This window comes from Anolis sagrei, chromosome 1, assembly GCF_037176765.1.
Source record: "Anolis sagrei isolate rAnoSag1 chromosome 1, rAnoSag1.mat, whole genome shotgun sequence".
NCBI lineage: Eukaryota > Metazoa > Chordata > Lepidosauria > Squamata > Dactyloidae > Anolis > Anolis sagrei.
In genome coordinates, this window is record NC_090021.1 from 224,302,425 (window position 1) to 225,455,857 (window position 1,153,433).

Genomic DNA, 1,153,433 nt, shown 5'->3' on the forward strand with positions numbered 1-1,153,433 from the left:
ACTAAAAGAAACAATGAGCAATCAACCGAGATGGAAAGAATTTAAAAGATAGCAAAAGATCTAGCTCTTCCAACAGGCACACAGTACCTGGTTCGTTTTAAATATTACTTCTAAATCTCATTCTATGTTTCTTTTAATATATGCTTTTATGGTTGCATCTTAACAGTGTTTTAATATGTGATTTTATTTTAATTGTGTTGGCCCCACCTCAAGCCAAAAGAAAAGGCGAGTGATAAGTACCTTATTATTATTAAAATGTTCTTACATTTTGACCTTGTGAGGCTGACTCTTCTGTAAAGCTCAAAAACAAGTTTATTGAATATCTTGAAATTCTGACAAGCAGAGGCCTAGACAGCTGACAATCTTCATTGTTTGAAATTTGTTGTTGTTGTTGTTCATTCGTTCAGTCGTCTCCGACTCTTCGTGACCTCATGGACCAGCCTACGCCAGAGCTCCCTGTCGGCCGTTACCACCCCCAGCTCCCTCAAGGTCAGTCCAGTCACTTCAAGGATGCCATCCATCCATCTTGCCCTTGGTCGGCCCCTCTTCCTTTTGCCTTCCACTTTCCCCAGCATAATTGTCTTCTCTAGGCTTTCCTGTCTCCTCATGATGTGGCCAAAGTACTTCAGCTTTGTCTCTAGTATCTTTCCCTCCAGTGAGCAGTCGGGCTTTATTTCCTGGAGGATGGACTGGTTGGATCTTCTCGCAGTCCAAGGCACTCTCAGAACTTTCCTCCAACACCACAGCTCAAAAGCATCGATCTTCCTTCGCTCAGCCTTCCCTAAGGTCCAGCTCTCACATCCGTAGGTGACTACAGGGAATACCATGGCTTTGACTAGGCGGATCTTTGTTGCCAGTCTGATGTCTCTACTCTTCACTATTTTATCGAGACTGGACATTGCTCTCCTCCCAAGAAGTAAGCGTCTTCTGATTTCCTGGCCACAGTCTGCATCTGCAGTAATCTTTGCACCTAGAAATACAAAGTCTGTCACGGCCTCCACGGTTTCTCCCTCTATTTTCCAGTTGTCAATCATTCTTGTTGCCATAATCTTGGTTTTTTTGATGTTTAGCTGCAACCCGGCTTTTGCGCTTTCTTCTTTCACCTTGATTAGAAGGCTCCTCAGCTCCTCCTCGCTTTCGGCCATCAGAGTGGTGTCATCTGCATATCTGAGGTTGTTAATGTTTCTTCCAGCAATTTTCACCCCAGCTTTGCATTCATCCAGCCCCGCACATCGCATGATGTGTTCTGCATACAAGTTAAAAAGGTTGGGTGAGAGTATGCAGCCTTGCCGTACGCCTTTCCCAATCTTGAACCAGTCTGTTGTTCCGTGGTCAGTTCTGACTGTTGCTACTTGGTCCTTGTACAGATTCCTCAGGAGAGAGACAAGGTGGCTTGGGATGCCCATCCCACCAAGAACTTGCCACAATTTATTATGATCCACACAGTCAAAGGCTTTAGAATAGTCAATGAAGCAGAAGTAGATGTTTTTCTGAAACTCCCTGCCTTTCTCCATTATCCAGCGGATATTGGCAATCTGGTCTCTCGTTCCCCTGCCTTTTCTAAACCCAGCTTGAACATCTGGCAACTCTCGCTCCATGTATTGCTGGAGTCTTCCTTGCAGGATCTTGAGCATTACCTTACTGGCATGAGAAATAAGGGCCACTGTACGGAAGTTGGAGCAGTCTTTCGCATTTCCCTTTTTTGGTATGGGGATATAAGTTGATTTTTTCCAGTCTGATGGCCATTCTTGTGTTTTCCATATTTGCTGGCAAATGGCATGCATCACCTTGACAGCATCATCTTTTAAGATTTTAAACAGTTCAGCTGGGATCCCATCGTCTCCTGCTGCCTTGTTGTTAGCAATGCTTCTTAAGGCCCATTCAACCTCACTCCTCAGGATGTCTGGTTCTAATTCATTCACCACACCGTCAAAGCTATCCTCGATATTGTTATCCTTCCTATACAGATCTTCTGTATAGTCTCGCCACCTTCTCTTGATCTCTTCAGCTTCTGTTAGGTCCCTGCCATCTTTGTTTCTTATCATACCAATTTTTGCCTGAAATTTACCTCCAATGTTTCTAATTTTCTGGAAGAGGTCTCTTGTCCTTCCTATTCTGTTGTCTTCTTCCACTTCCATGCATTGCTTATTTAAAAATAGTTCCTTATCTCTTCTGGCTAACCTCTGGAATTGCGCATTTAACTGGGCATATCTCCCTTTTTCACTGTTTCCTTTTGCTTTCCTCCTTTCTTGGGCTACTTCCAGTGTCTCAGCAGACAACCATTTTGCCTTCTTGGTTTTCTTTTTCTTTGGAACGTACTTTGTTGCCACCTCCTGAACAATGTCACGGACTTCTGTCCATAGTTCTTCTGGGACTCTGTTTACTAAATCTAGTCCTTCAAATCTGTTCTTCACTTCCACTGTATATTCGCTAGGAATGTTAGTGAGATCATATCTAACTGGTCTGTGTATTTTCCCTGATCTCTTTAGTTTTATTCTAAATTGGGCAATAAGAAGTTCGTGATCTGAGCTACAGTCAGCCCCAGGTCTTGTTTTCACCGACTGGATGGATGTCCGCCACCTTTGGCTGCAAAGGATGTAGTCAATCTGATTTCGGTGTTGACCATCTGGTGAGGTCCATGTATAAAGCCGTCTTTTAGGTTGTTGGAAGAGAGTATTCGTTATACACAGCGAGTTTTCCTGGCAGAATTCTATCAGCCTGCGTCCCGCTTCATTTTGTTCTCCCAGACCATGCTTGCCTGTGATCCCTGTTGTCATTTGACTTCCCACCTTGGCGTTCCAGTCTCCTGTAATGAAAATAATGTCTCTTTTTGGTGTATTATCCAGTAGGTCCTGCAGATCCTCATAGAACTGATCTACTTCTGCTTCTTCAGCAGCTGTGGTTGGGGCGTATATTTGGATCACTGTGATGTTGAAAGGCTTTCCTTGCACTCGAATTGAGATCATTCTGTCATTTTTTGGGTTGTATCCAAGCACCGCTTTAGCAAATTTCTTATTAATTATGAAGGCTACTCCATTTCTTCGATGTTCCTCTTGTCCGCAGTAGTAGATCTGGTGGTCATCTGATGTGAAGTGGCCCATTCCAGTCCATTTCAGTTCGCTGACCCCCAGAATGTCTATCTTTAGTCTTGACATCTCACCAATAACAACATCCAATTTGCCCTGGCTCATAGATCTTACATTCCAGGTTCCTATGGTGTGTTGATCTTTAGAGCATCGGATTCGTCGTTCGCCTCCAGTACCGTCGGCCGCTAGCCTTCCTTTCGGCTTTGAGCTAGCTGCGTCATCACATCTGGGGCTAGTTGAACTTATCCTCTGCTCCTCCCCAGTAGCATTTTGGCCATCTTCCGACCTGGGAGTCCCATCTTCCAATGGCATACCGACATATCTCTGGTTGTACTGGTCCATTTAGTTTTCTTGGCAAGGATACTGGAGTGGTTTGCCATTGCCTTCCCCAGGGATCACGCTTGGTCTGACCTCTCTGCCACAACCGTCCCGTCTTGGGTGGCCCTTCACGGTTTCGCTCATGACATCATTGAGGTGCTCAAGCTCCAGCGCCCCGACAAGGCGGTGATCCTTTGCTGGAGAAATTTATTCTGTGCAAAAAAAAAAGTATGTTTTGTGCAGAAAATACATTTCATGCAGAACCTCCCCTCCACTTCCAGCATTTTCTAAATAGACATCTTTCAGTGTACAAAATGCACAGGAAACTATTAATTGTGTAAGAAACTTATCTTTTTTCCTAAACTGTGTTAATTTTCAAGAAATACAGCTTTTGATACTTATCTCACAGTGAGGAGAAAAAAGCATTACGTGCCTAGAACAGAAACTCATCAGAGTTCTCAAACTATTCCTTGTAAGATTACCAGGGTTTTTTTCTATTAGGAGAGCCAAAATGATGCACAAAACTCCACAAAAGATGCATTTTGCTCAAAATGCATTTCACTCAAATTGATGTAACATTTTTTTAAAAAAAAGCTCATCTCCACTTTTAACTAGTCCCTATTACCAGTATGAGTGGGTTTGTGGGCATTCAGTATGCCAAACTTCAATCTCATGCATAAATGATAGTGTATTTACAGTTCAAAAGACAGACCTGACATTCAGGCATTTGGTTTTTGTCAAAGTATGCTGTTTTCTCCCTACATGTTCATCTAAGAGCATGCTTGGGTAGAGCAGACAGCTGGCCAAGAGAGGGATTACACCATGTTACAGGAAGTCCCTCATGTTGCACTATTGTGATATGATGCAGAAAGAAAGATGCGTTCATATCCTCAAGATCAGTACTTTGTCCATTACTCCCAAACATGATTTGAAAATAAAACAGAGTGTTCTGTTTAACTCATAAATGGCAAGTTGGAAAAGAAGTTTTATTTACTCTATTCATTCCTTCTGGCAGCCTTGGCTTTAAAATTGTGTATTACATTCTAGTAGTCAATGTGGAATAAATGTGGATTGTTGGACTATGGACTCAGCTATGCCAGGTAGTTTTCCTTAAGGTAAAACAGTTCTGAAACAGTCCCAGTTTCAACACATTCATTCCAAAATATGAGTCATTGTCAAGATGGCCTGGGATGGGAGCACATGTGTTCTGCTGGGGTAGCCCACATCTCACCTCCTCTGTATTGACACTACCACTACTCCTAGCTGGCCATGAAGCTGTGTCCTGATATCAGCAAAAATATATACAATGACTAGGAGCTCAGCAGTAGCTTTATGCTAATCACAAACTATTTTAGATGCCTACTGTTGTCACATGATTAAACATACTTACCATGGAGTTCATTTCACCATTTTAATATAAATTTTAGGGCTATGCTTTCAGGGTAAACCTTGACCGCTTTAGTGTCCCGGCTTTCGGTGGGGGCCCCAATCCGGGTTTTGGGAGCCTCCCGAGTTTTCACTCTGAGGTGCCAAAAGATCCATTTTCTATCAGCCCATTATGGGGTGGGGAGAGATTTCCCAGGCTCCCCTTCCATATTGTTTCTACTCTGGAGGAGAGGTGCTCAGGTGCAAGCAGCCACGTTTTTAAATTTGGGTGCTCATTTAAGAATGTAAATATATATTATTATAATTTTATGACGTTTCATACATATTGCCGATGTATTTGGATTGTTGATTTTAATATGTTGTAAGCCACTTTGGGTCCCGTGAGGGGAAAAGCAGGATATAAATAAAGATTTATTATTATTATTATTATTATTATTATTATTATTTTACTGACACAAAACCACAGCATGACACAGCAAACAAAAACTATATGTTGGATTTCGTATCACAAAATAACAAGTCAAAGACTTCCCAAGCATCTAGGATTTCTAAATGTATTTTTGAATGATGCGTGCAGATCCAAGTAAGATGGCCTTTTGCAGTTGATAGATCGTGGTTTTGTCAATGTTTATTGTTTCCAAATGCCGTCTGAGATCTTTTGGCACGACACTCAGTGTGTCGATGACCACTGGGACCACCTGTACTGGTTTATGCCAGAGCCTTTGCAGTTGGATTTTGAGGTCCTGTTAACGGCTGAGTTTTTCCTGTTGTTTTTCCTGCGACTGTCACCCGGTATGGCAACATCAATAATCCAAACTTTTTTTCTTTTCCACAATTGTGATATCTGGTGTATTGTGTTCCAAAACTTTGTCAGTCTGGATCTGAAAGTCCCACAGTATTTTTGCGTGTTCATTTTCCACTACATTTGCAGGTTTATGATCCCACCAGTTCTTAACTACTGGCAGGTGGTACTTGTGACATAAGTTCCAATGAAACGATTGAGCTAGAGAGTTGTTGTTGTTGTTAGGGGGCAACTTATCTGTTTCTTACTTTAGAGGAGGCACTCGGCTGCAGGGACTGGCAGGTGCACTTGCTTTCTGGACCTGCACGCATGTCACATGCACTCTCCAAGGCAAGGAGGCAAGTTCTCTGTTTCTTACTTGAGATGAGGTGCTCAGTTCCAGGCAGGTGTGCACTTCCACCAGCAGCCATGCACTCTTTCTAAGGAATTTTAAGGAGGCTTCGCACTTCCAGGTAAGAAAGAGTGATGACCCCTTGAGGAGTAGTTTTCATGGAATAAGAGTTGTCTTTTTGTTTGCTGGGGGTTTCATGTCAGGTGGGTTTTTGTACCAGGAAGGCCCTTACCATTATGAGCTCATGAAGCACTCAAGGTACCATAAGAAATGGATGAAACGGAAGAAATGAATTCTGAGAACAACTCAAATTAATTTGTTTCTCAGGTTCTAGAGAAACAGCACAGAAATAAATCTGTTCAGAAGCATTATTTTCTTTGTCAAAGACAATTTACCCATGCTTAATTGATTAATTTAAGATGTTTCTAAACTGTGTCCATCAGTCCTTTCTGAATAGTGGATATGTGCTTCTTTGCCCTTTATCTTCTGATTTGATTTGGGGAGTGGGGGTAATACTACCAGACCATGCCAATTTCTTGTCTTACTGTGGGAAAATATTTGAAAACTCATATTGTCAAGATAATAAAACTTAAAACAATACTTATGGTTGCATTTCACACTTACATTCTTTCTTTCCATCCATTCTTTTCAAGTTGCCAAAGTGACAGAAGCAACAACATTTCTAAAATATTCATATAGGCAGCTCTTAAATATGGCTCTAGATATGTGAACGATCAGAGGTATTATTTTATTTGGCAAAGAATCAAGTAATTGACATAACTTAAAATTGCATGCTCAATTTGCATACAAACACAGATCTGCATATGCAGATATTTCCAACCTACATCCTGATATTAGTTTTCAGAACTTGATTAAAGAAAAAAAAACAACATTGAAAAGGTTCCTAATCTAGCATTTGAAGACTGCCTTGTGGTTTTTGATTTTAGATGTCTATTTTTGTCGTCTGAGAATATAGATCTTTTTCTCTACTTCAGGCAGGTGGCCTCATGATAGCCCAAACAAGCATATTTCCTCTGGTGTAAAAGAAAGTTCTAATCTTTGATACATGTCCTTTCTTGTGGCTCAGAGAGTGACATACAATTCCATCTGATCTTTTGTAAAGAACTTCTTACAGCTATCATTGCTTCACATTCTTCTGATAAATCCTGTAAGTTAAGAAATAAAAGCCCCCAAATAAAACATCTCTTTGCTTTGATCTTTTAACTCTGTTTACAGAATTCCAATGTACCCAAACTCTTTCTTCCTCTCTTATCACTGATATTCATATAGCTTTATAAATGTATGTAGCTCTAGGGGAGGCCTTATAAAGACACAATCAAATGAACCAACTTCTAAAAGTTCATGTCCGTAAATCCCACTGAAGGGCTGTTTTCATTGTTCTTAAGTGTACATGAGCACATCTGCCAAGTCTGCCTTCACAGATGTCTCAGGTTTTTTTTTTTTGCTTTAATGTCTGATCTGTCCCTTCTTCAATGTGGTTGCTTTTTAAAAAGGAAGATGGCCAAAATCTATACCCTTGGGCTTTCTTCTTTGCAAATGTGAACATTTCTGTGTATTTTAAAGTTATACTCATTGCTTGCATGCATTCCCTCTATTCTGAAGATATGGACATATGTGTTTTTGTGCAGATTTGGCTTTTTTTCTGTGAACTCTTTTGAAATGTTGTTCATGTCTATTTCATAATATGTAGATTTCAAAACACAAACTGCATCTGGTGTGCATTTCATCTAGGCAGTAAAGACTGGGGAAACTGCATTAAAATAATTTATCTGCACACCCCCAGATCAAAGATAAGTTAATCTAAGAAACTTCCTAGTTTTAAAATTGTTTCTAGTGAAGGAGCATGCACTTTGCACATTTTCAGAAGCCTCCTTCTAGATCGGAAGGGTGCTGCAGAAGGACACACCAATGATTTCAATCCCTCTGAAGATAGCTTTATTTGCTGCCAGCAAAAGCAAATGATGGCAGTTGTACTCTAGGCATGAAAAGACTGCCGCACCCCCAAAATGGAGTCACAATTTTTTATTGTTTTACAGATATCCAAAAAGCGCATTTTCATTTGTGTCAAAACATTGTCCATTCAATTGGTCTATGCTTAAATAATACATCTCTGATTGGCTCTCTATTACTAAGCAAGCAGACAGGTGGAAAACAACAGAAACAGGGACTAATTAAAAATAAACAATACTGAACAAACAAGAAAAAGAATAATATTAATACTGTAAAAATAAGAGTGAAAGATGTTTAAAAAACATACCAAAGGCTTCTTTCTCAACACAAAGGTGAGGACCAAGTTCAACTCTAGAATATATTTGTCTGTGAAAGATGAAAATTATCAAGATCCATTCACTCTAGAGTTCCTACACAGGTACCACATCAACCAGCTGGAAAATGCAAGACAGTACACACAGATCCCCCAAATTTCTTAATCCACATTCTCTTCCAGATTAATTGGTTCCATTGCAACCCAGGATGATTTATTTTCTTTTTGCTTCCTCTCTTACCTCTTTTTACAAATAGCTTCCGAGCAGTGCCTGCCTCACAGCTCAGCAAGGCAAGGCAGTAAAATCCAATGTTTCCATGAGAATGATGGAGTTTTCTTGTGGACAAGGGGAGAGGAGGCATTTCTTTACATTTCAGCTGAGGTTTTTACTCTGACTGCTTCTCTACATCTGTTTACACAAGAAATCCTTATTTGGCATTTGGTTGTTGTGCAGAAGTTATTAATACTTTGCAGGTTTTAAATTGTGTGTGTGTGTGTGTGTGTGTGTGTGTGTGTGTGTATATATATATATATATATATATATATATATATAGGGGTTAGCTACAGTAACATTGGAGCGGCCTATTTCAAAGAAAACCTCAGTCAGCGTTGCCATGGTGACCAAGTCAAGCTGGCAGCAGGTGGAGAAGTGGGAAGAGCCAAGTGGAGAGAGTGGAGCAACGGACAGTTTGTGTCAGTTGGGAGTTGGTTAGTGTTCTGGGAAGCAGTGAGTTTGTATGGGGAACAGTGAGAGAGTGAAAGGAAGGGTGAAGTAAAATAGTGAGGCTTTGGGAAGCCTGAATAAGCAGTCTGGAGGTTTCTCAGTATAACCAGGCTGTAAGGAGAAACATAGCCAGTTTCTTTAGTTAGGTTAAGGCTAAAGAATAAGCTTGTTGAGTCATTTCATCAAAGACAGATCAAATAGGAGAGATATACCTGTATTGAAACATTGTTTAATAAAAAGAACTTCACCTCAGGAAGAGTAAATGATACAGTGTTTCAAACCAAGTATCCTTCAAAGTTCAATAAGAAAGTTTACAACTTGCAACCATATGCTGTTTACCAAATAAACCTGTTATCTTTAGTTGAAACAGTCTAATCTCCATCAATACTGCGTCTGATGTGCCATATCTCATAGTAAAACCTCATACCTCGCGTTGGTGGCAGAATTTAAAGAAATATAGAATAAATCACCTTCCGCTCCCCTGCTTCCTTGCAGTTGTAGATTTTTATACACTGGAGGAATTCAGCAGATTTCATGGCTTGATTTGGAATTTCTGGTGAGGTTTTTTTTAATAGTGCTGTTTCTGGCTAGATTTGCTCTTCAGCTTGCATTGGGGAGGGAGGAAGTTTTCTGGACATCTTGACCTCGAGCCACCTTCAAGCCAGATTTTAATGCCTGTGTAGATGTGGCCATAGAACATATATTTAGCTGGTCTCACACAAACACAAAAGGGGGAGTGAAAGCTCGTTTCCTGTCCATACTGATCAAGAACATGTAATTATTCTCTGTGTCATACTAGATAGCTATTCACAGCCATTCCATTTGAATATATCCTGCAATTATATGTAAAATTCAAATTATGAGTTTTTGCAATTCCAGATATTATTTGCAAATTTATGATGCAAACTGATCCTGAACTAAGGTACTTAAATTTCAAAGTCTGGTTCTGAGTTTCCAGTTTTCATGAGTCATTTCCAGGAAGGAGACAAGGGTGCAAACCCTTCAGTTTTGGTGAATCTAAACTCTGGAGTAGAAAAAAATACTATGTGCAAATATCCAGCTCAGTTGGAAAAGCAACAGGTTGTTAAAATTTTGCAAGACTCAATTAATTTGTTGTTGCAACTTGCAAAGACTTTCCAGGAGATCTATGTAGTTATGTAGCTTCCTTCTTTGTGCTATCCAGGCTCACCCTCCACTTGTATCCACCTTCTGGTTAGAAACAGTAGGTAAAATTAAATTTCCTTAACCTGTCTGAGTATGGAAGAATAGCTAGACAACTTAATTCACCTTGAATTGAGAAAAACCTCTTTAATTAAGTTTTTTTTTGTTTTAATTTCCAAACAGACAAGTGTTTGGCTAAGTGGTGCATGTTTGAATGGCAATCTGTGAGCAAATGTAGTTGGTGCATTTGGTTGGTCTTTTGACCTGGACCTAAGGCCCTGAGAAGATCCTGAATTGGCCACACTGTACTAAATTCATTGGATTTTATGTATGCAGGCCATAATGTTATTTAGTCTGTGTTATTTATTAATAGATCCACACTGAAGAAACCCACACTCTAAGCCAAATCAGAAGTTGGCACAACTTGAACCAAGTTGCTTTACATTTCAGGATGTTTAATGAGTTGTCCCATCATTAAACACTTATATCACACTGCTTCTGCAGCAAATAGCATGTATGTTAACAAAGTTTTACTGAGTTATGATAGTATATGCTACTTAAATGAAACATTATTCATTGAAATATTAAAATGCAAAATTATAAAGAATAAACGCACAAAAACCAGGAGTAGCCTCTTTGCAAAATTCATGTGCACTGCTTGGAACTGTAATGAGCAATCACATTTGACTTTGCCCTAGGAGAATAAAACTGTACCCAAGGAGAATTCATTAAATTCAATAAATGTGATTGTTGCTTTGAATGCCTCGTGCCAGTTCTGCTTTGTTTGCATATAAAAATGCAAGCCAGATTCATGATGCATATACATTAATATTTCCTCTCTTCTTAAACCCACAAAACTTTAGTGACTCCACCTGCCACCCCTCGCCATGACACTTTATTTGCCAAGATATCAAATGTGGACCAATTCTCCCTCATATATTTATTTATTTATTTATTTATTTATTTATTTATTATAGCAGCCTTCCTTGATGGTGTGTCTTTTTGACGATCTTTAGACTACAATGTCTAGCATTCCTAGCCACAACATGTTAGAATGATAAAAGGTGAAGGTAGTGAGGCGTAACCAGTGGTAGTGGATAGCTTCTGTGACAATTGTGGTGGATTGGCTCCAGTTTTTAATCTGAACATTAAAGGAATCATCTAGGGGACTGAACTCTATTCCCAAGAGAAGTTCAGCCACTTTTGTAGGTGCATCAAAGTCTGAATTAAAATCCATAGCAAATCCACTGTCCTGCTGACATGGAAGCCCCCAAACAACACTGATCACATCCCAGGAAACATCTTAGATTTATGAAGTCACTTTGGAGCTTAAGACACTTGAAGCAGTGTAATTTCGGCAGGCAAGGGACTTATCCGAAGCGGTTCACACCTCTGACCTAGAGGAGACTGGGAGATTTGATTGACCGCTCACTTAATCTCTGTCATGTACTAGCACAGTTCAATTTGGCGGATATTGGATGAAGTTCAAGTGCTGCAATCCAAATTGCTCATATATAGACTTTCCAAGGCATTATCTGAGCATAAGGTCAAGAAGAGAAGTGGCTTAATCTGATGTGTTCATTTTAATAAAATATGACATAAAACAAAATGCTATTTTAATGACTCGTAGATGAATGCCCTACCTATTATTATAGTGTATAGGGACCAGTGTGATAGTCTTATTTCACAATTCATACTTTATTAACTGAGGAAATAATGCTTGCTCTATATTTTGTGACTGGTTATCCCCCCATATCCCCCAAAAAATAAGAGGAGAAAGACATCCATTAGGCACTTTGCAGGCTCTTATATTTCAAAAATCTCCACATTGAACATGTGAGCTAAGAAAAAAAAATCATATATACAACATGCAGTTAAAAACCTAGCATTAGATCCTAGAATTAATATCTACTCCAAGAAAATTGCTAAAGTGCGAAGCGGACCCTTGGTGCCTTCAGCTATAGTTGGTAGCTGAAAGAAAGTGTCACATTCCTCTTCACAGTTAAGTCTATCAATCTTATTTGAGTAAGCCCTTAAAATGAGGTTTCATTTTCATTCTTTTTAATCTTCCTCTAGGAGTCAAATTTAAGTTCCCAGAATTACCCTCCTGGTTGCACCAAGGTCCAGAAATATGGGGGCTTTGAAAAATTTAAACCAGAAATGACCAAAGAGCTACTTCCATAAACAATTTTAAAGGGAAATTGTTTGTTTGTGTGTGTGTATGTGTGTGTCATCACTGTTTTAATCCAAATCAACTGCACCTTCAGGTGGAGAAGGGCATCATTTTTCATAAAATATGTTGGCATCTTCAGGGACATAAAGGCTGGGTGGGGAGCACACAGGTTACAAAAACAGCTTTGATAAATACGTATTTTTGCTTTGCCTGTGGTATAATAATATAATAGGACTCCTGCAAAAGTAGACCTAAAAAGGTTATCATCCATTTGAGTGACTTCAACCATATGCTTTCTAAAGGCAGCAGTACATGATGGCAACAGTTCTCACTCATTGTAATTCCCCATCTAAGGGTATCCAGAGACCTTCAGCATCTAATACTGAAGGGAATATGTCATTTGTGGTTCTTGACAGCACTGTCCTCAACAAATAATTGAACTGTTGGCCAAGATCAACCTCATGCTGTGCCTTCAAAATATGGAAGCAAAACTTTGTAGAAAGTTTTATTCACCATCCAGATTTGCATGTGTGATCACAAGTGTCTCTATCTCATTAATGTTGATGTTGGCAAAGACAGACATTAAATTATTGGACAACACTTCCACTCCATAATTACTTTTCTGCCTTGTCCTTTATATTTCTATTGCCACTGGCAATAGAATTAAATGTTGATAATAAAATGCAGAAAACAGTCTGAATGTAGCAAAGTGACACATCCATGATCTTTCCTTCTTGGATACAAATACATTTTCTTTCAGGATGACTTTAAGAAAATACCTCCACATATTTTCCTTTACTCTCAATCTGACTGTAGCCTATTTCATTCTACCTTTTCTTGTTAATGGAACATTGTATGTTTGGTGGGATGCCACCACAATATAAATGTATGTTATAATTCTGTATCCATTTTTCATGAAAGGCATGATGGACTTGAGGGGAAAAAAAGCTATTTTTTAAAGTTCCAGTGTCGGATTTCAGATTTGTGTCTAAACAAGACCACTCTATGGTTACTATATTATCTAGTTGATTGGAATATTCTGATGTTTTGAACATCCTTTTCCCATTGTCATCTGGCTCAGATTTCTAGCTTCTTGTATGGCTTATATTTTGAGAATAATATAAATTATACTATACTGTGTTGGTTCAAAATACAGCAGCCAAATTGGTTATAGGAAATTCCAGGAGTGAGCATATTACACCTATCCTAAAGTCACTCCACTGGTTACCAATTAGTTTCAGGGCAAAGTACAAAGTGTTGTACCTTTAAAGCTCTTTATGATTTGGGTCCAGGTTGCCTACAGGATCACTGTCTCCTATATAATCTGGCCCAAACACTTAGATTCCCTGGGGGGCAGCTACTCCATCCTGCCAGATCTAGACTGGCAACTGTCACCCAGAGGATCTTTTCACTGGCTGCCCCAAGATTATCGAATGACCTGCTGGAAAAGTATTGACAGCTAAATGAGCTGTCAGAATTTAAAACACATCTGAAAGCCTACCCAGTCCGTTTTGAACATGAATTTTAAACTCTCTCTGTTTTAATAATTGATCTCTGTGTTTTAATATATGTATTTCGTAGAAGTATGCTTTAATATGTGTATATTATATAATGATTATGTGTTTTTAGCTATGTTGTAATCCATCTTGAACCATGAGAAGTGGGTAAAAATAAATTGATGATGGTGTTGATGTTGATGATGACTAGAATGGTTTCTTCATCTTTCTACTGAAGTGGTGAGAAGCCCTTGGGGATTGGACTCATAGAGATCTGGAATGGACTGTGACTATTATTGATTTGATCTTATTTGGTGGGGACACGTGACAGGGCCTTTTCTGTGGCGGCCCCCCGACTTTGGAACGCCCTCCCAAAAGATCTCAGACAGGCCCCCACTCTAGCCGTTTTCAGAAGGAACTTAAAAACTTGGCTGTTCCGTTGTGCCTTCCCAGACTAGGAATCCCCACCCCAAGTCCTAGTAGCACCTTAGCATAACAAATTGTCGCTGCACATCGCACTTTTAACCCTACGTGCCTCCTGCCATTCAGCACTTTTAACCCTTGTACCCCAGTGCGCCGGCCGAACCAGTTTTTAATAATGTCCTGATGTACTGCCATTGTTGTTATTTTGCTTATTGTTTTGATTTGCTTAGTATTGCGGTGTTATGTTATTTGCATATTGTTTGATTTGCCTTGTTGTTGTGATGTTATATTCTCTATTGTATTGTGTTTGAGGCTTCGGCCTGTGTAAGCCGCATCGAGTCCTCTGGGAGATGCTAGCGGGGTACAAATAAAGTTAATAATAATAATAATAATAATAATAATTGCTATTAATTTTAAATTCATACACTCACCTTGTTTTATTTCATGTATGAGCCATCTTGGGTCCCATTCAGGAGAGAAAGATATTCAATTAATTAATCAGTCAGTCCCTCTGTCAAAATAGTGTCTAATCTATTATATATTGAGTCAATTTATATTATTTTATTGATTGAAATTGTTTTCACTTGCATTTTTTACTTACACATTGTCTTGGGATCTGATATAAGGTGAGATAGAAAAAAAATCAATATTTCAATTCATGTATAAACTATATATACGTAAGTACCAAAACTAAAAATGTATTGAACCCCCATTCTCCTTTGGTTTTCCAGTTTAGATAAGTTTAGAAAACAACTGGATTTGATTTTTCTTTGTTTAGCCTATTACCTGCACACCTTCCATGACTCCTTCAGATATAGGTATATTTGTAAATTAGACAAGGAGCTTCTTCTGGTTTTCCAGCATGCTACATCAACACTTTTATAATAATAGGAACCCCATCAACCTTGCAAATTGCTGTTAAGCAGTCTAACAGAAGTCTGATCCTGCTGGGGAAAAGGCTGACTGGCTCTCCTTTTATGCTCAGTTTTCCAGCTAAATTAGTGGAAAGTGGGAAAGGAATAAAAGACCTCTATTCTCTAAAATATCTTGTTGTTAAAACATAGAACCGGCATAGTATTGTGGTTTGAGAATAGGACTCCGGCTCTGGTTCCAATCATTGCTCAGGCATGAAAACCCAATGAGTGACACTTAGCTTTAGAAAGACCTGTGATAAACTCACCATTCAGCAGCCGTGAGTTGGAAACAAATTGGAAGGCATACAAAAACAACAAAAAGAAATATTTGAGCAACCAACTGAGGTGGAAAGAATATTCAAAAATAGGCAAAAATGGAGAGGTGAATCCTGGTCTGACAGGAATTTTTACAGTTCATGACTATTTTTCCTTGTTTTATTTTTTTCATAAAAAGCAGTTTCTATGAAGAAATTGATGCTTTCTATGCAAAAAATCAATGTGAGTATTGTATGCAGAAAACATCCTAAACTGTGAATAACTTTTGACAACTTCCCACTTTTCTGAAACTTCATCACAATGAGAAGAAAACTGCTTTCTTGGAGAATAAATTTAGCGAGGATCTGTGTGCCCTGATGTTAAGCAAACCTTTTTATATCCTAGAAAAGATTGCAAATGATCAAAATAACAATTTTCACCTGAGAAACTCAGGAAATTCATTGTCACACTCATATTAGGATAGACAGAGTAGTCTTCCTTAGAAATTGTCAAGGAACATTTTGGTCATAGTACATTTACTGTATCCACTGGACCAGTATCCACAACTTCATTCATGGCTGGCAAAATATAGCCTCTCTAGGCAATTTCTGGGTTCTTGAAATGTTTCTATTGTATGCTTCCATCAGAAGGTGACCATAGAGTCAAGCTGGAGGCTTTGGCAAAGGCTACAAATGTTTTCTCTAAACATTTTCTAGATCCTTCAGGATAATTCTGTGGTATATTTCTGATGGAAGTCATTCATTCAATAGTGTTTCCTTTTACCCTTGGTTTCATATATCTGGAAAGTATTCTCCAGGTATATGGGCCAAAAGAATGTTTGCTCAACACATCAGGGTTGCGGTTTTGTTTCCCAACTAGTAAGAGGAAAGGAGATTATTCTCAAAAAGAGTACTTGAATTATCTTTGGCCATTCACTCTTATTATGATGATCTGAAGAAGAATATGGCATAACCAATACTCCCATTTCATTGTGCTCACAGAATCCATGTTTCTCTAATAAAATCTTGTTTAAAATAATGGTGAAAAGAATGATGCATTTCTAAAAGCAGATCAGAAGCTGTGGTGATTAGCAGAGTTAGAAAATAAAAAAATGGATTGGCCAACAACACCATCTTCACTGCTGCTACCCACTTGAGCCATGCTTAGGCCAAGCTGGTCCCATGTTTTAAATTCATTCTTGTTAACAGCCCTTCTAATTAAAATGGCCTGTGTCCAGCTCCAGTCTCTGCTTCACTGAAGACTCTTTTCCACTGAAGCTTCTCTGAATGAAAAGAAAGAAGAAGGTGAATTATCTTTCTTCTGTATTTACTTCATGTCACACCCTTACATAGGGTCCTTCATCCTTCTGGGATAGTTCTGGAACTTTTATGTTAATGTAGTAGTCTGCCATCTAATGAAGCTTGGTGTCACTTTTTAAAATATAAAACAGTGGCTGGGATTCATAATTGCAATTACAAATGTGTAATCCAGAGCTACACTTTTATATTGCAGTACACTTAATAAACAAATCTACCTTCACCTAAGTTTTTCTTTTGACTTCAGCAGTATATCCTTGACAGCAGAGAAAAAACTTGAAAATTTTTAAAAAATAATAATTTGCAAATAAGGAGATTTAAGGAGTGTCCATGGTCATATATTTGATTTGTATTAATGTTCTTTTGTATTCAAAAGTATAGGGAACATGTAGGATCACAAAAGTTCCTGGCTCCTAACTTACCAGGTAGCAGCCACTCTGAGTGATGGGGATCTTTTGTCCTGTTACCTGGGCCCCCTTCTACACTGTCATATAAAATCCAGATTATATGCTCTGAACTGGATTATATGGTAGTGTAGACTCATAATATCCAGTTCGAAGCAGATAATGTAGATTATCACTGTAGAAGGAGCGTAGGTTGCAGAAAGGTGATGTTTCCACCCACTCCCTCCAGAGCCCTCTGGTGTCAGGAGGAATTGCAACAGGGATCCTGCTTCCAACTGAGATTTCCCCTAGTGGTAGTGGAGGAAATATCAATCTACTATGCCCTGATTAATGGGAAACTGGACCTCTGTCATTTGCAGTAGTTTCTGCCCTGAAAGTGAGAATTAGGAAAGTCAGGCTGGGAGGTGCTCAATAACTATGGGTTGAAGGCAGTTATGTATTAGCACATCTAATACCAGCCACAATGTATATTTAACAATATGAATGCCTAAAATATATATAACTGGAAGAAAAATACATAGGAGCAGGCTTTCCTCAGTGCAGAAAGGGTGTATTCATTATAAAAAATGAGCAAATAAATAGTAAAACATTAAAATATGTGTGTGTTTCAAGAAGGAAACACACAATCTCCTAAGGATGGGATGAAAATGCAAGCGAAACTCAGAAAAACTCAATGAGATTGAGGGATTTTCATCTTTCTGTTTTGAAAGGTTTTTATTTTCCCTTTTGGGAGATTTACTACAGCCTCACTCATTTCAGCTTTTAGATACCCTCAAGAGTACAGCAAATCAAAAGTGCTACACTCTGAATCCCACTGGACAAACCGAGCCTCTGGGGTGTTTTCCCTTCCCTACAGAGTTTTTGTCTTCTTTCTTTGTCTGCAGAGCAGGAGGTCGGAATATTGACAGGCAAGGTCAGATGTGCTGTATTCATAATTGAAGTGCTGACCTGCTTCCCCCTTTTCTCTTTCCCTTTGCTAAAACAATATTACTGCTAGAACCAAAGGGATTTCAAAGACTCTCATTGGGTCAGAGGTGTTTACTCAAGCTTCTCCAGTCCTCTATTTTTACTGACCTCCCTATTAAGAGAAGAAAATCAAGCTTTGTTAAGGGCGAGGGACTGGTAACTACCAGGTAATCAGCTCTTAACCAGTGAAAAGTGAATGCTCCTTGCCTTCCTTTCTCTAAATACTCCACTCAGGTTGAGCAGATTTCTTAATGTAAGAGGTGTGTGTATGTGAGCTTTAAGCTTTGTCTGATGGAAGTCCAGGAAATCAAACAGGGTTTAGGCATTACTTTTAGGGGATAAGGAATGGAAATTGTATCCTACACAAATCCTCACATGTCTTTGGGATTAATTCTCGGGACTATAATAATCTGATCTGCTGGGTCTCCAATCCATAAACATGTTTGGTGATACTTACAGGCAATATGTATGCCATTTTCCAAATCATTTGCTAATCCTATGCTCCAAAACTGGTGCTTGAATGTATGAATGTGATATTTTGTAAAGCATCACCATCATAGGCTATCACTTGTGGTTGAGTATGATTGCTTTCAAAGTGTAGGGTCTTGGCAGTGGGTCCATAGATGACTGTACAGACTTATTCTTAATCTGCATGTTCTTTCTGAATGAGGACATCAGTTTCCAGATGGGAAGTGGTCCCAACAAGGCTTGAAGCAGCCTTCCACTTGAAACATTTCTCCCTTTCATCCTACATTCATGCCTCTTGGAATTCCATAGCACTGTTGGTAACTACTGACCTCCAGAGCTTTCCAGTTACTGGTGTCTATACTACAGTTTTTAAGGTTAGCTTTAAGCTCATCTTTAAGTCTCTTCTCCTGTCCACCAACATTCCATTTTCCATTCTTGAGTTAATAGTAACCACTTTGGGAGATGGTGATCGAGCTTTCAGAAAACATGGCCAGTCCAGAGAAGATAGAGGCAAAGGTAGGCAGGTAGGGAATGAGGGAGGGAAGAAAGGAAGGCAGGAAGGAAGGAAGGAAAGAAGGAAGGAAAGAAGGAAGGAAGGAGAAGGAAGCTTGGAGTGCTGCAGCTGAAGCCTCTGGAGCACGCACCTCCCTCCTCTTCAGGATATAATTATGAATTTAATTATATTTTAATGAACTTAATTATATATATATATATATATATATATATATATATATATATATATATCAATCATTCAGTATATATGCTGAATATTTTGAATTGTAAGGTGAGAGGATCCTGAGAGAGGTGTGCACCATGTGCTTGCCTCTGCTCTCTGCACAGCAACCCACCTGGGTTGCTGTGCAGAGAGGTGAGTCCTAGTGGGAAGGTGCAGAGCTTAAAAAAGTCTTCTTTCAGTCCCATGCCTTCCTGCCAGGACCCTCACTCGAGTATAACCCAAGGGGAGGCTTTTTAGTCTCAAAAAAGGGACAATATGTGTACAGCTTGAGTATGTCTGATGTGAAATGCTTGGGACCATAAAAGTTTTGGTTTTGGCATACACACACACACGCACACACTGGAATGCCTGCATTTGCCAACCCTTATTTATTTTTATTTATTTTTATTTATTTGCTTTATTTCTATACCGCTTTTCTCAGCCCATTAGGCGACTCAATGCGGTTTACATAATACAGGTTATTACAACAGTATCATAAGCAATTAAAACACATTATACATAACAGACAAAATAAAAAAACAATCATTATCATATCATAATGCCTCAACAGCAAATCAGAATCCATTCTCATAATCCTTGTACCATTTTCCTATGTTCGATTGTACCGTCTTCCTGTATTCAGTTGCACTGTTTAGCCAAACGCTTGTTCGTAAAGTCAAGTCTTAACCTTCCTCTGGAACGCCAACAGCGAAGGGACCTGTCTGATGTCTACAGGTAAGGCATTCCACAGCCGAGGGGCCACCACCGAGAAGGCCCTGTCCCTCGTCCCCACCAAACGCACCTGTGATGCAGGCGGGATCGAGAGCAGGGCCTCCCCAGACGATCTTAATGTCCTAGTCGGTTCATAGGTGGAGATGCGTTTGGAGAGGTAAGTAGGGCCGGAACCGTTTAGGGCTTTATAGGCTAACGCCAGCACCTTGAATTGTGCCCGGTAGCAGACTGGCAGCCAGTGGAGCTGGCGCAACAGAGGAGTGGTATGCTCCCTGAGTGCCACTCCTGTTAGCAACCTGGCTACCGAGCGCTGGACCATTTGAAGCTTCTGAGCAGTCTTCAAGGGCAACGCCACATAGAGAGCATTGCAGTAGTCTAAACGGGATGTAACCAGAGCGTGGACCACCGTGGCCAAGTCAGACTTCCCAAGGTACGGACGCAGCTGCCGCACAAGTTTTAGTTGTGCAAAAGCTCCCCTGACCACCACCAAAACCTGGGGTTCCAGGCTCAGCGATGAGTCCAGAGTCACTCCCAAGCTGCGAATCTGCGTCTTCAGGGAGAGTGTAACCCCATCCAACACAGGCTGTAACCCTATGCCCTGTTCGGCCTTGCGACTGACCAGGAGTACCTCTGTCTTGTCTGGATTCAATTTCAATTTGTTCGCCCTCATCCAGACCGTAACAGCAGCCTTAGTAGTAGGTGGAAAGGAGTGACATAGTTGGACATCATCCGCGTACAGATGGCATCGTACCCCGAAACTCTGGATGATCTCCCCCAGCGGCTTCATGTAGATGTTAAACAACATAGGGGATAATATTGATCCCTGAGGAACCCCACAAGACAATGGTTGTGGGGCCGAACAGGTGTCCCCTAGCAACACCTTCTGAGAGCACCCCTCTAGGAAGGACCGGAGCCACTGCAAGGCCATGCCTCCAAGGCCCATTCCCGCGAGGCGTCCCAGAAGGATACCGTGGTCAACGGTATTGAAGGCCGCTGAGAGGTCCAGCAGAACTAACAGGGACACACTCCCCCTGTCTAGCTCCCGGTGTAGATCATCCACTAAGGCAACCAAGACTGTTTCAGTACCATGTCCCGGCCTAAAGCCAGACTGTGCCGAATCTAGATAATCCGTGTCGTCCAAGAATACCTGGAGTTGTGAAGCCACCACATGTTCCAAGACTTTGCCCAAGAAGGGGAGATTGGAAACTGGCCGATAGTTGACGAATTGAGTGGGGTCCAGTGATGGTTTTTTCAACAGCGGTTTTATTATAGCTTGTTTTAAGCTCGCTGGAATGATGCCTTCCCGAAGGGAGGCATTAACCACCACCTTTACCCACTCGGCCAATTCCCCTCTGGCTTCCTTCAAGAGCCAGGAGGGACAGGGGTCTAGGATGCATGTGGTAGGCCTCATTCCTCCAAGTATCTTGTCCACATCCTCGGGTATCACCAATTGAAATGAATCTAATAACACTGGACAAGCAGATGCTCCAGCTACATCCCCAGAGACTGCCGTTAATATGGTATCCAGATGGGACCGGATCAAAGCGACTTTGTCTGCAAAGAACTGAGCAAAAGCAGCACAGCGGGCTGCCGAGTTGTCAGGGCTCCCATCCTGGGCGACGGGATTTAAAAGGCCTCTGACAACTCGAAACAGCTCAGCCGGTCGGTTCTTTGCAGACGCAATAGTGGCCGCGAAGAAAGATTTCTTTGCGACTTTTATTGCCACGGCATATGCCCTTAAAAAGGACACAAACCTTGTTCGGTTTGGCTCGCTCGGATCCAAACGCCACATGCTCTCTAGTACCCTCTTTTTTCGCTTCATCACTGCCAACTCCTCGTTAAACCAAGGAGCTGGTTTAGCTCAGCTACTTGAGAGGGGACGTTCCGGAACAATCATGTCTATTGCCCTAGTCATCTCCCTGTTCCAGAGGGAGACCAGGGCATCAACAGGATCACCAACCAAGGAGGTGGGAAACTCTCCAAGAGCCGTCAGGTATCCATCCGGATCCATAAGCCTCTTGAGGCGGAGCAGCTTAATGGGTCCCCCACCTCTGCAGAGGTTAGGAGGTGCAGTAAGTCTAAATCTGACCAGATAGAGGTCGGTCCATGGCAACAGAGAGATGGACAACTCCTCAACACCGCCACCCTGCTCCCATCCCTGGCAGAAAATCAAATCCAATGTGTGTCCAGTACTGTGAGTGGGGCCAGATACCCGTTGGGACAGCCCCATGGTTGCATGGAAGACATGAAGTCCTGAGCCGCTCCTACTAGGGTAGCCTCCGCGTGTACATTAAAGTCCCCCAGCACAAGAAGCCATTGGGACTCCAATACCAAGCTCGAGACCACCCCTGCTAGCTCAGGTAGGGAGACCGTTGTGCAGCGAGGTGGGCGGTACACTAACAGAATCCCTATTCTGTCCTGGTCACCCATCCTCAGGTGGACACATTCAAAATTAGTTGACTGCATGATGGGGCCTCTGGTCAGAGGGATTGAATTTCTATAGACTACCGCAACTCCGCCTCCCCGCCCACAAGAAGCCATTTTTTAAAAATCCAATTATTAGAGGGACAGAAAGTGAGGTGAAATCTTTAACTCTTTTCTATGTTACCCAAGAGAGAGAAAGGTAAAGGTTTCCCCTCGACATTAAGTCTAGTCATGTCCAACTCGGGGGCGGGGGGTGATGCTCATCTCCATTTCTAAACCAAAGAGCTGATGTTGTCCATAGATGCCTCCAAAGTTGTGTGTGTGTGTGTGTGTGTCTGTTTTGCTATCTCTTGAATTACACTTTAAAATGTACCGGTTTTGACTTACATACAAATTTAATTTAAGAACAAACCTACAGGACCAATCTTGTGTTGTAACTTGAGGACTACCTGTATTTAGCTATTCCCTCTCATCTATGATTCTATTATTCATTTTAATGTATTATACTTCTAATTAATTTTTCTTCTACCTTTGTTGTAATTGTTATCTTATTTGTGGTGTTAATTATTTGAGTGATGAATGTTGTTTTTATGATTTGACTGTGTGTTATGTAGTTTTAATTGTCTGTAATACATTTTGCATGGTAACATGGCATATAAATCCAAATAGTTACCATTGGCAACCAGAACAATGTGACATTACCCAGATTAATATAAATGATAATAAAAAGACATGTGTGAATTGACTGAAGAGTTGAACTTGCATGTAAACTCCAGTTCCTAGTATACAGTATATGTGTATATATGATGGGATCTTGTTACTTTAATAGAAAGTGTTATTTAGGAAGCAATTGGAACAGCTACATGTTTATTTATGGTGGGTTTTGCTCTGTCGTTGCTTTCAGTTATGCCTATGATGCAGCATAGCAGGATCATTATCTAATTTGGGACTACAATTAATCATTATTATGTATATCACAATCTCACAAGCAATGAAAATAAAATAGGCTCAGATGTCAAGTTTGAATTCCAGACAACTGTTCTTGATAGTTCAGCATAAAAAGATTATGCTTTTTAATAATGCACCAAATAAAGCCTATGTAGAATACAGGACCACTTTGTTGGATATAAGAAACCAATTGTCTTGCTACATTCTTGAGGGTTTGAGCCATCTTGTCCATGCACAAAAACAAATCATAGACTGTTTTGATTAGAATGGAGCTTGGTAATGTCATTGATTCCAACTATCTGCTCAATGCTGGATTTGCAAAATAGGATTCAGTAACAGCATCCTTGATAACTGCACGTCTAGACTTCATTGAAATGTGTCAAGTGAAGGTCAGCCTATCACATCCTAAGGCAATCTGTTTTGCTATTCATAGCACCTCTTACTGTTGGGGATGTTTTCTAATGGTTAGCAGAAATCTGATTAATGACAGAAGTAGAAACACATTTTCTAGTTTACATTTCTCAAATTGCACTCAAAATTTAATAGTCCAGTGACCCTTAACTGGATTGGATTCTCGGTCAATGGGTTTTTTCTGAAAATGCCAGTTTGAACAGCAGCCAAGAACTGACACATGCATGTCATTGTTTCATCCTCTCTAGAAGGGGTGAAGTTTGAGGTGAGGTCCCCTTGCTTGTAAAGAGGAAGGAGAGACAAAGGAATTGAGCTTAATCCAATTCTCAGCATTGCTTCCTTCTGCACTGGCACTAAAGGCATTACAAAATTCAAGTTTCCTAAAATTCTCTACATGCCTTAGTGTCGGGTAGGTGAACAGAAGCCACTCAAATGGTGATGGACAGCAGAACCACAGGGCCCGAGTGTGCACGCTATAGAGTAACTTATCAGAGCCCTCCAACTGTTGGGAATTGCCCCTTTAAAAAGAAAAAAAAACTAAGGGTTGACAGTTTAACAGTTCAATGTGATTGGAGTTTGAAGTGCAACCTGGAAGTATCTGGAAGACAGAGGAACAAATGGTAGACTGGAGACTTCGAAACTGATCCTAAACTAATACTGACAGAAAGTAATGAGCCAGCTTGGTTCACTGCTTGTTATTATGATGAAGCCTTTTGATAAAGAAGCTACTTGTTCTTCTTGTTTATCTTCTGACTAAATTGCTTGAATATTTCTGTTTGAGGTGTAGACAATTATAGCATTTCAATATCACTTTAGCTGCCAAGGCACTATTTTATGGAAAATTGCCATTGTAGTTTGATGAAATACTTAGAATTCTCTACTAAAGATTAAAATAGTAGAACACTACCCACTAAGCATGAAATGCTGAGTAGCTCAGCAACCTACAAATCCCAAGTTTCCACAGAAGTTGTGTCAGTTAAGATGATATAATTGTGCTGTATGGATATAGGTGTCAGCAAAGTTATAATCTTCATGTTGCAGAGTATCAACAGAAAAATAAAATAATGCTGCAGCCGCAGCACAGCCCCGAAGTAATGTGGTCAATGAGAAGCTTCATTGTAGCATAAAGTCATCTTACTTTATTGCTGGAACAAAAGCATAGTGCAGTTTCAATGCAGGAACAAAATGCAGCAACAAAAAACACCAGAAAGGGAATACAGGCAGATGCAGAATATATGAACAAAGGAATAAGCTCCACCTGTATATGATTGGTAAGACTCAAATTACAATTATACTAACAGTTAAAGGTACAAGCCTACCAAACTAAACATAACTAAGTCATTCTATGAACTATATAATTTTGCAAACATTATAATACTTTCAACAATAGTCTTCACCAATAGCTTCGAGAACCCTGAAAAAACACATGCATGCCATGTTTAAGGCCAACATGGGGTCCCTTAAAGGATATCCAAGGAACCGTTTACATGAAAAGGGCAGCTGGCATGAGCCCAGGGTTTTAAAAAATATCACTAACTTGGAAGGGCTCTACTTAACAAGCACAAAAGGCAATTATTACTTTAACCTGTACTCTAAGACTCCATCTATACTACACCAAAAATGCAGTGAAGGGGCACATTAGTATGTGACATCATGAGCCTTTATGATGCACCTTATGATAATGCAGATTAACCCAGGGTCCTACCACACAGCCATATAACCCAGAATATCAAGGCAGATAACTCATGATATCTGTTTTGAACTGGGTTATCTGAGTTCACACTGCCATATAATCCACTTCAGTGTGGATTTTATACAGCTGAGTGGAAGGGCCCCCAGAATAAACCAGGATGTTCAGGTTTAATTTGAGTAAAAAAAACACCTCCAAAGATCTCGACCTATCACTAAAATCCACATCTTTGGAGGCATGGTTCTCCCCATGTGGGGATAGCCATGACATCTACAGCAAGGGAGGGCAGGGGGTTAAAGGCAACCCCAATTCCAATGCAGGGCACCCCCTTCCAAAAGTCAAGGTTTTGGCCCCCTGTGTGAGCATCAAATGCACAGGAAACTGGAGTTTTAAATTTTGGTTCCCTGATCATTTTCTGATATGTAGAAGGACCCTAAGTTAAAAGCTCTGGCTCTCCTTATTCGGGATCAAACTGGACTATTAAAATCATGGTGTGCTAGTATCACAGAAAATAACTGAACAGAAATTTCTTGGTCTGGTGGTCATAAGCATTAGATGTAAGACAAACTCCCCAGGATATAGTATGATTTGCACAATTTCTGTATTCTACACAGGCTAGTACTATATTACAATCTAATTTCAACTCACTGCACTAAGTCATTTGCTTTCCCATTATTTTATTACTTTCAGTAGATCATCTGTAACTTCATTCAGATTGAGGGTGCACTTGATTCCTAAATGACACTGTCACTGTTTTGATTTATTTTTTTACAATAATTTTAGGCATGTCAAGAATCTGTCAACTCTTCTGGTGCAAAAGCATCCTAAATAAATAGCAAATGAATAAAAGTCATAAATGCTAATATGGAAACAATTTCCAAAGGACATACCTGATCTTGTTTCTGTCTTATCCACAGGCTCATATCTTAGTGGGGGAAAGTAACTAGTAAATCTAAGCTGGGAAAACAAACTACTGTGTTAAAACACATTTGGACCTCCAAATCTAACAAATTAAGAAGATTGTGTTACCTTTCTGATACCATTGAAAGCTGTTTCCATCAGACTACATGGCCAGTGGCTGGGGTGATGGAAGGCAATTTGACATCATCTTCCTCTTTCTTTACTTAAAAGAGACTTGGTTTTATTTGCTTTGTTAAGACTCTAAACCAAGTCTCTCAAATAAAAAAGGGGTTACATACAAATAACTATCTGACAGACACAATCTAAAATCAGGCTACTATGCTTATTGTGAGTCCACCCGTGATATTGCTGTAGTATTTAAATTGTGAACATGTCAACCTGGAAATTACTGGGTGAATTCTCTAGGAGGCACTTGGGCATGCCATTGTCTTCTCAGCCCCAGCCATACACTCTCCAGACCTTAGCATTGGTTTTTTTTCTTCCCATAGAGCTCATAATTGCAACCTCACTAAAACAGTAGCAGAAAACAGAGTTGCTAGAATACATACTGGAGATAACTCCTGTACTTTTAACAGCTTTAATAGTTGAGCAAGAAAGGGAATTTCAGCAAATGTTTCTTCTTACCAGGTTTTATGAAAAGTAATATCTTTGAACTTCCCTTTTTTACACAAAATACAGAACTCACCTCCTGTTTTCAGTTTTGTGGTCCTAATGGAAAATTACAATCATGAGGCATTCAGGAACAGAAATTGTGGGTACTTTTATACAAACATAAAGACATTTATTTCAATGGAATGCGGGTTGAAAAACCATTGACTAAAATTCATGTTTCAAATTCTGTTCTTTTAATTTGCTCATTCCTATGTTAGAACAAACTTGTTCTGAAATAGTACTCAATTGGCCATTGTTTTTTTTGCTTGACTCAAATAACATTTTTTCTTATATCTTCAACTGAAACTAGTTTATTTCTTCTATCATGAGACATAAGCAATTTTGCCACATCCCACACATCTGAGTCTTTTCGTATCTCTTATCATGTCAGTCACCATGTTCTTTCCTCTGGGCTTTCCACCATAGTCATGCACTGGGGTCACAGAGGTTGCAGTTCACCACTCTTGATATATTGGAGGAATATATCACAAAGTGCATTCACCACTTTAGACAGGATCCTGAGGCATCTGGAGGGTTCAATGAAAACACAGCTGCACAGTGCTGTAATAACTTTTGTGCTCTCTTCAGTATGAGATCCAAAGTTCAAAGACAAGGGGGAAACATGTGAAGCATCTCACCAAAGTTTAAGGCATCACCACTGGGAAGCTGTGGATCATTCTTCATGAGATGTTGTTATTTATGTACATCTACACTTTTCAAATGTCCAGCACTAAGATGATGATATGTTACTCTTTTTCACAATGTGTCCTTTAATATAGAGTTGAAAGGCAACTTGTTGAATATTATTATTATTATTATTATTATTATTATTATTATTATCTTCATTTGTACCCTGCTAGCATCTCCCGAAGGACTCGATGCGGCTTACATAGGCCAAGGCCTCAAAACACAACACAACAATACAACACCTAAAGCAAATTAAAAACAGTTTAAACAATATTAACAACAAGCAATAAAACATCAGGACACTATAAAACTGGGCCGGGCCAGAGTAATGGGTACAAGATTAAAAGTGCTGATGTGACAGGAGGTATGTAAGGATTATAGGGTAAGTGCAGTGTGCAGCAATCTTAGTTCTACTAAAGTGCTTCTGGGACTTGTTATTGGAGATTCCTAATCTGGAAAGGCACATCGGAACAGCCAGGTCTTCAAGTTCTTATTTATTTATTTATTTATTTGCTTTATTTTTATACCACATTTTTCAGCCTAATTCGGCGACTCAATGCGGTTCTTTCTAAAGACTGCCACTGAAGGGGCCTATCTAAGATCTTTTGGGAGAGTGTTCCAGAGTATTGGTTTCAAATGAACTTCCTTCCTCTTCCTTAATCTTGTACCTGGTATAAATAGGCATGTGTATTTTTTATCCAATAATCTTTCTTCATCTGTACACAGGATGACATCTCTTGTAAAAGCACTGTTTAAATGTGTTGCTGTGAGTTTTCCAGGCTGTATGGCCATGTTCCAGAAGCATCCTTTCCTGATGTTTTGCCTGCATCCATGGCAGGCATCCTCAGAGGTTGTGAGGTCTGCTGGAAACTAGGGAAGTGGGGTTTATATATCTGTGGAATGTCCTGGATGGGAGAAAGAACTCTTGTCTGTTTGAGGCAGGTGTGAATGTTGTAATTGGCCACCTTGATTAGCATTCCATGGCCTTGTAGCTTCAAAGCCTGGCTGTCTGCTGCCTGGAGATCCTTTGTTGGGAGGTATTAGCTGACTCTGGTGGTTTTATGTTTGGAATTCCCCAGTTTTTTGAGTGAGGCTCTTTATTTACTGCTCTGATTTTAGAGTTTTTTTTAATATGAGTAACTAAATTTTGTTCATTTGCATGGTTTCCTCCTTTCTTTTGAAATTGTCCACATGCTTGTGGATTTCAATGGCTTCTCTGTGTAGTCTGACATATCAGCATTTCTGTGTTCTCAAATAATATGCTGTGTTCAGGTTGGTTCATCAGGTGCTCTGCTATGGCTGACTTCTCTGGTTGAATTAGTCTGCAGTGCCTTTCAAGTTCCTTGACTCATGTTATGGCAATGCAGTGTTTGGTGGTCCTTGTATAGACTTGTCCACAGTTGCATGGGATACGGTAGGCTCATGCAGAAGTGAGATGATCCCTCTTGTCGTTTGCTGAATGTAGCATTTGTTGGATTTTTTTTAGTGGGTTTGTAGATAGTTTGTACCACACCAGACTAAATAGAAGAGCCATTGAAATCCACAAGCATGTGGAGAATTTCAACAGAAAGGAAGAAACCATGAAAATGAACAAAATCTGGCTACATGTATTTTTTTTAAAAAAACCCTCTAAAATCAAAACAGTAAATAAAGAACTCAAAAACAATCAGGACCATCTAATCACTTCCCAACAAAGGATTCTCCCAGGCAGGAAGCAGCCAGACCTTGAAACTGCAAGGCCATGAAACAGGCAAGAGTTCTTCTCCCACCCTGGACATTCCACAGATATATAAGTGCTACTTCCCTAGTTTCTAACAGACCTCACAACTTCTGAGGATGCCTGCCATAAATGCAGGCAAAACATCAGGAGAGAATGCTTCTGGAACATGGCCATACAGCTCAGAAAACTCACAGCAACCCAATGATTCCAACCATGAAAGCCTTCAACAATACACTGTTTAAATTAATTAAATGCTCCAGCAGAGTTAACAGAGGCTAGTTACAGGAGACATCCTTTAATGAGACAGCTTCATTCATTTGTTTCCAGGCACTATTTAAACTGTTTGTTATGACCTAGACTTAAGCTTTACAGAGCTTAGGTCCAGACGATCTGAAATAACACCTTCCCATATAAACTGACTTGAGTTTTCAGGTCCTCAGAAGAAAGTTTTATTTCAGTCCCGCTACCATCAAAGACCCATTTGGTGAGGATATGGAAGAGGATCTTCTCACTGCAGAACTCATTTTAATTGCAGACTAGGCTGTCCCCCTCTTTGCTCTCCTTTCATTAGCACCTAAATTAAACAGGGATTTAATGATCCATTAGTTGTGCAGAAGGGTCTTTGTATATGAAGGGTAGACTGCATTTTTACACTTAATATTTTAGAGAGTTTATACTTTTAAAATGTTTTAATTATGACAGCTTCTTTAATTACATTTTAAATTTCTTATATTAGGATTTTTTTAAAAACTCTCTCTTATTTGTACTATGTTGTAATCTTGGGTCTCATGCTGGGAGAAAGACATGATGCATGAATGAATGGAAAAGTATCTCAGTAAATTGTGCCCTCAGACTGCTACTGTAAATCAGACTGGACGCTTTCATATTTATTCAACATACAGACAAGGATCCAACCCATTCCCTTTCTCTGGAAGACACCTGCCAACAGATCTCTGAGGAGATTATTACCTGCCTCCCACCTATTCTCTGCATGCCTTCCCCTGGCTCCTTCACTTCCCATTGAACCCCAAAGCACTTATTTTTGTATAGATAATACATAGAATTGTACTGACACACTCACAAAAGTTTATATTTCTGTCAAAATATTTTAAAAAACTTTTTGCAAGGGACATAGGATTTGTTACAAGGCAATGTTAATACCCACACTAAGGCAGGGGTCCAAAGGTTTAGGTATAGTTCAGTTCTATATATAGGTTAACCAACAAGAAACACGATGTTTCCTCCAGAAAATCACATTTCTCCCCAAATAAAGTAGCAAATAACTATGTGATCTCTCTCTCCCTCTCTCCCTTCCCTCTTTCTCTCTATGTTGTGTCATTATGCAGTTCTTTCGTGGAAGACAAGATTTCTTGTTTTTCATCATAGCAAAATCCAGCAGTAAATGCTCACAATGTCCCAGGGAAAGAGCTCTGTCTTATCTAGCCATAGTCAACTCCTTCGTTGCTTTTGAAATATGAAGTTAGAAACCTTACAGATTGCACCCCTCCTCCTCTATTTTATAACTCCGAAGATGGAACTGACTATGGTGGCAGGAAGGATTATGACAAATGCATTCATAGAGGAGATGCTATTCCTCCACTTTATGGAGAATGAATGGCTTTGGGTGAAATTACAACTGCTGTTCAGTTACAATAGCAGATTGCTGAACAAGCTCCAGAGTGACAGAAGTGCCGGTGAACAATAGGGCTCCTTCAAGCCTCAGCATTAGAGAGAGAAAAAACTATATTTTCATAAATCACAATCTGTCAAGGCTGGACTGGGAGGGAGCCTCATCTAAATCTAGGCCTTGAGGATGAGTTCTCTAGGTCAAGTTATTAGTCGGTGGAAGCTTTAAGTGCAGTGAACCGAAGGTACACCAGGTTGTGTGAGAAAAAGAAGAAAATCAGATTATTATGCATTAATATTTGTCAATCCAACCATATTATACTGCCTGTCAATCACAGGGTCTGATGTTGAACACAACCGTTCTGACACCAGTGTCTAACACATTTATGCTGTAGAATTAATGCAATAGAATTAATGTAATTTGACACCACTCTAACTGCCATGGCTTTATGCTGTGGAATCATGCCAGTTGTAGCTTTACACAGTCTTTAGGCTTCTCTGCTCAAGAGGACTGCTGCCTTACCAAACTACAAATTACAGGATTCCATAGCATTGAGCCATGGCAGTTAAAGTGGTGCCATTCTATATCCATTCTACAGTGTAGAGTCAACCCAAACCTTTCTGAGATGTTACTTACTGGGTTTCAGCTTGCAAAAAGGAAGAGAGAAAAGAAAGGAGTATTTATTTCAGTCCAACATGTTGTTCATTCTATCTTGTGAGAAGGACCGTAAAGAGTACCCTTGTGAACAAGGATTCTAGAAGATCTGTGTTCTTGTTCATATGGAGAATTTCCCACTTAAAAATAATTTTAGGATCACAGAATGCTAGAGTTGGAAAAAAACCAGAAGTGCCATCCATTCCAACCTCCTGCTATGCAGGAACACACAATCAAAGCACCTCTGACAGATGGCAATCTAGTTTTAGCTTAAAAGACAAGAAGCCCCCACCAGACTCCAAGGCAGCATATTCCACTGCTGAACAGCTCTGTCAGGATGTTCTTCTTAAAGTTTAGGTGGGTTTCTTTTCCTGCAATTTGAATCCATTGCTCAGTGTCTTACGACCTCATCACATGGAGTTCGGTCTCTGTCCTAGAATGCTTCAAGGATGGAGCCAGGACAGAGCCCACCGAAGCCCTTCACATGATGCAGGGCTACTTCCAGTGGGCTGTCCTGTTTTGCTCCAGAAACAACCCTACAACATGTGCGTTTTGCTGTAAGAATTAGTTATTTATTAGGGCTGGGCGGTTTCGTTTCGTAATTTCGTAATTCGTTAAAAATTCGTTATTTTTTTTTTGGTTAGGAAGCGATAACGAACCATTCAGGAGCATCTAAAAAACGAAATGAATTTTTCAATTCGTTTCGTAATTGCTTCGTATTCGTTTTGTATTTGTTTCAAAATCGTTTCGAAATCGTTTCGTTATTATTTCCGCATGTCTGGGGCAAGTTTTATAGCTGTTGTTTGTTTAATCAGTGAAAAAAAATTATAAATATCACACCAACAGTCAACAACAGAGGGAGAGGGAAGCTTCAGAAGTTCCCCCTGTCCCATATGGAGGTTTTTTATTTATTTATTTTTATTTATTTATTTATTTATTTGGTATGCTTGTATACCGCTAATATCTCAGCCTGTGCGGCGACTCATTGCGGTTTACAACATGTTAAAATATACAATTCACTTTAAGCATATAAAAATTAAAATTAGGAATACATACAAAAACATACATAGTATTGGGCCACCAATACAGATCGGGACATCTCATAGTTAAAATTGTCATCCAATTCATTATCTTGATTGCTAATCCATGGTCAGACAACATCACGTCGAAGATCAATTGAAGACTTGCTCAAACATCCAGGTTTTTAATTTTTTCCTAAATGCCATTAGCGAGGTGGCTAATCTTAATTCAGTAGGGAGGGCATTCCAAAGCCGGGGGGCCACCACAGAAAAGGCCCTATCTCTCGTTCCCACAAGCCGCACCTGTGAAGCAGGTGGGATAGAGAGAAGGGCTTCTCCTGAAGATCTAAGGGTCCTGGTGGGCTGATAGGCCGAGATACGTTCGGATAGGTATGTAGGGCCAGAACCGTTTAGGGCTTTAAAGGTCAAAACCAGCACTTTGAATTGGGCTCGGTAGCTAATCGGTAGCCAGTGGAGCTGGTACAGCAGAGGAGTTGTGTGCTCCCTGCGCCCAGCCCCAGTTAATACCATGGCTGCCGCCCGTTGGACTAGTTGGAGCTTCCGGGCCGTCTTCAAAGGCAACCCCACGTAGAGAGCGTTGCAGTAATCAAGACGGGATGTAACCAGAGCATGGACTACCGTGGCCAAGTCAGACTTCCCAAGGTACGGTCGCAGTTGGCGCACGAGTCTTAACTGTGCGAATGCTCCCCTGGTCACCGCCGAAACCTGGGGCTCCAGGCTCAGCGATGAGTCCAGGATCACACCCAAACTGCGAACCTGTGTCTTCAGGGGGAGTGCGACCCCGTCTAACACAGGCTGTAACCCTATACCCTGTTCGGCCTTGCGACTGACCAGGAGCACCTCTGTCTTGTCTGGATTCAATTTCAATTTGTTCGCCCCCATCCAGACCGTCACAGCGGCCAAGCACCGGTTCAGGACTTCGACAGCCTCCTTAGTAGCGGGTGGGAAGGAGTGACAGAGTTGGACATCATCTGCGTACAGATGACACCGCACCCCGAAACTCCGGATGATCTCACCCAGCGGCTTCATGTAGATGTTAAACAACATGGGGGACAGTATTGAACCCTGAGGAACCCCACAAGACAAAGGTTGTGGGGTAGAGCAGGAGTCCCCCAGTGACACCTTCTGAGACCGACCCTCGAGGAATGACCGGAGCCACTGCAGAGCAGTACCTCCGAGACCCATTCCCGCGAGGCGTCCCAGAAGGATACCGTGGTCGACGGTATCGAAGGCCGCTGAGAGGTCGAGTAGCACCAACAGGGACACACTCCCCCTGTCGAGCTCCCGACGGAGATCATCCACTAAGGCGACCAAGGCTGTCTCGGTACCATGTCCCGGCCTAAAGCCAGACTGTGCCGGATCTAGATAATCCGTGTCTACCAAGAATGCCTGGAGTTGTGAGGCCACCACACGTTCCATGACTTTGCCCAAAAAGGGAAGATTGGAAACAGGCCGATAGTTTACCATATTGTGCGGTCGCGTCCGCCATTAACTAATCGATTCGTATTCGTTTCGTATTCGTTTCGTATTGTTTTGTAATTTTACAAAATTTCGTAAATATCGAACTTTTTAAAAGAAAAATTTCGGAATTCTTTTAAATATCGAAACGCAAAAAATGCCAAAAAAGAATCGAGTTTAGAAACAAATTTTTCCGTGGTTGCCCAGCCCTATTATTTATCCCACATAAGGAAATCTTTTGGTTTAGAGAATTGCATGAAGTATGCTTTGTACTAGATGTCAGTACATTGAATGTTTTAGTATTATAAGCATAGACATGAGATACATTATTGTGAGTATATAACTGCATTACTTTTTGGTCTATAGTGGCCTTCCGCTCTTGTATTTCAGGGAATTCTTGCTCTCTAAAAGGGTAATAGTATCCAGGAACAAAAGTCCTTGACACCAAGTCTGGTGCAAAACCAACACTGGAGCTGTAGCACAGAGACTGGAACACAAATACACCAAGTAGGTTGGTTGCTGCCAGTGCTGACTTCTGACTTCACTACTAATTTATAGCCCTGAGCTCCTAGGGCAAGGTCTGATTTCTCAGCATTTTTGCTGTGGTTCTAGTTAACCTTCTTCTTTCTTCTTTGCCCTTCACCATTCCTGAAATGTGGGGACTTGTAGTATGTCCTCCTTGCCTTCTCCTTCCTCCTCAACACTTGGCCCCAAATCCCCAAGTACTACCTCTTCAGCCTCCTGTTCTACCTCCTCCCCAGAAGCAGAAGTGAAGTCCACAACATGGGGCTCCATACTGGAAGTGTCCTAGGATGAAGCCCTGAGAACACGAGTGGCTACCTGTATTTTCATAGCCTATCATGAAGCCAGTGTGTGTGTGTGTGTGTGTGTCTGTGGGGGGGGGGGGGAAGTCAGGCATTGATTTTCCTCCTGTGTGATGGGGAAGGCAGGGATGTGGGTAAAGCAGGGTGCAGGTTTCCCCTGCTCCCCCACGGATTCACCACCCTACCCCCTCTTCAACGTGACATCCTTGCAAAAAAATTAAATGTGGCTATTAAGTCACATCTAAAATTTCTCTTTTCCAGGTTAAAATATTCATGGGGCATGGTTTTCACTCCAGACCTTTGAACGTTTTGGTCACCCTTCTCTGGACATGTTCCAGCTTGTCAATATCCCTCTTTAATTGTGGTCAGTGCTGGACTACATGTATCAGTGATCCCAGTAATATAAGAGATTCCTATATTCGTGTGACATGCTAAGCAATGGTTGAAGTAGAAGCACACCTTCTGAGAAAGGTCAAAACCTCTCTCTTGTCATTACTGTAAGCCATAATGGATAATGAGAAATGCAGCCAGTAGTGGAGACAGAGTGGAGAAAAGGGAGAAACCAGGAGGGAGGAAATCTGTTATAAGGAATTTTCCTTTGGCTTCCTATTTAGCAATAAGGTAGTAAAGTCATCTAAGGTTAGACAAGGCTCCCGAGTTTCCCAAATTTTTACATTTTACATGATGAATAACCAAGATATGACAAAATCCATCACCACCATCCCATAACACTTGAGAAGTGTGTAGTGTGAGGATATCAGGGTTAAATGCATGCATGAATAAATGTCCCACGGCACAAATCGTTGTCTGTAACTCTTTAGACTCTAGCACAGTGGTTCTCAACCTGTGGGTCCCCAGATGTCTTGGCCTTCAACTCCCAGAAATCCTAACAACTGGTAAGCTGGCTGGGATTTCTGGGAGTTATAGGCCAAACAATTATTTTCTGTCTTTGTCCTCATCAGCTCATGGGGTGTGGGGTTTATTTTGTTTGTTTTTTGTTTGTTTTTGGAGGGGAGGATCTGCATGACATGACCCACCTTTTTTTTAAAAAAAATCTATTTTTGGTAGATGTACCTTTACCAATTAATATATATATAGCTCTCTGAAATGAATGAGAAATCTCTAAGGGTGCATCTACACTGTAGCAGTAGTGCAGTTTGACACCATTTAAATGTCATAGCTTAATGCCATGGAATCATGGAAGTTGTAATTTGATAATGCACCAGCAGTCTTTGGCAGAGAAGGCTAAAGATCCAGTATGATTACAGCTCTCATAATTCCATGGCATTTAAAGTAGTGTCAAACTGCATTAACTCTATAATATAAATGCACCCTATGTCATCCTATCACCAAGAGCACTGGAGCCCCCGGTGGCGCAGTGGGTTAAAGCACTGTGCCGGCAGGACTGAAGACCGACAGGTCGCAGGTTCGAATCTGGGGAGAGGCGGATGAGCTCCCTCTATTAGTTCCAGCTCCTCATGCGGGGACATGAGAGAAGCCTCCCACAAGGATGATAAAACATCAAAAATCATCCAGGCGTCCCCTGGGCAACGTCCTTGCAGACGGCCAATTCTCTCACAACAGGAGCGGTTGCTCTTGACACGACAAAACAAAGAAAAAAAACCAACAAACAAAAAAAAACCAAGAGCACTGTTAAGATTCTACAGACCCATGGCCATGGCTCCCTTGATTGAAACTGTAATAGAGATTTTTCCGGCCCTCTTTAGCTTACTCAGCTCCAATACTGCAATGTGTACATATTCCATTTCTTTCTTTCTTTCTTTTTTACTGTCTCTAGCTTCTTAGATTCATTCTTTTCCAATTCAATCATCCTATAGCATGCATCATATAGCTTTGGACTTTCACCTCTGAGCAGGTCAACAGCTCATCATCCTTTTTGGCTTGAGTCTAGTTGGGTGATTAGCCACAGCAATCCTCATATTTGTCCTGTAGCTTCTCTTGTACCTCTTTGATTGACTTCTGACCTGGAAGTCTTATTTTCTGGCAATATCTCTTGTTTCATTTTGTACTGTCTCACTCTAGGCTTTTCAAGGTAAAAAACTTCAGGTTTACTCTTGCCTTCTTCTGTGTATTATAAAGAAGTGTCACTTTTTGGTCTCTGAGAGATCTGCTAGTGTCATATGCCTATGCATGGACACACGCACACCTTATGCTGTCTACTTATTGTTTGACCCCTTTTGTCTGACACTCCACGAAAGCCTGTCTAACATCTGTGACCCTACCAGCAGCACTGTTGATGTTGGCCTAAGAACACAGAATGCCACCACCACAGAAAGGTTATGCCATGGTGTGACATAATAAAGGCTGAGCCATGATATGGACTTCAGACAAAATGGAGAATGTCTCTTCTGCCAGTCTTCTCTTTTATAAAAATGTATATAGAAAGGCATGTGTGGGTCATTCAACATTTACACTGTTTCTTCTAATAACTCTCTGCTCATGGTGTCTTATGAATAATACTCCTGAGGAGAAAAACAAAACAACTTCTTTTTAAAAAAGTATTAGAAGACGATATCAGCAAATGTAAATTTAAAGCAACATAAGGGACAACCTAAAAACCCAATTTGGATTTTCAAAATAACTTTAAAAGGGGACAAAACTCCTTTTGAGTTTGTCTTCCTTAGTTTGGGGGCTACAAATAAAAAAAATCCTTCTTGGCATTATATTTTGGCTACCGGTGAACCAAAAAGCCCCATACAGTACCTCAAGATAGGTTAAACATATTTCTGTTCAGTAATAATTTCTTTGCAGTGGTATTTTTCTTCTTTTCTGATGCCTGCATTCTAGTGAAGATGATATTATTCTCATAAGCAGTTTAATAACTGTTTTAATGCTTCTACTATTTTGCTGTGCACCGCCCAAATTATGAATTGTCCATAAAGACTGTCCAAAACTGATTACTTTCATCTGTCTATGTCACTAGCAGAATACTGGTTTGTGGAATTTTTTTGGACACTTTATTTTTTCAAAACTCCCAGTAAGGCCTTCAAATGTGCAGTATGCACATTTTAATGGGAGTCTTGGGAGGTGCAAAATTGCTACTTCCTTCCAGCCCATTGATCCCAACAAAATTTCTTTCCATCCCTAATTATAGATGGAGATCAGGGGACTAATACAATGTGCAACTTTGGGACCCACATCAGTAGCTCAGTCATAGCCTTTTTCTCTCTCCCAAACCTTCACTAGGCATAGAGAGAAGGTCTGAAAGGGTCTGATAAAAGGGCCTCTCTCTCTCTCTCTCTCTCTCTCTGTGTGTGTGTGTGTATTTACGGCAAAGATTCTCATAAATGTAGGAATGAAAAGCATTTTTGAATTAGGCAACTGTAAGATTTCCTAGACACCTAGAGAATAAGATGATCTTTATCTGATTTTCAGTGGTCCAAATGTAGGAGAAATTGCTTTGGGATTATGAAAATGGAGACAACACTGATGATGATGATGTTGATGACAAGGATTAACATCTCTCTATATGCCAGGCTGCTCTAAAACACTTATGCTATTGTATTATCACAAGGAATAAATATAAGCTGAAAATATTGTTGCAAATCTTTAGTCTCATTTATGTGCTGTCTTGCTGGCATTTTGATTGGCAATCCAGTTAGATCCTCATAAAGAAAAGTGTAGCACAGAACTTGGACTTTTATAGCTACATAATCTGGTAGAATGCAACAGACATGTGTGCTAAGAAAAGAAAAAGCGAGAATGCAACTCCTAGCTGGAAATGATTGAATGCTCGATGGAATGCAAATGAAGGGCTATTTTAGCTCTGCCAAGTTGTCCCTTGGGTATTTGCACAGTAAATATTAACAAGTTGTTTAAATGAAGCAGATCATTATTCATTTCACCCATTCTGAAAATTCCATTCCAATTAAATGAGACCTGTGTTCCCTCTTAACCTTTCACACACCCCACATTACTCTCACTAGTTACTGTATACAGTTATGCTTTTTCCTCTTAACCAACCATGAAAGGATTTAATTCATAGGCTCTTGGTTTGGATAAATTTAGCATCAATAAATTGGATGTCAGTCTGATTTTTTCTGGCAAGTGTTATCCTTTATCCTAAATCTAAACATCTCATTACATTCTGAATTAACTGAAATCTGTATTGACCTAAGACATGTGTTGCTATTTCTATTGCATGGCTGTGCCATGGATCATCACAGAAGAGTGGGGACAGCATGCAATTCCAGCAGGGTTAAGCCATATGGGTTTGGATGGCTGAATCTGTGGATGCAAAAACTGTGGGCATGGCAGACTAAGCTTATATCCTTCTGTCTAGGCTATTTCCTTTGTTCATCATAAAATTGAACCAGGCTGAGGAAGAGGACTTCTTGTGGAGGGTGTTAGATTTCAAAGGAAGAATCAGATGTGGGCAAAGAGTTAGATACCTTCTTGAGACCATAATAACTGCTAAATCAAACCAAAGGCCTGTGAAGACAAATACAAATATAGTTGTTATTTTGTAAATACATAAATAAATAAACTACATAAAATGTATGCCTAATGGGCTTTTAGATAACCTCCAACCTACCTGATTGTAGGACAGCCCTCGATTTGCCTTAATTTCCCCCCACAGTGCTACATAATATGATTACGAAGTGCTAACAAATTGACCTTTTGTCCCTACAAAGCAGGCATGTAGCCGGGGGGGGGGGGCCCTCGGGGGGCTTCAGCCCCCCCCCCCCCCGCGAAATTTTCATGGTGGTTCGTGAAAAGGCCTTATTGGTGCATTATTTAAACTGTTATGTTTATTCATATCATGATCTGATCACCATACTCAATATATCCCATATGCATGGGGGTATTGGGGTAATGATACAAAAGATTTGCTAGGCTAGACCCTCTTTCACTCAGACTCAGCCCCCCCGAAACTCAGCCCCCCCGAAACCCCCCCGAATTTTTTTTAGCCCCCCCCCCCCCCCGAAACGAAATCCTGGCTACGGGCCTGCTACAAAGGCAGCTCTGTGGACAGCTGAGCCTCTGGTCAATAGCATACTTTTGTGGAAATCTTCCACCCACGCCCTAGCCCCTTAAGATCTTTAGGGTTGAAAAGTGCAGCATGCCCTGTAATTCTTATCAGAATTGCATACCTGCTGCTGCAAAAAAATATATAGTGAAACAAATGCATTTTCACTCAGTTTATTGATCCATTTCAGTGTAATAATATCCCACTTTATTAAGTTATTATTACCCTGAAAAAGATCAATAAACTCAGGGAGATATTTTTACACTGTTTTAAAATTTCAAGGAGATACAGGAAATAAAATGAGAAATGGGTACCCTTTGAATTCTGCATGACTGATCTTGATCGTGGTTCACATTTTTTTAAATGCTCTCAGGTTGTAATAGAATAAACTGTAGACTAGATGAGAATTGTCAGTCATCAACTTGATCAGTGATGGGACAGTATCAAAAGGTGTTGCCTTATTATTTTTAGAATTAACTTTATCATTCAGCTGAAACACGAGATATAATGTTTCTAAGATGCAGTACGCATCATACCATAACATAATAATTCTTTAGACTACAACTGCCAAAATCATCCAGAATGCATGGTCATGGCTAGTAGTTATAAGGTGCATCTACACTGTAGAATTAATGTAGTTTGACAACATTTTAACTTCCATGGCTCAATGCTATGAAATTTTGGAAGCTGTAGTTTTACAAGGTTTTTAGCCTTCTTTACCAGAGTGTGGGTGCTTCACTAAACTACTAATTCCAGGCTTCTGTAACATTGAGCCATGACAGTTAATGGTATCAAACTGCATTCATTCTCAAATATAGAGTAAGACACAAAGATCAAAAAATAAATTTTACAAGCTCTACCATTTCCATTAATGGCAAAATGTACATATGGCAATGACAAACAATTTTTTTTCTGAGGAATGGAAAAAATCAGGAGAGCAATGCCAGGATTGGCTATTACATGAAGCATCTACCTTTGATCGCAAATGTTGCATGTTGCACACACAGGGCCCGTCCAGATGGTACCTTTATCCCAGGAGCTTCCACAGCAAACAGGAGGGTGGTCAGATGCCATTCCCTGTAAATGTAGAAGCAGTTGCTATAAAAGTGAAAAAAAAAAATAACAAAAAACATGAGATTCCCAGGTGCGGGAATATCACAGTTTTGAGCTGAAGATGCAGAATTTCACATGTCTGTATATCCCTACACTCGGAAATCACTGGATTTTATGTGGCTTTGTTCCTGGGTTTTAGATGTTTGTTCCTGATTGGTTGGTTCCTAAAAAGAAGGTAACACTTGAATAGAAGACAAAAAACTTTGTTTGTGTGCCAGAAACTTAATGAAATATGTGGAGGACACATTTTATCTGGCCAGGACAAAGTTGTACACCCCCCCCCCCCATCAATGTTGTACATCTTTTCACAAGAAGAGCAATCAGGAACAGCCATGTATGAACCAGGAACAGCACCCTGTTGTTTGATGCCACAAGTACACAACAAAATCTGTCTAGACCGCTGGCCAGGCAGCTAGGCTCTAAAAATATCAATAATGACTAAGTTCTGTTCCTGGCTTGAAAGTGTATGCTCCTGTTTCATTGTGCAATGCTAACTTGGGCAGAAATGGTCATACCCAATTAGGTTTGTTTGTGTGGCAGAGACTTCATGAAACATCTGGAGGGCATGGTTTCTCTTGCCAAGACCAAGAACAGAACTTTTGCAGTTATCAGCATATCCGAATCTCTGCATATTCGCATGTCAGGGATTTCCAGCGGACGTCCTGTGGCAGCCATCTTGGAAGCTCTAAATCTCACAACAAAGCCTGGACAACAGAGGTGAAAACCCTGATACCGACCAGTCTGTATGTGGACCTCCTCTGAAGTCCCAGGGTTTTTTGCCCTTGTTTAAAACCCATGATTTAGTGCTGTATGGAAGCACCCACATTCACCGCGAGCCTTTCTTTGAGTTCCCAAGTAATTCCCTCCTGAGCCAACCACCTTGAGACAGAGGGCTCTTCTAGACAGGCCTATATCCCAGGATCTGATCCCAGATTTTCTGTTTTAAACTGGGTTACACGAGTCTGTATTGCCAGATAATCTGGAATAAACAGAAAACCTGGGATCAGATCCTGGGATATAGGGCCTGTCTGGAAGGGCCTAGAGATGATCTCTTGTTTATTCCTGGCTTGAGCTGACTAGATGACTTGCTAATTTGTTGTAACTATTGTGTGTCTTCAATAGACCCTTGACATATGACAGCCATAGGGTTTCTCAACAACATCTAGTCAGAGGATGTCTGCCACCACACAGACTGAAAGAGAACAACTCACCCAAAGTCACCCAATGTGTATTGGAACCCTGGCCTTTGAGGGTTCTAGTACACAACTCAAATCACTACAAAACCCTGTCTCCCTTGCCTAGTAGTTTTTTACCAGCACATCACAGTATTGCTGAAAAAAATCGAAATGAGCAGGCAGTGTCAATTGAATGACATAAGCTTTCATGAAATTATGTTTACTAAGAATTATCAGGAAAGTCAAACAATGGTTAATTTGGGGAGATGCTGTTCAAAAATAGCAGCTGACTACACATGTATTATTAGCCAACTCTCTTCTGCTTTCTCAGTCAGCATCCTGTTTCCTCCAGTGCCCAACTGCTGGTAAGCCCAAAAGATGGCATACAGGCAACACATCCCCACTGCATAGTGGCTCCTGGAGAGTTACTAGCAATGGTAAATAATAGGCCTGGGCGGTTTCGTTCGTTAATTTTGTAATTCGTTAATTATTCGTTATTTTTATTAATTACGAAACGATTACAAAACATATTTTCAAACCCGGAAGGGTTTAAAAATAACGAAACGGCATCCCCCATACTTTTAACGAGCTTCCGTCCGTTTCGGAAATGGGATGGAGGATGCTGCTGGTGCCCTGGGAGGCTGGAGCCAATCAGCAAGCAAGCAGTGCACCGTGGCAGTGTCTGATTGGCCGGCAAGGCCTTTAAAAGCGGCTCCGCATGGCCGCGGAGCTCATTTGTTGTGCGGAGGCGAGGGAGGAGAGAGGTCCGGGAGGGCTGCTTGTGCTTGGCTTGGCTTGGCTTGGGTAGGAAAAAGACTTGCATTGGGTTGGAAAATATTCCATTCTTCGTTGGAAAAGACTCTTCTCTGTGTGCTTCGATTGCCCTGTCTATTGGCTGTGTTAGCTCTACATCAGGGCCAGTTTTTGGCTAATTTTCCATTTTTGAATATTTTTTAAAAATACCTGTGTTTTATTCATTAAAAAAATACAAAAAATATTCTAAAAAAAAGAGAGCCTTCTGTTGGTTTGTGCTCTTGATTGCCTTGTCTCCTGCCTGTGTTAGCTCTCCCAGAACTGTTATGTTTGAGAGCGGTTGCTCCTTTTGATTTCTGTGTACCACTGAATTGAGCTTTGTACTGGGGATTTTGGTAAATAGAATATTTTATGTTTTCTTGATAATACACTTTGACATTACGCATAGATTGTTTTGTGTTTGTACTGATATCTTACAAGTACTCTGGGATATTGTGTAGCTCTACATCAGGGCCAGTTTTTGGCTAATTTTCCATTTTTGAACATTTTCTAAAAATACCTGTGTTTTATTCTTAAAAAAAACAAACAAAAAATATTCTAAAAAAAAAGAGCCTTCTGTTGGTTTGTGCTCTCGATTGCCTTGTCTCCTGCCTGTGTTAGCTCTACACCAGGGCCAGTTTTTGGTCAATTTTCCATTTCTGAACATTATCTAAAAATACCTGTGTTTTATTCATTAAAAAAATACAAAAAATATTCTAAAAAAAAGAGAGCCTTCTGTTGGTTTGTGCTCTCGATTGCCTTGTCTCCTGCCTGTGTTAGCTCTACATCAGGGCCAGTTTTTGGTCAATTTTCCATTTCTGAACATTATCTAAAAATACCTGTGTTTTATTCTATTCATAAAAAAAATACAAAAAATATTCTAAAAAAAAAAGAGCCTTCTGTTGGTTTGTGCTCTCGATTGCCTTGTCTCCTGCCTGTGTTAGCTCTACATCAGGGCCAGTTTTTGGCTAATTTTCCATTTTTGAACATTTTCTAAAAATACCTGTGTTTTATTCTTAAAAAAAAATACAAAAAATATTCTAAAAAAAAAGAGCCTTCTGTTGGTTTGTGCTCTCGATTGCCTTGTCTCCTGCCTGTGTTAGCTCTACATCAGGGCCAGTTTTTGGTCAATTTTCCATTTCTGAACATTATCTAAAAATACCTGTGTTTTATTCATAAAAAAATACAAAAAATATTCTAAAAAAAAAGAGAGCCTTCTGTTGGTTTGTGCTCTCGATTGCCTTGTCTCCTGCCTGTGTTAGCTCTACATCAGGGCCAGTTTTTGGTTAATTTTCCATTTTTGAATATTTTTTAAAAATACCTGTGTTTTATTCATTAAAAAAAATACAAAAAATATTCGTAAAATGATTCGTATTTAATAACGAAGTCTCGGAAGTCGTTTTTGCGCATGCGCAAATCGTGTCTGCCATATTAACGAATTGATTCGTTATAACCTTAACGAATCGACCCCGTGCCAATAACGAAGCTTCGGAAGTTATTTTGCGCATGCGCGGGGGTCCGCCATCTTAACGAATCGATTCGTAAATATTTACGAAATTTCGTAAATACCGAAACTTTTTTTTGGGAAAGTTTTGTAATTATTTTAAATATCGAAACAAAAAAACACCCCAATTACAAATCGATTTTAGAAACAAATTTTTGCGTTGTTACCCAGGCCTAGTAAATAAGTGCAAGAAGCTACACAATCTACTGTTCAGATACTGTGGGCACAGATATTACTTTGTTTCAATGACCAAATAAGCTTGTTTCAACCGAGATCTGCCAATAAGATTTTTTCCCTTTGAGTTGATGAAAAGATGCTCTCACAACTATTTACCCACAGTCTACTTGTCACCTACCCAGAAATTATAATCAAAGTTTTATGTCGGATATTGGTCTGGAGTGATATAAATTCTGAAGTGGATTATTTTATTCATTGGAATGAAGTCACATAAAACTCTAAAGTGGATTTTACAGTTCAGTGGACTGGAAGGACAGTACTGCCTTGCAGAATCCTATTATCCCATAAAGTTACATTCAGGGCTTTGGAAGCCTGGGTTTGTTTTGAGAGGGATTTCTGAAGATTATAGACCAAGCTCTCAATCTTTATAATGCTTTACTATGAAACTATCTTGACTTTTTAATTATATAAAAGAAAACCTAGGACATAAAACCTTAGATGTTTCTCCTTCGGTGCTTTCAGATTATAATTAGAAAAGATGAGCTGATGTCTCCTATGATTGGTACCTTAATAGCTGTAAAAATGTGTTTGGCTTTGTGCTTTTATGCCTACTGTTTTTTCTCTTAATGCTTGCCTACTGTTTTCTGTCACCTTTAATGGTGGACTCGGGGCTGCATTACTCAGACATCAGGAATGATAGCCTCATTCTGAGAGTTTATGCTAACCATCAGAGTCTGCGCATTGCAACAATGCCTGAGATTTTGTTGCTTTTGTTGACTCTGTTGTAGTTTCATTGCTATTTGAATACATATATACATGGTTATTTAATGGGATTTTATGTTTTACACTGTACATTGTATTGTACTTCTCCAACCTAACTTTAATCTTTGTTCTAAATTAGTGAAATTAAGGTTTGAAAACAACCACAAATATAAATGAATACTAACACCTAAGGAAATGTATCTCATATTCTCATTCTAGTGTTCAGAAAGTCCGAGGCTGCAGTAAGAACCTGGAGGCTGAGTAAGATCAAAAGATGTTGAGTTTCACCTCCTGCATATGTTCTTGTATGTAGACAGACACATGCAGACTCTTGTTCTTCCTTTCAGTCTAGCCCTGGGATGAACTAGTCTGTAGGTAAGTCCAGACCGTTCCAAAAATACTAATCTGGATCAAGGATTGGAGCAGAAATGAACATTATAGTCATTACAGGAAGAGGCACATGAGTCCTTTTTGCAAATATTACACAGAAAGTCCAAAAAGTTTGAAAACACAATATATTAGTGCTTTCTGTTCCTACTCTTCTTGAGTTCTTTCACTGTACACTTACAGCACAGGGCACTTACACTATAATTCCATGTAAAGTGTCATGGCAACTCCCAAGGTAATTTTTTATTTTGTATTCAAGAGCTCTCTGCTGAGAATTCTAAACCCCCGAGTCAACTGCAAGTCTTAGGATCCCGTAGCATGAAAAAAAAAAAAAAACTAGAGAGCATGGTACCATAATTATTTAGTGTCAAAAGGCTCTTTGTTGCATATGGGATCACTTGCCATGATTGAAGAAACCCAAGTCTCAAAACCGTTATCATCTCATCAAACACAAACATGGAACACTTTGAAAAACAAGCCCTGGAAACAGCAACAAAAAAGCCCACTATATGGTTCAGATATGTGGATGACACTTTCACCATTTGGGGCCATGGGAAAGAAGAACTAAACAGGTTCCTGGATCATCTTAACAGCATCCACCCAAACATCCAATTCACCGTGGAAAAGGAAAATGAAGGAAAACTGCCTTTTCTAGATGTCCTAGTCATTCACAAACCAGATCAACAATTGGGTGACACAGTTTGCAGAAAACACACACACACAGATAGATATTTACATAAAAACTCCAACCATCACCCAAGTTAAAAAAAAAAAAAGCATCATTAAAGCCTTGGCAGACTGTGCAAAAAGAATCCGTGAACCTCACTTCCTCCAAGATGAACTGGACCACCTAAACTGGGTTTTACAGGCCAATGGATACTCCACCTCAGACATCAGAAGACCTCACTATCTCTGAGGATGCTTGCCATAGATGCAGGTGAAATGTCAGGAGAGAATGTCTCTAGAACATGGCCATATAGCCCGAAAAAACCTACAACAACCCAACACAGTTCTAGGCTCAGTTCCCTTCCCTTTTTCAGGAACCATGACAGAGAATATTTTGAAGTCAATTTTGAATCCTGTTCCATCATTTTTATTTATTTCTACCTTGCTTTCTCAGCTCAGCAGGAGTCCTGAGTCTCCTCAATTGAAGATCAATGCCCATTTTCAGTTTGTATTGAGCTGGGAGGCCTTTTTTCCAGACTCAAGGAAGATAGGGATTGCCAGTTCAGATTTCTGAAGAGCTTTGAATTGAGATGCAAATCTTTTGTAATTAATAAGTATTGAAATAATCCTTCTTGGGCCAATTTGTTGCCATGTCTGAGTTAATAAAGAATCTTGTGATAGAGAAGAGAGAGCTGTAAGAACGAGATTAAGCCTCAGAGAAATGTTTTGTTTGTAAATCAGGTACAGCACTAATTATTGAGGAAGCCATGAAAATCCCAGCACTGGATTTTCCCCACCTCCAAATGAATTTGGTGAGTATCTGAGATAGTCCTGTTTGGGCACACATGATTGCACTGCAGTGCCCAAGTCCTGTACTGAGAGAATCTAAATGAAATTTACATTATCTGCTATAATACTGAACAACATAATTCTTAAGTAAAAAGTGTGGGAGATTATCTCTCTCTCAGCATGTAATATAAATATTTTTAATTAGCAATAAACTTCCAACAGCAGGATATAAATGTAAATACATTAAGAATTATTTGAATGATATACTGAATAAAGAGATGGCAATTATAAGGCATGATCATGTAAGCAGGGAACAAAGAGAATTTAATCTGTCCCACATTTTAATGAAACTGGTCTAACCTGCATTTTCTGTATTTGCTCCTGAACGCAGTTATTCCATTAAGAAATAGCTATAGTCAGCATCTTCAAAGTACTGTTCTTTTGTGTCATTGCAACATGGCCCCCATCCACAGTCACATAACACAATTTGAAATTGCATTATATGGTCAGACTCATATAATGCAGTTTCATTGCACTGATCTTCAGTGGTTTGAATCCACGGAGTGGGTGAGCTCCCATCTGTCTGCTCCACCTTCCCATGCAGGGACATGAGAGAAGCCTCCCACAGGATGATAAAACATCCGGCTATCCCCTGGGCAACATTCTTGCAGATGGCCAAGTCTTTCACACCAGAAGTGACTTGCAGTTTTTCAAGTTTACATACTGATCAATACTGATCAATGATCATATAATGCAGTATAAAACTGCACTATATGGCAGTGTAGATGGGTTCATGCAATTGGGCTCCTGGGATATGTTTAGGCATGTTCTACTAAGCTGCTAAGACATAGAATGTAGCCTTGCCAGCAGACTATCACCTAGGTGTGAGCCTGGTCAAGTTCAGAAATGTTTGCTATCCAGCCCAAGGAATAATGTGACCATAGGGAATGGGATAAAATAAGGGCAACTTTATTAATTTAAAGGGCAACTTTATTAATTTTGGTGAGCAGCAAGAGGGGAACACCTGGTTTGGGAGCAATTGGGGTGATTGATCTCACCCAGACCATACCCTCCAGGCTCCCTGGTGCAAAACCATAGTCCTTAAGAGAAATCCCTGAAACTCATAGTTGCTCCCAAGCCAGATAGTAAACTGGAAGGCCTTAAGTCACATGGCCCTTGGTGGGCGCATAGACCCAGAGACAACCTCAATGTCAGGAAATTTTCCCCAACATCACATGATACATAGGAGCAGTTCCAAATTCCCAACCTACACAAAATGTGCTAGAAGGTGCATCACCACCTTGTATTTTCCTGCAGCTCTTGATGAGAAGACCTAAATAAGACACCACCCTTAGCCAGTAGTCCAGTTCTCCATGAAACAATAGCATACTGCTGTGGAAGGAAGTGGGACGATGGATTGAAGAATATGAAGAGGGAGAAAATAAGCAGAGTCACCCATGCACGTTTTTCACTGAGCAAATTGGATCTTTGGACCATAATAAAGTTTGATTATGAAGAATAAGCAGAGTCACCAAATAAAGCCAGCTTAAGTCATGCTCCTTTTCCCCAATCATGTATTGCTAATCTCAACTCTTTAGAGGCTGGTATCATGATCTCCCCTACCTTCATTGCTCTATGATGGGGGAAATCAAATCATCAATAGGAAGGGTTACACCAGGTGGCATATTGCCACAGAGGTTATAAACACAAACTGTGGAGTAGGTTTGATGTGCATAGGAGCAGGGAATAACTGCTTAGTTACAGAAGGGCATTGGAGCTGAGGATAGTATTAAACATTTCATGAAATTGTTGAAGAATTTGAAGGAAAAAGTAGAAATTTGCAACTGTTCTGGGAGGCAGATCCAGGAGGGAAAGGCAGAAGTGACAAGTTCATTTGAGAGTGCAAGAGACCTTTGAATCTCTGAGGGTGGGGGAGTTGCAGGAGTGAAGGTTATGAGCACAGACAAAACAGGAGAAAAGGAGAGAGATAAGGAAGGCAAGGTGATGGTGGGCTCTAAAGATAAGGACAAGGTGTGTTGGATCCATCAGATAGGAAACCTGTGTGTAGTGAATTTAAGGAGGGAAATATCTAGATGGATGGATACATAAATACTGTGATGTTAGCCAAATGGAAAGTCAAGTCAAGGGGAAAGATTTCATCTGTTAGCCATACCTTACAGAGCTATTTAGCAGTGGTGCACAACAGGAAACCCAGCAAAAATTACCTACAACACATGACTTCCAATCAGCAAAGCCTCTGCTAATGCAGAAGTTGTACATGATGGGGAAACAGTTCCTCTAATTAAATCTAAGAACTCCACAGCTGTGAAACCATCAATTTTTATCTACATCAGTGGTAGCAGTAAAACTGATTCTAAATTAAAATATTAACTTTTGTTTTTATCCCCCTGCAAGGCAGCTTATAATTGGGCTGCACATACTATTGATATGGGCTAAATGCTGTCTAAGAAATGGGAAAGCCTTTTTATATACTCTCTAAAACAACTACCACAACAATAATAAAAACGTTAAGGAATTTCTGAAGGGAGGGTGTTCCACATGTAACACATTCCAGTTTTATTGTCATTATTTTTGTTGGATGTGAGAACAAACAACATCTGGTCTGATGTTAAGCAGGTTGGTATTTTTCTTTCACTATAGGGAGAAAACAATAATAAAATTTTGTTAGAGCTGGCCGCCCCATTAGGCTGAATGTTCCAGGTACTTCAGGCAGTGGGTTCTGTGTCATGAAAGGGCTGCAGACAACTATTTATTAGATTTATTAGATGTGTTTACTCTTTTTCAAGGCAGACCCAGTTGACTCCAACTCTGACCTCAATTCCCCAACATAGAAAGCCCTTATTTAAACAAGTTTTCCGCTTTTATCTGGTTGGTGTAGTGCAATGTTTGTGCTGTTTCTTATTATGTAATATGCTTTAATGTGGTTTTCAGTTGTTATAAATATTTTAAACTGTATTGATCTTTTAAAGAATTGTTTTACATGTTATTTTAGGTATTTTGTTTTAATAAACAGTATAAATTACTGTGGGTCCCATGGGGGACGGGCGGAGGAACAAATTTGCTAGGTTTGTGAGGACTTTTCTACTTCACTTACCAGAATAAAATGGCTGGTTTTGAGAACCATGCACCTTGACGGAGGTGGAAGGAGATGGTATGATTCACTGCCCGATCTCAGACAGTAAAATCCTGAGAGCTGAACATGTGATGGCCCAATATTAGCACCAATAAAAAGTTACAGGAAAACACCATTGTTAGTAATAGAATTAGTATTATCCTAGAAGGAATTATTTTAGTTATGAAGCAAGGAACCCAAGAACAAAGACAAACATTTATGCCAGTAAATATATCAAGTAAAGTAGAAAGATGTATTTTCTAGAACAGGGGTTTTCAAACCTTTTCAGCTGCGGAGCCCTTCTTGCAGCAAAAGTTTATTATGGCACCCCAAGAAATGCTTATATATCATGCATGGGCAAACTTTTTGATGCATTCCATTTTAACATTTGACAGATTGGCTGGGCCAGTGGCAGATGGATGGAGAGTGTTTGTGTGATCTAATTGAGAAAAACATGTACAAATTTCTATGCACACTACAATTATCTCATTTGTAGTGTGAAAAAAGTAAAGAAAGAATAAAACATATTTAAAATGAAGAAATGTTTTAACCATCATAAACTTAATAGTATTTCAATAGAAGAACCCATGGGCCATCCTGTCCAACCCCGCTGCCATGCAGGAAAAGCACAATTAAAGCACCCCAAACAGATGGCCAACATTAATGTGTTGTCGAAGGCTTTCATGGCTGGAATTACTGGGTTGCTGTGAGTTTTCTGGGCTGTATGGCCATGTTCCAAAAGTATTCTCTCCTGACATTTTGACCACATCTATGGAAGATGGCCAATTGCAACATTCACACTTGCCTCAAACAGACAATTGTTCGTTCTTCCATCCTGGACATTCCTTAAATATACGAGAAACTTTACTTGCCTAGTTTCCAACAGACATTACAATGCCTGAGGATGTGGGTGAAATGTCAAGAGAGAATGCTTCTGGAATATGGCCGTACAGCCTGGAAAACTTACAGCAACCCAGTCTTAGATAACTTGGTCTCCAAGATTTCTATGAGGCTGAGTCTATTTTGAATAGGCATAGAAATGCAAATATGGGTTTATAGATTCTTGGCCATTCACGTAAATAGCCAGAAGGAAGGGATGGGAGAATGGTGTATTATTTACAAACTGATAGCATCATTTTGTCAAATTATGCAGTAGTTTAATTTGGAAAAAGCTTTTGACTCTGTCTGATGTGGAAATGATTTCAGTGCATAGTGCCATGGTTAGGGTTGACAGGTCAGAAGCATCTTAGGCTGTAAGATTTTGGGGCCAAAAGCAGAATGCTGTGGATGCCCCTTACTGATGTCAGCAAGCACGATTTACAACCTCGTTACACAGCTGCTGAGAACGTTGCACATCATTGGAGGGCATGGGGAACCCAGTGCCCCATGCCTCGCACTACCTAACTCCAGCTGAGGGCAATCCCATGGGAGGAAATGTAGACCACATGGGGAACATTTGGTCTCCCCCCTTCCCCTCATTGGTTCTATGGCAACATGGGAAGCCTCCTGTGTTACTGTGTTGGTAGCATGTGCCAGCTCCACACTACTTCACCTATGGAACCCCACCAGCATCGTTTGATGGGATCTGGTAGGCTCCATGTGTGAAGTAGTGGGAGCTGGTGCATGCTGCCAAAAAGTGCCCTTGTGATGAGGTCATTATTCAGCATCAACCACACACTCTCCCAAAGCATGCAGTCCAAATAGGAATCAACAAGTATGGAAAACATCATACTTCTCTGCTTGGAAATGAAGTTTTTCAAGGAATGTGCTGAGCAGGAAAATATACTTGTATACAGAACTGAGATTCAGCCCACGGTGGTGTCTGTCAATAGCGATCCTGGGCCTGAAATTTTAAGTCCAAAACTGAGTAGTCTGTGGCTCTAACTAGTCAAGGCCTCTTTCAGAAGATGGAAGGGAGCTGATCTTCAGGAAAAGGAGTTCAGAGGCTGAAACTTAAGGTGCCGAGAATAACCAGCTTCAAGATAATTGCAATGAGTTTGTTGATAGGAGAACTAGTTTTAATAGACTTAGGGCTAATCAACAAAGAATATGAAGATCACAGCACTTATTAGAAAAGAGACCCATATCAGAATCCCATGTGAAAAGACATGATTTTTTGGGTATATTAGAGAGGTCGGGAGTTTGCCTAGTCTGGTCAACACTGATAACAGAGACAACAGCTCTTGTGAAGCCATGCCTGCTTGGAGACTTCTAGTTTCGTGGCTGTGTACATGTTCTTGTTTTTGAATGCCAGGGATTATTTCTGTATCTCTGTATTGGATTTTATGTTTCTTGGTTTTGTTTTATTTTTGTATTCCTGTTTTGGATGCCTTGCTGCATTGGGACTCTTGATTATTTTTGCACCTGGAACCTTATGTATTATTGATACACTTGGACTTTGAAGTTTTTACTATTTGTGCTATTTGCTTTTTATATAATCTTCAATAAACTGCTTTGCTGATTTAACCTGGGCTGGTGTGAGGAGATTAAGTACAGAAGTGTTTCCTGGCCTGGGATGCAACAATTAGACTACTGTTTAATTAAGGAATCAAAGAGTCCTCCTCTTCACAGCCCTGATATCCAGCAACAAACTTTGTTCCCCCTGAAACAATCACTTCCTATGTTAATGAGCTCCCATGGGTGGAGCAGGGCAGTTTAGATACAGAAGGCAAACACAATAATTACTCCAATGAAGGGCTTTTAAAAATATCCTACCACACACTTTACACCAATAAGATTGTGCATTGTAATTTGTACCAATCAGAGTGATGCCTATTATTTTAACAATGAATAAACTGTGTACCAGTAATATTGCTGATCATAATTTACACAAATCACAGTGAATGTCCATGCTTGTAATTGTGATTTATGGGAAAAATTCTCCTGACATCTTTCCTTTGCCAACACAGCAATAAACAATCTCTGATGATGTCCCTGATCTCTACATGTCTCTATTGGAACTGATTGGAAATGGCATGTTGTGAAATGGACCCTGAGATTCCGGACAACAGTGGCTCCTAAACTTTCTACATCCATGTGTGTGGGAGGACCCAAGGCTGTATATAATTATTATAGAAAGGTTTGTACCCTGAGATTTTCCCCTTCCCCACTCTGCAGATCCGAGAAGAGAGTCTTGGACCTCAGATTCAGGATCAGGTTCAACAATGTGGGAAATGAAGTAATGATGACTCAGTATAAAGATGGATGCAAATGGTGGTGATTTTTTACTTCACAGTTTGATGTAAAAATGTAGCTCAGCAGGAAGTAACACTGATAAATATGAAAGCAAAACCAAAAGTCAACATTAAAAATGAGCGTTTTCTTCACTTTAAAAAATAAAATATCTATTTATTCAGTTTTTAAAATATTAAACAAAACAACAATAAATTACCCCCATTATCTTTTCACCAATTCTAGTACAGCAAAAAAAAAAAAGAAAAAAAAAAAAAAAGAGGAAAGGAATGCAATACTTTGTGCCAGATATTTTACATATCTCTGTAATGAGGATTTCAAATTGGTGAAAAGATAATGGAGGTAATTTATTGTTGTTTTGTTTAATATTTTAAAAACTGAATAAACAGATATTTTATTTTTTAAAGTGAAGAAAACGCTCATTTTTAATTTTGACTTTTGGTTTTGCTTTCATATTTATCAGTGTTACTTCCCGCTGAGCTACATTCTGGAAGATGTTACGCTTGACTCTTTTATAAGCATCTGAGTTGTTTACATACCAGCAAATCTGCATAGGATTTCAAATGACATCTCAAATAAATGCAGAGAACAAAGTTTGTGGCAGACCTATAATATCTCATTAAACGTAGGCAAGCACTTATCAGCAGAAGCAATTTAATGTGCAGTGGCAAATTGAATCAGAAATACACACTTACTGAAAGAATTGTGTTTGATCACCATAGCGATCATTTATGTTGGACTACATCTAAAGCATCTATTTCCCATGAATTATTTCTGCTTGTAGACAAAAGGGGAGAAATAACAGACTAGAAAGGATGAAACACGTTTTGATTTGTTTCATCAATATCAGATGGTGCCACATTAGACAGCACAATATAATGGCAATCCACAGGAGAGAAAATCAGTGCCCCTTATGCTTTGGGATCATATTGTACTCAGCAGCTATCTAGAGACAGGTTTTGAAATCATCTTCCCTTTCACAAATATCTCAGAAATGAGATTTTAATTGCAGACCTCACAAACACAATGTCTGGTCTGATTTTGGGGCTTTTCCATATCTGCCTTTAACTCCTGGGTTTTCATATCATTATGTCTGAGTTCTGGAGGATGCAAAAAGTTCCACAATTCAGTGGAGCTTTCCTGCATTCTAAAGAAGGGTCAACCAGCCATGGATTCACTTTCAAAAAAGCAAAGCTGTGGTGCAAAAGAAGTTAACTTGTAATTGTGATATCTTACTGGAAGAAAACTTGTTTTTGGAGGAGTTCTAAGCAAAGCCTGGAACTGTTATTTTTTGATCTGAACCTCTGTGTCACCAATCTGAATGATCAACAGCATCAATGTTGGTCAGGGGATTTTGGGAGATGCAATTCCAAAATTAATATTCTCAAACTCTGCTTCTAGAATAGGACTAGTCCCAAATATCATATATCAGTTGGAACAAGTAGGAGTTACACTACATGGTTTCTTTTTTATTGATTTCAGTGGCATTTCATTTCAACTAGCTTCATGCTGAATCTAGATTCTAGGAATAAGGAATGTTTTTCCACCATACATTTCAATTGCAGGTCACATTCTTGCAACAGGTTTATGGTCCACATTGTGTGGACAATATAAAGCACCCAAGGAGGTACAGAATAATAAAATGCTAACTTATTTGTATATTTTCCTACCATGTATAAACATCCCAGTTCACTTCTATGTATGTTGGCTCAGAGGTTAGTCCCAATGAAAGAGTCACTGTGTGAAAGCAAAGTCCAAACAGAGTCACTGAAATTGTCAAGGTCAACAGTACAGGGTCAGAAATGCTGATCACCAGAGACCTTAGAAAGCAGAAGAATAATTGAAAGTTCGCTCCGAAGTCAGAAGTATGAAGTTCAAACAAACAAAGATACCAGAGCCAAAAGTCAGATTACCGGAATCAAAGCCAGATATTGAGTGACACACTGAAAAACAGCAGAGTAAGGTCCCAGGAAAAGAGCTAACAAACACTGGACTCAAACCAAGAAAAAATGTTGTTGGGTGTGAAGAATCACAATTCTGAGGGCTTTTTATCTTAAGATCTCAGCTAATGCTTGATTACTGATAATTTCCCTTTTAATTTTTGAGACTGATACTCTGCCCACTCTTTCCTGTGCTCTAGAGCTGTGGATATGGTTAATCCTTCTATATTTTGCTCAGATGTGTTTGCTTCAGGTTGCTGAGGAGTGTTTGATTTTGCTGAATGCTAATCTGCAGCAGTGGCTGGGCTGGGCTGGGCTGGGCAGACTACAGGGAGCTGATTACCTCCATCTCCACTGCTTACCCTCCAAGTGACTCCTCATTATCACTATCTGAGCGGACCATGACCTAAAGATATACCACACTGAATTTTATCTAGGCCCCCTTGGAAGTAAGGTATGGTGCAACAGTTTCCTGGATGGTAAACTGAGGCTTAGTACATTGGAACGCTTGCTGGGTTGTAATCCAGAGCTCAGTTCCATGCCATTATTTCCTGGGTTGCAGGCCACACATCAATGTAATACAACATCTTCAAAGGCTAGCTGTCATAATTCATTTTCATTGAGGCTACTGCCCCAGTTTCAAAACAAAGTTCGGCTATGCCAAACAGATTTCTCATGGTTTAAAGAGCATCTTATTACAGACTAATGACTGAAGAGGATAGCCAAAGAGTCACCTCTAAATTTGAAATCCAGAATTCTAATACCATATGCTTCAACATTCCATTGATGAACACTGGAGCACATGTAACCAAACAACATCAGAATAGGGGTAAGTAGGCCAAAATACACACAAGCAAGGAGCAACTGTAATAATTTTTTTGTCTGAAGCTACAGGGAAATCCAAGTTTCTGCCTCTTCCTCTTATGTCTCCCTCTCATGAGTTAATTGACCTAAAACTATGTTTGTAGTCTGAAGTCATTATATAGCAGCTGAAGTAAGCTGTAGACAAATAGGAAACTCTGAGAAAGACATTTTTAAAGGAGCTGCAAAAAATACTATATAGGATTAATTGGACCTTTTCCTGAAAAATGAAGGATGTATAATTCTAAATCATTCAGTGAACCTCCATGGATGGAAAAGACCCTCTTCAGAAGACAGAAGGAGCCAGGAGGAGCCTGGAAGAAAAACATAAACACGGGACAGGGCTTCTTATGAGGCATCCCAAGCTCCTTGTAGTTATATTGTTCTCTTGTATAAGAAGTGCCCGGACAGGACAACAATATACTACACTACTATGTTTGTGCCTGCACAAACTCTGTGTCAGCACAGAACCCAAAGAAGTTGAAACAACTCTAAATATTGCCATTTTCTCAGATATTACTGTTTTAGAGGCAGTGGAGAGGGACCATGTGGGTCGCAGGGATCATGAGACTATCATATTGTCAAGCAAACTCTGAAAGCCTGGCCTTCTTTCCATTGGCTACAACCATCCTGGCAGACAATATTGCTACTCAAGTAGGAACACATATAGGAAGGCGTTCTTTCCTCTTCTGCCACGAATCACTCCCTTTTCAACTTGCCTAATACAAGTCAAGATCATGGGGAGCTGCATGGGTTTTGAGACAGCAGCCAGTGGTATCTTATTTATTCTGGTTGCCTCTTTCTCTCACCCCTCACCCCCCGCATAACCAAGATACCTTCTCTTCAGTTCTTCAGTAGAAACTATCTCCATGACGAACGGTAGTGATTCTCAATTCTTGCTGCTGCGTGCCGTGCATTACAGCAATACAGCTATAGTTATGGCTGATGAAGCACCCCCATTACATTTCCCTGGTTTGAACTCTTTGTAAAATAATTGTCCTCTGGACTCAAATTTCTCATGCTTGTTTTCAACCCAAGGGTGAAATTTTTTTTGGAAAGCTTCATAAAATCCCATTTGGGCATTTTATGAGAGAATGAAGGTTGGGAAATAAAAACAAGTGTTCTCTGCTGGTGAAGAAACATTTCACATGCTGTATTTTTGCTCAGGTAAGTCAAAGTCACTTTTCTTTGCTCTCTTTTTCTAACTTAGCAATTATTTCTAACTGTGCCTTTGACACGGTGGAAGACATTTTACTTAGAAATAATAATAAGAATAATAAAAAGGTTTTGAAATCACTTACTGGGAGAGTACATAACCTGCTTCCCCCCTAGCATTTAGTGACATAATTAAGAGCACAGTGCCCTTAAGAGGGTTTTTGTTTTTTGCCAAGGCCTTATTTAATGTGTTCATTTTTTCATAAATTTGGTTTGGCTATGTAACTATTAGCTCTAAGTTCATAAGCATATATTCGTAGCTTGATATTACTTTGGATGATGAGTCGTACAACAGAAGATGGGAACTGTCTCCATTGGATTAATATTTTAGGTGGTACAAAATGGTGTGATGTTTCTGATTGCAGTTTAACTCATTTGTATAAAACAATCACCACCCTCCTCCTCCTCCTCCTCCTTCCATGCTCCATTTTTGATACATTGCAGGTTGTCTTCCTTACTTGCCCCAGCAGCTTGTCCATATTAACAGTACTCACCAATTGAAACTGATCCAGTGTAATCCCACTTACAGAGTTGCTGGATACCTTGTTTTTAGCCTCTACTACAATGACAATGTCTAAGTCAGCTCTTATGTGAGAACTTTTATCTGCAAAATGGTTGTTAAAAACATCACAGTGAGCTACTGAAGGTTCTAGCAATAGTTTCAGAAGGGAGGGCACCTAGGTTAAGCTTTTCATTACTTTGAACAGCTTAACTAGATGTGAATCCACAATGCAATGCTTGCACAGAGGAAAGCTTTCTTCACTGTAAGTATTGCCACCTTATAGGAATGGAGGTGACCTCTATAGCATGTCTTGTCGCGAGTTTTTTGCCATCTGCACTCTAGTCATCACCCTTCATGTATGGATTAATTACCCTTGGGGATGGGGAAGCAATATATAGTTACCCTTGTCAATGTCCTAAATCAATTTTTCTGTTTCCTGCTGTCTAATAAATTGCCTGTATACACACTGTCAAAAAGTGAGTTTCTGAGATGACACTTGAAGCCAGTTGACATAAGTAGATTTTGATTGGTTTGATGGCTATGAGACTAAAGACATAAATTTGGGGTATGCTGGTAAATCCTGTGACTGTTTCTTCATCCAAAGCATTTAACTAAAGGTACCAAATTTAACCTAGTGTCTAGAAAACAGTTTTATATTGCCACTAAAATTGTGGTTAGGACAAGTGGGATCTTGGATCACACATTCTCTATCACCCTAGCTTACCTCAAAAGATAACTAGCTTCAGGAACACCACTTTGAGGAAGGCTGGATTATAAACGTGAGTAAGAATATGTTTCTTCTTTCAAGGACAGGCAACACAGACAGAGGTAAAGGCAGTTCTTCCCATCTTATTTTCAGCATCTTGGAGGCTATGCTCGATTCCAGCCATGGGGGAGGGGGATGCTGTTGCTCTATCTTACATGATGAGCAGCTTTCCTTGAATCAATGTCCTTTTAGGAGCACCTTTTTATTACCTCCCTGCTAAAAAAAAAGTACCCAGTTTATCTACTTGCATTTCTGCTTTCGACCTGCTAGGTGGACAGGTGAGCTGGGGCTAATGGTGGGTGGTCATCCCGCCTGGGATTGAACTGCTGACCTTCCGATTGGCAGGATTTTTCTGCAGCATAGCTGTTTAGCCTGCTGTGCTAAACCCACCCACTGTAAACTAAGCACCTCAAAAATGTGACATTTCGTATATTGTCTCAGCATCTCAAAGCTGATTACATGATATAAATAATATTTGATGGAAAAATTCCCTCATTTTTGTGTTGTTCAAGTTGTGCCTACCTCTTGACCTATGTGGATCTAACTGATGTTGATCCCAGTGCCAACCATGAGGTGCACAGTTGCTAACTGTGGTGAAGTGAAAATTTTAATCTACAGTCATATATGATTATAGGTGTTTAAAAGGGTAAGTATTTAAAGTAGAATAACTAGGAGGGGGGGGGGATGGTAGCCAGCTCAGCTCACTTTGAGCTGGGTTACCATGGAAAAATCAATTTAAAACCATCAAAACTATAATCATCATAGTCTTCCAGTTCAACTCCTTATCCATTTACAGTGTTAAAGCCATTCTGTGTTTGCTATTTCATCATACTGCATTTAATATAAGGTGTTTTTAAAAAATGGACCTGATTTGAAATCAGTACATCTCTGAAACCACAAACTGCCCATAAATGAAACCCTTACCATTTGAAAATCTTTAAAAATATTACTGTGAGATTGTTGTTGTTTATTCATTCAGTCGCTTCCGACTCTTCATGACCTCATAGACCAGCCCATGCCAGACCTCCCTGTCAGCCGTCACCAGCCCCAGCTCCTTCTGAATCAAACCAGTCACTTCAAGGATACCATCCATCTGTCTTGCCCTTGGTCGGCCCCTCTTCCTTTTTTCTTCCATTTTCCCCAGCATCATTGTCTTCTCTAAGCTTTCCTGTCTTCTCATGATGTGGCCAAAGTACTTCATCTTTGCTGCTAATATCCTTCCCTCCAATGAGCAGTCGGGCTTTATTTCCTGAAGTATGGACTAGTTGGATCTTCTTGCGGTCCAAGGCACACTCAGAATTTTCCTCCAACACCACAATTCAAAAGCATCTATCTTCCTTTGTTCAGACTTCCTTATGGTCCAGCTCTCACATCCATAGGTTACTATGGGGAATACCATTACTTTAAGTATGTGGCTCTACTCTTCACTATTTTATCAAGATTGGTCATTGCTCTCCTTCCAAGAAGTAAACGTCTTCTGATTTCCTGGCTGCAGTCTGCATCTGCACTAATCTTTGCACCTAGAAAGGTGGAAATTCACATGTGGTGAGAATTTAAATGGCTTCAGTAGGACCAGTTGGTTTCTCCATAGACTTGGTTTCAGTGTAGCTTTTCCTTTTCAGTGTAGGTTTTCTCCCTTTATTTGCCAGTTATCAATCAGTCCGGTTGCCAGAATCTTGAGGGGGGGGGGGTATGTTTAACTGCAACCCAGCTTTTGCACTTTCTTCTTTCACCTTGATTAGAAGGCTCCTCAGCTCCTCCTTGCTTTCAACCATCAAAGTAGTATCATCTGCATATCTAAGATTGTTTATGTTTCTTCCAGCAATTTTAACCCCAGCCTTGCATTTGTCAAGTCCTGTGCATTGCATGATGTGTTCTGCATGCAAGTTGAATAGGTTGGATGAGAGTATACAACCCTGCCGTACACCTTTCCCAATCTTGAACCAGTCTGTTGTTCCATGGTCAGTTCTTACTGTTGCTACTTGGTCTTTATGCAAATTCCTCAGGAGACAGGCAAGGTATGGTATGTGAGATGGCTCTCCCAATATACAGACAGCCCCTAGTCACAGTTATTCACAAGATGGTGACCCTGCAACATAAAGCCCAATGAGATATTTTCCATTTGTGGAGATAGAATCATAGAGTTGGAAGAGACCTCATGGGGCAGTCCAACACCCTGCCAAGAAGCAGGAAAATAGCAGGGTATAGGGTTACAGCCTGTGTTGGATGGGGTCGCACTCCCCCTGAAGATGCAGGTTCGCAGTTTGGGTGTGATCCTGGACTCATCGCTGAGCCTGGAACCCCAGGTTTCAGCGGTGACCAGGGGAGCATTCGCACAGTTAAAACTCGTGCGCCAACTGCGCCCATACCTTGGGAAGTCTGACTTGGCCACGGTAGTCCACGCTCTAGTTACATCCCGTTTAGACTACTGCAACGCTCTCTACGTGGGGTTGCCTTTGAAGATGGCTCGGAAGCTCCAATTAGTCCAACGGTCGACAGCCATGATACTAACTGGAGCGGAGCGCAGGGAGCACACAACTCCTCTGCTGCACCAGCTCCACTGGCTGCCGATTTGCTACCGGGCTCAATTCAAAGTGCTGGCGTGGCCTTTAAAGCCCTAAACTGTTCTGGCCCAACCTACCTATCCGAACATATCTCGGCCTATCAGCCCACCAGGACCCTAAGATCTTCTGGGGAGGCCTTGCTCTCTATCCTGCCTGCTTCACAGGTGCGGCTGGCAGGGACGAGAGACAGGGCCTTTTCTGTGGTGGCCCCTCGGCTCTGGAACACCCTTCCCATGGAGGTAAGATCAGCCTCCTCGCTGATGGTATTCCGAAGAAGACTAAAAACTTGGATGTTCAAGCAGGCATTTGGTTAATTCGGTGCAATGAATGTGTTGATTATGGATTGGTAATATGGATGATGAAATTGGACCACGATTTTAGTTAGGAGATGTATTGGATTGTGATTTACGTGTAATATTGTGTATTATGTTTTTATGGTTTTAATTGTATACTGTGCACTGTATATTTTGTTGTAAACCACGTTGAGTCGCCAGTTAGGCTGAGAAACGGCGGTATACAAGGCCAGTAAATAAATAAATAAATAAATAAATTCAAAGAACCCCTGACAGATGGCCATCCAGCCTCTGTTTAAAAGCCTCCAAAGAAGGAGCCTATACCACACTCTGGGGCAGAGAGTTCCACTGCTGAACAGCTCTCACAGTCAGGAAGTTCTTCCTAATGTTCAAATGGAATCTCTTTTCTTGTAGTTTGAAGCCATTGTTCCACGTCCTAGTCTCCAGGGCAGCAGAAAACAAGCTTGATTCCTCCTATGACTTCCTTTCACATACTTATGCATGGCTATCATGCCTCCTCTCAGCCTTCTCTTCTTAAGGTTTGATTCTGGCTCAAAATGTTTTGTAACATTTTAACTTGATAATTCATTAACCTTTTTTCACTTTGTGTGTAATTGTAACATGTTGCCAGCATGAAACATACTGCGTTCAAACTGAATCCATCATTTTGAAACATCCTGTGTAATTCTCTCAGTTCCAATATGTCTCTAAAATAGGACAAAGAAGAGTAAGTTGAGAAAGCAGTACTTCCACTATGTCTCTGTGGCTGTGGAAAAACAGAATAGCTAAGTAACTACCACTTAATAAAGTGGCAAGCAGTATCGTTCTTTTGAACTCATGGCCCCTGTAAGAAATCTAGACTGGGTGAAGTGTTAATTGCAGTTTTTTACCTTCCTCCCTGAGGGTCAGATCATAACATTTTCCATCTGCACAGAGAAGCAGAGCTTTTCTGGAAAACTTACCAACCTGATGGGAACATTAGCCAGGTCAGGATATCAGGCTAAGTTGGTTAAATATAACTGCAGTGGGTCTCACTCTTGCTTGTGCATCTTTAAAAAAGGAGTATTTCAAGAGGTTCATGAGGGGTAGAAACAACACAAAAAGTATGACCTGCAAAATTCCTGATGCCAAGTCTGGTGGTAAGAAAGCAAGAAAGATATGTAAGTGTGTGTGGATTCACCTGCCTCTCAAAACAGCTGGCAATTTCCTAGGTTTACTTTATAAATGGAAAGAAATTGCATTTTCCCTTCAGGCTGGCTGAGCTAGCTTCCTCTGGGACTAAACTAATAACTTGCTAGACTACTGAAGAGTTTACACCTACATTTTTCTCACAGAGAACCTGGAATCTAATTGCCCCTTCCAGAACTGGCCTGTCAGTTGTTCTCATTTGTAGCTAATATTGAATGCAGATAGAACAGCCACCTGGTAATTTTGAAACCATCTTGACAAGGATTTTTTTAAAAAATATATATGTTTTTAATCCACCCTCCCCAATACATAGCATTTCTTTTCTGTGTGTGTCACCAAGTTGATTTATGGAGACTCGGTGCATTTCATAGGGATTTCTTGGGAAAGGAAAACTCAGAGGTGATTTTATCATTCTTTCTTCTGGAATGTTGTTGTTCATTCGTTCAGTCGTCTCCGACTCTTCGTGACCTCATGGACCAGCCTACGCCAGAGCTCCCTGTCGGCCGTTACCACCCCCAGCTCCCTCAAGGTCAATATTAGGCTATATTCTTCTGGAATATAGCCTAATATTTAGTATTCACTGGTGGTGTTCCATCCAAGTACTAACCGGATGGGAGACCTTATTGTGTAGCAATCTAAGGATTACCTGCTTGTAGAGCATGTTAGAAATGTTTTAAAGAAACCATGTTAAGATGGGATCTGGTGCCTTTAGGGTATTTCTAGCATGCTTCAAAAATGTATTTATTTATTTACAAGATTTCTACCCCGCCTTTCTCCACTGGGGGACGAGGGGACGGGGGACGACTCAAGGTGGCTTACACAGGTACTCCTAAAGTTTGCATACAATAAATTAACTAACACATATATAAAGCAAACATATATTGACCGATGGAGATTCCTATTATTCCAGAAGGAGATACAATTGGTATAGCTTCATTAAAACCCAAACCTGACCTTTTAGCTACATTGTGGCCATACATTGATTTCAAAAGGGGTTACACAATTTTGTATTGGACTATGGCTTCTTTCATTAGTGATATAACCATATCACAAAAAAACAAGAGGTGTGAGACAAATGTGCAATGATATTATTGATTTTCCTAGATCAGGGGAAAATTCCTTAGAACCAGCATAAAGCCCTGACTAGAATAAACAAAAAAGGTTTGAGAAATGTATGAAATTTCTGCCCAGTCAGATAATAACCTTTAGGTCACTATGGGCAATTTGGATAAATCCACTGATGTTTTAGTTTAAATATAAAAGTTGTAGTGATGCTAACACATCACCCTTGTGTTTTTGGAGAAATGTAATAAATAGTTTCCTAAAGTATTTGGGTAGAAATGTAATAATGTAATAAATAGTTTCCTAAAGTATTTGGGTAATAAAACATTTTGAAGGTTTCAAAAATTGGGACAACATTTTTAACCAAATGACAGAAGAGATATGGGATCAACACATGATCTATACAGCACAATATGTGATATTGAGTGTCCTAGATTTAACACCTTGACCACTCCTGCACACATGTGACCTAGATTTAAACACACGATCTTGAAAGACCAGAATTAATCAGTTGATTGCAGGATTTTATATCTTGCTCTGTGTTTTAACAATTGACATAGCAATTCCTTATCAGATATCTTGATATCTGAAAAACTTATTTTTAAACTTTTTTACTGGTTTTGAATAGTCTGCCCTTTTTCTGGGTAGAGTAATTTTAGCTATTTTTATGCTATTTTGATGCCCCCGGTCTTCATGAATGACACATTATTTGTTTCCTTCTAAATCAATGGATTCAATAATATCATTCCACTTAGTTTCTAAAGTTTGCTACATGCTTTTAAAAAAGTGCCAATATTACAGTTGATCAGAATTCTCAAGCAAGCAGAATTTTCAAGCAACTGACAAAACTTTCAAAGAAATGATACTTTAAATAAAAACAGCTGTCTAATACTGTACAACAGTAGAACTGTGTTACATTAAGTTATATTTGTTTTTATTTTCTTCAGTTTCTTTTAAGTACTGTATTTCAATATAAATATCAAGTCAATACATAGTTTATAGTATAGTATGGGGTATGTTAGTTAGGACTATTTTTAATAGTAATTCTCGAGCAACCAGAAACTAAATTTGTCCAGCATCTGCCAAGACCCATGGGTGCCGGTTAACACTATATGTAGGGTGCCAGTCTACTGTATTTCCATTTTGAGCTGAATTCATTTAGCACCACTGTTGGTAATACCACTGGGATTTTTTAGCACACTGGCTTGGGCAGCACTTCTTTTATTGTTGAACTTGGGTAGTTTTCATAGCGTGTGTCCATGCCCCAGTTTAATGTACAAAGGGCAGTATTTCTTAAAGTGTTATTGATGAGAACAAAGTAACAGTTCTTATCAAGAATCATGGCCTATTTGTTGCCAGTTGAATTGCAGCAAGTCAACTGTTAATACTATATATATCTGCTATTTAGAGAATGAACTGGTCAATTGCCTCACTGTTGTTCTTTGTCAGCCAAACAGAAAATCATTCTGTTGGTGTTAAATGCACTGGAAAAACAAGGAAGTGGGAACACGTAAAAATTTTATCCAAGCTCTTAACCTGAAGGAGAGACAGTAAAAAGTTGCATATAGTAAGTTGAGTGAACTCTGTAATTTTGCAGCTCCTGACTATTTCTCGTTCATCTTTCTACACAATGCATTAATTATGGATAGAGTGCACTGCCAAAACTATAGAAATATCTGCCTGATCCCTTATCCACTGACACCTTTCACCTCCACCATTTCCCAAACATAGGAGAATTGATGAAAAAGAGCTGCAATGTTAAACTGTATTTCAAAGCTAAAAAAATTAAATTAATTACTTTTACAATAAAAAGAGCACTTTTCTTATACTTATTTCTAACTCAGCTTGGCCAAAAGAGCACTAAGAGGGCTGACATGATGATGATAATAATAATAATAATAATAATAATAATAATAATAATAATAATACTTTATTTATACCTTGCTACCATCTCTCCAAGGGACTCGGTGCGGCTTACAAGAGGCCGAGCCCACAATACATCAATACAAGCAATAACAACAACTCATAACAAAAAAGCAATATACAATGACAATACATCACACAATTAAAATCTATGGCTGGGCCAAATGTAATTAAAGTTAAAAATAATGCTAGGCATGAATAAGGTAGGAGAGATGGGGCATTGGTGGGAGCATACAACAATTCTAAATCAGTGTAAAGTGGATTTGGAGAGCACAATGCTGAGAATTCATTATTCTGGGAAGCACACTGGAACAACCACATTTCAGGCTCCTCCTAAAGACTGCCAGAGTTGGGGCATGCCTGATATCCTTGGGAAGTGAGTTCCAAAGTCGAGGGGCCAATACTGAGAAGGCCCTCTCTCTCGTCCCCACCAATCGCACCTGCGATGGAGGTGGGAGCGCAAGGAGGGCCTCTCCAGATGAACGAAGAGATTGTGTGGGTTCATACACAGAAATGTGGTCACACAGGTAGGCAGGTTCCAAACCATTCAAGGCTTTGTAGGTAAGAACCTGCACCTTGAATTGGGACTGGAAAATGAACGGCAGCCAGTGGAGCTCCTTAAACAGGAGGGTTGACCGCTCCCTGAAAGGGGCACCAGTTAATAATCTGGCTGCCGCCTGTTGGACCAACTCAAATTTCTGAGCCGTTTTCAAGGGCTGTACTACAGTACAGATCAGCTACAACTTAACTACCTGAAAAACAAAATCATGGCATTTGCCATAAGACTCAAGAGTCACTCCTGGAGCATAGATGGACATAAAATTGAGTCTATATCTAGGAGTAGCACTCCATTCTACCAGAAATGGAAGAAGCCCATGGGGACTATGTGGCTGAGACTGAGCAAAGGAGCTCAACTGCCATTCTAAAATACCTCAAGTCAAGAGGTGTCTACTTCATACCTGCAGCACTCAAGCTATATGAAGCCAAACCATTAGCACAACTCCTGCATAGCGCTCAGTTAGGCATATTCCCCAATTTTGCCCCACTAGATATCTTAGATTGGCCATGCAAGTACCAAAATGTGTTTCCAATGCCATCCTTAGATAGAGACAGACTTCATGAAAATGGAGCCTAAAATCTCATCCCTGGGCTTCTCTCTGGGATTGCTACTCAGCATGGGATACGATCAAGCCAAGGCACTAATTAAACAATGTGTATTAGACGCAGAGCACCAAGTGAATCTAGTCAGTGCCCCAACCTATGAATTTTTTATATCTTTGTTGTTAAATTGGGAAAATATATAATAATAAATAATAAAGCTTTATTTATATCCTGCCCCCTCTCCCCAAGGGGACTTGGGGTGGCTTACAACAAGAGGAAACGATGTACATAATATCAGTCACACTTATAATCCAAAAAAGGTTGAATCAAAGAAATAAATAGAAATGACAAATTACAATACACAGAAGAATAGATCCCAATAAACATATCAACTATAAATCATAAATATTGCCCATATTAATATACAACTTTACAACAATTAAGACATATAGTATCGTATAAGTCACCTTTGTTATTTTCAAAACTTCGTCATGAGAAAATGTGGTTATGTTATACTCTACTTGTTTGGCCCAAATAAAAAATTTAAACAAAAAACAACATCAAAAGGAAAACACTTTTTTAATAACAGGAAGTGAATTGAACATTGATGTTTCAGTTGTTTGCTATTAAAAAGGCTATCAAGAGATGAAATGAAATGCTGTAAATCCTCAATGTGTATAACTCCCCTATTATTATTATTATTTAGAATATGTTGTCAGGATGGAACACTCAATGGGTCAATGTGTTCTCTATACCTTTGAAAGCCCCACTCTGCTAAATGGAGTCCTGATCAGTTGTGTAGTTGGTGCACTTTGCACTGGATATAAAGTCCAAGTCATTTTCGAAGTAAAACTGACTGCGTCTTTACTGTATTAGCCCAATTGGAAAGTTACTAACTCATTTCCAGTCTAGGAAAGGCTGTAGTTAGTGGATCAGTCAAAGATAGCTCCAGACACTTCAAGCTTTTGCTTCCAGTGATAGAGATGGAAGTATTCCCAAGATACATGCTTGCTCCATAGAAAGAAATGTTACTTTTACCCATGGCAGGTCAATCCATTCCTGTATCTAAGTACCACCAATTCACAAGGCTTGCCAGAATCCAGTTTCAGTTTATTGGTCCTCATCCAGGCACTGATCCAGCAATTGCACAGCTTCAGAAGACTCCAATGCCTAGAAAAAGTATCACTGAGTTTCTTCAGCATACTCATGACATCCAACTTCCAAAATCCATATGAATATCATCCAGCAGGATTGATATAGATATTGAACAGCATGGGACCCCATCAAACCTCATGAGAAGTAATCAGAATCATTCATCCATGTGTGTGTGTGTGTGTTTGTGATATTTTAAGAAACAGGTTCTTCTTTCTCAGAACTATTCTGGAGAAAGAGTGAAACAAAATAAAGTGCATTTTGGAAGAAAGGAATAATATGGGAACAGGAATGCTAAAGGCAACATGCTGCATGCCAAAATTGTTTCACCTTGTTTTGAACATTTCTGATATCTTCCAGTTCCTTAAGAATGCCCAGAATGGAATTTATCCTTCAAAGTGTGTGTGTGTTGTGAGGTAGGATTAGACAAAATGAGATCCTTGGGTTTCCCTTGCTCCAAATGGAGTTGTTTCAAACTTGTTCTGCAAGATTCTTCCACTTGTGCTCTTAGCAAATACATTTAACAGCACAAAAAGTAATAATCCATCCTGAGACATTTTTCTTTGGTGAAGCAGTGACTATAAATGACTGATCGAATTCCTGCCTCCTGGCTGCCTGGCATTGTGCAGGAAGCTGATTACTTTACGTTGAGCCAAACTTCTGTTATTCTTCAAGCAAACACATAGCTGCTATTCCACTGGGACAAAAATCATTTTGGTTCTTGTGAAGAGTTTCCTTACCCATTCTAAATGAGTACCAATGATTATAGTTGGAGTAGAAGTAATAGACAGGGAAGTAATGCTGAGAAGATAAAAATAGGTCATGTGGTCGAAGCTATTCATTGTTACCTTCCAGCATCCTGTACTCCTAATGAGAGTACTGGGATGGTCCAAGTAACTGGCTGTCAGCTGTCACCCAGTTCTGCATTGTATCTTTAACCTATTTTATATCAATGAGAGAATAAAAATAGGCTGAGGATTTTCTCTTTTTGCCATAAAATTCTATCTGAGTCCTTCAAGGCAGATGCTGCATTATTCCTAGAGGACTACTCATGGACTTCTCAAATAATACCTTGGTGGCTTCAATTAGGCATCTTGGAAAGTTTTGGCTTCACAGGCTCTGTGTCAAGCCAAAACTGGGAAGAGAGTTCACAAAGTAAGTACCACTGAATTCAGTGCAATTTACTTAGAGGGAAATAAAGTGATTTACATTAAAGGCTTTATTTTAGCAGGTACAGCCATCTCCTCCTCCTTTATATTTATTTATTTAATTTGTACTTTATCTTTGTCTTAATACAGAACCTACAGTGGCTTACAAAATGTAAAACAAAGTTAGGTAACATTTTATTTCACAGAAGTTAAAATAAATAAATGAATAACTCTATCTTCAAAACTATGTGTAGCTATCCTTGCAAAGCTACTCTTTAAATTATCAGCTACAGAGCAGCCAATTTATCTGAAAGACAAAAGCAATTGAATATCTTAAAGGCATATTTTATATTCATATTTACAAAAGAGTTAAATTGATGTGGGACTACAACTGCTGAATTCATATAGCTTGATGTTTTCATAGTAATGGATTAGAATAGTTACTGTTCTGTAGACTACTAAAAAGTAGTACATATTTGCTATCTTTGGGACCTGGTCTCCATTTAAAGTAAAGTATCAAAGAGGGTGAATGATATTTTCATGTAGAGAAAGTGCAGCCCTTTTTATTCATGTGGACTTTGAGCAAATGGCAGTGCAAAAAGTGGGGGAAAGGGCTGGTGCAATACATTTTTAACTGGGGTGTTTATATTTCCTTTTTTATTTTCTACTCTAAATCCAATTGGTAGTAGATTTGTTGAATTAACTGCAAAATTGCAATTTGCTTGCTTAAATTTCAGGCTTCTGCCCCTCTTTCTCAGTTTAATATTACCACTGTACAATTAAAAAAAACTTGATGCAAGCCTCCATGAGGTTTATTTTTTTTGGGGGGGGGGGGGGGTAGAAGGGGGATGGGTGTTGTGGTTCAGCCAGATGAAGATGAGAAGTTTGGGGGTTCAGGGCCTGATGGTTCTGTAGGTGAGCAAACAGAGCAAAATCATTCTGTAGATGAGGGAACGGATGGGTTTTCGGAGCAAGATGCTGTTGCTGAGACAGAGTGTGAAAGTGGAACTGTTTTGGAATCCAAGAGGCAGGGAGAGGAGAACAATATTAGCTCATCCGAGAAAGCAGTGGTCTTAGACAGAGATACCCCGCTGCATCTGAGAGGGCAGAGATTCAGGTGCAGGAAAATCCATAAGAAAGAGGGGCAGAAGCGGACCTCTCAAGGTCAAAGGAATGTGTTCATATTTTGCAGTCCTTAAATTAGTGAGAGAGCTGTTAAGATTTTAGATCAAGCAATATCACTACTGGAGTAAGGGACTTCTGTCTTGTTCCTAGTTCATGCTTTAGTTCAAGAATAAAGATTCATGCTCAAGTTTTGCTCCTTGTTTTATGAGTTTACCTTTGGATTCATGCTCATGTTTTGCTCCTTGTTTCCTAGATTCATGTTCATTTTTTAACCATTATTTTCTGGATTAATCTATTGCCTTTGGGACTTGCTTCCTTTATTAACTCTTGGATTTTTATCCTTCTCTTTTTAAATGTGCCTTTGACCCTTTTTATATGTGTTTTTATCAATAAACCATTTATTACAATGTTTGGTTACTTGGTGAGTACTGTGAGCAAGGTGAACTCCTGCTGAGGTGCAATAGTGGGATATCAAGCCAATGAATTAATAAATAAATAAATATTTTGGTGTTTTTCTGCAAATTTCGATTATCAAGATATTGGCCTGAAAAGCCAGAATTGGGAGGAGTTCAAAGTTAAACTATAGCATTTAGGACATTATTATTGCCCCTTGAATTACCTTTGTGGAAACCTCCAGAGATTACATTTCGTAGCAGCAAATCACTTGAATTTTGCTAATAAAATGCTACTCTATCCTACAGAGTTCCTATAAGAAAAAAAAATAGGATTGCTCCTTTTGTGCTGCATACGTTAGCAATTGATAATATCATATAAAAATATGAAGGATGTACTTCTTTGGTCTTCTTATTTGCTTAAGGTAAGTGTAGAATTTTGAGGCTGCAGCAGTGACTTATGGTGTATATAAAGGCTAATCTAAACTGATTGCTTTATCTGCAGTAATACGACTGACGTAGTTCTGACTGACAGAACTACACTCCATTTCCAACACAGTGCTGCACTGGAGTTCAGACAGGTTAAGACTGGTTCTGTTCAATTGGATTGTCATCTTACCCTGCCACTGCTAGATGAGAAAGCTCCTGACTATCACAACTGCCCCATGCTGACATCAACAGAGGTGCCCATATGACCAGGGAAAAGGAAGAGGGACCAGCCTCTCCTCTGTCATCAATCATCACATGGTCATGGGCACCCTTTGCTGATGTCAGCAAAGGGTGCCCATGGAGGTCTGGGCTCTTCTGGAGCTCTGCCATTGTTAGGCAACAACATTGGTTCATTGATAGTGGTGGCCCATGTGGATAGCAGGCTGGATCTGGCTCTGCTGCACACACTGTGCCCAAAACTTGTGGATGCTTTGAAGTTTCGGCCAAACTTTAGAGCATCCCCTAATTTTCCTAAATGAGGGGTTAAATCAGATCAACCTAATTTACCCCATTATCCTGACTGGAAGTCCCTAAAAGTCATGAAGATAGCCAGGAGTGACTTCCCAATGAGTGAGGGCTATTAAGCCAGTGTAGATGAACCATTATATTTGCTTCACTTTTATTCTGGGTCTTAAAGGATTTATCCAAGATGCCCAAACTATTTGGGTAGATAAAGTGCAGCTCCTTGGATATTTTTTAAGCTGTCTAAAAGTTTAGACTAAAACCTATCCTGGATTCACCATTCTAGGTAGATGAGAGGCTGTACCAAACCAAGATGAATACCTTCTCTCTCCTATTATTTTCCTAGTTTTGATTTAAAGGACTAGCAAAATTTCTCACTCTACTTCTCCTTACTCTAAGATGCAACTGTTTAAAATTTAATATCTACCAATCATATATGTTAGTGTTCAATAATATACATAATTTAGCATTTATATGTATAGTTTCCCAGTCTAAAGTCTTTTGGATAAAATCTTGTAAATCTATATAAATAAAAATGTAATGTTCGTTTGTGGGATTAACATAACTCAAAAAACACTGGACGAATTGACACCAATTTGGACAGCATACTCCTAACAACCCAATGAGTGATCATCACTTGAAAATCCCTGAAAAAGCAGTGAAAAGGACTTTAAAACCCAAACATGATAAAACAAGGTACAGTGCATGCATTAAAATGACCCACTGACCACGCCCCCTCCTGCACGAGGTGGAAAAAACAGCTGCAGGGAGCATTGAATGCTCTGGTGGGCTGGGCAGGCAGACCCTCAGCTTCCCCAGGGCCCCAATTTGGTGTCTCCCCCCCCTCTCTCTCCCACCCACCACCCCCGTGGAGCCCCTTCCTTCCTTGGCTTTGGGCCTACCCTTCCCCTGCTATGCTGGGGCCTCGCAAGGGCCCTCCTTACCTCCCTCCCAGTCTCCTCTTGATCGGCCCCACCAAACATGGCCCCCTCCTCCTTTTCCCCTTGGTGAGGTGGGTGGGTGGCTGCTCCATGAGGGCGCCATTTGCCAGACTTCACCTTCCCTTGCCTGGGTACTTACAGGAAGGGAGCTTTGCTGTCTTCAGACGTTCTGGGCCTGGCGGGGTAGGAGGCATTTTTGAGGTGGGCCTTGCTCACCCACACTGGCCCCTTTCTTTTGCTGCAGCCGCAAGGTGCCTTTCATGTGACCACATCTGTGTGTCCCCTTGCCATACAGAGGGGAAGGTACCCCACAGCCATGGCAGAAAAAAGAAGGGACGTCGCTGGGTGAGTGAGACCTGCCTCCAAAAACACCTCCCACCTGCCCCGTGCCAGGCTCAGAAAGGCTGAGGGTTGCAAGGTTCCCTTCCTGCCAGTGCCCAGGCAAGAGGTAGAGAAGGAAAGACAAAAAGGGAAGGGAAGAAAGAGTGAGGAAAGAAAGGAGAGAAAGAAAGAAGGTAGGAAAGAAAGAAGGAAAGACAGAAGGAAGGATGGAAGCAAAGAGCAAAGGAAGGAAGGAAGGAAGGAAGGAAGGAAGGAAGGAAGGAAAGACGTAGAGAAGGAAGGAAGGAGAGAAAGAAGGAAAATAAATGGGGGAGGGGGGAAAGACAGAAGGAAAGAAAAAAGGAATAAACGAAGGACAAAGGGAGGGAAGGAAGGAAGGAGAGAGAGAAAGAGGGAGGAAAGATAGGCCACAGCAACGCGTGGTGGGTACAACTAGTAAAATAATATAAAATGAAGTGTTTCATCCCACAACCAGTGGACTATTTTAGAAACTGCTACATTTGTTTTTCTTTTCTGAAGCCAGACTCAGTATGATACAAAGCCAAAAAATATTAAATTGCAAAGGGTTTAATGTTATTCATCTATGAGAAACAGCAGTTGAAAATAATGAATAACTCATTCTATAAAACAATTGCCAATATTTTTATTTAAAAGAAAAACAACCCATATAAAATTATAATCTTTAGGGAAATGTAGTTAAAATTTTCGATTTTCAAAATAGAACATTTTTTTCTTCTCAGCTGAGGAGAGTGTTTCTTTCAATGCAACTTCCACAAGTGCAGAGAGAATACTAACAATATGAAATGGACAAGGTACTCAATTCCAATCAAATGTGCGCTGAGAATGCTCATTCTCTTATACAATAACAAATGGACTTGTCAAAAATAAACAGAAGGAAGCTATAAAATTAAACACCTGCTCTTTCTTTTCTTACAGATGCACTTGCATATGGCTACTGCAATACAAATATAAAATACTTTAATTATTATGGCTGAGCAAATTAATCGCTCTGCAGTGATCACCTAACCTCATTCACAATAACAACACCAAAAATAATTTCATAGTTTAAACTCAATGGGTGCTGCTAACTGCATTTAAAATATCTTTTTAATAGATTTATTTTGTGGGCTGTAAGCTCAAAATATTAAATAATAAATAATTTGCAGCAGGGTGGTAATTTAATAAAATACAGATGGATAACTGTTTTTCAGCTTGATTAACAAAATGCCTAAGGAGAAATTAGGCTTTTATTTATCTTTTTGGAATGAAATTGATTAGAAACACATTTATAGTTATTTGGACCATTATACAGACACTAAAACAATGGAGAAGACTTTCTGTAGTTCCATGATGCAAGATGTTACATGATAAGCAGACTTTTTAAAATTGATGGTAGCATAACTTTTAGGGAGAATTGTTGGTTCTCCTTCATTCAATAGGGTGTATCTGTTGATATAATTATATGTGGTCATTTTCCTGTGGCATTTAATGATCACCGTGAATTGACTCACTGACTCAAATCAAAATGTTTAGTTTTGTTTGATTGAGGTTAGATATAGGGTCACATTATTATTTTTCCCATTTTTCTTTGTGTAAAATAAGTAGTAAGCCCAAACCATCTTTCCTCTAACTCTCTCTCAGCCACCTTTTTTCATGCAACTTGCTACTCTCAGTGATCTTGGACTATGTCTAGTAATGCATCCTCACTGGCATATGATACCTTTGCAAGTGCCAATAAAAAAACTTCCAGTCCACTTAGTAAGAAGAGCAGTCTTACATTGCTAACCACAACAGACAAAATGGCTCCCCTGTTAAGGAGGGCTGCTGAGTAACAATAAAAGTTAATGTGAGTCGAAACCTGAAGCACCTTTGCTATTAATACACAATCAAAGGTAGAGCAACAAGTTCCAGCTTTTGGAGTCTGATGATCTCAGCTTGAAGTTAGGTCAAAGTGTTTTTAAAAAGTCATTAACCTCACTGAAATCATTATTGTGGGGTGTGAAAAAAGGGGAAACTATTATTAATACTTAACAACAATGAAAATATGTTCTTTGTTATTTTAAATGATCAATAAAATGTTTTAAAAGGGTCATAAGAGAAATAACATTTAGAAATTCCTTCTCATTTCATTGAAGATTACTTGCACTTCTTCAACCAAAACACAAACAAACAAAAATAAAGCCATCTCTAATATTCTAACAATATGTATCACAACTGGCAGCATAAACATTCACCACTGACTTTCCAATGGCCAGAAAATCACATGGCTTTAGCTTATAATTATGTGCATTTTGTAGATGTCAACTCCAAAAATGTTTTTGGTAATCTTATATTAAAGTGTATGTCTAGTTCCAATGTACTTCTCCTTCCTTCCTTTCTCTTTTTCTAACCCTTTTTTGTAGTAATATGTTTAAATTCAGTATTTCTTTTAAAGAAGCCCCGGTGGTGCAATGGGTCAAACCCTTGTGCTGACAGGATTGTTGACCAACAGGTCAGTGGTTTGAATCTAGGGAGAGCTCTCTCTGTCAGCTCCAAATCCCCATGCAGGGACATGAGAGAAGCCTCCCACAAGGATGGGAGACCAATTCTCTCACACCAGAAGCAACTTGCAGTTTCTCAAGTCACTCCTGACACATACACAGAATTTTTTTTAAAGGGGTGCAAGATATTTATCTTGAGATAAAGAAGGACCAGATTTTTTTTAAAAAAAATCAACAAAATGAACAATCTAAAATGAATGGTTCTAACTGTGGAAGATCCATCATAGTGAAAGTGTCAGCGTGAAGCCATATCTCCTGGCTAAAACATTTCAAGTATTGGTAAAGGCCCTTCTGAGTCGCTTCTCCCCCTGAGCTACATAACTTTAGGAATATGACTCATATAACTCCAACTTGTGGTGCTTCCTGATGAAAGCTGTCACTTTCATGCATAAAATTGCCATTGATACTGATTAGTTAATGTATTGATATAAGCAACATCAGTCATGATTTCCGAATCTCTCTCCATGGGAACTAGTGCATAGTACATGCCAGGAATAGGGGAAGAGCTGCGGTGGCCAAACTTATGAACAGACAAAATGTCAGCAATGTTCCCATGCAACCTGCCGATCTATACCACCTTAGTTTGGAGAGGGCGGGAAGAGACACACATTGAAACAATAATGGAAGAAGGCTGGCTGAATTTGCATGGTCTCAAACAGCTGTTTATTAAAAACATAACTAGCTGACCATTTAGGCATAGAATATATTTCTGCTGTTCATATTTCACTTTTCTTTCCAGGGATTTGGTGCAATGCTATATCTGTTGCAGGCCATCTAAATAAGGCGGGGAATGTAATTCCAATTATAATACTTGCATACAATTGCATTGAAAACTAAACAGAAACAATAAAAAACACTGCACAAAATGTGCATGGTTTTATGCAACATGCCCTAGTGTTTTTGCTTACCCTGTTCTAGAATAAATCCATAGAATCAAGGGGATTTACATAGATTTTTTACTCACATTCAACAGTTGATTCAATATGTCTATATAAAAGTTAACTTCTTAGAAGTCTCAACAGTGAATCAGAGACCACTTATAACCCAAAGCAATATTGATGCAGTTGCACATGAAAAAGTCAGTGGGTCATTGTTTTTCAAGTTTTGAGAAATAACAGGAATCCCAATGAATTGCAGGTGGCAGAAGGTGAAAAAAAAACAGGTTGGGGTATGTGTGAAGGGGCGATCAGGAAATTGTATCAAAAAAGAAAATTGGCTTCCAACAACTCTGAAAATTGAAACAAAATGAAAACTAAAAATAAATGGTCATTTCAGCAACAGGATGCTCATGTAGGAGTTGTGGGCAGCCATGGTGCCAAAGGAAATGGTCTACTCATTAGTATTTTTAGATGCCATAAGTACAGAGATCAATATTACACACCGTTTGAAGCCTGAAAAACAAAAGGAGTGGGGAGACAGTGAAATCTGATAATACATTTATTGAGTCAATTCCTTTCTAGTAGAAAGATGTAAAACTCAACATATTCCCCAGTAGCTATGTAAAAATAGTTGTCACAAGAATTCCAGTAATATGTAGATAAATTCTTTCATCTTTAAGCTTAATTCTAAGTGACAAACTAGATGTGATCCTTGATGGTGCCAGTAGGAACCTGTTCCTCTCAGGGCTAGAAATGTCTTGGAAGGGATAACTGCAGGAGAGGGAAAGATCAAAACTCTCTTCCCTAGGTCCTGTAATCTCAGGGAAATTGCCACCTGTCTGCCATTCAAAAGTAAAAAAAAACTTTATGGGCTTTCTAATTATCTAAATTGAATTACTAGATCCAGCTGGAAGAGATAGTAGCTAAATGGTAAGTTAACATTTATATAAATTCCATTGATTCAATAGATTGGATTTCTTTTTTCTTTCCTTTGGATCAATAATGTGCCTTTTGGAGCAATATTTCTGTCCTTAAGTACTTATTTTGTGTGTTGTGTGTGAGGCCATTCTTAACTTCTGGCTGTTTCAACTATTGAAGAAGTACAAACTGAACGCTATTATGACACTGCAAAATGGAAAATTAACATGAAATTGGAGAACCTGAAAAGCGATAATATTTAAATTAAAATAAATATTTGTCAAGGACGTTTCCCACTCTCAACACAGATTTATTTAATTAGTGAGTCACTGTTAATTCTTCTAAAAGTTTCTAGTCAGCTATAAAAGGCTGAGGAGCACCTAGAATTATAACCGTTTTTATATGGATAAAACCGTTTAAATATTACACAAGCACACAATTCCAGCTGCCCTTAGAAGCTAAGCTTCTAAGTTAATAGTCAGAAATGAGACTACCAATGAATACTAGGGGCTGTTTATATTTCAATGGAAGTAACTGGCAAAACCACCTCTGAGTATTCCTTGTCTAAGAAAACTATAAAATTAATCAGGTCACCATAAGTAGACAGGCAATTTGAAGGCACATACATAACAATATAAAATTATTTGTTGAATCTTCAGCTAGACTCAACAGCCTCATAACAGCTACAAAATTTTCAGTGGACATATAAAAATGTCATTTCACCTTGAAAAATGTGCACCTTTCCACATAATTAAAAATAATAGTAGATCTCCTTCACAACACCAATATGCAGTAAACACTAATGTCTCGTCTATACTTGATAGTTTTTCTGCACACAAATACCGTGGAGGAAGCCCCTGTAGCTTTACATTCATTTTACTAGTGTTTCAATAGGCAGAAGGTCCTTTAAAGGCTGTAATATGAGAACTACCATGCAGGATAGAAACATAAAAAAGAAAGGAACCTACAGTGCCAACTGTAATTTATTCCATAGGCAAAATTAAGCAGACTAAATTAATTTGAAGGAACTTGTTTTGATCTGTCTTTTCCTTTTAATGTTGTTCAAAATATTAACATTTCATTCCCTCTAATAATACATTAAGGTGCTCAAATATGTCTGGAAATGAAGGTGTACTGTAAAGAAAACAAGCTAGAATTCTCTACCTATGTAAGGTGACAGTCCAAAATATAGCTTTTAGATATATAAGAAAACAATTACATACATGCACAGTACCTGTGTAATTTTCAAGATACATATGTGAAAAAATAACTATTCTGATCAGCAGGAAATGGAACTCTGAGTAAGATAACCATTTTTAAACAAATATTGTGACAAGAATCCTGTTGGTTAGTCTAATCTAAAAGAGAACCACTTAATCAATTGGAATTACCTGCATGTTGGCTCACCATTCAATAAGTAGTTTGGGCTAACAATACAATAGTATTAAGTCTGTATCTTATTTTTTTGAAGTTTTGTGCTGAGAAAACAATGATTTTCCCTACATGGCTTTCTAGACATAAAACATTACATGTGTGTGTGTGCGCGCGCGCATGTGTGAAATAACCAAGGATTCACATCCCTCATGTAAGTGGAGTGGTTTTGATACTGTTCATACTTCTGATCTCAATTATAATTTCAATTGTCATTTTTTTTAAAAAAAAAAAAACTCATGTTAATTTTTCTGAAATGTCTGGCTGCAATTCCAGGCATCCCCCAGACTTGATTTGCTACCAAAAATTGTTAAACATCACTGATATAATATAGTTTATTGGCATAAATGATGCAGCAGGTGGTGCATTGCATGAAAAACATTCAAATCCTTTAGCTTCCATTTCAGCAAGTGGTAGAATTTGGCCCCTAAAAATACCTCTACCAGACAATCTCATGGCCAGGTTAGGTACCCATAATGGTGAAGAGGGGAGCGGTTCAGCTTAGTCCAATAAAAGATGAAGTGTCAAGTTTTCTGTAGTGTTGAAGTGAACCAAGGAAACTGAAATGTTTGGGAAGGATTCTCTCCCTTCTCAGTAGCAATGAAAACTATACAAGCAGACTGATAACAGGTGAGAGGTTATTCCTCCAGTCTCTTCTTAGTGCACTCATCACACTAGAGAAAAATCCACTTAAAATCCAGTTCATGTGTCCTGAAGAATTTTGGGGTTTGTAGTTTAGTGAGACTGTTAAAGGCTCCTCCCTAAACTACAAACCACAGAATCCTGCAGGATGCAGAAACCGGATTTTAAGTGGATTTTTTCTCTAGTGTCATGTGGCCCATCATAATAAAGCTTGGAACCAGTTTGAGAGGAACCAGTTTCACTATGCAGTTGATCATACCTGGAACTGGCTTGAGGCCAGGAAGAAAATTACACTGGCTATGGAACCTGCCCTCAAACCACTTATGCAGGTTTTCTCCACACCACCACTCCCATTTTCTGCAGAGATGTGCATTAGGCACACTGGACACATATGGGGGTGAAAAGAAACCCAGAAAGCGATAGCAGCAGTGATATTCAATTAACCCCCCCCCCCAAAGAGTGTTGATCAGTCCCCTGCTGCCCAGCTGTGCCCTTGGGGTGTTTTTGGCACCCCCCCCCCCCCCCCCCACAATTTGAGATTATTTACTGAGCTTCAGTACAGACGGGTGAGTTTTGCAAAACTGATTTCATCTGGGATACATTGACATCTGCTGCAGCACATTTTTGGGCTGAACCCAGATGTTACTGAAACTTCTTAAAATGTGTTGTATACCCTTACATGCATGCTGCAGCACACATTGCTGATGTGCATCTTGATCCACTATGGCCCTGAGTCAGCTTCAAATTGCATTATATGGTCATCGGTTTGGTCTCTTCCGTGCCTTGATCTGCCAGGCCAAAGCAAAACCATCCAGCAGGACTTACTGAATTCAGATCAACTCTTTATTCAGATTAGTCCACTGGCGGTTGTTATCCTTTGGGCATGATAGTAACAAGCCACCAAAAACCTATCTACCTAATGGCAGGAGCTATGCTCCCTACAATGGTTTCCAAACTATGTGAATGTTTAAAGATCTGGCTTTATGAAATAAGGAATGGAATTTGAACATGGCTTTTCATCGGTTTTTAACCTTATTTTTATTAATATTGTAACTTGTCATTATTCTTTTTATGTGATTTGTTTTTTGTTGAATGTTCTGCACTGTCTATTTGAATTGTTTAGTTTATTGTTGTATTTTACAGCATTGAATGTTTGCCTTTTGTGTTGTGAGCCACCCTGAGTCCCCACGGGGAGATAGGGTGGGATAGAAATAAAGTTCTACTTACTTACAAAGCATTTTAAATGAGAGCCACATATGCAAGCCCCACATGTAGTAACCAAATTCCACCATATGATGCAATAACCCTGTCATTCACAGGAAAATTCCTAAACAATTATCACTGACAGCTTTTATAGAACAAAGCTTCAGATTTCAAAGCTCTGCCTGAATGAGTTCTACAATATCAAGCAGAACAAAGAAAATCATCATTGTAATCTGAATTATATACCAAGTGTAGATTCTCGGCAAGCATCAAAAGAATAAAATTGTCTTCAAATAGTTCCAAAAGATAATGAGAGGAATACAGATTAATACTGAAAGATCTATTCTATAGTCAATGTCCATGTCCAGCTACTAAATAAGTTGATATTCCTTCATCTTTTTATCATCTGTGATACCTATGGGGGTTTGCATTGGCAACAAAAGTACATTTGTAAGGACTCCTGTGGGGTTTTTTAGGGGGTGGGGTGGGGGAGAGTTTATTAGAGCTTTTGAACCATTTCAAAAAGTAAGTTCAAAGAGGTGTAATTATTATAATGCTTTACTTTCTATTATTGAAAACCAAATTAGTGAAAACTCAGATTGTACTACTCCAATCCTTTATGGTTCAGCTGAAAATGTATTTAAATGTTAAGTTAAAAATGAATTGTAATATGGCAGATTGGAGAGAAGAAAAATTGCCCACTTTTGTGTCCTGAAAAGAGGGTGAGAGAGAAAATGTATGAATATTCTACAGACGCACGGCCTTCCGGTAAGATGGTGGAGATCTAACAGCTGGCTTGCAGAGCGGTCCGGTGAGATTATCTAATCTGACCTCAATCCCCCTCATCCAGACTCCCTCCAACCTCCAACTGCCACCACCAGCTCCCAGGGATTCGAAGGAACCCTTGGGGGGCTCTTTGGCGAGCTTTCACCTAAGTTAAGAGGAGTTAAGAGGAAGAGGGAGGAGAGGGGAGGTAGAACGCCGAGGCCTTTTCCATCTAGGGCCTAGCAAGAGCGTTCCCTCCCAGCTGAGACTGCAGTTGCCAGACCACCCAACCCCTCGACCGAGCCTCGGCCCGGGAGGTGTATTGGCCCCTGACCGCCCCCCACGCCACCGGGAGAAACAGGACCTTGCTGCCGCCGCGGACACCATTGCTGCCGGAGGACCTACCGGGATGCTGTCCCGGCCGTGCTGCCTGGCATTTTGGTTGGCGCTCCGCTACCGGCGCGCCACTTCTCCACTACTCCGGGCACCTGCCTTCTCGGCGTTCCATCTGCCCAGCGGTTTTGCTGCTGCGGGGACCTCGTCGCGCCTCGGACCATCAGGGGGAGGCGGTCCGCGTCCTGTGTCACTGCGACCACCGCTGTTGTTGGGGGGCCTGGTGAGTTGTTGCTCCTCAGCCTGGTTTCTGCTGCCTGCCAGCCTGTGCCGCCGCCGTGGCCGCGGCCGCCGCCGCCGCCGTGGCCACCATTGCTGTTATCGCGCCCAGGCCGCAGCTGGAGGCGCTCCCCCTCCCCCCTCACCCTCTGAGCATGAGGGAGAGACAAATCGCCGCCTGCCAGCTAGCCCTTGCCTGGAACAGCTAGAGACGAACTGCCGAGGCCGGAGTGGACTGCGGAGGTTGTGGGCCCGCTGCTGCATTTTCCTGCTTGCAGCTCGTGGATATCTGGGCCCACAGAGCCGCTGAGTTGCTGGACCTGCCATCTTGGGCTCCGGAGTGCTTCCGGCGTCCTCACAGCGACCAGGCTGAATCTTCCGTGTGCCATCTTGGCGCCTCCTCCGTGCTTCCCCTCCGCGTTTCCCCTCTGTGCGTCTCCGCCGTGCTTCCTCTTCGCGCTACCATCACTGGCGGAGACGGAGGCCTAGGCGCGCCAGCTGTGATCTTTTGCGCGCCTACTGCGGAGGCTGAGGCTCCTCCGCGCTCTTGCCTCATGTCCTTACGACAGTAGCCTGGGCGCTGTCCAGATGAACATCCCGCCCGCTTGAACCACCATCTGGCGCTGAGAATTGCTGCTGCTGCCTATGACCTGTGCACTGCTGCGGTTGGTCGCCTTGGTTGAGAGAGCCAACCACTTGGAATCTAAAGCTTTCCCTCCCTCTGTTTCTGCGGCCATCGGGGGTGACTTGCTATCAGCATAGTTTTGCCACCAGCCGCCATCTTTGGAACGCCATCCACCGTGTTATTGCTGACAGTGTGTATAAGATTCTTTGTAAACTGTGCCATTATTGTAACAATAGTATAATAACAGTGCAATAGCAATAATTAACATCATACTGCGGTCGTTGGGCTCAAAAATAAGACTTTACATCACGGACAGCTGGGCCTAAACGGAAATCTGGAAGTTCTGTCCACTCATGACTCAGGGTTTTTAATGTAATCCGCAGAGCCCATACCAAAGAACTAGACATGCATTCCTCCCATACTGCCCTTAGTGGCCAAGATAAAAAGTGCAAATTATCTATCATACAACGGACAACCTGCAAACTGTGCTGCTAATTAGCAACAATTGCATATACTGCCTTCATTACACAGACTAACATCTGTTCTGTTGGGTTATCCCCACCCAAGACGGTCAAGAAGAACTGGAGACCTGACCCTGGGTGCCGGCTTGCTACTTCACGGGCCAATGGAGCTAGGTTTCCTTGGTATGAATTGTCTGTCTTGATTCAGTGGTTGGAAAGTGATCTCACTCTTAGAAGCCAGTAATTTCTGCATTAGTTACACTTTAGAACTTTAGAACTACCTCAGCATGAATTTATTTATTTATTTATTATTTGCACTTGTTAACCGCCACTCTCAGCCCGAAGGCGACTCGTGGCGGTGTACAGAACATAGAACATAAAGACAACAATTACAATAAATTCAGGGCCATAACACACATCTTACTAACACACAGCTAATTAAACTAAAAATCCGCTTCGTCTTGTTTGGGTCATAGTCAATCTCGTAGTCATAGTCCATTCCGGTGGTCATTCCAAAAACATAGCACTTAATTAAAGGCCTTTTCGAAGAGCCAGGTTTTCAGGCCCTTACGGAAGGCCAAGAGGGAAGGCGCCTGTCTAATTTCAGCAGGGAGGGAGTTCCAGAGTCGGGGGGCCACCACCGAGAAGGCCCGCTCTCTAGTCCCTGCCAAGCGTGCCTGTGAGGCAGGCGGGACCGAGAGCAGGGCCTCCCCGGATGATCTCAAGGTCCTCGTGGGCTCGTAGGCCGAGATGCGGTACTCAAGGTATTTTGGGCCGGAACCGTTTAGGGCTTTGTAGGTTAGCACCAGCACCTTGAATTGGGCCCGGTAGCTGATCGGCAGCCAGTGGAGCTGGGACAGCAAGGGCGTTGTGCGCTCCCTGCGTCCCGCTCCGGTTAACACCATGGCTGCCGCGCGCTGGACTAGCTGGAGCTTCCGGGCCGTCTTCAAGGGCAGCCCCACGTAGAGAGCGTTGCAGTAGTCGAGACGGGATGTGACCAAAGCGTGTACCACCGTGGCCAAGTCAGACTTCCCAAGATACGGGCGCAGCTGGCGCACGAGCCGAAGCTGTGCAAATGCTCCCCTGGTCACCGCTGAAACCTGGGGATCCAGGCTCAGCGATGAGTCCAGGGTCACACCCAAGCTGCGAACCTGCGCCTTCAAGGGGAGTGCGACCCCGTCCAGCACAGGCTGTAACCCTATACCCTGTTCGGCCTTGCGACTGACCAGGAGTACCTCTGTCTTGTCTGGATTTAATTTCAGTTTGTTCGCCCTCATCCAGACCGTCACAGCGGCCAGGCACCGGTTCAGGACTTCGACAGCCTCCTTAGTAGCAGGTGGGAAGGAGTGACAGAGTTGGACGTCATCTGCGTACAGGTGACACCGCACCCCGAAACTCCGGATGATCTCACCCAGCGGCTTCATGTAGATGTTAAACAGCATGGGGGACAGTATGGAGCCCTGAGGAACACCACAGGTCAAAGGCTGTGGTGTTGAGCAGGAGTCCCCCAATAACACCTTCTGGGTACGTCCCTCCAGAAATGACTGGAGCCACCGCAAAGCGGTGCCCCCAAGGCCCATCTCTGCAAGGCGTCCCAGAAGAATACCGTGGTCGACGGTATCGAAGGCCGCTGAGAGGTCCAGGAGCACCAACAGGGACACACTCCCCCTGTCTAGCTCCCGGCGGAGATCATCCACTAAGGCGACCAAGACCGTCTCGGTACCATGTCCCGGTCTGAAGCCAGACTGTGCCGGATCCAGATAATCCGTGTCTCTCAAGAATACCTGGAGTTGTGAGGCCACCACGCTTTCCATGACTTTGCCCAAGAAGGGAAGATTGGAAACAGGCCGAAAGTTGTCAAATTTAGTGGGGTCCAGTGATGGTTTCTTCAACAGTGGCTTTATAATAGCCTGTTTTAGGCTCGCTGGAATCGTGCCTTCCCGAAGGGAGGCATTAACCACCACCGTTACCCACTCAGCCAATCCCCCTCTGGCCTCTTTCAGAAGCCAGGATGGGCAGGGGTCTAGGATGGACGTGGTAGGCCTCATTCCTCCAAGTATCTTGTCCACATCCTCGGGTTTCACAAACTGAAAAGAATCCATCAAAATAGGACAAGCAGGTGCTTGTGTCACATCCACAGAGACTGCATTTAATGTGGCGTCCAGTCCAGAACGGATCAAAGCGACTTTGTCTGCAAAGAACCGAGCAAATGCTTCACAGCGCGTGTCCGAGTTGTCAGGGCTCCCACCTGAAGTAGGGGGAGTTAAAAGACCTCTGACAATCCGAAACAACTCCGCCGGACGGTTTTTTGCAGACGCAATAGTAGCCGCAAAGAAAGTTTTCTTTGCGGCTTTTATTGCCGCGGCATATGCCCTTAAAAAGGACACAAACCGTGCTCGATTTGGCTCGCTTGGGTCCGAGCGCCACACGCTCTCTAGTTCCCTCTTCCTTCGCTTCATCGCTGCCAGCTCCCCAGTGAACCAAGGAGCTGGTTTAGCTCGGTTACTTGAGAGGGGACGTTCCGGAGCGATCCTGTCAATTGCCCTGGTCATCTCCCCATTCCAGAGAGCGACCAAGGCCTCGACATGGTCACCTACCGAGGTGGCGGGAAAATCCCCAAGAGCCGTCAGGAATCCGTTCGGATCCATAAGCCTCCTGGGGCGGACCATCTTAATGGGTCCTCCACCTTTGCGGAGGTTAGGGGGCGCAGTGAGCCTAAATCTGATCAGGAAGTGGTCGGTCCATGGCAACGGAGAGATGGACAACTCCTCCACACCGCCACCTTGCTCCCATCCCTGGCAGAAAACCAAGTCCAATGTGTGTCCAGCACAGTGGGTGGGGCCAGTTATTTGTTGGGACAGCCCCATGGTTGCCATGGCAGACATGAAGTCCTGAGCCGCTCCTGTGAGGGTTGCCTCGGCATGGATGTTGAAGTCCCCCAGCACAAGGAGCCGTTGGGACTCCACCACCAGGCTCGAGACCACCCCCGCTAGCTCAGGCAGGGAGACTGTAGTGCAGCGAGGTGGACGGTACACTACAAGAATCCCTATTCTGTCCCGGTCACCCACCCTCAGGTGGACGCATTCGAAATTTGTGGTCTGCGGGATGGGACTCCTGATCAGATGGATGGAATCTCTATAGACCACTGCGACCCCGCCTCCCCGTCCTCCGGCTCTTGGTTGGTGTTGCACAGAGAAACCTGGAGGACAAAGCTGGGAGAGGTTTACGCCCCCAGCTTCATCCAGCCAGGTCTCCGTGATGCACGCCAGATCTGCCCGCTCCTCCAGGATTAAATCCTGGATCCAGGTCGTTTTACCGTTGACAGATCTGGCGTTCAACAACACCACCTTCAAACCAGAGGGCCCGCTCACCTGGTTACACCAATTTACCTTAGGAGACCGGTTGGGGGTTGTTAATATGGATAAGCGGTCCGAATTAGGCCGAATTCGAGGTCTCCTTTTCCCGCATCTCCTCCTTCCCACCACGACCTCTATGGGGGCCCCTCGGCTCATGGAACACCTCCCCCCCTCCATGCCGCAGACTAATGCCAAGATCTTGCTTTCCGGTCTTTGCCAATCTCCTTTCTTCCCCACTACCCCCCTCCCCACCTCATTTTTATTTACAGGGTCCAACCCACCGCCCCCCCTGTCCCTCACACTATACAATAGTAACAAGGATAGCACACAGAGGGGGATGGGGGACCACATGGATAACAACGATACAAGGCAGTGATGGATGTTCTGGCCACACCACTAGAATAGTTCATAAAGTGCACAAAAAGAGCTAGGTCTAAAGTGCAATTGCTACAGTAGCTAAAGTGCAATAGCTAAAGTGCAGTAACTAAAGTGCGGCACGGAGGGATAGGAAGGGGCGAAAGTGCTAATGTAGTTGGCGGCACAGGCAGGCGCCTTAAAGTGCTCTCTTACATAAAGTGCTATATCTCGTGTTAATATCCCATATTCAGCCGATATAGGCCCAGGAATGTGCAAGCTGATGGTATATAATCACCCTCCTCTGGGGCTGGGATGATGGTCAGTTAACTCAATGCTATTATGACCCAGATGGAGTCTCAAGACGGTTGGAATGAGCGGATGGAGCTTCCGGAGATTGTAACTCGGCAAGGGCAGCACGGTTGGTCGGCTACAGAACTACACACTCTGTACTAACACAGAGAGGCCAGCCTAAAGGTCTACAAGGGCTGGCATAACGGTCTACACAGGTCAATAACGGTCTACACAGGTCAGTCACTTTAATCTCAGCACTTTAGGTCCTTCTACCAGAACTCACACCATTACTAAACGAGCAAGTGGTTACAACAATTTGCACTTTATGTTCTGTACTCTGGGTTCCCACACTATTATTTAGAGTAAGCATACTTATTGTTAACATCAGTATATTTTCTTATGTCAATGGTTACCCTACCTTTGCTGCTATTGATATCCCTACAATCTTCAGCACAAGTGCACTTTATAACAACCTTAGCACAAGTGCACTTTATACCAACTCTAACAAAAGTGCACTTTTCAGCCTTTGACACACTGGAGGGAACAGTTAGCAGTAAGGGATGGGATTATCGGGACCCAGAGACAGATAACCAAGATTGCAAGTATGTGCCTATTACTGAGACTACAACTGCTGGAAACGGAGGGAACGTCCCGGGGGGGGGGGGGGGGGGCGGGTGGGGGAGCCGCCATAGAGGTGGTGATTGGCAGAGGGAGATACGGGAAAGGGAGAATAAAATCTCCATTTTGGCCCAAAATTTATAGCAACCATTTGGCAATCCCTAAAGATGTCAGAAATCAAAGACAGAAGCAAATTCGACCCAAAATTTTTAATAGGACATTGGCAACTCCAAAAATAAATGCTACTATTCGGCCCAAAATTAATAAAAATAGATTGGCAATTCCAAAACTTACTCCCGACAAAATACAACTGAGGTGCCAGGACGGTGGCTCCTCCAAGCTAAAGGTGGTGCTGTTCAATGTCAGGTCGGTAAACGGAAAAATTTCCATTATCCAAGATCTAATCAAAGAAGAACGAGCCGACCTGGCTTGTATAACGGAAACCTGGTTGGACGAGGGGGGAGGGGTTAATCTCTCCCAACTCTGTCCACCAGGCTATTCTGTTCAGCACCAACCAAGGCTTGGAGGGCGGGGAGGCGGAGTCGCAGTGGTCTATAAGGACTTTATTCCACTGATCAGGTGTCCCACCCCACAATCATCTTCCTTTGAGTGTGCCGGCTTTAGGATAGGTGACCGGGACAGGATAGGGATTCTGCTAGTGTACCGACCACCCCGCTGCACTACAGTCTCCTTACCTGAGCTAGCGGGAGTGGTCTCGGACATGGCATTGAACTCCCAACGGCTTTTGGTCCTGGGAGATTTCAACATCCATGCCGACGCCTCTCTCTCCGGTGCGGCTCAGGACTTCATGGCCACCATGGCAACCATGGGCCTGTCCCAGCTAATATCTGGTCCCACCCATAGTGCCGGACACACCTTGGATTTGGTCTTCATTCAGGGATGGGATGAGGGTGACGGGATGGAGGAGCCGACCATCGCCCCTTGCCATGGACCGATCACCACCTGATCAGTTTTAGACTAACTGTGCCTTCTAACCTTCGCAGGGGTGGTGGACCCATTAGAATGGTCCACCCCAGGATACTTATGGATCCAAATGGTTTCCTGATGGCTCTTGGGATTTTTCCACCTCCTTGGCTGGCGACACTGTCGATGCTCTGGTCTCTGGCTGGAATAGCGAGTTAACCAGGGCAATCGACACCATCGCTCCGGAACGCCCCCTCTCGAGTAACCGAGCTAAACCAGCCTCTTGGTTCACTGAGGAGCTGGCAGCAATGAAGCAAAAGAAGAGGAGGTTAGAGCGCGTGTGGCGCCAGAATCCCACCAATCCAGCCCAAACACACCTGAATGCCTTTTTAAGGTCCTACGGTATGGCAATAGAGGCAGCTCAGAAAATATTCATCACAGCCAATATTGCATCAGCGAAGAACCGTCCAGCGGAGCTTTTTCGAGTTGTCCAGCGAGAAGCAGCCAGATTGCTCACCGGAGCGGCGTACAGGGAGCATACCACCCCCCTGTTGCGTCAGCTCCACTGGCTGCCGATCCAATTCCGAGCACAATTCAAAGTGCTGGTTTTGACCTACAAAACCCTATACGGTTCCGGCCCAGTGTATTTGTCCGAATGGATCTCACTCTACATCCCATCTCGAAGCTTAAGATCTTCTGGGGAGGCCCTGCTCTTGACCCCGCCACTGTCACAAGTGAGGCTGGCGGGGACGAGGAGCAGGGCCTTCTCAGTGGTGGTCCCCCACCTGTGGAACTCACTCCCCGGGGAGATCAGATCGGCGACTTCCCTTCTGGCGTTTAGGAAAAAACTGAAGACCTGGGTGTGGGACCAAGCCTTTGGTCAGTCCGACAACTAACTTAAGGATCTAATGATAGACAAGGACAAATGGAATGGAATGGATATATGGACTCTGAACTCTGAACATGAGATTGTTTTATTATTTTTATGTATTATGTTTTAATTTAACTGTTGAATTGTTTTGTTTTGTATTTGTATCGCTTGTCAATTGATTTGGGTGTTGGGGTTCAGCCTGAGTTTGAACTTGAACCTGATTCTCTGTTTGTTCCTCCTGATGCTAATGAAAGTATATTTACTGATGCTAGTGGAAATGTACCTTCTGATGTCAATGCTCCTGAAATTAGTGAGGAAGAATCTGCTGTAGGTTTGGAAAATGCCAATGTTCCTGAAATTAGTGAGGAAGGAACTTCTGTAGATTTGGAAAATGAAAGTACCAGTGTTAATGAGAATGTTGCAGAGGGAGACCTTGAACTTTCCCTCCCTTCTGCACCTGTTAACTGTAATGACAACAGAAGGAGCCAAATCTGGGAAGACAGAAATAAAACACTCAGTTTGCGTCGTTCCTCCCGAATTCAAGAATTAAAAACATTGTCCTCAAAACAGTGGGCCGGTTCACGGAACCGATTCTTGAGTTTTAATTGCAATACGCCAGGCTGATTCCCTCAGTTCAGGCATCGTTTCAGAATTGATGAAGACCTTGGCAATTCTCCCGGTTCCCTGGCCATAGTATGGAAAGATTTCTAGGATATCAAGTACGGTTAGTGGATTGCTAACAGCTTCAAATATTTCTCAGAGAGGCTTGTGGTTTTGCCTTGTCCATTTAAATTCATGTTTGCTGATTTTGCTGTGGCTTTTGACTTGCATTTTTCCTCTATTTTGTAACTATTTTTCTTCAATAAAAAAGAATTGTTTTTCACAGCCAAGTGTGGTGGATAGTTATCTTAGGCCTCGTTCTCTGCTCTGGATTGCAACATTGGGCATCTAATCGTGCCTCTTCTGTAAGCCGCCCTGAGTCCCCCCCCCCCCCCCCCCGGGGTGAGAAGGGCGGGGTATAAGTAAGTGAAATAAATAAATAAATGCTACAGGGCTGTTGAACAGCTGTTACCATCAAGATGTTTTCCTAATGTTTAGGTCAGCAGTTCCCAACCTTTTTTGACCAGGGACCACTTGACCAGGGACTACTCTCCAACATTAGTACCAAAAGGGTTACGAATCAGTTTTTCGTCAAATTTAGATTTGGTTTGGTTGTTTGGGGTGCTGATTCAGAAAATTGCATTGGATAGACCACATCAGTTCTAGTTTTTGATACAGAACATATGCCATCCAGTAGCTCCCATCTGCTCACCTACAGATAACCATATTTAATAATTTAGAGCTGATGTGGTAGTAGTAATGTTTTGTGGGTAGTCAGCCTCTCCCCTCCTGACATCCCTATTGTCTCGGCACTATAAGAGGGTTTCACGAGACCAGTCACTTTCATTGCTGAATGATTTTGAGGCAATGGTGTAGTAATGGTTGAGGCCATGGACCATATTTTCACTCTTGCTGAACACTGGGGTCCATGGACCACATGTTGGAAACCACTGGTTTAGGTGGAATCGCTTTTCTCCTCGGGGTCATATGTATACACACACATACACAGTACAGGCAGTCCCCAAGTTACAAATAAGATCAGTGTAACTCTAACACACACGCACGCATGCACACACACAAGCTTTTGATAGCATAGGGAAGGGTTAATATCCCTGTGGTGTTTTGCTGTCTGTGTCCCTGTTCATAAGATTTCACCTCAGTTTCTGTCCCTGTGAGAATTGAATTTTGAAAAATTGGGTTTGTTGTGGAAACAAGGATTGGTGGGAAAGCTTCAGTGGAGATACTCTTTTCTCGTGATATCTCTTCCAAGAGTTATTTCCCTTCTGAGGGGTAGATTTATTTCACTTCCTGTTGTCTCTCCTTTGTTCTTAATTATCAGTTGTTTGTAGGTTGGGTATTTGTAACTCAGGGACTGCCTGTCGTAATTTATCTCCATTATTATCTGACATGCAGGGGAAGTTTAAAAAACATCAGTGAAAGATCAGGAGACTATTTGATCAAATGGCTCAACCCTACAAAAGCTACAAAAGTTCAGACATTTTGTTAAAAAGTAACAGGCAAAGATGAAGTACTTTGGTCACATCATGAGAAGACAGGAAAGCTTAGAGAAGACAATGATGCTGGGGAAAATGGAAGCAAGAGGGGCTGACTAAGGGCAAGAAGGATGGATGGTATCCTTGAAGTGACTGGATTGACTCTGAAGGAGCTGGGGATGGCAACGGCTGACAGGGACCTCTGGCGTGGGCTGATCCATGAGGTCACAAAAAGTTGGAAGTGACTGAACGAATAAACAACAATATTTTTTTCAAAATAACACATAAATTTTTGCTTTTTATGTATTGATTTCAAAGTAATTTATCACTAGATGATACATTATTTTGTTGATTGGTATTTTGAAAGTAGTCAGTTAAAAAGCACAATGTTGGTCCAAAACACACTTCGGTAAGAGTGAGAAATAGTGAATTAGACTCAAGAAGTAATGTTGTTACATTGCATAGTTTGTCCATCCACCAGTCTTCTGAAACCCATGAACCTACACCTGTGGTTCAAGCAGTTTAAATGCATATATATATATATATATATCTATATATATAAATCTGTTAGGTTGGTTATACCGGACAGGTAAACTCTAAACCCCCCCAACGAAACTGCACCAAAATTGCCATGGCCCTAGGACAACCCACTCGGTACAAACTAATCCACTCACAATTACAAACAACACAACAACACACTCACAAAGTGGCAAAACAACTGAGCATGCGCACTGCCGCAAAGACCCCAGCGCGCGCGCACACATGGCCGAACGGCCGAACGGCACTTCCCTCCCTCCCTCGCCCAGCACGAACACGTCGCCGCCACAAACACACACACACGCATCGCAACTTCCTCCCACCCCTTCCGGCCCTGAAACACGGCGGTAACAAACCCCCCTGCCTTCCCTGACTCACTCCTTCCTCCTTCCACCCCCTCCGGAAAGACCCGCCCCCCTCCCTTCGCCCCACCCCTTCCCTCCGTGACCTTGAGTATGGGAGTTGTAGTTCACCGACATCCAACTTCGCCCCGCCCCCTTCTCGCCCACACATGCACCACGCAACTTCCCCCCTCCCCCTGCTAAGCCCACCCACGCCGCTGCCAAGCCTCGCCCCTTTCTAACCCTGCCACCCTCTTCCCCCAGTCCAAGCCCCGCCACGCCGCTTCCTGCCCTGTCGAAAGCATCTCTCCGCCCCCTCCTTCATCTTACCCTGCCCATGCTGCCTGCACTCCTCCTCCTCCCACCCCACTCTGCCGAAGCCCCACCCACACCCACCGACGCCCCGCCCCTGCACTCCTCCTCCTCCCACTCCCCTCCGCCGAAGCCCCGCCCACACCCACCGATGCCCCGCCCCTGCACTCCTCCTCCTCCCACCCCCCCTCCGCCCAAGCCCTGCCCACACCCACCGACGCCCCGCCCCTGCACTCCTTCTCCTCCCACCCCCCTCCGCCCAAGCCCCGCCCACACCCACCAACGCCCCGCCCCTGCACTCCTCCTCCAACCCCCTCCGCCCAAGCCCCGCCCACACCCACCGACGCCCCGCCCCTGCACTCCTCCTCCACCCACCCCCCTCCGCCGAAGCCCCGCCCACACCCACCGATGCCCCGCCCCTGCACTCCTCCTCCTCCCACCCCCCCTCCGCCCAAGCCCTGCCCACACCCACCGACGCCCCGCCCCTGCACTCCTTCTCCTCCCACCCCCCTCCGCCCAAGCCCCGCCCACACCCACCAACGCCCTGCCCCTGCACTCCTCCTCCAACCCCCTCCGCCCAAGCCCCGCCCACACCCACCGATGCCCCGCCCCTGCACTCCTCCTCCTCCCACCCCCCTCCGCCCAAGCCCCGCCCACACCCACCAACGCCCCGCCCCTGCACTCCTCCTCCAACCCCCTCCGCCCAAGCCCCGCCCACACCCACCGATGCCCCGCCCCTGCACTCCTTCTCCTCCCACCCCCCTCCGCCCAAGCCCCGCCCACACCCACCGATGCCCCGCCCCTGCACTCCTCCTCCTCCCACCCCCCCTCCGCCCAAGCCCTGCCCACACCCACCGACGCCCCGCCCCTGCACTCCTTCTCCTCCCACCCCCCTCCGCCCAAGCCCCGCCCACACCCACCAACGCCCCGCCCCTGCACTCCTCCTCCAACCCCCTCCGCCCAAGCCCCGCCCACACCCACCGACGCCCCGCCCCTGCACTCCTCCTCCACCCACCCCCCTCCGTTGTAGCTGTTGGGATTTTTAGTTTACCTGTAATCAAAGCATTCTGAATTCCAGCAACGACGGAAATAAACCAAACGTGGCACACAGGACTCCCATGACCCAACAGAAAGAGTGTGAGAGAGAGAAAGAGGGAAAGAGAGAGAGAAAGAGGGGAAAGGAAGGAGTGTGAGAGAGAGAAAGAGGGAAAGAGAGAGAAAGAGGGGAAAGGAAGGAGTGTGAGAGAGAAAGAGGGAAAGAGAGAGAGAAAGAGGGGAAAGGAAGGAGTGAGAGAGAGAGAAAGAGGGAAAGAGAGAGAAAGAGGGGAAAGGAAGGAGTGAGAGAGAGAGAAAGAGGGAGAGAGAGAGAGAAAGAGGAGAAAGGAAGGAGTGTGAGAGAGAGAAAGGGGGAAAGAGAGAAAGAGGGGAAAGGAAGGAGTGTGTGAGAGAGAGAGAGGGAAAGAGAGCGAGGGAAGGAAGGAAGAGAGGCCAGGCAGAGAATTCAAAACTCTTACTAAAAGCCACAGCAACGCGTGGCAGGGCACAGCTAGTATATATATATATATATATATATTAGCTGTACCCTGGCCACGCGTTGCTGTGGCGTGAGACAAGAGGAATCCCAGACATGAAACAATCTGGGCTAGGGAACATCTCCCCACAAAGATTTCCTGTAGGCAGGAAGAAGTCAGGCTTTTAAGCTGTAAGGCTTTTCAGAGGTTATGAAGGTAAGCAATGTATGTGTATATGTATATGTGTATATATGTGTGGATGTGTATATATGTGTATATTTGTGTGTGCTTGTGTATATGTATATATGTGTGTATGTGTGTATATATGTGTTCATGTGTATATGTATGGTTTGCATGTGTATATATATGTGTGTATGTATATATGTTTATGTATGTGCCCAGGCCCGTAGCCAGGATTTCGATGGGGGGGGGGCTGAGTTTGTTTGGGGGGGGGGCTGAGTCTGAGTGAAAGAGAGTCTACCCTAGCAAACCTTTTGTATCATTACCCCAATACCCCCATGCATATGGGATATATTGAGCATGGTGATCAGATCATGATATGAATAAACATAACAGTTTAAATAATGCACCAGTAAGGCCTTTTTGCGAACCACCATGAGAATTTCAGGGGGGGGGGCTGAAGCCCCCCAAGCCTCCCCCCCGCTACATGCCTGTGCCTATGTATATGTGTGTATGTGTATATATGTGTTATGTATGTGTATGTGTATATATATGTATTTATGTGTGTATGTATATATGAGTGCATATGTGTTTGTGTAGATATGTGCATGTGTGTGTTGTTTATATATGTGTGTAGGCCTGGGCCTACTTGGGCCCTCCAGATATTTTGGACTTCAGTTCCCACAATTCCTAACAGCCAGATCAGCATGGCTGTTAGGAATTGTAGGAGTTGAAGTCCAAAATTCCTGGAGGGCCCAAGTAGGCCCAGGCCTGGAGTATGAGATTTGATAGTGAACCCTGTATCTCTTTGGAGGCCTATGCAGCCTCCTCCTGGCATGGCTCCCTCTCCTCCCTTCCTCCCTCCCTCCCCTTTCCCTCTCGCCTTCCTTGCCTGATCGATGGAAAAGGCTTGCTTACTTCTTGGCTTCTTCTGTCCCTCCGTCTGTCCTTCTCCTCCCCCCTCCTCCCCCTTTCTCTCTCTCTGTCTCTCTCTCAGAAGCCTCTCAAGGCTGCCTTTCAGAGCAGTTTTGCTGGGCTGTTCTAGCTTGTTGGATCAGCTCCCAAAGCAGGGACGGGCAGCTGCTTTGCTGTTTGTTTCCCCCTCTCGCCCAAGAGGGGACAGGGTTAGGTTTTGTACATGCGTGGTAAGGTATTTTTATTATCTTTTAAGAATTGTAAAGCTGTTTTTTAGGGTTTTTTTTAATTGTTGGTCATACCTTGCAGTATGAGAAGTTTGGAGGCCAAATTTGATGTCAGTTGGCCCCATAGTTTGTTTGTTTTTAGGCTACTAACGACGACCATTAGCTATATATATATATAGCTAATGGTCGTGTATGTATATATATATATATGTATATGTATGTATATATATATATATATATATATATATATATATACATACATATACATACATACATACATATACATACATATATAGGTGTGTATGTGTATATATATATATATATATATATATATATATATATATATATACATACACACACACACACACCCATCAGCCTCATGTATAAGTTGAGAACAGGTTTAAGGGCAGAAATTATGGATTTTTATATGACTTGTGGATAGGTCACGAATAATTCTATACAGAGGAGAACGTGCCAGTGTTGCTTCAAAAGACCAGCTAGATTCTAACTGTTTCCATTTTTCTGAACAGGCATTCAAAAAGCCCAGAAGTGCTACTGTGAAAAAGAAAGTAGAAAGCTTACTTATTTTAGGTTTTCTCAGGACAGAGTAATCTCTCACCTTCCCTACTATACTCAGAGATGGTTTCATTTTTAATGAGTTATGACACAGTACTTACATTGATCTGTGAATGTCAAACCAGCTTTTGGGTCATTTTTTTTACTAAACATTTTAGATGTATACGTAAGTGTAAACAGTAATTCTTGCCTTCACTCTTCTTTCTACTTTACAGCAGTGATTTCCATTCAAGCCAAGCCTTTTCAAAGCTAACATTGTGAAATAGCCATTTCACAAGCCTGCTCCTAATTAATTAATTTACTATTTATTTAATACATTTATATTCCACCCTTCTCACCTTGCAGGGGACTCAGGGCACAACATATATACGGCAAACATTCAATGCTGGGACATAAAACTATAAATATATACAAACATGAAAATAACTTATATCTACATTAAAAGTTGCTTAAAAACTATCTCAGGGCACCATTTTGCCTCATTGCACTGCCCCAAAGGCTTGGTCCTTTGTGGGAAATCCTTCTTTGGGGTCTCTGATTCCCCTCTGGTGTTTATTTTTAGTAGTTAATGACACCTATTTCCTATAGACGTATCTGGACCTTAAAAAATTGCTGGTATTCCTGCACTGGTTAGGAAGTACAACAGGCTGACCATAGTTGCTCCTGGTACTGCTGTCATGAACAGCCTGCCCAACCAGAATCATCTGCCTATAAAACTGAGCTGACTCCCCAATTAGTTTTACCTTTTCTAAAATCACCCAGTGAGGTCTTGCAAGGTGGATTGTTAAAACATTGACCTAGATGCTGCTGGTTGCTATCCTAGGGTAAATTGCCATCCATTCCTTTAGACTGGCCTCTCTTACCAGACACAGAGAGTTTCCTTGTCTTTCCGCATTTCTGTGGGTATGTCCAGTGAGTGCCCGCAGTATACTAATATATCTTGATATGTTGCCAGACTTTAAAAAGCACAATATTTGTTGATGCAGTGAACACCAAATAAATGCCAGAGTGCACATTTTGAAACTGAACATTGTACCTGGCTGTATAATTGGGAGATATATTTCCCAGATTTCAGGACAGCTGAAGTTCCAAAATGAAGCTTTTCATACTCCATTCTATAGCAAGACAAAAGTATCAAAGAGACATCTCACCGTACCATGCTTTTGACGTTCATGCTTTTGATGTGCAAATTGAATAAATGGATTTTCTAAATGAAAGGTTTCTACCACTATATTCCTTTGAGTGTATTCTGTTTTCTACATATCAGCCCACAAAAATACCTCAGGTAATAAGCCATATTTTCAATGTAAGACACAATGAACTTCTTCTTCACAAAAATATTGCATCTTGACATAAAACTAATAATGTGATGCAATTGATTATTCTTGTTTGTGTGTGTGAAACTGTGAAATGAAACAACCACCAGTAGCATACAAGAATTTAAAAGTAAAATAAGAAGGCTTAGGAAACTGGAGAAGGGCAGGATAGAAATTGGAAATACCCTTCTCAGCAAATTAGTAGGTGTGAGAATTATAGTCTGAAAAATGGAATTGGCTATTATAGTTGAAATGACTCATTACATGTTTTTCTCATTTTTTCCCTAGCCTGACTCCCACATAGTGCATTAGAAAAATAACAGGTTTAGGTGTGGATAGAAAATTGCCTCAATAAAAGAGTTTATTAACTATTCCCCTTGCCATTGTGTGTGTGTGTGTGGGGGGGGGGGCATTGAAGCCCATTGGTGGTAGGTGGACATTACCACAGCCAGAAACATATGGGCCCAGTCATGGCCCAAAGAACTGCAATATGTCTCATACCCCATGCCTCAATCTAAGTCTATTGCACAAGGGCTGAGTTCCCCTGAAATGATGAATAGAAATGAATGAATGACAGTTATTGTAGGGAAATCCTTCCAGGTAAAAAAAAACAAGACCATATGTCATCCATCCTATTCAAACCTACTTGGCAATAAATCACATTGTTCTTTCATAGTTAGGGGGTGAATAATAACAGAAGAGGGGAATGTAATTTTTCTTTACATGACTTTCTCTTCGGGAACTATGATAGCTGTTGTGATGGTCTGACTACAGATTTCAAATCTCAATCATTCCACATTTACAGCCAGATAATTATTGGACTTCACTAAACAACACACCCACAGGATGTTGCTATAGCAGTTACTTTGGAATATAACTCTATAACTGTTTATTATTGTATAATTCTTTGACAGAGTTCAAGATACAAGATGCACAAGTCCTTATCAGTGACTTGGGAATGAAGCTTGCTTGGTATCATAATATTTAGAACATTTCAGGGAAGAAGCATTTCAGTTCTGGCTGGAGTCACACTTCTGCCCAACTGCCAACAGAACTACACACAAAGAAGCTTTAAAACTGAAAAAATACAAGACTATGAGAAAATTGCCACATCACAGGCACGATTAGCCTTCTCAGTGATCGCCCTCGGCTTGATTAGATCAGCCCCCTCCCTCCTATCCTACAGAAAGATGGTAAAAACTTGGCTGTGGGGCCAAGCCTTTAGGACAGTGCAATAAGGCAACAATAGGAATCTTTACTCTGCTGATCAGATTTGGTATGAATCATTTGAGATGGTTTTAAACAATTGATTTTAAAGTGGAGATGACTGGTTTTAGTGTTTATGTAAAGTTGTAGTTTATTTTATGTTCTGCCATTGAATGTTTGCCATATATATGTTGTTCTCTGCCCTGAGTCCCCCTTATTAAAATAAATAAATAAATATTCCAGTTTCCCTGTCTCCATTTTTTGAGAAATTGTCTCATATTTACCTACTGAAGAGTTGGCAAAGGCATAGAAGCTACATCATTAGAAAAAAAGGCATCAATGACAAATCAACATTACCTCTATGACAGAGCCTATCAATCCGATTTGCTTAGACAGAGGAAGGATTGAATGAGTAATCCCTAATGCTTTTTACTCTCTCTACTACTGCTGTCTATTTGAATAACATAACATTCAGTTACAAACATACTGAGCAATAACTGAAGTATTTCAAGGAAATGTTTTAACAATGACCAGTATAGGATATGATCCTTGGTTTTCTGAGGTGGCCATCATAGACAAGGCATTACAGAGCTTTTATATTGTAAAAATATAGAACTGATCAGTGGGAGGCAAACTTCTTACGTAATATCACTTGAACTGGTCAAATACTTAGAAAGGTTGTTTCGAGAAGTATGCTGCCTCCCTGGGGCAAAAATCCACCATGTAACTCAGCGGCTGACAAGACTAATCAAGCCCCCTGACCCTACCCTTTCATGTTGGTTCATGTAGGAAGCAACGATACTGCAAGGCATAGTCTTCATAAGAACAGAAAGGATTTTGATGTTCTTGGAAGAAATCTAAAAGATCTTAATGTACAGGTGGTCTTTTAATCTCTCCTCCCAGTTGTACAATGTGTGTAGAAAAGCGAGAAAAATAGTAGAGGTGAATAACCAGCTTTGCAGATGGTGTCAGGAAGAACAATTTGGCTTCCTAGTCTATCATCTGCTTTTCCAGGAAAATGGGTTATTGGCATGGGATGGGCTGCACCTCACAGAAGGAAGGCATGTTTTTGCTCAGAGGTTGGCAATCCTGATCAGGTGGACTTTAAACTAGGTTGCATGGGGGGGGGGGGTGACAATATCCTTGGGAACAGTAGTTTATCAGAGCCCGGAGTGAACAGCCAAAAGGCTAAAGAGAGGGTTGGACAAACACAAGAAATACCAAGCAGTTAGGGGGAATGTCCCACTGACTTAGATGCACTAATACCCAGAGCATGGGAAATAAATAAGATGAAGTGCAATTTTTAGCACAAGACAGTTACAATGTAATCAGCATAACTGAAACCTGGTGGTATGAGCCCTATAATTGGAATATAGCAATGAAAAAGTATAAATTATTTCGGAGAAATAGACCAAACTGGAGAGAGGGTGGAGTAGCATTATAAGTCAAAAATATTTATACCTGTGAAAAGATGCAAGCTTTCAGTCCTGGAAATCAGGTTGATAGCATCTAGGTAAGAATTAAGGGAATTGGGATTGAAAAAGATGTAGTTGTGGGGGTCTACTACAGACCTCCAAGCCATACAGATGAAGCCTTCCTTGGCCAGATGACCAAAAATTCAGAAAGAAGAGATATAGTAGTAACGGGGGATTTCAACTACTCTGATATTTGTTGGAATACAAACTTTAACCAATAGAATTCCAATTTGGGGATTTCTACCCAGCCCAGCACAGATGTTCTTACTAGTACTGAAGTATCAGTCAGTCCTCCTCTTTGCAGGTTCAACAATTTACTGCTAGGAGAGACAACTCTCTTCCCTATCCTAATTGGGGCTTTCCAATGTTGAGCAGAATTCTGGGAAATGTTTAGGGCTGGAACTTTTGAATTATTTGCCATATGACTTCTCGCCTTCCCAAAATACATTTTCCAGAATTCTGTGTTCTCTCATTTGCTTTCCCAGCTCACTCAGCTAATCCTGCCCTGCTACTTTCCCCTCCTCATGGCGAGAGGCAGCTTATCTCTTCTTAATTTAAAGAGGAATGGGACCCTTTCTGGCTTCACCTCACTTGTGCTGAAAATGAAACTGACTTCCAAGCATTACAGAATTCAAACAAAAAAGTATTGGGTTTCCCATTATCTGTACAATATATACAAAACTTAGAAATTAGGTATGACTTATGATTTAATAATGAAGATTTGCATACCCCTACTCTGTATAAATATATGAAAGGATGTCATAAGGAGGAGGGAGCAAGCTTGTTTTCTGCTGTCCTGGAAACTAGGACTCGGACTCATGGGTTTAAATTACAGGAAAGGAGATTCAGCCTGAACATTAGGAAGAATTTCCTGACCATGAGAGCTGTTCCGCACTGGAAATCTTTGTCTCAGAGTGTAGTGGAAACTCCTTCTTTGGAGGCTTTGAAACAGAGGCTGGATGACCATCTATCAGGGGTATTTTGAATGTGCTTTTCCTGCATGCCAGTGGTTTGGATTAGATGGCCCATGTGATCTCTTCCAACTTTATGATTCTATGATCCATGTGCATACATACACACTCACATACATATAAAATTAGTTATTCTGTGTTATAAAATGGTGAAGCATTGGTAATTGTTTTAATTGCTTTTATTAAAGTGTTCTATTTTTAAATTGCATTTTAATGTTACACTTGTTTCTTATTGAAAATGCAACATCATTGTGGCCATATATAACACACTAGTATAAATAAGTAATGTATCTTCCAAGTTATGTTGTCAGATATATATATATATATATATATATATATATATAATATTACTTTCAGTCTGTTTACAAACAATCAATTAATATGTATTAACATGCATTTGTTTGTGAACCTTTCAGAAAATGTTTAATCTGGGCTGAAATTATAAATAAACAAATAGATCTACCACTGATGACTTTCTCCAAGTGTAACATCCCCTCTCCTCTATTTTTTTTTTTGACAAATAGTTGTTTATTCATTCAAGCCTTTCATTATCTTATATGCACCTGAACCCATTCTATTTGACACTATAGTGACAACTGAGAGCAAATTGTATTGATAGAGCCCCTCAGCTATAATTACTTGGAAAGAACCATCCTGAATCAATTAATACAGTAACTCAGTTTTAATTTTGTGGCTCTCCAACTTTCAGAGAAGCAATCAGTTATATGGCTTGTAGCCAAATCCTGCTCTTTTGCTCAGGCTTACAGTGTTGATGACTTCACCCCTGGTAAAAAGCCAACTAGCCAGTGACACTGGTACCACACATAATTTACACAAGGCAGGAACTTAGATCACTGATTTTAATTGACATGTCTGTCTGGGGAACGTTCCCAACTTTTCGGTATTTATTATGAGAATGGAATGTAAGACATTGTTGAGAAGATTTCTAACACTGAAGTAGGATTGAATTTTTAATGAATGGGTCAAAATGGTCAGAGGATACAAGGGAAAAACCATGAAGCATGTTATATGGATGCCTTATGGAAGCTGCAGCTTATTGTTCTGGGGCTAGAGAAATACAGCATCACATTGCACTGGTAAATAAGTAGCTGAAGTAGCTTTGTGGTGTAGCTGCTGACTAACATGAGTGCATGGGAGGTCTTCATTAAATCTGGTTGGAATATGGAACGTTTAGAAGAAGCCGGGAGGAAAGCAGTTCTACTCGTTTGTTGAACATCCTATGAACTAAATATTGGGATGCCACTGCAGAGTAGTCATTGCTTTTACAGAGACTGGTTTGCGCCTATTGTTTTAAATAGAAAAACAATGTTTGTTTTAAACAAGAGACCAACATGCAACTAACTATAGTTATACATTGAATGCCTGCAGCCATGGAAATGGCTGTGTTTTAGGGATCAAGCTACTTTAATGTACAAGCTTGGACATTTACCCTATATATTCATATATGTCTAGGGATTTTAGTCAAAAAATCTACCCCAAAATCAACCTGGGTCAACTTATCTATGGGTCAATGTGAGTACTAATTCTTATAAAAAATGAAGCATTCCTTTCCCTGAGTGGCAAAAGGCAAGTACTTCGTTTTTCCCTGAAAAAGCTAAGACCCCATTTAGACTGAATAGTTTATGTAGTTCTAAGCTAGCTACAAATTGCAGCTACGAGCCAAAAATATTTACAAAAGCATACAAAAGAAAGCCCTTAATGCACATCAGTGCTCTGTGGTTTTAGCAATTTCTATCTAGAATTCAAACTAGTTCCAATATTTTTAATGTAATCATCTGCATAACAAACCCAGTTTCTGTAATATTCACCTGAAGCTCACTTAAGTATCATAGAATCATAGAGTTGGAAGAGACCTTGTGGGCCATCCAGTCCAACCCTCCTCCAAGAAGGAGGAAAATTGAAAGTACCCCCAACAGATGGCCAATCAGCCTCTGTTTAAAAGGCTCCAAAGAAGGAGCCTCCACCACATAGTGGGCAGAGAGTTCCACTGCTGAACAGCTCTCACAGTTAAGAAGTTCCTTATGTTGAGGTGAAATTGCCTTTCCTGTAGTTTACAGCCATTGTTCCTTTTCCTAGTCTCCAGGGCAGCAGAAAACAAGCTTGCTCTCTCCTTCTTGTGACTTCCCCTCACATATTTATACATGGTCATCATTTCTTCTTTCAGCCTTCTCTTCTGCAGGCTAAACATGCCCAGCTCTTTAAGCCACTCCTCGTAGGGCTTGTTCTCCAGACCCTTGATCATTTGAGTCACCCTCCTGTGGACACATTCCAGCTTGTCAACATCTCCCTTAAATTGTGATGCCCAGAAGTGGACACAATATTCCAGGTGTGGTCTGACCAAGGAAGAATAGAGAGGTAGCATGACTTCCCTGGATCGTGACACTATACTCCTGTTTATGCAGACCAAAATGCCATTGGCTTTCTTAGCGGCTGCATCATATTGTTGGCTCATGTTTAACTTGTTATCCACAAGGATTCCAAGATCTTTTTCACACGTACTGCCATTGAGCCAGGCATCCCCCATTCGCTATCTTTGCATTTAATTTTTTCTACCTAAGTGGAATATCTTTCATTTGTCTTTGTTTTTTTTAAAAATGTTTTTATTGCAGACACAGGTAGAATAATATCACAATCCATCACCATTTCAAAATACATATCAAATATTATTTTCTTAGTGTTCTTAAACGTGCCTATTCCACCTTTATCTCCCACTTGTGTCTATCGATTTTACACCCCTCCCCTCCACCCTCTGGGAACAGTACTTTCCTTCATACAAATATTATTTTAATTGAACAATCGTAGAAAGAGAATTATTTCAGTTCTTTATGTTTTTTTCTTTTCCTTTGACTTTATCAATCTTCCCCACTTCAGAACCCAATTCTTCTTGATTTGGCCTGATGTGTATTTGGTTCTTCTTTCAAAGATTTAGTCCTGGAGCATAAAGTTTGCTAGGTATCTGTACCATTTTTAACTTGTATGGTCTTTCTAACCCAAGGACACAATTGTTTGAGTGGTGATTATGATATATTTTATAATTTTCCCCCAATCCTTAATGTTTCATTCTTGTCTAATTTACGGGTGAAGAATTCTTTTTTATATTTAAAACCAATTTATGTCCTATTAATTCTTCAATTTCTTTCTTTAACTTATTATAATTTTTGGTATACTGTCACATTCCCACCACATATGTATGTAGGAGCCAATTTTTCTAACACAATTTTGTGGTTGATTTAGTTATCTGCTCTAATTTGATTGGGGTTCTGTACCATTTAGTCATTATTTTCCTTTGTGTTTCTCTAATCCTTATGTAATTGATATTTTTAATTCATTTGTCTCTGTTGAACTTCATTTTGTTAGTTTTGGCCCATCTCCCTAACCTGTTAAGATTGTTTTTATTTCTGCTCCTGTCTTCTGGGGTATTAGCTATCCCTCCCAATTTGGTATCATGTGCAAGCTTGATGATCATGCCTTCCAATCCTTCACCTAGGCCAGTGGGCCCCCAGATGTTTTGGCCTTCAGCTACCAGAAATCCTAAAAGCTGGTAAACTGACTGGGATTTCTTGGAGTTGTAGGCCAAAACACCTGGGGATCCACAGGTTGAGAACCATTGATCTAAGCCATCCAGCCTCAAAGGTAGTCAGCGTAGATGGGCCCTAAAAGAAGCACCAACCTCCTCACAAACCCTCTCTACTCCCCTTCAATGATACTGCTTCTGTCTGCAGAATCACCCTTGATTTATCACATAAAATCCATTATGGTATAGTGCAATATAGTAATATATACTGATATTGTACTATGCTAATACTATAATATATTCTATGAAAATATATATTGTAAGCCGCTCTGAGTCCCCTTCGGGGTGAGAAGGGCGGCATATAAATGCCGTAAATAAATAAATAAATAAATAATTTTGACCCAGATCCTGCCCTCAACTAATACTTGAGTTTATACGGTAAGTTTCACGAATTTCACTGTAAAAGAAGCTACATTTTTCTTTGAACTGTAAATCATATTTATATTTCTAAATAATTAACAGTTAGTAAATTATACTTATAGAACATAAACAGATTGTCTTCTGTTTCACAACCACCGAACACTCTAAATTATATATTTGCTTTTCTAGAGATAAATTAGCTTATAAACTGACAACCAGATTTATTCATACCTACTAAGCATGTGTGATCTATAAAAAAATGTTTCAAAAGCCATTACAAAATTAGGGGTGCTAGCATTTTGTATCTAAGGTGTTTCTAAAGTACAGTTAGTGAACATTTTGTTACTATAATGAGAGTAACAAAATTTTGATACTTTTTCTTTATAGTTAATTGTGCAAGTGTGGAAATTCAGGGGCTCCTTTCTCTCTCATTTTTACAGCTATTGGGGTGGAGCTTGGTACAATAGTAGAATCTATTTACCACTGTTAGCTCATAAAGTTTCAGAACATTTCACTTATCCACTGAGGTTTGGGGAATTTTCAAAATTTATATAAACAACATTTAAAAAAAACTACAAGAGCTATCTCCTTGAATTTTCTATACAATGATATGAGATAACAGGAAATATTCATACATCTACTGGTTTTAGGGATTTTTAAAAAAAGATTTGACAAAAGTGTTTTTTTAAGCCACAACAGCTATCTCATTGAATGTCTCCCATATTAACCAATAGAAACGAATATTAATCTATTTCACATTATCATAGAATCCTAGAGTTGGAAGGAATCCCCAAGGGCCATCTAGTCCCACCCCCTGCTTCCAAGCACAAGAACACCATTAAAACTCTCCTGACAGATGGCCATCCAGTCTCTAAACTAATTTATGTGTTTCTACTATATGAGTTGGAATGGACCCATAAAGTACATTAATTTAGGGATTTTTTCCCAGCCCAGCACTGATTTACTTACTAGATGTATCAGTCAGTTCTCTTCTTTACAGATTCAACAATTTAATGGAGCTCTGGCTGGCTGCTGCTAAAGAGGGACAAATCTCTCCCCTCTCCTGATTGGGGTTTTCTGATGTGAGCAGAATTCTGGGAAATGTAGTTTAGGGCAGGTCCTTTTGAATTCTCTGCCGTAGGGCTCCTCACCTTCCCAAACTACATTTCTGTGCTTTCTTTTCCAGAAAATTCTGCTCCCCGCTTTCTTCTCCTAATGGCATGAGGCCATTAATTTAAAGAGGAAAGGCAGCCTTTTTGGCTTTGCTTTGCTTTGCTTCCATGTACAGAAAATAAAACTGATTTTTGGGAGGCTTCTGAGATTTACAAAATGCAAACAAAAAAGTATTGTGTAAGTTTAAATTCTTAAGTTTTTGGCGCAGGCCATGCCCACATGTCGGATATTGCCTCGTCAGTATGAATTTAACGAATTTGATATGACTTCCAAGGACTAACAAACAAATTGCAAACCTCTAAGTCTACATACAAATCTGCTTTACAATATGAAAAGCAAATTTGCCTTCCCCCCCTTAAAGTTTATGACTACCTATTCTTTCATGGTCTTTGGGCCTCTTGAATTATAAAGAGAAAACTTTATTATAAAGAGTAAGAGATCATGGGGAAATGTTGCAATTTTTAATTTATAGATAAGGTTGATTGTGGAAGATCTTCATTCTGGTTTTCATCTTTCACTTTAATGATTCTTCTGATCTTTGTGCACTGAGGATTTTTTTTTACATGAATGTATTCATTTAGCTTGTCAGCAAAAAAAGTGTGTGAAGAGGAGAGATTGGATTCTCTTTCAGCTATAATAAAAATGACATGGAATTACTGAGTAGCAAATATAGCTGTTGCAAAAAAGTGTTGGCATTTTTCAAAATCCTTCTCAACTACTTTTGAAAAGATGGACTATGACATTACTTGAGAGACATGGAGAAAATATAGGGCTGGTAAATCATGCATGGGATCAAAATATAGAGTGAAATGTATATTAATTTCAGTACAAAACTGAAAACTGAGAATGTTGGGCCAGGTAATAGTGAATACTTGAACAAAACACGATCATTAAAAAAAAAACCCAGGAATTATGAACTGGCCTCAAGGACCAGATGCTTTCTAAATTGACTGTATTTCAAATCATAATATTGAAATCAGAAATCCAAATCCAAATAAGTGAACTTGAAGAAATGGATTCAAGTATGTAGATCAGTGGTTCTCAACCTTCCAAATTTGAATACTGGTGGTGTTGGGGGTGGGGCAGATTGATTCTGTAATTTGGGAGTTACAGTTTTTGGGATTTATAGTTCACCTACAATCAAAAAGCATTCTGAACTCCACCAACGATGGAAAGGAACCAAACTCGGCACACAGAACTCCCATGACCAACAGAAAATACAGGAAGGGGTGGGGGGGATTGACCTTGAGTTTTGGAGTTGTAGTTCACCTACATCCAGAGAGCAGTGTGGACTCAAACAATGATAGATCTGGACCAAACTTGGCACGAATACTCAATATGTTCAAATATGAACACTAATGGAGTTTGGGGGAAGTAGACCTTGACATTTGAGAGTTGTAATTGCTGGGATTTATAGTTCACCTACAATCAAAGCACATTCTGAACCCCACCAATGAGAGATTTGAGCCAAACTTCCCACATAAAAAATACTATTTTCTGATGGTCTTTTGTCATCCCTCTGACACCCCCTCGTGGCCCCTGAGGGGTCCTGACCCCCAGGTTAAGAAACACTGATGCAGATAATGTTCTTTTGATGCTTTGAATGTAGTAGTAATATGTTTTTCTTTATTCTAGAAAAAATAATCGTAGCTTTATTTTTGTTTGTTTTTTGTACATTTCTGTGTTGGTGTTGTATTAATTTGTTTAAATAAAATTAATTAAAAAATAAATCTAAATCTGTATACCTTCTATTATCATAGGAAATGAACAATAATTTATTAATTTATTCTATCCTGCCCTTCTCACCCCGAAGGGGACTCAGAGCAGCTTACATGAGTGGCATTATTCCATGCCCTAACAACAACAATTAAAAGCAATTAAGCAACTATTTAAAACAACATATGTAAACATTAGACTACTATTGTACATAGATCCAAAGCCAGATAATCAGATAATCATATTCATCAATCCAAAGCCAATTTCAACTATATTGCACAGATAGTTTGCAAAATGACAGGAGGGAAGGGACTGATCTAATCCCACTTGGAAGGGAGTTCCACAGCAGAGGGGCCACCACTGAGAAGGCCCTATCTCTCGTCCCCACCAGTCACACCTGCAAGGTGGTGGGACCATGAGCAGAGCCTCCCCAAAAGATCTTAACCTCCATGATGGTTCATAGAGGGAGATGCATTCAGACAGGTAAGTTGGGCCGGGGCTGCTCAGGGCTTTATAGCCAAAGCCAGCACTTTGAATTGTGCTCAGTAGCAATCATAGTAAGTTTATAACATATAATGCTAAAACTATACAGCTCATTGAGTGGCTGCCACGACTACAAAAATAAATCAGAAAAAAACATTCCAATAAAACACTCCTATATAGTTACACAAAGTACACTAACAAATGAACAAAGAGATCTGGGTCTAATTCTAAGAACTTCACAATGAGTTGATTGTATCCCCTATTACTCTACTCCCCTTCCAATGTAAGTACACTTCTGCTTTTGGCAACACTCTTTTAATTCATAAATCCGACAACTGATATGTGCCCGTCGTTGTTGTGAAAAAGTGATAAAGAAATCCCAATCTTTCTTGAAATTGACCAAAGATTCCCCTTTAATTGACAGAGTGCACTTTGTCAGTCTCTGATAAATCTCTGGAACTCTATTCCACTTCCTTTGATTTGTTCTTATTTTTTGTAAACTCCCAGGAGAACAGTAAGTCCCGAAGATTGATGAGTATGGCAACATTTGTTGAAAAAATGAGATTTCCCTCACATTCTTAGTCTGCATGGGTAGGGGAGATCAATTTTCTCACCTCAAATGGTAGCGGCCAGTTAAACTGACTACAGTATCATAAGTGACTTCACAATTGGCTAAGGGTGATGCCTTAAATAGGTCCTCATTGTCAGATTTTGAAGGGAGAATCAAGTTTGGTAAGCACCATTGGCACACTTTTTGGTGAAGGGTGGGAATCTGCAAGTGCCCCTGAGTATGAAATGATCAGGGGGTGTGAAAACTATTGACCTTAGGGCTGATCTCTGGGTCTTCACCCGCAACAAGCTTGCAAGTTGACACCCTCAGCCATCCAGTTTAATAACTCACCTAGGAGCAATGAAATTTTTAATTTGGATTCCTTCCATGGGCTGTTGTGATCTCTCCCAGGGAAGATGGAATGGGAACCCATGGAGGACTACTGCTCCGTCTGCTCCCATTCCAGGTTGCTTCCCCCATTCAATTTTGCATACGTCTTAGAAACAATTAAATAGGCAACATAAATAAAGTTGTCCTTATTTCAATCCACATGTTTTTGTCTGGTGTTGTTATTCTATCTGTTGGTCAGAAAAGTGAATTTTACAGAAATATTTTCCCTCTCTGGACTCATCACATAACATTACTTTTTTTCCTACTGCTCTCCTATAGGAGAGTATTGATACTTATTTGCTTCAACAAGAAGAACCACATCAATAATTACAGGAGGCGTTTTTGCAGGGAGTTCTTTTGAAGATGTCGATAACACTGTGATTTGAAATTTCTGCTTGGTAAAAGGAGCGTTAGAATGGACAACCCTTTGGGGTCCCACTTCAGAAAAAAAGAGAGAGAGGCAATTAAGTAAGTACAGAGAGAGAAAAGCTGTTTATTCAGACAATCAAGGTCAGAGGATGGATGAACCCGCTGTTATTAGCCAACAAAACGAACAAACAAACAACTTCTGATCAAACTTGCATTCCTGTTGTTCTCAGCCTGGTAAGAAAATGACAGATGTATAGGTAAAAGCAATTCATTGCATAGTAATATTTACACAAAATTTTATGTTAATTTTTTATATCTGGAATTTTTCTGATGGATGTGCATAATGTTGTTTTTTCATAACCAATCAATAGAGCTTTTAAATACACAAAGTTATAAATTCCTATTGAAGTTCACATGCTCTAGAGAAAACCGAACTTCAGAAAACTATTTCCTAGGGTCCCCCCCCCCCCATTCTGCAGACTGCCCAAAATTAAAGTCTGATTGATTTCCTATATTTGGAGGTTTTTTAATTCAGCATTTTGCTTCAACATAATCATATATAGGAACAAAATAACTCCAGAGAAAAAAACTACTTTTCAAAGGGATAGAATCAGAGTTGGAATGAGTGTTCACACTGGGAGTGATTTGTTTTCCCTTATCTGTTTTTACATGGATTTCAGACAATGTATCCTAGTCCCATTCCTAGTGCCAAGGCCTGCAAGTTATCAGCAGTATACATTCAGAGATAAGGTAGTGATGATGAACATTTTTTTTTAATTTAAGCCCTTTTAATTCTTTCTTGCTCAACTGGGTTCAAACTTACCAAAAATGCAATAGGATAGGAGTGATAAAGAGAGAGGGACTGGAAATCCAGTGCAATAGGTATAAAGTCTTGAATAGCCAGCATTTTTCCAATGCAACTAAGTTTATTGGACACTCCCAGATCCAACAAACTCTGCTCAAATCATTATTAGAGGTGTGCAAAATGGCAGACATCCATTTTGACTTCATTTCAAATTTTGCCCCTTCCCATTTCATTTTGGGAAGATTCATGGAGATTTGGAGGTGAGAGGGGGCATTTTGATTTGTAATTTGAACTCTGGAGTTTTTTTTTACATGGATTTCAGACACTGAACTTTTGTCACTGTTTTGGTAAGATGTGGTCCATTACCACCAATGGGGAAACTTGCAAGGCTAGCCTTTTATGGCTGTCAGGATGAAACTTGTCACAGTTGTAGAACACATTTACACCTGTAAGCATGCCAAGTTTCAGAATGGTTTGGTAATGCACAGATTTTTAGGAATGTTTTAAAGTCTCTACAAATAAAATTAATGATAATAATGCCCCGTCTTTCTCCCTGTGGAGACTCAAGGCAGCTAAGTAACAATCCCTATGCCACACTAAATCAAGTTTTAAAAGCAAAAGTTAAAAATAAAATCCTAGTAATATTTTAGCTGATCGAAATAAAATAAACACACTTAAAATGCCCTTTAAAACTCACAGACCACACCCACAAGATGCATGCACACATAGAATAATAGAATCAAAGAGTTGGAAGAGACCTCATGGGCCATCCAGTCCAACCCCCTGCCAAGAAGCAGGAATATTGCATTTAAATCACCCCTGACACATGGCCATCCAGCCTCTGTTTAAAAGCTTCCAAAGAAGGAGCCTCCACCATACTCCGGGGCAGAGAGTTCCACTGCTGAACAGCTCTCACAGTCAGGAAGTTCTTCATGTTCAGATGGAATCTTCTTTCTTGTAGTTTGAAGCCATTGTTCCACGTCCTAGTCTCCGGGGAAGCAGAAAACAAGCTCGCTCCCTCCTCCCTGTGGCTTCCTCTCACATATTTATACATGGCTATCATATCTCCTCTCAGCCTTCTCTTCTTCAGGCTAAACATGCCCAGATCCTTAAGCTCATAGGACTTGTTCTCCAGACCCTTGATCATTTTAGTCACCCTCCTCTGGACACATTCCAGCTTGTCAATATCTTTCTTGAATTGTGGTGCCCAGAATTGGACATAATATTCCAGGTGTGGTCTAACCAGGGGTAGCATTACTTCCCTAGATCTAGACACTATGCTCCTATTGATGCAGGCCAAAATCCCATTGGCTTTTTTTGCCGCCACATCACATTGTTGACTCATGTTTAACTTGTTGTCCACGAGGACTCCAAGATCTTTTTCACATGTACTGCTCTCGAGCCAGGCATTGTCCCCCATTCTGTATCTTTGCATTTCATTTTTTCTGCCTAAGTGGAGTATCTTGCATTGGTCCCCATTGAATTTCATTTTGTTAGTTTTGACCCATCTCTCTAATCTGTCAAGATCGTTTTGAATCCTGCTCCTGTCCTCTGGAGTATTGGCTATCCCTCCCAATTTGGTGTCATCTGCAATGATGATCATGCCTTCTAGCCCTTCATCTAAGTCATTAATAAAGATGTTGAACAGGACCGGGCCCAGGACGGAACCCTGCGGCACTCAGCTCGTCACTTCTTTCCAGGATGAAGAGGAAGCATTGGTGAGCACCCTCTGGGTTCGTCCACTTAACCAATTACAAATCCACCTCACCGTAGTTTTGCCTAGCCCACATTGGACTAGTTTCCTTGCCAGAAGGTCATGGGGGACCTTGTCGAAGGCCTTACTGAAATCCAGGTACGCTACACCCATGGCATTTCCCGCATCTACCCAGCTTGTAACTCTATCGAAAAAAGAGATCTTATTAGTCTGGCATGACTTGTTTTTGATAAATCCATGTTGACTATTAGCGATGACCGCATTTGTTTCTAAGTGTTTGCAGATCACTCCCTTAACAACACCTCCCTAGCAGAATTTGGAAAATAAAAGTTGGATAAGGAAGACAGATGTCAAGAGAAAAAGTATTCTCAAAAAGCTAGCTCGAGTTGGACTCCTAAACAGACACTATTGGCAAAGAAACTAAAATGAGCTATTAGCTAAGGACATGATCTCTCCCCAACACCATGCCACTCACAAAAAATGGGGACCTCCATATGTCTATACACACACCAATTTTGCAGAAAGCTGTGTGATCTGTTTTCTTCTTCTGATTAGCTGACAAGAAAAAAAAACCTGCGCAACTGCTCTTGTCAATCATGCCAGCAGCCAGTCCCCACCCCCATAGCGGCAAATGTTACACTGAAGAAAAAGTCAGAATGAACAAATCTTTTCTGAAAGATTTGGTGGCTTGTGTTTCAATTTGTTAATGCTTCGGAGGGCCCTTCCCACTTTGTATTTTAGTGTTTCATATCCCCTGAAATGACAAGATTATCTGAAATCTGAAATGAGGTCTGGAATTATCCACACCCCTAATGATTATCTGAAATACAACTTCTCTTTGGAAAGAGAATCAGAAAATTGTATGGCAGTGTGTGTGTCCCAGAATATTTCTTTTTATATTCCCCCACATAGTAGAGGGACTGGAGAACCCTGGCAAAACTGCTCACTGTGATCAAATACTGGAGTTGCCAACACTATATCAGCTTTCCCTTTGTCCTTCCCTTCAATGTGCACTTTATCTGAAATATTTGGAGAGCAATATATCAGTTTTGCAAACCTAGTGTTTAGCTTCTGAGCCCATATGTATGAAACTTGCTGACAACTCTTTAGGAGCGTTCAGATTTAATCTGTATCAGAAGAATCTTGCTTTAAGGTGCACATCTCTCAGATTTGTTTGAATCTGCTTGATTTAGTTTGGTGTTTGTCCAAATCCAGAATGTATTCCTTTGCTTGACTAACTTTTTCAGGATCTATCAGAAACTTCTAGCAGGCAATGCATGTAGGGCTACTTCTCAAATGTAGAGGCACTACATGTATATATATTTCTAGAATTCTAGATGCACCACATGTATGAATAGTTACATTTCACATAAAGTGAAGCATTTAATAGTTTAAATGCATAACCCTGCAAGGTGCGTTCCATAGATGTCATAGAATAAAACAGATTACTCTTGAGGAGGCTGGGTAAAAGCTCAATTGCTTACCTGCTGAGTCCACAAGAGAGGAATAATGGGAACCACATTGATAGCACACCTGGTGAGCTAAAGTGAAATAAGGGCCCAGTCAGTAGTCAACATATATCAAGCCCTTCTACAGGAAAGCATTGCTCAGGGAAGAAACATAATGTGGTGAGGTGCCACAGGAAGCTCACATAATTGTTTTCTTCTAGTCTGACACATTTTAATGGGCACTTAAATATTTCAGCCAAACAGCATTAGTTGTGTTGTTTTTTCCCCAGTAACATCATGGCAGAATAAAAAAGGGAGGAAAGCATTTCAAAAAATATCTCTAACATTTTAGCACTTTTCAGTTAAACATTACAGACCAATTTAGATTCATAGTGCAAATGAGCGAGGAGCTTTCCAAGCTGTCACATTAAGCCACAATAAAAAATAAAATAAAACAAGCATGCAATGACAACCAGGTTAAAGTAAGGGGGGAAGTAAAAACTGAATGAGAAGTAATAAAAATAGGTTTCTATTGTATTCAAGCCTTCGTATTATTCCTTGAGATACATTCTGACAGATGTCTGACTGTTTGCTTTCAACATTTCAGAAAAGCAAAAAGGGGAGGGGGTGTCAAATAGACAGATATGATTGTTGTAAGAAGTAGTAAAGGTAAAGGTAAAGGTTTTCCCCTGACATTAAGTCCAGTCGTGTCCGACTTTGGGAATTGATGCTCATCTCCATTTCTAAGCCGAAGAGCCGGCGTTGTCAATAGACACCTTCAAGGTCATGTGGCCAGCATGATTACATGGAGCACCATTACCTTCCCACCAGAGCAGTACCTATTGAACTACTCACAGTTTCATGTTTCGAACTGCTAGGTTGGCAGAAGCTGGAGCTGACAGCGGAAGCTCACGCCGTTCCCAGATTTGAACCTATGACCTTTTGGTCAACAAGCTGAGCAGCTCAGTGGTTTAACCCACTGCACCTTGTAAGAAGTACATGCCTTGAAATGGAGATCTAGCATACACAAAAATGGTCTAAAAAGTCATAGCTAAGGGTTCATCACTCTACTACTATTTAGTAAGGGAAAACTTACAAAAATGATTGGGAAATCTGCAGGCTTGTATGGGATGAACCCCGCTTAGGTTTTGTTTGAAAACTGAGGGAGTGGCTCAGCATCATCCAGTTTTCCTATCCATTTCTTTCTTTCCCAGATTTACCAAGTTATGGGGAAGGGTATGGAAACAAAAAAGAAACCAAAGTCAATGCAGATGAGAGTTATTTCTAAGCCATGTTTTCTACTCTGCCTCTATTACTAAGATGTACATGGAGAAATTGAAATTTATATACAGATTTAGTATCCCATAACTGAAATGCTTCAGACCAGAAGGATTTTGGAGTTTGTTTATTTCCCCCACGCCACCCCACCCCAGATTTTGAGAGGTGAGCGTACTGGCAGGTAGGTGTGGAGCTGAAAGAAGCCCTTTTTTCAGCCACACCCCTTCCCAACAGGACCTTCACCCAAGTATAAGCTGAGGGGGACTTTTCAGCCTAATAAAAGGGATGAAAAAGTAGGCTTATACTCAAATATATACTATGTGATGTTGGAAACTAGGCAAGTGAGGACATTCCACAGATATATAAACCTCACTTGCCTAGTTTCCAATAGACCCCTCACCCTCTGAGATGCCGGCCATATATGTGGGCAAAACGTCAGGAGAGAATGCCTCTGGAACATGGCCATATAGCCTGGAACACTCGCAGCAACCCAGTGATTCTGGACATGAAAGCCTTTATGTATGTTTCTTATACACATAGTATGAATAAAATGTAATGCAATATTTTAAATAATTTTGTGCATGAAAAAATCTGTGTACATTGAACCATATTACTGTCTCAGTTATCCATTGGGGCAATTTCAGATTTGGGGTTATTTTGGATTTTGAAATTCCAGATAAAGAAGGTTCAACCTGTAAACACATAGATAAATACACAGACATGGGTTGTTCTACCTGAAAAATTGACCAAGGAAATGAAAATCACAATTCTCAGAGACCCTGACATCAAAATTCCTATCTGAATGTGCTCAAGATGTGAGGCCTACATTTGATTGCTACTATCACCTACAACAGATCTATAAGATTAATATAAGTGTTGACATGAGGTGTGGCTGCAAATGCTTGATAGAGGGTAGAGATGGAAAGAGGGGAACAGAGTGCCTATAGCTATGAGGCATGAGGGTGGGGCATAATTTCAGTTTTGGACGAGCAGGCTGCATGTGGAAGAGAAGAAAGTTTGAAATGGGTCAATTTGCTCTGTAGGGCACTCATTGGAATATGGGACAAAGGATTGCCCCAAGATGGTGGGAAATGGGAAGTGGGTGAGTATTTGCTCTTACAGTGGTGGCCTTCTTCTTGCCCACTCCCTCATCCTTCTCTCACTTTCCACACTGGAGATGCAAGCATCGCCTACCCTCCATCTCCTGTGTGTATGTGTGTGCATGTGCATATTGTATTTCCTCATTCAATTTAAGCCACAATATTTAAAGTTCCCATACTCACTCACCAGAGCAGGCAGGAGGGAAAAGGAGGAGATAAGGAACACATGAACATGTCAGAACATGCCTTTTGTACTGAAATGTGTGGCTTTCAAGACCAATTTGAGTTGGGAGTTTAATATGGTGAGTGTGATGTAAGCAGGGACAGAATAATGCTCACTGGAGTTGGGATATAGACCTCGTGTGAATTCAATTTTATACAGCAGCAGCAGTCTTAATAAAAACATCTGTATCAAAATCAGAATTGTTGATGTTTAACATGAAGCTTTTAGACATCCACATAGCTCTGTTCTAAATATATGAAAAGAAAAAAGAGGGAAGCTTAGCATTTCCAGATGTTTGGTGTTTCTATAAATCCCAGTGAATTTGCTGTACAAATTATGAACATATGTTGAAAAATCGTAACCCTAAAGTGTGAATGAATTATTTACATTCCCCCTCCTTTCAATTAAAACCCAGTTGAAAGCTTGCAAATTGTTGCAATTCCAAATCTTTAGTCACACAGCGTGCAGTAATTCCTTTCACTCATCAAGGCTTCCTCCTTCTGGAGCCAAAAATGACAGAGAAAATGATGGCTAAAGGAAGCAAACCTAACCATGAAAGGAATTTAAGGAATGAGCTTCACAGTCAGTGTCATATATCTCTACATAAGGATAATATTTTCTGCAAAATAGCCTTTATGCTATTGTTAATTAGTCTCAAGTGGCCCATGGTCTGTGATTTTTCCATGACATGATAAGCTATAAACATAAATGCAAGAGGTTATCCTAGTTTCCTTCTTTCCTTCCATTCTTCCTTCCATTCTTCTTCCCTTCCTGTTTATTGTGGACATATTTCATCTAATAAATTCTCAGTCAGCTTGCATAACCAGAATATGGAATGAAAATGATTTCTATTAAATTCTTCTTTCTCAGTGATTTACTGTGTCTTAACTCAACAAGACATATCAAGCATGAATTTGCAGGCTCTCAAGATAATGTGTCACCAAGTGAGAGTGATACAAGAAATTCCATTTAACTCTTATCTCAGTTGTGCATATAGTATCTGCACATACTGAATGTTCTTACCTTATTTAGATACAAGAGACACATATAGATGCAAACAACAAGTGATTACAGAATATCTGATGGATTATTAAAAATGATTCAGGCAACTCATCCACTTCTGCTAAACTTTGGAAACCCATGCAGAAAAGCAATTACCACAATCATTTTGTGCAACTGCAACATTTTGCTTGACTTGTCCAATAGTGTTTAATTTGCACAACATTGTTTTCTTGTTGAAAGCCTCACAAAAACATTGTAAAGAAAGTATAATAATTTTACACTTCCAGAAGCAAGGACAAGTCAAGTGAGGAATTAAATTGTTGGACAAAACTGAGTAAACTAATAAAATTACAATTTATTTATTTATTTACTGTATTTGTATACCGCCTTTCTCAGCCTATCGGCGACTCAAGGTGGTTTACAACAAATCAGTACACATGATATCAAAATACAAATTAAAACATAAAAACAGTATAAAACCACCACAACAAAATAAAACCAACATCAGTAGCGTCTCCCTGTTAAAGCATTGTCCAATTCCATTGTCTAGTAATTTCATTTCCTATGTGCATTTGTAAACGTTTACTCGAACAACCATGTCTTAACTTTTCTCTGAAATGTTAAAAGGGAGGGAGCTGATCTGATATCCCTAGAAAGTGTGTTCCATATCTGATGGACCACCACTGAGAAGGTCCTGTCTCTCATCCCTGCCAAACGTACTTGTGATGAAGGTGGGATCGAGAGCGGGGCCTCCCCAGACGTTCTTAAAGGCCTAGATGGTTCATACAATATAAAACAAACAACAAGGTAAAAAAGTAGCATCAAATTGCTAAGCAGTGACAATGCAGATCAAACTGAAATTAAAAGAGTGAAAAATTAAAAGTAATTATTTGGCACTGGTAGTAGGTGAGTTTCCATGGAAGAGCAATCCAAACTTTAATCAGTAGGTACAGTATCTACACCACCTAGGAGGTCTAGGACACTTTGAGATTTAGAGATCAGTCATATAATGAATTCCAGCCTCTGGTTACAAGTAATTTATTTATTTATTTATTTATTTAATTTATTTATTTATTTGGTGCATTTGTTAACCGCCATTCTCAGCCCTTTAGGGCGACTCATGGCGGTGTACAACATACATAAAAAGGCAATTTACAAAAGGCAATTACAGAACAATATATTAACAATACAACAATTATAAAGTTACACTAAATAATCCGCTTCGTCTCATAGTGGAATCATAACCAATCTCATATTCCTTGTTCCATTCCAGTCATCTTTACCACATTGTCATAGCACTTAATTAAATGCCTTCTCGAACAGCCATGTCTTAAGGCTTTTTCGGAAGGACATGAGGGAGGGCGCCTGTCTGATGTCTGCAGGGAGAGTGTTCCACAGCCGGGGGGCCACCACCGAGAAGGCCCTCTCTCTCGTCCCCGCCAGACGTGCCTGTGAGGCAGGCGGGATCGAGAGAAGGGCCTCCCCAGACGATCTCAAGGTCCTCGTGGGCTCATAGGCCAAGATGCGGTTCGAAAGGTATTTTGGGCCGGAGCCGTTTAGGGCTTTGTAGGCCAAGACCAGCACCTTAAATTGGGCCCGGTAGCAGATCGGCAGCCAGTGGAGCTGGGACAACAAGGGCGTTGTGTGCTCCCTGCATCCCGCTCCAGTTAGTAACATGGCTGCCGCACGCTGAACCAGCTGAAGCTTCCGGGCCGTCTTCAAGGGCAGCCCCACGTAGAGAGCGTTGCAGTAGTCAAGGCGGGATGTGACCAGAGCGTGTACCACCGTGGCCAAGTCAGACTTCCCGAGATACGGGCGCAGCTGGCACACGAGCCTGAGCTGTGCAAATGCCCCCCTGGTCACCGCTGAAACCTGGGGATCCAGGCTCAACGATGAATCCAGGGTCACACCCAAGCTGCGAACCTGCGCCTTCAAGGGGAGTGTGACCCCATCCAGCACAGGCTGTAACCCTATACCCCGTTCGGCCTTGCGACTGACCAGGAGTACCTCTGTCTTGTCTGGATTTAATTTCAGTTTGTTCGCCCTCATCCAGACCGTTACAGCGGCCAGGCACCGGTTCAGGACCTCGACAGCCTCCTTAGTAGCAGGTGGAAAGGAGTGACAATCCTTTAAACATTCTGATTCCAGTCCCAAAAAGTTAAAATTAGCCCTGCTTTTTTCCCCCCTAAGGTTCTTGCACGTTTTAAAATTGTGTGGCATTGGTGGGAAAATCTGTTTTTAATCAACAGTATGAGGGTCTGCATGTATTGCAATGTAACATCTGGCTTCTAATTTCTCTACCTTTCTTATACCATATGGTAGGAAGGCAGCTGATGGCAATCCAAGTAGTGATGAGTAATAGTAGGAAAGCATCCCTTCTCATGCATAGCTTTTTTCCAAAATCTATTGGATTGTCTCTGATGTAGATATTTTATAAAGGTAAACTGGAAATGCTGTCACTAAAGGGTGTATGTGTGTGGGGGTGAGTGAGTGCGTGGTGTGGATGCATATTGTGCTGGGTGACATCATCAAAGAAAGTGATATTGAAATGACTCTCCCCACCAGTCATTCAGTCATTGGGAATGACTGAATACCACACCAACAGGCATGTGTTTGCTTGACATAGGCCCAGTGGGGATCAGGCAGAGTCAGAGAGTGCCATGAGTTCTTGCATAAAGCCTTGTCATAGATCAACCTGAGGGTCTGGGCCTTCCTGCCAAGCCCCTCTCTCTTGGTGGGCTAAGCCATGGAAGGTGGAACTTTGGGAGGTGGCTGGCAGCATGGCAGCTGTCACAGAAAACAGTCTGGTCACCATAGTGGTTATTATTATAATAAATAGTAAAACTTTATTTATACTCTGCCACCATCTTCCCAAAGGGACTCGGGGCAGCTAACATGAGACCAAGCCCAAACAAAATTACAATGGAGCAAAAAAAAAAACCATATAAACAAGACAATAACATCAAATAAAATACTTAGTAATAACATAGTAAAATAAGTATAGCAAAATCATAATAAAAAATTTGATAAAATGGTAATGGCATTAAACAGAAAGAGCGAGGCCCATGACTAAAAGTGAATAGAAATGGATAAAACCCTAGGTGAGGTAGGCAGAAGTGCTATGATTTATGAGAGGGGCTTGGACAGGATAACAGTGGAATAAAACTTGAACTGAGAGATAAGGTGAAGAATATCAGAAGGAACAAGTTGGACTTGGGATGGGGCATGCCATGGAAATTGGTTGTTCAGTTCCCAAAGGCATACAGAAAAGTCAAGTTTTTAAACTTTTTCTAAAGGCTGTCAGGATGAGTCCCCGTCTAATCTCCCCTAAGGAGTATGTTCCAGAGCTGGGGCACCATGGAAAAGGCCCTCTCCCTCATCCCCACAAACCATGCCTACCAGGAGGCAGGAGTGAGAGGAGGGCCTCCCACAAAGAGATCACAAAGGTTCATAGGAGAAAATGTGATCACAAATGTAGGTGGGTCCCAAACCATTCAGGGCTTTGTAGGTGATAACCTGCACCTTGAATTGGGACCGTAAAATGAATAGCAGCCAGTGGAGCTCCTTAAACACGGGGGTTGACCACTCCCTATAATTCGCTCTAGTTAGGAGTCTGGCTGCCAGTCGCTGGACCAATTGAAGTTTCCAGGCTGTTTTCAAGGACAGCCCACGTAGAGCGCATTGCAATAGTCAAATCGAAAGGTAACTAAGACATGGATCACCGTGGCCACTGTGGTTAGCCATTTCCTTCAGTCAATTCTGGTTCTTTTGTTTGGTCAGGTGCCTGAAATGGCAAGGGCCCTGCTGTCATGGATTCCCATCCATAACAGGACCAAGTGGCAGCCCATCTTGGCTCCACCCCCCCTATTTGGCATCACAGTTTAATCTTTTTGAATTTCTTTTATTTTCCCTTCTTTTCTTGATTATTTTTATTTAGTGGAATTGACTGGGAGTTGGGGATGTGCGAGAAGTCTGGATGCTGCTAGGATGGATAAAACTTTTACCTATCCTGATACAGAGTAGAATTCTGAGAAATGTAATTTAGGGCAGGGTCTTTTGAATTCTCTGCCATAGGGCTTCTCACCTTCCCAAACTACATTTCCCAGAATTCTGTGTTCTCTCAGTCTCTTTCCCAGCTCACCCAGTTCATCCCTCCCAGCTACTTTCCTCGTGGCAAGAAGCAGCCTGTCTCTTCTTAATTTAAAGAGGAATGGGGCCTCTTTGGCTTCACCTCACTTTCTTGTGCTGAAAATGAAACTGACTTTGGGAAGCTCCCAAGGATTACAGAATATAAGTATTTTGATTATTAAGTTTTTGCGTGGGTGTCCCTTGTGTTTTTTTAAAATATCTGTTCATATATTCAAATCTTATGAAATAGATCCAATAAATGATTTAAAATTGAAGTTTTGTATACCCCTATTAGCCAGACAAATAAGGGGCCAAATGAGGAAGAACTCAGATTGTTTCAAGCAGAAAAAATCTGGAATTTATGTATTGATTTCTAAAGAAACTTGGGAAAACCCAAATCAACAAATATGTATGTGCACACACAGCATTATTAACAATAACTATAACAATATGTAATACATAATTATATTATTAAAGTATCTTTTTCAGACTTGCTCCAAATTATGCTTTACTATTATGCCCACAATAATCTTTTCCCTCCATTTTCACCCTACCATACAATTCTCTGTTTTCAGTTGTGATTTAATATCTGTAGAGATAGTTTCTAGATGTCCTGTATAAGATATGGAAGTTCAAAATGGCTTGTGTGTGAATTTTTAAAAACTTTGTCAAGGTGCATATGAGTGGGTTTGGCGTCTCTGAAACTGACAACCAATATAAACATGCATACAAAAATGTCTTTTTTGGAAGATACATGAAAATATTAACTACTATACATGGGAAAAATGAATTGGATGTGGAATCAGGAAAGAATAAGCTTAGCCTTTAGAAAATACAAACCAGAGCAAATCTGAACTTGACAGAATTGCCTAGTCCTATGAGTTCATCTCACATAGTACAATCAGCATTTCTACACATTTAAGAAACGGCAACCCATGGTGCCCTTCACATAATGCAAGCTTCAACTATGGGGGTGAAGTGTTGGTTTTTCCAACAATTCCTAAGTTGGTTTGCAATCGATTTATTTTTAATTCCCCTCATAGAGATAAGCAAAATGGCCAATTTCTCATGTGATGTTAATCCCTGTTTCCCACTTTTGTTGTCCACTAGTAAATAAAATGATGACACTGTGTGGGAGGAGTCGGACTGCTCATTTCCCCAGATCAGCAATGCAGCATGCTTGGGGAAAGATAGGAGTTAATTTAGAACCACTTCCTTTGATCAAAAATCCAATACCTCTGGGAAATATGAGGGTTAATTTAAAGCCACTTTCTAAGATATGGGGTGATGCTTTTTTGAAAAAGATAAATAATCAAAATCCTGAAAGGACAATGGGAGGAAATCTCAGTGTAAATGACCTCAGGAAAAATGCTGCCTTAATAAAGGTGTTTCTGTTTCAGTAGAAGGGTCTTGAATGCCAACGATCCCAGTGAAAGTGCCACCTTAAATATGATGCAAAGTGCAAAGGTCTTGAAGGCAAAGAACCCCAGTGAAAGTGCCACTTTAAGAAAAATGCCTTAAATATCCTCTAGTGGAAGGGTCTTGAAGGCAGATTTGCCATAAAGGATGCCTGAAAGAAGGAGTCATCAGCTGCCCATGTGATGGGAATTAAATGGATGGCTAAGTTAGAAGCTGTAGGAGGCATTTGTAGTGTGATGGGAGTGAGTAAATTCTTTGTCTTCTTTAAAGACAGAACCCCCATGAAACTCCACCCTTTTTCCCATTTTCCCTCATTTTCTCCAGGATCTTGTGATGAAGTTCCTACTCAAGAGGCATCTAAACTTGCACAGCAGTGTGCACCCTTGCCCCTTCTAGGCCAGTCAATGCACGAGCAAGATTTCTGGCTGGATACATTCCTTTACCCTCTTGCTTCAAGCATCATTTGAAACTGAGACCTAAGGATATAAGACATTCACCCATAAAATTGAAATGACACAGCATCCTAATGTTGGCAGAAGGAAAATAACTTGGTTGCCTTCCTAAAGATATGACACATACTACATACAACAGAAATGTCAAGCATGTCTGAAAATGGAGCAGCTTTAAATTTCTCAAAATGCATCTAAACTGAGGACATTTCTGGAGGACAGCCTCTCCAGCTTGACTGAAGTCCAATTCATGATGGTTAAAATGCCAATACTCTAAACTTTAGTGATATAAATAAATGGGATTATTATGTTTTCATATAGTATTGACTAGTATACAAATAGTATAAAATGACAGTTGAAATTGGGTTGTTTTTTGCCCACACTTACATGCCACTGTCTATTAGACAATGCAATCTTGGCAGCTAAACATCTACATGGAATAAAGGGCAAAGCAGAGATTCAAGGTACTTCATTGCTAATACTCTGTAAATGATATTTAGTTAGTTGAAAGGCCTAGAGGAGTGTGGAGTTAGTCTGTAGGCCTAAAGGAGAATAGTCTACAGGAGCTATTTTTATCTTATTGAAGGTCATGAAAGTCTCCTAAAAACAGCTGGTAAAGTAAAGAGGAAATACCATATTTCTCATGGTAAATAGGTTGGACAGGCTATCTAGATAAGATTTTATTAATGTAAAATCCAATTAGAAATCCAATGAGAGAGGAAAAAAGACTAGAACACAAGTAAAGATGAGAAATTTTGTCAGTTTCACTTAATTTTTTTCAATCTCCATTCTTTCTGTGAATTTTGGTGCATGTTCCAGATTTAAATTGAACAAAGAGAGAGAGAGAGAAGAAAGAAACTATCTGCCATAGCTAGACCAGGAAGTCAGTAAATATATTTGACTATAAATAAATAAATGTTTAAAACCTTGGCATGCTACTTTGTGATAAGGTGTTAGGAAATATCATTATACTAAATTAAAAGAAATTAGATCTGTTTAACATTTCCTCCCAGAAGAAAGAAACTGAGTAGAAAATAAAAAGACAGGCTGAATAAAAGCAAAGTATTGTAACTTCTAAATTTTGTTTCAGGGCCGCCTGTTTCAAAACCCTAAAATAATGGCAACAAAATACAAAATATCTATTAAAATCATCTCAGATAGAAGAGGACATTCAGTCTTGTCTGGAAGCATTAAAGCAGGAGAGTTGTAGCATCATCAGCCACTTTTAAGCCAGGTACGTCCTGTACTAATTGCCCTCCATAACCACAAGGTCTCAGCCACAGCATTTTAATGCAGTCTTTAGCATTTCCTGTGCAGCAATTCAGCTACTCTTCTTTTTCCTTCAGTAGCTTTACCACAATTTTTCTTTATTGATCCCTCATCATGGTGCTTTCTTATCACAGTAATTCTGTGCTGTTCCTCGCTTTTCTCCCCACCCCATCCACCATCTTAGTCGCCTCTGAACACTATTATCGATGCTTCTGCAGCACATATGTGTGCTTTTGCCAAGCTGGTGTCCAATCTGGTGGATCAATATAATGATTGCTCAAATCCCTGGGCTTCAGTATGAAGCCAGATGCTATCTAAATAAAACTAAATGAAAGATACTTACTTAGTATGATTTATAGAAAAGTGGCCAAATTATGGAAAATTGAAATCAATGAATTATGAACATTTAAAAGTGAAATGTTGCCTCTCATTGATTGAAAATTCATGACGAAGACACACCTAGCATCATAGCAACAAGGCTAGAGGATGTTTAGCCCCTCCCCTCCTCCCGATGCTATTAAACTACAATTCCCATCAGCTCTCATCATTGCCGATGCTTTCTGGAGTTAGTGAGAAATGCTGATCAAGAACATCTGGAGGATAACATGTTCTCCAGCCATATCTACCTAACCTAAATGGAGCTGATTGATAGCTTCTGTAAGATTCCGTGTGGCAACACTTGAATTACACTTGAATTGACTCCCCATATTTAGTAATAAGCACTTATGCCAATGTTGCAATGCCAGCCAGGATAACTTAGTTCTAATGTGATTTATTACCACACAATCTGGTTAATTCATATGATAATCAATTTAGTGTTACTCAAGACATATGAGGCTCAAGTACATTGAGGTAGTTTCCAGCAGTAAAACCTCAGTGACATCAGAACTGCACTATGTGTAAAATAAAGAGTTGGATCTGGTTGGTGATTTAAGCAACATTTTCCTGAGCTGGGCTTAGAAGCAAATGTTATTGGCTTGTAAAGTTCCTCTTCAAGGAATGTCAAACTGTTCAAGATTCTTATATTCTTGTTTGCTTTTGATTAAATCACCAAACCCTTTTCCCCCCACCAACCCGTTCATCTTTCAAACACCAAACCCTCCAGATTCCCACAAGCATGTTTCCCCTCTGTTCATATTATTTACTTAGCATCAACAGTACAAGCTATGATTGGAAAAGAGAAGGAAGAAAGTCTTTCTTCTCTCTTTAATCAATGCAAAAGTATAATGTTATGCAGCATGCCAGGGATGTTCCTGTAATTTCTGGACTTCCCATAAACTTCTTAAACCTTTTCCACTCACAACCCCTTTCCACCCAATACAGTTTTATGTGATCCAAGGAATCTAGCTATATAAAATAGGTATCAAAATCAAACATTTACTAATCAGCCTTTGCAAATCTTGTTAAGCAAGCTTAAACATTTTATCCAAGTCCACTGTAAACTATGCATATTGTTACTAACAGATTTATATAAATGAATGGTGTTCAGAAACTTTTTCACAGTTGCTAAGTTTTTCATGACCCCAACATTGAACTAAGGCAAGCAGGGACAAACTGTTAGGATTTCAAAAACACTTGGAGGGCCCAAGTTTGCACATGCCTGAGCTAAGGCAATCCCATTTAGGGCCAGGCCAACAGTTTAAGAAACAGTGCCATAGAGCATACCAATGGCAGTTCCAAAGGCTATTGCACTAAAAACCCGTACATGCTATTGCAGTTACCTTTTCAAAAGGAAAATATTCCAGAGGTCTTTCACAACTTGGAATTACAACAAAAAATAACAATGTTACCTGCAATGTATTGCTTCACCTATGCCCCCCTCCTAGCTTGTGTGTTCCTCCTCATTAATGAGTTTTGCTATTTGTTTTAAAGTCAGATATTATTCTGCAATCAAGAATGTTTGAATAAAGTTGGAGACTGACATTGTTTGGGATGTTTAAAACTGTTGCTATTAAAAATGAAGCTAACTGATACTGTGAAACAAAGATGAGATCGCACCATCATTTTGCCACTTCTTTCTTCATTTTGTTACTATTGAAGAAGAGGAAACAGCTGCATTGTCATATTGCTTGAGCAATAAACAAGTAAACAAATATCCTTGTTAACAAAAGCACAGAAACAACAGTAGGAAAACAGGGGGAAAGCCAATGGAAGACATCATCATTGGAACCTCTTGCTAATCCATAAAGGACAATGGCCTTTCTGGCACTCACCTTAAATTTTTGAAATTATACAAAAGAAATCATTTAGTAAAATTTGCTGGTGACTTGGTTTGAGTAATGAAGTTCATGTTTACTCAGTTTTTAATTTGCCATTGCCTTTCTATGAGGGCTCTGTCAAGCTTTCAAAAATAGATTCCATTGCCATGAATTTCTTAAACGTGAGCCAAGCAGATTAAGGCGATGCTACCAAGTTTGAGCTTTTTGAATCCTAGTGAGACGATTCTTGCTGTTTTGAAAAGAGCAAGAGGATCAGCTGGGATTACCTAATTCCTGCTCAGAGGCAAATCTTGCAGTAATTTAGCCACTTCTTACTTAACAATATAGAAATGAGAAGTTAAAAGAAAATGAATTCTGTTATGAATAATCATAATAGCTAGCAGGCACGTGGTATTTCAGTTCTTGTGGATACATTTGACATTTCCCAGCTGCACATGACCTCCTCCAACAGCTGAAAATCATCCTACAGAAATCCTTCTTGCAGATCAGTATTAGATGAAACACAAAGCATAATTATCTTTTTTTCAAAGTGGCTTTCTTTTTGACTAACTAACTTTTAGGAAGTTTCCTATCTCCATACACATATGCATCTTCATACACCCTTTTACAGGGAACTCCTTCATTTCAGCTCCTTTGGGTGTGGTTAAGTGAAATTGATATTAACAAGCAGTCTCCAGCCTGTCTCCATCACTCTATACATTTGGCAGCATCCACAACTGAGGTGTTTGTCAATTAGTTTCTTTACTTATTTGTTTGTTTGTTTTTTGGCCAGTTACCAGAATCCACGTGAGATTTTTAATTGGATTGGATTAGCATAGGCATGTGAACATGTACAAAATGGTCTCCGAGGTACCTAGTGTTCTTCCACTTGATTCTCATGCTTTCTTGCCATTCCAAATATCAGTGAAGATCTTACACCAGTTTTACATCTGGTGGTAATAGGCTAACTCATAGAGGAAGTAGTCAGAGTGTTCCAAAGAGCAGTTGGGACCACAAGCTATCCATTGTGTCAAAATTTCTCAATGGTTCCATTGCAGAGCATGACATTCAAGCATTGCAAGAAATATTAAGCATGCACTGGAAGGCAGCTACCTTCTGCACAAGGTTAAGTCAAGTGAGTATGGTATAAAGAATAGATCTTGGATTTATGAGTGGCATCATTTGAGATGTGAGTTAGCAAAATAGTGGGTACGAATCCCTCAGCTATGGAGGTCATACTATGCAACTATGCAAATGTCTTATTTAATTTTTCTTTTGCAGCTGAAACCTCAGAGCTTTGAATCTAGTTTTTAGAAGATCATTTTGATTAATTTAACACTTTTATATCGTTTTGCTAATATAAGAGGCACTTATACTCCATTTTCCCACCACTCAGCACGGCACTGACATTCATCTGATCTTGATGATGCTTTGGCTTTGTATTTTCATCCTTGAACATTCCTCCATTTGCTCCTTTTTAGCATGATTTTTGTGTGTGGCAGTAACAGTGAAAATGGAATAAGAAGAACAGGGCATTTATTTATTTAAACTCTTTTTATCAGCACTTTCTATGACTCAAGGCAGCTTTCCACCTTGAGAATATTTTAAGATATTTGATTTTTTGGAACAAAATTGCCAAAACAAAATACATGTCCCTCTGCTGACAAATCCCTGACTTCCCCCTGGAATGATTCTCATAACCCAAGTAACTGTGGAGTCAGGTTGTGTGCTCATGTTGCTGAAGGATACCATGTAGAAATATTGCTGTTGAAGGGAGCCTGGGGTGATTTGTAAGCTGATAAGGATACAGAGCAGATGTTGAAAAATGCCTGAGGATGGTTTGTCCTGTAGGATATAGAAAAGGTTCATGCAAAGTGTGATGAAGTTGAATGGAACCTCCATTGGTCCCCAAGCAAACCACTTGTTTACTCTTTCATACAAGTATCTCAAACTGATAGAAATTAGGAGAATATCATGGACTGATCTCTGAAGAAGCCAGCTGCTGTATTCAGCAAATGGTTAACTAATGTGCAAGCTGCTTGTATGATGTCAATTTGTTTTGTAGTGTATGAGGACCTTCATGCACATAAAATTGGTGTGCATATCTTCTTTTGCAGATGTTTCTACAGATGCATGAAGAAGGAAAGCATACATTTATGGCATATTTTAAAGCTGTATATTGTGCGGACCGTTTAGATCAATGGGTTCCGGTTTCTTGTTTTTCACCCACTGTAGATCATTATATATATATATATGAGAATGTGGAATGTGGGCATGCTGAGGCACCATTTACTAATATGGGGCACTATTGTCCATTTTTGGGACATACATGGGGAATATACATGGGGATCATTTTGGGACATACATGGGGATCTTCTGGGGAGGCCCTGCTCTCGACCCCGCCAGTGGCACAAGTGAGGCTGGCGGGGACGAGGAGCAGGGCCTTCTCAGTGGTGGCCCCCCACCTGTGGAACTCACTCCCCGGGGAGATCAGATCGGCGACTTCCCTTCTAGCGTTTAGGAAAAAAACTAAAGACCTGGATGTGGGACCAAGCTTTTGGTCATGCTGACAACTAACTAAAGGACCTGTCGATAGACAAGGACAATGGAATGGAATGGATATATGGACTCTGATATATGGACTCTAACATGAGATTGTTTTTATGATTTATTAGGTATTGATGTTTTATTTTAATTGTTGAATTGTTATATTTTGTATTGTTTGTTGTGTGATTTGGGCATCTAATTGTGCCTTCCCTGTAAGCCGCCCTGAGTCCCCCCCGGGGTGAGAAGGGCGGGGTATAAGTAGATGAAATAAATAAAATAAATAAATCCCAGATTCCAACCCACATGGATAATGTATATGCAAAAACTCTACAGGTACCTTGATTTAATGCAGATCCTTTGGAGAGCACTGAATAGTGTGAAAGTAACATTTAGCTATAATATAGCTAATGCTACTACTATGGCAGGAGAAACATTATTTTATAATTTATGTAGGATTGTCTCTGAAATAAAAGCATTGCCTTTCATACACTATGTGAGCCAGGCTAATAAGGGGGATATTCCACCATTATGAGTAATGGTAAGGTAAAAATAAATTATCTTCTCTATGAAATTATTTTTATCTTTTGAAATGTTGCATTGAAGAGAAACAAGGATAGGTAGCAGAAACTATGGGCTAGTATATAAAGGTATCAAATCACAAAATATCAAATATTCATGATGCTAAACTTGCAGACTGGATACCTTTGTTACATTGTCAATTATATTTAGAGAATGCAATCCAATTGCCTGCCTTCAGAGAAGGGGTGATCGGATTTAGCAAGCTTACCTTGACTGTGCAACAGTCCACAGCTAATTGTCAGAAGATTCAACTGATCAGGAGGACCTCACAACCTCTGAGGATGCCTGCCATAGATGCAGGCGAAACATCAGGAGAAAATGCTTCTAGAACATGTCCATATAGGCTGAAAAACCTACAGCAACCTAGTTGGATTAGAGTTTCTATTCAGCTTCAGTTGCTAGACTGAAAACTGGAGATGGTTCCAGAGTCTTCCATGGTTGTGCAGAAAAGGGAATTTCAGAAAATGTTGCTTGTCATGCAACCAAATAGCAAGAAACTCTTGTAGAAATCCTCTGTACTACACAACCATTAAACATACAGGAGCAATTTCCAGTTTCCTCTCTGAAAACTCTAGACAATTTGAGATAGCTGAAGACTCTTTAACCTTAAAAAATGGCTTAAATGTTTTCAGAAACAGACTTTCAGTCAAACAACCTTGTCTAGAATTCTCATATGACTATTGTGACATTGCATAGTGATATGTTCATTCCAGAAAGGACTGTCAAGATGTAAGTTATAGTTTTTGAAATCCCTGAACTCCTCCAAGCACAAACAGATCTTAAGTGCTTTAGAATAGTTCCATGTGCACTTAGCAACAGGAAGACATTATTGCAGTTACTAATGTAAGCCGTCCTGAGCCCCTTTCGGGGGTAGAGAAGAGATGGGGTACAAATGTCAGAAATAAATAATTTTTTGTTGTTAAATTCTTTCCCCTTCCTAGCCTCTCTTTCAGGGCTCCTCATTGCACATGTGCTCACACATCTCAAAAAGAACAGAAAAATTCAATAAAGACATAAGAATAGAAGAATTATACTCCTTATGGGTTGCATCAGATTTGTCATGTGAAAATAGTCGCCTCTTTCTTTTGCACAGTGGGTATCCTGGTCTTCTTAGTATTCATCAAAAAGAAGCCTTGAAATTCAGAAAGGATTGCTGGAATAAAATTAATGGACTGGTTTGAAGAAAACTGGGCTATTTTCAGATTGATTGACCCATATCCAGATTGCATTGAATGAGGAATGAAACAAATAAACAGGGACTGTTACTTCTTCTAATGTTCCTGTAAAAATGGTGAGTGATTTTAAGGCAATCAGGAGGAAGGCTATGTGTTTTGGGTGTGTAGGGCAAAATCTGATATACTGTTAATATTATCCTATATGCAGTGTTGCTCTGGCACTGCAGCGCCAGCATAGGAGCACTGCGGTGTCCCTCCTTTCTATTTCTCCTCTCTATTTCTAAACCTTCCAGAGCAAAAATTTGGGGTGAATAGTGGTAAAGGAATAAGGAATCATATTATTGTTAATCCAAGTAAACATAATATATACACAAACAATCAAAAGTCAAACCTGCAAAAGTTGGAGAACACATTTCTCATATTTGGAAGCAACAGTAAATAACAATCAATCTTACATCCACCACCATCTTCCACACAGAGCCATCATGATACAGCTGTTTGAGTGTCCTGTGATGTGAATGTGTGCTATAATGAAACTCTTAGACCTACCTTTTAAACTACTACTAAGGATAGGCATGCTAATGTTGCCATCTCAAACAAACAGGGATCTGCATTAGTGAAGATAAATTATACCATTCTCATTTTGCTGAGGAAAGCATTTCCTTCAATGAATGCTCCCTGTTCAATCCAGGCTAGGATGATGTGTTCCTTACCACACCCAGGACCATAGCCAGAATTTTTTTTGAAAGGGGGGGGGGGGTTGAATTTTTTTTAGCAAATCATGAGAAGTAGTTCCATAACACAGTATAATTTAAATAGTACAATTCATTCTATATTAAAATCAATATTCTCATCTCTTTCATCGGGGGCTTTAAATCCCTCCCATTCCTTAGGATTTGCCTACCAGTTGTGGGTGGGCCAACTTGGTTGCTTCCACTATTGCTGCAAGTAATGACTGTGAATAAATTGTCAAAATTTGCTTGAGATGGTGCTTGTAGTTCTGGAGGGACTTGTTTAATTTTTGCTTCTCATAGACTTAGCACGGGGATTTGGTTAACCGGTTAAAATTCATGAGTAAACCAGGTTTTTTAAATCTGAATTTGGGGGGGGGGGGGGTTGAACCCCTAATCCCTCCCTTGGTTACAGCCCTGACCACACCCAAATGGAAAACATTTATTTGTAATAAGAAATAAAATGAGATTTGGTCGACTACATTTGTTATAATACATAATACTTCAAGGGTCTTATCACACTGATGAGGTCCCCCACATCAGTTCATCAGTTACCTGTGTTCCCAGCACATTTCCTTCAATGCTTGCATCCCAGTTGAACCTACGTGGTCTGATGCTTGCATCTCAGTTGAACCTACGTGGTCTGATGAGCAACGTAGGGCTCCATGACTCAACAGGACCCCCTTCCACACTGCCCCTATACCAGGATCTGAATCCAGATTATCTGCTTATCCCAGATTACCTGGCAGTGGAGACTCATATAAACTGGTTTAAAGCAGATAATCTGGATCAGATCCTGGGATATAGGACAGTGTAGAAGGGGCCTAGGGCAGAAGCATCCTACAATGCTGAAAATCAGTGTGTGATGAAGTCGTAAGTCTCCTGTGTTTAAACAAACTCCTCATTCATGCTTTCTACGGGGTGAGTACTTGTGGAAAGCAAAGAGGCTTTGAATTTCTTCAATGGACCATGGGCCAGGAGACTGTTCTCTAAAATGAAATGGTAATGTTTGCCTTCTTTCATATCCTCTTATCTTGAAGGCTGGCGAGACTTACAAGTTGTCCATGTCTGTCCGTGTCCATGATTTCCATTGTTTACAACGGTCTTCAACATTAATATAACTGTATTTCTTCAAGTTTCATTTTCCCATTGCTGTTGTACTCCCTCCCCCTTTTTTTTCTTTTCATTGTAGCTGAGAAGAGGTATGCAGGAGTTGTACTAATAAATGCTGTGCTTCAATGGTAAGACTATTCCTGCACTCCTCTCAAAATCTTAATCTGTATCTACACTACAGAATGATACCAGTGTGACATCATATTAAATGCCATGGCTCATTGCTACGAAATTCTGGGATTTGTAATTTTATTAGAACTTTGTATGTAATTCAGCTACAAAAGTCAAATAATTGAGGCAATTTTAGTGAGTATTTTTTAAAAGAGGGCATCTCAGTTCAAAATTGATTGCTGGGGAAAATCAAGGGTATAAAGGAATACTTATGCAGAAACATAGCAGGAAAAAAAAACGCCTAGCAATTATTTTCAAACTTTCTTAAAAGACTTGGTCAAAAAGAAGATTCTAAAGATGAAGCTGAATTCTCCTCCAATATTTATAAGCCCAACGTCTTTTCCCATTGGTTTCTTCTCAGCAGTCGTGTTATGGATTTCCCTTAATTAATGACTGCTTCTATATTGATTGGTTGTTGGATCAAAAGTGGTAATTATCTTTTTGTCATCTCTTCTTAATTCATTTTGTAACTCCTAATTTTTACGGTTGGCCTGTTGTTGTGAACATTTTTAAAGCAGGATATTACAAGTGCTGGGTCATCTTCATTGATCCTGACAAAAGGTATATACATTTATTTCTTTTTGGCTTTCCTCCCATTCGTTGCTAATCCTCAAGGAAACATCCAAGTCTGTTATGTTGAATACAGATGCCAAGCTCCATATTACCATCTGTGAAGCAAATTTTTTTAACTTCCAGACTTTTATATTCATAGCATCCAAAATATAAAGTGGATGTGTTGGCACCATTTGTTCACCTGCTGCACTTCTCATAAGCACCTGGTTAGTCACTGTGTTAACAAAATGCTGAACTAAAGAGGGCTTTAGCTTTATTTGATGGAGCTCTTCAAATGTTCTGGTGCTCTTCTGAGAACCGCAGCAAAACTGCTGAAGGAAACAGGGGGCTTGCTTCTTTTTGAACTATTTCTTCTTGCTGGTTAGAGCAAATTAGATCTGGGACCCTGTTTCCTACTGAAGAATGAGTTCACTTTCTTGAACAATGCATGGATTCTGAAGGAAAAAAATATGTCCAAACCGCAGCATATGGGGGAAAGGGAGAATATATTTTAGAAGACATGTGTCAAAATCAAGCCCTCAGGTAAAATCTGGCTCACTATAACATTTTATGTGCCCTTCCAGATGCTGGACTACAACTCCTATATTCCTTATCATTAGACTAGAGCTGATGAGAGGTGTGATACAGTAATATCTGAGGCTAGTTTCACACAGTGAAAAAGTCTGTGCTGAACCGGGTTTAAAAAACACCAGCCCCAAAAGCTCACACTTTCCATGGGTGGGGAGGATGGTCTAGATGTCCTCCTGGTACCTTCCAGGAGAACACCCAAAGTACCCCCAAAATACTTTTAAAATAAAATTACTTACTAGGTCACCATTGAACTGCTTCCAGAGCTCTCCTGGCACATAGAAATGATGTGTCAGAAGAAAGGGGTGAGGAAGAAAATCATGTCATTTCTCCGTGCCAGGAGAGCTCTGGCAGCAGTTCAATGGTGACCTAGTAAGTAATTTTATTTTCTAAAGTGTTGGGGGGGTTGGTGTCCTTGAGTTTGTCAGGGCTGATTTAGCCCGAAAAATCCAAGGGGGTTGTATGGACTGATCCCTCGGTAGTCCCAGTCCCCACAGGGCCCACACTGCATTTGAAAATCTGAGTCTAATGCAGTATTAAATTAATTCAGTACAAAGCAGGGTTTTCCTGCTTTGTCTTGAATTAATTTGGTTTCGCTGGAGACGTCATTTGGACAAAAATTGTGCATGGTAATTTTGTGAAGAAAACAAACATTTTAACAGGAAATTGCATTTATTTATTTATTTATTTCTGATATTTTTACCCTGCCCTTCTCAACCCCCGGGGGGCACTCAGGATGGCTTCCAGCCAGCACATATTCGATGCCTACAATTGAACACAATAAATTACACAACAAAAACAGTAATTATAAATAGTTTAAAACATTGAATTAATACAATAAAATTTAGAAAGGAAAGCCAGTCTGGTGGCCATTGTTTTGCTGAATTCTGTAATTAGAGACTCCATTCAGCTTGTCCATAATCCGTTTCCATAGCTATTGTCGTCATTGTCCTCGTCAGTCTGCAAGATTACCCAAAGGCCTGATCCCACATCCACATTTTCAGTTTCCTTCTAAAGGAGAGGACGGATGAAGATGACGTAAGTTCCCATGCAGAAATATCAATTCCTGCCTATAATTAGCTGTAACTAGGTTTTTATTCCATGTAAAATTTGCCCTGAGTTCGCAAGACCTGAGGAGGTCTTAGCATAAGTTGAAATCAACATGATAAAAAATAACAATGGCATTAAATAAGATTGGGAATGGCATTTGGGCATACTTTCACAGATCATGTACATGAAACACTCGATGCATGTATTTCATTAAATATCCCCACTGCCCATGTTTGCATTTTGAAATTATTTTTAATAATATTTCTTCCATTCATGTTCCAGATAATACTGGTGTGTTTTTAAAGCATCTTTAATTACACCATGAAAAGTGGTTTGATAATCTGCATAGAAGGCACACTGCTGTTATACTAAAATAATAAAGATCTCTCATTATTCACATTACATAGCCTTCTCTGATTATTCTGAATAAAAGACAAACAATTGATTTTGGTGTTCAAATCCAATCTTGCTAATTAAATGTTTGAAGAAAACCATCTATGGCATGTGCATAACCATTGTTATTCAAATATTCTGTAATGATTTCTCCTGCAGTGAGCAGAATGCATTTGCCTAATTTTCCTGCAAACGTATCAGCAATTCACTTGAGATAGTCACAGGCCCAATATCGGCAGCACTGCCATGACCTTTTGTAGATGTTCATGTCAGAAGAGGGCATCAAAAATAGCATCACATTTTTTTTTATTTTACACATTTGATTTTTTTCCCTGTAAATAGCTGTTGCATAGCTTCCATGTGTCCCTGTCACTACCATAAGAAGTTGGAAAGTTTCTCCTTTAACATAACACTGTTCCTATTAGGGATATATAGAACCCATTTATGCTCATGAAGGATAAATGGTATTTGTGAATGCCATTAGGATGTAGACTAAACCTGCCCCTGGTAGTCACAGTGTCTGAATACACTTGAAGCATTTTTTCCTATCAATATATTTCTTTATTATTTAAATTATTTTTAATTGTGACTTCTTGGACAGAAGTCAACTATTCAGCCCCATACCCTACATCTTTGCAAGTGAACTTGATGGCAGGCATATCATTTCATAGAAATTACACCCTGATTGGAGCTGTGTATACCACTCAACTGCCCATTATTTAATAATTACATAGAATTTGTAAAATCACTGACAAATAATGTCCCCGCTCGTTTTCACAGAATTCTTCAGAGAAAAAAACATTGATTTCTATTTTTCATGTGGAAAGCTAACGTATTACCAAATATAATTTAAGTGTTCAATCCCACCCACCCCCAAAAATATTTCAGGTTTTAGAAAACCTGGTTTACTCATGAATTTTCACTAGTTAACCAGTTCATGACTAAACCAGATTTTTAAAAAATTGAAACATTTGGGATTACAGACCTGTCTGAATTCACAAATAAGTAAATCATTGGTCATATCTCCACTAAGCATCATTGATAAAATACATTAATTTGCAATTGCTGATGTAACGCTTACACCTTCTGTGGTCTAAATGCTAGGTTCATATGCCTAAATCCTTAATTTGAATTTGAAAAATTGTGAAATTAGCATATTTTTTCTGAGAACATTCCCCCCCCCCCCCGCCCCCAAATATAACAGTGATTTTCCAACTTTGGTCCTCCAGGATTTTGAGCTTCAGCTCCCACAATTCCTAACAGCTGGAAAGATGGCTGGGATTTCTAGGAGCTGAAGTCCAAAACAGCTGGAGGATGAAAGGTTGGGAACCACTGCTCTAGAAAAAGTACTTTGCTGTGCGGAATTCTTGTATTTATGTATATTGACCATGGTTTAAATTGGTTTAATCCACTTTTTCCTCCCATCATGTTTCAAAATGATGATCCAAAGCATCACTGAGGATGTAAGGTGATGGTAACATTGTATGTCTAATTATTATTCTTTTTTAAAGAAAAAGACTTGGAGGAAGAGAAATGTTTCTGAACAGCCACTAATAATAGGGAGTCCACTCCCAAGAAACTTGGAGAGAATTTTTTTCTTCAATAAATTTATTGAAGTGTTTTCCATAATTTCTCTCCCCACAAATATGACAGTGATTTCTGACAGGCCATTTATATACAGCCGTAGATAATAGATGATTTTTCCCCCTCCCTCTAGGCTAAGTGGCGTCAGAAACAGCAATAAGAGCATTTTAAGATTTTGAGAGAAACTCATTTTTGGCCTTTCCACTACATAGCTTTATACAATTGGTAAGATAGTTTAGATAGTCACAGACCATAGATTCAAAGAAGAACAAAATGAGGAAACTGTTAAAATAATTTTAAAACTGTCTCAGAAATCAGTGGGCTGTATTGCAATATGGCCTTTCAATAAACCTCATACTGTGTAGGCTTCACACATACAGAGCTGCAAAACTATGTATGTGTTTTTAAAATGTACACATTACATAACATTTGTGAGAATCTCACCAATATGTCATTGGCTCTGCATTATGAGAATAAACGTGCACTATCGTAGCACTGTACTTAATGTTAGTAATGATATCTTATTTTATTTGATACTCTATAGATAAACTGGACTGTAATATAATGCAAATTACCACAATCATGTTGTCTTGGGATGACAGGACACATCTCAAACATATCTGAAGAGTACCAGGTTCTAAGTTTAGGACATTAGTTTAATTTATTGCTGTTAATAAAAAAAACTTCCCAAATAAGAGTTTTAAAGATATTAGATATCTGTGAAGTCAGATACAAGCAGATGTGTTTCTCCTTCTATTACTGTGCACTGTGCAGGTGCATTCCAGGTGCATTTGGCTCATTCCTTTTTTCTTCATTTCTTTAGAACAGGGATCCTCAGACTTTTTAAAGAGAGGGCCAGGTCACAGTCCCTCAAACTTTGGAGGGCTGGATTATAATTTGAAAAAAACCCTGAATTAATTCCAATGCACACTGCACATATCTTCTTTGTAGTGGAAAAAAAAAACCACTTAGAAACAATACAATAATTAAAATGAAGAACAATTTTAACAAATATAAACTTATTAGTATTTCAATGGGAAGTCTGGGCCTTCTTTTGGCTGATGAAACAGGATTGTTGTTGTTGTTGTTGTTGTTGTTGTTGTGTACTTTCACATCATTCCAGACTTAGGTTGACCCTGAGCGAGGGCTGGATAAATGACCTTGGAGGGCCGTATTCAAACCCCGGGCCTTAGTTTGAGGACCCCTGCTTTAGAAGATGAAGCCAAGTGCTTCCCAGGCTCCTTCCCAAAAGCCCTTCCCTGAGAGAGTGCATGATGGGAGTTGAAGTTTTTCTCTCTGTTTCTCACGCTTCTTTCTCAGCTAATCACTTCTGGTTGTGCCAATTCTCTGATTGGCTGAGAATGGACACAAACAGCACTGACTACAATTCCCAAACCCTCTTGTGGTTATGGTAAAAACTGGATTGGTGAAATATACTGAAAGTTGGCAGGAATTTTGCAGACATACATGTGGTCTACAAGAAAGGAAAGTTTCCTTCTGATAGACCTAAAAATGACAGAAACAAGTCTCAAAAGATTTCCCATTGTCTCCAATGGACAATCTTTCCAGAATGAAAATGGCACGCCCCTGCATATTTTGGCAATGGCTCAGAAAACATTGCCAAAAATGGTAAGGCTCAGGGGTGTTATGCACACCCCTACTGATCATCTCCTCAAGTCTCAGGCCCTAAAGGAGAAAAAAACAAAACATTACTTCCAGTCTCAAAGATTGATCTATCCTCAGTCACAGCATCAAAAGAACAAGTGTAAAGAACTCATTTCTGCCAAAAAGTGCCTATGAGAGTTCACTGATATCTGACCAAGGTTCTACTCCATCTACACCATCTTGCTTAAAGGAATCAAAATGTCTATATACAGTTAAATGTCAATTTAGCAAAGAAGCAACACATAACCATCTACAATGCTTCTATTGAAATTTTGGTCTTTTAAAGCATTATCTAAAGGCAGTTTTTGCATACTGCCACGGAAAAGAGTATAATTCAAGGATTTATAACCTCTTGTCCCCTCTACAATTGCTATGGACAACACAAAGGGACTGAATTATCACATGGCATGTGTATAAGCTCGGCAACTGTATCTTGTTTGCCATGTATACTTTTGATAGCATTCATACATCTGCACCTGATACAGCATGCTATCTTCTGATGCCAATCATTACAGTTTGGTAGATTTGCTAATTGGAGTTGGCCTTTCAAAGCTGAATAATCCCTCTGTCCAGGTCATGTTTGCTCAAGGAAAATAACTAATAATATTAGCTACAGGAGTGAAAATTAGTTATTGGGCTGGATTTTTCACTCCCTTAGTACTGCTGTGCTGCTAGCTGAAATAAGTGTAATTAGAACTATCAGAGCAAGAAAAACAATGGGGAGATAATGGCTTCAGAGAACAAGCTAATTACTTCTTAATTTGTTTTGCCTTTCATTCTGAAACATTTTATTCAAATTGCCACATGATTCTATTTATATTTTGATAAAAATTGAGATTATAAAGCTGATGAAGAGTCCATCAACTAGTACTCATATTTCAAGTACTATTTTATCATTCCCTGTAGTACAGTATCCAAGTTTGGGCATTTTAACACAATGTGACATCTGCAGTATGCACACAGGCTGCTTAGTTATTCAAGATAGACACACACACACACACAATGATCTGGATCCTGTATCAAAGAAACATAGAAAACAAAGTTATGTCTTTGCTGTGCTATGACACCTCATTATATTACTGCAATCAATGCACATTGTGCAACCATTCAGTCAATGCAGAATGTGTAATAGTGTCCAATGGGCAACACAAAATATGCAATAATGTGCATGGTATCACATGTCTAACTCTGTTTTTTAAGCCTTCCACTGATATGGCTGCGACACATCTGTCTACTATGTCCACCCACTTGTGTAAGAGAAGTTACTTGTGTAAGGCACCAAGAAGATTTCCTCCCATCCCCATGTACACTTTTGCAAATGGGTAAAATCAGAAATGTAGTCAAGAGAAGAGGAACTTAATGGAATTGTAGGAAAAAGCTCTGGATATGGGGTTTATTTATTTACTGCATTTCTATGCCGCTTTTCTCAGTCTAAAGGTGACTCAAGGCGGCTTACACTGGCCCAATTCAATGCCACAATTAACATAAACAAAATTAAAACAAACTTAAAAACAATTAACACACATTATAAAAACCTTGTAAAAGCATTAAAAGCATAAAACACCAGTAACTTCCTATTAGCTCATTTTCCGAAGACATTGTTAAGCCGTTCCATGTTCATTTTTTTTTCTGGGTTCCATATTCATCCATTACACTGCATTTTCAAAGGCTTGGCTCAAAAAGCCAGATTTTTTTTTGGAATGTCAGTAGGGAGGGGGCCGAACTAATATTCCTAGGGAGGGAGTTCCATGGCGAAGGAGCCACCACTGAGAAAGCAGTCTCTCATCCCTGCCAGGCGCACCTGCAACGAAGGTGGGATAGAAAGCAGGGCCTAGTAAATTCCTAGCTGGTTCATAGGGAGAGATACATTTGGACAGGTAGGCTGGGCCGGAACCGTTTAGGGCTTTATAGGCTAAAGCCAGCACTTTGAATTGTGCCTGGTAGCAAACTGTATTAAGATACATGGGCTAAGTTCCTACAGAATCACTACCATGTGTGTGGTAAAAAAAAAAAAAAAAGCTTACCTTGATTAATCACAATTCTCGGGTTGTGTAATTGAGCTAACTAAGGCTAACTGGTTCTGGGCTACTCCCTAATGGAATAATTGTAGAATGTTTGGCATGTAACACTGGGCTTACTGAAGGTTTGCTCCAGGGTGGAAGCTCTTGACTTGCAGCCCATTTTGGAACTGCAAGTGTTGCCTTCTCTGGACCAGAAAGAAGATATACTCTTGTGAAGTAATGTAAAGGACTATGTGTAAGTGTCTACAGGAAGACTGTGACTGTTTATGTTGAAGTTTCTGTATTCGCATTTTTGAGACTCTGATACTCAAGAGTAAATTTTTAAGTTCTTCGTTCATCTATTTTGTGTTGCTCATTTTTGGATTAAGCTTTCTGCTGGTTTGCTCACTGGCGTGCACACAGACACAAACTGCAAAAAACTGGCAGCCAGTGAAGCTGGCACAACAGAGGTTGCTAACAGAGTGCTGCTCCTGTTACCAACCTGGCTGCCGCCCCCTGGACCATTTGAAGCTTCTGAACAGTCTTCAAGGGCAACCCCATATAGAGTGTGTTGCAGTAGTCTATATGGGATGTAATCAGAGCATGGGCTACCATGGCCAAGTCAGACTTCCCAAGGTATGAGTGCAGCTGGCACACAAGCTTTAACTGTGCAAATGCTCCCCTGGTCACCCCTGAGGCCTGGGGTTCCAGGTGCAATGATGAATCCAGGATCTTCACGGTGAGTGTAACCCCATCCAACACAGGGAATCAATATTACTAGCATCGCTCAATATTTTTCTTTAACAGTTATAGAAATGCAGTCTTATATATAAGACTTTATTCATTAATGCCTACATTTGTTCCAGACTCACTGGAGAAAGATTAATTGCAGGTGAAAGAATGAAAGGTCCATGAAAATGAAAGGGCCCATAAGAGTTTTGGTGAGAGTTTATTGTTTGGTAGTGGTGGTGGTGGTGGTTGTTGTTGTTAGTATTATTATTGGTGCTGCCATCTCTGTTTCGTCCTACTTAGATTTCACATTCATGCCATCAGTGGATTCTTGAATGGGATTCCAAAACTTGTGAAACCCCTGATTCTTAATAATCCACTTTCCTGATTACACATAATTGCAATAAGTGACAAGCAAACAGGGATGAATGCTAACCTTAAATATTGTGTGCCCTGAATGGGGGAATCACTTGTCATGCGTGCATTTTTTGTTTCTAGTATACACTTTCTGAAAATATTACATTATCCTATAGAGATAAGGAAGCTATAAGGTTTAAGACACATGTAATTGAGAACCAGCATGGCAGGAAGGATTAAGCATATTCTTTGAGTATGTAGGTGCACAATTTGAATCTACATAGGCAAGATTCTCACCTCATTTGTTCTCCCGTGTGTTTGATCAATAAAGTTCTTATTGTTTTAGGGATCTGGTATCATTCAACATCTAGAATACATGTATTTATTTAAATAAAAATATAGAATGGATTGGGTTGTATGTTTTCCGGGCTGTATGGCCATGTTCCAAGTCACAATCTCTGAGGATGGCTGCCATAGATGCAGGCAAAACATCAGGAGAGAATGCTTCTGGAACATAGCCATACAGCGTGGAAAACACATAACAACCCAGTGATTCCGGCCATGAAAGCCTTCAACAATACATAAAAGGATTGAATGCCTTTTTCAAAAACTAATATTAGCACTATTTAGTTGATAGAAATCACACTCATGTTCTGATAGCCAGCACATGACAACACCAAGAGTTCTCAGAGAATTACTGAATAATTGTGCACCAGCTTTCATCACATAGCTGGCAATGTTCTTCATATGTAGTGGCTCATGGGAGAAGGGTCATTACTGACTACGTTCTGACATAGTTGATGATGGTGACCATCCCATGGCTATCTTTAGTTCAGTTTCACAGCTTGCATTGTAATGGTCAATGGGAATGCTGTGGATCACTAAGCCTCTGGAGAAGGCTCCATAAGATCCCAGCATTTTGGAATGATTTGTATATATCAGCATTGCTATCCACAGATTCTTCTCACTTTCACAATGAGATCAAGGGTGGATAGTGATGTGATAGTGATGGCAATAGGGGTCAGGTGGCATCTGAGAACTGACATGGTGGTTGCATATGTTATCTCAGGTGGCAAGAAGGCTTTGGATTGTCGTAACTTCAAAGAAAAAGAATCTTCTTCATCCCCCAATTGAAATAAGATAGCAGGTGTGATATATTCTGTAGTTCCACCTAGAGCTCAAATATAGCCCAACAACATTTAAACTTTTTTTTTACAGAGCACAGCATAGGCTCTCTTGACTAACGCTTAATAGACTAACATTCCGTTCATTGTAACATGTAGCTTTAGCCATGACGTGTTCATTAGCTAGATTGCTGCTAACAGCTTTCTTGAAATCTCATTGTTTTTTATTAATTGACTTTTTACAAATTAGCATGATTAACTTAATAAGGGACAAAAAAGAGGAAACAACATTGAACACAAACACAGACACTCAAATACACAGAGATGATAAAAGGGGGGCAAGAGTATATATTTCATATGGTTTCATATGAAAACGTTGTATAGGTTTGAGATAAAATATACAAGAATGTCTAATATGGACCCCATTTTCAGTATGATTCTAAATAAAAACACAATAATGATTATGTATAGCATCAAACAGTTTGGCATAATGAGGCAAAAAAATTAAATTCAGCTGTCATTACAGGCAGTCCCCAAGTTACGAACAAGATTGATTCTTTGGTTTGTTTTTAAGTTGAATTTATTTGTAAGTCAGAACAGGTACGTTTTTAAAGTAACTCGAGCCAAATACACACATATACACACACACTAGGCCTGTTTGATCAAGAAAAAAATTGTTTCTAAAATCGATTTGTAATTGGGGTGTTTTTTTGTTTCGTTATTTAAAATATTTACAAAACTTTCCAAAAAAATGTTTTGTTATTTACGAAATTTCGTAAATATTTACAAAACATTTTTTAAACTCCATTTGCCTAGTTTCCAACAGACCTCTGGGGATGCCTGCCATAGATGTGGGCAAAATGTCAGGAGAGAATGCTTCTGGAACATGGTCATACATACAGCCCTGAAAACTCACACAACCGGCCTCCGCGCGCCATCCAATCAGCTCCGGCTCCTGCGCCCTCCTCCTCCTCCTCGCGCGCGCGCTCACCCTTAGAACCGGCCTCTGCGCGCCATCCAATCGGCTCCGGCTCCTGCGCCCTCCTCCTCCTCCCAGCTGTGTTGCAGGAAGTGCTAGGAGGAGGAGGAGGAGGAGGAGGAGGGCGCAGGAGCCGGAGCCGATTGGATGGCGCGCGGAGGCCGGTTGTAAGGGTGAGCGCGCGCGCGCCATCCAATCGGCTCCGGCTCCTGCGCCCTCCTCCTCCTCCTCCCAGCTGTGTTGCAGGAAGTGTCAGGAGGAGGAGGAGGAGGAGGAGGAGGAGGAGGAGGATGGCGCGCGGAGGCCGGTTGTAAGGGTGAGCGCGCGCGCGCCATCCAATCGGCTCCGGCTCCTGCGCCCTCCTCCTCCTCCTCCCAGCTGTGTTGCAGGAAGTGTCAGAAGGAGGAGGAGGAGGAGGAGGGCGCAGGAGCCGGAGCCGATTGGATGGCGCGCGCGTGCTCACCCTTACAACCGGCCTCCGCGCGCCATCCTCCTCCTCCTCCTCCTCCTCCTCCTCCTCCTCCTCCCAGCTGTGTTGCAGGAAGTGTCAGGAGGAGGAGGAGGAGGAGGAGGAGGATGGCGCGCGGAGGCCGGTTGTAAGGGTGAGCGCGCGCGCGCCATCCAATCGGCTCCGGCTCCTGCGCCCTCCTCCTCCTCCTCCCAGCTGTGTTGCAGGAAGTGTCAGGAGGAGGAGGAGGAGGAGGAGGGCGCAGGAGCCGGAGCCGATTGGATGGCGCGCGGAGGCCGGTTGTAAGGGTGAGCGCGCGCGCGCCATCCAATCGGCTCCGGCTCCTGCCACGGTGCACTGCTGGGGTGCTTGGGAGCGCCGGATTGGCTCCCAGGCACCAGCAGCACTCAGCAGCCTCCATCCCATTAACGACACGAGCTGAAGCTCGTAAAATATATGGGGCTGCTGTTTCGATATTTTTAAACCCTTCCGGGTTTGAAAATGTGTTTTGAAATCGCGTCGGATATGGTAAAAATAACGATTTAATTACGAAATAACGAATTAACGAACGAAACCGCACAGGCCTAACACACACACATATTAGGTCTGTGTGATCAATGAAAACAAGTTTCAATACTCATTATGAAATTTGGGGGTGGGGAGAATTGTTTCTAAAGTATTTCCGAAATTGGACAGGGTCTGTATCGAAACTATAATTAGTGAGCTACTTTTATCCAAGAATGTTTCAAGAAGTTATATCTAATGATTCATAGTCCTGCCCTATGAGGAGTGTCTTAAAGAACTGAATATGTTTAACCTGCAAAGGAGAAGGTTGAGAGGAGACATGATAGCCATGTATAAATATGTGAAAGGTATCATAAGGAAGAAGGAGCAGGTTTGCTTTCTGCTGCCTTGGGGACAAAAACGTGGAACAATGGGTTCAAATTTCAGGAAAGGAGATTTCACTTGAAAATTAGGAAGAACTTCCTGACCATAAGAGTTGTTTAACAGTGGAACTCACTGCCTCATAGTGTGGTGGAAGCTCTTTCCTTGGAAACTTTTAAACAGAGGCTGGATGGCCATTTGTCAGGGATACTTTGAATGTGCTTTTCCTGCATGGCAAGGGGTTGGACTAGATGGCTCATGTGGTCTCTTCCAAGAAAAATGCAGAGAACAAAATCAATCTCTGTACATGGCATTCATCGACCTTGCAAAGACATTTGACACGGTGAATTGCAGCACTCTCTGGAACATCCTCCAAAAAATCAGGTGCCCTAACAAATTTGTGAACATCCTGCGGCTCCTCCATGATGACATGATGGCAACAGTTTTGGACAGCAATGGCTCCCAAAGTGACCCATTTAAGGTGGAATCCGGTGTCAAACAGGGATGTGTTATTGCCCCAACTTTATTCTCCATCTTCATCGCTATGATACTTCACCTTGTTGATGGGAAACTTCCCACCGGAGTGGAAATCATCTATCGGACAGATGGCAAGCTATTCAACCTCAGCAGACTGAAAGCCAAAACCAAGGTTACAGCAACATCTGTTATAGAACTCCAGTGTGCTGATGACAATGTCATCTGTGCGCATTCAGAAGAAGATCTACAAGCACTCTAAACACCTTTGCAGAAGCATACAAGAAGCTCGGTCTCTCATTGAACATTGAAAAAACCAAGGTGCTGTTCCAGCAGACACCAGCCAACCCCTCTCCAAAGCCACCGATACAGCTTAATGGTGTAACATTAGAAAATGTTGATCATTTCCGCTACCTTGGTAGCCACCTCTCCACCAAAGTCAACATCAACACCGAAATACAACACTGTCTGAGGTCTGCGAGTGCAGCATTTTTCCGAATGAAGCAGAGAGTGTTTGAGGACCGGGACATCCATAGGGATACCAAGGTGCTTGTTTATAGAGCTATTGTCCTCCCAACCCTGCTCTATGCCTGTGAGACATGGACTGTCTACAGATGTCACATGCAACTCCTGGAACGATTCCATCAGCGCTGCCTCCGGAAAATCCTGCAAATCTCTTGGGAAGACAGGCAGACAAACGTCAGCGTGCTGGCAGAAGCAAAGACCACCAGCATTGAAGTGATGGTCCTCCGCCACCAACTCCACTGGACCGGCCACGTTGTCCGGATGCCCGACCACCATCTCCCAAAGCAGTTGCTCTACTCTGAACTCAAGAACGGAAAACGGAATGTTGGTGGACAGGAAAAGAGATTTAAAGATGGGCTCAAAGCCATCCTTAAAAACTCTGTCATAGACACTGAGAACTGGGAAGCCCTGGCCCTTGACTGCTCCAGCTGGAGGTCAGCTGTAACCAGCAGTGCTGCAGAATTTAAAGAGGCACGAATGGAGGGTGAAAGGGAGAAGCATGCCAAGAGGAAGGCGAGTCAAGCCAACTTCGACCGAGACCGCCTTCCACCTGGAAACCAATGCCCTCACTGCAGAAGAAGATGCAGAGCAAGAATAGGGCTCCACAGCCACATACAGACCCACAAGAATATTGGAAGACAATCCTCCTCGGAAAACGAGGGATCGCCTAAGTAAAGTAAAGTAAGTAAAGGTCTCTTCCAATTTTATTATTGTATGATTCTATGCTTCTCAGTATCTCCCACACCTGATCTTATCTTTCTAAAAACAAATGAGGTATAAAATTATTTCTCATCAAAGAGTGACTTCCTGATTTTTATTAGTTTTCTAAATTATTACATCTCTGAAACCTGCATGCCATATGAAACCAGGGTCAAATCAAGAGTTTGTGAAAGACATTTTAGAAGAACAAGAGACCAAATTGCCAATATCTGCTGGATAATGGAGAAAGGCAGGGAGTTTCAGAAAAACATCTATTTCTGCTTCATTGACTATTCTAAAGCCTTTGACTGTGTGGATCATAATAAATTGTGGCAAATTGTTGGTAGTATGGGGATACCAAATCACCTTGTCTTTCTCCTGAGGAATCTGTATAATGACCAAGTAGCAACAGTAAGAACTGACCGTAGAACAACAGACTGGTTTAAGATTGGGAAAGGAGTACGGCAGAGCTGTAAACTCTCAACAGACCTATTCAACTTGTATGCAGAACACATCATGCGGCATGTGGGGCTTGACAAATCCAAGGCTGGAGTTAAAATTGCTGGAAGAAACATTAATAACCTTAGATATGCAGATGATACCACTTTGATGGCCAAAAGAGAGGAGGAGCTGAGTGAGGAGCCTTCTAACCAAGGTGAAAGAACAAAGTGCAAAAGCTGGGTTGCAGGTAAACATAAAAAAACAAGATTATGGCAATCAGACTGATTGCTAACTGGCAAATAGAGGGAGAAAACATGGAGGCAGTGACAGACTTTGTATTTCTAGGTGAAAAAATTGCTGCAGACTCATACTGTAGCCAGGAAATCAGAAGACATTTACTTCTTGGGAGGAGAGCAATGACCAATCTTGATAAAATAGTGAAGAGTAGAGACAACGGTGGCACAGTGGGTTAAACCACTGAGCTGCTGAGCTTGTTGACCGAAAGGTTGCAGGTTTGAATCTGGGGAGCGGCATGAGCTTCTGCTGTCACCCCCAGCTTCTGCCAACCTAGCAGTTTGAAAAATGCAAATGTGAATAGATCAATAGATCTGGCGGGAAGGTAATGGTGCTCCATGAAGTCATGCCAGCCACGTGACTTTGGAGGTATCTACGGACAATGCCAGCTCTTCAGCTTAGAAATGGAGATGAGCACCACACCCCAGAGTCAGACACGACTGAACTTAATGTCAGGAGACAACCTTTACCTACCTATCTAGAGATATCACACTGACAACAAAGATCCGCATAGTTAAAACAATGGTACTCCCTGTAAAAACCTATGGATGTGAGAGCTGAACCATAAGGAAGATTGAGTGAAGGAAGATAGACGCTTTTGAACTGTGGTGCTGGAGGAAAATTCTGTGAATGCCTTGGACAGCAAGAAGATCAAACCAGCCCATACTCCAGGAAATAAAACCCGACTGCTCACAGGAGGGATGGATATTAGAGGCAAAGATGAAATACTTTGGCCACATAATGAGAAGGCAGTTAAGCTTGGAGAAGAAAATGGAAGGAAAAAGAAAGAGGGGTTGAATGGATGGATGCTATTCTTCAAGTGACTGGCTTGACTTTGAAGGAACTGGGGGTGGCCACAGCCAACAGGGAGCTCTGCCATGGGCTGGTCCATGAGGTCAAAGCAAATGAACGAATGAACAACCATTTATTTTTACATAACTCAGTATTTCGAAAACTCAACTAAACCACCATAGACTATGTTCGTTCATTCGCTGATTCTCATGCTATACTAGCCATAACATTACTGATTTAAAAGACAAGTGATTTAATAGACTAAAATGAAGACAAGTATCATTACCTGGTTCATGGGAATGTTGATATCATAGATATAATGAATGCCATCAGGTATAAAAAAAATTCAGGGAAATAATGACCTAAATCCAATGGCTAGATAGGCTCACTGAATTGACAGTAAGCTAACTTGTATAAATCTTATTGATTCATTGTGTATCCTGTACTTGGGACTAGTAATTTGACAAAACTAATAAACTTAATTGCTCAAAAGAAATTTTTATAGATGGATTTGGGTAGAAAAGGATTGACACATTCTCATTAAATGTAAGTAGAGATCTGGTGAAGCTTTACATCTTGCCTAACTTATCATTTCAATTATAATAGCAAGATTGTTCACATTATTTGTTGATGTAATCCTTAGCAAGTGATACTCTAGTGCAGTTGTACTGATACAAATTTTCATATATTTTGTTTTTCTGGCAAGAAGAAAAAAATTAAACTAATTTCTCCCACTGCAAGAGAGTCAATGGGTAGTCTCATATGACTTGGCTGCTGCCTAGGGGACTGGGCACTTATACAATTTTATGTATAGATCACCTATTATCTACCCCTTCCATATGGGATCTCAGTCATAGCCTTGGGTAGTGTTGAATTTCTTCTGACAAATCTTTGGGGAAACTTACAAAAAATATTTCTGGTTAACAGTTGCCAGTCTGATTTTGGCTATCTGAAGAAATTTCTCCTAGAAGACTTGAATGAACATGGTGGATTATATGAGAAAAGGGGATCTCGCAGGTTTTTGGTCATGTCAGGAGTGACCTGAGAAACTACAAGTCGCTTCTGGTGTGAGAAAATTGGCCATCTGCAAGGATGTTGCCCAGGGGACGCCCAGATGATTTGATGTTTTATCATCCTTGTGGGAGGCTTCTCTCATGTCCCCGCATGAGGAGCTGGAGCTGATAGAGGGAGCTCATCCGCCTCTCCCTGGATTAGAACCTGTGGCTTGTCTTCAGTCCTGCTGGCACAGGGGTTTAACCCACTGCACCACCACGGGCTCCATATCTCGCAGGTAACATGAATTCAAATGACACAAGGCTTTAAAGGTAACAATTAATACATTTGACCTTGCCTGGAAACTAAGGGCTCTTTCACACAGCCATATAACCCAGAATATCAAGGCAGAATCATCCTAGAATATCTGCTTTGAATTGAGTTATCTGAGTCCAGACTGCTATATATTCCAGTTCAAAGCAGATAATGTGGGATTTTTTTTCCAGCTATATGGACGTGGCTTAATTGGTAGCTCATGTAATGATCACCAGTAGCCAATTTAACGGCCCAGTTTTGCACTAATTGAAGTTTCCAAACTTGCTACAGAGATACCCCAATATATATAGCTTTACAGAATTCATCTTTAGTTTACCAGTGTGTGCACTACCAGATTTAAGTTCCCCATCTCTAGGAAGGGGTCCAGCACATATATTAGCCAAAGCTGATAGTAAGCACTCCTGACTGTTGTAATGATCTGTTGTATATATAAAACACGCACATGTCTTTCTTAGCAAGAAATTAAAAATGAAGCTTGTTTTTAAGAGGAGGAGTTGACTTAAGAATGAAGATCTATATCTTTTGGCAGGTCTACCCAGTCAGATTTAACCACTAATTTTTGAAACACATTCTGTGTTTGAGTAAAAGTAAATGTTCCTCCTTGACATTAAGTCTAGTTGTGGGGGGTGGTGCTCATCTCCATTTCTAAGCTGAAGAGTTGGCATTGTCCGTAGATGGCTCCAAGATCATGTGGCTGGCATTACTGCATGGAGCACCATTACCTTCCCACTGGAGTGGTACCTATTGATCTACTCACATTTGCTAGGTTGGCAGAAGCTGTGGCTAACAATGGGAGCTCACCCTGCTCCGCAGATTCTAACTGCTGACCTTTTGGTCAGCAAGTTCAGTAGCTCAGTGGTTTAATCAGAGGTCTAGTTTATTTTTCTATGTTTATTGTGTTTTAATTGTGTTGTATCCCACCTCAAGCTGTATGGAGAGGCAGATTATTATTATTATTATTATTATTATTATTATTATTATTAATAAGACAACTGAAAACATAGTTTCTGTTTTCTCCACAACTTCCTCCTTCCAAGCTCCAATTCTGAGAAGAGGATGTAAAAATATCTTTCAGTATTTTCTGAATTAAAAATTATATTCCAATGCAGAAAATGCTGCTTTTGGGTAGAAAATGCAGGTTTCTATACAAAAGAATTCTATGCAAACCAACCATGGGCAGTTTTGCATAGAACAAATCCCCAATTACAGCTTTCCCTCCTTTTCTGTTTCTTACACAGAAACATCCTTTTCTGTGTAAGAAACAGCGTTTTTTTGCAAGAAAAAGAATATTTCAATGAGAAAATGCTAATTTCTGCATAGGAAATATTCTTTTCTGTAGATATTTTTTTAGTGCTAATTTTGTGTAGAATAAGCCCTAACTGTCAAGATTCTCATCAACCCAAGATCCTTTTCATCAGGGATTCCTAACATACACGCAAATATTTTTCTCTGTGTATGTGTATGTTGCAATCCAGAGCAGGGAATGAGGCCCTAACGATCCACCACACTTGACTGTGAAAAACAATCCTTTTTATTGAAGAAAAATGGTTACAAAATAAAGGAAAAATGCAAGTGAAAAGCCACAGCAAAATCAGCAAACATGAATTTAAATGCACAAGAACAAAACCCAAGGCCACACTGTAAAATACTGGAACCTGTTTAGTAATTCACTAACTGTACTTGATATCCTAGAAATCTTTCAAAACTATGGCCAGGGAACCGGGAGAACTGCCAAGGTCTTCATCAATTTTGAAACAATGCCTGAACTGAGAAAGTCAGCCCGGCGGAAGGCAATTAAAGCCAAAGAATTGGTTCCGTGAACCGCCCCTCTTCTTTGAAGCCAATGTTTGTAATTCGTTAATTCGGGAAGATCTTCGCAAGCTGAGTGATTTACTTCTGTCTTGCCAAATTTGGCCCCTTCTGTTGTCATTACAGTTAACAGGTGCAGAAGGGAGGGAAAGTTCAAGGTCTCCCTCTGAAACATTCTCATGAACACTGGTACTTTCATTTTCCAAATCTACAGAAGTTCCTTCCTCACTAACTTCAGGAACATTGGCATTTTCCAAACCTACAGCAGTTTCTTCCTCACTAATTTCAGGAGCATTAGCATCAAGAGGTACATTTCCATTAGCATCAGTAAATATATTTTCATTAGCATCAGGAGGAACAAACAGAGAATCAGGTTCAAGTTCAAACTCAGGCTGAACCCCAACAGTGTATCAGTCTTATCCATTTGTGTAGAATTGCTATCTGTTTCTGTTTGTTTCATTCATAAGGCCCCGTTTTCTTTTTTGATTGCCTCTCCTGAAAATTGACTTCTTTCTGAATGAGCTTTTTTTTGTTCTGGATCCAAAAAGAACAAACATTTTCAGACCATTGACCAACATGTGCAGCCTTCCCAGGCTCCCCTTCCCCTCAGTTCTAGGGCTAGAGGGGTGAAAATCACCATACATGAAGAGCACATCCACCACTCTTAGTCCACCAAGTTTTATATTGTTTTGGTTATCCTCCAAATTTTGGGATTTTTTTCTTTCTGTAAATAGAATATCATTAAAATCATTCTGTCTTCCTCCTGCTGGCCCCACCCTCTAACTTCTCCAGGAGCCACAGCAGGTGAGAAGCAGGACAGGGAGGGCGCTATTTCTTCCATCCTAATGTCAAAGATGATGCACACACCACACACACATACCAGTGCCCACCCTTACTATTTCACTTCTTCTTTGGCAACAATGAGGGCAAATTCCCTTCCCTTTCCCATCATTTTTGGCAATGGCATGGTTTGTCCTTATATCCTTCTTTACGAACTGGATTAAAAGCATCAGAAAAAAATGAACAAATCCCTATGCACACTGCATATATCTCATTTGTAGTGCAAAAAGAAAATGGAAACAAAGAAATAATACAATACAAACTTAACAGTATTTCAGTGGAAGAACCCAGTGGCCATCCAGTCCAACCCCCTTCTAATATGCAGAAAAAGCAGAAAGCACACTTGGCAGATGACAATCCAGCCTCTGGAGGAGGAGGAGGAGGAGGAGGAGGAGGAGGAGGAGGAGGAGGAGGAGGAGGAGCAGCAGGAGGAGGAGCAGCGATCCCAGGGCCATCCAGTCTAACCCCCTTCTGTCAGACAATAAAATCACAATCAAAGCACCCCAACAGATGGCAATCCAGCCTAATAATAATAATAATAATAATAATAATAATAATAATAATAATAATAATAGGAGCAACCACATGGCCATCCAATCAAACTGCTATGCATTAAAAGCACAATCAAAGCACCCACTGTGTGGTGGGAGGGAAATAGCTTTCTGGAAGCTAGGAAGTCACTGGGGAAAGAGTTTGCATGGTGAGGGGGTGCAGTAGAAATGATCTGGGCAGCAAGGGGGTGTGAGAGAAAGGGACTGTGCCTGGGAAGGATAATACCACTGTGGCAAAGAGGCCTTGCCTTCTGCCTCACCAGGACCTCCCTCCCTCTGTGTGATGCCTTCCTTTCTGGGACCGCAGTCATTCCCTCCCTTGCTCACTCCCTTTCTAGCAGAGGGAAAACCACTGTCATGTGTGCTTCGAGAGGGAGGTGGGAGGTAGAGGAGGGGAGTATGTAGCTCCTCAGTATGCTTCCTGGAGCCCAAATGACTCCATAAAGCCCACTTTAAGAACTCCTGCTTTAGATTGTATACTTTTATCAGAATCCATTGTTTTTGCTTGTTTTATTTCAAGATGTCATGGTGTAGTATAAATAAATGTTGTTAATTTTGTTGTTGAATAGTTTTCAGTCTTCTTTTCATCCCTACAATACAGTGGATAGAAAAGTCCAATCACAGTGTAACTTCCATGATTAATTTAGCAGATTCATTAAATCCACAAATGTTAAGGGGTGGTTGTATTATGTTACATTCTGGGAAGTAATTTTTCATCTTCAAAGACACTTGCTAAACACATGCACACATATATCTGATTATTCTTAAAAGAGCCACAAGAGTCCCTTACTCCTTCCTCATTTTCATTTCTATAGCTCTTTCTTTGCTACACCTGAATCTCTTGAATTGGCTAATTTAGCAGGTATTTTCTTAGTAGCTTGACACTATCTGAAAAATGGCCATTGCTATACAATATCAGAAAGATATTTCTCCTTGCAGGTATGCATGTACAACAGCAGCTTCTTCTGGGATACCAGTTGTAGCTCAGGAGATAATAAAAGAGAACCATATAAATGCAGTAAATCTTTATTAACTGTCTGTGGCTCTGACCCTATAAAAGAGCACACAGCTTGAATAAACACACTATCACAGCACTGGAAAACGGCCTCAGAAGACTTGGGGATCTGTAATGGAGTTTTCTCAGCCAGCTGCTACTGAAATTCACACGACACTCAGTAATAAAACCTCTGTAACTGCTAATGCCAAATGGCTCTGCAATGACACCTTCCATTTTCATCACCAGAAACAGCCAAATTCTGGAATGGGAATATGATAAGCAAACTCAGCTTCATTTTCTAGATTATTTCCAAAACATACTTTTCATTTTTTAAAAAGGAAACAAGGGATGTAGGAAGAAATACATCTAAGTGAGGGAAAGTGAATGAGTCACAGGGACCTCAACAGGATTGTAGAGCAAGGAGGTCTCCCCTACAATTTAATGGACTAAGATGGCAGCATCCCTGACCACTGTCTCTATTGCCTCAGTTCAATGAGAGCTAAGGACCAACAATGTCAGGTTCTTTACAGTGCGTGTGTGTGTCACCTGTCAACCTATGGCCACTTTATGAATTTTATAGGAGGTTTTTAAGCAAGAAATATTTAGAGATAGTTTTATCAATCACTTTTTCTGAAAGTTATATGCAGGGCCGGCCCTAGGTAATTTTCAAGTGTAAGCAAACAGTACCCCCGCCGCCAAACCAATCACTGCCTTGCCTGCTGTGTGTGTGTGTGGGGGGGGGGGGTACCTCAAGAACACCCCTCGGGGATTTGCACTATAAGCAAATGCATATCTTGCCTATTGCTTCAACCTCCCCTATCTGTGACCATCAGTGCTGCAGAATTCAAAGAGGCACAAATGGAAGGTGAAAGGGAGGGAAAAGAGATTTAAAGATGGGCTTAAAGCCAACCTTAAAAACTGTGGCATAGATACTGAGAACTGGGAAGCCCTGGCCCTTGAGCGCTTTAACTGGAGGTCAGTTGTGACCAGCAGTGCTGCAGAATTCAAAGAGGCACAAATGGGGGGCAAAAGAGAGAAATGTGCCAAGAGGAAGGCGTGTCAAGCCAACCCTGACCAGACCGCCTTCCACCTGGAAACCAATGTCCTCACTGTGAGAGAACATGCGAATAAAGAATAGGGCTCCACAACCACCTATGAGCTACAAGAGATCGCCTATGTAAGTAAGTAAGCAAGCCATGGAGGCAGAGCTTGTAAAACTACAACTCCACATCACTATGGAGCTCTTGACCATTCATGTGGTGTTGGAACTGCCTAACTCTATAGAAGAAGAAGCAACCGGAGGGTTGAACTTTCCTTCCCAGAGAAGTGAGGAGTGAGGCTTCTCGCTGCCTCTCTCTCTCTCTCTCTCTCTCTCTCTCTCTCTCTATCTATCTCCTTCCAGGGCTTTTCAGAAAGAGAGAGACCACAACTTGGCAGCCAAAACTGTGGCAAGGAAGTTTGGGACCCACTTGAGGAGAGTTTGGGACCCACTTTTTCCCTCACCTCCTCCAGCCTCACAGCTGGAGCCCCGTGCACTTCTATCTCTCCCCCTCCTCTCTCTCTGTCTCTTTCCCTCTTTACCTTGGGTGCCCTGCCCTGCTGTCCAAGTGCCTCAGCATCCCCAGGAAGAGCAGCACCAGCACCGCCATCCACACCACACACAGGAGCCACCAGACCAGCCATAGATTCAAGTGCCTCATGGCTGAGGCAGAGGGAAAGGAGAAGGAGAGCCACCGAAGGATGCGGCAAGCCCGAGCCCTCCTTCCAGGCGGTGAGCTACCAACGGAGATCTGCCATCCTCCTCCTCTGCCTCCTCCTCCTCTGCCGCTTGCTCTTCCTCGCGAGGGGCATGGCTCCAGCCCGGGGGTGCCTCCTCTTAATCTCAGGAAATTGTCCATACCAAGAAGGAAGGAAACATTTCATTTTACTTTTTAGCCACTTTCTGTTTCTGATGATGTCAGCAGGGGCTCTGGGGTTCAGTGAATGCAACACACAGTTTTTTGAGATGATATTCCAGTCCGGTGTGTCGAATGACCATATCATGATTCATGAACTACAGCAGTGGTGCCAGTTTCCATAGCCCTCATTCAGAGAACAGCAAGTAAAACTGGCCAAACTCTCAAACCCCTAAAAAAAGAGAAGGAAATGACTGGATTATATTGAAGAATAGAAGGGGGGAAGCAAACTGTTGAAGCTGGTTGACTCGCATATACTTAAATTAATTTCTTAGGAGAGATTCTTTCTCTATCCCTTTATGCACAGAAAAACTGAGTATGCTAGTGGGAACAGAGCTAGACGGACTGTTTTGTCTTTTCTTTTTTGTTAAGTCAGGACAAAATGGTAGAACCCAAGGCTGACTAATAAGAATGTGCAATTTTTCGTTAGTGTTGGGGTTCAGCCTGAGTTTGAACTTGAACCTGATTCTCTGTTTGTTCCTCCTGATGCTAATGAAAGTATATTTACTGATGCTAGTGGAAATGTACCTTTTGATGCCAATGCTCCTGAAATTAGTAAGGAAGAAACTGCTGTAGGTTTGGAAAATGCCAATGTTCCTGAAATTAGTGAGGAAGGAACTTCTGTAGATTTGGAAAATGAAAGTACCAGTGTTCATGAGAATGTTTCAGAGGGAGACCTTGAACTTTCCCTCCCTTCTGCACCTGTTAACTGTAATGACAACAGAAGGGGCCAAATTTGGCAAGACAGAAGTAAATCACTCAGTTTGCCTCGATCCTCCCGAATTCAAGAATTAAAAACATTGGCTTCAAAACAGAAGGGCGGTTCACGGAACCAATTCTTGAGATTTAATTGCAATACGCCGAGCTGATTGTCTCAGTTCAGGCATCGTTTCAGAATTGATGAAGACCTTGGCAGTTCTCCCAGTTCCCTGGCCATAGTTTGGGAAGATTTCTAGGATATCAAGTACGGTTAGTGGATTGCTAACAGATTCCAGTATTTCCCAGTGAGGCTTTTGGTTTTGCTTTGTCCATTTAAATTCATGTTTGCTGATTTTGCTGTGGCTTTTGACTTGCATTTTTCCTTTATTTTGTAACCATTTTTCTTCAATAAAAAAGGATTGTTTTTCACAGCCAAGTGTGGTGAATAGTTATCTTAGGGCCTCGTTCCCTGCTCTGGATTGCAACAGTTAGTCATCGTAAGTTGTATCAAATTCATTAAATTTTTACTTATAATGTGATATCCAATTTGCTGCCTTTTCTCTTTCAATTAATGGCCTCTCATCACTAGGAGAGAGAAACAGCAGGAAGAAAGAGACTGAAAAAGACCAGAATTATGGGAAATGTAGTTTGGGAAGGCAAGGAACCCTATGCTAGAGAATTCAAAAGGCACTGCCCTACACTACATTTCCCAGAATTCTGCTCAGCATCAGAAAGCCCCAATCAGAATAGGGGAGAGATTTTTCCCTCTGTAGCAGCCACCAGCCAGAGTTCCAATAAATTGTTGAATTTGCAAAGAGGAGGACTGACTGATATTTCTAGTAGGTAAATCAATGGGGTTACACTTTCCTTGAAGACACAGGCCCACAGTCTGGGGATCCTCCTGGTCTCAGTGCTGACACTTGAAGCTCAGGTGTTGGCGGTGGCTGTGAGGTTCTTTGCAAAATTAAACTTGAGTACCAGCTGCAACCATACCTCAAAAAGTCTAATATGGCTATGGTGGTCCACACCTTAGTTGCATCTAGAATGGACTACTACAATGCACTTTATGTGGGGCTGCCTTTGAAGATAGCTCAGAAACTATAGTTAGTGCAAAGTTCGGTAGCCAGATTACTAACAGGAGCTGGTTATAGGGAGCACACGATGCCCCTATTAAAGCAACTCCACTGGTTGCCGATGAGTTTCTAGGAGATATGATAGCCATGTATAAATATGTGAGAGGAAGCCACAAGGAGGAGGGAGCAAGCTTGTTTTCTGCTTCCCTGGAGACTAGGACGCGGAACAATGGCTTCAAACTACAAGAGAGGAGATTCCATCTGAACATGAGGAAGAACTTCCTGACTGTGAGAGCCGTTCAGCAGTGGAACTCTCTGCCCCGGAGTGTGGTGGAGGCTCCTTTTTTGGAAGCTTTTAAACAAAGGCTGGATGGCCATCTGTCAGGGGTGATTTGAATGCAATATTCCTGCTTCTTGGCAGGGGGTTGGACTGGATGGCCCATGAGGTCTCTTCCAACTCTTTGATTCTATGATTCTATGAATTCAAAGTGCCAGTTATTACTTATAAAGCCCTATACACCTTGGGTCCAGCCTATATTTGAGACCGCATCTCTTTCTATGAACTGGCACAGGTGCTAACTTATACCAGGGAGGCCCTCCTCTCAGTCTAGCCTCCATCTCAAGTGCAGTTGGTGAGGATGAGAGGGAGAGGCTTTTTGGTGGTGATCCTCAGCTTTGGAATGCCTTCCCAAGGGAGATCAGGCTAGCCCTCACACTCCAAGCCTTCCATACACAATTGAAGACATGTTTCTTTCGATAAGCCTTTGACCACATTTAGTTTACTTTAATGAATATATGTGAGGATCCATAGATTTCACCAAGCACTTTACATGACTGAGATTTAGTACTGTTGTTTATACCAGGGGGCTTTGTGAAGAGAGATATTTATGTTGGCTGTTATTGTTTTATGTTATTGTTTCTGCAATTTTTGTATTTTTTGTGTTTGCACCTTTGAGTGCTTTGAGAGCTGTGCTGGGATGAGAAGAAATCCCTAAATGGAAGTTCTATTGGTTAATGTGAGAGACATTCACTGAGAGAGCTGTTGTGGCTTTTAAAGAATTTTTGTCAAAACATTTTTTTAATTACCTAAAATCAGTAGATGTATGCATATTTCTGAAAGTTGGGCGGAATGATCCCCTGTTATCGCATGCCGTTGTATAGAATATTCAAGGAGATAGCTCTTGTGGTTTCTTCTTTTAAAAATGTTGTTTTAAAAAACTTTGAAAATTCTCTAAAAAATCTATGGATAAATGAAATATTTTGAAACTTGATGGGCTAACAGTCGTATATGTGTTCTACCATTATGGCAACTTCACCCCAGTAGCTATAAACATGGGGGGGGGGGGAGGAGCCCCTGGAGTTTCCCCAGTTGTGCAACAAAAAGGTAACAAAATTTCATTACTCTTGTTATACTAATGTAATTTTTACTAATGACACTTTAGAAACACTTTGGAAATGAAATGATAGCACCCCCTAATTTTGTAATTAGTTTTGAAACTTTTTTTCATCAATTGCACTGCCCTACTGCTTAATTTTGTTAGACATTTTACGTTTTCTTCCCCCCCCCCCCCTTTAGCTTAGATCTTACAAGTAGCCTTGATAATATATGGGGAAACATATCAAGACTCTACTTCTGCATGCAGACATAATTTCTGGGTTTCAGGGTGGAGATCATGGTTTCCTGATATCTATTCTACTACTTCACTTTCTCTGCCTCTAGCATATGATAACATACTAAGAGGCATAGAAAGTTAAGTAGTAGAATAGTTGGCTAATTAGTAGCTAATTAGCTGGCAGAACTGTCTCTGGACCAAGGAGAGTACCTGAGATTGCTCAGATGTGTTCAGAATTATTGCTGCTCACAGGAGACTACTGAATTCGCAGTGGTAGGAAGTGAGTTTTGAGGAGTGTGGAGCCTTGGGATAAGCATCAAAGCTCATTCTGCTTATGTGAGCCTCTAAAGGACACTGGCTCTGGGAGTTCTCCACTTTCTTAATCACCTCTAATAATCTCTTTTACACATGAAGAGAGTTCTTCCCTCTGGCAGTGATAATAAAGCCTCTGTGAGTCTACTTATTTCTGTAAACAAAAGCTGAGAAAAAAGAGGCTACTTTTAAGATCTAAGCTTAAGGAGAAAAAAGAAAATGTGGAATGTCTAGCAAAATTAAGTCAGTGTTAGGTCATAATTGGCTTTAAAAACCATATGCAAGTTTAAAAGATATATTATTTTGTATTTAGCCATTTGGATTTGTTCTGAGAATATAATAGAGAAAGTTCACTACTCTGTGAGAAAAGATTATGTTGATTTTTAAATCAAGACAAGAGAAAGAACAACTAGAACAAACAGTCATGTTGGAGTTATGGAGACAGCTTGAGGTCATAAAAATTTGGAGTTTTGCATTTTTGGCTATAACCTAAAATTGCTGGATATAGAGAAGATGAGCCTTTTAAAGAAGCTTTCCAGATGCTGCTTCATGAGATGAAAGACTTGAGAAATGGACTTTTGGATCTGAATCTGGTTCTGCGGGGCCTGAAGGAAGATTGGAAACATGAAGATGATCAAATTTTTAAAAAGCAGCGAGGCAACTGGCAGAGGTGGCATGGCAAAGGGATGACAAATTGGAATATGAGGATGCAAGCAAAGAGGAAAAGTAAAACGATCTAGCCAATTTGGCTTCTGAATGCAAAGAATTGGAAAGGAGTATTGAAGACCAGCTTAAATTGGTGGAGTCCGAAGTTTTTTAGACTGCGGAGTAAGTTGAATATAAGAATGGTGTTAAAGTGAATGTTATGTTACCTCAATATAATAATTGCAATGATATGAAAGTGAGATTGTGAAAGAAATTTTTGCATAAGGTAAAATGACTCTTTTGCTGAGGAGAAATTTTTTTTTAAAAAATGCTTTGTTTAGAGAAAGGTCTCTATTTCAAACAAAGCTTGCTTTCAGAATTAACGTACAACATAAGCATTTCGAAAGTGAACTTCCTAGGCTTGTAAGGCAGTGGAAAAAACCCAGAGTTAATTTTAAAGTGGAGATTAAATTAAAAAGTAAATGCTGAAGTGGGTCAAGAGCTCTGGCTATAATGTCTGTTTGGAAAATGCAATTGGGGGTTATTGTTGTTTTGTTATGTTTATATATACCTTGCTTTTTCTCCTCACAAGGGGACACAAAGTGGCTTACATTGAAAGCATTTCAATACTAGTAAAAATCTACAAATATGCAAACATTTAAACAAAATTAAATATAATTGGTATTAAAACATTCAGTTAAAATCCATAAATACATATTCAAAACTAAAAACCACAGCACCCCCTGACTTGATCTTTTAAAATTTCTTCTTTAAAAGAGGTTAAAAGCTTTTGAGTTTTGGATTATATTATGCTGTGAATGAAAATATTTATACAATAATTCCACATAATGGTATTTGCTGGTTATGACATATGTACAATATGTTCCCTCGCTGTTTTGCTTACCATGGACTCACTGTTTCGCGGTTTTCCCTGTGCGAACCCCGAGGCGAGCCCGGTGCCCCCACATCCATCCTCCTCCTCACCTTCCCTCCCTCTCTCCTTGCCTTCCTTCCTCCACCATGGTACCAGTGGGGGCTTCTTCTTCCCAGCAGCACCCTCGGTGGCGAGAGAGGTTTCCACCAGTGGGGTGGCCAGCCAATGGGAGGTGGACCCTGCTCTCCCTCGACCCTAAGAGGCTATTGCTGCTCACCACTTGTAAGTTTCAGATGGTTATGGAGTCTACTCCTTGTACTCTGCTATATTTTGGTGGAATTACCCCAACTGAGAGTTATTTTTGAGCCTAACAGCTCAGATTCTCCAACAGCATTAAAAAAAACCTGCCACTGATGTATTGGAGAGACAAGGCGAGGGAGAAAAATAAAATAATAAAATAATTTAATCAAATTGATTGCTAGGATTGAAATAAGTGATGAGCTGTGAGTTGCGAGCTACGAGCAGCACTGAGAAGAGATTTACCATCAGCAGACTGGAAGAATGGCCTCTTTCTCTCAAAAGCCAGGATTCAACAGATAAATGGAAGTGCTCATCCTGGTATATGCAGACTCAGCTTGGCTAAGACACGTCATGGCTTTCTTCTCTTTTGATTGGCTCAATAGGCAGGGCTCACAAGCTCATTCTATCTCTCTGTGCTCCACGTGCTAAAACAAAGATGATGGTGGCATCCATACCATTCCAGCTGGCCAAAAGAGCCGAAACAGCTGGAGCCCACTTTTTAAAAAGGATTTGTGCACAGCCCTATATGGTGGTATATGATGATAGTCATGTAATCCCCATGTGGATTTTTGGATACAATTTCAAGGTATAAAAAAGAATGTGGAAGATATGGCTGGAAGAGCATTACAGACAGTAGAGAATGAGGTGTAACAAAAACAACAACAATAACAACAACAACAACTTTTGTGCCACAAATACCATCTGCCTGATGGGATCACAAGCCTGAAAAAGTTACAGAAAATGAGCACATCAAACTACTCTGGGACTTCCGAATTCAGACAGACAGAGTTTTGGAGCACAATACTCCTGACCTCACAATCGTGTTAAAAAACAAAATATGGATCGTTGATGTTGCAATCCCAGGTGACAGCAGGATTGAAGAGAGACAACTGGAAAAGCTGACATGATATGAGGCTTTAAAGATCGAACTGCAAAGACTCTGGACTAAGCCAGCAAAAGTGGTCCCAGTGGCAATCGGCACACTGGGTGCAGTGCCTAAAGACCTTGGCCTGCACTTAAACACAATCGGTGCTGACAAAATTACCATCTGCCAGCTGCAAAAGACCACCTTACTGGGATCTGTGCATAGTATTCACCGATACATCACACAGTCCTAAACACTTGGGAAGTGTCTGATGTGTCATCCAATACAACAGCCAGCAGAATGATCTTGTTTGCTGTGGACTAATCTTGTTGTGTTTCAAATAATAATAACTTTGTTTTTATACCCCGCCTCCATCTCCCTGAAGGGACTCAGGGCAGCTTACAAAGGGACATGCCCAAACAGACACAAGTTGAAAACAAGAACAAAAAACAGTCAATATCAATATTAATAAACATAGAATCAAACAACATTTTAAAAAATTCAAAACAATATCATGGCTGGACAAAAAAATGCTGTGTACAGCTCAAATTGCTAAGTGCAGAGATTCCCATGTAGTACCTGGGGAAAGTGCAACAATCGGAAGGCTGGGCTATTGTCCTTAGACTATTAAGGTTTTAGAAGTGCCAGAAAGGGACCGTGTTAAAGTGCAGGGGCTGGATAGGTCAGGAAATTCTGTCGTGACCTGCCTAATCAAAGGCACAATGGAACAACCAAGTTTTTAATTTCTTGCAGAAAATGGAGAGCGTGGGAGCCTGTTTGTTCTTACTGGGGAGGGAGTTCCAGAGCCGAGGAGCCACCACAGAGAAGGCCCTTTCCCTCGTCCCCATCAACCAAGCTTGTGAAGGTGGTGGAACTGAGAGCAGGGCCTCCTCGGATGATCTTAAAGTACATGCTGGCTGATAGGGGAAGAAGCAATCATGAAGCTAGGCAGAGCAGAAAAGACATGGCAACAAGAGCAGAAGCCTTAACTAAGGGAGCTAATGTAAAAGCAAAGAAAGGGGCAGTCTAGGAAAGCTCTCCAGTGAAAATGAGGAGACACATATCAGTACGTCTTCAGTGAAGAATCTCCAGACACTAACACTCACATTAGGAAGGGTTAGAAACATAAAAGCTTCATGGAAACTGAGCACTAATTTGGGAAGTAACAGTATGAAGCTTCTCTTCAGATAGTTAAACACTGTAGGACTTTGCATCGGCTATACTGGCTTTTAGGTAATTTTAGAAAAGAAAACTATAAAAGGGCTTTTTTATGTGGCTTGTAATTTTGCCACCTGACTCTTGTGTGTTTCCTACATTCTGTCTCCTACTTAGTAATAGGTTTTAGTCTGAACTTTAAAGAAGCTATCTAAGATGCTGAATCTATTAGGGTTTCAGCATCTTTGATAGTTCCTTTAAAGTTCAGAATGAATTATATTCATCACCACAACAACCTTTGCTGTTTCCTTTCATTTTGGGACTCTAACACCTATATTTTCCTCCTATAACAATTTTTGTCTTTTCTCTGATAGTTTCTATTGCACAAAAATAAAAAGAAATAACAATTTGATTAATGTCACAAAGATGAAACTATATAAAACAGAATTAAAACAACTCATTTAAAAGTTCTATGTGATGTACAAATTAGAAGTTAAAATCCCTCTATCTTTTGACAAAAGGAAGGGAGGGACTGGGTTTCTGTCACTACTAGTCTATTTAGGGCTTTAAAAGTCATAGCCACCATTTTCAGCCCTGCCTCAAAATGTACTAATAGCCAGCTAAAGTGTTTCAATAGTGGGGTTGTCTTGCCTAGATTAAGAGAAAGAGAAAAAGAAAAGAATAATTTACTCTATCCACATCTCCTATACTGAACACTGAAATTGTCAGTGTCCAACTGGAAATCCATATATTTCCATATCTTGAAATAAAAAACTTGTACTCTGCATTTGAAAAAAATGCATAAGTATTGCATCCATGTGAAACATGAACACAAGCATGCTTTTTAGACAGATATGCATCAAGTTTATTACAGTCAGATTAGCCAGTCAATGGAGAAATGAATCTGCTAACAGATTATGACCTTATCATACATAGGAGCCTCCCCCTGGCTGCCGTTTTGCCAACAAGCAAGGAAAAATGGCAGACACCACTTTGTTGTGGTGACGCTTTACCCATCATACAGGGGATTCAGGGGAAGCATTGTCCAAACTGGGCAAAAGCATCCCATGTTGCAGGAAAAGCATCCAAATGCTTTCACCCCAGTTTTGGATGGAGCCTCTGCTGGAAGTCACACAATATTGTGTAATATCCTTGAATTTCACTACAATTACATAACATAACTAGGACATAATCTCTCCCCCCCCCCCCCCCCCACACACACACTTTCAGAAAGATTAGCACATTTTCTGATTTTTGGGGAAATTTTTAACTTTTGTTAAAAATAAATAAAAAAATTTTTAGCTGCTATGGCTGGCCAGAGAGAAGTGGGATATGGTCCACACTTGGAGGACAAGACACATTTTCCACTGCAGACAAGCCCATCAAGTGTCAGAACATTTAGGTGATTCAAAGATTTTTAGCAAATTCTTAATGTTTCTAGAAAGTCAAAGTCCCCAGGATTTTGGACTCAGTGCTTTGACTTGTGCCTTTGTGAAACAACTGATTGTGTGCTTTTTGGCTGAATGCACACAGAGATGTGCTGAATGCACAGGAATGCCGTGGATGTAGCATACCTGGATTTCAATAAGGCCTTCGACAAGGTCCCCTACGACCTTCTGGCAAAGAAACTAGTCCAATGTGGGCTAGGCAAAAATACGGTGAGGTTCGTCCAATCTGTAAATGGACGAACCCAGAGGGTGCTCACCAATGCTTCCTCTTCATCTTGGAAAGAAGTGACAAGTGGAGTGCCGCAGGGTTCCGTCCTGGGCCCGGTCCTGTTCAACATCTTTATTAATGACTTAAATGAAGGGATAGAAGGCATGATCATCAAGTTTGCAGATGACACCAAATTAGGAGGGATAGCCAATACTCCAGAGGACATGAGCAGGATTCAAAACGATCTGGACAGATTAGAAAGATGGGCCAAAACTAACAAAATGAAGTTCAACAGTGACAAATGCAAAATATTCCAATTAGGCAGATAAAACGAAATGCAATGGGGGACAATGCCTGGCTCGAGAGCAGTATATGTGAAAAAGATCTTGGAGTCCTCGTGGACAACAAGTTAAACATAAGCCAACAATGTGATGTGGCGGCAAAAAAAGCCAATAGGAGCATAGTGTCTAGATCTAGGGAAGTAATGCTACCCCTCTATTCCACCTTGGTTAGACCATACCTGGAATATTGTGTCCAATTCTGGGCACCACGATTCAAGAGAGATATTGACAAGCTGGAATGTGTCCAGAGGAGGGCGACTAAAATGATCAAGGGTCTGGAGAACAAGCCCTATGAGGAGTGGCTTAAGGAGCTGGGCATGTTTAGCCTGAAGAAGAGAAGGCTGAGAGGAGATATGATAGCCATGTATACATATGTGAGAGGAAGCCACAGGGAGGAGGGAGCAAGCTTGTTTTCTGCTTCCCTGGAGACTAGGACACAATGGAACAATGGCTTCAAACTACAAGAAAGGAGATTCCATCTGAACATTAGGAAGAACTTCCTGACTGTGAGAGCCGTTCAGCAGTGGAACTCTCTGCTCCGGAGTGTGGTGAAGGCTCCTTCGTTGGAAGCTTTTAAACAGAGCCTGGATGGCCATGTGTCAGGGGTGATTTGAATGCAATATTCCTGCTTCTTGGCAGGGGATTGGACTGGATGGCCCATGAGGTCTCTTCCAACTCTTTGATTCTATGATTCCATGATAGCACTAGCACTAGAAAATGTGGCACTGGCCAACAACTACATGGCCTCTCTGTTAGAGGTAACAGCACAGAGTCGGATAGAGAACAGTTACTGAAAAGAGATTTCTTTTCTGAAAACTGGTGTCCTTTAAGTGGGCTACGAGGTCTGCTGAATACAAGGAATGGTTGTAGGCCACCAACACAAATATCAGATACAATCAGAGACAGAACTGATATGTGTCTTTTCTTGGTGGTGTGCTTTTTAGTAAAGTGCACACAGATAGCACTAGAAAATGTGGCAAAAAAGGCTTGTTCCTGGCTAAAAGTGTTTTTGTGTTCTTTATGGCTCAATTTCACACAGATAGCACAACACTATCATTACAAAATGTTGCAAAAAAGGCTTGTTGTGCATGACTGAAACAACTTGTGTGGGTTTAGCAACCAATGCACACAAAATAGGCACAGGCAGTAACCCTTGAAGATAGTGACATCCTCAAAATGAACCAAAAAAGAATTGTGCCTTGCAAAATAGGCTTGTAGTCTCTAGAAGAGATAGAAACTAAAGGCAAAAGACATGAACTCACCCCCTGCCCAAAAGAAGCAAACAGTAAAGCCAGATTTAAGCTATCATTGACTCCTTCTCTCTCTCTCCTAATGCTTGCCTTCCTGCCTACAAAGCTAACACTAAAAAGTAAAAACCCAGCACTGAGCTCCCTCTGTTCCCTTTCCTTGCCTGATTGCTAATGGAGACTAAAAAGAAGCAAACAGTACAGCCTCAGCTTTAAGCTTTCATCGACCCCTTCTCTCTCTCTCTCTCTCTCTCTCCCCGAGTGCCTGCTTTCTGCAAGGCTAAGACTAAAATCCGAGGGCTGAGCTCCATTCCTTTCCCCTGCCTAATTGCAGGGTGCATGGGAATTTAAAAAGCAGTGGTCATGGCTCTGCCTCCCCCCCCCCCCCACTTCAGCCCTGATTGGCGGACAGGCATGGCAACAAGTTTGGCTTCACCTCCTTGTATGCTTGGTTGCTCTGTAAATTAAAAATGAGTCACAGAGTAATGACATTTATGCAACTTACAAAAAAATACGAGGTGAAAATTTTGATTCTTAATTTTTTTGTGTGTGCGCAATGTCCGTGCATCAGGTATTGTGTCATATGCACATATCTTACAAATTAGATTCGACTTATGAAAAATTGAAGTTATGCACAATCCTAAAATCTCAATCTCTCTCTCTCTCTCTCTACACACACACAGACACACACACACACACACACACACACACACACACACACTGCAGGGAATCAGCATGGACTACACTTGGATTTGTCAGAAGAAGAAAGTCCAGAGAGTAAGGCTTTCCATGAGCTTTTGTTGGTTCAGGTCTTTCTGACCCTGCTACAAACATCTTAATCCAATAAAGTTAACAGAACAGCATGGTAAGGATCACAACACAAAGCCCATTCTACTAGTACTAATTATAATGAGGTAAGTGAAAACAAACGGAATCTTTGTTTCGATTACTAGAATTTAATGCAACAGTTCCCATTGGATTATGTACACTGCCTTTCAAGTCAGGCGTAGTAATCAAAGAAGAATGGGGTTGCAATTTGAACGGCTATTTAATGGCAATATGTGATTTTCATTTATTTTTTAAATAACTGATCAAGATCAAGTAGTTGTGACCAAGGATTAATGCTGTCAAGGATCCAAGAGGCTGAAAGAAGAAAGGATGGATTGCTGGATCATAGCACACTAAAGGACATATTCCCTCCCAGGGCAATCTCTCCCCCCCCCCCCCCCCCCATAACTGAGAGAAATGTAGGGAAGCATTCTATTAATTCCACGGAAAGCCCAGGCATGGTATATTGTGATGCTTACCACTATGATGACAATATTGCTGGGTATAGGGGCAAGACATTTAAAGATTGATTTCCTTCATCCAACCCATGCATTGATCTCTTTCATTGTTGTGATGCTTCCCCTTTCTCACTATTGTTCTGTGCTAAGTCAGTTCATTCCTTCTGAATTGTTAAGAATTTCATGAACTGATAAATGCCAATAATTAGAAGATAACTGAATCATGAGAATTGAAGGGACCCCAAGAGCCATCTTCTAGTTCAACTTCCTGCCATGTAGACATCCTCTCAAGAGATGGACATCAAATAATAATAATAATAATAATAATAATAATAATAATAATAATGTTTATTTATGCCCTGCCACCATCTCCCCCAATGGGGACTCGGGGTGGCTTACATGAGGCCAAGCCCAAACAACAAATCACAATAGAATAAAAACCAAAACACAAGCAACAACACAGTAAAATACATAAATACATATAAATACAATGAGCAATATACAAATACAATATCCACAATCACAATGACAATGAGTGGGCCGCATGTACAAGATAAAATGTTAAAACTCAGGGTGATATAAAAGAGGAGCAGATTATTTGCACGAGAGAGCTCAAAAGGAAATGGGGTTGTGAAAACCAAGCTTTCATACAAGGCTTGGTACAATATTTGCTTATTGGCTTCAAACAGCATTCTTCAAGACAATGTATTCCATAGTAAATATACCTGGACTGTCCAGAAGTTCTTATTGTTTAGGCACATTCACTTTAGTTGTAATTTGAATCAGCAGTTCTCGTTTCTAAAGCAGTAAATGATACGCTGGCTCCATCTTCTACATGACATCCCTTCAGATATTTAAAAATGGGTATCAAATCACCTCTTGATTGTAATGTTGCAGCTTTAGCTAGGCAGTGACAGGTTGTACTTGCACTCTAAATTAATAAAAACCCAGGGGTACCTTCAATTGTTTATTTATTTCGAATCAAAAGCATTGCATAAATTAGTATAAAACTGATAAAATAGAAGGTATGCAGGCGGCTAAATATCTTTTGACCAAAAACGGGCAACAGCAATGGCATTGTCTGTAGCCTCCAACAATTCCTCCTCTGTACATGAGGCAGGGCACAATGGACAAGCATACAGATGTAGAGTTGTCTGTTCTGCTCCACAGTCACACAAGGTATGGGATTCTTTTAGGTAGTGCAATTTTGCCAGGTTGTCTTTTGATCTGCCCACTCCACTTCTGTGTCTATTCAGGGACTTTCAGGTTGCCCATTCTTGGTTTGCCCCTGGAGGAAGACCCTCGTGAGGGGCCATCCAATTGGGATTTCCTGATTTAGCTGCCCAGAGGGATACCTTTGCTGTTGTTGGAGTGGTAGTTCTCATAAAGCTTTTCCTTGATTTGAGTCTATTGGGGGACACGGAAAGAACCTCCTCAAAGACTGTAAATACAATTGGGCATCCCCAGGGCAACTTTTCTCTTAAACGGCTAATCTTTCCAAATCTAAAAGCATTGCTTTTAAATATTTTAAATTGGAGGTGTGTTTTTTCCTCCACATATGAATGAACACCAAAGATCTTTATCAAGACCATTGCTAACTATTGTCTTTATTAATATAGAAGGCTTGTCGCTTGCTAAGGAAGAACTACTGGCCAAAATATCTGAGTACCTTCAATGGTGAAACAGATCAATTCAAGTGATAGAACTGAGCTTATAAAGTGCTTCTGGACTCCAGTCTCATTGGTCTGCAGAACTTTCAGGGGAAAATGGATGACAGCAAAACTTCTTGCTCAACAGGACTGGTGGCCAACGGAAAGACTAGAAAGCCAAGGAAGAGATCCATGGTGAATTTCTGGCCCTCTGTAGATATTGACAAATTGTGTTTCAAATCATTAATAAAATTATGATCATTTTTGCTTCCTAATGTGCATCTTGTCTCTTTTTTGTGTTCATCTGGTAAGCAAAACCTAGATTCTAGGATAAAGATGTGAATCACATGCATTAATTGTAATGTAACAAATGAATATTATTGGTAACAGTATTTACATTTCTATTATCTCTGGAATGATATCCAAGTATAGTCTTACACCCTCTGTTTCACTATTCTTACTTCAGAGTTTGCTTCTCTGCCCCCAAAATAGTATTTAAAAAGCTATTAGTACATATCAAACCACTTCTGACTTATGGCTATTTTTAAATGTCAGCAGCTTAATTTTTTTATGGCAAATGTGTTTATGTTCATTAACTTTCTGTGTCACTTGATGTCTTCTTGGCCTCTTCCCTCCCACTCCTGTTTTCTTACAGTGTTTTTCCTGTAAGTGGCCAAGAAGCAAAAACATCTGAGTGCAAAATATAACTCCATTATCACCATTTCTGTGTATGTGAAAGAGCGAGAGCAAAAGAGCAAAAGAAAGAAAGAAATTAGCAATAATGATAGTTCAGAAATAGCAGGAAGATAATAGCACTAATGTGTAGTAGCTGATACTTTTTCCTCCACTTTCTGAGAGATGTTACACTGACTCTTCCTGATAGGAAAATGAATAGATGTCTATGCTTTCAGATCATCTCTTGGCCTCTTCTTTGAAATTTTAGTGTACCAATTTCATTTCCAGTCATCATGAAAATGCAGCATTTTGGGCTAAAAGAACATGTTCAAGTATATCTTAAATGGGATGAAATGAGGCAGGATGTGCTGGTTTTTGACTTAATTCTTCTCCCCATTTCTCATATATTCCCAGCTTTTACCAAGCAAATGTAGCATTTAAGAAATACCAGTGCTCCTAAGCCAAAAACATTTTCTTTTTGGGAGAAACATTCTCAAGGAAATAAATAAATACAAATCCTGATCCATTGCTCTTTAAATTTTATAAAGATTGAGTTATATGAGCTTCATAAGAAAATGTCACTCTGACATGACATTTTTCTATGTACTTCCATTTTTGTTCTTATAAATATATCCTAATATGGTGATAACAAAATGCAATATGCTATTTAAGCTTTCAATCTATGAATTTTATAACAATTCTTATACTCTCAAAAAAAGAGCCTTGGCAATAATTGTTCAACATGAGGAAATTACAAGAAAACACAACTTTATATCCTCACATAAAAACCACCCCAACGTAACTAGGACTGCATAGAGCCTCTATAGAATTTTTGCTTTCAAAATCTATTTTTCTTAAATTTCAAATTGTAAGCACTAAGAGAAAATGTAGAGGGGTGAGATAGAAAACTGATCTGGATTTCATATACCAAACCAATATGCAAACCAACAGATAGGTGTTTTTCTATACAGTCATATTTCTGATTTGTGTGAAATTTTGTACAAAAGTTCAATGTTTTCACAAAAACCCACAAGCTGGGCAATATTGCTTATATTAGCTGTGCTAAAATACTAGAAGAAAAATTAAATTATGGAGAATCATAGAATCACAGAGTTGGAAGAGACATGTACAATTGAGTCCAAACCCCTGCCATGCAGGAAAAGCACAATCAAAGCATCCTCAACAGATGGCCATCCAGCCTTTGTGTAAATGTTTCCAAGGAAGGAGCTTCCACCATAGTTCCATTCCTTAACAGTACTTACAGTCAGGAAGTTCTTCCTAATGTTTGGGTGGACGCTCATTTCCTGTAATTTGAACCCAGAGCTGCAGCAAGAAGGCTTGCTTCTTCTTTATGACATCCTTTCAAATATTTAAACACAGCAATCATGTCCCCTCTTAACCTTCTTTTCTGCAAGCTAAACATATTCAGTTCTTTAAGATGCTCCTCATAGGGCATGGTCTCCAGGCTGTTGATCACTTTAGTGACCCTCTTCTGGACATCTTCCAGCTTGCCAATATCTCTTTTAACTGTGGTTCCCAGAATTATTCCAGGTGAGCTCTGACCAAAGCAGAGTCTAGGGGCACCATTTTTCTTTTGATCTTCTAGACCAGTGATTCTCAACCTGTGGATCCCCAGGTGTTCTGGCCTACAACTCCCAGAAATCCCAGCCAGTTTACCAGCTGTTGGCGTTGAAGGTCAAAACATCTGGGACCTACACATTGAGAACTACTGTTCTAGACCCTATATTCCTTTTGATGCAGCCCAAAATCCCATTGGCTTTTTTAGCTGCAACATCACATGTTTACATTGTTTGCTCATGTTCAACTTGTTGTCCATGAAGACCCTAAGATCTTTTCCAGGTGCCATCCATCCTGGATCTTTGCATTTCATTTCTTCTACCTAAGTGTAGTGTCTTGCATTTTGTTGAAATTCATTTTGTTAGTTTTGACCCAGCTAAATTCTGATCCTGTCCTCTGAAGTATTAGCTAAACCTCCTAGTTTGGTGTCAAATGCAAACATGATAAGCACACCCTCTAAACAGCTGTTGAACAGTGCTGGGCCTCGGACTGAACCCTTTGCCACTCCACTGGTCACTTTTTTTCCAGGATGAAGAGGAACCATTGGTGAGCACCCTTTGGGTTCTGTTATTTAACCAAGAAATTAGAAACATTACCTGGAAAGATCAATCATTTATGCCAAATAGGTGATTCCTTTGGGAGGACAATACACATATTTGGATTCCATTTGCAATGTCTTTTTCTCAAAATGGTTAGATGCTGATTTTAACAATGATCAAAATATTTCTGCATATGTTTGTTTTCTTCACCTTTAAGCTGCATGGTTGGCTCTAGTTCTACTGACATATTGTCATTCCTATGCCCATGATTAGAGGGTATTTGGAAAGATCATGAAACTATAAGACATAGCTTGGCAGGAAAATAACTGTTAGAAGTATGAAGATATAATAAGCATACAGAATGTGTATTCCTGTGGCACTAGAAAATGTTAGATCACTTCCTGGTTAATGAACATGCTGTGAATTTTGCAAAAAATTACATTGATTTCCCTAGGTCTTGTAGCTATTTCTACTTTAATGGAACTGTAAATTTTGAACTAGATTCCTTCATCTTTCTTTCCTCTTCAAATATAAATTCACCAACAGTATAAAGATAATTGTAAGTAGATAATTATAAGGATCCATTAAGAATGCATTTCCCATATAGCACAGTGGGAGCCCTCAGTACTTTCTAGTTGAATCACCAGCAAACATGAATTGCAGACCATTTGCTATCATTTTTTTAAAGAAAAGAAGGGGCTTGAAAACCAAAGGTAATTGTTGTTTTATCAGATTGGTTTTCCACCTTAGAAAAGGAAGAGAGACATCATTTTCTTGATGTCAAGGACATACATATAGTGAAACACAAATTTCGTAAAGGAACCCAAAGAAAGCAAGTTTTTAACTTGCCTGTAGAGAGCAAGAAGGTCTGAAAATTTGGCATCTAGAGTCTGTCCTGTTATGAGAGATGGGGTGGAATATAAACAAAATTTGTTGCTGTTCTTTGTGTATTCTCTGTCAGAGTATGGTCTGCTTGAAGAGAAGGAGATTTATTTATATTCAAGGGGCATTTTTTTCTACGTTGGACTTAGCATGGAGTGAAAATGTTGGTCATTACTAGTTGGAGAAGCCTTGCTTACAGGTCTTGGGGCTGAATTATAGAAGGCTTTCTTAAATTTGGAGACTCTCATCTGAATGCTTCTGCTATCTGAAGTAACAGAATGGTAATTTAAGAGAAAATATTTTCACTGGTCACACCAGTGTAATGGCTTAAGCATTGGACTTTGGAGCTCCTCACATGGCCCAAAATTCAGCAGCAGTGATGGGTTTTTTTGGCTTCAGCCACAAAGCCATCCATCTATGCTCCCATCTATGGATGAACTGCTGTAAACACCCTGCTGTCATTGCAAAATTGCCAGTGGTGGTTGACAGATGGCTCCCCATCGTTCCATTTGTAAAGATGGGTTGAGCCAGCTCAAGAAGGCTTATTTATTTATTTATTTATTTACTTACTACATTTATATACCATCCCTCTCAGCCAGCAGGCTACTCAGGGTGGTTTACAGTCGGTACCAAAACCATAAAATACAATTAAAAACATTAAGATAATATAAAACCATAGCAAAGTCAATAAAAAACATATATCATTAGGGTCTCCTTGTTAAAAACATTGCCCAATCACACCGTCCAGTCATTCCATTTTCCTATGTCTGTTACACTGTATTTGCAAATGCCTGCTCAAAAAGCCAAGTCTTGACTTTTTTCCAGAATGTTATTTTGGGGGGGGGGGGGGGGGGTGTGATCATATATCCAGGGAGGGTGTTCCATAGCCAAGAGGCCACCACTGAGATGGGCCTGTCTCTCGTCCCCGCCAGCCATACTTGTGATGAAGGTGGGATTGAGATCAGGGCCTTCCCAAACAATCATAAGGAGAGATGCATTCAGACAGGTAAGTTGGGCCAGAACCGTTTAGGGCTTTATAGGCTACAGCCAGCACTTTGAATTGTGCCCGGTAGCAAACTGGCTTCCCCAAGTGTGATGAGGTGGGGGAAGTCACAATGGTGCATGGCATGGGGTGTGTGTGAAGAAGTGCTTAGACTCTAGAGACCATGATTCAAATCTTCACTCATCCATGAAACCTACTTGGTGAGTTTGACAAATCATGCTCTCTAAGGTCCCATCTGCACTACCATATAAAATCCAGATCATCTGCTTTGAACTGGACTATATAGATTACATAATCCAGTTCAAAACAGTTAATCTCATATGTTCTCAGACCCATCTACACTGTCATATAAAATCCAGATTATCTGCTTTGAACTGGATTATATAGCAGTGTAGACTCAAACCAGTTCAAAGCAGTTAATATGGATAATCTGTTTTGATAATCTGGATTATATGACAGAGAAAAGGAGTGGAAAACCTCTTATGAATAAGACACCTTTTACACTAATTTATAAAATCCAGATTATCTGATTTGATCTGGATTATATGGCAGTATAGTCTCATAAAACCCACTTCGAAGCAAATAATGTAGATTATCTGCTTTGATAATCTGGATTATATGTCAGTGTAGAAGGGGCCTTAGTCTTGCCAAGGAAAACTTATGATAAATTCACCTCAGGCTGGATCTAACTGCCATATAATCCAGTTTCTGATCCCAGATTATGTCTTAAACTGGATTATATGTCAGTGTAGACTCATATAATCTGATTCAAAGCAGATATTGTGGCACATATTTCAGATTATCTGCTTTTAACTGGATTATAAATCTCCACTGCCATATAATCCAGTTCAAAGCAGATAATCTGGATGTTACATGGCAGTGTAGATGGGACCTTTATGTCACCATAGGCCAGGAACTGCTTGAAGGCATATAACAACTCTACCTCGAAAAAGAACATCCAGACACCTTTGCATGCCATTAACTATATTATCTTCCTGGCACAAAGTAAAACTTTATTTATTGTTTTTCAAATTGCAAGCCTTTGTTGTAATTGCCTGTATTTTTTTTACAATGCAATCCTACAATACCCATTATGATTTAATCCTTATTGGGTGCAATGGGATTTATTCATGAGGCCCTTTTTACACTGCTATATAAAATCCAGATTATCTGCTTTGAGAAGGCTTATATGGCAGTGTAGACTCAGATAATCCAGTTCAAACAGATAATGTGGATTATCTGATTTAGTAATCTGGATTATATGGCAGTGTAGAAGGAGTCTGAGTTGCAGTAGGTGGTAGGCTTGGTTGATAAAAAAAAAGGTTCAAAACTCGTTTTGGATGTAGGGGGCACTGGTGTTTCGACTCTAAAGTCACTTCCGAATTTTTTAAAAAGTAATTGCAAAACTTTCCAAAACTTCCAGATTGCTTCATTAATGGCAGACATGGCACTGGGGAAACTTCAAGGGATTCTCCCTCCCTCATTTTTAGACCAATCCTGGTGAAACTTGCTACAGTGGTAGAACACATGGATCACTGTTAGTTCACCAAATTTCATAATCTTTGACTTATTCATGGATTTTTGGTGAATTTTCAATTTTTAATATATTTTTTAAATTAAATCTGTTCTTCATTTGAAAGTATTATTTCTTGTTTCATTGGGTGGTCTTTACTTTGAAAGAAGTTGTTCTACTCCATAAACTTTGTTTGTGTGGCACAACCTGGGTTAAAATGGTGAAGAATAGAAATCATAATACAGACCTCATCAAGGTACATCTAGACTGATCCCCTTCTACTGGGCAGAAAGGCACCATCCAAACTCTCTTGAGGTCCATTTGCTTCCTCTACTGAGTTGGAGGGGACCCTCAAGACACATCCATCAATTTATTCCTTTTAGCAGATGCAATCAATCATTTTATTTTATCATTACTTATTGATGTAAAGGGCTGGCTGGCTGTAGCTGGCTACCCCAGAGCCTTGTTCATGGCAATCAGGCCAAAGTGAAATGATTGGTTTTTAAGCAGTTGCTTTGCTGCCTTTCTGGCTGAAAATGGCTGAAGGACCCAAAAATACTATAGCTGTCTATAGCAGTGTTCATCTGAATATAAAATGAACTGATTGAATTTACAAAGGTGTCTAAAACTTTGTAAATTCAATCAGTTCATTTTATATTCAGATGAACACTGCTATAGACAGCTATAGTATTTTTGGACCCTTCAGCCATTTTGGCTAATGAGCAGGTGTGCATTGTGGGAAATGTAATTTAACAGCAGAGCATTTTGCAATCTCTACCACTGGGGACCTGGCCTTCACAAACTACAACAATGGCTGTGCTTAGCCACACCCACCTCATCCTTCCTTGCATTGCCAGGGGAGGGAAAGCATGAGATTTTAAAACTTTTTAGGCTTTACCAAAGTTGCTTAATGGCTGTGAAAATTAAAATAACCTTGGGTGACATCCAAACATTATGGAATATTTCCGGAAAAAAAGATAAGTCGTTCAAATTTGGATCCCTCCACCTTTCCTACATGATTCAAAACTGCTTCGAAAGTCAAATTTTGGAAGTTTTTTCTGACTTTCAGGCTCTTCCGAATGAACCTATCCAACTCTAGTAGGTGGGATTTCAAATTTTCAATTGACTTTTTTTAATATTCTTATTTTTATATTAAAATATTATTTAATTGAATTTATATTTTAATAACTTTTAATATCTTGTTTTATATCAAAATAGTATTTTCACATACATTATTTTTGTTCTATATCAAAATAGTATTTTCACATACACTATTGTTTATTTTAAATACTGAGTGTCTGTGAAGGGATTGTTTGATTGGCAGGATATAGAAGCAAAAACTAAAGCTTGATAAGTGCCATTACTTTTTGTCTATACTCAGACTTTTAATAGTTTTCTGTAACAGTGTGTTCATTGTACATTTGCCCAGTTCCAAAAATCTGATTCCCTTTCCATGCCCAAGTAATTTCCATTCCTATTCTTTTTTCTAGATATACTATAGGGAAAGATCTTATTTGACAAGCTGTTTACAAGAATTTCCCTAGACATTTTGATCAGGCTGAATGAATTTATGTGCTTAAAATAGTTCTGAAAAGTTTGAAGTCTGAGAAAAACCCTTTCTTGTATGTGATGAGTTTTTAAGTATTTAATTTATCCCACTGTAGTGAAGCTGTGGTGGGAAGATCACTTTGATGACCTTCGTAGGATAAAGGCCAGGGATAATTAATTCCGTATACCCTTATAATTTGTAGCTGTCCTTGGAGCAACCTTGAATTTCAGGGATTTCTCTCAGGGGATACAGTGTTTCACCCAGCATGACTGGACAATGTGTTCTGGATTAGGCCTACCACTCCAGCCACTCCCACAACATGTGACTCTCCATTGTTGTGTTCCGGGCTTCTCTCACTATCAAAAGCTGAGGTTTATTAAACAAGAATGAGCCAAGATCATATTTACTTCAAAGGAAACCAATGAATTAAATCTTTCAAAAGATCTGGCCAACAAAACAAAATTGTAGCACACATCTGGAGTAACACAAATCAAGGTCAAGAGTCCAATTAATGTTGATAAGCTGAGGACTACTTAGCCAGTCCAGGAGTAAGAATAAACAATAGTCAAAGTTACAGTCCAAAACTCAGATACCAAGAGTTTATTTATTTATTTCCTGTATTTATACCCCACTCTTCTCAACCCTGAAGGGGACTCAGAGCTGCTTACAGATTATGGCAACATTCAATGCTGCATCATACAACAAATAATAAATATAACATATCAAATAATAAAACAATTAAAACATAAATGCAATAAGTACAACAACAAGTAATAAATATAACATATCAAATTATAAAACAATTAAAACATATAAATGCAATAAAACATATTTAAAATAGTTTTAACAGAGCAGATGTTCCATCAGGGGAAGGCGAGATACCAAATCAGGGTGGTAGTGTTCACTCAATAGAGGGCTCAGGTGAATCGAGGGCCATGGCTGAAAGAAAAAAAAATGTTGGTAACTGTGTTGACCCAAGGATGCTGAAATGGAGGCCAGTCGAGATAGAGTTCAGCAGCACCAAGCGGTCCCCAGAAGCTGAGTAAGTCCCTAGAAGCTGAGCCAGAGGCAGCAAGGGAAATAATCACTGCCCCTTCCCTCAAAGCCCCTGGTGATGGTACCTTCACTTCTTGCTTAGGCCTCAGGCCCTGGGGGTGTGGTTCTTTTTATGCCCCAGCCTCTGGGGCAAGCAGGTGTTGTTGCTGGCCTTGAGCTGCAGAGTCAGGGCCTTGGTTCTGCCAGGAGTGAGTCCACAGGAGCTGAGCCAGAGGCAGCAGGAGAAACAAGCCCTGCCCCTTCCCTCAAAACCCCTGGTGATGGTACCTTCACTTCTTGCTTAGGAGTTCACTTATCAGAGTTCTTAGAATAATATTCCAGAATTCAAGAGTACAAACTGAAGTCAGAATTCCAAACTCAAGCCAGATAGTCAGGGGTCAAACTGAAGTCCAAGTCCATAAGTCAAAGCCTCTACGCCTGGCGTGTGGTTGCCCATGAGCCTCTTGGCTGCTTCCTGCACCTCCTCCGGAATGGCCTCCTGTACTGCTCAGGCCGCTCTCCTTCTTCCTGCCCCCACTCCGCCACCATCATGCCTCTACCTCCCAGCTCTGCCAAGCCTCGCGAGAAACGCCTCTTCTCCTGCAAGACAACCTTGTCTCAGGGGAGAAGAGGTGCTTGTTTTTATCTGTATTTTGGGTTTGTCTCCTTGTAAGCCGCCCTGAGTCCCTTTGGGGAGATGGTAGCAGGGTATAAAAATTAAGTTATTATTATTATTATTATTATTATTATTATTATTATTATTATCTGCTACCAAGAGCAGATCCCCTCTTCCTAGCCCAAATAGTGGCCGAGGCAAGCCACACACTGCTGGCCATGATGCACCAGTCCAAACACCCATATTGAGACTTGAATTATGCTATTATTGGTTTCAATGCTTGTTTCATATATTGTTATCATGTTGGTTTTATACTGTTTTAAACTGATGTCTTGCATTTAAATGTTTCTTAATTTTGTTGATTGGGCTTGGCCCCATGTAAGCTGCCTCAAGTCCCTTGTTCTGAAGACCATTTTGAGTTATGGTAGCAGAACAGCTTTTTAAAATTGTTGCCCATTTTCAAAGCACCTCAGAGAAGATCTTAACCACAAGTCTGATTTTTCTTCCCAGCCTCCCTGAATCTGACATATAACACATTACATTTTGGGTTTTTTCTCCTCTTTCTTTTGGACCCATCCTGAACAGGGAATACATTGAATTGATAATATTTAATGATCCATACAAATGCTTAAAATGCCAGGTAAAGAAAGCAACTATTAGTTTTCCAGTTGAAGTTGAAAGATTAAGTTTCTGCCACTTAACAAGGCTGCATAGATAATCAGTGAAAAAAGTAAAGAAAAAAAGAGAAATAACAATGGGAAAAAATCTAAACATAGGCAAGCACATTTATTAATGCTTCTGTTTTCTGTTATGTGGGTGTAAGTTTGAATCAATGGTGGGAGGTCTCAAGGGTCACATAGGGATAAAAATAGCAGGTATGAGTAACAGCAGTGGGTAGACTATGTTTCATATCACAACACGATAGGCATTATTCTCCCAGAGCCATATGGAGTTTGAGACATTCAGAAAGACACAGGTTATGCATTTTACAAGAGATAATGTGGCACAATCCATAAATTATTAGAGAGATGCTTTTTTTAAAAAAAATAATGGTTCAATAGGAAAGATAATTTTCTTTAATAGTAATAAGAGGGTACCTGTGGCATTTTGTGAATTTGAAATGTACATTTTAACTTGTCTGTAATTTAGTGAACAATGACCTCAATTCTAACAGTACAACAATGCTCTAATAGAGACTGGTGTGCTTTAACTTGAGATATATATCAAGTAATTTTGCTAAATATAATTTAACTTGATACTCAGCAAGGGAAGTAAAGAAATCCCTGGAAGCCATGGCACAGCAATTGGCTTTCTGTTTTGAATCGCGGCTGGCACTTTAGTTGCTTTTATGAGCATTGCCTCATCTCTGATTCTCAGCTGTTAGTGTTGTGTCTGTCTAGCTTGTAATTGCTTCATTTTGCTTTGGTGTTCACAGTGAATCCCCAATACTATGAAGACACAGACAGTGAAAATGAAGGGGAAAAACAATTCTGCACATACACATACCAACACCCACACACCTTCCTCTATTTTTATCTTGTCTTTTTAGCAATGGAAATGGGGAGAAGGTGGAAATATCTGGTTAGTTGTGGATTTCTTCCAGACGTACACATTTTTATTGCGCCCCGTTCTACTTAAAAATTTTCAGGGGCTTCTGGAGATCTCCTAAGATAATAAAGTCAATAATAACTTTCTGCTGTGATGCATATACAGACCTGGATTTACCATAAAGGAAAATATGGTGGTTCTTTCAAGCAGCAATTTTTGTCAGGATCTCCAATACAACTGTAGCATGGCTCTATTTCCTGTGACTCTATTTCCTGTGCTGGTCAATGACCAAAATAAATGATTTGATTTGAACTGTACGGATGGCTCCATTATTAGAATTCTTGAATCTATAGTTTGCTGAATAATCAGAATTATAGACAAATCACTCTTCTACCCTTAAAAAAACTAGCATAGAATTTCAAAATTCTGCCATATGAAATGTTTGAGATGGATTCAGACCAGTACCTGAGAAATTCTTGGCTTAATTGCAGGCTGGTATTTCTCATGGAGAAGAAAGAAAGCAAATCTGCTTGTGAATGTATGCGTAGAAGGAAATGGAACATTAAGCTGTATATCAACATCCTACATTGAGAAAGCATAGTGCAATCCTTCATCTACGCAGTTTACACCAGCCATCTGGCAGCTGTCAAACCTCAGGTTGGGATCTTCCTACTGCTTACCAGTAGGATTGTGAAAGAGGGAAGAAGCAGTTCAGATTATGAAGAAGCTGTTAGGCTCAGCTTGAAGCAGGGGACAAATGATAATGTACTGACAGATAGAGGAACCACTTCTTTTTCTTCTCTGGGAGGCCAAACTAGTTGTACTTTCATTCATTTAATTGAAACACCCCCCTCTTCATCCCATAGGTAATCAGAAGCAGTGCTGGGTTCTCCCAGGATTTGACTGCTGCCAGGGAAAGAGGTTTAAGATGAAGTTTAGAAGGCTAGAGACTGGACTGAAGTGGGTTTAAGTCCCCACGCCCTGCCCAAAACAACCAGGCTTTACTGGTTGGTGTCCCCATGCCTGTGTGATTACATCTGTGCTGGCATGGAGCCACCGACCCACCCACCCCCAAAAAAGCCCTTAAAACAAAATAATAATAATAATAATAATAATAATAATAATAATAATAATAATAATTTATTATACCCCGCCACCATCTCCCCAAGGGACTCGGGGTGGCTTACATGAGGCCAAGCCCAACAAATACATTAATAAAACAACAAAGCAACTAAGCAACTAAAACACAATACAATATAATAACTGACCTATAAGCAATAACACACAAACATTTGAAACACCGCGGGCAGAGCCAGATGTAATTGATTAATACATTTTAAAACATTGGCGTGAACAGAAATAAAGCATATCTAAACAGGGGGATTTGTGAGTGTAATGTGAGGACATCAATCAATTGGGTAGATAAAGTGCTTCAGAGGACATATGGCAAGAATTAGTCAGATCAGGGCACTGATCCCTTTATTCAGGGAAGGCACACTGGAACAGCCACATTTTCAAGCTCCTCCAAAAACTGCCAATGTGGGGGCTTGTCTGATATCCCTACGGAGTGAGTTCCAGAATCGGTGAGCCACCATAGAGAAGGCCCTCTCCCTCATCCCCACCAGTTGTGCCTGTGAAGGGGGAAAGGGAGCGAGAGCAGGGCCTTTCCTGATGATCGAAGAGATCACATGGGTTTGTAAACAGAAATGCTGTCACGCAGGTAAGCGGGTCCCAAACTGTTCAGGGCTTTGTAGGTGAAAACATGCACATTGAATTGGTACCAGAAAATGAACGGCAGCCAATGGAGCTCCTTAAACAGGGGGGTTGACCACTCCCTGTAAGTCGCTCCAGTTAGTAATCTGGCTGCTGCCTGTTGGACCAATTGAAATTTCCAAGCCGTCTTCAAGGGCAGCCCCATGTAGAGTGCATTGCAGTAATTCAATTTGGAGGTGACTACGGTGTGGACCACCATGGTCAGATCCTTACCAGGTGCCATGAGGCCCTTCCAGCAGGCCTCCAGGCACATAGAAATTATGTGCCAGAGGGCGGGGATGGAGCAAGTTGTCATTTCTATGCACCATGAGGTTTGCAGGAGAGGACTCGTGGCACCTGGTAAGTTTCTTCTTATTCTAAGGACTTTGGGGGGTGGTTGGGGTGGGATAGGAGAGGGGGCGGATGCCATCTTTGCTTCTCCGAGCACATGGAGCCCAAAGAAGCAAATCGGGTTGAGGGGACAGTCTCCTGGGACTGCTTCCACAGTCCCAGGAGTCTGTCCCCAAAAGGCCCATTAGACCTGGGCCTTTCAGGAAGACCTGGGTCTAATGGGATATCTATTTAATTCAGTCTGATGGGGCATCTATTGAATTCAGGAATTGGGTTGTGGGGACAGACTCCTGAGACTGCAGAACCCATACCCCATTAGACTCGTGCCTTTCAGAAAGGCCTGGGTTTAATGGGATATCTATTTAACTCAGAACATAGCAAGGTTTTGGCCCGAATTCATCCTATTTTATCTGAGGCGTCATTTGGATGCCTCAAATAAAAGTCCAACAGGGCTCGCATTTTGGGTCCTCTCTGGAAGGGCCCTCACACCCATTCACAAAGAGTCCAAAGTAGAGGCCACATTTATGCAGTGCATGTCACTAACAGAAGGCCTGAAATGGCTGATCTCCTATAGTTTGTACATAGTTCTTGCATGCGCCCATTTCTGTGTTCTCACACTGCCCAAATTCTGTTGTTATTATTTACTGGAGCTGAGGGAGGTGGCAGTTGAGCTGTATCATGGAGAAGTAGCTGACTCTACTTGGCCAGGGGAAAGAAATAAGGGTGCAGCACTAGCAAGTGGTATGCCACTGGCTTTTTCTTCCTCCAGCTGTCCAGAGCATCCAGATTGTCATGGTCTGAATCTTATGGCTGTTCCCTCTGCAATTGTAAGGTGCATCAGCAGAGGCTTGACCGCAGCCAAGCAGTGGAAATTTTTTGGATAGCAAGATATCAATTCTTTGTTTCTCACCCAGAAGCGAGTTGCATGCACATAAACTACACTAGCTTTGTTAGATTTAGTCTGTATTCAGATTTTGATGAGATGGGAAATAGGGGATATGACGAATCTGTCTCACATGATTTCTGATGTTCAAGGAGCTATTCAAGTTGCTCTAGCTTTCCAAGATCCTGCATCACAGTCTATGGTGTTAGCTTTATGATGACAGAACTATGTCACTAACATGATACACAACCAAATAAAATAATTGGCATGATGTGCAATTGAATTTCATGCAATATGTCAAATTCAACAATGTGGTCTCTGGTTAAAACGGGGCACTGCACCCTGTAATGTCCCATTGCATAGCAGGAACTATTACCACATGAAAGGACGCCATACAATGCGAAAATGTTTTTTTTTTAAGCTGGGAGTATGTCAGCCATGTTTTTTTTTTTATGCTCTCAGTTCTGGATAACCAGCGCCTCATTGCTGTTGTGGGTGCTGTTCTGTCCTCCTTGCCCTGTCACTCCACAAAGGCAGACTGCCCCCCCCCCCCCAAAGTGCCATAGGGTTGTGGATCATGATTAATGCACAAAAACCATGTTCCTATTGTCTTAAATTGGTTCATGGTGTCATAAATTCCCATCAGAATATCAGAATATGTTCAGCACTTTGGAAGGATCCTTTAAAATCTAAAATACAACCCAGATAGAGTGATCATACCACAGACAAGGAAACAACTGGCTTCTACTGGTGGTGTGCTTTTCCTCACATAATGTTTTATGGAGTGCAAGAATGCAGCTTTGACCCAAGTGCTTACATGTAGTGGACATCCCCTCCCCCCATTACAGAAATCCCAGGAAATCTGTATAGGACAGAATGGAATATTTAACTACATTTACTCAGAGGTAGGCAAAGCATGCCACAAAATGATTTCCCATGCAAGAAATCTGGGGGGGGGGGGGGGGGACCCTTTCAAAATATGTTTTCAAACTTGAATAGTACAGGCAAAGAGCTGAAGTATGAGCTAAAGTTATTTGTTTAGGACTGGGCAAATTTTATCAGCTTATTGGGTGGTTTTCTCAGCAGTGTCTGACAAAAGAGACAGCTCTGTGCTTGCATCTCACTTGTGTTTCTTAAAAAATGTGAGGAAATCCCCATCAATATCACTGCATACTCGCTTGCGGCAGGATTCATCCCCAGTGAAATATTTATAAAGCCGTTAAAACAAATGTGTATCTGCTTGAATCGGGAAATGAAGAATGTTGTGACTGTCATGAAGACAAAGAATTTGTTCAAGTTATGCATAACCAGATGTTCCCTGTTGACTGCTGGAGTCTGGCTGTCAGTTCAAGAAAAGAAAAAGACAGCACATGACTCTTGAGCAAACACCCATTTTTTTCTTGACAAGTTGGCTTATAGGACAATGACAAAAGAAGTGAGGTGCTGGCCTTCTTTGTTCCTATGACATTTGTCCATGTATGTACATAAGTATGCACTTCTAGCTATCTACTATGTAATTGATGGTCAAGAATACTATGAGTGGAATTCACTAATGCATAACATAAATTACACATCTGTGACTGTTTCTATTTATGATCCCTATGTAATTCCTAGTTTAGGGTAAATAGGGAACATACAAGTCCCTTCACAAGCTACAGGTTCTGTTCCCCTGTAGCTTGTGAAGCAACTGGTTGATATTCCCACCCATTATCCAATTGATCTCTTGAGTGGTGGGAAATTGCAACAGGTAACCTGCTTTGACAGTTGCAATGCAGATAATTTATGGGAGGGGTGAAAATCTCAGTCAGCTGCTTCATGTGCAAAAGGAAAATAGATCCTTTATTGGGCTCCCGTAAGCAGGGACCAGACTAGTAGGCTTAGTTGATCAGGTTCGTAAGCTTCTAAAATTGGAATGAATTCGTATTTAAATGACTTTTAAAACAATTTCGAGTCATGCTGGAATAGTGTGAGGAATAATAACGAATTGAAACAATTTACCCATTTTTCGGAATTATTTTCGGATGTCTGGTCAAGGTTTACATTATCTCGCAGTTTTCCTGGCCCCCCTGGCAACAAGCCGCAATGTGGAAGGGCGAGGTGGGCGTGGCCACGGCCAACTCTTCCTGAAGGCCACGCCCCCAGTGGCCGTCAAGTAGAGCTGGGCGTAGCCACTCCCACCTCATTCCCCTGCCTGCCACCCATCGCCGTTCGCAGTCACCCACCCAGGGAAGGGAAAATACGAGATTTTAAAACTAATCTCGCAGTTTCCCTTCCCTGGATGGGTGACTGCGAACGGCAATGGGTGGCAGGGAAATGAGGTGGGCGTAGCTATGCCCAGCTCTTCCTGATGGTCACTGAGGGGAAACCGCATCACTGCTTGTCGCCAGGGAGGCCAGGGAAACTGCGAGATTTAAACTAACAGGGGGGAGGGCACCTTCCATTAACGAAGTAAACAAAGCTATTCAGATTTTTACTATTTCCGATCTTTTTTCAAGAAAATTTGAGAAATAATTTTTAAATCGAAACAAAATTTTTATATGAAACAAGTTTGGAACCATTTTTTTTCTTGATCAACCAAGCCTACAGACTAGTCACTAATTAATTCTATGGTGTTTATGCAGTGATGTACCTTATGGGAATATTTTGTTAATGTTTTGCATAATATTAAGTCACTTAAGCACATCTCCATAGATTGACATCCTGTTCGGTATTTATGAATTTGTAAGATAGACCTGTGAGGTAAGGAGTTGAGCAGTGAGTGAGAAAGCTTCCAGCCCTCTCCCAACGATGAGGTGCTTTGTGTACCAGCAGTTGTGACAGTCCTGAAGTACCTCACTGCGAGAAGAAGGCCAGACACTTATTTGCTTGCTTTTTGGTTCCCTAGTATTACAGAAAGCCCTCCATAGTAAGAGAGGTTAAGTTTATGCAGCATCTATTTAGGAGCATTTTTGGTCACTGCATTTTAACAAGAGCATAAATTAGAATGTTAAGAAGTTCCATCACTGTAACATTGTATGAAGCAGAATTGTGAACATAATATTTAATATTTATCAAATATTTTTAAAAACTTTTGCATTCTATGCCCTCCAATATGGCAATTTACAAATCACTGGAGAGGAGATGGCAGTGTGGATGTGATAATGTTGAAGCTGGAAGCTTTGTTGCCTGCCCTGCCACTTCATCCCACCAAACACATTGAGGGGTAAAAAGGAAATGATTTGGGAAAATTTGGATCATTGTCTGAAGCTGATATTGAATTTCTCACTCCACAATAACATTCCCCACAAAAAAAGGCAAAATAAATACACTGATATAATGTTGGTGCATAAAACTAACATGATGCCAGTCAAAATTTGCTTCCTGAGTTTAAAATTGCTTTTGCAGTTTTAAAACCTTAAAAAAAGAACATCAAATGTATGTAAGTATACAATAAAATGTTTAAAACCATTAAGATCAAGCTGTTAGAAAGACAGAACAAAGAATTTACTTTAAAGAAGAAATGCCATCTAGAAAAAGAGCTTGAAATATCTTTGTGATGGCCGCTCCCTTCTTCAGTTTTCTCATTCCCACGCTCACCCCAGTCATTTTGTTAAAGAGATCCTTTAAATTAATGGACTGGACTTAAAAATTGGAGTTCCTATGGTGGAGCTCCTTGGTGCATCTATACTGTAGATTGATGCAGTTTGTCACTCCCTTTAACTGCCATGCTTCAATGCTATGGAATAATGGGAGTTATAGTTTTACAAGCTTTTAGCCTTTTTTTTTTTTACTAAATAGTACTGATGCTTCACTGAACTACAACTTCCATCACTGTGTAGTATAGAGCTATGGCAGTGAAAGGGGATGTCAATGGGAGTTCTGGGCCTGCATGTCATACACAGCCTCTCTTTCCAAGGAGAGTATTTGTGTGGCATGCAGGAGCGCCTGCACCTGCCAGGGTGTGCAGCCAAGCGCCTCTTACTCTGTGATGCCAAAAAACAGGTCAGGAGCTGGGAACCCGCTTCTGCTTGCTTTCATGTCGAGCTGATTTTCATACTGGGAGGGGTGTTCCTGTTCTGTGCGCCTGAAGAAATGAAAGAAGTGAAGGAAACGAAATAAATGAATCAAATGGGAGAAACGATTTTCTCACACAACTCTAGTTTGCACTGAACATACAATGCAGTTTCGAACTGTATTACATGACAGCATAGATGGGACCTGAGTCTAGGCTAACCATATAATATAGTTTGAAACTACATTATATGGCAGTGTAGAAAAACCATGTGTTTTATTTTCTGCTATCAGACATATTAATTGCATTTTAAAAAGATGGGGTAGCAGCACATTGGTCTGGGACTGGGGTAGGAAAAGTAGAACTAGTGCGTCACATGGTCACAAGCTATTTTTGGTGGCCTCCAGAACCACAAAAGAAAAAAATATATATGGGGGAATACATTTTCTTTTTAAAGGAGGATAAGCTTAGCTGTGTATCTTTCTCAAGACCACACTTTTAGGGATGATCTAAACTTACCATTAATTTTGTGCTGGAGTCTGCTTGTTTCACAAAAGACAAACTTTCATCAAGAAACTAAGTTAATTTCCAAGCCATTAAAATGTTTATCTGCTTTTGATCCAAATGGATCCATTTTGATCCATTATGAATGGGTCAGATGCAACTGTGTTAAAAGGCTCCAGGGAACCACTGTATCCAAAGGCAAACTCACAGAGTACTATCAGGATAATTATTTCAATTTGTTAGTAAGCTTTTAACAGCCTTGGTTGGTGACCTTTTATAACAAAACTGGAAATGACATGCATAATGACAGGAAGTATTTGCCATGCACAGCATGCCACTATTGCTTTTGTAAATCTAAGCTATTTCACAGACCAACACCATTCTGTTTATCTGTATAAATTTGGTGTTGGGATGACTCATCTGACTGGTTGCTGTCATTTTGAGTCCCTCCTTGGGATATAAATCAAATAAATACATTAAAAAGTTTAAAAAATGTATTGGAGAAATGATATTGAGCAGGTGGGTCCCTGACAGTCTCCCTATGATATTGGGTGGTTCGCCCACTCCTCAAAAAGGCTTCCCTTGACTCCACGGTGCTGAACAATTACAGGCCAATCTCCAACCTCCCTTTTTTGGGTAAGGTGCTGGAGCGGGTGGTCGCCTCCCAGCTCCAGGGCTTTTTGGATGACATTTTTTTAATATAAATTTATTTATTTGAATTTTCCGACACAAGTATAGTACCATCACATCCACTCATTGTTAGAAATTCAGTTACTAAATTACATTCTGGAAACATATCACATACCATATAACACATATCACATTATAATTACCTAGTGCTCTTATCTGTCTCCCCTTCACCTTACCCTTGTGTCTTACGATTTTACACCCCTCCTCCCCCCTCCCCCACCCTTCAGGGAACAGTAAATAAATACCTTAATTCAGAACTTAATTTAATTGAACAATTGTATAAAGAGAATTGTTTAGCACCTTGTATCTTTCATTTCCTTCCACTTTTTCTATCAGTCTTTCCCATTTCTGCATCCAAGTTTTCTTAAGTCGGCTTGTTGTGTATTTGCTTCTTTTTTCGTAGATGTACTCGTGGAGCATATATTCTGCTAAATACTCATACCATTTTTTAACCTCCCATTTTCTATAATCTTTCCACCCCAACGCTACAGTTGCTTGGGCAGCTAATATCATGTATTTTATAATTTCCTCCCAACCTTTGCAATTATCTTTTTTGTCTAATTTCTTTGTAAAAAGTTCTATTTTATTCAAAGCCAGTTTATATCCTATTATGTCTTCCATTTCATTCATTACCTTGCTATAGAACTCTTGTACTCTATCACATTCCCACCACATGTGGGAATAAGAGCCAATTTTCCCACATCCATGCCAACAAAGTTTTGCGGTGTTTTTTGTCATCTGGGCTATTTTAATTGGGGTTCTGTACCATCTAGTCAATAATTTCCTTTGCGTTTCTCTGATCTTTATATGCTTAAGACTTTTAATTGAGTCAATCCAATTTTCTATTTCTAAAACTTTATTATTTAAATCTTCTTTCCATATTTCTATCAAGTTATATTGTATTCCAATTAATTTCTTATAAATAAACCCCATCAGCCCTTTCTCCTTTTCTATTTTCCATTTTAGGATTTGGTCTAGGGCTGTTTCAGGGCCTTCTTTTTTCTTCTCTTTAATGATCCTTTGTTTTAATCCATTCCAAAGAAGCCAATTACCTTGACCGCATTTACCCTTTATTGTCTCCCAATCCTTAATTGTCCCATCTGAGTTCAAGAGGTCTTTTATCAGATTCATTCCATTCTGTTTCAACTTTGTTATAACCTTACCAAATGTTTGTTCTTTTCTATTGTCTAGAAACCCTATTGGGAGTATATCTACCCTATTAATTTGTAGTTTGTTTTGCCATTTTTTCCAACATTCCAAAGATGAGATCAATGGTCCCCCTTTAGTTTCTGTTAAGATTTTTTTTATCAACCCGTCCTTTTAAACATAAACAGTAGTTCCATCCATTTATTGCTTTTTCAATTCTAGCCCATCTTCTTGAATAATCAAAATCTAGTTCTATCAGTCTTATTAATTGGCAGGCGTCGAAATAATTCTGTAAATTAGGGGCACCCCATCCTCCATTCTCTTCTAAGGAATAAAATACTGATTTGGGAATACGATTTTTATTTGTTCCTTCTATCCAATTTTTAATCGAAGAATCCCATTTTTGAATAATTTTGATGGGGATACTACATGGGAGTGCTTGGAACAGGAATAAAAATTTGGGGAGAATCACCATTTTAACCATTTTAATTTTGCTTGATATATCCCAATTTTGTTTTTTCCAACTACCCATCTGTTTGTTTATTTTTTTCCATAAGCTATTATAATTAGATTGGATTATATTGTTAAGGTTTTTGGGAATATATACACCCAAATATTTTATCTTCTTCTCTCCTAGTTTTATCCCTGTAATACTCTGGATTTCTTTTAACTCTTTAGGAGTCAAATTTTTGTGTAATATTTCCGATTTTTGTATATTAATGGCCAATCCTGATAATTTCTCGAATTTCTTTATTGTATTTGTAACTACCTTTATAGAGTCCTCTGGTGACCCTAATAACACCATGGCGTCGTCTGCAAAAAGGTTGATTTTCATTACTTCTGTCCCTATTTTTATACCTTCAATATTAACATTGTTTCTAATTAGATTAGCTAGGGGTTCTATTGCCAGTGCAAATAGGATGGGGGAAAGAGGGCATCCTTGCTTTGTTCCACTATTAATCTTAATAATTCTTGTTTTGGTCCCATTAATCAATATTTGTGTTTGGTTATCTTTATAGAGTTCCTTTATTATTTTGCAGAATTGTTTTCCCAAATTAAAGTCTTTACAAACTTTATGCAAATATTGATGGTTGACCGTATCGAATGCTTTATACACGTCTAGTTTTAGTAACAAAAGTTTCTCTTTTTCCCTGGTAGCATGATTAATTATATTTAGGATATTTCTTATAGGATCAGCTAATCTTCTATTTTTGATAAACCCATATTGGTCTTCACCTATTAAATTTGGAATTATATCAGCCAGTCTATTTGCAAGAAGTTTTGTAAAAAATTTTATAATCTACATTGCACAGAGTAATTGGTCTATATGAGTTTGGGTTGGTTTCATCTTTGCTAGGTTTCAGAATTGTAATTATTTCAGATTTCTTCCATGTTCCTGGGATAATTTTATTTTTTAATATCTCATTGAATAAAATTTCTAAATGAGGGGTAATTTCTAAATTGAATATTTTGTAAAAATTAGACGTAAAGCCATCCGGTCCAGGAGAGGAGTTTGGTTTAAGATTGTTAATGACCTCTTCGATTTCCTTACTAGTGATAGGTCTATTCAGTTTTGATTGTGCTTGGAGGTCTAATTTTCTCGTGATAATTCCCTCAGCTTTCTCAATTTCTGTATCCGAATATAAATTTTCATAATAACTAGCCATTATTTCTCTCAAATCCTCCTCTTTGGTTTTCATTTGTCCTTTTGCATCTTTTAATTTTACTATCTTATTCCTTCCTTTCCTTGATTTAAGGTAGCTAGCTAATCTTTTAGTATTATTTATGGAGTTAATTTGGAAATCATTTTTTACAAACAGGTATTTTTTTGTTAATTCAATTTCCTCTAACTCTTCTATTATCTTCCTGTTCTCCTTCCATCTTTCCTTATTTTGATCTGTTGGGGTTTTTTTTTGAAAATTTTGAAATAGTTTATCCCCTTTCTGTTTTACCTCCTCTTTTTTTGTTTTAATTTTTTTAATACCTATTTCCATTGTGATACATTTCCCTCTAATAACGGCTTTGAATGCATCCCAAATTATATTTTCTTTTAAATCAGGGGATCTATTAATTTCAAAGAATTGCTTGATTTCCGCTTTTAGCTCTTGTTTATCCTGTTCCTTGGCTGTTACTAGTGGATTAAATCTCCATTTATATTCCTTTCTCCTACTTATGTTACCCACTCTAAGAAAAAGAGGGGCATGATCTCCTGGCCACCTATTCCCAACTGATGTCTCCACAATGGGTAACACATTATTATTACCAATAAGGAAATAATCTAGAGTGGAAAAGGAATTATGCCTAGCAGAGTAATATGTGGGGGTGTCGACTTTTTGTCCTAATCTTTCATTAACATCACGAAGATTCCATTTTTTAAGGTTAATTTTATTTTCTCCCCTCATTTTCCCAGTCTTCTTATTGATCCTACCCTTATAGAGATCTAAATTCAGATCACCACCTATAATATATAATATATATAATTATAGGCTTTTTGGATGACATGAACTACCTAGATCAGTCACAGTCTGGTTTCAGGCCTGGTCACGGCACCGAGACAGCCTTGGTCGCCTTGGTGGATGACCTCCATGGAGGCAAGCAGCGGGGAACTCAGAGCTGCCTAATTTTCCAACAACAAAATCCGGAGGAATCCTGAACCTCCCCCTTACCAACCCATCTCAGACTAAGGGGAGAGAGACCCCCGGATCTCAGGCCCCTGATAAAGGGGTTTAAAACCGGGAGGGGACCCAGGAAGCCGGAAAAAAGGCCGAGAAAAGCCGGGACGGCCACCATTGCATCGCGGCTGGCTCACCTGGACGCTTGGATTGCAACCTCGCCGCCGTTGAGTTTCGGGCGCCGGACATCTTTTGACGCTGAGCGTGGTTCGCCCCGGGCCTCCGCTGGGCCGCTGGGCCGTTGGGGCCGTCGGGGGGGCCCCCGCCGTTGGGGCCGCCGTTGTTTCCACCCTCGGCCGAGAGGCCGGGCCGCCACCGCTGGGCCGTGGCTTGCTGGGCTGCTGCTGAGGCCGCAGAAGCCCGCCTCCATCGCCGGGCCGCCGCCTCCGGAGCTGCCGCTGTCGGCCTCGTTCGGCGCCCTCGTTCAGCTGGGGAGTCGCCGCCGTTGGGAGCCGCCGCCATTAGGCGGGGTTGGCCGTCGGGCTGCTGCCCCCGCCGTTGGGGCCGCCGTTGTTTCCAACCTCGGCTGAGAGGCCGGGCCGCCACCGCTGGGCCGTGGCTTGCTGGGCTGCTGCTGAGGCCGCAGAAGCCCGCCTCCATCGCCGGGCCGCCGCCTCCGGAGCTGCCGCTGTCGGCCTCGTTCGGCGCCCTCGTTCAGCTGGGGAGTCGCCGCCGTTGGGAGCCGCCGCCATTAGGCGGGGTTGGCCGTCGGGCTGCTGCCCCCGCCGTTGGGGCCGCCGTTGTTTCCAACCTCGGCTGAGAGGCCGGGCCGCCACCGCTGGGCCGTGGCTTGCTGGGCTGCTGCTGAGGCCGCAGAAGCCCGCCTCCATCGCCGGGCCGCCGCCTCCGGAGCTGCCGCTGTCGGCCTCGTTCGGCACCCTCGTTCAGCTGGGGAGTCGCCGCCGTTGGGAGCCGCCGCCATTAGGCGGGGTTGGCCGTCGGGCTGCTGCCGCGCTGCCGGGTTGCTTCGCTTCGCTTTGCCCGTTGCTGGACGGGCCCCAGCTGATGCTGCAGGGGCCGTCGCCGTTTCGCCAAACCATCGCCGCGGAGCCCCGCCTCCATCGTCGGGTCGCGGCTGCCGCCGCCGGGGATTACCACCGCCAGCCTCCACTGGGCCGCGGCCATCACAGCCTGCGGGTGAGTCATCTTTGTGGAAACCCGCCTCCACTGCCGCCGCCTTTTTCAAGCTGCGGCCGCCGCCGCTGCCGGGGTTGCTGCCGCCAGCCTCCATTAGGCTGCCACTAGGCCACGGGGCCCCGCTTCGTCCCACCGCCAAACGCTGCTGGATGAGCCCATCTGCTGTTTAACCAAACCATCGCCGCAGAAGCCCGCCTCCATCGCCGGGCCACCTCCGCCACCGCCGGAGCTGCTGCCACCAGCCTTTACTAGGCCGCGGCCACTACATCCAGCTGGTGAGTCACCACCGCTGGGACCCGCCTCCACTGCCGCCGCCATTTTCATCAGACCACGGCAACTGCCCCGCTGGGCCGTTGTGGAGCGGCGGATCCACGGCCTCCTCTGCTGACGCGCTATCATCGCAGACATCTTGTGCTGACCTTTTTGGGCCTTTCTGTGCAGACCTAATACTGTGTTGACCTCCGCTGTGCAGCTCTTTGTGTAACCCTGTGTAGACCATTGTGTAGACCTCTGCTAGCCTTGTGTAGACCTTTAGGCGGGCTTCCTCTGTATTAGTTCAGAGTGTGTAGTTTTGGTGGCCAACAAACCGTGCTGCCCATGCCGAGTTACCATCCCCGGAAGCCCCATCCGCTTCACTTCGACCGTCTTGAGACCCCATCTGGGTCATAATTAGCTTGAAGTTAACAGATCATCACCTCAGCCCTTTAGGAGGGTGATTATACACCAGCTTGTACATTCCGGGCTTATATCGGTCGAGTTACAGCACTTTACGATAAGAGCACTTTAAGGCGCCTGCCGTGCCGCCAACCACATTAGCACTTTCGCCCCCTCCCAGCCCTCCGTGCCGCACCTTAGCACCTTAGCTACTGCACTTTAACTATGGCACTTTAGGTACTATAGCGACTGCACTTTAGATCTAGCTTTTATTGTGCACTTTACGAACTATTCTAGTGGTGTGGCCAGTACATCCAACACCGCCTAGTACTGCTGTTATCTATGTGGTCCCCCATCCCCCTCTGTGTGCTTTCCCTGTTACTATTATATAGTGTGACGGACAGGGGGGGAGGTGGGTGGGACCCTATAAATAAAAATGAGGTGGGGAGGAGGGTAGTGGGGAGGAATGTAAACTGGCTAAGACCGGAAAGTCAAACAACGAATACAGCTGGAAGAAAGACCTTGGCATTAGATTGCGGCATGGAGGAGGGGAGGAGTTCCATGAGCCGAGGGGCCCCCATAGAGGTCGTGGTGGGAAGGAGGAGATGCGGGAAATGGAGACCTCGAATTCGGCCTAATTCGGACTGCTCATCCATATTAACAACCCCCAACCGGTCTCCTAAGGTAAATTGGTGTAACCAGGTGAGCGGGCCCTCTGGCTTGAAGGTGGTGTTGTTGAACGCCAGGTCTGTCAACGGAAAAACAACTTGGATCCAAGATTTAATCCTGGAGGAGCGGGCAGATCTGGCGTGCATCACGGAGACCTGGTTGGATGAAGCGGGGGGCGTAAACCTCTCCCTGCTCTGTCCCCCAGGCTTCTCCATGCAACACCAACCAAGAGCCGGAGGACGGGGAGGCGGGGTCGCAGTGGTCTACAGAGATTCCATCCATCTGACCAGGAGCCCCATCCCGCAGACCACAAATTTCGAATGCGTCCACCTGAGGGTGGGTGACCGGGACAGAATAGGGATTCTTGTAGTGTACCGTCCACCTCGCTGCACTACAGTCTCCCTGCCTGAGCTAGCGGGGGTGGTCTCGAGCCTGGTGGTGGAGTCCCAACGGCTCCTTGTGCTGGGGGACTTCAACATCCATGCCGAGACGGCCCTCTCAGGAGCGGCTCAGGACTTCATGTCTGCCATGGCAACCATGGGGCTGTCCCAACAAATAACTGGCCCCACCCACTGTGCTGGACACACATTGGACTTGGTTTTCTGCCAGGGATGGGAGCAAGGTGGCGGTGTGGAGGAGTTGTCCATCTCTCCGTTGCCATGGACCGACCACTTCCTGATCAGATTTAGGCTCACTGCGCCCCCTAACCTCCGCAAAGGTGGAGGACCCATTAAGATGGTCCGCCCCAGGAGGCTTATGGATCCGAACGGATTCCTGACGGCTCTTGGGGATTTTCCCGCCACCTCGGTAGGTGACCATGTCGAGGCCTTGGTCGCTCTCTGGAATGGGGAGATGACCAGGGCAATTGACAGGATCGCTCCGGAACGTCCCCTCTCAAGTAACCGAGCTAAACCAGCTCCTTGGTTCACTGAGGAGCTGGCAGCGATGAAGCGAAGGAAGAGGGAACTAGAGAGCGTGTGGCGCTCGGATCCAAGCGAGCCAAATCGAGCACGGTTTGTGTCCTTCTTAAGGGCATATGCCGCGGCAATAAAAGCCGCAAAGAAAACTTTCTTTGCGGCTACTATTGCGTCTGCAAAAAACCGTCCGGCGGAGTTGTTCCGGATTGTCAGAGGCCTTTTAACTCCCCCTACCTCAGGTGGGAGCCCTGACAACTCGGGCACGCGCTGTGAAGCATTTGCTCGGTTCTTCGCAGACAAAGTCGCTTTGATCCGTTCTGGGCTGGACGCCACATTAAATGCAGTCTCTGCGGATGTGACACAAGCACCTGCTTGTCCTATTTTGATGGATTCTTTTCAGCTTGTGAAACCCGAGGATGTGGACAAGATACTTGGAGGAATGAGACCCACCACGTCCATCCTAGACCCCTGCCCATCCTGGCTTCTGAAAGAGGCCAGAGGGGGATTGGCTGAGTGGGTAACGGTGGTGGTTAATGCCTCCCTTCGGGAAGGCACGATTCCAGCGAGCCTAAAACAGGCTATTATAAAGCCGCTGTTGAAGAAACCATCACTGGACCCCACTAAATTTGACAACTTTCGGCCTGTTTCCAATCTTCCCTTCTTGGGCAAAGTCATGGAAAGCGTGGTGGCCTCACAACTCCAGGTATTCTTGAGAGACACGGATTATCTGGATCCGGCACAGTCTGGCTTCAGACCGGGACATGGTACCGAGACGGTCTTGGTCGCCTTAGTGGATGATCTCCGCCGGGAGCTAGACAGGGGGAGTGTGTCCCTGTTGGTGCTCCTGGACCTCTCAGCGGCCTTCGATACCGTCGACCACGGTATTCTTCTGGGACGCCTTGCAGAGATGGGTCTTGGGGGCACCGCTTTGCGGTGGCTCCAGTCATTTCTGGAGGGTCGTACCCAGAAGGTGTTATTGGGGGACTCCTGTTCAGCACCACAGCCTTTGACCTGTGGTGTTCCTCAGGGCTCCATACTGTCCCCCATGCTGTTTAACATCTACATGAAGCCGCTGGGTGAGATCATCCGGAGTTTCGGGGTGCGGTGTCACCTGTACGCAGATGACGTCCAACTCTGTCACTCCTTTCCGCCTGCTACTAAGGAGGCTGTCGAAGTCCTGAACCGGTGCCTGGCCGCTGTGACGGTCTGGATGAGGGCGAACAAGCTGAAATTAAATCCAGACAAGACAGAGGTACTCCTGATCAGTCGTAAGGCCGAACAGGGTATAGGGTTACAGCCTGTGCTGGACGGGGTCGCACTCCCCTTGAAGGCGCAGGTTCGCAGCTTGGGTGTGACCCTGGACTCATCGCTGAGCCTGGATCCCCAGGTTTCGGCGGTGACCAGGGGAGCATTTGCACAGCTTCGGCTCGTGCGCCAGCTGCGCCCGTATCTTGGGAAGTCTGACTTGGCCACGGTGGTACACGCTTTGGTCACATCCCGCCTCGACTACTGCAACGCTCTCTACGTGGGGCTGCCCTTGAAGACGGCCCGGAAGCTTCAGCTAGTCCAGCGCGCGGCAGCCATGTTGTTAACCGGAGCGGGACGCAGGGAGCGCACAACGCCCTTGCTGTCCCAGCTCCACTGGCTGCCGATCAGCTACCGGGCCCAATTCAAGGTGCTGGTGCTTACCTACAAAGCCCTAAACGGTTCCGGCCCAAAATACCTTGAGTACCGCATCTCGGCCTATCAGCCCACGAGGACCTTGAGATCATCCGGGGAGGCCTTTCTCTCGGTCCCGCCTGCCTCACAGGCACGCTTGGTGGGGACTAGAGAACGGGCCTTCTCGGTGGTGGCCCCCCGGCTGTGGAACTCCCTCCCTGCGGAAATTAGACAGGCGCCCTCCCTCATGGCCTTCCGTAAGGGCCTGAAAACCTGGCTCTTTGAAAAGGCCTTCAATTAAGTGCTGTGTTTTGGAATGACCACCGGAATGGACTAAAACGACGAGACGGATTATGACCCAAACAAGACGAAGCGGATTTTTAGCTTAATTATTTGTTGTTAGTAAGTTGTGTGTTATGACTCTGATTTATTGTAACTGTTGTCTTTATGTTCTGTGTTCTGTACACCGCCACGAGTCGCCTTTGGGCTGAGAGTGGCGGTCAACAAATGCAAATAATAAATAAATAAATAAATAATAAGTGTGACTCTGTTGGTTCTCTTGGACATCTCAGCGGCTTTCGATACCATCGATCATGGTATCCTTCTGGGTCGCCTCTCTGGGATGGGTCTCGGGGGCATGGTTCTGTCATAGCTCCGGTCCTTCCTGGAGGGACGAACCCAGATGGTGAAGTTGGGAGACGCCTGCTCGGATCCCTGGCCTTTGACCTGTGGGGTCCCGCAAGGCTCTATTTTTCTCCCATGCTCTTTAACATCTACATGAAACTGCTGGGAGAGGTCATCCGGAGTTTTGGAGTTAGGTGCCATCTCTACGCAGATGACACACGACTCTACTACTCTTTTCCACCTAATTGCAAAGAGGCCTCTCGGGTGTTGGACGAGTGCCTGGCCGCTGTGTCTATCTGGATGAGGACGAACAAGCTGAAGATCAATCCCAACAAGACAGAGGTCCTCCTGGTCGATCGCAAACCAGGTCGGGGTATAGGGTGGCTACCTGTGTTGGACGGGGTTACACTCCCCCTGAAGCCACAGGTCCATAGCTTGGGAGTCCTCTTGGACTCATCGCTCACGCTTGAGGCTCAGGTGTCGGCGGTGTCCGGGAGGGCTTTTGCACAATTGAGACTTGTGTGCCAGCTGCGTCCGTACCTCACGAAGGCTGATCTGGCCAGGGTGGTCCATGCCTTGGTCACCTCTAGATTGGATTACTGAAATGTGCTCTACATTGGGCTGCCCTTGAAAACGGCTCGGAAATTCCAACTGGTCCAACGGGCAGTGGCCAGGATGTTAACCAGGGCTCATTACAGAGAGAAGTCAACCCTCCTGTTTAAGGAGCTCCACTGGCTGCCGTTTATTTTCTGAGCCCAATTTAAGGTGCAGGTGCTTACCTACAATGCCCTGAACGGTTTGGGACCACCCTACCTGCGTGACCGTATCGCTGTCTACAAACCCACACGCTCACTCCGGTCATCTGGAGAGGCCCTGCTCGTGATTCTGCCCGCGTCGCAAGCGCGCTTGGTGGGGATGCGAGACAGGGCCTTTTCTGTGGTGGCCCCCCGACTTTGGAACGCCCTCCCGAAAGATCTCAGACAGGCCGCTACATTGGCAGTTTTCAGAAAGAATTTGAAAACCTGGCTGTTCCGACGTGCCTTTTCAGATTAGGAACCTCCAGCACCAAGTCCTAGAAGCACTTTAGTAGAACCAAGATCACTGCACACTGCACTTACTTTATAATCCTACATTCCTCCCGCCACATCAGCACTTTTAATCCTGTACCCCTACTCTGGCCGGCCCAGTTTTAATAGTGTCTTGTTGTATTGTTACTGTTATTGTTTTCTGCTTAACTGTTTTTAATTTGCTTTAGGTATTGTATTGTTGTATTACGTTTTGGGGCTTCGGCCTGTGTAAGCCGCATCGAATCCTTCGGGAGATGCTATCGGGGTACAAATAAAGTAATAATAATAATAATAATAATAATAATAATAATAATAATATAATTGGGCTGCATGATATTAGCTAGTTCACAGCATCTGTTCCTTTGGATCCAGAGCAATGGTAGTTGGAACATGGTGGGATACTCTCCCCCTGCACTTGCACTGTACCAAGGTATAATTGTCAAAATGTACTCTTTCCTAACAGGTTATTTAGAGACTTTGCAAGTTTACAACCTCAAACTCTAGTATATTTGCTAATTTATTCCCTTGCCTTTCATGGTACACCATGCAGATGTCTCTGTAAGATTGTTTCAGAATTATCAAAGGATGTCTTTAGTGCTACACTCATCTTTTAGCTTCTTTCTGTTCTGCCAAATTATCTGTGGCCATCATCACCAAGTTATTTCAGAACCATATCACACTAGTAGTTATACAGAGGATCAAAAGACATTGAATTAAAAGGAGTAGCTACAATGTTCAAAGGTTTATATTTGGGCTTCAATCAAATGTTTCAGCATTGGCCTTTTCAAACCCTATTGGTCTCTATATTTGGGTCATTGAAGGATTTTTCACCAAGAGACAAAAGATTATATTGAACCTAAGGATTGTAGAACAAGTAAAATAAGTGTTGTACTAACATTAGGGGTTGTGTGTCATTAATGTATGCAAATCAAAAGGTGATTTACAAACCTGTCCCCACAAATGCAGGTGAGAGCAGGGCAATCATCTTCATATTTCGCCTTGGTCAGTGCTTAAGAGAAGTAGTAAGCACTAAGGATGGTCACATTCCATACAATTTTAATTTGGGATTCAGTTTGTATTATACCTTGATCCAAAGTGCCCTGGAATCCAGATCTGGATAATAATTCAGCTAGATCAATAATTTGTTGGAAAGCCATGCTCAAAATGTCATCAGTTGTTACATTATTACCTAACAGAGCCAGCAAAGTACCCAGTACACATAGGTACATACACACACTGCACAATGGGACTGATGTACCATGATGCTAATGTGCATTTATCTAATGTGTATCTCATGGTCCTCATTGCACACTCTTGCTGGTGTCCCATTTTTGCAATTCACTAAAGGAGTTTGTCAGCACCTCTAGCACATCAAAAGTTCAATGCAAAGTTACTTAAGATAACATGTCATTTAGGATTCCAATGAGAATATTTTGTGCTAGGTGGTGGGGAGGAGTAGCATGTAGAACAATTATTGTAACAAAGTGTTTGCCTAATCCTAAAGAAATAAGCTATGAGGTAGTGATAGAAAAGTTGAAGAAATGTATTTTTAAGTAGCTCATCACAACACACACTTGCCTTAACTGTCTAAAATAGAAGGATTATCTGAAATAGGCCAGTCCTCCCAGATCAAAACAGGTGGTTAATAATAACAGAATAAATTTAAAAGAATGAAGAATGAGGTGGGAGATCGAAAAACCCTCTCCTATCCCATAAATGCCCGATCACTGTCTCTCAAAGCAGTTACTTTACTCTCAGCTCAAGAATGGAAAACAGAAGGTCTGTGGATAGCAAAAGAAATTTAAAGATGTGCTTAAAGCAAAGCTTAAAAATGTAGAATAAACACAATGGCACTTGAGCGGTCTAACTGTGGATTTTGAGGTGGCATGAGTAGAGGTCAAAAGGGGAAAATGTACCAAGAGAAAGGTGCATAAAGGAAATCCAGAATAGTTCTCTACAGTCACTTACAGACCCATTGCCAAGACTCTACTTCTGGAAAACAGTCACTCCTAGCCATGAGAGAGCGCCTATGATGATATAAGAGATGGTACGCATATAAAGATTTGCTTAGTGTGAAAGTAACATGAAGCCATTATTTTGACCAGCAAAATTCATAGAAGATATGCCTGGATGTTTTCCTTCTCCATCTCTAACATCAAGGGCTGGGAGATGGTCTTGCCATATTTTTTCTTGCTTTATGGGATACACCACTGAACACTGGTGAAATTACTAATACCTGGGTATGATATAAATATAAATAACATGAGGTTGCTGTTGTTTTAAAGTAAATTATTGCACTTCTGCTTCCTTTCTTAAAATTCACATCTGTCAAAATTATAATCTTAGTTCAATGCACCAAATAAAGTTTTTTCAGAGTTTTCTCTCTAGATCAAAATTCCCAATGACAAAAAGGAAAAGTGGCTTTTTCTTTAATTGTATGTACTGCCATTCCAATCAGCCTACTGACTGAATCCAATGGTTTGGCAATAACATCTTCAGCTCTGCCTTCTGGCATGGTAGTTATTTAAAAGTGCTTCTTTCTCAGGAGATGAAACATTGATGGTTAGAAGAACTTTGCACTTTCTTTTCTAAAAAAGAGGGCAGATTTACCAAAGTTGAACACTTTTAGCATATGTTATGTTGATTAGGTAGTAACAGATTTAACAACGTTTAATATTAGCTGCAAAGTTCTCCACTAAAGCATGTAATTTCCCTCTTCCAACTGATTGGCTTTTATTCTAGGATTTCTCATATATACTGTGTAATTTCATTGTTGTAAAATGTTAGTATAGTTCTGCCAAACATGAAGTTGGTTCTTTGTACAGAATATTTTCCACTTTTAAAATCAAAATTCAGAATTTTAATTTTTTCCCCACTTGGTTTTGCTTTTAGTGTTTGTTTGTTTTTCTTCCTTGCCCCCACTTTTTTTTTTGGACTACAGTTTTGTCCTTCAACCTTCCTACTTTCCTATATACTTAAAATGTTACCTCTCCTTTATTGTATCACTATAACTTTCCTGAATAAAAATTATCAGTAAAAAAAATCAGAATTTTAGTAAATTATATTCATTTTTTTCCTTTAAAAGATTAAAAAACAGGATCCTTATGAATTGGGAAATCCTGACAAGTAGCATCTTGTTCTGGTGAAAATTTTTACAGTTCAGGACTTATACTCTGGAAAATGCATTTGTGAATCTTGCACAAAACAACCCTGAAAATCCACAAATTGTGAACATTTTTTGAAAACTGCAGTTTTCAATTATTCTTACAGCAGAAAGATTTTTTTTAAAAAAATACCTCTTAACTTCATTTGCAAAAAAAAGTAGTATAGAAGTACATCGCTATTTCATTTTTATTTGGGTCAAATCATTCCTCTGCTACTTTCTGAAGATGGGAGGTTCATTAATGTTCCTTCTATTCTACTGTGACCTGGAAGATCGCCTGCTTCCTCATGTGCTCTCTTTCCTTTGGTATCTTCATAGTGATTCCTTTTCATAGTTCCCCACCGTTTGTGATAAAAGCATAGGTACTAAAACGGAACTAGTGACATCTCAACTTTGGAAGGTTTTCAACTATTGTCTGCCAAGGTAATAAATTCCATAGATGCAAAAATTGTGTACAAAAACAGCAACAAAAAAACTACCTTTAAAAAAAGCACAAAAACAATTTTCTCAATTTTAATGAATGCATACCAAAATTTGTACAGTTGTTTCTCCATTTTCAAGGACTCTGTACCCACAGATTCAAGCATACAGCAAGTCTTGTGACTTAATATACAAATGGGATGAAATGAGTGAAGTTAAAAAAAAAACAGAAGAAAGAGACTGGCAGTTTGTCACATATCTGTGCCCTGTCCAGAAGAGTCTCACATATCTATGCCTTGGCCATCAGAAACCCTTTGTAGAAATTGTGTACCTTGCTTTTAGCAGTGCAATCACTGCCCATTTCCAGATTTCCAAATTCGCAATTGCAAAGCTTTTCAAGTCTGCTATTCAACTAATAGAGCTAATATCATCTTAACAGCATTCATTCCTCATATAATAGGAAGTACTAGCTAGCATGCACTGACATCAAGATAAAAGCTTATCTCTTAAACCTTTTCTGCAGAATTAATTTTGTCTTTTGCTAACACATTTCTCTTTTACTAACACATCAATATTCTTTCTCCTAAATGTGTATCTGTATTGTCTTGCAAAAGTACTACATATCATTTCACATTACAATTAGGTCGGTAAAGTACTTAAAATGGTATGAAAAACAGTAGGTGGAGAAGCTATACCATACAATAGAGACTACTGAATTTAGCTCATTTGAATAATCAGAATCCATACGCATTTGTAATGGTTGCATGCTTTTAAGATTAATTGTAAATAATATCCAAATAAAACAGAGGCGTGCCATAACTGTTTTAAGAATATAGATTTGCCTGGAAACATGAATTCTGGGTGAGTTTTGGTCTTGAGAGGATTAATCAAATGGAATCACACATACCTCTCTGCCAGGGAATAAGCTGAATGTAACTAGAAGTAACTAAGGATCAGTGGCATCCAGTGGCTTCATTTTTATGAACCTGATCCTCAAAATAGTTTCAGAATCTTGTGCAGTTCTTTTAACATTGAAAGTAAAACTCAGGACACATTTATATGAACATTTAACCCCAACTGGGAAGGGGTCAGTTTTGTGACAGCTGCATGATGCATGGAGCTGAATCAAGGTAATATAACAGGGCATTGAAATGCATTAAATAAAGTCACAGGTTGTACCATAGTTTCTCTGAGAATCCATAGCAAACAGCAACTCTGGACCCATGTAAACAGTTGGGTCAGTTCTCAGATAGAACCACTGTTTACATGGCCATCCTGAATTCCTGGGTTTGGGTGGCCTGGGTACCTGGGATAGCATTTACAGTCCACATCCATTTGTCCTGCTGCTGCAATTTCCAGCCTTGAAATGACTGGTGGTCTTCACTCAGTGACATTAGTTAAGGCATGGGAGCAACAGGATCATAGGATCATAATATCATAGAGTTGGAAGAGACCTCGTGGGCCATTCAGTCCAACCCCCTGCCAAGAAGCAGAAAGTGAGAGAAGGGAATAGGAAGGAGTGATTTCTCCTTCCCCTCCCCTCTCTTCTCCCCTTAACTTCAGCACCTCAGCTGTCACTGAAGGAGGACCAACAGTCATTTTGAGGCTAGGGGTCAGGTCTCAACAGTGGGAAAGGCAAGGGCTCAGTACAGCCAGGTTGTTAGGATTCCCTCCCATCTCTACTATGGCCCAGGGCTTGCAGTAAGAACTATTCTGGGACTGATCCAAAGTTTGATGTTCTGGATCAGTCACAGGATATTGTATCCATGTAGAACTACCATCAGAGTGGATTCACCACATCTTGGACATAGGAGCCAGTGCTTGCCACAGATACAACCATTTAGCAAACATGGTAATTGATCAAAATGTGCATGAAAACACTTAGCCAGAACTGCTGCTGGCAGAATCTCCCTGGTTTCAGATTCTAGATACTGATGTCATGACATTTGTTAATAAAAACTACCATTGGGTTTTTTTTTTTTTTGTAGAATATTTCTTCCCCTTACGGGTTTTTCATGTAAAAAAGGGACTCAGTGTAACTGATGTGAGGAATGTTTGAATACTACTTTAACCTTCCCCACAACCACATTTTCGTTCCTTGTTGCAATGCTATTAAGCTCAAAAATAAGTTTTTCACTTTCTTCAAATCTTGAGCTAAGTGTGGAATTGTCCTACAGTGGTGCTGTCATATATGTTTAGTCCTCCTAGTTTCATTGAAACCAGTATTGTCCCCAGGCAATTTCTGAACCTTGCTTAATCAAGCTAGAAACATTTATATTAACTTCTTAATCTATACTAATTTGATCCATATTATTTCTGCCTTTAAGATACACAGACCCATATATGCTGATGTTGTCAGTTATGTCTTTTTTGGTTGTCTGACATGCTGCTTCATATTCTATCACCTGATAGAAGGTAAGAGGTAAATTCTGAAATTTAACTGTTATGTTTGTGTGAGAAATACAGGAGAGAGGAAGCTCTGTGTTTTGGGATAATGATTAGAGTCTTCTGTTCAGTATTTATTTATTCATTTATTCAAATATTTAAAAACTTTCTTTCTATACCAAATATGAATATGTTACCTGAATCATTTTAATATATGCACTGAAATACACATCAAAATAGTGTGCACCAATTATGAAAAAAATATTTTTAGAACTCTGTGGAAACATTGAAGATGGCATATCTTCAGAAGATTTTAAAAAAAACAGAATGGGGGATGTCTGCCTACCCTTAATTTCTCAGGTCTATTTAAATTAAGCTTTCAACCGTCTAAATATCTTTTATGAATAATTATCAGTGACTTTGAAGGAACAAAATCCTATCATACAGGATCCTAAACATACAGAAAGTTGATAGCAGTAGGAAATTAAACATAATTCTTAGGATCAGGAGTAAAAACATTAACTTAGGAGTGAATTGGGGCGCCATTTACACAGTTTGAAACTGCATTATATGGTTAGTGTATATCGACACAATGCAATTTAACTGCATTGAACTGCATTCTATGAGTCTAAAGGGACCTCAGCGAGCATTATGTCTCAATGGATAATAATATGCATAAGATTATGCTGTTCCCTTAAACATTAACTCGGTGATCATGAAATATGTTGATTTACCATTAAAGATCCCCAAAATACCCTAGAGGTACATTGTTGAAATAAAGGAAATCCAACAACTTTTGTAGCCATACCACAGTTTTGTACCTAGCTTTGTTTTACTATCTATAAAAATAAAGGAGAGGGGGAAATGGGAATCAAAAAACAGGTCTGATTTGAAAACAAAGGAAGAAGTCAATGGAAGTGATTCTCTTTTTAGACCCAATCAATGAACTCCTCCTAGCAAAGATGGCATCTTTCAAAGTGCTCATTGTATCTGGTTGCTGTTAAAGAAAGCTTCTCATTACTTCCATGTGGTTTTTAATAAAGCTTAGATGTTTTGTTGAAAGGTTTCATTCTTGCCCTTTCCTTTGATTTCTCTTTTCAGGGAACAAGATTTTCTTGTGAGAAATGGAAAAGAATGAGAAAAAATATTTTTGAGATGAATTACTTAGGTGTGCGGCTATCGCACTACAGGCTGCATGCCATTTTATAATGTACATTTTCATAATATCTGTCTACTATGAGTTAATAAGCACGGGGCCCTCAAGATATGACTGTCCATCTGTAAGCACTCCTCTTCCTTCCCCCTTCCCTCTCCCTTCTCTTGGATTTCTTTTCCTCTGGATGTCACTCTTGCTTGTAGTTAAACAAATCATTTGCATCTCTCCCCCTTTGCTCACAGGGAACCTTTCCTTCCTCCTTATCTCTCACTTTCAAGGGCTCTGCATCCATCTGTGTATGGCAGATATAGCCATTTGGATAAGCAGAGGATGTGGTCTAGCATTTAGAAGAGGAGGAACCTGGCACAATACTTCTCGGATTTTCACTTAGCTTTTCTATTGACTTGCTGGAGTAAATCATGCAAGGTCAATTTCTGCCTGCAAACACTTGAAGAGGGTGGCCTAGCTTTTCACACCCAAGGGCCGTATTTGAAATGCATTAAAAATCACAACAGCTGCAGCTGAGGGCCCTTTCACATAGCATGTTTATTTTTCCAGTACCTCTAGAAAAGTATTGCATGAAGGTTGCAAGGTAGTATAGATATATATTTGATTTTGCTGTATATGTTTTAAAGAAGGCCAAAGTTTTAATGGTATAGATTTTCCCTTTCTAGGACAGCTCATGTGCAAACATATTTTACTCTGTTGTCTTATATTTCTATATTGTTGGATAAATATTTATCCTGATATATCTGAAATGCCTGGAGAAGACATGTATTTTAAAACTTCACATATATGTGAAGCAACTGTCACTTCCTACTGTTAAGTCTCTTCCAGTAAAGGTTGAAGATTTTTTTGTATGCTTAACGTATTTACTAACTTTAGATACCACTTTTCAGTTAACTCTTTATGAGTGCAGTGGTCGGCGATGGCACCCTTCTTTGCCACGGGGCATGGGGAATCCGCCAACCCATGCCTCACCTTGCCTTCCCTCGCCTTGCATCACCTGCTGGGAGGGCAGTCACATGGGGGAAGCGTGGAGCATGTGTATGCGTGTGGCTTCCCTCCTTAGATTTGGCAACATGGGAAGCTTCTTGTGTTGCCTGGACAATTGCGGCATGCCAGTTCTGCCCCTTTGTACCCACGGAGTCAGCAAAATGTTGTGTGAACAGAGCTGGCATGCCTCTACAATATACCAGCATCTTCACTGCTGATTTGGAATTCCTCAGCTCTTGTATCTGAATGCTTTTTTCACCAGAGATTTACTGATAGCTAAGTCTTTGGATCACAAACACGTGACTGTAACAAAGGGCCCTTCCACATAGGACCCTTCAACATCAGGTCTTAATTTATCACAAGATTAAGCTCTACCTTGTTCAGAATGACAACATTAAATAAAACTACTAATTTTGCTGCGGTACACAGTCAATTATTGATAATAGAGCTCTAGTTTTTGCTCATTTCTAATTTAGCAGGGATCATTGAAATAATATTTAGAATTGCCTATTCCAGATGCTGTTCAAATATTCCTTACATTCAGTTTCAGCCTATTCTGGACATTTTCATTTGTGTTCCACATTAAGTCTTGATTTCAAATTAAAATATATTCTCAGATATTGATGAGAAATCTAGTGATTGAGTAGACTTATTGGTGCTTGAAAGACCAGTTCTAGGATAACTAGATTCTGAAGCCAGCAAACTATAGCAGCTGACTGTCTTGTGATTATGAATTTTAATAATCCTTAGAACCTTACCAACGTACAAACATCCAATCCTGTACATAACAAGATTCATTTTCATAAACTTTATTTAAGGAAAGCCACAAATGGTAACACAATCTATTAGAATCTATGTGCTGTATCATTGCATATTATAGCTACACTTTACACAATTTTTCACCTAATGTTTGAGGGTGGAAAGCTATCATAAAAGAGGAACAGAAATATCAAAATTGTAATGATCTCTTTAGATTCTTTATGCACTTCATTTACAAAAAAAATAATAAAAATGATAATAAAATATTTACCAGAGCTTTGCCAATCTCAAACAGCACAAATTGAATTGCAGCATGTCTTGCTTCAAGAATAAACTGGTTTGATTTAACTGTGAGATAGGCTGGGAACTAAAGTCTGCTTTCCTAATATATTCAGGCATATATTGGTTTTTGAATTCAATGGTTCTAAATTATTTTTCATTCAGGTTACTTGTAGTTTGAAGATATTTCCAGGAATTTCTTCTACATACTTTTAGATGCAGAACTTTACAAATTACACATAGAAAACAGGGGGAGGAAGGGGGGGGGGAGAAATTCCTCCTGCTTTGTAGCAAGAGAACATTGACTATACTTTCAAAGAAAAAGGTATATTCTATCCTTTGAAAGTACCACATCTCAAAAAAATGGATTACAATCTGCGGGGGGGGGGGGGGGATGCTAAGCCTCTGGGCGCTTTTCATTCAAATTTGCAATTTATGATCTTTGTTGAATCTTGCAAAACTGAATTGAGATAATGCCCAGCATCCTATGGGGAAGTTACAAATGAGAAGCCTATAGGTGAGGAAAGTGCAAACCGTGGGCTGTATGTAATGTACAACTCCAAAATCATAGAATCATAGAATCAAAGAGTTGGAAGAGACCTCATGGGCCATCCAGTCCAACCCCCTGCCAAGAAGCAGGAACATCGCATTCAAATGACCCCCAACAGATGGCCATCCAGCCTCTGTTTAAAAGCCTCCAAAGAAGGAGCCTCCACAACACTCCGGGGCAGAGAGTTCCACTGCTGAACGGCTCTCACAGTCAGGAAGTTCTTCCTAATGTTCAGATGGAATCTCCTCTCTTGTAGTTTGAAGCCATTGTTCCGCATCCTAGTCTCCAGGGAAGCAGAAAACAAGCTTGCTCCCTCCTCCCTGTGGCTTCCTCTCACATATTTATACATGGCTATCATATCCCCTCTCAGCCTTCTCTTCTTCAGGCTAAACATGCCCAGCTCCTTAAGCCGCTCCTCATAGGACTTGTTCTCCAGACCTTTTATCATTTTAGTCGCTCTCCTCTGGACACATTCCAGCTTGTCAATATCTCTCTTGAATTGTGGTGCCTAGAATTGGACACAATATTCCAGATGTGGTCTAACCAAAACAGAATAGAGGGGTAGCATTACTTCCCTAGATCTAGACACTATGCTCCTATTGATACAGGCCAAAATCCCATTGGCTTTTTTTGCCGCCACATCACATTGTTGGCTCATGTTTAACTTGTTGTCCACGAGGACTCTAAGATCTTTTTCACACGTACTGCTCTCGAGCCAGGCATCCCCCATTCTGTATCTTTGCATTTCGTTTTTCCTGCCAAAGTGGAGTATCTTGCATTTGTCACTGTTGAACTTCATTTTGTTAGTTTTGGCCCATCTCTCTAATTTGTCAAGATCGTTTTGAATCCTGCTCCTGTCCTCTGGAGTATTGGCTATCCCTCCCAATTTGCTGTCGTCTGCAAACTTGATGATCCTGCGTTCTAACCCTTCATCTAAGTCATTAATAAAGATGTTGAACAGGACCGGGCCCAGGACGGAACCCTGCGGCACTCCGCTCGTCACTTCTTTCCAGGATGAAGAGGAAGCATTGGTGAGCACCCTCTGGGTTCGTCCATTTAACCAATTACAGATCCACCTCACCGTAGTTTTGCCTAGCCCACATTGGACTAGTTTCCTTGCCAGAAGGTCATGGGGGACCTTGTCGAAGGCCTTACTGAAATCCAGGTATGCTACATCCACGGCATTTCCCGCATCTACCCAGCTTGTAACTCTATCGAAAAAAGAGATCAGATTAGTCTGGCATGACTTGTTTTTGATAAATCCATGTTGACTATTAGCAATGACCGCATTTGTTTCTAAGTGTTTGCAGACAACTTCCTTAACAATCTTTTCCAGAATCTTGCCTGGTATTGACGTGAGGCTGACCGGACGGTAGTTGTTTGGGTCATCCTTTTTTCCCTTCTTGAAGATTGGGACCACATTGGCCCTCCTCCAATCTGGTGGAACTTCTCCTGTTCTCCAAGAACTCTCAAAGATGGTTGCCAATGGTTCCGAAATGACTTCCGCTAGTTCCTTCAATACTCTTGGGTGTAGTTGATCTGGCCCAGGGGACTTGAACTCATTTAGAGGGGCCAGGTATTCCTGTACGACTTGTTTCCCAATTTGGAGTTGGATGTCCTGAAATCCCTCATCCACTCTGTCTTGCTGAGGTTGAAGATGACTGAAGAGATTCTTAAGGCCTCAATACTCAAAGAAAGCCTTTGAAAAAAGGTCCTGTGTCATCCTCCCTCCCACTTAAATTTTCAAACTACTTCAAAACACCCAGAAATGCCATGATTTACCTAGCAACCTGAAGTAGCCTAGAACATCCTTGAAGTTATCAACATTGCTCCCCAAACGTGGAAAATGCCAGCTTGAGGAGACATCACACCTATTGTGCACAGGATGCATAGCTATGGCCTGCAGAAAGAGGTAGGAACCAAAATTGTCCACATGTCTTATGCAGTTGTCTACCCCTTCCCTATCTATAATGTTTTGGAGTTGAAACTTTCTTAACCAAAGTAGCTGAAATTTGCAGAAATTTGATCTGAGTGGATCAAGCATGCCAAGATTTGGGAAAGATTTGTTCAAGGGGCATCTTTTGCAATTTGAGGGACGAGTGTTTATCCCTCTGTGTATGCAATTTTTATGAAAGGGCTGAACAAATATATATATATATATATATATATATATATATATAGATTTTTAAATTGATTTATAGCCCACCTTTCTCATAGAATGGGATTCAAGGCATCTTACAGCAATTTAAAAAGATACAATTAGAATAATTATTTTATTATTTTATAAAGGTTTTAAAAATAATTAAACATTCTAATTTTAAAATATTCTTAACATATATTTAAAACATATTTCAATAAAAATTATGACTAAAATATTACATTTAAAAACCAGCACACCACCCACACACACACACACACACACACATTACAGCTCCATAATTAAAAATTCAAGATTCAAATGTTTATCCTAAAAGGCTCCACTTATTAAATCTGAACATTTCAGAAGGATAAATGGAGTAACTATTTATTTTGTTTGGTCTAAGAGAATGTTGATATTTTGTGAGGGAAATGAGTAATCAAACAGGATGAATGAAAAACAATTTAAACATAGTTTTTGCTCAGTTGGGAGTGAACTCCTAGAAATAAAATTATACTCATTCTCCATTTTTATATGAATTTTCATCAAAATATAACACATAACACAAAACAGTCTTCAGCCATAGTCTGAAATTTGTAATGTCTAATCCACTCATAAGGGATTCTGTTACTCCAGAAAATTGTATTCAATTCCAAAAGGAGGGAGGGGAGGTTATAGCTGTTTGTTGATACCCAATGATCAACATTTGTGGCAGGAATACATATTTGGATCCTGGATTCAGATTAGGATTTGGTCCTTATTCAAATTGCAAGTCCTCCAAACAACTTGGAGTTGAGATTGTTTTCAGAAACTCCAAATGCTTGTCCAAACCTGATCCTGTCTGCACGCACTTCAAAGCAGTTAATACACTAACCAGAAAAAGCACTCTTTCCTTCCAGACCCACTTAACGTGTTAAAGAGTCAAGAATAGTAATCAGATTATAATCCTTGTCAGAGACAGAGACTGAATTGGGTTAACTAGTATAATCTGTGTAGATTTTCAGTGGATTTAGTCCATTTGGCAGGAATGTCCTATGTTGTTATACATCCAGGTGTCACATCTGCATATACAGAGGGTTACTCCCTGCAATGTTTGTTTTTCATTATGTGCAATGCAGCTTTCACCAAAACTTTTAAGTTTGAATTAATGTCTGCCAAATTATTTGTGATCAAACCATGCAGTCTTTCCTCTTACTAACATTCATTTACTTAATAATTTATACAGTTCTGTCCTGTGCTTTACCACAAGATCTCAGTCTAAAAATTTAGAACTTTTGAAAATTAAAAGCATAAATAATTTGAGCAATACAAAAACCATATTAAATATGAGAATCATTACAATAATTTCAAAAGCAACAGTTTTAAAGCTCCAACAATTCTAAAAGCCATTACAGTTTTATCCCATACCCACAGGAGCACTACCCACAGTTTTACCTCCTTGTATACAACAAAATATGCAATCTCTAGGAATGTTCTAGATTCTCAAAGTCATTCTATGGTAACATGGAGAAAATATTTCATTTCAACAAGGTTCACTATTATTCATGGTTTCCTGTTTCCATGGTAAATTCAGTAAAGTATACTCCATTTATACTGGGGTGATATTATACATGTTCCCAATATTTCCGTTTTCCAAAACTGGCCAATAAAGTGGCTGAGATCCTGCATTCTCAGACATAACTACAATGACGAAGCTCTGACCTTGCAGTTACATCTAATGATGCCATCCCTTCAAATCCCATTCTTTAAGCTGACTAAAATGGTTTTGAGGGTACTTGAGGTACTGCAGAGTGGAGCACAAGGAAATTAATTCTGTAGCACTGTTCCAGTCACAGGGAGCATTGAGAACAGAAGTAATACACACACCTTGGGCTCCTGCAATAGTCATTTTTCCCAGTGCACCCCATGACTGTCAGAGCACTGCTGATGTCATTTCACAGTAACCTGATCTGCCATGCCATGGAAACATTTGGCTTACTGAAAGATAGGTTTGTGAGGGTCATGTTCAATTGTGAATGACCAGAATGAATAATCTCAAAAATTGTTAGATAGATCCTAACTCTGACTTATGATCTTGTAAATATCTCTCCACATTTGCAGTTTTAATTTTTGCATATTAGATTATTCACATATTTGATTAAAAATATTCTCTTTACGAACTTTTATATCTCCCTGCAATCAATTCCCTCCTGTCATGCCAGAGAACCTACATCCTCATCACACTAGAACATGGATCCACTTTAAATCTGGTTTTTGTCTCCTGCAGAATTTCTGGCTTTGTATTTTCTTGGGCCCCAAGAGGGGTTTCTTGGGGCCTAGGACCCTTCTGACTGAACAGCTTAAAGGCTCCTCCCTAAACTACAAGCCCCAGAATGCTGCAGGAGGCAGAAACTGGACTTAAAGTGGATCCATGCTCTAGAGTGGTGAGCTCCCTAGATATTTCTGGAGATAATGTATCTCTATGAATCCCTAGGTCATGCAATGCAGTTCTATAGCCAGTTTCTAACAAAAATTGGTCTTTAAGTCAGTTAAATGTCAGGTTGGACCTAAACATTCCTAGAGAGGTATTTTTTTCTGCTAAAAGGGTATTTCTTTATTTGCAATTTTCCACAGTCACGGGGGTTCTGCGCCCCTAACCCTGCCGGATGTGGACTGACTGTGCTGCATAGGATGACAGTTCATAATTCTAACATTTAATGGTAATACATTTGTGGTAGTCATCATAGACATACTTTTGTTTAATCGGGGGTTGGGATCCTCTTCTTCAAGGGCCCTTCCACACAACCCTATATCCCAAAATATCAAGGCAGATAATCCATCCCTGAAGATGGACCTTGTCAAGAGAGAATGGGGTAAGACGGTTTCCCCACTCTTCCCACCACTTTCCCCTGCTTCCCTCCTACTCATCTGATAAAGTCCCTAAATGACCAACTGCCACTTTTGTAGCCTCTAAGAGAGAGAAGAGCAGCCAGCATCTGCCAATCTTAATCCCCTCTCCCACTGCCCCCTCTGCTTTCCTTGTCTTATTTAGGTTGTAAGCTTGGGGCCAGAGAATTGTGAATGTAACAATTTGTAAGCTACCTTGGGAGCCCTTTTGGCTGAAAGGTGTGGTGTAAGTGCACCAAATCTCTTTTCCCACCCCATATATACACAGACATACAAACACACACACAAATCATTCTTTGATATTCAGTAGCTCTCTTCCATTTGTTTCTGATGGTTCTGTTTCCCCAATACAAGAAGGTATCTTAGGAGTCTGTTTATGTAATAGAAGAATGAAAAAAATAAAATAAAATAAATGTGTGTACAGGTGTTGTTTTTGGATGATATTAATATGTGTACCGAAGCTGGATACTGATCACCCCTCAACTTAAGTAAGCATCCTGCTGTTTCAGAAAGGATGCTATAAGTTGCCTGAGGACAAAAGTCTTTACTAGAAGTAGGCCTCCAGAGATATAAACATCCAGCTTTTATGAACTTCTCACCGCAACTACTGAAATGGAATATCAGGAAGCAGCCTAGTAACAAATGAGCTTGGGACAACTGTTTGGACTGATAGAAAATACAATCTTCTATAAGTGAGATTGGCAATAACTGGTAGTTTATATTATTCGACATGCCATTACTCTTAAGAGAAACCTTCTAAATGCTTCCATTTCCAAACTCATCTCGGCTGGAAACAGGGTAGGAGGGTAAATGAGAGTCATCTACAGTTCATCTCCAAAGCTGCAGCACTTGTAATGAAATTTTCTCTTTCTCTATTCCGCTTCTTGATGAAATGATAGGATGGGTTCACAATGAGACTGAGTGAGAAAGAGAGAGATGTTTATGAGAAGAGAAACATAATACAAATATAACTCATGAATGCTGAGTACAGCTAATATCCACATGAGAAATGGAGACAGAATGTTCAGCAAGTGTTATTTCACAATTGTGGGCAGTTAATTTACAGATTCATTTCAGCTGTAGTGAGAATATACTAAACCTGCACACATGATTAACTTGTGTCAATATTTTTATCAGCTTTCAACATTCACTCCTCTTTGGGGCTTAATTTCCTAATTCTTCCTTTCTCCTAGTTTCCTGGGTGATAGCGGATACATTTTTAAACATTCACATAGTTAGCTCTATCTCTCCCAAAACTACAATTGGATCTTTTATCTTCTGGGGTGAAAAAGTCCTTCTTTCATTTTTTTTTGTCAAAATACAGGGGCTGCCTTTGTGGCAACTGTCAAGGCAATTATTATCATAGGTGTCCAGAGATAGCCATTTTCCTATTTCCACTTTGTGGCTGGTCCTTGTGAAGTTTTGTAAACAAAATCAGTGGTTACATTTTTTTATAGACTCATCACCAATTTTCCGATTGTAGACACCAAAAATGCAATAAATATAAATATATCTCCTAGCAAGGTGGGGAAAGGTGTTATGGAGCTATGACATGTGATCAACTTCAGACTTTTAACTTAAAAGGGATTTGAAAATGAGGCAATACATACTGTATAGCTTGAATTAGGCCCATGTTTACTTAAATTTCTTACATCTATATGAGATAATGTGAAATAAATTAATCTGCGAAGGACTCTGGCTGGCAACTAGCCTAACATACCAAGGTAGATGTTTGTTAATTACCACCAACTTTTTTTCTGAGACAGAGATGTGCAAAATGTGGTCTTGGAAATGTATGTGGCCCTGGAGGCTGCTTTTGAGCCTTCCATCTTCATTGGAACATCCCTTTTCTGACAAAAAGGTGGACTCATTCTCCTGAAAGCTTCAAGGAGTAACAACTCATAATCTCAGTATGGCTCCAGTTCACTGTTTAACATTACCTCTTTTTCAAAGTGAGTTTAATTCTGTTTTTTGTTTGTTTGTTTGTTTCACAGCAGTCTTTGTGGTGCCTAGCTCATCTAAGGAGAAGAATATTGTGTGCCCTTTCTCTGAAGTTATGTACCATCATTTTAAAGCACAAATTTGTAAGGAGGTCTTGCTGGAATACTCAATTGCAAGGCCTTATATCAAGGACCTAATCAGATGGCTGGTGGTGGCCGCCACCAGCAACCAGCAGTGCCACTGCTCTTAAGGGCAAAGCATGGAGGTTGGTCATTTTGCCTCATCTCATTTCATCTTGCTTTACTAGCCAGCTGGCGATCACATGAATGGAAACAAGGCTTCCCTCGTCCACTCAGGGCCACTCAGGCATGTTGTCTGGGCAGTGGAGGGAAGTCACACACACTGCATGCACACCTCGCCTTTATCCATGTGATTGCCGGCTGGCAAAACAAAGTGAAATGGGGCAAGGCGAAATGACTGCTTCCATGCCTCACCATTAAGAACAGTGCCACCGCCACCCATCTAACAAGGTCCTTAAGCTAATATTTCAGAGTAATCCAGACTCTGACATATCAATGCCAAACCTGAAACCTAGTAACAACTCCTTGTTATGTGACAGAGGACAGGCTCCAGTTCGGTTATATGAGTGATGTAACAAGATACAGCCCTTGCTGATATCATGAAGGGTGATGCATTAAGCAATGACCACAATTGCACAGATTATAGCATTCAAACCAACCAACAAACAAAAGTCTAACAAAAAAGATAAAAGATAAACAAATGCTTTTTAAGGCAACACTATCACTTTTGGATTACTTTCCATGGCCCCAAAGACCTGAAAAGACTGGTCATGAGACTCCAGACCAGACCGTGATGTTTGGGGACCCTACATGGAACACCAAAGGGGTGAATCAGGTTTATGCTGAAGGTCATCCATGTTTGGCACATGGGTTACAGAAACAATTTTTTTAGGAGAGGAAATAATATTTTGCAAATTTCTTCACAGTGAAGATAAAAACAAAACCTTGAGATTTAACTATTTTGAATTCCAGGGAAAAATCATTCTTGAAAGCATTTTAACATCCCTGATATTCAATCACATGTGTGCTGAATGAGGATTCTTGTTCTCTTTCTGTTTTTTCTTTTTTTCTTTTTTTGAGAAGCCCTTCATTGTTGATAGTTCTGCTGCCCACTAAATTTGCTACACAGGAGAGCTCCCAATGCTTTTTCCAGGAATCCCTGTCTTCAATTGGCATCACTTAGCACTGAACTAAATTAGTATGGTTGACCAATCTTTCCTCATTCTCACTCACGTATCATTCTTTAACTGGGGCATATACCTACCTATAGAAAGCTGTTGATCCTCAGAAATTAAATAGCTCTTCTAACTAACCAGATAATCTATTATAGTTGGTAAGTAAGCCAGTTACTATCAAGGTGTTTATACATGTGTTATTAGAAAGTACTGAGAAGGAGAAGGGACTTGGAGACACAAAAAATATGCAAGAGGGACCTATACCCCAATTGTTCAATTGGGGGTAATTATCATTCCTGATAAATTGTGACATTCCCTGATATTGTTGGAAAAGAACTCAGTTTAAACTTTTTTTTAAAAAAAGTCATAATACATATATATGCCTGATTTTGTTGGTGATCAGTTGAAAAAATAAAGTTTACCTTTTCACTTTGTCACTGAAAAAGGACAAAAAACCTACTTATTGTAAGTCCCCTTCCACATTGAACTGGGGCCCATTCCACACTGCTGAATGAAATCCCACATTATCTGCTTTGACCTGGAATATATGGCAGTGTGGACTCAGATAACCCAATTCAAAGTAGATATTGTGGGATTTTCTGCCTTGATATTCTGGGTTATATAGCTGTGTGGAAGGTCCCAAAAGAACCCATCTTCACTGCCAGATAAAATACAGATTACCATATATACTCAAGTATAAGCCAACCCGAATATAAGCTGAGGCACCTAATTTTACCACAAAAAAAACCTGGGAAAACTTATTGACTCAAGTATAAGCTGAGGGTGGAAAATGCAGCAGCTACTGGTAAATTTCAAAATAAAAATAGATACCAATACAGTTACATTAATTGAGGCATCAGTAGGTTAAATGCTTTTGAATATTTACCATTGTTCAAAGAAAAAAAATGTAAACTGGCTCTGTAAGCAGAAAAGTATGGTCAACAAAAACATGGGGACTCAGACTGGCTTCCAACATGGTAACAAGCAAACATTCAATGCCTATATAAACAATGCAGAGCTAGATAAAGATCTATAATTATATACACTAATTTCACATATGCATTTTCCCCTTAAACATTTGGAAATCCTCTCTCTATATATGTGCATTTCCCTCTTGCAATATTTGCAAGCCCTATATATCTATGGCTGGATCCAGACAGGTCTTTATCCCAGAAGCATCCATGTTAAAATAACACAGATGTTACTGGGGGCCTGTCCATACCCAGCCCAGAAAAAATAGAGAAAACATCCGGAGGCCCTATCCCCTGATTGCTCATCTATTTTTTTCTTCTTTTGGTGTAATTCTCTAGGCCCTATCCCCCCCCCCCCCCCAAGCCTTCAGACCCCTGAGAGATGGCTGAGGCATCCCTTAGAAGCTTCAGACAGCTCTCCTGGAAACTCTTTTGTCCATTTTGTAAACTCGTATTTAAAAGAGAGAGAGAAGAAGAAGAAAAAGGAGGAAGAGGAGGAGAAGGGAAGGATAAGGGAATGTTTTGAAAAGGGAAAGGAGGGGGAGAGCCCTTACAAGTCAGGAAGAAGAAAAATATTGCATACGTGAGAGGGGAAGAAAAAGAGAAAAGGACTCTTGCAAATCTGCAAGATCTATTATTAATATTATTATTTTAAAAGAAAAGGGAATGTTGTACTTCCTTGGGCCACACAGCTCTATATCCCAGAATATCAAGGCAGGAAATCCCACATTATCTGAGTGTAGACTCAGATAACCCAGTTCAAAGCAGATATTGTGGGATTTTCTTCCTTGATATTCTGGAATATAGGGTTTTGTGGAAGGGCCCTGGGTTATCTGAGTCCACATTCAGATAATGTGGGATTTCCTACCTTGATATTCTGGAATATAGGGCTGTGTGGAAGGGCCCTAAGGATGGTTAAAATGTATGCTGTTTGCAATACAATTTGACAATACTTTGCTGTTTATGTTTCAGTGTTGCATGATTCCTTTTCCCACTTCATAACACTTTGTTATACCTGATTTCTGCAACTGTGTGCTCATCTATTTTTTCTTCTTTTGGTGTAATTCTTTGTGTTGAAAGTACTGGGCTGGTTGTTTTGAAGTCTTTGTTTTGTTTATCTACTTTTGCTAGCAATGTTTGTTTTTTTTTTAAGGCTTATCGATGGCCCCCTGGCAAGACATTCATTTGTGGAGGGAAGTATTTTGATAAATGCCCTTCTTTTTCTTTGTTTGAACCTTGTAGGTAAAAGTTTTTGACATGTATTTTTTATCTTGATTTCTTTATTTTATGTTTGCTTTCACCTCAATTTTGCAACATCCTCTATTTTAAAAGTATATTTTCTTGAAGATTGTTCGCTTTGTTAACAGCATTGTAGACCAACAATGATAAGCAGAGGAAGCAAAAAAAGTTATTTGACATTTTATTCTTTAAAGGTAAGTAAAAATCTACTTTGTCAGTGAAAGTCTTTCCAGCAATTTAACAGTTTCCTCAAGCCAGACCATTCTTTTGAAATACTTGTTCCTTACAATTTCCTGTATTGATGATTTTAAAAATATAGTATAATAGGGAAAACTCTTTTTAAAATAAATCCTACTCCAGGCATCATCTTTCATACAAGTAAAGTTATCTAAAAGATAATTAAACTCTCTCTGATCTGTTTCTGATGCAGTGGAATTAATTCAAACTACACTAACTAAACTAATTTAATTGAAGCTGGAAAACCTTCAACCAAAGAAGGAAGGAAGGAAGAAAATATATGCACAGAAAAATATATGCAACACTCTCTACATGTTGCTGCTTCTGAAGATAGTTCAGAAGCCTCCATTATTTCTGAGATCTGCAGCCTGGTTGCTAACTGGGGCTCCGTACAAGGAGAGAACCACTCCTGTGTTGCGCCAGCTCCACTGGCTGCTGATCTGCTTCCAAGCTAAATACAAAGTGCTGGTAATTACCTATAAAGTCCTTAATGGTTCGAGTCAAGGCTATTTGTCTAATTGGACCTCTCTATATAGACCATATCAGGCTCTGCAGTTGGCAGAGGGGACCCTGCTCTTGGTCCCACCCCCGTCACAAGCATGACAGGTGGGAATGAGAGAAGGGGCCTTCACCATGTCTGCTCCCTGTCTCTGCAACTCCATTCCAAAAGAAATAAAAATGCTGCACCCTCCTCTCTTTAAAAAAAATCCTCAAAATGCACATTTGCATTTTGGCATATGGGAAGGAGAAGAACTAGGGCACTTTAGACCAATGTTATTGGAATGCTGGTTGACCTACCTGTACCTCGTGGCCATTATGGTACATTTCAAGAACAACTATAACAGCCAATGCTCACCTAATTTTAATTGTTTTTACTATGTTAGAAATTTTAAGATTGACCATGTTTTTAAAATATAATCTGCTTCTAGTGATTAGCTGTTTTATGTATTTGTATTTCTCAGACCTTTAATGTTTTCTATTTTGTGTGTAAAGCGCCCTCAGTCCCCATGAGAAAATAGGACAGTCTATTTAAAAAGTTGTTGTTGCTGTTACAATACATAGAACAATATAGAACAATCAATGTTGATGACCAAACACATGCATTGGAAAAAGGTAAACCCCAAAATTCCACATTTCAGAAAATGTGAATCAAAATAGAAATAACTTTCTAGAGGTAGCCGTTAAATCCGATGCAAAATGGGCTGAAATGAGCACAGTGGTGGCAAAGAAATCTTGACTGAGGCTGAACTTGATGGATTTGTTAATTGGAGTCACATCCCTATTTCTTAGTAATAGAAATCTATATGGGGACCAGTGCTTTTCAAATTGTTTATAAATGTCTTGAGTTCAGGATGAGTAGTGAGGTGGCCAGGTTTGCTGTTGACACAAAATTATTTGAGGCCTCAGCACAAAAATGAAGAGCTCCAAAAGATCCAAACTGAGCAATCAGTATTAAATTGAAATGATATTAAATGCAAGGAAAGTTTAAGTGTGGGCCACAGGAAAAAAATTCCAAACACATACACTAGGGGATCTGAGTTGGCAGGAACTGAACAAGAAAGGGATGCTAGAGTTGAGATAAATAGTGTTAGGGTGCTATTTAAAAGCTGAATGTTTTATATGAAAATTTTAAAATAAAAATCCCAGCATCCAATTGATATCACATCATGTTGTTTGGCCTAAATCTCTACTTGGTCTTTAGACCTCCATACCTAGCAAGGCAATGATTGCTCTAACCTTGCGTTCCTTCTGCTTTCAAATCAAAAGTTTTTAGAAGGGGATGGGGATTTTAATATTATGCTGTGTTGTTATGTGGCTGTATGTAGTCTTTTCAGGAATTCTAATGTTTTAAACTTAATAAATAATTTGCCATTTAAATAATAATAATAATAATAATAATAATTATTATTATTATTATTATTATTATTATTATTATTACCCTGCTTTATCTCCCCCGAAGGGGACTCAAAGGGGCTTAACTTAAAAATATCAGCATAACCATTAAAAAATGTACAAATATGCAAACATTAAAACAGGATTAAATATAAACAATACATAAAAATTCCCAATTAAAAACCATTAAAACAAATTAAAAGTTAAAAACCATAGCCAAAAAACCCCCCCAACAACACAGCAAATAATGTATGTTGATATTGTATTGAAGTTTGTATATAATTTTAATCAGTATTTTAAATACATTATTAACCACTTGGATTTCTATTGGGGGGGAGCAGTGGGTGTTGTGGCTCAGTCTGAGTCTGACACTGAACTGTGTGGCCCTTCTGGGCCTGGGTTTTCTGAGCCTGAGCATAATTTTAGGCAGGATGATGAAGAGACTGATGGGTTGCAGATTTCTGTACATGCTCCAGATGGGGCTGATAGTGTGCCTTCTGAAGAAGAAACAGCAAGCCTGTTTCCTGAGGAAAGGAATGTGTCTTTAGATAGAGACAGTGAAATCCCACAAGTGCAGCTGGAGACTTCTTTCGGTTCCCAGAGTGATTCAGCCCAGCTGGGCCAAGATAAGGAGTTTGAAGATAGTGAATTAATGAGCAGACGGGACCGTTTGCAATTAAGAGTCCGCCGAAGCACACGGCTTGCTAGCAAGAGGGAAGCCAAAGGTCAACGCAATGCTTTCATGTTTGGGAGGGTTATTTAATGGTGTAGCTGACAGGCATTTGTTGTCAGTTCAATGTTACTTCTTCTCCGTTAACTGCTGTGAAATAGCCTCGGCTTTTGTGGACCGTTTCTGGCTTATTGAAGACTGAGTTTTTGTTCCTGATTTTACCTATTTGTCATGGACTCTTGTTTGATCATTGCTAAAGGATTATGCTTCATGTTTCTGCCTGTGGATCCTGGAAACCTTGCCTTTGCTTTTAAGACTCTATTTTTCCTTTGGAACTTCTGCAGCTTTATTTCTCTGTTTTGATTTTGCTTTTTCTCAATAAACTATAAAACTGCAGCCTTGGTGTGTGCTGGTGTCTTGAGCAAGGTGAAAACTACCCTGAGTTGCGACAGTGGGAGAAACAAAAAAATATATAATTTAAAATCATCATCAGCATCAGCATCCACTGGATGACCTTGGGCAAGTCATGCTTTCTCAGTCTTAGATAAAGGCCCTCCCTGAACAAATCTTGCAAAGAAATTGGCAAAATTACCCATAAATATGAAATTAGTTGAGAGTACACAAAACAAATAACATCAAGCTATTATGCACATTCATGAGGTGACAACATGGGGATACTGTTTACAGTTGTACTCCCCGCAAGTTATAACAGTTATAAAAGCTGCAGAAAAATACCCCCCCCCCCACACACACACACACAAAGATCCACAGAAGGGATGTAAAGAAATATATAGAGATTAGAGTAGGGGAAGAGGATGTGTCATCTAGGGATGTGCATAACTTCGGAGCTCTGCCTCATAATTTCCTGAAGCTTCCTGGTGGCCACAAGCTCCTTGCAAAGTGCCTGACTGTCCAAGCTGCAATTGCTGAGATCACAATGGGGCACCTGTACAAAGGCAATAAGAAAAAGAAGGTCCCTCTTTGTTGGTCATGCAGGTGCCCCTTTAGGGCTTCAGTAGATAGATATGTCCATGCTGGCCAGGTGGCCCAGGGGAGAAGACAAGGGGGACAGCCCAATGGGGCGAAATGCAGTCTTGGCCCAGCTAGATTAGCACAGGATTCTGTGCGGTGTGTCTGGCTGCCATCATGATCAATTTAGGGCTAACCCAGAGCATAATGCTCCAGACTGGCTTTGGTTTAAGCAACTAGTGCCATAAAACAGGATTCCATTGTCGCTATTGCCATTCTTTTCCCTCATCTCCATCAAAGTCAAAGAGAAAAGCTTTTTAAGGAAGATGCACAGTCCTGTTCTGACATCTGGCTGAATAATTGCTTAAGCTTGCTGCTCTGGAAATGGCAGATGCACCACTCTCTGGAAAGTGAAGATGTTTGTTTGCGAGGGGATGGATTTTGTGGTTTTCTTTCTTCTTTTTTTAACCCTTCTGGTTTAATTGTTTGTTTCCTTGACTGTAATGAAATAAGAAGATAATGAGTTCTTCATTGTTCACTAATTGTCTGCTAAAGACGAGGCACAGTCAGCCAACTGTAAACTGCTGCTTTACAGTAATGTGTGGATATTTCAGTGCAAATCGGCACAAATACATCTGTTCCCACATAAAGTCAAATGCTTTGTTATGAAAATAAGCTGATGTAGGGAGCAATTAAAAAATAACCATGATGACTTTTGTTGATTAGAATGTGGCGGCTCCTCGGAGCTGCCTTTCATAGCTGAAAAACATTGTGATTCTCACAAGCTAAGCAAAAGCCAGGCTAAATTACAGGTTCTTCTCTCATGATATTGTATTTAAATTGTTGGCTTGAAGATAAGAGTCAGCTATAATGAAAGCTACAGAAATCTAAGTAACAAAGAAATGCAAAATGACACAACCTATTTAAGCTTAAACTCTCTTTGCTTTATCTCAAGTTGCTGCTTAAAGAAAACACACTCAAAGAAACTGCACATCAAATGGTATGTTATCATGCAGTTCAGTCATTTGTACTAGCCCTTTGTTTGTGTATCCCAAGGACAATTAATACCTATCTAAGATATTATAATGTCCATCAACAATTATAGCTGTACTGATGTGAACTGTATGTTTCTGGAAATATTTCTGATGGTTTCCTGTATAATTTTGTATCCCATATTGAATGTCACTTAAACACAGTGGATATATAGAGGGGGCTGAGTAAGTATGCGTTATGGATACATTAAAAAATTGCAGTCCTGGTGTAGATGTTACATAGGTCAGACTAGTGATCCTGAGTTGTAAGGAAGCTGACTGTAAACCAAATGGAGACTGAATGCAAAACCACAGAATCAGTCCTCTGAACACAGAATTTTTCATTCCAACAAAATACCTGTTTTACAATAGACATAATAACAATTTTCCCCAAATGAATCACCATAAAATTAATTATCTTCTTAATTGGTAAAAAAAGTCCAGTTGCAAATCAATTTCTTCCACATCCATTATTCAAATAAAGTCTTGTTCAATTATCAGTCTATTTAGTTCCCCACTTCCAGGCCTAGGTGCTCAGAACTGAACACAGTATAGCTGATGATACCAGACCAGTGCAGAAGACCAGTGTGAGAGCCGTTCAGCAGTGGAACTCTCTGCCCCCGAGTGTGGTGGAGGCTCCTTCTTTGGAAGCTTTTAAGCAGAGGCTGGATGGCCATTTGTCAGGGGTGATTTGAATGCAATATTCCTGCTTCTTGGCAGGGGGTTGGACTGGATGGCCCATGAGGTCTCTTCCAACTCTTTGATTCTATGATTCTAAGACAGAAATACTTTAATGTATTGTCGAAGGCTTTCATGGCCGGAATCTGGGAGCCAGTTTTTGTTCATTTCAAGAGAAAGGAGGAAACCATGAAAATGAACAAAATCTGGCTACCAGTATTAAAAAAAAACCTCTAAAATTACAACAGCAAAACAACAGAGAGGAAACCATCAGGGACAACTAATCACCTCTCAACAAAAGATTCTCCCAGGCACTAGCAAGCTACACCAAAAAACTGCCAAGCCATCAAATGATAATCAAGGTGGTCAGTTGAAACATTCACACCTAGCTCCAGCAGACAAGGGTTCTTTGTCCCACCCTGGTCATTCCACAGATATATAAACCCATTTTCCTAGTTCCAACAGACCTCACTACCTCCGAGGATGCTTGCCATAGATGCAGGCGAAACGTCAGGAGAGAATGCCTCTATAACATGGCCATATAGCCCAAAAAAACCTACAACAACCCAGAAATACTTTACTTCCCTTGAATTGGAAACTATGATTCTGTTAGTGTAGGTTATGGCCCCTTCCACACAGGTGTATAAGATTTACATTGAACGGGATTATATGTCAGTGTGAACTCAGATAATCCAGTTCAAAGCAGATATTGTGGACTATATTCTGGGTTATATGACTGTGTGGAAGGGTACATAGATAGCATTAGCCTTCTTTGCTGCAAGATCATACTGCTATCTCATATTTATGATCAACAACAATCCCAAGTATTCCTATCCTATACCTGTGCATTTGATATTTTTGTCTTAAATGTGGAATTTTGGATTTGTCTCCATTGAATTTGATTTAATTAATTTCAGCCTGATCTTGAAAATTACTGATAAAATATTGAAGAGTTTTGGTCCCAGCTCATAACCTTGCAGCACTCCATTTAAGTGTTTCACTCCAGGCCTGTAAACACCTATGATCATTGCACCACACAAGAATCGAAGAATATAAGCAAATATTTATTGTAAAATGCATAAAAAACATATAAAAAGCAGGACTAAGAAATAAAGATATATCATCCAAAAAGGTTTAGCAACAGGTCATAACCAAACAATAATCCAGATGTCTCATAAAGTTCCAGAGGTGACAGCCAGAAATCCACAAGCAATAAAGTATAACTAGTAAAACTTGAACAGGAGTACATGAACAGGAACATAGACAACTTCCAGGATATTAAAATCCAAAACATAAGGCTTGATCTGAACTAGGAACCAGAGAACTCAGACTTACCTTCTCATTCTAACACAATGTTGCCTGAACTGCCCTTAAGGTAAACAACTTGTTGTTTAATAGACACCCATGAAAGCATTATGTCTCCCATGAATTTTATCCACAAGTTTCCCACGCAATCTCACAGACCAACGTAATATATTTTTGGCTCTGATTTGTAAACAAAGACTTTTGTTGATCTCCGTAGCTACTGGTGGTTTCTCCTGGGAACCCTCCTTATCACTCTCTTGACTCGATTCCTTTTCCGCGGTTGCTCCTTCTGGCTCCTCTGACTAGCCTTAAGACCCTGCACTTTCCAAGTTTTTTTTTTCACAGAGAAGACCATCATTTCCCAGACCTGAATTTCCCAGACTTGAGGGCCCATCACTTTGTGCCACAGTAAAGCCCACAATCGTCTCTAAATTGTCAGTTAAACCACTGGCTGATCAACAACATTAATATCTCATTCTAATATGAAGTGCAGCTACTGATGTCAATTCTTTCAGTAATTTTTTCAAGCAATGAAAGAGCCACCTGATGGTGTTTCTATCTATTCCATTGTTAATAAAAATACCATCAAGACGATTCACACCTCCCCACATCTCCTGGAGTAAACTGTCCCTTTCAGTAAATTTATGAACACAGGAAAAGACACATCTGTGACAATTTGGTCACAATTCTTCTTCTTCTTCTTCTTCTTCTTCTTCTTCTTGTTTATAGAGAAAGATTCCATCACGAGCTTTATTTTCTTTGATATATCTTCACTCACCCAGATATATTCCCCTCATAATTACAAAAAAAACCCTAAGTAAAACTTCTGAGATCTATTCATGCTGTCATATTATTAATTGAGTTGAAGACAATGCATTACTATTTTTGTCATCACCCTTTTCTATTCTAGTTCATCAAAACAAGATTTCTTGTTTTTTTGAAATTTATCTGCCATTAAAACTAATTTTGATAAATCTATATGTGATGTTTGTTTCAAAAAGTTACCAAGTCCCAAAAAATGGAAAATAAGTTATAGTTCCCTGTACATTGTTGGCTAGGAGCAGAATATTATGTACAGATCAAACATAACAAAATGTATGAAATCACTTTGGTACAGGACTTGGAAAAATGCATTTTATAGCACATTTTTTCCAATTCCTGTAAAATTTGTTCAAGTGGATTTGGTACCTTATGAAAACAAGACCCACACATATTTTTCTTTACTATGATAAAGGGAGAGCAGCATGACCTTCAAGCTCACAACACATTATGATTTAAGCTTTTTCGAGGGCCAATTGTGTCTCAAATACTTTGAAATAATCTTAAGTAAAAACCCTTGACAACACATTTACTGTAATTACATCTCAGTAGTAGAGTGGATGCAAAAAAACCCATATTAAATGATCAGCTATGAAGCTGTCTATGTTAGACAAAATTGCCACAGTTAAAATGAAAATATTCCGTACATTTTTATGTTTATTCCAAACTATACCCTTGCTACTTGAGATGAACAATGATTTTTAAATAGTTTCTCAAGTATGACTACAAAGGAAAGAACCAGAAATAAATAAAACTGAAGAAAGAAAGAAAAGAAAAGAAATGTAATGTAATTGGGAAGGTGAAGTTCATAGGATATGAACAAGAGCTAGGCACATATATTGATATAAACTGACCACATTTTCAAAAACACATTATCTTGAAGTTGACATCTATGAAATATAAATTCAGGCACAGCTAAAGCAGTGAAAGTTTCTGACCCTTGAACAATCAATAGTGAATGTTTATTTTTTCTACCCTTGGAGTATATAACCTTTTGCAGCAATGGGAACACTTAGGATCAAAAATGCTGACCCTTGGATCAATTTCATATTGCAAGAATATAATTTCAAAGAACATGTGTATGTATAAATACCGAAGATTTTTCCAAAAGAAAATGAATATGCTGTAATACATCTAGCAAAAAGAAAAAAGTAACCACTGAAAATGCCTATTTTGTGTATCATAAGACGGTATTGTTTGCATCACAACTCAAACTAAAAAGCTGGAATGGTGGTCAAGGCACCCGAAAAATCAGTTTTTTTGCTGGATCAGACAGTTTTAGGAATAAAGAGTCTACTCTATTAAGTCTATTACTTAACTAGCACATGAGAATCTAACTCTTGGTTTTACTCAATTCTGATTTTAGTGATATGAAATGTTACAAGAAAAGTGATAAAACACCTGAAATAAAGCAACAAAATTCTAGAAAATAATATAATGGGTAGTGGTGGGCGGGGGGGGGGGGGGGTGCGATGGAGTTTTGTAGTACTATCTAATTTAAGTTAGCCTAGAAAAATGGTTTAGAAGTCCACTACTTCAAACATGCCTCCATGCCTTCCAGCTAAAATTAATTGATTTAGGTCCATAAGTTTACCCCCAAACAGGGGTGGAAGCAGAAAGTGAAATAATTTGAAATGCTGATTCTCTTTTGAAATGTTTCATAAAGACTAGATTTTTTAACAAAATAGAGAACCTCTATTTGAGGTCAGTGTTTCCTCTCTGAGTACAATGGGCTACATATTTAAAACCTAATTTGCTTCTCTATTGGCACCCAAACATTACATCTGAAAAAGGATAAAACAATGTAGGACATAGAAAGAAATCAAGTTTATGTGTACATACAGTACCAAAGTTTCAAACGTCACAACTTACAAACAACTCATAGTTAAGAACGGGTGTGAGACAAGTGAAGGGAGAGAAATCTGCCCCTAGGAAGAGAAATTCACTCCTGACAGAGTTATCATGGAGAAAATATGTCTCCACTGAAGCTTTATCACCATTCCTTGTTTCCACAAGCCAAATTTTTCAAACTCCAATTATCACAGGGATAGAAAGTGAGGTTAAATTTTCTGAACAGACAACAAAACAAATGCCACAGGGATGTTAATGTCACAGGGATGCTATCTAAAGCTTATGTATATACAGTGGAATCTCAAGTTAGGGGCTCCCCAATTTACCAGAATTTTTAGTTAAGAGCCATTGCTTGACCCGGGTTTTGCTTTGACATAAGAGCAGCATTTTGCGTTAAGATCTAGTGCCAGAGAGAGTACTAGTGCAAGGGTACAGGGCTTCAAGGCTTCAAGAGAGAAGCCTCCATGCCTCTTGCCTCCCTGCCCCATGCTCTTGTCCACTTTGGGAGATTGTTGTCTTCTTTGCTGTTCACTTTGTGGAACTTTGGTTTAGTTGATTTTGTGTGGCTTTTATTGCTGGTATGTTTGGCTTTATGAAGAGAGAGAAGGAGAAAGAGAGGAAGGGAGAAATGAGTACAGTATGAAGAAGATGATGCTCCTGCCTCTTCACTTTGTGCTTTGTTCTTTCTTGCCACAACTTTGTGCATGTACCATTGTGCCACAAATTTGTGTTTCTGCCATTTTGAAGATGATATTTCTTTTTAAAATGTGAATGTGCATTTAAAATGTGAATGTTCAATGTGAATGTGCATTTAAAAAAAATAATTTTATTAAGGACACAAATATAAAGCATTTTCCATATATAACATAAAAGAAGGAGAAAAGAGCAGAAAAAGGCAAAAAGTAACAATAAATCTAGTAGAGAGAAAAAGAAAAAGAAAGAAAGAAACATAATCTCAAAAATATATGCATATTGACTTTCATCCGCTTTGTGGTGTTGGTTACAGTATTCTTACAGTTCTGATTTTGTCTCCACCTGCATCTTTTTTTTTCAATGTGGATGTGCATTTCTACATTATTTGTTGTTATAAAATACATTTTCTTATTGTCAGGGGGCCACAATGGATTAATAGAATGTCAATGGTAAATTTCACTTTGAGCTTAGAGCAATATATATATATGGCTAGAGTTACACTTAAAAATGCACCCTTTCCTTTAAAAGGTAAAGGTTTCTCCTTGACATTAAGTCTAGCTGTGCCCAAATTGGGGGTGGGGGGTTGGGGGGGGGTGCTCATCTCCATTTCTAAGCTGAAGAGCTGGCATGGTCCATAGACACTTCCAAGGTCATGTTGTCAGCATGACTGCAGGAATCGCCATTACATTCGTGTTGAAGTGGTACCTATTGAGCTACTCATAGTTGCATGTTTTCAAACTGCTAGGTTGGCAGAAGCTGGGACTAACAGCAGGAGCTCACCCTGCTCCTCAGATTTGAACTGCTGACCTTTTGGTCAGCAAGTTCAGCAGCAGTGGTTTAACCCCTTGCATCACTGGAGGCTCCGTACCCAATCCTACTTACTTAAAAATTCAGTTTAAGAACAAACCTACAGAACCTATCTTGTTCATAACATGGGGACTGCCTTTACTTAGAAATATGTTTTGATTGAAGTCCTATATCTTTGGAGCTACTAAATTGGAGGAGGACATGCTTATTAGGCTTCAAAAAGCACATAGTCTTGTTCAGATTGCCCTGAGAGCTAGGACCAACTTTGAAGACCCCTGTATTTTTAAATAGGGCTAGTTCAAAATGTAAACCATGACCCTAATATCCATGTGGGATATGTTCTCAGATAGACTATAGTTACCTGAAAACATGGATACAACTGAACACCATTAAATGCCTTGATTTCCTGCCCCACCATACCATTGAATCACCCTTGGAGGCCCTACAAATTCCTAGTGATGTATCTTCTCTAGGATTTTTTTTACATCTTCCGGGGTACCCCTATGGTAACCTTTGTGGAGAACGTATCATAGTATCATCTGCGTAACATAGTAAACTCTTAGATAGACACTTTTCCCCAGCAACAAAGAAGTTAAACAGCATATAATGTTTCCATGGTTGCATACCTCTGAGCTAACTTGGTACCAAAGATGTATGAGAAATTGATTTCACTATAAGTCTAAGGCACAATAAAATACCGTATATTCCGGGGTATTAAATGACTGGGGCTATAAGATGACCCCCAACTTTTGCATGCAAAATAGAGAGTTGGGGATATACTCGCCGTTTAAGATGACTCCCCAAACCCAGCACTGCCTCCAGAAGGGCCTCTGGCGCTGCTCAGGCTGCTCTCCTTCTTCCTGACCAGGCATCGCGAGAAGTGCCTCTACCGTGAAGGGGTGAATAGAGCTTATTAGGAAATTATTAGTGCCTATTGGGAAAATGCTGAAAACTGTAAAAGCCTAAGGAAGAGTCTTGTCCTTTGCCATAGAAAAGGGGCAAGGGCAAGAAGAGAGACAGGGTTTTGGGAGAGAACAGGAAAGAACAGGATGCAGAGCTGAAGGACAAGGGACAGGATGACATCCAAGGATCTGCAGTCATAACATGGATGCTGGAGGCTCTTAAGTGGGTGAAAGGGCTCTGTCCTTGTAGAGTTGAGAGGAAGGAGGTGAAAGAACATGTTTTTGAAAGGAAGTTTGGAAGAGGGGTGGATCTGTTCATGATCTGTTCATGACACGGCAGAAAAAGGGTATAAGAATGATATTGGAAAGATCAAATGGCACAGGGAGCCTTTTGAAAGACATCTGATCGTCTTGCTGTTTCTGTCTAGTGCGGCCGCACTTGAAATAAAAAGATTTTTGCTTCAAACCTCACGGAGACTAATTGTCTTTTTTAGATTCACCACATTTGCCTATTGAAATAGTTCCCTTCAGCCGGAGAAGAGGCGCTTTGCATGAGGCCTGGCCAGGAAGAAGGAGAGTGGCCTGAGCAGCGCCGGAGGCCCTTCTGATCAAGCTGCTCTTCTTCTTCTTCCTGGCCAGGCCTCACGCAAAGCGCCTTTTCTCCCGCAAGACAAAGTTGTTTCACTGGAGAAGAGGCGCTTTGCACAAGGCCAGGCCAGGAAGAAGGAGAGCAGCCAGAGCAGTGCGGCAGCCAGGAAGAGAGGAAGGATGGGGAGCCTGCCCGGGAGGCTGCCATGAGCCAAGGCAGTGGAGGAGGAGGAGGCGGAGGAGGAGGGGAGCCCGTAGCTAAGGCCCACCACACCAAGAGGCTCTACTGGTAACTTTATTGTTATTTTTAATTTTATATCCAGCGTACTAGATGACCTCCAAAATTTTATAAGGTTTTGCATGCCTAAAAAGTCATCTAGTACACCGGAATATACGGTAATTTTGTTTTTAAATTCTTACTTTGACTAACACTACATAATCAATGCATAAAGATATTTGTAGATGGTATGTTATGCTGGACAAGTTATTGTTTTTCACCAAATCTAAGGCATCATCAAATATAAAGTACATACCATTCTTGAAACTTCAATTTTATAAAATTCCATGTTCTTAGAATATTTTTAGAATTTCCTCTGCGCGCACAATACCTTTAGGTTGAAGAGGGAGAATGAAGAAACTGGAGCACATTTGTTGCAGCCTTTTAAACCACTGCATGCAATGATGATGTATATTTAATTTGTACTTTCCTAAACCTCTTCGATACTTTTCACATGTATTGGTGTCAAGATAAATGTTACCCATCTTGTATATGCACACTTGATTTTCCTCACCTCAATGGAGAATTTGATTTTTACATTTGTTGAATACCTTTCTATTATTATTTTTCTGGCCCAGTTATCTATCCTGTCAAGCTAATCCTACTTCTGTTTTATTTATTTATTTATAGTATTTATATATAGCCTTTCTCAACCCCCAGGGGACTCAAAGCGGTTATTATCTACCCCCCTCTTGTTTAAACTGTTTGAAAGTGACAAGGCTACGATCAAAACAAGTTCACTTTCTCTCCAACTATTACTTTTTTGATGGTTTTGAAGAGGAACTGAAATGGAAAAGAAGTGGCATTCCTTTGTTATTCCTGTCTCAAATGGCCGCACACAGATACACAAATCATGCTGTGACGATTCTAAATGAATTGGCACTTTGAACAAAACCTCCAATCTTATTTCCATTAAAGCCATTGGCTGATTCGTACAATTGACCTCTGCTACACTTATTCAGCCTTGGTAATAACAATGTGAAGAAATTGCTTTCAGTTGGAGTGATGCTCTTTTAATGGAAAAAAGTAACCCAAAATGGTTGGTGAGAAAAAAACTGGGGTGGGGGTGTCACATAGATGTTTTGCTTTAAATATCTATTTTTCAAAATCACATCTAGGTGAAATTTTATGAGGGAGGTAAACATTGTTTTAGTCCTCCTTTTGCTCTTCACACTCACTAGAGTCCCACAGATCATTATTATGGCATTTTTCACCATTAAGCCCATTCTGATTTTAGGAAGAAAATCTCATCTTGATTTGGACTCCAGTTTAGGAATACACCAGAAGAGACCCAAGTCTTCTACTGGCCCTGTTACTGTGGATGGATTTCAGTTATTGCTTCTAGAGAAAACAGACTGTGACCATGTCTACACTTATCTAAAGTGGTGGCAACCTGGGAATATCCTCAAATGCTTCGGACATCCACTTGGCCAGCCAGAATGAGAGTGCCTTGTAAGGGTCCTGTGGATAAAATTGCAGTTTAGATCATGTGGCTGTGTGCCCTATTGTGATATCACAAGAAGGAACATCAACAGCAGCAAGCAAAGAGATTATTGTTGCCAGCGATGCAGGAGTAAGTCCATTAGAGATAAGTCCCAAAAGAGAAATAGAGAAGGAGAGGCTTCCCTAGACCTCCCCTCCAGGGAGGGACCCACCAAAAACTTGCTTTCCCAGCAGCACTTTGCGCTGTGCAGGCACTGAAGGAGCCTCTGCACTCCCTCCTGAAACATGATGAGAGTTAAGTTTTTCTCTCTCTCTGTTTTTCACAGAGGCTTGGTTGACTGTGTCCATTCTCCTCCCTTCTTGTGGCATGTACTGGTTGGGACTTCAATTCCCACCCCACCCATGTGATTTTTTAGAAAGGGAAGGATAATCCTTTTTATGGGGGGGGGGGGCGTTGAAGGACTAAAACAATCTTCCTTTGTTTTCCTGTTATTACCCTCGCCCAAGTCACCATCATGGAAAGTGGGAAGTGTTGGTGAGGGATACACACATACACATTTCTGCCAACATAAAATAACACTTCAAAAATCATGTAATCTGTGGTAATGACCTCATCTTGAGCTGTATGTAATGAGTAAAGTTGTCTAATGACTTTCAAATATTTTGGGCAAAATGTCAAGGTTCATAAGATTCTAATTAATAAAGTAACAAAAATAAGTGACAAAATAACAAGTAACATAATAAATAAACAATTACACTAACAATTCATGTTTTAATAATACAGTGGAGTTTTGGTATTAATAATATAGTAGGGTTTTGGTCTCTACTCCTATGCTGACTGATCTTGGATGCTCAGCAGGGCCAGCCTTGGTTAGTATTTGGATGGAAGACCTTCAATGAATACCAGATGTTGTAGGCTGTATTTCAGAAGAAGGAACTGACAAAACTACCTCTGAGTGTGAAATTCATTGGTTTGCTATAAGTCAACAGGCATCTTGAATACATAAATGCATGCACACACAAAGTGCAGGAGAACAAATATTAATTGGTAATGTCAATACAGCACAAAGTGAACTTGATAGAGTAATATTGCCCAAAAGGTAATTAATATCATGTTGAAATCTGAATCCTCTTTTCTCACCATTTCTTTTAATACAAGAAGTGTGAGCCTATTTTGCAAAATCCTACTCATAATATAAAGACCACAGTAAGTATTCTTCATTTAATAGGATAGTTTAAACAAGTCTGTCAAAGGAAAATAGCTTAGGATTTATAGTTTACCAACATCACTCCCCAGTAACCTTTTAGTCACTTGTTTCTCAGTTCAAAAAGCATTCACAACTGCTGCGAAATGGGGTTGTATATTTTCGGCACACAGTCATCCTACCTATAAAAGCAACATTGTATTCCCTTTCATTATGCTTCTGACAGATTCATCTTTAGCTCCCTTTAAAGAACAAAAATTATCCTTAATCTCCGAAGTACTCCCCTACTTCCTTGTGCTGTCAACAGCTGTACTCCACCTTGTCCACAGCTCATGCCAAGACTCACATGCCCAATAAATGGGAACTGGCAGCTCCTCTATGAAAATGATCTGATGCCTTCATCAGACAGAATAATATGACAAAGTGAGTGTTATACAGCTAGACTGAAGAAGCAGCTGTCTGTCTGGAAATAAGACAGAATTGTCAAAGTAACCTCATATAAAGTGCAAATTTAGCATGTGTATTTATTGATATGCAGCTAAATGTTTTAGAATTTTTGATCAGCAACTGCTATGCAAGGATAATAGTCCATTTTGATTTCCTCCATATTCCATCTGTTAAACTTGTTAAAGAGATAAAATGTGATTTTTGATGTATTCCTATCTTATAACTGCCTTAACTGGCTAAATTCTGTGCATACAACTATTCCCAGTATGGACAAAATGGTGCCATATCTGTCTGACAGATAGCTTTTAAAGCTGAGGAGTCTGTCAGTAAAAGGTGGTGGCCTAATTTAACACTATAAATATGGTTGAATACACATTAACTCAAAGCCTGACTTTTAAGCACCAAAAATTCAAAACCCTCTCTTTGCTTCAGTGGGTCAGTTTTGCTTGCAGTCAGTTCTTTCTACTGTGTATATGAAGAAATATGAAACATTTAAAGGAAAACCTTTCCTTAAAAGAAAGAAAGAAAGAAGGGAGGAAAGAAAGAAATTCTCACTCAACTCTAGTCACTATTATTTTTAATATTGGAACATTAATTTTATGGGTCTTTTTGTACTATCTTCTCCTGCTGATGCATTTCTGTGAATACCTATGATTACAGAAGTCTTATGCTGTTAGTTCCAGCATGAAATTTAGGAAGTCTGGTGTCTCTGCCAGAAAAAAAAAATGATCCTGTATATTAACTTATCTTACCCTTCCAAGATTTATTCTTCTCCTTGAAAAATACCTTGCTGGGGGATAAAATAAAAGATTCACTCCTGAAAATAGGAATAGATAACATTTGTAACTGCACAGCTGATCTTTCTCTTCCCCTCTTTTTCCTGCCACTTTTCCAACCTCCAACCTCCAGAATATCAGAAGGACTGCACTAAACAGTAGTTGGTTGTCAAGACCCTTCATTTTGGAATCCCATAGTGTTTCAAGGAAAAAGCAGATACAGATAATGCTTGTTACACTTTCCAAAGGGTGAGAGCCTTTGGTGGTTTCTCTCATGTGCAGTTTCCCAGCTAGAGGATATGGCTCTCCCAATAAGCCCCAGATTTAGAGAATGGGGATTCAGTAGTCCTTGAATTTGCAGAAGCAAAAGAACTCAGATTCAGGCAAGGGCTCTTTTGAAGAAGAATGCTGGCTTCTTTCAGGATGGGCAATAGACCACACCTTTTTTTTTATAATGCCTTGGGTGGTTTCACAAATCACCAACTCAGGCAACATCATTTGTAGTTCAATCAGTTGACAAAAATGGAAAGCAAAGATTTATCAATCTTATTTACTTCTAAAGCAGTGGTTCCCAACCTTTTTTTGAACAGGGACCATTTGACCAGGGACCACTCTCCAACTTTAGTACCAAAAGGGTTACAAATCAGTTTTGGTCAACTTTAGTTTTGCTTCAGTTATTTGGAGTGCTGATTCAGAAAATTGCATTGGAGAGACCACATCAACTCTAGTTTATGATACAGAACATCTGCCATCCAGTAGTTGCCATCTGCTTGCCCATAGAAAACCATATTTAATAATCTAGAACGGATGTGATCTATCCTATGCAAATTTCTGAATCAGCACCCCAAATAACCCCAGGAACAGTCCTAAAAACAAAGACACCAAGAATTATTTTCGTTGGGCTGTGTTAGAACAACTATTCTAAAGGCATTGTTCATATGATAGCTGCACTATTATAAGCTTTCAGCCTCCTTAGATGGGGTGATTTTACTGTCCTAGGATGCTTTCACTCCATCTAGGGCAGTGGTTCTCAACCTTCCTAATGCCACGACCCCTAAATACAGTTCCTCATGTTGTGGTGACCCCCAACAATAAATTATTTTTGTTGCTAATTAATAACTATCATTTTGCTACTGTGTCTTTTAAATGGTCTTTTAACTTATGACAATGTTTTAGTTAATGTTTATCTGACTTTTTTATTATTGTTGTTGGTTACCAGTTAAAGCCTCCCTGAGTCCTGCCCTTCCCCCCCCCCACCCTCCCCGGATGAGAAGGACAGAATATAAATGTCCTAAATAAATAAATACTGTTATGAATTGTAATGTAAGACCCCCATGAAACTTGGCACACAGATTGGCCATGATAAACAGAAAATACTGGAGGGGTTTGGGAGGAATTCACAGGGATTTAGGGGAGATGTAGTTCACCTACATCCCGGAGAGCACTGTGAACCCAAACCACTATGGATCTGGACCAAACTTGGCACAAATACTCAATATGCCCAAATTTGAACACTGGTGGAGTTTGGGGAAAATAGACCTTGACATTTTGGAGTTGTAGTACTTGGATTGATAATTCACCTACAATCAGAGCATTCTGAATTCCACCAATGATTATATTGAACCAAATTTGGCGCACAGAACTCCCATGACCAACAGAAAATACTGGAAGGTTTTGGTGGGCATTAACTGGGTTTTGGAGTCGTAGTTCACCTACATCCAGAAAGCACTGTGGACTCAAACAGTGATGGATCTGGACCAAACTTGGCGAGAATACTCAATATGCCCCAATGTGAACACAGGCGGAGTTTGGGGAAAATAGACCTTGACATTTGGAAGTTGTATTGCTTGGATTTATAGTTCACCTACAATCAGAGCATTCTGAACTCCACCAATGATTGAATTGAACCAAACTTGGCATACAGAACTCCCATGACCAACAGAAAATACTGGAAGGGTTTTTTGTTTTTGTTTTTTGCTCCTGCAGTCACTCCAGGAGACTATGATTATGATTATGATTATTATTATTGTTATAAAACTCGGTAGGAAGGAAACCACATATCCAGCCCCCATCTTTCTGCCAGGCAGGAAGATAGAATTACTATTCTATTATTATACACAATCATCTTCTTCTCTTTCATCATCATTATCATACATTACACAGGATGCAAATATGTGAAATTAATAAATTAATTAATCATGTGCATGTGTTTTGGACTAGGAGTTTGGATACTTGGATTCTAATAAATGGCAATGGAGTGCCACTGGATGACCTTGAGAAGACACACTTTCTCAACCTCAAAGAAGGAAAAGGCAGCCTCCTTCTGAAGAGATCTTGCCAAGAAAATCCAGTGCTAAATTCATCCTGGGGCCCTTCCAGATGGGCCCTATATCCCAGGATATGATCCCAGATTATCTGCTTTGAACTGGATTATATGAGTCTGCAATGCCAGATAATCTGGGATAAACAAAAAACCTGGGATCAGATCTTGGGATATGGGGCCTGTCTGGAAGGGCCCCTAGAACCCTTCTACACTGTCCTTATATCCCAAGATCTGATCCCAGGTTATCTGCTTTGAACTGGATTATATGAGTCCACACTGCCAGATAATCTGGGATAAACAGAAAACCTGGGATCAGATCTTGGCTTAATGACCCCCATAGGGGTCGCGACCCTGAGGTTGAGAAACGCTGATCGAGGGGATAAAGACTGACACTAGACATCATACAATATTGTGTGACATCCCGAGTAGGCCACGCCCCAATTGGGGTAAAACGTTGCCAGTGGAGCCAGCACCTGGCCTCTCTGGAATGGCAACAGTGTGCTGGTGGACAGATTATCCCCACTGCTCCCACTTTCCTTGCAAAAGCCTGGCGAAGCAAGCTGCTTTGCCAGGGCTTTTTGATGAGGTCCATAAAGATGTGAAAGCCTGGAGTGGGATGGAGGAACAGAAAACAGTTTTTTCTTCCTCTCTAACGTTTTTCCCTTGAGGAAATATGTTTATCTATTTTGCTAGATAAAATGTGTATGACACCATATTCATATATTTACTTCCCCAATATTATTTCTAAATCCAATGTAATATGAATGCTTTCATGTAAGACTATGTATGATATCCAATATTTGCAGTTCTTGGTCTTGATTTCCTTTTCTTCATTCTTTTAATATAAATATATGTTTCATGTTTGCTTGATTCTATAAGGGAGATGAGAAAAGGTGAAATATTTTTTATTTGTTTTACTAATGGAGATGTCTTATTCAGTGTTTCTTCTTCTTTTCATTGTATGTATGAATTGGCAAAACAAAGGAGTCCCTTATAACTACAGGACCTTGAAGTTTGACTTGTAATGAAAACTGACTCTTTTCTTCTTTTTTTAAAAAGAAAATTCCATTTGTGAAGCTTGTTTCCAAAAGGTACCAAATCCATCTGAATCAATTTTATAGAATTTGGAAAAAAATGTGCTCAGGATATCAATTCCTTTTCTGTAAAATGCAACTTTCCAAAGCCTAAACCAAAGTGATTTGATAGATTTTTTAAAATAATTTTGATCTGTACATAATATTCTATTCCTACCCAACAAAGTGCTGTCACCTATAACTTATTTTTCTTTTCTTTTTATTTGGTATCTTTTGGAACCAAACTCCACATTTGCAGTTCTTGTTTGAAAATGCATCTACACTGTAGAATAAATGAAGTCTGACACCATTCTCCCCATTACTTCAAAACTTCTCAGAATTTTGTACCTGTAGTCGTATTTGGATTGAGCAATGCATCAAGGCTGAATTTCAGAAGGGAGCAGATTCCAATGGTCTGTATACTACCCCAAATCATACAAGGGCAATACATGATTTTTCCTAAGACAATTACTTTTTATTTTCATAAGGAGCCCCACATATACAACTCGACAACTGGTATGCCCCCGCAGTATGTTTTAAAGCAAGAGGCTGTTTCTTTCAAAATCAAAATCCATGGACTCTGTTGGAAGGATGCTTGCTATGTATGGTCTTGAGATGTATCAGATAATTAACAGTTAACATCATGTTCTCTAATTTTTCAGTACAAAGGACAAAATTCCTTTTCCTTTATTTCTTTTTTAAACAAAACTTCTTTAAAAATCTTGACATGTATGGTCTAAGAAATATCTGTTTCCAAGTATGTATTACCATAATAAACCTATTTCTTTTTCCTATATTCTCCTATAGTTTAAACTGGTCATTTTAATGTCTATAATGACAAGTCATATCAAGAAGAGCTTTAAATATTAGACACCTGGTAATGTGATTTTAGTCAATGGCATGGCTTCATGACCCACATATTAATGTTTTTCATAGCTGTTCTGAGTGTCCATCGATTCTCTTCATTGTATTTCTCTGTGTTGCCTTCCACATAAAATGTTATGACTGCTATATTTCCTGCTATGTGTGCAGCATCCTCAGAAGAACACTCTGTCTTCATTATGTCCATGGTTGTACTTACTGTACTTTTTTAGTCCTCTGGAGTCCAAATGCATGACTCAGATTTCTAAAATATGTATGGGAAATCATGAGTAACAACAAAAATGAGTACCAAAAATGGCACGTGGGAATATATGGATAATGCAAATAAATCCCTGATTCCAAAATACAAAATGCTTTTGGAGAGCTTCCAATGTGACATGTCGATGTTTTCAGATTGAACCAAATCTTCTGGTCCCAAGCCTTACTCCAAATGTATAATGTCAGCACGAGAGTTGCATTCTTAGAGGAAAAGCTTTTAGTAGATGTATGTGTTTAAGTCTAGGCAATCTTTAGGAGATCATGTTGTGTGCTTGACTAAGCTTCTAAAGAAACATTTATTTCCCTTTTTCGAAAAAATTAAGTCTCTAGTTTTTATGATAACAAAATGATGCTAGAAAGGATGATACTTACTAAAGCCAGTGGGTTGAATATATTTTGACTGGCTAGAAAAAAAATGAATTTTCAATGTTCTCCATCAATTTCTGACCTTGAAATAGTTATTAAAAGTAAAAAAAAATGATGAAACTAGGGGGGAAAATAAAATATGTTTAATTAGCATAACAGTTACAAATTACAAAGCAGAGGGATACCTTTAAAATGCTCAATTCCATTTAATTAGCATAGCATTTATATGTTACAGAACAATAGGAGAGGTTTGATATAGAAATGATATCATGATGTAAGATAGCATTTCTAGTACTTAAAAATAGATGAATAGCTTTCCTGGTTCATTGAATGTAATATCTGGTTTCCCACAATGTTGAACCCACATATTTTTCTCAAATCTCTCATAAGCAAGGCTTTAAGCCAACAGAACTCCTGCCAGCAACTTTTACTCAGTTTCACACTGTTTCTGAACATTAAAGTTTTACACAGCCATTATGATAAGCCAGTGATAGATCTCACCCATGAATTTGTCAACACTCCCAAACAATCACCACATCTTAAGTGGTCCAGTGTTACAAATGTGCAAAGTTCCAGGATGGATTGACCACAGGTTGCCATAAGAAAGGGCAGAAATATTCTCTGACCATATTTTCTATGCCATACCTAATTATGTATACTGGTATCTTGTTACCTCTCAGATCTTTCCTTACTTCCAGCTAAATAGAATAAGATGCTTTGTTTGTTTTCACTGTCTTAGTGTAGTCTTTAACCAGGTTTTACTGTGGCCTACCATCCTCTAGCTATCTCCTCTATTACAGACCTGTATTTTGAACAGGTAAAGGAGAGATGCTTGGTTATCTCAACCAATGACAATGGATGACTGAATAAAATACATTAGATATGCCTATGACACCCATTTCTCATTCACCTGTGTACAAATTTACATATGGACTGTGCTGGAAATATGTGAAAAAAGGCATTCTGTTTTTAAAATGAATTTATTTGAAACTCAGCTCTTGGACCAAATATGGAAACAGATACACTTTGCAGTGGAAAATCTACACATTCATCAGCTGGTGATACTTGCCATGAGATAAAAAGTCTTCAACATCACATCCACAGTTGAAGAAATGTGTCTTATGCACAAGCTTAAGACCATATGTGTGTTTGGCAATGACCAGGAACTCTCCTAGAGCTCCATGACCATCCAGCAGCAGGACAGGGACAACAAAAGTAAGATGACAGTCCAATGGAACCAAACTGGTTGAAGTGACATTGAACACTGTGTATTTCATCCCACCATTGCTGAAGGATGGACACAGATAATGAGACCGGTTTACAGTATTGCTGCCCTCAGATTTTAATGCAAATGTTTATGAGCCCTAAGTTCTGTTGATCTTAGTAGGTCTTAATTCTGAGCAAGACATAAAGAAGCTAACATTTGTGTGTGTGTGTGTGTTTACATGTGGATATTGGAGAAACTCGATGAAGTCATATACAGCAGATTTAGAAAAATATATTTTAGAACGTATTTCTTTACTTCATTGACTAGCTATTACTTTTAAATGTTGTCTTGAAATATTTTATTTTTATCCCTTGTGTATTTCTCTTAATTTATTTCTGTCTCTATTAATGGCTTCACAGCTACTTATCCCTGTGTGTGCCACACATGGCTGTGCTTCTTCTTACAAAATAAGCACTTTTCTACCACATACAGTTTATCATCTCACATAGTTTAAGGAGAGTGTTTGTTATGAAGATTTGCATGGTACAATAGCCCCTCTTCTAATAACATTATTCTTTTTTCTTCATTAATGCACATTAATGTCACATTAATGTCAGCTACTGTAGTGGGAAAAACTGTAGAAATGACATTAAAGCATAATAACATGATGTGGAAACAAGCAACAAAATTTCTATTATGTTTTCAGTCCAACTAAAATAGAAGTATCCAATGCATTTGAAAAACTGAAACTTACAACATCAACTATTAAAATGATAATATTGGCCAGAAAATTGTCTGACAAAATGGAGACAGAACTTAAACTGTCTCTATTAATGGAGAGTGGAGACCTACTTAAAGTTATGGACATATTTCTGCCTCCCCTTTTCATGCACTCTTCTTCATCCCACACATATCTTCTCAATGTCCTTCTATTCTCTGTTCTTCTTTTCTATTTTATATGTGTACACTACAGCTACCTAGGAGCTTCATAACTGCTAAATTTCATAGAATCTTGGAGTTGGAGATGGCCATATCATCCAATAACTATAATACTCCTGTAATATGTCTATCTAATTTTACACATTCAGTTTATGCATTTTTGCCACCTGGCAATATGCCAGGTCCAGTATACTTAGTTTGGATGATTAACAGAATATTTATTTATTTATTATATTTCTATCCTGCCTTTTTCCCTAAGGGAACTTAAGACAGCTAACCATCACACACTTAGATCAATTTTAAACAAAATGAATACAGAAATTTTAAAAAAACAACAATTAAATAGTACCCCCCCCCCCAGTCTCACCCACAACCTCCCCAGCAGTGTGCTCCTAATTCTTCCCCAATGCCTGTTGACACAAGAAGGTCCTGACCTGCTTGCAGGCCAGCAGGGATGGGACCATTTTGGTCTGTCTTGGGAGGGAGTTCCACGGTCAGGGAGCAGCCATCTAAAAGGCCCTCTCCTGTGTTCCCAGCAAACACAGTGTGTGGTGGGACAGAGGGAAAGCCCTCCCCAGTTGATTGTAGATGTCTACCAGGTTCATAGAAAGTATGATAGGCATACTTCCAAGCACTTAGTCAATAAATTTGTTCACATTGCTTCTCATTTCTTGCTTACCTTACATATGTAATCAACCTGAAACCAGTCTGCACTTGGAAAATCAGGACTCATAGTATTGCTTGATCCACTAAGCTATTGAGAGGTCATTGTGGCTTTTTCTAACCATTACTTTGGGATGCACCCTAACGTTGTCCACCATGTATTGCCTTTTGTTCTTTCCTCTTTTGTGAAACTAAAGAATTATATGAAATATACAGTCGACCTCTACCTTCATGTTTTTGACTTTTGTGGATTTCATTATTCAGAGACTTGATTTAAAATGTTCTCTCTAGGAATCTCTAGGTCATCCAGTTTGGTTCTATGGTCAGCTACTAGCAGAAGTTGACAAAAGAGCAATGGTGGAAGACTTAGAAATTCCTAAATAGATGTTCTCTTTTATGAAAAAAAATAGCAATTTATCCACACTTTCTTTCACTTTAATGAGAGTCGTGTGTTTTTAACTCCAGCAACTGTAGAGACCTAACTGTATTTTCATTAGTAGTCATTATGGCTGAGCATAGGGCAGAAAATCAAAATGTATTCTTCTAGAAAGCCAGTTCTGGAAAGGAATATTTTTCTTTAGCTCGCTAAAAATGGATAGGCCTGTGCTTCAAACCGACATTGTCTGAGCTGCTGCTGTTGACAGAGAGAGGCAGACAAACACCATGGGGCTAGCAAGGACATGAAAAGAGAGGGAATGAAGCAGAAAGAGAGTTCAAGGTACAGTGGCAGAGATAACCAATAGAAAGGCAGTATTTGGACATTTTACTTTTGTAGTATGACATCCCTCAGATTCCCCAGCCAGCCTGGTCACTTAACATGCTGTCTGGCTAGGGGAATTCTGAGGACAGTGGTCAAAAAAGTTGACTTTCTCTAACTCTACAGAAAGGTGGTGCTATCAGTTGGCAGAGCTTGGCAGAGACTATGGAAGATTTTCTGGAAATAAGATCTGTTTATTTTAAAGTACATACTTAATATGTGTTCAGATTCTTTGTATTCCCCTTTCCTTTTTTTCCCTTCCCTTTTTGTTTCTTTTGTTATCATCATATTGTAAGAATATAAAAACAATAATGACTAAGAGCCTACATTACAAAAGTAGTTATGAATGTATTCTTATGCATTGTCCCTTGATCCACCATCAACCCCATCACCACCTATGTTAACAGCAAAAAGCTGTTTCAGATGGTGAAGCCCTGCTCTGTTGGTGATCGGGGCACCGCAGTTTGATATTTTCACCTCCTTCCTGCCCACAATCTCTGATGCAGTTAGGAATTGTGACATGGGTCCTGCTTCTGATTGTTACACCAAAGATCACTGGCAGGAAAAAGCAGCAAACGTTATCCTGCTGTGTCCCGATTGCTAGCAGAGCGAACCTTGATTGCACAGTTTTACTTAAAAATGGGTCACAGTAGGATGATGGTAGTCCCATGATTGTAAACATGAATACTGAGCAATTACAGATGTGTAAATGAAATCTACACATTTGTAAATGCTCAGTAGGTTGCTAGCCAATAGGATGCTAGCCAATAATTTTAAAGGGAAGAAGTCTCAGTGAGAAGAGGAGAAGCTACTTGCTGATTTATTTTTTCTGCATGTCAATGAACTATAATAAAATAGTTTGTGTGTGTGGGAGGGGGGGGGGGAGAGATTTTTCATATCTATTCTAGACAAAGCCAACAGTTGTCTAAGATTTTCCCCAGCATTTATTTGATAGTTTAGCCTGCCTCCTTTTACCCTCCTCATGTGAGACACTGAAATTATGACAATGAACAAAAAAAATGGAAGAAAAGGGGAGTTACGTGCTCCCCTTTGCTTAATGCTACCAGGAACCAAGCACCGAGAAAAGCAATAGATGAACAGGTGGTTGCATAATGTTGCCATATGGCCTGGGAAGTATATAAACACATCTGTGGAGTGATGCAATAATCTGGATGAAAGAGGGCTGGTTTAAGGCACCCAGTGCTGCTTCATACACCTGGACTTTGATGCTACAAGAGCTGGATGCCTCCAAGGAAGTTGAATGCCACCTTGCCTGATTGGAAAAGATACCAAAACTTACTGCTGTTGCTTGTAAATTAGAAATTCAGGGTTATTTTTTTGGAGGAGGGAGCACAGGTGTAAGTTTGTTCTTTGTTTTTTTAGCAGTATTTTTTAATTCTGCAAATACTTTGACTTTCATTGCTGCCTTGGCATATTGCTGAATGAACAAACACTAACTTGTCCCATGGGACACTATCAATGCCACATTCTCTATTTACCAGCTTTATCCTAGTTTGCCTCAGCAATTCAAATGGTGAGAGCACTAAAATGTATGTCTCAAAAACATGTTTGCAGATACATAATGATCCTGATCTCCTTTTGAATAATGAGCCCATTAATGCACAAACAGTCACGGTGTTTGCCTTTCTTGGTGAGGTGTACAGCTGTGTGCTAGCCTGAGGAATACAATCCAAGTGCCAAAGCTTGGCATATTCTCATTTCGTTTGGAAAGGATTTGTTTTAATGATCATGTTCAGTGCAGTGAGGGATATTTTTTCCTGTTACCCCAGCTCCTACTTTCTTTCAGCCATTATCTAAGGATACACATACTGAAGAAGAAAAGAACTTAAATGGGGAAAGCCATTGCCCTGGTAGGTATAAAGTGATTACCAAAAAGCATATGCACAGCGCTGAAAAGAACATCAATTATACAATATTTCCTTCACAACATTGCTCTGCTAATGACTTCACACATTGGCAAATGAAAGAATGTTTGGAAATTCTTTCACACATTTAATGAACACTTCGGGGAAGGGACTGGGATCATCTCTCATCCCAACCTTCACACATTCAGCTAAAGTTGTACCCATCTGGCATTCTCCATACTGATAGGAATTCTGTACATGCATGAGCTTTGAAGAATTTCTATCAGTGTGGAGAAAGCCAGTTTGGGTACAACTTGTACATAGGCACTTTCATACCTTTAGCTGGTTTTGCTTTGTTTCTATATTAAAATGTTTCCATCCTGCCTTATATGAAGATATACTGGGACATCATACAATAAAATACATTAAGTCATTGAAAACAATTTTACATTTTTAAAGAGTAAATGATAATTTAAGAAATCAAAAGACTTATTGAACAATAACACAATTTTGAGCAAAGTAAAACAATTAAAATCATGAACATGCATGAACTGGATAAAATCATTAGACACAAAACATTAATAGAATTGCCATGCTTGTACTTGACACACCACTAGGACAGAATTGTTACCAGTGAGACATTTAAGCACAAGACATAGTTGGGACATCACAGTAGGAAAGGCTCTTCACCATATCTTCTTGCAATGTATTTCCTCCACTGGAATTGTTCCCATTGTTAGACATAATGGAGGACCTGTCTGGTAAACCTGTACTCAAGCAGACATGTGTAGGAGAAGAATTTCTTCAAGTACTGAGGTCCAAAGCCAGAAGTGACATGAAGTGCTTATAATACATTGCCAATATGCCAATACAATGAAAATTGTTCCTGGTCCCTGTGCTATTGCCTACCCTAATACAGATATAAAACATTGTGTGATATAATGGACACTTGTAGCGCATAATAGCCATAGAGCTATTAAGGAAGCCATCAATACAATTCTTAGGAATAGACCAAATAGATAAGAGCAGAATCTCTACAGTATGGGGTCTGTTACTTATACTTTGATCAATTATGTCAAAAATATTCTGAGAGATCCAGAAATTCAACAAGGGAGCACAACTCCATATTTTAGCAAGAAGAGGTCATCTACTAGTGTAGTTAAATGATACCTGACACAAAGAGAGACTAAAACAGGTTCATATTTGTTTCTCCAAAACATCTGAGGTTGCCAGCAATCACATGTCCAAGCACCTTATCCTCAAGGGTGACAGTAGCAATGTATTTTTTTTCTAAGATACCTGTAGGTCTTAAGTAGTTCTTTTGGAAATGATATGCTACAGGTTCTTTGAAGCAGCAGACAGACTTGAGCACTTAACAGCCAATGAATCCACCTATATAAAATCTGACCAGACAGGATGGGTAGCATGCAGTAAAATAGATTTATTTATTTTTTTTTCTTGTCTACATCATCAGGTTGTAACAACTGAAGAAAATCCCATGAAACCGGAATAGCTAGTATATTGGATACATCTCTGGATTATGCAACAAAAGTGACCTCCTCCTCCTCCTTCTCCTTATTATATTTATTATCTTTATTTATATCCTGTCTTTCTCCCTATGGGGATTCAAGGCAGAGGGAGTGTAACCCCATCTAACACAGGCTGACTCCCTATTCCCAAATCTCTCTTATGACCTCTATCTTGTCTAGATTAAGCTTCAAATGGTTTACCCTTCAGTCCATTACAGCTGCCAGGCACTGGTTTAGCACAGGAACTGCTTCCTTGGAATTAGGTTAAAAGGAGTGTTAGAGTGGGTGTCATCTGTATGTAGATGGTTACCACACTCTAAAACTCCAGATGACCTCTCCCAGCAGTTTCATGTATATGTTGAACAGCATGGGGGACAGCACAGAGCCCTGAGGGACCCCATAGGTGAATGATCCCACAGTCCTCCAGCATCTCCTTTTGATAACATCTTTCCAGGAAGGAATGGAGCCACTGAAGAGCAGTACCTCTAAGCCCCATCTCAGAAAGACAACTTTCCAACAGGAACACACTCTTCCTGTCTAGTTCTCTGCATAGGTCACCCACCAAAGTGACCAGTTGTCTTTGTTCCATAACCAGGCCTGAAACCAGACTGAAATAGATCTAGGTAATCTATTTATTCATTTGTTTATTTATTTACCTTATTTATATCCCACCTTTCTCTACTCTGAGGGGGACTCAAGATGGCTTACAAATAGCACCTACACAGTGTCTCAAAACATACAATATTCACTTTAAAATGATTTAGATTAAAATTACTAACATAATAAAATGATTAAAATACATTCAAGGTTAAAAACATTCCATCCAGGAATTGAAGTCTAAGGCCATTCTGTAATCAATTGCACATATTCCACATTAAAATTACTGCACTGCCCTTTTTTTTGAAGGCCTGTTCCCAGAGCCAGGTTTTTACTCTCTCTTCTGAAGGCTGGAAGGGAGGGGGCTGATCTGATGTCACTAGGGATGTCACTACTTCATCCAGGAACTCTTGGAGTTGTGAAGCCACCACATGCTTCAGTACCTTGCCTAAAAGTGGGAGATTGGAGACTGTTCTGTAGTTATTCAGTACAGAGGGGTCTAGGGAAGGTTCTTTAATAAGTTGCCTTACCATAGCCTCCTTGAGGCTCATGGGGACCCTGCCCTGATTGTAAGAATAATTTATCACTTCCCTGACTCACTCCACCAGACCCCCTCTGGCCTGTTTGATGGGCAAACTCCTCACAGTGTGCTATTGCATGATCAACATTCTCTTTTGGGCTAGGTTGGATTAGGCCTATAACTACCCGAAATAGCTCTGCTGGAAGATATAGCAATTGTGCTATAGCAATAATATTTGTATAAAATGCTCTTTTTGCTGTTTTTATTGTCTCACTATAGATATTCAGATACATCTTTGCTTGTCTCATGCCTTTTATTGCTGCCAGCTCCTTTGTGAATCAGGAGGCTGGTTTAACTCCACTTTATGAAAAGGACTTCAGAGCAATTGTGTCTACCACCCTGGTCATTTTCCCATCCCAGAGACTGATCAGAGTTTCAAGAGGATCACTTGCCCAGATAGTAGGAAATTCCCCAAGAGCCATCAGGAATCTATCTGGATCCATAAGCCTCCTGGGGTGGGCTAACTTATTTGGTCCCCCACCCCTGCGGAGGTTCTGAATCCTGCATTTGAAATGTTTAAAGCTGGGGATTCTAAGGCACATGACTAGCAGAGTTCCCAAAACATGTATCTGTTTGTGCAAATTAAAAAGCAAAAAGGTTAAGAAAAAGAGCAGATCATTTATTTTATGTGGTATCTCCTCATTACTCCTCTGTAGATAAATTGCAAATTGTAAGAGGAACTATTGCAGTAACTGCATAATAATGGTGATAAATTTATTTATTTATGTAATTGGTTGTGTATTATTTAATTAATTTATGCCCTGGTTTTCTCCTTGCACGGGATCCAAGGAGGCTTACAATCATTTAGAAACAAGGAACAACACATTCTGGATTTGTATTCTCTGATCTGCCTTCTGACTAAACAGGCCATGTTATCACACTGGGGCTTTTACAGTGCAACCCCTTTCTTCTGGTGCCTGCAGAATTCTGGGAAATGTCATTTAGGGCAGGGCCTTTTGAATATTCAGTTAGAGATGTTTTCGCCTTCCCAAACGGCATTTTTCAATATTCTGCAGGCATCACAAAAACAGGGTTGCCTGTGTTAAAGCCCCAGTGTGATAATGAAGAGACACTTTTATTTTGTCTGGATTGACCTTTAACTGGTTTGTCCCAATCTGAAAACAAAAAAACAGCAATTTTATGTGGATGGTAAATGACATGTGGGACAAAATTGATCCCTGAAGTATCAACAACTCTGGGATGCCAATACACAAAAGACCAGGGAATTACCTTCAATGCCAAGAAGGACTGGAACCACTGTAGAACACTGCTCTAGTGACCCAGATATATACCATGGTTGATGGCATCAAAAGCCACCAAAGAAACCAGCTTAACCAACAGGGACACATACCACATCCAGTTCACTCGAAAAATTGCCTTTGCATGTATTATTGACCCACTGAGATTAATGGAACTCATGTTGTATTGTGCTGTGTTGTGTTGGGTTTTTTTTTTTTTGGGGGGGGGGGGGGACTTCATGTCACCTGTTAACTAGTTATTATGACTCTTAAGAATTCCATACAGTTTTCTTAGGTCAATAATACTCAAAGATGGTTTTGCTAGTTACTCCCTCTGAAATATATCCAACATATCCTACATATATCTTACATATATCTTAGTGCTAATCAGGGCTGACCCTGCTTTATAGGCTTAGTGAAATCACTGAACAATTCCCAATCAATTAATTTGCCATTCAGACTTCTGACTGAGGCCCCTTCTACATTTCCATATGAAATCCAGATTATCTCTTTTGATAATCTGGATTATATGTCAGTGTAGAAGGAGCCTGACATATTTTGTGGCAAAAATTGAGTTTTCCTTTGATTGCTTTTTTTAAAAAATAAAAAAAAACCAAACAATCAAGTGGCAGTTGTTGGGGATCTAGTGGCGTCTATATCAATAAGGTGGTGAATCTGTTGTGGGTTTCAGGCTAAACCAGTGGTTTTTAAACTTCTCCAGATGCTTTGGACTTAAAATTCCCAGCCAGCTTGGCCAACACTCTGAAATGTGAAGTGCAAAACATCTTGAGAATTTGGGAACCACTACCTTAAATGCCAAAGCAGATATCCTAGGTGCTGAATGAATGCTGGAGATAGATACTTTCTAAACTATTTGATGCAAATTAATTACAATGGAATATGGTTTTCTGCCACCAGATTTAGTTTTGAGAATGGAATAATGGATGACATCAAATTGACCTTTAAATATGTATTCTCTGTACAGTGACAGAAGAGGTATGGATGTGTCCTATGTGCCCTCTTAGTTCTCATCATAAACAGTGAAGCCCACCTTTCCCCTTCTGAATTAAATATTCCCCTTGGACAATGTTTCATAATAAACTTAAACCCACAGGAGTTCTGCAGAAGATATACAGAAGCATATTTAGAGAACAGATGTGTTTCCTGAGAATAGAAAACAAAAGTGCTTTGATAAACCATTGCATGTCAGATATCAAATAAGGCAAAATAGCACAATTTGTCATGAGCAAATTCTGCAAAAGATCACCTGTCAGGTATCAGATGATGTAATGAAATACAGTTGGATGACAAGTATAGATATCACATATTTGGAGATGATCCAAGATCTGGTAAAACGTTTGACATGAAAAGAAAAATCGAGGGAAATTTGTATGATCACATTTCTTTCAGCCATATGGGAAACATAAATTCCTGGTTTTCTGAGATCCCATCTGCAAGCTGCTAATGGTTTTAAGCACCTGTGAAAGATGTTATCCATCCATGATCCCCAGTTCCGGCTGTATGGCAGCCAATAATCTTTGAAACACTACTTTAATTACTGCAGTTTAGTATTTGCATCAACTCAGAAAGCAATTTCCCATATTGTAATAAAGGTGTAATAAGAGGACATTTGGATTGGCCGATGGATGGATGGAAGGAAGGAAGGAAGGAAGGAAGGAAGGAAGGAAGGAAGGAAGAAGGAAATCAAACACATTATGTAATATTATCACTTTCTATTGTGGGTTTTTAAAAACCGTATGCTATATATATATATATATATATATATATATATATATATATATATATATATTCTTCAGTGTTTACTCACATGTTTTTATTCTATCAGTAAAAAAGTGGAAATTTTAAGTAATATGGTGCACATATAGTCCTTGTATGATTTTCAGCTAAAACATGATAATCTTTCCAGCATCATGAAACCTCACTCCGTTTTCTCTTTTGTATTTTACTCTACACTCTCCGGAATTTTTTTTCTTCAACACCCTTTGCTCTTTTGCTTTAGGTGCAAAAATGCCTTGGGCTGTCTTGGATCTGCCTTCAAGAAGTTCTGAGAGAAGTCACCTTTGTACCTATCTTCAAATACATCTTCAACACTCTTTTCCCCTTCTATGTAATAGACCCTCAGTGGGAAAAATTGGCATGTAAAAGACAAACATGAACACTTCACAGTCCATTTGCAACACAGACTAGAATTTGCAGGAAACAGTCACCTCACTTATAAAATGGGTAACACTGGAGCTAGGCCTCATTAAACTATTCACCCTGGCATGACATTGCAAGAAATAAGAAATGGAGCCAATTATTTAGCTCCTTATGCTTTCCTTTGAGAACTAGTGGGTTTTCATTCTCCTACCTCCCACAGATCGTCTAGAAGAGATACGTGCCATGCAGTGTGTTAGAATTCTGAGAGTGCCTTCTAGTTCTTGTTGTTTAGCTGTATGAATGAACATATGAAATCATTGCTTTTAATCATCTCTTTTGTCTTCTTTTCGAGGGCTGAGAATGAATCTAGAACATCTAGAGGACATTTGTGGGTTCATGGGACTTTCCCACTATAATGATGTAAGGGAAATGGAACAGAAGCTTTTCCCTATACCACTCTCTCATACTAGCCTACATAATATAGAAATCTTGTGGGGAGGTCTATAATCCTCGATATAACCACCTGGTCCTCAAAGCCTATATGTAACTGAACAAAAGGCTTATCATGTTACCCTGTTTTCAATTCACTGCCCTGTTAATGTGATCTTCCTTGTGTTGAATTAAAGATTGGATATTTTCTTATACAGGTAGTCCTCAAGTTACAAACAAGACAGGTTCTGTAGGTTTGTTCTTAAGTTGAATTTTTATGTAAGTCAGAACAGGTAAATTTTTAAGTGGGACTCCAGATACACACACACTCTTTTGGTAGCATGGCGAAAGGTTAACACCCCTGTGGTGTTTGTTTTACTGTCTGTGTCCCTGTTCAGAAGATGCCAGCTCATTTTCTGTCCCTGGGGTAATTGGATTTTGAAAAAAAAAACCTTGTTGTGGAAACAAGGATTGGTGATAAAGCTTCAGTGGATAAAGCTTGAGTGAATTTCCCTTTCTAGGGGTTGATTTCTCTCACTTCCTATTGTCTCTTCCCTGTTCTTAACTATGGATACATGGATGGGAGGAGGAGAAGGGAAGAAATGAGGAGGATGGATAACTCAGGCCCCATCTACACAGCCATATAATACAGTTCAAAACTGTGTTATATGATCAGTGTAGACTCATATAATGAAATTCATCATAGTTTAACTGCATTACATGAGTCTGCACTGACTATGTAACATAGTTTAAAACTTCAGCTTCTGCAACAAACATGCATTTTGCCGCATACAAAATACTGTAATTGGAAAGATTTTCTGCTTAAAAATCACATGTGGTTGATATAGAAGTCATATTGCAGAAAGACTTCCAGCAATATGATGACCCTGCAATACAGGGCTAATGAGAATAACTCTCATAATTTGCACAGAATAACTTTCAAATTGCAAATAACCTTCAAAAAATATGCAGTTTTCAAAAGTATTCTTACTGGAGAAAGAAAATTGATCAAATTACACACTGTTGCTTTCAAAAAGAAAGTTAGTAAAGAACTACATCACTATAAAATGTTTTCAGTTCCCCTCAGCATGTGACATCATCAGAATGTGGGCAAGTTACAATTATCTTAACAAGGTGACTGGAAATAAACCATGGACTGGTCACAGTTTGGGGTTCAGACATTATGCTGTCTGTCTGTCAATTCATCATTCAGTTTAAAGCAGAAAACCTGGGATCAGATCCTGGGATATAGGGCCTATCTGGAAGGGCCCCCAAAGTATCATCATATTCAAATCTATCATGTTAAATTTTTCTAGAGCAAACTCTAGGGCACGACCAGGAGTGGAACCTGAGGTTTAATTTGACCCAACATGGAAAACTTCACCTGGCTTGGACACATAAAGGATTGACAGATCAATAGCTGCAGACAAGCATACTGGCATAAACAAGCACCCAATTATTGTTTCAGGTGTTAGAATTTGAGAGAGTATTTTGTCAAGCAAAGGATCACCGCCTTGGATCTCCAGCAAAGGATCACCGCCTTGTCGGGGCACTGGAGCTTGAGCACCTCAATGATGTCATGAGTGAAACCGTGAAGGGATACCCAAGATGGGACGGTTGTGGCAGAGAGGTCAGACCAAGCGTGATCCCTGGGGAAGGCAATGGCAAACCACTCCAGTATCCTTGCCAAGAAAACTAAATGGACTAGTACAACCAGAGATATGTCGGTATGCCATTGGAAGATGGGACTCCCAGGTCGGAAGATGGCCAAAATGCTACTGGGGAGGAGCAGAGGATAAGTTCAACTAGCCCCAGATGTGATGACGCAGCTAGCTCAAAGCCGAAAGGAAGGCTAGCGGCCGACGGTACTGGAGGTGAACGACGAATCTGATGCTCTAAAGATCAACACACCATAGGAACCTGGAATGTAAGATCTATGAGCCAGGGCAAATTGGATGTTGTTATTGGTGAGATGTCAAGACTAAAGATAGACATTCTGGGGGTCAGCGAACTGAAATGGCCTGGAATGGGCCACTTCACATCAGATGACCACCAGATCTACTACTGCGGACAAGAGGAACATCAAAGAAATGGAGTAGCCTTCATAATTAATAAGAAATTCGCTAAAGCGGTGCTTGGATACAACCCAAAAAATTACAGAATGATCTCAATTCGAGTGCAAGGAAAGCCTTTCAACATTACAGTGATCCAAATATACGCCCCAACCACAGCTGCTGAAGAAGCAGAAGTAGATCAGTTCTATGAGGATCTGAAGGAACTACTGGATAATACACCAAAAAGAGACATTATTTTCATTACAGGAGACTGGAATGCCAAGGTGGGAAGTCAAATGACAACAGGGATCACAGGCAAGCATGGTCTGGGAGAACAAAATGAAGCGGGACGCAGGCTGATAGAATTTTGCCAGGAAAACTCGCTGTGTATAACGAATACTCTCTTCCAACAACCTAAAAGACGGCTTTACACATGGACCTCACCAGACGGTCAACACCGAAATCAGATTGACTACATCCTTTGCAGCCAAAGGTGGCGGACATCCATCCAGTTGGTGAAAACAAGACCTGGGGCTGACTGTAGCTCAGATCACGAACTTCTTATTGCCCAATTTAGAATAAAACTAAAGAGATCAGGGAAAATACACAGACCAGTTAGATATGATCTCACTAACATTCCTAGCGAATATACAGTGGAAGTGAAGAACAGATTTGAAGGACTAGATTTAGTAAACAGAGTCCCAGAAGAACTATGGACAGAAGTCCGAGGCATTGTTCAAGAGGCGGCAACAAAATACGTCCCAAAGAAAAAGAAAACCAAGAAGGCAAAATGGTTGTCTGCTGAGACACTGGAAGTAGCCCAAGAAAGGAGGAAAGCAAAAGGAAACAGGGATAAGGGGAGATATGCCCAGTTAAATGCGCAATTCCAGAGGTTAGCCAGAAGAGATAAGGAACTATTTTTAAATAAGCAATGCATGGAAGTGGAAGAAGACAACAGAATAGGAAGGACAAGAGACCTCTTCCAGAAAATTAGAAACATTGGAGGTAAATTTCAGGCAAAAATTGGTATGATAAGAAACAAAGATGGCAGGGACCTAACAGAAGCTGAAGAGATCAAGAGAAGGTGGCGAGACTATACAGAAGATCTGTATAGGAAGGATAATAATATTGAGGATAGTTTTGACAGTGTGGTAAATGAATTAGAACCAGACATCCTGAGGAGTGAGATTGAATGGGCCTTAAGAAGCATTGCTAACAACAAGGCAGCAGGAGACGACGGGATCCCAGCGGAATTGTTTAAAATCTTAAAAGACGATGCTGTCAAGGTGATGCATGCCATTTGCCAGCAAATATGGAAAACACAAGAATGGCCATCAGACTGGAAAAAATCAACTTATATCCCCATACCAAAAAAGGGAAATGCGAAAGACTGCTCCAACTTCCTTACAGTGGCCCTTATTTCTCATGCCAGTAAGGTAATGCTCAAGATCCTGCAAGGAAGACTCCAGCAATACATGGAGCGAGAGTTGCCAGATGTTCAAGCTGGGTTTAGAAAAGGCAGAGGAACGAGAGACCAGATTGCCAATATCCGCTGGATAATGGAGAAAGGCAGGGAGTTTCAGAAAAACATCTACTTCTGCTTCATTGACTATTCTAAAGCCTTTGACTGTGTGAATCATAATAAATTGTGGCAAGTTCTTGGTGGGATGGGCATCCCAAGCCACCTTGTCTCTCTCCTGAGGAATCTGTACAAGGACCAAGTAGCAACAGTCAGAACTGACCACGGAACAACAGACTGGTTCAAAATTGGGAAAGGCGTACGGCAAGGCTGCATCCTCTCACCCAACCTTTTTAACTTGTATGCAGAACACATCATGCGATGTGCGGGGCTGGATGAATGCAAAGCTGGGGTGAAAATTGCTGGAAGAAACATTAACAACCTCAGATATGCAGATGACACCACTCTGATGGCCGAAAGCGAGGAGGAGCTGAGGAGCCTTTTAATCAAGGTGAAAGAAGAAAGTGCAAAAGCCGGGTTGCAGCTAAACGTCAAAAAAACCAAGATTATGGCAACAAGAATGATTGACAACTGGAAAATAGAGGGAGATACCGTGGAGGCCGTGACAGACTTTGTATTTCTAGGTGCAAAGATTACTGCAGATGCAGACTGTGGCCAGGAAATCAGAAGACGCTTACTTCTTGGGAGGAGAGCAATGTCCAATCTCGATAAAATAGTAAAGAGTAGAGACATCAGACTGGCAACAAAGATCCGCCTAGTCAAAGCCATGGTATTCCCTGTAGTAACCTACGGATGTGAGAGCTGGACCTTAGGGAAGGCTGAGCGAAGGAAGATCAATGCTTTTGAGCTGTGGTGTTGGAGGAAAGTTCTGAGAGTGCCTTGGACTGCGAGAAGATCCAACCAGTCCATCCTCCAGGAAATAAAGCCCGACTGCTCACTGGAGGGAAAGATACTAGAGACAAAGTTGAAGTACTTTGGCCACATCATGAGGAGACAGGAAAGCCTAGAGAAGACAATTATGCTGGGGAAAGTGGAAGGCAAAAGGAAGAGGGGCCGACCAAGGGCAAGATGGATGGATGGCATCCTTGAAGTGACTGGACTGACCTTGAGGGAGCTGGGGGTGGTAACGGCCGACAGGGAGCTCTGGCGTGGGCTCGTCCATGAGGTCACGAAGAGTCGGAGACGACTGAACGATTGAACAACAATTTTGTCAAGAAACTATCCTAATATTTATCTGACAGTTTACTCAGTGTTTCTATTCCACAAAATCCTTTTTGGCCCCAAATGCTTGTTTCTGCCTATGCAGAATAGCACATAGCTTGCAGCACATTTCCCATTGGATTCAAGAACAACCAAACATCATATGGGTTAGAATGCACACAAACAATATTTTGGTTGTTAATGGTAAATAAACTATCTTCTTTATCAAACAGACTGCACAAGTAGATAGCTTAAATTCCACGTGCATCATTGACATAAGAGTAGCATAAAACCCAGCCAGAAAGATGTAGGATGATATGCAATGGATAAGGATGGTTTTCTTCCAGATATCTCCTGCCAGAGCAGTAAACTCAAAGCTACAGACATGTGTTTGTATGTTTGAACCACAGAAAAATAAGGAAAAGAAAAGATGGGAAGGAGGGAAGACTGGAGGGAAGAGAAACAAAATGCTGGCAGATTCTGTCCTGTTCAGATTTCTCTGTTATGGTTCTCTATCTGTTAAATCAGACATGAATATCTCCTGTTTTTGCATGGTGTTTTAACATCTTCAAGTAATTCACCTTGGTCCTGCTTGGCTGTCTTATTACACGTAATATTGATTTTATGTCACCTAGCATTGAAAAGTGCACCCATGTGATAGTGTTTTAAAGACAAGGAACAAAGTCAATCTAGAAAAACAAGTTCATCATATAAGCCAAAGAAAAATGATAGTATGTGTTAAAACTGCCATACTTCAGTACATTTAGAGTTAGACTTTATATTTCTCTGCCAATGTAGGTTGTATATTTTTTGTTAAAAACACATATAACATATATTAGAGAGCATATTAACAGTTACTTTTAACAATTACATCATTACTAACCAAAGTATGTGAACTTTAAACAATCATTATTATGAAATAATTCTTGTGACATCTTAAGGACATCTTAACTAGCCAAATACATAAAAATCAAAGTATGTGTTTGCTTGTTTGAACCACAGAAAAATAAGGAAAAGAAAAGATGGGAAGGAGGGAAGACTGGAGGGAAGAGAAACACAATGTGAGGTCTTGGCTCTGCCTTCTCCTCTTCTCTGTTTTGGTTCCCCCCTGTTTATAGGTTTTCCCAATAGTGCAGTTACCTTCCTTTGTATTAGTTTTTGGGTGGAGTTTAAAACACCCCTCAGAGACCAGTCTCAGTTAATCTATTCCTTTTCCTTTCACAGAGTTCTTTGCTGGAATCCTCCTTCTTTCTGCAGTAGAGACATAGAGCCTTGGATATTGTCTGGAATCCTAGACCTAGCAATCCAACCAGGCATTCTTAGCACCTGCTGCTACATTTAGCAGTATTTTATATCAGCAGTCCAAAGGACAGCAGAAGCTTTTGGCCAGCCTATGCTTCACGGGAAAGAAGATTAAGGCAGTATATAACCATTGCTTGGCACCAGAGGCAAGAGAGACTTTCAAAGAACCCAGAGAGATGTCTCGGGTAGAGTTAATTCTTTATTCATCTTGTTCCAGTAAACTCATTTCATTATCTTTTCACCTTGCCTTAAAGTGCCTTTGTCTGCTAAGGGTCTTAATCTTAACAGAAGGTATCAGATAGCCTCTGAGTAAAGCCAGGCAATATAGTTTTCCCAAAGGCTTGGGCTTGCCATTACACAAAAAAGAGACAGGAACACAAGAAAGAAAGAAAAGAAAGAAGAGAAAGGGAAGAGGGGAAGAAAGGGAAAAGAAAGAAACAAGGAAGGAGGGAGGGAGGTCAAAACTAAGGAAGAAAAGTGAGAAAGGGAATACAAGGGGAACAAAGGAAGAAAAGCAGGGAGAGTGTATGAGAGAAGAAAAGAGGAAGCAAGCAAAAAAACAAAGGAAGAAAAAAAGAAAAGAGGGCAGGGAGAGAGAGCAAACAAAAACAAGGGAGGAGGAAGAAAGAATGTACAAAGAAAGGGGGGAAAAGTATGAGGGGAAAAAAGCAAAGAAACAAAAATGGAAAAAATGAAATGAAAAGGGGAGAGAAGAATGAAAAAGAAGGAAAATAAAATATAATAAAAAAGAGCATGAAAGGTTTATGAGGGAATACAAGCAAAAAAACGGAGAAAAAGAAAGAAAAGCAATAAGGTGTATGAGGGAAAGCAGGGAAGGAAAGAAAGAGTCACAAAACCTGCATGAGCTAGTTAATGTGTAAATTTGAATACTGAAAGAGCAATACTTGGACCAATACTTATACAGCCAGAAAGCCACTACAGCTTTCATCCTATTTCTGTTCACCTGATTTTTTTAAGGGGAAAGGGGCAAACTGATTATCTAAAAGGGAATGCTGCTAAGATTAATAGTTTTAATGTATCCTTTCTACTTCATTTAACTGTCCTCTAGTGGATCAGTAGGTAAACTCTTACAACCACAATGCCATTTGGATGTAAGATCTGTGCTGACAAATCTTTCACCTAAACAGAATAAAAATGTCCTCTAATTTTCTTCAGTCAGTTCTTCTCCACAGTCACCATGTATAAAGCAATGTTGTGCACAAGTCGAGGGAAGGTTTCAGGGCCAAAATCGTGGATTCTGAATATGACCCGTGGATATGGAGGGTCATTCCACAGAGAGGGGAAAGGACCAGTTCTGACTGAGGGGGACAGTCCCCTTGGCCACCACTGCTATTTCCAACTCAGGTATTCATAAAGGCCAGAAGCAGCATTACAACTTTTTCAAAATTCTCCTAGGGTAATCTAAACTTTTGCCTTTTACTACTCTACTCAGAGAAAAAACTTATTCCTTTTTTTGGTAATAGTTAAGGTATAGGACTCACGTAGATTCATGAGAAACTCAAGTAAGTTATTGGGGTTGATTTTTGACTAAAATTTCCAGATTTATACATGAGTATATTTGGTAGTTAGAAATACATTTCATTTTTAAAATCAAATGTTACTGTGATATATGAAGGGAAAAAGAAACATACAATATTTGAAGTTCAACAACCAAAATACAAGTATTATTCCCCCAGTCTCACCACCTTCCCATTCCCACTCCCACTTGTGAACAGCCACCCATGACTTCTGACACCACACCACATGGAACTAGTATCTTAAAAAAATGTCCTTATCATTACACTAAAAAATCTCCCATTCGGCTATTTCAAAATCTATTTTGTCTTTTAAAAAAGAAATATCCAAAGGCCAGTCTCCATTTTCTAGAAAATTATTCATTGTATTGTTGAAGGCTTTCATGGCTGGAATCACTGGATTATTGTGTGTTTCCTGGGCTGTATGGCCATGTTCCAGAAGCATTCTCTCCTGACATTTCACCTGCATCTATGGCAGGCATCCTCAAAGGTTGTGAGGTCTGTTTGAAACTAGGAAAATGGGATTTATATATCTGTAGAATGTCCAGGGTGGGAGAAAGAACTTTTTCTGTCTGTTTGAGGTAGGTGCAAATGTAGCAATTGTCCACCCTGATTAGTATTTCATGACGTAGCAGTTTTCAAAGTTTGGCTTCTTACTACCTGGGGGAATACTTTGTTGGGAGGTGATTAGTTGGCCCCAATTGTTTCTTGTCTGGAATTCCCCTAGTTTTGACTATTGCTCTTTATTTATTGTTATGATTTTAGAGTTTTTAATCCTGGTAGCCAGATTTTGTTCATTTTCATGTTTTCTTCTGTTCTGTTGAAATGGTCCACATGCTTGTGGATTTCAATGGCTTCTCTGTGTAATCTGACATGGTGGTTGTTAGAGTGATCCAGCATTTCTGTGTTCTCAAATAATATGCTGTGTCCAGGTTGATTCATCAGGTGCTCTGCTATGGCTGACTTCTCTGGTTGAAGTAGTCTACAGTGCCTTTCATGTTCCTTGATTTGTGTCTGGGCAGTGCTGCGTCTGGTGGTCCCTATGTAGACTTGTACACAGCTGCATGGTATATGGTAGACTCCTGCAGAAGTGAGAGGATCCCTCTTGTCCTTTGCTGAATGTAGCCTTTGTTGGCTTTTCTGAGTGATCCTGTAGATAGTTTTTGGTTGTGTCTCTTCATCAGCTTCCCTATGCGGTCAGTGGTTCCCTTGATGTATGGTAATAATACTTTTCTTCTGGTTAGATCTTTGTCTTTATTCTCGTGGCTTGTTCTCGGTCTTGCAGCTCTTCTGATATCTGTGGTGGAGTATCCATTGGCCTGTAGAGCCCAGTTTAGGTGGTTCTGCCAGGGCTTTAATTGTGCTTCTTTGTTTCCGGTTAGGGATACATTTCAGAACATTGCACTCTCATAAATATGCTACATGGATCAGCATGTGAAGTAGGCAGGAAGAACTCCAGCAGCCCTTCTGAAAAGGCAATCCCATCAGACTTTGCCTTATCACAGTTCTCACCACCAGGTATGTGCCAAGAAAGAAAGAAAAAGTGATTAACTGTATGGTTGATTTCTATAGAGAGCTCACCGGGATTCAGGACTTGCATATCTTCTTTCATAGGACAACTATGGACCCCTAATAAGCCAAATGACTTAACATTTTTAGACATAATTTCTGGCCATATCAGTATTTCTGAAATTTTAATACTATCACATCCACAATTCCAGCTATATTCTTTCTGTGTATATTCCATTTTGAGCATTGGACTATGACTTTGGAGACCAGTTTCAGATTCCTGCTTAGCCATATGGGCCCATTGGGTAACCTTGGGAAGTCACATTTTCTCACCCTCAGAAGAAGACAAAGGCAAGTACCTACTGCACAAATCTTGCCAAAAATGCCCTGTGATAGGTTTAGCTTGGGGTTTCCAAAGGTGGATAATTACTTGAAAACACAACCTATTCCATTTTAGCCTTTCACCAGTGTCCTTCTCCACCTCAGTATCAGCTCTTTCTCTTTCTATTTTTACTGTTATCTGTAGACTTAATTAATGTTGTTTACTTCCTATCCTTGGTCATTAATAATTGTATTAAATAAAACTAATTCAAAACAACAACCCCCTTGGTATATGCCAACAGACACATCTCAGTATGGATGCATCATTCATTATCTATTGGCTTCATTTAAGTACCTTTAGCCAGTTCTCAGTCAATATGACAGATCTCTCAGGGGACCCAACATTGATAGATTTTAATTTAAAGCAAAGTTTTTAAAAATGCTCCTCTCTTCTAGTATACTTTTGCCCTATTGTATTTTTCAAGCAAATGAACAATGCACCCACAAACATGCAATAACTAAAGGCTATCCAAGCTTCAGTAAGTTAATTAATGTATTTTATTTATTTATTTACAGTATTTGTATTCTGCTTTTCTCAGAAAAGGGGGACTCAAAGCGGTAAAGGCAAAATTCAATGCCAGTACAAACAATTATACACTACATTTAGACATAAGACAAATTAAAACAATGCATCCATAAGCAATAAACCAATCATTAAAACAATAAAACAGTCTCGTCCGTCAAATCGCCATTCTAGTCATTGTCTTTCTGAAATGCTGCATACATTTACTTCTACTGCCCAAAGGCCTGGTCCCAAAACCATGATTTTAATTTTTTTTCTCAAAGCCATATACGGTATCATACATACAATCATAGATACGCATAAAACATTTTTCTCCTCAAGGTCAAATTTGGAATATACATATACCTAGAGCGCGTTTCTCTAAAAAAATTTCCAAAGATTTTTTTTCCTTCAAGCATAAACCTGAAATTTTTAAACAGAACTGAAGTTTAGTTGATGCCAGTGGCAACCTATCACTAATGTATTTTATTTCTAAAAAGAATTGCTTTCTATAAAATTCTTCAGATATTTCACTTTGTTTAACTTGGAAGGTTAAACTTGCTGCTAATCTTATAGACTATTCTTTTTCTGAATTTTTAATCAACACTCCATGCATATAACTATTTCACCATAGTCTCTATTTCTTCAACATTACTGTCTGTTAAGAAACAAACTGTTTCTTTAAAGCAGTGCTATTCAAACTGATGGTGGATGGATTAGTGGTAGTCTGCAACCCATCATCTGCTGGTCATGAAAGAAATAAACAGTTATGACCAATGAGCACAAATGTGGAATTGATCCATGAAACATTCCGGAAATGTTGCAAGTCATTCACATCAGATACTTGAGAAACACTTTATTCAAAGAAACCATAGCCAAAGTTGGGGGATGTCCAAAGTGGAATTGGCACAACTGTTGAGGTTTTTAACTTTGAGAGAAGCCTCCTCGCAGGATTGCAAGATATCTGGGCGTCCCCTGGGCAACGTCTTCGTAGACAGCTGATTCTCTCACCACAGAAGCGACCAGCATGCAAGCAAGCAAGCAAAACAACCAACGGACCTTTTCAGGACCAACCATGACAATAATTTCAATCAACATCGAAGGCACGTCAGCTGCCAAAGAGCAACTGCTCTATGACCTGTGCCGAGATAAGAAATGTGATGTGCTGTGTGTCCAAGAAACACACAGGGATGAACAACATAAATGACTCAAAGTTCCAGGAATGGTCTTAGTAGCGGAAAGACCACATGTGCAGTATGGAAGCGCTGTCTTTGTCAAACCAGGCCTCCAAGTCAGCAGTGCCCACAACACTGAAGAAAATAATATCGAGGTTATAACAGTAGAGCTTAATAACATCACCATCACCTCTGTGTACAAGCTTCCAAATGAAGAGTTCTGCTTCTCTTCCCCTGAGAATTTCGACAGGCACCAAAGGGCTGTAGTAATTGGTGACTTCAACAGCCATAACCACGTATGGGGCTATGCCCAAGAGGATAAAAATGGAGAGGCTGTCCTCTCCTGGTCTGAACTGCACAAACTATCACTCATCCATGACAGCAGGTTCCCACCATCCTACAACAGTGGGAGATGGCACTGAGGTTATAACCCAGACCTCCTATTTGTGAGCGACAGCATCATACAGCAATGCACCGAATCAGTGGGACCACCAATCCCAAACACACAGCACTGACCAATAATATGCCAACTGTTCCCAACTATAAGGCCTCAGGAAGTTCAATTTAAACGAAGATTCAACTTCAGAAAGGCAGATTGGACTAAATTCTCAGACATGTTAGATGACATGATCACATCGGCCGTGCCAATCCCTGAGGAAAACGAGCATTTTATTGAAATCATGAAAACCTGCTCACAGGCCTCGATACCAAGAGGCTGCAGAACCAACTACCTTCTGGGCATTACTCCTGAAACAGCTGCCTTGTTGGAAAACTATTACAGGCTCCACAACAAAGACCCATTTAGTGAGCAAACCCTTCAGGCAGCACAGAGCATTGTGTCCTCCATCTCTGAAGCCAAGAAAGAACAGTGGATCAAGCTGATCACAGAGGTCAACATGGGCAGGAGCAGCCAGAAGGCGTGGAGGCTGCTGAGACAGCTGAGCAACAACCCCTCACAAACTAATACCCATGCCAACATAAAGGCAGATCAGATAGCACACCAACTCTTGAAGAATGGGAAACCCAACTTTGCCACCAAATTAGAAAAGAAACCAATAGCCAGACAACAAGAGATTGAGAACAACAACCTTCATGAACCTTTTACATCTACTGAATTGGACATGGCTCTCAATAAATGTAAGAATGGCAAAGCAGCTGGCCTGGATGATCTACGGATGGAACAAATCAAGAACTTTGGCCCAAAAGCAAGGCGCTGGCTGCTGGAGCTGATGAACAACTGCACTGCATCCTGTCAGATCCCCCAAATCTGGAGGAAAGCAAGAGTCATCGCCATCTTGAAGCCAGGCAAAGACCGCAATGACCCAAAAAGCTATAGACCAATCTCCCTGTTGTGCCACTTCTACAAAGTTCTGGAGAGACTTATTTTGCATAGAATTACGGAAACAATAGACCCATGTCTGATCCCACAGCAAGCTGGCTTCAGAAAAGGTAAAAGCTGCACATCGCAAGTGTTGAACCTGACTCAGCACATAGAAGATGGCTTTGAAAGGCAGCAGATCACAGGAGCTGTCTTCATAGACCTGTCAGCAGCCTATGATACTGTGAACCACTGCCTCCTCCTGAGAAAAATGTATAATATCACAAAGGGCTAACACCTCACCCGCCTCATAGGAAACCTGTTACAAAACAGGAGCTTTTTTGTTGAATTCCAGGGCCAGAGAAGCAGATGGTGGAAACAGAAGAACGGCCTGCCTCAGGGGAGTGTGCTTGCTCCATCCATGTTCAACATCTACACAAATGACCAGCCACTGCCAGAAGGGACAGATAGTTTCATCTATGCTGATGATCGTGCCATTACTGCTCAAGCAGGGAGCTTTGAGATGGTAGAACAGAACCTTTCCAAAGCTCTAGGTGCTCTTACTGCCTATTACAGGGAAAACCAGCGGATCCCCAACCCATCTAAAACACAGACATGTGCCTTTCATCTCAAGAACAGAGAAGCATCCTGAGCTCTGAAGATCACCTGAGAAGGAATTCCACTGGAGCATTGCAGCGCACCCAAATACCTGGGAGTCACTCTGGACCATGCTCTTACCTACAAGAAGCACTGCCTGAACATCAAGCAAAAAGTGGGTGCTAGAGACAATATCATACGAAAGCTGACTGGCACAACCTGGGGATCACAACCAGATACAGTTTTGGCCCAACTTATCTATCCGAACGTATCTCAGCCTATCAGCCCACCAGGACCCTAAGATCTTCTGGGGAGTCCCTGCTCTCTATCCCGCCGGCTTCACAAGTGCGGCTGGTGGGAACGAGAGACAGGGCCTTTTCTGTGGTGGCCCCTCGGCTTTGGAACACCCTCCCCATAGAGGTACGTTCAGCCCCTTCGCTGATGGTGTTTCGGAAAAGATTGAAGACATGGATGTTTAATCAAGCATTCGGTTAATCCGTTGCAACGAATGTTGATGACTAAAGGATGGGTAATTATGGACGACGAATTTTGGATTGCGTTTTCAGTTACGAGATGCATGGGATTGTTATTGGTGGCCCAATAACTTGTATTGTATATGTGTTTTATGCTTTTAATTGAATATTGTTTTTAACTGTTGTAAACCGCAATGAGTCGCCGATTTAGGCTGAGATATTAGCGATATACAAACGCATTAATAAATAAATAAATAAATACAGTGAAGACATCTGTCCTTGCGCTGTGCTACTCTGCTGCTGAGTATGCATGTCCAGTGTGGAACACATCTCAACACACTAAAACAGTGGATGTGGCTCTTAATGAGACATGCCGCATTATCATGGGGTGTCTGCGCCCTACACCACTGGAGAAATTACACTGCTTAGCCGGTATTGCACCACATGACATCCGCTGGGAAGTAGCAGCCAATAGTGAAAGGGCCAAGGCAGAGACATCTCCAGCTCATCCCCTGTTTGAGTATCAGCCAGCACGTCAATGACTTAAATCTGTTGATGTATGAATGAATTGTTTATTGTACTAGCCATAGGCCATGACATCAGTAAAATACTAACTTTATAAACACTTTCCAATATAAACCTTAAAACGTAACAAGAATTAAAACTAAAACAAGTTCTTTAAAATTATGAAAGCAGAAACATGACAATAACAGTGTCTGCTTTGTGTCATTTCAAACCGTTTCCATTTCTGACCCCCAGTATGGATTTTGCTACTTTGGCTCTGATCTTTTGGGCTGCGATTGCAAATGTGGCAACCTTTAGTGTTATATTTTTAAAATGATCTGCTAGCAAGTCGCAGATCACCGCAGATTGTTGCCATGATGCCCTTTCTTCCAAGAGTGATCCTAGGAGATTTTTCCTAGGGTCATTGTACAAGGGGCAGTGTAGCAAATAGTGTGTTAGGTCTTCTATTTCCCCTGTGCCACAAATGCAGAGTCGTTGGGCATGGGGGATCCCTCTGTATCTTCCCTCTAGCCAGTTTGATGGCATTGTTTGGAATCGCAGGGCTGTAAATGCTTTCCTCAGGACCGCTGACATTAGGTCTTGAAGATATTGTTGATGATATTGGTCACTTTTTAGCTGAGGATACCAGGTAGAGAAACCTTGCAGTTTGCTAATCTGCAAGTTGTCAGCTGCATCCCTCTCAAAGATTTTGTCTCTAATCGCCTTCTTGTCCAGATGCATTAGGGTATTTGTTGACCCATCAAAGTACTGAAGGAGCAAGGCTTGCCAGTATTGTGCCCATCCTCCCTGCTTATACTGCTCCAACATGCATTGCTTTGTTATACTCTCGTCCTCCATTCCCAGGAGCCTCTTCCCATATAAGATGTTAAGCTTATGCATTCTGGCCTTAAGTGAGGGAAGATCCAATTCCAGCCTTAACAAGGCAGCTGGAGTCCCAGGGGGAAGGGCCAACAAAGCTCTTGCAAACCTATTCTGAATACATTCAACCTGTTTTGTATTGCCCTGTCCCCAAATTTCAGCTCCATATAATAGTTGGGGTAAAATTTTAGCAGAAAAAATCTTTGCTGTGGGACATACCAAGGACCCTCCCGAAGGCTAGGATTGAGTTCACTGACCTCCATGCAGCTAGTTTGGCTGCCTCAATATGGCTCTTCCAATTTCCATTGTATGAGAAGTCTATGCCCAGATATTTAAAGCTATGACACTGCTCTATTGAATAGCCATCCAATTTCCAATTATGCATTTGTTTCCTTTTGGAGAATACCATTACTTTGGTTTTAGAGTGATTGATCCTCAACTCCTCTTGTTCGCAAATTCTGCTTAGTGACCTCAAAAGTCTCCTGAGACCTATTTGCGTAGTTGACAGGAGGACCACATCATTCGCATACAACAAGACTTGGATTCTCCTACTACCTGCTAAGGGAGGGAAGTGGTCAGGGGAGCTTAGCTCAGCAACTAAATTATTCACGTAAAAATTAAACAGAAAGGGTGCTAGCAGACAGCCTTGCCTAACTCCTCTTTTTGTTTCAATGTTGTTTGATAGCTTGCCTGAGAAACTCTGGTTTCTCTTCAGATCGTATAAACCATGACTTAAATCTAGAAATAGTTTTCTAAGATCTACAGAGACACTCGCTGGAACACCTCAGCAAGCGAGAGTCCAAAAGTGGCAGGTTCAAACCCAGAACCTCAATCAATGGCTGATACCAAATGAGAGACTCCCCTCTGGGCACACAGAGGACTGGGCTACTTGGAAGGCGCTGAACAGACTGCGCTCTGGCACCACGAGATGCAGAGCCAACCTTCAGAAATGGGGCTACAAAGTGGAATCCTCGACATGTGAGTGTGGAAAAGAGCAAACCACTGACCACCTGCTGCAATGCAACCTGAGCCCAGCCACATGTACAATGGAGGACCTTCTTGCAGCAACACCAGAAGCACTCCAAGTGGCCAGATACTGGTCAAAGGACATTTAATCAACTACCAAACTCACAAATTTTGTATTTTGTCTGTTTGTTTGCTTTGTTCTATTAGAAATGTAATATAATTTGACTGGTTGTCCTGACACGACAAATAAAATACTTTGAATATGTTTTGATGGATCTTAATTGTGATTTTTTTTAGTGCTGGCTGTGTTTAATTCTGTTTTAATATTTGCTTATTTGCTTATTTTAAATGATATACTAGTACTTTTATGTCAATCAGCTTTGAGTTCCCTTTGGGGAAATAAAGCAAGGTAATAATAATAATAATAATAATAATAATAACAATTGCAGTTTCAAACTGCATTATATGGCAGTGTAGATATGGTCACATTTTTCTGTAGACGTGCTGCTGCAACTCAGGAATTGGAGATTTGTATTTCTTCAGTTCTTCCCCACTTCCAATGCTACTAAAAACAAACTCTTTTTCTAGAAAGAGAACAAGGGGAATTGAAGAGAGGCTTGTTAGGTGAACAGAAAAAGATTGTGTAAAAAGGAGTTCTTTCTCAGAGGCTTTGTAAACTGAGGTATGCTTCTATAACCATTGCAAATAAGTAGAACAGAAAGTGAAAACATGGTTTTTAAAACACTTGAAAACAGATTTGTTTGAATGTGTTTCTCCTTTCCTATCCACCACTCAGTAGTAGCAGTGTTGTATTATAATCACACTGGGTTCAAATTAATATGCAGTGAGTCAAACTACACAGTAATTCAAGCAATTATGTCTGCAATTCAGGGCATTTTCTGGGATTAACAGCTGGGGAGGATAACTGATGGTGGTTTGTAATCCCCACAGAATGATCAACATTGACTGTTTTACAGCTAGCAATGAATAAGGTGGGAAAGTGAGCACAAGGTTAGTACTATGGATTTTTTTCCTGGAGTCATTTTTAATTACACAACCAGAGCATTGCTGCAGGATTACTATTTGACACCAGTGAGCTTGTTTAAAAAGTATTATGGAATTAAAACCACTTTGAAAATGAGATAACAGTAACAAAAGAGTTAAGGTATAGAGGATGCATCATTTTGATTTGGAAGAGTTCTGTATATCTTGTTTCTGTACCTATCAGTTTAAAGCATACTCCTTAATAGGATGTATACATAACAATACACAAAGCTAGCTGGAACAGAAATAGTAGCTCTCTGGTAGAAACCCATTCAAATTTCAGAAAAACAAAAGCAAGGTTTTGGGGACTAAAATCCTTGAAAGTTTGTTTTGTCTGGCTCTGCTTTATTCACGGAACTGCCTTTTATTCCTTCTAATGTTTAAATTCCTTACTACAAGTGAATGTGGAACTGGGGGTGGTGACAGCTGACAGGGAGCTCTGGTGTGGGCTGGTCCATGAGGTCATGAAGAGTCGGAAACAACTGAATGAATGAACAACAGTAACACAAGTGAATAAGATTTACAAGTAAAGATGTAATGCAATATGTTATTCAGGCAAAATACCCCTACAAGATGACATTATTGGGGGTAGGCAGGGAGGCGTTAGTATTGTTATGAAACTGGTATACATAGCATAGAGGAAATCTCAGTTAAGAAACCTGATGAAGATAATGATTTGCTCTTCCTTATTTTCTATAAGTATATATGTTTTGAAAGGGGGCAATTTTAAGGAAAATTGTATATGCCATAGGCTAGAAACAGTAAAATTATAGACATTACCCTAGATAGGAATCCCACAAAATTTTAGAAGGATAGGAATGAGAAAATTATTGTGACTTAAAAACACCTGAAATCCCCCACCTCCTTTTTTTGTCTGTCTGCACCAAAGTCACAGGAAGTTTGAATAGGAATGGAATTGACAATGGAGGTGGAGTGTACGATGGCAGAAGCAGAAGGATTTGAACAGGAACCATTTGCCAAGCAAATCTTCCATGAAAACAATTTTAACATTCCTCTTTTAACATTTTAACATAGCTCTTGGGAGAGAGAATTCATATAGAGGGAAAGGGCAATTGATAAGTCATACAATATATTGCTTCCATAAAAAACTGGTATTGACATGCCCTGATGCCCCACTAAAAGCATTCACAGTGATTATAAGGTAAAACTGCCAGTTCCAAAACTCCATATACTGCTCTCCCTCCCATATTTTTGGCACCATAATGTTTCTTAAGAAGAAGAAGAAGAAGAAGAAGAAGAAGAAGAAGAAGAAGAAGAAGAAAAAGAATCAACATTTTATTTGTACCCCACCACCATCTCCGCAAAGGGGACTCGGGGCTGCTAACATGAGGCCAACCACAAAATAAAATACAAACAAGCAAATAATAGCACTGAAATAAAATACATGAAATAACAAAATATAGAATAAACAGTTGCAAAATAACATGATAGAGAAATAAAATGCAATGGGAGGGCGAAATGCACAGGATAAAATTGATAAAACCCTGGGTAACATAAGTAATGGAAAAGTATGTGTCTGAGGGAGAAGCTCATAAGGGGCAAACAGTGGGGTTGGACCTTCATAAAAGGCGGGGGGAAGTGCATTATGAGGATGGAACTGTAGTTGGAATGGACATAATATGGAATATGTGTTCACTCCTCAAAGACACAACAGAAGAGCCATTTTTTGGTCTTTCTTAAAAGCTTATAAGAGTTTAGGTGGAAAGGTATCACTTTTACAGATATATAGTCTGGGTATCTCAACTTAAAATTGCTAAGAAATCCTCATAAATGATAAAATTCAGAATGATCTTACCCTGCTCTCAAAAACTCAAAAATAATTCATTGGCTGAAAATTATTAGATTATCATATTAAATTACTAGAACAAAGCCATTCTCTGTAATAACTTGACACTTCTGGAACTCTTTCCTAGGGGACAGATACTTCTTGATCACTAATTAACAGGGTCTTAAAATTCCTTTTATTCATATTTTTATTTCAATGCCAATTTGCCTGTCTAGTGTGATAGTCTTTAGTCTACTTCCTTGAATGGATGCATGCAGTAGTAAGTAAGTAAGTAATGTTTACTATCAAAACTAGAATCCATTCTACTTCCTGTGACTGATTATTTCTAAGGCTTCCACTAGTGGGAAAAGTGCATTTGGATCATCCTCCTCTCCTAAAGGGCCTGGTCTAGGGAATGCTGGGAGCTGTAGTCCAGAAGAGATAATGGCATATCATGACAAGAAGCATATTCTCTCTATCCCATGCCCCAAGAAAGACAAGATATGTCAAGACAAATGTCACAATGTTCTAAACTACGTGCTGGAGGTCATAAAGTGCAGATGTCTTTTTTGGAGTTGTGATGAATCACAGTCACCATCCCAATAAAAAAGCCACTTTACTAGGTATTTTCTCTGTGGCAAGAAAGAAGGAATTTTCTCCTCCCTAAGGTGACAACCAGCTGTGGATGGAGGAGATTGGTGAGCAGAGATTGTCTGCTGGGAACAATTAAGAAAACTTGGATCTAAAGAGGTGAAGACAATAGATTTCCTGACTCTCTTTGTGCTGATGGCTTGCCAGTTTTGGCTTTCACACAAAATATGAGACATTGAAATAGTGAAACATCAAGGCAGAGGAGAGGTCTGGACCAGCTTGAAATAGAACTTGTGTGAGTCAGCCCTGTACTAGAACGAAGCTGCTCCTTTTATCCTTTGGCCATAAACAATCAAAAGGAGCTTTAGACGTAGCAAGGGTTTTTCAATTGTGCCCTTTTCTTTGCCTCTTCTAGACCACCCAGGCAGACTGTTTTCTGAAGCCAGCTGACCAAATCCTACTCAAAGAGAACTGTGGCTTCATTTTGCTTTACTTTCTCCTCAGGCTGTTCACTTCTCAATTAGCTTTTAAGTTGCATTATAGATCTGCTAACAGTTGTGCAGTTAAATCATTAATTACTTTCCCCAGTCAGCTGGGAACTCAATTTCACTTTAGTTTGCAGTTTGTGCTTCATACTAGATTACTTAGCTAATCCATATAAACATCTTCAGATGCTATAATTTAAAGGAGTTAATGATGATGAAGCTTAGATAAGTTTATCACAAAATGATTCTTAGTTAGAGATTTGAAGAACAAAGTAAAAAAAACCTTTCACATGTAAAGGACTACAGTATAGAAATCTCTGGCCCCACCTATTTCACACACTATCATTCATGTCCCATGTGGAGACATGAGAGAAGCCTCCCAAAAGAATGGTAAAACATCAAACACATCCAGGCGTCCCCTGGGCAACGTCTTTGCAGACAACAAATTATTTCAAACCAGAAGTGACTTGCAGTTTCTAAAGTTGCTCCTGACATGAAAAAAAAATAACAAAACACCTAATATAACTATAAACTTATCTGGCACAAAATTATTTGTTTTCAAGATTTCCCCACAAGTGATTTTTCATTTGAAGGTTGGTGCAAGGTAGGAGTTGTACTGTAATCTGAAATTGCTATTTTAATATTCAGGTATTTTCTCTGGGGCTAGAAAGAAGGAATTTTCTCCTCCCTAAGGTGACAACCAGCTGGATATCATTCTAGGATCACTTAATTGTTTTTTGCTTTTGAATGTATGTATTGATGGTATCGAATTGTGCCAATATGTAGACCGCCCTGAGTCGTCTGCAGGCTGATATGGGCGGGATATAAATGATGTAAATAAATAAATAAATAAATAGGATCTTTGTCCAATCCTATGTTAGGTTGGAGAACATGGTGTAGTGGCTACAGTGCTGAACATATACTGGAGAGATTCCGGTTTGAATTTCCAGAAAACCAGAAAATTAACTTGTACTAACTGAGAGACAGGGCCTTCTCAGTGGTGGCCCCTCGGCTATGGAATGCCCTACCGGCAGACATCAGACAGGCACCTTTGCTGCTGACGTTTTGGAGAATGGTTAAGACCTGGCTTTATGAACAAGCGTTTGGTTAAGCAGTGCAACCAATCATAGGAAGATGGTAAATGGAACATAGGAATGGCACAAGGATTATGAGAACGGATCTGATTTCAACTGAGGTGTTATGTTATGTCTGTTTTGTTGATCTGTCTTGTTGATTGTTAACTGTTGTGGATTGATGCTGTTGATCCTGTTTGTTGCATTGTTATGTTTTAATTGCACTGACACTGTTTGATAATTGTACCATGTAAACCGCATTGAGTCGCCTGTTAAGGGCTGAAAAATGCGGTATAGAAATAAAGCAAATAAATAAATAAATAAATAAATACTAATCACAAGCTCTCTGTTAAAGGTAGTTCACATGTACACAGCTGTTGTGAGACAGCACCTTAATGTTTCCATTTTGAACTATCATACTATATTCTGAGTTTAACACAAAAGTATCCATTTTGTCTAGAAATGTGAGTTTGCTAGTAGCACCAGTGATTTTAGAATTGAAGGGGTGGGTTTTGCAGGGCCCATCATACTTAAATCTGGGATAGACATACACAAGGCTGCATTATAAGATATCAAAGAAGAGTAATCCTGCAGACTGCTGCACAAACCTTGATCAAACAGTCATTATGTTGTTTTGGAAGATTCCTGTTGGATGACATAAAACTGGAAATTCTTGGAATGTAGCACTCTTTTCTCTTTTCTTTGGGAAAAGCCCATCAAACAACACAATGTATTTCATGTATCAGAAGCATCAAATGCATAAATTACCTTAGTCTATCACAACCCCTTTTATGTTTTTAGTTCCTATCTTTTTTATTACATGCATGCCCTTTTGGTACATGCCAGATACAGTCATACTGTTATCAGTTTTGACCTCATTAAACAATTTAGAGTATCTTAAGCAACTTTTAAAATATAAAATCCAGAAATAATGATGTCTTGATATCTCCTACCTGTCTTCACATCTTTGGTTTACCATCTAGGTTACTTTGATGCATGTCTCCATTTCAGTGAAGAAATATTGACTCCTTTGTCTTGAGAATGGTACACATTTCCTCCCTCCTTTACACATACCTTGTAGGACAGGTTTAGGAACTGTATAGCTCTCTGGATATTTATTATATAAGAAATAATGCCTATCATATGTATGTGACTAATTACTAATTAGGATTTGTATCTATTGGTAGTCTTATTTTCTATTAATTGTAAAATCCCCTTTTAAAACCATTCCAGGCTGGTGGCAATTGCTAAATCTTATGTTGCCAGATATTGTGTTGCATGAAGAAATCTTCTCTTTTTTCAGTTCTGACTCTCCCACCATTCCTCTTTGAAGAGATTGAGACAAGCCTCCTGGTGAGATGGATCAGTTACTTTTTTCATCCAATAATGACAGTAATAAAATAAAAATACTGTTTTATGCTTTGTGGCCTTAGAACATGCCATAACACTTGCATTGTGTCTGCCAACTCCGCAATGCAGAACATTGACTAATATTGGACTTCTAAATCTAAATGTTAAATATTAAAGCACTGGAGATGTATTACTGTGATATTCATGGTCCAGCAATGAACAAACAGCACACAAAACTAATTTAAAACCTAGAACTCAAAAGATTGTGACCATGACTTCTCCATAATTCATGGTTGGTTTGCTTCAAAGTATATATTTTCTTAATGAGCTTCCTCTAAATGCAGTGATTGTAATTTTTCTAAGCTTTTTTCTTTGAGAAAGCAATAAAACCTAAGTGATAACATTAAAACAAAATCCCTATTTCAGTGGTAGTACGCAGTGCATCTGGATGTAAGTTAATGGTTTACATATTAATTTGCTCATCTCTCTGTTGGGCAGAAAATTGCTTTAATATAAATGCAGTTAAAATTGTCATTTTACATCTACACAGCTTATGCTGTGAAATTTATTATGGGACCCAACAAATTGTTCCATAGCAATTTAGCTGGCTTTTGTGGTTCTGTCTGTATAGTTTGTTGAATGGGTTTTTTTTAAATCCATCTTCCAATAAAACTCATGTATAGTTTCATTTTGATTGTCTGATCAAGACAAAGGAATAAAGAAAGTAGCTTATTCTTTTTGAACAATATATCTACTGTCTGCAAAACCATTTTTGTTGGGGAAAAAACCCCCAAAACTAAGTTGCAACAATTCCTTATGGAAATGTAACTCCAGCAATCTCACAAACTTTAGGTGTGTGCACATTATCCACACCAGTATGTTCTGTTCCTATTCAAAAACAACAACAACACAAATTGTGGCATGTCCCCATATTTCTTAGCCCTGATCTCCTGAGATTACTCTGTTTTTAGCAGGGTTGTGCATGATATCAGCTCAGTGTTTCGTATCCAGAGGATTCCACTCAAATTGGCAATGGAATCCCTGAATACAAGGTGGGCAGGCGGGGCAGCCAGGGACTGGCAATAATGAAAAACGTACTGGTCAATCTTTGGATGTACTCAGCTGCCACATGAGAAGAGCAGCCGTATGCACATGGAGTTTTCCTTCCCCCACCTTTGCATTGCCAGAGCTCTTTAGAAACCATTTGCTGCTGCCTCCCCCTAATTTAGTAATGAATTAGGGGGATCACACAGGCCTAGTAGGTAGGGTTTTATTTTTTAGCTGTGCCAGCTATGATTCCTACCAAGGATATAAACAAAAGCTATACAGGCATTCTTATTTGCCAGTTATCAGTTATTTCATTATCCATAATTATACAATACACAATTGTTGATTTTGAAACTGAAATTTGTAGGGATTTGAATCACCTCTGGCATGATGGGGTATATTTCCAAATGACAAATTGTTATTGTCTTGAAAGGAATGTACATGCCATGTCATCTGTCTAGCACCCTGGCTGTTCAAGTCCACTGCAGCCATGACAGCACCATCCTTCTCAATTGTTTCATTGCCCATCTTTCATAATTGTTTCCTTCTTCATCTTTCACCCTATGATATCTAGTCAGTGGTTTTTAAATCACAAGGTGTTAAGGATACTACATTGTCTCTCAGTTTCTATAGTCTAATATTTCTGACTTGATTGACACTGTGATATGTTTGCCTATATTTATTGCAGTATGCCTGTGTATTCTGTACCTGCTTCCCATCAGATAAAGGTTTGCTCTATAAGGAATCATTTTTAAGGTGGCAAATGTTTCACCGTTTTTTTTTTACCAGTGTAGTGCAATGTTTCATCTTTCTCTTTCAATATCCCAAATAGTATTTTGAAGTATAACATTTCTTTCTGTTTGGTTATGGAATTCATAATTTTAAATTTGATATTACTTCAGAAAAATAACAAAAAAGCAAAACCATTAATATGAGCAACTGGTGAATGAGGAAAGAGGAGATAGTAGGCTTTTTAAATATAATAAAGCTTTATTGGTGCTTGATCACATGACTTTGGAAGCCACAGATCCAAGACTTCCAGTTTTTCCCAACAGGCCCAAAAATCTCTTTCCTTCTCTACCAACAACAAAGGGTGAAGCTAAGGGGAAGCTTAGATTTACTCCTTTCCATATTCTTTTGCACCAAAGGTTTTCCTGAAGCTCACCTCCCACACCCTTTCCAAAACATCATTTATAAAAAATATCCATGAAAACATTCATCAATTTTCAGCATTTTCAAAAGTCAAAGTGATAGCAAGGGAATTTTGTTATAACGTGCTATGCAAAATTTGAGAAATCTGATAAAGGAGTCAGATTCTGAAACTATTCTGACTTCAGACAACATATGACATCTCTGTTCCTGAGTTTGAGCAGCAAATGGCGAGCAGCAAATTTTCATAAGAGGGGTCCACATCACAGACAGAATTGATAAAAACATAGGAGTATTGTCCTTATCATTTGAAACACACTGATTGATACACACACACACACACACACACACACGTGCAATGTCTAAGGAGACAACACTTTTTGCAGATGATTAAGCATGAAATACTGAGGAAATAACCATTTGCCTTCTCAATATCAAGCATCTATAAATCTCTGACTAGCTTTTTGTAGCTCACAATTATTTGTTCTATCAGGCTTTCAATACTCTTGGCACATTTGGATTAATTTTGGATTCTTGACTGCTGGTTTGGTTTTTATTTTACCTCTTCCTTTTGCTTTTAAAATAGCTGAGATCCTGCCAATGTTCAACTTCCTTCAACTTCCTTGATTGTCTGTTTATGATTTGGGTTGGATTCACTTCCCTATTACAGCCTGCCTCTCTGAAACTTATTTTCTTTACTCATAGGGCGAATTAATGCTTCCAGAACATCCTTTTTAGGGAGAAAATTCTTGGAAAAGTTCTGAGGCAAATCGAATAGCTTTCATGCTGTCTTCTTTCAGATTCTTCTAAACAGTCTGTCAAAGGTTGCAATTTTTTGTGCGCTAGAATGCTTGACTAGGAGATGGGCAAATTGCATCATGGCTCACCCTAACCTAGTGAATATACCTGGCAGCTTTTTAAAACTTGATTTTCCATTATTGTCTGCTTTTGTGCTTTTATTACTATCTATGACTATAAAAAAATATTGACTTGGAAGAATTACTTGTTAACTCAACAAAGAAACAAGAATTCTTCTTCTGCATATCATTGGTGACAGTGTTAGTGGCAGACACTCAAAGACAAGGGGATGCTTTAATGACATCACTGCTATTTAGCTATTGTAAGGCCATTGGAAAAACCATACATCCTCCTTGGACAACAGAGTAACTTCCACATTAAGGCTTTTTTGTTGCCCTGAGGGGCCACCTGAATGCTTTGATTGCAGCTGGAAAGAAACTCAGTTCTGCCTTTCCAAATGAAAACCTTTGCAATATTGTTTGATGATCAGTTTAAAGTAGTGAAGCTGCTTTTCAAGGAGTCAGACACATATGGAAGTGGGAATAGAAAGTAGTTGTAAAGGAACATTTGTGAAAAAGACATCATGCCTAGTTTCCTATTTTAGTAACATCTAAGGGTATCTGACTCTGCACATCAGCTGGGATTTCTATTTAATATCCATCCATCCATTAAATAGCCACCCTCTACAGCTAGAATTAAAAGAAAATAAGACATGATGTGTCTCAGCAAAATATAATGCCATAGGTTTTCAATCAGTGAGTTCAGGGACCAGTTATCTAACTTCAAGATCCTACAAGGGTCATACAAAGATGCCAAAACCAACAAGAACATGGAAAAATATAAGTGATCAAAAGTCCAATTCTGGCTTTCAATAATTACTATTTTTCAATCTTAAACAATGCAAGAAAGGCATATTTGAAAGTAAATGACTACTACTAGAGGCTTCCAAGAGAGGCAACTAATCCATTTGGGGACAGAAAAATAGTAATAGTTGTTGTATTCTTTATATTTCATATGCATGTGTGTGAGTATGAACACAAAATAAATGGTGGAATTGACATGTGTTCACTTAAATAATCATTCCAGCATCAAATAGACAATCCCCTTGTTTTCACTGTTGTTAACAAAAATATTATCACTATAAAGATACCAACAGAATTTTGTCAATTCACAAGTATTTAATATGAAATTGAGCTGATCTTCCTGGCTGCATGGCAATAAAAACACAATCATTTGTTGATGATCACCAGCATAAAAAAATGACACTCCTCCCTCCCCAAGATATGCAATGATTTCAGTTTTGAGATTATTACAAAGACAAGCACAGAGAGATAAGAGAACAGCAATATATCTTTCACAAAACGTTTGATAACAGAGAGTGTTAAATCTAGACAAAACCTTTGAATATTTGATAAAGGCAGTATAACGAATCACACCGCTGTACCACCAAATTATAACGAATCGCACTGCTGCTCACCAAATTATAAAGATCCGTGGGGAAAAGTAGGGAACTCTATTTGATAATAAAAGTCCCAGCGCTGCTTCACTAAAATTGTAATGACCACACAGCAGCCTACCAAATTATAATGATGACACCACTCCAGAACAGCTCATCAAAAATATAGAAGGAGAATAGTTGTTGGACCAACTGTCTATTTAACAGTTAGGAACTTGGAACTACTGGAACTGTGAGACTTAAAAGAATTCTTTAAAAGATTTCCGCTGCCACCATATTACTAATGAACAGGCTGAGGTACTATTGAGAGGTTGTTCAGTAACACACTCTGTGCTACTCTAGTTTTCTTAGAGGCTGGTAAAAAGCTGACTTGAATAATACTTTTACCACGAGAACGTTATTTGAACAGACTTGGATAATTCAGGTACAAAGGCTTGATGGTTTCAGTAAAAATCTGGCATACAAAGCTTGTGGTTACATTTGAGAAGATATCTTAAAAACTTCTGAGTTACAAGTCTTAAAGTTTCCACACAGAAAATTACTTCAGGAAATGAATCTCTGAAAGTAACTTCCACAAAAATCCCCCTTTAGGAATCTAACCAAAACCAGAACTAGCCTTCCTTAAGGAAAAGAACAGACTACTGATGGGGTTCTGCTCCCCACAGTATTCTAGCTATACTTCTCTATAGCTACCCTGAATACTAAACAAAAGACTGACCCAAACTTCTTCTCCAAAACTCCAAACTGCTCTCACTAACATCCTTTCCAAGTTCCAACTCTCAACTGGCAATCTGAAAACTCAGTTTAAAAGTCACTTTTTTCCTTCAGATTACTTAGGCTCCATCCTCATCGTTCTAACCAATCCTAGTGGTCTAACTTTCCATCCAAGACTAGAACATGCCCCCCCCCCAAAGCAAATCTAACCTAAGATGGTGTCTCCCTGTCTCCCTTCTCTAAAATGAATGCTATGGCTTCACCAGGCCCACTCTCCTAGGCCTAAGCTAGCTTGCCAAGGTAAGGGATTCATTACAGGCAGCAATTTAGAAAAGTTTATCATAGAAGATGCCTGATCAAGGTTGTATATTCACTAGCTGTAAGAACATGGGAAGAAATGTCCACAGAATATTTGCTTTATTGGGGTTGAGGCAATGTTAGATATCATTTAAGGCAGTCAGGGAGGACAAGGTGTCTTTTAATGTGCTTTTGGGACAATAATGTTTAAGAACGATGATGGTTATCATCAAGAAACTCTTGCAGAAAGCTCTATATCTGTCTCAAATGCCCCAATGTGGAGTCACAACTTTAAAGCTGCTGATCAAGCACTGCATTCAAACTGCTATTTCTGTCTTTCCAGCAATATAGCTGCTCCATGGAGAATCTTTGATCGTGTGAAAGGTATCATTAAAATAATCTTAAATATTGCTAAAAGGCAAAGAATAAGGCAAAGAATAAATATAAACCAATATCTGAGCACTTATCATAGCACTGAAAACTTTGATAACTGCTGGATTTTTAAATGTGAGCAATTTATTCCAACAGATAAGGCCAAAGTCCCACTGGACAAAAGAAACTAGTCACTGTGGTTCTTTGGATTTTAACCTACCTGTAATCTCAGTGGGATTTTTTTTCAAAAAGGAAAAAATGAGATATTAACAAATTTGCAGATATAGTTCATAGATTTGTTTATAAAGGAAGTGTAAAAAGGTGTCCAGTCATCCCGTCCTATGAGACAAGTTGCCATGCCTACTATTATATTAGGATTATTACTTCAAAGTAATATATTGCAGATCTGGTTTTTTGAAAATGGTCACCTCTGTCAACACCAGAAATTGCAATAACATCAGTCTCTTAAAAAAGAGTTTTCAAACTATTTCAGCAACGGAGTCTTTTTGAAGAAAATGTTTCTCATTGAGCCCCAAGAAATGTTTATATATTATATAATGTGTGTGTGTCAAACATGTTGAAGAATAATTTTAACCAACATAAACTTAACAGTATTTCAGTGGAATGCTCCAGTGGTCATCCAGTCCAACTCCCTTCTGCCATGCAGGAAAAACATAATCAAAGCATCCCCAATGCACACCCTTACTACCCAGTCTTTGTAGTAATAATAATAACAACAACAATAGCAGAAACCCTAGGGGCTATCCAGTTCAACTTCATTCTGTCATGCAGGAAAATCGCCGCCACCCCCCCCCCCCCCCGTGCGTTGGGAGGGAAATAGGGTTGGAAAAGGATCTGGGCTGAAAGGGACAGTGGGGGGAAAAGGCTGTTGGCTGCAAGGGGGGAGGAGCAGGAAAGAGGAGGGAAAGTTTGGAGGGGAAGGGGAGGAGGATTAACTATAGTATGATTCACAGACTTCCAAAGACTCCATGGAGCACACTTTGAGAACTGCTGCTCTAGAAACATCTGACTATTCTTTCTTAACTCATTTAACTACAAGACAGGTCATTAATTTGAACCACTTATAGTCCTCTCCTGAATTCCTGCTAGATTACCTCTCATGTTTTCATTATAGCCATCAACCCTCATTCCCCTGTCTGGGTCAGTCATATAGTATTCTAGTTGTTAGAACACATTTTTGGATGAGAACATTGTGACAGAAATGTTATACATGGCAGATATAAGAGACATCTTCAACACATTGTGGGAGAGTCCACCATTGTACCCCTTAACTTGAGGCACCCTCACAGTCTAAGGCAGTGGTTCTCAACCTGGGGTTCCCAGATGCTTTTGGCCTACAACTCCCAGAAATCCCAGCCAAATCACCAGCTGTTGGGATTTCTGGGAGTTGGAGGCCAAAAACATCTGGGGACCCCAGGTTGAGAACCACTGGTCTAAGGAGTCTGCTGATTTAGTCATTGAGTCCATGAGTTCCTTTTCTCTCTTCTTTCTCGGGGTCCTCCCTTCTTCCTTTTTTGAAGCTTCTCCTTTTTTTGAAGCTTCTCCTTTTTTTTAAGCCTCTTCCTCTTTATTTTCCTGTTTCCACTAACCCTCAAAGCTGTTCTTTTCTCCTTTATCTCATTCTGCATGACCTCTTTTTCCTGTCTTTTCCTAGATTCCAATATCTTTCATCTCTCTTCACTCCTTCTTCTAATCCCAACTCTTCCTTCATAGTTCCATACTCTTTCTATTCCCTAAACTATACTTCCTTTCAAACCTTTTTCTCATACACCAGGCTCTTCTCTTCTGAGTTGCAACTCCTCCAGTGCTATAGCAATAGCTGGAAAAGTGTGGCACTCAGTGTTGATGGTATCGATGGATGCCACTGGCTTCCTCTGTCCACAGTCAACACTGTCACCACAGATGCTCCTGTTTTCTCACACCTCCCACCACTGTATATGCAGCTTCCAATTTTCTTTGCATTCTTCAGCTCTTGTGTCGCTTCCATCTGAATCAGCTTGTAAATTGCTTGTAAATGTGTTTGCCTGTTAGAATGAAGTTCCTTAAGCTCCATAAATTATCTCAGTCATCAGCATTGTTCTCCTCTCCTGACCAAAATTCAAACTTTCACTATGCATCTTTGTCTTTCCTGACCTTTATTTTCACTTACACATTGGGGCATGGCTTTCCATATTTATTTATGGAGGAGCTGAGTTGGCACTGGTTGTAACATTATTATTCAGTTACAGTTTACAATGAAATTCAGCGCCACAGAGCTATTGTTTGGTTTTGTTTCCTTGCGAAATTCTATTGTGGATCAACTGTGTAGATAGGCCACATTTTATCCCAAAATATATACTCACTATTCCTAGCCAAAATCAAAGTTGCTCTTGTGACTCTATCATAATATCTTTACTGGCCAACCAGGAAGAATATCAAACATTTTTTTCATTTCCTGTCTTATCCATTATTTTCATATTTCCCCTAAGAATGAAACATAAAAAAGTCTTTTTTAAAACATCTATATCTTTGTCAAACAACTGTAATTGGTTGATTAATATTTGTATGGTCTTTTTGAACATACAAGGTATGATATACTTCAGTCACCTGGACAAGATCATTTCATAGGGTTCTCTCCACCAAGGAATACGCAGAAGTGGGTTTTTCCCCCAGTTCCTTCCTCTGAAACTGAGACTACAGCGCATGAGATTTTTTGGAAGTTTCTCATCCAACCATTAACCAGGTGGCCCTCCTTAGCTTCCAAGTCCAGAGGGGATCTGTTACCCTTAGGATATCTAAACTCCTTTGTTGGGTAATGGAAAATACCAAGTTGAAATCCATCTTTTCTAAATAAAGATATGAAATGGAATATTTTGTTGCATTCTGAGCATCTCTCAGTGAGATTATTTCAGAAACACAAGATCAATGCAATTGTAGTCTTTGGCTTCTTTGTAGGTCTTTGATGAACACATATTTTTTTGCCTTTTAGATGGCTGAGCAGGACTTTTACACAAATCAGAGCAGAACTAGAAGGGATGAAGAATACATTGCTGCCTCAGGAATCAGCAGCCTTAACCAGATATTGGAACAAATGCATTAACATTCTGTTAAATTATGTTTTTGTGAAAAAACCAAACCCTCACTCCATTAAATGTAGTGTGATTTTGATGGCATATCCCTGAGAATGATGTGGGGAGGGAAATGGTTTACATGTGCTGCTTTGTTTCCCTATCCATCAGCTCCCCACCATCATCAATATTTTTTTTACTTGAGCAGGTGAGTGAGCACCCTATGAAATGATCTTGTCCTGTTTGTCTGCTTCATTCTTTCAGTCTTTTTAGAGAAATTATTTTGGGTTATGTTTGCCAGTAATTGAGGGTCCATTATGTGAAAGGTAAGCACTGCATAGAAGAGATTTGAAAGAGAAAGCTACAGCAAGAGGTTCAGTTGTTAGTCTAAAGCAGGCCTGCACAACATATGGCCCATGGGCCAGATGTCTAGGACATTCACCAGCCTCACACTGTTCCAATGGAAGCAGTGTGAGACTGGGGAATGGGCAAGGCTTCCCCTTAACTGCTCCGCACCTCACATGCCTGCCTGACAAGTGACCTTATCTTATTAGCCCAGTAAAGTGTCCAGTTTTGCCTGGCATCATGGAGGAAAGAGGGAGCAGTGGGGTGAATGAGTCACCCTCCACACAGCTTCCTCTCTGTGACTTTTTTCCCATCACATGGTGAAAGTATCACCCTCTTGGATAGGCACCATGCTGGCTCCATTAGAGCCAACACAACATGGAAAGTGTCCCATATTGAGAGGGAAGCATTTTATGATGATTTCCCATGTTGAAAGGAAATTAAGATATGATACAATTCCTACAGTTGGAGGAGGGGCTTCCACGGGGAGCTCTCTTGCATTTTCTGATGAGCAGTGAGTCCATTAGTCCATTAGCTAGAAGAGTCATAGCACACTTCCTGTGATAGTACTTCCTCATACCCTTGTAATCCTACTTTCATACAATACAGGGTTCCTTAATTTTAAATTTTAGCACAACTGGAGAGGAGGAGAATCCTGCACTTTACTGCCAGTATGCCAACATAGAGATGGAAGGGACCTTGCAGTAAGATAAGTTGGCAGGAAAGTTGCGGGATTGGGTTTTACCCATTAAAGGAATCACATAGAAGAGAAACACCAGCAGTGGGACACAAATAGCATTATATAATGGGGGCCATCACAAAAAATGATGACCCAGCTGCAATGCCAGTTTGTCTGCCCCATGCAATATAGTCCTAAGTATGATTTAAGTCTGAGAGCATCAGGTAAAATTGTTAGCCTGCCTCTTTGACAAAACTCTGTGTTCTGCCTTCCCTGCCTTCCTATCTATACTTGGAATATTTTTATTCCTAAATGTTTGATGAAGGCAAAATGAGATTTGAAAAACAGCTAGAGGACACCTATCTACACATACCAATTCATTTATGCACAAAACATGCTCCAAGAATTAAATGCTGTTTAATGGCGTTCTCTTTTTTCCCTGCCTCTATCCTCCTGCGGCTGCACTGTGTCCAAAAGTGCCCTGAGGACCCTGTAAAATATAAATAAGTTATTTGAAGTGAATGCTGGTATTTTTTTCTAAAATAATTTACTTTTAATTGGCATATGCAGTGGTGAGAATGCCATGCTTTCCTATCTTATCTGAAGCCATTGAACTGCTTAATTTAAGGTGATGGAACTCAGGCAATGTCGACCAGGAGCTTGGGGGACTGACATCACTTTAAATTAATTGCTCATACATTTATGTATCAGAACAAAGAGATGCCAACACACTTATAAAAGGGATGAATAATTTATCTAGGAGTCATTTAAAAGTCTCTCTGTCATACCTGGAGAACACACCAATCAAGCCATTCTATTGATTTTAGTTTCAGATGTCTACTCATTCTGCCATTATGGAGTAGGGTGTTAAATACTTTTTTTCATTATACTTCATGATTTTAAAGTACTATTTTGAACTACAAAGGTTACCTTCCCTAATATACCTTCAGTACTGCCACTCAGGTTTACCTTGGATTAGATGATTGGCCTAGTTGTGCACTGATTGAGGTCTTAAAGTCTCAGCAAACATCACTTAGGAATAAATAGAGTCATGTATAATGGAATAAAAAGGTGCATGTCAGGCATTCCACCATTAATCATCAAATAAAAAGCATACATTTAATCTTATTAAGTGAGGTTTGTGAGACAACACTCACACATTTCTGTAAACAAGGAATTAAAATCATAAGAAGTTGCATGACATGGAAAGTACTTCCAGACTGGCCTAAAGACATGTGATTTCCCATGGCATAGTTACTTGGGTTTTTTCTTGTTGTTCTCTCTTCCATGTCCACTTTCTCCATTCTTTTTGTGACTGTGATTCCTTAGATCTCTGTCCAAAGTGTTTTTCTTTTTAATGGGGCATGGTTTGCTGAGTTGGTTCTCAGGCAATTTTTCTTTTGTTTTAATTTTTCATTTTTAAAAGTTGTTATTCTATACCACAAAAGTGCCATTTCACTGATGCACTATAGTATTAAAATTGCAAAATTAAAATGAAAAATGAAAAAGAAAAAATCATTTTTTTTTATTTCAACATGTCTTGAAATTAAAAAGAAACCCACAAAAGGTTGAGAATTAAATATTGCACTTGGGGCTGGAATTGCAGTAAATGGAAATGTAACTTCAATCTCTTAAACAAAAATCCGAGTACTGCTGCCACAGAAGCTACAAATTAGAATATTCCTTCATCTGTCTCATTCCTATAGATACAGACTGGCTTGCACTCTACAGGCAGTCCCCAAGTTACACACATCCAACTTATAAATGATTCATAGTTAAGAAAGGGGGTGAGACAATAGAAAGAGAAAAAAAATACCCCTGGGAAGAGAAATTCACTCCTGCAAGATTTATCATGGGAAAAAGGTGTTTCCATTGAAATTTACCACCAATCCTTGTTTTCACAACAGGCCAAATTTTTCAAAATCCAATTATAGGGACAGAAAGTGATGTGAAATCTTCTGAAGAGGGTACAGACAGCGAAACAAAGACCATAGGCCATCCTAAACTAAAAATTATAGATACATAGATAGATGATAGATAGATAGATAGATAGATAGATAGATAGATAGATAGATAGATAGATAGATAGATAGATAGGATCTACCCAAAAATACAACTTAAGAATAAACCTACAGAACCTATCTTGTTCATAACTTGGGGACTATCTGTATTTGGAGATGCCAAGAATTGAACCTGGAATGTTTCTCATGGAAATCATGGATTTTGCCACTGAGCTAGGATCCTTTTATGGTAAGCAACACACATGGAAATGCAGAGAAATGAATAGCAATAAATGTCAAATTGGTAATTATATCCATACATTATGAGGTCTAAATAATTGCCACAAGTCACAATGTCTTCTAGATACAAATATATGTGGATATTTATATTTCCCTGGCACCAGGTTTTTCTTTCTTAGTACTTTTGCTCCTGGGATTTTTATTTTGTTCAAGAACTATATACAAAGAAAGAGTTTAGGAAAAGGGGGTAACAAACCAGATGTACCTTGGCTATTGTTCTCTAATATTTTCCAAGAAGAGTCCTCCTTTGCGATTGGCATTGTAGAAAAAAGGAAATAGATGTTTCCACCAGGTTCCTGATGAAATGAAACACAAGTCAAAAGTTTCTTTAAAAAAACGAATATGTTAGAACTAGCAATTACTTACAAAAAAGGGGGGGGGGATAAAATTGCACTTTAGTAGCACTTGTAATATATAAGGAAAATAAGGAAAAATATATAAGGAAAAATGCAGCATGGTTCCCATGTTGGGAGAAAGGCAGGACATACTTACATTGACTGAGTGGATGAATTAATAACAGTGATGTTTTATTTTTAATCCATCTTAATCAACTTTTAAACTAGAGAAATAGCCAAGAATACAGTTGGTTCTCCATGTCCATGGGTTCAATGATTCATGACCTGAATTATTTTTTAAAAAATCTAGAAAGTAAATATTGATTTCAGGGATACTCAAATCCCATTATATACACTGTGCCAGTGTATATAATGGGACTTGAGCATCCATGGATTCTGGCATTCATGGGAGGTCTTGGAACAAAAACCCAGCTGATACCAAAAAACCCACTGAGGCTGCACAGTTCCCAATGTAACTTTTAAAAAAGCAATGGTTTAGAAATGATGAGTATTTTTTTCTGTTACATTTGTTCTCCAAAAATGTGTTAAAGTTGTAATGTGAAGATAGATAGTGAGAGACCATTATTACACCCACACTGCCTGAAAATAGCAACATGCTATTTATAAATCCAGTGCTTCCATATCCCAACCCACAGACCTCACCAATGCTGGGCACAAGCAGCTGCAGAGCTGTATTTATTTGATGTACATATCAGATCCCAAAACTTTATATATTCTTGCAACCTTGTCTTTCAGAAAGGGAGCTCTTTTGAGTGACATATACCAAGGACATGCTGAAGGAGAGGCTTAGGAGCTGGTAATTTCTTTATGGAAAAGAATTTTAAAAATAACTTTTTTTTTGCCAAATCTGCTTTTGCATTTGCTGCCTTAAAGAATTGGGGGCATAAATCCAAATTAATACATACATAAACTTATAGTATCTATATGAACAAGAAAGCTCTAACAGACCTTCTTAGCAGCAGCCCTCTTCAGATCTTGAAAATGTAGGACTTTGAGTTCCTTTATTGAACCAACCCATCTATATGTGATGGTCCTCTTTTTAAACTTCCTTTTACTTTCCCCATCATTATTGTCTTTTTCAGTGAGTTATGTTGCCTCACGATACATCCAAACTACAATAATCTGTGTAGTCATTTTGTTTTGTTTCTTTAAAGAAAGCAAGTTCAATTTGCCCTAGTAAATGTTTATTTGTTTTCTGGGGAGTTGTATTCTCTGTAGGAATCTCCTCCAGTACCATATTCTAAACGGCAACTGCGGAGTCCAGCCCTCACTTGGGTCCTTCAGCCTCATTTGTGTTCCTAAGCAGCTTTGCATTGTGGGAAATGTAGTTTGTGGCAGGGCCTTTTGTAATTCTCTACCATTGGGGGCTTGGCCTTCCCAAACTACAGTTAAGACAGCTGTGATTAGTCTCACCCAGAGCCTCTTGCTTATGGCAGCACCGGTGAAGATGGGGCCAAAGGAATGAGATTTTAAAAGCTCTTAATGTTATCTTGGCTTAACAAAGTTGCTTAATAGTTACAGTGAAAATTAAACTGACGTTGCGAGACATCCAAACATTACAGAACATTTATGAAAAAAATGGGTAAGTTATTCGAATTCTAAATCACCACCACTACCACCTTTCCTGCATGTCTCGGAAATCACTGCATATGTAAAAATTTAACAAATTTGATACGAGTTCCAATTTTAATCTAAAATTATGCACAAGCCTAATAAATACTGAAAATATTTTGGTCTCAATCATTTTGATTTAAATCAGGATAGTTAGATGGTACGTATATAGATAATATCCCAGAATACAATGTTAACAGGAGCATGGACCTTTAACTGAAATCTGGGCAAGCAAATCAGACTAGTGGGGAATATTTGTTGTGGGGATTTATTCTACCATTCACTATTACTTGAAATCATCTTTGCTTACATTACCACACAGAGGTCCAGGAGACCTGTTAGTGTCAAATGCATTTTCCTCTGACTGACCATTGTTCATGGATGTTAGACTAGAAGCAACTCAGGATGACACACCAATACACTTCTTAAGTCCCTGATGATCTCAGTGTTGAAGAAAACACCTCTAAATTCAAGGTTGCTTCAGTTCAAGTATGCTGAAATCTGTCCATAAATTGTCTCTATTATGTCCACTAGTAAGCTTCAACCAACCAGAGGAACATGCCTCCAAATTTCAGAAAACACTGATGATTCTACTCTCTGCATAGTATATTTCCCTTGCCTGAAGATGATGTAGCATGTTGTGGTTCTCTGTTGATAAATGAATGCATGTCAAGCAATGACAAAAGCAGTAATAAAATTTTGATGAGAGGGAGAAAATTCATAAGAAAAGGAAAGGAATATGAACTGCTATTTTGTTTGCAGTTTGGTTCCTCTATCAAGAATCCATTATGCTACCTGGAGAAGAGATCACAGACTTAAACATCAGCCCCATTTAAGGCCTATTTTCTAGACCAACAGCCCCCAAAATGAAGTATTTAGTGATCTAAGTTTTACATTTTTGTCAAATACTATCTGATGCAAATCAGGAAAAAAATAGGCTTTAAGTGGCAAATAACACTTCATAATAGGCATTTATTTGTATAAAGGATCAGTAAATGCTTATTTTCTTGCAAAGCAATAAAGTTGCTATTAATGCTTCTAAAGTGGGGATGGGAGAGTTTCTAATACCACAGGTGCCAAAACATTTGGGTTCTGAATGGAGCAGAGATCCTCTTCCACTACCAATCCTTTTCTATTGATGTGTACGGAGTTAAAGAGTTAAGTTTACTATTGTATTTCTTCAATTCTAAGACAGCTTCAGTTGTAAGGCACACACTGATATTAGTACCACCAACAAAATAAAAACTGTTTATAGATATAAAAAGCATCCACAATTCTAAGATTCAACCAGTTTTTAGAAACGTTTATATGGTGAACAACTGCATCTTAGAAATGAAGAAAATTGAATATAGAATATTTCTAATCAAAATCTGAAATTTGTTCAGTACTATTTTTATTTATATGCTCTTGCCATTTATCCAAAAGGATACGTCTATGGTTAGTGAACTTAAACACAGCACCAGCCAAAGAGCCAAGGTAACATCAGCAGGGAGCTGGAATGAAGAGGTAGAGTTTGTTGCTGTGAGTTGCTTGCAGTGTTTGTTTCCTGTGACCTCAGCTCCTGCTGAATGGCTCTTTGCAGACTCAGGCTGAAGCAAGGGTCCAGCAGTAACACCTGCTGCCTCCAGAGGCTGAGGGATAAAAGGAAGATTTATGTAACTGCTATCCTCAATGGATACCATTATCTATATCAATTGCTACCACTATACAAAACTGATTTGAAGCTATGCTCTCAGATAAATAGCATTTTCAGCAGTTGAAAGTATATAAAAACAAAAGCAGATATTTATTTACAGAAATTAGTTTTCTGGTTGATTGTTGTTTATTTGTTCAGTCGCTTCCGACTTTTGTCATCTCCTCCTGCTTTGTTATTAGCAATGCTTCTGAAGGCCCATTCAACTTCACTCCTAGGATGTCTGGTTCTAATTCACCTACCATCAAAGCTATCCTCGATATTATTATCCTTCTTATACAGATCTTCTGTATATTATCACCACCTCCTCTTGATCTCTTCTGCTTCTGTTAGGTCCTTGTCACCTTTGTTTTTGATTATACCCATTTTTGCCTGAAATTTGCCTCTGATGTTTCTAATTTCTGGAAGAGGTCCCTTGTCATTCCTATTTTATTATCTTCTTTCACATCCATGCATTGCTTGTTTAAAAATAATTCCTCTCTCTCCTGAATAACCTCTGGAATTGTACATTCAATCGGGCATATCTCCCGTTATCACTGTTTCCTTTTGCTTTCCTTCTTTCTTGGGCTACTTCCAGTGTCTCAGCACACAACCATCTTGCCTTCTTGGTTTTCTTTTTCTTTGGGACATACTTTGTTGCTACCTCCTGAACAATGTTGCGAAATTCTGTCCGTAGTTCTTCTGGGATTCTATTGATTAAATCTACCCAGATTTTATTAAAAGGTCTACGTCTTTGCAGTTTTGTTATCACATAAGTTGTTGTTGTTGTTGTTGTTGTTGTTGTTGTTGTTGTTGTTGTTATAGGAGCCCCCGGTGGCACAGTGGGTTAAAGCCCTGTGCCAGCAGGACTGAAGACTGACAGGTCGCAGGTTCAAATCCGGGGAGAGGCGGATGAGCTCCCTCTATCAGCTCCAGCTCCTCATGCGGGGACATGAGAGAAGCCTCCCACAAGGATGATAAAAACATCAAAATCATCCGGGCATCCCCTAGGCAACGTCCTTGCAGACGGCCAATTCTCTCACAACAGGATGCTCCTGACATGACTATATATATAATGTCACAAGTACCAGCTGCCAGCAGTACATAATTGATGGGATCATAAACCCGCAAAGGTCATGGAAAATGAACATGCAAAAATACTGTGGGACTTTCGAATCCAGACTGACAAAGTTTTGGAGCACAATACACCAGACATCACGATTGTGGAAAAGAAAAAAGTCAGAATTATTGATGTCACCATACCAGGTGATAGTCGCATTGAGAAAAAAAAAACAGAAAAAACTCAGCTGCTATCAAGACCTCAAAATTGAACTGCAAGGGCTCTGGCACAAACCAGTACAGGTGGTCCCAGTGGTCATTGGTGTACTGGGTGCCATGTGCAATACAATTTAGAGGCTGACCCTAGGTTAAATAGATCAATGACCGATGTTGCTTGGTAGATATAACTGCCACCACCTCAGCTTCTATTGGCCTGAGGAACCAAAGGTGTGAATGTGTTGTGGGTAAGGTGTGTTTGAGCTCTTGATTCTTCTATTGGTTCTTCACTGGATGACTGGACTTTAAAGGATTTGACAGACTTAGTTCTGAGGAGATGGATGGACTGAGGCATACACCAGTTAAAAGTGAACTAAGAAAGGTTTGTTAAACTTTAAACAAACATCGTCTCATATAATGAGAGGTACAGAAGCGTAATTCAGATGTTGAGACTTAGTTACTTAAACAAGTAGTTCCACTGACAGTAAAGCTTTTATCAACTGTGAGATTCCTTAAACACACTGCTCTATCTTTAGAAACAGTAACACTTGAGAACAGATCCCTATCTGTCTCTCCCACAGGGCAAATAAGCACTCTTATACTTTTCCTCACTATAAACAGACAAGTCTTTCTGTTACTGATCCTATCAATACAGTAACCTTAGCCCTTGTCTGCTGCTTATTCCCTAATCTAAAGGCTCACGTTAAAAAACTTTCTTTCCCTGTCAGATCCCTACTGTAACTTCCTATCTTAACCTTTCATCCTTCTGTGTCTGATGTCAAGACACTTCTCCCCCTCTGTCAAGAGCTGACAGCTTATTTCCCTCTCTCAACCGACTCCTCCCCCAATTGCTATACCCAATCAGGAGTCGGCCTGACTCCTCCTCCTGTCTCTGCCTGCCTTCCAAGATGACAGCTACTGTCATGCAGGCTTCGGCCTTGTCGTCTTAAAGGTAGATTCTACTGCACCATGCCAAAAGATCTCAGCCAGCATTTCAAAACAATGAACATCGACAAAATCATGATCTGTCAACTGCAAAAGGCCACCTTACTTGGATCTGCATAAATCATTTGAAAATATATCACACAGTCTTAGACACTTGGGAAGTGTTTGACTTGAGATTTTGTGATACGAAATCCAGCATATAGAACTCATTTGCTGTGACATACTGTGTTTTGAGTCAGTAAAATAATAATGACCATTATCATTTTTTCTATACCACCCTCTCTCCCCAAATGGACTCAGGTTGATTTACACATAAGAAGGCAGATATTCAGTGCCTAAGTTAGTACAAATCATATCAAAATCACATCAAAATACATGATAGAGCACAATAATAATAGTGAGTTTACTATGAAGGATTAAGCATTAAGCATTAAGTATCAATCCGTGGGTGATACCAGATGAGAGACTCCCTCCTGGGCACACAGAAGACTGGGCGACTTGGAAGGCGCTTAACAGACTGCGCTCTGGCACCACGAGATGCAGAGCCAATCTTAAGAAATGGGGCTACAAAGTTGAATCCACAACATGCGAGTGTGGAGAAGAGCAAACCACTGACCACCTGGTGCAATGCAACCTGAGCCCTGCCACATGCACGATGGAGGACCTTCTTGCGGCAACACCAGAGGCACTCCAAATGGCCAGATACTGATCAAAGGACATTTAATCAGCTACCAAGTTTGCAAAATTTGTGGGTTTTTTATCTGTTTGTTTGTTTTGTTCTGTTAGAAATGTAATACAATGTTCTGGTTGCGGATGACACAATAAATAAATAAATAAGCATTGACTTAAAAATATGGCTTTAAAGCAGGCAACCTCATATTTCTGCCACCTGCAGAATTTTGAAAAATGTAATTTAGGAAGGTAATGACCTCTGTAGCTGAGAATTCAAAACTCCACCCTAAACTACATTTCTCAGAATTCTGCAGGTGACAGAAATGTGGGTCTGCCCACTTGAAAGCCCTGGTGTGAAAATGTGAGAAGCCATACCCTTAGTCCAACCAGATCAGTATTGACTTGCAGCAGCTTTTCAGGCTTCCATAATTTTCAAGTTGTCACATTTTTTGCTGGCCTGTATTCAGTGTTCACTGTATATTCTATGTTTACCCGGGCTAGATTTGAGCAGCTCGACATTAAGTCCAAGTTGGGACGACATCAGAATATTCCCTACACGAGGAGAACCTGTGGCTGCTGTGAGGTAGATGCAGAAGTGGAGGACTCATAACATTTTTTTCTTAAAATGTCCCTACTACAACAGGATCCGCTCTTACTACCTAGAGCCTCTGCTGGAGAATCATACTTATTCAGAGAATAAGGAGAAATTGCACATCCTCCTTCAGGGTTCAGATAAAAACTCTATTTTAAAATTGACCCTTTTTATCCAAAAAGCGCTGGCCATCCGTGAGAAGATGGAAGCAGAGAGAGGCGACCTTGCTGCCATCAACAAAACTCAAACTTAAAAACTTAATATGGACACGCCACTAGTTTTACCTACCCATGCCCCCCACTCTAACCCTATTTTAAGGAATTAAACAATTTTAATCTTTTAACCTTTTTATCTCGTAGTTGCTCAATTATTTAGGAGTGGGTTGACAGGCCAGTAGGCCATGATGCCTCGTATTCATATATGGTTTTACTGTATGTGTATGTTTTGTATGTTTTGATATGGTCAAAATTGACTAATCAATAAAGAATTGTATTGTATATTCTATGTCAGGAGCTGGATTCTTCAGTGAGTCTGGGTACCTTCTGAGGTTGCACAGACTGCAACAAACAAACAAGCAAAGCAATATGGATGGCAGAGAACAGAAGTGACCCACTTCTGGGCTGGCATTCTGTTGGTGAATTACAATGCATACTTCAGATTCACTACTTCACAACTCACATTTATTTGGTTCTTGCACATGTCAGAATTCTCTGCTGAGCATAAAGTGATCAAAAATCCCTCTGGTCCCACTTTTTCACAGAAGTAGATGTGTCCAGCTTTTTTCCTGTAGGTGGACATGCACCATCTAGTACTTTCAAGGACTTTGACAGGATCACTCGAGTTCCCTAAGGATGATGTCATTGCTCTGTATTCAATTATACAAAAAAAAAAAGCTGGAGACTCGTTTGCTGCTTCCCTTGCTCCCACTGACTAGAGAATGACTGAGTTTGGATCTGAGAAAAAAATACATTGAAAGGTGTTTACTGTTTAGGATATTGTCCCAGAATATATAGTTACATCCTGGAATTTATGTTGATGATAAACAATATCCCTTCACAACTTGTTTTTATAGACTGATGAAAAATAATTCATCTTGAGGGGTAGCAGGGAAAGGATGACCTGTAGAGTCTGGTAGTGGGGTTAAGGGATCTACCTTGATCACACCATGTTATATGCTATTGAGCTCTATTTCCTGCCTTTAGAAAGAAAGGAGCAGAATGGCCACTAAATCATCTATAGAGATGCCTGAACCCAAGTCTTTTCTTCCAGGAGAGGAGATGGTTGCTTTATGTCACATTCCCATCAGCTCATGTATACAGTTTTCTGATACTATTTGGTTGTTTCATATCTGATCACTATGATTACTGAATTGCATTTTGTTTTCCTACTTAGCCATGCAAGCTAGTTTCTCCGTGTTTGAAACAGGAAATTTGATTCTCCAATCACTCTTCTCCTCTCTTCCCATTTCCTCCACTATCCCGAAATAGTTTTAAAACACTTTGCATATATATGTAAGCATGGGTGTATATTTGCATGTTGATTGGTTTTGTTATGTTATTTCATTTTCCTCTTTATAAATGAATTGTTATGAAGGAAATATGTTTATTTGCAAAGTGTGATAAGCAACACTAATTCATTGTAATGCTACGGTGTTACTGGGAGTTTTTCTGCTTAGCATATGCTTCTGTCCCTCTAATCACCAGCATATAATATCATGACCCACTGAGTTTTGGGTATTATGGAAATGTGGCAACATGTGGGAAGAGTGAAAGATTTCAATCTTCCAGTGACTGAGCTTTGATCCTTACTTTGGCCATGGTACTATTAAAACACATGGTTGGAGTTGGTTCAAACTAATTGAACAGTTGCTCGGAGGACAATGAGCAAACATTTGCATGCAGTGAATGAAACATAAAATCTGGGGAACGTTGCACTACCCATCTGGTTTCATGGCCGTTCTGTTAAATATAGTCCCCAAGAAAAGGAACATTCCCTTTACTAAAAATATTTCAGAGCTGGTGAGTAGACTTAAACATGTAAGATATTCCCTTTTCCAGCCAGGCACAACTGCCGTTGGAACTGGAATCCTCTGTTTTGGGATGCAGTGATAGCTGAAAGTGCATCTGTGTTCCAACAAGGATTAGAATATTGATTGTGTTTTGACTAAAACTGGCATTGCATTTGCCCTGTAGCCTGGTGCAAGGTAGAGATGCCAAGTCATACAAGATTGAGGAGTAAATATATCTTTAACAGACAAGAAGGGCCCATAGATCACATAACGTGTGCCTTCCCTGTTTTTTTTTTTTTACTTATTCTTTTTAAATTCAGCATGGCCCATGCCATTCTTTCAATGTGTTATTTGGGACAGCTTTACTTGTTCTTCTGTTCAAACAATTTTAGAGCCAGGACATTGCTTCTGCAAACCATAAATATGACTCTGAAAAGGTAGACATAGTTTGGAATAAACACACACTCACTCACTCAAACACTGATTAAAACAATTCAGGAAGCAAAAAATAATAGCAGATCAAAAGAGCGATGAATGTAAACTGGCACTGCTCGTCCATAACAGCTTTCCAAAAAAGAAAGAAAAAGTTGTTATCAACGAGAGCAATAAGATACCAGTCCCTAGCATATTAGAAAAAATAATAATATTGTTAACCATCAAATGGCCTGAGATAGTCTGCCTAATACTGCTGTAGGGAATATTATGTACAGTCGAAGGCTTTCATGGCTGGAATTACTGGATTGCTGTAAGTTTTTCAGGCTGTATGGCCATGTTTCAGAAGCATTCTATCCTGACGTTCAACCTGAATCTATGACAAGCATCCTCAGAGGTTGTGAGGTCTGTAGAGATTGAAAAAAAAATGTAGATGTAGATATTGGAAAAAAAAAAGGAGATGTAGAGGGAAATTTATTTATTTATTTATTTATTTATTTATTTATTTATTTATTGTGTCCGAAGCAAGTTGAGGGTACAGTTAACATGTATTTAAAAACACAAACAAAGTTTTAAAACTTGGCACTGTGCTAAATGTCCTTTGACCAGAAGCTGGCCACCTGGAGTGCCTTTGGTGTGGTTGTAAGAAAGTCATCCATTGTGCATGTGGCAGGGCTCAGGATGCAGGGCTCAGGTAGGTGGTCTGTGGTTTTCTCTTCTTCACACTCACATGTCATGGACTCCACTTCGTAGCCTCATTTCTTAAAGTTAGCTCTGAATCTCATGGTGCCAGATCGCAGCCTGTTCAGCATCTTCCAGGTTGCCCAGTCTTCTGTGTGCCCAGGAAGGAGTTTCTCATCCAGTCTCAGCCACTGATGAAGGATTCTCACTTGCTGAGGTATTCCTGAAGGTATCTCTCTTGATCTTTGGGCGCTGTTTCTTGATTTAAGCCATTGTCATGCTGGCTGATATCTGAACAGAGGATGGGCCGGAGATGTCAGTGATCCTTTCATTATTGGCTGCTATATCCCGATGGTTGTCAGGTGGTGCAATACCAGCTAAACAGTATAATTTCTCTAGTGGTGTGGGGCGTAGACATCCTGTGATAACAAGGCATGTCTCATGAAGAGGTACATCCACTGTTTTAATATAGTGTGATTTAGAGAAATGATTGTAGGTGACTTGTTGTGTGCAGGCTTCTCAGTCTTGCTAAGTATAACAAAGTATCAGTAATTTACATTTGCAGCACCTATACCCTATGTATGTCAACTGCACAGCTCAGATTTGGTCGATTGTTTCTATAAGGCATCATTTAAATGAGAAAGCACTGATAGAAGTTATGTTTCAACTACATTTTTACATTACTGTAAATTTATGTTTTTAATATAGCAGTTCAGTTGTCTTTTAGCCTTGTATTGTGCCTTGTTTTAATGTATTTTGTTTTAACTTAGAGTGTTATCCACCTTGGGTTTTATATTTGGAGAAATGTGGGGTCTAAATTTAATAAATAAATAAATAAATAAATAAATAAATAAACACAGCATTGAAGCTGGCCCAGAGCAGGCTCTTTTGTGTACTATCATCAGAGAAACTACTTTGATCACCAGTATTGATAGCAGGGTTTCAAATGCTATGAAGAACATTTCCATAAATATATAGTGTAGCTACCATATGCCCTATTTGACTGGGTTTTTATCTTGATTCTAAGCATGCCACCCAGTGCCTATTTGGACCATTATCTGAGCCAGATTCTAAGTTTTCATTAAAAATAGAGTCACTAGCTTTTATAGAGGCTGGGATATGAGGCTAAACATAGAAACATAATCAAAATGTTTTGCAAGGAATAAGTTCACTGGGGAACTTCAGGCATGGGGTAAAAGAGAGTGAACAGTGCAAGCCGGTCTGGGATATAAAAGTTTTAAATAAATAATTTAAATAAATAAGCAGTGTAGTGGAAGAACAGTGATGAAAGTAGGATAGCAGTAGTTGGAACACCATTAATCATATAAGACCACTTGCATGCTGATATCAGTGACTGAGACTGAACTCCCTTATCCAGTCATAAGAATTGTTAGTCTGGTGGGTAGAAACAAAAGGGCCTTTTTAAAGTTAAGGCCCAAAAAGTATGAAAAACCCTCCCAATTTAGGTGTATTCTGGCTATTGCAAGTCATCAGGAAAGCACTAATGGTGCATTTACTTTCTTTGGCTTTTTCCTAAGGTGGATTTTATGACTTGATGAGTTAGCTGCAATTATTTAAAAATGCATTGAATGTTCATATTTTATTGGGCTGAATTTGTTAAATTTTTATTACTGGCTCTGATTAATAGTTATTTTGTTTTGAAGTTTTATTGTTCTGGTTATTGTGATAGTGTTGTAGTAATATTGTAAGCCACCCTAATGGAGCTTTCATTCTTAAAAGTGCCCTACAAATCTTTCAAAGAAAGAAAGAAAGAAAGAAAGGAAAGGAAAGGAAAGGAAAGGAAAGAAAAGAAAAGAAAAGAAAAGAAAAGAAAAGAAAAGAAAAGAAAAGAAAAGAAAGCTTGCTTTGCTTTTGGAAACTCTATCTGACTTAAAGTGAGACACAGCTGCCATATACTTTTTGATGAACCTTCAAGTTGAAAAGAGGACTGCTATATCTCAAAACAGAGGACCAATAACTTACTGTATATACTCAGAAATTTTAGTACTGTATAAAATTGACCCGCAGAATCTGTGTTGACATAATCTCAGTGGTGGCCCCTCATTTGTGGAACTCCTTCCCCAATGACATCACATCAGCCCCCTCCCTCCTGTCCTTTAGGAACAAACTCAAAACATGGTTGTGGACCAAGCATTCAAACCGTAGATGCAGCAACAAGAATGAGAGTGATTTTATGTGCCCAACAATGGATTGACCTGGATTATGATTTTCAACCTGTGTAATTTTAAATAGATGTTGTAATAATTGATGTTTTAACTGTTTGTTTTATCTGTAATTGTTTATTTATAATGATTGTGATGGCATCTAATAGTTGTCTGTTGTGAAGCTGCCCTGGGTTCCCCTCCGGGGTTGAGAGGGATGGGGTACAAATATGAAAAATAAATAAATACTAAATAATTTAGCAAAAAAGAAGAAGAAGAAGAAGAAGAAGAAGAACCACCCTGAGCAAACCTAAAAGAAACACTGATTCCATGTACTGATGCTATTACAATGCTACTTCTGGCCTATATTAAACTCCTAGGTAGGAAAATGGAGGCGATTTACAACACTTTTCAATCTTATGATCAAGCCCATAAGACTGCATACCCTTCCACCTGAAGTTTTCAATTTTATAATTTTACTTATTAATGTTTATAGACCATTTTCCTCTGGAGATGGGACCCAAGGCCCACCCTCCCCTCCCAACCACCCATTTTCCTGGTAAACGTATCAGAGAGTCCTGCCTGGATCTGCAGACCTCTGAGAGTAAACTTCTATTGCATCAAAATGACACATCAGGAGTTTTGGAGGGGGGTTTTAAATGCCTGTTTTTCTTGGAATTTAGGCTTTCCTGGAGAAGCCCATAGAGTTACTCTATTCCTACTACCAAACATTATTCTCTTTTCTAGTGAATCATGATTTCTCATAATATGTCTGAAACATGGCAGCCTAAATTTAGTCATACTAGGAAGAGTTCAGGTTTTTTGTTTTCTGTGATTACTATTATTAATAATCATTATTTTTTGTAAGTATTTTCTGAAGGAGAGGAAGGGAAGGAGAAAAAGAAGCTAAAAGGGTGAATGCCATCAAACATGTGCATGTGCACCCACAGTCCCCCAGGTCCCCAACTCCCAGTCAGTCCCACTAAATAAAAAGAACTAGGAAAATAAAGGAAAATAAAAAAGATTCAATTGTGATGCCAAATGGGGAGGAGGAACCAAGATTGGTCCTTACCGTTACAGGCTCTCAAAGTACCAAAGGTACCAAAGGAAATGGAGGAATCTAAGGAACCCTACTCTTGACTTATTCTGAGCTATAATCCCCTTATGGCATCATTTGTTCTGTTTGAACAAGACTGTGAGTGCTATTTTTCTCCTGGGGGAAAAATGAATGCAAAATTAACTTTGAATTCTTAATTTTTGTGATGGACTGCATGTGCGCATCTGATATTGTGTTGTAAGTACGAATCATACAAAACTGATCCGATTTACGACACTTTCCAATTTTTTGCACATGCCTACTGCTTATAGTCCAAGCATCTTCCTAACATACATGGAGGAAAAGGGAAGTATGACTAAGGAAACATTTAAACATTTATACTATAGCATAAGGGATAGGTTTTATGATTATGTTTTAAGTGGCATTGAATCTTGCTGGAGTTGGAAGCTGCCTTGAATACCCCTATGGGGATGAGAAAGGTGGGATATAAATGAAAGTAATGAATAAATAAATAAATAATAAACTAAAGTTGACTCTTGGTATCCTCTAGTTCCTGGACATCCCATGGATATAAAAACCCACAAATTCTCAAATCACAGTGTATTAAATTGTGTAGTAAAACATTTTGTTTTTGGAAACTCTTGAGGTGTGGAAGATTGAATCTGTGGTTGAGAAATTGGTGGATACAAATGACTGACTGTACTGTAAAACTGAATTATAATCACAAGATCTTGTACCTTTCTATATAACACAAGCTATAACCTGTATGAAAGGTTTAGTCTGAACTTATTTAGAAGCAAAAAAGAATACCTGATGCAATATAGTCAACCATATTTCATCTGTTCACGAGCAATAACATGGAGTGGACCTGGGTAGAAATTGAGAATTTTAGCTGCCAGAAGATAACTGGCTTTTCCAGAAGGCTTGTCAAGAAAACAGTAGAAATCATTGTGGCCTTTTAACCGTCTCTGCAGTTGCCAGGTTGGCCTTTGGGTAATCATAGGTTTATTGTTGTTTGGAGACAAAGTTAACCTGATGGGGCTGCTCCTGCTCCAACCAGAAAAAAGGATCACTCTCTTGGCATAAATAACCCTTTATTAAATAGAAAACATGCCAGGAAGGAGACATTTTGTGAAAATGTGATCATCAAATATTATAGCCATTACAGAAATGTATGAGAAAAAAAGGGAAACTCTGGAATGCCTATGAAAGATAAAATCTTTTAATAATGAAGGAGTGGGGTTACTATTAGCTGTAGCCAGAAGGAAAGTGACATACATTATATCTGTCTATTGTTCAACTTACAGTAACAGTTTGGCATTGTATTTGACCAGAGAATACGCTAGTGCTCTCCTCCTCTATTATTCCAAAAATCATCAAAATCCCTAAATAAAATCATTCTAGTTCCATTTGTGGCAGCTAGAACTCCTATCCCTTCTGGATTTTAATTTGATCTTTAAAGGACAAATTCACAATGTTAACCTTGTTTTGTGATTAGGATTTAGATTTTTGGAGAGCTCATTCTACATTTAGACTTAAACCAAAAGTGGATTCAACATTCCACAACCATGAAACTTCTGGCCACCTGTGAAGTCATCCAGGGCAAAAGAAGGATGCGAAAGAGAGGAGAAACCAACCTCTTTCTTTTCCCCTTCCCTTCACTAATCTTCCCAAAATGAATTTTGAGAGAACAGCATAACCTGTAATCACACTAGTTTGGCAGAGCCAATCTTGATTAACTCTCCATTGTCCCATTTTGTGCTTTTTTTTTTTCAAGATATTCCAGTTTCTCAATCTTCCTTCCATTTCTGTATTCCTTCTTTCCCATTTTTGCAGCATTTTCCTAAAATTGGTAGTTTGTATTCATTTAACTCAGCAAAGGGAAAAGGAGATGAGTTGTCGTCGAACTCTAGTCTGTCCTAGTAGGTCTAGCAAAAGGAAATTACTGTAGCCCACCTACCCCTAGTTTGTATGTCATCCTTGTTAAGAGGATGGCATCTTGATCATGCTGTGCTGTTGCTTGGATTCATGGCTCTCATTTTTCATCTGTAAAATGTTAGAAAGTATGAAAATGTAGAATGTAAAATAAGAGACTAAGGAAGAATGGGTCGCCATTAATCATGGCAAATATTTGGTCATTGGAAACTAGGGATGGAAAGAGTATTTGAAAATATTCAAAAACTTTGAAAAACAATTTTTTCAATAGTTGAGAAAACTTCATAAAAATTCTAGACTGATAACAATTTTCACAGTTCAAGATTTTTCCATTTCTGTGAAGAGTACAGCATTGATATGCAGAAAGTAGTATTTTTTACACAGAAATATTATCTATACAGAAAATGCTATTTTCTGCACTAAAAATTCTGTAAATGGGGAGGTATTGTGTACAAAATTCACAAATGGTTGAATTGCATAGAAATGTTTGCTGTGCAGGAAGTAGAACTGTCTGCATATGAATTAATGCTATTTCCTGTGCAGAAATTTCTATTCTGTATTTGTGTACAAAACACAAATCCTGTGTCCAATTTAAGAAAGATATTGACATATTTAAATATTTGAAATGATGTCATAAGGAAGAAGGAGCAGACTTGTTTTCTGTTGCTCTGGAGACTAGGACTCGGAGAAATGAGTTTAAAATACAGGAAAGGAGATTCCACTTGAACATCAGGAAGAATTTCCTGACCATGGGAGCCAGGTATGTAGCCGGGGGTCCGCCAAAAGGCCTTACTGGTACATTATTTAAACTGTTATGTTTGTTCATATCATGATCTGATCAATGTGCTCAATATATCCCTTTTGCATGGGGGTATTGGGGTAACAATACAACAGGTTTGCTAGGGTAGACCTTCTTTCACTCAGACTCAGCCCCCCCCCCCCCCGCCTGATGGGAGCTGTTCAACTTACTGCCTCAGAGTATGGTGGATGGTCCAGCTTTGGAGGCTATTAAAGAAAGGCTGGATGGCCATCTGTCAGGAGTACTATTGGTTGTGCTGTTCTTGCATGGCAGGGTGTTAGATTAGATGGCCCATGTGGTCTGTTCCATCTCTATGATTCTATGTTTCTATGAAACAACCACTTGTAAATTTTGTGCATAATAAATTCTGAATTGTATAATACTTTAAAAAGGTTGTTTTACAATGACCTTTTACAAAGCAGGAAGTCAGTTGCTTACATTCTTCATAGCTTCTTTTGAGCAGATACTTAGTGAAAAATTGCATCATTCTTGCAAACCATTGGGATTTTGAGCTGCTAGTACACTCACATTATTGTATTGCACATGACTGATAACCAAATTGAAATGTGTCCTGCCAGTTTCCACATGAAACAACTCTACAACTAATCTTTTACAACTATGCTAGCAATCCAAAAGCCTAAGCTGAGAGTGGGAGATAAGCATTTGTTTTGGAGTTGCCCAGGAATTTATGGTTTAGAAGGACATTGAATAAACAGGATCTAGTCCAGAAATTCAAGCAATAAGCCATAATTACCACTTTATCATAAATTAGTCAGTAAAGCTTCCTGGAATCAGCAGGTTTTGTTCCACATAATAGAAAAGAGTTTACATATTTATTGATCAAAATGTTTGTTTGTTTGTTTTTTGCTTTCAAAAGAACAGCTATATACCTGTTTACATTTTAAGAGTCAAGAGCCACAGAAGTGGGAGGGAAAAGAATGCTTTGCTTTAGATTTCTTAAAATTGAGTGATTAAAAGAACTGCTTTTCAAATAGCAGTTACAGTAACTGTTAAGTCCTGTCTTGTTATTATTTGTATAAATTGAGAGCAAATGATTTTGTAATCTGCCTATTTTATGTTCAGAAAAGGTGGGGTTCTGTTGTTTTAGCATTAATCTGGCAGTAATCTGATGTAATTATATTAATTAAATTCACTTTAATTAAACAGTACTTGTACAATTATTGAATCTTCTTTGAAAATATGTGTAAGAATACCATAATTCAATTATAATGTCAGAAAGAGGACAGATCACATACCCAAAAAATGTATTTCTGCTGCTAGGTTTTCATGTGAGAATAGTAACAGTAATCCTCACTCAAAACTATGTTTCATTAAATTCAGTAAGACCTCATTGGCAAACATTTTTTTAATATTGCAACTTAATTGATTTTTAACCAGGCAAAGTGGTTAAGTGGTTTTCCTGTCCTTTAATAGTAGGCACTGAAGAACAAGGTACAATAACTTCATCTCATTCTAGAAAAGCTTGATTCTTTTTCATTCACTAATTTGATGGTGACTTCAGTCCCATCATCTCTACCTTAAGCAATTGCCAGTCAAGTTAATGGTGAAGGGAGAACTAACCTATTGGTCTTAGAAGAAGGTACCAAATTAAAGAAGTTTATGTTTCATTCCCCTAATGCTGTTCCTAAGCAACCATACCTAGAGTTGTAATGAAGCTCTGTTTTTCAGGGACAATGCCTGTTGTCCTTTCACCACCTGCTGTGGAGGGTGCAAAATTCAGGCAGGCCCCCTGCCCGCCCGCCCGCCCGCCCGCAGCTGCTAAGGCTTCCTCATCATAGACTCAGAAAAAGGGGGCAGGGAGTGAGGGTTCAGACTATGTTTCTGTATCAATATCCCTGAATGCCGCAAAATGATACTGTGATGTCCCATGGGAAGGAAACCAGTGACCATGAGAGCTGCTCTGGCTGGGTCAGGGGAGGGAGGGATACATTTACCTGGTATTCCTTCCTCCCACCCCACCCCCTTGAGATGTCTCCATTTAGCATTGGAGTTGCCAGACATATTTTGGGGTTTTTTACAAGTATAAATCTCACTTCATGCAAGGTGGCTTCCTCCCAGCTAGAGGGAGGGCTCAGGGTTGCCACTTCACTGCCCAACCCAGCCCTTGATTTTTTTTCATGTCAGGAGTGACTGCAAGTTGCTCCTGGTGTGAGAGAATTGGCCATCTGCAAGGATGTTGCTCAAGGGATGCCCGGGTGTTTTACCATCCTGTGGGAGGCTTCTCTCAGGTCCCCACATGGGAAGCTGGAGCTAACAGATGGGAGCTCACCCCACTCCTTGGATTCGAATCACCAACCTTTTGGTCAGCAGTCCTGCCAGCACAAGGGTTTAATCCATTGTGCCACTGGGGCTCCCTTGAATTGCATCAACTGGACTGAAAGCCCAGGGGATGCAGCTGACCCAGGTGGGGAAGAGTTTCCCTTCTCCCACTCCACACTCCTCCAGAGGCACATGGGGGAGGGAAGTCATAGGGTCTCAAACCAACAAGTATTTGAGGTATCCTCCAGACTCTGAGGCATTCTACCTGCAACCTTTTTCTCAGTGAAGCAGCAGTAGCACCATGAGAAGAAGAAAGAGTTGCCCATCCTGACCTCTTCCTCGAAGACAACTGAGTTGGAGCCCTCATTACTATGGCCCCTCCAGTGCAGGGGTTAGGTCTGGATTAGATTACACCCTCAGAGAATGGTCAACTCCCACCCAGGTCAGTGGATCACACACACTCGCCCCAGTGCTGTACACCCTTTAGCTTGCCTCCTTTCCTCCATTCCTCACCCCCCCCCCCCATCTAGCTCCCATGTTTCTTTTTCCATTGAGTTGGCAACACAGGAGGAGATAGGATGATTTTCATGCCATGGGAGAAAGAAACATTTAGGATCTCTACTCTGAGATTGATTGTTAATTAAATATATGGGGAAAATAGAGGATCAATTTGGAAGCTTGGAGGATCCTCCCAAAATAGCTCTAATACATGAGCTCCTAGGAAACACTGGGGAGTTGGCCACTCTACCCCCCCCCCTTTGCAATTTTGTTTAAAAAAATGCCAGCAGCACTGCAGCAGTGCTGTTAAAATATCAGCAAGCTCCCTAGCACCAGAGAGGGAAAAGACAGTATATCTATCAGTCATTCGTTCCATCAGTCAACTAGTTAATCAAATACAAATGTACATACATACATAACATGCAACAGGGAGAGAAATATCTTTTCTCCTCCTAACATTTTTACATATTCCTCCTTTACCCCAAACTTTGGCTTAAGGTTGTCCACACTTTTAAAAGATTACAATTGAACACATACAAAGCAAAACATTAAAGTTGAATTAAACTATTGATCATATTGAAACCATATTTTTCATCTATTATAAAAAGTAAAACAATACAATTTAAAATAATATAGCTCTTACAGCTTTTCTCCTTAAAAGCCTGCAATACTAAAAGTCGTGTGAATGAAAATAAGTATTTGCTTATCAATGGAAGGACAGAAAGGAGGGGTCCACTCTTATATTCTCCTTCGCACCTTTTCCTTCTCTGCCTGGACATTTGAATGCTGGTACTTTAGCTCTTAAGGACATATATATAATGGGTAGCAAAATGGAGATGCCTTCAAGTGTCTGGAATACAGTAGAGTCTCCTTTATCCAACATTCACTTATGCAATGTTCTGTATAATCCAATGCTGTCTGCCTCCTGCCCGGAATAATGTCCAGTGTGGGAGAAAGAAAGAACCTTTGTCAGTTTTGATGCTAAATTCATAAATACAGTAATTACTACATAACGTTATTGTGTATTGAAATACTTTTTCTGTTGATTTGTTGTAAAACCTGTTTTGGTGCTTAATTTGTAGAATCATAATGTAATTTGATGTTTAATAGACTTTTTCTTAATCCCACCTTATTATCCAACGTTCTGCTGGCCCGTTTATGTTGAATAAGTGAGACTCTACAGTACTACATTGCTGAGCATCTTTGTAATCCACAGTGGTAACATTTCTGCTTATATTTGCTGTTGATGGAAAGAAGAGTAAGAAGAGACTAAGAGGAGTAGCAGGGAGGAAGGGAAAAGGGAATGTGAGAGAAAGAAAATGAATTTCCTTCTTTTTCTGCTGCTGTTGCCATCACTCTTTTCATACAGGAGGCAGCTAAGGAGATTTTGGTGTTTCTAGAATGGTTATGGGAAAGGGATTCAACTCCCACTGAGTTTCTACTTACATGACTGAGAGCACCACAAGTTCCAAATGAGCACTAGTTTGGTTTAATGGATCAATTTTCCACTTCAGCTCAAGTTACTGAAATCAATTCCAGATCAAATTTAGTGTGTGGACTTTATTCATTGTGAATTTTAAAAAGTAAATAGTAAAAAAGCCTTAATATAAATATTTGAAAAGTTGAAGAAAAAAATCAAACTGATATGAATGATTGAAGATTTAATTATGGAAAAAATCATGTCCAATTTTTATGTCTAACAGTCTAACTGTTACAAGACAGCCCCATAGTAAACCATGCTGAAATCACCCAAGTTTGTAAAAGGAAAATGGGAACGGCTTTCATCATGGATAAATAACCTCATATCCCATTTGTGTTCCCATCTCCAAAGTACATGATATAATACCCAACATATAACTTGGAGCGTGAAGAAGAAAATCCCAGAAATGCCTTTATAGAATCATAGAATCAAATAGAATCAAAGAGTTGGAAGAGAGCTCATGGGCCATCCAGTCCAACCCCCTGCCAAGAAGCAGGAATATTGCATTTAAATCACCCCTGACAGATAGCCTTTCCTAAGTATTAAATTATGGAATACAAATAAATCATTTGCTGCTGTTTCATGACATCTTAAATCAGATACCTGAGCTGCCAACACCCCATGGCCCATCACAGATAAACTGGGAGGAAATCTTTGCTTCTCTTTTCTCATATTTATGTACAAGATCTAAACTTCTCGAACCACCTTCGACATAATAATTCTCTAGTTTTTTTGGAGGATTTTTGCACATTTAGGAAAATGAGTCTTTTTGGCTTTTGGTTTAGCATTTGCAAGACTTTTGTATGATTTTTGCAGATGGCCTTTGTAATGATTTTGGTGTAAACTGCTATTGGTGGTGCTATAATATATACATTGCATTGACTTTTTTTAAAAAGTAGAATCATTAAAAAGATTAATTATATCTTTTTAAATCAATAGTTCTGTCCTCTGTGCTTACTGAAAGAGGCTACTTTTGGGTAAAAGATTCTTGGACAAATTAAACTCAAATATTTTCTTCAGGGTGAGGTGGGAGTTATATTTTTTAACTTTCTCATTGTGGATGAGAAAACTGGTGTATATTCCCATCCAAACCCTGAAATAATGAGACCACACAACAATATATGGTTTAAATTATGGGCAACTTTTATTAATGTTAAACTTTCTAACTTGCAGTTAATTGTAATGGGTGGCATGAACTTTGTGTGGATCAAGCTGAGGAAGTGTCCCTATCTGGCCTACCCCTCAGCAAATTTGGACAAAACACCTGGGTCCCTGGCTGAAATAACCCTGGGCGACCACAAAGGGAAACTTGATGGAAACTTCTTCCCCAAGGATTTATTGAGGCCAGACTTGCCACTAAGGCCTATTTAAACTACACCTTCCCAATTTGCCCTCACAAACAGTATATGGTAAGCAAAGATCCAAAGACCTCAATGGCGGAGCAGGCGGAGGATAACATGGTACATGTTACAATGGCTGTGAAGGCGGAAGAAGGCTGCAACAGATTGAGAAGCCACAGTCATCTTGGTAAACTATGCCACCCGAGAAACCTCACTCTGTGAAGACTGTGTGTTGATCAGTGTGCACTGACCTCCACACATTAAAAAAATTCACGCACAGGCATCTTCCAAGGAAAGAAAACAAACCAACAAAAGTCCCATGGCGATCAGCGAGTGGTGATGGGGGCAGGACTGTGAAATCTGGAAGCCCCTAGTCACAGACTGGCACATGGGTGGTGGATATGGACTCAGTCATTCTACCTCAAGGTCCGAGGCAGTTGAGTAGTTCGGCAGCTATATCCATGACTGAGCAGTCCTTTTGAGGATTCACTCTGCTCACCCCACATGGGGAAGGGGCTAGAAAAGGTGCTCTAAACAGTCTGCCTCTCTTATCCCTGACTGTACTGCTGAGGGTAGAGGGGTCACCACCCTGCGGCCAAAAAAGAAAAATGAACTTTGGTACAGGGAATGTACGGACACTGATGGACAACACTGACAGTGAATGCCCTGAACGCAGAAGTGCCATCATTGCAAGTGAGTTGGGGCACTTTAACATCGACATAGCAGCCCTTCAGGAAACCCAGAGAGCAGGAGAGGGACAGCGGAAGGAAGAAAAAGGAGGCTAAACCTTCTTCTGGAAGGGACTGCCTGAAGAAGACCAAAGAATGCACGGCTTTGCTATCAGAAATGATCTGGTGAAACATCTGACCAAAGCACCCACTGGCATCAATGAACGACTCTCAACCCTTGCAAAAAACCAACTTGCAAAAAACCAACAGGCAACCATCATAAGTGCCTATGCACCAACATTAGATGCTGATGAAGACATCAAGGAAAACTTTTACTGTCAGGAGGATACCGTGCTATCTGAGATACTTAAGGAGAACAAAATCATCCTCCTGGGGGACTTTAATGCAAGAGTCGAGCAAGACTTTGACTTGTAGCCAGGGACCATAGGAAAAGATGGGGTTGGAAACAGCAACTCAAATGGCATCCTGCTTCTCACCAAATGTGCGGAACACAAACTTGTCATCACCAACACACTCTTCCGCCAGAAAAACAAGTTCAAGTTAAAGCATTGGCACCTCTTAGACTATGTAATCACACGGGCCAGAGACCACCATGACGTGTTTCTCACAAGAGCCATGACAGGTGCTGAAGCCTGCTGGACAGACCACAGGCTAATCTGATCCACGATGGCAATCAAGATCGCCCCCAAGCGCAGACTCCAAGAAAGAAAGACAAGGCTCAAAATGAACACCCAAGCCCTTCAGGAGCCCTCCAAATGAGCCCATCTCCAAACAGCACTCAAGGACCATCTACCCATAGAACACTCTGAAAATGTTGGGGAACATTGCAACAAACTGAAGACCTCCATCATCACAGCCTGAGAAAAAACTATCGGATATCAAACCAAGACACATCAAGATTGGTTTGACGAAAATGACAATGAGATCTAACAGCTAATTGAGAAGAAAAGGAAAGTCTTCCAAATATGGCAGAGAGACATCAACTGTGCTCCTAAGAAAAAGATCTAAGCCAGTGCAAAAGCTGAGGTCAAAAGAAGGACAAGAGAACTCAAGAACATCTGGTGGACAAAGAAGGCTGAAGAAATTCAACACCTGGCAGATATCCATGATGCTCAGAGATTTTGCAAAGCCACAAAGGTAATCTATGGACCAAGAAACCATGGCATACAGCCTCTACACTCATCAGATGGAACCAAAATTCTGAAGGACAAAAAAATCAATTGCACTACATCGGAAAGAACACTACCAAAGCCTCCTGAATCGCAGTTCCAATGTGGCCAAAGAGGTTCTCTCACAATTCCCGCAACAACAAACCAGGGATGAGCTTGCAGCACTGCCTAGTTTGGAAGAAGTCAGTAATGTCATCAGCCAACAAGCAAATAACAAAGCCAGTGGACCTGACAGGATCCCTGCTGAAATCTTAAAAGAGGGAGGACCTGAGCTCACACAACAACTCCACCAGCTCATAGAAAAAGTGTGGGTGACCGAGAAAATGCCAGCAGATTTCAAGGATGCCACCATCATCACCCTCCTCAAAAAAGGGGAAAGAACAGACTGCGGAAACTATCGAGGTATCTCCCTTCTAACCTCCGTTGGGAAAATCCTTGCAAGAATCCTTGCAAATTGCCTTCTACCCCTCTCAGAAGACACCCTCCAAGAATCCCAGAACAGCTTCCGCCCCTCCAGAGGAACAGTGGACATGATCTTCACTGCACAACAGCTCCAAGAAAAATGCAGGGAACAAAATCAACCACTGTACATGGCATTCATTGACCTTGCAAAGGCATTTGACATAGTGAATTGCAGCACTCTCTGGACCATCCTCCACAAAATCGGGTGCCCTAACAAATTTGTGAACATTCTGCAGCTGATGACATGATGGCAACAGTCTTGGACAGCAGTAGCTCCCAAAGTGACCCATTTAAGATGGATTCAGGTGTCAAACAGGGATGCGTTATTGCCCCAACCTTATTTTCCATCTTCATGGCTATGATACTTCACCTTGTTGATGGGAAGCTTCCCACCAGAGTGGAAATCATCTATCGGACAGATAGAATCATAGAATCAAAGAGTTGGAAGAGACCTCATGGGCCATCCAGTCCAACCCCCTGCCAAGAAGCAGGAATATTGCATTCAAATCACCCCTGACAAATGGCCATCCAGCCTCTGCTTAAAAGCTTCCAAAGAAGGAGCCTCCACCACACTCCGGGGCAGAGAGTTCCACTGCTGAACGGCTCTCACAGTCAGGAAGTTCTTCCTAATGTTCAGATGGAATCTCCTCTCTTGTAGTTTGAAGCCATTGTTCCGCCTCCTAGTCTCCAAGGAAACAGAAAACAAGCTTGCTCCCTCCTCCCTGTGGCTTCCTCTCACATATGTATACATGGCTATCATATCTCCTCTCAGCCTTCTCTTCTTCAGGCTAAACATGCCCAGTTCCCTAAGCCGCTCCTCATAGGGCTTGTTCTCCAGACCCTTGATCATTTTAGTTGCCTTCCTCTGGACACATTCCAGCTTGTCAATATCTCTCTTGAATTGTGGTGCCCAGAATTGGACACAATATTCCAGATGTGGTCTAACCAAAGCAGAATAGAGGGGTAGCATTACTTCCTTAGATCTAGACACTATGCTCCTATTGATGCAGGCCAAAATCTCATTGGCTTTTTTTGCCACCACATCACATTGTTGGCTCATGTTTAACTTGTTGTCCACGAGGACTCCAAGATCTTTTTCACACGTACTGCTCTCGAGCCAGGCGTCCCCATTCTGTATCTTTGCATTTCATTTTTTCTGCCAAAGTGGAGTATCTTGCATTTGTCACTGTTGAACTTCATTTTGTTAGTTTTGGCCCATCTCGCTAATCTGTCAAGATCGTTTTGAATTCTGCTCCTGTCCTCTGGACTATTGGCTATCCCTCCCAATTTGGTGTCGTCTGCAAACTTGATGATCATGCCTTCTAGCCTTTCATCTAAGTCATTAATAAAGATGTTGAACAGGACTGGGCCCAGGACGGAACCCTGCGGCACTCCACTTGTCACTTCTTTCCAAGATGAAGAGGAAGCATTAGTGAGCACTCTCTGTGTTCGTCCACTTAACCAATTACAGATCCACCTCACCATAGTTTTGCCTAGCCCACATTGGACTAGTTTCCTTGCCAGAAGGTCATGGGGGACCTTGTCGAAGGCCTTACAGAAATCTAGGTACGCTACATCCACGGCATTCCCCGCATCTACCCAGCTTGTAGTTCTATCGAAGAAAGAGATCAGATTAGTCTGGCATGACTTGTTTTTGATAAATCCATGATGACTATTAGCGATGACTGCATTTGTTTCTAAGTGTTTGCAGACCGCTTCCTTAACAATCTTTTCCAGAATCTTGCCCGGTATCGACCTGAGGCTGACCGGACGGTAGTTGTTTGGGTCATCCTTTTTTCCCTTCTTGAAGATTGGGACCACATTGGCCCTCCTCCAATCTGCTGGAACTTCTCCTGTTCTCCAAGAACTCTCAAAGATGGTTGCCAATGGTTCCGAAATGACTTCCGCTAGTTCCTTCAATACTCTGGGGTGTAGTTGATCTGGCCCTGGGGACTTGAACTCATTAAGAGCGGCCAGGTATTCCTGGACGACTTCTTTCCCAATTTGGGGTTGGATGTCCTCCAATCCCTCATCCACTCCATCTTGCTGAGGTTGAAGACTCTCTTTTTGTGAGAAGACCGAGGCAAAGAAGGCATTAAGTAGTTCTGCCTTTTCCCTGTCCCCTGTCAGCATTGCCCCATCTTCTCCGCGAAGAGGTCCTATCGCCTCCTTGTTTTTCCTTTTTCTACTGACATAAGAATAGAAGCCCTTTTTATTGTTTTTAATGTCCCTGGCAAGTCTGAGCTCGTTTTTTGCTTTAGCCTTGCGGACCTTTTCCCTACAGGTGTTGGCTATTTGTTTGAATTCTTCTTTGGTGATTTCTCCCTTTTTCCACTTCTTGTGCATGTCTCTTTTGTGTCTTAGCACAGTTAGAAGTTCTTTGGACATCCATTCTGGCTTCTTTGCACTTGTCCTATTTTTTCTCTTTGTAGGCACGGTTTGCAATTGCGCCTTGAGTATTTCACTCTTGAGAAATTCCCATCCATCCGTAACTCCCTTGTCTTTTAGTATCTGTGTCCACGGAATGCTGCTCAGCGTTTCCTTCATTTTTTGGAAATCAGCTCTCCTAAAGTCCAAAATGCGGGTTTGAATTGTCTTAGTTTCGGCCTTCCTTTGTACCTCAAATTGCAGGAGCACATGATCACTTGCCCCTAAGGATCCTACCACTTCGACCGCATCGATCAGGTCCTCCGCATTTGTTAGGATGAGATCAAGAGTAGCCAATCCCCTTGTTGCCTCTTCTACCTTCTGGACCATGAAATTGTCTGCAAGGCAAGCGAGGAATTTGTTGGACCTTGTACTCTTGGCCGAGTTTGTTTTCCAGCAAATATCGGGATAGTTGAAATCGCCCATGACTACTACATCTCTTCTCTGTGCCTGTTTGGTCAACTATTGGCAGAAGACTTCATCAAGTTCTTCCTCCTGGCTTGGGGGTCTGTAGTAGACGCCTACAATGACATCTTTTTGAGTCCCAGTTCCCTTGATTCTTATCCAGATGATTTCAAGCTGGTTTCCCAGATTGCTGTCTTGAATCTCTTCTGCAGCATAAGAGTTTTTGACATATAAGGCTACTCCACCTCCTCTCCCCTTTGTTCGGTTTCTGTGAAAGAGGTTATACCCCTCGATATCTACATTCCAGCGATAGGAGTCATCCCACCAGGTTTCAGATGGCAAGCTATTTAACCTCAGCAGACTGAAAACCAAAACCAAGATTACAACAACATCTGTTATAGAACTCCAGGATGCTGATAACAACATCGTCTTTGTGCATTCAGAAGAAGACCTACAAGCCACTCTAAACACCTTCGCAGAAGCATACGAGAAGCTTGGCCTGTCATTGAACATCTAGAAAACCGAAGTGCTGTTTCAGCAGTCACCAGCCAATCCCTCTCCAATGCCAGAAATACAGCTTAATGGTGTAACATTAGAAAATGTTGACCATTTCTGCTACCTTGGCAGCCACCTCTCCACAAAAGTCAACATTGAAACTAAAATTCAACACCACCTGATCTCTGCGAGTGCAGCATTTTTCTGAATGAAGCAGAGAGTGTTTGAGGACCGTGACATCTGTAGGGATACCAAGGTGCTTGTTTATAAAGCTATTGTTATCCCAATCCTGCTATACACCTGCAAAATGTGGACAGTCTACAGACGTCACATGCGACTCCTGGAACGATTCCATCAGTGCTGCCTCCGGAAAATCCTGCAAATCTCTTGGGAAGACAAGCGGACAAATGTCAGTGTGCTGGAAGAAGAAAAGACCACCAGCATTGAAGCGATGGTCCTCCACCATCATCTCTGCTGGACTGGCCATGTTGTCCGGATGCCCGACCACCATCTCCATAGCAGTTGCTCTATTCTGACCTCAAGAATGAAAACGGAATGTTGGAGGACAGGAAAAGAGATGTAAAGGTGGGCTCAAAGCCAACCTTAAAAACTGTGGCATAGACACTGAGAACTGGGAAGCCCTGGCCCTTGAGCACTCCAGTTGGAGGTCAGCTGTGACCAGTAGTGCTGTAGAATTTGAAGAGGCATGAATGGAGGGGAAAAGAGAGAAACGTGCCAAAAAGAAGGCGCATCAAGCCAACTCCATCCAGGACCACCTTCCACCTGGAAACAGATGCCCTCACTTTGGGAGAAGATGCAGATCAAGAATAGGGCTCCACAGTCACCTATGGACCCACCTCCAGGATACTGCACTTGGAGGACCATCATCCTCAGACTATGAGGGATCGCCTAAGTTTGTAAGTATGGTAGGCAAAAAACCGTAGAACATAGGGGGAGAAAAATTCCTACTTGTTCCCCTAGGGTGACCAATTAATTATACTTTTAATGGGTGGGCAGGTGGGTCAGCTTCAAGCTCCAGACTGAGCTTACTCTGAAGCCTCTGTAAATGCTTCTCTGGGTCTCTGGCCCTAGAAAGTAGCTCCACATGGAGCCACTTTCTTTTAGTCTCTTCTTTGGTGGAGGTGGCAAAGGTCTTCCCGCCCCTCAGCTACATGGGGAGGGAAGTTAATTCTTTACATCTCTGTGGGTAAAACCCCAATTCCCCTCTTTTATTTTCTCCTAGTCCCTTTTTGCATTTCCCCCCACAGAGTAGTTTTTCCTAGTTACTCTGAAAGAGCTGAGTCAATTATTTTTCTCTTTTACAAGTGAACTTTACCAAGTCCCAAGAAATGTCTTTAAGTGCCCTCAGTATTCCTCCTTATCTTTTGAAATTCCTACAAAGATATAATCTAAAGAAGCATATTGATTTTAACACACAAGCTGTATGTTGAAATTTCAATAGGTGCTCTAAATAATATCTTTCCTATCTGCTACCTAAGCAAATGTGTTACCCTAGGCATCTGCTGACTGGCATGGCCCTTTTCTAATCATGTCGCCACCATGCATGAAATTCAAGCCTTTCGAAATAATTGCAGTCTTGAGGGAACAGCTCTATTAAACTAAGTCTTCACATATTCTGCTGCATATGATTCTTTGCTCTTGCCAAAAAAAAGGTATCAACATAATTAGGCTTTTATGCAAAGTATGATTTTTCATACAGGTGCAACAGTAGAGTTGGCTTCTGATGTAGCTTTTGATGGAACGTGTTTGTGTTGTTGGCATGCCATTCATAGAAAAATTAATAAAAAACGAGGGGGGGAGGGGGAAGCACTATAGCTCTTTGATGCCTTGGTGTCCATCTCAGTTGTATCCTACCAAATAAAGAAAAGTCACATTTATTCTCATAAAATAATCAGAGATAGTCACAGAGATGGCCCTGAGCAGATTTGTTATTCTCATCTGGTCTCCATCAATATGGAAAACCTTGAGCCCATCAAGTATAGTGACCATAGATCATCTGAAAGGAAGATTTGTATTCAAAATAAAGGACTGATTCCAGTCTATTTGCTTCGATGATGGTGACAGAAATTATTAATGATGATGATGAGGCTTTTAAAGAAATTATAGATTACCATTCACTCAGTTGGAATTCCATTATTTACAGTATTTCATATTAAATATAGTAAGAAAACCCAATGGTATTTGACCTGTGGGTCCTGAAAAGTTCCAACTTATTCTTCATGCTTTTAAAAATCTGTTTGAAGCAACTGGGTGAGCTTATCTATGGTCTTAGAACAGGGAGTCCTCAAACTTTTTAAACAGAGGGCCAGATCAGAGTCCCTCAAACTGTTGGAGGGCCGGATTATAATTTGAAAAAAAATATATGAATGAATTCCCATACACACTTCACATATCTTATTTGTAGTACAAAAAAAAATACTTAAAAACAATACGATATTTAAAATGAAGAACAATTTTAACAAATATAAACTTTTTAGTATTTCAGTTGGAAGTGTGGGCCTGCTTTTGGCTGATGAGATAGGATTATTATTGTTGTGTACTTTCAAGTCATTTCAGACTTAGGTTGATCCTGAGCGAAGGCCGGGTAAATGACCTTTGAGGGCCGTATCCGGCCCCTGGGCCTTAGTTTGAGGACCCCTGTCTTAGAAGAACACCAGTGTCCTGTTTACATGGAGAATTATTTCCTCTAATTAGCTCAGTGATGCTGACTTTGAGATCAAAATTGAAATATTGAGGAACACTGGTCTAGGAAGTTGGTATTCAGCTTGTTCTGGTTGCAGCCAGACATAGTGAGGGAATGTCTATGCAATATGGAATTGCTTCTTTACAAGCATTGTCAACAGTGAAAAAAGCCTGAAGAGTGGAAACGAAATGGTAGAGGAAATTGTCTTTTCAATAATCTACTGTACTTGCACAATCCTCATAGCTACATGGATGGAGGATGATCATACTTGTTTAATTGAGTTTCTTTGTGTACTCTATAAACCATGTGAGTTAATTATCCATGTCCTTCTAAAGGACAAGAATGCGTTTTCTGCTATAGACCAGCTGTTGCTGATTATTTTACCTAGATTTTTTTAAAAGAGCAAAAATTGAGAGCTTACACTGAAATCTGAAAGAAAAAAAGATATATATTTCAAGATAATGGAAGATGGTCCCCTTTTCTAAAAAGCCTGCTTTACTTTAAGCTTGTGATGCTCCTAATGCCTTCTTCAGGGAAGCCACTTGAAATCAAAACTGCAGAAATTTCTAAGTAAGCAAAACTATTGACTGGCAAAATGAAACCCAGGCTGTGGCACTAAGCTGGAGTACGTTTAACAGAAAGGCAGCCTAGTAGACCCAATTCTCAAGAGGAAATATGCAGAGAAGAATTTACTTATTAGTTATGGCCTATGCACATCATCCCATAAAATAAAATTCTTTGTGTGGTTTGCGATAAATAGACATTTTAAAAACCCACATTCATATTTGAGAAAAAAACAAACCCATAAAATGAAATGCCACATAATATATGGCAGGAAGACAAAACTCACAGCCCCTTAAAATTAAGCATAAATATTTTAAAATTGAGGATCACAGACAGTATCAATTATCCAAAAGGCCACATTCAACAGAAGGGTCTTCATTTGACACCAAAAAAAACCTCTTTGATGATGGAAGTGCCATCCCTGGCAGTTCACGTCATTTAGTGGGGAAACTTGGATGAGGCATCTGGGGAAAATCTGGAGAAAATAGTGTTTAATATAAGATACAGTCCTTCCCCATTTAGTAATCTCTTTATATATTTTCAAGAAACTCAATATATGTATCACTTAAAAAAACAGCCTCACATGCAATGCATTGGAATCCTTCTCACAAGAAGTTATCAAAGTGTATTTGCCGTGACCAAGCTGTCTCCATCCCAAACAGTAGAATGAGACCGCTGCCTGAGTTAGCAAATGCTGGTGGTGGTGAATGGAAATGAGACACCGAAGGAATACAGAATTGTATGTGTGATCTGATTTGGCCAGTACCTTAGACCTAGCCTTCCAGTTTGCAGTCCAGAAAAAAAAAAAAGGGGGGGGGGGTAATTAGTAGTCTTGAAGTAAGAAGCTGTTGGCAATGGACCCAGCTAAGCTTCTGTGTATGTAATGGGCAGAAGATCTAGTCCTTTGCCTCAGGCAACCAATGTCTTGATCTAACCCTGGTCTAAGTCAGTAGAGTCAACGTGGCACATATATACCTTTGAAGATTTCAGATATAAAAACTGAGACGTGTGTAGCCAAGCAACATGAGAGTGTGGTTAAAAGATGGAAACAGTTGTGAAAAACAAGTTATGAGAAGTTAAAGCAGTTTGCTTTTGCCTGAGTCTCTTGAGTGAGAAGATACAAGATTGTGTTCCCTCTTTTGAATGGGTGAATTGTGCACAAGCTACCCTTGCATTTTTAACTCAGGGTTACTGTGAGTTTTCCAGACTGTGTGGCCATGTTCCAGAAGCATTCCCTCCTGACATTTTGCCCACGTATATAGCAGGCATTTTCAGAGGTCGTGAGGCCTGTTAGAACAGTTTTCCTCTCCCCAAGAAATGGGGAGAGAAAAAACATTTGTCTGCCTCACACGAGGCAGGGAGGAGTTCTGGAGGAACCCTCCAGAACATCCGGGGGCGTGGCCTGCTAGCACAGGCCAGGCCCTCCCAGGCTCATTCCGCGCCTGGAAGTTGGGGAGAGAGGTCGCAGAGAAGAGCGAAGACAAGAAGCCTGAAGAGGTTCAGCAAAGAAGAGAAGAAAAGAAAAGAGGTTAAGGGGATAAGAAGAGCATCTACAGGTCTGTACAGGGGTCCTGGGGGAGGGAGGCTTCACCCACCCCCCACCCCTCCCGGACGAAGGCTGGGTGCTTCAAAGCCCTTCACAGAGGCCTTGGTTATGGCAAACAAGGGCGCACGTGGCCAGGGGCCTGGAGCTGGGCGGCTTGGCATGCGGCTAGCTCGCAGCGTCAATTTTGGGCACCGTCCGGGCCGTTGATGGAGGCCATTGTGGGAGATGGGGCGGCCGCCATTTTAGGATAGGCCCAATTTCGTTTGCCACATGGGGCAAAATGAAAGTGAAATTACTTTATTTTGGGCCGGATGCGTGTTATATGTAGTAGGTATGATGTTAAATATACACAGGTAATAGGGGAGTTATACCCTTGGCTACAGAGGTTGCTGACCTAAGGTCGATAGTTCTTATTTGGGAGCAGAGCGAGCTCCCGATGTTAGCCACAGCTCCCAAAAAATGGATCAGGGAGAGAGCTCCTGCTGTTAGATCCAGCTTTTGATACCAAAAAAAATGGATCAGGGAGAGAGCTCCTGCTGTTAGATCCAGCTTCTGATACCAAAAAATTAAAATAAAATAAAATAAAAATTATTAGTTTAAATAGGATCAGAGGGGGAGCTCCTGCTGTTTGATCCAGCTTCTGATACAAAAAAAAATGGATCAGGGAGAGAGCTCCTGCTGTTAGATCCAGCTTTTGATACCAAATAAAATAAAATAAAAATTATTATTTTAAATAGGATCAGAGGGGGAGCTCCTGCTGTTTGATCCAGCTTCTGATACTAAAAATAATAATAATAAAATAAAATAAAAATTATTATTTTAAATAGGATCAGAGGGGGAGCTCCTGCTGTTTGATCCAGCTTGTGATACCAAAATAAATAAATAAATAAATAAATAAATAAATATTATTATTTTAAATAGGATCAGAGGGGGAGCTCCTGCTGTTTGATCCAGCTTCTGATACAAAAAAAATGGATCAGGGAGAGAGCTCCTGCTGTTAGATCCAGCTTTTGATACCAAATAAAATAAAATAAAAATTATTATTTTAAATAGGATCAGAGGGGGAGCTCCTGCTGTTTGATCCAGCTTCTGATACCAAAAATAATAATAATAAAATAAAATAAAAATTATTATTTTAAATAGGATCAGAGGGGGAGCTCCTGCTGTTTGATCCAGCTTCTGATACCAAAATAAATAAATAAATAAATATTATTATTTTAAATAGGATCAGAGGGGGAGCTCCTGCTGTTAGATCCAGCTTCTGATACCAAAAAATAAAAATTATTATTTTAAATAGGATCAGAGGGGGAGCTCCTGCTGTTTAATCCAGCTTCTGATACCAAAAAAAAAAAAAAAAAAAGGATCAGGGAGAGAGCTCCTGCTGTTAGATCCAGCAATGAAGTCAAATGGGAAGGGATCAATAAGCCCTGTCGCGGGCCCTGGCCATAAGTATTGCAAGCTCCCGATGGGAGCCTTAACTTATGTGACCTCCCAATGGTACAGTCTTTGCCAGTTGCTACAGGTGAGCTCCCTTGGTTAGCCCCAAATTAGGTTGGCCTTACAGTCGGCCTGTATACTCAAAAAGGAAAATGACTAGAGCAATAAGCCCAGTGGCAGGCCTGGGTTGGTATAGGGGGGCGAGCTCCCGCGGTTAGCCTCTACTTATGTAAACCTTATAGTGGGACTAATTGCAAATGTGAGTAGATCAATAGGCCCCAACGATAGGCTCTGGCTACTGGGGTGCGGGTGAGCTCCGGTTGTCAGCCCCAACTTGTGATAACCTCACAGCAAGACTCAATGCAAATGGGAGTAGATCAATAGGCCCAATGGTAGGCTCCGGCTACTTGGGTGCGGGGCGAGCTCCTGATGTCAGCTCCAACTTGTGATAACCTTACAGCAAGACTCAATGCAAACGTGTTGCCCTATATGTTTAGATATATATAAGGGACAAAGTCTTCGTCAATTTGTTATACTGGCGCTATATACTTATTGACACAGTCACTGGTTATTTTTCTTTCAGGATGGCGCCGAAGAAGAATGTGGGCGGCCCTAAAGAATTACAGGGCCAAGGCCTTGTTTAAATATCAAAATATAATATATGGGGCATATGTCAACTACACTGGTCAGGCGTGGCTTGTTTACGATAGCCGCTTTCGTTCTGAGGCTGCCATGATGCCTAACAAGCGATGGGACCTCATCGACAGTCAATTGTGGATGGAGGTAATGAATACAACCAGAGCAGTTTCTGGTGAGAAGGCCGATAGCGGCCATACTATACAAAACACTAAAGAGAGTCAGCCCTTTTGACAGGGAGGCCCAGCACAACAGCTGCAAAGACAAAAGGGTATGTGCTGGGAATACGCGGCCCAGGGGGCTTGCGCCCGCGAGGACTGTAATTATCAGTATGGGGCATATGTCAACTACACTGGTCAGGCGTGGCTGGTTTACGATAGTCGCTTTCGTTCTGAGGCCGCCACGATGCCTAACAAGAGATGGGACCTCATTGACAGTCAATTGTGGATGGAAGTAATGAATACAACCAGAGCAGTCTCTGGTGAGAAGGCTGATAGCGGCCACACTATACAGAATGATACGGGGAGTCAGCCCTTTTGGCAGGGAGTCCCAGCACAACAGCCGCAAAGACAGAAGAGTATGTGCTGGGAATACGCGGCCCAGGGAGCTTGCGCCCGCGAAGACTGTAAATATCAGCACGCCTGTACAATATGCCAGGGTAACCACGCAACCAATAGTTGTTACAAGGGAAAACCCACAAGAATTGGGCCAAGAGGCGCTCAGTTCAATAGTAAAAACCCAGGACAGGTGAATGTTCAAAGGGGGCCCCAGCCCAATCAAGGCGGGTCCGCTTAGTTGCTGGCCGGAAAGATAGCCTTACAGAGCTGCAGCAAATTACTTGCTTCGCGGCTTTAGGAGGGTTTTCAGATCCCGGCCCGTGGGCCACGTTCCCCCCCCCAACTTTTGTAGCATCCAATTTAAAAATCGGTTATAGGCCTAGAAGCTGGGGTCATGAAAAAGATAGATAAGGAGATTAAGGAAGGCAGGGTTTTGGGCTTTGGTGCGTTAATAGGGCCACAGTACGGTCGTTAACGCTCGGGACTTAAGCAACTATGGCCCAGCCTGTGCACATCATATTATGAACAGGTTTTATATCATGCGGCGGCGTGGACTGCATGTTTTGCAACTACACGTGAGTGAATTGGTGACATTAGCCAATAACGATACCTCACACCGCGCACTTTTGGTTTCCGACTTCAAAGTTTTTCAAGATAGTGTGGAAATAAGAATTAGAACTTCCAAAACAGACCAGAAGTTACGTACGGTCAGTTTCAGCCTAGTTATCATTATCGTCACAGGCCACGCAGGGCTGGCACATAGAAGAAGGGTCCTGGTCTGCGGACAGTTATGTCTTCTGGGCAGTGAGAGAGGCCCACAAGACTGCCTATGGCCAGCACTTGGGTCTCTCTTCCACGGCAACGGTGGAACGGAGAGGCACGAGAAGCCTGCGTTGGGACGGTTTGTGCCCTTTGTTGTTTGATGCCGGGAGTGGTTCTCCTCCTGATGTGTTGGTTATCCACCTCGGTGGTAACGATTTGGGCCTGTTAACAGGCAAAGCCCTCTTTTTGCAAGCACGGGCGGACATTCGAAGGATTTGGTGGTCATGGCCCAGGGTGCACGTCGTTTGGTCTGCTATCATACCTCGTCGCAAGTGCAGAGGCGACATGGGAAGGCTTGAGAGAGCCATGAAACGAGTGACTCGGGACATGTGATTGTTCTGATCCATCAGAGGGGTCGTTACATTGAGCACCCAAACAGCACTCGTGACGACGAGAGGTTGTATCGGGGTTTTGGAGTACATCTTTCGGAATTGGGCAACCAACGGTTTCGGCTAGATTTACAGGAAGGTATTTTAGGGGTGTTGGAGGAATTGGTGGGGGATGGGGGCGAAATGGACATTTGCCCCCAATCCGTGGCGTAAATAGATAGGGAAATTCCTTTAGTCGGTGTGCACCTAGGGCACCCCTTTAAGGGGTGAAAGGCCCTTAAGTTAAACACTCACCTACAGTTTAAAGGGGTGAGGTGTAGTTAATGGCCTTTAATGGGAAGGAGTCTCGATACAAGAGCTCTGGAAGAGACTCCTCATTCCTTTCCCTTGATGGTGATACGGTTTGATTACCGAAACCCAGGTGCTTCGCCCGGAAATTGTTATTACGGGTAGTGATACTACCTGGGTTAGGTTACACCAGTTCCTTACACCCTTGAGTTAAGTTAAGAACTTAAATAGGTAACGTTAAATAAAAGTTGCCCAATTTGAATCCAAAGCATTGGTGTTGTGTCTTTTATTCTCGTGTGTTTCTTCGTGGGTTGGCAGACAACAGTTTTCCTCTCCCCAAGAAATGGGGAGAGAAAAAACATTTGTCTGCCTCACACGAGGCAGGGAGGAGTTCTGGAGGAACCCTCCAGAACATCCGGGGGCGTGGCCTGCTAGCACAGGCCAGGCCCTCCCAGGCTCATTCCGCGCCTGGAAGTTGGCCCACCACTCCCGCCCATTAACAGTATATCTTGCGGTTGCCTGCGGAACCGGGTAGGAATTTTTTCCTCTTCTTGTTTTATAGGGGGGGGGGGGTTGCCTACCCTATACTGTTTAGGGGCTAGATAGAGGAAGTGGGCTACGCTTTAAATAGGCCAGGCGTAAATAGATAGGGAAATTCCTTTAGTCGGTGTGCACCTAGGGCACCCCTTTAAGGGGTGAAAGGCCCTTAAGTTAAACACTCACCTACAGTTTAAAGGGGTGAGGTGTAGTTAATGGCCTTTAATGGGAAGGAGTCTCGATACAAGAGCTCTGGAAGAGACTCCTCATTCCTTTCCCTTGATGGTGATACGGTTTGATTACCGAAACCCAGGTGCTTCGCCCGGAAATTGTTATTACGGGTAGTGATACTACCTGGGTTAGGTTACACCAGTTCCTTACACCCTTGAGTTAAGTTAAGAACTTAAATAGGTAACGTTAAATAAAAGTTGCCCAATTTGAATCCAAAGCATTGGTGTTGTGTCTTTTATTCTCGTGTGTTTCTTCGTGGGTTGGCAGACAAACTTAGTATGGGATGGAATCTGTCAAATTTGCCTGTATTGAATTGCTTCAGTGACATGGAGTAAGCGGCATTTCTATGAGTAGTCTCCTACCAAGCATTGACATTTCTCTCCCAAAATCATGCTTCATGAGCCTGACATGGTAATTTAAAAAAAAATAATTTAATCATTATCAACCAATCAATCAAAATTTAATCATTAAAAATACAAAAAAATCAAAATATAACCATTTTGTTTTGTCTTATAATTTCTCTTTTATAGTAATCTTGGCTTTTGAAATTGCACTACAGCTAACTTTTTAACTTTTGTTTTGGACTTCTGTGATTGAGAGCTATGAAGGAGATGAGCCAAGAGAAAGAGGAGATGCAAAACAGTGCCTCCTGTCTCCTTGGGAGTAGCAAGATTGGAAAGGAAACTCCTTATCCCCAAAGTGGTGTCTCTCTTCCCAGATCGATGCTCCTTTCTACTTTGGAGTAGTAGGATTGGAAGGGAAAGTCTTTATCTTTAAAGTGGTGTCACTCTTCCTAGATCAATGCCACCTGTCTCCTTGGGGGTAGTAGGATTGAAAGGGAATGTCTAGTATCCACAAAGGTTTTTTTTTTTCCCAAATTTTAAAAAATGAGTGGGCAGGAACTGAAAATTGATGATTTGGAGAGAAAAGGCAAGAAAGAATGATATGTGCAAATCCCAGGAGTCAATCCCTACTGCAATCCTGGTTCTTGGACTCCAAGAGCCTGAAGGAGTGGGATGGCACCTCGGCTATCTTCTTCCAGCCCCCCCCCCATTTACCCCAAAAATTTACATGAGGACCCTAGCTGCCTGCCAGAGATTCCCTTCCCCCCCCCCCAACCTCCTGACGTGTCATTTTTGCACACTATGAGATTTTGCTGGGGGGGGGGGCTGAGAATGCAGCCAGTTCCCTTACAAATGTGTTGGGGGTAAATGGGGACTTGGGGGCTCACTCCATGCCCTTCCAAGTCAACCTCTGGTTGACCTGGGAGGGCATGAAGCCACTCCCTCAGGGAACGTGTGAGTTTGTGGTGGGTGTGGATCTTCCCAGGAGGCACTGGGATAAAATATCCCATTTCATCCTGGGATTAAGACCTGTATAGATGGGCCCTAAGCAAGATTTAGTATTGAATGGGAGGTTGCAAAGTATCTCCAATGGGACCATGAAAAATTGCTGCTTGAACCCTTTTGGGAATTACTAGTACCATCTAAGTTTTGCTATTGAGAGAAAGGCAAGATATAAATAATAATAATAATAATAATAATAATAATAATAATAATAATAGCTAGTGCTGACAATACTAGGCCAATGTGACTCAGTATAGCTTTTTATTATCCTTAATCAGCAATATTTGCAGAAATGGAAATCATATCTTCTTTCTATCTTACTAGAAATCATAATGGTGACAGCTGAAAATCTTGGGTCCTGCTCATTCAGTCACACAAAGCAGGAATTGCAGTATATGCCCCAACATAGCCATGGCTAAACATGATTTTATGAAAGAAAAGCTGCAGTTGCTGAAGTTGATTAAAAACAGTATTTAGGAATGCAGTAATCAGCACTAGCCTAAGCCTTAACAGCTTTTCAGTAAACTGCTAGCCAAATAAGTCTCTGATTTAACATCCCACTTGTTGATTTGTTGGATGTGAGGAGTATCATCTGAATCTAAAGAAATGAAGTATGTTAGCTATAACTTTCCCCCATTTCTGAAGCTTGACCATCAGTTTATAAATAATTTACTAACAATAGCCAGGTCGAGTTATCTTAATCATTATGGAAATAAGTCAATATTATGTAGAAACCAAGATGCATTTATCTGTTTGTAATCTGAACTGATAATGATTGGTATATTTGGTGTAGCAGGAGTGAGGATGGAGAGAAATAAGGTTTTAATCAGCCTAAGAAAATGAAACACAATCAGTAGAGTGATTAAGCAAGTAAAAGATGGGAACAATCTAAATTTTAATTTGTCAAGTGGAGATAATCCAAAAGCTTGATATTTAAAACTCTCCATGGAGGATGATGAGCTGCTGATAGACCTACTTGTTCTTGCTTATCAAAATGAGTTAATTAGGAATTACAAATTTAGTGTTTAGCATATCATGAATAGCTTTGGCCCGAGTCTATCTATCTGTTTTTTTTCCTCTCTCTCATTTATTGAATACACCACTGGGATAGACATTTTGCCTGCATCAGGAGAGAATGTTTCTGGAATATGGCCTTACAGCCCAGAAAACTCACAGCAACTCAGTGATTCCAGCCATGAAAGCCTTCAACAATACATTATCTAAATAAATGTTGGGGAACTTGTAGCACTCTAGATGGTTTGGGACTCCTTCTCCCATCATCCTAGCCAGTACACCTAATACTATGGGATGATAAGAGTTATAATCCAATAGTATCACAGATGACCACATGTTTTCCACTGCTAGTCTCCATGATGTAATAATGTATAGATGCATGCTGAGTGGGTAGTAAGGATTGTACTGCCTCTTTATTCGCATAAAACAGAGTGCATATACACTGTAGAATTAATGCAGTTTGACTTTAGATTGCCTTATTAGCTTTCTGTTCTGTTAGAAGATTATTCACTTTAAAAGTATTTTTTTTAAAAAAAAATGCACAATTTCTATGCCTGAAAGTTATTGGTTGTATCTTTAGTGCCCTGTCATCTTCAGAGTTCATCCCATTTAGAGCCATACCGTTTCCTCTGGGGAATTCCGTTGTAATGTTAGACTGGATCTATCCTGCCCTATATCCTAGCATCTGATCTCAGACTATCTGCTTATTCCAGATTATCTGGCAGTTTAGAGTCATATAATCGAGTTCAAAGCAGATAATCTGGGATCAGATAGAATAGAACTTCATTGTCATTGTACATTTACAATAAAATTAACCTACCAGAGAGGGCTGTGTTTGTCCTCAGGCCTCTTGGAGAATGTTTCTGAGATGTCAAAAGGATGTGTCAGGAGCTTTGGAGAGGGAAGGGGGAAATCCTCCCTCCCTTCTCCAAAGCTTCTGACACATCATTTTGATCATCCAAAACTTTTTCCAAGGGGTGTGATGACACAGCAAGGCCCTTTGGTAAGTTTACAGGGGAAATAGGGGCAGGTGACTGGCTAGATGCCTTCCTGGGTCGACCTCTGGTCATCCCTGGAGGGCATGTAGCCACCACACTACAAAATCCTGGGGTTTGTACCTTCTGTTTAAAATCCCAGTTCATCCTGGGTTTTTGGCCTATCTGGAAGGGCCCTAAGGAACTAGGGCCATTGCAGTCTATCCAATGAAATTTTCTGCATCAGCACACCAGATAGCCCCAGGAACAAATCTAAAAACCAAGGGCCCTTCCAGGTAGGCCCTATATTCCAGGATTTGATCCCAGGTTTTCTGTTCATCCCAGATTATCTGGCAGTATGGGCTCATATAATCCAGTTTGAAGCAGAAAACCTGGGATCAAATCCTGCAGGAAATTAGATTCTGCAGGACATAGGACCTGTTTGGAAGGGCCACAAGGGATCAAGATTTACTTTTTTTATTGGGCTGTGTTTAAATTAACACAGAAATTAGATATTGTGTTGTGCCTCTTCTTTGGCCATGTACAGCTGGCTACCCTACAAAAAACCATGAAAAGTTGTTTGCTGTGCTGATATAGTATCTATATCTGTATTCATATAATTCACACACATATAAGACATTTATATTTATTATCATAAAGTATAGTGTTTGTTTCCTTATGTTTTGAACTTTCACTTTGCTGATTCTTTTGCCTTGAAATGACGCTTGAGTGAGGAAAATGTACCGTTTTATGTGTCATGGGCTTAAATGAGCACTTTGCTTTTTTATATATCATGAACTTCTGGTGCCATTTCTTTGTAAAGAGTGAAGAACACAGAGAGTTAAGCAGGTTTGTTCTGTAATCCTTCTGTAATCACTAAGCCCAGACACCTGTAGTTGTGAATGGGCTTTCATTCAGATGAATGGGATCATTTTTGTAAAATCCAGAATCAAATGGGACCGTGCTGCATTGACGCCTGTCTAAGGATTGAAATATGCACATCCACCACAGCAGGCTTCCAACTTCAAAGACTGCAAAATGGGAACAGAAGAGAGAGTAGACATGTTGTCACCAGGTGCCTGCTAAATCAAGGCATTAAGTTCAACTAGGCATTAAGAAATTATACCATGGGGCTTAAAGTGTTATTTCTCTTTGGGCATGGACAGAAAAAAACACCAGAATTATTCTAGTTGGGCTCAATCTACAGTTTATGGCATTTCTGCCTAGTTTTTTAAATTGATTGTGGCTAAAATGCATCTCAGTTTAAAATGCTGGTATTGCTTTGTTTGATGTGTAAATGCCCTATTTTTTTAGTATATAGGGAGTTTCCTAGACCTGGTATTCTATTTGCAAGACTAAATTTCATCAGCATATTTGACTCTGATGGTGAACAGTCAAGCATCCAGTCGCATTTGCTCCTTTCCAATTTTCATCTTGAAAGTTTTCCTGCCATTACCTATGTTTGCAAACATGATTTATCCCCACATATTAATGTGGGAGTCACAGGCCAACTGTTTATTAATTGCAAACATCCAAAGAAACATAATTGTTGCATTGTGTGTTACAAATGGTATATATGAAACTCTACATATGCATTTCTTATATTATGGCACCCAGCATTGATGAATAATCAAAGTAGTTAGCAAACTTAATTCAGAGAAGTTCAATGGTGAATGGGTAGGGGAGGCAGCTTTCCTTGGCTCCCTTTCCCTCTTTCCTGATCCACCTAACATTGGGAAAGAAGAGGGCAACCAAAGACTGGGAGGCTGCAGATTTTCTCGAGTCCTTGGCATCCTCTCTTGGTCACCCAAAGTGACATGGCAAGGGACAGAGGCAGCTAAGTATTTGGTTAACCACCTGATCCTGATTTTCATTTCACCATCATTTGCCCAGCAAGACATGGAGGGAAGGATGAAATAACTGAAGATCCTTCTAGGATCTTTTCCTAGCTCTATTTTAGAACTGGACTCTAGTAAGAGAATTTTCATTTGGGGTTTTGGTACGTGAAATTCCCCCCCCCTCTCTCTCTCTCACACACACACACACACGCACGCACACACACACAGGCTCATTGGAATATTCCATTCCTACATTGCAGTGATGGTTCTTGCTCTTTTAGACTAATCTGGAAGACTACCCAATGACTGAACTCAAATTATGATTTGGAAAGCTGATAGCTGCCCCCCAAAATCAAACTAATGACAATATATGAGACTGGGAATTCTCTTTGCTTCCCATTTTGTACATGTAGCATTACTGAAATCATAGAAGTCTGAGGAGATCACACATGTGGATCACTGAATCGACATAGTCTATTGAGCTTTTTAGTACAGCCTCTCAGTGAAGTATGTAATATATAATCTGATTTTCTAGTTCTCCAGCAGACTGCACTATGTGCCATTCCTAACCAAAATTCAAATTAAATTTTCTCTAGCCAATTTTCTGTTATCCTTTGTGAATCTATTTTCTATCTGAACTGGAAAATGTAAGCAGTTGCTCTTTTTTCTTTTTCTTTTTTTTTGCCTCCCAGTAGGAACTATTTTTTCCCACTGCACCTCAGTATATTTGTTTATGCAAAAGTTGCCACAAAGTACAAGTTATTAAATGCTTGCTGGGTTCAGAAAAGTGTGCATCTCTCGAAATTAAATAGATATGCCAGTAGCAAGAAGACATATTGAATAATAAAATGCTCAATGTGCCTTGCATTGCATTGTTGGGTAACTCTACATTTATTTATAGATTTTGATTTTATAATAGGGTTTCAGTGTATCTCCGCTTTTATGGTTTGCCAATGCACCCGGAGGGAAAGTTCATTCTAATCAAATTTAGTATCACAGAAATAAGTGCTGAGACAAATCAACAAACCTCTGGCATTGTAAACATTGTAAAAAGACAGATGATTATGTTGCTATGTTGTTTCTACCTTGAAACAAAATCTCTATGGCTCAACTGTTGATTCCCTAACTATGTTTTGCTCATCTAAGTTTATGCATAGTTATACTTAAAGAAAGGCACAGAGCCAAAGAGGTATTAAAGTTTCATGGAATAATTGGCATCTAGACAGCCATTTTACTCATATAATTATATTCGTGGCAAAGGGTACATCTATACCAGACCTGTACAACTTGACACTTATGAAGGGCCAATATTAAAACAACAACGACAGCAACAACAACAGCAACCTTCAGCAGGCCACTCCTCCTCGCTTCCTGTCAGCCTGCCCAGACAAGGGTCAAGTAGCGGAGAGAAAGCCCAGTCCCCTTTACAGGGTGCAGGGAAGGCCTGTTTTATGTCCCTTGTACTTCGGAGAGACTAGAGAGAGGAGAGGAAATATAGTATAATAGTTAGCAGAGATATCTATACTGATTACTTAATGCAGTTTGAAGCTAGCAAACAAACTCCCATGAAAGTGGCCAAAATGAATCCTCTTGTGCGCAGTAGTTCTTTGTGGTGTAATAATCAGGATGGTTGGAATGGGTCAAATAAACCTATGGGTTTACCTATCAAAAATGTACCTAAATGTAGCAAAGCTTGTCTCAAAAATTTACAAGTTTTTGCATATGTCACCAACTACAACCAGTTCACCACCTTCTTTGCATACCAACAGTTCCACTGAGTTCTGTGGGTGAAAATAGATAGACTGTAATATGAGATATCACTGAAAACAAAATTGAAAAATGTATTAATATACTTGAGTCACTGTTGTCTGAAACAGGTTGCATAGTTGACCCTTATGCATAAATCTTTTAGTTCCTCTTTGCCAAGAGAATGGCTGCCATGAATTTCTGGTAGTTCCCTACCTATGGTTCTGCAAATGTTGTTGGATTGTAACTCCCAGGAACTCTAGCCAGTGTTCATGCTGGCTGAGGTTTCTGGGACTTGAAGTACAACATCATCTGGGGATTTAGGATTAGGAGTTGGTGTTATAAAATAATTCAATCTCTTCACTATAGTGTTAGTGATAAAAGTAGTCTTTGAACTTTATCAAACGGAGCTGGGGGAAATGGGGAAACATGGGGTTAACTGTCTTCTTTGCTTGTGGAATTGTCTTGTTCATGTGGCATTCCATCTTTAAAGAAGATGAGGAATGTACTTATTCCCATCACACAGGATCAGCTCCTTCCAGCTTAACTATCCACTTAGAGGAGTCAGGAGGCATCGTTCTTAAGACAGACAGCATATCTCTCTCTGGGCTCCTCTGCTCTCCTTCCCAATCCCCTTACTCTTAAGGAGACAGGGGCCTTTATTTTTAAGACAGATACCATATTATTTATTTATTATACCCTGCTTTATCTCTCCTGAAGGAGACTCAAAGCAGCTTGACATAAAAGCATTAGCATACAGTTTAAAACAGGGGTCATCAAACTAAGGTCCACGGGCCAGATGTGGCCCTCCAAGGTTATTTACATTGTTCCCACTCTAAACATTAGACTTAGGGTTGCCCTAAGTATGAAATGACTTGAAGGCATGCAATAACAACGAGCCTAAATAACTATCTAATCAGTCAAAAGCAGGCTCATGCTTCCTGTTAAAATACTGGTACGTTGATGTTGGTTAAAATTGCTCTTCCTTTTAAATATTGTGTTGTTCTTTCATGGTTTTTTGTTCTACAAATAAGATATGTTTAGTGTGCATATGAATTTGTTCATTTTTTTTTCAAACTATAGTCCAGCCCCCCCAACTGTTTGAGGATTCATGAACTGGCCCTCTGCTTAAAATGTCTAAGGACCACTGGTTTAAAATATACATTAAAACAGAATTTAAAAATAAACAGTATTAAAAATTGACAGTTAAAATCCACATTCAACGTTAAAAACCACAACACCCTGACTAGATCTTAAAAACCTTCATCTTTAAAAGCTTGTCTGAATAAAAAGGTTTTAGCGTGCCACCAAAGGGCAACAGGGAGGGATCTTTTATGGCTTCCTTGGGCAGGGCTCTTTTGCTCTCCCTCTCAATCCCTTTAGTCTCAAGGAGACAGGAAATATCATTCTTAAAATAGACATAATCTCTCTCCATGGGTTTCTCTGCTCTCCCTCCCAGTTCCCTTACTCTCAAGGAGACAGGGGTCATTGTTCTTAAGACAGACACCATATTTCTCTATGGGTTCTTTTGCTCTCCTCCCAATCTCCTAACTCTCAGCGATACAGGTGGCAACATTCTTATGACAGACACCATTTCTTTCAATGGCCTCCTCTCCTTTCCCTCCCACTCTCCTTACCCTCATTACCCCCTTACCCCCTTACCCTCATTTGCAAAACCCACTGCACACTATAACTTACTGTAGTTGGTTAAAGGGGGCGGGGGGGGGTGTCAAAAAACTAGCAATAGCACAATTTTACCATACCAGGCCCATGAAGTGGGATTTTGGGAGATCAGTATCATTGCCCGGATAGGATACTCTGATAGGAACATCCATTACTCCACATCACTGAAGGAATTCAATGGACAACTTTGACAGATCTCATCCCAAGTTTTTCCTCCCATTTCAATGTGCATTCGGAGCTCAGAAGATGATTTCTAATTAGCTCCTGTTTCCCCCTTTCTCTGCACTTCAGAGACAGTTCACAGATGGGCGTGAAGAGGCGTATCATGAGATCTTTGTTGCTCTATGAATTGTTTTAGAAGTGTGTGGAAATGGGGAGGGGGATCTTACATGTGATGAAGTCCTTTGTGACACTTTTACTTTCTGATCATTTAATATATACAAACTTTTTAATGCTCATAATTATTAATAATATTGTACAAAAGTATCCTAAGGCTACGTATATAAGGTATATATGAAACATAAATGAATGTTATATTTAGACGTAGATCCCATTTCCAAGACATCTCATTATGTATGTCCATATATTTCAAAATCTGGGGAAAAAAACATAGCATATGGAATAATTCTGGTCCCAAGTATTTCAGAGGAAAGGATACTAGTCAATGTGTAACTTCTTTTTTACAGAGTAGTGGAACCCAGAATTACAACCATAGGACAGAGTAAAAGAATTGGGAGGGATACCACAGACAGTCTAGTTCCGCTCCTGTCAATGCAGGAATCCAGTGCTGAAGCCATTGTCTGGTATGGCCATATAACCTATATTTACAAAACATAAAACAAAGACTTTCTAGCTTCCTGGTAAATTAATGTCATGGGCTTCCATGATGGTTAATTCTAGCAGAAGAGGCTTTGCCTATCTAATTCTAAATGAAGAAGCTCTGGATCTAGCCCAGTGATTCCCAACCTTTGGGCCATCAGGTGTTTTTGACTTCAACTACCAGAAATCCCAGCCAGTTGACCAACTGTCAGGAACTGTGGGAGCTGAAGTCCAAAACACCTGGAGGCCCAAAGGTTAGGAACCACTGATCTAGCCAAACAATTGTTCAGGGTTGTTGCCTTGAGCACCAGCTCTGGAAAACGTAGGTGAGGGGAGGATGAGGCAGATAAGGATATAAAGAAAGGTGAGTGTTTATTTAAAAAAATAACAGGTTACAATAAATTATCCCATTCTTACCTTTGCTGCGCCCGTACCTTGGGAAGTCTGACTTGGCCATGGTGGTCCACGCTCTGGTTACATCCCGTATAGACTACTGCAATGCTCACTATGTGGGGTTGTCTCTGAAGACTGTCTGGAAGCTACAACTAGTGGTTCATAGGGGAGAATCTGTTCGGACAGGTGATCTGTATTTTAATGTGTTTTAATGTATTAATGTACTATGATGTTATTATGCTTTAGTTTATTTGTATATTGATTCTCTGTTGTTAGCTGGCCTGAGTCCCTCCTTGGAGGTTGAGAAGACTGGGTTCTAAAAGCTCTAAATAAATAAATAATTAAGATTTGTTGCATGCAGTCCGATTTTTGACCCTGGCTTTGTCAAGAGAGCAGCAACTTCTTTTCTGCTACACTTTGAGCTCCTATCTCTAATTCCCTTTCAAAACTATTTCTGGAAAAAAAATTACTGGAAGAATCTGGCATGAAAACAGGCAAGTGCAGGATTCAGACTTCACCCTATGTGGTTTTTTTAACCTGAACTGAAGCTGCATTAACTGGCTTTCCCCAGGTTAAATCAGATCAGCCTGAAGTTGTTTTGTAGATACCTGCAGACTGAGGCTGGATCTATACTGCCCTATATCCCAGGATCTGATCCCAGATTATCTTGTTATCCCAGATTATATGGTAGTGGAGACTCATATAATCTAGTTCAAAGAAGATAATCTGGGATCAGATCCTGGGATACAGGGCAGTGCAGATCCAGCCTGATTTGACTCCAAGTTAATAAAACCGGGATGGATTCTGGAAGGCAAAAGGACTCCTGCTTTTTGTATTTACAGTAAATATTGTTTTTATCTCAGCCTCAGCCTTCAAATTCTTCTCCATCAAGTGATTTAACAGTAGGGAGATGCTACAAAAATATATTTTGCGAGTAACTCACAATCACCTGCCTGTTTAACTAATGACTGAATCTCAGTGGGAGTGCAGAAACATGCTGGAAATAATAACCACACATCTTGAGCGAATATGAAACCAAATGAGAAATTCTTCAAGATTATTGAAGAATATAAGCCAATTTGCCAGCTGGAGTAAATCAACACACTGTCTGGAAAGAAATTCAGGTTATGCAAACTAATACTAGCTGAGAATAGAACCCAGGAAAAATATTTTAACCTGGACTGAAGAAACAAAAATGTGGGAATTGGTGATTGAGGAAAATATTTGAGGACACTTTGCATTAATAAATCACTCTGCAAAGGGCATTCACAGTGTCTCCAGGGACTTAGCCATGTAGAGGATTTCTGATGCCGATTCACATTTAAACAGTGGTAGACAACATATGGCTTGCCAGATGTTGGACCATTACTCTAATCAGTGCTAGCCTCAATGTAAAAATTGTTTATTTGCACACCTGCAATTCTTTGCCCCAGTCTATGTTGTTGCTGCTGCTATCTATAAATGCATTTATGATGAATTCAAAGCAATGAGCACACTGCTCTTTAACACTATTTTATCTTCACAAAAACTATAAATTAGCTCTTTTTGATCCAAGATCATTTAATGACTTCCAAAATTGAATAAAGACATGAACCTAGATCCTCCTAATCCAAAACTGCAACTACTACATCTTACCCTAGCTCTCAGGGTGACACTTAAGTCAAACAGTGACACATCGATACACTTTGTTCAGTTTCTATTCAGTTTAAATTGTTTAAATAACTGTGGCTCAGATTGAAGAGAATATGAACATCAGTATTTCAGGAAACCCCTGTCTTGTTACGAAGACCTACTGCTCATCAATCCATGAGAGAGTCAGCATCAGTAGGTTGGGCATTTGATTATATGACTGCAGATGAAATTTCAGTTGCAACCATGGAACAGTTAGATGGCCACTTAAGATAGTCTTTCCTTATGTCAGGTATGGAAAATGGAAAGTAGCCATAGCCAAATAACACGCTAGGTAATTTCTCTCTCTAAAAGACTTCACGCTCTCGCATTGAGTCAGGACTTCTGCAGAGAAGACACCGGATATCTTTTTTTTTTTTTTTGGTCTCTGATCAAGTACTGTCTTCAGTCAACCATATGCATGGCAATTAAACATTTTATTGCCTGCTGGCTACCATTTAACTTACCATTGCATTACTCCCTATTTCCCACAATGCCTGATTGCTTTTTATTTCTTAATTTCATTGTACCGTTATGATTAGGCAATGAAGACTGAAAGTTGCTGAAGGCAATCCACAATTAAAGATAACATTATTAAATCTTTCCATAACAGGAGGCTTCAAAGATACCCTGTGATATCCAATATTTTGCATTGTCCAAACCCTGTATCCCAAAATCTATAATTCCTATAGTCAGACAACTACATCTTGCCATTTATCTGTAGGAATGCCTTGGAGCATCTCCTTTCAGTACAAGATGTTTGTACAGTATTTTTACTGTCATTGCATCTGTTTTCTTGTTAAGCAGTGACACTGTTGTTAAATATCAGAAAGCAATCAACATCAATATTTAACAAAAATACAGCCAATATGAAGTCATCACTGTTGTCAGTGTGGGAGATTAACCTTAAAATTGTTCTCTGGCTTTCTTCTAGTTTATGCTCAGTATTGATTAGACCATAAAAATGTGTATATTAATAGCAAAGAAAAGCAGCAGCTGAACAACTGGGTAAGTATCAAAGGGGCTGGATTTAACATAAATCTGTAGTTTGCTTTTTCAGTGTTGATGAATATGTTTCAATTGGTGCAGCCTGAGGATGTGGACAGGATCTTGGGAGAGGTGAGAGCTACCACATATGTTTTAAATCCTTGCTCTTCCTGACTTGATCAAACAGGACAGAATGGCAAGAGTGGGATCAATACCTCCTTTAGACAGAATTCCAACTTACCTAAAGATCCCTAACCTGGACATTGCCAGTCATCACGAATCAAATGTTTTTCAAAGAAGTCTTAATTCCTATGCTTATGGGGGGGGGGGGGTGACTACTCACTCCCTTACTTCGTTCTGAGATGAATTATCCCCTTTGGCCTGCAGCTAAGATGTATAAGGCTCTAAAGCACATGTCTCAGTCCTCCAAATACTTACTTACATTATCTGGCTTTATAAGCTGAAGAGCTTTTAACAACAAAACTTAAGTCCTGCCCCAACTGCCTCTTTAGCTGACTGTTAAAATATTGGCATCTAAATTGGCATGGAATTAGTAGTTTTATCTGCAGAATGTAATACAAAGGCATCAAAGTAGGCAGTTACTGCCATTTACAGTGACAAAAGAGAGGTCTGCTCTACACATGAATCAAAATCATGTGGTCAGATGGAGTGTACAGTTACAGAATACAAGCAAGGCAATAACTTTTTAAAATATCCACTCTACACTCAAAGAAACAAATAAACACTCTCAGCAGAAAGCAAATAACCATTCAGAAAACATTCAAATTAAATGCTTGCTAATGTGTAAATGTTCTGCAACCAAAGTTAACAATCTTTCATCTAAGGTGATTTCATTCTCAAACGAGACAGGCAAGTCTAGAAAAACAGAGATACAAGGGGAATCCTTATTTCCCCTGCTCAAATAGGCCTATTTTACAATCTTGAATAAAAGCTTCTCTGTGTCTAAGGTAAGCCCACTGGAAGACAAATGGCCTACAACTAGCAAACAATATTCATTGTTGGCTTTTGGGGAGGAGGATTTACTAATTTTACCCCAAAAATATATTTGAGGGGGTCAAGTCAATGGTTTACCATAGTATCTATGCAAAGGGTGAGAGGATGGAAAACATTCTTCACATGAATTTTTTTCATGCTTCCACCCTTTTTATCCACACAAATGGTAAAGAATTCTATATTCACTTTATTGGTTTCATATTCTGCACCTTTGTGACAACTGCAAAATAACACTCATTATGGGGTAATGACACTAGGTGGAACATAAACAATCACTTGCTTTTGAGAACTTCAAAGCATGGAATGTTGACTGCAGATAATGTTTATTTTAGGTTGAAAAATGTGACTATGATGAGATGAAACACTGAGGTTTATTTGCTATGTGCCAAAAACATCATTTTTATATTCTCAGGAGGAAAAAAATAGGCCCAGTAAGATGGGCTAAATATCTATGTAATCTTATATTCTGTTGCCAAGATTACGAATATGAAAATGAAAATCCCTCAAACTTGATTTACTGAAGTGCTCCAGACTTTACCTTATATTCCTTCAATGTTTCATTTTTGTTAGAATGCAAGACTTTGGGTTTTTTCCCCACTTATGCTGAAATTTGCACGGATATATGAAATAAATTTACATGGATTAAAATTTGCATTTAAAAAAATATACATATTTTGGTTGTTACATTCTAGAATATGCATAGACCAACATTCTGTTGGTCTCAACAAGAGTAAACCATTGGAATTTGCCAATGTGTTGACACACTTGACAATGGATTCATCAGTTCTTCTCCAAAGGGACTAACCTGTTGAAACACTTCTGAGCAAAACTCAAGTTTCCTGCACATGTTCTGCTTGTGTGTGTGTATGTATGTGTGTGTGACATAAACTAATTCCCAAAGTGTGAAGTTTCTTACTGTTTAATAGTTCTCCTAGCCAGGGATTCCTGATACTGAAGATACCCATTTTCAATATTCTTTCAATTCCTAATTGTGATACTATATCAAAATTGTTCCCTCTGGGGATTCTACTGTATAACCAGAGACACAAAGAGTTTGGTGGTCTCAAAGATAGCTGTGTCTTCAGTTATTTAGTAGTTTGCATGTTAGTAGTAACCCATTTAACTTGTTTTTTTAGCTTATCAACAGTTACTGCAGTTGTCATATGCTGTCAGAAGGTGGCCCCTGTTCATAGTTTCTCCACCACCACCACAACTACTGATTCAAGCCCAAAGGGAATCCAAAATACAGTAATCTGGTTTTGGGTTTAACAATAACTGTCCAGCTGTAGCTGTTAGACTAGTGGAAGTTGGTAGTTTAAAAAGAACACCTCCTAAGACTTGGTTGTCCAGTGGAAAATCTGTTTCTTTATATCCATTTTATTACCAGTTCCTTTAATAATAATAACATAATAATAACTTAATTTTTATACCCTGCCCCCATCTCCCCGAAGGGACTCGGGGCAACTTACAAAGGGACATGCCCAATAAAGCAGGTTAAAATAAGCATCGAAAAACAAGCAATATCAAACATCAATAAACATAAAATCAGACAACATTATAAAAATGATTAAAAGCAATCATGGCTGAGCAAATAAAGTTCCTTTGTGGAGACTGCTGTCCCAGTTAGGCAACCCAATTATTTCTTAGAACTGAGACCCAACTAACCGCAATAGCTCCATCTTCACAGGATTAAAAATTCCAATTACCAATCCTAAATCAGCCAAACCTTTTGTCTAAGGACAGATCCACAGCCTTTATGGGTACTAGATCAAGATTTTATGGGAAAACAAAGTACATTCATCATCATCATCATCATCATCATCATCATAATCATCATCATCGGCGATCACTTGTGTCAAAGTATGGTTGTCTTCTAAATGTAAAGTCTTGGTGATGGGTCCATAGGTGACTGTAGAGACCTATTCTTGATCTGCATGTTCTTCCACAGTGAGGATATCGATTTCCAGGTAGAAGGCGGACTCAGTCAGAGTTGGCCTGCTCTTTACACATTTCTCCATTTTTTCCCTCCATTCATGCCTCTTCAAATTCCACCGCACTGTTGGTCACCGCTGACGTTCAGTTAGAATGTTCAAGGGCCAGACCTTCCCAGTTCTTGGAGTCTATGCAACAGTTTTTAAGGTTGGCTCGAAGCCCATCTTTAAATCTCTTTTCCTTCCCACTGTCCAGTCTTTTTGCCAGAAAAAGCCTTAGACACAAGTGAAAGTAAATAAAAAGGCTTCAGCTAAAATAAAGATAATGCACTAAGTGAAACAGAAAGTACAGTCACAATGGTAATGCACAGTCTTCAATTAAACGTAAAACAAAAGTCTTTACATCAGAAAGAAACGGGTCGTTGATAAAGAAGCTTGCAGGTTGCAGAAACAAATGTCAATAGTCAAGAGCCTTCAGCAAGGATGAACTCTGGAACACTCTGTCCCGGAGTGCTTGGAACAGGAACATCCTCAAAGTAGGTCAGTTGCCATCAGCACTGGGCCCCTGACTTTGCTGCTGATTTATAGCCCTGTGCTCCCAGCACAGCTATCTCTAAGGCACAGTCTGATTGCTCAGTGTTTTCCCTTCTGAGCTAGCTGATCTCCTTCTGACTTCTTTCTTCCTTTGTCATTTCTGAAACATGGGGATTTGTGATATATCTGCCACCTCTTCATCTTCCTCACTCTTAGCCCCAAATTCTGAAATGCTTCATCCATATGTCCTCCTTCTCCCTCAGAATCAGAAGAGCAGTCCACAACACCCACCAACATTTCATTTAACCGATGTTAACCGGGGCTCATTACAGAGAGAGGTCAACCCTCCTGTTCAAGGAGCTCCACTATTATTATTATTATTATTATTATTATTATTATTATTATTATACTTTATTTGTACCCTGCTAGCATCTCCCGAAGGATTCGATGCGGCTTACACAGGCTGAGGCCTCAACACACAACACAACAATACAATCTAAGCAAATCAAACAATTAAAAACAGAATAAAGCAAAATAAACAACAGGCACAATACAGTAAACACAATAAAACTGGGTCGGGCCAGAGCAATGGGTACAAGATTAAAAGTGCTGATGTGACAGGAGGTGTATATAGGGCTTCCAGGGCAAGTTCGGTGTGCAGCAATCATTGGTTCTGATAAAGTGCTTATGGGACTTGGTGGTGGAGATTTCCTAATCTGGGAAGGCGCATCGGAAAAGCCAGGTCTTCAAGTTCTTTCTGAAGACAGCCAATGTAGGGGCCTGTCTAAGGTCTTTGGGGAGGGTGTTCCAGAGTCAGGGGGCCACCACGGAAAAGGCCCTGTCCCGCGTCCCCACCAAGCGCGCTTGCGACGCCGGTGGGATCACGAGCAGGGCCTCTCCAGATGACCGAAGAGAACGCGTGGGCTCGTAGATGGAGATGCGGTCACGCAGGTAGGCTGGTCCCAAACCGTTCAGGGCTTTGTAGGTAAGCACCTGCACCTTGAATTGCGCTCGGAAAATAAATGGCAGCCAGTGGAGCTCCTTGAACAGGAGGGTTGACCTCTCTCTGTAAGGGGCCCCAGTTAGCATCCTGGCTGCTGATCGTTGGACCAGTTGGAGCTTCCGAGCCGTCTTCAAGGGCAGCCCCACTTAGAGCGCATTGCAGTAATCCAATCTGGAGGTGACCAAGGCATGGACCACTAGCTGCCGTTTATTTTCCGAGCCCAATTTAAGGTGCAGGTGCTTACCTACAAAGCCCTGAACGGTTTGGGACCACCCTACCTTCGTAACCGCATCTCCGTCTACGAACCCACACGTTCGTTTCGGTCATCTGGAGAGGCCCTGCTCGTGATTCCACCCGCGTCACAAGCGCGCTTGGTGGGGACTCGAGACAGGGCCTTTTCTGTGGTGGCCCCCCGACTCTGGAACACCCTCCCAAAAGATCTTAGACAGGCCCCTACACTGGCAGTCTTCAGAAAGAACTTGAAGACCTGGCTGTTCCGATGTGCCTTCTCAGATTAGGAACCTCCAATACCAAGTCCTAGAAGCATTTTAGTAGAACTAAGATCACTGCACACCACACACTGCACTTACTTTATAATCCTACATACCTCCTGCCACATCAGTACTTTTAATCTTGTACCCATTACTCTGGCCTGGTCCAGTTTTATAGTGTCTCGGTGTATTGTTTATTGTTGTTGTTTATTCTGCTTAACTGTTTTTAATTTGCTTTAGGTATTGTATTGTTGTATTGTGTTTTGATGCCTTGGCCTATGTAAGCCACATCGAGTCCTTCGGGAGATGCTAGCGGGGTACAAATAAAATAATAATAATAATAATAATAATAATAATAATAATAATAATAATAATTTTCCATTCTTGAGTTGGGAAGCAGTGATCAGGCATTTGGACAACATGGCCAGTCTGGCAAAGTTGGTGGCAGAGGATCATCACTTCAGTACTGGTGGTCTTTGCTTCTTCCAGCAACCTGACATTTGTCTGCCAGTCTTCCCAAGAAATTTGCAGGATTTTTTGAAGGCAGCACTGATGGAATTGTTCCAGAAGTTGAGTGTGGTATCTGTAGGTGCATAACAGGGTTGGGAGGACAATAGCATTATGAACAAGCACCTTGGTCTACCTATGAATGTTCCAATCCTCAAACACTCTCTGCTTCATTCAAAACATTGCTGCACTTGCAGAGCTCAAATGGTGTTGTATTTCAGTGTCAATGTAGACTTCAGTGGAGAGGTGGCTGCCAAGGCAATGGAAATGGTTAACAGTTTTTAACAATGCACCATTAAGCTGTATTTCTGGCATTGCAGAGAGATTGGCTGGTGCTTGCTGAAAGAGCATGTTCTCGTTGTTCAGTGAGCAGCCAAGCTTTTCATATGCTTCTACAAAGGTGTTTAAAGTGGCTTGTAGGTCTTCTTCTGACTGAGCACAGTAGTCACGTTACTATCAGCATATTGGAGTTATATAACAGATGTTGTTGTGACCTTGATTTTGGCTTTCAGTCTGCTGAGGTTAAATAGCTTGCCATGTGTCCAATAGATGATTTCCATGCTGGTAGGAAACTTCCCATCAAGAAGGTGCAGTAGCATTGTGGGATTTTCTTGGTTGCCCACACTTTTTCAATGTGCTGATGGAGTTGTTTTGTCAGCTCAGGTCCACCCTCTTTAAAGACTTCAGCAAGGATTCCATCAGGTCTGCTGGCTTTGTTATTTCTTCTGTAGGTTGATGGCATTACTGACTTCCTCCAAATTAAGCAGTGCTGCAAGTCATGGATACAGCTGTTGGACTACTCAACTGCCTCAGACTTTGAGGTAGAACGACTCAATCCATATCCACCCCCATGTGCCAATCTGTGACTAGGGGCTTCCAGATTTCACAGTCTTGCCCCTGTCGCAACTCACTGATCGCCATGGAACTTTTGTTAGCTTTGTTTTATTTTTCTTGGAAGATGCCTGTGCATGAGGTTTTTTATGTGCGGAGGTCAGTGCACAGCTGATCAGCACACAGTATTCACAGAATGAGGTGTATATTCAGTGGCATGGTTAACACAATGATGGTGGCTTCTCATCTGTTGCAGCCTTCATCTACCTTCACAATCATAGCAACATGTACCATGTGAGCATCTGCCTCCTCTACCGTTGAGGTCTTCAGATTGTGCTTGGTCTGGATCTGCCCCTGTGACCCCTCCTGGGAACACATGACTCCAATGCCTGCAGGTTCTTTGGAACACGTAAGCCCACTCACCATGATAAAATGACAATCCATTGAGGGGTATGTATACTATTTGCAACTTTATCTAAATACACACGGACTTCTTGGAAAAGCTAGGGATGTAATTTTTCCCTACATTTCTTCTCAAAGTTTGCAATAAGTGTATTGTCGAAGGCTTTCATGGCCGGAATCACTCAGTTCTTGTGGGTTTTTTCGGGCTATATGGCCATATTCTAGAGGCATTTCTCCTGACGTTTCGCCTGCATCTATGGCAGGCTTCCTCAGAGTAATTTTCAATAAGTAATTTTCCTTCTACTGCTTTCAACGTCTATAGGGACTTCCTGCATAGAAAATATCTTTTCTATGCCAAAACCCCCCTGCTGTTTTCTATGGCAGCATGGTGTAGTAGTTTGAGCAGTTTTCTATGCAAAACAGCAGTGTACAAATTTTGTAAAGAATAAGTCCTGAGATGTGAAGATTTTAATATGGCCAGGATTCTTCTTATCAAGGTTTCTCAACACTCCAAAAATATAGTTTTTCACAATTTTTCTAATATTTTAAATATTTTTCCATCTCTAGCAACAGCTTTCTAATATATACAGGTTGAACAGTTTTAGGGATGAAAAAGTACTTGTGATAACCAGTAGTGCAAATTCCAAGGGATGGAAAAATATCCTTCAACATACATGCTCTGTGGGTTAGAATGAAAGCTTGGAACAGTTGCCTGTATAGTTTCTAATAGCAATGATCAAGGGGACCACAAACTTTATTTTTTTTAACTTACTTACTATATTTTTACCCTGCTCTATCTCAATCCCAAAGGGGATTTAGAGCGGCTTTCTACATTTTTTAACTTTAAAAAGAAAAAGAAGAAAAAAACAATTTTTCATAATATCAGAACCTGAAAAGAAATAAAAAACAAGGAGCATAGTTCTGTTCTCCCTTTCTTTTTTGATAAACGTGATTATGATGACAAAAGAAATTTCAGTCCCAAAACCAAACCTTAATACAGTCTTAACAAGGTCTAGATAATTGTTTCCATGTAGTAATGCTTAAATTTGGCTTACAATAAACTTTTTGGTGACTTTACTCAAACACTGACTTGGTGGTGGTTATCATACATTGTTGGGTCTTTTTTCAGGAATTGTCTTGCTGAGGCCTCCTTCAAAACAATAGGTATAATTCCAGATTAATTTGTCCTAAACCCCATTAATCATATTTCATCAAATTATTTTAATAACCCCCAAGGGCTGGGAAATGAAATATTTCCTCCCTTTTCTTGGGTATACACTCAGAATTTGAGGAGTGGTATTTCCTCAGCACACAAAAAATATCTATGTAGTAGGCCTGGGTAACAACGGAAAAATTTGTTTCTAATATCGTTTCGTTTTTAGGGTGCCTCAGCGTTTTGTATTTTAAAAATATATCCGAAATTTTCCCTAAAAAAAGTTTGGTATTTACGAAATTTCGTTAATATTTACAAAACGTTTTGTAAAGATGGCGCCCTTTTTTCCCAATATTTTTTCAATATTTTTTAAATTTAATTATTAAATTTTAATCTGGGATAAACTGAACACCTGGGATCAGATCCTGGGATATAAGTTCTGCCTGGAAGGGCCCTGTGATAATCCAGTTCAAAGCAGATAATATGAAAAAAAAAATAAGAAAAAGAAAAAAAACTCAACTCTGGGGGGGTTTTTTGTTTTTGTACATCCCCTGCCATTGGTATTATTCTGGATCATGTAGTTGTGCAGAAGGGCCCTAAACCTCCCTCTCCACTGCCATATACTCACGGGGAGTGGGTGGCTGGGAGTGGAGTGAGGAGGTCGGCGGGAGAGGTCGCCCCCGGCTGCTCTTGCCCTGCCCCCATGGATGCCCCTTCCTGCTGCCGCTGCCCAGTCACTCCAAGCTTGAGATGGAGCCGGGGGCAGGGACAGCTCAGCTGGCCACCACCCCACCAGTCTCCCTGATAACCGGGCCTGCCGCTCCTCCTCCTCTTCCTCCCCCCTCGCCCTCGGCATCTCTGAGCAGCGCGGCCTGAGGAGGAGGAGGAAGAGAAAGGGTCGGAGGATTTGGGGGGGGGGAGGAACGGAAGGCCCCATGACCAGGGAGACTGGCGGGGTGGTGGCCAGCTGAGCTGTCCCCGCCCCTGGCTCCCTGTCAAGCCTGGAGTGACGGGGGGCACCGGCAGTGGAAGGGGCCATCCACAGGGGCGGGGCAAGAGCAGCCAGGGCAAGAGCAGCAGGCTGCGCCGCTCGGTGGGGGCGGGGAGGAAGAGGGACCCTGCTGCTGCTGCTGCTGCTGCTGGAGGCGGAGGAGGAGGAGGATGGGAGGAGGAGGAGCAGCAGGCTTCGATACCACCAGCAGCAGGGTCCCTCTGGCCTCTGAGCCCGCCCAATCAGGAGAACCCACAGGGCAATCAGCTCCGTGGGTTCTTCTGATTGGCTCCCGGAGCTCCCAGCAAGCATCTAGCCATCTTACGTATTTCCGAAATGGACAGAAATACAAAAATATTTGGCGCATGCTGTTTCGATTTTGAAAATACACTTCCGGGTTTGGAAAAAAGTTTGATATCATTTCGTATATGGAAAATTAACGAAAAAAAAGATATACAAAATTAACGAACGAAACCGCCCAGCCCTACTATGTAGCAAAGAAGTAGAAAGAACACTGTTTTGCTACCAATAGTGCAGCTTCCATAGTTAAAATATTTTGCAGACTTCCATTATTGTTTAATGTTAATCGAATTTTAGTGTCTCATATATTTATGTAAGAGGTGACCACTTAAATTTATGCTGTTTGGCCCAAATACACTCAGGCTGTATCTACATGTACTGAAATATTCTGGCATTGTGTGCTCTGGAGCTGCACTAGATGCTAGCCAGGCCAGAGGTGCATTGGGAGCACTGTTACAACTCCTGTTCCACTGACTAAAAGTAGCTTCCTATCAAAGCCTTGTTGATGATATTGCTTCTGATGAGATCACAACATGGCATCCAGCCATGTGACCAGCAGAAGCAATATTTCTAGCAAGACTCTCCTGGAGAGATTATTCTAGCCTACAAAACAGCAGTGGATTCAGCCCCATTCAGCTCTCTACTCCTCAAAAACACAGAGATCACTTCCTGAATAACTTGTAGTTCCCCCTGTGCCAGATTAAAGGCTGGAAGCAGTGCTTCTGATGCAAATTAGCTGTACACCATGTGGACTTCTCACAACAGTTACAGGTTTAGTCTATTTTATTTGGGCTGTTTAGATATAACCTTAGTCACACTCATGCTGATTTATGTACATCTAAACTTAAGAAGATCACTAGTCACACACAGTTGCACTTTGGATACACTGAGCATTTTTGGCTGACCCATCTGAACAGTACATTCAGTCCTGCCAGTCAACAGGTTTTTGTTCAACATTGTCTTTATATCAACCACTTCTGATGCATCCTTCTGAAGGTGATGGCACAAGACCAGAAGGCAGATTTTCCTTCATCAGGTGTTTATCAGACTAACAGCAGCAGTTCAATGTTTCCACTGAGGTTCATTTTTATGCTGGAGCTACCACAAATTATATTCATGAAGTTGTTAAAAATTTCACTAGAGGGAACCTTCAAACATTTGATTAACATAGAGACATCCCAATATCCTTTAAAGATGCTTGTTCACCATCCTGCACAATGTAGAGAGAAAGGGGCATTTATGTAACATAGAGGAGATATGGGATTTTTGCAACTTTCTGTGCAAGACATTATGGGGGTTGGTTGCCAGTTGGTTGGCACTTTAGGATTATGAAATGAGTCCATATCACCAGTAAACCACCTGCCTGTTGTTAAGAGGTGATTACTGGGGAAACGACTTATATCATGTCAGCAAAATGGCTTGAACATAGCTCTCACCTGAATGTTGCTGCCCTTAAGTAATAGAAAAGGGTAACTGCTCTTGAAACAACATCTTTTTGCTCTAGGTTCTTTTAAATAGATCAACTCTTGCACTATAAATCATACTCCTTCACTGAGTTATAGGACTGGGAAAATACCTTTAGAAGAGTTATGAAATAACAATAGAGAGAGAAGGACTGAGATCACTTTTTAAATTCCACATTGTTCCTTCATGTATATGCAACAGCATGAAACTCAGAGAGGACACTTTGTGAACACTTTCCAAAATGTTTTCAGCTGCTGGGAGAACAAAATGGTGACATTTCTGAAGCAACAACATAATGAGAGGGGCTCACTTGGAAATGTCTTCTCACTTTAACCCCAATGCATGTGTTGTGCTGCATATAGTGTGAATGAATGCACAAGAGAAAGAAGATGATTTTTTTTTCAATTGGGAACTTTGATTATTAAGAACCATCCTTGTTTTGAAAGTCAGGTCAAGGACATCACAATAGCTTTGAAAAGAAAGTATCTGCTGGGAAGATTAAAAGCCACTTGTCCATCTCTGCAGTTTCCACTTGCTTCCTCTCTCTCCTTTTGAGATTTACCACAGACAAATTGCATTCCTCCAGCATCGTAATGCTGGGCAGCAAGAAATAGGGGAGGAAAAGAGACATACTTGGAAGTACTGACTCCTTTTGATTTTAAATGAAATAAGCAAGCCCAAATAGAGAAAACCACGTAAAGGCTTAAGTCTAGAAGTGCATCTTCAAGGAGACTTTTGAATGCTCTCCCCATATTTACTCTTAAAAGAACAATAAAAATCCCAATATTCTTTAAAAAAAATGAATTTTAAAATAGATCTATTTTAGTATAGCCAAGTTACTTAGGGTGCATCTTCCCATCAGATACACCATTGTAAACTGTCATGGTTCAACATTGTGCAATTGCTGAAATTGCTATTTTAGAAGTCTGTTGTTTTATATTTATATCTCACCTTTCTTTCTTGATTGAAACTCAGAGTGACTCACAATATAGCCTTCTCTGCCAAAAAGAGCTGGTTCCTCACTAAATTACAACTTCCAGGATTCCACAGTATTGAACCGTGGCAGTTAAAGTGGCATCAAATGGCAGAAATTCTACAGTGAGGTAGCACCTAATCCTGCCTCAAACACCATTTTTATTTGCATGAAAAACTACAATCATGTATTTGCATTAATATTAATATGAATTTTTAAAGGATATTATGTATTTCCTGTAAAATATATGTTTCCAAATGCATAATCCCCCCCCCCCTTTCCCCTTCCCCTTTATCTCAGGGTTGGGATGGAAATTCACCAATTTCCTGAAATGGGTCAAAATTTGAGTTCCTGATCCATTTGAGAATTGATGCAGGATGAAAAAACCATATGAAATTCCTGTAACCTGGGGTATGGGGGGGGGGTATCTACAAACCAGGTAGCTCTTATTTGAGAGCTGAAACCTCTAGCTAGGATTTCTGTGAAGAATTCGGTAGGAGCAAGTTATGGAAAGAAGTTATGAGATTTGCAGATGTTTGGCAAGTGATGGTCTAGATTCTCTTTTCCCCAGCAACTTTCCTTTCTCCAACCCCCAATCCTAATAAGAGACCTTTCAGCTTCCTCACCTGCAGCTGCTTTGACAGCTGAAACATCCACACAATATTTCATAGAAATCCTAGCTTAAGGCTGCAGCATTCAAAATGAGAGCTGTCAACCTTCCAGAAACTTACTTCCTCCCACTTAGCCCCCAACAGGGTTAACATCTGTAATGTCTTTTCACAGCTGACCATTTCCACACAATTTTGGGATTTATTTATTTATTTATTTATTTATTACTGCGCTTGTATACCGCTCTTTCTCAGCCTACATTGGCGACTCAACGCGGTTTACAACACTACAATAATCAACAATATTCAATATAAAAAGCATAAAAACACATACATAATATACAATATTGGGCCACCAATATCGAACCAATGCATCTCTTAACTAAAAACGCAGTCCAATTTCATCGTCTGTGATTACCAGTCCTTGATCATCAGATTCATTGCACCGAGTTAACCGAATGCTTGTTCGAACATCCATGTCTTCAGTCTTTTTCGAAACACCATCAGCGAGGGGGCTGATCTTACCTCTATGGGGAGGGCGTTCCAAAGCCGAGGGGCCACCACAGAAAAGGCCCTGTCTCTCGTCCCCGCCAGCCGCACCTGTGAAGCAGGCGGGATAGAGAGCAAGGCCTCCCCAGAAGATCTTAGGGTCCTGGTGGGCTGATAGGCCGAGATACGTTCGGATAGATAAGTTGGGCCAGAACCGTTTAGGGCTTTAAAGGCCAGCGTCAGCACTTTGAATTGGGCCCGGTAGCAAATCGGCAGCCAATGGAGCTGGTACAGCAGAGGAGTTGTATGCTCCCTGTGCCCCGCTCCTGTTAGTAACATGGCTGCCACCCGTTGGACTAATTGGAGCTTCCGAGCCATCTTCAAAGGCAACCCCATGTAGAGAGCATTGCAGTAGTCAAGACGGGATGTAACCAGAGCGTGGACTACCGTGGCCAAGTCAGACTTCCCAAGGTACGGTCGCAGTTGGCGCACAAGTTTTAATTGTGCGAATGCTCCCCTGGTCACCGCCGAAACCTGGGGTTCCAGGCTCAGCGATGAGTCCAGGATCACACCCAAACTGCAAACCTGCGTCTTCAGGGGGAGTGCGACCCCGTCTAACACAGGCTGTAACCCTATACCCTGTTCGGCCTTGCGACTAACCAGGAGTACCTCTGTCTTGTCTGGATTCAATTTCAATTTGTTCGCCCCCATCCAGACCGTCACAGCAGCCAAGCACCGGTTCAGGACCTCGACAGCCTCCTTAGTAGCGGGTGGAAAGGAGTGACAGAGTTGGACATCATCTGCGTACAGATGACATCGCACTCCGAAACTCTGGATGATCTCGCCCAGCGGCTTCATGTAGATGATAAACAACATGGGAGACAGTATTGAACCCTGAGGAACCCCACAAGACAAAGGCTGTGGGGTAGAACAGGAGTCTCCCAGTAACACCTTCTGAGACCGACCCTCGAGGAATGAGCAGAGCCACTGCAAAACAGTACCTCCAAGCCCCATACCCGCGAGGCATCCCGGAAGGATACCGTGGTCAACGGTATCGAAGGCCGCTGAGAGGTCGAGCAGCACCAACAGGGACACACTCCCCCTGTCGAGCTCCCGACGCAGATCATCCACTAAGGCGACCAAGGCTGTCTCGGTACCATGCCCCGGCCTAAAGCCAGACTGTGCCGGTTCCAGATAATCCGTGTCTACCAAGAATGCCTGGAGTTGTGAGGCCACCACACGTTCCATGACTTTGCCCAAAAAGGGGAGATTGGAGACAGGCCGATAGTTGACGAATTGAGTGGGGTCCAGTGATGGTTTCTTCAACAGCGGTTTTATCACAGCTTGTTTTAAGCTGGCTGGAATTTTGCCCTCCCGAAGGGAGGCATTAACCACCACCTTCACCCACTCGGCCAATCCCCCTCTGGCCTCCTTCAGAAGCCAGGATGGGCAGGGGTCTAGGATGCATGTGGTAGCTCTCATTCCTCCAAGCACCTTGTCCACATCCTCGGATTGAACCAATTGAAATGAATCCAACAAAACCAGACAAGCAGATGCTCGTGTTACATCCTCAGAGACTGCCGTTAATATGGTATCCAGTCCAGAGCGGATCAAAGCGACTTTGTCTGCAAAGAACTGAGCAAAAGCTTCACAGCGAGCTGCCGAGTCATCAGGGCACCCATCCTGAGTGGTGGGTTTTAACAAGCCTCTGACAACTCGGAACAGTTCAGCCGGACGGTTCTTTGCAGACGCAATAGTGGCCGCAAAGAAAGTCTTCTTTGCGGCTTTTATTGCCGCGGCATATGCCCTTAAAAAGGACACAAACCGTGTTCGATTTGGCTCGCTCGGATCCGAACGCCACACGCTCTCTAGTTCCCTCTTCTTTCGCTTCAACGCTGCCAGTTCCTCGGTAAACCAAGTGGCTGGTTTAGCTCGGCTACTTGAGAGGGGACGTTCTGGAGCTATCGTGTCTATTGCCCTAGTCATCTCCCCATTCCAGGGAGCGACCAGGGCATCAACAGGATCACCAACCGAGGTGGCGGGAAATTCCCCAAGAGCCGTCAGGAATCCATCCGGATCCATAAGCCTCCTGGGGCGGACCAGCTTAATGGGTCCTCCACCTCTGCGGAGGTTAGGAGGTGCAGTGAGTCTAAAGCTGACCAGGTGGTGGTCAGTCCATGGCAACGGAGAGATGGATAACTCCTCAACACCGCCACCTTCCTCCCATACCTGACAGAAAACCAAGTCCAATGTATGTCCAGCACTGTGGGTGGGGCCAGATACCTGTTGGGACAGCCCCAAGGTTGCCATGGTAGACATGAAGTCCTGAGCCGCTCCCGATAAGGTAGTCTCGGCATGGACATTGAAGTCCCCCAGCACAAGCAGCCGTTGGGACTCCAATGCCAGGTCCGAGACCACCCCCGCTAGCTCAGGCAGGGAGACTGTAGTGCAGCGAGGTGGACGGTACACTAACAGAATCCCTAATCTGTCCCGGTCACCCACCCTCAGGTGGACGCATTCAAAATTTGTTGACTGCGGGATGGGGGCCCTGGTCAGAAGAATGGAATCTCTATAGACCACTGCAACTCCGCCTCCCCGTCCTCCGGATCTCGGTTGGTGCTGCACAGAGAAACCTGGCGGGCAAAGCTGGGTCAAATTTACACCTCCCGCTTCGTCCAACCAGGTCTCCGTGATGCACGCCAGATCTGCCCGTTCATCCAGGATTAAATCCTGGATGAAGGTTGTTTTGCCATTGACAGATCTGGCGTTCAACAGCACCACTTTCAATTCGGAGGGACCGCCATCCTGGTTACACCAACTTGTCATATCAGGAGACCGACTTGGAATTACTAATGTTGTTCCACGTTCCCTAGGCCGAATTAGAGGTCTCCTTTTCCCGTATCTCCCCCTCCCCACCACGACTTTTATGGGGGCTCCCCGGTTAACGGATTTCAAAAAGAAAGAAGAGAAGAAAAGTTGTGAAAAACAGTATGTAGCACACATCATCTGGAAAAGATAGAAAACTTCTCAATGAAAGTTTCCGGAGAATATTGCACAGCTTCTTGTCATCTCATGAGGTAAAATCCAGCATTGGGAAGAAAAAGTACATGGATTATTCTTGTCATCCATTGGGAGGGAGAAATCATGGAGTACCATCCCTAACCCACAGTCATTCCAGGCCAAGATTTACGTTTTTTTTTTTGGTTTTTTTTAAATCACTTTCTTCTTCTTCCCAAGCCCATCTCCTCTACTCTGAACTGGACACCATAAAATTCTCTTTTTCTCCTCCTTGCTATCTTTCCAAAGAAATCATAAAGATTAGCCTGCCTAACAACATTCATGAGATGCATTTCTTCCCATTCCCATTTCTTCTCCTGAAACAGAAGATTCTGGTTTTATTGAATGTTGCCAAGGGAGAGTCAAACCTCCTAATAAATTCTAGTTGCAATTAATGGCAATCTATATTGTCATTATTGCTGGATATAACCCAAAGATATTGATTCATAGCTGTCCTGGATCTAGTAATTCAGTCAACCCTCCAGTTTATAGGTTTGACTTTTGCAGATTTGATTGTTCGCAAACATGGTTACTATGTTCTCTCTAGAGCCCTTTCCACACAGCTGAATAAAATACCACATTTTCTGCCTTGAACTGGATTATATGGCAATGTGGACTCAGATAACCAAGTTCAAAGCAGATATTCTGGGATTTTTCTGCCTTGATATTCTGGGTTATATGGCTGTGTGGAAGGGCCTAGGTGACTTTAGCGATGTGTTTGAAGATCTAAAAATTCCAGAGAGATGAACTCTCAGAAAAAACAAATAGTGTTTATTATTCACGTGTTTTTTCTCTCACTTTTGTGGGAGTCTTGAGCTCTTAGCTCCAGGGAATCTGAAGGATCCAATTTGTGATTGTCATGACTATAAGTGCCCTGAACTTATCTTTATGCCAACAATTTTATTGAATGATGGGGACTCTTTCTGTGGGCATCCGGGCTCAGCAGGCTGATGTTTCCAACTCCCTCCCACTAGCAAACAAGGGTACAATGAGGAATATGACAGAAGTCTGGTCTTTGATTGCAGCATCTCAGTCCTAATTTTTAACTTTAGCATTAATTGGGGATAATCTAGTGAACTAGGAAAAAGGCACTAGAAAAAGGCAAGTGAATTAATAGCTTAATGAATAATTTGCTAGTAAATCCCAGGCCTTTCTCAATAGATCACTTTCTTAATGGACTACAAATATTGGCAATGTTCCAATTGCAACATAATATAACAACAGGTGAAAATAGTTCCTGACTACACTCCACTGCACAATAAAATTGCTTCAGTTTACAGCTGGGTTGAAACTGCTCATAATTTTCATAAACATATTCCACAATGCACTTCTTCATTTAATGTTAATATTTATTTACAATGCCTCTATTTCTCTTTAATTTGCTCCTGCTTAGAGGATTGCTTACATTCATATAAACCTGTCCATGTCTTAAATTCAGCCATACAGATAATATTCACAGTTCTGCCGGTAAACTCAATCTGCTTGGCAGATAAACAAGAAAAGCCCATTATAGCTGTGGTCCCACATCTTTAGAAATCATGCCATCAAGAAATTCATTTGGCTTCATCCCCACTTCCCACCCATTTTAAAGGCCTTCTATAAATCCCTTTCTCTTTCAAAATGCATTTGGATAAAGAAGATGTGCTTGGCTTGGTTTAATGCCGCTCCTGTTCAAAAGCATGCCTTCAGAAATATTACTTGAAAAATTATATGGTTTCATGCACTTTGTAGATCAATGTATTTGTGCTGTGCTTTTCATCTTTGCAAAGGGAAGGTTTTTTTAAAAAAAGATTTCTAAGTTTAATTTTTTTTAGCTATTGTTGTCATATTCATGATGTTTACCCCAATAATCTGTTACTGTATGCTACCTTGTGGAAGGAGCATTTTTTTAAAAGAGGAAGTGGGCATAGACACCCCCCACTCCCTCCCTCATAACTTTTAATTCTTTCATTCCTTTCTTACATCTTATCTTTATGATACATCCGTGTGATTCAAGATCACTAAAAAATCCTAGTCGAAGGTGCTCACAATTGCTCAGTTAGTTACTCATCATTTCTAATATGGTGGAAGTGCCCTTGTCACTAAATAAAAATTAACCAAATAGGATATAGCAAACCTGAAGATTTGTAGAAACTGGAGTTTTAGGGGTGGGCAGGTGGGACAGGTAACCTTCTAATTTTTTACCATCCTAACTGCCATACTGGGATACAGATGAGCTATGCCTTTAATAAAAACAAGCAAGCAAACCAACCAGCCAAATATCAAAATAGGAGAATAATTTGTGCAGCTCTGTCAATGCCCCACTGACATCTAGGTAGATTTATGCTGTATTCAAGACTGCTTCCTTTCTGTGTACCTTCTGCAAAATGATGTATTTTAGAACAGCTTTCCTTACACTTTGGCACCCTGCGCTGTGGGACTCTTTTAAAATACTCTATTTCCTGACACAGTAGTTTTCCTGTTCCTGCTTCTTCGAGAATGCTTAATTGTGGGTCTATTTATCAAACCTGTGGTTTCCAACATTCCTTCTTAAAACTGCTTCCCAGGAGAAGTCTTCAGTTCCTCAGGCCTGACAGCCACATAAATTATTTCTAGGTGTTATAGCCTTCTGTGTTTGTGGGTGAGTTATGCTGTTCACTTAGGGAAGCTCTTGGGTTCTTGAAGAAATCTCTTGTGATTGCTTTCCAACACTAGCATTATGAAAAGTAGCCTCAGCGCTTGGCCCTGAATCTTTGATCCTGTCTCATAACAAATGGACTCAATTAGTGAAAATACTGCATAGAAGAGTATAATACCGGACTGAAAGAATTACATTTATCAAAATTGGGAATGGACAATCTTTGCAAACGCCCTTCATATGAATCTGAAAAAAATGGGGCAATATGTCAGAATACACATCTCACCAAATGTCAGCTTTCTGGAGCTACATCATTGGGTGTATAATAAAAAAGGAGATAGATTTAACTAACCAGATTGCAAGTGGTGATAACTTTATGTGGTATCAAAGCCATTTCTGTCTAATATTTGGGATATTTGATGTTAACAAAGTTTGAACTGAGTGGAATACAAAGATAAGATTGTCCTGTGCTTATCAATTAGTGGATAACAAACGTAGGTTCGATATCTACAATTTCTTTAGATTTAAAGCTACATTTAATTCAGGCAAATGTGAGTAGATTAATGGATACCGCTCCGGCAGGAAGGTAACGGCAACTCCCCTCTACCCCTTTAAGCAGATGAAGGGTGGACTTCCATAACAGTTCCTATAAGTTTTCAAGGTCAGGGCCTCGAAAGGGGCTACCTTTGAGGCTGGAATGGGGGTTCTCACTCTTAGAAAACTCTAATGTCTGGGAGAGAGAGCCCTCAGAATGACTTTCTAGTTATGATCAGCCAAGAAATGCAGCCAGAGAATTTTGGATTGCCTTTGGGATCTTTGGTGCGCGTATGCCCTTAGAGGTGATCGGAGAAAGCGACACCTGGCCCAGGGACAGTTCTAATACACCATGTGTTAAGTTTTATAGATCAAAACCCCTTAACTGTGTTTTTATTTTCCTTCACAGGTTATCCTTTCAAATAAATGAGTCAGGAAATGGCTTTTTAGATCCATTTGTTCTGGTCTCTTTATCTCATGGTGGAAATTCAAATATATTCCTACAGTAAGGAATATCACTGATGGTTGGTGTGGTTGTATTCTGCATGTATGTAGTCTTATTGAAGGCAGACAATTTATGAAAACATAGCTAAAGCATAGGGGTCATAGGCAATGCTTGTGCTACTTGTTAATGGGGAGAGGAGATTTCTTAGTTTGGCTGGTTACATCTACTACTATCAGATTAATCCTCAAAGAATTTGTCTTCACCCCAGTTTCCAGCCTCAATGGCAAATATCAGGGATTCTATCACACACAAGAAAGAAGAAAATATGTAGAGATGTGTAGTTTTGCACCTCTGCTTCTATCATGCTGCAAAACTATCTTCTTTCTACTTTGTCAGACAAAGGCAAATTCACACCAATAAATATTTAATTGATCTCATTCAGGACCTTATCACAAAAGTAAAAAAAAAAAGTATCTGACATTCTTTGCATATGAGTTCCAGCAGGTATATTCACATGACACACTCTCTGTTTCATTTGACCCATAGGGACTCATATGCAAAAAGTATGCAGGCATTAGGTTTGTTTTTGTTTTGTTTTGTTTTGTTTTTTTGGGGGGGGGGGTGGGGTAGATAAGAAAAGTTCATGGGAAGGAAAGTTGGATGAGAGGAGATTGTGTGGAGAAGTTGGGTGAGAGGAGATAGCAGGGACAAAGCTTGACGAGAAGAGGCCGTGGGAAGGGAGAAGCTGGATGAGCGGAGAAATGGAATTCATGCACCCACCCTATTGGGAGGAGTCATCAGTCTGCCATATGAAGAGTCAAGGTGCGTTATTTTATTTTATTTTATATGGGAAGAAGGAGCTGCAAGTGTGGAGCCACAAGTGTGATCTGATTAGTTTGTATACAGTTTGTATGCAGTCCTCAAAAGCCATAGCTTCAGTACAATTTACCCAGAATGACAAAGATGATTATGACCTATATGGGTTTTTTTCTTTTCTTTTTACAATTTTTAATCTTCCCAGCCCCTATCTTTCAATTTATTAATTTCATATTGTTTGAGGGTGTGCTTCTGACTCCACAGAAACAAACTTACCTTTTAAAGAGTGTTTCAGGTGGCATGACTCTCCTTCTTCTGAGTGCTTGTCTTATTAGGTGTAAAACATTTGTTTCCTTTATTTGCAGACCTCACTTGAAATATTAACGATATCATACATGCTAAGTCTGTAGGACTAAAAATGGGTTCATGCATAATAAATTGCTCAGAATGCTTAATTCGAATTGTTTGGTTTCTGTGTAGGACTTAAAATGAATGCAAACCACTTGCTTTTATCCATGCTGCATGCTTATTTTGCATCATAAGGAAGTCATCCAAAAAGCCACATAATGTGGTGTTGCCTACAATTCTCATAAGCTAGAAATGATTAATCTGAAAGCAAGGTAGCACACCAGACATCCCCATGATCCACACATTCCCTAAATCCAGTTTTAGTCAAAAGCAGAATAATTCAAAATAAAAACGAGAGCTTGATAAGACAAAACAAATCTGAAACTTTAATCCAAATCCCATTAACAAGAAGAAATGCCATGTTTACTTGAGTATAATGAATCATCAAAAGTAATATGCACCTCGATTTTGAAGGTGTACATTACAAAAAATAAATAAATAAGGATTTGCCCTTCAGGGTAATGTGCCCAGCAGTGTAAGCATAGAATGCCAGGGAGGCAGGCATTATGAATGAGGCTATTTGGAAACCCACATCAGGCTGAGGCTGGTGAATTTGCTAGCCTTGCATGATTTCCAACTGCCCTCATACATGAGGATTTCAGACTGAGGGGGAGGTTTCAAAGGCCTTGTAAATGTGGCCAGTTGAGAACCACATGAGACTGAGCCTGGGGGAGGGGGAGAGAGGAGCAGAGATCCCATGTGTTGCCCGAGAGGCATTATCTGAGGGTAAGTGGCATGAATGACTGGGTCAGCAGCAACCTTCTCCTCTTCCTTCTCTGGGCACCACAGAGCCATAAGCCTACTGACAACAGTGGGAACAGCATCTTTGCACCTCATCCCACCTGCCTGTCCAGCCTTTAGGTTTCTGCCAGGCCTTTTCACGCAAGTGGGTTTGTATTTGAGAGTGTAATGGACCATTTAATCTAATATTCATCTCACTTTTGGTGCTGTAATTTAGCCCAAAAAAGGTGAGGATTAGATGTAAATAAATATGGTATTTTGCTTGGCAAATGTTGGGACCATACTTTCTTCCCTGGGGAGAGCACACCATGGCCACAATCCTACATAGCACAGCATAGCACAATATTTTTACATGTGGAACTTTGCTATGCTGATCCACTTATTATCTCACAAGTTCACTACAGAGCTTTTGATATTATTCCCTCAATGCTCACTCCATGCCTGGTAGGAAGGGAACCTTTAGAGAGCTCAGCAGGTGAGGTAATTATTTTACATCTAGCTATGGGGACACAACCAGATGTTTCTGTAATTCCCAGGAATGGAATGGTGAAGGAGGGCTACAACTGAGGTGGAGACATTTTTCTCTGTGTGGGGAAGAAGAAAACATGTACACACACACACACACAGGGGTATGAGGATAATTTACACCTAAGTATGCCTTTAATATGTTACAGGATGCCAGTTGATAAGTGTTTATAAATGAATGGCTTTATATTTAGTGTTGGTCCCATCTTGGCCATGACTGGTATGCATTCCCCAACCATTTTCCCCTTCAGGAATTTTTGCAGCCCACTGGTGGTATTGTGGTATCCAACTGCTCCCATCTATCAAATTGTCAGGACTTGTAATTTGTACATCTGACATTAAATCAAATAAAGATCTATTAGCATTAAAAATGAACTGGACCAAATGAAATTGTATTTCCACAGGCCTTCTGCAAATTACTGAGAAGGCAATGTGGATTTATAATATACTTGATTTGTTTCCCCAAAACAAAATGATTCAATAATAGCAGGTATTGTTTGGATGTACCTTGTCTTGAGTTTCTGTTTATTCTATTGTCTTTCTGTTAGAAAATAAAACAAGAAAATTTATTAATTCAGCACAAAAATTTTCAGATAAAGGTCCTGATTAAATTGACTGAAATACTTCCACTCGTCAAGAACTCCTCGACACTTGGAATTTCAAATCACTGAGGTCCCATTTTCCCTTTATTTTTCTCACATGTCCAATTACACCCACATATTTTCCTCCAGCTGTTAAGAATCTCTGTGCACAAAATTTACAGAAATGTGTCAGGAAAGGCTGTGTGAATTTTCCTTCTTTTATCTCCTTGATGGGAACAAAAGAGATGGCAAGAGATTAGGCAGAAGGGAGATTTCAGAGTGCAATCTACATAACAAATCCTAAAATAACACATCAGATGTACAAGGAAGACAATTCAAACCCTGCTTGAATAATCAGGTGTTCTTTTTAAAGCTGGGAAATTGTTGTCTGGTGCTTTTTTATTTAAAAAAAATCTTCCCTAGGTAGCTTTCCTGCTCTCAGTAAGTAAAGTACCTTAAGGTTCTCTACCTGACTTAATATGCATATAAGAAAGATGCTTTTATGTGCTAATTTCCCTCCAGCATCAGATAAAATCGCACAGCAGGGCAAGTTGAAGATTAGATATGGGTCTGGTAATGTTATATCTAAAACAGCAAAGTGAAAATCCTTCTTTTTAAATACAGCATCCTTACTTGTGTTTCCAGACCCAGACTGAAATGGAGCATTTTAGGAAATTATGCAAACCAGCATGCATCAGTTCATATTCGTGTTTCGGTTTTCTTTTTTTCTTTTTCATTTCAAAGTATTTTTCTCTACATTTCAAAGTATTTTTAACCCCCCCCCCCCATATTCCAGAACATTTTAGAATATCCATGGTTATGCAATGTTTTGTCAAGCAAATGACTCATGATGGGCCTTAAAGCCTTTATCTAGACATGCGGTTGTGAAATTCTCCTGTCCAGTCTTGAGCCACAGGGGTATGGCTGCACAATTAGAAAGAGCTAGATAAGATGACCTAATCATATAGTAACCATCCCTCAAGAGCTAGGATCAGCAGATATATATTGTTTCAAAATGATGGGCCCTTTTTTCAAAGCAATATATTTCACATTGGCAATATGTTACAATTGTATAAAACATTACAAATGATTTAATGAGTTATCAAGTTTTATTAACCATTTGCAGCAGAAACAAATTAAAAAAATATTCTTCAAATGAAGAGCATCTTATTAGGCCTTAAGTTGAAAGCTCACTGCCCTAGACGAGCCACAGCATTACCTCCTTTTAAAAAAGCAGGAACCACATAAAGCACTAGACTCACTTAGACCATATTCATTTGTTAAGCTTTACTCACTCATACACAGTAAGTTTCAAGAGACCAAACAATCACATGTATTACTGCATACACTTTGTCCACATTCTATGACACCCAATATTAGAAATAGCAGTCCAAGACATCACTGATCCCATCTTATAAGTACAGAGATGTATATTAATGAGAAGTTAAAGACCTCATCATATTGATGAGCGCCAGCGTTGTGATTCAGCAGCCTCCATGGTGAATCAACAGGGCAGCGGAGCAATCTCAGTGCCCTGTGCCCCGCCTCATCCACAGCAATGCTTCCCCATCACACAGAAGCCTCCCATGTTCTGGATGCAGCGTCATTGGATGCTTGCACCACAGTTGTTCTATGGAGGTCTGCCAGAAGTTACTGTGTGTTGTGTGATAAGCAGCGTAGGGCTTCTACAACACTTGCACCAACCCGTTTGGTGACGTTTTTAGTCAGCATGTCTTTGTTCTAAAAGTTTGTGTAGTAGTTCTTTGCTCTCTAAAATTTATTTATTATTTATTTATTTACTGTTATTGTATACCGCCCTTCTCAGCCCTCAGGTGACTCAAAGCAGTTTACAGAGGCAACAATTTGATGCCCAATACACCATAAAACAATTAAAAACATGAACTCATAATATAAAACCATAACAATAGTATTAAAAACATACATCAATTACATCTCCTAACAATGTCCAATCTCATCGTCCATATGTAATGCATATGTAAAATATTAATGAAATCTGTGACCGAAAGGATTCCGATGGTAGTATAGGAGGCAAAATCCATGACCTATAGGACCTCTGTTGTGATGAAGACATAAGAAGACAAATTATGGAAACTCCACATAAAGGCAAGTAATCTATGACTTCAAGCTTATATCACAATTAACCATGAAATAATCTAGAAACTGACTAGCCCATATCTTCAGTGTAAAAAATCCAGGTCTCCTTGGTTCCTCCTGTTTCTCCTCCTTTTCATTTTCTCTCTCTCTCTGTTCCCATCACTCTCTGTGTAAAGTTCTCTCACTAATGGCTGAGAAATGGGTTCAGCATATACCTCTCTCTCCCTCTCTCCCTCACTATACACACACGACACATATATAAATAACACACACACAAACACACACGCTGCTAGGTCAAGTGGCCAGGCTTTCAGGGGAGCAGAAACCAGAGGGAGAGGTTCTATTGAATTTCAAACAAATACCTTTTTGGGGGTTTTAATAAGGTTTTATTTCTAGAAACTTTAAGAATTTTCTAAACAAGAGTGGATGAGCCAAGTGTTCTGAAACCTGGTGGGCTTGCAGTGGTAAATGTGTCCTCCAAGTCTTGCCATTTTGTCCTGATAGCCCTAAATATGACGGAAAGGAGAGCCTGGGAAGTTCTCCCATTGCCACAAGTGGGCTGGATCTTTCCAGAGTGAAAATTGATCTTTTAGCTGCCGGATCAAAAACAGCATTTTGCCCCCCATCCCAAAATTTGAGGGGGCACCTGAAAACTGGGCAATGAAAACAGAACAAGTTTTATTTGAAATGCAAACTACTGCTGTTCTGTATTTCCTGGATTTTATTTTTTTAAGTTATCTCCAAAATGGTTCAAGGAGTATTATCAAGATCTTTCCAAACAAGTACAATGCTATTTAGTAGAATTAATTGGATACATAAATAGCCAGCATGAGAAAGGACTCTTGAAATTAGTTCTATACTTTTTGGCCCTTGACTGAGATGGTGAGGAGGAATGGAGCTGTATCTCCTTATCTCCTCATTCTAACATTCTGATAATTTCATTTTGCTACCCAAATTAGAAGAAAAGCATGAATATAATACTGATTCCTACAGCACACCATAGGTAAAAGGCCAGCAATGTTCTTGTTTCTTATTGAAACTGATCATGCAGTCAGGAGCAGATCATCATAATATTGTTCCTTCAATACCAATTCTACAGCTTAATTTAAGAAGATGCTACAGTCAGTACTATGAAAATCTTCAGGAAGACAGAAGATCAACTGTCTTCTATTCTCCTATCTCACACTTAACAAAATTTGAAGAGTGAAGCAAGCAAGCCAGTCACAACACTATAAAGTGCGATTGGATAAAGATTGTAAAACTAGAATGTTGTCTGTTAAACTATCAGGGGCAAGAAGTTATAGAGATAGAGGCAATAGAAGATAGGAATGGATTAAATCTCAAAAAGATCGGATCAGAAAGGGCCAGCTGAAAACAGAGAAATTATATGGTTTAGGGAAAGAGTGGGGCAGTAATTGAGAGGAAACTTTGGTTTGATGGAAACTAAGAATGTGGAAATTGTTCAGGTAGAAGTATTATTTTGTTTTGACTGAGATGTTAAAATCAGTAATATGCAATACAAACTCTCTCTTCTTTTAAGAATTAATAAGGAGGATCTTCCAGCATTGCCACACTGAATGCAATGATGAACACATCTAGTTGTCCTTCATAAGTGTCACCTTGGGGGTTTGAAAACCAGTCCAAGGAATGATTTTTAAGGATAAAAGGATAAGATGAGGTATAAAAAACATCTTCTCCAGAAGCTTGCACAAGAAATCACTCCTCCTGTATGTAGTAAACACAAGCAGAGACTAAGGAACTTTGGAAATAGTAGCTCTCCAAAAGTATATAGCATATTTATTTACTTTGTCGGACATGAGATGAGTCAGTTAATGTGTATTTACAAACACAAACAAGTATAAAAACTTGGCATTCTGCTAAATGTCCTTTGACCAGAAGCTGGCCACTTGGTGTGCCTCTGATGTGGTTATGATAAGGTCCTCCATTGTGCCCGTGGGAGGGCTCAGGTTGCATTGTAGTAGATGGTCTATGGTTTGCTCTTCTCTACACTCTCATGTTGTGGTCTCCACTTTGTAGCCCCATTTTTTAAGGTTAGCTCTGCATCCCATGGTGTCAGAGTGCAGCCTGTTCAGCGCCTTCCAGGTCTCCCAATCTTCTGTGTGCCCAGGAAGGAGTTTCTCAGCCACTGATTTAGGTGCTGGGTTTAACCTGCTACTTTTGGATTCTCACTTGGGGAGGTTTTCCTGCAAGTATCTCTCTCAATCTTTGAAAGCTGTTTCTTGATTTAAGCCATTGGCATGCTGGCTGATATCTGAACAGAGATGGGTCAGAGATGTCACCACCTTGTTCCTTTAATTTTTGGCTGCTACTTATTGACAGATGTCAGGTAGTGCTATACCAGCTAAACAATGTAATTTCATTAGTGGTGTTGGGCGTCGATATCCTGTGATAATGTGACATGTCTCATTAAGAGCCACATCCACTGTTTTAATGTGGTGCAATGCAGTCCACGCTGAGTAGTAAAGGGCAAGGGCTAATGTCTTTACTGTATCTGGTTGTGATCCCCAGGTTGTGCCAATCAGCTTTTGTACAATATTATTTCTAGCATCCAATTTTGCTTGCTATTCAAGTAGTGCTTCTTATAAGTCAGAACATGGTCCAGAGAGACTCCCGGGTATTTTGGTGTGCTGCAAGACTCCAGTGGGAATTCTTCCCAGGTAATCCTCAGAGCTTGAGATGCTTGTCTGTTCTTAGGATGAAAAGAAGCACACTTCTGGATTTTAGATGGATTAGGAATCAGATGGTTTTCCCTGTAATAGGCAGTAAGAGCACCTAAAGCTTCAGAGAGCTTCTATTCAACCATTGCAAAGCTCCCTGCTTGAGCGGTGATGGCATAGATATTGCATAAGATAGTGCTTTTTTGTGTGCTATCTCAAATGACAAATAATGACCTTTCCTGTACTTGCATGCAGACACATGACAGACTCATAGAGATACATGAAATGTGGATGCTGCATAAAGCAGAGTTTTGCAGCTCAGTTTTGAATTGGAGAGGGGCATACCAAAGGATCAAGTGGGCAGCACTCTATATAGTTCTAAACCAGGGGTCCTCAAACTAAGGCCCAGGGGCTGGATATGGCCCTCCAAGGTCATTTACCCGGCCCTCACTCAGGGTCAACCTAAGTCTGAAATGACTTGAAAGCACACAGCAACAATAATCCTATTTCATCAGCCAAAAGCAGGCCCACAATTCCCATTGAAATACTAATAAGTTTATATCTGTTAATATTTTTCTTCATTTTAATTATTGTATTGTTTTAAAGTGTTTTGCACTACAAATAAGATGTGTGCAGTGTGCATAGGAATTCATTCATGTTTTTTTTTCCTTCAAATTATAATCTGGCCCTCCAACACTTTGAGGGTTTGTGACCTGGCCCTCTGTTTACAAAGTTTGAGGACCCTTGTTCTAAACTCATTCTGTTTTCCTTTAAACTGGAAGTAAATCCTGACTCATTTTCCCATTACTCTGTCTTTGTTACTAATATGGTGCAGGGTAAGATAATCAATAGTATATATTTGGGCAAGAAACTGTTTATTCTGACAAAAGTATATGGTCTTCAACATCTGGAAGCTCTTTTCCCCCCTTTAAAGTGGTGAATTAAGCATTTAGAACTCAAAACTATTTAAGCAAGCAGAAATAAATCCCTTCGTCTTAAACCACAGTACTGAAATCATGGTGTAATTCAAGGTTTGGTATAGAAAAGCAAAAATAAAAAAAACTCTTCTGTTGGGTACAGAATAAAGGTTTTCTGTTGATTATTCAGATGCATATACCAGTATACTTCAATTAATAAAGCCACTGACATAGCAGTTCCTTTTTACAAAGCCTTTTTGCACCTTTTCTTCCCCATGATTTGATGTTGGACATTTCTTTGGCACTGGGAGGATGGTGAAGGATGATTAGAGACATAGATTTTTAATGACAGGTTGCAGCAGTGTTTTTAGAGTAAATAATTCAAAAATACTTGCGCTGGGAAGAGTAGGATTATACTATAGTCAGTCCTGCAATTGGCCTATATGCCTATTGCCAAGATAAGGAGGAATTGCCACCAGAATACCTTACTGACTGTGTACATGGCCAGAAAAATGGGAGAAAAATAAAGGGCAGATAAGCCTGCCTCACCATAGACAGTGTTTAAAAATGCATGTTTTAAATCTGTCAATTTTTCCCATTTCAAAAACAAACAAAAATCCATAAACCGATGAAAGTCTTACTACGCAAATTTTCCTGTTTTATTCTTTTTCAAATGTTGATAAAATCTAAATTGAATTCTCACATCATACACAATTTAACCATGCAGGGTTTCCAATAATTATGTCCTCCTTAGCTTCTTTGTACATACTACATTATACATATATATTACATCTGTAATAGCTATTTATTTATTTATTTATTTATTTATTTACTTACTTACTAGATTTATATACTGCTTTTCTCAGCCCCCGGGTGACTCAAAGCGGTTAACACTTGCAAAATTCAATGCTCAAAGCATCATAAAACAGTTAAAAACAATTAAAACAGTAGCATAATAAACAATCATTATAAATCAATAAAACATCTCATTAGTGTCTCATAGTTAATATCAAGATCCAGTATCATCATCCAAATGTTCCATAATCCTATATTCATTACACTGCCTTTTCAAATGCCTGTTTGAACAACCAGGTCTTCACTTTCCTCCAAAATTCTAACAGGGAGGAGGTCGAACTAATATCTGTAGGAAGGGCATTCCACAACCGAGGGGCCACCACTGCGAAGGTCCTGTCTCTCGTCCTCGCCAACCGCACTTGTGATACAGGCAGGATCGAGAGCAGGGCCTCCCCAGACAATCTTAATGTCCTAGCTGGTTCATAGGAGGAGATGCGTTTGGACAGGTAAGTTGGGCCAGAACCGTTTAGGTCTTCATAGGATAAAGCCAGCACTGAATTGTGCCCGGTAGCAAACTGGCAGCCAGTGGAGCTGTCGCAACAGAGGAGTTGTATGCTCCCTGACCACCGCTTCTGTTAGTAACCTGCCATATGTTGGACCATTTGGAGCTTCCGGACAGTCTTCAAAGGCAACCCCACATAGAAAGCATTGCAGTAGTCTATACGGGATGTAACCAGAGTGTGGATTACCATGGCCAAGTCAGACTTCCCAAGGTACAGGCGCAGCTGGCGCACAAGATTTAACATGTTCACTATTTCCTAGGACCTTATCACACTATGCCCCACTTGTAATATTTCAGGGATTAGAGGAAGGCCAAGGGGTAACTCAAGTCACCCCACAAGCCCCATGTCCATCTTCCTTGCTGTGTGATGGGAAGGGAAGGGAAGGGAAGGGAAGGGAAGGGAAGGGAAGGGAAGGGAAGGGAAGGGAAGGGTGGAGGATTTGCTATGGGACACATGGCGCTCAGTCACTTCCTCCCATCAGATGGGGGAAGCATGAAAATAGTGCTAATAAGAGAGAAAATTGCAGGAAACTTACCTACATAATGATGTAATGTGGTAGCCAATGCAGAATGCCACAAACATGGGAAAGGGGGTGAAAGGGAGAGTGGCCAGCTATACGTTGTGTGAAGGGATGTGCCAGTGGCTGTAAAACTGAATAAAAGAAGCAGAGACCAGCATAAAATTGCATTTAAAAACCCATCTGATGAGGATTCATAGACATATATATTTGGTTCATGCTTAATTCCATTAATTCTGCCTTTGGTTTTACAGAAAAACAGTTTCCTCTTGTATGCTTCCCCCCCCCCCCCCCGTAAATGTGTAAATTTATGTATTTTACATTGCTTGAAGTTAATCATCCATTGATTACAGGGTGTTTAAGAAATGTTTTGTTCATATTACAAAACATTCATATATTTTCGACAAGTATTTTTCAAATGTAAACATTCCCTCCCTGAAAACATTCACAATTGCTCATTAATGGGAGAATTCCCCAGTACAAATTGTGTCTACCTTGCAGATAGTACAGAGGAAGGCAGAGAAATCAAGCCCACTAAACCTAAAATTAAAATTAGCTTTGTGTCCTTAGTTTATGCTTGCCTGGAAGGCTGTTGTGGATGCTTGCTTTCTGCATTCTAGTTAGAGTAATGTTCTTTTCCCTTTCTGCACTCTTTGTTCTCCCTCTTAAAGTAAAATTAAAACAAAGCTGTGCTTTTCAAATAAGCCCCAGGTGGTTGTACAAATCAGCCCTCAAACAACCAGTAAAGATAAGTGTTAACCATAAGGTGTAACCAAGAACTTCAGATTAGGAAACCACAATGTGTGCAGGGTTTAAGCTGTTTTACAAAGTGTGAATGTTTAATGATCTGAAGGCACTGCTGCTAACAAGTTGTGAAATACAGAAAAGACAAGAAAGACATATAATGATGATGATATACATATTTAATTGGGGTGGGTTTTTTGAAAAAAATCTCAGCTCTTTTCACATTTGCTTTAAAGTTTAAAAAAAATCATGAAGAAGAAGCATTGTGATCTTCCTTGGTTTCGTTGAGGCAAGTTCAGTGCTAATTCTCTATGTACCGAGTAGCTAAGCAGATAAATGTGGTATATACGAATTCACTGTATTTCTTGAGAATCAGTTATTTCTTGACTGACAACTTATTCTCTGAAGTTGAAGACAGACACAGTATTAAAAGAAGACACACAGCACATTCCTCACCCGTACTTTGGAATATATACTGTACAACTGAAGGAAATTAGGAGAAAAAAGTTGTAATGAAAGAAGGCAGAGAACAGCAAAAGCATAGGAGTATTTGTGACTAATGCTGGAAAATTTCTCACACTGCAAATTATGAAAATGACTGCTCCCAGCAGCAGCACTCCGATCCTTGTATAGCATGTTGCAATACACACCTTTATCCATCTCCTCTAAGTGTTGATGATACCTTGTTTATTGAAGCCTTTATCCATCTTATCATGGTGGACAACAATACCTTGTTCATCAAAGTTGGCTGAAAAGATACAGATAAGAGATCAAATACTCTAAAATGCTTAGTACATTTGTTAGTGATGTTGAGGTCTCATAGCACCCAGTATGTGTCAGAACTTCTCTTAGCTCCTTCTTTGGAGTAGAGTCAAAGGATGGTAATATGACTTCGGTGTCCTATTAAAAGCTGTATTAACTTTAGATATAAAAGCAGAATCAATTCACAACCCTATAGACTCCTTTCAAGCAGAAGACTTTCCAACTCTGACAACAAAACACATCCTTGTTTGACATTGGATCCCACTTTAAATGGGACTCTTTGGGAGCTACTGCTGTGTCTAAGACTCTTGCCATCCTGTCATCAAAGAGGAGCCACCGGATGTTCACAAATTTATCAGGGCATTCAATTTTCAAGAGGATGTGCAAGAGAGCATTATGATTCACAGTGTCAAAGGCCTTTGCAAAGTTGATGAATTCCATGTACAAAAGTTGGTTTTATTCCCTGCATTGTATCTGAAGATCAGAGTTTTTGTCAATAACTGAAGATGATTTCAGAAACAAAAGAATTAAGAGGAGAAATTGAATGAAGCTTTAACAATAAGAACAAGGAAAATGAACTTTTGAATCACGGAGAAAGATTCTTTCTAAACTGACTATAACTGTGGCTCTCAATCTTCCTAATGCCACGACCCCTTAATATAGTTCCTCATGTTGTGGTGACCCCAACCATAAAATTATTTTCGTTGCTACTTCATAACTGTAATTTTGCTACTGTTATGAATCATAATATAAATATCAGATATGCAGGATGTATTTTCATTCACTGGACCAAATTTGGCACGAATACCCGATACACCCAAGTTTTGGAGTTGAAGCTCACCTACATCAAGAGAGTACTGTGACTCAAACAATGGTGGATCTGGACCTAGCTTGGCACAAATACTCAATATGCCCTAATATAAATACTGGTGGAGTTTGAGGAAAGTGGACCTTGGCATTTGGGTGTTGTAGTTGCTGGGATTTATAGTTCACCTACAATTAAAGAGCATTCTGATCTCCACTAATGATAGAATTGGGTCAGACTTCCCACACAGAACACCCATGACCAACAGAAAATACAGTGTTTTCTTTTCTTTTTTAAAAGAAGTTGTATTAAATTTTATCACAATACAACGAAAGAGTGAGAGCAATAACAGTATAGAAAGAGAGGAAAAAGATAGAAATATATATAAGAGAGGGAATATATATATATACATAAAAATCAAAAAGGGGAAAAAAGTAAAAAAAAATGACTTCCATTCCATCTTCTTGGTTAATATCTTTCTGTTATCAAAAAAAAATGTTGAGTCTATCTTGTCTTCTATTTTTTTTCAAATTTTCCAGATAGCTGTGGAGAGGGTCCCAATTTGTTCTTTTTAAAGTATTACCAGTATTTTTCTTCAACAAAAAAGTCAATTCATCGATGTCCTTTATTTCCCTAATTTTATCTAACCACCCTTCTATGGGTGAATTTAATTCTTGTTTCCATTGTCTTGCGAAAACAATTCTGGCGGCAGTCGTAAGAAATGTAAAAGTTTATCTTCTTGTATTGTCGAAGGCTTTCATGGCTGGAATCACTAGGTTCTTGTGGGTTTTTTCGGGCTATATGGCCATGTTCTAGAGGCATTTTTCCTGACGTTTCACCTGCATCTATGGCAAGCATCCTCAGAGGTAGTGAGTTTATCTTCTTGCTCATTTAATTGTAAATCTAAGTCTGTAAATCCTAGTAGGTAATATTCTGGGGGGGTTTTTTTGCAAAGTTTATTTTTAAAATCTTTTGTGTTTCTTCATGTATTTCCGTCCAATACTTGGATGCTACTCTACATGTCCACCACATATGATAAAAGGAGCCAAGCTGATCATGGCATTTCTAACACTTGTCCGAAACAGTTTTATACTGTTTTGGCTAATTGCTTAGGTGTAGTGTACCACCTGTGGAACATTTTTATCCAATTTTCTTTTAAGTCCATTGCATATGTATATTTTAATTTTTTATTCCACATTTGCTCCCATTCTCTCATTTGAATTGGTCTTCTTAAGTTTTGGGCCCATTTTATCATACAACCTTTAACCTGTTATTTTTCAGTTAACCAGGTAAGTAATATATTATCAATATTTGATATTACTTTCTTTTCCAGCTTTAAAATAATGTCCCAGGCCACTTCTTCCCAATTGAAGCCCAACTTTTTATCTTGGTTATAATAATTTTAATCTGCATATAATGTAGCCATGTAATATTAGAGAATATCTGTTTTAACTCCTCATAGGATTTGATATCATTTGTATTTTTATTTAATAAATCTCTATAGGTTGGCCATCTTTGCCATCCCAAAAGTCTTATTTGATTTGCTTCCATTGGAGAGACCCATAGAGGTGTTTTACAATAAAGATATCTTTTATATTTTTGCCAGACTCTCAATAGAGATGCTCTGACAAAATGATTTCCAAAATTCTTTTCCTTCGTTTCTCTCTCATACCACAAGTAAGCATGCCAGCCAACTCTTAAATCATTCCCTTCTAAATTTAAGAAACCTTCTTTATTCAATAGGATCCAATCCTTGATCCATAGCAAAGCGCATGCACCATGATAGGCTTTAAAGTCAGGAAGTCCCAGACCACCTCTGGTTTTCTTATCAATTTAGTTATCATATTTTATTCTTGGTCTCTTCCCGGCCCATATACATTTTAGTATCTCTTTCTTCCATTTAAAAAAAAGTTTGGCTTCTAATTACTGGTAGGTTTTGAAAGAGGAACATTAATTTTGGTAAAATATTCATCTTGGTTAGAGAAATGCATCCCAATAGTGATAATTTCAAATATCTCCACTTCTGCAGATCCTTTTGTATTTTTTCCATGTCGTTTTGTAATTATTCTTTAATAGTTGTCCATTCTTAGTCGTGATCCAAACTCCTAAATACTTAAATTACTTTACTGTTTCCAAGCCTGTTAGCTCCTTAATCGTATCCTGTTTCTTCTTCTCTACATTCTTAGTTAATATTTTAGTTTTAGACATGTTAACTTTAAATCCTGCAACCGAACCAAATTCTTTTATCTTCTGCATCCATCTTAATATATTTTTACATGAGTTCTCCATTATCCCTAATACTGTGTTTTCTGATGGTCTTTGGCAACCCCTCTGACATGTCCTCGTGACCTCCGCAGGGGTTCCAACCCCCAGGTTGAGAAATGCTGGACTATAAAAAGATAAAATCATGACACAAGGAGGGAATGCCAAAGGAAATAATATCAATTAGCTGAACAATATCTGAAAAAAGTATTCTTAATACTAAATGACTAGATATTCTTGCCATGCTACAAGTTATTATACAATAAAGTGGAGGGAGACTGACCATAATAAATGAATACATTATACAGAGCTGAGGTATATATTTTAAAAAAATGAATGTAAGTATTATACTGAAATGATGTAGAATGAAAGCCATGGATATGGCTTCACGTACTCTAGAATTCACAAAACAGTTTTTCATTGCAATTCCTTGGGTTAAAGAAATGTGGCTAAAATGACTTATTAGAAGATTATTTTCACAGCACTGCTGCTATAAAACTGAACCATTTGTGTTGAAAATATGATTGTTGAACAGGTTATGGGATACACAGATATAATAGAAAGCTGCATCTATATAGAGTCCTGGCTTCTATCCCTCTATTTAATTTCTGTATGCAGGTGGAAATGTTTTACTTGTTATATGAAAGAAAATTAAAAGATATGATCCACCCCACCCCCCACCCCCATATGCATACAACTCTCTGTTTCTTAGTATGCTCTATATTTTATTAAATCCAATTGTTAGTCTCATTTACAATCAAGAGATTTCACAAATAAGACTTATCTACATTTCTACTTAATAACCTCTTTGGTTCAGTGGATATACTGTGGTTGGAAGTTCCAATTAAATTTAACCAATGAATCAGAATCAAATATGTCTGTATGGATTGTATATTGATCAGTTTTAAATAACTGAGAAATGAAATCAGATGGCCCTCCCAAGATTGTTGCAGCTTACAGCATCTCACAGGATGTATTTGTTGGCTATGGGTATAAAAGGTGAGGACCAGCAACATCTGGAGAGCTGCATGTTTCCTACCCTGAAATAATTGAAACATTGTCCTACACTGGGAGTTCCAAATATTGTGAGTTCCAAACAAAGTAGACTTGTTGAATAAAATAAGTTTATACGGTATTGACTTACTGTTCAGCAATTAATTTGGTTTGCTTTAGCTAGTACTAGCAGTTGGATTCAGTGTGTTGTGTGAAATAATAGCTAATAGTTGTGTTCCAGTTCATTTTTATCAAACTTTACAAGAATTCTTAACCTCACTCCAGAGACTTAACCTCACTTCAAAAATTTAGTATATGTTGATTAAAATGAGGTTAATTTTTTACCCATCCTTTAACATAGAACAATCCAATTTGCAGCCCACTGGCATCAGCAGAGATGAAAAGGCTGAGGATTCGAGACTACATATTTTCTCTAATGAAAATCACACTGCTGTTAAGAGTTTTCTTGGAACAGTTTTTTTTCTTTATTAGGCAGGAATGAGCAACTGTATGTGAGCTGGGAGCCCATTTTCCTTGACTTCCCATGGCACACTACCACTCAAGCATGCCAAAATACTTCTGTTTTCGCTCTGAAATTGTAAGTTGTTGTGATATCACATCATTTCCTGCCACTACTCTGGCAAGGAAATCGATGAAAAGGGAGGAATCTTAAGGTTGCCTTTTTTTTGTTTTGGGGTGCTTAGGAATCATACAATCATAGAGTTGGAAGAGATCACATGATCCACCTACTCCAAGCCCCTGCAGTGCAGGAAAAGCACAATCAAAGTATCCCTGACAGATGGCCATCCAGCCTCTGCTTAAAAGTTTGCAAGGAAGGAGCATCCACCACACAGTTCTGAAATAACTTCTGTAAGTTCCTTCAATACTCTTGTATGTAGTTCATCTGGCCCTGGAGATCTGAATTCATTTAGAACCACTTCTTTACTTATTTTGGGTTGCATTTCCCTTATTACCTCATCCACTCTGTATTGCTCAGGTTGAACACCAATCTGTTTTTGGGAGAAGACAGAGGCAAAGCAGGTGTTGAGCCTTTTCCTTATCCCATGTTAGCATTTCCCCATTTTCTCCATCTAGAGGCCCTACCATTTCCTTTTTCTACTGATTTAACCAAAGAACCTTTTTATTGCTTTTACTCTCTCTGGCAAGGCTGATTTCATTTTGTGTCTTAGCCTTACAAAACTCTTTCCTACATATATTTGTTATTTGTTAGAATTCCTCTTTGATGATTTCCCTATGTTTCCATTTGTGTGTGTGTCTTAGCTCAGTTAAAAGTTCTTTGGACATCCTTTCTGTTTGTTTTACACTTCTCCTGTTTTTTCTCTCTTTGTTGACACTGTTTGCAATTGTGCCTTCAGTATCTCACTTTTAAGAAATTCCCATCCATCATTAATCCATCTCTTGTAGTATTGCTGTCCATGGAATCACTCTCAGTATTTCCTTACATTTTCTGGTCAGGTCTTCTAAAGTTTAGAATGCATGTTTGACTTCTCTCAGTTTCACCCTTCCTTTGTATCACAAACTCCAGGAGCACATAGTCACTCCTACCTATGGATCCCACCACTTCCACTCCATTGACCAGATCCTCAGTGTTGGTTAGGATCAGATCCAGAATAGCAGATTCGCTTGCTGCCTCTTCTGAACACTAAAATTGTCTGTAAGGCAAGTGAGGAATTTGTTGGACTTTGTACTCTTGGCAAAGTTTGTTTTCCAACAAATATCAAAGTAGTTTAAATTTCCCATTACTATGATATCTCTTTTTTCTGTATGTTTGCTCATCTGGTCAAGGAAGGCTTCATCCAGTTCATCCATTTGGCTAGGAGGTCTGAAGTAGAAATAGGTTATACCCCTCCATTGCTACATCCAATCTTAGTACTCATTCTACCAGATTTCAGTTATGCCTATTACATTCTAACTATTTTGATGTGCTAAGAGTTCCAGTTCATCTTGTTTGTTTCCCATGCTCTGGGCATTAGTTTAAAGACATCTAAGCCGATGGGACATTCCCCTTAGCTGTTTATTTGAGATTATTGTTCCCTCACTGCTTGGTTCTTGGTCTCTTTAGCTTTTTGTCTGTTTGCTCTGGGTCTTGATAAACTACTGTTTCCAAGGGTAATGCCACCCTCCCCCACACAACCTAATCAGGATTGCCAGAAAAAAACTTTCCTTTCTACTTCTGTGAGGTGCAGCCCATCCTGTGCCAGTAGACCATCTTCCTGGAAAAGCAGGCCATGGTCCAGGAAGCTGAATTGTTTTTCCTGACACCATCTGCAGAGCCAGTTACTCACCTCTGTGATTTTTCTTGCTCTTCCTGAGCTGCATCATGCAATGGGGAGGACAGATGAAAACACCACCTGTACATTAAGACCTTTTAGCTCTCTTCCAAGAGCTTCAAAATCCTTTCTCATCTTTTGAAGACTATGCCTTGCAGTATCATTGGTTCCTACATGAACCAACAAGAAAGGGGAGGGCCAGTGGGCTTGATGAGCCTTGTCAGCTACTGAGTTATGTGGTGGATTTTTGTCCCAGGGAGGCAGCATATTTCTTTAGATGTCTTGTCAAGAAGATGAAAATCCCACAGGTGCTGCATGCAACTGGATTAGCTTGTCCCCACAAGTGACTTAGGTTACAAACTTTTTACTGAACTATAGTCCTCCTTCTCAAAATCCCTCAGCTCTCCTTTTCACTGTTTTCACAAGGTGATTGTTGGATAAGTTATGCATGCCAGACAACTACATCATGTTGGCTCTGAGCTTTATTTCCAATAAATAAAATCAAAGTAGTAAGGCAATTTTGTGTACAATTCAATCTAGTTCCTACTTGCATGTCCGTATTTGTCAGACTCATGGTTTTGCCTAATCAACCCATCTATATAATCCTCTCCAAAATGTGCCCACACCATGGTGGCCCTACACGTTGTATTCCTCCGAACCTCCAACAACCCCACTTCAACTGTCTTATCAAACTTTCTCTCTCAACCAACTATCATTCCCTTCAAACAAATCAAACACTCTCTGTATTGTTGAAGGCTTTCATGGCCAGAATCACTGGGTTGCTATAAAAAATTTTGGGCTGTATGGCCATGTACCAGAAGCATTATCTTCTGGTGTTTAACCTGCATATATGGCAGGGATCCTCAGAGGTTGTGACCTCATAACCTCTGAGGATACCTGCCATGGATACAGGTGAAATGTCAGGAGAGAATGCTTCTGAAACATGCCCATAAAGTTCCCCCCTCCTATGCGGGGTACCCCAAGGTGCAATTCTCTCCCCTCTTCTTTTCAACATCTACGTTAGACCCCTTGCCAGTTTGGCTCGGAGATTCGGCCTAGACTGCTATCAATATGCGGATGACACCCAACTCCTGTTGCGCTTGGAGCCTGGAGTAACGTCAATACCTGACAATTTCACCTTCTGCCTGGAGGCTTTGTCGAACTGGCTACGTGCTAGCAGACTGAAGGTGAATCCGGCAAAAACTGAGATCCGTTACCTACCTTTGATGGCGCTGCTCTATCTCCATCACCTACCGTTAAGAGCCTAGGTGTTGTTTTGGATTAGCAGCTGACGATGGAGGCTCAGATCGCTGCTGCCAGCAAACAGGCTTTTTTCCATCTACAACAAGTGAGACAACTGGCACCTTACCTGTCGGATGAGGCTCTGGCAACAGTCATACATGCCATGGTCACATCTAGGCTGGACTATTGTAATGCCTTGTATGTTGGCCTTCCTATTTCTACGACCTGAAAGCTCCGTATTGTCCAGAATGTTGCAGCCAGGTTACTCACAAAAACGCCCATGAAATGCCATATAACACCAGTGCTGCGGCATATAGATTGGCTCCCAATTGAGTATCGTGGTTTGTATAAGATGCTGGTCCTGACCTTTAAAACTTTATATGGCCAGGGTCCATTGTACCTTAGAGACCGTCTCTCCTTCTACTGTCATCGGAGGTCACCACAACCATCCCAACGCGATTTGCTCTATATACTGGGTCCTAGGGAAGTGCACTTGGAAAGCACCAGGTGCAGGGCCTTCTCTATTTCTGCCCCTGTCTTATGGAATTCCTTGCCTCCCTATTTGAGAGCCATGAGTGACTTAGGGCATTTTATCCTAGCACTTAAGACCTGGCTTTTTACTAGAGCATTGGACCCATGTTAATTTTAATATTTGTATGTATGTGTTTTATCCTGTATAATTTCTGCAATGTAAATCACCTGGAGCATCTCGGATGGAGGGTGATTAATAAGTAATTAAAGATGATGATGATGATGATGATGATGATGATGTTAAAGCCCAAAAACTTACAGCAAATACTCTCTTCTTCCACCCAACAAATGACTTACCATAAGTCATTTAATACACTTATATATGTATTTTCAACATGCTACAGAACATGACATACGAATTAACTGTTAGTAGACTAACATATAAATGAATGCAGGAGAAGCAGTTTTCCCCTTCCCCTTAGTCATTGCCCTTCCACTTAATTATATGTGAGTGTTGGAAATGTGAACAAGAACTTTTCATTTTCACCACTCCAGGTATGAAATTGCTTTCCAAGAGATCTGGTTAGGCATGGGATGGCTTTTTGGTGACAAAAATATTTTCATTTTCATTTTTATAAACCATCTTTTAAGGGCTTGAAAATTCCGTTCATTTGGGTTCAAAACAGCAGCAGAATTAAAACAGAAGCATTTAAACAAAAATAAACACATTTTTCAAAGCCCTTAAAAGCAAGGCATTGGGAGGGGGGCAGAGTTACATGTTATTTTTATAAACCATCTTGGGGACCCTTATTAGAACATAGTTATGCCTTTATTTATTTATTTACCCTATTTATACCCCATTTTCTCTACCACAAAGGGGACTCAAGGAGGCTTACATGTGGCAGTTATTCAATGCCTTAAACACATACAACATTAAACTTAAAATCCATTAAATCAAAATACATATTAAAATTTTAAAAATTACATTCAATATTAAAAATAAATAACTTTAGATGTAAACAAATCTATTCTAAATCTATTCATGTGGGAAGCAATCCATGGCCAAGGTGACCTTTCATTCAAGAAAAAGCAATGAAAATTTCACAAATACAGATAATTCCATCTATTAAATTATTTTTATTATTCATGAGATTAATATTTATGAAGAACATTACACTGAGGCCAGAACTCAATTGAGGATATTTGATGATCCAATGTAATCAGGAAATTTATAATCTCTCACTCTTGTTCATTCCAAAACCCTGCTCCAGAGGACTGGAACCCCCTCTGGAACTAGTTTTTATGAGTCACCAAGGACTGCAGGAGAGCAGGGTTTTTTTTTTCCATGTGAATCTGCTGGATCTAGCATCTGAAAGTTGCAACCATAGTGGACTATATTTCGATGAGCAGGTAAGAACTTTGAGTAGGAAAGGCCTTATTTCCCATCACCTTTTTCTGAGTATACTTTCAGTAATTACACAAGAACTTTATTCAGAAGAAAGAGTCTCAAGATGAACAGTTCAAATCTGACCATAATAAGCACATACTTAGAGATAGATCTTTACTTTTTGCTAAACGATGTATGTAGAATAGTATAACCACAATATACTCTTAGAAAATATTTTGCAAAATAAAGATAGATTGTCTAAAAACACATTTGTCCACTGTGTGTATGTGAAGTTGTATTCAACTGTAAAATTAGTGTTGTTTCTTGGGTAGACATATAAGAACGTCAGGTCAGAGTGTTTAATCAGTCAGCTTCTTTTGATTAATTTGATTTCAAAACAAAACATTCAAAACACTTCTTGTATTTCACAACTTTCAAAAAAAATTAATTCTGCAATTATTCCTGATGCTACATTGAGGCTTTAAAAATATGCATGATTTTAACATAAAATTCAACCAACCCAATATGCTGGATTCTAACTTGCCTGAATTTATTGTTGACCTATTTCTGTAACAGTATTTCTATGAGAAAGTAGGAAAGAAGCTGGGCATTATACAAAACCCACATATAATCAAGTTGTATGTGAAAGAGAAGGACAAAGAGAAGAAAATAAAAGAGATGGCACAATAATTGGAGATGAGCAGAGGGAAAATTTAAGAGCAAATGCAATTTTGTGAGCTAAGAAAGGGCTTATTTTAGAAGAGAGAACAATGAATTTTTGTTAGACTTTCAAGAAGTACAATTCCTAATTGAAATCAATGTGGGGAAGAGGTTGTTAGAGTGTAAGGTGCAACATTTCCCTTTCTTTTCATCTTAGGGATTCATGAAAAATATGTTCTTTTAAATTACAACATTAGCGACCTCATCATACTTACTAAGTGTCCTATGACACTTCAAACCTTCTTTGGTGACGGAACCCTATACCAGCCATCATGATATTGTGTGGCTTCCAGTGGAATCCTCACCCCCAATAGGGGTGGAAGTATTCTTGAATGATGTTTCCTAACCAGAAACCTTGGGTAACCAAGGAAGTCCAGCAACATTTGTGTGACAGAAACAATGCTTTCAGGTCTGATGATGAGGTGGTATACAGTGCTGCCAGAGCAAGTCTCAAGTAAGGCAAACAGCAAGCCAAGGAGTATAAGAAGAAGGTCGGGGATCATCTCCATAATGACAATGCAAGGCAGGTGTGGCAGGGGATTCAACAAATTACTAAGTGTAAACCAAGCAATGGCATTCCTATAGAGAAGGATGCCTCATTGGCAGAGGTGTTGGATCACTTTTTCCCGCTTTGAAGTAGCCCACCAGAGTTTGCTGGAATTCACCGTGGGGCAGTTACAGCTCCAACCTCACCCTACCACTTCATCACACTGGAGAAAAAATCCACTTAAAATCCAGTTTCTGCCTCCTGCAGATTTCTGGGGTTTGTAGTTTAGTGAGACTGTTAAAAGGCTACCCCCTAAACTGCAAACACCAAAATTCTGCAGGAGGCAGAAATCGGATTTTAAGTGGATTTTTTCTCTAGTGTGATGAGGCCTCATGGAGGAACATGAGGTAAGGTGTGTTTTGAAGACTGCACATCCGAGGAAGGTCGCGGGACCATATGACATTTTTATTTAAAGATTATGTAAGCCAATTGGCCAGTTTTTTTTTTTACTGTAATCTTTAACCACTCTTTATCTCAATCTATTACTCCATCTTGTTTGAAGGCCTCCATCATTCCATACTGGGAATTTTCAGGACTACAGATCAGTGACACTCACTTCCATCATTGTGGAATGCCTTGAAAAACTGGTCTGCAGGATATCATTTCTTGCCTTTGACTTGATAAACATCAGTTTGCATATAGAGCCAACAGATTGACAGAAGACACAATTATGCTCCACTTTTCTCTGACTTGCATGTACATTTTAAAGTGTAATGTCACATATATATATATATATATATATATATATATATATATACACATACACACACACACACACACACACACACATACATACATACACACACACACACACAGAGAGAGAGATATGTAATAGGGAATGGTTAACACCACTTTGATATTTGTTTTTCTGTCTGTGCTGCTGTTCAGAAGATTTCATCTGTAATAATTGGATTTTGAAAAAAAAATGGTTTGATGTGGAAACCAAGACTGGTGAGAACGCTTCATTGGAGACATCAATTTTCCATGATAACTCTTTCAGGACTGAATTTCTCTTCCTAGGAGTAGATTTCTCTCACTTCCTGTTGCCCTACCCCTATTCTTAACTATGAGTCATTGATAAGTTGGATGTTTGTAACACAGGGACTGCCTGTATTCAAAAAGTCACCACAGCAGATTTGGGAGAGGGTTGCCTTGGTTAATGCAGTAAGAAAAAATATATATTTGTGTAATTGGAAAACCAATTTCAAAGACTATGTATTCTCTCTCTTTGAATAATCGATCTATCGATCTATCGATGTATCTTGTTAGTGAGTTATGAAGTTCAAATTACACCATTATGAATCACTTTTTTAGTCATTACTAAGGTTGGAATTCTGTTCCAAACACCAAAATTCTCAAACTTGCCTTTGCAGTATACCAGTCCCACCTACATTTTCATGTCAGTGGAGAGCAGAGGGCGCAGTAGGGAAGCACCCAGCTATTTTTCTCTGGATCAGTGATTCTCTCCCTTTGGTTGAGAAGGTTATGATTTGATCTGTCTATTATGTTATGCTGGCATTGAATGCTTGCCATTGTGTGTGTATGTTGTGTTTTGTTTTTTTTGTTTTTTGGTGTAAACTGCCCTGAGTCCCCCCGGAGAGATAAGGTAGGGTAAAAATAAAGTTTTATTATTAATTATTATTATTGGTCCTCTAGGTGTTTTAGACTGAAGGCCTCAGAATTCCAGATATTAAGCTGGTTGGGGCTTCTGGAATTTGAAGTCCCTAACACCTGGAGGACCAAAATTTCGAAATCTTTAGTTCTATATAAGTCATCTGAGAGATTCTGTCAAAGAGAATCTAGGTAAAATAAAAGAGCTGGGCATTTCTCTTTTGCTTTCCACTTCAGCATAAAAATTAAGTTGTCTGCCTGGGAAAACTGAAAAATCAAAAAAATGGGTTTGGGGAGGAGTTGCACTGAGAAAAAAATGTAGCTATATATATATCTTCCTATGTGAGATATTAGCCATAATTTTAACAATGCAAAACAGAATTCATGTATTTGGGGTGACACAGATTGAGAGTGGTCTTCTTCCCTTATCTGAATTCACATGCAAAGGAAGGGGAGTAACTCTACCCTCCCCTTCTATTATCACTTTTTGACATGGAAATATTCCTGTCTACATGGAAATATCCCATGCAAATAGGAATCATGGTTTTGTCGGTCTCTGTTGGTGCAGATAAACTCCATGCAGAGAGGGATTTTTTTCTCTTTAGATGTGTTGCTCTCTTTGTGATGAGTGATGACAGAATGAGCAGAAGCAAGTACTTGTACATTCAAACCACGTACATGATAGTTGGTTTTGTCCACTCCTGTTTCTAGTTGGATGGCTGTTATTATACATCTTAAATGAAATACCATTATTAGCCATTTAAAATGTAATGTCTCATAATTTGTTTTAGGATGTACATTGTAATGTCTATTTATGTTTTAGTTTTTATGTCTTAATGGATTGTTTTTGCTTTTGTTTTATTTTTATGCTTAATTCCTTGTTGTTAAGTTATTACTCTTGTTGTTAAGTTATTACTCTTCATTATTCTGTATTATTTGATGTGTTTGTACCTATTTTGAGGCATTGAATGCTTGCCTTTTTGCGTGTAAACTCCCCTGAGTCCTTCCAGTGAGAGAGGGTGGTCTAGAAATATATTATTATTATTAATAATAATAATAATAATATAGAAAGATGGGCCAAAATTAACAAAATGAAGTTCAGCAGTGACAAATGCAAGAAACTCCACTTTGGCAGGAAAAATGAAATGCAAAGATACAGAATGGGGGATGCCTGGCTCGAGAGCAGTACATGTGAAAAAGATCTTGGAGTCCTCGTGGACAACAAGTTAAACATGAGCCAACAATGTGATGTGGTGGCAAAAAAAAAGCGCCAAATGGGATTTTGGCCTGCATCAATAGGAGCATAGGGTCTAGATCTAGGGAAGTCATGCTACCCCTCTATTCTGCTTTGATTAGACCACACCTGGAATATTGTGTCCAATTCTGGGCACCACAATTCAAGAGAGATATTGACAAGCTGGAATGTGTCCAGAGGAGAGCGACTAAAATGAAAAAAGGTCTAGAGAAGAAGCCCTATGAGGAGCGGCTTAAGGAGCTGGGCATGTTTAGCCTGAAGAAGAGAAGGCTGAGAGGGGATATGATAGCCATGTATAAATTTGTGAGAGGAAGCCACAGGGAGGAGGGAGCAAGCTTGTTTTCTGCTTCCCTGGAGACTAGGACGCGGAACAATGGCTTCAAACTACAAGAGAGGAGATTCCATCTGAACACGAGGAAGAACTTCCTGACTGTGAGAGCCGTTCAGCAGTGGAACTCTCTGCCCCGGAGTGTGGTGGAGGCTCCTTTTTTGGAAGCTTTTAAACAAAGGCTGGATGGCCATCTGTCAGGGGTGATTTGAATGCAATATTCCTGCTTCTTGGCAGGGAGTTGGACTGGATGGCCCATGAGGTCTCTTCCAACTCTTTGATTCTATGATTCTATGATTCTATGATTCTATTATTATTATTATTATTATTATTATTATTAGTTTATCTTTTGCTCCCCCAGTTTTCATGCAGTACAGTTAGACAGCTGTAGAATCTCATGTACAAATTTGATTTGTATGGAAAATGCAGCAGGAAGTGTCCGGGCACTTCTAGACTAGTCCACAGAAGCACCATTTCTACTGTTTTTTGTTCTTCTCCCCCTTTATTTGTTCCATTTTTTCAAGGGGGTGTTTGTTGTGATTTGTTAGATTTACACAAGTTTTTAAAACTTGGGTGTGGTTTGTTGAGATTAGACAATGGTTTGAAACACCATTGTTTTCTTCTTGTCTGATTGTTGTTGTTAGTAGTATTATTATTAATCCAAAGGCTACAAATGCATTTCATTGATGCATTCTAGAACTATCTAAAATAAATAAAAGATTTCTGATTTTTCCAGTTTACAATAAAAAAACAGCTTGACAAGCTGATCTGAAATCAGGCAAAACAAAAGAGATTGCTTTTGTCAATTTATAGATAGAAAAGTTAAGAAAATGTTTATTTATAGAAACTTACATTTTGACAAGTCTCTTTCTGCAATTTAAACAACGACCCATGAAGCACCTCAAAAGGTTCACAGATTTCTTACAGAATGAAATTTGATATGCTATAGAGCCCACTTCTTCAAATGCACCTTGGAAGCTGTTATTTTGAGTGTGTGTGTGTGTTTGCAGACAAACATTTGCCTTTATTGGCTAGTATTTGATGGCTCCCTCTTTGCTGAAAAAATATTGTACCACAAGTCTTCTTTTTCCGAATGTAAATGAACTATCTGTAATATTTTAGCACATACTTACACACACACACAAATACACACATAAATAAGCATTTTTAAACAATATTTTCTAACATTTGTATGGTGCCAGTCCTTTGTCCATCATGGCCATTTATCCATTACTGCTATTTTGAAAACTTTTACTACCCATCCTTCTACCATTGGAAGATCTGACTTCTTTTGATATACTGACATTGTTGGACAACACAGACAGTGAACGCCCTGAACGCAATACTATTACTGCAAGGGAACTGAGATGCTTTAACATCGACACAGTAGCACTCCAGGAGACCTGGAGAGCAAAAGAGGGACAGCTGAAGGAAGAAAAAGGAGGCTACACCTTCTTCTGCAAGAGACTGCCTGAAGAAGAATGAAGAATACATGGAGTTGGCTTTGCTATCAGAAACGACCTGGTGAAGCATCTGTCCAAAGCACCCATCAGCATTAACGAACGACTCTCAACCCTCCAAATTAACCTTGTTAAAAACCAACAGGCAACAATCATAAGTGCCTGTTTTGCCTCTGTGAACTGTTTATGTGGAAGATGCCTTGATCTCACAGAGAAAAGATTGAGATGGTATAGATGAACAGTTAACATGAATTTAATAAACAATAAAAGTCCAAATCCTAACTCCTTCCAGGACTAATTACTAAAAAGTCTTTGAAGAGTAGGAAGAAGTTTTGCCTCAACTAACATTAGATGCTGATGAAGTCATCAGGGGGAAATATACTTTAAGCTAGACATCATCCTATCTGAGATACCTAAGGAAGACAAAATCATCCCCCTGCATGATTTTAATGCAAAAGTTGGGTGGGACTTTGACCTGTGGCCAGGGAACATAGAGAAAGTTGGACTTGGAAACAACAACCCGAATGACACCTTGCTTCTCACCAAATGTTCAGAACACAACCTAGTCATCATAAACACACTCTTTTGCTAGAAAAACAAGCTTACGACATAATGGAAGAATCCCCAGTCAAAGTATTGGCACCTCTTAGATCATGTAACTAGTATACGTGCCAGAGACCTCTACGAGGTGCTCCTCACATAAGCCATGACAGATGCTGAAGACTTCTGGACAGATTAAAGTTTAATTCGACCCATGATGGCTCCAAACACAGACTCCGAGGAAGAAAGATAAAGGGAAAGAAGACTTTGGAAACTATCGAGGTATCTCCCTTCTAACCTCTGCTGGGAAAATCTTTGCAAGAATTCTTGCAAACTGCCTTCTACCTATCTCAGAAGATAACCTCCCAGAATCCCAGAATGGAGGAACAGTGAATATGATTGGGTTGTTGTAGGTTTTTTCAGCTATATGGCCATGTTCTAGAGGCATTCTACATGGCTATATAGCCCGAAAAAACCTACAACAACCCAGTGATTCCGGCCATGAAAACCTTCGACAATACAGTGAATATGATCTTCACTGCACGCCAGCTCAAATAAAAATTCAGGGAGAAATCAATATCTGTACACGGCATTCATTGACCTTGCAAAGGCCTTAGACACAGTGAATTGCAGTGCTCACTGGACCATCCTTCAAAAAATCAGATGCCCTGTTAAATTTGTGAACATCCTGTGGCTCCTCCATTATGGCATGATGGCAACAGTCTTGGACAGCAGTGGATCCCAAAGTGACCCATTTAAGGTGGAATCAGGTATCAACCAGGGATGTGTTATTGCTCCAACCTTATTCTCCATATTCATATATAGAACTCCAATATGCTGAAGATAATGTGAGTACTGTGCACAGTCAGAAGAAAACTTACAAGCCACTCTAAATGCTTTTGCATTCATAGGGATACCAAGAAGCTTGTTTATAAAGATCTTTTGGCTACTTCTCTTCTATTGCAATTGGAAAGAAATGGATTAATTCTTTATATACCTGTATTACATTAATCTTGGAGAAGATATTTGAGAGCATGTACTCAGGCATCCTTCGAAGTGTCCTGTTCAGAATCAAGCTAATCATTCCATCAATAATGTGCATAGCCATATTCCATGTTCTCTCTATCCACAAAATAACCTGTAAGGCAGACTTGGGAGGTAGGGAGTGGAAAAAGCAATCAAGTAAACTTTGTGAGCTGAGGGATTTGCATTGGGATCTCCCTACACCAGGGAAAGCATATTAGGTCAAGGCTGAAACATAATGGTGGATATTGTTATCTAGACAGTCAATGATACTGCCATGCAATGCAAAACAAGCTCTCTAGATATAGAGATTTGAAACATGGTAGCCCTTACACTGGCTTCAAGATCCCTGGTTTCACCAAACCTAACTGGAACAGGTCATGTAGAAGGCTACTGTGATCAAATTTGAACAGGAGAACTGAACCCCTAAGATTAGACTCAGATGTTTTTTTAACAAGGCATGCCAGAACAGTCAGAATGCTATAAGATTTCAATCTTAGCATCCCTTAGGGCCCCTCATTAAATACGCTGGAACATTTTTGAGTGTCCTTTAGAGTATAACAGCTGTCTAACTATTTTTTTTATAAACAATTACATTGCCTTAATTGCTAAGCATGCTAGAAGAACATATCCCTTCAGAATAAAGAGATTGCTACAGTTATTATAAGCTATCAAAATGCCTAGAACACTGCTTAAAATATACAGTTGTGGGCATCTTGAATATAGTATCCTTCGGACTTGTGCTGAAATGTTTTTCTCCTCTTAACCATTCAGAAACTGAAACATGTTTCCTCCTTTGGAAATAATGCCTCTATGTCTATCCCGGATTCATATAATCCAACAAATTGCTGTTAGAAGCAGATAGTCTCCAATATTTTGTTAGAAGCAGATAGTCTCCTGTATTTCTCTTAATCTTTTGTTCCCATCATCCCTTCAAAGTCCAAAGAAAAATGAAAACTACAAGGGATGACTTTATTGTAAAGCTGGCATATAGATTATTCTCTGGAAGCAAAAATGAGCAGTTAATAGTGTTAATTGATGTGCTAATAGTGTGATTCTGGCCCTATTCTTTATTCTCTAGAGCTTTTTGAAAGTATAATTTTCACTCCATTCAAATCTTCAAGCAAAGTTGTTTGCTTCATCTTCATGCAGAGTGAGAAGTAAATATAAAGCCACCAGAACTAAATGGATCTTGAATAAAACTGTAGCTAGGTAAAGATTCTCAAGGGAATTACCATAGATTATCATAATAGCCGTTTAACTAGTGATAGTTGGACTCACTTTTTTCTATTCAACAAATATTTTCAAAATTGAAACTACTTATAAAACTGACATTATTATATTCTTCTTAGGTTTTAAGGCTTTTCACTTTCAAAAGAGACATGGAATTTAACCTGCCCTTGTAAAGTCAGAAAAAAATATTAGTCTCAAATACCCTTTAATTCCATTCTATCCAAACTGAGTGTGGTAAAAAAAATCTCTACATACCTGCAAGACATAATCTTGGTCACAGAACAAATTATGCCTATGCCTAAAACTATCATCAGACAACATGCAATTCAGGAAGGTTGGTAAGTGCCCACATATATGTCTTGTTTTTGTTTGTTGTTTTCCTTCATAACAATAAAATGTGGGTGCATCTCACAAAAATTTAGAGCAAGCATAAACATGGCCATCTATAAACCCTAACATAAAACTCCCAGAACTATTAATATATCATAAAGTCTTTCCACCTATGCCAGTTTTACCTTATACACAACAAACTAGCCTAAATAAGCTGCACATCCGCTCAAAAGATGTTAACATAAGTATGAAAAACAGGATCTGTGCATTATAAATTTCAGAATATTTATTTATGACAGTACCTGTTGAGAGATTCTGGGAATTGTTACGTAGAAGAAACTTTTCCAAGATCTGATTCCACACTTTCACAATGTGGGAATGCTATGACTGAAAAGTAGCAGCCTATTTATACATAACCTTGCCGTTCAAACCAAGGATAAAGACCAGGACCATGAATCTGAAGATCTCTGCAGGGAGCTTGAAGAAATTGAATATATTGATGAAAAAACTTGAGTGTGGCCCTATGAAGGTCGGATCAGTAGGCATTCTTAACCATTTTTGTCTGATTACTAGATTTACAGAATGTAGCAGTTTTCTCCTTCATTTCCCCAGGTAGAATGATCAATGTTGGAAAAAAGGTTTCCATTACTAGCAGAAGTAATCAGCATTATTTGGGTTCAACTCATTTATATTTCAAACCCTTCAAGCAAAAATGTACAGCTGTTGTGGTTGTCCATTATGTGTGTAAGGATACTGCTGACATCCCTAGGCACTCCTCTAAACCAATGAGTGTGGGGTCAGTCTATACCCATAGCAGTTTGAAGGAGACAGCTCTATAACTCTGTCTTTTGAACTAAAACTTCAAACCATATCAACTGCAAATCGATGTGCTAGTTAGTGACACATAATTATTAAGCCACCCAGTGATTGGAAATGGAACTTCAAGCTTCAACACACACATTTCTTTTAATATGCATGTTTTAAAACCCAAATTAGCCACCCTGAGCATCCTCTTAGTATCAATGTTATATTTCATGTCTCATAGTCTTGGAGCTATGGATACCCTGTTATCACTATAGACAGAAAATAAGCTCTTAGAAATCTGTGCTACTAACAGTTGTGTTGGCATATGTCAGACACAACCAACATTATAGTTACCTGCTGTCTCACATCATGCACCTCATGCCTACCACAAACAAAGTAAGACAAAATCATATGGCATGCCACAAGATTCCTGGGAGCTACTGTGTTGTTGGGCAAGGACAACTTGTTGCTTTGCTTCTATTTAGTTAGAACACAACAGAGAAGCTGTCAGGCTCAGTATGTATACACAGATTGCCAAAGGAATCTTGACTGCATAAGACAGAGAGTGGGATAATCTAATTTATCTTTTAGCCACTACCAGAATTCACCAGAATTTCATTTCATCTTTAAAAAGTAGTCTGTTGAACAAGACAACATTGTTATTTTGATCCCTGTCATGTATGGACCACCAAAGTTAAGTCCTCCAGTGAACTTTAAATTCACTGCTTGCTCTGCTAGCTTTTTAATAATAATAAAAATAATAGACTTTATTTGTACGCCGCTACCATCTCCCCAAGGGACTCGGTGTGGCTTACATGAGGCCAAGCCCACAATACATCAATAAATAAAACATCAAATAAAACAATACCATTCATATAAATCACATAAACAAAAATAAGCAATAAACAATCAACAGTGACATACAAGCATTTAAAAACCAATGGCCAGGCCAAATGTAATAGATTTAAATTAAAATAATGCTGATGTAACGTGAACATTTTCAGAGAGAAGTGAGGGAATGCAGTCAGTCCTAAATCAATGGTAAAGTGCATTTTGAGGGCATATTGCTGAGAGTTTTAAATAAGTTGATCAGTTGATATTTGAGTTACTTTTAGGCCCGGAAAGAAGAAGTGGTTTGGGGTTGTATGTTAAACTCATCTGAGAAAGTTGGATTTGACAACCTTTCTCAGGGACCACTGATCTGACTCTTTGCATTTGGAGTGGTTGGGATGCTACTAGCAGCAACATTGTCTCCCACTACTACTGTCATTCCCATCTACATATACAATACTGATAAGACAAGAAAGACTACTTGTTGAAAGCATCCTACTCTCAGATCCCATGAAGTAGGAGAGGCGATGATATTTTTAAAATAAAAAAAGTAAAAAAAAATCTCAACTCCTGTTGAGAACCATTCAGCACTAGTGAGAATCTTTGTGATTAAGAATGTATTCTGTACAAAAATTGCCTGTGGTTTTTTGTGTGTGTGCAGTAAAAAGCAATTTATGTGCAAGGAACATTTTGCACAAAGTCCCTAACTGCACTATTTCTGTACAGAAATTTTACTTTTTGGAATTTTGTCAAAAGATGTGTCCCTATATTGCAAATAGTCTTTGAAAATGATTGTCAACAAAGTCTTACAATTGGAAGAAAATGCTACCTTTTAACAAAAGTAGGACCTCATCAGAAATGTTAGGTGAAGCACCTGCTTCACCTGGCATTGCAGTGAAAAGAGAGGGGAAGCCTGGTGAACCTGTCACAAAGTTTCCTCTTGGCAATGCTTTCCCCATCAGATGTGGGAAGTGTCACCATTCTTTAGAGGACCTGTGTTGTGGGGGAAGCCTCTGACAATGCTTTCACCCCAGTTGGGGGTGGGGCCTCTCCTGGAAGTCACACAACATTGTGTGATGTCCAGCATGGGGCTTCGTCCCCAAGACATGGTGGAAACATCCTAAAATGTTAAATTTACTCCGTCTGATGAGGCCTGTAGCCAAGAATTAATTTCCTACTTTGAGGATTTCAACTTTCTTTTCCAGTGCAAAAGTCCTAAATATAGGCAAGTGTCTAAATTGGTCTTTCATACTTTAGGAGAAATGTCTTCCTCTAGATCCATTGCCCAAACTATGGAGAGAGTGAAAAGTATTTCCTCATCCATTTTTGACAATTTGATCAATATATAGGTGGCCTAACCTCCAAACAGGGAGAAGACCAGGTATCTCAGTGTTTCTTACGACCTCATCAGAGGGGGTATAATTGGCGGCATGCACCAGTTCATCTTCCCTTTTACCACAGAGCTTACTGGCTCCCATCCCATGACACACTGCAGCTTCCAGTGGGCTTGTGTGGTGAAAGGGAATGCAAGGTGGTGCATGTCACCACGGGGACAATACAGGAGGCTTTCCATGTTGCCTTGGATCTACAGGGGGTAGCCAGGCAGCGGATGGACTTACCAGTAAGTCAGGTGATGCAGGGCATGGGGCAATGGATTCCCTATATTCCCCAATTGGTACCACCATAATCGCCATGATCCATAGTGATTTCAGTAGCACATGTGAAGAGGTCATTTCTTCTCCAACGATGGCAATCATTAAAGGACTTCTCAAGCCTGTGGGAGCATTTATTATCTTTGGAATTGAGACCTTAATATTGCTTGGCTTCATGAATTACTAATCCAGAGTTTGAAATATATGAGATTGGAATGATGCTCTAATAGTCTTTTGATGCACATATGTGTGCAGAAAAGTGGAACAAAGAGGAGTTAATCGTTTATGGACCCAAATCTTTCTAAATCAAGTCCCTCGCCACAAGGGAGGAAGACAGATTTAATTTTCCCCCTCCATCTCCATATTCTTTCTATATTTGAATGCTGCTTTTTCTCATTCTATCTAAAAGAAAGGGGGAAGTGAAGATCAAATGAGATGAGTTTTTAGTCTGGCTGTGTGAGAAGATAAGATCTCTTAATAATGTGTTGTTATCAAAGAAGAAAATGAAAAACAGAAGAAACATTGATTTCAGTCTTCTGATCATTACATTTCTGATGAGTTTTTACATCTATCAAGATCTGTAGAATCTGCATAGCTCAAAGATTTTTTTCTCCACCAATTTCTTTATCTTTGCAGTTTTCCAAATGCTGACATCATAATTATGTGGAATCAGATAGTGTTAGCTTTTATCCTTTATAATTTGTTATGCCTTCACCCTGAAAAGACATGGAAATTAAATCTGTCCCTCAAAGTGACCTTTTTCTGAAGCTACCACATGGTGTCAGTATGATTTCCTGGCAGTTTTGCTGTGGCAAGGTGTGATATTAATATTTATCTGGAAAATGTTATGTTTTGTGCTTTCAATGTATACACTGTAGAATTAATGCAATTTGCTACCCTCTAACTTTCATGGCTCAATGCCATGGAATCCTTGAATTTGTATGTATTGTCGAAGGCTTTCATGGCTGGAATCACTAGGTTCTTGTGGGTTTTTTCGGGCTATAGGACCATGTTCTAGAGGCATTTCTTCTGACGTTTCGCCTGCATCTATGGCAAGCATCCTCAGAGGTAGTGAGGTCTGTTGGAATTAGGACAATAGGTTTATATATCTGTGGAATGGCTGGGGTGGGGCAAAGAGCTCTTCCCTGCTGGAGCTAGGTGTGAATGTTACAACTGACCACCTTCATTAGCATTTGAAGGCCTGGCTGAGCCTGGGAAAATCCCCTGTTGAGAGGTGTTAAGATGTGCCTGGTGTTTCCTCTCTGCTGTTTTGCTGTTGTAATTTTAGAGTTTTTTAATACTGGTAGCCAGATTTTGTTCATTTTCATGGTCTCTTCCTTTCTGTTGAAATTGTCCACATGCTTGTGGATTTCAATGGCTTCTCTGTGTAGTCTGACATGGTGGTTGTTGGTGTGGTCCAGCATTTCTGTGTTCTCAAATAATATGCTGTGTCCAGGCTGGTTCATCAGGTGCTCTGCTATGGCTGACTTCTCTGGTTGAAGTAGTCTGCAGTGCCTTTCATGTTCCTTGATTTGTGTTTGGGCAACGCTGCATTTGGTGGTCCCTATGTAGACTTGTCCACAGCTGCATGGTATACGGTAGACTCCAGCCATTCCACAGATATATAAACCCATTGTCCTAATTCCTACAGACCTCACTACCTCTGAGGATGCTTGCCATAGATGCAGGTGAAACGTCAGGAGAAATGCCTCTAGAACATGGCCCTATAGCCCGAAAAAACCCACAAGAACTTTGAATTTGTAGTTTGCATTCTTTGGCAAAAAGAAGTAAAGATCTTGTAAAACTACAACTCCCATAACAGCATAGCAGTGAGTCAGTTAAAGTGGTGTCAAACTGCATTAATTCTACAGTGTAGATGCACCCTCCTTAGTGCAAACTTCAAAAGAGATCCTCATGGTGCTAAAGCTAAACCCTCTTTCATAAATATTTTCACCACTAGAAAATGCTATAAAGAAAAGAGTGAGTCCTTCTCCTCTAACATAGCTGTCATATAAGCCCTCACAACTTCTGTAACTGCTATTGAACTTTGAAGACTCTGCCCATTGTTACATAAAGTTTTTAACTCAACAGTCACACTTTCACTTGTTGGAAATATTCATGTTTTCCTTTTTGCACTCAAATGAATAGTTTTGTAATCAAATAAATGACCTTTGAGTAAATAGTTACAAATGTTGCTGGTGCTTCTATTCTTTTTGCTGTTGCTGTTGTGTGCTTTCATGTTTTCCAATTTGATTGTAAGAGGAATCCCATCATAGTTTTCCTGGTGAGATTTACTCAGAGATGATTTTATATCACCTTCCTCTTTCACTGGATGTAACATGGCTATGGTCACCCAGTTGGTTTCTTTGGCCATATGAGAATTTGAACCAGAGTGCAAGTCCAAAACTCAAGATGCCACACTATGAATAAATCTAGTTAGAAATATGTAGCATTAATTCTAAAATAACAAAGGTGTTTTGATGTTTTAATGTAGCATTTTAACAGCTACATTACATTGTGATTGTAACTTAATGAAGGATAACTTCACTGTTTTGCAATGAATACCTAACAGCTAAAGTTATTTTTATGACATTGTAGTAGAAAAGGGATATCATATATTTGAATTGTTGAGTCTCATAATGATACCTCTTGTTCCATTGTGATTGATGAGGTGATATTCAGGCAGGCATGTGAACATCGTGCTTTCTGTTATAGGCCAGCAAATTGTAGCATTAAGAGTTTTCCCAAAATAACTATTTTAGCTACATTTAAAGAATGATGAAAGTACCTTTGTAAAACCCAACTATAATAATAATAATAATAAACTATTTCAGGGTTAGAATTTCAACTATAAATAATTTGTTTTAAAAAGTAACTTCCAAATTCTGGGTGACCTTTAAGACCCTGAGGTGTACAATGCTTTGAAATTCCATAATGTTAAGATTTCTGAGACGCAATCTTAAAGATTTTCAGGATTCATTGCATAGCCAGTGGCATCTACTGCCTTTATTGTGGCTTTTAAAAAGATTTCTAGTAGAAAGCAAAGAGCTTTGTGCACTTGCCTGCATTATTACCAGGTACAGTTTCATGAAGCTCATAGATTTACCTCAATTAAGTTAGAGACAACAGCTGTCAAAAAACAATGTGCTGGGTATGTTTAGCCTGCAGAAGAGAAGGTTGAGAGGAGACATGATAGCCAGGTATAATTATGTGAAAGGATGTCATAAGGAAGAGGAATTTTCTGCTGCCCTGGAGACTAGGACTTGGGGCAATGGGTTCAAATTACAGGAAAGGAGATTCCACCTGAACATTAGGAAGAACTTCCTGACTGTAAAAGGTGTTCATCAGTGGCACTCTTTGCCTTGGAGTGTGGTGGAAGCTCCTCTCTCAAAACTTTTAAACAGAGTCTGGATGGCCATCTGTCAGGAGTATTTTGATTGTGCTTTTACTGCATGGCAGGGTATAGAACTAGATGGCCCATGTTGTCTCTACCATCTCTATGATTCTATGATTCTAAGGCCATGAAAGGGGAAACAGAGAGTAGATCTTGGGACAAGTATGGTAAATTACACCCAGTGTGCTAGGGCTATAAATTGAGGCAAGCAAATTAACATATCATATCATGGCATTCCATCCCACTAGTAGTTTGCCTTCTATTACCCCATGATTCTTTTGTCCTCTGCTGTTAACAGATAATTCTCATCAATAGCTCCCAATCCTGCCACATTTTCTGTCTCCTATTTTAGAAACGATGACATGATTCTGAATAGGGCAGTGCAGTGAATAGGGCAGTGTAGAAAATAGGGCATTGCAGTGAATAGGACAGTGCAGCAATCTTAATGTGGAATGATGTGCAATTGATCATGGACTGGCCTTACATCTTGAACTCTGGATGGCGTGTTTTAACCTTGAATGTATTTTAATTATGTTTATTATGTTATAACCTTAACCTAAACCATTTTAGATGAATTTTGTATGTCTTAAGGCACTGTCTAGGTGCCATGTGTAAGCCACCTTGAGCCCCTCTCTGGGGTAGAGGATGGTGGGGTATAAATAAGGTAAATAAATAAATGATTTTTTCTACTTGTCTATCTTACTAGATATGGAGTTTTCAAATTACGATGGCTAAATTCCATCAGCATATACCTCTAGAGGTCCAGGAGATGGATCAGCTTGGTGGCAGAATAAAGAAGTTTTCCAAGTGTAGCCTATGATCTCACCAGGTTTACCTGGTGGTGGCAGGAGTACTGCAGGGGTGTCCATAATTTCCCCTAGTGTCCCAAAGATCCCAGTATAATGTCACCTCAGAATATTTTGAAAATTCCAAAAGTATTTGGTGGCAAATGCCAGGATGTCCTCCTGAAGTACTGCCCCATCATGCCAAAGCCTGATACTTTCCTAATTTCAGAATCAAAAAAGTATCCTGTGGGTCAAATGCAAGAAAAGAAAACTTTCCAAGCATTAATTTCTTTGGAAGCCATGTCTTATGACAAAGAAGCTTTTATCTGTAGAACTGGCATTGGTACACAACAGTAAGAAACCATCACTGTGCACATACTCAGAGACATTTTTATTTATTATTATCTCTAAGCCAGTTTCTCCTTCATTCAGGATTGTTGCAATGGAAATGCAAAACATAAAAATGGCCAGAACACTCATTTGCATTATGACTGTCTCTCTTTTGCCTCCACTTCATCATACAGACAATGATTAGATGCTCCTCTAAATATGATGGAGAGGCTCAAAGGAGATTTTAAGCCTAGTGTGTGAAAGCTGGCAACTAGAAGCATGAAAACATTTCTATCAAAACGTGCATTAATACAAGTTATTGAGGCAGGGAGAGCAACATTCTTTCTGTAATTCCTGTGATGCTGCCTTGTCAGACTGAGGGAGAAACAGAGGATGAAAAAGAAAGGAAACTTTTAAAGATCTTATCCCATTTTAAGGGGAAATGGGTCAAAATGAATAGGGGAAAATAGATGACAGCACGAGGGGAAAGTGCTAATGTTAATGGCAGGCCACCAGCTATCTATTATTATTATTATTATTATTATTATTATTATTATTATTATTAATTATTAAACTTTATTTGTACCCCACTATCATCTCCCGAAGGACTCGATGCGGCTTACAGAGGCCAAGGCCTCAACACAACAACAGCAAACAATAACAATACAATACAAAGCAAAAATTAAAACATAAGCAATGACAAAAACATTACACTATTACACATTAAAAACAGGCCGGGCCAATGATGGGTACAGGTTAAAAGTGCTGGATGTGACGGTGGTATATTGGAATTCTGGGCAAGTGCAATGTGCAGAGAGTCTTAACTCTAATAAAGTGCTTCTGGGACATGGTGCTGCGGGGTTATCCTATTCTGGGAAGGCATATCTGAATAGCCAGGTCTTCAAGTTCTTCCTAAAGACTGCCAACGTGGGTGCTAGTCTAATGTCTTTGGGGAGGGTGTTCCAGAGTCAGGAGGCAACCACAGAGAAGGCCCTGTCCCTCGTCCCCAACAAACACGCCTGTAACGCAGGTGGGATCGCGAGCAGGGCCTCTCCGGATGAACGAAGGGAGTGCGTGGGTTCACAAATGGAGATGAGGTCACGCAGGTAGGCAGGTCCCAAACTGTTCAGGGCTTTGTAGGTAAGCACCTGCACCTTGAATTGGGCTCGGTAGGTAAACAGCAGCCAATGGAGCTCCTTAAACAGGAGGGTTGACCTCTCTCTGTAAAGAGCACCAGTTAACATCCTGGCCGCCGCCCTTTGAACCAGTTGGAATTTCCGAGCCGTTTTCAAGGGCAGCCCCACGTAGAGCGCATTACAGTAATCAAATCTATCTATCTATCGGTCTGTCTGTCTGTCTGTCTGTCTGTCTGTCTCAGGAACTAGAATACATAACATGTATCAGAAACATAACACCAGTGCATTACAGTAATTTGATTACTGGACTAGGATTCTGAGAGATCAGGGTTTGAATCTGTATTTAGCCATAGAAACCCAATGGGTGACCTTGGCCAAGTCACAATCTTTCAGTCTCAGACAATGACAATGGAAAACCCACTCATGAGCAAATCCCACTAGGAAAATCCTGTGATATGTTTGATTATCATTTTCATGAGCTGGAAATATAAAGCATCCTGCCAGGGAAACTTTGATTGTGCTTTTCCTGCATGACAGGGGTTGGACTACATGGCCCATGTGCTCTCTTCCAATTCTATTATTCAATAAATCTATGATTCTATGCCCCCTTCCACACAGCTGAATAAAATCCAACATTATCAGCTTTGAACTGGAATATATAGAAGTGTGGACTCAGACAACCCACTTCAAAGCAGATATTGTGGGATTTTCTGTCCTGGTATTCTGGGTTATATGGTTGTGTGGAAGGGCCCTAAGGTTCAAAGAGCTGATAGAATCCTCCTATGGTTATGCAATTCACTGCATCCTCTCCAATGGCAGCATAGTGTATGGCCACATTTTGAAATGCATCTCTACATAAGGTAGAGAGCATCTCCTTCAAAGCAGAATACATTAATTTATCCAGGATAAGATAGAGAACCAGTGTGGCATGGAATTTAAGTGTTGGACTAGATTACTAGAAGATCAGGGTTTAAATCCTTGCATAGCCACAAAGACCCACTGGGTGACCTTGCAGAAGTTTTGTCCCCTGAATAAAATAAAATAGGATAAAATTTCAATAAAGGGCAGTGGCATCACTAAGGAGGAGAGAATGATTCTCTACAAAAAAAATTGTGCACTGTTTCAGCAGAAATGTATTATTTTTATAAAAATACTAGGCCTGTTTGATCAAGAAAATCAATTCGTAATTGGGGTGTTTTTTTGTTTCGATATTTAAAATATTTACAAAACTTTCCAAAAAAATGTTTTGTTATTTACGAAATTTCGTAAATATTTACAAAACATTTTTTAAACTCCATTTGCCTAGTATTTTAAATATCGAAATTTTTTCTTGATCAAACAGGCCTAGTTTCCAACAGACCTCTGAGGATGCCTGCCATAGATGTGGGCAAAATGTCAGGAGAGAATGCTTCTGGAACATGGTCATACATACAGCCCTGAAAAATCACAGCAAAAGAGCCTGAAAACTCACAGCAAGAGCGCCATCCGATCGGCTCCGGCTCCTGCGCCCTCCTCCTCCTCGGGTGAGCGCGCGCGCGCCATCCAATTTAATCTGCTGGGGCAGAGCGGCTGCCTTATCGCGCCGTCCTTCTGCTGCCTCCATCTCATTACCGCTCCCGGGACCGCGGCACCGCCGCCGCCGCCGGATGCGCGCACCAGCGCAGGCACAAGCCCAGGCAGCCGGCAAGAGAGAGCGGCGGGCTTAAGGCTAGGCTAAGACCCGCCTCGGGCAAAGGCGGCCAAAGCGGCAACGAAGGACGCCTGCCAGGCCCAAGCGGCGCCCCAGGCAGCCTTATCGCAGGGACACGTGCGCACACGCGCACACACGCGCACGCTCCCTGCTTAGAGGCACGCAGAAGCATCGCCCTTCCATCAACACAGCTGGTAGGAGGAGGAGGAGGAGGGGGGCGCAGGAGCCCGAGCGCCATCCAGTCGGCTCCTGCCACGGTGCACTCACTGCTGGGGTGCTTGGGAGCGCCGGATTGGCTCCCAGGCATCAGCACATGACCACAGCACTGAAGTCAGCACAGCAGCCGCCATTCCATTTACGAGACGAGCTGAAGCTCGTAAAAAAAATGGGGCTGCTGTTTCGATATTTTCAAACCCTTCCGGGTTTGAAAATATGTTTTGATATCGCGTCGGATATGCAAAAAAAAACACGATTTAAATACGAAATAACGAATTAACGAAACAAAACCGACAGGCCTAAAAAATACACCTGTGCTTAGATACAAGCACCATAAACGTTTTCATTAAATCAAGTTTATATTTACTGTGTCAAGACATCTACAAGGATAAAACTCTTTGCTCTTTAATTTTTCAACCTTCTAATTCACATGTGCTTTGGTCTGATTTGACATTATTATTCAATTAAAATTACACTCAGAATCATGTGACTTTGTCTACATGCGCTACAAACATTCACTATTGTTTGGGTTGTTTCTGGTTTTTATCGTCATTGATTTCACCCCTTTTTTCTGGTATTTTAATGGCTATATTGTGGTTTGGGTGGAGGTCCATGGAGCCGATACTATAAGTTACTACACTGGATGATGCCAGCCCTAGTGATGTCACTGATAACAGTGAATCGACTTGAAGACATATAACAACACCAACATTTTGAGCATAATTTTAATAAGGACTCCCTCCCCCTCCCCTTTCCCTGCCCCTACAAATGATCACTTAGACCAGGAAGTCTGAAACCTTCTCTTATGCATAAGGAAACCCTCTGTTTCCTTATCTTGTTCCATGTAGTATATGCATAATCAAGAAAGAGCCCTTCACGGAAAAAGGAACTATAAGGCTATACCTTGGCATGTCTCCCTAATACATGGCTTAATTGTTTTTTAAGAGATTAATTAAATGCCCACATTCTAAAATAAACTCAATAATGTTAAGCCCTCTATAATGATTGGTTTTAAATAAAGACAGGTAGGTTTAAGGAGACTGAATTCTTTATATTTTGGGTGGAAAAGGGTAAAAAAAAAACACTACAAAGTATATAACTGATGATTAAAGAACCCGAGCAATAGAAGCACAGTATTTCCTAAAGGGGGAAAATAGCTAGGAAAAGGTCATTCATAAATGGTAGAAAAAATAGATATAACATTCAAGGACAACTAAGAAGAAAATGTATCATAGAGGGTTTTTGTCTGAATAACAAGATAATAAGATGTTGTTTTTTTCCCATTGTGGCAGGATCCATTGGCAACTTCTATAGTGTATAATGACAAAGAACCAAACATTTAAGAGACCACTGAAATGTTTTCAAGGTGTGTAGATTTCAGGCACATCGTATGCCTGATCAAGGGGTTCACAATATCATCTTGTCAGAGGAGAGCTCAGCCATATACAGACTTCATCATGGGTTTGAGGGTGAGATCTCTGCTCTGAGCAGCGTTGTATTTTCAATAAGGAAATGCCATAGTAAACATTATCATGAAATGAACCCAGCAGTCTAGAAATATTGCTGTTTCCATAAGAAAATAATATTCTGGAAATGCAGAGTAAAAGAGCTTAAGAGCAAACAAAGCAAATCTTTCAACTTGGGCAGTTCCCATTTCAGTTTCTAGTTAGAATTGAAAACTGGCAACAAATTGGCATTGGGTGGATTCAGAAAAAGTTGGGGAAAAGTGTTTCATCATAAAATATAAGAAAGGAAAAAGGAAAAGAAAAGAAAGAAGCCAAAGTAAAAAAGAAGTAAGAAAGAAAACACCACTTTGGCTATTATCTCTAAGGAGAAAAGGGACTCAATTTTTTGCTGTAAGACAACACCTCTGTGGGATGCAATTTCTCTGACCATGTTTTCTGGGGAAGGCAATGAACTTGCCACTGAGTTACATTTTATAATTGTAGTCTTGGTTGTGCTTGTTTGCAAGGAGGTAAAAAACCCAACAACCTGAAAGCTTTGCTTTTCCAGCTCTCCAGGCTTTAGGCAGAAAAACCCCATGCAGGCTCTAACAAAGAGAAAATCCAGCGTGTGTCTAAACATCAGAACCTGCTACTGAGAAGCTTGCTTTCTATATTACCACCTGCCAAGAAGGTGGACGTGCCACTCCAAATGAAACTCACCTTTTAAAAATTGCAGTCTACTTTGGAGAGGTTCAATCAAACATCTCCATCAACTGATTAAAAAGAGAGTTTAAAAAACCAACAAGAACTGTCACCATTGGCTTTGTTTATTAAAATGCTTGCTCTGCAGGGCTTCCAGGGACCATAAAAATCTTCCGCTATTTCATGAGGACAGGGACAATAGAACAATGTCAGGAAACACCAATAAAATTGAAGGTGTCAGAAGAAAATCACTCTGGTACGCAGAGGTCTATTAAGGTACAACCTTCTTGAAGATTTCTAATAACTTGAAAGAGCATGCCATTTCCTACTTATAATGGTTGTACAAACAACAATTCTTTTCCCCTTTCTTTAGAAAATACCCCCTGTTGGCATGTTGGCCCAAGTTATTTCCCCTTTCATATACTGTCAACAAAAAGCAACTTGATTTTCACATTTTGCTTCCCATCCAGACATGCATTCAATAGGGAATGGAGAGAAGAATGCAAAACACAACTGAGTTTAGAAAATTGGTCTTCATTTTAAGTACTGACCTAGTTCACATTAATGATCCTGTAAAAGGGGGGGGGGGGGATAGTGTCACATTTTGGGATATATCAATTCAATTCATGTTATAGCCATTCTGAAAATTTATAAAAATAAAAGGAAAATCATGCTGAACCTCAAGAAAGATCTATAAGGAGTCATTATGGGATGTAATAGGGGACATCAAATCTCTTTCAATAACCATTGTCTGTGCATGGTGATGCTACTTTGGCTAGAAGCTGATACCGGCAGTATCAAAGAAGGTGTGCGTCTATCAGGTAACATGGAGAGTATGGTTCTTCTCCTGGCGGACTTTCCAGGAGCAATAGGGAGCTTGAAGCATGAACAGAACATTGAACTAGACCAGTGGTTCTCAACCTGTGGGTCCCCAGATGTTTTGGCCTTCAACTCCCAGAAGTCCTAACGGCTGATAAACTGGCTGGGATTTCTGGGAGCTGTAGGCCAAAACACCTAGGGACCCACAGGTTGAGAACCACTGGACTAGATAGATATTTCTTGAGGTTCAGCACGATTTTCCTTTTATTTTTATAGGAGGATGGTGAAAGAGAGCAGGAGAAACACCAGACTTTCAGTGTAACATTGCAGTAGCATGTCTGTAACAAACAATGCAATAAAGCTTTATTTGAGAAAGACTGGGATTCTACTCTAGCTGATCTTACTGAAGTTAATGTATGCCTCATGATAGACAGCATATGCCTCCAGAATCCCTTATTGAGTGACTATTTATTTATTTGCAGTATTTATATTCCACCCTTCTCACCCCAAAGGGGACTCAGGGTGGATCACAATGTGCATATACACGGCAAACATTCAATGCCATTTTTTACATACAAGACATACAGACAGACAGAGACCATGGACCATGGAGAAAGGACTTATTTTATTTATTTATTTATTTATTTGCTATACTTGTATACCGCCGTTTCTCAGCCTAGCCGGCGACTCAACGTGGTTTACAACAACTTATAACAAACAACAGTATACAGTTTAAAAGCATAAAAACACGATCCACAATACATATATCAATAAACCATCCAATTCATCTCTTGACTAAAATCGCGATCCAGTTTTGTCGTCCAAATTGCCAGTCCTTCAATCATTACACTTATTGCACTGAGTTAACCGAACGCCTGCTCGAACATCCAGGTTTTTAGTCTTTTCCGGAAAACCATCAATGAGGGGGCTGATCTTATTGCACTGAGGTAAGTAATTGAAAGGTATCAGAATGGAGAACCATTGACAACTTTCATTTGTCAATGAAAATGGGCACTTCAACAATGGAGGGAAGGCAAAGTGGCAGCAGAATATACATGATGTCATGATACATATGGGCAACAGACAGTATTATCTAGCTGCAGTTCCATTTTCCTAGACTTGTTTGATAAAGCCCTATGATTCTATGATTGCATTATTATTGAGGCTTCTTGAAGAGGAGGCAATAGCTATTGTACCTTGGGCCATGTTATATTAAATACATTTACTCAGTTGCTTTTGAAGGTATTCTTTTTCCATCAATTTAGTTGAAAACATTGATCTATTTTCTTTTAAAAATGATATTAAAAAGTATAAATCCCCAATGTATATGGTAATTCCACCCAAGGCATCATTTAACTTGTTGACACTAGAACTGAAATGAACTGTTTCCCAATAGGAAAAAAACAATAGTTTGGAATATCCATTTCTTTTTAAGAAAACTTATATTTTTGTCCCCAACATAGCCTGTTATAAGCAACTTGCACTATATATATATATATATATATATATATATATATATATATATAATAAACAGGAGGTGGAGAGGTAAAATAGAAACTCCTTCCTCAAATGAACAGCCTGTTGCATCTTGTGTAAGCATCTGCTATATCTGCACTTTGGGAATTGAATGGCTTATTATAAATGAAAAAGTGTAGGCAGCACCAACATATGTGTAGCATGTGTCAATAGCGACAATCCTCTGCATACTTGCTTGGGAATATGTCCCATCTGGAACTACAGACCATATTTTTTTCCACTGTTTTCAAACTCATCTCTCCATTTCTTAGGATAAGATGACCCAAGGCTCTGGTTTTTAATGGATCCCACAACACTACTACCAATCTCTCTCCCTCTCTCTACTAAAGTTTGTTTTCCTTGATGCAACCAGCAATTTACATTTTATTTGTATTCATATAAACATCCTTGGTCTGCTTTCTTCATTTATTCCTTCTGGACTAACTTTCATTTCTTCTTAATGAAGTTTTATTTTCAGCTATCCTGTCCTTTGGATTGGTTTAATTTACAGTTGAGACATGATCCAGTTTGGTTGGATAGAATCATGGAGTTGGAAGAGACCACAGAGCCCATCCAGTTCAACCCCCTTCTACCATGCAGCACCAGTCCTACCATTATGTCTAATGTGTGAGTGAGACTACAACATCAGACAACAGGTGATCTATAGGAGAATGCCTTGTTCTGCACATTTTAAGCCAACCTGCTGCCCTCAGGTGCAAAGAAATATGCTGTTTACTTTCAAGTCTTGGATAAAATGCAACTACTAGCAAAGTTTCCTTCCAAATATGGAGTAGGAAAGGGATGCCATCTGGTTGTTTGGCTCAAGCCTCAAAACATCTTGGGCCACCCCTTCTTCATGCCAGGGTTAAGGCAGTGAGCCATTGAATCAGCCCAGTCAGTTATATAATGGAGTCTTCCCTTTCCATTCTTCCTTCCACTAACAACAGCAATCACCCATAAAATTGTGACAGCCACTGAATGCCATAAATAGTAAGAGATGTGAATGATGTCATACAGTTTCAGTTGTGGATGCTTCTGAAAGTGAAAGACTTCATCCAGTAATACATTATGAGGTTGCTACAGCTAATCAAACAGTGGGCTTGGATTTGGGAAGGGGGGTGAAATAAGGGGAAATGTTAATAGAAGGGATTGGTAAAATTACAGTATACATGGGTTTTTTTCAAAGAGAAACATTTTTCATTAACTCTATAATAAAAAGTTTAATATCAAACCTAGTATAAGTAATTTCATAACATCACTTATGGTTCACCTTAATCCACAGAAACAGAAAATGAAACAAAGCACGTATCTCATAGCATTTCAGGTATGAGAATTATAAGCAGCAGAACAGTGTATCTAATACAAGTCAAAAAGGCTTACCCAGTAAACAGAGGGAAAGGAAAACATAACACTGGGAAAGAGTTTGCCCGTGTGTGAATTGCACAAAGGAGACACACCATAATTACAAGGAGTGAAGCTGCATTGCAAGCCAACAAGGGGTATACTGTGTATGTATGCGTGTGAAGGCGAGAACACAACCACATAGAATCATAGAGTTGGAAGAGACCTCATGGGCCATCTGGTCCAACCCCCTGCCAAGAAACAGGAAAATCACATTCAAAGCACCCCTGATAGATGGCCATCCAGCCTCTGTTTAAAAGCCTCCAAAGTAGGAGCCTCCACCACACTCCGGGCCAGAGAGTTCCACTGCTAAACAGCTCTCACAGTCAGGAAGTTCTTCCTAATGTTCAGGTGGAATCTCCTTTCCTGTAGTTTCAAGCTACTCTAACCCTTCATCTAAGTCATTAATAAAGATGTTGAACAGAACCGGGCCCAGGATGGAACCTGCGGCATTCCATTCATCACTACTTTCCAGGATGAAGAGGAAGCATTGGAGAGCACCCTCTGGGTTCATTCGCTTAACCAATTACAGATCTGCCTAACTGTAGTTTTGCCTAGCCTGCATTTGACTAGTTTGTTTGCCAGAAGGTCATGGGGGACCTTATCAAAGGCCTTATTGAAACCCTGATACACTACATTCAGCATTCCCGGCATCTACCCATCTTGTAACTCTATTGAAAAAAAAATCAGATTAGTCTGGCATAACTTGTTTTTGATAAATCTATGTTGACTCTTAGCAATGACTGCATTTGTGTCTAAGTGTTTGCAGACCACTTCCTTAACGATCTTTTCCAGAATCTTACCTGGTATCGTCATAAGACGGTAATTGTTTGGGTTGCCTTTTTTTCCCTTGAAGAGAGGGACTAGGTTTGCCCTCCTCCAATCTGCTGGGATTTGTCCCATTCTCCAAGAACTCTCAAAGATGATTGCCAGTGGTTCCAAAATGACTACTGCTAGTCCTTCAGTACTCTTGGATGTAGTTTATCCAGCCGGGGGCACAGGTATTCCTGGATTACTTGTTTCCCTATTTGAGGTTGGATTTCCCCTATGCCTTTATCTGTTCCAAGCTGCTGAGTTTGAGGATGGCTTTCTTTTTGTGAGAAGACTGAGGCAAACAAGGCATTAAGTAGTTTTGCCTTTTTCCTATCCCCTGTCAGCATTTCACCATCTTCTCCTCACAGAGGCCCAGTTGCCTCCTTGTTCTTCCTTTTTCTACCGATGTAAACAAAGAAGCCCTTTTAATTGTTTTTAATGTCTCTGGCAAGCCTGAGCTCATTTTGTGCTTTAGCCTTTTCCCTACAGGAGTTGGTTATTCATTTGAATTCTTTGGTGATTTTTCCACTTTTCCACTTCTTGTGCATGTCTCTGTTGAGTCTTAGCCCAGCTAGAATACCAATAAGAGCACAATTCCCATAGCTCCTGGAAATAATAGCACCAAGATTTTTGGTAATGCTTGACATAACAGAAGCAATGAAAATAGAAAACTTCTGGAAAAGAAAATGCAGATATCTAATCTGAATGTTTAGTCCCAGTAAGTGTGGTCCCATGAGTTCAGTGTCTCTATTCTTGTTGTGAATAATGATCAGATTAGTTACTGCTGTTTGAAATACTTCAGTAGCATGCATACCTTCTAAGAATGCTTTTTCTAAGATCCCTCATATTTACCAATTTGTCCATTTCATAGGCTGAATAATTTATTAATTTGTTACGATCAACAGATCAGACATGTCATAAGCTAAACTTTTGTATAATATAAAATAGCACTCCCCCATAACCACTTTAGGGACTGTTAACAGGAGTATCGATGACATAATTATAAGGAAACTGCTATGTCTTCTCTGGTGATGGCATGCTTGGATAAAAGAGAAGAGGAGTGTAAGGAGGATGTTCTCCAGCCAAAGAATCTGGCAACCCTGTTGTGACCTCAACAGAACCTGGTCCATCCCAGGCAACACCTGTAGATCTGAAGGAGGAAATGGAATCTCTCCATACTGTCATATGCTAACAGCTCAACTCCAAGAACAGAAATGCCAGACACGCTTCTCCGCTTTAAGTAAACTATGTGAGTTAATGAGGCCAGCTGTGCTAATTTACTGTTGGCTGTAAATTAACTCAGCCAAAGCCATTTTGGTGCTGCAGAAAATAGATCCAATGGCTTCCTCCTACCCTTGAGTGATTTCCTTGGCCGTCTGTGACTCTGACTCTTGATTTGGATTTGAACTAATCTGTTTGGCAATTTCATCCTTGATTTCAGGCTCAGTTCAGAATTGCAGTAAGCCCTCCACATTTGGGAATGCCCTTGGTCAGCTTCTATAAGTATACACTCTTGGGAGTTTGACCACTTAAAACAAGAGAAAACCAACATTTTTGAAAGAAGTCAGTCAGTGGTGATCACTCTTGTCCAAGTATAATTACCTTCTTAGTGTAAGGTCTTGGCGGTGGGTCCGTATATGACTGTAGAGCTGGGGTCCTCAAACTTTTTAAACAGAGGGCCAGGTCACAGTCCCTCAAACTGTTGGAGGATTATGAAAAAAATGAATGAATTCCTATGCACACTGCACATATCTTATCTGCAGTGCAAAAAAACCCCCACTTAAAAACAATACAATAATTAAAATGAAGAACAATTTTAACAAATGTAAACATTAATATAAACTGTCCTGCTTCTTGGCAGGGGGTTGGACTGGATGGCCCATAAGGTCTCTTCCAACTCTATGATTCTATGATTAGTATTTCAGTGGGAATTGTGGGCCTGCTTTTGGCTGATGAGATAGGATTGTTGTTGTTGTTGTGTGCTTTCAAGTCATTACAGACTTAGTTTGACCCTGAGCGAGGGTCGGGTAAATGACCTTGGAAGACCGTATCTGGCCCCCAGGCCTTAGTTTGAGGACCCCTGCTGTAGAGACCTGTACTTGATACACATGTTCTTTTGCAGTGAGGACATCAATTTTCAGGTGGAAGGCAGTCCAAGGTCAGAATTGGCTTTGATGCACCTTCTTCTTGACACATTTCTCTCTTTCGCCCACCATTTGTGCCTCTTCGCATTTATTTATTTATTTATTATTGATTTATTCAAATTCTACAGCACTGTTGGTCACAGGTAATCTCCAGTGAAAACACTCAAAGGCCAGGGTTTCTCTGCTTTCAGACCCCAGGACAGTCCCCATCTGTAAGAATGCAGTCCTATACAGATGCATCTGGATAGAAGTAAGCCCTATTGAGCTCCATTTGTCTCATTGAACCGGATTATATGGAAGTGCGGATTCAAACAACCCAATTCAAACCAAATATTTTGGAATATCTTCCTTGATATTCTGGGTTATATGGCTGTGTGGAAAGGCCCTGAGAAGACATACAGGAAGCTGAGGATGAGTTAACCAACCTATCCTAGTCTGAATATAATTGGAGCTTTGTACCCAATTTTAGTCCCAGGTAGAATAAGCCCATCAAACTGGCATTGATTGCCAATAAAAACTCATTCTGATTTCTCATGAAGTTGGCATCTAATATTAACAAAACATCTACAATTGTATCTTTATCCTATTTTCCATGGGTATCTGCTATTGCAGACAATGTTATCCTTTGCATCTTTTATTAGTTCAGTGCTGTGTTTACAAAGTGTCCCGAAGTCAAAGACAAAAAATGGAACATATGTATAGACTTAAGAAGTTACCATTGATTCTGCCATTGATTCTATCTGAAACAATAAGGTTTAAGCCAGAAAGACATAATAAAGGAGGGAGTTTCATCAATAAAACATCTAAAGCTAAGTAAAATAAAAAAGAAAAGGCTATCTTTTTGTTAGTGCTATTCAAAACTGTGTAATTGTTACCAGTCTAAAAGACCACAGGCAATTGCAGAAAATCCAGAAAAACCAAAAACAATTCAACGTGTAATAGCTGGCTGCCCCTCCTTATCCAGTACAGAATTATCTTGCCAGGTATATTGTTTGCAAAAAAAATCATTCAATGCCAACTGGGAGTGCAGTCTGAAATATTCCATTTTGAAATTAGGCGGTATGTGTTAGAGTACACTTGCTCATTTTTGAAAGGATTTTGATTTTGGTTTATTACTGTGATGGAAAAAGAAAAAGAAAATATGACTATCTTTTCTCAGTTCAGTATCTAGTGGCCTTGTTCAATAAAAAGCACAATAAAATTCCCTCCATTATTTCAACTATGTTCTCATATGTTTTTGTAGTATATACATTTATTTAAATGCAGTTGATTGTGGATAAAATTGTGTGTGATTAAAGTAATTCAGATTTTTCAGCCTTGATTCACATGACAGGTACATCAAATACTGTACTTAAAATGCTTCCATGTTGAAGTTTTGCTTTATTTTTTTTTTCAATCAGACTTATTCTCTTCTATTTTTAACCTCCCTGTTACTGCAGTTGATCATATTCATGGTTGGACAGTAAGAGGCTCTTGGGCTGATCTCATGCAGCCATAGACCTAATTGCAAAACTCTTTTATGAGAACACAATCAGGACTCTGAGACAAATCTGTTCCTCCCCCAGCAGCTAGCTAAGCAACAAGAGAAGGTATCAGACTGATCTCTATCACACTACAGCATTTTGATACCCCATTAACTGCCATGGCTGCCTCCTGCAGAATCTTGTCATATATGGTGTTCTGAGTCACTAGAATTCTCTGGTTGAGAATCCCAAATTCTTTATGAAATCTCAGATCCCAGAATTGCATAGGGCAAAGCCTTGGCAGTTGAAGAGCGATTAAAGTGCTGTAATTGTATAGCGTGTGAGAGAGAGGAGTGGAAAGAGCAAACAGAGTTGAAATTGCCTTTTTTTAATGTGGTCCTATCCACCATGAGGTTCCGTTGCTGGTATGTAGTTTTAACAAATTAAGCCCAAAGGAATGTACTTATCAACAGAAATTTTCTAAACCTAACCTCAAGTAAGCTCATTCTACCAAATGCTCCCTCTTTAACTCTCCACATTCACAAACTGGTAGAATCCTTCCTTGCCCTCTTGATGAATGTCAGACATTCATATTATCCCAGCACTGAGAAGGACAGAAACAGTCATTTTGGATTCTTCTTTCTGTTGCTATCTTCATTGCTCTTCATGGAGGTGAAAAATACCAGTGGAAACTTGTGGAAGTAAATAGAATCATAGAACTGAAAGAAACCGCAGGGGAAACCCAACCCTGACATGCAGAAATACACAATCAAAGCACTCCTGACAAGAAGCCATTTAAAAACCTTCAAAGAAGGAAACTTCACCATGATTTAGGAACCTGGAAATTTCTGGAACCCTACCCAAGCGAAGTCTTCCAATCACTGGCCTTGTCTGTAGTTCATATGTCCCAATAGGGACAACAACTACCAATAGGTAGAGCTAAGATATCCGTCCTGGCTCCCCCTCATCAAGCAAGTACAGTACCATCTCCTTAACCATGTATTCAATATCCACAGTTTCACATAGCCCAAACAATATTCCCCTCTTAACACCAGAAGAGTTTGTGAGCTCCTCTATGTCCCCTGATGCCATTCAATGGTAGAAATCCATAGTTTCAGGAGTACACGGTGGTCCTAAAATGTATCCCGGGGATACGGGGGTCATACTGTACTTCCAAGATTTCGATAGGGCTTCTGATGCACTTACATGGAAGTAGGCCAATTGTATTTCCTTCTGTAATACTCTTTCCCTCAGACTTACATTAACTCTGAAAACATTATTTGTTTTAATTATCTTTGTATCTAGGCTAACACTTTACTCACTTGCCACCTAATGGATGAGTACAACAAAAGGGAGAGCAACTGTGGTTTTTCTAAGTGGGCCAAGAGGGATTTTTGTTTGTTTTGTTTTCAGTAAAGCCCTGGTTGGAAGTTCCTACAGATGTTTCGATCATTTGTCTTACCTGGGATTCTGAGCCAAGTCCAACAGTTGATAATTAAACTCCAAGGGAGGTGTGGAAGGGGGGAGAAGGAAAGGAGAGAGAAACCCAAACTATGAGGCAATTATTCTGGTTTAGTTCCAGAGTGGAGGTAGCAGCAGGAATTCTGGCAGTGACATTATTCCATGAATTATGATGCACAAATTCAAAGTCATAGCCATGTATGCAAAATGATAGCACTTTTGAGATTGAGAGAGAGAGAAAAGAAGCACTAATTTTTCATAGGCCATCTCCTTTGCCAGATGCATTACCTTACAAAAGCTTGTGCTACAAATTTCTTTTTCGCATTCTTAAAGAATCTAAAATATCCGGTTGCTATGCGAGAGTTAGCAGAGAATGTTGTCTGGCATGTGAAAGGTCTAGGGCAGTGGTTCTCAACCTGTGGGTTCTCAGGTGTTTTAGCCTACAACTCCCAGAAATCCTAGTCAGTTTACCGGCTGTTAGGATTTCTGGGAGTTGAAGGCCAAAACACCCGGGGATCCACAGGTTGAGAACCACAGGTCTAGGGACACCTCAGGATTTCAGATCTTTCTCTCTCTCTCAAAAAGATATGGCAGTAAGAAAGGAACAAGAGATGGACTACAGTTTTATAAAACATTAGTGAAAGTACTTGGTCTTACCTGGATTGAAAATCCATGAATCATACTTCTTCCTCAATACCCTATCTCCTTTCCTTCAAACTGTTTTCTCTTGGGCTAGTCTCTCTCATTCTTTCTCTCATTCTCTCTCTCTCTCTCTCTCTCTCGGTTTCTGTCTCCCTCTCTCTCTCTCTCTGCTCCATTTTGGTGCTCATTCGGGCTGTACCAACTTTTCCTGGATTGAAAATTCCTTTGTCGTATCCCACTGTTATTTCTTTTCTTCTCCCCACTATGCTTTCTCTTTCATCCTGATCTTTCACTTCTTCCACCATTGTACTCACCATTTAATGTTTTCTCACACCTTGAGCAGGACAGAGCAGCCAACCAAAAGTGCTCCGTCCAAAGCTGTTTACCTTCAGAAAGAGACGATTGAGTTCTCATGGGTTCCTTGCCTGTAACACAGAGGTACACATTCTGCTGCCCAATATGCTTTGTATACCCCATGCTTCTCTTTCTTTTATGAACTTTTCTCCTAATGGAGTTACAATTCATTAAAGAAGATATAAACTTCTCCCCAAAAATCTTACATCTGCTACTTAGTGACAGGCTGGTCCTCCAGGCAGGAGACCATTTTAATTATTTATAATTAAATTAATTGAAATTAAGCCCTCTATTTTTAAAGCAAAATAATCCTGAATTGTGCATCCATGACATCCTCTTAGTATCCATGATCATTTTCAAGTACTGAAGATTTGTGGTATTGGAACTCTGCAGAGACAAAAAGACATACACAGATTTATTATTATTGATTAACTGAGGACATCTGCAGTGCAAAATCCTATCTGTGAAGGAACTGGCTAAGGTATGAAGAACCTTATAACAGCTACCTAGGATTTTATATCATTTTCTTATTCATTCATTCATTTTTTGTTAAGGATAAAACTGATCTTACACTGAGTTTTAAGGAATTGTACTGCCATAGTAACATCACATGCAATTTTGAGATACTGATTTTATATGATGAAGGCATCGAAATAGGCAAAGAATTGCTTTACTTTGACTCGGCATGCATTCCGAATTCTTGAGCTCTAGCTCTTTTGTTCCTGTTGTCATGTGCCTTCAAGTATGTCTTGCCTAAGTTTTCCATGAAACTGAACAGGGATTTGAACTGTGATCTCCCAGAATTGTAGTACAACTCAAACTACTACACTATTCTGGCTCTCATTCATAGGGTAGATTGAAGTTGCCTTCATGGCAGTTACCAACAATGAATTTAGAGCTTCATTCAGACAGCTCCTCTCAACTATTAATACCTGGGATGAGATGCAAATATGGCACTTAACATGGAATCACAGCATGATTTGTTTATCATGTCAGAAACAAATTGAAGGTATAATTGTAATGCATTTAAAAACACAAAAAGTTAAAAACTTGACATTATAGTAAATGTCCTTTGACCAGAAGCTGGCCACTTGGAGTGCTTTTGGTATTGCTGTTCCATACTGGGCACTCTAACTAAAAAGACTCAAGTTCTGAAATCTAGGGTATTGTAGTGAATCTACTTTAGTTAGGCTTGTTTTAGGCCTAGAAGAAATTGTAGGCTCCAAAGACGGCAGCCATCTTAGAGAGATGTGCCTGGGGACCCCATTTTGTTGGCTCATTTTCCTGGAGGGGGTGTGTGTATTTAAATCAGCCTTTGGAGGGAAAATGAGAGAGGGATTTGATTGGCCAAGTCAGAGGAGGTGGAGTCTGGCTTGCCAGAGGAAAAAACTTTATTTCTGTAACAGCCAAGATATTAACTGCAATTGTTCCTGTTCTAAATAATAAACTTTGTTGGTTATTATTCATCATAACCTGACTCAAGAGTGCCTCATTGTTTGAAGATTCCCAAAGTAACTTTAAGCAGCTTTAAAGAAATAGCCTTTAAAAAGGGAACGTCAGTAACAGAAGGCTTAGGGCCAGCACAATCACACTCTTTCACCACATACAAGCCAAGGGCTCAACAGAAGGGTGTATGCTGGGGAACTTTCAAAAGGGTGCTGTATTTCAGCCAGGCAGCTAGTTGCCAGTTTTCCTTATATCATAATCAGTCTTTTGGATTTTTGGGGCTTATAAATATATAAAGTTCCCTACTTCTCTACAGGTATCATCTCATTTTAGGAAAGAACATGGAGCAGCATGTTCTCACAAAAGATCCTAGCAATAGGTCTGTAGACATGCATGATCTCTGAACTATCCCCTGCCTGCAAAGTTCTAGAGACAAGGTTGCCCATGTAACAACCACCTCCTCCTGTCACACATGTGCAATGAACACCTAGAGAAAGGAGCAGCAGAAACACATGCTTGGAGACACCTATTTTGTGCCAGAATGTTTTTAGGATGCACTTCTAAATAGGTATTCAACTGAATACCTGGAGCCCCCGGTGGCGCAAACAGTTAAACCCTTATGGCAGCCAGACTGCTGGCTGATAGGTTAGTGGTTAAAATGTGGGGAGAGCATGTTGAGTGCCCTCTGTCAGCTCCAGCTCCCCATGTGGGGATATGAGAGAAGCCTCCCACAAGGGTGGTAAAAAGCATCGAGCATCCAAGCATCCCCTGGGCAACCTCCTTGCAGACGGCCAGTTCTCACACAGCAGAAGTGACTTGCAGTTTCCCAAGTCGCTCCTGGCATGAAGAAAAAACTGAATACCTATCCATATAATCAGTTGTTTGCATAGAGCAAACTTTTCATCAGTGCAACTGAACAGTGGGACAGTCATGCCCCCCTCTCCCACCCATTCATTCTGGGGAATAAATGAAAAATAGTGGATTGTTGTCTCTTTTCTGTTACACTCACCAGTTTCATTTTCCTCACCACACACACACACACACATGCACACCCTTCTCTCTCTGCTGTCTCTTCTCCTGAATTTAAAATCCATAGAGAACAGAGGCCTTTTTTCTGTCACTTTGTCATGTGCCATTAATAGAAATATAAACAAATAGGGAGTAATGACATTTCAAATAATCCAACGAGATTCTAGTATTCTTTTCTTTCTAGGTACAGCTTTGCCACTGTGGGGATGTGTCCATAAGCCATGTGTTTATCTCTCCTCTGCAATTAAAAATATTAATAAGAATTTGATTTAGCTGAAAGTCAGCCAGAATCCTGCCCTCTCCTTCTCTCTTCCTCATCACAGAACGTTGATCTCTTTCTCCCTTTCATATAAAGTTCTCTTAAGGAATCGTTGTGGCAGCATTTTTTAAATTAAAAAAACACACAAAGTGAGATTTAGCTTTTGTTTGTCTCTTTAAAGCTCCAAATCCAGTTTGCTGTTGCTTTTTAATTCTCCAGACTATCTAATCACTAAGCAAGCAGTTTCCCACAAAACATCCAAAAGCGTCTGTTCCCCCTCCCGTCCTTTCTTTTTTTCAGCATGCCAGCAATTTAGAGCTCCATTCTCTTGTGGGCCCATCATGGGCATGTGGGCAAGTGATCTAAAAAAACCCTCATTATTTCTGACCACACTCTCTATGTTTATTATGGCTGGGGACCAACAAATTACTCACAACAAAGGCTTTAATGCTCCAAATAAATTCACTCCTTAAGGATTAAAGTCAGGATCGCTAATGCAATTTTTATCCTCCTTTGATATAGCTTGCTATTGATGTGGGCTGAAGCAGGAGCACAACCAACAAGGTTAAGTCTTGAAGATGTTTAAACTGAGGTTCTGGAAAGGACAGCAGCCCTGTGTTGGGATGATCAGCCAAGAGATCAGCAAAGAAGTGAGAGATCAGGAACATTTCTCCTTTTCCCCCTTGCATCTTTGATGCCCGCTGGATAGGAAGCCATCTCTGTCCCACACTTGTTCCTCTCCTGTCGATTAGCATAACTCTGACACTTCAGACACTTGAGACAAATTATCCAAGCCACCAGGCAAGGAAGAAAGTCAGCTGCAGTGACTGACACACTTTGCAGTCTGGGGTCTGGCTTGTGTAGGTTCGAAGTTTGCTTATGAAAAATTGGCCAAGTCTACTGATAGATGAAAAGATAGGAGACTCCTGCTTTTATCAGGAGCCATTTCTTTTCAAAGGTTAGCCTTTGAAATCCAATTCCCTAGGTGCCCCCGTTCCACTTTTTCTTGTTGTAAACAACCTAGGAGGTATCCCTCTTTCTCCCATTCTCCAGGTGTGTGTGAGTTATGCATGCATGCACGCATATGTGAGTGTGTATGTACGGATGGGGGAGTATGTGTGTGTGCACATTTGGCACACCCCTCTCTCTTTTTCTCAGTTTCACTGTAACACCCATGTGTACTTAGGCATTGTGTGTTTTGGTGTGTTTGTATGTTAGAGAGGAAGAGAATTCAGAACCAACCATTACGTTTGCGCTTTATGCTCCTTGTTTGGAGTCCGTTTTGTGTTCAAAGTGTCATATGCGTTTTTAAACTTGCAAAATATTTTTGGGGGGAAAAGAGAGAGAAAGAAATGTGGTTCCAAAATAGTCTTTTCTTTTCTGCCTTCCTTGCAGACCTTTCCCTTCTCCACCCTTTGCAGGCAAGATCCCAAGGAGATTGGTGCTTCTTCCATCCACTCATCCATCCACCCCTTATTTCCTTCCATCCATCCACCCTTCCCCTTCCTTCCATCCACCCACCCACCTACCCTTCCTTCCATCTCTTCCTTCTTTCCTTCCATCCATCCATCCATCAATCCATCCAACCAACCACCCCTTCCTTCTTTCCTTCTTTCCTTTCATCCACTCCTTCCTTCTTTCCTTGCATCCACCTATCTCCCCAACCCTTCCTTCCTTCCTTCCATCCATCCATCCATCCACCCCTTCCTTCCTTCCCCCATCCCTTTCTTCCTCGCCTCCCCACCTTCTTTTCTTCCCCTCCTTCCTTCCCTTTCTCTCTCCCTCCCATCCACCCCTTTCCTTCCTTCCTTCCTTCCTTCCTTCCTTCCTTCCTTCCTTCCTTCCTTCCTTCCTTCCTCGCCTCCCCACCTTCTTTTCCTTCCTCCCACCCTCCCTTTCTTCCTTCCTTTCCCACCTTCCCTTCCCAGGTGACGCCCCGGAGCGTGAGTCCTACTCTGAAGGCGCCTTTCCTTCCTGGCGCGTAAGCAGCGATGCGTCGGGCAACCGGTTGAGTCGGAAGCTTCCTCGCCAGGCTTTTGGTCCTAGCGGTTGGGAGGGAGGGAGGGAGGGAGAATGAGAGAGAGAGAGAGAGAGAGAGAGAGAGAGAGAGAGAGAGAGAGAGAGAGAGAGAGAGAGAGAGAGAGGTGTGACCGGCGGAGGGAAGGCGGGAGAAGCGAGGCGAGAGGCGGGGGCAGAGAGGAAGAGGAGGAGGAGGGGGGAGCGGGCGAAGCGGTGGCGGCGGCGGCGCCTGGCGCCTATAAGGAGGGAGCTGTCCAGCGCGGCTCTTGCTGAATCCTGAGCGCGGCAGGCGGAGCGGTGGATGCTGCCAGGACCCGGCGGGTGGATGTGGGCGCCTTTCCCGCTGCTTAGAGGAAGAGGAGGAGGAGGAGGAGGAGGCTTGAGCCAAGCAGGGTCTTCTCTTCTCCCCTTGCCTCCCGCCTCAAGAGCGCTTGGATGCCGGGTGGAGTAGATGCGCGCAGGGAAGGCAGGGCTGCCCCAGTCTGAGCTCGGGAGATGAGGGGCCGGCAGGGACGCGCTCAGAGGATGGAGCCTTTGCCCCGACTCTTCGGCCTCTCGACTTTCCTCCTGGTCGGCTTCTGGCGCCTTGGATTAGCAGCTTCCAACTGTAAGTATTTGCATAGCCCTAGCAACGACCTTCTGGCACGTCTTTGGTGTTGTGGGAACACCCCCCCCCCCTTTTCTGCAAGGGTTCTCCAATAAAGTTAGATTAAGCCAGCATGGAACTTGAGCGGAGGATGGTCTTTTCCCATTTCTCCTAAATCGAAGTCCCTGGACAGAGGGGTGCTTCCATAACACTCTTGCCGCTGAGGATCTCAAGGAAATGCCTTCAGTCTCTTGGAGGTGGCAGAGCCTGGAGCTGAAGCCTTGCTTTTCCCAATCTGGATCTCACACACTCACACACAGATTGCCTTTCTTGCCTTCCACGGTTTTGGGATGGATTCTGCCTCCTCCCTGATGTCTCTGGAATTCTGGTCTTCGGCTGTTGTGGTTTGAAACAGTTTCAGAACCACCCAAATACCAACTCTGCTTGCTTTAGCCCTGGTGTGGCTAGGATGAGTTGCATGTAAGGGAGGTAGGAAGAAAGATCACAGAAAGAGCATGACATCTAGACTGGAAGCCCATGTGAAGGAGTGGGAGGAAGTCCTTAGCAGGGAAGGTTTGTTTGTTTTTGAGAGCAGGGATCCAAACTGACTGTGTAGTACTGCTCTGTTAATAGTTGCACCATCACCAACACCTTCCTACCTCTCCCTCTTTCCTAAGCCATCATCTGCATGCCTTGGATCACTCTCTTCCTTTGATGAGAACATCCTCCCACCCTGGATTCTCTGTCCTCCCCATGCACTCTCCTCCCTTGATGTATTGCAGGCATGCCCTTCCAAATGCTCTTCCAGTTGTGTTACATATTGCTAGGTCATTATCAGTTTGTGGAGTATAATGTCATGGCAGGGAAGAACAGAAAGCCGGGCAGAGATGCACCTTTTTGTGTCACTCATGGAACTGTTGTGGCTGTGGCAACATTGTGGACCTCAGTGTGTTGTGGTCAGCACCATTCCTGCAAGTTGCTTCTGGTGTGAGAGAATTGGCCACCTGCAAGGACATTGCCCAGGGGACGCCCAGATGTTTTGAGGTTTTTACCATCTTGTGGGAGGCTTCTCTCATGTCCCTGCATGAGGAACTGGAGCTGACAGAGGGATCTCATCCAGTTTCTGAAGTTGCTCATGACACACACACAAAAGCACCATTACTTGCACCCAAAGCTATGTGGGACCCCATTCACCTTAAGTCTTCCTAGAATTGCAGAGTCAAAGTGTGGAAGATTTCTTTGGTTTGAGAAAATATAGGGTTTGGAGGGAACACACAACAGGGAAATTAGGAAGTGTGAAACAGTGCTGAAAACTCAGAAATGCATGCAGAATGGGGAAAAAATCCCATTAGATTTGAGCTTCTGACTCCCTTCCACTTCAGAAGTGACAGAGGTCATGACTGTTCACTGACGTACAGTAAATCCAATTCACAGTACTGTTGGAATTGGATAGTGGAAACTGTTCTTCAAGAGGTGGGTTTTGGTAGATTTTAATGTGGCTCACCTATACCTTCCTTATAACTGTAGTTCAAGCCGGTTAAAAGTAGTAAGGATATTTATAAAATACATCGTATTCTTCAGATTAGCAGTTTCTTCCTTGTGTTTGAGTGGCATTCTGAACACTAGAGGTCACTCTTGCCTTTGTGATTGGACTTCTTTCAGGCAGGGCAGGAGCACAAACCTGAATATTTTGCCTACAGAGCTGAAGTAATAGAATTCCTTGGATAAATAAAGACTAGCAAATGCAATAAGTATCCTGAATGGGTAACAACACTCTATGTGGGTGCAATTTCATGTTTGAGTTTAATGAATAAAAATACTAAGCAGAGGAAACTTTTTTTCCTGGTTCCAATAACATAAGAGTTAATATGGTTTAATAATGTTCAGGAATGCTATATGGAAAGCAGTTGAACCCAAAAGGCTTGCTATTACCAGTCTGGTAATAAAGATAATTTGTATCTTTTTAAAAGAGTACTCTGCACTAATGAGTTTTACTATTTCATGGGTGATGCTTTAATTTCCCAGTGCCGATACACACTCCTATTGAACGCACAAATCGCTCCCTAAATATTTGGGACTTAGTCTTTATAAAGCACAATAATCAATCTTTTTATTACACTGTACCATTTTCACTTATTAATTAAGCAATGAATTAGCTTGCATGCACTCTCTCAGGAGCTCAGTTAAACATTCTGCCAAGAAATAGCACCATTTATACGCTCCCCACTCCCCAGTTTTTCAAACTCTTTACAATGATTTGTGCTTGAGACAGGGCAATATTTTTTTTTACTTTTGGATAATTTTCAATAAAACAGGCCAGTATGTTGTTGAAAATCTAGAGCTGATATAAAATAGTTAGCTCCTATTTCAATTAAATTTGAACAATAATCACCTCCGCCTCCTCATGCTCCAATTATCATCCTTTGTCATCTTCCTTGATAAATTCAAACCAATTCATCATTAGGAATAATTCATTTGAATGGTTAAGAGTATAGGTGAGTAATACACAATGACTACATTACTTTCACTTCTTCCAATGCTGGTTTTTCAACATGCAAAAAACATTACTCTGACGTGAATAGCTTAGTAACCTTACAGTGAATCCTACACATATTTACTTTGCAGTAAATCCCAGTGAGTTCAATGGGACTTGTTCCCAAGTAAATATGCATATGAATGCAGACATTAATGGTGCAGCTGATTTTTTAAAGCAAAACAGAAGATGTGAAATGTGTGAATCTATAACCAAACTTCCATACCAAATGTAGCTAGCTATAGCTTCCAGTTTGTGCTGTGTAGATTTTTTTTCCATGTCAGGAGTGACTTGAGAAACTGCAAGTCACTTTCGATGTGAGAGATTGGTCGCCTGCAAGAACATTGCCCAGGGGATATCCGGATGTTGTTGATGTTTTACCATCCTTGTCAGAGGCTTCTCTCATTTCCCCACATGGGAAGCTGGAGCTGACAGAGGAAGCTCATCCATGCTCTTCCCAGACGCGAACCTCCAACCTTTCAGTCTTCAGTCCTGTCAGCACAAGGGTTTAACCCACTGCACCACCGGGGGTTCTGTAGATGGCAGGTGCTTTGGATTTCATTTCAGCTACACAGCTCTCACCATGTCATAGGATGACAGCAATATCCATGGAACAAAACACTGCTTTTAAAAAATGCTGCATACATTGTAGTATATTCATACATAATATATTCCCCATCTAGAATGCTACCTTCTTTGGTCTGTCTCCTACCTGTCTGTTGGTTATCATATTAGTTTAGAACAGTAGTTGAAAAAGTGACTCAATGGCAAGCGATGGAAATCAAACTTTCTTGAAGGGAAACTGAGCTGTTGGCAAGACATGGAAAAAATGAAGGATGTTAGATTTGAAAGGGATGAGAGAAAAGGGTCACCTACTGCTCACCTCTGTACTAAGGTGGGATTTACTGGACTCCTTGCAGATTAGCCTCATGTCAGTTTGGATCATACTGTGTAGTCATTGAGGAATTTGATGCCAGATGTTCTTGAAGCGCAAGGAACAACCCTGGCAAAGATGCTGTGGACAAGTTTTCCTAATCTATTGCTTCATAGACTGGCATTTAGTAAATTTAAATCCAGATATCTGTTTCCTTCCCACTTGTTAACACAAGCAGTATTGTCTGGATTCTTTATTTTTGACACTGAATCATAATAAGATGTGTTTGATGGTTTCTGTTCTTGATTAGTGTACCACATGATTAGTAAGAAAATGTCTCACAAAACATTATAATCTTGGCTATGGGATATTGGGGAAGGTGTCAATGGATATTCTTTCTGACATTAAAGTTACTTCTTTATAATGTCATTACAGAAAAACCCCAGGCTTGTTTCATCACAGCACTTTATTAGATTAAATAACTACAGTGGCAATGAGATTTCTCCCCAGGATACTAATTACTGGGAAATGGAAACGATAGACACACTTGCATTGCTGAATGCCGTATCTCATATGTAAAGGGCAACATGTTTATGTACATATATTATGATGATATCATGATAAGTCTGAAAGAAGAGCCCTCTGTTTCAGCTGTCGGCTGTCTTGTGAATTGTAAGGTTGGGTTATAGTGCACTGGGCCAACTATAACATATCAGAGACGTGTAACACTTCTATTGGGAGCAGTAAAAAATTGCAAAAGTTGCAAAAGTGGCACATAATAATAAATATTAATAATAAATTGGAAGGGAAATGTTCAAATTGTGAAATACTTTTAAGTAGTTGAGAAACTTGAGTCAAAACCCACAGAAGCATATGGTCCCTTTACCATGCATATATGAATTTCCCCCCATTATAATTCCCTTGGAGATAGTCCCATTCAACTCTGGGTCCTGGAGAAATGTGGATTATAAATATATACATAAAATATTAGGCCTTCTAAATTCTTTTTGAGAATCCCTTGGAGACACTTTTGGCAACCAGAAAATCCAAACCTTCTGCATCCCACATTGGGCCCTTCTACCCAGCCATATAACCCAGAATATTAAGGCAGATAATCCACAATATTTGCTTTGAACTGGGTTAACTGAGTCCACACTGCCATATAATCCAATTCAATGTGAATGGTATACATCTGTGTGGAAGGGATCATTGAAGCTCTTTGCACATTAATACTGTTTAGATCCAAGCCAGTATGTTAAGAGATTGAGAAACTGATGTATTTCTATTTAGGTTGTGTGCTTTAAAATGGGAACGATGTAAAGGTATCAGGAGAACAATGGTTATTCTAAAATGAGAACACATTGAAGGACATTACAACAGTATGCCTGTTTATTAAAACCTACAAATTTTACCCGTTATTACTGATGAAATGGAATAGATGCTTGAAAAGGGTAGGAAACTAATGCAAATTTCAAAAACTACATTAGATATATAGCAAGAAATAATTTGGGGAGGGACCATTTGTTAAGTTTTTTCCTGTTGTTCTCTAGGCTTAGCAAAAAGAGTTGGTTAGAGAACTATAATCTGGTATTAGGTATATAAAACTCCAAAAGTGATTATGGATGGATACTCAACACAGGTATATTGGGATGTTTTTGTTATAAAAATGTAGTCCCATTTTACTCCAAAGAGCTGAAAGTAAATATTCTATTTTAACTGGAGTGATCATCATCTTGTGATGTCGTGTAACATGTTTCCAAATTGCACAGTTATTACATATTGATTTTGCAGTGTCTCAAATAAATTGAAAATAGGCGCATGTAGGAAGCAAATAACATTTTTTGCATAAAATGTTTTAAGAATCTCTTTACCAAAGAAGGAAGTGAAAAAAAGAAAGAAAAGAAATGATAGCAGCAAGTTTTCCAAGTGGGACATCATTTACAAATTTATTCCTATCAGTTCTAGTTTCTGCATGAAAGGTCCCTTCTGTCTTTTCTTTTTTTCCTTTTTTAGAGGGGCACTATTTGCATTTTTGTTTGCTTGTGCTTTTATATGGTAGCCAAACCTATAAGTCACAGACCTATAGGCCAGAAACAACTAGTATTCAGCATCAAACTGCCTGTAAACCCAGCTATGACATATAACTGAAAAAACCTGTATTCATGCATGGCCCCATCTATGTACTGTTCTTGTTCATGGCTCAAAAATAAATGTATTGTGAGGTTTTCTTGGCAAAATTTCATGAAGTCAATGCCAAGTATTTTTCTACACAGTGAGTAAACCTTCAAAGAGGGGCAATATGCTAACTTTTCCCCTTCTGTCCAGTTATTTTTCCCTCTCTAAGCTGGGGAAACCTTTTGAAGAGAAGAGTCTCATCTATCTGAGTAGGCTTTTTATATGATTTTGAGTCCACTAGGCTGCAAATCATGAGAAGCACCTCTACACCTAGTTCAGCAGAGGCAAAAAATGAGTGATCCACTATATGTTGCTGAATTTCAACTTCCATAATCCCTCATCAATAGGTCTGCTAGCTAGAGATGATTGAGTTTGTAGTCCAACAACATATGAAGGACCGCACAATTTCCGTCCTGGGCACAAGCAAGCATTACTCTGTGCTGGATGGCAACTAATATAGTTGCACAAATGCTTCCAAACAAGGCCTCATTCAGAAGATGTCATGAGAAGAGATTTTATTGGGGCTTGTTTAGAAATCATTGCTATCTATTTGAAATTTTCCTATGTTTTCCTGTCACTTCTTCTTTTATAGCTCATCAGTGGAAGGAAAGAGAGAGTAGCTGCATACACATTATGCTTGATTTCATGTGAGAGAAAATGACACCACTCTGTTTCACAATCCATATCAATGAATAGGCTTAACCAATAAATATATTTAGCTTTCCATTAAGAGCTGCAAAAGAGACTTTCCTGGGGAGAAGATGCTAGGTTTCATAGAATAGGAGTGAAACCCATAAACACAAAAGTAATTGTGCAAGTGGATGGCAGCAAATCTACTAATCTGTACGTTTTTCTCAGTCTCATCTGTCCTGGATCCAGCTTTCATTATATGTGGAGATATGTATCCATGTCCTTATCTATTTGCAGCCTATATCTCCACTGTGGACTGAGATAATATCATAATGTGAATGAGTATGTTTACTTAAATAAGGATATATACAAATCAGCTTGCATCCTGCTTGTGCCATTATCACTTATATTCAATCATCAGTCCCATCATCCAATTTAGAAATTACTGTAATTTTTAAAGAAAACCAAATTTAATTTCTAAATGTACTTTTCCTCATATCTGCATAGTGTTTATTAATTATAGTGTTTATTAATTTATAATAAGGAATATAATAAATGATAATCAATTTCACATTCCATTCTTATATCTAAAGATTTTACTATGAGTTGCAGACATCTTAAAATAATTCAAAATAATTTAAAACAATTCAGCAAGACAGAATGGTGTTTCAAAGCATACATCATAATAGAACTACTAGGCCTGGGTAACAACGGAAAAATTTGTTTCTAAAATCGATTTGTATTTGGGGTTTTTTTTTTGTTTCGATATTTAAAATAATTACAAAATTTTCCTTTTAAAAAGTTCGATATTTACGAAATTTCGTAAATGGTAAAAAAAATAACGAATCGATTTCCGAAACAATAACGAATCGATTCGTTAATGGCGGACGCGACCGTGAAATACACTAAAAAACCTCCAAAACCTTCTGAAGCTTCCCTCTCCCTCTGTTGTTGACTGTTGGTGTGATATTATAATTTTTTTTCACTAATTAAACCATAAAACTGGCCCAGACATGTGGAAATAATAACGAAACGACCTCAAAACAATAACGAAACGAATACAATATCGAAATACGAAGCATTTACAAAATGTTTTTGAAAATTCGTTTTTTTAATAATTGCTCCAGAATGGTTCGTTATTGTTTTGTAATTGAAAAAAATAACGAATTATTAACGAATTACGAATTAATGAAACGAAACCGCCCAGCCCTAAGAACTACACATAAATCATACTATGTGAACCCTAGAAGTATGATGGAGCCAAGTTTTAACTTGGCATCAAGATGATTGTACAATGGGCATTCATAGACAAATAGATAAATAAATAACATGGCATGACATTGAAATGGGAAGTGATCATATATTCACTTTTGTTTTGCTTTGAGGGCTTAGGAGGTTGGATTCTATTGCAGGGGGGAAATCTTGACTTTTCAATATCTGTGTTACGGTGTTAGGGAAGGGGTTTTAGCAGACTTGTGGTCCTCCTTAATACCACACTCTGAGGGAGTATATTCCACTATCAAACAGCTCTTACTGTCAGGAGGTTCTTCATAATATTAGAGTGGAATATCTTTCCCTGCCATTTGAATTCATTCAGGAGTAGAAAACAAGGCTGCTTCATCTTCAATATGCTTCTGAATATACACTTTGACAGCTGCTTTGTTGAATCAACAATGCATGGTGCTGTTATGAACCACTAGATTAACTTTGACTTAAGATGATTCTGGGCCAGTTTTGTAACACATCTTGTTAGCCTTTCAGCAAACAGACCCTTGTTTGTCAAGCCCAGTCCTAAACTCTTCATCTGTCCATTTTGCAACTGGGAAGCCCCAGTAGGGTTATCCTCATGTAATTAAATTCTGCTTCTCCCAATGAGATCTCCAAGGATTTGACTGTCAAAGAAAATAGCATCACCATAGCAATTGCGCTATCTTTCAAGCATCTTTAATACAGAGAGATTTCTGTGTACAGTGCTGGGTAGATGTCACTGATAATTAATTCACTTGTATTAATTTTATCTTTGTATTTTCTAATTGTCCTGCACAGATTTTTGTGGGCTGGTCCTGCCATCTGTTCTGCGGTTCAGTAGAATTGATTGAGTTTTAAATGATGACAACAGGACAATATAGAATCCAGGAAAAGATGCCAAAATACTGCCGTATTTTATTTCTAACTATCCAGGCTGTTAGGCAGTTTAAAAGAGATAACCACTGAGAATTCAGGAGCTTGATAACAAAATTGCCATGACAGACAGATGTTCAGTAGGTTTTTCAGTTCTGGCCAATATCTACTCTTCCAAAGAGTGTGGGAGTGTGGAGAAAAAAATTAATTTATCAGAAGTGAACAGAATGCTTGAAGTCATTTAGGATTTCTTTATTTTTTGCCATTATGGATAGTTTTTACATTTAATCTGCTATATTTTTCTCCAAAAGATGCAATATTCTTTTTAACTCCAAGTATTTGTTAAACATCTGTGCTTAAAAGTGTTCAAAATGCTTCACATGCATTATCTAGTTGCAGAACAACCTCGTAAAACAAATTTTTGCTCTTATCTCCCATGTTGCTGCTAGAGCTGAATATTGTAAAGAAAACTGATGCTGAGAGAAAGTAGCTTTCCTTGGGTCTACCTAGTTGGGCCATGATGAAGACCAGGTTTGAATGGGGAGCTCCTGATTCAGCATCTTAGCCCTAATGGTGTATGAATTCTCACCCCTGCTGAATATATGCTATCTTTACTCATTGTTGTAAATGCTTGTCAGAATCTAAAACCAGAATGTAGAAGATCACCATTGAGTATGTCTATAGAATGAATCCATTGAATATACACAGGAAACTTAGGGGTCCAGATTATACACTGGTGTTTTCCTGCTGTTTTTCCTCTACACCAGGTATTTTGGCCTACAACTCCCAGAAATTCCAGCAAGTTTACTAGGTGTTAGGATTTCTGGGAGTTGAAAGGCCAAAACATCTGGGGACTGACAGGTTTAGAACCACTGCTCGACACTATCATGGCTATTGTATGTGCATCGGTGATACACCTCCCTCCAGACAACCCCAAAAAGACACATCCACAAGATGATTGGATTGAAAATAGGCCACAACTCATTTATTGATAACAGGAACAAGGGTTGGCAGCCCATCCATGGGTCCTGGATCAGGAATCAGGCAGCCCACTGCTCTCTGATGTTGCTACAAGCCTGGGTACCACCGGCACAATACCGGTCAACATAAACTCAGCACCCCCAGGGGCCACAGGCATTATTCCCTCTTCCACCACGGGGTGATAACTGGCCAGATCCAGGGCCCATGCCACACACCAAACACGGATTTGTGACAGTTAAACAACAAGTTAACAAAATAGGCTAAAATAACAGGCCAACAAAAATCCTGAAGCCAACAAACATGCAGGGTGGGTGGGATGGAAAAGCTGGAGCAGGCCAAGTGCCTGCTCGTAGGCCTTGGGCAGCCTTAAGTAGGCTGCCCAGGCAGAAGCCAGAGGCTGGCCCCAGACACCCCAGCAGGAGGGCCAAGCCATTTTTTGTAACAGTAACGATTGTCTCTATTACACAGTCTGATCTTGAGATGGGGAAGTTCTTGGGAGGAAAATCACGAGGGACTACAAATGGGTAGGGAAGGTATTAAATAAGCTACTTTTCAATTTTTTTTCTCTCCTGGAGATATTTTCTATTTTTCTGTGCACCTTACATATTAAATGTGTGCTTGCCATGGGAATTCTGCTTTGCTTTGTAGCCTCTCACTTTGTCTATATATGCTGCAAATGGTGAAACTAGCAGGCAGCATGGCCTCGGAAATAAAGCAACATGCTGCATATAGTACAAGTTCGAAAGAGAAGTACAATCAGCCCCAATGAAATGCTAACCATTTTGTATCTCTTTCTCTTGTTCCTTCCCTCTCAGCAATTCCTTCTTGGCCTCCTCAGGCAACCCAGGCAGCACTAATTGGCCCCACACTGTGCAGCCCACACCAGGAAACTCCCCCAAGGCCTATCAGAGCTGTGCCCGTAGAGGCTCATATGTTTGGAATTTACAGACACAGCAGATAGATAAAACTAACAGCAGAAAATTGAGGTTCATGGAGTGGTTTATGGAAGAGATTCTGAACACTGCTTTTAATGCCAATGTTCTTTTCCAATAGTTTACTTCTGCACACACTTGTCAGCCCACTTTCCTGCACTGCTGTGGTCCTTTATGTTTTTGTTATTATTTTTAGAGCAATTATGGAATTTCAGCATTAAAAATGTAAAAAGGCAAAGATATTAAATTAAAAAGAAAATAGCTTGGGAATAATGAGGGAAAGAGAGGATTCCATCCCTGGTGGTGCTTTACTGCCAGCATGTTGGCACAGAAGCAAAAGGGACCCATTGTACTAAGGTTGATGATGGAAATGTTGCGGGATTGGTGACTATGCACCCAACAATAGCTAGGCTCGAGTGATAAATGGGAGGGGTGGGTGGGAAAAGTGGTAGCAAAATGCACACAATATTGTGTGATAATGCTGCAATGCCAGTTACTTGTATTGTGTGATAAAGTCCTACTACAATGTAGGAAAATGGCTGTTCCAGAAGAAGTAATTTTATTGCAGTGAACTTGGGTCAGAAGTTAAGATAAAATAATTTCAAAATTAATAGCTGAAAATGTTATAGTAATAATTGAAGTCATGTAGCCAGGGCACATCACAATTTTCCTTGAAATAAGCCTGCAGTGATAAATAACAAAGAAAGCTGAAGGTGAACCCAAGGATCTATTTAGAGATACATAAAAAGCCAATCTTATGAAAAATACAAAAGTCTTATTCAATTTCTTTTGAGATTTTTAACTGTATTCTATATTTGAGGAGATGTGGTGGGGGTGAGGATGCCATAAGGTTTATTAGCATGCTCTAGGTTGTATCAAAGGTCAGTAGTTGGAGGAATATGAGTCCCATTTCTAATTTATTTAAGGATTCCTGGGTTATCAGGACTCCTGTAGTAATTAGCTGAGTTGGAATCTTTCCCCAATGGGATCTTCTGAGTAGTCTCTGAGGTCCAGAACACTCGCATGTTTATTCAAAATTAATTTCCAAAAGTGCTCATGAAACAACTTTGCCTCATACAAAATCACATCCCAAGTAATAATCAAGTGTGCATTCTAGGACTGTACACATTTTCTGGGCAACTCATACAACTGCTTACCAGATCTTTTCACATTTATGATGTTCACATACCTTTTCCTTTTGCTTTTCCTCCTGCAGAATTACATCCTGGTAAGATTATTCTTCCAGAATATCACTTTATGATGACTGAACTACACAATGAAGGCAAAACAGACTGCATTGTGTAGTATCTGCCTTCCTCCTTGGTGCATTTGATTGTTGCTATGACTACAAAAGTCTAGTGCAGGGGTTCTCAAACTTTTAAAGTAGGGAACCGGTTAATGGTCCCTCAGACTGTTGGGGTGCCAGACTATAGTTTGAAAACTAAATAAACAAATTCCTATGCACACTACACATATTTTATTATCAAATGACCTTGGAGTGCCACATCCAGCCTGTGGGCCTTAGTTTGGGGACCTTGGCCTAGTGGTTTCAGAGTTGGACTGCAATTCCAGGAAACTAAAGTTCAAATCCTCATTAGTCCCTGAGAACCCACTAGGTGATTTTAGGCCAGTTACTCTTTCTCATCATTGAATGAAAGTAATTACAAATCTAAAAGAATATCACATTGAGGAAGGCTCAAGCTTGTTTATTGCTATTCTGGAGACTAGGACATGGCACAATGGATTTGAATTGCAGAAAAAATCAATTTAAATATTAGGAAGACCTTCCTAATATCAAGAGCTCCAGCAGTGGAATTTGCTGCCTCGGATCATGGTAGTATCTCCTTCTCTTGAAGTTTTAAAGCAAAGGCTGGAAGATCACCTGTTGGGGTCATTTGTTGTGTGGCAGGGGGTTGGACTGGATGGCCCTTGTGATCTCTTCCAACTCTACAATTTTGATTCTATGACATCGCCTCTGAACAAATTTTATTGAGAAGTCCCAAAGACAAAATGCACCTTAGGATCTTACTTACTTATGTAGGTGATCCCTCATAGCCCGAGGCTGATAGTCCTTCAAGTGTAGCATTTTGACGATGGGTCAATAGGTGGCTGTGGAGCCCTATTCTTGATCCACAGGTTTTCCCACAGTGAGGACATCTATTTCCAGGTGTAAGGCGGTCCTGGTCAGGGTTGGATTGATGTGCCTTTCTCTTGGCACATTTCTCCATTTCACCCTCCATTTGTGCCTCTTCAAATTCTGCAGCTGTGCTGGTCACAGCTGACTTCCAGTTAGAGCACTCAAGGGCCAGGGTTTCCCAGTTCTTATTTATTTATTTATTTATTTACTTTACTTTACTTGTATACCGCAGTTTCTCAGCCCAACAGGCGACTCAACGCAGTTTATAACAGGATAAGAATCAATCAACGATATACAATTTAAAACCATAAAAGCATAATATACAATATTGACACAACAATAGATAACACAATGCATCTCATAACTAGAGTCGTGATCCAATCCGTCGTCCAAATTTCCATTCCTGTAATCATCACATTCATTGCACTGTTTAACCGAATGCCCGTTCAAACATCCAAGTTTTTAATCTTCTTCGGAACACCATTAGCGAGGGGGCTGATCTTACCTCCATAGGAAGGGCGTTCCACAGCCGGGGGGCCACCACAGAAAAGGCCCTGTCTCTCGTCCCCGCCAGCCACACCTGTGAAGCAGGCGGGATAGAGAGCAGGGCCTCCCCAGAAGATCTTAGGGTCCTGGCGGGCTAATAGGCAGAGATACGTTTGGATAGGTAACTTGGGCCAGAACCGTTTAGGGCAGTTCTTGGTGTCTATGCTACAGTATTTAAAGTTGGCTTTAAGCCCATCTGAAAATCGCTTTTCCTTTCCACCAACATTACATTTCCCATTCTTGAGTTAGGAGTATAGTAACTGCTTTGGGAGATGATGATCGGGCATTCGGACAACATGGTCAGTCCAGGAGAGTTGATGGTGTAAGAGCATCACTTCAATGGTGGTGGTCTTTGCTTCTTCCAGCATGCTGACATTTGCTATCCTCCCATGCTGACATTTGCTATCCTCCCATCTGCCTATCCTCCCAAGAGATTTGCATGATTTTTTTTGGAGGCAACGCTGATGGAATTGTTCCAGGAATTGAGTGCGATATCTGTAGACAATCCATGTTTCACAGGCATATAGCAGGGCTGGGAGGACAATAACTTTATAAACAAGCATCCTGGTCTCCCTACGGATGTCATGGTCCTCAAACAATCTGTGCTTCATTTGGAAAAATGCTGCACTTGCAGAGCTCAGACAGTTGTATTTCAATATCAGTGTTGACTTTTGCGGAGAGACAAATTTATTTACAGCTTTTATATTCCGCCCTTCTCACCCCGCAGGGGACTCAGGGCGGATTACAGTGTACACATATATGGCAAACATTCAATGCCAATTTTTGACATACAAACATATACAGACATACACAGAGGCTATTTTAACTTTTTCTGGCCGCCAGGGGAACTGTCGCTTTCCTCGTCCATCTGCGACGCTGATGAAGCACTTCCGCATTCCCCGCATGCTTCCCCACTGGAATGCTTTGCTGGAGTCTCCTTTATGGCCTCATAAATCAGTTAATTTAGCCTCCCCACAATTTTTAAGGTGGTACCTAATTTTTCTACTTGACAGATGCAACTGTCTTTTGGGTTGCAAAGGTCGACAACACAATTGGTTGGAAATCCACTCCAACCCGGGCTGGCTTCGAACTCATGACCTTTTGGTCAGAGTGATCTTAATGCAGCTGACACTCAGCCAGCTGTGCCACAATCCCGGTGGTTTGGGATAACCAAAGGCCACAATTTGTTTATTGGTTACAGGGTTGGCATCTGTGCATGGGTCCTGGATCAAGAATTGGACAGCCTGATGCTGACCAATGCCGCTTCATAACAGTAGGGGTTCCTGGTAGTGAGACAACCAGTTCTAGCCTGGGATACTGGCACTGCCACACCCCTATGCCACCAGGATACTCCCACCTCAAAGGAGGGAGGAACACAAACCAGATTCAGAGCTCATGCCACATGTCTACAAGTTGTGATGACAGAATATACTAAGTGATAAAACAATAGCTGCATACAATGATACAATTTCAGGGTGGGTGGGAGGGAGGGAGGGGACAGCTGAGGTGACTGACCCTCAACACTGGCCTGCCTTTGCTTTTGTCTGTGCCAACGGAACAAAGCAGGGCCTGTGCACAGGCTATCAGGGCACAGAATGGAGCAAGCCCATCACACCAAAATGCACAGGATGCAGGGGCTCCTGGGAAGGAGAATCTCCAATGAAAGGATGGCAGGTATGGTGCACCAGCCACTACAACATCCCTGCCCAATAAGTCAGGCAGGATATTTCTAGTGAGCAGAAATGGTTCCTTCTTCTTCTTATCATCATGCCTAGTCAGGAAAGATTGCAGTGGAGGAGAAGCAGCTGCAGCAGTGGGTATGGGAAGGTATTGGCCTCAGCACTTACACAATCATGCCAATTGTATCCCATTAAGAAGTATTCATGAGCATGAACATGGGAAACAGATGCTACAATCTTTATGGTGTATAATTTTCTTGACTAATGCAGGTTTGCATGTTTGTTTGTTGTGTTTTTTACTTGCTACACATCTTTAGTTCAAGTAAGGCAAAAGATAAATACATATTTGCTAAAATGTCAGTCACTTACAAAGGGTAATCATGACTGTCATCAGCTGCAGACCTCAAAAGTTACAAGGCTAAGCCTGGACACTATGCACTTGGATGAAAATTGCAGAACTGCTATTTTTATTTAAAAGCTTCTTCTTTCCCAGTACTTTTAAGGTTGGGATAAACTAGGACATTATTTGTGAACGTTGGCTACCATTTAGTATTTTGTCTTGATGTTAACAGATGTTAAATTGTATGCAAATGGCATGTTAATGCAATTCTTTAATTGCAGGAACTTTAGTGCTCTCTGTTTTGCCTAGTCATGCTTATTCAAAATATTGATTTAAACAATCAAAATAGTAGCTGTGAATTTTAAAATATTCCAAGGAAAATAATGAAAAGCGAAGAAGCATGGCTGATGATTTATTCTTTAGGCAAAGACTACTAAGAAGGTGTGGAATTAGCATATATAGTCAGTCACAGAGAAGACCCCAAAAGACAGCTTTGAGGATATGTGGGTTTTCTGCTTACAGTTTTAAATTAATCTTTGCATAAATGATGGGTACATTTAAATATTCTAGATATGGCTCAGAATCTTATATAGGAGATACAGGTCTGTAAGCATTGTTATTATGGTGCTGTATAGTAAAGCCCAGTCTGACACACCAAATCTCTGTTTACTGGGCAGCAGTCACTGCCATCTATAGGGCTCTATTTCTTTGTCTCTCAGGAAGCAGCTGTCATTCCTTCTATGAAAAAACTCCCAAGTCAGAAGTAGGGTCCCTTTTGCAATTCTCACTATAGAGCACTTTCTCAAGGGGAATGGGAATATCAGCCAGCTGCTCCTTCATCAACAATTGAATGGGAAAAAATGGTTGTTGCAAGATGGAGACGAAAACCTAAATTAAGTCCACAAGTCTCATCTGACCCCTGATTTCTCTCTCATTCTAGTGAGTGCAAGGTCAATATGTGAATGACTTACCTAACTAGTCACAGGGGAAAAATATTCTTTCTTTATTTGTAAAGGATTATGAATAGTCCCTGCTTCCTTCAGACTAGTATTCTGTATAAATGGCAAGCCTGGCTACTTGGGCAAAATACATTCACGTGAAAACCAGTGTCTGCATGTGATCAAATAAATAGGCTGGATTTGCAGTAATGCACTGTTTTCCACTTGGTGTTTATGTTTGTGTGCCCTCCTCCTGGAGTTCTGAATAATTCATCCTGCTCCATTTGCCTGGAAAAATAAACAAACAAAAACAAACAAAAATCACACAAGCCTATGTGTATATAGGAACTAATTAGAAATGTTAATCCTACAAATGGCTGAATATGGAAAAAAATCGGCCTTTTTTGTTTTAAAAGGCAGATTCCCTCCAATCTGTTCTAATATAATTTTGCTAGTGGGAGTATAATTTATATCAAACAGACTGAACAGGGGTTATGCAAGAAATGAAGTTCTCAATATTTAATAGGGGACAAAGAACTTTCTCTTGCACAGAGAGCTAAGCAAAGGAGAATGGACTCTTTTACATTCTGATATTAGAAGGGTTTATTGAGAGTGGAAAACTAAGGAAAGCATTTTTCATGCCTGCAGGTAGCACCAGTTGCCATTTCACGTTTTAAGCATAACAAGCAGGAAGATTTTTTTAAAATTAGCCTACTTATGAATGAATGTAGGATGATCCATATGAATATTATATTTAAACGTATCTCTATTTTGGCAACATCTTCCATTTTAGACCATGTTGCTCCACAAATAAATGTAGGAAATTTGTGTTAAAGAAACTAAATTATTTTTAAGTACTTTAAAAGAGTATGGAACTATGTTGCTGCTGATAGCTTTAGAAAACATTTAATTGTTTTATTTAAGGAGCTAACTTGGTTATGTTTGTCCATTTTCAGATTTGTTTGCTAGAGACACTTTCATCAAACCTATTAAGACATATCATTAATACAGTTGTGTAAGGATTGCTTTAACATGAGTAGCTATGATATCATTGTCATTTTCATGTAGGTGATCAGAAGAGAAGAAAAACCTGAATACTAGGTACTGCTTGTTGGTAACTTGAGTATACTTGAAAAATATAAACTGTTCCCAAAGTGTACATCTGGGTAGATGGTATAATTCCCCACGGCTTCCTTCAGAAATAATGTTTACTGGCTTGGATTATTAGATCTCCTTGACTGCTCATGTTTATCAGTTAGCATTTGCACAAGCTTAGAAACGTTTTCAGACAAGTGACAGAAGAGTACAATTGGTTGTCACTCAAAAATCTTCACAGTCCAACTTTTAAGAGCACAAAGTTAAAAATAACCAAGGGAGGGAAACGAGTCCATTGGAACTTGAACAACGGTTCCTTTGAGCATAGAAACAAGATCATCCTCATAAGTGTTGATTTGCTATGATCCCATGGATTCCATGGGTCTAGTTAAAACCAACAATTTGATTTAGGGCCCCTTTGTCCTTTCACTCACAGGTTCTGATCTTCTTTTTTGTGATAGCTATATCCAATTATGATGATTTTTCATTAGGCAAGCCTTTTTTTTTGTGGAACCCTTTTCTTGCTTAAATCTGCAAATAATCAAATCCACAAAATCCACATGGATTGCAGCATGCTCGTATATCAATGGCTGGCTAGGGCTGATAAAGATTGTAATTCACCAATATCTGGAAGGCTACAAATTGTCCTCCACTGGAATAGACCCAGGATAAGTGCATCTTCAAGCTTGAATGAGAACATGATCATTAGCCACAGTACAGCTGTCCTCTACGTGGTGAGGACAAACAGCCAGTACTCTTGTCTCCATAAGTTGAGATTTCACATTCTGTACCTGTGCTCTCAAGAAGGTTCTTGAACTTGTTGGGTCAACAAGCTGCTTTAGTGAGAAGCCTCAAATTCACAAAACATAACGGATGATTTCTTTCCTAAGTATCTGTTATAAAGAAACAAAAACACAGCGCACGATGACAACCAGGCCGATAGTTGAAGCAATTCTTGTAAATCTCAAGAGAGGCTCTCCATTTTCTCTTGCAGAAAGAACCTGTAATTTGAAACCACCTGTGCTTGCTGTTATCTTGTGCAAGATATTCATGCCAAAACCCTTCATTAAGATGTGTTGGGCAAAGGGCCTACCCCTGTGATTGTGAGAGGTACTCACAATGGGGATCCCATTCCTCTGGCTGCTGTTGCAACACAGATGCTAGTAATGAGGTTCCCTTCAGATTTTTGAAATGCATGATCTGAGATGCCTCTCTTCCTCTTGATTTTCACTCCATGAGGGATGATGACTGTGGGCAAAGACACCTATGTCACATTCTACCTTGATGAAAGATCCCCTTCAGAGACTCTTATGCCATCAAATGAGCCAACATCTATGTGCTTGTAATGGCCTTAAGGAAAGACACAGGGAATTTCAGTCATGCATAAATCTGAAAGGAAAAGAAATATGATAGATAGATATCCTGTAATTTCACTTTAACTGAGTAACCACACAAACACATACATATATAGGGGTAAACAACCCAAAATAAAATTTTAGGGAGACTCAAAAGAACAATGATAATTTAATTTATCTCTTTGTGTTATTTGTATGGTATCTTTATTCTCAAGGACACTCAAGCAGTGCATCTCTGGATTCAAACCAAAAATGCTTTCACCTCTGATTTGAACTATGCTGTTAGCTGTGTTTGGAGCCACATTGTGTAATATAAGTCTCATATAAATAAGTGTATTAATTTGTAGCATCTTAGCATGTAGTCATCATACTGTGCCTATCCATGTGTACATTGGATGTTCTTATAGCTGTGGAAGAGGACTTGTCACAATGTAGTGACTAAAATGTATTAAGAACATTTATCTTGCACCCCCCATGCAAAAAAAATTCTGTTGAGACTTCATTTTTGGAAAAAAAAAGTGTATATAGCACATGCTGCACTTTCAACATGTGCCAATTAGAGAATACTGGTGCATTTTTCTACTGGGTGAATTCACATATGTTGGCACTTGGAGTCAAATGCTATTGGATTTAAAAGCCTATGAAGAAAAGCAAAAAAATTCCACAACTGAGACTTTGACAGTACTGCTACACAAAGGGGATATTTTTGAACTTTAATTGGAATGAGGGGAACAAGTCTTACCTTCTCTTATGCAACTCCTGGATCAGGCTTTCAGTAAATGTAGGCTTGTATTAAAGCATGGAATGCATGTACCTGGTTACTCAACACCTGACCTCATCTTCTATTATCACGTAATTCACTATACTATAGGACATGGATAAGTAATGTATAGGAAATCTTTTTTGTTCTCTAGAGTAGTGTTCCAATTACTGACTAAAGCTACTCATGGGAAAAAGGTATTTCCAACCTTTCTCATTCTTAGCAAGTCTGCAAGGGTTCACTGTCATTGAGAACTGAACATTTCAACCAGGAGTTATAAGCCCGATGAGACCATTATGGGTTCACATTAAATAATTATCAACATTTACTTTGATTTATTTTTTGCTGCTTTTGTTAAGAGGTACGTGGAAAACATTATTTCTTTTGCAGTTTCTACTGAGCCAGTAATGATGGGAAAACATTAAAGAATATTTGAAAACTGACCCAAAAGTCATGTTTCACAAAAACCAAGGATGAAAAGAAGAATAGCAGACTGTCTGGCAAGAATCTTCATAATTTAGGTCCCATCTACATTGTATTACATATGTTTAACTGCATTACATGAGTCCACTCTGATTATATTTCAAATTTAGTTTCAATCTTAATATTCTGCAAAACATCCAGAAATAAATTTGTTTGCATGTGTGTGTTTACCCTTTTTTGCACAAAAACAGCATTTTTCATACAAAAAAGCAATATTTCAGAAAGTATTCTTTTCTATGAAAAAGTGTAATTTTTGCAGAATAGGTTCCCAGCTCCAGCATTTTCTGGAGAGAAAGAGAGTGAGAGTGAGAGTGAGTGAGTGAGTGAAAGAGAGAGAACAGCATTTTCTACATACAATGCACATCCTGAACTGCCATTGGTACTGTAAAACACCACAGATTTTCAAGACTTTCCTTCAACAGGAAGAAAAGTGTTGAAATGACTCATTGATTCTTTGAGAAATAATAATAATAATAATAATAATAATAATAATAATAATAATAATAATAATAACTTTATGTATATCCCATCTTTCCCCAGTGAGGAATCAAGGTGACTAATAATTCATGCAATGCAAAAGATAAAAAAACACTTAAATATGACAGTGTGATAAAAACAGAAAAATATAATAAAAACACCTAAAATAGCCTTTAAAATTCATATCCCCCCTCCCCAATCCCACTTACAACCTCCCCAAAGCTTGTCCCTTATTCTTCCCCAAATACATTCTGTCAGAAGAAGATCTTAACCTGCCTGTGGAAGATCAGCAGGGAAGGGACCATTCTGGCCTCTCTTGGGAGGGAGTTCCACAATCTGGAAGCAGCCACCAAAAAGGCACTTTCCTGTGTTCCCAGTCCCACCAAACGTGGCCAAGGAGTTGAACAGGAGCCTCCTAGCATTACCTTCTGAGAATATCCCTCCAGGAAGGAATGGAATCACTGAAGAAAAGGTGCAGGACACACTCCCCCTGTCCAGCTCTCTTTGTAGGTCATCCATCAAGGTAACCAAAGCTGTCTTTGTTCCATAAGTAGTCCTTAAACCAGACTGAAATATATCTAGATAATTGCTTCATCCAGGCACCCTTGGAGTTGCAAAGCCACCATATGCTCCAGTATCTTGCCTAAAAATAGGATATTGGAGCCTGATCTTTAGTTGTCCAGTACAGAGGGGTCTACAGAAGGTTATTGTTAGAAGTAATCTTACCACAGCCTCCTTGAGGCCTGCATGGACCCCGCCCTGATATAATGAGTCATTAATCACTTCCCTGACCCACTCCAGCACTCTCCCTCTGGCCTGTTTTATGAGCCAGGAAGACAAGGGTGGTGGCTCTAACCTCTCCAAGGATCTTGTTCACACCCTCAGTCTGCATTAATTGAAAAGTGTCCATCAACACTAAACAAGCAGGAGCCAAGATTACATCCACCGGAGTTGTATCAACAGTGGCATAAGAAAATTATCTTGTTATGAGTTATCTTGGAGCAATGAAGGGCCTGTTGAAGATCTGATAATTCTTGTAACAGGCCTCACTTCTAGCATGAAAACAAAGCACCAAGTGCCCTCCCCCATATACTTCCTTCATATGCTAAGTACATGGACACATAGAAAGCATAAAAGCGCAATTCAATGGATCATTAAGAAACCTATAGTATACACTGAATTAATTGTGTACCTATGTTGCTGTAACTACACATAGGGTATACAGGAAGCACACTGGGTTCAGCACTTATATGACAATATCACAGAAGCTTTATGGTTGTCAATTTGAAAAGAATGGTACTGGCTCAAAGCCTCAAGGGAAGAAAGTTGTCCTTAGGAGGGTGACTTCTAATATTTCACATCCATAGGCTATTTGGCAAGCCAGGGTGCCTTTACCTCTGAGGACTTCTGAAAGTCAACACTGGGGATTTAGCCTGCTTGGAGACATAATTTTTTTCCAACTATGAAGAAACTGCTGCCCTTCTTTCCATTGTGGTGCTATGAACCCAGCAAAATCCATTACAGTAGACATAATGGGCCATTACTTTAGAACAATGTACCAGCAGGATTCCAGCCAAACACCCCATCTAGTTCTATTACTTGAGGTAGTCTAAGTAACAAGGAAACAATTACTGACTATTCCCCATGCTGCCCAATTTGCTATATTTGATAGAAATGCACAAAATCAGTCTTCAAAATGCAAAAAAAATCTTCAAAGCAGATGAAAAATTGTGTTTGCTGTCCAAAGTCAGGACTTATATCTCTGCTTTTATAGGGCTGTAGAGATAGCTTTTGTCCTGAAATAATCACAATAGAGCCTATGAGTTTTCTTTTTTTTATTTCTTATAGGTACAGATTTTATCAAAGCTCACTAAATGCCAAATGCCATTCTGGGAAATAGTGGCAGCTACAGCATAATTAGCCATAGTCAGTGGCAGCTTGTGGTGTGCAGTACTATATGGTTGGGGAAGATCCGGCCCATTGGTGAGAATGAGGGAAATGGCGAGGCTCCATCATTGTTATGGTTAGTGAGGTGAAAATGGCCACACTTGGAGGACACATTTATGACTGCAAGCTTCCCAAGTTTCAGAATGCTTGGGTCATCCACTGATTTTTAGGTTTTTTTTTAGTTTTTATAAATGTCTTTTAAAAAGCAGCAGCAGCAGCAGCTGCCCCCCACCCCCCCCAAAAAAAGATGTTCTTTGAATGTTGGTGGGCATGGGAGGATCACATTCATCAGTACCAACTCTCCCTCTGCTTCTCCCCTCAAAGTCTGGACACTTGACCCAGCAGAACCACTTACATCACAGTACACCTCATTAATATGTGTGTGTATAGTGTAAGTGTGTGTGTGTGTGTACACTGCTGTACTTTTGCAAGCACACACAAACCTGAAAAATAGGGAAAAGAGTAACAAAGGGGTTTGGGGGGGTATTTTAAAAATATTTTTGAGTAATAAAAGGGTTTTTTGGGGGGGGGGTTAGGCTGCTGGTATAAGGCAGAATACAGAAGCTGGAAGGTAGGGCTGGGGAAATTCTCCCCATTGAGGATTCAAGGGAGTCAGGCTATTCTCCACACTAAATCAACTTAAAACAAAACAAAAAAAACCCACTAAAATATTTAAACACACACCAAAATGCCCTTTTAAAACTCACAGCCCCCCTTCCCCAAATGCAGGCCCATCCACTCCTCCCTAGCGAAATTACTATTGTAAAATAAAAGAAGAACTATAAGAACAGTGTTGACTAAGAAAATTTAGTGCAGAAGAAAAAAAGGTTGGAATTCTCAAAAAGCGATTCCTAAGCACTAAGAAGCACTGACGGCACTGCTATAGTACACATGGAGCTAGTCAGCCTGATCTCTCTCTCTCTCTCAAATGACAGGATACCACAGAAAAATGGTGGAGTTCTCCCTGGTACATACTGTATAGACCAGATTTGCAAAAAGACACATGTTCCGTTTTCTTCTTCCGATGGACTTTGGCAAGGATAATGGGGAGAAAAATCCCCCATGCACGGCTTCTCTTCTCATGTGGCAATCAGATACAGCCAAAGATTGGCTGCCACCTGCCCTGTTATTGCAAGCCTCCAGCTGCCCCCATCACCTGTCCCATTTCCGGGATCTGGCTGACTGATTGCCCGAATACAGTAAATCAAAATGATATTGTTCACACCTATTAACAAGCACAAAAGGACCATAAAGACACCCATTACCTTATTCTAGTCATCACCATGTTTGGCAGGACTCTGCAATTCAATCTGGCACAAGGAGATGTGAAATCATAATTATTATACCTAAATGGCACCCTCTTACCATAAGAGGGCTTGTGAGGGCCCCAAACATTTCTTGAGTCGAAAGGAAGCCTTAGAAAGGAAAAATGCCAGTGAAAAATTAATTTAATCTGTTGGCATGTCAAAATTTATTCGGATCTAACAGTGCTGAGCCATAATCCATTGCAGCCCTAAATCTGTCTCCCTTTTGATGGAAGGTGTCCTTTCATTTTGAGATGGTCCAGTAGAGAAAGTCTATTTATGGAAAGGGGATGGGGCCAGTTGATTTGTCCCCATGTGTTCCAAAGTGTTGCAGGGAACACAGACGAGAGTGACCTTTACAGAAAGACAGGAATCAATAAAACACCCTCTCCCAAGTTGTGTTTATGGGATCTTTTTAAATGGAACTCTACTAAGCAACCATATCAGCTGACGGAAAAGAAGCGGAAACCCACCTAATATATCAATTTTCCTTGTTGAGGAATAAAATGAAGGCAAGTCTGTTTAGAATGATCACATTTCTAGGGTTGCAGGCCCCATTGCTGAAGTTCCAGTGTTGTACAGAAAGTGCCGTGGGAAATCAATTTGTCCTCTTGAGCTTAACATTAGATTGTGCCTGCTGCTTATATGAAGACTTCAAAGAGGAGCCTTAAACAACCAATGGAAGAAAACTTATAGAGGCACTTCCTAGCATTTCACAATCAGTGATATTTATGCATCCTGCTTGCAAATATCCAGAGGCTTCTTTTGCCACCCTTCATTATTATTTGCCAATGCATGGATGCTATTTAAATGGCCCAGAGCTCCTGCCAGTTGTATTTCCATCCCTCTTAACTGTCTCTGTCTCTTTTGCATTTTTTTTTTAGTTTCAACAGGAACTTATTTTTTATTGCTAACCTCATTACTCTATTTGCTCCAGGGAGTTACAAGACTCCTACCTGCCACTAAGACAAATCTGCCTGCATTGCTCAAGTTTTGATTGTAAGCTTTTTCGCTCACCCACCTTCCTTTTGTTTTAGCAAGAAAAATATCACTATGGAATGAACCAAGATATGCTTTGTATTCAGTGTGTGAAAAAGCAAGTCTTATCTAGCTGTTGTCTCTCAGAATGCCTGTTGCCCTACTGCTGTGATTTATGGTAGGTTATATACAGGCGGTCCCCATGTTATGAACAAGATAAGGACAACCTTGGTGTATTCCAAATTAATTTGTTTTCATCAGAAGCATTGTTTGGATGCTTCTGATAAAAACCAATACAGGTCCTGGGTTTTGGGCCTGTCTGGATGGGTGCCCTGTGTGAGCTCATTAGAGCTCTAAGCATATCTGGAGAAGGCCTCCAACCTTCTCAGGTTGGAAATAGGGACAGGGCCTTCTTAATGCCTACTCCCAGATTTTGGATTTCTTCTCTAGAGGACTCAGGATTACCATGTCCTTGTCCTCCTATTAGCAGGTCAAAATGTTTTTGTGTCACCAGGCTTTTTCAAACAAATAAGGGTTACATACAGTATTTTGATGTATTTGAATATATTTAATGTTTAATGTTTTAACTTATGATTGTTAATGTTTTAATCTTATATTTATACGTTTATTCTGGTATTTATATTGTTTTTACTTTGTATTCTTTTAAATATGTTATGTGTTGCCTTGAATCCTATTATTGGGATAAATGTGGGATATGAATGAATGAGGCCTAATCTTCACTGCCATTATAACACAGATTGAACTGAATGATATAATTAGTGTAGAGTCTATACTAATCATAAAATGCAATTCAATCTGCATTATAATGACAGTGAAGATGGGGTCTGAAACAACAATTTGTAATAGAAAGTATTTATCACGCAGGATCTGATTTCTTATTGTCCTTAAGTAGGTGAAGAGAATCAAAATTTAGAACCATGCCAGCAAAAGGAAACCTTGATTCTCAAGGTATTTCCTTTTGTACTTTTAGAATTAGCTCTTTCCAGAGTTGGAGAAGTTGTATATTAAACTTGCAGGAGTCCCATAGGGTTCACTGGGCCACAGAAAAATTCATAAGCTTTTTTAGGCTGTTAGGTTATTTTCCAGGAAAGCAAATGTCATATTATTTTCCTCATATGTGTTGCTGTTCTTCCTGTTCCTGTTATATTTTACACTAATTTTGATGTTATATTTGCCCAACTTAAGTTAATGAAGCTGAAATCCTTATTTGTTGGATAGTAAACCATTATGAAAATAGATTCATGCTGGTTCTAGGCCTGTAGCCAACCTAATTATAAATAGAGATAAGTGTGAATGCTTGAAACAAAATGAAAGTACCATAAGTGACCTGCTAATATAAAAAAAAACCCCTAACTGTATAGTGTATTGTCTGATGCAATCAGGATCAAAGCCAACCAATTGTACTTGTATGTGATGTCATATCTTAGATTTTTTTTGATTGGATGATAAATATATAAAGAGAGTACAACTGAAATAGTTGACCGGCTGAATGTAGGCTGGAGAGAGACTGAACCTTAAGGAGCAGGAAAGAAACAGGGTTTGCTCTTGGTAAAGTTGGCTCACCTCTTGATTGCAGCTGTTGCCAACATTGATAACCCAGGCTCCTCTGAGTTTTAAACTGCATTCCTTTCTTGATAAAGTTAGTTATCTAATATCAAAACAAATAACTGTGTAGAAACGTTGTAAACAGACATGCTAGGAGGGGGATTGTAACATCTTGCTGTAAGGACAGTGTCTTTCTCTGTATTGTCTATGTTGCATGAATCAATATTAGTATAGAGCTGCAATTCATTCTTGATAAAATGTGACTCAAGAAATGTCTGAGGGGGATATATTTGTTGACTTGACTTTTGGATAAAGCTGAGTATTGAAGCCTTGGGAACCTAGGGATCAATATGGTAAATGCCAGAAAATCCAAACAGATTCAAGATGCATCTACTACACTGTAGAATGAATGTAGTTTGACTTTACTTTCACTGCCATGGTTCAATGCTATGAAATCATAAAAAAATTAATTTGTTGAAGTGCTAATATTATCTAGCAGAGCAGGTCAAAAAACGTGCGAAACTACAGATCCCAATATTCTTTGGCTTTGCTCCACGGCAGTTAAAGTGGTGTCAAACTGCATTAATTCTACATGTGTACGCATTCAGACTATTAAGCATAATGCAAAAATCATAAATCTTCTAAAAGATACGGGGATGGAGAAACCATGCTTGTGTCAAACATAATTTCATTGCATTTCATTTTAGCAGTAGACATGAGTCCTGTTTGCCAAGTGGTGAGTCTTCTGCAGGCTTCACACAGACATCAGACCTGTTTGCCCCTTAACCCCTGAAATTACGAGACTGGTCAACAATAGTTTGGATTCAAATTTGGGCAACTTTATTAAATGTTACCTATTTAACTTTAACTGAACTATACTATGTGTCTAGGAACTTGGTGGCCAACCGAGGCAGCATCCTCGGCTATTTAGTGTGTAATATCTGTGTGCCCTGGATCCCCAACTGGGCAACCTCAAAGGTAAAAGTCTGGAGAAGCCGGTCTCAAATTATTTATATCAGACTCTCCTGTTTCTGGCAAAGCAAACAATGCACAAATATCTATAGTAACATAGAAACAAGAATGTATGTATGTGTATTTTAAAAGACTCTCAAGAAAATAATATAAATCAGGATAATATGTTCTCTAATGGAGTAAATTGTCTAGACTTTATAGCATTTATAGCATTTAACAGTAATGTTATCAGCACATTATAAGTAAATGTAGGTTATCTTATCAACATAGAGGAATGAATAGTAGACTAGAGATAATAAAGTCCATCCTTTCCTGGAGTCGGATTTCAGTGCACGAATTCAACAGTCTCTGTCTTTATCCTCAAAAGAATTCTTCTTTTAGCAACACAGTCTTAAGGAGTACTTCTTATGCAGCAGAGTCTTCCTTAGGTAACAAAATTTCTACAAGGTCTCCCGGTATGTTCTCCTTGTTTCGAAAAATTATCTTCTTCAGGATGTAGTCTGTTATCACATTATACTTAATGCACTAAATAAAGGAGTAAAAATAACATTCTAATAGGTAAATTACATTATCAGTGGAACATGTTGTTAAATGTTGCAAAGTAATCTTGATGTTAAGTGTTGGATGAGAGTATATTTTAATCTTGAGTGATTGTTGACAACAGTTACAGTGTCCACAGCTAGTGTGACCCCTAGTGGATTACCTTGCAACATTTAACAACATGTTCCACTGATAATGTAATTTACCTATTAGAATGCTCCTGCAAGCTATTATATGTTGGAATGACTACTAGACCCCTTAAAACCAGGATAAATGAACATCGTTCACGCATAAGGAATGGATCCACTGACTCTTCACTATATGTACATTTCAATGAAAAAGCTCATACACACCATAGCTTTAAATTTTGCGCTTTAGAAAAAATATTACCCAGACCTAATGCAGATGTAAAAAAACTCCTTCTACAAAGAGAATCTTTTTGGATCTTTAAACTACAAACACTGGTTCCACAAGGACTAAATGATAAAATTGAATACACTTGTTTCTTGTGAAATGTAGTTCTACTTAAGAGGTAGCCTAGGTATGACTCATTGCTCGTTATAGAACTCCTCCAGAACAGAGCCTGTACTACTGAAGAGAGTGTAAAGAGAGTGTAAGTAGAGTAGCGTGTTTCTTTACTGTTATCATAGAATGTTTCACTAGAAATGTAAATTGGGGAGTTTCATGTATCTATTGTGTATGTTATTTTTACTCCTTTATTTAGTGCATTAAGTATAATGTGATAACAGACTACATCCTGAAGAAGATAATTTTTCGAAACAAGGAGAACATACCGGGAGACCTTGTAGAAATTTTGTTACCTAAGGAAGACTCTGCTGCATAAGAAGTACTCCTTAAGACTGTGTTGCTAAAAGAAGAATTCTTTTGAGGATAAAGACAGAGACTGTTGAATTCCTGCACTGAAATCCGACTCCAGGAAAGGATGGACTTTATTATCTCTAGTCTACTATTCATTTCTCTATGTTGATAAGATAACCTACATTTACTTATAATGTGCTGATAACATTACTGTTAAATGCTATAAATGCTATAAAGTCTAGACAATTTACTCCATTAGAGAACATATTATCCTGATTTATATTATTTTCTTGAGAGTCTTATAAAATACACATACATACATTCTTGTTTCTCCTGTTTCTGGGCCAAGTGACGTCCCCTCTCCCATTTGATGACCTCTAGGTGAGTGTTTGTTGTTCAATGACCCCCACCCTTAAGGGGTGCCTTGTGTATACCTCAGTCTCTGTGTTTTCCTATGCTATTTATGCTAGCCTATTTAAAAATGCACCATCCCAGCTAGCCTCTAATAACAGTATAGGGTAGGCAAAAAAAAAAAAAACCCAGAACATGGGGGGCAAAAAATTCCTACCCGGTCCCGGCAGGCAACCAAATATTATACTGTCAATGGGCGGGCATGGTGGGTTGAAGTCTCTTGTAAGACTGAAAGAGGAGGCTGGCCATATGGCTCAGCCAGCCTCCAGCTTCCGCCCTCCTTCTAGGTGGTTCCACTGGAACCACCCATTTTCAATCATTCAGGGGGAGAGGCAAATCGCTCCCCCCACCAACTTCGTTGGTGTGGAGAGTCTCTTATGTCAGGAGCTGGTGCTCTTTATTCCCCACCATCACTTCTTTTTCTTTTGAAAATGTCCTCATAAATCAGCAGATCTGGCAGTTCCAGTACCATTATACCTCCTTCTGACACCTGGAAATGGAGCACTATACTATGTTGGAGAAACCTCTGTTTTTGCCAATCCAAAAAAAAAAAAAAAAAAAGAAGGAAAGAAACTGGTGAGAATCTGAGCATAAAAGTAATGAGAGTTCGAAGTACTAGTGTTGACCTCCATATATATAGCTATTGGGATCTTTCAGAGCATCTCCATTTTTGGCCTTTTTGCTTTTAAGTAAATTTAAAAGCTTTTTCCTTATTGTAAAGTTTGGAGAAACGCAGATGGGTCTCCAAGTTTTGCAATTCTTTCCTCCATGGCATTGCACCTGGCATCCATGTTGTTTTGTTTTGGGCACCTGGCCAAGATTTTTGCTTCTCTCAGGCATTTTAAGATCTAATCATTTTAGCCTCTATGACAATATTTATAGCTTGAATTCCTGTATTTACTGCCTGACTTCAGCTCTGCAATTTGACATTGTATTTATTTTATTTCATCTCATGTTAGCTTGTGTTGGCATTTGTGTGATAGGGTTTTAGATTTATTGCTGAATGTTTAAACTTATCTTAATGATGTGTAGAAGGCTAAAGGAAACATTTGATAGACATCTAATAAATATAAACACAAATGAACAAGATACCAATTTAGTCAGAATCCTATTCTTGCCTTTAGGCCAGACTTATGATGATATGTCATGATATCTGTAAAAATGGAACTGGTGTCTCCAGGCATCATCTGCTTTTCCTGCAAGCATGAATAGGTTTTGGTAGGAGAGACACTACTTCCCTTCTCTGTCACACTGCTTAACAATTTCATGTGTCTGAAATGCTGTGGATATGATGTGATGATATCATCATGGAATATTGATTGTTGTCACGTTCTGAGAACAAACTTCCAGCCTGCCTGCTTTCAATTTTTGCTGATGTTTGCAGAGGTGGAAGTGATGAATCACTACTGCATGATATCTTGATTGATGTTTCGTAATTGATAGGGGTGTGTTTTTTTGTGTGGAAGTAGTGTTTGGAATTTCTACTTTAATGTTTGTTTTATCATCTCTTAGTGTTACCGAATCAAAGATTGCACCTACATTATGCTGATATCAGTCTGATCATAACAGTAATGGGGCACATGAGTCACTGCAACCATTTCCCCTCACTTTGGAGACACATTGCATCCAACTATTAAACTGGAATATTTTTCCAAACCTTGCTTCATTGCTTCTCAATATGTCATATCTAATCCTTCTTTCTAAAAAATAATTCCATCCTGGATCACGGGAAAGTTTGGTGGCCTGAGTATGCAGCAGCAGTTTGATTGATCACATCCTTTTTGCTCATCTTACAGAAAAATCGTTGGGAGATCTCTTTATCCTAGCTGTGCATCAGCCCATTATTTGTCCATGAAACTTGCCACTAGTTTGTTCAATAAATTTTCAGCCATTTTGGGAGAAAGATTTGACAGTGTGTGATGGCTTAAATATGGCCCTTCCGCTGATAAATATATGTCAATTATAGGACGGATTCGAAAATGCATGGCACATAAAAATTATCGATCTTGCTGACGGACCCAAATGGTTTTTACCATTGCCTTAGGCTCTATTAGCAATGTGGAAAATTGAAAAGGACTCTCAGGCAGGAAGTGGCATAAGACTGAAACGACAGCTGAAGACCTGTCAAGAGGAGATGTCCTGATGAATGATAAAGAGAACAGGGCCAAGATAGAATAAGATTTGCGGGGTTTAATAAAATCGATGCTGACACAGCAGTTGCTGCAAAAAAACCCCCCAAAAAAACAACTTCCTGTAGAGAAATATATTCCTGTGTATTTCTGTAAAAGTAAGGAGCAACAGGAATAATTACATCCTGCTTTCTCTGTTTCTAAGCACAAGAAGTTGATGTTATACTAGTGGAGTTAAAAACTGTGTGTATTTGAAATATCGCTTTAGCAAATAGTTTTAACATTCTCTCTCCAAAAAAAAATTCCCCAAATTATGAATATTTTCTTTCTGCCTTTAAGATTTCTAGTCAGGTCAGTTTCTTTCTTATCAATCAAATAGAAGCACCCTTTTAGATTAGGGATCTCATCACACCGGGGTCTTGAAGCTGGACAACTGTGGGGAGGGAATTATTTTCCAGGCAGCATGGTGAATCTGTGGGGCAGTGGAGAAAACCGTTGCCCCATGCCCCGCATCACCAGCTGCATGCTTTCTCCATCACATGGGGAAAGCATTACCAATCAGCTTCCCCCTGCACTGTCTCCATTCTATCTAATGAAAACATAGGGAGCCTCCTGTCTTCTCTGGGCAGCATTCTAGAATGCTTCCAGGACACTTCGTGTACAGAGCCCTGCCAGAAGTAGCCTTGCATTATATGATGGGCTCTGGCAGGCTCCATTGAGGAAGCATTCTGGAAGCGTCCTGGGATGCTTCCTGATGACAGTATGATGAGGTCCTAGCTGTCTTTGTTTAAATGTATTGATCAACACATCAGCTGGCTATACGTAGCACTACAGTATTCCAGCATAGGTAATGTAACAGTATTTTTCATAAGGGGAACTTTCAAGTGCATAGTTCTAAGAAGAGTAGATCTATTGATTCAGTTACTGAATAGTGAATCCTAGGCCTGGGTAACAACGGAAAATTTTGTTTCTAAAATCGATTCGTTTTTTGGGGGTTTTTGCGTTTCGATTTTTAAAAGAATTCCGAAATTTTTCTTTTAAAAAGTTCGATATTTACGAAATTTCGTAAATTACAAAACAATTACGAAACAATTACGAAACAATTACGAATCGATTCGCTAATGGCGGACGCGACCGCGCAATACGCTAAAAAACCTTCAAATGGGACAGGGGGAACTTCTGAAGCTTCCCTCTCCCTCTGTTGTTGACTGTTGGTGTGATATTTATAAATTTTTTTCACTGATTAAACAAACAACAACTATAAAACTTGCCCCAGACATGTGGAAATAATAACGAAACGATTTCAAAACGATAACGAAACGAATACAAAACGAATCCGAAGCAATTACGAAACGAATTTAAAAATTTGTTTCGTTTTTTAGATGCTCCTGAATGGTTCGTTATTGCTTCGTTATCAAAAAAATAACGAATTTTTAACAAATTATGAAATTACGAAACGAAACCGCCCAGCCCTAGTGAATCCACACACACATGTAAATCCAAATAATTTCCCCTGGATGAAAACCAAAAGTAGAATTAAGATTTATGACAGCTTGCTTCAACCTGATGCTCTCAATCTGTATTGTAAACTCCAGAATTTATCATCTGTTACTAGCATAACCAAGGTTAGTGCCACAAAGCTTACCCAGCATTTAGCATTGTGCTGGATCTCTTACTCTCCAAACAGACCTCTGACAATCTTAGTGGGGATTAGTGGGGTCCAGCTGGAATTTGCTATGTAGCAATGTCACTATGGTGCTATGTAATATGCCATGATTGTATACAATTCTGATAACTGATTTCAATGTTGTGATTTTTAAATTGTGTTTTAATGTTTATTATCAGTTTTTAAGATGATTTTGTTTTAGATTTATGAGCCACTTTGGATCCCACATCAGAAGAAAAACAGGATAGAAATGGAATAAATAAACAATGTAGTGCTCTCTGGTTTGCCTAATAGTAGTAAATTATTAAGACATCAATCTCATTGTTCTGTTTTTACATAAACACACACATTGAGAATAGCCAAAATCAAAATGTCTGGAATCACAACTGAAGAATACTCATTATGGAATTTAAAGCCCTGCCATTTTCCTCCTTTTATTAAAACATTTTTAAAATAATGACGTTACTTATTGCTTTCAAAGAATGTAGTAAAAGTGGTGAAAAATTTAACACATCACTTCCAAACTGTGTGAGTGAATATGCACATCAATTAGATTGCGGACACTTGCAAAATTAATGCAGGATCAAGGACTGAAATATATTTCAAATGAAAGTATCTTTAAAGAAAGCTTTGTCTTTCCAATTTGAACTATTGTCCATTTTCTTAAATTTGCATTCTTTCCTCCTCTCATAGAGAAGCAATAGATCAATTCATCAAAGCATCCATATTTAGACAGCTACAAACTTCACTTCACTGCAGTATGATTGATAGTTCTCAGCCTGGGGAAATGATAGAACTAATTAAACTGTGAGACATTAGGCATGCTGTAAAAACCAATTTTTATTCCACACAAATGAAGTGGCCAAATCCAGATTTTTAGTAGTGATTGCTTCTGAAGAAGATGTCTCTGCATTTTTAATTGATCCTGTAAATTGTCCCAGATTTCAGATTGGCATGGATAGGACTGGATAAAACTTAAAGATAGGCAATATAGTTTGCAAAGATTGGGGGGGGGGGAGGAGGGAGGGAGGGAGAATAAAACTAGAGCAAATGTACTGACGGTATGCTGTGAAATTTAATTAATTATTAAAATAATAATTTTTCACCTATCATGAAATTGTCAAGGTATATAAAACAATCTCAATTTCAACTTATTTTAAACAGTTGACAATTTAAAACAATAAAGTAATTTAAGTAGCTTAAAACATTAAACCATAGAATGACACAAGACAAACCATAACATTTTACAAATCAGATAAAAAAAATTAGACTCTCAAAACTTTAATAGCAAGCTGTGTTTTAACTTTGAGCTGGGATGAGGCCAGTAGTCACACCAACTGAACATTGTTTTACCTCTAGTTGTGTAATACTTTATGAGGATATCTCATAAAGATTAGCCTACATATTGAAAACAGTGAAGAACAAAATGAGCAATGTCAGTAGGGAACCCTAAGTTCTCTGCCTCCATTTGATGAAGTAGTAGATCTTTCTATGCCTAACCTTGCCAAGGTGACCTCTATAAAGAATTGAGTTACTTTTAGGTCATAAGGATTTTGTTATTATTTTGTGAAACTCAACAGGAGTTTCTTATCAAACAACAGTTCTCTTTCAACAAAAGCTTAGAAAGAGATCAACTGTTACAAAACTTGCCAAACAGAAAAATGCAGTTGGCCCTCCATATCCAGTAATTCTGTATCCACAGAATCAAACATCTATATTAAAATTTTTAAAATTCCAAAATACAGACCTTCACTTTCCCATTTTATATAAGGGAAATCATTGTACTATACCTTGTAAAGTGGAACTTGATCATCCGTGGAGGGTCTTGTAACCAAACTCCCACAAATACCAGAGCCCATTTTAAAGGGGAGACTTTCATTCTATTATTGAGTATAAAGTTTGTGGGGTTTTTTCCTAACTTGTTACTAGATAAATATTGAATAAATATAAATATTCCTATACCTGAACATGAACTAATTTTTAATGATGTTCTTTGTGAGGAATTTATAAATCTCAGCAGGTAAAATTCCTCTGTGGCCTACTGGGCGCAGCTGCAATGGTGTAGTCTCTTGTTTTCTCTTAAACTTATAAATCCGACAGATTGTTCTTTTCTATATTAAATCCAGCAGCAGAATGCAATCATAACAGAGATGTGGGGTGAGGAGGGAGGAATGAGCTCTCCTTCCTGGGTGTTATCAGTTTGGAGGCCCTTATCAGGACGAAAGGATATCTCTGTAATTATATTTCTAAAACCTTTTCTGTAATAGAAAATTATTAAACCCTGGCTGTCCTGATATGGTGGGTTTGAGGAAAACTAATTTCAAAAGGACTGCCAGAAGTTATCTCATTTCATCTTTCATTATCTGTCTGTTTTAAATCATGTTCTTTTATTCTGATTCTTCTTAGTATTCATTTTGGGAAACTTGTCAAAACAATGGGCTTTAAGTTCAGGCATGATCACCATTCCAATAAGTGATTAATTGGTGTATTATCTTTTTCTTTCTCTCTGCCTGTGTTTGTATATGTACAAGGATTGTGAGATGAATGAAGAATGTGCAAAAGCACAGGGCATCGTACACACTCCCAGGAAGGCAAACAGAATATTTATGCAGAAGATCGGGAAAAGTTTCTTACTCTCAATGCTTACACAACAGTTTTCCTCTCCCCAAGAAATGGGGAGAGAAAAAACATTTGTCTGTCTCACACGAGGCAGGGAGGAGTTCTGGAGGAACCCTCCAGAACATCCGGGGGCGTGGCCTGCTAGCACAGGCCAGGCCCTCCCAGGCTCATTCCGCGCCTGGAAGTTGGGGAGAGAGGTCGCAGAGAAGAGCGAAGACAAGAAGCCTGAAGAGGTTCAGCAAAGAAGAGAAGAAAAGAAAAGAGGTTAAGGGGATAAGAAGAGCATCTACAGGTCTGTACAGGGGTCCTGGGGGAGGGAGGCTTCACCCACCCCCCACCCCTCCCGGACGAAGGCTGGGTGCTTCAAAGCCCTTCACAGAAGCCTTGGTTATGGCAAACAAGGGCGCACGTGGCCAGGGGCCTGGAGCTGGGCGGCTTGGCATGCGGCTAGCTCGCAGCGTCAATTTTGGGCACCGTCCGGGCCGTTGATGGAGGCCATTGTGGGAGATGGGGCGGCCGCCATTTTAGGATAGGCCCAATTTCGTTTGCCACATGGGGCAAAATGAAAGTGAAAGTTAGTTCAATTACTTTATTTTGGGCCGGATGCGTGTTATATGTAGTAGGTATGATGTTAAATATACACAGGTAATAGGGGAGTTATACCCTTGGCTACAGAGGTTGCTGACCTAAGGTCGATAGTTCTTATTTGGGAGCAGAGCGAGCTCCCGATGTTAGCCACAGCTCCCAAAAAATGGATCAGGGAGAGAGCTCCTGCTGTTAGATCCAGCTTTTGATACCAAAAAAAAATGGATCAGGGAGAGAGCTCCTGCTGTTAGATCCAGCTTCTGATACCAAAAAATTAAAATAAAATAAAATAAAAATTATTAGTTTAAATAAGATCAGAGGGGGAGCTCCTGCTGTTTGATCCAGCTTCTGATACAAAAAAATGGATCAGGGAGAGAGCTCCTGCTGTTAGATCCAGCTTTTGATACCAAATAAAATAAAATAAAAATTATTATTTTAAATAGGATCAGAGGGGGAGCTCCTGCTGTTTGATCCAGCTTCTGATACCAAAAATAATAATAATAAAATAAAATAAAAATTATTATTTTAAATAGGATAGGAGGGGGAGCTCCTGCTGTTTGATCCAGCTTCTGATACCAAAATAAATAAATAAATAAATAAATATTATTATTTTAAATAGGATCAGAGGGGGAGCTCCTGCTGTTTGATCCAGCTTCTGATACAAAAAAAATGGATCAGGGAGAGAGCTCCTGCTGTTAGATCCAGCTTTTGATACCAAATAAAATAAAATAAAAATTATTATTTTAAATAGGATCAGAGGGGGAGCTCCTGCTGTTTGATCCAGCTTCTGATACCAAAAATAATAATAATAAAATAAAATAAAAATTATTATTTTAAATAGGATCAGAGGGGGAGCTCCTGCTGTTTGATCCAGCTTCTGATACCAAAATAAATAAATAAATAAATATTATTATTTTAAATAGGATCAGAGGGGGAGCTCCTGCTGTTAGATCCAGCTTCTGATACCAAAAAATAAAAATTATTATTTTAAATAGGATCAGAGGGGGAGCTCCTGCTGTTTAATCCAGCTTCTGATACCAAAAAAAAAAAAAAAAAGGATCAGGGAGAGAGCTCCTGCTGTTAGATCCAGCAATGAAGTCAAATGGGAAGGGATCAATAAGCCCTGTCGCGGGCCCTGGCCATAAGTATTGCAAGCTCCCGATGGGAGCCTTAACTTATGTGACCTCCCAATGGTACAGTCTTTGCCAGTTGCTACAGGTGAGCTCCCTTGGTTAGCCCCAAATTAGGTTGGCCTTACAGTCGGCCTGTATACTCAAAAAGGAAAATGACTAGAGCAATAAGCCCAGTGGCAGGCCTGGGTTGGTATAGGGGGGCGAGCTCCCGCGGTTAGCCTCTACTTATGTAAACCTTATAGTGGGACTAATTGCAAATGTGAGTAGATCAATAGGCCCCAACGATAGGCTCTGGCTACTGGGGTGCGGGTGAGCTCCGGTTGTCAGCCCCAACTTGTGATAACCTCACAGCAAGACTCAATGCAAATGGGAGTAGATCAATAGGCCCAATGGTAGGCTCCGGCTACTTGGGTGCGGGGCGAGCTCCTGATGTCAGCTCCAACTTGTGATAACCTTACAGCAAGACTCAATGCAAACGTGTTGCCCTATATGTTTAGATATATATAAGGGACAAAGTCTTCATCAATTTGTTATACTGGCGCTATATACTTATTGACACAGTCACTGGTTATTTTTCTTTCAGGATGGCGCCGAAGAAGAATGTGGGCGGCCCTAAAGGATTACAGGGCCAAGGCCTTGTTTAAATATCAAAATATAATATATGGGGCATATGTCAACTACACTGGTCAGGCGTGGCTTGTTTACGATAGCCGCTTTCGTTCTGAGGCTGCCATGATGCCTAACAAGCGATGGGACCTCATCGACAGTCAATTGTGGATGGAGGTAATGAATACAACCAGAGCAGTTTCTGGTGAGAAGGCCGATAGCGGCCATACTATACAAAACACTAAAGAGAGTCAGCCCTTTTGACAGGGAGGCCCAGCACAACAGCTGCAAAGACAAAAGGGTATGTGCTGGGAATACGCGGCCCAGGGGGCTTGCGCCCGCGAGGACTGTAATTATCAGTATGGGGCATATGTCAACTACACTGGTCAGGCGTGGCTGGTTTACGATAGTCGCTTTCGTTCTGAGGCCGCCACGATGCCTAACAAGAGATGGGACCTCATTGACAGTCAATTGTGGATGGAAGTAATGAATACAACCAGAGCAGTCTCTGGTGAGAAGGCTGATAGCGGCCACACTATACAGAACGATACGGGGAGTCAGCCCTTTTGGCAGGGAGTCCCAGCACAACAGCCGCAAAGACAGAAGAGTATGTGCTGGGAATACGCGGCCCAGGGAGCTTGCGCCCGCGAAGACTGTAAATATCAGCACGCCTGTACAATATGCCAGGGTAATCACGCAACCAATAGTTGTTACAAGGGAAAACCCACAAGAATTGGGCCAAGAGGCGCTCAGTTCAATAGTAAAAACTCAGGACAGGTGAATGTTCAAAGGGGGCCCCAGCCCAATCAAGGCGGGTCCGCTTAGTTGCTGGCAGGAAAGATAGCCTTACAGAGCTGCAGCAAATTACTTGCTTCGCGGCTTTAGGAGGGTTTTCAGATCCCGGCCCGTGGGCCACGTTCCCCCCCCCCCAACTTTTGTAGCATCCAATTTAAAAATCGGTTATAGGCCTAGAAGCTGGGGTCATGAAAAAGATAGATAAGGAGATTAAGGAAGGCAGGGTTTTGGGCTTTGGTGCGTTAATAGGGCCACAGTACAGTCGTTAACGCTCGGGACTTAAGCAACTATGGCCCAGCCTGTGCACATCATATTATGAACAGGTTTTATATCATGTGGCGGCGTGGACTGCATGTTTTGCAACTACACGTGAGTGAATTGGTGACATTAGCCAATAACGATACCTCACACCGCGCACTTTTGGTTTCCGACTTCAAAGTTTTTCAAGATAGTGTGGAAATAAGAATTAGAACTTCCAAAACAGACCAGAAGTTACGTACGGTCAGTTTCAGCCTAGTTATCATTATCGTCACAGGCCACGCAGGGCTGGCACATAGAAGAAGGGTCCTGGTCTGCGGACAGTTATGTCTTCTGGGCAGTGAGAGAGGCCCACAAGACTGCCTATGGCCAGCACTTGGGTCTCTCTTCCACGGCAACGGTGGAACGGAGAGGCACGAGAAGCCTGCGTTGGGACGGTTTGTGCCCTTTGTTGTTTGATGCCGGGAGTGGTTCTCCTCCTGATGTGTTGGTTATCCACCTCGGTGGTAACGATTTGGGCCTGTTAACAGGCAAAGCCCTCTTTTTGCAAGCACGGGCGGACATTCGAAGGATTTGGTGGTCATGGCCCAGGGTGCACGTCGTTTGGTCTGCTATCATACCTCGTCGCAAGTGCAGAGGCGACGTGGGAAGGCTTGAGGAAGCCAGAAAACGAGTGACTCAGGCCATGTGATTATCATACCTCGTCGCAAGTGCAGAGGCGACATGGGAAGGCTTGAGGAAGCCAGAAAACGAGTGACTCAGGCCATGTGATTATCATACCTCGTCGCAAGTGCAGAGGCGACGTGGGAAGGCTTGAGGAAGCCAGAAAACGAGTGACTCAGGCCATGTGATTATCATACCTCGTCGCAAGTGCAGAGGCGACATGGGAAGGCTTGAGAGAGCCATGAAACGAGTGACTCGGGACATGTGATTGTTCTGATCCATCAGAGGGGTCGTTACATTGAGCACCCAAACAGCACTCGTGACGACGAGAGGTTGTATCGGGGTTTTGGAGTACATCTTTCGGAATTGGGCAACCAACGGTTTCGGCTAGATTTACAGGAAGGTATTTTAGGGGTGTTGGAGGAATTGGTGGGGGATGGGGGCGAAATGGACATTTGCCCCCAATCCGTGGCGTAAATAGATAGGGAAATTCCTTTAGTCGGTGTGCACCTAGGGCACCCCTTTAAGGGGTGAAAGGCCCTTAAGTTAAACACTCACCTACAGTTTAAAGGGGTGAGGTGTAGTTAATGGCCTTTAATGGGAAGGAGTCTCGATACAAGAGCTCTGGAAGAGACTCCTCATTCCTTTCCCTTGATGGTGATACGGTTTGATTACCGAAACCCAGGTGCTTCGCCCGGAAATTGTTATTACGGGTAGTGATACTACCTGGGTTAGGTTACACCAGTTCCTTACACCCTTGAGTTAAGTTAAGAACTTAAATAGGTAACGTTAAATAAAAGTTGCCCAATTTGAATCCAAAGCATTGGTGTTGTGTCTTTTATTCTCGTGTGTTTCTTCGTGGGTTGGCAGACAACAGTTTTCCTCTCCCCAAGAAATGGGGAGAGAAAAAACATTTGTCTGCCTCACACGAGGCAGGGAGGAGTTCTGGAGGAACCCTCCAGAACATCCGGGGGCGTGGCCTGCTAGCACAGGCCAGGCCCTCCCAGGCTCATTCCGCGCCTGGAAGTTGGCCCACCACTCCCGCCCATTAACAGTATATCTTGCGGTTGCCTGCGGAACCGGGTAGGAATTTTTTCCTCTTCTTGTTTTATAGGGGGGGTTTTTTGCCTACCCTATACTGTTTAGGGGCTAGATAGAGGAAGTGGGCTACGCTTTAAATAGGCCAGGCGTAAATAGATAGGGAAATTCCTTTAGTCGGTGTGCACCTAGGGCACCCCTTTAAGGGGTGAAAGGCCCTTAAGTTAAACACTCACCTACAGTTTAAAGGGGTGAGGTGTAGTTAATGGCCTTTAATGGGAAGGAGTCTCGATACAAGAGCTCTGGAAGAGACTCCTCATTCCTTTCCCTTGATGGTGATACGGTTTGATTACCGAAACCCAGGTGCTTCGCCCGGAAATTGTTATTACGGGTAGTGATACTACCTGGGTTAGGTTACACCAGTTCCTTACACCCTTGAGTTAAGTTAAGAACTTAAATAGGTAACGTTAAATAAAAGTTGCCCAATTTGAATCCAAAGCATTGGTGTTGTGTCTTTTATTCTCGTGTGTTTCTTCGTGGGTTGGCAGACAATAGCACTTTTTAAAATGGCTGATCTGACTGCAAATGAACCCTTTGAACTGCATTTTGAATGAAAAGTCAACACTTATGTACATCCCATGGGTCTTCTAGCACTTCTAGCAGACTAGCAGTTGGATATAGGCTTTTATCTGCTGTGGACAGCTTTGTTGCAATTCAGCTGTGGTGACAGATGCTATCAGAGGCCCCCTCCACACAGCTAAATAAAATCCCACATTATCTGCTTTGAATTGGGTTATATGGCAGTGTGGACTCAGTTCAAAACAGATATTGTGGGATTTTCTGCATTGATATTCTGTGTGGAAGGGCCCTGATGCCTTTTACACTATAATATTGTAACAGTATGATTCCACTTTTACTGGCATGGCTCTGTTATGTGCCATCCTGGGATTTATAATCTAGAGAGCAAAATTTACAGTTCTCAGCCAGAAAGCTCTAGTGTCTCACCAAATTTCAAGTATCTCAAAATTCTTGGGATGAGGAGAATAAAATCCTATTGAATTTATATCTGGAGACGATAAAGACTAAACCTGAAACTTTTTGTGCTATGGAAAATAAAACCAAAATATGAATACACATGTGCATATAAAGGTGTCCCAAAATGTCCACATCCTTTGATGACTAATAGTAGCTATGATAATTATTTGAAGGCTAAGTAAATACATTATTTTTGCATGGCAGAGGGTTGAACTTTATGACAGAGGTTAGTCTTTTCCACTGCTATGATTCTATGATTTATATTGAAGAATAAATGCTATCATAATGATTTAATCAGTATTATAAATTCTATCTTAAATTACAATTTATTAATGTGTTCAAATTGCTGTACATAAGCAACCAACCATGTTCACCTAAGAGTTGTAATCTTCACTTAAATTTTATCTAGTCATTTCATAACACTACTATTCAGATCTCCAATTCCATCAAGGGTACATGCTTTCTTTAAAAAAATGTGTAAAACTACAAAAAGAAAAATGGAAGCAGACCCACAGTAATCAATTCTTTAAGGAAAATGGATGGCCCAAGGACTGTCACACAAAAATAAGCCAATTTTGTCAAACCTTTTATGCTATACCAGTGAATTCTGGGCCAGTCATCACACAACCAGAAACTAAGATTAAGAATTTCCTTAAGTCCAATTAAGAGCACTCCTTATATTCACTAGACTACTTGGAATGAGTAAGTTTTGCATACTAAGTATTGTTGTGGACAGTGATAGAATGGAAGGATTCTTTAAGTTATTGCTGTTGCTACATCCCTAAAAGTCAGTTGTGAGTTATGGAACCCTATTTTCAGGTGATCTTGGCAAAACATATTCAGAAATGTTTTGCCATTGCCTTCTTATTAGACTAAGAGAGAGAGAAAGTGACTTATCCAAGATCACCCAATGAGATTTAATGGCTGAGCAGGGATCTGAAATCTGGTGTCTTGGAACCTAAGCACAATCCTTGTACCATTACACCATTCTAGTTCTTTATGTAAGTGACACTGAGCAACGTGAAAGAAGTATAAAAACATATGAGACAAACTGGGACACATAAAGTTTTGCTTTGAAAAGCATGGTGTGTTTTCCCACACCATGGTTGCAAGCTTTTCTCATATACTCTCGCCAGATCTTTCTTCAGTGTTGTTGATGGAACTTTTCTAGTATACTGGAAATATCAAAGTAATTAAAGTCTATTGCTGATTCTCTCACACTTTGGCCATAAAGATATCTAAGCATCCCAGTCTAATTTACTATACAGTGCTGCTGGAAATAGGGGTGGAATGAATCTTGAGCTTGCTAACACTGCAAATCTACGTTCCTTAGAATAATGGCAAGATATGGATTCTTGCACAAATTAAGGATAACATAGACCAGGGATGGGCAAATCTATCACTGTTATCTACTTCTAATTTGGGATTGCTGATAAACTGTAATCAAAAAGAAAATGAAATTGAATTCTTGTATATCTCTGACATTAATCATCATCATCATCATCATCATCGTCATTTATAACCCACCCTCTCTCCCTGAAGGGACTCAGGGTGGTTTACTAAGACAAAAACAAAATAGAAATAAACAGCAAGTCATCGTTGAACAGTTAGGAATGATTTAAAATCTGGATCTCCATGAACAATATGCCCTTCACAATAAATCAGTGTGACTTTGCATGAATCAAAATGCAAGTTAGTTAGAGGCACTGTACTGTGTACAAGAGTACACAGGGACAAATTCTAATGGAATTTAGTGGAACCGACCTAAAGGTAAGCTTCCCGGTATTGGGCTGCAGGTTATATGTAGCCATAGCCTGCTATGACCACAATTTTTATCTTCATTATATTTCCTTACCTGCCACTGACCTAGACAATAAATGTAGAGAACAGAGATTTTTCTCTGGGTTCTCCTGAGTGGATCTGGCTAATTCATAAAAGCTAAAGCCCATATACTGTTGTATGTCTCTCCTTGTGATGCCTTAGGTAGTTTATGAGGTGTTCAAATGAAAGACTCATTGGGGACTTAATCCCTCTCACAGTATGCTACTAATGGAGACAAGAATTACAAGGACACCAGGACATTCTTCCACTTGGGGGATATCAGAATGAGTACCATACAGACACATTCATGATCCCAATTAAGTGGTGAAGAAAATATGGCAAAGCCAGACTACCATGCATTCTTTAATTGGACCGAGGACACATGAATCAGTTCTCTTGTCAAGAAAAGGAAGTTTTGAAACTATATCTCTGTTTTCAGAGAAGCTATCAGTATGGGCCCTAGCCAAGTCAGTGTAAATGGACAATGTAAATGAACACCCCATGGTTTGTGTAAGCTGTGTGGCATCCAAGGTTTAAATATGCTGAGAGCCTGCATTTCTCACTCTGGAAAGAATAGACCTCCTTTTAATTTCTTGAGATTTGTTTATCTGGAGGACTAAAGCAAATATTATTCCCACAACTCCTACATTAAGAGAGGGCTCAGAGGAAAGAAAGAGAAATAGGAAGAAACTGCATTTATAAAATCATTTCTGGTTACCATTCCTCAGAATATCTCCTAGTCCTTGCATGCCCCATTAATCTTGTAAGTTAGGGGACATCAGAAGCAAAATAGACATGAAAAAATTTGGGTGAAGTTGGAGAAATATTTTCTGGAACTATTCAGAGAAGCCAAGTCCATTCTCAATAGAAATGGACAAGTTAGTCCACCTTTTCTTTACAGGGGTATTCATATTATAAACTTTAACCAGAGCTCAAGGAAGTTACTTTATTGGACTACAGCTGGCTGGCGGATTCCGGGAGTTGCCATTTAAAAAGTAACATTCCCCAGCTCTGATCCTAAGTCACATATGCCTGCAAGACCAAGCTAATCATGCTTTGAATGGAGTAATGTCCTTAAGACTTTATCTATCCATGATTGCTCTGTTTTGTGATGGAAAGCACATTGGATGAAGTCAGACTTATGCTTGAGCATAATGGTCTTCATCCAGGTCAAGAGTTGAATTTTTTAGATTACTATGGTATCTCTATCTCTAAATGTATGATGATGGGTGCAACTTATTAAAGGCAACAGTCTTCTAAATGAGTATATTTGGGTATTGTCGAAGGCTTTCACGGCCGGAATCACTGGGTTGTTGTAGATTTTTTTGGGCTATATGACCATGTTCTAGAGGCATTCTCTCCTGATGTTTCGCCTGCATCTATGGCAAGCGTCCTCAGAGGTAGTGAGGTCTGTTGGAACTAGAAAAGGGGGTTTATATATCTGTGGAATGACCAGGGTGGGGCAAAGAACTCTTGTCTGCTGGAGCTAGGTGTGAATGTTTCAACTGACCACCTTGATTAGCATTTGATGGCTTGGCAGTGCCTGGGGCAATCTTTTGTTGAGAGGTGATTAGAAGTCTACATAGGGACCACCAAATTCAGTGTTGCCCAAACACAAATCAAGGAACATGAAAGGCACTGCAGACTACTTCAACCAGAGAAGTCAGCCATAGCGGAGCACCTGATGAACCAGCCTGGACACAGCATATTATTTGAGAACACAGAAATGCTGGACCACTTTAACAACCACCATGTCAGACTACACAGAGAAGCCACTGAAATCCACAAGCACATGGACAATTTTAACAGAAAGGAGGAAACCATGAAAATGAACAAAATTGGCTACCAGTATTTAAAAAAATCTAAAATTACAACATCAAAACAACAGAGGGAAAACAATCTGGGACATCTAATCACCTCTCAACAAAAGATTTCCCCAGGCACTGCCAGGCCATCAAATGCTAATCAAGGTGGTCAGTTGAAACATTCACACCTAGCCCCAGCAGACAAGAGTTCTTTGCCCCACCCTGGACATTCCACAGATATATAAACCCCCTTTCCTAGTTCCAACAGACCTCACTACCTCTGAGGATGCTTGCCATAGATGCAGGCAAAACATCAGGGGATAATGCCTCTAGAACATGGCCATATAGCCCAAAAAAACCTACAACAACCCAGTATATCTGAGTGCTGTTCCATCCTCTTCCCCCCACCCAGCCACATTTCAATATGGCCTTTCAGTATTAGAAGCCTACATGAGGTCCATCAAATATGAAAGACCCTTATACCTTATAAATAAACCTTTTTATGTAAGGGGATATTCAGTTTCCAAATTAAAGGGGAAAACAGAAATGTCTTGCTTCTGTTTGGATCTTTTTTAAGTTACTGAAAAATATTGTTAGACTCATTTTAGCTAACAGAAAATACTTGGCTCACCAGTTTTAAACCACTGCTATCCATCTCTGCAAACTGTCCAACTCCAGCTTAAATGTATCCCATTTGTCTTTCCTGTCCATGTGTTGTGCTTTCAGGGGCCTATTAATGTAAGTCTAACAGACTTATCCCACTATAGGGATCTTTCTAAGAGTCAGAAGGAGGCAAAGAAATGAAGGATGGGGGGAAGTGACCTTACAAAGGAAGAACAGAAGTGTTTAAAGACATTGATAGCCAAACGGAGGGAGGATTCTAAACTTTTGTGCTTCGGGGATTGCACAGTCAGTAACCCAGTTTAAAGCAGCATTTGTCATTTTACCCCTACAAACTTCATATTGCTGCAGAGTGATATCAGCCATTAAGAAATTAATCCTCATATCCCCTCCTAAGGCAGACAAGTCAAAATTGCTTCTCTCATTTAGCAGACAATAATGGAAAGCTACAGGGACATGGGCTATTTAGAGATGATCATCTTGTTCAGCTTTTTGATTACGTCTTCTAGGTAGTGGAAACTGAAAATGTTTTCTAGACAAAAAAATCTTCCATCTATCTAACTATATTGTCCAAATAAAAAGTCATACAAAAGAATATACTACTTACATTCTTGGTTTCTCTTTAAATAACATCAATACTTACTCTGACAGTAGTGTATATGTGTGTGCATGCACGTTTTATTTCCTTAACTCTTTTTAGCTAAGATAATAACCATATCAAACTATTTCATGTGTTTCAATTACATATGTAAAGACCTTCTGTTTTTCTCAATGTCTACATAGCACATTTATCCGAAATGCCTAAAACCATAAATGTTTTGCATTTTGGAAATAATAATAATAATAATAATAATAATAATGCATTTTGTTTGCATATCTGTACGCAAGAAGGTATCTTGGAGATGGGATCCAAGTCTAAACATGAAATTCATATACAACTTATACATATGGTTTGCAGGTAATTTTATATATAATATTTTAATACTTTTATGTAAATAACATTACATGTAAATTAAGCCAACAGAAAGTAGAGATATCAATGGGAATACATAAAAATACATCACCCTAATATTCTTCTTGACATATTAATACTACCTATGTTTGAAAAAAGCTATAAGGAAGGAACAGACCATATTCACATCTGAGATGTTACCATACAATGAGAAGTGGTCTCATGTAGTAGCTAGGTAAAAGTTGCATGTCTTGCTCATCATGCACCGGAGCCCCTGGTGGCGCAGTGGGTTAAACCCCTGTGCCAGCAGGACTGAAGACCGACAGGTTGCAGATTCGAATCCAGGGAGAGGCAGATGAGTTCCCTCTATCAGCTCCAGCTCCTCATGCGGAGATATGAGAGAAGCCTCCCACAAGGATGATAAAAACAGAGAGAAGCCTCCCACAAGGATGATAAAAACATCAAATCATCCGGGCATCCCCTGGGCAACATCCTTGCAGACGACCAATTCTCTCATACCAGAAGCGACTTGCAGCTCCTGACACAATAAAAAAAAATCATGCAAATCAGCTCAGTATTGCCTTGGATAAAGTTCCCAGTCTCACATCTGTCTCCTCATCTCTGAATTGAATATATCTGGCAATGTATACACACTTGTTCCTACAGTATATAGCATTCCACTCCTACAAGCAGATGTTTTATTTGTGTTTGGGGGTAACCACACAATAAAATACATTTTGTTTTGTAAAATGTTTGACTTGGGCTTGTTTGGAGGCTCTTGCATAAACCCAATTGCTCACTGAATCAGTATAATTCTCTTTTAATGACTTTCTAAAAACCTTACATTACCTGTAATTAACAAACATATTAGCAGATAAAATTATCAAACATTTCAATCCATTTAGTGAGAATAGAAATTTCATGCTGAACAGCTGCTTTATAGTTCCATACCTCACTCTGAATTTGTTCTAGAGCAACACTATCTTCCCTTGAGTGATTTATATACAAATGAAATGGCAAAACCTGAGGACCAGAGGGACATCAATTAAAGGTAAACACATGAAATATTGAAAGCAGCTTGGAATGTGAAGAATTCAGTCTCTGTCCTCCACCTGTCTTGTTATAGGTTGTTTGTTGTTGTTGTTGTTAGCTGTATTTTGCAAATGTAAGACTCTGAAATAAGTCATTAACCTTACCTGCAAATTGTAACAGGTCTGGAACTCAATAATACTCTTTTGTGCTGGAGTTCTCTAACAATATAATTCTATACAATTTACTGGGGAAACAATGTTATAAGTACTTCACAGAGCCCTTCCCAGGATGTATTAACAATTTGATAACCTGCGTAGTGATACATGTGGCTTGGCTTTTATTTTGTTACTGTTTGCTTAAAGAAAGTAATGAGTAATGCAGTAATAATGCATAATTAACACGTTATTTGTATTAATTTAAACATTATACTTTCAAAAAGAAAATAATGGCTTATGTAACAAGCAAACATTTTACTTTCTTGGAAAGATGATATTGATTTCACAAAGTGATGCTTCATGACTTCTAGATTGTGCAGTTTGGTTACTCAGCTTGTCTTTGAGACAGTTTCAACAACATGTGGTTCTCTGCTTGAGCTGCAAGTCCCAGCAGTAGTCAGAATATCCAGTGTCAAGGGATGATAAACGATGTAGTCCTGTGATGTCTGCTATGCCATAATTTCCAGTTTCAGGTTTGGTATGTCTGTGTGATATAATTTGTTCTTTGGACATGTTATTTTTTCCTGTTGCAATAAATGGAAAGAGTGGTAACTACTGGCAAGACTAGATAAGGTTAACCTAGGTCTAAACATTTTATGTATCCTTAAGTGAATATACCCACTGCATTTTCACAAGGGGAAGTTCTATATATGATCATATATAAGTCAACTTCATGTATAAATCAAAGGCAGGTGCCAAAATGATGGATTTTGATATGATCCATGGATGAGTTGTGGGTCATTCTGCAGGGAGGGAAAAGCACCAATGCCACCTCAGGGGCTGATAAATGTTTATTATTCATAATATATTTGATTATAACAAGTCACTATAGTGCAGAATCGATGAGCTGATCAGAAATATAGATGCTTTTGAAGTGTAATTACTAGAGGTGTGTGTTTGTCGCAGATCTAATCGGAAGTCCTATCTAATCGTTAAATTTATGCATACAAAGCTGTTTCCAAGGCATGCAGGAAAGATGTGTGGGGGGCGGGGCGGGGCGGGGGGATTTAGAATTTGAAACACTTACCCATTTTTTTCATGAATGTTCTGTAACATTTGGATGTCTCCCAAGATCAGTCTAATTTTCATTATAACTATTAAGCATCTTTGGTAAAGTCAAGATAACATAAGTGCTTTTTAAATCTCACTCCTTTGCCCCCCCTCCCCAGTCTTTGCCATCATCAACATAAGGAAGGGAGCTGTAGGCATGACTAATCACAACTATCTTAACTGTAGTTTGGAAAGGCCAGTGCCCCAATGGTAGAGAATTGCAAAAGGCCTTGCCATAAACTACATTTCCCAGAATTCAAAGCTGCTCAGGACTCAAATGAGGCTGAAGGACCCAAGTGAGGGCTGGCCTCACCAGTCACCATTTAGAGTTAATCTAAATAAAAAGAATATCTGCAAAAAGGAATAAAGTAAGTTAGTGTTTTTGCTAAGTTGAAGTTATATGGTTATGTGTCATAAAGACAGATGGACATTCAAGGGAATTGCCGTGGTCACTTTTGGGGGGGGGGGTCAATTGTTTTGGTCCAACTCTAAACCTTTTAAATCCACAAAAATCTGTAGATTTGTGAATCTTTCTGAAACTTCCAGGGACTGATGCCCTCATTATCTTGTGCATTGTATATAAAATGCAAAAGTAGATAGCTCTTGTAGCTTTTTTAAATAAAAGAGTTGTTTATGAAAATTTGCCAACATTTCATGGATAAGGCAAACATTCTGAAATTTGATGAGCAAACTGTGGTAAATGCCTTCTACTATGGTAGCAAGATTCATCAGGATAATTCAAAAAAGTGAGGGAGAAAGAAGCCACTTCAGTTTCCCCACTGACAGTGACAGTGATGTTTTCCCTATTGCGATCGCAGCTTCCATTAACAAAGTACAAAGATTCGTAAGTTTCAGAAATAACTTTAGAAACAAAGTGCCAGTGCCCCCTACTTTTGAACACAGTTTCAAACCATTTTTATGGATCACACATGCCTAGTAATTAATTGTAGTCTGAAACATATAGAGGATTGAATACTCTTTTTTTTCCTCTTGAATATTTTTTGACATTGTTTCTCTGTTTCTTTGCTTAATTCCTTTCTGTCCACAGGAGAAGAAAGTCATATAATATAGACCATTAAACAAACTACTGTTTAACAGTGTGATGATGTCCCAGTAACCCAAATGTAATGATAGATCTGAAATAATTACTCAGTTTCTCATCCTGCACTTTGAATTAGTAACAGTTTAGTGAAGACATTACCCTAATTTAATTCATAATTATTCATGCATATTAATAGTTGATGTAATATTAATTATCTGTTGAGCTGGTTGACATTTCTGATTACATTTCTTCTCTATTCAAAAAGATGAATTTTATTTTTTTCAAAATAAAACCATAATTTTCTCTACAGATACCAGTTTGTTTTCAAGATAGTATGAACAGTACTAATATTCTGAGTTGCAACAAAGACTTCAATTCACTAACATTTAGATTTATTAGTACATGTATATTCTCCCAAGGGAAAACAGTAGTAAAACCATTACTTAACCTCACCTAATAGAGCATTTGTGAGTTTTTATCTAAATTTTTAGTTAGGTACAATAGTCCGTTTTAACAAATCTAATAGTTCAGTTTTGTGAAGTTTTAGCAGATAGAATAGTACAAGCTTGTGGAGTGTTCTAGTTTGGAAAAACCCCAATTTTGCTTCTTTGTGTACTGTGTTCTGTGTGGGACAAATTGAGTTAGCTGGTGCCTGATGGGAAGTCAAGTGTCTGATGTTTATGCCTTTGACATAGTATAAGTTTGATGTGTCCCTTCAGGGACAAAAATGATATTTTCCTGCTGCTGCTCTCCCCCCCCCCCCCCCTCACCTACCCTGCACTGTCACCAAGCTGGGCTGCCCTTCCATTTTGCACATCTTAGGAGTGTTCTGTTATCTGTGAACAAGATTCAGAGGTCCAGAGTACATAAACCATTGCTAATCCAAAGCCAAGAGCTAGTAACCACCATCAGAAGCAAGAGATATTCAGTGTCAATCTGGGGCCAAGAAAGTCACAATTCACACTCATATTTTCAAGGAAGTAACTGAGAATCCATTCTTAAATGTCCAACCATTATAAATCTGACATCAGCAACTTGATAACCAAGCACTCAAGGGGGACTGAAGTACATCTTAGTGAGGTAACTGATATTCCTAACTACCTTTTAGATGAATGTGTTGCATGAAGCTAGCAAACTGGCATTGAAGCTGGACCATCATCTGTCAGCCATTTCCCTGTAGTAAACCTGTCCCCTGTGATTGACAAAAAAATCCATCAGTAGCCACAGATGATGCCATGTTCTTGTCACTTACCTGGTGCAATGAACATGTTTTGCTTCTGTGCCAATATATCCCTTATTCAACTCAGTGCTTCTGCCTGGTTCCTTTATTTCCATTGTGATTAGCTATAAAGATTTACATTAGTTAAAAAGAGGTGAGATGGAACTTATCACCAGTGACAATATGGAAAATTCAGTTGGTAAAGGCTCTTAGAATAGTAGAGTTTGACTAGTCCCCAGTCAGACTCAATCATAGGATATTATAGAAAGACAAAAAGGAAGTTCTTCAGCAAGGGCTACCAGCTTGATGTTTTTGAAAGGGGATGAAAAACAAGGCTTTCAATGCCTGCTACTCACATTATACTTCTATGTCTTAAAACTCAATTGTATAGAAATGTAAATTGTGCTATTGTGCTGATGTTCATCTTATAAGGTTCATATGTTTGTCACTCTGTGACTAGAATGTAGTAGTAGTAATAATAATAATAATAATAATAATAATAATAATAAACTTTATTTATACCCCGCCACCATCTCCCCAAGGGACTCGGAGCAGCTTACATGAGGCCAAGCCCAGCAATACATCAATAAACAAAAACAATAAAACAAAAACAATAAACAAAGCAAAAATACAATGCAATTAATATAAATCATATATAAACAATAACCAATAAACAGTAACACAAAAAAATTTAAAAACCTATGGCTTGGCCAAATGTAATAGCTTAAATTTTTTAAAAAAATAAATGCTGGGCATGAACAAGGTCAGGGTTTTCAAAGAAAGATGAGAGAACGCAGTCAATCCTGAACCAGTAGTAACATGCATTCTGAGGGCATATTGCTGAAAGTTTTCCTTATTCTGGGAAGGCACACTGGAACAGCCATGTTTTCAGGATCCTCCTAAAGACTGCCAGAGTTGCGGCATGCCTGATGATTTTGGGAGGTGAGTGGGGGGCCACCACCGAGAAGGCCCTCTCCCTCGTCCCCACCAATCACACCTGCGAAGGAAGTGAGAGCGCGAGCAGGACCTTTCCAGATGATCGAAGAGATTGTGTGGGTTTGTACACAGAAATGCGGTCACGCAGGTAGGCGGGTCCCAAACCGTTCAGGGCTTTGTAGATAAGAACCTGCACCTTGAATTGGGACCGGAAAATGAACGGCAGTCAGTGGAACTCCTTAAACAGAAGGGTTGACCACTGAAGAAAATATATTGTGGCTTCATGGGACAAATTACTTATTGTGTAACACTGGGCCCATCAAGTGGAACTTATATCCCTAGCACATTATGATAAAAGCAATTGAACTTTCATCATAACATCAGAAAAAGAATATATATCCAAGCAATTTCCAGATGCTGCAGAGTTAGTTCCAATAAAAGTTTGCAGATGGATTGTACATCTTTAAATTATAGAATTCCTCTACTTTATTTTTTTTACACTTTTTAATTTTAATAAAGTTGGCTGTGGCTGCTGTATGTTTTCACATATCAGACATTTTCACACATTTGATTTTTACTAAAGTTAGAAAAATATTTTATAGGGATTTTATTTTGGTAAGGACTATTTGACTGCCATAGATGGCAATATTTCATTTTTTAATCAAAGGTAATTGTACTAAAGTCTATTTTAAAAGGTAAGATGGAGTTTTATAAATAAATTTTAATGATGTATGAAGTATGAAGTTATTTTACCCTAAGTCACATACAGTGTGATCTCCCTATCCATGAGGTATATGTTGATTTACTTTGCATGGATATGCAAAACCTCAGATAATAGTTAATCCTATTAAAATAAAGGGCTTCCAGCCCAAGAATACCATAGAGTCATGCTGAAACACTTAGAAAACACTTAGAGACTGCATATTTTGTTGGATGTGGATAAATGAAACCATGATAGTGTAGATACAAGAGAGGTACTGTGCTTGAGAATGAAGAGTAGAGCACTTAGTATATTCTGATCAACAAATTTAGGTCTAGTTCATAAAGCATATTTAGCTGCCTTTTCTTCATTTAACTTGCTGTCTAATTTTCTAAAACAATACCTGTATGAAAGCAATATCTCTTTCTAAAATACACATTTCACATACACTTTGATTTTTTTTGTTGGGTTTTTTTGGAATTAGGATTAGCAGGTACATATTAGAGTTTCGGTGATAAGGACATAGTTTTCACCATGTGGGAAAAACATGTGTAGCAGACATCATTCAGGTATGGTCCACAGTCAAAGGAGAGAGTGGTACTTCACCTCAAAATGACAGGGGGAAGGTGTCCCTCAGGATTCAGACCATGGACCATTGGTACTATGAAATCCCCTGTAATGCAATGAGATTATAAATTATTACAGCTAAAAGAAACCCCACAATTTTTCTTGTAGTGAGTGCCTAAAATAGCATCCATGGTTTGACAAATGGAACAGAGCATAGGGTTTGTCCTATGGAGAGATGAATAACGAAAGGCAAATACAGGTCAGGTTGAACTGGTGTGGCTGCTTGTCTTCAAGGGACACGAGTCAGACATCTGTAATGTATCACTACATTCAGCACACCTTTGGGCAATATCATGGAACTCCTGTTTGCATGTCTATGTTACAATACAAAATCAAACAAATAACTAATTTGTTACCTCTATTAAAGCTTATTGGTGAATGCTTTCTCCATATACACAAGCACAGATAAAAATCAGATAAAGCAGCAAATTTTGCTATATACATTTTAAGATAAGTACATTTCTGCTAGGCAGGCAAGAAATTTCTCTCTGAATTGCCAAATGTTAGCTGAATTGAAGACAAACTACATAGCCAGTAACTATCCAAGCCATTCTAAGCTTCTCGGGTTTTTAACAGATTGTCTGGTTTTCTTAGCTATTTTTAAAAAAATCTAGAATCACTTTTATCATAGGTGCCATCTATTGATACTCTAAAGCAGCTTCAAGATTATTTGAAACAAGACGGCCATAAAATGCACGCTGCCAATGTGCACTACAGCATGCATTAAAAGAAATGCAGCAGAGTAACAAAAACACAGAAAAGTTTGAGTTGACACATAAAAGGCACTGCAGCAGATCCCAGTATATCCCAAATCCAGGGTGAAATCAGCTCCACAAAATGCAGAGCTCTTTGTAGACACTAGGGGTGTGCAGTTCAGTTAAATTCTGGGCCATTTTCATTGTCCTGATTTCGGTGGCTCCCTGCCTCTCGAATTCTGGTAGGCAAAATTCTATTTTTCAATCCGGCAGCCAAAAGATCTGCTTACTCTCCAAGAAGATCCAGCCCATTGCTGGGAGTGGGAGAACTTCTGAGGTCCATTTTCTGTCATTTTTAGGGCATCAGATTTAAGAAACCACTTTTTTCTGGGATCGTTTCTCTTCATTTCCTTCAATAAGACCTGGTTAAGGCATCATACTTAAGAAACCACGTTTTCTGGGATCATTTGTCCTCAACACCCTTTCAATGAAGCTGAGTTAAAGCCCCCTTTCTAAATACTTATTTCAGCGGGAGTCACACCACATGAAGGAGTGTTAGCCATTATATATATATATATATATATATATATATATATATATATTAGGGCTGGGCGGTTTCGTTCGTTAATTTCATAATTCGTTATTAATTTGTTATTTTTTTTATAACGAAGCGATATTGAACCATTCAGGAGCAGCTAAAAAACAAAACGAATTTTTCCAATTCGTTTCATAATTGTTTCGAAATTGTTTCGTAATTGTTTCAAAATTGTTTCGTTATTATTTCGTTATTATTTCCGTATGTCTGGTGCAAGTTTTATAGTCGTTGTTTGTTTTATCAGTGATAAAAAAAATTATCACACCAACAGTCAACAACAGAGGGAGGGGGAAGCTTCAGAAGTTCCCACTGTCCCATTTGGAGGGTTTTTTAGCGTATTGCGCAATCGCGTCCGCCATTAACGAATCGATTCGTTATTGTTTCGGAATTGTTTCGTAATTTCCGAAATTTCGCAAATATCGAACTTTTTAAAAGAAAAATTTCGGAATTCTTTTAAATTACGAAACGCAAAAACCCCCTAAAAACGAATCAAATTTAGAAACAAATTTTTCCGTGGTTGGACAGCCCTTATATATATATAATATAATATATATATAACTTCTACCCCACTTTTGAAGCCATAAAGAACTGTGAGCAGCACTGAGAATTTAAATTACCAGCAGACTGAATACGATTTGTTTCCCTCTGAAGCCTACTTGCAACAGAAAAATGGAGGCCCAGTTTGACTAGAATACATGTCATGGTTTTTTTCAGTTCTGATTGGCTCAACAGGCAGGGCTCACAGGGAAATCCCTGTGCTGGTGCGCTACTGCCCCTCCATGCTCAACTTGTAGCCAAATGAAATCAAAAGTAGCTGTGGTCAGCAGCTGCATGGTCTGTGTGGTGACACCCATGCTATTACAACTGGCCAAAAGAGCTGATTCAGCTGGAGCCCATTTTGAAAAATGGATCCGTGCACAGCCCTAGTAGACACCTGTCCCTGCTGAAGCACAGTAAATCAGCTATGTGGTGAAATAGGCTCCTCCCAACTGTTTCCAAGCTGCATTGTAATGCTTTTAATTATGTTACTGAATAGTGGTTCTTCTTGTTAACATTTAGGAAAGCTAAAGTTTCAGGTAGCATTTCCAAGTCGTGTCTAATGTCCGTGTGTCCTACTAACCTATTTTTGATGTAGGATTTCTTGACCAGAATCTCGGGTCATTCTTTTAATTGTGCTTGGATGCCATTGGATTATGAGAAAAGCAACTCAGTGTTGATGTCCTTGATATCAAATTCTTATTTTTAATTTGGGTTGGTAAATATCAATGGCAGGGCATAGATAAAAAAGTAGACACCTGCTGTATAACACAACAGCATTCAAATGCCAACATGGGAGATGCTAACCAATAAATCATTCTTCTTTCATCTAAGATAAGCCCTTGTATCAGGTAGAGAATAAGACACATATGCAAATTTAGCTCTCTCCTTTTCAGCAGTTGCCTGAGCTCTTGAAAATGGTGTGAAAACCTATTAATTAAAGCACTGTTGTTTACCTCCTGTGGCTTATAGCCAAGCTATTGACAATCCAAATGAAGTTGGAAAAAGAAGGGGGAGAAAGCCTGTTGGCCCAGGGTGCTGCCTGAAAACAAGATCTACCTTCACTCAGGCTGTTTTCCTCTTTGTGTTGTATCTTTTATCATGTTTTACAATAGCAGTCTCCATTCAGAACTGCTGGAAAGAAAGCCTACTAGTTGTTCCTTTCCCTTCAATTGGCATAGCCTAGTTTACCCTCCACATTAGGCAAGAACGATACTGAATATGTTTGGCCTTGCTTATGTTATTGCACTTTTCAGACTCCTGTTCCCCATGAAGTATTATTATTTTCTACTGCTTGTTTCCTACAGAGCCAATAATGCTTGAAATGGGGAAGAGGGTGTAAAATGGCTCCCTATTGCCAGCCAACAATGTGACTGTTTTCTATAGAGAAGTAGAAAATAACTTCTAAGATGCATTTGCTTTACTGTCTTGTAAATAATCAAAATGAGTTACTTGAAAAAGATGAAGGGAACTAAGATGCAAGGAGCATGCAAGGAATGTGTGTGTGTGTGTGTGTGTGTGTGTGTGTATGTGTCAACTGTAAAATAAGATTCCTGAAGCTGATTGGCCGGGCAGTGCCTGGGGAGATGGCTGAGACTGGGACTTTTGGTTACTGTTACATTTTTGTTCCGGCTTCAGCTATGTGGGTGCTGAAAAAGATGAAGAGAGAAGCAGAGAGAGACAGAGTTTGTAGTGTGCTCTCGCTTCATAAGCTGCTGAAGGAGTTTATCCACATGGACAAAGAAAGACCATGTTAAATCTCTCATAAAAAAGACATTATGTGAGTTGATGCAACTGATCGTATTATTCATATGTTGTTCAGAACTACAAAGAGTAAACGACTTGTTCTTTACTGTTCACCTGTGTGGCATATTTTCTTTGTCTGGCAAGGCAGTGTGTGGGCTGATCACGGTTTATTTTACATTATGCCACATTTAATATTTCTTAACTTGTGTGCTGGCAGGATTACTGCTTCACAGTGATGGACAGTTCAATGGTATCAACCTTTCATCTGACAAGTTAATTTTATTACAATAGGAACAACATGATGGCAATACAAATTGAGCTTTATAAAGCCTAGACCTGGAACAACTTTTGGAAGCAATTCACACAGGGTTTCTGTCCAGAACAGAGCATTTCCAGAGTAAATATCCAGGATCAAAAGGAGTTCACTAAACTGCTCCTGCTGTTCCATCTGGGAAAGGACCTTGGAGAGAAAAATTCGATCAGCTTTCCAAACAGCCAGGTTATGATGGAAGAGGTTGCCTGATTTGCAAGCAGCACAAAGAGATGCTGTTACCTGGAAAGCCCAGGAGCAGTCTTGAACCTGCCCTTCTCAAGAGGTTTGAATTTTGAAAGCCTTATTCCTATAGTCCTGTGAAAAAATGTGAGGCCTGTCATGCTTTTACCTGAGGCTTCCAAATGACGCCTCAGTTAAAAGCAAATTAATTTAGGACAAAGCAGGTAAATCTTGCTTTGTCCCAAATCAATTTAATACTCCGTGAAAGGCCCAGGTCTAGTGGGGTATTATCCCTGTAGGGACTGACCCCTGAGTAGTCCTGGTATGGCCCAGGGGTTAGTCCCCATTTCCCATCTTGCATCTTCAGGCTCCAGTAGCTCAGAGACGTGAAAGGCACCCACCCCTTTCCCAATCCCCCTAAAAAAACCCTTGAAATTAAAACAAATACTGGGCTGTCATTATGCTGGAGCAATATAATGGCTGCCCAGTAATTTTTTTAATTTAAGGCTTTTTTTTTGAGGTTTTGAGGGTATCTGAGTACCCTCCCAGTAGTTGCTGGGAGGACATCTACACATAGCCCACCCTGGGAAATCCTGGTTTTGGGGGAAGCATGGAGACAGAAATGTGCACCAAAAATGTTTAAAAAATCTGCTTTGGTGCACATTCTTTAATCTATCACACTTGACTTCTTTAATCTATCACATTTTTTCACAGGACTATAGGAATAAGGCTTTCAAAATTCAAACCTCTTGAGAAGGGCAGGTTCAAGACTTGGGCCCTTCCAGACAGCTCATAATCTGGGACAAAAATCATGGCTGTTTTAATTTTTGTATTGACCTTCCAAGATATGATGGACCTCATAACTGCTGATGGGGATATACAAATGTGCACACAAGCACATTTCTCCTCACCTTCCTGCTTCCTTTACATTTGCCGTCTTGAACTCCACTTCCCTTTGGGGTCACTTGCCTGTCATGCTAGTGCCCACTGTGTTTAATTTCATAAATATAAGACACAAATGAATAGTTGTGGAGAGTTCTCATGGGAATTGCTTTCCACGTGTGCTTCTATTTAGCCACCTGTGTTTCCACAGCTCCATCTTGTTTATAGACCTCAACAGCAGTTTCGAGATTTTAAAGTGCATACATGTGCTGCAGCAGTCTACAACAACATATCAGAATGAAATCCTGTGTTTTTTTCTTGAGTGTAGGGATATACAGTGATGAGAGCATGCACATTTTTTGGCCAATCTCAAATTTTAAGTTCACCTTTTAAACCTGTGTTTTTCAGCTGATGATGCAATTCTGCAGGTATTTTTTTGGCAAGTTTCAGCCACATAGCTCCATTTATCCTGGTTTCTCTAAGATTTTAGGTCAGTGTAGAAGGGCCCTCAGTAATCTAAATGTAGGTAAAGTATCAACACTCGAAAATAAAGTATTTTATGACCTTATCACACGGGGAAGCCCCATGTTTGAGAGGAAGTGTCCAAGGATATTTCTATCCCATTTTGGAGTAGGATTTCCACCAGAAGTCACACAATTTTGTGCGATGGCTGACGTGAGATGCCATTCTGAAAAAGGCTTGAAACATCCTAGGACACTTGTTTTGGTAAGTGTAATGAGGTCCTTACTCTTTTCACATGCCTTAAGTTCATTCAGAAATGTATTCTTATATATTCATTGCTGTCCTTTCACACAAAGCTTGGCTCTCTCCTTACATTGCTTCAAATGTGTTGTACTGAGAATTGGTAGGGGTGGGCTTAAGACTATAGGATGTAATGACACAATTTCTTGGGTGATATATAAATGTTAAGGTTGATTTTTATTAGTTTTAAGCATTTACATCAGATGTACATTATTGCTTAAAATTGATAACTGGAGAACCATGTTCAAATAGTTACTCATTCATGGAAAACCACTGGATGACCTTGAATAAGTTGCCTTAGAAGACGGCACAGGCAAATCACTTCTGAACAAATGTTGCTATGAAGTCCCATTGATAGGTTTGCTTTAGTGTTGCCATAAGTCAGAAATGTCTTAAAGACCTACAGCAACAACAAGGTGTAACTAGTGAGGCAAGCTTATCTGCCCTCCCATTTTCTCTTTGTTTTGTGTCCCACATATGTTTGCAAAGGGAATGTGGAGGCAATGTTCTTCAACTAGTAAAGCATTTACAAAAGAATATGCTAATTATGGTCAGAAAACATATAAGTGCACATTTGTATTTAAAACCACACCGCATAGAGCAATTTGGGAACCAAGAGAAGCTAGTTGGCCATTTTCCAGGTCCAGTCAAACACTGAACATTTTGTGTTTAAATGAAACTTGTGTGAAATCTCACCAATTGCTATAATAAGTCTGCTATTAAAAGTAATGGGAGTTAATAACATACTGCACTTCACTTTGAATGAATGATGCTTATTTTCACCTTCTAGCTTACATTATGGCTGGAAAAATGTTTTGATTCAGAAATGTGGGAAATTTTATTGCAATATAATTTGTAAAGAATTTAATGAAAAATAACATCAAGCTAAATGTGTCCAAAATGAATTGCTCTCTCATTGAGTGGGCATTATACTTTATAATGACATATACCGTATATTCCAGGGTACAAGATGACTTTTGAACCCCAGAAAATCATCTCCAAAATGGGTAGTCGTCTTGTACGCCGGATATTGCGGAATCCCTTTGGTTTCTGCTTCGGCTGCTGTGGGAGCCGAAACCTGCTCCAGCAGGTGGTCAGCTGCTCGCCTCCCTCACCATCCCCAAAGCGGCGCTGCCTGAGGAGGAGCGAAGGGGGAGGGAGGGGCGAGGAGGAGGAGCGTGAGGCCACATTACCTTGGAGGTGGCCTGCTGGGCTGTACCCACCTCACGAGCCTGGTACTGGCTCTGCCACTGCTGGCTTGGTACTGCCTCCTCTTCAAGCCTGGAGTGGCTGCTGAGGGAGCTGAAGCCAGGGCGGGGCAGAGCCAGGCTGCACTGTGCAGTAGCCGCTCCAGGCTAGAGGAGGAGGCAGTACCAAGCCAGTGGCGACAGAGCCAGCACCAGACTGGCCACAGTGGAGACCAGCTGGGAGTGAGTGGGGATGGACTGGATGGCCATTGGAGTCCCTTCCAACTCCAGGGTTCCGTTGTTGTTGTTGTTGTTGTTGTTGTTGTTGTTGTTGTCAAGGAGAGCGTGATGGCTACCTGTTGAGAGGGCTTGCATTGTGTCTTCCTGCCTGGCAGGAGTGAGTGGGGATGGACTGGATGGCCATTGGAGTCCCTTCCAACTCTAGGGTTCTATTATTAATATTAATATTTTTAATATTGTTATTACTGTTATCAAGGAGAGCAAGCAGCACAAAGATATGATGTTCCCTGGAAAGCCCAGGAGTACTTCCAGACAGGCCCCAAAAGTGAGGCCTGTCATGCTTTTACCTGAGGCTTCCAAATGATGCCTCAGATAAAAGCAAATTATTGGGAGGTCTTCCATTGTGTCTTCCTACCTGGCAGGAGTGAGTGGGGATGGACTGGATGGCCATTGGAGTCTCTTCCAACTCTAAGGTTCCATCATCATCATCATCATCATCATCATCATCATCATCATCAAGGAGAGCTTGATGGCCACCTGTTGGAAGGGCTTGTATTGTGTCTTCCTATCTGGCAGGAGTGAGTGGGGATGGACTGAATGGCCATTGGAGTTCCTTCCAACTCTAGGGTTCTATTATTGTTGTTGTTGTTGTTGTTGTTGTTGTTATTGTTGTTGTTATTGTTCTTATTAAGCAGAGCAGGATGGCTACCTGACAGGAGGGCTTGGATGTGTTTTGCTGCCTGGCAGAATTAGGATTAGACTGGATGGCCATTGGAGTCCCTTCCAACTCTAGGGTTCTCTTATTTTGTTGTTGTTGTTGTTGTTGTTGTTGTTGTTGTTGTTGTTGTTAAGCAGAGTTGTATGGCCACTTTTTATGAGAGCTTGGATGTATGTTTTTCCCTGGCCATTGGGGTCCTTTCCAACTCTAGGGTTCTGTTGTTGTTGTTGTTGTTGTTGTTCTTATTAAACAGAGCAGGATGGCCACCTTTCAGGAGGGCTTGTTTTGCTGCCTGGCAGAATTATGGTTAGACTGGATGGCCATTGAAGTCCCTTCCAACTCTAGGGTTCTATATGATTGTTGTTGTTCAGGAAAAGACATTGTGTCCAATTCTGGGAGTTGGTGTTCATCTCCATTTCTAAGCTGAAGAGCTGGCTACCACTCTGATAGTCTTGGATTTAAAATCAAATCTGATGTTTTTTTAATTTTTATTTGGTGTGCGTTGGAAGAAGGGTGGTCTTACATGGCAAGTATATCCCAAAATCTGTATTTTAACTGTAAAAGTTGGGGGGGGGGGGGGGTCATCTTATATGCCCAGTCATCTTTTACACCAGAATATACGGTAATTGTGGTAAAACAGATGGCCGATCATTTTGTTTCAATTAATTTTTGATAAATAAATATAAAGATTTACTTTTGCACCTTTGGGATGAAATTAAGAATCTTAAAAAACTTGAATGCAGAAGAAATCCACACTGACAAGAGTCCGAAATACAGGTCCAGGGCTATGAATGTTTAACTCCTGTAAATAAGGGTTCAGATTTCTATTTATGCAATCTCAAATTAACATAGTCACCTCTTTTTTCTTGAGAACCTTCACTTTTGAATTGGCTGTAAGTCAGGTATGCATGTCATCTCTGATGAAAACAATAATGTCCATTAAATTTAGTACAAGAATGGCATTCTGGGTCTGTATTTTAAAATATATACTTGACTATTATTTTAAAATTTCATATTTGAGTAATATGTACACAAGATTATTTTTTTAAAGAACAGTTGTCAAATCATTCTTTTAACTACTGTTGGGGGTCTTTGGCTGGCATCCTTCCTTTAGAAACCAAGATTTGGACTAAAGATGAAAGAATATATGAGCTGGTGTGTTCCAATTTGTAAATGCCTTCTTTTTATGTTAAAAACCCCCCACAAATGATGGATTGCACTTTTGCCATTTTCTGTTTAAGACAAGAGTTTGTCTCATTGCATTTGCATGGCTAAGCTCTCCCAAAGCTGAGCAGTATCTTTTAATTATACCTTTGTTCAGCTTCTCACGCAAAGATGGGTCACCAAGGACTTTTTCTTTCCGTGGTGGGAAGATAGATATTGTCAGTGCTGATCCTGCAAATATGCAGAAACTACAATTATGCTTGGATTATAGCAACACAGAAAAGAATGACAATAGCATATGCATAGCAGAGTCTTGTGGGTGAAATATCTCACTGTCTCTTGTGCCTTGACATACTGTCTTTTCAAACACACCAGCTCATGCAGTAAGATGGGAAAACTGAAGGTTATTTCAGTCACATCCTATACAAGTTTACTTAGAAAGTAGGTTGTACAGAATTCAGTGGCATTTATCTCCAAGTAGTGCATTTACAATTCTTGTTTTCTTCTGATTGATGTAGGATCCTTCCAGAAAGTCTTCTCATGGATTAGTTTGTAAAATCTAAATCTGTGCTTCTCAGTTGATGCTAGAGACTGACAGGTTATTTTTTTCCCCAATATGCCAAGCGGTTTGTGAAGAATTGTTATTGTCTTCACATAGATTCCTGGAAAAATGTAACAGTTTGGCAGGTAATGGCTCATAGGCCAGTACTATCTCATAGACCACCAGTGTAGCACTGTTCTAAATCACATCATCATATTTATGACATTGAAAACAAAGATGCCTATGGGATAGTGAGCTCTCTCAAAAACCAACTCAGTGTTCCTTGAAGAAGTGAATTTCTATAATGGAAATACATGGAGAAAATGACTAACAACATATCAAAAGCAACGTAGAAACAGTAGAAAAATCTGAATAAAAGTATAAATATAAGATTGAAAAACAAACAATTTGTAAATTAAATCATTAAGTATTAAATATTACAATATTAAACATTACCTAGACATTATTTTTAAAGCCTTTAACAGCACCATATAGCATTAGTGGCTCAACTCTTATCAATTTGTAAGACTTGGCAGGAATAAAAAAAATTAAGCAGCTGCTGGAAGGGGCGTTAAGTTGGAGCTACCCTGACCAACCTAGAGAGGGAGTTGCAAAGTGTAGGAACAGCCACCGAGAAGGAGGTCTCTCTCTTTTCCACCAAGCAGATCTGAGGATAGAGAAAAGGGCCTCTCCAGACTATCTGAGGATGCTTCCGGACTACACTTAAACCTGCTTTGGAGCAGGTTTAAGAAACTCACTCAGAGGTCTGTTTAATCCCCCCCCCCCAAAAAAAAAACAACAGCTTTTGCGGTGGGGTGTAACTACTGAAATGATATCCAGCTACCTCAACCCCCTCCCAAAAGCCCTAAAAACTGTTAAAATGTATCAGGCTACCATTAGGCCTGGAACATACCAATGTCATGCCAGGAAGTGGGGGAGGGGGGTTATTCCTGCCCCCCCACGTCTTCATGTGTTATTGGTACGTTTAGGATCCAGGAGCCCAAATGTTGCGATATAGGTGTGGGGACTGGCCCCCAGTAGTCCTAGGTCTACCAGGTAGTCTGTCCCCTAGGGCCCATAGCCCATTAGAACCAGGCCTTTCAGGAACAGGGCCTGTTAGAGGACTTAAGACAACATGCTCAAAGTAGACTATGAAAATGCCCTTTGAAAAAGAACAATTCACTAAACTGGTTTTAGAAGGCAGAAGCAGAGGCAAGAGGACTGGATAAAGAAAGGAGGCAAAGAGTCACAAGGGCAAGAAAGAGCAAGGCACCATTTGAAAGCAAAAGGTATACAACGGAAAAATATAATAATGCTGTCTTTTATTTGATATCTGTGAATGGCATATAACCTTGTTTTTGTTACTCTCTAGTATGATACAGCACAACTTTTCCTGCAGTAGCTCCAGTTCTATCTCTCCCCTCAGAGACATGCCATTTCAGTATCCTTTCTCCAATCTGTTAATAAAATTCAAAAGTAACCATTCAATATTTACTCTCAAGCAGATCTTCCAGATTTCCAGAGCTGCTGCATCTTTAGCAGATGGCTGGGAAAAAAATGAAATGTTTCTTTCCTCAGTGGGGGGAGAAGTCTTACTGAGTTTGGACCCTGAATACACTTAATCAAGTCACTGAAAGCAAGACAAGCAGCAGGAACAGTTTGGAACTGGCTTTATTATTGTTGAAAGCCTTAGGCAGTAAATGACCTCATCAACTTAAGCGTCATGCTTAATATACCTAAGCCTGGAAGTGGCCATCCTGCCTCATTCAAATGCAGAACAGACAGAGCCAAGCTCCCTGTGCAGGCTGCAGGAGGCAGCTGTTCTGGTTTTCTTCTTCTTGTTTAATTTCTTCCTTGCTCTTTCCAGACTTTAACTCCTCAGCTTTCCCACTGATTACACCTCTCCCTCCCTCTGTAGTTTGTACAGTAGAAGTCTGTGTATATTTCCTTGCTAGTAAAACATCCACTAGTTTTGGAGGGTTGTTTTTTTTTTCCCCTTACTGGAGGGATGATAAAAAAAGGTAGTGCAAGTAGCAAAGCAAGTCAAATGATGCCGCTAGAGTGATGGAGCTGGCAGGGAACTCATAGGTCATGTCGCCTTAGTCTGGAATCAGCAGGATTCCCCCCAGACTTAAGATACAGAGGGTCTTTTGTAGTTGTATTCCTTGAACACTGAATATATTCCCTTAAAAAGAATGTAGGGATACTTTTCAGTCTAGTGGCACAGCCAGATTGTTTTAGAACAGAGACAGCTAACATATAGATAATAGGGGAGTGCATAACACCCCCAAACTGTACCATTTGTGGCTCTGTTTTTGCCCCCCCCTCCAGTTCCATTTTCATGGAAATTTCCAAAATTAGGAAGAGGTGCCATTTTTGTTCCAGTAAAAAATTGACCATTTGTTCGAATGGGAAAACTTTAGAGGCTTGTTTATCTATCATTATTAGGCCTATAAGGATGAAACTTGCCTCAGTTGTAGGCCACATGTACAACTGCATACCTGCCAAGTTTCAGAATGTTTTACCAATACACTTATTTTTGGAAAATTTCTAAAGTTTTTACCATATTTTTTTAAAAAAATCACAAGAGGGGATTCTATGAATTGAAGTCCCAACCAGTGCATGCCACAAGAGGGAAGGAGAATGGACAGAGTCAACCAGACCTGTGATTGGCTGAGGAAAAAAAACATGAGAGAGCTCAACTCCCATCATTCTGCGGAGGAAGTGCAGAGGCTCTTTTAATGCATGTGCTGTGCAAAGTGCTGTTAGGGAAGCGAGTTTCTGGCTGGGCTTTCTCTGGAGGAAAGGCTTAAGGAAGCCTTTCCCACATCTCTCTCTCTCTCTCTCTCTCTCTCTGTCCTTCTCTGGCCTTATTTGCCTCAAGTGGACACTCCGTTGGGGGAGGGGGTCAGAAAGAGATGGAGGAAGCTGCCAGAGAAGAAAGAAGAAGAGCTGCCACTGCCAGGTCTTATTTATTTTATTTATTTATTTGCTATACTTGTATACCGCCGTTTCTCAGCCTAGCCGGCGACTCAACGAGGTTTACAACAAAATACAACAATCAACAGTATACAATTTAAAACCGTAAAAGCATAATACACAATATTCGCACATCAATAACAATCCAATGCATCTCCTGACTAAAATTGTGATCCAGTTTCATCGTCCATATTACCAATCCTTTAATCATTGCATTCATTGCACCGAATTAACCAAATGCCTGTTCGAACATTCAGGTTTTTAATCTTCTTCGGAACACCATCAGCGAGGGGGCTGATCTTACCTCCATGGGAAGGGCATTCCAAAGCCGAGGGGCCACCACAGAAAAGGCCCTGTCTCTCGTACCCGCCAGCCGCACCTGTGAAGCAGGCAGGATAGAGAGCAGGGCCTCCCCAGAAGATCTTAGGGTCCTGGTGGGCTGATAGGCCGAGATACATTCGGATAGGTAGGTTGGGCCAGAACCGTTTAGGGCTTTAAAGGCCAACGCCAGCACTTTGAATTGAGCCCGGTAGCAAATCGGCAGCCAGTGGAGCTGGTGCAGCAGAGGAGTTGTGTGCTCCCTGCGCTCCGCTCCTGTTAATATCATGGCGAACGTTGGACTAATTGGAGCTTCCGGGCCGTCTTCAAAGGCAACCCCACGTAGAGAGCATTGCAGTAGTCTAAACGGGATGTAACCAGAGCGTGGACTACCGTGGCCAAGTCAGACTTCCCAAGGTACGGGCGCAGTTGGCGCACGAGTTTTAACTGTGCTCCCCTGGTCACCGCCGAAACCTGGGGTTCCAGGCTCAGCGATGAGTCCAGGATCACACCCAAACTGCGAACCTGTGTCTTCAGGGGGAGTGCGACCCCATCCAACACAGGCTGTAACCCTATACCCTGTTCGGCCTTACGACTGACCAGGAGTACCTCTGTCTTGTCTGGATTCAGTTTCAATTTGTTCGCCCTCATCCAGACCGTCACAGCGGCCAGGACCTCGACAGCCTCCTTAGTAGCAGGTGGAAAGGAGTGACAGAGTTGGACATCATCCGCATACAGATGACATCGCACTCCGAAACTCCAGATGATCTCACCCAGCGGCTTCATGTAGATGTTAAACAACATGGGAGACAATATTGAACCCTGAGAAACCCCACAAGACAAAGGATGTGGGGTAGAACAGGAGTCTCCCAGTAACACCTTCTGAGACCGACCCTCAAGGAATGAGCGGAGCCACTGTAAAACAGTCCCTCCAAGACCCATTCCCGCGAGGCAACCCAGAAGGATACCGTGGTCGACGGTATCGAAGGCCGCTGAGAGGTCCAGCAGCACCAACAGGGACACACTCCCCCTGTCGAGCTCCCGGCGCAGATCATCCACTAAGGCGACCAAGGCTGTCTCGGTACCATGCCCCGGCCTAAAGCCAGACTGTGCCGGATCCAGATAATCCGTGTCTACCAAGAATGCCTGGAGTTTATTTTATTTAAATACTTATATACCGCCGTTTCTCAGCCTAGCCGGCGACTCAACGCGGTTTACAGCATAATATAACAGTCAACAATATACAGTTAAAAGCATAAAAACATAAAAACACAATTTATACATCAATACCAATCCAGTTCAGCTCTTAACTAAAAACGTGATCCTGTTCGTCGTCATATTGCCAGTCCTTTAGTCAATTACCATTCTTTGCATTGAGTTAACCAAATGCCTGCTTGAACATCCAGGTCTTCAATGTTCTTCGGAATGCCATCAATGAAGGGGCTGATCTTACCTCCAAGGGCAGGGCGTTCCATAGCCGCGGGGCCACCACAGAAAAGGCCCTGTCTCTCGTACCCGCCAGCCGCACCTGTGAAGCAGGCGGGATAGAAAGCAGGGCCTCCCCGAAGATCTAAGGGTCCTGGCGGGCTGATAGGCCGAGATACGTTCGGATAGGTAAGTTGGGCCAGAACCGTTTAGGGCTTTAAAGGCCAATGCCAGCACTTTGAATTGGGCTCAGTAGCTAATCGGCAGCCAGTGGAGCTGGTACAGCAGAGGAGTTGTATGCTCCCTGCGCCCTGCTCCTGTTAGTACCATGGCTGCCGCCCGTTGGACTAGTTGGAGCTTCAGAGCCGTCTTCAAAGGCAACCCCACGTAGAGAGCGTTGCAGTAGTCCAAACGGGATGTAACCAGAGCGTGGACTACCGTGGCCAAGTCAGACTTCCCAAGGTACGGGCGCAGTTGGCGCACGAGTTTTAACTGTGCGAATGCTCCCCTGGTCACCGCCGAAACCTGGGGCTCCAGGCTCAGCGATGAGTCCAGGATCACACCCAAACTGCGAACCTGCGTCTTCAGGGGGAGTGCGGCCCCATCCAACACAGGCTGTAACCCTATGCCCTGTTCGGCCTTACGACTGACCAGGAGTACCTCTGTCTTGTCTGGATTCAATTTCAATTTGTTCGCACGCATCCAGACCGTCACAGCGGCCAAGCACCGGTTCAGGACCTCGACAGCCTCCTTAGTAGCGGGTGGAAAGGAGTGACAGAGTTGGACATCATCCGTGTTGTGAGGCCACCACACGTTCCAGGACTTTGCCCAAAAAGGGGAGATTGGAAACAGGCCGATAGTTGACGAATTGAGTGGGGTCCAGTGATGGTTTTTTCAACAGCGGTTTTGCCTGGTCTTGCCTGATTAACAAGGCCACCCAGACACTGTGGCCTCCACCTCAGGTAGAATGCTGCTCAGCCCCATCACTCCCATTACCTGAAAGATCTGGCTGCTTTAGTTGTATCCTGCCCAGTCTATTTTTGGCACTCCAACTGCCAGTTCATCCAATTTTCCAAAATACCAAATTACCAAACAGATTTCTACACACCCCTAACAGATTTACTGGTTTTCATACATCTCTTCCAAAATTTTCTGCTGTTGCAAATTCACTGTAGTTGTGACAAAATTTGGTTTTTATCATAAGACTAGGCTTGTGTGGTGTTTATACCTTGTGTCGATGGCTAATAATTTTTTTATATTTTGTTATGTTGTTTTATTCTGTTTTATGTTACTATTGTATATTTCAATGTGCTATTTTATTATGCTGTTTTGGCTTGTCCCCATGTAAGCCATCTCAAGTCCCTTTGGGGAGATGGAAGTAGAGTATAAAAGTAAAGTTGTTATTGCTGTTGTTGTTGTTGTTGTTGTTGTTAATATTATGCTCTTGGAAACACTATTTTCCCACACTCAAGGATCCCATGGCCGATGTTTGCATGACTAATGTGTCTTGAAGTGTCAGCTGTACTTGTTTAGGCAGAAATAAAATAATGATGTCTTTTAGACTCAGGACATAATGGTATTTCAATGATACCACTCTTTAAGACAATATTGCTGAATGCCAGAACACTCTCTGGAAAAATAGGTGCACATCAAAGAACTGTTGGAAGTGTAACAAACATGAGGGTAGTTTCTATCATATGTGGTGGACTTGTAGAGAAACACAAAATATTGGAAATTAATACATGAAGAGTGTCAACAGATCTTCAAGAACCTCCCCCCCCCCAAAAAAAAAAAATCCTCCAGAATATTATTTGTTAGGAATAACTGATTTATATTTAAAATTAGATCCAAATGAAGATGTCCTTTTTATGTACTTGTCAACTGCTGCTAGGATTATTTATGCGAAAATCTGGAAACAGAGGGAAATACAGGACCTAGACAAGTGGATAAATAAAATAAGAGAGATAAAAGACATGGATAAATTAACATTTTTATCAAAGAAAAATTTGGGAAATCCGATCAAACAAACAAATTGGTCACAAGTGGAGGAATATGAAGAAAGGAGAAAATGAAATAACAATTAAAAGATCTTTTATAAGTATGGACACTAGGCCTGGGTAACAACGGAAAAATTTGTTTCTAAAATCGATTTGTATTAGGGGTTTTTTTTGTTTCGATATTTAAAATAATTACAAAATTTTCCTTTTAAAAAGTTCGATATTTACAAAATTTCGTAAATGTGAAAAAAATTACAAAACATTAACTAATCGATTTCCGAAACAATAACGAATCGATTCGTTAATGGCGGACGCGACCGCGAAATACGCTAAAAAACCTCCAAAAACTTCTGAAGCTTCCCTCTCCCTCTGTTGTTGACTGTTGGTGTGATATTATAATTTTTTTCACTAATTAAACAAAAAACTTGCCCCAGACATGCGGAAATAATAACGAAACGACCTCAGAACAATAACGAAACGAATACAATAACGAAATATGAAGCATTTACAAAACGTGTTTAAAAATTCGTTTTTTTAAAAAACTGCTCCAGAATGGTTCGTTATCGTTTTGTAATTGGAAAAATTAACGAATTATTAACGAATTACGAATTAACGAAATGAAACCGCCCAGCCCTAATGGACACAATTGTGGTCAATACCAAAGCTTTTTTCCACTTTTTTTGTTATTTAGTATATCAAATATAGATTATTGACTGTACAAGCTTAAAAACGCTACGGATTAGAAGACGTCACCAATTTTTATTTTTATTTATTATTATTATTTTACCTTTTTTCTCTTTTTCTTCTTTTTGTATGTTGTTTGGTTTTTTTTAATTTTAACATTCCTCTCCTTTCTATCTCTCCTACTTTCTTTTCACAGTATTGTTCCCCCACTTTACTTGGAAAACAAAACCTTCTCCCATCTTCCCCATTTCCATATTATTTAAAATTAAAAAAATAATACAAAAAAGAAAAAAAATGTGCTATTCCGGGCTGGCATGCTTACCTGGTGTGTATCACATAATGGTGTGTATGAAGGGGTAGATTTCTCTTAGCTTTGTCTACTAGGGTTGTCTGTTCAGCAACAGATAAAATGTAGAGGTGAGGAACTGGTGTTGCAGTGGTCTATTGAGATTCCATCTCTCTGAACAAGTGCCCTACTCCACACTGTTCTGGTTTTGAGTGTGTGTACCATGCATCTAGAATCATAGGGTTGGAAGAGACTACTAGGACCATTCTGTCCAATCTGCTACCAGGCAGGAAAAGCAGTTGCCATCCAGCTTCTGTTTAAAAGTTGCCATCCAGCTTCTGTTTAAAAGCCTCTGTTTAAAATCCATGACACATTTCTCTTCATGAGATGGCTATGGTGATCTTGGGGCTGGGGGTCCCTGGATTGTAGTGTTGAGGTATATTAAATCTGTGCCCAGACCTCCCTGTCAGGAATGGCTCAGAACTTTATTGGTCTGTCCCTTCTCAAACTGCTGGGTGCACTCTGGATCTCATTTTCGGTTCTGGGTGGATGACAGTGTGATCCCAGAATGTCTATAATTCTCTTATAATGGGCAGATTACCATCTGGTTGAGTTTAGACTTGTGGGGGCTCAGAAATGGACCAATCCAGGAGACTCTTGGATTTGAATGGATTCTTCTTGACTCCTGGAGAATTTTCCGTCTTGGTTGTTGATTATTTTGACATTTTGACCAACTTCTGTAATGGGCAAATGGCTGTGGCAGAGGACTCTCAAGCATTTCCTCTCAGAAAGGGCAGCCAAGCTAGGCCCCTGGTTTTCCAGGAAGCTGGTTATAATCAAATAAGCTGCCTTGCCAAATGAAAGAGAGGTTCAAATTTTTTTGGATTCAGAAACAGCAGCAGACACCAGTTATGGATGAAAACAGTTTAAAATGTATTATGCAGCCAGTAAATCACATGCCATGCAAGACATCCTCAATAACACTGCTGGGAACCCTGGAAAGCAGCAGGATGAACCCCTTCATTGTAACAACATGGTACATGGCACCTTTGTTGCAGGTTTGCGTTAAAGCCCCCATTTGTGCCCTGACCCAGGGCATTTTTATAACATGCTTATTTATATCTTGAGATGTTCTAAACATCACACCAGCCTTATCTTGCACTTATTTCCAAGGTTAAACTCCCACAGACTTCAAAGTTACCAATTCCTGCTAATGATGTACCGGTTGTGTTATCTTACATAGTTAGCAAGTAGACAAGTTACATGAGTTTGCAAAATCATAAATAATCTCTAAACAGTTCAGAGGGACAGAGACAACATGGGGGAATAACTAGGCATCACACAACTATCTCCTTGAAATAACAAAGGTCTTCCAATAGTTTCCATACACAAGTGAAAATGTGACTAGAGCAATGCTAATGGAAAATTCAGAGCTAATGAAACAAAGGCTAGAGCTTATCTGCAGGTCTATTCTGTGGTAATACAAGTAGCAAAAAATGTCTTCCTTACCTCTCTTGCATCTGAAAGGAGCTGTCCAACAAAGCTGTTTCAAGTGGTAACATCACTTCTGCTTGATATTTGGGGTCAGATACTGCTAGAAAAGAATGTAACTTTACACATCATCAAACAGTGTGACCCGTGAAGCTATCAAGACAGAATTGGTTTCTGTCCCCAAGCTGCCCATTTCAGTGTTATATTAAGGCACAAAAGGTTATTTCAGCCTATATGTATTAAATAGTAACATGATAAAAAATTTCTTTGCTGGTTTTATTGTAACAGATGTAACACTGCTACCCTACAAGATTTTTCTTCTGTTTTTTCTTTTTTCTTTTTGCTCGTCTGCTTTAACAGCAAGAGACCAGTAAGATGAGATGAAGACATGAAGTTTTTCTGATTTCCTCCAGAACTTAATGGAAATAATTCTGACCATTGTTTACACAAAGCTCACAGCAGACAGATTGGTTGACTCAAAATTGGCTTGCATGGGTATTGGGATTCTAGAACCATAGAAGTAATTATTTATTTATCCTGTAATTGTACTCAAATGTCATTTTCTCCAGGAATGCTTGATCTTAAAATGATTAGCGAGTCTGCTAAAATATGTGGACTATCATTTCTGATGAAATCCAAAGGCAGTTTCTTCATCATGGATAGAAGCCACGCAGTTGCTGTTTGACTGGAAATCTTACTATCCCTTACCATTACCTATGTCATATAGGGTTGCTAGAACTTGTTCTTTGGAAGTCCACATCTGGAATATTTCATTTATACAACCCTGCTCTAATATAACACCATAATTAAGTTTCAGGAACTTGTTCTGGGCATTTACTTGGAGCAAGCCTGGATGACATACAGTATGTGGGCTTCCAGATCCTGGTTGACCACATTTGTTGCATCCTTTGCATTGCTTATGCTGCCTGGGATTGACAATTTTTTGTGAGCCTCACTTTCTCACTTCAAGAATTAAAGGGAAATTATGTGGGTGAGTTTTAAAAGGCTAATCCCAAACTTCCATGATCTGCTGTGCACTCACAGGCTGAGCTTCTAGATGCAGGTGTAGAAATAGAACTCTGCACTTGCCAACCCAGTCCCAATAGGGTAACTGTTCTGGTCATTGAACTGTGATGGAGAGATGCATATATAACAAACAGGATGCTGACTAAAAGACTCCTTCAAGAATTGATAATGAGAAGAAGCATTTCAGGCTCTTGTTATATCACTTGCTTTCTCTTAGGGCCCTTTCACAGTACAAAACATTAGCAAATCTACTTTAATTTTCATTGTTCTGTCCTATGTAATCATGAGATTTACTATTTATTAAGAGCCACTTAGAATTCTCATCCACTGTTATAAATATGTAGTGTGGAAGGACTCCCAGTCCTCCTCAGTACTAGCTTGGGCTGTTATGATGGTAAACTATCAATAGTGAGAATTTGTCAATGTTGGCTGGAAATACACCAGTCAACAATGAGTGTTTGTCATCCAGGAACTGCATTTTGTGTTGAGGTGATATATGTTGCCTGTTTGCTACTGCTGTCCCACTAGTAAAGTTTAATCCAAAATTATTTATTTATTTATTTCGGGTACTTTTACCCCGCCCTTCTCAACCCCCGAGGGGGGACTCAGGGCGGCTTACAAAAAAGGCACAATTCGATGCCTATACAAATTACACATAATGTACAAAACACCATAGTTAAAACAATTATTACAATTAAAACAATCAAAACATCAATATACAACACATCATATAAATAATTCACATGCTCAGCGCAAGTCTTTCAGAGTTCTGATTTCCATTCCATTACTCATTTCCTGGCCATTGTCAAAGTCCTTTCTTTATCTGCCCGATTGTCCGAATGCCTGGTCCCAAATCCAAGTTTTCAGTTTTTTCCTGAAGGAAAGGAGTGATGTCGCTGATCTGATTTCCCAGGGGAGCGAATTCCACAGGCGGGGGGGCCGCCACTGAGAAGGCCCTGCTCCTCGTCCCCACCAATCTCACTTGTGATAGAGATGGGGTCGAGAGCAGGGCCTCCCCAGAAGATCTTAGACTCTGGGGTGGCATGTAGAGGGAGATCCATTTGGACAGATACACTGGGCCGGAGCCATATAGGGTTTTGTAGGTCAAAACCAGCACTTTGACTTGTGCTCAGAACTGGATCAGCAGCCAGTGGAGCTGACACAACAGGGGGGGTGGTATGCTCCCTGTATGACGCTCCAGTGAGCAGTCTGGCTGCTTCTCGCTGGACTAGTTGGAGTTTCTGAACAGTCTTCAAAGGCAACCCCACGTAGAGTGCATTGCAGTAATCTAATCGGCCAAAGCCCCTTCCACCCATCTTAATAAAGTCTCACATTTTCTGCTTTGAACTGTGGACTCAAATAACCTAGTTCAGAGCAGATATTGTGGAATTTTCTGCTTTGATGTTCTGGGTTATATGGCTTTGTGGAAGGGACCTCAAGACAAGGCAAATGTTGTCACAGCAGATAAAGAAGGTAGGGCATGCTAACACTGTAACTGATGACTGTTGTTGTTTTGTGTGATAATGGGGACTATCCCTAACTAAACAGCATGTGTAAAAGAAAAATAGCATCAGATGGAAAGATTTTTGAGCTCATGTCTTGTTCTGCTTGGGAAATATGAAAGCGTGGTGGATCTCTATGGGCAGAAAATGAACGACAACTATTCCCATGCTCACTCAAACATGCACATCATCTAGTGGGAGGGGAGAGTCTAGACTTCTTTGTAAAAACATAAAGTAGGTTTACTTTAATGTATTCCCTAATGAAATAATAAATAATTAAATTAATAATTGAAGAATATGAAGAAGACAGAAAGAAAGAATATGCATGAACTCATTTTTCAGCTTCTGATTCTGCTCTGTACTGGAATGCCTTGAAGCAAACAAACCTCATTATAAGCAAGTAGCCTCTAAGGGTTGTTAAAAGTACGACTGATCAGTGAGTGCTTCATCACTCTCAGTTGTATTCACAGGGTTGTGAACATGGGAAGCAATTTTTCATATTTTCTAATCATCTAAAGAAACTCAGAAGAATACATTTGCTTGTTTATGTAGGAAAACACACAGAGCTAGTGGGGAAACCAGCCAATATCCTGGTGCAGTATCAGAGACAAGTCTTGAATTTTTATCTCTGTAGGTTGATCTCCTAAGGCTTGGAAGGAAATATTGTCTGTGTATGCAGAAAGAAACTTCCTCTTTTACATTATGGACCTCTTCACACATACCTAATTTCGGTGGCATCAACGGTACTTTTTCTCTTCAGCCACAGAGCCCAATTGCTCCCATCACACCCCAGAAAACTACTTCTGGAGTGGCTATGTGGCAAATGGAAAGATAGGTCAAGCCACCAAAAATAGGAATCCCCCCCCCCCCACATGATGAGGCAGGAGGAGGCCGCAATAGAACGGACCATGGGGTGACTGGCCCCCTGCCCCCTGCATGACTGATATCAGGATGCAGTGATTCTCATCATTTTCAGGGACACGTGACAAGGTCCTAGATCATACATTTCACGTAAACACACATACATACTTCCTTGTGAATGTGCATTGTCAGGAGCAGTGGATGGCTTTCATGCCACTGGGGTAATGAATCTAGTGATTGTGGCAGGATCAGTGTTGAAAGAGATGTACAAACTATCAAAGTCTGAAGGAGCTCTGGGACCCAGGTCTGCTGCTTATATTTTTGTACTACTTAGTAGTAATATAATTTCTCAATTATTTGTTAAACAGATTTCAAAGAAATTAGTAATAATGATACCAAATTCTGTGTGACAAAATGCTAAAAAGATTTTAGTTGATCCACCTTTGCTGTAGGAAAGAGTAGGACTAGGACCAAAGTGAAGGAAAGAAAGCTGCCGATGAGCGAAGGGAGGCAATAACAACAGTGAATGGGATTTAAAAAGGAGATGCGGTGGTGGGTTTCACTGAAGAACATGAGAAGAAATGTGACTTCAGAAGAGAGTCGCCTTTGCAAGTAAAGTCTGGCAGCTGTCTGAGGGACAGCTTGCTGGTTATAGATGGCAGTGATGCCCCCCCCCCCACACACACACCACAAAGGCTTTGAAAAAATGAGCAAACATCTAGGACCTACCAATTGTATCACCAGGGGCCGAAACCTGGATTTTGTATTGCTGGTGGTAATGATGGCGATAGTTTAAATTTTTTACTTTTTGAATGTGCCTCTTGGAATTATCCAGCTAATGTTGCAATTATGGTCATAGCAAATAGGAAAACCAAAGCTATTAAGACAATGTTCCTTTAAGACTTCCTGTATTTCTGCCACCTGTGTGTGGCTGGCCATCTTCTGGATATTTCTGACTGATTGGTGAAGATATTTTGCTTTATTTCATTTAAAATTGTTTTAGGTTGCACATATTATTATTTTTTTTAAAGTAAGATTTGATACCTATTCTGATTTTAAATGGCTGCAATTACACTTAATATGCTGCTTCCAGCCTGCAGCCAACCTTCCACAACCTTAAAATGGTCACAGGTTTTCCACATGTAAATGGCATAGGGAGATAATTTTTGAAGGATGCTTTTATGGTTGCAGGAGGTAGTAGAAGTGTAGAAAAAGTACATGTACAAATGGCTGTCTGGAAGGATAGACGAATGGATATAGAAGCGGTCAGGGTAGATGATGATAGAGAGCTAGATAGATATCATGCTATTTACTCAAGAAATCTGGAGTATATAATATGAGAAAAACAATTTGCAATAAATGATACACCAGAATGAGATAAGAATGTAGAAATAAATATATTATTTAGAATAGGCCACTACAAATGAATGTTAGGCAAAACTGAGTTAAATTGCTTTGATTTTTAATCTTTCTACTCCACATTGTTGGATTTTGCCTCTAGAGTTTCTTTTATAATACAAATTTTAATGGTTTGTTTAGTGAAACAAACAAGTGGCAAAAACTTGTTCAAATTGTAAAGCCTACATATAGTTTTTCTTCTGGCCCCTGAAGGAGAAAATCTGTGATTTTCTTTTTCAGCCTAAACAAGTATCTGGCAACAGATATGGGATTATGCATCTTTTTCCTTCTTGGTGTTCAATATGCGTAACAAAAAGAATATTGAGCTATAAAGGCCCAACACTGGTGTCCTTGCTATGAACTCTCCTGATGAATTAGTATGGCTGAGCTTGAGGCTTGGGATATGCAATTGTGTTCCCTTATGGTGTGATTAGACCTGTTGAAGAATACAAAAATGGCTGTTAGGAGAAAAAATCCATCTTGCTATAGCTCTCACAACTCTGTAGGATTTCATACATGCCAAATCACTATAAATAATGACTTGCTATGCAAGAACTCCTATGAATTCATAGGGCTTCAATAAAGCCATTTGAAAGGATGTGATTTTTATATGTTGGTCGAAGGTATACAGTACTATAATGTCGACAATACATGGCTAGTTCCAAAACTAAAGAAAGAGAGAGGGAAACAGAGCTTGTAAGTGATGATGTGCAGATTATTTACTTTTAATAGATAAGCTTTTCCAGTAACAATAAAATACTGTATTTCTTCGATTCTAAGATGCATTTCCCCCTCATATAAAGATATGTGTCTTAGAATCATGGTAACATTCATGTTTTGGAACCTCCACATCTGGGGAATTTTCCTTAGGAGAGGACAACCTTTCACTCTATAATTTGATAAATAGCGATAGATGACCACAACCAGCAACATGTCACCCAAATATTTATAAGTCTAATATTGGGAAAGCTTGCTTCCTGTCTCTGAACAGTACATTTTGACAGACTCTGTGTATATCATTGCACACATATGCTTTGATGGTGAACCAACATATTATATTCAAAGCAATGAAAATATGGTTGCAGGATGTTTGTCCATTTAACCTGAGGCTGAGAGTCTGCCACTCCAGCAGAAGAGGAATGTGTATTCATTCACTTTCTTTACTGGCAGCTATGTCCTTGATTGTCTAAAATCATCATCTTTGTCTTCTGAGTCTTGTACATTTGTCTCACATGGAAACAGATACTTGAGTAATAAGAGACTTATCAGCATATTTACACCATTCTTTCCACATGGACTCTCTCCTCCCAAGGAGCATCTCTATAATGGATTGGATATTTGAACTGATCAACCATTGACTGCCATTCTTTCTGCCCTGAAAAACTCCTCCTGCAGGCTGTGATGTCAAGGGAAATGCCAGCCAATCCAAGTACAGATCCTAGCTTGCATCTTTTTCAGCCAATCAGAGGAGGGAGAAGGAAGTCTAAATAGCTCTCAGAACTGTATAAGATAGAATCATAGAATTGGAAGAGACCTCGTGGGCATTCCAGTCCAACCCCCTGCCAAGAAGCAGGAAAATTCAAAGTACTCCTGACAGGTGGCCATCCAGCCTCTGTTTAAAAGCCTCCAAGGAAGGAGCCTCCATCACACAGATGTCTTGTATTTCTCTGTGAATTGATGCTTATACCTTTTGAAGCAAATTGCTTGTACTTGCATCCTTTTTGGATGAATCATAATAAACCTCTGCGGATTGTCATCAACCTGATGAACATGCCCTGACTGATCTGGTTTAGCGTATGCTTACTGGGCATGGACTTCTCAACCTCAGTCCTAGATACACAGTGTCATTTCATGTCTGAGTGGGATGTCCTTGTCCAACACTCACACTGCTGCACAGTTCCCCATAAAGAAATATTTACTGAGTAAATTATGTTGGTCATTCAAATTCCTATCTTGAACACCACCAGTTCTTGTTCTTGTGGAAAGTAATGTATGACTGTCATTTACCATTTTTGATAGTAATGGCTACCCAATATTACTTTGTAACTTGAAATCAGGAACACTTATAAGAAATGTGGCACTATGGAAAATTATACATTTCTAAATTCCACTTTGATGTATTAGGGATATGTCATATTTCTTAGAAAATATTTGGCCTTCTGTATGTAGAGGACTCCATCTCCCTGAAGTCCCAGACAATACAATCAATAGCAAGACATCATTCAAATTTTAGTCCAAAAAACCTGGCAAACCAAATGTTCTTCCCTATCCTGGTTTAGATCTGTACTCTGACATACTTGATGGATGTTTAATTACAATTATCTAATGGAACTGATGGAACTCAAACTATTTGCCCTAGTTACTGACACTGAAAGCACCCTCTTTGCATCAGAAGGCATTGTAGCATCAAAACCTACTTCTTATACCAAGTTGCACTTATTCGTATACACATTGGTAATTTTCTGTCATTATGTGATGTAATTATAATGTAATTTTCTGTCATTATGTAATGTAATGATAAAATGCACCCTGCCCCCCTTTTTCATTCAGTCGAATGAAGATACGCCTTGCACTGGGCATTACTGGAAGTAATCTTTGTGTGATACTTTAAGTCTTCTTTTATATAAAATGCCTAACACAGAGTTATAACCGAGCAGCCTATTGCAATGTGATGTCATATATGTGTTGTTGGTCTGTAACTCTCTTCAGATATTAATATGCTGTCTTGCCTTGTCAAAGCATTTGGACAATACAAGAGTTCAGAAAGTTGTTATAGAGAATGGAAAACATACATTGATTTCCTCATCCCTAATGTATTGGAAATCCCACTCTTTTTATTTGTTTCCAAAGGGGGAAAATGATCGAACATTATCATATTGTACACCTTCCTTTCCCCCCACAACAGCATCTAATTATATGGAGGAGGCAATAGCATCCCATCTTGTGCTTCTATCATTATATGCTGCAGGGAAAGGAAGGGAATATATTTACCAGGGAGCTGACATTCTCAGTAAGGAATGTGTGATTGGTCTCCAATTTAATTTGGCCACAGCCCACCATGAAAGTGTTTTTGGACCCTTGCTAATGAAAAGCAACCATCCATTTTATCTATTATTTTTGTTTTTGTTGAGTTTTTATGTTGATAAATGATCTGCCAGTAGTTGAAGTACCTTAACATATGGGTCAATGGACATTGATGGGTCTTTGTACACGCTGTGCACATTAGATGAGCAAAATGTTACTTTCTGGTTATAGGGTAAGTTCTTATTTTGATGCATGGACTGGGCAGACAACGATATTGTAGCCTGCAACATAGGCAAATCGGCCTTTCTTTTCCCCCTTGGGTTCCATGAATGTCAGACTCCACGAAGTTTTATCTCTGGATATCAACAGAGCCACTTCCTGGCCCCTTGATCAAACAGCACCACCACTGGTAAAGGATCTCTACCATATAAGGGTATTTTTCAAAATGTTGTACATGGCTTTTGACCATGTGCCTCCATTAAAAGTTAATATGTGTTTCCTATCATAAGCTTGATGGCAACAGAGGACTCCTTTGATGTTTAAAAGGCTTTGCCAAGCAGAGGGATATATTTGAATAGTATACTTATTCGTGCAAACATTTGCAGGTAATTAGATTTTGAGTCTCAAGGCTTGAGGACTTTGCAGGAATGATTCACATTTCAAAAGGATCAAAATAAATGCCAGCTTTTGGTGCATCTCCAGAGATTTAGGAGTGCATGAACCAAAAAATTAATGATTCACACCAGGTTTTGCTAATTGTTTAACCTACGCAAAGAGTGCTATATGAGGGCATGTTTTGAAAGGGGACACAGACAAATGACTAAACCTTGGGAGACATGAAAAAACAAGTTCAAAGAAGGTGGTGATGATTAAACAAAATTTGAAGCTTAACATTAAGTATAATGCCACCATACTTAATGTTACTTTTAGCTGAAAATGTTCTATGTCTATAGTATAATTACTAGGCCTGTCGGTTTTAGTTCGTTAATTCGTTAATTTGTAATTAAATCGTTATTTTAACCATATCCGAAGCGATTTCAAAACATATTTTTAAACCCGGAAGGGTTTAAAAATATCGAAACAGCAGCCCCATTTTTTTTACGAGCTTCAGCTCGTGTCGTTAATGGGATGGAGGCTGCTGTGCTGACTGAGTGCTGCTGCTGGTGCCTGGGAGCCAATCCGGCGCTCCCAAGCACCCCAGCAGTGCACCGCGCCCCCCTCCTCCTCCTCACAAGCTCACAAGCAGCCTCCGCGCGCCATCCGGCTCCGGCTTCTGCGCCCTCCTCCTCCTAGCACTTCCTGCAAAACAGCTGGGAGGAGGAGGAGGAGGGCGCAGAAGCCGGAGCCCCCGCGCGCCATCCGGCTCCGGCTTCTGCGCCCTCCTCCTACTCCTCCTCCTAGCACTTCCTGCAAAACAGCTGGGAGGAGGAGGAGGAGGGCGCAGAAGCCGGAGCCCCCGCGCGCCATCCGGCTCCGGCTTCTGCGCCTTCCTCCTACTCCTCCTCCTAGCACTTCCTGCAAAACAGCTGGGAGGAGGAGGAGGAGGGCGCAGAAGCCGGAGCCCCCGCGCGCCATCCGGCTCCGGCTTCTGCGCCCTCCTCCTCCTCCTCCTAGCACTTCCTGCAAAACAGCTGGGAGGAGGAGGAGGAGGGCGCAGAAGCCGGAGCCCCCGCGCGCCATCCGGCTCCGGCTTCTGCGCCCTCCTCCTCCTCCTCCTAGCACTTCCTGCAAAACAGCTGGGAGGAGGAGGAGGAGGGCGCAGAAGCCGGAGCCCCCGCGCGCCATCCGGCTCCGGCTTCTGCGCCCTCCTCCTCCTCCTCCTAGCACTTCCTGCAAAACAGCTGGGAGGAGGAGGAGGAGGGCGCAGAAGCCGGAGCCCCCGCGCGCCATCCGGCTCCGGCTTCTGCGCCCTCCTCCTCCTCCTAGCACTTCCTGCAAAACAGCTGGGAGGAGGAGGAGGAGGGCGCAGAAGCCGGAGCCCCCGCGCGCCATCCGGCTCCGGCTTCTGCGCCCTCCTCCTCCTCCTCCTAGCACTTCCTGCAAAACAGCTGGGAGGAGGAGGAGGAGGGCGCAGAAGCCGGAGCCCCCGCGCGCCATCCGGCTCCGGCTTCTGCGCCCTCCTCCTCCTCCTCCTAGCACTTCCTGCAAAACAGCTGGGAGGAGGAGGAGGAGGGCGCAGAAGCCGGAGCCCCCGCGCGCCATCCGGCTCCGGCTTCTGCGCCCTCCTCCTCCTCCTCCTAGCACTTCCTGCAACACAGCTGGGAGGAGGAGGAGGAGGGCGCAGAAGCCGGAGCCCATTGGATGGCGCGCGCGCGCTCACCCGAGGAGGAGGAGGAGGAGGGCGCAGAAGCCGGAGCCCATTGGATGGCGCGTGCGCGCTCACCCGAGGAGGAGGAGGAGGAGGGCGCAGAAGCCGGAGCCCATTGGATGGCGCGCGCGCTCACCCGAGGAGGAGGAGGAGGAGGGCACAGGAGCCAGAGCCGGATGGCGCGCGGAGGCCGCTTGTGTGAGTTTTCAGGGCTGGACCATGTTCCAGAAGCATTCTCTCCTGACATTTTGCCCACATCTATGGCAGGCATCCTCAGAGGTCTGTTGGAACTAGGCCTGTTTGATCAAGAAAAAATTTCGATATTTAAAATACTAGGCAAATGGAGTTTAAAAAATGTTTTGTAAATATTTACGAATTTTCGTAAATAACAAAACATTTTTTTGGAAAGTTTTGTAAATATTTTAAATATCGAAACATAAAAACACCCCAATTACGAATCGATTTTAGAAACAAATTTTTTCTTGATCAAACAGGCCTAATAATTACATATGTTGCACTTGAGTTAGAAACTCACCATAGAGGTGATTGGGGCGGTTGGCTGGGCATGTTTATGCAAAATGACAAGCAATTAAGGAGTCCATCTAAGCTGTCTGTTTGTCATCTTTGAAAATTAATTAAATAAATTAGTCCCAAAGTTGTTCTAAATTTAACTCCCGTGCTTGTAAATGGCATAAGACTCCACACTAAGGCTGAACATCTGCTATTTTTGCAGAACTGGTAGGAATTTGGATACATTTGTGCATGTATGTGTGTGCATTAACATGAGTATGCATTATTCATCATTAGATTAGTAAACTTTTAGGATTTTTAAAATAGTAACACAAATATAAAATATAAAATAGATAATTAGAAGCATGTTTTTGTTTGATTTTTTTTAAAAAAAACGGTGCTTTTACATGTTTAATTGCTGGCATGGTCTGCATAATGCAAGAATAGTGATGCAATTAGTATTCTCAATGTTTCTTTTACTTTCACTGAAGAAAACCAATACAGTGCAGAAGAAAATGGCACTGCCATGGATCTTTTGGTTAGACATGTAATTATGATTAAGAACAGTTTTATAGGGTATTGCCTCAATGTACACTCCGAATGGGTAAATTGTGGTTCTACAATTATTTCTGTGTTAACTCTTACTGAATTCAATAGGAGTCGCAGACTGAGTAAGCATAAGCCAATATTTTTCATGAAAGATGTAGCTAGATCTTGCAACAATGTTATATCTCTTGAAACAAAGTTCTAAAACCCACCTTAAAATCCAGGCAGCTTTACTGAGTGAAAGCTGGGCATTGAGAAATAGGACACTGAAAGCATTTTCACCAGCAAACCACTGTGTAACAAGGTGCTGTAAAAGGACTTTGTCACACTGTAGCTCAATGGTGGGGTGAGGATAGACATGCCATCTTTCTTGTCTCAGTATGGGTTCCTGATTTTAAGGTGGGTTTTGGAGGCATTTGCATTCATGACAGTGTTACTTTCCTGTCCATAACATGTATAGACTTAGCAAAAAAAAAAAAAACACAAACCACTATAAAATACAAGAAAAAACACATAAAATTTGCCTCTTTGGCCCTCCATTGTTTGGATGTGAAAATTAGTGATTAAAGTGCATGGATATGTATCTCCCAGTCTTTGGCACATTTTCTTCCTATCCTTACAGTCATTGTTCCCCCAGCCAGCTCCCTGATGCAGCCTGGTTGCACTTATTTAAGTTTTGAAAGATCTTCCTTGTTTGGGATCATATGTTTATTTTCTGGCACTGTGCCACAATTCAAATTTGTCTCAAAGAAGATGTTAATAAGGTAAATGACACAATTTTTTTTCTATCTCTGAAGGTGGAGACTGTGTCCTCTGCCAAGGCATCTGTGCCTCATTGTTCTGTTGCATTTTATTGCTTTGGTTGCATAATGGTTTATTGCTAACAAATAATGCATAGTTAGTTACACTGTCTTATTGGTGTAGCTGTATGTTGCTTGACATGTGACTATCACGAGGCAGTTTGGGAGGAAACATTGCCTTGCAAATGAGGATATAAAGACTTCAAAAATATTTGGATAAAGAGGAGGAGGAAAAGATGGAGAAAAGGACTGCTTTGTGATTACATAATTAGTGTTATAATTGCTCTTTGAGCCCATGGGGTTTTCTTCTTTTTCATTTTTGTTCCTCCTTCTTTCTTTCTTTTTCACTGGGTTATGGGAGAGGGGAAGAGAGAGGAAGGAGAATCGTTGGATAATGTCATATAAAATTAAAATTATTTCATTTAACACAAACGGGCTGAACAATTGCATTAAAAGAAAGGGTTTTTCATTATTTATATAAAGTTAAAACGGACATAGCATGTAACCAGAAATTGCATATTTGATGCCATACGTGAAGATAAACATATTATAAAACAAAAATAAGTCAATTATTTACAACATGCAACTGTAAAAAACAGAAACAAACGGGGTATTGTTCTATGTAAATAAAACATTTGAACTGGAAAAGTATGTAAAGGCCAAGAGGGTAGAATATTAATAGCTAAAGTGAAATTTCAATATAAACAGGTCTTTTCAGTGTGGGATATGTGCCAAACATTAAACAAAAAAAATCTATAAGAAAGAAATGATTTGGCTGGGAGATTTTAATGGAGTAATGGACCCAAAATTGGACAGAAATACTAAAAGAATAAAGATATAAAGGAAAGGAGATTCCCAAGGTTGTTGTTAGGAGAATTACAACACTGGGATTTTTATGACACCTGGAGATTGTGCAATTTGGGTAGAAGGGAATATATATTACTCTCACAGATATAAAGCATAATCTAGGACTGATTATATTTTTCTAACAAAGAAAGTGGCCATTAATACTTAAAAAGTGGAAACATTACCAAGGGTCTTCTCTGAACATAACCCAGTTTTGCTAAAATTAAAAGGATCACAGTGGGAAAGGAAATTGTGGAGAATAAATGACTATATTTTGAAAAACCCCAAAATCAAAGAAAAGGTCAAGGGGGAATACAAAATTATTTAAAAGAAACCCTACAGGATAATATAGGCATAAGAACAGTTTGGAATGCAGGGAAAGCTGTTATAAGAGGCCTATTTTTTCAACAAATTCTATTACAGGAACGTAATAGATGCTAAAGACAGAGGGGGTTTAGCACCCCCAGATCCTAGGTATTACTATGATGCAGCAGGCTTTAACTGGATAAAGAAATGGATACGAATATAAAACTGTGCCTTACTTAACTTCGATTTAAGTTTTGGAAAGCATGCGTACTTATGGTACAAAAGATAAAAGGTTAATAAAGATTTTAATAGACACATTATAAGAGCCAGCCTTCTTACAATTTGGAAAAGATACAAGGTGAGGATGGAGCAAAAAACATTTATATGGCTGTGACCTCTGGAGGCAGTGTTAAATCCAGCATTTAATGAGGAAACAAGAACCTATAGGGAGTACCTGAGCAAAGAAAAAGGACAATGTAAACTGAAAGGGAGGGAAGAATTGGGGATAAACTATTAATTTTGTTACTTCCAACTACATGACAGACTTGTGAAAGATAATAAAGTAGGATTTCCCCAAGGAAAACTCGAACTGGAGAACATTTCAGAGAAGGGGAATAAAGGTCTAATTTCCAGATTATGCAGATACATTTCAGAACACAACTTGGAAGATAATAGAATAAAAACAGTGATGATTTAATGGGCTAAAGATTTAGGAAAGATATTGATTTGAAAAAAGGATATATTTATGGAAAAGAGGTTTTAAATTTTTGATAGCTGGTTCCATCAGAGAAAACATGTATACATTGTTCTATAGAAGCTATATAACTCCCAATGTGATAAGCAAATTAGATAAATACCATCGGGGGAATGCTGGAGATGCAAAATACGTAAAGGTACTTTCTTCCACACTTGGTGGAAGAAACTTTTTGGGGAAAGGTAATCAAGGAAACAAACAAAATAATTACTAAAAAAGTTTAAGGAAAAACCCAGAAATGTGCCTCTTAGGTTTATTCGGTGAAAAAAATCAGTAAAGAAAATTTAGAAATTTGTCGATACAGTTTTGTAGCTACAAGATTAATAATAGCATAGTCATGGAAGGGGAAAAAGACAGCCAGCAGCAAAATTGGGTGAAGGAGGTCGGCTCAGCTTGTGATCAGGTGCAAGAAGGATGATGATTCCAATCTTCCTTTTACCAGAAAGCAAGAACTCATATTGCAAGCTCTTGTTGCCACTTTGCTTGCTGTTAAGGGGGAGGTGGAAATATCACCCTCTATTTACATGGTAGTTTTTTGGTTACACAACGGTTGCAGGTGGATAATTAGGGTTATGAATCTGTAACTGCAACATTGATTGCCAGCCAATATTTTCTATGTAGAAAATGCTGTTTCAAGCTGTTTTGTGGGCAAAACAACCATGTGAAAATTTTGTGTAGAATAAGTCCTAAATTACAAATAGGATTTGAGAACTGTGTGGTTGGTGAAGATTGTTTTCTTGTGGGGAGAAAATGGCTATTTTTTTTCATTAGTGAAGAATTACATCTCTATAACGCCTTCCTCTTCCAGTGTTTTCCCATTCTAAGTAGTTTGTGCCCTTTCACACTATGAATATTTTGATGAGAGTGCACTCCTCTGAATTGGTAAGGAGCACAGGGTTTTCTCCACTGTGGATTTATATAAATATGGCAGCAATTCATCTTTCATCCATGACTCTTCTGCCATAACTTCTGTTTGTTTCAATTTTACTTGGTTAGGATTACTGTATAGTGTAGTCCAATTGTTGTATTCTGATATAGTGGGAAATAAAATTCAGTCACCATTGTTTTTTCCCAAGAAGCATGCTGGTACTAGTTTTATTAATTCCCTTTTGGAAATAAGAAACGCAGACAACAATATAGACAGACAGTTAGTTGTACAGATAAAAAACATGAACTATAAATATCAGAGGCAATCTTGATTCCTATTTATATATTTGCTTATTTGATTTATTAAATGCTTTCACTAATCATTGTTTTGCTCTTAACGTTCTAATGAAGCAATCCATTTCATTAAAAACACACATATACACAGTTAATATAATCAATATGTTCCTGAAACAACAAGGTCAGGTGAACCTTGCATAATTTTTTTTAAAAAGCTTCTAGACACTACTTGAAAACATTTTTCAAAATGAATCTAGGGATTTTTTTTCTTTGATCTCCTTCCACTTTTTTATGAGCTCCAGTTTAGTGGTCAGGAACAGTGGGTGGGGCAGGTCTTTCTTCTTTTCTTTCTGTTTTGGCTTTTACACATGCTGAGAAAAGGATTCTGGAGGTCGATGCTCTTTACCTTCTGGTTCTAGGCAGTCACACACAACTACAGTAGGACTGATTAAGATAAAATGCCAGCTCAAGTTTTTCTGTATAGTTTGCTGCAACCTGACTATTTTCTCCAGCCCTCCTTTACTATCTGCCAATACCAATGGTGACATACACACATATCTCCATCCATCCTTCCAGGGTACATGGAGGAAAAGTAGAGGACATACAAATAGAGCTTATTTGGGGGAAGCTTTGTAAACTAAGGCATATGAGTGTATATAAAATTCAAAACAGAGTAAATATAGTACTTAAACCATTTTTAACCTAATTTCAGTAAGGATGATCATGGAGCACAGATCTCCACTTGTATGCCTGCTCCTTGATCCTCACTGATTTTGCTATGAAGGTGAATCTGAGAAGAGATGTAATGGATGCCCTCACACTATAGTCACACAAACGAGATTTTTTTTCCTAACGGCTTTCCAATAGCTTCCAAAATGTGGCAGCACTATCACTGAGAAAAAGAATGGTGAGGATAAAGCACACCACACGCACAAACACACAGACATACATACATACAATCCTACATCATCAAAGTAGTGTTAACCTTTTTTAACAACAGTTCTTAACGTGCAGACTGCCTCCTTATCTGAAGTATTTGCTTGCATAAAGCATTCGTCTTTTTAAGGAGAAATGGATTTCTCCCTTAAGAAACACATTTTTGTTTGAGGTTACTGAGACATGAAATGATTACTTATCATCCCATGAAATGACATTACATTTTAAACGCAATGGTACATGGGCACTTACGACTGCCTTCATCTCTGCTAATCCATACTCACAGTCTGCAAATTCAACATCCTCTCTCAGCTCTATGGAAAGCAGTCAAGCTCCATCCGAATTATAATTGCTTTTCAGTGTGCCTTTCTGCATGTTATTTGATTTGAAAAGATTCTCTTCCAAATAAGGGAAAAAACCCAAATGCCATTTGGTGTATGCCTCTTCTATTTTTAATCGGTTGCAGTCATAATTTGAAGGATTGAGTGAAGCTGCAGAGAAAGATGAAAACGGAGCTCATCTGACCATGATGAATTTGGAAATTCAGCATGCAGTTCAAACTTTATTGATGTTTTAAAATTTCTGCTCATAACACATGGACATGTCTATGGAATACTTATGACATTTTATGTCTTTATCACTAGTTCTGCTGCATGCTTTAGAGTCAAGGGCTGCAGATTTACAGTGCACAAGGAATACATCTAGCAAGAAAAAGATGAAAGATTGATATCCACTAAGATAGTGGCCTCCTTGGATTTCAATCTGTCTGAAAATTGCACACACAGAGAGACATAAACACATACAGAGAGAGAGAGAGAGAAAGAGAGATCATTATAGCCTATGGGGAAAATAGAGGCCAGGACTAATAGAATCATCATGGAAGAACTCTATTTGGTGGAAAAGATTATACTTACACTCCCTATGTTAGTTGGGTTCTTGAATTTGAGTATACACAGTTGTTGGATAGCCACAAAGTCATAACAGTAATTTGTACTAGTTCATGTTCTCCTCACAGTTTATGCTCCATTTTTAAACATTATTACCACGAATGCATGAGCCTAAGATGTTTTATCCTATGTCAGATAACAAGTTTGTCTAATCAGTTGTAGCTGATGACTTCCACATATTGTACTAAAACAATGAAGTTTGCTGTGAACCCAGAGCTTAATCTGTACTTGAATGAGCTATCCAGGGTGCTGAATCTATTTTGGAGCTAGGATTCAGCATCATAAATATAATTCAGTTTTTTTTTTTTAAAAAAGAATCAGAGCAGATGTACAGACACCAGCTGCTACTATATGAAAGCTAGTTTTTTCTATATATGATGCTCCAGGGTTTTAGGCAGGAGCCTTACTCAACTGTACCTCGAAATGCCATGATTTTCATGCAAATCATGTCCATGACAGCTGAAACATAATCCCCCCCCCCCCAAAAAAAAGAAGAAGACAGGCTTTATATTTTCACTCCATTTGTATCATGGATGCTTTCAAACCAAATACACTCAGGGCATTGAGGTTAGGTGGTTTGAACTCTGTCTTGGCAGAAAATAGGGCATAAGAAGCACTGACACTTTTTTCTTGCTTTGTTTTCTTGCTCTCATTTCTGACATTTTTATCCTATTGTGAAAGATGAAGTATGCAGTGCAATACAGGGACTTATGTCCAATTAACTGCTTTATTATTACACAATCTATAAACACATTGTGCTTTTAAAAAGGCCAGACTACTGAAGACAGTAGTTGTCTCCTAATTCCCAGGCTTTTTTTTAGTGCAAAACTGTGAAATGCAGCCAAATGTAGGGGCAATGATCATTTTGACTATCTTAATTTTACTTGACATATCCTAATTCTACTTTCCCCAGTTGTAGATTTGATTGTTAGGGGGAGGGAGGGGAGTATTATTGTTAAACACTTGTGGAAGATAACTTGGAGTTGACAATGTTGAGAAAATTGATTAAATGCTATGCTGTTTGTACTATTAAATGATTGCTGAAATTGACATTATTCTACCTGTGACAACAATTAAAAATCTATCAAAAAAATAAAAGCAAAAAAAAAATACAGACAAATCATTTAGTTCAATAGAGGCATGAAATTAATTTGCCACTAAACCCCAAATCCATCTTTGAAATATCCAGTATTAAATATGAGCATATTTGAGACAATATTCTCTTTAAGATAAAAAAAATAATTATTTCCAGTCTATATTTCAATTTATTTGGAAGTGGTACAAAGATGCACAATAATCCCAAATAATGATAATACATGCAGAATAAATGAAGAAGTGGACTTCTGCACCACAAAATAAGATTTGAGGCATCACATAGGGTGGATCTACAGTGTAGAATTAGTGGAAATTTGCACCACTTGAACTGCCATGTTCAAATGCTATGGAATCATGAGAGTTGCAGTTTTACAAAGTCTTTAACTTTCTCTGTCAAAGAATTCTTGTTCCTTACACCATTACAAATCACAGGATTTCATAGCATTGATGTCAAATTGTATTAATACGATGTAGATACACCCTAAATTCCATCTGACATAAATGTGTATATCTACTTACATGACGGTATAAGGTGTGTCAAAATTTGCTAAATGTTATAAAAAACTGACCTAAAGAAAAAGGAACTGAATCTGTGTACTCAAAAATAAGTAGCATGCATACAAAATTCACACATACTTGCATTGGGGGTGATATCCTCAGTGAGAGTTCATTGAGTTTGGTCTGATTTAAAGCTGTTTGTGTCTGGCCATTTGGACCCATTACACAGAAATTAATTAAAATAATAAAGTAGTGAGTTTGTGTACCCTAAAACAATAGGAATAATTTTTAAAGGTAGATTTGGGGCTTCATCCCATAGGATAAATAAAATGTTTGAGATTGCTGGTTTTCCATTAAGCTTCACCATGCCCCATTTTGAAATTAAGTGGAATATTTCCTACTCCCCATCACACCTAATCCTTTTATTCACTGTATTTAAGATTTATCTATTTGATTTGCCGTCACATAGGAGACATATGTCCCCTCCTACTGTCTCCTCCTCCTTTTTTTAATAGAAAAAAATCCTTTGAGTTTTGTCTTGCAGAAATACTTCTTAACACAAGATTTCATTAATGAGATTTTTTTTCTTCTTTTTGTGGGTATATTTCATTTACTATAAGCACAGCTATGTCTTAATTAAAAAGCAAAATATATATTGCATTAACAAAGAGATCTATTACTGTTCCTTCCTCTTCAGTCCCAAAATGGTAATGGAAGAACAAAGGAAACAATATTGTCCATCTTGACCCCTCCTTCCATGATGACATCATTGTTTTATTTACAAAAGGGTAAGGGAGGATTCCTATCACATATTAAGTTGGTTGTTTTTACACTTCTCTATATGGGGAATTGAAAAAGAAGTCAATTGCCTATTGACTTAGGAATTGTGGGAAAATTCACACTTTAGAAACAGGGAAATACCTAGAACCCACAGTTAAAAGAACAAATATTATGGCATACTGAAAATATCCATAGCTGAGCAAGATTAGCATTAAACAGGAATGATGTCAGCATCATGCACTAAATCACAGATCAATATCTGCCATTGCCCAATTAAAGATGGTTTAGCATGACTTCATATCTATTTTGCTTAAGGAAACTTTCCAGGATCTAAGGTATAGCTAAGGTGACTTCCCCAATACAATTTCCTTTCAATTCCTGAATTTCTAGCATTGCAGAAAATGAAAACTACAGTTGACCATTTAGAAATATAGCTTAGGTACAAACAGAAAAGGGACAGGTAATATTACCAAAGGAATGTGAACAAAGCATAGATAAGTGTTATAGGAATGATTCTTTTTCAATGTCTTGATCTCCACAATACAAGAAATACAAGGATTGAAATAAACATTTGTATGCATGTGCATGCAGGGAGGAGGGAGTTCTTATTTGAGGGCATTGTCCTTATTTTGCCCCCACTCCTTAGCTATACCCCTGCCAGAATGTGGCTTCATCCCAAACATGTTTTTTTTCGAAATTCTACTGTTCATATCCTGTAGCAGTCTAACAAGTTTACACCAAGTCTGTGGGTTATACAGAAAATCTCAGCATTAGAGCTGGTGGTCTGATGGACTATAGCAAAGCTTCTTAAACTATGTTAATTTGGGGTTCCTTAATTGAATGTGAAGATTCCAAAACACTGTATATTTTGCAAACCTAGTGGCTGTTTTAGACATTGACATATATCTATTAGCAACAGTGCAAAGCAAATGCTTTAGCTGTACTTCATAAAAAAAGGGAAAGCAGCCTGCCTTGTTTAGCAAGCTTTGCAGATTCTGGATAGCTATCTTTTTAGCTTCAAAAATACTTGCCTTCAAATTTTGATTCTAATAGTGAGTTCATAAACCATACTCAAAATCAGCAGTGTTAGTCATCTGACATTAAAAATTCTAGAAGAATTTGCCAGCAAACTGAAGGGAGGGAAGGGCTAATACTACAAATTTGTTTGGTTTTTTTCTTTATGGGGAAAAAAGGATATGTATTGCATCCATGTTTGTGAACAGATCATGATGGGAACAAGGGGAAGGTGGGTGTGGGTCCATTTCAGGCATATGGTCCATTCTATAATAATAATAGTTATTTTTTTTATCTGTCTTCTATGCCCCTCTCTTTACTCTGTTCCCAGAGTAGCAGTTGGTGTTGGGGGAGGAGCTCCCAGCTGATGCCCCTGAAGACAAGATGGCAGCGTCTTCTTTGCCCCTCTCTTTAGACTCTGATCTGAACTTTAAATAGGTATCTAGGGTTTTTAAGCCTGTCGCCGAAGTTCAGCACCTAGCTTAGCTCCTTTAAAGTTCAAATGTTAAAGATCAGAGCAGGTTCACCATCTAAACTGACATGGAAGTCAGCAGTTGTGATGTGAGAATTCTATGTGAATGGTACAGCATCTTGAGTTTCATAATAAGAAGAAATGTAGAATAGGTGCTTTCTCTTTCGTTGGAACCTTGGGGAGGAAACAAGGAGCTTGTGTTTGACGGCACAAAGGCATCGCCAAATGTGTGATTTTAATATTTGGTGAATGTCAGATTCTTTATTCATTTACTCACATACCGCTACAGACAGAAGCTAAGCCCAAGTTTCCTATTCTCTGTAGAAAAAACAAGGGAAGTTTCCTATCTTTCTTTGACAAGTGCTGTCATGAATCTCTAAAACTGAGTCACCTAGGTTCCTTGCCAGTTGTAGCCTGTTGTCATTGCTGTTCCCTGAGATCTAAATGCTGCCAGGCTGTAATAAAATCTATTTCTGATGCAAAGATGCCCCGTGTTCCCTCCAGAGATGACGGCTGGCTAATGAGCTCCTAGATCACAGTTTCATTCAAAAAGGGTTCTGCACAATTGGCAGTGAGTGAAGCACATTCTGGGAAACTTCCAAAGACCTTATTTTTCACTTATTTGAATGTTTTTTTTTTACTTCACACATTTTGATATAAACCCAGCTGAACAGAATATTGTTACTTTCTTTTCAGTATAGATGAATCGGAGGGGCATGGGATGAAATGGCAACAAGTTTCCAGGAGAGAAAAAAGAAAAATACTTCTGGAAGCTAGAATTCATCGTTGATTTTTCTTTTTTAGATAGTGTCAGTCTTGTCCAAGAAAACCCAAATCCTTTAGTTGAAATAAGCTGTAAAGTAAGGTGAATTTGACATGAATTATGTTAGTTGCACTCCTATGAGAGCACTTCCTTGATTAGTAGATCTATTGACTTATGTTCAGTTCACTACACAACAAACATTAATTAGGTTGCGTTGCAAATCCATATATTCTATTTTTGTTAATCAATCTTTTTTTCTTTTTCTTTGTCAGAAACTGAAATTAAGAGTGAGTAAAGAGTTAGAGACACAAACACTGAAGGGGCAGGGGATAATTTTGGATTTACCAATTATGGTAGTAGTCTTAATTATGCTTGGCAAGGTTATCTACAGATTTGGAAATTCCTACAAAAAACTTTCAATCTAAAACTTGTAAGACTAATCACATGACTTCAGATTTCATGGGGTGGAATCAGATTTTATTTATCCTAGCACATACAGTAACATTAGAGACATGGCAATAATGTAGAGCATACACATAGGATGTGAAAGTTCTCTAATCTTGGTTTAGTAAGCATCAGTCACTGTGAGCAACAGAGGTCTATTCTCCTGTCAGTCAGGATACAGCAGACAGATATTCCTATCCCCTTCCCAGCAGCAATCTCTGGTGCAAGGAGAAATTGTAATAAATATCCTGTTACTGTTGCGTTGAGGATTACTGCTGTGAAGGTGAAAAAAACATAATTCAGCTATACCTGACAGGAAAACAGGCTTCCATTACTCACAGTGTCTTGCTACCTATGTAACCAGAGTGTGGATCTGTCCACAGTGGTTCACGCTCTGGTTACATCCCGAATAGATTACTGCAATGTGCTCTACGTGGGGCTGTCTTTGAAGATGGTTTGGAAACTTCAGTTAATTCAATGGGCAGCAGCCAGATTACTAACTGGGGTGGCATACAGGAAGCATACCACCTCCCTGTTATGCCAGCTCCACTGGCTGCCGGTCCATCTCCGAGCCCAATTCAAAGTGCTGGTTTTGACCTATAAAGCTCTATACGGTTTGGGCCCAGCTTACTTGTCCAAATGCATCTGCCCCTTACATCCCACCTCGCAATTTAAGATAATCCGGGGAGGCCCTGCTCTCACTCCCATCAATAGCGCAAATGCGGCTGGTAGGGACTAGGAAGAGGGCCTTCTCGGTTGTGGTCCCCCGCCTATGGAACACACTCCCAAAGGAGGTAAGATCTGCTCCCTCGCTCCTGACCTTTAAAAAAATAAAATCATGGTTCTGGGACCAGGCCTTTGGACAATAAATGTATGCAGCTTTTAGTGGGACAAGGACTGGAATGGTGACTCAACTGATGAGATTGTTTTATGGTTTTAATAACTGTTTTGATATTTGATGATGTACTGTTTTTAATATGATTTATGTTTAAAGTGTGGTTTTACTGTTGTAGTTGTAAGGCATTGAATTTTTGCCATTATCTATGTGTAAACCACTCTGAGTCCCCCTCGGGGTGAGAAAAGCGGTATATAAATGCTGTAAATAAATAAATAAATAAATAAATAAGGTCAGGACAAACTTAACTACAATCTCCAATGAAAGCAACAAATCCTAGTAATAAATACCAATATTATTATTATTAACAATAATATACCAACCAAAGACTACAAAATCACTGACCAACTAATGAACAAAATATTATAAACCTGAGTAGCTTGCTAACTAACTACTGGCACCCCACATTCATGGATGTTAGGGGTGTGGGACCCCCATAAAAGTAAAAAAAACTGTGCATAGTTTAACAGACTCATTTCATTTCAACAGCCCCAGTTCATAACAGCCTTCCCCTCTTTTCTATCATGAAGTGTAATCCAAATTTCAACCCCCTTTCCCACTGTTTCACTTTTTTACCCCACTCCTTCTGTTGCCCTTCTGCCTCTCTTATCGACAATGGCAACCTCCTCACCTCCTTTGCCACCCATGAAAATTTAGCCAAATTTCAAAGCCTTTCCGCACCTCTCCTCCCCTTGTCATGCCACCCAGAGGGAAATGAGATGGGTGCTGGTGCTAAAATTGATTTCAGTTTTCTAAGGATGTGGAGGGGCTTGAAAATCTAATGTAGTTTTGTAGTGGGAAAATGTGACCCAAAGCCCTTGGGACCTCCAAGTGTCTCCTCAAAATCTCTCAAAGTCTACATTTTATTTTTTAAAATCCAGTTATTTTCCCCTTCAAGTCACTCAAATATCTAGTAGTATGTTTTCTCCAGTACCTCAGAGCCCCTCCAGCTGCCCCAAAACCTGAAAAAAAGAAAAGAAAATTCAGCTGAAAATAGTTCAAAATGTTTTCTGGAATTGACATTATGTCACTTTCAATGCATCCAAAATGCATCACCACATATTGCCTTGTGGACATGGGGGATGTTTGCCATCCTTCTGTAGATGCCCATCTTGATAGAAACCATGCGCTTTGTCATGAAACTTTGTTAATTCCTAAAGGAGGCACTGAGAAGAAAGTTCCCAATTCACTAGTAAATATAACTAAAAGGTTATTTCATTACAGTGGGAAAAATAGGATATTGTTTATCAACAAGTGCCACCTCTAATGTGTTATAACTTGAGTAGGGGTGGGCAGCAATGCTTCTCCACTAGCAGATGGATTTCCCAGCTGCTCATGTGGGCACATGAGCCTCAGGGAAGAAGGCAGGAGGTTTCCCTTGCCAGAAAATATGATGACATCTCCCTCCCTTTCTGCTTCATTAAAAAAATCAAAATAAAAAATCGGGTGGCAAAACAAAAACAACGGAACCTGGGAATAAATCTGCATATGTTGTTGTTAGTAGGAGTGAATAAAGGGCTGCCCACAGTCTTTTTAGCAGGATACATGACAAGTGTTCTGTTCATACTTGTATGTGTTAGTTCTGAATTCACTCTCCCTCTCTGTCACACACACACACACACACACACACACACTTTTTATAGTTGCACAACGAAAGGTACCCAGTCCAGCAGTAAGATCTTGTTTCTGTTACTGACACATTTGAATTACCAGTAGTGAGGGTGGAAAAGCAACGGCACTAAAAGTGGGATTTATCACACTCCTAAGTAATGTTGAAGGCAATATAGAAAAAAATGCCACATTTATGCCTGTAAAACAAAGTAAAGTGTTAAGCATGTGGTGCTAAGAAGAATTTTATCTCTTCTTTTTGTTTTAAAAATGAGTATTTTCAACCATATGGAAACAATTTACAGTTTCAATCAAAGCTATGCATGCTGTTTGATTACAGCAGTATCAGCAAAATTTACTATGATATTAAAAATGAATATAATGAGATGTAGGAAGCAAAACTACATACATATACAAAGTCATTCACAATAAATCATTTATAGAGAAGTTTTTAGAGAAGTTAAATCATTGATGTATAACTTTGGCTTTTGATTTGCCTTTTTCTAACTGTCCTTTTGGCTACCCTTTCGTTATCAGCGGCCATCAGAGTTAAAGACAAATGATTGCCAACTCAAAAGTTGTATTATTTATTTTTTTTGAATAGTGATTTTGTTTTATTTAATGATTTTGAGTATTTTTTTCATGGCCTCAAGAGCTGGGTTCCACAAACAGTCATGAAAATGTTTCAGTTCAATGTCCCTGTGGTCAACATTTGTTGAATATGTTAACTATTTATCACATCTACTGAGATCACTATCAGGATATGCTGATTTATGGAGATACGTTTTTGATGCATCCGACCACACTCAGAGAATGAAGTACTCATATTGACCAATGCAAGAGTCAAGATAATTATTTTAATGGAATGTTTCATTCTGTGTCCCTTTGCCTCTTCTGGAGTCTTTTTGTGTATGTTTTTTTCTTCATTTTTTTCTTCATTCTGTTATTTGCTCACATTTGTTTTTGAATCCCAAATAAACACAAAATTTAAAGGAAAAAAGCAATGAATCTTTCCTTCTAGTAAAAGATTTTCCAGTTTTTGAAATTTCATTTTAAAGCCCTTGATCAATTTCCTATTCTCATCATTTCCTAATGGAAATTACTTTTAAGGAATCAGTGGAACACAGTGGTGTTCCTGCCAAAATATTATATCAGCCAACATAATGTAGCCTTTTGAAATCATGTGTAAAGATTTTAGCTGATTTGCCAGGAAAAGTTGATGAGTTATTTGGTAGTTGCTCCATCTGGTTTCCTAGCTAAATGGACCAAAGAAGGAAAGCTCTCCTGCATCCAGCTAGCTCATATGCAAAACTTCTCCCTTTTCAGCCTGTTTACCACACTAAATAACTGCACAACTGTCTTCCCATTCTACCCAGCCCTTTCTTTGCACCAGGGACACTATGGTGTACTGTCCTGTAGTTCCCAAGCAGTAAGTCTCTGAACTGTCTTCCCAGTCTGCAGAAAGGTATGGAAAGAATGAGCATAGGTGAAGAGCCACTTCCTTTAATCTGTCCCATCATATACAACTCATAGACTCTTTCCTGCTCAGCCCAAAAACCGAACCCTGAACCAGTGGTGCTTATCTAGTTGCCAGCCCATGTTCACCAAGCAGTGCCCCCCTTGTGTTGTTCAAATCTTTGGATCTATCCAATTTTCCCCACTGGAACTCATTTTGGTGGCCTTCAGTAGGGTGGGAACTTTTATGAGAACCCACATTTTGAAGTGACACATGAATGAGTCTACTCCTTTTCCCTTTCCAGAAAGAAAGGTAATCTTGGGGTGGAAAAGGTAGTTTACTTCTTTCTGCTTTTTACAACTATAGAGTTTTATGTATGGCTGTAGATCATCTTTTAAAAACACAGCCTTCTTCAAGCACATCAAGTTGATTGTCCACGTATTGTAGGCTAGAAGGTGCAGCAGCTGGAATAGACATGGGGTTCTTGACAACTATTTGGTTTAATTCTAGAAGACCTTGACATTCACTAGTTTTTAGTTTGCTTGCACTTTTACCACACAAAAAATTATACTTATTTATTAAGAATACATTCCCATTTAAGATTATTTATAGGTAAGTGAGTAGAAGAGATCAGAAACTTACTTATTCAGTTTAATTCTAATTGGAGGATTCATAACTTATTTCCCTCAGAAACTCTCATTGATATTAGGAATATGCAGAATTTGTCCTGAATCCTATTGGTGAGTTCCAACTAGAGTAGACTCACTGAATAAATAGTTGACTGTTAAGTCAGTTGTTACGTAAATCCCATTGACTCAGTGCATCTGCTTTTGTTCAAACTACCTAATAAGATTGAAGTTTTCATTTTCTCTTGCTAGATATTGAGTAATCATGTTTTTAACACTCCTTACAACATCCAAGAATAGATCATAAAGTGAAATCATTTTGACTATTTATTTTTATGTTTCAAGCCCTCTCCTCTTTTGTTACAGTATGGTGATATTTTGTACAAAAATACAAGTGTACCGCATAAGACAAATGTGTGAATATATGTCAAAAAGAGAAAGATGACAGATGATGAGGAGAGAAGATGAAAGGCATAAACAAGCTGTCAGTTCAATGCTGTTGTAATTGGAATTCATGTATTGCCCATTTTTGCATTTCAGCTGAGATTCTATAATTGCAAAAGGTCTAGAGCCTGCAAGTGTGAAATATCAAAATCTATCTACTTTTATCTGGTGGAGGAACATCTGAACATTTGGTTCAGAGGTAGACTTAATCTCTTGTAATGTATTCATATGTTTTGTAATCTAGATTTTTTTAAAAAAAAATCAGATATAAATTTTAAACTGTGTTACTAAGCAAACCACTTCAAACCCTCTAAGGAAATTAAACATAGTATCTAAAGTCTTATAAAAATATCTATAACACAAATTGAAATGTATTTGGGAGGACTGACCAGTTTGGATCCAATGCCTAAATGTTCTCTGGCCCTGTGAAAAAGCTCAACCTGATAAAGACGTATACTTGATTTGTTCCTCCATTGAATCCTGTCTTACATGATCAGTCTAACTATAGAGTTCTGTGCAGATCACTGCATTCAACCTTTGATTGTGTCAGCTGCACAAACCAAGACTAGGAAGTATAGCCTTATGCCTTTTTTAATCCCTTCACCTGTTTCTGGCAAAGAAGAAGGTCCGCTTCCTGTGATTTTCCTGCTTCTTGGCAGGGGGTTGGACTGGATGGTCCATGAGGTCTCTTCTAACTCTATGATTATATTATTCTAAAGCCAGGTCTTTAAAAGATGAAGCTCCAAATGCAGTGAAATAGCCAATAGTAACTCTAGATGCCTTGAAGGGTGTCACTAGTCTTGTGAGATATGAGATTTAACCATCTAATTTTTGGTGAGGCGGTGAATATGGGAACTTTGTGAGATACCGTTGGGCTGCACTTTCTCCATCTCTAATTTAGTGGAAAACATTGCTTTATTTCACAGCCTTCTTTGATAGTGGCAGAAATCACTCAATCAAAATAATTAATTTATGCAAAGAACATTGCTGTTTTTGAAAAAAAAGAGAGAGACTTGATCTTTAGGGATGTTAACTCCTACAAGGCACCCAATATGGCTTGCCACATTTCCCAGAAATGTCAGCTATTTCCACCAAGCATGGAAATATGAGCCCACAGCTCTGCCTACACTCTTTTCAGAATAATTTTCATTTTTTAAAATTGCATGATTTAATTTTGCCACAGTGAAACACCTTCTCTTTATAACTATAAAATATGGGAGGAAACTTCTGATATTCCAGATTTTGTGGAGAACATTTTTCTTATTGTATGATTCCCTTATGCTAGACCAATGTTTCTCAAACTGTGCTCCTCCAGGTATTTTGGATTTTAGCTCCCAGAAATCCCAGTCAGCTTACCAGCTGTTAGGCATTGTGGGATCTGATCCCATTAATTGTGTAAATGGGATCTTAGATCACTGTATACTCATGTATTAGTCTATAAATTGTAGACAAAATGGACTTTAAAAACTTGGGTTAACTTCTCCATGGGTCAGTCTAAACACTGTACCTTAAATCTTTATCAAAACAGGAACTATTCTCTTCTCTAAGTAGAGTAGCAAAAGGCAATAGCTTTGTCAATTACAGGAGAACCTAAAGGAACCACCACTCCCCACTTCTGTTTACCACAATGCTATTTTTTGCCTTTATGAATATCAGGGATGGAAAATAGCAGAAGAATCCAGGGCTTTTTACTTTGTGCTTTGGCAATGTGAACTAAGATACTCCAATTTGGCAGGTCAGTTCCATTTAATCTTAGCTGACTTGACTCCCTCTTTGGAGGTGAGAAGGACGGGATAGAAATGTCTGAAATAAATAAATAAATAAATAATTTTTGCTGTTCCAATGTTTTAGCTACTTTTTAGCTCCTTCTCTCACTTCTCCCTTTGTTCTTATCTTAATTCAGTTATATGAATAGAATCGAAAGATTCGAAAGAGAAATGCTAGGTAGTGGTAATGGTTGTCATTATATGCCTTCAAGGCATTTCAGTGACCTGGGATAAGGTTGTCTTGACAAAATTTGTTTGCCATTCATTTCCTCTGAGGATAGGAGGATGTGACCTAAGATTTTCCAATCAATTTCTTTGTTTTAGTGGGGATTTGAAATCTAGACTCAAGAGTTCTAGTCCAATGTTCACACCACTACATTACACCAGTTTTCATAAGTTTACTCTCAGCTAATTCAGCAGGCACAGGATGAGATGAGGAAGCAGATATACCCTTTTCTGTAGGCTTGGGCAAAAGCGAAGAACTTCAGCTTCTTTAGCTCTTGTATATTCCTCCTTATTAACAACTTTTCTCATCTTGACTGCACTCTAATATTGTTTTCCATATGTCCCAGTTTTCACCTGTGAAATGATGGAAGGTATGTGAGTCTGATTTGGATTCCTCTTTGTCTGATGGGCACCAGTTTTCTGTAGGTTTGCCCACATGCAGACTGCTCTCTGAATCAGTGGAAAAAATGTTGAAACTATAATCACATTTTATTTTCATTTGGTAATCACTGCAGTTTTAAATCAAATGTACTCTTTTGTGCATCTGATGACTTCATAAATTTTGAAGTACATTCATGATTTAACTGTTAACCAGATGTATGTATGCAAAGGGATTTTGAGCACTGCAAGGATAAGAGTGGTGTAATTTCATTGACTTGGATCATTCTCCTTTCTCCGGATGGAAGAGCTGGGAAATGCTGAGAAACAGAATGCACAGGCTTTGCTAGGTTACACAAGGATGAACCTGCCAAAGCCCAGTACATATAAGCTCCTTATAGATTACTGGGCTGCTGTGGGAAGAATTTTTAAAAGTATAATACTTCTCGGAAGGTTGCTTGACATACCACATCCATGCTTGAGAAATCTCTCAGATACTTGCTTCTGAAGACTGATTCAAAATATGTGGCGAATTAAAATTTCTTCAAGAATCCCAACTTTTTCATTCCTTTACTCTTTTAACTTCAATTTAGCATTAACACAGCTTTATACATAAATGTGCAAAGCCATATGTATATGGACTAGAATATGCTGTATAGATATTCTACTAATCTACAGGGAGTCCTCAGTAATCATATACACAAGTATTCCTCAAATGGAGATTCAGTGAATATCATTGGGTCCATGCTTGAATGAAATCCACCACTGATTTACCTGTTGTACACTACTTCTTCTCCCCCTTCACCATGGAGCCCATTCCACAATGCACAAGAACTTCTGGCTGGGCTCCATGGTGAAAGTGGAGAGGAAGAGATGCATGCTGCTCCTATGACAGCATGGGAGGCTTCTCATGTTGCCTTTTGAACAATGGGGGGGGGGGAGCTGGGTGGTGACGCCCCCCTCCCAGTGGGATATGCGGTGTGGAGTAATGGGCTCTCCATGCCCCCTGCTGGAAACCCATGGATTTGCCACAATTCATGGCAAATTCTCATTCTAATTTGATAAGGTCATAAGACTGTAGGCTGGGAATGGAATAAGTAAAAAACCCTATTTTTGTCTGTAACTTAATTTGCATTGTAAAACAGTATGGTTTCAAAAGAATAATGGTGGATTGGACTCAGCTAAAGGAATGTTTTCTGAAAGTAATTTAAAAAGAAAATGATGTTCTCCAATTCCTCCTGCTGCCCAATGTTGTACTGAGTAAAGTAAAATCAGTGCCATATTCCAAGAGCTGCATTCATTTTTTTAACATAAGTGATTACCAAATATAACAATTTTAACAATATGATTCTTGATACATATTTGAGCTGTATATCGTTTTGGAAAGAGTTGTACAAGCAGTTATGTGCTATAGTCATGAATTCCGCCTGGCAGGGGCTTAACAACAGCCTTCCGATTTTTTGCTATTTCAGAAAGAGAACAGCAAAGAAACAAGAAATCTGTACCATGCATAAGTGATGCTTTGTGTTCAGCTTCATGGGGTGTGAATTCCACATGTTCATCATGGGGAAAGATTTCTTTATTCTCCCTCTTTCCTTTCCCTGCACCGATCAGTACTGAGGAAAAGGATGGATCATCCTCATGTTGTCACTGCCACTCTCTTTTGGCCGTGGAACTCTCTACAAGTATCCTATTGGCAGCCCACCTCTTCCTTATTGATCATGTGATTGGCAAACATGTCGAGGGTCAATTTCCACTAGATGCTGAACCACAGAACCACATTGGGAGGGCTGACAAGACCTAAAACAGATAAATTCCTCCACCTTTTTCAGAAGCTATTCACAATCTTGATTGAACCAAGAATTTTTTAGCTGTGAGATACCAAACTGTAATGCTTGACAATATATCTTCACACTGACATACGCATCAGATCTAATTTAGTATATTATAGAGCATTGCAATTATTAATGCCATGTAGGTTAGCACCAGAATTTTTTTAAAAAATAGGACAGGTGGGGAGGAGGCTGAAGATACTGCCCATCACTGACTTTCATGAACTTCTACTAAATTTGTTGAAAGCTCATCTCCATGTTTTCTCAAAGGAAAATATGAAGTCAACCCATTTCTTATGCTTTATTTTTTTTTCCACAGGTGTTTTATCAATCTTGTCTCTTTCAGGAACAGCTAATTAACTGCAACATATAGGGAATAAGACAGCTTTTGGGAGGGTGGGGGGTACAAAAGCATTGATAGGTCAAAGGTGTACTTCTTTTATAGTTGATGTCTCCTATATTTTCTCTTGTTCAACAGATAATTGTGAGGACCCACTGGTATTCTCATTACCTGAGACAGCATTTGACAGCTCCTCCGAACTTTCCAGCACTCACAGCCCCAGCTTTGCAAAGCTCATCAAACGAGATGGTAAGCTCACTGACAGTCCTAACATTGCTGTGATGCATAATTTATTGGAGATTCTCTATGTAAAATTTTCAGTAATCTGAAATGGAAGCTTTCAATAATACCCAACAGATAGTCCAAGTAGAAAATGGCAGAAGTTCATCATGCAACTGATTGAAGAACACCTTCACACATTTTGGTTGGCACATTTGTGGTCTTCCATATGCTTTTAGACCTAAGTTCCCATCAGCATTCTCCCTTGACCATGTTGGGTGATGAGAATTGCTTTTGAACACCTGGAGGGTCAAGACATCTGATTAATATACAAATTGAAAAATTAGTCTACATTCCCTAGGTCTTTTATGTTATATTCACTTAATAGCATGACAATCACCACATGTTTTCTTTTCCTGGGCCAGCAACACAGCTACTTTCTAACCCTTTTTTTCTAACAGCATGCATCATGCCAATGAGGAAAGGAGCCCAGTTACAGATTTCTCACACTGGATCTATATCTTTTGGCATTACATATACATAATGTGGTGGGTAAATTCTCAGGCCATTAGAGTTTTGAAGACATAACCTTGTTAGTCTGGTTCAGGATGCAAAGGGATCTTCTTGAACAAACTAAAGAAAGAAGCTGGTAGCATAATCTTTTATAGACCTCAGTGTGCTTCATCAGATGCACGGAGTGACTGGTTATTGGAGTAACAAATTGTACTCCATAGAAATCAATCAATTAATTGGTAGTTTGCGGCTTTTCCAGTGGATACTGGAAATGGTATCTTATCACAGCCAACATCAACTAAGACTATTCCAGTACAAGACTTTTCCAAGACTGATAATATGCTTTGTGAATTGACTATCTATAACTAAGTCTCGATAAAATTGTGGCAAGTTCTTGGTGGGATGGGCATCCCAAGCCACCTTGTCTCTCTCCTGAGGAATCTGTACAAGGACCAAGTAGCAACAGTCAGAACTGACCACGGAACAACAGACTGGTTCAAGATTGGGAAAGGCGTACGGCAAGGCTGCATCCTCTCACCCAACCTTTTTAACTTCCACTCTGATGGCCAAAAGCGAGGAGGAGCTGAGGAGCCTTCTAATCAAGGTGAAAGAAGAAAGCACAAAAGCTGGGTTGCAGCTAAACATCAAAAAAACCAAGATTATGGCAACAAGAATGATTGACAACTGGGAAATAGAGGGAGAAAATGTGGAGGCCGTGACAGACTTTCTAGGTGCAAAGATTACTGCAGATGCAGACTGTGGCCAGGAAATCAGAAGACGCTTACTTCTTGGGAGGAGAGCAATGTCCAGTCTCGATAAAATAGTAAAGAGTAGAGACATCAGACTGGCAACAAAGATCCGCCTAGTCAAAGCCATGGTATTCCCTGTAGTAACCTACGGATGTGAGAGCTGGACCTTAGGGAAGGCTGAGCGAAGGAAGATCGATGCTTTTGAGCTGTGGTGCTGGAGGAAAGTTCTGAGAGTGCCTTGGACTGCGAGAAGATCCAACCAGTCCATCCTCCAGGAAATAGGGCCCGGCTGCTCACTGGAGGGAAGGATACTGGAGACAAAGTTGAAGTACTTTGGCCACATCATGAGGAGACAGGAAAGCCTAGAGAAGACAATTATGCTGGGGAAAGTGGAAGGCAAAAGGAAGAGGGGCCGACCAAGGGCAAGATGGATGGATGGCATCCTTGAAGTGACTGGACTGACCTTGAAGGAGCTGGGGGTGGTGACGGCCAACAGGGAGCTCTGGCGTGGACTGGTCCATGAGGTCACGAAGAGTAGGAGATGACTGAACGAATGAACAACTAAGTCATTATGGTAATCTAGAGTATGGAATGGTTACACATATCTGAACACTGTTCAGTTTCCACCTTTCTTTTAGTTTCTATGTGTACTTAATGAAGATAACAAGACCGTATGACAGAGCCAAGCCAATTTCTGAAAACTAAGTTGGAGACCCCGGTGGCGCAGTGGGTTAAAGCACTGAGCTGCTGAGCTTGTTGATCGAAAGGTCGCAGGTTCGATTCCGGGGAGCGGTGTGAGCTTCCGCTGTCAGCCCTAGCTTCTGCCAACCTAGCAGTTCGAAAACATACAAATGTGAGTAGATCAATAGGTTCCGCTCCGGCGGGAAGGTAACGACGCTCCATGCAGTCATGCCGGCCACATGACCTTGGAGGTGTCTACGGACAACGCTGGCTCTTTGGCTTAGAAATGGAGATGAGCACCACACCCCAGAGTCAGACATGACTGGACTTAATGTCAGGGGACTACCTTTACCTTTACCTTTACCTTTACCTTTACCTTTACCTTTACCTTTACCTTTACCTTTACCTTTACCTTAAGTTGTTTTTAATTATGCAGTAATTATGCAGTACATTATTTGGCCTTTGGCATCTTGCAGCTCTCATTAATATTGCAAGTCTATTAAAAGTCAAGAAATTTGGTCACAACATCAATCCAAAGCATCTCTATGTCGTGAACCTTAAAAGAGCCTTAAAAGAGCCAGACACAAAGAAAAGGTCCAAACAAAGTTTATTAGGGCAACAAAAATAGCTTAGAAAACACTTAACTCAGTGGTTCTAGCAATAACTGAAAGTCTGTAGCAAACTGCTTTGCAAAAACGCAATTTAGCGGATAATCTGGATTATACCGGAATATAATCCGGGATAACAAAAAGTATTAGCAACCCACTTCAAAAACACAGAGTTCAATAAACACAAGGAAACAAGGTGGAAGCAAGCAAAAACGTCGTCAAAAAGCAGTCCCAGGTCCAAGCACGTCCAGAAGATGATAAAGTCCAAAACGCGATGTCGTCGTCCAAGAACAATCCAAAGTCAGAGGGGAAGTAGAAGTCAGCACTTACGAGATTCCAGTCGGTAGAAGCATGGAAACACGGCAACCTGCAGTTCCAGGACCCAAGCCCACAAGAGCAATAGCAGCAACAAAGTCCCAAGCATGCCTACTGCAAAGTCCCCATAGTTTGATACCTACTTTTATCCTATAACTCATTATCAGATGACGAACTGTTCTCCACCCTGTCTTCATCACTCTCGGCTGCCTTAGCTTCCACAGCTGATCGCCACCGTCCGTCCCTCCAACTTTTCCACCTTCTATCAAGACTTAGATTGCCCCATGTATCACCAGATTGCCAATTTCCAGAGAAACCTTTAAATGCATCACTAGATGTTGGTTCTGTACATATTTCTCTGATTTCCTGCACACGGGTCCAATCCAGCCCATCCTCCTCTTCGTCACTACTCCCAGTCCCATCACTTCCCGTGAATCCCATAAAATCTTCCTCCTCAGTTGGAGCATTAAGTATTTCACGGATACGTTTCCTTTCATGTTCTTCATCTGATTCTTGCTCCCAGGTAATCCGCTTTATACCTCTACCCCCATCTCCCTCCTCCTCCATTTCAGAATCTGGGAAGCCTTCAAACGAGTCAGTATCTGTAGGTGTCATGAATATCTCCCTAATTCACTTCCTTTGCTGCTCCTGCTCCAGCACCTGAGCAGCCCTCTTTCTTCTTCTGCTACTAGCTGTAACTTGACCAGTACACTCTGCTGCAACACTCTGTATGGAACTGGAGATTGCAAATACAAACTTCGGATGAAAAAAAAACCTCATTGGATTCTCATTTCCATATGGAAACTTTCATTTACCACTTCTCAAGACTGCAAGTATAGTGACTCATTAAGTCTCAAAAATCTGTACATTTGCAAGTCTTGCAATATGTTTTGCGAGTTCAGGAAATGCAAACAAAACCATGTGTATATGGCAAAGTGTAAATGGCTAAAATGTGCACAATTTAAAAATGTGTAGTAACACAAGGATGGCTCTATCATTAAGGACAGTGAGGTTACACACTTAGAAGCAGATGTTCTGGGTAGTAGTGTGGGTGAGGGATGCAGTTTCCTAGCTGTTCCTTATGAGCTCTCCAGATTTCCACTTGTTGAAGGACCATGCTGCATATGTCACACAACATATTCTGGCAAGTCTGCTAGCTCAGATATAATGTAATATGTCATTCCATTACAAGTATTAGAGGAAAATTCACCTGCCTATTTATTTTGTTTCTTTTATGAACTGGAGACAGATGCCATCTAGTTCTTCACTTCATTCAGTAAAATATCTTGGGTCAACCCTGCAAATACATTATCTAATCAATTGGGGGGGGGGGGGGAGATGGGAAAATGACAAAATGCAAACAGTATAAAATGAGGACAGAAACTTGGGGAAAACCCATTGAGGAAGAATGGAAGACTTGAAACTGGAAATGGGAATAGATTGACAATGTCACTAGGAAATGGAGACACTTAGTTTAGCAATGCTGAAAGATAATAGTTTTCCTGACTGGCATTGCCAGTGTAGTTTTGCTTGAGTGATTGAATATGCAGATCCATTCTTCCCTAACTTACAAGAAAAAGAATGAGAAGGAAAACAATTCTTGGTTTTGTTGTGTAGCATATGTTTTATTACTGTCTTGTGCATGGAACATTGTGACAGAGATTCAAATCTATACTTCTCTATGAACTCTCTAGGGTTCCTCTAAAAATCAATTATTCCTTAGGTGAGTAGGAAATAATGAATGTTTTTTTTTTTTTTTGTGATTGGGAGCTTCTTGTTGAGACCTGGAAAGGGATCCTATACTATATTGATATTTGATTGGAAGTAGTGGTTTTCCTTGAAGCCCTTGAGTAACATCATTTTTTCTCTCAGCTGCAACTATTCAGTTGTAGTTTGATAATATTTTGATTCTTTTAAAAATATTCTTTATATTGATATGCTTCCTTTATAAATTGTTCTTGAAAGGCATAAAGGCACCTAGACAACAAAGATGTCAGTAAAACATCAAAATATAATTATAAACCACACAATCACTTTAAAAAGGACAAAATATGTATATTGACATTCAAGTATATTGGATTCTTGTGAGACAAAATTGGATAACTATTCAGATTGTATGTAAACATGTGTTTCTGAGAGGTCTGTACCCAAATACCTGGGTAAAAATGGACATACAATATGATGGAGTTTGTAGATTCTAAGTAGAACAGGTTTTTTGCAGTTGCAGAACCATTGGTTGAGAGATGAGAATGTTATGGCATAGTACCACAGGAAGTCCTTTGGAGTTCCTTATTTATTTTTTTATTTTTTTATCATGTCATCAGCAACCATACCATTGTATTACATTTCTAACAGAACAAAACAAACAAACAGATTAAAAAAGCACAAATTTTGCAAACTTGGTAGTTGATTAAATGTCCTTTGACCAGTATCTGGCCACTTGGAGTGCTTCCGGTGTTGCCGCAAGAAGGTCCTCCATTGTGCATGTAGCAGGGCTCAGGTTGCATTGAAGCAGGTGGTCAGTGGTTTGCTCTTCTCCGCACTCGCATGTCATGGATTCCACTTTGTAGCCCCATTTCTTAAGATTGGCTCTGCATCTCGTGGTGCCAGAGCGCAGTCTGTTCAGTGCCTTCCAAGTCGCCCAGTCTTCTGTGTGCCCAGGAGGGAGTCTCTCATCTGGTATCACCCATGGATTGAGGTGCTGGGTTTGAGCCTTCCACGTTTGGACTCTTGCTTGCTGAGGTGTTCCAACGAGTGTCTCTGTAGATCTAAGAAAACTATTTTGTGATTTAAGTCATTGACGTGCTGGCTGATACCCAAACAAGGGATGAGCTGGAGATGGCGCTGCCTTGATCCTTTCACTATTGGCTGTTACTTCCAGGCGGATGTCAGGTGGGAGTTCCTGTAAACCTTTTACTGTCCCAAATGCACCAGAAGCAGAATGTCACCAAATGTTTTTAAGCTAAAAATCTCAGGGTTGCAATGAAGTACCGCAGGAGCCAAAAATGGTGGCCTGCATCCATGTAAACTGTGAAACATTCCTATCCTTTAATCCCTATTAAACTCTGCTCACTTCATGTGTTATATTGTTGCACTCCAAGGCTGGGAATCACCTCTGTACTTCACACAATCCAGTCCAAGGTAAAATAGCAAAGCAGTTTATTGAAGAATACATATTTAAAAAGCAATCCAGCAAAACAGTGTAAAAGCTAATGTCCAAAAAACAGGAATAATCCTCAGAGTTCAGAGTACATGAAATGCATCAAAAACCAAGGATACAAAAGCAGGATGAATCCAAACATGCAATACAGGAAGAGTCCATAGGAGCTTGAAACATGAAACATGAACGCAAGAAGCATGAACACAAGAAAACTTGAAACCAGAGATCCCTTGGAAGACTTGACTTGGCAAGAGTTCTATACTCCAACATCAACGTTGTCTGGACTGATGAAATGATCTGCTGGTATCTCTAATATAGACAGCAAACCATGCCATTTCCCTTTTAAAAGCTGATAAGGGCTTCTTGGCCCTACACGGTTCCAGCCCGGGTTACCTGTCCGAATGCATCTCCTCCTATAAACCATCAAGGACGTTAAGGTCATAAAACCCAATCTGTCTTCCCTAGAGGTCTGTAACGCAGCTTGGAAATGCTTTGCTGTGCAGCTTTCAGTGGTTGCCACTAGCCAAAGATGGCATCCTTTCACTTCTTTGAGTGGGCGTATATTTAAACATACACAAAAACTCCAAAGACCTCCTTCTTTTCTAACTCCTTGCAGTAGAAATCTCTAACTAAGAACCACAAATTTGCCTGTGGGATTCCTTGAAGGGGGTTAGAACATTGCTAACATCGTTGCGAATAGAGATCCCATACAGTAAAAGGAACACTAGAAATTATAATGTTCCAATTTCTAAATACTGAGAGTCATTTAATTCAGAATAATAGCAGCCTGAAGAGCATACATAAACAAGTAATCATGTAAATAGATTGGTAAAAATGAACACAAAGTTAAATCAAGCTTGACCCAGTTCTGTATTTACTGAGGACTTATTAGCCGAATTTCCTATGTTTCACACAATATAATCTAAACTTTTCAATAAATCATAAATAGTTGTCTTAAAAGATTACGACCTCCTTTCCCCCTTTTCTAAAGAGAAGACTGTATAAAGAGAGAAGGTGCAGATAAAAGCAATGTTACATGGAAATGAAGTGCGTACAAATATGAGCACCAATGGAAACAAAGTGTAAGCAAGATGTTGTAATGTTGAAACAATTAAAAATACTGTTGAAAATTACAGACCTGAGTTATTAAAAGGACTAACTAATGTTCTGAGTATGACTAAAGAGTCTCATTGTGCTTGCATAGGAATATGGATTGAGGTGGTCCTCCAATTTTCTTTTAAAAATTGCATTTTCCCTGCATTTTCAAAATGGGAGAGGAAACCTTTTCTGGGGCAAGTAAAGAAAACATGCACAAAAAGAAAGCAACTTTGTGGTGGCATCCTGAGTTATCTTTCCAACCAAGTTAAAGAAAAAATCCCAGTGTTCATGCCACCCTCCAACTCTCACAGATGAAGGCCATGGCATTCATGGTCAAGCAATATCCCAGTGTAGTCAAGATGGCAGACTTTTTAATGACGAAAAACATATAAACTAGGGGAAATGGTAGCAGATTCCTCTCCTTGCACTGTTTTCAGTAAGTGGAGGATGAGGGAGAAAAGCAGAAGGAGGAAAGGAAAACTAAGGCCCCTTCTACACTGCCATATAATCTAGATTAGATTATAAGAACTTTATTGTCATTGCATGTTTTACAACAAAATTAAATGCCACCCCCAATTCCCATCATCAATTATCAAAGCAGATAATCCACATTATCTGCTTTGAACTGGATTATATGAATCTACACTGTCATATGATCTTGTTCAAAGCACATAATCTGGATTTTAAATAGTATTTTAGAAGGGGCCTGAGACATTTGAAAAGCAGCTGAGTAGCTCTAAACAGCCACAAAACTCAGGTTAGAATCAATATATAAATTTATTGTTCCAGCCCAGTGTGGATGCAGCTATACATGGACACCTTGAGCCACCTTAGTGGCGGGAGGGCGTTTGCATTTTCCACATGCACCAAAGCCAGTTGGGTGATGCTGACAGAGACCCATTTCTTCCACCTTGCTGCTGTGAGCAGTGCGAGCTACAGTGGGTACAATAGGACCTTCCCAGTTCAGAACTATAGCTCCTCATGGTTCTTTGCCAGTCACTTGATATGGAACTGTTAGCTACCCACTGTAGCTAACAGTGTTGGGGTGGGAGAAGGCAGGAAAGGATAGACATCCTTTTGTGGCTGAATCTACTGAGCACAGGATGGCTGTTAAGACACTCACCACTGATTCTGCATAGAAACCAGAGGTGGGCGTCCCCTGGACAGGAATGTAGGAGAAATGCCTGATTCCTGGTTCAAGAATAGGGATTTCCCATGCTCTTTAAAAATGTGCATCTTTCCCCAGGTTAAATCTGATCATACATTTTGTAGCAATCCTCAGGTTGATCTGAACTTACACTGACCTAAACAGTCAATGTAGATGGGACCAAAGTAGGATAGCAGATGATTAATCAGGATTGTTCCAGACAAATCGGGAAAGTTGTAGGTTATGCTTTTATATTATACATTTATAGCACCATGGTTCCTCTTAAATGTCATAGTTCCATTTAATAAAATCCTGGAAATTCCATTTGGGGAGAACTATTGTTCTGGTGCCCTTAAGCAAACAAACACCCCCCCCCCCCCCCCCCGATTCCATAATATGAAGCAGTTAAAAGTGGAACCATTGGATCCTTCTACAATGACTGCTAATGCAAGGCCAATTTGGAGTTCCGGGTGCTGGATTTGGCCCCACATGGCAGCCAAATAGGGACTCTCTGAACTGCCTTGGAAGTGGCAGGGAGTCCCAACTATCACAATTGCTAAGGAAGCTGGGGGAGGGGTACTCTTCTCTCCTCCCTTCCCTATCCATTGGTGCCAAAACTCTGACTGATGGCAGCCAGAATGCCAAAGGGCAAGGTAGATGCGGTGTCATGGCTGGCGACAGCCACAACATAGGGAGGAAGTGATGATGGGGGCTACTATCCTGTGTCCTGGCCCACCTGAGTTCCTATTCGGTGCTAGCTCAGATGTCTCAACATCCCTAAGGTTGTGGGAAAGCCCAAATCCTAAATCAGGATTCAGGTTTCCCATGGCTTTGTTTAAGCTGGATTGTCTGTGTGTGATGTTTAGCCATCATGGAACTGATCCAACTGCACACTGAAAAATGAGTAGTAGATGAGACCATAGTCCCATAAATGTGTAGCATGAAAAGTACCTAGACCAGCTGTTGAATCTTATTTGTACATGAGTTAGAAGTATCTTCTACTGCATTTCTAGGTAGATGGTGCAAAGCAGGCTATCCCCCAACACCTTACTATTACATCCCAGTCTCTGGCATCTACTAACTCATTGTGTTCTGCTTCATTTCTCCCTACCACTTCGAAGATTCTGCAGACACAACATTTACCATTTTAGTATGATTATGGATTGAAGTCAGAGCTAAATTACAGAGGTATAGCAGTTATACCTATATACCTATATTTGTTGTATCTTCATCCTAAGGAAAATAAGTCTTTATAGTGTGCTGCAGTACTTTAAAAATTATTTCTGCCAAAGAGCTCTTGTGGACTCATTCCCCAGAACTGCAGCTGTATTCTAGCAAAAAAAATTCCAAGTTCTTCATCAAACTCTAAATTCGGGCATAGAGATATGATTATTCAAAATGATAGAATTGTGTTTTTTTTTATCATGTCATCAGCAACCAGACATTTGCATTACATTTTTAACAAAAACAAACAAACAAACAGACAAAACACAGAATTTGCAAGTTTGGTAGTTGATTAAATGTCCTTTGACCAGTAGTTGGTCACTTGGAGTGCCTCTGGTGTTGCCGCAAAGAGGTCTTCCATTGTGCATGTGGCAGGGCTCAGGTTGCATTGCAGCAGGTGGTCTGTCAGTCTGTTCAGCGCCTTCCAAGTCGCCCAACTTTCTGTGTGCCCAGGGGGGAGTCTCTCATTTGGTATCAGCCATTGATTGAGGTTCTGAGTTTGAGACTGCCACTTTTGGATTCTCGCTTGCTGGGGTGTTCCAGCAAGTGTCTCTGTAGATCTTAGAAAACTATTTCTTGATTTAAGTCGTTGACATGCTGGCTGATACCCAAACAAGGGATGGGCTGGAGATGTCACTGCCTTGGTCCTTTCACTATTGGCTGCTACTACCCGGTGGATGTCAGGTGGTACGATACCAGCTAGACAGTGTAATTTCTCCAGTGGTGTAGGGCGCAGACACCCCGTGATAATGTGGGATGTCTCATTAAGAGCCACATCCACTGTTTTAGCGTGGTGAGATGTGTTCCACACTGGGCATGCATACTCAGCAGCAGAGTAGCATAGCAGAAGGGCAGATGTCTTCACTGTGTCTGGTTGGATAGAACTGTTCGTATGGATATATACTGCCAAATTTGAGTAGCATCTAAGAGAAGCCTGAAATGATCATCGCAGTTGTATGGAGAGATGAAGCAGATTATTATTTTTTTTTTTTAACGTTTGAAAAAAAATAATGTGTTTGATGTTTGGAATTATCTCTTTCTGATAGTTACATATTCTCAAGCTAAATAGAAATTATATAACAGCTAAAGAAAGGTAAAACAAGAAAGTACTAGGCAATCTGAGAGTAAGAACCCACAATTCAAATCCATTTGTGCTGAGTAATTTTCCTCTCCTTTATAATCACAATGTATTTTTATTAAGTAGCTACCTCAAAATGATATTTACTCAAAATAGGCAGCCACACACAAAATTACTACGAGTGATCTAAATTCAGAATGTCTGCACTAAAAAACAATGAGGACTATATCACTGCAGTTATTTGCCCTGGTATTTTAATTAAAAAACATATTTTCTAATTCTCTCAGATTACTGGAACTTAAATGCATCTAGGAAAAGATGAACCTCTCCTGAGAAATTTCCCTTAATAAACCCCTTGTAGCTTCTCCAACATTGGGTGATTGACTTAGAGAAATCAACAAGTGTACCTTGAGCTTTGCTTCAAGAAACATTTGGTGACATTTATATTCATATCAAAACAGTTATGTTTCATTGCAGTTAGCATAATGTTCTCCTGACATTGCATTTGGCAGAGCTAGTAAAAATGTAACAGATTGACACAGGAGATATGTGCTGGCTAGGGGAAAGGGGAAAAAGAAATTTCTCTGTTGATTAAATTAGGTTAAATCAGGTTGTCTTGAGCATTCACCAACACCTTCAAGAGATCTTCTCTCCTGTACAAGACCAGAGTGTTCCCCCCCACCTCTTATTGTGGTTTCCACATTCAAGGGAATTTGTGAAATACTTCACACATTTCATTTTTGGAATCAGTAAGTAACACCCACAATTTGTCTCTTTTTGTGAGGAAGTTTTGAAAATTGCAATTTTCAAAGACTGAAAACCTCTCGGATTTTGTACAAAATTCACATGTGGTGTTTTTTGCACAGAACACATATTTTTTTCACAAAATAAGTCATGTTCATCATCATTTCAGGGGTTTCCTAATCAGGGTTTCATGGGTCTCAGAAAAGCATGATATTTTATTTAAAGAAAAATAACTATGTGGTACTTTCTTTAAATTTTTGAGGCTAAGCATACACAGGGCAAGCAGAAAAAGACTAATCACAAAGAAATATCATTTGCAAAGATACTACTATTCCTACTTAATGCAGAAAAGCAATAATTACCATATGTTTTCAGTTCTGTTCTTTTTACTAAAAAATGATCCTTCTCTCCCAGGGACCTTAAATATGCAGTATCTTTGAGATCATCAACAAAAAAAACATACTATCTTGCTATGGAGATAGTTATTTGTATATATTTTCCCTTATTAAGCAGTGTAAGCACAAAGACAAATACAGTCAGAATTTACAACCCTAGTAGTAAATAGATAGACTCTTTAGCAAAGTCATTCATACATAAATTAGATTTATAACTTAAATAAAATTTATTCTCATTCATATTTTAAAAATATTACAGAATGTTATGCATGCTTGCATACAAATCTTTGCACTTTTAAAAACCAACTTCCCAAGAATTTTGACTTGGTTTGTGTGTTATCTGAGCTGTTTCTTTCATATGAGTTGTTCTTTAATGAAAAAAATCCAGAAAGCCTGTATCTCTCAGCTTGTGTCACTTTGCTTATTTTTTGTTTATTTTTTGGTTTTGGTGGGGGGGGGGGGTTGGGGGGGAGGGTATTTTAAATGCATCAAGTGTCTTTTTTTAAAAAAAAAAGTCTGAAAACATCTTACAGAAAAATGAGCTAATATTTAAAAAATCAATTTAATTGCTAGAGTAGACCCATTGAATCAACTGATAAAAAGACACTCAACATTTATGTAGATCTTATTAATTCTGTGGGCAGTGGGCACATATTAGCTGGAATTTGGCATTACATTTTTGGTGCAGCTCTACTGTAGAATTAATATAGTTTGATGCCACCTTAATTGTCATTGCTCAATGCTGTGAAATCCCTGGATTTGCAGTTTGGTGAGGCACCAGCACTCTTTTGCAAAGAAGGCTAAGGACCTTGTAAAACTACAGGTCCCATAATTCCATAGTCTTGAACCATATAGTTAAAGTAGTGTCAAATTGTATTAATACTGCAGTGTAGTGGAACCCTTAATCAGGGGAGGGAAAGCACATGCTCAGTTTCCAGCCAATATAGCCAATTTTGGAGAATGCTGGAAGTTATTGCACAGCAACATCTAGATGACTGCATGAGACATGTTTTAGACCATAATGTACAATATATTTCATACTTATACAGAAATTCAGCATGGCATAGGGGTTTGAGCCTTGGACTATGGGCACATTTACCTGGCCATCTAAACTCAACTACCGCATTGATAAAAGACAATCCTAGGGAGTTCAATTCCTTTACTCCATGCTGTGGAGTGCAGGAAAAATAGGATAGGGGCACTGGCCTGTGTGTATAGCTAAACCAATTCTTCAGCACTATATCCTCCTCTGCTCTGCTCCATAAGGCCTGGAGCTCCTCCTGGCTGGCACTCCCTCCATGTCCAAGTGAGTGACCACTCAGCTGCCATCTCTTCCCACACCAGCCCTACCCCATTGCTCCTGGAAGGCTTGGCTGCCTGGAAGAGGAGGAGGAGAAGGAGGTGGAAAAGGCGAGGTCCCTCTCCAAAGATGCTATGGTGCACTTTTACTTGTGGCATGCCCTGGGCCGAGGAGAAGGAGGATGAGGGCACCTGGGGGGGGGGGGGGTTGCTCAAACAGGTGGGACCCCATGCTTTGCGGGTAGAGGGAAACAGAGAGCCCTGTGGAGCCAGAGGAGGGTGCTCAGAGGCAGGAAGGAAGGAAGGCACAGAGGGAAAAGAATAGAGCAGGTGCCTGTCCCCCGTGCTCCTCACCCCCACCTCCCCAGTCTTGATGGCCTTTCTGGCATTCCTCACCTCTGGATCTTCCTCTTTGTTTGTGGCTTGCTTCCTGCCTGAGGGTCCCTCCATCCCTCCCACAGCACCCCTTTCCCTGCCTCTATAACCCACCAGAAACAGGGACAGAGCTCCCTCTTTTGTTTCTCCTTCCTTACTTCCTTTGAAGGCAGGCAGCACCATTTCAAGGCCTCCCCCATCGCCTGCCTCTCCACTGTTGTTCCCTCTCCTCTTTTCCTCTGGGGGCCAGAGAAAAAAGCCCAACAGGCCTTGTAGAGTCCACTGGACTTAGGTTGCCCATACCTTCCTTAGGATCATTATAAATTGAAAGCAACTTGAAGGCAGAAATAAAACATAATTTCTATACAGGACCCCAGTAAGAGAATTGTGTTTGCACTATTTGCATCTTCTACTGTACAGTATGAAATGAATCTGTGCAAAATTTTGCCTCTCTCTTTATCTAATTAAAGCCTTCTTATGTGAGAGGAAGAAAGAAAAAGAAGGGACCCCATAGAGATTATTTTGAAAATTGCTACTTTTGTCAAATCAGCAGCAGCCATTTTATGCTTCCAATTTCATGAGGGATTCTGGGACACTGTGGTTATTTCTGGTGTTGGTGGGGAATGTAAACAGAACCAAAGTAATAAAAAGGGCTATAATTGGATAAGTTCCTCTTAATAAGAGAATTCAGTCTTTGCAATATGTCTGCCATGTATGCCTCTGCTTGGGCTTTTAACCTACTCCTGTACTATTTCATCTCCGTGCTATTGCTGATGCTATAGCAATAAACTTTCATTTTCCTGGGCTGCATCGACTGGCATATGCTCCCTGGAGTATACATGTCACAAGAGGGTGGTGTAACAGATGGCAGGAAAGAAAGCAGTACACTCTAAACATGCCAAAATATGCACATTCATTCCATTTTTTTGCAAAAAGAAAGAAAACAATCCAGTGAATTAATTGAAAGGAGCAAGGAAAGGGGTGTTCCTCCTAGGAACAGATGCAAACCTGTCTTCAGCTTCCTTTGCATTAATTATATATGCATAAAAGCATGCATTGTGTTTAGGAAAAGCAAAAATATTTACTTTGGCAACTTTTACAACACCTGGCACTAAGGCTGGTTTTGCAAAGTTGAGCATCATAAGGGAGTTTGAGATGGTTTACAATGGCATTTTTAAAAAGTAACCTGCTTTCCCAATATCCAATAACTCCCTCTGAGAACTCTCTCTCTCTCTCTCTCTCTCTCTCTCTATATATATATATATATATATATATCTGCACATGTCTTCTAATGTGTGCTAGATGGGTGTCAAAATTCTAGGAAAACAATACAAACCATGTTAAGTATTCACATATTTAATTCACCTTATTCACATATTTAATCTCCATGGTTGCACTTACACATGCTCTAAAAATATTTTCCCTGCTCCAGTAGCATTTGAAAACTTATCTAGGTCCTCCAGTTGGATCCTATGATGTGGTTTCAGTCCACATGTAGTCAAAATACAAGTGGTCTTGGAATGTATCCCCTCTGAATATGGGAGTAGCCCCATACATTAAAGTTTTATTATTGTATTATACATTGCAATTCTGTACAAGTTTGGTTCACTATCAGCAACAGTGTGGTGGAGTGATTTGAATGTAAGATTGGGATTCTGAAAGACCAAGATTTAAATCACACCCAGATCCCCACTGGACAAATGTTAGTCTGTCTCACTTTTAGGGTGCTTCCAGGCAGTGCCAAAATGCGGGTTTTAAAAGTCGGTTTAAAAGCCCCGGAACCTAACAGCAAGTCTACATATGGACCTGTCAGTCCCAAGATATGTTCCCCTGCCATCTGCACAGTTTTCTTTTAAAGTTGACCAAGATGGAGGGCAGACAAGAGACATCCAACAAAGGTTTTTTTTAAAAAAAAATCACTTCATTAGGGGCTGGACCATACATGTGCCCATGCAAATACCTTAATACTGTATAAACACAAGCAAATTCACAAGCAAATTCACATGTGTGCATAAGGAAGGGATTTTTTATTTTTTAATTCAGTTAGATCTCTCTCTTTCCCCAATTTTTAATTCATGCTCTGTTTGAGATTATAATGTGTAAAAGAAAGAATTTTGTAGCGATTAAATTGCTTTCCAATTGTGCTTCCGTTGAGCCACCTGTGTGTCCATTTTGGCAGCCCGACCAGCTAATCAGCTGTTTCAGGCTTTTTAAAACCACACATATGCGGGAGTAGTCTACACAGCAGAAAGGGAAGGAAAGCATGTATTTTGCATGACTGCAGGAATACACAATCATGCAAAGATGTCAATTTTTCAGGTGGAATTGGATTTTGACTTTTTTACTTTACTTCCTTCCTTACTTTACTTTACTTAGGCGATCCCTCGTAGTCCGAGGATGATGTCTGGTGTCCTGGCGGTGGGTCCATAGGTGACTGTGGAGCCCTATTCTTGATCTTCATCTTCTTCCACATTGAGGGCATTGGTTTCCAGGTGGAAGGCGGTCTCGGTCAGGGTTGGCTTGGCATGCCTTCCTCTTCAAATTCTGCAGCACTACTGGTCACAGCTGACCTCCAGCTGGAGCGCTCAAGGGCCAGGGCTTCCCAGTTCTCTGTGTCTATGCCAGAGTTTTTGAGGTTGGCTTTGAGCCCACCTTTACATCTCTTTTCCTGTCCACCAAAATTCTGTTTTCCATTCTTGAGTTTGGAGTAGAGCATCTGCTTTGGGAGACAGTGGTCGGGCATCCGGACAATGTGGCCGGTCCAGCGGAGTTGATGGCAGAGGACCATTGCTTCAGTGCTGGTGGTCTTTGCTTCTTCCAGCATGCTGACATTTGTCTGCCTGTCTTCCCAAGAGATTTGCAGGGTTTTCCAGAGGCAGCTCTGATGGAATAATTCCAGGAGTTGCATGTGACTTCTGTAGACAGTCCACGTTTCACAGGCATAAAGCAGGGTTGGGAGGACAGTAGCTTTATAAACAAGCACCTTGGTATCCCTACGGATGTCCCGGTCCTCAAACACTCTCTGCTTCATTTGGAAAAATGCTGCACTCGCAGAGCTCAGGCAGTGTTGTATTTCGGTGTCGATGTTGACTTTGGTGGAGAGGTGGCTGCCAAGGTAGTGGAAATGGTCAACATTTTCTAATGTTACACCATTAAGCTGTATCTCTGGCATTGGAAAGGGGTTGGCTGGTGACTGGTGGAACAGCACTTTGGTTTTCTCAATGTTTAATGACAGGCCGAACTTCTCGTATGCTTCTGCAAAGGTGTTTAGAGTGGCTTGTAGATCTTCTTCTGAATGTGCACAGATGACGTTGTCATCAGCATACTGGAGTTCTGTAACAGATGTTGTTGTAACCTTGGTTTTGGCTTTCAGTCTGCTGAGGTTAAACAGCTTGCCATCTGTCCGATAGATGATTTCCACTCCGCAGGGAAGCTTCCTATCAACAAGGTGAAGTATCATAGCGATGAAGATGGAGAATAAAGTTGGGGCAATAACACATCCCTGTTTGACACCTGATTCCACCTTAAATGGGTCACTTTGGGAGCCATTGCTGTCCAAGACTGTTGTCATCATGGAGGAGCCATGTGGGTAGATGGTCCTTGAGTGCTGTTTGGAGAAAGGCTCGTTTGGAGGGCTCCTGAAGGGCTTGGGTGTTCATATTGCATCTTGTCTTTCTTCCTTGGAGTCTGCACTTGGGGGTGATCTTGATAGCCATCATGGAATGGATTAGCCTGTGGTCTGTCCAGCAGTTGTCAGCGCCTGTCATGGCTCTTGTGAGAAACATGTCATGGTGGTCTCTGGCACATGTGATTACGTAGTCTAAGAGGTGCCAATGCTTAGACCGGGGGCGCTTCCATGATGACTTGAGCTTGTTTTTCTGGCGGAAGAGCGTGTTGGTGATGACAAGGTTGTGTTCCGCACATTTGGTGAGAAGCAGGATGCCATTCGAGTTGCTGTTTCCAACCCTGTCTTTTCCTATGGTCCCTGGCCACAGGTCGAAGTCTCGCCCGACTCTTGCATTAAAGTCCCCCAGGAGGATGATTTTGTCCTTCTTAGATATCTCCGATAGGACAGTGTCCAGCTGACAGTAAAAATTTTCCTTGATGTCTTCATCAGCATCTAGTGTTGGTGCATAGGCACTTGATTGTTGCCTGTTGATTTTTGGCAAGATCAATTCGGAGGGTTGAGAGTTGTTCGTTGATGCCAGTGGGTGCTTCGGTCAGATGTTTCACCAGATCATTTCTGATAGCAAAGCCAACTCCGTGCATCCTTTGGTCTTCTTCAGGCAGTCTTTTCCAGAAGAAGGTGTAGCCTCCTTTTTCTTCCTTCAGCTGTCCCTCTCCTGCTCTCCGGGTCTCCTGAAGGGCTGCTATGTTGATGTTAAAGCATCCCAGCTCCCTTGCAATGATAGCAGTTCTGCGTTCGTGGTGTTCACTGTCAGTGTTGTCCATCACTGTCTGTACGTTCCATGGACCAAAGTTCATTTTTCTTTTTTGGCTGCAGGGTGGTGACCCCACTGTACGCGGCAGTCCAGTCAGGGATAAGAGAGGCGGACTATGTTTAGGGCACCTTTTCTAGCCCCCTCCCCATGTGGGTGAGCAGAGTGGATACTCAAAAGGGCTGCTCAGTCGTGGGTAGAGCTGCTGAACTACTCAACTGCCTCGGACCTTGAGATAGAACGACTGAGTCTGTACCCACCGCCCATGTGCCAGTCTGTGACTAGGGGCTTCCAGATTTCACAGTCTTGCCCTTGTCGCCACTCACTGGTCGACATGGGTCTTTTGTTGCAACATTAGCGTTGAACTAAAAGAATGAAGCAATAACAGACCACTGAATTTCCAAACGTTAATAAATATGCCACTCAGAAATACAAATATTTATCTACTCTTGTAGTCTCACATGATGTAGGGGGCATATTACATTGAATTTTGAATATGAGTATCTATATTTCTAGTTTTTGTGTCACATTTTCAATTCAAACATGTTGGAAATGTTTTCCCCTCAGGAATCTAAAGAAGAATTTAAAGTATCCTGAATTTAAAACTTTGTAAGTGTTAGGGAAGTATTCACCTTGTGACCATCACTTTATCATGGCAAATTGGAAATTTCAAGGATGAAGCCATTTTTTTGCTATACCTGTTATTTTATATGAAGCTATGACCTTGAAGGGCTATGCTAGGAGAATCAGCCAGGCAGCATGAATGTGTATTACCGTAAATTAAAAGTGAGCAGAATATAACTCTCTGAAGGTCATTGGACAACAATCTCATGAACCTCTGGCCATGACAGCCTGTTTTTTAAAGTAAAAAATTATAAAGAATACAATTGTATATAACACAACAGCAAATAAAAGGAATACAATACACAAAATGAATAAATAATATATAAGGCACAAGTATAGCTAGTACCACTTGGTACACCTACTTTGAAAAAACACTAATAAACTACATTCAATATTTTACAAATTGACTTCCTGCTCTCTTAGCAAGATATATTAAAATTTGCCAGTTATAAAAGTAATTATTTCATTTATGTTTTTGTTAATGAAAAAGTGTTAATTTTCAAACCTTGCTAGTATTGTTCCCTTTATATTCTCCCATATTTATTTTAAAAAGGAGAGCTACTCTTTCGAAAAACGAACTATTGACTTTTCTCCCTCTTACTAAAATAGCCACTTTATCCTTTTCAAAAAGTCTAAACATTTCCAAGGTCCACCCACAATTGATAGAGTCTTTGGGCTGTTCCACTTATGGGCATATAATAGGCTTGCTACAGTGATCATATACAGTATTGCAGAATTCTTTCATTTTGGCAATGTACCTTGTGAGCTCACAGCAGCCGCTCTTAATAACGACACAGGACGCCAATCCGTAATCAATCAGGAAACTTTTACTGCTGGACATTCATGCACGAAGAAAGCCAGGATTGGCCTGCAGCCGCAGTTTAACCCTTATATACCCTCCCTCACAATTGAATTCCCCTTTCCCGCCGGCCGAGAATCCCGTGCAATATTCCCCGCCAAATGCCAACTGCTTCCCCCCAAGGCCGCCAGCTGCACATTCTTACCAGCACTCCATGTCAGGATTCTGGTTTTTTGCGCCAAGACTCAAGGCCTGGAAACCGGTTCCTGACATGATGTCCTCCTCCTCCTCCTCTTCTTCCTGGAAGGGAAATACATGTCACTACTATACTCCTTCTTCATCCAGCGAACCTTGGTACTTCTTCAACAAGCTACAGTGAAATGTTGGGTGTATTTTCCCCAAAACCTTCGGTAGTTGCAATGTATATGTGACATCATTGATTTTGCTGGAGATTCTAAATGGACTGATGTATTTAGGAGATAACTTCTTGGAAGGGGCATTCAACTTGAGATTTTTGGTGCTCAACCATACCAAGTCCCCTTCCTCCAACCTATCTCCTTCCCTCCTTTTTCTATCCGCAAATAACTTATACTTCCGTTGGGCTTCTCTGAGTGATTTCACTACCTCCTCCCAACTCGCCCTCGCTTTGTCTGGCCACCCTTCCTTTCCCCACGGTTCCTCCTCCTCCCAACTCGGCAGCTTTGGCAAAGGGGTTACTTCCATGCCGTAGACTATTTCAAAGGGGGATTTCCCTGTGGATGCGTGACAAGCTCCATTATATGCGACTTCTGCAAATGGGATTAAGTCTGCCCAGTCATTTTGGCAATGATTAGTGTATGTTCTTAGGAAAAATCCCAACGTCTGCTGAGTGCGCTTGACTCCCCCATTGGTCATGGGATGGAATGCTGAACTCAGGGTCCTTTCTATCCCCATCAATTGCATGAACCTTTCCCAGAAACGTGCTGCAAACTGCACTCCTCGATCACTGATCACCTGATCGGGACAGCCATGCAATCGATATATGTGTTTAATAAACAGTTCAGCCAACTTTTCCGCAGATGGCAATTTAGGCAGCGCTATGAAATGCGCTTGTTTTGAGAACAAGTCCATCACTGTCCATATGTAGCGCTGACCTCGGCTATTCGGGAGTTCGCCCACAAAATCCATGGCAATCACACTCCAAGGTTTTGACGGCTCTGCCACCCTCTGCAATAACCCTGTTGGCTTTTGTGTGGGTACTTTGTTCTGTGCACATGCGTTACATCGGGATACATATGATTTTGTGTCACCCCTCATCCCGGGCCACCAACACTGGCGTGCCAGTAATTTTAGGGTTTTCGTAATTCCCCAGTGTCCTGCTCCCTTGTTGTCATGGCATCTAATCATCATTTTTTTCCGCAGGTTGACTGGGATATATACCTTTTTGTTTACAAAACCCAATCCACCCTTTCATTCCACCTTTTTCTTGTTTCTTTCCAGCCATTCATCCTCCTTGCATGCCTGTCTTATCTCCTCCTCCCATCTCCCGTCTTTGCTCTCTACCCCCACCAGTCTTTGACTGCGCTCCGCTTGTGCTCTGGTTTGCACTGCCATGCCCCACTGTCGCTCCGAGAAAATACGCCCCTTTGGGTCTTACCCCCTCCCTTCATCCTCCGGCATACGTGACAATGTGTCTGCGACCACATTTTGTCTCCCCTTGTGAAACTTCAGCTGGAAATCGAATCTGCTGAAGAACTGCCCCCATCTTATTTGTTTCGCTGACAATCTCCTGGGTGAAGTGATGTATTGTAAGTTTTTGTGGTCGGTCCATACCTCAAAGGGTATGCCGCTTCCCTCTAGCAAATGTCTCCATGTCTCCAGGGCCCTTAGGATTGACAGGGCCTCCTTTTCCCACACCGGCCAGTTTCGTTCAGTCTCGCTGAACTTTTTTGATATGAACCCACATGGTTTTAACCTCCCTTCCGGATCCCTTTGTATCAATGTTGCCCCATAGGCCCAATCTGATGCGTCACAATGGATCACAAATTGCTTAGTCAGATCGGGGTGGATTAGGACAGGTTCTTCTGTGAACCTGCGTTTCAGTTCCTCGAAGGCCCTCTGGCACTCTGCTGACCAATTCAGCTTTGCTCCCAGGGACCATATCTTCATCGTCTCCCCCCTCCCCTTTGTCTTCAGCAATTCAGTGAGGGTCAGTGCCACCTGAGCAAAGTCTTTTATGAACACCCGATAAAAGTTTGCAAATCCTAGGAATGATTGTAACTGCTTGCGTGTTTGGGGGGGTCCCCACCCCCTGACATCCTCTACCTTTGAAGGATCCATTGCCACCCCTCCCCGGGAGATTCTGTATCCGAGGAAATCTATTTGTTTCTTATTAAATTCACATTTTGGCAGCTTTGCAAACAACTTTGCTTCCCTCAATTTCTGGAGTACCTCCCTCACCAACTGAACGTGGGATTGCCTATAACGGCTGAATATAATTACGTCATCCACAAAGCAGTACACTCCGCGGTACAGTAGCGGGTGCAACACCTCATTAATCATTTGCATAAATGCCCCCCCAGAGCCTTTTAAACCGAAGGGACACACAGAATATTTGAAATAGCCTAATGCACATGAGAAAGCCGTTTTCCACCTGTCCTCAGGCCGTATTCGCAACTTATGATAGGCCTCAATCAAGTCAATTTTCGTAAACACCCTTGCCTCTGACAGTCTCGACAGTAAGTCCTTGGTTAGAGGCAATGGGTAATTGTTGGTCGTGCTCACTGTATTCAGCCCCCTATAGTCCACACACAACCTCAATGAGCCGTCTTTTTTGTGCCTAAATAGCACTGGGGCCCCCAATGGGGATTCATATGGTATTATGAACCCTCGGGCTAAGTTCTTATCAATGTACTTTCTCAGTTTTTCCATCTCCTTAGCCGACATTGGGTATAGCCTACTCCTAGGCAGCTTAGCGTCTTTATTGAGCTCGATTTTCACCTCGACCCCTCTTGGGGGAGGAATCTGATCCGCTTCCTTTTCATCAAACACGTCCTCAAAGTCTCTATATTTGGGAGGGATCTCCTGCACTCCGTCTGTCGTGCCTCCCTCCCCCTTATAACAGTTCCCCTTCTCTTCGCCTTGGAAGCTCAGGCTGCCCTTCCTCCAATTGATTTGTGGGTTTGCCTCCCTCAACCACGGCATCCCCAATATCACATTGTAAGTTGCTATAGGGGATACCACAAATGTTATGCCACCTTCCCAATTCCCTATCTTGCATTGCACTTCCCCCACTTCGAATCGCGCTGGGGTCCCAGCCGCTACTGAGCCATCCAGCTGTGAGAATGCTATAGGGGCTGGCAAGGCGGCCTTCTCACATTTCAGTTTGTCTGCCAATTCTGGGGTCATAATGTTCCTGGAGCAGCCACAATCCATGAGGGCTTTGCAGCTGGCCCACTTCCCCTCCCCTTCTAGTCTTATCGGGAATACTAACATCCCTGGGTTGTGACTCACCAGATCCCCCACTGGGGCCCTGTGAGGGAGGCTCTCTTCCGCTCTCTTCCCAGTGGCCGGTTTAAACTTTGACTGAGGGGGATCCCCCCCTTTCCTCTGCTGACAATTTGCAGCTCGATGCCCAAAACAGCCGCATACAAAACAGCCGCCTCTCTGCTCCTTGGGTCCTCCGGCTGGGCCTTTCCCGATCGTGCCTCTCTCTGCCCTCCGACTCTCCTCCTTGGCTCTCGGCTGCTGCAGTGTCGCCCCTCGATGTCTCCTGACTTGAGCCAGGGTCGTCTCGATGCGGCCAGCCAGCTCAATCCATCCGCCTATCTCCTCCGGATCATCGCGATGAAGTGCCCAAGCCAAGATTTCCTTCCGCAGGCCTTCCTTAAATATCTGGACCTTAGTGGTATTGGACCACTCAGGTACCTTTTCTGCCCGCAACTGGAATTCTTCAACGTATTTGGACACGGAACGCTGACCTTGGGTTATCGTTTGCAACTTCTCTCTCGCTCGGATTCTCTCAAGCGGATCCCTGAAGCGTGCTTCCATCGCTGCCAGAAAACGCCTCATGGACCCCAAACATGGGTCATGCCTGGCATGGAGTTGGACATACCACTCTGCCGCTCCTCTCCTCAGTGCCACACCCACTGCCCGTACTCTGCTTGCCTCCGATCTGAAAGTGGGTGTGTTATCCTCTAGGTATCCCCTCACCATGGTTAAGAAATAATCGAGGTTCCCGGCTTTGCCTCCAAATTCGACTCGCAGCTCCTCCCTCCTCTGGTGAGGGACAAGGGGCTGCCTCTCCTGGCTCTCCGCTCGCGGTGGCCCTCCCTGGAGCCCATGCTGCTCCGGGGGCAATCCGTGCCGCCCTGTGCCGCGCCCAGCTCCGGCCGGGGGCACCAGAAGCGTCTGCTGGGACGTTAGCGTTAGTCCCTGCGGCCGTCCTTCCTCCTCATCACTCTCTGCCCCGGTTCTCCAACTCGCCTGCGTTTTAGGCTGTGCTCCGGGTCCCCGGTCACTCCTCTCCTCTGCACTCCACACCGATTCCCCTCGGGGTTGTGATTCCTCTATCAAGGGGGCCAGCTGCTCCATCACCCTCGACATCACTGCGAGGGTGGTTTCCATGGATGCCACTTTTTCCTCCAGATACTCCAACCTCTGCGGGGAGGGGAAATCTAGCCCACTGCTTTCTCTCGCTGCCGCCTCGGCCCCCTTCACTTGCCTCTGGGTTACTCCGTTGGGCCGGGCATAAGCAGTCGATGAAGCCAAGGCAGCCACTCTCTCCAGCTCCTCCTCCGCATTCTCAAAAGGGGAGTCCGGCTCTCCCCCTGCTGCTGGAATTTCCTCCCGTTCCATAAGGGTACCTCACCGCAGCCGCGGGATGGTACTGCCAATCCTGGCTTAGTGTGAGCTCACAGCAGCCGCTCTTAATAACGACACAGGACGCCAATCCGTAATCAATCAGGAAACTTTTACTGCTGGACATTCATGCACGAAGAAAGCCAGGATTGGCCTGCAGCCGCAGTTTAACCCTTATATACCCTCCCTCACAATTGAATTCCCCTTTCCCGCCGGCCGAGAATCCCGCGCAATATTCCCCGCCAAATGCCAACTGCTTCCCCCCAAGGCCGCCAGCTGCACATTCTTATCAGCACTCCATGTCAGGATTCTGGTTTTTTGCGCCAAGACTCAAGGCCTGGAAACCGGTTCCTGACAGTACCTCATTGCCCATTAATTCCAATAAAAATAGTTCAGGCTTAAAACAGACTCTTGACGTCAGCACAGACTGTGAAATCCTGAGAGTTGACAGTCTATCTACATCTGGAGGCTTGCAATTTGCCAGCTCATGAAATAAATTGAGTGTTTGGCATCCTATTAGTGACAAACACAGATGAAACTTGACCTTGTATCTATATATGTCTGTTCAGGGTTTTTTTTCTCTCATTGTACTATTTGCACCTGTGGAACAACCGAAGCCTCTCTGATTTATCATTTAGCTGCTGGTACAGAATAGGGGGTGGGAGAAATATCTGCCTATATTCCTGTATCCAGATGTGGACCCATGACATCTTCTGATTGGACTTCCATTCCCCTTATTTTTCACTAAGAACTGAATGGCCATCAGAGACAGATAGGATGTGTGGCTACCATGGCCAAATGGTGCCTTTCCTTGTATGAACTAAACCCTGTTGGTTCATACAAGGTAACAGTCTGCTAAATAACCTGGACATGAAACAGATCAGTTTTATAGATGATAAACAAGTGAATTGTGCCTGGAAAAATAACTGGCAACCAGTGGAATTATTTCCACAGGGGTTAGTATGGCTCCTTAGACCTTCTGCATAATGCAGCTCTTTCGACCAGCTGAAGTTTCCATATGCTCTTCAAAGACAGCCCCAACTTCAGTATGTTACTGTAGTTCAAATGAGATGTACCAAAAACATGTACCAAAAACATGTACCAATATGGCCACATCCAGCATCTTAAGGCGCACAAGCTTTAAATGTGCAAAAGCATTCCTGGGTACTGCTTAAACATGGGCCTGAGTACACCCAAACTGCATACCTGTGTTTTTTAGGGATAATGTAACCCCATCAAACACAGGCTGAATCCCCAATCTTCCAAGTTCTTCCTATTCCCTGATATTTTAGGGGGAATCCAAGCTTGATTTTTTTCTAGAACGAAAAATGATTAAACCAAGTCTCACCATATATTGGACACAGAGATAAATTAAATGGGATAATATATTAGAAAGTTTCAACTCTGAGTTTGAATAGGACTGTTAATAATAACGTGATAGCAAAAAGGGATATCAGGCCTTTATATAGAGGTAAAATGAAGATAATAAATTGTAATATTTATTATTCAGTTCTGCTCTTTTTTCCTTAGGAGCTGGTGGCTGGTCCCCCTTGGATTCTAATAGAGAACAATGGCTCCAGATTGATTTGGGAGACAGAGTGGAGATTACAGGTGTTGCTACCCAAGGAAGATATGGGAGCTCTGATTGGATAACAAGCTACAGTCTAATGTTTAGTGATATAGGTCGCAACTGGAAGCAGTATCGAGAAGAAGACATCATCTGGGTAAGTCTAATTGTTTTATATGAATAGCTGTGATGTAATCAATGGCCTATAGCAAAATGTACCATTCTTTTCCCCTCTTATTCAGAGTTACAGGAAACCTGTATTATTGTAGAACAGCTTCATTTTTTTTTCTTCATGCTTAGGGTACAGACAATGGTAGTAATACAGTTGAAAAGCTCAATAATCCACATTGCCAGAATCTTAAGCAAGTGTGTTTCTAGTCTCCTGGATATAATGGAAAGATCAAAGAACTTGCACAGTATTATATCCCCAAGAGCTCAAATGCACAGCAAATAGATAGCATGTCCTAATATATAACATATTGTTTTTAAATCCCATGGCTTATGTTTTTCTGTGACTGGCAGTTCTTGATGGAGTTCTTGATCACTACACTTCACAGATAAGGTACCATATTGTACTTTATAAAATACTGGGTATGAGTGATCCCTATAGGCAATATGCTTCATTCACTGAAATAATTCCACTTCTGTTCTCTTTACTGCACATAATAAAGATATGTAGATCAGAACTGGTACTGGCTCTATATTACCTGTATATAATCGGGTTTCTGTAAGTGTTATTGTATCCCTTAGATGAATTCTATTTACCATATTTGGAGGTCTCAAGTTGAAAGACTATATCAGACAATGGCTAGAACTTTGAACAATGAATATTGAAGCCTCCTTTGGGACATAAATGGACTCAGTGGCTTTTTAAAGTGGAAGCTGCAATTTTCTTAGCATGTCCTAGTGCTCTTGTAAGGATGATAAATTAAATGTTTAACATATTCAACAAGTGTTCTGTAGATGTTAAATATGCTAATTATTGTTGCTATTTCACTATCCCCAGAGGGTTTACAATTTAAACATTTAATGCTGGACTGCCCTTTCACACTTCTTCTAATAACATAACTTAGAAAAACATGGTTAATAAAGCAGTGGGAGTTCTCTTGAGGGTCATCATTGTTAGCCAATGTTCTGGCTTAGTTCAATTGTTTCTATCTTGTAGTTATTCCAAAGTTTATCTGATGGTTTTTAGTATTGATACTTCAAAAGTGGATGACCAAAGAGCATATATTTTAATGTTGAAATCAAACAAATTACACAGATTCTCAGTTAACTAAAACTGAAGCAACCAGAACTCTCAAGCAACCAGCAAAGATCAAAAAAATAATACTTTATACAAAATTAAAATAAAATCAGTTTTTGTAATACAGTAAAACTCTGTTACATTAAGTTAAATTTGTCATAATTTGTCATAATTTGTTTATTATTTGTTTATTTCATTTACATACCACTTTTCTTACCCTGGGGGGAGGGGGGACTCAAAGAAGTTCACAACAAAGTAAACAGCAAAATCCAATGTCTCACATAAAATATAAAATACATCACAAAGTTAAAAAACAGCATATAACAATAGATTAAAACCAGTAAACTATAAAACACTGGGCATAGACCAAACAGAAAACATAGAACAGTAGGCATTGCACCAATTTGCTTTCCGTTATTGTATTTCAATATTAATATCAAGTCAATATAGAGTTTATTGTATGGTATTATATGGGGTATAGTATTAGAATCTCTCAGGTGACCAAAAGCTACAGTTATTTGGCATCTACCAATCCACATGGGTGCTGGTTGACTGAGATTCCATTCTATATAAAATGATAGGCAAGAAAAAAAAAAACCAAATGCCAATTACAGGAGAAAAATGTAGAAAACCTGAACACATTTACAAGACAAGATAATATCATCATCATCATCATCATCATCATCATCATCATTTAATTACTTATTAATCGCTCCCCATCCAAGATGCTCTAGGCTATTTACAAGCTAAAATTGTAAAGGATAAAAATACATACATACAGATATTGATAAAATTAACAAAGATCAAAAGCTCTAGTAAAAAGCCAGGTCTTAAGTGCTAGGGTAAAAGGCTCTCATATAGGGCGGCAAGGAATTCCACAAGGCAGGGGCAGAAATAGAAAAAGCTCTGCGTCTGGTCCTTTCCAAGTGCACTTCTCTAGGACCCGGTAGATAAAGTAAGTCACGTTGAGATGGTCGTTATGACCTCCGATGATGGGAGAATGAGAGATGGTCCCTAATATACGATGGACCCTGGCTGTAAAGAATTTTAAAGGTCAGAACTAGCATCTTATATAGACCACGGTAATCAGTTGGAAGCCAATGCAAATGCCGCAACACTGGTGTTATATGGCATTTCATGGGTGTTCTTGTGAGTAGCCTGGCTGCCGCATTCTGAACAATACGGAGCTTTCGGGTCATAGACATCAGAAGGCCAACATACAGGGTGTTGCAATAGTCTAGCCTAGATGTGACCGTGGCATGGATGACTGTTGCCAGAGCCTCATCAGATAGGTAGGGTGCCAATTGCCTCGCTTGACGTAGATGGAAAAAGGCCTGTTTGCTGGCAGCAGCGACCTGAGCTTCCATTGTCAGCTGTGAATCCAAAACGACACCCAAGCTCTTAACGGTAGGCGAAGGAGATAGGGCAGCAGCATCGAAGGTGGGTAGCAAATGGGTCAGACCAATCGAGTGGCCATGCCAGAGAATGTCAGTCTTCGCCTCAACCTCAACGCATTTACAAGACAAGATAATATGAAAAGGTTTTCGCTTGGCACTTAGATGTCCTAAGAGTAGTTAGTTAATAGGCAAACCTTCCGATGGAGAAATGTCAGAGAATCAGCTAATTTAGTTTATACAAGAATCATAGAATAATAGAGTGGGAAGAGACGACATGGGACATCTAGTCCAACCCCCTGCCATTCAGGAAAAGCACAATCAAAGTATCTGTGACAGATGGCTATCCAGCCTCTTTTTAAAAGTTTCCAAGGAAGGTGCTTCCAACATACTCTGAGACAGAGTTCCACTGTTGAACAGCTCGTATGGTCAGGAAGTTCTTCCTAATGTTCAAGTGGAATCTCCTTTCCTGTATTTGAACCCATTGCCTTGAGTCCTAGTTTCAAGGCCAGCAGAAAACAAACCTGCTCCATCTTCGTTATGACACCCTTTCACATATTTATACATGGCTATCATGTCTCCTCTCAACCTTCTCTTCTGCAAGATAAACATATCCCATTCTTTAAGATGTTCCAGCCCTTCGGTCATTTTAGTTGCCCTCCTCTGGAAACCTTCCAACTTGTCAATATCTCTATTGAATTGGACACAGCATTCCAGGTGAGATCTAACCAAAGCAGAATACAAAGTCATCATGACTTCCCCTTGGTCTAGATATTATACTCCTTTTGATACACCCCAAGATCCCATTTGTTAGTTTTGGCCCAACTCTTTAATCTGTTACAATCATTTTGAATTCTGTTCCTGTCCTTTGGAGTATTAGCTATCCCTCCTAATTTGTTGTCATTTACAAACTTGATAAGCATGCCCTCTAAACCTGCATCCAAGTCATCAATAAAGATGTTGAACAGTACTGGGGCCAGGACAGAACCCTGCAGTACTCTACTAGTAATTTCTTTCCAGGATGAAGAGGAACCATTGGTCAGCACTGTTTGGGTTTGATTGCTTAACCAATTACAGGTCCACCTAATAGTAGCATTGCCTACCCAGATTTGACTAGTTTGCTTGCAAGAAGGTAATGGGATACTTTGTTGAAGGCCTTACTGAAACCAAGATAACTTACATCCACAGTATACCCTGCATCTACCATGCTTGTAACTCTATCAAAAAAAGAGATAAGATTATTCTGGCATGACTTGTTTTTGAGAAATCCGTGTTGACTTTTAGTAATCACAGCATTCCTTTCTAACTGATTGCAGACTGCCTCCTTAATTATCTGCTACAGAATTTTTCCTGGCATTGATGTCAGGCTGCCTGGACTGTAATATTTTAAGTTCTCTTTTTCCCTTCTTGAAGATAGGGACAACATTTGCCCTCCTCCATTCTGCTGGGACTTCTGTTCTCCAAGAATTCTCAAAAAATATTGATAGTGGTTCTGAAATAAATTCTGCTAGTTCATCTGGCCCTGGAGACTTAAATTGATTTAGAGTAGTCAGGTATTCCTGGACTACTTCCTAAATTTATTTTGGGTTGCATTTCCCCTATTACCCCATTTGTTCTCTATTACTCAGGTTGAACACCAATCTCCTTTTGGCAGAAGATTGAGGCAAATAAGGTGTTGAGCAACTTTGCCTTTTCCTTATCCCCTGTCAGCATTTCACCAACTTCTCCTTGCAGAGGCCCTATCATTTCCTTTTTCTTCCTTTTTCTACTGACATAACCAAAGCATCTTACTTTTAAGAAACTCCCATTCATCACTAACACCATTCTCTTTTAATATTCCTGTTCATGGATTCACACTCAGTATTTCCTAAAATTTCCTGAAATCAGCTTTCCTAAAGTCTAGAATGTTTGAATTCTCTTAGTTTCCCTTCCTTTGTATCACAAACTGCAGACGCACATGGTCACTCCCACCTAAGCATCCCACCACTTCCACTGCATTGACCAGATACTCAAGGCCTTTCTACACAGCCATATAACCCAGAATATCAAGGTAGAAAATCAACAAATTCCTCACTTGCCTTGCAGACTATTTTATTGTCCAGAAGGTAGAGGAGGGAACATAGGGATCAGTTATTCTGCATCTGATCCTAACCAACACTGAGGCCCCTTCCACACAGCTGACTAAAATCCCACATTTCTTCTTTGAACTGGAAAATATGGCAGTATGGATTCAGATAACCCAGTTCCATGCAGATATTGAGAGGTCTTTGTACTCTTAGCAAAGTTTGTTTTCCCATAAACACCAACAAATGCTAATTGCTACTGCATTTTAAACTGATTATAATCTCAGTTAAATCATTTTGAATAGATAGGTGGCTTAGAAGCAGATAAAATGAAAGTCTGTCTGTGCCCATATGAACCTGCTCAAATCCTAATATTAGTCATAGTGATCCTGAACATGTGCATTCACAGCATTTTGGCAAAGCAGGGTTAACAGGAACAGGAGGTTTTTTTTTTAGTGGTAACGCCAATGTTGTGAAACTTCTGCATCTACCAATGACTTCTTCCATCAATGTTTGCAGACAGACCTTAGGAGCTTGGATATCCCAGTCTGTTTCTGAAGGGCTTGCTATTGCTACTCATGACCCAAATGTACTGTGCATGAAGCCAAGCATGAATTGGAGCTGAAGCAAAGATGTTCTAGTATCACAAAAGGGAGATATTAGCCCAGAAAATGTCCATGTGTTGTGCCTGCCTATCATCTTTCTGCTCCTCTACTGGGTCAACTCTTATAACTAGAGCTTCCATTTCCTACTACTTGAGAGAATCTTGTGGCAGCCAGATGTGTAGTTTTGCAGTAATTAAACTAAGGCCATCTAATGAAGTTCATGTCTGATTTCAAATCTGAATCCAAGTCTCTGTTCTCAAACCACTTTCTCACACTGAAACTTCTCAATAATATTTATTTATTTAGAACTTTTATATCCTGTTCTTCTCTACCTCCATGGAGGGACTCAGAATGGCTAACAGCAAAAATTCAATGCTAGACAATGAATAACAACTTAAAACAACATACATAATACAATAAGTTAAACATGCATTTAAATATATATATATTTAATATATTTAATATATATATTTAATATATATATATAAACAATTCACCAAGTTAAAAACATCATCCAACTCAATCCACACATTGTGGTCCAATAGCTCTTAGTCTTTACCGGTGCCAACCATTACACTGCGAATGCTTGATTCTAAAGCTAGGATTTCACTTGCTTCCTGAAGGTCACGAGAGAGGGGGCAGACCTAACCTCATTTGGGAGAGAGTTCCATAGCCAGGGAGCCACCACAGAGAAGGCCTTGTCTCTCGTCCCCACCAAGCTCGACTGCAAAGGTGGCGGAGCTGAGAGCAGGGCCTCTCTGGAAGATCTTAAAGCACTTGATGGTTTATAGGGGAGAATACATTCAGACAGGTAAACTGGGCCGGAACCGTAAAGGGTTTTGTAGGCTAAAGTCAGCAGTTTGAATTGTGGACCTAATACCCTCAGGTCTGTTCCAACAATCACAAATTTAGGCTTTAGGCATTTTTTTGCCACAGTCAACATTCTTGAGAATATCTAGTTACATTTGCAATTGCTGAAAGATTCTGTAATCTTGACAATTTAGATGTTATTGTATGGACAATGAAATACTGTCTGGAAAAAAGTAATAATAGTGTGTGTATATCTATCTATATGTGTGTGTGTGTGTAAAGGAAAGTTGCACCTTTATGTGATTTTGTAACACTGTGTGATTCCTTATTTCTATTACTGTTCACCATGGGAACAGATGGCCTGCAGATAACTGCAGTTTCTTCTAATGCTGACAATGGTAAAATAACTTTCTTATGGAGAAACACAGTTGTTGGTTAGTAAGGCTTGTAAAGAGTTGAAGGTTAAACATGTCTCTTCCTCTTGTCACTCACAGTTTACCTACGTACACAATTGAATATAAATGTAAAAGTAGAACATAGCTGAACTATACTTATCCAGAGTATAGCAACTGCAAGAAAAAGAACACGAAGAAGAGGAGGAGGGAGAAAAAAGAAGTGAAAGATGATTAAAAAGGACACCATCACCAACAAATAGCCACACTAGGATTGCCCTTGGGGTAACAAATAAATTAAGCCAAATGTACTTGGGTTATTCCAGGGAAAGAGAAAAGTAAAGGTAAAGGTTCATGCTTCCAGAAAATTCTGTGTAATAAGGTAATGGTTTTCCCCTGACATTAAGTCCAGTCGTGTCTGACTCTGGGGATTGGTGCTCATTTCCATTTCTAAGCCGAAGAGCCAGTGTTGTCCATAGACACCTCCAAGGTCATGCGGCCGGCCTGACTGCATAGAGCGCTATTACCTTCCCGCTGGAGCGGTTACCTATCAATCTACTCACATTTGCGTGTTTTCGAACTGCTAGGTTAGCAGAAGGTGGGATTAACAGTGGGAGCTCACGCAGCTCCCCAAATTCGAACCTGCAACCTTTCAGTTAGCAAGTTTAGCAGCTCAGTGGTTTAACCCACTAATATTAAAGAGTGATAATTTGGGGAGAGAGTGATTCAGTCTGTAGAGAAACCATAGCTCTTTGGTAGCATTCCACCCCAACTGAGAGCACAATAGGAGAAAATGTGAAAGTAATGTGTAGGAGTTCCCTCATTTTTCTTTATTCTGATTGCCTTTCTCGTGCATTCCTATCTTCCTTCTCTTTCTGATGTACTCTAAGAGCGCCAATGTCCATGAAGCAAAACAAGAGCCTGTTACTTTGAAAGCTTGCTCACATATGCACAACAGCAATCTTGGGTTTGTCACTCAAAGTGCACTTGATAGGCCTGGCTCCCTAATAGAAGCCATATTTTGGAAACAAAAGTTTATCTCCTCTTCTTATTCATGGAATAAGAACTTCCAGTTTGTGTGAAGCTTGCATATCCCTGCACTCTTGTTCCCAGATTGGTTGTAGAGAAACCAGACAAAAGTTGTGTGAAACAAACTAACTGCTTTAGTTCACTTGGGTGAACTATAATAGACAAAATGACTGATGGGTGGAGATATCAATGTACAGTGGGGGAGGGGGGAGATTTAGTCAGATACCAATTGTACAAGTTCTCCCACTTTAAAAGATGAGAGAGGCCTGTAATTGACATCATAGGTAGACCTCAACTATGAGAGACAACATGGGAAAACACATGCAGTGGAAACTCAACTTCTTTTCAGAAATGGTTCTCATTTGTTTAAACATGTGATATATGCACATACCACAGAAGTATATGAATCAAAGAAAAAAATGTATGTATGCAGAGTTGTATGTACAAAGACCTCCTTGCAATATGAGTTCCCATTCCATGTAATGGTGGTAGGATTACTGTGATGTCCCTTTAAATACATTGACTAAATGCATGGGAGTAATTTATGAGAGCTTTTATCAGCTTCCTATCCCTGATGACCAGAATCACTGAAAACCAAGCCTGCTCCTTAGGATGCACTCTACATGCTGGTAGAGTAATGTAGCTACAGCAATAGCTTATGGGGTGTTTGATTTTTTTTATTGTTGTATTTTTGCAGTCACGAATAGGAAAACATATTTCTGAGATTTTCTGTCTTGAGCACCAAAGTAATTTGGCTAGAGTGGTACCTTGGGTAGAGTGGGTAGGGCTACCTTTTATTGCTGTATCTCAGACACCAGATTTCTTTGTCTCTATAGCCCTATGTTGGCATCTTTTCCTTATTCAACAAAAGAAGGGAATTATCTTGGCACATTATGTTGATGTGACACCTGGTTACAAAAACAGTTGCACTTTTTAGATCCTTACCAAGTGTCCATTATCCCATTAAGCAAGCCACTTCTCCATCTGCCTACCATGCATATGGGTAAAGTACCACCTTCTACCCCAAGAATTGCCCGGCCATTGAAATACTTCAAGAATGGTTGAAAAACTATACATATTTATATACAACTATTGCTCTATCACCTCCATCTGTATTAAGTGTGTGAATGGCCCATAATGCTATGCATGCTTTTAAATAAGATCTTAGAGTATGATTGAACCATCAGAAATGCCTTTTCTCTATAGTCTGTAAATTTAGGATTAGGCATATTGTTCTGGGTGTACCAAACTGTAATTCCTTTAGGATTAACAAGTGAAAAACATGTTTGTACACTGCATTCAAATGAATCTTAGTATATTCATGCTGCCTAAATTTGTGATGTTGGTAATTCTACAGCTGGGATGTAAGATAAAACAGATTAGCCATTTAAAACCAAATTTCCAAACCTATTTGTATTGAAATAATCTGTTACAAAAAGCTGTTGTATTTTACAGCCAGCTAGGCTCATAATTATATTTTCAATACAAATGTCAGCTGTGCATGGACTTGCTGGCTATTGATTGGAAGACAAAGGCAGCAGACTCATTTCTTGAGTAAGTAAATGATTTTATTCAGTCTTTTAAGTTTTGAATAATTCAGAGGGCATTTCACCTGCAGATACAATACTTGTTGATGTCAGCTTCGGGAAGAAAGCTTTATTCACCAATGGTCACTGTCTTTTTTCGAGAGTTTTGGGAGCCTTTATAGTTTATGCCAACATTTTGAATTTGAAGAGCACATTTGGGAATTTAAAATGGAATGCTATATCAGGAAAACCAAGGAGTATTACATCTCTTCCTCTCTTCTTATTGTTTCCCTCCCCATCAGAATCAACAGTTTGTTGCAGTCAGGGACCATGATGTCTTGCCCTTGATAGATGAATTATAGGCCTTGGATGCCTACTATCTCGGTTTCATTACACACGAAGTTCATGCCCTTAAATCAGTTAGCAGTTCACATAGAAATTGATTGGTAACATTTAATAAAAGTTGCCCATAGTTTAACCCACACTGTTGTGTTGACTTGTTATTTCACTGGTTTGGGAACAAATGACCTTTACCTTTGAGTCCCCTTTGGGGGAGATAAAGTGGGATATTAACAACAACAACAACAACAACAACAACGCCCTTTTAAGTCTTGTTAGCATTGAGTTGCTGGTTCATAGACAAAAAAGCTGGATCCAGCCATTTCCTGAGAGTAAGACTTAACATAGGAATGTAATTTATGAATTAGTGTTCCATAGCTTCTGCTTTTAGAGATACAGCTTCTGCTGTAGAGTTCTGTTTTGGGGACAATACGATTTTGAGGCACCTTCGCACAGAAACTGAAATATATGAAATCTCTTTCCCACAAGGAGGGCATTTGTGAGCAGTAGCCTTGAAACGGTAAAGAGGAAATTATGCAGTGCTTTTAGTAAAATGAGCTCTGCGCTTCTACATACCAGACTGTTACTTATTATACTCACCCTCAAACATGCCATCTTCTGTGCAACACAGTATTTGTTTTTGTCAAAATGCAAAACGTTCACTTCTGCTAAATTGGAAACTGCTTAAATAAGGCCATAATAATGTAAATGGGGAACTCAGCATGGTATAAGGTGGCCAGATGTAAGCAAGAAAAAGATTATTGTACATATAACTATATTTATTTATATTAATTTATTTTACCTTGCTTTCCTCCCTGAGGAGACTCAATGCAGCCAGTCAATTTAAAACAAAGCAAATACTAAAATTAAAAAAGCAATTAAAAAGTATTGTGTTTTTAAGTTAAAATGACAGCTAAATTACAATACATACAATTAAAATGCATTTTAAAACACCCAATCCCCAACCCTCAAAATCTCGCCCAAAACCTTCCCAGCTACTTATACATGTTAGCTTATCCCATATCCAAAATTCTGAAATATGAAATATTGTCCATGCTAGTGGCTGAGATAGAGACGCCTTTGCTTTCTGATGATTCAGTGTACATAAACTTTGTTTCATACAAATAATTATTTTAAAAATATTGTGTATAAATTTGCATTCAAGCTATGCGTATATTGTGTATACGCAACATAAATAAATTTAGACTTGAATCCCTTTTCCAGGATATCTCATTATGTATATGTAAGAATTTTGAAATATGAAACTAATTTGGTCCCAGGTTTTTCAGATAAGGGATACTCAGCCTATATTAGAGGATTTTCAGTAAGCACATATCTACCATAATATGTTATATCTGCTGAAATTCCCTATTTCAAATTATTTACATTTTGGGGCTTTGAAATGCTCTCAGACTTAGAGTGGCTAGCAGGCCTGTAGTGAGGGGGTGGTTTTAGGTGTTCAACCCCCCCCCCCCCGAAAGGTTTCAGATTTTTTTAAAAACCTGGTTTACTCATGAATTTTAACTGGTTAACCAAATCCCCATGCTAAGTCTATGAGATGCAAAAAATTAAGAGTCCCTCCAGAACTGCAAACACTGTCTCAGGCAAATATTGACAATTTATTCACACTGTCATTACTTGCAGCAATAGCCGATGTAGTGAAGCAACCAAGTTTTGTGTGTGTGTGTTGAATGCTCTCATTAAGGAGGCCAGACTTGGTGGAGGTGATTGACAGGAGCGGAGCTGCAGGCTATGGAAGACTGCTCTGCCCCCTGCTGTGCTCTTTGATTCAGCGTGAGCTAGGAGGCAGGTTTCAACCCCCCCCCTGCGAAATTTTCAACCCCCCCCCCCGAAAAATTCAACCCCTCCCGAAAAAGATTTTTGGCTACGGCCCTGGTGGCTAGTGTTATGTCCATGTGATTTGGCAGCATGTCCCTCAGAATTCAGACATAAAAGCTTACAATTAACTGAAAGTGGAAGGGAAATTTTCTAATCTCTGTCATAAAAGAACAAATCAGGCCAGAGTCTCATCCATTTGGAAAAGTCAGTGATGAAGTCTGTGATGAAGATTCAAAGCATTACTGACATGTAATATGAGTACTTAGCTGGATTTTACAGAAGTTTTCTTCTACAATTCTCTGAAGATAATAGGTTTCCTGCTTGTTAGTTCTTTTAGGAAGACGTTGAGTATTGTAAATTCAATATTTGGTTGTCATAAGATAATATCAAGGAAATTCAACTCAACTTTTTACCATATTCCATAGACATTTAATCTCATTCTGATGAGAAAGATATGGACTTCATCACAGTTACTGTTGGTTTTGTGGAGATTCACCAGTCTCTGTGGTGAATCTGTGGGGTGGTAGGGCAATCCCATTGTCTCACACCCCACATCACCTGTAGCTATGATTCCCCATCACACTTGGGGAAGCGTCGCCACACAGCTTCCACATGCACTGGTCCTGTTGCTGCCTACAGAACACGAGAAGCCTCCTATGTTTTGGGAGAAGAATCCTAGTACACTTGAAGCATAGTTCATCTATGGAGCCCCACTGGAAGTGAGTGTGCATTGTGTGATGGGCAGTGTAGGGCTCCATAAATGAAGTGTGCTGCAAGTTTCCTAAGACACTTGTGAAGACCCGTATGACAGTCGTAAGACTAGTACTTGGTCACAAGTGGTATCGTAATGCTGATGATCTATAGTTTAATTTTCAGGTTAAAACATTTACAAATTAGTGGATTAAAATGCAAAATAAATAAATAACAGTATTGTTGTATTAATTTAATTGAGGAGCGACACTGTTTATTCAAATTTGATACCTAAGAAAGGAAAGGATTAGGCAGTTATGATCACTGTAGAAACATGTGGGTTACAGAAACTATCTGATTCCTTTTACTGATATCTGGATATTGCCACAATTTTGAGGTTTGCATCCATCCTCTAACCCCCACATCCTCTTTAACGAAATAGCCAAAATATTCTAAGGATGATCTCTCTTCTGTCTGACATGAACATGCCAAACCATGCAAATCCATGGGGTGCCTTTGTACCTTGCATAGCTTTCCCCTGGAGCACATCAAACATGCCTTTTTATTAATCCGTCTGCATTAATCTCTTTTAGAGATTAAAGGATAACCCAGCATGTTATCTCTCCGGTTCACAAATTGCTCTGCACAGATAAAGAATGAATTTCCAAGCAAGTGGCTTCATAATTGTATCAATACCTTGACAAGTGAGGCATGTAAAACTAGAGAATGCTTCTTGGGAGGGAGGGGCAAGGTAAGGAAAAGTCTTGGTGAAGGATACTAGTAAGAGCACAACGGTTTTTACATCAAACTGCTCTCTTAAAATTATTTTTGTCTAAATGTTTACTCCTCTCTTGGAGCAAAAAGGGAAGTATGTTTTTCGTTATTAAAACTGAATCTAAGTGTTTTTGACATCATGGATGGGGAAAAAAATCAGACATACATATGAATGATTCATGGAGGGATGACAGTCTTTTAAAAAAAGAGTATTCCTCCCAGAAGACAGTGGTGCAGCTAGGTAATATTTGATGCTGTCCTAGTTGTATGAAATGTCAAGTATATCACCTTATTAGTGAAGCATATAACTAACATTTCTCTCCTCCCATTCTCTCTCCCTATTCCAACATTCATACACTATTCCATATTTCATGGCTGCTTCTACATTCCTGAAAAAGCAAACCCTGAAAACACAAAAAAACAAATTTACTAATATGTCAAAAGCAGAAATACCTAGGATACAAAGATGTTAGTATTTTGAACTTACTAGAACATTAGTCCTGTCAAGACTGCATGGATGAAATGAAATTTGGTTCTGCTGCCCCATACATTTATTTTGAATGCATAACATTTCACCACAGAAAATTATATTTTTCCAAAGCGACATTAGTAAAACGAGCCCTTTCTAACTATGTATATGGTTTCTAGCCTCTGAATGCTGTTGGTTGAATTTAAACATAGTTATTCTGAGGGCGGACCAGAAAAGGTGAATTCCCCTGTGGTGGTGGAGATACCCAAGACTTCCCTGACCCATGCAGACCAGTGCCACCATGACATTTGTCTGCTGCTGCAGTTATTGCTTTATGGGGTGCAGTGGAGTTCCTCAGGTATTGTCCTGTATCATAAAGACCAGGGGACGGAAGGTATGTTTCTTATTTGTAGCTAAGAAGTGATGAGAGGTTAAGTTGCAATATCATTAGTTTACTATAGAGACAGCAGCTCATGGTAGAGAGACCCAGCTGTCCACACTTTCCTGCACTGTGGTGTTGCTCTAATACTTTGCTGAAATTCTGGTACATTCCTCAACTTCTAATGCTGCATAAAATTGGATTGATCTATTTTACCTTGCATTATCAACTGGAAGTTTCAGGATGCCCAGGAGCAAATTCTGGTTGGAAGCAGGGTATAGGGCCAGTATATAAAAGCTCTAAGTCTGGATCCAAACCTGTGACTTTCACCATTGTATGGGAGTCATTTTCTGACTATAGCAAGAATGAAAATCACAGTGTATGGAACCTTGTTTGATAATTAGGTGGCAGGGCCACCCTATATAAGTATGGCCCAATTGAATCTCCTCTTTTTCTGTTCTGCTCTTATTACTCATGGATGTATGCTCAATACTAGTGTCTTCAGGATTCTTGACTTCCAGAAATAGATTTTCTGTTTCCTGTTCCAACTTTTAAGATTTTAAAGGTTTTAAAAAGTCACTTTTTCATTTTACAGAGTTTTAAATTACAATATTACTAAAGTTTTTGCTAACGAGGTTTTGGTGCCTAATTTGTTTAACAAAAAGTCTTGCAATGATATGATTTTAAATAATTAAATTTAATATGACTTTTAAATTTGTTGCTTGTTTAACATGTGTTTACTGTGTAGCTTTTCAAATCCACTTTTATAATTTACTATATTTTAAATTAGACTGATTGTTTTCACTGTACATTGCTCTGAGATCTTTGGATTGAGGTGAGGGGGAAGATATCAGTATTTTAATACATAAAATAAATCTCAAGCAGCTTTCAGATATGTATTACCCTATTTTCTAGCTCGATGCATTTTGTTCAGCAGGAAAATAAATCATGCTGCACCAAATAGTCTTTGTGCAATAGACAGTATTGCCTTTCACCAGAAAGAAGTTGTATTCTCACACAGAACTTTAAAAAAAGTCTTCATAACCTTCAGTGAACAGTACAGTCAGCCCTCCACATCAATGGGTTTTTTTCCCCCAAATTTGATTATTCATGGATTTGATTAATATGATCTCTCTAGAAATCTTTAGGTCCTTCAGCACATTTTCCAGTGGAGATTAACCATAAGAATCATGCAGGAGGACATAGAGATTTCTAGAGAGGTGTTCTGTCAGCTAACAAAAAACCCATAGCTTTCCCCACTTTTACAGGGGTCCTGCATCCTTACCACAGGTGAATGTGGAGCTCTGACTGCATACTGTTGGACCCACTGTGGTAAATAAAGATTCATACACAAAGATTTGACTACCTGTATTGGCATTGCCATTTTCAGTTGCACCCAACACAATTTCAAGGTTCAATGAGACTTAGTAACCATCTAGTTTGGGAAGGTGAGGACCTCTGTAGCTGAGAATTCCCTAATCTAAATTTCCCAGAATTCTGTAGGCAGCATAAAGGCAGGGCTGCATGCCTTAAAGCCTTGGTGTGATAATATAAAAAATCTTGTTTTTCATGACATCATTTTGAAATGACTTTTGATAATTTTATAAGTTGTTCAGGTTCAGACCACACTGCCAACATATTTCACCAGCGTATCTTCAGTTAATGTCTTATTACCTCTAGCAAGCACACAAAACTTATGTAAAACTTGTATAAACAGAGGAGGGGGTGGGTGGGTCTTAGCTCCTTGCTTGCATGAAGAATTTCTTGTCACTCTGTAATTAATAACAACCTGCCAGTAAATGTTGATCTCTTAAAAGGGCCCATGTATGACTACACAGAAGAAAATGAGGTACTGGGCAATTGGGGAGAATCATTTTGGTCCTGATGTTCTTGTTTTTTGTACAGTATGAAAAAAATAGCTTAGAATAAAGCCTAAGAGCTTTTATTAATGCACTGACCAATCTATCACAACTATGCAGTGACTGTAAACATTATCCTGTTGTGAATATCCCTGGTACCATGAGACACAAGAAAACAAGCTCATCTCTTGTAAACATATGTTAATAACTTTATCAAGGCATCCTAAAAAGTGCACCTGGTAATTCCTTTATGTAATGTAAAAAGATTCCCATTCTCAGAGCACTTTCAATACATTATGCAGTCGAAAGTGATACTCTAATAGTAGCAGAGCATGTTTACCAGTATCACAATGACTTAAAAAGAGTCTTCCCTAACTAAACCCACACTATAATTATGCTCCTAAAATGTATATACATGTACATAAGCTACATGTGTTCAAATAAGCCGTTGTTAATGAGATCGTGCCCATTGGTTCTAGATCCTAAATGCATTTGACATAATTTCACTAAGTATATTGACATACCATAGAAAAGCCTTTTCAGAATGTTTGTGTGTTAGAATGTAGAGTGAGCTGCATTCTGAGTACACTGAAAATAACAAATTAATCCAATCAGTCTTCCCCCGTATGGCATTTTTCAGATGTTTTGAATTAAATCACCCATCATTTAATTTAAACATACAATCACTTACAGGGAGGCTTCTTATTGAGGTATGTGTTTTATTTTCATTTTGCATGCATTTAAAATAGTTTTATATTCTTTTAGTATTATGTTTTTAATTATTTCAAAATTTTATTGCTGGATTTTATAACTTCCTTTTGTGAACCACTTTGGGTCCCACTCCAAGAATATGGCAACACATAAATGAAGCAGACAAAGAAACAAAGAAACAGTGGCCCCTTGGTATCCTCTGAAACCTCCATGGATGCTCAAGTCCTATTATTTACAATGGCATACTAAAATAATGTCTCTTATGGAAAATGGCAAGATCAAGTTTGCTTTTTCCAAAAAAAAAAAAAAAATTAAGTCAAGGATAATTGAATCAATTGATACAAAATATGGAGGCTTACTATAGCAAGAAGAAGAAGAAGAAGAAGAAGAAGAAGAAGAAGAAGAAGAAGAAGAAGAAGAAGAAGAAGAAGAAGAAGTCACATGCCTCAGGCCATGCCAAAAATGTTGGAAGAATAAAAAAGATGCATCAACTTCAAACTTTTCCCAAATATTGGTGTAATTACTGCTTGGGGAGAGACCTTACTTGAGGGATATAGATTAGTGTCATGTTACACTTTTATGCCAAAGAAAGCTCTGAGAGCATTGAAAGGTCCCTTCCCATTGCCAGAGGTTATGACTTTGTGCCATATTAACCATCAAGGCCTAAAAGTTGCTATAAAAAGAGGGTAAAATAAATGTGAAAACTCTAGGCATTTTTCCAATTAGAGTTCACCTATCAAGCCACATTTTGCTTTGGTGATAGCAGCATATAGATGCTAAAGAGATAGCATCTTTTTGCCATTCCTCAAAAAGGCATCCTCATAGAATAAATTCATATGCATATTTATTTCCCCCCTTGCTGGTTTCAGCATAATATGGATTTATTATTCAGAGAATCCTTTTCCCCCCAATGCTAAAAGGGCTTTAAGATTATTTACTATTTTCATTATCATTAGGAAGCAAGTTTTATCTGATCTCCTCCTCCTCTTTTTTTATAACTGTCACAGACTCCACTTTAATATTTCACATTTTGAATTACAGCTCCCTCTTGCCTGGAATAAGCAAAGGATGGAGATAAGAAAAAAAATCTAATATATGCCCTTTTGCCTGAGCAAAAAAAAGCCGTGAAGAACTAAAGATAATGATATCTTTTAAATGCATGCAAATATTATATTTCATATAAAGAACTGTGCAGCTTTTTTGATATTCACCCTCTACAAAGAAAAATTATTTGCACTCAATAGCATCTAAATTTATGCAGCATGATTTTTTTAAATAAAAGTGCATCTATTCACCTTGAGGGTCATCACTGTGATTAATTTTAATTCCAGATAGTCTTTTCTTGTTGGTAAAAGCAGACTTGAAGAGATCCCTTGTGATGAAAAGAAATTATTGGAGGTATTAGCAGAATACATCTGTCAGTGCTTCTTCAAAATGTAACATGCTTACCAGTCTATCACTTGATTGTGAGGTATTGGAAGGGGGAAAACAAGTGATAGTGCAGAAGAGGAAATACATTCAATTTGCAAAAGTCATAAGTGTTGCAAGAGTCATTCTAAATGTCTAGTGACATTCATCAGCTTTAAAATTAAAGTGCTTGGAATTTAAGCATAAATCCGAGCTAGGTCCTCAAGGCTATACTGTTTACCTGCTCAATGGTAATTTCTGATGAATTCAATGGCACATCTTCTAACAAACTTAGCAGAAATTAATAAGACACTGATATTGAACTGATTTAAAGCAGGGCCCTTTCCCTCTAAGATATACAGATATATAAAATAGATATAAATCAGACATTTACTGATAACAAAGCCAAATTTGCAAGACTTGCTAGACAGGATGATTTTCTTTTTTATGAAATACAACTGAAGCATCTTCTGCAGAGTCCACTGGCAAACACTGCTCAAAAGTTTCATGTAAATGTCTAAAGCAGCCACTAGATGGCATTAAGAAAACTTTTACTGTTGACAAATTTTGAGCCCCCAACACTGAGTTTAGGGGACTCTATTTGGGGTCATACCCCACAGATTAAGAAGTAGTGATTTAAATAAGCTTTGGCCTTCCAGGTGATTGGTCCTAGAGCTCCCATAATTCCTTACCATTAGACACATTGGGTAATGCTGATTGGAGATGTAGGATAAAAAATATAAAGGCAAAAAGTTCCAAGCACAATTTTAGAACATGTAGGTAGAAGGCTATGGGTGTCATCAAATACTATTTCATTAATACAATTTTTATTTACCAACCCAAATGAAATAAGAAATGTGTTTAAAATATTTTATATCAATTAGAATTATTTAATAAATAAATAAATGTAGGTGAGTTTGAGAGGAACCTTCCTAGAAATAGCATTCAAAATGAACACAGAGAAATTTTAAATGCCCCTTAACCACTGAAGAAATAAGAAGGACAATACATAATCCAAACATTGGTTAAGTGCCAAAACCTAATGGCTTCAGCTCAGTTCAGAGCAAATTAATTCAGGGCAAAGCAGGAAACCCTTGCTTTGTCCCAAATTATTTATGTACTGGATTAGACCTTGGGCTAATCCAGTATGACCCCTGTCTGGACTGTCCCCTCTGAAGTCCTGGGACTTCTGAGGGAGCAGTCCACACAGCCATCTCACGTTTTCTGGAATCCATCAGTCTGGAGAACCCAGAGGGTTATAAACCCTTCCCCCAAACCCCTTAAAAACCCCTTAAAAGTAAAAAAATTACTTACTCGGTCACAATTCCCCTGCTGCCAGACCTCTCCTGACATATAGAAATGATGCACCAAGAGAAGGGGGTAGTTTTCCTCATCCGTGGGTTTTAGGAGGAGATGGGTGGAATGTAATTCGTGCCTAATCAGGTTTAACAAACTTGATTGGTCACGGATTAAATAATGTGTGGAACTGGCCCTTGATTTTACCATATTATAAAAGGGGTACCATTTTACTATAACATTGTATATGATTGAAGTTGAGTGTCCACAGATTTTGGTATTCATGTAAGGTCCTGGAGCCAAGCCCCACAGATATCAAGAATTGTTCTGTTTTCCTCCTGCTGCCATGTGTATTTTTATTGTATACATTTTAAAATATGTGCATTGGTTTGTTCACACATGAACTTGGAATACCCTGTCAGTCTACTACATGTTTGATTGCTGAACAATTTACACCTTTTATTGAAGGAAGTCTCAGGAGATAAACACACACACACATATGACTGTCAAGTCCACCTTTTATATGTAAAATAGGTGAGTGCAAACTGGTCCTACATTTTTGAACCTATTTGTACAGATTCACAAAAATCTGTAAACAGAGGCTGGATGGCCATCTGTCAGGAGTGATTTGAATGCAATATTCTTGCTTCTTGGCAGGGGGTTGGACTGGTTGGCCCATGAGGTCTCTTCCAACTCTTTGATTCTATGATTTTATGTCTAGTCCAGAGACAGGAGATTCTATTTCTTGTAATGGCTGAATGAGAAATATCCCTCAATCAAATCAATAAAATGTACATCAACCCTTGCCTCCAATAGCAGTTGATAATTTCCATGTATCAGTGGTGAATCCAGTCTGGTTTTTAGGAGTACAGGTGCTACCCAAGATGTTGAAGTATGTCCCCAAAATAGATTAAATACCTAGGTTAGTTCCTTTAACGTTCAGATTAAACTTTAAAGGAGCTAAGCTTTAGCATCCCCATTGACATCTGTCACCATGGCATATCTCCTGTTTTCATTCCCAGTATGGAGTGTGAATGGGCGGGCAAGCAAAGTAATGAAGGCTAACACAGATTTACATTTATTAAGTAGGTGATCCATGCACTCAGTTAACTTCCATCTTTTTAAAGACAATAAATTAACATAGAAATTACTGTAACATGATTTTTTTTCTCTTCCAATATTTGGAACAGCACCAGAGTCAAAAGCCAAAGCAAGCAATTGGTTGACATTACCATCTGAGCTAGACACATGTGCTATGGATTTAAATGTAAATGTTAGCCTTTATGATAAGCTTGATTTCTCTGCATTGAAATGTTCATCTCAATAGAAAAGATACCTTTTGCCAGAGGGCAAAAAAGCTGCTGTTTCTTTAAGGCACCAGATGGGGGAAAATCAAATACATTTTCTCAGTGCTTCAGAGTGAAATATCAAAGATGTAAGTTCACTGAATGTTTCCACATTTAAAATCAAAATCCAGTCACTGAAACATAGTTATATTAGAATGGTTGTTATAAGTAATAGACACAGGCATTCAACAGATACATGGAAGAAAGTAAAAAAATATATACACCTGACTAAGTAGACCTTTTTATAGATACAGATTGCTGAATCTGACCCTTTCTGCTGATGGAGATGATAAACTTAAAGATAATGTCTATTTTCAATGCCATCGTTTGCGTTATCCTTGAGAATAATGCATTGACTGACTATTAATGAAGTGTATCTGTGGCTTCTTGATAGAACAGAGTGTTTCATGACCTAGTGTCAATAAAGGAGATTAACCATGAAAACTATAAGGAAGAACTGAAAGCATGTAACCTTTGAAATAGATAAGAAAATGGGGGAGAAGGAAGGGGGAGCCAGAATACATTGTTTTCAGACTCCAGAAAGCCAGCATCGGATTCTGTGCTAAGTTAAGGTTTTGAGCTTGCTGAAAATAGCTTGCTCATATTTAATTTGTGTGTAACTAATTAAGATTTTGGCTGTAATACTGTACAATTAGCCTCATTGAACCCATTGCTGCTAACTTCTGAGTAAGTACACACACTCCATAGAAACAGTTCACTTTTAGAACTGCAGCTCACAGTGTATTGCATCAGACACGACCATCAATTCCCCCATATTACTCCAAATTGCTCACCAACAGCATAGCAGAATGAAGCATCCAAATTAGTAATGCAAATATGAGTTGTGGTGTGCCTTTATGTCACCTCTGATTTATGGTCAGCCTGAGGCAAACCAATGCAGGGTTTTCTTGGCAATATTATTTATGTATTTATTTAGAGCTTTTATAACCCGGTCTTCTCAACCTCCGAAGAGGAACTCAGGCCAGTTCACAACAGGAGATTCATAGACAATTAGTATAAAACTTAACACATCATAACACATTAATACACAAAGTACATTAAAATACAGATCATACCATTACATAAGGCCAGGTCATCAGAGTAGAATCACAAATTCATCACCATCCGTCAGTGTGGTCAACAGTTATTGACTCCGTCATCATTCTACAAATGCTATATTCCAAAGCCACGATTCTACCAGCTTCCTGAAAGTCAGGAGGGAAGGGGCAGCTCTAATCTCCAGCGGGAAAGAGTCCCAGAGCTGAGGGGCTACCACCGAGAAGGCCCTGTCCCTCGTCCCCACCAAATGCGATTGCGAGGGTGGTGGGACCGAGAGCAGGGCCCCTCCAGAAGATCTTAACAACCTTGATGGTTCATAACGGAGAATCCGTTTGGACAGGTAAACTGGGCCGGAGTCGTTTAGGGATTTATAGGTCAGCACCAGCACTTTGAATTGTGCTCGGAAGCTAATTGGCAGCCAGTGGAGCTGACGCAACAGAGGAGTAGTATGCTCCTGTATCCCGCTCCTGTTAGTAGTCTGGCTGCCGCTCGTTGGACTAGTTGAAGCTTCCGGGCAGTCTTCAGAGGCAATCCCACATAGAGAACGTTGCAGTAGTCTATACGGGATGTAACCAGAGCATGGACCACCATGGCCAAGTCAGACTTCCCAAGGTACGGGCACAGCTGGCACACAAGTTTTAATTGTGCAAAAGCTCCCCTGACCACCACCGAGACCTGGGGTTCCAGGCTCAGCAATGAGTCCAGGATCACTCCCAAGCTACATCTCTTCTGATTGGGCTTGCCGTTGTCTTCCTCTGAAGCTCAGGGACAGTGTCTCATCTCCAGTAACCTGGTCTCTAGAGACCAGACCCTATGCCACACTAGCCCTCTTTGGAAAGAACATTGCAAATAATTTTGGAAAAGATTTAAAATATTTTTTAATACTGAAAAGCCCAGACAAGAAAAATCTTTGACTGATGAGAATTTGCAGTTTAGGACTTATTTTTGCACAAAATTCACACATAATAGTTTTGTGCAGGAAACAGCATTTGTTGTTCATTCCCTCAGTCGCTTCCGACTTTTCGTGACCTCATGAACCAGCCCATGCCAAAGCTCCCTGTCAGCTATCACCACCCCCAGCTCCTTCAAGGTCAATGCAGTCACTTTAAGGATACCATCCATCCATCTTGCCCTTTGTCAGCCCCTCTTCCTTTTTCCTTCCATTTTCCCCAGCATAATTGTCTTCTCTAAGCTTTCCTGTCTTCTCATTATGTGGCCAAAATACTTCATCTTTGCCTCTAATATCCTGAAGTATGGACTGGTTGGATCTTCTCGCAGTCCAAGGCACTCTCAGAACTTTCCTCCAACAAAGCATCTATCTTCCTTCGCCCAGGTTTCCCTATGGTCCAGCTCTCTCATGCATGGGTGACTATGGGGAATACCATTGCTTTTACTATGCGGATCTTTGTTGCCAGTGTGATGTCTCTTCACTATTTTAACGAGATTGGTTGTTGCTCTCCTTCCAAGAAGTAAGTGTCTCCTGATTTCCTGGCTGCAGTCTGCATCTGCAGTAATCTTTGCACCTAGAAATACGAAGTCTATCACTGCCTCCATGTTTTCTCCCTCTCTTTCCCAGTTACCAATCATTTTTGTTGCCATAATCTTGGTTTTTTAATATTTAGCTGCAAACCAGATTTTGCGCTTTTTTCTTTCACCTTGATTAGAAGGTTCCTCAGCTCGTCCTCGCTTTTGGCCATCAAAGTGGTCTCATCTGCATAAATAAGGTGGTAAATGTTTCTTCCAGCAATTTTTACCCCAGCCTTGCATTCATCAAGCTCCGTGCATCGCATGATGTCTTCTGCATACAAATTGAATAGTTTGGGTGAGAGAAACAGCCCTGCTGTTCTTTCCCAATCTTGAACCAGTCTGTTGTTCCATGGTCAGTTCTGACTGTTGCTACTTGGTCCTTATACAGATTCCTCGGGAGAGAGACAAGGTGATTTGGTATGCCCATACCACCAAGAATTTGCCACAATTTATTATGATCTACACAATCAAAGGCTTTAGAATAGTCAATAAATCAGAAATAGGTGTTTTTTCTGAAACTCCACGCCTTTCTCCATTATCCAGTGGATATTGGCAATTTGGTCTCTCATTCCTCTGCCTTTTCTAAACCCAGCTTGTACATCTGGCAACTCTCTCTCCATGTATTGCTGGAATCTACCTTGCAGGATTTTCAACATTACCTTACTGGCATGGGAATTACCTTACTGCATTACCTTACTGGCATGTAAATGTCACTGTACAAAGTTTGAGCATTCTTTAGCATTTCCCTGTTTTGGTATAGGAATATAAATTGATTTTTTTTCCCAATCTGATGGCCATTCCTGTGTTTTCTATATTTGCTGGCATATACCATGCAACACCTTGACAGTATCATCTTTCAAGATTTTAAACAGTTCAGGTGGGATCCTGTCATCTCCTGCTGCCTTGTTGTTAGCAATTCTTCTTACGACACATTCAACCTCACTCCTCAGGATGTCTAGTTCTAAATCACTCACCACACTGTCAAAAAGTATCCTCAATATTATTATCCTTCCTATACAGATCTTCTGTATAGTCTCACCACCTTCTCTTGATCTCTTCAGCTTCTGTTAGATCCCTGCCATCTTTTTTTTTATCATGCCCATTTTTGCCTGAAATTTACCTCTAATTTTCTGGAAGAGGTCTCTTGTCCTTCCTATTCTATTGTCTTCTTCCACTTCCATGCATTGCTTGTTTAAAAATAGTTCCTTATCTCTTTTGGCTAACCTCTGGAATTGTACATTTAATTGGGCATATCTCCTCCTATCACTGCTTTCCTCCTTTCCTGGGCTACTTCCAGTGTCTCAGCAGACAACCATTTTGCCTTCTTGGTTTTCTTTTTCTTTGGGACATACTTTGTTGCCCTCTCCTGAACAATGTCGCGGCCTTCTGACCATAGTTCTTCTGGGACTCTATTCACTAAATCTAGTCCTTTAAATCTGTTCTTCACTTCCACTGCATATTCACTAGGAATGTTAGTGAGATCATATCTAACTGGTCTCTGTGTTTTCACTGATGTCTTTAGTTTTATTCTAAATTGAGCAATAAGAAGTTTGTGATCTGAACTACAGTCAGCTCCAGGTCTTGCTTTCACCGACTGGATGGATATCCGGCACCTTTGACTGCAGAGGATGTAGTCAAACTGATTTCGGTGTTGACCATCTGGTGAAGTACACGTATAGAGCTGTCTTTTAGGTTGTTGGAAAAGAGTGTTCATTATATACAGTGAGTTTTCCTGGCAAAATTCTATCAGCCTGCATCCTGCTTCATTTTGTTGTCCCAGGCAATGCTTCCCTGTGATCCCAGTTGTCATTTGACTTCCCACCTTGGCATTCCAGTCTCCTGTGATGAAAATAATGTCTCTTTTTGGTATATTATCCAGTAGGTGCCGCAGATCCTCATAGAAATGATCTACTCCTGCTTTTTTAGCAAATGTGGTTGGGGCGTGTATTTGGATTGCTGTAATGTTAAAAGGCATTCCTTGCATTCGAATTGAGATCATTCTGTCATTTTTTGAATTCTATCCAAGCACTGTTTTAGCAACTTTCTTATTAATTATGAAGGTTACTCCATTTCTTCGGTGTTCCTCTTGTCCGCAGTAGTAGATCTGGTGGTCATCTGATGTGAAATGACCCATTCCATTTCATTCCAGTTTGCCGACCCCCAGAATGTCTATCTTTAGTCTTGACATCTCACCAATAACATCCAGTTTGCCCTGGTTCGTATATCTACATCCCAGGTTCCTATGTTGTCTTGATCTTTAGAGCATCGGATTCGTTGTTCACCTCTAGCACCGTCGGCCGCTAGCCTTCCTTTTGGCTTTGAACTAAAGGTGTCATCACATCTGGGGCTGGTTGAATTTATCCTCTGCTCCTCCCCAGTAGCATTTTGACCATCTTCTGACCTGGGAGTCCCATCTTCTGATGGCATACCAACATATCTCTGGTTGTACTGGTCCATTTAGTTTTCTTGGCAAGAATCCTGGTTTGCCATTGCTTTCCCCAAGATCGCGCTTGGTCTGACCTCTCTGCCACGACTATCTCGTCTTGGGTGGCCCTTCACAGTTTCGCCTGTGACATCATTGAGGTGCTCATGCTCGAGCTCCATGACAAGGTAGCGATTCTTTGCTGGAGACACAGTGTTTAGCAGAGACTAAAACATAGAACAGTGTATTCAAATTGCAGGAAAAGGGATTCCACCTCAACATTAGGAAGAACTTCAACATTAGAATATGATTCCTTGAATATCTCCTTCACCGGAGGTTTTTAAGCAGAGGCTGGGTGGTCATCTTTTCAGGGGGGCTTTGACTGGGTTTTCCTACATGGCAGAAATGGGATTGGACTGGATGGCCCTTGGGATCTCTCCCAACTCTGTGATTCTATGAGACCATGGTAAGAACAAGAGGTATATAGGTATGGATCCATTTCAGGCACAAAGCCACCAAAAACACCCCATTGTGATCCCCCTAATCAGGAGAAAAAAGGGATAGACAACAGAGTATATTCTGCCACTTCAAGCTGCAAAGCAAGCATGGCATCATGGCATGCAAAATGTTGAAGATGCGCTCCGCATCCTGTAATATCAAATATTCAGGCAAAATTTAATTATTTATGTAAAAATAAGCACACCCATCTCATTAGTATGCTAATTTGTTTTCATCTTTAATAAATAGTAAAATTATATGTATGCCAAAGACCAATTTTTAAATGATTATTTTTTTAAAAGAAACAAAGAAGTACAAGCAGTTCTATAGTTACAAACATCCGACTTGCAAACAACTCATAGTTAAAAACGGGGGTGAGACAACAGGAAGTGAGAGAAATCTACCCCTTTGAAGTGAAATTCACTCCTGAAAGAGTTATCATGGGGTAATAGGGTCTCAACCAAAAAATTATCTCAAGTCCTTGTTTCCACAACAAGCCAAAATTTTCAAAATATGATGAGTACCTGTTCTGTCTTAAAATTTAAGAACAAACCTCCAGAACCTATCCCATTCATAACTTGAAGACTGTAGATGCTTTTTTCCCCAAGTAGAAAACAGAATTCTAGTGTGTATTTTACACAATACTGTGTAAACCTGTGGAGTTTGTTAGAACAAGAATCTTTAGCAAATCACTCCCATTTAATAAAATTACAAATCAAGTTTTGCTTAATCTTAACAAATCTTGCTTAAATTCTGGACTGAGCTATACATGCATAAAAATGATTTACTGAAAAGTTAAGGGGGGAGCATAGAGCTTTATATTAATCAATTCTGGATGGGAAAAAAAGCCAAGCAAGGGAAGCTGAAAAGAATTTCTATAGACTTTGTTCAGACCTTTCTAAGAAAAGAATAATTAGCATGATGAAAGTAATGATGATTTTGCTGTCATGTTTTATGGTAGCCTCAGGGGGAATCTTATAAGTAATTATGCTACAGTCAGGTAATTCTTAGGTATTCATGGATTGGGGTATTTATCATAATTGGTTTTATCCCTTGGACTTAATCCAGGGTGCTTATTTCAGCTGGTTGAGTATGGAATAAGGAAAATGCATGCAAGCATTTATGCCTCAAAATTTTGCCTGAAAAAGTGTCGGTCTTTGTCTGAGACAATGCAATTTTATCCCATTTCAAGGTGTCCCACAGCTGATTTGCAGAAGAGAAAAAAAACTAGTTGGCCACTCACTGTCTTGTTAAGTCAGAATAAAGAGTCTTATGCGCCTATCAGGCTGGCTGCTCAGTAACTGATGAGAGATGTAAAACATTATTGGAAGGAAAACTCATGGAAGATTTGAAGTGATGCACTGCAATTGCATTTCTGAGTCAGATCAAATTTTAACTACTAGTATTAACAGCATCTGTCTTTAGTAATCGCTGTCCAGATGGCTTTGGAATTTGATAGGAGTGTAATCATCACACCTTGTGACTTACTTTCTGATATTGAAGATTGTGCTGCAGTGTTGCAGTCATCCAGATTCCATGACTATGTGTGGTAAGTGGTAACTATAAGATCTATCCCATAGAGGAAGCAAAAGAAATAGGGGACAAAATATGTGTCTCTGAAAATATGGATATATGAGTATTGAAGACATCCCCACCACCTCCTGCTCCTCCTAACACAACAAAGGCTAATTTTGTATTATAGGGAGAAAGTCATTTAAGATCCTTGGTTTGTACGTTTATCAGCAATATTTCAAAAGCAATATATGTATGTATCCAGCTGTATATGTGAGCATACAAGTAGACAGTACACACACTGGAATCCAACCATGCAGAAGTCCTGATTGTAAGCAGCATATATTCAAATATACAATTGCATGCATATAGGCAGGCATTTTAACCTACCATATGTGGATGTTGTGACCTAGAGTTAGAATAATAGAATAATAGAATCACAGAGTGGGAAGAGTCACCCAATCCATGCAGGAAAATTGCATTCAGAGCACCCCTGACAGATGGCCATCTTGCCTCTGTTTAAAAGCCTCCAAAGAAGGAGCCTCCATCACACTCCACACTTGTTATTGTATGCATGGTGGTCTACATTTGAAACAAAGGTATCTGTGATATTCACCTGATATTACCATGCTTAATATTTGTAGCCCTTACAACATGTGAAGAATGAAGCTATTGTTCTCAATGTCAGATATAGTAATAACTAGTTGTGTGTGACTTCAGATTTCTAAAAGAATGTCAGGTTAGAGCCCAACTTCAGTTCAGTCAACAATAATAATAATAATAATAAAAACTTTATTTATACCCCGTTCCATCTTCCCCAGGGGGACTCGGTGCAGCTTACATGAGGCCACGCCCATCAATACAGTAAACACAATATAACACAAAAGCATAACAAAATCAAAACATAAAATAAGTAAAATATAAAACCAATATAAGAAGCAACATCGCAAAATCAAATCAAAACATTTAAAACTCAGAGGATTCGACTGGGCAGGGCCAAATTCAATGATAAAATTTTAAAACACAGGGAGATAGGACAATATAAATTATTGGGGAGGAGGATCCGGGGGTGAGGAAAGATTTAATTGCACAAACCATAAAATAATGTGCTTCTGAGGCCATTTTATGCAAAGTTTGGTCAGGGAGTATCTTACATTCAATCATTGAAGGCACATTGGAATAACCAGGTTTTCAGGTTCCTCCTGAAGATTGCCAGCATGGGGGCTTGCCTAATATCTCTGGGGAGTGAATTCCACAGCTGGGGAGCCACCACAGAGAAGGCCCTCTCTCTTGTCCCACAAGTTGCACTTGCGATGCGGGTGGGAGCAAGAGAAGAGCCTCTCCAGAAGATCAAAGAGATTGTGTGGGTTCGTAGATGGAAATATGGTCGTGCAGGAAGGCAGGTCCCAAACCGTTCAGGGCTTTGTAGGTTAAAACCTGCACCTTGAATGGGGCTCGAAAAATAAATGGCAGCCAGTGGAGCTCCTTAAACAGGAGGGATGACCGCTCTCTGTAATTTGCACCAGTTAGTAGTCTGGCTGCCGCCTGTTGGACCAATTGGAATTTCCGGACCATTTTCAAGGGCAGCCCCATGTATAGCGCATTGCAATAGTCCAATCTAGAGGTAACTAAGGCATGGACCACCATGGCCAAATTCAACTTCACGAGGTACGGTCGCAGCTGGCGCACAAGCTTCAATTGTGTGAAAGCCCTCCCAGCTACCACCAATGCCTGAGCTTCAAGTGTCAGCACTGAATCTAGGAGGACTCCCAAGCTGCAGACCTGTGATTTCAGGGGGAGTGCAACCCCGTCTTACACAGGTTGCCACCCTATACCTTGATCCAGCCTACGATTGACCTGGAGGACTTCTGTCTTGTTGGGGTTGATCCTTAGCTTATTCGTCCTCATCCAGACGATCACAGCAGTCAGGCAGTCATCCAGCATCCCAAGGGCTTCTTTGGAATTAGGTGGAAAGGAGTAGTAGAGTTGGGCATCATCCGCAGAGAGATGTCACCGAACATCATGTAGATGTTAAAAAGCATGGGGGACAGAATGGAACCTTGTGGGATCCCACAGGTCAATGGCCAGGGGTCCGAGCAAGTGTCTCCCAGCTTCACCATCTGGGAACAACCCTCCAGGAAGGACCGGAGCCACGACAGAGCCGTGTCCCCGAGACCCATCCTGGAGAACCGGCCCAGAAGGATACCATGGTCGATGGTATCGAAAGCCGCTGAGATGTCCAAGCAGGGTCACACTCCCCCTGTCCAGCTCCCTGCGGAGGTCATCCACCAGTTATATTTTTAAGATATTTGAAATAATTACATACTAAGCTTGCACATTGATCCTGCAACTATTATTGGAAATATTTCTCTATGTTTTAACTGTATATCAAATACTCAGGAAACAGCATACCCTAAAATTATCAATGGGAATTTCTTTCTAATTCCAACTGCAGCTTTCATGGGCTGTTTTGGCTAACATAGTGCAATAAAATTTGATCAGTTTTAGCTTTTGGATTTAGATAATGCTTGTATATATTACAGATCCCTGGAGATAGAAAGGGAATCAGCAGAGTGATAAGAGGATGAAGCCTTCCAGATTAATAGGGGGGGGGGGGATGGAATATCCTTGGGGCTAAGAATGTAGCCTTATGAATTTTGAAGCAGATTAATCATCTATGCAAAATAAGCAAAGTACCAAGAGTTTTAAAATGTTTTCTTAATAAAGCACAACTGAATGAATGTGATGGGATGCCCCCCCCCCCCCCAAATTGCAAATAAAAAGGGGTTTCTTCCGGGAAACACCAAAATTTAGATTTACATCCTTTGAGAACTTCCTTGCTTACATTTATATTCTTATCTCTAGACTCATTTGATTCACCTTCATTTTATTTGAGAAGGGCTATTCGTCTTGATATTGGATTCAATACACATTTTCATAGACTCTTGAGAGGAAGTGCACATTTAGGTCTTGGAAACACTGCTGCTGTGTTGTTTGGAATTGCAGATGAAGTCTGATTACAGAGCCTTTCAAACCTAACATTGAAGGAAATTGTTGGGAAACTGTGAAGGTGATTTATAGCTGATACACGCAAACACATTGTTACATAAAATTGCCATAACTTTACTGGTTGGTTCTGCTCTGTTTCCAGTTTCTGCATTCCAGTGTTTACAGTAGTGTTTGATTAATTTCCTCCTGGACACTATAGAATCAAAGAGTTAGAAGAGACCAGACCAACCCCTTGCCATGAAGGAATAATACACAATCAAAACACTCCCAGCAGATGGTTATCAAACCCCTGCTTAAAATCTCCAAAGAAGGAGATTCCATCACACTCAGAGGCAACATATTCTGCTGTCTGACAGTGTTTAAGTGGAATATGTTTTCTTCCATTTGAATCCATTGCTCTGTGTTCTAGTGTCTGGAACTGATGAAAAAAAAAAGGTTGTGCCATCTTCTATGTATATTTAATATATTATAATATATTAAATAATATATTTAAACATGGCTATCATGTCACCTCTGGACATTCTTTTCTGCAAGCTGCTACTCACGGGACTTGGCTTCTCAAACCTTTATCATTTTGGTTGCCCTCCCTTATACATGTTCAGTATTCTTCTTGAACTGGGGTGTCCAGAACCAAACAGGCAAAGGTCTAATCAAACCAGATTAAAGTGGTATTGCTTTCCCTGATATTGATGTGTTTTTCTGATGACTTGTTTATATAAACAAGTCATTTTTATATTATATATAAATGTATTATATATATTTACTGTTTTTGATACATCTTTCCCCACTATAATGCCACTCTATTTCTTCTTAGATTGTCATTTTCCGAATAAAGCACCATCCACTTTAAGCCAAGTATCTCAATTTTTATGCATTCCCTTTCTTGTTTTACTGTGTTTAGCTTCCTGTGATTTCTGCATTTCACAGTCCATGTTCCCATAATATATGTTCTGCAGCTTCAGGTTTTCATTTTGGCTCTGAACATGTCAACAGTTGAACATCCTTTTGACTTGAGTCCAGTTACATCATTAGCCACATAGCTATTCATAGTTGTCCTCTGCTGTATCCTAGTAGCTCACTGAGTAAATTCAACCTGGTAATTTCATCTTCTGGCACTATCTCGTGTTTCACTTTGGATTATCTCATAGGATTTTTGTGGGTTTACCATGCCTCCTTCTGCATAGAACTAATAGTATTATTTTTGGTTCCAGTGTTGTTGTTTCTGAGAGATCCTCATCCAGGGTCACCCTTCTCCCACTTCTGCAGTTTCACATTTGATCTGGCTCCTCAGGAAAAGCCTGTTTGACATAGTCTTTTGCATGATAGTAACATGCAGTTCCACCATCTTGCAAAGGTAGTGCCATTGTGATACCACATGTATGATAAACCACTCTAAATGTAGTGAGTTGGGTGGTCTTCTTCCACCAGGTAAGTAGGTTTTGACTCCATGATGACCAAATATTAAAAGCTGTATAGTGCTCTGAAGGCCGGGGGGGGGGGGAGGGGGGGTTGCTTTGGGTGCTTCAGCCCTCCCCCCGAAATTCTCATAGTGGTCTGCGAAAATGCCTTACTGGTACATTATTTAAACTGTTATGTTTATTCATATCATGATCTGATCACTATGCTCAATATATCTCATATACATGGGGGTACTGGGGTAACGATACAAAAGGTTTGCTAGGATAGACCCTCTTTCACTCAGACTCACCCCCCCCCCCCCCCCCCGAAATCAAAATCCTGGCTACGGGCCTGTCTGAAGGATTTAATTTCCATAGGTGATTTTGACCATTAACCATTGGGAAAAGATATCAAGAATGAGAACAAACTGGTGTATGATATGTAGGATGAGAATAGATTTTTGGTGTATGAGATTCAATCTAAATAAAAATAGCATGAAATCTTGACTTTGTTACTATTATTTGCATTTTCATTCAATACCAGTTTTTGAATATCCAGTGTTCTTACCATACATCAAGGAAACTGCTGACTGCATAGGGAAGCTTATAAAGAAACATAACATATAAACAATCTACAAACCCACTAAGAAAATTCAGCAAATGCTATGTTTATCAAAGGATAAGAGGGATCTTCTAACTACTGCAGGAGTCTACTATATACCGTGCAGCTGTGGACAAGTCTACACGGGGACCACCAAATGCAGCAACAGCCAAACACAAATCAAGTAACATGAAAGGCACTGTAGCCTAATTCCATCAGAGAAATCAATTATAGCACTTCATGAACCAACCTGAGAAAACAGAAATATTGGACCACTCTGACAACCATTATGTCAGGCTACACAGAGAAGCCACTGAATTTCACAAACGCATGGACAACTTCAACAGAAAAGAGGAAACCATAAAAATGAATAAAATTTGGTTACCAGTATTAAGAAACACCAGAATCGAGACAATAAATAAGGGACACCACTAAGAAACAGGAGAACTCCAGACAACAAGTAGTCAAGGACCAGTTAACTACTCCCAAACAGAAGATGCCTCCAGGTAACAAAGGCTAAGCTACCTCTATGCAGATATCCTCACTGATTGACTTTGCAAACTTCATGGCTACTGTAACGCTAAGTCAAGCTTGCTAATTGCAACATTTGTACTTGCTTTAACAGACAAGGGTTCTTTCTCCCACCCTGGATATTCCACAGGTATATATACATTCCACTTGCCTCACTGCCAACAGAACCTCTGAAGATGTCAGTCACAGAAGTATGTGAAGTGTTAGGAGAGAATACTGCTGGAATATGGCCATGGCTGAAAAACTCACAGCAACCCAGTGATTCCAGCCAAGAAAGCCTTCGATGGAGAAAGCATTGCTTCAGAGATTCAGATATGCGATGTGAGGCATATTAGGAAAATAAAATATGCATGAAACCATGCATGCATTTTTATTTAAAAAGTGCAAATGGCTATAAAGAAATGCAGCTGTGAAATATGCATGGGCATACTTTAGTCAATTTCTTACATGTTCAAGAATACATTCAAATGAAAAGCAAAATCTTGTAACAATATGAATAAGGGATAGTACAGGAAAGTGAGTGGGATTTAGCCAAACTCTACAATAATGAGAGTATTTCAAGTGCTGTCTATAACTTGTCATTCACAAAGCCACTTTTTATAAAATATGCAATTACAAGTACATATATGCTTGTTGTGCAAACACAACTAATGTAATTTCCCATTGAACTATGAAATAGGGTTGGCATTGGACTATCCCTTTATGTTTTCATGCCTTACCTAAAGGAGTTTTCCTCACATAAACATGGAAATCAAGACTCCATCAGGAATAAGCAATAGAGTTTGAGGGTTCTGGCTTCCAGATCTCTTCTGAGGACATTCAAAGTTGAGAATAACCTAGTATTCCAGGAGCAATGAAAAGGCACATGTGCTAAGAAGACAGGCCTCTGGACATCAGGCAGAAACAGCAAGAAAGATTTGAGCTGAACCTGATTGCAGTACTCGATCACAGCCTGACTTATTAGAACCTGTCTTGGTTATCCCAAGATGGCTCTCTTAGACTACTGTATAAGATAAGCAAAGACACTTCAAACATTGGGCTGATGGATTCAATGCCTACACTTGGCTGCTGTGAACCCTATTTCTAATGCTCTTTCTTATTATTGGATTTTCTTGATTTATCCGACCCTTGGCACTTTTCCCAGGTTTCTCATTGGATTGCTCTTTGTTTGCTTTTTGAACTGGTAATCTTCCACTCTGTGTTTCTAACCTTGGAAACCTTGCATATTGATAAACCTGACTGTTTACTCCTTCAAACTCTGATGTCCTTGCGACTCTGTATGCAGTGACCCAGACATGCCTTTGATTCTTCTCCTGGTTGTTTCCCTGTACTGATTTTTGCTCTGTGGATATACTATTTGTAGCCAAGAACAGGACATGAACAAACAACACTCTATCATAATTGAATATGGGGGTAGGTGGGTGGGATAGATGGAATTGTAGCATAAAACCACAATATTAAACTATCTGAATTCACAAGACTTTCTGTATGGTTTCATAATACTTAAAAACAAGAGAAATATAGATAGATAATAAATGAATAGTGGCACAGTTACAAAAGAATCTCATAATTCTGTGTCAAGCTTAAATTATTATTGCACTTTAGCCAGTGTTGAAGACTGTGTAAAATAGAATAATGTATAACCAAAAGACAGCACATTCCTGACACTATGTCATGTTTTCATATGAGACATCCTGAACTTGAATATATTAAACGAAATTACTTGCTTGTAAAATGCACTGGTACATTCACATTGCCCTTTTCGATTATGTACACAGGGAGTCAAAGGAGTCCCTTGGACCCTTTCGCATCATAGGATAACAAACCTTATTGATTGCATTTGCCATGAGTAATCTGTAAGTTACCCAGTAGGATTATATTTCATAGTCAGAGTGCTTCAGATTTTCCAAGGGAAATATTAACCAATCTACAAAAATAACATAGAGTTTAATATAGACTGAAAATTCTATTGTGGTTTATATTAATTGGAGTATTTTCAGTGTGGAATGTTTTATAATTTTTCATTGGAGCCCTTTGATGATGGACATCAAGATCCACTAAGAAGCAACAACAGGCAGGAAAGTGCATAAAAACAAATGCATTAATGAGAGGTGGATGCCTGACACATGGACACAAATAGAAGTGGGTGATCACTTTGAAAAGGCCATGAACATGAAACAAAGCAGTTAGTTCTCCATATAAGCAAAGGTGGCAAATAGCTGGGTAACTTCAGGCCATTGGATAACTTCTGTGGAATGGAGAGTAGATCCCATAAAAACCCAACATGGGTTCACTATACTGAAGATAATGTGTCACCGGTGACTACTACACATAAATAAGAAATTGAAACAGGAGTATGGAGACAGAAATAGTACATGTCCAGCTTGTTGGGTTCTTCCAAATAATAATAATAGTAATAATCATAATCATAATAACAACAATACCCGCCTCTCCCTGCATGTAGTTTCTTCCACATCCAAATTTTAAATTTAAATTCTTTCTGTCCTGTGTACAAAAATTTTCAAATTTCAGTAAATTATGGTGAAATATGAAATGAAATTTTCCTCTAGCACATCGCTAGAGGAGCTTGAAAGAATGGCAAGGCACAGGAGCATTTGTTGAAACACAACTGAAAAACTTGGAGGACTGTGTCCAAAGAGAGAGAGAGTTGGGGGGGGGGAGGGGAGTTGGGAGACTGGAATTTAAAAAGGAGAGATGTTTAGCAGAGGAGGAAAAGAGTCTGTAGAATTTCCTTTATCTGGACTGCCATTTGATTTATCTGGAAGAAAAAAGAAATAAATGCTCTGTGAGTAAATAAAGGCCTGCTGGGTATTGTTTCTTGAGTAGCAGCTGGAAAACTGTGAAACACTAGTTTCATCTAGTGATTATCTGGAGTGGAGGTTTTTTTTGTTAGAGTTGCTGAGAAATAAGTAGCTATTTGTTTTTCCAGGGCTTTTCTGTGAATTGTAAAGATATCAGATGAATCTTTCCAGGTTCTCCTTCCAATGGAAGAGGGTGACATTGTGACAGGTCTTGAACTGCATTAACAAAAGTCACAGGTTGCTCTGAATCTTCTCTAAGAATACAAAGCAGCACATGACATGTCAACAGTTGGGCTGGTTCTGAGATGGAAGCAGCTGCAAATATTTTACACAGTCATCCCAGCTGATGACACTCCAGGCAATGAGCATTAACTTCCAAACATGTTCAGCACCGCTCAACCTTCAGAACTTCTTTCTACTTCTTCAGTAGTCCAGGAGCTGACGATAAGGTTTCTCTCCCACCTCCACAGCAATAAAGCCCTTTTGACACTCCAGATCAGTCCCAAGAGAAAAATGTCCAGGCAGAAATGCCCTCTATCTTTTGATTTAGGGTGGGGTAAAGCTTTTTAATAAATGATAACAGATTTTTTTTTAAAAAAAAGCAAGATTGTGGGAATAAAGTCCCATGTTTAAAAAAGATTACAGCATGAAAATGTTATAGCAAATAGAATTTCCAGCTCTTAGGGCCTGGGTTGAGTTTGTGGGGAGGAATCTCAGAGAAAGCAATGCCTTGAAAACAGTAGATAATGCAATTTACTATGTACTGCTGGCCCCTAATTTTACAGTGGTTGTGGAAAGGGATCCATCATAGGGGGTCCGAAGTACATATTTTTTTATTAGTATCATTGTTATAATTGTGTTGATTATTATTTTGGAAATCAGAAAAGATTGTATAATCTCATATTAAAAATGAAATAATGGAAAGTGAAGGATATTGGTTTAGAAATGTTCCTTTTGCATGGAATTTTTATTTAAGTCTGCAGCTCTCACATTTCAAAATCAGCAATTGCAAACATATTTTAAAAGTGGTAATAGTTTGGATTATTTTTGTTTAAAGAATTTGAAAAAAAATGCTTTTGTTGGATTTAAATTCTCATTACAACTGTTGTCAAAATCCATTACATGATAGTTACAGTGCTATGTAGTATGTAGTGGTGATGCAGAATTACATCAGAATTAATACATTCATTTAGAAAATTATGATTCCTGGATAAAAATGGGAAATAGGCAAAGAACTATTGGATACCCCACCTCTCACCCTGATTCCAGTAAGGCTTTTGTGTTGGGGCTAGTTCACATAAGCATTTTGACAAGCTTCCTGCCTCTTTGTGTATTATCTTGCCAAGATATTAATTCCACAAAGAAAATGAATATGTGAACTGTCATTGCCCAGTTCTGCCTTTTATGTGCTTGCAGGAGTTCAGGGATTGCAATCTACCCTGTTGACACTTGCTTCAGTAAGAAGTGAACGATAACTCCCAAGTCTGCTTTGTCATACTGCAAAATGGTAAATTAATCTGGCTTCCTTGCACATTCTTTCAAAGGAAATTGGTAAGACAAAACATATTAGGAAGAATGCACTTTAGATGCCTTCCTTCAGCACATTCATTACACTAAGCCAGTTTGTGAATTTCGCATTCTGTCACTTAATACCTGCCTGCCAAGTTATAATGTGAGTATTGCTTTCATTGTTAACTGGCAGTGTTGCTAGTTTTATTGAAGTAGGAGCTGCATCATCCCTTGGTGTTATATAATGTGTTTGCTCTCATTAGTAGTTATTTAATTGTAGTACCATTTCTTCAACTCGATGCATCTGTAGCAGAGTCACAGAAAGAGTTGGCCGCAATGAAACAAATTTGCAGCCTGCATTGAATAAATAAGGGAAGGGCCCTGCAGTATGGATGAAAAGTACTGAGCCTAGTTTATTATTTGTGCTGCTGTAACTCTCGGTAGCACAGAGAAAAATGTATCAAGAAACAATTCTTACCATATAATGAGCAATGCTTCAGTTTAAGGTCATGCCAGACTGTGTCCCTGAGAAGAATCAATGCACTTTCCAGTTAAATAAGCGAGGCACCAACAAAATTGTGTTTGGGGAGTGAGAAAACCACTGCATCCTGAGCTTCCATAGATCAGTTTGCAGTATGACAGAATGTTCAGCATCAATAGAATCATATTGCAGCCGTATTAAAAACATCCAGGAGACAAGCTCCAAGTTGTGAAACACAGTTTGGATGTTCGGAATTAGCAGCCTCTCGCCTCCAACACTATAAAAGTTGCGGGATGCTTGTTGAATCATGTAAGCTTATGGCTACTTTGGTATTCATTTATGCAATTGCTTCTACAGGCTAATCAGCACTTTTTAAGCTTTGTTCCCATGCCCAATGTATAGCAAATGACAAATCTAGGCAATAGCAAAGTACTAAACGATGGAGGGAAAATGAAGCATGCAGTTCATTTTCTAATTTGTCCAACTCTGATTGTAGCACTGCAGTAGTAGAGGTGAGTAAAATGTAGATCTCTGCACAACCTGCAGTAGATTGGCACATTTCCATGGACAATTGTTTGGCTAAAACAGCAATGAAATGACTCCTCAGCCTGCCTTAAATTATAAAGCAGCTTAGAATGATGAGTGTGTAGAAGAAAACCTGCGATATCTACCCAGTTTTAGCACTCAAAATAAAAATCCTAATAATGTATACATTTTGTACCAGGTTCTTGGAATTCTAAGTAAAACAGATTTCATTCAATTGACAATCCCTTTGACAGATGGTCCCGAACCATGGCCTAAAATCAAGTTCCTGTATTTGATTACTGTATTTTAAGCTAAAACGATCCTATTACAACTGCTCTATTCCTATACTGCGATATGTTCTATCCATCTTTTTGACCACCCTATTCTCCAACTTGTTTGTACACCAGCCCCCCCCCCCCAAAAGGACCTAGAGATTCCTAGAAAACTGTTTTCTCTTGGGTTTTAAAAAACAGCATTTTAAAAAAATCCACAGTTTTCCCACTTTTGTGGGGGTCTCTAACCCCAGTGAAAGTAAAGGGCCACTCAGTTGCTGGCACCAGAAAAGCCAGTAGAGCAAAATAAATGAATAAATATGAATAATGGGAATGTTGTCTCCCTGAAACACATTTGTATGTCTCTAGCCTAAATATTTATGTTATGTGTGAAAAAGAAACCTGCCGTAGATAGTTACCACATTAGTCAGTAATCACCACCACAGATCATTGACTCTTTATCACATCAAGCAATTATCTAACAGTGACAATAGATTCTCATTATCATTTTTCTTATTGTTAAGTTACTTTATAAAGTTGATTTGCATCAGTGATCCCTGTGCAACTGCATCATGGGACAACTATGAATCAATCTGACTACTACAGACTACAGTTATCATTGAATGACTCTGATAAATCATTGGATTATTGCTTTTGACCAATAGTAATTAGTCTTCACTGGATTGGTTATCAGTGGTAAAGTAGATCTAATGATTTTTAGGGATAAGCCATAACATCATTAGATCTGAGCATACCCACTGTTCACAGCTACTAGTTGATAGTTCTTGCTATTATGTTGTTACATTTGCTGTTTGATTTTATTGATTTAATTTTTGAAATGAAATTGTATATAAATTGTGCTACATTTTATTCTGTTTTTGCTGGGAGTAGTCCCCATGTAAGCCGCCCCAACTCCTGTTGGGGAGATGGTGGCCAGGTATGAGATCATCATCATCCTAGATGATAGGGGAGTGTGAAATTCCAGTGGTCAATTCAAAATGCTGCCACATTTGGCCAAATTTGGTGATTTGTAGATATGAAGTAAAATACTGGAAGCCCCCCCCCCAACTTAAACAGAACAAACAGCCCCCCCCCCATGAAATTCCAGGAAAAGGTTTGTTAGGTTTGTTAATATCCTGACCTTTTTTTCCAAGTTGAAGCAAGCCTTATCTTTCCATCAGGGTGATGGGGCAAAGCACAGCCATATTTGATGCATCACATGGTCATCCTCAGTCAATCACAGGCTGGTTTTCCTCTCCATTCTCCTGGAATTGAAGCCCCAGAAATCCCTGTGCCAGCTGCATCTCTCCCCCCCACACACACACACACAAGTTGTCTCCTTCTCTCAGAGTAGGGGATAGAGAGAATTTTAAAAGTTTCAAAAATAAGTACATGAGCGAAATGTTCTGAAACTTGGGAATAATGATGCCCTGAATATGTCTTCTAATTGTCCAGAAATTTCAGGGTATCTCTCCTGTAGTTCTTTTTAAATGTTATTTGTAAAACTTTTTTTTTAAAAAAAATTAAATTTACTCTATATACCCATGTATAAATCTACAAATTCTAGTCAAAAAAGTTAACCCAAACAACCTGGGTTAACTTATCCATGAGTCAATGTGAATATTGTACTGTAACTTTTTTTTAAAAAGGGACCATCCTTTCTCTGAGTAGAGTGAAAGGTGGGAGCTTAGTCTGCCCCAGGAAAATGTAAAAGAAGAATTGACCTCCCCCCATTCAGACCACCATAATGTCACTTCTGACCTTTTTGAATATCTGGGTGGGAAGAATGGAAGTGGCAGTAAATAGAGTCTGACCCTCTAAGATGACATTGGTGTTTTCTCCTCTCTGCCAAATCACCAAATCAACAGGTCATATAAAAATCCATAATTTTGGCCCCAACCCTGCCCTCAACTTATGCATGAGATTGACTTATACATGAGTATATACAGATATATCTTTTTAAAATTACTACCATTTTATTGCCCTGAACTTTCAAAATTTGTGAGAAACAGTCATCCTGTGTACCACATATTTTGCGTTTACTAAGACTTATAGCATTCATCTGCACAATTTCATGGGGTAGGGAGGGGAAGAGACCCTTATCTTAATTGAAAATGTATTGAATGCTCATGTAGATTACAAGTAGATTTCCAGCCTAAGAGCCTGCACTGTTGTGTGTGCCACTGACTTTAACTGAGCATGAGAGAGTGTTACCTGCCCAAGGTTACCCACTGAGCCTTCTGATGGTTATGGGGTGAGGTTGTGAGAGCTGAACTTCACAAAACCTTTAGTTCAGGCAAGGGAGGTTGCTTTGATGATGTCTCTGTACCTGGATAAGCCTAGAATGTATCTTCTGTGACAATCTACCCTTGCTGTACAGGGCTTTTGTACTTGACTCTGAACTTAGTCTTCCCTATGGATTTGGATTTCCCATTGTCTCTGCTATTTGCCCTGAAATACTTTGGCTTTGGCTTTGCTTCCAGAGCCCTTTTATCTTGTCTGGAACATAGCTTTCAAAGGTATTCTCTGGATTATGGCCAGAACACACAAAGCTTCTTGTGCAAGAATTTAAGCTGCTGATTTTTAATAACAATATAATGGAGACTTTTAAGTAATATAAAATGTAGTAATGGAATGCAGAATTATGAAATGGAACAGATTTTATGTATCTAAAAATCCATTGATGGTTGGTGGTATATGTGTCATTGGGGTAAAGTTTAGCACTTTAGACAGTTCCTTTAAAGTAAAGATTAAAACCTAAACTAAATTCATCATTCTATTGACATTGAAACTATCAGTAATCACTGAAGCAATTGCTCTTTTCATTTCTGACTCCCTTTCTGTTTAAGCTTTAAATGTTGAGTTATAGTCACTTTTTCTTATTATTTTCTAACAGGCAGCTACGTGTCCAGGAGTATCCTGGGCAGAGCTCCCTGTACCTGAGTGTTGAGATAATAATTCTTTGATTCAGTATATCCATCTATAATGCTGTCCTCCTCATTTCCTACTACTGTTTACATTACCAGTCATTATTATCTTTTCTAGGGTGTCATCTCTTATAAGTCATGATTTGACCAAAATAGCAACAGTTTAGATCTTCATGGCTTCCAGGGAGAAGTCAGGTCTGATTTTTTTTTCTAGAACTCGTATTTGTCTTCTTGGCTATCCAACTCTTCTGTAGCACCACACCTTTAGTAAATTCATTTCATTCTTATCAGCTTTTTTCACTTTCCCCAAAATGTTACCATCACCATTTAGTTGTCTTCACATTTGCTCTCAGACCTATTTGTCTTGTCCTTTTAGTCATTGGTCTAACTCTGCTCCAAAACTAAATTGAAAATTGACATTTTATGTTTCAACATTTGTTCTACTCATTATTCTATGTGATACAATTAAAATACAGTCAATATTAGTATGCATTTAAACACATTCAATTATTAAAATAATTCAGTTGAAATAAAATTATAAAAAGCTGTTAGAAACAATTCAGTTAAAGCAATGCAGCACTCCCTGTCCTGTTTCTGTTTTAAAAGGCTTTCTGAATAGAAAGATTAGAGTCATGATTCTCTATACTTAAAAGCATGTGTAGATCCGTTGTCATTCCACTTCCCCACTCAGTGGTGCCCCTAAATTTGCTGCCACCAATTTTCACAAAATTGAAGATAAATAATACTTGGAGGGCATCCAGAAATTATCTTGGAATCCTTATCTACATCATATTGTAGAAATATCAGTTATAGTAGCTCCTTAATGGAGATTTTACATCCATAAGATTTGCTTTGGCTTCCTTTTGAATTGACAGAAAATATGTTCAAAATAGAAATTCTTCTATTTTTTTAAAAAATAACATATCTCCAGAAAGTCAAGAGTTATCTTATGATTTTATAAGCAAAGTAAACAAAACAAAGATGTGAACAAGAAAGACTGTGTGCATAAAACATATTTCTTTAAATTCTAAGAGATGAGCATGAGGATAGGAATATACTATTTAGAAAAGTGTAGTGCCAAATCAATCCTGTTGAGAAAACACTCTTCAATACCACACTTTACAATCACCTATATTTACACCATACAATGGGATATTGTGAGAATCCATGCACACTGGTGAGAGAATACTTATAGATCAAAAACAGAACATGCTTCAAGGGCCTTGATCTGCCTTCTATCTATTAAAATAAAATACTGATATTAATTCCTCATTGTTCTTGATATTAGTATCAGGATCACTTTCACACCAGGGAGTGCCTGCATATATGTTTTCTTTTTTTATAATGTCAACAACCACTGATTTCCTGAATAATTGCAATCTTTTGCCAATCTTTGAGAAGACCTCATCTTAGCTACCATGAATAGTGGTGCCCTTTACAATAATATCACAGAAAAAGATGAAACACTGTCAGTTGATGATGCATCTAACCACCAAGCCTTTCCTTTGGGCTTCCTTACAATTATTACTGCTTTGCGGGGCATTTATGCCTTCAGGTCAATAGCATGAAGCATGTTAACACCTATTTGGCTGATTCTAAAATATGCCTTCTCAAATTCTACCTGCAAAAGCTAAGTTTCCACTAGATTCATTGACAACATCTTTAATACCTTCAATCCATAGGCAATAAGTTCTGGCAAAATCCTGCTAGATCTTTGGCACCTTCCACTCTGTAGTTAACATGAACCTAGACTCATCCATGCTACAGTTCACTTTCTATACAGGAGTTCAAAACCTATGAACAACTCAAGAAGAAAAAGAATAGGTGAACAGGATCAGATTAGTTCTTAGGAACAATCTACTACACGATAAGCATACCATTATTTATTGTCTCCCACAGTTCTCCAGTAAAAAGATAAAACAGATCTACAGCTCACCCTGGAGAATTATACTTTGCTCATACAGACATACGCTTGCTTAGTAGGCCTGGGTAACAACGGAAAAATTGTTTCTAAAATCGATTTGTATTTGGGGGTTTTTTTTGTTTCGATATTTAAAATAATTACAAAATTTTCCTGTTAAAAAGTTCAATATTTACGAAATTTCGTAAGTGGTAAAAAATTAACGAATCGATTTCCGAAACAATAACGAATCGATTCGTTAATGGCGGACGCGACCGCGAAATACGCTAAAAAACCTCCAAAACCTTCTGAAGCTTCCCTCTCCCTCTGTTGTTGACTGTTGGTGTGATATTATAATTTTTTTTCACTAATTAAACCATAAAACTGGCCCAGACATGCGGAAATAATAACGAAACGACCTCAAAACAATAACGAAACGAATACAATATCGAAATACGAAGCATTTACAAAACGTTTTTGAAAATTCGTTTTTTTTAATAATTGCTCCAGAATGGTTCGTTATCATTTTGTAATTGAAAAAATTAACGAATTATTAACGAATTACGAATTAACGAAACGAAACTGCCCAGCCCTATTGCTTAGGGATAGCCATCCACTTTTTTAAAGTATCCATCACTGACAGTAATGGACCTTAAATAGTAAGCTAGAGATTAAAAATGTAAATCTTTGTGAATTTCATTCTTGCAGGCAAGAATGAAGAAACGTTTATGTAGAAAACACAGCTGACAAAGATATAGAGGCCATAGTTTATATCTCTTAGAAGTCCCTTCTATATTTAGTGTAGATTGTGCAGATGTAAATATGTCTTATTCATCAGAGAACACAACTATAATAGTGATAATTCTTTAATTATTTTGTCCTTAAGTCATACAAATGCATGTCCTACATTTTTTAATGAGGCACAATTACCAAGGGGTGTTGCTGTACCATTTTTGTCTAATCATTTGGGTGGTGGGGATTGAGCCCAAGCCAGTCTTTGGGAACTTCAAGTGCCTTTTGCATGCTCACTTGTTTTGTAGTACATGGGGGCAAGTTTACCTGTGATGGATGAACTAATTTTCTCAGTTTTATACAAATATTGTTCCCGAATTTTAATATCTATTGAACATTAGTCCACTTAAATTCATATAACAGTAGAAGATTTCAGAGTATCTCCAGCCAATTTGATGCATACATCCTCACACTAATAACCCCCCCCCCCCCCAAAAAAAAAAGAAATAACAGGAAAGGTATGCTATGAATGATGTGGAAGTGACATCTACAAAGTCAATATTTTTCCTCTTGGGGTTTGTGCAGGCTGCTTTCTTGTAGGATACAAAAACAGGATTGTTGAGACATTATCGGTGTAAAATTTGAAGTTCTACAACTTAGGACCAGAAAGCAGTCAATCCAAGAATGTGTATTAGTGATTCGATCTATTCTATTATGTTGTCAGGTTTGTGCCAGCATTGTCAGGCTGATGCCATGGTTATAGTGACATCTTGTTGCAATTATGCTGCAATACTTGTATAAACCTCTTAGTATCAGTCCTATCTTGTCATTTATCCAGTGACTACAACCCAAGGATAAGACCATAATTCACAGTTTAATGTATATGGTCAAAAACTGCAAACAAATTTTACAGAATTCTTCAACTCTCTTGTATGAAACTGGTACCTAAAACCTTCATTTTCTTTGGGAGTGCAATGTTCCTGAAATATCTAAAGCATATTTTGAAATGTTCTTGCAGTATATACTCTGGTATAATTCAATCTGAATATAAGCCAAGACACCTAATTTTCCCACAAATATATATATATATATATATGGGAAAACTTATTAACTCAAGTATAAGCCTAGAGTGGGAAATGCCTCAGCTACTGGCAAATTTTAAAAATTGGAGGAGGAGGGAATGGAGGAAAGAGGAAGGAAGAAAAAGAAGAGGGAGGAAGAATAGGAGGAGGAGAAAAAGAAGGAAGAAAGAAGAGGAGGAGAGGAAAAAAAGGAAGAGGAGGAGAGGAAGGAAGAAAAAGGAGGAGGAATTGAGGAAGGAGGAGAAGGAGAGGAAAAAAAGTAGCAGCAGGGGGAGGAACAGAGGAAGGAGAAGGAGAGCAAGAAAAAGGAAGAGGAGAAGGAGAGGAAGGAAGAGGGAGAAAGAATAGAAGGAGGAGGAGAGGAAGAAAAAGGAAGATGAGAAGGGGAAGGAAGAAAAATGCAGCAGGAGGAGGAATAGAGGAAGAAGGAGAAGGAGAGGAAGGAAGAGGGAGGAATAATAGGAGGAGGAGGAGGAAAAAGAAGAAAGAAATAGAAGAAGGGAAGAAAAAGGAAGAGAAGAAGCAGAGGAAGGAAGAAAAAGAAGCAGCAGGAGGAGGAATAGAGGAGAGAGAGGAAGGAAAAAAGAAGGAAAAGAGGTGAATTAGATGGGGAAGGAGAAGGGCAAACAGGTGGCTTGGGTGTGGCTGTGGGTCAGGAGCAGAGAGGCATCTACCCCCACCCCCAAGGCATGGCTTGGGGGAGTTGAGGCAGCGACCCCATGGAGGCTTGCCTTAAGTGGGGGCCCAAAGGTGCTATTAAATGGTCAAAGGCTTGGCCCCATAGCCAAGTCTTGAGTGTTCTTCTGAAAGACAGGAAGGAGGTGGCCAATCTGATATCCCTGGGGAGAAAATTCCACAGATGGGGAGCCACTGCTGAGAAGGCCCTGTCTCTCGTCCCCACCAATCATGTTTGTGATGGCATTGGGATTGAGAGCAGGGCCTCACCAGATGATCTTAGACTTCATGATGGTTCGTAACAGGAGATATGTTCGAACAGGTAAACTGGGCCAGAACCGTTTACATATTTAATTACAAATTAAGGCTTTTTTTGTCATGTCAGGAGCGACCTGAGAAACTGCAAGTCGCTTCTGGTGTGAGAGAATTGACCGTCTGCAAGGACGGCCGGATGATTTGATGTTTTTATCATCCTTGTGGGAGGCTTCTCTCATGTCCCCGCATGAGGAACTGGAGCTGACAGAGGGAGCTCATCCGCCTCTCCCCAGATTCGAACCTGCAACAGGGGTTTAACCCACTGCGCCACCGGGGGCTCCATATTTAGGCTGTTGGCTGTGCAGTAGCTTACAGAGACACAGAGAAAGGGATTTTGCTTCTGAGCTGCTAGAAGGGGGTCTTCCGCATGGACACCTAAAGACCATTTGAATCTCTCATAGGACATTGTGTGCAACTGTTCCCATGACTGTATATATGTTGCTCTGCATTTTAAAGAGTAAACTTTCTGTTCTTTACTTATCATCTGCATGGCATATCCCTTCTCTTATAAAACAGTGTTGACTGGTAAAAGCATGAACTACACATGATTTTCATTCCACCACACGTTCCTCCCTCACCAAGTATAAGCTGAGGGGCCCTTTTTCAGCATAAAAATTGTGCTTAAAAAGTTGGCCTATACTCACATAGATACGGTATGTCTCTTGGTCAGCTGCAAACTGTTTAACCAATGTAATGATTCTGACCTTAAGGGGGGAAGTAGTTCTTTATACATCATCTTTTTTCTTGTAGCTCCCCTTGCTTTCATGAAGAGGTCATTTAAAACTTTTCCAGCTATTTGATGCATATCTGAAGACTGTAAAGAGATACTAGAAGTCTAAGTTGCTCCAACTTTTCTTTTTCTCTTTTTCTTGTTTCTTTCTTTCTTTTTTTCTAGCTTTCTTTTTTCTTTTTGATGTTACTTTTTGTCATTTTCAGTCTATTCAGAAGCTCAGCATAGATACCATGCATCAGAAACAAAAATGGGATGAAAGGTAACTAAGTAACTGGAAAGTATGGAAATAGTCTAGAAATCTCAACTCTTTTTAAAATCCCTCTTCCAAAGTCTTTCCTTAGACTCTTTCTAATGGAGCCAGTATGGTGTCACTGCTTGAGCAGTGGACTCTGAAGACCAGGATTTAAATCTCATTGGGTGACTTTGGACAAGTCACTCTCTATAAACTCAGAAAACAGCAAAGCAAACCCGTTATGAAAAAAAATGCCAAGAAAACCCTGTGATAAGCCTTAGAGTTACCATAAGTCAGAAACTACTTGAAGGTTTACAACAACATTTGTTTCTAATACTGTCTAAAATGTTGTATAATGTCTGCTATTTTTTCTACAAATCAAAAGGTTTTACAAACCAAATTATATGTCCTATTTCACATATTTTCTTTGCTTTGACTTAGGGTTGTATTAGGAAATAACCAGAGACTTGTCTGCGTTAAAATAGCACATATACTTATCTATCCGAATGTATCTCGGCCTATCAGCCCACCAGGACCCTAAGATCTTCTGGGGAGGCCCTGCTCTCTATCCCGCCTGCTTCACAGGTGCGGCTGGCGGGAACGAGAGACAGGGCCTTTTCTGTGGTGGCCCCTCGGCTTTGGAATGCCCTCCCCATAGAGGTGAGATCAGCCCCTTCGCTGATGGTATTTCGAAAAAGGTTGAAGACATGGATGTTTAAACAAGCATTCGATTAATCTGGTGCAACGAAACTGATGAACAAGGATTGGTTAATCACAGACGACGAAATTGGATTGCGACTACAATTAAGAGATGCATTGGATTATTATTGGTGGCCCAATAATATCGTGTATTGTGTATGTGTTTTTATGCTTTTTAATGGAATATTGCTGCTTGTCGTTGTGTTGTAAACCGCATTGAGTCGCCGATTTAGGCTGAGAAACGGCGGTATATAAGCACAGTAATAAATAAATAAATAAATAAATAAATAAATAAACATATACATGTGTGTGTATGTGTGTGTGTATAAAGAGAGAGAGAGAGAGATTGATTTTTAAATGAGCTATTGATTTTCTTAAACCTTCAACTTCCTTTCTGTGTGCATGAGACAGCTATTTGCAAACTTTAAAATGCATCTTATAAAGTTGTGTGTTGACACCTTCTTACAAAACGAATACAAAACTATACAATATGAAGGAAGTAAAGACCAAGAATAAGACTGGCAGAAATAAACTGTTCCTGTGTTTTAAATAGTTGCTTGAATCTTAAATACAATCCCCTTATCATAGATAATAATAATAATAATAATAATAATAATAATAATAATAATAATAATAAATTTATATTTATATCCTGCCACCATTTCCCCGAAGGGACTAAGGGCATCTTACATGGGGACCAGACCCAGTCAAACAGAATCAAAATATAGCATAACAAAATGCATTGCATTACAATAAATTAAAATAAAAAAACTGTACAACACATCATAAAACGTAAGCCATCAACAACCAACAACCAGTAGCCGAAATTTTCTTCTTCTCTCCTGTACTTTAGGGAAAAAAAGCTTAAATCATGGTTATGGGACCAAGCATTTAAGCAGTAAGCACAGCAATAATAATGCATACTATTTCTTTGATTGACAATGGACAGACCTCGGACTATGACTTTAGGTGTGGATTCAGATTTGATCTTGGATTTGTTAATTTTTAAATATTTTTTTAAAAAAATGTTGTTTAGTTGATGTTTTAATTGTGATTTTTTTTTTGCTATTATTTGTGTGTCAACTAATGATTGTCAGTTGTAAGATGTTCTGAGTCCCCCTTCGGGGGTGAGAAGGGCAGAATATAAATGTTCGAAATAAAATAAAATAAAATAAAATAAAAAATAGTTGCGTTCCACTCAATTAACCCAGAAGGAGAAAGAGTGAAGTCTTTGCAGCAAAACCAAAATACATTTGAATGAGTTGTTTCAGTCATTTGTCTGACTGCAATCACTGTATATTATCCCTTTCAAAAGTAGTACCTCTCCCTTTCTCTTTAAAGAGGTAAAGCCTCTCTTATAAAAAGATATTTCCTTGAATGAATTCCCTTTCATCATGCTTCACAAGCACAAACAAACATACAGTGCCATATGTGTATCATTTTGAACTTTTTTCTTGTACATTTTCTGCTTAAAATAGTAGTATTGCATGTTCTGCCCCATTAATAACTCTTGTCCTTTTATTGCCTGATTGCATTCTGGATTGCTTGCATCATATGCAAGATGTTGGGGGTGGGGGTGGGGGTGGGGGCTATGATTCTATAGAAAGAAAGTAATTCCCATTAGCTGTCTCAAAAGGGAGCACCAGGTTTTTTTTTCCTTGAAGAACATTTTGAAGTGCAAAAGCTTCATGATTTTTTTTCCATGTCAGGAGTGACTTGAGAAACTGCAAGTCAATTGTGGTGTGAGAGAATTGGCTGTCTGCAAGGGCTTTGCCCAGGGGATGCCCGGATGTTTTGATGTTTTTACCATCATAAGGAAGACTGAGCGAAGGAAGATAGATGCTTTTGAACTGTGGTATTGGAGGGAAATTCTGAGAGTGCCTTGGACCTCAAGAAGATCCAACCAGAAAATAAAGCCCAACTGCCCACTGGAAGAAGGATATTAGAAGCAAAGATGAACTACTTTGGCCACATCATGAGAAGTCAGGAAAGCTTTAGATAAGACAATGATGCTTGGGAAAATGGAAGGAAAAAGGAAGAGGGGCCGACCATGGGCAAAATGGATGGATTGTATCCTTGAAGTGACTGGCTTGACTCTGAAGGAGTTGGGAGTGGTGACGGCCGACAGGAAGATCTGGCATGGGCTGCTCCATGAGGTCACAAAGAGTCAGAAGCAACTGAACAAATAAACAATAGCCATCATTGTGAGAGGTTTCTCTCATGTCCCTGCATGGGGAGCCAGAGCTGACAGAGGGAGCTCATCCACACTCTTCCTGGATTCGAACCTGCGACCTGTTGGTCTTCAGTACTGGGTTTCACACATTGTGCCACCGGGTACTCCTATTTCATGATAATAGTATTTAATGCCCATTAGGTACATGAAATGCCCAAGCTTCACAAGGTAGCTTTCCTGATTCTCTTTTTTCAGAATATGGAGTGGAGGTTGAGTTGATCCTTCTATCCTGTTTTCTTCAGTAGAGAGCTATTTTGCAGTTTTGAATCTCTATTCAGAAATCTCAGTGATACCTGTGAAAATGAAGGGGAATAATCAAGTCAGAATTTTCATTTGAGATCACTTTAGCATGGAATCACAAAAAAGATCTCATTGGCCATACCTGTCAAATGATCAGAATGGCTAAACCTTATGCTCCTTGGCTAAGCTCTTCTTGATGATGTTAAATATAGAAAGGTACTGCTTTCCACTGTTGCAAGAAAATAAACATATTGCTTGCATTGCTAATTGTATACGAGAATGCATCAAATGCATGTGAAATATAAGGATAACAAATTTGCTTATTACAGGATCTGCATTACGCTTTCTTGGGAAATATTAATCTAAATGAGGCAGGCCTGCAGAAATATGTCTTTATGTGAGAAAACATTAAATCTAAAGAGATTGAGATACATTTGATTGAAGATGATTTTTGGGTGAACCTCGCGTTTGTGGTGTGTGGGAGAGAAAGAGAAGGAATGTGAGGAGGGAAGGAGGGAGTCTTTTATATTTTTATGGTTTAGATTTTATGACTAAAATGGTTTTATAATGTTTTTGTAACATTAATATTAATAATAGTTATAAAATGTGTTTTATTACATCTCAACATGGTTTACCACTCTGCACTGACATTTTAAATTTTTTTTGAGGGATTTATGCCCCCTGCTTAAAGGCAGTAGCTGAATCCAATAAAGCAACCCATTTCTTTGGTAGCACAGAAACCCTACACAGCCAAAGAGAATCAGATTTCTTAAATAATGCTCTGGCCATTTGATACCTCTATTAGCATTCAGGGCACCAAGAATTGATTTTGGGGGGGGGGGGTTGGTTGGGGGCCAGTAGCGGGATAGGGAGCAGACTTGAGGTTTTTTTGCTGTTCATAAACAATACAATAACAGAAAAGGGACAAGCTAATCCCTGCCACTAGAGTGGCAAAATCACTGTCTTGAAATAAGGAAAAGACAATCTCCTCATCAACAAAACTGGTTCAAATACCAAACATTATTGCCTTTTCCCTATCTTTTTCTCCCCAGTATTTTTAAATTAGTCTCCTTGGGTGGAACTGCAATGCATATATATGTATTGCTTGATGTTACTGAGTTTATTCTGGGCATTTGTCTAGTTCTCAAAATGTTCCCTTCTTACAATTCCATTAATCAATGAAGAAGGAAAGAGCGTTCTATTGAGAAGCTCAGTGTTCTATTTTCTTTTTGCAAATATAATCTCTTAGGCTTATAGGCATTAAGAAATGTCAGCTTCTCAATTTTAAATACTAGGAGGGTAAAGTTATCATACATATTTTGTCTAGATATGTCCTAGAAGAGTAAACCCATTTTCTTAATGGCATGTAAGGAGATAATTCTTAACTTATTTACTTTTTGAAGGAAGCAATGAACAAGCTTAGACATTTTGAATTAGAAAGAACAATGTATTTGAAAACTGAACTGGTTTCTGGGGGACTATTTGCCATTTGGGATGCATTCCACATAAAATATGCAAGTTGTCTGTGCAGAAAATGCTGTTTCCTGAGCAAAAAAACGCTATCATTGAGGAATATTCAGTGCAAAATTTAAACTTGGTATTTTTGCACAGAAAAATAATGCAGAAAACAATAATTTCTTTACAGAGGATAGTATTTCCTACACGGAGAATGCAGTCTTCTGTGCTAAAAAGATACATGTGAATTTTATTCAGAATACTTCCAGGACTGCAAAGATTCTCATCAGTCCACATGTTCTCTTGTTAGGATTTCCCAATACTGGAGAAATACAATTTTGACCATGTTTTAGTATTACTATCTAATGTTATTGACATCCCAATGCCATGTGAGACAAAGGAAGTAATGTCAGCCAAGCTCTGATTGGATGCTCTTTTTTGCTGATTTGTTTTTTTCCTTTTTCATTAATTTTTATTCCAGAAAACAAACAAACCAATCTGCAAACAGAAATAAAGACCACAATACAAAACGCAGCCATAAAAACAATCTCCCACCCACAAAAATAAAACAATAAATATGATTTTTCTTAATTTAAAAATACTACCACAGCTAAAAAAAATCTGAAACAACCAACCTCAATTATTTGTTTTTACAATTAGTATCAACATCTTAATCAGAACTTACTCATAACCAAGTTTCACTGACATAGAATCATAGCCTTACATACAGTATTTTGTGCAAAAAAAAACATATTTTGGCATCAGGAGACTCACAGCCAGACATGTTTGTAATATTGAGGGGGGGGGGGGATATTTTCAGTTGAACCTCTTGTAGTCTGACATATTTTCTAAGGTCCTTGATTGGTTTTGTGTCTTCTTCCAGCCTTGCCTTCCTCCATCTACTTAAAGACCTTCTTGTAAAGGAAGGAGAGAGTACTCAGGTTTCAAAGGGCTCATCTACACAGACTTCACTGTATCCACATGGTACACAAATACAGTAAATAAATAAATAAATGTTTGTTCTGTCTGGAAGTGCCTTGAGTAAAATCCCTTTCCTTCACCAGGGAACATTTTGGATGGGATGCAAGTGATAAAGTATAGCTGCTTGCACGCTGTTGAAAAGAAAACATACATGTGCATAACCCAGTTATTTATTTATTTATTTATTTATTTATTTATTTATTTACTGTGTTTGTATACTGACTTTCTCAGCCCTCAAGCAACTCAGTTACATGTAAATATGTCAGTAGCAATATTATAATTGTTAATGGGTCCAGCTGCAGAGCCAACATAACCATACAATCATATGATATAACAGACGTTACCTCAGAATCCTACTAGAGGCCCAGAGAGAACACTTCTTTAGGCAACACTCCTGTGCAATTTGTTGTTGTTGTTGTTGTTGTTGTTGTTGTTGTTGTTATGTTTATTTATATTCTGCCTTTTCTCTCCATACGGAGACTCAAAGTGGCTCACAACCAAAGGCATGCCAATATAACTTAAAAATATACAAGTATAAAAATATCAATACAATGTTAAACGATGCTACAAAATATTAATACAATGTTAAACAATATTAATATTAAAACAATCCAGATTAAAACCACAAAAATATTTAAAATCACACAACAAAATTACAGCAGCCCTTGATGGTCTTAAACACCTTTATCTTTAAAAATCTGCCTAAAACAAAAAGGTTTTAGCCTGCCACCAGAAGGACAGCAGGGAGGGTGCCATTTTGGCTTCCCAGTTCACTTCCATCTCAATGTTTAATTCTTTTGTTAATAGTTCACTGTTATCAGTATTCATTATTTTGTAGTATTTTCGTTGAGTTGCACATACTTGGGACATTTAATGTTTGCCTCTTTAGACTGTAAACTCTCCTGAGTCCCCTTGCGGAGATGGGGCAATCTAGAAATAAAGTTAATTTATTATTATTACCTGGACAGGGAGTTCTACAGTCATGGGGCAGCCACTCTCGTTCCCACCAGTTGGGGGTGGGACTGAGAGAAGGGCCTCTGCTGAAGTCTTAGGGCCTGGGCCAGTTTGTACAAGGGGATGCAGTCGGCCAAATAATTTGGATCTGAACTGTCTAGGGCTTTAAAGTTCCTAACCAGCACTTTGAATTGTGCCTGGTAATAGCCAGTAGAGCTACTGCAATTGGGGGGGGGGGGGTGTCTGTATCCTGTAACCTGCCACAGTTAGCAACCTGGCTGCAGCTCTTTGAATCAGATGAACTTTCCAAGCACTCTTCAGAGGTAGCACCATGTAGAGCATGTTACAGTAATCCAGACAGGAGTAACTAAGGTGTGTACCACCATGACCAGATCTGGTTTCTCAAGGAATGTGCACAGTTGGTACACAAGTTTCAATTGTCAAAGACCCTCCTGGTGACCACCAACATCTGGGCCTGCAGGTTCAGTACTGAGTACAGGAGGACCTCAAACTGCAGACCTGTATCTTCAGGGGGAGTCTGACCCTATCCAACACAGGCCAGATCCTTATTCCCTGATCTGCCTTACAACTGACCAGGAGTACCTCTGTCTTGTCTGGATTAAGTTTTAATTTGTTTGCTTTCATCCAGTCCATTACTGATGACAGGCATTGGTTTAGGATCAGGACAGTTTCCTTAACTTTAGGTGGAAAGGAGTAGTAGAATTGGGAATCTGAATGACCTTTCAAAACGGTTTCATGTATGTGTTGAACAGCATGGGGAACAAAATGGAACCCTGAGGAATACTACAGTACAATGGCCAGTGAATTCAAACAGGAATCACCCGGGACCACATTCTGAGTATGGCCCTCCATGAAGCACGAGAGCCACTGTAAACCAGTGCCTCCCAGTTACATCTCAGCAAAACAAACCAGAAGTATACCATGATCAATGATATCAAAAGCTGCTGAGAGATCCAGGAAAACCATCAGGAACACACTCTCCCTGTCTAGCTCTATGTATAGGTCATCCACCAAGGCAACCAGTTTTCTGATATACTACAACTGGAAGGCCAGGAAATTGTTAATTTCAGGTGAGAAAAATAGGGTTTGAGATTATACACAAAATTATATTATGCAAAGGGTTTGGGTATGAATCCCCCGCACAATGCAAAAGTGTACTGTATAATCCTAATTATTTCTATTAAGTAACAATTGCTAGAAATTGCAAAAAAAAAAGTGAAATCTCTGATTATATCATCAACTGGATATTGTGACAAAACATAAATGTATCTTTTTGGAAGAATATCACAGACTTTGAGATGCTAAAATTTGGTGGTCTTTTGCAACAAGCAAACATTTATATTCTGTTTTTCTTGGGATCTGAAGCAGAGAAGTTGTGTAATTTAGCAGCTCGTGATGGGTGTGTTTCTGCTCGACTGAGTCATGCAATTAAAATGCACTCATGTGGAAGGCTCTATCTTCCAGATAAGACTATTTTCCCTAGCTGAGCAGACCATCTTCCCAGTTTCTGTTTAAAAGTGGCCAGCTTCATTCTACAACAACAAATAAACAACATCACATTCACTGCATATATTTGCCAGGACTCATGAAAAATTAAAATTACTTTTTATAAATAGGTATTCAATCACTACGCAGTGCCTTTTTATAAGGATGAAAAAATAATCTTGACATTATCAGTATATTTTTCCCAGAACTTAAGTAGGAGTATGGAGAGTATTTTGAGCTTTTCACTTGGTAATCTGATATGCATTTTGTCAAATTTGCTTAAAGTATACGAAATGTCAGGGAACAATACTGTCAAAAATGGCATTTCTTCCCATAAACAGATATTTCCTGCTTCAAGATCCAATCACTCTTCTTAAAACTGTGTGGAACAAAACTTCTCAAAACTATGTGAAAAGACAGGTGATACATTTTGAAATCAGTTCATGTAATGCACCCAAATCCAACCATTCAAACATCTAGATGCTTTTCAATGTTGTCACCAGAGGGTCTGTCATATAACATAATTGTAGTGCTATGATTCCTCTTGAACTGCCTTGGTTGATTCCTATGGAATTCTTGGACTTACAATGTAAGGAAGGGAACTGAGAATTTTGAGCCAAATATTTCCTGTAGTGCTTCAGGCCAAACTACAAACCCCAGGGGATGCAGTCACCACCTCAAGTCAAAAAGATAAGCAGATTTTTGCAAGCCAGGGAGAAGGCAAAACAATTTGAGTAGCTATCAAACCAAGAAGGGTTTATTGAAAAAATGCAGTTACACAAAAATGTTAACTTGCAAGCTATGGTGTCAATCCAGAAAAAGATGAAGATGACCAAAGACCACTGAACCAGAAGTTTTATACTTCTTGTTGGCTAGGAGCAGCTCATTGGCTTTTGAGTTTTGGCCCATGAGAAACTTACACATATTCTTCTCTCTTTGCCACTGTAAGTCAGCGGGCAACATTGCCTTGTTTAACATGAAGTTTCTGCAGATACACTGATAAGCAGGGACAGGTCATGCCAAGAAAGGGACAAATTTAAAGACATGGTTGTTCCACTGTGCCTTTGACTAGACAATCCCCCGACTATCTTGGCCCCACCTAGGGTCCAAAAACCTGTCCATGCATTTTACTATTGTTCTGCACTTAAATTTATAACACTCTATTTTCATACTGTCCCCTATCTTCACTGTTGTCATGTGATCAATGCACTTTATCCATCAGTCCTATCCTCACAATTGTCTTTGCACCAGTTTGCCCACCCATACCCAGAAACTGATTGTTATTATAAAGCTCTTTGGTTGTTGGTTGATGTTTTGCTTGTATTTTGTTATAATGTTGTTGTTTTATTCTGCGTTATTTGTATGCTGCCATTATATATTTTAATGTGCTATTTTATTATGCTGTTTGGGCTCATTCGCATGTAAGCTGCTCCGAGTCCCTTTGGGGAGATGGAGGCAGGATATAAAAATAAAGTTGTTGTTGTTGTTGTTGTTGTTGTTGTTGTTGTTGTTACTACACCCTGGGTTCATTCTGTTATCTTTTGAGGTCACTCTTGCTTATGTGAATATGGCTTTGCTTGAATAAGTTGGTTATCAAATAGTGACCTGAAAACATATCTTTTGAATTCATTGAATAAAGTAGAATTGTAGTACTATAGCTTTGTGATGTTATAGGGATCCAGTTGCAAAAGAAACCATGGATCACATACTTTTAATCTTGGGGTGGATAATGTTATGGTATCATAGGCATTGCACTGGAGCCACAAAATATACTCAGCCCTCCTTCTACAATGCTTTATATTACAGGAAATGATCTGAGATTATCTGGTTTAAACTGGATTATATGAGTCTCCACTGCCAGATAATCTGGGATAAAAGTTAATCTGGGATCAGGTCCTGGGAAATAAGGAGAGTGTAGAAGGGGCCTCAGTGTCAACTGTAACAGAATTCTGTGGCTCAGGAGGAGGTCGCCATGATTTCAGAGGAACAAATGTTAGAAGCTGCACTAACTGCCACCATCTCTAGCATCATCACTGTTGCCTGTTCTGCAGTGAGGGGGTATTCTGTGGGCTGAAAAGTAGATAGCTGCAAGTGCTACAGATGCCCTGCAGGCCATCTCTGGTTAAACATATGCAAAAGAGATAATTTAAATAGCTTTAGTTTGACATAGAAGGAAATGACTATAAAGCATATAACCCAAATGCACATTTAAAACAGGGTAAGAAGCAAACAACCAGAATCAGCATAGGATGCATACCCTCTTTCATATGAGATGAAAATCAAATGTGCAGTTTATAAGATAACAGGTATATTAGGAATAACAAGGTTACAATAAAAATTGTTTTAGATATTCAGTTCTTCAGAGTAATTTCTTCTGACATAAAGCAGAAACACACAGGATAAATCTTCAAAAATATAAAGCAGCCATTTGGTCTATTCCCATTGTCAAAAAATGACCTCAAAATATTCTATGATCAGATAATTCAGGTTAACTACTAACAAATATATATTTTGGGTTAGCCATAGATGGTAAGTCAGATATCTGACAAAATAACATACATAAAATATATGTGTGAATCCTTATTCATAGCTTTGGTATCATTTGATCAATGGCATTTCAAAATAGTTTCTTCACAGGGAAGAAGCTTGCTTTTCATGTAAAAATCATTCCCTATCAATTGTGATATTTTTCAGTTGGAAGTTATACTCTCTTCTCAAGCCATGAAAATGGTGGCTGGTTTTGTCATAGCATGTGTGAATGTATGATTATGCATATGCAGAAAATAGTGGCCTTTAAGTTAGAACTAATGATGTGGACTGCCAGAAACAGTTTTCTTTAGATCAGTGGTTCTCAAACTGTTGGTCCCCAGGTGTTTTAGTCTACAACTCCCAGAAATCCCCGCCAGTTTGCCAGCAGTTAGGATTTCTGTGAGTTGAAAGCCAAAACATCTGGGAACCCACAGGTTGAGAACCACTGCTTTAGATGGATTTACCTCTGACAGCTGTATCATCATCAATTAATGAACCACATGGTTAAAATGAAACAATAAGTTTCTCTACCAATAGCCATAAGCACTACAAAGCATGAGCAAGGAAACTTTCAACATTATCTTATTTATTTAAGTCATCTGTACCTTAACCTTCCTTTGAGGTACTCAGTGTGACATAACCTACTTGTGTTATTGCCATTCAAGTCCGAGAGGTTAGGCTTTGTGTACACAGGAAACTTCATGTCTGGGTGAGAATCTGAAACTGCTCCCCCCCCCCCAAAAAAAAAATCTAGTCTGACATTTTAACTACCACATCTCAATGACATTGATTAAGTCAAAACCTTTGGGCAAAAAACTTTCAAATGTTACCATTGCAAATGCCACATGAACCAGCTGTTCCCAAAGAGATGTGCTTGTTTTATCTAATTCTTGCTTTTAAATAAAACATGTACATTATATTTTAACCTCTATTAACTATAGTGAGTTTTCAGTATTCAGCAAGAAGAAATGTGAGGTACTAGAATTGCAGATGGCATGAAATTGAGGGGGAGGGTTTTAACTAATCAGAAATAAAAATGAGTTTAACAGATTACAGAACTGGACCAAAACTAATAAAATGAATTTCAGTAGGGAGAAATGTAAACTACTATATATAGGAAGAAAAATTAAATGCACGGATATAGCATGGGTGAGACCTGGCTTGAGAGAAGTTCATGCATTAGGGATCTAGGAGACTTTGGAGACCACAAGCTGAATCAGCAGTGTGATGAAGCAGCTAAAAAAGGCAATGCAATTCCATACTGCATCAATAGGAATATGAGGTCTAAATGATGTAATAGTACCACTCTATTTTTCTTAGAAACCTGGAATGCTGCATCCAGTTCCAGGCATCACAATTAAAGGAGGACATTGAGAAGCTGGACTGTGTCCAAAGGAAGATGATCCAAATGATCAAAGAACGGTCTGGAAACCATTCCCTCTAAGGCAGTAATTCACAATCTGTGGGTCCCCAGATGTTTTAGCCTTCAACTCCCAGAAATCCTCACATCTGGTGAACTGGCTGTGATTTCTGGGAGCTGTAAGCCAAAACACCTGGAGACCCACAGATTGAGAACCACTGCTCTAAGGAGTATCTTAGGGAGCAGGGAATGTTTAGCCCAGAGAAGACAAGCTTAAGAGATGACATGACATCCATGTTTAAAGGATGCCTTATTGAAGATGGAGCAAGCTTATTTACTTTTGTTCCAGAGATTAGGACATGGAACAATGGATCTAAACAACAAGAAAATTAGTTTCCACTTCAACATTAGGGAGAACTTCCTGAGATTAAGAACTGTTCCACAGTGAATTATGATGCTCTGGAGTGTGATGAAATCTCCTTCTCTGGAGGTTTTTAAACAGAAGCTGGCTATGGCCATCTGTCAGGAGGACTTTGATTGTGTATTCCTGCAGGGCAGGGGGTTGGACTGGAACTGCCTGGGGGTCTCTTCCAATTCAATGATTCTTATGATTCCATCACAGTATCAAACTGTGCGCTGTAGCACTGTCCTAGGATTTTGTGAGAAGTCAAGTGACTTCATCACACACAGTAAAATCAGTTGCACATTTAAGAAACAGTAACCCATGGTGCCCTTCACACGATGCAAGCTTCAACACTTCACCATTTCCAAAGTGTTGGTTTTTCCAATTATTCCAAACTGATTGGCAATCAACTTATTTTCAAATTCCATGCATAGAGTTGGGCAAAATGGCCAATGTCCCCATGGGATGTTAATCCCTGTTGCCCAGATTTCTTGCCTGCTTGTTAATAAAACAATAGGAGGAGGTGAAATGCCCATTTCACCAGATCACCAATGCAGAGGCTTGGGGAAAGATCAGGGTTAATTTAAAACCATTTCCTACAATCCAGGGTGATTTTTTTTTTTAAAAAAAGATAAATAATTGAAATCCTGGAGGGACAATGGAAGGTTTTGCATCTGAACTCTTGCTCTGAGCCGTCCAGTAATGCAAATAAAGAACATCTGTAGTGTTGGCACCTGTGAGTCCCTGGCCTTTACTTTCCCACTTCCCTTCAGTAGATATCGCCTCTGTGACTTTGACAAAAGAGAAGGCATTAGCTAATGCTACCTCTTCAAGTAACTCCCTTTGGAAAGCAGTTAACCTCCAGTCTTCCATCTCACCACTCATGTTTGTGTGCCAATACTGCTTCTTTCCACTTACAGTTCAAACCTACCCCATTACCTGCTTAATAAAGTGGGAGAAAAGATAATCACCAGTCATTATGGTCATCAGCTTGTGGGGATCTGTAAATACATTGCTTTTGGCCATCCTGGGGCTTGTGCCCTGAGTGAGATTGAAAGTTTAACATCAGCCTTGTCCTGATGGCATTTAATTTATTTTTCTTTGATGAGCAGGCAGTCTTTCCCAAGTGAGGCCTTTGTCTTCTACCTACCCGTTATATCTATAGTCACACAGTTCTGCTTGCTTTTTTACACCTGCTTTCCTAAAGGCAGATGCTTCAACATGGATCGGATTGTCTATCTTGTCTATTTCCCAAGTTGTGTATATAATAACACACATTTTGGTGCTTCCAATATTAGTCTCATTCCTTAGTATATTTGACCTAATTCCAAAAATGGTACCAGTTTACCCCTATGAGCTTTAGTTTTTCAGATTCATAATATATGCCATATAACATAAATTATTGCCAAATACTTGCCCATAGAAAACCATGATAACCATAGAAACTAAAGCTGATGTGGTCTATCCAATGCAATTTTCTGAATAAGCATCCCAAATAGCCCTAAGAACAGGTGTAAAAAGCAAGACTTTTTGTTGTTGTTGGACTGTGTTATATTTAATTAGATTTTGCATTTTCCTCTAAATATGGGACTCAAAGTGCCTTACAATTTAGAAGGCTGATACAGTTCAAAGCATAAAAAGTAAACATTTTAAAAGAAGAAAACTGATATCGAGCTAGAATTTGGAGGCTCCTGCCCAGGAGAAAAGAGCCCTTAGACCCACCAAAGAGAATCTGAAACCCTTGGCAAGTGAAAGAGGAGGAAGGCCCAGAATTTTCCCTGATTTTTCCCAAATAAATCTCACCAAGGTTGAAGAAAAGCCATCGAGGTTTATTTAGCGATCCAGCTGAAAAGGATGCAGAGCTGCATAAAGAGAATACATCAATACAGCCATATTTATAGTAAATTCAAAGTTGCAGAGTTCAAACTTCCCACCCTGGCCTCCCTCCACCGTGATTGGACAATGGGCAAACAGCTGGGAGGCGGCCCTCCCGCCCCCGGCGCCTCTGGAGGAATCAGGAAGCTCCAGTGGTCCGTAGGATCCAATGGGGAGGCTCCTGCTGCCTAGCAGTGACAGCAAATCAGGAGAGAGGGAGTCGGGATGATAGAACACAAAGGAATCTGTGGATGAGTTCTGAAAAAATGGCATGTGGCCTGCGAGACAAAAAAGGAAGTCTCAAGCAGGGCTGATCTATTGTGCTCATGAGTGTTGTAAATCAGCATGTGTAAAAATATCCAGAATCTTCCTGGCTGTGAGACAGGAGAACAATGAGGGCAGCCTGGGGTTAATGCTATCAATGAGAAGTTAGTTAAATCAACCAGTGTGAAGGTGGGGTCTTTTTGAGGTTCCCCTGACCTCCAGGTAGAAAAATGATTAGGGGTCTACCAGAGGGCAAACAGCATTGTTGGGCAATCCTCCGAGAACAAAGCCGCCTGCCAATTTATTTTTCATGCAAAGGAAATTCTGGATTAAAGTTCTTTAGTGAATGCCTGGGCTCTGCAGTTTCCTGGGGGGATTTCTTTACGAGGAGAAGGGGGAAAAGGTCAAATGGGGGGGGGGGGACATGCTCAGCTTCAAAACTACAGTATTAAAACAAATTGTGTTTGCATAAAATAATAAAATGCAATCAAAAAAGATAAAAAGTTTTTAGTTCGGCTAAAACTATTGAGCACCCACTATTTAAAATCTTCTTATTAAAAAGCCTATCTAAATAAAATATTATTGTTTGCCAGTGGAAAGACAACATTTAGGAGACAGGTTAGCCTCCCATGGAAAGGAGTTGCAGAGTTTAGGGGCAGACACTGAAAAGGCCTGCCATACTTCTGATGGTGGTGGGACTGAAAGAAATGTCTATTCTGATGATATTAGAGCTCAGTCTGGCTCATAGATGGATGCACTATTTGCCAAATAGCCTGAACCTCAGACTGCATCTACACGGTCATATAATGTAGTTTGAAACTGCATTATATGATTAGTGTAGACTCATATGATACAGATCAGTGCAGTTAATCTACATTATATTATTCTACACTGACCATATAATGCAGTTTGGAACTGCATTATATGATAGTGTAGATTGGACAATTGTAATAATCATACCTGGAAACAAACTGGCAACCAGTGGAGTTGTTTCAACAATAGATGTAATATGGTCTCTATAATCTACCACAGCTATATGACAGATTAATCAATGAATTCTGACTTGTTGATTACAAAAAGAGAATAACACCTTCTTGAAGTTCTATTAACAGCTGCCCCTTTTAATGGATGGACTTGATGCTGATATTGACAGGTGCAGTCAAATGAATAGTATGGCAGATTTTTACTGCTTCCACACGTCCTTGAGTTTAAATGATGTGTCTAGAGGAAATGCCTGTATATCCCAGTTCTATGTGTACACCTATGTGTATCACTCTAACCTACATATTTAGGTTAAAAAATATAAGTGATCTATCTAAATTAGGCATGTACAAAATGGAACAACCAAGAGAGACCAGAGTACTATCAAATCCTCCTTAGATACTCCAGAAGACCACATTCTTTTTATTTCTAGTGACAGTACTAGTAATACAAGTGCTCAAGCTCATTTCAAAATTAGATCTTGCATTGTTTGGAAATAACATCTTGGAGACCCTAAGACAGAAACCTATACAGTAGGTTAAGGAGGTTTTAGACTGACCTTGGGAGGCTTCTGATATTTACAAAATGCAAACAGAAAAGTATTAGGTAAGTTTTGATTCTTAAGTTTTTGGCGCAAGCTATGCCCACATGTCGGATATTGCCTTGCAAATACAAATTTGACAAATTTAATACAACTTACGGAACTAGCAAAAAAAATTGCACACCACTAATGTTTACCCAGACAAGTTAAGTTCAGTGGTAGAAATAACAGTCTACCACATATATTCACAGTATACTATTCCAGACAGTAAAATGAGAACCATTTGGAGGAAACGGCAGTGAACCAGGTTGTGGCTAAACTTTAGAGGGAAACTCCCGCACCACTATCTGTTCATCAGTAGAAAAGAGCCAACTCCCCCAGGAAGGTGCTGAGGGAGTATATGCAGTGAGTGAATGACCATTTATCATGGACAGTAGGGCTGGGCAGTTTCATTTCGTTAATTCGTAATTCGTTAATAATTCGTTAATTTTTTTTAATTACAAAACGATAACGAACCATTCTGGAGCAATTTTTTTAAAAAACGAATTTTTAAATATGTTTTGTAAATGCTTCGTATTTTGTTATTGTATTCGTTTTGTTATTGTTTTGAGGTCGTTTCGTTATTATTTCCGCATGTCTGGGGCAGGTTTTATGGTTGTTTTTTGTTTAATTAGTGAAAAAAAATTATAATATCACACCAACAGTCAACAACAGAGGGAGAGGGAAGCTTCAGAAGTTTTTTGGAGGTTTTTTAGCGTATTTCGCGGTCGCGTCCGCCATTAACGAATCGATTCATTATTGTTTCGGAAATCGATTCGTTAATGTTTTGTAATTTTTTTCACATTTACGAAATTTCGAACTTTTTAAAAGGAAAATTTTGTAATTATTTTAAATAACGAAACGCAAAAACCCCCAAAAAACGAATCGATTTTAGAAACAAATTTTTCCGTTGTTACCCAGGCCTAATGGACAGTGCTGTAAAATCTTGCCTTGAAGATTCTGATCAAGTGGCCTTCTTAGATTTTATTATTTCACTCATGTCTTTCATGTGCTGGACTTCCATATTTTGAGGAAATGTCAATAAATAGGATGTAAATCTGTTACCTGTGTTTTAATGTGAGCACTAATATACAAGTACAGGCAGTACGCAAGTTATGAACAAGATAGGTTCTGTAGGTTTCTTCTTAAGTTGAATTTGTATGTAAGTCAGAATAGATACATTTTTAAGTGTAACTCCAGCCATTTTTTTTATCTTTAGCATAGGGAAGGGTGGACTCTGTTTTGTTATCTGTGCCTCTGTTCAGTAGATTTCACCTCACTTTCTGTCCCTGTGATCACTGGAGTTTTTAAAAATGGGCTTGTTGTGGAAGCAAGGATTGGTGAGAAAGCTTCAGTTGAGACGCCTTTTACCCATTATTACTCTTTCAGGAGTGATTTTCTCTTCCTCGGGGTAGATTTCACTCACTTCCTGTGGTCTCACCCCTGTTCTTGACTGTGAGTCATTTGTAAATCAGATATTTGTAACTTGGGGACTACCTGTAGTGGATAACAGTTATAGTTAGCACAAAAACCAACTGTGTTTCTTTTGGTAGAGGCTTCCCTTAGCAAAATTACATAGGCTTCTTTCTCTTTACAGGTCTTCCAAGGGAACACCAATGCTGACAGTGTTGTCCAGCACAAGTTTCTGCATTCAGTTAAGGCTCGGTTTGTGCGCTTTATTCCTCTGAAATGGAATCCCAGTGGAAATATAGGCCTACGGGTAGAAGTTTTTGGGTGTTCATACAGTAAGTATTTGACATAATATATCATAAGCTACTTAATTTATGGAACTTGCCAGGAAATCGCCTCTGTTGTAAGTCTATTGTGAAAAGATACAAATTGGTTTTACCAGTCACTGCAGCTTAAATGGGATTTTGTGGTCAGTCCTAGATTTACTTAAGAACCACTTCTATTTACTACTAGCTTAGGTACCTGGTGATGTTCTAGGAACAATTACAGAGGCAACATCACCCTCAATATCAGAGGCACATACTTGCTCTTCTTCCAATATGATATATGCTGTCCTATGCCAACAATGCCCCTTTAAGCTGGATCAATAGGACAGTCTTTACATAAGTGGATTAATGGTCACAACTCTGACATTAGAAGCAGAACACCTCAATTTTCTTTAATTTAAAGCAGGCTTGAACAACCTGTGGCCCTTCGTCTTTTTGGCCTTCAACTCCCAGAATTGAAGGCCATTGGACAAGCCAGCTAAGGCTTCTGAGAGTTGGAGGCCAAAACAACTGGTGAGCCACAGGTTGTGCAGGCTTCATTTAGACTGAAGGATTTACTGATCACGGTCCTTGAATAAGGAACTTACAAAGGACGACTAGAAAAAGAAACAGCTAAATTTAATTATATTCACAAATTCTGATGCATTAACAAAGAAAGACAATGGCTTCATGATGCATTACATATATTAATACAAAAGGTCTTGCCACTGTTCAAAAAGAGTTTTAAATGCAGGGAAACTGACAGTTGGTAAGCAGAATTGTGATTTCACATATCAACACTAAGTGGCCACTATAAAGAACCAAAATATCTGTATCATATCATCCTGTCCTTTGAAAAGTTAAGGCAATTGACATGATTTGCATATTTGTGGATCCTAGTACATTTTGCCCACTTCTGTATGCATGTGTCTTCAACCCACGTGTTGACCTTTAGTAACCTAAGAGATTTCTTAGGGGATTTTTAAGACAAGGAAAACTCAACTGCAGTCTTGCCAGTTCCTTGTTTTGAAATATAACCTACAATATCTGGCATTCATTGGCAGCCTCCCATCTGAATACTAATCAGGTAGTGGTGTCACTAGGGTGTGTATGGAGAGAGTGGGCCACACCAGGTCACTTTATCTGAAGGGTGACACCAATAGTATGGGTTGGGAGAGAGTTGGGCAAGACAGGTGGGAAGGCAGCCAAGTTTGGCTGGATTTCAAACCACTTTTGCCTTTCCCCTTTACACGTTCTCAGATGAGATCAACTCTTCCCTCGCCATCTTTTTGCACACAATGTTTGCCCACTTTATCTCCTCTCCTTCTACATTGCTACTTTTCTTTAAACAGATATTTTAAAACACCATTCTCCTCAGGTTCACTTTTCAGCCAATCTGCCCCTCCCCACCATACATTTGACTGCTGCCCCTGAAGCTATAATGGCTTTTGACTCTAACAACAGCTGCTTTTTCACACTGTATGCCAAGACACATGCTTTTGTGTGGCATGCTTTGATTTGTGAAGGTAAATATAGGCTTAATCTACCATTCTGATTGCCGGGAGACATATTTATTGTTACTGAATACGCTAACTATACATGCACACATGTTCACAATCTCAGAATGCAGGAGGGGCAAGGCATTTTAGCAACAATATTGTAGTCTGGTCTGGTATAGAAAGAGGTCCATAGTGGTGACACACTGGATGACACTAATACCAATGTAATCCCATGGCTGACATGATTAGCTTGCAAGATCAAACAAGATATGCTGCATAGTAACCTATATTACTTATTATGTTGCTCTTTTTCTGTTACATTTTCATGACTTTTCTGTTACTTTTCATTACTATCCATAGATATATCTGATGGGAAGAAATCTTAGGAATTATTTTAACAAAACCCACATCTTTACATATTTTGTTTTTGAGGCCTCTGAGAATGCCCCAAAAGTTACCAAACAATAACCTACAAATGTTACTCCGTATAGATATATCATCCCCAGTCATTGCATTCGTTTTGAAATAGTGCATTGTATTTCTTCGTACAGTGGCCCTTATTTCTCATGCCAGTAAGGTAATGTTCAAGATCCTGAAAGGAAGACTCCAGCAATACATGGAATGAGAGTTGCCAGATGTACAAGCTGGCTTTAGAAAAGGCAGAGGAACAAGAGACCAAATTGTCAAAATCCACTGGATAAATGGAGAACGGCAGGGAGTTTCAGAAAAAAAACATCTATTTCTGTTTTATTGACTATTCTAAAGCCTTTGACTGTGTGGATCATAATAAATTGTGACAAATTCTTGATGGTATGGGCATACCAAATCTCCTTGTCTTTCTCCTGAGGAATCTGTATTAGGACCAAGTAGCAACAGTAAGAACTGACCGTAGAACAACAGACTGGTTCAAGATTGGGAAAGGCATATGGCAGGGTTGCATACTCTCACCCAACTTGTATGCAGAACACATCATGTGATGTGCAGGGCTTGACGAATGCAAGGCTGGGGTAAAAATTGCTGGAAGAAACATTAACAATCTTAGGCATGCAGATGGTACCACTTTGATGGCTGAAAGTGAGGAGGAGCTGAGGAGCCTTCTAATCAAGGTGAAAGAAGAAAGTGCAAAAGCTGGGTTGCAGCTAAACATGAAAAATCCAAGATTATGGCAACAACAATGATTGACAACTGGGAAATAGAGGGAGAAAACGTGGAGGCAGTGATAGACTTCGTATTTCTTGGTGCAAAGATTACTGCAGATGCAGTCTGCAGCCAGGAAATCAGGAGACACTTACTTCTTGGGAGGAGAGCAATGACCAATCTCGATAAAATAGTGAAGAGTAGAGATATCACACTGGTGACAAAGATCCACATAGTTAAAGCAATATTATTCCCCATAGTCACCTACAGATGTGAGACCTGGACCATAGGGAAGGCTGAGTGAAGGAAAATAGATGCTTTTGAACTGTGGTGTTGGAGGAAAGTTCTGAGAGTGCCTTGGACTATGAGAAGATCCAACCAGTCCATACTTCAGGAAATAAAGCCTGACTGTGCATTGGAGGGCAGGATAGTAGAGGCAAAGTGTTAGAAATAACAGTCACCAAGGCTCTATGCCTAAAGCGGCCCACCCAGACTGGAAAATTTAGTGTCTCAGACTTTAACAGATTGCCTTCATGGAGGGAGCCAAATCACTCGCTTAGCTCTTCTTCATGGCTCAGGTCCATCACAGGGTTGGTTGACATGCTTATTAAGATGAATTATCCCTGCCCGTTTCGTGGCCCCATCATGAGAAGAAAGGAAAGCTTGGAGAAGACAATGATGCTAGGGAAAAATGAAAGGAAAAAGGAAGAGGGGCCACCAAGGGCCAGATGGATGAATGGCATCCTTGAATTGACTGGATTGACCTTGAAGGAGCTGGGGGTGGTGATAGCCGAAAGGGAGCTGTGGCGTGGGCTGTTCCATGAGGTCACAAAGAGTCGGAAATGACAGAATAAATGAACAACAACAATATTTCTTCGTTACCAAAAATAATGAAATAATTAAAAAGTTATTTTCCACAATGTTATTTTTTCCAACATCTTTGGGAAATTTAATTAGTTATATGGCCCATAATGTTGTAGAATTATAAAGTGGACATGCAAGCTACCAATTTTTTAAACAAAAGTTTCTTCTGCTACTTAGGCCTTCAATGAATATTCAATAAATGAATATTTAATATTAAAGACACATGTGTCCATCATTTCCTTTGGATGCAATTTAGTTATGGTCTTTAAAAAGACAATTAACCACACAATTTCCTATTACAAGAGATTTATTCCACAAGGACTAATTTTTTTCATATCAAGCATAGTTAGAGAAGTCAAAGTTTTCAGAAAAAATAAATTTAAATGTAAATAAATGTAGATTGAAAACAAAAGCTTTGGGGACTGCAAACAATACAAAAGACAGTAATATCATTACAGTGAAGCACAACAGGAAGGCTAGATGAATCAGAGAGTCAAGTAATCAGAGTTTGGAGTTCAGTGTTTTTATTTGTCATATACGATGAAATCAGAATTTGTTCTAGAAACAATGAGTCAGGTTATATAAACAATTTGCAACATATTATATTTAGTACTGTACATGCTTGTCAATCTTAAATCCTCTTGAGGCATCAGTCTGAATAGACAAAGGAATATCCAAGATTATATGGAGCTAGTGTTATCTCCTCAACAACAGTGTGTGCAACAGCTACTCTCTTCATCTGGTCCATGATCAATGCAGTTTCAAAGGCCATACTTCCATGCATACCGAGTTTTCTCCGTAGAGATGGAAAACATATAACTGACCTTTTTTATCACCCTGTGATAAACCCTCAGTGCTTCAAATGGAAAAATTGTGAAGAGGAGGGCATTTTTCAGAATGAGCCAACCATAGGTCAGCTAGGGAGCCCATCTGTTGCATTCAACATTGGAGTATGTGGCTAGCCCCACATACTTTTCTTGGCTTCTCCATGTGATCACCACAAATAGGAACACATTTGGTAATAGTATTAATAATAATAGTATAATAATGATGTTGTTGTTGCAGAAGTGGGGGATTCTAATCCTGTTTTCCAGTGTCTTATACACCTTAGAATTAACAGAACTTCCCAGTCCCTGAGCAGTGGGGGCTGGGAAGGAGATTTGCCTCCTCCCTTGGAGAAGAGGCTGGAAAATAGATCCTGCCGGATCAATTTTCCAGAGGGGGAGGAGCTACAATGCTGCTTTCGCCCCCTCTAGCTTCATTTGAAAGAAGACTTCGACCCATCCTCCCACTGCTAACAGTATAATATTAGGTCACCAAGAGGGGCCGGGTAGGAATCCCCCCCCCCAAAGATCTAGGGTTTTTTTCGCCTACCCTATACTGTTAAAGGGCAGATTGGGAGTTATGGGTTCATAAATAGGCCAAGGCAGAATTAGAGGACAATGACATATCTTGGCATACACCCAATGCACCCTTGTTATAGGTCAAGAGCAGAAACCCTCATCTGTGGGTCTTAGGGCCCAGATGAGGGCGTACACAAATGGCCTGAAATGGGAGACCCTGACCTCAATTTCCTTGGGGCAGAGTTATTCCATTGCATTTCTCTGCAAAGGTCATCCTGGATTACTTTATCCAGAGACCTGGTGTTTTCGCCCAATATCAGCCGAGGGGTAGGTCGGGCAGGAACGCTACCTCGGCTTTAGCCCTCACCAAATTATTGTCTCATTTTTGGTTAGAAAAGGTTCATGTTCTTAAGATTTAATTAGGTAACATTAATAAAGTTGCCCTTAGTTTACTCCATAACTTGTGTCTGTGTCTCTTCTTCCGGGGGTTGGAAGGCATTGCTATATGACACCTTTTTAGCTGCCATGGCTCAATGCTATGGAATCATGGAAGTTGGAGTTTTACAAGATCTTTAGCCTTCTCTGCCAAACAATTGATAACTCACCAAACCACAATGTCCAGAATTGTAACATTGAGCCATGGCAGTTAATGGTGTCAAATTGCATTAATTCTACAGTGTAATGTATAGGAACTATTAGACATCTATTTTTTTGTCCTTCACCTTCCAAAATGATAAGGTTTCTTAGCACTACATATTTTAAAATTATTTCTCAGTTCTGATTTTTTAAATGTTTGACCTCCCAAACATTTTTGACCTCCCAAAGTTTCTTAGATCCCTCTCCCCCAATATCACTTCTGAAAATGCATTTAACATTCCTAACTATCTAATCAAAGAGTGCAATGGAGAACAGATTAGATTTTGGGAAATGCAGGTTTTCTTTACCAGATTGAACTCAGCCCCCTTTTTAAAACATGCTTTTGGTAACTGATTGGTTTTGGTGTTACTAATATTCAGTGTCAGTGGAGCTGATGACTTTGCTATATCCTTTATTCAATTTTTAAAAAGAATTATCCAGAGTGGTTAACGTATTTTGTATGCAGAGTTAAGCATCTTGTATATCCCATTATAAAGGTTAACGCCCAGACTAGATTCACATTTCCATTTGACATGGAAGCTCCCACTCATCCTAACATACACACAGTGATAAGACTTTTACACATGCTCAGAAAGCATATGCAAATGAGTCCATATGCTCCAGGATACCTATCTATTTAATGCCGTAGGGTTTTTTATATATAAAATAATTTATGTGGTTACCCAGTGTAATGGAACATTCCCAAGAAGATTTTATGATTCTTTAATATCGTTCTGACATTGTAGTCTACATCTAGAGGAAGATTATATTTAAGTTATATTAGGGTATGATCCTAATGTGGACTACAGGGACCAATGAGGTCTGACCCTGTCCAAAGTTGTTTGAGAGTCTGCTAGCATTTCCTTGGCCTTATCTCTCAAGTGCATTAGCAGAAAATGAAAAGTGATGAGCTGGACAGGGGGATAAAAGAGAACTTGATGGTGAATTAATTAGCAGAACAGTTGGGTGACTGCCAAGATGGTACCATTTGTTTAGGAGCAAAGCCAGGAGAACAGGGCTGCAAGTGAAGTGTCTCATTAGCACACCAAAGATGAAATCACAGCATGGGTTTCATGAGGGCCACCCTTTCTTCAGCATATCTTTATATTTGGGTTTTTGTTTGTTTGTGTTAGAGTGGGATGAGTGGAACATTTTTGTATTTTTGAAATAGACTACCAATTTAAGATCTGTTGAAGTATACTGATAAGTATAAATGTTATTTCCATGTTTGTTTGTCTTTCATACAAAGCTTACAGTTAGTCATCGGTGAGAGGGAATTTTATACTATGTCATTTTATCTTAATCTTAAAGCCAGTTTGCGGATTCATAGCATAGAAAATATTTTTATAAACTGATTATAGTAGAACAGCAAGTATATAATCGAAAAGTGGTGGAAAATATGCCTTAAACGTACTCCATGCATTGTATAACTGTATTATTGTTTATAAAGTCACATCAGCATTTTAAAAATGTCTCCATAGCAAATTAATAGGTAAAATGTGAAAGGTTGGGGGAATCCCAATTGTGCTAACGGGAAATGTAAAAAAAAAGATAGATTATGAGAGTTAGCATGTATATAGTTTAAGTGTAGGACTAGTACTATGGGAGGCCATGGTTCAAATCCCCACCTGGCCACAGAGACCCTCTGGATAACATAGGACATGGCACTCTCAGTGTTGTCTTAAGCTTGCTATAAGTTGCAAACAACAGCAGCAACATTGATAGCAGCAGCAACAACAACCACAGCAAAACAGTAGATCATCTAAGGGGAAGAAACACCTTTAACAACATTCTATAATGCAGCTTTCTTGGAAAATTCTGCAAAATCACACTGCAGGTTTTTTCTTTTCTTTTCTTTTCTGGAAGATAGTTTTGAAGGCAGAGAAAATCAGTGGGGTATCTTCACATCGTAGACCTTTATGTTCAGTGATATGATCACTTATGATCTCTTTAGATGGACTGCTGGAATCACCATGCATCATGGTCAATTTGGTAACCACCATTGGGGGTCATGAGGAACCATAGTCCCATCCCCCACATTACCCGACTTACTATTAAGCCAGTCCCACGGAGGAAAGTGTTGACTTCATGGCTTTTGCTCATTGCTTCTGATGCAACACGGTAAGCATATGCCAGTTCCATGCTAGTTTACTCTCAGAGCCCTGTTGAAAGTTCATCTGTGTCATGAGATGGGAGCTGGTGGGCTCTATAGGTAAACTAGGGCTGAACTGACGTATGACTCTGAAGTAAGCCCCATCTGATGAGGTTGTTAGATAAGACTGGACACTGAGAATACACTTTTCATACTATAACTCACTTCAAAGACATTTTCTTACCTGGACACTTTCCAATCTATAAAGAGTTTATGGTAATAGACTTAAAGAAAATGATATTGTATATTTATCTTCCAGTGACAAAAAGTTATATCCACCAAGATACTGTAGGTTGGATTGTTAATTGTCCAGAGGAAGTAAACTGTGAAAATAGTGGTTGTTCTTGGACTACTGAGTATTTCTTTTCCTGTGTAAAAGTGGGGGAGGGGGAGAACAAACAGAAAGATATGTTTCTGTGTGTTTTAAAATCCTGTTCAATAAGACTATATGTGGTACAAATGCAGAATCCCCTTACTACCATGTCCCAATCAGCAATCCGATCAGTTGACAAGACAAACAACCAGGGTTATATCTAAAGACGTGCAGAGACAAATGGCAAGTTGATTGTTTGAGATGCCCAAAGGAAAACAGACTATCTTTATGCTCCAGAAAGGTCTTGTTAGTTTATCACAAGCAAATTCTGCTGACCGGCAGTAGATTTTTTTAAAAAAAGGATGAGATTTATGGCTACATTTGGAATGCTGATTGTATTCTATGTGTAGGTAATGGTCTAAAAAGCATCAGCACAATCCAGCATAAATTCCACTAACCAGCTGAGAAGAAGTGAGGAGTGGGTAGTGAGGGGGAGAGATAAAACATTATAAGCCATTTACTGCAGGAAACTCTGTCATCAGAGATTAGAAAGTCTGATTTCACCTTTGGGAAATGGGAGGAATGATATGAATGGGACAGGATAAAATGTGATATTCTGGTGGGAGGGGGACAGTTAAGAGGAAATTATTGTGCAGTGCTCTCCCTTATGCTACTTCTTCTTTTCTCTCACTGCCTGTCTTTCATGCCATGAGATAAAATTAATGTTCTGTGGACAAATGCTTATGGACTGGAAGAAGGGATAGTTTAATTCTTCATAGCACAGAGAGTGGGAGAAAATGATTAAAATAACAGCTAGGGTTGGCCCTAGTGCACAAGCAACTTCAATGGCTATATAGCATGGCAGTGAGAAAGGAAACCATGCCCAAAGAATCCCACTTCAGCAATTTTTGTGACATCGCAGGGATCTTAGAATCTGCATTCTGGGTCCCACAGTGCGGCTGTTTGGGTACTATAAGCTGCTTTTCTAGGGTTGTTTGTGGACCTCAAACTGAACTCAAATAACCCCTGAAAGCAATCTGTTCAGATACTATGCAGAAGTGACCTGTCCCTTCTCCAGCAGTTCAATAGATGAGGAGGAAGTAGGAACAAGGAAAAAAAGGAGGAAGAGAAATGATGCTCCAAAATAGAGAAGCCTTCCCCACTTTTTTCTCAGGTCTGTATCTAACTACTGCCTTTGGCCCGGATACAAATGATGAACAACTCCCTGACTCCCAATTGCCACAAAGTGATTCTACTGTTCTCATCAGAATTAAAGATTGGTAGCTATTTTCATAAATTATAGATGTTCTAGAGTTCAGTGGTTTATAAACTGTTGCAATTGACACTATTTGGGACTTTGAGACTGCATAGGGCACCTACCCCTGCATGAACCTATCCCTTTGCAGAGATGCCCTTTGGAGGCTTTCCTCAAGATGACTTTGCTATCTAGGATGAAGCAGAGACTGACAGGAGATAGGTATTTTCATAAATATGTTACTGTTATGCCATTTATAGAACATTTTCCTCAGCACACCCAAGGAAGCCCACTCTTGAGAATGTTTTGATCTTTGGCAAAGACTTTTTTAAAGTTACAAGTTTTTATGACACTTTATATACTGTTAATAGTCTTGACTCACCTGACTTCTAGTGTATGTCAATTTTTCAAGGGCTTGTCCACACAACCCAAAAACCACAGACTCACCATGAATGGGAGGCTGGTCATGTTCATGATACACAGCTCAGCTACTTCTGGTGAGCATCCTGATATTTTTAGCTTTAAAATGGCTTTGCCACACCTTAAGCAAAGTTGGAGGATACTCAAGTTTGCTGCATACTCCATACTAGCTTTGGAGCAGTCAGATGGGTCCAATTCAGCCTGATCTACTTGACAGATGGAACAGTAGCACCATCCAACTTTCCTTGTGCTCATTCTGACATTAATAGAGAAACCCACACAAACAACCAAACAATCTGGAACAAGGTGTGAATGATCCCCTTTTCTTCATGATCAACTGGGTGTCCCATTTTAATGTCAACAAAGGTGCCTACAATGACCAGGAGTTCTCACATTGTGGTGCCATAAGGATATAAGACCTTTGCCATCCTAAAAGAGTGACGGCAGTCACTGGCTGTGTAAATGACACTTCTGCATTTTGCATAGATGTTCTGGACCCGGGCCTGCTCCAAGGCAGCTTTATATGGTGCTACACTGCCTGGTGTAGTTTAAAATATAAGAGACAAAATATATCAGGCCAAAACTATATTTATTCCTTCATTTTCTTTAATACATCAGCTCACGAGCAGGACTGGAGAGCAACAGCCCCTTTTTGCTTGTACTAGCCACGATTGCCCATTATGGCTAACACCTGTTGATGGCCAGAAACTCCATGAATGTTTGAAGTTCTCCTTTAAAGATCTCTAAGGAAGTGGTCATTACTACATCTTGTGGCAGGGAATTCCATGGATTATTTATGTAATGTGTGACAAGGCTCTTCCTTTTATTTATCCTGAATTTTCCAACATTCAGCTGCAGTGAATGACCTTCAAGTTCTAGTATAGTGAGATCAGAAGCCTTTGTCCATGTTGACTTTCTCCATAACATACATAATTTATCATGAATTACAGGTTTATTATTGTTTCGTAACTTGTTCCCTCTGGCTTTTAATGTTCTCTGTTTTAACTGTACTGAGATTTTATTGACATTAAATATCTTGTTTGCCCTTGTGAGAGCAAAAGGCAGCATTAAAATGGAAATTAATAAATATGTGTCATTTACTGAGGGATTATTTTACTCTATGGAAATCACAGAACCATAGAGTTGGAAAGAGCCAAGTGTTATTGGGTCCAAAGCTCCATGCAAGATCTCCAGCTAAAGCATCCCCTGCTGTTCAGTCCCCCATTTTTTTTTGTAGAAATCCAGAGCAAATGTCCTCTTCACTCATGGCATAACAAAAATGTAGCATTGCTATTACAATAGCATAACTATACATTGGACTTTTCCATAGGAAATTCTGTGGAAAGAGATTCTTGCCCATAAACAATATATGGTTTTGACTAGTTATTGGATAAAATTATTGAACTAGGAAAAATACTTATGAAGGGATTTAGAAGAGATCTCTAAATCCCTTCTTAAAACTTCTGAAACATTTTCCACTCACAGCGTCTTTCTGCCCAAGACATTTCCATGTGATTCCAGGCATATAAAAATAAATATAAAAGTCAAACATTTATTGAAAATAAAGCAGCATTTGCAAGGTTGGCTAAACAGGCTGGTTTTACTTTTTGTGGAGTACAGCTAAGGCGTTTTCTGTAGAGTCCAATGTAAACACTAGGCATGTGTGATCGATAAAAACTGTTTTAAAAGTCTTTACAAAATTAGAGGGCACTGATGTATCATTTCCAAAGTGTTTCCAAAGTGTTGCTAGTGAAAATTTTATTACTATAACAAGAACAATGAAATTTTGTTACTGTTTTGTTATAGTAAATGTGCAAGTAGGGAAATTTCAGGGGCTCCTTTCTCCCTCATTTTTACAGTTACTGGGATGGAAATTGCTACAATGGTAGAACACATTTACCACTGTCAGCTCATCAAGTTTCAGAACATTTCACGTATCCATGGATTTTTGGGGAATTTTCAAAGTTTTTATAAACAACATTTTTTTTAAAAAAAAAAACCCTACAAGAGATATTCCCTTACATTTTTTATACAGTGACACAAGATAACATGGGATCATTCCCGCCAACTTTCAGAAATATCCATAACCTACTGATTTTAGGGAATTTTTGATGATTTGACAAAAATGTGTTTCTTTTTTTAAAAAAATGTCTCTTATATTGAGCAATAGAAACCAATATTAACCAATTCTATATTTTCATAGAATCCTAGAATTGGGGGAGGGGACTTCCAAGGGCAATCTAGTTCAACCCAGGCAGAAGGGCACTATCAAAACTCTCCTGGCAATGGTCATTCAGCCTCTAAACTAATTAATATGTTTCCCCTATTGAGTTGGAAGGGAATCTCAAAGGCCATTCATTTAGGGATTTCTTCCCAGCACAGTACAGAGATTTAATTAGAAGTATCAGTCAGCCCTCCTCTTTGCAGATTTAACAATTTATTGGAACTCTGCCTGGTTAGTGCTACAAAGGGATAAATCCCCCCCCCCCCTATTCTGACTGGGGCTTCCTAATGCTGAGCAGAATTCTGGGAAAACCTAGTTTAGGGCAGGGCCTTTTGAATTCTCTGGCATAGGATTCCTTGCCTTCCCAAACTACATTTCCCAGAGTTTTGTGCTTTCTTAATCTTTTCCCCAGTGAACATTGCTTCCTGCTTTCCCTCTGCTTTAATTTAAAGAGCAAATGCAGCCTTTTTGGTTTTGCTGCCTTGTACTGAAAATAAACTGACTTTGGGAGGCTCCTGAGACTTATAAAATGCAAATGGAAAAGTATTGGGTAAGTTTCAGTTCTTAAGTTTTTGGCATGAACCATGCCCACTTGTCAGATATTGCCTCTGAAATACTCATTTAACAAATTTGATATGACTTACGGTGACTAATGAAAAAGTGCACACCCCTAGTAAACACTGTGCATTGTTGCTACAGATTTGTGTAAAGGGGTGGCTTTTAGAAACCTCTTTACTGTGGTGAAATTTTACATGACCCCAGCATTGAGCTAAGGGAACCTCATTTGGTTGGAACCCAAAGATTAAAAAGCAGTGATTTAGTTGAACCTCCTAAATCTACAACTGGCCACCCCAACCTTTGTTTAAAACCCTGCACCAAAGGAAAGTTCAACAACTTTCCATTATTGTATTGCAGTGTTGAACGGTTGTTGTTGTTTTTTTTTTTTGGGGGGGGGGGGTGTTGTAATTTGAATCCTATGATTTGATTTTATTCTCTGGAGCAATAGAATACAAGCTTTCTCCTTCTGTACATATTTCAAGTCTGTTATCAAGTGTTTTGTTCTCAGAGGGCTAAATAGACCCAACACCCCTAAGTGTCCCTCGTATGATTTGGATTACAAGAGTTTTTACCATCTTGGTCTCCCTCTTTGAACAAGTTACAGCTTTTTAATGGCCTGACACAACAGAACATAGTTCTCCAGGTGAAATATGACCAAAAATCAAACCTGGAGTGTATTTATACTTTATAATGAATGCAGTTTGACACTACTTTAAAGGTTATGACCCAATGCTATGAAATTCTGGGATTTGTAGTTTGGTGAGGCACCAGAATATTTTGGCCAAGAAGGCTAAAGACTTCAAAAACTATAAAATTACATCTCCCAAGGTCTATAGTATAGAGCCATAGCCCTCAAAGTGGCATCAAAACTGTATTCATTTTACAGTATAGATGCCCCTTGGGGTAGAATTTGGAATTAGATATAAATGAAAATGATAATGTAAAATCTGAATGGAGAAAAAGTGAGTTTTAGGTGAAGCTTAAAGAAGAATGAAAGTGACATATTATGCAAGTCTTCAGGGAGAGAATTTAATGTTATTAGTCTGAAACTGAAAATGCACATGAGTAATTGGAAAAGACCCATTCGATTTTAGATTTTGGCTTGAAATTAGCAATATGAATTTTGAAGTATTCCAGCTGTGTATCTTCCAGGGAATCACAAAAATAAAGCATTTCACCATGCAAACAAAGAATATAGAATACTGTATCCTGAGAATTTCCAAGAAATATATTTTAAAAGCAAAACAAAACAATCTTCCTAGCACTTAAGACTACAAATTTAGGCTTTAAAAAACAGAATGAGGCATGGGGAAAATTAGTTAAGTTGCATTTTAAAATGAACTTATTTAATTCAATACTTTTTAAATAGAGGGCCAGATTATAATTTGAAAAAACACACTGCACATATCTTATTTGTAGTGCAAAAACACTTTAAACCAATACAATAATTAAAATGAAGAACAATTTTAACAAATATAAACTTATTCGTATTTTGTTGTTGTTGTTATTGTTGTGTGATTTCAAGTCATTTCAGACTTAGGTTGGCCCTGAGCGAGGGCTGGGTAAATGACCTTGGAGGGACGTATTTGGCCCCCGGGCCTTAGTTTGAGGACCCCTGAACTAAAGTATATGTCCTCCAAATTTTTCATCTTTTGAGAAATATCATGCATTATATAGCTATGAAATCTTTTATAGTAGACAAATCTTTTATAGTAGACAAAGATGGCAGAGACCTAACAGAAGCTAGAGATCAAGATAAGGCGGTGAGACTATACAGAAGATCTGTATAGGAAGAATAATAATATTAAGGATAACTTTGATTGTGTGGTGATTGAATTCAAACTAGACATCCTGAGGAGTCTGTCACTGCAGGAGATGATGGGATCCCAGCTGAACTGTTTAAAATCTTGAAAGATGGTACTGTCAAGGTGTTGCATGGTATATGCCAGCAAATACAGAAAACACAGGAATGGCCATCAGATTGGAAAAAAATCAACTTATATTCCTATACCAAAAGAGGGAAATGCTAAAGAATGCTCAAACTTTGTACAGTGACATTTATTTCACATGCCAGTAAGGTAATTCTGAAAATCCTGCAAGGTAGATTCCAGCAATACATGGAGTAAGAGTTGCCAGATGTATAAGCTGGGTTTAGAAAAGACAGAGTAACATTGCCAATATCCGCTGGATAATGGAGAAAGGCAGGGAGTTTCAGAGAAACATCTATTTCTGTTATATTTACTCTTTTAAAGCCTTTGACTGTGTGGATCATAATAAGTTGTGGCATGTTCTTGGTGGTATTGGCATACCAAGCCACCTTCTCTGTCTCCTGAGGACCAAGTATATTGACCAAGTAGCAACAGTAAGAACTGACCATGGAACAACAGACAGGTTCAAGATTGGGAAAGTACAGCAGGGCTGTATACTCTCACTTGACCTATTCAACTTGTATGCAGAACACATCATGCGATGTGCAGGGCTTGATGAATCCAAGGCTGGAGTTAAAATTGCTGGAAGAAACATTAACAATCGGAGATATTCAGATGATGCCACTTTAATGGCTGAAAGTGAGGAGGAGCTGAGGAGTCTTCTAATCAAGGTGAAAGAAGAAAGTGGAAAAGCTGGGTTGCAGTTAAACATTAAAAACCCCAAGATTATAGCAAATAGAGGGAGAAAACATGGAGGCAGTGACAGACTTTGTATTTCTAGGTGTGATGTAGACTGCAGCCAGGAAATCAGAAGACATTTACTTTTTGGGAAGAGAGCAATGAGACGGAAACGACTGAATAAATGAACAACAGCAACATTACTTTGTTACCAAAAATAATGAAATAATTAAAAAGTTATTTTCCACAATGTTATTTTCTTCCAACTTCTTTTGAAAATGTAATTAATTATATGGCCCATACTGTGTAGAATTATAAAGTGGACATGCAAGCTACCAATTTTTTAACAAAAGTTTCTTCTGTTACTTGGGCCTTCAATGAATATTCAATAAATGGATATTTAATATTAAAGAAACATGTGTCCATCATTTCCTTTGGATGCAATTTAGTCATGGTCTTTATAAAGACAATTAACCACAAAATTTCCTATTACACAAGGACTAATGTGAGGAGGAGCTCACATTCAAGGTGAAAGAAGAAAGCGCAAAAGCTGGATTGCAGCTAAACATAAAAAAAACAAGATTATGGCAACAAGAATGATTGACAACTGGGAAATAGAGGGAGAAAACATGGAGGCAATGACAGACTTTGTATTTCTAGGTGCAAAGATTACTGCAGACGCAGACTGCAGCCAGGAAATCAGAAGGCTCTTACTTCTTGGGAGGAGAGCAATGTCCAATCTCGATAAAATAGTGAAGAGTGGAGACATCACACTGGCAACGAAGATCCCCATAGTTAAAGCAAGGGTATTTCCCATAGTCACCTACGGATGTGAGAGCTGGACCATAGGGAAGGCTGAGCAAAAGAAGAGAGATGCTTTTGAACTGTGGTGCTGGAGGAAAGTTCTGAGAGTGCCTTGGATCCCAAGAAGATCCAACCAATCCATACTTCAGGAAATAAAGCCCGACTGCTCATTGGAGGGAAGGATAGTAGAGGCAAAGATGAAGTACTTTGGCCACATCATGAGAAGAAATGAAAGCTTAGAGAAGACAATGATGCTGGGGAAAATGGAATGAAAAAGGAAGTGGGCTAAACCAAGGGCCAGATGGATGGATGGTATCCTAGAAGTGACTGGCTTGACTTTGAAGGAGCTGAGGATGGCCACGGCTGACAGGGAGCTCTGGCATGGGCTGATCACAAAAGAGTCGGAAGTTACTGAACAAATAAACAACTTCCAAATTAGCAAACTGAGTAGATTTCATTTTTTGTATTTGATTTCTCCTAGCATAAAATCAGGGTCACCTTTCTGCAGAGCTACACTTTTAGATTCTCAGCTGCAAATCACCCAAGTCTTCTCAATATATATAGCCATTGGTTTTAATAGCTGCTCATTCTGTCTGATAATCTTGCAGCTCATTTGTTCTCATTCTGGCCTTCACAGCACCAGTGGAAAATGTTAAAACTACAGCCAACTCTGACTGGATGCTGTTGAGACCTTCATGAGACAGATAAATAAAAGGGAATGGTAAACAAGGGTACTGGAAGATTGTTAGAAACACACCTGTGGCTCACATCTAAATGACATCAAGTAATGGAAGTATAACCTGTAATTTCCTTAAAATATAGGAAAGATCTTTTCCTCTAGTACCACACTATGTTATCCACTGCTTAAAGGACTTTAGCCAAAAGAAAACAAGACAAAATAAGATAGAGTATTGGTTGTTGTAGGTTTTTGGGCTATATGACAATGTTCTAGAAGCATCCTCTCCTGGCGTTTTGCCTGCATCTATGACAAGCATCCTCAGAGGTTGTGAGGTCACAACTCTGAGGATACTTTCCATAGATCCAGGTGAAACATCAGGAGAGAATGCATCTAGAACATGACCATACAGCCCGAAAAACCAAGTAGCAGGGCTTCTTCCTGCCTGCCGGCCTCCCTCCTCCCCCTCCCTCCCTTCCTTCCTTTCCTGCTGGCTGCTGCTGCTTTTGGGGATGAAGAAAAGCAAATGGGGGTGGGGAAAGCAAGCGGTCAGGCCGAGGAGGACTTTTCAGCAGAGGAGAGAGAGGGGGGATGGAGGAGCTCTCTTGCACGCATGCACCCTCCCACTCCTGCGCGCTTGCTCTGCTTTGTTCTCTCCTTTTTTAGAACTTGTGAGTTCTTTTTGGTGGTTTCTTTTAAATTTTATGATTGTTGGTCATACCTTGGGGTATGAGGCATTTCGAGGCCAAATTTGGTGATATTTGGCCCTGTACTTTTTTTGTTTTTAACGCACTCATGATGCACAGAAGGTTTTTATATATTAAGATTTTCATGCTCAGAAGAACTTTAAGTTTTTTAGAAGTAAATATGCATCCATACAAGAATATTTACAACCATTCATTTGAAGTATACAATTTTGGCATGCAAAAGGAGTTTTTTTAATAAAAAAAATCATCACCATGATCATTGCCATGATTTGTTGTCATGTGACGTGCCATCAATGACTTCTGGGTGACAAAGTGTTAGATCTGGCAACATTAGGTGCTTCCTTGGGGCTTTTCAGTCCCTGAAGATTTCATGTCAACTGAAATCCAGAGGTCAGATAGAAAGTGCTTCCCTTCAACTTTGCTCAGTGATAATGTGGCTTTTCAGAAGTCATTCATACAGAAGGATTGGAACACACAAGACACGTTGTTGCTAAGTAACAATGAACTGATTATACACCTTTGAACATTTTTGCAAAGTCTTCTTCTGCTTCATAATTGAGTTGTTGTTACCTTTCTGAATATTTCATTTGCAATTTTCTCACTACCTTGAATTTGCCACCCAGTGTGTCAAATTGTTAGCATGTATTCTTATTACAATCCTGTCTCAGCTTTAAACAAGATACCTAAATAGAAGTGACATTGCCCATTGGTAACTGTATATGAGGCTAAGCGAAAACAAAAAGAAAAAAAACCCCATATAACTGATATCATAGCAGTTTGAGAGAATTAACGTCCACCTTGACTTAGACAGTTTACTTGGCAGAAACCATCCAACCATTAATCGTATTTCTTATACTGGTTTGGGGGATGGGTGGCTATGGTGAAAAGAGAAAACCAACCGGAAATATACAGCAGAAGATGTAGTACATGCAGTGAACACAAATTTAGCAAAAACTATTATAGCTGCATATTTAAAAGATCAAAAAGACCCCTTCTCCAAAGAGAGTATTTATTTTAAATAGAATGCTCGACTAGACATCTACATATCATGGAGGCAGTAGAACCTTTGTGATCTTGAAAACTGAACAGTGTAAAGCCTGGTACAATTTTGAAAGAGGGGTCTGTAGGCTGCTGTAGGCTATATTTCAGTAGAAGGCAAAGTATACCACTTCTGATTGTTCCATGTCTGAGAAAACTCTGTGAAATTCATTGAATATCCAAAAGAGGACAACTATTAAAGGCATATGCTTTATGAACAGACTGTCATTTCAAAATGGTGAGAGTCAAAACTGACATACAGGTTTATGGAAGCTGCTTAAGGCAGCATCTTGAAGGGGAGACAAAGGAAGGTATGAATTGCTCTAAATGTATATGGTGTTTCAAAATGAAGGACCCAATATCAAAGCAGTATATTTCATGATGGCAACGTGTTACAATTACACAAAAAGGTACAGATGTTTAATGAGTTATCAAGTTTTACTAACAATTTTATGTATGGCCTTTGCCTACCATTAAGAAAAAGTTGGCCTAATTATGAATGGCAGAATATTAAATTTCTTATGTTTTGAGGTTGCCATCTTGAGAATGACTGAGGCTAGGGGTTGTTTGTGTGCTGGGAAAGATATCTATGTTCCACCCTTTCAAGTTGTAAGAGTTGCATTCATGGTGGTTCATGGTTGCAGGAGGTATAGCAATTTCAAATCAGGTCCATCTTTTTTCAACAACTTGTATATTATAGGGCAGCACTACTCAAACCTGACTTGTGGGCAGCATTGGACAACAGTGAATCTTCAGCTACACACACATTTGTAAAAAGTAGTAAATCTAGAAAGTTTGGTCCTGAGGTCCTGTAATACAACAAAAATTCTGGATTATTTCGATTGCAATTTTGACTCAGATTTCCAATAGTATTAAGGCTTTATATCCTGTTTAGAACCTATAGATGTTAACTGCCTGTCACAGAATGATCTTTTAAATGTGTTTGTATATTATACTAATAATTCATCTTGTTGTTGCTTTAATTGCCTTAAAGTCAATTCCATTTTATGGAGATTCCATCACAGCAACATATTTCACCATGTAATAATTGCACTTTTTAATTTCTTTTTTGGGGGCGCAACTCTTACGTGGTGAAAAAAATCATGCGTCCTTTCAGCTACAGTGCTTTACTTGCCTGCCCCCTTTCAGCTAAGATGTTTCACTTGTCTTAGTCCAAAAGCACTGGGATGAAGAGAGCAGGTATTGTCACTCTCTTCAACCCAGTTCTTTTGGGCTCAGCTGAGTGAGCCACAATAGCTCAAAGGAGGCAAGTGGGAGGGGCAAAACAGTTGTTTGTATAGTGCAGCAAGACACATGAAAAAGGAAGCCTAACTAGACTGTTCACAGCAGAGAGGCTATCTTCATCTGCTGGCAACACTGTATGCAGGTTGTCTGCCACAAATATGTGGGGATAATGAATCAAAGCTGTGAATATTACATGGTGAAAGCAAAGAAACTGATTTGGGGGGCCAAAAAAGGGGATGTGACTACTACACAGTGAAATACAGTATTTTTGACAAGATTTATCCAGTGGAGGTATGCCATTGTCTTTATTTGAGGTTGAGAGAATGTGATTTGCCCATGGACACTTAGGGAGTCTCTGGCTAAGCAGGAATTTGAATCTCAGTGTCCTAAAACATAGTACAGCATTCAAACCACTCCACGACACTAACAAAGTTTACCTTCATGACAATATTTTAAATCTTTGTACAATAAACTCTTTTAGTTATATGTTGTTATAACAATTGTCCTGTGTCCCATATTGGAAGAAAAGTAGGATATAAATCAAACAAATAAATCAATTGAGAAAAGTTGTGCTCTACATTATGGAAAGGTTGAAAAATTACATTATTCTGTGCACATGCCTTCCAACATTCAACAGATGAAAAATGAGACATGTGAGATCAAGCTAAATCAGAAATGTAGTTAATGGAAAAATTTGTTAATGAGTGAGTTGTTAATGAGAGAGAATACACAAGCTAGGAGAAATTTCAGCACTTTCCTTTGACCTGAACATACTGTGAAGGTTAAAATTCTGTCACCTCCCCTCACCCTCCCCAATGAGTTCATTGAGGGTAGACTACTTCCGTGCTCTAAAATCAATTTACAGCAATTGAAGTAAGCAGAGAATGAAGAGGAAGCACGCTGAAAGAGAGAAATAGAGGCATTTGAAAAGCATCTGAAAAAAGTGACAAGGGATTAATTGGGACTGTCCCTGTCAAATTGGGAAAGTATGTATGTGACACCAAGTACCAGGAAGTTTTGTGTTATAGTGCAGTGATAAAACCTATTTCACAAGTTATTAAAAGTAAATGAAAGAAGGGTTCCATATATTTCTTTAAGACCTCTATACAGAAATTGCAAGATTCATCCAATATCTGCAGTACTTAATTATTAGGCCTGGGTAACAACGCAAAAATTTGTTTCTAAAATCGATTTGTAATTGGGGTGTTTTTTTGTTTCGATATTTAAAATATTTACAAAATTTTCCCAAAAAAAAAGTTCGGTATTTACGAAATTTCGTAAATATTTACGAATCGATTCGTTAAGATAGCGGACCCCCGCGCATGCGCAAATCACTTCCGAAGCTTCGTTATTGGTGTGGGGTCGATTCGCTAAGGTTATAACGAATCGATTCGTTAAGATAGTGGATAGGATTTGCGCATGCGCAAAACGACTTCCGAAAACTTCGTTTTTAAATACGAATCGGTTCGCTATTAAAATAATAACGAATCGATTCGTTAAAGTGCGATTTTAACGATTGCGCAATGCTAAATGCTCTATAAACAAAATCATTTCATAAAATAAAATGGTACGGAGACAGGAGACTCTTTTCTTTTTTTGGAATATTTTTTGTATTTTTTTAAGAATAAAACACACATATTTTCAAAAAATATTCAGAAATGGAAAATTAACCAAAAACTGGCCCTGATGTAGAGCTAACACAGGCAAAAGACAGGGCAATTGAGAGCACAAACCAACAGAAGAGTCTTTTCTTTTTTAAGAATATTTTTTGTATTTTTTTAAGAATAAAACACAGGTATTTTTAAAAAAATATTCAAAAATGGAAAATTAACCAAAAACTGGCCCTGATGTAGAGCTAACACAGGCAAAAGACAGGGCAATCGAGAGCACAAACCAACAGAAGAGTCTTTTCTTTTTTTAGAATATTTTTTGTATTTTTTTAAGAATAAAACACAGGTATTTTTTAGAAAATATTCAGAAATGGAAAATTAACCAAAAACTGGCCCTGATGTAGAGCTAACACAGCCAAAAGACAGGGCAATCGAGAGCACAAACCAACAGAAGAGTCTTTTCTTTTTTTAGAATATTTTTTGTATTTTTTAAAGAATAAAACACAGGTATTTTTAAAAAATATTCAGAAATGGAAAATTAACCAAAAACTGGCCCTGATGTAGAGCTAACACAGCCAAAAGACAGGGCAATCGAGAGCACAAACCAACAGAAGAGTCTTTTCTTTTTTTAGAATATTTTTTGTATTTTTTTAAGAATAAAACACAGGTATTTTTTAAAAATATTCAGAAATGGAAAATTAACCAAAAACTGGCCCTGATGTAGAGCTAACACAGGCAAAAGACAGGGCAATCGAGAGCACAAACCAACAGAAGAGTCTTTTCTTTTTTTAGAATATTTTTTGTATTTTTTTAAGAATAAAACACAGGTATTTTTAGAAAATATTCAGAAATGGAAAATTAACCAAAAACTGGCCCTGATGTAGAGCTAACACAGGCAAAAGACAGGGCAATCGAGAGCACAAACCAACAGAAGAGTCTTTTCTTTCTTTAGAATATTTTTTGTATTTTTTTAAGAATAAAACACAGGTATTTTTTAAAAATATTCAGAAATGGAAAATTAACCAAAAACTGGCCCTGATGTAGAGCTAACACAGCCAAAAGACAGGGCAATCGAGAGCACACACAGAAGAGTCTTTTCCAACGAAGCCAACCCAATGCAAGTCTTTTTCCTACCCAAGCCAAGCCAACCCAAAGCAAGCAGCCCTCCCGGACCTCTCTCCTCCCTCGCCTCCGCGCAACAAATGAGCTCCGCGGCCACACGGAGCCGCTTTTAAAGGCCTTGCCGGCCAATCAGACACTGCCACGGTGCACTGCTTGCTTGCTGCTTGGCTCCAGCCTCCCAGGGCACCAGCATCCTCCATCCCATTTCCGAAACGGGCGGAAACTCGTTAAAAGTATGCGGGATGCCGTTTCGTTATTTTTAAACCCTTCCGGGTTTGAAAATGTGTTTTGTAATCGTTTCGTAATTAATAAAAATAACGAATAATTAACGAATTACAAAATTAACGAACGAAACCGCCCAGGCCTATTAATTATGTTGTTATGAACTTTCAAGCTAATTTTGACTTCTGGTGACCCTAAGATTAACCTATCATGAGGCTTCCTAGGCAAGACTTATTCAGAGGGGTTTGTCACTGCCTTCCTATGAGGCTGAGAGAATGAAGATCAACAAAGGTCAAGGTCACCTGGTGGGTTTTCACATGTGAGAGCAGTAGGAGCCCCTTTTTCCAGAGGTGCATATGGTCCTAAATCCAAATATCAGTTCCAGTTAGAGTAGACTATAGATTCCTTCAGTCAGTGCCAATCACAATAAAACTATTATATTTAAAAATATTCTTCAAAGCTGGTTTTTAAAATTGTGATTACATTTTTCTTTTTTTAAATCATCAAAGGTTGCTGGGAGGAGAAAAAGATTTTTTTTCAGAAAGGTGTCATATTGTGCATGTGCATTTATGCACGTTTGTGTGTATAAGACTATGAACAAACAAATGTACATCTAAGTTCCTTCTCATTTTCTATATGGTTCTTTCCCCCTCCTTGCAGAATCTGATATTGCTGACTTTGACGGAAGGAGCTCCCTCCTCTACAGGTTCAACCAGAAGTTGATGAGTACTTTCAAAGATGTTGTTTCCCTGAAGTTCAAGAGTATGCAGGGAGATGGGGTCCTGTTTCATGGAGAAGGACAGCGTGGAGATTATATTACCCTGGAGCTGCAAAATGGGAAGCTTTCTTTACACATCAACCTGGGTATGTCCATTCATTTCAACATATCATGAATCATTGTGGAGGCAGGGTGGGGGTGGCTATCGTTTAGTCTAATGTTACCAAGTATACAATGTTTTTAAAGACTGAGAAATAAAGCTGAGAAATAAAGCAACAAGGTGCCTATATTTGATTTTCTTCATTTATTTTTATGTTCTAGAGGCTTTTAAATGTGGAAGATATCAATTTCTATTCATACTTGTGTTGAAGAACATGCTAAATGAATTTCACTCCCTAAGTCTAATGGCTTTGTACCTCTAGACTGACAAATGCTTGCATGTATTCTATTTATTTGCTTTGGCTATAGCACAATTGTTTTTGTATACATATTATTTTGTATGCTGTATATGGCCAACTGACATCTAAGTCCCCTTCAGATGCATAATGTGCACATTCTTCTTCTTACAGTTGGTGAAAAATATGATTTTCATGCAGAAGTATTCATCCAAGGTTCATTCACATAGTCCAAAGTGTTTCGAGAAATTATTCTGTCCAGGAGTGTTATGTGAAAATACTATTTATTTATTTATTTATTTACCTTACTTATATACCGCTGTTCTCAGCCCAAAGGCGACTCACAGCGGTTCACAGCAATAAGAGACAGCAGAATTCAATGTTACAGTATAAAAACAGTTAACAACTTAACACATTACCCAATTAATAAACAATAAACAATAAACAATTTCTACAATACTACAGTGTTCTGTGAGAAATTGAGAGCTTTGCTCACCAATTTTGCTCACCAAAACACTCATATTTATACCCCAAATAGTTCATTTGTGTGTCTGGGAACTTTTTCACAGTTGCAGGGAATATCAATTAGTGTTTCAGTACACTGATGATACTGTGTAGTGTTTTTCTGTGACTTATGAGTTAGGTGTGATTGTGCATATTGAGGGCTCAAAAGCATTGTTAGGCTGGATGAGTAGGGCAAGGCTGAAACTGAATCCAACAAGACAGAGGCTCGGTAACTGAATATTTACGAGTCTGAGCATTACTAAAGGTTCTTGTTCAGTGCTTGCATTTGATTTTACACTTGGGGCCCTTCTTGGGCCATTCATGCCTTAGAAGAGCCAAGTAGTTTTGAGTGTCCTTTCACAACATCAGTAGGTACCATTTGGGATAGGCTTAAGGCACACTGATCTTTGGCTTGTTACTTCCTGACTATATTTCTGCAATGAAAATTATGAAATCATATCCCTAATACGTGTAATTAAGATTGCAATCTTACAAGTATTTAATGGCATGCAGGATTGCTCATGTACAGTATAGTCCTATGTGCATAAGTTCAAAAATAAGCCTCATTGATTGTGAAGGGGGTTGTACTTCCAATTTGTTAGATATAGAAAAATTGTAGCTTCAGATATGTTATATTTTTTTCCAGCAAGACTGCCTTAATGGCATTAATTTATAAAGGGATACTGATTACATCGGATTCATTTTGACTGTGTGTTCTCCATAGATAAATAGTTGATTTCTTGCCTGCTCATTGCTTCTGAAAGCAGTGCTTTTTTCCTTGGATGTAGGTTCATTTTCCTAGAAAGATGTGTAATTTTCCATCTCTTCTATTGCTTTTTATGCATAGTCTGTTTCAGTAGGGGTTGATTACAGTAAACCAATAAAAATTAGCTTGTTAGCCTGTCAGCTTGTCAAAAAAATAATAATGGTGATTTTATTTAAGCTTTGTTGATTTCAATTCCTTTGGAAATACAATGTAAACACCTTTCATTTTCAAAAGAGCAGCAGCACAGTGTCACTAGTGTTTCATGTAGGTATTGATCTTGGGCCAAGAGACAATGTGTGCTTTGGGAAGGCTGTGCTTTATATTCAATCCAAAAGGGTATTATTTATTGAATTTAGGCCAAGACATGAATCACATATTGAATAAGTTAGTAAATTTTAGGTTTCGTCTCCAAAAAACAACATGGAATGAAATTTCCCTCCTCTGTTTGTACAAGTTGAATTCAATAAACTTAAGTGTTACCTACCACATAGTTACTGCCTAACACATAAATATTAATGAACAAAAGTGGCAGCCCCCAGTTTGGCATTAAATGGGGAAATGCAAAGGAGTCAGATATTTAAAAGGTAACCATTTGAAGTATGATTTACCCTCGTTTTGGTTTCTCTCACATTAAAATTCTTGAAACTTTAGGTCTTTTCCATCCCAAGTAGGAAGAAGTTAACAGATGTGGGCAAATTCTTATCTGAAAAACAATTCTCACCCTTTCCTAGTATCAATTCTGGAAATGTGACCCAAGAACATGTATCGTTGAGATGTCACATAAAAGCCCCACTGATGGAACTATGCCACAACTTCTTTTGCTGTAAACTCAGATTTTGAATGCAGCTTATCCTTGATGTTGTGATAAATGGGAGATGTCTAAGAACCTCATCACATTGATTGACTATGATGAGGTCCCCCAGATCAAATCAATAACTCACATGGTAAATTACCAGGGCAGAGGGGCAATCCTGGTGCCCTGCTTCGCCGGCAGCAATGCATCCCCATTACACATGGGGAAGCATCACTATGTGACTTCCGACTGCTACACTAGCCTCATGATACCTAATGGAACACAGGAGGCCTCCTGTGCTCTGGGCCATGTGTCCTAGGGTGCTGGCACCCCAGTTGAACCACAGAGGCCCACTGAAAATGAGCCTGTAGCATCTGATGGGTGACATGGGGCCCAACTGTAGAGAAAGCATCCTGCAACACTGAAAATTAATAATGTAATGAGGTCACATGAGGCCTTTCACTATGTTCCAACCACTAGATATGTCTTGGTGAAGACATTCTGTGGTATCTTCCAGGGGTTCTTCAGGATCATAATAACAGAGTGTGTGTATCTTTAAGGATATAGTGGCATAGCCAGATGCTTCTCAGATGCCTCCTGCCCTTCACTGGACATGGAGAGGTAGATAGGACACAAAAATGAGTGTATGTGTGTGTGTGTGGGGGGGGGGGGGGGCATAATTTAATCAGGAAAACCTTATGCAACCTTGACAGTGTCTAACATACGAGTTATGCAAATTAACTTGTACTTGTGTCTATGAAGCTTATTAACAGGAGACCAGTTGTAATTTTGTGGCATAAAGCATTTCATTTCCTCTGTTAGGACTGCATAGCTCTGATTGTTGGTTCGGTGTCTTTGCTTATTTAGAGATAGTAATTAAATATTCTCAAAAGCAGAGCTAAGGCACTCATAATTATTCTCATGAATTAACCAACAAAGGAATCTGTTAAAACAGATAATCAGCCAGTACCACTAATTGTGAGCTATATATTGCTTTTATTCCTTTACCCCCAAACCATGTTAATGCAGAATAATTCACTTGTTGGCTCTGCCACAAAAATTTTCTCACTCCCCCTCCTTCCAACCCCTTTCTCTCCCTGGTTAGAAAATGATTATTTTCTCTGATGATCATTTTAGAGCGATGGTGTCTCCCAGCCCATCTGTCCACTTCAAGGATTCATTTCACAGCTGTTTCAGCTCTTCTCTGTGCTGGGTCATCTCTGTCCACGCAGAAAACTGGTCTTTGATTCCCTGTAATTGAACCCCCGCCTTGGGTGAGACGTGTAAGTTGAATGTGCTGCATCCAGCTATTGGTACGCAGTGAAGCAAATAAAAAAGAAAGAAAGCCTTGAGTACAGTATATAGAAAGAGAGTTCAAGCGAAGCAAAAAGACAGCATGAGATCCCCAAGGAGAAAAAAGAAGTGGAAAAGAAAAGGCAAGAAGAAAAATCCTTCCTACTTTTCTATTCACTGTCTCTTTGCAGTGTGATCTCTCTGCAACTTTTCATTAGCATCAGATAAGAGGGAGAAGATCTCTCATGACTAAAACGTAAAAATGTAACTTTACCCGATGATTCCTGACCTGTGATCTCCTACTTTGAAAATAAATAAAGAATTGTTTTGTCTACTATTATTTCCTGGTAATAGATAATATAATCTCATTTGTTAAGATGCCTTTCTTTAATCAGCATTCAATTTCTTTAATCAGCATTTCCTTAATTGGAGATTAGTACTCAATTTTTAGAGTTATTAAAGAAGTGGTTACAAAATATCAGACTTTCCTCGGTAATCTGTCCATGTGTCAATTTTCTATGGCTATTAGCAACACATACACGTGATAAATTCAATTTTTGCCTGTGCTTGAATTTTTATTTGATTGGTTGATTTGGGTATTGTGGAGGATGTTATCCTACCCCTCACCGCCAGCAATGGCCAAAGTCTTTGCCTGTTTAAATACTATAGAGTCCCTCTGTGGTCATTAAATGCCTGCTGGAGAGTGGGAGAGGATAAGAGAGGAACCTGCTGAGTTCTTCTCCATGGCTCCAAATGGTGAAAGTGTCATCCACATATCTGAACCATATTGTGGGCTTTTTTTGTTGCTGTCTCCAGGGCTTGTTTTTCAAGATGCAGGCGAAACGTCAGGAGAGAATGCCTCTAGACAATGGCCATACAGCCCGAAAAAACCTACAACTACCCAGTGATTCTGGCCATGAAAGCCATCGACAATACATTTCCAATAAGTTTTGGGTAAAATGGAGGGAGTCGCAAGGAGGGAAGGGTGACATTGGCATCCCACCTTCCCAGGTTGCCTGAGCCTGTGAAAGCAGGATGGATGCGGGGGCAGCCTGCTGGGATCACCCATGACACTGCCAGGAAAAAGACCCCATACACCCCATACCTACAAACATTGGAATTTTACTAAAAGGTCTGGATCTTTCTAGGTTTTTTTTTTTTTTGTTAACCCAGAATAAACATAAATTTAAACTGCATTAGCCTGGAGCATTGATTGGATGCCTCAGGCTAATGTGCCCCCTACACCACATTATAGGGCAGTGTAGATGGGACCTAAATCAGTCCCAGCACTTATCATGCATGCCTTCTACTACAATGGCAAAGGAACCTCTTAGTCCCCAATGCCCCAGTGTATTTATGGTTTAATAGATGGTGAACATGTATATGTCAGCTATTTGGGAGAATTGAAGATCATTTCAAGAGTGGGACAAATAATTTTCCACAATACTCAGGATTAAAGTTCATAGTTTTGAATAGTTCTTTCTGTGGACTAAAAGCCAGAATCCTGTATCATGGTTTATGCTGTCAGATTTTATGTATAGTTTGCTATGTAGCAGAGGATCTGAGGGTTTGTCTACATTGCCCCAACGTAGCACCGAAGTTACTCTTGAATATCCAGGGACTTCCTATCCTTAATACAGGGTAAGCTAGATTGAACGGTGCTTTGGACAGTGTGTGGACAGTGTGACCAGGTCTGAACGAGAACAGTCCTCTGTCTGCATAGATTGCCACTCCCATGGGTTTTTTTTCTGCACTCATCAGCACAGAGAAAAGGAGATTAATTGGGCCCATGTCACCTTCATAAATGCCAGATAGCCGCAGCGCTCAGGGAGAGCTCCTAGTGTCATGATCACCTGGTGATGACATCATCAGAGATCCCTGCAGAACCAGAAAATATGTGGTATATGTCCATCTTGATTCTGCCCACCTTAATTTAGTTTAAGTTGAAACAAGGTGACATTTACTATGTTTAGTTTGTATGTGCTAATGTAATTACATTTTATTTTCATCTTTAAAAAAAGAGCTGAAAGCATTAAAGGAGAACTTGTTAAAAATTCTTTCCTCTCATCTTTCTTTTTCTGTTTGTTTAAAATGCAAGTGACAATTTCCTGGAGCTTTCCTTTTGTTGTTACATAAACCCATTAAGTGCCATTTGTCCTCAGCTAATCTCTTCCTTTCTTACCTTTCTCTTTCAAATCAAAAATGATTTCTATTATTTCTCACCTAAAGAAGATGAGTGCATTTCAAATGCAAAATAACCATTGCTAAATGAATGTTTAAATATTGAGTTATTTGACTGCGGCAATGACTTGGTTTTTCAGATATTCAGACTAGAATAACCTATTCATTTTAAACAGAATGAACTGCTGTGTAGAGTACAAGTCAACTAGGCTTGGAAAAATATTCGTGTGTGTGTGTGTGTAGCTACTCTGGTTAATCATCCATTTTCAAAACCTTTAGCCTGGAAAATCTTGCAGAGACTTAGTGCCTGGAAGTGTTTTTCCCCAAACCAGTAAACTCAGCACAATGCTCATATAATGGCATTTTTCACTTGATATATAGTATCTTTCTTTTAATAGAATTTTGAGCATCACTTTGCTTGGTTGGGAAACTACTCCAATGGTCCTGTGGCTACTGTCTATTTTGATGTCCCCTTTCTTGGAAACTGGAATGTATAATGAGTGTTTCTAGTTTTTGAATGATTGCTTTGATTTCCATATTTTTTGTCAGATTCTAGTTAATTACTCACATATACTGCCTATCCAATGGGACTTTATTAGTGTGTGCCTTTAAGTCATTTCAGACTTATGGAAACCCTAAAGCAAACCTATTTGTTTGGGGAGGGGGGCACTTTGCCTTCCTCTGGGAGTGGGTTTCCCTGGCTGAGCTGGAATTTGAATCTGATCCCCAAAGTTATTGTCCTATGCTCAAACCACTACACTATGCTGCCTCTCTCACTGTAACTTGCTCTAGGATAAATATGCAAAGGCAGGGGTAGGGAATTTTTCTCTATGGGGAAATCATCCAAGAAGCCCAAAGGCCCAAGAGAACTGGGCTGTAGCTCTAAGCAGCCACTCCAGGTATAGAAAGCCCAAGACAGAAAAAAAAATGCCACATTGCATTATTTCATTTTTCTTTCTGTGCTGTAATATCATTTCTCTTTCTTTCTCTCCACCTTCTTCTCACTCTTATACACATTGTAAAGGAAAGATTGCTCAAAAGATTGCTCAGGAGAGCAAGAGAAAATTTCAGAAGGCCTTCCATTTCATGATGACTTTGTTTCCTGAAAATTAGGGAGTTCAGGAAATGGATGATATTGGAGGCTTTCTTAAATTAAGCTTCATACTGGGATTTCAGGTTTCATATACCAGCTGTGTAGAATTTTAATATTATTCAATCTCACAATATAATATGCTGCTCAGAAATCAATAACCACCTCCTGCTCTAAATCTTGGGCTCAGACTTGATTTAGGCTTTAATGATTCTTTCTATTGTTAACCCATCTCTCAGTTTGTTATTAGACAATTATTCCTCTTTGAATTCCTCAGTTGAATACTTTCTTGATTTTGCCTTCTGGTGATGAGTGCTGCTTTCATGAATTTCCTAGGGCATGTACAATAAAACACCTTTATGGCTCACTATTTAGAGATCTATTTTTCCTTTATTTCATCCTTACAATAACAAATATTTTCAAATAATTTCTTAACACGAGTGAAGAATGCAAGGGGTTGTACATTTTTGTTTGTGCTTTGGTGCACAAAGTGCAACAATCTTGTCATAAGTGACCATTTTCTTGATGGGATTCATTAAAGTGTAATGGACAAGTAGGTCCATTCCTATTGCAAACAGCACTGCCACTATTGATCTTGCTGGGTGTTCATCACAGTTTTCTTCCTAAACTGTAAATAACGGGATTCCCAAATGATGCAGCCACAACAGTTGTGCTATGGACTATGTAGCCTGAAAAGGATCCTGCATAAACATTATTTTTCAGAGTATTTCCACCAAGTTACTGTGAGGAGCTTTTATATTGTCTTTGGTGGAAGCAGGCAGGAAGTTGCTCAAGAATTATAGAAGTCCTTGCATCTGTTCCACTTCACTAGGAACCAAGGCATGCTTCAAATGTCTCAACCAGTCTTCCTCACCTTTATATCCTCCAGACGTTTTTGACTATAATACTCCCCATTCCAGAATACTTCATGCTGGTTGAGGCTCTTGGAACCTGTAGTTCAAAAACATTTGGAAAATACCAGATTTGAAAAGGCAGGCCTTCACCCAATAAGAAAGGAAACAGCAGGGAAAACTTCTAAATTAAAGTTAGAGCATTGTATCACTTTGCACTGTGCCTCAGCACAGGTCAGGATTTGGTACAAATTAAAGAAGAAGCATGGGGAACAAAAGTTTTCTTCTTTTGCAGAAAGTCATTTTAACATGGTTTATTCTTGATTTACAAATGGTGAGGAAAAAATTCTTTTCTTGCAAAGGGCAACATGATTGAAAAGGAATGTGCTGAAAACCAGTGCATTTTCTATTGAATGTCCTCTGGCAAAAAATAAAACTTTTTCACTCATGAGTCCACTGCAGATTAAACATGAAAACTATGGCTTAACTTTGCATGAATGAGGCTTATCAGGAATTAATTTCACACCCTCCCACCCACCCACCCAAACCTGTAGAGTCACCTCCTATTGCAATATAGAGCAAATCTACACTGGCCTGTAAATCCAAGGCAGGATTTATTTATTCTTCCACTATACTGAAGGTCAAAGTAAAATCCTTTGTAAATATCATTTTCATTTCATATTTCCTCCATGATATCCTAAAATATTGGCATTCTTGTTTGTTTTTCTTTGTACTCTGAAGCTGCCTCAGTTACAATGTTTCTCATTAAAATAAAAATAAAATTCAATGTGTGTTATGGCTTAAAATGTCAAGAGTAATTAAACTGTATTACCCCAGTTGACAATGTATCTGAAACATTTATATAGTGCAGATTTTCAACTAATCCAGATGGTATCCTTAAGTGTTACAGACTCAACTGCTCTTTCGATCTGGGCAACAGGCAGTGTAACTACCCACTTACTGTTGTAATATATACTTTGGCATCATTCAGGAAACAAACTTCTGACATAGTTTCCAGATATTCAGTCACAATCCTTACTGTGGTGGATTCAATTCAGAGCTGAAATTATATATTTTTATTTATTCTGCACCATATTTTTTCCCCTGAAGTATATTGAGCAATGAGTACATATTCCATATTTGTTAATTGGAAGTAGGAATGCTGAATCAAGGGGTGAGCTGGCATGATGTGGTAGTATATTCCATATCACCTCTGTTCATATCTTCCTGACACTTGTCCTACCATTAGATGTATTGAAATGAAAATAATTTTAAAAATAAAATTATTTTGGTCTTTTCTAGATGGGACATTGTATACATTTAAGATCAGCATTAAAAGAAATGGGGTTGAAAGAGTTTCACCCAGTGAGTAGAGTCAATACTGACTGCTCTTATGGGGCAAAAGCTATGAACTCTGAAAGGAGGAAGCCCGAGGAAGCATGCAAGCTTTGTTGCCTTGCAGAGAGTGGATACCAAGTATATTTTGGAGTCACCCAACCATGTTTTTTCCTGCCTCCTCAGGAGATGCCAAACTACGTTTCAATAATGGCCACACCACTGTCACCTTAGGCAGTCTCTTGGATGACCAGCACTGGCACTCAGTTCTCATTGAGAGATTCAATAAGCAAGTGAACTTCACAGTGGACAAGCACATGCAGCATTTCCGGACGAAGGGAGATTCGGATGACTTGAACATTGATTATGAGGTACGTCTGGACTTTTGTGCATGAAATGTAGTAAATAGAAACTCTAGGAAATTATTTCAGGGACTTCGCTGTTAGCGTCTACCTTGGCTTTGTCTTCAATAGCAGGAATGGCATCCAGTGGGTTTTCTATAAAATTCCATTACTGAAATTATAATTTTCCTTGTTTTCTTAAAAAATAAAAACTCTGTGGTTTCAGATTCACATTCTGAGTAACAACACATAAGACCTTTTTGCCATACATGCATAATGAATCATAAAAGTTACAGCAACAACTAAATGTAATAAGTGTATCCTACAAGCATGCAGTAATTATTATGAGATGTGTCAGGACCTTTATATAAGAAATGTAATCATTGCAACTCTGGAGAATTATTTCACTGACTCAGCCATTACAATCCACCTTGGCTTCTTAAGAAATTGCAATGATGTCATCCAATGTACAGTAACATTTATGTCATAGGCAATATAAAGAGGACACTGTAGCATAAGTACCCACAATAAGGGAAAATGTGAATTTAGCTAATCCAATAACCTAGCTTATCTTGATTTCTTTGAACTGCCATTTTTCAGATGCTTTTGGAGTACAACTCCCAGCACCTCTGGTCATTATTTAACATGAGATTTCACCTCAGCATGGATTTACAGACTATCTATGTTTGTTTTTCTCAAAACACATTCAAGTCTAACATGTTCAACCCTAACTTTGGTCACATAAAGCCTGCACACAAGAAGTGGAGCTGAACATTAAAAAGACTGGTGCTCTCAATCTGCTTCTGTTGATGGACAAGGTCTACAGTAAGGATGTACTTGTGTTTGAGTGAACATAGTTGCTTGAAGATGTAAAACTTACATATATTCCCACTGGTCATGGTGGCTGTGGAGTTCATGATGCCTAATATCTGTGTGTGCGTACATGCACACATGTGCGCACACACACATGTATTAGTATATATTAGGGCTGGGCGGTTTCGTTTCGTTAATTCGTAATTCGTTAATAATTCGTTAATTTTTTTAATTACAAAATGATAACGAAACATTCTGGAGCAATTTTTTAAAAAAACGAATTTTTAAACACGTTTTGTAAATGCTTCGTATTTCGTTATTGTATTCGTTTCGTTATTGTTCTGAGGTCGTTTTGTTATTATTTCCGCATGTCTGGGGCAAGTTTTTTGTTTAATTAGCGAAAAAAAATTATAATATCACACCAACAGTCAACAACAGAGGGAGAGGGAAGCTTCAGAAGTTTTTGGAGGTTTTTTAGCGTATTTCGCGGTCGCGTCCGCCATTAACGAATCGATTCGTTATTGTTTCAGAAATCGATTCGTTAATGTTTTGTAATTTTTTTCACATTTACGAAATTTCGTAAATATCGAACTTTTTAAAAGGAAAATTTTGTAATTATTTTAAATAACAAAACGCAAAAACCCCCCAAAAATGAATCAATTTTAGAAACAAATTTTTCCGTTGTTACCCAGGCCTAGTATATATCCATAGCTACCATGAAGAGTGGGAATACAAGGATTCTTTCCTATCAACACAGTGAGGTTTTGAATGGAAGGAACAAAACTATATACGCTCATGTTCTCTACACATACAAGACTTGGATGCCTGAACAGGGCTCATGGCAGTCTTAGAGAGATAAGAGTAAGGTAGAATCAATCCCCCCCCCTCTCTCTCTCTCACACACACACCTACTCACAGTGAACACACATGGGAGCAGCTGGCATGTGAGCTGCAATAATAGATGAGTTCAATTGAATGCGTGGACAAAGAGTCATGTGAGTATCATTGGCATGGCTGGCAGTGACATCCCACTGCTGCTTCATGAATTTACATCAGGCAGTGTTGTGAAAAGCATTCTAGATATTAATAGCTGCCACACACTGAAGCAGGTGCAGTGTTTAGTGAGGTGTCAATTGTGTCATTTAAACATGGCTCAGAGTCAATGCTAGCATATCTGCTCTTGTCTACGATTAGCCTTCCTTGTTACATGCTGTTTTGGGAAGCTAGAATAATTGGTTCTCTTTTCTCGTGTCTTCCCTTTTAGTCTCAAGAGCATGCTTCATTTTGAGAAGAAGGGTCCCTTGTAAGTTACTGGTATTGTTGGCTCAGGTTTCATCCCACTCCCGTTGCTTTAGCCAAGCCAGCAAACCAGAAAAACATCAGAGCATTTTATGTTTGCTTTTGGGATATAGTTTAATTTGAGCATACTTTCAACCTATTTTCTGTCTCTTATACAATAACTATTTTAGGCATGTCTATGATATGCCATAAAACAATATAGCATCCTACAGTATAATATTAGTATAAGTATAAAAATTATATTTTCTTGCATGAAGGCAGAACACCTTCCCTGATAAAAGAGATACACAAAGAATCTGTCCAAGAAACAGTCACAAAGTAGGCCACACATAAATAGTAGAGAAGAGGTCAAAATGTTATATCTAAGCATTGACAAGACATGGTCAAAAGGAATAGGATACAAACAACTTGCGATAGCCTAGCAGGTCTGCAACAGCTAAGTACCTACATGAGGTTAGTATAAAGGATATTTGTAGAGAAAATATGTCAATTTAAGTGCACATCCATTTCATAAATCATTGTTTGACTTCAGAAAACATATTTACTCCCCTCTTCTAAATTGACTTAAGCTTTGCCCATTTCCTATTATTGTTCCTCTCACTTTCCCCACATCCTAGCTATTTTATCTCCTTCATTGTCTTCTCAGGCTTTAAACTTTACATGGCTATAAGGGCATATAAAACAAGAATATAAAATATGCTCTTAGCTCCAAGTGGTAAATATGATGTTATGGAGACTTTGATGATCATTTATTATTTCTGTAGTGTAAAGCGGAGGTTTTTAAGGATATATGCACAAGGCTGCAGAACATAATACTTTCAGGACTTCCTTCTTCTGTGAGAAAGACAGGGTATACAATACATCCAATATAATTTATAAATAAAATGAATAAATTGAGCCAAACATTTATCCAAAAATGTGATGATAAAATTGATTTGGAAGAACATAGCTACTCTAATAGATCTTACTGTCATGTAGGCATACGTAAGATTGCAACCTGTCATAATACTTCTATAGGAATAATTTGACCTTCCATATGCTGTTGGACTACAGCTCCCATCACACTTTACCATTGTTAGTTATATGAGAAGGCTGCATGATTACCAGCCATGTTTTAGTGTCATTCTAGAGGTTGATATAAATTCAAGGATGAAAAAAATGCCCCCAAATTCTATATTTTTGCTTTACTATGGTCCCTTCTACACTGTCATATAATCTGGGTTATCAAAGCAAATAATCCACATGATTTGTTTTGAACTGAATTATATGAGTCTACACTGCTATATAATCCAGTTCAAAACAGACAAACTGGATTTTATATGGCAGTGTAAAAGGTGCCTATGTCTGAAACTCAACACAATATACTGCATTGAATGGTCTGTTAACTGAGTGATTTAGTACTAATGTGATGACCTTCCTTTACTGTATCAACACTTGATTTCATGTTGTTCTATATAAAATGGCACAGAACAGCATTTTTTAACATTCATTTTAACATTAACATTTCAAAAGTAAATAGAGAGTGCCAAAATCAATATTCATTATTCGAAATATGTTTAATTGCAACTACAACATATGACTGTTTATGTATTATAACAAACTGATGAATCAGATAATAACAGAAGTTTCAGGGATGTGGTTGAGATGAGATCTGGTTTTGTCTTTTCAATCTACTAGTCACTGTGACTTTTACTGTAGCCAATCAGCAGTAGCAACAGGTGTATAAGGTTTTGCTTCTTTTCTCAGATGTCTTGAGCTCTAAGTAAAAGTCTTAGGAACCCCTAATAAAATGCCCCCTGCCCAATTTTCTGAGAATGAATATATAACTTCAAACTACATTACACAAGTGAGCTTCATATGCTCAATCTTCCTGCCTGAATTCCGATTTTCAAAGCCCTATTCAGGTGTTCAGAAGACTGTTGAATCAGCAGGCAGAGAAGTAAACCGTCTAGCCAAGACTCTTCAGTTATTGCTTTGATTGTTTGAAAACAGATTGTTCTGAAGAAGAAAGTCTCCTACAAATGAAGGGCTTCCATATGTACCAGATTTTGGCATGGATAGGGACATATTGGTGTTGGTGTTGAAGTGTGCAGTCAAACAATTTTGATTTGTGGTGACCCTCTTGCAGGGTCACCTTGATAAGATTTATTTAGGAGAAGTTTATAATTGCCTGCCTCTTGAGCTGAGACAGAGTGTCATGTCCAGTAAGTTTCATGGCTGAGAAAGGATTCAAATGCTGGCCTCCTGGAATCCTGTCCAAATACTCAAACTGCTACCCCATAAACTTAATTCTCATTGGAAGTCCAAATACTTTTACAATTTTCTCCTCATTGTGAGAAATTTTATGAAACTGACACAATATTTGGGAACTATTCACAGTTTGGGATTTGCTCTGTGCAAAATGGACAATTTTTTGTACAGAAACATCATTTTCTAAACTATTTTTAGCAGAGAAATATTGGAAAATAATATGAACTTTTTCACACAAAAATCCCCATAGACATTTTCTGCATAGAATAGGCTCCTAATTATGGAGTTTCCTATTTGTCCAGAATTCTTGTCAGGAACTTTTGGGAATCCCATTTTCCATCTACCATTCAACTATTTTGAATATTCGTTTAATCTCTAATAGAGAACATTTATGAGTTGAAGGGAAAATGGCTTAGAAAATGGTGTCAGGAGGAACGCTTTGGCTTCCTCGACCATGGCCTGCTTTTCCAGGAGGGTGGCCTATTGGCAAAGGATGGAAATCACCAAAGAAGAATTCAAACAAAAAGGTCCGCAAGGCTAAAGCACAAAACGAGCTCAGGCTTGCAAGGGACATTAAAAACAACAAAAAGGGCTTCTTTTCTTTTGTCAGTAGAAAAAAAGAAGAACAAGGAGGCGATAGAGCCTCTTCGAGGAGAAGATGGGGCAATGCTGACAGGGGATAGGGAAAAGACAGAATTGCTTAATGCCTTCTTTGCCTCAGTCTTCTTACAAAAAGAAAGTAGAAGTGGATGAGGGATAAGAGGACATCCAATCCCAAATTGGGAAACAAGTCATTCAGGAATACCTGGCCACTCTAAATGAATTCAAGTCCCCTGGGCCAGATCAGCTACACCAAGAGTATTGAAGGAACTAGCAGAAGTCATTTCAGAACCATTGGCAATCATCTTTGAGAGTTCTTGGAGAACGGGAGAAGTTCCAGCAGATTGGAGGAATACCAATGTGGTCCCATTCTTCAAGAAGGGAAAAAAGGATGACCCAAACAATTACCGTCCGGTCAGCCTCACGTCGATACCAGGCAAGATTCTGGAAACGATTGTTAAGGAAATGGTCTGCAAACACTTAGAAACAAATGCAGTCATCGCTAATAGTCAACATGGATTTATCAAAAACAAGTCATGCCAGATAATCTGATCTCTTTTTTCGATAGAGTTACAAGCTGGGTAGATGCGGGAAATGCTGTGGATGTAGCGTACCTGGATTTCAGTAAAGCCTTCGACAAGGTCCCTCATGACCTTCTGACAAACAAACTAATCCAATGTGGGCTAGGCAAAACTACGGTTAGGTGGAGCTGTAATTGGTTAAATGGACGAACCCAGAGGGTGCTCACCAATGCTTCCTCTTCATCCTGGAAAGAAGTGACAAGTGGTGTGCCGCAGGGTTCCATCCTGGGCCCGGTCCTGTTCAACATCTTTATTAATGAGTTAGATGAAGGGTTAGAAGGCATGATCATCAAGTTTGCAGATGACACCAAATTGGGAGCGATAGCCAATACTCCAGAGGACAGGAGCAGGATTCAAAACGATCTTGACAGATTAGAGAGATGGGCCAAAACTAACAAAATGAAGTCCAACAGTGACAAATGCAAGATACTCCCCTTAGGCAGAAAAAACAAAGTGCAAAGATACAGAATGGGGGATGCCTGGCTCGAGAGCAGTATGTGTGAAAAAGATCTTGGAGTCCTTGTGGACAACAAGTTAAACATGAGCCAACAATGTGATGTGGCGGCAAAAAAAGCCAATGGGATTTTGGCCTGCATCAATAGGACCATAGTGTCTAGATCTAGGGAAGTAATGCTACCCCTCTATTCTGCTTTGGTTAGACCACACCTGGAATACTATGTCCAATTCTGGGCACCACAATTGAAGAGAGATATTGACAAACCGGAATGTGTCCAGAGGAGGGCGACTAAAACGATCAAGGGTCTGGGAGAACAAGCCCTATGAGGAGCGGTTTAAGGAGCTGGGCATGTTTAGCCTGAAGAAGAGAAGGCTGAGAGGAGATATGATAGCCTATTAGCCATGTATATATGTGAGAGGAAGTCACAGGGAGGAGGGAGTAAGCTTGTTTTCTGCTGCACTGGAAACTAGGATGCGGAACAATGGCTTCAAACTACAAGAGAGGAGATTCCATCTGAACATGACGAAGAACTTCCTGACTGTGAGAGCTGTTCAGGAGTGGAACTCTCTGCCCCGGAGTGTGGTGGAGGCTCCCTCTTTGGAAGCTTTTAAACAAAGGCTGGATGGCCATCTGTCAGGGGTGCTTTGAATGCAATATTCCTGCTTCTTGGCAGGGGGTTGGACTGGATGGCTCATGAGGTCTCTTCCAACTCTTTGATTCTATGATTCTATGATTACTACTGAACTTTCACATGATCAAAAACTATGACTTTCTCGCATTTGGATTCAATTTTTTCCCCACTAAATCCATTTTGACAAAAATGGTTTTTTCTCACCTGGCAAGGCACGAGTTTCAAAACATGATTTGCCAATCTAGTTTGGAGAGTAAGTATACATACAGTTTGGCAGTTCAGGTTACATGGCATACTATGCCTTAACAATAGTAAAACCATGGTTTACCATGAATCAGAAGGCCTTAAATAGATGGACAGATAGGTTAGTGCACAGGAGACCATAAAGAAATCTAAAGATCAGCCATGTAAGAATTAGACAAGAGGATACTACACCATATAATTAATACAGTTTAATACCACTTTGCAAGAGTGTTGGCCTTCTGTGCTAAAGAGTGCTGGTGTTTGATCATGCTACAACTCCCCTGATTCCATGGTATTCAGACATGGCACTTAAAATGGTGTCAAACTGCATTAATTCAACAGTATAGATGTATCCATAGTCAAGCACACATTCCATTGAATTTGAGCATGTATGACCTTTTAGTGGGTAGTAACCTTGATTCATTTTAGTCTACTGATGCTTGAAATTCAGTGTAAACTTTTCTGGCTCACAATTACTGGAATGAGGTGCAGATAGGAATTTAGCTACTTATCAGATTTTGTCCTTACTGGATGTTCCACACAGTTATTTGTTCAGTGAACCAATTGGTCAGGCAGAAAAGGTGAGGTGACAATGAAAGTGGGTGCAGGAGGGAACAGATCATGCTCAAGATCACTGAGGTCTTGTCTGCACTGCCAAAACAAAATCTGCTTGGTGCCACATTTTCCCGATTCTACTTTGATCCTGTTAACATCACACAAATCACACACATCATACTGACATAGCTATAACTGCCTACGCATTTGCCCCTGGTGAATTCACTTCCCTATTAGGGAACAGTTCACATTATTTTTGACCACACTGCAATGGTAACTCCTCTCTTTTTCCCATTATACTTTTGAATAAATGTATTCTTTGTTAAGCAGATATGCCTTCTTGCTAATATATTGACATACAAGTATCTGCCCATATAAACTTTAAATAATAATAACAACAAAAATTAATTTGGGAAGAATCACTTTCTGGTGCGAATGGTCACATCCCACCCACCAGTTCCACCCATCACTGACTCCTCTCCCTAGTGACAAGGCAAAGTGATACCCCCGATAGGGAAAGCCACATGCTTAAAAGTAAGGATTTTCTGTTAAATCTCAAAGTAAAGGACAACCTTTTGAAACAGTTTAAAGCCCAAACACACACATTGCAAACACATTATTACAGACATTGAGCATCAAGATTACAGCCACTATGAAGTGAATGCATTTTTTTAGTTTGTGTAGACAAGTCCTAAATGAGTTTTATACTCATGAAAGCCAAATGAGGTGATCTCTTTCTTGTTACATTGATTATCTCCCTTCTCTTTCTATCATTTTAATCCTGAGCCTATTATGAATCGTTTTATATTTAATGTTTCTCTCAGCTGGTCTCAGAACTTCTTGGGGGAGGGAGTTGAAAGAGGAAAACAATTTCCCCCATTTTCACTGGTTATTCCCCCTCCCTACTTCCCATTTCATAAAGGAGGGTTGTTTCCATGATGGCGCCATAGGTGGGGGAAATAACAGGAAAACAGGGGGGAATTTTTTAAATGGACGTGCCTTCTCAGTGTAGCACCCCCTCCCCTTTTTGGCCTCCACCCAGTGGAACAGTACCATATAATGACATTTATTTTAGTACACTTAGGAGATTAAAAACTAAGGTAAGGGGGAAAAACAATTACTTTGGTAATTAATTGTTTTTACTGATAATTAAAGAAACTGTTTTTTTTCCAATACTGCATCAGTATAATTGATATTTATTGCCTTGGGTTTTTGAACCCCACTAAACAATCCCAGAACTGGCGACTTTTGTAAAACGGAAAGAAAAGGGCCAAAGTAGCAGATTGTTGGAGAAGAAGACTAATGATTCCTAGAAAAATAATTGCTGTTTAAATGTAATTATTCCTCTTGAAAACAAGTTTTATTCAGTTTCCAAACTATATATGTGTATACATAAGCAATATATAACATGATGATACTTTAAATAAGCATTGGTGGTCTTTGTTCACACACACACAGAGAGAGAGATATCGAATGAGAGAGAGAACTGAATTTACCATTAAAGGATTCTGGTACTTACAGTCCAAAAAGTACCTTGTCAAAGATCTGAGCTTGGGTGGCAGTACAAAGTCCTTCTGCATTTCATTCAGCCCTCCATTTTGATCATAACATTTCAACTTTACAGTGGCCTGCTTCAGAATCAGAAGACCCTGTTATTCTATGTGTTTTCTTTACAGTTTGTCTTTTTCATACCTACAAACATGTTTGTTTAGTTTCATTTTCCCATTAATGTTATGGCTTGGAAAGAGTTTTGGAGGTTTGATCATTTGATTTAAAGTGTTCAATTCTTCTCCCAAAGCTCAGTTTTGGAGGAATCCCAGTCCCTGGAAAACCAGGAACTTTTCTGAAGAAAAATTTCCATGGCTGTATTGAGAACCTTTATTACAATGGAGTCAACATCATTGACCTGGCAAAAAGACGGAAGCCACAAATCTACACTGTGGTAAGAATGCAATGCATATTTGTTCTTTTCTTGAAACTGCTGCACACTTTTTGGACTTTTGCTGCACATTTTGATAAGCATTCTGATTCCTGTTTGAATTTTGTACACACTTTAAAAAATCCAAATTCACATGAAAACTAGAAAGAATGATATTGTGCTTGAAACTGTGTAAAAATTATAGCAAAAAGAGAGATAGATTGATTCAGTCCTATTGTTTTGCATGTTACTGTTTTAGAAATATTTTGGCCCACAACACTGGTCATGGAAAGTGATTGTGTCACTTACAGCTTTGGGTGTTTTCAATCATCTGGATCTTTGATATGTTGTGTGTTGAAACCAGGGTATATGAGCAGTGTATGTTAGCCAAAACTCCTTAGAAATAAAATCTGCTCAAGCAGCTTTGAAATATCAACTATAAGCAGTGCTTTTCCTCATGCCTTAAAGCAGAAATATATAACATCCAAGGAAAGGAGACAGCCCTTAGTCAAGAACCTCTAACAGATGTTTCATCTTGTAGCGATTGGTCCCTGGAAATCCTTCCTTCCTTCCTTTCCTTAGGCGATCCTTCGCTTTCCGAGGATGATTGTCTTCCAATATTCTTGTGGGTCCATATGTGGCCTGGAAATGCTCTTTGATGGTTGGTGAATCAGGCCAGTTGGTTCCTCCTTTGTTACATTATTTTTGGAGAAAAATTCTGACAGGGGCACTTGATTCTTTGGCTGATGGATGAGGTAATTTCAATCAGTAAATCTGCTCTGGTTTCAAGGTAGATGTTAGAGGTGTCATTGGAGTATGGTTTGAAGATTTATAAAAAAAACACTAATGAAACTGAAGGAGAGCTCTTATATATAGTATGATACATGGAACAACATGGAATGATGCACTTAACATATCTTTGAGGGGGCAGGCAGGAACTAAATTTTGAATATTTTTAATTTTGAATATATCTTTCAGTATGACTGTAAGTGTGGGAGAGAAGAAAAGGATTAGTTTAGCAAAGATTTTCAAGGGGAAGTGTATAAGTAGGACTAAAATAGCCTATTATATGTAAAGTCATATATATATATATATATATATAACAATGTAAAATGGAACACTTAAAATGAGTGGTAAAAATCGATTGAAACATTTAATCCTACTCCTAAATTGATTGTGCTTTCTCCTTGGCAATGCATGAGATTTCAGGGCAGACAAACTTCTGTTTTTTCCTTTGTGGGGATTGTTATTTCTGTGCTACAGTTGTAACATACATTAATTTTAGGATTGTACACTGGGTTACTGTAGTATCAATCAATGATTTATTACAGTCTTTGACCAGCACAGTATAAAATGGGGCACAGGTGCCCAAGGAAGGTAATCGCAGTTCCCAAGTAGGTCAGATAAAAAGCAGATTAAAAACATATTATAAAAGAGACAGATTAAAAAGCAGACTAAACTTACAGTTTAAAGTGCATGTATGAATCTAAAACAGGGGGGCGGCTAATAATAAATATCAGACAACTGGGAGGCTCTAAAAAGGGATGAGAGGGGAGCATTTCAGTCATTACAAATCATTCTAACTATATTCCCGGCAGGAAGTTGCCTGGTGGAGTCGGTCATCAGCCGTCTAATGTTGATTGCTGCTGCACAGAACTTGGCAACACTGTAGGTTGTCGCAGAGCAAGAGTTCGAGAGCAACAGGGAGGTGTAATATCTTTCAGTGTGCCCTGGATGTTTTAAAAGCCATGGAGTGATGAAATTAGCTCTAATGTCTCTATAGAATACACATTGGAGGAGCACATGTTCAGTTGTTTCAATGTAGCCAGACTCACACGGGCAAAGTCTCTCCAATGTAGCCAGACTCACACGGGCAAGGTCTTCTGGTATCTCCCCTCCAGTACTGCCGATGGAAGGGCATGGCATCATGCCAATGTGAAAGCTGTAGTATCTCTATGGCTAGAACCATAGCTGAAAAGACTTCTTTGGACTACAACTTCTCAAATCCAATGCTAGGAGTGGAATTTGGGAAGCTGTAGTTAAGAACAGTTTCCAATCTGTAGAGAGAACATTTGTATAAACAATTACATATCTTTAAAGCCTGTGAACATTTTAGTTGATCTAATATTTTCTCCCATTCAAATTCTTTTGTAAAAGAAAAAAAATATAAAAAGGTATGTGGATTTCTCAGAGTGAAACACAGCATGTACATTGGATCTATTCTTTCAAATTACCACTCTGTCTTCTCAGTTCCTCTTTAATTTTCTGTTCAATAAAGGCTGCTGTATATTTTAGAACAAAAGTTCTCTTGTTACTGTTCATATTTCCCCAGTTTTTTTCCATTTTTCTCAAGACATGCTTTGGCTTGTGTAACCTGAGGCTCTATCTAGCTACCCCATTAATTTGGTACTGGAAAGCCACTGATGCACCACTGTCCTAGTACATTAGGAAACATTGGGTGGTATTGTGACAAGCTAGAGAAAAAATTGCACAGTGACCCATGAAAAGTTACCGTCATAGTCCATTTGTTAGCGTTAGAAGTGCCAAAGCAGAGTAACATTGGCCATTATATGTGGTTGACCTAAAGCTTGCTGGTCTATTGCCTCATTTGACACTATCTTCAAGATAGTGAAGTCCATGCAAAGCAGAATTGGGAAAAGCATAGCCTTCTGACTGCATGTGCCCCTCCTTAAAATGTTTTTTTTTTTTTTTGCTCACAGCATCTCTAGAATCCCCAGACCAACTGATTTATGTATTGATGTTATTTTGATGTATTAATGTATTGTTATATTGATGTAGTTGCCTTAGTTACTGTTTTAATTGCTAATGTTGTGCACTTTGTATATTGGTTTTGTTGTAAACCGCACTGAGTCGCCTACGGGCTGAGAGAGTGCGGTATACAAATAAAGTAAATAAATAATAAATAAATATTCCCAGAAAAAGAGAAATCAATTGTTGCTCATGGAAGCTTTTAATATAGTAATGGGAATTTTAAATGTCACAAGGCTTCCCTCCAGGTCAAGAATCTGTTTTCCCTTGGAGTAAGGCTTTATTAAGGTGACCTTGCCCTAAGTTAACCCAGATCCGCTCCGTGTGGCATTTAAATACTCTGGGGATGATCCATTTCTATACCGACCTAAGTAGTCAATGTAGAAACAGCCACAGAAAGAAGAGTCACCCTCAAATCTGCACAGTTGCTACCCCTAGCCTATAGTCAAGATTCTTTAGCAATATTTGAGTGCTCTTTGAGAAAGGGGATGAGTAACAGGACTCTGCCCTCCTAATTTCCCAATCTTCATACTTTGGTTGTAAAAATAAATAAAAAAGAAATAGCAACTGCATTTGGCTAAATGGGATGGCAGAGTTCCTTAAGGATGGAAAACCTGATAAAGCATACCTTCAAATCACATGGAATTATATAATTGCAATCCCTTGTATACAGCTACAGGTGTTTTTTAAATTTTCCCTAGTAACTTGAGGAATGAGTGAATGGTGTTGGCAAGATTTGATCACATGTCCCTATCTACCTCTATTTACATAGAAAAAGAATGCCTGGATAGGGCTTATCTAAGGTGCTAATAATGACACTTGGTTCAGCATAGCAAAGAAGACAACCAATGTTGGTATTGTTTGCCCTGCAAAAACTGTAATGGAAATGCAGTGAAATCATTCTTAATTGCATGGTCTGCAATGTTATAAGTTGAATGGGCCAGCAGAAACCAGCATAGGCTGAAATCTCACCTGCCTGGGCCTCTGGACCCAGAACTGCTGAAACAATGCTGCTGATCCTATAAGTTAGAACTCCCTGGAGAAGCCTCAGGGAAGCACACTTAGCTTTAATCATACTTCTTTGCAAACCTGCATAATGAGTCCCTGATAAGTTCAGGCACTCATTATGCACTACTTACAGAGCTACCATTTTAAGGTTGGAAGAGCTTGGAAACCTTTATCATATGAAATAACGGGAATACAAGAGCCAAAGTTTCCTATTTCATGATGACTAAATCCACCCTACATAAACACACATAGACAATGTGTTCTTCCAATTGATAGCAAATTCATATTTTAACCCTATCCTGCTTCTGCGAATAATAAGTACCTGAATAGATAGGAATAGAATAGATAGGACGAAGTCAAACTCCATAAATTCCACTACCTTCTTCAGTCTATGAAATGAATAGGCAAAATCTGAATTTGAGAATTGTTTCATTTATGTAGCCCTCCTTTGCTTATTTACACACACACATACATTCCTAGAGGCATACAAATAGCTGACCACCTAAAGACATGCATGGAAGAAAAAGAGATACATCCATACCCCCCCCCCCCCCCCAAATTCACATATGAAGAAACAATAGAGTGGGGTCAAAATGGCCAAAATTATATTAAGGAGGAACAACACACAAGCTATAAGAGGATGAAGCAGTTTGTCTTAGTCTGAGTTTCCTGGAAAGGAAACGATTCTTGGGTTGCTGTGAGTTTTTCAGGCTGTATGGCCATGTTGCAGTAGCATTCTCTCCTGACATTTCTCCTTCATCCATGGCAAGCTTCCTCAGAGGTTTGTTCAGAGGTCTGTTGGAAGTGAGGCAAGTGAAGAGTGTATTTGTGTATCTATCCATCTATCTGTGGAATGTCCAAGGTCCATACAGCCTGAAAAACTCACAACCCAGTTATTCCGACCATGAAAGCCTTTGGCAACACAAAAAGTTTATTTCTCTCCCTTTTGGGAAGTTAATTGAGCACAAGCTATTTTTTGTACTTGAACTCAATTTGCAGTAACTGAAGTAGGCAAAGGGCATAGGGGAGTCTGGGGGAGGAAAAAACTGGAGTGTTTTTAAAATGATGTTGAAAAAATGGGACAAGAGAGGATTAATTGGGACTGTTTCTGATGAATTGGAACAGGGTATAAGGATGGTGAAGGATATAAGTTCAGCAATTCCTGGCTGTTCTTCTGCTTTAGGGGCCAGAACAATGGGGTTTGGATTTTATAGAGAAGATTTCTATTCTAGAGAATATGTATTTTCCAGATGCTACATGACATTTGCCCTCCCTATTTTGACGGTAGCCTCTGTACAACTTATTACATTTTTAAAGTAACTTGTAGGCAAAGGAGACTGCTGTTGTTCTGCCTCCCCCAAAGCCCAAAGCTGATGCATACACATTCACACAGCAGCCCTAGTCCTTGTGAGGAGATTGGCAGCAGCTATGGAGATTGCTAGTGTTCCCCACCCCCTTCGCAGAGTCCAAGGCCATGGCTTGAATGGATCAAGGAATTGCATCTGCAAATTCCAAATTCACAAATGTAGAGGGGAGGGTTCATCTACACTGTAGATGAACTATTATGGCATAATACTATGGAATCCTGTGAGATACATTCTATGAGTCCCCTAGGGGAGAGAGGGCAGTCTACAGATTTATTATTATTATTATTATTATTATTATTATTATTACTTGAAACACAACAAGATGAGTCCACAGCAGACAAGATCATTCTGCTGGCCGTTGTATTGGACCACACGTCGGACACTTTCCAAGTGTCTAGGACTGTGTGATGTATTGGTGAATAATGCTTGCAGATCCCAGTAAGGTGGCCTTCTGCAGCTGGCAGATGGTAATTTTGTCAGCGCCGATTGTGTTTAAGTGCCGCCCAAGGTCTTTAGGCACTGCACCCAGTGTGCCGATCACAACTGAGACAACCTTTACTGGCTTGTGCCAGAGTCTTTGCAGTTCAATCTTTAAATCCTCATATTGTGTCAGCTTTTCCAGTTGTTTCTCTTCAATCCTGCTGTCACCTGGGATTGCAACATCAACGATCCATACTTTGTTTTTTAACACGATCGTGAGGTCAGGAGTATTGTGCTCCAAAACTCTGTCTGTCTGAATTCGGAAGTCCCAGAGAAGTTTGATGTGTTCATTTTCTGTAACTTTTTCTGGCTTGTGATCCCACCAGGTCTTTGTCACAGGCAGATGGTATTTGTGGCACAAGTTCCAATGAATCATCTGAGCAACGGTGTTATGCCTCTGCTTGTAGCCTGTCTGCGCGATCTTCTTGCAGCAGCTGAGGACGTGATCTATTGTTTCATCTTCCTTGCAGAGTTTACATTTGGGATCTGTTGTCGAATTTTCAATTCTGGCTTTGATGGCATTGGTTCGAATGACTTGTTCTTGGGCTGCCAGAATCAGGCCCTCCATCTCCTTTTTAAAGTTCCATTTGTGAGCCACATCCATATTTTTTCTTTGTCAATTTGGCTCTCAGTTTTTTTCCAGGAACTGTCCATAGAGAGCCTTCTTTTGCCAGTTTTCTCTTCTGCTCTGGATTGTGTTTTTACAGTATTCACTCTTTGTCTTTTGCACTTTAAGCAATTTACTACTATTAACTTCCCTCAATGTTGGTTCTTGACTGCCTTTTACATAATCTGCCAGTACATGTTTCTCTTCTTCCACCGTTTGTATTATTGTTATTGTTATTGTTATTGTTATTGTTATTATTTAGTTTGGTAAAACTACAGAGAAGTCTCAAAGACATTGTAAACCTTTGACTCTCATGAATTCATAGCATTGAGCCATGTCAGTTAAAGTGGTGTCAAACTGCATTAATTCTACAGTGTATGCACCCGATGAAGTTGCTGCCCTTATATCTGCAGCAGACTTTCCTGCATAGATTCAGGTGTTCTGAAATATCTTCTCCTGACATCACAAGATTTTTGAGACCTGGATTTGCTCTAACTTAAAGGAAACAGGATTGAGGAGAATTGAAAGAAAGTCTTATCTGCATGCCCGGCATGAATTTTTAAGAGCCGATAGTGGTTGAGTAGCAAGATGAGAGGGATTTCTCATTTTTTTTCTTCATGATGAGGTGTGCATTCATCTCTCAAGTGAACTTGAGGCTTTGACATCAGAAGGCTGTGCAGAGTGTGGGAGTGACAGTTCAGAATAGCCGGGGTCACAGTGGCAGCAAAATGGACTATCTTGGGAAATAAACCAAAAAAGGTAGCTTCAAAAGAATGGAGAAAATTGCCAGTGACAGGTGAATGTAAGCTAACAATTCATTCTCTTTCTCTAAATTCTAAACACATCACTTCAGTCAAATGCTTTGAATTTCCTTCAGTCTTGCTTAGATGTTAATCTCATTATTAAAGAACTATTGAGTATCTTTGATCTTCATAACCTTATAATTATCAAAAGCCGGTCAAATGTACAGTGGGTTTAGTCTGTGGGAGGGGAAAAAGCCAGGAGTAGGAAGAGAAGCCTTTAAAAACATTTTTGAATTTTTCCTCTCAATCAATTTGGAAGCATTCACACTTAAACATAATAAGCTTTGTTTTGAGGTTGCTTCAGCATGCTTTGCTGAGTAGAAAATGAAAGATGGATTTATTGTTGAATTTTCACTAGGATAGTTAAAGATGAAGCATGCTAGGGTTTCTGAAAATGGATCATCTTCGGAATATCTTGGACCATTGGATGACTTCTTTTTAGCAAGCTTTCAACAGGCATATATCTGGATACTCACTTAAAATGATGAGTTTGAAAAAGGATGGCAGTTGTTGTGAGATAGTTGAAATGGCCAACTATATCACAACAACTATCTCGCAACAACTGTTTTAATTTCTTCCCTTGGCATGTGTGTGCACGCTTGCATCTGCAAATAGAGAACTACCACAGAAAGAAATGAATTCTGCCACCACTATGACTGATACTATTTCAATACATCTACAGCTTGTATTTTGTACTTTGGGGGGGGGGGGGGTATAATTATATTTGAATGGGACACCTGAATATAATGCTGCCATAAACTTAACATGAAACAGCAGTGTGATGTAGTGGCTAATTCTAGGCCAGATCAATAAGTACAAGAGTGTCCACTTCAGATCAAGGGAAGTAGCAATCCCATTCTGTTCTATGTTGCCCAAATCTCATCTGGCATACTGTGGCCAATTCTGGTTACCCCAGTTCAAGAAGGATATTGAGCAGCAGCTAGGACCATCAAAGATATGGAAATAAAACCTTATGAAGTTAGTTGGGTATGTTTAGCACAAAGAAGAGAAGACTAACATGATGGCCATCTTTCAATATCTGGAGGGATGTCATGTAGATGATGGAGCAAGCTTGTTTTCTCGTGCTCCAGAAGCTAGAACACAAAGCAGTGGATCCTAATTCCAAGAAAAAGATTACCAAGTAAATATTTGGAGGAGCTTCTTTTTACTGTAGGAGTCTATAAAGAGAGGCTGAAGGGAGATTGTTCAGAAGTGTTGTCGTTGAATATCCCTGTATGACAGGAAGTTGAACCAGATGATCCTTGTGGTACCTCTCAAATATAGTATTCTATGATTCTGCATTTCTCTCACTTTAAACAATATGTTGGTTGAATGAAGAAGGGCTGCTTGAGCCTAAACTCTGGCCATATGTGACATTATTGTGAAGTACTCAGGATCTATTGTAATTAAACTCCTCATCCTAGTAGACTCACTGTAATGAATCCCTTACCTTAGCTGGCTGCCTGAAGCCAAAGGGAGTGGGCCTGGCAAAGCCATGGGGTCCATTTTGACTCTAACGTAACCACAAGCTTTTTATGCAAGTATGTTACTGAAACCATTACGCATTTGTACCTGAATTATTTCAAGCTTGTTCAATAAACATTCTAGTTCTTTTATTCAACTTATACCAGCCTCAGTGTGAATACCTTTGTGGTCAAAGTATTATTAAAGTCAGCTTCACAACAGCCTCTTAGAATCTATAGTGGCACAGTGTGTGTTACAGAACAAACTCTCAATATTACCTTAGCCTGATTAAAATTGAAAAGGTGGCAGCAGACCTCATTTGAAGAATCATTTTAAGTCTCTCAGTTCCAGTGGTTCCTAGTTCCTAACTTTTAAGTATACAGTTGGCTCAGCAACCATACTCCCTCTTCCTTTTTGACGGCTTCATATTAATTTTGGTAAACAGTACGTTCATATATTTCTGTAGGTGATGCCTGTGTGTTTTGTGTGCTGATGGTGTTGGCATTGTAATTTTGGCTGAGCAGCATTGGGATTATTTTATGTATTTCCCTGTCTATAAATTAAATTAAAATCTTACTCGGTCGTTATACTCACCAACAAAAATGAAGCCTCTCATTATCGCCCCACAGATAATTGCAAAAAAAATTAAAACTATAAAAGAATGATCCATGTGTTTATCATAAAACATGTCACATTATTTTTTTACATATATTCAAAACTAGCCATCCCCTGCCACGCTTTGCTGTGGCCCAGTCTGGTGATCTGGAAAATAAAGTAATGGTTTCTAATATATGAAATTCCTTTATGCTTGTGGGTAAACAGTATTCCTTGTTGTTTCTATGTCAGTGTTGATGTGGAGATTGTCTGGTTTGCCTACTCTGGAACATGCGACATGTAATTGTCCTTCTTTAGGGGTCCTTTTCAAATCGATGATACTATATCTATGTGTGTGTGAATCCTATATATCTATCTATATTTATGACTGGATGGCTCTTTGTCAGGAGGGCTTTGATTACATTTTCTTGCCCTGGTGAAAGGAGTTGGACTGGATGGCCATAAGTATGGTGGTTCTGTGTGGGAAGTTTGCCCCAATTCTGTCGTTGGTAGGGTTCAGCATGCTCTTTGATTGTAGGTGAACTATAAATCCCAGAAACTACAACTCCCAAATGTCAGGGTCTATTTCCCCCAAACTCCACCAGTATTCACATTTGGGCAAATTGAGGATTCGTGCCAAGTTTGGTCCAGATCAATTATTGTTTGTGCTCTCTGGATATAGGTGAAGTACAACTCCCAAACTCAAGGTCAATACCCACCAAACCCTTCTAGTATTTTCTGTTGGTCATGGGAGTTCTGTGTCCCAAGATTGGTTCAATTTCATCATTGGTGGAGTTCAGAATGCTCTTTGATTGTCGGTGTACTATAAATCCCAGCAACTACGACTCCCAAATGACAAAATCAATTTTTTGAGTGAAGGACATACATTGGGTTGTTAGGTGTATGCTGTCCAAATTTGGTGTCAATTAATCCAATGGTTTTTGAGTTCTGTTAATCCTACAAACTGACATTACATTTTTATTTATATAGATATAGAATATTTATAGTGATTTCTCTGCTATAGCACTGAATTTTCCCCAAAAAGGTTTTATCAGGCTTTGGTCTGTATTGTTTGAATTTATGCTTCAGTTCTACCAACAGTGGTTATTAGTTTCTCTGTCAATGGGGCAGTGAAACTGATCTAGGTTTTAGGCTGAACTTTAAAGGAGCTGTTCAACATGCTCAATCAAGGCAACTTTAACATCCTGGATACTTTCCTTTAAATATATAGATTAAAACACAAGGTGGATTCATGCTTCCATTGGCATGTAAACCCAGAGCTTCCACTAATTTCTATTGATCACTGTCATCACAGGTACCACCACTATACCATACAGTAGTAGTCAATGTGGAAGCATCGGCTTGACGTTGATAGTCTCTTTCAAGTAATTTAAATAAGTTATACAACTTAAACAACTTGAGTTCAAACTAACTGAAAGATCCTATCTCCCTACATGACCCAGTTTGAATTTTAAGACTTTCAGGGTAAGACTAACTCTCTGTCCCACTATCATTACAGACATATTTGGTAAGGATACAGAAGATATCTCAGTGGTCAGTCCCAGGTGGAATAATTTCTTGCAAAAGGAGGTTCAATTGCCCCCTCTTTCCTTTTTTCTGACCAGCAGGAAATAACTATTTATTTGATTTATACTTAATTTCGCAAATAGGGTTTCTAATGAGATTGTACTATTTTTAATTGTATTTATATGGTTTAAACTTTGAGTGTTTAACTAAACTGATTTTATTATTATTATTTTACTTCTGAATAAATAATACTTTAACTGTACTAGTTTTTAAAATGCTTTTAAGCTACCTTATGTATAGCAAGAAAGGGAAGGTAAATAATTAAAAAAGTAAGTAAGTAAATGTTCTACATTATTGATGTTAGTTCATAGACTATATGCCCTATTGCATCTTTTCACAACTTGGGGCTGATCAAATGTTTTGGACTACTATCCTTGACATCCCTGACCATTGACCATGTTGATTTGAGCTGACAGTGAATAGGAATTCAAACATCTGGAGGACACCAAGTTCATGAAAGTTATTGGAGAGCATTCTAAAACATATTTGTATTCGAGAAAAAGTTTTGAATGTGTAAGGACATAAGCCTTTTACGCTGGAGGAACTGGGTGTGGAAGGTTTGTCATTAACCAAAGTTGGATATGTTGATATCAAATACAGAATGACTACTCTACTGAGTCCACATAGTTGTACCACATTTTTCTTTTATTTTTCTTTCATTGTTTTGAATGCCTTTGAGCCAAAAGGGTAGCCATACTGTTTGTTAACTTATGAGCAGGTATTTTCAGTTTATGCAGTTTAGCCTAGATCAGCAAGAGGAGAAACATAGCTTCCATTTGAGCAAATTTGAAAATACACGTTGAATGTGATTTTCTTGCTTCTTGGCAGGGGGTTGGACTGGATAGACCACGAGGTCTTTTCCAACTCAATGATTCCATGATTCTATACATTTGCACCCAGTTTTCAAAGACAGACATCGAAAAGACATAATTTTCTGAAACAAGGGAGGGAGGCAATCATAATTTTATTACAAATAGTTTCCCATTTCAAAGCAGAAACAGTCATAGTTTGATGTAAGCTTCAAATATTGAGTTCTAGAGAATAATTATCAGGAGTTTTGGAAAAGTACTTTAAAAAATATATACAACCCCATTTTCCCCTAGCTGGTCAAACTAGCTTTTCTTGCTCTACTGATTTGGCACAAAGGTGTCAAATTTGGGCTTCTGCAAATCCACTCTTTTCAGCTATCCTGTCTTGTTCTCTTCCACCAAGGTGAATTTGAAAGACTAGATTCAAGTCTGCTTTCTTTACTGCTCAAAAGAAGGAAATATCCAGTGATCTATATTGTGTTTTGTCTATTATTCCCTTTTCTGTTTTCCCCCCATTCATTTCTGAGTAGAATGATTGATGATTTTTAAAAGTGGCTGCTGCTGTCCTTTGCAGTCACGCCTCAGCTACTGGACCAGGTAATGAAGTGATAATGCTCAGTTACTGTGAGAGTAAAGGCTGTAAAATCTTTTGTTGCACTCTTGGCCAGTGACCTAAAAGCTTAGGAGACTCAGATAAAGAAAATTCAGAATTGCTTAGCCAAGCATATGATCTTCCAAGTCTCTCAAATGGATGAAATTTCACTCTGCCGAGCACTTTTCTTTTTGTTATCTGATACTTTTTGGTGCAAGGAAGTAAGTTTTCAGTAAAAAGCACTCCACTATGAATATCTTGGCTCTCTGGTGACCACCTCCCCACCATCCCACAACTAAAAAAATTAACCTTTATTCTGTATAGAAATACCAATATATTCAGAAAATCCTGAGAGCAGCAATGTTAATCTCTATCTGTCCTCTGCACCAGAGCTCAGAAAAAAAGATGCTTAGGATTACCTTTTTGAGCAGGTATTTATTCTGGGTATGAGATTGAAGGACATACAGTCTAACAAGATAAATTTCCCAAGCGCTTGTCTTCATTTGGAAAGGCCCTCTTGATTTGATCACCAGCTCTTGAACCCTTTTGATCAGGAATTGTTTTCTTCCTATAAGTTCAAAGAAATGAAGAAACTAGTTAGTTTCTCACAGTCAGAATGAAATCTCAGTTGACTTAACCTTTGACAGATTTTATAGGCTGATGAAACATTTGCATACCATCAACCATCCACTTTTGCCTGGGTTAGGAGCACAGGATTCCGGCAAAAGTGACAAACAGTAAATAAAAACATTCTATTTTTTACTAGAGAGAACATCTTTCTAGGAATTTCTAGGTTCTCCAGCGCAACTCCACCAGAAGATTCCTAAAGATTCCCAGAGAATGATCCTCCAGATTCTATTATCAGTTTCTATTACCAGAAGTTGGCCATAGCATTACACTGGGGACCTAGAGATTCCCAGAGAGAATATTTTGATCAAATCCATGCATAATCCAGTCCCTAAAAGTCAAAACTGCAAATGTGGAGGGCCATCAGATATTAAGCATGCTTTATTCTGTACTTTTTTTTAATCACTTGCAACTCATGTTGTCAATTCATAAGCAAGAAGGGGCTCATAAAGTACTGGGTCAACATTTCCAAAGAGGAAAATGGTATTGGTTAGGCCTATGTGATCATTGAAAAAAAAAGTTTCAATACTAATTACAAAATTAAAGGGTGGGGAAAATCATTTCTAAAGTGCTTACAAAATTGGATGGGGTCCATATGATAACCCTAACAAGTTAATTACTTTTTTGTTACTTTTTGTTAAGTAATTGTGGGGAATTGGAAAATTCCAGGGGCTGCTTTCTCCCTCATTGTTAGAACTATTGACATGAAACTTGCTACACTTATGGAATATACTTACCACTGTTAGCCCATTAAGTTTCATTTATTTATTTATTTATTTATTTACGACATTTCTACCCTGCCTTTCTCCAACCCGGAGACAACTCAAGGTCGCTTTACAACCAAGCAACCATTTGATGCCTTCAACAATATGCAATTAAAATGACATTTAAAACAGAATTTTAAAAATACATACATTAAGGCATTTTAAAACATATGAACATATAACAATAATACAAGAAATATATATATATGTGTGTGTGTGTGTGTGTGTGTGTGTGTTTGTGTTTCTATGTACAAACTCAAACATTTGGAATGTTTCCTCAGTTATCTTTATTCAAGCCAATCTATTAAAATGTCATTCAAAGATTAGTGTGTCTCAAATTCTACAATTTCATTTCTCATCCTAGTTATTGCTATTGTTAACATATATCATTCACTTTTAAATTCCCCAAGGGTTCCTTAATGTATTAACAAAATCTTCATCATCCATAATTCCAATACTTAATCCTTCCTAAAACTAAAAAAAAAAAAAAACCAAAAAAACTACAAGAGCTATCTCCTTGAATTTTGTATACAATGACACAAGATGGTAGGGGATCATTCACCCAAGTTTCAGAAATATTCATACATATACTAATTTTTGGTAATTCTTTTAAGTTTTGACAAAAATAATGTTTTTTTTTAAAAAAGCCACAACCACTATCTCATTGAATGTCCAATAGAACTTCAGTTTAGGAATTTCTTCCCAGCCCAGCACAGATTTACTTAGTAGTATTGAAGTATCAGTCAGTCCTCCTCTTTGCAGATTCAACAGTTCATTGGCATTTTGGCTGCTGCTAGCAGGGACAAGTCTCTCCCCTGCTGGGACTTTCTGATGCTTAGCAGAATTCTGGCAAATGTAGTTTAGGGCAAAGCCTTTTGAATTCTCTGCCATAGTGCTCCTCACCTTCCCAACCTACATTTTTCAGAATTCTGTGCTCTCTCAGTCTCTTTCCCAGCTCAGTCAACTCGTCCCACTCTGCTGCTTTCCTTTCCTCATGGTGAAAAGCAGCCTATCTCTTCTTTATTTAAAGAAGAATGGCGGCATTTTTGGCTTCACCTCACTTGCTCTGAAGATGAAACTGACTTCCAAACATTACAGTTTTGATTCTTAAGTTTTTTTGTGAGCCCCCCCCCCCCCCATCCCGTGTTTATTAATATTTGTTCATATACTGTATACAAAACTTACAAATTAGGCACAACTTACAATTTAAAAATGAAGATTTGCACACCCCTGGTGTTTTTACATGAGGGCATATTTCAAAACCGCCACAATTTGTATCATTCTATATCTCTACAAGAGTATACAAGATCTTCTAAGAAGCAACTCAAAGAATATGGATCCCAGAATGACTTTTCTCATGTGTGTTAGCTGTATTCCACTTATTGCAACAGATTGCAACATGGTTTCGAAATTTCCTGCACCTTTTGTTATAAATTTACCATTTCTGAAGGAAGATATGTGCAAAAAGCTCAACATTAGGGGTGATAAGTTCAGAAGGCAGCCTCTGTTCTATTCAAGTATTAAATCTAGCTAAATCGGCATTGGAGTGGGTTCTAAATTTATTTATTTTTTCCTGTCTCCTACGCTTGCGTTTGAGATGTTTGACTCAATATTGGCACTCACAACTGCCACCTTTCTTCAAATATAACATAGCCAAAAATGGAGCAGTTGGTATTGCCCCTCTAAGTAATCCCCACACCTTGACTAAATGTAATAACTGATGTTGGCCAAATTATTGCAGGATTTCCTTGAGGGTTTGCTGAGAGATCAATAAAGACTTCTAATAGATAGTGCTTTGATATTCTTTTTACCATAGTTCTCCATCTTCACCAACCAGTTATTGGTGTATGGGTATGAGATCACACCTGAATACCTGCTCTGAATAAACTATGTCTGTCTTCTAATGATTTTGACTAAACAACTTATTTCTGCTTTAATAGTTCCTACAACTGCTTGTTATAACAGACTATTCCCTGGTTTGCCTTGTCATTCTTGGAAAAAGATAGCAGCAGAAGACTTGTCTGAATGGATGAGGGTCAGGACAGTATCTTCCAAGGAAATGTTAAATATCTCAATTTAATTGCCTGGATTTAGGAAGTTCAGATTGTAATAAAAGCAGCATAAGCCCCTTTGGAGTAGATTTCAGTACCTGTTAAAGGAATCGTTAATCAGACTGGAAGCATTGGACTCAATGGAGTTCTCAAATGCCAAATGAGCACTAGATGGAGTTTTTAGTTGCTAGACACATCTGATATTCTGCTTTTCCTCTGGAGGCTAGAAACTTCTTATCCTATTTCACAGGCAGAGAAGGCTTTGGTTTTTAATTCAGGTGAGTTCAGCTGTAATATTAGCTGTTTCAAAGAAGACTTCATAAGTTTTTAACTGATCCTTCAGTGCTACAAATCACATCTGTTAAATCATTGAGATGTCTGGCAAATTAAAAGATTGCTGGGTTATGGCCATTGCCATATTTTGTATTTCTAACTAACCATTGCCATATTTTGTATTTGTACCATATAGGCTCAGCAAACATAATCGTATACATTATCAGTAAGTTACTTTTTTGAACTATAGTTACCAGAATAATTTATGGCCTTAAAACATCATTTTCAAAACTCTTTATTCGGTCACATCAAAAATGATATTCTATTAGATTGTCTAATATACAGCGAATATTACTATATTTACTGTGTAAATATTCAACTATGCTCAGGAGCTCTGTGCATGTGTGTCTCACAATATGAAAATAGGAATATTGCCTGTTTTACAGCAAAAGGAGTTTCCATAATTTTCTCTTTAGTTGTCCAGGAACGTAAAAAAATAATAAATAGAAATAACTAAGAGGGCTTACAGAGTGCACGGGGCTAAGGCAGTGACCATGTATCTATTATTGACACGCTAGATCAAAATCCACCTATCTCTGCCTGTGTGCATTCTGGGGTTCTGCTTGTCCCTTTGCTCCTAGCAAATGCGAGGACTTTCCCTTATCCCACTTCTGCTACCCAATGGTCTGATCTCTTGTGCCCTACAAGTGTGTCCACCAATTTCCCAGATGCCCTCGTTATTCCTGTCTGGGATACTATTTATGGGTTTATCTCAACTGGACACTGTCACATCTAATTTGATGACACTCAGAACTCAACTTTCCAATATTTGGCATCCTCAGAGGCTCAAGGTTATCACCTGTACTCTACATTCACAAAGGTTGAGATACAGGATCCTTGCAAAAGTAAAAAAAAAAACCCTAACAAATATAGGTCCACTATTTTTATTTTTCACATAAAAGAATAGTTTGTAAATCCTCCACCACTATTCTATGGTCAATCTCTGTCCATATCGGATATACAAATGCCAACTTCTGGGAGAAGTTAATCACAGAGTCATGCTGGAGAACATACAAATGCCTAGAGAAGTTTTATTTCTAAGTATCTCTAGGTCCTCCAGCACAATTCTATTGTCCATTTCCAGTATTAGGCTAGAGGGCTTAAATATACCTAGAGAAAATGTATTTTAGTTATATGTAGAGAAATGTCGATTACTCTGTAAAGGTCTTCCAGCAACCTCCTTCAGGCATTTTGGGCCTCTTACATGGTGAAAATAGAACTGACCACTACCTGATCCACTCAACTAATTCCTTTTGGCCTTCTTAATGAAACATGAGGAACCAAGGGTTTATATCCATCAGTGCCTTGCACTGCTCCAGAGATCCTGTTCACATCCCCAAGTTGCACAGACTGGGTAAGCAGGAGCCAGAATGATATCCCCTGGATGTATGGAATTGTTTACTCATGTAACAGCCATTAGGAACTGTACAATTGTATCAATCTTCTGGGTATTATTATTATTATTATTATTATTATTATTATTATTATTATTTGGATCCTGCTTTATTCCCCCTGAGGGGACTCAAAGTGGCTTAACATAAAAGCATTAGCATAACCATTTAAACTATACAAATATATGAACATTAAAACAGGATTAAATATAAACAGTATTTAAAAATTCCCAGTTAAAAACTATTAAGACAAATTCAAATATTAAAATCATAGCACTCCCTGAATTGATCTTAAACACCTTCATCTTTAAAAACCTGCCTGAATAAAAAGGATAGGCCATCTTAATTGGTTCACCACTCTTACACATTCTGAGTCCAAGCAAGTCTGAACCTGGCTAGGTGTAAACCCATCCATGACAACAGAATTGTAGTAAGTTCTACAATTTCTTGATCATTATCACTGAAAACAAGATCTAGAATGTGTCCAGCAGCATATATGGGGACAAAAACATCTTGGGAGAGACATGTGATTGCCATGGTGAACATAATATCCTGAGCTACACAAACAAGGCAGTTTCAGCCCACCCCTAGAATCACCATAGCTAGTTCAGGAAGTGGCACTGTGGAACAGAAATGTTGTTACACCAATGGAATCCATAGTCTATCTCAACTATTTACCTTCAGCGACATACGTGAATGTGACACAGGCCTGGTTTGCCTGCTTATTCATAACCAAGCACTGAATGGTTGCTGCTTCACTGACTTGGCATTGAGTTGCAGCATTTTAATCTGGAGACAGTTGGGGTAACCAAAACCCTACTGTTAATTATTCCAATTAGTTGTGTTACATCAAGAAAGCACAACTTTTCCATGATTCCTATCATCTTTCTCGCTTTATAGGAATTATATCCTTCCAAAAATAGCCAACAGCATATCTCAACATGAAATCATTCTTTTTCTGTCTTTAAGACAGCAGCATAGGCCCTCAACCTCATGCCATCCCCCAAAAGGGTAGCCCTCTTTGGTGTTGCCACTGCTACTGGGGACTCCCACCTCTGGAGAAATGCCACGTATATACTCCAGACCTAGTAGCTGACACAATTGTTGAAGGAATTGATGAAGATGCTGACTTGTGCCTCAGTCCTAAATTGGAGATGAAGAAGTTTAGTTTCTCCTGAGAGACAAATCCCAATCTGAAAAAGATTTCTGAAATAACAGGCAAAAAGTGGCAAGGCTAAACACATGGGACAGAACAAAAACAAAGTGAGTGAAGCCTGTTGTAGTCTGTTTCCCATCAAACATACAAACCACAGCACAATCAAGAATGCATGTCAGTAATTTCTGGATTACTACAAGTCAGTTCCATGTAACATCTTCTAGGATTGCAAAGCACAGCAAGACTATATGTAATTGTGATGTTGTTACCTGCCTTTAAGTTATGTCTAGTTACATCAAGCCTTTGTGAGGTATTCTTGGCATGTTTTGTTGGGTGTGGGGTGTATTTACCTCCCTCTGATGCTCAAAGAGTGGGTCACACAGTGGGTTGCCATGGCAAAATAGGGGTTTGAACCCTGATCTCCTGAGTACAAGGACCTCTTCACATGGCCCCTGGGGTTGTGTTGTTTTTCCTTCAGTTGCTGGCAAAAGGCAAGGCACCCTGCACACACTCCCTGCTCCTCCATCATATGGTGGGGATGGGACAAGGTACATTGGTGCGGTGTTTCTGTCCCCATCAGATGAGCAAAAGGGCTGAAATGTTCATTGCCCTGGCAACCTTTCCCTGATCATATGGAGAAAAGGAGAGGAAACTGCAAGTAGCTCCATTGGAGCTACAAAAGAAACAAACATTTTCCTTTCCATCTTGGAGGAGGAAGCATTTTGTGATGCTTCCCCTCCACTTCGGAAGGAATGTGGGCAGGGTCAAGCCAGCATCATCTGATGATGCTTCGCAGGCCCCGTCAACAACTGGAAAAATGAGGCAAAAAAACCAATTGTGAAGAGGTCCTTAGTCTAACGTCAAACCACTGTATGGCACTACAAAAGCAAACTTCAAAATAAGATATATCGGTTGGGATGAAATCTGGGATCTTCTGCATTTAAGTCATGGTGGATTCTGCTGCTGATCAATGGACAGCAACATAGCCAAAGTATGCAGAATGGCATCTGCCTGTTCCTCAAAAATCTCAGAGTTCAGCACAGCATTTGTGTGTGCGTTTCCCTCATTCAGTACACTGTTCTTATTCAAAACAACAATAACCCAGTCTTTATTGAGTCTGTTAAAAAGGGACTCAGCAAGAAAGTATCTCAGCAAGAATATGTCTACTAATCTGAAAACCTTTTAATCCTCCATGCTGTATATGGGTGTGATTCTATCTATCTCTCCAAATATGTATTATAGGTAATATAATCCTAAAGCTACTTTTCCTTGTTGTCCTGCTGTTGTGATGTCAGCAGGGTGTTCAGAGCAGCTGGATGGAGAAACAGCTTACTTCTTGTTTGTTGTGTTCCTCCCACCCTTTTTTCTATTATTTTTCAGGGTAATGTGACTTTTGCCTGCTCAGAACCACAAATCACTCCCATCACCTTCGACAGCTCTAACAGCAGTTACTTGCTGTTACCAGGCACTCCCCAGCTTGACGGTCTGTCAGTCAGCTTCCAGTTTCGTACGTGGAACAAGGATGGGCTCCTCTTGTCCACTGAGCTATCAGGAGACTCTGGCTCACTCCTGTTGTATCTCCAGCATGGGAGGTTGGCACTCATCATCCAGAAGGTAGCAGAGAAGCACGTGACCATCAGCACAGGTATTTTATGTCTGCCCAAAAGCAGTTTTCCCACTCCAATTTGTTCCTAGTGTTATTATTAAATGAACACATGGATCATAGCACATCTTTTGCTTCAAAGCGTTATCTAATTGGAGATCCCAAGCTGAGACAAAGGGAGCAAGGTATTAGTCTTTCTGCCAAATCTAGTCAGAAGGAAAAACATGCAACAATATGCTGCTTTGTGGTTGATGTGACAGCAAGCCTTGGGCTTCATGTGAGCTGAAGGTCATTGGATGCCAAGATGGCAATTCAAAAGGCAAATCATAAAAAAAAAAAACAGTAGCAGCATAGTGTTGTTAAATTTCAGATCTATTTATTGGTTATTTTATTTATTTAATTTGTACCTTCCCTTTCTCCCAGCATAGGAGGATGTATCCACACCATTCTGTTGTGCCCTAATGCAAAAGCAGTTGTGCAATAGCTTAAGAATTACTAAATCTTCAATGGCAGAGATTAATTATTAATCCAAACTAATAACACATTGAATAAATTGCTGAATAGGAAGTACATTTATGTGATACCCATTAATCTAATAGGTCTACTCTCAATGGGAGCAATTGGGTTTAAGGCCTACTTGAATCAATAATAATAATCATCATCATCATTATCATCAACATCTTTATTTATATTCTGCCCTATCTCCCTGAGGGGACTCAAGGTGAATTCCAAACAAACAAAAAAAAGGACAAACATTCAATGCCTTGATACAACCATAAATGCACATACATAATGAACCAGCCAAATCCCAAAATAAATCAACATCTAAGACCAAATTATAACATACAACCCAAAATTAAATAACAACATGCCCTGTAAATTAAATAATATCTAACAAAAAACATGAGCATCATTTAAAAAAAAACACCAAAGGTTCAGTTACAATAATATTTAAAATTAATTGTGTAGCTAGTAATGTCAGCATCGAGTTAACTAAATTCAAACCACAATAAAAATAAAGAATTTAAGATATCACCTAATTGTTTGATGTATTTGTTACTTTTTCTTCCCTGACCTAGTGCAAATGGAAGGGATGAAGATACACATACATACACAGCTGAGAGATATGGGTGAAAACCACTTGGAATAGCCATAGTCCCAACTCAATTATAGCTGAATTGGGTGAAAGAGCTTTCCTAACCGTGGTAAAATATATTCAGGGAATGCACAATTCCCTTGGCCTTAAGAGGTTATCAGGACTAGGCCACGATGAGCAATTTTGGCTATCCAAGAGTCAGCACTTAAGAGATATGAGCAAGTCTATAGTCAAAAATGAAGTGTCAGAATAAGAGATGAACAAAAGAAAAAATGCACAAAGAGCCCTTTTTTCCACAAATAGTAGATTTTGCACATGTTTTTTTGTAATGTATTTTCTATAAAAACAAAAATAAAAGGTTTGAAATACCAAAACATGGCTTTCATCTCTGTTTTAACTGAATGTCTTGATACAAGAAAAAGTGATTAATATTTTTACACCCTTAGTCAGAACCAAAGATTAAAACTAGGAGCCATAATAAAGGAGTGAATCAGAAGACAATACCAAAAGAATAAACCCAAGGATGGAGCAGCACACCAAAGCTCAGGAAAAACTTGCTGTTCCAGCAAAACTTAATTGTCACGGGAATTCCTCTTATGATCTGACTTTTTAGAGAGGGTTGAAGAGCTTGGTGATGGTGGAGTAAGTTCAGATTTGAGACATCTAACCTGCCTAATGCTACATGTACTTTAGTGGTTCTTCAGAGATGACAACCAAAAACTAATTTGTTACATGTCTGATATACTGCTGTTTGTAAGTTTCCTCAAGGGCTTTTCTATTCCTTAACTGAGCTGTGATGACTGTCCAGTACAGCCAAAAAAGCTAGATATTTTTTTCTGCAAAAAAGAATCTGTCTTAATCAAACACATACACCTTGATTCAAAAAAATACAATTCATGGGGATGGAAGTATCTCTAAATCCAAGCATATTTGCTTGGAAACCAATTCAGTTCAACAGTTGGATTCCTAAGTAAAGTTATTGCTTAAAACTAAGATTGGTATGCCAAGGACATCATAATGCAGATTGGAAATAAATCAGATCTCTTCTAAAGCACATATGCCATGAAAGTTCAAGATGTTCACAATTCAAAGCAAAATCCACCCACTTCCAACTTTTAAACTTATCATGTAATGCTCCAATTAACAACCAAATACAATATCTGGGTTTTTTTGGCTATGATAATCTAAAGAAAATAAGCTGCCAGACAAAAATGACTTATTTACTATGTACTGTGAAGTATCAGAAATACAATATCAATAGTTATGTGGTGGACAAGTGGGAGAACAAACACAATTCAGCATCTCTACATCACACACAAAACAACGTTAAATTTAGGAGAAGCAGAAATTCAGTTCTTTTTAAAAGAATTTTCTACCATTCATTATATTTTTATAGTTGATACAGAAAGTGGTTGGGATAAAAAAAAAACCCAAAAGCATGTGGGGTCTACAGATTTGTGAATTTAGCTGTGTTAGAAATTTGGATTTGAATGCCTTTGTATCTAACCGTGGTAATGTTTAATTTGAATTGCCATCTCATTTTTTATGTGGCTTCTCAACATTAATACCAGCAAGGCAAGCAGATATAACCTGCTCCTCATTGTACTTGTATTTAGTGAATTCAACATCTGCAATTCAAGGAAAATTTATTTTCATTTTGACAGATTGGACAGTGTTTTGACTTCTCTCCCTATATTTGCACCACACCAATTTTGTGTTCTGTTTCTTTCTTTTTGTTTTTCTAAAAAAAAAAAAAAACCAGAACAAAACATCGAATGTGTTGGAAAGTTAACTTGTGTCCCAAGTGATAATAGTGAGAAAGAATGTTAATGTACAGTATATATCTATCACATGCATTAAAGTGAATAAGAAAATTTCTAATATATGTCAGAACTCTGAGATTGTATACACACTGGCTGTGGAGGAAAAAACCTTCATTGTTGTATTGTTTATACTGTGCTGCCCTTTGGAATTCCCTAAGGAGTAGTTTTGTTATTTCCTTAAAGTATACCAAAATTATTTATAAGTATCACCACCTCCTCTTCCATCTTGTCCCTTGTGACTGGTTGGTCCTTTTTACACTCTGTGTTTGTTTCCAGGCAGTAATCTCTATGATGGCCTATGGCACTCAGTTAACATCAATGCTAGGAGACATCGGATCACACTAACTCTAGATAATGATGTCACATCAGCTGTTCATGCAACTACAGTTTCTCAGATTTATTCAGGGCACAGCTACTTTTTTGGAGGTAAGTTACCTTCACTGTAATAAAAATTGTTTTAAAATAATGTATCCCTCCCATTCTGCTGTGAGTTTTAAATACTTTTTAATCTGTGCTGTTAATAAACAGTTATAATGCATTGCCTCTTTAAAGACTGAGAAGCAAAATGTTTGGGGGTTTCAGCTGTCAAAGCTTTCAAGCAAATGAGCACTTGCAATATATGGAGAAACCAGATTATATTCCCCAGTTCCAGCAAATATGACCAGTTTTGTAAACAACCTGCCAAACCTGAAATTAATGAGATTTCAAAAAAGATTGTGAATAATGGTGGGGAGTTCTGCAGGGGTGGGGAGTTGTGTAGGGTGTCAGGCCAGATTCCTCTACTGCAGGTCCTTTGTCAGCTTGAGGACACTATGGGGTGTGGATGATGTCATCAGATTCATGGCTTAATTGTTGAGTGAAGAACAACCATTACATCTTTATTCACACAAGGGACTCTCTTGATTAGTGAAGTGACACTTAGAGTTTGTCATAGGACTCCTTACACTTTCATTTCAATCTTAATCCATGAAAATATTGCACAAAGCAACTCTCAGGAGGCCCAGTACTGTATTTTAATAATGGGAATGGGAAGAATATTTTTAAATTGTCAAAAACATGGTTATTGAATATTGGGCAATGCTAACAAGGAGAATTTTATCGAGGCAATTCGGGACTTATTTTGCACAAAAGGTTTGTACAGGTTGCTTTTTTTCTCCAAGATTCTTGCATAGAAAAATAGCAAATTTTTTGGACAGAAAATAGATTTCCTGCACAGAACACAAGTTTCTCTGCAGAAAATAACATTTTTGCACTGAAAGCTTGTTTTATGTTCAAAAAAGTCTCTTTTTTTGCAAACAAATGCAATTTTTGCAACACATTAATAGTCTTCAAAAACAGTATAGTTTTCAATGACTTTCTTTTATATCATTACCAAAACTGAACCTTTTCTCCCTGCTTCCTTTGCTTAGTACATGCCTTAGTCATTTCCTGTCCTAATTATTTTTTTTTAACCTGTCTTTCCATTCTCTTACTTGAGTCTCTGGTTTCAACATTCAGCTTCTAATATTACCTTTTGAGTCTGTTTTTTATCATTTAGGTATATCTTCATTGGTTATCTATCCCTTCTATGATAAAGTACAATCATCTTGTGTTAACATTTAAAGTCCTATACAAGCTTCCTTCTCCCTTATCTTTTAGCCCCTTCCATTTTTTATCATTCTGTTTGAGAGTTGTGTTTAAAAAATTCTAAGATTTTCATCCTACCAAGGATTTCCTTTACCTCAGCTCAGTTTCCTCTTTTCTCACCTGCTGCCTCATATTCTTAAAACTGGCTAACTGAGCTTTTGTGGATTGCTCCTTCCGTAATTGATTTTAAATCTCGATTGAAAATTTATTTGTTTTCCAAAGTTTGAGGATTTGATGTTGTTTTTTTGTCCTATATATGCTGATTACATGTATTGGTCAGTTTGGTTTGTCTTATAATGCATTCTTCTTATTGTTGCATTTTATCTGGATGCTTTGTTTTACCGTTTTTATTTACAGTTTTGTGTTTTCTTGCTCCTTCTCTCTGTTTTTCTATGTGTATGTACATATATTTTAGTTTGCACACCTTTGGCAGAACCTACTATTTTGAGTTTTTGTACAGTAAAGTAGCATGGACATTTGATGGTGCAAAATACATTAATGGTGGTAATGAGGGCAATGGTGACAATGTTTAAGAGCTTTAAGGATCTAACCCTTGTCTCGCTGGAACCCCCTTCAGTGAAGAGAGAGAAGGTGAAGGGAAGAGAGGAGCAGAAATGGCTCTAGATAAGAAATGGCTTTCAGAAAAGCAAAATAATGATTTATCACAAAAGTGATTGATATCAGCGTTCAAAGAGTGTTTTTACCTATCTAGCAAGCATGTATTTTATATTTCATCAAGAGACTGTCTCAGTAGAAAGAGCTGATCTTTGGTGCTGTTTATTACTATATATTAGATCAGAAGATCATGGGGTCACCACAAGTTATCTGTTGACTTGTGGTGACCCCATGAAATTCATAAGATTTTCTTAGCCAAGGATCCTCACAGGTGGTTTTGCCAGTTCCTTCCTCTGGAATAGAGCCTATAGCACCTAGTATTCATTGATGGCTTCCCATTCAAGTACAATTCAGGACTGATTCTGCTTAGCTTCCAAAATCAGACATCAAATATAAAATACTAGCAGTGTATGTTCTTCCAAAACAATGTTTATTAGTCTTTTTCCTCATTTGTTTCTTTTAAATAACTATGGCAAGTTGACAACATGGCTTCCAGATTCTGATGGAAAGTTCTCTTTTAAAATAACATGCATGAACACTTGACAGGCATTTAATCATTCAAAGTTCCTACGATTAAAATCTGGAAAAGCAGCAATAGAAACATCATAAGCAATTTAAATTCTATTGTGAAAACACAATTAACAGGCTTTCTGCATCCTGGTTCTATTTAGGTCTTACAGAACACCCCTGCAAATGCATTGCTTGGTTTATTCCATAAACTAATACAACCAGTGAGAGTGGAAAAATGTGTGTTGGCACTTTTTCCACTCTCACTGGTTGTATTAGTTTATGGAATAAACCAAGCAACACATTTGCAGGGATGTTCAATGGAGTCTATGGGATCTTAAAAAACTAATTTTCTAAAACCTCTCAGTACATTTCTGTCACATATGTATAAAGCTAATTACTGATAGGGCAGCACAAGACATATTCCTGCCTTAGGGAAAGAACAAGGTGGTGTGGCTGCCTTCATTTTTTATTCAAAATAGAATTACCACTACCTGTTGTTTGATAGTGACATTGGCCTAACATTTTCTCCTCACATAAGAGGACCCCAGATCACCTTCTGGGAATGTAGCGGTCATGTCATATATGGTTTAAGTCCAGACTCTCTGGAATACCTTTTGTTACTATATGAATATGCTAGAATTCTAATATTATCTTGGTCATGCCATTCATCTCAGACTTGCTTGGCAAGGACATGAGAAAGAACTTTTTCAGTGGCTGTTTCTACCCTCTATATTTCACTTCTACAAGCTGATTTACATCCTGTTTTCTTTAACCATCTGGCAAATATGTTTTTGTCCAAGCAGACTTTAAATATGTAATTATTCTCACAGAGTAACCTGGTTTTTCAAAATGTTTTTTAATTTTCGTATCTTTTATGGAACAATATTGTGGTGCTTTTGATCATTGTTTTCAAAAATTATCATTTTAACTAATTTTATCTGAGCTGCCTTGTGTCCCACTTGCAGAGAAATAAAACAAATATATAAAGTGAATGGTTGTGCAATACACCCTTCACTGTCCTTCATTTAAGGGCTGCTGATGGTATCCATATCCAGGTTGCAGACAATCCACTCTAAGCTTTATTCCAGACTTTAAAAGAGTTATTAAAGGTGCTGAGACTAAAATGGGAAAACAGTTCAGCACTCTGGATAGCTCCTTGACATTTCAAATAGTACCACAAGGTACTAATGGTACCACTGTATCTTCCATATGTAAGCATCAGCTGTTCCTGCTTTCAATAGAGGGGAACAGCCAGGGACTCATAAGAAAGAGATGTTACTGCTGTTCCCTAGAACCTACTCTGGTTGTAATATTTGCTATACTTTGGCTCATGATATAGCCTCCCCTGATCATTGTAATCTGGTCTGTTTGTTTTAAATTGCATTCTATGCTAGCAAGGTTAGCAGAACATTTGCCCTAGATTAATACTGTTTGGCTATGCTTCCTGTATATGTGAAGCTGTTCCAGTTAAAACCAACTTGAACAATCTAGAGACTTTAAAGACTTTATTTTGATTTGATCTTTGCACCTCTGATATTTCAGAGAGTTTACTTGATTATATCCAGGAAGCACAGTTCTATCAAATGACATTTCCATTATCACTATCTGTTTCTCCCTAAATAATGCAGTCATTTTTAGCCCAGATGCATTCATAAGACCAGCAAGCTGGCAAAAAAAATTACCCCAATGTAAACACCATGTTAAAAAAGGTGGGGTAGGATTTCTAGGGCATACCTTATCAGTAGGAAGCCAATGCCTAAACCTCTCCCAGCTGTTGCTTCATTGCTATGTGTAGCAGTATATGTACTTTGTTTGACTTAAACCAGGTGCACAGATGTTTAAATTTATTACTGCTTCAGCCTGCTAGCTGAAGTGATTTGGGAGCTTGCATAGTTTAGGATCCAGAAAAAAAAAACAATCATGAAATGAGCCTGTAAGGTCTCTTGCATATGTAATGCCCCATGTTTTGCAGTTCCAACACATTGCAAACAATGAACCTTGGTGGACTGCCACATATAGCTGCTTAACTGGTCACTAGTGTTATGTACATCTGGGCAAAGTCTGTTGTAAGTGAGATTGCTATTACCTTAGGTCTAATGTCCTGACTCAGAGAGCTATTGATATATTAGGTTCTTGTGGGTTTTTTCGGGCTATAGAGCCATGTTCTAGAGGCATTTCTCCTGACGTTTCGCCTGCATCTATGGCAAGCATCCTCAGAGGTTGTGAGGTCTGTTGGAAGTAGGAAAAACGGGTTTATATATCTGTGGAATGGCTGGGGTGGGGCAAGGAGCTCTTCCCTGCTGCAGTTAGGTATGAATGTTTAGCTGATCACCTTCATTAGCATTTGAAGGCCTGCCTGAGCCTGGGAAAATCTGTTGCTGGGAGGTGTTAATCTGTGCCTGGTTTTTTCCTCTCTGTTGTTTAGCTGTTATAATTTTAATATAATATTGATATATTAATTCTTCTGCTTTAACTAGTCCTATCACTCATTGATCAACAATGAATAGTAAATTTATTCTCTAGTAATTCTCTCAGCCCTTCTGATTCCTATTTGCAACTAGAGCTTGGAACATTAGGTTTGAGACTTAATTCAATAATCTTAAATATTTGAAATTGGAAAACTAATTTGCTAGTATAAACACTACTAAGTGGGAGTATTAAATTAATTGAATAATTGTTTTTGGTTTTGGAGTGGTGGCGCAAATCTGGGGATTTACAGAAAATAAATCATGACTTTAGGAAAGCTACTGCTTCCATTAAAAAGGTTTTCAAGGGATTTGAACCTTTTTTCATTAGTGCAATTGTGCCAATGGACTAATTTATGATCCCACAATAGTACCACACATCCTCATAGAATTACCTTCCCACACTAATGCTATTCCATCAAGTTCTGAATTGAAAGGTATCTTGTCAGGATTTTTAAATATTGGAGTGACATGTTCTTTGACCACTTTGAAAATGTTTCTGAATTTTTCCCACCGTGAAGATAAACTAATAATGTGACCTATGTAAATCAGGCCATTATTGGAAATTTCACAAGCAATATCAAGGTGGGTCCACTCCGGAGGTGTACAACAGGCAATAGCAACACATTTACTAAATCTGGATACAATTTATATGTGTTACTTTTATACAACTAATACCACTACTAAACATTCAACGTATTCTATTCAGAAATATTCTAGAATCTAAAATTGTTCCACGTGTGGCTGAGACACTGACACCTTTGTTTTCTGATGGTTCGATGTGCACAAACATGCATACAGTTATTAAAACTATTGTATAAAATTACCTTCAGGCTATGTCAGTTAGGTGTATGGTAAAAGATATGTGTGTTTAGACTTGGATCCCATTCCCAAGATACCTCATTATATATGTATATGCAAATCCAGGAATTCCAAATCCAAAAAAACCAAAATAAATAAAAATATCTAAAACCTAAAGAACTTCTTGGGCCCAAGCTTTTCAGATAAGGGATACGCAACTTGGATCAGAAATGTTGAATTTATCCATATGTCATTGTTCCTTTGCCATCATAGTTTGTTCAGTAGGTAGTGCCAGATGACTTCCACCCCACTGGACTAAGAATAATGGAAACACTTGTATAGTCTTTTGATTGCTTTTTATATCATAGAAGGAATAAAATGAAGTGTGTGTTTGAACTTGTTCTAGTTGCTCTTTTATTACATTATCATCTATTTGCTGCCATAATTTTGTTTTTATTACAAGAGAATTTATAACTCAAATACTCATGTTGAGAAGGTGATGGAAACACTAGGAATAATTAGATCTTCCATTGGTAAATCCCCAAGAAATAAATTGTCATTTAAGTATACTTCATCTCACTCTTTTCTCCTTTCTTTGCCCCACAGGGTGCCCTGACAATTTCCCTGATTTGAAATGTTTAAATCCCATTACGGTTTTTCAAGGCTGCATGAGACTCATTTTTATTGATAACCAGCCCAAGGACCTCATTTTAGTTCAGCAAGGTTCCCTGGGGAATTTTAGCGATCTGCGCATTGATCTCTGTGGCATCAAAGACAGGTAATTATTCTTTCTCTTTTTCTTATACTTTGTTTTCTTTCAGCTAAGTGGCTTATAAGTACAGTTTTCTATAACCAAAAATTTCTAATCCACAGACATTATTGATATTAGGGATAATGGAACTGCTGAGATAAAGTATTGCTATGAAGATATGGGAAAATGTAAATCACGCAAATCTCTCTCTTCTAGTCTTCCCCCATGCCAGTTTGTTGAAGATGAAATGTGCAAAATTTAAATCAATCTGCAGATTTCTGCAAAAAGTACATTTTATGCCCAAACTGTGTTTGATATCTTTGAAGTTTTAAATAAGTGGGAAGGAAAAGGAAACGTTATTTGAATCATGAAAACATACCATCTCTTTTTAATACAATTATTTTGTTAAAATGGATCATGGACAAGGTGTATGCAGCTAAGGGATCATCATGTTTCTTGAACAGATACACAGTAAAAATATATCTACATTAATGTAAAGGAAAGAAACTTTAGGAACTTATACCCAACCTAGTATACTGTATACACTTTTATGATCTGCACCAGGATTGTCAATGAGCACTAGTGATGAAGAGAAATTGAAAATAAGACTTAATCCAAAACTAACAACAAACAGTGGAGAGTCAAATAATAAGCGGAACATGTGTGCATACACACACATCAATGTATAAATCAAACTTATGATAAATCCACATGCTCAGTTGGTCAAAAAATCCATATAATTTCTTGCATATAAATAATCCATGTGATTTATTGTGAATATATAAGTAAACATGTTTCATACTACAAGATAAACCTCTCAACTCTGACTGATGATAGTATGAGACGTTTATTATTAGATGTGATATCTCAAATCAGTTGTTGGATTTTGACTTTTGATAAGAATGGGAATACCTATTTTTCATACAAGTACTTTCCAAAGAAGAAGACTAACATCACAATGTGTGTGGCTGTTGTGAGTTATTCAGTGTATATTATCAGTCTTCTACCCACTACGAAGATTCATTCCTAGATTAATTTCTTTCAAATGTTTATTCAAGTATTTACAGAAAATGATAAGGATTATGTATTTATTTACAACAAATAATATGTATTGATTGGTTGAATTTATGTTGGAGAGGGAGTGGAGAGGGAGATACAGATGTACCTCAGTTAACAAAGTAAATTTATTCTTGGATTTTATTTCCTTAACAGAAAGTTTGGCTACAAAAGTAGTAATAAGAAGAGAAAACTCCAAAAAGCAGAAAGACAGCTCAGCATACTTTACCAAAGTTTCTTTTTTTTTTAAAAAAAAAAAAATCAAAACTAACAGTACGAATACATGAAATGATACAACTAGATCAGGCAAGCCTTGTGTAAGGTTTCCATCTTGGAGGCCAAACTGTGTGTGTATGGTGGGGAGCTGGTTCTCTCTGTTTTTCTGTTCAGGCATGCTTCATAAGAGATTATAGAGGCAGCTACTGTTGCTCTGCCGGTTAAGTAATGTCTGCTTCCAGACATTACTTAAACCCATGCTGAAGAAGGTTTTAAAAACCTGCTTCAGTGCAGGCTTTATTCCCCACAAGCCATCTAAAACCTGGATTGCCCTGGGGAGGGTGGCAACATTCCATCTTGATTACTATCGATATGGCATGCAGCCACCCCAAGTCCCCCCCCCAAAAAAAACCCTAAAAAGTTTTTTTAACTTACCCAGCCATCATTATAGCCCTCCTTGCACCCTCCTGGTGCCAGGAAATGGAGAAGAGAGGCTCCTCGGTCCCCTGTCTCCTGGCACATAATTTCCTTGCACCAGGAAGGTGGAGGAAAAAACTTTTTAGGTGTTCTTTTGGGGTTTGGGGGGAAGAGGTGGGTGCCCTCTCAGTTTTTCAGGCTGTGTGGAATGGGCCTGGAGATCATGTGATGCAGTCCCTGGGCCCAATCCACACTGGGCCCACACCTGGTAAGATCCGGATCTTGCCTAAGATCTGTATCTTTTCAGGTGTTTAATTAATTCAGAACAAAGCAGGGAAACCCTGCTTTGATTCAAATTAATTCAGTTTTACTGGAGGCAGTGTTTGGATGCCTCCGGTAAAACCAAGATAGGCTTTTAAAGCCTGTCTGGATGGGCCCACAATTAGAATAGGATTGGTTGAGGAACCCATTCTTTCCTAGCTGAAAGTCTATGTTTCTCCAGTATTTCACTATCCTTCCAATTCAATGCTGTTAGAGAAAAAAAAACTTCCAACAAGAAGGAGGACAAGAAAGGGAAAATGAAGAGTTGGATAGGGGGAAAACATTGTAAAAAGGAACTTTTTTGCCAGAGACTTTGCTAGTTGGGTTATGCCTGTATTCACTTTACTTAACATTTTTTAAGTCTTCAGGCTATTGCTAGAAGTATTACCTCCATGCCTAAACAGGGAAACGTGGTTCTTAATCTCTTTTGGGACATAAAGGACAACACTAAAGATTTAGATGTTTGTGAGTTACTTGCTAATCGGCACTATTTCTGATGATTATGTTGACAAAGGGTTTGGAAAGGTAAATATTTGAATCTGTTCTTTGAAATCTTCCTTGATAAAATAAATGCAGAATTTTTCATTCTAATCCTTTTAATTTTAGTTTGTACTCTAAATTTATTTATTTATTTATTTATTTATTTATTTACAGTATTTATATACCACTTTTCTCACCCCTAGGGGGACTCAAAATTGCTAATTATTTTCTGGGATTAAAGGTGGATGCAGTATTTAGGAGAAAGAGAGCCCAGGAGGAAGAGTTTTATGAGTTGAGTGATGAGACTTTATTTCTTTAAAGTTGTTGCCTACATATTTCAGAAGGAAGCAAAGAGGAAGGGTTTATATTAAACCAGACAGAGCTTTATTGAACATCTAAAATAGAGTATTCATTCAATTAACCTAAGCAGCAATGAATGAACTCACCTGAGAAATCATTCTTTTTTTCTAAAGATGGTCAGAAATTGAGGAGTGTGAAATTTTTAAGGTCTTGAAAATCAAATGCAGGAATATCACATACTCATCCAATGCAGACCTCAAAGCAGCCTTCCTTAAATGCCTTCTTAGATGTGTCTACACAGACACTATATAACAGTTTGAAGCCAGCTCAAGAGTGCGGTGTCCACAAAATATAATCCCCCAATTCTCCCCCAAAAGCTGAGAATATGCCAAAAAGAAAATAACTGCAGCTGATCAGAGCATATTTTATGCAGCGATTGAAACCAGGATGGGAAAATGTGAAGTACTTGTCAGGACATCCATAGCATCGCCAAACTTCAAACATGGAAATACAAACAATTACTCCAGGGCCACATTGTGATAAACTGATATGAAATTGAAGAAGTGGCTGAATATATATATATCTTGGATAACAAGTACAGTTGAATAAATTGGCAACTGGAGAATGGTCAAGAAGACAAAAGGTGGCTTGGATGGCTTTTAATCAAAACCGAACAGTGCTAACAGATGGTAAGCTACTAATGTAGATATCTTCAATACTACAGTTCTACTGGCAATGTTATATCCATCTCAAACATGGGCAATAACAAAGTTGGAAGAAGAAAAACTGACGATGACTCAGAAAGCAATGGAAAGAAGGGTGTGGCGTGACAATAAGGGATAAAGTCAGCAACAAAGAGCTGTGTCAAAGAACCGGGGTACTTGGTGTGGTCGGTGAGCTTTCTGAGGCAAAAAGAAGGAGGGCAGGACATATAGCGCGAACAAAAGACAACCGATGGAAATGGCGACTAATGAACTTGATAATAAGAGACCACTGTTTTCTAGTTTTCCTTCTGACCTGATATTTATTATTTATAAATCACCTACACAGATCCCAACAGGTTAAATTATGAAGCCTTCTATAAAATCATTTCCTTTTTTTTCTTTTTTACGTAGTTTAGAAATGGTTGCCAGTCCTCGATAAAGTTTTTTCTTTGTTTATTTTTTCCTAATTTGTCAATTTCCTCCTTAAACATTTAAAACAGAGGGCTGATTTATGGTTCCTCATACTGTTGGAGGGGTGGACTATAGTTTGAAAAAATAATGAATTCCTATGCACAATGCACATATCTTATTTGTAGTGCAACACCCCACCATTAAATAATACAGTATTTAAAAACAAAAACAATTTTAACCAAGTCTTCCAATGGGAAATGTGGTTCTGCTTTTGATTGATGAGATTGTCAAGCTAATTAGGGTTGTTGTTGTTGTTGTGTGCCTTATAGTTGTTTCAGACTTAGGGTGACCCTAAATCTAAAGTTTAGGGCAGGGACTGGGTAAATGATCTTGGAGGGCTCCATCCAGCCCGCAGGCTTTAGTTTGGGGACCGCTGCTGTAGGACCTAGAGATGCCTATAAAGATATTCTTAAAGTACACACACACACATAAGTCTTTTCCACTCTTACACTTCTAATGCACATAAAAGTGGAGGACCTTGAGTATGTGTATCCTTACAACTTTGCAAAGTTTTTTTTAAAATTACTGTTCTCAGAAACTCCATGCTACCATGGCTACTGCCATGGGATGCTGTTATTTAAAGATCCGTGTGATATGTGTATATTTTCTACTTTGGTGTTGATTTACTACATGCACACTATACATATGCTTTCTTTGCTTCCTTTATATATTATATTTTAATTAGAATAAACATGAGAAATATTTTTCAGGGAACTGTTGAAATAATTGTGTTGCATCAAATGTCTGCTTCCTTCCTTTAACCACTTCATAAAAAAAGAAAATATACCCTGAAGTTTTAAATTGTTTAAAACTGGCTGGAATTCAGACTATGTTGGCAGCAAATCCTTACTTATTCCTGTCCTCTGATGCTGCATTGTGCTAACCTTGCCCATAGAGGTGGGCAGACAGATCTATTTCTACTTTGGGTCACATTTTGCATATGCTGTGTGGATATGTATTTCATCATGTCGCCTATCAACTTATGGTGGCCCTATGAATTTCTGCCATCCAAGGCCTAAAAAGAACTGACCCTGCTTAGCTTCCAAGATCAAATGGATCTTGTATCTTTAAAATAAAAATGGGAGACATTAGGGGAAAAAACCTGACAAATGTCTACTCAGGAAATCGATGAGAGGAGTCTTCAAACTACCTGAGAACTTGGATGGGATGAAAATGCTGATGAGATGCTGAAAAATCCAACAAAAACAATGCACATACTTTCAGGTCCCTACTGATATCTATATGATATTTCAGGCTCTTTGAAGTTCTCTTATTGTTTAGGAATGAAAACTTCTTAAAAGTACCTTACTGAAGTTGCGAACTCTTGTACTGTAATCTCAGCTCTATTGCTGGTTGCTGATAACGTGGATGAATAGAATGCTCTAGCTGTTCAGAGGAGAGAAATTTTATCTCTCTGTTTCCTTTCAAAACCACTATAGGGATATCAAAATTTCTGTTGAGCACAAAGATTACTTTGATGAACATGCAGTAGATATTTTAAGAGAAAAGAAGCTAAATCAAGTTTATAAGAACAATTTCAGGAGTTTCTAAGAGAGTTGGTTGATTACTGGATGGTGCGTACTACCTCCACAGCCTCTATGGAAATCTAAGTGGAAGCAATTAACAACAGATAAATGAAAACTGGGCAAAACTGGAATCACTAGGTTTCTGTGTGAAACCATGAACATGAACAAAATCTGGTTACCAGCCCAAAAAAAAACCAACAACAACAACAACAACACCAGAATCAAGACAGTCAATAAAAAAAAAACACCACACAGAAACAGGGGAATTCCAGACAGCAAACAATCAAGTGCCAGTTAACACCTCCCAAACAAAGGAGGTTTCCAGGCACAACAGCCAGCCTGTTCTGCAATTCTTCCACTGTTTCTGATACACCTTAGACACTAAGGTGAAACTGTCTCCCTTACTCCAATCTGTTGGTCCTCCATTGAACATTCCCACTTGTGCCTCTCATGGAGGTAGATGCTGCTTTGAACAATTTCCCATACCACACCTCTGTGCCCTTGCCTGCCTACCTGCCTAGTGTTACTACTGCAAAGAAGCACAAAAGGCACAGAATATATTTTACTTTGCACTTCAGAGCATGTTGGAATGGGAACTGCAAGTGAGGTGACATGAAGTCAGAAAGAGAAGGTCGCTGCAAAGAAGATTGAAGGGGCTGTATTACTTTCCCAAGAAACTCGGCTGACCCTGTTATGACTTTCCCAACTGTCATTAGTTCCATCCATCATTCCATTTTGTCTTCTGCTGTCAGTCATTCCTCCATTTTTTTTTTGCATCTATTACCACAAAAAGAATATTTTAAAAAGAATTAGCTACGTTTGAGTATATTGGCTGCTGTTCAGAGTGACTTTAAAATTTGTGATTCTGTTTGTTGGATTTTCTTTCTATGTGTCTATCCAGCTTTCTGCTTTGAAATTTAATTGTGGACATAACATTTTTCTGCTTAAGCTTGTTTTGCTTGCATGTGCTATAGCACCAAAAACATACTACTGGGAAATCAGATGATAGCACAAAGGTTTTGCGAGGAAGGGGTTTTGTGTTTTTTAAGGAGAAATAAAAATGGAAGGTTGGTTTTGTAGGTGCCAGTTCTTCTTTAACATTCAATTTGGGGAATACAGCTCAAATTATTAATTTACCTATTCTAAATAAAGCTGGCCATAGAAATGAGAGAATTTTCTCTCTAATGATGTCCCATGTGTGCTTCAGTGTTATTTGTTTTATAGTGAAATCAAATTCCCTTGCTGGTATGAAGGAAGTGAATATATAATATTGTCTTTGGCTTGAAATAATTAACCTGCAGTGAGCTAGAAAATGTTGTCAGTGAAGATACTACCTGGCAGTCTTCCCTGCCTGGTTCTTAGCTGTATTTAATATATTTACTTTAAAGATCTGGAATGTTCATTTTGCATTTCCCCTCTCCATTCCCACATTAATTTCCAGTATCATCACAACTCACATTGCCATTCAGTCATTGTTAGTAGTTTGGTTTCAAAATGAAAAATTTTCAGCCCCATTACTGTTGAGGCCAAGGTGGCTTGCTTGGGTGATCCTTGCTCATGGATTCATGTCTGGTCAAGTGTGAGCAAGCGAACAAGCTACTTTAACCTTCCCATCAAGAAGGCTGATTTGTTGGGATACAGATATAAAAACAGAGAAATAATGAGGGGTGTGTAGAAATAGATGACATAGAGTGTGCTGCCTTGTATTTCACAGAGTTAGTCCACTGATCCATCACCATTACTATTATAATCACATTCAGTGACCAAGGAAGAATCCATATCCACCACGCATGTGCCAGTCTCTAGCTAGGGGCTTCCTCTCATTTGTTGCAGTCTTCTTCTGCTTTCACAGCCATTGTAACATGTACTATGTTATCATCTGCCTGCTCTACTTTTGAGGGCTTCAGATTGTGCTTGCTCTGGTCCTCCCCTATGACCTTGACATATTGGGAGCAGATGACTGACAGCTTCACCTGCAGGTTCACTGGAACACACAAGCCCCCTTAACACAGAAAGGTAACAGTCCATCAGGGAGGGTGAGAGAGCCAAATTGATGGCATGGTGTACACAATGTCATCAAGTGCAATGCTGATTTATCTGCCTTGTGTGATAAAGTCATTAAATCCAACACAGAGACAGAGATCCTGTATCCAACAATGTGGAGCATAATGCTCTGGTCAGGAAGTTCTGCCTGGCTACCAATACTTGGGTGAGCAGGTCTAACCGAAAAAGCAGGAGTGTTTTCTCTTGACCTTGACATGACCAGAGAGTGCGAGGGATAGCTGAGTACCATGTGGCTGCACTTTTGCAGCTAGGAGCAATCAATAACTATGCCTGGCTTAGCAGTCCAAGAGGAAGAAGACTATTTTTTTTTTGCCCTTGGGTGCATCCAGCTAGATGTTTTACCTAGCTAGCTACTAAGTGGCTGAGAGTTTTTAATATCTCCTTACCACCTGAATATAAAATGAGATACAAACACGCATATGTTACTGACAGAATCCAGATCAATTAATACAACTGATGGAAAAAAAATTTAAATACAGTTGAGGAGACAATACTTTTCATTTTTTGGGGATGAAAACAACATTCATAAAGTGTCAACTTATCTCAGTAGGTCAAGATATTCACATAGAAAAATTATTAACTACCATTAAAAAGCTCAATGAGTGAGAGCCAAATAACCAGCACTTTTTCATGTTTTGTTTTCTTTGTGGGTGTTTTTATACTAAATATTGCATTGTGTGCAAAATCTGTTCATTTCCCAAAATGCAGCACTTTGCAGAAAATGATGCATGTCAAATGAAAATCCTCCCCTTGCCACCTCCACTCTGAAATGCTATTGTGATTTTTTTGTTAAAAAACCCATAATAATTCACTAAAAACACATACTATGCAAAAAACAACAACAACAACAACTCAAATTTTGCCTTCCCCAACAGAGAGGAAGCTTTGAATTGTTTCATTCTCACATACCAAATTGAAATACAGATTTACCTTTCTTCCAGTCTTTCATTTAGCCCATTTACTCCCTTTGGCTTGGTCTATAATAGTATCAATTCATGTGATATTAAGTAAACTGAATTCTCATGGAAGGATATTTTATAAAATAGATTTTACAGAGTCCTTTCTTTATACTGCTGAAGAAATTGTCTTTCACTCAGAAATTATTCGGAGATATTTTCCTCCACCCATTTCCTAAATGCCATTTTCAGTCAACCTTAACTTTTTTATTTTGATTTAACTAACTATTTGGGAACAACAGTGAGGGAAAGCTTTTCTCATGGCCTCCATATGTACTCAACAGAACCATCTGATTGATCACTTGAAAACAGGACGTTGAACTATATAAACAATTGGTCTGCTGTAGCATGGTTCTTCTTGGTGTTCTGTCACTGAATTTTCACTTTGTGCAAAATAGAACATAAACTGATTTATTGCTACATTTTAAGGCATAGATAAAACCTTCTATGCATTTGTGTATGAGACATGTGTGAGGTGCACATGTATGTAAACAAGGCCACTTTCAGACAGGGAAAAAATGTGCACCAAAGCGGGTTTTAAACCCATTTTTGGTACAAATTCCCCCCCCCCCCCGCCCCAAAACCCGGACTTTCGGGGGGGGGGGGTGTCCAGATGGCATTCTGATTTGGACACCTCCAGTAAAACCAAGACAGGTCCCAGTTTAAAGGCCTATCTGGGTGGGCCCTAACAAGCATAAAAATATAACAGTTTCAAGGGCAGGCTGCCTTAAAAGTTGCCTCACTTTTAGATCACTGAAGTAACTTCTATAACCTATGATTGTAACATAACTTATATGGCAAAAAAAAGACAGATAATAATTATCATAGATGCTACTGTTACAGCAGCAGAAATAACAATAATATTAACAGCTGGAACAATGTAATGTAACAAATCTATTAAACATACAATGGAACTTGCAGATGGGCTCTTTTGATATCTGTAGATATTTTAATTTGTGGCCCATGTTCTTAAATTATGGAATGACCTCTTTTTGTGTGGGCTCTAGTCATACAGAAAAATCAGGTTTATTCTTCTCCTCTGTACACACCTCCTTACCTTGCTTGGTCATGCTGTCAATGGTTGAGTTTCCCAATCTGATTGTTCTTAGAGTGCTCTGACAAGGAGGTATAATAAAACTGAGAAATGACACTGCCAGCTTTTGGAGAGCCAGAGAGCTCCTTCTGTGATAATTATCTGGCTAGAGTTTGTTTATTATTTGTCAAGAGCAAGGACACAGCAAAATGAGGCAATCAAATCAGAACAACCTGGGGAAGGAGCTGCAGTGGGAGGTCATTTTCTCCAATAATCTCATGGAAAGAAAAAAAGTTTTGGGTCCAAGCCAGGGTTTAGAATCTTCCCTTTCAATGTTCTCCTTTATGCTAGCAGGGTACTGCAGGAGAAGGAATGTATGTACCTAAAGTTCAGTTTACCCACATTCATACCAGTAATTAATTAGTAATTTATTTAGTTACAAGTTTCTCCTTTCCCTGAAGTGTTCAAGGCTACAGTATCTACAGTAATGTATGTGTGTTGCCTCTTTGGATTTGTCTTTGGGTATCAGCAGAAAGGAAGGGGGTTTGAAAGAAAATTGCAGTTTGTACTTTACAATGAGACTTGATTTTTCCAAGATGACCAGGGATCCAGGATATCACTCTGTCAAAATGCCTCTTACAACATCCAGACTATGACAACAGGAATCTCACTGCCTAAATGCTTGCTTACAAGGTGTATTTATTGAGCATAAGTCATACCCAAGTCTTCTCTGTGATCGGAATGTCAAGCATGTCCTTTGTTAAACTGAATTTCCAAAAAAGAGCAAGAGGCTTGAATTGGAAGAGGTGGGAGGAACAGAAGCTGTGCTAAAATCTGCAATCAATTTGGCCCTGCAGTTGTAACCATTGAATTTCTGTCACTCACCCTGATGCTTATACCCAAGTTAAAACAATATGTTAATACAAATATATTTTTCAGAAGAAGTCCAGAAGCACGCATGTGCACAGACACATATGCAGCAAAAATGACTTGGTCTACCCCAAGGTGGTTCTGAAGCTCTATATACACATAAATACATTTAGAAACAATGTGAGCAAATGCATGCTAAATATTAAACACAGTCCTGTCCTTCATGCTTTCATAATACTTTCTCCTGGGCACAGACAAGTGCATTGATCCATTTGGCTGCCCAAAGGTTTCACACCTTGAAATCTCCAAAGAACAACAACAAACCAAACGAATCCAAGGCCTAATGCACTGTCAATGCAAATTGATGCAAATCTCCTCATGTCTATACTTGTTCATGCAGGTTAAGAATACTGAATGAGAAGGAAAATAAAGTCCTTAGTGGGGAGTTAAGGGGAAATAAGGGACAACAAGTGAAGGTGGGTTAATTTCATGTATTAATTTTATGAATTTATATCCAAGGCAATTTATTCCCACGGTAGGACAATTGTAGAGATGGAAAAGAATCTATAAATGATCTACATGGGATATATGATCTGTTCAGCATTCAGTGATCAAATCTCTGTTTTGTACATGTTCTATAGATAATTAGGTTCTTCTTGTTATGAAATACTAGAGTTTGATACTAAAGTTTGACAGTCTTTTTTAAAAAAAAAACAAAGTTACATTTTGAAGTGGTGTGAATGAACTATTGTTACCTATAATGTACATACTTGAGTATATCATCCCTTCTATTGTCTCTGGCTAGATAGGTTTTTTGTGGTGTATGTGTGTGAGGGGGAGGACTTGCAAGTGGGGGGGGGGCTTCAGCAATTTAGAAAATGTGCTCATAACAGAACCAGTTTTCTCATTGTATATATGGGCCATTGTGCATATAATACTAACAATAATGATAATAATAATGATAATAATAATAAGCTTTATTTATACCCCACCACCATCTCCCCAAGGGGACTCGGGGCGGCTTACATGAGGCCAAGCCCAACAACACATCAGTAAAACAACAAAGCAATAAGCAAATAAAACAATACAATTAATATAACTCACATATAGACAATAACACACAAACATTTAAAAACCTGTGGCCGGGCCAGATGTAATAGTTTAAAATTTTAAAAATAAACACTGGGCATGAACAGAGGTAGGATGTATCTAAGCAGGCGGGTTTTAAAGGGAATGTAGGGAGAGCAACCCAATGGGTAGATAAAGTACTTCTAAGGACATTTTGCAGGGATTTGTTTCTTTTATTCAGGGAAGACACACTGGAACAGCCATGTTTTCAGGCTCCTCCTAAAGACTGCTAATGTGGGGGCTTTCCTGATACCCTTGGGAAGTGAGTTCCAGAGTCAGGGGGGGCACCATAGAGAAGGCCTTCTCCCTTGCCCCCACTAATCGCGCCTGCGAAGGGGATGGGAGCAAGAGCAGGGCCTCTCCAGATGATCGAAGAAATCACGTGGGTTTTCTGGTTTTCTGTTCATAACTTAGGCAATGTGAAGTGATGAGTAGGCAATACTGGATGGAACCAACCAAGACATGTTGATGAAAGGATATAACTTAGAGCAGTGGTTCTCAACCTTTACTCCTCCAGGAGTTTGAAACTTCAACTTCCAAAAGTCCTAGAAACACCTTGGCCTATTGTTGGCAATTTTGGCAGCTGAAGTCCAAATCAGCTGGAGGACTAAAGTTTGGAAACCACTAACTTAGAAACTTGTCTCCAAAAGGGCTAAGACTGAGTCAGGGAGAAACTCAGTAGGAAAAAGATATTTGAATAAGGTTTTTAGGAGATGGGAATTTGTGAGGAGTTCATATTTAACTGATCTGTAATGTGTAAAAGCCCATATTCTACATCACCTCATAGTTATGCACATTTAACTAAGTAACATCCCCTGGCCTGATTCCCACCCCAGTGTACCTTACTGGGCATCAAATGCTATAGTCAAAGAAGCTCTAGTTCGCTGGCAATCACGGTGTGGGTAGATGACACTTTCTCCCACTGGCATGTGAGGCTGTGTACAGCCTCACTCATTGGTTAGAGCATGTGAAAACATCCCTCTGTACTATGATTTCCAGCAAAATTGAGTTTCTTAGCTCAGTGTGGCTGCTGCCTAATAAAATAGTTTTGAGAGGGTGTTTTCAGGGGGTTGAGAAAGGTGGGGTACAAATATTTGAAATAAATAAAAATTACAATAATGGCAATCATGACTCTCTCAAGATAGTGATTACAGAAGTTATAGATGTGTACACATCTGTAACTGCAATATAGAACACCAATTTAACTCTTTACTGGTTTTGTTTGCTACTATGGTATCGAATTCAAGATCTTAAAAGGAAAACCAGTCACACATTGCCACATTGAACCCATTGATCAATACAATCCAATACATGTCACTTTGAGGCCTGAGGAATTGTGAGTGCAAAAGGGCAAGGTGAGTGAAAGGAGCCCTAGGACTGGAGGTGCAAGGCCCACCTGGATAGTATTCCATAGTTAATTTACAAACATCCATGTCTACATTCTCTTACATGTGTGGCTATGCAAGTTTGGATATGACATAATCTACATACACACAATATCTGCACAGGCCATCTTCAATAGAAATGTAATTCTCACAATGGAGAAAATCAGCTTATGCTTCCCTACTAGGCAGCTGTTAAAATGTAAAAAAGAAATTAAAGTAAACATGCTTCAATAATGCATGTAGAGTGAAACTGTTAAAAAGTAAATACTCAAAACTTTCTGTCTGGATGGATGATTCTATCAATTTTGGCTGGAAATCTTCTGGTGTGCTAGACTAGTTGTTGCACTCCTTTCAGAGTGGGCAGGGATGGTGAGAGAAATCAGTCTAAACTTGTCAACTCTGAGCTGTCAGTGCATCATTTCCTTCATCACTGCTGTTTCTGTCAACTTCTCCTTTCTGCCATCACTGTCTACTTTACCAAAAATATTCTAACCTCTTTTATCTTCTTGGTCATTAAAAAATTGCAAACATATGTTGAAATTTGAAAGTTATGAAATATTCTTTAAAAAACCAAGGTGAAAGTTCTGGAAGCAACCTCTGAATATGTATAGAGTATCCCTCTCCTTGCTGAGGAATTACAGTTCCAAACATATTTAACCGCTTATATCCTGTTAACATATGATTCCACTTTATCGGACTGTTCCACTAGCATAGTCTATTTGTCCTGGTTAGGTAGTACAATGAAAGAAGACTGGCAATTTATTTATTTATTTATTTATTTACAGCATTTATATTCCGCCCTTCTCACCCCGCAGGGGACTCAGGGTGGATTACAGTGTACACATATATGGCAAACATTCAATGCCAATTTTGACAAACATATACAGACATACACAGAGGCTATTTAACTTTTTCTGGCTGCCAGGGGAGCCATTGCCTTCATCGTCCATCTGCGACACTGATGAAGTACTTCCACATTCCCCGCATGCTTTTTTGCTGGAGTGCTTTGCTGGAGTCTTTTTTATGGCCTCATAAATTAGTTAATTCGTGGTCATTTTCAGGAAAGGAAGGCAGATGACTCCTTCTGTGGAAGTCCACAAAGCTAAAAGTGCTTGTCTGTTTCAAAAGACAGGGAGTTTTGCAAGTCAACTTCCTCTATTCATTTTTAGCACTGACAATCTCCACCCTCAGAAGGCCCATTTTGGTGGAATACACTGCTCGGAGCCAGCAGATTTATTTTCCCAAAAATTGCAATAAAGAAATGGGCTTCTTTCCTTTGTAATGCCATTCCTAACATCTTTCTACTTCTACTATCTCTATGCAGCCTATATTGCTATACTTCAGGAATGGGAACAGTCAGAGTTTTGAGGGTTGCATTGGACCTTGATGCGACCTATGACATCAGACAGGCTTACTTTTGGCAACATGCACCAAATCTATAGTTTCTTGATGGTGTCCGTCGGCTCCCATCCCACGACGATGAACTACTTCTGGCAGGGCTCCATTCTAAAACTATATAAGATCCAGTATATTTCACAGTGGTGGCAACATGGGAGGCTTCTTGTGTTGCTTTTGAACAGTGGGGGGGGGGGGGGGAAAGCCGGGCAAGCAAAGCTTCCCTCGTGGGATGGGGCAACCAGTGAGTCAGCCGATATGGGGTATGGGGCGATGGGCTACCCATGCAATAGGGCTACCCGCAATTCTGGCGGCTCGTCTGATGAGGTCATGAAAAAGATCCAATTTCTGTAAAAAAAAAATAAACACTATCTTGGGGGGGGGGGGAGGCAGTAAAGGCAATTTTCACAACAGGAAGTCACTGTGTTCATCTCCTTTTTATAAAAATTGCTTCTCTTGGGCCTAAAATGACATGAGGAGTCTCAAAATATGTTGAAAATGCCCTCTAAACATTGGGGGACATTACTGTTACATTTTCTATCAGCCCTACACAACATAAGCAATGATGAGGGATTAAAAGACATAAAATTTCTGGAAGGCCATATTTCAACTTGTTAAAGTTTTCTAGTTTCTTGTTAAAGTTTTCAGAAAATATATAAAATGGTTTACATTAATGCCAGATAATACAAAATCATCAAATTTTGTTTCACCTTGAATCAAGTCCACTGATCACTATTTCAGCTTCTAATAACACAAAACCTTTCATAGAGGCTCTTTATTTCACAAGCTCTTGTAATGAACCAAACTGGAAAGAATGGGAAGATGAGTATACTATTCGTAATCTGATCTGCTTTTTACCAATGCATTATTTCTGTTTTCATTAAATACAGCTAGAAACTCAGATTGGCATCTGAAATTACAATGAGTACAGAAAAGAGTGATATAAATAGGTGTTGCTGAGAGAAGATTTTGTGTTGCTTTTCACCTGGTTTTTGTTCTCTTTATCGAAGTTCAGAATAAAACAGGATATATTATTCTGCCTAGACACTGGAGAGAAGCAAAGCCTGCCCACCTTACTTTTTGGTATAAGTTTTGGCTCTCCTTTCAATTCATTCTGTCCACTACAAGCAATTTTTTTTTCTGAAGACTTTTATTTTCAAACTAAACATAGCACTGAGAAGAAAACAATTGATTTCCATTTTTATTCCAGAATGTGGAGACATAAGAAATATAGAGATTTTAAGAAAATAGATTAAGGGCAATGTGTTTCACTGGAAATGTTGTCTGTTGCTGAAAGTAACATTGCACTTTTTGTTGAACTGTCTCCCATCAGGTGTTTGCCGAACTATTGTGAACATGGAGGAAAATGTTCCCAGTCTTGGATGACGTTCCACTGTGATTGCAGTGAAACTGGTTATGCGGGATCAACATGCCATAATTGTAAGTGGATTATATTGTGAACAGATGAAATGGAAAAACATTGACAGAGATGTGGAAACGAATGGTGCAATTAAGAGTAGTTAATTTATCACTACCTTATATGAATTTAGGTTTTATAAGAATTAACTTCAGGGAATTAAAACTTGTGAAAGCCCACAGTTCAATAGCAAAGCATATGTTTTACATACAAAAGGTTCCAAGTTCAATGTTTTTGCTAGGAGTGTCCCAAACTTAAACTCCTCCATAAAACTCTGAAAATCTGTTTTCAGTCAGTATTGATACTAATGGAATTGATCGTCTGACAGTGTTCCTCAGTCCTTAACCAGTTTGTTTAATATTTATTTGTTACACTTGTGCCCCCATTTTTTCTCAGAGTGGGATCTATCAGTTCATTGGGGCTTATTCTCAAATGTGAAAGCAAAGGACATCTCATCATCCCTGAGTACACTTACCTTAGTTGCAGCAGAAAGTATCTTCACAACTCTTCTGCATAAATACAGATTATTTTGTTATTGTTTACTTTGAAGTATTTCTAACATGGTGAGCCTAAGGTAGGCCTGCACTATCTCCGGCCCTCCAGATGTTTGGACCGGCACCTCCCTGATGTCCTAACCAGTTTATCCAATGAGCAGGAGTTCTGGGAGCTAAGTCCAAAACACCCAGAGGGCCATACACTGTGCAGGCATACCCTAAGGTAAATATCATGTGGTTTACTTGGCATGTTTTGTTCATAGGGCTTTGCTTTTACCTTTTTCTGAGACTGAGAGAGTGGATTTCCAAGGGGTTTCCATACCTAAGCAGGGATTCAAGCCCAATGCTAAAATATTATACCACTTTGGTTTGCAAGTACAGATTATTTAGAGGTATAGTATGATCCCCCATACTCACAAGACTTCCAAAAGTCCAAGAAACCCTCAAGAACAGCTTCCAACATGATAACAGTCAAACATTCAATGCCTATATGAACAAAGGATACAGATTTAAACAGAAAACAATACAAGACATTGTGCAGTGAATTAAAATAAACAAGTGCATCAAATAGTTATCATATAAAACAATTAAAAACCATCAGAGGAAAAATATTAGGGTGTTTCAGACCTGATATTTCAAATGGCAATGCAATTTTATTTTATTAGAAACAGGTTTGTTCCAAAGTAGCACTTTTAAAGTTAAGATCACTGCAATTCAATTTTTTCTCCTACCTTTCCTTTTATGTGATTCTCCTTTTGGCAAAGTTATGTATATCTGTGGGAGAAGAGGGAGAAAAATTGGTTTCAAAGTACTAGGAAGAGCTCACTGCTGCTCTGCTAATCTGCTGGAAGTTGAAACGGAGTTTTTTTGGCTTTATTGCCTCCCTGGGTCTCTGAAGCATTCTTTCTCTCTTTGTTTTCCTTAACAATTTTGTTGGATCTATTTTCCGAGCATGCGAAAGCTCTACAAAACACTCAAGGAAGAGCCAAACTACACAGACATATAAATTAGTTCATATAAATAGCAAGGTCTGTTTTCACCCACATGAGAAATACTAGCTGAGTTACCTGACAAGGAGATTAACTACACCTTTAAGAGTTGCTGGTTGGTTTTAATGTGAGTGTTTGTTGCTTTTGGTCCATTTGACCAGACGCACTGATGGATTTAATAATACAATATTAAATTAGATATATCATAAAATCATAGGATTAAAAGGTTGAAGGAGCCACTGCTCAATATAGGATCTTCAACTAAAGCATTCCCAGCATGTAGCCTCTTTTTAAATATATCCAGAGGAGATCTTACTACCTCTCTAAACAATGGATTTCATTACTGACCCATGATTACTTCAAGTACTCCCTTCTAATGTTCGATCACGATCTACCTTTCTGTACCTAAAAACCATTACACCTACCCCCTGGGACAGCAGATAACAAATATATCCTTTCCTCTCTGTGATTACCCTTGAAGTATTTAAAAAGCACAATTATGCCACTCCTCAGTCTCCTTTTTACCAAAGTGAACTTCTCCAGCTCCTTCAATCTCGTCTCAGATGTTTTATTTTCTATACCTCTTGTCACTGTGATTGTCCTTCTTTGAACTCAGTCCACCTTGTCTATATCCTTAAAATGAAGTGTCCATAACTAAACACAGTGCTCCAGAGTAGATAGAGAGTGAGATCAGAACATAGTAGGATACAGATTGAGGCAAATTTTGACACTAGCAATAAGCCTTCAGAGGATTGTATGAGCTGATAGAGATCTATGAAGTGTGAAATCACTATGCTTGCTTATCTAAGGTCAGTTCCCTGAAGTCAATAGTTTCCTCTAGTGGTCTTTGAGGATGATGTTATTGGTGGGCATCCATCTGTAGGAAAATGGCAGGACATTTATTTATTTATTTATTTACTTGTATACTGCTGTTCTCAGCCCGAAGGCGACTCACAGCGGTTCACAACAAATAAGAACAGCAAAAATTCAATGCTACAGTGTAAAAACAGTTAACAACCTAACATATTACATAATTAATAAACAATTACTACAGTAACCATTCACTATTCACTATCGTCTCATCATCAAAAACATGATCCAGATTCATCATCCATTATTCCGTTCCAATGTTCATTAACCAATCATTGCACTAATTATTCGAACGCCTGCTCAAACAGCCAGGTCTTCACTTTCCTGCGGAATACCATTAGAGATGGTGCTAGTCTAATGTCCATAGGAAGGGCGTTCCACAGCCAAGGAGCCACCACTGAGAAGGCCCTATCTCTCGTCCCCGCCAGCCGTGCTTGAGAAGCAGGTGGGATCGAGAGCAGGGCCTCCCCAGAAGATCTCAAAATCCTGGTGGGTTCATAGGCAGAGATGCGGTCAGATAGGTAGCTTGGGCCGGAACCGTTTATTTATTTATTTATTTATTTATTTATTTACTGCGCTTATATACCGCAATTCTCAGCCCCAAGGGCTTTAAAGGCCAACGCCAGCACTTTGAATTAAGCCCGGTAGCAAATCGGTAGCCAGTGGAGTTGGCGCAACAGGGGGGTTGTATGCTCCCTGCGCTCCGCTCCTGTTAAAATCATAGCTGCCGAGCGTTGGACTAGTTGGAGCTTCCGAGCCATCTTCCAAGGCAACCCCACGTAGAGAGCGTTGCATTTTATGTTGTTCCTTGAGCCCTCCACAAGGAAGGAAATTGATGTGTTGGGAGGTGTGCAGCAGAGGAAAGATGGGAAATATTTTTTTTTCAGATTTTGGTCATCGTATTGAAAACATATATTACAGTGATGTGACTTGGACTTACACCACCATCATTAAATAACAGGTTGTGACATATCATTTTCTGTTGTACTTTCATATTATTTTGCTATTTTTCCTTTCAATAAAAAAATGAAGCCTAACACATATTGCCCTCTTGTTGCTTAAACTATATTTTAGTTTCCCACATGAGTGATAGTAAGGTCCAATGTCATTAGGTATAAGGCCTGAGAAGGCTTTTAGTACATTCTGTTGAGTCACATTTTCTCATCAAGAGTAAGAAAAATGCAGTTATTTTCACCCTTACAAATGCACACCTGAATTTTAGAATCTAGTCATAGAGCTGGCAGAGTCTCTTCATCTGTCATCCAGGCTCCACTGAAGAAAATGATGATTCACTCAAACAACTTTTTGCAAGACTGTATGTAGCAGAAATGGGTAATGTATGTCTCTCTAGATCAGGCATGAGCAAACTTCGACCTTCCAGGTGTTTTGGACTTCTACTCCCACAATTCCTAACAGCATACTACCTGTTAAGAATTGTGGGAGTTGAACTCCAAAACACCTGGAGGGCTGAAGTTTGCCCATGCCTGCTCTGGATGCAATAGAACTGTACCCCCATTTCTTCTTACCATTGAGTATCCTGGACAGAACTATGGCAGTTGCTTCCCAATTGCTGGAAGGCGGGAACGCTTCAAATTGTCCACCCTCATACCAGTTACAAACATGCGACTTGCATACTGCTCCTAAATAAATAAATAAATAAAATAATATGTTAAGGTATACTTCTGTCCAATTTGCATTTAAAGTAGAGCTTCATAAAATGTTTTTTTTAAAGTTTTGATTACTATGATTTGGGGTTGGAACCACTGTGAGATTTGTATTGCTGTCTGTATCCTCATGAGAAAGATTTAATCTCTCTTCCTGTCCCTGAGACAATAGGAAGTGAGAAGAAATCTACCCATAGGAATAGAATTCACTCATGTAAGAGTTTTCATGGCAAAAACATGTCACCACTAAAGCTTTATTACTAATCCTTGTTTCTATGACAACCTAAATTTTTCAAAATCCAATTGCCACAAGGACAGAAAGTGAGGTTTGTGTGTGTGTCAGGAGCCTGCAAATTGCTTCTGGTGTAAAAAAATTTGGCTGTCTGCAAGGACATTGCCCAGGGGATGCTTGCATGTTTGATGTTTTACCATCCTCATGGTAGCTGGAGCTGACAGAGGAAGCTCAACCTGCTCTCTCTGGATGTGAACTGCTGACCTGTCAGTCAGTAGTTCTGCTGGCACAAGGATTTAACCAAGTGCTTCCTTACCTTTGGGTCCCCAGATGTTTTGGCCTTCAACTCCCAGAAATCCTATAACCTGTTAAACCGGTTGGGATTTCTGGGAGTTGTAGGCCAAAACACCTGGGGACCCACAGGTTGAGAACCATTGGTTTAACCCATTGCACCACTGGGGAAAGGGAGGTGAAATCATCTGAACAGAGGTATAGAGAGCAAAGCAAACATTGCAGGGGTGTTAACCCTTTGCTATGCTATCCAAAACTAAAACAAATGGCTGGAGTTACACTTAGAAATGTACCCATTCTTGTTTGTACTCACATACAAATTCAACTTAAGAACAAATTCAACTTAAGTACTTCAACTCCCACAAATCCCATACACATGGCCAGTTGTGAGAAGTGAAAGGAGCTAATATTGAAAACACTATTAGAGCATTATTTTTCTCCTCTAACTGCCATGGGTCTATTCTATGGAGTTCTGGAATTTGCAGAGTTTGGAAGGACAATTAAAATTCTAGGCCAGAGTATCCAGAAAACTATTCAGACTTTGATAAAATGGAATTATGGCAGTAAAAATGGATTACACTGGCCAACACACATTTTGGGGACTCAAATGTTAAATCTGTTTCTGGGTATATTTGATCAGCTGATTTCAAAAATGGAAATAATTTCCCCCTATCTGCTCTAGTTTTTGAGATAGAAAATATATGTCACCTTATTGTGAGCTGCTCTGAGTCCCCTTGGGAAGATGGGGCGGGGTACAAATAACACACACACACACAAACACACACACACCAGTCTTCATCTGCTCACCCAAAGAAATCATGATAACTATATCCAAGAATCTAGAGATGATATGGTCTATCCAATGCAATTTTCTGAATCAGTGACCCAAATAACCCCAGGAACAGGCCTAAAACCCAAGACAGACACCAAGATTTTTTTTTTTTTTGTTAAGCTGCGTTATTAGTGCTATAATTCTGTATTATGAATGAGCCCTTGGAATGCTAAAGAATCCCCTTGTCTGTTCTAGGCTGCTTCACGAGAGTAATATGCACTATTTAACATAAAATCATAGAGTTGAAAGTGACCTCGTGGGCCACCCACGAGCAACCTCCCGCCAAGAACCAGGAAAGTCACACATCGTCTTGAATCTTAAATAATAGGGAGCACTGTATAGATTTGACATTCAGTTGTCTTGAGCAGCAAATTCCTTCCCTTGCCACAGATTGCAGATAGGAATAGACATAGTTCATAGTGTTTGTTTATCACCTCTCTCCGCCCCTCCCCCGCCCCCCAATCTATCTCACAATATTTATCTACTTTAAACAGTCCTGGAAAATATTCAAAAATATGTTTTCAAGTGTTGAGAATCTCTGGAAATGAGAATCCTGGATGGATAATTCAGTTCAGGAGTTATTCGGGAGGGCAAAATTCCAGCAAGCCTAAAAGAAGGCTGTGTTAAAACCGCTGTTGAAAAAGCCATCACTGGATCCCACTGATTTGAACAACTTTTGGCCAGTTTCCAATCTCCACTTTTTGGGCAAAGTCTTGGAACGTGTGATTGCCTCGCAGCTCCAGGGATTCTTGGATGAAACTGATTATCTGGATCCGTCACAGTCGGGTTTCAGACCGGGACATAGAGCTGAGACAGCCATGGTCGCCTTAGTGGATGATCTCCACAGAGAGCTTGGCAGGGGGAGTGTGTCCCTGTTGGTTCTCCTGGACCTCTCAGTGGCCTTTGATACTGTAGACCACAGTATCCTTCTGGGGCGCCTCGCAGTGATGCGTCTTGGAGGTACTGTTCTGCATCTGAACATGAGGAAGAACTTCCTGATTGTGAGAGCCATTCAGCAGTGGAACTCTCTGCCCCAGAGTGTGGTGGAGGCTCCTTCTTTGGAAGCTTTTAAACAGAGGCTGGATGGCCATCTGTCAGGGGTGATTTGAATGCAATATTCCTGTTTCTTGGCAGGGGGTTGGACTGGATGGCCCATGAGGTCTCTTCCACCTCTTTGATTCTATGATTCTATGAGTGGCTCCAGTCCTTCCTGGAGGGTCATACCCAGAAGGTGTTGCTGGGGTACTCCTGCTCGGCCCCACAGCCATTGTCCTGTGGGGGTCCCACAGGGCTCAGTATTGTCCCCCATGTTGTTTAACATCTACATGAAGCCACTGGGTGAGATCATCTGGAGTTTTGGAGTTTGATGCCATCTGTATGCAGATGATGTCCAACTCTAGCACTCATTTCCATCAGATGTTAAGGAGGCTGTCCAAGTCCTGAACCGGTGCCTAGCCGCTGTGACTGTCTGGATGAGGGCAAGCAAATTGAAATTGAATCCAGACAAGACAGAGGTCCTCCTGGTCAGTCACAAGGTTTTTCTTTTTATTAGATGCTATTGTATTAATTGAATGTTTTTAACTATTTATAATTGTTGCTGTTATATATTTTACTATGTTGAATTGTTGGCATCAAATTGTGCTGGTTGTAAGCTGCCCTGAGTCCCCCCTAGGGGGTTGAGAAGGGCGGGATAGAAATGCTCGAAATAAATAAATAAATAAATAAAAAGGCCGAACAGGGAATAGGGTCGCAACCTGTGCTGGATGGGGTTACACTCCCCTTGAAGGCACAGGTTCTCAGCTTGGATTCATCACTGAACCTGGAATCCCAGGTTGTAGCGGTGGCCAGGGGAGCGTTCGCACAATTAAAACTTGTGCACAAGCTGCGTCCGTACCTTGGGAAGTCAGACTTGGCCATGGTGGTCCATGCTCTAGTTACATCTAGGATAGACTACTGCAACACACTCTATGCGGGGTTGTCTTTGAAGACTGCATGGAAGCTTCAAATAGTCCAATGAGAGGCAGACAAGTTAATAACTGGAGCAGCATACAGGGAGCATACAACTCCCATGTTACGCCAGCTCCACTGGCTGCCAGTTTGCTACCCGACACAATTCAAATTGCTGGCTTTGGCCTATAAAACCCTAAACAGCCCCGGCCCAAATTACCTGTCCAAACACATCTCACCCTATGAACCATCACAGAGATTAAGATCCTCCGGGGAGGCCCTGCTTTCCGTCCCACCATTGTCACAGGAACGATTGGTGGGGATGAGAGACATGGCCTTCTTGGTGATTGCTCCCCGGCTATGGAACTCCCTTCCTGGTGAGATCAGGTTGGCGCCCTCCCTCCTGGCCTTCAGAAGGATGGTAACAACTTGGCTGTGAGACCAAGCTTTCGGGACAGGGCAATAAAGCGGCAATTAGACTTGATGCGGATGACTAGGATGGTTTTAAATGGTGTATTTTAATATTTTGATAAATGTTTTTTGTTTAATGTTTATGTATTGTATGTGAATCTGTGTCCTGGCATTCAATGTTTGCTGTGTATATGCTGTGCTCTGCCCTGAGTCCCCTTCAGGGTGAGAACGGTGGAATATAAATGTTTTAAATAAATAAATAAAAAAAGTTGCACATTGTGAAAGATAATATTTCTATGCATAAATGTTAATTTCTGTGCAAAAAGGTTATAATTGGAGATTTAGTCTCTGTAAAATCTGCACATTGTTGATTTTTATAGAAAACAGCATTTTCTGCACAGGGATTGGTTTTCTTCTTTTTCTAGTGGTGTGAAAAGTAACTTTTCCTTTCTGTTTCAAAAGATCAGCACATCCAAACACCTTACCATGCAAAATTTAACAAAACTTTTCATCGTTTCTGATATTTATTTATTTATTTCATACATTTCTATCCCGCCCTTCTCCCCACAAGGGGACTCAGAGCGGCCTCACATAGGTATCAACGATGCCTACAACATATTCAGTACATCAAAGAATACAATAAAACATTAAGACAGTAAAATCATCTTAAAACATCAAACACATCAGCCAATACATTCATTTACCAGATAATATTAAAACACTAGTAAGACAAAAATCAAACCGGGAAATCCAGTTTCGCAACCCAAAATCCTTTCCTATTGTCATTATCCTTTAATCAAATACATGGCTACAGAGCCAGGTCTTCAGTTGTCTTCTAAAGGACAGGAGGGAGGTGGCCAACCTGATGTCCTTAGGGAGGGAGTTCCACAGACGGGGGGCCACTGCCGAGAAGGCCGTTTCTCTCGTCCCCACCAACCGTGTTTGTGAGAGTGGTGGGATTGAGAGCAGGGCCTCTCCTGATGATCTTAAGCTTCGTGATGGTTCAATTTGACTCTGTACATGCTAAAATCTTGTACGTACAAGAAATATCTCTTAGCAAGCTTCCTTTGCTACCAGAGGAATATTTTTTACTAAAAGGGGGAGAGAAATAAATGTCAGGCAATTTTCAATATAACATATGCAGAATATTAAAATGGTTCCATAAATGGAAACTTCATTCCACAAGAAATGTCAACATTTCAACATTCATTTTGTCCTTACATTGAAATGACATACTAAATGTAGCAGTGTACATGTACAATCAACTTTCTCTTTCCTAAATTGTCCTTTTAAAGAGTTTTAAAAATGCCATGAAAATGAAACCATGAAAATGAACAAAATCTGGCTACCAGTAGGAATCAACCAGGCCTTGAAACTGCAAGGCTTTGCAATGCTAATCAAGGTGATTAATTGCAACATTCACACTTGCTTCCAACAGACAAGAGTTTTTCTCCCACCCTGGACCTTCAACAATATAAACCTCCCTTGTCTAGTTTCCAATATATCTCACCACCTCTCAGAATGCCTGCCATAGATGTTGGCGAAATGTCAGGAGAGAATGTTTCTGGAAGATGGCCATACAGCCCAGAAAACTCACAGCAACCCAGTTATCATTATCGTTTCTATGTGAGAGAAGCCTAATTATGCAATCAGGAGTAAGATCCTCTCTAAACCTCAGACCAAACACATATTCAGTAGAAGAATAGTTTATAACTTTATTTGATTACAGGTGTTGATAGGATTGGCACAAGTATGGATATGGAGTCAGACATTGACCAACTAGCCTGTTAATCAATGAGGTGGGTTGGTTGATATCTACATCAGGGGAATTAAGGCAATGTGTGTGCCTCTGACCGAACAAGGCAAGCTTGATTCCACACACAAGTCCCTTAACTGAATCCCCTTACACTAATAATTGAATCCTGGATTCATGTTTCCATACCAAGCACCTCCAAAGTTGTGATGTATTAGCCACCATAAAAATATTCTAAACACAGGGAGGGAAGGTTCATGAAGATCAGAGAAAATTGCCTTTTCCAGACTGGGGCTACTAGATTTATACCTAGTTACCTGACTAGAGTTAAAGCTTTCCATCCACATCACTGAGTGGGTCACTGAAGCCCCCAGCCACTGAGAGCCCAGCAGCATCAAAATCATTGACTGGAACCCCAAAAGCTTAATCCAGTACTTCTGTATTGTAAGGATGCCTAAGAAAGAGGGTGTGGTGTCTAGTTGAACAAGGTGGCTATAAATGGTCTGCTCCCACACTGGATTGCAACCTTGATCAGGGATTCTTAAACTTCTGACCGCTTTCCACCCAATGTTTTACATGATCCCTGAATATAAGCTTATTATATACCTATTGTTATATAAAATAACTATAAAGATCAAACATTAAGTGATAAGTCAGCATTTGCAAAGCTTATGAAACAGTGTGGTTTGTTTTTTATGAAGTACAGCTGAAGCATCTTCATGGGAGTCTACTGTAAACACTGCATGCTATTGAGTAAATATCTAAAACAAATTCTAGGTCAGTGGTTCCCAATCTGTGGTCTCTAGATCACAGATTGGGTCTCTAGATCGTGGTCCACAAGAACTAAAATATGGTCCATGGCCTCATTGTTTCTACACCATTGCAAAAAGAGTGACTCTTTCTGCAATGTGAAACCCTCTTATAGTGCTGTGAAACCCTCCTATAGTGCTGAGGTTTATTAAACATGGTTTTCTGTGGGTGAGCAGATGTCGACTACTGGATGACATATGTTCTGTATCAGAAACCAGAGCTGATGTGGTTTTCTGAATCAGCACCCCAAATAACCAAATTGAATTTAAAGTTGGCCAAAAACTGATTTGTGACCCTTTTGGTACTAATGTTGGAGAGTGGTCCCCTGGTCAAAATGGTCCCTGGTCAAGTGGTCCCTGGTTTAAAAAAGGTTGGAAACCACTGCTCTACATGCTGTTCAGAAAACCTTTCCTGCTGCTAAATTTTTGTGACCCCAACAATGAGCTCAGGGGATACCATTTGGGGTCTGGATCCATGGTGACGTAGATCACCTGATAAGCCAGTCATTACATTTACAGTATTTTGAAAGAAAGGTTATTTAATGGTTATACAAAACCAAAGAAATATATGCCACATGTCATAAATATGTAATTCTACATATATCTGATTAACACAACCTATGTTTTTTGAATATTTGTTGCTCAAAATGGAAGCATTTCCCAATAAACAGACAATGATTTATTTTATGTAAGAATAATATACGTTCCCTTATAGACACTACTTTGGTTAGCTATTTGCAGCTGCATAAGGAAATACATTTCCAGCTGTTATTTTATAATAACCTCTCTTTCTAATGGGGCATTTGTCTGCTGTGAGAGTCTAGAACAATAGATTTAAAATATTTGGCTTCTTGAGTGAAAGATTTTACTGGTATGAATAAATAGGCTTTTATATCATGGAAAGCACCTATGAATTCTTGTCCATTGTGAAGTATCAGTTTAAGGAGAGATAAAATAAATGTTGTGTTATATAGAAGAGGTAGAAGAGGCTCTTTTTCATGTCCTTAGAAAACCCAGGTTCATAACAGAATTTTGGCTGTTCATACTACATTCTTGTATTAGTTAATATACAAATATAGCAAGAAATAAAGACCCAATATTTTATTGATGAAGAGACTAGCAGAAGTAACTAGTTCTACAAAGCTCAGAAACTCTTTAGTCCCTACCTTACGTCATTTGAATGCACTTTCTTTTTGCCAGTCTTTCTCTTCCTCCAAATCAGAACTCACCAAGCCTGTCTCTCTGCTGATTCTCTTTCCCCTCTGACACCCCGTTCCTTACCAGTCTACAGGGCATCCTCTCTTTCTTTCTCTCTAAAAACATTTGAAGAGCCTGAATAAGGAAAAACACAATCTCCTATTGCCAAGGGATCTTATACATAATAAAGACCACCTTAAATTTTGAGACTAAAATGGAGAGGTAGCTCTATAGTCCTTCACAAAGGAATGTACCCCACCCCAATACTTTGAAATTACCCAGAGCTTAAATGTTTCTAATTACTTTAGTTAAATTACTCTTGTTAAACTGGAATCCTATTGGTGGCATATGCTAACATAACTCCTGTTACACCATAACTGTTTTGGTAACTGCTGAATGAGGTGTCCAGTACCCACTTGCACAACAATCCTTTCCACTACACACAGCACATCTTGAAGATGTCACATATCCCAATCATATGTCCAATCAATCCCAGGATACATTCTTCAGTTAAGGTTCAAGAAAAAATAATGTCCTTCACCCTTCTGAATCTGTGGCCATTGATGGTCATGAAAGTTGCGCACCCTAGAGCATTTTCAAGATAGTTTGCACAGCCAAAAGAAGTGGAATCCCAGTAGAATTTCCACTGATACTTAAATAGTATTTTGACCTTCATGTCTATGGTAGGTTTCAGGCTTCTTGGTTTTAGGATTCACAGACAAAGACAAACAGACAGACAGAGACACACTGATTGGCGCAAGACTCATTGCAATCCAGACTTTGCTTAGAGCATATCTGACACATTATAAAACATGGTGCAGGATTTTTAAATACAATTTCTCTCATTGACCTTTTGAGAAGCATCTTCTGTTGAAGAGAAAAGACTCTCTCCATGTTTATTGGAAAAGCACTTTTATTTTGAATGCTTGATTTTGACATGAATGAATCTAATTGCATTCAAAGCACTTAGGTTCAGTTCTACTTAGGAGACACAATTCATACAGCTTCCAAACAATTTTGGTGCAAATGTTCACCTCCTGTTATTTGTGAGACACATGGTCAAAAGCTATCATATAGGACTTCCCAACTGTAGATTTTTTGTCATTTTCCATTCAGAAATTAACCAATGAAAGAGATGGAGTGATGGAAAGGATTATCTTCAGCCCCAACCCCTGAATGAACCTACTCCCCTAGAAACATTAACACATGCAGACCCCATGTTACCATCAGCTCTAAGTTTGAGGAGGCAATCAACAGAATCTGAGATTTCCTGCCTAGAAACCATAACAAAGCCTCCATGTTTATTCCCTTAACATTATTGAGCAGGCTTGTGCACAGATTCATTATTGACTTTTGCCTTCGGCTTGTTCAGTTGGTTTGAAAACTTGTAATGGCATGGCCTCCACTTCCATTTTTTACCAGCTGCAACAGAACAGTGGTTATTGAAAACTGGCTGCTTTTGGTTACATGTGGAGTGTGGGGTGGGAGGCAGAAGGAAAAGCACGAGGTGAGCTTCTGAATCAAGAGAGAAGAGAAAATTTTTTAAAGGAAGCTTGGGGTAGGATATCTCCAGGTCAATCCATCTTCCTTCTCTGGGAACTTGGAAAACCTATCTCCTCTAGTAGAAAAAGCTTTAATGAAGCAACAAACCTGGTCTTCTCTACAGACAAAAGGGAAAGGATCACAGAAAGAGTTGTATCTCAACTTTGATGCTTTTAATCTAGGTCTTAATGAAGGATATAAGGATAAACAATGCCTAAAATGACAGGAAGGGGGGCTGTGGAAAGTCCCCCCCCCCATTGCCACCAATGGGCCAAATATTTTGGCTTCCTGGATCAAAAATGGATTTCTATCCTCCCAAAATTGGGAGACTCCCAAAAATGGATTGGGACCACCCCCCACCCCCCACTGAAATCTGGAACACCAACATGGATTTTGGTTTACCTGGATTGCACAAGCCTACTACTGAGTCAACAGCTGCTAAATCAGACAAGATCCTTTGAGATCATCAGATCGAGGCACACCTAACTTAATGTAAGTCTCAGTCTGAAGCAACACTTTAGGCGAATATGTGCATATATATATATATATATATATACACACACACACACACACACACATGTTTCCAGTATCCAGCCAAAGTCCCATTTCCAGCCTGCACTTTGTCTTCTGCTGGATTGCCTGCTCATATAAGTGACCATTACCTGGAACAGAGCAAATAGTACATATAGATTGAGTAATACATTCTAAAACAATTTAAATGCTATGAGTTCCAATGTTAATATACTGGTACATACAGTGCAATCCTATGCATGCCTATTCAGAAGTAAGATAAGCCTTATTGAATTCAGTGGAATGTATTCCCTGTTACAGATGCTTGAAACTCCGGACTTAAAAACTTTTTTCCCCAAGTAAGCTTTTTCACACCTATTTCTTTTCTCTTGAATTTTTAAACTTCTCACACTGACAACTGCTGCTGAGCCAGCTGTGCTCTGACTAGTTTTGTTTCCCATCACCCTTTATTCACAATCAATAAAGCATATATGGCTCCCTACCCAGCTTGAAACATGAAGCCCTGGTTTTGCCTGAATAAAAAATACATCCAAATGGCACCCATCTCACTGACCTGAGAATTGTAGAACTGAAAAGAAAGACGTTCTATATCCTAAGAGAGGGGAAGAAGAAAAGATTTTTTTTACAGTTCTCCATCTCACTTTTTTTCTCTTCTTCTCCTTTTGCTCTGTCTCTCCTCCATACTCATTCCCCTCCCATAACCCATCCCTGGGCATTTGTCTGAAAGTACAAATACTAAGTGAATATCCAACAAAACAGGAATAGGAAAACTGAAGCTGGCGGACTCCAGTGTGCTTCCTAAGGATATCCTTGTGCTCTCTAATACCCTCTGGAGTCTCTGAACCCATCACAAATATAATGCCCCCCATCAACAAATCCATGCCCTCAAATGCTCTAAAACATGGCAGTCTGTGTGGACTTGTCTGTGACTCCTAGAAGATAAGTTATTTTTTGGATTTGATGCATAATGGCTATGTGTGTGTGAGAGAGAGTGAGAAACAGGCAGAGAGAATAATGTTTTTATCATTGGTTTAAAATTGCCCCTTAAGAAGAAAAGAATTACATTTCTAGAACATACTGGGCTTTAAATAATCTCAGGCACAGTTGAGAGTTTGTCTTTGCTTTCTCTCTGTTTGAAATCTCTAGCATGTCTTGCCTGCATCTGTGTGCTATTAAGATTTGAAACAGAAACTCTTTGGCAACTCCTACCATAATGAATTTTTCAAGAGTGAATATGAATTTGAGCCAGCATCTCCAAATAGTACCTTCCTCTCTTCTCCCTCTGACAATGTTTAAGTTTACTAGAAAAAAGGGGACTCATGGTCCACATTCCATGTCAAAATTTGGACTTCAAATTTCAGGCGTCTATTTATTTACAATATTTCTACCCCGCTTTCTCTCACCCTGAAGGGGACCCAGAATGGTTTTGACTTTTCATATCTGACTTGCAAGTGTTGATAAAGCATTACACTAGATACCACCACCCCAAAATGTGTTTGTAAGTAGCACTCTTGTAAATAAGATTGGTTTAATTTAGTAGAAAATAATATGCCATCTTTTTTGCAAGATCACTAGTCACTTTGAAGTAAAAAAATGAAGAACAGCTAAATAGTGTCTTTCCTTTAAAAAGTGTTTTTATTCACACACCTCCTTTGCATGACTATGCATCTTGCTGAAAGTAAACAAGAAAAGAAACTCTTTTCTTTGTTGTTTCCCCAAAGAATCTGCAATCAAACACAAATACAAACTTTTCTGGGATATCATATAACATTATTGTCACAATAAAGCTGCTGCTTCTTAAAGTGTCATAGTGGCCTTCCATTTTCTGTATCAGACTAACACAGTGAGGTACATCTCTGTTAGGCTACAACATGGTAAAAATACTCATTTTTATTTAAGTTCTAAGACTCTGGACTTTTAAATGCTCTGTTTGCATACAAAAAAACCCACACCTTCTACCACTGTGATATTTTAAAAAAATATTTGATCAGTAAATACGTATTTTTTAACAAGGAAAAAATGAGCCATCTGTCATTTGTGAATATCACAGCAGGGACTTTATTAGTCTGTCAACAGTGAGGCCTTGTCAATGTCATTTTTTCAGTACTGCCAATTTCATTTCTTTTTGGCATTTAACATGGCAATTGTATTCTGAGGGTGAGCATGACAGCCACTTTTGCTAAGTTCACTGCCTGCTTCTTAATACTTTTGTTGTTAAACCAACAAGAAGAGGAGTGTGGCTTCCTCTCCAGGCTTACCGGTTATTTCTTGTTACCAAAGATAATGTTTGCATTCAACAACATTACTCCAAACATGTCCAATTATGCCAGTTTCAGCACACAGATAAAAGCTGTGAGTGGTGAATTTTCCCACTGGCCATCATTTACTGTAAAAATTGTCAGCCCTATTTTGGCAATAGCTATCTGTGGGAGGACAACCCAATGCTTCCACAGCCTTCCTTGGAAACAGGAAGAGCAGGAACTAGAATTTAGGAAAGGAATGTATGTATCTGTCAATTTTTCGTCATCCCACATTTTTGGAACAAATTATGTTAAAAAAAAAACTTTTCCTAGTTCCTATTTCGTAAGTTTTAGACATCTGTATGGGGGCTGCCTACTTAATGCTACTTTTGGCTCAGTAATCATTGGTGACATTTTGTAAAATGTTAACATAGAGATGAGGAAAAACTTTCCTTTGCTGAAGGCTTGTTAGCTGTTTTTCAAACACATGTTTCATAATTTGGGACATCTTTCAAAGGGGTAGTGCCATTAACAGATATCATTTCATCAATTGAAATGAGTTATCTTATTCTCCTCTGCCGCTTCTCGTGTACCCTGACAATTCACATCAGAAACTTGGGGATCCCTTTGGAACTTTTTTAAAGTGATGTGTTGAATCGAGTGCTGTAGATAGGAAATAAAATGAACATTATGCTGGTGAGATTGGTTTCAGACCTTGTCTTTATGCCTTTGAATAAATTGCTAAGAGCTAAATTTAGGATGACATATATGAAATTGTATCAATATCTCTTCTGGTTGGTGTGGTAGTGTTTGTGTCTGATATTTATTTATTAGTTATTATTTTATTAGCTACCTTCATGGAAAGAAACAGATTTTAGTGATGTTACAGATTTAAGTTTAAATATTTAAATTAAGTTCATCGAGGGCTCTCGGGCAAATGCCATAGAGTTTTGCTGAAATCCAATGTCATAATTTGCTATTTAATTTGAATTAATCACATAATCCATCCAATGCAATATTCCTGCTTTTTGGCAAGGGGTTGGACTGGATGGCCCATGAGGTCCCTTCCAACTCTATGATTCTATGATTCAATTGTTATTTTCTTTAGTTTTAAATATTACTTACCCAATAATGCCCTCACAAAACATTGTGGCAAATATTAAAAAAACCCAAATGAATAGATGTTACAATCTAAAATTGACATGCAAGCCAGGGAAAGGAATGTAACAAATGAACAGGAGAATATGTCTATTTAATAAAATATACTCCAGCTTAATTTTGATAGATAATTTGGAGAGTTTGAGTTATTGGCTTCATAGGAAAAGGGAGCTGAGGAAGAATGTGAATGAAGAGATAGAGGCAATATTGTGTAAGAGGCAGCAAAAAAGAAAGGGCTAATCACTGGAAGCCAGTGCCAATAATAATAATAATAATAATAATTATTATTATTATTATTATTATTATGCCACCATCTTGCAAAAAGGGACTCGGGATAGCTTACAAAACAGCACATATTGTGTCATAACACAAAAATTCATAATAATAATAATTACAATGCCAATGAACATATAGAACACTTACAGAAATTACGACAGTGGATTGGTGCATCCAATCTGGGTTTTACTCTGAAATTTAGATGAGCTATTCTGGGTGGTGAACTATCACCTACCAAACAACTTCAGCTCTTTGAATAGCTCCTTTGAAGGTGTAGCATTTTCACAGAAAAGGTTTGGTAGCAGAGAATGGGGAGCTGAAAGAAGAAGTCTGTAACTATAAACTATAAGTAAAACTATATTATGAATTTTAGCTTTTATACGTTATCTACTTGATGTGTACTCTGTCTATACACCACCACAACATATAATTTACACATAAAAGGGTCTTAGTTGAAGCTCTAATATATCGTTCATACATGTGAGTCTCCAAATGTTATTGGTCTTCAGCTTCCAGCAGCTCCAGCTGCCAAGTCCAGTGTTTCTCTAATTTCTTTAGGAATGTACTGAGCAAGAAATGTAGTAGGACTGGAAGAGCTTCAAACATTAAAATCCACACCATGTGTCACAGTAGGTAAGCATGTGAATTTGGAATTTAACATGTAACAGAAGGTACCAGAACAGGAGAAAAATGGCATAGTTAACGAAGAATTCAAAATGAAAGAAAAGAGAAATGAACTAGTACAAGACAAATATCATTTAGATTTTGGAGGGAAATTAAGCACAACAGTGAAAACCACCATGTTCTGAGACATTTGGCCAATCTAGTTGAGCCTGGTTATGCATAGAGCATTTGCTTATGTGATATTAACAGTCACTGAAGGTTTCACCCTGAGCTTATTCGGAAGGAACATATATGCATGCTGAATTCTATTATGTTATATTCAACCAAAGCATCTTTGAAGCTTCTTTAGGCCAAGGAGAAAGTAGGACTGACTTTCATTTTTCTCAAATCTCCAAACTGAGTCTTTCCATACCATGTCTCTGAAACGTAAAACTCTTATTAGTTTGATGCTGTTTTGCTTTATTTTTATATAATAATAAACCAATTGGAACTTGTTCCTGCCCTTATCAGATTACCCTTATTTTCCACCTTATCTAAAAAAGCATTTCATACACCTTTCCAAGTCTCCTTTGTTTTCTTCCCCCGCCCCTTACTTATCCCATTTAATATATTCCCTATCCCATTAAACCTCACTGAGCAATTTATCTGGCAATGTTAGACATAGGCTAGATAGTCAGAAGGAAATGTTAGGAAATATCTCTTTGAAGCTAGGGATGTAGGGAAGGTGGACAGAATTCTTCAGGAAGAGCCAGGTTTCTAGGACCCTATATAATAAGATCTCTATGGTTCCAGTTGTACTACCATATCTGTAACTTAAAGGAAACCTTGATTTTGCCATTTGGTATATAATGTTGTATATAATGGAACTTGGGATCCACAGATTATTGTATCCATGGTGGGGGGTCCTGGAACCAAACCCCTGCAGATACCAGGGGCCCACTGTAATCTCTTTTCCTCAATGCTTAGTAGACTTGTGCAATTTGGTCAAAAGGCATGCTGTTTGGAGGTCCGTTTTCATCTAATCCCTCATTCTGTTTACTGGTTACTTGAATTGGGAGGAGTGTTGCTGTTTTCATTTGGCAAAGATTTGGCCCATTGGCTACAATGGGAAACTTTAAAGATTCAATCCTTAGCCACTTCAAGGCCTATCTGCATGAAACCTAGACCCCATTTACAACTGCAGGCCTGCCAAGTTTCAGAACAATTCATTAATCTACTGATTAATTTTTTAAAAAGGTTTTTACCATAACATTTTTAAAAAATAAGACAACCCATAAGAGAGGGTTCTGGGAATTGTAGGCACTGGTTATGTCCATTCTCAGCCAATCAGAGCATGGACACAACCAGGCCTTTTATTGGCTGAGAGACAGAGAGAGAAGAAAACTCCATCAAGCTCTGAGAGGAACTTAGAGACTTTTCAATGCTCACTCCATGGAAGTGCTGCTGGGAAAGTGAGTTCCCAGCAGGGCCCTCTCTGGGGAAGGAGAAAAGACACTACAGTCAGTCCCATCTTCTCCAGGAGCCCCTGTAGCTGGCCCCTGTATATTGCAGAATTAATTCCATCTTCTCCTGTAGCTGATAAATCCAGCTCTCTTGATCCGTTTTGGTTGGTTTTCCAGTTCCCTACTCCCTGTTCTGTTTTTGTCTGATTATATGAAACAAACAAGCTGAAAATTACAAATCACTTTTCAAACTGATCCGGACCCAAGCCTACTGCTTGCCAGTGAGCATTATTGAAAGAGAAGGAAGAAAGCAATTCAGGGATTACTGTGCAATGGGTGATGGGGCAGAAGAGGTCTGAGGTTTCATGGAGAACTGAAAAAAAATGCTTTAGTTTGGGAATTTGAAGTTTCTTTTCATGCTTGTGGGGTAAATTGGTTAGTTTACTTATGAACCAAATCTCATGAGTTCAGACATAATTAACAGATTGTTTTCAACCCAGATAGTTCCATATGCAAAATAATAATGATAACAGTGCTTGTATTTAACATAATTTCTTTTATGCAAAAGAATTGGCTAAACTCTTGCATAAGGTAAAAAAAGTAAGCAGACACAAAGCATCAGAAAGGTTGACATATATTAAACCATAAAGACATTAACTGATTGGTGAAAAACTGGATTCTTCATCACTAAACTTCCTCAACCAACTTGATAATGTTATTTAAATTTAATCAGAGATGTGTGTGAGAGAGAGATGGGGAAATCTGTACACTTCTCGTAGTTGAAGGAAGGAGCTGTTCCAGAAAAGTAACATATATTTTCCTGAGAGGTTTATATTCTGTCAGATATGTCACAGAAATAAAAGCTAGGGATTTGTGTCTCAAAACAACCTGCAATTTTTTCCCAAATCAAAACCACTACAGCATCCAAAGTTTCCTTCCTTGATAACAAATTTATGAAGCAGTTAATCTATTAACTGCATAGTTTTGATAGCTGTGGGAATTGTTGTTATTTTAAGAGTCAGGTAAAAAATAAATTGAATTCTTACAGTATTCCTCAAGTTTCTTTCAGTTTGGAAGTGAGAACATGTCTGCAATAGCATTTTGTCATATCTGTGGGGTGTTAAATATAGATAGTAATTTGCAGGGCAACACAAATATAGATTTGACCTTGGAATGGCTAATAATGTTTAGTAATCCCTTTGCTGTATGTTAACAGTAGCACCGGAATGCTTATTTATTATTTCTTATTTACAAAGGGCAAACATGGCATGCTTGAAAAATATTTCCAAAATAGTTCTACTTCCTATGGCTACCAATAGAACATCGGATCTTTCACAAGATACTGATCCTGACATTTAGAGCTCAAAAGGGCCAAGGACCTTTATATCTTAGGGACCACCTCATTCCTTTTCTCCATCAGCGGTCACCTCGATCCACCCAGGAAAATCTCCTATATATACCAAGCCCTAGGGAGGTACACCTGGAAGCTACAAGGCATAGAGCTTTTTCGACCTATGCTCCAATTCTGTGGAACTCATTGCCTCCATACATTAGAGCAATGTCGGAGTTGCGACCTTTTGTAAAGGCACTCAAGACTTGGCTGTTTGGTTGTGCATTTAAGTAATCCTATCTAATTTTCCAAATAGTCACTGTTGAATGTTTTTATGTTGTGTAAATGCTATTTTAGACTGTAAATCGCTCGGAGCACCTTGGTGGAGAGCGACTAATTAAGAAATAAAGTGAAGTGAAAGTGAAGTGAAGTGAAAATGTTTTGATCAATTGACTGTGTATGGCAGAGTGTACATTTCAGCACTTAGCTAAGGAAAGCAACGCCAAAAAGCAAACTGTTATGGTGAATGAACTTGAATTAATGTATTATGTGAACAGCAGATTCCATCTTCATTAATGGAATCAAGAGGAAATGCTTTTAATATATATACAGGTACATCTCAGTTAATGAGATAGGTTTGTTCCCGGGTATTATTTCTTTATGAAAAAAATTGGTGGAAGAGAAAAAAAAATAATGTTGAAAGAATACATTCCTATACCATGAAAAAGAACATTTCAACATGTTTCAGAAAATATTCAAAAGTTGCAATATGTACACATGAAGTGAAACAGCTTCATCGTGTACATCTTGATACATTATGAACCTTCTCAAGTCCACTTGAAGCCATCTTCCAAAACACATCTAGAGATATCTTTTTCCAGTCTCCACTTTTCTCATAGTTTGTATTTTGATGTCCTGACGTATAGATGTATGCCTTTCTAACATGCTGAGGAGCTAATGAGAAAGGCTTATGTATTTCTCCCTCTGTTTTGTTATTCCTTTCCTCAATAAGAGGTTCTGGAGGCAACTGCTGTAATCCAACAGCAAAAGCCTGTGTTCCTTCAGCCCTCCTACACCACCTCTCCATTGCCAGTGATGAAAAGAAAAAGGAGGGGGGAAACATGATCATGATGGAGAAAAGGGAAGAAAAGTGGGTTGGGGAGGCTTTAAAATATTCTGTAAAAATGAGTTTCTTGGGCAGATGCTTTGTTAAATTGGGTATGCCTGCAATAGGTAAAATGAGAATCCAGATCTTGTCAAATCAGCTACTCTATAATAGTCAAAACTAAAGCCGGGAAAATGTTATATTATTTATTATGTGCATTTCCTACAGTAAACCTAGAGCATTGAAGGTCACTTTAAAAAATAATAGTGATAGTTCCAAGAGGACTTTGTTGATTAGAAGAATGGCAGAACCATGATTTAATGAAAGAAATTGATACAGATTCATATGTGTGAGATTGCAAGGACTGGATCTCCTGCTGAGGCCTATAGTGAACAAAGTCCAATGACATACTGCTTCATTTGCTGCCATTCAAACATTATGGAGGTGGTTCAGAGTAGCATAAAGCTGCTTGGTAACTGCATAGACTCTCATTATGAAACAACAGTGTTCATGTGCAAAGGCTATTTTCTATACTAACTGGTTATGTAGTTGCCAAGTCATTTCAAGATAACTAAAAATAATATAGTAGATGCAACATTATGCAGTATTGTCAACTTTGCTCCAGTGTTTAGCTATCAACTGCAAATAACTGGCTCCCTACACAGAAGCAGCCAATATGCAGTGGGATCGGCAGTTATAAGATCCAACACTAAATTGCCTCAATCAAGCCAAAAATATTATGTTTGAGTATATGTGTGTATTGTAAATACCTATTCCACTTCCTTTTAGCTATTTATGAGCAATCATGTGAAGCCTATCGGCACCAAGGGAAAACTTCTGGTATCTTCCACATTGATTCAGATGCAAGTGGTCCACTTCCACCACTTTTAGTCTACTGCAATATAACAGGTAAGAAATATCTCCATCATCACATTTGCATTTAGTGATGGTCATAATATTGTTGCTGCTGTTTTAAAATATAGAGACTAACATCTTCTTCATAATTCTGTCCCCATACAAATTGAAGAGGGAAAGCAGGGTGAATGGGTTCAATTAATGATGATGTCAAAGAGTTGTAGAAAAATAAAAGACTAAACCAGTTTGATTAATTAATGAGGTTTAGCACTACTTTCACTGCTATATAATCATGGGAGTTGTGATTTTACAAGGTCTTTAGCTTTCTTTGCCAAAGAGTGCTGGTGCCTCACCAAGCCATACCCTCCAAGATCCCAAAGCATTGGGTCATCACAGTTAGTGGTGTCAAACTGCATTAATTCTGCAGTGTAGGTGCATCCTAAACAGTATAAAGAATGAAGGATGAGTCATGAGCAGCTCTGATGAACTAAACTGAGCCACAAATCTTTCTCTCATGGTGCAAAATGCACAATTAATGTAAGGGATAAACAAACCTGGGACCTCAGAGCAGGTTCCCACACAGACCTACCAGTCCCGGGCTTTCTTCCCCTGCTATCCACACAGCCCTTCTGTGTCTTGGGATAAAATGGAGGAACATCCACTGGAAGCTTGTTTTTTTAAACACTCAATTATGCACTGATGCTTATATGCACACATGCAAATATCCTAATATAAATATAGATACATTTACCAGAAACATCACATGGCCACCCCCTCTTTAACCCATTATCTCCCAAATTATGGGTACTGTGTGTACACATCCTCACTGAATCCACATGCTTCAGAGTTCTAGTGGGGAAAGCAGATCACACTACACTTTGCACAGGGAACTAGCTTCAACGGGTGCTATCCAAGATTATGACCCATATCACCCAAATTGATTCACCATCTTGGATAGCTTCTGTAAAATTGGAACTGAAAATCAGATGTACTTACCTGCTTACATGGAAACCAGGAGCCATTACTCAGGCCAAGAAATGCAATAGGAGTTCAAAGTACCTTCTGAAATGTTGACATTTCTATATATCTAGGTTTCTTATCATGCAATAAACATTTTTGATCATTTTCCCAAAAACTATTTTATAATTTGTTTCTCCATCCCTAATCCATGCCACTTTTCTCTGTGTTTACTTAGTCTGTTCTCTCAAATGAGAAACCAGTGAGTTTGTGTGTGAGTGTGTGAGAGAGAATGATTTAAATATATATGTTCAGTGTTTGATCTCAAAATACTTATTTTAAAAATGCATTGTGATATGTTCCTTGAACCTAAAATGTGGCCCACCACATTTGGCCCACCACAATGTTGTGAATTTGAGTTCAATCAATGTTTCAATAGTATGCAAGTATGCATATCCACATCTCAATGCACACATACAAAAGGTCATATCAGAATTGCTTCCTTGGTTCTCAAGAGAATCCACACATCTTGAAAACACAGAGGGAAAGGAAATATATGAGGAACGTAGAAGCTGGAAACTGAGTGTACATGCTCTAATTCCACAATTAATGTTTAGAAATGTTCCTACTTTAATTGGAATTTAGGAGGAGTAGAAAGTAAGGCAGAGGGAAACCTCAGTGCAACAGAAGAGGAGGAGGAACTATATCCACCTCTCTACTATCCTGGAATATCAAAAACAGAAAGGCCAGCTTTGTTTTTCTTCTTGAAAAGCCTCAAATTAAAATTTCATTTTGAGTTAATTAGGCAATCATTGTACATGAATTAAACACTTGCCAACTAATTATTAAGAATGTTTTTAATTCAGGTGTAACAAATATTTAACAAGATGGGCTTGTGAAAACAGAGGTTGGCTCTTCACAAATATGAGGATTAAATGTTGGAACCTGATCTGTTTAGCTAAACTCAGGCTCTTCCATTCTCCAAATAAAGGTGGCCTGGGAACAGTGGTTAAGATGAATGAAAGGTTTATCATGTTCTTTCTGTTCACCTTTCCTCTATCTCCTGCTCATTGGTTGAACCACGGGTACACTTTCATCTAAAATGGTGATTTCCTCATACTCAGTCATGACCCATTCGGGTCCACATGCCTTTCCTGCCTCTTGTTTCTTTTTTTTTTTTTTTCTACATTAGACTATGAAGGGACAGTGTTTTCTGTTTGATTATATTGATATGCATGGGTTTAACAGGATTATGCATATAAGAGAACCAGGTCTAGGACTTGGGGGATTTTTTGGTTAATGTTGGGAATTGGAAGAATGCTGGAGTGGAGGTTGATTCAAAGATCTGAAAAGGGAGCTGGACTGAAGAAGTAGAGAAGATAGAGAGTTGAGGAGAGACCAACTGAGAGAAGGAAGGTTTTAGTAACATAAAGATTCAGATCCTAAATCTCTTTCATGTGTTGAAGTTTTATTAGACCAAGGAAGTTTATACTACAACCTTCTTTCTTTCAGTTAGACTCAAAAGTGACAATTACTTTTTTGTCACTTTTTTGAGACCGTTTTTATTATTTATTGTTTTAATGATTGCTTATGTACTGTCTAATTATGATTTATCTTTAATTGTGGTTTTGTTATTGTGCTTGTTATGGTTTGGTATCGCGTCAGTGTCCAATGTATGGTACTGAAGTTTTGTCAGTTATGTGTAAACCGCTTTGAGTCCCCCTAGAGGTGAGAAAAGCAGTATAGAAATACTGTAAATAAATAAATAAATAAATAAATAAATACTTCTTGGTATAGAGAAATGACTAGATGTGGGGTTTGGTCTGTGGGAGAAGAGATTTGAGAGAGAAAACTTGCCAATAGATCTTTGCAAATGACCTCTTGCTTGTAATCTGATAAAAAACAAGTATAAGACATGGATTCCTCAGGGAATGTCATTACACAGGCTTAGAAGTCAATCCATTCTTTCTTTTGGCCTTGGATGTATACTGAAATAAACTAAGCATTTTAAAGAGTATTATGATTATTTTGATTGATTTTTGGTCCGTTTTCTATTTGGTTTCAATTGCTGTGATTTTAGTGTATTTGTTATAAATGCAGGTAGCAGGTAGCATATCCCATATACAGAAATCCAAAATGCTCCAAAAATGTCCTTGTCCTTATGGATAACTGAGATAGTGACACCTTTGCTTTCTGATGCCACTGTAACCAAACTTTATTTCATGTACAATATTATTCAAAAACTTTGTATAAGTTTTTATACAAAACTTATACTTCGGGGTTGAGAAGAGCAGGATAGAAATGTGGTAAATAAATAAATAAAAACAACTTCAGGCTATGTATATATGAAACAAATATACACATAGCCTGTGTATATTTGTTGTTTAAGATGTTTAAGATCAATTCAGGGGGTGCTGTGGTTTTTAACTTTGAACTTGTTTTAATGGTTTTAGACTGGGAATTTTTAAAATGTTGTTTATATTTAATCCTGTTTTGATATTCATATGTTTGTATATTTTTAATTGTTATGCTGATGCTTTTATGTCAAGCTACTTTGAGTCCCCTTTGGGGGGGGGGATAAAGTGAGGTTTAAATATAACAACAACAACAACAACAACAACAACAAATGATTTTGATATTAAACCTGGGTCCCATCTCTGACATATCTCTTTATGTAGATGCAACTATTCCAAAATAATCTGAAATCCAAAACACCCCTGGTCCTAAGCATTTCATATAAGAGACATGTAACCTAATTAAACCAAATTATGTACTAAACCTACATAATTTCGAGGGGCCCAGTTAGTGATTATGTTGTTGGTGAATGCCGTTGTATGATATTAACTAGAATAATATTGTCCAGGCTTCTGTGCTTCTTTCACTCAAAGAATGCAAACTCAAAATGTAATGGAACCAAAGGGAAATGAAGTAGGGAGATGGGCAATATATTTTGTGATGCATCTACACTGTAGAAGTAATGCTATGGAATCCTGGGAGTTATAATTTAACAAGATCTTTAGCCTTCTCTGCTAATAAGTGCCTTACCAAACCATAGATTCTAGTATTCCATGATCTTGAACCATCACAGTCAAAGTGGTGTCAAAGTGCATTAATTCTACTGTGTAGATGCACCCAAATTTTTCTTTGCTCAATAATCACTCACAAACAAGGATCCTATGCATGGTGAGTAACCATAGAACAGCTCTGTTAAGCAGTACTGAGATCCCTTCATGTGCAGATGGTAGCCTAGGGGTAAACCATTTAAGAGTATCCTATGATGTATAAAAAACATTAGCATCACTATAAATACGTGCAGACACATTTAGAAGCAAACATTCTGGAAAATATATTTTTCCAACTAATGTGTGAACTGACCTTAGGTCTGCCTTAACAGCATGCAGATTCCTCCCTTTGAATTTATCAATGCTATTGATCATTTTCTTCAGTCCTGAATTGATAGTCATGTCCTCAATGGCTTATGTGGCTGACTGGGTTACAACTATATACATGAAAAATGTTTAAAATGAACCCACCACACCCCCAAAGGGACAGTATTTTAACATTAGTGTCTGAACACTTTGGTTGCAATGCTTCAGCATCCAGTCATTCTACTGCTATGTTTCTTCCAGTGTCACAGTTTTGTTAGAAGCAGACCCCAGAACAAGCAATCAATAATACTTGGAAATTGGTATGACAAGATCAATGCTTAATTTTAACTTAGCCAGGTATTTATCCATTATTGAAAGCCTTATTCTTCTTGTCTTCGAGAGAGTCAGACACAGGGACAATGGAAATCCATTTTTATTTTTGTTCTTTTTGCACCTGGCAATACTAGTAACCCTTCTATAAAACAAAATCCCTAACACCCAAGCATGAATGAGATCTTTTACTTTCACATTTTAGAAGTTCATCTTTCTTTTCGTTGCACTGTGGTGACAAAGGCAGCTCTCATTTTCTTCTTTCCCAGGAGGGACGGAAATGATCGACACCAGGTAAAATATCAATGTGAACAAGTGAGACAAATGTCTCAAGTGAATGGAAAGAGGTCAGAAGAATTAGACTTAAATGACCAAATCCATATTGGGGCAATAACTTTATCAGACCACCTCATAGGTGAAAAATAGAACTCTTTCATCAGACTTGATGTTAAAGCAAGCTTTGAGCCATGGCAGTTAAAGTGGTGTCAAATTGCATTAATTCTACAGTGCAGGGGGCATCTCATGCCATCATATTTCAGTTTCTGTGTATGGTTCTAAAGGCTGGACAGTAAAGAAAGCAGTTGGATAGTTGAAACTGGACAGTTGGAAATCTGTGATTTGATTTGAAAGTAAACTCTGCATTGTTAGAGACTATAACTATTTCAAACATTGAGTTGGGTCCAGTTTGCTACCTGGTATCTAGCCTACTGGCACTGATATTGACTTAATAGGTTGCTCAGTAGGTCAAACTGCTGAGTTGCTGAGCTTGTTGACCGAAAGGTCACAAATTCAAATTTGGGAAGTGGGGTGAGCTTCTGCTGTCAGCCCCAGCTTCTGCCAACCTAACAGTTTGAAAACATGCAAATGTGAGTAGATCAATAGGTACCACTCTGGCAGGAAGATAACAGCACTCCATGTATCATGCTGGCCACATGACCTTGGAGGTGGCTCCAGACAATGCCGGCTCTTCAGCTTAGAATTTGTGATGAGCACCAATCCCCAGCGTTGGACATGACTGGACTTACTGTCAGGAGAAAACCTTTATTTGTACCTGTGATTCACCCCCCCCCCCCCCAACCCGGACTGGTACGGTTCTATCATGTGGAATATGAGAATCTACATTTTAGTGAGAGTCATTCAGCTAGCGTTTTGGTGTCTTTGACCAGATTGCAGATCCCTCAATCCCACTGGATGTCGGTATGGCATTTAAAGTGGAATCATATGACTCTATGATGTAAAAAAAGGACATTATTCACAGGAGTTTTAAAAATAAACCACATAGTATTGAGTTCTCTTGTATGCCATTTGCTGAAATACACCCTTTAAAGCGATTCTTCTTCTTTTTTCACAAGGACAATTGAAATGAAATTACTAATATGAAGAACTTTTTAAAAAAAGAAGAGAATAAGATGCTTACTTACTGTTATCGCAGTCTGGCCAATACTTGGCCAGTGCTGCAAAGACTTCAGCAGTATATTTTGATGAGAAGTGAATTCTGGCAAATGACACAGAACAAGCTGCCATTCAGTTTGCTCTTTGCCTTCCACAATAATATGTACATCATCAGCAGATGTGTTTAGTCAAAAAAGTATTTTCAGAAAATAATGACTGACAGCTTGGGATAATTTTGCATCACAGTATTTTCAAACTTTTTCATGACCTTTCAATATGTCAGTTTTCTTCCAAAGTACCCGAGCTAACTGCATAAATCTGAGGATGGTCTGAAGAATAGAGAGTGACTAGCCTGAGATGATTGTTTTGAATTCAGGTCTCCTCATTTTGAGTACATCATTATCTGTACCAGGGTCCCTGCTGTTCAGAGATTAGGCCCAAAACAAAATGGCCACCCTGCCAAGCAAAGGTATTAAAAACAAAATAGCCACCACAATATCAGGCAGGCTTTCTCCTGGCCATGTGGTTAGGCCCAAAATCAATTATGGCTGTCCTATCAATGTTAGTGGGGCAGAAAGTGTGGAAGAACTATATTTTTTTTGTGAGGGAGCTAAATAGCAAGGGTATAATTAGAGCAGCAAGCAGGGGCACTCCCCAGGCAGATTAGCCTCCCCCCTGACAAACAGGCCTTTCCCCCAGGAGCAGTTGGCACTGTGAAAGCCCAGGGAGCTGCTGGCAACTGCTAAAGAGGGCGAGCCTCCAAAGGGGCAAGAGAAGAATCAAGGTGCCCCTCAAAAGGAAGTCCTACTAGAAAGGCCCCTCCACAGGGAGTGGAGTGGAGGGTAGGGGTAGAAAAGGACACACACTTCCTCCCAGAGGCATGCAGAGGGAAGAGTGGGCTCTCTTGGCACTTCTGCAAGAGAGGGCAGGCCAAAAGGGGGCCCTCCAAGGAATGAATAAGCCTGGAGGCAGCAAGGGCTGCAGACCTCTGAGGGGCAATGAAGGAGGTGGGCAGTCCTGAAAAGGCTCCTTAAAGGGCAAAGAACAAGGTGCTGCCAGTGCCACTGGAGCCATCTGAGTAAGGAGCAGCCAAGAATGCTGCTTTCCTAGCTCACCCCCTCCCAGCCCTATACAAACCAGCCTGGAAGAAGAGAGGAGACCCAGTCCTGCCTGAAGAAGGCCAGATCAGAAGCTGACTCTCTCAGACACAACCTCCTCTCACGCCGTCAAAAGGAAACTGAAAGAGAGGAACAGAGCAGCCTCACCCAACTTGCTGCTTCTCCCCTTCACTAGCTGGCCCAAACCAAGTCTGCCTCCTTCATGGGGTAATTCAAAATGCCCTCCCGCATCTTAAGCTTTGCTTGGCTGCGGGTGGGGCTTGAATTCAGGTCTCCTCATTTTGAGTACATTATAATCTGTATCAAATGTATGAAATGTATAGTCCTCCAGATGTTGTTGGATTGCAACTCCATTAAGGTATAGCCAGAATAGTAACTAGAGAAGACTCATGGGAGTTGCAATTCAATATCTGTACCCATCCTGGCATTATCCTATATTCTCAATACTGTATGTGAAATGGGAAAAAATGTGTTAGGAAAACATAAATTGAGACCATAAGATTCTGGGACTTTTCCATGCACACACAAAGTACAGATTAAGTGAAAGCTAGGTTGCAAATGATTATGGAAACAAGAGGGTTCATAGCATTCTTAGGCATGGCTTTAAGGAGAAGACTTGGGAAACATTGCTAGGCATGCTGAACAATGCAGGGTATCATTTCTCAGAGCAATTTTTCACTCTTGTGTTCCTGTAACATTTACCATGTGTTTGGCTTGTTGGAAATTTAATCAGTCTGAATAATCTTGTTTGGTGTCAAACATTCTAAATCACAGGGACATAATTTTGTTTTCGGGAGAAAATCATTTCCCACAGGGATATTTCAAACAAGACAAATACAAAATGAGAACTAGATGAGAACTTCTGGGGTTGAGGGAAAAGGACAAAATTCTTTTATTTTTGCCAAGTTTAATTTATAGGCTGTCATTACCAAGTCATGCTTTTCAAAACTATGATGGAACTCTGAAAGAAATTAAGTACTTTCCTTGCATTTCTTTATGTGTGTGGTGATTCATTAATGTATGTGTGTTTATGGGTTTTGGTTTTCAAAATTTTGTATTTCCTACAAGATTGAGAATGCAAGTTTTTGAAGCTCCATATATAATTTTTTTGAGTTAAGGTTTTGTGCAGAGGTATTTCTGCTTTGTGCAAATCCAATTCACTGCTTTCCTTCTAGTCCCAACTGTCCAAACCTTAACAAGGATTGATGAACTCTCCTTACTGTTTCTGTTCTATCCTCTGAGGCTCAAATACACTGCAAACCATCACTTCTCACCACAGTCTTTCCAATGATCCTTCGTTGTAATCATGCACATGTGGTAGTGTCCAGTCCCCATGGAAGGGAGTACTAAATCTATAGTGGTATTGAAAATAATAGACCTAGTCATCCTGTATTAACATACATCAGTTGATTATTTAAATTCTCAGACTTTTAATGCTTGCCTCCTACGCAGTAAGGTTAGACTCACTTTTGTTCTTTAGTTTTCCCCCTCAGAATTCACCTTGACTGAGTCCCACCATATTTAGTGGAAACATTACTGCAGTATAATGCTTCACTCGTAGCCTGAATGGCTTTATCCAGATTCCAAATTAGTAATGTATGAATGGTGTTCTAGAGCCATGTTTGCATTTTGTGCTATAACGATTTTATGTCATATCTTTAAAATAAAATTGTTGTAATTGCTTAGTTTCAGGATTTAGAAGAGTCTGTTGCCCACCAAATCAAATGAAAACTCTGGCTGGAACTGTAACCCTTTAAGTTTATTTGGGAAACTTGTACTTTTTTTCAGTCTCTAGGGAAGTCAGTAGCAACACACTGGTACTGGCAGCTTGATTGTCTTTAATCTGTGTTCCTAGAGTTTGTCTGTGTGCAGTCTTGGGCTATGTAAGTTTACTCATGAGGTTGGTTCTCGTGTTCTTAAAAGACAGCATTTGATCACACACCATATGTGCCTGGAATGCAGAACACAGCTAGTTCCTTGAAAACACAGTAGTTTTCATCCATGCTGTGAATTCAACGAAAGGGAAGGCAAGTTCTATCAGCCAAAAGCAGGAAAAAAAGAAAGTAGGACAGGCAAGGTAAAAATGAGAACGGCTATGCTTCTCTTTTCACTAGGCAACAGATCAGAGAAGAAATAAACTTAGATATGTACGATTTACACAAAATGCATATTTTATAGGACCATCCCTCAGGGCTCTCTGCACACCACAACCTTTTAATAAACTGGGTCATTAAATAGCTGTTAAGACATAATGCTGCAGTGTCCTCATGAAACAGAAGCATTGTGACCTATGCATTACAAGACGATTTAACAAGCACTTAGGATATTTGGGTTTCTCTAGCTTTATTTAACTTTTCCGGGTTAGTGGCTAGGCAAAGAGCATTGGTTGTCCTTCACCTGCTTTACCTGAGCATGGTCTGAAACTTATCCAAGAGTGTAATGAAATAATAAAGCTGAGCGCATTCAAAGAGGAAAGAGAGGAAAAATCTTGTGTGGAGAGCGGTTTCCTTGTTCTCTCTGCATTCTGGCAAATCCAGGGAGACCTAATTAATTAGAGTCAATGGAGAGAGAAAAAATAGGACATAAATGTGATAATGTTCATCCATGTTTATTGAAATAAGGAAAGAAAGCAAGGCTAGTTTGCATATCTTGTGAATCACAGCCTATCTGGCCATGCCCTTTGAGCAATTATTTCTAAGGCAAAACTATAACATAAGAAGGCACACAATTTGACTGGACCAGCAATCTCAGAAGAGCCAATTAATTCCTACAGAAATAAAGAATTGACCTTTACTAAGGTTTGGAACTGTATCTCCAAATAGATAGAGAAGGTTATAGTCCCTTGAGATGGCAGAAAAGCACTCTTTTCCCAATCAAAATGTATGCAGAGGAGGAAGAGGAGCAATAATGGTGTTGTACTTATCCATGAAGGAAAAAAGGATCACAAGAGGCAAATACTCCTGTTAGGGAAAACAAATAGGCCCCAAAGCTATGCATACTTTTAAATCCCTCATGCTAGGAAGCATGAAAATCATGGGGTAAAAGAACAAACAGACAGCAAACAAGTTCAAAACTGTGTGCTGTGGTTCTGAGGAAGAAGTAAGACAGAAGCCCAATACATAATTTTGCACTTTCCCTGATTTTTCAGCTCCATCTATATTAATGAAAACTGTGGACTTTTACCAGAGTGGCAGATATGGCCTAATTCCATAGAAGCAAGGAGATAGAGCAGTATATGGTCCTTGGTGGGGGGGGGGGGGACTATCTTGGAACCCTTCTTTTTAAAAATAAATACAGCAACACATTTTTGACTTGCAAAGAAAAAGTGACATATCAGAAACCAGTAGAGGAGACAGAGAGAAAAAAACTTCCAGAAGATGGGGAGCAGGATTTCTGGAATAACATATTTCTTTGCTCTTCCTCATGCCTCCTAGAAACAGAATATATTATGAAAAATTACAAACTTTATGCAAATCTGTTTCACCTTCATAATATACATAGGGCACAGACTCTAGATTTTCTCAGTGCAGAATTTAGAGTGATTATGATTTGAGCTCACACAAACCCTGGTGTTGGCTTCCTTAAATTGCAATACTGTACAGACTTGTTTGGGATTATGCATGTTGAACTCAATGCGATTTAGTTCTAGGTGAAGTTTACTTCTGTTTAGAAATCTAATTTTAGTGAATATTCCAAATCCAGCATTACGCCATTTTATGTGTGTGTGATGTCATTTACAGTCAACTTACAGTTGCGCTTTCTTTTTGGAAAGAAAGTACATTGCACATGTTTTTTACTAAATTTGGGTACTCACTTATTTTTTTCATGTTAGGAGTGACTTGAGAAAGTGCAAGTCACTTCTGTTGTGAGAGAATTGACTGTCTGCAAGGAAGTTGCCCAGAAGACACCCGGTTTTTGGATGTTTCACCATCTTTGTGGGAGGTTTCTGTCATGTCCCCACATGAGCAGCTGGAGTTGACAGAACGAGCTCAACCCACTCTCCCCGGATGCAAACCACTGACCTGTCAGTCAGCAGTCCTGCCGGCACAAGGGTTTAACCCATTGCGCCACCAGGGGCTCCCTCATTTCTTATGATATTTATAGAAACCATTTCTTTTCAGTTTTTGGGAAACCAACTGATTCTAAAAGCACTTTAACTATTTCCTCACCTTTTTATTTCCTTTGAGATTTTCATAGGAAGTTTGTGTTTTATATTAAGTGAACATATACAGTCTAGGTTACAGCACATGAATTTTCGTACATACATAGCACATGAACCATTGAAAATATTATCTCTGTTGGGAGTAAAAGAGAATTATCATTTATACCCAACAGTAGATCCACTTGACCCTAAGTAAGCACGTTAGCCCTGTGATTTTACAGTGGGTGGTTTTGTTTGGCTATTTAATTTTTTTTTACATTCACCTTTAGTGATATGCAGAGTGCATAGCCCACAAGTAAATCCCAACTTCCACAGGTAAAATGGGGGATGTTGTCTGAGGCACTTTAGTAGCCTTTTATAGTTAGTATACATTTGCTTTGTCTCCCTCATTCCCTCTTGAGTTGCCACAAAAATCAATTATTAAAACAATACTGGCAGTCATCATGCCTGCTTTTTATTCAATAACTGTAATGTACAACTTGTACTAATATTTGCCATGGCCAGAAGATCTAATTGAATTTGGGAAGAAAAAGACTTTGCACACTAGAATCTAGCTCTTCTAAGGACTGAAGCTCTTCTAATGTGACTCAAATGATAATGACAGAAAATAATACCTCGTAAGCATTCATGGGAGACAGAGGAGGCCTATCACAAATGAAAACGTATTCCATTTTTAGGGCCAAAGGTGACGCTAAAGGAAGACTAGGAGGAAAACACCTTCATTTCATCTGAGTGTCCGATTCCCATTGAAGGTTGATGGTTCTGATGTCAGTGGAGCATTGAATATGCTCTGTATTTTAGTCTGAACTGTAAAACAACTAAATAGTAAATATAAATATGCCTTTGGGTAAAGTTCAGCACTTTGCATATCTCACTTAGGCCACATCTACACTGGCCTTATAACCCACACTGAAGTGGATTATAATTGGGGTGGGGTGGGAGTCAATCAATGCATGCCCATAATCCAGGCAAAACTTCATTAAACAGGGGAAATCCATGTTTTAAAAAGTTCAGAGAAAGTTCTGATTCAGCTGTAAAACATACTGCAGCAGACTCTATTATATCCCAGGCACACGGAAAACATGAGACTTCATGGGATTTCCATGCAGTGTGCTGGTGTGAATGGCACCAGAGCATAATCTCCTTTTAAAACCCTGGACATTCCTGCACTCTGCACGTGTGCTGCAGTGCATGTCCACTGCTACATGGGTGGGTGGGTGGCAGTGGAACGTTTCCGGCAAATGACCTGGCAATGAGATCATTCTATATAAATGCAGATTCCCTGGAAGGATTACTCTGGCGTAATGGAGCCAGGTGGAGATTCTCCAGAAGGTAACAGGATTTTTTTTTTAAAAAAGCCCTCTTTATACTCTGGAATGAATGCCTCTATAGAAGCACTCTTAAAGTTTAGAGTAAAAACCATAGCTGACCAAATTAATGTTCCATTTGCATAAGAAACACCACTACCTAGTACCACTTCCCCAATACATGTAGATACAGAATTAGATATAGACAGGGATAGATTATGTAACAAATGTAATATTTGCAACGAAGTTTGCCATATGACTGACATTCTGTCAGGGAATTACAATGATGTAAGAACTGTGCCACTGCAACTCATTTGGTTGATCATTGAGAAATTTGAAATTCACTACTGATTGTGCAACAAACCAAATACCCATTCAAATCCAACATTTCTTAGCAGTAGTTCCCCAATCGCAATTATTTCCTGAGAGTGAAGGAGTTACCAAGCTATTTTCCTGAAGTTGGTGACAGAATAGTAATATCATCTCTTCCATCTTCTCTCCATCAACCAGGAAGCTGCCTTGAATCCCCATGGGGAGAAAAGTGGAGTATAAAACAAATGAATAAATAAAATAATAAAAGCAAGTGGGTTGGGACTGCATGAGACTGCCATGGAGAAGAGGTAGGGTTGGATAGGAAACTATCATAGTTATATTCTGCAGGTATATTAGCAGCCAATATTAGTAGAAGTATGTGCATATTGGGGAAAAATCATGGGCAAAGGTATTGTTTTCTCTACTGAATTCCTCGTAAAATATAGCTTGATCAGCCATAACAGCTAGAGGTTTTTAAACATTGGTGCCATCTTCTAAGTTTTGTCAAAGCTTATTTTACATTATTCTGACAATAGAGTTGGGGATGAATAGGGAACATTCTCTTGTCCTACTTTTGATTGTTAAAACTAATCACAAGGATGCTGAACACACAGAGATCAGGAGTTTCTGCAACTGAATACAGGGCACAGTGGTTATATTCCAGTTCTTTCTGTACTACAGTTCTTTTGTTCTTCTCTCCCCCACTTCTTGGTTTGGTCTATACAAGACATAATGGAGACATGTGTTCAAATTTGCCTTTCTGTCCAGCACAGCTAGAGATCTCAGAAGATATGCCAATGCAGTATATCTGTGGGGGTGGATGAGGAGGGGGCATGGAGGAGACGGGATACAGGAATGTGTGCATATTATGTATATAAGGGCCAGTATATGAAACATGATTGTTTATGAGTGATTTGAGGTTAAAGATAAATTTTATGAGCTGAGTAAAAATATGATGTCTGAGAACAAAATCCAATTGTTAGTCCCAACTAAAGTAGACCAATTAAATCAATAGAAACTAACAAGTACATTTGTTGTGGTGTACCTTCAATGAATTTTTGACTTATGGCAAACTTAACATTTTCTTGGAGAAATTTGTTCAGAGGGAGTTTTCCCTTGCTTTCCTCTGAGGTTGGGAGGGTATAATATAATTAGCCCAACAAGTTTCCATGGCTAAGTGCATAAATGCATAAATAAATTAATGTGGGATTCTGAGAGGCTTGTGTGTGCACGCACACACGCATACATGTGAATGTGTGAGAGAGATGGAGAAAGGAGAGAGAGATATTAGTGAGATATTGTTTAACTTCCTGAAATTATCCTGTTTATTTGGATTTTGAACTGTTCATCAATCCAATCAATCTGAAGTTAGCACCTTGGGTTGTTATTTTGTTTGTTTGTTTTTGTTGGAGAGGATTGTTTTGAATTAGTTTTGTGTTTTCTGCTTTGAATTCACTGTTTCAGTTATGTCAATTTAGTTTTTCCTGTATGTTTCTAAAACAAATGGAGCCTGATTAGGATTTGGTTGATCGCTCAGTTGGCTTGATCGAACACTTTTTGACATACAGCATCTAAGTGTATGCAGTACCTATACCAAATACTTACAGCTCAGGGCCCTTTTTATACATGCTGTAAAACCCGGAAGTAACTAAGTAAAAGGAAGGAGAGTGGCTAAACGGTGTTTAGCCAAAGTTTGGAAGGGATTAGATTAAGAGGTTAAAAGCACATGTTAAAAAGATGCACTTAAAACCCGATTCTGTCTGAAAAAGTGCACCTTTGCATGACTGTTTATCCCTGCAATCATGCAAAACACATGTTTTCCTTCCTTTCACCATGTGATGACTGATCCAGCACACATGCACTTTTTAAAAGCCCAAAACAGCTGATCAGGCTGCCAAAAGGACACACAGGTGGTTCTGGGGAAGCACAAATGGAGAGCAATTAGAACTCTCAGAAACTCTTTATTTTACACTTTATAATCTTAAACAGAGGTTGACTTAAAAACTGGGAGAATAGAGATATCTGATTGAAGTTTTTTTAAAGCCCTCCATTATGTGCTGAACCTCTCATGTGCACATGCAAATCTGTTTGTGTTTATATCAAGATATTTGCATGTGTGCAAATGGAGGGCACTTTTTTAAAAAAAATCAGTCGGATGTACTCCATTGCCCTCTATCTTCAAAAGAAGATGTGAGGACAGCAAGGGACCATATCCCTGGGTCTGTTTGTGGACCTGTTGTCAGGTCCCAGGATTTTTTGATTCAATTATAATATGTGGATTTTGGCACTGTCTGGAAGCACCCTCAGTTTTGTCCTTTGAATGCTGAGACTTGCCTCTGAGTTCTGCCTAGGTATCCAGTATTTTTCCTTTAGAGAGTTTACAATCCTAGATATTATGAGGCCGCACTTCATGAATCTCAATTTTAAAGATGTTGAAGACTTGGTCATTCTAGCTTATTGTTCTGAATTCTAAATCAATTGCAATGGAGATCCTAATTATGAAAGATAAAAATAAACATCAATATTTTTACACAAATGTGGTAACTGGACATAGACTTTGATGGCTTTAAAATAAAATATTCAAATTAATGGAGAATAAGAATGTCAGCAAATACATACTATCTCCAGGACCAGGAGAATAACATCTCTAAATACCAAATTTTGACAAACAGCAGTTTGAAAGTTTCATTGTCCTCATATACTACTTGTCCACCCACCCCCCACACCCCCGCCAACCCTGGCACCTGGCTGGCAACCATAGAAACAGGATGACTGAACTACGTGATTTTTGATCTGAATTAGTAAGGTTTTCTTTTGCTTTTATCCGAGTTGCAAATCACACTAGCTAGAAAGAAATTAATAGATTTTCTGCAATAGCCCTCTTCACTCCCCTTCATCCTTCAGAGTGGATATTCATGGTTCATACTCTTGGATTTACTATACCATCAAAACAACTGCTTAACAGCATAGGAGGATGTGCTTAAAATGCATTATGTTTCTTCATCAGCACTCAGTAGCCAATATAATTACTGACTAACAATGTTTTGTTGTTATTTCCTTTCACATTCTTAAGATATAACCACTTTACTCACTGGCTAGAAATGTACAATATCATACTTCCTCTTTGCTATATTTGAGGACACTTACAGTTATATCTCAGTGCCCCATCATGCCTCACTTTCACCAGACAGTAACTAAAAGGAAAGATCCGCTCTGTTTTATCCCCTAAATGATAGAACAGAGTATCTTTTTACAGTTCACTAAAACTCAAGTACAATTTTGCCTTTCCATCAGTCAGGGGTCTTGGGGTCAGCACTTAATAGCAGAGGTAGGCAAATAATCCTCCTTGTATCTGGGAGTTTTCATCTGGGGAAGCATGAGGACAACAACCTTAATTCTGATGCAGTCATGTCAGTGATTTAGTTGGACAAACTACTGTGGACTTTGTTGACCCACTTCGACTCAGTAAGTGTGGCAATATAGAAGTAGGAATGACTTGTGAGACCAAGGAGCTCTGCAAGTAATTCCAGCAAACCACATTCTCAAAAGAATTGTTTTTTCAACTGATACATCTCAGCTGTAATTGTGAACATTGCAATGATGGCTGAGAGGGATCGGGTAGAAAAACAATCCTGAAACCAGGCCAGCAGCAAAACAATCAGGCAGGTAAACTTTTTTTATTTCTGTTTGCAGATAAGTTTGCTTTTTCCTTGGTTCCAGTACAGTTCACACCTTGTTTTTAAAGTAGCCATTTTGGAATACTAACTTTTCAAATTATCACTATCAAAGGGCATCCATTTCAGTGCTCTCTGTCCTAATGTTCTTGTGTCTAATGGAGAAATGCATCAGTCTTCAGCTGCTTCTGACTTTTTTCAGCCTGCTTATCTTTTTTCCTTTTCATTTAACTTAACAGAAGATAAGAGCTGGACTGTAGTCCAGCACAACAACACTGAGCTGGCTCGAGTCCGTGGGGCTGATCCTGGGAAGCCATATGCCATGAGCTTTAACTACAACAGCAGCATGGAGCAGCTGGAGGCAGTGATAAATAGTGCCGAATACTGTGAACAGGAGGCAGCTTACCACTGCAAAAAGTCACGCCTGCTCAACACCCCAAGTAAGTGCCATGAAGTGAAATCTTTCCTCCTTAACTGTTATTGATTGTGTAGCAGACACAGGCCCACCCTGCAACTCTAGCAAAAAAAAACTAGAGTGCAAAATAAGGAACCTCCTTGATTGCGGTCTTGCTTACTCCCTCCCTCCACTATGCCCATCTTTCTCTCTCTTTCTTGCACACACACACCTAGTAGTGCTTTGTACCAAATATTCCCTTTGGATTGGAAACAGACGGCCAACCAAAACAGCTATACTGCAGAAACAAACATGTACGAACTAGCTTCTGTGAAACTATGACAGGATGTGAGTTTCATGGGCTTCTGTCAGTACACTGAGGCATTTATTCCTCGAGTGCCTCCACTAAACAACCCTTAACTCCAGTAGGCTAATTACCGATCTAAATAAATCTCTCTCCTAGGTATGACTCTTGGCATACCTGTCAACAGATAGAAACTGGGGAATGTAGTGAAATGTGTCAAAGTTATGAGCAAGGAAGAATACACAAGCTAGGAGAGACTACACGCTACACACCTTGATTTTTGTCTACAGGGAAGGCCAAGATTCTATGCCTTTTCTCCCTCCCAGTCCTAAACTCAGTGCAAATTGCTTTTGCATTTTTAATTTCCTTTGTAGCAATTGAAGTACTCTGGGGCAGTGGCTGAAAGTCAGAAACTGGGATTATTTAAAAATGTTGTAGCTCTAAAAGTAGAAAAGCAGAGGATTATTCCTGCCAAATCGGGACAGTGGGAAGATGCAGCTTCTGTATTGTATGGAAAACAAAGCTTCAAGAAAGCCTTTTCTCTCTTACTGATTTTATTAAAGACCGGTTAGCAGAATGCAGCCATAGACCCCATGGTTATTTTATTTCCATAAAAATTAATACATTTTTGTTGAAACATTGCAGACAAAAAATTATAGTCATTGTGGTGCCAACCCCTCTCTGATGGTGGTTTCCTGGTGCTGCATTACCCGGGTGATGCCATTGCTAGAATAACAACTTAATAAACCGTTTAGGGTGACATTTTTAAAAAAATAAAATAATGTTACTTTGGAACAGCCTCGCTAGTTAAAATGAGCAGATAAAGTTAAGCTCACATTAGACTGTTTCCACAATTCAGCAATAGATATGCAGCCTTTCCTGTTAAATCCACTTGAGGTCTCTATCTTGGCTTCCTTTTGCAATAGTCCTTTGCCTTTAGTTCTGGCACTCTCAGATCCACTCTTCTGCCATATGTTGATCTGCTTCCTGTCTTAATCCTCCTTTTAACTCCCAACTACCTTTTCTAGCTTACTTATATTCTGTACTTTAATTCCCACTCCCAGCCTCTTAGCTATTCGGGAGCAGGTTAAGCTTTCCTATCTTCTTAATTGCCAGGTAAAGAATTGAACCTTTAGCCCCCACTTTGAGCTCATTTTCCTCCTTAATCATTAAGTTTGTAGGCTCAACTTTCTTGACCTGCTTGTGAGCTTATTTCCTGTCTTTAATGCAAATTCCTGGACTGAATTGTTCACCCTCCTTTAGGAGCCTCTAAAATAAAAAAGACAACTATTTAAAAATCTGGAGATCCAAAGCAAAATTCCTGAGAGTTTCATTTTTTCACACAGAGTAGATCTAACAGATCTAACATTTTTTCACACAGAGTAGATTGGATGTGAAGTACATCCAATTAATTGTGGCTGTTGCCCTGTCATTGCCATTACAACTGTCATCAAAATGGGGGAAAATGAACATACACTGATATTTGTGCAGCATTCAGGAGTTTAGTAATTACCCCCCCCCCCCCCCAAAAAAATCTCCCCTTTTCCCATCTTGTCCAACTTTGCAGTGTCACTCAGTTTCTTCTCGATTTCTAGTTAAGCTCAGTTTGCTGTTGCATTTTAGGTTTTATCTTTGGAAATTAAAACTCTTACCAAACAAATGGAGACCAACATGGAGGGGTGGGATTACCATAGTTCCTTAAGTTTAATGTTCACCTTTCTTGACTAAATTTCATTACTAAAAATTAGGTTTGCATTAGATCCAATGGTGCATTAGCATCACACACTTAAGCCTGTCTGCACTGTTGGGCAATAGATCCCAGCTACAAATCGAGGAAGCAATGGCCATGAAAAGACTGGTAGGAAGGTAAGGTTGAGGGGTTTAGCTTCCCATCAGCCTTTTCATGGTCACCACCACCTTGCATTACATTTGACAGCAAATCCATTTTTTGTAATGCTTCGCGTTACATTCAATGGCACATTATATCTTAGTAAATATGGTAATTAAGCAGCTCCTGATGTCACAATAACCCCTATCATTGGGGAAAACACTGAGCCTTACAGCTGTGTCTGGTGACATGGGTCACTGCATTTTGAGAGCTGCTTTTCAGCTGAAAGATGATAGGTTTCCAAAACCATCTGTTTCCTCTTAGCTTTTTTTTCTGTCTGTGCTGGTGAAACTGTTCAGGGGATTAAGGGACCATACTCATAGATTGATTGAAAAACATTTGAGAAGATTAATACTAATTTATTTGGATTCTCACTCAATTTCATATATTTTATTGATACCAATGTTTTGTTTTGCTGAGGAATTGATGGCTTTGAGAGGAGAGGGAACATTGTCGGTTTTTCTGCCAAAAGTGATCCTCAATGTAAAATATAATAGAATTCAAATAAGACAAGAAATATGTTCTATTCCTTATCTCCAATGAAAGTAAAATATATGATATTACTTAATATTGGACTATTATAGCTGCAAGATGTTCTTGGTGGAATGTAAAATTAACTTTTTTATGTGGAGCATGAAAAGAAATAATCTACTGATTAATTACTTGACAGTTTCTAGATCTTGCCCCCCTCCCAATGGCTGGGGTGAGTCTAGACTTAATTTTGGAATGATAAGGTCAATGTCAATGGATCACAGGATGTTGATTTCTGGATATCCTATCTGTGGATATGTCACAGATAGAGCATGTATCAGGCATCCTAGTGTAATAAATTCTATTGTCAAGCATTTAAATAAAATTAGTTGCTGTAGCTTTGTAGCTAGTGATAGTTTGTGGCTATCATACCAGTGGGTACTAGGCATGGTTAGGTTCAGTTGGAATCTTTGTAATTTGGAATAAAATTGGAAAGATTTGCTTTTTGAAGTAATTTTGAAGTTTTTAAGGAAACCAGAAGTCCCTTTGCCCTTGCAAAGCTTTTCCCCCCATTTCTGTTAGGAAGCGGTAAGTGAGTTGGAAATTATTCAATTCAACGTTTCCCCGCTTCTCTACCCTGGCCTCAGCTGAAGCCTGGAAAGCTTTGTTAAAAAAGCAGCTTGGGCGAATTTCCCTTCCTTTCCCCTGGAGAGCTGTGTTAAAGAAGCAGCCTGGGTGAATGTCTCCACTTTCTTTCCCCTGGAAAGCCGCGTTAAAGAAGCAGTCTGGGTGATTACCCTCCCCCTTTCTTTCTCTTTCTCTCTGTTCTCCTCTCCTTCCTATTCTTTTCCTCCTCTTCCTTTGCTTAAGCAGCTGAGGGGGATTGGAGGGAGAGAAAAGGGCCTGAGGATGTTAAGAATGGTGGGAGTTGAAGTCCAAAACACCTGGAAGGAATACCTGATCTGTTCTCAGTCCCCATATACATTGCCATGCAATGCATCTTGAAACTGAATTATGTATATACTCAGTGATGTAGACTTCTATCATGCAGTTTAGTTGCCTTCTATGATCTCCATAATGCATAATTCAGTAGGTCCACAGTTTGAATCCAGTTTAGCAGTTTGAATCTGGTTGTGCAGTTTGAGGAGCCAACGGGAAGGCCATGGCACTCCTTACAGTCATGCTGGTGACATGACCTTGGATGTGTCTATGGACAACGTATTTCTTTTACTTAGAAATGGAGATGAGGATCACTCCCCAGAGTAAGACAGGACTAGACTGAATTTCAAGGGGAAACCTTTACCTCTACCTTGATAATCTGAACTACGTGACAGGAGGAGGAGGATCGCCTCCTCCTCCTCCTCCTCCTCCTCCTCCTCCTCCTCCTCCTCCTCCTCCTCCGCATTGACAGCTGAGGCAGGCCTGGATTGTAAGAGCCCCTCGGTCAGAAGTGGAAGAGCACCTGAAGTTTCCTCAGTGCCAGTGCTATTTTTATTTCCAACTGTGCATGTGTGTCTGCCATTAACGAAGCTGTTTCGGAAGTCTCAGAAGTTTCAAAAAGTTTTGAATATTTATTTCTATGAATCATAGAATCATAGAGTTGGAAGAGACCTCATGGGCCATCCGGTTCAACCCCCTGCCAAGAAGCAGGAAAATTGCATTCAAAGCACCCCAGACAGATGGCCATCCAGCTTCTGTTTAAAGGCTTCCAAAGAAGGAGCCTCCACCACACTCTGGGGCAGAGAGTTCCACTGCTGAACGGCTCTCACAGTCAGGAAATTCTTTCTAATGTTCAGATGGAATCTCCTTTCTTGTAATTTGAAGCCATTGTTTCGCGTCCTAGTCTCCAGGGAAGCAGAAAACAAGTTCACTCCCTCCTCCCTATGACTTTCTCTCACGTATTTATGCATGGCTATCATATCTCCTCACAGCCTTCTCTTCTTCAGGCTAAACATGCCCATCTCTTTAAGTCACTCCTTATAGGGCTTGTTCTCCAGACCCTTGATCATTTTAGTCGCCCTCCTCAGAATTGATTTCCAAATCAAACTACATCCGAAACGAGTTTTGAACCATTTTTTTTGTATCAAACAAGCCTAGTAGGTACACCTATTTCAGGTTTTAGACTGAACTCTCAATGGCTCTCCAAGAAAAGTAAAATTATCTCTGTTTTCATTTATCTATAAAGCAAGTTTATTTATCAATTCCTTGACATTGTACTTTTTAATGAAACATTCAGCTGTGTATTTGTTGTTGTTCTGTTTTTATGTATCTCTTTACATATACTGTGCCTAAGTCTTCTTTGAAATTTGGTGTACCAACTGGACATAGTACTCCATAGGTTTTTAAAATAAACATATAAAAAAAACTAGTATCACAGCATGTGTCATGCATCCAGGCTTCCCATTAAAGCACGAGGAAGAAATTTTGCATTCATTTTTTTTATAACTCTAAGTATATTAGAGGAAGCTTTTCATTATAATCTCTATAGTGGAAGTAAAAAATAATGGTGGTAGCACAAAATTGGTTTCATGTTTCATAGAACTTTGCAAATGGTTAATGAATATAATACTTGACAGCCCCCAAACCTCAATCTGAATGCTGAAGAAAGTCTCTAAAGCCAAATACACACCACATGTACAGAATCTGCACATTGTGTTTCTGGCCATTTTCATCATTTCCATTCTAATGGAGACAGTTTATACAGCTATTTTTAGATAGTTACCTCTGAATATGTGGAATTTAGGAGGTGGGACAATGGGCACTATCCTAATTTTGTCCACTAAGTGTTTAAGACCTCATCACACTAGAGACTGGATCCACTTTAAATCCATTTGCTGCCTCCTGTACAATTCTGGGATTTGTGATTTAGGGAAGTACCTTTAAACTGCTCAGCTAGGGAGGTCTTGGGCCTCTTTGAAACTACAAAACCCAGAATTCTGCAGGAGGCAGCAACCAGTTTTAAAGTGGATCTATGCTCTAGTGTGATGAGGCAGTTACTGAAAATGTCTTCTGAACATCTAGAATAGGCCAATATATTTATATGTTGTTGTTGTTATCATTGTCATTGCATGCTTTCAACTCTGATTCAAAATGTTTTTAACATATTGTTCAAATTGCCTGTTGACTACAATAAGGTAATATATGTTATAACAAAAATCAAGGATATCTAGGGCAGGGGGGAACAACGAATCCCACCGCTGCCACCAGTATAATAAAATTAAAGCGCCACAGCTTGGGCAGGGTGGTCAAACAATCTCACCACTGCCACCAAAGCAAGGGATGATAAAGTATTATAAATGACCAATGTTATTGGTAGTATTAGCCGCCACCACCTCAGCTTTATTGGTCTGAGGAACCAAAGGTGTGAATGTGTTGTAGGTAAAGGTGTGTTTGCCCTGGGTATCTTCTATTACTCCTTAACTGGCTGACTGGACTTTAAAAGGGCTTGACAGACTGAGGCTTACACCAGCTAAAAGTGAACTAGAAAAAGTTTATTGAGCTTTGAAGAAACATCTACTCATAGAATGAGCGGTACAGAAGCGTAATTCAGTGGTAGAGACTTAGTTGAATTAAACAGTTAGTTCTACTGACCATAAAGCTTTTAAAACCTGTGAGTTTCCTTAAACACACTGTTCTATTCTTCGAAACTGTATCTCTTAGAGAACAGACTCCTGTCTGTCTCACACACAGGGCAATAAGGTATCTTAAACTTCTCCTAAGTTTAATAAGACAAAACTCTCTTTTACTGGTCCTCTTAACACAGTAAAACCCTAGCCTTTGTCTCAACCTTATTCCCTAACCTTAAGGCTCACTTCCCTGTCAGAACTCTATCTAGCTTCCTCTCCTAAAATCCTATCCTTCTGTGTCTGATGTCAAGACACTTCTCTCTCTTTGTCAAAAGCTGACAGCCTTTCCCCCTCTCTCAGCTGACTCCTCCCCTAATTGCTCCACCCAATCAGGAGTCGGCTTGACTCCTCCTCCTGCCTCTGCCTGTCTTTCAAGATGAAAGCTACTGATATTCAGGCTTCGGCCTGGTCGCCTAAAAGGTAGATTTCACTACATATGTCATATTCAATATATGGTTGAAAACATATGGAGCCCCCGTTGGCGCAGTGGGTTAAACCCCTGTGCCAGCAGGACTGAAGACTGACAGGTCACAGGTTCAAATCCAGGGAAAGGCAGATGAGCTCCCTCTATTAACTCCAGCTCCTCATGCGGGGACATGAGAGATGCCTCCCACAAGGATGATAAAAACATCAAATCATCCAGGCGTCCCCTGGGCAACGTCTTTGCAGAAAGCCAATTTTCTCACACCAGAAGCGACTTGCAGTTTCTCAAGTCGCTCCTGGCATGACAAAAAAAAAAACAAAAACCAAACATATGGTGACCCTAAGCCAAATAAGCTATGGCATTTTATTACCAAATTTTCCTTCTTCTGAGGTTGAATGTGACTTGCTCAAGGCTAACCAATGGGTTTCTATGGGTGAGGGGATTCAAAGTCTGGTGTTCCAGTGTCTTAGTCCAATACTCAAACCACACTGATCCTATGAAGAGCTGATGCATTTGATGAAAGTATGCCTTGTCTGACTAAGACTTCAAGACGGCATGCATAATTGATAAAGCACTGGAGGTCACATTAAAAATATGTCATGATTGAGTGGTTTTGTACTGATATATATTATAAAGTGTGAGTTTTATGTTAATTATTTTTAAAACCTTAAATCAATTTATTAAAAATAGTTTGGCATATTGCACTAACACAGGCATGGACATTGTTTTTGCTTTGGGGCCGCATTGTGAGCCTGGCCAGAAGGGCTAGGCCAGGATGGAGGATAGCTGGCCACATGCTGGGAAGGGCCCAGGAGAGGGTGGGGCCAGGAGGTGGCTGAGCAGGGCCTAGACATCCTCAGATTGTCCTCCTGGCATACAGATACATGCCTGCACTAACATCTATAATAGTTTTAAAATACAACCAAAGTTGAGGTCCTTGATGAGAAAACATCATTTAATGTCTTGCTACTGTCGTATTCCATGCCTTTCACCTCATTCTGCCCAATCTAGATGATAGCTTTTGGTGGCTGAAATTGCTCTAAAATCAAGTTAATATACAATACGAGAAGGTATGCCCTCTGAAATTTCCCAAGATAGTTAAAAATTCCTATGATAGGGTATGAAGGTGTCACAAGGCCGAACAGGGTATAGGGTTACAGCCTGTGTTGGATGGGGTTGCACTCCCCCTGAGGACGCAGGTTTGCAGCTTGGGTGTGATCCTGGACTCATCGCTGAGCCTGGAACCCCAGGTTTCGGCAGTGACCAGGGGAACATTTGCACAGTTAAAACTTGTGCGCCAGCTGTGCCCGTACCTTGGGAAGTCTGACTTGGCCACGGTAGTCCACGCTCTGGTTACATCCCGCCTAGACTACTGCAACGCTCTCTATGTGGGGTTGCCTTTGAAGACGGCTCGGAAGCTTCAACTAGTCCAACGCTCGGCAGCCATGATTCTAACAGGAGCGGAACACAGGGAGCATACAACCCCCCTGTTGCGCCAACTCCACTGGCTACCGATTTGCTACCGGGCTCGATTCAAAGTGCTGGCGTTGACCTTTAAAGCCCTAAATGGTTCCGGCCCAAGCTACCTATCTGACCGCATCTCGGCCTATGAACCCACCAGGACTTTGAGATCTTCCGGGGGGGCCCTACTCTCGATCCCGCCAGCTTCACAAGCACGGCTGGCGGGGATGAGAGATAGGGCCTTCTCGGTGGTGGCTCCCCGGCTGTGGAACGCCCTTCCTACAGACATTAGATTAGCACCATCTCTAATGGTATTCCGCCAAAAAGTAAAGACCTGGTTATTTGCGCAGGCGTTCGAATAATTAGTGCAATGATTGGTGATGACATAGGAATGGAACAATGGATGACGAATCTGGATCGTGTTTTTAGTGATGAGACGCTAGTGATTGGTTATTATAGTAATTGTGTATTAACTGTGTATTAGATTAGGTCGTTAACTGTTTTTATATTAGTGCATTGAATTTTTGCTGTTTTTTGTGTGTTGTGAACTGCGGTGAGTCGCCTCTGGGCTGAGAACTGCGGTATAGAAGCAAAGTAAATAAATAAATAAATAAATAAAGTGGCCCTTTAATTTAGTAATAAACAAAGGCCCAACTCCAGCTTCTCAGTTGGCCCTAATTATGTGATGTCTCCAAGTTCAGCATGTTAATTACCTCACAATAAAGCCAGAAAGCTTAGATGCTTTTGGCTATAAAGGCTACAGAAGAAACAGAAGAACTTCACAATCTTCATGCAATGACAAGACATATGCTATCAAATCTGTTTTAAGCAATATGTGGTCTTCAGATTCTTAGCACTGATCATGTAACTTTCATAAAACCTCAGCAAACAACTGATTCTAACTAGCCAGCAGTGGAGAACACTAAATAGTTCTAGATGGCAACAGAATGCTTGATATTAGTGAAGTTCCTACATTATAAGCAGTTGTCACAGTTACTTCCAATTAGAATGTAATTAGTGCATGGGGAAAGAATTAAAAGGCAAGTCTGCATCTTAAAGACAAAACTCGAAATATTTAACAAAGGTAATGTACACTTTAATCTAATGATTCAGTAAATACCAGCTGGAGCCTTTCCAGCATGACAAATTTGAAGAAAGTGCTTGTTCACTATAAAAGGCTTTTCAGAAAATGTGATTGATTATTCCCAAAACTTAGACACTATATTTGGAGACATTTGAAATCTAGACAACCCATCATTGCTTATAAGATTATCTGTGGCCTACATAGCAGCATATTGCACTATGGCATTCTGCTTGTGGAATGTTATGGGCAGGAAGTGTCCATATTTATTTTATATAAAATCTCAAGTTCTTTCCCATTCCATAAATGAAGAGATTTGCAAATTTTGGAAATTTTTGCAAGTGAAGAGAAAGCAAAATTCTTATTCCATTTTGGTAGTCCAAATGTTATAGGTAGAGCTAGTCTCAACAGATATGCAGGTATCAATACATTTTCCAGTGTGTGTGTGTGGGGGGGGGGGGGGGGGGAGGGGATGATGGATTGAATCCTGCATGGGATTTATATATGCATAAGCATCATAATTTCAGTGCTGCACAGCGAATCTTGGCATTATCATCACTTACTGAGAATTGGCCAGTCAGTGTGACAGAGGTCTGTTTCCTTTCCAATCAAGCAGAAGTTGACTGCTGTTTCCATCTCCTCCCATAAATGATCTCCAGGCAGAAGCAGGACCTCTATCACGATTCCCCCATGTTGATTGGAATGGAGATTGGGAGAAATTAATGACCTCTATGTAGTTCCTAAACAAGGGGTTATGAATATGCATGAGTGCATAATAGTCACAAGTTCATAAGTTATGCTTTTGAAATTGCCATAGAGGATTCTAACCCTTAATCCTAATGCAGCAGTAACATGATTGAATACACCAGTGTACAAAACCAGATGCTTAATTGCTAAGTAGTAAAACCCTTTGTGGAAAAATCTAATTCTCACATTTTTTTCCTTTTAAAAATGTAAATCGCATTTGTGATTTGTGTTTTAGTAAAAGTAGCCACTACACCACTCAGGCTTTTTCTTAGGACCTCATCACATGGAGGTCCTTGATGCAGGGAATCCATAGGGCAGCAAGGCAAATCATGGGGCAGCGGGGTGAATCCTTCATTCAGCATCCTGCATCACCCACATCACCCGCTTGCCCATCACCCACTGGAAAGTGTATCTCCCACACTATCTCCAGCAAAAAAAAAAATCAATCAGAACATGGGTTCAGAGTTCCCCGTCCTAGAATAGTTCACCAAAAAAGCCAGTATGGAGCCCCACTGAGTGACAGCTGTGTGTCATGTGATAGGATCTAGCTGGTTCCATGCTGGCTACTTCAACAGACTGTTATAGAACAGAGAAATGTGTCAATGTGATGTGGTCCTTATATATTTAATTTGTAGCTCTTTTGTTCTACCTTGTCTCATTTTACTCCTTTCTTGATCAATATCTTATTACACCAATTCTGTTTGTTGTGACTGTGGACCTTTATCAAATATGATGGTGCATTCCTGCCCTACTTGCTATCTCCTTACCTTTCCCTTCCCAAACTGGTGTCCCTTTTCCCATCTTTTTCACCAGCATACAGTCTACCACATAACCTGTTCTATCCCTACAACTATTCCTACCCTTCTTCAAAACTGAATTGATTTTCTATGCTTCTCTTCACATGCTATGGGTCTGTCAGAAGTTTAAAAGGGACCCTGAAACTTATATTCTCTTTAAGCAGTAGACCTCTATGGGTGATAATTCTAAATGCCCCTCTCAAAACTGCAGATTCCAGGATTCCATAGGAATTTGCTATGGAAGTTAAACTTCACTCAATATTATAAATGTATAATGTGAAAAAAAACCCTAAGCATGGAATCATTTTTTCTCTTGTTTGTAGATTTATTGGCATGAAAATGGCCACACTTGGAGGATACATATACAAATTTTAACCAACCAAGTTTCATAATGTTTGATTTTTAGGAATTTTCTTTCTAGAAATAAAATCTCCTTAAAAAATTCCCAAAAAAGGTATCCCACACTGGCCCAACCTGTAACTTCTCCAGGAGCAGCCATGTGGTCTGTTTCAGTTTAAAAGAACATATATACAGACATCTGAATAAAACTAACAAGCTGAAGGCAAATGGCTAAAATGAATCTGTGCACAAGCCTACTGTTTAGAATTTACTGCTACACTGATCTACCAGCCTCTGCTGGTCCTATGGCATCTTACCAAAATTGATAAGCAACATTTTCACAGATGAATAAAGTCTTTTAAATGATATTCAGATTTCTATTTTTCCCCATGAAACACTAACCTGTTTATATTGCTAGGCATTATTTACTGATTTAAATATTTATATCCTGCTTCTTGATCTGTTAGGTCCTTGAAATACTTAAAAATCCATAAATCAATTTAAAAGAAACAAAACAAAACAATTTATAAGCAATAAACAAGAACAAGTAAGACATGGTGCTCAAAGAGCAGGAAAAACACATTAATCATAGAATAAACCAGCATGCACAGCATTGGAATAAACTTTAAATTTGCACATATGAAATATAGAAAGTTAATCCCCAATCCACCTGGGTATGGTTTACTCTAAAATATTTTACTAAAACCATTCAACCACCCACCCCACCCACCCACCCCCCCCCCCGCACAGTTTCTGTATCAAGGAGTGTGTTGTAAGTTTTGTTTATTCGATTTATAATTATTTTTTTAAATGAGATTTCAAACTTTATGCTTTTTTCCAGTTTTACCCTAAATGCAGCCTGATACTGGTGTCACAACACCAGCATGATGGCACTTCATTCCTTCTTCCCCCAGCCCTTTCACATACCTGAAAATTGGCTTCAGAAGATGTCCAAGCCCTGCAGAGCATGTTTGTGGGTTTCATGGTAAATGGAGATCATCCCAGTTTTCCTATTGAAATGTGATGTTCTTCCAGCAAGCATTCAGAATTGGATCCTGTCTTGCAGCATCAGAACTTATGGGATTCAAATGCCAAGAAAAAAGATTCCACCTAAATGTTAGAAAGAATTTTTTTTTAAAAAAAAATTAAGATCATATTACTTCAGGGAGTAGTGGACTGGACTCTCCATCATTAGAAGTATTTAAATGGAGATTGGACAGGCATTTTTCAGGTGTGTCTTAATTATACTTGGATGCAGAACAAGGGTTGGACTATGTGGTGCTTTTTGTCCCTTCCAACTCTGTTGACCTCATCAGATGGGCCAATTTGCCTGTGATACACTGCTTTACCTTCCTTTATAGCACAGAGCCTTTCACGTGACATAAAGGGACTTCCGGCCCGGACTTTATGCTGAAAAGGGAGGTGAAGCGGCACCTGCCGCAGCAGTACTGGAGCCTTCCCATGTTGCCTTCCCTTCAATGGGGGGAAACTGGGCCATGACACTTCCTCCAAAGGGATGTGGGGGAAGGTAAGGCAGGTGATCTGGGGCATGGAGTGGTGGCTTCTCCACACACCCTGCTGGGAGCCGATGGATTTCCCCCAATGTGGGGTGAATTCATAGACCTTTAAGATAAGGTTGTTTAATTTTATAATTCTATGAAATCACTTTTCATATTATTCTCCCAGTTCATTTGTCCCTGTCTTACACAGCATATTCTTATGGAGAAATCCAGCTCACTGCTTTTGTCTGCTTGACTTGCCTTCCTTTCAGTACTGTTATTATTCTCTGGAATGGAAGGCCCCAGATATTCTTCACACACCTTTGCATAATGTTATTCCATTGTGTTTGGTTCATAACTCTTGAGGCTTGTCAAATATTGTGCTCATAGGAATGGAGCTCAACTGTATTAAAAGATTAAAAAATACTTCCAGAATACAGATGACAAGATACTGAGTTATGACTGGTAAAATAGAACTTAGTTCAAACGTGTATAACTGGTGAGAGCGTATAAAAGGAGGCAGTAAGGTGGTGTGAAGAAACATGCCTCAGAAAGTCACATTCAATCTCCTGTAGTGGCTAAATGTTCTACTCCAAAGTATCTATCTCATTAGTTTGCTCCTGGGTGATATTTTCATCTGGCCTGAGCAAACTCTAGAAATTGCAAGGTTTGATAGATGAAGAAGCTGGCGACAGAATATACGCAGAAAAGTAAATCTGGAAGATCCCTTAAGGCAAATAAATCCATTGACTTTGACTATATATGAAATGTTTATTCCTAATGTGCAGCCAGCTCACAATCCAAACAATGTATAAGGAAGAAGAGTGGCAGGTGGCATGGAGAGTGAGAAGCCAGAAGTCAGCCAGGACCAAAAGTCATTGTGACTTGTGACCTCTTGGCTTTTAAAAAGTATAGAAGAGAACAGAATGTAATAGCTTTATTTGTCATTGTGCTATTGCACAATGAAATTACATGCCTTCCCCCCACACACACCACAAAACATACCCATCCATCCACAACCTCACCACCACAACCACACAGCCCCCAATGCCACACCAGTGGGAAACCATGGAGTTCAACATAGCAACAGCTCTAGAATAAAAGCTATCCTTCAGTCTGTTTGTCCTTGTCACCCTGTACACCCAGAGGGCAATAATTTAAAAAAATGCCGGATGAGATGGATCCCAAAATAATGCTCTGAGCTTTCTTAAGGCAGAAGGAATTGTAAAGTTATTTCAAAGACTGGAGAGGGCAACCAATGATTCGCTGTGCAGAAGTGGTGATCCTTTGGATCCTTTCTACCACTGTACAGCTATCAATCATGATTTCACTTTAGGTAACTCAAAGTCTTGACAATAGCAAACCAGATTATGGAAAAGTTGTTCTTCTGTATTGCCGTTCTCACAATCCCACAGCCAGCTCTACCATAGTTTTCATCGTTTTTCTTTGTTGCATTCTTGACTGGGATTTGTGCAGTGTTTTTTTTCTCAAGCCTGGAGTGCAACAAAACCTTGTGCAAAGTGACATAGATTTTTAAAATCCACATTCACTTTTACTTTGTCATACCACATGTAACCATGCCAAACATATATCAGATCATGTCCCTCCAGTGCCAATATCCTAGTATTACTAAAAAAAAAAAACCCAGTCTTTTATCCAAACTAAGCAGCAGGCGGCAAAGTAAAGTTTCAGATCAGCTGCACCTATTCAACCTCAGGTATTTGCATCTTGTAGCACCTTACATTTAATTATTGGTTTCTTTCCTTGCCATATGAATTTAGAGATATCCCTTTGTCACAGCACTATCCAAGAAAGCCAAAGGAGCAGCAGCAGCGGGGAGCTTGGAAGAGTCAGCCTTAGTTTGCTGTAGGCTTGCCTTTGATCTCAGCTCCTGGTGACAGCTCCTTGCAGACTCTGGCCCTGACTACCTGGCTAAAGCAAGGCCCAACAGAAACACCTGCTTCCCTTCAGAAGACACAAGTGAAGGTGCCCCTTTGTGGGAGCCACTTCTGGAGTAGTGTGAGGATGAAGACCTGTCCCTTTGCTTGGCTGATCTCAAGCCTAGCACCTTGCTTTTAACAGCTGCCTGTCTGATTTTATATAAGGTTTTATTTGTTAGTCTGCCCCATACAGGAAGGATGTGGTTTTCTAAATAGGGAGGGAGTCCCCAGACTTGTGAGGCAGCCATTGAAGACATACAAGGCAGGATAACCAGGGTGACAGCCCCGTAGGTAGAAAGTGTTGCTGCTGAACACCAGGTCAGGAAACTGAAGAAAAAAAACAACTGCCAGATGAGCATGCTGACCTGGTTTCATAGAATCATAGAATCAAAGAGTTGGAAGAGACCTCATGGGCCATCCAGTCCAACCCCCTGCCAAGAAGCAGGAATATTGCATTCAAATCCCCCCCGACAGATGGACATCCAGCCTCTGTTTAAAAGCTTCCAAAGAAGGAGCCTCCACCACACTCTGGGGCAGAGAGTTCCACTTCTGAACGGCTCTCACAGTCAGGAAGTTCTTCCTCATGTTCAGATGGAATCTCCTTTCTTGTAGTTTGAAGCCATTGTTTCGCGTCCTAGTCTCCAGGGAAGCAGAAAACAAGCTTGCTCCCTCCTCCCTGTGGCTTCCTCTCTCATATTTATACATGGCTATCATATCTCCTCTCAGCCTTCTCTTCTTCAGGCTAAACATGCCCAGCTCCTTAAGCCGCTCCTCATAGGGCTTGTTCTCCAGACCCTTGATCATTTTAGTCACCCTCCTCTGGACACATTCCAGCTTGTCAATATCTTTCTTCAATTGTGGTGCCCAGAATTGGACACAATATTCCAGGTGTGGTCTAACCAAGGCAGAGTAGAGGGGTAGCATTACTTCCCTAGATCTAGACACTATGCAAGAGAACCTGAGTCTTACTGAATCATTACAGGTGAGTAAATACTTATGTAAACACTTCCCTAGATCTAGACACTATGCTCCTATTGATGCAGGCCAAAATCCCATTGGCTTTTTTTGCTGCCACAGCACATTGTTGGCTCATGTTTAACTTGTTGTCCACAAGGACTCCAAGATCTTTTTCACATGTACTGCTCTCGAGCCAGGCATTGTCCCCCATTCTGTATCTTTGCATTTCGTTTTTCCTGCCAAAGTGGAGTATCTTGCATTTGTCAGTGTTGAACTTCATTTTGTTAGTTTTGGCCCATCTCTCTAATCTGTCAAGATCGTTTTGAATTCTGCTCCTGTTTGTATCACAGAGCACTGGTTGAATGAGGCTAGGAGGGTTAATCTCTCTCAGCTCTGTCCACCAGAATTCTCTGTGCAGCAACAGGCGAGGCTGGGGGGGGGGGGAGGTGGAGTTGCAGTGGTCTATCATGATTCCACATCCCTGACCAGGTTCCCCATCTTGCAGTCACCAGCATTTGAGTGTATTTACCCAAAGGTGAATAACCAAGACAGAATAGGGATCCTGCTGATGTACCACCCACCCCGCTGCTCAACAGTTTCCCTTCCTGAGCTAGCTGGGGTTGTCTCAGAGTTGGAGTTGGTGTTGGAGTCCCAGTGGCTAATAGTGGTGGGAGACTTCAACATTCATGCTGAGACTGCCCTGTCAAGAATGGCCCAGGTCTTTATGGTCTCCATGACAACCATGGGTCTGTCCAAAGTAGTATCTTGTCCTACCCATGCTGCTGTGCACGCTTTGGACCTTGTTTTCTGTGCAGGATGGGATGAGGGATATTGCGGTGTGGAGGACCTTTTCACAGTTCCATTGTTATGGACCAATCACTACCTGGTCATGTACCGATCACTACCTTAGACTCGCTGGGACTACAAACCTCCACAGGGGTGAAGTACAGATTGGGATGGTCTGCCCCAGGAGGGTTATGGATCTGGATGAATTCCTGGCAGCTCTTGGGGATTTTCCTTAGCAGACGATTCTGTCAAAACTCTGGCTGGTCTCTGGAATAGAGAAATGGCCGGGGTGCTTGACACAATTGTTCCTGAATGTCCCCTCTCACATAGCAGAGCCAAACCAGCCCCTTGGTTTTCAAAGGAGTTGGCAGTGAAGAAGCAAGTGCAATGGAGACTACAGAAACATTGGTGGAGAACCTGAAGCAAATCTGATTGAGCACAGAGTGTATTTGAAAACTTACTCTGTGACAATGGAGGCATCAGGCAAATTGTTCCTTGCTGCCACAATTGCATCTGAAAGAAACTGTAGAGGTGAGCTGTTTTGAGTGGTCAGAAGGCTGTTACATATGGTCCACAAGGAGAAATCCCTGGCCATTCAGCAGTCCACTGTGAAGAATTTTCAAAGCACTTTGCAGATAAAATTGCTCAGATCCCTTCTGACTTGGATGTTGTAATTGATACAGTTCCAATGGATGTAACTTTGGCTCCTTCTTGTCCAGTGTTGATTGATACTTTTCTGTTGGTGCAGCCTGAGGATGTGGACAGGATCCTTAGAGACGTGAGAAATATCACATGTATTCTAGATCCTTGCCCTTCCTGGCTGATCAAACATGCCAGAGGGGGGCTGGTAGAGTGGGTGAAGATGGTGGTGGTCATTGCCTCCTTGGAATAAGACAGAGTTCCAAGTTGCCTAAAGGAGGCAGTTGTGAGACCTATAATTAAAAAGCTGTCCCTGAACCCCTCTATAATGGACAATTAAAGTATTCCTAGTCAGTTGGAAGGCAGGCACGAGAATAGGGATTTAGCTTGTGCTGGTTGGGGTTACACTCTCCCTGAAGACACAGGCCTGCAGCTTGCAGGTCTCCTGGCCTTGGCATTGAACCTGGAGGCCCAGGTGTCTGTAGTGACCAGAAGGGCCTATGCACAATTAAAACTTGTGCACCAACTGCACCCATTCCTTGAGAAGCTGAATCTGGTCATGGTGGTGTATGCCTTTGTTATATCCTGTCTGGGTTACTGTAATGCACTCTACATGGGGCTGCCTTTGATGGAAAATTTGGGTGGTTTAAAGAGCTGCAGCCAGGTTGCTAATTGGGGCTGGCCACAGGGAGCGAATAACCCCCTTGTTGCAGCAGCTCCACTGGCTGTCAGTTTGTTTCCGGGCACAATGTTCTGGTTATGACCTTTAAAGTCCTAGATGACTAAGATCTAGGTTATTTGACTGACCGTGTCACCTTGTACAAACCTGCCTGGGCCCTGAGATCTTCAGGAGAGGCCCTTCTCTCAATCCCACCTCCATCTCAAGCTTGGTTGGTGGCAACAAGAGAGCAGGTCTTTTTGGTGAGTGCCCTTTGAATCTGGAACTCCCTGCCCAGGGAAGCCAGAATGGCCCCTTCACTGTTGTCCTTCCAGTGGCAGGCTGAAACCATTTTTTTCAGGCAAACTTTTAAAGATGAAAGTTTTTTAGATCAACTCAGGAGGTGCTGTGATTTTAAACTGTTAATTTTTAATTTTGTTTAGTGTTTATATTTAATTCTGTTTTAATGTTTGTATATTTGTAAAATTTAAGTTGTGCGCTAATGCTTTTATGTTAAGCCACTTTGAGTCCTCTTTGGGAGAGATAAAGCAGGGTATAAGAAATAATAATAATAATAATAATAATAATAATAATAATAATAATAATTATTATTATTATTATTATTATTTCTGCCTGACCAATTGGTTCCCTGAACAATTTATATTTGATTCTGTTTTAATTTTTAATGTATTTTTTTTTAGATTTTTAATTGTATTGAAATGTTTTTAATGTAAGCTGCTTTGAGTCTCCTTGTGGAGAAAAAAGCAGGATATAAATAAGCATAAACATAAACATAATAATAAACATAATAATAAATATAATAATAATAATAATAATAATAATAATAATAATAATAATATCCTCATCAATTTTAAACATCTACAAATCACCTGAGGAGAGAGATGAATATCCTAGCAATCATTATGCACTCAGAAATACCTATCCAAGGACAAGAGTCTTGAAGGAAATCCAGATAAAAAATACACAAGTGGGTGAACAGATAGAAAGTAACATATAGGCCAGGGGTGGAGAGAAGCCTTGCAACCTGAGAAGCAGTGTAGGTGGGCTGAGATTGCTAGTAGGATCCTGAGAAACATTGAAAATCAATTTGACAGATTTCTATAGTTCTGTTCCAAGTGGGAAAAAGTTTTCAAAGTAGGAAAGAAATTCCATAAGGCAGCCAACTATGACTAAGGCCCCCTCTACAGTGCCATATAAAGTCCAGATTATCTGCTTTGAACTGGATTATATGGCAGTGGAGACTCATATAATCCAGTTGAAAGCAGATAATCTGGCATCAGATGCTGGGATATAAGGCAGTGTAGAAGAGGCCTAAAATTAACTGTTGCCCCGATAAAGGCCAGTATTTTAACCTATGTATATAAAACATGCTCTGTTCGTTTTGAATGACATCATAACTCAAAAACTGCTGGACTAATTGCCACCAAATTTGGCCACAAGTCAACTACTAACCCAAGGAGTGATCATCACTTAAAAAAAATTGATTGTGTCATTTGGGAGTTATAGTTAACCTACAATCAAAGAGCATTCTGAACTCTGCTAATGATGGAATTGAACCAGACTTGGCATACAGGACTCCCATGACCAACAGAAAACACTGGAAGGGTTTGATGGGCACTGGCCTTGAGTTTGGGAGTTGCAGTTCACCTACATCCAGAGAGCACTGTGGACTCAAACAATGAAGGATCTAGACCGAACATGGGATAAATCCTCCATATGCCCAAATATGAACACAGATGGAGTTTGGAGGAAATAGACCTTGACATTTGGGATTTGTAGTTGCTGGGATTTATAGTTCACCTACAATCAAAGAACATTGTGAACCCCACCAATTACAGAATTGGGCCAAACTTTCCACACTGAACCCCCATGACCAACAGAAAATATTGTGTTTTCTGGTGGTCTTTGTTAACCCTTCTGACACACACCCCAGGTTGAGAAATGCTGTCTTAAGGCCATCCAGTCCAACTCCCTTCACCAGGGCAAGAAAACATAATCAAAGCCCACCTGACAGAGAGCCATCCAGCCATAGATATACATATATATGATTCACACACACACACACACACACACACACACAACAGATATAATATCATAGATTTGAAAGAGACCCCGAAAGAAGGAAAATTCTATGTTGCATGTTCCAGAGTAGGCAAACACAATCTCTACATCAACACTGACAAAGAAACAACAAGAAATACTGTTTACCCACAAGCAAAAGAAATTATATATATCAGAAACCAATACTTTCTCGTTACTTTATTTTTCAGATCACCAGACTGGGCCACAGCAACGCATGGCAGGGAACAGCTAGTATATTAGAAACAAGAAATATCTATGGGATATTTAATAAACTGGGTAGGAAGGTTATGCTTGCAACTTAAATACACTGTTTACTCTGCTTAAGAAAGGGATGGGCTTTTTGTTTTCCTAACCCCACATGATAAAAATAAAGGAGACAGAAATGGAAAAGGAAAATGAAAGAGAGAGAGAAAAGAAAAGAGAGTGGCTTCTCCCTGCAATGATATCCCTCTAGACCAGAGCTTCTTAAACTTTTTCCACTCGTGACTTCTTTCCACCTGAAAATCTATCAACAGCAAAAACATCTTAAAACAAAACGTAGGCCTGTAACTTTATGATTTTAACACTTTTGGTCTTATGAAAAAGCCAGGGGAGATTCAAAAGCTTGCATGATGTTTTTTGTGCTTTTTTAATTATCCTGATAAAAGTGCTCCTCTTTTATAATTTTGGGATTTTGTTGTATTTTGCTGCATGGGCAACACAGTTACTCCTCAGTGTGTTTACAGAAGATCAATCTTTCTGTAAATAATCAGGATATGCCTCTGGAGAAATAAACTGTGAAACATAATAACTTCTGTTCAATTCATTCACAACTCACCCAAAATGTTCATAACTACTATTTCAAAGCAATTTTCCTTCCCTGTAAGGGGAGGAAAAATATTCTAAATCAAATAATGTTTGGACTGATATGAAAATGTAGCAGCTCTTTCATGATTCTTCCTATGTGTTTACTTTTGTGTGTCTTGCAGATCTTTTGTAGAGAAGGATATGCAAAAATTCTTTAAAATACTCCTTTTCTTTTTTATTCCCTCTCTTGTTTCAAATGTTCAAGTAGGCTAAAGAGAGAGTTTACAAGTGCACACAAAATGCCTTGCAGCACTTTGTCAAAAAGTTATTTGACTTTCATGAGGCATTGAACATTTCATTCCCTCTCCCTGATATTGGAATGATTTCAGAGGATTCTGCCAAGGCACTCAATAATCCTTGGTTGTCTGAAGCAAAATTTGTCTTTTTAAAAAGTCCATTCAAGATTTTTGTGTGGCTAAGTAGCGATGGGGTTGAAAATAAGCAAGAGGTTTGAAATTAGAGTGTGCATCTTCTATCGCAGGGGTCCTCAAACTAGGGCCCGGGGGCCGGATACGGCCCTCCAAGGTCCTTTACCTGGCCCTCACTCAGGGTCAACCTAAGTCTGAAACAACTTGAAAGCACGCAACAACAACAACAACAATCCTATCTCATCAGTCAAAAGCAGGCCCACATTTTCTGTTGAAATACTAATAAGTTTATATTTGTTAAAATTGTTATTTTTTTAATTATTGTATTGTTTTAAAGTGTTTTTGCACTACAAATAAGATATGTGCAGTTTTCATAGGAATTCATTCATGGGTTTTTTTTTTCAAATTATAATCTGGCCCTCCAACAGTTTGAGGGACTGTGGCCTGGCCCTCTGTTTAAAAAGTTTGTGGACCCCTGTTCTATCATATACATCCGGAATCCTACTTATTAACATTAGTGCCAATAACATCTCCTCCCTGCCTATCTGTCCTCTGTCTGTCTGGAGCAAAATCCACATCTACACAATAATTTATTCTCACTTTATCCCACTCCTCTTTGAACATACAATGTTCCTATGGTTTTGAAGTGAAAATACCCGAGAACATAAACAAACACATAATTATTTTAAAACACTTCATAATTATTTTAAAACATTTATAGACAGGTGTGCAGTGTTTTCTCTCCTAGATAGGCAGCAGCAGTTTCTGGCACACATATGTAGAGGAGGAAGGCAGAGGCTGTGAGATTTCACCCCTCTTGTTTTGGAAATGGAAAACTCGGCAAAGCTTCAAAAGACAAGTGGATCAATGGATAGTGAGAGCTTTGCTTTTCTAACCTTGGAAAGTAAGTGTTTTGGCAACAGTAAAAGCATTAGGACCCAACAAGGTTGACCTTCAGTTAAATTTAAGTTTCAAAGATATACTTTAAAAATGCATGTCACTATTTTTTTCTAATATGAAATGAATGTGTTGTAATCTCTTCAGCTAGAAAAGTGTGATGGCTGAGTACACCCACCTCATATGCCAGAAGGAAACACCCTCTGCATTGAGTTTTGTGAAAATTGAAGAAAAAATACCTCCAGCACAAAATCAAGAAACCAATTGTTTTTCTTTACAAGGTTTTTTCCCCCATTTGGACAAAATGTTTTTATTTGGTGCAAAACCTTATGAAAACACAAACTCATAAAGCATAAAAAGAGAGGCTGATCAATATCCAAGATACACACAACCTTTCCCTAGTTACTATTTTACTAATCCATTCAGCAACTGAATATACATTTTCATTTTGCACTTTTTACAGAAATGTCCAAAAACATTTATTGAACCTGTGCAGAGTTTCTCTAAGACCAACAAAGCAAGAAGAAAACTCCTTCTGTGTCCTGTGAGAAGAAAAAAATCTTTGCATTTTCCTTTTTACTGAATGAAGATGAACCAATTCCTGATATCACTTAAACTGCTCTGCAGGAGTTCTTAAACCAAACAGCATTTGGTTCTTGTGAGTTTTTTGGTGTCCTAAAAGGCATTTTATCAGAGCATGAATGCTTGTGCTCAGTTGAGATATTTAAATGTGGTCTAAGCAAATTTTTATCAATTTTATCAAATTTTTATCAATTTTTATCAAATGTTTTTATTTGGTGCAAAACCTTATGAAAACACAAACTCATAAAGCATAAAAAGAGAGGCTGATCAATATCCAAGATACACACAACCTTTCCCTAGTTACTATTTTACTAATCCATTCAGCAACTGAATATACATTTTCATTTTGCACTTTTTACAGAAATGTCCAAAAACATTTATTGAACCTGTGCAGAGCTGAATGGCATTCTGGATCCATCAACACACTTACTCCCTCATCAGACAGGGCTTTTTCCGGCAGCATATGCGGTTCAGCCCTAGATGATCCATGGAGTCTGCTGGCTCCCATCTGACGATACAGAGGAACTTCCAGCAGGGCTCTGTGGGTAATCTAGAGTGGAGCCAGCATATGCTCCTATGGCAGCAGCACAGGAGGTCTCCTGTGTTGTGAAGAAAGGGGTGGGGGGAGCTGTGTGGTTGAGACTTCCCCCATGGAATCAGCTTTATGTCAGGCTGGGTGATGCAGGGCATGATGTGATGGGTTCCCCCCCCCCCCCACACACACACACACAATGGTCACCCAATTCACCACAACACATGGCAATTACGGCAACCTGTGTGCTGAGGTCATTACTGAGATTGCAAAGGGGGGGGGGGGGTTGGAGAGAAAATTGAGATATAGGAGTTACTTAGTGCCACCTTCTGTTTGTATGATTCCACTAACTATGGTTTGAAAATACCACCCTATGTCCAGGCCCAAAACCAATATTGATTTTTACCATTTCATATAAAGGGCACCATTATACTACACCAGGGGTCCTCAAACTTTTTGAACAAGGGGCCAGTTCACTGTTCCTCACACTGTTGGAGGGCCGGACTATATTTTACACGGGAATATTGTTAAACATTTATTTTATATATTGTGAAACATTTATTTCTAAATACAAATAAATGAAATTTTGACTTTAAGCGTGTTGTAGCATGGGTAACAGGCTAACTATAACAGCAGGGAACCCATGAATATGTTTACTGCTCAGCCTATTGTCAGAATTCCCATGGCCTCTTGTCATCATAGTTTGCGGCAGCCACACAAAGTTTTTGGAGGAGAACTACTACTTTCAAAGTAAGAGCTGCACAATTAAACAGAAAATAACAATTTCAAACCAAATCTCTGTTCTACAATATAATTATGCTTATTTATACACCACTTTTTGCCTTCACAAGGAGACTGTGGGCCCTTCCAGAAAGGCCCTATATCCCAGGATCTGATCCCAGGTTTTCTGCTTTACCTCCTCCTCCTCCTCCCACCTCTCTCCACTCCTTCTTCCTGAAAGCTGCCTCTGGGGAAAGGAGGAGGGAGAAAAGAAAGGGATTTAAAAAGGAGAGGAGGTGAAAGGGAGAGAAAAAAAAGGAAGAAAGAGAGAAGGAAGGGGGAAAGAAGGAGGGGGAGAAAGAGAGAGAAAAAAAGAAAGGAATAGAACAAAAGAGGGGAGGGAAGAAATTTGTTCCTTTTGGGTGTTTTTAATGCTTCTTTTTTGTCTCCTTCGATTTACTTATTATTTGCATGTCCCTGACTCCTTCCTCCCCGTCGCTCCCCCCCCCCCCAAATACACAGAAAGAGCTTTAAAGCACATACATATGGCATGCAGGGGTGTTAGAATGATTTATTTCCTCCCACTCTCCTTCCCCTCTTCCAAGCCGGGGAAGAGTGGGAGAAAAGCACGCTGGATGGATGGGCTGAGGGTGAGCTTTTACTTTTCCTTGGAAGGGAGTTTGTCCTGGGATCAGAAGCTGTTCAGTCCCAAGTCAGGGGAGGTGGAGAGGGGGCTGGAGGAGGATTTAGGACATTTTCCCTCTCTCCTGAGCATAGCTCCCCTTGAGCGGTTTAGTTCCTGAGTTTGGGAGATGTGTTGGTTGGGAAGTTGGTAGCTCATTTTGGCGTGTGCATGTGCGTGCTTGTGTGTGCGTGCTTTGGCAGGGCGCCAGGCTTCAGACAGTGCCGGTCCCTTCCGTTTTTTGCCGCGGCTGTGGGGCGCCTTCATGCAAAAGGCCCCTTTAATTAACAAACTCCTTTCACGTGATGCCGCCTGTGCACCCACCTGCCAAACAGGCAGGAAGGTGTCCCTCCCATGGCCGTTCAGGACAAGTGAGGTCCACATTGAAAAGTGCCTCCCGCCCGCCCTGCGTGGTAGCCCAGCACATCCAGCGGCCAGATAAATGCCCTCGGGGGCCTGGATCCGGCCCGCGGGCCTTAGTTTGAGGACCCCTGTACTACACAGTTGTACATATTGGGACTTGAGCACCCATGTATTTTGGCCCCATGGAACCAAACCTATAATAGAAAATAGATACTGCTGTCAGCACTGCAGTGCAATTTCCTATATAATTTTAAGACACAATTCCCTTTTAAAAGTACAGATTAAGCCATTTCAAAGAGATTCATTCTCTATGGAACCTTGATAAAGGACAGCTTAATCCACTTTGTACATCTGAACATAATATTTATTAACTGAATTCATGTATGCGTATATTTGAAAGTGAGCTGCACTTAGTTCAGGAATACTGTGTGTAGTGTGTATATAACTTCAGTCTCATGCTTTGACAGGTTGTTCATGCTGTTTTAGCACTAGTCAGTCCAAAGTGTGACATAGCTTTCTTTCTAGCAGCCTGATACATTTATTTTCTCTGTGCTTTGCCCATCTGATCACACTGAAAACTACTTTTGGTCTTAAGTAGTTTCCACAATACTTCCACAATGAAGTAGTTTCCACATATTTCCACAATGAAGACATTTAGTTTCTTATCCTCACTTCTCCAAAACCGACAGTTTACCTAAAGGTTAAAAATTATGCATTCAATTAACAAGCTCCAGCACTTCTTCCACATTAGCATTAATAGTGCATGAAAAAGGGCTCTTGGTAGTTTTTACTCTGCAGCAAGCAACTATTCTCTCTCCTCACCCCCATTTTTCTTTCTATTCCGCCTATGTCAGTTAATGAGGCCATAATGTTAGCTGCTGATGGAATCGCTAAGGTGATAATGGTTCTGAGTCTGTACATTATTTCACTTCCCCTTTTCCATTTTTACTTCCAAACTTAATGCTGTTCTGACATATTTTCTTTGCTGATGAAATCAGATCTCTAGAGGAATATTCAGATTGAGAAAATAATCTGTATCAGAATTTCTGTCATTTGCATGTGAAAGACAATGTCAAGTGTACATTGTTGCTGTTGAAGTGGTCACTATGTAGAATAAGGGAACTTGTTTAATGTATTGTCGAAGGTTTTCATGGCCAGAATCACTGGGTTGTTGTGGGTTTTTTCAGGCTATTTGGCCATGTTCTAGAGGCATACTCTCCTGATGTTTTGCCTGCATCCATGGCAAGTATCCTCAGAGGTTGTGAGTTCTGTTGGAACTAGGAAAATTTGGTTTATATATCTGTGGAATGACCAGGGTGGGACAAAGAACTCTTGTCTTTTGGAGCTGGGTGTGAATGTTTCAACTGACCACCTTGATTAGCATTTGGTGTGGCTTGTTAGTACCTGAGGGAATCTTTTGTTGAGAGGTGATTAGCTGTCCCTGATTGTTTCCTCTCTGTTGTTTTGCTGTTGTAATTTTAGAGTTCTTTTTAATACTGTTCATGATAAATTAGGATAGCCAGCATGGTGCAATAATCTGAGTGTTTGACTAGAATTTTGGAACAACAATGTTTGAATTGCTGCTTAGCCATGGAGATCCCCTTTGTGGCCTTGGCCAAATCACTCTCTCAGCCTAAGGGAACTTTACTAGAAAACCTTATTGTGCTGGCACGGCAGTGCCAGGAGATTTGAATTCTTTTTCTTGCACTGCTAGTTTGCATGAATCTATTTAAGCCATGCATTTTGCAATAAGGTAGCTTCCCTCAGGTTGCAGTCATAGGGCCAACGACTTGGCAATCATCATTAGAATCTTTAGACCCGTCCCCTTTCCCAGGGTTTTGGAGGGAAAGGAGGACTTTGTTCAGTCTCACTGTTTTGGAGCCTAACAGCAGGACGTATGGGTCTCTCTCTCCCACTTGGACAAAGGCTTCACTTTTCACAGCTTTTGCAAGGGGTTAAAGAAATAGATCCACAACTCTGCTGGGGAGTAAAGAAATAGTTCCTGCAGCCTTTGTGGAGAAACTAAAAGGCACCTTTCAGCTTGGCAGATCTACAGGAACCTTGCCTAGTAAGGGACCACTCGGGCTATCCATAAAGCAGCTTGGAGCTGGGAGTAGGGGCCTCATACCGGTAAGATAAAGAGAGATTGCCTAGGGGAGGGGTCAAAGGATTTCCCTAAGGAAGAAAGGAACAGCTTACCACCAATTGCCTGCCCCTTGTTAGCAGATTGAGGAAGCTACCGGTTTTCCAAGGTTATAAAGTGTTGAATTCATTTGTTTGAATATTTAAGTCCAAATAAAGAACTTTGTTGAACTTATCTTGAGCCTCAATAGAATTTTGTGTTGGGAAATCTAAGGGGCCCTTCAGCTGAGGCACCCCAGCATCCCGTTGGGCATACAGAAGGCATGTCCTGTAAAAAGACATTATTTCAGGCCCAGAGTGTGACAGCACACTTATATTGAGGAAATTCTATAGTAAGGACACCATAAGTCAAAGTTGTCTTGTAGTCACATCATTGCTACAAAATGAGAAAGTGACATGTTTTTGTGGAGCTAAACAGCATAGCTTTTCTTGCATTGTGTTATTTCCAACTTTACAAAGTGAAATGTAGGGCAAAGATTCTCAGACACTGTTCTGGAAGAACTAACTCTTCTCCTACTTAGCACATTCTTTTGCAGTTATTAACATTTGATTAGGGCATTGGACATAAAGCTGTTAATCCATTCTTATTCTGAAGTAAACCCCACTGAGCTCAATAAGATTTATTCCAAGGTATATGTGTATAGGAGTGGCTTCTCAAAAAATATCAATTAAATATTGATTTACTTTAAAATATGTTTATATTATTTTTGTTCAGATTTCCTCAACATTTTGGTGTATAGCCAAGAAAGAAAACATTACTAGGTTTATAGTGTGCAATGCTTTCAAGTCCCAGCACGGAAATAAATTAAACTTATGAACCATAATTCAAGAATATTTATCACCAGGGTGGAGAAAATACAACATTTTTGTAGTTCACACCAGTACACTACTTTGAGATTTATTCTGTTACTTGTACTTTTGATTCAATCATACTGTTGTGGGAACAGTAATGCAACACGTCTAAATGGTCCATTTGGTGATGTTCTTTTAATCATTAATCTTTGCAAAGTTGTAAATTACACAGATTGTAATACATTGCCCTCCTCTACAGTATGATTCCTTTCCTTTCAAGAAAGGACAGGGTTCCAAGTTAAGACCAAGATAAAGTATCTAGGAATATGGATCTCGGCTAGAAATGCACAACTGCTCCAAAACAATTACATGGAAAAATGGAAAGAGATTAAGAAAGACCTAATCAACTGGAGAAATTTAAACCTCTCGCTGCTGGGGAGAATAGCTATAATAAAAATGAACATACTCCCTAAAATGCTATACCTTTTTCAAAACCTCCCCATAATACGTAACATGAAAATATTTGACATTTGGAACAGAGACCTATCAAAGTTCATCTGGAATGGAAAAAACCCCAGGATAAAACATAGAATATTAACAGATGCAAAGAATAGAGGGGGTTTTGGACTCCCCGATTTAAAAATTTATTATGAGGCTTCCACCCTAACTTGGGTAAAGGAATGGATAAGACTGAAAAAGGAGAGAATATTAACACTAGAGGGATTTGACCTTAGAGCCGGATTGTAAACCGCACTGAGTCGCCGATTTAGGCTGAGAAATAGCGGTATACAAGCGCAGTAATAATAAATAAATAAATGGCATGCATACATCTGGTATGGTAAAACAAAAGTGGAGAAGAACTTCGGGAATCATTTCCTCCATTCCTTCTTGATAAAAACCTGGAACAAATATAAACAACATTTCCATACCAAAACCCCGATGTGGCTATCACTCCTAGAAGCAAAACAACGAAGAGTACTAGGATGGACAACCTGGCCAACTTACAAGGAAATCCTTAAAAAATCTAAAGATACGTTTGAGCCGAAAACACAAGAGGAACTGACTAAGAAATTTAGCCACATAACATGGTTTCAGTATGCACAGATAAATGAATCTTTCAACCAGGATAAAAAACTAGGCTTCACCGACAAAGAAGGCTTCTGGGACAACTTAATCAAAACAGAAAAGAAAAACATCTCAAAAATTTACAATAAACTCCTAGAATGGGCCACAGAGACAGAGGGAGTAAAACAATGCATGATAAACTGGGCAAAAAATATTGGAAGACAAATAAAGATGCATGAATGGGAACAACTATGGAAAAAAAATCAAGATACACATACTCATCCGACCTCAAGGAAAACTGGCTCAAATCATTCCACAGATGGTACATGACCCCTAAAAAATAGGTTTAATGTATAAAAATTTAAGATTAAACTGTTGGAAATGTCAATCACACGAGGGTAGTTACTTCCACATGTGGTGGACGTGCAAAGAGACAAACAATTACTGGAAAACTATACACGAAGCCATACAGAAGATCCTTAGGAAAAAGTACCCAATGAAACCTGAATACCTCCTACTAGGAATCACTGATAATGAACTAAAACTAGATCAAAATGAAGACATCTTGTTTACATATCTAAGTACAGCTGCACGAATGGTTTTTGCAAAACACTGGAAAAGTGAGTTAATACCATCAAAAGAACAATGGCTCAGGAAGGTAACCGAGATAAAAGACATGGACAAACTAACTTTCTTTTTAAAGAAAACTACAGGAAAGTGTATAAAGCAAACAGAATGGAAACTTTTCGAAGAGTACCTCAAAGAAGAACTGAAAAAAGATTAAGAGAGATTATACATCCAAGGGTTAGAGACAAAGAAAGACAATACTCTTAAAGACAGAAAAAAATGAAAGAAAAAGAGGAAGAAAAAGGGCAGAAAGAAGAGTATTTATTTATACATATATTAGATCATATAAAGACCAAGACAGGGACATACAAAATAGATGAACTGCCACGAACAAGAATGGAAGTCAACCCCCCCCCCTTGTTTTTTTTTATTTTTTGCTATATATATGTACACACACATATATACATATATATACATACATACTATCATGTATATATGTGCATATATGTGTTTTCTTCTCTTTTTCTCCTTTCTCTCTCTCTCTCGTCCCCTCCCCCCACTCTCTCCTCTCATTTCCTACTATCCTATCTATTTAATTGTTCACCCACTTATTATTTGTAAAACAAAATGCACAATAAAAATATTATTTTTTTAAAAAAAGTATGAATCCTTTCATGTTGTACAAAAATAATCATAGTGAAGAGAAAATAAACTTGTTTCCTTCTGCTCCAAAAACTAAGACACAGAGTAATGGATTCAAACTACAGGAAAAGAAATTCTACTTAAACATTAGGAAGGAAATCCTGACAGTAAGAGCTGTTTGACAGTGGAACATGATGCCTTAGAACCTTCTTCTTTGGTAGTTTTAAAACAGAGGGTGGATAGCCAACTGTGGGGAGCACTTTGACTGTATGGCATGATGTTGGCCCTTGGGGTTTCCCTCAACTCTGATTTTCTTATTCTAAAATAAAGTGTCATGGATCTTTTTTTTTTTCATCGAGCAGGAGAGGGCATCTCTTCCTTTGGAATAAACTGGTTCAGAGACATGCTCATTCCCACTCTATAATTTTTTTATGAATTAAGTAAAGATTTCTCACATTTTGATCTGGAATCATAATCAGTTTTATTGTGGAATCAGTTTTGTGCATTATGGAAAGGAAAATGATTTGTCAAGTCTAAGTGTCGTAGCCCCCCCCCCCCCCCCAAGGAACAAAACCAAAGGAAAACCACAGGAAAAATAATATATCACTTGATAAATTCACTATCTAAGAATTGAACCATATGCAAGGAAATACTAATTTTCTGCCTTGATTGTTTGTTATCTGATTTTAAGTGGTGCCTGGGATTTCTTCTGTTTTGATCTTGACAGCCTTCAGCTAGGAGTGTACAGTTTGTTTAGACCAGTGGTTCTCAGCCTGTGGTTTCCCAGATGTCTTGGCCTTCAACTCCCAGAATTCCTAACAACTGGTAAACTGGCTGGGATTTCTGGGAGTTGTAGGCCAAAACATCTGGGAACCCACAGGTTGAGAACCACTGGGTTAGATGGAAACCTAAATGGTAAAGATATGCAAGAAACTGATATTCAAATGACAGCCCACTATATATACCTAGTTTGGTGACTGAGGATTACTCTTTTTAGAAGGATTTTCGGCTCAGCACAAAGAAGTTGCTATAGTGAAATTGCAAAGCTGTCGCAAAGTTGTCAAAACGTGCAGGTCCTAATTGTAGAATTTGGTGGCCAGTTTAAGCAATAATATATCATCTAAGCTAATGAAAAGACATTCTCATTAAATAATGGACCACATCATAGATTTAATTATCCCAGAGCAAAGCAGTTGGTGCTTCATACAGACAAGGTCAATTACCTTATCCAAGAGAGCCAGTTTGAAGTGTAATATGAATAATTCACAGACCTAGAAATTAGCTATAAAAATGTCCCAGATATAATGTGGTGAAAACATTCAAATTCATTCCTCATGTATTTAAGATAATAGCCAAAGGACAATTATGGTTTCTTAACTGCAACACTAGTTAGGTGACAAAAATGACATTTGTAAATTCAAAGACATATTAAAAGATTTTATATTTTTGTACTATTTTTAATGCAAAAGGACAACATGCTGGGTTTATTCTCCTTCCAGCTATGATCTTCTTGCTTCCATTAAACCAAACATGAGATGATGGCTTTATAGACTATTCTTTCAAAGGCAATGAAAGATAAATGCCAGTTTGAATAATGCCATTGGATGCATAATTCCTAAGACATGCAAAATAATTGCTCAGTTCTTTTTAATCAGCATTATCTTCATAATACTTCAGCACACCGCATTTAGATCATCTGCCCCCAACTGGACAAGAACAAGTCACTCAATTTTGACTTTCAAAGTTCATGGGAAACTGGAATGAGTCCATAATTATCCCAGCAACAAACATTCTGAATTAGATATACAAGATTCAAGGGAAGGGAATAAGAGGAAGAGCTTTATTGCTGAATAGTCAGTTAAACAACTGGTGTTAAAGGATACTTTTTATATGCCTGACGAGAATAGAAGGTAGTGTGCTGGGATTTTTTTATGATCCACATTACAAACCAAATAGATTTGTGAAGGGGAAGAGTTCTTCTATCCACTTCTGCTTTAATATCTCACAAAGTCTGTTCCTACTTCAGGTTTGGTTTATGTTTTTGTCAAACATGTTCTGACCTCAACTGATGTACCTGTGTCTCATATATTTATTTTTGATTCCAGATATAAGCAAGAAGCGAACTATTTCTGGTCAGAGTGACATTGATATCTACTTAGGTCTATTCCATCCTATTGCTGCATTAATGCACATTTTTTTATATTAAAAATATGTGCTAAACCTTATTAAAAGTCTGTATTTCTAAAACTATTTTTCTCAAATATTGTTGTTCATTCGTTCAGCCATTTCCAACTCTTTGTGACTTCATGGACCAGTCCACGCCAGAGCTCCCTGTCGGTCATCACCATCCTCAGCTCCTTCAAGGTCAATCCAGTCACTTCAAGGATACCATCCATCCATCTTGCCCTTGTTCAGCCCCTCTTCCTTTTTCCTTCCATTTTCCCCATCATCATTGTCTTCTCTAAGCTTTCCTTTCTTCTCATGATGTGGCCAAAGTACTTCATCTTTGCCTCTACTATTCTTCCCTCCAATGAGCAGTCAGGCTTTATTTCTTGAAGTATGGACTGGTTGGATCTTCTCTCTGTCCAAGGCACTCTCAGAACTTTCCTCCAGCACCACAATTCAAAAACATCTATCTTCCTTCACTCAGCCTTCCCTATGGTCCAGCTCTCGCATCCATAGGTGACTATGGGGAATACCATTGCTTTAACTATGTGGATCTTTGTTGCCAGTGTGATGTTTCTACTCTTCACGATTTTATCAAGATTGGACATTGCTCTCCTCCCAAGAAGTAAGCATCTCATGATTTCCTGGCTGTAATCTTTGCACCTAGATACTCACTCACTCTCTCTCTCTCTCTCTCTCTCTCTCTCTCTTATATATATATATATATATATATATATATATATATATATATACACACACTTTGAAGATGTTTAAATGCAAAACTGCACTAGAATATTTGGATACATACATACATGCTCTGTGTGTGTGTGTGTGTGTGTATGTATCCAAATATTCTAGTGCAGTTTTGCATTAGATTAAAATGTGGTGACTAATTCTCTTCTCCATGGTTTTCCAACAGATACAGATTAGGTTAGTTGATAACTAGACACCATTCCTCAACCATTTCTACAATTGTTACATTTCCAAGATAATTCAGTCAAATTTACATTCAATAAATGGAAATAGTTGTATTTGTTTTAGAAAATGGTAAAAAAAGTAGTAGTAGTAATAGGATGCATCTATGTCATAGAAGTAATGCAGTTTGACACCGCTTTACCTGCCATGGTTCTATACTATGAAATCATGGGAGTTGTATTTTGAAAAGGTATTTAGCCATCTCTGCCAAACTACAACTCCAAGGATTGCAAAGCATTGAGCCATGGCAGTTAAAATGAAATCAAACTGCATTAATTCTATAGTGCAGGTATCTCTAAAGAACCTGAGGATTAGAGATTGACAGTGATAGATAGAAAAAGTATTCTATGTAGGGAAGCATATCTAAAGTGTTATCACCAATTACCATTAATTAAACTGGTAGTCATGAAAGCTTGAAGAGCTGTGGGCATTTCATCCTCAGGGACGTTTTGCTTGACTGAACATTAAATTGTTGCAAACCATTGCAGTATTTTTTCCTTATGACTGACCTATAAAAACTCCCATGAAATATGGGCAGAGGGAGCAATTTTATGGTATGTCCAGAACACCATCAGCCTTTGTTAGTTTGCAAGCAGTGGGTATTTTTTCCTGATTTGTATTGTTTAAAATATTGTGAGCCGCATTGGGTCCCTTTTAGGGAGAAAAGTGGGATATAAATAAAGAATTATTATTATTATTATTATTATTATTATTATTATTATTATTTTGACACAAAAACATTGTATGTCACAGCAAATGAGATATATATCTCATTCTTCCCCTGATGGAAAATCTGCTCTGTTCAAACTATTTTAATATGTTTTATTGCATTTAGATGTTTTAATTGTCTTATAATTTGATATATTTATTATTTGTTGTACTTATTGCATTTATATGTTTTAATTGTTTTATAATTTGATATGTTATATTTATTATTAGTTGTATGATGCGGCATTGAATGTTCCCATAATCTGTAAGCCGCTCTGAGTCCCCTTCGGGTTTGAGAAGAGCGGGGTATAAATACAGTAAGTAAATAAATAAATAATATGCTGGATTTCATATCACAAAATCACAAGTTGAACACTTCCCAAGCATCTAGGACTGTGTGATATATTTTCAAATGATGCACGCAGATCTAAGTAAGGTGGCTTTTTCAGTTGACAGATAATGATTTTGTCAATATTTATTATTTCAAAATGCTGGCTGAGATCTTTTGGCATGGCACCCAGTGTGCCGATTACTACTGGGACCACCTGTACTGGTTTATGCCAGAGCCTTTGCAGTTCGATTTGGTGGTCCTAATAAATGCTGAATTTTTCCTGTTTTTTTTTTTTATCAATTCGGCTGTCACCTGGTATGGCGACATCAATAATCCGAACTTTCTTCTTTTCCACAATCGTAATGTCTGATGTATTGTGTTCCAAAACTTTGTCAGTCTGGATTCTAAAGTCCCACAGTATTTTTGTATGTTCATTTTCCACTACCTTTGCAGGTTTATGATCCCACCAATTCCTTACTGCTGGCAGGTGGTACTTGTGACATAAGTTCCAGTGAATCATTTGGGCCACAGAGTTATGTCTCTGTTTGTAGTCCCTCTGTGCGTGTTTTTTTGTTTTTTTGTTTTTGCAGCAGCTGAGGCTATGATCAATGGTTTCATCAGCTTTCTTGCACAGTCTGCATTTTGGGTCATCAGCTGATTTTTCAATCCTGGCCTTAATTGTGTTTGTTCTGATGGCTTGCTCCTGGGCTGCAAGAATCAGGCCTTCTGTCTCCTTCTTTAGGGTTCCATTCATGAGCCATAACCAGGTCTTCTCCTTGTCAACTTATGCTTCAATTTTGTCAAGGAATTGCCCATGCAATGCTTTGTTGTGCCAGCTGTCAGCTCTGGTTTGTAGTGCAGTTTTCTTCTACTGATTCTTTGTCTGATATGCTTTGAGAAGTTTTCGATTACTGACTTCAATCAAAGCAGGATTATTATTATTATTATTATTATTATTATTATTATTAATAATATTAATATTATTTTACTAACACAAAAATACAGCATGTCACAGCAACCAAGATCTATATGCTGGAATTCGTATCACAAAATCACAAGTTGAACACTTCCCAAGCATCTAGGACTGTGTGATGTATTTTTGAATGATGCGTGCAGATCCAAGTAAGGTGGCCTTTTGCAGTTTGACAGATCATGATTTTGTCAATGTTCATTGTTTCCAAATGCCTGCTGAAGTCTTTTGGCATTATTATTATTATTATTATTATTATTATTATTATTTCCTCTTCCTCTTTTATTCCTGTAAAATTTGTTCAGATTGATTTGGTACCATTTGGAAATAAAGCTCCATATATGCAATGTTTTAAGTCAATCCTAAAATATAGAACACTTTTTCTTTGACTGACAGCTTTTTCCATAAACTGGCATGCCATCTTTTTCTCTATCTTTTGTTCTCTGAGCAATATTGGTTAGAGCAGAGTGCCTAAGGCAGTTTCAAATGAAAGGTAAAATAATGCTATAGAAGACCAAGATGGCTTGACATATTATGACCTTAGTGGAGTATTAAAATCGCTGTAAAGTTGCAAGTCGAGGGAATAACAAGCTCTTTCAGCATATTGTATCTTCACAGAGAAACTAGTAACCTCTGCTCTCTTGCTTTGACTTTGGAATAGGCTGTGAAGGCCAAGGAAACCTCTTCAGCCTGCATTTTTAGGCATGTCTTAGGAGACAGTTGACTAATCCATCAGGTGCCTTTGTTTAAGTGTCTGCATTTAAAGAGTTGACATTTTGTGGGTTTTGAGCTTACCTGCTTTATTTCCTCTAAAGGGAAAATTCAGCAGAATTTGAGACAGCATAGGAAAATTGTGTACTTAATGGGGGCCCCCTTCTGTTGTTGTCAGTGTCACAGCACCACACTAAGGAATTGAAAGCAAACTTGGTGAAAGTCTTGACTGAGATGAGAGAGGAGGAATGGAAGAGGGAAATAAAATGTTTTTAGTTTTAACATTTTGCTTCTGTTGTTCTCTGAAGACCTCAAATATTCTCTTGAACAAATTAGAAGTTTTTATAGGTGTTAGATTCTTTGCCAAAGTTAGCTCTTCCAAAAATGTACCTGAATTAAAACATTGTTTGGTCCATCACTTTTTATATTTTAATCAATTATCCCATGTTCAAAGTGACCTATATGCCATATAGTCTTATCAATAAACTATATGTTTCGCACATTGTGTAAGACTCCAGGTTCACCCATACAAAGAGCAAGAAAGCGGGTTATTAATTAAAGGTGATGGAGTGTTACATTGGGAAAAAAACCCTCTGAAACAACAAATCTTTATTAATCTCTCTGAAAGTTTTAGAGGATGCTGTTTTGATCCATAAATTCTTTGGAGGAGTCATTTTCAATTAGTAATTTAGTGATTCGTATTTATGAATCATCCAAATCTACAATTTATGGAGCAGAGCTCCAGAGCTGTGCACACCCCCTGCTGAACAACATGATATCAGAATGTCATCATGTTTTTACCTATTCCACTTGGTCATTCTTAATACAGAAAATGTGTGTAGTTAGTATGCATGAATTCCTATAAATCAATATAATTGTGTAACTTCCTCAAAAGCTACACATAGAACCTAGAATATAAATGAACATTCAGCAGCCTTCCCAAAGTTGTTGAACTCCAAGTTCCAAAAGATTTAGCTAGAATAGCCAAAGGTGAGGAATGTTGGGAAACGTAGTTCAACAATACTTGAGATATTTCTACCTTTGATCTACAAAATACTAGCTGCTGACCCATACATGCTTAGAGGGCAAAATCCATCATTTATCTTCAACTGAATGCTGCTTCTTGTGTATAATCAGTTGGATATGAACATGCAGTGTCCAAAAGAGCCCTAAGAGACTTTCCAGCTGATAGGCTCATTTGTATGCACAAACGTGAACAGATGTTTACATGGGCATGTTAAGTGGACCAGCTGTTTGAGAGCCATCAATATGTTTTGCCTAAATGTGAATCCGTGTACTTAAGGACATTTAGCTCCCTTGACAGGAAAGCCATAAAAATGCAGTTCCTACCTGTCTATTCCCCAACATCACAACCTTCATTCGTTTATTGTATCACAGAGGTGCAATCTACTTGCTCTTGTAGACATCTGTGATTTATCTTAATATGGAAGTAAAAATATGGCAAGTAGCATTCTTTCAGCATATTTGTTCAAGAACTGTTTATTTTGATTTACAACTGTTTACATGTGTCTGTCAGTTCTTTCAGTCTTTGTTTAAACACAACATATAACTGAATAATAATCGTGTTCTTCACAGTAAAGAAAAGGATAGGTACATTTCATATGGTTCAATAATAGAATTAGTGCCTGCCTAGCATTACATAAAGGTAATGGGAAACCATTTGAAATATCAGGTTATGGTGGGGGTAGTAGTGATAGTTATGATTTACTCACTTACCTTACCTTTTACTCAAAACTAGGATTTATGGCAGCTCACAATACTTTAAGGAGATAAACACATTTGTTTTTGTTTTTGTTTTGTTTTTAAACAAAACAACGTTTCTCATTGATACTACAATATAATAGGGAAAGGAAACATGTAGGCTATCTCATTTTTATTTTTGCAGATGTTGCCTTAATGCACCTTATTTTAAGGACATTTTTTTATAAAACAGCATTGGACTTCTAGTAACTTCTGGTATTGATTTTTGGCAATGTCCTGTATGAGAAGCAGGGAGCCTTAGGGCAGGGGCAGGTCTGCTCTCAAAGGATGTCAAAATTGCCATTTATAAAACAGTGTTGTAAGTGCTCTGTGTCAATGGTCAGTATCTTGTTAGTGACATATATCAGTGTATGTCCACTGTATATCTGTGTGTGCTTGTTGGAGGATTGTTGCAGGGGTTGGTACTCTCTTGCTTATACCCAGGACTTACTGTTTTGTTCCAGTAGCAGCCTCCCTCCCAACTAGATTCAGTGGCTGGAGATCACAGATATCTGTATCCCGTGGCTTTGTTCCTGTACTCTGCCATCATTCTTTGTCTTACTATAGAAACATAGCTAGGTAACTTCTTTCACCTGTCCCTGCTCATCAACTACAGGGAGGGGGAAGGCCATGGCAGAGAAACAGAGAGTCAGGTGTTGAAAGGAGAGATATAACCAGATGGATGGGAGAGGGCTGTGTTAAATAGGTTGAATTCGCAATAAGCAGCCATAAACTGGACTCGTTATTATCTAGGATGGAGCCCTATGCCTTAAGAGGAGCAAAATAAAAACAAAGAGGTTTAGATTCCTCATAATATGATGTATGTCTAGAGGATCTTATAGTCTGTTTTAATGGTGGGGTGTGTGTAAGTAAGTAGAAGAGTTGAGAGCGAGGAAATTCATTATTCACATAACAAGAAAAACATTTCATAAAGAAGACAGGCTATTGTCATGCTGACCTTTAAAACTGGTCAGGATGTATTGCTGAGACTCTGCTGTCTACAGTATTCTATGGATTTTCTCATTTCTATTCTCTTGCTCTGCTTCCCCCCCCCCTTTTTTTTTTCTAAAAAAAAAAACCCATCCAAACATGCTGGCTTATATCCAGTTCATTTCATGGTGTTGCCTATACATATGTTCTGCTATGGCTGCATTTTTCCAGACTGCAGAGTCCTGCAGCCCTTGAGCACACCCTTAGATGACAAATGACATTCCCACTGCTTTAACCAACAGAGACATAATTGCAGGGTTTCGAATGGGACAGCTGAGCAGTCGTTTGTAGATACCCTTAAGTTCTAATTGACTGCATTTGTTTATTGCAGCATGATTCCCCCTTCCACCACTTAGAACATTAACTACTGACATTAATTGTAACTTTTCCAGTGCTGGAATTACTCAGAGGCTGACAGCTGTGTTGAATCAGCAATTATTTATTTACAGTAGCACTTTAATGTGATTTTTTTTCCACATTAGACAATAAAGAAGTTTAATGAAGGGTATTACTACTTTTTGGTGACTCACCAATTGGGATATGCAGTTCCTTTGTTAGGAGAAAAACAAGGGTAAATAAAGCCCTTCTTTTTCAGTGGTGCTGGGTTTTTATTTGCAAGGTTTATTGTCAAATGTTCAATGGTATTTATTTTTTTAAAGTGTCATACAATATTTTTATACAAAAATGCTTGTTATCTGCATACCCTTCAACATTTCCCAGATGAAAACAAGGACATGAGTGGCCAAGCAGCATCAGAGTACGGTCAAAATATAAACAATACTAATGAGGAATAATAAAAGCTAAGAGAGGTTGCAGCTGTTTGATTTTGCCCAAGTCTACTGGAAAAAGGAAAACTCACTGCTGCCCCCATCCCCTCAGATGAATTATGTGCTCAGGATTTAAATAAGCTGGCTGGCTATATAATGGAAAAATCAAAATTTCTTCAACTGAAGGAAGATGTAAAGATTTAACTGGGGCTAACTCTGTGATTATTCTTAATGCCCCGGGAAATCTTATTCAGCAAATATCCCATAACTCACAAAGTACAAGGAGATATCCATATCCCTATCCCTATCCATAAGTGGTTGTTAAATATAAATACAATTATAATTATTATCCTGTGATAAGTGTGGCCAAATTCAATGGAGCAGAACAGAATGGCCAAATGCAACAGAGCCATGTGCCACTTAACAGTGGCTAAGTGTACACGAGCAATTTTTCTTTTTTTATTGGAATAGGCCCAAAATGTTTAGCAATAGATTAAAATATGTACTATATGCCAATTTAATCCATATCTGTAAGTGGCTGTGAAATATAAATAAAATTATAATTATTACCTTGTGACAAGAGTGGCCAAATACAACAGAGCTGTGTACCACTTAACAGTGGCTAAGTGTTCAAGGGCAATTTTTCTTTCTTTTTATTGGAATAGCCTCAAAATGTTTAGTAATAAATTAAAATAAGCACTATATGCCAACTTAATTTCATTGTATATTACTACATTTAACTAAATTTCCAACTGAAGGTATTAACTCTGAAACAAAACTACCCATAGGTTGCAGAAGAGTTTATTTGAGCCCCATATTGAGAATAGATTGGGGGGGGGGGTACCAATTAAATAAAAATACATAATAAAACTATTAATTTTGTTGCAATTTTTTTCAGAGTTTTTCAGATAGAGTGTAGAGTATAAATAGTACAACAAAGAAATGATAATAAAATGTTAGTTAAATTGTCATGACCTTCCCCACCACACTTTGTCTGCTCTTACCTTGTCTGATATACACTTACCTTGTCTCCCACCATCTCTTTTCCAAAAAAGTGGAGATTCAGCATGGTCCTCTTCTTGGTCTGCCTCTCAACAAGTGGCAAACTGACCTACTCGAGTTTTCTCCATTGTCTTGAAACAGGTTGGAAAAGTGAAATCCACTAAGAGAAGGCTCTGGCTAAATCTATAACCTTTTCATAGGAAGACATCATAGTCAGAGGGAAGGCAGGAAAGACAGGGTGGGAAGAGAAGATGCAGTAGTTGGCTCAGGGATTTTTTTTATTTTATTTTTTTGCTGAGAATGTTGGTTGAGAAGGGAAAAACTTCTAGAGACATTGCAGTGAATGGAGGGAAACCTTTCAGTAAGAGGTGAAAAGGATAAGGAAGGAGATGCAGGAGGTCCGGCAAAGGAGTAGTGAATTGTGTGGAAAGTATCTTGGTGATTTGCTGCCAAGGCAGTGGATTATACCATTGATTTTCAGCAGCAGGATTTTAAAAATGCATTTGATATTCTATATATTTCCTTGGAAACATCAAAGCAAATATATGGCCTAACTACACAATGAGGAAAAACGGACCTGGAAAAGTGCATATATAAATCTGTACAATTCTATCAGGAAGCTGATAAGAAGAAAATAAACTTATTTGAAATGTGATTGGAGTAGAGTTCAATGGCTATTGCAAATTATCAAAAGGACAAATAAATAGGTACAAGAGTAAATCACACCTGAACTTCTCTTAGAAGCCAAAATGAATATTATACTTAGTAATGAGATGAAATGGCTCGTGGGCATCTTATAATTTTGTAAACACCTTTCATAATACAATAAAATGTAAACAAAACAACAGACATAAAGAAGAAAAAAATACTGAATAAAGCAAAGGAAAAAAAGCTTGACAAAAAGAAAGAACAAAAAAGTAAGCGGCACTTCTAAGTATATACTCAATCTATACTTCTCTTATCTATCAAAATAATCTGTTACTCTCCTATCTATAACATACCTAAGGTAAAGGTAATGACATACTATTTTTTCCCTAAAGCAAATTAAATTACCCTCTTTCAGTCATTCAAGTTTAACAACAATCTATCATGATGCAAAATAGTAAATCATAAATCCTTCCATGTATTTTTCCAATTGTTTCCCTCCCTCAAACTCTTTTTCAGCGGTCTCCCCACAAAACATCAATCTCATTATAATTTTCCCTTTTAATTTCCATAGCTATTTCAAGCACACACTCATGATAATGTCCCTTATAGTGTATTTAACCCTCCAGCCCATATATAGATCAGCCTTAACATCTTACATTTCAAATACCCCCAAACACCTTATTTTATATTTTTAAAAATCCTACAGTAAGCAACAAAACAGCATCCACAATCATTGTGCAAACACAGTCCTTGTTTCTTTACTCATTCATATTTTAAGTCCATTCATTGTAAACTTCTCCTTTATTATGTCTCCAGTGTTAGTCCTCTCTCAATTTTTTGTCATATGCCCAATATTCTCCTCTAGTTTCTCTGGAATCAATCTGCAAATTCATCCTGATCTGAATCCACATCACTATCTATATATATATATTTCTTCCATACTCCATTATCTCTTCTTCATCTAATTCTCTGGTCGCTTTGTTTGTTTTGTTAAAAAATGTAATACAACTGTCTGGTTCCTCCTGACACGATAAATAAATAAATAAATCTAATTCTCTCATTTCCATCATATCATCCATCACTAATCTGTAGCTCATAAAATAATTTTTCATGAATTCTTCCAAAATCTCTGAACAACTAGTTTGATTACCTTCATTTTCAAGGGGTTGAATTATATTAAACAAAAACTTGAAATATAGAGGGTTAATTTTTTTTTGTCTCTACCACAACTTTTCTATTACAGCGTTGCAATGACATAGCCTACCTAGTTTCTCTTGTAATTCAGATTACTTTTAATATGATACCTATCCAGCACAAAACAAATCTACTTTCTCATAACAAGTCTCTTTACTTAATATGTTTTTGTTTGCAGAGTGCTTGTAAAAACAATCTGCCAACATGAAATAGTGTCTTCCAACTTTTATTATCTTACTCTTCGTTTAGAAAACATTTTGGTTACACTCTTGTTAAACTTTCTGCTTCCAAATAAGATCTCAAAAGTGTAAAAATGGTCCTTAAAGTCTCTCATATTCATCTAGAAAACATGAAACACACGACTGAATCAAATACCTCTTTTGATTTGAATTTAAATAATTCCAGATGTTAGTGTCTTTTACAAACTCACATAAAGCAGGATAGCTTGATGGAATTTTTTCACACCGTCCTCCACCCTTCACTTGAATTGAACTTGTACAGCCCCTTCAAGTTCTTGAACCCTTCTGGGTGATCTCTATGGAATCACCCAGTTGAACCTTACCTCCTAGTTGGTGATCATCACTCTTACTGTTGGAGCTCCATGAAATGATATCCACCTGCCATGATTTCAACTGGAAGTCCCAAGATGACATGATTCATTGGAAAGATACTCAGCAAAGTTCAAGTAAGAGAGAAAAACTGCATTGCAAGTGGATATATTCAATAAGAGAGGCCATGGTCTGAGTTTTCAAGACCTGAGCAGGACTGTAAATAAAAGGCTCCCTTGGACTGCCATGTCAGTGCTGACTTGATGGTACATAACAACAGTTTCATCATATGACTCCCAAAACATCAGCAAATGAGACAATGAACAGCCATTTACCCTTCAGACAGTTTATTAAAGCTTAGGAATTCTAGGCAAGACCAATCCAGACCTCTGAATCCATTTTGAGGCCCCTGTTTTTGTTATGGAAAGAATACAGGAATTGTATATCTCCATCTTAAGGCCAGTCTCTGAATGTTGAATGTCACTACTACTTTTATCTTATAGTCCTTTGTGAAAAGGTGGTTGACCTTTTCATTATTTTTCAGTTAATACTGAAATTCACAAAATGGCCTGCCATCTTATTAGTGACTTACAATAACAATAGTAAAGTGTATTGATTAGTCCACTGACCATATCAACAGTAAAAGACAAAAAACAAGAAAATACACAAATAGACACTAATCACTGTCCTAAAACTCCTGTAATAGTGAACATACATTAAAACACAATTAAAACTTGCAATAGCAATAGTCTATTCAGTGTACTTCCCTTTTTAATCATTGTTAAAGACAGAATTTCCCATCATCTACACACAAGGATCAAAATGTCTTCCAAACATTTTACCTTCAGAAGCTATTTCTCTGCAGGCCTCCAGTGATTAGTAAGGGGCATCAGAGAAGAATGTAAGAAAGGAAAGATGTGATTAGGTGACAAACTGAGGGTGTTGTAAGATGAGATCTTATTCTTTGGAAAAGGCTTTCCCTACCAGCACTTCCAAGATGGTCCAGCTTCCCACCTTTCCTGGGCAAACAATCTTATTATGAGCTTTGTAGGTAATGCCCTCCCCCCCCCCCCCCCCAAAAAAATCTAATGTTGAGGAGAGCAACCTTAAAAGGATGTAAAGAACACTTTTGAAGGAACCAATAACATAGTGTATATTTATTTGCAGTCAGTAAAGAATAGGTGTATTCTAACAGTCATGTTTCAAAAGTGTTGATTAATAATAACAAATGAAATATTTCAGATTTGTTAGACTTTCAGGTAGTGACTTAATTTTCAAGCTTTTAACGTTTAACTTAAGGCCCATTGGATTATATGGTTAGTGTAGACTCATAATGCAGATTGTATTGCATTGAACTGGATTATATGAGTCCACACTGCTATTTAATACAGTTCAATCTGTAATACAATGGTAGTGTAGATGGGGCCATAGTTTAATTGTTTTTTTAAAAAATGTTCTGTCCTGTGTTGCTTCTCCCTACGACAAATAAATAATTACTTTTGAATCTGAAGTGTTTTTCAACAAATAGAACTATGCTACCACCTTCAACCTATCTGATCTCATCTTATTTCAGAAGCTAAGTAGAGTCATGCCTGATTAGTACTTGGATGGAAACCATGGAGAAGGGAAATCTGGAAAATTACTGCAAGGCAAAATTCACAATTCTGGGCTAGCTAGATAAAAAGTTTGCTTCAATAGAAGGCTGTTCTTATATCATGCAAAGAAGAAGAAGGAGGAGGAGGAGGAGGAGGAAGGTGTCAGCTTTTCATGGAAATAAAGGTGTTGAGTTTTTGAAATATATATCTTAAAAGCAGAAATACAACTAAGGTGTCAAGGATAGAAAGTCAGGGATAGGAATGTTTTCTTCTTTCTTTGAAGCTATGAGCATTTGGATTGTGTGGAAGAGGAGGGAAAAAGAAAAGGAAAACTTCTGGCATTGCTGAATGTTAACAATAATGATCATGGTATAAGTAATAAGAAGAGCAGTTATAATTGCACACTCTTTCCATAGGACTACTGGAATTCCATCCCTTCCAGGCTTCCCTGTGAAGTTAACAAAACTCTAAGGAATAAACCTGAAGATCATATATGTCAGGAGATGTTGATTCAGTGCATGCCCTCTAACGAAACTTACAATGCATTAATTTTCCGCATCAGTGCAAAGGACCTTTAATTTGCTTGCACTGACTGACTGAGAATACTTAAGTGTCTCCTTGTGTTATTCAAGGCCCTGGAGGTTTAATGCTGGATTTGATTTCTCTCCTGTTTTCTTCACTGGGCTATGCCTGAAACAGAAAACTCTCTGCAGAATCATATAAACAAATCTTGACAAATATTCTGCATATCACAGTAGTAGAACTACAAATTTGTTTTAATCTAGCAATATAATATTAAAGACTAACAAATACTCTTTTTTTTCCATACTGCTATCATAATTCAAAGTGATTCTAAGAAAAGCTTGCCACATTTATATTCTGAGTATAAATGATACAATCAAGAAATCATCACAACATACATATGGCCTTGAATATGATCTCCAATTATGCAAAACACAGGGTGACATTTGTAAATAATATAATCAACATGTTCTTTTTTAAGAATCTTTCATCCAAATTTTCTTAGAATTAGACAGCATGCCAATCCTTTCTATGGGTATATCTTTATCTTATGCAATTGAACCATATATCTCTGTAGAAAAGGATGGCAGACCTTTCCCCTGCTTTGTATACCTCTTCTTTAACTTTTGAGACATTACATCCTAAGTGCTTACTCTGACATGTGGAACAATCAAATGTACAAATAACTACCACACAGAGAGACCATGAGCTGAGCACGACAGCTTTGCTTCTAGATCTTCCACTACCATCCTCATTCGCATTTCTTACATGTGTTGGAGACAAATCTCTGTACAGGAATCTTCTCCATGCACATGAACACAGAGAAGAGTGGATGACCTGGAAGGTGCTGAACAGGCTGTGCTCTGGCACCATAAGATGGAGAACTAACCTAAAGAAATTGAGCTACAAAGTTGAGTCTATGACATGTGAGTGCAGAGAAGAGCAAACCACAGACCACCTACTACAATGCAATCTGAGCTCTGCCACATGCAAAATGAAGGACCTTCTCACAGCGATACTGGAGGCATTCCAGGTGGACAGCTTATCGTCAAAGGACATTTAGCATAATGCCAAGTTCTTTTTTTTTACTTTGTGTTTTAAAATGCATTTTAACTGTACCCTCAATTCACTTCTGATGTGAGAAATAAATAAATTTTAAGTGTGTATTTACCCTAATTGGTTATACCAGTTGGAGGCCACTTTAACTTTTATGCTTCCTTCCTATGACATTCAGGAAGATCTGTGGGACATCTGTACTGTTTAGATGAATGTGCACACTAAAGCAATGATTATTTTATCCTTCAGGTGTTTTTGGATCCTAATGCCCATGAACATACCTAGATTGGTCAAATGGCTAGAGATTTTGGGATCAGAAATAGAGCTGCATTAGAAGTATCTGGCAAAGAATCTCAAGGACCTTATCAGACTAAAGCCCAGCATTCCATAGGATTGAGCCAAGACAGTTGAAGTAATATGAAAGTAGGATAGCAGAACCAATCCAAGGCATTTTTGCTTTAGACCAGCCCCAGATTCTACAGAGGAGGAAACAAAGTCCTAACCTTTCAGTGGGGGCAAACCCAGTTTGGGCCTATTGGATAGTCACCTTTATCTTTCCTGTTGCATGTCACCACAGCAGCAGAAGCCATGGGGCTCCAAATTGCACCTGGCGATCATTGGGAGATTCCTCTTCTTTCCCCAGATCATGTAAGTTCCTTTGCTGACATCAGCAAAGGAGACTGGTGATGATCAAGAGCTCTCTGGAGCTCTGTGGCTTCTAACATAGTGAGAAACAATGGAGAAGGTCAATGCCACCCCCACCCCCCTTTCCCCACACAATAGGCTGTAGGGAAATGGGATGGCAGCACCAACTCATGTGAACAGCTGGGCTAGTTCTTATGAGAAACAACCCAGCTGTTCACATCAATCTCAAAGTGCAAGACTGCTCTGAAGTTTCAGATAACCTCTAGAGCATTCCATGACTTCTATTAATTCATGGAGTAAATTCAGTTTAATCGGTTTTACTCTGCAACTCTGGATGTCATCTTGACACTCAGGAGCAATCTCTGACCCGATTCTGGGTATGTGGTCCATGTAGGTAGGCTGTAAATGCCATGGAGAGCCAATAGAAATAGACAAAACTCCTTTACGAATAGATCTCTTGGTTTTACTGGGAAGAAAATCAGAAGAGGAATTGACGATCAGGGTCAAAACTCCTGTCTCTGTTCTCCTTCATCATGTCAATATGGGGCAAAGACCAATCAGATTGATTTGTCCAGTGCTAAAAGACCTATGTCTTGTTACTATCACAACTGTTGCTTTCTCAGAAAGGCAGGTATTGATCTTTTAGAGATGTTGGTAATATAATTAATGAGGGCAGGATCATCACTTTCCCCATTTTATACAAAAAGGTGGGCAGAGCAGAAAGGTTTTAAGTGAAGAATAAAAAGGTTATAGGAAATAAGTCAGCACTGCCACAAACAGTATCCTATTATCCGTTTTGGCATAAGTACCCTAAAAACACCAGATCCTATTTAACCTTGGAAGCCTAAAACAGTCAGCCTTTTTTTGCACTAGGATGGGAGATCACCAAGGAATACCAGGTGCTGTAGATTATTTTTCAGAGAAAGGAATTGACATTTGCCTAAGAAAATACTTTGAGTATCATGTGCCTAACAAAATACTATGAATTCTGTGGTCATAATAAGTTGACAAGTGACTTGAAGGGTCACATACACATCCAGTATCACTTTCTGTGAGCCAGTGTTTGTAGTGTTGGTTGGTTGAGGACTCTCCGAAAACAGGGTTCAAATCCTTGTTCAACCCTTTGAGCAGGTTTCACTCTCAAAGCAAGACAATGGCAAACATCTTTTGAGTAGATCTTGCAGATAAAGCCCAGGACTGGATAACTATACATTATGGTTGACATGAAGGCGGATAATAAGTATCTCTTTTTCCTCCCCATTCCATTTGTATCATCTATTAAATAATAATATGTGAGTTAACTGCTGTATTTAGAATTGATCATTTCCTATCTCTCTGTATTGGCTAATGTTTGTAAGGACTATCCCTTATAAATTGTGGAGCAAAGGAGAGAGTTCCGTTCTTGGAAATGTTTCCTTTTGGATTCCAATCCCCATCATTCATCAGCCAGAATTCAAAGGCCTAGTAAGGGAACATGGAACTGTGGTTTGGTGTTCGGTTTGTTTAGATTTTGACATTGCCCATACATCTTTTGTCATATCTAGTATATAGAATCAATAAAATGCACAAGGGTCAAGAGTTATGTATCTTCTGCCAAGCTATATTGGGCAAAAGGATGTTGACAGTTATATAACTTGCACAGAACTATATTTGTGGACATGAATTCTCCATAGCAATTTGGCTGCTGTTTTGTTTCAGCTTTTTTTCTGTTTTTGTTTATTGGCTGCCTCTTTCTTCTGCTCAATTCTCCTTTTGCTGTCTCTGTAATAAAAAAAATCCTAATATGTCTATTATGAGTAAATTCTCTGTCCTGCAGAACAGAAGAGGGAAAAATATATCATCTCTAATGCGTGTAGTTGAGCAGTTGGTTTCTGCCTTGTATTTTGAAGGAAGTAAATGTTTTACGGGGGGGGGGGGGGGGGGGGGGAGAACATGGAGTCAAGTGGTTGTAGTGTTTTACTATGGATGGGTTTTGATTCATGGACATGTAGAATTAGATTTCTGATTTGCAAGGGTATTTAGTTTGAAGAACTTAATATGTTCCTTAAAAAGAAAAAAATGTGCCTCAGTTTTTAGTGGAAAGAAAGGCATTCGGTTGTTTTGAATTCTCTTCTCTAGTTTTAAAATTGATAAGAAAAAAACATTATTTCTTTAGACTGATCTTCTCCAAATTAGTGAACAACAACTTCCATCATTCAGTGATCCTAAATCAGAATCAAATTACAACACTATAACCTTTTGGAAAAAATGGCATACATAAATGGTTGATGTTACTAATATACAGAAATAATAATAAAGAAATCAAAATCAATTAACATTTCTTTTGAATTGAGTGAAATGTTTGGGTGAATAAAATATATTTCAAGGCTCAGAAATAATTGCATATATGGTCACCTTGATTGCTTAGTGATCAGTTGGAATGTAATGTAATTGCAAGCAGTAGGATGTGATCATGGCAATATAAATTAACATAGCAGGAAATTATTGCTAGTTGATGATCACTGTGTATTTAATATGCCCTTGTGCTTTGTATAGAAGTCTGATATACCTATATGTTCTACAAAATATTGTATACTGCATTTAATGAAATATATGAACAGTAAATTGCTTTAGTGTCCAGGTCACCAGATTCAATTTGGACTCCAATTTGGAGCTCCAGAAATAGACTTCTTCTTTAAAGACTGTTGTGGGGTGAGTCTGCATCAATGTTCAAAATACCATTTAAAATTGTGTTCTTTTTGTTAGGCTTAGATGAAATTGAAAGGCTTAGTTGTCACTCAAGGCACATTATACTTACCACATTGTACAGGAAGTCCAGTGCTTCAACAGTGCTTTGAGTGGAGTCTAGCAGCTTCTGCATCATTACCTTCAAAAGGAAGCTTAGTTCACCTTGGAAAGCTTCTGAACCAGTTCAAAGAGACCAAATTCTGCTTGGACCCAAAGGACCATCTCACTCTAATATCTATGCCTAAAAATAACATCTTTTTGTTTTTTTCAAAAATACATTGCATTTTAAATTATGTATATATTTATGGCTTGAATCTAAAATAGTAAAATGCCAGTGCTTTTCTGAAAGCCATGCACACAGATGTATGCAGTTGGATCTACAAAGCTATGCCTGGTAGGTTTAGTTATAACTCCTATGTGCACTTTCAGAAATTTAAAAAATGTAATACAATCAATCCTCAAAATTTGTTGGAGTTAGGGGTACAGGACTCCCATGAAAGTAAGAAATAATGAACTCTTGTTCAGGAATGTCTAGGTTCCCAGCAATGTCTAGGTCCCTGCAGCCGAAAGCTAACCATACAATCACATTGGATGACATAGACATTCCTAGAAAGGATGTTTTAATCAAATCCATGAATAATCAAACCTTCAAATATGGAGGCCCAAATATAATGAGGTTTTTTAAGTGCAAAAACTGGGCAAAGTGCTCAATACTATTGCCATTTACTTTTCAATTTTTGTTTCCCCCCCCCCCCCCTCTAAATTTCTATTTTAATTATTACTTAATGCACACTAAGATTAGGCTATAATGGCAGGTTTTGTCCACATGAAAGCTTATTTCCACCTTCTCCATCTTCTGTCAAGACTTAGATCCCCCCAAGACTCAGATGTTTTCCCCGATTGCCAGTCCTCATTACCAGAGAACCCTAAAAATGTATCACTGGACGTTGGCTCCGCACATACAGCTTGTACCTCTTTCACCTTAGTCCAGTCCAATGTGTCATCCCTGTCTTCATCACTCCTTAATTCCCAGAGAAACCCAGAGAAACCCACAAATGATTCCCCATCTGTAGGAGCAGTAAGTATATCCCAGATCCTCTTCTTCTGTTGCTCCTCATCAGACTCCTGCTCCCAAGTAGCCCCTTTCCTTCCCTAGACCAATCCATGATGTTTCCTTCCTCCTCTTCACCAGATAAACCCTCAAATGACTCCTCATCTAAAGGTGCCATAAGTATGTCCTGGATCCTTTTCCTCTGTTGCTCATCATGAGATTCCTGCTCCCGAGTAACCCTCTTTCCCCTTCTAGTGCCCAAACTACCGTTAGCATCGTTACTCGCAGGCTCTACTACAACAGAAAAGTGGTTGGCAGACTTAGAATGTTGGTGACAAGGCCAATATGTTTGATCTTAACATGTCATACTCTACTATTAACTCTCAAATCTAGATGCTGTAGGACTGGAGTTTCTGAAATCTCTAAACATTGGGCATCCTACCTAGGGTATCTGAGAGGCGGTCTAACGAAACACAATGACCCAAATTAGATACTGCAATTAGGAGCAACATGTAAAAGGAGCTAATATCTTCAAGTCATCCTTTTCATAAACACCTATGAATGTGGCAAGTGTATCTTATTTATAGTATTTCAGATTTCAGGTAAAGGCACACATCTTGAAATCTCCTGTTGTCTTCCTTGACCTTTTGGCCTCGCTGCTCACAAGTACCCCCCTCTCCCCAGACACACATACACACACACTTCTCAATTTAGAATAACACTTTGGATCAAGAAAAATGTTCTGCAAAAGGTACAGCAACAGCACTGTTGTTTTTTTAAGATGCCTCAAGATATTTGCTTTCTAGAGCCTTTCATATAAATATAGTTCTTCTTTGACTGGAAAGGGAAAGAATGTTTAGTTATGAAGTGGAAGTAAGGTTTCTCTCTCTGTAGTAAACATCAAGATGGACACTAGCAGTATAAATGCTTTCAAGAATGCATGTTGGAATTGGAGACAGAAGGGGACAGAAGAAAAAAGGCCTGAGGCGGTAATGTGTAACGGATAGATAAATATGTTCTAAAAGTCAAAGAATCAATGCTTTTCTTGAATTTGGAAAACTTTTCCAAATTTTGCCAAAGACTTTCACTGATGGAATCACTGGGGTGTTGTGTGGTTTCCGGGCTGTATGTTCTAGCAGCATTTTCTCCTGACATTTTGCCTGCATCTGTGGCTGGCTTCTTCAAGGGACCCTTGAAGAAGATTCTATTGCAGATACATTGGGTTGAAACTAGATGTCACAGAGTCACGGTTATATCTCGTTGTACTTAAAGTAGAACCACTGAACTCAACATAGTGACTAACCTAAACCACATTGACTTGAATGGATTTCCTCTAAATAGGACAAATTTATGGTAACAATGATCTATCCAAACTGGTATAAACTCTTGCATTTACAACTGGCAGTCATTTTTAATGAGGTTTTTTTTTCTTTTGGTCCAGCTTAGTGGCTTCACAATAAACATGGAAGAGGGCCCACTAAAGACTAATTAAACTAAAATGTTACAAAATAATTCTATTGCTTCTAAACAGCATGTTAAGCAAACACAGTAATAACATAATTAAATCCTTCTAAAGCATGTGTTAAGTTCTTCATTGAACCAATATGAAGCTCTATATGACCCTCATTTTTCATCTTATTGCAGTTCAAGTGAGCTACTATTTCATTTCTTAGTGGCACAATCAGATGCTGCAAGAGATACTTTAAAAGATACATTACCCCATAGATGTCTATTCTCTATCCTTTGTCAGATTATTCCCTCCAGTGTATTAGAAAGTTCTCCATTTAGCTTGATTTTAAATGACTCTCGCTTTGGCAAATGCACTGCTTTAAGGAGACTTTCATAAATTTTGGGTTGGTTTAGAATAATAAAATTGAGATAGTCAAATAGAGAAACTATTATGAAAGTGTTCACTCTTTATATTATTGTGTTGGATGTTTACTAGGATTGTACAAAGCTTTGGAGCTCTTCTTCGTAATTCGCAGATTTGGACAATTCGTAAACATGGATATCTGAATTAATAATCAGAAAGGACCCCTCCAAAGCATTTACAACAAGAAACAGAAACCTCTCAAACTTTTTGATTTTTTTTTTTAAAGTTGGAGGGGGCTGGGGCAGGAGGAGGCAGAGGCTGATGTAATTGACAAGAGCAGCTGCATACTGTTTTTTTTCCTTATCAACCAATCAGAAAAAAAAAAGACAAATCACGTGACTTTCTGCATAGCTGGTCTTCTATATACTCCCCTCAACATCTCCTCTGCATAGCATGGCATTGCAGGAGAGAAAGATGTGTTCTTTTCTTAAAACTTATAGTAGCTTTTTGAGACTTCTGTTTTTTTTCCTCTCCATTCATATCCAGTCTGTAACCTTTTTCTCCACAATCTGAGGGAAAGCTGGAAGAAGATAGGGAAAGATGCAATAAACATGCGTGATGGCTGTCCATCCCTAAAGTCCAAAGGGAACAATGTAATATGGTTCCCTCTGCTTTTCCCCACTTCCTCCATCCCATTGGATAAGGTCATTTGAGAGGCTACAAGGTCTATCTTGTCTAACCCCCCTGCCATGCTGGAAAACACAATCAAAGCTCTTTCTTTCAATGAGTCCAGGCTAGTTTGAATCTATTGTTCTTCCCCCGGCCCCTGCACATACACACACCTTTCTCTGGAGCATCAGGAAAACAAGCATCTCCAATATGACATTATTTCAAATATATAAACATGGCTGCCATGTCATGTTTTAAGCTTCTCTTCTCCAAGCTAAATATATCCAGCTTTTTAAGTCTCTCCTTACATAGCATGGTTTTGCCCCTTATTATTTTAATCACCCTCCTCTGGACATGTCCCAACATGTTATGGTCTGACCAGAACAGAATAAAGGGGTGCTATTAGTATCCTTGTCTTAGATACTCTATGCCTGTTTCTGGAGCCTAGAACTGAATTGGCTTTTCTTAATTGTCACGTCGCACTGGTGACTCATGTTCAGCTTTTGGCTCATCCAGACAGGACCAAAAATGTGCAAGGCCATGCACTTTTAACAGAGGCATCCAAACGACACCTTCGGTAAAAGCAAATTAATTTGGGACAAAGCAAAAAACAACAACCCTGCATTGTCCTGAATTAATAAATTACTGGGTTAGACCCGGGTCTTCCTGAAAGACCTGGGTCTAATCCAGTATGGGCTGTGTCTGGACTGCCTCCTCAGAAGTCCTAAGACTTCTGAGAGTGTGGTTTGCACAGCCCTCTCATGTTTTCCAGGAAGAATCAGCCCAGAAAATCCAGGGGGCTGTAACTCCATCCCCCAAACCCCTTTAAAAAAAAACCTAAAAGTAATTTACCCGGCTGCCATTACCTTGTTGATGGAGCTCTTCTGGCATGTAGAAATGACACACCAGGGGGGAGAGCTATTTTCCTGATATAGAGTTCTTTTCACTTGGAGTGGACTTCTTCCCTGTCTAGAACCAGCCTAAGATTCCCAGATCCATTTGACATGTAATGTTGTCAAACCAAATGTCAGCCATGCTTTATTTGTGCATGCCACATAAACATTCATCTCTGTTAAAGTTATTTTGCATTCTGATAATCTCTTCTGGGGTATGGACAACCCCCCACAATTTGGTATTATCTGTAAATTTGATAAGGAATGCCTTCTGTTCCATTATCATAGTCATTGATACAGATGTTGAATAGCACAGGGACTGGATGTGGCACCCCACTAGTCACCTCTCTCCAGGATGAAGAGGAGCCATTGTTGAGTTTCTATTGTCTAGCCCACATTTTATTGGCTTCTTTGCAAGGCTATCATGGAAGACAGTTTACCTCCCAATGCATCTTGCAACTATCGGGTGACTTGCTTATGATCCCCTCAGCAGAGAGTCCTCCTGCATATCTCCTCTAAGGACTGGCATTCTGTGTGCTGCATCTTCCAAGGTCACTTGCACCTTTTCCAAGAATTGACACTGCTGCTCTTGTTCCTGTTCCTCATCAACACTGATAAGGGAGATAACGGATTTTAATGAACCTTTCCAAGAGGCAATAATATGAAGCTTGACTTTGATTAATGCTCATCATTAATTTCTAATAGCTACACAAACTTACATTATAAACCTAAATATTGTCTTCCCCTGAATTAGCACATTTTTAATTAGACAGATCCCTTCTATCATGTCTATTTAAATTGTCAATAAAATTAAATAGCTAATCCTAAATATTCTTAAATGTGCTTGGAAATTCTACAAAAAACAGAAGAGACATTTTGATGTATTTGTGTGTGTTAGTCTGTTGCAGCAAAGAAGCAATAAAAAGTCTTGTGGTATTTTCAATATTAGCAAGTTTTATTGGCATTAGTTTTCATAGCCCCGTACATCTGTTGAAAGGAGCTGGAGTCTATGAGAGCTTGCACTGAATAAAACGTGTTAGTTTTTAAACTCACTTTTTCAAGGAACAATGGAGATTTTGGAATCAGAGTGTTGTTGCTATGTGCCTACTTCTGAGTTTGATTGTGACTTGATCCAGACCACCCAGTGGATGTCCATGGCTAAGCAAAGATTCAACCCTGGTCTCCAGAGTTTGTAGTTTAGAGTTCAAACCACTGCACGATACCAGTCAGGATGTTAGGAAATAATGTCATTACTTTTTCCTTGATAACAAGCACGTTATTTTTGTAGATTAGGTTTTTCCAGAGTGGAAAAGTATGAAAACTAGAAGAATGTGCCATATCATGTAGATGCCATATTTGTTTCCATAATATCATCTTCAGTCCTCCCTCCCATTTCTCTCCCATAGCTTGTTACAATAATTTTTTAAGGGGAATAGTTTGCTAATAATATGCATTAACAATCCTGCAAGTTTGAAGAATGCAAAATTAGTGAATATACACTAAGGAGATGTATATTGTGGAACTTTCCATTTTTATAATGAGTTCCACTGGGTCTTGAACAAAGCTCTTGCCTCCTCATTTATGATGGTTTCAAAATAATGCACCTTCTGTATAGTCCCTGTTCCCACCTATGTGGAAGTAATTCCCATTGAGCTCAGTGAAATTCAATTTTGAGATAAGATGCCTAGGATTTCACTGTTTACTGTAAGAGTCTAAAGTCATTGACAAAGGCTTGTGACAAGGCAAACCTGAATTGACAAACATGGTGCATCTCTAATTTATCAACTGTACTTTGCAATTAACCTTCATTCTTGTTACAGCTTTTTGATTTGTTACTTTGTCCATATGTAATGTAATTAGCTGTTGCTATTTAAGGAAGAGTCTAGTATACAGATTATTTGTGATCACTAGTGTTTTATTTAAAATGTTATTATCAACTTCACTCCGAACAGTGTTTCTATTTCTACCATGATAACCACAGTCTGAGCTCTCAAAGAACAATTTGAGGTATTGAACTCTCTCTCCACAAAGAAGATTCAGCACTTTGAATAGCTCCTTTAAACTGCTATTCAAGGTAGAGACCAAAATTTATTTTTTATTTGAACATTTTCATGTTAAGCAATTTCTTTGCTCACTTATTTCAGCCAACCTTCATTTCTTTGCAGTGTCTCTTCCTGAGCTCTGGCGCTGATTACTGAATAATTTACATCACACCGCTCTATTCCAGGGATCTTATCATGTTGTTACAGACAAATCTTCCTTAAGTGTTAGGCTGCTACTGCAGTCCATCTGTGCACTATGGTTTCTCCAGAGAGAGAGATTTTGGTGCTAGACCATGGTCATAATTTTCAGTTCTATCAACTCAGAAGTAACTAGTTACTTAATTGTTTGTAACTAATTCCCTTTCCTGGTAATTAAGGTATTGCTACGTTAATGTCACTCCTTGGTGTTTCCGCTGTGCATTTTATTGCCTTTATAACTCTTGGGAGCATAACTCACCACATGGTGTACTTTTATCATCATGTCATCTGAATACTAATTTCTCATGTTACTTTGAGCTATTTTGGTGGAGGATAGGATTGTTTATGTTGCACCACAGAACAACAGCTTGTAGCATTCATATAGTTTTGGGGAAAGGAACTAAAAGTAACTATTTTATATTTACAAAATGATAAAACGTTCTTTTTGACATGGTAAATATAGGTAATTATTTGGATGAGGGGCAATGGAGCATAGTTGTAATTACTTATTAAATGTTATTTCTGAAGCTCTGATGCTCTTTTGCAGAAGATTATTTTGCTTTAAGTTTGCATAAAGGGACTGATGGATCCCTTGTGTGTAAGATAACAATCCACTCCCAATGTTAGTCAGTATTTTAAAGAAGCTATTAAATGTGCTGAACCTCCTTTCTGGAGAGGTTTCAGATCCTTGAATAGCTCTTTGAGAGCTCAGGCTACAATTTGAAATGGATTGATGGGCATGGAAGCTGTGGCTGACCACTGGACAGAAGATAAAGCACAACAAAACCTATTGCTTTCGTTGTTGAGGATAGGTTCCTTTTTTCTCAGTCTAAATCTTGCCTGGAGATTCTTTTGATCTATCCGTTCTTCCTTCATACCATCGAGAAATGGTGGGGAAGAACTTAATTTATTAAGTCATTGGAAGTGAGGTGTTGGAGAAGGGGCCAAACTATTTATTTAGAATACAGGTTACAGCAAGCATTGGGGATCAGAGCTTGAGGGAAGATTAACTGACAAATAAAGACTCAAGAACTGCAAGACTGTATTGGTTCTGCAGAATATAACAATTGCAACTTGATTGCATTTTAACTGTGGTGGCTGCATTCTGTGGAATCCACCAATCTTTGGTAAAGTCCTTAAATTCCCTTCAAAAAACTCAAATGCACACTCCCCTTAGTTGCAACAAAAATTTCTAAGGAAGATTCCAAGAACTTCACCAAACTACAAACCACAGGATTTCATAGGATCTCTATCTTATAGTATGGGAATACTCTCATATTTTAGATACATAGTCAGAAAAGAAATATCAGATTGAGGCCAGAGGCACTTAGCTGGGTAGAGAGCGAAGTCAAATGTCTCAATTTAGTTAGTTGTTCTTGAATAAAACAAGGCAAGATTTTTTTTTTTTAGCTGACAGCATGAGGCATCTATTGGTCACTGGAAAAAGAAGGAGCTGCATAACTTCATGTTCAAGTGAGTGCTGAAATGTGACCTTTTGTGCTTGGGTGAGCATATGTCAGGGGGCACATCCAATGGAATGTTATATTTTATAATAAACTAGCTTTACCCGCCACACGTTGCTGTGGCCAGCCTTCTCTCCCCCTTTCTCTGCTTCTTTCACTCCTTCCTTCATTCCGTTTTCAGCAAAGGGAGGGGTATGGCTTCCGTGGAGGGGCATGTTCTGGCCATGTGCACGCGCCAGGGGCTCATGGCGGGACGCCTCTGCCCATGCTCTGTTTGTTTCTGTGATTGTGAGTTTGTTGTAATGTTGTTTTGAATTGTGATGAGTGTTGTGCATACCTTGTGGTTTGAGGTATGTGTACAGCAAGTTTGGTGAGTTTTCGTCCGGGGTTTTTCATGTTTTGCAGTCCCTAAGGACGCCCTTTTGGATTTTATATATATAGATAAGTGGAATATAACCATCCCAGAAATGGAGCCCCCGGTGGTGCAGTGGGTTAAACCCTTGTGCCAGCAGGACTGAAGACTGACAGGTAGTAAGTTCGAATCTAGGGAGAGGCGGATGAGCTCCCTCTATCAACTCCAGCTCCTCATGCGGAGACATGAGAGAAGCCTCCCACAAAGATGATAAAAACATCGAATCATCCCAGTGTCCCCTGGGCAACATCCTTGCAGACGCCAATTCTCTCACACCAGAAGCGACTTGCAGTTTTTCAAGTCACTCCTGACACGACAAAAAAAAACATCCCAGAAGAAAAAGTTATATAATGATGTCAATCAAGTTGGCTTTCTTCCCAGTTGGAGTTCTTATTGCCACAACTTGCCACTAATGTAAATACTGCTTGCTTTAACTAGTAATGCATTTATTATTTATTCATTTATTATTTATTTACTATACTTCTATCTCATTCTCTCTCACCCCAAGGGGGACTCAGAGTAGCTTACAAACTGGCAAAATTCAATGCCACAATATACATGCAAAAAGCAGTACATGATATAATTACTGGTAACTAAAATCAGTAAACATATAAATATGAATTAAAACCATTAAAACATAATACATGTAAACATCATAAAACATATTAAACATTGCACCAATCCATTAGTTATCATTTAGCTGCTTCAATCCAATTGTGGTTATTCTTTTTTTTTTAACTAACTTTGTTGTCCAACAGACAAGAGTTCTTTCTCCCACCCTGGACATTCCACAGATATATGAACCCCATTTTCCTCACAACCTCTGAGGATGCCTGCCATAGATGCAGGTGAAGCATCAGGAGAGAAGGCTTCTAGAACATGGGCATACAGCCTGAAAAACCTACAACATTCCAGTGATTCCAGCTATGAAAGCCTCCGACAATACATTAACTTTGTTGAGCTTAACTAAATTTATTTAAATTACCACTGTGAAGTAGATGTGCTTTTTAGCCTCAGAAATTGATCTGATAACCCAATCTTTAGTAATATGCTGTATGTTGTGTATATGTAATTTTTAAAAAATATAGGAGGGCCACCTTTTGCTTCGCTGATCATATTCAGTTGGTTTAAAATGCTCTAGTGATTAACAATTGAATTAGAGAAAACTTTTTTCAGCGTATTTCTCTGAATAGATTTTTGGGTACACACATCAGATCATTTGGAAATGATCACACTTCAAAATCAGAACTCAATAAAAAGACTCAAGAATACTAAGGCTAATACTAAACATAAAACAATGCAAATATATTAAAATATAATCATTATAGCTTATCATGTATGTTTGCTTGCTGAATTCAATTTAATTGCCATGGCTCAACACTTTGGGATCCTGAGAGTTGTAGTTGATCAAGCACCAGCACTCTATAACAGAGAAGGCGAATAATGTGTGAAACTACAAGTCCCAGAATTCCACTGCATGGCAGTTGAAGGGAGTCTGGCAAGAGAACGTAAGTGGTGCAAATGTGAAAAGGTGAATTCAAAATTACATACACTTTTCTTTGAAACAACAACACTCGGGATGCTATTTCATCCTGGCTTTTCCTCTTAATTTGTCTATTTATTTCCCATCCCTTATGGCAGTTCTTCTTTCTTTGTTTCTACAGATGGAATGCCATTTGTTTGGTGGGTTGGCCGTGCCAACGAAAAGCATCCTTACTGGGGAGGGTCTATTCCTGGAGTCCAGCAGTGTGCATGTGGATTAGAAGAAAGCTGCCTGGATCTGAGATACTTTTGTAACTGTGATGCAGATAAAGAAGAATGGTAATGATAAGTTTACACTAGTTTATTTTTTCCCTTATGCTTGCATTCTATTAATGGTATATAAGAGAAATTAAACTGCTATTTTAAAACTTTGTCGATTCAACATAATCAAATAGTGAAGAAACTTAATTTGTTTTGGGGGGATGACAACTTATATCTCACTGCTTCAAGTACCAAATTTGGAAATGTCACTCATTGCAGAACCTCACCAGCAATGCAGACTACTCACAAAGCACTTTTTGGATTTAATTTTATTGCCTAGGTTTCTACAGCCAATAAAAAGTCATTTGCCATCCAATCCCCGAAATAAGGAGACCACACAATCTATTGGGATCAAATTTTGGCAACTTTATTAAACTGTTACCAAGTTTAAGATTTGTAACTATTAACTATATCATAACTCGGAGTGTGTCTTGGAATTTGGTAAGAGCTAAGTATAAGGTAGTGGTCCTTCCCGACCCATCCCTGGCAACAAACTTGGGCGAAACACCAGGTCTCCGTTGAAATTAAAACTGGATGACCTTAAGGGAAACATAGCGGAGAATATTTCCTCAAGGAATTGTGGTCAAACATTTCCTGTTCCTAGGCCATCGATGTCATCCCCCGCCTGGGTTGTTTGAATCCAAGCCAGAGGAATTCGTTTCTGGCCTACACCAAAACTCAAGTGCCAGGGTGTACACCGGATGTGTCATGTTCCTACCTTTTTCCACTAAGCCCTATTTAACAGACCACACCTCCCAATTTGTCACAATAACAGTATAGGGTAGGCGAAAAGCCCTCCCAGAACATGAGAGAGAAAAAATTCCTACCCAGCCTCTAGGCGACCAAATTACTATACTGTTGGTGGTGGGTGGGTGGGTCGACGTCTCAGACCAAACTGAAGAAGCGGGGCTTCTGTACAGGCGAGGTGGCAAAGTCACTTCCCCTTCCCCAGCCTTGCGGAGCAGGGGAAGTTTGTAATGGTGTCCCTGTGCAAAAGTCCCTGATTTTCTATTCACTATCCTACGTCCCTCTTGCTTCTCATAGACTTAGCATGGAATTTGGTTAACCAGTTAAATTAATAAAAACCAAGGGTTTTTTTTAACCTGAAAAATGGAAGGTGGGGGGTAGTACATCCAGGCTCTAGTTTCAATGTCAAGTTATGATTCAAACAGGCATTGCTCAGCTGTCCTGAATTTTTACCCACTCTAAGTGAGCAGGCAATGATATCTTGTGAAGAAAAGTTTCCATTTCTCCTCTTCCAAGCTCTCTTCTTTATACTACATATTGGCCTCCTTCACTGAAAGGCATAAACAGAGGCTGGATGGCCATCTGTCGGGGGCACTTTGATTGTGCTTTTCCTGCATGGCAGGGGGTTGGATTGAATGGCCCATGTGTTCTCTTCCAAATCTAGGATTCTATTATCATTTTTCACAAATGAGTGTTGTTCTATTTGTGCAGGTGTGAATCTCTGCTCTTCTAGACATATCTCTAATATATTTCCAAATATTTTGAGAGAAAAAATAATTACACAATCTATTCGTTTAATTATTCACACTTGCTTAAGTTTAATAACTATTATGAGCTAAGGAAAGGAGAAGGAATCTTGGTTGGGTGTAGGAAAGCACATTATATATATCATAGAAGCCTGGTAAATTATGCATAGAGTTACATTTTGAAGGGAAAAAAATCCTCTCTTCTTTTAAAGCTGATCTGTATTATAGAATAATTATAGCCATGTATTATTTATCAGTGGTGATTAGGTGGGAATAAAGCAGATACAGTCAAATTTGTAAAGGACCAGAGCTTCAGTCAGTGATTTTTTAAAAGGGGTTTGGTAACAGAGGAAGCTAAAAAGAGCATTTTCAGTTTAGACAGGAACTGGCTCAGTGCTGCTAGGATAAAAGATATATATACATACCATTCTGAATGCATTTAGTTCAGGTGCACACAAGGATATATCTGGTCCAATAGATGCCATTTTATTTGTGTAACATTACCATTATATTCCATTTCCTTGATAATGATTTAATACTGGAGAAATTACTTAGAGGATTATATTCTATTTACCTAATAATGTCTTTGGGGAAATATGCACACAGAGAAAAAAGTCAAAACATTTTGCTGATGATTGAAGATGAAGTCAAGGCCAAGCAAATTGTTCAGTTGAAAGAGAGTCTGAAAGAATGCACAGAAGATAGTCATGACAACAGCTGCAGTTTTCAGTAGTTGCAGAGATCTGTATAATAAAGCTTTTTAAAGAAGAAAACAAAATACATAGATTTTATTGTTGATATTATTATTACTTCATGACTTCACAATATCAGAGCAGACAATATTTCATGGTCAATGTTTGTGAGCATTAAACAGAAAATCCTAGGCATAATATTCAGGTGTAAGAAGGTCATACTCCTAGAACAGGCATGGGCAAACTTTGGCCCTCCAGGTGTTTTGGATTTCAACTCCCAGAAATCCTAGGCAGCTTACCAGCTGTTAGGAATCATCAGAGTTGAAGTCCAAAACACTTGGAGGGCCAGAGTTTGCCCATGCCTGTCCTAGAAGGAGAGCTTAGATTACATTAGGTTCTTGTAGTTTTTTTCAGGCTATAGGGCCATGTTCTAGAGGCATTTCTCCTGACGTTTCGCCTGCATCTATGGCAAGCATCCTCAGAGGTAGTGAAGTCTGTTGGAATTAGGACAATGGGTTTATATATCTGTGGAATGACTGGGGTGGGGCAAAGAGCTCTTCCTTGCTGAAACTAGGTGTGAATGTTTCAGCTGACCACCTAGTTTCACACCTAGTTTCAGCAAGGAAGAGCTCTTTGCCCCACCCCAGCCATTCCACAGATATATAAACCCATTGTCCTAATTCCAACAGACCTCACTACCTCTGAGGATGCTTGCCATAGGTGCAGGCGAAACGTCAGGAGAAATGCCTCTAGAACATGGCCCTATAGCCTGAAAAAACCTACAAGAACCTAGTGATTCCAGCCATGAAAGCCTTCGACAATACTTAGATTACATTATTTTCTAGTCTGTGTGGGTATTGGGTATGGCAATTAGAGAGCAATCTTCCTAGATTTATAGATTTAGGCTGGAATCCTGTTTATCTGGATGACCATTTATTGTACAGCTCAACCAAAATACTTATATGAAGGTCCAGGATACAGTGACCACTAGGAGAACCATCTCACAGTTGAGGTATTACAGTAAACTCTTGGGCAACAACTGGCTGCTTGGGTCAAGTAGCAGTTTGTTGAAATTATTGTGCAAGGGGGTATTAGATATATCATTGCAAAAAATATATATGCAGAAAAAAATAATGCATATCTCTCAATTATTCAAATGCAAGTCGCCAACAGAGCTCTGGCCCAAGTCTGCAAATTAAACATAAATCCAAGAACCCACTATCATATTTAGAAGTTACTTAATCTGTAATTGAAATTCATAAATGAATGTGTCAGTCAGTCAAGCAGTCAATCAATCAGTTAATACCCACAGATCCCAAGCAAGCACACAATGAAATCCACGTAAACAGTTAAAAATATGGAACAGTAAAAAGCACTTAAAGCATATCAAATTGTGCAACAGACAGATAAACAGCAGATAATACAATGTAAACATACTGACATCATTAGGACTCAGGTGCTGTAATAAAAAGCAATGATTTCACTTGGGGTTCATATGAAGACAGTTCATTTGGCCTCTAATAGGAAGACATTCCATAACCTGAGAGCCACAACTGAGAAGAACAAGACCAATGAATTTGAATTAAAAATGTCTGCTATTTGCCTTCTCAACCAAGCTAATAAGATAAAAATTCCCTTAGTGATTGAGCTCTCTTAATGGGCTTCCTTGGCCAGGTGAAGATTTGAACCCTGTTCTCCAGAGTCATAATCCAATTCTTAAACAACTATACTACATCGACTTTCCAAATATAGTACAGTAATGAAGAGGATTGCTTTACTTTTGATAATGCTACTTGAGATCTCCTAAGCAGACTGTGGAGACCTGTTGAGACACCTCAGAGAATTATGAGCAGGAGGAGTATAAATCCTGATTTGATTCATTCTCACATAGAAAATGAGGATATGACATTGTCCTCCTTCTCAGAGCACTATTTTGTCAGTACTGGAGATATTCTGTGGATTTTTGGGATTTTGCCCACAATTTTGCAAGTGCACAAATATGTTAAGTGCTGCCTTCTTGCATGAACTATCAAAATTAGTAGCATTGGGGAGGCAGTTTGAATCTCTCAGATCAAACAATGTTGAAATTGTTGTTTGTGTGCACTAGAATTCAAAAGGGGAGAAAAGTTGATAATTTTGCACAGTTGAGCAAGTTGTACGGGAAAAAAAACAGCCCCTCTTCAAATAAACAAAGATCTTAAGGTGTTAAAAGAATCCCTTATTTGGGGGTGTATGAAGAACCTTCAACAGGCTGTTTTGATGTTGATAATTGTAAGACACCCACATCTACCAAATATAACATAAATTATTGGTGGCAATGCAAGCTTCCTTCACAAACTGGATTGTAATACAGGGTGAGGATGGAATCTCCCCCAGAACTGAAGCTGAGACAAAGAGTTTAACTCTCCCTCCTTTGGATCTTGGCTTTGCCTTTGTTTAGAGCTACTGCATCTTTTATTTTATGTTCAATAACAATTACTACCATATATACTCATGTACAAGTCGACTTCTTGATTGAATCGAGGGCAGGTTTGAGGGCCAAATTCTTCATTTCGATTTGATTCTTGGATTAGTCAAAGGTTTCCCAACAGAGAAAAGAAAACACTAATGCTGCTTTGGGGACTTAGCTGCCCCTGATCGCCGCCACCATTTTCCCACCCTGGCATTCAAAAAGGGCAGAACTGGCACCATGAAAGAGACAGTAGAGGGGTTTGGTGCTTCTTTTTTAAGTTCTCCCTGTACAGAATTATCTCTTGCCCTTTGCATCTTTACCCAGGGCCCATCCAGATAGGGCACGAACTGCACACCCTCTCAGATATTTGCGGGGGCATCCAAATGATGCCCCACACAAAATCAAATGCATTTTGGCACAAAGCAAAATAACCTTTGTCTCAGCCTCCATCTCCCTGAAGGGACTTGGGGCAGCTTACATGGGGCCAAGCCCAATCAACAAGGTTAAAAATAACATATTTAAAATACATAACATCAATATAAAACAACATAAAACAACATTATAGCAATATATAAAACAAGCATCAGAATCAACAACCAATAGTATTCAAGTCCCTTTGTGGGTGATCTGTGCCTTCTTGAATTGTGTGGGTTGAACCCACTATGGCCGCTGTCTGGATTGCTGTCATGGACTTCTGAAAGGGCAGACCAGACAGTCATTTCACATTTTCCAGGATGATTCAGCCTGGAAAACCATGAGGGCACCAACCCCTCCTATAACCCTCCCCCCCCAAAAAACCTTCAAAAATAAAATAATGTATGGGGCCAGGATTTCCCTTTTGCTGCCCCTTTCCTGGTGCGTAGCAATGACCTACCAAGAGAAGGAGGGGAGAGGAAAATTGCTCCTCCTCTGGCCCGCTCCATGGAGGCAAAGGAAGGCCAGTCGGCTTCAGAGCCTTGACTCCAGGTTCCACTCCCCAGCTTGACTCAAATATAAGCCAAGAGAGGCTTTTTCAGCCCCCCAAAGGGCTGAAAACCCGAGGTTATGTTCAAGTATATACGGTGCTTACATGGACCCATAAATAAATCAACCCAGTTTTTTAAATTGATTTTTTCTCTAGAATTTTTAGATTGATACATGAGTATATAAGGTGATTGTGTGGCAGCATATGCCAAGGATGCATTTTTCATGCCCTTTGTATTGTGCACCCATAGTATTCTTATATGCTACAATTGGCAATGGTGATGATAATAGAGGTTATTTTAGTCCACCAGCCTTTCTCATCAGGACCTGAAAGTGGCCCTATAATATAATATAATATAATATAATATAATATAATATAATATAATATAATATAATAATATAATATAATATAATATAATATAATATAATATAATATAATAATAACCGCTTTTATTCTACTTTGTACTTTAAATTTTCTAAAATTTAAGACAACAATCAATAACAATAATTTTTAGTGGTTACTTTTCCCCAGTAAAATGCCTTGAGTTAAGCCAGTCGCTTTAATCAAGGACATAAAAAGTTTAAAGTGTTAAATTTGCAAATAATAATAATAATAATAATAATAATAATAATAATAATAGCAGCACTATCCCTGGTTGGCATAGTTCTTTTGGATTGCCTTCTAAGATAGGGACAGAATCATTATTAGATAAGAAGGTTTATTAAGCTGTACTCAGACTATCCTTAATGTGGTTATTTTCCAACATCACTTTTACTATATTATCGCCTACAGTACTTTACTTATAACATTGGTGGCTGAACTTCTTTAAAAGATGCATGAAATAAACTAATTAACTTAATCCACTGCATTTTAATAGTCTACCTACTGTTGATCTCAAATTTACACGATCTGAAGTTAAGTTTCATTGGCGTGTTTCCCATTTACCTAACTGTGGACATATGCTGATGGAACATTTTTCTAAGTATACCGTATCTATCACAGATTTCATTAAATATCTATGCCACTGAGCTCACCTATTCACTAGAGGTTTCATTAACGTAAAAATTGAAGATATACCAATAATGTACCATACGGGATGAAATTATATTTAATGACACTTCTGTGCTACCATCTGTTGTGGAGGAGATATTATGAATATTGTACATAGAGGCATGCCCAATTTCTCTAATAATACAGGATTGTGAAATACTGTAGAATTAGATTCCCTCTGACCTATTTATTGTATATAATGACAACTAGTTCTGCAAAGCTGTTGTCCAACTTTTTGTTTCATGCTAAGTCTGCTATGATGCATTATTTGATTCACTTGCTTAATGGAAATCTGAAATAATGGGCCACAGTCATATCATGAATTATATCCTCATAGGCTGGTTAACTTCCATATTGTTGTATACTCATATGAAGATATTGATATACATATTGAGAATATTGTGTGAAGGCAAATGATGTCGCAACCACGATGAAAGTAAGTACATCAGATCACTGCTGACTCACTGCAATCTCAATGAGTATCCCATTGAGGACCATCATGGAAGAAAGCATACCTTCTACACTCACACTCTCACACGCACAGACATGTATACACAACACAGAAATTTTTGATTATTAATATGAAAACATATAAATACTCAATGTGAAGAACTTTGACACAATCTCTCAAAAATATCATATAGAATCTAAAGCAGACATGGACAAACTTTTTAATATGTTCTTTTCTTGCAATAGTTCTGGATCTTTTCCTCCAGTATTAATCTATAATCAGTCTAACATGAGCTACTCATATCTAATAAACAAGCTGGTAAATGTCTCTGTCTGCTAAAATTAGGGTTGTTTTCTACTGGATTCCCAAATGCATCAAAATTTGAATGGCTACTGAAACTTCAGTAGCAGTTTTAAACTTTGCAGATCTAGACTTGAATGCTGGTGAGAAATGTCTATAGTAATAGAAAATTATATGGTATTTAAGTTGTGTCAGGAAGTATAAAGTTTTCTAAGGACCTTTCCCCATAAATAGTTTACTGTATAATCATGTCACATTTGTTTCTCTCTTCCATACCATACTCTTCTCATATTTACTCAAGGCTGCAGCCTTGTAACAGAAATATATATTTATTGTACTTGGGGAATTTATTGGGCTGTGATTTCTTCTCAATCCACTTTATCATTACAAAGTTATCATTGACTAATTATTCAGTTCACTGCATTGCAAACTATTTTTTTTGGAAGCAGAGCTTGGAAAAAATATTTTCTGAACTATGCCCCTTGCAACCTTGCAGTCCTCAAACATCACAGACATTTTGTCAACATCAAAGTCCAGCATCAAGGTCCACAACATTACCTTATTAGCCCCATGTTGATGTTTTTATTATGTATATATTTTATTGAAATAATAAGCACTTCTTGTTCATGCTGTGGAATGTGCAGTGCAAGTGCATAGATTCCTCCAAGTATATAGATATTTATAAAAGTGATGACTAGCAAAACTACCTACTGCATTTATTTCCCATTGGTCATTTATTATTATATGTGGATATGCTATTACGTGCGACAGAAATATATTCCTCAAGCACTGTGTACAGAATATGCTATTTGGACACGCTGCAATTGATTTCATAGACAGGTCCTACATCAGCAATCTTCAAAGTTGGACTAATCTCTTGGCTACCCTTGAAAACCATTTGAAAGATTCAGCTGCTACAGCATGTTAAAGGCTGTGGATTGAAGTCTGCATTAGTTTCACTGTTTATGTCTCTGGAAAGTGTTTAGATATATACATATGAAGAGCATTATGATTCTCAGATATGTTACACACCAGTTATGTTACCACTATTTCAGTAACACCAACAAAACAGACCCTACTATTGATGAGGAAGGTCTCATGGAAGGGCAGCAAACTGTTACTTGTTTAATTTGGCATGAGTGATTCATTCAATCTATAGCTGATCTCAGAATCAGTGCAGAAATCAGGTTTGCTGCAAGGATAGAGTTATTATCAAATGTTTTCCTTCAACTTGTCTATGGACCTCTTCAGATGGGGCATTTTGCCCTATTTTGCTGCTTTTATGCACGGCTTGGATGGGGCCTGCTGTACACCATCATACAACACACAGTATGGGAAGAAAGTGTTGTTTGGGTAGCTCCGATAGAACTACCTGCACTTTCTTCCCTTTTTTGCTGTATGATGGCAGAAAGGGTGATGGAGCAATGCATGTTGCAGCCCTTTCTGTGAACTGATGCAGGGAGAACACCCCCACCATGTGATGAGAGGAGGAGGGAGGACACGCAGGGCTCCACAAGCTGTCCTGTGCACCTTCCCTTTTGCGGTATAACTGCACAGCTAGAAAGGGCCATGTTAAGAGGTAGGTTTCTTGATTTTTTTTATCTATGCACAATTGACCACTCTCTTCAGTCCACAATATATATCAGACTAATTCTTAACAAGAGACATAATAACTTGTGGCATCATCACCCAAATGGCATGTTGTTCCTGATAATGGTACTGGATTTTATTTTCTATTTCTGTTCTTATATATTGATCCCATACTATCAGAATGGATATATTTGTATCTACATGTGCACAAGTCTTCTGACTTTTGAGCATCATGCTGGTACATACTTGGTATGTGAAATGATACAGCATTGCCTTCAGGATTTCCTTTCCTATGTGAGATTGTATGGACACAGTGATTTATAAGAATAAGCTGCCACAGATTACTGCAGCTCCTCCAATTTCCACAGCTAGAGTGAACTTCACTGTTTCCTTGTGATCCTGGAATTTCATCCCCAGGGCATCAAAAGCAGCTAATGAAGCTCCATGACCAAGGATGATTCATGACTGCATTGCCATCCTTTTCAAAGAAAAGAAGTGTGGGGACAGTCGCAGATCATGGTGCTTATGCTTTAATGCCTTGTGATTTTTTATTGAATTAATTAGGGTACATCTAAACTGTTGGATTAATGCAGGATGACACCACTTTAACTCCCATGGCTCATTGTTATGGAATCCTAGGAGCTTTGCAAAGTCTTTAGTCGTTTCTGTCAAAAGGTGTTGGTGCCTCACCAAACTATAAATCCCAGGTTTCCATAGCCTTGAGCCATTGCAGTTAAAGTAATGTCAATGTGCATTCATTCCACAGTATAGATGATTCTTAGACATAGCCTGAGTTGCCCTGGAAGATGATCCACACTATAATATGCATACTGCATTTAAAAAAAGGATATACCCTGAGTTGTCTCTCAGAACCATGTCAGTGTTTGTATGTATCTTCAAATCCAAAACCAGATTGGAATTCAAATAGCCAAAAGGATACTATTTCCTTCTTTCTTTCTTTCTTTCTTTCTTTTTTTCTTTCTTTCTTTCCCCAATGAAAAATGTGGCACGTGTCCACTAAGCAAAGTTGTTTGTTAATTTGCTTTCAGAAGTGGATCCCTGGCAATCAAATATACATCCTATATTTAAAAAGATGGGACAAGACCTGATCCGAGGTTCTAAGGTGTTCAAAATAAATAAGCAACATGCTTCTTACCCACAAGAACTGTGGCTCCACTGGTCACAGTTTAAGGAACTGATATAATAATACAATAAATATTATCTGGTGGGGTTTTTTTTTTTTTTTTTTGGCAATACAAAGGTAAATGTATGATGTTTAAAGTGTTAATCCATGGCTATTTTCTCTGTGTGTCCAGGACCAATGATACTGGCTTCCTTTCCTTCAAAGAACACTTGCCTGTAAACCAGATTGTCGTCACTGATACAAACAGACCTAATTCCGAAGCTGCCTGGAGAATTGGGCCTTTGCGTTGCTATGGAGATAGTAAGTATCAGCGCTTTTCCATTCCCCTTTGCACAGACTGAATGAGAACGATGTGTGTAGACACACACATTCGTCCCTCTGTAGCTTCTGCTTGTTCTCCTGAATGCAAGCTTCTTAATATCACCTCTGTATCTGATTTGTTTCTGGACATTTTTAAAGAAGCAGGTTTTTTTTAAAAAAAAAATGCTGTGGAGCCATGGGAGATGTAATTTTATGTGGTCAAACTACAAATCCTAAGATTCCATAACATTGAGCCATGGCAGTTAAAGTGATGTGCACCTGCATTTATCTTACAGTGTAGATGCTTCTCCAGCATTAGCATCCAAATGTGTCGAATTCATAGTCAGCAATGTATGTAATGGAAGTGCTTTTTACTATCCAACTAAGCACAGTGTGATGCATTTTCTTTTATCTATTCTGGATCACCCACCATCGTGCTTCATGAAATTACCCTGAGTTCCAGTATTACAAAAAATATATATTTCTCTCTGGACTCTGCATACCTTTATGCTCTCTATGATAATAATATAGTATATATTTGAGAGCGTTGTGACTAGAATTGTACACAGCCATTCAAGTGAGGTCACCATAGATTTCCGAAAAGATTAACGAATATAACAGGTCATTTTATTTCTGATTCCTATCTGGCGAATCCCAGTTTTCCTTTAAAAAAAAAAACAATGCCCACTGTAGGTAGTCTCACTTTTCTAATCTTGGATGGGAAGGAGTATCTTCATCTATTGAAAGCTAGTCTGCATTTCAGATGCTTTCTCTAATAATTTCTAAACATATTTTATGCAAAATATTTATGTTTTAAAGATGTTTATGCATGAAACCTCTTGGTTTCATGCATAAATATCTTGTACACAAAATCCTGTAATACAAAAAAATGGAAAAATGTATAAAATGTCTCTACTAAACCTACTAATATAGCAGGTTACTTCTATTGGGTAGGCATGTGCAGTTATATTAATTGTAGATGAATAACTCTCACATCCACACACTCTGGTCTGACATTTTCATCAAACCATCTATCATGATCCCAAGATTTATTTTTGTCAGCTGCTAAAAGGATGTGCCTTTGGAACTTCTTTCATTATCTGTTTTAGGTTTAACTATAGGGAAGGTTGTTGCTATTTGCAGGACAGTTCTGGAACTCAGCTTCATTCCTCACTGAGGCCTCGTACCTTCTCTTCCCCACCTTCCATGCGGAGTTCACTGCAGATATTTCCTTCTTCTTCAAAACTGCAGCAACGTCAGGAGTCTTCTTGGAAAATATGGGAATGAAAGACTTCATTCGAGTTGAAATAAGCTGTGAGTGTGCACACTAAACATGTTGATATATTATTCATTCTAGAGATCTGAGATCTGAACAGAGAGCAGGGAAGCATCTATTGATTTGGTATATGCACTGTGGCAATGGTGATCTATTTCAATATATCTACATACACATATATGTAGAACTTCAAAAGTTTCTATCCCAGCAATGATGGAGATGAATTTTGTGAGAATTGTGGAGACAGCCTTCTCTGTTGTGGTGCCCCAGTTAGATTGTCCTCCCTTTGGGGGCCAAATTGTCACCACCTTTGGCTTAATTTTTATTGGAGCCTTTAGAGGTCTACTCATTGTATACATTTCTTATATGTACATGATTTTAACTTGTTTTGATTTGTTAAACGGTTCCATATTTTTTCATTATTTTAATCCATTTAAATTGATTTTTATATCCTCTCCTGAGCTCCTTGGATATCTACTTACCTACCTATTTGATATCCCCTCTTCCCCCTAGAATGAGACTCATGGGTACAGGGAAAAATATAAATATTTTAATAAAGTAAAATAAAATTTCTGCAACTAACAGGAGATAATTTTATTAACTTAGATCCAGCTTCTGTTCTGTTCTTATCATTGCTTGCCATTTGGAACAAAGGACAAAATTGATTTTTAGTAGTTGTTGTATAATATTGGTTACCAATTGCTTATCCCCTTGCTATTAGATGTTGTAATTGCTTGGTAATTTGAACTTAGGCAATATGCCATTGAAAACTGGTTGGCATGCAAGAAAAAAAAAACAGAAAGGGAGAAATCCACAATATGCAGGGGGTCATTTGTGTGTGTGTGTGTGTGTGTGTGTGTGTGTGCAATTTGTCAAACATACAGCCCAACTCTCACAATTACTGTCCAGCATGTTAAAGGAGAGAAACCCCGACTGACAGTTTTAACGCATATTTTATTCTACTGGCTTATCCTGTTAATGAAAGTGGGATCATGTTGTGGCTTTGGAGTGAAATGAGGTCCTTCTGTCCCTGATTCCATCAGGCTGAACAAACATGGAAAGAAGTGTCATCATTTCATAATATGGTTGTAATAATTTCAACATAAAATTTAATAAAATAAGGCCCCCAAGGCCGTTTGATTCATTAAACGCGTGGTAAATGCCGTGGTGCATTATCACTAGGTAATGAGGTATGGTTTAGTATTAATTGCACATCAAAGTCCTATTTGGTTGACAGTTCAGTATGCTGTATTTCATCTCAGGGGCCTTGATATGAAATGATGACAAAATAATGCAGTCTATCAAGACAAATGTGTTAGTTTTCACTTTGAGAAAACCAAGGAACCAGCTGGTATAAAATGGGAGCAGACATGCAGTTAGTTTCCATTACACCATGCATATATTTTAAAAACTTGTTAGTCAAAAAACAAAAAGGTAACAATCAAAACATAATTGAAGAGGCCACAGGAAATAATGTCATGGATTCCAGTTATATTGGCTGCAATATAACCATCCTGATCCAAATGAGTCAAGGATCACTTTCCTATTTTTGATTGGAATACATCTTACCTTTTATGACTCTGATTCATTTGGATCAGTATACCAGGAATATATAACCTGTGTTGCTTACTTCTTACAAAGTTGAGTTGTGAAAGTTCTGACATAGTAGTGATTTCGATGGCAGAATAATTTCTGATATAATTATAATGTAACAATCTTTGCAGCTTGAGTTGCCTTCACTTTAAATCACTAAGGTAGAGATCTTGCTGGCTTTAGTCAAACTAAAAAAGTAAGCTTTAAAAAAACAGGAGAATTGAGAAGGGATTTTTAAAAGCATAAATGTGGTTTATTTGAACTGATGTTAAACCTTCACGTCATTTGAAAGCTGTCTAATTTTGAATAATTTCTCATCCCAAATGATTGCTTATGATGTCTCAACAAGTTAGACATAACCCTGAAAATATAAAATTCAGTTTGAGACTGTAATTTAATATTAATCTATCAAGAGAATCAGGGACCAGGATAAAATGTGTTGCACTTTTTGCAAACACATTAATCTTTCACAAACATCTTCCTTCCTTTCAGCATTTTTCCAAAGGAAGTAGACACATTGCTTTTACTTTGAATTGACACCATGATCTCACTTCATAGCTAAGGAGGCAAAGATGTCTCAATTTCATTGCATTCCATCATGATTTGGATCACTTTTCCAGTATTTTTAAAATAATTTTTTGCTTCTTGGATACAAAATTGTTAGTTTTCTTCATTTTTTTTACAAAAATGTGCATTTTGTACACATTATATCTATCTATCTATCTATCTATCTATCTATCTATCCATCCATCTATCTAATTTTATTAAACTATTTTGCATAGTTTCAATATTTATTTATTTTTACATTTCTCACAATATGGTACCCAAGAGGGCTTGCAATGTACATTAAAATGATAAAAATACAACACACACAGTTAAAGAATTTATGCAGCAGACAGTTAACCATCAAAAGTCTCAGTAAGAAATAAGTACTAATATTCTATATTGGCTACTAACTTACATTTTTGTAGCTAAGTAATGTCTCCTAGTCCATTCGCCCTCTAGCCCAACTTAAAATCCAGCACCCAGAAGGAGCAGAGAAGATAAGTTTGACTTATAATTGGGGCATTAGGAGGATTACTTTTTTATCTCTTCCTACCAGTAAGCAAGACTGTCTACTTCATCACACAGGGCTTTTTTTAATGTCTTAGGACACTTCCTCACTAGTCAGTTGATGGATGGGCATACTGCCTATCACCTGATGTTACTGGACTTCTGGTGGAGGCTCCACCCACAACTGGAGTGGAAACATCCTAGGAAACTTCCCTCCAAACATGGGAGCTTACCTGTGTGATAGGAGAAGCATCACTGCAATGAAGCAGCACTTGGGGCAACCCTGTCATTTTGCTGTGGGAGCTGGCGAAATGGCAGTGGGGGAGGGGGAAATCCTGTAACAAATCATGTGGCAGGGATCCTATTTTGATTATCATAACTACTGGTGGGAAGGGATTTGAAATGCAGTTTTTGTCTTTTAGCCCAAATAACCTAAATGGACCTCTATTGCATTTACATAGTCTTACAAGAAGACTGTATAATCTGACTAGCTCTTATGGGTCTACAATTCTGGATTAAAATTCTATAAATGCAAATCTGAATGCCAGGCAAGGTCTTTCCTATCAGCAGAAAAGCTTCAGTTTACATGAGAGAGATTTCCACATGACTGTATGTTTTTAAATAGCACATCTGTTTTGATTGTATACAGTGTCATGTGTCCTGTTATTACTACACAGACTAGAGTACTGCCATTGAATTAATGACATTTACTTATGTATTGACTCATCATCCAACAACTGATTCATTGTGCCTAATCTTGTTTAAAATTAACTAATAGGATTCAGACCTCTCTTTGATGTTTATTGTATTTCTTTGAAATAAACTCTTAAGTGCAGCTTTGGTAGCAGGATGCACTTTATCTCATGAATATTAGAAAACATTTTTCATGCAGTGCAAATCAAACAACATTTTTTTATTTGTCTTCATAACCATCATACAGCAGTAAAGTAATGTTCTTACAGTGCCATATCAGACTGAAGGTAATACTGCCTGCCTTTTGTAATATGTAACCACATCCCGTATTAATTTCTTTTTCTACACTAATTTGAGGTGCATCTAAACTGTAGCATTAACTAATTTTGACATCACTATAACTACAATAGGTCAGTGCTATGAAATCCTTTGTAGTCTGTTGAGGTGCCAGCACTCTTTGGCAGAGAAGACTAAAGGCCTTGTAAAATTACAAGTCCCATTCTTCCATAGCATTGAGCCATGGTAGTTTAGATCATGTCAAAATATATTAATTCTATGATATGGATTCACCCCTTTGCATACACTGGTCCTTTAGCTAGACCAGCTTCTTGTAATACATTTTCTTTCTCCAGTTGCCATACATATTTCCGGTGCTGCCATATCCTCATCTCATTATCTTTAAACTTTTAAGTAAATGGAATCCTTCCAGAATGTATTCTGTGGCCCACATTTTCCTTCTCTTATTTAGCCCATAGTGTTATTCTGTTAGCCAAAGTAAGTTGCATGAATCAGTCAAGTGCATAACAAAAAAAAAAGAACCATTTCATCAGGCCTGCAGGAAAAAAATTGTTCAAAGATTTAACAAAGGTCTGACCATTTCATATCAGATAGTAGATAACAATCATGCCAGATTGTTGTTGTTTGGTGGGGGGGGGGGGGGAGAGAACACATTTCCTCAGTCCACTTATATTTCTCACCTTATTCTTTCCAGCTCCAAAAGAGATCACCTTCACAGTAGATGTTGGCAATGGGCCAGTAGAAGTAATTGTCCAGTCTCCAGTGCCCCTGAATGACAACCAGTGGCACTATTTGCATGCTGAGAGAAATCTCAAAGAAACTTCTCTTCAGGTGGATGACCTTCCAAAGAAGATCCTGGAAGCACCTACTGAAGGGCATTTCCGACTGCAGCTGAATAGTCAGCTATTTGTAGGTAGGGACAGCCAGCTAATATTTACTGATATTTTACAGATGTGATTGTTGTAACGTAGATTATCATTCTTTTAGATACCAGATCAATAATGCCTTTGTTTTTAGAAAATCATAATATTCAGGTCTACATCAAGTAAAGGTAGAATATGGTGAAAATGCCCCACTCTTTAAAGGGTATTGTAGGGCATTATTTTTCCATTTTGTGATCTGTGAAGTAGAGGACAAGAACTTCAAAATACTCCTGGGGAGCCAATTCAGCCACCATCCTCCCTCATTTCTCTATTCCTGCAGTAAATCTAAACACTGTAAGGCAATAATTGGTCCATGACATTAGGGCCTTTTCATATTTCATACCACCCATAGAACACCTTCATCCTCATTAGAAAAAAAAACTCGAACTTCCGGTGGACGAAAATGGTGGCAGGAGCGGCTTGCTGAGGGCACTCAGCTAAGCCACCCGTTATCGACGGATCGAGAGGGGGAAATCCTCTCCCCAGCCCGTGGATCGAAAGGGGCTGGGTCGCGGAGCCAGCGGACCCCCTCACAGACCCCAAGGTTGCCCTCACCCTCAAGGAGGGGGCGACAAGTGGTCGCGAGGAGAACGGTCGGGCAAGCGGATCGCGAACGGGAAGCGGGGGAAACCCCGCAGTTACTGCACCATCGTCCATTTTTACAATCCGAAAAAGCGGAACGAACAAAAGGCCAGACAAGCTGGCACAGAGCAACGTAAGTGCTCAAAAAGAAAATTCTCTTACTTTGAATTATTTCTACTCTCCGACCCCCGTGGGGGAGGGAAGGACTGAGAAAACTAGATTTTTGAGACTGCTACGGACCCTGTTAGATTGAAAATCCCTCTGCCAGATGCAGAGGGCAAAACTATACTGAAAAAATTATCAGAGCTAATCTCCATTAAAGGAGAAGAAGAGTGGAGAAAATAAAATACTAAAATTCCAAGGGAGGAGAAGGGTAGAAGGAAATCTGTGCTATACTAACATAGCCACCAAAAATTGACTGGCTTGAAGCGTTTCTTTCTACTCCCCCCCCCCCCGCTTATTCCTGCCTCAAAAGAACTTCAATTAGGTCTTCAACCAAAGGCATCATTTGTTACGAAGTCTTGGAACTTTTGGGAGAGATAACATGGCGGAAAGAAATAAAAGACAGAAGCAGTATTGAATTGCTGACCTTGAAGAGCTTTTGTTTAGTCTACAGAGGAGCTTCTTGTAAACAATTCAGCACGCTCTCCGCAATCGACTGACTACTTCCGGGGAGAGCTAAAGAACAGGAAATTACGAAATAGACTATAGAAATACTAAAAGTCTAGAGTGAAGAGGCAGAGACAGCCGCGAGGCTGGGAGACAGAACTGGATAAATAAATAGAGCTACTAAAACATAGACATCGGACTTGGATGAGAAGTAGACAACGGCGGACCAGGAAGAGAAGCTGACGGGCTGCGGACCAGGAAGAGAAGTAGACGGCTGCGGACCAGGACGAGAAGCAGACGAGTTGCGGACCAGGACGAGAAGAAGAGGGTTTTTTTTTTTCTTCCGGAACTGATCAAGGAGCAGGAGAAGAAGAGGAAGGCTTAATTGAAGCCAAATAGAGAAGATACATTCATTACAAAGATCAATAATAATAATAAAACAATAAAACAATAATAATAACAATAATAAAAACAAAACAATAATAATAATAATAATAATAATAATAATAATCAAAAAAATAAAAATAAATAAATAAATAAATAAAGAGGTAAAACACACACACACACACACACATATAAATATATAAAATAACAAAAAAGAGATATATATATACATACTTTTTTTTTAGAACATATTTCTGAAATTAGATTATTATAATCCAGCTCCTCAAAATCAACAACAAGTTTATTATTAACTTTACTCCTGGCCATAATGACAACCTCAAAATTTAAGGCAGAAAAAGAACTAAAGGACACTAAAACCGCAGCCAGACGAAGCTCAGGTCAAGAAGAACTACTAGCGAACATGTCAGCATCTACAACTACCGGAACGTCGACAATAGGCTGGAAAGAAATACTAAAAGAAATACAAAAACTTTCTGAAAAACAAGACGCACTACAAAAGGACTTTGAGAAGAGGTCAATCAGACATGAGGAACAACAAAAATTGATTAGAGAAGAGATGATAGGAATTAAAAAGGATCTAAAAGCAGACTTAGAGAAGATGAGTAAGGACATAACTGACCTAAAAAAAGATAAAACAAAAATAGAAAAATCCCAAATAAAACTGCAAAAAAAAAAAATAGAACACCTGGACAATAAAAATACTAAATTAGAGAAACTTCAAGAAAGATTGGAACAAAATGAATCTGAATATCAGCTAAGATACCGAAATATAGCCGAGTCAGAAAATGAGGATATAAGAGAGACAATAATCAAATTAACCGCGAAAATATTAGAATGTACAGAACAGGAATTAGACACAGGTATAGACCGTGTCTTCAGAATCCAAACTAATTACGTGAAGAAAAACAAAGCTCCGAGAGATACAATAGTCAAGTTTGTTAGAAAAACGATACGGGATGACGTGCTGAAACAAAGTAGTTCAAAACCAATCTTTCATAGTGACAACAGGATTTTGATACTAAAAGAATATCCGGTCTCAACTCTAAATAGAAGACGTAAATACTTCTTTCTGACTGATGAACTTAAGCGACTTAACATTAGATTTAGGTGGGAGAAGTATGAAGGTATCATGACGACCTATAAAGAAGAGAAGTTTTGGCTCACCTCAGAAGAGAAGGCTAGAGAATTTTACAAAAGACTTGAACGAGACAAAATGATAAAAACATCCCCAAAATCGGTGGAAAAAAGGGAAAAAGCCAAAAAGGAAGAGATCTAAATCCCCAGAACCACGCGGCGCCACATCTAGTATGCAATCAACGAACGAGGACGGAGACGATGAAGAGGACATAGAAGAATCGGAAGACGCACAAACTACAGAATAAAAATGGCTGACTTCACATACCAACTGAATTGCTTTTCAAATAACATCAACGGTTTAAACTCACCTAACAAAAGAAAGAAACTCTACAATCAATTAAGACGCGGCAGGTATAATATCATCGCGCTCCAAGAAACACATATTAAAAAACAACACATTTCCCATCTAGAACAAAAGCAACTCGGAAAAATGTACTATTCCTCGGCAGAAGAGAAAAAAAAGGGGGTTGTTCTATACATAGATGAAAAAATCCCCTCAGAACTATTATTCAGTGACCAGGGTGGACGGATGGTGGCGGTTAAAATAACTTTGGGAACAGACACTATTATGATAGCCAATATCTATGCCCCGAATGGTCCGAAATCAAAATTTGCCAAAATTCTTAAGGACTATTTATTAGACATACAAGCAAATCATATGATCATTTTTGGAGACTTTAATGGTATAATGGACAAAAAAATAGACTCGACGAAAAACCAGCGGAAACATAATAAAGAAACCCAAAGCACCCTTCCAAACTCCTTCCACTTGTTGAAAGGAGAATTTGATATGGATGATACTTGGAGAATACATCATCCATGCGAGAAAGACTTTACCTTTTATTCAAACCGTCATGCAAGTTGGTCTAGGATAGACATGATTTGGACTACAAAATTATTAACATCTAAAGTAGACTAAATTAAAATCTTATCAAGAGATTTATCAGATCATAGCCCAATTACAATGCTTATAAATTATAAGAGACCAACAAGGAGATGGAGGCTAAATGAAAATTTGATAAAGACACAAGAGGACATTAATAAATATAAGAAAAGATCACAAGAATTTTTTGAAACAAATGATACAAATGAAGTTAAGATACAATCGGTTTGGGATGCATATAAAGCTGTGATGAGAGGCCTACTAATTCAACATAATGCAATAAGAAATAAACTCAAAAATCAAAAAATATCCAAGGTGGAGAATGAGATTTATAAAAAAGAAACAGAATTAAAGAAGGACCCAAAAAAACAAGAACTTGTTAACGAACTGCTCCTTCTTAAGAAAGAAAAACACAGTCTGGAGATAGAAAAGATGGCAAAACATTTAAAATATCTTAAGCAAACCTCCTTTGAAAATGCTAATAAAATAGGACGATGGTTAGCAAGAAAACTGAGAAAAAATAAAAATAAATTAGGCATAAATAAAATCAATATTAATGGGCAGGTAATAACAAAAGAAGAAGAAATTTTGGCAGCATTTCAGAATTTCTACCAGAGACTGTTCAAAGAAGACAATGTGGATAAAGAAAAAATTATGAAATACCTAAACGACCAGAAATTGGAGAAAATTTCAGAAACACAGAGAGAAAAACTAAATAAACCAATTACTCAAACAGAAATTAAAAAGGCAATTAATAACTTGAAAAACAATAAAGCCCCAGGGCCGGATGGCTTTTCCGCCACCTATTATAAAACACTGCAAGAGGAAATCACACCTATTTTACATAAAATCATGAACAGAGTCCTTACTGACTGGGAAATCCCGGAATCATGGAAATCGGTGGACATCACAATGATTCATAAAGAAGGAACAGACATAGAAGAAATTAAAAACTACCGCCCCATAGCATTACTAAATACGGACTACAAAATTTTTGCGAGCATTATGGCAGATAGATTTAAAGAATTCTTAGCAGATTGGATTGGCGAGGACCAAAACGGCTTTTTACCAAGGAGAAATATTAAAGATAATGTCAGAGTAATTATTGACACCTTAGAATACTACGAATCCCATCACCAAAAAGAATTAGCGCTCCTAGCAGTTGACGCTGAGAAAGCGTTTGACAATATGAAGTGGGATTTTGTCAAACTGCTTTGTCAAGAATTAGATATGGGATTCCAGTTCCAAAATGCTCTTGAGACGATCTTGAATGATCAGAAAGCTAAATTATGGATTAATGGAACCAATACGGAAGAAATTAAGATAGAAAAAGGTATGAGGCAGGGATGTCCACTATCCCCCCTGATATTTATTTTTGCGCTAGAAATCCTGCTGAGAAATATTAGAGAAGACAAAACTGTGAGAGGACTAAAAATAGATAAACAAGAGTATAAAATTAGGGCCTATGCGGACGATTTGATAGCCATAATTGAGAACCCACGGGACAATATTGAAACATGGATTAATAAAGTGGAAAGGTTTGGGGAAGTGGCGGGTTTTAAATTAAACAAGACAAAAACAATGATGCTGACTAAAAACATGTCCTCAGATAAACAAAAAGACTTACAACACAAATCGGGAATCAAAATAGCAACCAAGATTAAATACCTAGGAGTATGGATAGCAGCAAGGAACCTCCACCTCCTGGAAAATAATTATTTAAGTAAGTGGAAAGAAATTAAAAAAGAACTGGAAAGTTGGGAAAGGTTAAATCTCTCCTTGTTAGGAAGGATAGCGGCAGTGAAGATGAACATACTACCTAGGATGTTATTTCTTTTTCAAAATCTACCCATAATTAGATGTTACAAATATTTTAAAATCTGGAGCAAAGATATCTCGAAATTTGTCTGGAAGAATAAACACCCAAGAATTAAATTCGTAACAATGATCACCCCAAAGAATAAAGGCGGTTTTGGACTTCCAGATTTGAAGCTATATTATGAAGCAGCCGCTCTAACTTGGATTAAGGACTGGACTACACTAACAAAACCTAAGATCTTAACTTTAGAAGGATTTGATCTGAGAAAAGGGTGGCATAACTACCTTTGGTATGAAGGCGCCCATAAGGAAAAAAACTTTGGGAACCACTTCGTCCGTTCAGCATTATTAAAGGTATGGACAAAATATAAAAATCATTTCTACCAGAAAACTCCTCTATGGGTATCACCTTTGGAGGCAAGACAAAGGAGATTACTGGGATGGTCTCATTGGCCGAAATATAGTGATATACTCTACAAAAAAAGGGATACATATGAACTAAAAAGACAAGAAGACATTACCCCCCACTTTAAAAATATATCATGGTTTCAATACGCACAAATTAAGGAATCATATAATATTGATAAGAAAAAAGACTTTGCCGACAAGGGAAACTTCTGGGATAAGATACAACAGTCAGAAAGAAAAATGATTACAAAAATTTACAATCAATTATTGGATTGGGCCACTGAAAAGGAGATAATAAAAGAATCAATGATTAATTGGGCTAGGAATATTGGAAGATCCATCACACTAAAGGAATGGGAAACAATATGGGAAAAAAGATTAAAATATACATATGCCACCGACTTACAAGAAAACTGGTTAAAAATGATGCATAGGTGGTATATGACTCCAAAAAAATTAGGCTTAATGTATAAACAATTGAACACAAATTGTTGGAAATGTAAAAATCACGAGGGATCCTTCTACCACATGTGGTGGTCTTGTGAAAAAGCCAAAAGTTATTGGAAAATGATCCACCAAGAATGCAAAAAAATATTGAAAATAGAACTCCCTTTTCAACCAGAACTGTACTTATTAGGGATGTTTGATACAGATCTCCTTAAAGACACAAATAAAGAAAAGCTCCTTACATTTTTTATTACTGCAGCCAGAATGGTATACGCCAAGATATGGAAGCAGGAAAATATACCGAAAAAAATAGACTGGATTGGAAAAATAAAGGATATTAAAGACATGGACGAATTAACATATTGGCTTAGGTATCATAAAGGCCAAGCAATAAATCTAACAGACTGGTCGGTTTTGCAAGAATATTTAGAGATTAAAGAAAATTTGATTTGAAGCAGCGAAAGAAGGAGAGTTAGAACTCCCATAATGATAGACCTCATACGAGGCATCTATAGATACTATGACTTATGATATATAGATTTTGTAAGAACAGAAGCTTAATGTTTAACACAAAGTAAGAAGAATGGAGGTCACGATAGGGTGTCGGGACTTTCGGGGGGGGGGGAATCTTTTTATTTGATGGGATTCTCCTTGTTTTTTGGGTTTTTTTTCCTTTTCTTCTTCTTTTTTTCTTTTCGATTTATATGCTTCTTGGATCTTTATTGCTATTTCTTTTATTGTATACTACTTGAAAATTTGAATAAAAAAAAAGAAAGAAAAAAAAACTCGAATTGAAATGTGTCCAATCAGACTTTTGTAAGTTGGAACACAATCTGAAACCAAGGCCCTGTTTGGAGGAGATGGGTTATCAATTTACACATATGGAGTTGTGCAGTATTTGTGAGGCACTACCTTATTAGTGTCCTGGACTCCAATGTTCATGACCATATTCATATACCATGTGTAACCATGTATTGCACAAATGATACCACATGTGCAGCTCCTTCAGCCTTGAACAGAATGGGGCAGTTTTGCATCAGACAAAAATGTCCACCTACTTTCTACAGAGGAACTTACACATGCATAAGAAAACAACAGGATTGTAGCCTGAATGCATTATTAAAGACATTAGAAGCTCATGGAGGAACCATTCATTCTGTAGCTCCAATAATTCTTTACTATTAAAAAACCACTATTCCATAATTTCTGGCCTACTACCACAGATCTCTTTGAATTGGAAAGTGTAAACCTAACACTTTATAATAGAATGGATGCCCTAAATTTAGTCCCTCCACAATATGCTAGATTACACCTACATGATGTGACTTAGGCAATACTGATCTCAAGAAAGTCATTCTAACACCTGGGAGTGGAACATGGAAAGATGAATATAATTAACTGTGGGTAGGCTGTGAGGAGCTCCTGGTGGTTAAAGCACTGAGTTGCTGTGGGTTAAAGCACTGAGCTGCTGAGCTTGTTGACCAAAAGGTCGCAGGTTCGACTCCAGGGAGCAGTGTGAGCTTCCACTGTCAGCCCCAAGTTCTGCCAACCTAGCAGTTCGAAAATATGCAAATTTGAGTAGATCAATAGGTACTGCTCCGGCAAGAAGGTAACGGTGCTCCATGCAGTCATGCCGGCCACATGATCTTGGAGGTGTCTACAGACAACGCTGGCTCTTCAGCTTAGAAATGGAGATGAGCACCACACCCCAGAGTCGGACACGACTGGACTTCATGTCAGGGGAAAACCTTTACCTTTACCTAGGCTGTGAGTCTTACTAAATCCATATTGCTGGTATTTCAGTTTACTTCAGATATTATAGAGACTTTCAAGACTACTCTTCTGCTGCTAATTTGGATTGTAGGAAACTATTCTAAAACTGCCAGACCTTTCAGACAAATATATTTGACCTCCAAAGCGAATTTTCATGCTATCTTTCAACTCATTGGCTTTCTTCCAGGAGATATGGTCACTTATATTGTCATGGTATGTTGATTTTCAAGTCAAGATATGTGCCTTTCATGCAAGGCTAATGGGACATTTGGTACCTGGAGGAGCAACAGCTGATAGACATAGCAGCAAAAAACCAAAGCAAACCAAGTTGTTGTCACTTCTGAAACAGAAAATCCCAGGGACAGCTTTCTCTATTTTTCTAGTGTAAATCACTAATACCAATAACTAATAGATGATTATGATACCACTCTACTTTCTAGTACTGTCAACACTAGAACTGAAGAACTATTCATCATCATTTGTTCTTTGAAAATAAAATGGGTTTCCCCAATATTCAAGAAATTAAAATAGGAAGATTGAAAGACAAGAATTTTGTGTATTTTTTAACCAGGAGTCACACATCCTAAGGTCTTTTTTAAAAAAAAGTATTCTGGAAAAAAAATTGCTTATTTTTTGTATTTTCTGAAAGAGAGAAGGAGCCATGTAGTAAAATAATGTGCATTGCCACTAAAAACATATTTTTTGCAAGATAACCACAGGCATTTCTGAAATTATTTATTATTTATTATTATATGCATTTCTATCTCCTCCTTCTCCCCCAAAGGGGGACTGGGTGGCCTCACATAAGCATTATGTGATGCTGTCAACATATAAACAACTAGGGTTACAATTAAAACAGTAAAAATCATTAAAACAAATTATACAGATACATTACCAAGTTCGTTAAACAATAAATTAAGATGCCAGTTAAAACCAACCTATAAGGACCTCTTGAAAAGAGACTTAACAACACTGAAATCCCATGAAGAAGTAAAACAAAACTTTACTAATATCACTTGGTTGCATTACTTACATATCAAAGAACATTATAATCAAGATAAGAAATTAGGATTTAATAAAAAAGAATTCTGGAGAAAAATCCTAAAAATTGAAAAAGAGTGTATAACAAAAATATATGATAAACTATTAGAGTGGTCCAGAGAGGGAGAAATAGTTAAAAAGTGCATGCTGAGATGGGTGGAGAATCTAAAGTCAATACCACTAGCAGATTGGGAACTAATGTGGAACAAAAAGCTAAATTACACATGTGCACCGGATTTAAAGGAAAATTGGCTTAAAATGTTCCACCGGTGGTATATCACACCAAAAAAATTAAACTTAATGTACAAAAATACTTATAAAAACTGTTGGAAATGTAATGACCATGAAGGAAGTTTCTATCACTTGTAGTGGACTTGTAGGGAAGCGCAGAAATATTGGAGATTAATCCACAAAGAATGCCAACAAATCTTTAAAAAAATCCCCCCAAAACCTGAATACTATGTATTAGGAATAATGGATATAGATATAAAACTAGACTTAAATGAAGACATCCTCTTTATGTTCATGACGACAGCTGCAAGGATTATTTGCGTGAAATTCTGGAAGCAGAGGGAAACACCAGATTTGAATCAGTGGCTGACCAAACTAAACGAAATAAAAGACATGGATAAGTTAACCTTTCTATTAAAGAGAAACTTGGATAATCCAATTAAATACACAAACTGGTCACAGTTTGAGGAATATGAAGAAAAGAGAAAAGAGAACAATGATTAAGAATAACAAACCAAGAATAGATACAATGGAAGGACAAAGTGAAAATATCCCTTTTATACTTTACACACACACACACACACACAAAGCTATATTTGCATTTCCATTACTACTATTGTGAAGATTGCAGTTGGAACAAATGTTAACCCACAAAGGATTAGATGGAAGTCATCTTGTTTATTTTCTTTTTCTTTTATTTTTTTCAATTACTCTTTTTAATTTTTTTGAACCTTTCCATTTTTTTTCTCCCAATTTTTCTTTGTATTTCTTTTTGGTACCCCCTTCCCTCTTTTCTGTTTCTTTTTTTCCTGCTTTCTATTGCCGAATTGTTTCCCCACTTTACATGGAACCTTGAATGCTTTTTCTTTCTCCATTATTCTAAATAAATAAAAATTTAAATCGAAGAAAAAATATGCCAGTTAAAACCAAGACAAGTCAGGTAAATCCAATGTCACATATGTCCTAACTTTCCTTCCAATTGTCGCTATCCACTTGATGAACGCCTGGTCCCAAAGCCAAGTCTTCAATTGTCTTCTAAAGGACAGGAGGGGGTGGCCATCTTGATGTCCTTAGGGAAGGAATTCCACAGACGGGAGGCCACTGCTGAGAAGGCCCTGTCCCTTGTCCCTACCAACCACGTTTGTGAGAGTGGTGGGATCAAAAGCAGGGCCTCCTTTGATGATCTTAAGCTTTGTGATGGTTCATAACAGGAGATATGTTCGGACAGTAATCTGGGCCAGAACCGTTTAGGGCTTTAAAGGTTAAAACCAGCACTTTGAATTGTGCTTGGAAGCTGATCGGCAGCCGGTGGAACTGGTGCAACAAAGGAGTAGTATGCTCCCTGTATGCCTCTCCAGTGAGCAGCCTGGCTGCACACCGTTGGACTAGTTGAAGTTTCTGAGAACTCTTCAAAGGCAGCCCCATGTATAAAGTGTTGCAGTAGTCTATTCAGGATATAACCAGAGCATGGCCAAGTCAGACTTCCCAAGGAATGGGCGCAGCTGGCACACAAGTTTTAATTGTGCAAAAGCTCTCCCAGCCACCGCCGAGTTCCAGGCTCAAGGATGAGTCCAGGATCACTCCCAAACTGTGAATTTGCATCTTCAGGGGGAGTCTAACGCCGTTTAACACAGGCTGTAACCCTATCCCCCATTCGACCTTTTGACTGACCTTTGTCTTGCCTGGATTAAGTTGTGTAAATACCAGCTGAAAACTGTATGGTAGTATTCATTTCCACCTTCAATACAGAGGAAACTGGAAAAAAATATTTGTCTTTGAATGTGAGACTGAAACAGTTGAAGATTTACATCCCTAGGTCAGGTTCCCTTAGTTCAAGTGCCCTTGTGTATTTATATAGCCTTACTTCACAGCTATCTTTTCACTGCCCATATTGAAAAAAAAACTTAAATAGGTTTGGTAAAGGTTTTAAGTTTACATATTTTATTCTTCTTTCAAACTCTTTCATACAGGAACAACTGCTTCCAGACAGAGAGGTTTTGTGGGTTGTATTCGCTCCCTTCATCTCAATGGTCAGAAACTAGACATTGAAGAGAGGGCTAAAGTGACTCCTGGAGTCAAACCCGGATGCCCTGGACACTGCAGTAGCTATGGCAACCTTTGCCACAATGGAGGAAAGTGTGTGGAAAAGTTTAATGGCTACTTATGTGATTGCACCAATTCACCATATGAAGGACCATTCTGCAGAGAAGGTATAGTGAAAGAGAGTATTATTATACTCCATCCCCAAAGTCCAAGTTCATCAAAATTCCTTATATGTAGAAATTGAAAAGAAGCTATTAATGTAGTGTGGGTAAGTGTTGATTTTTAATGTCACTTTTCAATGATTAAAACCTCTCAGCAAATTTTGTATAATTAGAAATTTAGTCAGATTGTTTAGTTTTTGGAATAGTTAAATAGAGCCCATTCTATATCAGGTAGCTCAAGAATGCATGACAACCACTGAAAGTGCTCACTGAAAGTTGAGATGTGGTAGAGGAGCAAATGTGAAAAAAAATGAATAAGGTATTTGCCTTTGCCATCAGCATATTAAATTTCTTCAAATTCCTATAATGTGTACAAAGATGTGCTGGGAAGTGGGAACATTTCTCAACTAAGCAGAGCTCTGGAAGCTCACAACATATAGCTTTGAAACTAGGTATTTGTTGGGCCATTAGCTTTTTTACCAATATGTAAAATATTCAGAATCATTATCAATAATTTCAATCAATTTCAGTATGCTCAATCATCACCAAAATATCTATGCCAGACCTGCACAACCTGTTGTCCTCCAGCTATTTTGGCCTTCAACATCAAGAAGCTCTAGCCAGCTTGTCCAATGGCCAGGAATTTTGGATGTTGGAGGTCAAAAGAGCTGGAGAGCTTCAGGTTGTGCAGGCATGATCTATGCTAACACCAAGCCAAGATGCTACCTCCTTCTCCATTGCATCATTCACCTCAGTACATCTAATGAAGAGGAAATACCATCTTGTTCTGGAGTAACCATTGAACTATTTGCCAACACTGGCAACTAGATCGGATCCTTCATTGCACCTGAGGGCAACAGGACAATTTGGAGAGGAAGGGATGCAGGACTGGTTGTGAAGAGTACAGAGTTCTTAGATATACAAAGGACCCAAAGCTCAGGAAGCAGCATCTAGGGGCTAACTTCTGCCTCATTTTGCCTAAAGGGTAAGTTGGTCCTTCTCTGCCATCAAGACATGTGATAAGAAATGGTGGCACCCAGTCTGTTAAATATTTCCACAAGCTTCCCCTCTTAGCATTACAATTATTGGCATGGGTTCTCCTCCCCCAAGCAGGCTTTGCAGCACTTTTAAGCTATGCTTAGATTGTATCAGTGTTTCAGCATTTAAACCCTTAATTGTTTTTCTTTAAGAAGAAAATAAAAAAGGAAGAAGAGAAAATCCCATTTTCCTTCTGTATCCAAATTTGTAGCATTGCAGGGGATGAGACAATGAAAACTATGGATACCTAGAACTTTACTGTGTTGATGTTCCCTTGGTCATTTTGCCTGGTTTTCCCCCTTTGGATGCCAACACTATCTTTCTAGATGCTGAACTGAAAGGTTTTTAAAGGTTACTGCAAAGATAGACATTTAGAGACTGAATGAAATTCTTATTTGGAGGCTACAATCCTGACTTTTCCCCTCCCATTATAGCTACACCCTGATTCCAACATACCTGTTACTCAGTCTTGGATGGCAGGGAGATAGGATAAGTAAGCCAAGCTATTTCCACTTCTACTTCTAATGGTGAGCTGCTATACCCCTACAAAACTGTTAAGCTTCCCCTTTGCCTGAAGACACTAAGTTAATGTTCTCTCCAATTTCTTTGCCAAAAAAGCATGGAAACTTTTGAGAAGTTCTTTGTGCACAACTCCAGAAATGATAGAGGTAATACATAAATACATGCACTCAACACATGATATTTAATGAGGAGAGTTTGCTCCTTGCGTCATGCAGCTTCCTCAGATGCCTAGCAACATGTAGGACAATAAATAATTTAATTCCTGAATCCCAAAGTAGATAAGAGAAACTTCACAGTCTGCTTCAATCAGCCTAGAATTTCAGACCTAGGTCACACATGAATTATTTGGGATGCTCAACATTCTATATTTCATTGAACTCGAGGCATCAGCAGAATATTCCATCAAGCTCTAATTATTTGCTAGGCTCAAATAGGACAACTCTATGAGTTGAAGATTTCATCTTATCATTCACCTTGGGAGCAGCCTAAGAAATCAATATTCAGTACTCACATAATTGTGATATAGAGAGGAGACTGGAAAATGGCTTTTAGGTGGCTGAAAACAATGGTTTTTGTAGCTGTTTGCCAACAAATGTTGCCTATACAGAAAAAGAGAGAGAAGAGAAGACATGTTTTAGATGAAAAGGTATTTGGAGAAATGTTCAAATAATTCCTATAATCTCCTTCTATTTTAAAATCAGAACAAAATATGTACTCTTGAATACACCCAGGCAGGTTTAACCATGAATTTTAAATTCATGTCCTGTGTTTTGATCTTTGTTCTGTGTATTTCAATATGTATATAAATACATTTTGATACGTGTGTTTTATAAAATGTTTACCATGATGTGTTTTAACTAATTTGTAACCTGCCTTGAGCCATGAGGAGAGGCAGGTAAGAAATAATAATAATAATAATAATAATAATAATAATAATAATAATAATAATAAGGACCTTGTGCCACAAATACCATCTGCCTGCGACAAAGAACTGGTGGGATCACAAGCCAGAAAAAGTTACAGAGAATGAACACGCCAAACTCCTCTGGGATTTCAGGATTCAGACAGACAGAGTTTTGGAGCATAATACTCCTGACCTCACAATCGTGTTAAAAAACAAAGTATAGATCATTGATGCCACAATCCCTTGTGACAGCAGAATTGCAGAGAAACAACTGGAAAAGCTGACATGATATGAGGATTTAAAAATCAAACTCCAAAGATTCTGGCACAAACCAGTAAAGGTGGTCACCCAGTGGTGATCGGCACACTGGGTGCAGTGCCTAAAGACCTTGGCCTGTACTTAAACACAATCGGCGCTGGCAAAATTACCATCTGCCAGCTGCAGAAGGCCACCTTACTGGAATCTGCATGCATTATTTGCCGATACATTACACAGTCCTAGACACTTGGGAAGTGTCCGATGTGTGATCCAATTCAACAGCTAGCAGAGTGGCTGCTGTGGACTCATCTTGTTGTGTTTCAAATAATAATAATAATAATAATAATAATAATAATAATAATAATATAGATACCATGCATATAAACATCAAACAGGAATATATCTCTGGTAAACTACCAGTGCCCTACTAAAATCTGTGGAGTTAAAGTAGTTGAAAGTCCATCTGATAAAATACACAAATCTAGTTGGAAAGGGGGACTTGAGAAGCTTACTTCTGTGTCTGTGAGAGAGAGAGACAAAGAGGGACTGGCTTCTTTGAGTTTTGTGCTAAGCCTCATTGATATTTCCATTCAGAAATCAATCCAAAATAATTTTCATGGTAAGATTCAGTTTGTGAATTATTTTCTTAATTGTTCGCAATGACTGGTACGCCCTAATTTGGATTTCAAAGTGGGAGTCCTTAGCTAGAGAGGGCTACATAAAGTTCATGCCTGTTGTTTCTTGTACAGTTGCCAATAAATACTTTATGTAACCTTTAAATATTTGAAAATGTTGCTGTGAATTCTCTGTCATCAAAGAGTAAAGCCCTTAGGTAATATATTCATAAGCTTTCACAGAAAAGCACCACCACCTGAGGTTTTGTCTTTGTTCAAAAACCCACCTGTCCATTTTGTTCGGTGTGATTCCTAATGAATCTATGTGATCTACAATCAGTGATTCTGATTCCTACATTCCCAGCATCTCTCTCCTCTAACATTTAGCCAGACCAATTTCCTGCCCATCAAGTCTTATGGAGCAGCATTAAAACAACCCAGGAGCATATTGTATTAAAGAGAAAATTGACTGTTATGTCAAGCCACATGGCAAAGCATGGTTTCTTGCCATAATTGCAGCTTTCTTGTGTTTAGTTTAGTTTTAAAACCGACAAACCCCATTCAATGAAAAGTTCTACCCAAACAGTGAAGCTTGGTACTGTCTCCTACAACTTGGTATATATTGTGCTCTTGCTAAGCTGTAGTGATTCTTTTGTGGACAAATAGTGTACATGCAGTATGTATGTGTATACATGTGCACATATGCAGTCACATTAAGTAAAGTCCTGTTGAATCTGAAGCTTCAAATCTCAACTTCTCTAGAGATTTATATTTTGAGTGTGGCTATTTTCCGACACTTGCATTTTAATTATTTGTCTTCCTTTGGGGACTCCCAAAGTGTCTGGTTGACCACTGAGGAAAAGAGATTAATAGAGGACAACATAATTTTTTTATGCTTACTTACCTTTTCTTTTCATTCTTAGAGATTTCTGCACTTTTTGAAGTTGGTACTTCCATCACCTATGTTATCCAGGAACCGTATCCTGTAACCAAAAATGCAAGTTCTACATCTTCTGCTATTTACGCAGACACCTTTAACTCCAAGGAAAATATTGCCTTTACTTTCCTGACAGCACATGCGCCAAGCCTCCTCTTCTATATCAATGCCTCTTCTCATGACTACTTGGCTGTTATTCTGTCTAAGAATGGTAAGTACAGATGCAAAACTCACAGTTACATAACAATGATGCTGTACTGGAATTTCTTAAGAAAACAATAGGGGTATGCCTGGATCAGTTTGGACCGAAAGTGATTTGTAAAATTTGATGATTTGTTTGCTAAATCCTCCAAAACAGAAGCCGGGGGGGGGGGGGAGGGGGGAGCAGGGAGCTGGAAAGCCAACTGAAAGAAACCAAGAGAACAGGATTTTTCAGCTACTGGAGATGATGGAGTTAACTGCGGTACACCTGAGACAGGGGTCTGCCATGAGGGCTCCCGGAGGTGACGGGGTTAACTGCAGTATCCCCAACAGCACTGCCCATTTCTTCTGGAAAACTTCTGGTAACTCATTTTCTCAGCAGCACTTGTGTGGGGCGGGCATTGAAAAGCCTCTGATCTCCTCTCAAAGCATGATGAGCGTTTAAGTTTCTCTCTCTCTCTCTCTCTCTCTCTATGTTTCTCAGCCAATAAAAGCCCTGGTTGTGTCCATGTTCTGATTGGCTGAGAATGGACACAACCAGTGACTTCAATTCCCAGAACCCTCTCTTGTGGTTTGTCTTATTTTACAAAACAGTAAACACTTTCAATAATTCTAAAAAATGGATAGATTGGTGAATTGTCCTGAAACTTGGCAGGTCTGCAGTTGCAAATGGGGTATAAAACCAAGGTAGGTTTCATGCAGATAGGCATTAAAATGACTTAAGGGCTTAAGGGCTGAATCTTTGCTGAAGAAAAATGGCACACTCCCCCCACCCAATTCAAGCAATTTCCAGGTAAACAGAATAAGGGGTTATCCAAAAACGGAATTGAAAATTGTATAGTTTTGTGCTAAATTGCACAAGCCTATATTACTGAACACAAGAGAGATATGTTTCTCAGCTGTTACAAGGGCTGCCATGAATCATTATAAAATTTAATTATTTGATTGAACTGTTTTCCAATCCTTGCCTTGGCATTCAGCACCTTGTGTACATGACATTCTTAAAATCACCATATTGTTGAAATGGATAGGTGTGAGGAAACATGATCCCATTTGCAACCTGCTAGTGTGTCCCTGTTAGTTCTGCTGGACCTCTCAGCGGCCTTCGATACCGTCGACCACGGTATCCTTCTGAGACACCTCGCGGGAATGGGCCTTGGTGGCACTGCTCTGCAGTGGCTCAGGTCCTTCCTAGAGGATCGTACTCAGAAGGTGTTGCTGGGGGACAACTGCTCTACTTCACAACCATTGACTTGTGGGGTTCCGCAGGGCTCAATATTGTCCCCCATGTTATTTAACATCTACATGAAGCCGTTGGGAGAGATCATCCGGAGTTTCGGGGTGCGGTGTTATCTGTACGCAGATGACGTCCAACTCTGTCACTGCTTCCCACCTACTACTAAGGAGGCTGTTCAGGTCCTGAACCGTTGCTTGGCCGCTGTATCGGACTGGATGAGGGCGAACAAATTGAAATTGAATCCAGATAAGACAGAGGCACTCCTGGTCAGTCGAAAGGCCGAACAGGGTATAGGGTTACAGCCTGTGTTGGACGGGGTTACACTCCCCCTGAAGACACAGGTTCGCAGCTTGGGTGTGATCCTGGACTCTTCGCTAAGCTTGGAACCCCAGGTTTCGGCGGTGTCCAGGGGAGCATTTGCACAATTCAAACTCGTGCGCCAGCTGCGCCCGTACCTTGGGAAGTCGGATTTGGCCACGGTGGTCCACGCTCTGGTTACATCCCGGATTGATTACTGCAACACGCTCTACGTGGGGTTGCCCTTGAAGACTGCCCGGAAGCTCCAGATGGTCCAGCGCTCGGCAGCCAGGTTGCTAACGGGAGCGGCACTCAGGGAGCACACCACTCCTCTGCTGAGCCAGCTCCACTGGCTGCCAATCCGCTACCGGGCACAATTCAAGGTGCTGGCTTTAGCCTATAAAGCCCTAAACGGTTCTGGCCCCGCTTACCTCTCCGAACGCATCTCCACCTATGAACCGACTAGAACATTAAGATCATCTGGGGAGGCCCTGCTCTCGATCCCGCCTGCGTCACAGGCGCGCTTGGCGGGGACGAGAGACAGGGCCTTCTCAGTGGTGGCCCCTCGGCTATGGAATGCCTTGCCGGCAGACATCAGACAGGCACCTTCGTTGCTGACGTTTCGGAGAATGGTCAAGACCTGGCTTTACGAACAAGCATTTGGCTAAGCAATGCAACTAATTAAGGAAGTCGGTAAATGGAACATAGGAACGGCACAACGACTATGAGAACGGATCTGATTTCAATTGAGACGCTATATATGTTGTTTGTTGATTTGTCCTGTCTGATTGTTAATTGTTGTGGATCAACGTCGCCGATCCTGTTGTTGTACTGTCGTGTTTTAATTGCACTGTAAACCGCATTGAGTCGCCTGCTAAGGGCTGAAAAATGCGGTATAAAAATGAAGCAAATAAATAAAATAAATAAATAAACCTGCAATTTATCTGATAGAAATCTGGTTGTTGCACATGGCAGGCAGTTTGGGTTCATTCTATGAAATTATGATGTAGTGGAATTCAGTGAGACCTTGCGATATGCAGTATTTTAAAAATGTCTGAATGAATGTCACAAGGGCCGGAGGTTTAGCACAGCTGGTAAATCACCAGCAACTATAAGATTTGTCAACCAAAAGGTTGCAAGTTCGAAGCCCTGGGTCAGCTTGAGCTGCTGACTGTCAGCCCTGCTCACTGTTTACCTAAGCAGTCAAAAACAGTTTTAGCTGTACTTTAGAGAAATTAGGTACTGCTAAAAGTGGGAGAGATGTTTTACGATGCCATAAAGAAAGATCAGAAAATGCTTGGTGACCAAAAGGAAGGAGAAAGTTCTGGTGGCTCTTCATCATAGAGGATGGAGCTACAACACCCACTGTGGCTGGACTGGAGCCATGACACCAAAATAGCTGGACACTTGAGTCAAAACAACACCTCTTTTCTCTTCTGTCTGTCTGTGTATTGTCTTTACAAAATGGCATTGAATTTTTGCCGTGTATGTGTATTGTGATCTGCCTTGAGTCCCCTTTGGGGTTAGAAGGGCAGAATATAAATAAAGTATTATTATTATTATTATTATTATTATTATTATTATTATTATTATTATAATTTATTATTGCCTCTTTAACCTTGCTTCACATTCCTGTCTAGATGGCATTATTTTTCCTTTGCTTTTCCTTCACTGTTGCCTATTCTACAATTAGTAGGTGTAGACTGATCTAGGTCCCTTTAATTTTGTAGTGTTTTTTGGTTTTCTGCCCAATGATACTGATTTATTGTAGGAAACCCCAAGAACTGTTTTGAATTTACATTGAATTTGGACAGGTGTGCTTATCCAGGTTCACGCCCAAAAACTTTATTATTTCATCCTGTGGATAATATATTTAACACCTGGTACTAGAAAGTTCTGTGTTGATTTCATTTAAGTAACAAAGAATTATTCATTTTTCTATTTTTGCAATGAGTCTACAGAAGTTGCATCCATTGTAGAGGTGAAATTAAACAATGATGGTTGCCATTTCATCTTTTAATGAGTGAAGCAATTATTTTTCTTAGTTGTTTGGAATTGTGAAACATGCCAATGTTAATGTCCTACATACAGATTTCAAACAAAATGTTGTCATTGTAAACTAGATGATAATTAATATTTTGCTAGTGTATATGGACAGTTAAAATAGACATGAGGATTCCAAGGAATTAGGAAAGCCTCTTTATTTAACAGACAAATAGTTTCAGACCCTGATCAGTTTCACATTTACAGAAAAAGGGTTTTGAGTAGAGACCCTACAGAGAAAGTATGTCAGCTTCATCCCTTCAAAATGTGCAAAAGTTTTTTCCTCTACTTCCAACTTTATTCAGAACAGCCTAAATAACCATCCACAGTTTCTGTGAAACAACATTAGAGAGAAAATAATGAGACTTAAAGAGCTCCAAAGTACAAGTTTCATACCAGCTAAACAACACTGTTCATGCTGAACATGGACAATACAATCCTGTGTTTAACTCTTCAGGAGGAAGTCCCATTGGATTTAATAGGAACCACTGTTAGGTAACCATGCACGGAATTACAGCCAGAAATGGAAGATTACAGACATCAGTAATTTCTGTGGGAATTTCATTTTTCTCTATTCTTTTTGTTTAAATTTCAGATTGGGATGTGTGTGTGTCTGTGTGTGTGTATATGATTTCCATTCCAGAGTGTCCTTCGGTATATGACTGCTCAGCTTCAGCAGCACCATAACGTGACTCAAGCCATGTTAAGTCCATGAAAAATTCCACTTCAGTTAATATTGCAATTAATAATGGTTCATGTTACTAATATTTGAATTGTGCTAACACAGTCATAGGCAAAGTTCTTGTTGCTACAACTCTTCCCTATTCTCCTGTCCTCTGCCATTTCTCACCCACATCAGGATATTAACACAGATGTTTCCTTTTTCCTGATTATTCTTTAGTTTGGAAGGTATTAACACAGGCCAATAAAAAGTTTTGGGTGTCTTGGTTTTTAGGCCTGTTCCTGGGGTTATTTGGGGCAATGATTCAGAAAATTGCATTGGATATAGACCACATCAGCTCTACTTTCTTAGACATGGTTGTAATGATTTTCTATGGGTGAGCAAATGGAGATTGGTAGATAACATATGTTCAGTATCTCAAAAAATAGACCCAATAGGAGACAAAACCTGTCATTTACTGGGGGTAAATGACAGTGATAGCTGCAATACACCTTTTTTTTTGTATCCAAAGCAACCATGTATTGAGACATGTAAGGGATGGTGGATCTTTCGAGCAAAGTAATCAAATTGGCTAGGCAGAAGCTGAACAACTGCCAGTTCCATGCTAATTGACTCACACAAGGTCTAGAAGAAAAAAAGAAAACCTAGTTCCATTTATAAAACACATGAAAGCAGCATTTCTTACAAATACTTATGCATAGGCAAATGTAGGTGCATCTTCTTGAGAAAATAATTAAGAGTGAGTATTACATAGTATCAGAAAAACTGCAACATCTTATGGAAAAACTCTTAAACACATGATTTTATGGAGAAGAGAGAGATAAGACGCTTAGGTTCAGGAAGTTAAAACTAATAAACAGAAGTCACTATGACATAGATTGGGCTTAACCTATAGAAAAGGCAGTCAAAATAGTAATTAGGGATTATATGCACTCAGAGTTTGCTCATTCTAACACAATGAAATCTGGAAATTTCTGAATCACCCACATGACTTAACCACATGAAATAAATTAATTAGAGCATGGCATGGTTTGGAGGAAAGACTACTGACAACTTGCATGTCAGTAATTTCACTGTACATGCGGATTTTATTTATGAGCTTGCGTAAGCCAGGCAAGGCTTTCTCTCAGTAATTGGGTCATTTGAACAGAAAAATTCAACATATTCAGCCTATGCTGCAAATATTCAATTCAGCTTGTCTTTCGGAAAAAGGAGACCTCTTTCAAAGTCACTTTTAGTGGAACTACCATGGTAGAAGTTGCATTGTCAACATTTCTTGCCCAAAATGTCTGTCATTTCCTTGTGCCTTTATGTATTTTATCTGTGCATCATTTTTTTTAAAGTCTCAAACTGAAGTTATTTAAATTAAGAGTATTCTTTTGATGCTCCACTTTCCCCTAATGCTGTCAGTTTATGCTTGCTGCTATAACAGAAAGGAAACTCTGAATAGTAATATTCATAGCAGTGGTAAAGGTGATAATGAAAGATATTACTAGTTCATCTGAGATATTTGCAGAAGATTGCAGTGTGCTATGGCATCTATATATTTTGTCCTCATTCTTTGCCTAAGGAGAAATGGAAAAACACAGTTAGAGGCAGAGCAGCTTTAGGTTGCTGACATTTTAAAATGTTCAGGGTTTCATGAAGGCATTTTCAGCTGAAAGAAGAGCTAGTTAACACTTAGTGGTGATCTAGCCTTATTATTAGCTCTATGGATAACATACCCATAGCACAGCCCCATGTAATATAAATGATTTAAGGATTATTGTGGTGCAGTTTTGATTCAGATGTTATAGTTCTCTGTTTTTCTTTGATTGTATTGTATGTGTGCACAAAAATGCACAAGAGTGTTCACAGTTATTGGAAACAAAACAGGAAGGGGGGCTGTAGTTGCCCTCTGTTGTAAAAGACTGATAGTCTGTTGTAAAAGACTGATTGTTAGGGCATCTAACAATCTCATCTTTCTCAGGAAAAACTGGTATGACCAATGTCAGTTAATCTTTTGAGTGTTTTAATCTGGACCGGGTTCTGGCGCAACTGGCTGGGAGTCAGCTGCATTAAAACCACTACCGACCGAGAGGTCATGAGTTTGAAGCCAGCCCAGGTCAGAGTGAGCTTCTGGCCATTTGTCTAGCTTGCTGTTGACCTTTGCAGCTTGAAAGCAGTTGTATCTGTAAAGTAGGAAATGTAGGTACTGCTTATGCAGGGAGGCTAATTTAACTAATTTATGACACCATAAAAAAAACTCTCCAGCAGCGTGCAAAAGAATGAGGAAGTACTCCATTGTCACAAGTGGATGGTGAAGCAACAGCTCCCCCAGTAGCCAGAATTCAAAAAGATACCTCATGAAGCTGGAAAGTTAAACAGCCTCTGTGTCTCTGTCTATATATGTTGTGTGTCTATGGTATTGAATGTTTGCCATGTTTGTGTGCATTGTGGTCCGCCCTGAGTCCCCTGCAAGGTGAGAAGGGCAGTATATAAATACTGCAAATAAAGAAATAAAGAAATAAAATTTAAAAATGGGCTACTCAAGCTGCAGAACGTTATTTCCCAAATATGTTCAGCACCTTGGATGGGACCTCTTAAAGTGTAGTTTGATCTGAAAGCAGATTTGCTGTCACATTGTCAGTTGTAGCCCCCAAGCCACAATTGATCTCTATTCATCATCTCTTTATGATAACAGGGGAGGAAGACAGTATTTTCTCATTCATATCTCAAACTCTAATTTAGATGCAGTTCAGGCTATGTCAACCTAAGTGTAATTTCCACAATAAGATGTAGCTATTAGTAAAGTAAAGGAGATATTCAATCAATATTCTAATGGAAAAAGTAATCGGACTGCTGAAAACCCATAGGGAATAGAAGAACATGTTCTTGTTTACAAGTAGAATCGACAAAAGTGAATAGGATTGCACATGCCCCCCTCATTTTTCAGGAAGATGGTGGTGATGGAAGAGAGACAGCAACAGGATAAAACTTTGTCTGATGATCTACTCAGTAGCAATAAAGCATCAAGAACATTTTTCCTTTGCCTCCATTGTGTCTTCATTGTCTCTGACCTGCAGACCTGTTTCAAACAGCTTGGACCATTTGCACATAAGGTCAACAGGGAAAAATGCAGACCACTGAATAACCCACTGAGAAGAATTTACCTAGCACTTTGCAGATCAGATTGACTGTCTCTGTTTCTGACACGGGCATTGTACTTGATGCAAATCTAGTGGAGATAACCTTGGCTGCTGCTTGTATAGTGAAATGGATACTTTTCATGAGGGCACATTTTGAGATAGGAAAAAAGGGATATTCACTGCCATGAACTTGACAGATTGGCTCATTCCTAAGCAAAAGCATTTTGCGCACATTGACTTTTGGCATGTAAGGAGCAGGAACTGGCTATGAATTAACTCTGCTTATTCCTGTCAGCAGCAACACACTGCTTAACAATGTTCAAGGACTGCTGCTAATGTTAAAAACATCTGAGAATTTGACATGAGAAGCTGTGAAAAACATGCAGAACCTAGAGCTAGGGAACATGTGCTTCACAATTCAGCAGTCTCTCTAATCATAGTAGTTAGCATTCTGAATTCTAAGTATGCAAGCTGGATGTGAAGAGGCCAAGCCACAGTCAAGGACCCTGCTTGGCAGATATCTTGATCTGCTGTACAGATAATAAAGGACTTGAGAGGTGCCTTCTTCATTAGCTGGATTCATGGAGACCTTTTTTTAACAAATCATTGAGGGCACTGCAGGTTAGATAAGAGCCAGCAGATGCAGAAGAGACCCAGAGTCAGCAGCCAAGAGATTCTGATTGGATTACTGAGAGAAGTGAAGGCCGTTTGAGCCATTTATAACTCATCTGCATGCTGCATCTTGGCAGCCCAGTGCTCTCCACATCTGCCATCTGGAATAAAACCCAGTTAACAATGATCTTCAGCAGGGAAGGCTCTCTACCACTTTATTAGCTGCAGGCAGAAGAGGACAGGCAGAACAAGATCCCTTCCCCCTTCTACATTTGCATCCTCAGTAGCAGATTAGATATGGCAGGTCGTTTGTCTTCATGCTACTACTGTTTCTCTAAAGGCCTGCTTTTGGCCAGCGTTTAGAAGAGATTTGTTGAAATCATGCCGAAGTGCCTCTCTGGGGTGCTTGCTCTGTTTTGTGAAAAGTTAAGGAATAGCTGAAAGGGAGAAGAGACTACTTTCTTACAGTGTTGCAGTATCCAGATTGTATGCTTCATTGTTACTATATTTTTAATGCATGTAAGGAGTTATTTTGTGTGACTTGATTGTGGTTCATCTTATCATAATGTCACCTTTACGTTGCCCCTCCATAATTGGGGCCATATTTGTCAACGTTCACTGTGGAAATAAAGTACCACCGCTTTTTTGCTTTTTTCTTTTTTTTACTACTAAATCCTTTCAAGACTGTGCTACTTCCACAGCACCCTGCACAATGAGGACATATCTTAATTAACTGCTTCTTTTATTGTGTTCTTTTTACAGTCAAACTGACTAAGCATGGATTAGCAACCCTGTTTTCATACATTATCATTCTATGGGCAACCTGAATATGAACAATAATTAAGAATGCTAACCCATTCATTTTTTTAAAAAAAAAACTTTGAATTTGAGTTCTTAAAAGAATGAGACACATACAGCATCAGTAAACAGTATGGGTAAAGAAAACAATACAGTGGCAGCTGTATTTTACCAGCTGAGTGGTAAAAGTGCTTTAAGTGTTGGTCCAAACTTTAAAGAGCCATCTATGGCACTGAACTCTATCCCCCAAATGAATTCAGTACTTTAAAAAGCTCCTTTCAATTTCATACTAGAACCTGGAGCAGATTTGTCACCTCACTGACTTGAAAAACACCAGCTGCCAATAAATTCAAAAGACTAGACATGGAGATAGAACATTTGAAGTATCCTTTCTAGATAAGAATCTTAGCAGCTACATATTAGTTGGAGACTTTAGCAGACCAATACTGACTTGCTCTGGGCTTTTGTTCTCTTCACTCTAGCTGTTAATAGTCATATATTCTAACAACAATCACATGAGTTTCTAGCAATTCAGTATTATATGGATGTAGTCCATTCTCTCACTATAAAGCGGGGCCAGTTTCCAGTCCCTTCCAACCTCATCCATTCCTATTCTAACAGTGATACCTTAGAACACTATTTCTAAGGCTATCTGATGTGGGGAAATTAGAGAGGATCTTTTCACAATTTGCAGGGGACTTATGTTATATTTGTGGCCATTGATTATAATTCTTTCTTTCTGTCCTTCCTGGCAACTCTCCAGGAGCTGGCAGCTGATGTCATGTGGACCAGAACTGGCCCATAGATCACCAGTTTGAGTAGCACAGCTTAAAAGCTTCCCACCTCTGTAGGTCAGTTTCCATTTCAGTAATAGAATATACATACAACTAGTCCCTTTCCCACCTTTTTGACTTAAAAAAGGTTCACCTAAACATAAATCTTTTTCCCACTTACCTTGGCCTCCCCATCATAAAAACATTAGCCTAAATCCATTCATTAGTTCAATCTAGAGTAGACTCTTGGAAGAAATACTTGATAAGTCACTACAATTCAATGCCTTTTGTTTCAACAGGCCCCTTCTATTTGGAACTAAAAACTGAATTTATGTCATAATATTATTTCCAATCACATCCTGGGGCTGGGAACATAAAATAAAAAGAAAAGCCTTCAGCTACCCCCAAAATAACATTAATATAGATCCTAGACAAACCTCTTTGAGGAGATTCAACAGATGGAGGAGCAACGCTTTGTCTTTTAGCCACCTGCCTGATTCATTTAGTAGAGTACTTAATGAGGGAGGGTTTTTTAAATTATGATCTTAGGTTATGGTCAAGTAAATATGGGAGGAGATGTTGCTTCAGGATAGTTGTCTCTGCACTGTTAATAGCTTTGAGGATATATATTTTTAAAGCATTGTGAGCTGATTTCAGAAATGGCCTGGTAACTGGTGCAAAATGCAAAGCACTGGCATCATGTGTTCATATAAACTTTGCAAGTTAACTGTCTGACTGCCCTGTTTTGCACAAACTGAACATTGTAGGTTTTCATGCATAACCTCATGCATAATACATTTCAGTGTTCTAAACAGATGCTCAATAGAGTATGATTAACTGATGCAAGAGTGTCTCTGTCTAGGTGCAATCTTAGGGCCCTTCCACACAAGACCTATAGCTCAGGATCCGATCCCAGGTTTTCTGTTTATCCCAGATTGTCTAGCAGTGCAGACTCATAAAATACAGTTTAAAGCAGAAAAACTGAGATCAGATCCTGGTATACAGGGCCCATAGTTTGAGTTGGGCCTGGAAGGGCCCATAGTTTGATTTCATAAAAGGTAAACAATTGATATCACCTGTAGTTTCAGCTGATAAAAGGTAAACAGTTGATATCAGCCGTACTTCATTGTTTTGGAAACTCTTTCTTTGAATGGACACTTTTATTATATACTAGCTTGGGTACCCAGCAATGCCCAGGTAATTTGAAAAGGGCATGTTTTGTTTTGGGATGTTTGGTAATATCAGTTTCGTAATTTGTAATGCTATTTATTAGAAAAAAGCCAGTCTTTCTTTTTGTGATGTATGAATGTTCCCATTAGAAAATGCATAAGGATATGGGTGAACTCCAACTTCCAAAATCATGGGCCAATCACCCCCAAACCCTGCCTGTATTCACACTAGGCCATGTTGGGTCTCTGGTCCAAGTTTAGTCCAGATCCAATGTTGGCAGAATTCAGTGCTCTTTGGGGGCCCTTCCACACAGCCCTATATCCCAGAATATTGAGACAGAAAATTCCATATTATCTGGACCCAGATAACTCATTTCAAAGCAGATATTATGGGATTTTCTGCCTTGATATTCTGGGATATAGGGTTGTGTGGAAGGGCCCTGAATGTGGGTAAACTATAACTCCCAAAAATCCAGGTTGATTCCCCCCAGACCTCTGCAGTATTTTCAGTTGGTCATAGTTTTCAGTTCTCTGCGCCACATCTGGTACAGTTGGTGGTGGTCACAGTAGCTCTGGATGCAAGTGAACTACAATTCCTGAAAATATCTCCCTCCCCCAAACCTTTCCAGTATATTTAGTTGGTCAGGGGGCTTCTCTGCGCCAAGTTGAGTCCAGGTTGGTCATTCATAGGGGTCTCAGTGATCTGTTGAAGTTGGATCCAAAGCAGGTGAAAGTACTGCAAATCCCATCATCCATGGTACATCCATGGTCTAGAAGGCAGAATGGGGTTGGATGGGGAGGGGCATTAAAGTAGCAACTGGAGGCTACCCCTCCCCCTTTTTTCCTCAGAGTATCATTTCCACAAATTGGGTAAACATATAATTTTAAACCTGAGAACAATGAATGCCATCACATTACAGAAATTGTCATTTTACCCTTCTACATCTGGATCTTTCCCCAAAAATCCACTTCCCAACCAGCTCCTGAAACACATGAAAAGATATCTGTTCCCAATGCTTTAGACACAGAAAGAATGCTCTACACTACACTTAAACCCAACCTAATGTGATGAACACAGTGGGTTACCACTTCTGAAATGAGGGACTCAGTGGAATTTAATCAATGTGATGAAGTGGCAAATTATGATAGAAGAGCTTTCCTGCTGCAGCAGAACTCAGCGGTCATCCAGGAACATAATTTACACAGAATGGCAGTGATAATAACTGCCTGTGACCAAAAGGACATAATCTAGAGTTAATGCACCAACGTTCTTGCTCTTGGTACTCCTATCCTTAATAAATCAGTACATGAGGCACTCCATGCTAATTTTTGTAGCGCATATGGAGTACACAGTTTTATTAATTACCATCCTAATGTTATCTTTCCTTCTTTAATCAACACCTTCAGTCATTATTTTCTCCTCTTTAGCAATCACTCACACATGTTTGATGATGTGCTAAAGAAGTGTGGCCACTCTTTTAATAAGCTACTAAAAGCTTTGGCTGTTGTGGTGTTAATATCATATGGCAAGGATTTCATTCTCCCAGTATCTGTTTTGGCCCTCTAAGAAGACACATTTCCCACCTATGTCTCCATGGGTCCAGTGTCACATGTTTCTTCAGAACAGTTCTTTAGGGGAAAATAAATCAGCACAGCTGTTCCACTGTAGACCACCTGGATTAGTCTCTCTTTTTTGGATGATTGTACATCTGTGATCCTTCAGATTTACATTCCCACTCCACATGTTCTAATAGTTGACTAAGGGCTAATGCAAATTGCAAAGCAGCAACATTCGGAAAGCTGTACTCTCCCCACTCTGATATTTTGTCTGCATCTCTCATCCTCTATCCAATAGGCCTGGGTAACAACGGAAAAATTTGTTTCTAAAATCGATTCGTTTTTTGGGGGTTTTTGCGTTTCGTTATTTAAAATAATTACAAAATTTTCCTTTTAAAAAGTTCGATATTTACGAAATTTCGTAAATGGTAAAAAAATTACAAAACATTAACGAATCGATTTCCGAAACAATAACGAATCGATTCGTTAATGGCGGACGCGACCGCGAAATACGCTAAAAAACCTCCAAAAACTTCTGAAGCTTCCCTCTCCCTCTGTTGTTGACTGTTGGTGTGATATTATAATTTTTTTTCACTAATTAAACCATAAAACTGGCCCAGACATGCGGAAATAATAACGAAACGACCTCAAAACAATAACGAAACGAATACAATAACAAAATACAAAGCATTTACAAAACGTATTTAAAAATTCGTTTTTTTAAAAAATTGCTCCAGAATGGTTCGTTATCGTTTTGTAATTGAAAAAATTAACGAATTAGTAACGAATTACGAATTAACAAAACGAAACCGCCCAGCCCTACTATCCAAAAAGTTTTCCTCTATGTAATTACCATGAACACCATTTCTTAAAAGTTATTTGTTGTAATCCACCTTGCAATGTTCCTGTCACCTACCTTGATACAATAAGTCCAGCATGTTGCAATAAAGTAACATCAGGGAATGAGACTCTCTTTCGCCCCCTCTCTCACTATTCCAAAGCTGTTTTTCATCTTTTATATTTTATAGATATATTTGCCTTTTTTGTTTGTCAAATCTAACATTTTGAAATTCCTCTAAAATGTTTAAAATATGTAGAAGCAGTAGTGTGAAAAAGCAGAGTTATGGGGGTATGCAGACGTCTGATATTGGGGCCACAAATTGTTGAATCTGTTCAAGAGCACACTTCAAGAGAGGTGCCATATTGAAGGTACATAAACTTGATATGTATCCACTATGAATAATGTGACCACAGTGGAGTAGTAGGTTTGTACAATAAAGTCCATAGAGTCATAGACTTTTAAGAGGCCACAAGAAGTATTCAGTATAACTGCATCTGCCCCTGTAAGTCATAAATCTTGGGGGTGGGGAAGGAGGTCATCCTTCTTGCTGCCCTCAGGGTTTTACTCCCATGAGACATTGTGTGATTTAGGGGTTGGATTCTTGGGTTTACTCTCCCATTACATTGTTAAATACAATAGACCATTGAGAGATTGGAGAGCTTTCTCATTTTAGGTCTCACTTTCTAATAATTGCAATCCTAAATTATATATACTTTGAAATTTTGTCCTATCAGTTTAACTCTTCCAGAAAAGTAGCTTTAAAAAACAAAATTAGATGCAAGTTATAATAGTTCTTATCTATTTGTTTAAAGCATTTTTGTTCCTTATATATATTTTCATAGACAATTTTCGAAATAAAATTCTTACATGATTGTTTTGAAGATGTGCATTAAAATGTGAGCAGAACAAAATTCCCCCCAATGCTAGACAAAAGTTTGCCAATGTTGTGATTTTATTAAACAGCTTTTTAAGTTCACCCCATGGAGCACCACAAAACTGCATTAGAAGGGAGTGCTTTTGAAAGATAACACAGGTGGGTTTTTTTCTTTCTGAAGGTGTTTTCCAATTTAACTTAGCACTTTAAATTTTGAGAACATGGAAGTTATCTTAGAAAATCCAGTTTTGCCTAGTCTTTTAAATCTCCACCAATGCTAGGAAAGGAAACATTTTATTTGTTTGAAAAGGTTCAGTGTATTTGATGGAGAACTCTGGAGGTATGCTGTTGATCACAACATAGAATCATAGAGTTGGAAGACACTGCTGGGACCATCCTGTCCATCCCCCTGCCATACAGGGATATACAATCAAAGCTCTTCTGACAGATCACCATCCGATCTCTGTTTAGAAATCTCCAGAGCAGGAAACTCAGCCTGCTGAAGCATTCTTTCTCACGAGGATGAGCAAAAGCCTGGCAGATGGCCACCCAGCCTCTGTTTAAAAACCTCCAATGTAAGAGTTTCCACCATACTCCAAGGCAGAGAATTCCACTGCTGAACAGCTCTTACATTCAAGAAGTGCTTCCTAATTTTCAGGTGGAATCTTCCTTCCTGTAACTTCAACCCATAGCTCCGAATCCTAGTTTTCAGAGCAGCAGAAAACAAGCCTGCTCCTTATTTCTTATGATAGCCTTTCACATATTTATATATAGCTACCATGTCTCCTCTCAACCTTCCTTCTGCAGGTTAAACAGACCCTGCTCTTTAAGACACTCCTCATAGGGCACGGTTTCCAGACTTTTGATCATTTTGGTTGCCCTCTTTTGTACATGTTCCAACTTGTCAATATCTTTCTTGAATTGTAATACCCTGAACTGGACACAGTATTTCTGAATGACAATAGGTCAATATAAATTTTCTTTGAGTAAAGAATTGGTTAGTAATGTTTCAGAATTCAGTATGACCAATTCTTCTCCAGAAATGAAGTATACATTTTAACTGAACAGGTTGCACTCTGGCACCACAAGAGGAAAAAACCTTAAGAAATGGGGCTACAATTGGAGTCCATGACATGTGAGTGCGGAGAAAAGCAAACCACAGAACACATACTACAATGCAGTCTGAGCCCTGCCACATGCATAATGAAGGACCTTCTATAACAACACCAGAGGCACTCCAAGTGGCCAGTTTCTGGTCAAAGGACATGTAGCATAATGCCAAGGTTTTTTTTTTTTACTTTTGTGTTTTTAAATGCATTTTAACTGTACCCTTAATTTACTTCTGACACAATAAATAAATTTTTCCAGTTTAATGGAACAGCTGTGGTAGACATGATAAGGCTGACAATTTGCATTCAGAACTGTTATAAGCATGTATTTGGCTGTTTCTTGACCAAGTCAAATAACAAGTGTAATTGGCCATTTAGTTCGTAACCTCCTGAAAAAGCAACAATGTGCAAAATGGATGCTTTCAGGCATGTTAAATGCTGACACCAGGCTAACACATCCAGTAAGCATACCATAAGGTGTGCAGATATAGCCCAACTTCCTTGAATTCAGTTGGTGTCAACTAAAATTACCAGGTATTGGTGTTATCCTTTCTCACCACCATTGTCATGACAACCACCATCAATTATTTTGATACCTTGCAATGCTAACATTTGAACTCTCCTAAAATATGGTTCAGTAACTTGAGATAATTATACCATGCTAATGATGGTTATTGGAAAACCTCGAGCAATTTTACTCCTTCCCATACTGCTAGGAAGCAACATGCAAATTATCCCATGTTTATTTTCATGAAAATTCTCCCAAGTCTCTTATATTTCTTTGGCATCATAGAGACCAATATATCTACAAATGCTTCCACACTTTGGGAGTCATGTCAGTACTTGCCTTAACTCATTTAGGACATTGTTTCCTACCTAATTTTGTTTCCATGCACATTTTATAGCCACTTAAAACATTTATCACTTTAACTTTTGGCCAGATTGAAAATAAAATGTGCAATCAAGTATCCCACTAACCCAAAAAAGGCTCAAGCTGCTTTACGTACTTACTTAAAAGTAAGTTTCATTGATTTAAATAACTCTTACTACAGTGTAGATATGTATAGAATTTCCCATTTAGACATTTATGGAGATAAGTCACATGGTTAATATCATTTGTAGGTAATGGGGCTCAGAAGCACTTTGAGATAAAGTATGTGAAGGAGTGGGTAGTATTTCAGAGAGGAAAAAGTAAGACTCAAGCAAGAGATGCCAGTTTGTAAATGTTTGAATCCATATTGACTTGTTCTATGAAGGTTTTTCTATGTTGAATAATATTGCATGTAGTGGTTGTCCAGATACTCTGAAATTTATGGTTTCATACTTGTTTTCCACAAAAAACATTTTTTCAGTTGATCTGATATTCTGCTAATTGCTTTTATTCTGTCTGTCTTTAAACAGTCACATGATTGCCATCATGTGATATATTAACTCCTAGTTTACACACAATTCTCTCCAATCTCAATTCATCATCATCATATTCATCATATTCATCATCATCATCATCATCATCATCTTTGGCACTATCTCTGTAACTAATTAGTTCAAAAGTAATGTCCTGATCTCTATTTAATAGTGATGTAAAGAATAAGTAATTTATATTTGGCTTTCCTAGATCACACAAAAGAAATAGCATAAGCTAAAATAAAAATGTAAGATCAGAGTGCCTCATATCTTCTTGTAACAACTATGGTTTGAGCTTGAATACAACCTTTTCCCAAAAAAAAGATGGGGTATTAAAAAAAAACTGTCAAATGTTCCATTTCATCAAGGAAAGGATTGTATCCATATTTTTCAGGAGCTAAAAAACATTTTCTTCCTTCTGTATCAAAGGAAAATAGTGACATGATTTTTGTTGAAATTGGCTAGAGATTCCTTAGCAGCCAAATAAAAAGAATCTGCCAGTTGACCAGCCCTGGCTTGAAGAACCCAGAATATACTTCCTGGTTTCATATTTAATTAGAAGGGATGCAAAATAAGCTGGTAGTCATTTTCTGAAATTGCTTGGATAATAACTTGGCAGCAAGACATAGCTTAACTAATATTCTGCGTTTGCATGTGTACTCAGATATATAACACCAAAAAACAAGATGACAAAGCAAACCATGACTACAGTACAACTCCCAGAACCATAATTTGGTGATTGCTTTAATTACAATTATGAGACAGAAATGAAGCAGAAATTAAAATAAAATAGATTGTACCCATACTCTTATTGAAAGCATAATGTGGCATAGAACTCCAATCAACCAGAAAATTCTAATTTAGAAATACACAAAAGAGTCCTTTTAAATGCATTCCTCTTCTGGACACATATTTAAATAAAACCATTTAGACTTTCCATGTTTCCCCACACAAGTGCATTGTATATTGCTCTAAAATAGCCACATGGGTCATATTGATCATGATGGTTTAAATGAAATCCTAACTTTGTATAACAAATACAAGTGTAAATTCTTCTCAGAGTTGGAGAGCATGACCACTCCCCATGCTAGCTGCAGTGTTTTTTTATAATTGTAGTTCATAAAAATAACCTTTTAAAGCTCTGCTTAGTTTATTATGGCTTTGAAACTGCAGAGTTTCCAGCAATGAAGGCGTCATTTGATTTCAGTTATAGATTGATGCTGCAAACCTGTGCATGTTTCTCGTAATAATTTCTGACCATAAAGCAAAGCTATAACAATACACTCCCAGTTAACCAGGACTCAAGCAACCACAACTTTCAACCAACCAGCAAAATAATCAAAGAACTAATACTGCATTCACAAAGCTGTTTTTATACTGCATTCAAACTGTGCTACATTAAGTTAGATTTGCTTTTAATTACTATAGAGTCTCACTTATCCAACATAAAGTGGCCGGCAGAATGTTGGATAAGCAAAAATGTTGGATAATAAGAAGGGATTAAGGAAAGACCTATTAAATGTCAAATTATATTATGATTCTACAAATTATGCACCAAAACATCATGTTTTACAACAAATTGACAGAAAAAGCAGTTCAATACACAGTAATGTTATGTAATTATTACAGTATTTACGATTTTGGCATCAAAACAGATAAGGATTCTTTCTTTCTTCCACCCTGGACATTATTCCGGGCAGGAGGCAGAGTATGTTGGATAATACAGAACACTGGATGAGCAAAGGTTGAATAAGCGAGACTCTACTATACTGTATTTCAGTGTTAATATGAAGTCAATACAGCATTTATTTCTTCATGTAAAATAAACAGCTAACTAAAAGCTGTATGTCAAAAAGTAGCACATACATATCTTCTTCATTCTTTTCTAGTCATACATCTCTATTGCCTTCATCAAGTGTCTTTGTTTAATTTTCCTATTAAACAAGGTGAAACCAAAAAAAAAAAGATTTATTTCAGTGTTTGCAAATAGCTGTGGCAATCATGTATATTTACTTTTCTTACATTCTGTAGCTCAGAAAGTATGATTTACTTGTTAATGTCTCTGCAGTAAAATAATGACTTGTGAAGACATGATGTATGAATATTTTGCTGATAGGAGATTCCACAGTATTGAACTATAACTGAACAGTGGCTATTGATACCTTCTACGATTTGCTTCCAAGGTTCCCAATGGATTGCAATATCTGTAAATACTTAAGTCCCGTCATATATTATGGCATAGTAAAATTGTGTACCTTATGTAAAATGGCAAAAATTAAGGTTTGCTTTTTTTAAAAAAAAAAAATAAATAAGCATAGATGATTACATCCATGAAACAGAATGTTAGGGGACAACTGTATTTGGTAAGGCTGTGCAACCACGGAAAAATTTGTTTCTAAACTCAATTCGTTTTTAGGGGGTTTTTGCGTTTCGTTATTTAAAAGAATTCCGAAATTTTTCTTTAAAAAAGTTCGATATTTACAAAATTTCGGAAATTACGAAACAATTTCGAAACAATAACGAATCGATTCGTTAATGGCGGACGCGATTGCGCAATACGCTAAAAAACCCTCCAAATGGGACAGGGGGAACTTCTGAAGCTTCCCTCTCCCTCTGTTGTTGACTGTTGGTGTGATAATTTTTTTTTTATCACTGATAAAACAACAACTATAAAACTTGCACCAGACATACGGAAATAATAACGAAATAATAACGAAACAATTTCGAAACAATTACGAAACCATTACGAAACAATTACGAAATAAATTTTAAAAATTCTGAAAATGCTCCTGAATGGTTCAATATCGGATCGTAAACCACTTTAAATACGAATTATTAACGAATTACGAAATTAACGAACAAAACCGCACAGCCCTAGTATTTGGATCCACAAACCAGTTTGCTTTATACCTCTTCGTGAAGTAGCCAATGTTACAGAGATCTTTAGCCTCCACCTGAAACTTGTGATGTGGCTTGCTTGTTTGATTGAATAGCCTAACTTGGAAACAATGTATTATAAAAGTTTTTAGGCCTGCACTCTTTTGTCTGTGAATCAGCTTTCTTGTTCTTTCTTTACAGCAAGTTATTGGGGAGATTCATAGATCAATTTCTAAGGACTGTGGGGAAAATGATTTTGTTTGGCACCTTCCAATCTTATGATTCTGTTATATATAAGAAGGTGCTTGCAATGGACAAGTTTCCATTGAAGTAAAAAAAAACAACCCTTTGATCTTCTCTGTATATAATATTTTTCTAGCTACAGATCATTTTAAAGATCAGAATGTTTTCTTTCCTTCTTCTTCTTTTTAAGGAAGCTTGCAAGTCCGATACAGATTGATTAAGGACCGATCCCTTATTTTCACAATTGATTCTGGAAATTTTGCTAACCGGGAACTACACCATGTGAAGATAAATAGAGATGGGAGAGAGTTAACTATTCAGGTATCATTTAACCACCATGCTTAACTACCCATAATGTCTTCCTTTCCTCCATTTTTTCCTTCCTTGTTTATTGTTGTTGAAGAAAATCTAAATTTTCTCATGTAGATGACTGGGCTAGGCATTTTAGGCTGGATCTACACTGCCCTATATTCTTGGATCTTATCCTAGATTATCTGCTTTGAACTGGATTATACGAGGCCCCATCTACACTGTCATATAAAATCCAGATTATTTTAAACTGGATTATATGGCAGTGTAGACTCAGATAAATCAGTTCAAAGCAGATAATGTGGATCCACATTATCTATTTTGATCTGGATTATATGAGCCTACACTGCCAGAGAATCCAGCTCAAAGCAGATAATCTGGATTTTGTATGACAGCGTAGAAGTGGCCTCAGATAATAAAGTTGGTCTTTCCTTTTACAACATGAGGTAGTCATGCTACCATAGTCGCAAGCCATGTGGAAGGGAGACCTCCTTCCTTCATCTCCTAATGGCAGCAACAGGTTTGAAAGTGAGAGGAAGTGGGACTTCGCCTCTCCATTAGAATACAAAAAGTGAGAAGAAGTTACAAGAGCAATATTACTTTTTAAAAAGACTGGATGTTATATATTTCAGCATCTAAGGCCCCTTCTACACTTCCCTATATCTCAGGATCTGATCCCAGATTATTTGCATATCCCATATTATCTGACAGTGTAGACTTATATAACCCAGTTCAAAGCAGATAATCTGGGATAAGATCCTTGGATATAGGGCTGTCTAGAAGGGGCCCTAAGATAGTGTCCACAGAGGTATAAACATCAGTGTGACTGCCAGACAGCAACTTCTCCCCAGCTCCCTATGGATCAAGCCCTTCATGCAGATCATCCAAATTCTTCCATTTCTCTTTGCAGTCCCTCTCAAAATGGCAATAGGAAAACACAACAGCAGAAGAAAATGAAAACATTTAGCTCCAGTGAAGCATTCTGGGGTGTTTATGAGAGTGGGGATTGTTTGTGTGTGCTTTCCACACATTTGGCAGGCTTTTTGTTTTGTTTTAGTGCCAAATTGTCCAAATGCTTACACTATATATATGGTAATTGAAGGATTTGGGCACTTGGAGGAGGTATGGGTATTCAGGAACCATATGCAACCCTGAATCCTAGCCCTGGAATAGAGCAATGAAAATAATCTGGAAAACCCTGTAACTTTCAATCCCATCTACTCCTTCACCAATCTAGAAAAAATAGAAAAATTTATAACAACAGAATTCTCTGGCTTCTTTCTAACAAAGAAGAGGCAGGTTTAGAGGTGTGTGGTTTGACATATGTAACTAAAGCAGAAAGAAGCCAAAGGGACCATTCAGCTTGCTCTTGCTCAGGTTAGTATCCTGGAAGATCAATGGGAAGAGGAGCAACAGGAGTGCATGACATGATTACAGATACAGGAAGAATGTGAAGAAAGAACAAAAAAAAAAAGAACCCAGACAGATATAAAGTAAATAATTTTTTTCATTGATACTAGTACCATTATTCAGTTCAAGCAGAATAGCTGTATTGCAATTTGGCTGGAATGTGAGAAAGGTAAGAATAATGTATTTCTTGGTTAACTAAAGGAAAACATAAGGTATAGGTAGGATAATAAGAATTAGTTCGTGTTGAAATCTGTCATCCTATTTTTTGGAAACTTTTTTACTTTTACAAAGATGGATTGTTTTCTTACCACATTGTCAAGATAGAAAAGGGGTTTTTTTTTAACTGATGTTTTGGGATGTTCCTTATAATAATAAAGTGACCAAGGTTGTTATATGAGTTTTATTTTCTGTTATGCTTCAGTCCATCATTATTTGACTTCAATAGGCAACTTCAACAAGTCTAGGCACATTTCTGTCCCTGAAATTCTCCTGAGGCCTCACGGAATACTAAAAATGCAAAAAACAAACAATACTACCAAGCAGAAGCAAAGCAATACCAGAGGTGTCTGAAAGTCCATTGTGTGTGTGCATTAAATGGTGTGGATGGCAATGGCCTGTTAAAAAGGTGAATGGCCACTCATGAAGGTTTCCAGAAGAGAAAATAAATCTTTTTTCCATTTTTTTAAAAAGTGGTGGCTTGGCTCCACAAAACAGTTGTGTTATGTAGGATTTCCTACTATTCAGACTTCCTGGAAGCTTTTCACACTTAAGAAATATAGCACTATAATTCCTTTTTAACCACCTCCTGCCTGAGATTTGTACTTTTCTCTAAAACAGCTGAATTTTCTAAATGTTTCTACCTAAACTGCCAATCTCAGGATTTCATGGAAAGTTGTCATGGCAGCTAAAGTGGAATAATAGTGCTATATATGTGTTGTGTGAACGAACTCCATGGGTAAGCTTTCTTGAGATATTTAACCTGGGGATTTAAATGAGATGAGGAAAGCTGAGGTTCACAGAGAAAATATTATCCAGATGGGATGCTGAAATATCCCCTCCCAGCAACCTTGTAAGTAAACTGAACAACATAATCCCTCACCCCAGTTATGAAAATTCCACTGACATTTTATCTTCCTTTGATTTTGCCTGCTAAAAGTGGTTTCCTTTCCATCGAGCTGAACATGAATAGTTTTAATATAATGCAGAATAAATAGTCAATATAGCATTAATTGGTGTTGTAAACAAAGGGATTTCTACATGTTTCCTGGAACTAGTCATGTTTCCACAGACAATTCTTATATATGAACATTTTTGGTAACAGAGGATAGAACACAATTTATATGTTGTAACCAATTTGTATTCTATGCATTTTATTAGCTTATGGTTTTATCTGCTTTTAGTTTATGGGATATGCTTTATAACTATGTTAAGCAGCATTTAATCTTGCCAAAGTTGTAAGTCGCCTTGTGTTCCCCTGCTGGGGTGAGAAAGGTGGAGTACTAATGAAGCAAATAAATAAAAATAAATTTCATAGTTATGAGGTCTTTTTAGGCTTGTGTTAACAATTTTGAACTTATTTCTCAAAAGTAAAAGGCTTACGACTTTGTTTTTCTAGATATAAATTGTGTACTATTCCAATGATTCCATGTTTTGACATAAAATGTTATGAATAAACTTCGATGAAGATGTGTAAATGAAAAACATGGAATTTTGAAACACATGCTTTTATGGATTAACTGTGAAATATTTAAGGACTGTTCTGTGAAACATACAGTGTGCACTGCAATATAATAGCCAAATAGACTATTTTGGCTATTATGCAGGCATACCAACTTCAGGCAGCTTAAGTATACAGACTTAATTCAGTCAAAAGGCAGTCAATCAGCCATTTCCCAATACTGCCAGTCATATAAATTTTAACTGTGACAGATATCAGCTTGGAAAGAAGTCCCATGAGCTACTGAGCTACTTTTAAAGGCTCAATATTATCAAATATTTAGAAATTTCCATCAGCAGAATCTCACATTGGACTAATCCAATTTTTCTATCTAGTATACAGCTACAATACCAATAACCTTTGGAGTAAAACCTGAAATGCACATTTGAATTGACTTAAATAGTTTTGAGTCTGCTTCCCTATTCTACTGCAATTTGAGAACAAAATTTAAGAGTCAATTCTCTGTCAGCAGAACTGAAATATGCATTAAATGCAATTAATTTATTTTAAAGCTATGGGCATTTTTATTTCTGTTGCTAATCTGTACCATGTGTCAGATGATCTAATAATGCAATTGCTTTTATTGATACCCACCCCTTTCCAGATTGACCAGGTTCTCAAAGTCAAGCACAACTTTTCCTCGGAGGCAGACTTCAGGGCCATTAAGTCGCTAGCCTTGGGGAAAGTCACAGGTAAGCATTGAAATACTCAGAGATTTGTTGGTGATTATGGAATGATCATCCATGCAATGTATTGTCTGGGATATATGTGGACCTGTATCTCTTGATATACACCTTGTTTATGTAAATCAGAAAGTGCAAAATATGGCTTTCCTTGCAGAGTGATGACACACAAACTTTATGTGAGCCAAATATTAATGAGAGCATCAATGAATAGCAAAAATGCAGCAGAAGAGGGATGAGGTGAGTGACTGCAGGTGATGGGACAACTTTCAGAAACCTACAACACGGAAATGGCTTTCCACATAAGTCGCTGGGAAATATTAAGGGGATATTTTACTCTATATCCACTAACCCAAGGATTGGGGTCTGACCAGTTTTCAATGCCTCTGTGCCCCATGATTGGAACAATATAGTATGAGAGGTGGTGAGATAGTGCCTTTTCAGTGGTGGTGCCACAAATGTGGACTAGTCTCCCCTTAGTGGTCTGGTTGGTGTCCATATAGGCACGCCAAGCAAAAATTATTATGTCTTAATCAAAATTCTTAAGGCCTGATTGATCTCTTCCAAAATACACATTCTCAGTTCTTAATATTGTTTTAATTTTCAAACCAGTTTTAACCTGCTAAATTGTCTACTTTGAATTGGTTTACATTATTTTTATTTAAAAAAATGTCTTGACAGCTTATAAATTATTTTACTTTTATGGCACCAAGCAATGCTAGGATACAGTGTAGAATATTGTAATTGACATGAGCATATGCAAATAAATCTATGCAATATAAACTTTTGTTGTTGTGGTTCAAATTTTTGTGCAAAATAAGCCTCAATATAGAAATCATCATTACCATCATCAACATCATCATTAACATTATCAAAACCCTTATAAGTTCATCCTGCAGAAACAAAAAATATATTACATCTTTTATTCATACAACATGAAATACGTAAAAAATTCACATTCTCACATCTGATGACCAAAGGATCACTAACAGGTGTTGGTCATATCTCCTGAAATTGGCATGCTGCAGTTGGTCTCTCTGGAATGACCTCTCCCCTCATAATATTTTGCAAAATGTCAACAGGCAGAGGTATGACCTTCTGCATTCATCTGTTCTTGCCCTTCTAGCTGCTAGCTAGAATTTCTTCCTGGATTTTAGGTCTCCAAATTATTTGATTTTTGTGGGACACTTTCTTTGCCAGGCCTTTTGTCTGAATATCCAGATATACTTTTCAATCTAGGTACATTTTTTTCTTCCAGCCTTTGTTTATGCACATCTACTTAGTAATAGGTTTCAGTAGGTAAGTGTGTACAAGATTACAGTCCTAGTGTTGTAGTGGGGGTTGAAATATAAGTGAAGAGTCCTCTAGCTAGATTGCTATCCCCAATCCCAGCATCATTTGTTATTGATTATTCTTATTCAGGCCAATTGAGATTGCAATCCAGTAGTATCTGCAGCTCCATACAGATTGTGTATTTATGAATTTACCTGTGTTGTTAGTTATCTCTTTGGCAGAAACTTGGAATATAAATATTTTAAATAAAGAAGTAAATGTTTCCAATTCTCCCTCCCTGCAATAAACCTGCAAACGTGAACATTTATTATGCACCTTAAAATAGTACGTTTTCTTCTTGTATTTCAGCTTATCCATTTCCTTTCCTTGAAAATTTACCAAAGACCTATAGGGAAAAAACAAATCACCAAAGCAGTGGTAAATTTAATGATAAAAAAAACAACAGTAATTCGATTAAGAAGTTTTACCTCACAGTGCTCCAACAGAATGTCCAAAGACATTCATATCTGTAAATTGTATATAATGAAATAGTTTGTCTGGCAAGGAGGACCTTTGTGTACATTAAGATGTCATTCATTTCTAGAGTTGTTGATAAAGGAAGCAATGGGTCATTTTTGCAGAGTTTTTTTTCTCATTTCTCAATCATTGAAAACTGGTCAGTTTTCAAAAATATTCATATTTCGGTACTTATTATGCAAAATATGCATATGAGAGCGTTTTTTGTACAGAAAGCAAAATTTTCTGTTTAGTGAGTAACATTTTCTGAACAGACAAATAATTATTCTGCTATAACATTTCTGTGCAGAAAACTCTGCAATTTGTGATATTTACTAGGCATGGTTAGGTCCAGTCGGAATCTTCGTTATACGGAATAAAGTTGGAAAATAATTCCTTTTTAAAGTGATTTTGAAGTTTTTAAGAAAACCCGGAAGTCCTTTTGCCCTTCCGAAGCTTTTTCGCCATTTTTGTTATGACTCATGAAGTGAGTCGGAAATGATTCAGTGATTCAGCTTTTCCCCCGCTTCTGGTCCCTGGCCTCGGTTCAAGCCAGAGAAACAAGTTATTTATTTATTTACTCCATTTCTACCCTGCCCATATCAGCCAAAAGGTGACTCAGGGCAGCGAACAAGTCAATAAATGGGAGAAGCATGAATTTGCTCTGCTTCTGTCTCAAGCCAGAATAACCAGCCAGTTTTAAACCCATAGAAGCAAGTTATAAACAGGAGAAGCACAAATGTGTTCCCCTTCTGTCTCATGCCAGAAAAGCCAGCCGGTTTTAAACCCATAGAAGTGAGTTATAAACAGGAGAAGCATGAATTTGCAAATTTCCTCTTCTTGCTTTTCCCCGCTCCTGGAGTAAAACAGCTACTTTAAATGTAAAGACCATGCAATGAAACATTAAATAACACTTTCAAACTATTAAGGTGCAGAAGTCTCGGAAGGTTCAAAAAGTTATGAACTTTTTTTCAGTGAAAATCCGAATCAACTTTAGAATTGAACCACCGGTGCCCCTACATCCAAAACGAGTTTTGAACCAATTTTTTTAATCAAACAAACCTAATATTTACTGTATAAAATTAACATATTTGTTCAGAAATCACATTTTTGTGAAATAAACATTTTTTTACACAGAAAGTAATATTTATAACCAGAAATATTATTTTTGGTCCAAAATGCAGAGGAGAGAACCCAAACATTTCTTTTAATTATATGTGAAACAAAATTTGCACAGAATTTTGGACACAATACATCTAACATTGTGAAGATTCCCATCAGTCAAGGATTGGCCTTATCAGATTTTTTAAAAACTTTTTTGAATATTTTTAAATATTTATCCATCCTCAATGGACACAAATTATAACAGTTCCAAGCAATCTCCTTCCTTCATTTAATCATACAGTTATGCATATGCCCTATCTCTTTTTTTGTTAAAGCACTTGAGAGATTAGCTGGAGGCTCCATTTAACTGGAAGTAACTGACAGAATTAAAATCTCTTGCCACACAATCTTATCTGCATCAAGTCAAACTATAAAAAAAATGGTGTAGCCTTTTCTTGGAATTTAATTACCTTGCTTCCCAAGCAATCTGTTTTCCCTTTGTGCACATTTGTCAGTTGGGAATTTTTGAGGACAATAAAAAAGTTTAAAGCAAACTGCTGTGATTTCCATTTCAAAAGTGGCATGTGTGTGTGTTTGTTCAACGTGCATAGTCTGTCACTTACATAGCTCACCTGAAAAGGCAAAATTATGTAGTTGAACAGAAGGGAACTGTACCAAGTCAGTTCTTAAATGGAGCATAGAAAACCAGAAGATTTAGAGCATAAAATAGGGGATACCACCATACAAGACTAATAAAAAAATTGCTGGAGAAAATGCATCTACCCCTAGCTAGAATAAGTGAAATCTCCTGTCACAAGTTTTCAGAGAGCTATTTAAATATGAGCTAAACTCTTCAAAATAACAGCTTTGATAAAATAACAGATTTTAAAATTATAGTGTTCCTGCAGAAGCACTTTCCTTATTCAAAAGACTGTATTGATTTCTGAAATGCTGTCATCACTGTTGGATGACTGCCTTAGGCTTTGATTTCACATCCCTAGTCAGTTGTTAGGTGGTTGAAGGTTAGAAGTACACATGTGATACCGAATAGGAGTTGGCATTTTGCATGTCTTCCTCCATTTTTTCACCTTGTTTTATTGTTTATATTTTATCACTAAAACATGGTGTCTTCTTGGCCTTTCAGACTTTACATAGCTGGATGGTTTCAGTAAATAAACTTCACTTAATTCTGAGAAATCTTTTAGATTCTGAAATCTTTTTCAATTAAGGCGTTTTAGCTCATCTATTAGCCAAAGCACATAATACCATAATAGATACATTTATTTAGTGAAGTGGGGGTACAAGCACTTCAGGCATTTTGGAATTCAATTCCCAGAAGACCCAGACAGCATGGCAAATAGGAAGGGGTTATTAGAGTTGTAGTCCAAAGCATTTGAAGATTCAAGATTTTTCACTCTGTCTGCTTCCCTCCCCCCCCCCCTTTTCCAGGTTCTTTATAGTTCAGTTGTTCTTTTTAGCTCAGGACCCTTTGACTCAATTTGTTACACTTTTATTTGTAATAATATGGTGATTTGTAATTGAAATACACACACATACATATTATATTTTGAACTCAATTATTTTATGCCAAATTAAGTTATATGTAATGCATGCATATTTTCCCAGTAATAAAGTTACCTTCAATTTGCAAAGGGTGACAATTTTGCATTAGAGAGAGAGAGAAACACACACATAAATATATTTTAAAACCCTTTCAAAATAACAACAAAAATCATCCCATTCCCCTTCCGGCTCCAGTTTCAACTTTCTGGAAATTTTACATCTCTACTTAGGTAGTTTATCAGCAAGGTTCTCTTGCTACTTTAATCATTCCATTTTGGGGACATCTGGAAGATCCATGGCATTTCATCTGCCCCAGTCTTTCAAATGCTACTGCCTGCTGTTTTCAACTACCTTTAAGGTAACATTATGTTCTGTTACATAGTGAAGGTAGGCAACTGATCTGAGTACAGTGGCTGCTGATAATATATTGCCAGATCACCAAATGAATGTTTTTGAAAACCAGCTTAATGAAATGTTTAAATTGTTGCACTTGGCCATGGGTGACCCAGATTCAAGACCCAACACTGAATGACCTTTGAACAATCATTCTTTCATGCCACCGTGTATTCTTATAAAAAATAAAGAAAGTGGTGTTCCATTGTCTAAGGTCATTGGAGGGAACACAAGATGCCAGCAAAGCTTAATACAGGTTTCAGTTATGTTTAATGAATGACAACCAGACTCATACTCTTGGCACCTTTTTAATTGATGACTGGTACATAAATATAGTCTCTCTTACTTTCTCTTGATTCTGAGCTGTAAGGATCCTGCACTGTAGGCCACTATGATGAGCCTGAGTTATTTATGTTTTTAATAAATGTTAGAAATTTGATAACATAAGTTATTTATGTTATAAATATAAGAAATCTCAAATTTAAGCATGAGCCAGTCCTACATTGATCTGAGTATGAACTAAGCAGAGAAAAAAGTAATTTTATGTTGTGAGAAAAACATTCTACAACCATCTCTGGAGACAACAACTATTTTCAGAAATAGAGTTTGCACAGTAATATTATTTAATTGCTGTGTCTTATGTTACACTCCAGAGAATATCTATAGGATCCCTTTAGGGAAGGTTTTCAAAGCAGAAGGTTGCAAAGTATCCACCCTCTTCCCCCTTGAGATTCTTTTTTGCAGCTTTATTTTTAGACAGAACTATGGCTCTCTCAGCTGATGGCAGCTGTCTGCTATCAAAAGAACCTTGCATTTTATTGTTTGGCATTTACAGCTCTTGATTATGTCACTTCCATCATATCTTTTTCTTATAACAGTGGTGAACTCTGATTAAAAAGTGGGAAACCATGGCGGTGTGGTTTTGTTTTGACACAGGGCTTTGCAAAGGTCGGGTGGGTGGCTTTTGAGGTAGAATCAAAGTATAATGTCCCAGCTTCATAGCAATCTTTGTTTTAAACTTTATTTTAATCTCTTCTACGATGCCAGAAATCATGTAGCAAAAAAAAAATACCCCATGTTGATATGTGAGAAGTATACTCAGTAGATGCTTATCTACTGAGTATACTGTGCTGGAGATGTGATGAAGAAGATCAAATTCTCATAGCATACTATGGGATGAGAACCGGCATGGTATAGTAGTTTGAGCATTGGACCAAGACACTGAAAGCCCAATACCAAATGTATCAGTAGATTGATTCCTGAATCGTAGCTCTCCCAACTCCTGCTTGGAAACATATTTAAATTGACACCACCCTAAGCCAATATCTTCACGACAGTGTAGGATAGGCGAACCCAACCCTATCCCCGGAAAGGAGGGGGGAAATTCCCACCTGGCCCCAAAGCAATGACTAAAAGTTACACTGTGAAAGGAGGTGGGAGAATGGGCAAAAAAATATTCAAGGAGGCACATAGGGGTGTGTGGCTGTTTTATATAAGCAAACAAACCCATGTCCCATCACACCATGACCTGACCAGTTGTCAAGAAAAAATATTGTTTGGCTCCACCTCTGGATGTCAACAGATTAATCCACACTTCTACTGCTTTACAGTATGGTAAATGAGCTTTGCTTTAGCCTCATCATATCAGAAATTCATTAAAGAAATATAACTACAAAATTACGAAATTGTCAGGAAGTATATATATTATCAACTGCTGAAATGAAAGCTTGAAGAAAGAAGGGGACATTTTGATGTGACTATCCTCTTGATTCATCTTACTTGTTTCATATGGCACATGAGAAATGTTGGAAGTTTAAAAGAACAGAAGTTGCTCAGGAAGTGGTGAATACAAAATTATTAAAAGAGCCCCAAATATTGGTCTGGCTCATCCTCTGTGTAAAGCATCAACATGTTCCAACTCACACCTCTTGCCACCTAAGATCAAGGGGGCCATCACAGGTTGGTGCAATGATTCTATCTAGGAATAAACCATATTGAATTCAGTGTGAATTACTTTGGTTTGGACTGTATATATTTTCTCTAAAATCACACTAGTATTTCCAACCAAGCCTTTCAGGAAGAGGGCTGTTATTAAGCAGAATGTGAGGAATGAGGGGTGAAGACAGAGGGAGAAGCCAAGTGGGAGGAAATTACTGATCAGAAGAAATTCCCAGGTTTAGACATTTTTAATTTTAAGTTTATGTCTGTTGCATTCCATTTGTTTATCTGGGGTTTTTTTTATCCCTGAAATCTCTCAGTTTCTGTTCTTAAAAATAAGTTTAAGTTATTGATTGATCGATCATTCACAATCTCTACTGGCTGTCTGTTTAAAGTAAAATTTAATACACTTTATTTTTGTGAAAAGCTAATCGTTCTAGAGCATGTGGGCCCCAAAAGAGGGAAAGTTGTTTTGCTTTTGCCCAGAATTATTTGCTAAATTGGGTACCTACAGGCTACTTGTTTAACTTTGAGGGTGCGTGTAAATGTAGCATTAAGAATTGTATTCCTTCTGTGAACCTTAATGTCTTCTCCCCTTTATTCGATTATGTGTGTGTGTGTGTTTGTGTGTGTGCGTGTATGTTTTTATTAGGCCTGGGTAACAACGGAAAAATTTGTTTCTAAAATCGATTTGTATTTGGGGTTTTTTTTTTGTTTCGATATTTAAAATAATTACAAAATTTTCCTTTTAAAAAGTTCGATATTTACGAAATTTCGTAAATGGTAAAAAATTAACGAATCGATTTCCGAAACAATAACAAATCGATTCGTTAATGGCGGACGCGACCACGAAATATGCTAAAAAACCTCCAAAACCTTCTGAAGCTTCCCTCTCCCTCTGTTGTTGACTGTTGGTGTGATATTATAATTTTTTTCACTAATTAAACCATAAAACTGGCCCAGACATGTGGAAATAATAACGAAATGACCTCAAAACAATAACGAAACGAATACAATATCGAAATACGAAGCATTTACAAAACGTTTTTGAAAATTCGTTTTTTTAATAATTGCTCCAGAATGGTTTGTTATCGTTTTGTAATTGAAAAAATTAACGAATTATTAACGAATTACGAATTAACGAAACGAAACCGCCCAGCCCTAGTTTTTATGTATGTGTAGATAGATAGATATAGATATAGATAATATCCCAAATTAAATAGACCTACTGACCAGATGGAAGTTATCTATGCACTGATTTACTGAATTATTATTATGTGAATGGATCTTCTACTGAATTCAATCTATCTAGAATTTCTTACTACTCAAGCAAAGATGCTACAAATCTTTCATTTGTTAATAAAAGGTTTCTATAGGCTCTGCATGGTTTGGACCACTCAGAAGAACATATATTGTACTGTGTTTGTTTTCTTATTCTTTCTCCCCTTTTTTCATCCTTCTGTTTTCTTCTCTTGTTTCTACTACTTTTTTTCGACACTGCTACTACACTACTATAGTACTATAGCACCAATAGTGGCCCATTTTGTTTTACTTTTAGTGAATATTCTGCACATAAATGAGGCAGTGGTTGCCAGAGACCTAGCCTATGCTGAAATAGCATCTCAGACATATTTTTGCTCTCTAGGTTCTTGGTTTTCTATTCTGACTGACAACTGGGCTGAGAAATATGAAAAATAACATTAGAAAGATGTTTTCACAAGGAAAGAATGAGAACAGCACTAAAATGAAATGGGATGTCAACTGTTTCACTTCCTTATACAAGTATCACAGTTTGCACAAAAATTCCTGGTCTGGATTAACCTCTGAAGACTGAGGTACAAACTCAAGAACTACCTGAACTTTTCATCCCTACCTATTTGGTGAAAATATACCCATATTTTTTCACTGCGGAGTCACTTCCCAGAAAGCCCCAAGGACTCAATTTGATGTTTAGTGGCAATGCTCGGAAACAAGTATGCCTGAGGGTAATTTTCAGCTTGCCTTGTGTGCTCGTGGATAAATTCATTGCTAATTACTATGCATCTCTATTCTATCTAATTTGTGCCTGAGCCAGGCAGCAATTGCAACCATCAATTTGAAAGGACAGTTCAAAAGGAAAATTGAGTGGTCATGCTGAGCCCACAGTTGGCACTGGAGCATCATTCTACTGTAGCCTCTAAGTTTTTGGAATAATAAACAAACAAAGGCGCTTTGAGGCTGATTTCATACACTGTTCTGCAACTTCTAGACATGCCTGGGGGAAAATGAAATCTACAGAGGGTGATGACAGTTCAAATGAGATGCTTTAGAATGAACTAATCTACTGATCTTCCTGTATTTTTGCTGAGATCTGGCACCCAAGTAGTCTTGCCTTGACAGATGACTTCTTTCAGTATTCCTTTGACCTCTTATATACAAGGGCCATCTAGTCCAGTCCCCTGCCATTCAGGAATACACAATCAGAGCACTCTTGATCAATAGAATAGAATTGGAATAGAATAGAATAGAAACATTGGAACAAACCAAATGAGCCATCTAGACCAACCCCCTGCCAGGCAGGAAAAGCACAACCAAAGTACCCTGACAGATAGCCATCTAGGCTCTGTTTGAAAGCTTCCAAGGAAGGAGCTTTCACCACACTCCAAGGCAGAAAGTTCCACTGCTGAACAGCTCTTGTAGTCAGAAAGTTCTTCCTAATGTTCAGGCGGAATCTCCTTTCCTGTAATTTGAACCCATTGCTCCAAGTCCTAGTTTCCAGGGCAGCAGAAAACAAGTCTTCTCCCTTTTTATTATGACATCATTTTGCATATTTATACATGGCCATCATGTCTCCTCTCAACCTTCTCTTCTGTAGGCAAAACATATTCAGCTCTGTAAGACACTCTTCATAGGGCATGGTCTCCAGAGCTTTGATTATTTTAGTTGCCCTCCTTTGGACACCGTCCAGCTTGTCAATATCTCTGTTAAACTATGGTGCCCAGAATTGGACACAATAATCCTGGGTTTATGTGGATTATATTAAAATTAACCAACAAATAAGACTCCAATATAGAAAATTCCAAAGATCTAAGTCCGATGTGGATCTTGCTAACCTTTAGAATCTTAAGTGCAACTTCCAACATTGTATCCAACTTAAGCAGCAATCATTAGCAGAATTTAAGTGGAACCAACTTCTAAAAGCATCTGTAACAAATAACTTTTAGCAATTTCGTATTTGGTCATTGGGTTGAGTAATTCAATTCCAATATTTACCTAATCAATCCCTTTCAGGCTGATGAACGCAGCAATAGGTTCTTCTCAATAGACCGATTGGCCTCCTGTTTCAGTACAGGAAATTGCAGACCTGATCGTTGGTCTAAAAAAACAGCTGGATCAGATTTAATTATCCTAGAGATTTGAAATCAGATCCTGAGTGATGGACCTCACCCCTCTTGGCGGCAGTGTTCACCATCATTATCAACATGGGCATCCTGCCAAATAGTAATGGCATTTTTCCTGTATAGTACCAATCTACAAAAAAGTGTTACCCTACTGATCCTTCCAATTACTAGCCAATTAGCCTTCTACCAGTAATTGGAAAGCTTTATACAAAATTCATATTAATTAAGTTGCAAACCTGGCTGGACCATAAGAAAATCATTGACGCTGGATCCCGTAAGGATAAATCAACCTTGGATCACTGCTTAGTACTTTCACATTTGGCAAATAAATACTCCAAACATAAAGCTTCCAAGCTATTTGCTGTTTTCATTGATCTAAAATGAGGCTTTGACTCTGTAACAAGAAACCTGTAGTGGGACAAGTTGAGGTATTTGAATATCGATTCCAGATTTTTATTTCTAATTAGACAACTATACTCTAATACTATTTGCAAGCAGGGCTCAATACTGGCTCCTACTACGTTCAACATATTCCTGTATGACTTACCCAAGGTGAATGGTCATAGCCCAAGCTCCATCCTACACATGTTCTCTTACTCTTGTGTGCAGATGATACTGCATTATTACACTTATCTGGAATCGGCCTTAAACTCTTTAATTCATTGCTTTGCCAATTACATAGACTGAAAATTAGCTATGTTAAATCCAAAATTCTAATTTTTACCAAAAAAGTAGAAGCCCATGTCTTAGCAGATCAGGGGCAGCAAAATTGAACAGGTCAAATACTTTCAAGGCCTAAGTATTTGCTATAGACCTAACCTGTTGTAGCTCTCACAGTGACAAGCAGTAATTGTTTCTGCTCATACCAACATTGCAGCAATATATTGTTTCTTTTACAGTTCTGTTTCCCTCAAGGTTTTTGAGGCTAGGATTGGTTTTCTGTTACTGTATGGCTCCCCTATTTGTATTTCTGCAATCAATAAATCATTCCAAGTTTCTCCAGAAACTAATGGGCTTTCCTAGATGTGCATTGAGACAGGTCAAAACAGTCTTGAAACCTTAGAATGGATGAGAACAATAAAATTCTGTCTGCATATACATTTTCAAGCAGCTCCCAATAGCTATATTCCCTCTCTGTTATCAGATCATTTTATTTCAGAATGCTATTCTTTGATTCTCAGAAAGATCAAAGCAACTGGCCTGTCTTTAGAAGCACTCTTAATGCTCACAAATGTGGAAGCCTGTAAGTCAGTCAAGAGCAGACTTTTGGATCTTGGCTTCCATAATCTGACTCTTGCAGCAAAGACAACTTGTTCCCGTACCACATCATTAATTCCATGCGAACATCCAGTCATGGCAGCATATCTTCACCTTTTGATTAATCCTACCCAGAAGAGAGCTATGGCGACTACAAGATGTAATGTGTTGCCATCAGCTCTTTTGGATGGGAGATATAAAAAAGTGGAACATTCCAAAAGGGTTGGCTCTTGTGACTTGGTCTCTACTGAAACACTCCATAATTCTTTCTTTGTTTGTCCCAAATATTATAATATGCAGATGAAATAAAAGAATTCCAATTTTTCAGTGTTCTCAAATTCCATATCTTCTGAACAACCCTGATGTGTTCTTTTGTGAGACTGTTGCAAATTTTATCCTTGAGATTAGTAACTTTTAAAGTATGCTTTCTTTTTATTTGTGGCTTCCTCTTTTTGTATATGCCTGTGTCGAATGCCAATGTTGTTGTTGTATACTAATAAAGGCTGTGTGTGTGTGACACAGTATTCCAGGTGAGGTCTAACCAAAGCAGAATAGAGAGGCACCATGACTTCACTCGATCTAAACATTATACTCTTTTTGATGGCTCCCAAAAACCTATTTACATTTTAAGCTGCTGCATAACACTGTTGGCTCATGTTCAACTTGTTTTCCATGAAGACTCCAAGTTCTTTTTCCACATGGACTGTTGCCAAACCAGGCATCACCCATTTTTATCTTTGCATTTCATTTTTTTCTGCCTAAGTGTAATATCTTTTGATATATTGTCGAAGACTTTCATGGCTGGAATCACTGGGTTGCAGTGAGTTTTCTAGGCTGTATGGCCATGTTATAGAGGCATTCTCTCCTGACGTTTCACCCACATCTATGGCTTCCTCAGAGCTTGTGAGGTCTGTTGGAAACTAGGCAACTGGATTTTATATATCTGTGGAACAGGTACAGCTAACACCTCCCAACAAAATATTTCCCCAGGCAGGATGCAGCCAGGCTTTGAAGCTGAAAGGTCAGTCAATGCTAATCAAGCTGGCCAATTGCAACATTCACACTTGCCTCAAACAGACAAGAGTTCTTTCTCCCACCCTGGACATTACTCCACAGATCTATAAACCTCACTGAAGGCAGCATAATAGCTTAAGGTGTACAAGGCCAAGTCTCTTCTCTAATATCTTGATATCTTGCTACCATTTGTTGTGAAAAATGACATAATGGTAAACCTGACTCTAATAAAGAGCCCTCAACAGGTTTTCAAACGGCCATCTCCAAAAAACCTTTCACTTTTTGAACTGTGCAGTAAATAATATTGCAAAGGTGACAAGGAAGATCTGAGAACCCGTGACAGCCAGATGAATCAGTTACATCAGAACTCACACCAAGCAAGTCCACAATAAATAAATAAATAAATAAATAAATAAAACTGAAACAAACAATAGAAAGAGCACATCATATTTCAGACACTATTAGTGCCAATAGCTATCAGTCTGGACTTACTGATATTGAATGGAAATATAAACCTTGCAATTGAGTTGAATTTTAATTGTTAATTCATTTTGAATTTTGCTTCTTTATTCCCTCCTCTTTCTGCCTAAATGTACTTAATTTGCTTATTTCTAAAAGTTGAAATAAAAAATCTAAAAAATGTTAAATCCCCACAAATAAGAAGGGCTAAATAGAATTCCGTCATATAATATATAATATACTCATATAATACAAGGATATCCAATTTAAAATTGCTGAAAACACACGCACAATGAAATAAAGGAATATATATCCATAGACAGATTCTCTGTCTGTCTATCTCCTTTGAATGATATGTTTGAGATCTTTCCTTGTTTTGGTTGGAATCTGTTGTATCAAACACATACATGTCTTGTTACATTTTTTGACTACTAACAGATTTCTTATGACATTAGACTGTAAAACTTAGCCAAATAGAAAGTGAATCTGCAGTCCTTCGTGTTTCTTCAGGAAGACAGTCTCTGTGTGTCTTCAGGAGGTGGATTCCAAGTGGGCCTCCAGGGTTTTCATCTCTGGCTGGGATGTATGAAATGAAGGGCAATAAGGTCATCAGGTTCAAGAATGATTTATAAGCACTGGATTTGAAAGATTAATGCTTTTCAAAACCCTAGGGTGTAATAGAAAATGAAATTTGACATCATAGGAGATGGTATTTTCTTCTCATTGCTGTTGGTATTCTCTTATAGGGCACCATGTTGCCAGAGGTGCTGAATCTGAATTAATATGTAAAACCTAGCCCTCTGGAAATGTATGGTTATTAAACATCTTGCAATGGGTTGTTGCAAAAGAAAGGTCAGTGGCTTTGAATAATCCCTGCAATAATTCCATTATCTTGGTATTGGGTGGCATCTTTGTTACTAGGGCTTTGCTACAAGCCACTTTAAATATCTTCTTGCAGATTTAAGTTTTTTTTATATATCATTCCATCTTTCAATGTGATTTCATTTGGCCTTTTGATTCCCCACTTGGTGCATTGTTCTGTTGTCACTTTTGTCACATTAAAGGAGAAATATGATTTTTTTCTTCTTCTGTTAAATATCATCTGGATGTATAGTCAAGTCAAATCATATTTTCATCAAGCTAATGGACACCACAATATTAACAAGTACAGTACTTACTATAAACATGGCCATCATTAAGTACTGCTTCCATCCTAATACTTGTATCAACACTAAAACAATAACATATATATCAAAATATCACTTTGAGCACATCCATCCAAGTCAGGGGTAGAGAACATGGTGCCCTTCATTTGTTTTTGTATTACTACTCCCATCAGTCTTACCCAGAACTGCAAATGTTAAGAGACTATGGTAATTAATCTCCTATGCTCATTTATCAGGGAATAGAGTCCATTGAGCACAACTGGATTCATTTTTGAGAGAGCATGTATGGTGTAACAGAGGTTAAAAAATAGAGACTACTCGATAATAGTAACAAAAAATATTCAGAGGTGATGCAAAAAAGCCTGGAATATTTTTAACTTTATAGTATGATTTTTTTCATGAATATCTCCTTTTCCCAATTCTTTCAAGCCAGAGTAGGCTTTACTTTCTTTTTTGACTCTTCTTTCTGTCTTAAATAACAGAGACAGCCATAACAACACAGGTGGGATTATAGCAATAAATCAGTAAATAAAAGGTTTTAGCACCATCAGAAGAATCATACAAAAGCAGGAGTGAATGTAAAAATCCAGTTCTTCGGTTCAGAGTCAACAGAAGCCAAGGAAAACCTGGAGGTTGATAATACAGAATGTTTGATTATATGTTTATATGTTTAACAGCAAAATTGAAAGATGTGCTCACATTGCTCTAATTTAGGGAATTGAAAATCTTGTCCCCTGCCATTTTGTTCCAAAAAGAAAGCCAAAATGCTATAATTTTTGAACAAAGAACTTGGGTCTATCAAATCTATCATACCAGAGCTTCATATTGAAAGCAGGGAATGTTCACATTATAGAATTATAAGGCTACTATTTCACACTAACTACCATGGTGCCATTCTGTGGAATCCTGGCATTGGCATTGTAGGGAAAGGCATTTAAAAATCTCAGCCAAGGAGCTCCTCTGGTGCCTCAGGCCAAACAACAAACCACCAGGATTTCATCCAGTTTAGCCAGCTAAAGTCAGATTATTTTGGTTAGGCAACTTTAGCAGAGACCCATAATTGAGAAAAGTAAGGAATAAATAAGTGCAAGTTCCATAACCAAGTTAAATTCTTAAAAAAAAAACCTCTCAAAATATTTGCAATCTGCAATCCTAATAGGCAGGCTGCAGAAAGTGGGAGATGGCATCTTCCCCAGAAAGGCATCTTGGTAGAAGTCTTGCATCTAAAGCCACTGACACCTGGAATTCACAAGACATGTATTGCTTATTTTCCCCCACTTTAGCCACAATGGAATTTAATTTGTATTTTTTTTAAAAAAAATCAATTGAGAGATTGTGCCATACATAGACCTTTGATTTTAAATTGGCATTGAACTTTGTATAGATGGATAGAAACTAAGTACAAATGTTTTTAAATTTGTATATATATCAAAAAGCCCAGGTTTTTTTTTAAAAAAATCTACCATTTGCTTTGTATTTTACAGATGCCCAAGGACTCGACCCGGAAGTCTCAAAGGCAAACTCCTTTGGATTTATTGGGTGCATGTCATCTGTTCAGTACAATCACATAGCTCCATTGAAAGCTGCCTTACGACATCCCAGTATAGCACCCGTGACAGTCTTGGGCTCCTTGTCCGAATCAAATTGTAGAGCTTTGGTAGCTCTTGATGTGAATACAGTGACTACAATATATTCTTCATCAGGTAATCTCAACAATTTTTGTGTAAAGTTCCTTTTTAATAGCTCTATTTTTCAATTCTTTGTGTTTTTTAGCTAATCGAACTAGGTCACTACAATGGTATTCTTCTAATACACTCCACATTTCAGGAGCTAGCTCAGCAACAAGCTTATGACTAGATTTTCCTTTATTAATACAAGTTTGTTTGCATTGCACCACTGAATCCCTTTTAGTAAAAGTGATTTGTACTCTCAAATAGAAGGATCATAATGACTAGTCTCTTAAATGCTAGGACAACCTGGTAGCAGTAACTATTTCTACTGAATGGAAAACAGGGACAAACTGTTTTTGTTTTAACTAAGCAAGTGCCAAACTGATCAGTAATGTCTAATTGAATTTATTTATGTACCTGTCTATTTCTTCACCTGCTTTTGCTGAACCAATTTAACAGACCAGAGACAGGAAGGTACCATCTGGAAACCCAGAAGCGGAAGTAATGAGTAGTCTGAGGGTTTTTAGTCTGTGAAAAATCACACTTGAATTCTCATTGCTGTAGGAAACACATAGAAGAGCCTATCCCTGCAGCAACATATGTAAGCTTCAGTGCATTGGAGAGGTCACAATTCTAGTGACCTCTTTCTTCTCACTGTATGATTACAGTCACAAGAATGAACTGATAGATACCTCCATATTGCTAGTAGCTCTCATTATGAAGAAAAATCGTCTAGTGTGCCATGTCTTTTGATCACTACTACAACACATGGCTAACTTCATATCTCTCACTAGTAGCATTCAGAGCAGAGGTCTAATCAGGGTGGGAATAATGCAGCCCTCTAGATATGATTGATCTACAGCTCTCAGGATTATCCATTCTGGTTATGCTGGGTAGTACTTCTGGGAGTTGTAAGTCGACTATATCAGGGCCTGCAGTATTCATATCCTAGTTTCATAGTATTTATTTATTTATTTATCATGTCAGTAGCAACCAGACAATTGTATTACATTTTAAACAATTTTTTAACAAACAGACAAAACAGAGTTTGCAAGCTTGGTAGTTGATTAAATGTCATTTGACCAGTAGCTGGCCACTTGGAGTGCCTCTAGTGTTGCTGCAAGGAGGTCCTCCATTGTGCATGTGGCGCGGCTCAGGTTGCATTGTAGCAGGTGGTCTGTGGTTTGCTCTTCTCCACACTCACATGTTGTGGATTCCACTTTGTAGCCTCATTTCTTGAGGTTGGCTCTGCATCTCGTGGTGCCAGTCTGTTCAGAGCCTTCCAAGTCACCCAGTTTCCTGTGTGCCCGGGGGGAGTCTCTCATTTGGAATCAGTCATTGATTGAGGTTCTGGGTTTGATGCTGCCACTTTTGGACTTTTGCTTGCTGAGGTGTTCCAGCGAGTGTCTCTGTAGATCTTAGAAAACTATTTCTTGATTTAAGTCATTGACGTGCTGGCTGATACCCAAACAAGGGGTGAGCTGGAGATGTCACTGCCTTGGTCCTTTCACTATGGGCTGCTACTTCCTGGCAGATGTCAAGTGGTGCAATACCGGCTAAGCAGTGTAATTTCTCCAGTGGTGTAGGGCGCAGACACCCTGTGATAATGCAGCATGTCTCATTAAGAGCCACATCCACTGTTTTAGTGCGGTGAGATGTGTTCCAGACTGGGCATGCATACTCAGCAGCAGAGTAGCTTAGCGCAAGGGCAGATGTCTTCACTGTATCTGGTTGTGATCCCCAGGTTGTTCCAGTCAGCTTTCGTATGATATTGTTTCTAGCACCCACTTTTTGCTTGATGTTCAGGCAGTGCTTCTTGTAGGTAAGAGCACGGTCCAGAGTGTTGTTGTTTTTTGTCGTGGCAGCAGCAACCGCTCTTGTTGTGAGAGAATTGGCTGTCTGCAAGGACGTTGCCCAGGGGACGCCTGGATGATTTTTGATGTTTTATCATCCTTGTGGGAGGCTTCTCTCATGTCCCCGCATGAGGAGCTGGAGCTAATAGAGGGAGCTCATCCGCCTCTCCCCGGATTCGAACCTGTGACCTGTCGGTCTTCAGTCCTGCTGGCACAGTGTTTTAACCCACTGTGCCACCGGGGGCTCCACGGTCCAGAGTGACTCCCAGGTATTTGGGTGTGCTGCAATGCTCCAGTGGGATTCCCTCCCAGGTGATCCTCAGAGCTCAGGATGCATGTCTGTTCTTGAGATGAAAAGCACATGTCTGTGTTTTAGGTGGGTTAGGGATCATGGAAAACACCAGACATAAATTATAATGGTGATCATCATCAATGTGGTGAGAAATCAAGGCGAGTGAAAAGTAAGGACAAATGTTGGTGCTCAAAAAGATCATATGGTATAGTGGAAGGATTGACATGAGTAATACACATCAAAGAAAAAAAAAGAAGGGAATAGTTTTGTATTTTTATTTAAGAAAAATGGATTTAAAATTGCCACAAAGTGATTAATAAATTAACAAGTGAAAACAATATCAAAGTAGTGCCCCCAAATGTAGTGAACAGTTACATTTTAAAAAAGATATATTAAAAAAGATAGCAAAGCTAATAAAATCACCTTGGTGATTTGCCTGAAAATAGAGAATGACTACTCAAACCAACTTAGGAAAGAGTTCCAAACATATGAGAGACCCTTTGAAAAAACTCAAAGGTCCATCCAGTTCAGCATTGTGTCTGTTGGAAATTCATAAGCAAGCCATGTGTGCTATTTCCTGCTCTACAGAACCATAACACTAGAAGAGGCCCTGTGGATTGTCAGGCCCAACCTTTTTTTTTTTTTTTAAGATATCTAAAAAAGAATCCCACATGCAATTGTGGCAGAAGTTTCAATTTGAGTTCAGTTGAAATCTACTCTTCCATAATTTAAAAACATTAAAGCTCCTACCACAATGTTTTTATCTTTTCTTCAATTTAGTTTCACCCAAATGTTCTTCATTGTTCTAGTTGGGTTCTCACATGAAATTCTGTACAAGTGAATTGAATTTGTTTTTGACATATAGTCCTACTTTCCCACTTCTTCCCTATGTATTCTTTTTTGAAGAGAGTATATCCTTCAGATGTTTAAATTCCAATCACAGGAATCATCCTGCCAAGTGTCTGTTGCCTGCCCATCCCCGAAATAAAGAGACAACACACCATAATTTGGATTAAATTATGGGCAACTTTATTTAAATGTTACCTATTTAATTTTTGCCTTAACTTAAACTAACAGGGGTAATGAACTTGGATACAAAGCTGAAGAGGTATCCCAGCCGGGTATACCCCTCGGCTAACTGGGGCAAAAACCTAGGTTCCCTGGTAACCATACCCGGGCAACCTCTAAGGGAAATGTGAAAGGGGTCTTTCTCAAACTTGTTGAGACCAGACTCTCCCATTTCTGGGCCATCCGATTTCACCTCACCAAATAACTTAACTTTTAGGTGAGTGTTTTAGCAAATGGCCCACACCCCTAACGGGGGTGCCTTGTGTGAACTTTTGTGTTTCCTTAGCTATTTTCCACCACTGAATGGGGACAAATGTCCATTTAGTCCCCATGCCCCACCATTTTACCTAACCCTCACCTAATCCCTTTTTGTAGGTCTGATAGAAATAAGGTGTTTCCCATGTTGGAGAGATGGATACCATCCGTCCTATATAGTTGAGTTTTTTCGTGTGTAATGTCAGTGTGTGGCAAATATGATCCATTACCACGTGCCAGCGCCGAACGCATGGCACGGTTTACACGCTTTCTAGCTCTCTCGAGCTTGTGTACTTCACCGCCGCTGGCCCATTTAAGCCGCGATATGATGGCTGACCAAACAATGTGTACTTGTGGCCATGCCTGCCCAATTCTGAAAATGTCTTCTCGTGCTTGTAGGTAAAGCGCCCTACCTTTGAGAAGACCCAGGTCATTTCCACCAAGGTGTATGACCAATAACGGGAACAAACCGTCCCAACGAAGACCTCTTTTTCCTCTCCACTCGACCGTGGCGATGGAGGCAAGGTCCAAGTGCTGACCATAGGGAGTCCTCCAGGCTTGTCATCCGGCCCAATGTATGTAGCTATGGCCACATACCAAGACTCTCCATCTATGCAACAGCATCACTGAATCTGAAATTATAAACAATATAACTTTAGAAACAGTTAACGAATATAACCCCTATAAGCATTGGAGTTCCACCTGCCCAAAGCCTTAATTGCCTTAGTGTCATAGTCAAGCCGAGCTGCCATTGTAGCAGCCCCAATGCGAAATGAATGTCTTCCAAATTTGTGATGTAGTAAACCAATCATTTTTAGGGCTTTCGTCGTGACCGCCCAAAATTGATATTTGATCAATGGTGTGCCATCCCAATGGCAAAAAAGATATCCGGTGTTAGCGGATCTAACCTGCTCTTGTATCAACCCCAAGCCCAAAAGTAAATATGAGGGAAACCATGGTAACTTCCTCCAAAGAAAAGGCACCCTCCAATGAAAAAAGGGGGGACCCCCAGCAGGGGATGGGGAGGCTGGGAACAACCCACCGAGCCCCCCAACTGTCCCCCAAATGCACAGAAGCCCAGGCCTGCTTTCCAGCCAAAGGCCTGTTAACCAAAAGGGCCGCCATAAGACTGGAGATGGGGGGTGGAGGACCGGGAGGAATAAAATCCTGATGGGAGCAGGAGGAAGAAACAGGGGATTGGGGGGGGGGAAGACAGCGCCTCCCCCCACCCCCCCAAAAATGGCGGAGGCCTGCTCCCCACCACAACGGGAATCAGGGGAATGAAAAATGGCTATGGGAGGGGGGGCGGGAAGGCCACACCACCAGACCTCCCCCCTCCCCAATCCCCAAAATGGCAGAGGCCTGCTCTCCGTCATGGCGGGGAGCAGGAGAATGAAAAACGGCTGTGCGGGGGGGGGGGGGAGGCCGCGCCACCCGACCTCCCCCCGCCCTACAAAAACGGCGGAGGCCTGCTCCCCACCACAACGGGGAACTGGAGAGCGAATGTGGCGGAGGGGGGGGAAGGAGACACCGCCCGCCCCCCGCCCCCCCAAAACAGCGGAGGTCTTCTCCCTGCCGCGACGGGGAGCAGGAGAATGAAAAACGGTTGTGCGGGGCGGGGGTGGGAAGGCCGCACCGCCTGGCCTCCCCCGACCTCCCAAATGGCAGAGACCTGCTCCCCGCCACGACGGGGAGCCGGAAAGTCAACACGGTGACAGGGTTTGGGAAGGATGTGCCGCCCGGCCCCCCGCCCCTCAAAACGGCGGGGATCAGGAAAGCAGGAAATGACGGGGCGCAGGAAAATGAAAATGGCAGCGGCGAGGGGGGGAAGGCCTCGCAGACAGGCCTCCCGCCCCCGCCCCGTCGAAAGGCCAAAGGCCTGCTCCCCATCACGGACAGGGAGCTGGGCCGGATCAAACGGGGACTGGGGGGTGGAAAGGCCGCAGCCTCCCGCCTCCACCCCCCCCCCAGCCCACAAGGCAAAGGCCTGTTCCCCGTCAGCGACGGGGAGCAGGAAAAGAACAAGGAATAGGGCGGGGGGGGGGGGGGGAAGGCCGTACCGCCCGGCCCCCCACACCCAGGCCCGCCCAAAAAACCAAGGCCTGCTCCCCATAGGCGACGGGGAGCAGGATAATAAAACAGGGATGGGGGAGTCGCCACCTGGCCTCCCCCCCAACCCACAGGGCAAAGGCCTGCTCCCCATAGCCAATATCATCTCGCTGGTTCCCCAAACTCTGTGCAATGGTATATATAGAAACCTAAGGCATTGCTTATTGTTATCTTGTATTCTCCCATTCTCTCCCTCAGCTTCTCTAGAATTCATTTTGTTGTGTTTAGAGCTTGCTTTTGCACAGACACCTAATCTATCTTCTCCAACTGTTATTTTAAGCTTTTTTTAAAAAAAAAAAAAAAACAACAGATTTTGATCCTTTTGCCAAAGACATTTTTCCTGATCTTTGTGAGATGTAGCCCATCTGGAGTCAATAGTTCTTTTAGCAAGTGAAGACTATGGTCTCAGGAGCCATAATCTCCTTGAGTGCAAGCAGTGCATGCAGAAGGCTCTAAGATTAATCTCCAGCATATCCAAAGGACAGCTGATGGAGAACAGCAGTCTGAGTTATCCACACTTGTCTTGATGGATAAATAACCTAAGCTAGTAAAAGGAAGTCCTACACTACTTTGCTTATGCTCTTCAACAATCCAACACTTAAAAATGCAAGGCAGGAATCTGTTGGTTTTATTTTTGTTATGTTACTCTGATTACCACAGGAGACCCCTTCTGTCAGTGTTTCTGTTAAAGGTGTACAAAATGCCAAAATCAGTTTCTTTTCAAAATACGAATTTAGTATGTCCCTGTTTTGATTCATGTTTCTAAAGTATCTTTTTGTGTGTAAATGTTTATTTTGTTATATGAAGGAAAAGCAAACAGTCATAAGAATTCAATAATCAAGATACAAATATTATTTCCCCAATCCCTCCACCTCCTCCTTCTCACCTGTGAACCACCGCCCATGACTTCTGATACCTCACCATATGGAACTAGTATCTAACAAAATTCTATTCTTATCATTATATTAACAAATTGCTCATGAAGCTATTTCAAATTCTATTTTTGTCTTTTTTTTAAAAAAAATACTCAAACACAAGTCTCCATTTCCTAACAATTCTTCATTCTTTCTTCCCCTTAAGCCATTCGAGAGCTTGGTCATTTAGATATACTCAACTCACCTTTCTGGGTTTTTCTTAATCTTTTTAGACATCATTTCATTAGTTTCTTTCATCACCTTTTCCATTTTTTTACCTCCTTACACATCTACCAAGCATGGGAAAAAGTGCCATTCCACCTCCAGCATTCTCCCCTTTGGGTTTTGTCAATTTTGGCTATTAATTCAGACATTATATAACTTCTGTAGAACAGTTTATATATGTTTTCTCTAATGGATCCCACTATTGAAAATGTAAATTCTTTATTCCATAGGTATTCCCAGATATCCAAATCTATATTTTCCCTAAGCCTCTAGCCCAGAAAATCATTACTGTTTTTATTTGGCTATCTTCCAGATATACTCTACAATGTATTTGTATAACCTGAAGTCAATCCTTTATGGAGACATAAAAAAAAGAAAAGCCCTTCTTCCTAAAGTTTTGGAGATGGGTGTTTTGATTTATCTGTGTTCAGTGGGAGGGGGGCTCTGGTTAGTAAGTCACATTGTAAGTACGAATGTGCCAAAATACGTATGATTTACAACCCATGTCCAAATTTTGTGCAGTTCTAGTTGTTATTGATTAACTGTAATTCCCCCTAACTGTATGGAAATGTGTTTGTATTTTTGCATACATTTTTCCTAATCTGTAGTATTCTAAACCTGTTTTCTCTTTTGTCTAAAGGTTGCTTGTCCTACTCTGATATACACTTTAGTTGTACATATTTTTTCAGATGGATTTATGATTTGAGGTAAATTTTTCACCACTAAAATATACCAGTAATCTTGACAAGATATGGATTTTCAAGAAAAGATCTGATTTGGAGGATTGAAGTGAATATGATATCAGGCAATCCACAAATTTATTATTTATTCTCAATGACACTCTACTACATTTTGTTCACCAACTGGTAACAGGAGCCTCTCCCCAACATCACATCTGTTCCCCGGCAATATTTCCATACCCATCTCATCTTCATGTAACTTAGTTTGTTCCTTGTGTCCTTAATACCAGTCACATTCATGAATATGTCTTTAATAACCTTAGTAGAGATGTATACACTGATACTAAGTTTGCTTTCCTATGCATTTTGCTCTAGCTTGTCCCTTACTTTCTCTCTTGCTTCCAAGAGAATCATATTACTTGCTCATGATGATCCCAGCAGTTCACTTTTGCCTGTAATGATTAATTAGCCCCTTGGGCATCTTAAGTGTTTTGCATGTTGGGATGGAGAGCATATTGTCATACAGTGGGGTTGGTATTACCACCAAGCAGAAGCACAGGAATGGCTGATCTCAGATACATTGCCCAAAACTTCCAGGAAGTATATTATTAATGTAATGAGTTGCATGCAAAAGAATTTTACAAAGGAACTTTAAAAAATACATTAAAATAACTAATAATGGCTTCAAAGAAACATCCACTCAGTGTAGTGTAAATATCTGCATGTGTAAATCGAGATATGCTGAATAAGAGCTGTTTGACAGTCGAGTATGCTGTCTCGAAGTGTGGTGGAGTCTCCTTCTTTGGAGGTTTTTAAACAGAGGTTCGGTGGCCATCTGTTGAGAGTGCTTTGATTGGGTGTTCCTGCATGGCAGGCTGAACTGGATGGTCCTTGAGATATCTTCCTACTTTATGATTATATTAGTCTATGAGTGCTACACAAACCCCATGCATCACAACTCCTGTCAATTCCTAGGTTCATAATGCACAACTACAATTACAACATACAACCACAATGCAAAGAGCAGAATGCAGAACCAAAATGCAAAGTAAGACAAGGGAAGTTATAACTAGCATTGCGCAAAGTTAATATCTTTACTCCTTACTTTTGCTGGCTCCAGCTGTTACTCAGGGAATATTTCTTATAATTGACATGATCCTCAAGTGTTTTTTTCTAGGTATCTGTAAACAAGACTTCTCCGTTGGCCACATACATATACACAGCTGTAACGAAATTTGAGGCTGACCCTATGTTAAATATGTCAATGACCGATGTTGCTTGGTAGGTATGACTGCCACCACCTCAGAATTATTGGTCTGAGGAACCAAAGGTGTGAATGTGTTGTAGGTAAGGTGTGTTTAAGCTCTTAATTCTTCTATTGCTTCTTCACTGGATGACTGGACTTTAAAAGGGTTTGACAGACTTAGTTCTGAGGAGATGGATAGACTGAGGCATACACCAGTTAAAAGTGAACTATGAAAGGTTTATTAAACTTTAAACAAACATCGACTCATATAATGAGCCGTAATTCAGTTGTAGAGACTTAGTTACTTAAACAAGTAGTTCCACTGACAGTAAAGCTTTCATCAACTGTGAGATTCCTTAAACACACTGCTCTATCTTTAGAAACAGTAACACTTGGAGAACAGACTCCTGTCTGTCTTCCCCACAGGGCTAATAAGCTCTCTTATACTTTTCCTCAGTATAATCAGACAAGTCTTTCTGTTACTGATCCTCTCAATACAGTAACCTTAGCCCTTGTCTGCTGCTTATTCCCTAATCTTAAGGCTCACTAAAAAAAAAAAAACTTTCTTTCCTTGTCAGATTCCTACTGTAGCTTCCTATCTTAAAATCTCATCCTTCTGTGTCTGATGTCAAGACACTTCTCCCTCTTCTGTCAAAAGCTGACAGCCTTTTTCCCTCTCTCAACCGACTCCTCCCCTAATTGCTCCCACCAATCAGGAGTCGGCTTGACTCCTCCTCCTGCTTTTGTCTGTGTTCCAAGATGACAGCCACTGTCACTCAGGCCTCGGCCTTGTCGTCTTAAAGGTAGATTTCATTACAACAGCCATCAAAATCTTCCCCCCTCCACCCCCTTTTTGTTTGGCTACTTAACATTGTAAAGCAGCAGCCTTGATCAGACTCAGATATAGTTAACTTCAGCATGCTTGTTGTAGTAAAGGACCTTCAGAATTCAACAAGGCCTTACTGGGGAAGCTTTTCCTTTGACTTACCATCTGCTTTCTTACAGTAAACTCCTTCATTGACTTCCCTAATCTCATTTTAATTGAGTAAACCATCTTTCTAGGAAATGAGGGTCTGCCAACTTGAATTCCAAAACATATAAGCACCTAAAAATAAATGATCAAAGTGACATATTTTAAATACATATAAATAATTGTAAAGAAATCAACTAAAGTATTTCCAAGGTCCTAGCCTCCTTGGAGAAAAATACAGCAAAACCTTCAACTTCCATTCAAGCTCAGTTACATATAAATAGGAAGAATACAGGGAGCATACAGCTCCCCTGTTACATCAGCTCCACTGGCTGCCAATCTGCTACTGAGCCCTGCTCACAGTCCCACCTCCCTCGCAAGTGTGATTGGTGAAGATGAGAGACAGAGCCTTCACAGTGGTGGCACCTCAGCCATGGAATTTCCTCCCTTGTGAAATTAGATCAGCCCCTTTCCTCCTGACCTTCAAGAAAAAAGCTAAAAACTTGGATGTGAGACCAATCGCTTGGTTAATAATCTACCAGTGAAATAAGAGAACATAGAATAATGCGATGGCAATCTGGAACGACCACGAACTATTATATTGGACTGTGTGATTTTAAATAAGTGGTTTTAATGTTTGATATGCTTTTAATGATTGCTTTAATACATATGTTTATTTTATTGATGTATGTTTTTATGGCTTCAAATCACTGCCTATGTATGTGAGCTGCCCTGAGTCCCCTACGGGGTGAGAAGGGTGTGGTATAAATATAGTAAGTAAATAAATAAATAAGTAATGTTTATTTTAAGTGTAGAGCAATATCATATAGGTAGCTAGATGAATGGCAGAATAAATATGTGGGAAAGTAGGTGGTTGTTGGATATATTAGGAGGCAGTATAAGGAGGCAGAATAGGGTCTGTAGTAGACTTGTGCGTGGATCGTTTTGGCTGTTTACCTTCGGCTTCTTTGGGTTTTTTGACAGAGCTGGACCACGTGGCTGCCGGTCACGGCTCCTTCTGCTCTATTCTGATCATGCAGAACACAAAGAGGCTGACACATGCTCTCATGGTTGATCCCTATGAATAGAAGAAAGACACACGCTGTGTCTATTTAATGGGGCGAGCACCTCTTCCATTGCTTAGTTGCATCCAAGCTCTAGAGAGAGGTGCTTCAGTCCAATTGCCTTGCCACTGCTTACTCACAGTTTTAGCTTTTGGCTTGGCTTGTCCTCTCTCTAGCATTGAATCTATTTGATTTTCCTTTATTTTATGGATTCTTTCTTTAGTGAAACTGGGAGTTTGAAAGTGTGGGTGGGTGTGCTTTTATTTTAGTGGGCTCTGAACTTTGAGTCACCCTTTAGCCTCTCCTAAAATGTTTAGAATCTTCTTTTAGCTCTCGTTCCTCCTCTCTTTCATCAAAGTATGTGTGTGTGTGTGTGTGTGTGTGTATAGGCATTCTGGCAAACAGCAAAGCCTCATTCTCAGAAAACCTACCTACGTACCTACCTACCTAAACTTACCACCAATACCTAATATGTTTTGGATCATACAGGAGTGTTTTTCTAATAAGGGTACATGTTGCTTGCTTGTGTATGGTGAGCTGCTGACATCTTCCAGTATGTTGTGAAAACCAGAAATGCAAATTACAAAAGCTTTGGCAGAAGTTGCTGTTTTTTTTATTAGTAAAGAAAATGTAATAGTGGGTGGGCCGTGTGATGTGGAAGTGCATCTTCGACTTTTTTCAGGAAGGAATGGTGCCATTCTACTGCTCCTGGAGAAGTTACATTGTGGGGCCAGTGGGGGACACCTTTTTGGGAATTGTTTTAAGCAGATTTTATTTCTAGAAAGAAAAATAATCCATAAAATTCAGGGGATTATTCAACATTATGAAACTTAGTGAGCCAGCAGGAGTAGATGTGTGTTCCAAGTGTGGCCATTTTCATCCTGATAGCCTTAAAAACGTTGGGAATGAGAGGCCATGAACTTCATCTTTATTACAGTTATGCAAGGCAATATACACATCATTTAAATTCAGGATTATTGCACTTTCTGATTCACATTAAGAAAAATGCCTGATGCCACCCCTTCAAATTCTTATCCCCCTCTTAGACCATGGCCTTTTCTTGATCTCGGTGCTCTTCTCTGGCATGTGTCTTCAAAAGCTTTAACTGACCCAGGCAGCTGGTCCTCATGCACTATTCAAATCAAGGAGCAATCAAGGCACTGACTCTCCTGAGTCTTCTCCTTTCACATAAAGAAATACAGAAAATATGTATGTATTTTCATATTCATTAGTTAAAGTGACTTCATTTTGCATACCAGGGGTTTAAATGCCTCTGCTAGAGCAAAACTAGGCTATTGATCAAATTCAGCTATAACTTCCATGTTGTGTTTTCCTACAGACATTTAGCTACTAATTTGTGAGTTAATATTTGGTCCCCAAATGCATACAGATCTTCTTTAGAGATGAGGATCCACTTATACCTTGGAGAATGGCATTCATCTTAAGTTTCAAGTTTCCATGTGCCAATTCTGGCCAAATCCCAATTAAATATTGATAAACATTACCCAGAAGTGCCTGGAGATAAAGCCACCTTGTTCCTCATTTAAGTGCATACTGATAGCAGGCGTTTCTGAACAACAGTTTCCAAACTGAAGACAAAAATAGAACACACATAGCTACCACTGAGAACAATGTAACCCTGAAGAAAATAGAGCTTTTAATTCTTTCTTCATATAGAGAGCAAAAGTTATAGAAAAAAGTCTAGGTTTAACTTAGTTGGAGCCCCCGGTGGTGCAGTGGGTTGAACCACTGAGCTGCTGAACTTATTGACTGAAAGATTGCAGGTTCGAATTTGGGGAGTGGCATGAGCTTCCACTGTTAGCCCCAGCTTCTGCCAACCTATGTTCGAAAACATGCAAATGTGAGTAGATTAATAGGTACCGCTCCAGCAGGAAGGTAACAACGCTCCATGCAGTCATGCCAGCCACATGACTTTGGAGGTGTCTAAGGACAATGCTGGCTCTTTGGCTTAGAAATGGAGATGAGTATCACCACCCCCAGAGTTGGACATGACTGGACTTAATGTCAGGGGAAAACCTTTACCTTTACTTTTAACTTAGTTGTTGGAGCCACCGGTGGTGCAGTGGGTTAAACCCCTGTGCTGGCAGGACTGAAGACCGACAGGTCACAGGTTCGAATCCGGGGAGAGGCGGATGAGCTCCCTCTATCAGCTCCAGCTCCTCATGCGGGGACATGAGATAAGCCTCCCACAAGGATGATAAAAACATCAAAATCATCCAGGCATCCCCTGGGCAACATCCTTGCAGACGGCCAATTCTCTCACACCAGGAGTCACTCCTGACAGGAACAAAAAAAAAACCTTAGTTGTTCTGGGGCAGCATTCCATACGGCTTCATTCCCCCATCATGTACTAACATTTCAGCCCCTTCCTACAAAAAAAAAAAAAATCTTCTGAGTGTTTCCAAGAGAATAAGCACTCTTTGTTCTATTATTTATTTATTTTCGCATTTATTGACCGCCCCTCTCAGCCCGAAGGCGACTCTAACCCAATGGGTCATGCCCCACTGCCTTGGCTGGTAGCATCATTCTGGCCTTGTCCTAAACAAGACATCTTGATTCTGCATCTTATAGTGTTGGAGAAGGTTTCTAATGCTGTCATGATCTTGTGATGAAACACCAACCTATTAGCTACCCACAGTGGATCCACTTCCAATTAAGAGGGAGCCCAACCAATTTTCTGTGGAAGCACAGATAAGCCTCTTTCTAATAGCTGACAAACATCTAGGGCAGTGGTTCTCTACCTGTGGGTCCCCAGGCGCTTTGGACTACATCTCCCAGAAATCCCAGCTGTTTGGATTTCTGGGAATTGAAGCCAAAACATCTGGGGACCCACAGGTTGAGAACCACTGTTCTAGAGGAAATGGGATGCAAATGACTTTCACAGCACAAATAGACACAAAACATTCACAAATAACAAGAAGTCACAGAAGATTTAAGTTATCATTCAAAACAAGGGAAAATGAAAGGAGAATGACATAAAATGATCAACCTTATCACAGTCAACAACTTGCATACCTTAATATAGCTTTTTCACAATCTGATACTAGTACAGCTGAGTTTAATAAATGAAAAAAGAGAATTAAAGAGGAAATGACTAGATATATAACTTCATTGACCTCACACAATGTCTTCCTATAAGCACTATGACAGCAGAATGCTGCTGAGATTCTTACCACAGATTGCATAATGGAGCTGTCCATGAGCAAGCCCAGCTTCCTTCCTCCCCTTCTACATATCACCACTTTTGTGGTTTCCCTCATATTGCCATCTTATTGACATATTGTCTGGCTCACTTCCACTGTTTTTAATACACAGTTTGATCTGAAGCACTTTCAACTCCAGAACCAAATTGGGCTAATGACATCCAGTCTACAGTTGGCACAGATCTGTATGAATGAGCCCAATTGGCTTTATTATTATTATTATTATTATTATTATTATTATTATTATTATTATTATTATAGATTCAACCTTAGTATCAATAGCCACACAGGCCAAGACTCTTGCTACTTTGTCCATTAGCTGCTTCCTTGCTATCATTTTTGGTCAATCAAGGTTTTTGCTGATTTTTCTACCTTGCGTGCTTCCAAGGCTTGATGGAACTAAAGACACAATATGGAACACAATAAGAGAAATCAGTAACAATTAAAACAATCAAATGTCCCCACCTTGTGTCAACTCAAGCCCTTTCTTTTAATACAAAGCTACCATTTGATATACTTTATCAAGTAGGCTTTTAAACACATTCTGAACTTTATTTCAACCCTTTTGTGTTTACTGTGTTTCTGTGATTCATTTTAGCAATGTGAGAAAAGCTTTGGGCCAGAATTTCAAAGGTATTGGGTACACAGATAAGTTAGGTTATTTTCATCTCCCTGCAAAATGTATTTACAGTTGAGTTGCAAAATAGGGGAAAGAAAGGAAAGAAAATAATATAACAATGAAAAATGTACCAGTTATAATTTCTCTATCTCTTGGCACACTGCAATTCAAATGTGGAATGCAGAGGAGACACTAATGGGAATTTACCTGCTAGTTGATGTTCATGTGTTGGTTCGTAATGGATTCTCTTAGCCAATCTGCCTGTGGGGGACATGTGCCCTGACCAAATAAGTCAGAGCTTACATGCATACATCCCATTGGGTTCACAAAGAAAAACGTGCTTTAGTTTTAAGCATTGTTGTTATGTACAGAGCTAATGAGTCAACAAGGCACTGTTCAATACAAAACATAGAATTAAAGTATAACACAGTGTTAGAACAAGCTAACTAGGAGGCCGCTATTTTTGTTAGGCATACTCTATTTTATTTCTTCTCTGAATTGTTGTGTTGGGCTTTTTAATTGACTTTGGAGATTTTTGTTGAAAGAAAGTATAGAAATCTCTAAGCATAAACACACCCCTTCTTTTTGAAGCCTTACAGTCAGTAATCTAACAGTATCAAGGCATATTCATACACAGAAAAAATTGTGCTCAAGACTGCACAGATGTGGGTGCTGTAGGCAAGGGAGTGCCTTTGATGGCCTCTCTGGATAGAGACCAAGGTTAAACTACTTGGTTCTTGTACATATCAAGGCAGAGCATGTAGGGAGGGTGAGGCCAAAATTTTTAAAGCCCCGGTTTCCCTTTTCTGGCCTTCTTTCTGCTCATATGTTTCATCTGGTTGCCTATTAGAGCCAGGATTTTTTCCTCTCTCCTGGGATGTATTTTGCTTACCTCATACGGTTTACAGGGGAATAGAGAATTGGTTCAAGTGATGTCTTTAAATAGGTTTCACTGTCAGGTCTTGGGGGAGGAAACCAAAAATCTGTGTACACCTTGGCACCATTTTAGTGAAGGGTTGGGCTGTGGAATGACACCCTTGGGTTTGAACCTGGGAGCTAGTCCTTGGGGGAGATATGGGCGTTGACTCTCTCTTTTTGAGTTCTGGGCCGTACAATGAGGAGAGCACCTTTGGTCTGCCTTCCAAAATACAACTGTCTGGGATAAGCAATACCAAAAAATGAATTGCCCTTGGGATCAGGTGTTTCCATCCAAGGGGAGATTGGGGATGATTTTCTCAGACACCTGGCCTGGCTAAGACACCAACCAGGTTGTTCTCCCCCTCTAGCAAGTTTTCCAGGTTTAAACCTTAAATAGTAAATAGGTCAAATAAACTGGATCTTGTTTCATCCAATCTTATGTATTTGGTCTTGTTATTTCAAGGTTGATCATTCATCATTTTGGTTTGGAACCTTTCCTATCATCTTTTATTTATACTACTAAGCTGGTGAATTTTTTTGGATTAAAATCAGATTAATTAAATTTGTGCATACGAAGGGAGTTCCGAGGCATTCAGGAAATGTGTACGTGGGAGATTTAGAATTTGAATCACTTACCCATTTTTTTTCATAAATGTTCTGTAACATTTGGATGTCTCCTAAGGTCAGTTTAATTTTCACTAACCATTAAGCAACTTTGGTAAATCCTAACTTAAATGTCTTTTAAAATCTCATTCCTTTGGCTCCATCTTTGCCAGCGCTGCCATGAGGGAGGCACTGTGGGCATGGCTAATCACAGCCATCTTAACTGTAGTTTGGGAAGGCCAGGCCTCCAACAATTGCAAAAGGCCCTGCCATAAACTACATTCCCCAAAATGCAAAGCTGCTCAGGAGCCAAATGATGGCTAAAGGAACCAAATAGCTGGCTGCAGTAATTGCTGTTTAGAGTGTGTCTAAATAAAATAAACAAAATGATTGAATTTGCAAAGAGGCCTAAAGTAAGCAAGCATTAAGCAACTTTTTCAAACCCATAAGCTGCTTTTAAAAACCAATAATTTAACTTTGGCCCAATTGCCATGGGCAAGGCACCGGGAGGGTGGGGTGGGGGGCAGCCAGCCAGCCCTTTAGTCAGTAATCATAAAATAAAATGGTTGAATTTGCAAAGACAACTAAAAGTAAGTAATATTATAAATCTGTGCTGAGTTGAAGTTATGTGGTTCATTGTGTGTCATGTAGACAGACATTCAAGGACATTGCTGTTGTCGCTTTTTAGGGTGGGGGGGTTATTTGCTCTAAGCCAATATCTGTGGTGGAATGTAAAAAAAAAGCAATGACCTATATGAATGTGTCTTGAGTGACCCCTCCAACTCAGTAGAGGAAGCAAATGGATGTCAGGAAAGTTTAGATAGTGCCTTTCTGCCTGGAAAAAGGGGGTCAATCAAGATGTTCCTTGATGGTGTCTGTACTATGATATCTGTTCCTGGGTAAAAATGTAATTTCCTAATTGGTTCTGTCATTAAAACATGGCAAAAGTTTAGTACATTGCAAAAAACTTTGTCTTTGCACAAGGAATATAATCCTATATAGCAGCACATTTTGCTTAGTTGAGTCTCCACCAATTTATCACAGTTTGTGCTACACAAACAGAGTTTCTGGAGTAGTACAACTACTTTCAAAGTAAAGATCATACAATGAAACAGGAAATAACACTTTCAAATTAGGAACATATTTTCTTTACTATTAAAACATGTTTTTTATAAAAATTTTGAAAATTTACCAAGAATCCGTGGCTCAGTCAAACATTCTGAAATTTGGTGCGCTAATAGTGGTAAATGTGATCTACCACTGTAGCAAGTTTCATCAGGATAGATAAAATGAGTGATAGAGAATCTCCTGAAGTTTCCCCACTGCCAATGATGTTTTCCCTATTGGGCAATCGCACCTGCGATAAACAAAGTACTTACATAGTACTTACGTAAGTTTTGTTAGAGTGCCGAAATTTTTACCCTCAAAATTTGGAAGGAACTTTGAAAATAAAATGCCAATACCCCCTACTTTTGAACACAGTTTAGAATCATTTTTTTATGGATCGCACATACTTAATACTTACATTAGTAAATATACTCTCATGTGAATTGTATTGATTTAGCTTCAATATGTACTCCGAGCATGTCTTGTATGGACTAATCTCTAGGATTGACTTATCACTTCTTACTTTGGCTAAAAGCCTATAGGTAGAAAATTAAGGTCATCACCATACCCCAACCTAATAATGGCACTGAATTCAGTGAAGTTGGAATTACACATGAAAACAGTCTGGCATTCCACAGGAGTGTTGAGACAACTCTGTACTGTTTATTTGTTTTGAGCACTTCTATCCTGCCATTCTCTCCAATCGCCATGGAGAGGGGGACTCAGGGCGGTCTCACAAAGGCATCAACGATGCTTACAACATATACATCATATGAATACAATAAAATAGTAAAACAGTAAAAACATCTTAAGACATCGTACACATTAGTCAATAAATTGATTTACCAATTACATTAAAATGCCAGTAAAACCAAAAAATCAAGAATCAAGCCGGGAAATTCAATGTCAAAACCCCAAATTCCTTTCTTATTGTCACTTTCATCTAATCAAACGCCTGGCCACAGAGCCCGGTCTTCAGTTGTCTACTAGAATAAGAAGTCAGGATATTATGTACAGGGATCTTTCTGTTCTCTAACTCACCATATATCATGCATTCCACTCATGAACAGAATTCAGCTTGTAGTTTTGGACTGACAGAGAGTAATATATTACTGATCTCTCTTCCAAATGGTTGTTTCTCTGCCTACATGTTTCAGATAGATGTTGCTAGATGTTGCTAGTTCTGCTTCTTCCCATTTTGTGTCACCACCTCAACTTTGTAAGTTATAATCCAATCATATTGGAGTAGATATGCCAATCAGAGTGTTTTGTCACAAAGTGAGGAATCAAACCACTGTATCCCAGCCCAAGCCAGCAGAATACATTATACTGCACGACAATCTACTGTAAAACTATATGCCATTCAGCCATCTGTTTTATGCAATTGCTAGGTATACATCTCAGTGAAAACCTGTTGTCAAGGCAGTCTTATTCATCTCAACATTTGTTTGTCTAGTAGCAAAACCTAGCTCATGTCTACCCAGAAGTAAATTTTACTGTTTTGATGGGCCTTCGTTTCACTAAGCGAGCATAACATAAGCCTTGTGTATGTTCTAGTCCAAATGGATTCTAAGTGCATTCATATATTTATTGACTTTTAAAAATTAGTTACTCTTTTCTTAATTCTTGTATTTCTTTTGTCTCTTGGTACTGCACTGAATTGGTATTATTTTCACAAACTGGCTACAGTAGAAAGTAGGAAAATATGGGTTAGTGTTTTGGCAATTTGTGTTGCTCTCACAAATCCCAAGCCCTAAATAACAGTCGCACCATTAATCCTGTTTCAAATAATTTGACTTCAACCGATGAGTGTTAATTTAACCCTTTGTTTTCACCATTCTTCTGGTCTGTTTTTACCATCAGATGTCAGCACAAGTCAGAATTTAAATTCTGGTTTATCAGGGGCTGAAAGAACTCAATTTCATGTAGCATCTTCCTAACCTTTAAATGCACACTATTCTCTCTAATGAGAGGTAACAGAAATTTATTATATGATAAGGTGTGTGGGTGTCCCCATATTCTTATCTGCTTCATGGTCCCCCTGGTTCTCCTTCCCAATTGCAGAATAGCAATTTAAGAAAGATTTAACCCTTCCTCAATGCTCCATTTATCCTGTTAAAAGCTTACCCCAAAAAAGTTTTCTTCATAATATGGGTGAATATATATATATATATATATATATATATATATTCCTTTTGAGATAAAAGTGTGCTCTCAAATTCTATGTGGTGTGTGTGTGTGAGAGAGAACTAAACAGAAGGGATAAGACACCTTCTCAATCAAGTGCTCTACTACTTGCAATCTTTCATGACTGAAAGAAAACACGAAAGGAAAAAAATGGCAACTGTGGCTAACATGTGAATTGACTTTTGGAGTGGCAATTGAGATAACTGAAGAAGGATAACTCACAGGTTTGGATCAAGTAAGCCATTTCTGTGTACCAAAATCTCTACTGCCAAGAAAGTATCTTTGGTGGCTGGTTTTCAGGAGTATAGTTGAGAGATATTGCTTATGCAGATTGATCTTTGTATCCTCTTTGATTATAGATCCATTTGGGAAGGTAGATGAGAGAGAACCACTCACCAATGCTGTCAGGAGTGATTCAGCTGTCATTGGAGGTAAGTTGTGTGTTTTTTTTTTTAAAAAAAAACTGAGCTAGAAATATTTTTCTAATGTGATTATTTTTTATTGACTCATATATACTGATGATTGTTCAGTACCGTTTTTATGGCAGTGACTACTATGAGGTCTTCTCCTTCCAATCTTTTATTTCCATACTTTCCTTCAAGCTGCAACCAATTAAAAAGAGAAATTTATACTTCCCGATATGCATTTCCCTACCAAGTTTGAATTCTCTGCATAAGAAACAGAAGGGTATCAAAAGTTTAAAATAAAATAATACACGTTTCTACTAAAGCTTAGAGAGGGCATCTGCATTCCCTCTATCTATGTTTTCATTAAAATAATTTCAAATGACTTATAGAGAAGGAAGGAAGGAAGGAAGGACAAATATAAAATGAAATCCATGGCCAGTTCACAACTTTAGAATATTTTGAAATATTGCTTCAGTTCACTGCACTGCAGAATACACTCACTTGCAAGTAGATAAACTTGGAAGCGTGCATGTCTTAAATCAAATAAAACTCCACAAAATGTATGACTCCAATACAATCAAACCACTGCACAACATGATCTGTGAATCTAAATTAATTATCTGATAATGATTCAAAAGATTATAATAAAAATATGATCATTCGAAGAATCTGCATACTGCATAAACCCATGCAGAAGTTTACCTCATATGTAAAAGAATTTTGGGTAAAATTATGGATTTTCATATGACCTGCAAATTTCTTGGGAAGACAAGCGGACAAATGTCACTGTTCTGGAAGAAGCAAAGACCACCAGCATTGAAGTGATGGTCCTCCATCGTCAATTCCACTGGACTGGCCACGCTGTCCAAATGCCCCACCACCATCTCCCAAAGCAGTTGCTCCATTCCGAACTCAAGAATGGAAAATGGAATGTTGGAGGACAGGAAAAGGGATTTAAAAACGGGCTCAAAGCCAACCTTAAAAACTCTGGCATAGACACGGAGAACTGGGAAGCCCTGGCCCTTGAGCACTCCAGTTGGAAGTCAGCTGTGACCAGCAGTGCTGTAGAATTTGAAGAAGTACAAATGGAGGACGAAAGAGAGAAAAGTGCCAAGAGGAAGGCACGTCAAGCCAACCCCGACCAGGACCACCTTCCACCCGGAAACCGATGCCCTCACTGTGGGAGAAGATGCAGATCAAGAAAAAGGCTCCACAGTCACCTACGGACCCACTGCCAGGACACTACACTTGGAGGGCCATCAACCTCGGACTATGAGGGATCGCCTAAGTAAGTAAGAAAGTAAGTGTGGGTAAGTTGAAGGTAATCCCATGGAGAGAAGTAATGCACCAGCAATTCCTCAGGGAGCTAGCAGCTCCTTGGTCACCGCTGACATTTTCTCACCCAGGGATTCAAAAAAGCCAAAAGTGGAACCATGGCAGAGAGAGTAGGAAGATTCAGGTTGGTGTTTCCTTTAGCTTCTCCTCATACAGACTATACTCATGCCTTTCACCACTCTACCAAGAGAAGGGAGGGTTCATTTTTGACATGACTTAAGGTAAAGTACTTATATTTATCCATAGATAAATTGACCCAGGTTTCAGGAGGTTATTTATTCACTAATATTTATAATTTATACATGAATATATACAGCAGTTACTATATATAAATATATTTATATTATTATAGACTTTTTTGTACACAGTTAATTTTAGGGCTGTGCCTAACATCAGGTATGGAAGATTCTGTACAATGGAATTTTCATTTGCATGTACAAAGTAACCATCCCCCTAAACCAACACAAGGCACATGTAGGCTGGGATAACAAATGCAACAATGTGTTTATTGATTACAGCTGAAAATAGGGTCGGTAGACACACGAGTTCTGAATTACCACATCAGCCAGCCCAAGTGCTGAACCAACTACACTAATGAGGTGCCACTGAGTGGACACCGGAGGGCATGCCTGAGCGAATGATGCCCAATCTGCTGGGGGCATAAGGAGCAGGCTCCTGTTCAACACTGGTCCAGGCTAACTGCATCCCCCCACCACCACCACCAAACTATAGGAAGATCCCTCAGCAGAGGGAAAAAGACCCAGAACCGGATCCAGGGCCAATGAAAGAACAAAACAAAAGCAACAATACAGCAAACTGAGGGCGGGAAGCACCAGAAGAAAATGGAGGGGCTGGTTTGCTAGGCAGACAAAAATAGTATGTAGGTGGACCTGAGTGAAGAGGACTTCACTCATGTCCACCTAAGGGAGCCAATCAGATTGAAGCATGAGGTTCATGTACCCGAGCCAGTGCATGAAATGCAAAGGCCCCTAGGGAGAAGACGGCCAAAGAAGATGGCGGGTGGAGGATCACCTGTAGCCTCCATCTTCCCGGTAAGTCAGACAGATCTTTTACAAGGCTGAAGGGGAACACTCAGGAAGTGAAGGAGAGTAAATTCGTCGATTTTACCAGTAGTGTCCATTCTGCTGCTGAAAATCACAGCAATCCTGGATATTCTAATGACACATAATGACGATGGCCTCATTTCACCAAGCACTACTAAGATGTCCGAGAACAAGATAAATAGAAATTGTATACTTCTCTAGTAACACTAGAGAAACAAGGCAATCAGATAGAATTTATTTTAAAAACTGGGTAATTACAAATGCCACATATTTTTAGGGAGAACTACAGACTTCCTGACATAATGATGTTTCCCTGAAATCTGTGCTGCCAATAAACTACAATCCTCTCTTTCTTTTCCCTTTTATGTCTGTTTCCCCATTTTCTCCAGGTGTTATAGCAGTGGTCATCTTCATCATCTTTTGTATTGTGGCCATTATGAGCAGATTTCTTTACCAGCATAAACAGACACATCGGAACAACCAGACAAAGGAAAAAGAATACCCAGAACACCTCGAGAGTTCTTTTAAAGCTGATGTTGACTTGCAGAATACAGTGAGCGAGTGCAAACGAGAATACTTCATCTAGCAAACTCTTCAGATGATGATGATGATGATGATGATGATACAGTATGTTGTTTTACTCATCAATTTCTTTGGAATTCCTCCATCCTTTTGGAAAGAACCCACTTTGCACAGAAGAGATGGGCAGTAGCTGCAGTATCTCATCTCTTCGTCTGAACACACCACAACAGTTAATGCGTAACAGCTCAACCAACTGTGTGTTCTATCTAAGTTGCTCATAACATGCATGGTTGATGGTTTAGTTTCTGGTTGACTGTTTAGTTTTTGGGCCCCATTTAAGTCATCATTTCATATGGGACCTGAGTGATATATACTAGAGGTAAAGTGTGCAAGCTAACTATGTAGCATCACAGCTATTGCAACCAAGTAGTGGGAAAAATAAGACCAAATTAGCTCATTTTTAAAAATTGTATGTTTAACAGGAGCCAAACCAGCATAAGAGTTGTGTTGCATATTGGTGGTGCTGTCTTGATTTTGCAAGCTGAAGATCTGGAAGACTTTATCCCCTCCATATCTTTCTACTGTAACCTTTTGACTTGAAGGTTCCTTTTCCTCTTATCATTTATATAAAAATCTTGATGGAAACAATGCTCTAGATTAGTGCTGAATCAAAATATTTGAGTTAGAGACTGGATAAAAATGTCCCTTCAAAGATATTTATGACTTTTCATTGGCTTGAAGTTAGGAATTAGGAAAATTGTAATTTTTTTCTGAGGAAAGATGAATGAATGATGACAGAAGGTTTTAGTCTTTCTTCTGCAAAAAGAAAAAAAAAACATTGCCACCATTAGCACTAGGATCATTCTTTAAATTAAATAAAAGCCAGACTTCAAATACTTAGACAAAAGGCCCCTAAACATCTTTAAAATTATACAAAGAAATGCCTTTCCTGAGCATTACTTTGATATCAAAGTCACCTCCTTCCTTTTTGAATAGTATACAGTTTCAGACACAAGTTAGAATATGAGAGGCTCTTAATACCACTGTTTCCCTTCTTATACTAACCATATTTTGTACCTCTTTCAATCTGTGAACTCTAGAATGGGCTCTTAATAATTTGACTATGTTATACTTTGGTAAGTGAAGTATGTGCGCATATATATACCTACATTAATATTTTGTGTAATGTTCAAAGAGGATAACTTCCCCTATGTTATACTTTTTAAGAATTTGGCTGTGTAGTTATTCATAGCATATAAGAATTTATATGCCAAAGGGACTTATCAAGAGTGGCTATGAAACAAAAACTAAAATTTCAGATTGACAGCATAAGAGCATGTTTCTCTGCTATTGCAGAAGTGACAGAGTTGCTGCCTGCATTAGTTGAAGTTAATGCTACAATAAGAAGTTGCTCTGCATTTTTCAACAATTCTTATTAAACCATACACATTACTTTCTTTTGCGCGGGGGGGGGGGGGGCAGAAAATTTCAGACAAATTCCCATTTTCATGCGGCTGTGGTTCATATTGCTTGCACTTCCCTTACTTATGAGATGGACAAGGCCTCTGTGTCCTTTATTTTATGATATCTTCTCCTGGGCTTTAATTGAAGGGTGGGAAGCACTGTTAGCTAGATGGTTGTGCAATAGGACTTTTCTCATTGCATTTATTTACATTGCAAAAAGGGGTCAGTCAAGCATATTGAAAATAGGGAAGTGTGTAATACGTGTGTGTGTGTGTGTGTGTGTGTGTGTGGTTGTGGTTGTGTGTGTGTTGGGGGGGGGTGTCACTCAGTACCACCAGCCATCTTCCATGATGAAACAAATTCAAAAACACCACAAAAATATTTTCAAAAAAAGATACATGCAAGCATTCTCGTGTCCTAATTAATAATGAACCAGAAGAATAAGAAGTCTTTCTCACAGGATAAATAAAATTGTAGGAAACTGAAGCATTGTATTGTCGAAGGCTTTCATGGCTGGAATCACTCAGTTCTTGTGGGTTTTTTCGGGCTATATGGCCATGTTCTAGAGGCATTTCTCCTGACGTTTCGCCTGCATCTATGGCAAGCTATGACCTCACCTCTGAGGATGCTTGCCATAGATGCAGGCGAAACGTCAGGAGAAATGCCTCTAGAACATGGCCATATAGCCCAAAAAAACCCACAAGAACAAACTGAAGCATGTTGATTAGCACTACCCTGGTGGAAACATTTCCTCACATTTTCAGTGATTTTCCAAAAATGGCAGTCCACAAATGAGAAGGAAAGAAGTGTGTTTTGTCCCTGCAAGATAAAGATTGCTTGCCACCATTTAAATCGTAAAGAGATATTGACTATGAGATGGTATACAGTATGACAGCTGCATCACTAATGTAATACCCAGTATTTGGCCTTGGAACTAAAGCTAAGAAGTCATTGCCTCTTCCACCTTAAGGATTTTGCGAACGTTTGGATTCTCCTGAGGCTATATAACATGCAACCCATAAAGATCTGCAATGTTCATACTTTAATCATTAGTCCTGGGAGAAGACTTTAAGGACCATTATTGGAAGCTACGTTTCTTATTGCAAGTATAAACAAATCTCTTTTTGTACCAGGGCTGCATTTTTTCTATACTTCATACTTGGATGCAAGAAAAAAAATATGAAAGTTTCTTCCCTCTGGTTCAGCTTTGAAAATAGTTTTGTGCATTTTGGATGATTTTGCACATTTTAGGATTTTTCTGCAAAACTTATGTGTATAGGAAAAACTTTTCTTTTCTTTTTTGTAACAATGATATTTTTGTGAAAACCACTTAAAATGAAGAATGTTGTGGCATTTATTCAAATATCCTTTCTAATCAAGGATGATGGATTTTTAAAAATATAATTCGAGCATATTCTTATATCTCTGCTGTACACAAAAAGGGAGATAAACAAAATATTTTTGCTGTCCACTCAGCTGATTTTCCTGAACAGAGAAGTCATCGCTCGTGCTGTCATTTAACCTTGGAGACCTTCAACAGAGCTTTAGATAGCAAAGATTTTTAAAATAAATAAATAAACAGAAGTATGTGAAAAAATATGCTCCTCAATTATCGGGAAACTCCAACTGGGAATTCTAGATTTATAAGGATCTTCACATTCAAGACTATTTAATGAAAAAAGTACATTAAAAATACTGGTTTTTGCAATAAAATTCCATATGTGAATTTTGCACAGGATGATCTGAACAACAAATGGCCTTTGAAAACGGTGTTGTTCATGAAGTCTTTCATATAGAAGGAAGAAAATTGCTAAAAGCCCTTTCCAATTCCAGAGTTTTCATCATGAATTCTCCATCAACTATACTATTAATCTTCCTCTCTACAATTCTAGTCATAAAGCTGGAAGCTTTTTATGCTATTAATGTCTACCCGCAGTCTTAGTCATAAAGGAGATGCTGTTGCTATAGATTTTCTTTTTCCTGAACATCCCACCATCAATCTGTATCTCTGAATATATACCCATACCTCCATTTCCTCTGCTTCCATCTATGGGATAGGTAGCAAGGGGCGTTCTTCCCAGGAAGAAGTCATGTTCTCCCCCTGTAACTAAAAATGCTTATCATAGCGTGAGTCAAAAGACTAATAGGCCTTCCAGTTATCTTTTACATGATAGTGAATAAACTCAGCTGTATGTTTCCAGTTATATATACAGTCATCTTGGACAGGAAGATGTGTCAAGCACACAAAGTCTGGGAAAGATAACTTTGGGAAATGTACGCTTGACATTCTATGTTCTTTAAAACATTCTTTTGCCCTTGGTAGTAATTAGATAAGCTTTCAATTTTAGATGAGATGAATGATCTATGTCACAAACCACTCAACTTTGTAAAGAACATTCATTTCAACCTAATGATTATGCTATCATGTCAACACCCTAACAATCAGCTTCAGTAAACTTCATCGTTTTTATTTGTGAATATTAAAAAGTTCTTGAACATGACAGCAGTAATTCTCATTAAAGTTGCTTTGATGTCTTTCCTCACATAACTTTTCTAAATTATTGAAGGCTGAATAGGCAGTAGAAGGCAGTGGCTCAAACAAATCTAGAAATGTACTATGCCCTGACTCCACTTGGGAACTCCATTTTTTTCTCTCCATTATTTCAACTCTTTGTTGGCTGAGCCATTCTGCTTTATATGATTTCACTAACACAAAGCCACTCATTCAAATCATGTTTAATTGCATTCTCAAAAGAAATGGGGAAGAATACACATTTTTATTCAAATCATTCCTACAACCAGATTGTGCAATATTATACCCTTTTTCAACACAGTCGTTATAAATCGCCCATTTACTTTTTGCATCTACAGTTCTTCCCCTCTGTATAAAATTTTGGTATGGGCAATCTAGCTCCATGTATTACTCGGGAAAAAAGAGGAGGTCTAGACAATAAAATAGAAACAGATTAATTCATTTTTAAGTGGATCGAGCTGGTTTCTTCCAAGTTTTATACTTCTACCATCTATTTTTTTCATTAAAATGTCTCCTCTTAAAAAAATGAAAGTGATGTTCTTTCTCACATGTGTATATAACCGCTTTCTCTCCCATCTCATCTTTGGAATCCTAAGCTGACCTTTTGACTAACTGGCTTTTAAAGATTTTGCATGTAAAAGGAAGACTGAGACCTTCTCTTGTCTTCTAAGAAAGAGAGGTTTTTATATTCACAGATTTAGAGACAGAGAGTTAAATTTGACTGGGTATGCCATTCTGCTTCCTTATCTTAATTAGTGCATTACAAAAGTAGTGCATTCAATTTTAATTGGAAACTTTTTTTTGTATTGGAAAGATACTTTCAGACCAATACACAACTTGGCTCAGTGGAAGCACTTGGATTTAAGTTTAATTAGCCCAGTTTTCATCATTGGGGTAAAATCAGTATTGATGTTGGTATCTCTAATTTCACCTAGCTGGGTTATATATTAAGTTGCCCATTTCATTAGAAAACCATTATATTTCTTGTTTGTTACATTTATTTATTATTTATTTATTTACAGTTCTTATATTCTGCCCTTCTCACCCCGCAGGGGACTCATGGCGGATTACAGTGAACACATATATGGCAAACATTCAATGCCAGTTTGACAAACAACGTTTAACAGACAAATACACCGAGGCTATTTAACTTTTTTTCTGGCCGCCAGGGGAGCTGCTGCTTTTCATCGTCCATCAACGACACCAATGAAGTTCTTCCGCATTCCACATTCCCCGGAGTCTTTTTTTATGGCCTCATAAATTAGTTAAATTTAGCCTCCCACACAAGGTGGTACCTTATTTTCCTACTTGACAGATGCAACTGTCTTTCGGGTTGCAAAGGTCGACAACGGGCTACACAATGGCTGGACACCCACTCCAGCCCGGGCTGGCTTCGAACTCATGACCTTTTGGTCAGAGTGATCTTAATGCAGCTGACACTCAGCCAGCTGTGCCACAATCCCGGTGTACTTGTCATTTTGCCACTTAATAGGTGAATGCAAACAATGCACATGATTTCAATATAAGCATGGGGCCTGGCCTTGCCTCAACTAGAGTTTGTGCCATGATGAGGTAACCTCATGCTGCTAGAAAAAGCCTGATATCTACTGTATGTATTCATCCATCTATAGACTTATTCCTTGTTTAGCCTATTGTAATATTATCTCTTGGAACACAATTTACTTTATTTTCCAAGTGTTCTGATTAGAAAGAAAGGAAACACTCTTATGAGATTGAAATGCTGAGTCAACTTATTGAATGGATTTGATCTAGAGGTCTGAATCTTCTTGTAGCTTCATGCCAGCATAACCTCTAGTTACACTAGTATGGCTACTTTTTTCCAATGGTCAATAAGGAGATTTATGGCTCTTCCTTACACAACAGTTTTTGTCAAGCTGTACAATAGCTACTAGTTAATGCTCAGGCAAATTCCATCCCCACAACCCAAACAGACATGGAGGTGCACATAGGAAATTACTTCAAATGGCCACCCACCTGGCTGGTTTTATTCCACTATCTTTGGCCTCCTTTTGCTTTAACCCATCCCAACTTCATTGTAAATACATTGGTGGACTTTACATTTCATTATCTTCTAGTATGATTTTCCCTAAAGTTTTTATTCTGCCAGCAGAAGTATCCTACATAGATTTCTGTTCAGAAAAATGCCCCAGTAGAAAGAGTGCATGTCTGAGGATTTCCCTGTCCATACAGCCCTTAGCACTGCACTTTTCCAGAGGATCCCCAAACTTTTCAGAACAATTTGTAGGGAGAATGGAAGAGGTGACTAGTAGGGAGAATGGAAGAGGCGACTAACAAAAATGTGCATGTGGTTCATGATATTCAACTGAGTCCCTTCATGCTTACTGGGTGGAAAGGTACCACCATACCAGAACACTAATCTACTGCACATTGAGACTGTGAACAATGAATTCACTGGAGTTTCACAAATACTTGTTTCAATTTTTTCTTCAGATCCTTTCATAACAATTGTAACAGAGTAATTCCACTTTAATTATCATAGCTCAATTCTTTGACATTCTGTTAATTGAAGTTTATGGAGATTTATTTAGGATTTGTAGCCAAATACTCAAGTGCACAACAAAGTTGTGTACAAAGGATTTAATTGATTTCAATGAGCATTCTCAGGGCCAAATGTAGTGTACTCCATCCATCAGAAACCTATTTAGGTTTGTGAACTGGTGCTGCACATTCTAAATAGCTATAGCCACAAAGCTACAGAAGTACTTCCCCGCATATACAGTTTGCTACTTGCTTTGGGATTAGCAAACTGGAGGCATTATAGGCCAATCTTGTTTTATAGCGGAGATACAAAATGGAACATTTTTTCACAGCAAATGAAACAACTGCCTTATAAACCCCATAAAACTCTCAGAAACCTCATTTCTCCTTTTCAACCTTCATGAAATTGGGAGTTGCTTTCCTTTAATCAGAAAAACTTAAATCACCTGAAAAACCAATTGTTTTAAAGGATCTAAGAGTGGTTAAGTGGGTAGGTAGCCCATACCTCCTTTCCTGCCACAACTTCCTTGAAGCAAACAGGCTTTTTTCAAAGGTACTTTCATAAATACACTTATTATCTTTATGAGTTTAACTACCCTTTTGAAAGTATGCATTCTTTACTTGATGCATATATTCTTAGCCTTTCCAGATAAATTCTCATAATTCTGACCCAATATTGCCAAAAGACAAAGAACCAAAGAACATGCCCCACAAATTCAAACCATTAAAATACCTTCCTCTCCAAAAAAAGGAAAAAAAAACACCCATTAAAACTATTTAAAGAAGTCAACAGAAAATCAACATCAGTAAGAGCCACCGCAAAATAGTGTCCTGTGGGAGCAAACTGTGCCAGCACGTCCATGACGTCATGAGACTCCGCCTCTCTCTCCGCCTCTTTCTCCGCCTCTTTCTCCTTGCCAGTGTGGTTTTTCCTTTGCTAGGGCAGCGATGCCAGCGTACTCTCGCTGTTGAATTTTGAATTCATGCTAGTTTGCGGTGGCTCTAAAAGTTGAACATTACAATGCTGAACTTTTCTGAGATTCACTTAAAATTTGTTAATATTGTAGCTATGTCATTAAAAAGCCCCCATACCTCGTTACTACTGATATGATGATTTTAAATGGTAAGCTAGAAAGCAGAGATAATATGAACAATATCAGGACCAAGATATGTTCATATTGGTCAGACATTTCTGCAAATGGAAGACTCACTCAATATGACCAACTACAGTTCAGGGCAGAAAATTCACAGGCATAATCAATCTCTGTGAAAGGTTATCATCACTAGTGTCATTCTCAGTCCATGTGTTCATTTTAAAAGCATGATTGGTTTGTAAGTGGGATGTTGATTTGGAAGATCTTGGGTGATGATTTGCACATGTGAATGAGCCAACACATTCAGGTGTTAAACTGTAATAGCATATGATGCTCTTCGGTGTTATTGGAATCAATTAGCATATGAAACAGCTTATTAATTACCAAAGTCATTACAAATCAGCTGATGTTCTTGAACACATCATTATGCCTTTGGTTCTGATCTAACTCAAACATGTCAGGAAATCCTGTGCACATTGTTATGAGCTAGGTCCCTTGTGATCCCACTCCTTTCTTTGCTCACTCACTACACCCATTCATTTTAATGCTTTTTTTTCATGGCGGGAGCAACTTGAGAAACTACAAGTCGCTTCTGGTGTGAGAGAATTGGCTGTCTGCAAGGACATTGCCCAGGGGTCGCCTGGATGTATTGATGTTTTACCATCCTTGTGGGAAGCTTCTCTCATGTCCCCACATGGGGAGTTTGAGCTGACAGAGGGAGCTCATCCATGCCCTCTCTGGATTTGAACCTCTGACCTGTTGGTCTTCAGTTCTGCCAGCACAAGGCTTTAACTTATTTTAATGCTAAAAGCTTAATTTCCTGATTCACTTGAGTAAAACTGAAGAATTTATTTTGCTTTTCAGGTCAGAGGGAGAAAAGAGTTAACTTGTCCCCATCCCCTAAAGTTCACTATGAAGAAAGCACAGAATGCATAGTTCATTTTGTTGTTTTTGTTTAATTTATCTTCATTGATTTTTGATCTAAGCAGGAGACAAAAATGAAGAAGAGATTGTGGAGGGCTAAGAACAGAACCAAAATGAGCACACCAAGTGGAGAACTGCTTTAATTTGTAAATTACTCATTTAGTTTTTCAAATTGTTCTAATTATACAAAGGAATCAGAAGCAAAGGATTGCATCTGGAACTTTTCTCTCATCCCAGTATCACATCCAACGTTCTTTTGGTTTAGGTTGAAAAGGGTGCTTTGCCATGCAAACATAAGCATGTACACAGCTGGTACTCTTAGGCCATCTGTTAATTTTGTGGCTCCCAAAGTGAGTAGGATCTCTCCCACTTTGGTTCAACTGGTTAGTTGGGATGTGGTGCAAACATAGCACTTCTCTGGTTTCCCAGTTCGTTGTTTTTCCTCTGCTCAGTAGAGATTAATGGAAGGTGGAGTGTGCTAATATATGTGTGATGAGCAAAATGTTTGTGTTCTGAGATACTGGTGCACTTTTGTTCTGTGTGTGATAAGATGTTGGGGAAGGTGTGCAATTATGCACCTATTTGTATGTGAGCCCCTACACTTAACTAGTAAACATTGTCATCCAAAGAAATGCCACTGCTTATGAATTGCAGGAGATAACTGGCTCCAGCCCTTCAACCAGCATTTGAAATTTAGTTTGCGATCACTGTTGTCACCAGCATGATTTTGCACCTGGCTCTGGTCAGTGGACCTTGAGACTCTGGGGGGGGGGGGGCGATATCCCACAATATCGGTCCACCTCTAACATACAGTCTATAAAGGAGACATAATTCACTAAGACTGCAAACCTGTATGGTTCAATATAGTGACAGCTGGCCATTGCCTGGCCCTAGCATAGACTTGACCTTAGATATTCAAAGCCTAGTGAAAGTAGGGGTAAGTAACTGAAAATATGGCTAAGTCCCTATCCTATAGCCAGACGCGAAGGGATTATACCCTCTGCTGATATCTAGTGGGATTGTCCAGAAATCTCAGCAAATTATATAATCATTTTATAGCTGTCAAAGACATAAGCAGAAACATCTACAATCCCCTCCAACACTCAATTAAGTATAGAATGACCAAGAAGGAGAACTGCAGTGATGCTATGGTAGGCCTGGGGATGTGTGGCTTTGGTCAGTGCAGAGGGACAAAAAGGCATAAACAAGCATAAGGTTGGTATATGCTTGTGTTTAAGACTAGATAGGATGCAGACATGCTTCTTCCACTGTAACTTTTGAAGGATGAGCATTTACATTTAAAATCTGCATGGGGTTAAAGAGTTACAAAAACAGGCATTCTGTACTGTGGTTCCTATTTAAATAGATTCTTTCAGGATAAAAACATTGACACTTCTCACCACTGGAGGAAGGTATTTTGTGCTCACACTCTTGGGGGGGGGGGGGAAATGAAAGAGAAAATATATTGAAATTTGGACACAGAAGAGAGTATCCAAAAGGTGGCTGTCATCTATCCTTCCAAAATGTATCTGGAAAGATGTTCTCTCATCACAATAATGTTATACATATAGTGACCTATATACCTATTGTTTATTGCCCTCCTGAGTTAGTGGAGTAGTCATGAACACTTCTGTGAAAAAGGAAGAGGGAGAGAGGGGGGGAAGGGCTGCTGTCCCAACATTATTGACAACCCACCCACTCCCATGCTCTATTTAATCTTATGTTTTCCCCAATGAAGCATTTTTCCTTAGAATTTTAAAAAAAATATTTATTCCCCATCTCCAACATGCTGAAAAAACAAGTCAAAGTATTTAGTCCAATGCTTTAAAAAACTCTTTAGAATGTATTACCATCTTCCTGGCTTGTTAACATGTTATTATGAAGTTGGATGACATTTCGGTTAGCAGCATGTGCCCTGTCAGGAAAGATAAAAAGCACAGACTATTATTACCTGTCCTTGATATCTTCAGCAATGTTGAGCCATGGGCAGCTCTCATGCATGATTCAGAGGTAATGTTAGAGCTTAGAGCTTAAGCCTTCCGGGATCAGTACCACAAGGAAGGCAGAACTGTGAGGTTGATGAAGCCCTAGACCAGTGGTTCTCAACCTGTGGGCCCCCAGACATTTTGGCCTTCAACTCCCAGAAATCCTAACAGCTGGTAAACTGGCTGGAATTTCTGGGAATTGTATGCCAAAATTGTGGGGACCCACAGGTAGAGAACTATTGCCCTAGACAGAAAAGGAAAGCTTTAGAGCTGCACTATTTAGGAGAAACAATGCTCACTTTGGGTGAGTAGGATCACTTCTGCCTGATGGTTAGGAAGATGGTCTTGTTTGTTGTCTCATTCCTATTAATCGTCACAATAGGAGTAGACATGTTCGATTCAGAGTATTTACATGCTTACTGATTTACCATTAAACAATTGATTGAACAAGTCAACCCTACTTATAATTTCCAATGACATTCAGTCCAGAATCTTAAATGATATACTTCACAAAACATAGAGCTAAGAGTTCCATTTCTAATGCTGACGTCCATTAATGGGAACAGTAGAGTTATTCTAGTAACAAAAGAGCTTTGTTTCTCCTGGGAAATCATTTTAAATGCAATACTGAAGTAAGTTTACTTGGTTAAGCATGATACCAACACTTGAATTACATCTTTATTGAACATGCTTTGCCAAGGGGCTGATCCTTAAGTCTGAGTGATGTATACCCAAAGTAAGTGACTTGAGTAAGTGACTTTAAAGCTAATAAGATCCATATTCCTTCCATTAAAATGATATTTTTGTATAACAAAAACTGTGGACTTTTGATGTATGTTCTCCATACAATAAAGTCCTTCAGGTCTACTTGTTCCATTAACATTGTCCAGTGTTATACCTCTGGACCTCTGGGAAGCTTGCAAACAGGTCATGATGGGCATCTCTGATTGTGTGATCACAGTGTGTGGAGACATGTACCTAATGTTTGTTGATGCCAACATAGTTAATGACTACATGATTCCCAGCTACCTCTCATGATATTCAACACAATCCATAGTGATAATTCCAACTGAGTTTAATAGGATGCACTACTTCCTTTAGTTATCCAAACCTTTGCAGAGATTTGTGGCATTCATCTGTGAGGAACCTGTAACCACATTATTCCAGCAGCTTGTTTGAATCAGGTATTTAAATTCTCCTGAAATTCTTGTGTAAACAAAGATCTGATAGAGTACATTGCTACCAAAATATTGATGATCTCAAATTTTGTGGAAAGCACATTATCATACGAATATTATTTGGTTATAATTTTAATGGTATCACTGGATTTAACTGAAACAAAGTCAGATTCAGTTCAAAATCAAAACGTGTACTATCAGTTTGGCAGCTGCAAAAATATAGAGCTCTGGCTAGATTGGTGATTTAGAAACTAGCAAAGATTTTGACTATGAACTTTGAATATATATACTTGGCCCTCATATCTCCTGTCTTTTCCTAATAAGGAGGGAAATTCATGTATTTTCTGGCTTAATCTGTTCTAACACAGCTAGACACTCTGCAAGCTTGGATCAATAATTATTCTTGCCACTAAAACCAATAAACTGTTGACACTTATAACTGTATAACATAGATTGGTGGTTGAAAATCTTCCATGCCATTTTAATTTGCTTGTGTCCATTGTAATGGGGAAATGAGAAGTGTCTTCTTTGTCTCAATCACATCTAATATTACTGTAAAGCTGATAAATGAATTGCAATTTTGAATTTTTAAATTTTCTAATTATGGTATTTCAGCAAAGTGTCAACCAATCATTTAAGACAATAGTAAAACCAACAATCCTTTAGGCCATTCAGTGAAGCCAGAGGTCAGGAAGCCCAATTGTCTATGCCATGCTCTTATGTGTATCATCCCACACTGAATGTCACCTTTCTAGTTGTGAGATATGTAATCTGGCCCCTCCCTGGGAATAGTTTGCCTGTATCACAGCAACATCTGATATATATATATATATATATATATATATATATATATATATATATCAGGAGCAACTTGAGAAACTGCAAGTTGCTTCTGGTGTGAGAGAATTGGCCGTCTGCAAGGACGTTGCCCAGGGGACGCCCAGATGATTTGATGTTTTTATCATCCTTGTGGGAGGCTTCTCTCATGTCCCCGCATGAGGAGCTGGAGCTGCTAGAGGGAGCTCATCCCCCCTCTCCCCGGATTTGAACCTGCGACCTGTTGGTCTTCAGTTCTGCCAGCATAGGGGTTTAACCCACTGCGCCACCGGGGGCTCCAACATCTGATATGAACATTATAGTTTTGGATCACAGGAGACAAGAAGCATGGGGCAATGTTTCTTTTGCTTCTCTGAATGTCCAAAGGCACACTAAAGAGCATATTTTTTAAAAAAGCTTAACTTGGAGGATAGTCTTTCAGTTTGCGGTAAAATATATGAAAACAGAATGGATGTCCAACTAACTCTTTTTCCACTGTTTATTTTTAAAGATAGAATCCCCTAGGATGTAGCCTCAGTCCAAGTCAGTTTTGTAGACCATGTATCATGTCTTAATACACTGTATGGGGATTAAAACAAACAAAAAATTAGCCTTAGCTTTTTTGTTTTCTATGGTTACTGTTGTATAAAAGAAAGACAAACTGTATATAATGTATATTTAATAAAGAGAGCCTTTTGTATGATTTTGTGTGGAAGACAAGCGCCTCATGCCATGATTCTTTTTAATATATAAATTGACAGTTATAGAAGAAGAAGAAGAAATGCTAATCCTGAAAAGTGGTTTTATTCTGTTCGGGTAAGCGATTAATTCCTACAACAGAAGCAATGTTGTGGACAGTAATAAAAAGTGAAGCTTCCACAACTCAGATTTATTGATTTCAAACATTGCTAAAAGTGCTGTCACAGGGTATTTGATCACCACGCTGCTCCCTGACTCCAGTCACTAATCATGAACTACAGTACTTGCTTCTGAACCACATGAGGGCAAATGTGTCGGATTGATAAAAGTCAAGTCTGGAGGTCCATTTGGGGTCTGATTGTACAGCACCTCCTGAAGCAAAACACTTTCCACGTTCTCTGTCTCCAGTTGGACATATCCACCTGCTTCCCCTTACATCATGAATATATATGCACACAAAAACACAATGAAATTTCAAAATTACAGATTTTCATTCTCATATAAAAGCAGAGTGTTATCTGAGACTCTGAGCAAAAACAGATGTCAAATCCTAAACTACTGTGTGACATTATACATCTAGGGCATCCTGAATAACTTTCGAATCATTGAAAGCAAAGCAATGGGGTGGTGTGGGGCTGTGATATATAGTATCTATATATGTTATATATAGTATCGTGTATGTGCCTTCTCTGGGAGCAGCTAAAATGAAGAATTAATGTAGTTTGACTGCACTTTAATTCTCATGGCTCAATGCAATGGGATCCCCAGATTTATAGTTTGATGAAGTTTGAGAAGACTAAAACCCTTATAAAATGATAACTCCTGTGATTTCATCACATTAATAATTACAATGAGGGCAAAATGTAGTAATTCTGTAGTGTAGATCACCCTGTCTTAGTTCCATGGACATGATGCCAATCTCTTATTTGAAGATGCTACTTGCATTTCAAATAATTTTTCATTTATGAGAATGTCAGGGGGAATGCAAAGAGCAGCTTCAAAGAGAATTCTCTGGAGGTCTATGGCAAAATGGGATGAGAAAGGAATCTGAACATAACACTTTCCTATTTTTACTTCCAGCAGGTAAAAATATTATTTGCATTAGCACGATTCATATGTTATTGATTGATTCATTGATTAACTGATTGAATTTATATATCACCTTTCTCCTCAGATGGGAGAAGAAGCCTCTCATGCACCTGTTTCTTTTTTCCTGAGCCTTTTACCCAACACATACATATGTTCTACCCAACATTTCTGCTACCTTGCTGCTTCTGCACTGAACTATACCAACCTGGTTCCTTCCCACACACTTAGGCACTGGTGTCGCTATCTGCTTTTCATTCTTCTGGTGCAGATATAAATTAATGTGGGTAGATATTATGATGACACAGACCTCTGAATCTGAAACCCCGGAAACTGATTTGTGAATATTATGTTGGCATGTACCTCTGAATCTGAAACCTTGGAAATAGAAATATTTGCAGGAATTTCTATATTTTTCATATAGAAGGCATTGCATATATACCACATAATCATTAGAAGATAAAGAGAGACTTACAAGGGCTACTGAAGGTTTGCTGTGTTTCTCAATTACCATTTGTTTTTGCAGTGATCGCTCTGGTTTCTGCTTTGTTGCTAAGACTATAGGATCATGTTCAAAAAACTATATTACACTGTACTGTCGAAGGTTATTACACTGCTACAATGTCTAGTGTATAATCCACCAGCGTTGCAGGGCATAAAACTAGCAGATTCTGATTTCCCTAGATCAGCTCTCTGGAAAGGATAATGGTGTCTGTGTTGCTATAATATAGGAAGCACCACAGCAACAGTAGAGCGTGTGGCTGATTTTCACTCCTCTGTTCATATTCATACCACCAAGAAATACTGAATGCACAAATGACTTACAACAAATACAAAGCCAATTGCAATGTGACAAACCAGGTATAACCTTAAGTATTTATTTATTTATTTATTTACTTTATTTGTATACCGCTCTTCTCAGCCAAATTAGGCAACTCAGAGCGGTTAACAACAAGAAGCGGCAGAAATTCAATGCAAACACCATACAGCCATTTAAAAGACAATTAACACAATAATACACTAAGCAAATAATATCAATAACCATCAATAAACATCAATAACCAGCTCACTAGCGTCTCATAACTAAAATCATAATCCAAGTTCGTCATCAGTTGTTCCGATTCCTATGATTCATTGTAATTCATTGTAATTCATTGCACTGCCTATTCAAACGCCTGTTCAAATAACCAGGTTTTCAATTTCTTCCGAAATGCCATTAATGAGGGGGCTGATCTGATGTCTGTGGGTAGGGCGTTCCACAGCTGAGGGGCCACCACCGAGAAGGCCCTGTCCCTCGTCCTCGCCAACCGCACCTGAGTTGCAGGCGGGATCGAGAGCAGGGCCTCCCCAGAAGATCTTAAAGTTCTGGTGGGTTCATAGGCAGAGATGCGTTCGGATAGGTACCTTGGGCCAGAACCGAAAGTATGACGAGCAAAGTAACATTTTCATTAGAAGTAAGCAATCATCACAGAATAGTACACAGGTACTGAAATACATAGAATTATTGAATACCCTGGACATACTCTCACACATAGACCTGCATGAAAGGCTGCACAACCTACCACAACTCACAAGATCACATCTTGCTTTGACTGCCATATTGCAGCTGACTCACTTTTATGCTATTACCAAAGATTAAAGTGGTAAGGTGTCTATTGCAAACTCTCAGGAACACCACAAGGAGTTATTTCTGAATTATCAGACTATGAATAAAGTTGCACGGTGCTAAAATCTCAGTCAACCATGTAAAGGACATTTGAAGAAACAACCAAATGCCGAATATTTTCTCCACTGAAGCACAAAACCTGACTATTAGTGGCAGTTCTATAGCAATCTTTTTTCCATTTTTCAAAACTACATCAAAGTTGACCATAACTCCAGCGTAGGCAGTTATAGTCTCCCTCCACTCTCTTTGTTATACACTATGACCCTCTTCTTCATAGTCTTAATATTCACTGTTTTACTTACTCACACTCCAGAAAATATTCCCCCTGGATATGTTTTTGGGCCTCTTTAGATCCTCCAGTGGGATTCTATGGTGTACTTCCAGCCCAAGTAGAATCAAAATATAGGGTTCATTATAATCAATGATTTCAGGTATCCATGGTATGTGTATGTTGAAATTTACTATAGAAGGATATGTCTAAATATAGATAATGCAAACCTATATATTTACCAGAAGAACACTTGCCATTTCTACCTTCTCTACTGCACTGTCCAATCATCCTCAATTCACTATGTTGTCTTTATGGGCCCATATCTGAATAATTCTAACAGCTCTCATTATCTGTGAATGCTTTGTGCAGATCCATTGGAAACTAAGCAAGCAAACAAAAAGGCTCCTTATGGTTAATTTCACTTAATAAGTAACCACAATAAATAATCAGGCAGCAGTCAACAGGCTGGAATCACCCCCTAGAGCTCTTAGACCCAAATCTCTACATTGTGGTCATACACTATATAGCTAAGCAAATGGTTTGCATTGTTTACAACCTGAACTATGTTTTCAATAGGATGGGGCAGGGTGACTGTACACTAGAGGTGGCAAGCAGAAATGAGGAAAGATCAATTCTTCCACAACCTCTACTTTTCTTCAATAACTTCTCTGGCCCCTTCTACACTGCCATATAAAATCCACATTATCTGATTTAAACTTATATGGTAATGTAGACTCATATAATCCCACTTAAAGATGATAATGTGGATTATCTGGTTTGATAATTTGGATTATATGACAGTACAGAAGGACCATCTCATTTACTTATGCTCTTTGTGGGGTTTTGAGATATGGTTGTTGGATAATGACAGAAAAATGTGGATGACCATTGTTAAATGACTAAAACTTCCATCATAGCAGTGTTGTGACATGTAACAATAAAAACTGTCAGTCTGGTTCACAGAGGTACATGCACCATCCTTTCAAAAATGGCTTCTGTTATGTGAATGGCCTGTCTACAAGACACCCAAACCATGTTGCTGTCTGAGATTAAGGACAAAGTGATATCTTCCTTTCCTTGGTTATACGCAGGGATTGACTGGATTGGCAATCAAATCTTACTTGAACGCTGGCAGTAGGATAATATCCTGAGCCACACATGGCTAGCAGGCTACTTTAGGAGTCCACATAGCTCCATCCTTCCAATGAAGCTAAGGAATTCAGGAGAATAAGCTAAGGAATTCAGGAGAAGGAAGCTAAGGAATTCAGGAGAAACAGTCTGTCATTGCTACCCACCCCCTTACACAAATGTACCATGACCTGTTTTCTGGGCTACTTGTCTCATGTTGCCTATAAGAGAAGCTTTCTAACATAGGCCAAAGTAACATATCACCCCAGAGTGCTTAATTTTAAATGAGAGCAGTCAAAATATTCAACAGCCTTAATGCCAGATGTCCAACTTGGGTTGTAAGAATATGTTGTATAATGGAATGCCCCAAAATAAAATTAGCCTATGCTTTATCAATTTCATCAAAAGCTTTGGATGTATAGAGCATGAAAAACTGTGAGTTGTTTTAGTAGTAATACTAAATACATATAATATAATACATATATACATATAATATAATACGTATGATTGTTTCATCTGTAACCTGAAAAAGAAACCACTTTCAGGGATCAATAAGGAGAAACACAATAGTTTCAGTTTTAGACATGAAGATGGCATCTCAATACTGAAAAATACTTGAGACAGCTATGAAAGAACTAGATGAAGTTCTTAATATCAAATTAAATACCAAAGTCAGGACCATCCATGCCATCTTATTTCCATTTCTATATACTGTTGTGAAAGCCAGACAGAACAAAAATCAACCCATATGAAATGTGCTTCTGGAGGAGAGTTCTACAGATAATATGGACTGCCAAAAAGACAAATAAATGACTCTTAAACCAAACCAGTCCTGAAGTATTAATGAAAGCAAAAACGTTTGAACTGGGGCTATTGTGTTTTGGACATTTCATGAAATGGCGTGCCTGGTAAGGAAAAAGGCAGTAAAAAAAATGCACTACAAGGATTGAAAGACTGCACAGCCAATAGATAGACACAGGGTGGATCTACATTGATTCACTATCCTCAGGCCCGATCTGGCATGGCATATACTGGCTCATCCATAAGATGGTCCCTGCACCCACCCCCTCTCCAGTTGCTGCAGAGGTGGGTGAAAGTCCTCACTGGATGGTCACCCTTATGGTCTCTGGACACAACTTGGGCCCTGCAAGTTGACCTTCACTTGCAGTGATGTTGACTGGGATTATAGGGTGACAACCCTAGCTGACCTCTTTACAGGTGATGGCTGATTGGTAGGACTCGTGTTGCAGCCAGAGATTGCACAACATGGACACCATCAGAAGATGGTAAGTACTGTGCAACATGGCAGAGGGTGGAAAACATTGGGATGGTGGTTGCAGCCAATTCCATCCTAGAATCAGCCCAACTGTTTAAATAGGCCCAACTTTAGTTAACATGGGCCTAGATGCCCTTGCCCTTTATGACCACAGTTCAGCTCTGTGTGGCGTTTGAACACCACAGAACTGATCCAAGGCCTTTCTGCAGTGTAGATGTGTCCTCACTCAAGGAAGCCACATCCCTGACTTTGAAAGACCGTAGTAACAGGCATCTTCTTATTAGGAGAATATACATAAGTCCAAGCTGATATGATGACAGTTAACAACCCATTCATCTGCCAGTCATAGCAATTAGAACATGACAAATTGATTTTCCCATTCCATATGCACAAGCAATTTTCAGTACAAGGTGGAATTGTGACTGGAATTCTGCTTCTGATTGTAGAACTAGAGATCACTTTCAGGAGGCAAGGTGATATGACAATCTGCAGCAGCTTAGTTCATAGGAGAACCCTCCCAGGGAGCGGTTGGGCCAGGAAGCACTCTCTATTATTTAATGTGGATATCCCAAATAAAATTAGTTTGTATGGATATGGATATCTAAAATAAAAATCATTTGGTTCCTCTCTTCTCTTTGGGGGGGGGGGGATTTCTAAGAAGCTAATCTAGAATCTGAGTCAACAACACATCATTGTAAGTATGTGAATGATTTATATTACCTGTTGAAGATTACGGAGAAAAAGGAGACTACAAAAGATTGATCTCAGCTAAATGCATTTCTCCATATTTGACTCTCAGAAGCAAAGGAACAATGGTCTGTTGTGTCATGATTTGCTAAATAAAGACAAGTGAGCAATTTCCCCACAACTGCATTGCATCATTGTTTTAGGCAGCACGTCCTTACCATCCAACATGACCATACACTTGACAATCCTCATTGTAGGAAGTCTGTATGTTTCAGTTGTGAATATTAAAGTGATAACTCATGAAGTGAGCAGGCACTGGTGCCATGCAGCTTTACATGTGAATCAACACTTACTCCTACTCCAGTAAACAAAGTTTTTGAGGGTCCTTTTCCAGTTCCCCAGATGTGTACCCTCCTGTGTCTTATTACTTGGATCCAGGGAAGCACTCCTGTCAATAAGAGCCTGGTGGTGGGCTCTTGAATACTGGCTCAAGATCAGAGTTTTTAGTTTAGGATCTGGTTTGATTTGTCACTTAGCTCAGGATGAATACATAAGCAGTTGGTTTAAGATCAATTCCAAGAAAGCCTCCTCAATTGGCCTTTTCGCATCCCTTCTTACTTATCTGGGTTTTGACATGGCTATCAATTCAATTAAACACAGACTGTGAACTGAACTCACATTCTTATATATCTTGCTCCCCTTGTGCCCTCTCCATACATTATGTTGGGCCATTCCAACTACTAAACTACTAAAGAACTTGACTGTGGCCAAATACCATTACCTATTTTCCAAAGCAAGGTGTAATGTGCTCCCATCTGAATTACTGCATGGGAGATTTGTAGGTACCCTATATAAGGAAAGACTCTGTCCCTGTAACATAATGAAAGACTCTGTCCCAATGCATCTACTACAGTTTCTATGAACAGACCAAAGCATACATAATCAGCTCCCTACTTAGAAACGTATCAGCTAGTCCAGGGAAATTTTATGTGAAGTTTCTACTTGGTGACAACCTTCTCTATGTGACCTTGGCAGTAGCCAAGTTTCTTTGTGAGGTAACCAGGATTAGACAATTCCCAATTTTAGACACAGGCTGAAATATGCTGGCACTTCTTGTAGTCTTTTACCAATGTTCTTAACTAACATGTATTTTAAGCAGTTTTAACTGTTGTAAATTTTACCCAATTGTGTGTTTAATCAACCAGCTGTTGTTAATCTCATTAACCTGCATACTTTGTACACCTACAGTGCAATACGGGTCTTTGGGCCATAACAAAATGTTGTTGTGCTCCTATTTCAAGAAAGAATTTCAATGATTTCTTCTGGCAAACTGTTCCAATGCCCAGCTGTTTCCACAGAACTGCTCCCTGTGATATTAAACCCTAAATCTCTGCAGATGCTGTTTAAAATATTTGCCAACAAGGATATATGTATGTCATAACCTATTAAGATCTCTTCAATGCGTACAGTTGTATAACTGTACTTAAAACATTGAGGAAAAAAAGGAAGAAATTAGGAATGGAATTTTCAACACTTTCAAAAAGTTGGAAGTGGAAAAAGCTTCATTCAGATGCTTTCAACAGATACCCTCCTCATTTTTCCCAGTCTATTTTAGAAATAAACCTTCAGTTCAAGATAGATTCAGTAGATAAATGGTACAGTTCTTTAGCTCTTTATGAGAGGCCCCTTGAACAAGTGGACTATAATATATTTTTGTATCTGTATGTGTCATTTGTCTTTTTGTTCTATAGACAAGGTATCCCTTGCACTGTCAGGACTGTAGTTCCCATTTCCATTTTAAAGTTCTGAGTATTAAAAGTTGTACAATTTTAAACTTGTGTAATATTTACAATTACACAGTTGTAAAGTTGTGCAACATTTAACTTTAAAACTGTACAACATCCCATTCCATCCCTCCTCCTTTGGCCAATTCAGTATTTTGGGTCTAAACTCAGTTCACAGATATACAAAACAGAATTTTGCACAAACTTAAACTTCCACTACTTTAAATTATTCATGTGCATGCATTTAAGTAGTAAAGCAACTTTAAAGTAGTGGAATTCTTTAAAAATTTACAACATTTTGTTTTGAATCTTTCCCCTCTTTTTGAAAAGGAAAACTATGCTGCTTTGGGTGAAGTTCCAGATCTTTCTTCAAAAATTTACAAAGGACCCCTCTCCATTGGTAGAAAGTGTGATGTAGGAAACACATTACCTTATGATGCCCAGAGGATGCATTCAGTCTATTGCACTTTAACCTGGGGTAACCCTTATACTCTGCTTGACTTTAGGATAAAACACTAGCAAAGATCCAGATCTTCCAGGAATCTTTGTGGCCGCTGTGGCAATGGAGAGCGCCATCTGGGATCACCATGCACAATCCCAGATGGTGCCCCCACAGCCATCCCTGAACTGTGACATCTTTTATGGAACTGCATTTTAATATGTGTGTTTGTGGAATTTTTTCTAGTATTTGTGTGTTTTTGTGCTGTGCCCCACCTCGAACCATGAGGAGCAGGTAAGAAATAAAATTCATTATTATTATTATTATTATATTATTCTATAGTGCCTATTGGGGGGGGGGGGGATGAAAAATCACCCTTACTGTCACAGGAGGGAATCCTCTTCTGGGATCACTGAGGATGCGATGGAGCTGAACAGGGGGGGAGAAGGGCTTCCTGCTTCATAACTCCATCATGTGCTGAGTGATCCACAAAGATGACAGACTCCTGACAAGTGCTCTGCATTTCCTTCCCCAGTTTCAAGCCCCCTGGTCAGCTGCAGTGAGTTATCTGGCATATTCCAGACTTTCTGGTGAGTTTTAACATGTCTCAGCACATATAGGGGTGCATCTTGTGAACACGCCACCAGCTTCAAGTTGCATTACATGGTCTATGTAGATGCAGATATGTAGATATGGTCTTGTAGATGCACACCTTAATTGCCAAGGTTTGATACTATGGAATTGTCAGAGTTGTAATTTTATAAGTTCTTTAGCCTTCTCTTCTCTTAGTAGCTTTTCATACTACAACTGCAATGATTTCATGGCATTAAGCCATGGCAGTTGAAATTGTGTCAAGATGCAATAATTCTTCAGTCTATATACACACAGGAAAAGGGAAAAGCCAACCATGCTGATGAATTCATTATTGTTCTTTTTGGTTAGCTTGTTTTAACATTAGAAGTGGGAAACAGCTATCTGATGATGTCCAAGATGATTTGGATTTCATTCATTGGGGGTCCTTTATCTTGGTATGGATTACTTTTATTTTTGCTCTTCAACAGTCCTTCAGTCATTCAGATATGATTGAAAAGGAAGACCTACATTTGCTCATTTCTATTATATTCAAAACCAAAAAGTATTCTGCTTGTCAAATACTTCACAGGCGCATTATTCCCCCCTCCTAAAAAAATCCTCCTCCTGAGTGATTGTCTTTTTCCACTACATAGAAGAAGCTAATGCTCCCTCCCCTCTACATACCCCATCAAATCCCCAAAGCATTAATTATCTGCTTATACTTTTCTCAGCTGTATAATAAAAGTAATGCAGGTTGCCATGCCAATTAGGGCGTTTACTCCAGAACAAGTCTCTCTTGTTATTAAAACTATTCTCCCAGGAGATAGAGATCTGAACCTAGTTGCTGCTATCTGGTTCATTTATAGGGGAGCCTCAGAATAACAACCTATTAGTTCCCCATAGGATTCCTTGTTTAGGATTCTTATCTGGAATGGTCTTCCTGTGTTACTGATTTGAAAACAGCCAATGATTTATTAAGAAGAGAAGTACAGACAAAGCTATGTACCATTTTTACAACATGGTATAAAACATGGCCTTCCAGGTTTGGTTGAACTCCTGTCCTTCCTCACCACTGTCATAAGAGCCTGCTTCAATTTTCCACTTCATATAAGCCTCCTGAATGGCCTCACTACCTCCTGTAATTGTTACACTTAAATGTCGGCCTCAGAGACCCCAAAAGTGTGACCTATGCCATTGCAGGGGCTGTTTTTGGAAAGGAGAACTTTCTGATAACCAGATCATATAGTGATGAGAGGAAGATATGCCTGTGAAGGTACTTGCTACATAGTAAAAGGTAAAGGTTTCCTCTTGACATTAAGTCGTCATGTTTGACTCTGGGAGGTGGTGTTCATCTTCATTTCTAAGCCAAAAAGGCAGCATTGTCCATAGGCACCAGTCATGTGGCCTCACTGCATGGAGCGCTGTTACTTCCCGCAGAAGCAGTACCTATTGATCTACTCACATTTGCATGTTTTCAAACTGCTAGGTTGGCAGAAACTGAGGCTAACAGTGAGAGTTCACCTCCATTCCGCGAATTCGTACCACCAACTTTTCAGTCAGCAAGCTCAGCTGCTCACCAGTTTAACCTGCTGCACTACTGGAGGCTGCTTGTTACATACAGGGCAATTAATAATATTTGATAGCAGGTCCTTTTTGCGCATATAGGTGAATAATGCATTTGTTGAGCCATTCAGTCAAACCTTCTGCATCTTGATGTCTTCTGTGTGTTAAATTATAACTTTGCTTATCCCCAGACAGCATAGCAATTGTTCATGTTATTTGGGAAAGAGATGGCAGTTTTAACACAGTGTGTGAACACAATCCCTACTGGCCTTCCCCAAGTAGGTTGAGACCTTCTTTTGCCAAAATGGCATTTGGGGAAGAATAGGGGACAGGCCTTGGGGAGGTTGGGTGGGATTGAGGTGGGGACATGAGTTTTAAATGCCATTTTATTTGTATTTGTTGTATTTTAATTCTGTTTTTGCCACACTGTTAGTATTTAATTGTTTGTTTTGACTTTTGTATTATACTTTTTAAACTTGTCTAGAGTGGGATTGTTGGCCACCTTGAGTTTCCACAAGGAGAAAGTTGGGGGGTATAAATAAAGTTAATGATGATGATGATGATCCCAAATGCACAGAGATCCTCTACTGGTAGGGAATGTTTCTTTTTCAAAATGTTGTGTGCATGGAGGATGTTCAAAATTGTCATGAAAAGGTGGGCACTTATTATTTCCATTACTCTTAGCACACATACTTACATACACCATTTCATTTCATTTATTCTGGTTTCACAACACCAGGACACAGCTTTAATTGCATGTGTAAAAAGACATACACTAGATGGATAGATGGTGGTTGGGTAAGGCATTAGATGAAAATTGATGGAGTGTCTTCATGAGGGAAGCAGAAGTTCGCAGAAAACTTTTTAACTACCTACAGGCTTTCAAAAACTATTTATAAGGAAAAGGTTTTTAACAGTTTGTTTTAATGTTTTTATTTGCCTCTATAATTTTTAGTAGTTCTGAATTTTATAGTAATTAGGTCAATTATATTTTAGCAATACAGCAGACCTTTGATATTTGTTGGGTTTTTGTTCAGCAGCTCAATGGTGTAACCAGCTGCACCACCAGGGAGCCCTTATATAAAATGGCAAAATCAAGGTTTGCTTTTTGCTTTTTAAAAATATTTTCAATGCAAGGCTGATTGAATCTGTAAATGCAGAAGGCCACCTGTATTTTATTCTATGTTTTTATCTTTAAATGTTTTAATCTGTATTTCTGTAAGCTACCTGGAGCCCTAAGGTTTGGGAGAAATGCAAATGATAAATATTACAGCAGCAGTAACAGCAACAGCACCAATAACTTTTTTCTTTTGGTACTTTAGCAAAACTTTAATAACACATTCCGCTTAGGTGTTTCTAGTTAGATTCGTGGCCAGCAAGGGAAGTTTTTTTTCTGTGTTCATTATTAACTTGTTTTCTTTGTCTTAATTACTTTTACTTAATAGTTCCACTTGGCTCCAGAGAGAAGAAAGTGATTGATTCTCTAGTAACCTCACAGAATACTTTCTTCCGAAGTTCTTCTTATTCCTAATTTCACCCCAGAGGGCAGTAAAAACACACCGGCACATGTGCATACACATGCATAAGTACACACACATACCCACAATTACATCTTCTAACTCAGCTCAAATATTCAGTATGTGATGCCCCTTTGCTGACAGGGGTAGGAATCCTAGATAAATTTCATCAGGGATTTACATCTACAGGGAGTCGCAGAAGGCAGTAAAAAATGAAGTGCACAAACAATCCTGAGGGAAAAGCAGGCCACATTTCCATCATGTTTCTAAATGTTGTTATAAAGCAGGGCTGTGCAACACACAAGTCAAAGGCCACATGTGCTCCATTCATTTTTGTGTCTGTCGGAGCAACTCTCAGATCTGTCAGCTGTTGTCTGTGAGGTTTGTTAAACTTTAAAAAAGTCAACCACTTCTCCTGGAAGCCTCCTACACTTGCAGTTCTCCTCTAATGAACAAACTAGGGTCTTGCTTAGCTGCAGGGATGGGTAACTATAATGGGGGGAGGGGGATTATTTTCCTTGACCCAAAGAAGACCTCACAAACTGCTAAAAATGGTAAATTAAAAGAAACATGCAAATAAAACCATATTTATTTCAAATTCAGGCAGTTCCCAAGTCACGAACAAGATAGGTTCTGTAGGTTTGTTCTTACACTGATTTTGTTTGTAACTCAGAACAGGTACATTTTTTCAGTGCAACTCCAGGCAATAATAAGAATAAGAATAACTTTATTATTATATCCCACCACCATCTCCCTGAAGGGACTTGGGGCGGTTTACACATAGCACAAGATACCTAAAAACAGAACATAAAATAAACACAGTAAAAATACAATAAGTATAACACATATAAAATACCAACCAAAATATATATCTTTTAGCTTTTGATAGCACAGGGAAGTGTTAAAGCCCTTGCAGTGTGTGTTTTTTTTTATCTGTGCCCCTGTTCAGAAGATTTTGCCTCACTTTCTCCCACTGTGACAATTGAATTTTGAAAAATGTAGCTTGTTGTAGAAACACATATCCACAATTGGTGAGAAAGCTTCAGTGGAGACACCTTTTTCCCATGATAACTCTTTCAGGAGTGAATTTCCCTTCCTAGAGGTAGATTTCACTCACTTCCTGTTGTCTCACCCCTGTTTGTAACTATGAGTTGTCTGTAATTGGAATGTTTGCAACTCAAGGACTGCCTGTAACTGATATTTTTGCAAGGATAAAACTGTTTAAAAGGTGATTTTCTGATGTCTAACAGAAAAAGGAATTCACCCTCTTTTTTGAGCTGATTGGAAAGAGGGGAGGATCTTTCAAGAGCCGTACAAATGACCACAGAGAGGGAGCACATGTAGCCCTGGACCTGTACTCCCCCCCCCCCCCCACACACACACACACACTTAAATATAAGGATGCCTTGTTCATAAAATCAGAAAGCATATTTCTGTGGATCATGGAAGTTGTTCATCCAAGTCATAAAGAAACCAGAAAATAGGCATAACCTGCTATTCTGAAACATCAATTTCTGTCATCCCACTTTCTCATCTACTTTTTAAATGTTCCAGTTTCTCTCTCCTTTTCTAACTTTTCTTCTTTTGTCCTTAGAGTTATTTGATTTCTGCAAACTGAATTCCGAATTCAAATGTAATTTGTACTCTAAAAACTCAGTAAAAGGAAAGTAGAAGACATAACCATGCCTTTCTCAATAGGCACACTAAAAAACAAATGGCAGCTTCTGCTCCCAGCTTATGTGTTCTTCCTCATTAATAAGTACTGTCAATATCACCACACTTTAATGTTTCTTGACCACACACATCCTGGTTGACAGGTAGGTGTCAGGTATTTATTTATTTAGAGTTTTTATAACCCGGTCTTCTCAACCTCCGAAGAGGAACTCAGGCCGGCTAACAGCAGAAAATTCATACACACATAGAATAAACATAATAGCATCATAATACATTAATACAAAAATACATTAAAATACAGATCATACAATTACAAAAGCCAGGTCGTCAGAGTAAAATCACAAATTCATCACCATCCACCAGTGTGGTCAGCCGTTATCATCATTCTGCGAATGCTATATTCCAAAGCCAGGATTTTACCAGCTTTCTGAAAGTCAGGAGGGAAGGGGCAGATCTAATCTCCAATGGGAGAGAGTTCCAGAGCCGAGGGACCACCACCGAGAAGGCCGTGTCCCTCGTCCCCATCAGACACGATTGCGAAGGAGGTGGAACCGAGAGCAGAGCCCCTCCAGAAGATCTTAAAAACCTTGATGGTTCATAGGGGAGAATCCGTTCAGACAGGTAAACTGGGCCAGAGTCGATTAAGGATTTATAGGTCAGCACCAGCACTTTGAATTGTGCTCGGAGCTAGTTGGCAGCCAGTGGAGCTGACACAGCAGATGAGTAGTATGCCCCCTGTACCCCGCTCCTGTTAGTAATCTGGCTGCCACTCGTTGGACTAGTTGAAGCTTCCAGGCAGTCTTCAGAGGCAGCCCCATGTAGAGAGCATTGCAGTAGTCTATAGGGGATGTAACCAGAGCGTGGACCACCGTGGCCAAGTCAGACTTCCCAAGGTACGGGTGCAGCTGGTGCACAAGTTTTAATTGTGCAAAAGCTCCCCTGACCACCGCCAAGACCTGGGGTTCCAGGCTCAGCGACGAGTCCAAAGGTAACTGTTCCAAAGGGCCTACTGACAAGATTATCCTGTGTACTGGAAATACCAAGGGAAGAGCCATGAAGCAGATTGCCTAAGTCTGTGCTGTTCTCTGCCTAGATGGGAATAATGAATGAACCTTTTCTGCAGTGGACCTGTTGCCACAAAAATAATGCTATGAGAAGCATGTACCCCCTACTGCAGTCACCCCTCCACATTTGAAAGTTTAACTGTAACAGATTTTATTTTATGCAGATTCGGTTAACTTTCTCTCTCTGAGTCTTTAAAGTCTCCAGAACAAGTCCATGGAAAACTTCCAGGAGGACTTGACCACAGACTCACCCTGGAAGACCCAGGGATTCCCATGAAAGTCTCCTCTCAAATTTAAACAATGTCTTTTTAAAACATTCTGTTTTTAACACTTCCACAAAGGTTCGATACACCTTATGTAAGTGAAAGTGGAGGACGTATTGTACTGTCAAACAGAAGTCTCTGCTGAACGTGAAAGCATTGATTATGACAATGATGTGAAACTTTTTTTCTTTATCATCAGATGAATCCTCTCATTTCAGACAATTTTTCCTGCTTTTAATGTAATAGTTCTTGCAATGTAGTAGCCAAATAAGAAAATAAATTGTCTAACACATTCCACAAGCTATCAATTGTTTGAAAGTCATCAGAAACATCAGCTATGACAGCTTCTTGTTAGTCGCACTCCAGAATTTCCTGGAAGTGGTGTGACATGATAATCAATGATATGACTGGTGGAAAGCTAGAGAGAGCCATGCACTACTGTGAGGAGTGTGTTTCTACATTCTTCAAAAAATGTGATATCAAGTTTGTGTATCTCTACATTAATGCCATCTAGAATCAAAGCAGTGTATATGAAGTAATATAATCCTGCAGTCTCTTAGCTAAGAAATTCACAAACGGTTGGATGAAAGACAAGTAAAATAAAATGTAGCTTCCAGGACTACACCCAGGCCATGAGGATGGTGATGTGCTTAGCTCAAACCTCCCAGCACGTTTCCACTGAATTTTGTATGCAAAGTGAGAAACATCATATTCAGATACAATCACAAAGACAATGATGGACTTTATACCATGCTGATGGACTATGTACTTGTCTGCAAATCTGGCCAGCAAAATCACTTTGTTTGATTGGCTTAAGCCACCACTGTGGTATGGATATATAAGAAGAGGGAAGAAGAGGAAGATGAATAAAACAGCAGGTCAGAAGTGTTACAATGAATTGCTTTTTAAATTTCCAAGTGCCTCAATGAGACATCTTCCATATGAAGAAAATCTGAAGAAGTTCTGTCTTCTGTCAGTTGGTTCATTATCTCCACTTAGTTGTCATTGGTTGATTACCTTTGCTTTGGAGAGGGATAGAAACTCCTACACAATTATTCTGACTACTTTCACTCTCATTAACTCTCTCGAACTATAATGAACTTACCTTTTATTTGCCCTTATCCATGGTTCATTATCACTTTCACAATACTCCAGGAATGTTACCATTTTAATTAGCTCTTGCTAATTAAAAAAACACTCATTGAATGCAAAATTAAAAGTAACAAAAGCAAGTATAAATTGCTCAGAACTATTCTTTTTAGTTGAGCAATAGGAGAAAACCAACCTGCAATGAAAACAATGGCTCTGAGTGAGGAATATTCAAATGCTATGGAAATGTCCCTGTAAAAAACCATTCAAGTATCCATTGCATTGTGAAAAGGACGCCCTCAGGAAGAAAAAAAAAAAACAACAGCCTGAGCCTTAATATGAATATTGTGGCCTGCATACTTCTCTTGACTTCTCTTCTTGTTGACAACAAATAAGAGCAGAAAACTGAGCTGTATTCAGTTGTTAAAAGCATTATATAAATGAGAGTAAAACCATTTCATTTTTGATGTTCTTTTAAGAAAAAGCAATCACCTGAAGGGACATGGATAATATCTGCAATGAAGATAACAACTGCAGTTTCTAAGGGTATGAAAGCTGAATCTGGATTACCTACAGATAATGAAGGCCCTTCACTAAAGGATCTGTGAATAAAATGCAGTGCATTTTCCATAGTGCTTTAATCAAAAAGTCAAATAATGAAATAAGAAGGAGGGATGAGCAGGGTTATTGAAATTGACATCAACAACGAGGAAGGCAGATAGAACTAGGGGATGGGCTACACAGTCATCTACTTCTCATTTTGTGTGGGTATATTGTATTTGCATTTAGCATATATAGAGAAACAATAGAATCTATCTCAGGACCATTCCAGACAGGGAATAAATCTGGGAGTAAGTGGGTTGAAATAACCCTTTCCCAACCAAAACCATGGGCTTTCTCTTGAGGGATGACATCCAGCCCCTCCTTTCCCCTAAAAAACTTACCAGAAGGGCCTACTGGCAGTAACCTTCTCAGTAAGAATTCACAGGCTGTAGCAATAATTGGGGAAGCCTGCTGAAATAGGATGTAGCTGTGATCAGCAAAATAAAAGAGCTTTGCTAGAGACTTCTTTTTGAGAGAAAAGTGTCCGTTGTATTAGGACGTGGATGTTGGCTGTTTCCCCCCAGTTAGTGTGGATCCTGATGCCCAGATCTGTTTCTTGATATCTTGTTTGTGTCTTGTTGAACCTTGGATCTTGGCTTTTACCCCGGGGTTAGACTCTGTAGTCTAATTTTGTTTTGGGCTCTGCTGCTCTTGGACCTTGTTGAACCTTGGAACCTGAATTTTGGACAACCTGCCTGGTTTTTACTTAGGGACTTGAACTTAAGTTTGACCCTTGACTTTGGAACTCTGACTACTAGGCTTGGTTGATCTGGTTCGTAAGCTTCTAAAACAATTTCGAGCCATGCTGGAATAGTGTGAGGAGTAATAACGAATTGAAACAATTTACCAATTTTTCGGAATTATTTTCGGATGTCTGGTCAAGGTTTACAATCTCGCAGTTTCCCTTGCCCCCCTGGCAACAAGCCGCGATGTGGAAGGGCGAGGTGGGCGTGGCTACGCCCAGCACTTCCTGAAGGCCACGCCCCCAGTGGCCGTCAAGAAGAGCTGGGCTTAGCCACGCCCACCTCATTCCCTTGCCATCCATCGCCCTTTGCAGTCACACAAAAAGGGAAACTGCAAGATTTTAAAAGTAATCTTGCAGTTTCCCTTCCCTGGGTGGGTGACTGGAAAGGGCGATGGATGGCAGAGGGAGGAGGTGGGCGTGGCCACGCCCAGCTCTTCCTGAAGGCCATGCCCAAGTGGCCATCAAGAAGAGCTGGGTGTAGCCACGCCCACCTCAGTCACCTGCCATCCATTGCCTTTGCAGTCACCCACCCAGGGAAGGAAAACTGCGAGATTTTAAAACTAATCTCGCAGTTTCCCTTCCCTGGGTGGGTGACTGGAAAGGGCGATGGATGGCAGAGGGAGGAGGTGGGCATGGCCACGCCCAGCTCTTCTTGACAGCCACTGGGGAAAACCAGGTTGTCCAAAACTCCCTCACCAGGGAGGCCAAGGAAACTGCGAGATTTTAAACTAACAGGGGGGAGGGGCACCTTCCATTAACAAAGTAAACGAAGCTATTCACATTTTTACTATTTCAGATCTTTTTTTCAAGAATATTTGAGAAATAATTTTAAAATTGAAACGCCAGCGCCCCCTATATACGAAACAAGTTTAGAACCATTTTTTTTTCTTGATCAACCAAGCCTACTGATTACAGTTTGTACTCTTGAAATCTGGAACATTACTCTAAGTCAGGGGTCCACAAACTTAAGCAGAGGGCCAGGTCACAGTCCCTCAAACTGTTGGGAGGGCCAGATTATAATTTGAAAAATAAAACATGAATTTCTGTGCATGCTGCACATATCTTATTTGTAGTGTAATAAACACTTAAAAACAATACAGTAATTAAAATGATGAACAATGTTAACAAATATAAACTTATTAGTATTTCAATGGGAAATGTGGGCCTGCTTTTGGCTGATGAGATAGGATTGTTGTTATTGTTATGTGCTTTCAAGTCGTTTCAGACTTAGGTTGACCCTGAGCGAGGGCCAGGTAAATGACCTTGGAGGGCCGCATCTGGCCCCTGGGCCTTAGTTTGAGGACCCCTGCTCTAAGTGAACTCTTGGTTCTTCACCTTTGAACTGCAAACCTGGCAATCCACATTATCTGCTTTGAACTGGATTATATGAGTCTACATAATCCAGTTCAAAGCAGATAATCTGAATTTTATATGGCAGTGTAGAAGGGGCCTTGTTCTTGAGCTTCCAGACATATTTCAGAGGTCCAGAGTTATAGATAACTGGTTTGGACTGGATCCGACTTGATCCACTGCCCATCCCTCTAATTTCTTGCAGAGCCTTGTTGGAAATGTCACATTTCTGCTGATGTCATACCAGGGTGCTTAGTTATGCGATGAGAAATGTGACTATGCCCTCAAGCCTCTGGCAGGGAACTGCTTCATGGTAGTGAGACAGTGGCAGAGGCCTCAACATGCCCTTGACCTAGTAAGCCATGTAGACAGCCAAAGTGCTCCAGGGATGCTCCCAGGCTACATCAGAGCAGTTCTGAAGCACTGCAACTGTAGACATGACTTAAGTCAACTATGTCCCCTTAAAGTGAGATTTTGGGCTGTTTAATTTTTAAATATAGTTTTTTATATTTTATTGAAATTGTGTTTTAATTTGTATGCTTCATAACATAAAAGGTTTATTTTTAATTCACATTTTAATGTATTGTCTCTGTTTTTTTATGTGAATTCTGTCATGTTTGCTGTTAGATGCCTTGAGTCCCTATATCAGGAGAAAGGTAGAGTAAAAATAAATAAATTCAGGGCAATGAGCTCTTGATGATTTTTACCAATGAGAGTTTAATGGGTGTTCTCTATTTGGAGTATTGTGTGTGTACCCAGTCACTTATTTTGAAAATGTTAATGCCTTCCTATAAATATGTTCATGTAAATTTTGTTGAAGCTTGTATCTCCTTTGTTGGTGATGTGTTTCCATTGGGGAGAAATGATGCAAAAAGGGCTATCATAATATCTTTCCAAAAGGCAATTGAGACTAGAGCTTCAGCTCGTATGCACAGCACACACATAACACAGCACCTACTACACACAGCCCAGCACAGCGTACACACAGAGTTACTAATATGTTAAATCCCCACTTTGTTTTCAGTCAAATGTATCTCCCTGCTCTTTTCTGTGAACTTGCTTGAGACCAAGAGGTCTTTTGCATAAATCGTTTTGTGCTTCATCAGCTGAGGAAATTGGACAAGACTGTAATTGTCTGATACTTTCTGAAACTGATGGAAGGGTTTAGCAGCTGTTGCGGATGAGCCGGCATTTTGCCGGCTCTGCTCAGCATCTGTGTGCTGTGTTAACAAGCTTGCTTTAAAAAGAGATTCATCTCTAATGAAGCTGGGACATTTCATGCTGCACCTGAAAAGCCTCTCATTTTTTATTCTAGTGCTACATCACAGCACACAATGCAGATTCCTATTTTGTGGGGCTATCAACGAACCAGCAGGGGAAATGTCCATCTTTCTAAACATTCTTTCTAAACACGAGCCTTTCACAATGGTATGGTTTCATGTCTGCAGGCAGGGTGGTTCAAGAGTGACCCTGGGTCTAATAACAGTTTTTTGGCAATATGTCTCGCTGTTTGCTTTTAGTTAAGGCTGAGAATATTTTTCATTCTTCCAAGCAGCTGCTACTTCACATTCAATCTTTCAGGAACCAACAGAGTTGCATGTTGTGTATTTTTTTTTACAAAACACTTGGTTTTAGTGTTGAGGAAAATGCAAGATTTGTGGTTCTTGACAGAATACCTAGCCAAATAAGTCCGATTCTTAAACTGCAGGAATATCACTGCAGGAACACTAAGGTCCTCAGTTTGGGGGCCCTCCTGGGTTCAGCGCTGATGCTTGATGCTCAGGTGTCAGCGGTGGCTGGGAGGGCCTTTGCACAGTTAAAGCTTGTGCACCAGCTGCAACCATATCTCGAGGAGTCTGACTTGACTTTGGTGGTCCACGCTTTAGTTACCTCAGGGTTGGATTACTGTAATGCACTCTGTGTGGGGCTGCCCTTGAAGATGGCCCGGAAACTGCAGTTGGTGCAAAGATCAGCAGCCAGGTTACTAACTGGAGCAAATTACAGGGAGTGGTCAACCCCCCTGTTAAACAGCTCCATTGGCTGCTGATAAATTTCCCGTCCCAATTCAAGGTGCAGGTCATCACATATAAAGCCCTAAACGGTTTGGAACCTGCCTATCTGTGTGACCACATCTTCCCCTATGGACCCATGCAATCTCTAAGATCTTCTGGAGAGGCTCTTCTCTCACTCCCACCTTGTCTCAGGCATGGTCAGTGGGGATGAGAGAGAGAGCCTTCTCAGTGGTGGCCCCTTGGCTCTGGAACTCCCTCCCCAGGGAGAACAGGCTAGCTCCCTCCCTATCCATATGTTGTAAGGAAGTGAAGATGTGGATGTTCCATTGTGCATTTCATTAAACAATTCCCATGACTGTTGGCTCTAATCCATGGTGTAAAAATACTATGTGCCTGCACTTTGCTACTGTACTTTTAAGGTCGTAATGTCCCTGTTATAACTGCTCTTATCGTTATGCTGCTACATGATCTATGCACTTTACTGACTAGCCTATTTTCTAACTTGTTTGCACACCAGCCCACCTCTCACAAGAAGACTTGAAGTATGTCCTTGGTTGTTGCTTATGATGCTTGTGTTATTATTGTTATAATGTTGTTTTATGCTGTTTTATATTTTGTTATATTTTATATGCTATGTTTTAACTTTGTATGACTGGGCTTGGCCTCGTGTAAGATAAGATAAGCCATCCTGAATCCCTTCGGGGAGATGGAGGTGGGGTATAAAAATAAAGTTGTTGTTGTCATTAGCACAAAGTTTTAATATGACTATAATGTCTATATCATCAGCCATCAAGAAGAAAAAATAAATAGTTATGGGATTGTGGGTATTACTGTCTGTTTTCCACTATCCCAGACTAGGCAAGGTAGTGGCAACTTATTGTCATGGCGCCTAAGCTTAATGGAAAGACAAGATTCCTTGCCTTTCCTTGATCCTCCCCTCTGCTGTGTTCATGGTGTTCAAATTACTTTAGTACTTTGAACTCAGTTTGGAGCCATTGAAGTAAATTGAGGACAAAGGGGGAAAGTAGGAGGAGCTATACAATTACTTTTAAAAAAACCCACAAGGGGGTGGCAGAGGATTCATTGGGTCTATGTTAATTAATACACTTGGGGGGCATGTGATGATACAAGTATAACCCTTTACATTTGGAGTGCATCAAATAACCCTTAAGGGTTAAGTCACAGTCAGGGCAGTAGTCTTGCCATTTCCTATAAGGGATATGTTTTTACTATGCCATTGTATATAATGGGACTTGAACACCCACAGATTATGGTATTCATGAGGGCTCATGATAATGTTGAGTCACAGTGACACCCCCCTCCCCCTCCCAGAAGATCTACAGTTTTCCAAGGGCTCCGTGATAAATATATGTTATTATTTATTTTAAATCTCTTTCAAACATTTGCAGTTTCAAAGCATCAGAGATCAGGAACTGACTAGCAGTGGCTTTATCCCCTACAAAGACTTTATCATTTCTAACCCTTTAATAAATTGTATCTGCTTTCCTTGACTTTTTGTGTAACTTGTATCCTTCCATGTACTATATCTATTTCTTATGGTGTAAAACTTCTTTATAAAATGTAACAAGAAGTAGCCCAGAGAGTGTCACCTCTCCATAACTCTGCTGAGGTATTTCTGTGAGAACAAGAAAGTTGGACAAATCCCTCTGGATGTTTCTCAAGCCAAGTAATCATCAATAGCCATTGTTTATATATGCAGAGGTAGGTAGTTTCCCTTGTCAGCCCAGATAAGCCCAAAATTGTTTGTCTATTTGAATGGCCCACTTGAGGGTGAAAGATTGCTGACTGCAGAAAAAGAGCTCTGCATATATACATTTATTAAACCTCTTTATTGTCAGCCGAGGCCTTGGCTGCCCTTTTGTTTCAGGAGTCTTGCACCTTTGTCTTCGGAAGCTCCTATTTTTGTCAAATACAGAAATGGAGAATTCAGCAAATCAAGACCTCATTCTCAATTCTTTGACATTGTTTTATGAATGGCATCTTTTCCCAGAGGGGCATCTCTCCAGTTGATTGGTTCTCTGGCCAACCAATCCCTAACTGGCATTTCCCCACAAAACAGAATCCAAACCTGGAAGCAGCGACATCAGCAGAACTCCCAGCCAATCAGGGTGCGGATCCAGACCAGTCCCTCTTTTGACCAATCAGGGGAGGCAGCGGGAGTTTTGTATAGCTGTCAAATTGTATAAGACACCATGATTTCTCTGTATGTTTATGTTTGTACTTTTGAAGCATATACTTGCACTTGCATGCCTTTTGACCAAATTGAATAAACTATGGCTTGCCTTCAACCTGGTGAGTGCATCTATGTCCTGGCCCATGCATTCACTGGGCATTGATCTTTTTATCCACAGTTCTAGCTATCCACTTCAACAACAACAACAACAAAACTATTTATATACCACTCTATCTCCCCAAGGGGACTCAGAGCAGTTTCCAAGTAACATCATCAATACATCCAGAGTAAAGAACATAAACATAAAATTAACAAACAATATAAGCATAAAAAATCACAATAGCACACATATATTTAAAATAATCCTGCCTGTTTAAGGCAATTTAAAAGGCTGGGCCAAGGGTAGTGCAATTTCTAGAGGGCCTGGGATATTAGGTGCAATGCGATAGCAGGCAACAATAAATAATAGGTATAGTCCATGGCTGTTCATTTCCTGGACCTAATAGGAGGAAGTGACCTGGATAAGTGGTAGAAAAAGATATGGCCATATTCAACAATATCTGGGGCTGAGCTAGAACTAGTTGTTTTCAAAAGCTTGTTTAAACCACCAGGTCTTCAAGCTCTTATGAAAGGAGGGGAGGGATGGGACCTGTCTGGGAAGGGCATTCCAGAAGCAGGGGGCCACCACCAAGAAGGCCCTCTCTCTCGGCCCCAAGAACCATGCTTGTGACGGTTGTGGGAGTGAGAGAAGAGCCTTCCCAGAAGATCTTAAAGTTCATGCCGGTTCACAGGAGAAGATACGATCGCAAAGATAGGCGGGGCCCAAAACGAAGCTCCAGCTGATATTACTAAAATCCCACTGTAAGGCATTTGAAATGCACTTGTTTAAAGGCTGGAGCTGGGTGTAATAGGGCATTTAATACAAAAACAAATAAATGAGCAGACAGTCCTACTAATGTGAGGACTCATCTATGAAACCTGTGAATCCAAATGAATGTTGTTTCTACTTTCTGCCCCAATGCATACAGAGCTAAGTATTTTTATAAGCTATCCCTTAGCAGAATAGTGACAGAACAAAATGGCACAGCACCTTTAAATATGAGCCCTATTATCTATATCTACAGTATGTTTTCATGTTTATTTATCTATTTGCCTATCTATTAGCCATGTGCCTATCTATCTTGTGTACAGAGGAAAGGTTTATCTGAGAAACTTGCTGAGGGAAAGGGATTTACTATAAATGCCAGGGGTGGGGATAGCAAATAAAAAATGATCAATTCCTAAAGGCGTTTTAAAGCAACAGTGTTTGTCCTTCTCTGGTTTTATGAAGGTGATAAGTCTCCGTGGAATGATCTTCAGAGTACTATTTAAAATGGACTCTTTTAGCCTGCCTGGTTCACTGAAAACAGACCCCTACCCAATACATACTGTAACACTAAAATAGTCGAAATTCCTTTAGAAAAATAGCCGCTCTGTTTATGTCTCCACAAGTCTCTGCATTGCCATCAACTTACTTTGAGGGCAAGCAACGTTACAACACTTTGCTATTTTCATCTATGTTTTAATGCTATTAAGGGCCAGCATGTACACTCTTGTGCAGCCATATACAAGTTTACAAGCCCTGTAAGAAATAGACCTTTGGGTTCACCTTTTTGCATTTTATGGGCAGTGTTATTATTGAGATATCAGAGTTTATGCTACAACCCTGCACAATGGTCACTCGTCCTACTAACAACATTTTACTTTGGCCTGCTTTGCTCTTTCCCTTTTGTATTTATTTTAGGGCTCAATTATACAGCAAAGTTACAGTGACTTCATTGCTGTTGTTGTTGTTATATCTGTCCCAATAGTATCGTTCTGCTGTAACAGAGTTTCTTTGTACTAATGTGTTTCAACTACTGTTACAGTTGTCCCTATCATTTGAAAATACTTTTTTATTTGAAAATTCTGAAAAGCACTATTTGATTTTGCCATTTTATAGAGGAGACACAATTTTATTACATCATTGTATACAATGGGAAATGGGCATCCACAGATTTTGGTATCCATGGAGGCAGTCCTGGAAGCAAATCCTAGCACATACTACTGTACTGTATATTTGTGAGTGAGTCTACACTGGCTGGTAAATCCACAGCCAGACTGGCTCCTAAGATAACCAACTGCCTCCTGCCGAACCCACTGAGATGAATGAAGGGATGGTGATGGAGAAATGGGTTCAAATTACAGGAAAGAAGATCCCACTGGAATATTAGGAAGAACTTATACTGAACAGCTCTTACCTGATGGTAAGAGCTGTTCATCAGTAGAACTGTCTGCCTCGAAGTGCAGTGGAAGGAGCTTCCTTGGAAGCTTTTAAACAGAGGCTGGATGGCCATCTGTCAGGAGTACTTTGTGCTTTTCCTGCATGGCAGGGAGTTGGACTGGATGACCCATGTGGTCCCTTCAAGCTCTATTATGCTGATTATATGCTAATACCAGTGACATATTGGTTTTGCCTCTGATTACTTCACTTTCCATGCACAAGCACAGGTGGGCATCATTTATGAAATTGTACAGTATAAGTGCCCAAGGGAGATTAAAGCTTTAATACTGTTTAAATGACAGTTTATTCAGGGATCAAGAATGAATACAGAACTGTCCTTAGGAAAACATCTCAGCTGCAACTATAAAACCTATTAGTTTTATAGGTAGGCATTGCAGCTATAAAACCTGTTGACAGTCTATTGCTGTTACTACCAGAGATTTCTACTTGAGTAAGGTTGTGGTCCTCTCTCTCTCTCTCTCTCTCTCTCTCTGTGTGTGTGTGTGTGTGTGTGTAAATATGTGTATTAGGCTTGGGTGATCAAGGAAAAATTTGGTTCTAAACTCGTTTCATTTCTAGGGAGCACTGGCGTTTCAGGTTTTTTTGGACTTCCAAAATTTCCAATTTCTAAATTTTGAAATTTACAAAATTTTGTTAATTACGAATCGATTCGTTAATGAGGTGGCCGTGGCCTCGCCTGGCTCCTCCTGAAGGCCATGGCCACCTCATCCCCCAGCCATCCATCACCCTTTGCAGGCAGCCAGGGCAGGGGAACTGTAAGATTTCAAAAGTAATCTTACAGTTCCCCTGCCCTGGCTGCCTGCAAAGAGCGATGGATGACAGGGGGATGAGGTGGGCATGGCCTTCAGGAGGAGCCGGGCGAGGCCACACCCACCTCATCCCCCAGCCATCCATTGCTCTTTGCAGGCAGCCAGGGCAGGGGAACTGTAAGATTTCAAAAGTAATCTTACAGTTCCCCTGCCCTGGCTGCCTGCAAAGGGTGATGGATGGCTGGGGGATGAGGTGACCGTGGCCTCGCAAAGCCACGGATGCAAAGAGGGAGGAGGTGGAGGTGGGTAACAGCTGTTCTTGAAGGCCACGTCCCCAGCATTTACGATTCACTGGCGGATCGTAAGGAAGATGGCGGACGCGGCTTCGATATGGGCAAAACACTTCCGAGTTGCTGAAACGCATCAATATCGCTTCTAATTATTAAAAAATAACGAATAAATAACGAGTAACGAAAATAACGATTTGGATCGCCCAAGCCTAATGTGTATGTATATATGTGAGTATGTATATCTGTCTCTCTGTGCATTCATACACACATATACACCCACAAACATAGAGTATTCATATTCTGCCTTTCAGCCAATATTTGGCAGGAAGAGTCGTATAGAGGTTTCAGTGTTGGACGATGACTCTGAAAACCAGAGTTCAAATGCCTGCTCAGCCATGAAAACCCACTGGGTGACACTGGGTAAGTCCTACTCTTTCAGCTTCAGAGACATTATCCCATTCTGAAGACATTTTGCCAACAATCCCATGACAGGTTGCCATAAGTTGGAAATGGCTAATGGCACAGCCACTATCACACTACCACCTTTGATTAATGTACTCTGACTATACTCTGGGGCTTAGTCACATTTTTGAATGAGTTATGATATGCAAGGAGCTGAAGCTTATCACTAAAACAAGTTCAGTACCTTGGATACTTCAGACTAAAATATATAACAGATCCATGTAATATGACCATGCCATTTGCCACAGGTATGCAAGTGATGAAACTCATGGAAGTTAATAGGATCTGTGTCTAGTAAATGTGTCTAGTAGATAGCAATATTAGTCAAGCTACTGGCCCCTGAAATTAACAGCACAAATTAGTCTCAAAATATTTAAGTGCCCCTTGAGACTTAATTGTAACTACTAAGGGCCACTGAGTTTTGAATCAGAACCTGAAAGAAAGGGAAAATCTTATTTATAGTCCTTCTGGTCATGTTCAATAAAATACTATTTACTCAGTCATGAATAATTATATGGACTTGACCTTTTGAAAGAAAATGAAAAACAGCCCTTTTTATCACTCACCTCTTTTATGCTAGTAGTTAAGCTGAGTTTGGGAGCTTAGGAGAGCATTTTGCAAGCCCAAGAGAATCTTGACAATTAACCTTTCAAGGAAACTAAGGAAGAGAAGTACCCAGAAATGGGTAAGATGGACAGTTTAATATGATTAATTGTGGCTAGGAAACAGGAACTATCCAAGACAGTAGACTATCACTGTGGAAACATTATTTGTCATGGGTCTAGTAATGATTTGTTCCAATAAATATAATGTTTCCATGTGTAGGTTTGGGCAGTCTGATAACTGATTGATTGATTCACAGTGATAAATAACAGCCAGATACTGAATACAGGTGTGGCATGATGCACCCCATCTGAATGTTTATTTATTTATTTATGACATTTCTACCCTGCCTTTCTCCACTCTGAAGGGGACTCAAGATGGCTTACACATAGGCAACTATCAGATGCCCTAAAACAATGTACAATTAAAATAAACATTTAAATAGAAATATAAAATACATTAAAACAATTTTAAACATTTAAGACAATGTCTTCACAATTAATCACATAATCCTGAAGTCATTGCAAATCATTCCATATCTTTCTATTGCACAAGTTCTCAAAAAACTTGCCTTGCACTCTTTGAGGGAAAAAGAGGGTATAAATAAAATTAAATAACAATTCAAACCAGGAAGTAAATATGATTTCTCTCTCTCTCTTGATAATAATATCATGTGTGTGTGTGTGTGTGATAACACTACAGCTAGTCCTTCATATCCATGAATATTGCATGCACATGTTCAACAATCCACAGCTTGATTTTTTTTAAAAAAAATAAAATCCAAGAAAGCAAACCTTGATTTGACATTATATATAAGGAACTGTCCCAGAAGTAAGTCTGGCTCATGTGTAAAGCTGTGTCTGCTCTGGATTTGTGAGATGACAAAGATCCATTTTATGACACCACAAAGACCTATCAGCCAAGCACCAGAATTTGGCCCTGAAATCTCATGGAATGTAATACTGCTGACCTGGAAATCCTAATCCTTTCCTTAAATTCTTAATTTGAAAATATATTTTATTTCTTAACGATCTTAACAGATTAGAGAGATGTGCCAAAACTAACAAAATGAAGTTCAACAATGACAAATGCAAGATACTCCAGTTAGGCAGAAAAAAAATGAAATGGAAAGATACAGAATGGGAAATGTGTGGCTCGAGAGCAGTACATGTGAAAAAGATCTTGGAGTCCTCATGGACTGTGAGAGCTGTTCAGAAGTGGAACTCTCTGCCCTGGACTGTGGTAGAGGCTCCTTCTTTGGAAGCTTTTAAACAGAGGCTGGATGGCCATCTGCTGGGGGTGCTTTGAATGCAATTTTCCTGCTTCTTGGCAGGGGGTTGGACTGGATGTCCCATGAGGTCCCGTCCAACTCTGCGATTCTATGATTCTAGTGAGATTCAGATTTCATTGTTTGGGGGCTTTTCCTGTTTTCCCTGGACTCATTCTTCTTTCTGAATTTGCCCAAATCAGTCTTCCACCATTTTTGTTACATAGTTGTTTCCTCTTTTCCTCAATTGTTGAAATGTAGACCTCAAATGCCTCTGTACTGATTCCAAAATCCATATTATGTCAAAATCTTGGTTAGGGCAGCCCCAAAGAAACAATAATATTTGTGAATATTTCAAAATGAGATTTTTTAAAAATCAACCAAGTTGGTTTTTAAAAGCATACATTGGGAATATATTTCCAAAAGGATGTACTACGTAGAATCATATGATTTGCCTGTTGTGTTGAGATGGTGCAAGGAAGAGTCTATGGCTCTTGAATTGGGCAAAAAATGAAAGCAATAAAACTGGTTTTTCATTTCAAAGTACACACATACGCACGCACACGCACACATGCACACATACATGAAAATACAAATAAGCATTTCAGTTGCTTTCTATACTGGCATGCCTGGCAACACTAGACTGGAAGGTGGATTAGGATCTTGGGGGGGGGGGGGGGTTGCTTATATTACTCTCTAATATTACATAGTTCATATTACATCAACTATGTATGATGCACATTGTCCATTAATGGGGTTGTTAAATAAGATATTCACCTTCCTGAGATGTAGCATCCAACTGAGAGGTGAACAAGCTTTATTTGCAGCTAACAATCACTCTAGGGAAAGCTGGATAGAAATCTCAATGTCCCCTCCCTGCCCAGGACTCAGCTACAAACCTTATTAACCTCCAAACAGGGGCATAGGCCATGGTGAGCTACTTGATGAAAATTCATTAGCCTCCTGAGCCTGAAACCCAGCAAAAATAGGCTCCTCCTGGATTAATCATTATGATAAGTACTCCATGGAGAGACTCCAACTAAATTGGGGACCCTGACAGGCCTTAATCTGCAAGAAGATTCTCACCACAGAGAGTGTGTATCCCATGCTGCCTATATTTAAATCTTGGCCATACATTTGCACATTATACAGAAAGTACAGACATTATTCCCAGCCACATGAAAATGTAAGCAACTAATATATTGTCTAGCACTAAAGAGGAAGTTCCCCAACAAATATTGGCGAAGCGAAGAAAATTCACCTTCCTCACGGAGCAACTTATTAAAAAAAAAGTCAAATTCAGATGGGAAAAAACCGAGGGCATCACGGTCACATTCAACGACAGAAAATATTGGTTAAATTCAGAAGAAAGTGCTCGGGCCTTCTATAATTCCCACATCAAGGATAGAACACCAGACCCAAAACAGAAGAAATACCATGATAGAATGAGTATAAAGAACCCGGAAGAGGAACGAATAGACTCAAAACAAGAAGAGGTGGCAGTAAACTATGAAGATAAAACTGGAAAAAATGCTTATAAATGGCTAAGGGAACAGTCAGAAGGAGAAGAGGATAGAGAACAAAAGAGACTGAGGGAGTTCTCCCCAGAGAACTACCAGTTAGTGGTTCCCCAAGAGATACTACAGTGGGAAATGCCTGAAAATAACGATGAGTAGGAGAAATGTTAGAATATACTCAAATAACATTAATGGGATGAACTCGCCGAGCAAGAGAAAGAAGCTTTTCAACTTCTTAAAGCAAAAAAACATAGACCTGATAGCTTTACAAGAAACCCATATAGCAGACAGACACACAAAACATCTAGTACAAGACAAATTAGGGAAGACTTTCTACGCATCCTTCAGTGGAAAAAAGAGGGGAGTGGTAATATATGCTAAAGAGTGGATGAATCCAGAACAAAAGTTCAAAGATATAGAAGGAAGATACCTAGGAGTTACAATTGAACCAAAAAACCAAAAATTTTTACTATGTAATGCCTACTTCCCAAATGGCCCCAAAATTCAATTCATGAAAGACTTAATTAAAAAAATAAACGATGTGGAATATGATGAACTAATCTTGTTGGGAGATTTTAATGGGGTGGTGGATGGAGTAATAGATAAATGCCAACTAAAAGGAAAGAAAAATGGTAACAAAAATAAGAGTGGAGTGCTCCCCAAAAAATTCTTACACCTCCTAGAAAAATTAAACTTAAAAGATGCTTGGAGGCATCATAATAATAAAATAAGAGATTACACATACCACTCAGGAAGACATGATTCGTGGACACGAATCGATATGGCCTGGATAAGCAACGCCTTAAACACAAAAATTAAAAAAATCAAAATTATGCCAAGGGTCTTCTCCGACCATTGCGCATTGGAGATTGTAATCAAAGGGGTCAATAGACAATACAGATGGAGATTAAGCGAAAATCTACTAAGAAAGGAAACTGATATAGAAAGGAATAAAAAACTACTGAAGGAATACTTAGAGATAAATAAAGGACAAGAGACCTCAATAGTTTCCCAATGGGAAGCTATGAAAGTAGTCATGAGAGGCTATCTCATACAGCAAGAAGTCATAAAAAGGAGGGAAAAAAACAAACAACAGGAAGAAATAGTGGAAAAGTTAAGCAAGACGGAAAACTCTCTAAAAAAACCCCCAAACAATAAGAAATTGATACACACCTCTAAAATGCTCAGAAAACAATTGGACTTATTGCAAACAGAAACTATAGAAAAACAAATGAAATTTACCAAAGTATACCACTTCCAAAACGCCAACAAGATTGGGAAATGGCTAGTAAGAAAAATTAAAAAGCGAAGACAAAAGCAGACAATAACCAAAATAGAAGCAAAGGGGAAAATTTACACTACAGATACGACCATTATAGATCAATTTATCCAATTTTATCAAGGTCTATATAAAAATACAAACATACCTCCAGAAAATATCTCCAAATACTTGAGTAGCTTAAATCTCACAAAATTAACAGAAACACAAAGAGAAATGTTGAACGGGAAAATCTCCACCTTTGAAATAGAGGAAGCAATCCGTAAACTCAAACCTAATAAATCACCTGGCCCAGATGGCTTTACGGCCATATTCTATAAACTATTCAAAGACGAATTGGCCCCTTTACTAAAAGATATCCTAAACAATATACTAGAAAACAAAATAATACCTAAATCATGGGAAAAAACAAATATCACTCTAATACCAAAAGAAGGAATGGACCCAACGGAAGTCAAAAACTATAGGCAAATATCGCTTCTAAACACAGATTATAAGATTTTTGCAATAATTATGGCGGAGAGATTGAAAAATTTCCTAAAAAACTGGATTTCAAGAGATCAGGCTGGATTTTTACCAAATAGGCAAATAAAGGATAACATTCGAATAATAATTGACACAATTGAGTACTATGAACACCATAATGAAAAAAAACTGGCCCTCATGTTCATCGACGCAGAGAAGGCTTTCGATAGGATCAATTGGCAATATATCAAATTATTAATAGAAGAATTAGACATGGGGTTCCACTTCATAAATGCCATAGACACGATTTATTCAAACCAAGAAGCCACACTCATAGTAAATGGAATAGAGTCCAAAAGAGCCATAAAAATAATGCAAGGCACACACCAAGGATGCCCGTTATCCCCCCTACTTTTTATACTAGTCATGGAAACAATGATTAGGGCAATAAATGAAGACGCATCATTAAAGGGAATTAAAGTAGGCGGTTATCACTTTAAGTTGAGAGTCTATGCAGACGATGTAGTCTGTATAGTAGATGATCCAATAAATAATATTAAGAAATGGTTAGAGAAGATTGAGAATTTCGGAGAGGTGGCGGGCTTCAAACTGAATAAACAAAAAACGAAATTAATAACAAAGAATATGGACCAAAAGGAAAAAGAAACACTACAAGAACGGGCAGAACTAAAAATTGAAGATAAAGTTAGATATTTAGGGATAACTATCACCAAAAGTAATATAAATCTGGTAAAAAACAACTACGAAGTATCATGGAACAAAATACAAAAGGACATGAATAGGTGGAAACATCAAGATCTCTTGCTACTTGGGAGAATCGCACTACTTAAAATGTCGGTACTTCCAAAACTTTTATTTTTATTTCAAACCCTCCCGGTGTTGAGAACTGACTACCTATTTAAAAAATGGAAAAAGAGGAACTACTTTTTTTCCTTCTAAAACCCCCCAAAGGATTTTGAGCAAAGTGTCTGGATGAATGGAATCATGCATTTTATATGCTTTAACTGATTTTATTCTATGTATTTTATTTGCTTACCATTTTAACTGTTTTTAGTTTATGAGATTTGTTTTATAACAATGTTATTTATTTATTTATTTACTGTATCAGGAGCGAGCTAGGAGTACAGTTGTAATATATTTTAACAAAAAGTTTTTAAAAATTATATTAAATGTGCTTTGACCAGTAGCTGGCCACTTGGAGTGCCTCTGATGTTGCTATAAGAAGGCCCTCCATTGTGCATGTGGCAGCGCTCAGGTTGCATTGTAGTAGGTGGTCTGTGGTTTGCTCTTCTCCACATTCACATGTTATGGACTCCACTTTGTCGCTCCATTTCTTAAGGTTGGCTCTGCATCTTGTGGTGCCAGAGTGCAGCCTGTTCAACAATTTCCAAGTCTCCCAGTCTTCTGTGTGTCCAGGAGGGAGTCTCTCATTTGGTATCAGCCATAGGTTGAGGTTCCTTGTTTTAGCCTGTCATTTTTGGACTCTTGCTTGCTGAGGTGTTCCTGCAAATATCTCTATAGATATAACTATGTTAAGCGGTATTGAATCTTGCCAGAGTTGTAAGCCACCTTGAGTCCCCCTGCAGGGATGAGAAAGGTGGGGTACAAATGAAGCAAATAAATAAATAAAACTTTTTCTTTCTCACTCTTTACCTCCTTTCCCAACCGATATCTTCCCTTATCTACCATTCCATCAGGTTGCAGCAGAGGTAAAGATCAAGCATCAGTTATAGCACTATGATATCAGTACAGCTGTTGTGACAATAATCTCCAGAAACCTTAATCATACCACCATTCAAAAATATTGGAGACTGATAAGGAATTGCCTAATAATATGGGGTTTTTTTAGGGGTGACTTTTGAGCAAACGCCTTGTCACTGCCTCTTTTATAGAGAACCATGCTTTGCAGGAGCAAAGTATCCACCAGTCTACTTACCTACTCAAAAGGTAAAGCTTTTCCCTGTCATTACATCTGGGGGGGGGGGGAGAGCCAAATACCCTTTGTTGTCCATAGACACCTCCAAGGTTATGTGACCAGCATCAGTGCATGGAGTACAGTTACTTTCCTAGGGAAGCGGTACCTATTGATCTATTCACATTTGCATGTTTTCAAACTTCTAGGTTTGCAGAAGCTGGGGCTAACAGGAGCTCACCCTGCTCCCCAGATTTGAACCACCAACTTTTGGTCAGAAAGTTCAACAGCTCAGTGGTTTAACCTGCTGTGCCACCAGGGGGGTCACTTACCTACTTAGCTTTGGTATGGTCTGTGAGGAAACCAGGTTTGACTTCTGCCTCCCTTATTGTTGTCCCACTAGTTGTACCAGCTCACCTTTATTAGAGGCTTGGAAGAGGTTTATGGAATCATATGCAGATTCACTCCGAAAAACATATCCATCAAATACAACCACAGGAGAATATATGAATACCTGACATAAATATATGTTCTGAATCATGAATTATATTTGGTGGAGAATAGTAAACACACTTTAAGTTTAAGCTTTATAGCTTGGGCATAGCTAGGCATTAATGCAACAACCAAAATAGCTTGCTGCACTTCTTTGGAAACACAAGCATCATAAAATTAATGATCTTGGCAAAATAGTCCCCCATTCCTCATAGAGATAAACAAATCTGCAATAAAAGAAATGGGCAATGTTGTATTTCATTCTGTTGAGGGAGGGGGACTTTAATATACAGAGAACTGAAATTTAAACACCCTGAAAGAAACTTTATGAAGACAATGCAGAAATGAAAGTGTTGTCTAATTTATATCTGTGACAGCCCCCAATCCACATGCTATTTATATTTCAATGGGTTGCAGTTGGGGTCATTTGGAGCAACTAGGATAAGAAAAAAGGAATAGTGGTTAGGTTACACACTTTTTGCTATTGTTGCTTTTTTGGCTAGGTCTCTTTCCCCCCAACCATTTATTCTTAAGCTCTCCCACTTGTGTGTTACATTGGAGTACTTTTGTTTTTTCACTATTCAAAATTCATCTCTGAGACAGTTGCCTGCTAAGCTATGAGTCAATCGCTTGATCAGCCAAGTATTACATTGAATGTAACACAAACCAAAGCTTTGTGGAGCCAGAGGAAAGGAATGATATGGTGCCCATGCATATCACACACAGCTGCACTGGATCTGTTTCAGATTGAAAAAGTAAAAAAGACAACTGAGATAAAAGGATTCCTTTGGAAACCTGGAACTGACAGTGAACCTCTGGACATACAGACTTGATATTACCTTATAACACCGGTAACAATTATTTTCATTTTGCATTAAATACAGGGAACCGTGGCTTGGAGCAAGCATCTTACCCAGGAAATGACATTAATAACATCTTCATCTCTAGCTCTATCTTAGTCATCAAACTACATATTCTATTGATTCATCATCTCACTTACAGTACCTTAGATAACTTACTAATTAATTGCTGTAGTATTTCTTGTCAGGAAAACCATGCTAAAATTTACACTTTCCAAATTGGAAAGAGAATTTAAACATTTCTATTGTAAGCTGTTTTGGATCTCACAATAAGAGAAAAATGTAATAAAAAGATAGTGACATAAACATTAAATATAAGTCAACAACATGATGTGGCATCAAAAATGGCAATGTGACTCTGGGCTGCATTAACAAAAATATAGTGTCCAGATCAATGGCAGTGGTAGTGCCATGTCATTCCACTTTGATCAGACCTCACTTGGGATCCTGTGTCCAATTCTGGGCATCAGAATTCAAGAAGGATATCCATAACATGGAATGTTTCCTGAGAAGTGCAAGTAAGTTGATAAAAAGTCTGGAAACCAAGCTCTATGAGAAACGATTTAGGGAGCTGGGTATATTTAGATTGGAGAAATGAAGACTGAGAGGTGACATGGCAGCTAATGCTATCTTTAAATATTGAAGAGATGTCATATAGAAGATAACACAAGCTTGTTTGCTGTTGCCCCAGGGGCTAGAACATGAACCAATGGATTTAAATCACAAGATATTCCACCTAAACATTAGAAAGTATTTTCTAAACTGTAAGAACTGTTTTGAGACTGGAATAAGACAACATTGAAAGGTGGTGAATTTTCTTTCTTTGGAGGCCTTTAAACATACTGGATTGACATCTGTCATAAGTGCATTAACTATCTTATCCCTGAATTGAAAGAGATTGGAATAGATGGCTTTGTGGTGCCTTCCAACTCAAAGGACTTTATCACACGAACCTGCCATTCTATTACAGTCATATTGTCATTGATAGTGGCTAGGACACATGCTATTTTAAGGACTCTTGATATCACTGCTCCCCTCATCAACACAATTGTGTAAATTCATCAATCTGTGGACCAGCTATTGAACTTCTGAACACCATTGTAACCCTACCTTCCAAACTATGACAATTTTTTCAGATTTTTAAAAAATATAATTGCACAACTCTAGCAAATATAAATATGTAACAAAAGGAAAACAGACAGCTTTGTAATAGCAAGGGGGGTGGTGAAAAGAGAAGAATACTGTCCCTTGATGTCACTTTGCTGCAGCATACCATAGCATAAATGTAAGGGGCCTATTGCACCAAATTAGATGACAGAAATGTCATGGGATTGGTAGCTATTGATAGGTTTTACCTGTTAATAACTAAGGATGGGAAAATCTCAAATGGTAAACAGACTCACAGCAGGATGCACATAGCTTAATGAAATAGAAACCATCACCAAAGGTGACAGTCCATCTGTAATGCCACTTTGCCAGCCTTGTGTAATAAAATATTACGATTCCATGAAAAAATACCCATGTCTTTTCTTTTTTGGTTTTCCACACACAACAATAACAATTCAGAAAAAAATCGCCACTTTCTTGGGAATAGTCAGCTTCTTTTTTAGCGCATTTCATAAAGAGAGAGTAGCTGCCCTCTCTGTGCCTGATCAACGTATTTAGCAATACATTTCATTCATGCTCTGCCAAACTTGATACACAGAAATGCCACAGCAGCTTCTCATATTTTTATCTTTTTTTTCAACAGCAACAAATGATTTGCTGCATATCCACCAGTCTCTGCTTGTCACTTGCTCCTGCCACACCGTGCACCTCAGTAATAAATATAAATTAACATTCAGTCTCAAATGAGCCTGTATTAATGCTTTTGACATTTCAAACTGTGCAGCTCATTCTTTTTCCTTCATGAATCCATTGTTTAAGTGTAGATTAAAAGCAATGACTTCTCTTCTCCACTGTTGTGTGTGACACATGCCCGTGTAAAATAATTTGCTGTTGTGCTAACTCAAAAGAGCATCATTTGCCGGGAATGTAAGAAGATGAGATAATGTACATCTGGTGAAATGTTCTGTATGTGTGTGTGTGTGTGTATGTATGTATATATACACACACACACAATAATCAGTGACACTAATCTGTTACTGTTTCAAGATTTCATTGCCATATAACAGGCTACAGCTTGCTACCTGTGATTCCAAAGAAACCTTGCCCTATCTAGTATTCTCCAAATCATCAGATTGCATATTCTATCATCCCCAGCCGCAAACTAGAGTCTTAGTGCAATGCATAGGCAAGGCATTCTTCTCTTTTCGCCACCTGCTTCTCTGGTGACCTTGGGCCACTTTTCAAGTCACTGTGTTATAGATTTGGAGGGATCAAAAAGACAACTTAGTCTGTTTGGCAGGAAGGAATCGACATATTGTGGGTAACACATGAATAAAACAAGAAGGTAAAACCAAGTAGTTTTGAGTGTCCCAGAGGGGAGGCATTTACAAATATATATGAAATGGATCAAATAAATTTCTTCCTCTATTATATTAATACAGATTTTAAATATGTATGTGTGCTTATATGTATATGTATGTGTGTGTGTACATGTGTACACAAACATATATATATATGAACAAGGCAGGTTCTGAGGGTGTGTTCTTAAGTCGAATTTGTATGTAAGTCAGAACAGGAACATTTTTAAAGTATAACTCTAGCCAGAAATTTATATGTTTTAGTTTTGGATAGCATAGGGAAGGGTTAACACCCCTCTGGTGTTAGTTTTGCTATGTGTGCCACTGTTCAGAAGATTTCACCTCACTTTTCCCCTGTGATCATTGGAGTTTGAAAAAATTGGTTTGTTGTGGACATAAGGATTGGTGATAACTCTTTCAGGAGTTAATTTCCCTTTCTAGGGCTAAATTTCTCTCACTTCCTGTTGACTCACTCCTGTTCTAAACTATGAGTCATTTATAAGTAAGATGTTTGCAACTCAGGAATATATATATTCTACTAGGGCTGCTTTGATTGTACTTTTACTGTATGGGAGAAGGGAATTGAATAGATCCCCTCTGGGGTTTCTGCTATTATTGTTGTTGCTCTTATTACTATTACAAAGGTTGTGTGGCCATCTGTTGGGGGAGCTTTGATTGTGCTTTTCCTGCATGGAAAAGGGGAACTGGATTATGCATAGGAATTTCTTCCTGATTTTTTCGATCAGTTCACATAAACATTCTCCATTCATCTACTACTGACTTGGCCTGTCTGTTCAATTTTAAAACACAGTACGGCGAAACGTTTGCCCATGCCTGATACATATATACATATACATATACATATACATATACATATACATATACATATATATATATATATATGCAGTAGATATAAAATAATAATATAATCCAATATAATATAATTAATATATTATAATATAAACATTTTTGGGGCTCCACAAGAAATTTTTGTTTCAAAAAGGGCTCTATGGCTGAAAAAGTTTATGAACCCCTGCCATCAAGGTTTTCTATGTCTTTCTAACACAGGAGAAGGATCACTGCTGCCTTCCATGGCAAGGGGATGGTGAACCACTCTGAGCTTTATTCACACTTCAGATGAACTATCCAAGGTGCTGAAACTTTTCCTGTTCCTTGGATACCCATCCATTGAGATGTTCCCAAAGGACCTTTATTGGGTATGAGATAATGCTACCCAGCGATTTGCCTTTGCTTATGACAATAGCAAAGCTGTTCTCATCTCTTTCAATTATCAGTTTTATATGATGAAAAAATCCCAAAGCAAGGATTATTATGTTCCTGAGTCAATATCTTTAGCAAAGAGAACTAAAGAAAGCTACAGAACTGGTGTATAGCAAAGATGAATTTCTACTTTTTCTGATAACTGTTTGTCTCTGCCCAGTTATCCAAATACAACCTGCACCCTTTGCTCTGATAACATACCATCAGCACATAACACCATAAATGGAATGTTTGACTTGATGCATAGAGTTCTGGGTTCGGATTTTGACCAGCCTTATAATTCAGAGAATAATGTGTGTGTGATTGTTTATGATTTTTTTACATTACAGTTTGAATCTATTTCATGTACATTAGTTTAATCCATTATGACAAAAGCAAAATGCCTAATAAGCCTATGGGGATGCTATATCCACAGTGGAGCATAAGGTCAATTGTTATAGGTGATCACAGAGTTGGCAGAAGACAGAATGCGAATAGCAACCTTGTATTCTGGAAATCACAGAACTTTTCCCCCTAAGTTTCACATCATGCAAATATGAAAATTAAAAGCAAAAGCAAAACAAAAACAAACAAAAACTAGTTACACTGATGGCAACTGTGCCAAATGTAATAAAAATGGGTTTATATGAATGATTAATACTGATCCAAACAAGTTCTTATCAAAATGATGAATACTAGAAACAGGTGAACACACACACACACACACGCCCAAATATATATATATCTCACTAGTGCAGCTAAACACTTATGGACTTTTTCAGTTCTCAAATAGAAGATCTGTGGGCTCACTCTGCATTGCCCAAGCTATGTTCCTTTTGGACTTCATCATAACCAAAGAGACTACGTAATCTTATCAAATTGCTCTCCTTTCCCCTGAATCACTGCTCCTTAGGCTAGGATCAAAACTTGCAAATTACAAAGTATCTGACCAAACCAAGCAGAGGTATGAAATTACTTCATTGAAAAGCTGTGGGGCTGAGGGAGGGGAATGAGAAAGAAAACATTATTGCACTCTCTGAGATTTAAACCACTGGTGCAGCTAAAAAGCATAGACAGGAAACCTATTTATCCAACCTTGCCCAATCTCTGCCGAAAGGAAAACTCTAAAATGAATTAATTTTGTTTCTGGGTTATTATTCCCCCCACAAATACATCATTGCAATTTAGACATATAAATTGTTCTCCAATATGCTGTAACTCCAAGGAACTAGCAAAAAAAAAAGTCTTATTAGTCTGAGTAGTTGGGTCACCCTGAGGACAGTAATATAAACAATCTGGCTAATTTAGATCCAGAACACCCAAGACAATGCAGTCTGGGTTGTAGTTGGTGGAGGGGGGAGATATTTCACACAATAATGAAGACGGGCAGAAACTAAGGGCCAGGGTGAGAAGAGGCATGTATACAGAACAGGTGTGTCAGGAGAGATAACTGCAAGCAGTATCTGAAAGATTAGATGAGTGCTTCAGCCCCAAGCTCGATTTCTTTCTCTTTGTCTTTTGTTGTACTTTCTTGCTTACAGTGACACTTTGGATGGGGAAGCATGCAAGCTAACGATTGCAATCTTGCTGCTCTTTTTGAAAACTCCACTCTTCGTTCTTGGCTTTCTCCAGAGACCACCTGCCTCAAAAGGCAAAGCAATCAGTTGCTGCCTTTCCAAATACAGGCATGAAATATATATGGAGACCGCGAGGCATTGCAGAGCAGAGTTGCTTGGCTTCTCCCACCCATTTGTTTTGCTCCTTTTCCTAATGAATGTATCTCTTTGGAAGAACATGACACAGGTTGTCAGGCTTGCCAAGGCTCTGGTGTGCTTTCCAAAATATTACAGATTTATTATGCAGCACAATGTTTTTCCAGCGCATTGAAAAGTATTGAAACACGATACTTTCTGCATAACTGGGATTCTGTCTGTGAATTCTAAACAAACAGGACATTTTTCAAGGTGACAAGGGAAATATTACTTCTAAAGATAGAATAGTAATTGTGCTGAAGGGCCCTAACAAAAAAAAAAATAATTCCTTCAAATATAGAAATTGGTAATGGTATAATATGGGGGCTTAGGCTTGGGCTTGCTTGAATTTCCTCTGTAGGGATGGTGAAAGGAAACTGAATCTACATACTTTGTCTTATCCTTGATACCAGCACACATTCAACTGTTTTTCTTTGCACATAGTCTTCATCTTGGTATTTTAGCCTAGCTATGCATTAGGGAATATTTTGAATTCACATTCTCTATATATGCCCTAATTCAAGTGATATGTTGGAACCTCAAAAGTCCCTCAACCATGTTTATTGGGCAACAGCCACTGAAATTGATGGGGACTGACTAGTTTTTCCACTCAGTCCCCTTGCAGGCATGATCTGTAATGAGAGAGGGAATTGTGCCAGAGATAATACTTCTGCCTGTCATACTAGAGCTTACTCATGGGCATTAGTGGGAATGTCAACCATCTGTTTCCTGAGCAACAGGTGAATTAATCCCTATAGGTCACAGTAGCTGCTACCTAGTAAGTGGGGATTCAGTTCGTGGATCGGGAGTCACTAAATAGCTGCATAACAATGGTGGTTATCCATTCATATTGGCCCCAAACAATTTTTACCAGTGCCCTTGAGGATATTTTAGTAGTTCAATGAAGATCTTTCCCAATCCTGTGTTTCGATTTCATTCATGGACAACATGAATGAAATTAGTTTATAGATTGTTTTTAATGCATGTTTTTCAATCCAGTTGGTAGGCATATTTTCCCTCTGCTAAAATAGATTGTAAATCCCAAAAATGCAGTGATTTTCATGGCATGGTGTGATTTGATTAAGCAGAAAATTTTTCTGGCTCGGAACGTTTAAACTCCTGTTCACCAGCGACACCCCTACATACCCTGTTCCAGCTGCATGTTCCTGTTCACTGTTTGGTAATACCTATCTGCTAAATAGTGGACTAGAGAGTTGTTTTACAAAACAAAATACTAAAAAAGAAACCCTAACATAAATTATACACTGTCATTCAGTGCAGTGTAGGAAACACATTGTCCTGGTGTATCCACAAAATGTACACAGGCTGTTGAGCTTTGACCCAGGGTAAGCCAATTAATTCAGCTTGACCTTGGGTTAAGAAATCACTGGCAAGGGTACAAATCTTTCAGAAAGCTCCAGACCTTTGCCCATGTTTCAGCAGTGGAGACTATCTGCTCAGATGGCCATGCATGATCTGAGATCACATCCCAACAGCCAACCTGCACTCTCTGGGCTCAGGCAGCTCAGGGAGGTGAAATGGCAGTGTCTTCCTGACCCCCCAATACCCCAATTTCAGTGAAAAACTACATAAGAGTGTCCCTTATCTTCCTGTTGACTGTGCACTTCCTGATTCAGCATCATTCTTGCATTAATGGGGCTTTGGGGGAGGGGACAGAAGTTTTCCACTTCTAGGTGCCATCGCTGCCAGAATGATGCTGATTCAGAAGGTACATAGCCTGCAGGGACATTTAGGTTTTTTTTGTTGTTGTTTTGTTTTGGGGTTTTGTTTTTTGCTGGAGTGGGGTTTAGGGAGGGTGAGAGACCCAGCCAATCCCCAGCCCTGCTGAACTGACTTCATCACAGCTGGGCTGTGTGATTACATTCTCACCATGCAGGCAGTTTAGGAAGGGTGTTTGTGGACTCCATGAGGTTTGGAACTGGAATTTTTTTTATTTCACATTGTATGGCTGTGTGGAAGGGTCCATAGAGACAGTTAAAGGTGTGATCCCAATGTCCCTGCTAATGAAAAGGTCACAGGATTCTGATTTCATGAATTTTACATCACTACACTACCAGTAGCTGATAAATTTTGATGCTCCGGATGGGTTGGCCTATGATTATTTTTCCCTTTTGAATTCCTGTTTGTATTTTTAAATCCTTATTATTATTAATATTATCATTATTATTTTAATTGCTTTGCTTTGAATGAATCCCTGTGCTCTGAAGCTCCTACAAAATATAGTAGGAATTGCAAGTCCTAAATCATAACTTCCAGAAAAGCCATTTCTTAGAAGGGAACATAAAAGAATAAATAAAACCTAGCAGCCTGCTGTGCCTCTCCTGCTGAGAACCAAATGCCAAAAATCCAAAGTACTATAGTTTGCTATATTTCAATAACATAAGGAGGAAGAGAACTTGAAGGGATTACTCAATGAGATCTACTGAACTCTCAGAAACCTGGGTAAGCAAAAGATACTTCACAAGGAATCTCTGCACTACTGTAACTCTTTCCTATTGTCAGTTCAGCTTTTTTAATTTTATTCTACCTCAAGAGTGTTAAGAATAACATTACATGTGTTAGGATTAGAAACACATGCCAGCCTCAATCCAACATGACTCAATGTGGCATAAGGTGCCACATATAAATCCAATTCTATTTTGATGTTTATTACCTACAGAAGAGGAAGGGGAGTGAGTACGTAACAGCATTTAGCTTTGTCCTTATAGCCAGAAATGAAGAGATTATGTCAACTACTGCATTTGGCTAAGACAATTCTGTTGGGAATATTATACACACAGATATTAATGCTATGCAATGCATGCAGATGTGTATTTTTTAATCACTGTGGAAAATTTGTATACACTGTTCCCACTCTAGTTGTTGCCACATCTCCCTCACCCCCTGCATTGTTGGAAGGCATGGATTGGAGGGAAGTACTTCAGTAGGACTATGGTCGGTGGGAGGGGGCTTTGGTAACTGTGGAGATTGAAGTAAACAAAATTGTATGCATTATTAATGAACATATGTGTATTTCCCTATCAAAATCCCAGCCTAGTAATGATTAATATAACAAATGAATTCTTTGGTTTCACTATAATGCCTGCATTAATAAGTTAATTTCTAAATCAATGTTAACATTAATGGCTGAGCTTTAGTTTCAATATTTCTAGACTCTGGAAGTTGCTGAAAATAATATTACAATGTATCTTGCACTGTATATACTCATGTATAAGTCAACATCTTGTATAAGTCAAGGGCAGGCTTTGAGGCCAAAAATATGGATTTAATGTGATTAAATCGAGAGTAAAATTTAGAATGTAACAAAGGCTAACAAAAATTCACAGGCTTTAATTTTAATATTAACTTTAATAATAACTTTGTCAAGAGATGTACTGCCTCCTTGTAGTCCCTCCAGTTGTCTTTTACAATTCCTGGATAGTAATGATGGGTCATTGGTGATTTCCTTGCAGCAGAGATGTCACCTCTGTCTGCCAAGGAATGGAAGCCCCAAAATAAGGCTTGGTGGGGGAAAAGAGCAAATGTAGCATTGGTTCTTTGGAAGTGGGAAGAGGTTGGTTCTTCCAGGATCTCACCACAGGTTAAGATCTGGGATTTTTAGAGCTTAGTCCATGTTAAGGAAGCCTGTAAGACACAGCAATGCCCCTACTTCCCTCTTTTTTCAAACCCAACAGAGCTTGGAGAAGAGGAGGGGGGGGGGAGAGAGAGAGTAAAAACAGGATTGTTTCATGATGGAGAGCTATAAGAAGCAGCTATGCCCTCTAATCTCTTGTGCCCCCCCCCCCAAAAAAAAAAAACCTCAAAGAAGAAGGAAATAAAAGAAAGAGTAAAAGCAGGGTTGCTTCCCTCATGATTTCTCTGCTCAATGGAGCTGCTTCAACACAGCTGCTGCTGCAGCTGCCATTATTTTGAACAGGCATTTGAATTGATCCATTTATTAGGTGATCCAAGGTTTTGGAGTCCTTTTTTTAACCAATTGTTTTGTAACTTATACATGATTATATATCATATATACAAAGATGTGTACAGACTGACCTTACAGTTAGATAAAATGAATAGGATGTCCCCAAAGACATTTGTTTGTTGTCAGGAAATGGTAACAAATTCAGCACAAAACAACATGTGAATTTTGTGCAAAATAAATTTCAAACTGGAGAATTTCATGAGTCTAGGTTTCTTTCATCAAGGTTTATCAGCATGCAAAAACATGTCTTCCAAATATTTTTAATAAACATTTTCAAATCTTTCCTTCTCAAGGAATTTATTTATTTATTTATGTTACTTTTATCCCGACCATTTCAGCCTGAAGGTAACTCAGGGCAGAGTACAATTCAGCAATAATTAGATGCTGTATATAAATACATACATTGGTTAAAAGCAAAAAATGACATCATAATACATTTAAAAACCATAAAAGCAATAAAAACAATACAATTATAAAACTATGTCTTCCTGTTCAATTCCTCAACCACAGCATGGTATCAAACGTAGATCTCCTCAGGCCCATTCTCTCTTCTTCCACAGAAGGACAAATCACCTTCCTCATGATGCTATCATTGGGTGGTTCCAAGGTGTTATATTCCCCATTCATAATTCTTAAACATTGGAAGGTTTCTCCTGGTGCTTAGAAAAAGCTTTAAACTAAAGCACACTAGTATTTTGAGCCATGCTTTTATACTTTCACTACCTTTGGAGCATGGCCTCTGAGAACTTCTCTGAAATTGAGGTTGAATGGAATCTCCCATTCTTGAACCCTTGCTTCAAAATAAGTAAAATATGGAAGGAAACAAAATGGTAGGCTTTGTCCAGCCAGGTCCAAGACTCTGCATTTTTAACTGTGTTAATACCCTTCTACAGCACTTATGGGATATTAAGGTTGCCATTTCTCTCATTGAGAAACTCCCAATCTTTAATAACTATGAAAGTCATGTTTGGCATGTTCCTCTTTTTGCTGGAAATTTTTTATCTGGTCTGTACAAATGGACAATATTTTGATTTTTTTTTCCTAAAAATGATTTTAGTGGGAAAAAGCCATCAAAATTCACTTCACATTTCTGGACTGAAAAGGTCTTGGGGATTTAAGCAACTGAATGTAAATGGAAGTGATAGTGATAGCTTTCATTATAGCTAGAAGGGAATACAAAGGGTAGGAAATCTCTCCAAGTAATAGATTGAGACCAGATGCTATAAAGACAACCAATCTTCTTAAGATGGAAGCAGCAGTAGGGCAAAATGTTTATTAATGAGGAATAAATAAGACTTATTTTCCATTATGAGGAAGAAGATTGCTACAGGACAATTTCAACTGAAATTATTAGCTAGGAAGGAACAAATACTTTCTGGTAATCAAATGCTAATTAATGATTTGCTTTTTTATAAACCATGTTTCTTCTTGATCATGCATTTTGTGTTTACTAAAATAAATCCAACTATTTTTTTGAAGTATTTTGAAGATTTTCATGCACTGATAGATTCCTTTGAATTCCTGTCTAAAATGGTTTGTTTCCACCAATTGTTTCTTAAACAAAAGTTCAAAGTGACATTCCCTCAAGAAAGAGTGTAAAGAGTGGAATGATTTGTACATTTTAGATTCTCAATTACACAAGGCCTTGTTATATGGTAGCAGACATTTAGCGACTGATTAAGTCTGCCTATCCCTAATTTTCTGGTTGGATCTCCAGCACTTTATTCCCAGCCTCCACCCCACAGTCTGCGTTTGCACAAGCCCTTATCCTGCCCTATTAGTCTCAAATCTGCACATGCCCACTTCTCTTGCCTACTGGTTGTTTGATGTTTGGTTCATGTTTTATGATATCTTACATTTTATTGATTTTTTTGTTTTAATATATTTTATTGTTACATGTTTTTAATTGTGTTATTTTGTAACCTTTGTTTATATTGGGCTTGGTCCCCATGTAAGCTAACCCGAGTCCCTTCAGGGAGATGGAGGTGGGCTATAAGAATAAAATTATTATTTTACTGACATAAAAACACAATATGACATAGCAAATGAGAGATATATGCTGGATTTCATATCACAAAATCACAAGTCAAATACTTCCCAACCATTGAGGACTATGTGATGTATTTTTGAATGATGTGCACAGATCCAAGTAAAGGTGGCCTTTTGCAGTTGATAGGTTGTGATTTTGTCAACATTTATTGTTTTCAAATGCTGGCTGAAATCTCTTGGTATGGCACCCAGTGTGCCGATTACCACTGGGACCACCTGTACTGGTTTATGCCAGTCCCTTTGCAGTTCGATTTTGAGGTCTTGATAATGGCTGAGTTTTTCTTGTTGTTTTTCATCAATTTGACTGACATCAAAAATCCAAACCTCCTCCTCCACCTATAGTCCTCTGTAATAATCCAAAAGAGAATTAAAAGTATGCTAAATGAAGTGAGAAACTGATCTCAGGAAGGTTTTACATAGTTCTGAGGTTATGTTGACATCTAATGGACAGTTTATGATTATGGATTATATCTCATGTATCTGCTATTCCACTTTAGTCATGTTATCATGCAACATTCAGAGTGGATATATATACTGTGTTGGGTGCCCTCAATATCTCACAGCTCTTCATTAATACAATTGTGTTGATTCACCCAGTCATGTTCCTGTCATCATGCTTCTACATACCCTTGTAAACCTGCCTTCCTGTACTAATGCTGTCCTTTATTTTTTTTTAAAAAAAAATCATTCCAGTGAAATAGCATAATTTCACATTTAAAAGCAAAAAAAGTCCAAAATTTTTTAAAAAATCAAAGGAAAACAGTCAACAATAATAGTGAGATTGAGGGGGAGAGAAGGACAGTCCCAGACTCTGAAATCACTTTACTGTCAGCATGCTAGAGCAGAAATAAAAGAGATCCATTGCATTAAGATAGGTGATGGGAGCATTGTGGGATTGGGAGTTATTAGTGGGTTTTACCCATTAATAGCAATGTATAGGAGAAGCACAGCAGGGAGACAGACCGGATGCATATAGTGTAAATGGAAATGGTCCAGCTGCAATGCCAGTTTGCCTCTTTTGTATGATAAAGTTCTATATCTATGTATAGAAAAGTTAAGGCAACCTGATTGCATGAAGAAAGGGAGAGGGGAAAAATGGAAAACCTTTCCTCTTACCAAGTAGGCCAAGTGACGTTTTTGACATTTCATTGACCAGGCTCTCAAGGATAACTTGTACTTTTGCTTCCAGGTTCCCAGGGGTTAGAGAACTTCTCCTGCACAATCTATGGAGGAAGCCAAACACAGCACGTGTGCTCCATGCTTCCCCCCATGTGACCGCTCTCTAGGCGAGGTGGGTGATGCAGGCAATGGTAGGTGTGGGATGCCGGATTCCTCACACTGCACGGTGAAGCAGACCACTGCCTCCTTCAGCCACTGGCCATCTGATACAGCTTTAGAGATCTATAGTAATTTGTATGCAAATCAAAGCAAAGGAACTGGTTTTGTTCAATTAACAAAAAAATACAGAGCAATCATTTGTCTTGCTTGGCTTTGGGCACCCACTTGAATGTCAAAGAAAGAGATAACACAGGAACGGGGGGGGGGGGGGAATGAAAGTTGCAGAAATGGAAAACAGGGTTTCTAGAGTCACTTGACTCTCCTGTGTGTTGCCTCTTGCACTTGGAAAGATGTGCCTTTCTGGGAATAAAGCACATACACAATTTGCTGGTTCACTAAGCTATAAGTGTGAGACCCTCTTTTGCTTTTTTAGATTCTTTCTTTTTTTTGACTGAATGATTGATGAGTAGCATCAGAAACCTAAATGCCACAGCTTCCATAGCCCATAGTGTTTGAGTATTGGACTATGATTCTGGAGAACAGTGTTCAAATTCCAATTCTGGCATTAAACTGGGTGAAGTCACTTTCTGTCAGCCCTGAAAGAGGCAATAGCAACCCCTTTCTGAACAAATCTTGCCAAGAAAATGAGATAGGGTCACCTTAGGATCACCATAGTTTGGAAATGACCTGAAGGTACACAACAACCCAACAAATTCTAGTCAAGACTGACAACACCTTTTAGATCTGAGTATGTTTTGTTATATATATGGGGTAATAGTTATCTCTGGCTAAAAACATGTGGCATGCAGGTTCGCAGTTTGGGTGTGATCCTGGACTCATCGTTGAGCCTGGAACCCCAGGTTTCGGCGGTGACCAGGGGAGCATTCGCACAGTTAAAACTCGTGCGCCAACTGCGCCCGTACCTTGGGAAGTCTGACTTGGCCACGGTAGTCCACTCTCTGGTTACATCCCGTTTAGACTACTGCAACGCTCTCTATGTGGGGTTGCCTTTGAAGACGGCCCAGAAGCTCCAATTAGTCCAACGCTCGGCAGCCATGATACTAACAGGAGCGGAGCGCAGGGAGCATACAACTCCTCTGCTGCACCAGCTCCACTGGCTGCCGATCTGCTACCAGGCTCAATTCAAAGTGCTGGCGTTGGCCTTTAAAGCCCTAAACGGTTCTGGCCCAACTTACCTATCCGAACGTATCTCGGCCTATCAGCCCACCAGGACCCTAAGATCTTCTGGGGGGGCCCTACTCTCTATCCCACCTGCTTCACAGGTGCGGCTGGCGGGGACGAGAGACAGGGCCTTTTCTGTGGTGGCCCTGCGGCTATGGAACGCCCTTCCCATGGAGGTAAGATCAGCTCCCTCATTGATGGTATTCAGGAAAAGACTAAAAACGTGGATGTTCGAGCAGGCGTTCGGTTAACTCAGTGCAATAAGTGTAATGATTGAAGGACTGGCAATCTGGATGACGAAACTGGATCACGATTTTAGTCAAGAGATGAATTAGATTGTTTATTGATTTATGTATTGTGGATTATGTTTTTATGCTTTTACACTGTATACTGTTGTTTGTTATAAGTTGTTGTAAACCGCGTTGAGTCGCCGGCTAGGCTGAGAAACGGCGGTATACAAGTATAGCAAATAAATAAATAAGTAAATAAATAAATGCCCCCAACACCTTCCACCCATCTCCTCAGTCCATAACCTTCCCACATTGAGTAGATAGATATAAAGATGTGTTCTGCTCACATTCTCTAAAACAGTGGCTCCCAACCTTTGATCCTCCAGGTGTTTTTTTATACTTCAGCACCCACAATTTCTAATAGCTGGCGAACTGCCTGAGATTTTTGGGGATTGAAGTCCAAAACACCTGGAGGATCAAAGGTTGGGAGCCACTGCTCTAAAACATAAGTAGCTCTCATGTTTATGTGTCCTCAATCATGTGGAGCATTTTACTTATATTCAAATGAATGCAAGCAGAGTGTCTCTTCACACCCTATCTTTCAACACTTCCCAAAATGGGGATTTGGGAATTTGTGTGGAATCAACTCTAGATATGTGTCAAGATTGAATGTAAACCTCCATTTAAACATCCAGTCTTCCCTAACTGGTTGTGTACTTTGAAAAAACTAATAAATATAAATCAATTGTGACAGTTTCAGACAATTTCCAACTAGGAAAATATGCAATGTCTGTGTTTGCATAACAATCTGAGAGCAACATTGTTGTCTGCTTAGTACATATTGCCAATGACATCACCAGACATCACTCCTGTGATATGGCTAGAGGTTATCCCTAGGCCTAATATTTTGGGCCAGAAATATTAGGGCCTGGGATGATTCTGACCTGATAACCCCACGCCTGTTGTTCTACTCACTTCTTTTATTACTCATTCAGGAGATTATCTAAACAGGTCTCTAGAGTCTCATCAATCCAGATTTGGACCTCACTGGAACGGTATTGGTGATAATCCTAATTTAGGAGTGTATCAAAGCAATTGCCTCTGTTGACAGAGCTGTGTATAAATTATGCAAATAAAAATAATTTATTTTCTTCCCCCTTATTCATTTGGAGAGCCAGAGAGGGTCATACACAGGGCACTGTGGCCCGTTTTTTTGTTGTTGTTTTTTTACATAAGGAAGGTAAATAGCAGAACTTGATTTGCAGAAAATATATCACTATTATTTTTAAAGGAATAATAATACTACTACTGATATATTTTCTTATAAACAACAAAATTATTCTGTTTGTTTACCTCTTTTTCATTTCAGTGAAAGTATTCACAGCAGCAGGCAGGGGGTTAGAGTACCAATCAGAACTACAAGGGGTTAGTGAACCTTATAGAACAACTTGCAAGTGCATTAGTGTGAAACCATTACAATATTTTGCATGAAGTGTGATGACTTTTTCAATTTATACTTTATTAGTATTGGTGTTTTAATCTTTGCCCTCTATATTTTAATAGATGTATTTTAATGGTGTTGTGTTTTTGTGCATTTTAATGATGTTGTACCCTGCCTCAAGCTTCAAGGAGAGATTAGTAACAAATTATTATTATTATTATTATTATTATTATTATTATTATTATTATTATTATACAGTACTACAGTTGTGGATCAAGATGCTTGCTGCACAGAGAGAAACATGATTAAAAAGCAAGACAAGAAGGGCCAGACTTGAAAATTAACAAGATGCAAAGAAAGACAGTCCGGGTAATATGTTTTTTTTAAAGTCAACCCACACCATTGTTTGTCTTCTGCATTGTGTGTACATTTGTATATGTTTGTATACAGTGTTACTACAATAAAATATCCCTTTTATGGATGGTTGCCATAGATGCAGGCGAAACGTCAGGAGAAATGCCTCTAGAACATGGCCATATAGCCCGAAAAAACCCACAAGAACTGAGAAAATATCCCTTTGTTTCTTGTCCCCAGAAACTCTGCCATAACATTTATGCCATATTTGATTTTGTGGGAATTACAGGGGCGGGCGGGCTGCTGGCCTGAATAACTCTGCTGGCATAGATAGTGACAGGAGTATATTGTAGCATCACAGTAGTGACATGGTTCTTTGCTCATTTTCTCAGTTTAAGAAACATCAAGAATGTCTTCAAAAACTGCAGCATTTTCAAAGACTATTTGTGGTTTGAGGCTTATTTCATGACAAATTTGCATGTGGTTTTTCCCCCACAGAAAACAGTTTCTTGTGTGAGAAACAGGAAATGTTATAGTTGTAAATTTATTTTGTGCAACATTCACACATGTGGCTTTGTGTGTGCATGTGGAAAACAGAATTTTCTGTAAAGAAAACAGAATTTTCTACACAGAACATTGTATTTCTGTGCAGAAAAAAAAATCAATATTATGTGCAAATAATACTTTTTGAAATGCAAACACTCTAATCAGTCCAAGATTTTGGGCAGAGTTTCCTAATAGCCAGGTAAACTGGTGTTGACAATTTTTGAATATTTTAACTTTTTTCTGCCCCTAGACAGCAAAGATTTAATACCCATGGGTGCAACAAGAAGCAGGTTACAGTAAAAACCATCTCCTTCAGAAGAGAAATCTCTCCTAATGTCACCATTTTTTCTGGGGATAGAAAGAAGCTTTCTCCATTCTCCACTGCTGATATTGTACCCTGTTCCACATAGGCAGAGACTATTATGTCAGGATAAGGTTTCAATAGGAAGTGGAGGAGCATCTCAATTTGTTATAGCAAATCTCATAAGGCTTTGCTCTTCTGCTGCTGTACTTGTATTACCCAGAGAAGGTGTTGCATGAAAATAAGAAGTCTGGAAAATATAAGGAATCATTCCTTTGCCCACACAACATCCTTACATAACACCTGGGATATTTTAATAATACCATACTTCCATTGCTATCACCTAAGGAGGTCTTATTGCGCAAAATTCCACACATGTGACAAGGCTTCTGCTTTGCCTCTTATGTCACAAACATTATCATCATCATCACAGAATATCACCTGTTAGGTGGTGCTCTAGCATTTTTTCCAAATTGGAAGTGCATTAGTGTATAACCATTGCAATATTTTGTATGTGGAGGGATAACCTTTTTAATTTTGATTTCATAGTACTTTATATCTTCATGGTTCTATAGAACACAGCTTCTTCATTCTCATACTTTCTTCTCACAGTGGCATTTGAGCTAATGTCATTTGCACTGTTCGGCAACCCCAGCTCTTTCAAATGATCAGGCTTTCCCCTCCTCTTCCATTTAACTGCCTTTGGTTCATTTATTAAATATGCAGAATCTTCATATGTTTCTGGGTGGCAAATAATGTTAGATTAACACAAAGCCTTCCGAAGCTTCTCTCTCTCTCTCTCTCTCTCTCTCTCTCTCTCTTTCTCTTTTTGGGTCTATGATTATTAATATTAATAGCATGGGCCTCACACATATTTTTATGCTTTGCTAACCTGAATGGCAATAGAATGTGTAATTCAATTTTCCTCCGCATTCCTCTTCAAATCAGTTGTATTTAACCTGAGGAGCATTGCTTTCTTGGAAATATGGGGCCTGCTCAGTTCTGATAATAAATGTTACAGTGATCATTAAAAAATGGGTGAGTGAAATGGCACCTGCAAGGTTGTTTTTTCTGGGTTTCAATGGACTTTCTAGACTACCTTTTTTCACGGAAAAAAAGAAAAAAAAGGCCAATTGTCTGTCCTGGAAACCTCCAGGAATGACAATTTATACTTTAAATAGGGGTGCATCTATATTGTAGGTTTAACAGCATTTGGCACCACTCTAACTGCCATGAAATCATGGGATTTGTAGCTAGTGCCTCAAGAAACCAAAATTACTGGGTTCCATAGCATTGAGGCAAGGCAGTTAAAAGGCGTGTTGAACTACATTAATCCTATAGTGTAGATGTACCCAAAGATGCAGGGCACTGACAATTCATTTAACTATATGTACTATAGCAATGTTTCTCAATCTTTCAAATGCTGCAACCCCTTAATACCTCATGTTGTGGTGACTCCCAATCATAACATTATTTCCATTGCTACTTCATAATGGTAACTTTGCTACTGTTATGAATTGTAATGTAAATATCTGAAAATCTCTGATTTTCATTCACTAGACCAAATTTAGCACAAATACTAGATACGCCTAAATTTGAATATTGGTAGCATTGCGGGGATTGATTTTGTCATTTAGAAGTTGTTGTTGCTGGGATTTATAGTTCACCTACCGTGAAAGAGCATTCTGAACTTCCATCTGTGGAACTCTCTCCCTAAGGACATCAGGTTGGCCACCTCCCTTCTGTCCTTCTGAAGACAATTGGCTCTGGAGCCAGGTGTTTGACTAGAGGATAGTGGCAATATGGAAAGGAATTTTGGAATTTTTACGACATTCGATTCTCCCGGCTTGGTTTTGGCTTTACTGACACATTAATGTATTCTTAAATGAATGTACTGATGATTTTGTATAATGTTTTTAAATATTTTACTGTTTAAACTGTAATTTTATGGTGTATATGTTGTTAGTATCATCTGATGCTTATGTGAGGCCGCCCTGAGTCCCCTTATGGGGAGAAGGGTTGGGTAGAAATGTATGAAATAAATAAATAATAAATAATTGGGCCAAACTTCCCACACAACCCCCACCTGTTGGCGTGAGCCTCCCTCCAGCCTCACTCACTCTCCCTTGCCTGCACATGCACACCATGCTGCCATGCACCTGCTCTCCCCTCCCTGCTTGGAGTCGCAGAAACAGCCCTCTCCTTTGCTGAGAGGCTGGCTGAGAGACTAGCCAATCACAGTAGTGGAGGGCTTTTGGTACGAGGATTCACCATCTGTTCCTAAAAAGGAAGAGAAGGACAGATAGAGAGAGCTTCAGTCTTCTCTGCCAAAGAGGTTCCTAAGACTATCAGAAATACGTGTTTTCTGATGGTCTTTGGTGACCCCTCTGAAATTCACTCATGACCCCCAGGTTGAGAAATGCTGCACTATAGCATAAATACCCATCCCATTTCCCACCCCAAACCCCAAGTGGTTCTCTGGCAAAATTCTTAGTTGCTTTTTTCCACGTTTCCCAGTCTGTGTGGCCTTCAGACAGTCACAGTGCAGTCCACATGCCTCCCTAAATCCAATGTACAATTCACAGAGGTTCCAAGCACATTTGGATAAATTATTTTATTATGGAAATTTAAAGAAATTTTCAGCTCCTATCTGCAATGATCCTTTTCATTATCACCATGATTGATGACCAATCATAGAATAACAAAAACTGACACAGAAAGTTGAGTTAAACAAGAGCCACTTTTTGATCTATTTCCTATTTATGTTGAGTTGAACCTGAAAGGAGCAAGATGTGGTTTCAGCTGAAGCTAGCTGAGGCCAGGTCTCAACCCTTGACTAGCCTTCCCTCCAAAATCAATTGAATAATTAAATTGCCTCCCAGCCAGTCATTAACAAAAAGTCAAATCCAAGGTAAACCTCCCTACCCCATAGATCGGAGGACCTGAAGTCGATTCCAAAACTGTACTCTTCACTATAGGTGTACCAATGAGTACATCAAACTCTTACGTTCTCCCCTGCCACCTACCATGAATAAGGGACAAATGTTTGCTAAGTTTCTATCAATCACCAAAGCAGGCCATTGAATGAGTACCCCTTGTTGCTAGTCTACCAGGAATATCATGTTTCCTACCTCTGATAAGTGGAAGCCAAGAAGAGCTCTAGCTGATGAAATAGTATATTGAGATGTGCAAGGAAAAGCATTCATTAATCCTCCTCCAGGCTTTGTTGAGACATTATAGATCCCCACCAACATGCCAAAACAGGTATGGTAAAATGGCACACTATGAGCCATTCCAGACATGCCTAAATCCTGAGTGAAACTAGGATTTTAAATCCTGCTTCTTCTCATGATTTAGGCCAAACAGGTCTAAATCCCAGAATTTTTGTGTGTGGGGCTGGCTAGATGCTCTACGGACTGGAAGCCTCCCCTCCATTCTCCCCTCCACTTATGAGAGGACTTTGTCCCTTTGTCTCCCTTCTCCCTTGGAAGAGCCGACAGAGGGCTTTAGAGAAGAGAGGGAGATTCCTCCTCCATGGCCCTCTATTGACTGTTTGAGGGACGAGGGAGAGGAAAAAGCCTTGAGGGACGAGGAAAAAGCCTTGAGGGACGAAGGAGAGGAAAAAGCCTTGAGGCCTCAGTTGGAGACTTCATCCAGTAAGTGGAGAAGAAAATGGGGGTCAGAGGGGAGAGACCCTTGGGAAGGCAATCCCAAGACTGAATCCCCACAGGGCCTACACCTGCAGAGACCTTATTAAAAGATCTGGTTCTTTTTCAGGTGTTTTATTAACTTAATTAATCTATACCTGACACCTAGTTATTAAAAAAAGAAATTAAAATATAAACTTTTAATGCATGTACATATTATTATAGTTGTTATATACTTATGGAAACATCATAAATTGTATTTAAACGTCAGTTTTTCTTATGGAGTTTTTTTGGGATTACAAATCCCCAAATGGATGAAGCTTAGTTCTGGAGAGACTCTTAATTTTTGCTTCTCATAGACTTTAGCAAGGGAATGTGGTTATCCAGTTAAAATTAATGAATAAACCAGGTATTTTTTTAACCTGAAAAAATTGGGGGTGGTTTTAATCCTTAACCCCCTCCCCCTGGCTACAAGCCTGCTAATGCCCGCAAAAGCCCTATAGAACTAGCCCCAAGCCTTATAGAACTAGCCACATCAGAGAGCGCCCACAATCGAACTACTCCTGAAACATGGCCATTCAGCCTCTGCTTAAAACCCGCTAGAAGGAGATGTCACCAAACTCCAAGGAAGAGTATTCCACTGCCAAACAGCTCTTACTGTCAGAATACTCTTCCTAATTTTTAGGTGGAATCTATTTTCCTGCAATTTGATACCATAAAAAAGCTCTACCAGGTGCTACGGTCCCATAAGCAAAATTTAAATGCCCAATGGAGTCCTGAAGCTTGGCAAAGGCACATGTAAATGACCCCTAAGATCAATTAGTTATGCATGAAAACTGATCCTGGTTGAGATAAAGATGTTAGAACCTATTAGTTGATATTTCAACTCAAAAGATATTGTTTCAACTCAAAATATATTGCTTACATCACTGCGCACTAACAACCTAACCAGATTTGTTTCTAACATCATCAAGTTTTGTTTGCAAGGGGTAAGAAAACTATCTGGGAAAGTCCAAAAGAAATTGATTTTACAAAAAGAAAATATACAATGTGAAAAGCAGACCCCACTATCCTATTTACTGAGGCACTGGCAAGGGTAACAGGAGAATTTTTAAAAGGTTGTTCTGAGAAAGCATGATCCACTCATTTGAAATGAAAGAAGCATTTTGGACAAAGGCAAAGATTTCAGCTTTCTGGTTAAAACAACCTGATTTTCCAAGATTAACCTGGGGGGATTCAGAAAATCAGTTCTCCATAATACGAGTCAAATCATTGTTTGCTTTCTATGTATAGCCAGCATAATCAAAGCTATAGCTTAGCAAAGAATCCTTAAAGAATAATATCAAATCCTATTTGACAAGCATCTTCTGCCCTTTGCACTCACATTGTCTTTCTTCTCAAAAACAGAAATAAATGGAAAAGAAATGTTGCAGCAGCTTTTTCAGTATTTGGGTGGGTGTTTGATAGAAAGTCTTGGTGTTTGATAGGAATCTTGCTAGAAAACAATACAGACAGGAAGATAACAAGGAAAGCCATTTATCTCTTTGACAGACATTAGATTTTATATGAGTGTAAATTCTTTGTGATGGAAAAGGGCTGTCTTCCTTTTCCCTTTACTTCATAACCAATGTTTTGGTTCAAGTGATATTACCATTTCAGAGGAACTGTGTTATACCTATAGGCATAGCCAGAGGACAGAATTTAGACATTGCCTCCCAAATAAGAATTCACCCCCCACTGAAAAAAAATATTCAATTTCCAGACTAAAAAGAAGTAGAGCAGACAAAATTACAAGAGAATAGGAAGACAGAAAGGTTTCTAGGTATTAATGTTTACCAGTGTCACATTTAGCAATAGAAGAAAATGTCATTTGTAGGAAAGAATTCTTATTTGTTTTCATTTTGTGTTTTCATTTTGCTTCCATAGCTACACCCCAGACCCAAATCAAACTATTATGACCTCAAGGAAGTATAAAGCTCAGGATTTATAATCCAATCATAGAATCATAGAATCAAAGAGTTGGAAGAGACCTCATGGGCCATCCAGTCCAACCCCAATCTTGTCATCAAACATCATACAGCTCTATTACTGTAACCAGTTGGTCATTGCTAAATTATTATTTCATTCTGGGTTCATCTGATTTCGGGCCCTTTCACACAGCCCTATATTCCAGAATTTCAAGGCAGAAAATCCCACATTATCTGAGTGTGGACTCAGATAACCCAGTTCAAAGCATATATTATGGGGTTTTCTGCCTTGATATTCTGGGATATAGGGCTGTGTGGAAGGTCCCTTAGAAAGTTTCAATGCAAGACATTTCCAGTAAATCAAGAATACAGGAGTAACTCACCTGATTTGTAATTTCACAAAGACAAAGTGATACTCAAATCATTATTCTGCTTCCACAAAGAGAAAGTCTTGATCTTTTTCCAATAGCACTGCAATACAGAATTTGATAATTCTTTCCATGTGACCACAGACCTTATTATTCCTCCCCCTCCCCCGGTGCCATTTTGCCAGCAAGCATCCAACTGGGACAGTAAATGGTGTAAATGGTGAGTCCCAAAAATACTCTTTTGCTTTAAAGGCATTTGCAGGTGCTAACTATTTACTCATTTCACATATTGGGCTCTCACATTGGTTTCTCCCCACAATTTCACCCACTTGGGAAATTGTAGCCCACCTTCATTAACATTCATTTGTATCCAGTGCAGAATTTTTGAAAAAACACATTCTCAGCACATCTGGGCATGTGGGGAGGACATCCTATTAGGTCTAGTGATAGTTTACCAGTAGGTCCACCTGATTCTAAGGAGCAGGACAAAAATTGCTAGTAGCAACCAATTGTAACAAATCAGCCTTTCCAGATATCATCGTCCATGGCAGAACTTTGAAGAAACAAAATGGATTAAAAAGAAAGGACTATGTGAGCAGACAGTGAACTGTCTATGGGGGAAGCAAGGAAATGAATGTTTATTAAAATTGTTGCCCTCTAAGCTTTCCCTCCTTTTCAGACCTGAATTTTTTGTTAGCTGATATTCATTGCAGCCTTAAATCTTGGCCTTTGCACAACATTAGAAATATGCAGAAGTAGATGCTAACCAGTCAGAAGATAAGTTTTGTCCTGATGAAAACACACTGTATACTTTTCTGTCTGTGGGTTGGCTTCAGATTTAGCCATCCTTAGAGCAGCAGACCCAGTGAAATTATTGGGACTTGAGAAAAGTTTTGACTTGAATAACATAGTCATGACTATCTCAAGTCCCACTGATCTGACTATAGATTGCTTTCGTCTTGTATCTCTTCTTTCTGGTTAATCATCCATCTACTTCTATATGCTATATCCAAGTTTTTGGGATTGTCCCTGATCCAGTTTTACTCATGTATCTCTTTTCCTTGTGCAGACTCAACAATCACCCCCAAACAAAGCAACAGATCCAAGTGTTTGTGCTGCAAAAATGGAAGTGTGCCATAACGAGTGGGAAGTGGCAACAGCATTACGCATACAAATTAAATTTCTTAGGGATGATTGCTTCTCAAGAATATGAACTTAACTCAGGAAAAAGCACTGAGGTTTGATTGAGGGTATGTATTTTCAGTTTAAAAAATGTTGTGCAATATTTTAAAAAGAAAAGAAAAAAGGACAAAGAGCTCCCCCTTCTAAACTTGCTCAGTTTCACAGGGTGAAGCACTTGTATGCATATTAATAGCTGTAATGAAACCTATCTTAAATAATTCACACATGGCATAAACAGCTTTGTAAATGTGATGCATTTAATTTTTCTGGCAAGAACACATTGTTCTGATCTGAAGCAATTAGAGGTAAATTGTGCCTTTGTGCCACATCTTTCTCAATTTGATTAATCTTTCCTTAAAATCCAAAGAATGGGTGGAACAGAAAGAGAACTCAACTTTAAAACAAAATAACCCAAAACAAAACAAAAAAACACTAACCTCCTCCCCCTTGGGAACTGATGGCACAATCTGCAGTCATTTATTATTTGCTGTGCATCTTTCTCCATGATTGCAGCAGAGCTTTCTTGTGTGTTCTGAGCACATATAAATAGTGCATGAGCAATATCTGGGTTGAATCCAGACCATCTTTTCTGCAAATGAAAGATCTCCTTTCACTTGCAAGGCACATTTATATACTTATTTTACTGTTATCTTCTCCACTACAGCTCTTTTTGCTAATACTCACTGAGAAGAAATGTTTTGACTTTCAGGACATACCTGAAAATCAAATGCTGAAGAAGCAAAGATCTGGAACAATTTACAGTAGTGTGTGTGTCCCTCTTATGCATATTTTTTTCATTGAATTCTGTTATGCCAGTGTGGGCAAGTACAGTGGGGTTTATGTTTCTGCACCCACGGCCTTTGCTTTTTTCAGGGGAGGGGAGGGAAGGGAGGGTATCACCCAGACCACTAATCTACCCAAAACGCCTGTTAAAAAGAAAAGCAGAAGTTTACTTCTGATTTTGAGATGTGTGTGCTTGGGTTATTAAACAGTACATTCTGTTTAAAAAGCAAATTGCTGCTCCCAAAGGTGTTGAAGAGAGGTGAATCAACTCTTTTTCTGTTTTGCTCCAAAAAGAACAGATTTGAGGAGACAAAAAGGGTTGGGGACCATGAAAATAGCATTGAAAGTAGCCCCAAGGCCATACTCTACCCACGCTTAGACTATATTTACTGGTTCTCTCTGCCCGGCACAGACATTTAGTTTCACGGGGTTCATTTTAAGTATCATCATAAAAGGAATGTCAATTCCTCCTCCTATTTTAGGAAAGGAGAGCTCTGAATGACATAAGCATCACACGACCATTATATCACTTCAAAGTGACAGGAGAGTTATAGACTGATGGGAATTTCCCGTGCCATTCTCCCCTGCCAACTGTTTGCCTGCATTTATCAAGAATCAAAGTCAATATCAGATACCAAAAAGAAAGAAAAATCTGACCAGTGTTGAAAACAAAAAGGTGGCATAAGAACAATGGAACTAGGCACTGCTACATATAAAATCAGCAGACTTTGATCCAGCCTGACTAAGGACTACCAATGAACCACCCACTATTTTTGAAAAATTGCCCAACTTCAGCAATATTCTACTGATGTATAACATTGAATTCTAAGCACAGCAGCAGCAACGAAAATTCCATCCTGCTATAAAACAACAGTAAATAACCTCAAGGGATCAATAGGGGCTGTTTCTTGGCAGGATGATGGATGAGCTAATGAAATAATTTGGGAAGAGCCATATTGATGCATGTCTGGGTGCCAATAGTTTCATTTAATTTCTGTGTAATTTGAAGGGCTTTGATTGTGATCGATACATTCCAGTCTATTATATTAAAAAAGAGAGAGAGATTATTGTAAAAAGAGATTAAACCATAGTGATGTATGAGAGCATTTCACCCGAGCCTGCTGGTACCGCCAACCTAAGTGCTGACCTACCATTTTCAATCAACATTTCCAATAGGATTATAGAGACCTATACATAATAATTACTTAGAATTACTCACTTGGACATATTAAAGCAAAGGAGCAATGCACTTGATTAAATCAGGTTCGTTTTCTGAATTGGAGAGCACATTGCTTACCCAGAAGGTCACAGGTTCAGTTGTAGCTTCTCCAGTTATACTATGTCACAGCAGTTTACAATCATTTGAACTTTGAGGACCCCATGAGATGAGGTTAGGTCTTCATTGCATTCACCTGCACAAACAAACACACACACAAGTAAGCAGTCTGTGATCCTCCTTGAGAACAATGGTAGGTCTTCTTTCTGCCCCCTCATCTAACAATCCTGATACTGGCTACTCCTTTGATTAAAGGATCAACCTGAATGAATATTTCTAAGGAAAGTACTATGGGAAACCTTGTAGTTGAATTTTCTCCTGCACATGAATGCCTTAAAATTTTAGTGATTTGAATATTTAGATATCAGAGACATTCATTTGACTGATATCCAATAACCGCAATACTGGAATTAGGGAGGATTAGATTTCTGATTGTGAATTTTTAAGGACTTGTCTTAGCGCTGCTCTACAATGCACTATACAGACTAAACATGGATATATCACAGAAGAAGAAAGTGTTTAAAGCTACAAACAACACATAAACATAGTAAAAATACATAAATCCACATATTAAAATTATTTCTATAAAAGCTACATATTAAAGCACATTTCTGTAAAATACATATTAAAATACACAAAACAGAGACTAAACACAAGACACACATTTATAATTCATGCTCAAAGAGATAGGTCTTTATATGGTTTTGAAATTCCGACAGCTGATCTAGGTCAAAGCCAACACCTTGTACTTTGCCTGGAAATTAATTGGCAGACAGAGGAGTGACTTTAGGATAGGTGTGGTATGCTCACTACTGGATGTTCTTGTAATCAATCTGGCTGCCATATTTTGAATCAACTGGAGTTACCAAATTTGGTACAAAGGTAGCACAATGAAAAGCACATTGCAAAAGGTCAGTCTTGAGGCTTACCAGTGCATGCACTACCTTCTTAAGATTCTCCAAATCTAGGAAGGGACACGGCTGGTGGATCAGCAGAAGCTGATAGTAAGCAGTACTGACCGTTGCATCTACCTGGGCTGACATTTGGAGGGATGACTCCAGAAGAATTCCCAAGCTGTGGACACAGTCTTTCTGTGGCTCACCAAGGCTAGGGTTGGCACCTTAGAACCCGTAACCACACTAAAGTTCTTATAAGCAAAGCAGTTTATTGAAGAATAATATAGCAATAGCCAAAAAAGATAAAAGGCATTTAAACAAGCAATAGTAAAGTGTCCATAAAGCAGTCAATTGAGAAATGCAATAATCCAGTCAATATCCAAGACAAGAAACAGTAGTGTCCCAATATCCAATGCACAAGTCCACAGGAATTAGAGTCTCTCAGTTCCAAAAGGTTTCCAAAATTCTAAGTTCCTTGAAAAAACAGAAGCAAACTTGAACGAATAAATCCAAAAGCAGGAATTTGAGTTCAACGCAAACAGCATACAGAAATCTCAGCATGAACATGAAGACATGGATACAAGGCATGAAGCAAAAGACATGGTTGGACATGAAAACCAAACATTGGACTCACTGAAGGCTATAGATTCACAGGTGCTATATTTATTCACAAAGCCATGGCAAAAGCATTCCGTTTCCCTTGGGAAACCTCTCCCTGACCCCTTTTCTCTCTCAATCTTGCAGAGCGCCTCCTCCCTAATTCCAGGTGACGATACTGATAAATCTGTGCTCTTTGGTCAAAGCCTCACTCCCTCGGTTTGTCAATTAGTGCATTCCTTTCACTAGCTGGCCTTGACTGTTCATTTCCCTCCATCTCCTTTTCTGCCTGCACAGATCTCCTTTTCTGCCTGCACAGAAGCATCTTTGGCCTGCTGGCCAGCTATCCCAGAATCCTCAATTTCACTCTGGTTAACAGTACTTTCTTGACCATAATCTCAAACCCCCGAGAGTCAGCAGGAATTTGATCATTTAACTCATGCATTGGCTGTTTTGAAGACATGGAAGAATCTATTTTGGTGTCATCAACATATTGATACCACTTGCCCCATGCCTATGGATGATTTTTCCCAGTGGTTTCATGTAAATATTAAGGAGTATTGGGGATAGAATGGCATCTTGTGGGACACACATAACAGCTCCTTTTTTTGAGGAGCAGCTATTGTATCCCCAAGTGCCACCTTTTGGAACCTGTCTGAAAGGTATGACCATAACCGCTGCAGCACAGTGTTTCTAATTCCCAGCCACTCCAGGTGTTCCAGAAGGATATCATGGTATCGAAGGCTGCTGAGAGGTCTAGCAGCCACAACAGGGACACACTCCCCCTGTCGGTGTTAAGGTGGAGATCATCCTTTAAGGTGACCGCAGAAGTTTCAACTCTTTATTCTGACTGAAGCTGGTTTGAAATGGGTCAAGGAAGTCTGTGTCACCTGGAGTTGGAAGGCAACTGCCTTTTCAATAACTTTGCTCAAAATGGAAGGCTAGAGACTAGTCTGTAATTATTAAGGTCCAGGGGATCCAGGGAAGGTTTCTTTTCCTCAGAAATAGTATAATTACTGCTTCTTTTAAACAAGATGAGAGATGCATTACTGGTTTGTTGTATCAAATTGCATCTCCTCCCTGGACAATCAACCAAGATGGACAGGGATCAAGAGGGCAGGTTGTCTTCCTTACTCGCCCCAGCATCTTGTCTACATCAACAGTACTCACCAGTTGAAACTGATCCATTGTAATCCCATTCACAGAGTTGCTGGATATTTCGTTGTTGCCCTCTGTTCCAATGATAGCATCTAAGTCAGCTCTTGTGAGAGAGGTTTCATCTGCAAAATGGTTGTTAAAAGCATCACAGTGAGCTACTGAAAGTTCTAGCAATGGGTTTGGAAGGAAGAGCACCTGGGTTAAGCCTCTCACCACTCTGAACAACTCAGCTAAACATGAATCTGCAGACGCAATGCTTGCTGAGAGGAAAGTTTTCTTCGCTATAAGTATTGCCACCTCTTAGGAGCAAACATGCTCTCTATACTGTATCTTGTCACATAAAAGTCAAGTTTTCCATCTTCTGCACTCTAGTCAACCTTCCCATTTCATTTCCCTGAGGGTCTTCATATACCAGGGAGCCTGTTTTGTCATGGGTTGGAGAGGATGTTTGGGAGCAATCATGTCAATAGTCCTGGTTAGATATTGATTCCACTTATTGATCAGGGATTCAACAGGATAGTCGGCAATGACAGCCATAGAACCCTCTAAGGCAGTGGTTCTCAACCTTTGGATCCTCAGAAGTTTTGGCCTTCAGCTCCAAGAAATCCCAACAGCTTGTAAACTGACTGGGATATCTGGGAGTTGTAGGCCAAAGCACCTGTGGACCCACAGGTTGAGAACCACTGCTCTATGAGAAAATGTGACCCTGCCATCACCATATCTATCTCCCTCTGCTCTGCACAACTTGTATTGCTGCCCCAGTTTCAGTATATATTGACAAATAATAAAAGGCAAAAGACACATTAAAAAAGAACAACACAAAATCATGAGACATTAAGGCAACACTTAACACGCAATTGTAAAGAGCTGTGCTCAGTGTGCTGGTACAGCTAGCTTCAGGCAGGAGTTCTTATAGTCCAGAAGGCAGGTAGTAAGAATGCTGACATCAAAGCTCTTACTTTCTGGACTGTTTCTTCTACTGAACACATCAGGCTCTTAAAAGGTCCAATGAGCCACCCCCATCTGCAGTTCCCTCAAGTGGAAGCTACAGCAGCTGTAGGGAGTCATGCCCAGTGTGTAGGTACAAGTTTCATGCTTCCATACACTGAGCCATGGGAGTTAAACTGGGTTAATTCTACAGTATAAATGCACCCTTGGACTACAAATGCCATCATCACAAGCCAGAATGATCACAATGCCCAAGCTTTCTGTTAAATCCATAATATTTACACTACAAAACAGTATCAATCTATACAGTACCAGTTGGTGTGTTCTACAGCAACCTCCTCACCCTGTGTTTGAAATTCTACAAAGTGCTTTGGGGGCAGATGTCTACAATGTACTCCACATTCTGTGGAGACAATTTCATTCTGAGATATATTAGGATCTGCAGAAGTGTTTTAAAGTCTTTAAACTGAACTTAGTGCAAATTTCTTTACTTTGTGTTGTATGTCTTGTATGCCGTCTTTACTTTGTGCCTTTTAATCTATGCTGCAGCCTGCATTGGTGACATGTGTTTTATGGCCATAGCAGTTTTGCATCAACCCAGAGTCACATTAACTGGTTGAGTATAGATGGGTCCTAGAATTGTTTGTAAAATATTGCTATATTCTCTACTGAGTGGTAAAGAGAAACAAAGTGGGTCTCATTATCAAGTAAATGGACATAATACCATGTTTAAGATACACACTCAGAGAAACATATACTGTTATCTTACATGATATGAAGTTTGGGGGAAAATATGGACATTTGCTAATAATGTTTTAGAAAATAAAATTCTCTTGGCACTCTCTTTTATTGTTATTTTAACACATGAAATGGAGTTCATATAATGTTTTCTAGCTAGAAAGGATAACATGCATAAAATTGGATATGAACCCCTTTGGGAATTTACAAGAAAACTCAAGAGTTTCAAATACAATTTAGAGGTATATACTGAAGAAGATACACTGAACAGCAAAGGAGAAAGTGTATGCCCCCCCCCCCTCTCCAGGAAATAAAACCTCTTCACAATATATCAATCAAATGACATTTTCAGAAGCTATATGGCACATTTGTAGAACTCACAATGAAATTGAAGAAAGTGGGAAATCTATTTTGATAGTAAGAATACAGTCAAAATGCTAAAAGTTGCATGCATCTTTATAAATAGTTAGTAAGTAGGGCAGTGGATCTCAACATGGGGTCCCAAGATGTGTTTGGCCTACAACTCCCAGAAATCCCAGCCAGTTTACCAGCTGTTAGCTCTTAGCCACTCTGAATCCCCCCCCGGGGGGGGGGGGTTGAGAAGGGTGGGGTAAAATGTTGAAAATAAATAAAAAAATAAACCACTGAAGTAGGACCTCAGGTCATACAACAATATCTAAAACCATATGGTTAATTGCTACTCATCTTACAAACTAAATATTATGGCAAGCAATCCCTTATTTTGGTCTTCATTCTTGATTAGATGGTAAATGACACTGTCAGTCTGGGATACAGTAATCTCAAATTAGTTGAAATCCCACTTCCCCTGAAGTTTTAGGCTTATAGTTGGGGAAGGGGGTATTATGTGTAGAGATAGTGTTCCAACTAGCAGCAAACAGCAAGAGTGTTCTTGGTTAGTTTTGGTTGCTGTGTCATATTTCAATGAAAAGGTTAGATTTATGCACAGCAATCAAGACTTTTTGATCTCCAGAATGAATCCCTCCTTCCCTTTCTTGGATGGGTGGGGCATAGGGATATAATTTTCCCACATATTTCCTTTTCAGAAGTAGCCATGCATAGTTTTTAGCTTTTTTTGCTCTGACAATTGCACAGTTTCTGACAACTACTTGCAGTTGGGTACTTATTCCACAAAATATCTGAATATGTTGATTTTTTTTACACAGAAAACAATACTTTTTCCACAGGGAAAACATTTTCTACACAGAAAAAAATATTTTTGTACAAAAATCCTATTTTCTGTGCAGAAAATCCTGTTTCTTGAACAGAAATGCTGGAGACATTTTCCTGTGCAAACTATTTCAGATCATTTCTAACTTGTGGCAACCATAAGGCAAACTGTACCTACCACAGAGGTTTCTCGGCAAGAAAAGTGGATTTGCCATTGATTTCCCTTGAGGAAATATGTGAGCAGGCCAAAGTCATCCAGTGGCCGTTGTCGCACACCAAGGCTGGAAGCACACCTTTGAACCCATGAACACTATAAAGTTATTTAGCAAATAAAAAGTTTATTGAATAAATGCAAGCAATATAAAAAAGGATGAAAGGGACAAGTAAAGGCTTAAGTAAGAAAGTCTAAAAACAATCCAAACCGGCAGGTAGGCAAATATAATCCATGAAACGAAACAGAGACGATTCTTAAATCCACAGCAAAATCCACAAATGCATAGTCCTTAAAATCCACAGAGGAAAATGTCCAAAGTCTCTTGAAAAGCCAAAGAACAAGGTTGCACAGATCCAAAATCCACAGAAGAATTACACAGGAAAACTTTCGCCAACAGCAACTTGAACATGAGTCTTGAGCAGAGATTTCCTGATTGAGATTTTGTGATAGTTGAGAAATATTTGCATTGATGATGTTTTTTCATGAACTAGAATCCAGTCTTCTCTTGGAAGTTAAGCAGGGCCAGTCATAGTTGTTATTTGATTGAGTGATCACCAACAAATAATAGGTGCTGTTGATTATATTTCAGTGGAAGGAACTGTAAAAAACAACTTCTGAGAATTCTTTGCCTTACAAAACCCTGTAAAAATTTTTAGAGTTGCTGAAAGTTGTCAGAAGATGCACACACAGAGACAGAGCTTCATGTTTATGTGTATCTGGATCCTTTAGCAAAAAGCAGTAGTACAAAATTAATACATAAGCTGAGATCTTGTATTGGGAAACCCAGCTACAAGATTTCTCAGTGGCAGCCCTCTTAACCTGGTGACTTTCTAGCTGGTGGAGAATGGGAAAAGCAAACAAATGTCCGGCAATTTTCCTATAGCTCAACACAGAACAATGATATCATCTGCAGGGATTCTCAACCTTTCGTTCTCCATGTGTTTGTGACTTCAACTCTCAGAAGCCCTATTCAACCTGGCCAACTGTCAGGAATTATAAAAGCTGAAGCTCAAAAACACCTGGAGGATCAAAGCTTGGGAACCTCTGATGTATAGGAAGTGAAATCTAACTTCCAAAATTACCAAAAAGCAAGTTGTAATGGTATAATTCACCAAAGAGATGGCAGTTGTAATTTTATTATTATCCTACTGACAGGCTCCTGCTCCTATTTTGAAATTCTAGTATCCTTAGAGATTTCTATCTGAAATAAAAGCACTCCTCTGGCAGAAGCAGCAAGGTGAAGTTTCTGGAAAATGTCTTCTGTCTCAGGAGAAATGCAATAAAAATCATCAGAGTTTAGGAAATTATAAAGAACTGGAGGGTGAAGGTCTTTCCAAGATTATAGTTGGAAAAATAGAGTAAAAGAGATTCACATTTCCTGCAGCTATGAGAAAGGAATGCTTTTGTTGTATAGTATCTCTGGCTAATTGTGAAAACCTATATATTGGAATATTTAGCTCAATAAAGAAAATAACAGGGATACTACTTCGAATATTCATTAAAAATTAATTCACTTATTACTCATCAGTAATTGAGTGTTGAAAAAAGTATTATATATTACTTTTATACTTACAAAATAATGTTATTTTTCATTGCTAATTACTTTTCTATTGTTTTCCCCTATGAAAAGTTTTAGGCTTTTCTTTTTAAAAGATGACATATAAATGCTGTAAACAAGCAATCCTGATAAGATGTCTTTAAAGTTAGGGCTGTTCCACGACTTTCTAATTCAAAGTTAAAATAGGCTGCTATCACATCACTGCTATCTTTTCTCCTTAGCTTTTGTAAAGGTAAATTTTCATAGTTTAGTATCATAGACCATACTAAAGGGATTGTCATTTAGAAGTGTAGAAAGAACTACACTTTTAGAATCTTCCAGTTTGTTTGTCCAAAGGCTAGAGATGCAGTGAAGTGTGCTTTGGGATTATATTTTGCTACAGTTGTTTTGGTGGCCATTTTGTTATTTTGCTGCTGAGTTAGTATCAGATTCCATGGTACACCTGGGTAGAATTGCAGCCTTTTTCTTCTGACAGAAACATTTCATGTAGACTTCATAATGTGCCTTTGACTGGTTCAGATACTGGGCAACTGCTATAGGGCTGCTTGGAGGTTTTAAGCCATGTGGATTTTTACATGAATGAACATTAACTGCACTACCTGGATTCACAGGCAGATAATAAGTTCTCATTTTTTAACATTTCTGACAGAGTTCTTGGCTTAAAGGACCTGTCAAACTGTATTTTAAAAAGTCTGCTCTTGGAGAAAATAAATGTAGAAATGCATATTCTTTGAAAGAATGTTAATTTAAAAGGCATTATTTAAAACACATTTATGCAGATTAAAACATTGAAGTTTAATGTGGAAATGGAATGTAACAGATTTATGAATGAAAAATAAACAGATATGTGGCCAGAAATAGTATTTCTACACAAGTGGCTGCCTATTTCTGTAAAAGGCAACATTGTTTATGGGGATGTGGGAGCCACACTAGGACAGTGTTTTAGATCTTCACACACTGAGTATGTAGTTTTTACATTGGTCCCTTTGAATCTGTTAATGTTTGGTTCCAGAATCCTCGTTGGCAGCAACATCTTTGAATGCTTAAGTCCCATTAGGAACTATGGCATAGTAAAATGATGCCCCTTATATAAAATGACAAAATCAGAGTTTGCTTTGGGGATTTTGTTTTGAATATTTTCAAGTTGTGCAGAGTTGAATCCATGGATACAGAATCCATGGATACAGAGTGCCAATTGTACAGGCCCATGAAGCCATACAGATGAGTACTACACAACTCCTTATCATTAGGTTCCTGAGCACAGAAGCTTTGTAAAGCTGTCCATTCTAACAAGGTTACATAGCACTGTAGATATTTTTGTTTTCAATGCACAAAAGTCATTGTGAGAATTACCTTGGAGAACGGTGTACATGACTGTTTACATCTCAAACTGTTTTACCCTAAGCTAACAAACATCTGCATAGAAGTAGATTCTTTGGGTTGTTGTGGGTTTTTTCGGGCTATATGACCATGGTCAAGAGGCATTCATGGCAATATAGCCCGAAAAAAACCTACAACAACCCAGTGATTCCGGCCATGAAAGCCTTCGACAATAAGTAGATTCTGTGTCTGTCTATCTAGCGATGCCTTAGGTTGCATCTAGGTAGGAAACATAACTTAGTGCTGGAATCCTGAGCTCCTGGTGGGAGAATCATATTTTCATCACTAAAATACATAAATGTATACCATTGCATAAAAACAAAGAAGCATGAAAAAAACCCTATTCAGTTTAACAGAAAATCGGCATAGCAAGGCTTGGCTTGGCTAGATCATTTCTCACTGCCACTCTTGTTTGATGTTTTGATGTGAGTGTACATAAAAAGGGAATAGAAAACAACAATTTTCACCTGTGATCTGAATCCATTATCTGAAGTCCATTCTTACTCTTTTTGTAACTTTTTTTGAGACTTCATGGCCACAATTTGTTACAGACTCTTAAGAATTCCTGAATGGAACGTGTTAGAAAACATATTTTGCCATTAGACTTTCAGGCAGACGTATCATGATATAAAGCCCAGGACTGATTTGTCTCTCTTGGTCTGAGACATCTGTTCTGGTTATTCCTTTAGACACTGCCAAATAGAAAGAGAGGTAGGGTGAAAAAGAATAATTTCTTATTGCTTTAAAAATACATTATTTTGTGTATGTGCTTTCATTGTAATAAAAAACAGAAAGAAGATCCCAGTACTGTACGAAACTACATTTGCATGCAGAAAGCCTAAAACACCTTCATTTTTCTTTTCAAACCTTTTGTGGGTTTCAAGAGTGAGAGATAAAACCCAACTGGAATAAAAAGTATTTCAATGTGAGTTACAGTAATTGCCAGTGAAACACGAGGGATGTGAGTATTAGAAAAGAGAAAAAGAGAGGCAAAAAAGGAGTAGGAAATCTGTATTACTTGCTACACAGGTGTCTCCCAGGCAAGCAAAGTGAAATAAATAATTCATTTTGAAAGGCATTCTAGCTTTGGTGATTTGTATCTCTGGCAATCAATTCTCTTGCTTTGGAAAATGTCGGAAATAATTCAGGGAAGCAGGCTATAAATAATAATAATTAAAAAATAAATCCTCCCTGTTTTTAGAGCAATGCTCCATTTCAATTTGCCCATCTACCTTCTCCATCCCCAAACAAGGGAGGCTTCCCATTTAATAGACTGGGAAGAAGCACCAGCTGTGGGGGTACAAAATAAGAATATGGATTACTTGGCTATTTGTGAGCAATGAAGAGACACAGTGTATAGCTTATCTTCACATATCTACCAATATTTGAAAATCTAGTCAAATATTTAGGACCAAAACCATTAGCTATTCCCAGCCAGCATAGATCCATGAAATCAATTGCACAATAGTAAATTATGACTTACATAGGTCCCACAGATTCAATGGACCTAGCTAGGACCAGTAATTGAATTTAGGATACAGATTAGCTAGTCTTTCTGAAGACTACTTGATGAAGAATAATAAAGGCCTTCATAGTGAAATTTCATCATAATCCCTTTCTTGTAATGCCATCTTTGTTTCTAGTATGTGCCTATTGCTCTGAGAATGTTCTATTGCACTTTAGGTATTATAACAAAATAAATAAATAACTGCAGCTGGGTGTGAACAGAGTGCCATCCTCACTCCACCCTCCGGATACTTGAAAACTGCCTTCCAGTAGTGAGTGGAACATGAAACTGTATGGGCAGAGTGTTTCCATCAACCTAGGCAATAGAGACTGCTTGTTATGGCGATCCTTATTGGACCCGGTTTACAGCCACAGATCCTGCTATATTAGCTGCTGTATTCCAGGATATGAGTGAGTCAGTTAGTCTGCTTGTTTCTGACTGGATCCAGTTAACTATCCCTTCTCTCTACTTTCCTGCACACTGAAAGAGGTGGGGTGTGACTGATCCTATTCTACAGGAGCATCTGAGAGGCAATAAGCTGCCACTATTAGGAAAGGGTTTCATGGCATAGTAAGGGGCAGAGGTGAGGTGTTGGTCTCTGGGACACAGAAAATGTCAGCATCAGGCTGTATTTATTGTCTTAGTATTTTATACTCAATATTATATTTCTGTTTTGCTAATAATAAGGATCCTATCAGCAAGCTGACAAATGAAACTTTCCAATTTAATATAGAAATTTCCATACATATTAGATGTTCTTTTACTCCTTTCATGTATTACCTACGGGAGGCATGGTTTGACTTATTATCTTATTCAACCTATATTTCTATGTATATTGATGCCCTATGGGCGTGGAAAAGACAGTCAGAGGAGGCCTGAACCTTGCAAGGTTTTGTTGTTCTTGTTTTGTCCAGTTGTGCACACCATAAATTACAAAGCTTCCACTAGCACTTTGATTGTTTGTCAAGGGCAGCAACTTTTAGAAGTAAAGTTTGAAACAAACAAACAAATAGCATGTGGATCTTTTAAAGTATGAAACGTGCCTCATGTTGTTGTTGTCCTCATTTTCTTCATGAAAGTAAAACAGTCTCAAGGTTACCTGATCAGAGGAGTCTCTCTCAAAATATATTCCAGATGACTAAAATTGCAGCAACAAAGAAGAATATTTTTGCATATTGGATACCTGAATGTTTCATAAGTTCAAAAACATAATGTGATAAGTTCTCTCAGGCCAGGACTATGTTCTCCAGCTATACCTGCTTGGAGTGATTGTTTTCTGGAACCTCTCCCTATTAATTTACTATCCCAGTTTCCTTTTAAGAAAACATAGGGTTATTTTATTTATCATTTTAACTAGTAATACTATAGTTTCTAAGATGGCCCAGACACCATAAAATGTGTTATTACTCCTTCTCTATCTAAGGGAATAAGATCATGGGTGAGGAAGGAGAACTGAACATTGTATCCTCTACCTAGTGATGGGAAGATCTATCACATTTATTATTCCAAGACTAGAATCATTACTGAGCCCCCATCTACACTGCCAGTGAATTACAGTGCGCTCTGGACCATCCTCCAAAAAAAAAAATTGGATACCCTGCCAAATTTGTGAACATCCTGTGGCTCCTCCATGATGTCAAGAGAGCAACAGTCTTGGATAGCAATGGCTTCCAAAGTGACCCATTTAAGGAGGAATCAAGTGTCAAACAGGGATGTTTTATTGACTCAACCTTATTCTCCGTCTTCATCACTGTGATACTGCACCTTGTTGATTCGAAGCTACCCACTGGAAATCATCTGTCAGACAGATGGCACACTACTCAGCAGACTGAAGGCTAAAACCTAAGTAACAACAACATCTGTTATAGAACTCCAATATGCCTATGATAATGTGGTCTGTGCTTATTAAGAAGAAGACCTACAAACCACTCTAAATACCTTTGCAGAAAAATACAAAAAGTTTGGCCTCCCACTGAGCATTGAGCAAATCAAAATGCTCTTTTAGCCAACCCCTCTGCAATGTCAGAAATACAGCTTAATGGTGTAACATTTGAAAATGTTGACCATTTACAGTACCTTTGCAGCCATCTCTCTACAAAAATCTACATTGACACCAAGTGGAGCATTTTTTTCTGAATGAAGCAGAGAGTGTTTGAGGATCTGGACATTTGTAGGGAGACCAAGATGCTTATTTATAAATTGATTGTCCTCCCAATCCTGTCATACACCTGTGAAACGTGGACCATCTACAGACATTACAATCAACTTTGGGAATGATTCCATCAGTGTTGCCTCTGAAAAATCCTACAAATCTCTTGGGAAGACAGGAGGACAAATGTCAGTGTGCTGGAAGAAGCAAAGACCACCAGCACTGAAGAGATTAACCTTAATCATCAACATACTTGAACTGGTCAAGTTGTTCTAATGCCCAATCGCTGTTTCCCAAAGCAGATATTGTACTCCGAAGTCAGTTTCCATGGCCAAGTGGGGGACCAAACCCTTGTGTCCAGTCACATTCCAATACTGAAGCCACTTTACCACATAGGCTCTTACTCTTCCATCTTACTCTGATAAATAATTTATAAAGGAAAAAGGAGAAGAGTTGTGGAAGGGAGCTGGAAATAGTCTTCTGGCTCTTAGATTGCCCTTATAAAACTTAGATTTAAATCTAGGAAAGAATCGTCACTTAACTGACATGGAAAACATTTCACCAATTATTATAACTTGGGAAAGCACCCTACTAGGAAAAAAAGCAGACAGAAGGAAAAAGGGAAGAGGTCCTGGGTTCAAGTCTATCTAGGTTTGTATAGTGCAGTTAACATTTGAAAATCCCAATTTGTTGGTGGTATACTAATAAAACTGTAGTGCTGGCTCAATCACCTTCACATGCCTCTCCTTTATTTCTAGTTGTGCTTGCAAATATTTTGTCCTGTTTGTTAAACTTTCCATTTGCATAAAAATGTTATTATGGGTGACTTTCAAACAAGAATGCTCACTGTGTATACTCATACCAGTGTATAGAAGGATGTACACAGTAGAGTTCAAGTGTTAATAAAATTGCCACGGTTGACTACCTGTGTTGGATAATTCTCTGACACATCCCATTCCGCAAAATGCAGGATATAATTCCTTGGTCACTAGAATTCAACATGGCTTGATGCCAATAAATTAGCTGCTTGCAATGATCCTCTAGATTGGACTATTGCAACACACTCTGTGTGGGACTGCCTTTGATGACGGCCCGGAAAATTCAATTGGCCCAACGTTCGGCAGCCAGATTGCTAACTGGAGTGAATTACAGGAAGCAGTCTACACTCTGTTTAAGGAGCTCCATTGGCTGCTGTTCATTTTCTGGTCCCAATTCAAGGTGCAGGTCATCACCTACAAAGCCTTGAAAGGTTTGGGACCTGCCTACCTTCGCAATCACATTTACTTCTACGAACCTGCATGACCTCTTCGATGTTCTGGGGAGGCTGTCCTCTTGCCCCACCCTTGTCGCAAGTGTGGCTTCTGGGAACGGAGAGAGCCCTCTTGGTGGTGGCCCCTGGCTTTGGAACTCACTACCTGGGGAGATTAGGCAAGCACCTCTCTGTTAGCCTTTAGGAAAAGCTTGAAAACTTGGCTGTTTCTGCCTTGCTTTTGATGAATGAACAACAAATCCCTATACCATTACCATTCCAGCATAAACTTGTCCTCTTGATGGACCTTACCTCATCCCTAGTGGGTAAATTAAACCCCATAGCTTGCCTCATTCTTATTTCCCACCAGATAAACTACTTCATTTTCCTATCTCACCCAATTTTACCTATTTTTATCCTTACATTGGGCCCAGCCCACTTTGTTCAATTTATTTTGTTTTCAATTTTCTGTTTTTAATTTTTCATCTCACCTCATACCCAGTGTTTTATCCTACTGTGTTTTTTTCTTTTATTGTTGTATTTTATTTGAGTTATCATCTGCTGTTTGTATTTTATTGGGTTTATTGTATTTGTTGGGCTTGAGCTCATGTTAGCCACCCCGAGTCCCTGAGGGGAAATGGTGGTGGGATAGAAATAAAGTTTAATAAAAATAATAATAAATAGTAGGGCTGGGCGGTTTCGCTTCGTTAATTCGTAATTCGTTAAAAATTCGTTTTTTTATAACGAAGCAATAACGAACCATTCTGGAGCAACTTAAAAATGAAACGAATTTTTAAATTCGTTTCGTAAATGCTTCGGATTTGTTATGTATTCATTTTGTTATCGGTTTGAAGTCGTTTCGTTATTATTTCCGCATGTCTGGGGCAAGTTTTATAGTTGTTTTTTGTTTAATTAGTGAAAAAAAATTATAATATCACACCAACAGTCAACAACAGAGGGAGAGGGAAGCTTCAGAAGTTCCCCCTGTCCCATTTGGAGGTTTTTTAGCGTATTGCGCGGTCGCATCCGCCATTAACGAATCGATTCGTTATTGTTTCGTATTTGTTTCGTTAATGTTTCGTAATTTTTTTTACATTTACGAAATTTCGTAAATATCGAACTTTTTAAAAGAAAAATTTCAGAATTCTTTTAAATATCGAAACGCAAAAACCCCCAAAAAACGAATCGATTTTAGAAACAAATTTTTACGTTGTTACCCAGGCCTAATAAATAGTAGATGAGATAAATGGCCTTCCTCATTAAAATATATTTACATATTTAAAAATTGAATGAGAGTTCAACAAGTGAGTCTAAGTTCAAGAAGTGATTATGGTTTATTGATGGGACACAAAACCAATTAATCTGGGAATCTGCATGCATTAATATCCTGTTTTATAGAAACATGGACATATATCATACATTTATATTTGCATTATGGAGATGTTACAGCTGGGGACAGCCAGCCTTTTAGTCTACAAAATTCAGAGATGTGTCTGGATTTTGTTATCTGGTAAATTCAGGCTTGTGCATGATCTTACATAAAGGTCCACCTAAAGCAGTGGTTCCCAACCTGTGGTCCATGAACCACCAGTGGTCCCTAAGAACGAAAATATGGTATGTAGCCTCACCAGTATTACACTGTTGTCTCAAAATCACATGGCAATGAGAGTGACTGGTCTCGTGAAACCTCCTTACAGTGCAGGGTTTTGTTTTTTTACAGTATAGTCTGTGATCAACTTCCTATTCAGATTTGACTTCTCAAAACCCTCCACACACTCCACACACTATCCACGCCACACACAGACCTGTCAGTCCCAGAAAAAAGATCCCTTGCCATCCTCACAGCCTTCCTTTGTAGCGGATCAAGATAGACGGTGGATGGAGGACATCCAGCTTTCAAGAAAGTGCTAAAAACTTGGCTTTTCTGATGTGCCCATGGATATGAGAAAGCACCATTACATTTCTTGGCTTCCAGTCTCAACACTAGTTTGGGGTATGCTGTTGGTTTTCTGTACTACTGGAGCTATATAGCAAGGATAGTATAGAAAAAGAACTCAATATTTTTACGAAAAAGAACTCTATTTTTTATTTTCTGCATCAAAAGTAATCCTAAAATGCAAATAGTCTTTAAACGTTATACAGTTTTTGGGGACTTTTCTGCAGCATAGATAAAATATTAAAATTATTAATTCTTATCCATGGAACCACATTTATGAAGATTCATGTCCTAATAACTTCTGAAGTGGTACTGACCCAAAAGAAAATTATATCACACATACTCTCTGATCATCTAAACTGTTTTGATACATTTTGTTGTTTCTGATACTGTTGTTACAAGTTATGAAGAAAACTTTTAAAACTTCTCATTGACTTACATGAATCCTGCTGGCACTGTGTTAATGAATTTGAGATGACAAGGTGCCTTGCCATCTAATTCAGTTTCATTTCTGCCTACTTTTCTACTTTCATTGTGGTTGCTATTGCAACCTTGTATCTGGAGAATTGCATTAACTTGATTTCTCCAGTAAGGCCAGATGGTTGATCATCCAATTAAGAAACTGCCTCTTAAAGGGTTTGCTTCCCCTTAATACTCAACACTAGAGAGTTAACATCACTGTGAACACATAGCATTTTCTGTTTTAATTCACTGATGCTTTGAACAGTAACTTCCAAGAACTTAGCAAAGTTCAGACTGAGTTCCTGTATAGTACAGCAAAGGAGAATAGCTTTGCAGGAGGAATCATGCTACATCTCCACACCTCGTCATTTAGCTGGAGAAGGGATGCATCAGGTAAAAAAGTGAGTCCTTGAAAGCTTTTGTTGTGGCAGAGGGTGGAAGAAAATACCAACTTGTAACAAAAATGACAGCAACAAGACTAGGCAAAAATAAGTTGGACTTAACTCTTGCATGTATCACTAACTGAATGGCAAGAAGAAGGTCATATTGAGCATTATGAATGTATTTGAACCAATCAAGATGAATTCTTTGCTTCTCCACTGTTGTTCAGAAGAATTTGCTGAACAATTTTTGAGTCAGTTTGCTCAACAGTATCGTCTGAACATGTAAGCATTTGGTTCATCCTGATCATTCTTGGCCATATCTGCACTCATATACATAAAGTGAATTACATTGTCATAAAAAGATCCATGTCCCTGTTGTTATCATAGTAGCACACATTTTGCAAAGTTGTCTACATAATCAGAATAGCTGCTGTCCATATTTATGATTTGGATATGTAGCAAGGCAAATTTATTTATTTATTTATTTGCTGCATTTATTAACTGCTGCTCTCAGCCCTAGGGCGACTTGCGGTGGTGTACAACATGTAAAAAACAATTTACAATAAGCTACAACGACAAAAACCAACATATCACTAATACACAATCATCTAATTACACTAAAATAATCCGCTCCATCTTATCGTAGAATCATAACCAATCTCGTAGTCTATATTCCGTTCCAGTTGTCATTACCAGTTACTGTAGCACTCAGTTAAATGCCTTCTCGAATAGCCATGTCTTCAGGCTCTTACGGAAGGACATAAGGGAGGGCGCCTGTCTGATGTCAACAGGGAGGGTGTTCCACAGCCAGGGGGCCACCACCGAGAAGGCCCTTTCTCTCGTCCCCGCCAGACGTGCCTGTGAAGCAGGCGGGATCGAGAGAAGGGCCTCCCCAGACGATCTCAAGGTCCTCGTGGGCTCATAGGCCGAGATGCGGTCCGAAAGGTATTTTGGGCCGGAACCATTTAGGGCTTTGTAGGATAACACCAGCACCTTAAATTGGGCCCGGTAGCAGATCGGCAGCCAGTGGAGCTGGAACAACAAGGGCGTTGTATGCTCCCTGCGTCCTGCTCCTGTTAGTAACATGGCTGCCGCGCGCTGGATTAGCTGAAGCTTCCGGGCCATCTTCAAGGGCAGCCCCACGTAGAGAGCGTTGCAGTAGTCAAGGCGGGATGTGACCAGAGCGTGTACCACCGTGGCCAAGTCAGACTTCCCAAGGTACGGGCGCAGCTGGCGCACGAGCCTAAGCTGTGCAAATGCTCCCCTGGTCACCGCTGAAACCTGGGGATCCAGGCTCAACGATGAATCCAGGATCACACCCAAGCTGCGAACCTGCGCCTTCAAGAGGAGTGCGACCCCATCCAGCACAGGCTGTAACCCTATACCCTGCTCGGCCTTGGAACTGACCAGGAGTACCTCTGTCTTGTCTGGATTTAATTTCAGTTTGTTCGCCCTCATCCAGACCATTACAGCGGCCAGGCACCGGTTCAGGACCTCGACAGCCTCCTTAGTAGCAGGTGGGAAGGAGTGACAGAGTTGGACATCATCTGCGTACAGATGACACCGCACCCCGAAACTCCGGATGATCTCACCCAGCGGCTTCATGTAGATGTTAAACAGCATGGGGGACAATATAGAGCCCTGAGGAACCCCACAGGTCAAAGGCTGCGGTGTTGAACAGGAGTCCCCCAATAACACCTTCTGGGTACAGCCCTCCAGAAATGACTGGAGCCACTGCAAGGCAGTGCCCCCAAGGCCCATTTCCACAAGGCGCCCCAGAAGGATACCGTGGTCGACGGTATCGAAGGCCGCTGAGAGGTCCAGGAGCACCAACAGGGACACACTCCCCCTGTCTAGCTCCCGGCGCAGATCATCCACTAAGGCGACCAAGACCGTCTCGGTAACAGGTCCCGGTCTGAAACCAGACTGTGCTGGATCCAGATAATCCGTGTCTCTCAAGAATACCTGGAGTTGTGAGGCCACCACGCTTTCCATGACTTTGCCCAAGAAGGGAAGATTGGAAACAGGCCGAAAGTTGTCAAATTTGGTGGGGTCTAGTGATGGTTTCTTCAACAGCGGTTTTATAATAGCCTGTTTTAGGCTCGCTGGAATCTTGCCTTCCCGAAGGGAGGCATTAACCACCACCGTTACCCACTCAGCCAATCCCCCTCTGGCCTCCTTCAGAAGCCAGGATGGGCAGGGGTCTAGGATGGACGTGGTGGGCCTCATTCCTCCAAGTATCTTGTCCACATCCTCGGGTTTCACAAACTGAAAAGAATCCATCAAAATAGGACAAGCAGGTGCTCGTGTCACATCCTCGGAGACTGCATTTAACATGGTGTCCAGCCCAGAACGGATCAAGGCGACTTTGTCTGCAAAGAACCGAGCAAATGCTTCGCAGCGCGTGACCGAATTGTCAGGGCTCCCGCCTGAGGTGGCGGGAGTTAAAAGACCTCTGACAATCCGAAACAACTCCGCCGGACGGTTTTTTGCAGACGCAATAGTGGCCGCAAAGAAAGTTTTCTTTGCGGCTTTTATTGCCACGGCATATGCCCTTAGAAAGGACACAAACCGTGCTCGATTTGATTCGCTTGGGTCCGAGCGCCACACGCTCTCTAGTTCCCTCTTCCTTCGCTTCATCACTGCCAGCTCCTCAGTAAACCAAGGAGCTGGTTTAGCTCGGCTACTTGAGAGGGGACGTTCCGGAGCGATCATGTCAATTGCCCTGGTCATCTCCCCATTTCAGAGAGCGACCAAGGCCTCGACATGGTCACCTACCGAGGTGGTGGGAAAGTCCCCAAGAGCTGTCAGGAATCCATTCGGATCCATAAGCCTCCTGGGGCGGACCATCTTAATGGGTCCTCCACCTTTGAGGAGGTTGGGGGGCGCAGTGAGCCTAAATCTGATCAGGAAGTGGTCGGTCCATGGCAACGGAGAGATGGACAACTCCTCCACACCGCCACCCTGCTCCCATCCCTGGCAGAAAACCAAGTCCAATGTATGTCCAGCACAGTGGGTGGGGCCAGATATTTGTTGGGACAGCCCCATGGTTGCCATGGCAGACATGAAGTCCTGAGCCGCTCCTGTGAGGGTCGCCTCGGCATGGATATTGAAGTCCCCCAGCACCAGAAGCCGTTGGGACTCCAACGCCAGGCTCGAGACTACCCCCGCTAGCTCAGGTAGGGAGACTGTAGTGCAGCGAGGTGGACGGTACACTAGCAGAATCCCTATTCTGTCCCGGTCACCCACCCTCAGGTGGACGCATTCAAAATTTGTGGTCTGCGGGATGGGACTCCTGGTCAGATGGGATGGCATCTCTGTAGACCACTGCGACCCCGCCTCCCCGTCCTCCAGATCTCGGTTGGTGCTGTACGGAGAAGCCTGGAGGACAAAGCTGGGTAAGATTTACACCTCCAGCTTCATCCAACCAGGTCTCCGTGATGCACGCCAGATCTGCCCGCTCATCCAGGATTAAATCCTGGATAAAGGTCGTTTTTCCGTTGACAGATCTGGCGTTCACTAGCACCACCTTCAATCCAGAGGGCCCGCTCACCTGGTTACACCAATTTACGTTAGGAGACCGGTTTGGGATTATTAATGTAGATAGGCGGTCCGAATTAGGCCGAATTAGAGGTCTCCTTTTCCCGCATTTCCCCCTCCTCACCACGACCTCTATGGGGGCCCCTCGGCTAGTGGAATACCTCCCCCCCTCCATGCCGCAGTCCAAAACCAAGGTCTTAGTTTCTGTTTTGCTAATTGTTTGGTTTGTTGGTCCTTGCCAACTCCCTTGCTTCCCTTTCTCCCCCCTCCCCGCCTCATTGTTGTTCACAGGCTCCAGCCCACTTCCTCCCTTGCCCCTTCCACTGGTCAGTAGTAACAGGGACAGTACAAATAGGGGGATGGGGAACCACATGGATAATAATAGATTCAGATGGTGATACGCGTTCCAGCCACGACAGTTAGATAGTTCATAAAGTGCAAAGGTCTTAAAGTGCAACACAGTCAACAACACAAGTCAGTCAACAACACAACTGCGTGCCGTTGAGGTAAATTCATAAAGTGCAGAGATCTTAAAGTGCAACAAATACCCGAATCTGGCTCTCAACGCTAATTAAAGTGCGGCATAGAGGGATAGGGAAGGGGCATAAGTGCTGGTACAGTTTAGCAGCAAATAGGCAGGCGCCTTAAAGTGCTATATTGGGTTCTTATGTCAAATTAGCAGCAAAAGGCAATCAAGGAACGTATTATGTTAGTGATATGTAAACACACTATTAAGAGGGTGTCAGTGATAACAATCGGATAAGGTTATTATGATTCAAGATGTAATCTCTGGACGGTTGATGTAGAAAGGCGGATGAATCTTCAGTCTTCCGGAGATGGTCAACACGGTGGTGGTCAGCACAATTGGTCTATCACAATATCGATCAACACAGAAAAAGGTCAGCACAAGAAGGTCTACACAATATCGGTCAACACAGGGAGGTCAGCACAAAGAGGTCTACACACTGCTTGCAGCTGGTGAAAGCCCAGCTGGTGAAGGCCCAGATGATCAGGAGCGGCGATGTTAGGCGATGTTGGGCCTGGGGGCGAAGCGTCTTGTACAGGCCAGATGGTAAAGGCCCAGATGGTAAGGGCCCAGCCGGAGCGGCGCTTGCGGCACTGTTTGTTAAGGCCCAGGTGGCAAGGCCTAGCTGGAGCAGCGCTCGCGGGGGGGGGGGGGGGCGGCTTCGGCCACAGCAATAGGCCCCAACTCGCTCCCCAGCACTCCGCGGGGGGGGGGAAGAAATGGTGGGAGGGAGGCACCCAACAGAGGGGCCTAACAGGCCTGGCAGGATTGCTGCAGGTCCGATGGAATTGCTGCAGCTGGCTGGCCAGGCACAATGCCGGTCGGCCCCTCCCGGAACCAAGAACCGGGCTCGGCACTGGAGCGGCGTAGCACTGGGGCGGCGTCTCTGAAGCCAGCCCCCGCAGCGATGGATTCGGCGGTGGCGCGACGCCCAGCCCCAGCAGGAATGGATCCGCGGCGCTCGCGGCGGCGTCCTAGGCGTCGACCTCGGCGGCGGCGGCACAGGCCCCGACAGGCCCCGACTGAGCCTCTCAGCCGTCCCTCCTCCCAGCAGCTTCCTCCCTGAGGGAGCGTGCTCCCACGGCGGCAGAATGGCGGCCTCAACAGCGGCCCGAGCCCCGATCTCGGCAGCAGCACAGCAGTCCAGACGGCAGGCCGGAGGGCCTAGCAGTCGGCTGGGCAATCGGCAGTCGGCCAACACTCACCAGGTGAGGATAGATTTATTGAAGGAGGGAGCCAGCCGCGTTGTAATGGCGGCGCTCCCTTGTCTTCCTCCGCCTTCTTGGCCCCTTTCTCCCAGCTCCTCGGCTCTTTTTCAAGCCGCTTGGGCTCTGCGTGACCGTGAAGATTCTCGGTCTCTCTCCCTCCTTAATTGGGTGGTCGAGGGGGGGGAGGGTTCTCTAGGATTCCCTAGGATTGATTTTTAGTCTGCGCAGCTCTGCGTTGCTGCTGCTGACCGCCATACCGGAACCGGAAAATTAAGATATAACCTCAGAAATCAGTGTTGTATAGGACTATATGATTATTTTTAAAAACTCTGTCAGCAGGTCTTACTGGATAAAGTTGGTTTTCAAAATCACCAACTGTTCAGCTTTCAGATTTAGGCCTGTTTGATCAAGAAAAAATTTGTTTCTAAATTCGATTCTTAATTGGGGTGTTTTTTTGTTTCGATATTAAAAATATTTACAAAACTTTCCAAAAAAAAGTTTCGTTATTTTACGAAATTTCGTTAATATTAACGAATTTCGTTATTGGAGGCAATAACGAATCGATTTGTTAAGATGGCGCCAGCGTTTTTAAAGCGCATGCGCGAATATTAACGAAATTCGTTAATTCGTTATTCCGAAATTACGAATCGATTAACGAATTTTACATTAACGAAATTTCGTTATTCGTTAATAACGAATCGATTCGTTAAGATGGCGCTCCGCGCTTTAGCGCATGCGCGGAGGCATTAACGAAATTCGTTAATCAAGCATTCGTTAATAATAAATCGATTCGTTAACAAAAACATTACCTTACAGCTTCATCATACATTTAGATGGAACTCATTTTGGGTTTTTTTCATAGAAAATGAAAGATATTGCACGAGCAGAATAGAAGGGAGTCATTTTTTTTTTTTGGCATTTATGATTTCTTTCCTCCCTTATCTTCACCCCTTCCCCCATATATTTTTAAAATTTTTTATATTTTAAATATATTTTTTATATTTATATTTTTTATATTTTTTATATTTTTTATATTTTTATTTTTTTATATTTTTTAAATATTTTTTATATTTTTTATATTTTTATTTTTTATATTTTTATATATTTTATATTTTTTATATTTTATATTTATATTTTTTATATTTTTTATATTTTAAATATATATATTATATATATATTTTAATATTTTTAATATATTGGTAATTTAATATATTGGTAATTAAAAGAAATAATTAAAAAAACATATATTAATAAAGTAATGTAACATAAGAAATAAAATAATAAAATAATATAACTGTCTGCTACAATAAAATAACAAATAAGAATAATAAAATTATCAAATAGAATATAAATCAATAAAAAGTTAAACCAAAAATTAAAATACAGTCAGTTGCTAAACAAGAAGCAAGGTAAGAAATTGAAATTAAATTACTTAAGACTGTAATAAAATGTAATACATAAGAAATGTATTATATTTTTTTAACATAACAATACGAAATATAAATTATTTATTTATAATATATAGTTAATTATTACAAATTAATTGTTAAAAATGCAGAAAGTAAATTAAATCAAAAGAAGAAAATATCATAAATTTCACTTTGAAACAACTATGAATATTAAATTAAGGGAAATTATCTGGCTGGGTGGTTTTGTTCGACAATTTTGTAAATTGTTTTTTTTTATAACAGTACTATATCGGTATTTCTTTCAAACCCGGAAGTGTTTCTTCTAAATCGAAGTTCTAAATCGAAGTTTTAAATAAGGGTTCCTTGACCATGCATCTTTTTAACTCCAGTTCTTGGGCAATTTTTCTTAAAATAACAGGTTTTTTTTTAAGCTTTTTTGGCCAAAAACTCCCAATAACTTAACTCCTTCAAAACAATATATCTTTCATAGTATATTGGCCGTCCCCTTCCCGGCCTTCTCCCTCCCAGGGGGACATTGCTCGGCCCGCCCCCCCCCCCCCGGGACTGTCATGGTGTGCACATTTCTTACACAGCATATTGGCCGTCCCCCAGTGAGACAGACTGAGTCCTCCCGGGGTGGGCTCTTGACCCTGGCCCCCCCGGGATTGACCGCCTTTTTGTCTGCTGAGAGAAGGCCGATACCCTTCCCGGCCTTCTCCCTCCCATGCCACTGAGACAGACTAACTCCTCCTGGGGTGGGCTCTTGACCCTGGCCCCCCCGGGATTGACCGCCTTTTTGTCTGCTGAGAGAAGGCCGATACCCTTCCCGGCCTTCTCCCTCCCATGCCACTGAGACAGACTAACTCCTCCTGGGGTGGGCTCTTGACCCTGGCCCCCCCGGGATTGACCGCCTTTTTGTCTGCTGAGAGAAGGCCGATACCCTTCCCGGCCTTCTCCCTCCCATGCCACTGAGACAGATTAACTCCTCCCGGGGTGGGCTCTTGACCCGCCCCCCCCCCCCGGGATTGACTGCCTTTTTGCCTTCCAGGCTGTTGCAATCATGCAGTATGGTGGAACGGGAAGGTTTTTTTGCTGATTTGTTAAGTTCACCTCCTGGCACCATGGTAACTTTCTCTCGAACAGTCATTGCAGCTTTGTTCGAGTGATGAGTACTTGTGAGAGATGATGAGAGACTGGATACGGCATACTCATTCCGGTGGTACACACTTGGGATTCATGGTCACAGCGCCACCGCCGTCACTCAACTCATTGACCGCTGCCAAAGAATCGCGGCCTTCTTACACCACCGTAGCTTTAAGTCCGCAAAAGTGGAGTGCCTCCCACAACACCGGTTACTGCAGGATGTCCCCACCCGCTGGAACTCCACCTGCATCATGTGGGAGCGCATGGAACATCTTTGTCAGCCCAAGCTGACCCCCAACAACCAGGAGTGGATGATCATCACTCAGCTGGTCGAGATACTAGAACCATTCAAATTAGCCACCGAACATCTTTCAGCACAGAAAGCACTACAGCCATGTGGTCCCTGTCGTCCTGCGTTTGAAGAGGCATTTGGAGTCACTGCGTGGACAAAGTACATTGCAATCGTCACACCCTCCAACGTAACTTGCTCGACCCCCTTGCTGTGGAAAAGCTGGTCTTATTGAAGGCCAACTTGCCATTTTTGGGCTATCCCCAGATTGATCTGGATAGCATGGACGCGTAGATCACTACAGCCTTTACTGTGGTAAGTCGCTGGGTGGACAAAGTACATTGCTATCATGGCTGGGCCCCTGTTCACTCCACAGGCTTAGGAGGTGGCCAGAAAGTTGACTTTCGCCATCCGTAGACGTCTACTCTTCACATTTGTCTTTGGTGAAACAAAAGCTGTTTTACCCAGTTGTTGTGGCTGTCCTGCAGCTGTTTTTGCATCACTACAGGGCAAGCATTTTGAAATTTTTCTTTTTTAAAAGTTTCACTGCTACATATTTCTTTTATTCTAAAAAAAAAAATATAAAATATTTGAAATAAAATGAAAACACTGCAGCGCATTTGTCTGCAGTTTTTGTGTGCCCTGTGGTATTTTCGCTGCACATCAGGGCAAGCATTTCATTTGTGTAGTTCCAACTAGTGCGGCCCATAAGCCAACACAAAATGCTTACAGTGCTCATTATTAGTGTAGTTCCAACCAGTGCGGCCCTTCTGGGAGTTAAGGGAGGTAAAGAGGAGGGGAAAGTGTGTATGAAAGAGAGTTAAGGGAGGTAAAGACGAACTTTGGTCTCACAGCCATTCAAAGTCAAATTTTCATTTGAGTCCCGCGGTCTTCCCGGGTTAGGCTCATCCATTGCACTCCGTGTGTGCTGACCCCTGGGATTAAGTACTGGCCTACTCTCAGCAGCCAGGAAGACAAGGGAGTTGGGGGGAGGTTTCCCAAGTATAGGTCAGGGATGGGGACCAACCAAAATTCGCAATTATAATCATAAATAAAAAGAAGTGCTTCCACGAAAATGTCTGGGATTAAGTACTGGCCTACTCTCAGCAGCCAGGAAGACAGTTAGTGGGGGGGGGGGCAAGTAACGACTGGGGAAAGGGGGTATGAAGTAATATGTATGTAAAATAATTTTCTTGACTATGAATTTATACCGCAAAATAATTTTCCAGGCTATGCATTCATTTTTTTATGGAGTTGGGGGGTTGGGAAGCCATGCAAAGTCAAATTTCAACTTATCTCGGTGCTCCCCCCCGTACTCTTAACTGACTGTCCCGGGGGTCCGAAGGGTTTCCTTTGAAAAAAATTGATTTGAAAAAAAATTGATTAAAATCATCAATAAAAATAAAACTCATCAATAAAAAAAGAAGTGCTTCCTTGAAAATGTCTGGGATGAAGTACTGGCCTACTCTCAGCAGCCAGGAAGACAGTTACCACCCTCCCAAAACGTTATTCCAGGTGTATGAAGGGGAGTTGGGGGGAGGGTTCCCGAGTATAGGTCAGGGATGGGGACCAAAAGTCGCGATTATAATCATAAATAAAAAGAAGTGCTTCCAGGAAAATGTCTGGGATTGAGTACTGGCCTACTCTCAGCAGCCAGGAAGACAGTTACCACCCTCCCAAAACATAATTCCAGCATTATATGAGGGATGCGAGCAACGCCTCTGAACCCTGGTGTATGAAGGGGAGTTGGGGGGTTGGGAAGCCATGCAAAGTCAAATTTTAACTTCTCTCGGCGCTCTCCCCATGCTCTTAAACGAGTGTCCCTGTGGTCCAAAGTGTTTCCTTTTTAGTGTGTTCAAAGCAGGCCGGTCCCATCAATCAGGAACAAGTGCACGAGTACAGAAGTGCCATTGATCGCCAGGGTTGATTCGGATGATCTGGCTGGCTATGCGGGTGTTTCAATGTGTCCATCTGCAGTCCCCTGCCTTTCTTTGGTATTCGCCGGGAAGGAAGCGTTTCATCACACTGGTTGGAACTACAGAAATGATCTGGCTGGTTATGCGGGTGTCCCCTTCCTCCCTCACCGCTCCATGTGCTTCCCTCCCGAAGCTGTTGTGATGAGTTGGGGGGGGGAGGGCACTGGAGTGCCAAAGGCTGCATGACAGGGAGTGGGGGGGGGAGCGTTTAGTGCCTCTTCTCCGGGCACCCCAGAGACGATGCCCAACAGGCTGAAAGTACACTTCAGGTGTACTCATTCTCCTGTTTGGACTGTCGGAGTGCCAAAGGCTGAGAGGGAAGGATGGGAGAGGAAGCTTGGGATGTAAAGTACACAAGGGCGTTACAGTGAAACTGATAATGGCTCATTAAAATAATCAAGGCTGGAGCCGGGCAGCTATGTCTTCTGTATTCACTGCTCAGGAACACCGGGCAAACGGCCGCTTTGGTTACTCTAGATAACCTGGGTCCGATCGCATCAGGGCAATGTGCCAAAGGCTGCATGACAGGGAGTTGGGGGGGGAGCGTGTAGTGCCTCTTCTCCGGGCACCCCAGAGACGATGCCCAACAGGCTGAAAGTACTCATTCTCCTGTTTGGACTGTCGGAGTGCCAAAGGCTGAGAGGGAAGGATGGGAGAGGAAGCTTGGGATGTTCCCGCGTTCAGCAGGCAGTGACAATGTAAGAAACCACAACGCAGAAAGCAAAGTAGTATGCATCAGGGCACCCTCCCAAAATGTAATTCCATCCTTGTATGAGGGATGTGAGCAACGTCTCTGAACCCTGGTGTATGAAGGGGAGTTGGGGGGGAGGGTTTCCATTCAAAAATGGGAAATTAACCAAATGCTCACCCTCTAGAGCTAATCCATGCCGACGAGCGCAGTCCTCCATGATGAAGAAGTCCTAACGAAGGTGGTTTTCCCATGGTGAAACAAAAACAATTTCACCGAGTTCTTTGCCTCTATTTAAAAATGGAAAATTTTCCAAATGCTCACCCTCTAGAGCTAATCCATGCCGACGAGCCCAGACCTCCGGGATGTGTGTATGAAAGGGAGTTGGGGGGGGGGGGGGAAGCCATCTAGGTGGCCTTTTGGGTCTCTTCCTAATGTAGGATTTTGTGATTCAGGATTCTATGATTCAGTAGAGACAGGCTAGCCATCTGTCAGGAAGGGTTTGAGATGCATATGAAGAGGCATCACCCAATGATCAAGGTGAGAGTAAGAGAAACTGGCAGCACCTGGAGCCGCAGGAAGAATACTCCCACTTTGCCAACTGCCAAACCCTTCCATATGGTAGAGCGGGAAGGCTTCCGCCGCTTGATGGCGCTCGGTTGCAGAGGACGAAGTCAAAGGTAAAGAAGGAGTGTACCGAGGTCTCCATTACTAAAGTCGCCTTTAAAATAATCAATAAAAAGTGTCCTGGGGTTCCTGTGATGCCCTTAGAGTGCCAAAGGCTGCATGACAGGGAGTGGAGGGGGGAGGGCACAGGAGTGCCAACGGCTGCATGACAGGGAGTTGGGGGAATCTTGCCATACAGTCGCCATAAAAATCATAAACTTGACTAAAATTCGCCATTAAAATCAATCATTAATCATTAATCATAAATCAAGAATAAAAGAAATACTTAGCTAATGATAGCTAGCTTGTTTTTCCAAAGGCTGCATGACAGGGAGTTGGGGGGGGGAGGGCACAGGAGTGCCAAAGGCTGCATGACAGGGAGTTGGGGGGGAAGGCACAGGAGTGCCAAGAAACTTGCCATAAAGTCGCAATTAAAATCATCAATAAAACGAAGTGCTTCTATGAAAATGTGGAGGACCGAAGCATTTACTTTGAAAAAATTAGTGCGGTCAAAGCTGGCCGCTTGCATCAATCAAGAACGAAAGTCGGAGGTTTGAAGATAGAAAATCTTTAGAGTAATTCCAAGACTGGTAATCATCAATCACAAACCAGAAATATACAGTATTTTGATGACCATCCTGAAGCTGTTGTGATGAGTTGGGGGGGGGAGGGCACAGGAGTGCCAAACAGGTGCCGGTAACCCGTTGAACCCTATTCGTGATGTCCCCTTTCTTGGGTGCTTGACAGGGAGTGGGGGGGGAGGGCACAGGAGTGCCAAAGGCTGCATGACGGAGTTGGCAACTACAGCACACTGCCACAGAAGAGTTTTAAATTTTTTTTAGAATATGATCTGGCTGGCTATGCGGGTGTCCCCTTCCTCCCTCACCGCTCCATGTGCTTCTCTCCCGAAGCTGTTGTGATGAGTTGGGGCTTCGTGTAGGCTTATGGGCTGCACCGGTTGGAAGTTACTACACAAATGAACAAATGACACGCATGCAAAGGCTGAGAGTTACAGTGAAACTGATAATGGCTCATTACAATAATCAAGGCTGCATGACAGGGAGTTATGGGGGGGGGGGGGGAAAGTCACCCACAGCCAAGCAGATCAGGGGAAACTTGCCATAAAGTCGCGATTAAAATAAGTAGCCATTGATCGCCAGGGTTGATTCGGATGATCTGGATGGGTATGCGGGTGCCAAAGGCTGCATGACAGGGAGTTATGGGGGGGGGGGAAAGTCACCCACAGCCAAGCAGATCAGGGGAAACTTGCCATAAAGTCGCGATTAAAATAAGTAGCCATTGATCGCCAGGGTTGATTCGGATGATCTGGATGGGTATGCGGGTGCCAAAGGCTGCATGACAGGGAGTTATGGGGGGGGGGGGAAAGTCACCCACAGCCAAGCAGATCAGGGGAAACTTGCCATAAAGTCGCGATTAAAATAAGTAGCCATTGATCGCCAGGGTTGATTCGGATGATCTGGATGGGTATGCGGGTGCCAAAGGCTGCATGACAGGGAGTTGGGGGGGGGAGGGCACAGGAGTGCCAAAGGCTGCATGACAGGGAGTTATGGGGGGGGGGAAAGTCACCCACAGCCAAGCAGATCAGGGGAAACTTGCTGTTGCCTAGTTAATGCATTTAAAGGGATGCGTGTAAAGTCGCCATTAAAATCATAAATAAAAAGTGTCCTGGGGTTCCTGTGATGCCCTTAGATGTCCGGGGCTGCACGCGCAGTACTTTCCCATTTTGTTGTAATCCCTATTTTTTATACCAAAATAAAGTCGCATTCGTTTTTCCAAAGGCTGCATGACAGGGAGTTGGGGGAAACTTGCCATAAAGTCGCCATTAAAATAAGTTGCCATTGATCGCCAGGGTTGATTCGGATGATCTGGATGGCAATGCGGGCGTTTCAATGTGTCCATCTTCAGTCCCCTGCCTTTCTTTAGTATTCGCGATAGCAGTTGCATGACAGGGAGTGGGGGGGGGGGGGGAGGGCACAGGAGTGCCAAAGGCTGCCTGACAGGGAGTTGGGGGGGGGGGGAAGCGTACACACAGGAGTGCCTCTTTTCCGGGCACCCCAGAGACTCTTTCTCCTGTTTGGACTGTCGGAGTGAAACTGAAAATGGCTCATTAAAATAATCAAGGCTGTATGACAGGGAGTTGGGGGGGGAGGGCACAGGAGTGCCAAAGGCTGCATGACGGGGAGTTGTGGGGGAGATTAACCAAAAAGTAGGGAAAATAACCAAAAAGCTCGCCCGGCCGATTTGGTTACTCAAGATAACCTGGGTCCGATTTGATTTGATTTAATTGATTTGATTTGATTGATTTGATTGATCTTGGGATCGAGCTGGCCTAAAAAAAAAAAGAGGTTAGATGGCCATCTGTCAGGGGTGGTTTGAACGCGGTTTTCCTGCTTCTTGGCAGGGGTTTGTAATGGGTGGCCCATGAGGTCTCTTCCAACTGTTTGATTCTATGATCTGTTTTGTATTCAATACCAGGACAATGTTCCTGCGTTCAGCAGGCAGTGGCAATGTAAAACTGAAGCAAAGCAAAGCAAAGCAAAGCAAAGCAGAATTGATTTGAATTTATATATATATTGCAAAATAATTTTCCAGGCTATGCATTCATAAAGGGAAATCTGTAACTAACTCTAAGGCTGGATCTATACTGCCATATAATCCTGAATGTCAAAGCTGATGATCCCCATCATCATCTTTAAACAGGATTATAAGTGTCTACGCTGCCATATAATCCAGTTCAAAGCAGATAATTTAAAAAAAACCTTCTATAATCAGGTCTGTAAATAAAGAACAATACTCAGAAAACAGATAGTAAACAATCAGGGCCAGCTAACACCTACTAACAAAGGATTCCCCCTGGCAGGAAACAGCCAGGCTTTGAAGCTGCAAGGCTATTCAATGCTAATCAAAGTGACCAATAGCAACATTCACACTTGCCTCAAGCAAACAAGACTTCTTTCTCCCACCCTGGACATTATTCTACAGATATATAAACCCCACTTGACTAGTTTCCAACAGACCTCGCAACTTCTGAGGATGCCTGCCATAGATGTGGGCGAAATGTCAGGAGACATCGTAATGATCCCATAGGAGCGATCTCGGCCTACCCCTACGCACTTCAGGTGTACTCATTCTCCTGTTTGGACTGTCAGAGTGTCGGTGTTTGTTTTTTTAGAATTTTTTTTTGTATTTTTTAAAATGAACCAATGAAAAGAAAGTCGGAGGTGTTGCTGGAGTGGAACGTGGCGTCATGGCAGGTGCGTTGCAGAGGAAGGAGGAGGAGGAGGTAAGCACACAGGCAGCGCTGGAGGCCTTTTCCTTATAAGTTACAGTGTCCTAGCAAAAAGGAAGACATTTCCAAGAAGTTTGGGAGCCGGGATATTCTCCTTAAACTGCCTCTCCTCGACTGGGATAACATCGTAATGATCCCATTGGAGCGATCTCGGCCTACCCCTACGCACTTCAGGTGTACTCATTCTCCTGTTTGGACTGTCAGAGTGTCGGTGTTTGTTTTTTTAGAATTTTTTTTTGTATTTTTTAAAATGAACCAATGAAAAGAAAGTCGGAGGTGTTGCTGGAGTGGAACGTGGCGTCATGGCAGGTGCGTTGCAGAGGAAGGAGGAGGAGGAGGTAAGCACACAGGCAGCGCTGGAGGCCTTTTCCTTATAAGTTACAGTGTCCTAGCAAAAAGGAAGACATTTCCAAGAAGTTTGGGAGCCGGGATATTCTCCTTAAACTGCCTCTCCTCGACTGGGATAACATCGTAATGATCCCATTGGAGCGATCTCGGCCTACCCCTACGCACTTCAGGTGTACTCATTCTCCTGTTTGGACTGTCAGAGTGTCGGTGTTTGTTTTTTTAGAATTTTTTTTTGTATTTTTTAAAATGAACCAATGAAATGAAAGTCGGAGGTGTTAAAATGAACCAATGAAATGAAAGTCGGAGGTGGCGTCATGGCAGGTGCGTTGCATTTTTTTAAATGAACAAATGAAATGAAACGGCACGGCAAGAGAAGACTCACAGAAGTGCCTTGCAAGACAGCCATTCAAAGTGAAATTTCCATTTGAGTCCCGCTGACCCCTGCGATTTCCCCAAATGCGGGAAACTGGCAGGGAATGACCGGGGAGACACCGTGATCATGAAGGTGGTCCTCCGGGGTTAGGCTCATCCATTGCACTCCGTGTGTGCTGACCCCTGTGATTAAAACCATCAATAATACGCATCAGGGCACCCTCCCAAAATATAATATAAAAAAAAAACTTGCCTAAAAGTCGACATAAAAAAAAGTGGGGAAATGGTGTATGAAAGGGAATGACCGGCAGGCAACTACTGGGGAAAGGCTGCATGACGGGGAGTTGGGGGGGGGGCACAGGAGTGCCAAAGGCTGCATGACGATGTCCAAGGTAAAGAAGGAGTGTACCGTGGTCTCCAGTACTTTCCCATTTTTCCAAAGGCTGCATGACAAGGTATTTTTTAAAAATAGTAAAAAAAGGAAAATAAAGGAGGAAAGGCTGCATGACGGTGAGTTGGGGCGAACTTGCCATAAAGTCGCCATAAAAATAAGTTGCCATTGATCGCCAGGGTTGATTCGGACGATCTGGCTACTATGCGGGTGTCCCCTTCCTCCCTCACCGCTTCATGTGCTTCCCTCCCGTAGCTGTTGTGATGACTTGGGGGGGAGAGTTGGGGGGGAGCGGGGAGACAGACTCAGTCCACGCTGAAAGTTTGGGGTCTGCCCATGGGCAGGATGAGATCGGGGGAAAAGTCACCCACAGCCAAGCAGATCACCCAGTGCGTGGGAGAGATGATGGCCCGGCCGCTTTGGTTACTCTAGATAACCTGGGTCTGATCGCATCAGGGCAATGTTCCCGCGTTTTGTACGCATCAGGGCACCCTTTAAAATCATCAATAAAAAGTGACAGGAGTGCCAAAGGCTGCATGTCAGGGAGTTGGGGGGGGGGGGAGGGCACAGGAGTGCCAAAGGCTGAGAGGGAAGGATGGGAGAGGAAGCTTGGGATGTAAAGTACACAAGGGCGTTACAGTGAAACTGATAGTGGCTCATTACAATAATCAAGGCTGTATGACAGGGAGTTGGGGGGGGAGGGCGTTATTGGCGCGGGGTCGATTCGTTAAGGATATAACGAATCTATTCGTTAGTACGTCGGACGCGATCGCGCATGCGCAAAAGCGACTTCCGAAACGTCGTTATTACATACATACGATTCGATTCGATATTGAGATTGATAACGAATCGATTCGTGAAAGCGAATATTTACTTTTTTTTAAAGAATAAAAGGCAGGTATTTTTAGGAAATATTCAGAAATTTAAAATTAACAAAAAACTGGCCCCGTTGTGGACCAAACACAGCCACGAGACAGGACAAACTAGAGGACAAAAGCCCTGTTGTGAAGCGTACACAGGACTACAGGAGTGCCTCTTAAAGAAATGTATAAATAAAGACATAATAGCAGCATTTTTTGGTGAGTATCTTTGTTTTCCTTTTTTAAATAATTAAATCAACGAATAATAGTAGCAGCTGCTCTACTATTAAAATATAAGTATCTTTTTTTTCATTTTTTTTCATTTTTTTCATTTTTTTGGTGGTTTTTTGTGTTTTTTTTTTATGAGGTAGGTAGTTGTTTATGGGTAAGGGAGTTGGGGGAGGGGGGAAGCGTACACAGGAGTACAGGACAGCCTCTTCTCCTGGCACCCCAGAGGCGATGCCCAACAGGCTGAAAGGGGACCGGTAGGGGACGACAGGGGAAAGGGTGTATGAAAAGGAGTTTGGGGGGGGGGCAACACGAAGCACTAAAGTGCACATCAGGGCAATCTTCCCGCGTTGAGCAGGCAGTGGTAACGCAAGGCAACAGAAAGCACTAAAGTACACATCAGGGCAATCTTCCCGCGTTGAGCAGGCAGTGGTAACGCAAGGCAACACGAAGCACTAAAGTACACATCAGGGCAATCTTCCCGCGTTGAGCAGGCAGTGGTAACGCAAGGCAACACAAAGCACTAAAGTACACATCAGGGCAATCTTCCCGCGTTGAGCAGGCAGTGGTAACGCAAGGCAACACAAAGCACTAAAGTACACATCAGGGCAATCTTCCCGCGTTGAGCAGGCAGTGGTAACGCAAGGCAACAGAAAGCACTAAAGTACACATCAGGGCAATCTTCCTGCGTTGAGCAGGCAGTGGTAACGCAAGGCAACACGAAGCACTAAAGTACACATCAGGGCAATCTTCCCGCGTTGAGCAGGCAGTGGTAACGCAAGGCAACACAAAGCACTAAAGTACACATCAGGGCAATCTTCCCGCATTGAGCAGGCAGTGGTAACGCAAGGCAACAGAAAGCACTAAAGTACACATCAGGGCAATCTTCCCGCGTTGAGCAGGCAGTGGTAACGCAAGGCAACACGAAGCACTAAAGTACACATCAGGGCAATCTTCCCGCGTTGAGCAGGCAGTGGTAACGCAAGGCAACACAAAGCACTAAAGTACACATCAGGGCAATCTTCCCGCGTTGAGCAGGCAGTGGTAACGCAAGGCAACACGAAGCACTAAAGTACACATCAGGGCAATCTTCCCGCGTTGAGCAGGCAGTGGTAACGCAAGGCAACACGAAGCACTAAAGTACACATCAGGGCAATCTTCCCGCGTTGAGCAGGCAGTGGTAACGCAAGGCAACACGAAGCACTAAAGTACACATCAGGGCAATCTTCCCGCGTTGAGCAGGCAGTGGTAACGCAAGGCAACACGAAGCACTAAAGTACACATCAGGGCAATCTTCCCGCGTTGAGCAGGCAGTGGTAACACAAGGCAACACGAAGCACTAAAGTACACATCAGGGCAATCTTCCCGCGTTGAGCAGGCAGTGGTAACGCAAGGCAACACGAAGCACTAAAGTACACATCAGGGCAATCTTCCCGCGTTGAGCAGGCAGTGGTAACGCAAGGCAACACGAAGCACTAAAGTACACATCAGGGCAATCTTCCCGCGTTGAGCAGGCAGTGGTAACGCAAGGCAACACATTCACTAAAGTACACATCAGGGCAATCTTCCCGCGTTGAGCAGGCAGTGGTAACGCAAGGCAACACAAAGCACTAAAGTACACATCAGGGCAATCTTCCCGCGTTGAGCAGGCAGTGGTAACGCAAGGCAACACAAAGCACTAAAGTACACATCAGGGCAATCTTCCCGCGTTGAGCAGGCAGTGGTAACGCAAGGCAACACAAAGCACTAAAGTACACATCAGGGCAATCTTCCCGCGTTGAGCAGGCACAAAGCACAAAGCAACTAAGGTGATCTACCGCACGGAGCCAGGGTTGGTGTCGAAATCTATCTCCGGGTAGCCCAAAAGTGGCAAGTTGGCCTTTAAGAACACCAGCTTTTCCACCGAAAGGGGGTTGAGTGAGGTACGTTGGAGGGTGACGACATCTCCTGCCAGGCTGAAAACCCTCTCACTCTGCACACTAGTTGGTGGGCAGCTGAGAAACTTGCGGGCTACGGTTGAGAGGTCAGGCCATGTACTCCTTTTTGAGGACCAGTACGCCAATGGATCGGTGTCTACATCCTCCTGAGGCTCGTCAAAGTACCGATTGACAGAGATCTCTGCCGAGTCCATCTTTGCTGCCTGGGCCGACAAAGATGTTCCTTGCCCTGCCATCAAAGCGATACTGTCATGTATGAAACGCTCCGCTCTCCTCTTTTTCAGCTGCAGTGCTCTTGCTTCATCCCTGATAGGTGGCAAGGCGGGACTGATGTTATCGGTGCTGCCGTAACCGCGGGTGTTTTTGGGAGTAACGGCAGAAGGAATTTGCTCTGAGCGTTCCCCCACCCTCCGAGAGTATTCTTCTCTCACGAGCGAGAGAAGTTCGGCCTTCCACTTTGGGAGTTCTTTGGAGCAGACAGTGTCCTTGATGGAAGGGTCGCAGAGTGCTGCGAAAACATGAATCTTACTCTCTGTCAACGGTACAAGACGTTTACGGAGGGAGAAATTCAACTTTCTGACCACCTCCTGGGCCTGTGGAGTCAAGGGCCCAGCCATACACTGCAATGTAGTTTGTCCACCCAGCGACTCCAAATGGCTCTTCAATCGCGAGATGACTGGGAGCACATGGCTGAGTAGTGCTTTGTCTCCTGAAAGTTTTTCGGTGGCCAGTTTGAACGGTTCTAGGATCTCAACCAGCTGAGTGATGGTCATCCACTCCTGGTTGTTGGGGACCAGCTTGTTTATCGGAGCCGCAATTGACAGCGAGACAGCGTGGACTGCCCTCTGTTGCTCCACCATGCGCTCCAACATGATGTAGGTGGAGTTCCAGCGGGTGGGGACATCCTGCAGTAACCGGTGTTGTGGGAGGCACTCCAGGATTTGCCTGTCACGCAGCAGTTTTGCAGACTTAGAGCTACGGTGGAAGAAGGCCGCGATTCTGCGGCAACGCTCAATGAGTTGAGAGACGGCGGTGGCGCTGTTCTCATCGGTCCCCTTGAACCCATCTTTTACGCAGTTATGCAGCAAGTGCGCCATGCATGTTACGTTTGTGAAGCCGGCACTTTCGACCGCCCGGATCATGTTCCTTCCTGCGTCTGTGACCATGAATTCCGAGTTAGCACCCCCAGAATGAGTATGCCGCATCCAGTCTCTCATCATCTCTCGCAAGTACTCCGAAATGGTGTCGGCCCTGTGATCCGTATCGATCACCTCAAGGGACAGGAGTGCCCAACGATGACCCGAGTCTTGGCAACCCTCCATCTCCCACCAGTGAGCGGTCAGGGACAAATAGGAATGCCCTCCTCCCGTGCTCGTCCAGATGTCTGAGGTGAAATGTACATGGACGGGTTGTGACTTGCTCAAAAGGTTCCTGAGACGTTGCTTGCATCCCTCGAACAAAGCGGGAATGACTGTTTGAGAGAAAGTTGTGCGACTTGGGATCTTGTACCATGGTGCCAGGAGGTGAACAAATCGGCGGAAACCTTCCCGTTCCACCATACGGAAGGGCTGGTGGTCCAGAGCCATCATCTCTCCCAGGCGACGTGTAATTTCCTTCACTGATGGCGGCTTAACTCCAGATCTCACCCTTGTAACTTGCAGGCCCCAAGCATCGAAGGTTTTCTGCACGGGGCCTGTTGGTGTGTTTGGAGTGCTGCTGCATGTGCTGGCGACTTCAACTAGGTCCAACTTCACAGTTGGGTGGTGTCTCGTCAGGTGCGTCCTTAGCCCTGTTGTGGCAAGATGCCTCGTATCTTTTCCTCTGCTGACGCTCGCACCGCAATGCCTGCAAACTGCCACAGTGGCCTTGTCCTTATGGACGTCGTAATGATCCCACAGGAGCGATCTCGGCCTACCCCTACGCACTTCAGGTGTACTCATTCTCGTGTTTGGACTGTCTGTGTTTCTGGGAGGGATTGTTGGTTGTTTCTGTGGCTCGCCCTCCATCACCATGCAGTCCTCTTGATCACTATTTCCTGTGGTAGAAGCAGATTCCATATTGTCTCCTTCCTCCCATTCCTCTGACATGTCCGCCTCCTCGCCCTCCTCTTCATAACAAGTAGTATGAGAAGTACTTGGAAGGACATCAGGATCTGAATGTAGTCTCTCTCGAACTGAGGAATAAGGAGGAGGTCCTCCCATCTCACTGCTGGTTGAGGCATCAATAACCATCTCGTCGATTGAATGTTCCCTGCTTGTCAATGTGTCCATCTGCAGTCCCCTGTCTTTCTTTGATATTTGCGATTGCACTTGGCCCTTGCGATTAGAAAAGCCGGGAAGGAAGCGTTTCATCGCACTGGTTTGAAGTACACAAATGAGCGATCCGATCAAGCACTGTATTGTATGACTTTGTATTTGTATGACTTTGAGTTGGCAACTAGAGCACACAGCCGCAGAAGAGTCTTGAATGTTTTTAGAACACAAGGCCACAGGAGAGTTGTGGAATATTTTTGAATTTTTGGAATATTTTTTTAAAGAATAAATGTCTGAAATGCACTAAAAGTGTTTCTTAAAATTGGTCAGAAATGGAAAAAAAGGAGGAAACCTCCCTGCTGTGCACCAGACGCAGGCAGGCACACAAACACACAGGGACCAGCTACAACACAAGGCCACAGGAGAGTTGTGGAATATTTTTGAATTTTTGGAATATTTTTTTAAAGAATAAATGTCTGAAATGCACTAAAAGTGTTTCTTAAAAATGGTCAGAAATGGAAAAAAAGGAGGAAACCTCCCTGCTGTGCACCAGACGCAGGCAGGCACACAAACACACAGGGACCAGCTACAACACAAGGCCACAGGAGAGTTGTGGAATATTTTTGAATTTTTGGAATATTTTTTTAAAGAATAAATGTCTGAAATGCACTAAAAGTGTTTCTTAAAAATGGTCAGAAATGGAAAAAAAGGAGGAAACCTCCCTGCTGTGCACCAGACGCAGGCAGGCACACAAACACACAGGGACCAGCTACAACACAAGGCCACAGGAGAGTTGTGGAATATTTTTGAATTTTTGGAATATTTTTTTAAAGAATAAATGTCTGAAATGCACTAAAAGTGTTTCTTAAAAATGGTCAGAAATGGAAAAAAAGGAGGAAACCTCCCTGCTGTGCACCAAACGCAGGCAGGCACACAAACACACAGGGACCAGCTACAACACAAGGCCACAGGAGAGTTGTGGAATATTTTTGAATTTTTGGAATATTTTTTTAAAGAATAAATGTCTGAAATGCACTAAAAGTGTTTCTTAAAAATGGTCAGAAATGGAAAAAAAGGAGGAAACCTCCCTGCTGTGCACCAGACGCAGGCAGGCACACAAACACACAGGGACCAGCTACAACACAAGGCCACAGGAGAGTTGTGGAATATTTTTGAATTTTTGGAATATTTTTTTAAAGAATAAATGTCTGAAATGCACTAAAAGTGTTTCTTAAAAATGGTCAGAAATGGAAAAAAAGGAGGAAACCTCCCTGCTGTGCACCAGACGCAGGCAGGCACACAAACACACAGGGACCAGCTACAACACAAGGCCACAGGAGAGTTGTGGAATATTTTTGAATTTTTGGAATATTTTTTTAAAGAATAAATGTCTGAAATGCACTAAAAGTGTTTCTTAAAAATGGTCAGAAATGGAAAAAAAGGAGGAAACCTCCCTGCTGTGCACCAGACGCAGGCAGGCACACAAACACACAGGGACCAGCTACAACACAAGGCCACAGGAGAGTTGTGGAATATTTTTGAATTTTTGGAATATTTTTTTAAAGAATAAATGTCTGAAATGCACTAAAAGTGTTTCTTAAAAATGGTCAGAAATGGAAAAAAAGGAGGAAACCTCCCTGCTGTGCACCAGACGCAGGCAGGCACACAAACACACAGGGACCAGCTACAACACAAGGCCACAGGAGAGTTGTGGAATATTTTTGAATTTTTGGAATATTTTTTTAAAGAATAAATGTCTGAAATGCACTAACAGTGTTTCTTAAAAATGGTCAGAAATGGAAAAAAAGGAGGAAACCTCCCTGCTGTGCACCAGACGCAGGCAGGCACACAAACACACAGGGACCAGCTACAACACAAGGCCACAGGAGAGTTGTGGAATATTTTTGAATTTTTGGAATATTTTTTTAAAGAATAAATGTCTGAAATGCACTAACAGTGTTTCTTAAAAATGGTCAGAAATGGAAAAAAAGGAGGAAACCTCCCTGCTGTGCACCAGACGCAGGCAGGCACACAAACACACAGGGACCAGCTACAACACAAGGCCACAGGAGAGTTGTGGAATATTTTTGAATTTTTGGAATTTTTTTTAAAGAATAAATGTCTGAAATGCACTAAAAGTGTTTCTTAAAAATGGTCAGAAATGGAAAAAAAGGAGGAAACCTCCCTGCTGTGCACCAGACGCAGGCAGGCACACAAACACACAGGGACCAGCTACAACACAAGGCCACAGGAGAGTTGTGGAATATTTTTGAATTTTTGGAATATTTTTTTAAAAAATAAATGTCTGAAATGCACTAAAAGTGTTTCTTAAAAATGGTCAGAAATGGAAAAAAAGGAGGAAACCTCCCTGCTGTGCACCAGACGCAGGCAGGCACACAAACACACAGGGACCAGCTACAACACAAGGCCACAGGAGAGTTGTGGAATATTTTTGAATTTTTGGAATATTTTTTTAAAGAATAAATGTCTGAAATGCACTAACAGTGTTTCTTAAAAATGGTCAGAAATGGAAAAAAAGGAGGAAACCTCCCTGCTGTGCACCTGACGCAGGCAGGCACACAAACACACAGGGACCAGCTACAACACAAGGCCACAGGAGAGTTGTGGAATATTTTTGAATTTTTGGAATATTTTTTTAAAGAATAAATGTCTGAAATGCACTAACAGTGTTTCTTAAAAATGGTCAGAAATGGAAAAAAAGGAGGAAACCTCCCTGCTGTGCACCAGACGCAGGCAGGCACACAAACACACAGGGACCAGCTACAACACAAGGCCACAGGAGAGTTGTGGAATATTTTTGAATTTTTGGAATATTTTTTTAAAGAATAAATGTCTGAAATGCACTAAAAGTGTTTCTTAAAAATGGTCAGAAATGGAAAAAAAGGAGGAAACCTCCCTGCTGTGCACCAGACGCAGGCAGGCACACAAACACACAGGGACCAGCTACAACACAAGGCCACAGGAGAGTTGTGGAATATTTTTGAATTTTTGGAATATTTTTTTAAAGAATAAATGTCTGAAATGCACTAAAAGTGTTTCTTAAAAATGGTCAGAAATGGAAAAAAAGGAGGAAACCTCCCTGCTGTGCACCAGACGCAGGCAGGCACACAAACACACAGGGACCAGCTACAACACAAGGCCACAGGAGAGTTGTGGAATATTTTTGAATTTTTGGAATATTTTTTTAAAGAATAAATGTCTGAAATGCACTAAAAGTGTTTCTTAAAATGGTCAGAAATGGAAAAAAAGGAGGAAACCTCCCTGCTGTGCACCAGACGCAGGCAGGCACAGAAACACACAGGGACCAGCTACAACACAAGGCCACAGGAGAGTTGTGGAATATTTTTGAATTTTTGGAATATTTTTTTAAAGAATAAATGTCTGAAATGCACTAAAAGTGTTTCTTAAAAATGGTCAGAAATGGAAAAAAAGGAGGAAACCTCCCTGCTGTGCACCAGACGCAGGCAGGCACACAAACACACAGGGACCAGCTACAACACAAGGCCACAGGAGAGTTGTGGAATATTTTTGAATTTTTGGAATATTTTTTTAAAGAATAAATGTCTGAAATGCACTAAAAGTGTTTCTTAAAAATGGTCAGAAATGGAAAAAAAGGAGGAAACCTCCCTGCTGTGCACCAGACGCAGGCAGGCACACAAACACACAGGGACCAGCTACAACACAAGGCCACAGGAGAGTTGTGGAATATTTTTGAATTTTTGGAATATTTTTTTAAAGAATAAATGTCTGAAATGCACTAAAAGTGTTTCTTAAAAATGGTCAGAAATGGAAAAAAAGGAGGAAACCTCCCTGCTGTGCACCAGACGCAGGCAGGCACACAAACACACAGGGACCAGCTACAACACAAGGCCACAGGAGAGTTGTGGAATATTTTTGAATTTTTGGAATATTTTTTTAAAGAATAAATGTCTGAAATGCACTAAAAGTGTTTCTTAAAATGGTCAGAAATGGAAAAAAAGGAGGAAACCTCCCTGCTGTGCACCAGACGCAGGCAGGCACACAAACACACAGGGACCAGCTACAACACAAGGCCACAGGAGAGTTGTGGAATATTTTTGAATTTTTGGAATATTTTTTTAAAGAATAAATGTCTGAAATGCACTAAAAGTGTTTCTTAAAAATGGTCAGAAATGGAAAAAAAGGAGGAAACCTCCCTGCTGTGCACCAGACGCAGGCAGGCACACAAACACACAGGGACCAGCTACAACACAACACTAAAAGTATTTCTTAAAAATACTTCTTAAAAATATTTCTTAAAAATTCTCCCTGCTGTGCACCAGACGCAGGCAGGCAGGCACAAACAGGGTAAATGAAATACACTTAAGGCAAAAAAAACAAAAATAATACACAAAAGGTAAAGGTTTCTTTTAAATAATAAAAAATACACTAAAGGTAAAAATAATAAAAAATAGTACACTAAAGGTAAAAGGCTAAGGCTAAAGGGACCAACGAACCCAAGCAACAAGCACCAGAGCAAAAGGTAAAAGGCAAGCTATTATGCTAAGGGACCAACGAACCCAAGCAAGCACTGCAGACTAGAGCAGAGCACAACCCTCCCACACAGTCCTCCACCCTCGCCTCCGCGCGCCGAAATGAGCTCCGCGGCCGCGCGGAGCTCTTTTTATAGGCCTTCTCGGCCAATGAAAAGCAGCCACGGTGCACTGCTGGCGCCGGATTGGCTCCCAGGAACCAGCACATGACACAGGGCACTGAAGCCAGTACAGCAGCCGCCATTCCATTTCCGAGACGACCGGAAGATCGTAAAAAAAAAGCGGCTGCTGTTTCGATATTTTCAAACCCTTCCGGGTTTGAAAATATGTTTTGATATCGCGTCGGATATGCAAAAAATTAAGAATTATTAACGAATTAACGAAAAACGAAATAAAACCGACAGGCCTATTCAGATTATTTCATTAAAGATTGTGTATATAAGGAAAAAAACATACATAACTGCTAGGTTTTATTCAATATCTGTTCTAGGGTTGTGCATACATATGTGTGATGCTGTACTTCCCTCTTTCATTTGTTGTATTTTTATACATTAAAAATATTTAGTATTGTTTTATAATATTTTATTTTAAAATTGCTATTCTAATCACATTTTTCCTCTGTGTTGTGAGTCTCTTGGGTCCCACCTTGTGAAAAGTGGGTAGGCAGAAGAGAGGGAGAGAAAGACTTTGGGGAGGAGAGAGAGCGCTGGGGATATTTCAGCCTATGGACCATTTCTGTGACCTGCATGTTTCCCCAACTTCCAAATTTTGATTTTGTAAAAATGTACAACCCAAATCAAATGAAAATAATTTTAAAATTTCTCAGACTTTTTTACAACTCAAAATGTTCTTTGTATCCATTAGATTAAGGGTTCAAATTACTACCCACACCTATCTATTTTAGTCTTTTCATGATTTCTTGTAAATCTAAAATCTTCCATATGACATCCTTTCAAATATTTAAACATGATCATGTCATCACTCAACTCCCTAGCTGCTCCTTGTAGGCCATGTTTTCCAGGCCCCATTCCAGGTCGGCCATCCTCCTCTGAACACATTCCAGCCTCTCAATATCTTATTTAATGTGATGACAGAACTGTAGTGTATACATATTATTCCAAGTGAGATCTGACCAAAGCAAAATAGAGTGGGACTATTACTTCCCTCAATCTATATACTATTCTCCTCTTGATGCACCTGAGGATTACATTGCCTTTTTTAGTTGCCACATCACCTTGTTGACTCATGTTCAGCTTGTGATCTACAAAGGCTCCTATATCCTTGTCCTACAATCATTGAGCTAGGAGTCTCTCATACTATATTTGTGTATTTCATTCTTCCTGCTCAAGTGTAGTACCTTACATTTCTCCCTGTTGAATTCATGTTGTTAACTTTATCAAGGCTTTACAGATCTAGGTACTGGAAGCCCTTCCTCTTCTTCACACATCCACACACAGATCCTTTGTGTGAGAATGGAGAGTGGCTTTGCAAAGAAGAAAGCCTCCTTGGAGTCTCCCATATGCTCCATAATGACTATTTTCTTGCATCTATCTATCTATCTATCTATCTATCTATCTATCTATCTATCTATCTTTGTGTAACTGGGGGGGGGGGGGAGGGAGTGTGGGAAAAGGGGATGGAGATGGAATATTGGAAATATTGGAGAGGGTGTTGAGGAAAAAATATCCTTTCTCTACTATGTGTGATTCCTCCAGTTTGGATATCCCATTGCTGCATAAATGAAAGCATGATTTCCAAACTAGAACCACATTTGTATCCTACAGCCACTTCCTGGCAGCTTTTAGGAATGGTTTGTGTAGACTTGATGATGTATGAATGCCTTGCTTTCTTACCTAATTACAGTGTAAAATATAGAACAGAAAACAAGCTTTTACTCGGGATTTGCTCTAATTTAATCACATATTTACTCAGATCCACTTAAGACTAATTGAAGTGATGAATGTCAGAGGCTGAAATGCCATTTGTCATGAGTTAATGCAGCCCTCTTTGGGGGAATGCAAACTAATGCAACAACCAGACTGATTAGACAGAATTTGTTAGAATATAAATAAATGAAGCTTATGCAATAAATTGCGCCATAAATATATGTGTGAAATTTTCCTGGGGAATCATGGAGAAGAGAAGATGAGATAAATGAAGAACATAGAAAACACCAAACAACTAGTATACTGGGTATATGTAAGTGAATAATTTATATGAAGTGTATTGTATCATATCAGAGCTTCAGTAAAACCATACTCAAAGCACAGGAAAAAGTACTTATCTGGATGCCGGATGAGGAATTCTAGGTGTTATAGTCCATAAGTAAGATTAGCACATTACCAATTCCCATCTCATGCCTGAGTGAGAGAAGTGGCTGGAGTGAAACAACCAAAATGGAGAAGATTGACCTTTATTGTGCCTTTGGCACTGTGTTGCAGATGAAGCCTCATGTCTTTTCTTTGTCTCTGAAAGACAAGAATGATTCATTTTTGACTTGCTTTCTTCTCAAGCAAAGCCTGTTTCATGTACAATGCATCAAATCTCACCACCTGAAGGCATGCATTTTAGTTCTTTTCTTCAAACAGCTTTACATCACATGACTGGTGGAGAAATGCCAAAGTGCATAATCTCAGATTTATCTTGAAGGCTCAAAATACAGAATTGGTGTGTCTTCCTCATTTCTGCACAAAATGATCTTGTGGTTCTGAGTGATTTGATTGTCCTTCTTTTAAAAATCTGTCATACTGTTATCATTGTTTAAAGGCTGCCAAAGCAATGGAATATGTTCAGTGGGTTTTATTGTGTGGGGGAATAAAATTCCACCAAGTTCGATCCAGAGTTTAAACATTAGAAGCCAATGTATATTTACCTTTCCTAAGGGGAATCTCTGCAGTGTGACTCCACTTTCAATGATAAGGAGGGAATTTCTGGCATGGAAAAGAAACACTAGAGACACTGAGTGCTAAAGGTTATGTGACTAAGGGCGCTTCCAGACAGTGCCAAAATGTGAATTTTAAAGGGGAGATAAAAAAAGCCCAATAACTCAGGAGATCCCAACACAGACCTGCTGGTCCTAGACTTCCTTTTCCCGCTGTCCTCACACCCTTCTGTGTCTCGGGATAAAATGGAGGGCAGACGAGAGACATCTGCTGGAAGTTTTTTTTAAAAAAAATCACTCAATTATGCACTGATCCTCATATATGCACATGCAAATATCTCAGTATAGATTCCCATGTGTGCATGTAAGCATCAGTTCATAATGGAGGGCTTTTTTAAAAAAAAAAGCACTGGATTTCCCTCTTTCTCCAATTGCTTATGCACAATCTATTTAATATTATAAAGTTTAAAATAAATACTTTCAGATACTTCTAATGGCTCTCTGTTTCTCCTCTCTTTAAAACAGCTGGAAATTATGGGTGTGCAATTTGGTTAAACCCCATGCCATTTTCAGTGTCTGGATTCCGCTGACCCCCCCCCCCCCCACCTCCCACCCTAATCCCCAAGCCTCCAAATTTGGCCAGGGAAAAGGAATTTTTTTTGTTTGGCAGCCAAAAGATCCGTGAAGATCTGGCCCATTGGTGGCAATGAGGATCTTACAAGGCTCCCCTTTCTCTCATTATGAGGGCATCAGTCCTAAGAAACCCTTGCTTCTGGCATCCCAACCCAGGGCTCCTTCAGATAGCCCTGGGTAAAGCATTGGGCTTAAGAAACCCCTTCTTCTAGCATCCTCCCCTTAAATCTCTTTCAGCTAGACCTGGGGAGGAATTTAATTCTCTCTGTGAGGATGCAAGAGACTCAGGCTATCCACTCCCTTCCATAAACCTCTCCAATATTTAAACAAACAGTCCCTCCCCCAAATGTTTTTTTTTTCACAACCCATAATGAAATTGCCAAAAGAAAAGCTGGGAATTGAGTCCAAAAGCAAGATCCTAAGAGCAGCTAAGGCACTGAGATAGAACACGGAACACTTGAGTGGCTTTCTTCTGCTTGGTTCAAGCAAGCAGCAGGGCTCAAAGCCTCACAGGGAAACCTGCCTGCCTCCTGTGTAGCTGAAAGGAACGGAAGGCAGCTGCTTTTGGTAGCCACGTGGTCTGTTGCAGCTGATTAAAAAAATGACAGTGGCACCGGTGCCATCATGGTTGGCCAAAAGAGCCGAATCAGCCGGAACTCATTTTTCAAAATGGTGCATGCACAGTCCTACTGAAAATCAGCTTTGCCATTGTGAAAACCCGAACAGCTAATGAGCTGTTTTCAGCTTTTTAAACCAGCACGGGTGGGAAGCAGTCGCTACAGGGGGTAAAGAGGGAAATCTCTAACTTTACATGACTGCAGGGCCATACAGTCATGGGAAAATCTACTTTTTTTGCCCATTGTTGTTGTTCATTCGTTCAGTCGTCTCCGACTCTTCGTGACCTCATGGACCAGCCCACACCAGAGCTCCCTGTTGGCCGTCACCACCCCCAGCTCCTTCAAGGTCAGTCCAGTCACTTCAAGGATGCCATCCATCCATCTTGCCCTTGGTCGCCCCCTCTTCCTTTTACCTTCCACTTTCCCCAGCATAATTGTCTTCTCTAGGCTTTGCTGTCTCCTCATGATGTGGCCAAAGTACTTCAACTTTGTCTCTAGTGTCCTTCCCTCCAATGAGCAGTCGGGCTTTATTTCCTGGAGGATGGACTGGTTGGATCTTCTCACAGTCCAAGGCACTCTCAGAACTTTCCTCCAATACCACAGCTCAAAAGCCTCTATCTTCCTTCGCTCAGCCTTTGCTAAGGTCCAGCTCTCACATCCGTAGGTTACTACAGGGAATACCATGGCTTTGACTAGGCGGATCTTTGTTGCCAGTGTGATGTCTCTACTCTTTACTATTTTATCAAGACTGGACATTGCTCTCCTCCCAAGAAGTAAGTGTCTTCTGATTTCCTGGGCACCGTCTGCATCTACAGTAATCTTTGCACCTAGAAATACAAAGTCTGTCACCGCCTCCACATTTTCTCCCTCTATTTTCCAGTTGTCAATCATTCTTGTTGCCATAATCTTAGTTTTTTTGACGTTTAGCTGCAACCCAGCTTTTGCGCTTTCTTCTTTCACCTTGATTAGAAGGCTCCTCAGCTCCTCCTCGCTTTTGGCCATCAGAGTGGTGTCATCTGCATATCTGAGGTTGTTAATGTTTCTTCCAGCAATTTTTTGACACAGCTTTTCCTTACAATTGAGCATGCATTGAGCATGTGTTGACCACCTCTTTTTTGACCTGTTCTCTCCCAGATTATAGCTACTGTGTGGAAAGGCCCTAAGTGATAGTCATTATGCTATAGTTGTGGGAAGAGTAATTGATTCTGGATAGCGACCCTGAGAGAAGAATGTGACTATTTTAAAATAGCATAAAAGAATCAGGAAAAGTGCAGCTGAAGTCAAATATTGGCAGTGCTGTTTGAATCTGCAGAGATAATCAAGAGGTAACAAGTGTTGCACATTACAGAAAGTCAGATTTCCAGAAAACTTAGGACTGCTACTTGTCTGAGGCACTTGGTCCTACACTGCAGGGGTAGCTTCCTCAGTTTCAGGCTGCAGCTATTGTTGCTCCCTGCTTGCTACTGACTCAGGTTCTGGGCCTGACAGTCCTTCATCTTTGTATTGCAGACTCTGACACAGGGCTACTTCTGGTGGGACTCCGTGGGCTTCGTGTTGGCAACATTGCATTTCAAAATCATGAAAATGTATCTTGTGTCTTGTGTAAGTGTTGTTAATCTTTTTGTTTTGATGCTCTACTTAATAGATCGATAGATGAAATAATGGGGGAATGGAATTGAAGGGACTTATGAATGAGTTCTTGTGAAAGTGGCATGGTCCACTGTTGTTTGTCCATATGTCCATTTGAAACATACTAAAATTGTGGTTAGTGTACGCCACTGATTCTTTGTCTGGAGCATTTGACTTCTCTAGGCAAAAATATGATGTTATATTTTTGCTGCTGTACATGATAGGGATAGGGTCCCTAAACTTTCTAATATGCAGTGCGAAAGAAGAGCTTGTATCCTTAGCAACAATGCCCTGCCTCCATTTACATTCAAGATTAATACAAGTCGCAAATCCCCTGCAAACAGCTTCACTTACAGAAATATTGTCTGTTAAACTCTGCAGGAGAAGCAGCCATTATCAGAGTCTTCCTCTCAAAATAGGATTTGTGAAGATTCCTGCCAAACGAAAAGAAAGAAAGTTACCACAGTGGGGAGCAAGGAGACACCCCTTTCATGCTTTAATCGTGTATTTTATTAATTGTTGTGATCTTGCACTTTATGCCATTAGCACTTTAAACTACTTCTTTGTGCACTTAACCAACTATAGCACTTTAATTCGATTGATACAGCTAGTGTTGAATCAGGCCTCCATGACGCACTTTAGTTAACACCTTGGGTTAATTTAAGCCATCGCATTATTTGTTGTTCTACTGTGTTGTGCTGAAATAAGTTTCCATCTGTATTTCAACAGCTTAACCCTGCCCTGACTGTGCTTAACAATTACTACTCATGCCACCATCTACTTCTTGGCATCTGTTAATTTGGTTGCTAATTGCATATGTGGGTAAGAAGAAATGGAATAGCACGAGGGAACTCGAATACAGCCTAACAGGACCGAAGACCACTTGGAAGGCAAAGCTATGGCAAACTGAAACTGTAACATGGCATGCAAACCGCAATGATCCTTGGTTTATTATTATAAGCATCAAATGCGTCATGGAGGAGGGAGAGGCTTCCGTTAACCGAGGAGCCCCCATAGAAGTCGTGGTGAGGAAGGGGAGATACGGGAAAAGGAGACCTTTAATTCGGCCTAGGGAACGTGGAACAACATTAGTAATCCCAAATCGGTCTCCTGATACGGTAAGTAGGTGTAACCAGGATGGCGGTCCCTCAGGATTGAAAGTGGTGCTGTTGAACGCCAGATCTGTCAATGGTAAAACAACTTTCATCCAGGATTTAATCCTGGATGAACGGGCAGATCTGGCGTGCATGACAGAGACCTGGCTGGACGAAGCTGGAGGTGTAAACTTGAGCCCAGCTTTGTCCACCCGGGTTCTCTGTGCAGCATCAACCGAGATCCGGAGGGCGGGGAGGCGGGGTTGCAGTAGTCTATAGAGATTCCATTTCTCTGACCAGGACCCCCATCCCGCAGTCAACAAATTTTGAATGTGTCCACCTGAGGGTGGGTGACCGGGACAGATTAGGGATTCTGCTAGTGTACCGTCCACCTCGCTGCACTACAGTCTCCCTACCTGAGCTAGCGGGGGTAGTCTCGGACCTGGCATTGGAGTCCCAACAGTTGCTTGTGCTGGGGGACTTCAACGTCCACGCCGAGGCTGCCCTAACGGGAGCGGCTCAGGACTTCATGTCTACCATGGCGACCATGGGTCTGTCCCAACAAGTATCTGGCCCCACCCACAGTGCTGGACATACATTGGACTTGGTTTTCTGCCAGGGATGGGAGGAAGGTGGCGGTGTTGAGGAGTTATCCATCTCTCCGTTGCCATGGACCGACCACCACCTGGTCAGCTTTAGACTTACTGCACCCCCTAACCTCCGCAGAGGTGGAGGACCTATTAAATTGGTCCGCCCCAGGAGGCTTATGGATCCGGAAGGATTCCTGATGGCTCTTGGGGATTTCCCCGCCACCTCGGTTGGTGATCCTGTTGATGCCCTGGTCGCTCTCTGGAATGGGGAGATGACCAGGGCAATAGACACGATCGCTCCAGAACGTCCCCTCTCAAGTAGCCGAACTAAACCAGCTCCTTGGTTTACTGAGGAGCTGGCGGTGTTGAAGCGAAAGAAGAGGGAACTAGAGAGCGTGTGGCGTTCGGATCCGAGCGAGCCAAACCGAACACGGTTTGTGTCCTTTTTAAGGTCATATGCCGCGGCAATAAGAGCCGCAAAGAAAACTTTCTTTGCGGCCACTATTGCGTCTGCAAAGAACCGTCCGGCTGAACTGTTCCGAGTTGTCAGAGGCCTTTTAAAACCCACCATTCAGGATGGGTGCCCTGATGACGCGGCAGCTCGCTGTGAAGCTTTTGCTCGGTTCTTTACAGACAAAGTCGCTTTGATCCGCTCTGGACTGGACACCATATTAACGGCAGTCTCTGAGGATGTAACACGAGCATCTGCTTGTCCGATTTTGATGGATTCATTTCAATTGGTTCAAACCGAGGATGTGGACAAGGTGCTTGGAGGAATGAGAGCTACCACATGCATCCTAGACCCCTGCCCATCCTGGCTTCTAAAGGAGGCCAGAGGGGGATTGGCCGAGTGGGTTAAGGTGGTGGTTAATGCCTCCCTTCGGGAAGGCATTTTTCCAGCCAGCTTAAAGCAAGCTGTGATAAAACCACTGTTGAAGAAACCATCACTGGACCCCACTCAATTGGTAAACTATCGGCCTGTTTCCAATCTTCCCTTTTTGGGCAAAGTCATGGAACGTGTGGTGGCCTCACAACTCCAGGCATTCTTGGTAGACACGGATTATCTAGACCCGGCACAGTCTGGCTTTAGGCCGGGACACGGTACCGAGACAGCCTTGGTCGCCTTAGTGGATGATCTCCGTCGGGAGCTCGACAGGGGGAGTGTGTCCCTGTTGGTGCTACTCGACCTCTCAGCGGCCTTCGATACCGTCGACCACGGTATCCTTCTGGGACGCCTCGCGGGAATGGGTCTCGGAGGTACTGCTCTGCAGTGGCTCTGGTCATTCCTCGAGGGTCGGTCTCAGAAGGTGTCACTGGGGGACTCCTGTTCTACCCCACAACCTTTGTTTTGTGGGGTTCCTCAGGGTTCAATACTGTCCCCCATGTTGTTTAACATCTACATGAAGCCGCTGGGCGAGATCATCCGGAGTTTCGGGGTGCGGTGTCATCTGTACGCAGATGATGTCCAGCTCTGTCACTCCTTCCCACCCGCTACTAAGGAGGCTGTCGAGGTCCTGAACCGGTGCTTGGCCGCTGTGACGGTCTGGATGGGGGCGAACAAATTGAAATTGAATCCAGACAAGACAGAGGTACTCCTGGTCAGTCGCAGGGCCGAACAGGGTATAGGGTTACAGCCTGTGTTAGACGGGGTCGCACTCCCCCTGAAGACACAGGTTCGCAGTTTGGGTGTGATCCTGGACTCATCGCTGAGCCTGGATCCCCAGGTTTCGGCGGTGACCAGGGGAGCATTCGCACAGTTAAGACTCGTGCGCCAACTGCTACCATACCTTGGGAAGTCTGACTTGGCCACGGTAGTCCACGCTCTGGTTACATCCCGCCTTGACTACTGCAACGCTCTCTACGTGGGGTTGCCTTTGAAGACGGCCCGGAAGCTCCAATTAGTCCAACGGGCGGCAGCCATGGTATTAACAGGAGCAGGGCGCAGGGAGCATACAACTCCTCTGCTGTACCAGCTCCACTGGCTACCGATTAGCTACCGAGCCCAATTCAAAGTGCTGGCTTTGACCTTTAAAGCCCTAAACGGTTCTGGCCCTACATACCTATCCGAACGTATCTCAGCCTATCAGCCCACCAGGACCCTAAGATCTTCAGGAGAAGCCCTTCTCTCCATCCCGCCTGCTTCACAAGTGCGGCTTGCGGGAACGAGAGATAGGGCCTTTTCTGTGGTGGCCCCCCGGCTATGGAATGCCCTCCCTACTGAAATAAGATCAGCCACCTCGCTAATGGCATTTCGGAAAAAACTGAAAACTTGGATGTTCGAGCAAGTTTTCAACTAATTCCGATGTGATGATGTTTTGATCATGGACTAGCAATCAAGGATAACGAATTGGATTACGATTTTAACTATGAGATGTTCCGGTCTGTATTGGTGGCCCAATACTATGTATGTATATGTATGTATTTTTATATTTTATTTTATATTTTTAAAGTGAATATTGTATTTTAAATATGTTGTAAACCGCAATGAGTCGCCGCACAGGCTGAGATATTAGCGGTATACAAGTGTACTAAATAAATAAATAAATAAATAATAAATAATGTGTTCCAAACATATTGAAATTGCTTTTAGAAAATTTCCTCCTATTTCCATATGACAAAATCTCCTCTGAGTGAGTATTATGTGCTTAAGAAAACCATATGAAATTCATGGAGTTGCCATGGGTCCATAGGCAAAGTGAAGGCACATGCACACACAAATAGAAAAGTATCAATTGGTTTAATAAAAGTTACCAAAATCCCAGCAGCAACGTATAAACCTTGTAAGCAGAGCCAGCAATCTGGCTGTTGCAAAATAGTTTCTGAAAAACAGCAGAGAACAAATGGATCTTGTAATCTGGGATGCTTTACAAAACAAAACTATAGTGGCTCATGCTTTCCAGTCATTATTGGCAGCAAAATCCATTCAAACTTGGCAACAGGGTTTAAGAAAGAGAAGAAAAATAGAAAAAAGAACTTCATGTTTTCACTTAGGGCAAAACCTGTCTTTATATCTTTCCTTCCTCATGAATTCAACATTGGATGTTGCATAGATATATTTGTTTGTAGGAGTTGCAATATATAGGTATGTAGATAAAATACATGTTGTTGTTCTTGTTGTGTGCCAATGCACGGCTGTGTAATTTGTTTGTTTGTTTGTTTTTGTGCTTTCAGCATAAACCTTGGCCTGTTTCATTATCCTGGCTTTTGATGGGGACTCTGATCCATTTTTGGGAACCGCCTGAAATTGGGATGGCAGGTCTCTGTTTTCTGTTTGGGGTGCTGAAAGATCCATTTTCGGTTGGTATATATCCACTATATCAGATAAAGTAACTGTAGTGGAATAGCGGGTTTGTGCGATAAAGTCCTTAGACTAACTCAGGGAAAATCTTCACACAGTCAATGGGTCTTTTGTGCATATACAATTCACCTCGGCTTTTTTGCCACTTATTATGATCCATGAAGCTACTGTGTGTCAATTTGCATTTGCTATCCTTTGAAAACTACCTCCACACTAATCCATGGTGATGCAGGCTATGGGAATCTAATAATCATCCTATGGCCCCAAAGATCTTATGGCTTTCATTTCTGTTCCTTGCCTTCATGTGACTGACAAACAAACAAAAAAGTTTCTGCAGTGCAAAGATAAGCAAAGAGGCTGGAACCATTTATTCTTACATGTCTAGCCTGCAGGCAGAAATGAATACTACTCTTTCAAATTAGAAGCACATAGAAGGTGCAGGCATAACAGTGGGTGAGGGAAGCACCATGAAGGGAAAATTTTAAGCAAGAGATAAACGGATCTCAAAGGTCAAAGAGCTGAAATGAGGCAGCTATAAGAGGACACCAGTAGCCAACTTTGTGCGTGAATGTGACATAAAAGAACAAGCCAATTTATTTGAGGGGGGGGGGGGGGAGAAGCACATATTTTGGAGCAATTGCAAATTCAGCTATAAAGGCTAATTTGTGACTATATTGGCAAGTGTTACTTGCTTCCCCAAAAGACAATGGTGTGGAAGTCCTGAACAATGGTAAAAATATGGTTGGAATGGACAGTCATGTGACTGCTGACCTGATCCATTCTATCTTCATCGTGACACTGTATTATCCAAAATCCATGGATAATAAACTAGATGGGACAGAGAATGTCTCCATTTGGGATTAACAATTTTAGGGCCTGTCCATTCTTTTTGGCTTCTGGGAATGACCCTCAAGGAAGGACTGGAGCCACTGCAAGGCAGTAACTCCAAGACCCATTCCTGCGAGGCATCTCAGATGTATACCGTGGTTGATGGTATTGAAGACCGATGAGAGGTCCAGCAGAACCAACAGGGACACACTCCCTCTGTCTAGCTCCTGGCAAAGGTTATCAACTAAGGCGACCAAGGCTGTCTCAATACCATGACCCGGCCTAAAGCCAGACTGTGCCGGATCTAGATAATCAGTGTCTACCAAGAACGTCTGGAATTCCGAGGCAACCACACATTCCAGGACTTTGTCCAAATAGGGGAGATTGGAAACTGGCTGATAGTTGACTAATTGGGTGGGGTCCAGTGATGGTTTTTTCAACAGCCTTCCCAAAGGGAGATTGGAAACAGGCCGATAGTGGACGATTTGAGTGGGGTCCAGTGATGGTTTTTTCAACAGTGGTTTTATTATAGCTTGTTTTAAGCTGGCTGGAATACTGCCTTCACGAAGAGATACATTAACCACCGCCTTTACCCACTCTGCCAAACCCCCTCTGGCTTCCTTTACAAGCAAGGATGGACAGGGGTCTAGGATGCATGTGGTTGCTGTAGCCTCTCCAAGAATCTTGTCCACATCCTCAATCTGCACAGATTAAAACGAATCCATCAAAGACAGACAAGCAGGTGCTGGTGTTACATCCTCAGAGACTGCCATTAACATGGAGTCAAAGCCAGAACGGATCAAAGCAACTTTGTCCGCAAAGAACTGAGCAAATAATTCACAGTGGCCTGCCAAGTTGTCAGGGGACCCATCCTGACAGACTGGATTCAACAACCCTCTGACTACTCAAAACAACTCCATCGGACAGTTCCTTGAAGACACAATATTCATAGAATAGAAGGCATTTTTACGGCTTCTATTGCCACGGCATACGCCCTTAAATAAAGGTGCAGACGTGTTTGTTTTGATTCGTTACGCTTTTTCCACCACACACTCTCTAGCCTCTTCTTTGTTCGCTTCATCGCTGCTAACTCCTCGATAAATCAAGGGGATGGTTTAGCTTGGCTACTTAAGAGGGGGCACTCCGGAGCGATCGTGTCTATTGCCCTAGTCAACTCCTTATTCCAAAGAGAGACCAGAGCATCAACAGAATCACCTACCGAGGTGATGGGAAATTCCCCAAGAGCTATCAGGAAATATTCTGGATCCATAAGTCTCCTGGGGCAGACTATCCTAAATGAGTCCACCACCCTTGTGGAGGTTAGGGGGTGCAGAAAGTCTAAACCTGATCAGGTGATGGTCAGTCCATGGCAATGGAGCAATGGACAGCTCCTCCACACCGCCACCATTTTTCCATCCCTGGCAGAAAACCAAATCTAATGTGTGTCCAGTAGGGCTGGTCAATTCGTTTCGTTAATTCGTAATTCGTTAAAAAAATCGTTAATTTTTGAATTACGAAACGATTACAAAACTTATTTTTAAACCTGGAAGTGTTTTTAAATATCGAAACGGCAGGCGCCAAAAATTTTTGTATTTCTGTCCATTTCGGAAATACATAAGATGGCCGCCTGGCTTGCTGGGAGCTCTCCTCTCTCGGCGCCGGCTGAGCAAGCGAGAGGGCGAGCGAGAGGGTGAGCGGCGAGCGAGAGGGCGAGGGCGAACGGCGAGCGAGAGGGCGAGCGAGAGGGCAAGGGTGAGCAGCGAGCGAGAGGGCGAGCGAGAGGGCGAGCGAGAGGGTGAGCGGCGAGCGAGAGGGCGAGGGCGAACGGCGAGCGAGAGGGCGAGCGAGAGGGCAAGGGCGAGCAGCGAGCGAGAGGGCGAGCGAGAGGGCGAGGGCGAGCGGCGAGCGGCGAGCAAGAGGGCGAGCGGCGAGCAAGAGGGCGAGCGAGAGGGCGAGCGGCGAGCGAGAGGGCGAGGGCGAGCGGCGAGCGAGAGGGCGAGCGAGAGGGCGAGCGGCGAGCGAGCGGCGAGCGAGAGGGCCCACCAGAGTGAGTGCCTGCCTTCCCTCAATAATAATTTCTCCTCCCTATTCTACAAAATTAATAATTAAATTTAAAAAATTTTAAAAAAATATTGAAAAAAAAGGGCGCCATCTTTACAAAATGTTTTGTAAATATTTACGAAATTTCTTAAATATCGAACTTTTTTTTTGGAAAATTTTGTAATTATTTTAAATATCGAAACAAAAAAACACCCCAATTACAAATCGATTTTAGAAACAAATTTTTGCGTTGTTACCCAGGCCTAGTGTCCAGCACAGTGGATAGGGCCAGATACTAGTTGGGACAGCCCCATAGTTGCCATGGAGGCCATGAAGTCCTGAGCTGCTCCTGAAAGGGTAGACTCTGCATGGACATTGAAGTCCCCCAGCACTAAGAGCCGGTGGGACTCCAATGCCATGCCCGAGACTACCTCTGCTAGCTCAGGTAGCCTCAGGTGGACACATTTATATAAGGTTGACTGTGGGATGGGGCACCTGATCAGGGAGATGGAATCTTTATAGACTACTGCAACTCCGCCTCCCCGCCCCCCAAATCTCAGCTGATGCTGGGCAGAGTAGCCTGGAGGACAAAGTTGGGTAAGATTAAACGAATTAGCCGAATTGGTTGATTAGATCTCCCTTTCCTGTTATCTCACCACACCTCAGATTGATTCCTTTCACAATGAACCAGGAGACTCAAGGGGGGGGGGGGGGGCGACGATACATAGGATTGCAGAAGAGCCCCTGGGTGCATTTTTCCTTTTTTTTTTTTTTACCTGAAATGACCTGGGTTATTTCTACGAATGTCTCCTTGTGGGCAAATCTGGCCTCAGAGCAACAGCTAGGCAGCACAGGATAAATGAGGCCATTAGTCAACTTCAAAGCCTTGAAGTGGCAGATTTATTTAGTTACTTTCTAAAAGCTACAAAAATAACAAACATAACTTATGTATAGGAGAAGTTACACACACGTCTTACTTCTCCACTCACATGGCTGGAAAAAGGCAGTCAGCAGTCTGTTATCTCAAATCCACGTCACTGGAATGTGTGATGTAAACAGGCATTAAAACACTTCATGCCCTTAACCCTTGCATGGCAGAGCTTTGAACTATAAACTATATTTCAGCCCAGTCAAACAACAGTACTGGCACTCCTCTCCTATGCCCCAAGCCAAAACCAGCCCTTGTGACACCCTTTAATACAGTTCACATGAAGAACCTATTGTTTAATTGAACTGACACCCTTGTTCCAACCAGAAGTAGAATATTAAGCCCATTATTCATTGCCCCAACACATTCCTTTCCTATTGTGCCCCTCTTATGGGCAGTTCAATAAACAGCCATACTCTTCAAAATAATCAAATGACAGTTTATTGAAGTTCTTAACCACACCAAAGGCCAACTAGGAATGATGTTGGACAAAGCCCAAGACCACTCAGAGAGTAGAGCCTAGCTGGACTTTTCTGAGCCAATCAGGAGCCAGTGTGATAGACTTGAATAGCTGTCAAAGTGCTATAAATATATCTCTGTGTTTGCACTGAAGTATGTCAGTTCTTCGGAGTGCTGACTTCTGGCCATTGAGAATAAAACCAGATGAAACAAAACACTACCTTTAGCAAGGTTTGAGGCTCTCTTGTGAAAGGTAGCGGTAGTGCAGAAGGGGCCATAAATTGGGTCATATGTACGGATTTAACAAAACACAATTTATGATTTTTTGCACAGTCCTGTTGTTCTTCATTCTTTTATTTCTCTTTCATCTTCTTTCTCTTTCACTTCATTTTTTCCAGTTATAGTCTTCATCTTCTTATTTCTTCTCTACTACTCTTGCCTCTCCAGTTTTTCCTCTGTTCACAGCCCTCTACCCCAAAAAAACCCCTTAAAACTACTACTGGTTAAATTCAATAGGGATTACCTATGAGTAAATATGCATCAATAAGGTTCCCCTGTCAGGCCACTTTCTTACTGCCTTATATCCCAGGATCTGATCTCAGATTATCTGGCAGTGGAGACTCATATAATCCAGTTTAAAGCAGATAATCTGGGATCAGATCCTGGGATATAGGACAGTGTAGAACAATATGCCCAATTGGTTTATTGTAGTTGTCCATACCACCACTACATCACCATAATCCCCTGAATATTTAGGTATTATTAGTAGAATGATTGTTTTGATTATTACTTTGAGGTCAGGGAAAAAATCACAATCCAAAGGAAGACAGAAAGACAGAAAGAAAGGAGAGGGAAGGAGGAAAAGAAAAAAAATGACCTTTGAGGGCATAGCGGTTAATGAAAGTCACTCAACAAAAATAGTTTGGGAAACTTTCTTATAGCTCAAAAAGTTTCTTTGGTTGAGTTACGCCTACCAGACATTAAACCCAGTCTGGGAAATGTGTTAAAATACCTCATAAAAGCTTACATTTCTCTGTTCAAAGCATAGCACAGTGCTGCAACTCTAGAACTCTGGACTTCAACTTTGATGTGTTGCTAAAAGCAGTGCTTGGGAAGTATTAGAAACAGAACTTGGAAAAGTTTGGGGGATTTTTCTCTTCGAAGCAGGGTTTGGAAAACTTTCTTTGCTTGGAGTACAACTCTGATGTGTGCTTAAAGCCATGCTCACAAAAGTGTCAAAAATGGCTGGGGAATGTTATTTTTCCTGTTTGGATTAGAAAATGTAATTTCCAAAGAGAGAAACTTTTTTTTCATTTGTAAGACTACTAATGATCTTCTTTGAATGACATGTTCTAAGTGACTGTATCTGATCTGTAACATATCATGCTGGATGACAATGTTAGGGCCACCCTCGTTTTTTCTTGGGAGCCCATTCCTGTGACATCAGCAGTAGTCATCCTTCAACCTTAGGTCATGGCTCTAAACTCAGTTCCTGGGGGCCATCGCACTTGGAAGCTGCATTACTTTGTATACTGAGTTTACAGTGCTGTTCTTTGTTGTTAAATCAATCTCCCCTCAATTGGTTTGCTTGCAGAACACCTGGTACAATTTGATGCCAGGAGCATCCATTCTCTTAAAGCATGCAGGATACATCTTTTCCTCCCCCTGAAAACATATTTAACACTGAAGTAATCCTCTTTATTTCCTCCCCTCCCCCATCCCGCTAGTCTTCATATTCCCAAAGTGCTTCTAGAATGATGCCTTTTTGTATGAGAAGTGCGGCTTTCAGCCTTCCTGAACAACTGCAGATAAGAGAACAGGAGAGCATCTGAGGAGGAGAACTTTAATGCAGAACACACCGTGTTGCTTTGATTTGGGCTTGGTACTTTGCCAAGGAAATAATTATCATTTAAGGATTAATTAAAAATATGCAATTGCAGGTTGTGCTGAAGGTGCTTAACAGGAACTAGATGTAGAATTTGTCGAGTTATTGCATAATAAACAGTGTTTGAGGCAATAAAATCCATGCATCCTTCAAACACTATATTTTCATTTCCATTGCATCAGTAGGGGGAAAATAGGGTAAATGTCACTGAGTTTACAAGAATTCTTGCATACTACTAAAAGAGATTAGAAGTAAACCTAGCAGACAGACTGATAGGTTTTTGAATTTTATTTGTTTTACAATAAGGCTAACTTCCGATATGACATTTTCCAAACTATATGAAAACCATGTGGCCATTTCGATTCTGTACTTTTTATCACCCTTTTGAGCAGCAATGGCTTCAAATAAACATTTATTGCAATTGTTGATCAGTCTTTCACATTGGTTTCAAGGAATTTAGTCAAATTCTCTTTGTAAAACTGCAATATGACATTTCAGGGCTTACTTGTCTGAACAAATTGTTTCAGGTCCACCTACAACTTTTCTAGAGGGGTTTCATTCTGGATTTTGGTTAGGTCATCCTGAAACATGGAACATTTTGCAGTCATTTCCTTTGAGCATATGTTTCTATGTTTAGGATAATGATACATTTCAATTCAACCTCACTCTTGCATTATTTTCTACAATCTTTTGATACACTGCAGAATTCATAGTTGTGTCTATGATGATGTGGTGAATCTTACCTGGTAGGCCAGAAAGGGAGCCTGGATAACAATAAGGCAGGTCTCCATTTTGGGAGGGAATGCCAGGGAGGCAGCCATCATGAGTAAGGATGGTTGGAAGAGGGGAGGAGTTGGGAGACTCCTAGGATTGGTCAGAGCAGTTGGGAGGAGCCAAGTCGGAGGAGGGAAAGAATGTAGCTTCAGGGGAAGTTTTGAAACTGGGGTTTTTTTTGGGGGGGGGGAGCTAGGCGAGAGAGTGTCTGTGTTAGACAGTGCTGTGAGCTAACAGGAAAAAGGTCAGACAGCAGTCTGATCTCTTGTGAGAGTTAGCATAAGAGATTGGCTCTCCAGGCTGGGTTGGTTAACAGGAAGAACTCTAGGGTAGCATTAGTTAATAACCCAGGCGCTACCTAGATAGGCTAGTCAGACTCATCACTATTCTCTGAAATAGAGCGAGGGTTTTGTTACCAACAATTAGTTCTGATTGGTTAGCTCTGTCTAGAGCAAAGTGAAGAGAACTGTTCAAGCAACCAATCAAGCTGAAGTACTTTTGTAACAATTCACACTTTTTGTACCTCTCAGGAGTGGTTAGTTGTCTGTTTTAAAAATAAATTCTATTCTATTTAACTTTCAACAAAGTCTCTACTGTACATCATTCCATCGTCAAGCTTTTGTGATAATTCCAGCAATTTTAACACCCTGTTGCTACAGAAAAGCCTCTCAACAAAGAGTTCTTTGGGAGCCAGGGATAAGAGCAGTGTTGGCAGGAGTGGGAAAAGTTCACCTCAAATATATATTTTTAAAATTCTAAAACATCTTAGGTTGGTGGCAGCTTTAATGCAAAAGAAAGTTTAAAGACAAGCAGAGTTCACTTCACCATAACACATATCCACCATCATCTCGCTATCATATTGGAGGCACAGGGGTGGGGTTTTTCTTCCTTTTTTTTAAGGAAAGGAAAACCTCTGGGAAGATCCATCCTGCCCGGACATAATATTAATAAGTCTCCATTCTCGTGTCTTTTGTTATAGATGACAAGCCATGTAGGTCCTGAAGCAACAAAGAAGTCATTCTCATCATATCTACACTATCCTTCTTAGTGCCTAAGGTAAGTTTCTGATTTTTTTTTAAAAAAAACCTTAAGTTTATTTACTTGTTTGTTAATTGTGGTTGCTTGCCAAACACAATGTTTTCAGTAGAGTCAAATAGTCACATTTGTTTTTTTCTCGAAAGACAATTGTTACAGAATCTTGGGATCTATCTACATGATCCTTAGCAGACCAGTCAAGGAATACTGTTTTCCTTAGAATCAAGTTACTTCTGGACTATATTTCTTCAAGCACCATTCTTGTGCAATATTTTCCTCATTATTATTAACATTCACATTGGCCAAGTTAAGGGTGGCCTGCAGATCCTTAAATATCTGTTTTTTGAGGGGCTTTGTGTAAATGAAGTCCTCCTCCCTTTCTTGTCTCTTTCCCTGATTGGATCTCTGGAGGAGGACTTCCCTACATCCCTCTTGCATTATGTATGTGTAAATATAGGCATTCCAAATCTGGAGAAAAAAATCCAAAATCTGAAAAAAAAAACACCTGGTCCCAAGCATTTTGGAAAAAGGAAACTCAATTTGTAATTATTTACTAGGCAACCTATTCAGTCTTAGTGAGGTGTGTGTATCACAGAGATCCCACTTCCTTAGACATGCATACAATGCAGACCTTGACAATTTGACAAGTTGAGTTTGTCATTTGGAACCTTGCACTGCTATTCAACATAACATAAATGTATACAAGGGTCAAAGAACTTATGGAATAGGATGAAATATGAAAAGGGGTTGTGCCTAAACTCAACAGTGCTTATGTGATAACTTTGATTTTGCCATGTTATGGAAGGTACGCTATTTGACTATGCCATTGTATATAATTGATTTGAGCATCCACATATGTTGGTATCCATGGGGAAGGGGTGTGTGTCCTAGAACCAAACTCCAGCAGTTACAAAGGGCCCACTGTACATCCAGCATCCAAGAAAAGACTCAAATAACTTACTATGGTTAATATTAACATAGTTTCTTAAACTGCCCTAGGTTACTTGTTTTCTTGTCTATCTGGGACTCGGCCCTGTGTTTTTAATCTGTTTTATTGTATTTATATGTTTAACTGTTTATAATGTGATATTTAATATTGTTTGTCTAATGCAGCATTGAATTTTGCCATAATCTGTAAGCTTTTTTGAGACCCCTTTGAGGTGAGAAGAGTGAGGTATAAATATAGTAAATAAATAAATCTTACATGTATTTGTCCAGCAAACATATCATAATGACATGGAGTACAACAACAAGACTTTATTATGGTCTTTGACCAGCACAAAGAGGGCACAAACACCTTGGGAAGGAGAAATGCAGTTCTCTAGAGAGACAGTCATAAAAAAGATTAGAAAACAGGGGGGGGGGGGTGTTAGAAAACAACAACACTATTTAAAGACACAGTTAACATTGCAGGTATGGGAGTGAGAGCAGTGGAGGGGGGGGGTGTCTAATAGGAGGGGTAAAGCACTAGGGGAGCACTAGAGAGAGAAGGAAAGAAACCAGATCTATGAAAACAGGTATTGTATGATGAAAAATATTCACAGGGGTCCACATGTCATCTGTACATAAACTTTACTTTCTTCCATTAATCGTATATGTGAAATTTCCATGGTGTAGAAGACCATGATTACTCTCCACAGTATGTAGATATCTCTGCCCACTATTGGTGTGAACTGTGATTAATTTTAAAGATGGAAATTTCCACTTTAGAAAAGACTCTGATTAGTGGTGAACTATTAATGCAGCTCTAAGGCTGTATTTGAGATTTCTATGGCAGCCATTCCTATTACCTTAACTTCCTGAACTGTATTAAGTGTTGGTGGCATTAATCTTTGTCTCAATCATGCATTCCACACAAGAGCCCTTTAGTGTTGCTAAGCAATTGGTCTTTGGCAATCTGTTGAAAGTGGATTTTTCAGTGAAGTTGTATTCTTCACTATATTCTTCATTACAACTTTGCAATATCATCCCCAGAAAGAAACACAGCAGTAGGTGGCATCATACTGTGTTAGCTATAGAGATCCCCACCCCTGGCCCAAAATATTCATTTTACTTTTTGATGCATAGTACAAAATGAAATAAAACTTAAAACTATGGGTAAGGGGGCAAATGTGGCTTTCAGACAAGTCAAGGGATAACAAATTGGATTATGGAACATACATGTTGCAATTAATTAATGTAATTTTCTGGTATTTCTCTATTGTTCTCTTATTTCATTAAAGGTTCTTCAAAGGGATTCAAGATTGGCAGAACATCTCTTCTAGAGAGACCCTATATTCTAGAAAAGGTATTCCCTTTCAAAGGGACATACAGTAATAGTAATACAATTGGCTGATCAAGTATCAAAGGTTTTTCAGACTATAGCAGTTGCAATTTGACAATGCTCTGCATAAGCAACAGTGTCTCATAGTAGTGATGGGAAAATTAGTAGATAGGACTTAGGAAATTTCAAGGGTGTCCTGGATCCTTCTTTCTTTCTATGGTAATCTATCCTGTTCCCACTGTGAGTGATGCAGATGGATAATCTCAGTTTTGCCCCATCTCTTCTCAATTTCCATGCCATCCCTGGAACTTTCTGCTCTCTTCTTCCCTACCATGTACTCAGGCCAGGTCCTCCCAAACCTGTGATATGCCTACAAAACATGGACTGTCTACAGACATCACTCTCAACTCCTGGAACAATTCCATCAGTGTTGCCTCAGGAAAATACTGCAAATCTCTTGGGAAGACAGGTGGACAAATGTCAGTGTGCTGGAAGAAGAAAGACCATCAACATTGAAGCTCCTACATCATCAACTCCACTGGACTGGCCACATTGTCTGAATGCCCGATCACTGTCTCCAAAAGCAGTTACTATACTTCCAACTCAAGAATGGAAAATGGAATGTTGGTGGACAGGAAAAGAGATTTAAAGATAGTTTAAAGCTAATCTTAAAAAACTGTAGCATAGACACCGAGAATTGGGAAGCCCTGGCCTTTGAGGCTCTAGCTAGAGGTCAGCTATGACCAGCAGTACTGTGGAATTTGAAGAGGCACAAATAGAGAGTGAAAGGGAGAAACATGCCAACAGGAAGGCAAGTCAAACCAGCCCAACCTTGACTGGGATCGCCTTCCACCTGGAAACCAATGTCCTCACTGTGGAAGCACATGCAGGTCAAGAATAGGGCTCTTCAGTCACCTACGTACCCAACAGCAAGACACTACACTCGGACAACAAGGGATTGCCTAAATAAGTAAATAGGATCAATACCTCTTTCATATCAGTAATGAAGTCATTTAATACAGATTACTTTAAACCTATCCCCTGTCAGCATTGCCCCATCTTCTCCTCGAAGAGGTCCTATCACGTCCTTGTTTTTTCCTTTTTCTACTGACATAAGAATAGAAGCCCTTTTTATTGTTTTTAATGTCCCTGGCAAGTCTGAGCTCGTTTTTTGCTTTAGCCTTGCGGACCTTTTCCCTACAGGTGTTGGCTATTTGTTTGAATTCTTCTTTGGTGATTTCTCCCTTTTTCCACTTCTTGTGCATGTCTCCTTTGTGCTAAGACGATAGGACCTCTTCGAGGAGAAGATGGGGCAATGCTGACAGGGGATAGGGAAAAGGCAGAACTACTTAATGCCTTCTTTGCCTCGGTATTCTCACAAAAAGAGAGTCTTCAACCTCAGCAAGATGGAGTGGATGAGACCCCAAATTGGGAAAGAAGTCGTCCAGGAATACCTGGCCACTCTTAATGAGTTCAAGTCCCCAGGGCCAGATCAACTACACCCCAGAGTATTGAAGGAACTAGCGGAAGTCATTTCGGAACCATTGGCAACCATCTTTGAGAGTTCTTGGAGAACGGGAGAAGTTCCAGCAGATTGGAGGAGGGCCAATGTGTTCCCAATCTTCAAGAAGGGAAAAAAGGATGACCCAAACATCTACCGTCCGGTCAGCCTCACGTCGATACCTGGCAAGATTCTGGAAAAGATTGTTAAGGAAGCGGTCTGCAAACACTTAGAAACAAATGCAGTCATTGCTAATAGTCAACATGGATTTATCAAAAACAAGTCATGCCAGATAATCTGATCTCTTTCTTCGATAGAGCTACAAGCTGGGTAGATGCGGGGAATGCCGTGGATGTAGCGTACCTGGATTTCAGTAAGGCCTTCGACAAGGTCCCCCATGACCTTCTGGCAAGGAAACTAGTCCAATGTGGGCTAGGCAAAACTACGGTGAGGTGGATCTGTAATTGGTTAAGTGGACGAACACAGAGAGTGCTCACTAATGCTTCCTCTTCATCTTGGAAAGAAGTGACAAGTGGAGTGCCGCAGGGTTCCGTCCTGGGCCCGGTCCTGTTCAACATCTTTATTAATGACTTAGATGAAGGGCCAGAAGGCATGATCATCAAGTTTGCAGACGACACCAAATTGGGAGGGATAGCCAATAGTCCAGAGGACAGGAGCAGAATTCAAAACGATCTTGACAGATTAGAGAGATGGGCCAAAACTAACAAAATGAAGTTCAACAGTGACAAATGCAAGATACTCCACTTTGGCGGAAAAAATGAAATGCAAAGATACAGAATGGGTGACGCCTGGCTCGAGAGCAGTACGTGTGAAAAAGATCTTGGAGTCCTCGTGGACAACAAGTTAAACATGAGCCAACAATGTGATGTGGCAGCAAAAAAAGCCAATGGGATTTTGGCCTGCATCAATAGGAGCATAGTGTCTAGATCTAAGGAAGTAATGCCACCCCTCTATTCTGCTTTGGTTAGACCACATCTGGAATATTGTGTCCAATTCTAGGCATCACAATTCAAGAGAGATATTGACAAGCTGGAATGTGTCCAGAGGAGGGCGACTAAAATGATCAAGGGTCTGGAGAACAAGCCCTATGAGGAGCGACTTAGGAAACTGGGCATGTTTAGCCTGAAGAAGAGAAGGCTGAGAGGAGATATGATAGCCATGTATAAATATGTGAGAGGAAGCCACAGGGAGCAAGCTTGTTTTCTGCTTCCTTGGAGACTAGGACGCGGAACAATGGCTTCCATCTACAAGAGAGGAGATTCCATCTGAACATTAGGAAGAACTTCCTGACTGTGAGAGCCGTTCAGCAGTGGAACTCTCTGCCCCGGAGTGTGGTGGAGGATCCTTCTTTGGAAGCTTTTAAGCAGAGGCTGGATGGCCATTTGTCAGGGGTGATTTGAATGCAATATTCCTGCTTCTTGGCAGGGGGTTGGACTGGATGGCCCATGAGGTCTCTTCCAACTCTTTGATTCTATGATTCTATTGATTCTATGATTAACCTCTGAACTCTGCTCATTGAGTGCCATCTTACACTCTTTCATTCACTGAGCTCTAAGCTTATTATACTACTAACATTTGCAACTAAGAGTTTCATTCATTATCAACTGGTTTCTCTTTCTGTTGCTTTCAGATCCAAACTGATTTTATTTTATAGAGGTACTACTTTAGCCAATCATTTCTCAGCTGTCATGAAACTGTCTGGAACTTAGCCAGTCAGAAAGCAGTGCCTTTGCATAGGGATGAAATCTTTTTTCAAGGAATATGCCTCTGAAATCTTAATGAAACTAAGGAACAATGGTCACTTCCTCTGGCAGTACGAAGGAATGGCATTGGCTAAGGAACTGCAAGTATAGAACTATGCAATTTGTTAAGTATACAATTTATCCCCAAATTTTGTTTTCATTCACCCTATAGTTTGGACTAAATAACTGCTGATGGTGGGAATTGGCATTAAATGATCCAAGAAAACAAAACAACAATTTTACAAAACCATACAAAAACAAACAACAGCAACATTAATTCAATTTGTTCAATTCCCTATAGATTTTTCATCAAAAAGGAAAATCCCACCTCATCTCTGATTAATACTATCACTTTCTGGCAGTATTAATAACATTCAGTAACTCCCCATAAGCTGTGCTTTCATGATAGCTAAAACCACTGCTTCTTAAATTCTTGGGTCCTGACCCCAAATGGGGCCACCATAATTTAATGTGGAGGGTCCTGAAAAAACTGGCAACATTAAAAGGTTTCCAAACACCATCTAGTGGCTGCTTTAGACATTTATAACAATCTGTTAGCAAGGATGTTTACAGTGGAGTCTGCAGAAAATGCTTCAGGTGTACTCCACAAAAAGGAAAATCAGACTATTTGCCAAGCCATGCAAATGGTGATTTATCATAAGTACATGTTTGATTTTAAAACCTATTTTATATATTTTATATACCTATATACCTGGGGTCACATAACAATTTCTTGGATGAAAAGGAGTCGTGTGTAGAAAAAGTTTAAGAAACCTTGGCTCAAACTATCTATGTCTGCTTAAGGTAATTGGCTCATTCTGGTTAATGATAGGGCTGTGTATTTACAGTGTATTTAACTGTAATCTGTAATCTATTCTAAAGCAAAATACTCTGGGAAAACCAAGTCAAAATGTGGCCTTGTTTGTCTAATGTTTTTTGTGTTCCTGGACCTGTCATTCTTAAATTAGTCTTTATTTTTCACTTTGTTTTCTTCTGTATATTTTCATTCCTACACAGATACACAAAAGTCGGCATAATACTGCTGCATAATTGTAGCATCATCTTGAAAAACAGAAAGGGTACTTTTGTCACATCAGAACAAGCAAGGTGAACTCAAGCAACAATGTAAGAAAATTATGCCAACTTACACCTCCAAACATTCAATTGCATGGGGATGAAGAACTGCTAACTGCACAATCCTATGTCATTTGGCTGTCAGCATCACTGAAAACAATGAAGCTTCTGCATTGTTATGTACTAGATTGATCTGGAAGTGCACAAAAGCAGAAACAAAATAAAACTGTGGCATTTATTTCTTTGAAAAAGTACTAAAGAATTTTTGAAATGCAGTAAAATTCAGGGCTCTATTCTTCTGACTTACATCTGATTCACATTGCAACACAATTTTCCAGTGCTAATATTAAACTATTTTGTTGCTGTTGCTGCTGCTAACTTATTATTCCATAGGGATCTCTTATCAGAACTTTGCTGCCCTTCCATTTAGCAAACTGTTAAGCAATAAATGTTAGATCATTTAAGAGAAAGTGGCATAAATATAATGCTTTGTGAATGAAGATAGTTTGAGAGTAATTAGGATCTTTAATGCCTAAAGGATGAATAACATCTTCCTATTTGGGAATCATTTACAGGCTTTCCCACGGAGCAGCAGTATATAGGAAGCAATTAAATAAAAATAGATGTTGTGGGAAAATGCTTTGAAGCACCTTGTAATAATTTCTATGTACTCTGGGACTCAGAGATCCCAATGAATGCTAGAACCTTTACTGTAATTGTTTCAATTTCAGGTAAAAAACAAGCCCATCTTTTCCCTACAGAGCCCATCATCTGTTTCAACTTTGCACCGTAAAAGTTCTAAAAATTACAGCAAAAATAAAATGCAAGGAGAAACAATTTAAAAAGTTAGAAGCAAATCATTCCTATTTGGGATACCTGGATTGCTTTTAATAATGCCATGTATTCAGAGTCATCCACCATGTCTTCAAAACAACCAATTGGCCTGGGTAATATTTGCAGTGCATGCAGATCCAGAGAGAAAAATGATGTCCTCATAATCCAAAAGGTTGGCTGTGTTAAGGGCCTTTCACACAGCCCTATAGCCCAGAATGTCAAGGTAGGAAATCCCACAATATCTGCTTTGAATTGGGTTATCTGAGCCCACACTCAGATAATGTGGGATTTTCTGCCTTGATATTCTGGGATATAGGGTTATGTGGAAGGGCCATCAGTTGTCACTTCTTTTGAGCCTAAAGGACACTTTCTGCTTATGTTTTCACAAAAGGCTATCAATAGTCTTCTTCCAGATCATTTTTGTTAGCCATTTTCATGGTTCTTTGCAAATATTTATATAAGAAAGAAAGAAAGAAAGAAAGAAAGAAAGACAAAACAAAGGCCCCTTCCACACAGCTCTATATTCCAGAATATCGAGGCAGAAAATCCTACATTAAATTACAGTTCAAAGCAGATATTGTGGGATTTTCTGTCTTGATATTCTGGCATATAGGGCTGTGTGTAAGGTCTCAAAAAACCTTGCTCTCTTTTATCCTATTGGTAGTAGTTATTTTTATTCATTCCCCACTTCAGTTCACAGGCAATGCTTCCCTTCTAGTAGGTTTTCCATGCTCTAATGGTCTCATGCCATCCTCCTTTCAAAACCCATCACCTCCAACTTATCATGAGGCCTGGATTTTCATATAGTGACACCAATGCATCCCAGAGAGGGTTGGTTCACCAACATGTCACTTATTATTTAGTCTTTATTGGAGTGTTAACAGCCCTTCAAGTGGAAGCAACCCCTTCAAATGTTTTCACACGTGAGACTAAAATTTGCCCTGAGGTCTCTTTTGTGCTGTTGATAATGCCATATGGGTGTTAAAGTGGAAGAGGAAATAGAAGCAATTGGCCAGCAAGTGTTCATTTGCATTGATGAAGGCTTTGCATATAGAAATGCAACTGAAGCAAGAGTTTTAAAGTTACAAAAAACTGATCAATTTTTATATATTCTAATTTTGACCTCACTTTGAAATCTTGATTTATTTGTTTTTTTTAAAAAGAACAGGACACATAATAGTACAAATATATAAGCCTTTCATAGGAGTAGCTGTTTTATTGTCAAGGGACGAGAGAAATCAGCATCCTACAAAGGTAGGATTAGGTGGAGGTATTCTTTATACAAAAGAATTCAATAATCATACTTTTCACTATCAAAATGCACCTATTTGTAATCCTACCATTGTTTGTTCCCCTTTTTACCCAGAGATGAGGACTACGTGGCTTTCTATGTGCTGTTAGACCAGTTGTTCTCAACTTGTGGGTCCTTCATCTCCCAGAAATCCTAACAGCTGGTAAATTGGCTGGGATTTCTGGGAGTTGTGGACTAAAACACCCGGGGACCCACAGGTTGAGAACCACTGTGTTAGACTCAACTTCCACTGAACATAGGCCCCATTTACACTGACCATTTAATGCAGTTTGAAGCCAAATTCCAATTACTGCTGCTAGATAAATGGCCACAAAAGTGAGCGAAAGAAAGCCCTTAATGTATAACTGTGCTCTGTGGTTTGTGCAGTCCCCATCCAGACCTCAAACTGGTTCCAGGATTACATGTGTAATACTCTGAACAGTAATACTACTTTCTGCAATGCCAGATTGAAACTGCATTAAATGGCCAGTGTTGATTGGGTCAGTAGAGTTGATGGCAAGGAATGATGGGAACTGTAGTAAAAAATATGGTGGGGTATTGTCATTCCTTGCCTTTAAAACATCTATCCTTTCCAGATGTATTTAATTTTCATTCTCCAGAGCTGAAATATAAAATAAAATTGTAAGAATTGCCCCATACTTTGTTATACTTTGCTATAACATACAAGCAAAATAACTCCTGATTTTGCTTACCTGAAAGAGAAAAAAAGAGGCAATGAGGAGACATGTCAAGATAAAAATGGGGTTTCAACCTTTGACAGAATCCCTCTTCTTGATCTTGCCAATAAGCCTTGAAGGTGAACTGTGCTCACAAGAAGGGAGTTTTGCCTACCCCTCATTCCACACCTTTTGTTGTTTGTCATACCACCTCAAGTAATACAGAACTTGGTATTCTTCTCGCAAGAAGATTTAAAGGCTTTGCCTCTGGTTCATGAAGCAGGAATAGGGATAAACTGAGTGTTTTTTGTTTTGTGTTGCAATAGATCTCTTTTGTCTCTCCTGCCTTGGGGAATTATCCCTTGATCTTGCAAAGAGAAACTGTAAAGGTAAATGTGGTTGCTAGGTTTTCAAAAAGAGAGGGGAGGGAGCTTCTAGTATCATGTTCAACTTCTTGAAAAAATGAATTCAATCTAGTTCCTGAGAAGTATTTGTGCTTCCTTGCAAATTTCAATTTGTAAATGTGGGTGTATCTATGTATTTAATAAACAGTCATCTGGTTGGATTTTTTAAAAAGAACCAGGAAAAAAGCGAATCCTTGGGTATTTTCTAACCTAATGCAACTTCATTCTATTTCAAGAAATAAAAAATGAAGGGCATTCTGCAATATCAAAATAAGTAGCAAAATAAAACAAGTATTCATATGAGGGCATTTGCTTTACACAGTTAACAATTAGGTTTACCAAAGTGATAGCTCCTAGACCAATGTTTCTCAACATTCCTAATGCCGCAATCCCTAAATACAGTTCCTCATGTTGTGGTGATCCTCAACCATAACATTATTTTTTGTTGCTACTTCATAGCTGTAATTTCGCTACTGTTATGAATCATAATGTAAATATCTGATATGTAGTATGTATTTCCATTCACTGGACCAAATTTGGCACAAATACCCGATACGTCCAAATCAGAATATTGTTTGGGTTGGGGGGTTTGATTTTGTAATTTGGGAGTTGCAGTTGCTGGGATTTATAGTTCACCTGCAATCAAAGAGCATTCCGAACTCAACCAATGATGGAATTGAACCAGAATTGGCACACAGAACTCCTATGACCAACAGAAAATACTGGAAAGGTTTAGTGGGCATTGACCTTGAGTTTTGGAGTTGTAATTCACCTACATCCAGAGAGCACTATGGACTCAAACAATGATAGATCTGGACCAAACTTGGCACGAATACTCAATATGCCCAAATGTGAACACTGGTAGTATTTGGGGGAAATAGACCTTGACATTTGGGAGTTGTAGTTGCTGGGATTGATAGTTCACCTACAATCAAAGAGCAGTCTAAATCCCACCAATGATAGAATTGGGCCAAACTTCCCACACAGAACCTAGCCTTGCACGCTCTCATTCGCTCGCACATGCACACCATTCTGCCATGTGCCAAGCATGCCTGCTCTCCCCTCCCCACTTGGAGTCTCAGAAACAGCCCGCCCCTTGGCTGAGAGGCTGGCCAATCACAGCAGAGGAGGGCTTATGGTGGAAGGATTCGCCTTCTGTTTCCAAAAAGGAAGAGAAGGACAGGTGGAGAGATCTTCAGCCTTCTCTGCCAAAGGGGCACATCAGAATACATACATAAATATATGTATTCTGATGGTCTTTGGTGACCCTTCTGACACCCCCCTCACAGAGGTTCCAACCCCCAGGTTGAGAAACTCTGTCCTAGACCTTTTTTGGTTGACCACCTATAAATGCCAGGTGCTGTTAAACTATATTTCAGGGGGGAAAAGAAACCAACAAACCATTTGAGTACTTCTTGCCTAAGCAAACCTTATAAAACAAAAGACTAGCAACTTGAAGGCACATCCAGCAACTGAAGAAGAAATTTCAAGACATGCTGCTGGTCATAAAACAAGATAGCAAGCAACGCTTGCCAAAATTCCCTCTTCTACACAGGCAGAAAGGGTACAGGAGCTATTGCCAGTTTTCACTCTGGCATCCCTACTAATAATATAGATATAATTCTTCACTTATTTTATTTCTGCCTCCAATAACAAATACTTTCATTGCTAGGGGGCTTTATATGCTAAAACTTGTTTGCAGGGCTATTTTTTCTGCATTAAAAGCAGGAGACAGTGTATTTTGTACAAAATGTTGATTCCTGCTTTTTGCACAGATACCAGGTTTACTGCCAACCCAAAAAGTTTTCTATCTTTTGGTAAGGGCTAATGGTAAACCACAACAAAGGTGGTAACAGACACTCCATCTTTCCAATGAAGCATTTCCATCAGAAAGGAGTGTGATGCTACAAGTTTCAACATATATGACAGAAATATTATGTTATTTGCATCTGCTTCTGTTGGGGGAGAAGGTTGCAGAAGATCACATCTCTTTTGAAACAAATCCAGAGGTGTTCACACTCATGCATACATGGAAAAAGTTCTTTATGTCCATGAGTAGATTTGGCCTTCTTGTATGTCCTTGCAGCCAAGAAAAAAAACATGTGAATCTGTTGCTATATGCTGGTGTGGACTGCTCTAGCACATGTGCACATTTTAAAACCCGAAACAGTTGATTAGGGTTGTAAAAAAATGGAGCCACGGTGGCTTAATAGAAGCACAAGTGGAGAGCATTTCCCAAGCAAACTCTCTGCAAGCATTCTTTTGTTCTCATGTTTATGAAATTAGACAAATCTTGAATTTACCCAGTGGGCACCAGCATGGCAGACAAGTGACCCCAAATAGAAATGGGGTTCGAGAGAACAAATGTAAAGTCAGCATGAGAGTGAGGAGAGATAATGACAAGAAATCTGCTTGTGTGCATATTCACACCAGGATTTATGAGGTCCAGTACATCTCGAGAATTAATAATAATAATAAAAACTTCTGGCAGATGTCCTGTGTCCATCTTGTGGATTTTTAAAGTCCACTACAACCAAACCTGTCAGGATGCTGGGGGAGCATTAACTAGGACTGGCAGCTCTGTGACTGGATTCTCCTTAAGGTACTGTCATTTTTAAAAATCACTTATTCGTGCCAGATTATGAGATTTCTGGAAGGGCCCCAAGAACCAGCAGTAAAAGATAATTAGAAACCCAGAGGAATACCACATATTTGATGGCTGGATTTTATGACAAACTTCAAAGGAGTGGCACCTGTCCCCCAGATAGGTTGAATTCCTAGGATTCAGTGATGACCACCATATATTCCTCTGAGGCAGATGTCAATGTTTGGTCCCTAATCTCAGTATTAAACCTCAGTTCACAGTCTGTAGCACAGGCAAGAATATGCTGAACTGAATATCACATTATACCACCAAAATCTCACAAGGGACTGATTGCCAGCTGTTTTGATTAATAATACAATTTTAATGAGGTAGGGAACAGTATGTCCTCTTGATTTGTTAATGATCCAGAAAAAGAACCCATATATAGCCTCTCATTCTCATTTTTGAAGAGTTGCAAATATCATCAGCAAATTGCCTTAGAGTGGAGAACTGGAAATTCAAGAAGGAAAATTCATTTTACAGAAAGGAATAATCCAATCACTGACCCAGCAAGGATGATCTATCAACTGAAAAGGGTTTCTGTGCATAAGCTGTCTTCTGTATTTAGCCTCACCCATTTAGGAGGCTGCAGGATAAGGAAGAGGGTATAACCTACACCTTGCACCAGAATGTGGAATGCACATCGTTTGCTCCAGGCAAATGTGTGACCCTGTCAGCACTGATTATCTGCATGAGACCAAGGAATTCTCTTCTTTTAACAGGTAATTAGTATTTGTAAGGCTGAGTTTAAATTTCTCAGAAAACATAGAACAACAGGAAGCTGCCTTACTCTGGAGTCAGATGATAGATCCACGTATACCTGTAGTCTCAGCTCTAATTGGCAGCAGTGTTTGTCCATGGATTTTGGGTTGGATTCCCTACTAGCCTGACATGGAGATCCCCAGTATCCTCTGGTGGTCTCCCTTCCAATTATTAATCAGTTCTGATGCTGCTTAGCTTTTGAAAACAAATAGTGACTGTATCCTTTTCAACCCTGCTCCTAAAAGGTGGCAATATGTGCAGCGAAGAAAGCTTTCTGCTCTACATACATTGTGTCTGCAAAATCATGCCCAGCTGAGATGTTCAGAGTTGTGAGAAGATTAACTCAGGTACCCTGCCCTCTGAAACCAATATTAGAACCTTCAATAGCTCACTGTGATGCTTTTAACAACCATTCCGTAGATAAAATCTCTCATATAAGAGCTGACTTATATGCTGTCACTGGAGCAGAAGCCAACAATGAGGTGTCCAGCAACTTTGTGAGTGGGATTTAACTGTATCCATTTCAATTGGTGAGTACAGTTGATGTGGACAAGCTGCTGGGTCAAGTAAGGAAGACAACCTGGTTTCTTGATGCCCACCCCTCTTGGCAGGTTGTCCAGGGAAGAGATGCAACACTGATGAGGGGTGTGGCTTTCTGTTGGTATTTCTAGATCCCTCAGTGACTTTTGATATCATTGACCATGGTATCTTTCTGGAAAGCAAGGGAGGGGTAGGGAATTGTGGGTACTGTGGTTTCTGTCATATCTCTCAGGCAGGTTCCAGATGGTGGTGCTTGGGGATAGCTGCTCCTCAAAAAAGAGCTGTTTTGTGACATCCCACAAGGTGCTATCCTATCTCCAATGGTTTATAATATTTACATAAAAATGCTGTGAGAGATCATTCATAACCATGGAGTAGGGTATTATAAGTATGCTGATAACATCCAATTATATTTCTCCATGCCTTCAAAAACAGCCTCAGCTAAGGATAGTGTGTTTCCTCTAATGAATGCCTGAAGGATTTAATGGCCTGGGTGAGAAAATGGCATCAAGGTCCTAATCTGGGGATGGAGGTGTGTCATCCAGTCCTGGATTGGGTTACACTCACCCTGAAATACTGTGTCTTCAGCTTGGGAGTTCTCCTGGATCAGTCTCTCCAAATGTCAGCCCAGGTAGATGTGATGGTCAGGAGTGCTTACTATCAGCTTTTACTGAGCCACCAGCTGCACCCCTTCCTAGATTTGGAGGATGCACTAGTAACCTCAAGGCTGGGTTTCTACAATGTGTTTTACATTGGGCTATCTTTGTACCAAGTTTGGAAAGTCAATTTGGCTCAATGTATGGGCAGTCAGATTGGTTACAGGGACATCCATCCAGGAGTGAACATATTACACCCATACTAAAGTCACTCAGCTGGCTGCCAATTAGTTTCTGGGCAAAGTACAAAGTGTTGGGTTTGACCTTTAAAGTCCTACATGGTGTGGGTACAGGTTATCTACAGGATCGCCTTCTCCTGTGCAATCCACCCTGGACACTAAGGTTCTTGGGGGAGGGGAGAGGCAAGGGTGGCTACTCCAACCTCTGAAACCTGACTGGCAAATGTCGCCCAGGGGACCTTTTCATCTGCCACTCTAAGACTGTGGACGGAACTGCTGAAATATCTCCAACAGCTAGATCAGCTGTCAGAATTTAAAACACACTAGAAGACCGATCTCTTCCGGCAGAGCTACCCAGACAGTTTTAATCACAAATTTTAAACTGGCACCTTATGATTAATCATTTTCTGTGTATTTTAATATGTATTTTGTAGAAATATGTTTTAGTAGGTGTATTTTACATAACGTTTTTAGATTATTGTTGTAACCCCCTTGAGCCATGAGGAGATGTGGGTAAAATTATTATTATTATTATTATTATTATTATTATTATTATTATTATTTGAAACACAACAAGATGAGTCCACAGCAGACACTCTGCTGGCTGTTGAATTGGATCACACGTCGGGCACTTCCCAAGTGTCTAGGACTGTGTGATGTATCGGTGAATAATGCATGCAGATCCCAGTAAGGTGGCCTTCTGCAGCTGGCAGATGGTAATTTTGTCAGCGCTGATTGTGTTTAAGTGCAGGCCAAGGTCTTTAGGCACTGCACCCAGTGTGCTGATCACCACTGGAACCACCTTTACTGGCTTGTGCCAGAGTCTTTGTGCAGAGTCTATTATTATTATTATTATTATTATTATTATTATTATTATTATTATTGTTATTATTATTATTATGGCCTAAGACATTTTCTGAGTTTTTTATTTTTATCTTTTCCCCTTACAAACATAGGAACCCCCCTCCCTCTTTTAATATTCTTATTATTGCAATTCAAACCCCACCACAGAATATCCTAGACCAACGTAAGCATCCTGTTACCCTTTAGGTCGTCTTGAAATGCCATGGCCAACAGAAGCAACAGTAAAGAATGCTGGGAGCTTCTATTAAATAGTATCTTGGAGGGGCTCAAACTTCTCCCCACTAAAACAATACTAAAAGGAATATTGTGAAGGATGCAAAATGGTTTCCTGACTGCCAGTGAAATTACTGTTGCTGCCACCACTTATAGAATCATAGAGTTGTAAGACAGCATAAGGGCCATTCAGTCCAAAAGATGGCCTTCAGAGGAGGATACTCTACCACACTTTGAAATGTATTTCACTGTTGAATAGCTGTTATTATCGCACATTTCCTCCTAATGTTTAGATATATTTTCCTGTAAGGTGAATCAATTGCTCTGTGGCCTAGTTTCTAGGGTAGCAGAAATCAATCTTGCTCTATCTTCAATATGGCAGTATTGCTCCATATGACAGTATCCTCAATATGACAGCACACTGTATCATCAATAAGCTTATTTTAAAACAAAAAATTCAGTTCACAACTGTTAAATTCACAATTAATTTTTCACCTATGCCACAGATATTCCCAGCTTCAACCTGCCTCCACCTTTGTTTTCTGCTTTTTTGTTTGTTTGTTCTTGTTTTTGTAACCTATCAATTTACAGTCCCTTCCCTGTATTGGAAACTAGCATCTCCAGGATTTCTATGGAGAAGAGACACAATCATTTCCTCTGCACTACTGGCAGTGCTTTGACACAATGAAAAGACTAGGGAGGAGTGGTATTAAGAGCTTAGCAAAGGGTTACATGGAAGCAAAGCCCTTTCCAGCAGCAAAACAGCAGTTGCCAACTTGCAAAACCTGTCTGTAAAAGTCTATAAACAAAAGCTACACACTCTTGAGCTGCCATCTACTGACAAGTTTTCGATCAGCAAAAGAAAATGTATATTAGCTGTGCAGGCTTTTATACCAATAAAAATCCCTTTAAAACAAGCTTGAGCAGCTGGATGCAATGAAAAGAATCACAATCAGTATGTTGCAGGTGGGGAAGAGAGAGCTAGGCTCAGTTTCAAGCCAGGGCTGAAATCCTTGGCATTAGGGGTGTATGGTGTGTCCTTGATGAAATATGACTTGACCCAGCTGTTAGCTGAACAGCAGGTAAATTATGTAGGTGAAGAAATTTGAGGGCAGGGTACAAGTCATCACAGCTTATTAAAGCATTTTTTTAAATACAGTTTCCAGAATTTCCAATTATGTTTATTATCTTAACATTTTGTCGCTCATGTTTTTAACCAATATATTGTAAAGACATCTAGTTACAAACAGTAAAGATTATGTTGCTGTGAATTCTTAGTCAGATTCTTGGAAGTTGTAGTCCAAAATATTACGTTAACATGTTCTGGAAATTATTTTAGAAAGATACAGTTGTTTGGGAAAAGATCCTGAATAAAATCCACACCGTCTGAATTACATACTGTTGAGCTCCCCCCCCCCACTCCCCAATATTAGCCCAGTTATCAATGGCCTGACTGGGACTTCCACATCTGTAACCCACATATCCTCCTGATTTGGAAGGGATAGGCTATATTAATCCTCTGTCATTTTTTAGAGGGGGGGGGGATGCTTTTGAAATGTGCCTTTTTCTCTCTGCTAATACTATTCCCAACACCACCACCAGTCCAGCTTTGTCCTTTACTTGTTTATGTATTGTCTGGTGACAAGGGAGTGGCATTTCCCGGGGTGCTCCAAATGTGAAAGGAGATCCAATAAAACCAGCAGAAGATGTTCCCCTAGCAACAAAATCTGATCGATGGTGGGATTAAATAAGTGGGTCTGGATTTATACTGCCATATAATCCAGTTCAATGCAGCTAATCTGCATTCTGAAACTTCAGTATTTGGCAGTGTAGATCCAGGCTTAGAAAAAGGTGGAAAGTGACCAAGATGTTTGTTCTGGATAAAAGCCCCACAGATAAGACTATTCAGTATGTCTAGCCTTAGAAAGAAAAGTTTAAATGAAGCCATGGTTTTCATTAAATATTTAGTGTATTTACTTATTGCATAACCTGCCTTTCTATCAGTACAGGACCCAGATCTGAGGGGCTGTAATATCGAAATGGAGCACGTTTGTTTTCTGCTTCATCTTTCCCCCACCTGTTCCATGGAATCAGACTACTAGAAACAAGATGCAAACAAACAATAGGAAGAACCTCCTGATGATAAGATTGGGCATTGACTATACACTATCTTAGATGGTGGTAGATCTTTTCTCATAGGAGGTTTTTAAGCAGAAATTTCAGAGAAGATTTAGTTTTGGATTTCTGCACTGTCAGGGAATTGAACTAGATGCCCTTAAGTTACCTTCCAATTCCACATGTCCATGTCTTTTTTTAAATGACCAGAAGCTGCATGTTTACTTTTTTCCAAGTAGCCAATCTTTAGTTAGAAACAAGAGAATTTGTAGCAATGTTGTATAGTGACTAAATTACTGAATTACAACTGGGGAGAACTGCTTACAATACACAATGACTTTGAGCCATGCATTATCTTTCAGCCTGATCTACCTGTTGGGACTGTAGCAAAGACATGGTTGGGCAGTGAAAAATGTTCTTATTGCCCTGAACTTGCAGAAGACGGGTGAGATTAAAAATGTAATAAAATAAACTCATGTGCCCAGTGGTACTACTTCACTATATCTTATGCTTAAGATATGCAGATCTAGGCAATGGTTGAGAAGAGTGACAAAATTCAGTAAAGAAGACTTGCAAACTCAAATGCTTGAATCAAATTTAAATATTCATGTCTCTTAAAATGAAGGTAAATCTTTCTTTGGGGAAAAGTTAACAGTGGAATTGTAAAAGCTTACCCATTTGACAAAAATTAATCTTTCAGACGCACTTGATAAGAACATTTTTGACATCATGCTGGCATATGTATGCAGAAACCAGCCCATACAAATAAGATCAAAGACGGGGGACTCTGCAAAAAATGATTCCTACTCTAAAATATTTATGTATGAAAAGGTATTGGAATTTACATTTTGGAATCATTTTCAGGCAGTGGTGATGATGGTGGGGGTGAATTCCTCCTTTCCTCCTTATGGTGCTTCAACAATTCTAATGTTAATGTAGTTTTGCAGCTCAATGCAGAGGCTTTTGTTCCCCCTGCTGTGACTTATAGGGGCCATGGAACTAAGCACAGAAACCAAATGAATGAATGTGAACCAGAAATTCCTAGGCATACATTGCTATCTCCAAGTGCAATCTGTAACCACAAGCGGAGTGCCTCAAGAGGGAAAAAACAATTTGTACCGCATAAACCACACTGATATTCGTTGCTCGGATAGGACTGGTTCAGTCTGACCAAGCTTTTCATAAACTAGTCAGAGCTCTTACTGCACAGAGAAAACTACAACATTCCATGAAGACAGGAAAAAAAATGGTTCTTCTGTTTTTCCATCTTTGCCTCTGATTGTTAAAGCCTTTAACCTGTGGAAACGGTTCAACTCTGGATAGATAACATTGTAGTTTAGATGTGAATAATGTGCTGAAGGACCATAGGAAGGCTTAGTGAGAAATGGGGAAATTGTGGCCCTCCTTGTGATGTTGAGCTCCAGAGCCCTAACAGTGGGGCAGTGGTAGAACAGCAGAAAAACTGGGGTTCAAAAACATCTGGAAAGTCATACTCCTGGATTTCAGGCTATCAGGCAGGAGTCTCACAAAGCTAACTGGAGGCCCAGGGACTATACTTGAGACCGTTGGAATGCATTTATACCCCTTCACTTTTATATGCTGCTCTATGCCACATTCTATTCAATTGTCCATCAATATTGTCTTGGCTGGCAATCGATCTCCAGATTTTCAAGCAGTGTCCCTCACTGTTGAACTGGGGACTGAACTGGTTCATGTGAAGTAACTGATCCACCATTGTTTTAACTTATGTAATAAAGCACATTCCAATCCATGGGTCAGAGAGAGCAGTTTAGTTTGCAGAAAAGAAAAATGAAATGTATATGCTGATTTTGCTTCTTCACTAAAACAAATAAGCTAGCCTGTGGGTGTCACACAATGTTTGCAAGTGCTGGACACTGTATATCAGGAAATTCCTCAAATTTGACGTGTTGCCAGTAGCCCATCTTTTCTAGTTGACACATCTCTTTCTCACAATTTCTTCAATTTTTGATATTCCAAAGCTGGAGACTCCATGACAGAAATTCACAAGGATGCAGAAAGATCTTGCTTATTCGGTGCCGTTGTAGCCTGTTGATTAGGAGACTGCTCCGATTAACAGCTGAGTTGCTAACTGGGCACAATCAACCATCACAGAATATTTTTTTGCATGGCTAAGTAAACGTCTCAGTGTTTGCACACATTTCACAAGAGAGGAATGCGAACAATACCCAGGCACTTGTCTGAGAGAAAACAGAGGAAGGACAAAATAAGCAGCATCATTTTCTCAAAGGCATTTGTCACTTTTGTTATTTTTGGCTGACATTTAAAATATGAGGGAATCTTAATTCTACCCCCTCTCCTCTGCTGAGCTTCAGCTTGAGGGAAATGGTTGGATCAGGCCTAGAATATGTACATATTCCTGCATGTTTTGGGAATGAGAAACTTATGTATTGGAAGAAGGAGAGCTTTTATTATGGAGGTTGGATGTCATGACAAACTGGTGGACCTGCACTTACAACAATGCATGAAGACCTTTATATCATACTCCTCAAGGGCATCATTCCAACACTCTCATGTGTTATAATGGAGCCTTAAACCATACCAGAAATTGTGAAAAATGGTGAAAAATAACTTCATTAATTCAGAGTAGCACTGTTATAGGAAACGCAGTTTCCAACTCAATTTTCCCAGGATCTTACCAGTTCGCTATGAATCCAAAGCAGGAGTCCAAACAATTTTAGCAGGCAAGCACAAGTTTATTCATATTGCGCAATAGGAGACAGAGACAGAAAGACACGCAAATAGCATGGCAGTCCAAGTTCTGTCTGCTCGGACCCTCTGGCCCTGGGTCTTTTATAATAGGGCTGTTTACAAAGAAGAAGTTCCCCTTTTCTCCTATCAACAGTTTTAGGCCCCATTCCTTCTTTGTAAACACTTCGGGGAATTGGTCCACCACAAACGTTCCATATTTACCAAGACCCTTCGTCTCTGTCAACATCCCCCCATATACATTGAATATAGCAAAACCTATTGCATACATTTCTTAACAGTAACTAGCTAACCACATCGGCTGACCACAAACGGTCTCTTGGAACAAGCTGACACTATTGCAACACCTGCTTTCAGAGGGCAGAGAGGCAAAGTTTACTTCTTAGATTAAGAAGTTGGAAATATGCTTTTGCTGATACATATTAAGATAGACAGTATTCAAAATGGAGTCACTTTGGTTCATGGCTCCCATCAGCACAGTCCTCTTTATACTACAGAAATGTATAACTATTATTTTGCTTAAATTACCATACTGTTGAATGATAGGATTGCCATTTAATGAAAGACATTTAGAATTTGATATACCCTTAACCCTAGGAGCCCCCGGTGGCGCAGTGGGTTAAAGCGCTGAGCTGCTGAGCTTGCTGACTGAAAGGTCACTGGTTCGATTCCGGGGAGCAGTGTGAGCTTCCGCTGTTAGCCCTAGCTTCTGCCAACCTAGCAGTTCGAAAACATGCACATGTGAGTAAATCAATAGGGACTGCTCTGGCGGGAAGGTAATGGCACTCCATGCAGTCATGCCAGCCACATGACCTTGGAGGTGTCTATGGACAACGTTGGCTCTTTGGCTTAGAAATGGAGATGAGCACCAACCCCCAGAGTCAGACATGACTGGACTTAATGTCAGGGGACAACCTTTACCTTTACCTTTACCTTAACCCTAGGATTTTAGTAGGTCACATGTAGGTCAAAGCATAGTTCAATGCACATGTTGGTGGACAGTATCTCTGTACTGTGGTTGCTAGTGGCAACCTCCTTGTCAGCAAATCTCCTTGATATATTGGTCTGAATGTAAGTTATCCAAGCTGGTAAATCCTACATCCTTTCCTTCTGTTGGGGTTCAGCCTGAGTTTGAACTTGAACCTGATTCTCTGTTTGTTCCTCCTGATGCTAATGAAAGTATATTTACTGATGCTAGTGGAAATGTACCTTCTGATGTCAATGTTCCTGAAATTAGTGAGGAAGGAACTTCTGTAGATTTGGAAAATGAAAGTACCAGTGTTAATGAGAATGTTGCAGAGGGAGACCTTGAACTTTCCCTCCCTTCTGCACCTGTTAACTGTAATGACAACAGAAGGAGTCAAATCTGAGAAGACAGAAATAAAACACTCAGTTTGCGTCGTTCCTCCCGAATTCAAGAATTAAAAACATTGGCCTCAAAACAGTGGGCCGGTTCACGGAACCGATTCTTGAGTTTTAATTGCAATACGCCAGGCTGATTCCCTCAGTTCAGGCATCGTTTCAGAATTGATGAAGACCTTGGCAGTTCTCCCGGTTCCCTGGCCATAGTATGGAAAGATTTCTAGGATATCAAGTACGGTTAGTGGATTGCTAACAGCTTCAAGTATTTCTCAGAGAGGCTTGTGGTTTTGCCTTGTCCATTTAAATTCATGTTTGCTGATTTTGCTGTGGCTTTTGACTTGCATTTTTCCTTTATTTTGTAACTATTTTTCTTCAATAAAAAAGGACTGTTTTTCACAGCCAAGTGTGGTGGATAGTTATCTTAGGCCTCGTTCTCTGCTCTGGATTGCAACACCTTCTTCCATGAGTTCAATGTCTTTCATAGTGTCTTTAAATTTCATACTAAAATGTGGAGTAGATTCGTCACTCCATTGACATGGAAGCAACCAGAGGTCACACATTTTCAACAAATCCACACTCATCCATCCTTTTTCCTTAATGGCCAGGTCCACAATGAAGGTTCCTATAAGGATGCCTGGTCTCAAGACGTCAGTTGAAATCTCAAGGGACTGCTATGATTCTTTGGAGATAAATCCCAGGGCAAGCAGTGCTGGAGAAAGAGAAAACCTATTCTTATTGCATGAGGTTGATTTAAAATCTGGGTGTCCACTTCCTTCCTAGTACTATCACATGAGTTCAAGACTCTTTTTGTAGCTCTCACTATTTGTTAGGAGATAAAACATACTTTATCTCTGAAATGTGCAAATCTGTGAGACTTTTAGTATATTTCAGAGAAATAAAATATGAACAAGACATTTGTAAAGTTCAGCAATATATAAAAGCGCTCTACTCAATGAAAGAAATGTGTACAAAAGAACATCCACATTAAGGGTAGTGCATAGATAGATGCACACATTATGAGAAATACACACAACTGCCCATGAAGAAACTAAAAAGTCTTGCAAGCAGATATAAAGAAAGGAGGGAACAGTTGGGATTTACAAAAAAGCATTAAGTTGAGAAGGCTTTCTTTTTCTTTGGGTTTGTTTATTTCACAGAATCATGGAGTTGTAAGACTGCTGAGTTCTTGTACTATTTACTCAGTTTTTTCTATAACAGTCAGAATATTATTTCCAGCACCTGATTAAGTACTTTGTAGGATACCATCTTCCTTACCTATATAATTCAATTTAAAGCCCTCTTGATTGGGTTTGTGAGACTGTAACCGAAAACATTCCTGCTAGCTACTGAGAGGAAAATCCACCACCTGCCAGAGGTCAATCTTCATGAAAGTGCAGACTATGATCCAGGAAGTCAAATCATTCCTGGTGGTACAATCTGGAGAGCCAGTTGTTCACCTATGGTTAATTACAGTCCTAGATTCTAGGGGGTTTTGAACGTGATATCTCATCTTAAGTTTTACCTTTGCTCCTACAAGCTCAGAAAGACGTATTCCTGGTATCAAAATATGCTAGCATGATAACTTGAATCTATTGGAATCATTAGCAGCCAGCAGCAAATAAATATTAATTTTATAGTGTTCGTAAGCATAACTGCTGTAAACAAGAGATAAAAGTATAAAGAGCTGAATTCTGAAAACTTGCAAGCATTACTGAGCTTCAGTTTGTTAGCACTGGGATTGTGGTGCAGCTGGCTGAGTGTCAGCTGCATTAAGATCACTCTGACCAAAAGGTCATGAGTTCAAAGCTAGCCCGGGTTGGAGTGGGTTTCCAACCAATTGTGTGTAGCCTGTTGTCGACCTTTGCAACCCGAAAGACAGTTGCATCTGTCAAGTAGGAAAATAAGGTACCACCTTAAAGTGTGGGGAGGCTAAATTAAGTGATTTATGAGGCCATAAAGAAGACTCTGGCAAAGCATTCCAGCGGGGAAGCATGCGGGGAATGCGGAGGTGCTTCATCAGCGTCACAGATGGACGATGAAAGCGACAGCTCTCCTGGCGGCCAGAAAAAAGTTAAATAGCCTCTGTGTATGTCTGTATATGTTTGTATGCCAAAAATAGGCATTGAATGTTTGACATATATGTGTACACTGTAATCCACTCTGAGTCCCCTGCGAGGTGAGAAGGGTGGAATATAAAAGCTGTAAATAAATAAATAAATAAATAAATAAATAAATAAATAAGGAGTTTTTAATATGTTCAAACCCTCTGGAATTTTACTACAATATGGATTGCAACAATTCATTTCCCCTTCAGCTCAGATGCATGCAATGCCTCTATTGCAATATTTTTAATGCACACACATGAGCATACACATATTCCTGGCCTTATATTAATATTATGAATATCTCCTCAGACTTTCAGAGCTAGGTCCTGCTCAGTTCAATGGGATTGATTTCCAGTAACTGCGCAAAGTAGTACTACATAAGTTGCAAAATGTCTTCACGTAAGATTGGATTTAGGATTTAGCATCACAGAGTTGGAGGAGATCCCAAGGGCCATCCAGTTCAATCCACTGCCATGAAGGAATACATGATCAAAGCATTTCAACAGATGGTCATCCAGCCTCTGTTTGAAATTTTCCAGAAAAGGAAATTCCACTATGCTCCAAGGCAGTGAATTCCACTATCAGTTTTTACCATCAAGAAGATCTCCCTAATATTTAGGTAGAATCTTGTTTCCTGTAGTTTGAATCCATTGTGCTGGGGCCCTTGCAGGCAATGCAAACACATAGCACTATGATTCCACTTTTCACTCCCATTTTTCAATTATATGGAACAATGGAATTAGCTGCTTATGTAGGGATGCATAGAATTATCACCTAGAGATCTCTAGTACCTTACCTAACTACAAAACCCAGAATTCCATAGGATATTACCATGGCAGTTGTAGTGAAACCGTAGTGCTCTGATTATGTTGAGCAAAAGGGCCTCAGGCTAACATCAAGGCATCAGAACTAATATTGCCATCTGCTTATATCTTGTTTATTTATAACTTCACATTAATCAAGTATATAACATAATATATAACATAAAAATCATATGACATAATGACATGTTTGAGCCATTCATAACTGGGCAGTGGTAGAAGGGTGCGAATATGGGTCTTCAATAATCCCAATATGAATTAACAAAATAGGTTGCCCATATTTTGTGTTGTATGTTATTCCTCATGTGAAATTCAATTCCATGGGACAGCAGGTTATTAGACATGAATGACAAATCACAGATGATGCTATTTACTATGTTGACAGATTGAATTAATTAATACAACATTTGTCAATGTCTCAGATCTCATTGCTGTTGACCACATGTCACCTAGATACAGTGCTTCCAAAATTTTGTTTTCCTTCTCAGGGATATGTGAGAATAGATTTAAACAAAGGAAAAAGGTGGAACATTTCTGCAAAAAATGTGAAATTATCTTGTAATAAATAAGTCCATTCAGCATTGTTTACTTTGACTGGCTCTATCACTCTAGTGGCAAGGAGATAACTATGGCCTTCTAAACCCTGAATCATATTGTTACTCCTAACTACAAAAGTCTCATTTAATCAATTGGGTTTACTTATATGTTTGGTCACCATTTAACCATCAGTTAAACAGGCTTACTCCGTATTCAGGCCCAGGTGATAGCTACCTTAAGCACTTAGGCAATGGTAACAAATTATGTGAAGTCTTATATAATATATCAATGATCACCGTTGGATATAATATATCAGAGATCATATTGATATAATATATCAATGATCACAATTTGTCTGGAGACAAATTATTTTCAATAAAAATAATGATAAAAAAAACTTCCTTGTATGTATACAATATTTGTAACTTCATGAGGTGTTGACATTTTGAAGGATTTTGCTATATCCTTTACTGCCCAAATTGTATTTCTTAATGCATAACTGCAATACCAGAAATTTGAGAACTGAAAGAAAATTTCATTTTAAGGTAGTATTCTTATTTGGGGGGGGGACTAAATTTTTGCATCTGTAAACTAATAAAATGATAGCACTTTTCATGCTAGGAAAATGTAGGTTGTGTTTATTCCTGCCAAGCTCAAAGTCCACATTTGCTGCTGGGTTTGCAAAGGATTCTATGGCACCTTTAAGACTAATCAACTGATCTAACATGAGCTTTCATGGGTTATATTCTGCAGATTTTTGAAGTCCAATATTCAAGGCACAGATGTGTGTACTGGATATGATGCACATGTTTATGGGGATGGGATCATACTGAAATGGGGGGAGTGAAATCACAATTGTAATATTAACACTTGTCATTAACTTTCAAAGGGGTAGTCAAAATAACACTGTGGCTCCTGAATCTAATGTCAGAGGAATTGGCATCTTATTCCCCTCGTCTTCTTCGTTCTTCATCACAATATTAAGAGTGGAGTTTTATTGTATTTTTTTACTCTAATAAATACCAACAGATGGCAGATATACTCTGGATACAGAAATAAAGCTGTATCTTTGGTTTCACATTGAAGTTTACCCAGCCCTTGCTTATCATTTCACAGCACTTGCTATCATTCTGGTTATGATTAGGATTAAAGTCTGCCAGAAATTGAAATGAGTGCATAGAAGGAAAGCTGGAGAATATTTAAAAGTTTTAGAGAAAGAAAAGAGAGAACATGGACCTAAATCCAATTGCTAGTCCCAAACTGAATAAGCCTGTCGACTAAATGAAATTTACAGAAATGTCTATATTATTCTTTATTATAGGACATCTATTCCCAATTTATACATCAAATTCTGCAAAAGCCCCCAGGCAGACCTGGTAATTTTTAAATCTCCCTTCTTCTTTCAGATTCTTTCACTGAAGGTTTGTTATGTTAGCTTGTTATCATAACATAGAATCATAGAATCATAGAATCAAAGAGTTGGAAGAGACCTCATGGGCCATCCAGTCCAACCCCCTGCCAAGAAGCAGGAATATTGCATTCAAATCACCCCTGACAGATGGACATCCAGCCTCTGTTTAAAAGCTTCCAAGGAAGGAGCCTCCACCACACTCCGGGGCAGAGAGTTCCACTGCTGAACGGCTCTCACAGTCAGGAAGTTCTTCCTAATGTTCAGATGGAATCTCCTTTCTTGTAGTTTGAAGCCATTGTTCCGTGTCCTAGTCTCCAAGGAAGCAGAAAACAAGCTAGCTCCCTCCTCCCTGTGGCTTCCTCTCACATATTTATACATGGCTATCATATCTCCTCTCAGCCTTCTCTTCTTCAGGCTAAACATGCCCAGTTCCCTAAGCCGCTCCTCATAGGGCTTGTTCTCCAGACCCTTGATCATTTTAGTCGCCCTTCTCTGGACACTTTCCAGCTTGTCAATATCTCTCTTGAATTGTGGTGCCCAGAATTGGACACAATATTCCAGATGTGGTCTAACCAAAGCAGAATAGAGGGGTAGCATTACTTCCTTAGATCTAGACACTATGCTCCTATTGATGCAGGCCAAAATCCCATTGGCTTTTTTTGCCGCCACATCACATTGTTGGCTCATGTTTAACTTGCTGTCCACGAGGACTCCAAGATCTTTTTCACACGTACTGCTCTCGAGCCAGGCGTCCCCCATTCTGTATCTTTGCATCTCATTTTTTCTGCCAAAGTGGAGTATCTTGCATTTGTCACTGTTGAACTTCATTTTGTTAGTTTTGGCCCATCTCTCTAATCTGTCAAGATCGTTTTGAATTCTGCTCCTGTCCTCTGGACTATTGGCTATCCCTCCCAATTTGGTGTCGTCTGCAAACTTGATGATCATGCCTTCTAGCCCTTCATCTAAGTCATTAATAAAGATGTTGAACAGGACCGGGCCCAGGACGGAACCCTGCGGCACTCCGCTCGTCACTTCTTTCCAAGATGAAGAGGAAGCATTAGTGAGCACTCTCTGTGTTCGTCCACTTAACCAATTACAGATCCACCTCACCGTAGTTTTGCCTAGCCCACATTGGACTAGTTTCCTTGCCAGAAGGTCATGGAGGACCTTGTCGAAGGCCTTACTGAAATCCAGGTACGCTACATCCACGGCATTCCCCGCATCTACCCAGCTTGTAGCTCTATCGAAGAAAGAGATCAGATTATCTGGCATGACTTGTTTTTGATAAATCCATGTTGACTATTAGCGATGACTGCATTTGTTTCTAAGTGTTTGCAGACCACTTCCTTAACAATCTTTTCCAAAATCTTGCCCGGTATCGACGTGAGGCTGACCGGACGGTAGTTGTTTGGGTCGTCCTTTTTTCCCTTCTTGAAGATTGGGACCACATTGGCCCTCCTCCAATCTGCTGGAACTTCTCCCGTTCTCCAAGAACTCTCAAAGATGGTTGCCAATGGTTCCGAAATGACTTCCGCTAGTTCCTTCAATACTCTTGGGTGTAGTTGATCTGGTCCTGGGGACTTGAACTCATTAAGAGCGGCCAGGTATTCCTGGACGACTTCTTTCCCAATTTGGGGTTGGATGTCCTCCAATCCCTCATCCACTCCATCTTGCTGAGGTTGAAGACTCTCTCTTTGTGAGAAGACCGAGGCAAAGAAGGCATTGAGTAGTTCTGCCTTTTCCCTATCCCCTGTCAGCATTGCCCCATCTTCTCCTCGAAGAGGTCCTATCGCCTCCTTGTTTTTCCCTTTTCTACTGACATAAGAATAGAAGCCCTTTTTATTGTTTTTAATGTCCCTGGCAAGTCTGAGCTCGTTTTTTGCTTTAGCTTTGCGGACCTTTTCCCTACAGGTGTTGGCTATTTGTTTGAATTCTTCTTTGGTGATTTCTCCCTTTTTCCACTTCTTGTGCATGTCTCTTTTGTGTCGTAGCACAGTTAGAAGTTCTTTGGACATCCATTCTGGCTTCTTTGCACTTGTCCTATTTTTTCTCTTTGTTGGCACGGTTTGCAATTGCGCCTTGAGTATTTCACTCTTGAGAAGTTCCCATCCATCCGTAGCTCCCTTGTCTTTTAGTATCTGTGTTCACGGAATGCTGCTCAGCGTTTCCTTCATTTTTTGGAAATCAGCTCTCCTAAAGTCCAAAATGCGGGTTTGACTTGTCTTAGTTTCGGCCTTCCTTTGTACCTCAAATTGCAGGAGCACATGGTCACTTGCCCCTAAGGATCCTACCACTTCGACCGCATCGATCAGGTCCTCCGCATTTGTTAGGATGAGATCAAGAGTAGCCAATCCCCTTGTTGCCTCTTCTACCTTCTGGACCATGAAATTGTCTGCAAGGCAAGCGAGGAATTTGTTGGACCTTGTACTCTTGGCCGAGTTTGTTTTCCAGCAAATATCGGGATAGTTGAAATCGCCCATGACTACTACATCTCTTTTCTGTGCCTGTTTGGTCAACTGTTGGCAGAAGACTTCATCAAGATCTTCCTCCTGGCTTGGGGGTCTGTAGTAGACGCCTACAACGACATCTTTTTGAGTCCCAGTTCCCTTGATTCTTATCCAGATGATTTCAAGCTGGTTTCCCAGATTGCTGTCTTGAATTTCTTCTGCAGCATAAGAGTTTTTGACATATAAGGCTACTCCGCCTCCTCTCCCCTTTGTTCGGTTTCTGTGAAAGAGGTTATACCCCTCGATATCTACATTCCAGCGATAGGAGTCATCCCACCAGGTTTCAGTGATGGCTATGATATCATATTTGTGGTGTTGTGCTAGAAGTTGGAGTTCGTCTTGTTTATTTCCCATGCTCTGTGCATTAGTGTAAAGACATGTGAGCCCCTGGGATCTTCCCTTGAGCTGTTTAATTGGGATTATTGTGCTTTTGGTACGTGGTCCTTGTTGTGTTTGTGCAGCCCTCCGTTTAGCCTTCTGGCGATTCCCAGACATTATGGGTAAAGTAGCGTTCGCAAGGCTGTTGTCCCCCTCCCCCGGTGGACCTAGTTTAAAGTGCGTCTAATGAGGTTTGCGAGTCTGTGAGCAAAAAAGTGTTTTCCTACTTGTGTGAGATGCACCCCATCCCTTGCCAGTAGGCCATCCTCCTGGAATAGCAGGCCATGGTCGAGGAAGCCAAAGCGTTCCTCCTGACACCATTTTCTAAGCCAGTCATTGACCTGTACTATTTTTCTGGCTCTTGTGGGTCCGTGTCTTACAACAGGGAGGAGGGATGAAAAGACCACCTGTACATTACATTCTTTTAGCATTGCTCCTAGAGCTCGAAAATCATTTGTGATCTTTTGAAACGTATGCCTTGCAGTATCATTGGTTCCTACATGAATCAACATGAGGGGAGGACGGTGATAGGGCTTGAGGAGCCTGGTGAGCCTCTGAGTGATATGGTGTATTTTTGCCCCCGGTAGGCAGCATATTTCTCGAGCCATCCCATCTGGTCTGGAAATGACAGCTTCCGTTCCTCTAAGGAGGGAGTCGCCTACTACCAAGACCTGTTTACTTTCAGGAATGACAGCGCCCCTTTTGTGCAATGTAGTGTGTAGGTCTCCAGAAAAGTGATCCTGTTGGTGTGAATTGTGTAGGTGAAAAGTGTTGTCCTCCTCCTCGACATCCCCGGTGCATTCGTCAAGGACAATCCATTGAGATTCGTCCGAGAGCCTATGGTTCTCCTGTATGTGTTCCTGTTGCTCCTGGTCTATGGTTGGGGATGGTACACCTGCAGGATTGTGCAAGTGTGAATGTTGTGAAGTGTTGTCCCTGTCAGGGCTATCCCCCGCACACTGATCAAGGATGAGCCACTGATCAGTATCTAAGCCATTCTGGTCTTCCCCAATATGTTGTGTTTCTTGGTCAGGTGCTAGTTGTGTGAGAATTTGGAATCTATTGTGTAACTGCAGCTGAGCGGAGGTATTCTGAGGAGGCTTCTGGGTCCTATGTGTCCTTCTAAGGGTGACATTTCTCCAAGCCTGAGGGTTGTCCACATCTGAGGTGCTGTTCTGTTGAGCCTCCCCGTAATGTTGGTGTGATATGGGCTGCGTGTCTAGGCCAGTGTGGTGAGTGGTGTCTAAGAAGAGCTCAAGTTCCTGAATGTCCTTAAGGGTCTTAATACGGTCCTCGAGTTGTCGTATCCTGTGTTCCATGCGAGTGATCTGTGTACACTTGGGGCAGATGTAATGGAGTAATTGTAGTGTGAAAAAGCTGAACATGCCACAGCTTGTGCATGAGATGGGAAGTTTCCGTGTTTGTTCCATCTGGAGGTTGCTAATGCTCTTGGTGTGTGTTTGATGTTGTTGTCTGTATGCAGGGGTGAAAGTATAGGTTACTGAGTGGGTTCCTGCTTCCTCAACTTCTGTGGAAAGCCCAGCTGCCCCTTGGGTTCAGACACTGGTTTATATAGGATAACCAGGAAGCCCCGCCTCTCAGCAGTTAGTTTTTAAACTCAGGAAGCCCCGCCTCTCAAAGAAAGCAGCCCTGAAAGCTGTTAAATTCAAACAAAGCTTACCCTGAAGCAGAAGGAAACAAAATGGGTTCCTGCTTCCTCAACTTCTGTGGAAAGCCCAGCTGCCCCTTGGGTTCAGACACTGGTTTATCTTGCAGTGGACATATTGCACATATTGCACAAGGATGGACATATTGCACAAGGTCCATCTACTCTAATCCTAATTGATGTAATTTGGTAGTGACTCAGAAACTGAGATTTGAATTGCCACTTATGTGTATATAAATACTTTTTGTATTTGTGAACTATATTCTTTGTTTGTTCTCTCTGTTCTATATTTTGTCTTTTTATGTGATCATAATAAAATTGACTGAATAATAGGGCTGTGCAAAGCTTTGGAGGTCCGTTTCATAATTTGGAAATTTGTATGATTTGTTAATACAAATCTCTGAATTACTAATCAGAACAGGACCCATCCAAAGCATTACAAAATGAAATGGAAGCCTCTGAAATGTTTCAGATAGATTAGTAATTATATATTGTTTGGGGGCATTTCAAACTATTTTTTTTCCAATGTAACAAACTTCATAATTGTCTGAGGTGGGAGGGGGTGAGGGAGCTGATTTCATTGACAATGGAAGCTGAATGCTGTTTTTTTCCCCCTTGTCAGCCAATGACATGGCTTTCTCCAAAGCTGGACTCCTCCTCACAGCAAAAAGGGAAAAAGAAATGGTAGCACCTCTTGTAGTTTTAAAATAATTTTAATTAGAATGTAATCATTTATGCCTTTTCAAATATATACTATATTTACTTGTGTCTAATGCTTACTTTTTTGACTAAATTACATCACTAAACTTAGATGCACATTAGATTTGATGGTACATTATGGTAACACACCTATTCCCATCTGTGCTGTTAGGCAAGGCATCCCATCTGGTGACAGATGAGGGAGAGTCAGTTGTGGCAATGAAAAGAATGATGGGAAGGCCAGACACAGGGGGGGGCAGTTTCCCAGCAGCTTTTTTGTTTCCACCACTGCCTCACATTATATTTGACAACAAGTCTTTTTTGTTGTTGTTGTAGTGCACACATGGAACAGGACCTACTCAGCTATGGCACCACAATTATTGAATTGTTTCCCGTTGATGACCCGATTCAACACTGACTTAATTTAATCGCTACATAAAATAAATGTGTATTTAAACTGTTGAGTCTTAACAACCCCACCCCCCCCCCCGCCCCACCACTAAAATACAAATATACATGGTTCCTAACCTATTTGAACCCAATTTAATGGTTTAGTATTCTTTCAATCTCTTTTAGGGCCCATACAGAAAGGATCCAAAATGCACACGCTTTTACAGAAGGCATCCAAATGATGCCTCTGATAAAAGCAAATTAATTCAAAACAAAGGAAAACCCTGATTTGTCCCAAATTAATTAGGTACTGGATTAGACCGGGTCTTCCTGAAAAACCTGGGACTATTCCAGTATCGGCCCTGTGTGGACCTCTCCCTGAGTAGTCCTGGGACTACTGAGGGGGCAGTTCAAACAGCCTTCTCAGGTTTTCTGGGCTGAATCAGCCCGGAAATCCCAAGGGCTGTAACCCTCTCCCCAAAACCCCTTAAAATCCCCTTTAAAAAGAAAATAACTTACCCATTCTCCATTAAACTGGTACTGGAGCTCTCCTGGAGCGTTGTTTCTATGTGCCAAGAGAGCTCTGGCACCAGTTTAATGACAGCCGAGTAAGTTATTTTCTTTTTCAAATGAATTTTTAAGAGTTTTGAGGGAGAGGGGTTGTCGTGTCTGGGTATTCTCCTGGAAGGTTCCAAGAGCACATCTAGACACTCAGTGCTGAAAGCATGGGATGCCCTGACCCGGATGTTTTAAACCCAGGTCAGCGTGGATTTCTCCTTGTCTGGAGCTAGCCATAATTGTTTTTTTTTTTTAACAAATTGCTGTCTCCTTGTTAACAATGTATTTGTGAATCCCCAAGTGATACAAGACATTATATAGATATATAGATATATTATTATTATTATTATTATTATTATTATTATTATTATTATTATTAGGAATAGTCAGAATTTACATTCCATGTTCTGGAGCAATCTCCCCCTCTCTCCCCATAGGAATGGTCTCTTGATGTGTCTCTGGTGTTCTTGAAATCCCTTGTAGCATCTTACTTTAGCTGTCATCTTTCTGCATGAGAGTGCTGTGATCATAATAGATAAAGAAACCTTGTATTTTGTATTCACAGCTGCCTCCAACTACAATGACAATTCAACACAAGGAAAGCAAATAAGGCTGTTAATTGTCTATAGAAGCAAACACACTTGGTTATCTCAATGTTTTTAAAAAGAAAGTGTGAGAACAATTTCAGGAGACATGATTTAAGGTGATGGCTAAGTGAGCAAGAAAGTAGGAGGGAAAGCTGGACGTACAGAAACTGGTTGATGACATCCTTTCTTTCTTTCTTTCTTTCTTTCTTTCTTTCTTTCTTTCTTTCTTTTTTGTTGTTGTCTATTTGTGTTTCTTAGCTCAGACTCCTGCTAAGGGTTCTTAATAGTGACAGGGGCTGCAGTGTTAATACAGATAACTATATGGTGCCTTGCCTATTTCTCAGTTTAATGATTATATACATGAGAAAAATTGCTGTCTTCCTTCCAAAGCTGATGAGCTCTTCAGCACTTTATTACTAGAATAAATGTGGAAAAGCAAAGTTCGAATTTTCAATGCAGGCAATGATTAAAGGAATTCACTGCTGAATTTTAATTAGCAGTACAAGGACTATTTGATTGTTCAACTTAAAAATGGGCTACTGATGAGATACTAATATCCAGAAATGTCTTTAATAATGTTACTCTTGGAGTCATGAGAAATGCAAGCTTAATGGGATGTGGGCCTGTTCCTACAAGGTCGAAATCTGCTCTATCAAAGTTCTTAGAGCTTAAATGAATGGCTCACATTTGACATCGCTGCTCCAGGCCATAAAAACAAGCAAACAAATCTCAATTTAGTACAAAATGTAGATGTCCTTTGTTTGTTTTCACAGCCCCTGCTGAGAATTGTGCTACCCTAACTAGATTTTTGCCATTATCCACACTGAAGACATTGGATTATAAAAGCTCTGTATGTGTGTGAGTGTGTGTGTGCCTTTAAGTCAACTATAAACTTATGATGACCCCATGAATTTCATTGAGTTTTCAAGGAATATGCAGAGCAGCTTTGCTACCTCATTCCTCCCTATACTACTTGGCATTTGTTGGCAACCTCTGCCGTGCTCTAAAATTTCAGAAAGTTAGGTCACATCTCCACAACCATATAATGCTGCTTGAAACTGCATTATAAGGTCAGTGTAGACTCATATAATGCAGTTCAGCCAGTTAAACTGCATTATATGAGTCTACACGGAGCATGTAATGCAGTTTAAAGCTGCATGATATGGCAGTGTAGATGGGGCCTTAGTGTAGTGGGGCTATATTACAGCCCCATGCTTCATAATTTTCCTGTAATCATAGTAATAAAAAATACATTGCAAGACATGTTTGCTCACCTGGCACTGCAAATCAGAGAAATTACAATAGGAGAAGAATGCATGACTTATGCAGAATATATATAGGCAGAAACATAAGGATCAAGACTTGCAGCATTTTCCAGGGAATGCCATAGTCTTTCTCATATCCTAAACTCTCCATTCCTGTTCATGAGAGTAGACAAAGAAAGCACTGAAAACAGCCCAGACAACACATTATTTCAGCACTCCTACCTCAAAGTACAATCGGAAAGTCCTGGTAAAGCCACTTATTGTGATATGAAGAAGGGGAGATACATTAAGCTTCTGCAAACATGCTGGGTTTCTAAGTTCCCACAAATATGAACCATCAAAATATTCAGATTACAGCCTGCTTTGAGAGTTCTACTTCAATTTAAGCACCTCCCAAATGTTTCTGAATTAGCCTGATTTAATATAGGATTTGGGCTTTGGGATTATAAATTTTATGGTATATTGTAAGAACCCCATATGTATGGTTTTGTTTACCCATGTGCAGGCATGTAGCCGGGGGGGGGGGGAGGGGGCTCAGGGGGCTTCAGCCCCCCCCCCCACCAAAATTCTCATGGTGGTTCGCGAAAAGGCCTTACTGGTGCATTATTTAAACTATTATGTTTATTAATATCATGATTTGATCACCATTCTCAATATATCCCATATATATGGGGGTATTGGGGTAATGATACAAAAGGTTTGCTAGGCTAGACCCTCTTTCACTCAGACTCAGCCCTCCCCCCCCGAAAATCAGCCCCCCCCAAAAACCCCCCTGAATTTTTTTTAGCCCCCCCCCCCCCCGAAACGAAATCCTGGCTACGGGCCTGCCCATGTGTATGGTTTTATTTACCCATGTCTTGGAGGAAATATTCTCTTTACTTAACTGTGTTGTATACTTTCCCCTGAAGTTACCATGAAGTCTCTCTTGAGTTACCTAGCAAATTCCTCAAGAGGATACCTCGCTTGGAATTTGCCAGGTCCTCCAGAGCAACTCTATAATACATTGGGATTCAAAGTCAGATAATGTGATGGTGTTTAGCCTTGTTTATAGTTTCACATAGATGCAGTCCAGTCAGGAATGTATCTCCTGTGAATACAAAGGTCTTGCTATATAATATTTAAATGTGGCTTTTGTTTTTGTTGTTGTTGTTGTTGCCACTTGATGAATTAATGGATGAAGGATGATTTGAGTACTAATCAAAGTGCTGATTATGACCGTAGGGAAGCCATCTATGACTTGATTTGCAAGTTATCTGAAATGCTACTCCACCCCATATGAGCCAGCCCAGGTTTTAAGATCTTCATGGAAGATTTTCTTCTCCCTCATGAGCATATACTTGGTGGGAAAACAAAACAAGACCTTCACATCACAGGTGCTGAAGCTCTCTTTCAAAGGGGCAAATTGCTGGAGTGATTGTGGGTGGAACTTTGGGTGTTTGGGTGTTTTAGAATGCATTTTGATTGTATTTATTGTATTTAAACTGTATTTTTAACTTAACACAAAGTACTGATTAATTCTTTTTAAAAAAATGTATTTGCTTTGTTTCAAATTGATCAAAGTGTGTGACTGTTAGCCACCTTGAGCCACCTCGGGGAGGAAAGTGGGGTATAAATAAAGTAAATGAAGCACATCATCCACTTCCTTGGCCCTATGATTTGCCGTTTGCACTATCCCATGCCCAGCCCTTTAATAGTTGGCCACATCCATTTGTAACCCTGGTAATTGCTTTTGTTGAACCTCTACTGATGGAGATACAATGAAATGGGTTTAATTTTTTTCTTTAGTGTGTTTTTGTAGAATTTTTCGTATTTTATGATGTTTTTACTTGTTGTTTATTTTGTCTGTTAAATTTAATTAGATTATGTTATATTGTCGAATGAAGCTTATCTTGATGTAACTGTTTGCATGGTTTCTTTTCGGTAATTGAATGTTTGCCTTACATGTTGGAAAATACCTTGAGTCCCTTATTATTATTATTATTATTATTATTATTATTATTATTATGGAATTAGATCCCCTCTGTACTATCCCTTGTGGGGAAACTTTCTAAGTACCACAATTACTATTCACAATTAAAGAGAGAAAACAAAGCTTACCTCAAAACTAATGACATCTGAGGTCATTGGTTAACATATTGGGGTCAGGTCACACTGCATGACCACTTTGCGTTACATTCCAGAGGAAAAAAGAACTGAAAATCAGAAGAAAAAAATGTGAAATTTTGAGATTTCCAAATGGAGATGCAGAACCTCTGCAAAAAGACAAAAGTGGTTCCTTTAGTGACAGGTGCTTTGGGAGTGATTCCTATTGAATGGACAAGACCTGTGTATTAAATTAATATGATAGAATCATAATAGCACAAATACAAAATGTGGCACTACTTGGAATATGCCACATTATTTGATGATATCTCACTGGTTCTTAAGATTCTTAGATAGAATCCAAATCTTTGATAGTATAAAACTCCAATCAGTAAGACCTAGTAGACTGTGAAAACTGATCAACAACAACAAAACAGCAGCAGCAGACTAACATTGCATCACTTGACTGCTCCTATCTTTGTTTGCATGCCTTCCTGACTTGAACACTTTCCTTCCCGAATTGCTTTATGATACATGGATGTATAGAACTATGCTCCATCTCCTCCTGCCACCTAAGTTCAAATAAATTGATGTAACAAAGCACCGCATTTGGCAGGGAGTATAAATTTGTTGCCTCTTAAATTATCTTCCTTCATACATTACTGCCACAACAACAGAATGGTTTTTCTATAGCCTCTTCCCATACTGCCACAACAATGTCCTGAAGAGTCAGAAGTCCCATAGCCGGAGACAATGACAAATCCATTTAAGGAAGGAAGAGTCATGGTTGCCTGGAGGATCTGAGGGAAACAGTACAACCCTATTGAATCCCTTCCTCTGTTGCGGGGCCCTAACAGATTTGGCCCATGCCATTTTGTTGCCCATTGGAAAAATTAATAGTCAAGATCTTGCATCATGGAGCATTGCATAAAGGGTTTTTAGGAGGATCTGCACATAATCTACCTATCCTGCCTGAAAACTAATGTTTTCATGCTGCTTCCCTCAAAGTATAGTTATATAGGGATATATAACAGCTAGTGGCAGCTAGTGGAGGGCAGGGAATAGCTGAAAAGCTATTTGAAATCTTGGAGAATGCTTTAATCCTTATGTGCCTGACTGTAGGTACATAGTCAAGCACTTGTTGGCTGTCTTGTGATCTCAACTGGCCATGTTAAATGGGAGACAGCACTCCAGCGGGAGGGGGAGGAGAGTTATAACCTCTGAGAAACATCACAATCACCACCCAAAAAGAAATACACAGGAATGAATTGAATTTTTGCTTGCATATGTCACTAACTGGATGCAAACCAATGGATATGAAACCTATTCAGACTTACTTACTTACTTACTTACTTACTTACTTACTTACTTACTTAGGCAATCCCTCGTTGGACGAGTAAGATGGTCTTCCTTGATTACTATTTTTGTGGGTTTGTAGGTGGCTATGGAGCCCTATTCTTGACCCGCATCTTTTCCCACAGTGAAGGCATTGGTTTCCAGGTAGAAGGCGGTCCCGGTCGGGGTTGGCTTGACGCGCCTTCCTCCTGGCACATTTCTCTCTTTCACCCTCCACTCGTGCCTCCTCGAATTCTGCAGCACTGCTGGTCACAACTGACCTCCAGCTGGAGCGGTCAAGGGCCAGGGCTTCCCAGTTCTCAGTGTTTATGCCAGAGTTTTTAAGGTTGGCTTTGAGGCCATCTTTAAATATCTTTTCCTGTCCACCAACATTCCGTTTTCCGTTCTTAAGTTCAGAGTAGAGCAACTGCTTTGGAAGACGGTGGTCAGGCATCAGGACAACGTGGCCAGTCCAGCGGAGTTGATGGCAGAGGACCATCGCTTCAATGCTGGTGGTCTTTGCTTCTTCCAGCACGCTGATGTTTGTCCACTTGTCTTCCCAAGATATTTGCAGGATTTTCCGGAGGCAGCGCTGATGGAATCGTTCCAGGATTTGCATGTGACGTCTGTAGACAGTCCACGTTTCGCAGGCATAGAGCAGGGTTGGGAGGACAATAGCTTTATAGACAAGCACCTTGGTATCCCTACGGATGTCCTGGTCCTCAAACACTCTCTGCTTCATTCGGGAAAATGCTGCACTCACAGAGCTCAGGCGGTGTTGTATTTTGGTGTTGATGTTGACTTTGGTGGAGAGGTAGCTGCCAAGGTAGCAGAAATGGTCAACATTTTCTAATGTTACACCATTAAGTTGTATCTCTGGCATTGGGGAGGGGATGGCTGGTGACTGCTGGAACAGCACTTTGGTTTTCTCAATGTTCAGTGACAGGCCAAGCTTCGTGTATGCTTCTGCGAAGGTGTTTAGAGTGGCTTTTAGATCTTCTTCTGAATGTGCACAGACGACATTGTCAGCAGCATACTGGAGTTCTATAACAGATGTTTTTGTAACCTTGGTTTTGGCTTTCAGGCTGCTGAGGTTAAACAGCTTGCCATCTGTCCGATAGATGATTTCCACTCCAGTGGGAAGCTTCCCGTCAACAAGGTGAAGTATCATAGCGATGAAGATGGAGAATAAAGTTCTGGCAATAACACATCCCTGTTTGAGACCTGATTCCACCTTAAATGGGTCACTTTGGGAGCCATTGCTGTCCAAGACTGTTGCCATGATATTCAGACTACACAAGTATAGTACTATTATTTCACTTACTTCACTTTAACTGCCATAGTTTAATCCCATGGACTCCTGCGGATTGTAGTCTGGTGAGGGACTTGTGCACTAAAAATTCTAAATGTTCCTTCTTAAACTGCTGACCCCAAGATTTCATAGTATGGAATCATATTGCAATTATTGTGTATTGTGCTCTGAATGGAGCATACTGTAAGTTCTGCTTTCCCCACACACACCTTGATTTCATTCACAGAAACCCACTGAACTAACAACTGAAGACTAAAGTCCCTCTTCAATACAGAATACAGAAACCAACCAAACTAGCGATTCCAATTTACATAAAGACTGCTAACTGAACCTGTGTATGAGGCTGGGGTCACACCACATGTTCACCTTGGATATAAATAAGTATATTGGTCATTATCGTCATACATCAAACATTTTATTTGTTACCTGCCTCTCCTAATTAGCTTGAGATAGGGTACAACAAAGTCAGAACATATGAACATAAACAACATACAATAAAATACATAGATAAAAACATACAAAATAATATAAAAATATAAAAATATTAACAAATTACCATATAAAATAGATCTCTGTCCATAGCAGCTTGTCACTGGCTTGTACATCACAATATCCAAGTAGGAGGCTCACACTTTCATATGACAGGGCTCTACTTAGAAGTTTATTTAGCAGTGGTAGCACCTAATAGCAGATACATTAAGCAGATGATAGACATCATTTTGACGTCCTACAAAGCTCCAAATAAGAGATACAGGCAGTCCCCAAGTTACCAACAAGATAGGTTATGTTTGTTTGTTCTTAAGTTGAATTTGTATATAAGTTGGAACAGGTACATCTTTTAACTGCTTCGCCAGCCAAGCATCGGGAAAGGTGAACACCCCTGTTGCATTTGTTTTGCTGTCTGCATCTCTGTTCAGAAGATTTCACCTGACTTTCTCTCCCTGTGGCTTGTTGTGGAAACAAGGTTTGGTGAGAAAGCTTCAGTGAAGATGACTTTTCCTCATTATAACTCTTCCAGGAGTGAATTACTTTTCCTAAGGGTAGTTATCTCTCACTTCCTATTGTCTCACCCCTGTTCTTAACTGTGAGTGATTTGTCAGTTGGATGTTTGTAAGTTGGGGACCACCTGTACTGTGGCCAATTAAAATAGTAACTACAGTCAAACTTGTGTTTCTACTCATTTGGCTGGACTATATAAGGAGCTATGTGGGTCAATGCTGGGTCCCAACTAGGTGTTGGGTTTTGGCAGCTGTTCAATTACGTGAGTCAAACAGCAATATTTGGCATGGGTTCACGTAATTGGTGGAGGTGATGTGGCCCTCCCATTCTGACATCAACAGAGCTACACAATTTCATCCCCTGTACATACATAAAGGACCCAACGGATTTCACACTGCTTCAGCATGAGACCACCATTGAGATCAGGTTCCTTTTGCAATCTCACAGATAAAGGTCTTTGACTTGAAACATTACTTGGAGAATGAAAATTGTCAACTACAGTGACTAATTGTCTTTGCTATTGTGGCTTATTTATGTAGCTCCTGCAAGGGCATTGTTATTATACAAAGATTAATCCAGATCAGAGTGTGGCATGGTGAGAAGAGGAGCCCAGCAGAGAATGACAGATTGTTTAAATAACTATGCAATTAATTATACTCCTTTTCCAATAAAGTAGCAAGCTTAATTTTTCCTAACCTTTCTCTTTGGTTTTTTTATTCATTTAGATTCATTGTATGTGACACAGGTATATGTGTAGCTGCAGACATATGCACACATATAACCACAACACATGCACACATGTAAATCTTGGCATCTCATTATAATTTCAACCACCACTACAAGTAATTTTGTTTTGAAAAATATTATTTTGATCATTTTACAATACTGGAATCCCCAGAAATTTAAGAATACTTCCACAGTCATCGTTAAATCAGTTTATTCATTGGTGAGGTGCTTCTCTGAGCTTTCAAAACAAGCCACAAGAGTGAACATTTAAGTAATTTGTATACACACATTGAAGGAGAAAATGCTCAACATCCCAAATCTCTCTTTGGAGGAGACATTAGGCAGAATGCCGTTGATATTATTATGTGATCCAGCAGGACTATTTTTAAGGTTGCTCCAGCATTGGCTCAAAACATTTTTTGCCCTGGGATCAAGGAGAAAATGCTGTGACCTTCAGCATTCCATATGGAAAAGTCATTTGGATTCAAGATGAACTCAATATTGGAAAGGGAACAGATTAGTTTGGGAATTAGGATTATATAGAGAAGGGGATGGCCAGGAAAGTCAAGAAAAATAGCCAACAGATTGCTGCTGCATTTATCATCTACCAGCTAAGGTGATTATCTCACTCTGCACTCTTCCAGACAGGCCTTAAATTTGAGACCTTTCCAGCTTTTACTGGAGGCATCCAAATGATGCCTCAGGTAAAAGAATTAATACTGAATAAACTGGGTTTCCCTGGTTTACTCCGCATTAATTAAATACTCCCTTCGATCAGGATCTTAATGAAAGATCCAGGACTAACGACGTATTGGGCCTGTGTGGACTGACGTTCAAGATGCGTCGTGCATTTCCCAGAGGTCAATCCACATGACCATCTCACATTTTTGGGCTCCTGAAGCCCAAAGGGAAGAGAGGGTGCACAACCTCAAATGATGCCTCAGGTAAATGAATTAATGCTGAGTAAACCGGTTTTCCCTGGTTTACTCCACATTAAATAAATACCTCATTTGATCAAGATCTTAATGAAAGATCCAGGTCTAATGAGGTATTGGGCCTGTGTGGACTGACATTCAGGATGTGGCATGCGTTTCCCAGAGGTCAACCCACATGACCATCTCCTGAAGCCCAAAGGAGAGAGAGGGTGCACATCCCCTCCCTTCAAACCCTAAATTTCCCTCCTAAAATGAAATGAAAAGGTTCCCTGGCATCCATTAAGCCCCTCCATGTACCCTCCTGATGAAGGAAATGATGCACGAGGAGATGGGTGTGTGTGTGTGTGTGTGGAGGGATTTTCTCCTCACCCCTCCCATCTCTTCAGGAACCATTTCCTTCATCAGAAGGAAGCAAGGAGAGGCTTAATGATTCCAGGGACCCTTTTAAGTAAGTTTTAGGAGAAAAATTTGGGACTATGGGGTGAAGTCATCCTATCCCGATTTCATTCAGGATAACAGGTTGCCACCCCCTATCAGGCCAATGAGCGACCATCACTCATAAAAACACTGAAAAACACAACAGAAGGGACTTAAAAAGAAAAAAAAACCAAAAAATACATTACAATGCATGTGCAAAACCACAGATATACATACATAAACACATATATACACATATACACAAGTATATATACACACATATACATATATATATACACAAGCAAAACACATATACACAGATTGGGCCACAGCAACGCATGGCAGGGGATAGCTAGTCATATATAAGAAATTAGAGCTGATGTGGGTCTATCCAATGCAATTTTCTGAATCAGCTTTCTTGAAAAACCTCAGGGATAGGCCTAAAAACCAAGACATTAATATATATTTTTGTTGGGATGTTGTATCTATTTATTACATTTATATCCTAACTCCTCCCTTTTTATCCTTGGACAATGTAAAAATGACCATTTCCGGGTCACACAGCTAGAAGTATGGCTCCATGAGAGCTTAGAATTGAATCCCTCAAGTCTGAATCCAAAGCTGTAGCTGAAACCACAAAGGATGTTACAAACAGCAAAGAAAGATAGCAAACAGAAGCAGAGGTGTTGGAAACAAAAGACATCAAAGCTTGTAAAACGATTAATGAGAGAGAGAAGTCTGTTCTTTGTTTTCACCTCTCTGTGAGTTTCTTTGGCCTATTGCTCAGCCTTTTGCTTCCTTCTTGCTTGCAAAGACTTCACTTTTCCAGCTCTGAAGAAATTAGTTAGTCTCTTTCTTCCCTTTGTCTGGTAACAACTTCGATGAGGCTCCAACCTTTTAGCAGCTCTCTTAACCGAGTTTAAATGAACTTCTTTTGCCTTGCTCCCTTACTATCTTAAAATGGATTTCCCGAGCCAATAAACACACATTCTTCTTTACCTTACAAAAACATTCCCTGTTTTTATAAGTTAATGTTTCACTAACTCTGCTGCAATCTGCTTAATATAGTTATGAAACAATCCTACAAGAGGATCCTGTTAGCAACAAGGATCCCTTCCCCTTTTAATTGGGAAGCAGCTGACTAAAGTTTCTATCCCTCCTCTCATGTGCAATCTCTGGTACATGGGGAAATTTTGGCAGGTACCTTCCTTCTGGCTGTTGCAATGGAGGGAATAGAAACAACCCCTGTTTCCCAGTCAATAAGATAACAAATCCCTGTTGCTAGCATTGGCTGCTGATCCATAAGTGAGTTTTGGGGAGGTTGGGTTCAGAGCTGCTTTTCAATTATAGAATCATAGAATCAAAGAGTTGGAAGAGACCTCATGGGCCATCCAGTCCAACCCCCTGCCAAGAAGCAGGAATATTGCATTCAAATCACCCCTGACAAATGGCCATCCAGCCTCTGCTTAAAAGCTTCCAAAGAACGAGCCTCCACCACACTCCGGGGCAGAGAGTTCCACTGCTGAACGGCTCTCACAGTCAGGAAGTTCTTCCTAATGTTAAGTAAAGCCACTTAAGTAATATAGAATTTGAACCATGGAATCATGATCAGAATACAAGCCTCTTCACCAGTATTTTTAAAATCTAAAATGAAAAGCCTATCTTTTAAATTCCCCATACCTTGCTTCTCTCACAGAAAGACCAGACCCAGTTCTGCTTAGTTTATGAAATATGACAAGTTTACATCCCTAGGTTGTATAGCTGCAGGCAGCATCTCAGATACCTACAATGGCTTAAACGGCATTCATTTTAGTTTAATAGTTAGAGTCATTGCTTGCATCACAAAAAAATGGGTTTGTAAAATCCATGCATGTTCTACACCTTTCCTTTTGTTTTTAGAATTTTCAAGGGGGAAAGAATATACTTCTGACAAAAAAACTCAGGAGGGATGAATGTCTTTTTGTATCTTTGTAAAAATGATCCCTCCTGAATTAAGATATAAAAAGCTGTATGGAAGAGAAGCAAATGGAAATGGGAAAAGATTACATTTGCATGTAAAAGCACATATGCTGAGATGATTATGCTTTGAGATTTTCTGTGCATAACAGGTAGCAGGGAACTTTCAACCCTTGTTCAAAAATCCAGGAACAAGATAAAAGAATGATGTTTGAAAATGGCAAGCATTCATTCTGCTAGGAATACACACATGTTTCTTCAGTACATTTTAATTGGTTGGATGGATAACTCTACATATTTAGTCCCAGGCAAAAAGATATTCATCTTCACTCAATGAGGCATTCACCAGCAGCCCAAACTAAAGTCATATAGTAAGGAAAACCATTTCTTCACTCTGCTAATGCAAGGAACTCCTTACATGAATTAAACTGCCAGCACAACTAGTCAAATACCAGGGCCAGGATGGGAATGCTGTACCAAGGAAGTGGAGAGTCAATATCATAATAGTCCAAGTATGATTGTCTTCCAAGTGTAGTGTCTTGATGATGGGTCCATAGGTGACTGTAGAGACCTATTCTTGATTCACATGTTCTTCCACAGTGAGGACATCGACTTCCAGGTGGAAGGCAGTTCCAATCAGGGTTGGCTTGATGCACCTTCCTATTAACATGTGTCTCCCTTTTGCCCTCTTTGAATTCCACAGAACTGTTGGTCACAGCTGACCTCCAGTTAGAACACTCAGGAGCTAGTGCTTCACAGTTCTCAGTGTCTATGCCACAGTTTTTAGGGTTAGTCTTAAGCCCATCTTTAAATTTCTTTTCCTGTCCACCAGCATTCTGTTTTCCATTCTTGAGTTGGGAGCATAGTAACTGCTTTGGGAGATGGCGATCGGGCATTTGGACAATGTGGCCAAATGTTGGTGCATGACTTCTGGGCCCAATCCACACAACTGTCTTGAGATTTCCAGGTTCCTGGAGACTGGAAAGCCCAAAACAGCACCCACTCCCTACCAAACCGCCTTAATTTTCCCCTTCCCCCCCTTCTCCTGTGTACCAATTTTATGTGCCAGAAGAGGGACGGCAGCAGGGAAATGGTGGCCGGGTAAGTTATTTCCTCTTTTGGGGGGTATTTTGAAAGGGTTTTGGGGAGGAGATGTGGGTGTCTGGATGTTCTCCAGGAAGGTTCTGGAAGGACATCTAGACACCCCCTATCAAAAGTGTGGGTTTTTCTAGCCAGTGTGGGGACAGGGTCTGAGCAGACTTTTCCCCTGTGTGGAGCCTGTTCCAGTACCTTTGAAATACCTTGACCATTGTATGCTTTTAAGAATGTGCTTCATCCCTCCAGGAAAGTCACTAGCTAAGTCATCTGGGGGATTCAAATTCCAGTCTCTACCATCCCATATGTCTTGCATCAGTCTTGTACTAACTGTCCCTTTTCAGTCTGCCTGAATTACTCGATTCAGTTGTTATAACATTACAGTGCAGGGGGAGAAAAGCCATATATGTGAGAGGTTGGTGAAAGGATGTGATATAACATGCTTGTTGTATGTATAAAATAATCAAATAATTAATAAGCACCAAAGCAAACACAAAAAGTATCAATCAGTAAAACAAACATTTTGTTAGAAATATACATAAAACATGATCATAATGCTATTAAATTCAATCTTTATTAAATGTGGTCATGTTTAATTTTAAAATAAGGGACTTCTAAAGCATGACCATGATTCTGTATCACCTATTTAGTTATGTGACCATTTAGTTATGTAGCTGTGTCTCCCTGTTTAACCTCCCCAGTCTTCACTTACTGGGCAGTAGCAATAGTAATCTGTTGCCATATCAATCAGGAATTAGGTGATTGGAATCTACTTCCATTCCTGTGAGCAGTCTCAAACACAACAGTCAGAAGCAGGGTTCCTGTCACAGTTCTTCAAACAACAGACCACTTATGTGTTGGGTGGTGATGGAAATATCTCTGCTTTCCAATCAACAGGAAAACAGGATGCTGTCCAGCAAAAGAGGATTGGGAGATTTTTCCATATTAGTCCTAAACAATTTATTTTACTATGTTGTATGCAGATCTCTTGGGAAGACAAGTATCAGCATGCTGGAAGAAGCAAAGACCACCAGCATTGAAGCAATGGTCCTCCGGCATCAACTCCGCTGAACTGGCCACATTGTCTGGATACCTGACCACCATCTCCCAAAGCAGTTGCTCTACTCCGAACTCAAGAATGGAAAATGGAATGTTGGTGGGCAGGAAAAGAGATTTAAAGATTGGCTCAAAGCCAACCTTAAAAACTCTGGCATAGACACTGAGAACTGGGAAACCTTGGCCCTTGAGCGCTCCAGCTGGAGATCAGCTGTGACCAGCAGTGCTGTAGAATTTGAAGGGGCACAAATGGAGGGTGAGAGAGAGAAATGTGCCAAGAGGAAGGTGCGTCAAGCCAACCCCGACCGGGACCGCCTTGCACCTGGAAACCAATGCCCTCACTGTGGGAGAACTTGCAGATCAAGAATAGGGCTCCACATCACCTGCGTACCCACCGCCAGTACACCAATCTTGGAAGACAACCCTACTCAGACAACGAGGGATCGCCTAAGTAAGTAAAGTAAGGTAATGTGGTGTTCTGGTTTGAGTGTTGGATTTTGACTCTAGAGACTAGGGCTCAGATTCCCACTCAGCCATGGAGAATGAAATAATTTGGGCAATTAGCACTCTCTGAACCTCAGAGTAAGGCAAAAATAAACCCACTTTAGAGAAACCTTGCCAAGAAAGCCCTGTAAAAGTTTTGCCTCAGTGTCACCATAAGGACCTCATCAGATGGGGAAATTTAGCATCCTAAAATGCTTTCACCCCATCTAATGGATGGAGTCCCATGCTGGCCATCACACAACATCAAAAGACTTTAGGCAGAGGACCTGCCCAAACCAGGGTGAAAGCATCATTGGACACAACATGGGAGGCTTCTCGTGTTGTGTTGGCTCCAATGGAGCCAGAACACTTCTGTCCTGTTTGGGCAACCTTTGCCTGTGTGATGGGGAAAATGTCACTGTGCCAAAGCAGCGCTGGGCAACTCCATTCCTGCTGAAAAAATGGCATGTGGGGGGGGGGGGGGCTCCCTCATGTGATAAGGTCATAAATTGGAAATGATCAAAGGCACACAACAATAGCAATGTATTCCCTTTACTAGTAAACAGTAGGCCTGGGTAACAACGGAAAAATTTGTTTCTAAAATCGATTTGTATTTGGGGTTTTTTTTTGTTTCGATATTTAAAATAATTACAAAATTTTCCTTTTAAAAAGTTCGATATTTACGAAATTTCGTAAATGGTAAAAAATTAACGAATCGATTTCCGAAACAATAACGAATCGATTCGTTAATGGCGGACGCGACCGCGAAATATGCTAAAAAACCTCCAAAACCTTCTGAAGCTTCCCTCTCCCTCTGTTGTTGACTGTTGGTGTGATATTATAATTTTTTTTCACTAAATAAACCATAAAACTGGCCCAGACATGCGGAAATAATAACAAAACGACCTCAAAACAATAACGAAATGAATACAATATCGAAATACGAAGCATTTACAAAACGTTTTTGAAAATTCATTTTTTTAATAATTGCTCCAGAATGGTTCATTATCGTTTTGTAATTGAAAAAAAACCGAATTATTAACGAATTATGAATTAACGAAACGAAACCGCCCAGCCCTAGTAAACAGAGGTTCTGAAAACAGATCAATTGTAAATGCATAATTCTACATTATGCTTTCATAAGCGCCTTGATAAATTCTAGCCCATGTCTGTATTTTTTTAAAATAGACTAGAAAGGAAAGGTTATATAGAAACCAAGAACTTGGAGGCTATCAGAAACATTGAAATGGAAATACACTTAAAATGAATACAACATTGTGATTAGTAAACCTGCTGAAAGGATGTCAATGCAGTTAAGGAGCAGAAATCAAGGAAGCTCTGAAAAACATGAATACCTTTTTCAGAAATAGTGTTGTGTAGAAAAAGAAAAAGGAGCTTAAAATCTAGCAGAGTAGATGAAATCATCAAATATACAAAGGTAAAACAAAAAGGGGGAACAATTTAGGAGCATATAGTAAAAAAGGTTAAACAAAAATTATATATCTATTTATATGAAACAAATCCCACTGAACTCAGATGAGGTTACTTTTGAGTAGTCTAGCAGAGGACACATTTAAAACAGCTCATTCTTCAAACTATAATAACAGTATACTGTGCACATGAAAATGGCATTAATATTTTATGTCCACCAAACACGATTTCCGGAAAGCTTCCACTTATTCCAGTTGAGTTGAGATGTGAAGTACCCACTTAAGAATATGAAATAATTATACTCTTATCGAAACTCATTCGGCTTCCCTCAAAATCTCATTTATTTATTATTTATTTATTAAAGGTTCAATAAAATAGTGTTTCTAGGCATCACATACAGGCAATTGAAATGTAAGAACAGTAGAATTAAAATAAACAACTACAACAGACTTTAAAAAGAAAAAAAATACACATACTAATAATAAAAAATTCAGAGCAGTCAACAGGTAGGGAACATACAGACATATTGGATTATAGAAGTGGAAGGGATTGGATCAGGATTCCGTTTCTAAGAGAGACAGACAGAAATACAAAGAGAGGAATATAGACTTATATAGCTGGAAAGAGCTCAAGGGCCATCCAGTAGGAAAACACAATCAAAGCACTCCTAAAAGATGGCCATCCAGCCTCTTCTTTAAAACTTCCAGAAAAGGAGATTCCACTACACTCTGAAACATCATATTCCACTGTTGAACAGATCAGGGCATTTTTCCCAATGTTACATCTCTTTTCTTAAAAATTGAATCCACTGCTCTATTTTGTAGTCTCTAGAGGAGCAAAATACATGAGGCAGGGGATAAGATGAAAGTAGATCTGGCTCCATGCAGTCCATGAACTGCACTCCAACAGACCATGATATGCTAATCCTGATCATTTTTCCACCACTGCCTTTGGGCTTCCAGTATGCATACATTGCATCTTTCTGAAGTTCTATTGTATGATTTTTAAGAATACAATTACAAGGAAAAGAACTGGAAAAAATGAGGAATGAAAAAAAAATAAGAGAAGAGGAAATATATGAATGAGAGCTGGGCTTCAGCATTGTATAAGTCACACTCTCAGAGGAAGAAAAAAACCCAGCGGAACAAATCTTAGCGAGAAACCCCTATGATAGGTTCACTTTAGCGGGTCATATTCCAGAAACAATTTGAATCCACACGAGGGTAACAAAAAATATATCAGTGCCTAAGGCCAGCTGTCTTTCAAATACTAGCCCCTGAGCAGCCAGCCTAAGTGAACCTATCATCAGAGTTTCATGCTAAGATTTGTTCAGAGGGGCTGCAGATCCCTCAGGTAAGTTTTTTGGGGGGAGTTGGGGGGGGGTTCAAGGAGGGAGTACTATCCTGCTCCTTTGGGCCCTAAGAGCCTGAAGAACCAGGATTGCTGTGGGGATTGACCCCTGGGACAGCGGAAGCCATCCCAGGTTTTAGTTTCCACAAGGCTCTCACCTGGAAAGATCCGGACTTTAGCTTAAGGCCCAGATCTTTCCAGGTGTTTATTAATCTGGAGCAAACTGGGAAATCCTAGTTTTCCCTGGATTATTTTGGTTTTACCTGAAGCATCATTTGGATGCCTTAGGTAAAACTGAGACAGGTTGCAGGATATCAGCCTGTCTGAAAGAACTCTGAGATGGAGAGTGTGAGTTGCTCAAGTGTCTTCCAGTGGGTTTGTATAGCTTGAAGCCTAGTCTCCAGAGACCTAGTCAAAGATTCAAGCCATTACGTCATACTTGGTGCCTATATTTGCAACAGCAACAACATTATTTTTAAAATCGTATACTGTATATAAAATATATATTCATGCATGGCTGAGGCATCAAGATCTTCTGAGTATCAAACAAAAAACAATGAATGTTAATATTTCCAAGCCTTTTTGCAACAGCAAAACCACGTAGAGTGCAACTCACAGTTCAACTTTGTGTCACAAAGTACCTTCAAGGGTATAACCAGCAGTGATATTTTCCCATTACTCAAAAGTTGTTGTGTGACACCTAATGCAGATGTTTGGAAAAGGAAAATGGTCCTACCTATATCTTTATAGTAACAAGTAGTTTGGCCATTGATGTCTTGGCCAGTTTTACTATTGTAATCATTTTATAACCAGGTCCATCAGCACATACTACCATATTTGCACGAATGGCTTCATTTTAACACAAGGAACTGTCTTATACTGAATTAGCGCACTGGTCCATCTAACCTCATATTGCCAGTTCTGAATGAGCATTGAATTTCCAGGGATTCATAAATATATATTTTTTTCCTAACCTTACCTAGACATCCCTGTATTTCCTTAGTGGTCTCCCATTCAAGAAATATTCAGTCCTAAACCTGTCTGAATCCCAAAAGAAAACAATCTCACAATAGTAAATTACATAGTGGTTAGAAATAGATACAATGTAATGAGATCTCTAAATTACTCTTACATATAGTTCACATGATTGGTTTCAGAGTTTCTCAATAAATTGTTGTTCATAGAATTAAAGAATCCATAGCATCTTTTTCTGTTTTTAGTTTAATGATTATTATTTTTCTCTTCTTCCCACTTTAGCTTCCAGATGACTACAGCTGATTGCACATTCTGCGGTGTTAATCTGTTACCCATTTTTGTTATGTACATTTCTCTAGATTCCTCAATCATCTGAGATTTTATTGTTGGAAATTAATTCCTCGTGGTGCCATCTGCCATTATTTAATAAGCAATATTGCCTTATAAATCAAACTTGAATTTATAATGAATTAGCTAATTTGTGGTTTAATACAAAACTTGCCTTTTTTTAAAAAAAAAATGCTGTTAGGGAAGATGAACAGCCAGTGGCATAGATATTATATGAGCTATTAGCACTTGAGGAAATGTGTGTGATTGGAAATTGTTTATTCTCAGTGAGTTTTTGTTACTCATCAAAGAGTGGAAACAGACATTATGAAAGAAATGACAAGTCCCCAAACTTTTGTCTCACAGAAGCACATGTGGGACAGAGAAAACATGCTAGCAAAAGAATCAGAAAGGATATGGAACTTGTTTTTTTTTTCCCCACCTTCTGTTAACAATATATCAGAAATCTGATTTTAATACAAGTTTTTTTCCTATGCTATTTGTCATCTGGAAGCTTGTCTTTAACAGATGGCTGCAGATGCATTTGGGAAAAGATGTATATTTAAAATAACTGTATAGAAAAATAGCGTATTTCAAATGTGCACAGAACACCACTGTAATGTACTTAAAGTTCAAGAAATGTATATGCTTTAAAACATACACAAACAGGTACACATTTTGCAGGGAAGGGTAATGAAAGGACTAGGTCTTGTCCCATTTATTACAAAGAACAATAAAAGCAGTATGAACTGCATGTGGAAGTGAAGGAACTGAGAACAGCTGTGGAGAAGGGCTTTACAAATGCACAGATCCCACCTGATACTTATTGTAAGAATATGCCTTTCACTTGGCCGTAAAGTAATCCTGATTAGTTAAAGGGAAACTAGATATTCTGTCTTTCATATGTAAATCATTAGGGTGGTCTTAGGTCACTTCCATTAGGGCTTAAGGGTATATTCCTGCATGCCTGGGGGTTGAATGGTGTTTTTTTAAAATTGTTTTATTGGTTTTTTCCCACTCCCACCCTCCCCTCCTTGTACATGCCATTTATACATCAAACTACAGAAGTTACATTTGAAATATCAGTCTCAGTCTTAATTTTTCTGCTCCACATCCTAACACATTCTCTAAATAATTCCGAACTGGTTCCCACATCCTCTTAGTTATTGTAACCTTTTCAATTTTATCTATATTATTCCATTTGCAATTTGTTATTTCCACATTTAACATATTCACTATATAGTTATACCAATTAATCAGCGTCCATTTTGTTTTGTCTTTCCAACTCCTCACTAAAACAATTTGTGCACAAGTGATTAATTTGTCAACCATTTTTTCCTTTTGTATATTCTTCACTCCTGCTATTCGTGCATGTAGTATATTTCTATTAATTATTACTATTTGTAAGTTTAACATTCTATTGATTTCCCCTTCGATCCTTTTCCAGTATTCTTGCACTTGATCACATTCCCATATCATATGATTAAACACCCCTCTTTGTTCACAGCCATGCCAACACCTATCCTTTATCCCTGGTACAAAGCGTGAAAGTTGTGCAGGAGTTCTGTACCATTTTTGTAACATTTTCCTTCTTGCTTCCCTTAATACATTATACTTTTCTTTTGCTATATTACTTATTTCCCTTTGGATGTCTTCCCTCTCAATTTCCATATTCAATCTCCATGTTTGGAAAATTTCCTCTATTATTTCTTCTTTTACTGTTATAATTTGGTCGTACAGATCTCCTGCCACTTTCTTCTCCCCTCTCAAACATTTCCTAATCACCTTCTCAAATGGACTATCCTGTTCTCTAATTTTCCCCCTCCGTCTAAAAATTTCCTGTCTTATAGCCCAGCTTTGAATCCAATTCCCTGACCCTATCCAATTCTGAATTTCTTTTTGTTCTACGGGGTTTCCATCCTCTGTATATAGATCCTCTACTAACCTTTTCCCTCTACTTTCAATCAGTCTCAATGTTCTGCCTATCATTTCATCATTATTATAATTCATTTGCCATATAGTTGCCATCTTATTCTCATTACTTGGATTTAACTTCTTCTTTCTTTTTTTCCACACTTTTACTGTTCCTTTAAAGGGTTCCTTAAGTTCTGTTTCCTCTCTCCTCTTCCATTCCCTAAATATTATTTCTTTTCCTTTAATATTATTTATTATCTTCTCCATATTTACCCATTTTTTTCCGTATACTGTATTTCCAGCAATCTTTGGATTTGAAATGCATCATGATGGGGTTGAATGGTGTTGTAGTTTCTTTCAACTCTGTGATTCTAGATATGCTACTTCATGTAAGGATATTCCTTACCTTTTGAAGGGAGGAGGTGGGATTCAAGAAAGGCCTCCCCCTGGAAAAGGAGTTGCAGTGATGGACAATGGGGATAATAATAATAATAATAATAATAATAATAATAATAATAATAATAACAACAACAACAACAATAATACTTTATTTGTACCCCAAGGGACTCGGTGCGGTTTACATGAGGCCGAGCCCAAATACAACAATACAGACAATAAACAACAAAACAAGCAATTAAAAATAAAAAAACATAGACAATAAAAATATACAACATTATCAAAAAGACAGGTTGGGAGAGATAGAATGAGAGAAAATTCCAGTGCTCTCCTTTTCTTTGAGTCCAGTGGAACTTCACTGAATGTAGATATGTGTTCAAGGTTTAAATTGTGTCCGCTCTGCATTTATCACATTTCTGCTCATGCTGGGACAAGGAGAAAGCGAGGTGAACATCAGTGGTTATGCCTTCCCCAGTAACACTCTATGCTCTATGAAAATCTTCTCTGAAAAGGTGGGAATGTCTCCAGAGCAGGTGATGCAGAAAGTTGGAAGTGGAAGAAGAAATGAAAGAGATATCTCCATCATGGCCTTTCCCCAGGTTAAACCTCCACTGGGTCCTGATGGGAGCATATATTCTTTTCTCCCACGAAGGAAAAGACCTGTGCTTGTTCCCTCATTTTATCACAGCAAATTTCCCCTGGCATAACTAGCCTCAAGCATTAAGTACAATAATCACATACAGACAACAAAAGCAACAAAAATACAAACAAAAGCAGCCACCTTTGAGGGCTAAGAAGCTGCATCAGCTTCCTGTTGTGAACTTTCACAATGCCCTTCTTGTAAAATTTATGTTGGCTCCATGTGAACTCTGAAGTCTCCATTTTCAAGCATTCAGTTTCTAACGGTTTTAATCCTCACATTTGTTTTCCAGTTCAGGAGGTGTTGGTGTGTGTGCATGCCCTGTTATAATTCTTTATAACTATGAAGGTGTACAAGAAATGGGAATTTAATGAACTCTTGAGAGTGCATGCTTTTTTGTGCCTCCTTTGTTGCCTGCGTGGAAGCTTAATCCTCTAGCTTGTAATGTCACAGCTGGTGCTGCTGTATGAGATTCATTCCTCAGAAAGGGAGGATTATGATTCTAAGTAAGGATGCAAATGTAGGAAGGAGAATGGCAGGGAAAGGTGTGTGTGTGGGGGGGGGGGGGGGGGAACCCAGGTCCTGTCAAAAAGGATTCTAATTGTATCATGCATTACACATTATGGATCTAACCTTTTGAATTTGCTCTTCCTGCTCCTCCTGATGTGATAGGGATTGTAGGACTAAAAACACGAAGAGAAAGCAAAGCAGCATTGATTCTAAACCCCACATGTAGGATTATGTGGTAGAGAACACAACTTCCTAAACTGCATAAGAAGATAAGCATAGCCTTGCTGAATCAGAAGAAAGTTTTGCCTGGTCCAATATTGTGCTCAACAGTAGTAAGCCAGATGCCCATGAAAACCCCAAACCACAACTTGATTTCCATAGCACCTTTCCAACATACAAGGGTGAATGAAAAGTAATGCCTCCACCTTCGTTGCTTGGGTTTGGATGGGAATATTTTAATAAATCAAATGCAGAAATAATCCTTAGAATGTGCACTTTAACTACCACTATTCACTTTTCCACATAATCACAAGACAATTGGATACATTTCTGCCAATGATGAACAAGTTTTCTGAAGCCATCATGGAAGAAGTCCGTGATTTGTTTCTGCAACCAGTGTCTCACAGTACTCTCGACGTCTTCATTAGAATTATAATGATGTCCCCGCAGATCTTCTTTCATTACTGGGAACAGATGGAAGTCAGACAGTACTAAATCTGGACTGTATGAAGAATGTTGTACAGTGGTGAGATCCAGTCTCTGAAGTTTCAAGTCTGTGCGCTTTCATTTCAGGCGTCAGCATCCTGAGTATCCAACGTGCACAGATCTTCCAGTAGCCAAGCAAAGCAATAATGTGACCCACACGTTCTTGTGAAATGCTGATTATGCTTGAAATTTCTCTCTGAGTGATACGATGATCATCCTGAATCAATCTGTCAACCTTTTGTTTGTGAAACTTGGTGGTTGCTGTCACAGGATGTCCAACTCTTTGTTTGTCATGCATGTGTTGTTCCCACCTCAACATCATTAAACTTACTCACCCAATGACACACAGTACTCACACAACCCAATCACCATAAACAGCTTGCATTCTCTGATGAATCTCCTTTGGGGTGACACCTTCTGCTGTCAAGAATTCAATGACTGCACGTTGCTTAAGTTGCATTGACCGACCGTCTGAGCTGGGTTCCATACTTCGCACTTTAACAACACAACCGTTCAATGCTAAGGCTTCCTGCCAAAATGGAACTGTAGAGGAGAGTCTACTGAACAAGCCAGTACCTGCCGCATACCAGTACTGCCATCTGTTGAGTTACAAAGGTGGAGGAATTACTTTTCACTCAACCCTCGCATTTTCTGGGAACCATCAAATCCACAAAAATCTAACCTGCAAAAGTGGAGGAAAAACTGTACTGTTTTAACCATCCTGACCAATAGTCACTGAATAGCATATTATACATGAATATAAAAGGTAAAGGTTTCCCTTTGAAATTAAGTCTAGTCGTGTCCGGCTCTGGGGGGTGGTGCTTATCTCCATTTCTAAGCCGAAGAATCGGCATTGTCCGTACATGCCTCCAAGGTCATGTGACCAGTGTGACTGCATGGAGGATTGTTACATTCCCACAGGAGTGGTACCTATTGATGTGCTCACATTTGCATGTTTTCAGACTGCAAGGTTGGCAGAAGCTGAGGCTATCAGCGGGAACTCACCCTGCTCCCAGGATTTGAACCACTGACCTTTTGGTCAGCAAGTTCAGCAACTCAACGCTTTAACCCACTGCACCACCAGGGGCTCCTCCATGAATATACGTATAAGCCCTTTATTTTCTGTGATTTGTCTATTACAGCAGTCTTACCTCTATGCATGTATTAAATGTTGATTTGTTCAATCTTTGATTTGTGGAACCTAGCTGACATATCCACAATCATGAATGATGTCTTATACCTGCTGTCTTCTTTACCTTTCCTCTCGCCAACCTGCAAGTTAGCTCATGGATTAATTTACTGTTGCTGGCATCGCTCCCTACCTTAAATATTAAATGCATTTACTTTTCAAATACTCGCTGAGTAAATATAAGTCTACAGGGACATATTTTATCAGATGGACATGCCAATGAAATATTTTATTTCTAAGGTAGAATGTAGCAAAGGAAATATGGGAATAATAAAACATACCACCATTGCAAGCTTTCTGATAGCAGCAACCATTGCCTGACCAATTGCGAGAAACAAGAATAAATTGTGTTTATAAATAAGCACCACCAGGGGAGTATTACTAGTTTTATTTAATTGAGAATTGTAAACCTGTATGGTTTTATTGCCTGCATTTTGGTGTGTTTATTCAGGCAGTGCCGGGAAAAATATCTAGACATGATGTGATACTAATTGATTTTCTCGGATAGAACTCCTTGTGTTGAACTACTTCGGAAGTCTTCCAGAAGTCTTCTGAATTTAGAAGCATGGATTTGTATGGGCATTATAAATAGATTTTCTGCCATTCCCCAGAAATATTGTGTTTGCTCTCCCCATTCTGCTTTGACTCGGTGCCCTCAATCTATGCATACATTGCACTGAATGACACAGAGTCCTGAAGAATTCAGCACTGAAATGGCTAATATGCTGTATCCATTGACATAACCTTATCAGCTCCAGTATTATCAAGGGCACAGTTTGATCTTCAGCATTTCTGCCATCAGGTATCACCCTGATAAAGCCTCCTTCTGGGGAGGCTCTTCTCTCTCTCCTACCCCTGTCACAAGCCCGATTGGTGAGGACAAGAGAGAGGGCATTCTCAGTGGTGACCCCTTGGCTCTGGAACTCTCTCTCCAGGAAGATTAGGCTGGTAGCCACCCTATCCACCTTTCGTAAAGATCTAAAAATGTGGATGTTTCACTGTGCTTTTGATTAGAAAGCTCCCCAGATAATTTTAGCCCCCAGCTATGACCCAAGATTTAGTCCTGCATTTTACTACTGGTCCCCTACCCATAGATATAGTGCTCTACTTCATATTGCCCTCTGTTCCTAATTTTGTCATCTGGTTTTTTATCCATCAGCCCTGTTCTCACAACTGCTTTGCACCCACCTGCCCACCCAAGCTCAGAAAGTGCTTACTATATCAGGCTATTGGTAGTTTGCTCGATGGTTATTTTTATACTGTGTCGTGTTGTTTTTTATATTGTTTTATGAATTTTATTATGTTTATTTTAACTTTGTTGATTGGACTTGGCCCCATGTAAGCTGCCCGAGTTCCTTTGGGGAAATGGAGGTGGGATACAAAAAAATGATGATGATGATGATGATGATGATGATGATGATCATGATGATCATGATCATGATGATCATGATGATGATGATCATGATCATGATTATTAAAACCAAGAGTTCTGGGAAGAAGGAAATTGTATTTTTGGAAAGATTAATTTCATGCTCAGAATTTCATCAGTATGGAACTGTATCAAAGCAATTATTATAAATTCTTTCTTCTTTTGTACTAACATCCTAAAATTGTCTTGTTTATATTTGTCTATATATAGAGATATAGTGACACTACACCAGTAGTTCCATTCACTGAAAATCAACATTTGTGATATCTTATATGCCCATATCAATGCCTATCTTACTGCCAGTGGCTTTATTGAATGTATTATTGTTCTCCTTCCACATCACAATTTTTATCCCGTTTCTTTTGATTTGCCATCAAATCTGCTTCACTTTATGGCAACCCTTACAATGAGAGGCTTCCAAGACATCTGTCCTCCAATGCACTGCTTTGATTTTGCAAACCATGAGCAGTGGCTTCCTTGATTGAATAATCCCAACTGTAATATGGCCATTCTCTTTTCCTACTGCCTTCCACTTTACTGAACATTATTGGCTTTTTCAATGAGTCATGTCATGTTATGATATGTGCAAAATATGACAGCCTCAGTTTAATCTTCTTGACCACTAGTTAAAATTCGGGCCTGATTTGTTGTAAGATTGATTCATTTGACTTTTTCACACTTGATGCTATCCGCAGAACACTTCTCTAGCACCACATGAGTTGACTTTCTTTCTATCAGTTTTCCTCACTGTCCAGTTTTCACAGTCATATATAAATAAATATCAGAAGCATTATGATCTACATAATTCTGACTTTGGAAATGATATATCTTTAAACTTGAGGATCTTATCTAGCATCTTCACAGCTGGACTTCCAAGCCTTAAGCTTTTTCTTATGTTTTGATTGATGACTGAGCCAAGTTTCAGAAAATCCTCTGAGGATGCCAGCTACAGATGCAGGCAAAGCGTCAGGAGAAAATGTTACTAGAATACAGCCCAGAAATGTCACAACACTCCTTATACATGTATTTTTAATATGATTGCATAGGAATTTATTCATTGACATGGTTGTGATGTGCATCAAGGAAGGCCCAAGAAAACTTGGTGTTAGAAGCGACCCCAGACTATGGATAGATCTAGTTCCATGTTGTGTATTTTAAACAACAGTAGCTCTCATGTAGAAGTCTTTCACATCCAGTCTTTTCATAAGAAACATGGGATTTTCTGTTAATCAAAATATATCATCTGCTTTTGAGCGTTCATTCCTTTCCTGAGTACAAGTTTGGAATCCAGCATTTCATCTTAACATCTGTGCCATCCGTTAGATCTTAGTTGTTATCTTTCATTTATGTACTTTGTTCGATAAATCATATTGGTCCACAAGGTCCACAAATATTAAATTAATCCATGTGACTATAAATCATACAGTATCTTAAGGCCTATATACCATCTATGCATAAATCTACATTGCCTATAAAAGGCAAAACATTGATTGGAAACATTTTATGCCTTTGCTTTCTCTCCTGTTCTCAAATATATGCCAAACGCAGTACAACCTTGTTTAATCAGATGCCCATCCTAATAAAATATTCCAATTCCAAATTGAGATGAACAGTAGCAGTCCTAAAGAAATACAACCACTATAAAATAATGAGACAGAGAAAACACTGTGTGGATAATCAGCATAAATACCACTCCCCACTCCAAGCAGAGTAAATTATAAATAAACTTGTCAAGACTCTCATTAAAGCACTTAATGGGGAAGGAAGGAGGTGCAAGAGGAGCAAAAAACAAAACAAAAAACCAAAACCAAAACATTTCTTTTATAATATTGCTGAATGATGTGGCGGGCGGGGGTGGGGGGTGGGGTGGGGTGGGGTGGGGGTGGGGTGGGGTTGAGGAATGGCCGTGTAAAGGCTTCCTCTTTGTTGTCTGATATTCTACTCAATCTAGTATGCTGCCACCATCTGTGAGGTACTAGACTATACTGCCACCAATTAATAAGAGTTTCCTATTTAGTTTATTAATGGATTCCCCTATTTTCAAATAGATGCCCTGCTACCACTCTGTAGTGCTTCTTTTGGTGTGTAGCCAGGTTTTTTCTTCTTCCTTGAAGTAGTACACTGAGATTTGAGTTACTAAAACAAGAACAAGTTTATTCGGAGTATGGAAGGGTCTTAATGGTTTCAGAGTTCTCTTCTCCTGAGGTATGAAGCTTTACAAGTTACAGTTTCAACAAATTTTAATATAACTTTAGAATGTCTTTTACTTCACCATCTAGTTCTTTAGTTGTTACGCTTCTAAATATGTTTCCTTAATTGACAGATTAACTAAGGTCAGCTAATGCCCTTGTCTCCCTTCAGCTTCCTGCTGAAGTAAAGATTCCCAGTGGGATTTCTTCTCCTTTTAGCACACAGCTAAACCACAAACCTAAATAAGTCCCCTTGACTTATTTAAATCACTCAGACTAAAAGCTTTCCCTTAGTTTGGTTCACCATACATTTGAACCACCTTCCCTTTGGCTCGATGACCAAAGGACTGAAGCCTCAAAATATCTGCTTCTGGTAAGTGCTGATACTTTCTCCATGGCAACTTAACTCAGAGTGCTGAGCTTGGTCCCATCCCCCTAGTTCTGCCATTTCTAAATGGTTAACCCTTTATGTACATCCATAAATGTCTTTTACCTCCTGAACACATACATATAATAATACTACTCAGACACCAAGGTGGAGATATCTTAGGAAATTATTATTATTATTATTATTATTATTATTATTATTATTATTATTATATCTTATTAATATAATAATAATACATTACTCAGACACCAAGGCGGAGATATCTTAGAAAATTCCTAGATCACAATGCTTCTTTGGAGCCACTAAATATACAGCAAGCAAGAAAACATAACTATGTTGAAGAACTGGGTTTTTTAGTCCACTAAATCATTAGGGTAAAATTCTTAAGAGTAATGGTTCAAAAGTGAAAGAATCTGAAACATACACCAACTCAACTCAGGAAGAGAAGATGAAAGATTTGTCTGATAAATGAATTTAAAACACAAATCACAACAGAATGCTTAAACCAAAGTTGGAAGTGTCTGAGATAGTGAACACTGTGCTGGAAAGTAACAGCATGCATAATGCCTCTCTACAATGAGTTCACTTTATGTATAATCTTGTCCAATGCATAGCATCCATATGCAGCATTCAGCTCCCAGAAGCAGAGTTATGCATGTGGAGCCATCGAGTATGAAGTTCAGTATTGGTTATGTCTTTGGTTGCACATTCAGTTGCACACTTGATTGTGTTGGCATTCAACACAAGGATCAGATAATACAATCAATGTGTGACTCCATATGTAGGGATTTATAATTAGGAACCATGTTCTCAACCAATGAATGATAATAACATGGTTTGTGGCTCATTGAGTAACAATGGTGTTTTACACTAGCTTGGTTAGCTGTATAAAAACCTCAATAATTTTAAATGGAATTTAGATTTGTTTACATTTCTGCCGTGTTTTAATGTTAGATATGCAGAGGTTGATTGGCTATGTTATTACTTAATTTTATCAATAATTATTTTAATTTTGTTATAGCTGTGAATTTTCTTTTGGGTTCTAGGGGGTTGTTTATTTCTCTTTGTTCGTGTATTCTGGCATTGAATGTTTGCCATCTTTTGTTGGAAACAACTCTGCAGAGAGTGAGACATTGGGAATAGTTCCCACCTTGAACTCTTAAATTTGCTGTGTTTGCATTCCCTTCATCACTTTGGCTACCTCATTTGGGGGAATACTTGTATTTATTGATCCTCAACTGAAATTTTAAGTTACTACAATTTTAAAAATTTGCAGATAGAAGGAAAATTTCATTCAAATTTCATTTCATTCCCCCTCTGTTATAGTAGCAACAGTCCTGGTAAACAAGGTTGAAATTAGAGTGCAAAAGAAATACCTTGTGGAGGGAGAGGGTCATTTCCAGGGTTTTGTTTCCATGTGATGAGTGACTTGAGAAACTGCAAGTTGCTTCTGGTGTGAGAGAATTGGCCGTCTGCAAGGACATTGCCCAGGGGACGCCTGGATGTTTTGATGTTTCCCCATCATTGTGGGAGGCTTCACTCATGTCCCTGCATGGGGAGCTGGTGCTGACAGAGGGAGCTCATCCGTGCTCTCCTCGGATTCGAACGTTCAACCTGTCAGTCTTTAGTCCTGCTTGCACAAGGGTTCAACCCATTGTGCCACTGGGGGCTACATACATAAATGTATGTGTTGTTAATTGTATTTTAAAATTTCAAATAATTATTAAATATAACTTAAAATAAACCTAGTCCCATATATATATAATGGGCATGCTCAAAATAACAAATAATAAGTAACAGCAAATAAAAGAACAACCAAAGAGTATTGAGTGACTTTTAAAAAGTAAAGTTCCAAATGCTTATAAAGCAACACTCAAAAAGATATGCTGAACTCAGTATTGAAAGTCCACTGGGGTTTGATAAAATAGAGTTCCTCTTGTGTTTTGATCCTAGGTTTCAGTTGTTTTCTTTTGTGAGAGAAGTTGAAACCCGCTGTCTTCAAACAGGCTATAGACAAATTTACCTATTTTAATAAAGCCTCTCTTTTCTTTCACCCTTCCTGGTGCATTATATCCATTAATTCGGCTGCTCATGAAATAAGATTTTGATTTTTAAATGACCTCCTTTCATATTCATTTTTTTGTATAATGTTTTCACCTTCTTGTCTGATTGAATCACCATCCTACTTTTTCTCTTATATTCAGGTCAACACCCTGGGGAAGGGGGATGCGGGAGTGTGCCACCATGTACTTATTCTCAAATCCCTGGGAGATTCAACCTCATTCTGTGTATGTGTGTGTACGTGCGCACGCACGCCGGATAACATAGCCAATCTCGGAAATCCAATCCCAAAGGTTATTTGTGAACAGCAACATCCCTAGTGGCTTTTATAAGGTCAAAATATAAGATTTATCTTTATATATACCTTATTTGCCAAGTATTCACTTTGATGCCAAGTTACCTTTGCCTGAAAAAACTAGTGTTTGTGGAGAGAGACATAGGTGGAACCAAGATTTACCCCAGTAGAACACATGAGAGTAGGCCTGGGTAACAACGGAAAAATTTGTTTCTAAAATCGATTGGTTTTTTGGGGTTTTTTGCGTTTCGATATTTAAAAGAATTCTGAAATTTTCCTTAAAAAAAGTTCGATATTTACGAAATTTCATAAATGGTAAAAAAATTACAAAACAATAACGAAACAATAACGAATCGATTCGTTAATGGCGGCCGCGATTGCGCAATACGCTAAAAAAACTTCTGAAGCTTCCCTCTCCCTCTGTTGTTGACTGTTGGTGTGATATTATATTTTTTTTCACTAATTAAACAAAAAACAACTATAAAACTTGCCCCAGACATGTGGAAATAATAACAAAACGACCTCAAACCAATAACGAAACGAATACATAACGAAATACGAAGCATTTACGAAACGAATTGAAAAATTCGTTTCGTTTTTAAGTTGCTCCAGAATGGTTCGTTATCGCTTCGTTAACAAAAAAATAACAAATTTTTAATGAATTACGAATTAACGAAACGAAACCGCCCAGCCCTACATGATATATATATATATATATAGAGAGAGAGAGAGAGAGAGAGAGAATCATAGAATCAAAGAGTTGGAAGAGACCTCATGGGCCATCCAGTCCAACTCCCTGCCAAGAAGCAGGAATATTGCATTCAAATCACCCCTGACAGATGGCCATCCAGCCTCTGCTTAAAAGCTTCCAAAGAAGGAGCCTCCACCACACTCCGGGGCAGAGAGTTCCACTGCTGAACGGCTCTCACAGTCAGGAAGTTCTTCCTAATGTTCAGATGGAAGCATTTATATATATAAATGCTTTTATTAACAAAACATATATATATATATATATATATATATATATATATATATATATATATGTGTGTGTGTGTGTGTGTGTGTGTGTGTGTGTGTGTGTGTGTGTAACAATGTTCAAGGAAAAATAACTATACACAAATATAATACTATACAAAAATAAAACATAACACCCAAATGCTTCTAATAAGAATACCACACTAAACTACAGCTAAACTACTGCTACACACAGGGAAGTACAATGATTTCTAGCTTTTCAAAAACTACAAACTTCTTCTATTAAAAATGCTTATTTGTGTTTCTTTAAGTATTCTTTAAATACCTGCCTACATAAGTGTACATCATTTACATTCTTTGCTAGGTGCAAGAAACCTCAATCTAGCACTGTTGTCACTGGAAAGATATTTACTCTGTAAAGTGCTGAGCTTCCTTGATTGATCCTGTACCTGATTCTTTATCCCTATATCTACTGTGTCACACTGGCCCCTAGAGGCAGATAATCAAAGCATCATAAAATAATAGGATAATGGAGTTGGAAAAAACTACAGGGGCCATCCAGTCCAACACTTGCCATGGAGAAATACAAAATGCACTCTCTACAGATGGCTATCCAGGGCCAGTTGAAAAGAAAACGCTCCAAAAAGTCTAAGAAACTTCAGCAGCCCCTAGTTCAAGTTTTATCTAGCAAAGAATGTCCTTGACCATTATAGAGCTAATCCTCCTCCCCTTTCCTTCTCCCTCTCTCTTTTTCATTTTGTGATATTTGACACACCTATAATATTGGGAGGGGGGTCTTTTTCAGGCTTTAGGATTAGTGAGATAATGTCCATGAAATACTTTGAGAACTTAGGAAATGTTATATAAATGCTAAATATTATAATATTAAATGCATTATTTCTGATTTTGTTACAGAGACAAAAAGTGGGATTTGAGTATTTAATGTACTCTTAACTCTTCTGAAGCTTCGTTTTCTTCCTGTGCCTTACCATTTCTTTTTCTCTCATTCATAAACTATTAACCTTGGTTTAACAAGCTTGAACTCTCAGTTGCTGCAGGTGATAGACACCTTATTTGATAGGCATCAAGCCAAGTTGTCATGTGCAGTGGGTTAGAACAAGGGTGGAAACCATGTGGCTTTTGAAATGGTATTTGGCTACAAACAACCAGCATTGCCTATGATGGCTAGGGTTGCTGGGAATTGTAATTCTACATATTTTAAATCAACCTATAATATCTGTTCCAGGGTCATAGAATGACTGATTTCTGGAGCTATGAGTTTTTCCCTCTGCTCACAACAGATATGCTGGCCATCAGTATAAGCAGGGTAGAAAGACTGATGGCTACTAAAGATTATTTATCATCTGAATACTGTGGCAGGCAGGGGAGCATGTGGTTTTCCCAATGTTATTGTAATTCCCATACATAGCAATGGCACATGATCATTGCTGCTAGGATTTCTAGGTCAGTGAGATCCTATTCCCTGATACTTAAAACTCAAAACCCAAATCCAGAGAGTGGATTATGATTGTCATTGGAGTGGGCCCTTGTGATGTCACAGAGGTGAAGGGCTAGAACTATTGCTGAATTAACTGACTGAGAAACAGTGGAAATATGCCCCTGGGCTCCTTGTATGGTTTTACTTATAGCACACATAACACAAGAAACTGTGTGGACATGACTGCTTCCAAAAGGCACATTAATTGTAGTGCCTGTGCATGCAGTAACAGATATTATATATCTTGCTCCAAGTGGCAAGATAGTTTCACTGCATGTGCCCCACATCTATTTCCACATTCCCTTCCCCTTACTCTTGGATTTTTGCTCGACTGCCTTTGAATAAATGGGCATTGTACTTAGGCTCTAGAGTCACCGTATATACAAATAATCATGCATTCTCCTCTAGAGCCACTGATCTTGAGACATATCTCTGCCTGGAGACCTGGGGAATCACAATCATTCCCTGAGATTTTTAGCTTGCACCTTGGACCACGGAAGCTGTGTAATTTTTAAAGACTTCTTACAGCAGATGGAAATTTGCTGATATTACTTGATGTTATCTTTGAGAAGAAACTTATTGAAGAATCACATCCTTATTGAGCCTAGGGGGAGGATGTGTTGCTTTTAATCAAAATGGAAAGGAATGGAGAAAGGAGGTCATTTAATCAATAAAGATGCAGCTGCTCTGGGGGAAGGAAAAGGAGGGCATACCCCATCTGCGATTGCACCCAGTTTCTCCTGGAACTAACCATCTCATTGAATGGGGCTTGGGAAACATCCTAGGATGCTTCCCCACCAGTCCAGCAAGAGCTGGGCATGCTGTACATCCCACGTTATATGAGGCTTCCCTCCCAACATGGGGACTGCCCATGTTGTGCTGGCTCCAATGGAGCCGGCATGGATCTTTGCTACTCGGGCGATGCTTCTCACGTGTGATGAGGTAAACGTCACAATAAGGTGAGTGGTGTGTGGGGCGATGGATTTACTCCACTGCCCTTCTCTTCAGTGGTGAAGCAAGATGCTTTGTCTGGCCTTTGTGGTAAGGTCATTGATAGCTTTTGGGGAGTTCACTCTATGGCAAAGGCTTTACTTGCTCAAGGCAGAGGATTGGCAATGCATTGCATCTTTATTTTTCCTGCACATAATTTTATCTGTTTATGCCTTCAAAAATATATATACGCACACACACACACACACATACATCATCTCCATCTTGTGGTGTGAGATTTTTAATTTGATTTATTTCCACATAAACACTATGATGGCAGGTTGCTCTTGAGTGCACACATGATGGAAATTAGTCATTAATCAAATGAATCCCCCACAGAAGCACTTTAACTTAATGCATTAAACAAATGATAGGAAGAAAAATATGCCCATGAATTAGACAAAGCAGAAAGATTACCAATCCAACAAGCACTCTAAAAAGGTTACACATATTACACAGTGTCAGGGCTTGGGCTTGTTTTGGTTCATTAGGTAGACTATTAATATGCATGGATTTCCAGAAGAGGCAGTTAGCAATAACCCCCCTCTTCCATCGTGTGGTGTCGGAACTGGAAATGTTCATGTTTTCCAAACAAATGAGCTGTTGTGGGTGCCATTTTGTCGCCACATTAGGTTATATTGAAGCATAACAGTCTGAGCCTATGCCTATTTTAAATCCATCTCAAATTAATTCACTTTGCTCCCTAAAAAATGTGTTTGGGACTGAAGCCTTGATCTTTATTTCTTTCATGTTTTTAATAACAACAGATTTAAAAATCAATAAGGAGTGTTTTTACATGGTCATACAAGAATTTAAAAAGTTCAGAACGGATGAAAACTGGCTCTGTTTAGAAATATTGGCACTGCTAAATGTCAGGCATACTCCAGGAAAGTGGACTGTTGCACAGCAATAAAGAACATATATAGCATGTCAAAAGTTCTAGTTCAGTCCTTTGCAGAAAAAAAACCCAGGTAGCAGGTGATGTAAATGGTCTTTAGCTGAAAAATGGAGAGCAGCTGGCAGACTGGGCTATAGGGACAAATAGTCTCACCTGGTACCAGAGCTGCCCAACAACACTGTGCTGCCTCAATAAATAAGAACATTGAAAGGTGCCTAGCTGTCAAAAACATGAAATGTAAGTTGTTCTCCTCTGGTTTTGCTCTAAAACTAAGCTGTGTGTTTTGTTCCCATTTGTTTTTTCGCTCTTCCCATTATCCAAATATACCTCAACACTTCTGGAGTAAAATTATGGGATTTTTTTGGAGACATTTGTGGTCCTGCTTCATCAGGGCTCCTCTATGTACAAAATCAGTACTCTTCTGGGCTACAGTTTTTTTCCAGAGATCTCTCTGAGTTCCCAAAATTTCCACAATCTCATTTATTATTATTGTTTGATACACAACACAGCAAACAAGATCACTGTGCTGGGTGTTGTATTGGATCACACATCAGGCACTTCCCAAGTGTCTAGGACTGTGTGACGTATTTAAGAATAATGTGTGCAGATCCAAGTAGGTTGACCTTTTTTGCAGCTGACAGATGGTGATTTTAAGTGCAGGCCAAGGTCTTTAGGAACCACACCCAGTGTGCCGATAACCACTGGGATCACCTTTACTGGCTTGTGCCAGAGTCTTTGCAGTCCGATCTTTAAATTTTCGAATCGTGTAAGCATTTTGAGTTTCTTCTTGTCAATCCTGCTGTCGCCTGGGATTGCATTATCAAGGATCCATACTTTGTTTTTTTCCATGATTGTGAAATCAGGAGTATTGTGCTCCAAAACTCTGTCAATCTAAATTCAGAAGTCCCCGAGTAGTTTGACATGTTCATTTTCTGTAACATTTTCAGGCTTGTGATTCTACCAGTTCTTTGCCACAGGTAGATGGCATTTGTTGCACAAGTTCCAGTGGATCATCTGAGCAATGGGATTATGCCTCTGCTTGTAGTCCATCTGCACGAGCTTCTTGCAGCAGCTGAGTATGTGATCCATCATTTTGTCTGCTTCCTTGTGGAGTCTACACTTGGAATCTGTGCTTAGTTTTATCAGGGCTCATCTATGTACAAAATTGGTATTCTTCCCGGCTACAGCTTCTTCCCAGAGATCTCTCTGAGGTCCCAAAAATTCCCACAATCTTATTTATTGTTATCATCATCATCATCATCATCATCATCATCATCATCATCTGCATCATCACCATTATCATCCCACCTCACATTATCTCTCCAAAGGGGACTTACAGCAGTTTGACATAAAAGCATTACTATACAATTTAAAATATACAAAAATGCAAACATTAAAAATAGAATTAAACACATACAGTACTAAAAAATAATTGCAGTTAATAACCATGGAAACAGTTAAAAACCAAAACACCCCCATACTAGATCTTAAACACCTTCCTCTTTCAAAACCTGCCTGAAGAATAAGGTTTTAGCCTGCCACTGGAAGAACAGCAGGGAGGGGGCCATTCTGGCTTCCCTGGGCAGGGAAAGCTAAGTCCAGAAGAAAAGTTTAAGAACCAGGATCTTCCTGCCCCCTTTTTGTCACTGTCACAGGACAGCTACCATTTTTAAAAGATTTGCTATAGCTGCTCTTTAGTACTAGTACCCCCATCAAATATAGGCATATAGGCATATGTGGGGGGAAAACATACAGCCCTCCACTTCTACACCCTTCCTGCCATGGAAGGAGGAGGGAACATTGATAGTGGTCTTTTTTTCTTGTTTGATGCAGTATTGGAGTTAGCTACCATTAAAAACCCAACAAGGGCAGTAAGAAATAAAAAGAATATATCATCTAATAAAGTTTGCATTCAAACCCTGATCCTCACTGTTCTTCCTGCTCTATCTCTCTACTATCATGTGCTGAGTCACATTCTGGAAGCTGTGCCTTTAATCTGTGTCTTTCCTTTACATCACAAAATTTCTCTTCCTACCTACTGATTTAACCTTCCTACATAGTTCCACATACTTTGATATATGGCAATATGACATGCAGAGAGTCCTGCTGGAGGTGCTGATATAGCAATGCTCCTTATCCTCCCCCTCTTTCTTCTGCCATGGCAGGGACTGGAGTTTGAAGCAGGTAACTTCTGGTAGTCCTAACTGGTGTCCCAGTAACCTAGCTATTCCTACTCAAGACATTAAATGGAATTCACTTCCTCCCAATTGTATCTTGGAATGAAACTCTGTTCCCTTGCCTCTTTGAAACTTTAGCAAAGGAGTATTTCCCTGGTGCAGAGAGCCTTACAAAACCCATTTGACTCCTTAAATGCCTTCAGTTGAGTCTAAAAATATCTTGGCACAAGTTAGTTCGGAGACCTTCATTAAATGTGTATGTTCATTTTTTCATTAAGCGCCATTACACTGGGCTTATTAAAAAAGTTCTAGGACAGTAAGAACAGGAAATGAAAGATATTATAAATAAGTAGCTCCCTGGAACACTGAGGGAATTCAGTTCGGATTCCGCACTATTTTAAAAAAATAATACTATGGTTTGCAACTCACAAGCTGACCATTGTTGGTCCTCTAATGACAGGATTGATTAGCAATTTCAAAAGGAATTTGAACTGGCTACATTTGGGAATCAAGTCATGTGATTACTAGATCGGGATAGCTGAAACAGATGAGATTGAATCATTATATGTAAGGTGGCCATTTATGCATAGTGGGGGAGAATGTGATAAAACTTGAGAAGAAGAAAAACAAAAACTTGTATTAACAGTTGTTACATTACTGTTTCTAGCAATGCTTCTTCATTTTCTTATACAAAGGCTGCTACTGCTTGTGATCAATCTCTTAGAATGATTAGTTTCCATTATATTTCTTAGGCATGATAAATAAACTACTCTTGGGCATTGATGTTAGTTTTCTTCAGGGAATCAAAACCCATTTCGCCTGATAAAAAATCAACATTGCAAACTTCTAGATGTTCTTTATGAAATAATACACACAAAGAGAGAAAGCAATTGGATAACTTGCCAGAGTTATCTCTGGAGAGCAGTCACAGATATTGCTACAAATTCCAGCTGAGAACATTTATTCAAAACACAATGAAATTTGCTGAATTGATTGGAAAGCAGGGGACAGTACTGGAAAAGGGAGAGCTCACATTTATGATTGCCGAGAATGCACGATGAACACCTAATATGGCAGCCTGAGGAATTGCATTGGTACAGTATTAGACTTGGGGAATAACAAATATCTCTCTCAGTAATTCATTCAGACAACAACAATAGCACTAACAACAATAATGAATATTCCAGGTGGTCTGCAGAACTGTGTAAAATGATTAGAAGCCATCAGACGGGAATCCAAATATCTAAGCCAGAGCTTTCCAAACATTTTATGTTGGTAGCATGCTTTTTAGACATGTATCATTTTGTGACACAGTAATTCAATTTTACTGGTAAACCGGAGACTAAACCAACCCCTTTTATGAGATATGGACACATATCTCATGCAGACCTTTCATTTATATATCTATTTAAAATATATGAAAAGTAAGATAATAACACCGATTTATAAGATTTTTGTCATTTCTCAGTACATTCATGTGATACACCTACACACTGCAACTGACATGTGTCACTGCACACAATCTGACCTAAGCAGTCGTTCGGAATCAGCCTGTGTTTGTGTTCCAGGATGATCATGATGCTTCTGATGTGGGCAATGATGTGAGCAATGCTGTGAGAAATGATGAAGGAAATGATTGTGCATTTTACTGATCTTTTACTTTTTGGAACTTTCCTATTTTCTTACAAGCATTTCTTTCTACTGGGTATTTTACTAAGCTTCAATAAAAAGGATTTGTTTCTTCATTCAACGTGTGGTGTGTTTTAAAATCAGAGGGATTTTTCCTGTCCTGGAGTGCAACAGTCATATATCTCTTTATGGGGATGTTATAATAAATGCAAACAGTTGAGCCAGACCTTCATTTTAAAGCATTTTACTCCATCAAGTTTTTAGCATCTTGTACTATTTTATTTATTAGTGGGAGGAAAATTACACAACTTACAGAAGTAGAAACATTGTTTAAATGAAAAAAGAAGAGAGAATTAAGAAAACCCTTTCCTCCTGGTCAGTCGAAAGGCTGAACAGGGCATAGGGTTACAGCCTGCATTGGATGGGGTTACACTCCCCCTGAAGATGCAGGTTTGTAGCTTGGGAATGATCCTGGATTCATTGCTGAGCTTGGAACCTCAGATCTCGGCAGTGGCTGAGAGAGCTTTTGCACAATTTAAACTTGTGCATCAGCTGCGCCCATACCTTGGGAAGTCTGACTTGGCCACGGTGGTCCATGCTCTTGTTACATCCCAAATAGACTACTGCAATGCACTCTACGTGGAACTGCCCTTGAAGACTTCCCAGAAGCTTCAATTAATTCAATGGTTGGCAGCCAGGTTGCTCACAGGAGCAGCGTATAGGAAGCACACAACGAGGGACAGGGCCTTCTCTGCAGTGGTCCCATCTGTGGAACTCCCTCCCCAGGGACATCAGATTGGCCACATCCCTCCTGTCTTTCAGAAGGAAACTTAAGACCTGGCTATGGGACCAAGTGTTCAACCAGTAATAACAGCAAGTAAAAGAAGTTTTAAGACAATGAATTGACCCGGACTGGACCTTGGACTCTGGATTTTGGATTCTGATTTTAACAGCCATGTTTTTAATTAATTGTTTAATTACTGTTTTAATATTTGAATGTATTGCTGATTGTTAATTGTTTTTATGATGTCGGCATGCTATGATGCTTTTGTGCATGGCTGCCCTGAGTTCCCACTTGGGGGTGAGAAGGGCGGGGTAAAAATATAGGAAATAAATAAATACAAGACTAAACTATTTATCTGTTTAGACTGGAGCTACTTAAAGTATGGATTGGGACCTCAAATTGGATTGCCTTAACAGTATGTTGGGGTCGTCTTCCTTTCTCTCCCGCATACATCTCCCTCCTCCCTCTTGTGTGCATATCTCTTTCTGCTTCCCTCTCTTACTTTCTCTTTTGTGCATCTCTCTGCCCTCCTCCCCTCCCTCTCATGTGCACATATGTCTCTCTCCCCTACCTCCATCCTTTATATACTTGGGGTCATGTAAACATTTCTCTGATAAAAAAAGGAATCTTGAGTTGAAAAAACTTAAGAAGTTCTGGTTTAGAGCACATATATATATCCTGATTTCCATGCAATGTAGGTTGCGGATCATATCCAGGTAAATTCTCTACTATTACATGGAGGAACAATACAGTATCTCTCCACAAATGTCCATAAAGAAAGCAAATTTCCAATGCAAGAAACCCATTTTCAGCGCAAAAGCCTGGGTGGAGCATGTGGTACTTTCGTTTTGTTTTCCCGGCAGAATAATTCCTTTGCAAGACTTTGGGACAATGAACACCAGCACAAAATTGTGCAAAATTTTCATTGGTCTGCTTTCTTCCTGATGGAATTTCCTGACTGTTGGGGAAACCATTTTTTCTGACATGGTAATGAAGAATCAGGATTATCCTTTCCATCTCTACCTGTAAACCAGCCAGCTTATCCCTTGCTAGCTTAAACTTTGTCTAGTAGGCATCTTTCTTCCAACTCTTTGATTCTATTATTTTCTTCTGGGGAAAACCTTTAAAAAGGAAATGTGTTTGTTCGTACATGGGTGAGTGGGGAAAGTAGAGAAGACCCATCTTGAATTGCTATATGTCGAAAATGGATGATTACTACTTAATATGATGGTGGTCTTTTAGCTCTGTCAAATACCTATTAGTTTTCTAACTGATTTTGTCTCTGTGTGCAATATGTTTTTAAACCCAGTGCAAATATTTAAATTGTGTATTTATTGTGATACTCTTATGTTAATTTAAGTTGCTTATGAGGGTTGGATATATATTATGTTTTGTCTTTTTGCTTTTGCTTATTTATGTGTTATGATTTAATTTTTTTTGTGAACTGCCTTGAGTCCTTTTGGAGAGGGGACAGGATATAAATAAAGTTTATTTTTATTATTATTACATGATTTAGTGCAGGTTTCGCACTCTATATGACTGGCTTCACATTTTGTCCTGCCCCCCACCCCACCCAGAGAGTTTGCCTTCCTCAAAAGACAAAGAATATTTACAGCAGCCTAACCCTCAAAGTTGAAGTACTTTGGCCACATCATGAGGAGACAGGAAAGCCTAGAGAAGACAATTATGCTGGGGAAAGTGGAAGGCAAAAGGAAGAGGGGCCGACAAAGGGCAAGATGGATGGATGGCATCCTTGAAGTGACTGGACTGACCTTGAAGGAGCTGGGGGTGGTGACGGCCGACAGGGAGCTCTGGCGTGGGCTGGTCCATGAGGTCACGAAGGGTCGGAGGCGACTGAACAAATGAACAACAACAACAAACCCTCTTGCAGGACTATGAAAGTGTAATTAAAGAAACAGCAATACATTTATATAAACATAAGAGAAGATTTTGGGACCACGGATTATGTGAAGAAAATATAATTCATCAAAAGTTTGCTATAGACTATTCACAACTTGAAGAAGGATCCCTGAAACAAGAATATTGTACCCAGGAGTAGTTGTTGTTGTGTTATCATATAATCCTGACAGTTGTGTTATGTATATAAATCTGACATTTGTACTATTCTCCTTTTGAGATTTATGTAGACTATGTTTTGGAGTCACAGTATAGTAACTATTAGAACCCAGTTGGGACTGTTAAGCAAGACTAAATAGTTGTGTTATGTATATCCTGACAGTTGTGTTATATATATGAATCTGACAGTTGTACTATTTTCCTTTTGAGATTTATGTAGACTACATTTAGGAGTTACAATATAGTAATAATTAGAACCCAGTTGGGACTGTTAAGCAAGACTAAAAATTGTCCTTGAATTGTCAATTTCTATTGAAACCATTTCCATTACAATACATGTCAAACATACCTACTGCTATGTTGTCAGCAAGAAGCAGCTCCCCTGAAAAACCATGCTGGTGACACTGCTTCTGCTGATCACATGACTGCATGTCCTATTATGATCTCATCTGATGTGACATTATTAGCAAGGGTCTGCCAAGGAGCTGTTTTTGGTCAGTAAAACAGTAGTGGCTCCAATGCACTAATCTGAGTCAACTGTCTTGACTGAAAGTGGGCTCAGGGTTGCTTCTATGCTGTATCCAAGGCAAGTCTAGAGCACAGTACTCTGGACAAACCAGAGAAATTCAAATAGTAATAATAAGAAATATCATGTACCAAGTGGACTCGCGACCCAAAATGGACTCTGTCAGCCACCTTGGAGGGGATCCCCACTGCCCAGCCATGCCATTCCACATCACTGTGCTGCCTGAGCCTGGAAACGGTAGGCTATCTGTGAAGACTGCTGTGGCTGGTTCTGTTTAGGAATTGGCCCAGCTATCTTGATAGACCTTAGCCTAGGGCATAATCCAAATCCTGGGTCAAGATTCAAATTTTCCCCTGAGTGAGTTTAATCTGAGAAAACTGCATTAAGGTGGCCTTTCCCCGGTCAAACTGGATCAGACTTGTGGAGTGTTTAGCCACTGTGGGGCTGATTCATTATCACACCAACCTAAGTGTTTGGTGCAGATGTGCCCAAGAGGAATCCTGAAGTGAGTGAGAATCTGCAGCTTGGGTCTTGTTCACACATTTTGTTTTTTCTGCTATTCAGAACACAGTGAAATCTCAATTCAGTTTTCCGGTTTCCTTCCATTTTTCAAGTATCTTTGTGCAAGCAAATAAAACAACCCCGTGCCAGTGTAAACAATGCTGTGCTTATCATTTCGATGGTATCTCTTTCTGTAGCATCTTTTTTACACTGCTCCTTCCACCTAATGTATTAGCAGACATTTGTCTCACTCTATCAGATAGATTAAAAACTCAATCTACCTAGTAATCCAATTACCCTGCATGAGAAAAGCAAATGTATCTTTGGTCAGTGCTCACGAAGTTGAGGAATCCATCACAGTAGAAAATGAAATCCAATTAATGGTAGGCCCTCATGAATACCATTACTCTATTCATTTTTAATGTATATGTTGACTACCTCTTTTAAGGAAGATTTGGGTGACTTAAGAAGATTTGCTATATTGTACACAGTTTAATTTCTTTTTACATGCAAGCCATGGATTCAATTAAATTAGGATTGATCTGCAAGGAAAGGTTAAAGAATAATAAATATGCACTATTAGAATAACCAGCTGCAGAGTATTCTAGTCTTGGGGAAGACATAGCAAATGCTTTTTTTTTAAAGGGAAGCTGATTTTTAAGGACTTCTTTCATACTTAAACCAATTCAAATGTCCAATTGTCTGAATGATTTGGTTATTCTCCAGGTCTTTCATCTAAACGAGAAAGTAACTATAGATATATTAAAGGCCATTTTAAGGGCTGTGAATAAGAATGTGAAATAGCCTAACCACTTTTATCCCAGAAGCATCCCATTTCACAACTCATTTAAATTGAAATATCCCTGGATTAAATCTGAGGATCGATTTAAACTCTACAGCTCCCCTTGGAGGTAACCAATACATTTTTATTCCCTGTAGAATTGTGCTCAATAGACGTAGAATTTAAAAATGTCTTGTTCCCCTGCTTTTCTTGTTTACTTACTTATAATATAGTTGTGTCAGGAAACAAAATATACAAATAAGATTCAAAGTATTGAGAGAGAAAGAGAGCAAGATAAAGAAACGGAGATAGAACTATACAAATAATGCATAAAAGATGCAAACATAAAGGTCTCTCTGGAAAAACAAAGGGTGCCTTTTACATTTTTAATTTGCCACCATTATTGTTTGCAGGGGAGGGAGGACAATGTAGTCTTTGGAATCTGGTCATATTTTTCCCCATTCTGTTTCTTTAGAAGGCAGAGTTTACCAACAGTACTCCTTTCAAGGCTGTAAACTTTCGAAGCATCTTAAATATTTTCCACATTACTGCAGATCTGTCACAATGACCAAGAATATGCACATTCACATATTTTTGCACTCTTGGAGCTCAACGTCATACTATGTCATTCCTCTAAACTAAAACACAAGTGCTCTAATGGTGAGATTGAAGTACCTCCCAGGACACCACAGGATGAAGTTATGACACATCAAGTGGTATCAAACTGCTATAAGTGTGTTCCATCACTACACTCTCTGAAAGGCTTGGCCTGCTTTCTCTATATATTCAGTGTTCCAGTACAAGAAAGAATAAGTATGCATAGCAGGACATTCAGTTGAGATCTAATTTATATTTAGAGCCAGGTATAATACAACAATAAGAATTTTAAATAAGGCACACATTTACCACTGCAAGTAGTAAAATTGTTTTTGTTTGGAAAATATTTGTATTTACACATATATATCCTATGATAGGCTTCAATTGTACATGGAATACTATTGCAGAGTTACAAGTTTGCATAAGAGACTTCTATTTTCACAAACTTGAACATATTTCTATATTATTTAGATACATGTAATCCCAGATTTTCCCAATTTTTTTTAACTTACCTCCTTATCACATTAGGGCTTTTTGCCCCTTTGAAGCACTTTGGGGACAAAGTCTGCCAAGAGCCCATCACATGACACTCGGCAGGCACTGCCCCATTTACCCTCCAAGTGCCGAGGAACCATTGCAAGTTGCTTCCTCAGCAACTACAAAAAGGTAAGTGTGTTTTGGGTAGCTCCAATGGAGCTGCCCACATTTTTTTTGCCCTTTTCTCTATCTGATGGGGGAAAGGACAACAAGGTAATGTGTGTTGCCACCCTTTCCCTCAGCTGATGGGGACAAGATTGCAATGCATCTTGGCCCATCTCCACTATGTGATGGGGGTAGGAGGGAGGGCATGAAGGGCACCACATTTTGACAGCAGATCAGGGACTGTGTGAAGAGGTCATGCCAGGTTGTTCCCCCTGTTGTTGTTTTCACATTTAAATAGCTTAAATGAGAAACAGGTTAAATAAAGTGGCCCTTATTTAACTTAGCTTCTGTGTCTGGTTCTGGGACCCAATGGTTGGTTATTTGGCAAGCATCCTGCTTGCTGATTCCTTGGGTAGTTGATTCCCAAACACTGTGCATGAGAAAGTGTCTCTGCAAAATCAATGGTACAAGTGGGCACTTGAAACTTCTGCATTAGCTCAAAGAAAAATTCCACCAGCACTGCTGCCTATGCCAGTTTTAATTGAATGTATTCATGGTTTTTCTGCCAAGTCTTGCAAAGTGAATGTGTTTGGGGGTTTTTTGGTCATGTCAGGAGCGACTTGAGAAACTGCAAATCACTTCTGGTGTGAGAGAATTGGCCGTCTGCAAGGATGTTGCACAGGGGATGGCCGGATGATTTGATGGGTTTTTTAATCATTCCTGTGGGAGGCTTCTCTCATGTCCCCACATGAGGAGCTGGAGTTAATAGAGGGAGCTCATCTGCCTCTCCCCAGATTTGAACCTTCAGTCCTGCTGTCACAGGCTTTTAACCCACTGCACCACTGGGGCTCCAGTGAATGTGTTAAAAGACAGAAGTGATTGGTCTGCTCCATACTATAGAATCAAATGCACATTGTGTACATTTGAATCTACAATAAGCTGAATTTGTAGGTTGTGAGTTCATGGATATGGCAATAAACACTTAGATATATATTTAAGGTAACACCTTTTCACAGAACTAGGAGCACGTCTGAATGCTACAAGCCACTGGCTTGTGGCATTGGAAGTTGATGTCACTATTGTTGAGATAAACAAATCACCTGGATTTTTATCTGATTTTAAAGGACCTATATATGATGCTGACCCTCCTTTGGGGATAAGTTTCAATGCCTTAGGGCCCTTCCACACAGCCTTATAAAATAGAATATCAAGGCAGAAAACCCCACAATATCTGCTTTGAACTGGGTTATCTGAGTCCACACTGCCATATATTCCAGTTCGAAGCAGATAATGTAGGATTTTATTCAGCTGCGTGGAAGGGGTCCTAGTTTCTTTAATGTTCTGACTAGAACCCACACAGGATTTATTGATGCACTGATATTGGAGACACTAGTTTCTTTTGTCCTATGGTAGAAGACATGTTTTCCTCCCACTCATCTTATCATCACATCAACCAACATCCACACCTGAGTGCACAGCAGTAGCTTAGAAAACCACATATTCAGCTCATATGGCTGAATAACAAACAAGCGTGTTTAAATATAGTAGAACCATGTAATATTTATTCTTCACCATATAATTATAAAAATAACTCATCAACTTTAGGCCCCTTCTACACTGTCCTTATATCCAGGATCTGATCCCAGATTACCTGTTTTAAACTGGATTATATGAGTCTCCATGGCCAGATAATCTGGGATAGAAAGATAATCTGGGATCACATCCTGGGCTATAGGGGCAGTGTGGAGGGGGCATAAGAGTTAAAGTGAAACCACAGATGTGATTAAGTTTTCTCTTTAGGTAATAAATGAATAGCAGTAGAATTGCATTTTGCATTTAATTCCAAGTAAGTGCTTATTTGAAATGAATTACTTTCAAATTTTGCATGAGCTGAAGTTCAAACATGTATCTGGCAACTTAAATAGCCCTCCCCCTTTGTTCCCTGGATAAGTAAGAAGGAAGAGTTATTCTTTTACTAATCCTTGCTGATAAAGTGTCATGTTTAAATAAAACCTTGCATTCCTGCATCAACCAAGTTCTTATCATTGAATCCTAAGGACTACAAAAGAGAAGATATACAGAGGAAAGGGAACAGGGAAGGACAAGGGAGGTTGTTCCAAGGAGAATTTTAATATTAAGGCAAATTCAATACTAACTATCTAAAATTTTGTAGTGGGCTTTAAAGATTGATATACTATGAAAGACAGTTACATACTATAAAATGACCTTTTATCACTAGATCATAATTCTATCCAAATGATTCATAAAGGCTGGCAGTTTTAAGAAATCAATAATTAAAACAGCATCCTCTTTTAAAATATATATCTCAGTCTTCAAATTGGTAAAGCGTAAGTCAGAGATATCACCAGGAATACTTCTAGGACTCTGTCATATAAATAGCAATTTAGCATTTAAAATCTGTTTCTAGATAAGCAGGAATTGATTCAGAGGTCATTTCTATTATTCGTAGTTAGAGTTGGATTTTATTTTTCAAATACCAAGTTCAGAGGTGGTGTCTGGCCCTTGAAATTGGCATTTGATTCCAAAGGCAGTATTCAAATATGGCATTAAAGCAACTATCTAACTAAAAGATTTGCAATCTGTCCAGAATTATTCCTTAACATTAATGTTCACTGTATAGTCAATTGTGCTCCATAGCTGGACATTCAGGGAGCCAGAAGAACTGCTTCTAGCAGATCAGAGGGGATTGTTTTGTACAGATGTAGAGGTGCTCCAGCCATTCATGTCCATTATGAAGTTTTTTTCCCTACAAAAACTCATAATGTATATAAATATCAAGTGAAGTTAGTTTAAAACATCAGCAGGGATTAGGATGACCAACTTTCGGGCATGTGCCGTATTTAAGGAAGATTTAGTAGCAAATTTTGTGCTATTTTGCGATGTGGCATCACTCCAGCAAATGTACATGGAATGGATAATACTAAACAAAACAATTAATTGCATATACAATTTATTTATTTATTTATTTATTTACAGTATTTATATTCCGCCTTTCTCATCCCGCACGGGACTCAGGGCGGATTACAATGTACATATACATGGCAAACATTCAATGCCATAGAGACACAACACATATAGACAGACAGACAGAGGCTATTTTAAGATTTCAACTTCTGGCCACCAGGGGAGCTGTCACTTCACTGTCTGCGACACTGATGAAGTACTTTCCGCAATCCCCACATGCTTTGCTGGATATTTTTATGGCCTTGTAAATTTTGTTTAATTAGCCTCCCCACACATAGGTGGTACCTACATTTCCTACTTGACAGATGCAACTGTCTTTCAGGTCGCAAAGGTCGACAACAAGCTACACAATTGGCCGGAAACTCACTCCGACCCAGGCTGGCTTCGAACTCGTGACCTTTTGGTCAGTAGTGATCTTTAATGCAGCTGACACCCAGCCAGCTGTACCACAGTCCTGGTGCAAAAAAACAGATCACCTTTCTCTCCCAGCAGGAGGTTTGAGAAGGATAAGGGACACACTGCTGGGGAGGTTCTGGGTGAGATTTGGAGAGTGGGAATAATGTGTTTTAAATGTATTTTAATTGCATTATATTTTAACTGCATTCTAACATAAACTACATAGTATTGTTTGTTTGTTTTTAATTTTTGCATTTGCTTTGTTTTAAATTTTGACCGAAGTGTGTGGTTGTTAGACACCTTCAGTCTTCAGGGAGAGAAAGATGGGGCATAAAAAAATAAGTAAATAAATAAAATTAAATAAATAAATATAGAATAAAAATTATGAAAGTAAAAATGCTAACAATCCCTACCCCACTCTTATCCAGGTTTTAAAAGTGTAATATAAATTTTAAAAAAACAATTAATAGTAGTGTGCTAAAACAGATTAAAATAGAATAAATACACTTAAAATGGCCTTTAAAACTCTCTCACACTCCTCAATCCCACTCATAACTCCCTAGCTATGGACATTTGGAAAATAGATGCGGAGGGGGGGGGGGGATGGCGCCGGGGGGAGTGGGCATGGAAGATAGACTGGATGAAGGGACACAAAGAAAAAAATTCTCAAAAAGCTAACTAGAGCTCTAACACGTTTTAAGAAATACGCAAAAACCGAACAGGAGTCAAATGGAGATGCTGAGCACTTGTGGCTATATATAAAGACCAGTTTTGCAGAAAGCCGTGTGTTCGGCTTTATTCTTCTGACTGACAAGGGAAAAAATACAGCATGCAGCTGCCCTTGTCACCATACTAAACATCCTCTCACTTGGCACACTGGTCGGCGAGCAACCATTGCCAGATCAGGCCACATCTGGTTCCAGGATGCCCAGTAGACCAATGGGTCATAGGACAGACCCTGCACCAGCTCCTTCAAGTATTGGTGGCAGAAAGCTCTGCCGAGTCTATCCTGCATGGCTGGACAGACTCAGACCCAATAATCCTTGCCAAGGCCCTGGCAAAGAACCCCTCCCCCCAACACTGCCGCCTGGCAACCATGAGGACAGGTGCCTTCCCACTGGTGCTGCTGCTTGTGGTCTTCAGTGTGGATGAGTGTAATGAGGTGGTTGCATTAGGTGTGCCAGCTACACCTTCTGTGGTGTTGTGGCACTGGCTGATCAGTTTATTGAATTGTTTGGATGCTGCTTGGCAGGTCTGTAGAGGGCAGCAACCTTAGTCCTTCACAGAACGTGAAACAGAGCTTGTGCACTTGACAGTCACATCTGGGAAGTTAGCATCCTTCACCTCCCATACTACATGTGCCCTGCTATCTGTCACCATAAAACTGTGAGTGAGCTGTTGCCTCCCAAACAGCCACTCTTCCAGTATGCAGTCCATAGCCAGTCAGATCTCTAAAGAAGTGTGAAACTGAGCCATCACTTCTATGTGGAGCAGTACCCAGCAATGCAATGTCTCCATGGTCCCCTCTCTATCCCACTAATGACCAGTGAGGGAGAGGTACACATAGCCTCCATCAGAGCAGGACTAAATGCCTGTGGTGAATTGGATGGACGTCCAGCCAGTGCCATTCAGAAACTGCTGCATACATTCCCTGCAGCTCCGATACAGGGATGGCACCACTATCCTGGAAAAGGTAGTGCACAAGGGGACTTTGTAGTGGGGATCCACCAGTGCCATCAAGCAACAAAACCCTTTCTGCTCTACCATCAGGAAGGGCTGCTTGTCAAGATCCAGCATTTCTCCCAGGTGTTGTGATCTCCCTCACCGTGAGCAGCTTTCCACCTGCTCTGCCCTTGCCCTGAATGTGCCCCTCTAGAGTGGCCTGCTTCTTCCTCCCTATGGCAGCAGAGGGACTGGCAGGGGTCTTCCTTCTGATTCTGCCACCAACAGTCCCAACAGAGCCATGCCAACTTGAAGGGGGTGATGTCTCTTAATATGCACCTGCAACCCAGTCATTGACACATGCATCATATCTTTTCCCTTGTAGACTTTGCCTCTGCAATGCTAGCGCACTTCATCTATGCGATCTTCTGGATGAACCTGGAAGTGATGCCAAATGTTGGACCAAGACCTTCCAAGCACAGGGGGAGGGGTGAAGACTCATTACCTCCAGGTCCCCCATCACTATAGAGAGAAGGGATTCCCTGAAGTACAAGGGCAAGAGGCCACTATACAACAAAAAGTAATACAATTATATAATCATAAGAATGAACCATAATGTCATGAACCATATTCCAGAATCATTCCAGGTCCTTGTTCTAGAGGTAGTTACATCCTCCCCAAACACAGATTTACCCATTAGACTACAACAACGTGAAGCCTTCTGGATTTTTACTCTTAAAACTGTGCATCCTAAGGGTTTAAATGATTCCATTTCATTTCAATGTTTCATGTGAGCCAATACATGCATCTTTAAACAGGTTTTTCTCATGAGTAACTTGCAATTGATGACTGTGATAGAGCCACACTGGTAACTATACCAGATCCCTTTAAATTTCTCACTATATACTTCAAATTTCCCTCTACATACTGGAGTTTCCACCTCTCCTGGGCATGCCATGGAATCAAGCTAAGAGCAGAGCACCTTTGCAGGAGTACTTACATGAGTATTTTTTGGTTCCTGTCTTGTATGCTCTCACTACATGTGATAATTTCATTCCTATACTATATTGTTAGCCACTCATTTGTGTTCCCTGTACATCCACGTCATTGTTGGCATGTATATATTATCTCTACTCGAAGAACTCTTTACTGTGCAAAGCTGATCATTTGAGGATTTCTACATTTGTATCAACTACCACCTGAGGAAGACTCAACGTAGTCAAAACCGGTTGTGGATTATAAACTGTGGATTCCAAAAAAGGACTGACATACTTGGTTGCTGACAAACTTTGGTTAAAAAAGGACTTACAAATGTGTGCATTCTGCTGCAGGAATCAGCTGTTTATTTCATATCAAGCAGTTTGTGATTAAGAGACTTGCAAAAAAGGACTTACAAACTTTGATTTGTCATTGATAAACTTTTGGTCTTCAAAAAGGACTCAAAAACTTGTGTATTTTTCTGTATGAATTTATTGTTTATCCCACATAAGGGAATGTTTTGGTTTAGAGATGTGCAATGTGGATCGCTGTTAGGTATACGTTGTACAAGCTGCTAGTACATTGCATGTTGTAGTACTATAGCATAGATACTACATTCATTCTTATGATTATATAACTGTATTACTTTTTGTTGTATAGTGGCCTCTTGCTCTGGTCCCCCATCACTGCCAGCTGGGGATGCATGCCCACTTGGAGGAGAGCTTGGGGGGAAGCCATGTGAAAATCCCTCTCACACCCCACGACCACCTCCTGTGCAATCTCCTCTATTTCCTCCTGGGAAACTAACCACAGGAACTATTAGTGGGTAGCACTGACAGCCCAAATTGAGAGGCATCCTCAAGAGCAGTAGCACCAACAGAGGTCTGTTTTATTTTGGTGGGTGTGGCAGGAGCAGAAGTCAGATGCAGGAGTGCCAACCACTCCATGGCCACACCTCATTATTATAATTACTATAATACATAATTATATAATTATATATTTTATAATATATCATGTTATTATATATTTTATTTTATAATGTGAAGTGTTTGCATGCACTACTTGTGCAAGGGCACGCATGAAGCAGAAAAAGAGGGAAAAAGACAGAACAAGACAAGACACAGTGTAGAAAAAAACAAAATAAAACAATGGGCTTTTTTGTTATTTTCAATATATTTGGGGGGATGCACACAACAGAACAGTACACACACACCACAGACATAAGCTGAAGGATTGGTAAGGGAAGGGGGCTATAAAGGGCTTTGGGAAGGGAGTAGCACTCAGAAAAGAAATTTCTGGGGCAACAGAGGAATGGGAATAGAAGTCAGAATTATCAAAAACAATCTAAGTAACTACACAGAAAGAAGAACAGAGCTCTTAAAAACAGGTCTGATCTCTCTAAACTCCCACTCTTCCCCTTTACAGAAAGCTCTGACTGGATGACAAGTAGAAAAAAAAAACAGCTTGCAGCTTCTGAGACCAATTGCATCCAGCCCCCTGGCACCATCCTATACTATCTAAAGATAAGATGCTATATATATTTGACTAGAGTTACATTTAAAAATGTACCTGCTCCAATTTACAAACAAATTCAAGTTAAGAACAGACCAATAGAACCTATCTTGTTTATAACTTGGGGACTGTCCATACTGAAAATGCCCAAGCTGCTAGTTGGGAAGGTCCCTAAGCTATGTACACTAACTTTATTTGAAGGTGATACTAACAATCTGATATATAAAGACATTGCAATGTTGTGTATTGTAGCAACTTGGCTAGTACTATCTCAAGGATAAAAAGTTGGTCACAATCATTTACTTTCTGCATAGTATTAAAATGTTTTATAGCTATAATGTAAAAATTGCCTTATGTTATTGAGTAACAGAAAGGCTAAAGCAAATGCTTTTTATTTAAATTGCTAGTCATTGATTAATAGGTACCAAAGATGAAATGATACCCATAAGGATTAAAATACAGATGTTAGTGTTTCAGATATATACAGAGTATAACGGGAAAAAATAAGTGTGATTTGAAGGAGATGGGCTAATTTGGATAATTAGGCTATTCTCTATTGTTATGGACTCTCTTACAGTAATTTCATATTTTGTATGATAACAGGAGGATTGAAAAGGGATTAATTTTAAACTATTTTTTTCATATTATTTTTTGTTGTTACGGAATTAATTGCTAATGGGGAGGCATAATAGGAGAAAGGATAATTGTTAATTTTGCTTGATGTCACGATTTACAATTTAATAAATGAAGTATTTTAGAAGAAATTAAATCTATTGATGCCATTTATTTACTTCTTTATTCATTTGCAAAAGGACTGAACTGTAGAGGTAATGAGCATATAAATTATTTCAGCTGCCTATCTGTAATATGGCAAGTTTCATTCATTTAGAAGAAAATGTTAGTTTTTAGAAGAAAGGAATGTGTTCACTGCTTTGAATCTCTTTAGAGAGAAAAAACCAAATAATAGTAATATAATAGCTCAAATTAAATATTTTTAGTGAAATCTTCACTCTCACCTCAATCCATTTCTGTTATCATCTTGTTTATCATTTATTATTTTCTCTTGACAGTTTCAGTCTGAACTTACTATTAGTGATGGTAAATAATTTCTGAAGAGGAAGATTGCTTTGGGTAAGTTAATATAATGCCTGATCTTCTTGATCATATTTGGACTAGTGGTAGCGTCAAGCAGCGACTACATTAGATGCAAATGATTCAGATATGGGAAGGTAGTTGTCTGAAATCTAAAAGGTACTGTGTGTCACATTACTGTGTGCTTATGTGGCTTAGATTAGCTCTGAGATATGTCAATTTCCTATTTTTTTTCCCTCGTGTTCCTCTATAGCAGAGCTTTTCAAACTCTGCATCATGGCACATTAGTATGTCAATGCGGTGTATAAGTAAGTCCTGTGAATGTAATGAGAAACCTCTATGTGATTTAAGAAATAAATCATATGTTTTTAAAATATCAAGAAGGATTTCATGAGATATTTTGTGCCCCCATTCATAATTTTATTAAAAATTATGTATATGCCCATATCTCATATAAGGATTTGGTATAATCTCCAGTTTGAATTACTGTGTCACGAAATTCCTGGAGATATATCCTCTTTAGGAATTGTCTGGGTGCTCCAGGATGATTCTGTGATAACATCGGGTGAAAACATGCTATCGAATTGCCTGGTGAACCTTGAAAATTGCTATACATCTCCCATTAATGCATTCAGAAAAGTAGCTGTGATACACAGATTGTCCATTCATTTTTATTTATAACTAGCTGTACCCTGCTAGGCGTTACTGTGGCCCTCAGAAAACAGAGGAATTCCAGTTGTAGCAATAGACAGAAGGGACAGGTGGAAGGGACATTGATAGATGGAGCAGAATGTAGATGGATAGGACATAGATAGGTAGATATGTAGATGAAGTGTTAAGTAATGAAATATTTCATAATTAAACCAAATGAAATAAATTAAACAAAATATATTAATGTATTATGAAATGTAAATATTAAATATGTATAAATTTTAATATTAAAATGAAGGAATGTTTTAAATTTAAAATGTTAACATAAATTACTTTAAATTAAACAGTTTCATATTTTAAATTTGAAATATTAAAATAAAATAATGAAATTTAAATAATAATTTTTAAAATCAAAATATGAAAATGAAATATTTTAGAACTAAACAATTAAATATTTTATAATGAAAATAGTAAAATATTTTAAAATTAAACAAATATTTTAAATTTAAAATATCTAAATGAAATATTCAAAAGTTAAATATTTTTAAATGAAAATTTGAAATAATTAAATATTTTAAAATTAAATAAGTACTTTATAATTAACATGTTATCAAAAATATTTTGAAAGGGTTATATAAATGTATAGATATATATTGGCAATTATTACATAGATGTATGGATTTGTTGGGCCAGTTCAATTTTTTGTACTTCTTTGGGATAGATTTTTGTGTATTCTATCATTGACTTAAAGCCTATTATAGCTGATATATTTATTATTTTGGATTATTATTATATTTGTTGTTGTTATTATTATTATGCTATTTGATCCTATATGTTTGGGGTGCTATATTTGTAGAACGAATGGTGTCTTACTGCCTAGCAGAATGGGGTTGGAATTCAATGGCCATATGTTGGGAGGGCTTGGATGGGGTCTTCTTGCCTGATATGAATAGGATTGGGGTTTCTCTATTCTGAACCTGGGTTATCGATGGATCTGCTCTGAGCTTGATTGCTTTTGCTTCCCCAGAGCTTCCTTTCTCCCAAATCCATCCCATCGGTGATAGATTAGCTGAGTCTGAATAGATGAGCTCAGGAGAGGCAGAGCAACCTGAGCAGCATAAGGGATAGCAACAGGGAGGCAGGCCTGTGGGGATGAGGGCTTTTCCTCCAGCTCCTGAACGGAGGGCCTGCATGGGAGCCTACGATGCATGCGCATTCGCCGCTGTCCATGTACGCACACTCCTCTGAGGGGGGAGGGGGGAAGTGCTTTTTGGGGGTTTTGTGAGTGATGGACATAGATTGCTTAGGTTGGTGTCTTGTGGCCAAATTTGATGTCAATTTGTCCAGCAGTTTTTGAGTTCTGTTAATCCCACAAATGGACATTACATTTTATTTATATAGATTCAGTGCCATATTTCACAAAAAATAATATATTGATGCTGTATTTTGACTCTGATTTGTTTAATTGGTTTTTCTAGAAATATGATGGTTCATATAGTTTCTTTCTGTGATTGGCCACTGACATTTTTGATTACTTTTTCAGTTTATTGACATCCTTCATTTAAGACCTTCTGTAAGGAATAGCTATTCTAGTATATGTGATGGTTCAGCCTGTCATCTGATGATTTTAGTTATATCATCAAATATTGCACGGGTTGAATATCTCTTATCCAAAATGCTTGGAACAGAAATCTTTTGGATTTGTTTTTTCCCCTCCAGATTTTGGACTAGTCATGTTCATAATGTGTTTAGAGATGTTCAAAATAGCTGAAATCTGATTAGTAATTCATTTCAGAGATTAGAATGCCCCCCCCACTTCATTTTGTAAATTAAGATCCTCTGAGGAGGTCCTGCTCTCCGTCCCACCATTGTCACAAGTGCAATTGGTAGGGATGAGAGAAAGGGCCTTCTTGGTGATTGCCCCCCAGCTATGGAACTCCCTTCCTGGTGATATCAGATTGGCTCTTCCCTCCTGTCCTTCAGAAGGATGGTAAAAACTTGGCTGTGGGACCAAGCAATAAAGCAGTGATAGGAAACCTTACCAGGTCAATTAGATTCAATGCAGATGATCAAGATGGTTTTAAGCAGTGTATTTAATATCGAGACAAATATTTTTAATGTTTATATATGAATATAATGAATTCATGTCCTGGCATTGAATGTTTGCTGTATATATGCTGTGCTCCGCCCTGAGTTCCCTTCAGGGTGAGAAGGGTGGAATCTAAATGTTTCAAATAATAAATAAATAAATAAATAAATATCTGTAGGGTTCCCATTCCTTTTCATAATCTGAATCTCCAAAACTTTGTAATTTTTTATTAAGATTTGTTCTATCATTGGTGATGGGGAAAATTTAGAGGCTCATTTCTCTGTCACTTGTATGGCTATCAGAATGAAATTTGGCACACTTGTAGTAGGCACCAGTAAGCCTGCCATGTTTCAGAACATTTTGATCATTCACTGATTTTTTTTAGGATACTTTAAATCCTTTTACAAATAATTTTTAAAACAAAACAACAAGAGGTATTCCCTTGAATTTCTTCACAATGAGACAACCTAAGCAGGGCATAAAATTTGCAAAGTTTCAGAAAGATTAATTGATCTACTGATTTTTAGGAATTTTAAAAGTTTTTTTAAAAGGGTTATTTTAAAAAACTACAAGAGATATCCACTTAAATTGTGGCACAATTAGACAACATGAGTAGGGAAGAAGACCTAATACAAGAGGAACCACCTGGTTGAGAAGGGCTCAGTGGCATCTTTAAAGGGTTTGAGAACAGAGAATACTGTAGCTGAGGGATGTTTTCCCACTCCTGTTTGTTCGATACTAGCTTGTTCACATCACAACTGACAGGGAGACTAACTATTAGGCTAACTATAACAGATCAGCTGAATCTTTTCCAACAATGTTAGCAGAGTGGTTTGTGAAACTTGATAATTTGATAACTCATTTAACAGTTTGCAACTTTTTGTATAAGCAGTTATTTTTCATGATGGCAATTGTTCCCATCATGAAATATACTGCTTTGAAATTGGGGCCATAATTTTGAAATACTCAGTAGATATAGTTCTATGTCTATTAGGAGTGTGCAAAATTATCATTTAAAAATTCCCAAAAATCAGTAGATGTGTGAATCTTTTTGAAACTTCCGGAGATTGATGCCCTGATTTTCTTGTGCATTGTATATAGTGGATAGGTGTAACGTTCTGAAATTTAGTGGGCTAACAGCGGAATAAGTGTGGTACAATTATAGAAAGTTTCATCACAATAGCCCTTAAAATGAGGGAGAAATTAGCACCTGAAGTTTCCCCACTTGCTCAATTACTTAACAAAAAAAGTAATGAAAAAATGATTCACCCCCTCCCAAATTTCATAATGAGTATTGAAACATTGTTTTCATTGCTTGCACAGCCCTAATACCAATATTTACATCTACAGATATCTATGTCGGTATCTTTATATAATCTATATAGGGGATTGGACTCCGAATGCAAAATTCATTTGGGTTTCATATAAAACTTAAACACATCGTTGAAAGGTAATTTTACACAGAATAGTTCTAACTAGTGGTTGCGGCCACTATTGCTGCCTGGTTGTGAGGTCCGGCAGGAGCCGCCCCTCCTACCCCCCCACCCCGGGATTGATACTGGGGTGAGTAGTGAACCCGCCGCACCACCGCGCCAGCTGCTTTGCGATTGCCGCCGATTGCGGGGGCCGACATCACCACCATCGCTACCGGAGGGGCCGACATCACCACCATTGTGACCGGAGTGAGACGCCGCCGCTACAGCAGCAGCCGGAGCGTAAGTCGAGGCCTGTAGGCCGCCCATTTGAGTGGCTCCCAATAAGACCATCGGGAAGGGCCTGACTGCGACAGGGCGTGACCTGTGGCAGAGTCCATCAACTGCGGCCTAGTAGCTACTAGGGCCCTCGACTGGCCAACCCGGCCACCTGGTGGCCTCCTCCGGCAAGTGTGTTGACCAACCTGCTTGTTGTTCGACCTCGGCCCCGAACGTTGGGCCCGCGGCCGCCTGGGTCACCACCCGGACCGCAGCCACCAGCCATTTGACCGAGCTGAGCCGAAGTGAGATCTGCTGCGGCCGTCATCCCTGCAGCGTTGCTCGAACTGGCAGTTTGCTCCTGTGGCGGAGGGCGAGACGAAGGAGACGCGCCGCGAAAGACGCGCCGAAGACGCCATCTTGCCGCGCCATCTTGCCGCGCTGTTGGGCCCCTTGCCGCGCTGCTTGGTTCTGCAGCCCCTTCCATCTAGGCCTGCCCATTCCCTACCTCGCCGCTGGCTTTATCTTTCCATCATCTGGCCCTCACCATCGGGCAAGCTGCGAATACCTCTTCTCTGGTGCTGACCTTCATTGTGCTATTTGTATAGACCATTGTGTTGATCGATATTGTGCAGACCGTTTTTTGTATAAATCTTGTTGTGCGGGCCGCTTTTTGTATAGACCAACTGGGCTGACCACCACCGTGTTGACCACCTCCGGAGGTCCATCCGCCTTTTCTACATCAGTCGTCTATAGTTTACATCTGAATCATAGCATTTTTGCCAACTGCCAATCTCTTTAATTATCGTGTTACATATTGCGAACATTGCACGTTAAGTTCCTTCTACCTTTGCTGCTAAAGTGGTAACTAAGAGCATAGCATAGCACTTTAAGGCGCCTGCCTCTGTTGCCAACTGTTTTTGCACTTTACCCCTTTCCCGATCCTCCTGCCACACTTTAGTAGTATCGAGGGCCAGTTTTTGAGCTGTTGTTGCACTTTAAGATCCTGCACTTTATGAATTGCCCTAGTGGCTCGTAGCTGTGGAGTTTTACTACTGCTGCATTTAAGACTCTAGCACTTTAGGTACCATCCCACCTTCGTGGCTGAATGTTTACAATTTGTATTATTATTGCCCACTGAAGTGTACTGTTTTTCCACTCATGTGGTCCCCCACCCTCCTATGTATACTGTCCCTGATATTATTGACTGGTGAAAGGGGCTGGGGAGGAAGTGGGCTGGAGCCTGTGAAGAACAATGAGGAGGGGAGGGGGGATAAAAAAGACTAAAGCAACTGGCAAGAAAAAACGCCAATATTCCAAACAGCTGGTGAACCAGAGACTAAGACCTTGGTCATGAACGGCAGCACGGAGGAGGGGAGGTATTCCACTAGCCGAGGGGCCCCCACAGAGGTCGTGGTGGGAAGGAGGAGATGGGGGAAAAGGAGACCTCAAATTCGGCCAAATTCGGACCATTTATCTACATTAACAATTCCAAATCGGTCTCCTAAGGTAAATTGGTGTAACCAGGTGAGCGGACCCTCTGACTGAAGGTGGTGCTGTTGAACGCCAGATCTGTCAACGGAAAAACGACCTGGATCCAGGACTTAATCCTGGACGAGCGGGCAGATCTGGCGTGCATCACGGAGACCTGGCTGGATGAAGCTGGAGGAGTAAATCTGACCCAGCTTTGTCCTCCAGGCTTCTCCGTGCAGCACCAACCGAGATCCGGAGGGCGGGGAGGCGGAGTCGCAGTGGTCTATAGGGATTCCATCCATCTGACCAGGTGCCCCATCCTGCAGACCACAAATTTTGAATGCGTCTACCTGAGGGTGGGTGACCGGGACAGAATAGGGATTCTGCTAGTGTACCGTCCACCTCGCTGCACTACAGTCTCCCTACCTGAGCTAGCGGGGGTGGTCTCGAGCCTGCCGTTGGAGTCTCATCAGCTCCTTGTGCTGGGAGACTTCAATATCCATGCTGAGGCGACCCTCACAGGTGCGGCTCAGGACTTCATGTCTGCCATGGCAACCATGGGGCTGTCCCAACAAATATCTGGCCCCACCCACTGTGCTGGACACACATTGGACTTGGTTTTCTGCCAGGGATGGGAACAGGGTGGCGGTGTGGAGGAGTTGTCCATCTCTCCGTTGCCATGGACCGACCACTTCCTGATCAGATTTAGGCTCGCTGCGCCCCCTAACCTCTGCAAAGGTGGAGGACCCATTAAGATGGTCCGCCCCAGGAGGCTGATGGATCCAAAAGGATTCCTGACGACTCTTGGGGATTTTCCCGCCACCTCGGTAGGTGACCATGTCGAAGCCTTGGTCGCTCTCTGGAATGGGGAGATGGCCAGGGCTATTGACATGATTGCTCCGGAACGTCCCCTCTCAAGTAGCCGAGCTAAACCAGCCCCTTGGTTCACTGAGGAGCTGGCAGTGATGAAGCGAAGGGAGAGGGAACTAGAGAGCGTGTGGCGCTCGGATCCGAGCGAGTCAAATCGAGCACGGTTTGTGTCCTTTCTTAGGGCATATGCCGCGGCAATAAAGGCCGCAAAGAAAACTTTCTTTGCGGCCACTATTGCGTCTGCAAAGAACCGTCCGGCGGAGTTGTTTCGAATTGTCAGAGGTCTTTTAACTCCCGCCACTTCAGACGGGAGCCCTGACAATTCGGTCACGTGCTGCGAAGCATTTGCTCGGTTCTTTGTGGACAAAGTCGCCTTGATCCGTTCTGAGCTGGACGCCGCGTTAAATGCAGTCTCCGAGGATGTAACAAGAGCACCTGCTTGTCCTATTTTGATGGATTCTTTTCAGTTTGTGAAACCCGAGGATGTGGACAAGATGCTTGGAAGAATGAGGCCTACCATGTCCATCCTAGACCCCTGCCCATCCTGGCTTCTGAGGGAGGCCAGAGGGGGATTGGCTGAGTGGGTAACAGTGGTGGTGAATGCCTCCCTTCGGGAAGGCAAGATTCCAGCGAGCCTAAAACAGGCTATTATAAAGCCGCTGTTGAAGAAACCATCACTGGACCCCACTAAATTGGACAACTTTCGGCCTGTTTCCAATCTCCCCTTCTTGGGCAAAGTCATGGAAAGCGTGGTGGCCTCACAACTCCAGGTATTCTTGAGAGACACGGATTATCTGGATCCGGCACAGTCTGGTTTCAGACCGGGACATGGTACCGAGACGGTCTTGGTCGCCTTAGTGGATGATCTGCGCCGGGAGCTAGACAGGGGGAGTGTGTCCCTGTTGGTGCTCCTGGACCTCTCAGCGGCCTTCGATACTGTCGACCACGGTATCCTTCTGGGGCGCCTTGTGGAGATGGGTCTTGGGGGCACTGCTTTGCAGTGGCTCCGGTCATTTCTGGAGGGCCGTACCCAGAAGGTGTTATTGGGGGACTCCTGTTCTACGCCACAACCTTTGACTTGTGGCGTTCCACAGGGTTCCATACTGTCCCCCATGCTGTTTAATATCTACATGAAGCCGCTGGGTGAGATCATCTGGAGTTTCGGGGTGCGGTGTCATCTGTACGCAGATGATGTCCAACTCTGTCACTCCTTCCCACCTGCTACTAAGGAGGCTGTCGAGGTCCTGAACCGGTGCCTGGCCGCTGTGACGGTCTGGATGAGGGCGAACAAACTGAAATTAAATCCAGACAAGACAGAGGTACTCCTGGTCAGTCGCAAGGCCGAACGGGGTATAGGGTTACAGCCTGTGCTGGATGGGGTCGCACTCCCCTTGAAGGCGCAGGTTCGCAGCTTGGGTGTGACCCTGGACTCATCGTTGAGCCTGGATCCCCAGGTGTCAGCGGTGACCAGGGGAGCATTTGCACAGCTTAGGCTCGTGCGCCAGCTGCGCCCGTATCTCGGGAAGTCTGACTTGGCCACGGTGGTACACGCTCTGGTCACATCCCGCCTTGACTACTGCAACGCTCTCTACGTGGGGCTGCCCTTGAAGACGGCCCGGAAGCTTCAGCTGGTTCAGCGCGCGGCAGCCATGTTACTAACCGGAGCGGGTGGCAGGGAGCACACAACGCCCTTGTTGTCCCAGCTCCATTGGCTGCCGATCTGCTACCGGACCCAATTTAAGGTGCTGGTTCTGGCCTACAAAGCCCTAGACGGTTCCGGCCCAAAATACCTTTCGGACCGCATCTTGGCCTACGAGCCCACGAGGACCTTGAGATCGTCCAGGGAAGCCCTTCTCTCGATCCCGCCTGCCTCACAGGCACGTCTGGCGGGGACGAGAGAAAGGGCCTTCTCGGTGGTGGCCCCCCGGCTGTGGAACACCCTCCCTGCAGATATCAGACAGGCGCCTTCCCTCATGTCCTTCCGAAAAAGCCTCAAGACATGGCTGTTCGAGAGGGCATTTAATTAATGTGCTATAACAATGTGGTAAAGATGACTGGAATGGAACAAGGAATACGAGATTGGTTATGATTCCACTATGAGACAAAGCGGATTTTTAGTGTAGTTTTGTAATTGTTGTGTAGATTAGATGTTGTTGTAATTGCCTTTTGTAAATTGTCTTCTATATGTATGTACACCGCCATGAGTCGCCCTGTAGGGCTGAGAATGGCGGTTAATAAATGCATCAAATAAATAAACAAATAATAAATAATTTTGAGCATGAAACAAAATGTGTGTACATTGAAATATCATAAAGCAGGTTTCACTATCTAGCCACAGATATAGTCATGTTTGGTTTCAGGAGTATTTCAGATTTTGAATTTCCAGATAAGAGATGTGGTTTGAGTGTCTAATTGCAATCTCATTCCAGAAGGCCCACCAACTGTAGATAACTATTAAGCAAGCAATTTCAAGATGTAGTAACAGATGCTACTCTGACCTTCAGTCACTCTGTGTGAAACTGGATTATGCAACCAGAATACCTGTGCCAATTTATATGGGTCATTGGGCAAATTAGGAATGACAATAGATGTGTTTCTTCAAGACCTGGCACTGATCCCATCTGTTAGCCACACTTAGCACTGGCATCAGCCCAACTCAATAGGTAATTTTCTGCTCATGATTCTGTAAATATGGCCTTGTCTTATGTCTCTAGGACTTCTTCCCTGGCTAAGATCTCCCTCTAATTTAGGATATCGTTCTGCCTTCTTCTTAAACTCAGAAGAGATGAACCAGAGTTTTCGGGGCAGACCAGAGAACAAACACCCTCAATTTGTAGCAAATGGGATCATCACTGTAGCAAATTGAAGACTGCCAGAAAATCCTGACTCAATTTGCCAAGGCATTATGTGAAGTGTTTGGTGTGAAGGAATGAAAACTGTCGGCAACAGATGCTTTGCCACACTTGTCATTGGTTTTTCTTTTCTTTTGAGAAAACTGAAATAATAAAGCTGGAAGGTTTAATCTCCGGAAAACATCCTTGTAAGCATTGTCACATTGAAACAACAACTTTTATTAGGACCAAGTGAAAGATCACAGAGTAGTGCACAACTTTTTGAAAAATGCTAGGTCTAATCCATGCTGGTTTTCCATCTAAACCAGGTTGGTGTTGGTGATATGGTGGCACTGACACAGTGATAAAATATAGATAGGATGAAAAAGCCAGGTCTTCCATTTTCAAGAGTCCTGAGCATGAACATTGCACAGCTGTGCAGAACCACTAACTACAAAGTTACTTGAAAGTTAGTCTCATTGTGTTTAATGATGCTTACTTTTTGTAATTGTATATTTAGGATTCCTATTCTAATTGGGTTAGCCTGTGTTTAGTCCAATCGGATCACAAGTTGTAGCAGAAATAAATACTGGGTGAAGGAATAAGGCTGCTTTCTTTTTTCAAAACATAAACAATCGTTCAAATCTGGTATATGTTCAATCTTCCTACCCCATCCCCTACCCCAGCCAGTTACTATCAATTTCATGGAAGTCATGCATTTTTGTTGTGGAAACATTTTGAATTATTTAACATTTTATTTGAAGTCAGACACATTTAGTCTTTAGCATGGGTCAAACATCAGGAAGTTGGGTCCTGGGATCCAAACAAAATTGCATATCAGTCCAAGTGAACCAAAACACACAGGGCTTAAGTACAGAAACAAAGAATCCACAAGCTAAGCCCAAGGCAGTCTAAATTTGAGCCAAGAGCTTGGGCACAATCCCCATGCAAGTTGATTCTATGAAGGAGTGAGTTCTAACATTGGTGCTTTTCCAGATAGCCTGGAACTGCACCTACAATGTTGCCCTTGAAGTAATGACAACCCTATCAAGAAGGCTTGTGTCCCATAGCTTACAATTATTGCCATTGTAAACCACCCTGAGTCGCCTAAGGGCTGAGAAGGGCGGTATACAAATATAGTAAATAAATAAATAGCTCTCTAGCATTTGTATTGTAGCTCCCAGAGGCTTGCTTAACCAGTTTAGGGGATCATTCCTTAAGGACTGATTATGTCGCACAAACAACTCTCCCTCTCAGTTTCTGCTCTCTCCTTCAAGCAAGCTCCTTGCATTTGAATGCCATACACAATGCTGTACTATTAGCAGCACAGAAGCAATATTCCTCTGTCAATCTAGTTAGTTTTTGTATCTGGAACAGGAGAGGAGCCCTGTTATTCATTACCTCAGGAATCAAAATTTCCTTGGCAAACCTTAAGCAAAACTCACCAAGGTGGTGAAAGTAAGGTGGCAATTCCTGATTGTTATAACCACAGCTTCAAAAACACAAGAAAAAGAAAAGAAAGCTGATGAAAGTTGAAAAAAGTGGAATTTCCTTCTATTGTTCCTTCAATGTTACCCTTTTAAGTCATTCGCTAACAAATTAGTGAGGGATAGGTGATAGGAGCCCCCGGTGGCGCAGTGGGTTAAAGCACTGAGCTGCTGAGCTTGTTGATCGAAAGGTCGCAGGTTTGATTCCGGGGAGCGGCGTGAGCTTCCGCTGTCAGCCCTAGCTTCTGCCAACATAGCAGTTCGAAAACATGCAAATGTGAGTAGATCAATAGGTACCACTCCGGCAGGAAGGTAACGGCGCTCCATGCAGGCATGCCGGCCACATGACCTTGAAGGTGTCTACGGACAACGCTGGCTCTTCGGCTTAGAAATGGAGATGAGCACCACACCCCAGAGTCAGACATGACTGGACTGGACTCACCTTTACCTTAGGTGAATTTTGCTCATCAAAGATAGAAAGTCTGCATGTTTTCTGACTTTATAATCACAGTCTGGCATTTTATCTGGCATGCACATATTTAAAAGTGTCCATTATTATTAGCATAATTATCATACGTAACCTTTATAAACATAGTGCATTGAATATGTGTATTTCCTAGAATCATTTAACCCACTGGAAGCACTAGCTGGAACTATTGTGAAGCTGCAAAGTTTTGCTGGAGAGGAAGAAAGGTGTAACTTTTAATAAGATGATTGATCCTACAGCTGTCAAACTGCATTATTACCAATAAAAGCCCAGATGCTGATCTGATGTATTTTGTTGTTGATTTAATTTAATGTGTTGGTCTTCTGCATAGTAGACAGTAAATATACCTGGAGTTGTGCAAGCAAGAAACCATCAGCAATTCTTGTCTGTACAATTGAGAAGGAGAGACATCATTTTGCATGTTTAGGCCTCATCCCTCTCTATTTATTATCTTGGTATGTAAATGAAAGTACATTCAGTTACATGTTTGGTGTGCATTCAATTGCAAAACACCCTTCAGTACAGGTCACCTAATGCAATGCATAACACCACATGCAGTGATTTATGTTACACAGTCTTGATGAAGGATCATGATAGATGTCTAGATTCAGAGTAACTGAAGGAGATGGGAAAAAGCACTTCCTCGGAGCAAAGATGAAAAATAAAGTTTGTGGAGAAGGTGAGCTAAGAACTAGAAATTAGGGATGAAGAAATCTGGCAGTGTCATCCTTGTCAAGTTTCTCAAATTTTCAATGAATATTTTCATTCCTTATAATGTATTATTTGAATGTGTTTCTGCATACGTCATTCTATTTTTTCAGATTAGTTTTCTATGCACACTTGTAATGCAGAGAAAGGTTCTGGGGGCAATTCTTCCCCCTGCTGTCTGGCAGCCTTTGTCTATCTAGCACATATAGTCTTGTAAGTATCTTTTGCATATTTGTGTGTATTATACCCCACTTTATTTGGGCACACATCTGAAAATTAGTCAGTGGTGAGCTTTTTTTACAAAGCTCACCACAAATAGATGGATTTCTAAGTCAAGATATGTTAAATTATGGTGTTGGTCTCTGAAGATTCAAAATTTATATTTTCATTTGAAATTTCTTTCCTGCTCTTCTGTTGGCCAGCATATGAAACTCACAACTAAATCCATAAGCTCGCAGTACCAATTATGTGAGCAAACTCTATCCTGTTTGGGAGACAGATGCTGTCCCATTTTTGAGGGTGGGGAGGGGATTTTTTTGCTAAACTAAAGAACTATGCAAGCAGGGAACTGGTCTATGCAGAATACAAAAGTAGTCCTTCTTTAAGATACAACAGCACCTTTAACCTATGGGATGAAAAGGAGAACAATTCTGCCACAACTACAGCAATAAAATACTATATCACGTAATATGTATTCTTTATATCCCAATTTCTTCCAGCCAGTCCAGAGAGACAAATATAGCTTGTTTTCCCTCAACTTTGTTATCATTCCTTTCATGCCCCATGAAGACACTCACTGTTTACCCCTAGTTAAGCCATTTTTACTTAGAGGGATTCATATTTTATGTACAGTTTCTGGGGGGTCAGTTTGGACTGCCTCTTTAGCCAACACATTTTGGAAATAATGGAGAAGAGAATATCTACCACTGCTCCAAAAAAGAACCAAATGGGAGTGAGCTCAAGATAATCTACAAACAGGTGACATAGTCCTGATGCAAGAAAAGGACACTCCCAGAAAAAAAAAATTGGCTATTAGCAGTGATAGTTCAAGCGATTCCAGGGAAAGATTACCAGGTGCGCAAGGTTAAAATAAAGACAACAAAGGCAACAGGATCCAGAGACCAATCACAGACCTTGTTTTATTATTTGAGGGGGATGAATCTACAAGTTAGGACAGTTATTATCTGTATTAAATTAGTTATTAATTTCTTTAATAAGTGATAAAATTTATTGATAAGTTTTAGATGGGGAGTGTTGTGCCCCATGAAGACCCTCACTGATTACCCCTAGTAAAACCCTTTTTAGTTAGAGGGATTAATATTTTATGCATAGTTTCTGAACGGTTAGTCTAGATAACCTGTTTGCATTTGAAGCCTCAGTTGCCCTGCCACTTTAAGAATCCCCTCAGGGGCAGAGCCTCTAGCAAGGAACTTCTGGTTCTTGGAAGAGTCAGCCTTATTCATGTCTGGAAGGTGAAGAAAGAGGAAGGCTGGTAGGTCTGCAAATAGAATGTCAGTTGGAGCTGTGTGAGCTGTATTCAAGTCCAGTCAGAGTTAAATATTGAGGCCATCTTAGACATAGTTGAACACCATACAAGAAATAGACAATAAGAAGAAACAAATATTCAAGAGCCTCAGTTCAGCCAGAACCTTGTCTATCTCTCAAAGACTTTAACTCTCCTCCTAAAGACTGAGTAAAACTAAGGAGGAGAGAAAATCTAAAATTCTTGTCAGTTAATAAATTCTTGTTTGATTCAACTATATAGTCTCTAATCTAGTCCCTGCACAGCCAGTTCACCTTCCAAATAGTTAAGAAAGCATGGGGGCAGAACAATTATAGTCCTGTGAAGTATGGTTCAGTTGGCAGAGAATAACTAATTCAAGATCACCAGCTAAGCCTGGAAAAGTTCTTGTTGGACTACAACTCCCAGAACCCCCAGACAGCATGATTTTGCCCTCTAGTGAATTTCATAGTTCAGTAAGTTCTTAAACATGCATATATCAACTCTTATGCAGTCTTATACTATACTGTATGCATGTTGTACCCATGCATGACTTTTTAAGGAAAAGGATGTCTGTCTTTGACATTTATACAAAGCATATAGGACCATTTCATTTCCAGAAAAGAAAAAAAGTTATACAGTGATCTGTATTGAAGATCTTCTTCTCCTTTTTTTTTCTAAGCTATTTTCCCAATGGAGGGGTTAGCATTGTGACTGTCATTTCCACAGGGGTTTGTTATGGGCATCCTCAGGTCTCAGGTTGGCAGCACGCATATCTTTGTTTATAGTGTCCATCCATCTTTTCTTTAGCAGATATTGCAGATCAAGCTAAAACTTAGGACAGGTAGGCAGAAGTCCCAAGTGGAGCAGTTAGGCTAGCTGACATAATAAGCGAAGAAAATGCACTCTTATCGGTAATAATGTGTGACTTGTTCAACTAGTGTCAATTGGTGTTACAGAAGTAGTTCCACCTTAACTTTCTCATTTGGATTGAAATGAAGTCTTTAAATAAGTTTTGTTCCCCCTGAGATTGTCAGTCTTGAATATGCACAATTATTTTCCTCATTTCATGACAGGAATATTATCTGAAGCACGCTCTGTGAAAGTCCCATCACATAACTCTTTCCCCTACACGCCCATTATTCACTTCTCTCTGAATAGTTCCACTCATTTCCTTTCGCCTTTTCATATGTTAAACTTCATCTTCAATTATGAAATCCTCGGGTTGATTTCCCCATGCCAGTGGAGCTATTCAAGAGCCTCGTCAGAGGTTAAGCTGACGTCAGAACATCAAGAAGGAACAGACAGTTTCAAAAATGCACATACCTGAGAATAGTCGAGTGGGTGACAAGTGCTGCTATGTGCTCCAAAAGCTATTGTACTTTAGAAAGCACAATGGCAAATGAACAAAATAGCACTTTTAAGCCATTTGCTCAGGGCATGGAGGTCTGCAGTTAGTCCTTGTAGTCTGAGGTCCTGAGACAACGTTATGCCTTTGATAGTCCTGAAAAGTGGAAGGAGGAGGAAAAGGAGTGGCACCAAAGTGAGCACATGAGTTGAAAGCAAGGCTGCTCAGCTGAGGAGACAGTTCACTTAATACCAGTGAAGTTTGCTATTGCAATTCATTTTCAGTCATCACTGATATAGGAGTTTAATGTTCATGCCTTCAAGGGGTTCTGTACCCTTTGTTTTTATATTAGCAGGGATCTTCTAAATGTAGACATATACTTGAAAAAATGTTACAGCCTCAGTCAAGGTGATATGCTGTTGAATATGAAATGCATGAACTATTCATTTTACTGAATTCCTGCTTTTTTTTCAAGGCCATCCCAAAACATTTTAGTGTGTGGTAGGGTCAAACTAGAATTGCTAGGTCAGGAACAACAAGACCCTAATATTTCAGGACTAAAATCTCAGATGCAGGTAGTGAGCCCAAGTAGTGTCACTGAATGTGATACATTAAGCACTGACCTCAGTTCTTTGGGGGGGGGGGGAGAGAAGTTTTCCCAATCTCTGCTTTGATCAGAAGAACAAAAAGGTACACTGAGAAAATGGAGCAAGATAAATAGCTTTGGTTTTCACCATCTGATTTTCACTCTCTATTGCCTGGCACCTCCTGCCTAAGGTTCTAATCTCACTTTGCATATTGGTAGAGTTGGCTCTTAAGACAACATTATCCAAATTGTAGTGTAACATTCACTTCTCTATACCTAAACCATATTTTGGCTTGGTTTTTTCAAACATTTTATTCCACATATCTTATTTTACTCTGTTACATAGAAAGACTGTCCTGATTTGTGCAGGGTTAAGACCGGTCAGAAATGTTTTTTTCTTTCTTGAGTTTCAAGACTGATTGGTTTACTAAGCGATCTGGGCTAGCAAGAAATTTCTATAGGTTTGACGGGCAAGTTGCCAACAAGTTGTGGGCTACCTCCATCGCCGTTTTCTTCAGAACATTTGGTGAATTAATCATTTCAGAATCAAACAGACATGATGCAGATGACAAACCAGATCACTTGACTGTCCCCCCAGTGAAATGCAGTTGCAGTATGTTCTGTGGGGTCAGAAATGCACTGCTGGAAATACAGTGTTCTTTAGCTTCTGATTCTTTGTGTGGAAGGGCTTATAGAAGGAGACATCCCCTTTCTATTTAGTATGCCTTTTCTGAGCAGACTTTAACACACACATGCACACACACACACACACACACACATGCTTTTAAATAAATAAAAATGGATGATTCTTTTACAAATTTTTCACATCACCTTCATTTTGTTTCTTAGCAAGTTTTTCTTTTAGTATGGCTGCCAACCACTTATCTAACCATCCCTTTGAAAGAGGAGAAACGTTTAAAGGTTTATGCTACTATTATTTCACACATTCAGTGAATGGGCAGGGCTGGGAGAGACTCCCAAACTTCCATTAAATTAATCTGAAAGACTGAAATGCTACATCAGGTATGAATAACAGAAAACTGCACTCGTAAAGTAAAACATTGGGTGTGCTACAAAACCTTTGTATAGAATAGTAATGCTGCAGAAATGAAAGCACACCCAGAAGAGAATTGGACATAATTTCTGTAGGGACAGTTGGACTGGCATCAGCAGAGAGCGCATATTTGCATGTGCAATGGTGCCACATGTATATCTCTGTTTCCTTGAACTTGAACTGAATTTGCATTGAATAAAATGTCCAACTGGGAAACCTTAGACATGTTTAAAGTACTGACAAGATTTTGGACAGTGTGTAAAGCCCATCAGGATAATGCAACTCTGGGAACAAATACTTATGCTGAAGTTTGAAGACACAGAATGGATGAGATCAGGAGGAGACATCTCCATCTAACACAGCCACATATTTTAACAAGTATATAATGCCGATCACATAATACAAAAGTGCTCACCCATCTCTTGGTAGAAAGCTTGTGTCCAGCTTTTTAATTGGCAAGTGTATCCACCTCCCTTAAAAATATATTGGCCTATGGAATTGGCAAAAAAACTTCCCTCAGAAGCGAGGACTATAAGTGCATGAAGCTCCCCTCTCAACATTCCTTGAAAAAGGCACCTGTAAGCTTATGCAAAACTTCTGCATTTCTGAATAAAATTAGCAGTGACCAACTAAAGTTGGAATAGCCTATTTGTGTTTTCCTTAAAGTCTGCCTCCCTGTGGGATTGTGAGTTAACTACTCTTCCTTGCTATATGCTCATATGAACAAATCATTGGCACTGGTAATGGTTTTCTCTTGCTTCATTTCCCCCCACAGTGAGATACAGAGTTGTCATTAGTCTATGAGATTCTTGAGATTCTCAATGAAATACTTCTGCCACATCCTGCAAGTCTTGCTGCAAGACAAAAGAATAGCAAAAATGTTGAAAAGGGTAAAGCAACAACAACAATATGTAATACTGATGTTTAGACTGTGTGCTTGCTGAGATTTTCTTCCTTCCACCCCCTACTACTTAGAGTGTGACATTTCCAACAATTTTTCATTAGGAATCATTGTTGTCGATTTTTTTTCTGTGATTTGTATTTCAAAAGTAGTTGCTTCTTCATCTACCTTTTTTTTTCTAATCTCCAAGAAAAGTTCTCAAAAACCTTTTAGGAGGACTTTATGACTCCTCTGCCCTCTTTTAAAAATGATCTCCATCCATCCTAGAAATATATTAGATTTTAATAAGAAATGAGGAAAGAGACTTTATTGCAGCTAGATGAAACATTGTATTGAAGAACCAGAATCACCTTGAAACCGCATTTTGTGGGATCCAATCTCACCCACATTCAAGGGTCTCTTTCAGACCGTTCACTTCAAGGAGACAACAAGGCTTTGCTTCTGAGATGGCCTTAGCTACTTAAAAACTTCTGAAGGACTCAGTGACAGTAAAATAAATGGCAGGCTAGTGCCAAGCCAGCAACTGGAAAAAAATGGATCAATATTCAAAGTCTGTCTGTCTGTGACTTGTCTGTCTGTGACTTACAAAACCCAAGCCAAGATGGGTACAACAACAACAACAAAACATTCTTAAATCTTCCTTCCTACCTTTGACATGGATCCTAACCTTCATCTTCCAAACCTTATAATCTACATTCATTTTCCATCATTCCGTGTGTCTAGAAATGCCAGATGATAATTAACCCTAAAACAAGTTTCAGCACTGTTTAAGATACTGAACTCCTTGACCTAATGTTGCAATTGTTAGCATTTTGGCAAGAGTGAATTATAGCTGCAATTAACTCCTAAAGATCAGGTCCATTATAATAGCAAGCAAAGGTCTAATGCTGGCTGGTTTCAGGAATGTCTGGAAACTTCATAAAACATCCTGTTTACAAACCTATCCAAAATTAAAAAAGGAACTCCTTTCATAAATTATAGTTAAATAGTAGGGAAGGGTGAAAAATGGTCCTACTTTTGGGTTCTTCATACAATTGATTGGAATTACTTGAACTCAAATATGGAGGACAGTAATATCTACCAATTCATCCATCCAAAAAGAGTTCCAAGTTCATGTTCTGAGATTCAAAAGTTATGGTGTGATTTTTTTGTGTTCAACAACAAAGATATTGCCACTATGCTACTTCTGATAAACTATTCCTTTTTAACAGCTGCATGGTAGGCAGCTACTACTAGACCTGCTCTATGTTGGGAATAGCTAGATTCATTGAATTGGGATGGCATAGCAGAATGAGAATTTCCTTTGGTTTCTTTCTGATTACAGAAAAGCTACAAAATTCTTAATAAATTTCACAAAAATATATTACAAAATGTTGGAGCGAGTGAAATTGGTAGGTGTGTGTATGTGTTTGTATTTATGTAGAGAATTGCCTGAGAGCAAGTGTGCCAACTTAGTATATGGAGACTTAGCACAGAGTTTTATGCTACTAAAAGATTACACCCACACAACATTAAGGACATGAAATCTTTAACAAATACATCCAGAGAATCCTTATGTCAAAGCAATGAGAAAGCATTTTGGATGACTCATGGGTACATTAGTAATCTTTATGAATTATCTCAACAAATTAGTTTAATTGGTGTAAAGGTTTTCCAACTCTCTTCTGTATGTTCTAACTACACTGATTTTTGTCATTCATTTTGAGTCCTGGTAAAGATGACAACAACACTGGTAATGTTTCACTGTTATATTAGAGAAATAATCTTCCATTTTGTTGACTGAGAAAATTTGTTGGCAAGTATTTACTAAATTCTAGATCTGCCTGCTAGGTAAGCAGGGATACTCCTTTTCTACTCAGCTTTGTGAGTTGTTTATGGGTTCTTGTAATGGATTGACCTGCCCTAAAGGGTTGGTGTAAAAGGAAGAAAACATGCCCAGCTTGAAAAAGTTAAGGAGAAAGGTGGGAGTAGCAAACAGGCAGTCTCAAGGCCAGAAGTGCAGTCTGACTGGCTAATGAAATTGGAGAGAAAATCCCAGTAACTGGATATGGGTGGAGCTAGAGTCAAAGAGGATGAGCTGAGGCAGCCATTTTAGATCAGTTAGGAGTTTGGTGGGGGAAAAGTCAGTCAGAAGTTTAAATGGGAAAGGAAGGAAGGAAGGAAGGAAGGAAGGAAGGAAGGAAGGAAGGAAGGAAGGAAGAGTTTGGGAACTGTTTGTGGTTTGAAGAGACCTCTTTGAGAATAATAGTTAATAGGCCTCTATAGTGATTAGATTTCCTGTTTGGGTTTGTGTGTGTGGAACTTTGTTTTAAGAAACTCAAGATGGCTATACCATCCTCTGTAAGAAGTAAAGCCTGACAAGTTATTTGAAACAATTACGCATATTGACTGTTCAAAATAAACAACATTTTCCTGTTTTATTCCAGCTGAAGTCTTAGTGTGGCTTCTTAAATTTTCCACTGAAGGAGGTGGAAAATAATAAATTGGTGGCAGCAAAAGAAACCTTTAATAAATAATATAAGGCAGTAAAGGTAAAATATAAAGGACATTGGTAGCTCCCCACTGACTGGCCTTTTGTGTGTTAGGGTGTGTGTGCTCTGATCCCCTCTTGGTCTCACCTTAGATCAGACCTTGTCATTTGTCTTTTGTCCTCCATCTTGTGTGTGGTGTGCCTGTGGCAGATTCTGCCTCCCCCCCCCCCCATTGTTTATTGAAATTGGTGGCAGTTTGTGATCGTTCCCATCACAATGAACCAAAATTTGATGGTGCATTGTGTAATTAATTTCAACAGCTTGATTCCTATTGAGCAGTAAATACTGTAATTTTAGAGCTATAGAGTGAATTCCAGCCCAACCATCCCAACCCCACTAACTGGGAAGCAGCTACTGTGAACGGTGAGTTCCATTCATATACTGTCCTACCTCCTCCCATGAGAAATCTCATTGTGACATACAGAAGAAGAGTCCCTATCACAATTCCCCCTGTCTCCAGGGACTGTTTGTTTGTGTAATAAGGTGGAAATAATAATAATAATAATAATCATCATCATCATCATCATCATATTTAATGACTTATTAGTCGTCCTCCATCCGAGAATGCTCTAGGCGATTTACAGCTGAATTGTCAAAGATAAAATACATACATACCGAATTTAAAAATTAACAGAGATCGAATGCTCTAGTAAAAAGTCAGGTCTTAAGTGCTAGAGTAAAAGGTCCTAAGTCACGCATGGCTCTCATATAGAGTGGCAAGGAATTCCACAAGGCAGGGGCAGAAATAGAAAAGCCCTGCGCCTGGTACTTTCCAAATGCACTTCTCTAGGACCCGGTATATAGAGTAAGTTGTGTTGGGCTGGTCGTTGCGACCTCCGTTGATGGGAGAAGGAGAGGCGGTCCCTAAGGTATGATGGACCCTGGCCGTAAAGAATTTTAAAGGTCATAATTAAAATCATATACAGGCCATGGTACTCAGTTGGAAGCCAATGTAAATGTTGCAGCACTGGTGTTTTATGGCATTTCATGGGCGTTCTTGTGAGTAACCTGGCTGCCGCATTCTGAACAAAACGAAGCTTTCGGGTCATAGACATCGGAAGGCCAACATACAGGGCATTGCAATAGTCCAGCCTAGACGTGACCGTGGCATGGATGACAGTTTCCAGAGCCTCATCAGATAGGTAGGGTGCCAGTTGCCTCGCTTGTCGTAGATGGGAAAAGGCCTGTTTGCTGGCAGCAGTGACCTGAGCTTCCATTGTCAGCTGCGAATCCAGGACGACACCTAAGCTCTGAACAGTGGTCGATGGAGATAGGGCGGCACCATCGAAGGTGGGCAACGGATGAGTCAGACCTGCCGGGTGGCCATGCCAGAGAATCTCAGTTTTCACCGGGTTCACCTTCAGCCTGCTGGAACGTAGCCAGTTCGACAGAGTTCCAGACATAGGGTGAAATTGCCTGGAATTGACATTGCTCCAGGCTCCAGGCACAGAAGGAGTTGGGTATCGTCCGCATATTGGTAGCAGTCCAGGCCAACACTCCAAGCCAAACTAGCAAGGGGTCTAACGTAGATGTTGAAGAGAAGAGGAGAGAGAATTTCACCTTGTGGGACCCCACATAGGAGGGGGGATCTATTGGAGACTTGATCCATGTACTCCACGCGTTGACTCCGGTTCCGGAGAAATGAGTTGAACCAATTGAAATATCAATCAGATTCTTCTCAAGATACAGAGAATTGGCCGCTTCATTTGCAGTGGCTGCTTCCTGGCAATTGATGATACACTTTCACAGTCTCTATGTGTCCCTATATTAGGGGCTATGTAGAGATCATGAATACCACACAGTAACAAATGCTTAATTCCAGGACACATGTTCAAAAAACCCCAACAGGAGTTTGGCCAATGACCTAAGGGAAGAGCATGGACAATAGAGTCTAAAGGCCAGAACCATACATTTAGAAAGTCCAGAACTCTTCTGAGTATATCGAAAGACAACCCCAAGCTCACAATTTTTTAAAAGTTGCACTGACTTTCGGTTTTTGCATGAAAACTGGCCAAAAGACCCTGCGGCTGGCTACAAATGCCCATACACACCCTGGAACCTCTTAAACCCCATGGGTATCTGGATTTTATTAATGCCATACATTTCTCTGAAAACTTTCAGATGGCAAGATTTTGAAGAAGCACAGAAGCAATAAATATGCAAACCTCTTTTACCTACAGGTAACACTCCCACTTACTTCAATCGATAAGGATTGATTTATAACTCATGTTTTTTGTCTTTAGACAGCACGTTGCCTTGGAGCAGTCTCTCAGCTTTAATGCTTAAATTTAGTCATCTTCTTTTGGAAGAAAAAAACCAGCCTCTTTACATATGTGCTGAAGGCAACAAAATGCTGATAGAAGCACACAGCATCTTCTCACTCAATATTTAACACAACATCTGTGTCTGAGATAAATGACATAATTATGTCAGCAAACATGCAGAGACATATGAAGAAGTTGCTTCATAAAATAAGAATTTCACTGGAAGAAAATGAGAATTACATTGCTTCATTTCTTTTTGTAATCTTCAATGCATTTCTGGGCCAACTTTGTGGCATCCTTCACTATTTTTGGACTGGCACTGAAGATCATGGCAGTTTTCAGCTGGCTTATCATATGAGAGGGCCTTTCTATATCAGTGGGCTCTAATGGGTTTCTTTGCATTGAGAATGACATGTGTGCACAAAATGGATGGTGAAATCAGCCCTAGTCCATTGAGAATCAAAGTTGTCTTTTTACCTTCCCATAAGGGCAACAAGTGGTGCTAAATTGTGTGAAATTAAAGAATCGGCTTCTAGATGGAGTCATTGGTAGAATCTGCTGAAATGCTTTGAGCCATGAAGCTGTTTGTAGGTGCTGCACAATGTTAGGCCTAAACAGATGGGTTTGGTGTTCATATGCAGTATCTCAGTGATCTTCGCAACCACCTTATAAAGTAGGGTTTTACAGCATATTGGGACTGAGGCTGAAGCACAAAAAACATAAAACACAATTTGGAAATGACAAACAAGTTTCTCTATGCAGTATCTGTTGTAGTTCAGCGTGTTGGTCGAGTTGCTACTCCTGGTAGCAGGGAGAACGGGTCTACTCTGGAGTCGGAGGGTGAACAGCAGCGTCAGCGCATTAGGGAAATCATTATGGCTCCAAGTGATACGAACACGTTTCCAGGCTTCTCCAATTGTGAGATGGGGGATGGGGAAGTAAGCAGAGGTGTAAAAAGGGCTGCTCGCGAGCCAGAGTCTGAGGGGGAATTACAAAGGAAACGTATTCGGGAAATACTTTATGCACCAACAGAGGATGAAGATTTCCTTGGGTTTGAAAGGAGTTCTGGGTCTGGGAGTGATATGGAAGAGGAGGAGGAATTAGATTGGACCCGTGTGCAACACATAAGGGACATCTGTAACCAACCCACCTCTAGTGAGGAGTTTGAGGGGTTCAGTGGGGATTGGCAGCCAGGGGACTCTTGGCAGGATCTGAACCCTGACAATCGTTGGCAGAGGTGGAGGGATGGGCACTCAGCTGCAGGTTTGGGGGCAGCTGAGAGTGATGACGAGAGGGTGGGGAGCTCATCAAGCTCTGAGGAAGAACTTTGAGATAAAAGTGGGTTCAGTTGGGACTATACTTTGCAGAAGGCAAAGTGTCTTTATTGGACATAATTCTTTGTGCTGCCAACTTTCAACCTTGGGTCCTGAGCTACAGCTTCCTGTGTCCCTGTACTCCTGTTTCCTTGGTGATTCCAGCATTCCAGCCTTGTTTACCAACGGACTGATCATGGACCGGTTTGACTACGCTCTTGGCTTTTCTGGACTTTGAACTTTAATATCTTTGTGACTGAAACATTTCTTAGTTTTGAAACCACATTTTTCCTGCTTCTGTGTGCCATTTCGATTTTCAAGCAGTTTGCTTCAGTTTTTGTTTAACCCGGATTATAAGGCAGCATTATAATCCGGATTATATTGTTGTTTCTTGTAATGACTTCTTTTTGATGCCAAATCACTCCTGAGACCCTTAGCACTAAAGTTAAGTGCTTTGCAGGTCCATTTGTATGCAATAAAGCTGTGTTTGAACCTTTATTTTGTGTCTGGCATTGTTTAAGGCTTCTGGGTCCTGACAGTATCTACACTGTCAGGACCCAGTAATCAGTTTCAGTTTGAGAGTGGTATGATGTTCACATATCCACTTTATACAAATCAGAATTGAACCCATAAACTGCAGTATCTGCAGCTAGACAGCCCAGATTCCCCCCCCCCCCTTAGTCAGCCTGCTGAGGTGTGCAGATGTTCATGTAAAAGGTAAAGGTAAAGGTAGTCCCCTGACATTAAGTCCAGTCATGTCTGACTCTGGGGTGTGGTGCTCATCTCCATTTCTAAGCTGAAGAGCCAGCGTTGTCCGTAGACACCTCCAAGGTCATGTGGCCGGCATGACTGCTTGGAGCGCCGTTACCTTCCCGCCGGAGCGGTACCTATTGATCTACTCACATTTGCATGTTTTCGAACTGCTAGGTTGGCAGAAGCTAGGGCTGACAGCGGAAGCTCACGCCGCTCCCCGGAATCGAACCTGCGACCTTTCGATCAACAAGCTCAGCAGCTCAGTGCTTTAACCCACTGCGCCACCGGGGGCTCCAATGTTCATGTACATGTGCATATATATGTCCATTTGGAATCAGCACTGAACCACAGCAGAGAACAGAAAATGAGAACAAAGGTGTGGAAAGTGAGAGTTCCCATGGGAATGATGTGGTTTCTTCTCCTGTTTACTGTGTCCAGCCAGCTGTGTTTCAGTGGTTTTAAAGTGCTCTAGTGCCCTGAGTAGTGCTCCACATTTTCCAGTGCCAGTTTTGAGCCCTGCATGGGACATACTCTATAAACAGTTGCATCTGGAGGAGGAGGCTTAGTTTATGAAAAATTATGGTACCAACTTCTTTCTCAATTACTCTTTAAGGTCCTTCAAGATTCTTTTGCATTAAAATCATCCTGTGTCATGATTAAGATTAAATATAAACAAGAGGCAACCAACCCAGAACCTGAAAAGAGTACACAGGGCAAATAATGGCACTACCTGTAGCATTTTAATTTGGAGGTTAATGAGAGTATTCATTATTTTCCTCTTGTTAGAATGGGAATATTAACATTGGCTTTAAGTTTTGTTTTTTAATGAATAATATGCATTTATTATATCCAATATATTATTTGAGTGTATTTCCTCTCAATTTTGCCCAGTGTTGTTCATTTATTTATTTTTATTTTTAAATTTGTTTTAAGGTGAATGTTATAAATGGCAGTAAAGGAGTAGCATCCCCACACCAATAATAATAATAATAATAATAATAATAATAATAATAATAATGATATAAGTAGAATAATGTCCCATGTCTCATTCTGGTGTGTTAAACTTCATTTATTTCTGCAGACTCAGTTTCAAATCACCACTTAGACATGACCACTGGATTACATTGGGCAAGTCACACTGTCTCAGAAAGGCAATGGTAAGTCCTGTACAAAGCATGTCAGTCTTGCCAAGAAAACCCTGTGATCAAAAAGATTTTAAAGCACACAACAACCTCCTAAATTTGAGTCACAGCCCCTTCCTTGCATTCTTTCCATGCCAATTTGTACCCCCTGTTGATAGAATCCCTTGTTTGAAAACAATCATCAGCCTATAATAGCTGTTCCACTTGATGGGTGCCTTTACCTTTCCAATGGCATAGCTGTCCTTGGGTCCTACGAGAAAGGGTTGGGGGTGGGGAGATCTCTTGCAATAACTTTCACTAACTTGACTCTAATTGAACTGTCATGTGTGTAACTGTTCTAGAGAAATTGTGATTCCTGTGATCTGTGGAGAGAGAAGTGGCTGACGAAAGAAATAAGCCAAACACAGAGATAAGGAGATTTTATTCAGCTTTATTTGACAAGTTTTATTACACTGAGGAAAGCATAACGTATCTAATCTCATTGCAGTTGATGCACCCTTTCAGCTGTTATTACTTAAATCCCATTAGGTGTGAAATTGTTTCTATTTGTCAATGGCACAATATCTTTGCATATTATTCTGATTACTATTGTCATAATCAGCGCCACTATCATCCTCGTCAGGCACTACTGTGAGAAAAGGGCTTGAATATAATATCTGATCAATATACCTGCCAAAGGTAAGGACTTATTTGCTATTCGGTTTTCTGTGGGTTGTGTATTTAAAAAGAGGTAGTAAAGCTATTTTTTAAAGAGAGAGGCATGCAGTGAGAGATAAATGTCCAATAAGGAAATAGTAGAACTTATAGTAGAGATGGAACATGAATTTGGATAGCCAGATAAGCAGCAGCCCATTCCCTTAGATTATAAAGCCAAAACTTGAGATCAGAGCCCTTTCAAATTATATAAGTATAGTACTATGATATCACTTTCACTGTCATGGCAACAACTTATGAAATGTTGGATTTGTAGTTTATAGAGAGAAATTTAGAATTCTTAGCCACATAGCTCTAATGCTCCATTAGGCTACCAACCCCAGGATTTCACAAGAAGTAGTGAAAACAGTTAAAGTGAGATTTTTTCATGTCAGAAGTGGCTTGAGAAACTGCAAGTCACTTCTGGTGTCAGAGAATTGGCCATCTTCAAGGGCTTTGCCCAAAGGATGCCTAGATATTTCGAAGTTTTATCACCCTTGTGGGAGGCTTCTCTCATGTCCCCGCATGGGGAGCTGGAGCTGACAGAGGGAGCTCATCCATGCTCTCCTCATATTTGAACCTCCAACCTGTTGGCTTTCAGTCCTGTTGGCACAAGGCTTCAATCCATTGTGCCACTGGAGACTCCAAAATGAGATTATTGTGCTACAAATAGGCCCCCTTATACACTGCCCTATATCCCAGGATCTGATCCCAGATGATCTGCTTTTAACTTGATTATATGAGTCTCCACTGCCAGAAAATCTAGGATCAGATCCTGGGATATAGGGGCAGTGTGGAAGGGGCCATCTTGGTGTGAATGGACTCCTGGGCAGGGCCTAGGACCTCTTCACACAGGCTTGATTTCGGCAGCGGTGACAGGTTTTTTTTAGTTTAGCCATGGAGCCCCATGGCTTCCATCACACTCTGGAGAAGTACTTCTGTGGCAGCTCCATGGCTGAACTGGAAAAAAAAAAACACTGCCAAAATTGCCAATGGTGGACAGTGGGAGTCTCCCCATCTTTCTATAAGGAAAAATGGGCAGAGCCAGCTCAAGGAGGCTTCTCCCTATGTTGTGAAGTAAGGGGGGAAGCTGGGAAGGTGCAGGGTGCAGGGTGACAGGTACCCATGCCCCCTAGACAGGTGCCACCAGAATGGGGCAGCTTACATGGGGCCAAGCCTGATCAACATAGTTAAAACAATTTTAATACATAACAACATTCTAAAACAAAATAAAACAACAGCCTTATACTAACAAATTAAAAAAAGTATTGAAACCAATAATAAATAATAAAATTCAATTTTTCATCACTGGTGAGCGGAGTGATGCAACAACAATTTAGGGGATAGGACTGGTGGATAAAGTGCATAGATCATACAGCAGCAGTAAGGGGAAGAATAATGTAGGGCAGGACATTATAGCTTTAGGTACAAACCAATCGTAAAGTGTGATGTCAAGATTTTGGGTCCTAGCTGGGGCCAGCTAGATGGGGAATTATCTAGTCAGAGGCACAGTGGAACATCCACATCTTTAATTCTTTGTGAAAAGTGGGCAGAGAGGGTGCTACCCTGATCTGCTTGGGGAGGGAATTCCCTAAGGAATTTCTTCTAATGTTTAGGTGGAATCTTTTTTTTCCCTGCAATTTGAATGCTTAGATGAAATCTTATTTCCTACAATTTGACATTGCTCCATGTTCTAGTCTCCAGAGCAGCAGAAAACAAGCTTCCTCTTCTTAATCTTGCCACAGCTGCTGCTCTGTAGGCACTCCATTATAGATATGCTTCAGAAGCACTTTTGTCAGGGTACTACATGGCTGTACCCTGTATGGGGTTGGGAGACATGATCCCCAGCAGCTGTAAGGTAATATCTAAGTCCAGTGTAGGATCTTGCAATAAGTGAACAAAATCCCAGACCTTTGGGTTTGTTTGGGTGGTGGGCCCTGGTTGGTAGTCAGGAGATATTAAAGGACAAACTATCACAAGCAAATAAAATTCAAAAATAACACAGTACTCCCAATTTAGAAACATCAACTCGCTTTCTCTCTGGTTACACTGTTTAGTCATCCTGTGGAGTTAAAATTTAAAATAAATAACATTATTTGAAATGCAACAGAGTCTAGAGTTCAGCCTTTTGGCTCATTTCCTTCTCATGGACATCACTGAGAATCCAATCCACTGGCATTTTCCAGACTAGAAAAGTTTTCAAACTTTGCCCACATAGTGAATAATACATATATGAGGCTAACAATTCATCAGGAGTATTAAAGGCCACTATAGTGCTTTATCAGAGACCATGTTTCTTCTTATTAAATTGCTAATACCACTGCAAATGGAAGTCTTATTCTATATATTTTGGGAATAAATGTTGAAGTTGGCGCTAGCACTACATCTCTGCAGCTCCATGAAATACCTACCTTTTTTTGTACATCTTTTCCTTCTCCTAAATATGACTTACCTAGTAGCAGCATTGCAATATGCATCAAATAGCTATGAACCACTTATGTTGTTGGTTTCTCACAATAGTTAAGATATGCCAGGATATTGTGGGTCATACAAAATGGCTGGACCAGCTTGTGAGGTTTTTGCCAACATCCCTATCAGTTTATGAAAACTGCATTCTCAATTTGCCTGAAATAAATAGGATTTTTTTCAGGAAGTTGCTATGTTTTTCCTGTTTCTGTATATAAAAGAAAAAGGGGAGGGGGCTGTTTTGTGGCACCTTTAGGAGTAGTTTAACACATTGGAGCAGTGGGGGAATAAAGGCAGAGATGTTTGTTTTGTTCCTGCTATTCTCTTTATTGACATTATAATCTCTAGCCCTCTCTTGTTTATTAGTTTAATTTTCTATATGCAATATTGTTTTTATGAAACAGATTTATCTGTCCGCTACTCTGGCAACTAGTACTTTAAAATTCTCCATGCAAATAGCTGAATGTTTTGGAGGCATTGCTGAAAGTGAAATGAACATGGTGAATATGAGTTGAGGCCATCTTTTATTGATCTTAAATCTATATGGCCTCTTACTAAGAGCCAGTGTAGTGTAGTGGTTTTAGTGGCTGACTAAGGGCTCCAAGAAACCAGGGTTCAGATCCCTTCTCAGCCATGGAAATCCACTGGGTGAACTGGTGCAGCCATATTCTCTCAGCCTCAGAGGAAGGCAATGTCAGACCATCTCTGAACAAATCATGCTAAGAAACCATCATTATATGATCACCATATGTTTGATATTACTACTGAAAAGAGATGTTTACCCTTCTGCATCTATGATCTAAATACCCATATAGGGTGGTGGTTGTACTAATACAATTTGACTACTGTCTTCTTATGTATAAACATCTTTGTTTTGTACTACTTTCATATTACTTTCAATCATAGAAACCCAACTCCTCTTGCAATCTTTGCTCTGCTTCCTGTGACATGCTTCCAGTTAAGTAGATATACAGAAAAATGATTTATTAATTCCCCTATATCATATGTATATATTTTCAATCTTAGATATCTATCTCATTATAAGGTTGTTACTAGGCCTGGGTAACAACGGAAAAATTTGTTTCTAAAATCGATTCGTTTTTTGGGGTTTTTTGCGTTTCGATATTTAAAAGAATTCCGATTTTTTTTAAAAAAAAAGTTCGATATTTACAAAATTTCGTAAATGGTAAAAAAATTACAAAACCATAACGAAACAATAACGAATCGATTCGTTAATGGCGGACGCGACCGCGCAATACGCTAAAAAACCTCCAAATGGGACAGGGGGAACTTCTGAAGCTTCCCTCTCCCTCTGTTGTTGACTGTTGGTGTGATATTATAATTTATTTCACTAATTAAACAAAAAACAACTATAAAACTTGCCCCAGACATGCGGAAATAATAACAAAACGACCTCAAACCAATAACGAAACGAATACATAACGAAATACGAAGCATTTACGAAATGAATTGAAAAATTCGTTTCGTTTTTAAGCTGCTCCAGAATGGTTCATTATCGCTTCGTTAACAAAAAAATAACGAATTTTTAACGAATTACGAATTAACGAAACGAAACCGCCCAGCCCTAGTTGTTACTGCAACTGTGAGCGCAGTATTCCCAGCATGTCTGGCTACAATGTTCCAAATGAAGACATGCAGAGATCAAGGCAGAAACAAATCTCTGTATTGCATCACTGATCAAGGAGGAAGCCAGGGGACGGAAGGAAATCCCAAATCTGACATGTCTCGCACTTACAAGCATTGACCTTTTATAGACATTTTCCAGAAAGCTGAAAGCATGGATATTTGCTACTATTGGTGTAACTTATGGTCCACAATTCTATTGGTTCAAAAGTACATTCATTTTCAGTTTGTCACTGCTGCTTGGTATGGTTTGAAATAAAACTGACATTGATTTTTATTCATGTCAGGATTGACTTGAAAAACTGCAAGTCACTTCTAGTGTGAGAAAATTGTCTGTCTGCAAGGATGTTGCCCAGGAGATGCCCAGATGTTTTACCATCCTGTGGGAGGCCTCTCTCATGAGAAGCTGGAGCTGACAGATGGGAACTCAACCCCCTCCCTGGGTTCAAACCACCAACTTTTCGATCAGCAGTCCTGGCAGCACAAGGATTTAACCCATTGCACCACTGGGGGCTCCACTGACATTGATAAAACCTGGAGACATCTGCTGGCTGATGTGTCTGCCCATTTTGCAGGCAGGAAGGCTTGGGAAAGGAATGCAGGTTGAGACAGCAGCGTCCTTAATAAGCTTAAACTTGGGGAGATAAGTTCCATTATTGTATCTGATTGAGGACAATGGGTGATAAGATTCATGGAGAGGTCCTAGATGAGGAAATAGTGGGTGCAGAGAGAAGGTTAATGGGCTTTGGTAGCTGTCAGGGAGGGATCCATTATACACGGGATGATTGGCTGATGGCCAATTCCTGCTTATTGTGCCGAATTTGGGTGTTTGTTGGAGGCTAGCATAAAAGGAAATGACCCCTCTAGCAAAATTGTGCTTGTGTGAAAGGGGAGATTGGACCTGGAGGAGAATGGTTTGGAGCAACAAGCAGAAGATCCTTTGAAGTCATCCATTTGAGCCCCAGTTTGGGATGTATAGGCTGCATTTTTCAATATTAATGTTTTGAGATATATACTGTGGTTTTTTTTCTAGCTACATAGTCATCTTATACATGTGGGAAACATGGTTTAAACTTCTGAGGATTCTAGGTGGGTTTTTTTGCTCTTGAGAGCTCTTTGGCATCCTGGCAACTATTTTAATAGTGGACATAGTTGGGATGCAACAACAATTGAAGCACCAATACTTATTTTACCCTCCATAAACAATGGCAAAAGTGGATAGACACTGTTGATATCTGATTTTCTGTGTGAAAGCAAATAATGTTATCTACATTCATGATTTCAGTAGTTTGGCCCCCTCATTTGCAGTCTCAAGAAAAGCATCTTAGATGAAGTTGACCAATGCAGAGATAAACAAGCTTGTGATCACTGTTCAAAGTTCACATGATCCCCAAAATTTATTTCAACTTCATTAGTCTCACCAGATTAAATAAACACAAAATGTGCAACCAACATTTATAGTCAGCCATTTCATATCCACAGATTCTGTATTCAGGTACTGAACTATCAAAAACTGGAAATGTTTCAAAAATTCAAAAAGCAAATCTTGATTTTGCCATTGTATATAACCATTTTATTAAGCTTTTGTATATAATGGGACTTGAGATTCATGAATTTTGGTATCCACAGATGATCCTGGATCAAAGCGCCAGCAGATACCAAAAGTATGCTATATAACATTTTCAGAGCTTTGAAGATGTTTCCTGAGTTTCATCATTTTATTCTTCCATCATTTCATCCCTCATTATTCTTCTCAAAAATAACACTTCCTTAGACCTTCCCTGAAAGTTGAATACAACTGGAGAGGGGGGAAAACAACTGTATAAAATGGAGAAAGGATAAAGGACATTGTTATCACATTGATGAAAGCTGGGCAAGAGTGGAAGGCAAATAATCAATTTATGATTAAATGAAAAGTAATCATGAATTAATTACATGTCTTTTCTTTTTTAGCAATAGTAACTGGTGGAGGAGAAAGAATTAATTGAGATTGTCTTTTTAAAGTACGGAAACTTCAGGGACAAAAACAATTAATTACAGAGGGAAAACATTTATCTACAAATGAATACATGAATACATTTATTTACAAATACTCAATTCAGAGAATTTTAGGAGGGAGGCTGCCTCCTCCCCAAACCAGAGAAAAACATTGAAGGTGATATTGAATATTGGCAGATGCTAGTCAAGGCTTCAAAAAAGGATAATTTTAAGGCTGCAGCCTTTAAAAGGCAGTGCACACATGTTCATTAAAAATAATAAGTTAAAAATAAATGTAATAAAATCAAAAGAAATGGATCGGGTTTTTAAATGTCTATGTGTGTGTGTGTGTGTATATGCATACACACACACACACACAACATATGCATTCTTTTGTTTATAAGTTGACCTCATGTATTAATCAAATGCAAGTTTTTGGGACCTGTGGATAAACCAAGGGTCATTCTGCAAAAAGGAGAAAACACCAATGATATCTTAGGGGAACTGCTGTCTTGACCATTACCACCATTTTTCTTCTCAGGCATTCCTTTACATTTGTCCATACTTAACAAAGCTTTCATCTTTTGCGACTCTACTCAGAGAAAGGGGTGACTGATCAAAGTTAAGGTACAGTATTTATATTGACCCAAGAATAAACCGATTCATGTTTTTGGAGTTGGTTTTTTGACTAACATTTCTGGATTTATATATGCATATATGAAGTGCTGTGCTAAACACTAAACAGAGTTTGGAGGATATCGGTTATGACAGGTATTCTGTTAAAGTGTGCATATATGTACTATTAGGACCTCATCAGACTGAGTGAATTCAGCATCCTAGGATGCCTTCACCTTATCTAAAGGATGGAGCCCCACACCATGACATTGTGTGAGTTACAGCAGAGGCCGCACCCGCGACCAGGGTGAAAGCATCATCAGATGCTTTCCTCCCAACAAGGTAGACTACCTGTGTTGTGCTGGTTCCAGTGGAGCCAGCACAGATCCTCTTTACAAGGGTGACACTTTCTCCATGTGATGGGAAAAGTGTCACCAAGAGTGAGCTGCATGTGAGGTGACAGATTCAACCCACTGCTTCCTCTCTCCTCTCGGATGCCAGGCAAAGTGGGAGGCTTTGCCTGGCCTTTATGATGAGGCTGTTCCATACATACATACTTGTATATGTCATTGTGGGGCTTTGTGAAGATTGCTATTCCCTCCTCCCTCTGTAATACCAAAAGACATTACTGAACATATTTCCCTCTAGAACAGTGGTTCTCTCAACCTGTGGAGTCCCAGGTGTTTTGGCCTACAACTCCCAGAAATCCCAGCCAGTTTACCAGCTGTTAGGATTTCTGTGAACTGAAGGGCAAAACATCTGGGGACCCAAAGGTTGAGAGCCACGGCTCTAGAAGTAATCCTATTGATCTTAATAGAATAATAATAATAAAGATCCACATCCTAAACAAGCTATACTGCTTGAAGTTATTCTTAGCAATTAAGGCTATAGACCAGTTTATAGATTCCTTTTTGAGATAACCTTACTTCCAAATTTCCAGATAGATAGATAGATTTATTATTTCATGCACTTTTACCCCACCCTTCGGCCCCCTGAAGTTGTGGCATTTCCTCTTGTTTCTTTTGTAAAATGCCATCTTATAGTATCAGGAACCATTTCTAAAAATGAAAACAATACTTAAAAATGAAAAGCACACTCTGAATGCTAAATGTTGATTATATAAATTTTTAAAACTCAATGTTTCCGGACTTTTTGAGCTATGATTACTGTCAAGTAATTGGACAATAGACAAACTAAGTGAAAAGCAGGGGAAACCTCCCACTTTTTGTGCTATGTGTTCAGTTGTTTCATGAAAGAATTTCTCCCCATTCTATTTAGAGATCTGAGTACATCTATCGAAACTTACAAAAATTCAACTCAATAGCCCTATCGTTAACCCCAATGAAAATTGCAGCCTACTAAAATTCATGTCAGACTGCTTCTTGGGAAACACTTAAGAGAAGTTGTGTTATCTGGAAAACATGAAAGTATGCTTCTTTTCTTCTTTGCTTGACCTGGGATCACACTTTCAAACATGGTGCCATATTTTTAAACACATTACTGCAAGATTTAAATTTAGCTGATGTATCTTTTGAGGTTTGAAATGTTTAGTTTGAAGATATTTTAGGGCAAGGATTGAATGGCTGTACATCATCTTGCTTGTCCAAAAAAGATAACAGGGATGTCAGATAATTCTGGCTAGAAATGCCTTCACCATTGCAGAAGTAGGCTCCATCTTACTGAAATAAGGTATTTGTGGATTCATTGAAATAGCAAGGGAGGGATGCTAACAGAAACCTGCAGGAGAAAAGGAGTTGCAGATTTCAGGACGGCACTTAAGCTTTAGCTTTGTCCTCTTTTGCCCCTCACCTAAGACATATTCCACACCAACAGCTTGATCCCAATACCAATTAAAAATGAAGCCCTGGGTTATCTGCTAGCAGAGTGATGTGTTGAGCTTTTATAGTTAATTGCATTAACCGAGTGCATTTATTTACTGCAGTGTGCTACAGTTCTTTAGACATCACAGTCACTTAAAGACATGGCTCAGCAAGTTTACTTTAGTTCCCCTCTGAGATTTCTCCTTGTGGCTTCCAAGAAGCATACTAATTAGCAGGGCATGACAATTCTTCTCTTTTCTTTCTTCGAAATATGATGGATTAATCATTTACAAATTACAGTATGGATTTCTATTGGCACAGTTGGCTGTGAAGATCTGTTCTGTCCTGGTGGCCTTGCTGTAAACAATTTTAGTAGCTCTCATGATTCAGGAAATGCATTTTTAAATTATTTTCCCAATCTATAAAGGATGTTGCTGGGTTAGGTGGCTGGAAATTATATCTTCATCACACATACTCATAAATAGATACATACACTCATCAAATACATCCACTCCACCCCAGATCCATCCTAGCTATTAAAGGAACAGGAGATGGGCCAGACACCCAACCGCCAGTCAAAGCTCATGGGACAGCGCTGCTAAATTGCAGAGAGGCTGGAGAAAGCACTTATTTGTGCTAATCTGAACAAATAAATGGATCATATAACAACTGCTGGGAAGTACCACTCAAGTCACAATGTCACAGGGTGAGTAAATGAAGTATTGGCAAAGGTTGGAAAAGTGGCTTTTAAGACTGTCATGCTAAAAAATCCCCAGATAGAGTTCATATTGGCAGACAGATAAAGACAGATGGATAAAGAAACATAATTTGCTGTACTCTCACAATTGAGGTATCTATTGGTGTTCCTGTCCAAGACTGGAAAATAATTCAGAGTACTGATTATGAGTTATAGAGTTCTATTCTTTTTGAGTCCAGGTTATCAAAGATAGGACTTCCGCATATGAACCTATCTATGTTTTGAGATCGTTAGATTGGTATCTATTTTCTGTTTCATTGCCTTTAGAGGCAGCCATAGAAGAAAGTCTTCTTATTGGTTATTCTCATTCTGTGGAATAGCTTCCCTGGGCAATTAGATTAGCCCACCCCCTCTTGTCTTTCCATGAGAAAAGGCGATGATGATGATGATGATGATGATGACAGGCCTAAATAATAATATTCAGATTCTAAGATAGTCATATTGTTTTGGAATATCAGTATGGAAAGAAACCATGCAACACAGGCCCGTAGCCAGGATTTCGTTTCAGGGGGGGGGGGGGGCTGAATTTTTTTCAGGGCGGTTCGGGGGGGGGGGGGGCTGAGTTTTGGGGGGGGGGGCTGAGTCTGAGCGAAAGAGGGTCTAGCCTAGCAAACCTTTTGTATCATTACCCTAATACCCCCATGCACATGGGATATATTGAGTATGGTGATCAGATCATGATATGAATAAACATAACAGTCTAAATAATGCACCAGTAAGGCCTTTTCACGAACCACCATGAGAATTTCGGGGGGGGGGGGGGGGGGCTGAAGCCTGGCTACATGCCTGATGCAACACAATAGAGACTAACTGGGGGAATGAAATTGGTAGGATATGCTTTCACAAACTTTGGCTGGATGTCCATTACCATATAATGCAATTTGGAACTGCATTATATGTTCAGTGTAGACCCATATAATGCAGTTCAATGCAGTGCCAAACTGCATTGTAGGATAGCATAGATCCACCCATTGTCTATTTGCATCAGAGTCTACAAAAGCTAATGCAACCAACTTGTTCTCTCAGTCTCTAAGGTGCTACAAGATCCCTTTACATACTAATTGCATTCTAATTGAGCTAGTTAGACTTGTTGTGCCTTTATTGCCTTTATTAATGTGGTTAGTGTTTTAATGCATTTTAATGACTAATTCAAATTAATACACAACTGTATATTTAAGCTTACAATTTTTCATTGGATTTTAATAAACCATGGGGGAAAGGTAGAAGGAAAACAAATAGATAAGATGATCACTCAGTGTCAAAATTCAAGAGAGAAGGCTAATTGCAGAGATAAAAATACAAACAACCTCCCATGAAGAAAATATGTTTAGCTGGATGCAAGGTAAGTCAAAGCATGTTGGAGAGACAGAGGAGAGTCTTCTCATTTGCTGCTCACAATCTGTTGAATCTTACCCAAAAGGGATGGCCTCCTTAGTATACTTCTGTAGATAGGTTAAGATTTTGGCATGCATTTGAAGACTGATTGCTTTGGTGAAAGAACCTGTAATGATTTGAGATGTTCTCTCTATTTGTTGTATTTGTAATGAGCATGCTTTTAATTTTATTATTATTTTATTTATATTGTAACTTTTGTATGACATATACATGTATTTGTTTAGATTTTTGTAAGCTATGTTGAATACCTAGCTGAGGAGAATGGTGACACAGTAACTAAAATGGCATGATTATTGTTACGGATGATGATGCTTGAATGAGGTGAGTAAGAGACTCTTTTACCATTCCTCCAGCAAACTGACTACCACAAACTCTGGCCCTAAAGGAACAGTTGTGACATAAGTAGGCGCTCCTCATTTCTTCAGGTATAGATCCTAATGCAGGCCTGTATTAAGATAGTTGGATATCGGAGAGCAGTTCCAAGAGTAGAAACTTTTGGAGAAGATGTGGCGCAGAAAATAAAAACATTAATAAACACAGTAAACAGAGCAAAAGAAATTCAATGGGAGGCACATAAATTTTCATATGCAAGCTCATTTTCAGCCCTGCATGTTCAGCTTAATAGCCTGATCCCATTTTTTTTTGCTCTGTAATTCAAAGCACACAATGTTGGTAATAGCAGAAATACTGGTGGTTGAGGAAGTCAATAAGGAAGAAAAGGTATCAAGTCACACCTTTCTTCTTAAGCTCTGGGCTCCTGGACAGTGAAGGGCTTGGAGCAGTTGTAGAAATTGCACCATTGAAATGTTAGCCTGTGCAACTTCCTTTTGTTTCATATTATAAGGTGATAGTGTAGGTGTTGTCAAGCATGGCAGAAAAGGAGAAGAAACTGTGTGAGGTTCAGAATCAGGGTCAAGGACAAGGGCATTTCTGAGCAAAATTCTGGAAGTGCTGGCTTCTGGATTTCTATCCATGCATAAGAATGCTATTCCATGCAATAGGAAGCTATTCGCCCAGCAGGCAACCAAGTGTTTGAAGAAAATCTTGGATGGACAGATGGATGAATGGAACTCCAATCTTTCACCTTACCTTGCCTAGTAACTGGTATTCACAGGGGCATATTCCTTGCAATACTGGAAGTAATATATAAGTAAATTCTGAGATCCTAAATCACAGATGAAATTACAAATGCATTACTACATATTGTGTCCTGCCCAAGTCCCCAAACTTACCTTAACAGCAAACATCTATGCAAAGTGAAGGAAGTCTATTCTATTTGGTGTCCAGGGCACAGCTGGATAAGGTGAACCCTTCCACCTGCGATCTGCAATGCAACAATGAGTTGTGTCAGGTTCCTGCTTTTTGATTGTCATTCCATATTTTCCTGTTAAGAAGGGGAAGAATATGTCTTTCTATGCCCCAGGCATCAGCAAAACAGACAGCCATTACTTGGTGCTGCTGCTGGATGATAAGATAGGTTAGGGGAGGATGTGATTGTGGCAATAGTGCCATGAACACTAAGCAGTTATAATTCATACATCTAGCTTCGTAAACATTCAAGAGGATATATGATAGGAATACTAAATCTGTGGAATTATTTGGTCCTGTTTTATAAAGCTATGTCACTTGGTTGCCATCATTTGAGAATGCAAATGCCATACTTTTATTATGTGTTATGATGTTGGAACACAAACTTGCTGTTTTTTCTATAACCAAAAGCATCAAATGTGGTAATATGTTCTTAGGGAGGAGTCATTCTAGACCCTTGAATAGTTCAGGTAGAAAAATACAAAGAAATACAAAAAATATTATTATTTTATTATTAACTACTATTCTATGCCGCTTTTCTCACCCCTGGGGGGACTCAAGGTGGTTTACAACATAATAAATGGCAAATTCAATGCCTCACATATATAAAAAAATATCACATATCTAAATCAATAACATATAACTGTAGATAAAAACCGTTAAAACTATAAAAACATCAAACACAGACAATTAGACATAAGCATGAAACATATTATTGCTGCAATTAACAATGTAGACCCCGTCTCCCCCCCCCACTCCCCAACTCTCTCTCCATAGCATTTCAGCCCTTTTTTTATACCTTCCCTGCTCCCCCCACATCTCAACAGACACAAAGTTATTTAGGTACATATTGAATACAAAATGGGGAGGGTAAAAAAAAGTCCTGGGCCTTCTTAGGGGATGGTAAATGTAATATGAGGTCCTTGGGGCGGGTGGAGGGAGAGTCTTATCTGATGATGGTAGTAGGCTACTGATCAGTTTCGTAAAAGTCTAGAGGAACATAGATTTTATCAGTTGTGGTGTCATAAATTAGGTGTGAGCTATCACTTGCCAGTAGATTGAGGATGGGGAAGGGCAATGAAGTGCAGCTTCCCCTGAGGGAAGTTGGTGTGTAGGCTGCACCTTGCACTCTGGAGGAGCTGAAATCTCCTGGCCTCCTTTTCACCTCCTCCTTGCTGGCTGTTGGAGGGAGGGGGCAGAGAGGTGTAGCTGCTGCCGAGGAGAGTTGGTGTGTAGGCTGCACCTTGCACTCTGGGGGAGCTGAAGTCTCCTGGCCTCCTTTTCACCTCCTCCTTGCTGGCTGTTTGATTTTGGCAATCAAAATGTACAAAATACATCATCCAAGTTTTCAGGGTTTCACTGGCTTCTGCATTTGAAAAAAAGGTTAAAATTCATACAGGAGAAGAAAAGTTACAATGTTAAATTACCAGGTCTATCTTTTGTGTCAGATGTTATTTTGTTGTCAATTAAGATGGTCTGGAGGGGTATCACTGCAGGCAGGGACTACTTTCCTTCTTGGCCATGTGGGGACTGTGGAGAAAGGGCAATAAAAGACAAGTAATATTTCAGTTCCATTAACAATGGAAAAGTAACTTCCTTTGATATCCAGGCTGCTTTTTTTTGTCATGTCAGGAGAGACTTGAGAATCTGCAAGTCACTTCTGGTGTCAGAGAATTGGCCATCTGCAAGGGCGTTGCCCAGGGGATGCCCGGATGATTTGATATTTTATCATCCTTGTGGGAGGCTTCTCTCGTGTCCCCGCATGAGGAGCTGGAGCTGGTAGAGGGAGCTTATCCAGCTCTCCCCGGATTCGAACCTGCGACCTGTCGGTCTTCAGTCCTGCCGGCACAGGGTTTTAACCCACTGCGCCACCGGGGGCTCCCATATATCCAGGCTGTTGGTACCCATTATCTCCTGATTCTTTGTGCTGTGTGGAAGGGCCCTAAGAAAGGGGCAATTAACACAGGGTATCCAGGCTGCTGGTACCCTGTGTTAATTGCCCCTTTCGTAGGGCCCTTCCACACAGCACAAAGAATCGGGAGATAATGAGTTAAAAGGGTGTGGTGGGTGGTTAGATGATTTTAACGGGATAAAGTAATCTCTTCATATTTTATATTAAGGAATTCTCATGTGCATATATAAGGATCAATGCATAAGAAAGGTTATGGTGGATGTCACCCATCTGCCCTCCATTTTATTCTGAGACAAAAAAAAGGACTGTGAGGATGGTGGGGGAATACAGCCCAGGACCTGTGTGGGGACCTGCAGGCAAGTCCCAGGTTTGTCTATCTGTCGTTAAAAATCCACATTTTGGTGCTATCTGGAGCCACCCTTAGGCAGAGAACATAGATTTTCTCAAGAAGTCCTTGTCCGGTTACAGCGTTTAGGTACTCTTTAGATAAACTTTGCCAAATAAAAAAGTTTTGCCTTTGTTGAGGTGAAACCCTCAGAAAATTAAGTCTCAGTCCATTGGCTCCATCTTTTTAAAACTTCCCCTATTATGACAAAATTTGGTATCTCAAAATCCAGGAAACATATTCAAGAGGAGCCACGTTGGCCATGCAACAAAATAAAGAAATATCCAAAATTTACCTTTAGTGGCAGCCAAACTGTAGAAAATATATAATGCAAGCTTTTAAAGCTTCACTGGCCTTTGACAGAAAATCCATGATGCTGGAGCTGCTTTCCCTCCTTTGGTAGCATTTCAAAACACCACCAGCAACAAAAACAAATTTTATGAGGTTTTGCCAGCATCTTCTTTGATGTT

At 39.8% G+C, this 1,153,433-nt stretch overlaps 1 protein-coding gene across 2 annotated transcripts; it reads left to right on the forward strand.

Annotated features, from left to right (window-relative positions):
* Positions 1-415,866: 415,866 nt before the first annotated feature.
* On the forward strand, positions 415,867-904,606 carry CNTNAP5 (contactin associated protein family member 5). 2 transcript variants are annotated; one of them, XM_060774159.2, is made up of 24 exons: positions 415,868-416,266; positions 519,828-519,938; positions 545,526-545,719; positions 610,155-610,302; positions 633,364-633,567; positions 642,816-643,000; positions 652,198-652,341; positions 672,100-672,364; positions 675,518-675,667; positions 681,865-682,036; positions 697,665-697,771; positions 720,275-720,394; positions 737,200-737,400; positions 796,794-796,950; positions 807,241-807,368; positions 808,512-808,682; positions 812,975-813,193; positions 824,508-824,747; positions 829,001-829,225; positions 849,050-849,180; positions 852,900-852,987; positions 868,525-868,743; positions 888,404-888,475; positions 891,240-904,606. In XM_060774159.2, exons 1-24 carry the CDS (start codon positions 416,155-416,157, stop codon positions 891,434-891,436), a joined length of 3,960 nt encoding a protein of 1,319 aa, XP_060630142.2. In that variant the 5' UTR covers positions 415,868-416,154; the 3' UTR covers positions 891,437-904,606. The 2 variants fall into 2 exon arrangements, with proteins under 2 accessions (XP_060630150.2, XP_060630142.2); XM_060774167.2 differs by lacking the exons at positions 868,525-868,743; positions 888,404-888,475; positions 891,240-904,606 and adding an exon at positions 853,136-853,212 and having other exon boundaries at positions 415,867-416,266.
* The last annotated feature ends 248,827 nt before the right edge of the window (positions 904,607-1,153,433 follow it).

Excerpts from the sequence above, each read along its gene's own strand:
- CNTNAP5 (XM_060774159.2), top strand. The coding sequence starts at position 416,155 with ATGAGGGGCCGGCAGGGACGCGCTCAGAGGATGGAGCCTTTGCCCCGA. Across the intron at positions 519,939-545,525 it reads AAAGCTCATCAAACGAGATG|GAGCTGGTGGCTGGTCCCCC; the intron begins GTAAGCTCACTG and ends TTTTTTCCTTAG. Across the intron at positions 829,226-849,049 it reads TGTTATTCTGTCTAAGAATG|GAAGCTTGCAAGTCCGATAC; the intron begins GTAAGTACAGAT and ends CTTCTTTTTAAG.